Source organism: Mustela putorius, unplaced genomic scaffold (assembly GCF_011764305.1).
Source record: "Mustela putorius furo isolate JIRA1106 unplaced genomic scaffold, ASM1176430v1.1 tig00003845_pilon_pilon_pilon, whole genome shotgun sequence".
Lineage (NCBI taxonomy): Eukaryota > Metazoa > Chordata > Mammalia > Carnivora > Mustelidae > Mustela > Mustela putorius.
The window spans coordinates 81565031-82699900 of record NW_025421998.1 but is presented as its reverse complement, the minus strand read 5'-3'; the positions used below and the strand labels follow the sequence as shown (position 1 = coordinate 82699900).

General features: G+C 38.4%; 2 protein-coding genes and 1 long non-coding RNA gene across 10 annotated transcripts; all 3 read left to right on the top strand.

The window, feature by feature from the left end:
• Positions 1 to 6698: 6698 nt before the first annotated feature.
• LOC123387040 lies at positions 6699 to 11610 on the top strand. The gene is made up of 3 exons (XR_006601394.1): positions 6699 to 6933; positions 10551 to 10649; positions 11154 to 11610. It is a non-coding gene; the product is annotated as an uncharacterized LOC123387040 (long non-coding RNA).
• A 109800-nt stretch (positions 11611 to 121410) lies between these two features.
• ZNF800 (zinc finger protein 800) lies at positions 121411 to 170129 on the top strand. Of its 5 annotated transcripts, none has more exons than XM_045062949.1 (6): positions 121411 to 121549; positions 122032 to 122150; positions 127466 to 127561; positions 136749 to 136892; positions 139231 to 140923; positions 166645 to 170129. In XM_045062949.1, the coding sequence occupies exons 2-6, from the start codon at positions 122090 to 122092 to the stop codon at positions 166829 to 166831; spliced, it is 2181 nt and encodes a 726-aa protein (XP_044918884.1). In that variant the 5' UTR covers positions 121411 to 121549; positions 122032 to 122089; the 3' UTR covers positions 166832 to 170129. The 5 variants fall into 5 exon arrangements, with proteins under 5 accessions (XP_044918884.1, XP_044918887.1, XP_044918888.1 ...); XM_045062952.1 differs by lacking the exon at positions 166645 to 170129 and adding an exon at positions 157336 to 166638; XM_045062953.1 differs by lacking the exon at positions 166645 to 170129 and adding an exon at positions 142181 to 143663.
• Positions 170130 to 227557: 57428 nt separating this feature from the next.
• Positions 227558 to 976841, top strand: GRM8 (glutamate metabotropic receptor 8). 4 transcript variants are annotated; one of them, XM_045062948.1, is made up of 11 exons: positions 227558 to 227945; positions 239247 to 240071; positions 386593 to 386809; positions 583352 to 583487; positions 583959 to 584113; positions 585167 to 585304; positions 709073 to 709273; positions 838745 to 838881; positions 895521 to 896456; positions 968216 to 968462; positions 974660 to 976838. In XM_045062948.1, exons 2-11 carry the CDS (start codon positions 239562 to 239564, stop codon positions 974707 to 974709), a joined length of 2727 nt encoding a protein of 908 aa, XP_044918883.1. In that variant the 5' UTR covers positions 227558 to 227945; positions 239247 to 239561; the 3' UTR covers positions 974710 to 976838. The 4 variants fall into 4 exon arrangements, with proteins under 4 accessions (XP_044918883.1, XP_004741906.1, XP_004741904.1 ...); XM_004741849.3 differs by lacking the exon at positions 227558 to 227945 and adding an exon at positions 228361 to 228820 and having other exon boundaries at positions 968216 to 968517; positions 974660 to 976841; XM_004741847.3 differs by lacking the exon at positions 227558 to 227945 and adding an exon at positions 228361 to 228820.
• The last annotated feature ends 158029 nt before the right edge of the window (positions 976842 to 1134870 follow it).

Sequence of the window (1134870 nt, the reverse complement as noted above, 5' to 3'; positions counted from 1 at the left end):
CTGCATCCTCCCAATATCTGTTGTTTCCTGACTTATTAATTTTAGCTTTCTGACTGGTGTGAGGTAGTATCTCACTGTGGTCTCAATTTGTATTTTCCTGATGCCAAGTGATGTGGAGCACTTTTTCATGTGTCTGTTGGCCATCTGGATGTCTTCTTTGAAGAAATGTCTGTTCATGTCCTCTGCCCATTTCTTGATTGGATTATTTGTTCTTTGGGTGTTGAGTTTGATAAGTTCTTTATAGATTTTGGATACTAGCCCTTTATCTTATGTGTCATTTGCAAATATCTTTTCCCATAATGTCAGTTGTCTTGGTTTTGTTGACCGTTACCTTTGCTGTGCAAAAGCTTTTGATCTTGATGAAGTCCCAGTAGTTCATTTTTGCCCTTGCTTCCCTTGACTTTGGTGATGTTTCTAGGAAGAAGTTGCTATGGCTGAGGTTGAAGAGGTTGCTCCCTGTGTTCTCAAGGATTTGGATGGATTCCTGTCTCACATTGATGTCCTTCATCCATTTTGAGTCTATTTTTGCGTGTGGTATAAGGAAATGGTCCGGTTTCATTCTTCTGCATGTGGCTGTCTAATTTTCCCAACACCATTTATTGAAGAGACTGTCTTTTTTCCATTGGACATTCTTTCCTGCTTTGTCAAAGATGAGTTGACCATAGAGTTGAGGTTCTATTTCTGGACTCTCCATTCTGTTCCATTGATCTGTGTGTCTGTTTTTGTGCCAGTACCATATTGTCTTGATGATGACAGCTTTGTAATAGAGCTTGAAGTCTGGAATTGTGATGCTGCCAACTTTGGCTTTCTTTTTCAATGTTCCTCTGGCTATTTGGTGTCTTTTCTGGTTCTGTATAAATTGTAGGATTATTTGTTCCATTTCTTTGAAAAAAAATTGATGGTATTTTGATAGGGATCGCATTAAATGTGTAGATTGCTTTAGGAAGCATATACATTTTCACAATACTTGTTCTTCCAATCCATGAGCATGGAACACTTTTCCATTTCTTTGTGTCTTCCTCAATTTCTTTCATGAGTACATTATAGTTTTCTGAGTACAAATTCTGCAAGGTTGGTTCAATCAATCAATCAATCAATGCAAAATCAATCAATGTGATACAATACATTAATAAAAGAAAGAATAAGAATCATATGATAGTCTCAATAGATGCTGAAAAAGCATTTGACAAAGTATAGCATCCTTTCTTGATCAAAACTCCTTGAAGTGTAGGGATAGAGGGTGCATACCTCAATATCATCAGACCCATCTATGAAAAACCCACAGTGAATATCATACTCAGTGGATAAAAGTGTGGCTTTATTCTTGATCTGTTTCCTATTCCTCCTCTTGTACCATACAAACCAAATACTATTCCTTCTTCCTCCTTCCCCTCCTCCCTCCCTCCCTTCCTTCCTGTCTCACTCTTTTTTTTTTTTTTTTTTGTAGTTGTCACACAAAAACCAGTTTATTTGTAGCAAAAAAGGAGGTCACAGGGGATAACTTCCAAAGCCCTGACTCTTCAAGTACTGTTTCTGATGTCACTGTAAGAGTTCTTTCACTTGTTCTAATAGGCCTTTGTCAACAGTGCAGATTGGATTAGGCTTCATGCATTACCTTGAGTGACTCATGTCTGCCCCAAGTGACCTTTCTCCCCGTATGCACGGATTCCAGGAGTCCAGATAGTGTGGAGATGCATGGAGATGGAGTCTGAGTTGGAGGAACTGTCATAAAAGGTGGAGTCCCAGCTCTTATAGCCGAAGTGCAAGGAGACATGATGACTAAATGTAACATGGTTTCCAGGATGGAATCCTGGGGAAAAGGACATTAGGTAAAAACTAAGAAAATATGAATAAAGTATGGACTTTGGTTAATAACAGTGTATTGATATTGCTTTATTAATAGAGATGAATGTGCCTATGAATGTAAGACATTCATCAAAGGGAAAACTGGGTTTGAGGTAGGTGGGAACTCTCTATATTATCTTTGAAGATTTTCTGTAAGTCTAAAATTATTCCAAAATTAAGACTTCATTAAATCACCCCCAAATCTAGTGTCCCCATTCCCATCAGAATATTTAACTCTAGATTGGCCAGACCATCTTAAAGGAAGAGTGTCATCCCATATGCCTTCTTTATTTTTTCTTTATTTTTTTAAAAGATTTTAAATTATTTTTAAGTCATCTCTACACCCAGCATGGGACTCAGACTCACAACCCTGAGATCAAGAGACACATACTCTACTGACTTAGCTGGCTAGGTGCCCCCCATATGCCTTCTTTAAAGGGTAGTTATCAATACCACCTGAATCATTAGTGTGGCCCGAAGAAGATCCATTTACCTGTATCAAAGACAGGGTGTTGAAGTCCTGGCTGTGTGCCAGGAAGAAGAGCCCACTGGTGCCCAGGTGCACGTTCTGCTCCCAGGGTGCGTGAAGCCTTGAAGGACAATGAGTGACTGTGGGAATCCTGGGCCGTGTCTGAGTGGCTCTCAGGAAAGGACTGACCCATGAGGACATATTTCAGGGAGTTCAGGCAAGTTTTGAATCCCTGGAAGAGCCAAAGTTCAGGAGCTGACAGTGTAGTCAGGTTTCGTGCCAAACTTGTGAGTTTAGTCTGAGAATGAGCAAAGGTTGCAGGCATGTAAGCCATGTAACTGGGTCATTCGCAGGAGGGTTCAGGGCTCTAGGTTACAAGGTCTCTAGTTGGGTGCCCTGTAGGATATCATACTTCTCATGACAAACTGTTAAATAGATAGCCTGGCCAACAGGATGCCTCTGTCCTCCCCTCTGGGGGACACTGCTGAGGAAGAGGAGATATTGGAGAGCTGGAGGGAGGGGAGAGAAATGCCTCGGCAGTCTGTCCCACTCCTGAAGCAGTGACTGTTTTTCCTAGGGCAGGGCTTACATATTCAGTAGAATGGGTTCAAGAGTCCCCCTCAGACTCACATCTATCTGGAACCTCAGTATGTGTCTTTCGTTGGAAACAGGATCTTTGCAGATAGAATTCTTTAAGATGAGGTCATACTGGATTCAAGTGGGCCCTAATCCAATGACTTTTGTCCTTATAAGAAGAGGAGACACACAGACAAGGAGGAAGGCCACATGGAGTTGGAGGCGGAACACAGAGTGATGCAGCTGGAAGCCAGGGAAGGCCAAGGATTGCCAGGAGCCACCAGAAGGCAGGAAGAGGGACTGTGGCCCTGCTGACCCCTTGATTTGGGATTTGTAGCCTCCAGAACCGAAAGAGAATACATTTCTGTTGTTTCAGGCAACCTAGCTTGTGGTTCTCTCTTATGGCGGCCTGAGAAAACCAAGTCATCTGACAGGGCTGACGCTGGGACGGTGTACAGTACCAGCTGCCCTTGGCAGCCCGAAGCTTGGTGCTTCCTGGTCCCTGGCAGATCGGAAACCTGGGGCTGGAGCCTCATAACTGTGAGCCCCAACATAGTCCAAAATTAAAGAGTAATTAGCACAGGTGATAACACGGGTTATCCCTACCTTCTACTCCCCACAGTGAAGTCTTGCCCATGTGGGATCTCCTTGTGAACACTTTGTCCCATTATCTGAAGGAACTAAAAGGTATACATTCCTCCTGCAAAGTTTCCAGTGGTTCCATGAGATGTGCTCACGTTTTCTTCTCTAGGGGTTACCTGTCCCACACCTTCAAGCAGAAATCCCTCTCTTTTCTGATCCTTGATCTGCCTGCTCACTGTGGCCTCTTGACCACACGATGGTCATGGTGTGGCCATAGTCTCGAACGGTATGAACATCCCTTCCCAAACCTTCCCTCCTAGGGAGCAACACCTCTTTCTTCTTTATCTTCTGACTTCCTCCTTTCTGATCTCTGTGACTTAATTGCCTCCCCCACTTGCTAGAAACTGTTGCTGTTTGCTTGAGTTCTGTATTTGATCTTCTGTCATCACTCTGCAACTCTCTTGGGGAACCATCCAGGGCCCTAGCTCTATCTAATTGCCACCACCATGTGACCTCCTAGAGCTGTGTTCCAGTTCAGGACCCTTCCTTGAGCTCCAGCTTCATATGGCCCATGCAGGGTTTCCACCTGGCCTACTAGCCCCTTGTGACTCAGGGTGTTCAAAGCACTGGATTGATGGGTCTCTCTTCCCTCTGCTAGAACCACAGACCTGCCCTCTTCTGAAAAGAAGAATTCATAAAGAGTTTCCATTGAAGATTTGAAAGATAGATATTGAACAGTTTTGAAGGAAATAAAACACACACACAGAGAGAATCACATTTGGTGTGAGTGTAGGAATCACCCAATCAATAGACTGTCAAAGCTTGTCTGTACTAACTTCTATTATGATGCAAGGGGATCTCAGGACACAATTACACATTAAAGGAAAACATAGGCCAACATCTAATGCGTTTAATAGCTCCTTCCAGCCACCTGAGTGGTTTTCCGGATCTTACCCCTGATGTAGAGGCTACTCTTCTTGGTCACCTTGTGTTGCCCTCAGGCCAGCCTGAGCCCTTCGAAGTCCCTTAAGTGGATGCAAAAGTACTTTTTCCCTGTCTTCATCCTCCTCTGTGCAGGTACATTCTGCCCTTCTCCTCTGCAGTGATGTCTTTCTGGCCTTGCTCTTGGTAAACTCCAGCAGGCTGATGAGACTAGAACCTCCCATGTGAGTCATGGTCCTGAGCTTTGAGGCTGTCTCACTTCTGTCTGTACTTCCTGGCTGCTCTCCCTTGCTGCTCACGTTAGCTGCCTTAGGTCAGCGTCCAGGCCAGCAAACACCTCTGTGAAATCACAGGCAAGATCAAAAGTCTGCAGTGGTCCAATGGCCATTAAAACACACACACACACACACACACACCCCAAAACCTTAAAGTGTCTCTGGATCCAAAGCGGGCTGGAGAGTTGAGAGATGGGATGAGAACGCATGTAATAAAGTTTATTTCCAAATGTGGCATTAAGCTATTGAATTCCATCACTAATGATGTTAAAATCCTGGCTCTGAAGCCCAGGAATGTGCAGGTGAGGATGCTTGGGTGGGTGACACTGGCCATTTCCCTTGGTGTATTCGTGCACAGTTTGTTTTTGAGACATCCAGTAATGATTAGAAGTGTGCCCCCAAGCATCTCTGGGCTCAGCGCTGGCACTCATGTCCTAATTAGGTGGGTTTTGACTCATCACTATTTACTTGCCCATTTTTCCTTAACGCAGTTCTTGCCTTGTTTTATGCAATTAGAAGGAGGAAGCTCACAAAAGTCATCACACTGCAGAAGAGAGATGACAGAAAAGATCATTAATTCTATCTTCTGTACAAATCCCAGTAGTAATTAGGGACCTACGTAAACAGCACCGCTTAAATGATTTAGTTGACAATCGCTAATAACAACTCCAGCTGTGCGGTGGTGCACTTCATAAAAGCAAAAGTGATTAGTTTGCTATATAATCCAATTATCGGAAAAATGTAATTCCCATAGCAACATCTGTTATTATTGCCTTGTAAAAGGGCAGGCAGAATATTGACACATCAAATTGTCCCTCAGCCTGAAGAACAAAGTAAGTGTTTCCTCCACTAGAGGGCTGGTGTCCACACTGTCTCAGGGAGTTCTCCCTTGGGCAGCAGGCAGTGTGGACAGCGTGGGGCAGAACCCACTTCTCAGCAATTTCTAACTTTTTCATTACCTGGGTGAATTCAAGAAAAAATGCTACCGAAGTTAAATCTTGGGGGAGAAGAGTGGTTCCGGAAAGATGAGTGAAGTTCACATGAGGTTGGGCCGGGGAGGGGATTTCTAAACTTAGAACCAACAAGCAGTTCAACTTCAATATGTATCGTGCTCCTTGGATGTGTGAGGACATGGCCAGATGCTAATTACAAAGGCAGTGAGACACAGCTTCTGGTGTCGAGGAGGTTCCTTCTACCCGTGGGCCATTAGGAACTGATGTTTCCAGTTCTCCTGGCACTTGCTCACCTGCTAGAATTTGGGCATGGTCACGTCCCTTACTTTGACCTATCGGAACTCTTGAGTATTCCTCCACTTCCCTATCTCCCTCCCAGGAAGTAGCCAGTGAGTTTTCTTTTCCATCTAGCCCATCCTATCACAGAAAGTCAGACTTCCTGCCACAGCTGCAGGTGGACCATCAGTACGAGGACAGATACAAAGGCACAGTGGTCAGCATGTCATGGGCCTTGGTGAAGGGTAAAAGGTTTCTCCCTTTAAAATCTCATGAAAAAGGAGAAATCTTATTCCTCAAAAGAAAGCTGAATTTATGTGTATTTTTACTGCAGCAATGTCTAGCAATGTTTCCATGGGAGGTCTCTTCCTTTGGGGTTTGGATAATGGCCTGCATGATTTTACAGTTACTATGTGTGATAGAGTCTGATAATTGTCTCCTAATTATTCCCCTCTTCTCCCTTAGTGATAGCATCTCAATATCTAAATGGGAACATTGTACCTCAAGCTCAAAGATATTTGCTAAGGCCCCTGCAGCTATGGAAGACCACGTGACTGCTGTGATTACCACTAGAGGAGCCCCTGAAATAAAGGGTTGTTTGGGATTGCTGTGAAAGTTCTTTTTTTTTTTTTTTTTAAGATTTTATTTATTTATTTGACAGGCAGAGATTACAAGTAGGCTGAGAGGCAGGCAGAGAGAGAGGAGGAAGCAGGCTCTCCGCTGAGCAGAGAGCACGATGCGGGGCTCGATCCCAGAACCCTGGGATCATGACCTGAGCTGAAGGCAGAGGCTTTAACCCACTGAGCCACCCAGGCGCCCCTGTGAAGGTTCTTTTTAAGGGAGGAAGTACCCCTGCCTTTTCTTTTGCTCCATTCTGCTGCCTGGGATGGATATGCAATGGTTGAAGCTGTAGCAGCCCTCTTAGACCATGAGGAGGAGGAGGGCCCCACACGAGGGACGGTGGAGAGTGAGCTGGCACATACCTTGTGTCCTCGATCACTTTGCGGAGTTCTAGGTAAGTAATGGATTGTCTATGTCTAGATTTCTTCTAGATGAAAGAAACATAAATTTCTAATTTGCTTAAACTACTGTTTTAAAGTTTTTAACAAATGTATTCATTCATTTAAAAAATTATGGCAAAAAAGTAAAATAAATTTCCCATCTTTAATCATTTTTTAAAAAATTAATTTATTTTCAGCATAACAGTATTCATTATTTTTTCACCACACCCAGTGATCCATGCAATCCGTGCCCTTTATAATACCCACCACCTGGTACCCCAACCTCCCACCCCCCCGCCACTTCAAACCCCTCAGGTTGTTTTTCAGAGTCCATAGTCTCTCATGATTCACCTCCCCTTCCAATTTACCCCAACTCCCTTCTCCTCTCTAACTCCCCATGTCCTCCATGCTTTTTGTTATACCCAACTTTTGTAGCAACATGGACGGGACTCAAAGAGATTATGCTGAGTGAAATAAGTCAAGCAGAGAGAGTCAATTATCAGATGGTTTCACTTATTTGTGGAGCATAACAAAAAGCATGGAATAACCATTTTTAAGTGTACATTTCAGCAGTGTTAACTATATTCACACAAACTGCTGTTGTTTTGGCTTTTGTTTCAATGAAGCCAAACCTAATCCTAAGTAAAACACAGTAGAAGCTCTTTGAACTTTGACCGCCAATTAATGACCTTGGGAAATTAATGGTCCTGTCCATTTCCTTAGTGAGGTGTGCTAGTTGTTGCTTATTACAATGTTCCTGCCACTAAACTACACACTGTAGGACCGTGGTTCTCAAGCTTACCTGTGCTCAGAATCACCTGGAGAACTTAACATAGTGATCACTGAACTTTCTTCCTGGTTTCTGATTCAGTTGGTCTGGGGTGGGGTCTAGGAATTTTGCATTTCTAGTCAGTTCCCATGGGACACTGATGCTGGGGTCTGGGGACACACTTTGAGACTGATCTAAGGACACCACAGTGTTCTGTCCTTGTAGGCAGAGCTGAATGTTACCAGGCATCAGTTATGTATGTCCTGAAATCTGTGTCTATATATTATATTTAGAAATTTATACTATTACAACTGTAAGTCTTTCCAACTGTTAATCTTTACATTGAAAATTGTAAAAAAAAAAAAATCTAAGATTGGAAATCTCTACAATTATAACAGTGCAAATTTGTTTATACGTAACATGCTTGTAGTTGTAATTTAACTAAAATCTCACATTAACCTATGGAAAAATAGTTGAAAAAAGGGTTGTTACTATGAAACTAGCTGATGTTTTTGCAAGGACTTAATAGAGGTGCTCACTAAAATCGTGTATTTGCTGCCAAAATGAGCCGAGGTCCTCTCTAAAATAGTGTTTGGTTTGGTGGGGCAACTATTAAAGGCCAGAAATGAAAATCTATAAAAATTTGGAGGAATTATTCTTTCAAGTTGCTTTAACAGAGTCTTTAAATGACTGTTTTACTTTAAATAAATCAAGGCTGTAAGTTGGAAGTGACGTGCTTTGGTTGTGATTGAGTCAACAAAGATAAAATAGAACTTCAATCTGTGCATCCCATCTTGAAAAAAACCCAAAAACCCTTGGAGAAGTGGCAAACAAACGCACGCTTCAGCGTTTTAAATCGAGATAACATTTAAATTAAAAGTAAATGTTTAAATTAAAATAAAGTATTTAAAGTATGTTCCCTGGGTCCTTGCTTTTTCAGTCAACTGCTTGTCTTAGCCTGGGTTACCCAGAATGCAGAGCCGGTCGAAGTGGCTTCTGGGCTCTTGCTTTAATCAGGAATGCGACCCAGGCGGAATGAAGAGAAGGGGCATGAGGCAAGGAAGGAGGGGGCACTAGTGTGAAAGTGCCAAACTGAGCTGGCCTGCACTTGCAATTATGTGTGACCAGTTTTTTGATCTTACTGGACCATTTTCTGAGAGACTATATAAATGGGTGCTTTTCAGAACAGTGTGTCTAGGGTAAAGAGGGAGGAGAATTTACTTGCTCCTTCCCCTCCCGTTGGCTAAAAGTTTGCTCCACGGAGTGTTGATTTTCTTACACTCCCATGGAGGCACGTACAGGCACTAGAGCTGGCTGCCTGGCAGGTGCCCAGTGCAGTCATACAGGGCCCCAAGCTCAGGATGGGGCTGACTCCCTGGAATTTAATGTTCTGCAGTTGTTGTCTTGAAATTCTTAATAAGCATGTGCTTGGGGGCTTGGAATTTCCACGCACAACATGTCCTGCCTCTCCTCTTTTCCCTGATGTCGCAGATACACTGTCTATTAGCCTGAATGTTTTGGGGTGATGAGGCACACGGTGAGACAGTGGAGTTCATGGTCATGTGTCCCTTGTTACATTTTCTCTTCTATCATGTGGGTCCCTTGGACCAAGGCAATGTTCTGTGTGATACAATGTCAGTAGAACAGGCATTTATAAACCCTGGCTGGCAGTGCTGTTGGAGGCATTGTGGAGACAAAAGGCAAACCTTAACGCAAGCAGATGTCACATCTGGAAAGACCAAGTGTTCCTCATCTAGGGTAGCAGGTGGTATAAGTGTAATTCCTTGAAGAATAATGCTATGCTAATAAATACTTCAGTGTCAGTCTCTGCTCTTGGCAGATTGGGTGTTCAGCAGTGGTATTAGCTGTGTCCTTTTTGATGGGGAGTAATTCATGCTGTGTAACCCACCCATGCCATGTAGCTTGGATGAGACTATGGATACAACGTGGTCTATTGTACAAGCACTATGGTGGCCAGGAAAGAAAGGCTGGCTCATATCTGTAAGACAAGTCACCCGTCCATCTGGTTGGCGAGAGCCTTCACTTCCTGTGGACATTAACATGAGACACAAAGATCTAAACACCTGATACTTCCTTCCTTCGATCAGTCACGTGCCTCTTCCCCTGAACTCCTTATTCCTGATAGTGCAGTATTGTTCCTTTCAGGCCTTGACCAAAAGGGCCATTCTTTGCCACTGGCCAGGAATCTCTGTGTATCCGTACTTCAGGCCATTCCATATTGGAGTGGGCAACCAAGCAGACTACTCAGAGGTCTGCCTACAGGGAGAATTTCCCTTCATCGCTGTCCCTTAAGTCTGTTCTTCAGTAATGGAGCTGCAGTCTTTTATTTTATTAGAATTTTTTTTTTGCTTTATTTTATCTTATTTTGGTATTGGTTCCAATATATTATTATTAACCCATCTATGAATCAACTTTGAGTTCTTTCTCCACCTATTAGTTGGCATTAAGGAATCCTCTATGAGGCCGCAGGAGTGAGCTGAGGAAGAGTTATTGATGCCATTGAGACAAGTGAATGGGAGTCTGGATGACCTGTGCATGTAATTTACTTAGACCTCATTTTCCATCATTTAGTGGATTGCTGTACTTGCCTGACCTCATGATTCAGTGAATCTAATCATATCCAGCTGGACGGGCAATTCTCAAACTCATTTGCATAGTCAGTTGGTATCCCAAGGTCAATCAGTCTCTACTAGGACCCAGCGGCACACCAGGAGGTGTTTTTCAAATGGAAATTAATTCTTAGCATAGATGATGTGGCTTTGCTCTATAACCCTAGTATTTTGCAATAACTCTCCCACTGTGGCTTTCTGAAAAGCCATACGGTATTCTTACTCACCACAGATGCTTCCAGCACCACCAGACCTGGGGAGTGATAAGGTGGCAGAGCAGCTTGCCCCTCCACTGGGACTCCTGCATCCTCAATCCAATCCCAGGAGAAAGGTGAGGGAAAAGGGGTAGGGAAGCAAGAGAGAAGAGTGAGTACATATGAGCATGCATTAGTCAACTGGCCACCACTAGGAGCTGAGAAGGACTGATTTCTCAGGGCGCCTGGCTGGCTCACTGGAGCACATGACTCTTGATCTCGGGGTTGTGAATTTGAGCCCCACACTGGGTGTAGAGATTACTTAAATATAAAATCTTTTTTTCTTAAAGAGATTTTATTTATTTGAGAGAAAGACTGAGAGAGAGCATGAGCAAGGGGAGGGGCAGAGGGAGAGGGACGATCAGGCTTTCCTGATGAGCAGGGAGCCTGAGATGGGTCTTGACAGGATGTGGGGCTCCATCCCAGGACCCTGGGATCATGACCTGATCCAAAGGAAGTCGCTCAACTGACCGGGCCACCCAGGTGCCCCTAAAAATAAAATAATAATTAAAAAAAGAATGACTGATTTCTCAATCTTGTAATTTCATTTTCTGACAGGCTTTGTTGTGTTTTGGTTTCAGGTCTTTTCATAAAGAATGTCATGGAAGGAAGAACCTGACAGTTGCCATTTTGCCTCAGTCAAAGACCTACCCCACGGGGCATTAATTTCCTCACACTTCCCAGTTGCATGTATGTTGGAGATACACACACACACACACACACACACACACACACAAGCAGGTCCCCCTCAATAGGGAGACCCTCTGGAAAAACCTGGAGGTGGATGTGAGAGATGTAGGGTGTGGGTACAAAAGTAGACACTGTTAGGTTGTGGCAGCTGGGTCCCGAACAAGTGACCAAAATCCTTGGATTCAGTTGAGACCAAAAGCACCATAGTAGCACCAAAGAAGTGTTTGATCGATTTATTTATTTTTTAATATTTATTTATTTGTTTGTTTGTTTGTTTGTTTATCAGGAGAAAGAGCACAAGCATGGGGAGAGGCAGGGGGAGAGGAAGAAGCAGACTCCCCAGTGAGCAAGGAGCCTGATGTGGGGCTTGATCCCAGGACTTGGGATCATGACCTGAGCTGAAGACAGATGCCTAACTGCTGAAGCACCCAGGTGTCTCAAAGTATTTGATTTATTGGGTGCCTGGGCGGCTCAGTTGGTTAAGTGACTGCCTTCAGCTCAGGTCATGATCCTGAAGTCCCAGAATCGAGTCCTGAATCAGGATCCCTGCTCAGCAGGGTATCTGCTTCTCCCCCTGACCCTTTCTCCCTCTCTTTCATTCTGTCAAATAAATAAATAAATCTTAAAAAAAAAAAGTATTTGATTTATTAACCAACTACAAATCCTAAATGAGCTGGGTTGAAGGTCCTCTGTTCCATTTATCTTTTATGTATTATCATTTAATAATCAGAGTTATTGACCATGATTGTCATCGACCCTATCCCAGTGACCTTTCCCTGCAGCTCCTAACTCATGGGTCCGACTGCCCACTCGATCTCACCACATACACATTTAATAGGGTGTTTCAAATTTTATGTTGCCATACCAGAACTCTTCATTCCTCCCACACCACCAGACTTGCTTCTTTCTCAATGAGTTGCTCAATTCTCACATCTAGAAGTTATACCTCTCTCTTTTCCTGGGGGTCCTCTCCCTTGACGCATCCCCATTTGCTCCAGTAACAAGCCTCCCAAGACACGTCTTGCATACACTCAGTTCTCCACGAGTTCCCGCAGAAGCCACTTCTACCTTTGCTTGTTTTCTTGAAATAACCTCCCTTCTACACGTGCTCCACCTAGAGTCCGTTCTTCCCAGAGCAGGAGTACTTTCTAAAAAGGGAACACACAGCCTGTCACCACCATGCTTAAAACTCCCCGATACACTTCCTCCTGCAATTAGCATAAAATCCAATCACTTAAGCAGTCTGGGTTGTGCCTATCTCTCTGACTTCCTCTCACTCCACTTGCTTCCTCCACCAGGGCATTCTAGCCACGCTGGCTTGCTCTCTGTCCCGAGCTCTTCCCTCTGCCCAGAGTGTGCTCCTCCCTGAGCTGTGCATGGCTACTTTTTTCCTGAAGAGTCCACAGATGCTGGGTAGCCCACCTGCTTCCTGTCCCACCACTCTACAGTAATCCTATTTTTGTTTACTATCTCTTCCTGGCCCCTCTCATTAGAGGGTGAGCTCCATGAGAGCAGAGAACTTACTGTTTTTCACTCTTATATTTACCGAACTGAATCTAGAATAGTGCTTGGTGCAACATGAGCGCTCAATAAATATTTCTTGAATGAATGGTTAGATACTGATACGTGTAATAAAATTAGATACATGTAATAAAATTCATGACTAAACCACGAGTTTCCCTTCATAAATATAAAATGTTTATGAGGTATATTTGTCAAATAATTTTTTTTTTAAAATGGCATCCTGTTTTTCATTTGACTGAACAAAACATAGAAACTGTTTCTAGAAGATGAACAGCTTGGGCTCCACAGCCAGATAGGTCAAGTAGGCTTCCTTAAGGAGGATTCAGACTGGGCATCAGTTTTTGCATCCAATGGTAGAACCTTTGTGGCTAATTTCAAATGGACCTGGTTGAAGTTAATTCTTAGGCAGAACCTTGGGAGAACCAGAATCTCTAGCAGGTGAGGAGGAGAGCTTTCAAGTCCACCCTGGGCCAGTGAAGCTGTTCTGTTACATACATGAGAGCCATTCTGTTACAAGCATACATGTTGCATAACATGAGAAACTCATTTTAGACCCATTATATTACTGTCGGCTGTGTTCCCTAGAGGAATGCTCTCATCCTTCTTTGATGTTATTTCTGGGGTGGCTCTTGGAAATCATCTAGTTTAGCCTTGTTTTATGGATGAGGAGAGTAAAATCTGGAGGGAGAAAGCAACTAAGCCAAGGTCATTCTGTTAGTCAGAGGCAGAGTCAGGACCAGAATTTGGATCTCCTAACAGAACCTCGAGGCCTTTACAATATATCACCTCACCTGTTCCTTTAGTGTCCTGCTCTTAAAAAAAAAAAAAAAAAAAAAAAAAAAAAAAAAGCCACAAGGGGTTTGCCTTAAAAAACATTCTTGTGAGTCCTGATGGGACCACGTTGGGTGTCTGAATGTTGGCAGTGGTGATAATTAGTAAGGCACTGATCTTCCTTTCTCATTTTGCTTGAATGTTCTTGACTGGTCATCAAACAGGTATTTCCCATCAAGGGAAGTAATTGTGTTTTCAGTTAGGACTTCAGTGAGACCTATATAAAGGGGTGCCTGGGTGGCTCAGTGGGCTGAAGCCTGTGCCTTTGGCTCAGGACATGATCTCAGGGTCCTGGGATAGAGCCAATGGGTTAAAGCCTGTCTGTGCCTTTGGCTCGGGTCATGGTCCCAGGATCCTGGGATCAAGCCCTGCATCAGGCTCTCTTCTCAGCAGGGAGCCTGCTTCCTCCTCTCTCCCTGCCTACCTCTCTGCCTACTTGTGATCTCTGTCTGTCAAATAAATAAATAAAATCTTAAAAAAAAAAAAAAAGGACTTCAGTGAGACCTATATAAAGTCAAGCAAACAGTCGCATTCCAACTAGTTACCACTCTGCTGAAATTCACTAGAAAGAAACTAGCGTGGGTGTGCTTTCTCACCGCTCCCATTTGCTTCCTAGTGAATCAACAGATGACTCTTGTCTTTCCCCTGCAGGTTCAGGCTTGCAGAATTTCAGAAAGTTTATCCAGGTCTCAAAAAACCAGAGCGGTTTTTCCTTGTACTGTGCTGCTGTGGTTAAAAGTTAGGAGCATCAGGGAAAGAGTCTGAATAATCTGTTTTGGAGATCTGGGGAGAAGATGGAATGCTTCTCTTCACTGGAACAGCTCGATTTTATATTCTCTTTCCCGTGTATGTGCTCACCGTTTACTTCTTTCTCTGTTCGCCTGCCTTTAGGGATGGGAGGTGGAGCAGCACCCAATTTGGGGTTTTCTCTCCGTGTCTGTTTCCTCTGGATAACTCTCAGGAGGACGAGGATTTGGCAGTGGGGGTTGGTGAACACCTGGGAGCCAACGGAATAATTTATTAGCCCCGTGCGTTTCTAGCTAAGCATGCGGCCAGGAGGTTCAGGACTGGCGTTGGCTGGCTGGAGCGTCTGGGTAAGCGTGTCCCTTTCTAAACATTCTACGAGATGTGATTACAGCAGCACGACGTCCTTTTGTCTCCAGGGTGGGTCTGGGGACCAGCAGACCCCTCAGGACTTGGAGTTCGTGGCTCCCGGAGCTTGAACAGAAACACCCGGCTGAGATCCGCCCGGGCTTCCTCCCTCCTGCAAATGACTGATACTTACTGCAGCTGCCCGCGTTTTCCGCACTCTTCCTGGCGCCGCTCTGTCCCCGGCCCACCTAGCCCGCACGTCCCGTAGCCCTACCTCCGTGCAGCCCTTCCCTCCCCAGTAACATGTTCTCGGCACCCAGAAGCCGCCGCTGAAGGTGCGCGGCTGTGGGCGGAGAGGGAGGGAGCCCGGCGGCCGAGCGCCGCGGCACCGGCTCCAGCGGGCGCGCACGCGGCTCGCCCTGCCTAGGACACTAATGGAGCGTCCCTAAGAGACCCCAGCTCCAGCGTTCTCCCCCACCTCCAGGCCCCCAGGTGAGACTAAAACAAAGCGACAGCCCCCTGCGACCGGCCGCCAGCCCCGTCTGCCCGCCTGCAGAAGGGAGCTCGCAAGCAGGCGCCTAAGCCCGGAATTCGACCTGAATCTTGGGCACGTTTTGTTTTGTGGAGAGAAATGTGGTCATCACCGTTTTCCTTTGTTTTCCAGCCGTTTCTCTTCTGGTGGTAACTTAAAAACATTTCCTCTGGGGACGGGGCGAGGAAAGTCGGATATAAATGTTTACAAGCTCAAAGCCCTCGGGCTGAATGCGGTGTGGGCGACTTCGCAAACGCCTCCTCCTACCCAGGTTACCCAGGCGAGGCTTCCAAGGGCCTCCTAAGAATGGTGGCGGAGAGCCAAGGGTACACATGGGATGCCGCGATTTGTGGGGGTCTGTTTCAGCATTTATATTTAAATATCTTTCCCTCTAAGAATTTTTAATTGGAGATTTCGCCTTGAGGTGCTCCAATAAATCAGAGAAGGAGCCAAACCTAGTTATTTCGCTTCGTAACCAAGCTTTATTTCAGGGCTTTCTTTGCCCTGCCGTTCCTTGCCCCGAAGCGATCTGTAAAGCGAACCCACTCTGATACAGTTTGAAAAGTGCATTTTGTACTTGGCTCTTTCTTTGATCGAATTAATCTGGGCTTTTTTGTAGTCCTAAATGAGGCCTATGGGCTGACAATGTAGCTGTTTAAAGGGGATTTTAGGGGATAATAGCCAATGCAAATAGTGCCATGAGAATGGCAACTTGCTTTTGCACTTTCAATCACATAATAACAGCAAAGAAAGCTTTTAAAATGAATTGAAATTTTGTGGCATGCCATCTGGGATTATTTGGGGAAACAGTTCTGAATACTGCAGTTGGGCGAAAGAATGGTGGTACCGCCCGCTCTTAAGCTGACATGTTTCAGATGGCAACCTTATGCTAACTGGCGCAAAGTTGGCTAGCTTTTTTTTTTTTTTTATTTTATTATTTTCTTTCTCTCGGATTATCTGCAAAAATTCTCTTTGATTGCTGGTATTTGGGTCTGAAAAACTTTTCTATTGTTGAAGAATTCAATTCAACCGCTTGCAGCTGCTGATCCCTCATTGTTCCATGCGTTATGTGTATGCGTCTCAGATGAATGTAGCCAAGCCTTTTAGTGCCTTAATAGGTGTCTACATAAAGGTCATTTATTCTGCTGTCCTTGTTTTAACAAAAGTTTATACACAAACAACAACCACAGCTAAAACATTCACATTAATCAATTTCCTCCTGATGCAAAATGCGAAAACTGCCTCGGGCTGTGGCCGGGGCATGAAAAATGTTTGCTGTGTATGATGTTGTAAAGCAGAAAGTTTAAGTGATTTTTTGTTGAGGGCAAAGCATAATGATTTCCCCACCGTTTCTAGCTGAGTGCGCCGGTCCTGGGCTTCTGTGTGTGTGTGTATGTGTGTAGCTACGGTCAGGTTACAGGAAGGGCAGAGAGGTGCTTCAGATGCAGGGGGCTGAGGCTTCAGTTTTTCCCTTGATGTTCTCACTGGTTTGGGGGCTGTTCTCCGGAAACTTCTGCTATTGTCTCTGCAGGGAAGGACGGGTAGGTGATACTAGAATCTGGAGAAACTTGCATAAAGGTATTTAGAATTTGCCAAAAAACAAAACACCAAAACAACAACAACAAGTAAGTGATTTCCTCGCAAGTGGAAGTCCCCATGCCATACAAAAGGAAAGACAACCACAGCCACTTCCTCCCATCTGCAACCCCACAGGGACTGCTTTTAGGTTGAAGGCAGTGGTGACAGGAACAGCTTCCCATAGCAAGTGCCTGTGAGGGTGCCCTAGGCTGAGGAACATCCAGCGGGGCAGGGTGGTGGGTGGGGTGGGGTGGGGGTGGTTTATAAGCGAGTGAGAGCCAGGGTATCTAAGGGATCTTGGCGCTTGGGGGGAATTGCCTAGCAAGTACAGTGGACGTCATGTGGGAATTACAGAACTCTGGGAATTACAGAACTCTGGCCACGTGGGGGAGGGAGTGAGGAGGCCCACCCACCCAGCCTCGCTGAGCAAACCCCAAAGAGCTTGTGCTTCAGCCCTGTGATTCGGAGAAGGGGCCACATTCTTTGATCCTTCTCAGGATGATACTTAGTAACTGATCACAGCCCTAAATTCACCAGATCCTTCCGGAAGTAAATAGAAACACTATTTGGCCTCTACAGGTTTTTCCTCTGGGCCCTGTCAGTTTGCCTGCTTAAGGTTTAAGACTTGGTGGGTTAAGGATTCAAGTCCTTAGATGTTTTGGGGGTTTTGTGAAGGTTAAAAAAGCTCTGACATTTGGCCTCAGGGTGTGGCCACCCCTTCCCCAACACTTCTCCAGGGGGCTTTTCCTTTCTTAAGCTCTGCCAGGTCCCACAGGGACCTCTGAGCCTCTTGGGTTCTATGTAGCTTTTAAACTTTAAGGAGGTGCAAAGGACCTGGGGTCTTCTTAAAATGCACACTGTGATTCTGCTGCTCTGGGATGGGGCCTAAAAATCTGCATTTCTGATGAGCTCCCCCGTGATGCTGCTGAGGGGCTGGATTTCAACTCCCAAAGAGATGAGGTACCGCTCTTGCTGTCTGTCCCACAGCCTAATTACCCATCTGTAAAATGATGGTGATAAAAATGCCCATTGAGGCAATCAGGGATTTCTTGGCTTTCCAACTCCCATAACTTTTTGGGAGATTGGGAAAGGCTTGGGGACAGTCGAGTTTTAGGAAGGCTTATCCTACAGTTTGTCTTGCCCCTCTTTTTATCCTTTTACTTCCCAGCAGGAGAGACAAAGTAAATGATATTTGGTCCCAATCTTTTATCATTTCTTTATTTTTCATTCATTTAAAAATGCATTAAATGTATATCAGATACCTACTATATAGGGCACTGTGCGAGGTGCTGGGGACACAGTGGTGGCAAACAGCTCTCATCCCCTCGCCACTAGCAGTTTGCACTCCTGGAGCTGGCAGTGGAGGGTCTCACCCTGGCTGCACACTGGAATCACTTTGGGAGTTTTGGGGACTAAGAGATACCTGAGCCCCACTCCCATTTGGAGAGAGTCACGTTTAACTGGTCTGGGATGGGGTACGGTCATCAGCAGTTTAGAAGTGCTTTCGGGCGAATCTGGTGTACCCAGGACTGAGCATCCTTAGCCCAAAGAGGTCCTGCCGACCTGCCTTTCTAGAACATCATGCCCATCATCGTGAGAGAGGAAGTGGCAAAGCTACCTTGTGTATCCTTCAATGTGTATGGGTGTGTCCGTGATATCACATCCCGAGTCTAAGCCCTAAGATGGGTGTCTCTCTGGCATTAGCCCCTCCACTGCTCAGTTGAGGCTGCTTTGTTGCAAAAGAGGGGCAGGACTCCATTGGTTCTAGGTTGGGTGAGCAACTGTCCTGGTTTGTCCAAGACTGAGGGGTTTTCCAGGATATGGGGCTTTTCGGAGTTAAAGCCAGTAAAGTCCCATCCTGGACAACCCTCGGTGAGTTGATGGTGAGTTGATTGCACCATTCTGGTGCAATGTCTCCTGCTGTGCGGTTCTCAAGCTGGACACAAAAAGCAGCATTCATAGAAGGAAAAATGGATAAGTTGGAACTCCCTAAATGAAAAGCTTTTGCTCTGTGAAGGACCATGTGAAGAAGATGAAAAGAGAAACTACAGACTGGGAGAAAATATTTGCAAGCCATATGTTTGATAAAAGACAAGCATCTAGAATATACAAAGAATTTTGAAGACTCAATAGGAAAAACCAAATAGTGCAGTTCGAAAATGGGCAAAAGACATGGGCAGACATTTCACTGAAGAGGATACACAGATGGCAAACAAGCACATGAAAAGATGTTCAACATCACTAGTCATTAGAGATATGCAAATTTAACCGCCATGAGCTATTGCTCTATGCCTATCAGAATGACTATAATAAAAAATAATGACCTCACTGAATGCTGGTTGTGATGTGAATCACATGGGTCACTCCCAGGTCATGTGTGGGAACGTAAAATGGCACAGCCACTCCAGAAGACAGTTTTGAAGTTTCTCCTAGAATGAAACATGCACTACCATATACCCAAGCAATTGCACTCTTGAACATTTACCCCAGAGAAATGAACACTTACGTTTACACAAGAAGCTGTACACAAATGTTCATAAAAGCTTATTTGTAATCTCTAAACATTGGAAACCACTTAGATGTCCTTCAGCAAGTAAATGGAGAGCCGCTGATGGCGTTTCTGTAGATAAAATCTGTTAAGACCTTGTGGGGAAAGAAAATAAAAGGAGGTCAGAGTATTCAGAACTGCTATTCCAGGTCTTGCTAGCGCTGGATATTTGGTTTCGGGGTTCTACGTTCAGAGGGCAGTCAGCTTGTGTGGGGAGCTGGGAACAACTCTCTGAGGGGCTGGAGGAAAAACGCAGAAAAAGAGGACGCAATGAACGGGAAAAATAAAAAAAACCCAAATAACAACAACTAGAGCAGCAAAAAAACCCAAAGCTGAGTTATAAGTAAGAACACTCACATCAAGGATATTTGGTTTAAAAAAAGGACTATTTCTAGGATAGAGTTAATGTAAGTTCAACTCGATATTCTTCTATGTTTGTACCTCTATAGTATAGGGATCACAAAGGCTCATCATAATGATCAGATCATGAAGTGTTTTCTGACTTGTCAAAACTGTTTTACAAATGTTATTATGGGTAGACTCTACTGTGTCACAATTTTCTGCAATGTGGTAGAGCACGGGTGGTCTTGTTATGACATCTCTTAATTAATGTTCGCTGATCCCGACCATGCTCTTTCCCATCCCTTGGATGTTCAGGAGTTGAAGGTACCTGGACAAAACAGAACTCGTGAATCCTTCCTTAGATTGTTAATAGAAGGGCTCATCTATTGGTTCAGATCATTAGTCATGTTGCATTTTGGGGCCCAAGCATCCGGAAGTGCCAAGCCAAGGGACTCACTTGCATTTTTCATGCAAAACGATACCCTACTAGAGCCCCCCACCTCTAGTACCATAGACATAATGACAGCTGACTCCTATGTAGTACTTCCCATGTACCAGACACCGTTTGAAGTATTTTCCTCAGGTTAATGCTTTTTTAATTTGCCTTTCAAATCTACAAGATAGGTACTATTTCTATTCCTGTTTTACTGATAAGAAAACTGAGGCACAGAGAGGTTAAACTGCCCAAGGTCATGTAGCTTAGCAGAACCAGAGTTCAGCCTGGATGGCTCAGTAGGTTAAAGCATCTCTGCCTTTGGCTCAAGTCATGATCCCAGATTCTGGGACCAGCCCTGAGGGTTCCTTCCTCAGCAGGGAGCCTGCTTCTCTCGGCCTCCTGCTCTCCCTGCTTGTGCTCACTTGTCTCTCTCTGACAAATAAGTAAAATCTTAAAAAAAAAAAAAAAAGAAAAACCAAAGTTCAGACCCAGTTTATCGGGCTCTGAGGTTCATTCCCTTTCAAAAAAAAGTATGCAAATGCAGAAGCTTTATAATAGGTCATCTATTTGAATGCCAAATATATATTTTTTTAATTAAAAAAATTTTTTTTAAAGATTTATTTATTTATTTGACAGGCAGAGATCTCAAGCAGGCAGAGAGGCAGACAGAGAGAGAGGAGGAAGCAGGCTCCCTGCTGAGCAGAGATCCCGATGAGGGGCTCGATCCCAGGACCCTGGGATCATGACCTGAGCTGAAGGCAGAGGCTTTAGCCCACTGAGCCACCCAGGCGCCCCCCAAATATTTTTATATTAACGCCTCAAATTTTCTAGAATTTGGTTTGGTTCCCTTTTCTGAATCCACTTCTCTATCAAGTGTTCATTTCACTTACATGCAATATTCCCATTTGGTAGCCCATGGTAGGTTGCGTTAATTGTGTAGTCTCACAAATGGCAAGACTAGATTCAGATGCAATAACGTTATCGTAGATGTCATTGTGCGTGTCCGCTGTTTTGATGAGGCCTGCATAATTTAACATTTACTGGTACTATGGAATAATTTGTTGGATGGCATCATTTTCATTTATTTAAAATTAAGGTTCAGGATAATGTGTCATTTGTTTGTGTCCATGGATTGTCATTTTCCCCATGGGCACCTTAGAAGAAGAAAGGCAAGCTTGCTGTAAAAACCTTAATAAGTTTTAGAGGGATTATCCGAAGCACGTGTCTGCTCTCCCCTTCTCCCACGTTCGCAAATCTACTACAGACAGGCTGACCTATGAACACCAGTATGTTTTTTATTCTGTGATATGTTCCCAGGCTTGGAGGGATTTGAATGGCTCTAGATTTAATCACAGGCTGCTGTTTCTTAGTGGAACACATATTCCTTTAAAAATGAAATGAAACCATGTTATCTTGCAGCAATCTGAGGGATTTTTCTTGCAAGGGTTTGTTGTTGTTGGTATTAAGAGATTTTAGTATTGCTTCTATTTCTCTATTTTTCGAGAAAAATCAGAGGGTAACTTACATGATTCCCCCCATCTTCACACTCAACTTAGACTGCTGGGTTAGCTCAGTAGGAGAGCTAATGGGTGGTAATTAACTTTTAGATAAATTACTGTTGGAGGAAAAGGGAAGGTACCTTGAGAGCTGGAAGTCATTCCATCAAAGCAGTCAGGGGAGACATCTGTGTGATTCGTCATTTGGCAAATGATGACGATAATGCTTGCTTGACGATCTAAGAAATAGCATCTAATGCATACAGGCATCCAAATGAGGAGGAAAAAACCCTATGCCCTTGTCAGCCTGTCTTCTCTCTGACTCAGAACATAAGGGGCAGAGAGGACAGTGTCACCATGGCTTAACATAGACTTACACTTACCCATCCATCAGTCCTGGGAGCCGCCAGAGCAGTCTTCAGTAGAAGAAAGTCATGGACCAGAATCTAGCCAGATTATGGAAATGACTTTCTCTGAGCAACCAGGCAACTGGCAGAAGATGGAAAAAAGCTTCCACTCTACGCCGTTGTGATGGCGGTGCTTGTACAGAAGGAGAGAAGGACTTCAGCTTTTTCTTACTATTTAAGCTCTGTGTCGAGTGGACTTAAGTCCTAATTCTGTGTTTGTTACTATTTTCCCTCCTGTTTAGTTTTCATTTGATTTGTTCTTTAGAATGACAGTTTATCACGATGCGTGCTGAAGATGACAAGCTTTTGTATTCTATTGACTGGCTAAACAACTCTGGCTCTATAATCCAACTTTTGGGGCTCCTAGTTCACTGAGTTATGACAACCTTCTCAACTGTTGGAAGTGGTGTTACTCTTTTTATTCCATATGCCACGGAAGCTGTACTTCCATTGGCTATCGGAGACTTTTAGAATAGGAAGGAGCCTTTGAGCCAATAAACGCTGCATTTGCAGAGCGCTCAGTTCCTGTCAAGGATCCCAATAAATGTATAGTGTTTCATTCACTACAATCTGTGGGGTGAGTGTCAATTATCTCCATTTTACAGTGAGGATGAATGAGGCCTGGCCAGGTAAGCTAACATGAGCAGAGTCTCCCATCTGACGGTAGCTCCCCTGATTTGCGTATGTGCTCGGAATGTCCAGGTGCTAACTCCCTGGGGTGATGCCTTAGAAAAGAAAACTGAGGTCAGAGAAGTTAGCGTATCTAAAATGACATCAACAAATGGCTGATTTTCTGAATTAACTAAGCAAAAAAGGGGGAAGGCCTGGTGAAGAGTCTGGTGTCCAGGAATGGAATTCTCTGCCTTCTAAGCCTTTGATACTTCCCCACCCCCATTTTGGGAAACTCCTTCCGTGATGAGATCCCAAAGTGCACGCTAGCAATAAGCACTTAGAAATAACAGCTTGTTGGGGCGCCTGGATGGCTCAGTGGTTGAAGCCTGTGCCTTTCGGCTCGGGTCGTGATCTCAGAGTCCTGGGATCGAGCCCCGCATTGGGCTCCCTGCTCGGCAGAGAGCCTGCTTCTCTCTCCCTCTGCCTGCCTCTCTGCCTACTTGTGATCTCTATCTCTCTGTCAATTAAATAAATAAAATCTTAAAAAAAAAAAAAAAGAAATAACAGCTTGTTGAGATGTAATTTACATACCACAATATTCGCCCTTTTAAAATATATCATTCCTTGGTTTTTAGTATATTCATAGAGTTGCTGGAATCATCACCAACCCCTGGCAACCACTGATCTGCTTTCTGTCTCTGTGGTTTTGCCTATTTTGCACATAAATAAATGGGGTAACTCAATATATGGCCTTTTATGTCTGGCTTCCTTCACTTAGCATAATGTTTCCAAGGAGTGTTGGAAGTATGAATCAGTTGCCTTTTAGGGGATGAAAAATATTCCATTGCATAAATATACTATATTTTGTTTATTTGTTTATCAATCTGTGGACATTTGGGTCCTTCCACTTTTTGGTTAACTTTAATAATGCTGCTATGAATGTTCATGTATAGTTTTTGTATGGGTGTATTTTTTTTTTAAGATTTTATTTACTTGGGGGAGAGGGGCAGAGGGAATCTCACACACAGTCTGCTGTGAGTTCTGAGCCCCATGTGGGGCTCAAACCCAGGACCCTGAGATCATGACCTGAGCCAAAATCAAGATTCAGACTCTCAACTGCCTGAGCCACCCAGGCGTGCTTTTGAATGTGTGTTTTCATTTTTTTGGAGGGGGGTGGCATACACCTAGGAGTAGAATTGCTGGGCCAGATGGTAACTCTGTTTAGATTTTTGAGGACCTGCCAGACTGTTTTCCAGAATGGCTGCACTATTGGACTTCCCCTGCAGCAGTGTCTGAGAGTTCCAGTTTTTCTACATCTTGTCCACACTTGTTATTGTCTATCTTTTTGATTGTAGCCAACCTAGTGGGTGTGAAGAAGTATCTCATAATGGTTTGGGTCTGTATTTCCTTAATGACTAATAATGTTGAATATATTTTCTTGTGCTTATTGACCATTGTATATCATCTTTGGAGAAATAGCTACTCAGATCCTTTGCCCATTTTTAATTGGGTTGAGTGTGAAGAGCTCTTTATATTCTGGATAGTAGACCCTTATCAGATGTGTAATTTGCAAATATTTCTCCTATTCTGTGGTTCGTCTTTTTGCTTTCTTGTTGGTGTTCTCCAAAGCACAAAGTTTTTAATATTGATGAAGTCCAATTTATCTGTTTCTTAGGTCACTTGTGCTTTTCTGGGTCATATTAAGAAAACATTTCCTGGGCACCTGGGTGGCTCAGTGGGTTGGGCCACTGCCTTCGGCTCGGGTCATGATCTCAGGGTCCTGGGATCCAGTCCCGCATCGGGCTCTTTGCTCAGCAGGGAGCCTGCTCCCTTCTCTTTCTCTCTGCCTGCCTCTCTGCCTACTTGGGATCTCTCTCTGTCAAATAAATAAATAGAATCTTAAAAAAAAAAAAAAAGAAAAAAGAAAACATTTCCTAATCCAAGGTCACAAAGACTTACTCCTATTATTTCCTTCTGAGTGAAAGGTGTAGTTTTAGTTCTTATTAATTATAGTAAAAACTAAAATCTTAGGTTTATAATCCCTTTTGATTTTTTGTACATAATATGTGGTAAAAAAAACATTTTTCATGCAAGTTTAGAGGAGTTAATCAAGTTGGCAGATATCACTCTGATCATTAAATTGATGTATATTAGAACAATATAGTCCATTCCTTGAAATTATGTTAATCTACTAATGTGATTGTGAAGAAATATTAGAATTTTGGCTTCACATTTAAAATTGATTCTAGCCCTGTCTTTTCTAACTTTAATTTTTTTAAAAAACTAATAATAGTAATTTGGTCTATGATTCTTTGATTCATAGCTATTGGGCCACTGTACTGGGATGGGAAATCATTTTCTACTAAGGGACTTCTGCTCCCAGAAATAAAAAGGCAATTCATGAGCCACAAGAGTAAAACACAACTTTAATTATTATTATAAGAAAGTCATAAGATTGAGAAAAGAGTCTACAAATCTGGTTCTTGCATTAGGAACAGGCAAATGAAAATGCTGTGTAAGCACTTAAGAGTTGAAGCTCGCCATAGTTCCATATGTTGGCCAGCTGCTGAGGAAGAGAAAAAAGATAGATGGATCGAGAAGGAGGGATCAGGGAAAATGAATTCAGGAGAGACTAGTCAGGAAAGCCGCCCCCAGATGGCTGGTGTGGCCTGGCAGCTCGTGGGAGGGGGACCCTGGCACAGTGAAGACCCACCAGATGAATGGCCCTCAAAGAAACCTATAAAACTTGTTGTGCTTTTAAAAATACAAAGGCAAACAGAGTAGAAGAGGAAAGAAAGAGTCTGTAGTTGGGCACCTGGGTGGCTCAGTCAGTTGTGTCTGCCTTGGGCTCAGGTCATGATCTCAGGGTTGAATCCAGCCCTACATTCCTCCTGGGGGAAAAAAAAAAAAATCCCTGCTCAGCGGGGAGCCTGCTTCTCCCTCTCCCTTTGCCACTCCCCTGCCTGTGCGCTCACGCGCGCGCGCGCTCTCTCTTTCTTTCTCTCTCTCTCTCTTTTTCTTGGTCTCTCTCTGACAAATAAATAAATGAAATCTATTTTTAAAAAAAGAAAGGGACCGCAGTAAGCAGAAATTGATCACAGCACTGAAGAGGAAGCCACGAGTATTTTGGGAGACTGGGGTTAAGTCATTTTAAAGGGGGCAGGATCTCCATATTCAATCAAAAAAGCATAATGACAGATCTCCTACCTTGGTACTCTCACTCCAGGAAGGATGTCTGTCAGTTAGGAGCCCATCCAGCTTCACAACCAGGTCTTTTATCTCCTGTATGACACCTAGACCTAGTGCAGAAGACGGAATTTCTTCTAGTGAGTTCACAGGCATCATTATTGCATATTATTCTGTTTCTTTAATATATTTCATGCAGCCTTAGCATACCAGGCACTTATTAGGATCATATATAAATGCCTTTTTTTTTTTTTTTTTTTTGCTTTCAAGAAACTCATAGCTATAATGCAGGTCAGTAGGCAAAAGATTCTAGGTCTTCAAGACAACATTAAGCATGTAATACTATTATTGCAAACTTTAATTCAGATCGTGAGTGACTAGAATTCGGTTGTACTGGATTGGCATGAGCTCCAGGCTCTATACCTTGATAAAAAGGTTTGAAGTGATCAAGGCAAAATGTTGATAAATAGCCAACAATGTGAGACTCTATCAGCGTGTGACAAGTTTTTAATTTAAGAACATTGCATGCTTTTTTGTATCAAGTCCTTCAACAGTATTAATTTTCAAGAACATGAAATTCTGTCTAGTGTACTGAAGCGGGTAATTATGCATAAAAATATGAGTAACCCTGAATAACCAGGGTCGTGCCAATTACTCTGTCACTCATAAGTAATCGATTATTTTTGTGCAGCATCATATAGTGATAATGCACAGCTCGCAAATGAAAAATAATTTTTCAAATGTGTGGTAAGGCGTGCCTGAAGGCTTTAACACGTTTACTTGGGAGGTGGGTTATGACTCTTTGGGGGGTGCTAGGTTGAATGATTTGAAGAGAGGTGGGTCCTGGCTGGCCTGTGTGTCAGCATCCTAGACATGCAGGGTGCACGGCTCCCATAGGCTTAAGATGACGCATGTCATTTGACCACATGGCAGACATTGACGTACGGACCGTGTGGTGGGTGCAGCGTATGGCACTGGTGGATTCCAGCAATGATAATGGTGTCTGTCTGACTGGCATTGTGGCTCTCAGATGTGCCCCTACTTTCCCAGCTGCCCCTCTGCGAAAATGGGGGAATCTTCCATGAGGCTGACCGCCCCTGGCTCTTCTTCCCGAGCTGTTTTCTGGTGTGCTTCTCAGACCCCGTGTCCTCTGGAAGGCCTCTGCAGTGAGCCTTTTGGAGGTCTCAAGGAAAGCTCCCTTCTGCGGCTCTGGACTCTTTCGAGAGAGAAAGCTTGGGAAGACATTGATAGAATTCAGAAGCAGCAAGAAAACTTCTTTATAGGTTGTTGTTGGAACTAGATGAGATGTTTGGCAGAACATTACTGTGTGTGCCTGGCAGTGGTTTAACAGACACTGAACTATAATTTTTACTTATTAATTGTTATTAATGATAACTGTACATTGGAACTAATTGCTTATTTCACACTCTAACAATCTATTTCCCCTTTGGAAAACTCCATAGTCACCAAGGAGGTAATGGAGGGATGCTTTTCTTTGTAAAGACTATGTTTCATTTTAGATTTATATATCATTTATTAAAATCCCTCAAATTCAAATATATGAAAAGAAAAAAAATGTTTGGATCCAGAGGCATCTGGAAGATGCCAGGTAGAGTATTATTTAAGGCAAATTATTGGCTTCAGTGGGTGGTATTTATTGAGCATTTGCTGAGAAGCTCTGTGAAGAGTGAACCTCAATTCTTCCCTCAGGAGTGGCTCGTATAGCCCAGGACGTGGGACAGAATACAGGCCAGACACAAAGGGTTAATTGCAAATGCAAGGGGAGGTCAAGGCCAAGGCGCATAATACAGCTGAACGTTAGAATAATCAGTCCTAGGAGAAGTCAGAGAAAAATTCACAGAAGCTGAGCTCTAAGCAACTTGAGAGGAAAGGGCTTTGGCAGGAAGGAATGGGAAGGAATGGGGCATAAGGACTGGAAGGTGGGCTCAAGTGTACTCTTGGTGAGAGAGAGAGCGCGTGTGTGTGTATGTGTATGTGCTTGTGCGTGTGTTTGTCAATGTAAGAGAGAGAGGGGCACACGGTAATAGAATCCAAGAGAGGAAGAGCATGAGCTAGGGACAAATTGGGAAGAAAGGATCCTAGTCCTTTTTACCGCAGACCAGGTGCTGGGCTAGCTGATGGGGGTCCTCACACAAGCCTAACAAGCCCAGCCAGCCTCTGTCTCCATGGACTCTCTAGGCCCCAGGGGCCTGCACACCAGGCTGAAGGCACAGCTCAGCTGAGAGTCACCTGCAGTAACCTGGGGGAGCAGGGATGGTGCCCTGACCTAGGGAGTGGCAGAGAGTGCTTCAGGGGCTGTAAGGGACAAGCCCAGAACTCCCCCCACCCCCAGGGGTTTCTTCCATGCTCACAGCCCAGTATGGGTATTCCTGGCAGACAGCGTTCTGAGTCTCATTCGGGGGCCTAGACTCCTTCTACCCCGTGGTCCCATCATCCTTTAAGACCTCTATTCTGTAAGTCCCCTCTATTCTGCAGATGGATGAGGGAAGAGCCTTGGAGATGGCCCTCTGCTTTGTAAATGCTAAGTAGTGCTAGTCACATCAGCTTCTATTCCATGGGCAACGATTAATCATGCGCTCTCTTCCCCACGCCAGATATTGGGGCTGAGAAAAGAGAGTTTCTGTCTGGACAGCTGTTTCCCTGTGGCAACTCCATGCTGTGGAAGAGGAGTCCAGTTCCGAGGTGGTGGGCCAGGGTCTCTGCTGCAGCGGGGTTGGTGAGGCATGAATGAAAGAGTGCCCAGGGCCGGCATCAACAGGTGAATTAAGCTTCTGTGATTGATGGATATGATATCGGAGGGACGATAAAGTTGTGGGTGACTCCCAGGTTTTGGGCTCTGAAGGCAAAGCTAATAATCTCTCTGCTTACAGAGATAAGGAAGATGGGGGGGTAGTTTATGAGAGAGGGAGGAAAGCATAGGAGTTTGATTTTCGGTCTGTGGAGTTTCAGGTACCCAGGGGAGAGCCACGTGAAGATGAGCCGTTGTGGATGATGTGGATTACGTGGGTCTGGAGTTTAGGGGAGAGGCCTCCGCTGGAGAAGGGGAGTCCTCAGTACATAGTTGGTAATCGTGTCATGGACGAGGAAGAGCATTCTGCTGTTCTGCTGTCTCTGTCTAGGTGAGAGCAGAGGGATGGCCTGACGTCAGGCCTCCCAGCGGGGGAGGGATCAGGAATGTTGTGGGAGAGAAAAGAGGGGAGCCAGCCACGACAACGTGACAACCTGTCCAACTGCAGGTAGGAGCCCGGGGGGATGGTGCTGCATTTGGTAGAAATGGGGGAGTTGGACTGCAGTGTTGATTCAGAAGAGGACAGTAGCCAGCTCAGTGTTTATGATAAGGCTGTAGATATTGATACAGATATTGATTAATATTGATAAAAGAGAACATTCAATAGGGGACTTTGGAGGTAATCCCTCTTATTCTAAGTCTTTGAAAACTTAGAGGATAAAGGAGAGGAAAAGTCAGTATGTTCTTATTCTGTAGGATATTAAACTGTGTGCTTAGATGCAGTTCTGTAGACACTGTGAGTTAAAAGGCCCCTGGCAGCCTAGAGAGAGAGTCTTTGTGGGTCCTCATAATTAGGCAGAGGAAGAAAAGGAGGAGTTTCGGATCCTGGAGATGAGAACACAGAGCAGGATGAGGTCGAGAAAGGAGGAGAGAAGAGTTAGCAGGCTGAATAGCAGGAAGCATTTGTATGGAGGACAGGCGGATGGGTCAGTAAGTACGCTGTGTGTGATCTTCCTCCTGATGTACATTTCAAGACCATATCAGTAAATGACCAGTCTCATTCTGCAGCTTGTGTTTGGCTGGAAGCAGATATTGCATACGTGAATGTTTGTTTTAGGAAAGAGTTAAGATGGCATAAAGTCTTGTTTCATGAGAGAGTTGAAAGCTAACATGAGAAACTCTGAACACAAGTTTGCAATCTATTAGGAATGAAGGACATAACCTACATCAAATGGTCAAGGGCTGTTAGGAGATGTAGTTTTGACGGAGCTGGCCTGCAGTTGCAGAGAAAGGAGGATCAGAAGATCCAGTGCGCTTGTAGCCAACAGATGTCAGTGTTGTGATGCGATCCGAGGCTGAGTTTTGGCTTCTCTCGTGCTTTACTTAAGGCTTTGATTTAGTATATGAATATCATCGGCTTCCTCTCCTCCTGAAGACATGCCGGCAAAAGTGCATTATAATGAAAGCTTTCTACATACGGAGCACTGCTTCTATACCATTTATCTGATCACGAGAATGGACAAGAGTTGATGTCATTTCGATGTAACTCTGCAAAAGACTGTAAAACGATAGCATTGGGGTGAAAATCTGATCATGAATGTCTTAGAATGGACAGGGAAAGTAGTCAGTGGTGAGGAATATCTGGGCTAAATGTTAGCGTGTATCTTTTTTTGGACACAGTCACTGGCTCTAAAAAGGGCCATAATAATTCCTTCACCAGTCTCCATTGTAGCCTCTGAAAAATTGTGTCCATTTACAAGATGCAACAGCTGCATAGTATGCACAGTCCTTCTCTTTGCACGTCCAGGTGTCACGGAGGCTGGGGCCCAGCTGTTTTGTGGGTATCAGACTTTAAGACAAATGGGGATGAGCTCGCAGACTGAATTTTGGGGGCCTAGTCTAACTTTTTTTTCCCTCTGTGGATGGAGCTGACAATGTAAGCACCTGTCTGGTGAAAGCACAGGTAAGCAGCAATGCCACAGGGGTCAAGGTCAAGGAGGGAGAAGCTGTACTCCCAACACCTGCAGCTGGCTTGCCACTCTGTATTCTCAAGTCTATTCAAGGTTTTGGCCTTCCTTGTTGCCTGGCTTCCCAGACATGACCACCTGCTCTTTTGAGCAACATTGTATCTGAAAGGAAGGAAACTTTGACTCTGACTACTGGTACTGGAGAAAATTATCTCAATTTCCAGGACTCAGTTTAGCTAGTTACAAGGTAGAGATAATACTGAATTCTCAGCAGTTGGAAGATATGACATTGTGGTTTATAATAATAAATATAATATATTTGGTCTTTGTCCTGTTTTTGGCACAGAGCTCCCAGAACCCTCAGAATTTCCTAGGTGATGAGGGCATTAAAGGTTTCTTTTGTTATGCAAATGAGGTGAGTTTTGGAAAGCTTCTAAGGATGGGGTAGCTGGGGCAGCTAACTGTGTGATCAGAGGGTTGGGTCTTCCCCTCTCTCCTGACCTCTGGGGAAGGGAGAGTTGCTGGAGATTGAGTTCTATCAATCAGACTATGTAATGAAGCCTCTGTAAAAACCCAAAAGGACAGAGTTCAGAGAGCTTGCAGGTGGATAAACTTGGGGAGATGGGAGAGAGTGGCATGGCTGGGAGATAGCACGGAAGCTCTGTGCCTTTTCCGATACCTTGCCCCATGCATTTTTTCCCCCATCTGGCTGTTCCTGAGTTTTATCCTTTTATAGTAAATTGGTAATCTAGTGAGTTAGCAGGTTTCCTGAGTTCTGTGAGCTGCTCTGGAAAATGAATAAATTTAAGGGAAGGGTCTTGGAAACCTCAGACTTATAGCCAGTTGGTGGGAAGTACGGTAACAACCTGGATTTGTGATTTGAGTCTGAAATAAAAGGAGTGGGTTGTGGGAAGCTCCAGTCTGTAGCAGGTTGGTCAGAAATCAGGTAACCATCTGGGCTGCTAGTGGGGTGTGAGGTTGGGGGAGGGGCATGTTATGGGACTGTGCCCCCCAACCTGTGGAATATGGTGCTCTCTATGGGTAGATAGTTTCAGAACTGAGTTGAATTCATGGGCACCCACTTGGTGCCAAGAATTGCTTGGATGTTTGGATGTGGCACATTTCACTGTGACATCCTCACTGTTCATGACTGAAGCCACGTTAGACACCAGAAATATGGCAGCTGGATACTGGGGGCTAGATCTTTAGCTTACAATTGTACATATTTGGCAGCAGGAATTGTGCTGAGATAATACTAGAAAGTCTAGTGACTTGTCCGAAATTGTGGGAGAAGTTCCATGACTCAGAAAGCCAAAACCAGGAGACACAAAGTCAAGAGAACTCCCATCGGACCCCAATGGTCCAAGACCAGCAACGAGTGGCAACGTTATCAATAGTGCCCTATTCCTTCTTAAGCAACTAGTCAGCGACTGAGATGGGGTTGTTGATGAGACAGATGTGGAGGAATCAAGGTCTGCATATCACATATATAGGAGATAGATTGGGAAAAGAACTAATAACTTTTTGCTCTTGTGTGTTTGCCATGGGCAGGGTTGGGTCACAGCTGATGGTTGTCGTGGCTGCCTGAGCACCACAGTCCATGAATTCAACCCATCAACTTTTTGTTGATCTAAACAATGGATCATTGTTTGGGTGAAAAGTGGTGGTGGTTGGGGGTGGAGGAGCGTATGTGTGGCAGAGGTGGCCAGGAATTCCAGTCCAAGAGAATAACAGGAGTAAAGGGGAGCTTTTGAAGGTGGTCTGTGTGGGAGAAGACAGAGGACATGTTGTCTGTCCCGGCAAGATATGTGAAAGGTCATAATAGAAAACAAAACTCACAAGGTACTTTGGGTTCAGATGTCAGAGAGTCTTAAAATTTATGCTAGGTAATCTAGGCTGGGCCACAGGTGGTGGGAAGCCATTTCCAGCTGGGAAATAATAATATGTCTTTGCAAAAAGTAATCTGGGTAGCAGAAGTGTGATTCTAAGGAGAGGCAAGGGCTCTCCTTTAAAAGGAGCAGGTCGTATAAGCTATAACGTAGGGCCAGAACCTGAGCGGTGGCAGTAGGACAGCAAAGAACAGTGAGACATGAATTTAGGGTAAAATTAGGTTGGATTAAGAAATGTCAAGACCCTAAGCACTGACAAGTTAATGGCAACCCCCAGCCCTCATACACTGTTTAAAGTTTTTGGTGTTTTTTTTTTTTTTTTTTTTTGACAGAGAGAGATCACAAGTAGGCAGAGAGGCAGGCAGAGAGAGAGGAGGAAGCAGGCTCCCCATGAGCAGAGAGTCCGATGTGGGGCTCGATCCCAGGACTCTGAGATCAGGACCTGAGCTGAAGGCAGAGGCTTTAACCCACTGAGCCACCCAGGCGCCCCTATATATTGTTTAAAGTAAAAACAGCCCTGAACTGTAAAATAAATATAACAAAATCCAATAAATTTCTGATTTTTGCCTATGACAATACTTTGATATTTTTTATAGAAACATCGAATATCCACTTCTTTTGAATTTTATTTTTTTTCCTTTTTTAAAATAAGATTTATTTATGAGGAGAGAGAGGGCACACACATGAGCAGGGGGAGGGAGGAAGGACAGAGGGAGAGGGAGAAGCAGACTCCCTGTTGAGCATGGAGCAGATGGGATGCGGGGCTCCATCCCAGGACCCTGAGATTGTGACCTGAGCTGAAGGCAGATGTTCAACTGACTGAACCACCCAGGTGCCGTCAAATTTTGTTTTCATGTTATTGGAGACTGCGTCATCTTTGTCCTAAGAAGGTACTTAATATTCCTGTAGGGTTATCTAGTCATGGATGAAATGGATAGTATTTGGAAACCTGTTGGAAATAGGAGATGATGAATGGAGTGGAGTTTCTGGCTTTGTCCATAGGGAGGAGAGGGAAGCCATTGACAAAAAAACATAAGGTTGGTCCTGGCTATAAAGCACTGATAAGGTGCTGGAGGGAGAAACAAAAAAAGCATTAAGACCCTGCCCCAAACCTTGCTGAACGTAAGAGCCATTCAAGCTGCTGACATAGTCAATTATAGTACTTATTGACTCATAATATTACAAAAAATTCACTCCTTTTTATTTCTACCTGAAAAGTTGCATTCTTTTTTTTTCTTTCAAGATTTTATTTATTTGTCAGAGAGGGAGAGAGAGACTGAGCAAACACACATGCAGGGAATAGCAGGCAGAGTGGGAGGGAGAAGCCGTCTCCCCACTGAGCAGAGAACCAATGTGGGACTTGAAAACTTGAAAGCAGATGTTTAACCGACTTAGCCACCCAGGCGTCCCTCATAGTTCCATTCATTTAATATTCAGAATATATAAAGAACTGTTTATATAAAAAATAACTCAGAAAATAGGCAAAGTACTTGAATAGACATTTCTCCAAAGATGACATAAAGATAGATGGCCAACAAGCATGAAAAGATGCTGTACCTCACTAAATCATAAGAGTAATACAAAAACCACAATGAGCTATCACCTCATACTCATTCATATGGCTTACTCTCAAAAAACCAGAAAATGTTTAGTGTTGGTAACCATATGCACTGTTGGCAGGATTATAAAGTGGTGCAACCACTATGGAAAGCAGTATAATAATTTTTCAAAAAATTTAATATAGAACTACTACATGGTCCAGCAATCTCACTTTTGGATCTATATCCAAAAGAACTTAAAGCAGAAAAAAAAAAAGAATTTAAGGCAGTATCTCAAAGAAATAGATATGTGTTTACATGCCGATGTTCATAGCAGCATTGTGCATAATAGCCAAGAAGTAGAAGGAATCCAAATTTTTTTGAACATTTTAAAAAGATTTTATTTATTTATTTGTCAGAAGAGAGAGTGAGCAAAAGCAGGGGGAGAGGCAGGCAGAGGGGAAAAGCAGGCTCCTCGCTAAGTGAGGAGCCCGATGTGGGACTTGATCCCAGGACCCTAGGATCATTACCTGAGCTAAAGACGAATGCTTAACTGACTGAGCCAAGCCACCCAAGTGTCCCTTCAAAGAGATACATGTTTGTATGCCCATGTTCATAGCAGCATTGTGCATAATAGTCAAGAGGTAGAAGCAATCCAAATGTTCATCAGTGGGTGAATGGATGAAGAAAATTTTATTTACACACACACACTGAATTATATATATATATAATTATATAATATATAATAATATTCCATTGTGTGTGTGCATGGATGAAGCTTGAGGACATTATGCTAAGTGAAATAAACTAGCCACAAAAAGACAAATACTTTGTGATTTCACTTATGATATAAGATGAAAAGTTGTGGATATCTGTTGGATAAAGGTGTGAATATGGTTAATACTATTTACCTGTACACCTAAAAGTGATTAAAATGGTACATTTTATGTTACATATTTTTTACCACAATTTTTTAAACTTATGACTTTGTGCCTTTTCTGTTATTACAAACCTAAACCATCTCTTCTAAGTTGCAAGAAAATCAAGCTACAAACAAAACACGGAAGCACAATCCACTACTATTTAGAGGTACCCTGAATTAAATTTAATCAAAGAGATTAGTTTGTGTCATATGACTGTGGGAGCATGGGCATCAAGAGAGAAAGGGAGTGGCTTTTTAGTTACAGAGCCTAAAGATTTCCAGGAATAAGTCATTGAGCCGGCAGCAAGGGGTCCCATTCATATCATCACAAGGATGAATGCTCCCTTGCCTTGGCATGGCCTTTACTCTACAATTTCTCCCCTTAGGTTTGTGGACCGCATCTGAGTGCAGTCATAGAGTATCTCTGCATATGTACACCTGTATACCTCTATACCCTGATAGTGATAAAATAGCAGGAGTAATGATATGTGCCAGAATAATAAGTAGTATTTATCGGGTGTTTTCTCTGTGTAAGATTCTGTGTCTAATCTTTATATGCATCTATGAACTCTATGAACTCACTTAATTGACCCTTTAAGGTAGCTATTAGTCTTCACTCCATTTCTCAGTGGGGGAAGCTAAGTCATAGAGAACTTAAGCACACGTAAGCCATAAATAGTGAAACTTGGGTTTGACCCCCAAATCATATTTTGATTAAAATCAAATCATATTTTGATTAAACACCATTCTACTCGTGGTGGTCGATAGGAATGGTTTAGTAGAGTGGGGCATGCGAGAACGTACACATGGGAAGAATAAAAAGTGGATATTTAGAGTATTGAACCCTATCTGACTTAAGAGCATTTTCTTCTAAGACTAAAAAGTTTATATGCCCATATGTAACCATTTGTAATAGTTACAAAAGTAGCTAATAATATTTGTTTGTATGATGGACATAAAATGTCTGTTAAGGAGGAAGACATTGTTTTAGTATGCAGATAGTAATACATACCTTTTTTAATTGCACATTTATTGAGGGATGCCTGGTTAGCTCAGTTGGTTAAGCGGCTGCCTTTGCCTCAGGTCACGGTCCTGGGGTCCTGGGATCGAGTCCTACATCAGACTTCTTGCTCATCGGGGAGCCTGCTTCTCCCTGTCCACTGCTCCCCCAGCTTATGAGCTTTCTCTCTCTCTTTGACAAATAAATAAATAAAATCTTAAAAAATATTTATTGAGATAATGGTAGATTCACATGCAGTTGCAAGAAATAATGCAGAGACATGACTGGGTGGCTCAGTCTGTTAGGCACCTACCTCTGGCTCCAGTCATGATCCCAGGGTCCTGGGATGGAGCCTGCATTGGGCTTCCTGCTCAACAGGGAGTCTGCTTCTCCCTCTGCCCCCTCCCCCACAGGTGTGTGTGTGTGTGTGGTTCTATACAGTTTTTTTTTTTAATGACTTTTTTTTTTTAATTTATTTGACAGAGAGATCACAAGTAGGCAGAGAGGCAGGCAGAGAGAGAGGGGGAAGCAGGCTCCCTGCTGAGCAGAGAGCCTGATGTGGGGCTCAATCCCAGGACCCTGAGATCATGACCTGAGCTAAAGGCAGCGGCTTAACCCACTGAGCCACCCAGGGGCCCTGGTTCTTTACAGTTTTATCACATGTGTAGGTTTGCACATCTACCACTACAATGAAGACCCTGAACGCTTTCATCATGAGGATCCCCATGTTTCCCTTTAGTAAGCACATCTTTCTATCTCCCTCCTGCCACAACATCTGTCCCTAACTTCAACTCTTCCAAAACTTGGTCATTTTTCCATTTCTATAACTTTGTCATTTCAACAATGACAAATGGAGGGGTGCCTGGGTGGCTCAGTGGGTTAAGCCTCTGCCTTCAGGTCGGGTCATGATCTCAGGGTCCTGGGATCAAGTCCCGCATCCAGCTCTCTGCTTGGCAGGGAGCCTGCTTCCTCCTCTCTCTGCCTGCCTCCCTGCCTGTGATCTCTCTCTCTGTCAAATAAATAAAATCTTAAAAAAAAAAAAAAAAAGAATGACAAATGGAATCCCTTTTGGGATTGGGTTTTTCACCCAGCATATTTCCCTTGAGATTCCTCCAAATTGCTTCATGTATCAGTGATTCATCTCTTTGTATTGCTGAGTCATGTCCTGTGCTATGAACAAGCTACTGCTTTGAACCCACCTGGCGAAGCACATCTGGGCTGCCTCCGTCAGTGACTATTACTGACAGGGCTGCTATGCCTCTTTCTGCACAGGCCTTTGTGTGAATATAAGTTTTCCATTTCTCTGGCATAAACACCCCAGAGACAATTACGATGTCCCATGATAGCGGTATGTTTAACTTTGTCAGAAACTTCCTGTGTTAATTATTTATTGCTGTCACAAACTTAGTGGCCTAAAACAACACACATTGACTCAGAAGTCTGAAAGGAGTCTTACATGATGGGCAGGGCGGATTCCTCCTGGATTTTCTAGAGGAGAAGCTATTCCTTGCCTCCCCCAGCACCCCCATGTTTAAAGCCTCCTTTGGAGCACCTTCTCTTCTCTCTGACACCTGTCTTCATCTTCTAAGAACCCTCCTGTGATACCACGTTACACCCTCTGGATAATCCACGATAATCTCATCTTAAGATTTTGATCTAATCACGTTGGCAAAGGCTCTTTTGTCCTATAAGGTAAGGTTTTCATGGGTTCTGAGGATTCAGCCATGGACACCTTTTGGCGGTCATCAGTTAGCCGGCCACGCTGCCGCAGTGTCTCCCACGGTGACTGCTGTTTTGCCTTCTCACCAGTGATGTGGGAGCAATTCATTTTTTCTGCATCGGTGTCAGCATGTGATGATGCCTGTGTTTCATTTTAGCCATTCTCATAGTGCGTGGTGAAATCTCATTGTAGTCAGTTTTCATGTGTCTTTCCCTGACTGCTAATGATGTTGAACACCTTATTCATGTGCTTATTTGCCACCTGTCTAGCCTTTTCATTCAAATATCTGTTCATATCTTTTGCCCACTTTCTAATGGATTGCTACCTTTTTTTTAACTGTTGAATTCAGAAAATTCTTTATAGTGTTTAGATCTTAATCTTTTGTTTGGTATGTGGTTTGCAAGTACTTTTTTCCCATTTGTAGCTTGCATTTCATCCTCTTCAGATGGTCTTTTTTTTTTTTTAAGATTTTTTATTTATTTATTTGACAGTAGATGGAGAGGCAGGCAGAGAGAGAGAGAGAGAGAGAGAGAGAGGGAAGCAGGCTCCTTGCTGAGCAGAGAGCCCGATGCGGGACTCTATCCCAGGACCCTGAGATCATGACCTGAGCCGAAGGCAGCGGCTTAACCCACTGAGCCACCCAGGCACCCCCAGATGGTCTTTTATAAGACAAAAGTCCTCAATCTGATGAGGTCCAATTTTTTAATTTAGTTTTCTTTTTATAGATCATGCTTTTTGTGTCAAGTCTAAGAATTAAGAACTTTTTGCCTATCTGAGACCCAAAGATTTTCTTATTTTTTGGTTTCTAAAAACTTGGTAGCTTTATGGTTCACATTTAAATCCATGATCCCTTGTGACTTAATTAGTTTAGAAGGAGTCAATACTTTTAATAGAAATAAATTGGGTGATATGAACTAATTTTAAAGTCTTTTGGCTCCTGAAGATTATATTCATGGTGGCACTTGTTTGGTAAGACTGTCATTTGGTACCAAAATAGACATCTCTGCAAATAAACTGTGTGGGCTTTAACAGCAAAGCAAACATAAAATGTTTCTGATTTCCATGGGTCCTGGACTTTTTTTTTTCATGTGAACTGTAAAAAAGAAAAGAAAAGAAAAGAAACTCCTTACTCCAATTAAAAATAAAAAAAGACATTAACTCAGAAGAGAATTAAACTGGGGCTTCAAGAAAAAAAAATTAGAATACCTGACTTTGTAGTTCTTTTCTGGAAAAAAAAAAAAAAAAGATTCCATGACATTTTTCTTACTCCGTTTATTTGTTGTAGGCTCGAGTAATTTTAACGGATATCTTATTAGAAAAGAGCTCCATGAACTGGTTTAATGGTCTCAGTACTGGTTGTTTCATTTCCTCTTCTTCAAGTTTCAGAAGCACAAGGAGCCTTTTTCAGTGTTTAGCGTCTAATTAAGTTCCATATTATATTGTTGGACTATGACTGGAGGGTATGGCTGAGGCAAGTCATAGAGGAAATTTGGGAAGGAATTAGGGAGAGATTTGTAAAAGGTAAAACCCAGCATTTTGAAGGATGGGACAGAAATGTAAGGATTATCGGTGTTATTGCTGAATGTTAATCAGAGACCCACAGAGGGTTTTCCCCATCTACCCTGGGTTATATACTAAAGAAGTAAATGTGAACCTGTACCTCCCCTTGAAATATTCAGAAGTATTCACTCTCATCAGTTCAGATACATTTTTGTTCTGGTGGTTTTATATTATAAATTTCATGATGGATTTCATACTCTGCATACGGAAGGAATAAATTCAATAGAATATAATGTATGTGCTTTTGAGTTTCCAAAAGTCGGTATGGAGGGTGAAGTGGCTTTTGTAATAAATATAGCGATTTAGATCGGTAGAGATAATTATGGAGTGATTCTGTCCCTGCCCCTTGAAGATGGATTCCACTGAAATCAATGGAATTACATGCATGGATCAAAGATAGGATGTTGATTAATGTTCACACGTCAGGTTAAATCAGCTCATGAACTAGTTGCTACATGTGCTAGAAGAGCAATGTTAAAATATATAATCAGATCTTTACATGCTTTTGTAAAAATTATTAGTTTTAAAGACTATATCTTACACGTGTTATTTTGTTGTCAAAAATAGGATAAAATAATATGAATGTTATTGCTGCACACGTATCTTGGAAATGATGAATGCATAAGTTCAAGGACCCTTGGGTGATGTATCTGGTCTCCACAATTGTAGCTTGATTGTAGATCATCAAATGAAGAGAATAAGCCTCCAAAAATAAAGATGGCACTATTATAATTAGTTTTCCTTCTTTCAAAGCAAAGACAGAAGTGCATATTCTTTTTCTGGTGTGTGGGGGGAGGGTCAGAGAGAAGGAGAGAGAGTCTTTGAGCAGGCTCTATGTCCAGCACTGACCCCAACTCAGGGCTCCAGCTCACAACTCTGACATCATGACCTGAACTGAAATCAAGAGTCAGATGCCAAACTGACTGAGCCACCCAGTCACCCCTGGAAGTGAATTTTTTTTTTTAACTTTCTTTCTTTCTTTCTTTATTTATTTATTTATTTATGTAACAGAGAGAAACACCGCTGAGTGAGGGAGCACAAGCAAGGGGGAGTGGGAGAGGGAGAAGCAGGTTTCCTGCTGAGCAGGGAGCCTGATGTGGGGCTCCATCTCAGGATCCCGGGATCATGACCTGAGCTGAAGGCAGACGTTTAACAACTGAGCCACCCAGGCACCTGGAAGTGAATATTCTAATGGAAGGTAGAAAATTCTGGTGTTTTCAGGCTCACAGCACAGCCTTCTCCACCCACTTGGGCTCGACACATGTGCTTGTCCTTCTTTCTCAGCATCTGAGTGGCTCTGGACATGTCACATGACATGCATGATGGCTCCCTAACACTGTGTGACCAGATCACTGCTTCTGAAATATCCTATTTAAGATTTGGACCTAGAATTAAAGGGGCCCAATGTAAAAATACCATGTGTCAGGTTAATTACCCAACTAGAATCCCTGCTTTTTGTCTTCTTGGATCATCTGATCATGTTTTCTGACCTTGCCTTCTTCTCTTTGCCTTATGCACAATTCTTGGATAGGCATGCTCTTATTCAGTCTTGTACAGCTTATGCAAACATTCGTATGAGTGAAGTGGGACTCCATTCCTCTCCAGTGATTGTGGCAAATGCTCACATTAGCCTGAAATGGCCCCTCTTACAGCCCACGCACTTTCATGGCTTTATTTGGCCATATGCTTAGGGGCTGAGTTTGCCTTCCCCTGCCCCTCCATGCAGAAGTAATAGCTCCCTTCTGTGAATTTCCTCAGCACTCTGTCGGATTCTATCTTAGAGAATCTCTAAATCTTTACCTTGGTGTAATACTCCCCTAGGCACCAGTCGTATCTCTCAATAGCCTGGGAGCTTCTGGGAAGGCTCAGGTTGTTTGAAAGATGCGGTTCTCATTGTGGTTTCACATGGCATCCAGTTGGGGCCTGGAGCAGGCTGGGTACAGCCTAACAGTGGGCAGGTTGTGTCAATGATTTCTGTATATTCTGAAGTCTAAATAAGGTCTGTCATGATATTTAGTGGAGCTATATATGTTGTAACATTTAACAACAAGACTTTTGTTGGTCTGGGTTACAGCTTTCAGATCAGTGGGTCTGGTGTCTTTATGACCAAATTTTCTGCCTTTATGTCTTCAAAAGGAGAAAGTGACTGTCTCCTCTCTTTTTGTTCCCTGTTTTTATCTCCTAGGACATGAAACATGCTTATGCATGTACTTCTTGCTAATCACTACTTTGTAACTAATCATCAGGGACCTTAAATTTAGAGGAAAATATGTAAAATTCATGACCTGAATTTGTTTTTAGGGAGCTACTGAAGTATTTTCCTGGGGAAAAAAAAAAAAAGAAAACAGAAAATCACAGTCTTAATCCTTGTGTTATTAACATTAGATTATCCTTAGATTCAACATGTTACATAGTGATTGTGAAGAAACAGCATGATATTTCTATAGAGGTATTATCTTACATAAAAGAATGCTTCTACGTTTCATGCAGAAATACTGTATACTTCTAAAGTACAATTATTATTATTTTATGTTTTTAATTATTATTAAAAGTGGGTCCATAAACCCAGGAAGATATATGTTTTCCAAGAAAACAGGAAAATTTGGTTTTACTAGTCATACCTAGTGGAAAGCCATTAATTTTCTTCTGAGAATAAAACAGAATTGCAAGTGGGTGTTTAAAAAATGCATTAAAATGGCAATGTGCACATAATTTCAATGAGCCAAGAGCTGCTAATTATTCTGGCATGTGTTCAGTTACTTTTGTACTATTTTTCCTCTAATGTAAACAAGAGAAATCCTCTTAATTGTCAAATATAGCTTTTTAGTAGAGGTTGCTTTCTTCTGTTTTTTTTTTTCTGTTCTTTTTGTACAGTTTGCATATGTAAGAACTAGTCACAAAGTGTGATTATTTAGAATATATTTTTAAAAAAGAATGTGCTATTACTTATATTTTTCAGCTCTTAAAATCAAATTAAAGAGCTAATTAAGCTATTCATTTACTAGAGCGGAAAATAATTATGCAATGTGTATCTGTGAGGAATAAACGGCCTCATGTGCATCTAAATGAGGTAAAAGTGGGTTGAGACACAGCCATGTAAGCGGGTACATGGAGCCCATTGGATAATGAAGAAGGCAGGTCCTTTACTGTAGTATACTTGATCATTATTTTCCAGAAATGACATTGATTTGTGGGCGTGTCTACACTATTCTTCACAGCTCAGGGCCTTCCGTGTATGACTAACTACTGCAGCCTTATTTTAAAGTATTTGATTATACATTTACAAAATCCACATTAGTTAATTAAGTTTATTAGAACATGCTCCTGCTTCCTGCAGTTTGGTGAACTAAATACTCAGCTAGTTCCTGGACAGAATATACTTATTGATAAGTAACAGAATGTTGGACTGAAATTCTTCCTCCTGAGAATTTTTTTTTTTTTAAGATTTATTTATTTGAGAGAGAGAGAGAGAGAGCACATGTGTGTAAGTGGGGATGGGGGGCTAGAGGGCCGGGGAGAGAAGCAGACTCCACACTGAGCATGGACCCTGAAGTGGGGCTTGATCCCACAACCCTGAGATCATGACCTGAGCCCATGCCAGGAGTGGGTTGCTCAACTAAGTCACCCAGGCGCAAGATTTGTTTATTCATTTCAGAAAGAGAGAGAGCTCAAGCTCCTGAGTTTTGACTGAAGCACCTACATGATAGATACCAAAGAGAGAGAGAACATTCTGAGACCCACAGTCAATGCAGTAGTAGATCAAGGACACGAAAGGGATCATTGCACGGGAGAGGAAAGGATTAGTGAGGATGCTGTCTTTGGAGAAAACCATGTGATAAATCCCACAGCTTCCCCCTAAACAGAGCGAGCTACTTCCTTCTTCATCTCAGGCCCAGGGAGAACTTCCATGGCACCATCTAGAGAGCTTTGTTGTCTATGGGCTGGAGTCCGATTCTGGTGTCAGAAATCTAGAGGGCAAGAAAAGGGCAGACCAACTACCCTGTGGCTGACTTTGGGAGTTTTTGGTTGGTTGTTTGTTTGAGGGTTGTTGTTGTTGTTGTTTTTATTTTGTGGGGTTTTTTGTTTGTTTTGTTTTGTTTTTGTTTTTGTTTTTTTGGCAAAAACTATCTCATTGTTTCAGAGACTAGACGTGGGTGCTTGGGTGAAAAAGCCAGTGTGGTTTCTCTTAGAGCCTGCTATCTGCAATGGACAAGAAGATATCAGAAGATAGAGGCTGGTTATATACCACTGATGTGCAAAGACTAAGGAGGACTCAGGTTATAAAGGCACCCATTTGGGGCTAGATATTACGAGAGAAAGATATCCACTGCTAGAAAGCACTACAGAGCTCATTAACCCTTAGCACGTGAGGATATCAGTTCATGTATGGACGTTTGTCGCATGTCTCTTTGTCATCCTCCTACTTTGACCCTGACGGCTTCAAAACATCAGCTTGGGAGAAGGAAGAGGAAGAAAGAGAAGAGAAGCACAAGGCAGGGAATTGGGGAAGAAACCAATCAGCCTCTCTCATTGTAGGCTTTCAGCTTGGAGCCAGAAGCGAGCTGGGAAAGGAGGAGATTGACCGCTAAATCAAGCCCCAGAGTTATAATTATTATACAGAATTGGACATCCTAGTTTCTGAATCAACACTGTTTTTCTTTCAAGCACAGGGAAACATTACCCCTGCTATATAAAGCCTAATGGAACAGCGGGAGGCAAAAATAAAGTTGTGTTTTGATTACATTATGATACACATGTGCTCGAGTAACGTCGTGATTTCAGATGCAGTGCTGTTTGTAGGAAATGAGGGAAATATCTAACAGTGTAAAAAAGAATAGTTTGTTGAAATCTGACTAGCAGATACAGTGAGCAGTAAGCAAATGCAATCAGGAGACTAAGCTTTGTGCCCAATGGAAGGTGAGTGAATGGAACATGAGACTTCTATTCTAGGTTCAGACCCTGGAAGGGAGATAAGGAGGCTCCAGGACTAGAGCTCCCTGGCCCCCAGCAGAAGCAAGGGGGAACCTGCTCTGGAGAAAGGCAACCTCCATTGGCCCTCAGGATTTCTAGAGATTAATATCCACCAAATATAAACTCGCACTCAAAGAACAACAAAATGACAGAAGAAAAAGCCTCTGTCTCACCACGAGAAGAGTTAGCAGAAACAATAAACAAAGGATTTAGAGCCTTAATAAATTCGGGTTTCAGAATTATCAGATGTAAAACATCAAATGACCATGTATGAAATGTTTAAAGAAATAACCTGGTATCTCATAGAAATGAGAAAGCAGTAAGGAACTCTCCCAAATAAGCAGGAAGATTTGAAAAGAAACCAATACAAATTTCAAAATGAGAAAATATAATTGTTAAGTTTTGAAAAATTAGTGAGTTGGTTAAATGGTAAATTAAACAATTGAAGTGAGAATCATTGATAGATGGATTGAAAGAAATTACCCAGAATGCAGCATAGAAAGACAAAGAGATGGAAAATATGAGAGTTTATCACCAACAGGCCCTCAGGAAATGAATTCCTAAAGCAAACATTTTGGCCTCAAAATTCCTTTGCATTCTTAAAAATTATTGAGGACCCCATAGAGCTTTTGTGTATGTGGTTATATCTATTAGTATTTTCCCTGTTAGAAGTTAAACCTACAGTTTTAAAAAAATTTATTAATTTATTTAAAAAAACCCATTATGGGGTACCTGGGTGGCTCTGTTGGTTAAAGATCTGACTCATTTTTTTTAATATTCAAGTTTTTAATTTTAATTTCAGTATAGTTAACATACAGTATTATATTGGTTTCAGGTGCACAATATAGTGATTTGACACTTCTATGCATTACTCTGTGCTCAGCAAGATAATTGTACTCTTAACCCCCTTCACCTGTTTCACCCCTGCGAACCCCTTACCCACCTCCCCTCTGGTAACCATCAGTTTGTTCTCTATAGTTAAGAGTCTGGGGGTGCCTGGGTGGCTCAGTGGGTTAAGCCTCTGCCTTCTGCTCAGATCATGATCCCAGGGTCCTGGGATCGAGCCCCGCATCGGGCTCTCTGCTCAGCAGGGAGCCTGCTTCCCCCTCTCTCTGTGCCTGCCTCTCTGCCTACTTGTGATCTCTCTGTCAAATAAATAAATAAAATCTTTATAGTTAAGAGTCTGTTTCTTGGTTTGTCTCTCTCTCACTCCCCACCCTTTGTTTATTTGTTTTGTTTCTTAAATTCCACTTAGGAATGACATCATATTGTGTTTCTTTCTCTGACCAACTTATTTTATTTATTTTTTATTATGTTAGTCACCACACAGGACATCATGAGTTTGTGATGCAGTGTTCCATGATTCGTTGTTTGCGTGTAGCACCCAGTGCACATGACAACATGTGCCCGAAGATCTGACTCTTGATTTGGGGTCAGATCATGTTCTCAGGGTCATGAGATGAAGCCCCAAGTTGGGCTCCCTGCTGGACTTGGAGCCTGCTTAAGTTTCTCTCTCTTTCTCTCTCTCCCTCTGCTCCTCCCCACTCTCTCAAAAAAAAAAAAAAAAAAAAGCAACAATAAACATTTGATATTAGCATAAATGATGTATTTTAAGAAAAAACAACTTATTTTCATACACAAAAACATTCGTGAGAAATTGTTTTGTATTTCTGACAATCTCTTTATTGTCTGAGTAAATAGGAGGCAGCTATATCCTCATACCTGTTTCTACATTCATTCTGTTGCTGTGTGTTGTTTTGGTTAAAACGTATGAAGAAAATTTGTCCTCCCACAGGTGTAGCTGGAAAAGGGAGAAGTATTTTAATTGCCTTTTCAGATAAAGGTGGATGTTATTCTTGGTACTGCAGCAAAACTTAATAAATGATAGTTTCCTAATGGTTAGTTGCAATGTGGAATTTGAAGACAATATCAATTATTACATTAAAGTTTATTTGCCTCTCTTAAACTTTAGATGGATCTTTTACCTGTGTATGATTTTTTTTTTAAAGATAAGGTGTTTTTTTTTTTTTTAAAGATTTTATTTATTTATTTGACAGAGAGAGATCACAAGTAGGCAGAGAGGCAGAGAGAGAGAGAGAGAGTAGGAAGCAGGCTCTCTGCTGAGCAGAGAGCCCGATGCAGGACTCGATCCCAGGACCCTGAGATCATGACCTGAGCTGAAGGCAGAGGCTTAACCCACTAAGCCACTCAGGCGCCCCTGTGTATGATTTTTTAACATCATGGACTGGCAATGCGGAAAACACTGGTAATGTAGGTCTTCTTAACATTGATAGAAAAGTCATACTCGTTAACATCATCTTTGATCTTGTTAGAAAAATCCATATGCTGAAAAGCTGTCAAGGATATGGTGTGAATTTTCCTTGAAAACTTGAATTTTGTCATTGGCAACAAATTCTGTCACTTGTATTCCTTGAAATAACAGGCTCACTTCATTCAATTTTAAGAAAATGTCTGCCAATTATCCAAGTCTGAATAGCCATAGTTCATCTGTCAGTCATTCTTTTAAGTAAAGATGGTGTTCCATGAAAAAACTGGTTACGTCAGCTTGCAACTCAGTCACACAAGTGTTTTCCTTGAGACAGCCATCATACTTCAGTATTCAGAAGTGTTTTTTTTTTAACCTCTCATGTGGTTACAGAGAATATTAAAAAGACATTGTATAAGGGCCAAGATTTAATAAAATTGGTATGTTCTTTTCTGCTTCACCAAGCATACTGTTAAGTGAACTAGCATTTCAGAAAATTTTCTGAGAGTGGATGGCAGAGAAGGCCACATCAATTCCTAGCATTGTTTGGTCCACTGTCTTGATTTGTGCTCAGGTACCAGCACTTTAAAAATAAATTAGGTATTTTATTAACATATAATGTATTATCTGCCCCAGGGGTACAGATCTGTGACTCATCAGGTTTACATATTTCACAGCATTCATCATAGCACATGCCTTCCCCAGTGTCCATAACCCAGCCTCCCTATACCCCCACCTCCCCACTTAAGAGATTAAGAGTCTCTTGTGGTTTGCCTCCCTCCCAATCCAACTTGTGTTTCAGTTTTTTCCTTACTAGCACATTTACCCACCATAGCATCTGTACTGTTAAGGTGTGTGTCAATGCAGTGAAGAGGACAAATAATACCTTAGTATTATTATGAAAGTAGTTTGACCTTCTGGACTCCTCCTAAGAGGGTCTTGGAACCCTTATAAGTCCATAAAGCACACTTTGAGACTGCTATTCTAAAGGAATGAGAAGAATGTCTCTAGAAGTAAGGTTTGAAATGGAAGAAGATCTAGTGAACAAAGAAACTGGTGATCTAATGAATCTTATGTGTATAAAATAATAACATCTTATGTGTGGGGACTAAAACACTAGAGTTAAATTATACAGGACAGTGGCTTGTAAATTGGGAAGGGTATTCAGGAGCAAAGACTATGGGATTGAATAACTTTAGGATTTAACTTAAATATGAAGGAGATGTTTTAAGAATGGAAGATGTCCAATTAAACATTATCAACTGAATGCTTGCATTTATTTTCACTTCCTTCCCCCCCAATCACAAGCATGACCATAAATGGATATTTTTATTAAAAAAATTTTTTAAAGATTTTATTTGAGAGAAAGAGTGTGCGCATGCATGAGCAGGGGGAGGGGCAGAGGGGGAAACAGAGACTCCCTGCTGATCTAGGCTTCTGTCTTTTCAAAATATCCATTTAGGGGCACCTGGGTGGCTGTCAGGTTGAGGGTCTGACTCTTGATTTCTGCTCAGGGCATGATCTCAGGGTCGTGGAGCCCACCTAAGAGTCTGTCTCTCCCTCTCCCTCTGCGCAACACCCCCCCCCACCCCCGCCCAAAAGACAGAATCCTATAGGAGCAAGTGAGGAAACAATAGCGCCCAAATCTAGGAAGCTCATTTAGGAAAGCGGGTGATCATTGTCTCTGAGGGCCTCGGAAAGCTGACTCCCGAGCTGCACGAGGAGTCAGCAGAAACAATGAAAAATGATTTAGATCCCCGAGAACTTCAGATTTGGAATCACCAGATGCAGAATAGAAATTAATTAGGTACAAAATTGCTTAAAGAAATAACACATGTCCTCGCATTAAAAGGAAAGCAACAAGACCGTCTCGGAAATGCCATGTGTACCCAGAAGAAATAAATGGCATTGTGTGGGTCTGGTTGGAGAAAGCTGAGGAGCAACTGGTTGAGGAATCCTCTGATGGTCCTAAGGTCGTTAGGCATCTCCTGGCAGTGGGGGGAAGGTGAGGGCACAGAAGGAGGAGTGGTTGGAAAGTTTTCTGTGAAGTGGCTAGCCCCCCAGCTCCCTGAAGATCTCCTGTGGGTAAGATGATTCATGACTTCTGAGCTGGTGGTGGAGGGGGAGCAGGCACAGTTGGGGGTGCAGTAGAGTTACACTTTAAACACTGAAGCGTAGGTACTGAATGTGTGTGCAAAGCAGCAGCCTCTATCTAAAATTCAAATAACTATGTTGTACAGATTGAGGGACCATGTTTGTGTGTATGTGGCAAGTTATAAGAGGATGGGGGTATATGCGAAAGTATGTTAAGTCTTTATTTTCCTGAATGGGAAGGCAATAGGTAATGCCTGAAACAGAAAAATCAAGAAGTGATAATATAAGCATATTATGGAGAGATATGGGCACAAATAACCCAAGAATTGGTTAAAAATTGAAAGTACTTACTTTTGGGGCGTCAGGATATGAGACTGCACTTGACTCAAGAACTATTTGATTGAGGCATCTGGGGGGCTCATTTGGTTAAGGGTCTGCTTTCAGGTCAGGTCGTGATCTTGGGGTCCTGGGATGGAGCCCTGCACTGGGCTCCCTGCTCAGCGTGGAGTCAGCTTCTCCCTCTCCCTCTGCCTCTCCCTGCTCATGTGCAGGCGTACACATGTGCTCTCTCTCTTCTCAGATAAATGGATAAGATGTTAAAAACAAAAACAAAACCCTATTTGACTCTAAGCTATGTCCACATGTATCTAATTAAAATAAGAACGAAATTTTAAAATTATAAAGGTAACTACTAAAAGAATAGAAATAGATTCCATAATTTCAAACTCATGGTGGGGGGGAGAAAAAGTAATCGAAATAAGTAGCTAAAATCTTCCCACAAAATATATCAGATCCAGGTATTTTTACCAAACTTTAATGAATAAATTATTTCAGTCTAATGCTTCTAGAATATAGCAAAAGAGACAATACTTCCTTACTCATTCTGTGAACCTTGTATAAACCTAACACCCAAATTTGGGAAGAACATTACAAAAATGTAAATTACTGGCCCGTCTCCTTCCTGAACATTGGTGCAAAAATTCTAGACTAAATATCAAGCCAAAATCCAGCAATAGATAAAAAAGATAATGCACTGTGATTATATTGGGCTTCCTCTAGGAATACAAAAATAGATTAACATTCAGATATTTATAAATGTCATTCATTATAATGAGAGATTAAATGAGAAAAAAAAATCCAGTAGATGCAGAAATTATTTTGACAAATTCAAGATCTATTTATGAAGCCAAATATTGGAGGATATTCCCTTAACCAGATAAAGGTTATTAAGCAGACAGTACCCTGCAGTGAACATTATTCTTAATGATGAAATCTTGGAAGCATTCTTTTTAAGATCCAGAAAAGACAAGGGCATCCACTATTATTAGTTTTCATTAACATTTTATTGTATTTATAGCAAGGCAAGAAGTAATTAAGAAGCAAGTAGTTCATTATTTGCGTATTGTTTGATTCTCTACCCAGAAAGTTAAAAGTATCTATAGGCTTATTATAGAATTAAGAAGGTGGTTGGTTATAATGTTATTATATAAACTATTTGCCATCAACAAATAGAAAATGTAACAAGAGAAAGAATATCTGCTTTATAACAGCAACAAAAAAAATGGGACTTATGAATAAACCTCCCAAAAGATGTACATAAACTTTATGAAATAAATTATAAAACTTTATAGAAAGATATTAAAGAAGATTTAAATAAACGGAGAGATAGCTTATGTTGATACAATAGAAGATTCAATATCCTGGACCATTGATTCTTTCCAAATTAATTTATAAATTCAATGCAATGCCCATCAAAATCTCAATAGGGATTTCTTCTTTTTTGGTGGGACTTGGAAAAACTGATTGTAAATTTTATACGGAAGAGTCATAAGCCAAAAATAGCCACAATACAGAACCCAGTGGGTATGATGCTTCATTGTATTTGAGATTCCTGCACTTAGGAAGCGGTTGCCTGGTGAGCAATGGCTGAATTCAGGCTGAGATAATGTTTGACTCAAAATCTGGGATAGCTTTTAATGATAATTGAATTTCTCAAGAGTTAAAGGGAGAAACACAAACCATATGGAAATAAGTGGAAAAATTCAACAGGAAGAGCTGTAAACATGCAAATAAATATTTTGAGTCATTAAAATACTTTATAATTTATAATTTTATATTTCTTTTGCAGTCCTACCATATTTCCCACATCAACCCTCAACCTCTTTCCCACATCACTAATTTACAAGCTCCCCCAAGTACATGACAGCGGTCAGATGAAGCCCTGTTGGTTTGCCACCACCTTTGCTGTCTTGAGAAACTCCTCCGCTCATCGATTTATGCACCAGCTTATATGGATAAGTTGTATTTCTACACCTCTTGCCCTAATATCTTATATCTCTGCCGACCAAGAATTCTGAATCTCTAAAGTGCATTTCTGTGTGTGTAACATTCTGTTAAGTAAAATAAACAGATTACATTGCCTTTTTTTTTTCATCAAAGTAGCTGGTATCAACAGATTCTCGGTGCTTTAGAATCATGCCATTGTGGTACTTGTAACAGGCTGTGTCTTCAACTAGTTCTTCATCTAGAACCGTACTGCCTACCACCGTAGCCCCTAGCTATGTACGGTTATTGAAATTTGTATGAATTAAAGTGAATAGAATTAAAACTTCAGTTTGGTACTCACACTAGCCACGTTTCAAGTATTCAGGACTCACATGAAGCTAGTGCCTACTGAACTGGATAGGGCAGATAGAAAACATTTCTGGCACTGGACAAAATTCTTTGGACAACGCTGACCCGAGACCTTTCTTATATTTGTCTTGAGCTTTTGCTGTTGTCCACCAGCTAACCTAGGCGACACCCCCAGAATGCTAGACTTCAACGACCAAAACTTTACGGTCTTTTCTCTTCAGTTTCTCAATCCTTACAATGCACTTCTAGAATCATCCTGAATCTGAGGGTCACACCAGGGGCTCGTCATTACCCAGAGCACTGCCTCTGATGCTTCAATCTAAGAACCAAGAAATGGTTCTGAGTCACTTTGCTCTCTGATGTCTCCGCACCTGCTGTTCAGTTACCTTGGGACTTCCACGCCCTGGAGCCCCTATGAGTTCTCATCAGAGTCCTTGGTCTTACTTATGCATCCCAGCGTCCATCTCTAAATGCTCTTCTTGCCATTATCCTAGACTCTACCAATTCTTATCCTTCTAATACGTCCTCTTCAACTTCTCTGCCCCCTTATCAGGGAAGTGGAGCAGGAAAACTCACAAAATTAGATGCACCTGAAATGATGTAGGGGGCACTCAACTGTGAGTTACTGGGTTTTTCAAACTGTGAGTAACCACCCATTGATGAGCTCATTCTAGGGGGTTTTTGTTTTGTTTTGTTTTGTTTTAGATTAAATAGGAAAGAGAGCGTTCATCTCAGAAAGGAAGTGTAAGTATTGTTTCATGAATCTTTTGTGTTAGTTATACATACGTGCCGCACGTGCGTGTGTTTGTGGACCATAATATAAAATATCTCTCTGTCTCTCCTTCCTTCCTTTCTTCCTTCCTTCTCTCTCTCTGGGGTGGGGAGGGCCAAAGGGAAAGTGAGGGAACATCTTTTCTTTTCTTTCTTTCTTTCTTTTTTTTAAAGATTTTATTTATTTATTTGAGAGGGAGGAGAGAGTGTAAGCTGGGGGAGTGGCAGGCAGAGGCAGAGGGAGAGGGAGAAGCTGACCCCCACTGAGCAGGTAGCCCTATGCCGGCAGCTCAGTCCCAGGACTCTGGGAACATAGGTGCGCCAAATTCAGATGTTAAACAGACTGAGTCTCAGGTGCCCCTAAAATGTATTTCTTAATGTAGATTAAAAATAACTGATGGCTTCAGCTCTATTTTGCCTAGTGGCTTACACTCTCTCTCTAAAATAAATAAATAAATCTTTAAAAAATAATAAAAAAAAAATTCCCTTCCGTCCTCAGCACTGTTCAATGTCCTCTTCCTCGGGAATCTCTGGGAGCTGTCTTCACCTCATTTTCTAGAGAGGCTGTCAGGCCAAACCCCTTGAACATCTTCCTCTACCAAGAAAGACACAACCATCTGCCCCGTTGCTTCTCTTGCTCTTCTGTCCTAATAGGAGAGATGGTGCCCTGTTGTGGATTGGGAACTCAGCTTTTTCTGTCCTTGGTGGTCTTGCATCACTGTCTCCTTCCACTCTCTTGGGTCTTCCCTCTTTCTCTTCCACAGTCTATGTTAATGTTCAGTTTCCTACCTTTTAAGAAACCTCTTCCCCCATCCTGGATCATGAGTCCTCTTCTGTATTCATCCTACATCTCCTTTTTGTCATAGTCATTTAAAGTTTTTATTTTAAATCACATTATCCTTTAAAATATTATCTTTGCTTCCTTTGCTCATTATGATGGTAATACTTGTTCTATGTAGAACACTGGGGAGTGAAGAGGTTTCCATCTACTATTGCCTTTCTTCAGAGCCCACGCCCCTCAGAAGCCCCTGTGTCCTGGCATCCGTTTTTGCCCTTCAGTGAAGCTGGCCTTGTCCCTCACCGGTGACCTCTACATGTTCTGGCTCTTGCTTTTCTTCCTGGTGATAGAAAGCCTTGCTGATCACTTCTCCCATCTCCGAATTCTGTCCTCACTTCTATGTCACCGTGGCCTTTCCTTGGCTTACCTCCCCACTCTGTGGTCATTCCTTCTCAGTCTTCTTCCTGGTCCCCTCTTGCTCTGGTCACCGCTTTAGGGTCAGTGTTCTCTCAGGCTTTCTGCTTGGGTTGCTGCTTTTCCCAGCTGTGTGCCGCGGCATAGGCAGGTCTCCTCTTACCTGTAGCTCCAGGCACCATGTGTGCACCGGTCACTCCGTCTGTACCTCCACTTGAGTCTGGGGCTTCTCCATGTCTGGGGCTTCTCCACGTGAGTGTTCCAGAGCACCCCCAAATATGCCTAAACTGCATTCATTAGAGTTTCTCCCAACCTGCTCCTCTTCCCAGGTTCTCCCCCTCAGGAAACGACACTCTCCGTCTACTGAGTTGCCCCCAAACTTGGATACGTTTTAATATTCCTCCCGGTTCCTGCCCACACCTGTGCACTCTCTCTTGCATCTATGTCCTCCTCATCCCGGGGACGGCTGCCCAGCCTGGGCCAGTCCTTTCTTGCTCGCTTGGCGATGGTGTCCTCGTCACTGGTCTGGCATTCTCTCATCTTGCTCCTCCTCAGTGATCTTGTTGGGTCCCCCAGTAATGGGTCCATGGTCAAAGGGAAGGCCAAGCAAAGCTTTATTTCTCACCAAGCGTCAAGAATCAAACTGACCATCAAACAGACCGGTCGGGGCTGCCCCTTACAGAGAGGGCAACCTCTCTCTTCTCTACAGACTAGCTATTAAGGGCATGGGCCATGTGGTTGGGCCTGGCCACGCACAGGTGACCAATGAGATTGTAACACAGAGAAAGCTGCACAGTCCTGCTAGGTCCCACACGGGTGGCCAATTGAACTACAGTTCACCCCATAGTAGCTATTTGCACTAGCCTATCACCTTGGTCAGAATTGGCACCCAAAGGCAGGGCCCACACTTCTTGGTAGCTAGGGAGACAGTATGCGTGTTTTACTGATTGGATGTCTCCACCTGACCCGACTTATCCCTGTATTCAAGCTGTTATCTTCACCTGACCTGACCCACCCTTGTATTTGGGCTTTGTTACCTGGACTGGTTTCTAGGACTTGCTTTTAAGTAAGTTCCCCTGGGGGGAGCGGGCAGGGTCAGTTTAAGTTTTACTGCATAAACAACAAAATGGCTGTTAACCGGGGTGGGGCCGCTCTGGCTGAATAGGCCCTTACAATCTTTTCTCCACTCTGCCAACACTATGATTTTTCAGTTTTTGAAATTTTTTTTTTAAAAGATTTTATTTATTTATTTGAGAAAGAGAGATCACAAGTAGACAGAGAGGCAGACAGAGAGAGAGAGGGATGCAGGATCCCTGCTGAGCAGAGAGCCCGATGTGGGACTCGATCCCAGGACCCTGGGATCATGACCTGAGGCGAAGGCAGGGCCTTAACCCACTGAGCCACCCAGGCGCCCCAGTTTTTGAAAATTGTAATAAGATTGTACAAGTAGGCACTCGTATAATTTTTGTTATGAACATCTTTTTTAAAAAAGATGTTATTGGGGCACCTGGGTGGCTCAGTGGGTTAAAGCCTCTGCCTTTGGCTCGGGTCTTGATCTCAGGGTCCTGGGATCAAACCCCGCATCGGGCTCTCTGCTCACCAGGGAGCCTGCTTTCCTTCCTCTCTCTGCCTGCCTCTCTGCCTACTTGTGATCTCTCTCTGTCAAATAAATAAATAAAATCTTAAAAAAAAAAGATTTTATTTATTTATTTGAGAGAGAGAGCATGCACGTGAGTGGGTGAAGGGGCAGGGGAAGAAAAGAATATCTGGGTAGACTTCTCCTGAATGGGGAGCCCCACTTGGCAGGGCTTGATCTCATGACCCATAAGATGAGGACCTGAGCCAAAACCAAGTCGGATGCTGAACTGACTGAGCCACCCAGGCGGCCGTTTGTTATAAATATTTAAGCAGAAAGTTGTGTAAGAAATGAGTCTCATTTCCCCACTCCCACTCTCTTCCCCAGAGATAATCACCATGAACAATGTGCTGTGAGTCTTTCTGGCCCTTGTCCTATGCATTTATGTATACATACAGGTTCATAAACTGTGGGATTTGATTTTTACAACAATGGGATCATGCTGTTCATTCAAGTTGAATTTTTTTTCTTAATGTCTTGGCATTCTTTGTATCTCAGTATATACACATCTACATAATTCTTTAACTTGCTCCATTATTTTACATAGAAGAGGCTTAATTTCCCTTTCTTCTGCTAAAGGGCATTTAGATTGTTTTCAAAGTTTGGCCATTACAGACAATACTGCTATAAAAGGCTTTCTGCAGGGGTGCCTGGGTGGCTTAGCGGGTTAAGCAGCTGCTTTCAGCTTAGGTCATGATCCCAGGGTCCTAGGATCTAGTCCTGCATGGGGGGGGGGGTCTGGCTCAGTGGGGAGCCTGCTTCTCCCTCTGCCTGCTGCTCCCCCTGCTTGTGCTCGCTCTCTCTCTGATAAATAAATACATAAAATCTCAAAAAAAAAAAAAAGCTTTTACATACATTGTGCCATAATTGAGAGCATATTTCTGTTGGACAGATACTTAAATGTGGAATTCCTGGTCAAAGAGCATCTAAAATTTGAACAGATAGTGCCAAATTGTCTCCCAAACAGCTGTGGCCAATTTATACTTTGATAAAGGCCATTTCCTAACACTCTTGCACTAACACTGAATATTTAACATTTGCAAATCTGATTGTAAAAAGTATCCAGTTGTTGCTTTTATTTGCGTTCTTTGGATCAAAAGTAATCCTAATAATTTTTTCATAAGTTCAGTGCGAAACATTTTTGTTTTTGTTTTTTAAAAATATTTATTTATTTGAGAGAGAGATAGTGAGAGAGAGCATGAGTGAGGAGAAGGTCAGAGGGAGAAGCAGACTCCCTGTGTAGCTGGGAGCCCAATGCGGAACTCAATTCCGGGACTCCAGGATCATGACCCAAGCTGAAGGCAGTCGCCCAACCAACTGAGCCACCCAGGCACCCCGAGTGTGAAACATTTTGATATGTTTACCTGTTTTGAAATTGTATTGTCTTTTTCTAACTGATTGGTAGGAACTCTTACAAATACTTTCTCCTGCTCTATTGCTTTTTCTTATTTTTTTTGGAAAGTACTTCGTATTTTTTAAAAGTTTACAATTTTTTTACATAATGAAATGGCCGATATATGACCCCTGGGTCTGCTAAAAACTTTTCACTCCAAGATTATATTAAAAGGATCTTGTACTTTCTTAGGACGCTTCTATAGTTTTGTTTTTACACTTAGCTCTTTAATCCATGTTGATTTTATTTTTGTGCAACACAGGAAGTAGGGATCTAATTTTGTTTCCAAATGGTTAGCTATTTGTGCCAATGCCATTTGATGTAAAATGTTGCGTTTATGATAACAGAAAGTGGCTGCTTCTAGATTCCCTCATGTCCTCTGTTGACTATACCACATGTTTTAATAATGTTTTAATCATTAAAGCATTATGTTTTGAAGCCAGGTATGGTAAATGCTCCCTTGTTCTTTTTCAAATATATTTATGTTTTTCTCTTCCAGGTGAACTTTATAACAAGCTTGTAAATCCCATAAAGAACCATGCTTGGATCTTTTTTTTTTTTTTTCCCTTCCCATGCTTAGATCATGATTGAGATTATATTGAATTTTTGGATTAGTTAGGTAGTTTTGTAATTTTAAATTTTTTCATTCTGAAATATGGTATATTTCTCTTACTCAGGTCTTCTTTAGGCTTTCAGAAAAATTGTGTATTTTATTTACATGAGTTTCATGCATTTCTCATTAGGATTGTTTCTGGATATTTCAGCTCTTGTTCTTTCTGTGAATGTATATTTTAATTGTTTGACTTGTTATTTATTTATTTATTTTGTGAATGGATATTTTTTTCATTGCATTTTCTAACTGGTTATTGGTGGAATGCAAGCAATTTACTGATTTTGTATGTGTGTGTGTGTGTTGATTTGTGGTTAGCCACCTTAGTGAACTTCTGTTTTTTCTTTTAAAGATTGAGTTTATTTATTTTAGTGGGGAGAGAATCAGAGGGAGAAGGAGAGAGAGAATCTCAAATGGACTCCCCACTGATCGCGGAGCCCCCTGCGGGGCTGGATCTCTTGACCCTGAGATCATGACCTGAGCCAAAATCAGGAGTCAGACATTTAGCTGACTGAGCCACCCAGATCCCCCAAACATCTATTATTTATATAATATATTGATATTTTCCCAGAAAATTCTAATGGACTTTCTTTTTTTTTTTTTTTTTTCTTTTTAAAGATTTTATTTATTTATTTCACAGACAGAGATCACAAGTAGGCAGAGAGGCAGGCAGAGAGAGGGGAAAACAGATTCCCCGCCAAGCAGAGAACCTGATGCGGGGCTCGATCCCAGGACTCTGGGATCATGACCTGAGCCAAATGCAGAGACTTTAACCCACTGAGCCACCCAGGCTCCCCTCTAATGAACTTTCTAGCTTGACAGTGACATCATCTCCAAGTAATAAGTGTTTAATTTCTTCCTCAGATCTTCCCCAGTTATTTCGTTTTCTTAAAAACTTTTTTGTCTTTATTACACGGGCTAGGATGTTGTGGTAGCATTTTTAAAAAAAGACTTTTTTTATTTATTTGTCAGAGAGAGAGAGTGAGCACAAGCGGGGGGAGTGGCAGGCAGAGAGAAGCAGGTTCCCTGCTGAGCAGGAAGCCTGATGTGGGGCTTAATCCCAGGACCCTGGGATCATGACCTGAGCGGAAGGCAGATGCTTAACCAACTGAGGTGCCCAGGTTTCCCTGTGGTAGCATTTTTTTTTTTAAAAGATTTTATTTATTTATTTGACAGACAGAGATCACAAGTAGGCAGAGAGGCAGGCAGAGAGAGAGAGGAAGAGAAGCAAGCCCCCTGCTGAGCAGAGAGCCGGATGTGGGGCTCGATCCCAGGACCCTGGGATCATGACCTGAGCCGAAAGCAGAGGCTTTAACCCACTGAGCCACCCAGGGGCCCCCCTGTGGTAGCATTTTTGTTTGTTTTCCAGCATCCCTTTCTCCCAATCACATCTTGATTGACCGATCAATTATTTGTTTTTGTGGAATTGTGGGCAGTCATGGAAGAACGGTAAATCCTGGGACCCTGCTTTCCCATTATGGAAGTAGAAGGGGCCCTTGGATATTTTTTTCATTAGGTCTTTCCCATCAGTGCTCCTGCATTGTCAATGGGCAAGTCTAGGACCCAAGCTTAGCCAATTGGACTTACCATCCTAGATTTGGGTTCTTGAAGAAAATGAAGCATATATAAGTGAGCAAGAAAAACTGCAATTCATTGACTCCAGAGATCAAAGAATTCCTGTCTGTTTCTGAGCTAGGTTCTCCAGCGTTCTGGTTGGTGCTATAAACTTTCTACAAGCTTTCCAATAAATCCTTGCTCCCTTTGGACTAACTTAATCAGAACTGATTTCTGTTGCTTGCAACCCAGACAGTTTTACCTGATACATTTTCTTGGTCTTGTCTTTGATTACAATGCTTTTAATAATTCACCATCAAAAATAATTTGCATGTTTCTGATGGTTAACTTCTGTCTCAAGAAAGGAAGTTTCTTTCTATTCCTACCTCTTAAAGGTTTTCTGAAATCTAAAATGGGATTTTTACTTCAAAAACTGCTGTCTTGGGGTGCCTGGGTGGCTCAGTGGGTTAAGCTGCTGCCTTCGGCTCAGGTCATGATCTCAGGGTCCTGGGATCGAGTCCCACATTGGGCTCTCTGCTCAGCAGGGAGCCTGCTTTCCTCTCTCTCTCTCTGCCTGCCTCTCTGCCTACTTGTGATCTCTCTCTGTCAAATAAATAAATAGAAATCTTAAAAAAAAAAAAAACCTGCTGTCTTTTCTCAAATGCACTTTTTATGTCTGTCAAAATGGAGAAAATCCTGACATCTCCTTCTTTGTCAGTGAGATTTCCTAACATTGACTCATCCTTGCATTCTTTTTTTTTTTTTTTTAAGATTTATTTATTTATTTATTTGACAGAGAGAGATCACAAGTAGGCAGAGAGGCAGGCAGAGAGAGAGAGAGGAGGAAGCAGGCTCACTGCTGAGCAGAGAGCCCGATGCGGGACTTGATCCCAGGACCCTGAGATCATGACCTGAGCTGAAGGCAGCAGCTTAACCCACTGAGCCACCCAGGCGCCCCCTCATCCTTGCATTCTTACAACAAACCTTATTTAGTCTCTCTCTCTCTCTCTCTCTATATATATATATATATATGTATATATATAATATATATGTATATATATAATATATATATAAAATTAAAAATATTAATATACTGCTGTATTTGATTTACTAATATTTGGTTTAGGATTTTTACACCTATATTTTAAATAATATTGTCAATAACTGTCTTATTTAGTGTACAATTTAATATGCGAAGTTATGTTTCAGTTGAAAAGTAAAGTGGGAAGACTTTCTACCTTTCCTATGATAGGGACGCTTGAGAGGCTCAGTGGGTTAAGCCTCTGCCTTCAGCTCTGGTCATGATCTCAGGGTCCTAGGATTGAGTCCATCGGGCTCTCTGCTCAGCAGGGAGCCTGCTTCCTCCTCTCTTTCTCTCTCTCTCTGCCTGCCTCTCTGTTTACTTGTGAACTCTGTCAAATTAATAAATAAAATCTTTTTAAAATATAAAATAGAAATAATTTTTTTCTTAACTTTTTCTAGAACTCACTTGTAAAACCATGTAGATCTTCTCAGGGATAGATTTTTAGAATCACATCTCTGTTTTCTCTGGTTGTTGGTTTCCTTGTGTTTTCTACCTTCCCTTGACTCAATTATTTTATATATTTAAAATAATCCACTTACTCTAGGTTGTCAAATTTGTTGATAATAACCTATATGTAATATTATTTTAAAAATAAGAACTTTCTATAGTTATGTTTCTTTTTTTTTAACCTTAAAATGTGTTTCTCTCTTCCCTTAATGGTCTTTTCAAAAATTAAGTCTATCTTATCTTTCTTTTTTATTTTGTTAATATTTGTATTTGTCTTCCTTAGTTGCTTTTTTTCTACATTCTTTGGGCTTATTTTGCTCTTGAGTTGATAAATTTTATAGGAGACAAAGCCCCCCTTCTCCAATAAAAGCTGAAAGTGTCAGTCTTGGGCACACAATCTGGGCTCCAAATATAGGGATGCTACCCTGGTGTCTGAACTGACAGCGATGCACAGAAGTGACTTCAGGTGACTTCAGGTGACATCTTGCAGCAAGAGCAAGTTCTTGGGACAGCAGTGACAGGACTGCCAGGGGCAGTCTCAGCGTCCAGAGCTGTCAGGGGCAGTGGTGCTGGATGCAGCTGCTGGCCCCTGGTGGTGGCAGGGGCATCTCCCTGGCCAGACTAGTTTGGTGGCACATTCCTGGGCATTGTGTCCACTGTGCAGCTCTCAGCTTAGTCCTCCTGCTAAGCTTTTGCTTCTGTGAGCTAACCAGCGTCCTTTACCAAAGTCATTTTCTGCCTAAGTCAGTCAGCATTGGTTTCTGTTGCTTCCCAATAAGAATCTTGACTGGTGGAACACCTGGGTGGCTCAGATGGTTAAGCATCTACCTTCAGCTCAGGTCAGGATTCCAGGGTCTTGGGATTGAGCCCCATATTGGGCTCCCTGCTCATCAGGGAGCCTGCTTTGCCCTCTCCCTCTGCTGCTTCCCCTGCTTATGCTCTCTCTGCCTGACAAATAAATAAGTAACACCTTAAAAAGGAAAAAAGAATCTTGACTGGATACATGCTTTCATTGTTACTACTTTTTAAATAGTGTTTCTAGGGGCATCTGGGTGGCTCAGTTATTAAGCGTCTACCTTTGGCTCAGGTCATGATCCCAGGGTGTTGGGATCAAACCCTGCGTTGGGCTCCCTGCTCCTTGGGGAGCCTGCTTCTCCCTCTCCCAGTCTCCCTGCTTGTGTTCCCTCTCTTGCTGTGTCTCTCTCTGTCAAATAAATAAAATCTTTTTTTTTTTTAATTTTATTTATTTATTTGTCAGAGACAGAATGAGAGAGAGCAAGTGAGCACAGGCAGACAGAGAGGCAGGCAGAAGCAGAGGGGGAAGCAGGCTCCCCACCAAGCAAGGAACCTGATGTGGGACTCGATCCCAGGACCCCGGGATCATGACCTGAGCCGAAGGCAGCTGCTCAACCAACTGAGCCACCCAGGCGTCCCTCTGTCAAATAAATAAAATCTTTAAAAAATAGTGTTTCTAAATAAAAAGGTATTTCTAAAAAACATTTTTAGAAAAAAAAACATTTAGAAAAAAAAAACATTCTTTATCACAGGAATTATTTAGAAGGATGTTTAAAATATTTCCCCGTTGATAAATACTTTTTTTGTGTGTGTGGTTAAGTTCTCTTTTTGTTGTGATAGGGTCAGTTAATGTGGCTTATAAGTTTTTTTGTTTTTGAAACTTATTGAAATTTTACCTGTGATCTGATATATGTCACATTTCCTTACCATCCAATAGTGTATTTTGCATTTGTGAGGAGAAAGTTTCTTTTCTGAATGTAGCCATTTGAGGATTTGTCAATTTTACCTTTTATTTCCAAGATTTAGTCTTTGTAACCAGTTATATCTTTTTTAGTATAAAATATCCCTTTTTGTTTTATTTACTGTTTTTGTTTTTAAATCTTGAATCTCATTTTGTTTAGTATTAATATTGCTGAGTTTGCTATTTTTGTTACCAATTGTGTGTTTTCCATACTTCTATTTTTAAAATTTCTTCATAATTCTTTTCCTCCTTCCCTTCCTTTCTTCCTCCTTCCTTTACCCGGTGTGTAAATCTCTGTCTTTTAAAGGGGGGAACTTAACATATTTGTGTTTATTATGATTATAGTTATGGTTAATTACAGTCCTACTTGTTTATCTTATATTTATCATTATTTCTTGATTTTTTTTCCTTTTTAGGTTTTTGCTGTGTTTATTACCTTTCTTCATTTAATTTTTTTGTTTCCCTTTCCCTAGTCATTTTCTTTTCAGTTTTTAATCCCATTTATTTATTTAAAAGATTTTTATTTATTTATTTGACAGAAGGAGACACAGCGAGAGAGGGAACATAAGCAGGGGGAGTGGAAGAGGGAGAAGCAGGCTTCTTGCTGAGCAGGGAGCCTGATGAGGGGCTCGATCCAGGGACCCTGGGATCATGACCTGAACTGAAGGCAGATGCTCAATGACTGAGCCACCCAGGCACCCTATCCCATATATTTAAGTTTAAAACTTGCCCTCAAATTTTAGAGCAGCACTATCTAGTAGAAAATAATGTGGTGATGGAAATGCCCTATATTCTACAGATAAGATTGCTTCTTGTATTTCTGCAGGGTAACTGTTAGCTGCATGTGGCTGTTGAGTACTTGAAATGTGGCTTGTCTAACTGAGGAACTGAAGTTTTAATATTAAATTTAATTATTTTTAATTAATGCAAATTCATGCACATTTCAATAACCACATGTAGCCAGTGAGTACCATTGCATTAGTCTGCTACAGCTGCCATAAACAAAATACCACAGACTGGGTGTCTCAAACAACAGAAACTTATTTCTACTAGTTCTGGAGGCTGGAAATACAAGATCAAGGTGTTGGCAGGCTTGGTTTCCCCTGAGGCTCCCCCGGCTTGTGGGTGGCCGTCTTCTTCCTGGGACCTCAACGTCACCTTTCCTCTCTGTGTACATACATCCCTGCTGACTCTTTGTGCATCCACAAGTCCTCTTCTTAGCAAGATACCATCAGACTGGATTAGGCGCCACCCTACCAGTCTCATTAGAGGTGATCTCATTTGATCACCTCCTTAAAGGCCCCATCTCCAAATATAATCACATTCTGAAATGCTGAGTATTAGGGCTTCAACATTCGAATTTTGCAAGGACACAGTTCAGCCCCTAACAATAATATTAGAGGGTGGAGGCCCAGAGTTATTCTGTATTTATTTTTTCTTCTACACACCTACTCACCTTAGGATACTTTCATTTTTCTCCCCCCCCATCCTATACGCCCTGTACCAGCATCTGCCATATGGTAATCATCTGGAATTCTACTTCCATTTTTCCTCGCTTTCTGCATTAGCAATTACTAGAATTAACTAGAAATTTTGCTTATCTATCATTTTTTTCTTGTATACCGTACATTTTTCTTTCTTGAGCTCATTTATCTTTTGCTACAATATTGCTCTCAAGTAATTCTTTCAGAGTACTTTGAGGGCCAGGTATAGGATTCTAAATTCAAAATTAATTTCTCTTAATTTGAAGACATTGTTTGTATTGCTGCTGTCCCACTCAGACCCCCTTTGGCAGGCTAGGACCCCCATCCATCAACTGGTGTGAGCATTGCCTATGAACAGTTCACTCCTGCCCACTTTACTCTGTGACTCCTAACTCCTTCAGCAAATTACTCACCACTACCCCTTGGGGAGCCTCAGGCAATTGCTGCCTGATAAGGGAATATAGGCTTTTACCATTGCCTCAAGGTGGAACAATTCTGGAAGCTTTGCAAGGGATCTAGCTGAAGCTAGACTCATGCTGATGCATCTTAGTTTAGTTCCTTCCACAGCCCTATTCTCTTTCTCTTATTTTCTTGTTCCTTGGAGCACCCCCTTTATACATCCTGTGAACCCAAACCCCTGTTTCAGGCTCTGCTTCTAGAAAAACTTATCCAAGATATATTGTCTCAATATTTTCTGTTCTCCCCTGCCCTCATGCTTAGTCCAGGACCCAAGGTCAATTAGACCTTCAGGAAATGTTCACTGAATGAATAAATGAAATCATCTTCCTTGGGCAGCATGTTGATCACATTACACTTTCTTTCTAAGCATAACTTCTAATCATGAAATTAAAATTCCCGATTTGGGCTTTAAAGGCTTTATTCCAATGGTGTATCCATATCAAGCCCATCTGCCTTTATTTATTAGTCTTCTCTGATTTTTGATCCCAAACTTTTTTTTAATATCTGAATTATATACAGTACCACATTGTGTTACATGTCTTATTTCCTTAACCAGACACAATTTTATGGACTTAATGTTTCTCTGAATTGCTTAGGATTTAGCACCTTGCTGGGTATATAGGACTCAATTAATAATTGTATGATGTTTATGTAACAGCTTAGTTTAAAGGCATTGTATTTGAAAACACATTTTTCTCTTAGAAAGTATTTTTCTTTCTTTATTACTTTTGGATCATTCAATCCCTGTTTGAAAACTCTATTTCCATAGCAATAGATGATCATTAAATGGATGGGATAATTTGCTTTTTACTTTGACCAGGAAGAAAGAAAAGGATTATGGGGAAAAATTTATAGTTGCAAAATTATAAATAAAATGAATGAATCAAGCAGAAGGAAATAGGACAAAGAAAGATAAATCATTTCTAACACTGTTAATGGTATTATTGTACCTCAAGATGATTAAACTAGCCAGCAGAATCCAGAGGCTCAAACATTAGTAATGTGATAAACTTTAGAAGCTGAAGGCAAAAAGCATTAGGCCAGTCCCAGGGGTCCTTGCAGGCTTCAAAGCAGTGCCCTCTATTTGATCAGTGAGGGCAGTGGTACAGAACCTAAGCTCTGTAATGATTTACAGTATCATCAAGTTTCCAATAAGCCTGGATTTGAGAGTTGCCTAAGGTGACTTTCTCTTTAATTTGCAAAAAGTGTTCAATATCCAAATAGTGACAAATTGAATCTGGCCCACAAATAGGGAGAAAAATAATGTGACACAAAGCAAGCTTCTTTTGGAGAACCTAAAGAGCATTTGGGACAACCCTCAGTGACTGGAATTTGGTGGGTATTTCTTTGGGTTTATGTGACAAGGTATTTTAGAGTATACTAAGTAGATGTTGCTATGAAATGGACTCTCTGGCCACTGAGCCTGCTCACCTCTTCTTGAAGGAAAGATTTTTTTGGTTGGGAAAAAGAACTGCCAGAGGGGTGTCAGAAGTTCAGGGACTCCTGACTGGCTCAGTAGGTAGGGCATGTGACTCTTGATCTCAGGGTTGGTAGTTCAAACCTCATGTTGGGTATAGAGATTACTTAAAAGAATAAAATCTTAAAAAACCAAAAATGTCCAGGGGCACCTGGGTGGCTCAGTGGGTTAAAGCCTCTGCCTTTGGCTCAGGTTATGATTCTAGGGTCCTGGGATCAAGCCCCACATTGGGCTCTCTGTTCAGCAGGGAGCTTGCTTCCCCTCCTCTCTCTCTGCTTGTTTCTCTGCCAACTTGTGATCTCTGTCTGTCAAATAAATAAATAAAATATTTAAAAACAAAACAAAACAAAGAAACAAAAAACAATGTCCAGAAATAGCCAAGGTAAAACTAATGGATCACCGAATGTCCAGAAATAGCCACGGTAAAACTAATGGATCACTGAAGTAGTGATTAGCAGAAGTGCACACACCAATAAGACAACTTGCAAACTGAGAACACCCAAATGAAAACATGGAACAAGGCTTAGGAGTATACTATTATAAAGTAGCTTATGTAGTGAGAAAACAATTACTTTATTCTTCACAGAATATAAGAATTCTCTTAAATAATAGGGAACTAGTCAATGATTACCTAATATCAACTTTGGGAAACAATTTAAGTCTTGCTTATGATTTTCAGAGGTATAAGCAAGAAACAACCCAGGTCAAATTAGTCTTGCAAAATAAGCTAAATTAAATTTTGTATGACTAAAACTGGTTTGTCTGCTCAGGGAATTTTCAAGGCTACTCTATGTTTTTCTGTTTGTTTTGTTTTATTTTAATGGGTGAGATCATTCTTTTTTTTTTTCTTTTTTTTAATTATTATTATTTTTTAATATAATTTTTTATTTTTTATAAACATGTATTTTTATCCCCAGTGGTACAGGTCTGTGAATCACCAGGTTTACACTCTTAAAGCTCAAAACTGACTCAATCTTGGGAGTGCAGAGATTCAGACAAATCTCTAAGTATGGATTTTTTTTTTTTAAATGATTAAGCTTGGGATTCATTAGGCTTCTTCAGCTTGGGAAGAGGTACTCTACTGTTGGTGAAAAATTCTTATTCATGAATCCAAATATTCTCTTTTCCTATTCTTTTTTTCTCTTTTCCCTTTAGAGCTCTGGTTTGATCTATCTTTTGATCTCTTTTGTAATTTCTGTCACGATCTCTCTATGTTGCCTTCTGGATGATTGTTTCTATCTTCCCATTTCACACTTTATCTTTGTTAGTCTATTAAGTTAAACAAAATTTTTTTTAGTTCTGGAAGTTGTATTTTAGTATACATGCTGCCAAAATAAGCACTTCATATATTTTTTAATTTAAATATCCGCTTCATCCTTTCTATGGTGTCTTTTTCTTCCTATTCTAAGTCATTCTTAAATTTATTTAGATATAAAGCCTTTTAGACTTTTTTTCAGTCTGTTATGTTGGCTTTGCTTGTGATACTCTTTTTTCTTATGTGTTTTGTATATTTGGGTGGGGGGGTTACATTGTGACCACATGTTTCTGGGAACTTATTTGCATGAATTCTTTGAAACTGTGATAAATCTAATTTTCCAAAAAAGATCTGAATTTGTTTCTGCCAGGAACCTGGGGGAGTTAACAGCCTAGGACAAAGTCTAAACTGGCTTTTTTAAGCTTGTGGTTTATTGGACATGCCAGATAGTGTGAATTTGATCTAAAACTATATGAAGACTGACTGTGGTTAGGAAATTTTAGGGAAAAGTCCCACCCTCTCTGAGACTACATTTCTGGATAGGTAAGTTTTTTTCAGTTTTGTGAGTGCCAGAATTATTTTCCTGTTCACTCTTACATTGGAGGTAAGCTTTATGAAAGGAGATCTCCTATTAAACCTCTCACGTTGGGTGAATCCTGGGCTTTGTGGCTTTTATTCTGTGGCTTTATGGGCTTGGAAAAAAACGAGGAGTGTGTTCATTCAGTTTGGCAAATGCCCTCTAAGCCAAAAGTGGCTCCTCATTTTCTCTGATTACCTTTCTGGGTTTCTAGTCTCACTGAGTTCCCCTTACTCAGTATCCAGAGAATTGATGTATTAAAAATATTTTTATTGTTTAACTTGTATTTTGATTTCTGCAGGAAGATCAAGAAGGGTGCTTTGTTAACCATACTGCTGGAAGGAAATAAAGCCCAGATATCAATTTGATATTATATTGGGGGAAGTTTTCCCAATACTGAATAACTGGATAGCATTTGATGACCACAAAATGAAACATGACAATGCTTTTTTTTTTTTTAAATAGAAAGTTAATTACAGGTAGAGCCAGCAATAATATTATAAATATATACATAAAATAGTAAAGCAGTATTTGATCAGGATTTTAATGCAAACATGTACATTTGATTTTATAATTTTATCCATGATTTGTGTTAATGATTATGTAACAGAAAGAGATATGGTTTTATGGTTCCTGCCTTCCTCTCTTCAAAGACCCTCTCACATCCTGAATGTTGACCTGGCAATTAAGGCTCTTCAGAATAAGAAGAGCTCATTTGCTTCATCTCTCCACTCTTCCCTTTGTAGAGACTGTGTCCTTGACACCCAGATCTCACCACCAGTAGACCCTGACTGTGCTCTTTGCTTTGGTCTCACAAAGCCTTTGCATTTGTCCTTCCTCCTCTTCCCACCGATGCTTTGATTATTTTTTGCAAATAACATGGTTTTTGGCAAATAACGCATCATTTCTTTTCTATTTCTATTTCTGCTTTGAGGGTTATTTAGAAAGCATCCTTCTGAAACCTCATCCTGACAAGACAAGATGTGATCTCTTTCTTTACCACTGAGAGCCTTTTAAACCTCTCTAAAACTCTTCTATTTTGGATCGTATTAGTGTTTTGATTTTTTTCTTACCCTCTCTCTTAGAGTACTGTTCTTGGATGCAGAGACTTTTTCCTAACAGTGTTCCCTTCTAAATGCCAAAAACAGTGTCAAATACATGTGGAGTAGGTACAAGAAAAGCACCAGAATAATATAATCTTTAAAAAAGTCTATTTCATGGAATGAGATAGACTGGCTTGAACAGAGAGCACTCTTTTTTCAGTGTTAGTGCATGTGAAATTATGAATGGAGATGAGATGGTACAGGAAAAATGTGTGGCTTGTATGCAAACAGGATTTGGAACCCTTGTACCGCGTGGGAAGAAAGGGAATCATTATTCAGAAAATAGGTGGAAAGAAAGAAATGATTGATTTATTATCATTGACCTTGTGCCTAAGTCTTTGTAAGTGGATCCAAGTTAAATTTTGCGGAATTATTGTCATGAATGAGAATTAGAGGAATTCTTCTAGGATATAATTAAGCCTGTGCTAAATGCAAATTGCTTAGCTTGGAGTCACCCAAAGGTGGCTTAAATTTAACATGACAGTTTTTCAAAATATTATTTTCTTATGTGAGGATCCCAGAATAAGCGCGATCCTTCTTTTGCGAGCAGCGTATCTTTATTTCTGCTCCCTGTTAGGTCTTTTGTGTTTTCGGATGCCTCTGCTTTCATGTGAGGCATCACCAGCAGCCTCGTGGCTGGCTGTTGGGACTGCTGCCTTTTTATATTCTTCACCAGATATAAAGCCCTTTGTATCCACATGGCATTTTGAACTTTTTTCAAAGCATGTTTACACTTTTCATACTTGCAGCTCTGTGAATTAGGAAGCACGTGTTTTTTTACTACCCACCTTTTACAGGACGATGAGCCACAGAGAGGTTAAATGATGGTTAAAGGCAGTGGTGCTTCCTCCCTTGCCCACTCCACTTTCCTTCCTTGATGAAATGATGTGGGCACACAAGCTCTTCTGGAGCAAACACAAGCCGGGTTGTATAGGCTACTTAACACACCTGTGCGGTTGCTTGCTCTGTTGTGTGGACAGAGGGCTGTAGGAAAATGCATGCATCCTCAGAAAGCTAGTTTATGAGCTCACATGTTTTGTCCATACTGTCTTTTTGAACCTTGCCGGTGAGCCAGTTTTCATAATGACCTCACATCCTCACAATAAGAGTTATCCTTCGGATGATTTGGAAATTGGTTCAGTTAATTTATGCTAGATGCTTTCTTACTGTTTTATCACTATGGGCAAAATAACATTCAGATCTGAAAATTTTCATTTTAAAATTAAGTCTTGGGATCCCAAGCCAAAATCTCAGAAGACTGGTTCACTTGTTTATTGATGATAGCAAAGTAAGCACACCTCTAGCCAAGAAGCAGGGATTTTGTTAAAATCACTTGCCTCAACAGTTATCCTAATGGACATGAAGAAGTTATTTAAGAATTGGCAGAAGAAATAAATAAACCTATTACATCTCCTTATTCTTTTGGTAATTCCTGTACAAATTCCTGTACAAAACCTGGTGAGGTTTTTCTTTTTTCATAATATATTTGCCCAGGGTGCCTGGGTGGCTCAGTCTGTTAAGCGTCTTCCTTTGACTCAGGTCATGATCCCAGGGTCTTGGTCCCAGACCAAGAAGGCAGGTCTCCGGGTGCAAGTGCTGAGCAGGGAGCCTGCTTCTCCCTCTGCCTTCTCCCCCTCCCCCCACTCATTTCCAAACTCTTCATCTCTGATTCTCTCTCTTAAATAAATAAAATCTCAAAAAAATACATTTGTCATGGCCTTATTTACTCCAAGATTTCCATTTAAAATTTTTATTCAGTTTTGTGTCACATTTTCATCATTTTGACATTTAAATTCATTTCATTTTTCAGTTTTGCATTAAAGAATTAATGTAACTCAGTGTTCTCTATGAATAAGAACTTTGATTCCAAAATCTGTTTTCCACTAATGAATTTCTTCTAATCCTTAAATAATTCTTATGGCTTTCCTCCACACCAGATACATTTGTTTCTCTTTTTCTCTGTTATGATGACATATGTCAGCACTGTAGACCAGAATATTTATTTTGCATATACGGTAGATCTCACGTTTTAATGCTTTCACTAGCTGTATTCAAGTCGTTCCTTTAAAATAATTCCTGGCCTTAGTTTTTGCAGAATGAAAGTAACAAGGGGAGACCAAGAGGGAGTCAAAGGACTCTTATCCTCAATAAAGGGAAGCAGGAGGTTGGTGACTAGGTCAGCAAATGGGGTCTGGGAGGACTGGGGCTGTTGAGGGACACTTTACTAGTTAAATGGTGATTGTATAGATGAAGCCTAGTGTTGTGGAGAGGTGCTGAACTTGGGGACAGGCTAACATTCTAAATCCTCTTCTGTTTTCTAGCTCTAAGATCTTGGATAAATTCATTTATCTGAACTTCACATTCCTGACTTATAAGATAGAAATAATGGTAGTATCTCCTAGGGTCCTTCTGTTTATCCATTATCTGTTGTTATGTAACAAACTAGCTCAAAACTTGATGGCTTAAAACATGATCATTTATTTGCTCACGGTTTGGTCTGGGTTCAGCTGGGCAGTTCTTCTGGTGGGTTTCTGGGGTCACTCATGCATGTACAGTGATTTGGGGGTTTGAGTGGAGCCAGATAAGCCAACATAGCCACACCCTCACCTGGAAGTCAGCAGGGACCATCAGCAGAATGCCTCAGTTCTCTGTCTGGCTGCTTCAGCAGCAGAGGCGTGCCTCCTATGTGCCAATGGTATTAATTCCAAGAAGGCAGGTCTCCGGGTGCAAGTGCTTGCCCAGTCGCTGTTCCTGTTATATTTGCTAAATGCCTTTCTGGTCAAAACAAGTCATGTGACCAAGCCCAGGGTCCATGAGAGAGGAACCTATAGCACAGTATGGAGGCTCTTCGTGGGATGATTTGTTTAACAGTCCACACATTCTATCAGTCAAATGTGGCAAACCATAGCAGGTTTTTTATTATTTATTTATTAAAAAAAAGATTTTATTTATTTATTTGACAGACACAGATTACAAGTAGGCAGAGAGGCAGGCAGAGAGTGAGGGAAAAGCAGGCTCCTTGCTGAGCAGAGAGCCCAATGCAAGGCTCGATCACAGGACCCTGAGATCATGACCTGAGCAGAAGGCTTTAACCCACTGAGCCACCCAGGCGCCCCAGCAGACAATTTTTTAAAGTGTTATATCAGTGTACATTCTCTGTGGTGTGTATGTGTATACAAGTGGTGGTTATGGTGGAGAGGAGATATGAAAACTTTAGTGTATATTGAATTCATGGCCCTGAAAATATTTAGTTTTATCTCTGACTTCCATTATTATGTTAAAAATATTCCATCAAGGGGCACCTGGGTGGCTCAGTGGGGTAAGCCTCTGCCTTCAGCTCAGGTCATGATCTCAGGGTCCTGGGATGGAGCCCTGCATCAGGCTCTCTGCTCAGCGGGGAGCCTGCTTCCTCCTCTCTCCCTCTTTGCCTGCCTCTCTGCCTACTTGTAATCTCTCTCTGTCAAATAAATAAATAAAATCTTTAAAAAATATTCAATCAAGATGGGTTCAGAAGTGTAGCATGCTGGAATCTGGGTAATGTGATCAATATGTGAGGCTTGGAGAAATGGATTTAGTTACAGAGAATTAGTAGTCCAAGTCTCAGTGCTTCAAAAATATATCACATTTATGACTTGGTCATTCATCACAACCTTGAGGTCCATTCTAAGTGAGTTTAACTTGAAAGTCAGAAGAGTAGTGGTCAGTGTCACCAGACCTCTCCACACATCCTGACTGTAGATTAGAGACTGTGGAGATGAGTATTCATCTGAGAGAGACTGGTGGGAACTAGGAAGGAACCATTCCTACAAGTAGAGGGAATTAGGGAAAGGACAAGGGATTTTAAAAGGCAGAAATCAAGGCAAATGCTTGTTTCTCTGGGCTAGACAAAAATACATGGGTAGGGAGGGAAATTGCTTATGAATTTGGAAGTACTGTGACTTAGGGCAGGATCAGACAGGAGCTTAGAGTTTCCATGTCATGAGTGCCCTTAATGTTGGGCCTTAATTAATTAATATTGGGATGAAGAGGGAGGATATGGAAATTCAACCACCATCCTGAGCCACTGGGTCCCAGGTGTAAAGGCAGGGCTGAGAGTGGAGTTGAGGCTCTTAAATTTTCTAAGTCAGGACAAGCTTAGGAACTGAAGTGAAAGTGGCAGGCAATAGTGGGCTCAGGGGAGAAGTTTCAGAAGACTGGCCCTATAAGACAGTGGATCTTGAATGTCAGTGAGCACAGAAATTTCCTGGTTAAAAGTGTATATCCCTGGACTTATCCCAGAGATTGTGACCCAGTACATCTGGTGTGGTGCCCAAGAATTTACATTTTCAGGAAACAGCTTAGTGCTGATGACCTGTTCTGTGCTGTCCAATATGGTACACATGTGTCTATTTAAATTTAAATTAGTTAAAATTAAATGAAAGCAAAACTTGATTACTCATCTACTAGCCACGTTTCAAGTGCCTAATGGCCACATGTAGTTAATGACTACTACATTGAAAAATGCAGAATTAGAACATCATCACCATTACAGAAAATTCTATTGGATTGTGCTGGTTAAGGCATCTATGCCATGCATCCTTTTCCTTTGGACCATATTTGTTCTGCTAGACCTTCCTGTATTTGTGCCTTGTGCCACATCTCTTCCCAGAGGAAGAACCCTTGGTTCAGGACCATGGACAACGGCACACAGTGTCCATCCCTCCCCTCAGCTAGGTTTTGTCACTCTGTACTTCAGTCTAAACAGGTGAGAAGCTAAGAATGTGAGGCTAACCAAGGCACAAGAGACTTTAACTCATACTGAAAACTTGAGTCCATAATCCCATAAATCACTGGTAGTAATTTTGACTTCTGGCCACATCAGCTTTTCTCAAGGAGAAATAAGAGAAAGGAGCCTTGAACTGCTATTTAGAATGAATCATTAACAAGCACCATACATATTGATATAGGGCAGTGAAATAAGAGATGAGCATAGAAGATTCAAACAGGATTAATTTTTGGGCTGCAAATTGTGGTGCAACCATGGGAATGTTACTTAACCCCTCCAAGTCTCAGTTTTCCACTTTGTAAAATGGCTATAATAATATCAATGTTATTAAGTGATAAAATACATTTAAGATACCTATTGTTAAGTCCTAGTTACATAGTAGGCATTCAGTAAATATTAGTTCTATTTCCCCTCTTGGTAAGTTGAACTTTATACTCCCTAATGTGGCAAGTTCCAACTTATAGTACAGAGCCTCTACTCTTTAGTAGTGGTGTCAAAATTGAGGGACGGAGATGACTTGTTAGGCAATCTTTTTAAAATCTGACCCCAAGTAGGATCTATTACAATACATAATACATAATTCAAGTACCCAGGAGAGCTCAGAGGGTTGCAAATACTTGCGAATAGAATTTCAAGTAACAATCTGGAGTTAGAATATCATAGCAGCTTCTCCTCCTCCTCACCACTCCTTTTCATTTTTTTTCATCTCTTCCTTGTCTTTGTTTTCCTTCCCCTTCCTCTTTTTTCTCTTCTCCCTCCTTCTTTCTTCTTTTCTCTTCTTCCACTTCCTCCTTCTTCCTTCTTTTCTTTCTTCTGCTGCTAAGAGAATTCAGTATGGACAAAAATCACAATCTTATTATTTATTGGAGCTAGTGTCTTTTATTAATGCAATATTTTTTAAAATGTCAAGCTATAGTGTGCTCATCTATTTGAGAACAGGAATGATTGTGTCGTTTTCCAAAGATATCTCCCTTACATAAGGATCTGGTGGTTGAAATTCATCAGGTAGAGATCAGTTTGAAATTATGCTTTGGATCTTTGTTTTGAGATTTACTGAGGTATAATTGACATAATTGTGAGATATTTAGAGATATTTCAATTTATATTGAAATCATGCTTTGATTCTTAGTGAATATAATAATTAGTGATAATTTCTTATATGTCTAGTTAATTAACACTAGTTAGCTAATACATCCACCTAGTTAATTAACACATCCATTGCCTCACATATTTACACACCCTCCCCTTTTGGGTGAGAACATTTAAGTTCTCTCAGCAAATATCAGTTTTACAATACAGTGTTATCAACTACAGCACCATGTTATACATTAGATCCTCTTAAGGATCTTACTTATCTTAGAGCTGAACATTTGTATCCTTTTACCAACTTCTCCCTATTTTCCCCACCCCCCCCAACCCCTGGCAACCACTTTTCTACTTCTCATTTCTATGAGTTCAACTTCTTTTTTCTCTTCAGATTTCACATATAAGTGATGAACACAAGATTTGTCTTTCTGTTTGATTAATTTCATCAGGATAATACCCTCCAGGCTCATTCATATTGTCACAAATGACAAGATATCCTACTTTTTTTAGGCTGAATAATATTCTAATGTGTGTGTGTGTGTTTGTGGGGGTGTATACAAGGTTTTTTCCATCCATTCATCCATTGATGGAAACTTAGTTTGTTTCAAAACCTTAGCTATTGTGAATAATGTTGCAGTAAATTTGAGAGTAGAGATACCTCTTTGAGATAATGATCTCATTGCATTTGGAAATTACCCAGAGTTGAGATTGCTGAATCATAAGGTAGTTCTATTTTTAATTTCTTGAAGAATCTCCTTGCTGTTTTCCACAGTGGCTGCACTAGTTTGCATTCCTTCCAACAGTGCATGAGGGTTCCCTCTTCTCCACACTCCCTCCAGCATTTGCTATCTCTCTCTTTTTTCTTTTTTTGATAAGAGTCACCCTTACAAGTGTGAGGTGATATCTCATTGTGGTCTTGATTTGCATTTCCCTGATAATGAGTGATGTTGAGCACCTTTCTCAGTTGGTCATTTGCATCTTCTTTGGAAAAATACCTGTTCAGTTTGTCCAGTTTTAATTTAGATGACCTGTTTTGCTTTCTTTTTTGCTATTGAGCTGTATGAGTTCCTTTTATATTTTGGATGTTAACCTCATTGAATATGTAGTTTGCAAATGTTTTCTCCCATTTCATAGGTTGCCTTTTCATTTTGTTGTTGGTTTCCTTTGTTGAACAGAACTTTTGAGTTTGATGTACTCCCGCTTGTTTTTGCTTTCAGTGTGAAATCCAAAAAAATAATTGCTAAGACCAATGTCAAGGAGCACACTCTCTGTGTTTCCTTCTAGGAGTTTTACAGTTTCAGATCTTATGTTTAAGTCTTTAATCAATTTTGACTTCTATTTTTGCATTTGGCATAAGATAGAGGTCTGATTTTACTCATTCGCATGTGGCTATCCAGTTTTCCCACATCATTTATTAAAGAGATTATCCTTCCCCCTTGTGTATTTTTGGCTCCTTTGTCATAAATTAATTGACCATATATGCATGGGTTTATTTCTGTGCTGTATATTCTGTACCATTGATCTGCATGTCTAATTTTAATGCCAATGTCATATGTTTTGATGATTCTAGCTTTGAGATATAACTTGAAATCAGGAAGTTTACTGTTTCTGGTTTTGTTCTTCTTTTTCAAGATTGCTTTATCTTGAAATCATGCTTTGATTATTAGTGAATATAATAATATCTTTATTGAATATTTCTCTTCCAGTTAATTGTATAAAATAATATCTAGAAGTGCCTGCTAGTCCAGGACATGTATCTTTATTAACCTTTGGATAAGGAAAAGTTTAATATTAGAATAAATCTATGTTCTAGTTGAGTTTTAAATAACAGAAAAACATCTTTAGAATAGAGCTTTTTTATTTTATTTTTTAAATCTATTTTTAGAAGATTTTATTTATTTATTAGAGAAAGCACCAGCAAGGGAAAGGGGTAGAGGGCGAGGGAGAAGCAGACTCCCCGCTGAGCAGGGATTTCCACATGGGGCTCCATCCCAGGACCCTGGGATCATGACCTGAGCGGTTGGCAAATGCTTAACCGACTGGGCCACCCAGGTGCCCCTAGAGTAGAATGTTTTTTAAAATGATGGTGTTTTGGGGACATGACAAATTGTGCATTCCATAGCAGGCATTGCTGTGTTAAAGTTACTGTACTCCAAAGGCCATATTTTGACTGACATGAGTGTAAATATGCATAATAACATGGAAACAGTGAGACAGCTAGATTCCAGTCCTCATCTGGCCATATACCAGCAATGCAGTGCTCAACAATTTGCTTGTCTTCTCCAAGCCTCACTGTCCTTCTGTTTGAAATGGAGCTTATAACGACCTGCAGGGATCTTGTAAGGATTAGGATAATATACAATGCTTAGCACAAACATTGTGAAGTTGATTTTATACTATATTTTACTTATATTTACTCTTGTCCAGTAAAGATTTAGGGAATGTAGTTTTGTATTAATAATAATCATGAGTGTTACTAGGGAATCTATTCATATTACTAAAAGCAAATCTGAACCCTCATTATATAATGTTGATTTTATTCTTTGCTTTGAAGATAGTTATTTTAAGCACATGTAATAGAAGATAAACTGATTCTGGAATATATTACTCATAAAATTAAGAAGAAATGGAATATGTCAAACTAGTAATTTTAAAAAATATATTGTTATAAAGTTTCACATCTGGAGAAAACGACTTCCCTCTTAAATTGCCCTGAAAGTGTGTTTTTTCCTACTGGATGAGTAACTTCCTGTTTCATTTTATTTTATTTATTTTTAAAAGATTTTATTTATTTATTATTTGACAGAAATTACAAGTAGGCAGAGAGGCATGCAGAGAGAGAGGGGGAAGCAGGTTCCCTTCGAGCAGAGAGCCCGATGCAGGGCTCGATCCCAGGACCCTGAGATCATGACCTGAGCCAAAGGCAGAGGCTTAACCCACTGAGCCACCCAGGTGCCCCTCCTGTTTCATTTTAATCTGGTAAAAAATGTGCCCTCCTAAGAATGAAATTTAATTAATTAATTTTTTTTTACTTAATATATTACTTGTTAAAATAGTAGTAAACCTTGGCTTTGACATGAGAGGGAAAAAAAGATTATAATTTAGTTATTTGTATATTAACATACTGTTAAAGGAAAGAAAAAAACTTAAGAAGTCTTTCTGCTCTACATTTATGCTGAGTAGAAATAAAATATATTTCACTTGGATTTTTCTGATTATTATATTTATTTCCTTTGTAAAAGTGGAAAAATTTGATAATTTAAGACATTTTTACTCTCTCTTGCCCTAGCATATCTGTATTGCAAAATAGAATGTGTTATTTAAAAGCACTGTTTTCTTCCATAATGATGTCACCTTTCCACGCTGAAGCAGTAAAAATTTTCTTTCATTACATCTATCTTCAGCATCAAACTACAAACACAATTTTACTGTCCTTTGTGCATGACAAATTTAGCTAAATTTGTTCATAATAGAGACTGTGGTTGCCATCTCTACACCCATGTGATGAGTCTTTTGTTTCTAAGAAAATATTTCATAGTGGCATGTGGTGGTGATTTCCTAAAACTACTTCATTGAGATGATTGACACGGAAAAAGCTGTACATGTAAAATGTACATAACTTGATGAGTTCGGAGATATGTATACGCCTATGCAGCCATTACCAGAATCTATGTCATAAACATATTTATCACCTACAAAAGTTTCCTCTGATCCTCTTCCTTTATTATTATTATTTGTTGTTGTAAGAACGCTGAACATAGGCCTACTCGTTTAGCAAACTGTGGTGTATCATTGATCTGTGGTGGTGATTACATGTGATGCCAAGGAAAAGTGGACAATCATGTATCTTCACCTTAGTAAGTTCGAAGCAATAATGTCATTTCGCAGAGATTCCTAAGCAAAGCAATGACCTATCTATTGGTATAACAGATTTTCAAACACTTATTAGAGCCAGTTGCCCAGGTGAACAATGGACTTCAGAGTTATGTGGTCAGTGTGGGGGCAGGGACCTGTCAGCTCGGTTTCCCCTGCCCGGTCCTGCCGGGGTGGACCATGGGCGAGCAATCAGCTGAGACCTGCAGTGTGGCAAACCAGCTGCCGGTGTTGAAACGTGCTAGGGAGGACAACGGGTATGGTTGGCTGTGCAAAGGAAGAATTTTTAGTTAAAAGAAAAAGACCAGGGGTGCCTGGGTGGCTCAGTGGGATAAAGCCTCTGCCTTCAGCTCAGGTCATGATCCCAGGGTCCTGGGATCGAGCCCCGCATCAGGCTCTCTGCTCCGCGGGGAGCCTGCTTCCTCCCCTTTCTCTCTGCCTGCCTTTCTGCCTACTTGTGATCTCTCTCTGTCAAATACATAAATAAAAGCATAACAAATAGCATGGAGGACATGGGGAGTTAGAGAGGAGAAGGGAGTTGGGGGAAATTGGAAGGGGAGGTGAATCATGAGAGACTATGGACTCTTGAAAAACAATCTGAGGGGTTTGAAGTGGCGGGGGTGGGTGGGAGGTTGGGGTACCAGGTGGTGGGTATTATAGAGGGCATGGATTGCATGGAGCACTGGGTGTGGTGAAAAAATAATGAATACCGTTATGCTGAAAATAAATTAATTAAAAAGAAAGAAAGAAAGAAAGAAAGAAAAGGACCAAAATGAACGCTCATCCAGGCCAAGAGGTAGAGCCTCACCATATTCCAAATGCCCCCTCTCTGTTCCCGCCGGATCATACTCCTTTTCCTCCTGGCTCAAATTTTGTACAATACTGTCTTATTTCATTACAGTTTTACCCTGCATATGCATTTTAATGAGCACATTGTTCTGTGTTTTCTTTCTCGAAATGCAGTCATACTGAGGTATTCATTTGTAACTTGCTCCTGACCTCAGTTTTGGATTTTTGAGATTTATCCTTGTTGATACATGTTATTCCAGGTCATTCATTTTTCACTAGGGAATGTCACTTCAATAAACGAGCACACCACCACTTCGCGCTCTGTTCTACTGTTGATTGACATTTGTGTTGTTTCTTGTTGCCGTGTTATGATGAACAAAGGCTATAATTACGGGTGTATGTGTCTCCTCATACATGTGCATGAGTTTCTCTAGGGAATTTAACTAGTAGTAGGAATATTAGGTCACACAGTGTACACGTTCAGATAAATATTTTCCAGATTGTAACAACGAAAAGTAACAATGAGCAATCCCACCAGCTGTGACTTTATGTTGCTTCACCTCTTTGTCAACACTTGTTATATTTCTGCCACACTTGTAGTGTGACTGCAGGCTTTAGAGCTAGAGTGAACCTGGGTTCAAATTCAGATTTTAGCATGTGACCTGGGGCTAACAGTATCGGCTTGCAGAATTCCTGTAATGATTAAATGATGCAAATGTATGACAAGATGCCTATGCGTCTTTATACTGACAAACATTACTATTGCTAATATTGTATATTCCTTGTGATAAGCTTTAAGACACCCTAAGAAAATTAAATTGGAAAGACTCATTCTCTGTCGTATGTTATTTAGAACAATCCGACTTTCTTTTTAATAAACTCACTTGACTAATGCATATACAGTATAATGCATACATATTTTATATCACTGAGAAAAAAAATTTCCATATGTGACTGAGACTATTCTGTCAGTCTGGCTAAGAACAGGAACACTGAGATATGTAGAACTACTAATTTTCTTATTGAATTAGCATTTGCTCCAGGAAAAATTTCTTTCTGGCCTTCCTTAAAGGCAGACAGGGATATTTGTTTTCTCCTGATGGTTTTCTTTTCTCTCTCTCTCTCTTTTTAAGATTTTATTTATTTATTTGAGAGAGGGAGACAGAGAGAGGGAGTGAGTGCTGGAGCAGGGGAAAAGAAGGACAGAGGGAGAGGGGGAAGCAGACTCCCTTCTAAGCAGGGAGCTTGATGTGGGGCTTGATCCCAGGACCCCAGGATCATGACCTGAGCTGAAGGCAGACACTTAACAGACTGAGCCACCCAAGCACCCCATTCCTGATGGTTTTCTGAGGATATTTGTGATAGATTAAAAATTGTCTCAAATTCTTTGATTCCTTCCATTGAGAAATCCATTTCTCTTCACTTGAATCAAGGCTGGTCTGGATTGTCTGGATCCGTAGAGCACAACAGAAGGGCCACAATGCCAGTACTGGGCCTAGATTTTAAGGGGTCTGACAGCTTCCTCCTTTGTCTCTTGGAACATACCTGATCATAAATCATAGATCATAAATCAGCCAACAGATAAGAAGTTTAGCTACCCTATTAGAGAAAACATGTAGAGAAGCGCTGAGCTGATATAATGAGGGAGAAGAGCTCAACTGAACCCTACCATTGGCAACTCTGCCAAGACATTGGACTTGTGAGAGAAGCCATTGGGGCCCTCCAGACGAGCCCAGCCGGCAGCTGAATAGCACGAGTAACCCCAGCAATGCCACATGGAGTAGAAGACTCATCTGGTCTAGTTCCTCCCAAATTTCTAACCCTCCAAATCACAAAATATAATAAAATGGATGCCTTAAGCTCCTGAGTTTTGAGAGAGTTTGTTGCATAACAGTAAATGACTGGAAGAGAAAGGTTTTCAAGGATGGGGTGGTGGAATGCTGCACCATTCTCCTTCTAGCTGAAGTGTTTTCGTATGTCTGACTGTAGAAATGGACAGTTCTTCTATTTGTCAAGGACCAAGAGGTGTTATGACAGTGACTACTGAATTTTAATAAAATCTTAAAAAATGAAGAACTGCGGCTTAGGCAGCACGAATGATCTGGCCAACTCTGTCTGTGAAGTAACCTGCTGGATGAATAGGAAAAGCTTAGATGACTTTCATGGTGCCTCAGATGGTTAGTCTCAGAATGTTTAGGATCTGTCTCTCTGATATTAGACTTTAATTGTATTTTGTTATTTGCTAGTTAAACCCTGCATGAGCATCTTCAAGTTCTTGGCTGAAGCATTCTTATAAAGTATGTTTCCTTTTATTTAAACTTGATCTACATCTTTTAAGCTTTAAGTGGCAACCTCTGGTTCTAGTGTGCTAGGATTGGGTGAAAGGTCCGATTACACTCGTTCTACCTCTGTGAATTTACAACCTTCAAGTCTCCAGTATTATCTTTTGGTCTCTGGTTTTCATAGATTTCCTTTGCATTTCTAATAAAACAAATAATTACCCTTCTCCATTTAAAAAAAATTTCCAATAGTATTTTTGGGCAGTTAATATATAGGATGGAATAATTTTGTCTTCTGTTCTCTGTCTGATCCTAGCGTTCTGTTGGCTTTGTAATTTAACTGGTTTTTGGGATGATGTGGTGAAACTCTGGCTTTCTACTAATTATAGATATCCCCCAAAAGATTTCTTATTGGTAGAAATCCTGGAAGTTCACCCAGCATTTTCCCCCTTCCTCTTCCTAGGGGATTGAACACTGTGTCTTAAACCCTCAGTTCCTAGATACACCACCCCATCAGATCAAGTCTCCTAATGAGGCACTCGGCGTAGGATGGCTGAACACCCTTTTAACCCACTGAACCACCCAGGTGCTGCTGGATGAACCCCCTTGATGATTCTGCCACATGTCCTTGCTTTGACTTGAAAATAATACTTTATTAAGAATGTATTTTCAGCTTCTGATGGATGCCCTTATGGATCATGAGGCATAGTCCAGGACAGGATGAATCCAGACTGAGTTCAGCTATATTAAGGTAGATATTTTTATGTAGGAAACTAAAACCCCCACCTTTTTATTAGGGAAATGTTCAAATATACACAAAATAAAGAGACTAGTAAAAAGTTCCCTGTAGTCATGACTCAGCTTCAACATTTATCAATACATGTCCAATCTTGTTCCTACTATATTCCTAACCACTCTCACCTTTGAACTTTTCCCCACCCTACTGGATTATTTTAAAGCAAACCCCAGATACCACATCATTTCATTGTAAGTACTTTCATATTTACTTCTAAAAGATAAAGAACTCTTTTTTTAAGCCATAGTACCATTATCATGTCTTCAATAGATATCAAGATTTCAAAAAACAAAATATCCCAGCAAAATAACTCAAGCCTGTATAATATTATTAATGTAGGTTTGAATTGCTTTTCTTAAAGTGCATTATCTATCCTTTTTACACAGGGTGAAATCTTCCAGCAATTCATCTTCATTCACTTAGCATGCAGTATTGAAAGAAATTTAAGGGTCATCTGTAAACTTTGCTTCCTATGCAATCACCTTCTTTATATTAACATTGAATAAGATCATATTCAATACTAATCTCTGGGAGAAGCAGCCTTGTTTTTTGATAAATCTCCACCCAGGGAAAGGTGTATTCAATATTTACCCCTCTGTCTACCTTCTTTGTGAGACAAGTATCCCTTCCACATCAAAATATTTCTTACACCCCAACTTCTAAAAGTGAAAAGAAACTATTATTAAATAGTATTTTATTAAAAGGGTTTTGAATCAATTTTAATGAAATATAACTCATATATAATAAAACCTACTGATTTTAAGTGAATAATTCAGTGAGTTTTGAAAAATGTATGCAGTCCTATAACTGACTGAATCATCAAGACATAGAGCAATTACATCATCCCCAAAGTTCCTGTATGTCTCTACCAATACTCTATCATTTGGCCCATGACAATGACCAATGTAATTTCTATCACTATAGTTTTCTCTTTTTTAGAATTCCTATAAATGGAACCTGTTGTATCTGGCTTCTTTCACTGAGAATAATGCTTTGGCAAGTCATTGCCTTTATTGGTAATTTGTTTTTGTTGTGATGGTACATTATTCCATCACACAAAATGTCCAAATATGTTTATCCATTCCTTACTTGGTGGATATTTGGATGGTTTTCAGCTTTAGCTGTCTGTGAAGATCCATGTTTTCATTTCCCTTTGGTAAATACTGAAGAGTGGAAGTGCTGGGGCATGTGGTAAGTGCATTGGAACTTTATAAAAAGCTACCAAACTCTTTTCCATAGTGGCTGAGCCAATTTGCTTTTCTACCAGAAAAGTATGAAAATTTCAGTTTCTCTAACTCCTCTATAACGATCATTATTTAGCTGTAGCCATCATAGGAATTGTGCAGTAGTATCTCATGATTTCCCTGATGACTAAATGACATTGAACATCTTTCTATGTACCTATTTGTTATTCATGTATCTTCTTTTACGGACTTTCTCTTTGCTTCTTTTGCTCATTGTCAAAATCGGTTCTTCATCTTGTTGATTACAAGAGTTTGTTATATCCTACACGCAAGTTTATTGTCAGGTATAAGTAGTAATATTTTCTCCAGGCCTGTGGCTTACCTTTTCATTTTCCTAACACTGATTTCTGAAGTGTAAAAATTTTACATTTTGACGAAGTCAAATTTGTCATTTTTTTCTTTTAGAACTCATGATTTTATAGCCTATAAAAAATTATTTGCCCAACCCAAGGTCATGAAGACTTTCTTTATGTTTTCTTCTAGAAGTCTTAATAGTTTTAGCTTTTATGGTTAGGTCCGTTACCCACTGTGAGTTAATTTTTATGTATGGTGTGAGGTAAAGATTAAGGTTCATTTTTATTTTGCATATGGATATCCAATTTTTACAACACTCTTTTTGAAAAGGTTATCATTTCCTTATTTAATTGTCTTGGTGAAAACTGATTTACCATATATGTGTGCATCTATTTCTGGACTTTTCTGTTTCATTGTCAATCATTATGTTTATCTGTATTGTCCAGATTGCCATTCTATATGTCTGTCTTTATATCTTTAAACACTATCATGTTTACTATAGCTTTACAGTAAAATGTGTGAATATCTACAAAAAGTCTTGCTGGAATTGAATTGAATCTGTTAATCATTGAGAGCAATAAGGCCAGATTGGAGCAACCAAGTTGGCTGTCATTGCCAACTCTCTGGTGCAATTCTAATATCTCTTTTAAAACACAGAAAGAATTACTAAGTAAGTCTGTCCAAATTTTGTATTTGTAATTGGTATGTCTGGACTAAGTGCTGATGAAGCTCCAGCCTTGCTTTTCTTTTTCTTCTTCCTTTCTTTTCTTAAGATCATTTATTTGAGAGAGAGAACATGAATTGGGGGAGAGAGAGGGAAAGGGACAAGCAGATGCTGAACTGAGCAGGGACCCCCAAGACAGCCTGATCCCAGGACCCTGGGATCATGACCTGAGCAGAAGGCAGACGCTTAACTAGTCGACTGAACCACACAGGCGCCCCCCTTCCAGGCTTTCTTAATATAGGGCAGGATGTCTTCTTAGAGGTTTATAAGGACAAGTGCCAAAATTTGGATGTACGCAAAAATTATTCAATCATTCATTCTACAAATATTTATTAAGGGCTTGTGGTATCCCAGGTGTTATTCTAGGGACTGGGATTACAGCATTCAACAAAGCAAATATCACGGCCCTACAAGAGCCTATGATCTAGCCTTGTGAACAACCACTAGTATATAGGATTGATTAAAAGTAGAATTTTAAAAATTATTCTGCCTTTTGATCTAATACTACTTCTTCTAAGAATTTAACAAAAAAAGTAATTAGAGACATCAAATGTGATATAAAAATGTTTATTGCAGCATTTATGGTAGCAATCTGGGGGAAAAACCCTACATATTTAGTGATAGGGAATGATTCAATAACTGGTGATATATACTTTTTTTTAATATGATGTCATTCACTTTAAAAAAAAATTTATTTATTTATTTGATAGAGAAATCACAAATAGGCATAGAGGCAGGCAGAGAGAGAGGGGGAAGCAGGCTCCCTGCTGAGCAGAGAGCCCGATGCGGGGCTCTATCTCAGGACCCTGGGATCATGACCTGAGCTGAAGGCAGAGGTTTTAACCCACTGAGCCACCCAGGTGCCCCTATACATTGGATGAAATATTAAATAGTCATTAAAAACATAAATTTTAGAGTCTATACGACCATAGGTAGATGATTTAAAAATGCTAAAATCACTTCCTAACAAGATTGAACTGAGTTACATCTACCAGCCATGTATGAGAGTATCCGTTTAACTTTATCCTTGCTGCAGTGAGTACTTTGAGAAAACAGAATGTGATATAATCCTAAATACATGTGTGTGTGATACGTAATTATACAATAAAGCCAGTTTGGGTGGCAAAAGTGACATCTCATTTTAATTTATAATTCTTGGATTACTAATGACCTGAACATTTGTTCATCGGTTTAGGCTATTTGTGTATTCCTTTTGTGAACTGTTTTTCTCTTTGAAGGGAATTTGGAGTAAATTTTATCAATTCAATTTGTTGAGAAGGCACCTGGTTAGTGAGGTTTTTATTCTTTTATTAAGAGAGCTATTTATTGTGCTGCAGTATGATTTATGAAGGATACTTTAAAAATGTAAAGTATTCTTGGGCACCTGGATGGCTCAGTGGGTGAAAGCCTCTGCCTTCAGCTCAGGTCATGATCCCAGAGTCCTGAGATCGAGCCCCAAGTCTGGCTCTCTGCTCAGTGGGGAGCCTGCTTCCTCTCCTCTCTCTGCCTGCCTCTCTGCCTGTTTGTGGTCTCTGTCTGTCAAATAAATAAAATCTTAAAAAAATGTATTCTTTAGGTTTATGGGGGGAAAAAAGCTCACACCAAACCTACTTGAACAGTAAGTATTCATCATTCTTTTCTACTATTTCTTTGCTATTAAGAAAGCTTATTATTGGGGCACCTGGGTCACTCAGTCAGTTGGGTGTCTGTCTTTAGCTCAAGTCATGATCCCAGGGTTCCAGAATCTGGCCCCACATTGGGCTCCCTGCTCAGTTGGGAGTCTGCTTCTCCCTCTCCCTCTGCCCTTCCCTTCTGCTCATGCTTGTGCATGTGCATGTGTGCTCTCTCCCTCCCTCAAAAATAAATGAATAAAATCTTTAAAAAATAAAAAATAAAAATCTTGGGGCACCTGGGTGGCTCAGTGGGTTAAGCCTCTGCATTCAGCTCAGGTCATGATCTCAGGGTTCTGGGATCGAGTCCCACATTGGGCTCTCTGCTCAGCAGGGAGCCTGCTTCCTCCTTTGTCTCTCTCTGCCTGCCTCTCTGCCTGCTTGTGATCTCTGTCAAATGAATGAAATCTTAAAAAAATAAATAAATAAAAAATAAAAATCTTTTAGGTAGGCATACCTTGTTAGATTATTAATTTCGATATTTTAAAATATATTTATATATATATATATTTTGCATATGTAACTGCTCTGTTCTTCCTGTGTCTGGAAGCATTTGCTTCTATAACTTTTGATATTAACGTTTTGATTTGAGAAATAGAAGTACAACTAATAAGCTAGGGCCAAAAGAAAATTGTTAAATGTACAGCTAAGAAATGGAAAGCCTTCACCATCTGTCAATAGGTTGTTTTTCTAAAATATAATGGCAAGATGTAGAAACATACAAAATCGTTGTGTTCAAGCAAGTGCAAAATGTTAGTGTGGAGTCAGTATGACACTTTTGCAAGACAGGAGTGGTGGCTCACAGGTATGGAAGAAAGGTGGGGAAAACCTAGAGGACAAGGTGGAACCAGACACTAGGAACCTTAGATTCCATGCCAAAGAATTTGAAATTCTTTCTGTGGATAAGCGGGAACAATAAAGGATACAAGTTTAGAAAAGCGACAAAATGAAAATAATATAAAAAAATACTTTGTCTAGGGGCACCTGGGTGGCTCAGTGGGTCATGATCCCAGGGTCCTGGGATAGAGTCCAGCATCGGGCTCTTTGCTCACTGGGGAGCCTGCTTCCTCCTCTCTCTCTGCCTGCCTCTCTGCCTACTTGTGATCTCTGTCTGTCAAATAAATAAAATAAAATCTTAAAAAAAATACTTTGTCTAATGTATAACGTAACTATAGTTGATGACTCTACACCTAACACTATATTGTATCATATAATTGAAATTTGCTAGAAGAATAGAACTTCAGTGTTGACACTGAAAAAAAAAAGGTGACTATATCAGGTAATGGACGGGCTAATTAACACAATGAGGGAAATCCTTTCATGATGTATACATATATCAAATCATCACATTGTATACTTTAATAAATACCTTATAGTTTTATTTTTGTCAATTATACCTCAATAAAAAGAAGAAAGAAAAAGAAATTGAATGGTAGTGTTGAATCTACTCATAGCCAGACCGTGGAGTGTTCTTCCATTGGGATTTGAGACACTCCTTTTTTCTTCAGACCACTTATATTTGCTCCAGTGAGTTTGACCAAAGTGAAGAGAATTATTCTAATCAGCACCCATTTACACGAAAGGAGACTTCATGGTTTTAGTAAGAAGGGTGTCTGTTACAACCAGCAAAGATGGCTTCTCGTTTGTGGTGGCTTCAGTGGACTTCCAGTGTCGGGGCCTTCATCACTCCATGCTCGCCTTAGCCACATGACCCTTGGACTGTCGTCTGTTCTCATCCAAAGACCCGAAAGTGTCCTTCTGATGGTGTGCTGATGGGCACCTTCCCTCTGGTGTCTCTGAGTTTCTTTGGATCCTTAGAAGTTAGCTCCTTTAGAACTAGACAACTCTCACTTAAAATAAGAAAAGAATGTGTGTATAATTGTCCCTTGAAATGCAATCCAGGAAGGACCATAGAAGACCCTTATCGGTTGTAATTCAGGCAGCAGGGAAAGGTCTAGGGTGGCTTTTCCATTGCTACTCTGATGAGCAGGAACTCCTCCCTGAATGAGAGGGAGTTAGTCAAGATTAAAGATGAGAAGGGATGTAGGTGATCCTGCTGTTTGTGCTTAGCTGAATGACCCCCTAATATTTCACTGGGTTGAGACCCAGGGTCATTTCCATGGTTTCAAAAAGATCACAATTAAACAAGATGGGATATAGTCCCAGAAAGATAAAAATTTATGTGTATATGAATGCTGTTCAGTCATTCATGCAACAACTGTTTATTAAGGGTATGCTATGGACTAGGTACCGTGTTAGGTGCTGGGATTGCAGCGTTTAACAAAACGGATAAAAACCATTGCTTTATGAAAAGCCTATATTCCAGCCTTGTATAGAATCACCAGTATACAGGATTGGTTAAAAGGCGAAAGAGAAAAAAGAAACCAGTGGGTAAAAACTTTTGTGCTTTTAATGAACACTATCAAGAAGTGAAAAGAAAACTTACAGAATGGGAGAAAATATTTGCTAATCCTATGTCTGATATCATATATCTAGAGTAAAGATATAGAAGAAACTCAATAATAATAAGACAGATCCTCCAATTTTTAAATGGACAAAGAATTTTAAAAAAAATTTTTTTTGAAAGTTTTTTTCTTTTTCCCTCTGTCCCTCCCTTCCTCCCTTCTATTTCTTTCTTTTTTTTTTTTTAAAGATTTTATTTATTTATTTATTTGACAGACAAAGATCACAAGTAGGCAGAGAGGCAGGCAGAGAGAGAGGAGGAAACAGGCTCCCCGCGGAGCAAAGAGCCCGATGCGGGGCTCGATCCCAGGACCCTGGGACCATGACCTGAGCCAAAGGCAGAGGCTTTAACCCACTGAGCCACCCAGGTGCCCCTCTCCCTTCTATTTCTTTCTTTCTCTTTTCCCCTTCCCCTCCTCCCTCCTTCCTTCTCTTCCTCCCCCTTTGCTCTCTCTGTCTCTCTTTCTTCTTCTTTCCTTCTTTCCTATCTCTCTCCCCCACCCCTCTCTCTTTTTCTTTTTCACAAACCCTTGTGTCCAGGGCCAACTTTCAGTAGCTCCCAGTGAGGGAGGGAGCTGCTCTGCAACCTAGGAAACCCATACCAAGAAGCAGGTCCTCTAGGAGTGTAGTATCAGGTTCCCCACACACTTTTGTAGCATGGTAGGCAAGGGGGCAGCACCCTTTCCAGCCCTGCCAGGTTTCCAGGAGCCTCCAGGAGAGGCTTTCCATACCTGACCCATCCCCATGTGTGGTGGAGAATGCCATCTGGGGTGCTGAGCAGTGTCTGAGTGGGCAGAGGATTTAAATAAACATTCGAGAAGATACACAAGTGGCCAACTAGCACATGAGAAGATGTTCAGTGGGTAGGGATGCCTGGGTGGCTCAGTTGTTTAAGCGTCTGCCTTCGGCTCAGGTATGATCCCAGGGTCCTAGGATTGAGTGCTGTATGGGGAAATCCTTGTTCCACAGGGAGCCTGCCTCTCCCTTGGCTTGCGCTCTGCCTCTCTTTCTTTCCTCTCTCCTCTCTTTCTCTCTCTGACAAGTAAATAACTATAATCTTTCTTTCTTTTTTTTTTTTTTTAAAGAGGCTCAATGTCACTAGCCAATGGGGAAATGCAAATCAAAAGTAGATAACTACTTTACACCCATTAGGATGACCGCAATCAAAGAGAGGTAACAGGTATTGATGAGGACATAGAGAAATCGGAACCCTCACATATTGTTGGTAGGAATGTAAAATGGTGTGGCTGCTATGGGAAAGAGTCTGGCAGTTTCTCAACAGATTAAACAAAGAGTTACATATGACCCAGCAATTCCACTCCTATGTATGTCCCCAAGAGAAATGAAAACATATGTCCATACAGAAACTTGTACACAAATGTTTATAGCAGCATTACTCCCAATATCCACAAGTAGAAACAACCAAATGCCTATCAACTGGTGAATGGATGAATTAAATGTAATAAATCCACATAATGGAATTTTTTGGCAATAAAAAGCAACGAAGCACTGATACAGAGATGAACTTTGAAACTGTTAGGCTAAGTGAAAGAAGTCGACACAAAAGGCCATATATTGTACAATTATATTTGTGTGAAATTTCTAGAATAGGCAAATCCTAAAGACAAAAAGTGTATTAGTGATTGCCTGGGGCTGGGGGTTGGAGCCTGCCATTGGGGAGAAATGGGAAATGACTGCTAATGGGTGCCGGAGTTCTCTCTGGGGTAATGTAAATGTCCGAAAATTGTGATGGTTCCACAACCCCCATGAATATACTAAAAACTATTGAACTGTACAACCTACATGGCTAAATTGTGTTGTATGTGTTATGCCCGAGTTTTCGCGTCTGAGAGACCACCGAGGAGCCAACACTGATGTAATCACGCGAGGGTTTATTTAACAAGCTTAAGCTTGGGCCCAAGTCTACGCGACACAGCGGAGTAGAAACTTGGACCCCGAGCTTAGTTAAGGCAGGGGTATTTATGGGTTCCTGTTACTAAAGCAGGTTTGGGGTTTCTGGAACCAAAGCAGAGTGGGGCTTACTAAAGCAGGGTGGGGATCTCTGGAACCAAAGCAGGGTGGGGCTTCTCCAACTAAAGTAAAGTAGGGGAAAGTTCAGCCCTTGAGCGCAGGGGTCCGAGATGGCTGTACTTATGCTAACGCTAAACCTGTGGTGGGATGGCCTTAATTTTTCTCCGCCTCCACAGTATATAGATTATATGTCTATAAAGAGGAGGCTTAGGGGTAACTGGCAGCAACAAAGTGAGACAGCTCTGGAAAGAAAGTTCCCATCCTGTTTGATTAGTGAACATGGCCGTTCCATGATCGACCTGCTGGGCTTCACAGCAGCCCAAAGACCTGAGGTCTGTCTTCCACTTCCCTAAGGTCGCTCAGGCTTGGTAGTGGTGATGGGGCCGTTTGTGGGAAACACTGATCTTACTTCTACCTCAAATTAGGTGGTGAAGTTCCCCCTGTGGCCTGGTAAAATCCTTCTCATTGAGGGCCAGGGGCCATGAGAGGGCCAGGGGAAGGAGTGGTTAGGAACAGGCTGGTGGGCTATGGAGGAGAACAGGGAAGAGTGCGTCTGGTTTTCTTCTGATGGACGACACTATTTGAGAGAGAGGAGAGGATCGTGGGCCTCTTGTACAGAGTATATAAGCAAAAATTAAAAGTCTGTTTTCAAAAGCCAAACTCAATATAGTATTTGCTTTTCAAGTGAAATAAACTTGATCTTGCTTTTCCATTCACTTCGAAAATCATATACATAAATCACTTTATATCTTGTGTAAAAATTGCCCCGATTCAGGAGACCCTCCAGATTATATTATGTGTGGAATATTAATAAACCCTATGAGAAGACAAAAACAGTCACGGAAACAATTCAAAATGGTATGATATTCTGATATAAAGCCAACATTGGTTAGGGAAGAGAAATGTTAATGCATTTGGCTTCGAATGGTAATAGAGTGTGTGGACTTTCAAGTGTTACCCATAAAAGGGATGATGAAAAAAGGCACTGAGTGTATTTTTGGTGAGTACTGAGCCGATCCTTACATCACTCGAACCAAGGTTCCTCACCAAGCTGCCCCCCCATGGTACAATTCACCAGCTTTCGTCTGTGATCGCGACTTGCTGGGCGCTGCCCTTTTTGGCCCATAATTGTTTTTGCCTCTTCCTGTGTAGGACTGACGTGATTTCACTGGGCTGCTAGCACTCACGTGTGTGGGGGGCGTTCTTAAAATAGTTCAATCACCATGAATTCTGTCATTGATCAAGCTCCCCGCATTTGCCTTCGCCTACCAGGCCAGTAGTGCCCAGACTTGGCGGCACAAGGAATTCTCTTGGCACTCTCTGAGTACGCTGATGCGTGGCTCCCACTCCTGGGTATTTTGGCTTAATGGGTATAGGGTACCACCTGACCAGTGGGATTTCAACAGTTCCCCAGGTGGTCCTCATGAGTGGCAAAATCTGGGCACCACTGTGCGATCTTATCATGTGAAGACTCAGTGTCAGCCTTTACTGGTCTGAAAGGGAAGAGTATTAACCCCGGCAAGTCACTGTGCATGGAAAGCAAGACCATTAAATTATGCAGCAGCGTGTAAAGGCAAGTAGTAAGAGATGTTCCAGTGACATCGTTTAAATCCTTCGAACTACACTTTTTTCACCCTTAATTTTATTTAATGCCATTATTCTTAGTTCCAGGCTAAATGCTTTCTCTTGCTTCTTGGCACTGATATATTCTACATATTTTTCTGTAACCTTATCTCTTTGCCCTGTCATTTTGTGGCAGGTTCTGCATATTTAGTGTCTTGGTCTTTTTAATGAATGGATGCCTGAAGGCTCCTATTTGTGTGCTTTGCTAGCCCTGCTGTTCACAGGTTTCTCGTGTGCCCAATTTAAATGTGACGTGGGACTAGCCGGTCTCAGCGAGCAGTGCAGAGAGCCTGTCTTCTCCCTCCGGTCCTCAGTCCCAATCCACATGGTCATGGTTTTCACTTACGTCATTGGAAACTAAAACTCTGATTCGTTTCCCTTTATCTTTCCAAGAGCTCTCCCCACTTCTCACTGCTGTTCCTCCTTGCTTTGTCGCTTTCCGGTCTTCTCTATTATTGAATAGAAAAGAACTTCCCCGGAGGTATTAGATTGCATTTTTTCGCAAGATGAAAAAAAATGTCCTGTTTATTAATGAACTGTGCGGGCAGTGGGTGTCTGGGTTGGCCTGATTTTGCGGTCCTCCCTCTTGCTTTGCCAAGATACTATTTGAAATATGACTTAATATGCTTTGAACTTCCTTTTGGAAACTATTAATATATTAAATGACATCAGAACCAAAGCAACAATAGCCCAACATCACCGTTGCCTTAAATGGAGAGGCTTAAGGCTTTTTGTTTTTTCACACAGATTTCTACCTGATGTCTGTATTTCTTTTACTTACTTTTTCTGATGATAAAAATAATATGTCATCATTAAGAAAAAATTTGAAATTACAAAATAATATTTATAAAGTGAGAGAGAAATTGTCTATAGTTTTTTTTTTTAAGATTTTATTTATTTATTAGAGAGCACAAAAAGGGGAAGGGGCTGAGGGAGAAGCAGACTTCCCACTGAGCAGGGAGCCAGACCCAGGGCTCAATCCTGAGACTTCATGGCCTGAGCTGAAGGCAGATGCTTAACTGACTGAGCCACCCAGGAGCCCTGGAAATCGCCTATGGTTATATTGACATAATTACTGCTAATATTTTGGTATATTCTTTCTTAGTCTTTTTCCTATATACATATATTTTTCAAATTTATATAATAAAAAATTTAAAAATATAAAAAATGGAAAAACACATATAAACCTACTACCTAGATTTGACAGTTCTTAGGATTTTTTAATAAATGATTCACATCCCTCCATTGTTTCCCTCTATGTGATTGACAGGTAATTATGGCATGAAATTTTGGCTCTTTTGAGTGTCCTCTTTTCATCTAATGGTTTGGGCATCCGCTGAGATTCTTGCCTGAATAAATTATCTTGTTGGGGATTGCAGAATGGTGATTTTCTAATTCTACTTTTTCTGCATTCATAAGCTGGAATTATTTTGTAAAGAAGAGCTTTTCTTTACAAACTTTGCTTTCTCCTAAAAAGGCAGGGCAAATGCTTAATAATTCCCCTTTATTTACTAATTTTCAGAGTAAAATATTAGTGTAATATTTCATAGTTTTTTAAAAGTGCAGAGTTGAGCTCCTAATGCATCAATGGTTTCTATCCTTTTTTTTGGGTACTATGCTAGTTATTGCAGTCAGCATTTTCCCATACTTACTATGATTTGTCAATATCTACTTTAATGGCTACATATAATTTTTCCCCATAGTTGTATCCAAGATCTTTCCTATTAAATATTTAGATTGTTTCCAGTAATTCATGGTTGCCAATAATATTTTAGAGCATTTTGTGCCTGGATATTTGCTTAAATTTTGGATTATTTCTTTAGGATAGACTCTGTTTTCATAAAATCCAAATTAAACATGTAACTACGAAGAGCACGTTGGTCAGTGACTGGCTCTCAGATGTACAACAAATCTTAGTTAAATGCTGACCCTCCCTTTTCAGATCTAACGCTTATCTAGTGCTGTCCTTTCCCTCATGCTCCCTTGTATTTTGCTTCACTTGTAAGGTTTATGTTCCCTTTCTCAATGATTTGTACACCCTCTGAGGTCAGGTATTGTGTTTTATTTCTTTGCGTATCCCTAGTATCATGCATTATGATTTACCCACCATAGACTCTGAAAAAATGTTTGTAAATGATGGTGATTTTTTCTTTCTTTTTTTTTTTTGTGTCCATGTTATTTTTTTTAATTAAAAAATTTTTATAAACATATACTGTATTATTAGCTCCAGGGGTACAGGTCTGTGAATCGCCATGATGGTGATTTTTTATTTTTTTTGCTGTATCATGGCAAATTTAGTAGCCTTAAAGTGGCTAGAGTTGTCTATGGCTTTGGAGGCTTCTGTCTAATGGAAGGCTCACTTGGGTCTGTTCCTCCTATTGAAAAGCTCCATAATTTTGTGTATGGAGTAGAAGATGGGCCAAGGTGATGCTAATGGGTTTTGTAAATTACTCCTGTGTCCTGAATAATATATTGTAACCTTGGTGCTGAGGACTGTTGATCTTAACACAGCATCTTCTATGGTATGCTGCTGAGAGGTCGTAGGTGTGGAGACATTAGTGAGTAATGTGGCTGGATGTCCCTCTCTGTGACAGTGTCTTCTCCTGGGAAGGTCGCATTGACAGCGGAGTCTGCATGAAAGGGGTGAGCAGTTATCTTCGGACAGCCAGGTTGAAGGAGCTCAAACCTTTATTACCTACCTCATTATTATTTATTTGGTGTTGCTAGACATCAACGATGCCCCCAAACACCTACTATTTAATGACTGATTTATATGAAATGACAGCTTATCTGTGGCAAAACTTGCTCTTTTTGGATTCTTTGGCTTTAGTTCAATTGAAGTTGATATTTAGTTCAACATTATTCCTTGTAACCCAATAAAGAGCCTTTCTTTGCTGCACTTTACGTATATTCTCTTACTTAAAAATTCACAGTTAAATTTTTTTTTTTTTTTTTAGTTTGAAACATTTTCTATCTAGGAATGTTTAGACCTGGAAGTATGACATGTTTTTTAAAGTAACATTGGCAGATGGACAGAATTATTCTTCCCTATGAGCAAACTATCTCTCTGTGGCATAGATCACAAAGTTTTGAAAGGCATGATTGCATTTTCCTTTTTCACTGTTATGAAATGAGACAGAATTTCTTAAATAGACTATATCAATAATAAGGACAGGAATCATGTCTTATTAATAAAATCAAATCTCTGGGACCCAAAGTAGTGCATAGTAGATGCTCAATAATTTTTTTTAGTCAAATAATGAATTTGTCTCTGCTGCTTTAAGTAGGGCATAATCAAAGGATAAAGCAGCTCCTGTAGTCTCTAACAACCTAAAATTCTTTGTGGTTCTTAGAATAGATGATGGGTGATGGGGATTGAGGAGTGCACTTGTTATGATTGGTGTTGAGGCATTGAATTGAATTGAGGCATTGAATCTGAAACTAATATTTGTACCATATATTAACTAACTAGAATTAAATAAAAACTAAAAAACAAAGTTATAAGTAAAAGCAAAAAAAATAGAATAGATGGCAGTAATGCTTTCTTTTAACTTAAAATGAAGAAGTACTTTAATCTCTATCTTTGGGGCCAGCAAAGTAGATATTGCCATCTTTCTTTTTAAGGTGATTTTTTAAAAATTTTTTTATTTTTTATGAACATGTATTTTTATCCCCAGGGGTACAGGTCTGTGAATCACCAGGTTTATACACTTCACAGCACTTTAAGGTGATTTTTTTCACAGTACATAAACACATCATGGAAAAACACACAAAAATTAAACTGCAGTGTTTTCGATGCTTTATAAACATTCATTTCATTCAGTATCATAATATCCTTGTAAAATAAAATATTATTATCTTTTGCAAATAGGTGGGTTAATCTAAGGACTGTGTCTGTAGTGAATATGTTGAGTCATTTAGTGTCATAAGGGTTTTTTTGTTCTTATATTAAGTGTACGGAATCCACCCATAGTTTTGAAGAGATGCTATTTTCCATTATTATTAATTTTACTTAGTACAAAGAATATTTTAATTCTGGGAACCATCAGGCGTTTTTAAAGAAGAGAATAGAAGGTGGATGAGGTATGCTCCACTGGACAGGGAGGATCATGAGCAGAGCGAACAATGCAGTGGAGTAAGTAACACGCTGGGGACGACTAACCCGCAGTCCCCAGTGTCTTTGTATTAACCGCCAACCATCTTGTTGGTGTCACCTGTCCAATCTTCAGGACCTAGAACGACGACTTCTGCTCGTTACTCTGCTAGTTACTCTGAGACTCAGCTCTCCCTACACACGTGTTCCTGTCTGACTTGTCGGCCTCCTAGAGGTGGCTCTGGAACTGTGCCTTTCATCCATTCACAAAGCCCATCTTCCTTCCCTTCTCTTCCAGTACTTTGTTTATCCGCATGAAACTAAGTGACCCTGTGCCTACTGAAATGCACACCTGCATGCCATCCAGCTGTTTTTATCCCTCTTTCCTGTCCCTGTCTATCCCCAGTCTGGCTGAGGGAAGAATGTACCAGTGATTTCTGGAGGGAAACTATATAGGTTGAACAGATGGCTGAAGGGCTAGATTAGATTTTGTTTCCTTCTAGGACATTTTTTTTTTTTTTTTAACTACCAGCCTCCAACCTCACCCTAGAAACTCTTTCAGTATAGAAATGCCTCCTAGGCTTGGTTAAAAACTTCCCCAACCAAACCATCTGGAAAAGACAGTGAGCTGAAAAAAGACAGGAGGGTGCAGGGGAAGGGCGTGTACGTGGCAGAGCGAATGTGACAAGGACAAGTTCTAGGCTCTGTTCTGAAGACAAACTTTAATTCTTTTGAATTGCACTTTTCCCATTCTCTTCTTTAGTTACTTCATGCTACCTGGGGCACTTGTATCAGGAGAGAAAGCAATAAAAGTAATTCCTCTAAAATTTTATGGTCTCACTATGATATTATTTCTTTTCATATAATATTATTTCTTTTTTATAACCACTGTGATGTAGTTAATATTACTTCCATTTTACAGCTCAAAAAAGTGGAGTTCAAAGAAGGTAAGTGATTCATAGAATCAGTAAATGGCGGAAATTGGCCTGAATCCAGGGCTTTTGACGCTAACTAAACCACAGTGCAAAGACAATAAATAGCACAGTATATGGGAAATGACAAAAATGAACATAAGAAAAGAGGCCACGTTTAAGATTTCAAAAAGTCTAACAACATTACAGAGTCATTATTTGGGTAGGAAACTGTAGAGAAATAAAATGCCAAACCTTCTTCTAGCTCACTAGATTGGTACAAGTCAGCCCTGTGGAAGACTGTACTTCATTGATTTCAGAAATGACAACTACAGCAATAATAAAAACGGAGGCCCATAAAATTCCCAGGAAGCACCTAAAGGAAATCTAAATGAAAAACATTTAAAAATGGAAACAATAGGTCTATGTCAAGGAAAACACTTCTTGAAGAATCAAAGTGAAGAAAATAAAAAAACTTCAATCTCAGTTACTGCAATAAAGAGTGAGTAGTTAAAATATGAATCCCTTGTCATTACAGTGTAACTGCCAATCGACCAAACTGCCATCAACAGCCCATGGATCTGAAGACCGTTAAGAGTGACAAAGGGTTACATACAATGACTCTATGTATTATAGAAAGATTTTCTCTATAGATTCCAAAGCAAATTCTTTATTTAGTGTAGAAAAAATTTTGCCGTTAAAAAAACAAGAACAAAAATCAAAAAAACCCTCTGTTACAATTAAAATAAATCTATTTGGACTTCTTCCCTAGAATATTTCCTGCCTAATAGTCAGTCCATCTGTGACATGTTAGAAGGAAAAGAAGAAAAACAATGGGAAAAAAAGGTCTCTGTTCAGTCTTGTTCATTGAAAATGCTTTCTATGTCAATTTATAAATATATAATCTTTTGGGGGGCTCCTGGGTGGCTCAGTCTTTTGAGCATCTGACTCTTGATTTCAGCTCAGGTTCATCTCAATGGGTTGAGAGATGGACCCCACCTTGGGCTCATGCGCTGGGTGTGGATCCTGCTTGAGGGTCTCTCCTCCTGTCCCTCTGCACCCCCAACCTCAAAAAAAATTTTCAGTGTCCCTGTGTGGCTTATTTGGTTAACTGTCTGACTTCTGCTTGGATCATGATCTCAAGGTCCTGGGATTGAGCTGCATGTTGGCCTCCCCACTGAGCAGGGAGTCTGCTTGCCTCCCTCCCTCTCCCTCTGCCCCTAGCCCCAACCCATGTGCTCATGCTCTCTCTCTCTCAAATAAATAAATAAAATATTAAAAAGAAACTTTACTTATGAATGTGGATCTGGCTATAGTCATTATGAATGATGAGTTTCACGTAGTTTAATGGAACATCATATGTTTACCTAATTTTACCTTAATATTTTAAAGAAAAATATTAATACAAAGACAAGAATAAAATACATCCATAATTCTTCTGCCCAGAACTAACTGTTGTTAACATTTTGGCATGTGCTGTATTTTGATTTCAAAATGCTAAGTGCAATAAGTTATGCTTCAAAATAACATTGTCACAGAAATGGCACTTTTTTGGTAACAGAATAGAAAATGGAAACTTTAAAAAAGATGAAAGTGCCAATTATTTGGAATTACCCAGTTGTTTAATTGGGCTCCTTGGATTCTCTCAAGGCTCACAGACTCTTGTTATTGAAAGGTACCCAAAAGACCAAAACACAGGAATCACTTTGATAGGTGGTGTTGAATCTTTGACAGAAGATCATTCAGTAATTGTCTTGGGTGATTCTGACCACTTTCCTCTTTAAATCATTTTACTTATTAGATATTTTAGATTCTGGATTTAAAGACTTACAAAAATTTAAAAATATTTGTTACAGAGCAGAGGTGCTAAAACACAGGCATGTATCAGAATCAGCCAGAGGGTTTACTAAAACACAGATTGCAGAATTTCTTATTCAGCATGTCTGGGTGGGGACTTCTAGTAAGTTCCCAGTCCAGGGGATGCTAGTGCTGTTGGCCTGGGAAGCACAGTTTGAGAACCACTGATTTAGGACATACTTACATAAATGCAGCATAAAAGAGGCAACTTCCCTTAACACTGCAAAAAGTAGTTTCAGGCTTACAATTAACATATTCCATTTCACACCATAGAGATGAGCTGTAGGTTTTATTTAGGAGTTTTAAAAAGAAAATTTTAGTCTGGTTTTAATGAGGATGTCAGGAACACATTTAAGTATAAAATGAAAGAGTTCAATTTAAAGCTGTATAGGTATGAGAGAAGAAAAGCAGCTCCTTCAGAAGAAAAACCTCCCAGGGGCGCCTGGGTAGCTCAGTGGGTTAAGCCTCTGCCTTTGGCTCAGGTCATGATCCCAGTGTCCTAGGATCGAGCCCCTCATGGGGCTCTATCCCAGTGTCCTGGGATCGAGCCCCTCATGGGGCTCTCTGCTCAGCAGGGAGCCTGCTTCCCCCTCTCTCTCTGCCTGCCTCTCTGCCTACTTGTGATCTGTCAAATAAATAAATAAATTCTTAAAAAAAGAAAAGAAAAGAAAAACCTCCCAAACCCCAGAATTTCCTACCTCTGTGTAGATTGTCTGTAAAAGCAGGTAGAGTGTATGCCAGCTTATAAATCTGTCTGTAGAGTGAACACTCCTCTTTCTCATGTTCTAAACCCCTGCTCTTTAGATTTTCCTCTTCAAACCTGAACCTCATCAGCATGAACTCTTTCCCTTCCCTTCTCTGGCATTAGTATCTAGCCATTCTCACAGATGCTTCTGGTCCAGAAGACTCACCATTTTCCTAAAGGGCTCATATCCTTTATAAAATACCTGCAGAGGCCAAGAGGAATGAGTTCCAGCAGGTCTCAGACCTTTGCCAGAAAACCAACCTCTACAACCTTGCATTTCAAGATGTCTTTACAGTCATTGAGGCAGGACACTGGGTCGGGGGATGAAGTGAGCTCCAGTCCACCCCCTCACAGAGCCTGCTACACAGTAGGCACTCAAGACTACTAGTTATTATTACCATACATGGAATGACAGGCTTGGATTGGATAATGGATGCTGGGGCACGTTTCAGCTCTACAATGCTATGACTTTAAATGAAATATGTAGAGGAAGAATAATGACAGCTGTGTTCATCTTGCTGCGGCTGCCATAATGAAGTAGCAGCCTGGGTGCCTTCAATGGCAGTGATTTATTTTCTTACAGCTGTGTAAGCTGCAAGTCCAAGATCAAGGTGTTGGCTTCTTCTGAGACCTCTCTCAGGGTAGGCTTCTTCTGAGGTCTCTCTCTTTGGTGCGTAGAGGGCTACCTTCTTCCTGAGAAGGTCATTATGCGTTTTTTTTTTTTTTTCTCCTCTCTGTGTATTTGTGTCCAGATTTCCTCTTCTTATATGGAAATCAGTCATGTTGAAATAAGGGCCACCCTTATTACTTAGTTTAACTTAATTACCTCTTTGAAGACCCTGTGTCCAAAAACACACACACTCTGAGTTATGGGGGTGAGGGCTTGAGCATATGTATTTTTTTTTTTTAAAGATTTTATTTATTTACTTGGCAGAGAGAGATCACAAGTAGGCAGAGAGCAGACTGAGGCGGGAGGTGGGGAGAGCAGGCTCCCTGCTGAGCTGAGAACCCGATGCAAGACTTGATCCCAGGACCCTGAGATCATGACCTGAGCCAAAGGCAGAAGTATTAACCAACTGAGCCACCCAGGCGCCCCGAGCATATGTATTTTAAGGGGACACAATTCAGCCCATAACAATGACTAAGCATGCAATGTAGGTCTTTGTTTTATTGTTTTGTTGTGTTTTTACTGAGTCTGATGAAGAGTTAGGAGTGTTCTGCTTTTGCTGTGGGGCTCAGTCCTGGGACTCCGGGATCATGACCTGAGCCAAAGTCAGATGCTTAACCAATTGAGCTACCCAGGCACCCCTATTTAGGTCTAATTTAATGTACAGTGAAATTCTCCCTTCTCAGGTGCACGGTTCAGATAGTTTTGGCAAACATACAGGGTTGTGTAACCATCATCGCATCTGAGACCTGGAGCTTTGCTATCCTTCCAAAAACTCCCCATGTGTCCCTTTGTAGTCAGACTCCTTTCCTCCTTCACTGATCTCTGTCCCTGTAAATTTGCCTTTTCCAGAAAGACATGTAGATGGAATCCCATAGGGAATAAGCTTTTGTGTTTAGATTTTTTTTCCTCCTTGGCATAATCCTACCAGGGGTCTTAACCTTTTTGTGTCATGGGTCACTTCAGCATTCAGCATTCAGCATTGAGCCTCTAAACTTCCTTTTTTGGAATAATGTTTACAGATGCATAAAATAAAGTATCTATGATTACATAATGAAAATTATGTTGAAATGTAGTCATTAAAGTTTTAAAGGAGCTAGTTTGTGACATAGTATTATATGTTCTTTTTATTAATGCATTAAATAATAAGATCTAGCCATGGGTCTAGTAACTACTATAACAACAGAGCAGTGATGAGCATACATTGTATTTTGAGATGTCTGCAACGATTGTAATGAAATATGACAACGTTGGTGGTTTTTATTGGTGAAAGAGTCAGAAGATGCTCCCAGTGCTGTGCTTTGTTTCCTATATTAATGATGAAAGGAAATGCAGCCCTTTAAGTAGAGGTTAGTGAAAATAAAGATTTAAAGGTTTTTCTCATTCATACCACAGATTCTTTGAAGTCTATCCATAGCTCTTTTGGGACTCCCATGTACCCCAGGTTAAGACTTCCTGTTTCTGGGGCCTCATCAGCGCTTCTCAGCAGCCTGCGGAATAGGAAAGGTACAGAGGAGTGTTGTGAGAGATGTTTCTGGGCCTGGCCTGGCAGTGGCATATGTCACGTCTGCTCACCTTTTGCTGCAGAGAACTTAGGCATATGGCTCCACCTATCTGTAAGAAGGACAAGGGAACGTAGTCTAGCTGTGTACCCAGAGATGAAGCAAATGGCTCGCTTGTAGTCTCTGTCGTGCTAACCTTACTTAATTTAACCCTTATAGGATGCCAGCTTACATGATAGCATCACAAATGATAAAGCGTGGTTTTATAAAGTTTAATGACAACATTATCTAGTTAGTCAGTTTGAAACTCAGGACACCAATCTGGGTCTTCTCGTTCCAAATCCTAAACTGTTTGTACTATGTCTTGGTGGGCTTATAATGTCATGGCATGGAAGGACCACTCCAAAGATCTATGTGCATGAAAATATTGCCCCCTTTTCTGGGATGCCACCATGCTTGGGGCTTAATGCTCTGTGGCTAGTGTCTTGAAGCTCAAGAATTTTATCTTTGAATTTGTGTTTTGTAAGTGAAGTCTGATGGGACAGTGGAGCATTCACTGGGGACTTGGAGCCTCGGCTGACATGCAGTGCCCCCTGTCACCCTCTCCCCTAGGTCCTTGGCTTCCTGCTCTCTACTTCCCTGGTCCTGGGACCACCTTGCCTTCTCCTCCCCACTCTTCCCCCAAGACTACTGTTACCCTCTCTCTGGCCCAGCAACAAGGTCCTCTTAGCAGAGGGAGCAGTCTGCATTCTCTTGTCCCATCCTGTCCCTGGCAGTGTCCTTGGTGCCGGTGCAGGTGGGGCAGAGTCAGGTACCTGGCCTATGGTATCTCAAGGGGCAGCACCCCAGCACCCTTGGCAGGTGACTCAGAGGGAGCCTCTGGAACATTCTCAATCCAGGTACTGAATGTGTATTGGCGTGGAAGTTACAACACTTTGGGGGTTGTCTGTCCTCTTTGATTTGGGGCACTGGTTCCAGGCCAGTTTTCATTTTCATTTTGCACTGGACCCTGCAAATTATGTAGCTCTCCCTGTGTGGGGATCCCAGTGAAAGCCAGCATGCTGAATTATACACCAGAGACATTGTTGTTTCAGAAGTTTCGTTTTTTCAACACAGGTTTACCTAGAAGGAATGGAAGGATCCTTTATCAGTCTCCCACAACCACATTATCGTGGATCAAGCTCACTAGTTTTGCAAATTATGATCAAAGATCTCATCTTTCCTGAAGAAATCCACAACTGGCAGATTTTGGCAGCTGGGTTCCATAATAAAAAACCTGGAGAGGTAGTGGCAGGATGAACCAAGCAGCAAGGTTGGCAGGCTTGGGCAGAATGTCTACAGGATCCCAGAGGATGCAGGCCAGGAAAGGCCGACAAGATACTGGCAAGTGCGCAAGGAAGCGAGGGAAGGAAGAGAAGAGGCAAAAGGCAATTCTCCTTTACTTCACAGTTTCGCTTGGTCTGGGGTTGGCTTTCACGACTCTTAATCTTGAGGGAAAGGGCAGCAGGAAGCTGAGGTGTATGTCAGCAGTGTTTATATGCTCAAGTCTAAAAGTAGCCATTTCTTGACACTTTGAAGTTTGGCTGGTAATTTTGCACATTCTTCTAAGATGAGTAGTTGTATCTCTATTGCTATTATATTGTCTGTCACGAAAACCACTCAGGATGACTATAGACCCTTACCAGTGTCTGAGACTTCTCTTATTTTTCTTCTTCAATACAAGAAGAAAAATAAGCAGGAGGTCTAGAAATTGAAACTAGAAGTCGTGGTAGTCATACCACTCTTTAAAACCACGATTTTACTTCCTTTCCCACAGCCATCATTTCACAGTCAAAGCATTATTACTTTAAGAAAACGGGTAAACTTATGGGTTGAATTGTGTCTCCTCCACCTCCAAATGTATATGTTATGGCCTTAACCCCTAGTACTTCAGAATGTGGCCTTATGTGGAAATAGGATTGTTGCAGAGTTGATTGGTTAAGATGAAGTCATACTGGAAGAGGGGAGATCCTTACTTCAGTATAACTGGTATCCTTAGAAAAAGCGGGATATTTGGACACAGAGACAGAGACATGCACATGGGGAGAGCATGATGTGAAGATTGTGAGGCTTTGCAAGGCAAAGAAGTAGCAGACATTAGGAATGACGCCTGGAACAGGTCCTTTCCTCATCCCTTCAGAGGGAGCGAGGTCCTGCCTGCACCTTGATCTTGTACTTGTAGCCTCCAGAACAACGAGACAATAAATCTCTGTTGTTTAAGCTGCACCATTAGTGGTCATTTGTATGGCAGCCTTAGAAAACCAATATGGTAAGGAAAGGGCTTGCTGAATCTGTTCGGTAAGAAGTCTTCTTTCATAAAGATTCTCCATTTTATTACGGAATTACTGGTAAAACAGGGAGAAAGTATCAGAAAGCATGTATTACTAAGGTATACAGAGTCAACTAGCAATTTCCATCAAGTAGTCTGCCAGCAAATGACCTGAAAAACCTTAAATTTTTATTTTAATCTTAGTTATAATCCTTAAGGAATAACAGAATCCTTTGTCTGAAAGAGACAAAGAAATCCATCCTCAGCTCTTCTCTTTGCTTATTACCAATAGGAATGATGTATTTTTTCTTATTGAATATTATCCATGAAAAGATTTTTTGATCCTTCTCAGGAATCTCTTTCTTGGCCATCTGAGTTAGGTATTTCATCCCAAGCAGCTTATACCTACCTCCTCCCCAAAATAGTGTGAGGTGGTTGGTGACTTCTTTCCTCCTCTCTGATCTGGAATGTCATAACATAACATATTGGTGGCTGGGTCAACAGTACAATGTTCATTAAACAATTGGCGTGGACAATGCGAGTCCTGTTGCTGTAACATCCTGTGATAATTATAAGCAATGTCATGATATTGGATCTAATTCAACCTCATTAAATCATAGATGAAAACTAAAATAAAATGGGGATGATCCAGATTGAGAAAGCAAGAATGCATTAAGTCTCCATATTTTCCAGCTCACGAAGCAGCAACTGGGCTCCCCTTCTAAGATCTGTTTCTCTTTATTAGCTAGAAACTGTAGAGATCCAGTCCATGGTTGAGAAACCACGCTGCTTAGAGATGGTCAATACAAACAATTAGAATATAAAGGAACTAGATTCTTAAGGTCATTGAGCCATTGCCCAATTGTGTGTCTCTTGTCTTTGTAAATTATACTATTAGACTGTTAATCCCTTAAGGTCCCAGATGACTTTTAGTGAACAAAGGGTGAATATAATGGTACCTCATACTGGGAATACCGGCCATGTCTTCACTCTATTTCAGAGAAAACCAGAAAGTCTGTTACATTTTTCTTCAGTCAATACATGAGCCTCTCACTGTCCATTATCTGTGATAGCAGCTGGAATTTATAGAACCCAAACATGATTATGTTACCCTCTGCCCTGATTAAAACATTTATAGTTAGCAGTCATTAAAATACCACGTTATAATTTGGCCTTTAAATCATGAGTTCATCATCCTCCACATTCGAAGCTGAGCCTTGAGGCTCACTGCCCTGGGCGTGGAAGGAAGTTACCTGACTTCTTTAATCTTGAAACCAGGCTTGGGCTAGGGATGATTATCAAAATTTCGGTAGGCTAGGGGCACCTGGGTGGCTCAGTAGATTAAGTCTCTGCCTTCAGCTCAGGTCATGATCCCAGGGTCCTGGGATCGAGCCCCCCATCAGGCTCTCTGCTCAGCAGGGAGCCTGCTTCCCCCTCTCTCTGCCTGCCTCTCTGCCTACTTATGATCTCTCTCTCTGTCAAATAAGTAAATGAAATCTTTTTAAAAAATGAAAAATTAAAAAAAAATTTCTGTAGCCTGTAAAGAACTAATCCTCGTAATTTGAGATCACAGAGCCTGCCATAGTATAGAGAAGATACCCCATCCTTCTGTGATATGATGGCCAGGCCATGAAGTTTGCTGTTGTCCCATGGTGGATGAGGGAGCAGTGGTTCTCAACCCTCTCAGATCCAATGACCCCTTTCCATAACCAGTGTTTTATAATGCTTTCTTTATTACTCTGAAATGAAAGTCATAGATAATATAAATTATCTCCACATAGAATTCCAAAAAAAATCAATATAATAACCTAAGCCTAATATAAAGGAGAAAGAAAGTAATTTATTACAAAATAATAAGTCTTTCTAGCCTAGACATGTCTAGACTAGAAGGCATAATGAAGGGGTCAGATGCTTGAGTCTTGTTATAATGAGAAAGTTTGCATTTAAGAGAAGTAAAAAAAAAATTCTTCTGTCTAATAAATACAAGGAAATGAAAGGGCAGAAGTACAAGTGGAAATGGAAATAAAAATCAGAATTAGGATATGTAATATCAGATGAGACTTACTTGTATATGATAAGAGAAACAGGGAAATAACCATAATTGAACTGTGGATAGCAGCCAAGATAAATTACAGATAGTTGAAATGGAGAAAATGAGGAAATATGATATTTGTACAAATGAGTTTGGTTTTATTTGTTATACCATATATATATATATATATATATATATATATAAATAAAATAATTCTCTTTATTGTGATAACAGGCAGTGATGAAGTATCACACATGCATACAACACAGGTCTTCTGTCTAAAAAAATCCCACTGCATCCAATCTTGGGTATAATAAGTCCTTGGATACTGTATTCTTAGGCAGAGGAAGAAGGCAGATTGGAAAACAATACCATATCAAACGAGGGTGGTTTGACAGGCTTCTGGGAACAGAATCAAAATAAGATTAAAAAACAATAGACTGTTACAAATTACATAATTTTAATATGTAACTTTCACAGCATAGATCACAGTGTGTTCTACAACATTAAAAACGTTAGAAATGATGCAAAATATATATTTTTAAAATCCTTATCATTAACATTCAGTGAGATCCCTGTATTTCTAAATCTGTTAAAAGGAGCCTCAAACTCTCTTGGATACATATTTGCAGGTCGCAGCAACAAACAGAGACTGATCTTGAAAAGCACGTTGTACCCATAATTTGTACACCGTGAGGGCACTGCCACTGGTGATGCATTCCGAAGTCATAGGCAGATCTTGCTAAACTTCCAAACAAAACAAGGTATAAGCCACACTCAATTTACATGGTATGTGCATTTCTTGAATTCATGGTCTATTAAGAATCATGCAAAAGTACTTCGTGGGTTTGAAGTGTGCAGGTCCACTTATATGCAGACTCTTTTTTATAAATATAGTACAGTACTGTCAATGTATTTTCTCAATAATATTTTTTGTTCTCAAGCTTACTTTATTGTAAAAATACAGTATAGAATACACAGAACACACAAGGTACGTGTTAATGGACTGTTCTATATGTGGATTTTCAACTGCACCGAGTGTCAGTGCCTAGCCTTAACCCTTAAGTAGTTCAAAGGTCAACTGTGTATGTGAACTAGAATTAGATTCTAGGCTCAGATAATTATAAGCATTTTTTTCACCTTTATGAAAGCCTAGTGGGATATTAAATCATCAGGCATAGTTCCCCAGAGAAGGTATACAAAGAGCCAATAAACACATGAAAAGATGTTCAACATCATTAGCTGTTCAGGAAATGCAGATGAAACCAGCATGAGACAGCACTTCATTCGAACTAGAATCATTATAGTAAAAAAGACAGACAATAGCAAGGATTAGCAAGGATGTAGAGAAACTGGAACCTTCATCCACCGCTGGCAAGAATGTGAAAGAGTGCAGTTACCGTGACGGATAGTCTGCATTTCTGTAAAAAGTTAAACATAGAGTTACCGCATGACCCAGCAACTACACTCATAGGCGTGTACCCAAGAGAAATGAAAAACATGTCTACACAAAAGCTTGTACAAGAATGTTCTAGCAGCACTATTTATAATAGTCCAAAGTGGAAACAACCTAAGTGTTCACCAACTGATGAATGGATAAATAAAATAATAGTATATTCATACAAGGAATGTATTCGGCAATCAAAATATTGAAGTACGGATATGTGAATGAACCGTAAAACCATTCACTAAATGAAAAGAAGTCAAATGCAAAGGAGCAAATATTATATACAACCAGTTATACAAAATACTCAGAATAGGCAAATCCATACAGACAGAAAGTAGAATTATGATTGTCTTGGAATAAGAAGTTGAAGTGAAAGGGGGAGTCATTGCTAATGTGTACACGATTTCGGGGGGGGAGGTCATGAACTGTTCTAAGATCGATGGCGGAGAGTTGCACAACTCTGAAAATACACTAAAAAATGAGTAATACTTTAATTAGGTGAATTTCATAGTATGTGAGTTTTATCTCAATGAAGCTGCTATGAAAAAAAATGTCCGGCAAGATGTTGCACAGGGTAGCCCTAAGCACTGTGAGACATCTGTGTCTTCTGTCCTGTCCAACTAAACACTAGTCACAGCTGCCAATCATTGCAACAACCATTAATACCTCCACAGAGTTCCAAACATCCCCTAGAGAGATTCACTGAACTGTGGCAGAAGTAAAAATAAAGTCTACCCAGACTGGTGGACTAGAAGGAGTGAAGCAGAAACGAGGGTGTGAGGATGCCTGGATGAATTCTCATCTCTTTATTCCAAGTTCCTGGAACTCTGGAGTGGAGATGAGACAGGCTGGGTGTCCCCTGGCCTCACTCATTTGGAACAAGTATGCTAGCTGGGAGGAACAACAGGAGTGGAAAGATGATTCCTCCACTCATAGCTGGGGATCCTAGGAGGAAACCAGCACAGGGCAATCCTGCACCCACTTGGGGGAATGCCCACCGAAGTTAAAACAGTGCTGCAGTATGTTCAGTCAGAGGGGTTCTGTCTGCATTCCTGATTCTCCCTCAGTTCCCCTGTGGCCTGGATGCCGAGTTTAGAGCCGGCAGGCCTTTTATGGACAGTCTGCCAGGAGCTGAAGGACACATGTAGCAAACATACTGCCTGATCCCAGGAGAGGCGGGCAGGGACCGAAGGGCACTCCTACACTCCAAAGATGACAGAGAGGGAAGAACACAGGACGTTCATCTGCCATGGATGTTAATAGTAAACACTCACAGAATGTCCATATGACTCGGCAATCCCACTTCAGGGTATATACCCAAGAGATATGAAAATAATATGCCCACATAAGAACTTGCACGCAAATGTTCATGGCAACATTAATCATGATAGCCAAAAATGGAAATAACCCAAACGTCCATCAGCTGATGAATAAATAAAATGTAGCATATCCATACAATGGAATATTATTTAGCAACCAAAAGAAGTGAAGAACTGATATGTACTACATGCCTAGAACTTGAAAACATAATGGCAGGTGAAAGAAGCCAGGCATAAAAGGCCACATAGTCTATGATTCCATTTACATGAATGCCCAGAATAGGCACAGCCATAGAGACTGAAAGTAGATTAGTGGTTGCCCTAGATGGTGGGGAGAGGGAATTAGAGAGTTACTAATGGGCACAGGATTTCTTTTTGGGCAGTGAAATGTTTTGAAATTAGTGGTGATGCTTGCACCTCTCTACAAGTATACTGAAGGCCACAGACTTGCTAATTTTAAAAGGGTGAGTTTTATCATATCAATTATATAATGTCAGTGATATCTCAATTTCAAAACATATGTGTATGGGACATGTACATACAATGCAACATAATGACACCACGTTTTGTGTGTATGTTTTGAGTGTAATGATTAGATCTCTAACCTTGCTACACATGCTGATGCTTTTGCTTTGCTTTTAAGATAAGGACCTCTATGCATGGCCTGTGAAGATCTTTCCAACCTCATCTCATACCACATCCCACTAGCTGTCATTTTTCTGTAGGAAATTTGCACTTGCCAGACCGTCTTTCTCTTTACTTCATCCGGATAATTCCTTGTACTCAGTTCCTTTGGCAAGCCTTCCCTGACCTCCCTGACAAGGTCAAATCTCACTATTCTCTCTCTCATGGCACCATATGTTTTATTATACCGCTTATACTGTGTACATTATGTTTACATCATAATGAGTGCTTTTGTGGTTAATAGCTCTCTTTTCAATTAGACTGTAAACTCCTTGAGGTCTAGTAAATCACGTCTGCTTTATACCCCCTCCCATATACCCTGGAACAATATTGGACACACAGTGCCTGATGTATTTATAGAGGTCGATAAATATTTATTGAATGAGTTAATAACTCCCTTTCTAGTCCCTTTTATTCCACTTCTGAGTTTACTTTCTCTTCAGCTCCTGTGTTCACTTAGTCAAAAATGCCCATTGAGTGCCTACTATGTTCCAGACTGTACATGGTTGCCTATGATTAATGAAATAATGACAAGCTTAATCAACTACAATTACAAAGGTAGAAGTCCATTTACCTACAAAAGATTCTGAATCAGCTTCAAAGATACAGGAATTCATCTTCTCATAACATGGCTATGTATATGGTACCAATGGAAGTCTTCCTGGACCTTTCCTTCAGAGTTCTCAATATATTATTCTTGGTAATGTCAGTCACCTAAATCACACAACTTTGTCTTGAATGTTTTTTCTTTTTCCTTTTTTTTTTTTTTCTTAAAGATTTATTTGAGAGAGAGTGAGCATGAGCAAGGGGAGGAGAAATGGGAGAAGGAGGCCCATGGGCCAATGCCAGTACCCCAGGACCCCAGAACCAGACCCAAAGGCAGAGGCTTAATGGACTGAGCCACCCAGTCACCTCTTGAATGTTTTTTTCTTGCTCCTAACCTAATCTTACTACCAACATCCAGCTCATCTGCAAATTTCAAACTACAAAAAGTCAGCTGATTTTCATTAATGACTTGATTATTCAAGCAATTGAATTCTCTTAATGAATCATATCATACAAATTAATTTGTCTATATAGATCAATCATAGCAAAAGACTTTCTTATATATTATGTATCTTTGTACTAACTCCGTAAGTATAAGCAGTAGTGTATTTTTGGTAGAGGTATGGTTTCTCAAATCATGTCGATTGAGTATTTGTTGATAATCGTGATTTTTCTTTCTTTCTTTCTTTTTTTTTAAAGATTTTATTTATTTATCAGAGAGAGGGGGGGGAGAAAGTGAGCACAGGCAGACAGAATGGCAGGCAGAGGCAGAGGGAGAAGCAGGCTCCCTGCCGAGCAAGGAGCCCAATGCGGGACTCGATCCCAGGACGCTGGGACCATGACCTGAGCCGAAGGCAGCTGCTTAACCAACTGAGCCACCCAGGCGTCCCAATCGTGATTTTTCTTTTGAATGTTCAATAGACAGTAAGTTTTTTCTTTTTAAAGTTCTTTTGCCATAATGAATGAAAGCATATGCACAAAAACAATATATCTCATATAACCTATGAGGAGACAGCAATCGTACAGCTGTAAATTCTGTGAAGGTGCAGATCATGGTTTTTGTTTATGTTTTTGTTTTTGCTCATCATTACATCTCCCAATCCCTGGTACTGTTACAGGAATAATGCAGGTGTTCACTAAATACCTGTTACATGAATGAATCAAAATACTCTAATTCAATAACTGATATTCTTACAGGATAAACTAATGAAATTTCACCTAGTCAGCAAAGACTTCAAGTACATATGGAGGTGTTGGATGGAAGAGGAATTATATATGTTCTATATACTCATACTTGCTGGGTGTGAAAAGCTCAGGAAGGCCAGTTTCCTAAGGCAACGCCAGTTGCCTTAGGAGATGGTAAATTCCCTATGATTTGGAAATGTTCAAACTTGAACTCAGCCCTTGAGATGCAAGCTTTACATGGAAAGTTGAAGTTTAAAAGATGACTTTGGAGATTTTTCCAACCCTGACATAGTGCAAAAAATGGTGATTGAGCCAAATCTTCATGCCTTTAAACTCACATAGTTCAAATTACGGTAAATTTGAACAAACTTTTCTCATGTAAATCATGCAATAAACTGTGAAGTGTGTAAACCTGGTGATTCACAGACCTGTACCCCTGGGGATAAAAATATATGTTTATAAAAAATTAAAAATTAAAAATTAAAAAAGAAAATCAGAATCTCACATCAAAAAAAATCATGCAATAAAAAATCAGACTTATATTCTCTTGCCCCTCCTAATTCAAAGTTAGAATATGTATTTTACTCACTGGTTTCTTTTATAAACTGAGACACAAACCAACACTTGATCTATGAATACCAATTACCCTTTCCTTTCTCCGCACCACCTCTTTGTATTTTTTCTTGGAATTTCTCCCCTTTTTAATACAAGGATGGTGTAAGGATGAACAAATAGACTACAAAATGTCTTCTGTAGACTCTTTACTCCCAGAAGACATGAGGTCTTTGTTTTCTTTAAGTGAAATTCTAGTTAGATGAGATACAAATGTCTCAAATGTTTTCCAATAAAATACAGCACTTAAGTTGAACAGTCTTTGGACATTTATTTTATTAATCTTAGTTGACCTCGCATTATTTTGCCTCTTCATTCATCTGTCCGGGTTCCATGTTTAGAATGACCTTCCTATAAAGAAGATGTGGTATATATACACAATGGAATACTATGCAGCCATCAAAAGAAATGAAATCTTGCCATTTGCGACGATGTGGATGGAACTAGAGGGTATCATGCTTAGCGAAATAAGTCAATTGGAGAAAGACAACTATCATATGATCTCCCTGATATAAGGAAGTGGAGATGCAACATGGGGTGTTAAGGGGGTAGGAGAAGAATAAATGAAACAAGATGGGATTGGGAGGAAGACAAACCATAAGCGACTCTTAATCACACAAAACAAACTGAGGGTTGCTGGGAAGAGGGGGTTTGGGGGGGTTGGGTTTATGGACATTGGGGAGGGTATGTGCTATGGTGAGTGCTGTGAAGTGTGTAAACCTGGCGATTCACAGACCTGTACCCCTGGGGATAAAAATATATTATATGTTTATAAAAAATAAAAAAGATCAAAACAAAAAACAAAAAAACCCCAACCAAAACAAAACAAAACAAAACCCCAAAGCAAAAGAATGACCTTCCTATGACTAGAAAGACCACAATTTAGAAAAGGAGGGATTTCAATGAAACCTTCGCTCACCTTACTGTATGACTATCTCAGTTTCACAAGTGATTAAGAAGAGAGAACTAACATTAATGGGGGAGTTTTTGAATATTGCAAAGCAATTGTTCCTTTTTAAAATAAATTTTCTGAGATATGTAAAGCAAGTTTATTCCCATAAATGAAACTGCTGTTCCTGTGTTGGCACACTGTCTCTTCTAGCAATAACATGTTTAGAAAGACTGAACTTTTTTTTCAAAGTACTTGAGAAAGGAGAGTGAAAGACTTAGATATTCCTCCACAAGTACCAAGAAGAAAGTGTCATTCTATGGCATTGAAAACAGTGATATTAACTCCAGCATGTAGGTGTCACTGGGTGATTTAGGACTGCCTAGCAACACGGGCCTTACCGAGAATCTTGATACCCTGAATCCTGCAGTGTTTCTTCTAAATAAAAGCTACTCTGCCTGAGTGGAGGGAGTAATTTCCTGATACTCCTTTTCAAAATTCTTACCAATCTACTTTCTTATTCCATATATGACAGTTACAATACCAAAATTGCTTTATAAACAGTCTGCTGTCACTATCTGATGACTTGAAAGTAAAAGAAACACCTAGCAAGTTTCCTGACCATTTACTTCCATATGCTGTAATTTTAGAGGTCTCTTACATTCAAGATAGACAACTCTCATGTGAAAACATTAGGAAGTTTGAATGGGAAAATAAATGTTGATTTAAGATAAAAAGTGATCATTCTGTAGAAATTATTTTAGAAATTATTTAAAATCTTGGACAAATACAAGTTCAGAAACCAGTCACTTGCTTAAAATGTTTCATTAAAATAGCACTTTGTTGTAGGTGATGGTTTGATACATAGCAGTCTCTGTGTTTGGTTGGAATTAAGACCTGGGCATATGTATGGATTTTTAACTTTTGACTCAGTTTCCATAAGCCAAAAAGTGTATTTTTTTCTGATACTTTTGTCATTAGAGAAGATTTTGGATTTGGTGGTTCAGATCAATACGCTAAGGAAGTTAGAGTTACATAAATGAGTTAACTTTATTGTGTTCCACAGTCTTGAACTGCAGTGTTATTGAGTCAGTCTTGCAAATAAACCCTTTTGGCCATAAGGAGGAGCAGTTGAGAGAAAGAATGAGAAACTCAATGCATTTTAAAATTTTTTTAGAGAGAGAAAGAGAAAGAGAGAGCAAGGGAGGTGGGGTAGAGGGAGAAGGAGAGAGAGAATCTTAAGCAGGCTCCACTCTCAGCACTGAGCTCAATACTGGGCTCAATCTCATGCCCTGAGATCATGACCTGAGTAGAAATCAAAAGTTGGAGCTTAACTGACTGAGCCATGTAGGCACCCCTAGAATGCTTTTTTAATGATATAAAACCAAATACAGAACTCTTCAATAACTACCTGTCTAAGTATTAATCACAAAACATTTACAATTTAGAATATGTTACCCTGTTAATACGTAACAATAGATAATCTATTAGTCAGATATCCTTAAGAAATAGGTCTTGAAAACATAATGTTGACTTGGAAAAAGACCAACACATTATTATTCATCCTCTATAATCTTCTCTTCTCTAATTCAAGTGAGTTGAAAAACGCTTTGCCAAAAACGTTCCCTTTCCCTGTCGCCCTGCTGCTGTTGTGTATGGGACCTTATAATTCCATGGTTTCAATTCACCTCTACTGGGCCTGTCTTATGTAATTATTATCAAATAATACACTTTTTTTTACATGTCATCATTATTAGATTGGGAACATCTTATTAGACTATAAACTCCAAGAGGGAAAAAAAATACCCAAGAGGATAAGAACTTCCTAAATTATTCATCGATATCTTCCTAGGACCTGGTGTATAAGGCACTAAATAAATTTTTGTTGACTAAAGGAAAGAAAGCTTGTCTTACTGTATGTTCTCCGTTTGGCAGAATGTTTGGAATATAATAGGTACTCAATAAATGTTGCATAGATTTTCCAATAGTAAACTTCAACTTCATAAAATGTAGGACTAAACCAGAAAACAGTTTCCAGTTATGGAACTGATCATTAGTTTCTAATTATCAGATTAGAAATAAAGATGCAATTCAATTAACTTTTATTCTTTTACTTTTGCTTTGATAATTTCTAAAACCTAAACAGAATTATCAAGATCACTAGGTTAAAAGGAGTCTTTATAATAAAATCATTGTTATCTCCTCAAAATTACTTATTCAGAGCAAAAATAGAACTAAACAGTAGAGAAACTGAATAGCCACTTAAGCCAGTGATGAAGATGGATATCAAACAGGCATTACATGCCTCTGGTTTTGATACTTGGAGAAAGACACCACATTCCTTATGCTGTATTCTATTCAAAAAAATGTAAGACCTCCATCTAATCATGAAGAAACATTAGACAAACCCCAGTAGACTCCTTCTCTAAAACAACGGGCCTGTATTTGTCAAAACATCATTGTCATGAAAGACAAAGACTGAAGAATGTTCCAAGTTGAAGGAAAGTAGAGAGTTATAACTAATGCAATTTGTGGTTCTGGATTGGGCTTTATATTGGAGCAAATAAAAACTGTCCATACGAGGCATTATCAGAATAACTGACACAGTTATAATAATATATATTATATATAATAACAATAATAAACTGTAGATGAAATAAAAGTACAGTGGGCCCTTGAGCAATGCAAGATTTAGGGGTGCTGATGCCCCCTCCAGCCCACAGTTAAAAATCCACATACAACTTTTTACTCCCCCAAAACTTTACTAATAGTTGACCAGAAGCCTTGCCAATAACAAACTGTCAATTAACACATATTTTGTGTATCATATGTATCATATACTGTCTTTTTACAATAAAGTAAGCTAAAGAAAAAAAATGTTAAAACCATAAGGGAAAATATATTCACAGTACTGTATTCTATTTATTGAAAAAATTCATGTATAAGTGGACCTGTGTAATTTAAACCTGTGTGGTTTTGAGGGTCAACTGTATTGTATCAAATCACTTTTCTTTGTTTGCTTGTTTTGTTTTTTAAGTAGGCTCTATGCCCAAAGTAGAGCTCTAACTCCGGACTCCAAGATTGAGAGTCCACATGCTCCACCTACTGGGCCAGCCAGGTGCCCAAAATCATGTTTAATCAAATAAAATCAAATCAAATTTATGTCAAATTTCCTGAATTTGATAACTGTACTGTGGTTATATAGGATAATATCCTTGCTTCTAGAAAATACACACTGAAGTAATAAGGGAAGACGGGCCACAGTGTATGCAACCTACTCTAAAATGGTTCAAAAATCACATGTGCATATGGAGAGAAAAAACAAATAGGAAAAAAATTAAAAATTAAATTTGGGGTTATTTCAAAATTAAAAGTAAAAAAAAAAAATCTAAGCAAAAAATACCACCCCTCAAAAAAACAAAGTCATGGTTTTACAGGATGGGTGGTTAGTACTTTCAAGTATCTAATTGTGGTATATATTCTACAGCACTGCTGACTCTATACGCTAATGGTTCCTTTGTCTTTGTATGTATGATTGTTCTCTACATTGGAAATGAGCGTCCCATTAGGCCAGAAGCCTAAGTAAACTAAACTCCTAAAAATGATTTTCCCCACTAAATTTTTCTTAATATATTTACTGCTAATTTAATCACTGAGGCCCATCCAGTAACTTCTAATGGTTGCCTATTATGTGACAGTAGTGTGCTAGATGATGGCAAAACAAAGAGGAGTTAAGTCATGGTCTGTGTTCTTGACGATTTCTGGTTGATGGGAGAGTCAGACATTTGATTAGAATGGTGTACTATGGGAGAAGGAAGTTGGAGAGATTATTTGTCATAGGAGCTGATTTCATAGAAGGAGTGATGTCTAAAGTGGATCTTGAAGGATGAGTATGAGTTTTCTAGATGAAGGGGAAAGGTATTTCTCGCATGAGGAGTAGCATGTGCAAAGGCATAAAACCTTGAAAAGCTCAATAATCATTTTTAACTTCTAAGATGTAGTTCAGAGAGACATGAAAATGTAGGTCAGCTACTTTTAAAAGATATTTTTATGGTGAAATGTTATACACACGAAAATGCATAAAACATATCAGCTTACAACAATTATTATAAAGCAAATATACATGTTAGGATCACTGAGCTCAAAATCTATAAAATGGCCAGTGATTCCCAAATTGTTACTGTTTCATTCAGTTCCACATGCCAAGCTACTCCTTCCAGGAAAGGTAACCACCATTCTATTTTAATAGTTGCTTTAACAAATGGATACACCCTTGTAACCCACACCTCTATCATCTCTAAAATTCCCTTGTGTCCCACACTCCTTCCCCACCCAGTTTTTGCTTTGTTTTTGAAAAGGGTGAGAACTCCTTAGAGAATAAAGTTGTGAAGTTGTGGGAGGGCCAGGTGTAATGAGTATTTATTATATACCTGTACGGTGTTCCAGATCCTGCTGGATGCTTTATTAACCAGTTTCTCATCATGCTGAAAATAGCATACAGCTGAGAAAACTGAGGCTCAGAAGAGGTTCTTACTTGCCTAGAGACACAAAACCCATGATTGATGGAGATAGGACTAACTATCTAGATTTTTCTGACCCCAAAATGTCCATTGGTTTTATGCTTTTTGTTAAGATTTGATTTCTTCATGTAAAAAATTGGGAGTCAACAGAGATTTTCAGAGATTTCTTTGAACATAATTCTATTGATAGTATGGAATAATTGAGGGAGGGAAAGAAGGGTAGTAGGGAGATCATGGAAGTGATTATGGCAATGGTTCAGATATGAGGTTTTAGACTAGAAGTTTGATGGTGCATATGGAAAGAGGAAATTATTTTCTTGAACTTCTTGAGGTATAGCCAATTGTTTATGGTAGTAGGTTAGATGTTGAGGATTAGTGAGATGAGTATATAGGTAACTTCCATTACTTTGCATCTGTGCCAGTGCTCTTGTCTTTGACTCTAAGACTTATGTCTTGAAAGCCTAAATGGATAGGAACACCTTAGGTTAAAATTTGAAAAAGAACAGTTTGGTAAGAATTTGTTTTTGTCCTGCTAATTTTGAGATGCCTGGAGAAAGTCAGATGGTCTGTCTCATGGGTAGTTAAAGAGTTTAGAGGCTCCAGAGACAGGTCTGACCTGGACATACTATTTTAGTAATAATTAGAAAAAATGTAACATGAGGCACAGGACCTGGACTCAGACCTGTATTTAAATCTTGGCTCAGACACTAATTAATACAGACTTATGAACAAACTCCCTTATAACAAGAACATTAAAAAAATGAAATTCATGTTATCTGAAATGCATTTGAGTGGAAGACTTGTCAAGGATGATTTGGTGCCCATATGGCAGTGTGGTGCATGCATTGTGTCACCTGGCAAGACCCAAGTGTGCCTTAACACTTGGAATGAAAGATACAAGTTCACTTCAGGGGTTTCCTTGTAGGCAACTTATCTCCAGGGCAGCACCCAAGTACAACCTACTCCTTACTCTCCTTAAAATAAACACTTTAGGGAATGCATTATCTTCTTTTTTCATATTATGTTGCTTGTATGATACTTAAGTGTTAAATTCTATATAGTTGATAACAGATCGACAGTTTAATATTTGATCCCAGACAAGGTGAGTCTGATAAATATGAGTAAATTTATAAATCACTGATTTATAGAATTTGAGGGTATATAAAAGCACTATTTCTAGTGGTTTCTTATGCAGCAATAATAAATGTGGATGTGTATGTGTGTGTATATTTATGGTAGAATTTTCCTGCCTTGAAGATAACAGAATAATTTTAAACCATAAAATGATCTTAGGTTAATCATTAGGATGTACTTCCGAACTTTAAGGATCAAAAGGTTCCCTAAAGCCGTAATAATGTGTCACCTAGGTTGCTGCAGTGTACAATGAAGGGAAGACGTAATTTTTCCGGGATGATTTGTGCAGTGTTTTTAGAGGTCGTTTGATAATTCTAGATGATGCCCAAAGTCTAAGCTCTAGAGCCCTACGAAATTTCAATTAAATTCTCGTGATTTAACAACTCCATAAACTTTGACATAGCATTTCAATACCTTTCACAAATGACGGGGTCTACTGTCTCATCTTTCACATATAATGTGATCCAAAACGGTTATGGTATAAAGTAGGCGACATAGTATAGGCAATACAGGGTAATGGCTAAGGTCATGAGTCTCAGAGCCATTCTGCTTGGGTTCAAAGGCTGGCTTAGTTACCTATCATCTGTATGTTTCAGGTAACTTTGGGGAGTTATCTAACCTATTTCTGCCTCAGTTTCCTATTCCCTGCAGAATGGATTGAATTGTTAATAGGATTAAATGAGTTATTCTTGAGCTTAAAACGTATTACTCAATACATGTCAGATACTAGTATTGTTATAGAAGGGTCTGATCTAGGTATTAGTCCTAGTTCTGTTACGTTGTGACCTTTAGCATATCAGCTAACCTCTCTGGATTTCAGTTTTCTCATTTATAAAGTAAGGTTTACTCAATAATTTCCATGGTTTCGTCTTTAAAAAAATGGTTCAGTATTCAATATCTGTTTTACCCACACAGATGTTCAGTCTTGTCTATACTTCTAATTTCTCAAAAATTGTTTAAAATTCATTCTATTGGTAAGCAATTTTGGGGACCGACTAGTACCAACCACTCTAGTATAAAGACTTGCATTTACTCAGGAAGCTAACCATTTTGACTCATATGTGGCCAGCAAACATTTATAATTCATATATCTGAAGCAGTGCCTTTTCACATTTATGTAAACTTAAAATTGTATATTCATTTTTTAACCTGCCTTAAATAAATGTGTTTATAAAAGAAGGAAAAGATCCTCTGGAAATGAATATTTCACTCAAATTTTACCAAAGATCTCCAATGTTAAATAAAAATTACCTGTAACTCCACTGTTCAGGTGTCACATTAAATTTTTTTCGATAGGCTAAAACATACTGCATACAATTAAATATTACACAAAATGATTTTTCTTGGCTGCATAACAAATACCATCACGTGGCCATATCACAATTTTTTACCTTACATGTAGGTTGTGGCATTACATTTTAGTTTGATGTTGTAGGACTCCTCTTGACAATGGGACAGAAAAAAATGATCATACCACGTATGTGACTGGTGTGTAGAATGCACAGTATCTGCAATTCCCTTAAAAAGAAGGATTACTTGGACCACTCTTCCTTTTCCTATCACCAAGCTGCTACAAGCCCCCAAGACCTATGTAAATGTTCCGTTCAGTTTTTTTTTTTTTAAGATTTTATTTATTTATTTGACAGAGAGAAATCACAAACAGGCAGAGAGGCAGGCAGAGAGAGAGAGGAGGAAGCAGGCTCCCCGCTGAGCAGAGAGCCTGGGACTCAATCCCAGGACCCTGAGATCATGACCTGAGCCGAAGGCAGCGGCTTAACCCACTAAGCCACCCAGGCGCCCCTCCGTTCAGTATTTTTACAATAACGAGTTTATCAATTAATTACTGGACCTACCACAAACTTTCCTATGAATTTTGTAAACAGATTTCGGCCCCTCGTTTGCTTTTCCAAAATACACACAGAACCTACCTACCACTGAACTGCTCTTTCAGGACCCCGAAAACGGACAATTCAAGCTACACAACTGCGGAGATTTTTCAGTGCATCTTTCGGCGGGAGAAGATAAAGCGTAAGGGCTTTTTCTCCCTTAACATTCCCGACCGACAGTGGACACGTATTTGCTTGTAGAACAAAAATTCCGTCCTGGGAGTTGAGGCGGCGGCTCTCCTGCCCCAAGGGGCGACCGCATGGGTTTGCGGAATTTGACAGACGACCGCGATCTTCGGGGATTTTCCAAGCAGGGCGCGGGCACCGAACTGGAGGGAAAGTGCGTTCTGCCCACGTGACCCACCTTCTCCGCCTTCAGGTTCAGAAGCGGGGGTCGCGGCCATCAATTCCGATCCTCCACCAGCTTCTTCCCAAAGACCTGATGAAACCCCAAAAGTGCTGAGAGGCACACTTCGAAAATTCTCGGGTGAACAAACAAAAACAACAACAAAAAATCGGCCTTTCCCGTAAGCGGGCTGACAACCTTTTCGGAATCCCCACTACCCACGGCTCACCCATTTGTCGAGCCTCTTCCTACAGCTCATGCCCGTGCTTCTCCAACCCTCCTTGTTTTGGTTCCAACGGAAGGAGAAAAGCAACAGTTTGCTTGCCCGTCAGCCCGTCTCCCAGGCACCAACAGCCCGGGGCTTCGGCTCTCCGTCGGCCCGCGGGAAGACGCGCGGACGAGTGGCCGGCCCGAGACCCCCGGGGTCGCGGCTCCAGCGCCACTGGCCAAGGTTCCCTCCCCTCGCCCGGCCGTGGAGCGTCGCCTCCCCACAGGCCCGGGCGCCCGGCGGGGCGCATGCGCGCGACGCTCCCGGGCGTGCCGGCCACACTCCCCCCACCCACTCCGAGAGCTTGTCACTTCCTGCCCTCGCCCCATCTCCGTCCGGGGTCAGTCAGTCGCTCCCTAGTCGCTGCGGGAGAGTCTCTGCTTCCCCCTTCCTACCCGCTCCGCGGCGGTAGCTCAGGCTCTTCGGGGAGGGGGAGACAGAGAAAGAAAGAGACGGACTTAATAAAGTTTCCTGAAACAACAACTACTAGCAAAAGAGGCCCAAGGTGGGGGGGAACCCCCATTCTTCCCCGCCCCTCTCCAAAAGCCTGAGGGACCGTTGCAGGTGGAGCGGTGCTGGGAGGGGGGGGAGCCGGGCTCCGGCGGCAGCCGTTGCCCCGGCGAGGGGCGCCCAGGTCCTGCCCGCTCCGGTTCCGGCTCCTTCGGTGGCGACGGCGGCTTCTGCGGGGCGGTTCCTCCTGTCAACTGCCTGCGCCCGCGCGCCGCCCGCCCGCCCAGCTCCACAGCGCGGAGGGACGCCGTGAGCCGCCGCCGCCGTCGCCGTCGCCTCCGGCCGCGGAGGGACGTGGTGAGCTGTGGCGCTTCCGCGTCAGCGCCGGCGGGGACTCTTTGGGAGCGCGTCGGGCCCGAACCCCGGTTCCCTTCGCGTGGTCCGCCGAGGCTGCGCCAGGTGGGGCCCGAAGCCGCCTCCCACGCCAGGCTGTCCCCGCGGCTGCCCGGCCTGCCTTCCTTCCTTCCGCCTGCCCGCCGGCCCGCCCTAGGAGTTAAGTAAGTTGGGCGCACTTGGTTACGGGGACGGGGGCTCCACCGCGGAGACCCCAACGCACGTGCGTGGCGGGAGGGCGCGGCGTGGGCCGGCCGCCGGCGGGAGCCGCACCTCGACCGGTCCTGTCGCCGCGCCCGCCGCTCGCTCCTCGGGCCCCGGCGCCGGCCGTGCCCGCCGCGCTCCGCGCCTCTGTCTCCGCGCGCGCCCGCCCGGGCCGGCGAGGCCGCTGCCGCCCGCGCAGCCGGCCAGGCCCTCGCCTTGCGCTGCGCGCCCCAGGCTGCGTTTCCGGGTAGGGTGCTGAACCTGTGCGGGAGTTGGGGCTGGAGAAGCCTTCGTGCGTTTTTCTCCTGTAGGTTCTAGAAGAAGGTACGGGTACCGTGGAGGGAGAACGGAGGGCGGGTGGAGGGAACGTATGTGGAAAATAGAGCCAGAGCCCCCCCAAGGAAGTTCAGGGTGAGTGACGGGTTTGTGCTTCTTTCAACAGCCAAGCCGCAATGAAGAGCTTCTTACAGTGAAAGGAAAGTAGGTCTCGCCCACTGAAAATGCCTTTAAGGGACAAATACTGTCAGACTGACCACCATCATCACGGATGCTGTGAACCAGGTATATTCCTTTCCCCTCCAGTTACTTTGCCCTCCGTCACAGCCTTGTGTTTCCTTCCAGTTTTCTTTTCCTCCTGCCCAAGAAGTCATGTCTAAGTAAGCAGGCGTATAAAACTAGTTATGAAGCTAAAAGCTTGTATAAACAAGAGGTCTCCTCTGCCTGATCCCTTAAAAAAGTACTGCAAGTGTCACCTTAAATCTTTTCCACAAGATCAATCACTCAGTTCCTTTTCCTTCTTTTGAGGCAGGCTGCAGTTAGGACTAGTTGCCCCGTGTCCTTTGAATGTTTAAAAAACTGAAGACAGAGGAGAAAATAGGTAGCAGAATAGTAGCATGTCTTTGTGAAAGGGGAGTCATTTAAACTTTTAAAAATGAAGTTTCTTGCGCATATTCCCCAGGGTTTAGCGGTTAAAGCCTAAAAGTGAGTGTGGTTGGGTTAAAAAAGTTTGTTAAACTGAGCTTGTTGGAAGAATCAGGTTTTGCTGACTGCAACCTTTAAAAAATTTTCTTGCGCAGAATATACTGTATTGCAAAATTAAAAAATCTGGTTATTGAGGTAGAGTACATAAGTATTTTTAGGGTAGTTTATTCATTAGGACTGTTTTTAGTTGGATTGATGGAATGAAAAAGTTCCTTTTTCCAGTCTCTTGAAGAATATTAGAAGACTAATTTGATAAATGTGGTATGTAAACTTGAGTTTTCTAGTTACTCGAAGTTTGATATGTTTTGTCAGAAACATTTAGAGGTACAAGTTAAAAGGGAATCATTGAGTACATATGTCACTAAACCAAACAAAGGCTATTCTAGTTTAAAGGCAGGTGTTTATCATTATTTTTGACCTAAAAATTATTAGGACTTTTTATGCTTTTGCTTGTTTTTTTGTTGGAGTATTTTAACTGCTCTAAGTGTACTTGGTTCTGGCACAGTGGAGTTCAGATAGAGGACTTTTTTGACTAATGGGAAAAAATGGCAGTGGTAAAGAGGAAGAACTCCCATTTTCAGAAAACTTTGGTACACATGTACTGTGGCCCTGTCCCAGCCACCCCCACCCCCCTGGCCCGGCTTATTGGAAATCAGTAATAACTTACCTCTGCTAATAATACAGTCCCAGGATGGGATCCAGTTTGTGTTCAGCTGCCCCTGACCTATCAGCACCCCTTCATACTGCACATTTTGTGTGTCATTTATATTTTATCAAATATTGAATGGAATTTGTTAGTTTTGAAGTAGAAGGCTGTGAATGCCTTTTATACTTGTAGTTCACTGATCTTTTATTCCAGTTTTTTTTTTTTTTAGAACATTTCAAGTCATTTAAGTTGAATTGGTTAATGAAACCATTTTAAATAAAACCTTTTACTTAAGAAGAAGTTTGTGTTCATGTATTTATTTCTTTGACAAATTATTATTGAGCACCTGTTAGGTGCTAGGCACTGTCCAAGGCGATGTGCATGTAAGTGGTGAACAAAAGAGATAAGGTCATTTCCTCATAGAACTTTTGAGTGGGAAGAAATAGATACAGACAAGTAATTGAATAATTTGTGACCATACTTTATTTGGTGTATTCTGATAAAGTTTTCTAGAGACTTTAATGTCTTTTTCAGGATGATTTTCAGAGTTGAACTTTTTAATATGTATTGGAACTTCTTTGTTTTTTTTCCCTCCCTCATTAACAAGAAGTCCTCTAAGTTGCATTAATTTTAAAAAATTAAATTTCTTTTGCCAGAAACCTTTTGAATGCAGTTTATTTTTCAGACTACCAGGTCATAAGTAGTTGTGATTCTTTGCTTTCTTAGCTAGATTAAATACTTTCTGAAGAGTAGTTTGGTGGAAAGCTAGACGTTTGTTAACTTACAGGATAGTTAATTGTCATTATTTCAGAGGAAGATAAGTGCTGTGTGGAAGGTTTTTCCAGTACTGAAAGGAATATGTTATGATAGTTTTAAAAAGAGGATGCCTTCAGATGGAGGGAAGAAGATGACATGGTGTTTGAGAAGTTCTTTTAATGGGCAATCATCAGGGATCTAGCCTCTTTTGAATTATGAGTAGTGGGGCTGATCCCTGAGCAGTGTGTTCCTGAGGAGACCTTAATAGGATGGATCAATGTGTAGTGAAGGGTGGTGATATAAGCCTGTCAGTGTATGTAAAGTACTTTCTTATTTATGTTTTAAGAATGTTTCTTACAGAACTTTTCAGAATTCAAAGGTAGAGAGAATGGTGTAAGGAACCTGTTGTAAGCATCACACAACATATCGATACATGGACAATCTCTTTTTTTTCCCTCTATTCTCGCTTCTTCCCAGTTCCGTTTTCCACCCTCCCACTGCTTCCCTGCCCTGTATTATTTGTAAGTAAATCCCAGACATCATAAGCAGAAAGTTATTTTAAGGGGCTTTTTTTTAAGGTAGGAGAGACTGTTACAAAAATAGGTATTTGATTCTGGGAAGTGTGTTCTTGGAAAAATATAAAGACATATGTTAACTTCTGAGGGTTTGGGTGTTGTGATTAGAGGGAGATGATGGCTTTTTTCCTAATGGTTGTGTAAACTGATCTTGGGAGGGATGATAGGATATAGGAGAGGAAACTTTTATAAAATACTAATATATAAAGTTTTTTAGGTTTTTGTTTGTTTTACAGTGGGAACTACATAGATCTGTATGCTAAATGGGTGTTTCCATGGATGACTAAGCTAACTCAGGGGTTATTTTGAATGGTGTTTCAGGATGTTGATGTGTGTAGTGGTAGTAGTGTTCTGAAGGTGATTAGGTAACAAATTCTGCTGTAGTTTTGAAATCAGATGTTCTTTTGTGGAAATGGAAGCTGGTGTATTAAAGTTTTCTGGAGCATTTTTATTTTATTTATTGACTTACTTATTTTTATTAACATATAACATATCATTAGTTCCAGGGGTACAGGTCTGTGAATCGTCAGGCTTACATACTTCACAGCACTCACCATAGCACATACCCTCCCCAATGTCCATAACCCAAACCCCACCCCCCGCAACCCTCAGTTTGTTTTGTGAGATTGAGTCTCTTATGGTTTGTCTCCCTTCTGATCCCATCTTGTTTATTTTTTCCTTCCCTACTCCCCAAACCCCCCACTTTGCTTCTCAGATTCCTCATGTCAGGGAGATCATATGATAATTGTCTTTCGCTGATTGACTTATTTCATGGAGCATTTTTAAATGAGGAAAGGGGACTCTGAGGACAAATTTCTTTTTTTCTCCATATCCCTCCCTTACTCATTACTGTTTTTTAAAAAATTTTCCCTTTCTAAAATTCTTGCTACTTATAGAGCCAAACCTTGATACTTTTAGTTCTTTATAACTGTATAGTTTCTACCCTCTCTTTTGTAGTTATTATTTTTATTTGTCATTTGTTTTGTACAAATCATGAAAAGAGATCCATCTAATCCAAATAATGGTATCATCAGTCTATTTATAAACTTCTGTTATTGCATCTTTAAAGGGTTGAATTCTACTTTTTAGATTTTGGAAACAGTTTTTCAGTTTCTGATGTCAGAAAGCAATTGATTTGTACATGATGATGGCGGCAGTGGTGGTGGTGATAGAACATTTATTGAACACTTACTATATCCCAGGCCCTGTTTTAACTAGTAGTTAACCTACATTAGCTCATTTAATCCTCGTAGAACTCTATAATTTAGGTACTTTTATTAACCCCATTTTAGAGATGGGAAAGAGATCAGAGAGTTTAATTTGCTTTAGTTGTATCTAATAAATGTTAGAAAAATATTTCAGTGTAGTAAGTCCAGGTCTGTAGTCTTTGTATTTTTGATCACTGCGGGTAATGCCAATGTCAGATGTTCTCAAAATGAGTTGTGGGTGTGTGCATGTTTTTAATTCATTTAAAATACTCCTTACATATCTCTTAAAATTGGGAAAGTTGTACTTAATAAAATGACTTGGTCCTGAGATAGTTCCGTCCAACTTGTATACACTGAGACAAGATTTGAAGCCTTAACGTAGAATCTAAGGCTGTGTCTATATACATAGCACAGTAGGCTTTAGCCCTTATCAGAAAGCCAAGACCAGGCCCTGAAGCAGTAGCAGCACACATTATTGAAGTAATCCTCCTTATTTTCCCACAGAGTGGATGATCCTGGGTTAAGATGGTAATAGTTGAGTAGAACATTATAACATATTGAAAAAAGTTAATTAAAATGGCTGTTTTTTTCCTACCATAGCTGTATCTTTAGTATCTGATGGAAAACTGTTTTCCTTTTCAGTTACCTTTTTTCATATTATCATAATTTAATTTATTATATAATTATACTGTGAATTTTGGAAAGAAGACATCTGTATATGAAAATGAAAATTTTTATTTTTAAAGTGGAAATAGTATTTTTACTTATTATATAAATGTGTGTGTGTGTTTTTGTGTGTGTGTGTGTGTGTTTTAAACTGCATACTTCTAAAAACCCAGGCTCTGAAACACTAACAAAGTGTGAGGCCGAAAATGAAAATCACTCCTGTAAAGTCCACCCTGACAGAACCCTTGTTTTGTTGGTATCTTGCTAGACTTTTTATGTTTATATTAGTGGCTATACATAAACACACATGTACATTACATTTCTTTCTGTATCTATTGAAATATATATTAATATAAGTGAGATCATATTCTCTAACCTGTTTTTGTTGCTCAGCAATCTATTTTTGACAACTTTTGTTGTTGGTATATGTAGATTTAGCTCATGCTTTCTAAGAGCTGTGAAGGAAGGACTCTGTTGTAGGGCTGTTTCATAGTTTATTTAGTCTGGCTCCTATTGAGAGATTTTTAATTTGTTTGAAATTTTTTCTCTATTATTTAGAGGCTGCAGTGAACATTCTTGAACATCTGTCATTGTGCACTTCACTAGTCCTTTCCTTAGGCAGTGGTTTTTGAGTTTTGCTCTCATAATTGCCCAGAGAGCTGTAGTAGATTGTCCAGAGGGTTCTGGAACGGTTTATGAGATGTGGCTAGGACATCGCTGCCCTAGAATTTTGATTAAATACAGAGGCTCCTCTTCAAGGGGAACAAAAAGGCAAACATGACAAATATGTAGTAAATACCAAAATAGTAAATCTTTGCATTTGAAGCCTTAAGTAGCTTTAATTTAGCCTTGAATTGAGAATAATCTTAGTTATTTTTTTCCCATTATTTCATTGTGCCTTACAAAGATGGTGGTGAAGTATATACGAACAAGTGTGATTATCATTAACATGATTGTAGCAAACCATTGTTTTTCTTCAATAGTAAATGATTTAAATAACCCTTTTTTTGTGGGGATTGGGGTGGGTGTTTGTCTTCCATGTAGTTTATATCCTGGAACCTGGAGATGCTCCTTTGTTACAGCAACCACTACAGACATCCAAATCTGGTATTCAACAAATAATTGAGTGCTTTCGATCAGGTATGAATGTTTTAGGATGTATTTTTCAATCTTCACATAATAGTTAAAAACTACCTAGAAATCCTTAGAATAAATTTTTAAAAAATATTAAAATGTGTATGTTGGTTTTATAGAATATTTTTAATTGTCAAATTTTTAAAAAGTGGATGAATAAATATTGACTTGATTTAGAATCTTTTTCAGTACTATATATTATATACTAATATAGAAATAAACTTAGTGTGGTTTAAAGAAATATATATGGTATCTTTATTGGTAACATGCCTCTTCTCAACAAGTTATTGTTAAATTTTTTGGCATATCTTTGTAAACCCTCAGTGGGCACTAGTAAATTATACTAGGTCTTTATAATCATTGGCAGAGTAGATTATTTATTCAGAATATCTGAGATGTCACTTGTTCAAGATTAATTACTTTATCATCTCTGTTTATATGACTCACCTAACCCTGGAGTTTCAACATCTTTGATAGAGCACAAGACAGGAAAAATACTTATTCCAGTCCCTGGTCTCTTTGGATACATTTGTTTAGCTTCACTTTCTATTAGATCATTATAATAATTGGATGTATAAGAAGTATATTTGTACAATTGGAGTCCAGTGCTTTAAAACATGTGTTGCTTACTACATATCCATGGCTGAGAACTGTTAGAACTCCTTTCTCGGTGAGATCATAGATTGTGGTTCTTATGATCCACTTATCCACCTTTTGTAGATTTGGCTTCTCTGACATCGCAGACTGTTGAGTCAGATATAAATAAGCAAACACACGTGATTGATGGGACACTTAATTGATGGAAACTTAAGGGTTAGAATATCTTTTGTTACTATTCTAAAGTTTACTATTCTAATAAAAAATTTGAGATTAAAAGGAAAAGATAATTTGTATGTAACCAATTGTTTTGTATTGATAAATGCTGTGAGGTGCTTATTTTTAAGTCATTGTAAAGAGAAATAACATATTTGCCATATTTTAGGATCTAAGAAATAGATTGCTACTTAATCTAAAATAAAAATTATTTTTATTTCTGAGTTCCCGAGATCTGTTTCTTGGATTTTTAATCTAATTTTAAATAGATTTTTAATCCATTTTTAATCTATTAATTTTAATCAGTCTTTAATCTGTAGTACTCACGGCTTTGCTTTTATGTATATTTAAATCAGTTAAGTATTGAGCGTGTATCCATGCCTTGCTCATGTTGAATGGTGGCACAGTCTATTTTAGGGTGTCTTGTTGTTTTTATTTTTGATAGTAAAATAAAGTAACTGATAGGTCAGATTTTCCTATGATAAATACAATTAAAATTTTACTTACTAGAGGTGGTATTTATAATATATTTCCGGCATAACAGAAGAATGGTTAGTTTCTGGTCATAGTAAGAGTTTTTTAGCTACTTTTGGTAGGTAATTCTTTTTGTTCTTTCTCAAGGGAATGAAGGTTATTGCTTTTCACATTTTTTATATTCTTTGCTATAGGGTTTTTTCTTTTCTTTTTCTTTTTCTTAAGAGAGGTGAGAGAGGGGCTGGGGACTGTGGTAGGAGGGGGGTGGAGGAGAGAATCTTAAGCAGACTCCACACCCAGTGTGGAGGCAGATGCAGGTCTGGATCTCAAAACCCTGACATCATGGCCTCAGCTGAAATCAAGAGGAGTCAATGCTTAACTGACTGAACCAACCAGGCACCCCATAGGTTTCTTTTTTAAAATCCAAAATTTGAAATGAATAAGATTATTTTATACTTACTTCAATTTATTATAGTGTTATTTGATTAAGAAGTTAGAATTGGTTCATTCATAAATGCTTTGTCTTATAAAATACACCTTTTCAAGAAGATCCTGTTCTCAAAATCTATGTTTAACTTTGGAAGATGAATATTTAGAAAGGAAATTGTTTTCTTTTTGCATTGTGCTCATGTCTGTTTCCTGTATTTGCTGTTTCTTTAGCCGAAAAGTGTCTGTGAAATGGGTAAAATGTTCTTTTTTAAATGTCCCCTTCTGACCTTTTAAATTCACATTTGCCTTCTGAGTTATTTTTTATTTAGGAAAATTCTGAAAATACTATAAATTTAATTCTGAGTACCCAGTGATTTAAATTAGAAGTGATTTAGAAATATGCTTAGCAATAGAAAGAACTAATTTTGGATTTAAAGAAAGGAATTCTTTTACTTCGTTAATGTGTCTCAGAACTAAGCAATTTTATTTTCCTCAAGATTGTAATCTCTTCATCAGTACAATCTAAAGTTTGCTAAGGTAGCTCTTTGGCACTGAAGTATCCAAGCCCGGGCTAACTGAAACTTTGGGAGGATAGAACGGAAGTTTGGGCCACATGACCTAGGGACGAAGATCCATTCTTACCCTCTAAGTTCTTCCTGGTCCCATTCTACTCTCAGCCACACCTTCAGTGACTCATTGGTTTCTAGACTCTTTCCATTGCAGCTGGGTTACAGACACTGCATTTGAAAGAACTATCCGAAGTCTGTGCTTTTGCTCTCACTAACCTATGGAGGCTCAGTCAGGTGGGGCATTAGTAATGTGTTAGGATATCTAGCTTAATCTTTAAGCTCAGATAGCTGTCTTCAACTATTATACCATTTCTAAGTTACTCACCTTCTGTCCACACTTGGCTGTCTGTGGCCTGGTATTAATTCCTACCCAAGCTGGAAGTTCATTAAAGGCTGAGGAATGAGTTAACTCATTTTTTTTTTGGTCTGCCAGCCCCACATGTGCTGTACTGACTGCATGATCAGTTTTGACTTGTTTTCTTTGCCTCACACTTTAGTCTTTACTTTGGACTGTTTTTCTGGTTTTAAATGATAAATCTTTCTTGACCTCTGATATCTTTTTATTTCTGGCCACTTCACTTGTAAATTAATTTGAACAGATTTTTCTTTTTGGAATTAAGTAATATTCCTATATTGGAATAAGTAATATTATTGGATTAAGTCATAAGTGCCCATGGTTTAAAAATAATAAGGAAGTATAAAAGGATGTATAGAAATACAAAAATAAGTCTCTGCTCAGGCAACCACTGCTATATGATTTATGTGTTTTCTTCTAGAGACCCTGTATACATGTACAAGCATATATCCCTCACTTTTCCCCCCAGTACTAATGGTAGCTGATTCTGCCCACTGTTATGTATTTTTGCTTTATTAAAAGTACATTTTGCTGTTGTTTGACATTTGTCCATAGATAGATACCTCATTTTTTAGAAAGTTGCCTATTTTGCTCCAGCCTACAGATTCTACTCTGAAATCCCTGATGGTTTAATGACTTTGAGACATGCTGTTTGCTCTGTATCCCTGGCTTCTGTACTATCTTGACTGGGTCCTGCCTTTTGCTAGAGCGCTGCCTTAGCTCTGTTAGTCCTTCTCAGATCACATCTGTGACTCGATGTCTTCAAATTTGTCTTCTTTTTATTGACACTTTTATTTTAGCTTCCTTCCTGACCTCTCTCCTCAAACTGAATTTTAAGTAACAACAGCAACAACAAAGAAGGTGTACTTCTATGAGACATTTATTAACATCGATTTAATTGAGCTTAATATTCTTTCTTAGTCTCTCAGTCTTCTGGTAGAGGCAAAGGAGCTATTGAATGCCCTAAGATTAGAAACAGAAAAATGGGGAGAAAAAAGAAGGATAATTAGTTAGTCTAATATTCATGGAGAGAAAAGAGAAGGATAAGTATTTAGTCTGATATTTAAAACTGGTCTTTCTTATGAAGTCGATATTGTTTTTTTGAATCCTTGAAATATATAATGTTATAAAAATATATATAATATCATAGAAAAAAGATTCTATAAAATACACTACTACTGTGTGCAAGGAAGAGCATCTTTTCTGACTCTTAGGGAGGAGTGAATTGTAGTGAAAAATAAGAGTTAGCTTTGTATAGTATTTGCTATTGTCATTATCGTCTTAGGTTTGGTCATTTAACTTCTTAGAAGAGTTTTTTGTTTCGTTTTGGTTTTATACTGTTTAAAACATTACCTGCATTTAGTGTAAGCTGTTTCTGGATGGTGATGCCTTAGTCCTGACTACAAACAAAAACTGAGGATGGAAGTGTGATTTTTCGGAGATACATAAGAGAACATCGTTATCATATAGGTTTTGTTTTTGGTTGTTACATAACAATTTTAGGAAATTTAAAATCAGACTAGATATTTTTTGCATGAATAAGACAGATGTAGATTTATTTGTTTGATTGTTGTTCTTATATTCTTCAAAGAATGTCATCTGAGGCTATGTTCCTAGAGGAGCAGACATTTATATTAGTCTGGGAATTTCTTAAGGGCACAGATCAGATCCTTCACTCTCATGTTTCCAGTAATAACATGGCAAACTCATATTTAGTAGGTGTCCAAAAAATGTTTGTAAGATTAAAATATTAACCAAGTAGGCACTAGAATCATTTTGTTCTGATTGTACATTTATTGTATGTAGCACTGTTCCATAATTAACCTAGTAATTTTTTAAGAAAGATTTTATTCATTTGAGAGAGAGCACGCACAAGCAGGGGAGAGGCAGAGGGAAAGGGAGAAGTAGACTCTGCTGAGCAGGTAGCCTGATGTGGGGCTTGATCCTAGGACCCTGAGATCATGACCTGAGCTGAAGGCAGACTCTTAACCATCTAAGCCACCCAGGCGCCCCTAACCTAGTAATTTTTTAAACCAACTCTTGCAGGTGGTAGTTTTAAGAAATAAATTTAAATTTTCTTAAATGCCCCCTCTTTAAGAACTTTTGTTAAGGGATGATCAGTTAGAAATTTCCTTCATAAACTGGCCTTGAAAATCAGTTTTGACAGGAATTACAGCTTTGCTTGCAGTGCGTTTAAACAGTCATGCTAAAAATGTGTGAATCATAAAGCAAGCAGTATACCATTTAAAAATCATTACTGCTACAACTTAAAATGGTCATTGACCAACATATCCATATATTAAGGAAAAAAATGAAAGCTTATCTTTGGCCCAGAAGAGTTAGAATTAATATCTCATCATGTAAAGTGACTGCCCCTCCACCCTAATGTAAAACTGAATACTGATTCCTTTTGAAAAAAAGTCTTGTAAATATTTTTCTCAGTACATACAATGTATTTGATGTTAAGGAATAGCATATGACTAAACCTTTGTTGGGGTATGAGTAATTTTTACTGAGCATCTATTATGAGAATCTGAAATATTCACTAATTAGTTAATTTCTAATTATCAAAAGCTTTAGGAGGGCTGTTTCTTTTTTTTTTTGAAAGATACTGATTAATGTAATCAGTAAACAGTGACTTCTAAGATAGTTTTATAAGATCTAGGGCAAGAAAACGTTACTCCTACAGGAAAAGGAATAATGAAGAGTAAGAATATGCATGGGTCTCTTTCAGGATCAAGGGCAGTGGAAGAACTTTATATTGCTGTCCAGATGCCCATGTCTGTTATCTCAGGTGACAGAAAGTTTTAGCTGTTGACAGAGGCACAGATGATTGGCTGTGTCTAATTGTTAGTGAGCAGAGCAGTCAAAAATGGTAGTTAATGAGACCATTATGTCCAAAGCCATTATGACCACATGGGAAAAACATCAAAACCTTAAATGACAGCTAAAACTGACTTAGGGGAAAACTTCTATTGTCTGTATTTATGGAATGGGCAATGTCGTATTTTTCTCATTTGTAAAGTGTGTAAGTTGAATTAGAAAAATCTTTGAGGTCTCTTTTTTGGCTTCCCAGGCAACTTTATTATACCCTAAAAAAAAAAAAAAAATCTATAGAGAAGGTTTCCTTAAACATAAAGCTTCTAGTATGTCATTTAACAAACCTCAGTCAAGCGTAGTCCTGAGAGGTGGGGATATAGTCGATGAGCATTAAAGGTATCTTCTCCATCCTTTTATAGCCTCCAGCTTAATGGGACTACAGAAAAATAATTACAAGATATTGGGATAATACAGTACAGATGTATAGGGTGCGGTAGGAATAGGGGTGAAGAATTTTAACAGAAACTAGCAATCAGAAGGCTTCCTGGGGGAAGTGACTTCTAACCTGGAATTTTGTGTGTTTGTTTTAAGATTTTATTTATTAGAGAGAGACAGTGAGCATGAGAGTGGGGAGGGTAGGATACATGACTCGATCCTGGGGCTCGATTCTGAGGCTTGATTCTGGGGCTAGATCCTGGGTCTCGAATCTGGGTCTCAATTCTGGGACTTGAACCTGGGGCTCGATTCTGGGGCTTGATCCTGGGGCTAGATCCTGGGACTCCAGGGTCCATAACCTGAGCGGAAGGCAGTCATTTAACCAACTGAGCCACCTAGGCGCCCCAGGGTTTGAAGGATTACTAGAAGTGAGCCAGACCGGGGCAGTGGGAGAAAAAAAAACATAGGTGAAGTCCTGAGGAGGGAGAGAAATAATTTGGTGAACCCATGACTCTGAAAGAAATTTGATGTACCTGTGTCAACACAACTGTGCTTGTGTGTGTGTGTGTGTGTGTGTGTGTGTGTGTAGGTGGGATGGGGTGGGGGAAGGATTTGTGAATGATAATTAAGACTGATGAGTTAAGAGTAGGGCCAGAGATTTGTGGGGGGGGGGATGCTATTGGAAACAAATATGCACTCTGCTGAATATAACTAGTTCTATAACCAGGACTAAACAAGAATACCTATCTGTTTCTCTTTAAAATTTTTTAGAAGAAAGCAAGCTCCCCGCTGAGCAGAGAGCCCCATGTGGGGCTTGATCCCAGGACCCTGAGATTATGATCCGAGCCAAAGGCAGAGGCTTAACCCACTGAGCCACCCAGGCGCCCCCTTTTTAACTTTTGATTAATTAATTTTTATAGTTGAGCAAACCTGATGGACAAAGTGAGATCTCTGATTTAGGGATGCAGTCTTGTATTTTTAGCAGTATCTGTTTTTTATGTATAACCTCGTATTTCCTATTTAAATCTTCAATTGGGTTTTTAAACCTAGTTCAGCTTGTTTTTGCATTCCTCTTCAATCTTTTTTTGACTGTTTTTAAAGGCAGAATTGAATCTTTAGTATGGTTCTAGCAGGTATTTCAATTTGGAATTAAAGTGTGCAAAATTTTCTATGTTTTTCTCTTACTGGTGCTACACTTAACTATACTTCTATAAATAGGTTAGGTTTATCTAAAATATTTTTATCATCAGTCTACCTCTCATAGTTTGTCAGTCACTTAGGAGGTTAACTATGAACTAAACAAAAGCAGTCTTTTGCAAGTATATTTTGTAATGCGAAGTGGACTAAGAAAGTGCATGCATGTGTGTGTTTGTGTGTATGTGTATGTATGTATGATTTTACCTTTATTTATTTTTTTTAAGATTTTTATTTATTTGACAGAGAGAGAGAGATCACAAGTAGGCAGAGACACGGGGGAAGCAGGCTCCCTGCTGAGCAGAGAGCCCAAAGTGAGGCTCAGTCCCAGGACCCTGAGATCATGACCTGAGCTGAAGGCAGAGGCTTAACCTACTGAGCCACCCGGGTACCCTGATTTTACCTTATATTAAGAATAATACTCAGGCTGTCCTCTGAATCTTTTTAAATTTATGTTTTCTAATTTTGTGGTAATATGGTTTAGTGCAGTAAACCATTGATTCGGATTTGAGAAGTGGTGGAAATGATTTCCTTATATTTATTTTTTCCCCAGTAAAAACCCAGATGTGTAATTTAATTTTTCTGGGATTTAAGTTCATATATTCTTTCATGATTGTTTAAGATAGGTTTGGTTTGGTGTGTTCATTTTAGAAGATGGATAGTATAGGGTGTTTACTCTTTAGTAGTCCCAGAGCTTAACAGAGTGTTAAGTACTTGTGGAATGATAGAAGGACACTTTGCACCTAGATAGTTTTAAAGATTTTTTTCTGGACACGTTTAATATTGAAGTCAATATTATTAGCATTTTTTTTATTTGAGGCAATTAAAGGCTAATTAATTAGTAAAGCATGGCAGATCAATTTTGTCAGTTTACCTATGGCAGAAACCTGTAGGAAATAATGGCAAATTTAAATTTAAAACACAAATCCTATTTGTGTTTTATTCCTGGTGGATGTTCTTATTTTAGAGATTGGATGCTCATTGTCATTTTTTTTTCCTCTGCCTTTTGGTCTTGTGTCATAATACTTAGATTCCTTGTATCAGTGGCATTTCTTCAACTACTTTTAATATTGAGCATTGCCAGAGCTGAATACTTTGTAGTTATAAATAAGACAGGTTTGGTCTTGGCTGCTTTGGAGTTTATAATCTAGTGGGGAAGACAGGCTTTAAATTAGTTTAAACTGTAAACTATCAGTATTTAATTAGTTGGAGTGAGTTTTTGAGGGAGAAAGGCTTTGAATAAATTTATAGTGGTATCAGGAGGCCTAAGCAAAATTCAAATTATGGATAAGGATTCTATACTCTGACACTCAGTGACCATAATCCCATGTTGGCCCAGAACCTGAAGTAATTTGAGCTGAGTTTAAAAAGAAAAATCACGGGACGCCTGGGTGGCTCAGTTGGTTAAGCAGCTGCCTTCGGCTCAGGTCATGATCCCGGCGTCCTGGGATCGAGTCCCATATCGGGCTCCTTGCTCGGCAGGGAGCCTGCTTCTCCCTCTGCCTCTGCCTGCCATTCTGTCTGCCTGTGCTCGCTCTCCCCCCCCCCCCCGATAAATAAATAAAATCTTTAAAAAAAAAAAAAAGAAAAATCACATGCAGTCTTGTGACAGTTTGGACTCTCTTTAAGGAATCGGGAAAACGTATTACAGAACTCTATATTCACGTCTTAATGCAGAAGGGAGCAGCAAGAAACTTTGGCAAGGAGTAGGGAGTTGGTGGAGGAGGGGTATGTTTAATTCTTTTCCCTTCCATATCTATTGCATCAGGATCTCTAGAGGGGGTTCATGTACATCATTATTCCTAGGTTATTGTGATGATTAGCCAGATGTTGAAACCACTGTTGGGATATCCTAAGAATTGATTGGCTGCTGAATTAGAAAAAAAAAATCAGTTTTAGCTGTCACAATATCCAGGTGATGTTAGAATTTTACTTAGAATTTAGTTTATAAGTTAGTTCTGAATACAAATGGTGGAAATTGGCAATGCCTGTATTTTGTTTGCAAAGATTAATTGCACTTTGGATTGTCAACAGTGGTTGCCCAGTTTAAAAATGCACATTAAATTTACCTTTTGTGTTAAGTTTTATTTTCTTTTTCCTTCAGGAACTAAACAACTTAAGCACATTTTATTAAAAGATGTGGACACTATTTTTGAATGTAAATTATGCCGCAGTCTCTTCAGAGGATTACCAAATTTAATTACCCATAAAAAATTCTACTGCCCACCAAGTCTCCAGATGGATGACAGTAAGTATTATCCATATATTCAGTTATGCATTTTACAGCTAAGTATTCTTATACTGCAACTATACATTTGTGTTAAAATGGTATCAGTAATTTAATGATGGGGAATAAAATTAAATACTTAATGTTCATTTTCTTAGACAAGTACTTTAATATGAGTGTTTTTGTGTTTTTCTAAAGAGGTTAGTTTTATGAATATACTTATATCAAGATATTAGATATTGTTTTTGAATGTTTATATGGACCATATAGTTTATATTCAGGATTTTTCTAAGTTAAAATGTGAGTGCTTGAAGGGAGTATTGGTATTTTTCATTTCTGTTTCTTTAACAACTTGTTACATATGACTAATAATTTACTAAGATTATTCTTAAGTAAATAAGAAGGTTAGAGCAAAGAATGAGTAAATTCATTAATTTCTTGGGGACGGTAAGAAGAGCATTAAAAAAAGAATAACCTTTCTATTTTTTTCTGGGTCTTGATTTGAAGATCAGTTTTGTTCTCAGTGAAATTTATTTATAAATCAATGATTTTATCAGAAATGAGATTGTTTTATAGGCCAACTTGAGATCTGAAGTAGCTTTATGTGATGAAGGCAGGTTGTAGGCTAATAAAGTCTTTGTGAAACTGAATATTTGTTGGATTAAGTGTATTGCCCATGTATGATGAAGTTAGCAATATTGTAATGGTATTATTTTCTTGCTTTAAAGAACTGATATAAATTCCTTAAAATATTTTAATAAGTAATAGGTTACTTTCATTATTTCTGGTTCAGCGGTTTAACTCTTTGTGGTCTTACAAATTATAGAATTTATTTTGTCCATTTGATACTGTAGTTGAACTGTGGAAACGTGCACTTTTCAACTTAACTTTCTTGGAATGGGAATGAAATGAAAATTCCAAATATCAGAAGTACTACCGAATTACTAGCATGAAACTGATTTAAAGTATATTATAGAACATAATTGATCTAAAGTATATTATAGGACATAGTTGAAATAAGAATTTCATCTTTGGAAATTTTTCCTAGTACTAGATCTTATTATAGTCCTAGATGTTATTATACTTGTTTTTATCATTGAGATATAAATGAAAAGGCAGTCTGTAGGGATTAGTTTCAGATCTGATATTTTAATAAATAAAGTGATAGTAGAAAATTAGTGATATTTGTGATAGTTTTCCTTGTTTTAGTGTAGAGCTGACTTTTATTTTATTTTATTTTTTTTAAAGATTTTATTTATTTATCAGAGAGGGGGGGGGGAGAGAGCAAGCACAGGCAGACAGAATGACAGGCAGAGGCAGAGGGAGAAGCAGGCTCCCTGCCGAGCAAGGAGCCCGATATGGGACTCGATCCCAGGACGCCGGGATCATGACCTGAGCCGAAGGCAGCTGCTTAACCAACTGAGCCACCCAGGCGTCCCTAGAGCTGACTTTTAGAAATATAAATAAATGGATTTGTTGGATTATTGTGCACTTTCCTTGGCAATACTCATTCTAGAAGTACTTTGGTGAAAGTGTTATCCTTTTAGACACTATCTGTTTTAAATGGGAAGATTTCTAGAAGAGCAATAATGAATTCTTGTTTTCTAAATATCAGATTTGATAGCTATATTTGTAGCTAGATTTTAGAGTTGATTGGAAACATAACCAGTGTTAGATAAATCTGTTATAGGAGGAATATTTGATTGTCTATAGGGGACATAATTATTGTGCAAGTAAATAAAACTAGCTCTGTTTTGGAATAAATCTGTGGTTTTTAATCACTTGTTTGAATGGGGTGGTGTCCTGTAATAGCAAAAACTTTTGTACATGTCATTCATTTTTATATCCTACAAATCTTTCTTTTTCATTTCCATAAGATCTTTAAGGGTTCCTCTCTATAAGTAGACTAGATTATTACAGATTAAGTTAATAGGAATGCTGTTATGTTTTCCCAAAAAAGAATCATTTTTTTTATATAATAGTACATTCTTCATGATGTGTTATCCATCTTGGGTTATGAGAACTTCGATTTGCCTTTGCTAGCCTGAAAATTTAAGACTGAAAATTTGAAATACTATTTTAGTTGTTTAGGACATTCATGTGCTTATGTGGTTGGTGTTAAGGGCACTTAGGAGTGGAAGTAGCTCTTCAGATTGCATTTATTCCTTAACATTTGTGTACGTTGATGAGATTTTAAATTAATTTTAGTTTAATTCTAGTTTTAAAATATGTAAAAGTAGATAATGCTTTTCTAAAAATAAGCTAGTAATAAATTTTAAATATTAGATAGATTTTTAAATATTAGATAGCTAGAGCAGGCAGATGATTTCAGATTAAAATGTTGTTTTTTCCTTAACAGACCTTCCTGATGTAAATGATAAACAAAGCCAAGCCATAAACGATCTCCTAGAAGCCATATATCCAAGTGTGGACAAGCGAGAATATATTATTAAGCTAGAACCCATAGAAACTAATCAAAATGCAGTGTTTCAGTATATTTCAAGGACTGATAATCCTACTGAAGTCACAGAGTCAAGCAGTACTCCTGAACAAACTGAAGTTCAAATACAGGAAACCAGCACTGAACAGTCTAAAACAGTACCAGTTGCAGATACGGAGGTGGAAACTGTAGAGCCCCCACCTGTTGAGATTGTTGCAGATGAAGTTGCACCTACATCTGATGAGCAACCTCAGGAATCACAGGCTGACTTGGAAACTTCTGACAATTCTGATTTTGGTCACCAGTTGATATGCTGTCTTTGTAGAAAAGATTTCAATTCCAGACGAGGTGTTCGTCGTCACATTCGAAAAGTACACAAGAAAAAGATGGAAGAACTAAAAAAGTACATTGAAACACGAAAGAATCCAAATCAGTCCTCTAAAGGACGCAGTAAGAATGTTCTAGTTCCAATAAGTAGGAGCTGTCCAGTATGTTGTAAATCATTTGCTACAAAAGCGAATGTAAGGAGGCATTTTGATGAAGTTCATAGAGGACTAAGGAGGGATTCAATTACTCCTGATATAGCAACAAAGCCTGGGCAACCTTTGTTCCTGGATTCTGTTTCTCCTAAAAAATCTTTTAAGACTCGAAAACAAAAGTCGTCTTCAAAGGCTGAATACAATTTAACTGCATGCAAATGCCTCCTTTGCAAGAGGAAATATAGTTCACAAATAATGCTTAAAAGACATATGCAAATTGTTCACAAGATAACTCTTTCTGGAACAAACTCTAAAAGAGAGAAAGGCCCTAATAATACTGCCAGCAGTTCAGAAATAAAAGTTAAAGTTGAACCAGCAGATTCTGTAGAATCTTCACCCCCTTCCATCGCCCATTCTCCACAGAATGAATTAAAGGGAACAAATCATTCAAATGAAAAAAAGAACACACCGGCAGCACAGAAAAATAAAGTTAAACAAGACTCTGAAAGCCCTAAATCAACTAGTCCGTCTGCTGCAGGTGGCCAGCAAAAAACCAGGAAACCAAAACTTTCCGCTGGCTTTGACTTTAAGCAACTTTACTGTAAACTTTGTAAACGTCAGTTTACTTCCAAACAGAACTTGACTAAACATATTGAGTTGCACACAGATGGGAATAACATTTATGTTAAATTCTACAAGTGTCCTCTTTGCACTTATGAAACTCGTCGGAAGCGTGATGTGATACGACATATAACTGTGGTTCATAAAAAGTCATCCCGCTACCTTGGGAAAATAACCGCCAGTTTAGAGATCAGAGCTATAAAGAAGCCCATTGATTTTGTTCTAAATAAAGTGGCAAAAAGAGGCCCTTCGAGGGATGAGGCAAAACATAGTGATTCAAAACATGATGGCACTTCTAACTCTCCTAGTAAAAAGTATGAAGTAGCTGACGTTGGTATTGAAGTAAAAGTCACAAAAAACTTTTCTCTTCACAGATGCAATAAATGTGGAAAGGCATTTGCCAAAAAGACTTATCTTGAACATCATAAGAAAACTCATAAGGCAAATGCTTCCAATTCACCTGAAGGAAACAAAACCAAAGGCCGAAGTACAAGATCTAAGGCTCTTGTCTGGTGAGGAACAGTTACAGAGTTTTGCTTTTTTCCCCCATCGAACTAAAAAAATCATTTGATCATAATTTATAGCTGGTTCCATTTTAACACATGTTTGCTTCCATATATCTTATGGCAATGGGAACTGCAAGAGTAATGTGCATATTGCATTTACCTCTTCAGTGACCTTTATTCCAGTGGCTTGGGAACAAAAGTTAACTTCAGAACTTATCTTCCACAGGACAATGCAATATAGTGGTAGGTAGATGGCACAGGGTCAGTGCTTTCCTCTCAATGTTGTAAAATATATACATTTATATTGGCTTATGTTTACAATAGAAGTCTTCTGTTTAACTAACTTTGCACAGGTTTAATTTGATTTAGTGACCTAGTCTACTAATTTTAATACATTGTAGGAAAAGTTAAATATATTAAAATGAATTTGTGAAGGCGATAATTATAGGAAAAAAGTCTTTTGAGGCACTGTAATTATTGTAAAAATTAATCTGTGATGGCTAAATAAAGTGCTGCACTCAGAAAAAAAAAATCCCCAGATTGAATTTAGAACAATTAGCATTTATTATTTACATTTAACCTAATGCTTCCAGTCAGAGGGGAAAACCTGATAGACAAAAGTTTGGATTTTTTTTTTCCTTCTTTTTGGAAGTATGCGTTAGTTACTGTTTTTAGTTTTGATCTGTGGAAAAAGTGATTATATAGGTTCCAAATCTTAACTTTTCCTTTTTTGTTTTAAATAGACTTTTTGTGATCATTTCAACAGAGTTAATATTATTAAATGAGGTTTTTTTGTTTTGTTTTGTTTTGTTTTGGTTTGGTTTGTTTTTTTGTGGTTGTGCGTTGTAAGAAAAGGAGAATCCCTATTGGGAAGAAAGAAAAAAATTTTAATTTTTTAGAAGGTTTTGAAATAAATGTAGATTTTTAAAATGCAATATAAAATAAGGAGTAGACTCCCTATACTTGTTTTTGCAAGTCTCTCTATGTTTTTAAAAGTTTACCTTCAGTACCTGTTCCCTGTATTAAGGCATTTAATATATTTAATTAGTATTAAGTTAGTTTTGGATTCAGGTTTTAAAGCAGTATACTTAGTTTGAGTGCTGAGTAGGTTAAATGTTGTGGTTTGAGTATCACACATTTTTTAATTTGTGTGGAAACTTGAGATGAAACCATCCTTTAGAAGTCATTTACTATTGTATAATTTTAAAAAAAAGATTTTATTGGTAAACTCAAAAGTGTTCATTTATTCCCATTTCTCCTCAGATAACTTCAAGTGATGTACGAAAAGGTTTGGAGTTCATTTTTGTGGAAAGACTTTAAATTGGTGTTAGAACCACTAAACGTCTTCAAATGGTACTATGAGAAAAAAAGGAAAAACAAATTCATAAATATTCAACTGTAACTGCTGTTTTCTGACTAAAATAATAACCATCTAACCACTTGTTTCTAAGGCACTGCCTCTCCCAGCACTTCCAAGTAGCTGTGACATTACATATTGTCATCACAGTCCAGCATCTAACCACCCTTGACCTTGTGAATTTGGTCTACAGTTTCTACAAAAACGTTGCAAAGTTTGTTTTCCAAACAATTTGTTGATTAAAGTGATCAAGAACTTGAAGAATATATATCACCACTGGTGATTTTTAATTGACAAAAAGACTATATCTTAGTGATTTTAGTTTTGTTTCACTTTATGTGGCAAAATTTTATCTGGATTGTACAGATATATTTCCTAGTGAGTGTATGTTAGGACCAAAAGAGAAATTAGTATCAACAAATTATAAATATTTAGCCTACTAAATATTTGTAATAATTCTACGTTCATTTATTTCTAACTTGTTCTCTAGCACTTAAATGTTTGAACGTTTCATTCTAAAATATATAATACAGGAAAGTTCCAGTTCATTTTCATCCATGGATCATACATTTTTTATTTGTAAACATCTGAGGTTTTATTGAAAATTAAACATTCCCCCTTTTTCTTTACATTTTATACAAAGCACTTTAATAATAGATGCAACTTAATTTTTCAGTTTCTTCTTTTTTTTTTCTTTAAAGATCACACATTTACTAATGTTAATATGAAGGTAGTAAATAGCTTACTGATATTTTATGGATGCAGACAATCCATGCACAACCACTTCTTACGATATTAGTTTATTTCTTTAAATATTGCTAAAAAAGGATGATGGGAGTATAAACCCTGAATTTTCTCCCAAGTAAAATCTTAAATGACTACTTTAGATGATATTTGATTCCTACTGTAAAATTTAGAAAATAATGAATTCTTGTCCATTTTTGTAATCAAGATTTTAGGAAAAACAAGTACATCTATCTTTATGAAATATTGGGCAGGTTTTTGTGTATCAATATTTTGTAATTTTTAGGAAATATTTTATTTTTTAGTAATTTTTGTCAGATTATAATTTTAAAAGGTACAGCAGAGATTATACCATGTTTTTATATAGGTTCACACCTATACTTAGGAGGGACCCTGTCCATCTATATACTTTTTGTATAAAATTTTAAAATGTTGAAGATCCACAAGGTCATAATAAAATGCTTCTATAGCTAGAAAAAAAACATTTACCCTTCCCAGTGCTTTGCACTAAAATATACTGTGAAAGGAAACTAGAAAGACTGTAACTGTTGCTGGAAATGTTCTATATTGAATGTACATGCTCTTGTTGGAAAAATGTACTATATGTGATGGAAATAAACCAGACTCAAAGTTACTTCAGCTAAATGTGCTTCAACAAAGGTGCATTGGTTGAACCTTTAATGTTTTATCAAATTTAAGTTTATTCAGTTACTATGAGCAGCTACACTTGAATTATACCCTGATAGTTTTATTTTTAAGAATTAGAGTGATAATTTCTCTTTAATTTAAAAACAGATTGACTTTTCCACGTATGGAAAACTTGTACTTATAGATCTAACTTTAATGATTAATAGCATAATATATTTAGGGAACTAAATGTGTAGGTGGTATTTCATTTATAAATCATCTTCATTAGTTGCACATTATTAAATCTGTATGTTTGACTTTTGCAAGGTGTTATCTTTTATGCATTGTTACACACGACATATTCCAAAGATATTTTCCAGACTTAAGTATCTACAGCCAGTGAAAAGATTACAAGTATTCCTAAAAAGCTAGAGTGGCTCTTTGCTGTAGCCTCTCATCTGCATATCAGCCTCTTGCTCTCTATTTTACTTTTTAAATACTGTAGGGAAGAAAGAAAAATAGCTTGATGTGGGTGGAGGGGAGCCCAATTGCTGGAATTCCTTACTGCAGCTCACCTATTTCCATAATACCATTCACATTTTGTCTCCTCTGTCATAACTCTAGGGCCACAGAGTAGGAATTTAGAAGGAGGAATTCAGGATTCCAAGGACTGTCAAAAGGTTTCATCTGGGTCATAGAAGAAAAAATAGCACTATGTCAGGAGGCATCTGTCTAAATTAGAATTGCCTAGAGAGAGTAGGAATATTTTATTACAGTAGACAAATTAGTGGCTTATGGCAGATTGGCATTAGAGGCTAAATCAGGACAAGTTTAAAAAGGTAGAACAGGTAAGAAGTTATTAGAAATTCTTTGTTCTTCCTATTTCTTTCTGGTCTTCATCCTTACTTTTTGGCTTTATTTTTACTCGTGAGCTCTGTCTTCTCAGAGGGCTCAGGACTGAGGCTCTTAAGGAAAACAGTCTTAGCAAATTTGTGCCAGAAGCTTTTCTGCATACAGGCTATATGAGCAAATATTTAATAGCACTTTTTGTTGTGGGGACAAGTAGTTAAGGAGGTAAAGAGCCATCAAAACCTGCTTATTTTATATTAAAACATTCTGGCTACAAATTATAACTGTTCTTTGATCAGTTAAGAGTTTTCCTACAGAATTCATCCCCTCCTGTTTGCCGAGATACCTTCCACATCTAAGTGCAGTGGAAGAGGAGAAACAATAAAAAGTATGGCTTGCCTTTCAACTTTCTAAGTTTGGATAGTACAAGTGAGAGCTGGAGGAGGTTTGGCTGACGCTTGGCAGGTGTTCATTAGAACAAACAGGTAGACCTCGAATGCATAATCATTGTTTTTTGTTGTTGTTTTGCTCATGTCTCTTCCCCACCCCACCCCCCTTCTTCCATACTTCAGGAAGAAAACCTTAAAGAATACATGTATTTTTGCAGAATATATATGTTACACATCGTTAATTTTTGGTTACTTATGTAGATATGAGCTAAGTTCTTGGTTGACAGATTGCTTGTATTATTGAAAAGTACCTTTTTTTATTTTTTAAGGAATAAGGAATATTGCTTTATGATCTATAGGCTGTCCTATTCAGTTTGCTTTAAAGGGCCTATGGATTCAGTAGCAGAGAATTATGTGGTTTTGCTATGGTTTTAGACTGTGGATATGAATGGAGGTTTCTCAGTAGGTGTTTTGGCAAGAAGATATGGAGATAGAGAGGCACGAGTGTATATCATTTCCTGTTGTGAAGTTGCAAAAGATCTTTTCAAATAGCATGACCACTGGGAAAAAAACGTTTATTAAACTTTAGATTTCGAGGAAATATTTCCTGGAAATACTCTAGATCCTTACTTAGGAGTTTTAGAAGCTACATTTTTTATGGAATCAGGTTACCAGGATTATGATTTAGCTGTGGATCTCTTGGTTGATCAGAAGCCGAGCTCTAAGATGTACAGTATGATGTTGGCTCTTCTGTTAGACAAAATCCCTCTGTACCCTGTGCTATTTTTTCTTTCTTTTCTGACTTTAAAGGCTAACAGAAACCTCAGGATTGGAAAGGAATAAGGATCAGCAATCTTAAGAATGGCTATTACTTGTTTGGTTTCTAAGGCAGTAGACATGATAGAATCCTGAATAAAACATGTTTCACTTAAACTCACCTGCAGTTATTTTGGCTTTTCTAACTTTGAAACTCATTCCTTTTCTTTCTTAGAATTTGTTTCTGTACCATTTTACTCTGAGTTCTCTTGAATTTCTGGCTTTCCTTTTTTCTCTTCTGGTTGATTAACAGAGATCCTTAGTACCAAGATAGCCAAAATGTTAATTTTAAGAAGGTAAAAGGGTAGAAAGTCCGCTTATTTCTTCCTGAATCTTCATCATTCTAAATTCTGTTGGTTGGGTTTATTATTTCTTTTTGAATTGCTGCTTCTGCGTGTATTCTCTACCACCACACCACAGGCAGAGGGGAACTTGATGATGACCATAGTTGTGTCTGGTTGGGAAAATGCCCGCAGTTGGAGGTTTTGCTGTTTGTGTCCATTCAGCAGAGTTAATTTGCTTGATTGTATGTTTTTGAAGTCAGGGACTGTGTCTTGGTAATTTTGTTTAGTTAGGTTAGCACATTTTCATGTATACCCAGGCACTTTAAATAAAAAGTTGATAATGATATTAAAGTAAGTGATAGTTTTTTCCATCTTAAAATTGTGCTTTCATTTACTGTGAGACCTTGGGTCTTCATTTCATAAACTTTTATTACCTCCATGTTGACTTTACTTATTTTAGAAAATGCTACTAGTACTAAAATGAGTATTTATAATAATAAACAGAACTGTTAGTAGTAGATAGTGATCATGAACATTCATGGAGTGCTTACTGTATGCCAAGTACTCTACTAATCCTTTCCATCCAGAATGCCCCTCATCTACCAAGAAGATCCACCAGTAAAATCCACCAGTAAGAACTGTTAGTTCATTATTTCCATTTTATGGAATAGGAAGTTGAAGCTTAGAGTTCAGTGATTTACTTAGGTTCACATAGCTAGTAAATTACAGAATTGAGACTTGACACTAGATCTGAGTACAAAGCATGTGCTCTTAATCTGTGCATGTTACATTTATTTGCACATTGTACCATTTGCAAAGCAAGTTTGCCACATTACCTTATTGGCAGTTCAGTGTAATGATCTGGAGCTAGATTAGTTGGTGAAATTTATGGATCCACATGTTATTTCGTGTGTGACTTTGTACAAGTTACTTAAAACATTCTCTGCCCTGGTTATCTCACCAATGAAATGGGGATAATAGTTCTGAGGATAAAATGAAAAGTACATGTAAAATATTTAGAATAGTGTTTGGCATGTTACAATAAATGTTAGATATGGTTACTGTATGTGATTTTCATGGCATTTAAAAATGTGTAATTTTTTAAATTACCACTCTTAAGTTTCGATCAAAAGGGTGCTTTAGAAGAGAGAACTTTATTGCTGCATGTCAGATTTTAACTGCTGCTTTGTATTTAATTGGGGCAATGAAGACACTTAACCGTATTACTATTTGCTGTCAATTTTCTGATCAGATATTACTAGTTTACCATTCTTACTCAGATTTTTCATTTGTCTTGAAAAAGATAGAGGGTGGTTGTAAGCACATTCATTTTAAGTTAGGCTTTATTTTTATGTTACTCCCCAGAATAACCCCTCTGTCTTAAAATTCTCATTAGTATCTGCCCTATCACAAATATTTTATTTTTGATCATGTGCAGAATATTAACATGGAACAAATTTTAACTGAATAACACAGCTGAAATATTTCTAGAAAACAAAGATATATGTGCAGTACTATTTGAAAGAAAGCTTCAATTATGGATTCTTCAGGAAAGCACAATTTGGGCCAGGTCAGGAATTTCGTTGGTAAATGTGTCATGAAGAGATAAGAAGAAATGGTACTTTTTCAAGAGAAAGTCTTGCCACTGGTAGTCATTAGTGACAGTACTTAAAATTTCAACTAAGGCCCAAGTACTGTTAGATTAACTGCTGAGAGGGTTTACCCACACACCTGCCTGTTCTCGATTTTGCTTTTTAACAATAAGATAATAAAAATTTTAGCATTTAGGGACTTGTATAATTAGCAACATCAGAGAACCTTTGTCCACAAGTTTGGATGAACCTTCTGATCAAGTGCTGGGGTTCCAACACCTGTGTTGTGTGGCTTTGTAGTGATTTTGATACTCAAATACTTGTGTCATGTGCCGGGAGCATATTCCTGTCACACAAACACTATAATGTTTAAGGAATAGAATGATATGCTTGAAAAAATAGCCAAACCAAACAAACAAACAAACAAACCCTAACCCTGAATGCTTGAGCAATAATAACTTGCACCCTATCTATGTGTCCTGCTTTATATAATCTATCTAGGTGTCCCTGCTTTATATGATCTCCTAACACTCAGTAGGAGAGTGTGTAATGATGTTCTATTGAGAGGAAAAGTTATTACACCAAAATGAACCACAAGTGCATGGAACTGTTATTACAACTCAGGTTTTGAATATTGGTTTTTAATCTCTTCTATCTGTGGGATTAGCTCTGAGAAATGGAACTGTGGCTTTTAGTCAGCTTTTCTTTCTAAGCTGTGCAAAAGTATTTTTTAAAGAAGCTGAGATTCGTGCATAGATTGGTGCTTTGGTAGATCTGAACCCCCAAATATCTGTTAGTTGTGACTGGTAGCTTTTATTTTGGAGAGAAAGGAAAAGCAAGGAATACTTTTCTAAGAAAAAAATAGTGAAGACTAGGAAAATACTGTGTGTGCAAATGTGACTGAATTATATGGAAAAAAATACACTTTTAGGGAAAGGATTTTTATGTAGTGTTCTTGAATTTTTGGCATATAAGTTGTTAGGGTTGTTTTGTACAAGCTTCTCTAGGAGAGTGGCTTTGTCATTTTCAAGCCTTTTGATCATTAAATATTTTTGGAATTTCTTGGAATTCAATGTGTTGGGCATTTATAGATGGTTGAGACTTTTCTGAGCTTCATTCTCCTCTGTTTGAATGGACAGGCTTCGAGGTGTTAAGATAGGCTAATGAGACTATCATAAAGATAGGCAAGAACACAGTTTATAAGTAATTTTCAGTATGTCCTCAAGCTAAACTTTTTTCAAAACATTTTCTTGTTTTCCCAATTCGTCCTTTCTTTGCTTGGCCATCTTGAGTAGTCAGGTATTGTTTTCTTGTAATCCAAGAGAACAAAATCAGTTATTTGCGACAAAATTCAGACACAAACAGATTATTGCCTGCACAAGAGGAGGAGATGGTTTTGTTTTCTGTAACGTCCCTGAATCTCTTCTTAATCTCTAAGTGCACAGTTGTAATGATAGGAATTATAAAATTTTAGGGTTGAAGATGCTTCTTTGAGGACCCCCCTTTTTTCCCTAAAACAGCTAACTAGAGTTAAGTAACAGTGTCTTCAAATCCCAGATGCTACAAGATGGAAATAAGACCCATAATGCTTGTATTACTACCCACCACCTAGTTTGCCTTGTCATCTAACTGCAGGTGTGTGAGTGCATGTGCACTCATTTATAAAAACATTGTACCACTTTTTTTGTTGTTGTTGTTTGCAAGCAAGAGTTTTACTTGGTCTGTAGCTAGTGATGGGAAGGTTATTAGATAGCTTTATGTGGGAAATAAGGGAGATTGTAGTGGCCAGACGTTACATACAAACTGGCTTCACCATCTAGCTTTCAACTAGGTTTTAATAGAAATTGGAAAAAAAAAAAATCAGTGCAACTCTAGTGACTGGGTGCGGTCCTCTTAGGAGCAGAAGTATTACTTCTCTACTGCTATTAGTCCTTTACACGATTCTGCTTTTACTTTTTATTTTTTAAACTAATTACCTCATTTTGTATCTTGTCAATGTGGTTGTAACTCCCTCATTACTTCTGCTGCCTGCCTTTTCTGTCTTTCAGCTGGCTTTCGCTTTGTATAGCTTGTGTTCAGACTCCTGTAAGAGAAGATCCGATTGGTTGTGTTAGGTACATTTCTTGTTGGGCAAATGTTTGATGCCAGGCCTCTATAGGTTGCTGGCTGTAAGTCGCTCTTCACAGATTGGGTGCTCTTGGGATATGCGCTCTCTGTGGCTCCTGTCATTGGTGATCTTGGTGGCATGTCAGTGACATAAAACATGTCCCTGGATTCAGTAAAAGGCATCTGGGTAGGAATCTTTTAGAGAAAGGATCTGGATAGTCCTAAAATGGTAATCATCTTTCCAGTACACATGATTTTCTTCTATTTTAATGGTGATACAATTAGGATAAAGGGTTAGTGCACTTAACCATGATGAGTCCTGCATAATATATAGAATTGAATCTATTATACACCTGAAACTAATAGAACACTGTATGTTAATTTTACTACAAGTAAGAAAAAAAAGTCGGCGTTTATAGGTATCAGATTCATGGTGTGAATCTGTTTTGCTCTGGGGGAAAAAAAATACCCACCCCAAACCCAGAAAGATGATAAAATTGAAGGTAGCCTGGGGGTTTACTCTTCTGTCATACAGCACCAGTCCTTTCCATACTGGGAAAATATGGGAAAGTTTTCTGGTCAGCATCTGCAGTTGATTTTCTGAACTGACTCGTGGTGTTTCCATCTTTGGCTTTGCAGATTCATAGCCTGAAGTTTTCACTCAGAAAGAACCATTATATCTCCTGTAACGGCATATTAGGCCATTCTGTCAATTGCGGCAGCTTACCAGACACCTCCAATTATGCTGTAGAGTTTGAGCTGGTGATTGAGTGAATCTTTTTTTTTTTTTTTTTAAGATTTTATTTATTTATTTGACAGAGACCACAAGTAGGCAGAGAAGCAGGCCAAGAGAGAGGGGGAAGCAGGCTCCCCGCTGAGCAGAGAGCCCGATGCAGGGCTCGATCCCAGGACCCTGGGATCATGACCTGAGCTGCAGGCAGAGACTTTAACCCACTGAGCCACCCAGGCACCCTGATTGACTGAATCTTTAATGCATTGCTTCTGCTTTTCTACTTGTATTTTCCCTATTTGGGTTTACTTTGCAATAGCCGCTTTATATCTATTCATTCATTCCTTCAGTGATACATACTGTTGAGTGTCCGTCATGTGCCTGACACTACTCCATTCATTTGGGGAAATGGAATCATACAGTGATTAAAGCATGGATTTTTAAGAAGCATGCAAACCTGAGTTCAAGTCTGGCTCCTTAACTTACTAGTTATTTATTCTTTCTAAGCTTTAATTTTCTGGTATGTAAAATGATTTATTAGAGACTACCTTATAAGTAGGTTTTTTGTGGGAATTTATACAAATTTAGTGATATATGCTTGGCTCAAGTAAGAGCTATTACTGTTGTAGTAATCACTAAAATTGTTATCAATTTGCTGCTGAAATACTTTCTCACACTTAGTTTCTGGTTATCTTGCTTTGCCGTTTGCAGTTCGTTGCCTTTTTGTTGGCATCAATCCAACCGTTTAATGAAAAGTCAGATGTAACATCTGTGATAAAGCCAAGATACACAGCAGTTTATTAAGTTAGAACGTATTTTTTATGGGTCTTTAATCTGCTGCCATTTCTGATAGTACCTTTTCCTGATTGTTGAAGAATTTGTTGAACTTTTCATATAATTTTGCTTTGTGGTTAATGTCTTACAGAAGCATGTATAGTTTCAGTAGCAAAACTCAAAGCAGCTTTCGGTTTTATTCTTTTGCTGTAAGCATTCGCTGTGAGTACATGAATATACTCTGAGTTTATAAGCAAGAATTATGTCTTCTTTCTGTATCACAGTGCCTCACGGTGTACCTGGCATAAAGCAGGTGCTAAGAGAACGTTGAAGGAAGGAAAGGGGGGAGGCAGGAACATGACATCAGTTATCTTCTGGTTTATCATTAGTCCACAATATAGCTTTCATTTTAAACTTCTCTTACCTTTACCTCCTCTTCAGATCTATATAGTTTCTCTACCTGTGAGTTCCTCTTTGTTTCTGTTACTGATGGCTTCTGTTTTCCCCCTTTGTGTGAGCCTCTTAGCTTCTGCCATTGCTGCTCAGTAATGGTGACAGATGAAAACTCATGAGAGTGCTGTATCGACTGTATGCACTGTAAGTAATCCATAATCAATTGCACAGCATATGGGTGTACATTTAGTGATTTTTCTAGATAATTCCTTTAAAGGTTCACTTTTGTTTAATTCATGCCTATTGAATTCTTTGAAGTGCAGCTCACATTTTCCCTCTGTCCTACTCCCCGATCCAAACCAAAAGCAGGCAACTAATTTTTGATTGCTCCTTCTGTCCTTTGTGGAATCTTTGGAATTGGAACTGATCAATTATTTCATTTATCTATTTCTCACATTGCCTACTTCAAAACTTTTGCACTATCCTTAAAGCCCCAAGTGTGTTTTTGCTTCCTTAGTAAGAACTACCTTAGCCTGTATCATGGCAAAAGATAGAGGACATTTCTTTATGTTCCCCTTCCGCATCAAAATTATTTTTTTGTCTTCTCTTCCTGCTTTGGTTCTTTGCGGAAAGAAGTGTTCTTTTCCACACCTAACACTTACACCCTCACCAATCTTTTTCCCCAAGACCTTCTTCTAGCAACCCTCCTCTCTTTCCTTCTCCCCATCTTCTTCCTTTCCACAGGCTTCTTCCCTTCAACTCACAAACATGCTCAAGTTCCCTTCATCCAGAAAGTAAAGTTTTCCTCCATACTATTCAGTCTGATTACTGCCATCTGTTCCTCCTCCTTTTCACTGTCAAGCTTCCATGTGCTTTCTTACTGCTCTGTGTTAACACTAATTTCACTGTAACTGGCCAGTTCCTTGTCTTCCTTTTCCTTTAGACTGTAAATCTCTTAGATCTGTGTCTTGATCACCACTGATTTCCTCAGGGCCTAGGATGTTTCCTGCTACATAAGTAGGCATTCAATAAATGCTTGTTGAATGAACGAACAATTTGGTGTCATGCTTCTACCCTTCATTTATGAACCATTGGCAATTTTTTTCCACCCCTACATTTCTGTTAAAAGTTTACTTGAAGGTGGGCGCCTGGTTGGCTCAGTGGGCTAAAGCCTCTGCCTTCGGCTCATGTCGTGATCTCAGGGTCCTGGGATGGAGCCCACATCGGGCTCTCTGATCAGTGAGGAGCCTGCTTCCTCCTCTTTCTCTGCATGCCTCTCTGCCTACTTGTGATCTCTCTCTGTCAAATAAATAAAATCTTTTAAAAAAAAAGTTTACTTGAAGGGCATCGATGGCAACATAAATGCTGAGTCTAATGACTTCTTGCTTTTCATCATGCTTGACCTCTTCATGGCCAGTAATGCTTACAAATTTACTTTTCCCAGATTTTTTGGTCACTTGCAACTGGGTCACCTTGGGCTAATCTCAGCATGGTATTGCATCCAAAAGAACCAGACAGGCCCAAGATTCTTTGGAAAATAATGAATCTGTTTACTATTTTATAGAAATTTTCTAAGGAGATAAAAAGGTACAATAGCATAAAGCCTAGTGAACTTCAAACAAGTTATTTTACCCATCTCTCTTCCCAAATTCTCATACAACCTGGCAGCTTCCTCCAGTGTCTTCCGTAACATTTCCACCAAAACCTTCCATAAAGTTTCTACCAAAAAAACCCTTTTCCACTTTTCCCATCTTATTTTCTTCCAAGAATAACTTTTTTTCCGGTTTAAGTCACCTTAGCCTCTCAGCTTCTTCCAGTTCTTTTCTATATCCATTATCCTGCTTAGCATTCCAAAAGTTTAGAATGTTCTCTTGATATAATCTGGTTTGCCCTTACCCACTTTCTTTGCATGATTTTACTTAATCTTGAAGCTTTAGATCAGACACTATTTCCTTTAGTATTTCCTGACTTCTTGGTTTGGCTAGGTTTCCCCCTTGTATGTTTCTGTAGTGCCCCATGAATAACTAAATTGAAATGATCTATTTGTGGCTTTACTTTAGGCTATAAGCATCTTAAGGGTAGGGCTTCTATCTTTCCTTATGACCCTGGCATCCGTCATAGGACCTAGAACATGGTGGATGTTGATAAATATTTATTGTACTGACGCTCCTGTGAACTCTCATCCTTTTTCTCTTGCCACTGGCCTTTGCTACTAGGCCTTTAAATAGGAATTGAAGTTTCCTTAGTCTTTTTTTCTTTTTTTTTTACACTGCCTCAGTGATTCCTTCACTTCCGTTGCATCAGTTATCACTTCCGTGAAGATGACCCCAGACCTGTTTTCTAGCCTGGCTATTCTGATTATAATCCCATTTGTTTTCAAAGTTGCAAGTCCGACATCTCTCTATGGATGTTTCTCCAGCACCTTAAATGCAACAAAAACTCAGTAAACTAAACTTATTATCTTTACTTTGAACTTGTACCTTCTTTATGTCTTCCCTGGTCTCAGTTATTTATACTCATACCCACCCAGTTGCCTAGACTAATTAAGAATCCTAGGAAATGCCTTGACTTTTTTTTTTTCCTTCTCATATTCTTCACCTAGTCAGTGATCAGTGCCTGTCCATCCTGCCTTTGAATGTTTTTTTTACATTTGGCTCTTTCTTGCCTTCTCCATATTTAGTAGTTTAATTGGGACTCTTATCTTGTACCTACACTATTGCATTAGTCTTGTAACTGACCTCTTCTCTAATCTGTCTTCCAAGCTGTTGTCAGAACTATCTTCCTAAAACACAGATCTGCTGTTACTGTCTGTCACTTGACTGACTTGTTCTCAGGTCTTGGCTTAATTGTCACTTCTGAGTAAAGACAACCTAAAGTATGTCTTCCTTGTAGTTCTGTTTCATATTCCTTTCCTTCTTGTCATCTAATACAGTTTGTAATTATGTTTATGTTTGTGCATTGATTTGTTTAATGTCTATCTTCCTGCTGGAGAGATTTATGTAAGAGACTAGGAGAATTATGTAGACCCTGTGCCTAGCACAGTGCTTGGGACATAGTAATGCTTTGAAAATATGTGTTGAATGAGTAGTTGGATGGTAGCTTATCAGTATAGGCAAATAGGAGATAGCAAAAGCAGAAAAGTTACAGGTCCTAGACTCTCTGTACGTTCACACGACCTTGGTCTGTAGTTCTGGCTTTTCTGTAATAGTAATGGGCTTCTCCCTTCTGTCTTTTGCATTTATTTCCATGAGGATAGGAGTCAACAATTACATTACCCCATACTCACACTAATGCTGATGTGACTGCTGTTGGTTTGGGTGCTACTGGATGGTGGCCGCTAGATTTCTTTTTTTACCTATTATTGATGATAGGTGGTGCCCCAGACATACAGGCAAACTGGTTATTTGCTAGGTCAAGTTAACCCAGATTCCTTTTTAGCTTCTTGAGTGATGCAAGCCTTAACACCACACATTAATTAAAGTGTTTATTACTTATAGGACTAGTTGTATTTGAAATGAGGTATTTATTTGCCTTTTAAAGATTGAAGATTTCAATTTAACAAACTTCTGTTGAATAGAAGCTAAAATAGTTTAAAAATATCTATGGATAGGGGCGTCTGGGTTGCTCAGTGGGTTAAAGCCTCTGTCTTTGGCTCAGGTCATGATCCCAGGGTCCTGGGATCGAGCCCTGCATTGCGCTCTCTGCTAGGCAGGGAGTCTGTTTCCCTTCCATTTTCTTGGCCTGTCTCTCTGCCTACTTGTGATCTCTCTCTCTGCCAAATAAATAAATAAAATCCTTTAAAAAATATCTAGGGATAGATCAGTAATAATAAGAAAATTAAATTTTTTTGCCTCGGTGAAACTTGCTCAGGTATCAAAAATCAAAGAATTTGATGCATATTCTTCAGATTTCACTGTTTTTAGGTTGACTAGCTTCATCTATTCAGTAGACATATCGAGCTCCTGCCTGTGTGAGATACTGAGTTAAGTGCTATGGTTACAGAGATAAGAGATAGTTCCTTCTCTCGCGTATCATAGAAGAAGAATGTATTACAAGGATACACACAAATGGAATATCAAAGCACACTGAAGGGTAGGGGAAAGCTTTTCATAATTCCTAAATTCATTCTTGAATTGAGTTTTGAAAGAATTGGGTAGAAAAAACTTCCAGGTGGGTACAGAAACACGAGACCACATGTAGATCGAGGGAAGGAATGTGAGATAAAGTGATGGCCAAATCAAGAGAGATCTTATGTACCAACTAAGTAGTTTGAATCATATTTTGAAGATTAGGGGTAGCTGTTGAAGAATTTGAAGCAGAGATATATGATAGCATTGAGGAGATTGAATTGAGGTGGAGAGTAAGATTTGTGGTGGGGAAATCAAATAGAAGCCAGTTTCAGAAATCTAAGTAGGAAGTGATAAGGGCCTACATTTAGGTAAGGCAATGTAATTGTGGAGACAGATATGGATACTAACTATAATTACTTTGAAAGTGGAATTTTCCAGCCTGTGGAGATGATAAGGAATTGAATATGATTGCTAGGTTTGGGAATTTTAGTTGAGCAGGTGGGTTAGACCATTCCTCAAGGTAGGGAATGCAAGAGGAGGAATACTTTTCTGGGGGGAAATGTTGAATTAAAGTTTAGATGTGTTGAGGTTGAGGTGCTATTGGAACATCTCATTGGAGATGCTTAGTAGGACTGGGAGATACAGACTAGAGGTCAAGAGAGAGCTTATCCAGGGGCTTGAGATTTATGAGTCATTAGTGTGTATGTTTTTTCAGCCTTAGGTTTTGAAGAGGTTACGAAGAAGAATAAATAGAGTCAGCATGTCATACTACTCACATTCTTCTGGTTTATAGTGTAATTTGGGCCGATGCCTTTCTATTTCGGTTTTGCTTTTGGGAAATGATGTTTGGCTAGCACTGATTGTCCATCTGCCCCACCCAGTACTACTTACTGCTGCCATGTGTACAGTCTGTAATGTAACATATATTTTATACTACCCTAAGAAGTGCTGGATAATTAAATTCTAATACTGTTAGGCAATGTGAACTAACTTGTGTTTTATTTAGAAGGCTTTACAAAAATTTTAAGACCTGTTTTAAAAGATTAACTTTAGAAAGGAAATACCTTATTTTAAAAAATAAAACCACTAGTGTTTTTAGACAGAATAAGATCTGTTTGTTGAGTCCTATACCTTGGACATGTCCAGGATTTGTTTGTGATTTATCCTGCCCGCCTGCCTGCCTTTTTTTTTTTTTTTAAAATAAATGGGGAGAGAGAAAAGGGTCACAGGGAGGGGCAGAAGGAGAGAGAGAATCTTGAGCAGGCTCCACGCCCTGCACAACCTAATGCGGGGCTCAGTCTTACAACCCTGATATTATAATCTAAGCCAAAATCAAGAGTCAGATGCTTAACTGACTGCCACCCAGGTGTCCCTAGTTCCTGTGCTTCTGATCAAGGCAGAAACTATTTCTGAAAACTAGGAGGAAGCCATCTCACCAAACTAATAGAGTCTGACATAATCCTTAGGATAGGCTTAATTTAGTATCCATACCCAGATTCTAAGGGGAAAAATGTGCTATTAAACACTGACCAGATGATTGAAGTATATTAATTTTACTTTGCTAAGCTGCACTTTCTGCATGGGTGAATATTTAAGATAACAGTTAAAAACTAGGTCCTGCATTGTTATATATGTTCCTGTGGCCCTCACTGGTTTCTCCCAATTTCTTTTCATTTTCTTTCTGAAGGGAGAACCTAACGATGAAACTTTAGACCTTGCCATTTAGATTGCCACTAGAGCTCTCCACAGGTGGAGATTTTTGTGCCCTCAGAACTGACATGAAGCAGCCTGTTTACCCTGCCCAGGAGAATGGATACTGAGGAGTACGGTATGCAAAATGAGTTTTAAGATGTCAGCCCTGCTTGGGATTGAAATAGTGACTTAATACTGAGAACATAGGTCTGTATACCATTAGAGCTATCCAGCTTTTGATTAACTTATAAAATCTCCCTTTAAAGGGAAGAATTCCTGGGAGACTATCTTTGTCATGTTTTAATAGAGTAAATTTTATGGATGAGTTATGACCCTTAAAAACTGAAGTCAGTAACAGAAATGCTGACAGACTTGAATGAGAAGAGGACACCTATATTATAGTCTTATAATCTGTAGTTAAATGAGAAAAGAAACCTTTAAAGTTTTCTGTTCTAATGCTTTGAAAACAATTTCTTTTTCTTGTTATTTGAACTTTAATAATAGACATTAGCATAAACCTAATATCCGTGTAAAAATAAGACAAGGCACATTGCTGTAGCATAGAATTATTTTAAATCATAAACTTTTAACTAATACTTATTTCAGATCTTCTCTTCTAAAAAAAATTTGTCTTTAAACATTGATTTTTTTTTCCTGGCAAACTTCTATATACCCATTCTCACCTCAGTAAATCACTAAGTGATTATTGAATAAAGGTAATTTGTGTATTTAGGCATGTGTAGGATTGTAACAGAAATGAAGAGTTGAACAGAATTTTAGAAAATATATTTTCTGCATTGAGGACTTCATTTGTTTAATAACCTTCTTTATATTTGTTGATATTCTTTAATGCCCTGTGCCAACGTTTTAGAAATTTTGTTTAGAAATTTCTTACAAGATTTATCATATTTCAATAACACAGATTTTTTTATCCAAGAGATAATGAGTACCTTGAATTTATAGTATGTATTATGCCAAAATTTAATAAGTAGTTAGATATTCTTTTACCTTTACTAGATCACTGAGTGATAGAGGGTGGTTTTTGTTTTGTTTTGACATTCTTTTTTATGTAGTAAAATCCACAGCACTCTATTACATCAACTAGACCGAGTTTACTGACTTAATCAATGGAAAAGTAAAACTGGCACCTCTTGATTTCCTGGTTTTGTGTATCTTGGGTGGAGCTGACTCCTGGGTGTGAAGGTTGTAATGGGAAATGATGCTAGGTACTTGCAAGAAAATACTGGAAGATGTTTGCCAAACATCCTGTATAAGTATGATTTTCTCATACCTCAGAGCCCTACCCTATTTAAAGTTACATCTAGATGCATATTGTTCTTGTACTGGAACTTGTTCAGTCACTTTTGGTGTAATACTAGCATGGCATCTCTCCCATGTAGTAGTCTGTGAAGGAAATTTGGCAACCCAGTATTTGAAATTAATTTCTAACAGGTTTTGCAAAGTTGCTATTTAAAATCAAACTATGACTAAAACTAAAGGCATCATTCTACCAACACTGACTTCCCTTGCTGACTGTTTTGTCCATGCTACCACCATAATTTTGCTTATCTTACAGATTTCAAAATCCTAGTTCTTTTATGACTGTGTTCTTGATAGCTCCAACCCATGGTGACCTCTTCCTTGATGAACTCACAATATTTACCTTACCACTAATTTTTCACACTCATCCTTTGTGTTGTTATTGCATTATTATTTAACTAGGGTTAACTAGACTCTCAATGCTTTGGGGCCTGACAGTCTTTCTCCTCAGCATCATGAATAAATGAATCATCGGGTGTATTCCTATTCTCTGTTCTCTAGATGTCAGTTTGGATTTCTTTCTTTTCAGGGTCCTCTTCCTGTCTTCCTTTGGCCTAAACCACCTATTGCTCTTGACTTGGCTACTCTGGTTCTGTTAGTATCTTGTGTTAGTGGAGATTATGAATGATTTTAGGAGATCCTGGGGCGAATTTTAGGGGACTGTGGGGTGATTTTTCCACCTTTTTTCCTATCTCAGGATCCATTTTTTAAACTCTGCCACAAAAACCATACTTTTTTACAGTTATTTTTAATAGGTATTCATTTATCAAAATATATTCTGGAATTCTGTATCTTGGAAGCAATAGTATAGATATATAAAAAAAGAGGACTAACCGGAAACAAAGGAGAGAAATACTGTTGAATTGCCAAACACGAATTTTATTTCCAGACTCATTTGCTTGTTGTGGTACTTCTCCACCACCCCCCCTTATAGCCTGATGGGAACAGAACACAAAGAAGTGTAAATAATTATAATATTGCATTATATAAGTAACTGCAAAGTAAGGTCTTAAACTATTTTTTTTTTTTAGCCACCTGGCATTTTGTATATACCATCTTTTGAGCCATGATTCTATTGAATTACAGATGGGGATTCTAGAGATTTAGTAGAACCTCATTTTAAACTGGAGAAAGTTGAGGTAAGTGATTGCACCAGGTCACACAGGTAGTAAATGAAGAAGTCAGGAATGGAGGCCAGCTATCTCTTAAAGATGATTTTAGAAGGTAATAAGACATACATGTAAAAAAATAAAACAGTACAATGAGGTGTTCTGTGAAAGGTAAGTTTTCTTCCTATCCCATCTTTCTCTTCCCTCATTTTCTACCCCAGAGTCAAATTACTAGTTTCTTGGGTTTTCAAGAGCTATTCTATGTGTAGATAAACATAGAAATGTATACATTCCCCTTGATGCAAATGGTAGCATGTTTGTATACACTCTTCTGTACCTTTCTTCTTCCCCACTTTTTTTTTCCACATGGCATATGTCTGAGTTTTGTGGAACCCAGATATGCTTATTCTTTGGTCCATGAACTTCCATTTTACTACATTATCATTTAAACAGCCAGTTTTTTATTCATGTGAATGGACAAAGTGTTAAATTATTTGTTGTCTCTAGTATATATTGCGTTCCTTATGTGACCATAATGTACTATGTCACATTGCTTTCAGAAAGAGATCATGGTCATTGGTTTATTTTATAATAAAGTTGAAGGTTAAAAAAAAAGTAAGTGAAATATATATAATAGTTATTGCTAGTAACCTAAAATATGTGATTAGAATATTTACTTTCCCATTTGAGAAAGAAATGACAGGCAGAGTTTTCAGGAAAATGATTTGCCTTTAGACTTGTATAAAATCTGTTTGGAATGTACAAAAATGTTTAATTTCTCAGTGCCAGGGAAAAGCAATGATGTTATAAATATCAAACCCAAATCTTTATTTTCTAAATTGTTAATACCTATTTTTTTAAGATTTTTATTTTTAAGTCATCTGTATATACAACATGGGGCTTGAACTCACAACCCTGAGATCAGAGTCACACACTCTACTGACTGATATAGCCAGGATCCCCTATTTTCTAAATTTTTAAATCTCCAACCTCATATGCAAATAACAGACACAATTTTTCATTTGTTTCTCAAACCAGATTGTAACTATGTGTTTTAATCTTCTTAATATGCCTCATGATCATCTGCATAAAAATGTATCCTTAATTTTGGTCATTTTATTTTGGCATATATATCTATATCTACATAGATATAGATATATTTCAATGCAATTATGGCTTTATTTTTCAGACATTAATGGGGCCTAAAGACACAGTTTTAGATCTTTTGGACCAAACTATATCACAAAAGGCAAATCCATTAAAAAAAAAAATCCTATGCCAAATGTCCATGATAGGATTTATGGAGGCTAAGTATTTATATTTGGATTTTAGTTTAGATGGACAGTAATCCTGCGTTCTCCCTAAGATGGCAACACTTCTCAATGCACTATTTACTGAGTAATTCTGTTTGAAAGTAGTATTAACTATAAGTCCATTACTGGTTGGAAAAAAGTTAATCATACTAAAAGTATATTTTTATAATACTTTCACAATAGTTAAAATTCAGTAGTAGAACAAATAAGATCATATCTTTGAGGCTTATAGCATTAGTGCTGCATGTGTTACATGTGTTGTCCTCAACCTTGAATACAGGGTTCTCCTGGTTCTTACTGCATTCTAACTTTGGAATTCTTGATGTAAGAGAACTAGTCTTGTCAAAAACTGTGAGAAGTCAGGTTAGAACCTGTATTTATAGGTCTCTCTCCTATGGAGATGTTCTCAGAAAACAAAAGCTGACAAACAGAGCACCCCAAACAAAAACAAACTCTTAAGTAACCATGTATTATGTGAGACACAGAAAATATTTTGGTATTTATTCTATGGTGTAAGTTTATATGTTCCAATTCTACCTCCACTTGAAATGTTTTTTGTTTTTGCTTAAATGACTAATTTAACAAGTGAAACAAACACTTTTTGGTGTCATTAAAAAAGACCAATCTTGAGCCTTCTCTGCTGTAAAAACTAAGCTGTAAATTCACAAGTTGGTACCCTGGAGCCTGGAGAAATGCTGTATTTTCTTCCTCCTTTTCCCATAATTTTCATTCCTAATTGGTTCTGGTGTGTGTGTGTGTGTGTGTGTGTGTGTGTGTGTGTCTGTGTGTGTGTGTCTGTGTGTGTTGATTGCATTTGGATGTGTATATGTGTGTTTGAAATCACATGGCACTTGGCATTGTAGTTTGCAAATGGGGAACAAGACAAGGAGGGCAGGCTAGCTTCCCTACCAGTCTTCACAGGTAACTTTGACGTGGCCATTACTTTCCAAGGCTGGCCTTAATTACGGGTTGATCTAGCAAGGTGACTGGGTGCTAGAGAACTGGGTCACTCTAACCAACCTCCTAGATATGGTGTGCAAATTCCACAATGCTAGTTTTAAAATTTTCAGTGAGGGCTATCAGGCATACTGGCTTCTCATTTTTAGGGCTCAGTGTATGTTCTCCAAATAGGCAAATCTACAGTCTACTAAATTATAATCAGAAGATTGCTTGATGAGCATTGAATCAGCTCTCAGTGACCAAAATTAGTAAGTTCTGGTAGTATAATGCATTCGTTTTTCCCAAGGAATATATTTGCCACTCACACCAGATGTTCTTCAATTCTCAGAGCATCCTTTTTACTAGACCAGGCTGCAGACAGATGGCCAGCTTTTGATTTCTTGATTTTTTTTCTTACATAGTTACTATAGATGATCTCCTTTAGCACATTTTTTCCCATTAGAGTTTAATAAAATGGCATATCTGTAAAATAGCTCAGTGCCTGGCATACAGTAATTAAATGATAACTAATATTGGTAAGTATAAATAGTGTTGAGTTCAGGTCACCTTGATGCTTGTATTGTCAAAGACAGTCTTTTGGGCCATTTCTTTAGATGAGTGATCTATTTCATCTTTTACATTTTGAGTTATTTTCATTCTTTATTCTCTAATTCTTTTAACTCCTTAATTTCATTTATCCTTAATATTGAATCCATGAGCTAATTAATGACAATCATTTTTGGCTCCAGATGATTTTGTTACCATTTTGTTTTTGAGACTTTGATTCTTTTCAAATTTCAGTTTTTTGCTCCAAAATACCTCATTCCCTCAAGTTTCCCATCTGCAATGTGAATCTGTTGAAAGAGATCATCTTCAAGTTACTGCTCAGCTCTAGAATAGATAGAATTTTAGATCTTTTTTGAACAGATGATGTCAGGTATAGCCCTTGCCATCTAATCACGCTTACTTTCATTTCAAGCTCTGCCTAAGTCTTTCTCATAGCATGTAAAGTTATTTTGAAAATAATAGCAGCATCGGGATTCTTAGAATTACAGGGAGGCAATAATTGAAAACCCCAGGAGGTATGATGGTGGTGAATGATCACCACCAGTCAACAATGAAATTGCAGGTATGACAAGTACACAGTTGGCAAAACTTTTTGTATGTAAAAGAATATAGAAAGGAAAAATAGTTGATTACTTCAGCAACAATGAGCATTGTCAGCCTTCTGCTCTTCATCCATCCAGGGATCAGTTATTCTTTTAAGAGTGGCAAAATAGATTTAGGGAAACAGTGGGGACATTGCCACAGCTCTTTCTGGTATTTGTAAAAATACGGATTATGGTGAACTTTTGCAGCTGGTGTTCTCAGAACCACTGTTGTGGGAGTTCAGAAAATGGAGAGATCATTTCAGACAGATATTCAGGGAAAGCTTGTCAGGATTGGCTTTGGTCTGAGTCTTGAGGGATGGGCAGTGCTAGCATAGATGAAAGGAGGGAGGGAGAAAACATTTTTTGATGGGTGAAATACCAAGAATAAAAGCATAGAGGTGAGAAATAGCAGTGTATGTTAGGGGAGTGGAGAGCTAAGTAGTTTGGTGAAAAATTTCTTAAAATAGGGTCCATGAAAGAGAATTGAGGCAGTGCTTCCTGTCAAATACCACTTACTTCAGAATTAGAAAAACGTGGTCGTTCAGCTTGGAACTGGATGAAACTATTGATGCCTCTGAGTGCATCAAGCTTCATGTTTTCATGTGCTTCCTGATGTCATCAAAGAATTCCATTTTAAAACACTTTTTGGAAATTGAAAAGGTTGTCAACATTTTCAAAACAATTCTCTCTGTATCTCTCTAATATTCAAGTGGAAGAAAAAAAAGTGATATCACTTTGAGGGCGGATGTGCACCTGTCATGTCAGATACACTTAATGCCTTTCTGCTTTGATGAGGGAAGGATAGCCATACGTTACTGTGTCTCGCTACTCTCCATCCATATCAGCTGCTTTCACCGCCTTTCCAAGAGGTATTACTAAGAAAGAGGAACAGAATATGTTGTTTTTCTCTACTAGAAAGTCTGCTTTCTGCTGCCTTTCAAGAGGCCTTAATTGAATATGAAAACAGAGGAAATAGTGTCACTTGACTCTAGCTTGAAAGTCTTGGAGGAGTTTAGTGTCCCAGTACAGAGGCTACCTCAATCTGACAAAGCATTCTGTGGAATTCTGCTTTGGTTCTGCATAGCATAGCTTTGTGAGTCAAAGATTTCATTACTTGTTATCATGGAGAAAAAGTTGCAGCTGATCATTGAAGAAGATGTATGTATGTGTTGCTATGTCAAAGGCCGTATTGTAATTTCCTCTCAACAAGCCAAAACTCACTCAGATTTACTACTGAGCAGTTAGAATTTTTTCAAGTAATTTTCTTCAGGAAGCCACCATTTTTCTTTTATGAAAAGTAACAATGTGAGGGAGGCATAGTCATTTATAAATATTGGTTTTTGTATATTGCTTATGTTCAGGAAATCAGTTTCCAGTGCAATGAAATAAAGTATAGGGTGTATGCATTTGGGTGCATGTTTCTGGAAAAGAAGTCTGTATCTTTAGTCGGAATCTCAGACTGGTCTTTGACTCCCCTGAAAGGTTAAGAACTAATAATTTAGCTAGTGTGGAGACAATAGGATGCTATGGATGAGCAAAGGAATGACAGGAAATTAGAAAGCTCATGTAAAGAATGTGAGAAAGAAAGCTTCAGCAGGACTGAGGGGTGATTTAGGGATTCAGATTAGCTCCAGGCTCTGAGTTATTCTAATAATCCGAAGGTAATTTTCTAGATAGAGCTTCTTAAAGGTAGGAACAACCCCCTGTTACCTTCTCCGGTCTTAGTGTGTAAGCACAGTGCCTGAGAAAATAGATTCTCAAAAATGTCAAATTGAATCACTCTACAGTTAATGAAAGTTGGACTACAACACCCAAAATAAATGTTCTTCTGTTTATCTGTATTTAATCCTGTTTATAACTCACTTGGTGGAAAATAAGGTTTTTGAAGAGAGAATGCTTTATAAAAAGTTCAAGCAACCTTTTTGTTCAGGAGTGGTTAGTTAACAGAAACATTTGGCCTCTTTGGATTTGTTCTGTGTAAGTTTTATTTCTGATAAACATTTACTAGAAGTGTGCCTCTAGACATGATAATTTTTGTCCAGTCCCTTCAGAAAGAAGGAAACTTGTAGAAAGGTGTGGATGATTAGGTCATCATATATTTAAGCAATATTCTAATGAACATCTAAATTTGGATTTTTTTCATCATTAAGTAAAATCAACCTGACAACTCTGAGGTCATTTGGCTTAAAATATCTTTGGAACTTATAATGTATTTTCTATCAATTTAACAACAATGCCCTGGAATCCTACCCCTGCATTATATCAGTATAATTTTCTGTGATCTTTAAGCATTTTCCTGAGACAAGGTTTGGCAAAACAGACTTCCAAAGTATTAATAACTGCTAAAAATTTAAATGTGTTCTCTTGGAAGACAAAGATGTTTAGACTCCAGTTCATTGTAACATTTTAGTTTTGCTCCCCCTAAGTTCTTTTAAGTTAAAGAGAAAATTGTTGAATACATTGTTAAAACACTGGTATTATAAAAAACATTTGTTCCAAAAATATAATTTTTTTTTCCTGTGGCAATTATAAATCAAATTAGGTTTGTTAAAAGCCCAGAAATCCTCCCCCCAACTTTTGTCTGAAGCAGAAATGATTACTAGAGTAAAATAAGGTCTGATGCCCACCAGTTTGCTAAATAAGATGATTATTTTCATAAATTTGAATTGGGAGAAAGTTAGAATGGGTACATAAGAATCGAGTAAAATTTTATTGAATTAACGTATTTTATTATAAAAATAAAATGTGCTTATTGTATACAATTTGGGAAATATCTCAAGATTACCTGAGGCCTCATCACCTGGAGATGACCATGTCATATTTTGGAGTGTTTTACACATCTATGGTGGTGTGTGTGTGTACGTACACACATACGTATACACCTCTACACAGTACAAATGGGGATGAAAACGGATGTTTTACATTCCATCTAGTATACATACTTTCTCATATGATTAGGTATTATTTCCCAGCATTATTTTAATAGGCTAATATCCATTATAAGAAAAAGACCGTAATCAAACCGACATCTTACTGTTGGATATATGACATGTCCAGTTTTTCTTGAATTTTTAAAAATTTTCGTTGCTTTTTGTTTTTGCTGTTTTCTTCTGTTATAGATACTGCACTGAACACCCTGTATGGAAATTTTGTATTATTCATAATTATTCCTTACGGGAAAATTCTAAAACTAGAGGTGCGGGTCAAAGTATAAAAAAAAGAAGGGCTCTGATACATTTCCTTACATTGCTAAAACCTGGATGAGCCTTCCGCTGGGTGCAGGCTTCCCCTGATGCACACAGGTTTCTCTCCTGTGGCGGTGGGACAACCTGTTGGGCGGAAGCGGCGCCGCGCGGAGTCTGGGTTCGCGGCTCCGGGAGTAGCTGGGAGGAGCCGGCGCGTGAGTCCCGTTTCTAACCGGCGTGTCTTTGTCTTTCTCCATGGGGACCGCTGCTGCCCGTGCGGGCCGAAGCCTCGGGAAGCCGTCGCCCCGCAGCGCCGCCGCCCTGCGCCCGGCCGCCCCGGGGAGCCGCTGCCCGCCGGCGGGCGCCGTCACCACGCGCCAGGCCGCCGCCAGCTGCCGCGCCAAGCTCCGCGGCGGCGCCGCCCGGGAGCGCCAGCACGCCGCCCGCGGCCTCGGGAAGCCCGCGCCGCCCTGAGCGCCGCCGCGAGCGCCGCCGCCCGGCCACCGGCGGGACTACGCCAGCGCTGCGCACAGCCCGAGTACCTCAGGCGCCCGGCCGCGGCCCGCCTTCCTCCCCGCCCGCCCTCCAGCGCCTCCGGGTCCGGGAAGTCCCCTCCGACAGCCTCGCGAACTCCCCGGGGGCTCCGCTGTCCGCTCGCCTCCCTACCGGCCCCCACCCCGCGCTGTCATCGAGCCTCGTTCACCGCAGGACGCTGGCCCGCGCAGCCCCTCGGGAGGACCGCGTGCCTTAGGGCCGGCGGGTCGGGAGGATGGCCTCCTGCCTAGCCGATGCTGCTCTCGGAGCCTGACTTCCTCGTCCTGCCTGCCAACACCCCGGCTTTGTTGAGACTCTTACCCCTGGGCGGTAGCATCCTCTTTCCCTCCTGGTAATTTATCAACTTCCTGGGCAGTTTCTTTCCCAAGTTCTTCGAACACTAGCTACCGCCTTAGTCGTCTTCACCTCAAATCCTCCTCCTCAGCAAGCCGGTTACCTCCCCAACCGCCCCCCTCCCCGTCTGCCAGACGATTGTTTTAATTAGTGTACAAATCCCCAGTGACTCCGGGGTCATCGACACGATCTGGAGTGTGTAATGCATAACTGTGCTTGAACTTGAGCGCCCACATCCAGTCCCCTCCTTGTAACTTCATCTCCAGTGACCATATTCTTTCCTTGGGATCGGTCCTTGCCCTCGTAGTTCTAGACCCGCCGCCCCAGGGGATCCGCTCAGTTTTGCACTGACGCCATGCTTCTCCTGGGGTGCTCCCAGCCCCTCACTGAGGGCAGTGTGGGTGTCAGTGATGGCCTGTTCGCGGGACATGCCGGGCTCCTCTAACGAGCAACTGTCCTGGGGACTCCTCCGCAGCCTGGCTGACATTCTCTGCGAACTGTGCTGCATGCAGTCTGAGGCTCTTCTCGCTCCAGCGCCCTGCCCTTGCACAGGGTCACACTTGCGTTGTGGCGTGAAGACCTCCCCTCCCTGCCCCTGTTTTCTTACCTTTTTCCTTCACGGATGTTCCTTCAGTAAAACTTGCAAGTCGAACCCTGCCTTGGTGTCTGCTTCTCGATGGACCCGAGCTAACACCTTGGCAGACATTCCACTCCAGTCACCGTCTTCCTATCCTTCTGGGTCCCTTGTTGACTGACTTCTAGTTCACTGACCTCGTTTTCCCCACTGTCAGCCCCTGTTTTAGATTCACTTCCTTCCTTGTCTAGCCTAGATGCCACAGTCCCTCATTCTAATCATCCTCCATGAAACACAGTGCTCTCAGCAGTCTTGAACCTCAGTTTCTTCCACTTGTCTGGTAAAATCCCAACTCTGGATCAACTTTAGCATTTGCCTTCCATGGGCTTGATTGGGACAACTGAACATTTTGATCAAGAAAATCACACAGTACAGTCAATTAGTTTCACTTCCAACTTATTATTTCCAACCTCAAATTGGTGCTATTGTTCCTAGGGAGTCTCAGTTTCCCACTAAAAACTGATAAATCTTTTCATCTCTCCTCATATTTTTCTGATCCCCTCCTGGCTGTTTACTTTAAATTTCCCTTGGAAAATAGAATATATTACATAAAAACTCCTTCAACTTCCCACTGTCAGAGCCCCGTGCCCCACCCCCAACCCAGCTACCTTGGTAAGCATGTCCTTCCTTTGGGTGACTAGGAGGAAGTTTCACGAAGGCTAGCTCCTCCTCTTGTGCTCTGGACACCGTCTCCTGTCGCCTTCCTGAGGGCATTTCTCCTTAGATTTCCCCTTTTCTCTCTTCTGCATCATCAAGCTCTGTCTTGAATGGACCATTCTCATCAGCCTGCAAACATGTTCCAGTGCCCCCCACCCCCGCATCTGTTAGCCATTTCTCAGCTCTCCTTTGTAACTAACTAAACTTCTCTAGGGAGTTATATATTGTCTTTATTTTCTAATCTTCCATTTACTTTTCAGTCCATAATGTGGCTCCCCAGACCACCACCAGCAGGGAAAGTGTCCTTGTTAAGGTCACCAGTCACTTTCATATTACCCTGTCCAAGAGGACACTTTTCTGTCTTCACCTTGACCACTGTCTGCTTCTTTAAATGTTCTCTCCTATCCAAGACACTGTTCTCTCCTGGTGTTTCTCCTCCTTCACTGATCATTGTTACACTCCTTCTGCCTACCTTTGTGAAGTTGAGGTTTCTCACGTCCACTCAGGTCCCCCCCCTCACCTTTTTTCTGTGTTCTTCCCCATAAATAAATCAATTTCCATGGATTTAAGTACCATCTGTATGCTACAGGGCTTCATTTTTCCCCCCTACCTTTACCTTTAAGTTCTGGATTCACATATCTAATTGTTTGCTTAATATCTTCATTAGGAGGAGTTGGATCTTTCAGACTTAACATGTCCCAAATCTAATTTCTCATTCTTATCCCAAACCTGTTTCCCCCCTTCTCTATTAGAGTAAACAGCACCCCCATCCTACCACTTGTTCAAGCTAGAAACCTAAGAGTCATCCTTGATTCTTTTGATGACCTCCTTTTTTTACATCAAACAGACCTGCATAATATGTTAGTTTTATCTCCAAAATATACCTTTAATCTGCTTCATTCCATTGTGAGTGCTATCACTTAATCCTGATGAATGCTTTTTCTCACTTGATTACTGTGATAGCAAGCCCTACCTACTGTCTCTGCTTCTACTCTTGACCCCACTTCAGTACATTCTTGATACAGTGGCAACAATGACTATTAATGGAATTGGATAAATTGTTCCTCGTAAGATAAACATCTAACCCCCCTACATGGCTTACACAGTCCTGTAAGCACTCTCCATCCCCATCCCTGCTCACCTCTTTATTGCTCACTATGATGCAGCCACACTGGTTCCTCCAACATGCCGAGATCTTTTCTGTACCTCAGGGGCTTAGTAAATGTTATTTCTGCTTAAACTGCTCTTCTTGGCTGTCCTTTCTATAATGCTTCAATAGATCTTGAGAAAGGCCTGCCCAGAGCATTGACTGAGGAGAAGTAGTCCTCACCACTCTTCTCCCATTTGCTATCTCAGTTCTTTGTTTTCTTCATTACTCAATCCTTTATCTCAATTTGTAACTTTATTTATTTGTTTATTTACTTTTCATGTGTGTGTCTGTTTCTCATACTGGAATGAATGAGGGAAGAGACTGTGTCTGGATGTCTAGATTCTTTAACATTGTATTTCTAGCCCCTAGCACAATACTTGTCACATATTAGATGCACAATAAATACCTGTTGAAGGAATGAATAAACACATTTGCTAATTTTCTGTTGGGAGTTCACTTTTTATTGCTTTTTAAGAGCTCTTTGTATATTAAAACCATCAACCATTTGTTCTGTATGCTGCAGACATTTTGCCCCTTGTCATATGTACAAATTTAATTCATGATGTATTTGATAGGTAGAAATACTACATTTTCCATTTAGATAAATCTCTTTAGTGATTTCTGTTTTTGGTGATATGTTTTAAAAAAGTCTTTTCCATCTCAATATTATATAAATATTTGTGTTTTCTTTCTTTTGATTTTTTTAAGATTTAAATCTTTACTCCAAATGGAATTTATTTTTGATATAGATGTGATTAAGGCTCTAAATATTTATTTAGTTTTTGCATCATCATTTATTGAAAACTCCCTCTTCCACTGTTTTAAACCATTTTTACCAAATATTAAATTTTTACATATACTTGGAGTGCTTTCTGGATTTATTATTTTTTGATTGGTTGGCATCCTTCTCTATTCCTGAACCATGTTGAACCTTTACTGTCATTTTATAATTTGCCTTATTATGTGATTAGCTTTTTAATGGGGCAAACGTTACTCTGGAGCAAACATTATTCTTCTTTTTCAAAATATTTTCAGCTATATTTGTGCATTTATTCTTTCAGATAAACTTTAGTTATATTTCAGTCAAATTCCAAAAGAAATTCTATTGGCATTTTGTTTAGAATTGCTTCAATGTTACAAGTTAATTGAAGGAGAGTTGCCATCTTTGTAATACTAATTTTCCCATTTAGGAACTTGTCACATGTCAAGGTTGTTGAAGGCTTTCTGTATATTCCTTAGTAATTTTGTGGGTCCTGCATATTTCTTGTTAATTATATTATTAGATATTGACATATCTTTGTTGAGATCATTTTCTCATGATGTTTTATAATTGGTTGCTCCTTATAGGCTCAAGCTATTGATTTTTGGTAACTTTTCTGAACTCCTCCATTAATCCTTCTAGTTGATTCTCTTCTAAGTAGGCAATCATTTGAAGTATAACTAATGGTAGTTTTCTCTCTTCCTTTATAATATTTATACCTCATATATTAAATAAGTGATGGTATTAATTTTGCTCTTATTCCTGACTTTTGAGGAATGTCATTAATATTTCACCAGCTTTTAATGTTAGCTGTTGGACCAAAATAGAGGTCTCCATCTTGTTAAGGAAGTAGTTTCCTGGTTCACATATACTAAGCATTTTTTTGGAAGTTGTTGATTATATTAAACATATCTGGGAAACTAGATATGATTATATGGTTTTACTTCCTTGACCTATTATTATAATAAATCACATTAACAGATTTCTCAATGTTGGATTATTTCTGCATAAGACATTCTATTTTGTTATGGTGAGTCCATAATGTTGAATTCAGCTTCTTACATTTTATGTAGGATAATTGCATTTATATTTGTGAATAAGATTGGATGGTAGTTTTACATTTTTTAAGTCTATTTTTATCAGCATCAAAAAATCATGCTCTACGCTCTATATTAGAATAGAGTATATGAATAGCTTAATTGTTGAGGATTTGGAAGAACTAATTGTTTAGGCTCCAAGTTTTTTTTAAGGGTAGGTAAATGGGGGATTAATTTCAGGAAACATTGAAGTTTTCTTCCATGACTTTGGCCTAGAAGGTTAACTACTATTTGTGGATATCAATTTAAAAGATAATATTTTAAAAGAATATCATGCATTTTCATAGAACTTAAAAATGTATTAGCAAACTTTTGCATATAATTATCTTATAATTAAGAATATTTTTCTCTATATTTATAGTTATAGCTCCTTTCTCATTTCTAATTTTTTGGTTGCATTTTTTTCTTTCTTTTATTAGACTTGTCAGTCTTTTAAAAGAACAACACCTAGCTATTTCATAAATTCTATTTTGTCTATTTTTTTTATGTCACAAATGTAAGTTTTACTCTTTATTCCTTCTGTACTCTTTTCTTAAGTTTGTTTTCTGAATGTTTCTTTGCAATTGATGACTTAGTTCATTTATTTTTATTTCTTTCTTATTTAATAATAGGACACATAAGGCTATAAATTTACCTGTGAGAACAGCTTTGACTGCATCTCAAAAGTTTTGGTATGTAGTCTCTTGATTGTTGCTATTTTAAAAGAATGGATTATAATTGCTGTTTTTATTTTATTTTTGACTGGTGTTATTTAGGATAGTGTTGTGAGGTTTGTTTTTGTGAATGCTGACTTCCTTTTAATAAAGAATAAATTTATTAATATTTATGTTGCTATTTTAATAAAGAGCTAACTTTGGTTAACAGTGAAGGTATCTGTGAAGTGGTCTTATCTGAAGTTATATGCAAGCATTACCTAGAGTTTCTTTTATAAGATCCTCCCAAAAACATCAACCAGTGGTATCTATACTAATTACTGACAATGGGGATTTCACATACTAATACCAATAATTTACTGAAATTGTGATTTCTATGTAATGTTCTAGTTGCTCATTAAAAAGGCAAGAAAGAGCTTTAAAATGTTTATTGAATCCCAAATCCTCAGATAATATGAAATTTAAATGATCATCTAATAATTAGAAAAACTCATTATCAACGTTTATGAACTTAGGAAGGATTTGAGAACTGTGAACATGGACTTTGTCATAACATTTTGGCATTAAGAACAATTTTTCTTTAGACTTGGAGAAAGTAATTTTAAAAACATTTTTATAATTATCAATGTGACTTATGTACATAAATAAAATAAAAATGATCTGTAAATCAGAAAAAAACACTTAACATTTTGTATTTTCTTCTAGGACTATTTCTATACATTGCTCTTTCTTTCTTTTTGATAGAATTAGGATCATTATTTTTTTTAATCTTGGTTTTATGAATCACTTATTATTTGTGAGAATTCCCCTATGAAACAGGAAGTGAAGATGATTGGGAATTAATTTATTTCACTGTTAGCAGTGTAAGGATTGGGGTCTTCCTGCTGTGGTTTCTACGGCTCAGACTGCTTACTTCTCCAGCCTTGTCCGTGAAGACTCTCCTGGTAATCGTCCATGTAATTTCTTTGTTTCTTAAACTAGAATAAGTAGTTTCTATCACTTGTACTCTGATACAGGGTCTTGTTTTATTTGATTGATAGCATTTTCATAATTCATATGTTAAAAGAAAAATGCATGTGTGTGGAGGCATGGCACATGTACACAAACACCCTCACACCCATACACATTTGGGGAATATCGTCTGTGTTATTGGTCTATCTTGAGGTTCATAGACCAAATTCTTATACTGAAGGTTCTGAGAAGTTTTGCATTAAAGAAAAAGGCTTGCTCTAAAAATATTTCAAACACTTCATTATTGGGATACATATTTTTCATACAACTGTTAATATTTTTTTTTATAAAACTTCAGGAATACTGATTTTATTTATTAGCTTAGCAATATATTGATGGCCTTTTCTCTTGGCTTCCACACAGCAGTAATAATTTAATTAGTATGTATAGTATAACTCTCAGTTGAGTTAGCATACAGAACAAGTTTATTTTATTATTGTGTACCAAGGAGGTAGTCCTAGCTGGGCCTGAGGATCTGATCTCAAGATTGCTATCAGATCCAGGTAGGAGAGCTGGGCCCTTCTCTGGCCCCCATTCAGTTACTTTTAACTTTGTCAGGACAAAGAGTCTAGGGAGGCAAGGGTGTATGCCCGCCTGGACCCTGAGCCCTCTTCTGTAGACTACACTCTGGGTTCCTATAACCCCAAAGTCCCAATCCACACAGTCTTACCTTCTGGAACCTCTTCAGGCCATCAGTTGAACACCTGTAGGTCCAAAAAGCAACGGAAGGATAACATTCGCAAGGGTGTGGGCGCAGCTTGGTTCTGCAGGATGGAGAGTCCACACAGGTGCATGTGGGGCCCCTCACACTGTGGGATGCACCTGCAGGTGTGAGATAGGGACGAGTTATGACTAGGCTACCATGCTTCAGCATGAGACTCCGAGGAATCCAAGAATTCTTAAGTTAAATGTGGCCTTCTAGGAAATAACGAAGATGTATGTGCTAGCATAGAACAATAGAACTCATTTAATAGTTTGTTGGCTTGTTTTGTACCTTTGAAAGTATTTGGATGTCTGAGACATAAGTCTCCATTCTACTCCTGCCTGGCCCCTACATATATTAGGGGTCATATTGGAACTGGGAGGGCTAGAAGCAAAAGTTGCAGTCCTGGGGACAGTGGCACATTGGGGAGGTCTTGGGACCTCAGAGGAAAGTGGCCAAAGAGTGCCACTAGGGAGACAGAACCCTGAGCTCCATGACATTCAGCCTGATTCAGCCCTAAATCTTGGGATGAAGTACTGGAGCCTCTGTCTTTGAATGAACCACCAGCTGGGACTGTAAGAATCTCAATAATGAGCATAGGCTGCAATGGGTTAGGGTCTAGATGCCCTCGCTCCAGGTCTAAGCATTCCAGATGCCTCCAACCGGCTTGCCAAAACATAATTCCCCCTTTCCAGTGAGTGGGAAGTTCAGAATCAGGTTAAATTTTGTTTAGAAATTAAAGTAATAGCACCTCTTTTATACCTGAGTGTGGTGTATGAGAGTCCCACTCACAAAATTGTAATAAGTGAAAAATGGTGCAAAAAGAAGCACAGGATGTCTTGGGAGAATGAAACCTCTCTTGGTCTGGAAGTTAAGGTTAAGTTCTTGGAAGAAGTTACATTTAGCTGAGAATTGGACAGTGAGCAGAATGTTCGGGACAGCAAGGACATTGCAAACAGGAAAGAAGGCCATCTGGGGAGGTTGGACGTGGGAGAGAACACGGTGGATGGGAGGTGAATGGAGGTCTGTGTGGTGTGGGAGTTGGGAGTTGTCCATCGTGAAGCAAGATGGACAGTGTACCCAGATAAGGCTGGGGAGGAATGCTGAGTCCTGATCACATGGGGGCCTGTAAACCATGAACTGTTTCAGGAAAACAACCAGACCACTGTTTTACCTTCAATAAGCTCATGGTCTAGCAGAGGGAAAAAAAAATCCAGTAAGAAAATTATTAAACATAACAAGATTTACTATTATCTGGGAGCATGGAAAAGGAGCACTTAAATATTGCTGAGAGAATCAGAGAAGAGTTTGTTTTCAAGGACGTAAGTACTTGAATTGAACCAGAGGAGTTGAATGGGAGTTTCCCAGTGAGCCTCGGGTAGGTGAACAGCAAGGGCACAAAGACTTGGGGGACAGAAATTATGCACTCTGGATGGAATTAGAGTGTGTGCCTGTTACATTGCTTGGATGTTTCCTCTGAGTGATGGCAGATATATAAAGGCTTACCAGTACGGACAAGGCATGCTTGGAAAGATCATTCCAAGGACAATGTGAAGGATAAGTTTGAGGGACATGTAACTGGTGCTGGAGGACATAGTAAAAATTTATGCCCAGATACAGGTGAGAGGGGAAGCTCCTGAAAGAGAAAGTTGATAATAGGTGTGGGAAGAAGAACGGAGGGTATGATTTGGGAATGGGGGGAACCAACCGGTTTCCCTAGACCTTTGTGCCTTTCTCATCTCATCTTGATTTTGGACAACCAGAACATTAAAAATAAGCCTTTCTGTGAAAGAGCAAAATCTTGGGCGCCTGGGTGGCTCAGTGGGTTGGGCTGCTACCTTCGACTCAGGTCATGATCTCGGGGTCCTGGGATCGAGTCCCGCATCGGGCTCTCCGCTCAGCGGGGAGCCTGCTTCCTCCTCTCTCTCTCTCTGCCTGCCTCTCTGCCTACTTGTGATCTCTCTCTGTCAAATAAATAAATAAATAAAATCTTAAAAAAAAAAAAGAAAGCAAAATCTGACGACTCCATTCACAGTCATGTCTCAATGACCAATTACAGTTAGATGTCCTTCCTCAGAGGACTTCGGATTTAAAAGAATATGCCTGGAATGTGCCAAATAAGTGAGTCAAAGGATGGAATTTCGGAGGCTTTGAATCGTGGTAGAAAGGTAATTACTGGATAGGGGAAGGAATAAATCTTACTTCTTGCCTTATATCAGTGGCTCTCAACTGGGGCAGTTTTGCCCCCACAGCAGATGTTTGGCAGTATCTGGAGACATTTTTGGTTGTCACAACTTGGGGTAGGAGTGCTGGGGGTTAAAGGTGAAAGGCCGCTAAACAGCCCATAATGCACAGGACATCCCTCCCACCTCCCCACAAGAAATCTATCCAGCCAACAGGCAATATTGCCAAGGCTGAGAAACCTCACCTAAATCATTACAATAGTGGCTCTGTATTAAGACTTATCCTATCTCTAAGAATTACATAATTATTGGGTTGAATAATTATGACTTAAGGGACAAAATCAGAAAGTGAATTCTCTTATTGTCAGCTCTCCCTTTACAATGGTTCTGTGGGGGCTTGTTCTTGTTCTGGCCTTGGATAAGAGCTTGGGCAGTCATCATGAATTTTCTGTTCACTGTGGTGCTCCTGCCTCTCTCCTAGCTAGCCCAGCCTCCGGGGTTGGAGCATGGGGAGTGAGGAGAGAAAGGGGACCAGGAAAGTTTGTAATGAGTTGAGAGTATTGTGAGTTGGTATGGAACTTCCTGGGCCTGCCAGGTGTTCACAGCTAATTCTAGCTCCTTGGATATTGCTAGAGGCCTCTCACCTGGAGTCATGCACTCTCCCCTCACACAAGCCTTCTTGAAAAGCCATCTGTGGTGAAGAACCAGAATTTCTGAGTGTGTGAAAGAAAAGGAAAGGGAACATTAGTTTCCAGTGACTTCCAATCTGCTGAGGACAGACGGTTTTGAAAATATACAATAAAAATGAATTGCTAGTAAAATAAAATGAAAGAAAAAGACATACAAAATGGAAGATAGATATAGAATATATAAACGCACGTTTTAAATGACCACATTCAACAGACATTAAGTTACTCTGTCAAACTGCCATACGATCTTCCAAAAGCTTACTTTGAATTTCTGTACTTTTACAACAGTGTAGGCCAGCGACGAGCAGTCTGTGGACCAGCACCAGTCCTCAGATTGCGGAGCGCTGATTTAGCTCATGGCTTGCTTTTTTCGCTAGTTGCCTGACAGACGGCTTCATTTGGCTTCTCTCCTCTGAGCCATGGCTCTTCCTGACAACAGCCTGAATCCTTCTGATCCTTTCTCTCACTCACATTTCTCCTATCATCTGGTCAGTGGAAAAGAGGAAGGCATCCTTTGCTCCGACCTGGTCCCGGGGCACAGGTTATCCAATGGAGCTGCCTCTTCCGGCTCCCCCTCCCAGCTGCTAGCCAGTAGGCACTCTTGGGGTGTGGTCAGCAGAATAAGGACACCCCTGTCCCCAGGGCAAGACGTCCATGCCTGGTCCCTGGAACTCATGAATGTGACTTTACATGGCAAAAGGGGTTGAGCAAAAAGGTTGTGATTAAGTTAAGGATTTTATTTTATTCTTTAAAAAAGATTTATTTATTTGAGTGAGAGTGAGTGAGCATGTGCACAAATGTTGGGGTCTGGGAGAGGGAGAGGGAGAGGGAAAGAATCTCAAGCAGACTCGGAGCTCAGCACGGAGCCTGACGTGGGGCTAGATCTCAGGACCCTGAGATCCCTACCTGCGCCGAAACCAAGAGTCTGATGCCTCACTGACTGTGCTACCCAGGTGCGCCTAAGTTAAGGGTTTTTGAAATGGAGAGATTATCTTGGGTTCTCCAGGTGGGCCCAGTGTCATCATAGGGGTCCTTATAAGTGAAAGAGGAGGCAGGAAAGCAAGACGTGATGGCAGAAGCCGAGGTTGGAGTGACACACCCACAGGTGTGGGCAGCCTCCGGCAGGTGGAAAAAGAAGGAAATGGATTCTCCTCTAGAGACTTCAGAAGGAACGCCACCCCGCCAACACCTTGATTTTAGTCTCCTGAGACTTCTTACCTTCAGAAAGGTAAGATGATAAACTTGTGTCAATTTAATCCACAAAATTTGTGATAATTTGTTACAGTGGCAGTGGAAATTAATACAAGCAAGAGTGAAACCCTGGCTCACTGTAGCCCCAAACTTGGATGGTCTGCTCAGAGTATCTCTGCTTTGACTCACCTTAAGTCAGATTTCAGTTTCATTTTTAAACAGCACAGTGCTTGGCTGCTTGGTGGAACTGCTCTTTAAGCAGTTTCATTGCTTGTTTGTGAAGGAAACAAACAAACAAACAAAAAAATTGAAGCCTCAACTTTGATGGCAGGACTTAATGGCCTGCTTATCCCTTTCGAGCTGAATGAAAAATATTCCCCACATTATAAACCTTAAATCTGCAGTTTTACTTCTATGCCACTCTTTAACAGCAGTAATTGTTTCTAAAAGGGATACGAAATTAGCAATTTAATTTATCTGATTGCTTTGATGATTTTTTCTTATACTTTTCTTCCATTCAAATACTGTCAAGTGCTTTGCAGAAATCAGATTTCATGCAAATAATAGAATTAATTCTCCTTTGTAGGCTTTTGCTTGTAGTCTTAGCAGAAACCTGAAAATGATATATGCAAACTCGAGTTTCTTAGGATAAAACATCACTTAAAAGCTCTTGCTGTTGTTTTAGTCACCCAACTCTTCACTACGCAATGATATATGATTATTTATCATGGTGCAGAATAAATCAAACACAAAGGACTAATGCTGATCTTCTGAAAGCCCTTTGACTATTTATTTATGTGGTTCCATTTTTTAAGTCAGTAGAAGTTTTGTGTTTAATAAAGGTGTACTGAGTTTCAGAAAGAAGAGTGAAGCTAAGACTTCAAGTTCACAGCCCTCAGAAAAGTTCTTTTTCATACTTCATAATTTAGATATTTGCTTACTCTTTAGAATGTAAGACAGTGCATTAAATTCAATAGAACGTCAGAAATGATTTCTCTTGATTAATTGTTCGGGAAATATCTCTAGTGATTGGGTGATTATCGTCTTGAATATCACTACTTCCAGGAGCTGCCCACATCAGCACTATATCATAGATGTAAAATCAAGACACCAAAGGAAGAAGTAGATATGTAACTTGAGAAAATCCATTATGAAAGAACTGAACATCTGGCTAAGGCAAATGCTTTGGAATAATCAAACTGTTCAAAAATGTCATGCTTACTTTAAAATTTTTTCTTTTAGTGCTCTGGGTTCTTGTGTAAGTTGAAAAGGTGATAAAGGAACTAAATGAAGGTGTTCTGGGGCCCGCATCAAAGAAACTCAGCTCTTTTTGATCGAACAAGTTAATAGAAATGAATGAAGAGAGTTGAATTGGAAATGGAAAGAGAGTGTAGTTAGGTTAAGCAAAAGACTGGTACACAGGTCTGACATCTAATAGTTTTGGCCACAGACACTCATTTTATCTTTTGATGCTCATTTTTTGATTATGAATAAAACAGAATCCATGGGACTCACTTCGTGTTCTTGGAAAACAAAATTAATAAAGGCAAAATGCTTATGATATAATTGGGCATTGGAAGTCTGGCTACATTACATAGTACGTTTAAAGACGGAGAGAAGGCTACTGGTGACCGTTGGAAAAAAACTGAACCCTTGAATTCATCAGTTAGGGTACTGGGTGTACTTCTATTTTCAAGATGAACCTTTTACTTGTCCTAGGTAAGAGTTTTTCCTTTAATTATTAGAAACTTAGAGTAGCTGATAATGCATTTAAATACCTACTTATAGATGAGAACTTCGCATCCTTTTATTGCGGAAATGCAAGTTGTCAGTACTTCTCTAGGCTGAGACCAGAAACCACATTCCAAGTCATCTCTTAAGTTAAAAAAAAAAATTCTCTTATTAGATGAAACATAATTCTAATTAAGGCCCACTTTTTTAAAAAGATTTCATTTATTCATTAGAAGAGAGAGAGAGAGAACGAGCGCAGGGGGCAGCAGAGGCAGAGGGAGAAGCAGACTCCCCGCTGAGCAGGGAGCCGGACCAGGGCTCTATCCCAGGACCCTTTTCAGAACTCTGAGGAGGCTGAGGATGCAGGGGTCTTTCTATCCCTCCCAGGCTCCCAAAGATCCCTGGTTTACAATTCAGAAGGCAACCATACCCATGCTGAAGTGCATGGCCAATGTGTTACGGCTTGGATGCCTATGAGAAGTAATTATGTCAACACTTAGAGAAAAATGTTAAGCTCAGGCTTGCTGGAAGAGCTGTATGAGAAAGCTCATGCTGTTACATGAGAGAATACAGTCTATAATAAGAAACTGAGAAGGGTTTAAAAGAAAAGATAGAATTGTCTTAAAATAGGCCTTGTCTTGGAAGAAAGACCAGATTGCTCAGAAGGTGGCCAGCTTCCTCAGGGATCAGGAATAGGCCTAAAACTGACCAGAACAATCTCAATTCTTCGTGAGAATTTTTGGGTTAAGACAATAAATTTACTGGTCCAGAAAAAAAAATTCTTCAAAAACATTACTTCGCGATTCAGCGTTGAAAAGGTACATACAAAGAAAGGCAGAGAAACAGAGTAATTGCACATACATTTGGTATCAGGGAATCAGGTGTTTATGGTTAGAGGGATAATTGCAATTTTATACTTTCATACAAAGTAAAACCAAATGCCCTCAGGTACCTAAGAAAGATACTTAAGAAAGCAAGTGGACAAAGCTATGGTATGTTTCTTCTTTTGATATGTGCAAGAGGACTGCCTATTATAAGCCAAGCAAAACCCCTGAATGCAGAAGAACTTACGACCCCTGGACTAGGTGACAGAATTTTAAGGCGATGGGAGAAGCTGCTGGGGTCAGTCAGGCCTGGTGCCTATCTATTGTTAAGGCATCAAACATGAATTTATCAGAAACTTTCTGCTACCTTGGAGTAGGAATTCCTTAAGTTCCAGCAACTTGTGATTTTATTGAGGGAGAAAATTAAATTACAAGTTAAGTCAAAGTGGTTAGTAAATGCTAGTACAACCCAGGTGCTTCTCGACCTGTCTCAAAATTATTCTGTTACTGCAAATTTGCTAGAAAAAAATCAAGATCAGGTGAGCACAGGTTTCTGGACACCTGTCTCTAAGGATAAAAATAATTCTTTCAGTAAGGGTAAAATACAAATTCCAAATGGTAAGAGAGCAGTGTTATTTGTTTTGTAGGAGTACCTAAAAGAGTGGCATTTTAGGTTTCAGGAAACACGTTGGTTCTTCTGGAATCCCGAGTCTAGCACAGCCCCAGGGACCCTGGGAGTGCCCAGTAGGTGGTACCTCACTGACTGGAAGGGTGAATGGCAGTGGGCCCCCAAACCGGTCACATTTCTCACGGGTGCTCAGGTAGGTTAGCCGTGGCTCTGCACATTCCCATTAAGTTTAGAATTTGCCCCAGTTCTTCCACATACTAACCAAAGAGGGCTCACGGTCTTCATGGGAGGAGACTTGGTTATGCAGAAGAAAGGAGAGACAATAGCTCCCAAGGTGAAACCTTTTTCTGTTCTAACCCTAGCCTCAGGGTGCAGCATAGCAGGGCATGTTAAAACCTTGGGCTTTGGATTCGGAGGCCTGGACAGCGACTACCACAGACTTGATGTGTGGCCTTGACGGAGTTACCAAGTCTCAGTGTTTTCATGAAGGAAATGATAATAATAAAGGAAGTCTTATGCAGCGGGGTCATGTGCTTGACCCAGCATCCGCTTCCCTTCTCTAAAGGATGGGAGAGGAAAATGGATGGGAAATTGGGCAAATACTTGCTGTGATGAGCTCCAGGTGTTGTACTAAAGTACTGAACCACTAACTTGTCCACCTGGAGCTCCTATACAGAGGATGTTAACTAACTGGAATTTGAATAAAAACTTAAAACACCCTAATACATAAACAAGAAAACAAAATTATGTGAATACATTTTGGCCACAAGAACAGCTAAAACTAGAAAAACTGGCAATACCAAAGGCTGGTGAGCGTACGCACCAACCTGAACTCCCTCGCGTTCACTGTTGCTGGGCGTGCAAAGTGGGAGAACGACTTTGGGAAAAAGTCTGGCAGTTTCTCATAAAACTAAACATTGCGGGGCACCCGGGTGGCTCAGTGGGTTAAGCCTCTGCCTTCAGCTCAGATCATGGTCTTAGGGTCCTGGGATCGAGCTCCACATCGGGCTCTCTGCTTGGCGGGGAGCCTGCTTCTCCCTCTCTCTGCCTGCTTCTGCTTACTTGGGATCTCTCTCTGTCAAATAAATAAATAAAATCTTTAAAACAAACAAACAAACAAACAAATCTAAACATTGCATCTACCCAATGACCCAGAACGTTTACTGCTAGGTCTTTATCTAAGGGAAATGAATGAATATGCCTACCCAAAGACTTGTACAAGTATCTTCATATAAGCGTTATTCATAATAGCTCAGTGTTGGAAATATCTGAGGTGTTCTCAAGAGGAGAATGGACAAACCGTGGTATCTAACATGTAACACACAAAGGAACACTACTTAGCGGTAAAAAGGACTGGACTTTGAGTATTCATGGACACCCGTGAACCTCAGAAACACTATACTGAGAAAGAGAAGCTTTACATAAAAGAACGCGTCAAATACGATTCCCTTTTGAAAAAGTTTTAGAATAGGCAAAACTGATCTATGGTGAAAAGAAAGAATAGCAGTTGTCTCTCCTGTGGGGGCTGGGTATTGACTGGAGGGAAGCCTGAGGGCAGTTTCTGGGAGGATGATTGTGTTCTAGACCCTGCGAGGGGTTTGGGTTAGATGTGTGTGTGCATCTTAATGCTCAGCCTCAGCCCCTAAATCTGTAAGATGAGGCATTGGATTGGAGACCATGCGGAGACTGCTTCAACACAAAAATTCTGAGTCCAGGTGGTTAGATCAATGCCTAGGGTCAAAGCTTGCCCTACTGCCTCTTAATTATGTGACCTTAAGCAAGTTGCTTCTGTTTGGTGAAGTCTTAGTTTTCTTATCTGCAAAGTAGGAATAATAATAATAATTATCTCTCATAAATTTCCCTAAGGATTGAATTAAATAAAGCATGGAAGGATCTTGCTCAGGTCCGGGCACACAGTAAGTACTCCGGTGCCAGAGTAAGTAGTCCGCTGCTACTGCTCCCCCTCTGGCCCCTCCTCCTCCTAACCCGACTCCTCCTCTTCTTCCTCCTCCTGCTCCTCTTCCTCCTCCCCCTCAGGAGGACTGGAAAGCTACCACCAAAACAGCTGCAAAAGTCTTCCAAAGGCTTCACAGTTTCTTCTTCTCTCAGAGAGAACTTCACTGTGTTTTTTTTTTTTTTCAGTTTGAATAAAGTTAGCTTAAATATGTTCTCTCTGATTTATGGTAGACACATATCTGTAGAAACTTTAGGGGACATGCTATTTTATTGTTCGATCGTATTGATTTTTCAGAAAGGATATCATATTAAAAGTAAGTATCTGTTTTAATTCCACGCTTTCTTTGTAATCTTTCATCTTCTAAGATGAAATCTTAGATATGAATCTTCATATTCTTCCTCTGCGATTCATAGGGACTAAACTAAAAAAAAAAAAAAAAATCAATTCTTCCTAAGAACGAACAAAAAGAAGTGTTACTAAGAAGTAGAGAATGGTCTGAGGATGGCGAGAGATCAATGGAGTCATCAGAGATATTCTTAGTCTCTAACTAAAAACAAACCATCACCTCCAGCTGCTGCTGAGAAATGTCTATCCGCGTCCGAATCGGTTGGCAGACACGCAGGCAAGTACCCATCAGCCTCAGCTCTCGGGATCTCTGCCTTTCACGTTCCACTCTTACAACAGCTGCAACAGCACTGAGACTATCAATCCAGTTAGAGGAATGCAGTTAAAAAAATAATTCCAGGATAATGAGTTACTATACAATAATAGTATTTTATGCTATTCTATACTACAATAATAGTATTCTATGCTATGCTACACTATACAATAATAGTATTCTATGCTGTTCTATGCTATCTAATAGTATCAATCCAGTTAGAGGAATGCAGTTAAAAAACTAATTCCAGTATAATGAGTTACTATACAATAATAGTATTCTATGCATAGTATGCTATGCTATTCTATGTATTCTATGCTACTATACAATAATAGTATTCTATGCTAATAATAGTATTCTATGCTATTGTATGCTAGAAGCATTTAACTAGAGCTTTTAGAAGCTAGGGGATACAACTTTCAACCCAAAAGATGAATTATATTTATAACAAAATAAATATAAATATAAATAAAAAATTTTCCAGAACGGTGACAATGTAGAATCATGAGTGAAAATCAGGTAGCAGTATTTGATCAGAAGCCCCTGATACAGATAAATCTTGTCTTGAGGCCATCTGCCCTCTCTTCAAGGAGCTTGTGGGAAATTCGGGCACCAAGGACAGAAGACTGCAGATGTCCACACCTAACTTTTGTAGCAAACCCTAATGTAAAACCTTCGAGTGCAAGATCCCCTTGGCCGCCACCAGAGGCAGCTGTGTATCTAGCATTCTTTATCTTTAGCTCATTTCCAAGTCTCAGCCTCACCACCCATGGCGAGGGAAGGCCTATTTAGGGCAAGGGAACCACTGGGCAACCCCTGTAGGCCTGTCAGGGAGGCAGAGAAGTTCTCTGGCTAGGAGGTAGGCTGTGTTTCAACTCCGTAGGTACCCAGACCCCAAGTTCCCTTAGCACACTAGATCCACTTGGGAGTAAAGAAAGCCTGGGGTGCAGGTAGGCATAATGATGGTCCCCAGGAGCCCTGCAGCTGTGGCCAGTGTGCTAGATCTCGAATGAGACTTAAGCCCATGCCCCGGCGAGGGGGAGGTGTTGCAGCTAACGTTATTATTAACACAGCTCTGGACGCTTCCAGAGCTTCCACGGGAAGGCTCCTGGTGAGTCCGCTGTGGGAAGGGGAGCAGAGGAAGTGAAGCAGGGGTGACACTATCCCAGGGGTCAATCTGTCTCTTCATTTTCATGACTCCCCCAGGAACCTGAGAGTGATGATGCCTGTATTCCGAAAAGGGACCCCAGGAAGAGCCTCACAGAAGAAAGCGCAGGTCTTCTCTGACATCAGTTGGAGGAGGTGTTCTCTCAGCCAAAGATCTTACTATGATTTAAAAGGCTAAAAAGGGCCACCTAGTTACATTACCACTATCGCTAGGGTGACAGACTGGGAACATCAGCATCCTTTCCGAGGAGCTGACACAGGCATAACATACAGATTTACAAAAGTAACAAATAAGACATTTTTTTCCTTTTATAAAAGATTTATGGGTGCCTGGGTGGCTCAGTCAGTCAGCATCTGCCTTCAGCTCAGGTCATGATCTCAGGGTCCTGGGATCGAGTCCCGCATCGGGTTCTCTGTTCAGCAGGGAGCCTGCTTCCTCCTCTCTCTCTGCCTGCCTCTCTGTCTACCGTGATCTCTCTCTGTCAAATAAATAAATAAAATCTTTTTTAAAAAAATCTTAAAAAAAATTTAAATATAGAATACCTGTAAGAAACAAACTTCCCAAGTGCAGTTGAAATTTGAGTCTGTTTATCATACAGCTTTTTAGGAAGATTTCCAAGGTTAAATATCACATATGGCAGGAGTTATTCCTATGAGTACATGTTTTAAAGCAGACTTTAAGTCTTGTTAAAGAAAACAACAACAACAACAATAACCAATAAATCAAAATGTAGTGTGAATATGTTTCAGAGAGATCAAATCAAAGCTTTGGTTCAAACCACAGGTATAATATCTAGTCCAAAATTTTCCTGGAGACTTAGTCCAGCAGGAATCCTAACCAGGAGATCCATAGTGAGACTCTTTTGTCAAACCTGTCATACAATGAGGGGGGTTGTGTTAACTCTACGAAGAAGAGAGGTGACAGAGAAATTCCAGTCGTATCTGTGAAAGCTGAGTCCGTCAATCTTACTTGTTGCCTACCCTCTGCTCATCATGCTAGGTGGTAGGGATAGAAGACAACCCCTCGTTTCAAAGAGTTTTAAGGCTTATTAAAGACCAAGCTGAAATATGAAAATAGTATGTTTTAGAGACGGGCTCTAAACCCACTAACTAGCTATGCGATCTTATTTAATTTGCCTATGCCTCAGACATCCCATCTATATGAGACTAATAATGGTGCTTAACTCCCACGGTTGCAAGAGTTAAATGTGCTAATTTATGTAGAACCATTAGACTAGTTCCCGATGTAAGTCAGTGCTCGATAAATGTTTGCAGTTAGTATCATGAAACAATTACATGGAGTCTTGTCATGCCAGTGCTGGATCCGGAAGGAAGAAGGGTGATATGAGAGGTTCTGGGTTCTGTTAAAACAACAGCCTGGGTAGAGCAGGGAGTTAAACTACTCATTTTCAGAAAGAATCTACATCTTGCAGTTGTTAAGATTAAATATAAGACTGTAAAAGGAAGCATTTCCTATTTTATTTCTCAAGTTAAAGAGTATACACCAGAGACTGTGTGCTTCACCCAACCACCGTCACTGCGGGGGGGACATTCATGGAGGAAGCACTTGGTCCTTCCACCAGGAGCATCTCAGGGGGAAGCTTCTGAGATCGCAGTGATGGTGATGAAGGAGCTCTTCCCAGCACACCTGCTGCTCCCTCGCGCTCACCTTGGACACCCGCGCCCGGGAGCACGTCCTCTTTTGTCTACAGGAGATCGGTAACACAGCTTGGTTACTACTCCTTTTATTCCAATTTTCTCAACAACAACGTGTGGTTAAGTTTTTCTAAAAACTGTACTGCTCGTTACTCTACAAGAACAGACAGGATAAAAGAAATGGGGGAAAGTCCTCAGGTAAAAAGCAAAAGCCTAAAGATTTCCAAGGTTAAATATTCCTCTGGCTGCTCTGAAATTTGACTTCCTAGCTTGCAGCTGACTGAGGGGTGAAAAATGAGAAGGAGACACCTGAGAAATGCATAATGAGTGTTTTGTTTCTGGCAGTCACGGCACTCATATAGTTAGAAGATTCAAGAGATCAAGAAAATATAGACAGCAGTCTTGAGAAGAAAATGAACAGGGGAGAGGTAATCTTCGCAATGTGAGGTAACTCCGTCACTGTCCGAGTCTCCTTCCTCCGCTCGTCCCCTTCTCCCTGACTGTTTCCCTCAAGGGGCTTATCCACCTTCCTGGCATCTGGGGAAGTCTTCTGGGCCATCTTGTTTCCCTGTGGGCATCTACACTTTTGTGGCTCATCATCTGTTCTCTTAGGCACAAGCCATACATGGCAAGTTCCCCAGAAATTCAGTCTCTCCCCCTCGGGATCTAGTCCCAACCATGGGGCTCTTTTGGGGACTTGCTATTCTGAGTCGGCAACCTCCTCCAGGTCCCAACTGGTTAATCTGCGGCCTCAGCTTGGGGTCCGTTTGCCTGGAACACAGTTTCCCCTTCGGAGCTTTGCTGACTTTCAGTCCTCAGCTGCCTTTAGTGCCTCTCGGGGTTTCTTGGCAGCCCCAGGAACTGAGGTGGGGGAGTGGTGTGTATCTCGGAACTAGCCGGGGTTCAGGGGGTGGCTACCCTTCCAAGGGTATGCGGAGCCTGCCTCTTTCCAAAGATGGTGGCAAGCAGGGCACAGCTCTGACTCCGGTCTCAGTTTCCCAAGCTCCTGATGAATTTCTACTATTCGTCCCCACGGTGTTTACCAAGGGAGCAGCCAGGGACAGTGTGTACCCCCGGGCCTCTGTGAAATGGTTACGCACTGCACAACATCTAAGGGAGCCCTTTTCACATCAGAGACAACATTGATTTGTATGTGGATTATGACAGCTTTCTGGAAATTAAAAGTCCTATGTCCCAAGGGACAAGCACTTTTTTCTAACTCACACAACGACACCACCTGCGCCAAAATGGTGGTCCAAGTGCCCGGGCCAATATGGAAACCCTCCTCCTCTTTCCAAGCTCCTTTTCCTAGCCCATAATCTCCGCTTTGTGTGGTAGCAAATTGGCTCTTAAATCAGCACACACCCTTTCCCATTCTCTTGCTTAATGTTACACCTTGAGTCTCTCAGCCTCGCTCTTGGTATTGAAGCTTGAAATCCACCCCCACCAACCTCTTCCCTCCCAACATTTTTTCTCACAAATGCCTGGCTTTTAAAATGAAAAGTCGAAGCTTTCAAAGCTCTAATTTGGAATTCAAAGCTGGAGATTTGCATCTGTTCATGCTGAATCTCATGATGGATAAAGGAGAAACATTTCTTGGTGATGAACGCTGGAGGACCAGTGGGTTGAGGGGAGAAAAGGAAACCATGCTTCTCAGCACTTGCTGCGCTAACAGAGACAGGAGAGAAGGACTGAGAGAGACACTGTCCCATGATAATGGATAATGACAAGGTACCAGTGGCTGGTTGGGATGGCAGGAGGGAGGTCCTCTGTGCTGTGTCTCACAAGAATTCATTCAGAACGGGGTAGATTTGGACCAAGGATGGAGAGCCACCACAGTGATCCCATCTGGGTTCAAGTCGCGTTTCCACCCGTCAGGCTTGAGACACGATCCCTGGCTTCTGTATGAGAGATATGGCCCTAAGGAGTGGAACTCTTTCGGAGCACAGGTGTGAGCAGTGGGAGACGTGGGGAAGAGCCACAAACAGAAACAGATGGAAGTTGTTAGAGCTTCTGAGGCTCGCTGAGGGGCACGTCAGATGTGCACACAGGGTGGAACAGGCAGCAGGCTACTCGTGACCCACGATTCCTTCTTGCCTATCAGAAACCACATTGCCAGGCATGTCTTTCTGGAGGTGAGGATGGTGTGGGATAATCACCTCCCTGTGGGACCTCTGCACGGGTGCCCAGCTTGAGCACTGCTCAGCTTGCCGCCTTGGTTTGTGAAAAGTGTAATCCTGCTTCTAGATTTCTGTTTGCCCTGCTTTGTTCCTACCTGAACAACCACCAGCTGCACAGCTGAGCCGCATTCCTGCCCTCACACACCAGCCTGGAAGGGAAATGAAGTTTGCGAGCCTCATTATTACCTGTAATTCCAGAGAACTACAAAACCCTGCTGTGCTGCCACTAGGTTGGCTGTATGGTTATACCAGTCTTTTTAAGAATGTAAGATTTAAAAAAAAAAAAAAAAAGGCGTGAAACAGAAGACAACCTATAATACTTTAACTATTGTTTCTGCAATTTTTATTCTATAATTTATGGGAACAAGCTGTTAGTATGTTTTTTTAAAGAGTAGCTAGAAGGTCAAGGTTAACCTTCCTCCTACCCTATTTAGGAATGCCCAGTGTATAATGAATCATTGCCAAGTCCAACTTCCATATATTGTTGTCATCTGAGGTCATGTTGGCCGAGTCCCTTGTTGGTGATGTCCTCTTGTGGACTTGAGGTTTATTATCCTGGTAAATGTGTTGGCTTGCTTGCATGGGGAGGAAAGGAGGGAGGAGGACTGTGTGTGAGTGCCTAACATGCGTGAGATGCTGTGCTGGGTGCTTAACATTCGTTATCACACATATTATCCCCAATAGTATCGTAAAGTGTGTGTAACTGTGCCCAAGTGACAGGTGAGGAAAAGGATGCTCTGGGAATTTACGTGACTGGATCAAAGTCATATGGCTAGTAAGCAGGATTTGAATCCAGGACTGTCTGACTCCAAAGTCTGGGATCATTTGTCAAATGCATGCCCTGGGTGGTTCAAAGGGGCCAACCTTATTCCAGATTCTAGGATGTAGTGATGTTTTATCACCATTTTATTTATTCATTTTTTAAAAAGATTTTATTTTTCTTTAGTTGAGAGAGAATGAGAAAGAGCACAAGCTGGGGGAGGGGGAGGGGCAAAGGGAGAAGCATATTCCTTCCCACACCCCACTCCCCAGGACCCTGAGATCATGACCTGAGATAAAGGCAGAAGCTTAACTGACTCAGCCACCCAGGAGTCCAGTCACTACTATTTCTTCCATGGTAGAAATATATTTTGTTTCTTTAGTGCAACATTTGTAATGATTCTCCCACAATTCACCTCTCAATCCTGTCACTTTGTATCACCAGCAAATGGTCAGCTTTGAAACATTACATCTTAAAGGACACACATACTTATTTGCTCAGGAAACAAATGCTATCCACGTACATGAACTTTGATAATATCTTTTTAAACAGATTAATAGTGATTTATTGTTTGGTAAAAAAAATTACCACAAAACAAATGAACTTTGATAATAACTTCGATAGCATTTATGTGTCATCCGTGTAAATGAACTTTCATCGTATCTTTTATTGTAACGTGGATAATGTCACTTGTAAGTGGCTGTGCCTTCAGAGAGATTTGTTAAAGCAAATGGAGAATTTTAAGTTATTTTTGTGCGTGACCTAGAAATTTTATTTATTTGTTCATTCATTCTTTCATTCATCCAGTTAGTTATTTTATTTTCAAAGGCAACCATGGTCTGGAGTATGGGCCGGGAGTATAGCATAAATTTCAGTTAAATAAGCAAGCAAAGTATTAGAGCTTTTCTTATCAAGTGGCCTACTATCACAGCTTTAAGCACTTTTGTCTCCAAAGCCAGAGACGTCTAAAGGTTAGATCACTGAAATCTAGATCCTGGTTCTTCCACTTCCTCTATGACTTTGAGTGAGTTATGCAACCATTCTGTGCCTTAGTTTCCCAAATAAAAAGGGTGACTTCAATTCATGGTGTGTAAATTAACTGTGTTAATCTAGTTAAAGCCTGGAGAAGAATGCCGGTGCCTAGCTGGTGCTCGGTAAGTGTTAGCTGTTGTTAAGAACTAGAGGAAGAATTCATCGTTCTGGGTCTTTTTTGAAACTTCTTTGACCTTATAGTCTGAGATTTCTCAGCCTAGAATAGACCAGAGTTCGGGTCATATGGTGATACTCATACCTACTGTTATTGGACCACCACTTGGGTGCTTCGGGGGTGTGTTTTTCCTTAGCTCGATTATCAGGGAGAGGGGCAACAAGTGATCCATGGAGAAACACCGACCCCTGGGCTCTTTGACGATGAGAGTCTTACCAAATGCATTATTTAGACAAAGTGAAACAGTGTTGACTATGGACAGAGCAAGGTGCTGCCAGGCGACTCTTAAAACAAGGTGTCAGGTTAACATTCTCCTCACCTTTCACTGTCTTTTTGAGTTGATTTTGTATATAATGTCTAGGTTTCTCAAGCACTTATTGGAGGACTGGAGAAAAGTGTGTGTTCCATATTCCCAGAAGTGGAAATCTTCTAAAAATGATTTTTTTTTAAAAAAAGATTTTATTTATTTAACAGAGAGAGAGAGAGATCACAAGTAGGCAGAGAAGCAGGCAGAGAGAGGGGGAAGCAGGTTCCCACTGAGTAGAGAGCCTGATCCCAGGACCCTGAGATCATGACCTGAGACGAAGGCAGAGGCTTAACCCACTGAGCCACCCAGGCGCCCCAAAAATGATTTTTAACAAAGGAAATTATTGTATGTTGAAGGCACTGAGTGACCAACATGCTTCTTAAGGCACATGATGGGGAGGGAAAGGTCCCATTTTCTGACAAGAAGGACAACAGTGACACAGCTTTCCACAGAGCAGTTGGATACCCACAATAACTGTTTCATTAAAAAATTCTAAATACTTACATTGCCTGTTGCTTAGTTTAAATAAGAACATATGGCTATAGTCCATCTTGAACATACTGCTAGTAACTAATTTTAACATTATTATTCATGTCTTTTTTTTTTTTTTTCTTGTAACAGAAGGAAAAGTTTCTTCTCTTTAGGTTTCATAAATGTGAAGACCTGGAGCAGGTCAGAGTCCCCAGAAAGGCTTCTTGGCATCTCCCACACTCACACTCTGTCCTGAATAGCAAAATCCCAGAATGTACAGGGTTCCCTCTTCAGCTGCCTGCTAATAAAGAGCAAGAATTTAAAAAAAAAAAAAAAAAAGGGTTTCTGGGTTGTTCAGTCAGTTAAGCCTTAACCTTCTGTTTAGGTCATGATCCCTGGGTCCTGGGACTGAGTCCTGCATTGCGCTCCTGCTCAGTGGGGAGTCTGCTTCCCCCTCTCTTCCCCCATTTGTGTTCTCTCTCTCTCTCCCTCTATCAAAGAAATAAATAAAAATCTTTAAAAAAATTTAAAAAACCTCCAAACTCATGGTTCTTGGTCTTCCTGTCCATATGCATGGCAGTGGTTCTACAATGATAGGTCCTAAATTCGTAGTGTTCTGGACAGAAACCTCACCACTCTCCATTCCTTACAAAAATAAAAGGGAATGTTGTGAAAAATTTTTGAAAGCCTCTCAGAATAGAGGATAGAGCTGATAACTGTAGAGATGTGCTAACCTTTTTTTTTTTTTTTTTTTTTTTTTTGGTACTGTTAAATTTGAAATGTGGTATTGATGGATCTCCTGTTCTTTCTTCCATATTAGCAAGTAAATTATTTGCTGTCTTGGTTCATCAGTGATTATACCTCAAATTGTATCTCTGTAGTAGAGAGAGTTCATCCAATAGTGTAGTCTTCAAAGATTGTTAACTAGATAAGTCTTATGGTTCACTTTAATCTAGAAAGCATTTATCCATTATCTATAAGATGTTATGGGGTGGGGGATAAGAGAACAGGGTGTATCCTTTCCTTCCAGAGGTTCATAGTGTGGTAGGCAAGAGAAATGTGAAACTCCTAAAATAATTCTGATACATGGAGAGTTTTGATAAATGCCATAACAGGGGCAAAAAATTGTAATGGAAAAATGATTATATGATACTCTGTAAAAACAAATGTACCAAATTAATTTAAGATGTTATAGTCTCAAAATTATAAAGCTAGAAGGATATTTAGAAGTCATTTAGTTTAAATCCCTCTTGTACCTGGTTAGTCTAGAATATCTTATCATACCAAACAGTAAGATGGCTCTTAAAGACTACTCTGGTAGTGTCAAAAGGACTCAGGAGTCATGACTTCAAGAAGACTCCATTGACCAAAGATGGGACAATTTGAGGTTTATTAAGGATAAGAAACTCAGTGAATTGAAACTCAGATAATATGTTTAAATTAATGAGTTCACAGTGATATAAAATTATTGATAATATTCAGAAGATGATGGGGAACTAATTAATTATCTTAGAACTTTTTTTAAAGGGAAAGACCCATTTCTTATACAAACTGTATCAGTGGTTACACTGGGTAACTAAATAGTAGATGAGTTAAGCATCTGTTTATAAAAATCCTAGCTAACAAATGAAGATAAAATATAGAAGTGAAATATCATCATTTGACTACTTCAAATGAGTGAATGGATTTGGCACGGGAGTGTCAGTGGCCGTTAACATCACAAAAGGTGAGATAACATGACCAAATACAGACTTACCAAAGTGATTGAGCCTGAGTCTAATCAAGTATTTGGACCCAGCTACCATAGGCAGGACACACAGAGGACAGAAGCACATGTTGAACTGCGCCACGGATGTGCAGCCAGCAACACTCAGATTGTGGGAAATCAGGCCAAATGGTATGAATCTTCCATCCGATAAAATGTGAGGGGGAAAAAAATTAGAGGGGAAAAATCTGTAGGTTAAAAGAGATGTAAATGACATTTTAAAATTTTGAAACTGGGCAAGACTAAATTATTGAGTCATAAAAACCCAAAGAGAAATATAAGGTAGTGATAACTAAGGGAAGATAAGTTCCTTTTGGAGGGAAGGAGGTGGCTGTGTTGGGGTTGGGCATGTGGATGAGCTAATGGAGTGGTTGGTAAAGGGTGATTTCTTGATATAGGTAGTTACAAGAGTGTTTATAATATTCATTAAGCAATGCAATTATGTGTGGTTTTTGGTATCTGTTTTTTTTTTTTTACAGTAAAAATGTTAAAGAAAAGTCTAAAAAGCCTAAAGATTAAGCGAGCCCATCAATCTCAGAGTGTTACTTTTCTCCCTAAATTTCATTTTGTCTAATCTTCAGCATCTCAGCTCACATATAAGCAAAGCTAATAAATAGGGTGATCACACACCCAGTTTGCTGGGGACAAGTCCCGCATTTGTCCGTAGTCTTGGAGTAATTATTAATAGTGTTGCTTTTCTTTCTCAGAAGTGTCTGTTTGGACAGTAAAGTATATGGTTGCTCTACTGATAAATAACACTATCTCTTTTCTGTCTGGGTTCAGACTACTGAGAGTAGTCCAGGAATCAGACTGATAGAAAGCAAAATGTCAGCTTCATAACTGGTCAAGCTGTTGGAGAATACAGCTCTAGGTCTTGCTAATGTCTCTGTCTAGGATTAGGCAGGTTTACCATCTAGCCACAGGCAACCAGAGCAAGCTTGCTGCCACTGTTCTTCCCTCCCACCCCCAAGGGGGCCTGCCCACATCTTGCAACAGCAGAGGAACTGAGAAGGGCTGATAGAGTTGCTCTGATGGTGCTTCCTGTAGTTCCTTGGTCTTTTGCTTTTTGCCTGTCATTGACTTGAACACTTTCAAAGAGTATTGACTTGTTATTTTGTAGACTGTAACTCAAATGGCATTTTTCTGATTTTTCCTCGTGATTAAATTGAGATTATGCATTTTTGCCAAGAATACTACATGGATACATGATTTTGTATCCTTTTCAATGCATCATATTGAGAGGCACAGAGTATTAATTTGTCCCATTACTGGTGATATTACCTTTAATCACTTATTGAAGGAGGTCTGGCATGTTTCACCAAAAAGTTACTCTTATTCCCATTGTAAGTGATACAAATCATATGATTTGTGGAAAGATAGCTACTTTAAGACTCTGTAATTATCCTATCTTTTACAAAATTTCACCTACAAATTTTAGCACTTGTCAACGATTCTTGTCGGAGACAATTATTACTGTGGTGTTTGCCAATTAGACTTTCTATTTTCATGATTCCTTCACCCAATATTTGTTAGTTGAAAATATATTGTATGGAAGAGATTTCTCCTCATTTAATTTATGTCACTATGAACTCTGGACTTTTATTTCAGTCCATGGATTATAATCCAATACTCTCCTTTTTTTGTCATTGTTACTCAGATTATCTCAGATCTAATAGGACCCCCTTCGAGTTGGCTACTGTGTCCTTTTAACATGTTTGAAGTTGTTCCTATTTGAGACTAACATCCTAAAAATATTCACTTGAGTCCTTAAAATCTACAATTCCAGAGACTTCTGGGGGCTCATTCTTGCCCCTTTGGATGTTGGTTCTGGGTCTAAGACAACTGCTCAGAAGAGTAGGCTATGCCAGATGTGAAACTCAGGTGAGTCCCTCTTTCTTCCTTAAAAAAAGATATTTATTTATTTATTTATGGAGTATGAGCAGGGGGAGGGCAGTTGGGAGAAGGAGAGAGAGAATCTCCTCAAGCAAATTCTCTGCTGGGCGTAGAGCCCAGTGTGGAAACTGGGGTAGAGCCAAATATGGACCTCCACCTGGGCTCCTCGAGGGTCTTGGTGTCAGCTCAATCTCACAATCCTGAGATCCTGACCTGAGTCGAAGTCAGGAGTCAGTCCCTTAATACACTGAGGCCCAGGTGAGTCAGTCCCTCAATAGACAGTTGCCCCAGGTGAGTCCCTCTTCCTAACCAGTCATCTCATCTACCATAGAGTTCTCATCATTTCATAAGTATGTAGATCTTTCCTGGCCCCTTTCAGTGCCTCTGTAATGATGCAAAGTGGCACAGGCACAGGGTCCTTCCTTTGGTGCACTTTCCATGGCCGGCCTGGCTGTGTGTGACCCAACATAGCTTCTTTGTGTGATAACAAGTGAATGAAGCTTATAGCTTCTGCTACTTCTTTGCCTACAAGTTTTTTCTAAAAACTTTATTTTGCGCTTACTTCATATAGTGTCCATGCCCTCTTCATATCAACTGATCCCCTAAAGCAACCCTATCATTTAGATCTATTCATGTAATAAAAGCTGCCCATGATGAAATTAATTATTATAAGTACCTTACTAGACGTAAGCTGTGGAAGTTTTTACATCACATGTGACATTTTATATGGATTTACAGTGTTTCTACATTTTAATGGCATAAAAATGAACTACTGCTCAAATATATTATCAAAGAGTGAAAAATAGATGAAAGTGACAGTAAGCCAACACTTAATCTAAGCACAATGTACAATAAAAAATTATCCTGTCCAAAACAAGTTTTGGGTAACTCTAAAACTTAGGTTATTTTAAGCATGGGCTATTAAGAAGCAGATATCAGTATAAGATTAACTGTTTTTATGACAAATTGTTTTATTCAATTTAATGGTTTTTAATTTTCACTGTTTATATAATGGGACTTATTAAAATAAGAATTTTTTAAGAATTGAGAAGTAAAGATTACTTATGATGTTCTTATAGTCTTATGAGGATATTCATATTTTGTAAGGACTTGCTTTAAGTTTTTACACAGTGATGAGCTGGGGGACCTTAGACAAGTTTCCAAACTTTCATAAGGCTTATGGAAAATGGCAACGTTTGTAGGACGAAATTGGGTAATATTCACAAATAGTTTCGTACAGTAGGTAGACCGTAATGAACCCTCTGTAAGTGTGAGCTATTACCATTATCTGAAGCCAAACAATTGGGCAGTCATTTAATTATACACTTAATATCAGCCTGAGACTGTTGGAATGAAAGTGATGCCAATGAAAATGATCAATAGTTTAGCGGTTTTACAGAAACATGGGACAGGCTCCATTTCCATACATAAATGAATCTGCGATTTTAAAAGCTCCCTGCCTGGGGCATTCTCAAGGATCCTGCCTCTCATCTATCATAATTAACTCAGTTGTAACCACTGAGCTGAGGCTGTGGATTCATTAGTGTCTGAAAAGCTGATATTGAAGCATGCTATGGGAAGAACATTGTATTGAAGTAGAGTAAAACTGTTGAGAAAAAGGTGTTCTCTTCTCTCACCCAAAGTTTGACCACTTGAAATTCAAATGTATGTAGGTTGATTTAAAATGCCTCGTGGTGTCATTTGGGTGTTTCTTAAAAAGGCTTTTGAAGACTTGACTTTAATCTGTAACTTTAGAGCCTGTGGAGCCAACAGATGTTTTCGAGGACTCAGGGTGAGTAATGTCCTCATGTAGCGTGGGTCATAACTCACCAAACACTGTTCTAGAGGCCTGGAAGACACCATAGATCTCTGAGTATTCCCTGGGGATGTACTTTAATGCCAGAAGATCTGGTTCAGTAACCAAAAACATATTAAGAGCTTAAAATGAAAATCCCAGTGGGAAATCCATGCTTTAAATACATTTCTAGGGGATCCTCCTTAAATCGACTAACCATTAGTTCTCAAGGTGTTGATGCCATTCATGCTCAGGACAAAGCTCTTGTGGGAACAGAATTATTACTAGGTGTTTTTTTTTTTTTTTGGAAGATTTTATTTATTTATTTGACAGACAGAGATCACAAGTAGGAGAGAGTTAGGCAGAGAGAGAGGAGGAAGCAAGCTCCCTGCTGTGCAGAGAGCCCGATGTGGGGCTCCATCCCAGGATCCTGAGACCATGACCCGAGCCAAAGGCAGAGGCCCTAACCCACTGAGCCACCCAGGTGCCCCAGAATTATTACTAGTTTTAATCTTTCAGTAAATCCATTAGCATCTTTGTTCTAACAGTCATGATAGCGGCAGAGTCCTGGTGGTGTGGGTTGTTTTCATGTTGTTGCATATGGCTACAGAGCACCTGTTTTGGTGTGTTTTTTTTTTTTTTCATTTTCCCATGAATTGTCTCTAGTAATTAGTTTGGTGGGATATTGCCTTGGCTAGTTTAACTGGTCTGCGGAGTCTCAGGACTATTTGAAGCATGGAATAGGCATGGCCAGTCTAGCCTCCTTGTTATTCTTCTCCGCACAAAATGATCGGACTAGCAGAACAGTGAAGAGAAATGCTAACTTTTCAGCTTGCCATTTTTCCATCATATATACTTGATCATGGGGTGCAGGGTTATTATCTTAGAGGAGAGAAAAGTGCAGAAGACAAATTCTTGACTTTGAATTTCCAGTAGTGCAATACATTTTTTATATCTACAGCAGAGTGAAGGATTTAAATTGCAGAAGTCCAGGTGTTTGAAAGAGAAAAGGTATTTTGAGATCCAGAAGGCTAAGAGACTGAAGGATTCAGAGCACAAAGCTCATAAAAGAGACAACAGACTTGGAAAGGTAGCACGAGGGTAGCAGCTAGCTCTCCTCCTAAAAGACTGGGTGGGGGTTGCTGATATGTTTCTAGGAGCAGGGATGCCCTATGCCAGCTTCCCTCATGGACTAACAGCAATAACAGTATCCAACACATTGAGAACTTACTATGTGCCAAACATTCTATGTGCATTTCTTTTAAATTCGTTTACTCTTCTCATCAACTGTATGAGATAGATACCATTTTTCTGATGAAAAAACTGAGGCACAGAGTGGTCAACTGATAGACCCAAAGCGACAGTGTTTGTATGCAGTAGTCTGGCTCTAGGATTCTTGTTTAGCAGTGACCCATCCCTGGGTGAAGATAATAGACAGCTCAGTTTGGTTTGGAGGGCTCCCAGTGAAGGGAAGACCTGTGCCTCACTTCCTGGGTGAAGCCTGCATATGCAGCAGACCTCACACAAACACCCTGAAGCAGCAGCAAAGCCCAGATAACAGTTGGGCCAGTCAAGGTGAGAAATGTTCTGATAGTTTGGAGTCTCCAAAGCCCAGGGAAGAGCCCACAATCACTTTCAGTGTCCCTGAGAAGGTTATGGACATGGGTAAGAGAGGTTGGTGATGAGGGTTCAGTGGAAGCAGCTTGGGAAAGCTGGGGGCTATAATGCACGCTGGCACAGGGGAAGGGCATGCTGTAGAAATAGAGGCCAATCACCAGAGACCAGCAGGTGGCAGTGTCCTCAGCAGATGCGGTGGGGCGGGTGGGGCGAAGGGGGGTCAGGGAGGGTTCTCCCTCCCCAACCCCTGCCACACACAGACCCAAAGAACTACACTTCTGTTTCAAGAGAATGAAAGGGAAAGGGTGAAGCCCTGAATCTGTCTGATTTTATCCATGAAATGACTGAAGAATTAATAATTTGAATTAAATTAGGAAGATTAACTTTCCTGCCACAGAAAAGACTGGGAGCTTGAGATAGAAGCTCAGTTCAGTTATAGGAAAAGTAAAGTCTATATTTTCACACCGCTGATTATTGGCTGGTAGAAACTGTATTCAGTACAATTCTACTGAAATCATATAAATTCCGCACACGAAGGCACCGTATGAACTTTCTGTCACGTTTTCAAATAGAAAGTGCTCAGCATTGGGCCTGGTTTGATGAGTTGAGCTCTTGGTCCCTAGCTTCACATTTCTTGTGCAGACACAACTCCTTGAAAAGCAATTTCCACTCAATTGCATTTGCTTTTCTACGGGCCGGAAGCAGTTAAGGGAAATGAAGGACATTTCAGTGCCAATGTTATATTGGTTACTGATACCAAATTATTTCTGTATTAGGAACACTATGGTCCATATTGTGGCAGTAAAAGTACTTTGCACCCAGCTACAGATGAGGCTAATGTGTCAGTTTATAGACCTTGTAGTCCCTGGAGTGCCTTGTAAATCTGTGAGTTGTTCCCAAGTGCTCTATTTTACATTTGGATTCCTAGGAGAGCTGGAACATCAAATGAATAAGCACACACACATGCGAAGAGGTACCTGGTTAATTACGCATCACAGGAACTAGACATGCTCCATTTCTTTTTCCTGTTTCTTTTATAAAGTGTTTTTTTTTTTTTTGGTCGAATTTTTGTCAGAGAAACAAAACGGGTTCTATTTTCTAAATAGAGGTGAACAAAATACTTCAGTAAGAATTTATTGTCCTTGGAAAGAAGTTTAAATGACCAAAGTGGGGCTGGGCTGGGCTTTGAGGCAAAGAACAAGCAGATTCTTACTGTTGCTGCAGTCAATTAATACTTAGTGAGAATCAGCAATGCAAAGAACTCTGTTCTGGATTTAACAGATACTTATGTCTTGGTTTTGTTCCTAGTAGATAGTCGAGTAATTTGTGAGCCATTACCTGAAAAGTACTTTAAGTATCTGAGGAGAAAAGAATCATAACATGTAGACCAGCATTACGTGCACCTTGCCAACCAGGAGAGATTTTACTAGCTCTCAGGTCTCCCCAGGAACGGGACAGGAAGTCATGCTTCTCAGGTCTCTGGACACACCCTGCATTTCTCCCCATCTCACCCTACTCCATGGAGCTGCAGGACCCAGGAGTGCCGGCCATTCCACCTGTGACATGATCTGTTTCAGTTCTCATGTCGGTCAATTTAGAAAATGTAATTCACAGGATTGCCATATGGAGTAAGCAACCAGGACGCCTGCAAAGCCTTTTGCAAATGAAAAGTGCTCTGTGTGAGTGAAAAATAATACTCAAGCACATGTATTTTCAATGCAGAGATATGAGTATTTGTCTGTTCCACCCTTTATTTGCAGGAAATGAGTTTGTTGGTTGAACTAGAGCCGGCACAGCTTTTGAGACGACAGCTGTGAGCTACTTAAAAACATATGCTGCTTCACATTGTGTCTGCTTGACACCGCCAGATTGAAGATTTAAGATCTGTTTCAAAGAATTTCCAAGGTATTACATATTTTGAAGCCTTTTTCATTAAGTGTATACTTTTTTGGGAATGATAATTGACAGACAACATTATATTAGTTTTAGGTGTACAACGTCATGATTTGACATTTGTATACATTGTGGAATGATCACCACAATAAGTCTAGTTACCATCTGTCACTACACAGAGCTACACACTTTTTTTTAAGAGACATATTTATTAATAGTCTATTTTGCCAAGCCATCTCTAAGATGTGCCTGCTGTGGAAAATCCTGCCAAAAGAACAGTGTGTCTCGTGGGTGACCAGAATTTCCCTGGACATGTAAGGAAGGCTTCAGTCTACAGCGGGGACCACTATAATCCCAGACCAGCAACAGGCCCCTGGAAATAGCACAAATCTGAACGTTGTTAGTTTGGTAGGCCATGGCTCATTTGTAATCCCTTTATGGTGCTGAAAACACACAATTATTTTTTCTATTGTTTTTCTTAAGAGTTGGGGGCATACATTGTCAACATTCTGGAGAGTTAGTCAATGCCTGAGTGTTACGATTGCCTTGAAAATCCTGAAGAGCAGACCATCATTGATAAAGAGCAGATACAGACCAGTGTTTCTTTGTGTGCTTTCCAAATTCCCTTCAAGTAAAGCCCAGTGTCACTGAGGAAGATATTTTTATTCCCTAAGTCTGAATTAGGAGTATGGCTGACATATCGTCAGAGCTCCAGATGAGTAATTTTTTGGGTTATATATAGATGGAAGTTTCCTGACAGCAGACTTTGGGGAGCCAAAGTCCTCTCTGGAGGTTCCAGACATGCCTTCCAGTGTTGTCCTTGTTGGAGGGCCACAGCCCCGAGTCTAGAGAGGAGGTACTCACCAGTCAGTCACAGTAATATGAAGTCAGCAGGGAACGAAGGGAATGAAATAGCGAGCGAGGAGGCAGAGGGGCAGGTAAATGGGGGTGCCAAAGCGGACATCAAGGTGTGATGGAATGTGAGGATGGGAGAAGACCCTGGAGACTCGGTGCTGACATTGGGAAGAGGTGCGGGTACAGGGTAGGATTGGTTCAGTGAAAGGAACAGATATCGAACACATTAGAAACATGGCCAGTGGCGGGAGAGAGAAATGGAAAGAGGAATAGGGCATAGGGACAAAATTCCAAAGGAAAATGAAAGTGAGACCTTTCTTGGAGCCAAGGAAAATGATGTGTCATGAACTGTGGAGTACAACTAATTCAATCCTTGGTCCTTGTAGTTGAACAAGGACAGACAAAAGATCCTTGAGAAGGTGGGATTCTGGCCCTTGGGTTCCTTGTATATGCATTATTCCCAACGAACGGGGATTTGACTTCCGGATTCTGCTGCACCAGATCTCTCTGGAACTCTTCCACCATTATCTGGTCTTTTCCCCTCAAAGCATGGAGGGGAGGAGTGAGAGACAGAGGGAGAATAGATTCTTCACCCTTTGCTCCTTCCTCTTTTTAATCTTTCTCCCCTCCAGCTACCCCTGTCACAGTCTCTCCCAAGGAGAAAACAGAAATTTTATGAATAATGCACGTGAGTGCATGAAAGCAGGCATTGGGGTACGAATGCAGATTTGACTGTACTCAAATGGAGTACAGTCCATTTGGAGGCTCCACTAGATAGGAATATGAGTGAAATTAATTGGCACATAGGTGGGCAGTTGCTAGATCCCACCATGCTTCTCTCTGTCACAAATCTTGTGACCTTCTGTGTGAAGATGGGCCTGCCTGTGCCCCGCACTCTGGTCCCCTTAAAATTTTGAGGCTGAGGGAAACCATGCTGGTAGATTGAGTCATCTCCTCATCAGATGCAAGAAAAGAAGTTCTGTGTGTATTCATCATAGGCCCATGCCTTGAGTGACAGGGAGAAATTTCTGAGATTCTCACACCATCCAGGGTAGCCCAACAGGCAGCTCCTGAATTTGGGCTTTTGAGAAAATAGAGTGGATATTCGGCTTCTGGGCCTTTGGCAGCACCTTACCCAGAGGCTGGTGGCTGCCCCTGTGTCCAAGATCCCTTGGTGAGATCTGATAGGCCCAGTGAATGTTTCAGAGAGTACGCTGGAACTACTTTAATAAACTTTTCCAGCATCAAAGAAATGTTCATTCACAGAAAGTCAATAGGCTAATTATTCTTAGCCATTTATAGAAAGGGCAGATAGGTACTTGAAAACATTTTGTCAGTTACTGCATTTAATGGTAAGAAAACAACATTTCTTTTCAAAATACCTTACCCTTTTCATGGTCTTTCCCTGAAAAAGAGAAAAACTGTATGGCTAAGATTAATAGCCACATCTTCTGTAGAAATTTATAGTTGGCAAAGCATTTTCCAATATACCATCTTGTTTAGTCTTTACAATGGCCCTGCTTGATGGTAGGGAACAGGGTTGCTAGGGCCTTTGTCCAGGATCATGCAGCCAGCAGGGAGCAGAGCAGGATCATCAGCTTTCAAATCTTATTTTGTGGTTCTTTGGAGCATCTTAAACTTGGAATGAACTTGAACAAGGTGAATGTCAAGTCCTCCGCTCTTCCTAGGCTTCTTAAGCTGGTACGTGCACAAATTATAGCAGTTTGAGCTCCGTTCATTTCTTTGGGAAGCTCCCAAACATTTTTCTCTCTCATTTTCTCTCCTCCTCTCTCTCTTTTTGTAAGACTTTTGAGAGTTTTTTATAGTTTTGTTTTTGAGTTATCTGGCAGTGATAGAACTTGTTTAAAGGTTGGCTGTGATGTCTTAGCAAGCATAGTGAACATACTCAGGAATCCCTGTGAGAAAAATCTATCCTCCGAGTTGTTTTTGGATGTAATAAAATATTTGAAGTCCACTGGATTCAATCATTAACAGAACCTATTTATGCTACGTATGGTAGCATTTCTATGTTTGCTTATATTTATATAGCAACGTTAAGCTTTTATTTTGCAGTTTCCTTCCACATCTTTGGGGGGATGACATATTTTCATAGGTCTTCAAGAAACACATTTTTAGTTTTCTCCTCTTTATATTGGATATAATAATAGCATCTTACTTATAGAGTTGTGATGAAGATTAAATCAATTTCAGTTAATAAGCTTAAAGCTCTCAGAATACTACCTAGCACATGATAATAATGATTAGCTATTATTATTATTATTCCTAGTAGACAAAAGAGCTTTCATTACATACCTCATCCTAGAACATATTCGTAGGGAGCCATTAATTCAACAATTTGAATCCTTGTATAATCATGACTAGTAGTTTATGCTGAATATCCAAATAATTTTGGAACATAGCTTTTAACATGGTACGGCTTAAGAGAAGAGACTGTATAAGGTAGTTACAGTCAAATACAGAAAGGCTACTAATGAGAGTATTTTATTTTATTTTATTTTTAAAAGATTTTATTTATTTATTTGTCAGAGAGAGAGAGTGAGAGCGAGCAGAGGCAGACAGAGTGGCAGGCAGAGTCAGAGGGAAAAGCAGGTTCCCCGCGGAGCAAGGAGCCCAATGCGGGACTCGATCCCAGGACGCTGGGATCATGACCTGAGCCAAAGGCAGCTGCCTAACCAACTGAGCCACCCAGGTGTCCCTAGTGAGGGTATTTTAATGAGAGGCAAAAATCCGTTCCTTGCAGTTGTATAAGATGATTATGAGTAGGAATGTCCTGTTTCAAATATTGGCTTTGAGTTCACTCTGTCTGTGATCTTCAGTAAGTTATTTGAGCCCCAGAAGCACTCACTGCTTTCACCCACAAAATGACGTGTGTACATTGAGGGTCAAGGAGGAATGAGATGGTGTCATAATGCTTAGCCCAGTGTTCAGCACAGAGTGATGGTCAAAATGTTGGCTGTTAGAATTATGATTGTGAGCTCAGAGTAGGAGCCCAAACAGCCCCAATATTCACTTATTGTATTTATACCTCTCATATGCCAGTGTTTTGCAACCCTTAAAATCCTTGCTCGTGTTTGATTTAAAAAAATTACATTCTTTGTCTTCCTTTTTTTTTTTTGAGATTCTTTTTAAAAATTTTTTAAAGATTTTATTTATTTAGTTGATACACAGAGAGAGAGATCACAAGGAGGCAGAGAGGCAGGCAGAGAGTGGGGAAGCAGGCTCCCTGCTGAGCAGAGAACCCGATGCAGCGATGCAGCAGGACTCGATCCCAGAACCCTGAGATCATGACCTGAGCTGAAGGCAGAGACTTCACCCACTGAGCCACCCAGATGAACTTTTTTGAGATTCTAACACCCACCTCAGGTGAACCTCCATTTGAAAGACAGTGTATATTCTGCATATTTTTTCCAGCCAAGCAAATGTTGTCAAATGTTTGTTTGCTTTCTATAGTTTCTATTATTTAAAAAAATGTATAGGCACACATATATTTATATATATGAAATACATATAGGCAGTTTCTGCACTATAAAAATATAATATTGAATAAATTATAAAAATCCTTGAGTCACATTCTCTGACTTCTCTAACCACCTTGAAATATAGTCTATCTGCACTAGAAGACAAAGGACAAATTTAGTTGGTGATATTGTGATAGATAGTAAGAAATATATATTTGTCTTTCATCCCCATTCGAGCACAGAGCTTCTAAAAGGCTTGGAATTTTCTAAGGCGATGATAGCCATAAAGGTGTCTTTTGTTATGTTAATGAGGCGACTCTGGAACCCTCACCTAAGGATGAGGGCTGGTAGCCTGTGGAACCAATATTATTATTAGAGGATTGGAACTTTTTAGTCCTATCCCTAAACCCCCTGGGTGGGGGAGAAGGGCTGGAGATTTAGTTCCATTGCCAACGGTGAATGATTTAATCACTCGTGCCTATGTACTGAAGCCTCCATAAAACTCCAACAGGCTGGGGTGTGGAGATCTCCTGGCTGGTGAAAACATGGAAAATAGAGGAGAGTGGCACTCTCAGAGAGAACATGGAAGTTTTGTGCTCTTGCCGCACACCATGCCCCATACCTTCTTCCATCTGGCTGTTCCTGAATTATATCCTTTTATAATAAACCACTGATCTAGTAAGTAAAATGTTTCTCTGAGTTTTGTGAGGGAAGGGGTTGAACCCAGGGAAGGAGTTGTGGGTACCTCTGATTCACAGCCAGTCAGTCACAAGCACAGGTAACTACCGAGATTTCCAGCTGGCTTCTGAATGGGATGGGAGGTGCGCAGTCTTGTAGGACTAAGCCCTTAACTTGTGCAATCTGATGCTGTCTCTTGAGTTGCTAGTGTCAGAGTTGAGTTAAACTGTAGGACAGCGTACTAGTGTTTGATATGTGGTTGTAGAAAACTCCCTTCTCTACATTTAAATGGGGTCCTAGAATACTTTTTAGTGTTTAATTCAGTTTTCCACAGGTTAGGAAAAAGCCCAAGTTCTCCAAGGCAATTTACAAGTTGTCTATGAAAAAAAAATCATATTTTAATGCATAACTAATAGTGCCATAAATCTCTTGTTTGAACACTTTTGTCAAAAGTTATCTATTTTCCTTTTAAGAGAAATATACCTACCCTTCATAATTAATTTAATTTCTATTAAGTATTTTTCCTCTTTCATCATGTAATAGTTTTCTATTTCAGCCTTAACTTCTTTTGTTTAAATACGAAATTTGTGAGTCAAATATGGCAAATGATATAAAATTATATAAAAAGCAAAATTATCTTTAATTCATTACTCTTCAGTTTTATTCATTTAGGTTTATTCATAATAGGTTTCATGGTGGGAAAGTATTGACTTTAAGTCAGTTGATTTAGAAACTTTTGTAAGAACCGAAAATCTGAAAATGGGGATAAAAGAAATAGGTAGAGAGAGCTGTACTGGGTAGAAGTTGGTCTACCACACCCAGGAGAAGGACAGGACAAGTAAAAGTGCTCTGGAAAGGAGGAAAGGGTAAGTCAGGGCTTCATGCAGTTGCGAGGGTGGAAATACAGGAATGTTGGTATTAGAGGCTCAAAAAACATAATTAGATCTCAAAAACATAGACATGGAGATTTTTAACCCATGTCACTAATTCCGGAAAATAATCAATCAAAAGTTAAAAGAGGCTAATTGGTTTCAAGAAGCCCTCTCTGCTTAAAAGGCAGTTTTGCACTGATGTTAAATATAAAAATACCCCATAGCTCTACATAGATATGTTTCCAAAACTCTTTTTGATATATCCTAGACCATAGAAAGATTATCTGCTCATGAACTCATCTAAAGATTTTATATTTATTGGCTTTGGCAACAAATAGTTTCCTGAAAAATGAGTTGCAAAATACATTTTTATAAACATTTATTTTTTTAATACTAGAGGAGCTCTCAATTTAAAAGAAGTCAAATTATTATTCTTTGATTTGGTAACTCTGTAAGTTCAACTACACTATGTTTTAAAAATAGGCAAAACACAAAGCAAAGTTACAAGAGCTCTGGGGAGAGAGGGTTAGAACAGAGGTCGTCTAAAATGGTCATAAATGGGCAGGGAAGGCAAGAGCAGACTAATTGGTTGGCAAATGCACAATATCTCTAAAGGATTCACAGGAAACTGGAAACACAAGTTACTTTTGGGAGAACAGGATGGGTGAGGAATAAAGGATAAAGATATTTTCATTGTAAATCCTTTTATTTTATTACAATTTTTAAAAAGATCTTATTTATTTGAGAGAGTATGTGAGAGAGAACAGGAACGGGGCAGGGCAGGGGGCAAAGGAGAGGGGTCGCAGACTACCACCTGGGCAAGGAGCCTGAGTTGGGTCTCAGGACCCTGGGTTCATGACCTGGGCTGAAGGCAGAGGCTTAACCCACTGAGCCACTCAGGCAGCACTTTTTTCTTATTTATTTAGCAATTTATCACAGGTTAGGCACTGCTCTAAGTGCTTTATATGTTAATTCATTTTATCCTCTTAACATTCTTATTGCTAGTCCCATTTCACTGACAATGAAACTGAGTCATAGAGAGTTTAAGCAACTTGCTCTTGATCATACAACTGGAGGGTGGGGGGGGTGCGCAGAGCCCAGATTTGGGTTTCAAACCCAGGCTGGCTGGCTCCAGAGTCCATGGTCTTATTGACTATATTGGCAAAGGAATACATTTAAACTTTTATATTTTCCACCTCAACTGATTTCCATTCAATTTGAATCGTGATGTAAACTGTTAGAAAAATAATTTAATAATAGAGAGTACCGGCCCTGAGATTATAGAATAATTAGAAGGGAGATGAAGAAGGAAGTTTATTAGCTTGTATGTTCAATCAGAAGATTTGACTCGGCTTAGTTCAATTTTCCAGATGAATCAAAAAAAGGGAAATTAACACATTTTATTGCACTCATCTCTTATTAGGGAAACCTGTTAACATAGTACAGTTTGGTTAGGAAGGTTTAATAGTTAAAGGACCCATGAAGTTAATCATACAAGTGTGATACAACAGCAAACAAATGATCCCCATTCAATGGCCTGGCATTTGTCTATTTCATAGGACAATTTTTACCTTATTGCATGATTACATTTTATTCAGGCAATATTAGCAAGTCCAGTGGCCTGTTAAGAAAAATTAACTTTCAATAAAAAATATCAGGAATGAAGTGAAATATGGGAAATTAGTATCTTTGCTGCTAGGATCCCTAAAATGTACCACAAAGTTCTAGTAGTATAATTTCTTTGAAGTCCGTCGTGTTCCATGAGCAGGGTTTTGTGGAAAAATAAGATGGAAAGGATACCCTTTTGCCCTTGCTCACCGTGAGACTTATTATGTGGTTCCTCTTAAATGCCTTCCCATTTCCTCATGCACAGATCTAACATCATATCATTTCTCATTTAACTATGCAAAATTGAGAAAATGCATAATTTATAAAATCTTTCACTAGAATGTCAAGTGGTCCGAGCTGTGTGTTTCTAGAGCTGAATTTTCATTTCTTGCATCAGTATGATGTCCTATGACTAGAGGTCTAGGGCTTCTACCTTTTCTTCAGACCCTGCTCCACATCCAGGAACACAGTTTTTACACCTAAAATGTCGGCAGGGCTGGTGGTAGCATTCGGGTATGAGTTTGAGCGTGTGTGTGCACACACTCATTCACACACACACACACACACACACACACAAACACACACACTGATCTCCAGAGATCATATCTGGAGATGGTTACGCAAATGTAATGGAGACTTTTGGCAGATTTCGTCCTGTCTTAAGGCTCTGTCGAAAAGAATAATCACTGTAAACCCAAGCAGAATCTCCTGCTGAAAAGGATTCATCTATGAACAATTTTTTTGGACCTAAGACCCTTCTTAGAATGTCTAGTTGAAGCACATTGTTTCTACTGCTAGATAAGGAATCATGATGCTCACGTCACTCCTCTGTTCAAAATCTTATGACTGTTCACCATTTTACCCCAAATAGAAGCCAAGTCCTCGAGGTGGCTGACAAGGGATCCCCTCTGTAGTTCCCCATCTTACAGTCTTTGCTCCTCTCCTTGTCTGCCTGGAAGGGTCTCCTGGCTTATTCCCTGCCTTTCACCCAATCAGTTCAAATCCTTCTTTCTCAAAGAAGCCTCCTCGACCCACTTCCCCACCCCTGCTGTCCTGATTCCATTTACCCTGACTTTTCTCTGTTCTATTTGACACGTTTATGCTGTGATATAATTCACTTATTTATTTCATTTAGTTTACCATTTAGCTCCTTTTTCTACAATTGCAAGCTCCACGAGGACAGGGATTTTTTTTGTTTGTTTGTTTCCATTGATTTATCTCAAGGGTCTAGGAGTGCCAGGTGCCCTGCTGTTGTTGAGGAAATATTGTTGAGTGCATGATTGAATTAACTGAACATCCATATCACAGAAACAATCCCAGGTGCTATGATTCCTATTTTCTAGACAGGAAGACGAGAGCTCAGAGTGATTAAGTGACTCCTCCGAAATAAAAGGAGTTACCAAAGAGCCGGTGACGGGATAATGATGGGTCTGCCGAAACCACCAAAGCCAGTGTGCTTTCTTCAGCATCAGCATCACAGCCTTTGTAACAGAATTATAGTTGATCAAAACAGACTTATGGTTTGTCATGACAGGACAGAGGCAATTCCACAAGACTGAGAGAAATTAGTGGGTTTTGTGATTCTAGGTTGGAATGTGACCTTTGATGCAGTTTTGAGGTCTTGAGGGGCTATGACTGAGGGTCAGAGAGAGGGGATGATTCCAGAAAGCTGCATTATAACATTCTTTTTTTTTTTTTAATATTTTATTTATTTATTTGACAGAGAGATAGATCCCAAGTAGGCAAAGAGGCAGGCAGAGAGAGAGAGGGAAGCAGGCTCCCTGCTGAGCAGAGAGCCCAATGCGGGGCTCCATCCCAGGACCCGGGATCAGGACCTGAGCCGAAGGCAGAGGCTTAACCCACTGAGCCACCCAGGTGCCCCTGCATTATAACATTCTTGAGTTTGCATATGAAATAAACTAATTTAGAGAAGAAGGGAGAGAGGTTAAGTAGAAATAGGATCTGAAGATATAGGATCTGATTAAGGATCTAAAGCTAGTAATATAGTGATCAGGTCAGTTTTTATTTTTAGGGTCCTGTTCACCCAACATGTATTAGAAATTTTGTGGGGTGTATATGAAAAATACATATACATATAGGCTCCACTCCTAAAGCACTGGTTTAGAAGATCTCTAGACCCAGAAATTTGCATTCTCATCACTCTCATTTTCTGTGGTTTTGAAGCAGGTGACCCAGAGATCACAGCCAGAAATTTATCCCTAAGGCTTGTAAGCAGAAAAAAAAAAAAGTTAACTTGAGACATGTATCGAGTCCCTAAAATATTCAGTTTTTCAATTTTAATCTTTCTTTAAAAAAATGGAGGAGTCTGTCGTATTAAGACATTCAAACTGGCTTAACTGCTCCCTTAAGGAGCTTTTGCCATTTGGCTGGTTAGTGATTGGAACCTACTGACAGAGGTGGTGATTGAAATGCATTGTTCTGGGGTGCAACATGCCTTCTGAAAATATTTGTTGACTTGAAATGCAAGTGCTCTGTAATCTCTCTTGAAGAGCTCTTTAGAAATAAAATATAACAATTAATTCTCACTACCATAGTTAAGTTGAAATGTTAATGTCTTTTTTTAAAGATTAAAAAAAATTTATTTGACACACACATACACACAGAGGGAGAGAGCAAACAAAAACAGGGGGGCAGCTGGCAGGGGAGAAGCAGGCTCCCTGCTGAGCAAGGAGCCTGAAGTAGGGCTTGATCCCAGGACCTGTGATCAGGACCTGAGCCGAAGGCAGCGGCTTACCTGATTGAGCCACCCAAGTGGCCTGGAATGTTAGTGTCTTAAGCATCTGTATCTCTAGGCTGCTCTCCAAGTTCTACAACTTTTAAATACCCTAGAGCCATAGGATATTAAATCAGTGTCTTTCACTATATAGAACATTTTTCCTTTTTCTTGAAATCTCTTTGTTGTCACCATGTAGTTGGGAGAATTTCTTCAATGAAGACATGATTAAAACTGAGCCTAATCAATGAGTTTGTTAATGGTATTCTATTTACAGTTAAATTCTGGTCAAAGCTCCACACATGCAATCTTATTGCAGACAAGGGTATAGCTGGCTGCCGGTCTCAGGTAGAACTCATGGTTTTCAGTTTTGGAATTGTATTACTCTAGCCCAGAGTGAGATCTTCACTGTAAAGTCATGAAATTGAATTTGTCACTTCAGGAAGTTTAAGTGGTCTTGGGGTTGATTAAATCAAACCCGATTCTTAGGATGTTTTATTAACAAATAGAAATCCCAGCTTACCAAATTGCAGGGGAAGGGCCATCGACCCTAGCTGGTTGAATGAGTAGTCCATTCATGGATAGACTTGGTTATCTTGGTGAGCATAGAGTTAGAGGGAGGAAATAGGGTGCTGCTAAAATGACATTTCACTTAGGTTAATATTCATTGCTATGTTAGCTTTCTGTACAGATTCAGAAATTTGTCTAAGAATTGTCAAAAGTTTTTGTTGTCATTTTCTTGGAATTTTCTTCTTCTTCTTTTTTTTTAAGATTTTATTTATTTATTGAGAGAGAGAGAGAGAGAGAGATCACAAGTAGTCAGAGAGGCAGGCAGAGGAGGAGGGGGAAGCAGGCTCCCTGCTGAGCAGAGAGCCCCATGTGGGGTTCCATCCCAGGACACTGAGATCATGACCTGAACTGAAGGCAGAGGCTTAACCACTGAGCCACCCAGGCACCCTGGAATTTTCAAATATTAGTAATTGGCTTGGGCTTGGAATTTTTCCCTCTTCCGTTTTAGAAAAGTATTGACCATTTTGAAGGCATATTTTTAGTATTGGTATAGGATATCCAAGTGAAGTCTCCTTCAACAGAAAAAGAACTATTGCATTTCTCTTTTTTTTTAAATTGGAGGAAAACTGTATAATGGCTTTTCATATCCCTATAATTTGAAAACAACTGAATTTTTCAAAACAGTATATTTCCTCATATTTCCTGGTACAGAGAACATATAATATAGGTACTTAATAAGTATTGTTGAATGAGTGAATAAATACTTATTTTGGCCTCTGAAAAAGGAGTATATGAATTTTATTACTTCTCACTCCTTTGGTAGAAATGGATGAAAATAATGACTCTCACAGATGAGAAGCCAGACATCAAAGTGGCTAATTGTATTGTAGAGCCTGAGAACCAGGCAGAACCCTAGGTGTTCTAGTTCCTAAATCACTAATGTTTCCCTAATGATGTGTCATGAAGATCTTTGATACTTTTGGTGAAGAGAAAATTATGACTTTCATGCAAATATAAAATGAACATTTACCAAAGATTTTATTTAACTTATTAATGAGGGAACAAGTAAGATGTTAAAATTGGTTGAAAGAACATTTGAGTAGCTAGGCATTTGTAGGCAAAACTAAGATAAGATTAAGGGGTTATATACAGAAGTGGTTCATATCCAACAGAGACATAAACCATAACCTGTCTGGTTACCTATTCTACCAAACAAACATCTACAAGTTAACCTGTTTCTCTGTGGAGTCATAAACTGGCCTAGACAATAAAAAGCCAAGCCCATACCTTTACTGATAGGGTTCCCGGTAATCTCTTTTTGCCTCTTGCCAAGTTTCAGGTAATTTTCTGACACCCGAGTGTCCCAAGAGTTTCTTGCCATCACCGCTGTCTTACTGCCCATGCTGCTTCTTGCACTGATACTTTCTTCTTCTTTTTCTTCTCCCTTTTCTGTATCCAATATGTATATTTCTTTGTAATTGATCCTCTGTTTAAGTTTTCTCTTGGGTGAAAGTAAATTGTGGCATTTGTCTGTGACTCCCCTTCTCGTCCATTGATATTCTTCTTTTTTCTTTCTTTCATCCCTCCAACTATCCATCCACTCATCCTCCTATTCATTTTATTTTTATTAATCAATTCTCCTCACATGTATTCAGCAAGGATCTGTTGAACTCCAGCAATAGATAAGGCAAGCATCAGGAGCTAAGTATAAGTCCTTCAGATAGCATATCTATGTCTTTTCTGAATTCAAGTTCATAAACTAGTTGGTGAGACAAGCCATCCATTAAAATTATTTCACAAGAGTTATTTTGTTTGGCAAGACTAAAACAACAATATTTTAATCAAACATTTTTTCAAATGGCTACCTGGTCATCCATGACTCTAGCACTCCCCAGGATGAACTTTCATCAATAGAAAATTATCACTCTGAAAGCAGTGCTCTAATGAAGACAGAGTTTGATTTGAAAGCATTAAATTTTGTCCACTGAACTATATATCAATTAAATTCAGGAAAAAGAGAGCTTCTTATGTTCTGGAAACTGGATGGGCACTGGGCATATATCTTCACAGAACTCTGCTAAAATGCAAATGAGTGATGTACATTTTTAAGTGCCGGTAGTCATTTCAATTTTAGTGTAATTGTTTTCAATCTTTTCTTGAGAGTGGATTGAAATAGAGAAAGTAAGGGTGTTTGAGCACCCAAGAGATAAAAAGAGGGACTCTTCTTGAAACAATATAATGAACAAAATGGATGATGGAATTTCGGTCATTAAGAAAATTAATTAATTAAAATAAATAAATAAACAAACAAATAAATTTATTCATTTTAATTCCAGTATAGTTAACAGTGTTAGATGAGTTTCAGGTATACAAAGAGTGATTCAGCAATTGAACACGTGACTCCGTGCTCATAATGATAAATGGACTCTTAATTCCCTTGGCCTGTGTTACCCATCCTCCCCCCCACCCTGCCTCTGGTAACCATCAGTTTGTTCTCTATAGTTATGAGTTTGTTCTCTTGGTTTGCCATTTTTCTTTCTCTGCTTTGTTTCTTAAATTCCACGTGTGCATGAAGTCATACGGTATTTGTCTTTTTCTGACTGACTTATTTCACTTAGCATTATATTCTCTAGATCCATCCATGTTCTCTAAGACTGAAACAAATATGCAAAACCAGTGTCTTCTATTGAGTCAGACATCAAGACTTGGAAGAATCTAAAAAGTCTACTCTTTTCACTGAGAAAGAGACATTTGAATAAGAACCAAATAGGTGGGAGAAACTGGAAAGGAAAACTAGATTTAAGAATTGCTATACACTGGGGCTCCTGGTTGGTTCAGTGGGTTAAGCCGCTGCCTTCGGCTCAGGTCATGATCTCAGGGTCCTGGGATCAGAGTCCCACATCGGGCTCTCAGCTCAGCAGGGAGTCTGCTTCCCTCTCCCTCTCTCTCTGCCTGCCTCTCTGCCTACCTGTGATCTCTGTCAAATAAATAAATAAAACCTTTAAAGAAAAAAAGAGTTGCTATACACTGCATATTCCTATGTGTTAAAAATGCAATTAAAACGCAATTTAAAAAAGTAATTCTTTCAAAACAAACAAAAAATAGATTCATCCATGTTCTTGCAAATGGCAATACTTAATTCTTTTTTATGGATGAGTAATATTCTGTTATATATACACATCATCTCTGTCTTTCTCTGTCTCTCTGTCTCTCTCTCTCTCTATATATATATAACCACACCTTCTTTAAGCATTCATCTATTGATGGACACTTGGGTTGTTTCCATATCTTGGCTATTCTAAATATTGCTGCATTAAATGTAGGGGTGCATATATCTTTTCAAACTAGTATTTTTATATTCTGTGGGTAAATACCCAACACTGGAATTACTGGATCATACGGTAATTCTATTTTCAACTTTTTGAGGACTTCCCATACTGTTTTCCACAGTGGCTCCAACAGTTTGCATTCCCATCAACCGTGCAGAGGTTTCCTTTTTCTCTGCATCCTTGCCAAGACTTGCTGTTTCTTGTTTTTGATTTTAGCCATTCTGACAGGTGTGAGATGATATCTTATTGTGGTTTTGATTTGCATTTCCCTGATGATGAGTGATGTTGAGTATCTTTTCATGTGTCTGTTGTCCATCTGTATGTCTTTGGAGAAATGTCTATTCATGTCTTCTGCTCATTTTTTAAATGGAGTATTTTATATTTGTGTGTGTGTGTGTGTGTGTGTGTTGAGTTTTGTAATTTCTTCATATATTTTGAATACTCTTTTTTTTAAAAAAATTATTTATTTATTTGACAGACAGAAATCACAAGGAGGCAGAGAGGCAGACAGAGAGAGGAGGAAGCAGGCTCCCCGCTGAGCAGAGAGCCTGATGTGGGGCTCGATCCCAGGACCCCGGGATCACGACCTGAGCTGAAGGCAGAGGCTTTAACCCACTGAGCCACCCAGGCGCCCCTATTTTGGATACTCTTTATTGAATATGTCATTTACAAATATCTTCTCTCATTCTGTAGGTTTTCTTTTAGTTTTGTTGATTGTTTCCTTTGCTGTGCAGAAACTTTTTATTTTGATACAGTCCCAACAGTTTATTTTTGTTTTTGTTTCCCTTGCCTTGGGGACATATCTAGAAAAATGTTGGTGCAGCCGACATCAGAGACATTATTGCCTGTGTTGTCTTCTAGGATTTTGAAGGTTTCAGGTCTCACATTTATGTCTTTAATCCATTTTGAGTTTATTTTTGTGTATGGTATAAGAAAGTGCTCCAGTTTCATTCTTTTGCATATTGCTGTCCAGTTTTCCCAACACCATTTGTTGAAGAGATTGTCTTTTTCCAGTTGGATATTCTTTCCCATTTTGTTGAAAATTAATTGACCATATAACCATGGTTTTATTTTTGGGAACTCTCTTCTGTTCTATTGATCTCCATTTTTGTGCCAGAACCATACTGTTTTGATTACTGCAGCTTTGTAGTATATCTTGAAATCTGGGATTGTGATACATCCAATTTTGTTTTTGTTCTTCCTTTTCAAGATTACTTTGGCTATTTGGGATCTTCTGGGTTATATGTTCTAGCTCTGTGAAAAATGCTTTTGGTATTTTGGTAGGGATTGCATTAAATCTGTAGATTGCTTTGTGTAGTATGGACATTTTAACCATTTAAAAAATATTTGTTCTCCCAATTCATGACCATGGAATATCTTTCCATTTATTTATGTTGTCTTCAATTTCTTTCATCAGTATTTTACAGTTTTCAGAATATAGGTCTTCCACCTCCATGAGTTTATTCCTAGGTATTTTATTATTTTTGGTGCAACTATAAATGGGGTTGTTTTCTTAACTTCTCTTTCTGCTACTTCATTATTAGTGTATAGCAATGCAATGGATTTCTATATATTAATTTTGTTTTCTGCGACCTCCTGAATTCATTTATCAGTTCTAGTAGTTTTTTGGTGGAGTCTTTAGGGTTTTCTTTTTTTTTTTTAAATTTTATTTATTTATCTGAGAGAGAAAGAGAGAGAAAACACAAGTGGTGAGAGGGACAGAGGGAGAGGGAGAAGCAGACCCCCCACTGAGCATGGAGTTCAACCTGAGGCTCAATCCCAGGACTCTGAGACCATGACTGGAGCTGAAGGCAGTTGCTCAACCAACTGAGCCACCCAGTGCCCGTAGGGTTTCCTGTATGTTGCATTGTGCTATCTGCAAATAGTGAGTTTTACTTTGGATGTCTTTTATTTCTTTATGTTATCTGATTGCTGTGGCTCTCCTACTTGATTGTGGTGAATGATTTTTTAAATGTATTGTTGGGGTGTGCCTGGGTGGCTCAGTGGGTTAAAGCCTGTGCCTTTGGCTCAGGACATGATCCCAGGGTCCTGGGATAGAGCCAGTGGGTTAAAGCCTGTGCCTTTGGCTCAGGTCATGGTTCCAGGGTCCTGGGATCGAGCCCTGCATCGCATCGGGCTCTCTGCTCAGCAAGGAGCCTGCTTCCTCCTTTCTCTGCCTGCTCCCTCCTCTCCCTGCCTGCTTCTCTGCCTGCTTGTGATCTCCCTCTGTCAAATACACTTAAAAAAAATTTTTTTTTAAATGTATTGTTGGATTTGGTTTGCTAATATTTTGTTGAGAAATTTCAGTCCTTCTTAAGAATGTGTGGGAGGGTTGATGGAATAAATGTGGAGAGAAGAGGATTGGTTAGTTATAGGTTGGTTGGTTGGTTGGTTGGTTGAGGAGAGAGAGAAAAGAATAGAAGTGAGAGAAGGACATTGCAGAAAGTCCACCATAGCTTGCCATAGCTCTCTGGGTCCTGGTTGGGAAAGGGAGTACAGCAGATAGAGGAAACAAGTTCTAGAAATGCAGAGGGTCTCATCGTCTTAATATAAATTGGCACTAACACAAACATATCAAAGAGGTTGCAAAATAAATCACTTAGGAGGCATCATTGAGAAGCTAGGTAGCTTAATTGTAGTTAAAGACAAAATCTAGGAAATCATATTTTCTTGTCTAGCTAATTAACACATGGCTGCTTTCAGCCTCGGCTTAGTTGGTTTGATGTAGCATAGTGATTTGAATTGTTCTCATTAATGAAGACGTAGACTGCATGTCTTAAGCATTTAGAGTTTCCATTATTAAAAAAAAAAAAAGAATATAGAGTTTCCATTATTGTCCTTCTGTTAAAATGTTCCTAATTTTGCTCCTGGGGGAGAGTATGTCGGGGACTCGGAGGAGGAAGGCTTTAGTAAGTGAGATTAGTTTAGGAAGATGAGCTTTGGCAATCTTTGCCAGTTTGTTGGGATTGCCAAGAATTAATCCTATTCTCAGGGAGGAGTGTGGGTTGTTATAGGCTCCATGCTTTTTATTCATGTATCTTGAAAATAAGATTGACTATAGGAAGCTGTAGCTAAGATAATGCTGTGCTCAAGAGTAATACTTAGTAAATGCTTTTGGGAAATGCAAATAAACTGCAATATTCACTTTATCTGTCTTCTTCATTTGAATATATTTGTGATTAAGACTTTGGGTCAGGTAGATTTAAATATCCAGTAAACAATAGAGTGTCATTTAGTAGAAAACCTATTACCTTAATTTGAAAAGAACATTGCAAGGAATCATTTATGAATGCAGAGAAAGAAATCATATATATATACATATATATGTATATGTATATATGTGTGTATATATATGTATATACATATACATATATATATATATACCCCCCAAATATATATATCTAAAAATGTAAACTTAAACATTCCTTGTACAAGTTCTGGGGTGATGTGCAAAAAACTGGGCCAGGGTCAGCAGGCCAGTCTTCTACTCCTGTCTCTTCCTCTAACTCACCAGCTGACTTTGGACAAGTCCTTGCCCTGCCCTGGGCAACAGTTTCCTCACTGTGGTTAGAATGGTTTGGCCAAGATAACCTCAGCAGCTTTTTCTATCTTCGTGATTCTAGGTTTGGCTGAAATTTGAGTACTTTAGAAACAATGCTCCTCTGTTTTGAGTGACTTTAATTCTATCCCTTCATACTGAAGCATTCTTCTGGATTCCCTTCTGGTCTTATTTCCCACTTTCTCTCCTCTTTTTATTTTCGAACCCCATTATTTCTTCTCAGAGTGCAGGTGAGAGTGGTTGTCTCAAAGAGACTCAAATTTGGGAGAGACTCAAATTTGGAGAGACTCAGATTTCCTCCCCCGACTCTTATGTACTTTTATCAAAGAAAATCTTAGACCTTATATGCATAATTTTAGCTTCAGAAGTGAATGCGTGAGAGTGTATTTTTTTGAAAACTGTTCCTCATTTTTCCACTGGCAAAATGGCTGGTCAGATGGTAAGATGGCCGCCTATGTATACTGCTGGTTGCACACAACACCAGCCTCAAGACATACTAGTCCGTTTCCTGGGGAGTTTACAAAAATCCTCACCTGATTAATTTGGACATCAGTACAGTGAATTGTCTAAATGTCTTTATGGTGGGACACTGAAGGTGCCTGAAACATTTCCTGACTAGAGGGGATGTTTTGGCTTTGCATGGTCTGGGGAAGGGTGAAGCCCTTCTTCACTTGTGGTGGTCGGAGCACCATTAGTGACATTCAGGTATCTTTGGAAGTTTTCCTAGTCAAGGCACTGCTGTGACATAGTGCTTCTTAAGCTGTGACAGGGACAGGATCACACTTCAGAGTTTAGCTGCTGGAGCCCTACACATGCTGCTAAAACAGTATCAGAATTGAGGTGAAAAGCTTAATTTTAGGCTTTTGAGAGCCTGGCTTTCTTTTTTCTTCAAAGTCTGAGATCAAATTGTTTCTCATTATCTTTTTTTAATTGTTGCTAATAAAACTCTTTACTATCAATTATTAGGATGTAACAATATATTTGCAATATAGAGTACTGAAATCAGTTTAACATAAGTCTCTCTTTGTACTGATTTTGTATTGTAAGATATTTTCAATCCATAGGTTACATGCAAAGATTTTAAATTTAGTTCAGATTTGATGGTCATGACAATGTCCAGTTGGGAACCTTAGACTTAAACAAAATAACCATTCCATCAGGGAAGAATTTACTGACAAGTGTGCTATGTCATAGCCAAGCACAATATATAGAGATTCAACCCAACTATAACGGTTAGACATAGGGACGTGAACATTTTTTTCTATCAAGGGTCAGAGAAGGGGAAAAAAGCCCATTGAAGGTTACGTAAGTTAAAACATGGGTTTTATTTTCTTTTTTTAAAAGATTTTATTTATTTATTTGGCAGACAGAGATCACAAGTAGGCAGAGAGGCAGGCAGAGAGGGAAAGAGGAGGAAGCAGGCTCCCCGCTGAGCAGGGAGCCCGATGCGGGGCTCGATCCCAGGACCCTGAGACCATGACCTGAGCTGCAGGCAGAGGCTTTAACCCATTGAACCACCCAAGGACCCCAAAACAGGGATTTTAAACAAATAACCATCTCTGAAAGTTTTTAACTTAGAGCAGGGAACAGGAAATTCTATTCAGGAAGTAATAATCTATACCAGATATCCTTTTGTTTTGTAATTAGGTCACATAAGGAGTAAGGACTGAAAGAGAGAGAGAAAGAAAGATGGGAAGAAAGAAAAGTGAAGAGAGAAAGGGTAGAATTAGGAGGTGAAGGTAAGGAAGGCTGTAGAAGGAAAAGAGAGAAAAATGAGAGGCCCTCCAGAGCTGAAGATTTTCCACGGGCCCATCTAAACCCCCCTCCCTGTTCTCAACAGCCCTTGACATGTCCTTGGGAAAAAATTACCCTTTCCCCCTTCCCTTTCCCCATCTCCTGTTTAAGTTCTCACTTTCATATCCCTTTAAGGGGACCGGGCCCTGCTCACCAGCTATTATTCTGAGCACAGTTCCCTCTCTTGCTCTTCCCAGCCCCACTCCACTGGTCTCCCTGTTCCCCTTTGCTGTTGGGCAGCCCTTCTGGTCTATACAGCCCCTAGTGTTCCCACCAGCCTGCATTCCTACCTCTGCCACCCCTTGCTTTCCCACTCAAACAACTGCAGCCAGAACTTGCCCCTGGAAATGCTCCTGGACTCCGCTTTTCTCTCTCAGAAGAGTGAACTGGGAATTCCTCCCTCATTTCTAATTTAAGGCAATAAAGCCCCAGATGGCTAGAGTCTTTCCCAGAGCCTCCTTTTCCCTCCTCTCTCTCCTTCTTTCGTTCCTTCTCTGCTTGCTTTCCTGCCTCCCTCTTCTCAACTTGCAATGGGGGAAAAAAAAGATTAAGAAGTGCCATAATTTTGCTAGAAGATGATCATGTTTTTCACTCTTCTTCCCTCCAGTGAAGTTACCACTAAGTATCCAAAAATGGAAGAAATGTGAAGGAAGAGAGAAAAGGAGAAAAAAGAAAATAATTCTGCTTCAGTACAGGCAGGACCTGTATTAGATGCTCTGTGACCACCCAGAAATAAAACAATAAAATTAAAAGAGTTGAAAGGCAATGGAATCCCAGCCAACTGTTTTTTCTCTACCTCACGAACTTATTTTTTCCTCATTAACTGCAACAATATATTAACGCTGTCAGTGGCCAAGTTTAAGAATTTATAAATGGTAGATGCTGTTCCTTGCTTAACAATGGCTCTGAGTGCTTGATGGAGCCACGGGCAGGCACGTTCAGGGCTCCACAAGCCTCACTGTGATGAGATGTTCAAAGCAACAATTCCTGTAGTAGGCAGACTTCTAAGACGGCTCCTGAAGATTCCTGCTTCCTAGAGTTTGTGCCTTTGTGTAATCACCCCCTTTCCTTTGAGTGGGGGTTGAGTCACCTGCTGACTCATTTCTAGTGAATAGAAGAATAACGGTAAATGTGAGGGGATGTCACCTCCAAGATTAGGTTACAGAAGACTGTGACTTCCATCTCGCTAGCATGCTCCTGATTTCATTCTCACTTGCACACTCTGATGAACTAGTTGCCACGTTGTCAGCTGCTTGATTGAGAAGTTCATATGGCAAGGAATTAGGGGCAGATTCTGGCCAATAACCAGCAAGGAACTGAAGCTCCCAGTCCAACATCTCACGAGGAACGAAAGCTTGCCAATAACCATTGAGTAAGCTTGGAAGCAGATCCTGTCCCAGTCAAGTCTTGAGATGGCTAATGTCTCAGCCAACACTTTGATTGCGGTCTTGGGAGGGAGCCTGAGCTGGAGACCTATGTAAGCCAGGCTTGGATTCTTGACCAATAGAAACTGTGAGATAATAAGTGTGTGCTGTTTAAAGCTGCTAAGTTTTGGGGTAATTTGTTATAGAATTGTAGATACCTACTACGCTGTCTTGTAAGTTAACTTCTTTTTTAAAGCTGGGTTCCTTTGGTATCTCAGTACATCTGGGTGAGTTTCATGATTTGCTTACTATAAGCCATATTTTTGTACCTAGAAAATAATATTTTAATAAGATTCCTTTGGACTATGGGAAAGAAAAAGCTGTGTTTTCCCTAAGCTCTGGAACATACTCTTTTGTTCTCTACCCCTCCTTCCTAGACCAGCTTGGTCCTCTCTTCTCAAAATTTTCTCAAACTCACAGAACACCCTAATCTGACCTATATCATTTAGCTGTTGAATGTTGTACATTTTCTCTGTGTTATTAGTAATCTGTTAGGCATATCTGTTATTTTATGATGTAGTGGCTATGACTTCGTTTAGTTCCCTGGGCAAGTGGGTAATCATGTATTACTTGATTATTAGCCTTGGAAAAAATCAAATGGTGTATCTGGACTCATTATTGAGTTCATGCTCATCTGCATACTTTTGTCTGGTTATTACTCCTAGTAAGTTGATGATAAGTAGCAAAACAAGCCAAAATATCCCATCCCTGGAATTCTCATGAAACTAATGCTTATTTCCGACCTCAACTTATCACCAGAGGTCTCTGTTACAAATATGAAGCATATGAAATATAATACAAGCTGTTTCTTGGACAATAGCAATGAGTAGCTAGTATTTGTGTTCTGTTTGCCAAACATTGTTTTAAGTGTTTTTCTTATAAGAACACAGGTTTCTGAGAGTCAGATTAAAAATTTCATGAATAATTAGAGTAAGGTTTAGATAGTTTTTAAACCTACCGAACTGAAATGTAAGACTCAAAGTCACATTAGGGATTGAGTTACATCTAGCAATCTTTACAAAGTGATTTAAAAATATGATCTCCATTAAGCTTTCTCTAGTGTCATCTTTTAGCCTTGGAGGGAGCGAAGGTGGGTGCCTGATGGATGGTGGTCGAGGACTGGGAGGTAGAGGTGGTGCAGGTGGTGAGATGAAGGAGAAAGAGGCAGTGGGGTGTTGCTGGGGGTGGTGGCAGCCACAGTCGTGGTGGTATTTCTCTTAATTCTTTCCAAGGTTAATAGCCCAGGAACTCATGATTACTTACTATCTGTGCTAGGACCCAAGTGAAGTCACTACTATACCATATGGGAAAACAGTCCTGCTTGATAGAGATGCAATAAGAGAAAAAAAATGCATTAATATAAACCACCAACAGCTAAATTGTGCTGGTCTTGTTAGGATGTTCTAGAAGTCTGGGAAAGTTTTTGAGGAAAAATAGGACTGATCTGGTCTGAGAAGGGTGGGTGGAGAAGAAATAATGAAGGTGTTTCAGTGCTGGGAAATACAGATACCTTTCCCCAGCTAGTTCAAAAGAATATTTTTTTTTTGAGACTTGAAGGAGGTCCTCTAAGAGGAAGTGAGATGCAATTCTCTCTTGAGTAGCAGTCCGCTCAGCTTGACAATGTGTCTGGTAAGAGAGAGGGAGGAGGCAGACGCTGCAATGCTGCTATCTTTTCCTTCTCTCAGGCCAGGCTGTGCCAGAGGTAGAGAGGATGGGGCTTGGGAAGGACATACGTGGCCCTATGCCTCTGAGCACACAAGTGGTGCTGAGGAAGGGCAAGTAGCTGCACTGAAGTAGTGCTTAGAGAAACAGGGATATTTCTCTCTTGTGTCTCCTAGATTAGTGAGGTCTGTTTGTTGGCTTGCAATCTTGGCAGTTCCCTGGGTAAAATCTGAAACCAGTCACTGAATACAGAGGGCAAGGAGACCTAAGAAAGAGGCAGATGGCCCCAGATTGGTAGGTGGCAAGTATAACAAGCAAGGGAACTTACTTATGAAGATTGTCTTGGGTGACTACAAGGTAAGTAGATCTCTGTGCCCGTCCACCAGAATCTTAACAGTTTATACAGAAGTCTTAATGGGGTTCAGTCACATATCCAGTCCAGATGGTCTCAACAACACATTACTCTCTCAAGGCTACGTCCTTGCAACAGCTGCTAGCATGGGAACAGCAGGCAAAATGCACATTCCAAGGACCTCTCTATAACCTCCTCCAATGCCACTTTACTGGAAAAACGGCAAAGTTCTGTAACAAATGAATCCTTAAAATTCAGTGACTCAATATGGTAAAAGTTTCTCACTCACCTAACAATTCCGCATGGTTGTTTCTGGTCGTCAGGCAGCATTCCTCAACTTGGCAATCTGAGGACCCAGGTGCCCTTCCATCTTGAACTGCCATTCCTAAGACCATGAAAGTCTCTACCTCCACCTGGAAGAAGGGGAAAGAGAGGAGGGTAGAAGCATCAGCTTCTCGATTTCCTCAGCCTAGAAGTGGCACACATTGCTTCTGTTCATTCTACAGCAACTAGATAATTGACCTCAGCTAGAGGCAGAAGAGGTTGGGGAAATGCAGTGGTGTGTGTGTGTGTGTGTGTGTGTGTGTGTGTGTGTGTGTTGTGCGTGTGTTAGCAGCCCCCTTCCAGTGACAACTCTACATTATTGATAGGGGAGTGGAACAGATGGCTGTCTTTTCCATACCCACATACAGGTAAAAAATTGAGGTGCAGAAATATTAAAAGAGCAAGAGAATAGGATTTATCAATGGCAGAGTTAGGAATGAAACTCAGCCTCTTTTCTTAGAAAACACTGGATGGAACCTCCTCAGTTTAAAAAAAAAGTTGTAAAAGAGAGAACAAGGATCTAGACAGCATGGGCATCCCCTCCCCAGGCTCCTAATTTCTATGGCTTGTCTCCTACGTAACTTTTTACGTATTTAAACATGCTGCCTGCTGCTTGCCTGTGAGGAAGACTGATTTCCTGAAAGCAGTGGATTTCAAAATTTTAGTGAACATCTTCAGAATCACCTGGAATGTTTGCAAAACATAGAGGACCCCAGGCCTTATCTCAGTAAGTCTGATTCAAACAGCTCTGGATCCGGCCCAGGAATCTGTGCTTCTGTGTGGCTCCCTGGTGAGTCTGAGGCAGGTGGCCTCAGGACCACATGTGGAGAGACATTGCCTTGATCCATGTAAGTGTCGTGCAGTTTTCCTAAAGGCAGCTGTTGCAGATGTTGTCACCTGCTATCTTTTCTCAGACTTCTCGATTATACACTGCCTGCCTACTAACTGCCAGCACCTGCATTTCTTTGCCAGAGGGCTTTACCTGGCCTCTGGAGGCTGGCTGCCGCCCAGTTGGCTGAAATTGCCTGAAATTCACACCATCTGTGAGCAGTTCTTACTAACAACTGATAGGAGTGGGTATATAGCTCCCTCACCCCTGGGTTGGGGCAACTCTGGTGTGTGATCTACCCTGGCTTCCAGGGTTCTCCACTGGTATTAAGCTCTATGGGCCCACAGTGGCAAGTGGCTTGATAATGTACCCTTTACTGGCTCACTTCCCCACCTGACTACTGGGACTTCCCTCACTCTTGATAAATTACTTGCCCCTGGATCCTTGTCTCAGCTTGTGCTCCTGGGGGAACCCCAGTGAAGCCAGTTAGGGATTCATATGCATGGTGCCGTACTTATCCCTTCAGGAAATCCCTCCCATGGCTCCTACACACAGGTGTGAGCTGTGAGGCTGAGGGGCGCATCATTTTCACGAACCTCATTGGCCCAGTCAGTCCCACATGTCTGATCTTGCTTCCAGGAGCCAGTGTTTTAATAAACTGAGCAAAACCAACAGGATATACACCACTTGCAGATGGTTTAGCAATAAAATATTGTCTTAGTTTCCAAAAGAAACAAATCCCATTCCCACTTTTCCCTGTCAGTTTTGCTCCATGTGGGAGCTTCACGCTGTCAATATTCCTCCTGGGTGAGTAGCCTGCAAAGGTTCCGAGTCTTAACGATTACCCCAAAGCAGGAATTGTGGCATAAATCTCCATGTGTGGAATACATATCACAGCTTGAGTTAAATGGACCCCAAACATATGGCATTGTTTTTTGCATTTTCTAACACATGGGCAGTTTCTCACATTTTAAATCAACTGAAAATGAGAAGATTATAGGCAAATCTTCCTGGAGGATTAACAACCAGGAAATATATTTGGTTTGCATAAATATTTGGGGTGGGATAGCTGATGGGGTTTGACACCTTCTGAAGATACATTTCAGACGGCAGTGTGATAGTCCAAGGAGAGACCAGGTGGATGACTCTGGAATTACCTGCTGTCTGGACTGCCTGGGCTTTAGACACTCTCCTCCGACACAGGCTGCAGCAGAGGGCAAGCAGAGGCATGGGGTTGCAGCTTGATGAATAGAGGTTGGATAGTCTAGTGCCTCTTTAAGTGAGTATAACTGACAGGGACCAATGACTCGTGGAGATGGTCTCTCTTCCTGTGCCCTGATGTTGCCATCCGTCTGGGTGGATTATAACCTGTGTATGAGTTTATGTCCCTTGTTCTGGGACTCCAGATAAACTCACTGAAAACACTCCAGAATACATATAATGGATCTATTCCCTATAGACTGGATTCCATGTGGGACTGGGATGATGGTCCCATTCTGAGTATCAACAATTAAAGATGATGCAAAACCACAGAAGAGAATTAAACTTTCCCCAGGGAAGATCAGTTCTGCTCATCTCTCAGAGGGCTGCACCAAAAGAGGCAGCAATGTGCCTGTAGGACACCAGTTCTCCGCAGGTGATGATCAATAGCGAAAGGAGAAAAGCAGGCTCATTAGGCACTTCTCCCCTGAACAGCTCACTTAGCCTTGTCAGGCCTCCAGCTATGCTGTCCTCATTTCTGAAACGGGCCCACCAGAATGCCAGGGTGCTGCCTTCCCTGCTTGTCCTGGAGCAACCATCTACTTACTGGGCCCACAGCTTGCCTCTCACAGACCCTGGAGACCATCGTGTGGTCAGCAACCCTGTGGGTTCAGAATATTTTCAGACTTCCTATGCCTGCCCCCTCCTTCACCTCTCCACTCTCCAAATGTATTAATGCATACATAGTAAAGGGTTTAGTAAGAGACTCAGACAGCCCGCTGTGACCTGTGATAACTGCTAAGACCTACACACTGGTCTGCAGTTTGGAGTGGGTGGTGGGCTGTCTGCTACAGAAATCAGGCTGCTGAGTGAGAAATCACACTTCTGAGAAGAAGGGAGCCCTGCCAGTTGCTAAGTCTCCCAAACTTCCTGCAGACCGTCACTGATGAGTCCACCCAACTCCTAATCTGTATTAGGAGTTCTTCTAGCACCTTCTCTGCTCCAGGCTGGGCTGCCTGCTGGTCACTGCCTTCAAGACTGTGCTACACATTCATTGTGGATTGAAGCTCCCGTTAGAGGACAAGGGACGCAGCCCATTTTATTTCTCCAAAGCCTCCTTCTTCCCTCCAGGTGGCTGCGATCACAAAATGATCCCACAGTCAAGCCCCCTCCTGTGAAGATGGGAGAGGTTAAAGGAATGGGAATGGGAAGAGAAGGGAGTGAAAGGGGAAGAGGTCTCCCGAGCTGGAAACCTGTAGATTCTTCTAAGGGACAAAGAGGGTGGTTTTACGAAACAGCTGTCTCCTCCGTGGAAACGTCACACACCGATGCCAGTTTTGGGAAAAGCAACAACCCCCTGGAGAAGTGTGTGCGGGGTTTGGAAGCCAGGCAGCTCTGCTTTCTGGCTCTAGCACTTTGCAGCTGTGTCTCTAAGCCTCGGCTCCCTTCTTCATCCCTGTTAATTTATTACTTCCATCCCCTCGCAGAGCTGGTGTGAGAATTAAGGAAGCCTGGACAGGATGAGGAACACAGGATCATGCAAGAGACCTGTCCGCGTAGGAAGTTGAAATTCCCTGCGGAGATGCCGAATGGAGGAGGAGGAGCTGCCTCGCGCGGGGGTCTGTCCGCCCGGTCTCCGTCCTCGCTATCTCCCACCGCCCGTCGCCCTGTCCCGCGGCGTTCCCACGTCGCCCGCTGGGCGGCGAGGAGTGGCGGCCGCCGGCTCTCGCGCTCCCCGGCACCGCGGGCGGCCGGGGGCGTGGGCTGCAGTGGCGCGCGGCCGCCTCTAGATGGAACTTTCTCACCAACACAAGGCGGCGCCGGCCGCCGCTCCCCCGGCGCGGGGCGGCCCGGGGCTCCCTCTCGCGCGCGCGCCGGCAGGTGCGCGGTGCCCGGGCGATAAGTGCGGGGAGGGCCGCTGGACCGCGCACGCAGAGCCCGCGGGTTTCCCACGGCTGGAGGCGAAGGGAATCCCGAGGTTCCCCCTCAGACGCCGAGGAGCCGCGCGGCGCGGGTCCTCAGGAGTTTCCCGCCCCGCATCGGCGGCTGCTAGAATCGGCTCCCTACCACGACGGTCCCGTGACCGCCCGCGCCCCCTCCTGCGCAGTGCCCGCAGCGGGACCGTCCTATGTCCATGCTCGAGCTCCGGGGGCTCGGTAGAAGGCGCCCCCCAAGACCCTCGGCAGCGAGGGTGGGGGAGACAATCGCCGGAGCCGCGAGCAGGACAAATGGCCGAACAGCGGCGCCGCGTGAGGTAAACTTTGCAGGGGAACCGCGCGGCTGGCGGGCTTTACTTTGCGCACCCCCGAAGAGAAAGCGTGCGGCGACACTTGCCCTCGACCATGTATTCTTCACGGTGACCCTCTCCGGAGCTGTGCTCCTGAAGGAGGAGCCCAGGCTCGCGGTCCCGACTGCCGGCTCCGCGTGGCCGTCGTGCGGCGCCTTCCCGCGCGGGTTCGGGCTCGCGGCGCGGTCGGAGCTGCTCGCTCCCTCACAGCCATATTCTTCCTTCCCTCCGCTCGCACTTCTCCCTACCTCCCCGCCGCTCCCCACCCCCCACCGAGTCTTTGGGTCCTCCCTTTTCTGTTGGGGGCGGGGCGGGTGCGGGGAGGGGGTGCCTTTTTTTTTTTTTTTTTTTTTTTAAATCAGAACTAGTGGCATTTCTGGTCCCGGCGTCGCTGCGGGCTCAAGTGATGTAGCGCGGAGGGGAATCCGTCAGCCGAGCGTCCCTCTCTCCGCCCGCGCCAGGTTGGCTCAGTGGCACCGAAATCCAGGGGCTCCCGCCCCTCGGGGTTCCTCCTCCTGCTTCCCGAGGAGACTGGTTGGCGCGAAGCGATTGGCGATCCCGGACGCGATCCCGGCCTTGGCTCCCCGCGCCGCGCCGGGTGAATGGCCGCGGGCGGAGGATCGGGAGGCGCCGGGCGCAGACCAATCGCGGCCGCCGGTGGGAGTATTTGTTATTCACATGGAAGACACTTGGCGCCGGCCGGGCCAGCTCAGCCCCCTCAGCCCAGAGACCAGCCACAAGTGCGGCCGCGGTGCGTGCCTCGCGCGGCGGCGGCGGCGCCGCTGACATGGAGCTGCGGGCCCCCCGCGGGCTTCCTCACCGCGCCCTCTGCGGGGAGCAGGGTAAGACGCGCCGAGCAGCCGAAAGAGGAAAAGAAGAGCAAATGCCGAACCACGGGGAAAAACGCCCCCCGTTCCCCGAATTTCCCCCCAAAGGTTGTGCTTGCGGAAAAAGGAGAATTCCCCCTATTTTATTCTCCTTTCCGATTTCTTCTTTAAAACCGTTCAGGACAGCCAGGTGCACCGTTTCTTCTCCGATCACTTTTGCGATTTGTTGATTCCTGGGCACAAGTCAGTGGCCTTGCACACCCAGAGTTTGGGAGAGAACTGGCAGGCGGAGGTGACGGGAACGGGGGGCGAGGGAGAGTGGGCACCAGGGGGCGAGGGGCTGGCCGGGCATTGGAGCTTGATTGGGTATCTGTTGATTTTACGTTGCAAAGAACAAGGCAGCCTCCCCTCTTGTCTTCCCATGATTACATTCCAGTGAAGAGGTTCAGGAAAGAGGAAGGCTCAGCGTGGAACTCCCAAGGCTTGGAGATGTGATCCCCCAAAAGTTTAGTCGGCGAATGAGAGACTGAAGGGTGTCGGGAAGGGGGGCAGGAGCGCCTAGGGTGCTCTGATGGGGCGTGCGGCGGCAGGATTTTAAAGCGCTCTCCCTTGGATTGCCTGCCCTGGGTGACCTCCTGGACCTGCCCTCGCGGAATCCGGACTTGCCCCGCCGAGATGACGAGGTACCTCCGTTCTGCAAATCTAACGGGAGGGATTTCCGAAGTTAGAGGCTTCCGGGATGAGTCGGGGTAACCCCCGCCTTCTTCACAGCGGGGCTGGATGAATATCTAACCAGAATCTAGGGAAGACCGGAGTCGCGGGAGAAGCCTGCTGATTTGGGGGTTCTCGAGAACCCCTCCATCCCTGCACCTCTGCCCTGAGTTTGGTATTTTACGAGTTAGCCCGGCGGGGTTGGGATTTCCGTCCCCCTCCTCCCCACCTTTGTGGCTGTTGGGAAAACACTGGAGTTCCTGTCCTGTTGGGGGTAGGGGAGAGGAGGAATGGTCTCAGGGATTTTGAGTTTAAAGAGCAAAGGCAGATGCGCCCGACAGCTCCTCGGAAGCACCTGAGGCCAGAGTGGCCCCAGTTTCAGGCGGAGGGGCGCGGGCGTGGGCGCGGGCGCGCGGGGCAGCCAGGTGGGGCCGGGGTGCTCGGGGTCCCGCCGCGCTCAGAGGCTGGATCCCGGGGCGTGCGGGGGGACTAGGGCGGCGCTGGAATACCCCAGCGGCGCGGGAAAGGCAGGAAAAACCAGGTACTTCTAAGGCCCTGGGCTCTATGCAGAGCCCGGGTTCAACAGCCAAAGGAACCGTGAAGGAAAAGGAAGATGCAGCGGGGAAGAGGGGAGCGGGGGCGGGGTGAGTGGCTGCCGGCTGAGATAGAGGTAGAGATAGAGACAGAGGTAGAGAACCCTGTGAGCCACGCGGATAGCGAGCCCATCTGCTCTGCCAAGCAGCTCAGAGATCCCTTGAGGTTCATACAGTAGGTGAAAATATGACCGAATCACCGAAAACCCCAAAACAAAACCCAAAGCAAACAAAAAACCTGTCTGTCTGACATCCTCCCTTGGTGCAAATGAAATGCAGAGGGGTGTGCAAGTCGCCCAACGGCGCAAGACGGCACCCCCACGCTTCCCTGAAGAATTGTTTTCCTTGTGCTCCAAATTGCAGGGCCTGGGGCCAGAGAGGGTCTGTGCTCCCAGGATGGTGGGGGTGAAAATAGACCCACCCGCCAGCCGCAGTCACCCAAGCCCCTCAGACCCCGAAGCTAGTCCTGCTGGGGAAGGGAATGCCCTATTTGCCATTTGAGGGTGATCCTTTCCTACAGAACTGACGACATGGGAGTCTCTCGAACACCCAGGGATAGGCTACCATCTCAGCTACTACCGCGATTGAGTACAAATCTTGCCAACTGACAGAACTGGAAAACAGGGCTGGTGGTGGAGATATTGACAAGAAATATAAAGAGTAGAAATGCATTCTGATAATAGCTTATATTTGCTTGAAAGAAAAAAAAAAAAACAAGAAGGGAAAGAGCCACCAGCAGGTAGATCTTGGATAAACAGCTTATTGCACTTGACTGTAATTTCCATTTTCCGTTATGAAATTGTTTGTCAATAATTGCAAATGGCTACAGAAACCACTTTAGTTTACCTTGGTCACTTGCTTGTGAATAATGTCTTGAAAAATCTCTGTAGGAGACAGAATCAGCTGTGTGAAATTCATTGCTCAGTTCTTGAAAATATGTGGCTTGATAATTGTGAAGAGAAAAGCCTTATCCATTGGGGAAAATGAGTAAGGTTTTTAAATGCAATTTTCCCATTTTGGAGTCAACTACAGGTTGCATCATACCTGAGATAAAGACAGCCTTCTTGCTTTTAAATCCCGGATATGGAGAGCAATAGCTCAGGAGAGGCTCTTCAGGAGAGGATTTACCCAGAATAAAGAAAAAGATGCTGAGAACACAGCTCTATATGGTTATTTAGGCTCAGTATGTTCTATTTGGTTTGTGCTGGCTAGTTCTGTCCTACCTAATTTGCTCTCTTTGCAAATTATGAATATTTGAATAATTCTAAAAAACATCTAAACACAGGGGCACCTGGGTGGCTCAGTGGGTTAAAGTCTCTGCCTTCGGCTCAGGTCATGATCTCAGGGTCCTGGGATCGATCCCCGCATCAGGCTCTCTGCTCAGTGGGGAGCCTGCTTCCTCCTCTCTCTCTGCCTGCCTCTCTGCCTACTTGTGATCTATCAAATAAATAAATAAAATATTAAAAAAAAACCCCATCTAAACACAAAAGGAATAGATAAAAGGAAGAGTTGAGTTTCTGTAAGTGTGACAAAGTTAGAGGTCTGGAGAGATGTGCTCTTTTCAAACTTAGCTGAGCAGGTTGGAGCTGCTAAGGGGCTGATTTAATTGGTGTTTATGCAGCAGACAACAGGCTGACATTCACGACAGCAACATTGTGTGCCAATCTTTGTGTAAGAGTGTTCCATTGTCTTCAGGCATGAGGCACAGTACACTGCACACACAGACGCCAGCTCATGGTAGCAATGATGTTTTTCGTTCTAAGTCTCTTTCCTACTGTCTTCCTCCTATGGTTAGAATGCCCCCCACAAAGAGGACCTTGCCTTTACTCGGGAGAGTGGAGTTGTTCTGTTTCAGTGTCTTAAAAGGAAGATGCTGCACGGTTTTATGTTTTAATTGGATCCATAGCAAAGACCTGGCCACATCTCCTTACCTGTAGAATAGGCTGGCTTTTGAAGGTTCAGGAAACTATTGCTGTTTTCTTGGTAGAACCTGATTGGACATCACACATGTGGTTTTCTTGCAAAGGACAGTTATTCCATCTTGTTCCAGGAGAGGATGTGAACAGGCTCAGTCAGCTGAATCACATTGTTTTTTATCACAAGAATGGGTTTTCTGTATGCTAGGAGTTTAGATTTGATTTCCATTTTCTTTCCTTTCATCTGTCCCTCAGTCCCTCCTTCCCTCCCTCCTCCCCTCCTTCCTACCTCTCTCTCTTTTTATCTTCCTTCCTTCTATCTCTTTCCCTCCCCACTCCCTCCCTCATTCCCTTCTTGGCTCAGAAAGATGTTTTCTTTGCTTTTCATTTCTACTTGGTGCTTTGACAAGTTGTGATGAACTCATTCACTGACTAAGGACCTTGAGCATGATGTATTATACTAGGACCTGCCTTCTGAGTGGTAGGCATTGCTGTTGGAATGATTAGAAGGACACTGCTGAGAGGCTACTGATTCATGATAACTCCTGGCTTTAACTTGTTACATTACTAGTTTTAACCACTATTAGAGACATTTCTTTGGTAAAGAAATTATGGATCTCTTGGAAATTGTCTTATAAATGCAGATGTTCCAGGTGGGGGATGATGCTAATGCATCTTTAAGTTTTGGTACTTGTCAATGAATTACCTCAGTCCCTAGGGAGGGCCAAGATAATGGGAGAATCAAGTCTTAGGAGTGTGACTTATAGGACACATCAAACACTGAGGGAGGGAAGAGATACAGGTCTGGGGGAGGAAGGTGCAGGTGAGCACAAGTGGGAAGATACAGGAGAGCCCAAGAAGAACATGGGGGAGATTATTGAGCTTGTGTGTTGCCAATTTTATACTTTTCCAGGCAAGATTATGTCTAAAGATAGAAATCTATTGGCTATTTGTTGGCTAACTTTTCCAATGGTAATAACCCTTTGTGGTAGAAGCTCTGTGTTATATATATATTTTTAAAGATTTTATTTAAATAAGTAAATATTTGACAGAGAGAATAAATAAATATTTGACAGAGAGAGATCACAAGTAGGCAGAGAGGCAGGCAGAGAGAGAGGAGGAAGCAGGCTCCCCGCTGAGCAGAGAGCCCGATGCGGGACTCAATCCCAGGACCCCGAGATCATGACCTGAGCCGAAGGCAGCGGCTTAACCCACTGAGCCACCCAGGCGCCCCGAAGCTCTGTATTATATATTGTATACAACTTAGGAAGGTTTCCCACTGTCCTCTTTTCATTACAGAAGAATATCTTGTCACCACTTCCTTCAGAATAGCTGTTTAGATGCTCCAAGTGTCCACGTCAGATGCTGCACTTGCGCTGACTTCCTCTGGGGTCCTTCTTTCCAATTTTCCTCCAGTCTCCTTTGATTCCTTAGACACATGATTTGTGAGGGTCTGGCCGGCTTTGAGTGTGATGGTAAAGTGGTTTTTTCAAGTCTTCTAAGCACAAAACACTAGTAAAATCTTTGAATTCCAGGACTAATTGTTAAACTAAGGGATAATTGTTAAATAAATGTATCCCTGTACATTCTTAAGCACTTGGCAATTTGTAGAATACTTTTACATACATTATTATATCATTTGACTTCACAGTTTTGGGAGGTGACAGAAACCATTCCTCAGTTTAGAAACAGAGAAACTAGTTCCAGGTGAATTGACTTCCCAACGCCACATAGCAAATACTGGGTGGTCGGGGGAGGAGTGAGATTAGAATCAGGGACTTCTTGAACCCCAGGATACCACACTCATGTGCACATTGTCTGTCACGGTCTCCTGAAACTAAGGGGCGTAGAGTGAGGGAAAGAACATAGCAGTAGTCCTGCATTTGAGTTCTGGCCCAAGATTTCGGACACATTCATATGATCTTTCTGTTTTTAGTTTCCTCATCTCCCAAATGGGGGCTGTGATACCAATCTTACAGGTGTGTTTTGTGAAGGAAATGAGATCATGTGTGTGAGGCTCTAGGTATAGTATGGGCATTCAGTAAATGTTGGTTTCACTCACTTTCCCTCTTCTTATATGATATATACATACTGTAAGAGTGGCTTCTCATTACTTTAACTGTGGTCTTTTTATGCAATAGCTATGTTATTGGGAAAAGAAGCTGCACAAATTGAATTCTACTAAATCAGATTGCATTTTAAATGCATGGGGGATTTAGCTATTTAAAGGAAACCTGTGGTGAATTCTTTTGTAATGCAAATAATCACCGTCTAATTTATCTGTTTAGTAAGTTGAGCTTCTCATGTATCAGATTTTCTTAATATGGGGTTTGCTTGTACAGAAGAGTTTTCACAACCCTCTCTCACTGATGGGAAAAAGTCACTCAGCTTGCAAACAGAGTCAGTTATTGTGTTGAGCTGGCAAAGCCTTGCTCTGGTGTTTGAGCATAATCTCATTCCCTTATTATTAAATAATAGAATCTCAGAATGGGAAGCTGGAAGATACCTTAGAGATCATATGGTCCATCTCCCTCATTTCACAGATGAGGAAATGGAAGCACACAGAGGTGAAGTGGCATGTTCAGGTCACCAGCTAGTGACCGTCAAACAAAGATCCAATTCCAGAGTTGTCAGGGGAGGGCTCTGTCTGGAGCCCATCCTCACTCTGGGACACACCCTCCCCCGAAGTTTCAGGGCCATGCACACATCTGATAGCATAGGAGATCATAGACAAATGTGATCCGTTTCCCAAACAACTGAAAAGAGCTGCAAATATGGGCAGTTTCAGGTGAAACTGCTAGATTTGCAATTTTGAGTTGATGACAATATTCAGCTTAACCTTTTTGTTAAAGAGCTGAATGGAAGCCAGCCTAGGGATGCTGTTTGGCCTTTTTATGAAGGGGAAAAAAAAAATCACAGTTCTTGGCTAATTAGATTCCTCAGTGAGGATTTTACCATATCATGTCTTAAAAGCACTTGCCAAGTGTTGGAGGAAGACCTGCTAACAGACCTGAAGGGCCCTATGTGGGATGCTGGGTTTGTTCTCATTGACAGCAGGCTGGCCAGGAAACCTGGTTTGTAGCAGGAGTTTGGATAAACTCTATCTGATATCCTCAGCCCTTCGAGGGATTTGGAAATTACCCTGCTCTAGAAAATGCCCCCAGATTGTCTTCTCCTAACTTCTCCATTATTTTTCTTCAAGAGCTATCCATTGAAGATCTACATATTTCTGAAAGATTTCAGTGGAGGGGAAGGGCCTTCATAGTCATATGTCAGCCAGTCTCTGTAGCACTGAGTGCTTTCTGAAGGACAGGATCCACCTTGGGGGCCTGGAGATTTTGACAGCGGTGCCATTTACTAGCTTAGGGCTTTGGGTCATACTCAACCTTTCTGAGCCTTCTTCTCTCATTTCTGTAAGAGCTAATGATGGGTGTATGAAAATTCATGAGTTACTGTGTTATACACTTGGGTCTTTGGTACAGAGAAAGTATGTAGAAAACAAAGAGAAACAGAATTCCGGGTCCTTGAGGAGCTGTCCTTCCTGCTGGCCTTTCAGGAAAGAAGATCCCTCTTAGGAGGTCCCAGACTCATGTTCCAGCCAGAGGCCTCCTCCCTGGGCCAACAGGGACTTTTGGTGAAGTGCCTAATTACGTATGATGTTACTTGTACCTAACCCTGGCCAGGAGGGAGAGAACCTGTAGGGCTTCTAGGGTTAACGATTAGGCCTCCTCACAGGTTGTGAAGCCCTTGCTGTGGACTGAGAAACAGTGTAAGGCGTCTGCTCTCCTTGGAGGCTGATTTCAAGATTGCAGACCTCACACCTCCTTGAAGAAGTCCATTAGCAGGGCGAGGTTTGCACCCATTCCCAGAGAAAGGTCCATTTGAGAGAAAGACTGTTTTATTCTAAGCCAAGCACAGGACACGAAGGAGAGCTATTTAGTTCGGTTATATGAAAAGGTCATTATTTCTTTAAAACTCATTGACTTTAAGAAGGATGAGTTTAGATTAAAGTTTACAAGAATTGCATAACAGTAAGATTAGGCAATGTAAGATTATACAATGAAACTGAATTTATGTGGTTTTCTACAAACTTTGAAATTTATTTGCCCTTAAGATTTATTTTATTTTTTTTTAGAGATTTTATTTATTTATTTGATATACAGAGATCACAAGTAGGCAGAGAGAGAGACAGAGAGAGAGGCAGAAGGCTCCCTGTTGAGCGGAGAGCCCGATGCAGGGCTCAATCCCAGGATGCTGGGAGGATGACCTGAGCCGAAGACAGAGGCTTTAACCCACTGAGCCACCGTGGCGCCCATTGTCCCTAAGATTTAAAAGGAAAACTAAACCTTTCAGTTGTTGAGAGTCTGATTTTTATGACGTCATATCAAATTTTGAAATAACTGCAATATTTCAGTATTTTATAAATGGTTCTGATTTAATTTAATGTTTGAAAAGATTTTATTTATTTATTTGTCAGAGAGAGAGAGAGTGTGAGTGAGTGCACAAGAGGAGGGCAGGCAGAGGGAGAAGCAGGTTCCCTACCAACCAAGGAGTCCTGTGTGGGACTTGATCCCAGGAACCGGGGATCATGACCTGAGCCAAAGGCAGATGCTTAACCGACTGAGACACTAATGCGTCCCCTGATTTCAATTTTAAAGTGACAAAATTTAGTAAAAACCTCACCAACTGGGCAAATATAGAAAAAGATATTCTGTCTTGATGGAAAATGAGTTACAGACTAGATTAGCAATGACAGCTCTTGTTTAGTGAGTACGTAGCCTGGACCAGGTGCTGTGTTTCTGTGTGTGCTGCATGGCAGGTTCTGGGTTCTGTCGTCCCTTCACCAAAAAGAAACCCAGGCGTTTGAGAAGTTATGCACTTAATTCTATGTTGCAGGGGAGGGAACTTAAGCAAAAATTCAAGTGAGCTGTCCAATCAATAATAACCAAAATGGAACATCTCATTTTCCATTTAAGTGCATTCACCCATCAAAGAAAATGATTCCTGCCTCGCTGTTGCTCATCCCCAACCTTTCCTTAACTTAAAGCTCTAAACAGACTTTTGAGATGCTAAGGAAACTAAAACATTATTTCAAACACAAATACTTTTATAAGAAACTCAATTTTATTCCAGGACTATACAGCGAGTGGAACTAGGTTGATGCCACATAAGCAGGGAAGGATGATTTGTAATTAACAAATGGACTGTTTTTATGTTTGTGTAATTGAAAACCATTTACTCTTTTAAGTATGTAGCAGTGGCTTGGTGTAATGAAGAAAGGCTGGTCTTTGGAGAACAACAGGTGTCCTTCCCCTTACCCCTTAAGCATTTCTCCTTCACATATCCCATTTATTCTGTGCTCTGTCAGAAAGGATATGCTAAGGGTCAGCCTAGCCATGTGGTCTTGGTCTCAAGCTCTAAATTAGTGGTCAGAATTAATGAGGTTTTACTGTCTTATAACTGGTCTTCCTTGTGAAACTGTAAAACATAATCCTACATCTCTTAATGGGTGGTTGATGTAATTTATGGTCCATCACTTAAATGGTTTTAATCCAGAAAGTCAAGTTGACTTTCTGAGTGTTTCCTTTTGTGGAATGGCCGAGGTCAGGCTATTGTCAAATCACAGATTTTCTGAGAGAGAAGCAGCTGCTAGGAGAATTGAACACGAGGGAATATCAGTCAAGTGGTGAGAAAAATCAGAAAAGGATGATTTGGGGGATAGAATGGAGGGAATCTAGGGTTTAGCCTGTGTCAGGAGGCCAGGAATGCTTGTCACAGGCAGAATAGAACCATCTCAGCAGAGTGGGCCACTGGCTGTATTTCTGAGTATACTCCAGTGTATGCACAGAAATCCAGGGCATTGGGCTATGATGAGCCAGCCCTCTTTCCTAACCCAAAAGTGAAAAAAGTGTGGCTTTCTCTGAAGGCTTTTGGACATATGTTCAGTTATCCTCTAGGGAGGCAGTATCCTTCCTTTGGGACAGGGAGGATAGAAGGAAAATTTTATGAACTGGAAATTAAACAAGTGAATGCAAAATACAACCAGATGTTGGCTGGCTAGGTTTGAGGAGAATTGTCCAAATTTCAGGTTTTAAACATATATATATATATATATGTTAGAAACGAGCCTTAGATGAACCATCCTACCAAAACAAGTTGGTGCTGTTTATTCGCTTAAATATAAGTGCGTTTCAAATATCAGATTTTCTTATGTTAAGTTAGTGCTTGGTTTCAGTTAAACCTCCTCAAAGGTCCTTTGAAAGAACCTCATGGAATTCTTTAAGATTGAAGGTCCTAAACTTTTTCTCTAGATTTGCTGGTTAGCTGTTTTCATTTTAGGTTATTTCTAGCCTTGATGAAATAACTGGTTTCCCCCCTGAGTCAGACAAAATTAAGAAGCTCTTCAATTGATCTCCAGCTCTGATTTGCTCCTTGTGATTCAGGGATCAAAGAATGTTTACTTTCAGCACCATGAGAATACCCATTGCTTCCACCCCAACAAATTCATAGGCATATCTTCATATTCATAGACATATAACCCTCCTCATGTGTCTCTTTTCAAGTCTTTGTTTTGTTATCAGAGAACAAGAAGATAAGTTATACAAAATAGCTGACATTTTATTTTAAATCTTTTCATAATCTGTAAGATGTATTTTGGGTCTTTTGATTTCTTTCTTTTTTTTCTTTCTTTCCTTCTTTCTTTCTGTGATTGAATAATCACTTTTTTCCCCACTGGGAAATCCGAGGCACCAAAAAATGTCATTAACAGATGACTGGCTTGTTGAATATATCACAGAAAATAAACTTACATTATGATTTCTTGGACACCATTTAAATGCTAAATTCAGACAACCGTAAAAAGTAAAAACAGACTTGAAAAGAAATAATGCCATCAATCACAGGATTTTTACCTGCATGGAAATTGGATTTATTGAAATAAAATGGTAAATAAAAATACTCTGTGGCTTGGGAGAATCAACCTAGTTTCTGATACTTTTCTGTTTCCCTTGTTCCAAAAGTGTCATCAATCTCTCTGTTTGGGTGCAGTGCAGCCAGGTGTTCAGAATCATAGGGGGACAAAAAAAAATTAGTTTCTTACTGAATAGGGGAAATGAAACAAACAAACAAACAAAAAAGAGGTTGGTATAAACAGGGCTTAAAAATATGAAAAATGTAGACCCGTTGAACTGAACCCTCTTTTTCCCTTCCCCTGCCCCCCAGGAATAATTCTGCTACAGGGCTGACTTCAAGGACGTGAATTGTTGACCTCATCCCACCTTCAGAACCTCAGCTGTTATTCTAATTTTTGCACCATTCCAGGCAAGTTGACTTTGTATGGAAATAAAATTGAACCTTAGGGGTCTGATGGAAATTCACTGTGACCTTCAAATCAAGAAAACTTGCTGAAACCCACAGAGCCTTTTCCCCCATGGGCCCTGATGGTAGCCTCCAGAGGGTGCAGCCTCTGGTGGTCCCCCTTCTTCTGTGGCAAGAATAAACTTTGGGTCTTGGGTTGCAACACCACCTGTGGAGAAAATGGTATGCGAGGGAAAACGATCAGCCTCTTGCCCTTGTTTCTTCCTCCTGACCGCCAAGTTCTACTGGATCCTCACAATGATGCAAAGAACTCACAGCCAGGAGTATGCCCATTCCATACGAGTGGATGGGGACATCATTTTGGGGGGTCTCTTCCCTGTCCATGCAAAGGGAGAGAGAGGGGTACCTTGTGGGGAGCTGAAGAAGGAAAAGGGGATCCACAGACTGGAGGCCATGCTTTATGCAATCGACCAGATTAATAAGGACCCTGACCTCCTCTCCAATATCACTCTGGGTGTCCGGATCCTTGACACATGCTCCAGGGACACCTATGCTTTGGAGCAGTCATTAACGTTCGTGCAGGCATTGATAGAGAAAGACGCTTCCGACGTGAAGTGTGCTAATGGAGATCCACCCATTTTCACCAAGCCTGACAAGATTTCTGGTGTCATAGGTGCTGCAGCAAGCTCCGTGTCCATCATGGTTGCTAACATTTTAAGACTTTTTAAGGTAGGTAAAGGCATTGTCTTTCTGACCATTGTGAAAAGACAATAAATTGTTCTGACTCCGACCACAGGTTTAAGAAGAAAGTGAACATGGTGAAGATGTTCACAGACCTTCTCAAAGTCACCCAGGTTCCTCAGATAGATGGTTCTGTGACTGGGTTTATACATGTGTTGTTTAGTTAGTTAGTTTGGATTAATTGTGACTCCCCCCACCGCCCCAACCACCACTCTGACAAAACAGGTGATAATTTCTATTGAGTCCTTCACCTCTTTCGATATCTTCCTTATTGATGCTCATTGTAAGTCAAAGCAAGTGTTTTTAGAGAATATAATGAAATCTTAGCACATTTTTCGTATAAAGCATTTCTATGGTGTTTGAGATATAAGATAATTTACTTGGTGAAGCTTCTTTAAAGTGGGATGCTCTGTTATGACAAAAGTTCCTATGTGAAGAAACAGTATTTATTACTAACATGTAGATGGGAGTGACACCCTGGGATATATTATGGCCATAAAATTTTCAGGTTTATAATAACTTCAGTAGAGCAGAACCTCATTAATTCAGACTGCTCTGATGCACACTTGGAATAGTTATATTTAATTCTTATTGAGTTAAAAGTTCAAGTTTAGCCAGATAATTCAAGCCTTTCTGATACAGGTTTGATGATCTACTACCTATAAATTGCATTTACATGTTGAATAAAATTGACAAAATAATGTATGGAATAATACTTTGAAAAGTATGAGGTGCCATAAAAACAAAGCTGTTGTGACTCGCCATCTTTCATTAACTTTCTCATTTTGCTTGTTAAAATCTATTATGAAGTGTTCTATAATAATTTTTTTAAATTGAAAATACTTTTCACTGGTTTCTTAGTAGGACTTGACTTTTCCAACTTAATCGGAATTAATGAGGCTTTGTTTTATATTGTGAAAAACTGTCCCTCTACATATTAGATTTAAAAACATTAAAGGAATATGGAGAAGTTGGAGAGGTGACAGCTATGGTGACAAAACTGAACAAATTGATGGAAAAGTTCACAAAAAGAAAATGAAAGGGATTGAATCAAGGACTCTTGGATTGGAAGATATCTTGGGGCACCATGGAGTCTGGCTCACTTTGTATGCAGGAATCTTCTTTGTAACCTCTCCCTAGGTGGCTGTCCAGGTTCTGGATGAATCCCTTTAGTTTAGAGGACAGAATGATAAGAGGCAGCTTAATGACTATTCTCAGATTGATGAAATTTTCTGAAATGAGGATGCTGCTGAGCAGAAGCTCTCTGTGTCTAAGGGGTATTGAAGAGGCACAGAGTGCTGGAGACATTTGGAAGGACATTAGGAAGAGCCTCTTGGCAATGAGAAGGACACGAGATTAAAATAGGCAGCCAAAGGTGCTCTAATTTGTCATTTCTAGAATAATTTCCCTTGGGCTAGCTGACCCCTTGCTTGGAGACAAGACGAAGACCAGGATTTTCCAGATGTCTCTCCCCACATCCTGGGATCTAGAATTTCTCTCACAAGTCTCAATTCTGAGCTGCATGCCATTTTGTGCTCTGTGATGGTGTCTAGATTCAGCCACTTTCCCACCATCTTTTTGCTCTCTGACTTGATTTCTTTTCCCACTTGCTCCAAAGCACCTCTTTTCTGTTTTTAATTCAGTAACTGTTGCTCAACAACACCCACTTTTATTTTATTTATTTATTTTTTTAAAAGCTTTTAATTTTCATTCTGTTGGCATACAGTGTTCTGTTAGTTTCAGGGGTACAATATAGTGATTGAACAGTTCTGTACATTATTCAGTGCTCATCGTGATAGATGTACTCTAATCCCTATTACCTATTTCACCTATCCCCCTTCCCCCTACCTCCCCTTTGGTGACCATTAGTTTGTTCTCTATAGTTATGAGTCTACTTCTTGGTTTGTCTCTGTTTCCTTTACAACATAAGAAGAGAGAAACCTTCATTAGAATCATCTCCCTTCCTTTTGTTACCCTTCCTTTATACACTAATTCTTGTTCCCTTTAGTCCCGTCATAATTCCTATGAATCCCATCTCCTTCCTATATGGTCTGGTGGCCAGCCAAATATAGACAAGGATTTGAGGAGTGGAGTATTGGTGATAATTGCTTCTCTGAGCTTTTTAAAGCATGTTGACATTAATTTTACACTAATAGAATCAGCTTATCTGTAAAATGGGGATAATAATGTTATGTTAGGTTTTTGGATGGATTTAATGAGAAAATGCAGGTGAAGGGTTCCACCAGTACCTGCCCATGCCCTTCACCTTCTTGAGCTGCCAAAGGGGCCTTCAGGCCACCTGAAGGGTGGGTTTGGTTTTTATGTAGGCTGGATCTGTCTTCCCTTTGTTCTGTTCTGTCATCGACTGGCCAATTCTCTTTTCCCTGCCTTGGGTAGTTCTGGAGGGACCTTATTTGCCCAGGCGGGGGAATTACCATTGACTCTTTGAGCAGAGCCCATTGTTGCAGGTCAACACTTAAGACAGTGGTCAGCACATGAGAGGGCTGCTCTTGCCACCCTTGACCAAATCACAGAGAGTGGGTGACTTTTAGTCAGAAGGGGGTGTTGGTTATGGTGAATATCATAACTAAAATCAGTACACTGGCACAGACTGAGAATTTATTATGTGAAAGCAAATGTATTTATTAACCAAATTACTGGGGCTTGAAAAATGTGTGTGTTTTTAAAAGTGAGAGACCAGAGGTGCTTAGCCTATCTTCCAGCTGAACCTAGAGCCACAGGCATGTGGATTTGATGATAGCTTTTATTGTTTTGCTACTTTAATTCACTTTGATGATTTACATGAGACTCTAGTACTCTACACTGATATTAAGCATGAAATGATGATAATCATTCTTGGAATAGAAAATGTTTCACTTTATGTGTGAATGTATTCTGTTTAAACATGTATCCTAGGATTGCTATGGAATATTAGTATAGTTAGCAAAGGAATGTTTAGCAAATTAGTGCATTGGAGATTGGCTTACAATTTCTTTTTGAAAAGTAATAGTGTGATAAAGCCAAATGCTATGATTTAAATAAAGGTGAATATTTAGGACAGTTTTTTGGAGTTTGGACCCCTTCAGGATGGCTTAACCCATAGAATCCAAAAAGATGCACAGATATCAATATATTGCCACTTATTCCTAAATTAATGGAGTTAAGGTAGTTCCTCTTGGTTTGAAGTGGACTCTGAGAAACAAACTGAGAGTTTTGGAGGGGATGGGGGTGGGAGGTTGAGTGAGCCTGGTGGTGGGTATCACGGAAGGCATGTATTACAATGAATGCTGGAACACTGAAAAGAAATTAAAAAAAAAATAAAAATAATAAAAAAAGAAAATACACAAACAATGAAATGTGATGATAAAGGATAAACAAGGTCCTAATTAATGAATTTACTCACTTTCCTGCCCAACAATAAACATTAGTTGAGGTCTTGAGAGTGTAGCTGGCACCTGTTTTAAAATTCTATAAAAAAATACTTGTGCTAAAATTGGAAGTAATATCCAGATGTCTTAGTTCTCTTTTTTTGGACAACCCTGGAATAGCCTTGTCTTCACCTGCTATATCTGCCTGGGCTATGCTGTGTGGGAGAAAAAGGCCTCCAGGCATCTCTCTCTTTCTTCAGCCTTGTTCTTCCTGTGGTAGCTACTCCTGTCTCCTTCTATGTTCTAATCGAAGCCTGGTTTCAGGAAAAGAGCTCTGTATTATCAGTCATCTGCGTATAGTATGTCTATGTGTAAGTCAGGAAGATTCTATTTTCTGCAGGATCACTAATAGTGGGATGAAATAATTTGTGTTTATGAAGGGGATTCAGGCATCCGTTGAAGAGGTTCATTTAGCTCCCACAGCAGAGACTACACCTTGTGGGTGGCCACCTCCTTTGCCCAGGAGTACAGCTGGCTCTACTCCTCTCTAGCGGGAAGAGATGTTTTTCTATTTTTGCTTCTCTTCCTATCAAAACCCGGAGACAAATGAAAAAAAAAAAAAAAAAAAAAAAGAAGCCAGCTTCTAATTTCAGACGAGAATTGGACAGGGGGCTAGAGCTAGAAGCTGTCCTGTGGTCTCTGCCCATAAAACAATGAATGCTCTACTAAACCAGGGATCTTCAGCCCCATGAGGTGGGGCTCATACCCTTCTCTGTCCTCATTGCCCCAGTGGGGTGTGTTGGCTTATCAGAATGACCTCAGAGGCTTTTCAAATGATAGGACCCAATGTGTGAGTATATGCCTCCCCCAGCCCCCTGCGAAACATGTCTATGGACTGAAGTGTTTCGCATTTCTTAGGTGTGTTGGGAGTGAAAACAATTTGGAGAGCCACAGATGAGGACTTTAAGGATCTGAACTTTTTAGAAGCACTGCTGTGCCTTAAAACACACACGTGTCATAAATGGGTTACTATGAGGGCAGAGTGTTCACTTAGGTGGACTGTTTAATCTTTACAGCAAGTTAATGGTTTTAGATAATAGTGGTATCTGTTAGGATAATGTGACATGTAACTGCAGAATAGCAAACCCAGAACCGCTTCACCCTACATATCCAGAGGTGAAAATGCCACCCTGGTGGCTCTTGTATTGCAGAGAGACCAATGAAAAGAGGGGCTGAGCTCTCAGAGATTGTGTAGTTTAGAAAGAACTAAAAAAGAATGAAGTGGCTTTTGGAAGTGTTGACTGGGAAGCCCATAATTCAATTTTTTTTTTTTAAAGCAAGTTTGAGGAATTTGCATATGTTTTTTAAAGAGCTCAGATTTTTTTTTTCCCCTTTCTAGAACATTTTCTACCCTCTCCTTTAAATTAGAGCAATTCTATTCCTCAGAACACTAATCATATACTTACTTTGAGCAGGGATTGAATGTTCTCAGTTAAAAATAGCACATCAATGCTTGGAGGTAACCACTCACATTAATGTCCACATAGATGCATCTGGGTCATAAGAGGGCAGTGTCAGATATAATTTCACTCTCTCTTCTTTTTCTAGTTAACATTACCTAGAGAATGAGCTTTCTACTCTCGAAGGATAGGGGTTAGGAAGTTTTTGGTGTATACTTCCAGAGCAATCAAATGAGACTTAAATAGAAATCCATTTTTGGGTGGGATGTAACTTCTTTACATGTGCAAGTGGTCCAGTTATAAATGGCTAAAATTGACTTTATTGTGAAGTAGCTGAAGTACAGTGAAACATTCCATTACCCTGGAAGTCTTCACCGACATTACTATGTTTACAGAGATAGGTTTCTTTCAAGAGACTCTACTAATTGTAGCAACCGCTTCCATAAAGCCGAGCATTTCAGTGAGTCATTTATCGCATACAGTGGGCTTTATTAACTGTAAACTCAGATGAAGTAAATCTGCCATAGTCAGGCTCATCTTGTTTAGATGGACAGATCTAGGAGCCCAATCAATAAACTCAGGAAGAGGTAACATTTTGTGTTAAATATTACTTGATGGTAAATAGATAACGGCAAACTGAAAGATAAACCCCTTAAATCAATCCTTTGCCGTGGTAGCAAGCTCTAATTTAACTTTGTGAAGAGCCCACTCACCTCAGATGCAAGATGAGGGATGTTCTCTCTGATAGTGGTTCTAAGTGGGAGTATTGGGGAAGTTACCATTGTTTATGGTCATTGGACTTGTAGCGAGGTATAAATATTTATAAAAAAAATATAAAATTTATATAAATAAATAAAATGTGGACTTGGTAATGTCACTTCCTTTCTTAACATTCTTTAATGGCTACCATTAACCCCAGGATGAAGTCTACCTCTACTTTGGGAAGTCTTTTCTCACTTCTCTTGATGAGATTAAGTTTCTTTGTTACATGTACAGAGTTCACTAGGGCAAGATGACATCCTGATATATATGAGGGCATGTATCTCTTGCTTGTTGCTGTATTTTCAGCACCTAGCATGGACCTAAGAATCCAATAAATGTTTGCCCAATGAACGAATGAACGAATGAATGAATGAACTGTATCTCTCTATCTCCTTTATCTCTACTGTCTCCCTCACCCCAATCCAAAACATTGGAAATAGTCTGTGTTGGGTCGATAGGACAGAAATGGAATTGTATTTATTTCACTTTTATACTCTTTGAGAAAAAGGAACAGAAGGAGGAAGAAGGGGGGAAGAAGGAGACATAGTATATTTCGGGAGTTACTATTTTCATGTGCTTCCTCATTTTCCTACAAATTCACATTTTCTCTAAACAGATTTTTAAAATTAAAAAAATAAAAGACATGAGCACATTCTCATTTTGGAAAGTTTAAGAAATGAATAAGTAAATAGTGTAAAATGGAAAGAGACCATATCTAAATTCATTTTAATAAAATTATACACATAATTTTATTAAAAGATCCATGTCTTGTGACTTTTTGCATGTAATGATACATCTGGGAGACATTTTCGTGTTGGTTAATATAGTTCTATCTCAGTAATTTTCAACCCTGCCTGCACGTTAGCATTACCTGGATAGCTTTTAAAAAAGTGGTTGTGGATATGCTCAAACTCTCCAACTTTGGCTGGAGCCCTGGTATTGGTATATTTTACATAATTAGTAGGGGATTCTGATATTTGTATAGGATTGAGAATGAAGAAGCTTGTTTTAAGCAGCTGTTTGCCTTTTGATTATATGAACAGACTGTTTATCTCATAAATCGCTTAGTGATAGGTTACTTCACTTTGATTTCTTAAGATCATTTATCATTTGGAAAAAAGTGTAAGCAATACAAGAGGCTCATGTAAACACATCATCCCCAAAGGGAATTTTGGTATGATAGGGCCCCTTTACAGAGCAGCAAAGGGTATGAATGATCAGAACGCCTTGCTGTAATGCAGACTCAAACATGTCATGAAAAGATTGTGGCTTTTCATGACACGAAGTAACTTGGAGTCAGTGTAGGGGTCATGCGCTCAAAACACTTAAGGAGCATCGTGACTCTTGTCGGGTGAAGCATATTTTAAACTTCGTGAACTTAAATTAACCTTACTTTTCTTTTCCTTAGCTGTGAACAGTCTAAAATCCTACCGTGCATACTGAAGGTATATGAAGAACTTATTTAGTGATTAATGCCTATCTTTGGAGTGTTTTAAATAATGAGATTGTTTTGAAAATCGTGAGGACTCTTTCCACAAGAATGGCTTGTGAATGGATGCTATTTGTTACTTTTTTCCTGTCTGAATATTCGTTAAGCTCCGATACACCCGGTTACGGTTCATTCTCACTGTGGGATTAGAGAAGGAACAAGAAAAGTCTGTGTCCTCAGGGAGTTTACATTCTGGTCGGGGGTAGAAAATAGGAGGTATACAAACAAGTAAAGACAGCCAGTGACAATGTCATAAAGAAAATAAAGCAGGTGGGCAAAGACAAGGCATGAGCTTGAGCTCGGGTGGCAGGGAAGGCCTCTCTTTGAGGTCATGGTGAAATGAGAGGACAAAGCCAGTCAGTAAACAACTAGGAGAAAAGCATCCAGGTAGATTTTCCTTTTCCCACAAGCTCCCCTCAATCCATGCCCTGGTTCAAGAGTATCTCCAAGGAAACCAAGTCCTGGAGAGTAAGCCCCCATCCCCCATTTATTACTGAGGTTTTCAGAGCCAGGATAGACCTGATACAGGAGACTGGGATGGGAAAGGATCTGCATGCCCCCTTCTCTCCCTCCCGGATGTGGTGCTGGAGGCTTCCTCTGGCCAGGGGCACAGGTCTGACTCCCTGCCTTTTGAGTAACCCAGCCTGTCTCCCTCACTCAGGTGTCCTTCAAGTCTCATGCCAAGACAGACCCGAGGGCTGAGCAAGTAGGTGCAACAATGTCCTGTGCTCATACAGGCCTCTTGGTGCCCCAGGGGCCCTGCCTGTATGGGTGGGGCCTCCTGAGGATCCTTTCTGACTTGGAAGTCCAGGTTCTTGGGAAACCCAGGGGTGGGACTGACCCTCAGGATTTCCAAGAACATGACTTCACCAAAGAGGCTGATGCACCCCCCCACCCCCCGCCAGCAGGCCAGACCACACATTAGGAAGATGTGAGCCTGGAACATTGCAGGAGGGAGAGGAAAGCACAGTGGGACTCCTAGGGCAGGTGAGCAGTCAGGGGCTGGAGGCTTCTGGCACGGTTCACCATGTCCCAGCCAGCCATGTTCCGGGTGGCTGTGACAGGTGGATGACACTAATGAGAGACTCGAGCACCGTGATAAGGGCAGTGATTCAGAGGCCCACTCAGAAAGCCCACAGAGCCAACTAAAGGTCCCTCAGAGACATTGAACAGGTGGAGAAAGCAGTAGAAGAACTCATTTCCAGCACAAGAGATAAACAGAGCAGGCTTGATTAAGGGCTCGAGCAGCGTGTCCGTGGAAAGCGTCCAGAAGTCTGCTGAGCAAGTAAGAGGAGGAGGCCCTGAGGGGGCAGCAGGGCATGAAGGAGAAAGAAACCATGGCAAAGGCAATCCGGGCATAACCTGGGATGGACAGGACAGTCAAGGTGGGATCAGAGAGCCTGCCCAAGAGAGCAGCACACTCACGATGGGGTTAGGCACAAACAGGAAGATGTTTTCACTCAGCATTGGGGCAGCCCCCTTGCACCCCCTCTGTTCAAACACCACCCTCCCCCGCCACGGGCCGAAGGTGGCAGGAGCCCAAGCCCTGCCACAAGGCTTCACCCTTCATCCCGGTCCATCAGGCTTTGCCAACAGTGTGCAGGCCTCTGCTGCCCCCTGCACTGGATGCGAGATTTTATATATATATATGTGTGTGTACATATATATATATATTTTAGATTTTATTTTTTTGACAGAGAGAGAGAAGCAGAGGGAGAGGGAGAAGCGGATTCCCACTGAGCAGAGAGCGGGGCTCAATCCCAGGACCCTGAGATCATGACCTGAGGTGAAGGCAGAGGCTTAGAGGACTTAGCCACCAGATACCCCTGGATGCAATTTATTAAGAACTTGTCTGAAAAACTTTGTAGAGCAAGTAAGGATATATGTGTGTGTGGTATATATGCGTGTATCCGTATATAGACATGTATATATACATGGAAATATTAATATATACATGTATGCATAACATGCACATGCATACATACATAGATGCATACATATATACATGTGAATACACACATATGTGCATAAGGAAAGTTCTGTGCTCTTTCTACTCATTCACCCTAAAAATTGCAGTGGTTGGTTTTAAAAAAAAATTTTATAAGTTTTTTTTTTTTTTAAAGGAGTTTTAGGTTTGCAACAAAATGGAAGATCACAGTGGTTTTATTTGGTTTCAGGACAGGTTTCTTCCCAGACTCTTCTGAAGATAACTTTTTGCAACAAAAGGTGTACTTTTCTAGGAAGACAGAATCCAAAGGGTGTCCCCTGGTGCCTGCCCAGTAGTTCTCAAAGTTGAGCATGCATCAGAATTACCCAGAGGACTTGTTAAAACAGATTGCTGAGCCCACCTTCAGAATTTCTGAGTCAGTAGGTCTGGGCTGGGGTCTAAGATTTTGCATTTCTAACAGTTCCCAGGTGATGCTGATGCTGCTGTTTCACAGACCACACTTTGAGAACCACTGCTCCATATAAATCACTTGCTGGCTGACTTAGCAAGTCAAAGTACACAAAACAAAAATGAGACTGAACAACGTTCTGTCTGGTAGCAGACTTTTTTCTTTTGACTCATGCCTGGTTGGATTTCTGTTCATATTGGTCATAATCACAGCAGCTGCTGTATGGATCTATTTTTAATTGTGTGCCCTTTTGGAAGTTGTGTTCCTTATTAAATAATGCATAGCTCAGGAGTAATGATCAACATAATGGTCACTTGAACATGGTTCTTAAAGCAGGGTCACTCAGATTACCACTTTTACTCATTTTTACTACCTGTGACAGTGGAGCAGACTGATTTAAGAAACTTAGACTGTAAGATACACATTAACTGGGAACTGAGAATAGTAAAAGACGAAAGAGGCTATGATTTGTCTCAGCTACCAGCAATTTGTCTTCAGAAACCATGACAGCTACCTCCTGATTCCCATTATGCAATGAGATTGCAAATAACATTCCACAGCAGTCTTAATCAATAGAGGGTCACCAGAGGCCCTTCTTTCCCCATAGTGGGGGAAAAAGGGCCTATTTACCAATTTAAGTGATAGAATACACTCTCTGGCAAGTGACAGAGACATCTCTTTTACCTGTAATTAGGGATTTTCCTTATCTATAAGCATTCTTAATAACATAGAAATATACATGTAATCTTTATGCATTTTAAGTACATAATGAGCACCAGGCTGATGGGGTGGGAAGGAGTCCAGGTAAAGCATCATCAAAAGCCTCCTTTATCTGTTTCCAGAATGAGGCCAGTCTTTCCTGCTTTTCTCCGTTATGCTCAGCAAATTAATGGGCATGTGTTTTCAATATTGGTCACTAGTTTTCTTCCAAGACTCTCCTAAGATTCCCCCTGTGCTTGGGACACTGAGTTCTTTGGTATAACATAGCCCCAGATCTCTCGGTTAGGACCAGCTCCCAAGAGGTCATGGATATGTCTCTGTGTCCTCCACACAGCCACGCTAGGGTTCCCTGGGGATGTGAGAATGGTGATGTATTTGTTTTTTTTTTTTAAGATTTTATTTATTTGTCAAAGTGAGAGAGTAAGAGAGAGAGAGGGAGAGCGCGCACAAGCAGGCAGAGTGGCAGGCAGAGGAGGAGAGAGAAGCAGGCTCCCTGCCAGCAAGGAGCCTGATGCAGGACTTGACTCCAGGACTCTGGGATCATGGCCTGAGCCGAGGGCATGGCTTAACCACTTAACCCACTGAGACACCCAGGCTTCCCAAGAATGGCGATGTGTTCTTGTTCCAGGTTCTCACCTTTGCTTCCTTACTTAGATTGAGATTAAACTGCTTTCGTGAGTGCTTGTACTATTTCTCCCACTTCAAATCTAAGTATTTACATTGTGGCAATTCTATAAGAGTTCTCAAAGTGGTCTATCATGTTAGCTCTGAGAATGATTGAATTTATATTGTTTGTAAAACAAACGGCATTTCATACTCAGGAAGATGTGTTGTGCAAGTATTTGTGGCATATAGATATTTATCATCAGGAGCTGTCTGTTCAAATTAGATTGTTGTAATATACTTATCAAGTGGTGCTAATACTCTTTGAGTAAAACAGATTAATAAAAATTATATGAAGTCAGTCAAGCTTTGAAATCAGTCTGCCTGGGTTCAAATTCTGATGTAATGATTATTAGCTATATTACCTTAGGAAGTTGGTTAATCTAAGTCTTAGCTTTTTTTTTTTTTAATCTATAAAGACTATGTAATAATAGTATTCCCTTCATAAGATTTTAAATGAAGATAAATAGGATAAATTGCATGGAGTCCTAAGCAAGATCCTTGGCTAATAGCATCATAAATGTTTGCTGTAATGATAATGAGGAGGAAGACACTGATATCCACCATTAGTAAGATACTCATTTTGAGTTATACCTTTTTTCCAATTTCTCAGTTGTTCATTCTTATTTTACGAACAATGGCAGGTTAGTATTAGATGTGTAGTCATTGCCCAAGAAACAACACAGTTAATAGGTCCAAATAGGCTCTGGCATGGAGAAAGGCTGTCTAGATTTTCTGAAGACAGGACATGAGATAGGGACCTTACCAACCCCATGCTCCAGCCAACTGAACTAAAATATTGGTAGTTTTATTCTTTGCAAATATGTGTTTGGTGGTAAGAGTCCATTTTTTAAAGAAATAAGACCAAGGGGAGGATTGGATGATCCAAAGATAAGCAGAACTAAATTTTGATGTTGATCCAAGAACCAAACAAAAGTACTACTTTTGAAAAAAGATATAATGAATTTTTGCTCCTTAGGATTCCTTCCCAGTAACCCCAGTTTGATGGTATAGGAGATAGAGTTGTGGTTGAGGGGAAGAAGCTGACTAACCCCAAAGCCGGATGGCAGCTCTTAAATCTGTCTTTTGGGTTGGAATTCCCTTTCTTTTCCATGTTTTATACAGTGTTCCATCGTAGAAACACAGGCCCACTCTGAACAAAGAATACTATCTTTTTATTGAGGGAATGATGTTTCTTTCTTCCAGGGATGAACTGTGTAACATTTATACCTATCACTTTCTGATACAAATGTCAGACATGTAAGCATTGAAAGAACTCAGAGGTACTTTCCTTAGAAGTCACATTTATTTTTGGATAATTGGAAAACTATTGGACCTAAATATATTAAATTTTGACTCACACTATGACTTATCTTTCTTTAGCTGTTTAACATGTGACTAATTCAGTCAAACACATATCAGTTATACTCTTGTACATTTTCTTTCTTATCAAACATGGATAATTTACTCACAGGTAAAAGGGAAAAAGAAATGATATTTTCATAATGCAGAATTCTTAATGAGGTCAATTAGGAAGGACAGAATCCTATCAGAGGTGCCAAATAGTAATTGGTATAGTTTTTAATTTAATTTAATTTTTTCAGTGTTCCAAGATTCATTTTTTATGCACCACACCCAGTGCTCCATGCACTACATGTCCTCCTTAATAGCCACCACTAGGCTTACCCATCCCCCAACTCCCCTCCCCTCGCAAGCCCTCAGTTTGTTTCTCAGGATCCACAGTCTCTGATGGTTCGTCTCCCCCTCCAATTTCCCCCAATTCACTTTTCCTTTAAACTCAGTGCTAAATCTTCTTCTTTTTTATTCTTTTCCCACCAAGAGAAGCAGAATAAAATGAAGAAATGCCAGGTCATATTTTCTTAATTTTATAAATGAGGAGATTGTGGCTCAGGAATAAAATATTATTCACGTATTCTCCTTCTTTAATAGGTGTAACAGGTAGTAATAAATCAGTCCTCCAGCAGGGATTTATTCAGTGTCTCATAAGTGTATGCATCATGTTTGACACTCTAGGGAACACCTATGAAAGTAGATGTTAAGCCTTCATACTACTTAGATCCAGTTGGGGAGAAATATGTAAAATAACCCAAACATCATAAAGTGATATAATAAGGGCTATAGTTTGGTGCCAGGTTTTGAAGAAAGGCCAGCCTCACCTGCGGAAGTTGCAATTATCAGTCAGGGTCTTTATATGGTAATGGGGCGGTTGAGCAGGACCCAGAGGGTGGAGTAGGAGCACATCAACCCAGAAGCCAGGAGAGGAGGAGGGCTCTTCCAGACGTAGGGAATCCCATGAACCTTTGACCTGGTGTCTGGTCCTGTTCAACTATGTGAAGATGGAAGTAAGTGAAAACCGTTTTTGTTCTTCATAACATCTCTTTCCTATGATAAAACCTCAAAGGATCACTTTAAGCATTTTCTAGGAGGATTTAAAATGAGGAAGATTGGAGGGCTCTTTCCCTGCTCCATTAAATACAAAACTTGGGACCTTTGCTAAAATCCGAGCCAGGTGTGTACAGAGCATGGAGAGGGCAGAATGCTAAGCCCTCAGTCAGGTAGGCATAGGTAAAGGAGGTGAATTGCTGTGGGATTCAAGCACAGAGCTAGTGGACTAAGGAAAACCCTTACCGCAACCCTCCCAATTCTTTGCACTTTGGAAATCCACAAAACTTAAGATCAAAACATTTTTGGTTTATGTTATTCTCATTAAGCAGAGGTATATAATTAATTGTTGAGAGAGAAATGAAATACATTATCAGTGAATTGATTTTATTTGCTTTATTTTATTTTATTTTTTTTTAAGATTTTATTTATTAATTTGACAGAGAGAAATCACAAGTAGACGGAGAGGCAGCCAGAGAGAGAGAGAGAGAGGGAAGCAGGCTCTCCGCTGAGCAGAGAGCCCGATGCGGGACTCGATCCCAGGACTCTGAGATCATGACCTGAGCTGAAGGCAGCGGCTTAACCCACTGAGCCACCCAGGCGCCCCTTATTTGCTTTATTCCAATAGGCAAAACCACTGTCATTGAGAGGCCCATAGTTTCTTATTTCTATCTTATTGACCCCTGACTAAACTGGAAGTAATCATATCTGTACTTTCTCTGTTTCACAAAGTGGTCATAGATCTAGACAATGTAAAAATTTGGAGAATTTACAGGATTCTCGGTGTTGTATTTTGAGTGATTTGGAAATTGGTTCTGTACTGAAAATGGCATAAATGATTATTTTTCTTCTTAATGCTGCAGTACCTTAACTTGTAATTTCTACTCTTATAACCTCACTGATTTAAATGGGAGCTAGTTATAGGATGCTCTGTTGTCTTTGAAACCACTGGGATGGAATTTTAAAGCCTTGTATCCCTCCCCAGCCCCACTCCCTGCCTGAGGAAACAAAGATGCTGGAAATTCCATTTTTTGGTTTGGATTATTTTATTTCATTTATATTCATGCAACTAAAGTACCTAGTGAAGTTTTGCATGTGTATAAATTAGTATTTACAGGTAACACCTTGCTGAAAATGAAATAGATTAAGTGGAGAATATTTTTTCCCACAGCTTCCTTCTCTAACGAAAATAAAATAACCCAGCACCACTCCTTAACTGAATGCCCCATCTGTCACCCCCATGCTGCTCTCAGCCAACACTGTCCTAGGAGGCGTATGGGGCCAAGGGTCTCTGTGCGAAGCTGGAGGGGTTCAAATACATGCCGGGAGAATTGGGACTTGAAACTTCAGACTTATATTTACTTTTACGTATTTTTTGAATTATGAGGAATTAAAATGAAAACCTGTATTTTTAGACTATAATTATAGTTAAATTTTAGCCTGTACTGTTCAGTATTAGGCATAGACATGATAAAAAAAATAGATGTTAAATTAGTGATCTAAAATACTGTAGTGGTCATAGGTTGATGAATAAATACTATTTTAGCACCTTATTTTTAAAGTTTCATGATGTTTAAACTAATAGTATTAATATTTCATTCTAGTAAAGTGGTACAAGTTTAGGATTTGAAGTAAAAATAAATATAAAATCTATAAATATGCTGATCACATCTACATGATGAGAATTAGCCTCAAAGAATCTATGCCCTGTTAGAAAGTGGTTCTTGTGAAGGAAAAAGTATATAGTTTTGCATTGTACTTTGTTTTAGGTAATTCAGTTAAATTCCTTAGTGTAGTTCCACCATTTCTAACTATCATACTCACTAATAGACATATTAAAAAATATTTTAGAAGGTTTGGCACAAACTAGTTTATTTTTTTCTAAAGTTGTTTTTCTTAGTTCTCCTAATACTTGCCATTATGGAACCTTAGGGATGGAAGGAATTTCTGAGATCTTCCATTATAGCTTTTCATCCAAAGCAGACTCTAATCTATTAAGATTTAACACTGTCAGTGATGAGATGCTAATAATCTCACAAACTGGCCCACTCCATTTTGTAATGGCATCAGTTTTTTTCTTTATTCTGAATTGAAATTTTTCTCCCCCTTGAAGAGTTTTAAGAATGGTTTTAATTCCAGAAAGGATGGGGAAGCCCATCTAGCCAATTGGAATCCTGGTGCTTAGAAGGGGTGCTTAAGAGGGGAGTAGATGTTATGGTCAGTCACTTCTCCCCATGGGCCCATGGGCCCTGCTCCTGTCTTCTGATGCATTTCTTTTTCATGAGACAGACATTTCTGTGTCTTGAGTTCTTTAGGCTGAAAGTTCCTATTGCTTTACCTGTTCCTAATAGTAACAGCACAAGAGCTAATGTTTGAAAGCTTCTTATAGACTGGGACATGTTCTAAACACTTACATGCCTGATCTTATTTGATCACAACTCCATCAGATAGAGAATGATTTTCAGATGAGGAAATGAGGCTTATGTAACATTGAAAGTAAGTGTCCAGTGGGTGTTATATGTAAGTGATGAATCACTAAATTCTACTCCTGAAACCAATATTACACTATATGTTAACTAGAATTTAAATAAGAATTTGAAAAGAAAAAAAAAGTAAGTGGCTGCGAAGTGTGTAAACCTGGTGATTCACAGACCTGTACCCCTGGGGATAAAAATATATGTTTATAAAAAATAAAAAATTAAAAAAAAAAAGTAAGTGGCTAAGCTGTACTCAAACCTTGGTCTGACAGATGCAAAAGTTCATGCTTTGGACTACTAGTTTTGTATAACCTTTCATACAGTATGATTTTAAATCCTTTCTGTTATGCTTTCCTTCCCCTGAACACAATCCTACTGTTCAACCCTGTTCTAAGTTAAGTTCCATTTTTTCCTTTCTATTCTAAAAGATTGCCTTTGAGCAGAAGACTTAACACACAGGACTTCAGCTCTATAGGCCTTACACTGTAAGCCTTGTGTGGAATGGCTGCAATGGGAGATGGGAGGGCCAGAACAGCTTCAGTGGGGAGTGGCCTCAGTGCAAGGATTGAGTGTGACTGCCCATGAACCCATACGGCTTCTCTGCTCCTGGAGTGGCCACACAGTCCTCGAGGTAGTGTTGGGAAACATGTTCTCCTTTAGCAGTGTTGATGGGAGCTCTCTTTTGTTACAGATATTTTCCAAGGAGTATACTGAATGGGAAGAATTTATATTATTACAGATGGCTAGAGCACTTTATGTATCAGGAGGTTTTCCATGGACGGACTAATGTATCCAAAATTATTCTTTGAAGTTAATGGCAGGATGTGGTAAAAACTACTTGGACTTCAGAAAAACAATGAGAACATCCAAATAAATACATGTGGTTTGCGCCTACTCCTTTCCCAGACTAAAATATGACCCATGATAGCATTTCCTCAACACATGAGATCAAGTTCTAGATCAAATACAGAGGTGATAAAATGAGTGTATTTGTATTAAGGTTCTTTCATTTAATCCTCATTTCCAGTTTAGAGTGGTTGGGTAGGGAAATTGGAACCAATGTTTGATATTATCAACATCAGAAAAACAGACAACACATTTTCATATATGTGGGGAGAGAACAGGGTTCTAACTCTATTTCCTATACCTTGGGAGAGGAAGAGAACTGGGTTCTTATAGCCACCTTTGGGGACATACCTGGGCAGCAACCCCACTTGTCCATCAGTTAACCAGCCCCAGAGCTCTCCAGTGCTCTGTGCATTCCCTGTCACTCTACCCACCTGCCTCTTTTTTCTTCCTCATTATTCCACCCCAAGATTTCTTTAACCCAGCTAAGATGTATTTGGTTATACCTTTACTCTGAAAACACTTCCGATGTTTTTAGAGTTCCTCTTGATTTTCCTATTAGATAAAAACAGCTTTTAATATCTTTTGTTTCCATGGTAATGGATTCCAAGAACTACTTGAGAAAACTACTAGCTCCATGTGCCACTGGAAAGTTGGACCATTGTGGACTAACACAATAAAAACCAGCCCTCCTATAAGAGGAGAGCAAGCTTGAAAGATACTTGGAGCCACGGTCATGAGATGATGTGAACATATTTAAAATGAAATAAAAAGTGAGTCCTGTATTGCAGGCAAATGGTTTGGGAGCATTAGCATGAAATTTAGGGTTCACTGATCAGCTGAAGGCAGAAAGAAGTAAACTAACTTTAGGCATTAATTTCAAATTTAACAGTATATAAGAAGCCATAGAACTTCATTTCTGAATTTTCAGAAACCTCTGAATATTTTGCAAGGGCCAGTTCTGCTCTTGAGAAGTTGGAGGAGGATATAGGCAGAGGAGAGCCTTCCTTGTGCTGTTTGCTTTTTGGTGAAAGGAAGTTTGTTTCTCAAACCTTAAGGGAGTCTACTTGGTGTTGTCAGCAAACATACCCTCTAATAATCTGGGGTCCAGACTAGAACCCAATAGAAAAATATGTTAGAGTTGGCCAAAGAAAGGGCAAACATAAGAAACAGGTATTTTTCTGGGAAAAATAGAACTACTTCTATGAACAGTCTTAGATTTCTGAGTATGTGAAAGGATAAGGAATAGTCAGATTTTTGAGGTCAACCTTGCTTTTTATTATAAGGGGGAAGAATGAAAAGGAAGAAAAAAAAGCAGAGGGAAGAAAAGAGGAAGGAAGGGTAGAAAAGGTGTGTGCCAAGTTGATCATATCTATTGGAAGGTGACAATAAATCAAAGCCCCTTCTTTCCTAATGTGGATTTTAATATTTAAAATTATACTTGCCATTATTGAGGTTATTAAGATACTTTTATGTTGAACTGATTAAAATTACATTTGGAATAATGAATGTTATGTAGTGTACAAATACCCTCCCAAACACCTTAAAAAAATTTTTTTTTAGGATAAAAGTTACAAACAACCATAATGGGACATTTTCAGAAGCAGTCTTCTAGAAAACAGAGTATTGGGAAACCAGGAGCATGGGGCCAGCAGATCCTATGAAATGGTTTACTAATAAGAGTGGGGGCTCCTCACCTGCCTGGAAGGATTCAGGATAACTGCTTCTAATGAAATTACAAGGAGGTTGAATGAGTCTAGAACCCAGTATTTGTTTTCTTTTAATATTCCAGGATTGAAGATGCCTCTTAATATAGGTCTTTTATATATATATCTGGTAGGGAGCATTTACCAAGTCTGACTGATTTTGAATATAGCTCATTTCTTTAAGCACTGGAGCAGGGATTCAAATGTTCTTGTTTCTTCCCCTTGTCTAGATCTTCTGATGAAGACCTTCATCAAAGCCACCTTAGTTCCATTTTTTTTTTTTTTTTTTTTTTAGTCCCCAGCAGCATGGGTTGCACACAAAGTGGTGCTTTTGCCTTTGTAATTGGAATGTAAATGTACCACCTTCTCTAAGGAGCGAGGCCCCACTGTGCTGAAGGTTAGCTGAGACCCACAGCTTAGCAAGGAGCCCCCTTCAGTGTGAAGGCAGGTCAGCCTGTTGGCTTTGAAAAGAGCCTTCCACAATTACCAGTACAACCCTTCACCAACCTGCTGTAATTCCTGAGGAAAACCTCTGTGGAATTTCCTGGATGGTTCCTTTCTTTGTCTCCACCCCAGATGTGTACCCAAATAGCAGACAGACTATTCCCCTGTGGAAAAGGTCTAGTTAGCTCCAGCATGTTCCTGGTGTAAGAGATGGAGGTGCCTCCACTGGCTCCCACTTTCTTCTCTTCAGTCTCTCTTTTGCCCTTTTCTTGTTTTCTTGCGAGTTACTTAAACATTTTATAGAATTTCATTTTGATTAGAGTGGTGTTATTTTGATTTGATTTGTATTTTAGAGTATGTCTCTTTAAAAAGCTTTTTTTTTGTGGTTCTACGTATAACATTTATATATACATAACTTATCACTGTCTACTGGTGTTTACATTTTACCAGTTCTGTTGAAGTATAGGAACTTACATCCCTTTACCCTCCCCCTTTTATGATTGTTTTAAATATGTCCCCTGTGTACCTTGAGAACCATAATAGATGGTGTTATGGGTTTTTGCTAATTATTATTATTATTTTTAAAGATTTTACTTATTTATTTGAGTGAGAGACAGTGAGAGAGAGCATGAGCGAGGAGAGGGTCAGAGAGAGAAGCAGACTCCCGGTGGAGCTGGGAGCCAGATGTGGGACTCGATCCCGGAACTCCAGGATCATGACCTGAGCCGAAGGCAGTCATCCAACCAACTGAGCCACCCAGGTGTCCCGGTTTTTGCTAATTATAAACCATATTTAAAAAACTACACAGAAGTGAAGTCTGTTGTATTACCCATGCTTTTGCTCTGCTGTCCTGTCTTTCCTGATGTTCCAAGATTCCTTTTTAAAAAAATCTTCTCCTTTCTGTTTAGAGACCTGTCCTTAGCCATTCTTTTAGGGTACGTGTGTTAGTTTTCCTTCATCTTAGAATATCATTCCTGAAAAGTATTTTTTCTAGACAGAATCCTGGGTTGATTGTTCTTTTCTTACAATACTTTGAAAGCTATTGCACCACTTCCTTCAGGCCTCCTTGATTTCTTATGAGAAATTCTCTGTCATTCCATTTGTTTCCCCCTTATAGTTAATGTATCATTTCTCACTGGTTACTTTCAAGATTTTTATCTCTGTCTTTAGATTTTAGAAGTGTGATTATGATGGGTCTTGGTGTGGATTTCTGGGTTTATCCTGTTTGGTGTTTACTGAGATTCTTGCGTCTGTCTTTTGCCAAGTTTGTGAAGTTTTCAGCCATTACTTCTTTAAATACTTTTTCAGCATCTCCCATCTTTTCCCTTTTCTTCTGAGAGTCAGATGATCTAAATTTTAGATCTTTTCTTATAATCCCACAGGTCTCTGAGACTCTGTTTGGTTTGTTTGTTTGTTTGTTTTTATCAGTGTACTTTCTCCTTATTTTTTTTTTTTAAGATTTTATTTATTTATTTGACAGACAGATCACAAGTGGGCAGAGAGGCAGGCAGAGAGAGAGAGGAAGGGAAGCAGGTTCCCTGCTGAGCGGAGAGCCCGATGCGGGACTCGATCCCAGGACCCTGGGATCATGACCTGAGCTGAAGGCAGAGGCTTTAACCCACTGAGCCACCCAGGTGCCCCTCTCCTTATGTTTTTGATTGGGTAATTTCTATCCTCACTTCACCAGTTCTTTCTTCTATCTTCTCCATTTGCTGTTAAGCCTATTCATTGAGGTTTTTTTGTTTGTTTTTTAAATTTCAGTTATGGCATATTTTAGTACCAAAATATCCACTTGGTTCTTCCTTGTATCCTTTCTTCACTAAGAATCCTTAATTCTTTTTCAAATCTTTCTAGTTTTTCATTTGTTCCAAGGATGTTTGTAATTGCTTATTGATGCCACTCTGGCTGTCGGGGATGGGGGGTGGCTTGGCACTGCTCCGTGTGACCTCCACTGACACTGCTGGGGCTTGGCACTGCTGAGTGGTAAAGTCCGGAGTCTCCCTGGGCTCCTCTGATACCACCTCAGAGAATGACTGCAGAGATGTAAGTCCAGTCTCCCCATTCAAGCTTCTCTAAAATCATCATGGTCAGAGGGTTGGGATACCTTGTTATTATCTAGGACTTTATTGATGTGGCAGGGTTGGGACTACAGTTTTTTTCTGCAGTGTTTGGCTGGAGTAGAGTGATTATTATCTAAAAGTTTTCTATCTAAAGGGGCTAGGCTAACTCCTTTCCTGGTTCTTTGGAGAGGGTTTTTTTTTTTTGTTTGTTTTGTTTTGTTTTTTCCCCCCCTCCTTTGCCTATTATAATTTCCAGGTTTCTGGGTTCTCTAGTATCTAGTCTAAAATATATGACGAAAAAAGAAAATCTGGGAACTCACCACCTTATTATTCCTTGGGTCTTCAGGTCCTTAACATTCTTGACTTCTCTATCTTTCAGAGAGTCTTCTTATGTTTGTTCTAGATGTAATGTCCATGGTTTTTAGTAGAGCTAAGGGAGGAATAGAGAACAGTATGTTTGCAACCTCTTCCTGTCAAAATTCTTTTTGGTCCTTATCTTTATCCAGTCCAGATACCTTTTGTACTGTTTCACTCTCTCAAGGTCAAAGAATGTAGTATAGTTTTGAGAACATCCAGTAATTCTGTAGGAAATGTGGCTTGGAATAGGAATTTCTGCAGGATAGAACCAGCCTCAGGTACTTCAGCAATGGCAAGGGACATTTTGGGGAATAGGCCCAGTCACATGTTTTGTGGTTAGATGAACCTGGGTTCAAATCCTGTTTCTACCAAGTAATTGTTACATAGCATTAATAAATTTTTTACTCTCCTCCAGCTTCATTATATCTACCTATTGTGAGTAGAAGTGGCATATTTCTGGTGCCTAGTACATACTAGGTGCTATAAAAGAAATGCTATTATTGCTACAAAGCCCGTCATACGTTCTCTGGATATTTTGTCAATAATCTGACCTCTTCTAAGAGAGAAACAAGTCCAAACTCAGGAAGCTGTTTAATGTAAACAAGTCATAGTTAAATGATCTCCAGAAATGATGTCTTCCTGTCCCAAATACTGCATCCAGTAAGAACATCAGTTAGAACATGGAGCAAATGCAGTGATTTCTCTAAGAAAGTGACTAGAATCATTCCAAAAACAATGGGTGGCTTATTGTAAAAGTTAATGCTCTGATGAGATCCCCACTCTCCATTTAAAAGATTTTACAAAGCAAGAAGCAAATTAAGGGGCCTTAGGGAAGGTTTCTCTGCTCCCTAAGGATCAGAGCTGGAAGAATGAGTCATTGGTAGTATTTTTAGGCAATATTCAGTTGCTGATACCTCAGCTTGATTGTTTACTGACTTCAGAATATGTCTTTTACCTCCTAGCTGTAAGTCAGGTGAGATCTGAGAGGGCAGGAAGGAGGGTGTTGGCTTTTCCCAGGGGAAGAGTAGATTTTTTTTTTTTAAAGTTTTTATTTATTTATTCATGAGAGACAGAGAGGTGGAGGCAGAAGGAGAACCCAGGGATCATGACCTGAGCCTAAGGCAGATGCTTAACAGATGGAGCCACCCAGGTGCCCAGAAGGAGTAGATTTCTAAGCAGGAAAGGACAATGGGGCTATTCCTGGCTTTCTGAGTCACTGGACTTAATGTTGTTGTGCTCTAGATAGAGATGGTCTACAGAGACCTTTTGACCATTGTGGAGACTGAGCTTGGAACACTCATGGGGACGTGCAGCATCTGGTCAGTGTCCCCAGACAGGGGATTCTTACACAAGTGATTTATTAAGGAGCATTCTTAGGAGAAAGAATGCTTTCAGGCGAAGCTTAGGGTCCTATGGGATGCTCTATAACATCAATCACATCAGAATCTATTCTGTCTTGAAGTATAGAAGTGGGGACTTGATATCTTTGCACCAATCAGTTCTTAACTAGGGACAACCTAGCCCTGAGTTAGCGGAATTCTCAGGCACCTTTGGGCAAGGTGGCTCTATCACCCAAGGTTAGTTGTCGGGGAAAATTTACAGGTATGAGGGAACAGTAGCATTAGCAGCTGCTGGAAGAGGGATCTCTGGAAACATGGGCATGGTTTCACAGGGCTCATAATGGCACCAAGTAAAAACTGTTGGTTTGGGTTACAGAAGGCCTGGGTCCTAAGCCCTAATTTGCTGTGTTACTTTGAGCAAGTCATTCAGTCTCTCTGCTTTACCTGTAAAAAAGGACTGGCAAAGGTGAACTCTTAAGGCCTTGTTGACTCAGATGAGTTGATTGAGAACATTGGATTTCATAAGAAATGCTGGCCAGTGATCATGGAAACAAAACCTTCAAGAAGTCAAAGGAGGCAACTGTGAGGTTATTGTCACATAGCCTGAAACCCAGGGAAGCATCTTTGGGGGCCTGGAAGGGACAAGGTTCCTTACCCTGAGGACTAAGACCTACACAGGCCTTGGGTCAGGGGAGGAAGAGCTGTATGGTTTGGTGACCAAGGGCATATCAAGGAAGTCCACATTAAAGACTTAATCTGGAAAGTGGATTCTAGGTAGAACAAAGACTCCTTGCTTCTTTTCTAAGTTTTTACAGTGGGAATCTACTCTAGTTAGAAGTGCATAAATAATGAATCTTGGAACATGACAAAAAAATGAAGTTAAGATGTTTAAAAAAAGAAATTATAGAAAAAAATTAAAATAAATAAATAAATACATAAATGAATAAATACATAAATCTAAATAAATGTATTTAGTATCTGGACTTCAGTTTCTTATATTTTATAAACTTTTTTTCCCCATCCCTCTAATAAGAGCCCTTTTCATAATTTGATTACATTATTAGTAACATTTTGCAATAAGTCTTTCACTTACTATTGCAGTTTGTATGCTGGTCAGGGGAAGAGGCTGTTCTTTCTGTATTTTTGTATGTGCCCATAAGCAGAAACTGTTCAGCTCTAGGGAGTAGTAGGAGCAGGGGAAGCTGGGGTTGGGGGGTTGAGTGAACCCTCAGTAATGTCAGGCCTAGGGCTCTCTCAGGATAGTGCAGTTCCTCCCTGTAATGCAGATAGTTTCCTTCTGTAGGACAGAGGTTTCTAATGAGGATATTTTATTACAACATGACACAAGCAGTTGATACTTTGCTGTTACCCTTGTTGAAATACAGCATTGAAATACAGCATAGATTCTACATTGGTTTCTGAAACGTCTTGGTGGTGTCAGGAAATTATATGTCAACATCCAACAAAATAAACTTTGGGGAGGCTCCTTTTCTCATGCAGGTCTTTTTTTTTTTTTTTCCTTCTGTTATTTATTTATTTTTTTTTTTAAATTTTTTATAAACATATATTTTTATCCCCAGGGGTACAGGTCTGTGAATCACCAGGTTTACACACTTCACAGCACTCACCAAAGCACATACCCTCCCCAATGTCCATAATCCCACCCCCTTCTCCCAAACCCCCTCCCCCAGGCAACCCTCAGTTTGTTTTGTGAGATTAAGAGTCACTTATGGTTTGTCTCCCTCCCAATCCCATCTTGTTTCATTTATTCTTCTTCTACCCACTTAAGCCTCCATGTTGCATCACCACTTCCTCATATCAGGGAGATCATATGATAGTTGTCTTTCTCTGCTTGACTTATTTCGCTAAGCATGATACGCTCTAGTTCCATCCATGTTGTTGCAAATGGCAAGATTTCATTTCTTTTGATGGCTGCATAGTATTCCATTGTGTATATATACCACATCTTCTTGATCCATTCATCTGTTGATGGACATCTAGGTTCTTTCCATAGTTTGGCTATTGTGGACATTGCTGCTATAAACATTCGGGTGCATGTGTCCCTTTGGATCACTACATTTGTATCTTTAGGGTAAATACCCAATAGTGCAATTGCTGGGTCATAGGGCAGTTCTATTTTCAACATTTTGAGGAACCTCCATGCTGTTTTCCAGAGTGGCTGCACCAGCTTGCATTCCCACCAACAGTGTAGGAGGGTTCCCCTTTCTCCGCATCCTCGCCAGCATCTGTCATTTCCTGACTTGTTGATTTTAGCCATTCTGACTGGTGTGAGGTGATATCTCATTGTGGTTTTGATTTGTTTTTCCCTGATGCCGAGTGATATGGAGCACTTTTTCATGTGTCTGTTCGCCATCTGGATGTCTTCTTTGCAGAAATGTCTGTTCATGTCTTCTGCCCATTTCTTGATTGGATTATTTGTTCTTTGGGTGTTGAGTTTGCTAAGTTCTTTATAGATTCTGGACACTAGTCCTTTATCTGATATGTCGTTTGCAAATATCTTCTCCCATTCTGTCAGTTGTCTTTTGATTTTGTTAACTGTTTCCTTTGCTGTGCAAAAGCTTTTGATCTTGATGAAATCCCAGTAGTTCATTTTTTCCCTTGCTTCCCTTGCCTTTTGCGTTGTTCCTAGGAAGATATTGCTGCGGCAGAGGTAGAAGAGGTTGCTGCCCGTGTTCTCCTCAAGGATTTTGATGGATTCCTTTCGTACATTGAGGTCCTTCATCCATTTTGAGTCTATTTTTGTGTGTGGTGTAAGGAAATGGTCCAATTTCATTTTTCTGCATGTGGCTGTCCAATTTTCCCAGCACCATTTATTGAAAAGGCTGTCTTTTTTCCATTGGACATTCTTTCCTGCTTTGTCGAAGATTAGTTGACCATAGATTTGAGGGTCTATTTCTGGGCTCTCTATTCTGTTCCATTGATCTATGTGTCTGTTTTTGTGCCAGTACCATGTTCTTCTCTAGTGCACATGGAACATTCTCCAGAATAGATCACATCCTCGGTCCTAAATCAGGACTCAACCGGTATCAAAAGATTGGGATCATTCCCTGCATATTTTCAGACCACAATGCTCTAAAGCTAGAACTCAACCACAATAGGAAGTTTGGAAAGAACCCAAATACATGGAGACTAAACAGTATCCTTCTAAAGAATGAATGGGTCAACCGGGAAATTAAAGAAGAATTGAAAAAAATCATGGAAACAAATGATAATGAAAATACAACGGTTCAAAATCTGTGGGACACAACAAAGGCAGTCCTGAGAGGAAAATATATAGCGGTACAAGCCTTTCTCAAGAAACAAGAAAGGTCTCAGGTACACAACCTAACCCTACACCTAAAGGAGCTGGAGAAAGAACAAGAAAGAAACCCTAAGCCCAGCAGGAGAAGAGAAATCATAAAGATCAGAGCAGAAATCAATGAAATAGAAACCAAAAAAACAATAGAACAAATCAACGAAACTAGGAGCTGGTTCTTTGAAAGAATTAATAAAATTGATAAACCCCTGGCCCGACTTATCAAAAAGAAAAGAGAAAGGACCCAAATAAATAAAATCATGAATGAAAGAGGAGAGATCACAACTAACACCAAAGAAATACAAACTATTATAAGAACATACTATGAGTAACTCTACGCCAATAAATTTGACAATCTGGAAGAAATGGATGCATTCCTAGAAACATATAAACTACCACAACTGAGCCAGGAAGAAATAGAAAGCCTGAACAGACCCATAACCAGTAAGGAGATTGAAACAGTCATTAAAAATCTCCAAACAAACAAAAGCCCAGGGCCAGACGGCTTCCCGGGGGAATTCTACCAAACATTTAAAGAAGAACTAATTCCTATTCTCCTGAAACTGTTCCAAAAAATAGAAATGGAAGGAAAACTTCCAAACTCATTTTATGAGGTCAGCATCACCTTGATCCCAAAACCAGACAAGGATCCCACCAAAAAAGAGAGCTATAGACCGATATCCTTGATGAACACAGATGCGAAAATACTCAACAAAATACTAGCCAATAGGATTCAACAGTACATTAAAAGGATTATTCACCACGACCAAGTGGGATTTATTCCAGGGCTGCAAGGTTGGTTCAACATCCGCAAATCAGTCAATGTGATACAACACATCAATAAAAGAAAGAACAAGAACCATATGATACTCTCAATAGATGCTGAAAAAGCATTTGACAAAGTACAACATCCCTTCCTGATCAAAACTCTTCAAAGTGTAGGGATAGAGGGCACATACCTCAATATCATCAAAGCCATCTATGAAAAACCCACCGCAAATATCATTCTCAATGGAGAAAAACTGAAAGCTTTTCCGCTAAGGTCAGGAACACGGCAGGGATGTCCATTATCACCACTGCTATTCAACATCGTACTAGAGGTCCTAGCCTCAGCAATCAGACAACAAAAGGAAATTAAAGGCATCCAAATCGGCAAAGAAGAAGTCAAATTATCACTCTTCGCAGATGATATGATACTATATGTGGAAAACCCAAAAGACTGCACTCCAAAACTGCTAGAACTTATACAGGAATTCAGTAAAGTGTCAGGATATAAAATCAATGCACAGAAATCAGTTGCATTTCTCTACACCAACAGCAAGACAGAAGAAAGAGATATTAAGGAGTCAATCCCATTTACAATTGCACCCAAAACCATAAGATACCTAGGAATAAACCTAACCAAAGAGACACAGAATCTATACTCAGAAAACTATAAAGTACTCATGAAAGAAATTGAGGAAGACACAAAGAAATGGAAAAATGTTCCATGCTCCTGGATTGGAAGAATAAATATTGTGAAAATGTCTATGCTACCTAAAGCAATCTACACATTTAATGCAATTCCTATCAAAGTACCATCCATCTTTTTCAAAGAAATGGAACAAATAATTCTAAAATTTATATGGAACCAGAAAAGACCTCGAATAGCCAAAGGGATATTGAAAAAGAAAGCCAACGTTGGTGGCATCACAATTCCGGACTTCAAGCTCTATTACAAAGCTGTCATCCTCATGCAGTTCTTTGAATTACAAAGCTTTTGTCACTCTCTGAACTTTAGCTCATCCTGGATACCCTCCAGGCTGGAATGCCTTTGCTGTGGAGTTGAATCTTAAACTGAATTGATTGGCTTCATTGTAGGTTAGGAGGAAACCTTCAGTGGGCATTGTTTTGAAGCATACTCATCCAAACATTTATTGTCTGGAGTTGGATGTTTCTAAGAAGTTTTTAAGCTTGGCTAATTTATTAATAAAAATACTGCATTCTTATGGTCCAATATCCTTTCCCCATTTTTTCAAAGGGTTCAGCAGCTGAGAAAGCTTCAGTCTCTTTCGGAGGGAGGAAGGCCTCAGCCTGGTGCAGCAAAAGGAAATTCTGCTGAGGAGTGAGCTGCCTATTTGCGTGGGTCTTGCTACATTAGGGAGTTGCTTGGTAGATTGGCTTTTCTAAAGGAGAACTTGGTTTACAGCCTGGTCAGCAGATCTTGTCTGTGGTCTGCGGGGGCTTGTACACCTCAGATGTCTCATCTCCTCTGGGTGGAGGTTTTGAGATGGACATGGAAGCTCACAGGCATATTATTGGATTTGCATGAGGATAGTGTGGCAATGCTGCTTTTTCTGCTGACTCTCCTTTCTCTGGGCTCTTGAAATATCTGTGTTCATAAATAGTGGCTTATTTAAAATTCAACGCAAAACTGTAAAAATAGTTTCATTTAGAAAGAAAAATTAATAATTTTAAGTAGCTCCTTAGGAGATTTAGTAAAAATATGACTTACAAAATAATTTTTGCCATGGAAAAAAATAAGTCTTTACTGTATTTCTGTATTTCAGTCTTGCGGTCATTGACATTTTAAGGATGAAACTTCCGTGGCCGAGATGTCACTTGGACAGATATCACCATTCGTTACTAATGATGATTGATGGTAGTCAAAAAAATTCTTCTATGTCAAGAGGGCACTTGGAAGGCAGGTTATAAAGAGCAGTTCTCACCATCTAAAAGCATTTGTTATCACTCATGCTTTGATGCAGCAACACATTGCAGTTCTTGGCATAATGAGAGCCAGGTTCCAGGAGTTACTGCTGCAACCAACTCTTACCTGCCAAACTATAAAGACAAACTATTTTGAGGATTAAAGGATGGAATTCCTTTGTGCTTTGTTGAAGCAGAACTGAAAGGTTTATAATGACGGACAGAATCATTAGGAGGCATGAAAGAAAAAGAGGCAGCAAGGCTGAAAGTGTTCTGTGCTAGAAAGGAAGTTGACACCCTTTGAACATTTAAGTTCAAATAATATGCCGTCCTTTATCTCCAGAGAGCACACTACTGACCCACTGTTGGTGGAGTGTGTGCTGTGGGTTGTTTTCCAGCAGAGGAGATAGATTTTCTTCAGATCTGTCTCCTTATACTGGTCAGAGATCTTCTCTGGGACCAGTGGCAGGCACTGAGGAGCCCCCAAGCTGGAGAAAGGGGAGGCTGGATAGTAATGGTGAATGCATATTGAGTGTGCACAATGTGTCAGGCTTCCTTCTAAACAGTTGACATGAGTCCCCTCAATTATTTTTCACAAGCAACTGTCTTATGGAGTAGGATTGCTTCATAGTCTCACCTTACAAAGGGGGAGGTTGAGGCTAAAGAACTTGTCCAAGGGCACACAGCTAGTAATTGAACTCATCATGGATCATGGCAGGACAGCAGCTCTTTTTTTTTTTTTTTTAAAGATTTTATTTATTTATTTGTCAGAGAGGGCACAAGCAGGCAGAGTGGAAGGCAGAGGCAGAGAGAGAAACAGGCTCCCTGCTGGACAAGAAGCCCGAAGTGGGACTCGATCCCAGGACCCTGGGATCATGGCCTGAGCAGAAGGTAGCAGCCTAACTGACTGAGCCAGCCAGGCGTCCCATGAACTCATCACGGATCATGCCAGGACAGCAGTTCTTAAGCACTGTAACCTGCTGTTGTGTAGTTAGCAGCTGAGAATGTGGATTCTGGAGTCAGAGAAACACAGGCTCAAATCCTGACTCCCTCCCCTGGTTGCTTCTTGAGCTGGGGGAGGTGATGTAACACAGTTGGGACAAGAAAGGCAATCAGTCAGAGAAGCCTGCTACAGGCTTCTGTGGCATGGAAGAAGCACTCAGTAGATGCTAGCCACTATTATTGTTAACATTTTGTTTTTGCCACAGGACAGAATGAAGCTAAGAGGTGGTGGTTCTGCATTGGCCTCAACATGGATGGAACTGGAGGGGATTATGTGGAGTGAAATAAGTCAAACAGACACAGACAATTATCATATGGTTTCACTCATATGTGGAATTTAAGGAATAGCACAGAGGACCATGGGGAAGGGAGGGAAAATGAAATGGGAAGAAATCAGAGGGAGACAAACCACAAGAGACTCTGGACTCCAGGAAACAAACTGAGGGTTACCGAAGGGAGGGGGGTGGGGAATGGGGTAAGTGGGTGATGGGTATTAAGGAGGGCACATGTGATAATGAGCACTGGATGTTATATGCAACTAGTGAATCATTGAACACTACATCGAACACTAATGATATAATATATGTTGGCTAACTGAACATAATTAAAAAAAGAGGTAGTGGTTCTGTACTTGAGAGTGCCTAAGAAAGAATGACCTATGTTATATTTAAGAATAGGTACAAGAATATACCTATAATGAGAATTATTATTCTTATTAATAGATTTCTGGGCTGCACTCATGACAGATTCTAATTCAGTTGGGTCTGGAGGAGTGGTAGGTCATTGGACCCACGAACCTGAATTTGTTTCTCTTTTCTTTCTTTAAATTTTTAATTTTAATTCCATTATTGTTAACATAGTGTTATATTAATTTCGGGCATACAATATAGTGATTCAACAATTCTGTAATTACTCAGTGCTCATGATAAGTGTACTTTTTAATCCCCATCACCTTTGTCACCCATCTCCCTGCCTGTCTCCTTTCTGGTAAACATCAGTTTGTTCTCTATAGTTAAGAGTCTGTTTCTTGATTTGTCTTTCTCTTTTTTCCCTTCACTCATTTGATTTGTTTCTTAAATTCTGCATATGAGTGAAACATATGGCATTTGTCTTTCTCTGACTGACTTATTTTGCTTAACCTTAAACTTTCTAGCTCCGTCCATGTTGTTGCAAATGGCAAGAGTCCATTCTTTTTTATGGCCGAGTAATATTCCATTGTATGTATATACACCGCATCTTTATCTATTTATTGATGGATGGATACTTGGGTGGCTTCCACACTTTGGCTATTGTAAATAATGTTTCAATAATGCTTGAATTATTGTTTTTGTGTCTTTTGGGTAAATATCCAGTAGTGTGATTACTGGATTGTAGGGTAGTTCTTTTTTTTTTTTTTTTTTTAAAGATTTTATTTATTTTACAGACAGAGGTCACAAGTAGGTAGAGAGGCAGAGGTGGGGAGGGAAGCAGGCTCCCTGCTGAGCAGAGAGCCCAATGCCAGACTCAATCCCAGGACCCTGAGATCATGACCTGAGCTGAAGACAGAGGCTTTAACCCATGAGCCACCAAGGCATCTAGGTGGTTCTATTTTTAACTTCCTGAGGAGGTTTTCCACAGTGGCTGAACCAGTTTGTACTCCCACCAACAGTACATGAGGGTTCCTTTTTCTCTTCAGCCTTGCCAACACTTGTTTCTTGTGTTTTTGATTTTAGCCATTCTGACAGGTGTGAGGAGGATATATCATTGTGGTTTTGATTTGCATTCAGGAACCTGAGTTGCTTTTATTTATTTATTTTTATTAACACATAGTGTATTATTTGTTTCAGGGGTGTAGGTCTGTGATTCATCAGTCTTGTATAACACCCAGTGTTCCTTCCAACACATACCCTCCCCATGTCCATCACCCATTTATCCCATCCCGCTACTCCTCCTCCCTTCTAGAAGCCCTCAATTTTTTCCTATAATTAAGAGTCTCTTCTGGTTTGTCTCCCTCCCTGGAACCTGTGTTTTAAAAAAGAAGTTTAGATGATATGGAATGAGAGGTCTGCAGGTGTCATGTGAAGCTCTGTGGTATAGGAATCACAGACCTGGGTCTGCCTTCTGCTCTGTGCTCATCCTGGTGAGGCTGCCCGGCCACAAGCAGCTTGCACAACAAAGCTTTAGAATTGACCAAAATCCAGAGCTGCATTTCATAATTGATTTATGCATTGAGCCATAATCAAGCAGTGGACTGGAACACAGATATTCTGTGGAGTCTCTCTTAATCATTAAAAACCAAATATAAGCCACACACAAAATTTAACCATTTAAAAGGACTTTGTGTTTCACAGTATCAGTATTGGCAACTTTATAACATGTGCTGGAGCAAGCATAGGAGTCAGTGATGGGTTTTGAGAGCTGAGTGTAGCGGGGGCGGGGGGCCCTTGGAGACTTTTGATTCACACCCTGATCACCCAGATACTGCCACCAAGGACGGAGGGAGAAACAGTTTGCTTATAAATTGCACAGTTTCTTGGCAGCCAAGTCCACAGGAGGACACTCTGGCCACCTCATGATGAGGGCCACACCTAAACGCTTTGAGAAGTTCTACAGTCTCTGAACTTAGGGTGACGGCATAAAGGAAAGAGGAGTCTCTCATCTGTTTGCCACTGCACGTGGTCTTTTCCTGTCTGGTTACTCTTTCCCACCATGTCTAGACAGCATCTGCCCACTCATTCTTTTTTTTTTTTTTTTTAAAGATTTTATTTATTTATTTGACAGAAATCACAAGTAGATGGAGAGGCAGGCAGAGAGAGAGAGAGGGAAGCAGGCTCCCTGCTGAGCAGAGAGCCCGATGCGGGACTCGATCCCAGGACCCTGAGATCATGACCTGAGCCGAAGGCAGCGGCTTAACCCACTGAGCCACCCAGGCGCCCCGCCCACTCATTCTTTAGGGTCTTTTGTTGGCTGCCTTTTCTGGGACAGTTTCTCTGATGTTTCCCACACTTGCTCCCAACAGAGTTCATTGCTGTCCCTTTAGCTACTACTGAACCTTATAGCAACTGTTGCACTAACTGGAAGTTTCTGTTGCTTGTCTTATTTCCTGGAATGCAATTAGGTGGCACAAGTGGAAGCAATTCTCCTATTTTTCACACTTTCAGGCATCATTGATTATTTATTCTCATTCTCCTATATGAAGGGAGCCCTCACTGTGTATACCAACTTCATTTAGAGAATCCAGAGAAAAGCAAGGAATAGACTTCGCGAGAAGATTCATAAAAAACTAGCTATTTTAAAACAGCAATATGTTCTATGAAGAAACTAGGAAAAAGAGCAATGTAATAGGTAAATGATACTGGGTGGTCAAGGAAGGACCTTCTCAAAGGGTCTCTCAGTTGAATTGAGACCCAGATGATGGAACTTGGGGACCTTATAAAGATCTGAGAGAAGAGTGAGTATTCTAGGGGAAAGGAAGAGTCCATGAAAATGAGTTAAATTGAGAATGACTCAGGCATCTTTGAAGAACAGAAGGAAGCCAGTGTAGAGAGAATGGAATGAACAAGAAGAATAGTAAAAGATGAAGAGTGAGAGATAAGCAGGGGCACATCCCACAGGGTCTTGCAGGCCATGGAGGAGTTTGGTTTATCGTCTAGAAGCAATGAGAAGCTGTTAGAGGTATAAGAGCTCTAATAGAAGCTGTTAGAGGTATAATTCATATTTTTAACAAGTCACTTTTATCTATTGAACTTTGACTTGTTCTCAGACTCTTAGCGCTATATGCTGAGCAGTCGCTGCTTTTTGATCAGTTTGCATTTAAGGGAGGGGCGAAGCCCTTTAAGGAATTGTTACTAAACTCCTTGAGGGCTACCTTCATGTTCTAATTACTTCTGTGAATATTTGCTGTTTGAATGAATGGTTTCTGAATTATTTTATTCTTTGGAATAAAGAAGTAGTAAGGATCTCTCTGTTGGGTAATTTTTTTTTAAAAGTATGTCTACTAAGTGGTAGGTGGTAGCATATTGTGAAAATTAATTGACATCCCAACTTATCTCAATTCACTTCAAACACTTTTTAGGTATAGTTAAGCCGGGAGGTTACAGAGAGGAGCCTCTCCAAAGCCCTGGAAGTTCCAGCTATATTGTTTCACTCGCTTTTAAGCATCAGGTGGAGAAGGCCTGGCATACGTCTGCCTCTGGTATTATGGCAGACTGAATGTTTTGAGAAATTCCTAATTACGCATACCGAGAAATGCTGGATATCATACAAAAGTGTAGCCAAGCTCATACAAATTCAGGGTAAATTGGGCTAAATAGGGAGAGCTGACATCAGGGTGGTGAGTGAACACCTGAACTATGGCCTGCCTTGGAGCTGTGTGAAGATAACGGAAACCTGGAGCCTCAGTTTCTGTCCCACAACAGAGGCTGTTGCTGGGGGCGGTGTGTAGAATAGGAGACAAGGTCTTGGATGCTACGAGGTAGTGACTCAGGCCTGATTAAGAGCTTGCAAAACCAGAAGGCTTGAAGATCTGTATGCTCTGTGAAAAGATAGATTGGCAAAGAAAGTTGCTGTGATAAGTTGCTTGTTCCAGCCTTGGCTGGAAACGGGGAAATAATAAGAGTCCTGAGAATTCTGACCTCATGAGGATTTTGGGTTTAAATTTACGTTATCCACATATACTGTCCAGGAAACCTCAAGTTAAAGAATTGGGTTAAGTAGATTCTAGTGTGAGACTCAGAATGCCCAGTAAAACAAGGATCCCCTTTGGAGGAATGCACCCACAACAGAGGCTCTTTAGGAACCCCACAGACTGAGATCAGCCATGTATGAATTCATAATAAAATGTTACTAATTACAGAGTGTACAAGTTACAAGCAGAAACAAAAACAATAGAGTTAGACTTCCCAAGGACTTCAATATAAGGATTATTAGAGTCAGAGTATAAACTCAGTATCCTGAAAATATTTATAGAAATAAAAGACAGTATTTAAAACATGAGCAAGGAAGAAGAGGCTGTTTAGTCACAGGATGCCTGGGTGGCTCAGTCGTTAAGCATCTGCCTTCGGCTCAGGTCATGATCCCAGGGTCCTGGGACATGATCCCAGGGTCAGGACCACTGGGTGGGAACCCTGCTTCTCCCTCTCCCACTACCCCTGCTTGTGTTCCTTCTCTCACTGTGTCTCTGTCAAATAAATAAATAAAATCTTTAAAAAAATTATTAGAATTTGAAAAAGAACCAAAATGAAACTCTGGAAATAAATTATATATATAGCTATAACTGTAACTATATATGCTTATATATATATAATTTTTAAGTTTTTATTTAAATTCTACTTAGCATATAGTTTCAAGAGTATAATTTAGTGATTCATTCCTTACATATACCCAGTGCTCATCACAAGTGCCCTCCTTGTTCCCATCACCTATTTAGCCCATCCCTGCCCACCTCCTCTCCAGCAACTCTCAGATTGTTCTCTTTGGTTAAGACTCTTACGATTTTCCTCTCTCTTTCTCTCTCTCCTTCCCCTATGTTCATCTGTTTCATTTGTTAAATTCCGTATGAGTGAAATCATAGGATGTTTGTTTTTCTGTGACTTATTTCGTGTAGCATAATACACTGTAGCTCCATCCACATCATTGCAAAGGGCAAGATTTCAAGGACTATTATATTTTAAATTGAAAACTGAGAGGGGCAAAGAGTTTTAACCACCAAGTTTTTTGAAAATCTGACTGATAAGGAGTTTGGATTTATAATATTTTTAAAAAGTCTTACACATAGAAAAATGTAAACGCCATAATTATATAACCTGATGAATTTTCACAAATTATATGCATCATGGAACTAGTATTCAGCTTAAGAAGCAGAACCTTATCAGAATCTCAGAAGCTTGCTTCATGTACTTTTCCAGATAATCTCCCTACTCCAAGGGCAAAACTAACCTGAATGCTAATACCATAGTCAGTTTGTCTGTTTTTTTTTTTTTTAAAGCATTTTATAAATTTATATAGGACATACTTTTTTGGATATGACCTTCATCTCTCAGCATATGAAAATGATAAAAATATGAAATTCATTCATATTTTTCTATATAGTTGTAGTTTGTTACTTATTTAATATAGTGTTCTATTGTGTAAGTATATCACAATTTATTTACTCATTCTACTGCTTGGAATTTGGGTAATTTTCAGTTATTATTTATCCATTTCTCTTGGTTTATACCTAGGAAGGGAATTGTCAGGTCACAGAGTATGCATACATTCAGCATTCGTAGAAACTGCCTAACAATTTTCACCCTTTTTCTAACCCTGGTGAAATCTTGTGTGGCAATTCAACAAAACCATAAACCATACTCAAAATGTCAAAATAGATATACAGGGGCACCTGGATGGCTCAGTTGGTTGACATCTGCCTTTGGCTCAGTCATGATTTCAGGGACCTGGGATCGAGCCCTTCATTGAGGCTCCCTGCTTAGTGGGGAGTTTGCTTCTCCCTCTGTCACCCCCCAACATGCCCCCTCTCTCTCTTTCTCTGAAATAAATAAATAAAATCTTTAAACAAACAAACAAACGAACATACAAAACCTAATGGAATAGTGGATTAACAATAGATTAAACCCAATGAAGAAAGAATCAGTGACTTGGAAGATAAATATGAGAAATACCCAGTATGCAGCTCAGAAAGACGAAAGGATAAAAAAAGAGATTGAGAGACATAAAAGATAGAAGACTTATGTCTGATTGAAGAAGGCTCAGTGGAGCTGAGTCAGAGAAAGAGAACCTAAAAATATTTAACTTGCCATTATCAAACAGAAAAGTAATAGGCACCACACATGTAGAAATTTTTTATAATTCTAGTATATGTGCTTTATTTAACCCAATATATACAAAATATTCTTATTTCAACAGGTAATCAATATTAAAATTATTGAGAACTTTTACATTCTTTTTTCATGTAAAGTCTTCAAAATCTGTTATGCTACCATTTACTTACAGAAAATCTCAGTCTGGCCACTTTTCAGGTGCGCCATAGCCACATGTGGCTAGTGACTACCTGATTAGACAGAGCAGGTGGAGCCAATGAAGGTATATAGGGAGGAGAAATTGACCACAGTTTACCAGGTATCTGAAGGAATGAGCCAGATGAAGCAGAGTGATGTTTTGTGGAAGTGGGGAAATGTGGGTTAGTGTAACATCACAACTGGCGTTGGGCTTTGAGTGTACACACATTCGTAGCCCTCTGTACACTTACCACAGCCTTCAACATCCAGTGAGCTACAAAATTACAGCTGTTGAATAGTTCAGAACAATAGTAAACAATAGCTTAGTACAAGAAGAGAAATCTATTGTATCTGTTGAATTTACAGGGGGGATTTAGAAACTTGGAATTTAATTATCTTCATGCAGATTTGACCAGAAGCCTAAAGTGAGCATGTCTGACATTTACATCAAAGTTCATTGTGTGTATTAATAGAAGCAAGCAGGTTGGATATGGCTTTCATTTCTTTGGCTGTAATGATATGAAAACTTGACAATGAATACAAGTAGGTTGTTACCATGGTTTTTATGTCTCAGTTAAAAAAGATAACTCAATGTCCTAGTGTGCTCATACAACACAAAAGCTATATGATCAGGCTCTGAATCAAATACCTATGAACTTGACCCAAATAACCTCAGACTTCCTGGGAAATTCTGTTTGGGAAGATATGTGGCTCTAGTCAGTTGGGTCACTCTTGCAACAGCTTCAAAAGCAGTGAAGCGAGATGCCTGGAACCTCTGTCCAGCCTCTGCCATTTGAAAAGTAGTAATAAGATTGAAAATGCAGTTTTGTCTTTAAAAACACCTCTAAAGTGCTGTATTTATTTGTGTAACGACAACACTTTTTATGCTGGCTCTGCCAGTCCAAAAATAGGGGTGTGACTGTTATGCAAGGGATGCCATTATATAAAGTTGTGATCTTTATGATGGGAAAAAGTCTTCTTTTTCCCATAGTCTAAGTATGAGACCGACTCAGCCAAATTAAGTGCTGCCATATGTTTGTGAGGCTAGCAGTAAAATTATTAGTTTAACCCAATTATCTAGAATGTTCTATACTAACTTTGAGATACTTTTGGCATCAGTTTCAGAAGTTATGAAACAGTCTCAGTCGAATAATGTAGAACCTATACTAAGTTGATCATCTTATGAAATATGTGAAGTACTGTCCATCAGAGGTTGAGCCTTTTATTTGTGCCTATTATTTGTGAAACCAAAGGGAACTTTTCATAGCCAGTGTCCTCCTGGGCTATGAGACCGAGTTTACTGGTGATGCTGAAGATCATCTAGTGGAAAGTGTACTAGGAGTTAAGAGTTTCTGATTGTGTGACTGGAGGAAAGTCACTGATCACTTTACTTTTGGATGCTTATGCAATTAAAAACAGATTCCTCATATACATTAGGATTAGAAGAAATCTTAGGACTCATTTATTCTTACCTCTCTTCCAAATTACTAGAACTCTCTAAAGCAACTGTGACGAATGACCATCCAGCTTTGCCTTGAATGCTCGACTGGAGTTTACTCCCTTATGACATTGTTTGCTCTATCACCTGGTATTTCACAGGGTTAGAACATTCTCCTTTGTATTGAGAGCTAAAACCTTTTTAGCCAATGCCCACCTCATAGGATGCTTGGGAGGTAAAACATCATAAATATTGAAAGTTCTTTTTTTTTTTTTTAAACAAAGTTAAAAGACAGTATATAAATCAGCAGCTGTATGTCACTGTGTACAGAGGTGAGCCTACATGAAAGGAGCTAATTTTATTCATAATGCCTAGATCCTTGCTGTTCTTTTAGTAACTCCCCAAACTAAAAGAATCAACATCTTTGTGGTGTGACACTTTGTAATTTAGTCATTGTGCTACCGTTGGTGTCTCTTGGAAGTAGGGAAAAGAATTCTGCCTCTCTAAAGTTGACTGGGGACCCTCACATTTTTTTAAAGCTGATTTCATGCTTATCCTCAGGGTCTAATGTCTAAACTCTTAGCAGGGTTAGGAATTCTCTCACTTCTATTGCTTGCCGGGACTCCAGAACCTTGTAGTTTTTCAAGAGCGGACATAGTGTGTGAATTACATGTGTAGGATTTCTTTGGTTCATTCTACACTTTCCACTCTGGAAACTCTGAATCCAGCTCTAAAGGTTTGGAATTTAGACTTGGGCAGGATGGGATGTGGTGAATAACAGAGCAGCAGAATCAGACAGGATACTGAATTCTCAGGGTTTCTGGAGAGGGTAACCCTCTGTCTCCTCAGTGTTCTCTTTCACGGAAAACTCAACAGCAGACAACTTGGCTGGGCTTCATACTGGACAGTATATTCTTGACTTTGGAAAAGGTGGTGGGGTTTTAATAAGCTTCCTTTCTGATTTGGCACTTAGTGCTGGTTCTAGGGTAATTCCTTCCTAAAAGCTACTATGTATCCCTGCTCCTTCTTAAATGAATTTCCAGGGGGATTTACTTCTACAGAAGTCTCAGAGTGCAAACTGAAGACACAGTGTTTTGTTCTAGGTGCTAAGTCTTATTGGAGTAGAGAGAGGGGAGAAAACTAAACCATATTTAAGTAAACATGGTAGGTCCCTTGGCTCATGGTTGCCTGCCCTTGTTTTCTTGTAGCACCAAGCCAAACATCTATTTTAAGTATTTATATCCCGATGTTGAAAGAAACACACTCTATTAGACCTTCCAAGATTAAAACTTCCGTGGAAAATAGAATTGGGATGTATCCCCAAGGAAAAGTTTGGCGTTTAGGGCCAAAAGTCAAATAACAGGAAAAAGAAAAGAAATTCAGGCAGTTTACATGCTGGAAAACTCAAGGAAATGACTGAAAACCAGGGAGTGAGACAATTATAGGCAAAGGGATTAGGAAGAAGCTGGTGATAACAGATCATGTAAGGTGTACTGACTCCAGTGGTTAGAGGCCTAGAAAATGGCAGATCTGTGAGATTTGAGGTGAACAAGTAAGATGAGCATTACAATAGCTTTATAATCATTTGCTTGTGGGTCTGGCTCCTGAAGGGATCTTGGGCTCTTTGAGGAAGTTGTGGTATAGCAGTCTTAGTGTTGGGTATAAATCCTGGCTCCCTACTTGTTACCCAGGTTCCTATGCATGTCTTTCAGTTTCATCATCCATTTATAAGTACAGCTATTCCAAAGCATCGTCTTTGCAGGGTCATGGTGGAGATTGTAATGGCAGGTCAAGCAGTAGCATGGTAGCTGGTGCTTCTTACATGTCAGGCATTATTAGTATCTGTATTTCTATAGCTCAGAATGATATTTGGCTCATAGCTGGCATTTAATAAATGTTTGTTGAATAAATGAGTGAGCATTTCTGATTAGTGTTTTAATAAAAGTTTGATCTAATTTAATTACTTCATTAAATTATTTCCCTTTTCTGCTGTTTAATATTATTTTGTGTCCTATTAAGACATATAGAAAACTCTAGAATGAAGATTCTGAAAATAATAGAGGGCCAAATGCATAGATAGTAAATATCAATATTTTCTCTTAAATAAGAATATACGCATTTTATAAATAAAAAATGTATGCTCTTCCATGTGCTTCATCATTTTGCAAATATAAATTAGTATGCAATTAACTGTATTTCTCTCCAGCTCTGCTTCTCTTTCTTTTGATGAATAAAAAATGGCAGCTTTCTCTCCAGCATGTAAGCCAGAAATCTGGGAGTCATCACTGCCTCCTCTCCTTCCCTCATTGCCCATTCCCATGCATGCTTGTGGGCATGTAAGCCATTTCATCTCCTAGTTAGCTTCTGAATTTGTCCTTTGTGTTTATCTCTGCTGTTATTACTATTATTAGCCTAGCTATTGTCATCTCTTGTCTAAATTAATATCATAGCGCCCTGATGGATAATTAAGGAAGAGTCTTCTAGGAATGTCCCAGGCAACCAGAGTTTGAACTTCCTGCTGGGGAGCTCTCCAGTGTTCTTGCACATAGGATTCATGAGACTTAAGTAGCTTGGATTTCTGTGGGTTTGCAGAATGTTGGAGGTGCTTGCTTTCTTTCCGACTGAGTTATGTACAAGACAATTGCTGCTGAAGCTAGTTGGACATGCGTTTGCGGTGCACAAGCTTGGAAATTTTTCTGAAGTTTGCTGTTATGGTGCCATATTAATTCCAAGGAAATATAGCTTCTCAGGATTACAGAAGATCTAACTGTGAAAGAATTCACAAAGATAGGGAAATAATTTTTATGTGTATTAGAAAAACACAAGTTACTTAATCCAAATTTATTTAGCAAAGTCTATATGTATCTTCAGGCTACCCTACTTAGGGCAGTTGATAGCCAGGAAAAGTCATATAGGACTATAGAACTCATCTTTTAGAATTTAGAGGCTCAAAGTTTCTATATCGATTAGGAAAACCCATGTTAAATGGATTAATAATCTCAAGTCAGTTGTTTTAGGAGATGACTTCACCACCTTTGAGGAAGATTATTGACAACCTTACCAGAATGGTTAGGGAATCCAGCTTTTCAGGAATCATAAAGCACCTTGGTGGGCTGGCATGACTGCACCTCACTCATGACATCCAAGTACTCTAACTCTGTGGGTGGAGGTAGGAAGATGCTAGGATCCAGCACTTGGATGGAGAAATAAACTTATAGGAAATAAAATTGAGGGGTTTAAGGACTAGTTCTGGGGCTAGTATCCTTGATGCCAGTGGCTCTCGGTTTTCTCATGTATCCATAGCTGGCAGAACTTCCCAACAGAGTCTGTCATGGGTTATAGCTTTTGGAACATCAAGTTTGTCACTTCGGTGGGGATGTAGTTTCCTAAAATGATGGTCATAAAAGCCTCTGTTCCTGAAGGGAAAAGAGGGACCAGTTTTATGCAAAAGTGCCTGGAGAGAGGTGGGGAAAGAGATGAGAATAAAGAGGGCTATATGGAGTATAGCTGGAGATGGGTAAAGGTCAGAAGGGACGGAGTAGTGTTTGTGAAAGACCATGTGAAAGTGAGCAGGAAAGAACTGTTGGGCCCAGTGGACCAGTCATAACGTCAGCAGGTGGGTAAAGCTCCATCATTTTCTCCTCACCTGCTGTAGACCCCAAGGAAGATTTGATACCCTGGATGCTCCTTGTGCCCCCAGTAGAGCACATTGGATTGCTGCAAAGCAGTAGTAGACAGGATAGCTCCATTAAGCCAGTCATGTCTTGGTCCCCTGGAGATACGGCAGTGTACCAGCTCTCTTACCTCCTTATGAGGAGAGGACTAGCAGAAAGGTCAGAGTAGAAAATATAGTGGTTGGTTTTATGCTTATTGAATGTGAAGTGACCCCCAAAATAACTGAGGGAGACTTCGAAGGAAGCCTGAGCCCTTATAATTCAGGCGTTAATGGAAATGCATCTTCATTTGTGTTCATGGTCTGGTGAACTTGGAATATTTGGAATACATACAATGCATTATTGCTAAAATGCTATGATTATGCTATTTAATAACATTCAAACATATGAGATAAAAAATTACTTAACACTAATTTGCGAATGAATCACAGAATTTTTATCCAGATCCTTCTGGATAAAACTTTAGGAATCATCTACTTCAACTTCCACGTTGTACACATTAGAGTCAAAGAACAAAGGATGGGAAGTGAATGAGCTCTGTGATGTTGGGCATGTGAGTGAGAGAGAGTACCATTTCGAGGGTTCCTGGGTCCTAGACCTAATCATTTTAGAATAAAAAGGAAGAGAAGTAAAATTAAAAAAAAAAATCAGTAAAGAATACCAAGTACTACTCAGTTACACATCAAGTTAGAATTCCAAGAAAGGGGTGCCTGGGTGGCTCAGTGGGTTAAAGCCTCTGCTTTGGCTCAGGTCATGATCCCAGCATCCTGGGATTGAGCCCCACGTTGGGCTCTCTGCTCAGCAGGGAGCCTGCTTCCTCCTCTCTCTCTCTCTGCCTGCCTTTCTGCCAACTTGTGATCTCTATCCGTCAAATAAATAAATAAATAAAATCTTAAAAAAAAGCCCAAAAAATTATATTTCAACTATAGTTTTATACCAAATACATTAGTCATTCTCTGAATAGTAGTATATATTTAAGAAAAAAGTCTCTGAAATTTCAGTTCTGTGATTAGGTATCAACATAAATTGTGTTTTTTGGTCACTTTACCTTTGGCATCTCCTTCCTGGTAGGTTTTGTTATGAGAGAAATTTGGTGGTGGTGTCACCCCAGAAGGGGACATAGGCCTCAAACAGGCCAGCTTGCTCCCATCTAGAAACTTGCCGTGGTTACTTCCTCTACCTCAAATATCTTCCTCCAAATCATCCTAAAACTGTCTCTTTCTCATCTTTTATGGTCAGCTCAAGAGTCACCTCTTCTTATCTGCCTTCCTTCCCCAGGCTGGTCGTATCAGTCGCCAGTGGCTTTCTACTGGCGGTGATTTTTGTCCCTGAAGAAACATTTACCAATGTCTGGAGATATTTTTGACTGCCAGGACTGCAACGTGGGATGCTAGTGGGTGGAGGCCACTGGCGGGGCTGAATATCCTGTAATGCTAACAAGATAGCTCCCCACAACAAAGAATTATCTGGTCAAAAATGTCACTAGTGCCAAGTTTGAGAAACCAGTGCCAAGGGTGCTCCAACCCATTCCTTTAGCTCGGTTTTTCCAAGGTTGTAGGCTGATCTTTGTTTGCATGCTTTCCTGTCTCTTCCCACCCCACCCCCCCTTGAATGAAAGCTCTACAAGCCCAGGAACTGGGTTTCATTCACTGCTGTAAATGCTTCCAGGATAGTACTGTGCACATAGTAGGTGCTTCATAAGTAGGGGTTAAATTGATCGAATGAATGACCCTTATTGCTACTGTTGGAGAGATAATGCACAAGGCCATTTGGACTAGGGGTGCAGCAGTCACATGGATGAAAGACACTGAGGCAAAAGCACCAGGTAAAATGGAAGGGCTTTTTTCTTTTTTGGTTTCATACAATCAGGATCAGCACCATTTTGTCTTTCAGAAAACCAATAAATGAAAAAAGGTGAAGGTTATTGAAAACACATGGGTGCACCTGGGTGACAGCTGTTGGTGTACTTCTGTGGCTCCTGCAGTGGTGGTTATCTAGGCTCAGACTGCAAAGGGAATGGAAATGAAGCCATTCGTACATAAGCTACATTGCACAAGGAGTAACAACTTATTGATTCAGGCTGTCCAGGAAGGCCATGTTTCTTCTCCATGCCTTTTCATTCCTAGTCTGGGTTGACTTGAGAACACAAATTCTACTCAGATGTATTAACAGCCTTCTAATGTAAGCTATTGCTCATGAAGAAATGAAAAGAATTATTTGAAGCACTCACAATAGGCCAAAGTTTCAAGATGATTTATTTTACCTGATACATTATAAAAAATGAGAGAGCAACCCCGTGCTAATGCCAAATTAGAGATGCATCAGTACAGTTTTCTCAATAGAACTGAATAATGGTGAGCGCATCTAACTAGCAAATGTGATCAGGAGTATCATAGAAATAAAGACTGAAAAGTGCCTTAACAGCTTTAAAATTCACAGATGGCAAATCAAGTAAAAGATCTGTTTATCACCCTCTGAGCACTCCGTAAAATGCACATCCGAGGGCTAGGAAGTTTCTAATGGCAACTGCTGCACTTTTAGAAACCTCAGTGGAACCCTTGGCTTTCTGATATTAAGCTCTTCTAGTGTCTTGCTGCAGAATGAGGAAGCTGCTTTCCTGACCACACAGCTTCTGTACGATGTAACTGCAAAGACTGTGCTTTGCCGGGACTCTCTGAAGGCAACAGTGAGAGTCAGATATGGGTAATAATGCATTGGAGATGGTTGTGCCATGTCTTGTGTTTCACAAAGTCTTACACAAACAGCTTGATATAGAATATTACAGAATAGGAAAAGCTGCTTTCCCGTGTTCGCTCTTTCTGTCTGCAATTTAGTGAATGTTATGCACATTCTCTGCATAGCTTGGCTATTACATTTTTTTATGCTGTGAAAATATAAATTAATTAATGAACTCCATAATCCATTAGAACTGCACTACATGTTGACAGTGACTCATATTTGGTAGTTGTTGATAAAAGGTTAACTTCCAGGATGTCTGGGTGCCTCAGTCGGTTAAGCATCTGCCTTTGCTTCAGGTCATGTTCCCAGGGTCTTGGGATCGAGTCCCACATCAGACTCCCTGCTCAGTGGGGAGCCTGCTTCTCCCTCTGCTTGCTGCTCCCCCTGCTGTGCTCTCTCTCACTGACAAATAAATAAAATCTTTAAAAAAAAAAAAAAGGTTAACTTCCTTTAGCTCTCCCTCATTGTATCTGTAAAAAGAGAGTGTTTCAGAGTGAATATTTGTATTCGTGACTGTCAAATGAGACAGTATGAAAGAAATTTATAAATATAGAACACAGTATCAGCATAATCAATAGAGATGACAGATTTTATGATCTAGATAAGACAAAGCTGTGCATCTGTTAAGAACCTGATGAAGATTTCATATTAACTTTGACTTCCTCTGAATTCATTAGTGATGGAGAGTTGAGTAGTTTTTTGCATCCTATATATACTGGGTCGAATAGTGTGCCCCCAAATTAAGGTCCACTTGGAATCTCACAATGTGACTTTATTTGGAAATAGGGTCTTTATAGATGTAATTGGTTAAGGAAAGGCGAAGCTCTACTGGATTAGGATGGGGCTCTAATCCAGTGACTTCTATCCTTATGAGAAGACAAAACAGAGACACAGACAGACACCCAGGAGAAGGCTGTGCAAATATGGAAACAGAGATTGGGGTAATCCATCTGAGAGCCAAGGAGTGCCAAGAATTGCCAGTCACCAACAGAGGCTGGAAGAAGCAAGGAAGAATCCTTTCCCAGAGCCTTCAGAGGAAGTACAGTCCTGTTGACACCTTGATTTTGGACTGGCAGCCTCCAGAACTGTGACAGAATCAATTTCTGTTGTTTCAAACTATGCAGTTTATGGTACTTTGTTGCATCCCCCCCTAGAAAACGAATACGCTATGCCTCCTCTCTTTTTATTGGTTAGAATTTTGCATAATTTAAAAATGATGAAGGATTGTTGCTTTAACTTGAACATAAAGATTAATAAGAGGTCTTAGAACTTTACTGAAATTCTGCTGCTGTGGAGATTAAATCTGACATTATCTACATGTTTGAGCTCCCAAAGTATTGATTTATTTTTGGGATAAACTCTGAGTTGGGGCAAATCCGTGAACTTCCAGTTGGTCAGTCCTATCCATTTGCTAAACAGGTAAACTTAACATAGACCAGAAATGGTGGTGGTGGGGTGAGGAGTCTAATCTGCTGTTAGGCAGATTTTCATAATGGAATTCTCCTTTTTAAAATTAAAATTATATTCAGTGTTTTGACCATGGCCACATAACTGATCTGAAAGTTCTATATTACATCCCAAACTATTTTGGGCTATATGGGTTGCAGAAGGTAGGGAAATTAGGCAAATTTAATCTATGACTATGCTGGTACTTCCAGGGAGGGATTCTGTTTTCTTCTTGATATTACTCCTCCCCCCTCCCCCACCCCCAAACCAAGTGCAGGGACTCCCCTGGGCTTCTGGTAATCATTTGTTGAGTCAGTGTGGTTGGATATAGAGAATGGCAATGGAATTGTGTTGATACTTCCTTTGGGAATTGAATTATGCATCCAGAACATCTCAATCACTGCTCAGTTTTAAAGTGCTATGGAAGACCAGATAAAGGCACAGATTTTGGTGAGGTTTACATTTATGTAGTCTTTCCATGCTTCCTCAAGCTCATAGCACCTGCAAAATTAGTTAGTACCAAAGCTGTTTCCTTCTCTTCGTTAGGAAAGATGTACTCATGATAGAACCTCTACATGTAACCGAAAGCATTCCTGGTTATTTGACCTGCATCTACAAAAAAAGCAAAGCTGAAGTTAAATATTGTAAAAAAATCAGTAGTATAATGAACTGAATAATATTTTGTCTGAAGTCTTTTTTTTTTTTTTTTTTTGGTTGGTTTTCTGTTTAGAGGATTTTTCTGCCACTTATAAGTGGGCACTGCCACCATCATCATGTTCCTCTGGCTCATTAAGGTCTCATGCCGAGCTTGGTCTCTGGGAAAACAGGGGAGTGGTTTGCATTTTTCTAAGTGGAGGCACAATTTACGTCTTTAAACAATAGGTAGTGTGGTTTCAGACAAGGCCGCTACAAGGTGGAGGGATGGCTTCAGGATGGAGTAGAGAGAAAATCGTATCCTCATGTGCCTCTGTTCTCTCATAATGTGGCACACTATTTTGGAAACCAAGGCCTGGAACTGCCTCTAGTTGTGATTCTGAAGGGGAGATCAGCATCTGAAGCAACAGAGCCTGACTATACCATGTAAAATCTCTGCAGAGACTTTATGAAGAGGTCTTGTTTCTCATGTTACATAGAATTTCACATCTATTAAAAAAAAGGGGGGGGACTGTTAGGAGTGATTTCAAGGTACTTTGTCACTTTTGTAAACTTGCAGTAGACCCAACTTCTTCATTGATGGCATATGTTCTCATGTTTTTTGAAAGCAGTTTCAATTTGTACTTTTTTTTTTTTTTTTAAAGATTTTATTTATTTATTTGACAGAGAGAGATCACAAGTAGGCAGAGAGGCAGGCAGAGAGGCAGGCAGAGAGAGAGAGAGGAGGAAACAGGCTCCCTGCTGAGCAGAGAGCCTGATGCGGGACTCGATCCTAGGACCCTGAGATCATGACTTGAGCCGAAGGCAGCGGCTTAACCCATTGAGCCACCCAGGCGCCCTCAATTTGTACTTAATAAGCATTGAACTGGTTGTCCATTAGCTATTATCTTTTTTTTTAAAATTTGTATTTTAATTCCTATTAGTTAATTAACACTGTTATATTAAGTTTCAGGTGTACCGTATAGTGGTTCAGTAATTCATACAACACCTGGTGCTCATCACAAGTGCACTTTTTAATCCCCATCACCTATTTCACCCATACCGCCACTCACCTTCCCTCTGTAACCAGGTTTGTTCTCTATAGTTAAGAGTCTCTTTCTTGGTTTGCCTTTCTCTCTCTTTTTCTTCCCTTTGCTCATTTGTTTTGTTTCTTAAATTGACATATGAGTGAGATCATATGATATTTGTCTTTCTCTGACTGACTTATTTTGCTTAGCATTATAAGCATTATTAGCATTATATATATTTGCTTAAAATTTAGCTCTGTCCATCTCCTTGTAAGTATCAAGATTTCACTTTTTTGATGGCTGAGTAATATTCCGTTGCATATATACCATGTCTTTATTTGTTCATCAGTATGGACACTTGGACTGCTTATGTATCTTGGCCATTATAAATAATGGTGTTATAAACATAGGGGTGCGTGTATCCCTTTGAATTAGTGTTCTGTATATTTTGGATAAATACCCAGTAGGGCAATTATTAGATTGTAGGGTAGTTCTGTTTTTCTATTTTTAACTTTTTGAGGGAACTCCATACAGTTTTACACAGTAACTGCACCAGTTTGCATTCTTACTAATAGTGTTCAAAGGTTCCTTTTTTCCACATCCTCAACAACACCTCCTGTTTCTTGTGTTTTTTATTGTAGCCATTCTGACAGGTATGAGGTGATATCTCTTTGCAGTTTCGATTTGCATTTTCCTGATGATAAGTGATGATGAGCTTCTTTTCATGTGTTTGTTGGCCATTTGTATGTCTTCTTTGGAGAAATATCTGTTCCTGTCTTTTGTACATTTTTAAATTGGATTATTTTATTTATTTTTTGTGTGTTGGGTTTTATAAGTTCTTTATATATTTTGGATACTAATCCTTTATTGGATATATCATTGCAAATATTTCCTCCCATTAAGTAGGTTGTCTTTTAGTTTTGTTGATTGTTTCCTTTACTGTGCAGAACTTTTCTATTTTGATGTAGTCCCAATAGTTTATTTTTTCTTTTGTTACCCCTGTATCAGGGTACCCATTTAGAAGAAAGTGTCTACGGCCAATGTCAGAAAGTTACCGCCTTTGCACTCTTCTAAGACTTTTAAGGTTTCAGGTTTCACATTTAGGTCTTCCAGCCATTTTGAATTTGTGTGTGTGTGTGTTGTAAGAAAGTGGTCTAGTTTATTGTTTTGCATGTTGCTGTTCAGGTTTCCCCAATACCATTTTTTGAAGAGACTCTCTTTTTTTCTCCATTGACTATTCTTTTCTGCTTTGTCAAAGATTAATTGACCATAAAATTGTGGGATTATTTCTGATTTTCTATTTTGTTCCTTTGATCTGTGTATCTATTTTTTGTGTCAGTACCATATTGTTTTGTTTACTACAGCTTTGTAACATAGCTTGAAGTCTGGAATTATGTTGCCTCCAGGTCTGCATTTCTTTTTTCAAAATTGCTTTGGCTAAGCAGGGTCTTTTTGGTTCCATATAATTTTTGGGACTGTTTGTTCTAGTTCTGTGAAAAATGCTCTTTTTGGTATGGATTGCATTAAATCTGTAGATTGCCTTGGGTAATATAGACGTTTTAACAATATTTTTTCTTCCAGTACATGAGGATGGAATGTCTTTTTATTTCTTTGTGTCATCTTCAATTCTTACATTAGTGTTTTATAGTTTTCAGAGTATAAGCCTTTGACCTCTTTGGTTAGGTTTATTCCTAGGTATCTTATTATTTTTGGTGAAGTTGTAAATGGGATTGTTTTCTCAATTTCTCTTTCTGCAGCTTCATTATTGGTGTATAGAGATGCAACAGATTCTGTACATTGATCTTGTATCCTGTAGCTTGACTGAATTCGTTTATCAGTTCTAGCAGCTTTTTGATGGAGTCTTTAGGGTTTTCTATATATAGTGTCATGTCATCTGCACATAATGGAAGTTTTACTTCTTGGCTACCTTAAGAGAGCATGAAATGAAAAATAGAATGCCTGTTTAGCACTGGGCAATAAAAGCCAGATCTCGAAACCTAGAATAGGATAATGGGCCAAAACTAAAAAAACAAAACAAAACAAACCCCAACAAACCAATCCTCCCTAAGGTCCTCCCAAACCCCATACCCAAAAAACAACTCCAAATCAAAAAACTTCATACATAATCTGAATGAGAAAAAAACAATAACAATAGCTAATATTTATTAAAGGCATACTCTGCACCTCATCCCTGGGTTCTTTACATGAATCAGCTCAGTGAGGCTTCCCAGAAACTTATGTATAAGGACATACAATTTTGTGTATGTCCTTGCTTTCATTTTTATTTTATGGGAAGCTGATATTCAGATTGGTTCAGAACTTGATTAAGGCCACAGAGCAGACAGTTTTCAAATTCAGCACTGACTGCACATAGTTGTGTTCATTATGACACAAAGATCGATTGAATTTTGTCCAGTTTTCATGAATCATGTTGTGACCTGTGCCTGAAATTACATAAATATTAGTTAAACAAATAAACTTTTTTTTAGTCATGAATCAAGGGAAACCTCATAAGGTCCAGAGAAACAAAAATAGCCCTTTTGATGACTCCACAACTGGAAAGCAAAAGAGGTATATAGTATCCATATAATTAAGAGTTCAGAATTCAGATGCTTTCTGCTAAAGAAATCGTACTGAACCTATGAGTATTAGTGCCCAGAGGAAGTGAATTTATAAATGTTTTCTTTGCCCACTTTCTGTGCCCCCAATTTTTAAATATTAGGTGCAACAATGAGTAATGTTGTCTCCTTTAATTATGCCAAGTTTCTATTCTGTTCTCCCTAAGTGTCCAACACATTTGGTTCCCACAAATAAATGGGCAATATCAAAGAAGTTCCTGGCATATTTTATTGTTTTCCTTCCTATTGTCTGCTCATTTTTCTGAGAGGTTTTTTTTTTTTTTAAGATTTTATTTATATTTGACAGAGAGAGACACAGTGAGAGAAGGAACATAAGCAGAGGGAGTGGGAGAAGGAGAAGCAGGTTTCCCGCAGAACAGGGAGCCCGAAGCTGGGCTCAATTTCAGGACCCTGAGATCATGACCTGAGCTCAAAGCAGCCGCTTAATGACTGAGCCACCCAGGCACCCTGAGAGATGTATTCTTTTTCCTATTTTTCCCCTTTTCTTTTTCTGACAGACATGTTTCCTTTCTGATTGTGGGGGATAAACTGTTTTGTTCAGTGACCGCAAAAAAAGAAAAACTTAGCAAAACAAAACAAAATACATAAGTCCATGAATTTTGAGTTGTGAAGCATGTTAGGAAAAAATTATTGTTTCTTTGGTCCCACCTTCTCCCTCACTAGGATGTGCACAGAGACAGTTAATTAACAACTTTTCTGAGATGCAAAGCTTAAAACCCAGAGTTTAGGGCCCTTCCAATTTCTTTGATGGTTGTCTACCTGCACAGGTTGTTGAAGTTTTGTGAAATTATCTTCTTAAAAAGTAGTTTACAAGTAAACATAAAATTAAGGAATTTTGCACTTGAGCATTTAAAAATTGAATTAAAAGCCCTTTTGGAAATGGGTTGGAAATCCTGGGAATTTGTTCTAAGGAAGTAATCCTACTGAGGCAAAACCAACCAACTAATTAAGTAACTAACCAAAGAACCATCTCAAATCCATATAGATAAGCTATCTAGGAACAACATAAATGATTGACATGAACTCGTGATTACAAATATAATAATAATTATCATATACTACTAAATATTTATTATTATAAAGCAAATACCCTAGAGTGCTTGCCATGTATCAAGCATTCTTCTAATCACTTTATATTAACTCATTTAGCCTTCACAAACACCTTATAAAATGGGCACTACTATTACCATTCCTCTGTCGTGGATGAGAAGGCTGAAGCACAGAGAAGTTAAATGACTTGTCCAATGTCAAACAGCTGCAAATGAGAGGATTCAAACCCAAGCAGTCTTGCTCAAGTCTGTGCTGTGAAGCACTTACTTTATTGCCTTCAAATTATGATAAATGAATACACAGGTTGTTTGTACACTAAAGATGATAATTACAAAAAAAGCATAATAATGTGGACCATATACAAAATACTATGTTAATAGTTAATGGATAATTGGCTGTTATCTACATACATATGCTTTTGGTATCTGAGACTTATATGGACAAGGATTGAAAAATACTATGCAGTAATAACGTAGTGGTTCTAGGAGATGAGAATTGCCCCTCAAATTAAGGTCATATTTCTTCATAAATGAGTAAATTATATTAAAGTGCTAACTATTCATATTTGTATTTGTTTTACTACATATACTGTAGGTGATGTCATTTGCATATGTGCCCCATGAAGTAAGAATTTATGACAATGTAGATAATCAGCAAATGAGCATCTCTTTTAAGGGTTTTTGTTTATGTTCATTTGCTATCCACTCATTATTCAACATTTATTGAATGTTGGGTTTTTGTACCAGATCCTATTTAGGTGCTAGGGAAGCCAAAGGTATATAAAAAACCCACAAATATCGGCTTTCAATGAGAAAAGCAGTCATTTTCTGGAGGGAGGAGTGGACAGGCAACTACACGAATGACCTCAAAAGAGTAACATGAATAATTAGGAAGAAGGAAGTTCAGGGGAGCCTGGGTGGCTTAGTGGGTTAAGCCTCTGCCTTTGGTCAGGCCATGATCTCAGGGTCCTGGGATGAAGCCAGACGTCAGGCTCTCTGCTCAGCAGGGAGCCTGCTTCCCCTTCTCTCTCGTCTGCCTCTCTGCCTACTTGTGATCTCTCTCTGTCAAATAAATAAATAAAATCTTAAAAAAAAAAAAAAGAAGAAGAAGAAGAAGGAAGTTCAGAGTTTGGCTGGAGCCTAGGGAAGTGTTCTTTACCTTTTTTGGTTGGGATTATAGAAGGGATTCCAGAGGAGACAGCTTGAGTTAAGTGTGGATGGAGTAGAGCAGGAAGTAGTCACAGAAAGATGGCGGGGAAGGGCATTCTGAGTAGGCAAGAGAGGAAGGTGAAAGTGCAAATGTCCAAGGGAGAGAGAACTCACTACACTGAGTACTATTTGAGTAATTCAGTAAGTGCAAAGTGAATAATGAGGATTGTTGAATCCAAAATGGTTTGTCTCCACAGGGCAGAATTCTGTAACCTTACAGAATTTTAAAGTTAACTAATTTTGTCCAATCTGAGCATGGGAACCTTGACTAATAATTCGTTAAGATTCTCTCCAGCCCATAGCTAGACTCTAGAATTTCTGAAGATGAAAATACTTGTTTTGCATCACTGGTATAATGCTCCATATAGAAGGCTACATATAAAATAACATCTTTGAAGTTTATTTTGGATTCATTAACAATATTAAATGGGACTGTTAATGAGTTCTGCTGAACATACCATGTTAGGCAGAACAGTGACCTCCCAAAGATGTCCATCCCGTATTCCTTGAAGATTGTGAATATGTTATTTTTCATGCCAAAGAGGGCTTTGCAGATGTAATTAAGATTAAAGTTTTTGAGATGGGGGAGATAATCTGGTAGGCCCAATGTAGTCATGTAGGGTTTTAAAAGCAGAGAACTTTTCTTGGCTGTAGTCAGAGAGAGATTGATGGAATAAGAGATGCAATGATGCTAGCTTTGAAGATGGATAATGTAGGGGAATGAGCCAAGAAATGCGGGCTTCTGGAAGCTGAAAAAAGGCAAGGAAATATATTCTCTCCCCTGAGGAATGACAGCCTTGCTAACACTTTGATTTAATCCTGGTGAGATTCATTTTGGACTTCTGGTCCAGAACTCTAAGGTAGTAAATTAGTGTTTTTTAAGTGACTAAATTTGTGGTAATCTGTTACAGCAACATAAAAAACTAATACATATATTGAAAAAGAATAATATCATAAAGGTATTTTTAGAATCCTGTCTTCTCAAGAGAAATACTCCATTGATTACCTATAGTACATCAGATTACATCATTTATAATTAACTTTATCAGTGAAGCAATCTCCTGGTCTAGTACCTTATATGTTAATTTAATTTATTAAATTAAAAATTAAATATATGATATATAGTTATAAATTAAAACATTAATTTATAAGTTACCACTTCTTAAAAGCATTGATATATATTTTTTATTATGGAAGTATAATTATAATACAATTATATTTTAATTTCAGGTATACAATAGTGACTCAACGATCCATACATTACTCAGTGCTCACCATGATAAATGTAGTTACTGTCTGTCACCAAACATTATTATTATAATATTATTGACTATATTCCCTATTGCTGTACTTTTCATCTACATGACTTATTTATTATAACTTGGAGATTTGTACCTCTTAGCCACCTTCACTTATTTTGCCCACCCTCACCTCTCCTGTGGCAAACATCAGTTTGTTCTCTATATTTAAGAGTCTGGTTTTTTTTTTTTTGCTTCTTCATTTGTTTTTTTAGATTGCTCATATAAGTGAAATTTTATGTTATGTGTCTTTTTCTGACTTATTTCACTCAGCATGATACCTTCTGGGTTTAACCATGTTGTCACAATTGCTGAGATTTTATATTTTAAATGCTCCAGTAGTGTTCCACTATGTGTGTCTGTGTGTACCCCGTCTTCCTTCTTCATTCATCTATTAATGGACACTTGGGTTGCTTCCGTAACTTGGCTATTGCAAATAATGCTGCCATAAAGATAGAACTGAATATATCTCTTCATTTAGTGTTCTTGTTTTCTTTGGGTAAATAGCCAGTATTGGAATTACTAGATCATAGGATATATTTATTTTTAATTTTTCTGGGTGCCTCCATACTGTTTTCTATAGCGGTTGTACAAATTTAAGTTCCTACCAACAGTGCAGAAGGGTTCCCTTTTCTCTACACCCTACCAGCACCTGTTATTTCTTGCCTTTTCCATGCTAGCCATTCTGACTGCTATAAGGTGGCATCTCATTCTGGTTTTGATTTACATTTCCCTGATCCTTAGTGATACTGAGAATTTTTTAATGTGTCTGTTGGTCATCTATCTTCTTTGGAAAAATGTCTATTCAGTTCTGCCTATTTTTAAATCGGATTTTTTTGTTGTTATTTTCTTGTTGGTGTTGAGTTGTATAAGTTCCTTATTTATTTTAGATATTAATCCCTATTGGATATATCCTTTAAAAATATCTTCTCCCATTCACTAAGTTTCCTTTTTGGTTTTCTTTTTGCAGTGTAAAAGCTTTTTATTTTGACATAGTATCAATCGTTTATTTTTGCTTTTGTTTCCCTTGCTTGAGAAGACATGTTCCTGAATATACTGATGAGGCCAATGTCTAAGAGATTACTGTGTTTTCTTCTATGAGTTTTATGGTTTCAGGTCTCATTTAGGTCTTTAATCCATTTTGAGGGTTTTGTTCATTTGTTTGTTTATTTGGTATGATATAAGAAAATGGTCCAGTCTCATTCTTTTGCCTGCAGCTGTCCAGTTTTCCTAACACCATTTATTGAAAAGACTGTATATTCTTTCCTCCTTTTTCATAGATTAATTGATTGTATAAGCACGAGTTTATTTCTAGGCTCTTTATCCTGTTCTATTAATCTATGTGCCAGTTTTTGTGCCAGTACCATACTGTTTTGATTACTGTAGTTTTGTAACTTAAAATCTGAGCTTGTGATACCTCCAGCTTTGTTTTTCTTCCTCAAGATTGGTTTGGCTATTTGATATCTTTTGTGGTTTCATACAAATTTTAGAATTTTTGTTCTAGTTCTGTGAAAAATGTTATTAGTTGTTTTTATTTTGTTTTGTTTTGTTTTTTAAGATTTTATTTATTTATTTAACAGAGAGAGATCACAAGTAGGCAGAGGCAGGCAGAGAGAGGGGGGAAGCAGGCTCCCCGCTGAGCAGAGAGCCCAGTGTGGGGCTCGATCCCAGGGCCCGGAAACCCCCTGACCTGAACCAAAGGCAGAGGCTTAATCCACTGAACCACCCAGGTGCCCCGCTATTAGTTGTTTGATGGGGATTTCACTGAATTTGTAAATTTCTTTTAGCAGTATGGACATTTTAACAATATTTGTTCTTCCAATCCATGAGCATGGTGTATCTTTCCATTTGTTTGGGTCGTCTTCAGTTTCTTTCATCAATATCTTATAATTTTCAAAGTATATATATTTCATCTGCTTGGCTAAATTTATTCCCAGGCAGAGGGAGAGGGAGAAGCAGACTCTTAGCTGAGCAGGAAGGCTCATGTAGGGCTTAATCTCAGGAACCTGAGATCATGACCTGAGGTGAAGGCAGTCATATCAAGTGAGCCATGCAGGTACCCCTTCTCTTGCCAATTTGGTTGCTTTTCATTTCTTTTTCTTGTCTGATTGCTATAGCTAGAACATCTGGCACTATGTTTAATAAAAGTGATGAGAGTGGGCATCCTACTCTTGTTCTTCATCTTAGAGGAAATGCTTTCAGTTTTTCACCATTGAGTAGGTTGTTAGCTCTGAATTCTTTATATATGGCCTTTGTTATTTTGAGGTATGTTTCCTCTAAACCCACCTTGTTGAGAATTTTTATTATGAATGGATATTGTATATTGTCAAATGCTTTTAACTGTATCTAATCATATACCTTTTATACTTCCATTTCTTAATGTGATGTTGTATTTTGATTGATTTGTGAATATTGAATCAACCTTATAACCCTGGGATAAATCCTACTTGATCATGGTGATTTATGCTTTTAATGTATTGTTGAATTTGATTTGCTAATACTTTGCTGAGAGTTTTAAAATCTGTGTTCATCAGGGATATTGGCCATTTGTCTCTTAAATCATCCGTAAAAACAAATTCTAAACAGTACATTATCAAAGGATTATTTCTCAGTATCACTATTTCCCAGTTTAAAGAAATTTTACCTTTTGACAACTTTCACCCTTTTCTTGCACTTCCATCCCCACCTCTGGCAACTACCAGTCTGTTTTCCATATGAGCTTGCTTTGTTGTTATTGTTGTTGTTGTTTTGAGATTCCATATATAAGAGAGATAATGCAGTGATTGTCTTTCTGACATATTCCACTTAGCGTATGCCTTCAATATTAATAGAGAAATTATACACTATCAATTTGGATGAGATGAAATATAATTTTAAGCAATAGTTTGCTTTTACTTTTATCCATTTGCAAATCTAAACAAGCCATTTTTCTCTTTAAAATTTGGTTAGTTTACTCTTTTTCTCTTTAAGAGGTTTTGTTAGCTTAGAAACTGTTTCTATCCCATATTTATCTCAATGCATTGATCATTTCAATTTTTTGGGTGGGTTGCCATAAACTTATAAACATCTACCTCTAAAGGGCACATATCTTTTCTTGGCTGGTTGCTTGAATTCCACATGGTCTTTAGTGATGATTTTAGAGTATACCATATGCCAGAGCCACAGATTCCCCCTTTAATGGTTTTGGCCTCTGGGCAGACAAGATTAATGCAGGCATTGGGATGTGGTATGTGGTAGTTAACAATCAGTGCTGACCTCACTTCTGGTACTATTCATTATTACACAGAGTCAGATCTATTACAACTCAGAATGTATTTTCCCTCAAAAAATAACCATACATGGTAGGATTGCAATTTAACATGGTTCTGCTACAAGGCAGGTGTTAATTCTGAATCCCAGTGTTAGCATCATAAAAGGATTTTGTTGATTTTTCTTTTCCAGAGACCATTATTTTGCCTGAAGCCTGTCTTAATTATTTCAGAATATTTGATTTTTGACACTACAATACGCTGAGAATGATGGTGTTTTTAGGGTTTGACATGCAAAATTAACATAACATGAACTACAAAATAAATCTCTTTGGGGAAAATTTTGTCATTATCATCATCATAATAATTGGCCATTATTGAGAAGAAAAATGTAGCCTCTCATCTATTCTTTGATTAATTAATTAATTAATTAATTGTTTTATTCATGAAGAACTCAAAGGAACATTGAAAGCATTGTGGTGGTTTCAAAGAAGCAGCTTACAGTTTTCATCCTGTGAAGGTATATTTCTGTCGAGGGAGAAAATCACATTGAAATAGAATATAAATGAAATAACATATGAACAAAATCACTGATAGGAAATTTCTCTGTTGTGAAATTAGAATACAAGGGACAGTATTGTAGAAAAATAAGGCTAGGTGAGCAGAATTAGCAAAAAAAGGCTTTTGTGTGTTGTGATGAGCACTGGATCATCACAATGATCCAGGACAGCTGGATCATGCAACTAATGGATCGTTGAGCACTTCATCAGAAACTAATGATGTACTACTATATGCTGGCTAATTGAATGTAATAAAGAATATAAGACTTTTTATAGGCAAAAGGCTTGAATTAGGTCTTAAAGAAAGTAAGGTTATTATAAAACCAAGAGTGCATTTCATTTTCTGATTTCAAAACATATTACAAAGGTACAGTAATTAAAACAATATGGAACTGGCATAAAGACAAATGAAACAAAATATAAAGCCCAGAAATAAACCCATGGATGCACGAGCAACTGAATTTCAACAAGGATGCCAAGGATACACAATGGGGAAAAGATAATCTCTTCAGCAGAGAGTGTTGGGAAAACTGGATATCCATGTACAAAAGGACGAAATTGGACTTTTATCTTATACCATACATAAAAATCAACTCAAAATGGATTTAAGATTTGAAGACCTGAAACTAAAAATCCTAGAAGAAAGTATAAGGGAAAACCTTCATGACACTGGTCTTGGCAATCATTTCATGGATGTGACACCTAAGACAAGCAACAAAACAACAAAGGAAAAAAATAGACAAGTGGATTTATATCAAACTAAAAGCCTTCTTCACAGCCAGGGAAACAATCAACAGAATGAAAAGGCATAACCTATAGATGGGGAGAAATAAACCACAGAGCTAATAAGAGGTTAATCTCCAAAATATATAAGGAACTCCTACAACACAATAGCAAAACCCCAAAACCAACACCAACAAAAGGCTTCCAACCCCCCCTAAATACCTCAATTAAAAAAAATGAATAGACATTTCTCCAAAGAAGACATTCGAATGGCCTACAGGTATATTAAAAGGTGCTCAACATCATTAGTTATCAGAGAAATTGAAATCAAAACCACAATGAGATATCACCTCATACCATCTAGGATGGCTATTACTAAAATAACAAAATATAACAAGTGCTGCAAGGATATGGAGAATAACCCTTGTACCTTGCTGATGGGCATGTAAAATGGTACCACCACTTGAAAAACTGTGTGGAGTTTCTTAAAAAATTAAAAATAAAAAACTAAAAATAAAATTATATATATATAAATAAAATTATATATAAATTAAAAATTAAAAATAAAAAAATGATCCAGCTGTCCAACTTCTGGGTATATATCCTAAGAATTGAAATCAGGATACGGAAGAGTATCTGCACTTCCATGTTTATTGCAGCTTTAGTCACAATAGCCAAGATTTAGAAACAACCCAAATGTTTATCAACAGACAAGTAGATAAAGAATATGGAGTACACACATATGATGGAATATTATTCAGCCTTAAAAAAGAAGGAAATCGTGCCACTTGTGACAACATGGATAGTCCCAGAAAATGTTGTACTAGGTAAAATAAGTTAGCAACAAAAGATCAACTACCACATGATTCCACGTATATAAGCTATCTAAATTAGTCAGAATCCTAGAAGCAAAAAGAGCAGGTGGTGGATGCCAGGGTATGAGGGGACAATGAAATAGGAGTTGTTCAATCAGTATAAAATTATAGTTACACAAGGTGAACAAGATAAAGACATGTACGACATGGTACCTATGTTTAACAGCATGGTGTTGCCACTTAAAAACTTGACAAGTGGGTAGATTTCATGCTAAGTATTCTTAACATGCACACGCGCACGTACACACACACACACAAGCAGGGGGACACAAGAAATCTTTTGGAGATGGTGGATATATTTATTACCTTGTTTGTAGTGATAATATCACAGATACATGCATATGAGTCTAAATTCCTCAAAATGTGTACATTAAATATGTGCAACTTTTTGTATATTAAGTATGCCTCAAAAAGTGAAAAAAAAGGAAGTGATAAACACAAATGAATGGATCAGAGAAGCACGTATTGTGAGAAGGACAGCAAAGACATAAAGGCAAGGAGGACCAAGGTCAGTGTGGGGGCTATGCACCAAAGACATAGTTGGAAACCTAGCTACAAGGAGATCACTATTTGATCCCAATAGCTAGAATGCCTAATAAGATTAAGGACGTCAAAAGTGAAGCTTTACATCAACATTTTTATATACTATTTATCATTTCAGCTGGGGTCTGGGAGGGAAGGAGATTTAGACACCCTGTGTATAAATCACCCTGTTACCTGGAACTCCCTGGAGAACATGGCTTGACTTGTGTTTATTAATCCTTTTTTTTTCTTTTTTAAGATTTATTTATTTATTTATTTGACAGAGATTACAAGTAGTCAGAGAGGCAGGCAGAGAGAGAGAGGAAGGTAAGCAGGCTCCCTGCTGAGCAGAGAGCCCGATATGGGGCTCGATCCGAGGACCCTGGGATCATGACCCGAGCCGAAGGCAGAGGCTTTAAACCACTGAGCCACCCAGGCGCCCCTATTAATCCTTTTGATATAAAGTCCCTAAAAATGATTTTCCTTTTTGTGACAAGGAGTAATTCATGCTTATTTCCCTGGACATCTGCTAAAATCAGTCTCATTGCTTGGTATTCACATTTTCTATATCCTATAATCAGTCTATCAGGAAAGCTAGTTAGATGAGGAAGTCAAGACTACTTCTTATAGATTAACCATCAATGACTTTGTTGAAATGGGACTATTTTCCAAGTGTTACTTACGTTCTTAATTTTAAAAGTAAAATGTGTCTGATGCAGAAGCTGGGGTTCCCCACAGTTGAAGTGCCTTAACTTTTCATTATGGTGCAAAGGAGCATTAAGGAGCAAATTAATCTTAACTGTGATGAAGATTAGAGGCTGAATGAAGGCTTTCTTTGGAGTCTTCTGTTATTTAATAAACCGTTAGGAGTGGAACATAATGTAATCTAACTCCCTTATAATAACAGTGTTGATAATGATGCTGGTAACAGCCAAAGTTTACTGTCATCCATAGATTAGTTTACCTGATTTTCACCATAATCTCATTATGAGAACATTACTCTCATTGTATAGATGAAGAAATCAAAGCTCAGAGAGATTGATTACAAAGTCAAGGTCATACAGCAAAGCAACGTCAGAGATGATGTTTGAAGCTGAGTTTGTTGAACCACTACTCCGAAGCCAACATTCTTCACTGTCAATCGTCCTATTGCTACTTCATACACTGAGGAAATTGAGGCAGAAAAAGCTAATTCCATTAGCAAAAGCATAGGAATAGCTGCTTGCAGAGCTGTGGTAGAAGCTACGCCTTCGGACTAATAGAGTCGTTGGAGGAACTGAGTCTGTGGATTGGCCAGTGGTAAAAGCTGGTCTTGCCTCTCCCTGGGTACTCTCTTACACCAGTGGGGGCTGCTCATCTGTGAGATGGGGGCTCGCATGACTTGATCATGCTTCAAGTATAATTCATGTTATGACAGAGATAGGATGTTAATGCTCTTGGGGTTTTAATTAAGTTGTATTATTTCTCTGTTTTTGTTTTCTTATGCTTGGATTCATGATTAAAATGTTTCCTGAAAACAGATATTGAAAAAGAGCTTTTTGAATAAGCTGGGCTATAACTTTTAGAGATGCAGAAGTTTATAGAGACAGCTGCCTAAACGGGTAGTATTTTTTTTTTCTTCTCCTGTCTTCTCTGCAAGTTGTAAGACTGTAATATTTGAGAAGGTGATTATGAGGATCTATTCCATAACCCACTGTTCTTGACCCTAAGAATTAACAATTGCTCAGGAAAAGCTATAACCTCACTCTTTAAGCCTCTGTAAAACTTGGAGCTTTTTGAAATGTCCTGCGAATATCGCTTCAACTAAGAGTTGACATGGGGACGTATAGTACTTCATCTCATACTCTGGAGTCTGTGGAGTTAACCCACTCAGGGATCCAGCACTGGAATTGGGTCTTCCAGAAAATGACTTGAAAATTTCAAGCTTCACTATAGTCTGAAACACCTGCCCGAGTCAATGATGCAAACTCTTCCTTTTCTATCAATTCACACTTTTGAATGGACATCAGTGAGGGTTATGGGTTTTACATTCTCATTTACATTTGAAGGTTATATATATATGATGATTATATTATTTTTATAAGAAGAAAATATAATAATTAAAATGTAAAAATATATGAAAAACACAAAAGGCAAATTTGTGTTATGCATTCCTTTGGGGAAGGCTCAGTGTTACCCATTTAGGGGCATAACTGAAAATTCTGACAAGGTGTTTTCTCCTTAAAAAATGTATAACCTATTAAGGAAACTGAATATTTACATAATTCATTATGTAGCAATGTGGATGGTGGGGAAAATTAAAATCTGTGATTTTTCATAGAGAAAAAGCATTCACTTTGGTTTAGAGTACTCAGGGAAGTCTAGGAGGTGGGAAATGAGGTGGACCTTAAAATATGGCTAAAATTTAGGTGTGAGAGGCTTGAAGGTGGGAGGCACAAGATACACTGAGGGAATATGTAGGTCTGTCTGGTCAGAGCAGGGTCAGTGTTAAGTATTCTTTGGGAAGGTAGGAGGGAAAGAGGTGTGTTCCGCCTATGTTTGTGTCATACCTCTTCTCCAACCCAGGGCTTTGGGAAACTTCAAGTGTGAATAGACATTTTGTTTTAATAACATGAAGAATGTGAGGATGGCAACCCAGTCCCCATACTTGTTCAGACCATGACCTTCATTTTCAGCACTTTCAGGGGTTCTTTCTATGCTGTAAATAATATAAAATGCTCCCTGGCTTGGTGTCAATATTTTTTATGTCTCTCAGACTTCCTTTCCGTTGTAAGTCCTGATGGGCTCCCAGAGACTGATAAAGCACAGACCTAGTGGATGAAAGCAGATATGTCATAAATTAGTGTACAGGAGCTCAGAGAGCTTTGTTTGGAACAGTCTGGAATCTGAGACCACAGTTTGCAGAAAACAGATTTTAGAGTTCAGCTCCCTCGAGAAGTCATTCCACTCCACCCCACCCGCCTTGGGAATTTGAAATAAACTGCAAATGGACTAAAATTTAAATGAAGCTTTAGTACCTATAACACGCTTTGGTTAGCTATTCAAAATAATGATGCATAATTTGGTAGCATAAAACATATGTTCCTCTTTTATGCATTTGTTCTATTTACTTCCTCTAAGTTTTTATTTGAAAAGGTACTTCACATGTATTCTTTGTCCCTGGTAGCATTTTCTTATCAGAATATTGCGCAGGTCTTTTCATGTCGAGTTGACCTATGATGTGGCAATACGTTAATGATCGCAGCAGTTGTTCAACACTATTTTACAGAAAAGGAGAGGAATGCTTTGCATCAGTTTGCTACCACAAATTGAAACATACATGCAAAACCATGAGTTTTAATAAATGTGACATAAGTTAACAGAGCATGGAAGACAGAAGAATGGAAAATGGTGTCCTTAAATCAATTTAATGTGGTAACAACTCCAAACAAACAACAGATTGGGCTTCTTCAGCAAAACACACTAGAAAAACGAAGGTTGTCAGAAATTGTTCACAGTATATTCTTCATCAAATTGCAGAGGAGATTATCTGACAGAATTAAGTACAGAGTCAGTTATGAGAAATTTGTCCTCTTGGTAGCTAATGTTGAGAATATTATTTATATTAACAGGCAAAATAGGCTGGCAGTACACAAGCAATTATCTAAATTTTATGGAGGTGGTTCTGCCCATAAATCTGGGTAATGATGGCATCTCTCTTATGGGACTGTATTAACTTATGGGTTACCATAATTGTATTGAATCAAGGGAATGTCCACTTGAAGATTAAGGCATCAGAGTGATAACCACTGGCGGATGGACAGGCAAAAAGGCTCTGGTCATCAACAACAAAAGAAACTTTCCAATTAACTATAAACGAATATAATTTGAACACTGACCCCTTTTATATTCATTATATTCTCTAGAACTATTTCATTGCTAGAAGGTTAAAGGATGTGAAACTAAAGTAGTCTCCTTTTTCATATGATAAAAACAATGTAGGTAGTTAAACTGTCAAGTGCACTGAACCCAGAAATAGAGATTCTGATTTTTGCAGAGATGTAATTTCATTTTAAGCTTCTTTCAGTCTGAAGCTTCTGATATCGCAGAGTGATTTAGTCTGGGTCCTGATGTGAGTGAGTTGGTATTTCCAAAATATAAACTTATATAATTGAATCAGATGAGGAATACAAATCTAGGAATCAGATGTGCCTTTGCTTTGTCAAAACTGTGAAATGAAAGTATTTATTAAATTTAAAATACTGAAATAAAATTTTAATTTATTCATAATCTTTGTTATATCAGATAGGTTATTTCATTTCTCCTTTTCTTCAAAAATTAAAAAAAATGGAATATTGCCATAGACTTACAAAAATGTTTAAAGTTTTCTATTAGCTCATAAAAATCTTTTACCAGGTCAGTTGAGTAAAGAATATCCAGAGAAGAAAGAAATTAATTCATTTTTAGCATAAATGTTACCTGAAGTGAATATTTAACTAATTGTAATAACAAGATTGGAGTTGAAAAATAATGATTGAACAAAATATTTATTAGAAAAAATAAGGACCTTCTTTCAAGTTGCTTTCTTAATACTTATGCCTGAGTTCCATCTTTGTAATTAAAAATGCTGTAGTTTTAATTTTTATACAAATATACTTGTAGCAGTCTGTATCACTGGCTACTTCCCCATCTCTCCCTGTATTACTCCTTTTGCCATGTCTCTTATTTCCAGTGAAGACACAACATAATTCCCTGCCCTAGGTTTCAGCCATTTGGCTAGCCTTGGCCAGTAGAATGAGGTAGAGGTGAGGACTAAGCTTTGAGCTTAGGCCTCAAGAGTCCTTGTGTATTTCTCCTCCACCACTGCCATCAGCCCATGACTGGGATAGCCCCTGGAGGAGAGAAGACATGTGGAACAGAGCTGAGTAGTCTCAGTTTTCCTAGCCAAGGCCAGCTAATTATAGCCAAGAGCCAGTGACTATAGACATTATAGACATATGGGCAAGGCTGGCTAAGACTAGCAGAGCCATTTGGCCAATACCAGCTGACTGGGGCAAAAACAATAAATACTTATTGCTGAGTGCTGTTGAGGTTTTTGTGTCTGTTTGTTATGCAGTACTATTATGACAGTAGATAGCTGGTATATTACTTATGCTGATCTATCTACCTTTAGAAGTCAAAATGTGTTGACTTGTATTTTTCCAGCAGTGGGGAGGAGTTGCTTTAAACTGGTTACTCTTTTTCTAAATGTCCTCCTAGTAGTAAAATTCAGGAGGAGGCTGTTTAGCCCTTGAGGTCGCAAAAAGGTCTTCTAGCCTGTTGGGCTCAGTTGCTCATGAACCAGAGAGATGTAGTCTGTGGCCTTGTCTTCTTTTCACCTACTATTACCGACTTCACCTCCCTCCCTTTCTTGCTTCTATTTTTTTTCTTTGCCTTTATTGCTCTGTAGATATTAATTAAACATTTTTTTAATGTCTTCTGTGTGTCAGGCAGCCATTGTGCAGCCTCACAAACTAGATTGAGGGAGGGTATGCAAAGTGCACTTTGTTTGAACCAATTAAGAAGAAATTATTTGGGTAAAGCATCCATGCAGGGATATTTGCTTACTGTTTGGGCATGCGATTCTTGTAGAAGGATAAAGGACAAGGAGATAACTAGACCTGTTACACAGGGCAAATGAGATAGAATTCTGCAGATCCTATAGCAAATGGATTATACTGATGCCCCTCCCACTCTGGCCAGTTCTAAATAAAGCCACTTCTCTGTGCTGGAGATGAATCACTACATTCATGATAAGGCCCTTGAGAATTACTGTTGTTTACTGAAAGCATCACCAGCAGAAAGGCTTACGAATACCCCACAGTTAAAACATAAACACATTTACAATGATGAGTGATGGAAAATAGCTCAGATCTGCTTAGGTCTGCAGGTCTTCCCAGCTCAGCCAATGTACTGGGTTGGGTAGTTGGGGAGGGAATTCCACCAGTAGTAAGAGAACACTGAAGGTAAATGTTTGACCACAATCCAATTCCTATGAAGGCACTTTGAAGCTTCTAACTTTAATGGCAGTTTTGGATTTACAATACCCTATAAAATCCTGGGCAGTGGAACCATGAGAAAATAAAAGTTTCTTTCACTACTTTGGAGGCTCAGTGTTTATATTATCATTTAAGACAAGATACAAGTCAAGGAGATAGAAATGTGGAGTGTTGACTGGAGCCTTGTTGTCAATTTAGCCCTGGTGGATTGATGGGGGAGGCTCTGGTCGGTCAAGGTGAGTGAGTGTCCTCAGACTGATCTGCCATGGTTTCTATTTGACTCCCTGAATGAAGTGAGTTGTTTGATTTATTAACAAACTTTGCTTGCTATTTGATAAGCACCATACCAGGCTTGGCTTGAGGTGCCCTTGATAGATTGGTTGGGGAGATTAAACATGGCAATGAGAACAAGTTAGAAAAAAATGATGTCAGATATAGTATATGTACAAACTAACAATCTCCTCATGTACAAAATAATAAAGCACAAATAGGAGTCAATTCAATGACTCTGATGGCTCTTTGGAGGAGAAATGTTGGGCCTTCGCACCATGCTGGCTGAAAATGGAGATCAGTCAGTGAGACTATGTGGTGCAGGCTCCAGAGGGGACCATGACATTGGCACAAGTGGACAGGGTGGGAAGCATCTTGGAGCTCATGTAACCCCTCATGCTGGAAATCTTAGCAGAACTAAGATATCTTTTTATTCAGCATTTTATTCATATGTTTAAATATACATGTTTCACTATTATTATTTAAGAGGCAGTATCATAGAGGATCTGACTATCTAGGTTTCAGTCTTGGTTCTGCCATTTACTAGTTGTGTGACCTGGGTTATGATAACCAATGGGTCTCAGTTTTTTCATCTATACAACGGGGTTATCAGTTGAGCCTCTCGTAGGGTTGTTGTGAGGATGTAATGGTCCCTGTTTAAATACCATATGTAGAAGGGCTCAGAAAATGGTAACTGCTATTACATGTCAAGGATAGGGACAGTTTTTGTATTCCTAGAACTCAGCACTGTGTTCTTCCTATATCAGGCACTCAGTAAATGCTGGATATGAGAAGGGGATACCAAGAGGCCAAGTGACAGAGAATTATTATGAGCTCAGATGAATTAAGTGGAAGAATCATAAAATCAGAGCTAAGGGAGCCTAATATTGCTTAGCACCATCCTATTATCTTTTTTTTTTTTTAAGATTATTATTTGTTTGTTTATTTATTTGAGAGAGAGAGAGAGAGTAACACAGAGAGAGGAGCAAGCAGACTCGCCACTAAGTGTGGAGCCCAACATGGGGCTCCATCTCAGGACCCTGAGATCATGACCTGAGCCCAAACCAAGAGTCACCTAACTGACACCTACCCAGATGTCCTCTTATGATCATTTTTAAGATGAGCCACAGGTCTGAGTATATTCATGTTAATCTGAACCTTTTGGATATTGCAGAAGGGAGAATGATATGAAGCTATTGCAGTGGGGAAAAATTGGGCTTGAGTATAAAAATGAAAGGAGTCCAGGTAGTGAGAGAAGAAGCTGTGGGCTCCAAGGCTTGTGGCAGGGAGACCTGATACAGAAGGGACTATGAAGGAGGGACATCCGTGAATCACACAGAGGAAGGGTCCAGAGTTCATGATGTAGAGGAGAAGAGATAAGAACACCAACTGTGGATTTATGTCAAGGGAGTTGGTGGCAGTTATGGTCCATAGGCTCATGGCTTTGAAGGTCATCCGGGTGCCCTGCTGTTTGCTGTTTGTATGGAAAACCCTACACTTAATGTTATGACTTTAGGGCCTGGAGATACACTTTGATTTTACAGATAGATGAGCAGTTCCTCTTTGAAATCAGATGAAAAGAATTACTCCTGCTTGCTTTGACGAGAGCATTCTTCTTTAAAAAAATAGATCCTCTTTCAAAATAGTTGGGTCTCAAAAATGGGAAAAAAAAAAAAACCCAAACTTAAATGTTTAACATCTCAAGGTACATGCTGTTGGGGTTATTATAAACTAGATGCTTTGCTATTAAGTGATGTTCTTTCTATTTTTTAAAATATTTTTATTTATTTATTTGATAGAGATCACAAGTAGGTGGAGAAGTAGGCAGAGAGAGAGGAGGAAGCAGGCTCCCTGCTGAGGAGAGATCCCATTGTGAGGCTCCATCCCAGGACCCTGGGATCATGACCTGAGCCAAAGGCAGAGGCTTTAACCCACTGAGCCACCCAGGCGCCCCTAAATGATGTTCCTTTAAATAGTTTATATTTGTTTTTGTCAGGAAATTCAAGTTGGAACTTGGTTCTGAGTTCATTGATTGTGTTCTTGTTGTATGTTCTCAATAAGAGTAGGAGATCAACAAATGTTTATTAAGCAGTGGGCTAGAACTGGGACTAAAAACACCATGAAAAACCCTGCTGTTGATCTCACTCTCTGACTGAAAAGAGAGGCCTCACTGAATTGTGCAACATCTGGTAGTTCTTGGTTGTACACAGGTGTGAAAGCCAACTGCAGGGGCTTGAGTTGACATAACTCCAAGGGTCAGACCTCTTGGAATTTTTGTATCTCTCAGATTCCCTCACTTCATGAAACTCTCCTCAAATGAAGCCCTCTTGTGTAAGCTACTTTTGTGCTCACCACAATCTCATAATTACAAGCTGTACATAAAGAGTAGGGAGAGCAGAGAGGAAGGCATAACCAACTCTTGGGGATGATAACTTCACAGAGGAGATAAATCCTACTTACATTTCTTTTGTGTAAGGTGTATCTTGTTAAAATGAAAAAGTCTTTATTGGCAAATACATGTTTATATATGTATATATTGCATAGTCTCATGTGTACATATTTTATACCCATATCAATAAGGATCTAGGCAGGGAATAGATAGGGAGGAATAAAGGGACTCTTTCAAGGATGTGGGCAGACTTTCTTAAGGGAAACCAACAAGGAATGCTGTGGAAGTATAAACTGATACACCTCCTATTACTAAAGGTGTCTGGGGAGGACTGTAGGAAATGGCTGCCTGCCAGGAATTACGGTCTTTGGTAGAGGCATATGGCCATTGTCTGCTCACAGCATAATAAAGTGCTAAGAAAATAAATACTCTAGTTTCATTCTCCGGCCTTCTGACTTCCTGTGACTTGGCTTTCACAGGAAGCCACAGTGGAGGTATCCTTTAATGTAGACTGTAACGGTCAGACCCCTGGGGCAGAGTGGAGAAGGTGGACAGTGTATCTGGAGAGGCAGTGGGGACTATCTAGCACAGTACCTGGTATGTTTCTTGGCTTGAACCTTAACATATGGCCATAGGGTCATTTCCCCGCAAGATAATAATACGATGTTTCTGATTTATAACTTATTAATTAGTTTTTCTTTCTAAGATATCTGTCCTGGTTATCTCGTTAGCTATGGTTTATACAGGTTTCCATGTCTCTCTTCCTCATATCACTCCCTTCACTTATCTGGCCCAGAGTTCTTTTCATTTTTTGCGGTTACAGCATATTTATCATGATACTATACTCTCCATGGTCCAAATATATACATAAGGCATTTTCTTTAGCTTTTCCCCCAAGGCTCAAATCAGTGCACATTATTAATTAAGCCTCAAAATGCCCCAGTGAGATGGATAGTAATGCATACATAATAAGAAAGATGACAGGAGACAGAAATTTTATTAAGATGATTAAATAGGTAGTAATTTTCATGTGTTCAGGCACGAGAGATTAAAACACCCACACCACATTGTATACATAGATTCTTGTTGAGGTCACCTACTGTTTAGAGACTACATTGCTGGAGATCCTGGTTACTCTCCTTCTGGGTCCTTCCATTATGGCAAGGTCTCTTAAATGATTTCAGTAACGGAGCTGATGAACTTGTCTCAGCCCAATGCATGCATGGCTCTTTGGCTAATAGAATGGGATGGGGAAATGCCTCAGATGTCTGACTGGCAACAGTGTGTAGTTGTCTTATTTCATACCTTTTTTTCTGTTTGTGTATCAGTATGGGTAGTTTTTATTTACATATCTTCAAGCTTACTGATGCTTGGTCATGTCCCATCTACTGGTGAAACCATCAGAGGCATTCTTTTATATTTGTTATGGAGTTTTTGATTTCTGGCATTCCTTTTTGATTCTTTCTCAGAGTTTCCGTAGCTTTGCTTACATTACCCACCTGTTCTTGCTTGTTGTCTAATTTTTTCATTATAACCCCTAATATATTAATCATAATTATTTTAGATTCCCTGTGTGGTAATTCCAAAATCTGTGCCATATCTGAGTCTGATTCTGATGCTTGTTTTATGTCTTCAGACTGTTTTTTTTCTTGCCTCTTAGGATGCCTTGCAATTTTTTGTTGCAAGCCAGACATGATATATCGGGCAATAAGAACTGAGGTAAATAGGCTTTTAGTGTGAGGTTTTATGTCAATCTAGCTAGGAATTGGGCTATTTTTAATGTTTTCTGTAGACATTGGTGCTAGATATATAAAGGAAGGAAAATTCCATCCAGACAGATGGATCATGAAAGGCATTAGGAAGCATTGGAGTGGTTTTGAAGCTGAATAGGATTTTGGTATGTGGAGTTAGGGTTAGATAGTCTGGATTAAACTATTAAAACAAAGATCAAGAATTAAGAAAGGGAGAGATTTGAATACCCCCAAATGTTCCTGTTTGGCTTGGTAGAGGAGTAGTAGGAGTAGTGGGGCAGAGTAGGATTATAGGGGGAGTTATGGCTGGAGTCAAAGCAGACTGAGGGCTCGATTGATAAAGGATCTTGAAATACAAGCTGAGGAATCTCTTTGCTGTACCTACTGTTCCCTCCTTGAACAATTACTAGGAAGGTTAAAATTGGGTGGTTGAAAGGGCTTGGGTTTGGGCTAATGTCAGAGAACACATCCCAGTGTCAGCAAGGAAAACTAGAGGGGACTCCATTGCCCACCAAGTCTGATATTACTGTTGTACTGAAGATTAATATGTACAAGATGACCATTGCCTTATCTTCTTTCTCAGTGAATTTTCTTTAACCTCTTAATTTTTTTGCTATCAGTTACAATTCTGATTTTTTAAGTAGAAATTATGAAAGTTAGATTTTTTTCTCTTTAGAAATATGTAGAAGTTTGCAATATAGTTAACGTCATAGGAATACCCCATCCTTTGGAAAGTTTGAATAGGAATGAGGAAGAGATGGGAAGTATTCTAGTATTTAGGTGCTCATTGTGCTGACAGGGCTGCCATTAGGAGATATCCTTGGGAGGGTTCTCTCCATTTTACCCTTCCTAGTGGGTCTTGGGCTATCAGGGGCTATGATCTTACTTGACAAAGTTCTTCTTCCCTTTCAGAATCTTCATTTCCTGGACTCTTTCTACTCTGCTCTCACAAATCTGTTTGTTTGTTTGTTTGTTTGTTTTTGTTTTGTTTTGTTTTTAAGATTTTATTTTTTATTTGATGGAGAGAGGCAGGGTGGGGGTGGGGGGAGAGGGAACACAAGCAGGAGGAGTGGGAGAGGGAAAAGCAGGCTTCCTGCTGTGCAGGGAGCTAAATGTGGGGTTCAGTCCCAAAGTCCTGGGGATTATGACCTGAGCAATTCATAATTTTAGAGAAGACTCCTGAAGATACTCAGTACAAAATAATTAAACTCAAATGGTCAAATCTTAGCATCAGGGCAGCATCTCTAGACCCTTACCTGAAGAATGCCCTTTCTGAATCCAGGAAACTTGAGGAGGTGTTCACCTTCAAGAGGGCTGTAAGGCAGGAAGTGAGGGAAGAAAGGGATTCTTAGTTCAATCAGGTGACTCTATCTTGGAGGTGAATGTGGGACAGATGTCTTAGCTGGATCACCCCCACGTCCCTCTAGCCTGCCTGGAGGTGGTTTTTTCCCCCTATTTTAAGGCTATTCTTTTAAAGATCATAAGTTGGATCATGTCATTCCTCTGCTTAAAGCCCTGAAATTCCCTGTTTTACCTCGAGCAAAAGACAAAGTCCTTTTAAAGGCTTACAAAGCTCTCTACAGTCTGACCCTCCTTCTTTGGTCATCTCCTGCTCCCTGCCCTCTGACTCTGCTTCAGCGACACCTAGCCTCCTTATTCTTCCTGAAGCAAACCAGGCATGTTCCTTTCCCATGGCCTTTGCGCTAGCTGTTTTTGCTAGCTGTTTTGCACTAGCTGGCCTTTGCCCAGGTCCTTTTCCTAGATGTCCATAAGGCTAATTCTCACGTCCATCATGTCATCTTCCCAATGAAAAGTAAGCAACCCACCCTATTTAAACTGCAAGCTCCTGGTCCCCCATACCATGTGGCATTTATTATTTTCTCTATTAACACTTAATCACCTTCTAACAGATGACATAATTTACTTGTTCATTATATTTTTTTATTTATTTTCTGTGTTTTCCCATTACAGTGTAAGCTATCAGGGGACATGAAACTTATCCCAGCTGTATTCCTAGTACCTAGACCAGTGCTTGGTATAATTCTGGATGCTTATTAGCCACTTGTTGAATGTTTGTGCTGAATGAATGAATGAGTATCTTGGTTGTTATTTTCCCTCTTTTCTATACCCTTCTAGGGATTATTTTCTTCTGGCTTCCTTAGAATCTACCACCTTAGGCCAGTTCACAATTTTGTTGTAAATTGTGTTACAACTGGGACTCAGACAAAAGTTTAGAAAGTCAGAAAGAATGTAATAAAAGTCCCCCAGAAAGCCTGAGGTGTATACAACATGTTTGCACTCAGAACACATAATTTTTTTTTAAAGATTTTATTTATTTATATGACAGAGAGAGATCACAAGCAGGCAGAAAGAGGAGGAAGCAGGCTCCCCGCTGAACAGAGAGTCTGATGTGGGGCTCAATCCCAGGACCCTGAGATCATGACCTGAACCGAGGGCAGCGGCTTAACCCACTGAGCCACCCAGGTGCCCCAGAACACATCATTTTTAACCCTTCCTTCTCTATGTGACAACATTATATTCAAAATTATTTCATAGGAAATGAAATGCATGATAATAATGACATACAGAGAAGACATATAGATGCTGGATATATTTTTGTTGGACTTAATATATATATAATTATGCCAGTAAAGAGTAAAAAATAAAACATAAAATAAGGGTTATGGGGGCACCTGGGTGGCTCAGTGGGTTAAGCCTCTGCCTTCAGCTCAGGTGATGATCTCAGGGTCCTGGGATCGAGTCCCACATCGGGCTCTCTGCTTGGCAGGGAGACTGCTTCCTCCTCTCTCTCTCTCTCTCTGCTTGTCTCTCTGCCTACTTGTGATCTCTCTCTGTCAAATAAATAAAATCTTAAAAAAAAAGGGGGTTATTGTACAAAAAGGAAAAAAATAATGGATTTTTAACTACATTAATATAAATTTTTGAAAGAAGGGAAATTACTTATTCACTGGTCTGTGACAATAATGAATAATATTAGAATTGAATATCAATTTGGTGACAAATAAGATTAGTAAAAAAGAAATTTTTTTAAAAAAATTTATTTATTTATTTGATGCAGAGAGAGAGAGCGCAAGAGAGGAACATAAGCAGGGGGAGTGGGAGGGGAGAAGCAGGCTTCCTGTCAAGCAGGACCCTGGGATCATGACCTCAGCTGAAGGCAGATGCTTAATGACTGAGCTACCCAGGCTCAGGAAATTCCACCCAGGAAATTTTAATTTAAAATGTGATTATTGAAATTCAGTAAAATATTTGTATATGAACTAAAATTTGCTCTTACCAAACAAAAATACTTCATCTCATATTTTACATTCTGTTTCCTCTGTTTATGTTTGTTTTAACCAGAAATTAAAACTCCGGTGATCCCTTGGAGTGATGAATTAATGAAGACGTGTGTGTGTGTGTTTACAATGTGTATCCCATCATTTCATTGTTTATGTCTAGTTTACTGTTTAAATACAAGAATATGAAGTATTTTAAGAATTGGAAGGTTGGAGACACAAACTGCCCAAAGTGATCTAGAATGCTTCCTGAATCTTCATGAATTTACTTATGGAATGAATATGTCTATCTGGACTGCATGTGTCTGGAGTCAGCTGTATAACTGGGAATTAACTGAATTATCTTGCTTGTAGATTATAATGTATATTGAAAGACGAGTAATAATGTTAATTAGTTTGTATACATATGATTAAAACCCAGCCATAACACATGTTAGAACATAGTCAACAGTTTTTTTGAGAAGAGTATTTTATCACCTCCATTATTTAGAATTGCTGGCACAGGATGATAATAAAAATGCAGACCAGCATTTGGTGGGTTTTAATGTTTTTTAAATGTTCACACCCATTTTTGCCTTCATCCCAGATTGCTCCCTTTTTTCCATCTTTATCATGCCACTGGAAACACCAGATCCTTTCTTAAAACATTCTTTTTTAAAAACATTTTTTAAACATACACACATTTAAAAAAAGATATTTAATCAGTGATTTCCTTCTTCTAGTAAACTTTCAATTTTGTTGAATTCACACCTGCAGATCATAATTTTTAATTTAAACACAAAAGGAGAAAAGAAAATTTGATCAGAGTGTTGTCTGGAAGATTGAAATGTGTCATACCAGATGCCACTTGAAGGTGAACCAATATTAATTTTAATATGTCATTTTAGAAGAACTATAAAGGTCCCTTTTATAAAAAGAACTTAAACTAGGGCAACACAGGATATTTTTATGAGGGAAATCTGTGTATGGGGATGTGAGAGAGACAAAGGCTGGAACTCTCAGGTATCTTTTCTTCTCTATAATGTTCTAACTTGTGAGATAGCAAAACTATATATTTTTTATCATTACTGGAAAAAAAACCCAGTATATTCTATCATGTTGCTTTTTTTTTTTTTTTTAATATTTAGAAGATTCAGTGCTGCATATGCTAGAGTACCACTGGGCAGACAGTTATGTTGCCTCCTACCCTGGCATCTGGGAATATTCTGGGCATGAGCCAGACTTTGGATGGCAGCTCAGTTCCAGAGCTCACGTGAAACATGCAACCAGATGAAAAACAGGCCGATTTTGTGTGGACCTCATTTATCACAACTTCGGAAAGCAGTAACATTCACCTGAGTTGCTGAGTTTCTGGCGAAGAAAGGCTCTAAATTTATCTGGTCTTATGTGAATTTCTTAGAAATTCATCTTAAGAATTTAATTTCTAAGCTTTTCATGTTTTCTAATCTTGAGTGACTTTGGACCCTGTTTATGACGAAGAAGGGAAAAAAAAATCATAGCAAAGGAACAGTAGGTAAAGAGTAATGTTTGGATAGCCAAGATATTTGTCTCTGTTTATTGCTTCACGAGGCGAAAAGCCCAGGGACTCAGAGTTAAACTGTCCACTGTTATTTTATATAGCTAGAAATATATATATATATATTAAATTCATTCCATTAACTGACTTACAAAGGACTCATAAGGTGACAGTTTTCATCACCAGGGATTTTCTTTTCCTCCTTGGTGGAAATAAGTGTTGCATGTATCTTCCTGAATCTTCTGACATTTTCTGACACAAATCCTTATTTTATTAATTCTTAGGTTCTGGAATTATCAGGGAATGATGGTAGGGGTCTTGTTACTTCTCACCCACGTCTTCTGTCTCTGAGTCGTACACTCCCTCCAGTGAAGTCACCTGCCTCCTTCCCGGCACATACCTTTTCCCAGGTTAGCAGGTTCTTTTGGAATCTCCTCTCCTCTTGGCTATCTAGGGGAGAGAAGAGAGAATAAAGAAAGCAAAAGTGGAAGAAGTTGGAAGAATTCAGTGACAATGACTGATATACAAGGCAAGCAGGGAAACAGTAGCATGAAAGCAGTTTAAAGGTGTGATTCAGACCGAAGGCAATTTCTTAGGAAACAATTAAAGGTGAAGAAATTAAAAGGCCAAGTCTGTGAAATAGCAGCAAGAGAAGAATCTGTCAACAGCGGGAAGCTGTGATGACAAAGCACTGTGTTTGATAAATTAGGTCAGTATGAAAAAGACAATCAGGGAGGATGAGAACATTTGAAATGGTTGTGAAATACAGCTTTGGAATGGATACTTTGGTTTATAAAGCAAATTTGTCTATTGACCAACTGAGAATCCAGTTTGGGATTCTGGATTATCATTACTAGTTGGAAAACATGTAGTTCCCAAATATTTGCAGTGTTTTGGTATTTAAGAGTTTTTCTTAGGCACTGAAACTGGTTTAAAGACTAATTTCAATATGTGCCTTTTCATCAAAATGTCAGGTTCTTGGGCCAGTCCAGACCACCTTATCTAAAAACAATACCTTTCTTATTTTTACATGTTGTACTTTCCTCAAGCCCTTAGCACTATTTGAAACCCTAATATTTATCTGTTTATGTGTTTATTATCTGTCTCTCCTGCTAAAAAGAAGTTCCCTGAGGGCAAGAGCTTAATTTTATTTACTGTTGTATCCTCAACACTCAGAAAAAGCCATAGTGGTAGGTCAGTATATTTTCTGAATAAATAATAATGGTAGCGAACATGATTGAATGCTTAGTATTAGCCAATCCCAAACAATCTCACTTAATGTTTACTGCTGTTAACCACCTTTACCTATGCGAAGGCACTGAGAAGTTAAGTACTTGCCCAAAGTTACCCAGTAACTGGTGAAGCAGAGATAGTAATCTCTGAGAAGGAGAGTTCATTTTGGGTCAGTATGGTCAAGACAGACTTTAACGCTGAGTTTTGAAGTGGCTGAGTTTTGGAGTGAAGTGGAGAGGGCAGGAATTCTGTTAGTATGAGGAAGAGCGTGTCTAAGACAGCTGTAAAAGAAGTTTTCCATAAAGATTTGCAAAAATGTACCTTGTGAGAGAAGATGAGAGAGTACATGAGGCCAGTCTGAGGTTGAAATTAAATGGTTCAATTTTTTAAAAAAATTAAAAGTTCATTTATTACATAGATCTTTTCTGAGTCAGATTGAATTGTTTTTCTAGTTAATGAAGGTGAACTAGGGAGGTTTTACTGTCTATTCCCAGTTCAAAAAAGACCACAAACACGGGTTATTTGAAACCTTTGTTTTTTAAAGATAGTTCCAGGCAAAATTATATAATGGGAGATGTTCATCTTGTTGATTGTTCTCTACTTCTCCTCTACTCTTGTCTCAAACCAGGTACTGATGGGAAGCAGATAGCATACCCAGAAGGGGTAATTAGAAAGAGGTTTTTTTTCCCATTAAAAATCTTTTTATGAAGGGAACGTCTGTGTGGTTCAGTCGGTTAAGCGTCTGCCTTTAGCTCAGGTCATGATCTGAGGGTCCTGCTCAGCAGGGAGTCTGCTTCTCCCTCTGCCTATTGCTCCTCCTGCTTGTGCTCTCTGTCTCACAAATAAATAATTAAAATATTAAAATAAAAATAAAAAGTCATTTAAAAAATTCTTTTTACAGTGGAAAAACTTAAACAAGAGCAATTGAGAGAGAAAATTATAAAGGAGATCCATTTACCCATTATCAACTCATGGGCAAACGTGCTTCATTTCAATATTATTTTTATCCCTAAATGTTTCAGGAAGTATTGCTAAAACAACAAAGACCACTTTAAAAAACAGCCACAATATTATTATCATACACAAAGAAATGAGTAATTCTGCAGGGGCTTGTGACTACAGGGCCTATTAAAAAAGGGTTAGGGGTTGAAGGAATTCAACAAGGGATGGTGAAGCACCCTAAGGTTAGCAGTGGGAAGCTGCTGAGATGGCTCTGTAGGCTTGTAGAGATTACTGAAATCCATGGAGACCTGTAGCTGTGGGAGAGGTCTGTCAGGAGCTGTGGCCTTTGGTCTCTACCAACCTGGCAGGGACAGATGGATACTATGCATGTCTCAGTTTTACTCTGTCTCCCTTCTCTTTCCTGGTATGTGCTTTCTATTGACTAAATACAATAGGAAGCCAGAGGGCAGGCTGGTACGATTCATAGAAGTCAGCCTCCCAAGCACATAGCACATAGCAGATTGGAGACGGATAGGGAGTGGACCTGGACTGGAGTTCATTCCCACCTAGCATCACGCATCTCCTTCTCTGCTGTACACCTTTTTCTAAGGATGCCTTTTGAGGCTTGCCTTTGTCACACTGTACAATATACCCAGAATCTATCACTGTGGGTCCTACCCTCCACCCATGTAACTAAAGAAAATAATCTACTCTGTCAATATGGGTAAGCTAGCAGGGTTAGATATTTTGGTAAAGAAAGTTTTTTCCCTCCCCATTTCAAAAGCATTCCTATTTTCAGCTGATCTTGATGCCATGAAACGTGAGCTCAATTTCAATATACCACCCTTAGCCATTGATAAAGCATAAGGGAGCTAGCTACTCTGTCTTTTGAACTTGCTTTTCTTTGCCATGTTCCAAGGTTTAAAATATTTAGATGAGAAAAAGTAGTTCTGGTTCATTTAAGAGAAGCCTCTAGTAAGAAGCAGTTTGGAGTTTGCTGTTGGAAGCCGGCAGGGGTTATAAAATGCAGAGTCTAGTTAAATAAATCCTTTTACTATTAACTCCCTAGTAAGACAAGAGGGAGGAACCAAAAGAATGGTTAGTCTAGCGAAAGGAGAGCATAGGAATTACTTTTAGTTAATATTTGGTTACCTAGGCAACCATTCCCTGACTGGCAGAAAGCCATCCAGAGTCTTAGTTGGAAGAAGGAGACCTCAGGTTGTCCTTTCTGAGTCTTTCTCTTCTGGCCTGGGAAAGAGGGAGCAGGAAATAGAATATAGGACAGAGCAAATGGGGACCACCCTGGATGAAGGTGTTGGTGAAGGAGGGGCAGTGGCTGAGGGAAGATGGCTGACTTTTCCCTGCTCCCTCATTGTTAGAGGTGACTTGGGATGCCAGAACGGCTCAGAGCTTAAGGAGGCTTTCCAAGCAGCAAAAACCACTGAAAGCTCCTGCCCTTCACAGCTTGGAAGGTCTCAGGGCCTTCCAAATACTTTAGTTCTGGGAAAAAACCAGAGATCTGGAACCACAGAATTTTTACACCATAGAGGAGTCTTACAAATGATATAAGCAATAAAAGTCCAACACTTTTTTTTTTTTTTCAGTTGAAGAAATAGACCAGGAGGCTTAAGGGATCCTTCAAGAACCACAATTAAAGATGGTGTGTGAGGGATGAGAGGTGTTGCATTTCATTGATTCTAAGATACAAATTTGAACGTTCCCATGACTAGAGCTGTCCTGCAGTTGATGTGATAAGAAGGAACTGAGTTATAGTTTGCTTGATGCATTTTTCCCTTTCTTGATGGCATATAAAATAATGGTGCACTGTTTGCTCAGGGATATCCTAGATGCATGGAAATATGGTAAATAGTGACAGAAGAGTGCAGTGTTTTCCTGCACTCCCCTTAAATCTTGCTCATTGTTATGATTGTCTTGTTTATTCATGTCTTACAGAGATCAGTTATTTAAATTAACAGATTTTTTTTTATTGGTAGAGAAAGTACTTTCAAGAAAGACTATGTTTTCTTTCAGATATCAGCTGAACCTAATTCTGCCTTCAGCCCCCTTCAAGTGCTGTCCTGACTGTAGGTGACTGAAACTGGTTGTCAGGGGTTGAGGATGCTTAGGGTGATGGAAGGGTCAACTTAGAGGAGTGTGCATTGGACGGAAAGACTAGGACCGTCTCTCGCAATGGCTCTAGGATTAGCCTGGCTCTCCATGTTTTACGGATCAGTTTCCTCCTGTGCTTCTTCTTATTTTTTCTAAGTCTTGATCTTTTCTTTCTTTTTTCTTCTGCTCTCAAAGGACAAAGTACCAAATGGGTTGTGCTTATTTGATGGGGATGGGAACATTGTATGGTTTGTTATGCCCCTACCTCAGGTTCGTGGTTCTTAAAATTCTGTGTGGTGAGTTAAGTGCCACAGTCATATTTCTTACTTTCATTATTTTCATACAGAAAGCTCAAGCTCATTATAAAAACTAAGCAAATCAGAAGAGAACACAGAAGAATGTGAAAACAATGACCTTAATCCTATTATCCAGAGAGAACCACCATACTTGATTGTCTTTCCTCCAAGTCTGGGATCTGCTTGTTTCTACTAAGAAAACACAGATCTGGCTTTGCTTTTTTTTCCAGGGGCGGGGGGATGTAGGGGGTGGATTAGGTCTATTTGAGGGGTTCCTGAGAATATGGTGCAGGACAGTCAGGCTCAGCCAAGATGGGTGTAGTTGTAAGTTGTCTGGACCTTACTCTTACCTCATGTCTACCTGATTGGGAAGTGACCTCCATACCCATGAGGGAGTCCCCACATGCCTCAGATACTCCCTTAATTCATCCTGTAGCCAGAGGTTTCCTTTTGCCAGAGAACTGCTTATTTCTCTCTCAGCAGCCTTTCCATAGCTCCCCAAAGGAGGAGAAGCAAAGCTAGCCCACTAAGCTTTCCTGTCTCCAGATCTGTTATTGATATTAGGGCTCAGAATTTTGTAGCTCCCCAGTGTAATGTGTGAGAGCTGTGTGGGAGTGTGTATGGTTGTCTGTGAGTGAGTGAGTGAGTGAGTGAGTGAGTTTGTGTGTGTGTGTGTGTGTGTGTTGGAGGGAGGCGCTTGAACCTCCTTACATGGTGTCATTCTGCTCCACTCCAGAATCTTCTTTCTTTCCTCGCACACTATTTTCTGAGATCATGGCCTTTTGGTTGTAAACTTTTCTTTGTTTGCCATGTTCTGGTCAATTTTTGTATTCCCCCAACCCTTTTTGGCTAGTTTTTGTTCATTAAATTTGAGTAGAGGGAAATAACATGAGCAAGTTTATTCTGTTGTCCAGACCTGGAAGTTCTAGAGGCAGGTTTCCATGCCCAGTTTAGTGTGAGTTTGGAAAGCTCACTAACCACCCTTCTCCTGTAAGGATGAGCTTGGAGAGTATTATGTTAGCTGGGGTTTTGTCTAAGCAGGATGTGTATTTATGCTACTTCCCCTTTGCTATAAGTATTAGATTAATATTTTCTTTAAAATGCCATTTTCTAGTTTTCTCATGCTTAACCAATGCTTTTATAAAATCTGTCTAATAAATATGTTCTTTTATATTCCATTAGAGTATTTGTTCTTTAGCTTTGCTTTCCAACTGTGGAAGTAAAGTCAATTTTCAGAATCATCTTTTATATTTGCAAAAATAACAAATTAGTATGCTCCAGCCTTTCAAGCATGCTACAATGTCAGTGTAATATCAATCCTTCCGGGTAGAATTTAGGTAGAATTTGGATTGTTTTGTTAAAATTTTAGAATGCTCTAATTTAATAAAAAGGCCAGTCTTCTTCATCTTTGATCTGTTTGCCATTTAAATAACATTAACTCTCATGAAAACAAAAACAAAAACAAAAAAACCCCCAACAAACCAGGGTGAAGATCAATGGCTCTATAAACTCAGGTACAGTCAAGGGGAAAAAAGCATGTGGCAAAATGATTACAATCTGATTTGCTAAATGTGGAGTTTGTTAAGGAGATACACATAGATGAATAATTACTAAAAAAATTTTAATGTCAGTTTCAATCCCATCCCTTTCCCCCGACCGCGGTCCAGAAACTCAGATGGTTTTCTACCCTCGTGGTTTCATCCCAGCATGTTTGACAACTGTATTTAAATCATGCCATAAGCCTTTGTAGGACTATTCAAACAGTGTCATACATTTGAAGTTGGTGGTGAGATTGTGTAAAAGCTTGCCTATGTCTCTTTTTCCCCCATATTCTATGTAAGAGTTAATTAGCTCATCTTTAAAAATAGATACTGGTGGCTAAACTCAGCATACACTCAGACAGTGTTTCCTTTCCATTAATTTTCTGTGTTCACAAGTACTTTATCTTGCATCTTATTATCAAACAGTGACTAAATGACTTCACTTAGATAAGTAATTTTAGACAAGAATACCTATATGTAGACTAGATCTGCTATTATTAGTTCACAAGAAATGAAGAGAAGAACAGCCAGGAAAGCCAGAAGCAAAGGCTTCGCCTTCCTTCTCTGTGGCCTGCTCCAGCGAAGTAGTCTGTGCTCACAGTCTGTGGTCTCTTCTTACCAAACCCAAGTCTAAGGAAGCCCATGTCAGCAGCATTGCCATATGACCTTTCTCTTGTCACTTGTGCGTAATGGCACGTTTGGGGACCGAAGAGGACTTGCTGGCAGAGTTTGGTATGCTGTCACTCTAGTTTTGGTTAGGACCCTTCAGGAAGGTTGCCACAAAGATAACAAAGAAACAGAAGGGAGAGTGCCAACAAGCTGTTACTCCTGCCACAGAGCTAGGGGGTGGCGAAAAGACTGAACAGTGCATTCGGCCATCCTTGAGTATGGATAGGATGTCAGGTCTCCATCCAAATGTCTGGACAGTCATTGGCTTCCTGAGTCTGCTCTGGGTCCCACTGACAAGAGAGTGGACGGTGGGGTGCTGTATCTCTGAGCTGGAAAGGATACCTCTGACCAGCCTTTCAGAGGCTGGTTCTGGAGGCAGTCTTATGCCCTCTCTAGTCTGGTAGGCTCTTAGCCCATACGTGGCTTCAATGACATCTTGAAATGAGGTAAGGGCATCTCTGAAAACAACAATTTTAGGGCTACTAGACCTCACAAAGTGTTTATTTGTTCAAACTCTTGAACTGCTCTCACATTTTCCCCCTATTCTGATAAATGCTAGTTACTTTTTAACTTTCAGCTTTCAATACTAGAATGGTGTTTTTTGTTTGTTTTAATTAGATATCAGGTACAGAGAGTTAAGTTAATCATTCTCCTTACTTCATAACACATTGTCATCATTTATTGGTGCAGAGCCTACTTCTTGTCTTATTTTCACTCTCATCTTTCCTGATCATGGTTCCAATTCCTTTCTCTCTCTCAGCATTCACTCTAGTGTCCTTGATGTATATCTTAAATACATAGCGTCTTAACTATGTGTGTACCCTTGTTCAGTCTGCCTTGTTGTTTTGCATGGGAATGTGTTTTTAATTTTCATCACTGGTACTGTACTATATATCATACTCTGTTTTCTTCTTCTGTCAATCATCTCTATCCATGTAGCTGTGTACATCATGGATGTTTGGTTAGGCTGCGGTTACGACTAGTCTCCTAAATTTCAGTGTCAGCAAAACACAGATTTTCTCGTTCACGCTACATGGCCAAAGCCAGATCCTACCCCGTGTCATGACTGTGCCCCAGGATAGAGGGCTCATAGCAACACGGCCTAGACTTGAGTTTCATATTTGCTCTTTCACTGAAACTGCCCCTGAATGAATCTGCCTATGCTTCTGCTCTGAGCCTTCTCTCTTCCTAGATCTTTTCTGTTTTCGCTGTCTAGTCCCAAGCTCGGGCTATGGAGGGGACAGGCAGGTAGAGGGACCACTGGGTCAGGCTAATCAGTTACATTTCAGTTCTGCCCTAAAGTTAACCCATGACTGCTGCAGGGTGGGATGGTGTTGCTATTCATCTGCCCCAGCAGGAAGGGATAAGTAAAGTTCTATGGAGTAAAAAGAACACAACATATATGCACAGTTCAAGTCTATCTCTCCATACATTGCCCCACCTTCCTTTATACCGGCTGCCATTTTTCTTCCACACTCTGGTTACTACTCATCTTTTTCTTCCCAGAGTTTCTTCATAGTTTTTATGTTAGGTTTGCAGATTCATATACTTTTCTTGTGTGTGTGTGTGTGTGTGTGTGTGTGTGTGTGTGTGGCTTCTCTAGGGTTGAACTAGGGGAAGAATTTAATAGCTCTTACATGTTGGAAGAAAAACCTTCAATGTTTACACATAGTAGTCATAATGTAGGAATGGTTATTTCATGGGATTCCTGAATGTGTGTGCAAATACATGATTTTGTCAATGAAAGGTGAAAGATCTTAATAATGATTACTTTTTTTTGAGAAATTCCTCTTATAACATGCATGGCCGCTCCATAAACATAAGTAACCCCTGCTAGAATTAGCTGCATGGCATTAACAATGGGCAGTGGTAGTTATTAAACAGTAGTCAGTGGTCAAGAGTGACACAGCCCCCAGTTTTCTACCACTCTCCTCTCTTGTGCTGAGCATTAAGTGCTTCCTTCTATTGTTCCCCATGTTATCAAGCTGAGAGATCCCTTGATTTTCTTCCAGTTGCCCAGATCCCACATCAAATTAAAGTGAGCATAAGAAGGACAGGACTGGGGTGTCTGGGTGGCTTGGTTTGTTAAGCGTCTGCCTTTGGTTCAGGTCATGATCTCAGGGTGCTGGGATCAAGCCCCATGTAGGGCTCCCTGCTCAGCTGGGAGTCTGCATCTCCTTCTCCCTCTGCTGCTTCCCCTCTCTCATGTTTGCTCGTACTCTCTCTCTCTCTTTTTTTTCTCTCTCTCAAATAAATAAAATCTTTTTAAAAAAAAGGACAGGACTAATTCCATTGTCTTTCTCTACTTCCTGACATATGATATCTGCATGTTTTATAAACTTTATATTTCTTGAGTGGAATTTGGAGAACTCTACACGACAGAATTTGTGAATAAAACTTCTGTAAACTAAACTTGCCATTTGAAGGGGATTCCAGATAATTGCTTTCTGCTTTTTCCTTTTACTTCTTTCTTGGGCCAATATGGCCCAGCGTACCAAATATTTACTTTAGTGTTCTTGGTAAATCAGCATTACCCTCCTCAAGAATAGTTGGTTTAGAAAGACATTCAGCTCATGGCTGGGGTACGCTCTTCTTTAATATCCCGCCTGTATTTGTTCAGTGAGTTAACTGTTTTGGTAGATATTTTATTTTAAATGATTCATGATAGTTGATTTCTGTAGGATGAATCAAAGAAAGAACCATATCCTATTTCAAGAAAGCATATTTTCCCAAACAACAGAGCTATGATTTTAAAGTATAAAAACACCAGAAGTGCCATCCTGGGTTAGAGCAGACCAAACCAGATGTAACTTGTTCAGTGTTGCAGCTATGACAAGGATGCAAGTGGCTCTTTGTGGGTGAGTGAGGGGTGGGTGCATCTTGCTGACAAGGTAAGTAGCTCTAATTTCTACTCAATGACATGCTGGAACCATCATCCTAGATTATAGCTAAGTCCTTCTTGGAACCTAGTTACACTTTCAAGTCTGTACCAATTCTCAGAATAAAGTTTCATGTTTGCCACCTGCTGTGAAAAGTGGTACTCTTTTTTATTTATTCGAAAGCCACTTTCTTCAGGCTTCGAGGGGTGCCTCTAATTCTAATATTTCTGAATTTGGAGAATGATCAGAGTCTTACATCTTTTGTTATCCTTTGAGGTATCTTTAAATGCCTATGTCTTTAAATGTTTAAATACCTATGTCTTTAAATCTTCATGTTTCTGGTAATATTATAGGCATTTTTAAGTCAATACCAACCATCATTTACTAGACTGATTTTTAAAAAGGTGATAGAACAAAGTAAAGAAATCGGTATTCATTTAAAATGTTTCTGTCTTTTGGAAGTTTTATTCAAAACCCAAATAGAGAATATATATATAGAGTGAGGTCCTGAAATCACTTTAAAAGAAAGAAAGATTTAGTTCATAGGTTGGAAAACAGAAATGTCACAATGAATTGATCCCTAAGAAATAAGCCATTTGTCTGCTAGGTGAATGGTACGTTCAGTTCAACAAACACACACAGAGCATTTCATGATGTGCCAGTCACTTTTCAAGTCACTGGGAACAAAGGTTATATCAAACGTGGTTTCTTTCAGGCCTTCCAGTGAGAGGGGACAGCCCATACAAAGCTGGGAATATAAAACGTGGTGTTTCAGACCAGGAAATAATGTAGAGTAGCTGGAACATGATGGACCAGGATGGGAACAGCAAGAAGAAGCTGGATGGGCTGTAGGTGGGGGCAGGAAATGGATCCTGGGAAAGTGAGGCATGCAGTAGTATTTTTGAGTTACAGGGAAGAGTACTCTTTGCAAAACTAGACATCTGGGGTAGCCGAGTGATTGGTTTCCTTCAAAGCTTTTCTCTAAATTCCAGCCGGCAAAGCATAATTTTCCTATAGAACCAGGGCTATGTTGCGGCTCTGTTGATTCCCTCAATCCTCTTTTTGGAACCCTGCTGCCCTCAAGGTGGCATTCAGCAGAGGTTGACTGGGAAGCCATCTAATCTTCACACCCAAGCTCCCCCGGTCCCCTGCATATGGAGCTCTCCTCATCTGACCTCCCCTCTATCACTGACTGACCTTGAATGCAAAGCCAGGTCTTGCGTTTTCCTTCAAGTATACATTGAACTTCACTAACAAATCAATTGTATTTTGCAAGCTTTAAAAAGTGACAGTATTTAAAGTTTGTTTATGCTCAGATAATCCAGATATTTGTCATATCTAGTTGAATTCAAATAACATTTATAAATAACTTTGTGCGCAGGGGCTGTGCTAGGTGCTGGTGACACAAAATCAGTTCAGGCCATTGGGAGTCCCATTGAGTAGAGAAATGGGCGAAAGTAGATTGAGAAGTTTGAGATTCCTCTTAGTTCATGTTCACTAATTTCAGATTTTCTGAGAGTCCTCTGTGTCCTTGTTAATTTGCTCGACAACATCCACAGTGAATATTTCAGTTATCACTCTCTCTGCTTTCCATCATTTAACAAATGACTTCTATTACCTCACAGAGAAAATAGAAGATATCTTCCCAGAACCATCTCAGCATCTTCCAAACCTTTTAATCTGCCTACACTGAAACCTACCTTTGCTCTTTTTCTCTAGTCATGGTGGCAAAGGTGTTCCTCCTAGGAAAGTTCCAGTTATTGTCAGGATCTGACCTTCTCCCACATTCTTATAGTTTCTCTGCTGTAATTTTTTTTAAAAAGATTTTTAAAATTTATTTGACAGACAGAGATCACAAGTAGGCAAAGAGGCAAGCAGAGAGAGAGGAGGAAGCAGGCTCCCCGCTGAGCAGAGAGCCCGATGCAGGGCTCGATCCAAGGACCCTGGGATCATGACCTGAGCTGAAGGCAGAGGCTTTAACCCACTGAGCCATTCAGGTGCCCCTCTGCTATAATTTTTTAAAAATGGATTTCTCTCTCTTTTACTATGTTTCTGACTGCCAGGAACACCAGGATTGGACTTACATGAGCTTTGCACGGCACTTGGGTTAACTGTGACTTCTTGACTATAGAAGTGCTTCTGATGACTGTGAAATATGCCTTTCCCATGGGCTATAAATAAAATGAGCCTCACACTTCATTAATGAATTCTTCCTTTTCAGTGTCCCAAGTGAGCCAAATGCTAAAGATACAGTATTTCACAGCAGGTTGTGCGACCTTTTATGTAATATACCCTTTAAGTAAGTGGGTTATGGTCTTGTGATTAATGCGAATTGATGTTCACATTGAGAAAAATGGAAGGTGTTAAACTCTTTAAGAAACCCAAGAGCTTTAAGGAGATTTTTGTGATTCATGCTAATTAGATTGACTAATTTGTTATTCTACAAATGGCATGCCTATAATTTAATTTTGATTGACAAATGGTTCCAAACTGTTAAGAACATAAGTATCATACAGCATTTGAACTCTAGTTTTGTATAAAGCTTGGCTGAAAAATTATTTTATTCTTGGTTTTCCTCTTTGAAAAATTTCTCAGGGATCTTTTAATTGTTTCCTCCAAGTGTCATCATCTGTGCTTCCAATTTAAAGAAATAATTTCTGCCTCGTAATACACTCACTTATAAAAAGAACTCAAAAGTATCTTGCAGAGAAAAAGGCCACCTAAAAACATGTTAGGCCAACCTTCCCCTGGGATCAACTATGGAATTTAGATGTGGAGATAAACTAAAGTCAGATTAGATTGTATGTGGGTCTCAATGGAATTTTCAGTCTAGCTCAAACATCTTTCAAAACAGAATGTAGTGGCTGTTGATCAGGTTGGTAAAATATTTCCTTTGTTGTAGGTACTCAATCATGACCATTTCTTGATTTAAGGGTAAATTGTATCCAGTGTTCTTTTCTCACTTTGCTACCTTCACCCTCTCTGTCTTGTCTTGCCACTTTTGCCCATTATCGTTACCACCACCACCGATGCCATCATCATCACCACTCCCACTACACCAAAACCACCACCATCATCACCATCACTTTCACCAGGAACATCATCACTTTTGTCATAGTTTGAATTTCTGCACTCTTCTCAGAGTGCATTACCTCCATTGTTTCTTATCTTTAGACTAGCCCTGCAGATGAGCATTGTACTTATTTAATAGGTGAAGAAAGCGAGGTTCATAGAGGTTGATGCACTTGTTCAAGTTACTTGGTAATGGCTAAAACCTGCATGGAAACCTGGGCCCGAAGGAACTTACCTACTTTGTTTCCCATTTGTTTCTTCCATGGGTCCCACCAGTCTTTCCTGTTCCTGTAGTTTGTACACTATATGTATTTACTTTTTTCCCTAAGGTAATGGGAAGTGGAGAAGAGATAGCAGTTTCCTTATTTTTAAGATTAAAAATAAAAGTGAAAATTCAACAATTAGCAAGTGAGAAGTAGTAAAAGTAATTTAAAAATGGCTTAGGAACATGTGATATTAAAACTTTTTTTTAAAATCTGCTTTGGAACACAAATGAGAAATGATAAATCTTCAGAATATAAAATATGATTTACATTTAATACTGCCAACAGAAGAAAAGGGTGACATGTAAATTTTTAAAATGTCCCCCAAGCTGCACACTACCCCTTCTTCAGGTTTGTCTTCTGTAAACGAAGTGGAAGCCGCTTTCTCCCTTATGTGCTTCCCGGCTTCTCACCACAATGAAGAGTCTTTTCTTTAAAGATTTTCTGTAAATACACAAGCTCAACTTTTGATACATCTCCAGTTCGTATTTCTTAAAAGCCCAGTAGAGAGCTGTAAACCCAGACGCTCAAGGAATTTGGGATGACGATGATGATGAAGAGCGGAAGTTGCAATGAGACTGAACACCTTTGAGAAGCTCACTTGATGTGTTTACTATAGAAAATGCTGATGACCGCTTAGTTCATGAGCTTTTCTATAATCACCCATAGTTACATTTTAGATATTTTTTCTTTTATGATATGTGCGGATCCTTGGAAGGGATAACTTACTTCTTACCAGAGTGTTGCTTGTGTGGAATTTCTGGAGGCATTTGGTCTATATGCTCAGAGATAACCAGAACCCTGGAGTAATTGCATTTATTATTAAAGTGGATAAGATACAGTTTTCTCTAGGCAGGCCATGGCTGGAGAAAGGTCTGGGATAGCACAGATTCCAAGGACTAAAATAGATCCCACAGGTCAGGCTGAGAGACCTTCGGAATATAGAGTCTGCAGTGCTGCCTTAATGAGACCTGACCTCCCACAAAGTCCTTCAGCACCGAGGGACCAGGTGGCCACATGCTTAGTCATGCTAGCATATGTTATTCCCCAAGGAAGGAAAAGTGCTTCATTTTTGCTAAAATCTGATGTTCATTGTAATGTATAGCACATACCAACCAGGAAAGAAAAAAAGCATTTCATAATGCCAGGCTCCTTAGACTCACTGTGAAGGCAATCTTGTTTTTAAGGTAGGGTTTACACATTTTGGACATGAGGGTGTAGTAATATCTGGAGGGGTTCTTCAATTCTGGACTTTATGAAGCCAATTGAGGTGTTAACTGGGAGTGACTGAGTCCACACAATGTAATAAAAACCATATCTACTTTACTCACCTTCAATAGAAGGAGGCAGCAGAGCACAAGTAGTTGCGGGACAAGCTGGGGAGCCAGAATGGTTTAGAATCCCATGTTGTCACTTTCAGTGGTGTGTGTTAGATGAGTTACACAGTCTTTCTGGTTTTTCATTTACCCCATCTGTGAAATGGGATGATAACACTTACTGTCTATTAAAGTTGTGGTCAAATGATGTAATATGGGTGGAGTCCTTAGTTTAGCTTCTGGCACACCAGTGCTAGGCAAGAAGAGCCAGTGGGGCTGTGATTTAAATTTCCAATTCTTTCCTATTAAAACCTGGGATACTCTGCACCTTTGTTTTCTCTGCTCTGGCTCTGATCACTCCCAGCCTCTGCTGGGTACTGTTGTATATCCACGAGCTTCTGTTCTACCGTCTGAGAATACGCCTTGGTTTCAGGGACCTGCCTACATTATTGCAATGCCTCCAAGGTTAAATACCAATTCTTTATCAGTTGTTTTCCAGGAGGTGATTTGTCCTTCCTCATCTGAGCCCTTTGTTCTATGTCTTTCTTCTTTTCACTGAGGCAATGAGAAGTGGATTTTAAACTCCTTTGATTGAAGGGTTGCTTTCTAATTGGTAGGTCTGATTGGGCAGAAATAGAGATACCTGAATTGACTTGCCTGGTACAGCCATTCAGGAGATATTCCTTGTAGATTGCTTCTTGCCTGGTATGGGGAGGGTCAGTGTTTCTCAAGCTTTACTGTGCATAGTAATTATTTGGGGATTATTGTTAAAATGCAGATTCTGGTTTAGTGGGTATGGGTGAAGCCCAAGACTCTGCATCTTCAACAGGTTTCCTTCCAGGCGCTGCTGGTTCAGAGACCATACTTTGAATAGCAAGTGGTTGGGGACCTTAATGTATTGAACAATTGAGTTCCAAGATGCTAAAGTGTAGATACATTATGTCTTAGAACAACTGAATTTTCTGTGCTCCTCTATACTAATTTTCATTTACTTAGCCACTTTTTAAAAGCTGTGTTTGGGACACCAATAATACGCAAAGTTCTGACATTTTTCTCTGAGTAGAAAACATGAAATATACGCTAAAGTTTTGACAAATAATTTTGTAGTGGTTCAGCAATACAGATTAAAAAGAAAAACCCAGTAAAATTGAATGTATGAACTAATTCAGAAGGGTGTTTAAAAATAGGTGTTTTGAGCCCAGCTTGAAAGATGCAACAAATGCGGATTGGATGATAAATGGAAATATGCTAAGTCAGTGCTCTTGTAAGGGGCAGAGTGTGGGTTTAATCCCTGGGGACTGAGGGTGGGCTGGACGGGACTTATCCAAAGCAGAGACTGAGAGAGAACTGCAGTGCATTTGTTCTTCAGACAGAAGTAGCCCACCAAGTTTGCACAGAGCATTATGAGAGAGTTCAGCCATATGCATTAAGAAACAAAGTCTCTTTCAAGTAAATCTAACCTCTCTCCCCTCTGTTAGTGGGGCATATCAGATGACCCTCATCCACAGCAGTAGGAAAGAAGCAACCTTACTCCCTGCACTTCTGCCAGGATACCTCACCTTTTAGTTTTTTCTTGTAGGGGAGCTGGATCTTCAGACTTTGGGGAAGCATTGATTAGCTCTTTTGGAGGACTTCCTTGGCCTGCCCAACTTTAACTCATTGGTCCATTCATTTGTACATTTAACATTGTTGAATTGTGTGCCTATATTTGAACTTCATACTAAGGGTGTGCTGATTACATGTTTGCAATTAAATAGCACCAAAACAACAACAACAACAATAAGATGGCATCTAACCTAGAGATAGATGCTTTCCCCTTGCCTGTTGAAGACCTTCATTCATTGCAGGTAGACCCTCGTGTTAGGTGATTAGTTTCTGTTCCCCTTTTATTTTTCCCAAGCAAATTCCCTTCTAATCTGGAGACTCTTTGAGCTGAAGAGCAGCCATGAGCCTTCTTTTTGGTCATGGAAGATTCTTCCAGGAGGTCACGGGACTGCAGAGATGGGGTGGGGGTAGAAAATTACTATACAACGAGTAACCCTCAAATGATCATGGGATTTTTGAGTAATTGGAGGTGAACAGAGGCATGTTTTTGAAAGGAAGAGATTAGTAGCTCTAGCTATGTCCTCCTGGAACTTGTCTTTGGTGAAATATCTGGATGATTGAATTCAGTTCTAATCTTGCCAATTAAAAGATAGGGATTTCAAGGAAACCATATGTGCTGATCATCATATCCCTCCTGAATTCTCAGCTAGAAAAAACACTAGCACTTCCGGAACTTATTCTCCTTCCTTTCCCCCTCTGGGTCTCTCAGTCTGTGGATATCTGTCTCTTTGTTCTGTCTCCCTGAGCCTTGAGACAGGTGCTTACCACCCCCACCCACCCCCCACTTTAATCTTATGCTCACTTTTGCACTGGAAAGCAGCTGTGCGTTTTGTCAAGCTAAATCTCTGGGAACTACACTGTCTTCCAGGGATTTCCCCACAAGAAACTGTAGAGTGCTCCAATGTCTCTGGCATTCTCTTGAGCGACAGACACCCTTGTGCTGCTTACTGTCCTCGGAGATCTATTTATTATTCACAATTAAAAAAACAATAAAAGCACAGCAGATTAAATAATAGATCAATGATTTTAAACTCCACATGTGACTTACTAAATAAACAGTGTTTGTCTCCTGGACATGCTCCCTTGATGCTGGTTAAGGGCCTTTTCCAGGACCCTCCCCAGACCCTGGAGAGGCCCAAGGCCCTGTTTACTACCAGATTTCTTTTTTTCTGTAGCTCACCCTCTATCAGAGAGCATGAAATTGTTTCTTGAGAAGAATTTATCTTTGAGATACTCTACTTTTATTTTATTTTTTAAAGTTTTTATTTAAATTCCAGTTGGTTAACATATAGTGTAATATTAGTTTTAATAGTAGAATTCAACAATTTATCATTTACATACAACACCTAGTGCTCATCACAAGTGTCCTCCTTAATCTCCATTACCTATTTAACCCATCTCCTTGCCCCCCTCTCCTCCAGCAACCTTCAGTTTGTTCTCTAGAGTTAGGAGTCTGTTTTATGGTTTGCCTTTCTCTTCCTTATCCCCCTCCATGTACATCGGTTTCATTTCTTCAATTCCACATATGAGTGACACAACCTTTATAATGGGAAAAGATATTTGCAAGTGACGTCCCTGATAAAAAGCTAGTATCCAGGGGTACCTGGGTGGCTTAGTTGATTGAGCATCTGCCTTCAACTCAGGTCATAATCCCAGGGTTCTGGGATTAAGCCCTGTATCCAGCTCCCTGGACAGTGGGGAGCCTGCTTCCCCTCTCCTTCTGTTGCTCCCGCTCTTTGTATTCTCTCACTCTCTGTCAAATAAACAAACAAACAAACAAATAAATAAATAAAATCAATCTTGTTGAAAAAATGTTTAGTATCCAAAATCTCTAAGTTATCAAACCCAATACCCCAAAACCAAATAATCCGGTAAATAATGGGCAGAAGGCATGAATAGACATTTTTCCAAAGAAGACATGAAGAGATGCTCAACATCACTCATCATCAGGGAAATGCAAATCAAAGCTACAATGAGATATTACCTCACACCTGTCAGAGTAGCTAAAATTAAAAATATAGGAAACAACAGCATTGGTGAGGATGCGGAGAAAGGGGAAGCCCTCTTGCACTGTTGGTGGGAACAAGCTGGTGCAGCCACTCTGGAAAATAGATACTCTTTTTTTAAAAGCAAAGTTGCTAGATAAAATACAGGATACCCTGTTAAATTTGAATTTCAGGTAAATAATGAATAATCTTTTGGTCTAAGTATGTTGCATGCGATATGAGACAAAAGCCAAAATTTATTTACCTATTTAGTTATGCTAAATCTGGCAAAACTGAGAGCAGATCTTATTCTGTTTTCTTGACTAGTCAATGTCTGTTGATATTTTATGTATCATTTTGTTTTCTTTTTTTTTTTTAAAGATTTTATTTATTTGAGAGAGAGAGTGAAAGAGAGAGAGAGAGAAGAAGCGTAAGTAGGGGAGGAGCAAAGGGAAAGGGAAAAGCAGACCCCCAGTTGATCAAGGAGCCCAAAGCAGTGCTTGATCCAGGACTCCAGGATCATGACCTGAGCTGAGAGCAGACGCTTAACCAACTGAGCCACCCAAGCGTCCCCATACCATTTTCTAAATAATTACTCTACACTGCTTCAAAGAGTTGAATGGCTCATATTTACTTTCAAAAATAAAATAAATTAAGTCTAATTTTGCTTTGAGAAATTAATAATGCCACTTGACACAATTAGCTACTCCTACTGTGTTGCAAAACCAGGACAGGTGTCATTGACTTATGGCAACATGAACACTGGATATTACAGAACTGGGTTGCAAGACTTGGAAAAATGGCTTGTCTGGATCTAAGAAACAAGCATAAATCTTTAACTGTTGAATCCAGCCTTCAATTCCTTTATATTATGTTTTTGCACAAGATATAAACTAGTGTCTTTACCATGTAATTGTGACATGACTACACTGTTGCTTGCATACCACATGAAGAGACTGTGGGTCATAACATGAGAAACCTTACTTGGAAGCTTATTTAGAATATGACATGACTAAGTACACAAAAGGGAAATATTTCTGATTATGGGTAGTTTGAGGTCACTATTTTTTCAAGGAGAAATAATTACATCAGATTTAACAATAATTCCCATCAAGCTATTTAGAGTTGAGAAAATTAAATAAAATGTCATCTGCTTAATTATTATTTGTTACCCTTAATTAAAATGTTAATTGAGTACATTTGTATATGCAACACATTTAATGTGTTGACTTTTTGACAAAGCCAATGACAATGTTTTCTACCTTCTACATTCAAATGTTTAATCGTTCACTTAACAAGTATTTTGAAAAAAAAAAAAAGGCAAATATATTTAAGCAACAGAGCAGCCTAGATTGAAAGGTCATTTTTCTGCTAGAGCTATAGATAGTAGATCCGTAGGAAATCAGCACTTCAATCACTAGAAAGGAAGTCTACCAGAAGTATGCATTTTTGGTCTTTTATTTGCATATGAGAAAAAGGGACAAAAATTAATCAGACATAAAATGTCTATCCAGAATGACATTTTTAAGCAAAGAAATTGATTATGAGGAGATGCATTTTAAACACATTCTTGCCTCACTAACAGAAGAAGCAGAAGGATGATAAGGCCCTTTATATTCTTTCATATTGATGTACACTTGACCTTTTCATTTGACAACTTTTGAAACATTTGTTTAAACAACATACAGACTTATGCTGCAAAATTAGTTTGAATTTCCTTTTAACAATGGTTGTGATATCTCTTTCCTATGCAAACCTGTGGTACTGACCTCTGTTCAGTAAATAAACATGCTTTGTGTTTTGCAAAGCAAAGGTTTCTTGCATATCAGCATAAAAACAAAATGGTTCCTTTTCAAATAATTTATGAAGTGTAATGCTTTCCAAAAACAGCATCAGTTAGGCAATAACATCCACTGTGCACCTATCAGCAACCCAAGCAATTGGGGAATAAAGAAACAGATGATGGAATAGACCTAATTTGCTGTCCTTATAGAGCTTTGAGCTTAAGGATCTCTTCCTTCTGGCACCTCACCCCCCAAAAACTTACTTTTTTTTTTTCTTGATAAATTCTAAGACTCTAATGCCTTTAATGAGACAAGCTAATACTTTTAAGGAAGTAATAACCATAAAAATGAAAAACACATAGTGATTATTACCTGCATTTCTAAATACATTACTTATATCTCATTTAATCTTCAAAACAATCCTTTTTGTAAGTACTATCATTATTCCCATTTTATATGAAGAACCTGATGCTCAGCTTTCCCAAGGCTATACAACTAATAAGCAGTTGGGGTTAGGAGTTGAGACCAGACATTCTGGACCCAGAGTCTGTTCTCTTATTTTCCCAATATCCTTATGGATATTAAAAGGGTTTAGTGCAAGAAATAATCAAAAGGGTTTAGTGCAAGAAATAATCAAAATGTTTTGAGCAGTCTGATATTTAAACTTATTGCAGCAAAAGTAGAAGAAAGTACTTGTGTTGTCACTTCAGTTCTAAACTCAGTGATTTTATAGTCTTTGTCAATGATCATTAAAACATTAAAGTATGATTAAGAGCACACAAGGAGAAACATAGGCTTGTAAGTTTTTGAAGAGTTCATCATTTTTTTCATAGACAATGAACTTTCTGCTGTGAGTGAGGGTACAGTCGATAATTTTGTGGAGCTACCTGGCATTTGGTAAAATTTCACCTCTGCCACTGACTGGGCAAATGATGATGGACAAATGATTTAACCTCTGTAAGTTTTAATATCTTCTTTTGCAAAATGCAGATACTAAGTCCTTTCTCACAGGTCATTGTGAAAATGAAAGACAAGGCTCACAGCACAGGTTGGGCTCATAGAGACTCACTAAAGGTGAGCTAGAGCTGTTATAAATTAAATAAGCAAGTCATTATGTTGAGAGGTATCAAATTGGACATTACTTAGTACCTATTAGGATAGCTCTGAAGAGATTTAGGAAGAATATAGGTAGATACACTGTTTAACGGGGCTAAGAGAATAGGCTATCACAATTTCAATGGTTTGCCTGTTACAAGCAGTGAATATTTATTAAAAATTAAAATGAAACTTTTCCATCTGTTTAGGGAATATCCCTGAAGAGCTGGTTCGTTTTGCTGTTTTTCTTTCCCTTGCAACCACTTCAACTATTAGAACTGTGGGAAAGAAACACAGTTAAAGTGGGAGGTACAAAAGGGAGTAAAGAGAGGATGGCTTCAAGAAGCCATGCTTGACTTCAAAGGCCAGAGGGGGGATGATTTGGACTCTTCTTTCCACTTCACCCTGTCCAGGGCTTCCCAGTGTGGCAGGGTGATTACTGGGTGATCTGCCCTTGGGGAGTGGCGTAGAGAATGCTTAAGCATTGCTGTACTATAAATGGTGGCTTTCAAACTTAAAAAAAAAAAAAAATCTGTGATATGCAAAGCAACACATTTTACCTTCCTATCTAGTCTACTAGTATGTAAGCACCACAAGTGCAGGAGTTCTTTATCCTTTGTAGTCAGTAATATCTAAGTGTCTAGAAAAGTACTTGGTGCATGGTAGGTGTTCAATGAATAGCGGTTCAGTATTATCAATCATCTATTCATTATCTACCCAGGAGAAAAAAAAGTTTTATGGAACATTCTTATGTTTACTGTTTGCTTGTAACATATTCTGAAATTTTCTATTCTGTTCCATAAGAAGAAAAAAAATGCAGTCAAGACCTACTAAATTAATTTCAGTACATTCACTGGGGAGAGAATCTTAATATGTCATTCTTCCCAGTTCTCTGGGTTATGATCTGTGATTGGAAAAGCACTCTGCATCCCTGGGAGCAATTAGTCTTGCGTGTAAATTGACTTGTGTCATTGAGACTTACCTTTCTTGGGATCACAGTGCTTTATTTAGCTTGGGTATTTTATCTGTCCATGCACTAGTGTGGATACTCACTTTACTTATGCTGCAGGATGGTAGAATAAGTCAAGTAGTATTGAGGGTTTTTGCCCAACTTCTGGGAGATTCTGAAAATATTTGCTTTACTCTAATGGGTTTATTTTTGTGAGTCCCCATGTAATTATTAATTGTTGGGTAAGTGCTGTAGCCTAGCCAGGGCCAGTGACTGACTAGAATGGTTTGGCCATAAAAGCAGAGGATTGGAAAGAGTGACCCATTAAGATTCTCTCCACAGTGAGCATACTTTTAGTCCATGCAGTTGCTGAAATTAAAATTGTTGGGAGGATTTTGAGATTTTTTTTTTAAAGATTTTATTTATTTATTTGATAGAGAGCACAAGTAGGCTGGGAGGCAGGCAGAGAGAGAGGAGGAAGCAGGCTCCCTGCTGAGCAGAGAGCCCTATGCTGTGCTAGATCCCAGGACCCTGAGACCATGACCTGAGCTGAAGGCAGAGGCTTTAACCCACTGAGCCTCCCAGGCGCCCCGAGACTTTTAAAGTCTTTATTTTTGTTTCTGATTTCTGAGTTATCTGTACTTAAAATTTACCCTCACTGTAGTTATGAAGAAGGAAAGAGATGAAATAGAAAAATTGATTCAATTAAGTGAGTGTAACTTGCAAAAATCTTTCATTTCCTGAGAAAATATGTGGGAGTAAAAAAGATACTATATTCAAATATTATATTCATTGTGAAGGGGCACTGGAGATCTTAGTTTTGCTGGTTTTCTTCACCCTTAGAAAAGCAATGTAGCTAGATTAATCTAACTAAACAAGCAATATTCTGGCTTAAGGTTTAAGTAAAATGTGAATGAATGACCTTGAAGAGCTAATTGGATATTAATTCTAGTGTCTTCTCTAGGTTCAAGTGCCATAGCCTACCTAAGGTAACTACAGTCTTCTAAACAATAACCTGGATCTGGAAATCCCCCAGTTGCGTGGATAGGGTAGATACTGGGGAAGGGGCAGAGTTGCAGAATGAGACTGACTGGCTGAGGATGGCATTTAGAGGGGTCGGTGAAATCGTTAGCATCTTGGAGGTATAATGAGGTCTAATGAACATTGTTGACTGGTCGTGGAAGCTCAGTGATAGCCAACCCCAAAGTAGTTGATATTCGTAATTCCAAGGAATAGACAGAATAGTATTGGACTAACAATTCCATCAGCATGCAGGCAGTCACAGATTTTAAGTCAGAACTCATAAGAATAATTCAGGACTCTGATCATAGAAGATCATGGTTTCTGAGACAAATTATAAAAATATAGGAACAAGGCAGAACTTAAATTATCAACACTGAGTGGAGAGTGGGAACTTTTTTCTGCCCAATTCAAGGCACATGCCTGGTTTTCACAAGGATGTGGTTTAATAATAAATAGCAGGAGTGACAAGACACTGACTTTGAGAATAGTAGGTTAGTGTCTCTCCTTGCCAAACCAAGATCAGTCTTTGAGAGAGGAGATTGGAGGTGAGTCTAAAACTGGGTAGAGTTCAAGGGTCTGGTCCTAGATGTTCATGAAAGGAAGAGGGAAAGATGGAAACCAGGCAAGGCCTGACATTTCATTCAAGGACACTTAATATAGCATCACCAGAATAAGGGGATAAATCATAAACAGAGACTTATAGTAACATGGAATATGAAATATCATTTAAATCATTGCATTACATTTGCCTTTTAAAGACCTTTGATGTGGGACAAATGGAGCAAATAGAACAGTGACTCTCCACTAAGGTGGTTTCATCACCAGGAACATTAGGCAGTGTATGGGGATGTTTTTTGATAGTCACAACTTGGGGAAGGAATTTGCTGTTGGCTAACCATTTCACAATGCACAGGACAGCCCTTCACAATAAAGAATTACCCCGTCCAGAATGTCAGTAGTGCTGAGATAGAGAAAGCCTGAAATAGAGTAAGCTTACTACCATGGAGTCTTAGTTGAAAACTGAATCTTTATGACCAATACATTTATGGGCGCACATAAATTGGTTCTAACTTGGATGTTGGCCAAACATGGCTTTACTACCAGAGAGTAAGTCGGACTAGGAGCCTTGAGGTGCAGAGCCACCTGAGCCGCAAACGGAGTGGGACTAGCCTAGCATTTGAACATTTAACAATGGATCTGTGAGGGAACTTGTGCTTCTGGTGTGAGTGGTGAGCTGTCCCCAGTTGTGGTCTGATGTCTACAGGATTTTGTGTAGTCTTTACGGTTACTCGACCTTTCTACCCACTTTGACTTTTGCCCTCTTTGTAACTTTTGACGAAGTGAAGGACTTGTGTCTCCCTTTTTTCCTGCAAATCTCTGCCCAGTACCCCAATCTTCACCTACTCTGAAATGGGCTTTCCATGAGCTGCAGACAAGGGAAAATACTAGTGGATGGCGCTGACAAGGGGTTGATAGTTATCTCCAGGATGGTAAGTTTGAGACAAGTAACTGATTCCAAAGCTGAAACTTATATTCATTGTCTGGAGTGACTGTTTCTTGAAGAATGTATGCCAGGAAGATTTCTCCACCAATAAGTCTATTTAGACTTGATTTTTAGGCAGTTTGCTCACTACTAGTGCCTTGCTGATACTGCTGCTCTCGTGGCTTCATTGTTTTAGATGGTACTGCATTGATGTGACTAGTAATTTACAGTGACCAGTAAAGTTTTCCTCGTGCCCTGATGTCCTCACATTACATTTTGTAATTTTTCTCCTGTGAAAGATAAAATGAGACTCTTAATAGGTTTATGAGACATTCAGGGTACTGACAAGCTTAGCATTCAAACTGTAGTGTCCTGTTTCATGGGAAATGTTTCTGGATAACTCACAATCAAGAAATTATGAGAACACATTACTATCTCATTGTCTACCAAATCGTGGCTGTTGGGCTGGAAATCAGCATGGCAAAGTACTTTGATTTTCTGGTCTTAGGGTCAGACACATCCAACATGGAATCTCAGCTTTGCCATTAAGGAGCTGTAAGACCTTGGGCATGTGCTTAATATCTCTGGGCCTCAGTTTTCTTATCTGTGAAATGGGGGGGAGTTGTTGTGAAGATTAAATAATATATGTGGCTATTTGACACAATACCAATTGTCAGTAAGGACCAAATAAATGCTAATTGTTTTTGTCACCCTCACTGTTACTATTAATTGTATTGAGCCCCCCATTCTGATTTTCTTATTGTTAAACACAGTGTGAGCTGATTTGCATTTCAAGTAGGTGGGACTGATACTCTTCTGTGCTTTCCCCACTGAAGATGTTTTACCTTTTTTCTTTGGGTTTTCCCTTCACATCACCTTGGCGTGTGTGCGTGTGTGTGATACAAATAAAAATTTAAAATGTATGGTAGTTCAGGTTCATGATTCAGATTCAGATTCATTCAGATGTAGTTCAGATTCCAGGAGATAATTGCTTTATTGACCTAAATATTAATTATCATGAAATGGAAGTGTTGTGACTCCATTCATAGTTGTGCTGAAACATGAAGTCATTCAAATACTGGCTCGGGGCGGGGTGGGGGGCAGTCTGCAGATGATTGGGAATCTAAAGCATATTTATTAAAGTGAAAAGCCATGAGGAAAATGTGTCTGTCTGGGCTCCACAGCATAGGGCTGGAGTGGAGGTTCTCAACTCTGGGAAGGTTTGTGAAAACTCAGGTTTCTGGGTCCCCTGACAGGAATATAAAGGTTCTGGAGGGTGCTAACAGATAGGACTCTAACAGGTGCTCTGAGCAGGAAATATTCAAGCCTCTGAGTGTAGGGTCCTCTATATGTATATAAAAGAGAAAAATCTTTCAGAAGGAGAATGGGTGGGAGTTGGGGTGAGGATTAGGTTGCAGGCCTCACTTGTTTGGAAAAGGCTGATTGGTGAAGGGCTTTGTAGCTTGGCATGGAAGGTATCATAGAGGTTCAAATTAAGGGTGTGAAACCTTGGCTGTACTACCTGTTTTGGGCATACATTGTGGAGAGGAGATTGGAGGTGCTGGGATTGGGCCACTAGTTTGGAGATGGAAGAGAGCAGGAAGGAAGAGATACAGAGATGCTCTGATTTGTGCCAAATAGGCTGCTATAATCTTGGCAAGTATTTAAAAATTAGGATCTATTTTTTAAAAAGGGAATGGATTTGAACAATTAGTGTGAACTCTAATCTATAACTTTCCTATGGGTTTACAATCTGGCAAAAATATTTTCATTTCTTTACTCTTTAATAAAGAATTACAAATGGGGAATCTTGCCCCTAGGCAGAAGTCAGTTATTTAAATTTTTACTCAGAAAATGTATTACATTTTGAGTCAAAAAAGAAGCTCACCTGGTATTCAGGACCCACAATTCTGTTACTATTATTTTTTTAAATAGCAAATATTATTCATTTTTTATTTTTTTATTTTTTAAGATTTTATTTATTTATTTGTCAGAGAGAGAGTGAGAGCGAGCACAGGCAGAGTGGCAGGCAGAGTCAGAGGGAGAAGCAGGTTCCCCACGGAGCAAGGAGCCCGATGTGGGACTCGATCCCAGGACGCTGGGATTATGACCTGAGCCGAAGGCAGCTGCTCAACCAACTGAGCCACCCAGGCGTCCCGATTATTAATTTTTTAGAAAGGTACCCAGATGAACCCAAGATGGTAAAACAATGGGGGACTTTTAAATTTCAAATTTTAAGTAGAATAATAACATCGTCTCAGGTATGAAAGTTACCACCTGTATAAGTTCAACAAAAACAGAGGGAGAAAATTGAATAGGTTAAGAACGAACATTCTTCATTTTGCTTGACTTACTTAATAAAGTATGTTAACATCTAGGAGAAGCCAGCTGCTATCACTAAGCTGCTATCACTAAGTATAAGTAGCAGTTGGGTTCTACTAGGTGCCAAGTATGTGTTGGATCCTGAGGTTATAGAATTGAATATGACACAGCCTCTGCCTCTAATGGCCTGTAATGTAAGGAAGAGGAGAGAACATGAGTAGATAATGCTTATATAATGTGGGAATGGGGCTGTAGAGATGTCCACACATTATTATGCATGTATAGCTGTAATTCAGAGAGTGCCTGATCTGTGGATTGTAATAGAACCCAAGCTCTTCTGCCTGGTGTATAGCAAAGCCAGTCATGGAGACAAGGGAAATGTGCAAACATGAGAAGCAGCCACATGAGGAGATGAGAAGGCAAGCCTTAAATCTAGCTTCCCAAAAAAGGGCGGGGGGATGACAAGTTTTTAATAATCATAGAGGTTGAGATTATCTACATATTGGTGAAAATGGTGGGCAAATTATGACTATTCATGAAGAAAGATAGAGTGTGTGCCTTGAGCAAACATATATAACATACGTCCCATGTTTACTTTCGGGTGGAGGCTTAACATTAAAATGAGGCAAAATCTGGCTCCTGACATTAGTCAGGAGGTCATCTGAGGACAAGGAGAGGGGCTATGCATATGCTCCAAGAGCTGGTATGAGCTGGATGGGGTCTTGTGCTCATTATCTCTGATGTGGAATGCAGGGCCTTGCTTGTTTGTAGGCTGAAATCATGTCAGTGACCTTCAGTCCAGGTTTCTGCAGAGACAACTAGTGGGATTTGTTAGTGGGGTCTGAAAGTAAACAATAGCTGATTAGGGAAAAATAGGTCTCTGAAAAACAAGCTTTAAATTTCCTGTAGTTTTGGGGCACCTGGGTGGCTCAGTTGGTTAAGCAGCTGCCTTTGACTCAGGTCGTGATCCCAGGGTACTGGGATCGAGCCCTGTATTGGGCACCCTGCTCAGCGGGGAGCCTGCTTCTCCCTCTGCCCCTCCCCCAGCCCGTGCTGTCTTGCACTCTCAAATAAATAAATAAAATCTTCAAAAAAAAAAATTTCCTGTAGTTTCAACTTCATTAACCCTATAGAGTAGGGTTTCAAGATTGCACTGAGGATGATATATATGGTATGCACATATGGTGTGTATGTGTAGTGTGTAAACTCCAATTCCCCCAAAGGTCTTACTTTATCCCCATTTTACACATGAGGGAATCAAGGCTGAGATAGATTAAGTTGTCCAAAACAGTCAGTCTCATCAGAACTGAGATTGGAACGTGTTCACAATGACCATGAAAACTTTTTGCACTGTAATGATGTGATTTTTACTATTTGATCTAATTCGACATACCTTCTGTCAAACTAATACACAATTGTTCATTTTTCCAAGTAGATATGGAAACCTCCTTACATTACAAATATTTTAGAAATTGCTTACATGTGATAGGGGATTTTCTTGGGAGTGAAATATTAAAAAGGAGAGGTAGAACATAGTGTTTTCAACTTGAACTTTGCTGCACAGTGCACAATTTTCTAGAAGAGGAGGTGGGAACATCTATTATATTCTCAAATGCAGATGCATCCTCCATGTTAAATGAACGATAAATTTGCTCTTTTAGAAACATTCTTTGCCTGTGTGCACATGCATGTTTATAGAAATAGTGAGTTTAGAGAATCAGAAGTCCACAGCAGAGGTTGACGTATTTTTCCAGAGTCCTGGGTAAGTTTTGTGGCTGACCTCAGGTACTAGGATTTGAATAAAAAATATATCCCTTTATTTTGTTGAGTATTTTCGCATCTGTGTTCATCAAGGATATCGGTCTATAGCTCTCTTTTTTGGTGGGATCCTTGTCTGGTTTTGGGATCAAGGTGATGCTGGCCTCATAAAATGAGTTTGGAAGTTTTCCTTCCATTTCTATTTTTTGGAACAGTTTCAGGAGAATAGGAATTAGTTCTTCTTTAAATGTTTGGTAGAATTCCCCCGGGAAGCCGTCTGGCCCTGGGCTTTTGTTTGTTTGGAGATTTTTAATGACTGTTTCAATCTCCTTACTGGTTATGGGTCTGTTCAGGCTTTCTATTTCTTCCTGGTTCAGTTGTGGTAGTTTATATGTTTCTAGGAATGCATCCATTTCTTCCAGATTGTCAAATTTATTGCCGTAGAGTTGCTCATAGTATGTTCTTATAATAGTTTGTATTTCTTTGGTGTTAGTTGTGATCTCTCCTCTTTCATTCATGATTTTATTTATTTGGGTCCTTTCTCTTTTCTTTTTGATAAGTCGGGCCAGGGGTTTATCAATTTTATTAATTCTTTCAAAGAACCAGCTCCTAGTTTCGTTGATTTGTTCTATTGTTTTTTTGGTTTCTATTTCATTGATTTCTGCTCTGATCTTTATGATTTCTCTTCTCCTGCTGGGCTTAGGGTTTCTTTCTTGTTCTTTCTCCAGCTCCTTTAGGTGTAGGGTTAGGTTGTGTACCTGAGACCTTTCTTGTTTCTTGAGAAAGGCTTGTACCGCTATATATTTTCCTCTCAGGACTGCCTTTGTTGTGTCCCACAGATTTTGAACCGTTGTGTTTTCATTATCATTTGTTTCCATGATTTTTTTTCAATTCTTCTTTAATTTCCCGGTTGACCCATTCATTCTTTAGATAGGATTCAACAGTACATTAAAAAGATTATTCACCACGACCAAGTGGGATTTATTCCAGGGCTGCAAGGTTGGTTCAACATCCGCAAATCAGTCAATGTGATACAACACATCAATAAAAGTAAGAACAAGAACCATATGATACTCTCAATAGATGCTGAAAAAGCATTTGACAAAGTACAACATCCCTTCCTGATCAAAACTCTTCAAAGTGTAGGGATAGAGGGCACATACCTCAATATCATCAAAGCCATCTATGAAAAACCCACCGCAAATATCATTCTCAATGGAGAAAAACTGAAAGCTTTTCCGCTAAGGTCAGGAACACGGCAGGGATGTCCATTATCACCACTGCTATTCAACATCGTACTAGAGGTCCTAGCCTCAGCAATCAGACAACAAAAGGAAATTAAAGGCATCCAAATCGGCAAAGAAGAAGTCAAATTATCACTCTTCGCAGATGATATGATACTATATGTGGAAAACCCAAAAGACTGCACTCCAAAACTGCTAGAACTTATACAGGAATTCAGTAAAGTGTCAGGATATAAAATCAATGCACAGAAATCAGTTGCATTTCTCTACACCAACAGCAAGACAGAAGAAAGAGATATTAAGGAGTCAATCCCATTTACAATTGCATCCAAAACCATAAGATACCTAGGAATAAACCTAACCAAAGAGACACAGAATCTATACTCAGAAAACTATAAAGTACTCATGAAAGAAATTGAGGAAGACACAAAGAAATGGAAAAATGTTCCATGCTCCTGGATTGGAAGAATAAATATTGTGAAAATGTCTATGCTACCTAAAGCAATCTACACATTTAATGCAATTCCTATCAAAGTACCATCCATCTTTTTCAAAGAAATGGAACAAATAATTCTAAAATTTATATGGAACCAGAAAAGACCTCGAATAGCCAAAGGGATATTGAAAAAGAAAGCCAACGTTGGTGGCATCACAATTCCGGACTTCAGGCTCTATTACAAAGCTGTCATCATCAAGACAGCATGGTACTGGCACAAAAACAGACACATAGATCAATGGAACAGAATAGAGAGCCCAGAAATAGACCCTCAAATCTATGGTCAACTAATCTTCGACAAAGCAGGAAAGAATGTCCAATGGAAAAAAAGACAGCCTTTTCAATAAATGGTGCTGGGAAAAAATTGGACAGCCACATGCAGAAAAATGAAATTGGACCATTTCCTTACACCACACACAAAAATAGACTCAAAATGGATGAAGGACCTCAATGTACGAAAGGAATCCATCAAAATCCTTGAGGAGAACACGGGCAGCAACCTCTTTGACCTCTGCCGCAGCAACATCTTCCTAGGAACAACGCAAAAGGCAAGGGAAGCAAGGGCAAAAATGAACTATTGGGATTTCATCAAGATCAAAAGCTTTTGCACAGCAAAGGAAACAGTTAACAAAATCAAAAGACAACTGACAGAATGGGAGAAGATATTTGCAAACGACATATCAGATAAAGGACTAGTGTCCAGAATCTATAAAGAACTTAGCAAACTCAACACCCAAAGAACAAATAATCCAATCAAGAAATGGGCAGAAGACATGAACAGACATTTCTGCAAAGAAGACATCCAGATGGCCAACAGACACATGAAAAAGTGCTCCATATCACTCGGCATCAGGGAAAAACAAATCAAAACCACAATGAGATATCACCTCACACCAGTCAGAATGGCTAAAATCAACAAGTCAGGAAATGACAGATGCTGGCGAGGATGCGGAGAAAGGGGAACCCTCCTACACTGTTGGTGGGAATGCAAGCTGGTGCAGCCACTCTGGAAAACAGCATGGAGGTTCCTCAAAATGTTGAAAATAGAACTGCCCTATGACCCAGCAATTGCACTATTGGGTATTTACCCTAAAGATACAAATGTAGTGATCCAAAGGGACACATGCACCCGAATGTTTATAGCAGCAATGTCCACAATAGCCAAACTATGGAAAGAACCTAGATGTCCATCAACAGATGAATGGATCAAGAAGATGTGGTATATATACACAATGGAATACTATGCAGCCATCAAAAGAAATGAAATCTTGCCATTTGCAACAACATGGATGGAACTAGAGCGTATCATGCTTAGCGAAATAAGTCAAGCAGAGAAAGACAACTATCATATGATCTCCCTGATATGAGGAAGTGGTGATGCAACATGGAGGCTTAAGTGGGTAGAAGAATAAATGAAACAAGATGGGATTGGGAGGGAGACAAACCATAAGTGACTCTTAATCTCACAACAAACTGAGGGTTGCCGGGGGGAGGGGGTTTGGGAGAAGGGGGTGGGATTATGGACATTGGGGAGGGTATGTGATTTGGTGAGTGCTGTGAAGTGTGTAAACCTGGTGATTCACAGACCTGTACCCCTGGGGATAAAAATATATGTTTATAAAAAATAAAAAATTAAAAAAAAATATATCCCTTTAGTGGAAAGAGAGAAGTCTCTGATCTGCCACAACCTACTAAATTTATGTTTTAAATATCTTCACATTTTATGTTATAAAGGTTCTGCTGGGCTGTACTTTATAACACATAGTTGAATGCTACTATTATGGATGCTAGCTTCCTTCCTGGAGGTAGAATGAATACAACATAATCCATTCTGCCATAACATGAGCTATTAGAAGTGATGCTTCTGGCTATTAGGGGTAAATCATATCTGTGGAATGAATTAAGAGTTGAGCTGTTTGCAGAATATTGGATTTGCCCATTTCACAACTGCATTCATTAAATCCAAATTTGATGAAAGCTGTTCATATTAAATTTGATAACCCCAATTCTAGCAAGTTACACAAATTATAAAGCTCCTTTGAAAATTCTGTGACATTTGTGTTATTTTTGTCCTTTAATAACTAAGTCATTTTAAAATTAGGTACCCATGCTCAACCATGTATTGGTGGAAACTCTTCATAATTTATGACTCTTATTGAATTAGTTCAGAATTCAGTGTTCTTATCTGGTTCTGTATGCTGTGACATCGAAGAATCTACGATTAGTGAATAATTTGTTTTTCAGTGGAATTCTCTGAACTTTTGAGGGATTCCTATGGTGTGCATAGCACTGTGCATGGAATAGTTAGTTTGAGGAGGAAAAAGAAATAAACCTCAGTTTCTAAGCTTTTTGCATGTCAAAACACATGTCGCTTGTCACATGTTTAAATTTTGTCATATTTAAATTCTCCTTGGGAGTAAGAAACACAATCCTAGATGAAAAGAGTTCTCTGTGCCCAACTACTTCTAACATTCTTGTCCCTGCTTCTTGTTTTAAAAAATAAATTACCTATTAAATTTTTTATTTCTCAACTCTGACTCTCGAGGTGAAATCTTCTCATCTATTTTCCTGAACCAGTCCTATCCTTAACTGCGGAACACAATTGCTTCTGGAGGGAAGGCTAGGGGAAAACTTTGTTGAAATTAGTAGAAAAGTTTTTATTGTGGATAGTTCAAAATTTAGTCTTGTTATTTTCAAACATATGTGATAGCTTAAACAATACCTAAAAAGAATTGCTTGGAGTATTTTCAGTTGGAGATTTCTATGGGTCTGCTTTCATGAATAGCAGAAAAAAAAATAAAATTATTCGCTTAGTGTTTACATTTATTTGTATGAAAATGTACATATTGGATTCCTCAAAATAATTTTTCTTTTTTGGTATGGGTTAAATGCTATTTTCTAAAAAATGTTTCCATCATATTAATTTACTGAGTAAACTTCCCTTCACCTATTTTAGAAATAAGTCATGAAAGCGTAACCCCAACTCAACCAACCCAACATCTCTTATCTGATTCAGGGATTTTCTTTAATATAATGTAGACCATTGGTAAGTTAAATATAAAAACCCTTTTGCCTATTAAATTTTCATCATGCTAACTTTCTCTGTTGGTCATCCATTTAATGTTTACTAAAAAATTATTTCTGAAGTTTGAAGAAATATTAGCCTGTTGCAATATCTTTGTGAAAGTTCAGACCCACATTCAATGGACCCAGAGGAAAGCTAGCTGAAATTTGGACAGACTCTTCACTTAGCTGAACATTTTATGCTCTTAGAAGATACATGTTTTTCCTACATTTTATAGTTAAGAGCTTTACATTTTTTCCATATGTAGGAAAATGCTTTATCAGTTAACAGTCCAGGAAATGTCATGAGCATTTCTTTGATAGTTATAATGTTTTGAAATGTTATGGTAGCAAGTGAATAATATTCATTTAATTTTTTTCTCTTTAAAATTGTTTTGGCTTTCTTTAATTTGGATTCTATTTTGGCTGCATTTGCTTTTGAAGCAAAATGTTTTAGTTCATTCTTGAAATACGCTTGATTCTCACACCTTCTTCATTGAATCACATCAGGCTTAATGTCTAAATCACGTTCATTGGAATTTATGTTGAGGTTGTATTTCATGGAGGTGAGATTCATAGCAAGGTATGACTATGTTTTAAATTGATCTTCGAAGTGTTGAATAACTACTGCAACATTGTAGATATTTTTTCATCCTTTTTTCCCTCAGTACTGTCATTTTTTTCTTAAGGAATGAAACTTTCTGAGTACAAATCTACTTAGCAATAAGTTTTTGATTTACTTAGCAGCTAATACTCAATCAGTATTTTTTAAAAAGATTTTATTTATTTATTTGACAGAGATCACAATAGGCAGAGGCAGGCAGAGAGAGAAGAAGCAGGCTCCCAGCCGAGCAGAGAGACCAATGTGGGACTCGATCCCAGGACCCTGAGATCATGACCTGAGCCGAAGGCAGAGGCTATAACCCACTGAGCCACCCAGGCGCCCCCGCAATCAATATTTTTATGTAACTGGCTCTATGTTAAATATTTCACGTACATTATTTCATTTACTCTTCATAGTTAAACCTGCTTTTTGGATGGGGAGGTTAAGGGTTAATCCTGTGAAGAAGAATGGAGATAATATCCAAGTCACATAGATAATACAAGGAGGAAGTAGGATACAAACCCAGAATTTGCCTGATGCCAAAGTCCTGATCATATCTGTCTCAATAAAACTGTTTTCCCTGGAAATCCTTCCTTTTAAGGAGTGCTATGCCCTAATAAATCACTGCAAAATGATTTCAATATAGACTGCAAAGTGGCTTCACTTTTTGCAGCCTTAGAAAGTAATGATTACTTTTTGACCGTTATTCACTTGCATACACATCAAAGATAATAAAACAAAAAGAATAAAAGCAAAGTGTCACTTTATTTGATTTTGTTAACTTTGCAGAGATTTATGGAGTTAATTTTATTTTTTAAATATGCCAGTGTTACTCATAACAAGATTCTTCCTGAGGGGATGTGGGTCTGGGGACAAGTCATGCTGTGTGTCTTGCTTTCTTCAATAAACATTTAGGACTCATCTTGTCAATCCATTTACTGCAGTCACAGAGGAGTTTCCCAGAGGATCCACACTATCCTTCCTTCCTTAGGGCCTCTATACTGGCTCTTTCCTGCACTTAGAAACCTTTTCCACTGGTACTTGCAATGCCAGGCTTTTTCTTGTCCTTGAAATCTTGGCTTAAATGCAATCCCCTCAGAAAGTCCCTTTCTGACTCTCAACTAAAGTGTGATTCCTCAGTTACCTATCCCGCATTCTCTTTATTTCATGTGTTATTCTTTCTTTAGCTGTTGCCAGTTTGTTGTCTGCATATTGCCCATTGGAGTCTAAACTTCTTGAACTATGTCTGTCTTATCATCGTGTCTCTAGCATTGAGCAGAATGGAATGTAATAGGTACTCAGTAAATATCTGAGGGATGAATGAGTGAAGGAAAGAACAAATGAATAGAGGTTTGAGAAGAAAAAGAAATAGTTAAAAGGAACAAAACTGCAGTGAAAGTAGCTTTTTAATTTATAGAGTGAGCAGAGTGGAAAGCACCAAAAGGTGGGATGGATGGGAGCCTTTTTTCCTTAGCATGGGAAGGGCAGACTTGCCTTTCCCCTTTGAAACCAAACAAGGCATTACAACTTCATTCTCTGAGGAATAGCTGTGTCCCTGGTCACTTCCTTTAACAAGGCAAGACACTGATCCAAATTCCAGGCTTCAAATTTGCTGTATCCCAGAGAAGGCTGTTTGTATCTTGCCATAGATAATGAAAACTTGTCTGCAGTGCACAGTAGATTCTAGTTTGCCCCTATTTTTTTTTTCACAACTGCAGATTCAAAATAAATGACATGATTTAAAGTGCCATTCTTCATTTCGAAAAATGTCATTATTACAGTTAAAAATTAAATTCACATTGTTCACTCTTTTGCATTTGAGAGTTCAGAGTTGCATAGGTTTAGGGAGGAAAACATAATTAAACATAAGTAACAGGTACCAGGAAACAAAGGATAAAAGGAAGAAGTGTTAAATTATGACAGCTACCTGGCAAGAAATAGGCAACACATCTCCTTTTAACATGAAGTCACAGTGGAAGGGACCAATCCAGTCCATCTTTAAATTCTGGATTGAAAATACACAGAAATTGGGAGGGAGACAAACCATAAGTGACTCTTAATCTCACAAAACAAACTGAGGGTTGCTGGGGGGAGGGGGTTTGGGAGAAGGGGGTGGGATTATGGACATTGGGGAGGGTATGTGCTTTGGTGAGTGCTGTGAAGTGTGTAAACCTGGTGATTCACAGACCTGTACCCCTGGGGATAAAAATATATGTTTATAAAAAATAAAAAATAAAAAAATAATAAAAAAATAAAATACTGTACTCACAAATGAAGATTACAATTTGTTCACAAGCACACACACACACACACACATACACACAAAAGAAAATACACAGAAATAAGAATAAAGGTAAAGAAAACAAAAGCGAAAATGAACTTTTGGAACCTCATCAAGATCAAAAGTTTCTGCATAGCAAAGGAAACAATCAGCAAAATAAAGAGGAAACCCACGGAATGGGAGAAGATATTTGCAAATGACACTACCAACAAAGGGCTGATATCCAAGATTGATAAAAAACTCCTCAAACTCAACACACATAAAAATATAATCACATCAAAAAATGGACAGAAGACATGAACAGAAACTTCTCCAAAGAAGACATATAAATGGCTAACAGAGACATGAGCCATCAGGGAGCCATCAGGGAGATTCAAATCAAACACACATTGAGATACCACCTTACACCAGTTAGAATGGCCAGAATCAATAAGACATAAACAACAAATGTTGGAGAGGATGTGGAGAAAGGGGAGCCCTCTTACACTGTTGGTGGGAATGCAAGTTGGTGCAGCCACTTTGGAAAACAATGTGGAAATCCCTCAAGAAATAAAAAATAGAGCTTCCTTATGACCCTGCAATTGCACTACTGGGTGTTTACCCCTAAGATACAGATGTAGTGAAAAGATGGGCCATCTGTACCCCAATGTTCATAGCAGCAATGGCCACAATTGCCAAACTGTGGAAAGAACCAAGATGCCCTTCATAGATGATGGTTAAAGAAGATATGGTCCATATACAATAGAGTATTGTGCCTCCATCAGAAAGGATGAATACTCAACTTTTGTATCAACATGGACAGGACTGGAGGAGATTATGCTGAGTGAAATAAGTTGAGCAGAGAGAGTCAGTTATATGGTTTCACTTACCTGTAGAGCATAAGGAATAACACGGAGGACATTGGGAGATGGAGAGGAGAAGTGAGTTGGGGGAAATTGAGGGTGGGGGACAAATCATGAGGAAGTGTGGACTCTGAGAAACAAACTAAGGGTTTTAGGGGTGGTTTGGGTAAGGCTGGTGGTGGGTATTAAAAAGGGCATGTATTGCATGGAGCGCTGAGTGAGGTGCATAAACAATGAACTTTGGAAAACACACACACAAATAATAAAATTAAATTAAAAAAAGAATTATGGTAAATTGGCTAAAAACACATGTCATGTTATTATTTTAAGTAAATAGTGTAAGAATAAATATAGGAATTTGAGGTGATGAGCTATGTTAAACTAGAGTCCTCATAGGCTGGTAAGAACTGAGAAAGTAACATAAAGTAGAAAGCCCCATTAACTGGAGGTCCCTGGCCCTTACATGTGGATGTACTTAAAATGGAAGTCATCTTTTCAAGGTAGAAAAAAGTGGATTGGGGCTTTATCTTAAATATAAAAACAAAAATTATGAAACTATTTCCTCTGAAACCTAGATGTTGTCTGTGGTTTTCTGCACGTAGTAAAACTGTCCTGAAGGTCAAAGGCCAATGGATTAATGAATATTTTCATGTTTAGGACAACCTTGCTTCTCCATGCACCACCACTATGTTGGAGAACACATGCTCGGTCAATTAAGAACTCTTATAATTCTTCTCCTAAACCCAAACCTCCTGTCCTGCCAGCAAATCTTGTTATTAAGAAGTGACTTGGAGACCAGGGATCTTCAAAATTATCCTGATTGGAAACCAGAGCTTTTCAAATTCAGAAAATTGTTTGAGCCATGTATTATTCTGCTGGGACTGCCATTACCATGTACTTGGGTTGCTTAAATAACAGAAATGTGCTGTCTCACAGTTCTGGAGGCTGGAAGTCTAAAATCAAGGTCTTGGCGAGAGTTGTTGGTTCCTTCTGAGGGCTGTGAGGGAGGATTGGTTTGTGCTTCTTTCCTTGGCTTATAGATGGTCCTCTTATCCATGTGTGTATGTCTCTCTATATTGTCTTCCTTCTATGGGTGTCTGTCTCTGTGTCCAAATTTCCCCTTTTTATAAGGACATTAGTCATATTGGATTAGGACTCCCCTTAAAGACCTCATTTTAACTTGGGAACCTCTATAAAGACCCTATCACCAAATATGGTCCCATTTTGAGGGACTGGGGGGTACAACCTGGGAGTTAGGCCTCCAGTATAGCTTCTTTGGGAGTACACATTTCAACTCATAATAATACACTGTGCTTTTTTTTTTTTTAATTGCATAAAGGCTGTGTCTATGGAACTCAAAATCAATTTGAAAGGAGTTAAGTACAGTTAACTATTACTATAACGATTCGTGACTAAAATAAATCCTTATTGTTGTAAGCCACTGAGCTTCGAGGTGATTTGTTATATAGCAATGGATAACTGATACCATGATCATGCTAGAGGCCATGCCAGAAATTTCTCAGAGTTTAGAGAAAAGGGGTCAATATTTCTGTACTATTATATGTTACAGAGAAGGATTTTTGAAAAAAAATTAGCATTTTTGAGGTGTAATTGATATACGAAGAACTACATGTATTTAATGTATGCAATTTGATGAATTTGGACATATGCAACCACCAATGATGGCATCACAATTAAAGTAATAGACCTATCCAGTGCTTGCCACAAAAACACCAGAATATCTTCTTGGGACCACAGCTAACACAGGGGAGCCTTGTCTTGGTCCTGGAAACTGGAGACAGTGATTTGGTGGTGCTGGGAGAAGAGAAATATTGGTTTTTTTCAAGGTGGGCACCACTTCGGAGGCATGTATGGTGAACCACCTTACAATGCTTCATGGGTGGTAAAGGATGTTTATAGGTGGAAGCCAGCACAGTGCCGTTGCCTTGGACTATTTCCAAGACAGACTGATTTGTGAATATATATGAGATATTTTTAGGGGGACTTCTTCAAGTCTGGTCCCAGGATACACAGCAACTTGTTAAAAATATAAACTCTTAGCACTTTTCACAAAGCCATGGGAAAGTGGTCTAGTATAGAATCTGGAGTGTGGGACAGTCAGGACCTTGCCAGGAACTTTCAACTGATGGAGTAGGGAGTTGGCAAATAAATGTCCTGACTTATATTATTTAAAAGAACGATTCTGATGCACATTTTATATAGTTCCTGTGGGTCCCTTGCAGAGTTGAGTCCCAGATTCCCACTGTTCTAACCAGGTAATGATATATCTTCTAACTTCTCCATCTCATCTTCCAAACTAATTTACTCTTGCTTTCTGGGCTTACCTTTTGGAAAAACCACCTGTGTCCAAGTCCTTGTCTCAGATTGTACTTGTGAGATAATAATAATCTGACAAAAGTAATAAGATTCTCAAGTATGTAAAAAGATTCACAAATAAAATTTGTGCTAAGTGTATGAATTCCAAAACAATGTTTAGGTTCCATGCCAAACTGAGCAGCTCTGTGTGAGGAACATGGGCTCTCTATCACCCTAGCGGATGTCCATAGTGTTGCTTAGGAAGAGAAAAATCTCTTTACCAAGATTCTGGCATAGAAGAGAATGACTACATCCACGGTTGCCAAGACTAGTCTTCAGATTGAGTCTCTCATTGGTTTTGCTTCTTGTGGCTTGGGAATTAATTCCCCCACTATGTGCAATTTTCACTTATTAAGGCCAGACTCTCAGCAAACTGTTCCTTGGTGTGTCTGGATATAAGGGTGAGAAATGAAATCTTTAGCCATTTAGCACAAGTGTGTTTAGGAGTTTGATTTTTGGTTAGCTTGACTATTTAATTTGCTTGAGTGTTGCAGGAGGTCATTGAGAGGACATGATGGCTAGTTGATCTAGAAGTTGGATTGGAGCTCCTCACCTTTTCCCCTGTCCTTGAAATGTACATTCTGCCCACCATTCCCACACTGGGAGGTATTTCAAGGACATAGTCTTGAGAGAGCATTATTGAGACCATCTTGACTGAATATGTGACTGAGCCCCCTTAAGGCTTCTGTATCAACTTCTAAGATTTTGGCGACAGGTGTGGAGATCTACTGATTGTGTGGCTGCCAAAGACAAGGCCTCTTATGTAAGTTCCCTTGGTTATTTAACTTGCCAATCTGGAATGGATAACTTCTTTCTTTGTTCTCTTCTTAACCTCCATGTACTGGAGCCAGTTTCAGATTTCACCAGGGAACTCCCAGGGTTGTGAACCAACAATAGGTGTATATATTTTTCAGTGTATAATAAGTTAGTGGTTAAAATTATTCTAAGGAACAGGGAGTTTGATTTTTTTTTTGCCCAGTAATTTACTTTCTCAACTAAAAGCAGTTCAAAGAAAATGAGTATCTTTTTTCATAAAGTAAGGCTATTAGCTAATAGCTATAGTAGGGGATGGTAAATACCAGTGTTAAGAATTGTTTATGCTTCAACTGAAAAAATTTTTTTTTTCCAAAGCTTTTATTTATTTATTTGACAGAGAGAGATCACAAGTAGGCAGGGAGGCAGGCACAGAGAGAGGAGGAAGCAGGCTCCCTGCTGAGCAGAGAGCTCAGATACGGGACTCAATCCCAGGAACCTGAGATCATGACCTGAGCCAAAGGCAGCGGCTTAACCCACTGAGCCACCCAGGCACCCCGAAAGAATATTTTTTTTTATTTGTACCTGTGATTCTATAGATTTAGTAAAGATGTCAGGACTTGGAAATGTTGATTTTGTCTATGTTCCTGATATGAAATACACCATGCATGAAATTATGACATACTTATGGACATTTATATACATCCTTTCTTTCTAGGAAGAAATAATTCCAATTTATCAGGTTGGATTTGGTGAAGGAGTCATTTTGAAGTCATATGATTAATGTTGGTAATATAGTTATTATAGGACCTTAATTCATGTGGGTTTTTCTTTTTGCCAGTTTTTTTTTCCTTGACTCAGATTTTAATTATTGTTCAGGTCTTTGCTGGGTCTTCTGCTATGGCAGCTGCCATTTACAAGGAGAGATGTATTGGGGGAGAACGAATTCTGGATATAGATAGAAAGGATGCAATACATATGGTAGGAAATATTTTTTCCTGCCTGTTACTAAGGAAGTTATATAGTATAATGGAGAGAATGTAGTCTTTGGAATCCAACAGATTCTAGCTCAAACATTAGCCCTTCATCATTAGATTGTTGGAACAGGACTGCAACAGGATTGTTGCAAGAGATATAATATACATAGTGCCTAGAAGACATGTAACAAGTAGCAAATATTATTACTGTTACTCTACTACACTGAAAGGAGGTTTCAGATAAAGACAGCTCGCTTAGTTAAAAGTGTGCTTGCTGTAGGTTTCTAGGCTATATAGAAACAGTGCTATTAAAAAAAATGACTCAGCTTGAAGGTCTTTATGTAGGATTTGCCTTGTAGTGTGGTAGTCTGGATCGTTTTTAGTTTAGCTGGAGAAACTGTTTAGTGTCATCCCAGAACAGGAATTTTGAAATTTTAAAAGTTGTCCCTGTGATTCTGATAATCAGAAAGCTTTGCATGTCTTAAGATTTAGACCCAGCTTTTCCAGACCAACTTTGACCATCATTGGGTGAGAAGCTACAAGTTATTCCTAAGACTTTTAATCTTTTAAAAAATTTTTTGAAGTAGGTTTCACACCCAGCATGGAGCTCAATGCAGGATTTGAACTCACAACCTTCAGATCAAGACCTGAGCTGAGATCAAGAGTTGGACATTTAACCCACTGAGTCACCCAGGAACCCCTTATCTCTTCTTTTCTTAACTATTTTTTTTGCATTCTGTACAAAATTAATGCAATTCCCTTAATATTATCTAAAGCCCAGTTCATATTCAAATTACCTTAATTGTCTTAAAAATGTCTTTTACAGTTGGGTTATTTGGATCAATATCCAAAAAAATCCACATATTGCATTTGGTTGATGTGTCCCTTAAGTCTTTCTTCTTTTTTAGTTTTAATTTTTTATTTTTAAGTAGGCTCCATGCCCAGTGTAGAACCCAGTATGGGGCTTGAAATCACAACCCTGAGATCCCAGACCTGAGCCAAGACTGAGAGTTGGATGTTTAACTGACTGAGTCACCCAGGAGCCCCCCTCTTCTTTTTTAATATCATTGATTTTTTCGAGAACCTGTGTCACCATAGAACACTACATAATGTTCCACTTACTGGATTTCTGATTCTTTCTCATGTGTTCCAAAATGTGGAACTTTTGTTCTGTCTTCATATTTAATATAAACTGGTAGTGTGATATAGAGGCTTGATTAGATTTAAGTTCAATTTATTTTTGGATTATTATATATTTTTTTTTTTTTTTTTTCCATTTATAGCATATTCACAGAATATGCTATTTTTTTTTTTTTTTTTTTTTTTTTTTATATTTTTTATTTTTATAAACATATATTTTTATCCCCAGGGGTACAGGTCTGTGAATCACCAGGTTATTATATTTTTAATGTATTCTAATTTATTGCAGTTATTCTTTTTGATGAAAATTGTCCCACTTTAGGTCAGTAGGAACTCCTTCATATTGACTCCAGTGTCCTTTCTATATCTATAAATTCTTGATAATATCCTTGCTTTGTGGCACAATAATTGTTTCAGGTTCATCTTGCTGTATACCTAGAATCAATGATTCCTAGAAGGACCCTTCTTCACTTCCGTGAGGAATGGTAGTTAGAGATCACAATCTGAGTGCCAGAAGAGTTCATTGCTATTGCACAGTCATTGCATTTAGCATTTTCAGTAGACAAAATTAAGAAATGCATTTTTTAAAATAAAAGGAATCATCAGTGTAGACTGGCATTTCCAATTCAAATGTAAGATTACAGAATATTTAATTTGTTTGATTTTATACTTGAATGTCTGTTCTTAGGCTGATAATTTGAAGGCTTTCACCAAATTATATAGTTGTGAGGGCTTTCAGTCTATCTGCTTTTATATCCGTGCTTCACCCACCCTCTTGTTTGCCCTATATTATAAGAGGTTGATCCCTGTAGTTTGTATTTCTGTGGTTCCTCTATCAGCAAGCTTCCAGCTGATCTTTGTTAATGCAGGGCACTGGTAGGAAATTGGCAGATAGAAAGGAAAATGATTTCTAATTATTTCTCCTCTTTTATCTCTGCCTTGAAGTCATATGGTTAATGTTGATATTGTCTCTTAGGAAGTCTCAGGCTTGCCAAGGGTTCAGCTTTTATTGGTTGACCCCAGCCTCTGGCTCTAGTCATTCTACTTTTTCCCTCTCAGTCTGGCTTAGGCATGGTAGTTGCCAACCAAGCAGTCTCACTGTCCTCTGGGATTTTTCCTCTCCTTGTCACCTATGTAATGAATTTCCTTCCTTTTTTTCTGTTCTAAATACTCAAGTGGGTTCTAGTACTTGGTTAGGCTCTGATCCTAAATGTTTTAGTATTTTACCAACCCTGTGTTACCAACTGTGAATTTTTGACTGCTTGAAGCTTGCAAACCAAATCCTGAAAGTCATTATTATTATTATTATCACAAGTCATTCATTAATCATAACACTGTGAGTGTCATTTTATACACTTACGATTTTCCTTTTTAATCACAACTGTTAGACTTTGTCTAATTATACTTCCCCTCTGGCTCCTGAATCTGCCATTCCCACTGCTATCACCCCATTTCAGGCCATTATGACAGCCTCCTTAAATTTTGAAGTAACTTCTCAACTCTCTCCCCACCTTTAGTCCCTCTTTTCTCCAGTCTATTTTAAAATATGCTGCCAGATTTATTTTTATGAAGCACAGATCTAATAATGTCATGCCATTATTAAGAAAGAAAATCTCTTGTGGTTCCCCATCACCTACCAAATTAAGCACAAAGTCTTTGTGCTGGCCTTCAACATTCCCCACAGAATATTCCAAAACTTTTATGTTGAGTCTTTCATCATGTGTATCATCATCATCATACAAACCATGTATCAGCTTACTGATCCATTGGTCTAGAAGGTCCTTGGAAGTAAGAAAGATATCCCTGATTTTGCCATACAGGATGGGCTGTTTGAAATGTCTTATGGAGAGGCCAAGTCAAAGTAGACTTAATGGTAGTAAGCAAATTTGAGAGTCATCATAACAGAAATAATTCTCTCTGCATTTATTAGTTGCAATTCTTTTTTTTTTTTTTAAGATTTTATTTATTTATTTGTCAGAGAGAGAGGGAGAGAGAGAGGACAAGCAGGGGCAGAGGCAGAGGGAGAGGGAGAGGCACACCTCTCACAGAGCAGGGAGCCTGACACAAAACTTGATCCTAGGACTCCGAGATAATGACCTGAGCCAAAGACAGAAGCTTACCTGACTGAGCCAGCCAGGCACTCCTAGTTGGAATTCTTCTATAAAGAACTTTCCCTCATTCACTACATAATTACTATGAACTACTGAAAAGGCAAGTTAAGTATTTGATTTTCTCCCCATTTATTGTCAATTTTAAGTGTAATAATTTGGTACCCATGCAACTTCCAATGGTGACCAATGAATTTCTGAGTATTATTGTGAATACATGCATCATTACATATATTATATATTATTTATGTTATATATTTACATTCATTTAATTATTATTGTTCTTGATGTACATTGTCACATCCCAGGTAATGAGTCTATCTCTTTTAGATTTTAAAACATAGAGACTACAATGATAAGTCCTTAAAGATAAAATGACATTCACCTTTTATAGGTTTGTTTATTCTACTCGGATTTCTGGGTCCCTCTGGACTCATTTTAGAGACAAAATGTCAGTGATCATTTTAGAACCAAAATGTCAGTGATTAAAGAAGCTACTTACTCTCAGAGAAGGTCATCATTGACACTTTCTTTTATCATTACTGTGGGCCTACTTATTCTTATTTTGTTTTTAGTTGTAGGCTACATTCATTCACTTATTTGTGTTTGTTGAACTTTTTATTATTACTAGGTACTGGAGATATGGTGATAAGTATGATAAACAGGGCCACTGTTCTTGCAAACTTTAAATTCTACAGTGGCTATAGAAATTAAACAGTAAGTTATACAAATAATATAATTCCAATAGAAGTAGGTACTATGGAGGAAAAACTCTTGAGTGTTATGAGGGACCATTGAAAGGTTTCTTGAGGAAGTGATGTTGAACAGAGATCTGAAGGATGAGGGAGGATTTAGGTGATGGGGGTATATGAGCATAGAACACAGGAGAAGGCCTTAAAGAGGGAAGAAATATAGTCCCTTTGGGGACTGAAGGGAAAGTCACTGTGGCTAGAGTGTGGAGACCTATAGGATGACTGAAATATTGGAGAGATATGCAGGGACTAGGCTGCACAGGGTCTTTTAGATCAGGTAAGGACTGCACAATTTTTTAAAGAGCTGTCATCATCAGATCTGTATCGACTAGAGCATTGGAAATACACTAGAAGGACACAGGAGTGACTGCTGAGATGCCTTATAGATCTTGGTGAGAGTTAATGTAGTATAGTAGAAGCACCAGTGGAGATAAGATATATTAAGACTCAGATATTTTGAAAGCAAAGATAACATGATGATTATATGTTGAGGGAGATGGAAGTGGGATAGCATGATACCAAGGTTTCAAATAACTTAGAAAGGACTTGGTTTTGAAGGGTATGGGCTAGGGTGGAGGGAGAAGCTGTGCACAGATTTTTTAAAAACCATCCTTAAGTAATAATTTGCATATAATAATATGTACTTATTTTAAGTAATTTTTATGTAAAATCACATGAACCTATTGACATGGCTAATTTAGTGGGTTTTGACACAAATATATATACCTGTTTAATCACTACCAGTCAAGATAGAGAATTTTTTTTTAAAGATTTTATTTATTTATTGGACAGAGAGACACAGCGAGAGAGGGAACACAAGCAGGTGAGTGGGAGAGGGAGAAACAGACTTCCCACCAAACAGGGAGCTCAATGCGGGGACTCCATCCCAGGACCCTGGGATCATGACCTGAGCTAAAGGCAGACGCTTAACGACTGAGCCACTCAGGTACCCCACGACAGAGAAATTTCCATCATCTAAAAAGCTTCTTCTGCCCTTCACAGTAGTCACACTCTGCCCAGGTCCCAGCCAATCACTGATCTGCTTTCTTAGTAGTGATTAGATATGTCTTTCTAAAATTTCAAAAATAGGAACCATAGTATATGCAGTCTTTTGGGTCTGGCTTCATTTGTTCCATATAAGGGTTTTGAGATTCATCCATGTTATTATGTGTATAAGTAGTTTGTTTCTTTGTATCACTAACTTGTATTCCATTCTATTGCTATACCATCATTTGTTCATCCATTCATCTGTTGATGGGCATTTAGGTTTTTTTAAATTTTTGGCTATTATGAATAAAGCTACAATGAACCTTTGTGTCCAAGCCTTTGTGTGAATGTATGTTTTTTGTTTATTTATAGTTTTGATTCTACTATAATTAAAATACAGTGTTACATTAGTTTCAGTATACAATATAGTGATTCAACAATTCTATACATTACTCAGTGCTCATCAAGATAAATGTGCTCTTAATTCCCTTCACATGTTTCACCCATTCCCTTCCCCTTACCCATCCCTCCCTTCTAGTAACCATCAATTTGTTCTCTATAGTTAAGAGTCTTTTTTCTCATTTGTCTCTTTTTTCTTTGTTTTGTTTCTTAAATTCTACATATGAGTGAAATGATATGGTATTTGTCTTTCTCTGACTGACTTACTGCACTTAGCATTATACTCTCTAAATCTCTCCATGTTGTTGCAAATGGCAAGTTTTCATTCTTTTTTATGGCCGAGTAATATTTCATTGTGTTTGTGGACTGTGTGTGTGTATATATCATCATACCTTCTTTGTCCATTCATCCATTAATGGACACTTGGGTTGCTTCCATAATGAACATACACTTTTATATCTCTTGAATAAATATACTTCATAGCAGAATTGCTGAGTAGTATGGTATGTGCATGTACATATATACATATATAGTCTATGTATTAAAGAAACTGCCAAGTTATTGTCAAGAATGCTTCTATCATTTTGCACTCTGATTTGCAACGTATGGGAATTCTAATTGTTCCACATCATTGTTTACACTTGGTATTGTCAATTTCTAGCTTTAGCCATTCTAGTGGCTAAGTGATGATATCTCAGTGCTTATAATTTCTATTTTTATCTCTCTAAAGAGTTTCCATTTGAATATCTTCTTTTCTGAATTTCTCTTCAACTCTTTCTCATTTCAAAATTAGGGTGTTTGTGTTCTTACTCATTTAAGAGCTTTTAAAATTTCTGAGTAAAGTTTTTTTGTCAGATATCTATTGCAAATATTTTCCCCCAATCTATGACTTGTCTTTTAATTTTATTAATGATATCTTGTGAAGAGAGAGTGGAAATTTTGAATTTTGATGATCTGTTTTAGTGTATTTGAACTGCTATAAAAAATATCATGAACTGAGTTTATAAACAACAAACATTTATTTCATAGAGTTATGAAGGTTGGGAAGTCCAAGGTCATTCTGCTAACAGATTCATTATTTGGTGAAGACTGCTTCCTGGATGGTAATATCTCCTAATAAAAGGATGAAGTAGCTCTCTGCAGTTTTATAATCCCAGTTATAAGGGCTCTGCCCTATGACCAAATAACCTTCCAGTTGCCCCATCTCCTAAATACTGTCCTGTTGTGATTGAGATTTCAACATATGAAATTTGGGAGGACACAAATATTCCGACCATAATGAAGTTTAACATAATTTTTTAAATGGACTGTGCTTTTTGTCTTTTTATCTAAAATTGCTTAACCTAATTCTGTGAAGATTTTCTGTTGTTTTATTCCAGTGGTTTTATACTTCTATCACTTGTGTTAAATGTATTAACAACTTTGAGTTAATTTTTATGGATGGTGTAAGACTGAGGTTTACTTTTTTCCTGTAGGGATATTCAGTTCTATCACCATTTATTGAGAAGATTATCCTTTCTCCTTTTGGTCTTGGCACCTTTTAAGAAACTCAACCTATCATTTCTGGATTCTGTATTTTTTTTTTAAAGATTTATTTATTTGACAGAGAGAGATAGATCACAAGTAGGCAGAGAGGGAGGAAGGGAAGCAGGCTCCCCGCTGAGCAGAGAGCCCAATGCGGGACTTGATCCCAGGACCCTGAGATCATGACCCGAGCCGAAGGCAGCGGCTCAACCCACTGAGCCACCCAGGCGCCCCCTGGATTCTGTATTTTATTCCTTCCTCTCAACATTTATCATTATGCCAGTATTTTACTTTGTTGATCATTGCTGTTTTATAGTAAATCTTGAAATTCTCCAAGTATGTTCTTACTTTTCAAGATTATTTTAATTATTGTAGATCCTTTTCACTCCATATAAATTTTAGAATCAGCTTGTCAACTTCGGTAAAAAAGCCTCCTAAGATTGCATTGAATCTCTACATCAATTTAGGGTTAATTGATATCACAACAATATTGAATTTTCTGGTCAATGAACACATCATGTTCCTTCATTTACTTATACCTTTTTTAAGTTTCTTCAGCAATGTTTATAGTTTTCAGTATTCATTTTTTGTGTATATTTTGTTAAATTTATCCCTAAGTATTTGTTTTCCAGTGCCATCATAATTGATATATATTTTTAAAGATTTTATTTATTTATTTGACAGATAGAGATCACAGTAGGCAGAGAGGCAGGCTGAGAGAGAGAGAGAGGGGAAGAAGCAGGCTCCCTGCTGAGCAGAGAGCCTGATGCTGTGCTCCATCCCAGGACCCTGGAATCATGACCTGAGCCAAAGGCAGAGGCTTTAACCCACTGAACCACCCAGGCACCCCTGTAATTGATATTTTTAAAAAATTTTATTTTTCAGCTTGTTGATGTTATATAGAAATGCAACTTAATTTTCTATAATGACTATATCCTGTGATATTGCTCAGTTTACCTATTGATTTTATTAGCTTTGTTGTAGATTCCTTAGGATTTCTGTGTAGATGATTATGTTGTCTGCAAGTAAACACATGTGTTACTTCTTCCTTTCTAATTTGTGTATCTATCTGTCTATCTATCCTTTGCTTATTCTATTATATTGGTTAGGCTTTAATATAATGTGGAATAGAAATAGTGAAATAGACATTTTTGCTTTGTACACACTCTTAGGGGAAAAGCATTGAGCTCTCAGCACTAGGTATAATGTTAGATATATTTTTTGAATAGACATCCCTTATTATGTTGAGAAGGTTTCTGTCTAGTCACAATTTTCTTAGAGTTTATTATATATTTATTTAATCACATATTTATTTTTCTTTATATCCTGAATAGGTGTTGAATTTTTAAAAATGCTTTTTCTGTATCAATTGAAATGATTGTATGGTTTAGATTTATGGTTTTCTGTTTATCCTGTTAATATTGTAAATTGATTGTATTCCTGGGATAAACCTTGGCCATTATTTATTGTTATTTTTATATTGTATATTTGTTAATATTTTGTTAAGGAAATTTGCATCAAATTGAAACCAGTTCTAAGAGAAAATTAGAGAAACAAATTGTCATATATCCATTCAGACAAAAAAAAAACTAATAAATACTGTGTGATTCTTTTATGTGAATCTCAAAGACAGGTAAAACTAATCAAATGATTTGAATTAGAACAGTGGTTATCTGTGGGTAATAGGGATTATCTGGAAGGAGGCTGAGGAGAGTTTCTGGGTGATGGAAATGTATATTATTTTGATTGCAGTATTTGTTAACCAGAGGTATACATTTGCATATTGTATGAGAGGTAAGTCAAATGTATTAATTTTGCACATAAAATCTATGCATTTCACTGTATGTGAATTTTGATTCAATAACAACAAAAATATTTATAAAGAATATTAGACAATTGTAGTTTTCTTGATGTTTTTGGTTTTGGTATCAAGATAATGCTGTCTTCATTAAATCAGTGCCATCTCTCTCCATTCTTCGAAAGAGTTTGTGTTTAATTGTTTTATTTCTTACTTAAATGTTAAAAGAATTTACTGTTGAAGCCATCTGGGTCTCAAGTTTTCTTTATGGCAAAGCTTTTAATTACACATCCGATTTCTCTAATATATATGGTGCTATTCAAGTTTTCTATTAAAATTTAAAAAATAATTTGTGTCCTCAATTTATGAATTTGTATTTCATCTAAATTGTTGAATTTAAGGGTGCCTGGGTGACTCAGTTAAGCATCTACCTTTGGCTCAGATTATGATCTCAGGGTCCTGGGATGGAGCCTTGCAGCAGCCTTCCTGTTTAGCCTGGTATCTGCTTCTCTCTCTCTTTCTCTTGTTCTCGCTCTCTCTCCCTTAGCATTCCCCACTGTTCATTCTCTCTCTCAAATAAATAAAATCTTAAAAAAAAATAAATTGTTGAATTTATTTGTATAAGGTTGTTCATACTATTTCCTTATTATCCTTACCATATCTATAGAATCTGTAATGATGTTCTCTTAGTTATTCCTGATACTGGTAATTGGTAAGTTTTTTCTTAATTAGTATAGCTAGAATTTATCAATTTGGGGAGATTTTTTAAAAAAGATTTTATTTATTTATTTGACAGACAGAGATCACAAGTAGGCAGAGAGGCAGGCAGAGAGAGGGGAAGGGAAGCAGTCTCCCTGCTCAGCAGAGAGCCTAATGTGGGGCTCCATGCCAGGACCCTGGGACATGACCTGAGCCAAAGGTAGAGGCTTTAACCCACTGAGCCACCCAGGTGCCCCAATTTGGGGGAGTTTTAAAAAGAAATAGGTTTTGTTTTATTGATTATCTTTATTTGCTTTCTATTTTTATACCCAAAGATATGATTTATGTTTATATCTTTGTTATTTCTTTCCTTCTTCTTACTTTGGTTTTAATTTTCTTTTCTATGGCAACTTAAGGCCAGAACTCAGTTAATTGATTTAGTACTTTTATTTTTCCTAATTTTTAAGTCATTTAAAACTATACCTTGGGGCACCTGGGTGGCTCAGTGGGTTAAGCCGCTGCCTTCGGCTCAGGTCATGATCTCGGGGTCCTGGGATCAAGTCCCGCATCGGGCTCTCTGCTCAGCAGGGAGCCTGCTTCCTCCTCTCTCTCTTCCTCTGCCTGCCTTTCTGCCTACTTGTGATTTCTCTCTGTCAAATAAATAAATAAAATCTTTAAAAAATATATTAAAAAAAACAAACAAACTATGCCTTACTTTAAGGACTGCTATATCTGTGCCCCCCCAAATTATGATAAGCTGTGTTATTATTTATATTCAATTGAAAATGTTTTCAGATTTTTGTTTAGATTTCTTCTTTGACCTATGAGTTCTTTATAAGTATGTACTTAAGTATCTAATTTATTTGAGAGATTTACCAGGTATCTGCTCATTATTGATTTATAATTTAATATCATCATGGTCACACAACAGACCTGATATAATTTCAGCCTTTTAAAAAATTTTGAAACATGTTTTATGGCCCAGCATGTGGTCTATCTTAGTACTTCAGGCACACTTCAAAAAAATATGTATTGTGCTGTTTTTTGGGCAGCGTGTTTTATAAATGTGTATTAAGTCAGCTTGGTTGATCATATTATGCAAATATTCTGTATTCTAACTCATTTTCTGTCTTCTTGTTCTATCAGTTCCTGAAAGAGAAGTGATAAAATCTCCAATTATAATTTTAGATTTATATGCTTCTCCTTTGAGGTCTGTCAGACCTCATACATTTTATAATCTATACTTAATTTCATATAAATAGAGGATTTTTTTTTATTATGTTTCTATCACTATGAAATGTCCTTCTTTATCAGAAAATATTCCTTGTTCTGGTCTTCTTTGTCTAATTATTGCCATTTTAGCTTTCTTATGATTAGTGTTTCAATGGTATATATTTTTAATTTTTTTTAACCTTTAACCTCTCTGTGTTTATGTATTGAAGTGAGTTTCTGTTTTTTTTTTTCTCCAGCTTTATTGAAGTATCATTGACAAAAAAAGTTGTATTTAAAGTGTACAGTGTACTTGTATTTAGCAAAAGAGTCAAGAGGAAGCATTTGCAGATTTCTGGGGCTCTTTGTCTGCCTGGCTTCCACTTCTCTGGTTCTTGGACCTACAAATTTCTGTCACTTTACCTTCTTTCAACTCTGTTTTCTCAATTCAGTGGGCTTACCTTGTCCTGCCTGACATGTCCCTTTGTACTCCATAGTCCAAAAGGTGACTCCTGACAGAAAGCCAGGACTATCATTTGTTTCTCTGTCTGAGTAGAGTCTTGAATTGCTGCTTGTCTCAAAGTAGCTATTTCATATAGTTTGTCCATTTTTCTAATTGTTTACAGTGGTGGTGGGTACAACTGGTCCCAGTTATTCCCTCATGGCAAGACACGAGTCTGTACATTTAGTTTCGATTGTATTGAGTTTAAGGTAAGTTTAAAGTTTCTAAGTGGAGGTCCATTATCCAGTTGGTGTTAGATTTGCATTTTAGAAAAGAAATCTGGGCTGATGAAATAATGGGAATTGTAATAATATGGATGGTAATCAAAGTCATTAGCGTGAATGGATGTTATCACTTTGTAAGAATGCAAGTATGTGAAGAAAATTGGGTTTTGGGTCAGGATTCAAGGAACTTCACTTAAATTCCAGGCAGAGAAAGATAAATCAGAGAAGGAAACAAAGAAGGACCATCTAGAGAGCTAGGAGAAAACTGGGGGAGCATGTGCAGAAGCCAGGGAGGGTACTGTCAAAATTTTAATGATGCTGGTTCAGGGACACCTGGGTGGCTCAGTTGGTTGAGCCTTCGGCTTAGGTCATGATTCCGGAGTCCCGGGATGGAGTCCCACATCAGGCTCCCAGCTCCCTGGGGAGTCTGCTTCTCCCTCTGACCTTCTCCCCTCCCATGCTATCTTTCACTCTTTCTCTCCAAACAAATAAATAAATAAAATCTTCAAAAAAATGATGCTGGTTTTAGTGAAATGAGGACTGAAAATTGGCCATTGGATTTTGTGCCACAAAAAGTTTTAGTGATCTTATCCACAGCAATTTCAGTAGAGCACTGGGATAGAAACGAGATTTAAGACTAAGAAGAGAGTGGGAGGTAGGACAATGAAGAGGGTAAGTTTAGATAATTTTAAAAAGTTTACTTGCAAATGGAGACAAAGTTAGCTTGAGAACTACAGCTGGGTGAGAGTTTCAGAAATGGTTGCTTTTTTTTTTTTCTTTTTAAAAAATGTGTGTTTTTTTTTTTTAAAGATTTTATTTATTTATTTGTCAGAGAGAGAGTGAGAGCGAGCACAGGCAGAGTGGAAGGCAGAGTCAGAGGGAGAAGCAGGCTCCCCGTGGAGCAAGGAGCCCGATGTGGGACGCTGGGATCATGACCTGAGCCGAAGGCAGCTGCTTAACCAGCTGAGCCACCCAGGCGTCCCAGTTTTTTTGTTTTTGTTTTTGTTTTTGTTTTTTTAAATAGGAAGGTCTTGAGTAAATATGAATGGAGGTGGGAAGAACCTGGTTAAGAGTATGAAGTTAATGATTTAGAGAGAGGGGATATTCTATCGTGTTAAGAGCAGAGAGCTTATTGCATGTGCAATTCAGCGCACGAGATGAAGCTTGATATTAGATAGGAAAAGTGGTATATTTAATCTTGTAACAGAAGGAAGGGAGAGGAACTGGGTGCCCAGGAAGTCAGGTTTGACAGTTTGGTAGTGGGAAATTGACAACTTACCTTGCACTGATGGCTTGTATTTCTTAGGAGAAAGAAAAATACGCATTTAAAAAAATTTTTGTGGAATACTCGACCCATATTGACATAGAACAGAGGAACTTTTGAAGAAAATTTGGTAATGTTTAATCAGAAACTGTGGGCAGAATAATGCAGTAAAGTTTGCGTAAGTCCAGATGTGTTGATTATAATATCTGCCTGATGGTTAGACATGAGAGGACTCACTAACCCAGGAGAATGGTTAGATAGCATGAGACTACCCTGAACCAAGTCTACACTAGTCCAGAAAGAGGACAAACAGATGATTAAGTCAATGGTAGCCTCTTAGCAAGGATGGAAGTTTGGAGAGAAAACTGCCTATTCCTTCCCTTGCTAAAGGCTCCCACTTCTCTCTTTCCTCTTTTCAGGTTTCTTTCCCTGTTTCTGATGTTCAGTCCTCAAGCCTTACTGCTATCTCCACTAATCCTCTTCTTCTCAAACTCTAGCCTTATTACTTTAATTATGATTTCTCATGCAGTATTTAATTAACTTTCTTTCTTTCAAGATTTTTTTTTCTTTAAGATTTTATTTATTTGAGACAGAGAAAGCACAAACAGAGAGGAGGTTCAGAGGGAGAGGGAGAAGCAGACTGAACAGAGCGCAGAGAGCCTGATGTAGGGCATGATCCCGGGACCCTGAGATCATGACCCGAGCTGAAGGCAGCCAATTGCCCAACCAACTGAGCCATCCAGGAGCCCTTAACCTTTTTTTTTTTTTTTTTTTTTTTTTTTTTTAGATTTACTTATTTATTTTAGAGAGAGAGAGATGAGAGAGTGTGAGCATGCATGTAGGCAGAGAGGCAGAGGGAGACAGAAAGGGAGAGAGAATCTCCAGCAGACTCCCCCCAGAACAGGAAGCCAGAAGCACCCCTGGATCCCACAACCATGAGATCATGACCTGAGCCAAAACTAGGTCTGATGTTCAACCGACTGAGCCATCCAGGTATCCTAGTATTTAACCTTTCCACTCTTCTTGACCCCTCTCCTGAAAATAGTCTCCTCATTACTAATTGAAAAATCTTTTCCCCCATCTTTGTATCTTTCCATTCTTCCTCTCCCTCTGTGTGAATCTAACTTGTCTTACTCTATTTAAGAAGGAAAAAAAAAGTCTACATTTTCATTATCTGCAGTCCTAATTTAAGGTAGATTATGTTTCTTTCTTTTCTTTTTTTTTTTTTAAGGTTTTAATTATTTATTTGAGAGAGAACAAAAGAGTGAGTGAGAGAGAGAATGCCAGGAGGGAGAGCAGCAGAGGCAGAGGGAGAAGCAGGCTCCCTGCTGAGCAGGAAGCCCGATGTGGGGCTGGATCCTGAGTTCATGACCTGACCAGAAGGTAGAGGCTTAACCGACTGAGCCACTTAGGCATCCTAAGGTAGATTATATTCTTAAATGACATTAGAAACTGTTTAAGTTAAACTTTCTCAAATTTTATTTCTTAAAATTAAAAAATAAAGGATATCTAAAAAGTAATATATAAGTCTCATCAAGTTCAAGGTTGAAGTAGTAGTATTTTTCAAGACAGAAGTGTCTGAAAGGTTTTATTTTCTATCCTTTTCTGCTTCTAAGAGTCCAATGATATTTACATACAGTCTCTGGCAAAACATCATGAAAACATTTACATATTTAGATTATTTAGAAAATTAGAGAGAATTGGAAAGACAATAAATGTCTTCATATATCTAAGTTATGGTCTATGAAAAAGGAGTTAGCTCTTCATTAAAAAAAAAAAAGTCTATTTTCATTTAAGCACCAAAAATGTGGAAAGCGTTTGAGAAGCAGTTTACCAGGTAGATTGTAGATATTAAAGTCAGGATTCCCAAGTTGTTTTACAGTCACTACTAGGTAGTTAATCTATAACATATATGGATCATCTACTGTGTACAGTGTACTTTCCTAGAATCTGCTAAAGAGCTAGTGGATTCCAGGGTCTTAGCTCACAAGCCTACCCTGTAATAGGGCAGTAGTTGTAAGGAATATATTTGTTCTTTAAAACTCAAGTGCAGGGGCACCTGGGTAGCTCAGTGGGTTTAAGCCTCTTGTCTTCAGCTCAGGTCAATGTCTCAGGGTCCTGGGATAGAGTCCCGCATCAGGCGCTCTGCTCAGCAGGGAGCCTGCTTCACCCCTTCTCTCTGCCTGCCTCTCTGCCTACTGGTGATCTCTCTCTCTGTCAAATAAATAAATAAAATCTTTAAAAAAAGAAAAAAACCTCAAGTGCAAGCAACTTTTTTCTTCTATATCAAGTAACTCTGGCAATGAGCCACATTTACTAACATATCAAGAAATTCAATCATTGTATATTTGGGGTCTATACTTCAGTTTCAGTTGCTACAGAGACGTTTGCTATGGAAATGCTCACTGTAGCCCCCACGAGCTATTAAAAGGCACTGACCCTTTCCTTTCATGGCAAACACAGGTAAAGGCTTCTTTGTTGAGGTTCCTGGCTTCTCAGACATTAGAAGGGAGCAAAATGAAGTTCTTCATCAGTCCCTGATGAAGAACGATACTACTCTCTCCCATTTCAATTCTTTCTCTTCAAACCTTGGGTGATCCTCCTTCTCTAGAGAATTTAGATATACAGCTTCTGTAAGCTAAGGCTTCTGAAAACAAAGCCTGTTTATTATCTAGGGAATACAGGATTGACTGCTCTTGTGGCAGACACAAAAGGAAGAAAAAAAGGAAAAAGAAATCTTTCATGGTTCTCCTAGAGCAATAAGAATCAGATAATAATTAGTATGTCACTAAATTATCCTGCTACATATGAATGCTTTGGGAAGTTTATTGATGGCAAGGTACATTGCATCTTAAATTTCACTTTCAATCATGCAGCATTTGTCAAACTTTTGTTTTTCAAAAACTCATCTGTTATTTTCAAATAATTGAGCAATATGTTTTAAAAACCTCTTACTAACTCTCAACACTTGACATGATGTATTATTCACTGGTCTGTAGATTAACCATGACATGAAAATAAACTTCATGTCAACATTTGATACAAGAATTGAAACAAAATACTCTTAAAATATGATTACAGTTTGTGAATAGTGGGATATTTTTGAAAAGAAATATCTGGATTTTTAGGAGGTGTTTTTCACCTTAGGGGAAGTGAACATCATGTTCAAGGCACCAATGTCTTAATATTAAAAGTGAGCTTAGAGGGAACTTTTCTATCTCCTCCTGATGATAACATCAAGATCTACCAAAATAATCCTTGCAATGAATGCATTTAAATCCCTTTGAGTATAATATGGAAAATTTTCAAAAGAAAATATGGGGCTCCTGAGTACACATTCAATGTTTTAGATTAGAGCATTGCTTCTCCAACTTTATTGTGCATAGAAACCACCTGGAGATCTTGTTAAAATACAGATTCTCATTCAGTAGGTCAGGGTGGAGCCTGAGGTTCTGCATTGCTAAGCAGCTTCTAGGTGATGCTCTGCTGCGGGTTTGCTGACAACACTGAGCAGCAATATTATGGAAAAAACTTCATGGACTAGAGATTTTGTAGTCAATGCTGGTGAATCAGTCTTTCGGAATATAAATATATCTTTCATGCCAAGCACATACCAAAGCATATTTCTTTCCTCTCAAGGAAATTAGAACCTAAATTTATTTTTTAAAACGTCTTTATTTATGGTGACTAATCTGACCACTGAAACTTCAGACATAGGAAAGATGAGGGCCAGACAAGGTAGACCAAAGTCCTGCATTGTATGCTGTAGTAGGAAAACACTCAGTACCTTATAGTTAGAAATTGTTACGAACAATAAACTATGTAACTCTTATATAGATTTGGAATCAGGCTGAATAGCTTGATGTGGTTTGAGAATTTTGGTATAGCAGTTGGCTTCTAGTTTACGCTGGTAAAGATGTAATAAGTTTGGGACATGCTCTGACATACAAGTTGGATACACTGGATATTTCAGGGACATGGGTGTGGAGCTCAGACAAGTGATTTATACTGGATGGATAGATCTGGAGTGGTTGTCAAGTGAAAAGAAAAGGCAATGTAGATTGTATCTTAAAGACGACTAACAGTTAAAGGAAGAAACACAAGAATAATAGCCAACAAAGGATGTAGAGATTTATGAGGAAAATTGGGAGAGTGATTTTTCATAGAAGTCAAGTAAGATTATTGGCATATAGTAGGTGATTAACAAATGCTTATTGAAATGAAAACCAAAACCAAACAAACAAAACAAGACTGAACTAGGCTCATGAATACTTTGTACAGATACCACTGAATTGTTTTATTTTTCTAAACATATTCTTTTATATGTTGGTTTCTATCAAGTATTGTCCCCTGTGCTTGGAATACCCTTTAGTCTCCTTCTACCTTTCCTGGTTTCCGCCTCTGCTAATCACCCGTTGTTTTTGCACATGCTTTTTCTTGTCTTTGGGCCTCAGCTCCTGACCGCCCTTGTGTACCTAGGTGTTTGCTGCCCAAACTACTCAAACTCTACCTATGCCCACACTGTCTTTGACCAATTTGCTAGTACCCGGCTGGGCTAGGAAGCCTTCCTCCACATAAGGGACTATAGCAATTAGTAAAAACCAGAGGAAGGAGATTATATTTACTTATAGGAAATGTTCATTTTTCCTTTTCACTGTGATGACCTACGTGGTGATGGTAGTGTCTGAGCTCTACCTGAATCATGGCCTGAGACCTTGAGAGGTGGTGTATGTGATTAGAAAAGGTGAGAACAGGAAACTGTGGTTGCATTTTTAGGAATGTGGGCATTCATGGGAGGCAAAGTTACTGAACAACAAACATTTTAAAATAGGCCTGAGGTAGTAGAGGGTAGAGGTGTTTAAGAGATGAGTCAAGATCCACACTGACTATGTTTGAATCCCATTCTACCATTTACAAATTATTCAGCCTCAGGCAAGTTATTTAACTTTTTCCAGGTCTCAGTTTTCTCACCCATAAAATTGGGAGGGAGCACTTAGCAAGTTCTTGGCCAATCAACCTGCTAAATGAATGTTGGCAAAACCAACCAAACACAGATGCGTATATATATAGATATACACACATAACTTACACATGCATACATAGTTTCATTAGTTAGGTGTGCAGATGGGATATGACACGTAAAGGAGGTTTATTAAGAGCAGTAAGCTAGCCCTCCCTATGGATGCAGCAGAGATGGTAATAAAAGGGCTAATTAGTACAGTTTGGAGAAACTTAATGTGTTGCCCTTTGGATACTAAGATGATAATGATGTTGCTTGGCAGAGGAACATGTGCTTGGCACATTCTTCAACATATAGTGGAATAATAGAATATGACTCATATGCCTTCTTTCATCTACTTTTGCTATTATCCAATGATGGCCATTTATGAAATCAACTATTTGGTCTTTGGAATGTGGTGAGTTTAGTCCCTATGAAAATGGAGCTATAGTTAAGACCTTTAACCTCATATGCACCCTCTTCTAACATACTGAATTCACTAGCTTAGATAACATAAAGGAAATGAAAATTTCCAGTAGTATTTGGTATTTGATGTTCAGAATCTGTACTTGAATGCCAGCTGGGGGATAAATAATCAGTTGAAAACCAGGGTATCAGTGAATGTGGGTAATTACTGAAAATCCAAGAAATTGTCAAGTGGGAAACTATTTACAAAGACAAATGTCCTTATCAACATTCTACCTTATTTTTAAGATTCAAATCATATATTATTGAGTGATAAAATGCCAATCTAAATGGACTGTTTGCCAGCTTAAGGTTTATTGACTTCAATTCATTGGTTATAATTACTAACTTTTTATTTTTTTAATGGTTTATTGCTGACACGCTTGGGGGAAAAATTGAACCACAGTGGTGATTGCTACAGCAAGAAAATCAGCAGAAGAGGAAAATTAAATGCTAGGTGATAGTTTTAAGACAGCAGTGATGGGGATGAGTAGGTGGGAGAGTTAGATTTTTAAGTGATTTAGCGAATGATGCTAAGAACATGCCACAACATCATTTTGGTTTTTCTAATGTAACAAATCATAATTGATCAATTTTTTGTACTCATGTAAAAAAAACCTCTTACAGAAAATTTTGACTGTCCTAGGGAACTCATTGAGAAGTTTTCCCCACCTTTTGTTTACAAGAATACTTAGAGATAGATTTCATTTCAAAATTCCAAACTGCATGAAAACTTTTTTTCAAGAAGATATCTTTTACTCTGGAATACAGTGGAATCATGGTAGTAGTAGTTAGAAGTAATGAAACCAGGGAATGACCTTCTCCTGTCTCTCCAGGATGCTGGGTCACTGAGCAGAGTTTTCAGAGGTGGACAGATTCATTTATTTCTCATTCCTCCTCCTGAGAGGTGCTGAAAATGTATATTATCTTGTAAGGAGGAAAAAGCCCCAATTATTCTCCTCCTGGGTTATTTCTAACCTGTTTCTTATGCCTTTTGAAATCCTATCCCAAAGCCTTCACTGCTTGAGTGAAAGTGAAGTGTTTCTTTTACTTTTAGATCACTTTTTTACTTTCCTAGAAGAAACAAATATTAGAGTTTATAAGTAATATAAAGTATGCTTCCCTCGTCCCTGTGCCCTTGCCTTAAGGTTGGTTTTTTCCCCTATGAGTTTAGTTTTTGCTGGATTTATTCATTCTTTCATTTCCCATCTATCCGTTCATTTGTTCATTCATTCCTGACCCTTATGTACCTCAGGATCTATGAGAACCTAACACACTTTCTTGCTGATAATTAAATTTCAAGAAATTAAATTTCTTGCTGATAGTTATTTTCTTAAATAGTTCTGATATGAGAACCCAAATTATGCATATACTAGTTGAAAATAGTATGTGTGAAAAGCATGGGGAGTGGTGGCCTTTGTTATAATATTATGCAACCTATGACAAGTTTCTAAAATTAAGTACCTGTCAGTCGACTGCCCCTCCTCCTCACTTGTACAAATTGGGTCGTTTACACATCTGAAGGAAGGCTGAAGTGAGAGACAACCTGTGGCTGGTGTTGGGTGTTCCTTTCCTTTTTCCCCTCACTTTTCATATGTCAGCTTAATGTCATTTCCTCAGGGAAGCCTTCCCAGTCCCCCCAGAGCAGATGAGTTACCTTGTTACTTTTTGCAGCCTGTACTTCTCTTTCTCAGTGCTTATTACAGTTGCTGTTAAATGTTTATTTGGTGATTGTTTCCTTAATGCCTGTCTTTTTCATCTCACCATATGCTTTGTGGGGGTGGAAGGACCATGTGTTGTTTGCTGCCCTATATCCAGAGCCCATCATGGTATCTGGAATATAGTGGGAGCTAATCTGTTGAATGGACTAATCAAAAAGTAACCATTAAAAATACATTATATTTAATTTAACCACTAATCAGAAAAAGTGTGTGTATTGAATTAACCTTTTTAGTTTGCAATTTTGCATATATGCTGGTTATCATTTTCTAGAAATTACAGTCTACTGAAATGTATGGAAATTAGAAAAAAATCGTGTTCACTTATTTTTTGAATAAGGAAAAATTGAAGGTCAGGAGAAGCCATAAATTAGAAGAACTATAGAACTAGTTGGAATATAAAAGTCTCTTGCTTAAAAAGTGAAGGTTTTAAATCCAACTTGCTGTTAGAACTTTTGGTTGAATATATGCAATGTGGTTAGGCTTAAAAATTCACACACTACTAGTGACTTGATAGATTATAACAACTCTTTCCCTTAGGAGCTACTGTGCTTTCTCATTGTAAAATGTAATTAGCAGCCATAAAAAAAAAGATGTATTAATCTTATAGGTTATAATTATGGTTGTTTATATGTAAATTTTTTCATGTTCATAGATTGCTTGTCTTTCATTTTAAATAAACAGGTTAGAATGTCATTACCAATTGGATTAACATCATTACTGTTCTTTTTCAAATGGGACATTACTTATTCTTCAAAAGAAATTTTAACTGATGGTTAGTTTTAGGGTTGGAGTTTCTAATAGCCTAACCAAAATGTCTTAGTGTAGATGTTATGCCAAAAGTACTTGAAATCAAGTTATGAAAAAATAATATAAGAAAGTGGAAATCTGCACAGTTGTACATAAATTTATTTAATGTGTCTAATGATCAGTGATGAATGATGCCTGAGACTGACTATATTTGTTTGCCCTCATATCCACCTTCTCTCTCTCTTTTGCCTTCTCTTCCCTGTGTTGGAAGATGATTCTGTCCCCAAAACAGCAATAGTTTCTCTTACTCCTTGGTTTTCAGTGAGTTTGGTCAAGGAGAGAGCCAGCAGGAGATCATGGTATAATTCTTTTGAATCCCTTTTTGTGGAGTGACCAGGGACTGGCTGTATCTCCCCAGGGAAGCCATTGCTTCTCTCAAGATGGTTTTCTTTTGCTTTCTGTAACTGCTCCCTTCTCTAGCCCTTAGTGCCCAGAGGTGGCAACTGCCCCCCTCTGACTGTTACTGGATTTTGGCTTTACACTACCATTACCTAAATACTGCCCCTGCCTTGAAAATAGTCCCTTTATGAACCTTCCTGTAGTTACCCTCATTTGAGTGTGCTGCTTCCCTAACTCAATACGTTACCTTTGCAAAGTGGCGAGAAAATGTACCCTATTACAATTCAGGAGAATATCCAAATGGATTACCTGAAACCAAGAAATGACTTTGTAAATGTAATATATATTTATATTTTCAGGTATCTATATGTACAAAAATGTACTCTTTGACTGGATCTTCATATTTGCCTCTGAAATTTCAGATTCACATCAGTAGCAAGCCATCTTTGAATTATTTATCTAGGAGTGAGAATGAATTGACCTTGTCTCTCCTCTCTCCGGTTGGCTTTGTTATCTGTGCTGTGTATTTGTGAGGAGGAAGGTTCTGGTGGGGGGTACAGTCTGCATCCTGGCCCATAATGAAATTAAACTTATGACCTTAAAAGTACCAATGTCATGCTACACTCAGTTATGTTAATTAACCACAGGCCCTTTCAGTGTGGGTGCGTAGATAGAGTTCGCTTATTCTGAATGAGCTGATGTTGGGGAGAAGGATAAAAATAGAGTACACTGAAATCTCTCTCCTTGTCTCTTTCTTTTTCTCTCTTCCTGGCCTCCACAATTTCTTGTTTCAACAGACTTCCTCTCCTTTTCTTTTGCTAAGCTCCACGGTGTAGCAACACACAAAAGTTTGTGTCCCTTCAAATTGACTGTGGGAATGGAACTGAGAAGAAAGCCAGGAACTGAATTTCACAGTTGGCACTAACTTATACAAATAAGAATATTACTATCTATTCATTGCAGGCAGGATTGCTTTGAGTAGGTCTTGGTTTGGGAGAAGATTAGGACTTCTACCATGCTTTTGGAAGCAAACTGAGGATAGTCATTACTCTCCATTATTACTCCACTCTTTGACTCTACTTTTCCTTTCTTCTTTCCCTCTCCTTACTCATTTTTGTGAAACTGAGAGGGGCATGACAGCTCAGGACAGTGTGAGGAGGGGAGGGTCAATGCTGGAGACTGAATTCTAGCTCCAAATCTCCTTATTTTTATTCAATTTCTGATTATATACTCATGTTTTGCCAAGAGCAGCAAGCGGTTTTAATACCAGAAAAGTAGTCACATCTGAAATGACAAAAGTTAAATGACTGTAATCGTTCTGGTTTCCTGGACCATTTTCTGTAACAACAATAAATCCATCCTAAGACCAAGTGGCAGGAAGTTATCATAGCAGTGGCTGCTGTTGCTAAGGCTGGTATTACTGAGGAAGTTCACAGGTAAACACTACCCCCCGAGGAAAGAGCATAGCTTCAAGCTGATCCCTAACTGGAGAAAACCAATGATGCTATTGAACAACATGAAGAACCCACCCCACTAACCTCCTCCACTACTAAGTTCGACAATCAATGGACAAGGTTGTTTGTAGAGGTAAACAAGAACAAAAACCTTTTTGTCAAGAATTGATGGTGAAGATGTGTGTGACTCATGTCCGCAAACCTGCTCTGCTCTGTCTGCAAATCTGTCCTTGGAGGTATATGAGTGTCTTACAGGAAGGCTTAAATTTACCAGGATTCTGAGGGGCTTCCTCTGAGCTGTGTTCAGGTCGCTCATTGCTAGTCTTGTTGGGGGTGTCTTGGCTCCTTAGGGATCTTTGTCAAACCAGAAACTTTGTCAAACCAGAAAGAAATGGATGCAGGATTCATAGTGTTTTGAGTAGACAAGGCAAGTTTTATGCTACTCCACAATATTTTAATATATAAACAGTGGGAAGCCCCTCCAAAAAAGGAGTGGAATTATAAGCTTCTTAGACCATGAATGAGTATTTATTGTGTCTGAAAGTCCCTCAGACCCCTTTGTATCTCAGTAATACTGAGTAATACATCATGGAGTCAGACTCCATGATGGCAGCAGGGAGAAACACAGGACATTTAAGGGAGACAGAAGCACTCTTAGCTCTGTCTAGAATATCCATTTTACAGATGAAGATAAGCAAGAAGGGGAAATAATTCTAAAATCTCTGACTTTGGTCCTTGATTAGAAATGTAATTTTTATTCTTCTTTAACAACAGACTAAAGTGTTTGTCAAGATAGTTATGAAATTTTCATGGCTATTTTCAGCATTTCAAAAAGGTTGGTGACTGTTGTAGGCTTCCCTACAATATGCCTGCACAGCTACAGCTGAAATGGCCCTTAGTTAATTTGAACTGGAATTTTATCATTTCAGTTTGGTAACAACAGATTATCTCATGCTGATCAGAAGCTTTAGCAAATGAATAGATCTTTGAGTAATAAAGAAAAAGGGGAATGGGTAAATTTTTACTTAAATAGTTTGATAGCAAAATCTTTCAAAATCACAATGCATGGAGAAAAATAATAAAAGGGGTCCTTGACTGATTGGTAGGTGTATTAATTTTTCTTTCAGTGAGAATTTCTTGAGCCTCTACTATGTGTTAGAAGCTCATGTTACAGATGTTTTTTTCTTTTATCTTTTTTATTTTTAAATTTTTATTATGTTATGTTAGTCACCATACAGCCCATCATTAATTTTTGAGGTAGTGTTCCAGTTGTAAACAGCACAAAGAAGAACCTGTAGAATCTACATTTTAGTAGGGGAGATGGTATACACAAATTAACACAGGCTGTGATGAAGTGTAATGAAGGAAATAAATAGGATGATGAGGTACTAATGAGGCTGGGGAGACCACTGTAGGAACGAAATCAAGGAAGGTCTATTTGAGAAGGAGACATTTGAACTAAGGCTGAATCATGAGAAAAAACTTGGGCAAAACATATGGAGTGAAAGGCGTGAAGCCTGGAGGATAAAAAGGGCTTGGCTGGGTCAGGTGAGTGAAGGGTGATGTCAGATGCCAAAGCACAAGGATCCTGCCTCAAGAAGTTTGGGCTTTATTATGGGACCAATGGGAAAAAATTGAAGGGCTTTGGGCAAGATTTTTATCTTATCTGATTTTTTTAAAAAAGATCCGTTTGTTTACTGGTGTAGAATAGATTTGAGAGAAGCAAGAACGGAAGCAGGAAGAACTGTCAAGTGGTTTTAGGAATTCAGATGATGCAATGGCTTGGACTAGGATGTGACTTTTTTTTTGCTCTACCATCACTGGGGCATGACCTGAAATGGCTAATTGAGCTTAAGATGTCATGTCCAAATTCTGGCCAACAGGAAAGAGGGAGATACATGAGATATATATGCTCATTTCCTTTAAGACCATTTTTCAAAAGTTATCCTCACCGCTGCTAATAATCATAACAAAGAAGGCTGGGAAGATGTAGTCTTCTTTGGATTGGCCAAGTCCTAGGTAAAAATCTGGGGTTCTGTCTAGAAGAAGTAAAGAACAGTCATGAGAGGACAAAAACCTCTCCTGACTCTTATTTAAAATATATTCTTATGATATATATTTGTTTATTTTTACTAAAATATCCAAAAAGTTATAACTGAATTTCTTTTTTCTAAAATAGAGCTTTTGCTTCCTTGAGTTCTAAGTCAGACTTTGGCCTCTCTTAGAGTTTGTAAGTCCAAGATTCACAGAACGATTAGCTAAATGTGGATCAAGTAATTAGTTTTATTAACAGCTGGGCAAACATCAAATAACTTCCTCAGACATGCAGCCGTCTGTTAAGATAAACTGGATTGGAAAGCATTTAGTGCAGACTTGAAGCCAAAATGGTGCCTCCTACTCCCATGCCACACATCTCAATATTAAGACTGTATAGAAGACTTGTGACATGTCACTGGTTTGTCAAACCAGTGACATAGGTTTCAGGCCACCCTCCAACACCTGGTTGTCAGTGGAATATGGAAAGGAAGGATGGGTTTCTTCTCCAAGAAGAGAGGCCTAGCCTGGTCTTCTAGCCATACAGAGAAAAGAAGCCTGGTATGTGTGTGGGCAGGTCAGACAATGAAGGCAGAGCCAGTTAGTGACTCTTGCCCCATAAACATAGAATCTGATCTCTCATTCTGTCCTCTCTCTCCGCCCCCCAGGAGAGTAAGGTAAAAGGTAGAGATCTAGGTAGAAAATACATATTATACAGCTGCTGCAGAGAGCTAAGTTTAGGGGTAAGAATCCCTTATGTGGACTCAAGTGAAAATGTAATGGAAGAATAAGAGTTTTTTCCCCTAACCAAGCCAATTATCAGAAAAGTGGAAGCAAAAGCAATTTTTAAAGAGAATATGATGATGAGTATCTTGAGTTATGCCTCAAATATGCTTTATTTGGGTAATGGAAATATGACCTTAATTTAAGTACACATCATATTCTTATGGAAACTCAGCACAGGGAAAATGATAAAAAATCAAAATGATAGGTGTTTTCAAGTGATGTAATTTGATTTTATAAGGCACTGAAAGAGAAAAGAAACAGTTATGTAAGGGATGTGGTAGAAAAGGCTGGAAGGGAAAATGGGTGGAGGAGAGCTAAGAGCTAGTTAGGGCAGAGCCGAGGATGGGAAGCTTGGCAGTGTATGCCTCTTCTACAGAGACCTGGAAGAGTGGGTATATTAGGGCTTCTGGCACACTCACAGGGTGATGGGAGAGGGGTTAACAAAAATACTATTTATAAAGTGTACTACTTAGAAGTACTATTTATAAAATAAAAGTACTACTTATAACTACTATTATAAGATAAAGGACCCATCACTGGATGGGAAGTACTCAGGAATTGGCAACACTAAGAAGATCTGAAGGGATAACTGTAGAGAGTAGTCACTAGAACCTTGTAAGAACTCTAGCTATGGATGAGGGCTTAGGCAGAGGAACACCAGATTGGTGGAAGAAATTGGGAGCATCAATCCTCACTTCTATCTCCTGCCCTCCCTCTCTCTTAGTGTCTCCCAATGGCCAAACTCAGACGGAAGCCTGAGGTGAGAGAGCTCAAGTGAGATAGTCAGAGAGCAGCCTCCTAGGACATAGAGTAGGAAGGAGAAGGAGTAAAAAGGGCAAATGGAGAATAGTTTGTCCAATATTTTGGTGGAATGCAGGGTGGAAGGCTGTGGGGAAGAGTCTGCATCAAAATTCCTGCCACAGCTTAATTAATTAATTGTCTCCAAATATTTGTTGAGCATTTGTTCTGTCAGATGCTAGGGATACCAAATAAATCAATAGAGAGTTTTTCAGTGGGAGGCTCATAAGCCAGCACTCAGTCATGGTCCTCGTGTCAGATGAAGGAGGTTGTGGGAGCAAGGAGCAGAAAAAACTGCTCTGCCTGAAAGAGTTAGCAGAAGCTTCCTAGGGAGGAGGTGACTTTTGAGTTGGATATTGAATTTGGGCAGAAGATTGCCAGGTGGATTGGGGTGCCTGGGTGGCTCAGTGGGTTAAGCCTCTGCCTTTGGCTCAGGTCATGGTCTCAGGGTCCTGGGATCGAGCCCTGCATCTGGCTTTCTGCTCGGCAGTGAGCCTGCTTCCCCCTCTCTCTGCCTGCCTCTCTGCCTTCTTATGATCTCTCTCTTTCTGTCAAATAAATAAATAAAATCTTTAAAAAAAAATTGCCAGGTGGACAGAATGGGCTACATAGGGAACAGCATGTGCATGCAGACTCCACCAGGGCATGGCAGGGAAGACAGTAGGTTAGGTAGGAGGATTGGATGGAGTCTGACTTCAGGGTTTGGTGACCCAGACTGAAGAGTCAGGATATCTTTTGAATGGGCAAGCGAGATTTAACAGAGGTTTGTGGAGGATGTTACTTATTATAAGGAATGAGCTGATGCAGAATGCTTTCCCTAACACCCTATTTTCTTGGTACATTCTCCTTTCCTTTTTCATTTCCCTCTCTACTTTTGTCCCTCACTTACCATTTCTTTTTCATTTTTCTTTTTTTATTCTTGTTGTTTCTAGTAAATGAAACTCTAGTAAATGAAGAGGGATTAGGATGGATTTAGTGGAGAGAAAAGAAAAAGAAATATTTCAGATTTTAAGAAAAAAAAACCCACTGCATTTGCCAGTAGGGGGTTAATTTGAGGATAGTGGAAATATTGGGAATGCTGGCACAGAAATTAAAATGCTTAATGAGCCAATGCTTAGTGGTCAACCACAATAAAATTAAAATGAGATGCAACTTCATAATGACTTGAAAAGTTGTCTTAAAATATGATCAGTATACTCCGATGTCTATTATTGTAGACTGCAGCATAGCAAAAATTGAGCAAATGAAAACACAAACATGTACTCTCACTTTTCCACACATAGATCTGCAAAGAGAAAACTCCTTAAGACTTTGGGGAGTAAGTCCTTTACCTAATTATTCAAATAACCATTTTCTATTTGTACTTTTATTTTATATACCCTTTACACCTGTTTAATTAATCCTAAACATGATGCTGACTGCTAATTAAACAGCCCTGAAAGTGACTGACTGAAGGTAGTAATTTGAGATAATTAGTTTTGGTTTCAAACACTCAATTTTCACACTTTGTGCTCATTTTTAGAAAGGGGTGGCTCATTATTATAGGCAGGGTGGGAGTTGTGTAAGGCATTTTATTGCTGGACTCTGAGTAGCTGAGGAAGTGGGAGGGTTATCATATAATGACAATGACATTAATAGGACAAGGAAATGGTATAGTGCTATAGAATTAGCCATAGAATGCTCCCCTATCTCTTCCTACCTGCACGCACGCACACACGCACGTGCACACACACACACACACACTCTCTCTCACACTTACACACACACACACACACCATTCACACATGCACAGAATTCCTTTCAAAGTGAAATTCAGGCAGCTGAATCTTTTTCATTAGAATGTAGGAATGTACATGCTCTTGGTCTTTGGGAGTTTTATTTAGTAAAAGGTAGATCTCTCTGAGTCATTCATTGTCTCTTTCTGAGGTTATTTAGAAGCAAGCAATAGAAGGTGAAATAGACCCAGATTTGGCGTGTGGTTTGAGATTTGAAGAGGTGTCCTTGCTGAGGAGTCATAAGCACAGTCTATTCAAGGGAACGATCATATCTAGCAAAGAAAGCAAAGGGGCAGGAAGGAGGCAGGACGGACTGTTTTTTATGGTCCCACAATGTTAACAAGCAAGTTAACATGGTCCACTAGGAGAATAGGACCAGGAAGAATTGGGGGTTAGATAGGATAAAATCATTGTTATAGTCAATATATAGAGATACAGAAGCTGAATAGATCCTGCAGCACCATGGAGAGCTCCAAGCACATTGTAGCTGCTGCCTGGGTAACTAAGACTTGTGCCTTGGGAAGTTTAGTTTCACTTTATTGGCTATAGATATGGAGTAGGACTCTCTAGACCCATGAAATGTTATTCAGATGTTGAGGGCTTTTCAAGGATGTCAAGGGGAGAGTCCACTCCATGTGGACTGGGAATTATCTGGCCAGGGTATGGCAGGGGATGGATTGCAAGCTATGCAGTCAGCCGTACATGGGAAGGTGGAAGTGCAGCCTTTTGGACATCTTAGCACTGACATTACCTGCAGGATCAGATGCAGAACAAAGTTAATTGTTTTATGTACTGGTCAATCCTGCATCTTTAACCAAGCGACCTGAATTGGGGCATCTTGGATTCATTATGACCCCTGAACTTGCACACTGTGGCAGGGCAGCAGAGGAGCAGCGAGATGCACTGTTGCATAGCACATACTCCCAAGCTGCCCTCTTTCACTCTTCATACATTCCTTGGCTTTGACTGTCTTCTTCATTATGCCCCCACCATTCTTTATCTCCAGTCCCAGAGACTCTTAAACTCCACATCCCCAATATTATTACCTACTTTTTAGTTGCTTTCATTCATTTCATAGTAAGCTCAAAAGAAGCCAAAAAAACTAAACTCATAATTTTTGTCTTCTAAATCTCCTCTTTCTCTGTATATCTTGGTAAATAGCAAACATCATCCACCCAGTTACTAAAGCCACAGAACTAAGAGTCAGTCCACATTTCCCTTCATTACCTTCACCTTACCTTGGTTTTAGATACTTACAGAGTCCATGCCCTTCCCTAACCCCAACCTTCCCCATCATTGCCTTAATTGAGTTTCCATACTTTCTATTTATTTATTTACTTACTTACTTATTTGACAGGGAGAGACACAGTAAGAGAGGGAACACAAGCAGAGGGAGTGAGAGACGGAGAAGTAAGCTTCCTGTGGAGCAGGAAGGGGCTCTATCTCAGGACCCTGGGACCATAACCAAGCTGAAGGCAGACACTTAATGACTGAGCCACCCACACACCCCCAGTTTTCATACTTTCTTACTTAGATTTCTATAATAATTTTCTAACTTGTTGTCCTGCATCTAACATAGCTTTCTTTTAATTTATCTCTAAGCGTAGGATGGACCCCCCTGCATTAGATTCTTCTGGAGAGCATATTAAAATGCAGATTTCTAAGCCTCTAGACATACCAAGTCAGAATTTTCAGGAATGGGGTTAGCTAGGTGTACATTGAAATTTGAGGGCTGCAACTTTCTTCACAGCTGCCAATATTATTTTTCTGAAACAAAAATCTGATTATGCCTCTATCTTAGTTACAGTCATTCTGTGCTTCCCCATGCCTTTGTGATAAAATCCACACTTTTTGTCATACCCGACTAGCCCTTTATCTGCCCAGCTTTGCAGTTTTATTTCCTGATGTTCCTCCCTTGCTATCTCGCATTCCCTCTGTGTGAAATGCTACAAATCCTGGAATCTGCCATGCCCTTTCTTGACTGTATGCCTTTGGACATGCAGTTCTTTGTGACTGAAATGTCCTTCCTTACCTTGTTTGCTGATTTCTTGCATTGTCTGTGCCCCATCTCAGCTGAAAGTCCTTTCACTCTACTGCTTTAGCATCATGTGTTCTTCTATCCTAGCACTTTTCACTGATAAAGTAAAAGTCCTCATTTGGATATATGTGTAAATGTTACATTTTAAAAGATTTTTAGGGGGAGATTTGTGGTATGTAGCTAATTTGTTACTTTGAGTTTATTTGGATAAGTGATATAGGATTCCTAATTTTCAAAGTCTGGTAATTCACTCTATGTATGCCAGAAAATTGTCTCTTTTCCCAAAGAAATGATGGTATAGATTCCCATTTTGTAGTATTTTGAGGTGGGCAGCTGGAACCATCTTTTCATTAGAAGATACATAGTTGACTGTTCCCATATCATTTTGTGGTACTCAACGATCATATCAATAAACAGTCAATAGACTCACAAAACTGTATATTTATAGTAATTTTCCAAAAGTGTGATCTTAGTACTGAATTGTATCAATTGTAAAAAAATCTCATCTTAAATTCTCTGTTTATGATTGTGTGTAGTCTTTATGTCCTAAAGCTAAATACAGTTTCAGAGGTGGCCTTTTCTGATGTGTGTATGCACTATACTTTCATTTTGGCTTCATTTTTGTGCCAGAACTTTATGGTATAAAAAAAGAGCAACAAAAGGCACAAATGTTTTGCTTTGGCTTCAGAACCTGAAGTAACACTAAGTTCTTTCTTGCTGTTTAGAAATGTGTTTTGAAAGAAAGTGAGCCTACAGACTTTTATAAAATGCTAAATGAAAATAAAATAAAATTGGCAGTCACAAAGCCATATTTTGGCTTCAGGCTGATGTGTCTGAGTTACTGGTCTGGGTTTGCTGCTTGGTCTCTTGTGTGACAACTCTCCATTCGACAGATTCCTCTTGGGTTGAAATGATCTGTCATTTGTTTTGCAGATACCTCAAATCAGCTATGCATCCACAGCCCCAGAGCTAAGTGATAACACCAGGTATGACTTCTTCTCTCGGGTAGTTCCACCTGACTCCTACCAAGCTCAAGCCATGGTGGACATTGTCACGGCACTGGGGTGGAATTATGTGTCAACACTGGCTTCCGAAGGCAACTATGGAGAGAGTGGTGTGGAGGCCTTCACTCAGATCTCGAGGGAGATTGGTAAGCATATATTTATCAGATGATTGCTTTTGGAGGCGACAGGTTGTGGAAGTCTGAGCATCTCCATGTGCTCTCTGATCTATGTGGAATAATGAGAGCTCCTACAGATGCATGACCCAGGCTGTCCACTCTAGGGGGAAGTTGGTTTTATTATAAATGATGTTGTTGTTCATGGTCTATCAAGGTGACACTTTGGTGCTAATTTAGGAAATAGAGCTCCTGACTCAGGCGAACAGTTTTCAAAGTTGTCTGTTTTGACGAGGGAGTTTGCTGGCACATTAGAGCCACTGTAAATTTGAATAAATGACATACTATTTGATTGTTCTGGATGGAAGTTTACATTAGCAAGTCATTAAATTAAAAAAAAAAGGCAGTGGAATTTAACATCCAACACTAGAGGGATTTAGACTGGTAATCATCTTAAAATAATACTGAAGTGGCCCCCAAGGCTATACTTTTAGTTATATTCTTATTGTCATATTTGACTTTTTGCATTTTTATTCTTACCTTATGCTCTATAGCTTACAGTGGAATGAAGGGCAGTATGTAAAATCTGAGTTAGAACAAGGTGCTGATGAGCTCTGCTGGGCTTTTTTCAAGGTGCTTATCCAAATCTCTGTAGGCATTTTTCCACATGTATATTTAGCCTTGAGTTTGTAAATCCATCCCCTGTGTGAAAAAAATAGAATAAAACAAAAAACTACTTAAAGTACAAACCTTATTGCTGATTGGTCAGCCACATAATTTGGTGGGTAAAAGGAGGCATATTGTTACTTAACAAATACTATTTTTCTTATTAAGAATTACTGAATAAAATGTACATATTTTTTCTTTAAGAGTAATAATAATATTTTGTGGAAAAGTTAAAGTGCCCCTTGGCTATTTTTGAGTAATTTTGAACTTGAAGGAAGAAATTATTTTGATAATTTGTTGTCTTTCTTGGAGGGTTCAGCTCAGAAAGACAATGGGAGTGATTTACGCTTGTCTAGAATTAGCAAGGATGAGTCTAAAGTTATATTATTGGAGTAAGGTTTCTCTTGAAAGACTTGAAGATACTTGGGATCTGTTCCTCTGCATATGCTAGGATGTGAAAAATTATTATACGCAATAGTTAGTATATTTAACATTTGTTCCAGTGCTGTGCTGTTGCAGAAAATGTAGAGAAGGCCTGGTGTTGTTGGATGGATTGGGTTAATTGATTTAATCGGGGAACTGTCCACACCTGTGTTAGTGTCCATGCTACCATACTCTTTGCTCTTTGAAATTTTAAATTCCATCATTATTGCTATAAAAATGATTCAGACATTCAACTGCGCTTTAAATGATGACAAATTATATTATCTTTTTCGGTAAGAATCCAAAGTTTATCTTAGAGGAAATGCCCACTCAAATGAAAACAAAAGCTTCTGGAAGCAGAGCTAATGCATTATTTAAGCAGCTGATGTCGGTTCTCACCAGAGTGATAATTCAACAAGAGGAGGAAACTGATAGAGTATGTATTGAGATGATATGTTTTTTTGCAGTGATCGTGTACATTCTTCAACTACAGGTCACATTGTGTGCCTGAAACCGATTGCTATGAAAAATTCAATACAGGACATAATTTGCCAGTTGTTGCAGAATCTGATAAAATGCATTGTTCTAAAAGTTAAGTGAGATCGCAGTTTTATTCATTTGACTAAAAAAAGAAATACTTAGTTTTCACTTTTGAGGAGCATTGCTATACTCTGGTAATACTGTCACATAAAAGGATTCAGATGGTTCCGTTCATTATTCCTGTTTCTATGTTAGTCATTAGTATGGGAGAAAATAATTTTAGTGCCTTGTGTATGTGCCTGATTAGGGCAACACATTTCTTCAGTGTTGATCCTTTCAGTATTCTGTGACTTGATTGGCTGTCCATTCTATTTCAGCTCTCACTTATCTGGGGAATGGAGAAAGGCTGGATTGTCAATTAATATGCAGAATACTGAAAAGGCCAAATTGGTACCACACTAGAGTATGCCATGGAATATATTAAATATCAAAATCATCCCTCATTTTAATGACAAAGATTTTTATCTAGAACAAAAATAGCTGAAAATTAAACCTTTTACATGACAATGATATTAATGGGAATAGCAAATGGTAGCAACTTAACCCATTCTGAAATGATCTGATGACTCTGATGAAAATTCATTAGTTCTGTAACATTCGCTTCTCTTACTACAACATCGATGACATTTCTGTCACCATGTTAGTAGTGTGTTTTTAAAAATCTTAGTATCTTGACTGAGAAGACGATGTATAAATTCATTTTGTGGAATGTCTGCCTATTAAAAAATTATATATTTTCCCAACTCATAAATTTTGCCATACTCTATTCTGAATTTCTCTCTTTAGAAACATTGATTGCTAAGAAATTTCAGTGTAAATTGAGGCTTCTAATGTTTCCTCTCTGATTCATTCAGACAGATCATAATAGAATGATAAGGAAGTGAAAATCTGTTTAGTGATAAATTGCTTGTATGGTTTGATTAGAACATTTTTTATTTTAACAAATCTGAGACTTGGGGAAGTGTCTGTGAATCTTGGAGAATGAAGCAAATGAGTGAATGATGGTCATGAACACAGACAGATGTCTGTGATGGCTCTTACCTAGCCAAGATGGTTCTAGGGAGAGCAGGACAGGAGTAACTCAATAAAATAAAGATAAATAGTCCCTTGATATCTTAGCTATTATAGTATCAGCCCAAGGCATTCTTGACTGTAGGATTTTTTTTTTTTGAAAAGGCAAAAATATATTTGAGATCAGCAAATAGCACAATTTGATCAGAGCATAGTTTGTGTCATGAAGTACAGGAGACAAAAATGGAAGACTTGACATGGACACAAAGTTGAATATTTCACCTCCTGGAGAGGTGATTTTATTCATCTTTCAGACAATGAAGGAAACTGTTGAAGATAAAGGGATCTATCAGAACATATTTAAGATTATATTAATGAGAAGTGGAAGATGGGGAGACCATTTGAGAGGCCTTTGCAGTAGCAGTCTTAGCTTGATATAGGACAGTGACAATAGAAATGGAAAAGGGAACAGACTTAGGAGACAATTATGAGGTGGAGTCCATGGAACTTAGCAATTGAGTGGAAGTAGAGCTTGAAGGTAAGAAAAAAATTAATGTTGAAGTTGAAGTTCTTTCTAAAAAATTTCATCTATTTATTTATTTATTTATTTAGAACTTGAAATTCTTAACCTGGGTGATTAGGAGATTGAAAGTGCCACAAATAGAAAAGAGTCAATTAAATGGAGAGGTTGTTTTGGGATTGGATTGTAAGTGTGGTTTGGTTAAAAATACTATATATTGTAGGTACCAATACATATGTTTTTGGAGAAAAACAGCAAAGAATATTCGTCTAGAGCTGAGAAGGGGACTGGGATATAGACCTGAAGCTTATTCTCACAAAATTGATAATTGAGGTGGGAAAGGTAATTGCTGAGGTAGAAGATGTAGAGCGAAGATTGAACAGGGCTGAGGATAGACTTTTGGGGAGAAGTTTTATATAGAGGTGTGTGATAACAAGACTCGGTAAGGTTGCATAGAAAAGGGAACACTAGGACGCTGTTGGTAGGAGTGTAGATTAGTGCAGTCATTATGGAAAATGATATGGAGGTACTAAAAAATTAAATATAGAACTACTTTATGATCCAGCAACCCTACTTCTGAGTATATATCTGGAAAAAAAATTAAATCAGTATCTTGAAGAGATATATATATAATATATATGAGTGGAATATTATTTGGCCTTAAGAAGAAAAAAATCCTGCCATTCGTGACAACATAGATGAACCTAGAGGACGTTATGCTAAGTGAAATAAACCAGACACAAAAAGACAAAGTGCCCAAGGCAGTTGAACTCATAAAAGCAGAGGGTGGAATTGTGGTTGGGGAGTAGGAGAAATGCGTAAATGTTGGCCAAAGAATGCAAGCTTTCATTTATGCCAGCCGAATAAGATGAATGTAAGATGAATGTATAGAATGGTAACTATACTTAAAATACTGTATTGTATACTTGAAATTTGCTAAGAGAGTTGATCTTAAGTATTCTCACCACACACACACACACACACACATAGTAACTATGTGAAGTCATAGATATATATGTTAATTAGCTTGATTGTGGTAATCATTTCATAGTATACACATACTTCAAAACATCATGTTGTACACCTTAAATACATACCATACATACCATTTTCATTTGTCAATTATATCTCTATAAAGCTGAGGAAAATAGTTATAAATGGGAAAAAAAGTGTGGGAATAATGGCCAAGGCTTAGGAAAATTAAGAGTAAGTATGGAAGAGTGTCACCTTCTCTTGATAGGTTTGTGGCGATGAGAGGACTCTCAGTCTCCTTTGAAGAAGATTTCCATGATGGGAGATGGTAGGAGTTCTTGACGAAAAATTTAAGGGCATTGAGCTGATTTTCATAGGCGAATAGGAACTTTTGCCAGAGAGCATAGCTGAACATGTGTGGTACAAAGGTAGGAATCAAAGAGTGTCCTCGAGGGGGTGCATTAGTTCCCTAGAGCTGCCATAACAAATGCCATGTACTAGATGGCTTAAAACGATAGGAGCATATTATCTCACAGTTCTAGAGACCAGAAATCTGAAATCAAAATGTTAGCAGGGCCATGCTCCTGAAGACTGCAGGGGGGAATCCTTCCTTTTCCTTTTATAACTTCTGGTTTGTGTTAGTCATCCTTGGTGTTCATTGGCTTGTAGAGGCATCACTCTGCCTCTGTTATCAAATCACAGTCTTCTCCTTTCATGTGTCTGTCTTTGTGTCTTCTCTTCTTCTTTTTTTTTTTTTTTTAAAGATTTTATTTATTTATTTGACAGAGAGAAATCACAAGTGGGCAGAGAGGCAGGCAGAGAGAGAGGAAGGGAAGCAGGCTCTCCGCTGAGCAGAGAGCCCGATGCGGGACTCGATCCCAGGACCCTGAGATCATGACCTGAGCCAAAGGCAGCGGCTTAACCCACTGAGCCACCCAGGCACCCATTTGTGTCTTCTCTTCTTATAAGAATGCCCATCATATTGTGTTAAAGGCGCACCCAACTCCAGGATGACCTCATCTTAATTGCATTTGTGATCACTCTATTTCCATATAAGGGCACATTCTGAGGTACTCAGTTTTAGGATTTCAACATATCTTGTTAGGAGACACAATTTAATACCCATAGCAGGGAATAGTAGTGAAGATGGATGTACTTAGGGAGCTGACTTGCAGTGACAAGAATGGGAGGTAGACCAGGAGGACAATAGAGTAGAAATAAAGATGAGAGAGGCAGTAAGTAGACAGAATTTGGTTAATGGAGAAGCCTATAACAAAACCAGATCAGAAATTTCTTTTTGAATGTTACAGGATTTTACCCTCCCTATCCTGGCTACTTGAGTAGATGGAGTAACCTAATGGATGATTCAGGGTTCCATACTAGGGTAGGTGGTGGTATCTGAGTCTGGCTTTCCTAAACTTCTAGGTAGTTAAGAGCTTCCTAGTAGGATCATAGTGGGCACTCCCTGTGCAGTGGAGAACAGGCTGTTCAACCCCCCCTGCTTTTTGTTCCAAGGTGCTGCTCTTTTCAATGACACCTTGGAAAATTATGGACATCTGAAGAGTCTTATGGAGCCCAGTTTATTTTTATTTTCCCGTTTGGGCTCTCTTGGCCTGAGGGAAGGGAATAGCTCAGTTGCTGCTGGTTGTTAAGACTTACCCATGTTGCACACCCTCTGTTGTTAGGATGAGAGTCCTCTATTTCTGTCTTGTTTTAATTATTTGATGCGATGTTTTCACTGATACTGTAATAAAGAGGTTCATAGTATATGCCTACGTTTTTCCATCATAAGCTCTGGGGCTTGCAGCTTCTGACTCAAAAAAATGACTTCCTTGAGTCTTTAGACAGGCTTTCACTTGTCTTCCCTTATTATATTATTTTTAAAAAGAAGACAGGATAATAAATGTTAATGCTACCACTATCATTATAAGGGGCAAGAAAGCTAAAGCTTTATCTTTGAAGATAAAAGGAATTTGTGAAAGCATTATATCTTTTCACTATGGATTTGTACAGTATGGTGACACACCTCCTTTAATCAGTCATCATGTTTATGAATGGCTTATTGAAGATGACAGGCCTGCGAGTCATCATCGCACACATTACAGGGGGCAAAATAGACCTGATTCTGTCAAATCTTCTAGCATACATGACTATTTTTTTTTCTAATTTTTTTTTTCTAATTTGCAAGGGCTGGAAGCTTCCAACTATTGTCTGACATGTGTTTGGAATCTTAAAATCTCAGAATTGGAAGGGATTGCAGAGGTCATTGGACTGGCACAATCTGTTTGAAATGTTAATGCAATAAACCAATTTAATTAATTCTTTTTTGTGTATAAAATGACTGACACTTGCCAATAGTGATTTATTTTTTGGCGGGGGTCAAGCAATAAAGTCAGGGAGATTTCATTCCTAGTATATAATTGAAAAGTGCCCACTGATCATATTTCTAAACTATGTCAGTACCATTTTAAAAGAAAACATTTTTTTTCTCTTAGATTATAAACAAGAACCAAGTTTTATTAACTGAAATGGATTCACTTCAAGATTAAAACAAAGTATTTTCAATGACAGAAAGAAAGGAATACATAAAGAGCAGCTTTTCCCCTCAGATGTTCATTGCTTGGAAAAATGACTTCCAGCAGGCAAAAATCAATTTGACAAAAGTATTAATGTTGTAAAATACTATGAATGAAAGGAAACATTTAAATTCAATTGAAAATTTTACTTTATATTCCTACAGCTGAGTTCCATTGATAGCACCACATTTCAAGTTGCAAATCATATTTAATTAATATTAACACCAGGTAATTGGCAAGAATAACTTCAAAGGAGGGCTGAGGAAATTGCAAATTGGAACTGCAGGTGCAGTGATCCTGCAGAAGCTTTATAGGGATCCAAAGAAAGTGTATATGATTTCAACAATGACTGCAGAACCTGATCAAATAGAGCATCATTTCAAAGCTGTTCTTCACCTTGGCCTTTCTTAATATTTAGGGCATAGGAACTGCTAAGTAGCAGCAGCTAATGTTAATGTGAAATAGCAAACAGCATTCAATAAGTGCTTTCAGACCTACAATTATTAATGCTGTAGTTAAGTGTTTCTTAAACAATGGCAGTTTGATGCAGTGGAACCCACATTGGAGTCAAGTACTTGCTTAAAGAAGTTACCATGGCTGATGTCGAAGAGTTTACTGCCTATGTTTCCTTTAGGATTTTGATAGATTCCTGCCTCAAGTTGAGATACCACCTTACACCAGTTAGAATGGCCAAAATTAACAAGACAGTAAACAACAAGTGTTGGAGAGGATGTGGAGAAAGGGGAACCCTCTTCCACTGTTGCTGGGAATGCAAGTTGGTGCAGCCACTTTGGAAAACAGTATGCAGATTTAAGAAATTAAAAATAGAGCTACTCTATGATTCTGCCATTGCACTACTGGGTATTTTCCCAAAGATACAGATGTAGTGAAAAGAAGGGCCATCTGTACCCCAGTGTTCATAGCCGCAATGGCTACAATTCCCAAACCATGGAAAGAACCAAGATGCCCTTCAACAGATGAATGGATGAAGAAGATATGGTCCATATATACAATGGAGTATTACACCTTTGTCAGAAATGGTGAATACCCAACTTTTGTAGTAACATGGGTGGAACTGGAGGAGATAATGCTGAGTCAAATAAGTCAAGCAGAGGAAGTCAATTATTATATGGTTTCACTTACTTGGGGGAGCATAAGGAATAACATGGAGGACATTAGGAGAAGGAAAGGAAAAGTGACCTGGGAGAAATTGGAGGTGGAGACAAACCATGAAAGACTGTGGACTCTGAGAAACAAACTGAGGGGGCCCCTGGGTGGCTCAGTCAATTAAGCTGCTGCCTTTGGTTCAGGTCATGATCCCAGGGTCCTGGGATCGAGCCGCGCAATGGGCTCCCTTCTCGGTGGAGAGCCTGCTTCTCCTCTCCCTCTGCCTGCTGCTCTGCCAGCTTGTACTGTCTATCTCTGTGTCAAATAAATTAAGAAAAAAAAACCTTAAAAAAAATAAACAAACTGAACATTTTGGAGGGGAGAGGAGTGGGAGGATGGGTGAGCCTGGTGGTGGGTGTTATGGAGAGCTCCTATTGCATGGAGCACTGGGTGTGGTGCATAAGCAATGAATCTTGGAACACTAAAAATAAAATTAAAAAATGGTTTAAGTCTCTCTTCTTCAATTACGAGATTTTGAGGATTAATATTCTTGTCTGAAAAATGGGAGCCCTCTTCTCAGTAGTCATCAAATGATATAACACTGATGTTAATTCATAAATTCTAACATGCTATTTGATATCAGGTGTTACTAGCAAAAGGAATGGGGGATAAGATGGATTTTTTCCAGTGTGTGGCAGAGCTACATATTATGAGAGTGGTAGAGGTCCTGCCTGCTGTGTAGGATAAATAGCCAGAGAGGGCTTGACTTGATTTGTTAATTACCTTCAAACTTCTTTATATTCTTCCTGAGAGACCATGGAGATCAGATAGGAGGATTTTGTGAAGCTCCTGACACCTTCCCCTCTCTATTCTCCTTACTAGTATCCCTAACCGCTATGGTGAATCTTCTACCCTAAATCTTATTCTTGTCTTTGCTTGGGTCTGGTTGTTTAGTTGCCATTTGGAAGAGTTGAGATATCAGGACAAGTCTGGAATATCTGCCCTGTCTTCAGAGATGTGCTCCTGTAGATCCCTGTGGCACCAGTCGGCACTCTGACTGTAATCCTGACCTCTCTGTATCCATCTTCTCCCAGATTGTGTTTTTCTTAGGGGATGGACCCCCCCCCCCATCATGTTACCCGCCCCCCTCACCATGCCAGTATCTAGAAGAGTGCCTGACACATCAGATACTTTATGAATTTCTGTTAAGCAGACACTGTCACCAGACTCGTGGTTGTGTTGGTATCGTGAGCCTAGACAGGCTCTGGGAACTGAAAGGCAGAGATGATTCCAACAATGGGTTATACATTTTTTTGCTAATGTGTAATCTATATGGGAAACTTCAGGGGCTTCCTTAGTGTTGAGCTGCTTAGAATTCAAGTTTTTCTTACTGGCAGATACCAAAGCCTATAATTTGTAGATGGAGACCACTTCTAAGCTCTCCAGTCAGACAGGGCAAGGGAGTAATTATTCTCTTGAGCTGGGTTTGAGTTCCAGAATTATTATATCCTAGCTGTGAGACCTTGGGTAACTTAATCTTGTTGTGCCCCAATTTCTTCATCCGTGTAGTGGGTTTAACAACTGTTCAAGATGTGAATGAAGTCATGTATAACAATGTGTGGCACATGGTAAATGCTCAATAATTGTTAGCTTGTATTGTGTTAGGAGTTTATTCTGACCAGTGGGTGACTTAGGAGGGGGTGTTATTGCTCTGAGCCTGTATCCGGTTTGCTCAAGGAGCAAATGAGAAGGAAGAATGAGGTCCAAATAAATGCTCAATTAAAGGTAACCAGTGCTCCTTATTCCTGAATCTTATTTTGTACCTTCCAGCAGTCACCAATCCTATTATGATTACTCTTTTTTAGCCTGATTGTTATGTTACCTAGAACAGTGTTGGCACATAGTTGAATGCATGAGTTAATTAAATATCAGTCAACATCGGAATACTACTTGTTCTTCTTTCTCTTCTTTTTTCAACCTAAATATTAATCTATAGCTAACATTCATTGTGCACACATTAGCACAGGACACACTTGGGGTAGGCTTTCAGGATACAGAGATGAATTATGGCTTCTGCTTCCTAGCTAGACACTCTGTATCAGAGGACTCAGAGATTCAAGCAAACCATTACAAATGGGTGTGATCATTGCCTTAATGGAGACATCATTTACAGGCATTGCCCAAGAACACATTGCCCCGACGAGGGCATCCTGCAGTTCATGTAACAAAAAAACATGGCATAACACAGTGGAGAGTGGCAGTCTGTGAAAGTAAGCTCAAAGACAGTACACCCTGTGATGGGAAGTGAAATTTAGATAACTTCAACAGAAACATAGTTTCCCGAGAAAGAGGCAGCACGAAGAATTGAATATAGAATATGGTACCAACTTTGTAATGAATGTTGTGCATATTTGTGAAATGTTTAATAGCTGTAAAATGTATATAGCTTTTGGCCATTTTTATTTCTTGATCTACTGATGATTGCTCAGGTGTATCCACTGAGAGACAACTATATAACTTGCCCTTTCACATTAGCTCTTCTCCCTGATTGCCCCTATCCAGCATCATCTATGCCTTTGGCAATGTTTTCATTTTTGTTTAGTTCCTGAGTCTGAGCCAGGGCCAACAGTTCATCCTCAGCATCAGCCCACACATTTACAGGCTTTGAAATGTTTTGACCATGATGGACCCTGTGCCTGGTGGTCCCAAGGTAAGCCCTGATTCCCTCTCTAGGCTGCTTCAGACTTAACCATGTTATCCAATCCTTGACTCACACTCTGGATCCCTGGAAATGGGGATTTGCCCCCGACTCTGAACTCTGAGGTTTGGGCTGTGATAACTCTTTCACCTGGTTGGGTGGGGGTGTCCAGCCCTGCCTATATTCTTGCACAACGGCTGTGATCTGACTCTGCATAAAGTCATGAGCAAAGCCTTGCCTGTGGAGTGGTCCCCGATATGTACTGGGGTCCTGACCTTCTCTGGCTTGTTGCCTTTACATTTCCCACATCCTACTAGTGTCCTATCCCTAGAATAAGAGAGCTTGGCCCAAGATAGTAGGGTGAGGTCCTTTTTCAGAGATTCCTAGGTAAATTCTCGGGAAGGGCCAAGATCTGTCATATCAATGGTGCAGTCCCTGTTTTGAGTTATTTTTTCCTGCTACCTAACCTTATCACCAATATATTATTTTTCTAGCATAAAGAAGTACAACAAACTGGGTGGCTTAAACATCATCAGTCTGGGCTCAAGTCTTAGATCAAAGTGATCTGCTGGATTGGTTCCTTTTGAGCATTGTAAAGGAGTATTTGTTCCATTCCTCTCCCCTGGCTTCTGAGGGTTTTGCTAGCAATCTTTGGTGTTCCTTGGCATGGAGATATATCATTCTGATCTTTGTTTTTATCTTCACATGGTATTCACTTTGTGCGTGTGTGTGTGTGTGTGTGTGTGTCCAAATTTCCCCTTTAAATAAGGATACCAGGGACACCTGGGTGGCTCAGTTGGTTAAGCAGCTGCCTTCAGCTCAGGTCATGATCCCAGCGTCCTGGGATCGAGTCTCATATCGGGCTCCTTGCTTGGCAGGGAGCCTGCTTCTCCCTCTGCCTCTGCCTGCCACTCTGTCTGCCTGTGCTCACTCTCGCTCCTCTCTCTCTGACAAATAAATAAATAAAATCTTTAAATAAGGATACCAGCCATACAGGATTAGGGGCCCACCCTAATCTAATATGACTTCATATTGGATGACTTCATATGATATGATTTCATCTTAATCACGTTTGTAACAATCCTTAATTAATTACAGCTGCAATGAAAATAAAGTAATATTCTGAAATACTAGGAGGACTCATAGAGTTCTTCTGGGCATATAGTTCAGTCCATAACACCAGCAACGGATACTAGATTTATGGAGTTCTTTCTGAATTGAACCCACATTCATCCTGGTTCTTTGGGTGGATTCTGGGCATTAGGCTAAGTTCCCCCTGAAGCATCAGCTTCTGTAACCAGCTTAGCCAGCCTTGTTTCCCCTTGTCCTTGCCAGCTGGTCTCTGCATGCCTCAAAACGAAATGCCCACATCATGACGAGAGTGTGCGTCTCCTCCTTTGCCTATCCCCAAAGAAGTCACATTCTTTTATTTCCTTTTCCAAAGTAATGTCCTCATTAAAGCTAATCTGTTGGGAAACTCTAGCACTAGATGGGAGCTTTAAGGTGTGATTTGTACTTCACTGTGTCAATAAGAGAACATAATATAAAAACACCCTCCTGCTGAAATGAAGACACATCAGAATCCATTTTTGTCATTTTTGTAAGCCTAGAAGAGTTAGTCTGAGAATCAGGAGTGTGTTTTCTCAGTTTACTCTATTACTAATCAACTAAGCACTAATTATGGTTTCCTTGAAAAATAAATGGCTCAAGAAGAGTACAACCAGAAGGCTATGAAATGAATAGTTTGTTGAAATAGGTGCCAATTATTTCCAGGGTCGTGTCCCTTGGCAAAACCATGCTGCACAGTCTTTGTTCTCTAACATCTGCATGTTTGACAGATACTGGCCTCCTTTTTTGGCTTCTTTCAGTGTTACCTGACCAGAGCTGTTCCGTGACTCGCGGGGGGCCCCACAGGGGGAAGGCAGGGGAAAGGAGAGAAAGTGAAACTCAAGTCAGCACATTTTGTTTCTTGTTAACAGCTTTAGGAAGAGATTTGGTTGGGAAAGGTATTTTATGTAATGATTTAAACATATCTTCTGGCATTGTAGCGATGTGAGAGAGGTAAAAAAAAAAGCCTCTTGTAGCAGCTGAGATACACTTTCAAGGCTGTGGTACTCAAGGCCATGTGACTCTGGGGCCACATTTGCATCGTGTATCATGGCTGGCATGCACATAATGGACTATTAAGGGAAAGGGATGCACTGAGTACATTGCCAGCCTTTTGTGTTTGATATTGTGAAGGGCAACCAGTATGTTCCCCTTCAAATAGCTGCACGATGCTATTGCCAGAAGGAATCCTGCATTAGATGGAAGTGTTCATGCGAGCGGATGTGACAATTTATTCAACAAATACTTGAGCACCTACTATGTGTGTGGGTCCTGTTCCTAGGAAGTTGAGGATATGGTGTTGGACCAGTCAGACCTGGTTCCTGCCCTTGCGGGATCTCTAGTTAAGCTTCTGTCTTTATATTTCTTATGTCCTTTTGATCTCCTGTCTCTAGGCTATGGGGACTCAGCCCAAGCCAAAAACGGTGTGAGGTGCCTGGGATTGAGAGTCCATGAAAATGCAGAGAGGGGACCTGGATCTGTCACATCAGTAACTAGATCCCTTCAGGGTTCTGGAGGCTTCCATGACATACTGGCTTGGAAGGGACATATGTGTGAAGGGAAAGTACACATGTGTGTGTTTGTGTGGGTACACAGAGGGATAAACTTGGACCAGGAAGGAGACAGGCCTGCTCCCCAGGGACAGGTGTTCAAGGGCAACACCACATGCACATGGGATGAGTGCCATTCAGGCTTACAGAGCATAGGTCAAGAAATTCTATTTCCATGGGGCACCCGGGTGGCTCAGTTGTTTAACAGCTGCCTTTGGTTCAGGTCATGATCCCAGGGTCCTGGGATCAAGTCATACATTGGGCTCCCCGCTCAACAAAGAACCCGCTTCTCTTTCTCCCTCTGTCTGCCACTCTGCCTACCTGTGCTCTCTCTCTGTCAAATAAATAAAATCTTAAAAAAACAAAAACAAAAACAAATTATGATTACAGGTGAGTAATGTAAACTTCCCACCATGTGGCATGCCTGGAATTCCTACCTTCCCCTACCTTGATCTGGTTAATGTTTTCTTATTCTTCTGTTCTCAGATTTTTCCCCAGAAGTCTTCTCTGATCTCCTTCTCTTCCTCCCATCTAAGTTAGGGTTCTCTTCTCTGTATGCTGTCGAATAAAAACAAATCCAGACATGGATAAGGTGAGACTTTATTCAGAAGAAAGACTATTGTAATAGAGAATGCTCCTGTCTTAGAAATCTGCAAATATGAAAAAAATCAAAGGGGGAAAAAATCCTTTCTTTTATGGGGTAGAGAGGAATAAGCAAAAACTTAATGGAGATTTTTTAAAAATTTTTTATTTTTTATAAACATATATTTTTATCCCCAGGGGTACAGGTCTGTGAATCACCAGGTTTACACACTTCACAGCACTCACCAAAGCACATACCCTCCCCAATGTCCATAATCCCACCCCCTTCTCCCAACCCCCCTCCCCCCAGCAACCCTCAGTTTGTTTTGTGAGATTAAGAGTCACTTATGGTTTGTCTCCTGATTTTTAAAGGGAACTTTGGACAAGCAAAAGGGAAATGACCAATGAGGTCTGAAAGGAAGGTGTCCTTTGGTCAGCCAATTCCCAAGGGAAGCTAATAAGGGGACATGTTCCATTTTTCAGTGCTTGCTCAGATTTGGGGGCAGAGAAAATTCAGAGGCATGTAGGAAGGAGAGAAACCTGACCTAAGTTTGGTCAAGACAAAGTGGAAGAGGCCACTATGAACACTTTGTCAATTTCTGGGTACCTTACAAATAGATATCCTGCCACTTCATATCTTAATTACTTCTTTGTCTTCCTTCAGAGGTAAAGAGCATACCTTATTTATCCTTGTATAGTACTGTGGTTGCAGGGTCTAGAAGAGGTTCTAAAATGCTTGTTGAATGAGTAGATAAATGAGCACAGAGCAGGTGAATGCATCCTGGTGACAGGATACCAAGAAGGAGGTAGTTTGGACGATATAGGTAGATGGACAGGCTAGCAGTCCACATGGAAGAGGGTGGGTCCTGCCTAGGATCAGGATTCAGCATCACATCCTACCTGCTGGCATTTGGGAGACTTGGGGTATGGGTGGCTAGATGCGTCTACAACAGGAAGTTTCATTCATGGGAAAGAAGGAGAAGTAGGAAACCAGAGTTTGTGGCCAGGTTTTTAAGTTGAGAAGCAGAAGCAGTAGCTTTAAGTAGATGACAGCAAGTTTGATGCCCAGATTGGTAAACTTGATTCTGAGATACTGGACCTATAGTTCTGGCTGGGCAAAGTTGAGTTACGGTTTAGAGATCTGTGAGGTCTAAAAAATAGTGGATGCAACAGCATAAAACAGGTGCCTTTGACTATTCCAGGTATATAAATGCGTGGTATGATTCATGACTGTAAGATATCTTGATGGCATATGGCTTCTGTTGTTTAGAGGCATGACTTTGGGCCCTGGGGAGTTTGTTTATTCATGATTCATTGGTTCAAATGATTGGAGCCAATATGAGGTTCCAAGGATTGTGGTAGGTGCTGAGAATTCACAGAAGTGGTCCCTGGCCTCAAGGGGCTTAGATTCTAGTGAGGAGAATGATTTTAAAAGAAAACCAGTAAACAAACTAATAATTATGAATTCAAGCTAATAATTGTAAATTGTGTCTTATTAAGAAAGAAACAAATGCATGTTTACAGTTTAATTTGTGAGATATCTGGGAAGATGGTGTGGCTAGAATCGAGCAAGGAAAGGGTAGCAGCTCATGAGACCAACATCCGTCAAAGACGTGATTGACAGGTTTTGTAGACTATGGCAGAGTGTGTGGATTTTATTTTCAAGCAATGGGAAAACTTTGAAGGCATTTGGTTTGGAGGGTGGCATGGTATGATTGAGATTTTAAGGGAATCATGCGTAGAAACTGGATTGCAGGCAAAGATGAAAGCTGAAGAGGAGTTAGAAATTCATTGCAGGCCAAGCATGAGGTGGGCTTGGACTAGAGTGGGGGTAAAGTCAGGGAAGATGTGTGGTTTGGCTTAGGCACAAGTAGAATTGAAGTTCCTGGCTTGGCGGAATGAGGTGACTTGCTGCTATGGGGATCTAGGCCACTGAACCAGAAGTCCTTTAAGACATGTTGGCCGGCAGCAGGGTGTGTCTGGGAGCACTTTGATTGGGATGGGTGTGTCCCAAACAACTATGTTGCTCCCCTAAAAGGATACTTGTGGGGTAGAAGGCCAAGTGAATTATTTCTTGGCAAAATTTCACTTCAAGTAATACTTAAGTGAAAAAGAACAAAAAGGTAAATGTCCCCCAGGTTGCTATTATCTTTTTTTTTTTAAACAAAAATCCATTTAGAGGTCTTTATTGCTGTTTTTCCTGAGTGCTAAGAGGACCTAAAGTTTAGAGTGTTCTTCTTAATAGTCTCAAACATTTTCCTCTTAACTCATACTTCTTGTTGCTTTTTTACTCATATTACTGATTCACTTTAAGACTCATTAATCATTATGTAGTTTTCTGAACATTTTTATGCTTTTGTGAAAAAGTGGTGATTCCAGACACACTCCTGGGTCCACATAGTCAAAAGTCCTAGAAATGGATGATTTGACATTTTGGTCTCTAAAAATTGGATTTAGTGTATCTTTCATTTAAAGTATGCCAAATTATGATTTGACCTGATGATGTTTGGTTTGCAAATCCCAGCATGCATTGTATCTATTAAATGTGAATATTTGCTTACCAAAGTCTCAATAAAGTTTCAACGGGCTCTTCCTCAGCACCCCTACCCTGTCTTATTTTCCCCAGATCCAAGACTCTCCTTAGATAACTCATTGGAAACCAAGCGAAAATCATGTTCTTTCTACTACCACTTACTATTTCTTTTCTGAGGTCGCAGAGTTTGGTTTCTGCAGTCATGTTTCTCATCTTTGCCTTGCCAAGCTGCAGGGAGAATAAAGAGACAATGTTCTTCAAAAAGCCTAATTGCTTACTTTTCCTTTCCTCTTCCCTCACTCATTGTGTTCCGTGCCGCACCTTCTGACCTGAAGGTTTTCAAATGTGCCTGTGTGGATTTTCTTTCCGTTTTTCTGGAAATGCTGCTTCCTCGGTGTCTGCCTAGTGATATTTTTGTTCTTTAAGACCCAGCATTAATGATACTTTGTGAAGCCTTCCTGGATTCCCTTAAGTAGTGTCAGTTGAGATCGCAACCCTTTATACACACCTATAGTAAAGAGAGCATTTATTTTACTGTCTCCATCTGTGCTCAAACCAATGAGAGATTTTGGGGTTCAGAAACTTAGAAAGTCTAGGAGTAAATCTGACTTCGGCTCTGCACTTTAAAAGGAAACCAACAGAAATGAGTTCCAGCTCTGAGCTCTGCTTTCTTGTGTTGGCTTGATTCTCAGGTTTCTTCCACGTGGTGGGAAGATGGCCACCAGCAGCTGTGGGCTTCTATACTGCCAGCTTAGCAACTGTATTAGTTTCCTAGAACTGCCTTAACAAATTGCCACACACTGTATGGCTTAAAACTACAGGAATTTATTCTCCCACAATTGTGGAGCCAGAAGTTGGAAATCAAGGTGTTGGCAGAGTTGGCTCCTTTTGGAAGCTCTGAGGGATAATCCATTCCATGCCTCTCTCCAAGCTTTTGGTGGCTGCCAGCAGTTCTTGGCATTCCTTGGCTTGTGGCTGCATAACTGTTATCTCTTTCGCCATTGTCACATCACCTTTCTCTCTTTGTGTTTGTGTTTTTTTTTTTTCCTGTTTCTTATAGTAACACTCATTGTTGGATATAGGACTCACTTTAATCCAGAGTTTCCTCCCTTAATTATGCAAGGATCCTTATTCCAAATAAGATCACATCCTGAGTTCCAGATGGATATGTCTTCTGGGAGGATACCATTCATCCCTCCCTGGCAATGTTAGTAGAAAGTGTGTAACTTCCCTCCCATTAGTTCCATCAGAGGTCCAGTCTTGGCCCCACTATGTTGGGTTATAGTCCATTACTCAAATAATGGGCTAGGGAAGGCTCTGTTCACCTTGGACTTCACATGAGTCGCATGCCCATCTGGAGCTGGGGAGAGGAAGGTGGGGTAAGCCCTACTTGAAATATAAGGTCAAAGCCAGAGGGAAGGGTCATTCCTCAAAGCTAAATTGAGGTGCTCTCCTAGAGCAAGGAGAAAAGGCTGCCAGGCAAGTGAATCACACAGATGTTCACTGAACACACTGTATGGTGCCAGTCTGTTGATATCTCTGCCTCCCACCTAGACTGTGACCTTCTCAGGGGAATTGGCAATCTAGTCTTATTCATCAGTGCCTGGGGCATGATAGAGCTCTATCAATGTATGTTAAATTAAGTCGAAGTAGCTAAAATTTTCCTGAAAAGTAGGACGTAAATGTAACCATGAATCATAATATTTGTCAAAAATAGGTTTGGCCACCATCTAAATAAGAATAAATAAAATAGTTTCAAGGACAAGAAAAGGCTTCTGTTAAGGTGTTCTCCTCTACTTTGAAAAAGGATCTGCATTTTGTCCTGCCTTTCTTGGCCCTAGTATATTGGGAACCAAAGGATTAACCCAGGGGCTTCATGCTCACTAATGGAAGTCATATCTACCTACTCAGCAGTTGTTTGTGGCAAGACATGGACTGCTCACCACCAACACTAATGGAGTCCAGTCTGTGAAAATAGCACACTGCATATAGCAGCCAGATTGCTGGGTCTCTCAGCTATGGGCCAATTCTGAACACCAACTAATTGGACAGAAATCAGAGGAGCTCAGGTCAGAAAGAAAGAACTAGAGCATTTTATTTGGCTGTTAAACATGGCTCAAACCTCTGTTTTCAAAGAAAATATTTTAGTTCTTTCCATGGCTTCTAAATCAATGACTTTTCAGTTTATTCATTAAAAAATGGAATTTTCAAAAAATAATGGAATTTTCTGTGGGACTGTCAAGAAGTAAGGAAGCCTTTTGTGCTCTGTGAGTCTTGAGAAGAGAAAAGTACTCTGGGAAAGCCCTATTATTGAGATCTGACTTAGAATGTGTAAATATATCTGGCATATTGAATATAATCTGTTGTGTCACTTCTTTATTTTAAAATTGCAACTGCTTTATTTTAAGTAACTATTTTTTAAGCAGCTTTATTTTTCTTCTTCCTACTAATTCTTTAGAAGTGATGGTCTAGCTCCCTCAGCACTCTCCTCTAGAGAGTACCTTGGCCTCATACTCTCAGTTCTCTAGTTACTTCTAAATATATGAAAAGTCTCATTTCAATTATTAAAATGTCCAGTCCAATGGTATACAACTTTGAAATTCAGCAAACTGAAAATTTCTCCCCTCCCACAGCTTGGGCTGCTTTAGGCTAGGACCCTGCAATGGAGAAGGGGATTGAGCTATGGTTGGCTTCTTCTCTTCTGCCCTTTTATGCCTTTTCTTCCTGTGCCCCAACTTCCTAGTCCTACTTTAACATCCTGGAGTGGTTAATGAAGCACCACCAGAGGTATTCCTGGCTATAGTACCTGTCCTTAATTGATTGTGTTTTCTCCTCTTTTCCCCATTTAATTTTTCCTTGGAGAAACCTTGGTTTTCTCCCTGGCGTTTGGTATTGGGCCCTCCATGTGGATCGCCATATGCTTTGGGTCTTGATCTCAGCAGCATGAACTTGTGAGTTCAGCTTTTTTCTCCCTTGCTTGTAAACAAAAAGCTGGGGGTAGGACTTGATTAATGAAGGTGGAGCAGGAAAGTCTGGTTTCTTTTATGTATGCTACAACAGGAGAGGTCCCCTGGTCACATTGGATGAGATGTACCACACACTGGCTATGGGCAAGCCACTGTGACAGGCACCAAGGAGGGACACAGAGATGGATGTGATATGAGGTAAGATTTCAAGAACTTAGAGACAAGATGAGAAAAAAATGATTTCTGGAGGGAGGTACAGGTCACGAGCCTTATAAGTGCAGAAGATGAGGTGATTGGTTCCAGTCAGGAGTGTTATGGAAGGGCTTTCTGGAGGGGATGCATTGGGTGTGTACTGAAGGAAGAGGGCATGTATGTAGATGGAGACTGGGGGGCAGACATTAGCATTTCAAGCAATATGTGCTCTGTTGAGTTCAAGATTTCCATTGATAAATATACAAGATTGCATCGGAATTCTCAATTATGAAAATAAATTTTAATTTTCTTCCTCTGGCATACATGCCTTTGTATTTTCCTCACTTCAATTTTATGATCAAGAAGGACCTGGCCCATCATTGGGATTTATGTTTTTGAATTCCCAACATTCTGGGTATGCATCATTTTATCTCATACCTTTTCCATATTGATGGTAATAAAGACTTGCTATTCTGTTCTTACTTTGAAGTCTGAATGTCATTGTTATTGAAACTGTGGTGTTTCCTTCAGTAGCCTCCAACAGCAGTGATTTCTAAATGGGAACCTGAATAGGAAGGTGTTAGTGATGGGACAAAAACACTTCTCATCAGCCTCAGAATGGGCCATGGCGATTAGGGCGGGCAATCACTGTCTCCCTCAATAATTTCCCTTCTTGTCCTTTCTGGAGATGTGGCACAACTATGTCATTGCTTTGTTTTAATGACTTAGAAAATCTAAGTCATTACAACTTCATGTCCTCATATTATTGATAGTTTTGTGTTTGTAGAGAACAACAAAGCTATCTCCTCTATAATGAAGGTGGCTTGTGGTCTCACGTGTTGTTTACCATAACTAACACGGCCTAGAGTACACCTTACGTTCCCCAGTCTACTCCAACAGTTCAGTTACTCAAGGACATAGTTGTTGGAGACAGCAAGAAGACTATAGTTTAGCCTATTTCTTCAAAAGAATCTACCCCCTAACCTGTTTTGTATCTGAATATCTTTGTGTTTGCAAGTATAGCCCAGTCTAGCTCTGCACATTTTCATTGTTCTGACAATCATTACTTTCTTGGATACCAACTATCCTTGGAGGTTGGGAAACATTTTTTTTTTTTTTAATTCTTGAAAAACAAAAAATGTCTTATAATCCTTTCCAAGGAAAAAATGGAGCTACTTGCTGCATCTAGATACCCTCAGTGATTTTTACACTCTTTACTACAATATGAGATTACAGGCACCTTTTTTTTTTTTCTTCTAAGGGTGAAGGGACCACAGATGTGATCTGTAGAAGATCATATTTCTGCTGAGGTCTCCTAATACTTTTATAAAGTACCTGAACTCATATATCCAGGTACGATGTTGTTAGGTATTGAGGTTACCAACATGAACAGAACACCACACTATCTTCTAGGGATTTACATTCTAAACCAGGAGTTACTTTCCATGGTTGGCAGATTGTATATTGAGGCTCTGGGAGCACATGTACGAAAGTACTTTGTTTTGCCCAGAGATCTCAGGAAACACTCTCATGAAATGATGTTTGAACTGATTTGGGGATAAAGGCGGCTGGCATTTGAAGCAAATGGGGATAGCATTTGCAAAAGTGTAGAATCAAGAAAAAGTATGACAAGTTTAAGGAAGTGTAAATGTGTTTGCAAAGCAAGGTGCAAGGAGTCTGGGGTCTTATGGGTGGATAACAGGGGGTGAGACTGGAAGATAAATGAGAACAGGCTTGTAAGGGACCTGTTTACCAAACTAGGGAGATAGACCTATTGAAGGATTTAAAACAGGGCAGCAACATGGCCAGATTTTTGTTTTAGGGAGGCCCCTCTGACAGCAGGTTGAGAGATGGACAGAGAGATGGAATCCATCTGTAGGCAGCAAGATGAGTTAGTAGGTTATTGCAATAGTCCAGGCAACAAGTGACAAGGCCTTAAATAAAGCTGTGGTAGCGGGGATGGAAGTGAGGTGACAAATAGGAGAAGTGTTAGGAAGTAGAATCTGTAGGTTTTTGCAAGCATTTAGATGTGCAGAGTGAGAGAGAAGACTCAGAGTAAGTCTCAAGCTTATGACAATTATGTAGATGATTGTTATTAACTTACAGGGATGTTTTTGGATGAGATTAATGTTTGCATCCGTGGATTTTGAGTAAAGCAGATTGCTTTCCCTAATGTGGGTGGACCTCATGGAATCAGGTGAAGGCCTGAATGGAATAGAAGATTGGCTTCCCCCAAGATTGGGAGCTCTGCAGCAGTCTTCAGACTTACACTGCACCAGTGGCAGCTTTTCTTTGGGTTTCCAGACTGCTGGCCTGCTCTGCACAATTTGGACTTGCCAGTTTTCCTAACTGCATCTATCTGTCTACCTCTCCCCTCTCTCTGTGTCTATCTATATATCCTATTGATTCTGCTTTTCTGGAGAACCCTGACTAATACAACAGGCTTTGAGGCCTTTGGTCTGACAATTGCCCAGTGGTACCACTATATGATGACATTAGGTAGGTGACTTCTCTAAGATTTACTTTCCTCATCTCTAAACTGAGGATAACAGTGGTCTTCACCGCTATGGTTTTGTGATGGTTAAAAAAGAAAATCCATATACAGTTTTAAACTTAAGGTCTAGCATGCAGTAAGCTCCTGAGAAATGTTTGCCATTGTTATCATAACCAAGGAGACATTTCCACATTAGTGTTAATGATAATAACAGCTCAGATTGTTACCTTTCCCAGGAGGGATTTATGTGATAATAGGGATCAGAGTTTTCCATTAGAAGAATTAGCCTCTTAGCTTAATGCTTTGCACATTGAACTAATAGGCAAATATTCATTGAATGGTTGAATTGTTTCCCAGTATCAATGATTAGGATCGAGAACCATAGCAGATTCAAAAGGGAGAAACCATGTTCCAGAGAAATTAATTACTTAGTAAGAGCCATAGAGGGAGTTCGTAGAAAATTTGGTGTTGGGACTCAGGTGTCCTGGCTCCTATCTCATGCCTTTTCTCCTGGAACAGGGGCCTACCCCTGAAACCAGACCATCTAGCTAATCTCCAGGATACCCAACCAGCCCAATTTAGAGAGGAGTATATTTTATACTCCCCTTTGTGCAGGATAGGCACCTGATGACTTATTTGGTAAAGTACTTACAGGGCTTATACCTGAATGGACCAAAATGTATAAAGTCATTAAATTTTTTATTTTAAGTAAATAAAAATGTTTTCAGGATTATCAGCCTCCATGAGTATGGAACAAAAGAAGACAGAGTCGTATTATTTTTTTCCTTCCTTTTCTGGTCAAACACTTGCACACGCGGTGTGTGCTCACCATGGGCACGCCAACTCAGTGTTTACTCTCACTTGAACTCCCTGCCATCTGTCCTCTTCCCTGTTCATTCTAGTGAAATTACTTTGTTGGAGATTATCTCTCAGAGACTAAGTCCAGGGCCTTTACTCAGCTTCCTTCATTCTTGACCCTCTATATCATCCACCACTGCCCATCCCTTCTTCTGGAGGCTGCCTCCTGTAAGAGGAGGCAGAGCTCCCTCTTGACACCTTCACCTCCTCCCACCCCAGTGGTAAATGTTTCTAAAGGAACTTTTCTTGGCAATCTCATCCAGGCTTCCACTTTCAACATCATCTGTGTGCTGATGACTCCCCAAATGGTATTTTCACTTCTGATGTCTCATCCAAGCTGTAGACTCACACTCTTTCATTCATATTTATCTTCCCTCCCTCCTTCCTTTCCCCTCTTCCCTCCCATTCTGGGCTGGGTGCAGTACTAGGAGCAGGAGTTACATATTAAGGCCACAGGTTTTAGCTTCAGAGCTCAGGTTAGTGAGCGGGGAGTCAGATATTGTTGGTTCATGCAATCATAGCGGTTCTAACAATTTGAAAAGTGCAGAGGAAGTTGTGCCTAAGATTCTGTGGGAACATAGGTAAAGTAAGATCTTGAATGATTAATTCTTTCTGGGCACAGGTAACGAACGACGGGGTTGGTTTCATGAAGCCAGTAGGAAGGAGTTGAACTGTGAAGAATGGGAAGGTATTGGCCAGGTAAAAAGGAGCTGTGAGATCGTTCAGTTGCACAGGGATTGAGAGGCATGTATTTGCAATGGCAAGTTGTTCAGTGTGACTGGGCTATGGGCATTCAGGATGGGGACTGGGGAGATGGGTAAGTGAGAGAGAATACGCTGGGAATATGGGCAAAGGCCAGCTCAAAGAGGACCTTCTGTGCTGTTCAAGGGATTTTTAACTGTCTCCCAACATCTCTAATTAGCATTTCATTCTTATACTCTCTCAGACTGAAGTGATCTTTTACTTTCAAATATTTCTGTTAACCATATTAATTTTCAGCTAATGAGGAGATACCTTGCGGTAGGTGTTTTATTTACAGACTGAGTGCATTTCTGATAAAGGGAAGAAAGGCTGCTTTTGATAGCAAACCTTGGACCCAATTCAAAGCTGGCGTAGATAATAAGTGCATTTATCTTCCTACCTAACAAGGAGGCAGGAGGTGTGTCAGTTCCTGGGTTGGTTATGTCAATGCCCAATGAAAGCAGCAAGGATTTAGCTTCTTTCCATTTTTCTGCTCAGCTTTCTTTAGTGTGTGGGCTTCCTCTTCATCCTCATGCCCTCGTTGTTTCATTGTAACAGGTCTAAGTATTTCATGTGAATGGCAACATCTATAGAGAAACAAAAAGAAATTTCTCTCTATGGATATCTCCATTTTTTCCCCCAAAAGCAAAAGAAAAAAATCCTTTCTTAGAAAACTCCAGAAGACTTCCTGTCATGTCTTCTTGGCCAGAATTCTTTCACATGCCTCTTTCTAATTCAGTACTTAAGTAGGGAATAGAAATACAATGCTGCAATTAGATCATGCATTCTCACAGGTGGCAGAATTGCCATCATAGGGACAAAAATTGGTTTGGGTTATGGAAAGATTTAGTTTTCTATGCTACTATTACAAATCACCAAAATTTTAGTGGCTTAGAAACTACACAGACTATTTTACAGTGCTGGAGGTCAGAAGCTTAAGATATGTCTTACTGAGCTATATAATTAAGGTACAGGCAGGGCTGTGTTCCTTCTGGAGGTTGTAGGAGATAATTAATTTCCTTGTCTTTTCCTTCTTCTAGAGGCTACCTGTATTCCTTGGTTTATGGCTCCCTTCCTCCCTCTTCAAAGCCAGCAATGATCAGCTGAGTCTTTTTCATGATCCCCTCTTTCTTCTTAATGATCTTCTGCCTTTCTTTTCCCCATTTAAGGACTCTGTGATTACACTGGACCCACCAGGATAATCCAAGATAGTGTCTCCATCTAAAATTCAGCAGAACAGTAATCTCAATTCTATCTGCAACCCTAATTCCCCTTTGCCATATAACCTAACATATTTACAGGTCCTAGAGATTAGGATGTGGAAATATTTGGGAGACCATTATTCTGCCTACCACAGGGACATAAAAATCTTAGATGTTACAATGATTTGTTTTCCTCCCCCATAGTACCTAAACAGATGTACCGTAGACCTGTGGTATTAAAATTTCATGTGGAGGGAGTTGGGGAGTATTTGAGGGGAAAAAAATGTCTGCAAAGGCTCTCTAGGTGGGCAATGAGAGAAAAAAGGATGAGAGATATTAAGTTAGACTAAATGAAGATTCCCCAGCAAGGCTCAGGAGGGAAACAGCTCTGAGGCAAACAGCCAGGACTACCTGAACAATCTGTCAGTGAGGAGGGAGAGGAAGTGGTTGTTCGGTCTACAAGTAAGCAGGATCTGCTCCAGGGGTGCGATCTAAAGCTGAGGCAAGAGAAAGAGTAACCAGTGATGGAATAATAGGCAGAAAGCCATTAACTTTGGCAGGGATGTAGTCATGCAAAATCCAGATGGTTTCTGCCATTGTTTGTTCTTCTCTCTACTATTTTTGACTTATTTTTATTTTTAAATAAGCAAAATGATGAAGTATCTATCCTTAGAAAGCATTGAAGTTTGATTGTCACTGACTTTTTAAAAAGATATAGAAACGATATTACACAATACTTCCATTGTGCTTATATATGTCATGGTTGAATGGCTTGATGTAACAATATTTGGAAGATGAGATCAAAATGGCTGATTAGAAATGTTATAGTAAATTTTTTTTTTTTTTAAAGAAATGCTCTTCTCTCTATATGGGCACCTTTTTTTTTTTTTTTTTTTTTTTTTTTTTCCTATTTCACTAACTGATTGTTTATCTAGAAGTTGCCATTTGAAATTCCATTACTTCATGAACTACTCACAAAGCTTTGGAAAATTACTGCTAATTCTAAAATAATTGTACCACTTATCATTACTCAGTCAAGAAAAATGGGCATTTATGTATGCTTTAGCAATACTTAGATGGGCTGTTACACCTCTTCCTTTAAAATAGTCCTGATTGCAATGCAAATTGCAAGCTGTGATACCGTCACTGAAAATTGGAAAGGCAACAGTCTCATCTGGTTGATATCCTCTGTTGACAATGTGTACCTCTGATAGCTGTGCTTAGTCATCTTTGGATCTCTTTACTAAGAGAATCATCAATGAGTGGTCTTTTAACTAAGGCCGTATATTGCATTGCCATATAGTCATTCCCATGGCATGTGTGCCTTCTCTGTCTAACAGGAATTATGATTGCCATCTTCAGCCAACGCAGTCTCCACCATTCTGTCAGTCTTGGTACCGAGATTGGGGGAGCTGCTCTATGAACATTGAACTCAATTCCATAAACATTATTAAATGTCTATTCTATGCCAGGGTCTGCGTTAGGGGGACTAACAGGGAGACACCGATGCTGCTGTGGTCTGACAAAATGGGTGACTAGAATGGTGATGTGCAGAAGTGCCATGAAAGCACAGATGGAGGAGTGGAAAGAGGGATCCAGGAAAGCTGCAAGAGGAAGTGATATTGAATCTGAGTCTCGTTAGGAAAACTGAAATAAAGACATGCTATTTTAAACTATAGCCACTTTCTAAGGAGGTAGGATGAAATTTGGATAAGCATAGAACTGCGTTTGTGAATAGAACTGGCTACAGCTAAGTTCTCTAGTTAAGGATTTCTCAGCCCCAGGATTCTCAATCCCATGACATTTGGGGCTGGATAACTCACTGTTGTGGGAACCTGTTCTGTGCACTGTGAGATGTTTAGCACATCGCTGGCTTCTAGTACGGCACCCTCACTGGGACAACCAAGAATGATTCTAGCCATTTTCAGATATCCCTTGGGGGTCAAAATCACCCCACCCCACCAGTTGAGAATCATTGTTTTAGATAGTAGAATGAGAAGAATACAGAATCCCAAGCAATCCTAGATGGAGGAGTCAGGGAGAGCAAGAGAATGGGAAAGAAGAGTAAAAGAGCCACCAGGGGAATGGTGAAGAGCTACATTGCCAAGGAGGGTCACATGCCCAGTAAAAAATTCCTAGGGGAGGAAACTTAAAAAAAAATAATAATAAATAAAACAAAACAACCAACCAGGTATGTCTACTGGCCAGCTTGAAGTGGTTTGCATTATTTTGATATAAATAGCCTCACTGAAAACTTCTCAAACCCAAGGCAATCTTGGGTGGGTTGTTTTGTCTTTAGTGGGAATATTCAGAAGGGGTTTGATTTCCACATATGGAAACATAGAATGTAAAACAGGGAATATCACATTCCCCCCAGTAGCTAGTCCATAACTGGAACTATTTGCTAGAAGAGAAACTAGAAAAGTAGGTAACCTCAGGGCTGAACTCTGTCCTAAAAATCACAGCAGTCTGAGGGAAGCCCATGAATGTACACAGAGAATCAAATGAAAGTTTAGGCTAAAACAGTTTAGGTATCAAGGAGGGGAGGAGCACTTTCGTTTGAGGTCTTGGTTATATGGGAAAACACACCAGTTAGAGGAATATTACTTATGAAAAATGCTGGCATTTGCCTGGCAGAACACCAGAGGGCCAGAGTGAGCACACAGACACTCCCCAGACCTCTGTATGCTCCTCTTCGAGCACAGGTGTCTGCTGAGCACAAACGCACACAGACACAGGTACATAGATTCCATTAAAGGTTTGGCATGGGCAGAGTTCAATTCAGAATAACAAAGGCTATGTAAAGGGAGAATAGCACAACCATATGATTTGTTGGGTGGTGGTTAGAGCACCTGGCAGGGAGTCAGGAGATGATTTCTGTCCTGGTCCACTCTCTAAATCTCTGTATGACCTTAGGAATCATGTCACCTCTTTGCACTTTAGTTTCTTCCTTTTTAAAGACCTTAGTTGGATTACATTATCTAATCCTAGATCTTTCCTGCTTTAACATCCTATGAATCCATGAGAAACCTTAAGCGTAACTGATGTAACTCCTGTTTTCCACTTGGGCAGGACGGTTGTGCCTGAGCCGGACCAGTTACTGCCAAACCCAGGTTGGGGATGGACACAATGGCCAAGCATGGAGTCAAGAGTCCTGATGGTTCAGTCAGCCAACAGATACCTGGAAGATCCCGGTCATATTGCTCCTCAGGGACTCTTGAAAGGGCATTAAAATCTGGGTGTTGTCCTGGGAGGAAGTGGGAGAAACAGAAGAGAAGAATAGAAGCTGCTTGGACAGCAGGCACCAAACTGGTCCAGCTGAGTGTCTTAGAAGCTTCTTAAAGCTGTTCCTGCCTCCTCTCAATCTTGTGGACTCTCTCCTTTCTGTTTTCCTGGGCTTGATGTCTCACTCCTTTCAGTATTTAATCATTGATGAGAATGATGACTCAAAAAGTCTTCTCCACATGATTCCCTGACTGTTAATTCTGCTTTCAAGATGGGTCTGAATGTGGAACAGAGGTAGAGAGTCTCTGTTCCTGTTGCCTATTAATGCATTAAGAGTCCATGCTCAGAGCACAAAGTATTTTTAAGGCAGGGTAACTATTCTGTATGACATTTTAGTTGTGGATACATGTCATTATAAATTTGTCCAAACCCACAGAATGTACAGCACCTAGAGTGAACCCTAAGGTGAGCTATGGACTTTGCGTGATAATGTCATGTCAGTGTAGGTGCATCGAGTGTAACAAGTGTACTGGTGGGCGGTGTTGATATTGTGGGGCATGGGCAGGGGATATATGGCACATCTCTGTACTCTCTGCTCAATTTTGTTGTGAGCCTAAAATGGCTCTAAACAAAAAATTTATTTGCCTCCTCTTTTGTTTTTTCTCGGTTTTTCCATTCCGCTTTGGGACTCAGAGCTGCTGTAATGAAGCTTTTTACCATACTATAGGAAGTTGTTTACCAATTTCTGCTTTTAATGCAGCTGTCAGACACTCAAACTATCTGTTAGCCAAACTGGCTTTCTACCAACCACCTTTTCCAAGCTTCTGTCTCTTAAATACAATGTTTTTGACTAGACTAAGCATATCAAACAGTCTTTTAACACTTTTAAAGCATGGTATTTGCCACCATATATTTCAATTCAATAAATGTCTTAGCACTTTCTCTACACGAGGCCTTCTGCTGGTTGCTGCTGGGTTGTACAAAGATGAATAAGGTGCTAGGCTGCCCTTTTTAATTTGCTCTCCAGTGGGATTGGGAGGTGGGAATGGGTGAGTGAGTCCTTTTGCTCTCCTTTCAGGATCACAGTGAGCACTGCCCAGGCCAGTTAGTCAGTGCTGGCTGTTCAAATGTCCTGGTTCCCCTGTTCCCTCTGTGAATAATGGGAGGAATCCCCTTGGCTACTGCCTGAAAAACAGGAGAGGACTATATTCATTCAGTAGATTCAGCAATTCTTGAAAGGCTCTGTAGGTCACTGATACCCTCTTTGGCTTATCCATCCCAGAAATCAAGAGGGCGGATTTACCTCATGGATGATGAGGCAGTCAACCTCATTGGTTTCTAATTTCTTTGTTGTTATCCTATCTACTCCCTACTCCATTGCTTTCCAACTAAAACAACACACTAATGTATTCATCAAGAAACTGTATTACTGTTTTTCCACCAATTTTATTTTAAATAACTAATTTCATTTTACTAAACTACTGATAGAACTACATTTTCTTCAGTGTGAGCCATTGGCTACATACCTGAGGGGAATAGCTAATGCTAATGGACTTAAGACTTAACTTGAAGTAATGCTACATTTTATTATGGGAAAAAAATAGTCATTGCCCATGATTTATCATATTAGGGATCTTGCAAACTATTGATTGAAATTATAGCCTCACCTGTAATATGCTGGCGGTCACCATTCCCTCCCCACCTCTACCACTTAGGGCTTTACTAGGACCTTGATTGTGGGCAGCATTTCCTACCCTAGAAATCTTTGGGAGAATAAAGTAAGCTTTCATACAAAATGGGCAGGGGCCCCTACATTAGGTGGTGGCTATCTGGGGGTAGGAAATATACCCATAATGCTGAGAATGAAATGAATTTTAAGAATACACAAAGGGCAAGTTTGAGTTTCTGTTAAAACACCCTACCCAAGAGGGTGTTTGTACATGGATACTGATAAGCACTTGAAGAGTATCCAAAACTTCAGAGTTTCCAATCAAGAGGTCAAGGAGTAGCTTTAGACAGAGCTTGAACTCTTATCAGTGGATTCAGAACTGTGGGAGGGTTGAAGATGCTAACATCCAAGAGAAGAATATAGAATTAGTATAATATTTAAAAGGAGGGAGGAGAGCATGTGGAAGGGAGTAGTGTATATCCAGCATTGTTAGGAGAGGACCAACTGACTGGATGGAATCTTATGGCCCCATGAACAAGGCAGCTGGTATCATGAGGACAGATGCTTTATTTACAGCAAGAGCCATGTCTCAATATCATCTAATTTCAAATGATAGTGAAATGTGTATTTGTTATTGTGAACCACTCCCCAGGTGTCTAACAAAGTTGTTTGATGTACAAAGCAGAGGATCATCCTCCAGAGAAGGGCAAGTGGGGACATCGCAGAAGTGTTGTCCCCAGAGGAGGAGCAGCACCCTGACTCATTTCCTTCCAATACACACATCTGTGACCCTCTGCTGTCCTTGTCCTTTGCCAGTATTGTACAATTTCATGCTCAGATGTGATGCATGGGTGAAAATTGGAAATATTAAAAAAAAAGGACTACATAGAATTAAATTTTCATAAATGGCAAAAAGATTGAGTTTTACATTGAAGTCCCCAAAACCTCCCTCCTAGCCCACCAATGATGCCTATACTCTGGATTATAATTAATCAGAATACTATTTTCTTGCTACATCTATTATTTTAAAAGTCTGATATTGTTTAGAATATCAGATTAATTCAGCATACCATTGTATTGCCATCTGGGCTTATCAGTAGCAACTACTTACATTTCCAAGTCTTATTAAACCAAACGCATTACAGCAATTTGTATGTGAAACATTCCAGCATTACTAAAGCTTTCATAATACTGAAAATGCAAGTTAAATCAAAGCATATTTCTTTGGTTACCTAAGGTTTTATTAAAGTTACAGTTCTATCTGCAGAAGACTTTTCTTTTCAAGGACAAAAAATTGTTACAAAAACTTCAAATTATTTAAGAGCTAGTGACTCCTACTCAGCAGGATTTTCTACCTTCTTAGAGGAGCACAGTCATCATATTCATTAAAAATATGTGAGAGAGGGGCGCCTGGGTGGCTCAGTGGGTTAAAGCCTGTCTTTGGCTCAGGTCATGATCTCAGGGTCCTGGGATCAAGCCCCGCATCGGGCTCTCTGCTTGGTGGGGAGCCTGCTCCCCACCCCCCCACCCCCCGCCTGCATTTCTGGCCACTTGTGATCTCTGTCTGTCAAATAAATAAAAATAAAATCTTTAAAAAAGAAATGTGTGACAGAAGACTTTGTGCTCAGAATTGGCTGGTCTTTCCTCTGGTCCCTGATCTGGTGGGTTTCCTCCTCCCTGTAACTACTGAGAGCTCATAAAATTTGAACTCAGAATGTTCTCCTGCTGTTTCTACTAAAACCAATTTTTGCTGGCTTGGCTTTAGTTTCATAGACTTTAGAGAAACCAAGCCACCCAGCCTACAGAATCAGACAAAGTAAGATTCTGTGATCCATAATTCCACCTCTTCTGAAAGAGTAAGTTGAAACTTCTAAGCTAACAGCAACCTCCGAATCCCTTTGAAAATGTTCATCTTCTCAAAGTCCATATCCATCTTGGGTATCTTGAACAGCCATCTTTGGGGTTTTACTGATGGAATGAAGAGTATCTTTTTTCTGTACTTATTCATCTCTCCCCTTTGCAGTGATGGTCCATTTCTCCATTCTTCCTGTTCAGGTAGTCAGACTGACCCAGAGGCATTTGGGTTTCTACCTTGAAAACCTTTTGTGTGACTGACCCTCATGAGCTGTTAAGTGATCTCTCTCTTCCTTGGTTCTCCAGTCTCTAGAAGTTTTATTCCCTGCAAAGATTTGCTCAGTGGCTTGGAATAAGTGATATTTGCTCCTACCTTCTGGGCAGAGGAAGGCTGCCTTCCTCCAGCTGTGGCAGTGATGAATCACTGACTTCTCTCTCCTTCTTATTCCTCTTTCACCTTGCCTTCTCTCATCGACAAGTTGTCTCTACAGACTACTTTTTGAGAGAAAAGAAAGGAGATTGCTTATCTGCAAGCAGTTGGTGGGCTAACTTCAACCTCCCTTGATCCCCTGCCAAAATAAAAGAAGGGAACTAGAATAGTATCTAACCTTATCCCACCTCCGTCTTTAAGAACTGGCTAAAAGTAATGTTTAAGATTTATCATGTGGCCTGGGAAAACTCCTAGGGCTTTCTACCCTAAACTATGCATTTTAGTTCTCTATGAACATTCTCTGTGTGTGTGTGTTTTGAGATAGCACTATATTTTTATTCTTCCTTCCATTCATTCAGTCTTGCTGAATTAATAATCAGTTCCTGGGTGCCTATGATATGTGTGGTGGTGAGTGTGGAGGTGCTACAGAAGAAATATGAAGTTTCAGCATTTAGTTGCTGATAGGACAGGGCAGAAACACACACTAACCCCTTTTGAAATAGTACAGGAAAGCATAGAATTCAGCTCAAGGATAAAAGATTTAGATATAAATGCTAAAAAGTTTCAGAAAAGAGGAGAGCAATATAATCTGGAGTGATTGGAGCCAAGAAAAATGTCCACCAACACTTTGAGACCTTGGAAAGCCTTCAAAGTCAGGCTCAAGGGATTGCACTTTGTTCTATAGATAATGGGAAACTTTTTGGAAAGATGTTAACACTCTCAAAGCATATTATTGGGAGAGATGAGCATGAAAGAACTGTGGCTAAGAAGGAAGTGGCTCAGTAAAATGTGAATGAAGAAATGAAGAGCCCATCTGGACCAGGAGAGGCTTTTGAGATGCTCAAGTACAAGGGTGATGAAAATGAAGGAAGGGAAAATGTTTGCTAAGATTAGAGAGTTGATCAGGTAGACACAGTTTGTACAGGGTGATGTTTGAATGAACCAGGTATTAAGCAGGTGAGCATGAGCACAAGGCATGCATACATTAGACAAAATGGGGGAAACTAGGTGAAAGCCTTGGAAACAGAGCACAATATGTCTCATTGGGCAGACTGGCAGCTTGAGTAAGAACTGGGTGATCAAAGGGAATGGATAGAAACCGATGAATTCAGGAGATTTTTATCAGCAGTATTAAGGGCCCCCCACTCAAGGCAAAGCTGGGCATGTGGAAACAGAGGGGATATCCTGAATGAACAGACAAGTATTTCTATGTTTACTGTATGTAGTTTCAATTGGGGGGGTCTGGTATTCAATTTGATATATTTTTAACAGAGAGGGGGCTGATGTGATTTATTTCTGCCAAAAGAAAAAAGTACAGAAGAAGTCAACCATGAATCTCACCTGTGTCACCATACTTTCAATCTATTAATGTGATTTACATTCAGAGACAACATTCTCTTTTGAGCTACAATGTTTGCCATTGTCTCTGTAACAACCTCCACAAATAAGAAGAGGAATAGGAAAGACATCGGAGTTCCGGGCAGGGTTATTTCCCATCTAACTTTTGATCTGTTCCAACTAATGAGGGCCCTGTCAGGGGCTAATAAAGGAGGCTTATTGTGGGGGATGCAGAGAATGTAGCTCTAAATGGTCTTAAATTAATATCTGTTCACCTTCATGCTTGACTTTGACTAAGCCTAATGACATCAATGCATAAAGAAGGCAGGGTGAGGTGGTCTTCAATCATTATCTGAAAACTAAGTCAGTAAGAAAAAAGTTCAGTTTTAAGCTCATTAAGGGATACTGCTGAATACTGTAGGATATCAAATTAACCATTAAAAACCTTTGAAAGTTGAGTTGAAAATGAGAACATTTTTTTCCCCAAATCTTTTGAGATTCAGTTTTTGAAGTGAATAAAACCCAGAGCTTTTTAGTTTTTTTCCCCTAGTCATGCTGAAGAGAACATTAAAGGACATTTGCTTCAACTACTGACATCAAATCTAAGAAGTTAGTTGGGAGAAAGAACTTCTTTTGCAGTGTCATTTTCTGTAGGATAGTAGCTGTGATCCAGAGCCTGAAACTCGTAGGAAACAATTCACAGATCTTGGTATATGAACAGTTTGGAGGGTAAACCAAAGTACTTATTATGATACATCATTTAATGCTTTTAGAGCCTTAAGATGAAATGAACTTGTTCAGTATATGTCTTGGTTGGAATTGTACTATTACTGAAAAGGAGAAAATTCCCTTTTCTTCTCTTACATAGTCTAATGGCTAAAGTGTGTAAGATTTGAAGTCGGATAGACACAGGTTTAAGTCTTATCTCTGCTCTTACCAGCTCTGGGATCCTGGGCTATTTTCCAAGTCTTAGTTTCTTCTTCTGTAACATGGGGATAATCACAGTCCCTACAAGGGCAGAATGATTGTGAATGCTAACCCAATTTATCTAATATATGTTATATATGTATTAATGTATAGTATATATTATATAATACATATATATAATGCTTGGGTCAGTCCCTGGCATACAGTAATAGCTCTGAATTTTCAGTATAATAAACATCAAAATTAAGAAAAATAATTCTTCTGCTAGCTGCCTTTTTTTCAGCAAGTTCCTTTGATGCATCCTGGTTTACAGTGACTTGGAAAGTTGTTACATAATCAAGATATTGGAAGAAATATTGACTATATTGACTTTGATATATTATTACAGAAAGAATTCTTGATTTCTTTTTTTTTTTTTTTTTTGCGGGGGGGGGGTCATTTTTATTGTTCAAAAATGGTGGTGAACCCTGTCACCTTCTGCTTGATGCTTGTTTTGGTGATATAAGTAAAAATCAACTTCAGAAGTTTTTAAGTGTAGTATTCACCCTTCTACTGACAAATCATGATTTTATTTAGAGGACAGTCAAATCCAGTGAAGTGCTCAGAATTCGCTTGTTGTCTATGATTCTTGTGTAGAAACAAGCTTAGATGTAGATAGACACACACATAAGTGAATAGAGCCATTGATTGTTCAATCAAATTTTCATGTACAGATTATCAGGTTTTCTGTACCAGCTATCCACTTACTGTGATAAATGGCGTTTTAAAAAATTTAGATATTGAAGGCTAAGAAAAATGTAAAAGACAAAGAAAATAAACAGAATTTGTTCCCATGATGCTGCTCTAAGATTAGTAATCAATGGTGATAATGAACATTTTTTTCCAAATTTGAGTGACCTAGTTCTTCATTTGCAGACAAGATATTGGCAGGGAAAAAAAGAAAGGGAAATAACTAACATTTGTTGAACATCTACTAGTATCAAACATAGCACTCTACATTTGTTATCTTAGGTAATCATTTGAAAAGCCCTACAAATTCTGAGCTGTGCTGCCCATTTTTGAGATGAGGAAAAGTCTGTCTCAGAAAGGCTGCCAAACAAGTCCAAGATCTTCTATTTAACAAGGGGAATAAATGGGTGCTTCTAATCATGATATCAGACTGATGCTCATTTGTGAAGGAATATCATCTCCTTTGGTGACATAAATCAGGGTTTTGAGTACTGCTAATGTTTAATGCTGAAAGAAGAACCTTCTGGTGGAAAGAGGTGAATACTGACAGTTCTACTTTTCCCTGAGATCTTCTCATCTGCTTACCCCGACTGTACAAGCACTACCTGGGCAGAGCATACTTTCAGGGTTCCTGTCCTCACAGAGCAAAAGGATTTCCTAAGCACAAGGGGGATTCTCCTTAATATTGATCCCACTAGATGCAGCAGTGTGCACTGGCTGCCTGTGGAGAGAGAGGAAAGAACTTGTGTTGCCTTCCAATGAAAAGTGCTTCAGTATAACACAAACTCAAACTGAGTATTAAGTTTGTATGTTTTTAATAACATATGGAGACTTTTCCCTCTCAAAAGCTGAGAAGCCCTAGAACTCTGGTGTGATCTTTATCTCCTTATGCCAGGGTTGCTGTGGGAGCTCAACTGTACCCGCACACATTCCGGTATAAAGCAGTGCATTCCAGCCTAAATGAGAGCTAGGGAACAGCTGATCACTCAGGCTAGCAGAAGAGCACAAAGAGAAGATAGGTGAGGAGGAATGGCCTTCTGGGTGTCTTCTTTCCATACTGGTCCATTTTGTGGCTCTGTTTTGTGCCCATCTGTGCCCCAGCTGCAGACTCAGCCTATCTCCTGCTCAGGGGCCAATCTTGTCCTCAGTAGGGGTTCAGCAAAAGCTTTAATTGAGTACCCCCTGGATTGTACATCACAGCCTCTTGGCAGGCTTCGACCTTGTGTTCTGGTTCTAGCACTACTTTTGCCCTGTTCCTGGGAGCAAGGCCTGCTCCATATGTGCCCCAGTTCCAGTGGGAGGTTTTTCCTCAACCTGAGTCTAGGGAAACCAACTTGGTTTGTCCAGGACTGTCCTGGTTTTAGCAGTGGAAGTCCCATGTTCTGGGAAATCTTTCAGTTCCGGGTATCTAAACGGTCAGTCACCTTGCAAGATCCCATCCGGATAATGGGCCTAGAATCCCCTTGGCACTAGACCTGCCACTCTTACTGTTTCTTGTTAAGTTTGAAACCTCAGACTAAATTGCTAAAATGCTCTTTAGTTATTGGTGAGTACATTAATAAATTGAATTTGGGATTCTGGCTGCAAGTTCCTATAAAGAATGTGATTTTGAATAGCAAACCACCCATGTCTTTTGAACATGAATTCTAAATGATTAAAATTTCAGTTTATAAAAGAGTACTATTAATACCAGGTATTTGGGGAAGTTGTCCTTGACTAATATGAGGGGGTGGTTGGGGTATGGAAAACTCAAGTTTGACCATATGAGGGCACAGGTTTTATTTAGTGGGAAAGCATTCTGCTCTGTTTGCTTTCCCTGACCTAAAGGATCATGAATGTACAGTTATCTAAATATATACAATTATAAATCATATCTCCTCTTATTATCCCTAAATCACAAGCCACTTTTGCTGGAGCTTTGTCTAAGAGCATGTTTTATGTGGTCCTTAGAGTGTTGTTATTTGTAAGAAAAAAAAATTAAATAATAACGACTGAGATGAAAATAAAGATTATTGTAACAAGATAATTTATTATGTAACTAGTAAAGAAGGAACCTGACATACATTCTAAATTGAGTGGAATTTGCTTTTGCTCTAAAAGAAATGTCAGTTTTATCTAATGATACTTTTAATTGCTTGCATCTAATGCTGGATAATGTCCTTTAAAACAAAGGAGAAACATTTAAGCATAATGAAGAATTCTGAAGAGCAGTTTATGGAACTCACGCATTGCTTTTATCCATCATAGGCTGTCTTGGTTAGAGGAGGGAGGGAAGGGCGGGGGGGGAAGAGAAGGAAAGAAAAAGAGAGAGAGAGAGAGAGAGAGAGAGAGAGAGGAACCTAATAAAGAATATTCCAGATAGTTTCTCAAATCAAGCTAAATATTGAGTAGGCAAAATGAACTCTCACAAAATTAGCCTACAGTGAGACAAGTCTCTTTTAAGAATTTGAAATAAAGAGCGATTCTTGATTGGGTAGAATTCTGTTTGCTGTTTACATGGACTGTCACATGGCAAGAATCATTTTAAACAGAATAAGTACAGCACCTGTTACTACCAGATGTGTGGCTTCCTTGGCTACAGTGATGATGGGTATACATTGCAGAAACGCTTGCATGTGATTTGGTACATAAGAAAATAAGCATTTTTGCTCTAGAAATGGTAGCTTATGGTCCTCCTCCAGCAAGAGCTCATGTGGGAAGCCTTGGCCACTGGTGTGGGGAGGTGGCCAAGAAAAATGGGAGAGGGAAGCAGAGCAATAGCATGTTGGAGCTATGTGCAAATGGAGAGCCTGCTTGAAAAAGCCCAAGTTGGTATCAGTATTTATGATGCCACAAGAGAATTGTGGGTGTGGGAAACCACAGATTTTTGGGGGGAGAGTCTCAGCTCCATTTAATAGCTAGGCAGCTTTAGGCAAATCACTTCCCCTCTCTGTGCCTTGTTGTCTTCACCTATCAAATAGGTGGGGTTGTTTGGAGCATCAGATGAGATAATGTCTGTGAAAGTACTTTGTAAACTCTTAAATGCTACACAAAGGTTAACTATTTTCCCATAATGTGGTTTATAATTGCATGTGTTTAGATATTCTGTGAGTCACAATGTTACCTCCAAAAGCTAAGGCCTCATATAAGTTATTCTGTGACACAGATATTAGTCTTCTCCCTGGGTAGAAGCATTATAAAAGGTTAGCACTATATTAAGTAATAGATCTATTGCTCCACTAAATTATTCATGATTATGTGTTCAGTGAATGATCAGTTTGAAATAATCGTCAGGTGTTCTCAGGGCTCTGGAGAGAAAGCTGATAAATGACATAAGGTTTCTTCATTGTGATGACTTTGCTTCTATTAAACATTAAGACAAACCAATTAGTGGAATCTGTGAAGAAAATATCAAGTTACAGTCTGGAATGTTAAAGGAATTATCCTTTTTTAAAGTATTTTTTTTTCCTTTTTCAACAAATCAGATCTTTTCAGCAGAAGTTTCAGAGTGGTGAATGATTTCAGCCATTTTCTGAAGATTAGGTTTTAAGTGAGAAAGAGAAAACCCATTCCTTTTTCAGAAGGAAAGACATGCTAATTTTGTTGTTGCTAAATGAATGAGTGAATGGGTTTGGCTCATTTTGGCTAGGAATTTAGTTGTTGAAAAGGCTCCTGTGGACTCCAAAACCAGGACAGCGACAACCAACATGACAATCCTATGTGCGTACCCTACTGTCATCTCAAACTGTTCACATCTAAAATGAAAATAATTTTCTCCTCCACTGTCCCCATCAGCACAACCACCTGACATCCTCTTTTCTGTCGATAGCCTGACATTCTCCCCATATCTCATGCAAGAGGTCTTTGGAGTTCTCTTGGTCTTACAATACCTTCTACTCTGTTGCCAAGTCCTGTCTTATCCTGCTGAAAATATTTCTAGTGGGACCCTCCCTCTCCCCACAGCCTTTGCTACCAGCCTAACTCCAGCCTTTCATGCTTACAGCGTCAAGACAGCTTGGACTGCGGTGATTGGCTTCCTCCAATTCCTCCTGAATCTTCATAATATGGCTTTCATCATATCATTACTTTTTGTATAAATAGCTATGGCCTTATATTATGGGCCAGTCTGAGCTCAGCTCCCCTCTTGGGGTAGCTTTCTTTGTCCCCAACTTCAATTTGTGGTTCTTTCTTCAGTTTGTCACAATCTGGGGCCCTTCCTCCCTTCTGTGAAAAAGCAAGTGCATTGTGCATGGAAGTGCAGTAGACCATTTCCATTCTGGTGATGAAAGCATTCTTTCTAGGAGTGGCATCTGCAGTTCTGGATCTGTGCAGCCCAGGTGGGGGCCAGGAGAGCACTGATCAAGTCCATGTCATCAGTAAGGGTAGCAGAGAACTGGCAGTAAAAACCTCAGAAGGTTGAGTAAGGTCTGGGGCCACAGCAGAATTTGTCCACAAGCATTAGCACAAGGAAGGAGGGTGTTTGGAAGGGAAGATAGATTTGGGGCTGAGTATTCCACTAGAGGGGTGCCAAAACCATAGATTATCAATGAGGTTGGTAACTTAATCTTTGCCCACCTACCTAGAAACTGCAGCAAATTGAGAGTAAGTTGGGTTAATTTGAAAAGAACAGTGTCCAGCTTATAGAGACACTTGAAATTGGTAATACTTCTATTGTTTAAAAATGATGCATTACTGGCTTAATTCAAACAGCTGAATTTTGTGATTTGTATTGTTTAGCAATCATGTTCCCCTTCAAGATCATTCAAGATGTGACTGAATTGAATGACATATGTAAAGCACCTAGCTTTTCTAGTAGCTAGCAGGTCCGTAATAAATGAAAGTGCTCTTACCCTTCCCTCTCTCTGAAATTTAATAACTTAAAGAAAATTATTCACATAGGTAATTAAGATTGAAAAAAGTCTCCCTGTGGACTGTTTTGTTTCAATTCATGGTCATCTGAAAAGTCCTCATTAAGTAGAAGAAAAGGTAGAGGTAGAAAGATATAGGAGGATAGAAAACATATAGGGGCAGGAAAAATGAGTCTATGTTTTAACTGTTTCAGGTATAGTTTAACTATAGCTATGTTTTATCTGCTTCAGGTATAGTTGAAAAATATATACCTTCATGTAGTTATAAAATATGGAGGTAGGCAGGCTCTATTGTGAACACTTCCAGTTCCCACTCCCAGGCTCACTTCGTCACTACATAAGTGAAACATATTTTCAAAAATGAGCCTCAGTTTAAGAAGCCTAGTATGTGGAACTCTGAACTTGTAAAACAGACAAGTTATGGATGACTGCACATTATAAAAGATTCTTTGCTCTGAAAGAGATAAACTGAGTGTAAAGTCTTTGCCACATGTGTTTGTTCCATAACATGAATTTTATCTGGATAAAAAGTACATTAATATCCATCTGAATAATTCTGCAAAAAACAGGGGTGTTTTTGATGTTGCTGTTGTTGCTGTTCTTATTTTTTCTTCTGGATTTGGAATTTTTGAAAAGACATACTTAATATTCTTAAAGAAGTAAGTCTTAAGTTTGTTAACTCTGTAGCCTACTGTTGGGTACCATTGGGTTCTCATCTTCTGCAGATCTTGTCCCCCATATTCATTATATTTTATATTCTAAACTGTATCACTTATCTAAGTGAATGTCTCATTAAATCCTGTTTCTTTACTATCTTATTATAATAAAATTTTGTATGTTCTATACATGAGAAGAATTGGTATTTGGAAAGTTTCTTCTCTCTCACCACTTATTCCTTATTGCATGTCCTTGGGAGTCCAGGTGCTAATTCTCTGCTTTTTATCATTTTATAAAAGATATGTTAATGAATATATATTATATATGTATATTTGACATGGTTTAAGAACTGTATATTAAAGCTTTTATCAAATTTTAATTAAATAATTGCTAATTTCCAAAAAGATATGTGTATATCTAGCTAAGAAATGACATTTTAGAAACTCATTCGATAACTTGCCTCTCAAAATCATGTAGACAAGTCTTTGGGGGCCGAAATCCCCTAGAGTTTTTATTCTCTTGTCATGTCTAGTTTTTAAAAACCTTTTGAGGATTGTGGTAGCAGCAGAAAATACCTACCAGCGGCTTTCATATGGGACCAAATGTCAGAATATATAACCGCTTACTATTGAGTGGTCTGAGGTGTTTCTTCCATAGTGTATTAAAAAACAAATATTCTTCAATGTTTATTTTAAAAAGGTGAATCATCAGCAGGGATTTTTCCAATCCATCTTTATGTACATACCAGAAAAGAAGTTACCAAGATCTTTGTGGCTAGTCAAATGCTTTCAAGAAAACACAAGTGACTTTGATTTCCAATTTTTATTTGGTTATGAAAAGAGAATTACATATTTAGCCTCATGGATAGAAAACTCTCCTAAAAGATAATTCTACTGCATTGATGTAGTATGTTTAACAGACATCTAGAAGCTGTTTGTAATTATGATGAAGGATTATGGTAATGTTAGTATGTGAGTCAGTATCCCTCAAAATATCGTTTATATGAATGGATCATTTTGAGAAAATATCTACAAAAGGATGAATCAGTCTAATACTTTAGGGTCTCTGATATGCCCAGTTTTTTGCATCTGAATCTGGAACTTTTTTCTCTGCTTCCTACTCATTTTTCAAGATTCAAAAATGTTACCTCTCTTGTAGGATTCTTTGGGCAACTCGATATTCCATTCCCTTTCTGAATCTCCAGAACACTCTGTTTCATCATTAGGGCCCTTAGCAGATTGTCTTGAAATCTGTTGCTTACCTGTCTCCCTTATTGCTCTGTGGACTCTTCAAGGTGACACTGTTTATTCTGCTTGACCTGAGGTCTTGTACCTAAAATAGCATCTGGCACTTAAGGACTGAGTTAATGGAAGAGAGGTCATGCATCCACACAAACTGCATGGTAACATTTAATGAACTGGTAACTACGTCTTTTTGAAAGAGTTTATAAGTAAATTCAGATAATGTCCGGATACAGTTTGGATCACATTTGGATATGCCTCCTTCAACTACCCCATGTTTATAATGGATGCTAACATGGAGACAGTGATTTTCATCAGACTGTGTTGGCAAAAGTTCTCCTATCACAGCTTTCAACACTCCTTCCAACCTTACATAGATGCTCCTTATCAAAACTACTGGCTACATTAGCCTCCTGCCCTCTCAGGACTTGCTGTTTCAGAATGTTAGAGAAGAATGTGGGGAAGGAGGAAAGAAAATTGGAAGAACGTGGATGAGGAGGGCAAGAAATGAGGAGCCAAAGAATTAGTTTTCTTTTTTCATCAGACCATATACTATTCTATCTTATGACCTGGAAAAAACAAAAAACGGAGACTAACATACGCAAATATTTATCTCCAAAATGGGATTTAAGGGTTACTATTTATGGGACAAAACAAGAGACAACCCATGAAAACCCCCAAACTCTCCCTTTTAACTTTCTAATGCCTCTACTGTGGGACCCAGTAAGTTTCAGGAGACCGGGAAATGAATTTTGAAGTCTGCTGTTCTCTCCTACAGACCAAGAGTGTGGACAAGAGCAAAGAAAATCTTTTAATCCCTCTTGCCCTTCCTGGGGCCAGGCTAAGGGAGTGCTGTTGAATTTAATTTGATGATATTATGCCATGACATTGTGTCAATATGCGATGATGTGTGTGATGGCACAGCGTCATCACGTGGTGACGCAACATCATGACATAAGACATCACAACGCCAATTAAACACGTGACTCCTGGAGGGTTTTTAAATTGAGCAACAAATCTACAACTATTTGACTAAGGACTTGAGGTAGTTTAAGGTACTGAGGAAGCTGAGCTGCGAATTACAGGCTAGGAAATGTTTCTTTGCATGAACCATGGCTTTTTTTCCCTTTTTTTTTTTTTTTTTTTTGGTATATGGCTCCTTCCAGAAATTATAACCTCTGTTCTTGCAAGGCAGTTTCAGAAATCAAAATATAATTTCATTTAAGACTGCTCCTATCATAGGCTGTCCCTATATTAGTTTTCTTTTGTCTGTAGAATATGAGCTGGTGGTAAATTTAAATATAATTTCAGAACTATATTAAAAAATAAAATCTCTTAATTTGCATATTTGTTAAAAATTTTTAGAGCTCCAGGTAAAATGATTTATAATTGAAATTATATTGTAACTAATATCTTTCGTAGGCATACATTTCATAATAATCTTTCACTAAGATTCTAATCATATGAAAATATTAAAAAGGAAAAATAATTTGTAAAATATGGTTTACTTTCTGGTGTGTGTGTGTGTGTGTGTGTGTGTGTGCATGCACACTCGCCTATGTATGTGTGACATCTTGGGCAAGCTTTTACCTATTTTATGCCTCAGTTCTACCATTTTTAAAATGAGGATAATTCATTTTTTCCAGGTTTTTATAGGGTTATCGTACAGACAAATCATTTGCAGTACGTGAATGTTCTTTGTGCTCTTTGGAACAAATGTTATACAAATCTAGGTTGTTGTTAAATACCTCTCTAGAGCTACACAGACTCTACATAGGAACTTGAAATTAAATGGGGGAAACACTTGTTAAGTTAAAACTAAGATGAGTTTTATATTTGATGCTTCATCTTGATTTTTCCCTGATTGTTTCGTTTCTAGATTTATGTGTTTAGAAATGAATTAAATTCTGAAGTAGAGATGATATTTAAAATAAATATCAATAAAAAAATTTTATTTGTGATATCTAAAGTTTTGGGCCACTCTTTCTGTCAGGGACCTGTGGATTTAAAGGTATCTGTGTGTCACTGGTGAAAGGAACATTACGTCGCACAACAGGGAGAATGAATTTGAGCAAAGGTTCACAATTCCCTCATTCACATTGTGGCTTTGGCAGTTCACAATCCAGACAATACTGAAAAAGCAGAAGGGACTACAATGGTTCTTGGCTACTTCTCATTTTACACGGTAAAGTGAAGAGATTGTTTGTTGTCTTTAAATCCACACTGGCTTCATCACTCCTTCTGTACCTCCAGTAAAAATGTACCAAAATTCCATGCCTTCTGAAAATGATACATGACTTTTTGATGGGGTCTGAAGCAGTGGCTGATTACTTTTGAATACTCAAGCCCACTGGTTGGCAGCTCACATCCACAGCAGAGGAAAACAATTAGCAAATTTGTGAATTAGCTTTAGTTTACACATTAAATAAGCCAAGTAATTCTTTATAACTTTAACCGATAGGTTGTGCCTTGATTACGGGATATTGTTGCTCGTTAATAAACGGAACTATATTTAGATTTTGCCAGTGTGTATGCATTTCCTTTGCTTGCCTTTTGTATCTCAGTCACCCTTTTGTACCCATCTCCAGGACTACCTATGTTATCTGTAGAGACCAGTGTTGAAAACTTATCAGCTCTTAAGACAGGAGCAGTAGAACATTATACCCAGTTTGTGCACCCAGTTTGGCTTCAGGGCCCTGAGTGAACTGCGCAGGTCACATGCCCGTGTGGTCAGTCATGCCTGTGACAACACTGGGTTCTATGGGCTGAACCAGTTTCTAGAATTCACGGCCAGTTTGTGTGATTCTCTAGCTTTGGCTGGATTTTTTCAAGATAAGTTTTAGACTTAAATAATACATTTATTTCTCTCTAGTTTGTAATTATTTTGTTTTGGTTAGTAAAACTCTATTATAATTTCTTGCTTACCTGTGATCAAGAATTCAAAGCAACGTAGCACCAAAGAAGTTCCTTAATAACTTGAATTAGTGGAGCCTAATTTAAACTTAGGAAATGCCCAGGTCACATGAAAGCTGGATTTCTTAACATTAAAAAAAAAAAAGAAACACCAAAAAACTATTATTTTCAGTAGTTTGTACAATATAGCTAAGCATTGAACAATGCAGAGGCTTAGGGTGCCAATGCCCTGCACAGTCAAAAATCCGTGTGTAACTTTTGACTCCCCCCAAACTTAATTACTAATAGCCTACTATTGATTGGATGCCTTACCAATAGCATAATCAATATATATTTTTGTATATTATATGTATTATATACTGTATTCTTAAAGTAAGCTAGAGAAAAGAAAGTATTATTAAGAAAATCATAAGGAAAAGAAAATTTACATTACTGAACTCTATTTATTAAAAATAAAAAAACATCTGTATATAAGTGGACCTGTGCAGTTCAAATCCATGTTGTTCAAGGATCAACTTGTTCAGAATAAGTGCTGCTCACAAGTACTTATAACTGTTGAATCTGACCTGACTTGAGATAAAGAAGGGGTCATTTAGAAATTAGAAAGATTTATTTGTACAGAAATTCCAAGATTATTTTTAATAGTGTTTTCTTGACTTTAGATATAAGGACAAGCTTTCCCCCCAGAATATTTTTATATTAATAATTTACTTCACGAACTTTTTTTTCCTTGTAGATGGCATACTGGTCTTATTCCCCTCTGAGTTACTACAATTTCAGGGAGTAAAACTTGAACTAATGAGACTTGGTGTTTATTCCTCTTTGAAAAGAATCATGTTTGTTTTTTATGTATGAGGAGTGGGTGAAAAGTATATTTAACTTCAAACCATCTCTTGCTGGGATCATTGGTAACATGAGTAAGTCTTTAACAGTCACCCTCTTTTTAAGCAACTTGTAGATTGTGAATTTATTTTCCTTCAACTTTATAAGGGACCTCAAAATTCATCAAGACGAAACTCCCACTGCTGTGTTAATCTCCTGTGCAGTGTCCCACCTACAGATGGTTCTGTTAGCCCTTTATCTAAGGGGAGGGAAACTCACAATCTCATAATCCTATCCTATAAATCCTTGTTACACCAAGTTGCAGTCTGTCTTTTTTGAACCTATTGCCTCTCATTTAACCTCTTGGGGTACTTCAGAGTAAGACTATTTTCATTCATACTGCTTTAAAAATATTTTTTAAATAGCTGTCATGTCCTTCTTTAGTCTTCTTTCCTCCAGATTAATACCTTTTTCTAAAAAAAATTATTTGATATTGAAAATGTCTCTTCATCTGACATGGGACCCTTCTGGTGTGAGAAACCGAATGTCTTTTGTTTACATCTTTAAGGTTCAATGCCACTTTGTCTGTATCCTTAAGGTTCAACACCAAAACCTATATACGATATGGAAATAAATTACCACTGTCAGGAAGAGCAGGCCAATGGCCTCACTTTTTAAAAATACTTTATTTCTGTTATTGCAGAAATTTCTTATTTCTAATATCACTAAAGTTGGCACCAGCTTTCAGGTAATCATACTGTATCGTTGATTCATATTGAATTACTGTCAGCTGAAGTCCCTATGTCTCTTTTAAGGTAGGTGTAAACCATTTTTTTTTTTTTCTAAAACATTCTGTACTTAGGAAGTTTCTTTTTGGATCTCAAACTTACCTCTGTTAAATTTCAATTTGTTTGACTTGACTCATCTCTTTACCCCGTCAAGTTTATTTTGATTAATATAATCCATCATTATCCCACCCAATTTGTTATCATCCTCACATTTTAGAACCTTTCTGTCCATTTAAGTAATTGGTAATATTTGGGAACAGAAGAACAGAAGGGGGCAACCCTGTGGCATGATTCTTTGTCCAGATTGAAAATCTTTTCTTCATCACTAGCCTTTTGAGTATAGCTGTTCCATTAGTTACTAATTGTCCTACCATCCACTCTAAATTTCTCTGTCTCTTCCATTTGAATGTGAAAGGCTGTTTCAGATGTTGTGCTGTAACCCAATGCACATTATTGATGGCAGTTTTCTGACAAGTTTTATAAACCCTTAAAAAAATTATGGAATTGATATGCATAACTGAATACATATAACAAACTTCTTAAGTCTGTTGAAGATAAAATAGGTAATTCTAGGTACCACAAGGTGGTAAAATTCAACTGTGTTCATCTGAGTGAGAATAAGATCTGGATAGTTCCCACTGACGAACTTCATTTCAGGGCCCATTATTTTAGCTTTGTTTTTAATCACGAGAGGCACATCAAAACAATGAATAGTAGAAAATGTCTCGGGAAGTAAGAACTATAAAGTTAAAGGTAAATGTTAAACAAAAGCCAGAAATTGTTCCAGTGATACAGAAGAGGGAAACTCTTAAAAAGTTTATTTATAAAGCATGTTTCTATCTTTTGGGTATTAATAATGTCACTGAGGTGCACCAAGCCAGACTTAGAATCTTGATAGTGTTTATAGAGCTCTGATTCATACCAGGTAGAAAGTACCCACCTCTCAGAGCTGCTGTAAGAATTAAATAAGAAATTGTTATAAATACCTAGCATAGTCTCTGAGACAGTATGACCTTAATAATTAAGCCTGTTAATTAATTCAGCAAGCATGAACTGTCTGCTATTATGTATACTAATAGAATGCTGGACATTTATTTTTTTGTATGATAAATGTGCAGTGTTTATTTTTCTTTCTGTTAAAATATGTATCTTCTATATAAATAAGTAAGTATGTGCATACACATTACATTGAATCTAGCTGGAATCTACATGATTCATTAATGAATTTTTCATTTTTCAACCAGAAAAGTTGAAAACTTAGACTGAGACTACATGTATAAGGCTAGAACCATTGGTTTATTTGGCCATTCCAAGGGACCAAAGGATTTCAGAGATGGGAGGGACCTTATTAACAAAGTCCAACTTATACATATCATAGATTAGGAAAGCAAGGCTGAGAGATTGCTTTGTACATAGTAGAGCTGAAAACAGATTGGCTTGTTTTTGACTTGTATTACTTATCAGTCGATATTAGATATGTTCCCTAACATATTGCACTAATCAAATGCTTCAAAAGAGGCCTGGAGTCACACTTGTGATATGATGTCACAAACCACAAAGCAGAAAATGCCATCCTCATATGATCTGCTGATTTGAATATGTAAATTAGCAAAACTGTAAAAAAAAAAAAGACATCTTGGTAGTGGGTATAATTATGTATTTGAAATATTTTGTAGTAAATAATAAGTTAGTCGAAATTGGCCACTCTTTGTAGGCATAATTCATCAATATTATGATGTTGATGTTATTGAAATGATTGATCACATCCCACGGATCAACAAAAAAAACCTATTTGGAAAGGTAATTGCCTTTGTAAGGCATAACTTTTTCCTTCATAGAAAAAGTCAGCTAATCAGTTGTTTTGAATTGTATCTGATGTTGAGGTAGGGAAAAAAGTGGAGGGGATGCCCAAAGAATAGGGAGTAGTGTACATTGCTATAATGTCAATTCAAAATTCTCCTCCACTTGGTGAAATCCACTGCTTAGGGAATCTTAGGGAAGATTCTCCTTCAAGGAGAGGTTGCTTACAAATTCAAGGTCATTTTCTAAATTCCACACAGTTTTTCTTGTGCCAAACTTTTCTGGTTTTATTTTTATTCTTTTTGCCTTAAAATATATCTTAGAACACAGGTTTCATGACTCCTGCTTTGTGATATGTTATTAGTCCCTGTCCCAGTTGCTGAGGCCATTGTAAATGAGGGGGCTATTAGTGGGGACAGCTGGACAAGGAACAAGGGCTGAGAAGCCTCTATGAGGAGAGGAAAACGGCGAGGGGCTTGAGCTTTTTCTATCTGAACACCAAAGTAGATCAGAGAGGGTGAAAGAGGCAGATGGATTTCAGAGGTCACTGAATTGAGCTTCCTCGATCTTGCAGATGAGGAACCTGAGGACCCAAGAGAGAAAATAATCTGCCTGATACCAAAGATCTACTGTCATAGTTGGTCTTAAAACTCAAGAAGTTTAATAACAAATTCCAACTGATGTTTTTTTTTTAAAGATTTTATTTTATTTTATTTGACAGACAGAGATTACAAGTAGGCAGAGAGGCAGGCAGAGAGAGAGAGAGGAGGAAGCAGGCTCCCCGCTGAGCAGAGAGCCTGATGCGGGACTCGATCCCAGGACCCTGAGATCATGACCTGAGCCAAAGGCAGCGGCTTAACCCACTGAGCCACCCAGGCGCCCCCTCCAACTGATGTTTTTAATCAAGAATTCTTTTTATTTTTTGAGAGAGAGCACAGGCGCACACAGGGGAGGGGTAAAGGTAGAGGGAAGGGGAGAATCTTAAGCAGGTTCCATGCCCAGTGCCAGCTAGAAGCGGGGGCTCAATCTCACAACCCTGAGACCAATACCTGAGTTGAAATCAAGAGTTCGATGTGTAACCAACTGAGCCACCCCAGGGCCCCTTTAATCAAAAATTTTGATGAAATATTTCATGTATACAGAAGAATATAAAAATAAAGAAATGCCTATGCACTCATCTCTCTTCATTTCCGATCTTGACTTATTGCTGTATTTTCTTTAGTTGGTTTAAGAAATAACACTGGTGAAGCCCTGCTAGTACACGTCTCTGATCACCTTTCCTCTTGCCCCACTGCTCCACAGCTAACCACTGCCCCAAATAGACTGCTTATCATGTTATGATTTTTACTGCCAGCAGACATGCTACAAATAACACATTGTACAGTATGTTATAAACATTATATAAACATTAAACTGTATGTATTCTCTACAGCCTGATTTTTTTGCTCAACATAATGTTTTTGAGATTTCTTTGTGTTGAAACATGTCGCTCCAGTGAATTCATTTTAACTGTGAATGGTATTCTAATGTGCCAACATACTACAATTTATCCATTCTTCTCTGCTGATGGGTATTCAGGTGAGTCCTGATTTTTCATAATTACAGACAAAACCACAGTGAACATTTTGCACTGGTGTAGCTCCAGGTCAATTTTCCTCTGGTGAGCTATGAAAGGATTATAGTAGGGGTTTAGGTTAACACCACTGTCCCTAGGGCAGCCAGGAGCCCTGGGCTGCTGGCTTTGAGCCCCTAGCAGCTTTTCCTTTTAATATGGGCCATTGTACAAATACCATCACCTTTACATGTGAAAAGGTTGGAAGAACTGTTCTAAGATAGTAGTTCTCAAACATTAATATGCACCAGAATCACCTGGAAGACTTGTTAAGAAAATGGCTGGGCTCCACATCCAGAATTTCTGATTCCGTAGGTCTGCAGTGGGTCCCATGCATTTGCATTCTAACAAAATCCCAAGTGATTTTAATGCTTTGAATATGAGACAACGCATTTGAGACCCACTAGGGTATATATTTAGGAGTTGAATAGGAAGTGTGGATTGATTATTCAAATGCCTTTGCATTATTGCAAAATATTTTATCATAATTAGCATATAATGCGATCTAGAATATAATTTAAAAATAGAAAGGATATGATTCTGTAATCGAATAGCTTGGTATTTGCAAGCTTTTGTGTGAAAGAGAGATAAAAAGCGCTAAATCATGCTCAGAAGCAACTTTCCCCATAACTGTAAATTCGGCATTTCCCTTTTGAGTGTTTAGAACCAGGAAGAGGGCTCTAAAACGACAATAGAATGAAAAAAGCAGTCTTCCTTTCCTTCCCCTGTTATCTTTATGGTGTAATCAATAGGAACATCATCATTCACCAAGGAAGGAAAGGGAAATGTTTAAATGATTAGAATGTTGTCAGTCCTCAGCAGAGTTACAAAGTAATCACAATGTTCTTTGATGTGTTACCTCCTTTGGGTCAGTCATGTCTCTCTGGAGGTCCACTCCAATTCCTGTGTCTTGGTGTTCTGAGCACCCAGTTTCAGTGTGAGGGTTGGGGGAGGGTGGTTTCCCACACAGCACCAAGCAATTCTAGGGACACCAGTTGGCTGTCCTTCAATTCAGATCACTTCAGACTCTACACTGAGATAGCCAGTCCTTTAAGACTGCTTCCCCACCCGTGCTTCATGCACCAGTGGCATACCCAGTTTATTACCTGTATTTCTGACTGGCTATAGATTAAAGGTCCTATGACCCCCTCTTTAGGGTTGATTAATTTGCTAAAGCGGCTCACACAACTCAGGAAATTTGTTTACTCACTGAATCACTGGTTTCTTATAAAATGATAGGAATCAAGAACAGCCAGATGGAAGACACGCAAAGGGCACGGTATGGGGGAAGGGCACAGAGCTCCCATGCCTTTTCCAAGAGCTTCACTCTTTCCAAATATCCGAGTATTCACCAATTCAGAAGCTCTCTGAATCCCATCCTTTTTGGGGTTTTATGGAGGTTTCATTACATAAGCGAGGTTGAGGAAATCGTTAGCCACTGGTGATTGAACTGGGTCTCCAGCCTCTTCCCTTCTTTGGAAGGTGGGGTTGGGACTGGAAGTTTCAGCCCTCTGCTGACAGGGTTGAAGGTCCTGGCAAATCAGCCCAGATCTGTAAGCACTTTGCATAAGGCATCTCATTAACATAACAAAGGACACTTGAAGCTCTCACTCCTTAGGCAATTCCAAGGATTTTAGGACCTCTGAGCCAGGAATGGGGATGAAGAGCAATATGTATTTCGTAAATAAAATTGCCATATCACACTGTTCCCCCATTGTACCTCATCCCAGTGCTCAGGCTTCTCGGGAAAGCTCCTTTAACTCAGCTCCCTCTTCCCTCTGCCTTTCCTAAAAGACACCTGCTTCTTTCCTTCTGTAAGGATGACACTCTACTTAAACCTTCAGTAAAAAGAGTCCAAGGAAATAACTTTTTTTTGCAACCAATAATTTAGGTTGCTAGGCAGAAGTGGTGTGGAAGGAACCTCCACCCCTGTCTCCAACCCTAAAACATACTTGGAATAGAGTCACAATGTACGTTTCCATGTTCCCCATCTCAGTGAATGACCCTTCTATCTAGCCAGTCAGAAAATGAGGGTTCCTCGTTGGCTTGTGCTTCTCACTCATCCCCCACACTGTCCCTATTCACTTCAATCTGCTTACCTTTGTCCCTCCTCCTGTACCTCTGCCTCCACCCCTGTCCCTGTCCTCTGCATGATCAATGGCCTCCTAAGTGTGCTTCATTCTTGTTCCCTTCTGATCCAGTCTGCACATAGCATCTCACTGACCTTTATAGAGTGAAAACTAGATGTCACTCCGCTACTAAAAATCCCCCCTAGTGGTTTCTCTTTGCTCTTAGAGTTAAATGCAAACTTCTAGCCAGACCTGACCCAGCCCCTGCCTGTCTCCAGCTTCAGCTCACAAGGTACCCACTTTATCCTGTTTTCCATCAGGCACACTGGACTTTTCCTTTTCCCCAAAGCACTGGATTCACTCCCTTAGCAGTTTCTTCTCTTGAAATGATCTTTCTTTCTCCAACTATTTGCTCTTTTTGCTTAACTAACTTGTCTATGTCCTTCAGGTCGAGCTGAAACATCACTTCTGTAGGGCAGGCTTCTTTGACTGTCCTCTCCCTCCCACACTGGACTGGGTTCAGTCCTTGTTAGGAGCAGTCCTGCACCCTCCATCCTTCTTCATGGCTCCCCCCACACTTCTAATTATGTATTTATTGTCTGGTTTTTCTACTAGGCTATGAGCTTAATGAAGGCAATCACCTTTTTATTTTCAGCACTGATTCCCCAGGGCCTAAGGTAATGCCTAAGGGCCACTCAGTAAATTCAGTAAGTGTCTGTGGCTGATTGATTTAAATTCTTGACTGTATTTTCATATATTGATTACATACTGTTAAAGAGAAAAAAATTCAACTGAGTAAATTTGAAGATCTAATTGACTTTATTAAGTGATTCATAAATCGGGTAGCATCCTATCTAGCAGGTAGAGTGTAGCTCCAAGGAGTTATGCAAAATGGAAGACTTTATAGGAAGTAAGGTAGGGCAAGGAAGTCACTAGCAAAAGAAGAGAAAGGATTGTTCCAGGCAAGGTCACTTTCCTTGAGGGGTGGGGTGTGGGAAGGGCAGTGGGTCTTATCATGCAGATCCCCTCATCCTCTTTTGGGCAATGGAGAGGACTTATGTGACAGAGTAGTGCATTGATACTTATCAGAAAATCCCCACTGGCCAATGAGTAAGACATATATTTCTGGGGGAGGTTGAAACAGTAGTTATGTGGGGTATTAAGTCCTGGTTTCATGACTTGGTCTAAGGCATCATTTTGAGCCTGTGGTTTTCTTTTTAACAATAAACTCACATATATAGTTGAATTTCTCAATCACGTACCATAAACCTGGGTCAAAATGGCTGGCTTAATAACTTAACATCCATAGATTAGAAATCAAATTTGTATAACCTATTTTTATGTTGTTTATGTTTTTTTTTTAAATTTTCTTTATTTATTTGGCAGAGAGAGATCACAAGTAGGCAGAGAGGCAGGCAGAGAGAGAGGAGGAAGCAGGCTCCCTGCTGAGCAGAGAGCCTGATGCCGGGACTCGATCCCAGGACCCTGAGATCATGACCTGAGCCTAAGGCAGAGGCTTAACCCACTGAGCCACCCAGGCGCCCCTGTTGTTTATGTTTTATGTTGAGTAGCTGGAGCTGCTCAATTTGTGACTGAAAAGTCAGTCCTGGCAATTCCTTCTCTTACTAGTGATATTATGGAAGATAGCATTACAGTGTGCAAGATGGGATTGGAGCTTGGCAATGTATCTATTAGTCAAGAGATTTTTAAAAAGAAAACACTCAGGCCACCTGGGTGGCTCAGTCATTAAATGTCTGCCTTTAGCTCAGGTCATTATCTCAGGGTCCTGGGATCCAGCCCCACATCGGGCTCTCTGCTCAGCAGGGAGTCTTCTTCCCCCGCCTCTGCCTGCCTCTCTGCCTACTTGTGATCTCTGTCTGTCAAATAAATAAATAAAATCTTAAAAAAAAAACCACTCAAGTGGGGAAGTGACTTTAGAGAGTACAATCTGAGACTCTACAGGAGAGCGGGAACATAATGTTGGCTCCTTACTCCTAAGGCTAAAGTAAATAAATCTCTAGATCCTTAGGTTTATTTGAAGCAAAACTAATATTTGAAAATCTAGGTTTAATTTTTTTAAAAATTTATTTATTAGAGATTATATATAGTATATAATATATAATATTTATATTATAAATAAATAAATTTATTTATAAATAAATAATTTATTTATTAGAGAGGGGCTGAGGGAGAAGGAGAAGCAGACTCCCAGTGGTACAGACCATCTGAGGTGAGGCTGGGGTCAATCCCTGAGATCATAACCTGAGCTGAAATCAAGAGTCTGATGCTTAACTGACTGAACGACCCAGGTGCCCCTAGGTTCAAATTTGTTGTTGTTTTTAATAAGTAATTCCAAAACAAAGTCCAGGAGTCTGGATATATAGCATCCAAGTAGATTCTGTTACAAAGAAATACTATTTATCTAAAAATATATGCAATTTTAATAATATATTGTAGGGACCACTTTTAGACAATAGGCTTGAGCAATGGAAACTTGATCAAGGCAGAAGGGCCCAAAGTGATTCTGACCGGCTGGATAAATACAGACAGGCCCATCCGGAGACCCACCTATCCAGGGCGTCTAACTAACCAAGGGGCTACTTACAGGGAGGCACAGTTACCAAAAAAGGAAAAATTCCATATATTGCCCTCCCTCCTCCTCTTCCCCCTTTAAAAACAGCCCCCACCTGCTGCCTGGAGCAGACCACAGACCCTTCCCTCCCCTGCCCTGTTCTCAATAAACTTCACTCCCCTTGTTCTGCAGCATATGAATCCTTTCACTGCCTATGTCAGGACCCTTGCTTAGCCCCATCATCAGATCATCACCCCACATTTGGGGGACTGGCATTCAATCAGGAGAGACATCACATTTAATACCTCATATATGATTAATTAAAAGTCATGAAACTCTTGGGGCTCCTGAGTGGCTCAGTGGGTTAAGCCTCTGCCTTCGGCTCAGGTCGTGATCTTGGGGACCTGAGATCGAGCCCCACATCAGGCTCTCTGCTCAGCAGGGAGCCTGCTCCCCCCTCCGCCCCGCCCCGTCTGCTTCTCTGCCTACTGGTGATCTCTGTCTGTCAAATAAATGAATAAAATCTTTAAAAAAAGTTAAAGTCATGACACTTGAAATAATTGTAATATCATACATTAAATAATGATTACTTATCAAGCACATGCATGTAGGGAAGCTCATGTCCATCTTGTAACCAGACTCAAGGGGTTTGCGGCTCAGGGTGCTTAAAATTGAACACAACCCAAGGAAATGTTGAAAGTGGAGGACTTTTTGTTGTCACAAGTAAGGAGACCGAGAGCCCTCAAAGCACTGTCTTCTGTGGGGTTAGTACATGAAGCTTTTATTCAGTGCATTAAGGAAGGGGGCAGGGAACTCACATAGGCAGTTCTGTTCAATGGTGCATGCCTAGCTGTCAACATGCTGGTGACCCTGTGTGTTCCAAAAGGTGGTGGGACTCTCCACCCATAGGAGATTTTAGTATTATAATGAGCTAAAGGCAACTTCAGGACAACTCAGAGGAGCTTCTGCACAGGTCCACAGCTCTAGTCCCGCTCAGACTGGCTCACTAAGGGGTGGTCCCGGTAGGCACAGCTAGCAAGGTGAAACACATAGTTGGGCATCTCCTTGTTTGGAACACTTGGTTCTGTAAAGCAAAATACATTCTTTCCCCGATTTTGTCTCTTGCCCCTCTCCTTTCTGCTGATAGCCTTCAGCCCTCTTATTTGAGTAACTTCCCCTTGCAGCCTAGCTAAAAGTCTGGTTCCAGATACCACCCTTGGATCTCGGCAGACTCTGGGTTTGAACCAGCTCTGCTTTACAGGCTGTGTGCCCTGGCATGTTATCTGTTGCCAGCCCGAGTTTCCTCACGCACAAGAAGGACATAATAAGATCACATCCATCTCACCCAGATGTTGGGGGATTAAGTGATATGAACTCTCCCTCAGTCTTGCAGTGTCCCCCATGGGCCGTGTAGCTTCTATAACTGGTCCTCACCACCATAGCCAGAATGATCCTTTTAAAAATTGGCTTGATCACTTAACTCCTCTGTTCAAAACCCTTCAGTGGCTCCTCATTTCCATCAGAATAAAGCCTACAAGGACCTTCTCTGTGATCCAGGCCTTCTAGTTTTTCTGATCTCTTCTCCTATGCTCTGTGGTTCATCTGTTCCAGCCACACTGGCTTCCTCGCGTGAACACACCAGGGACTCCTGCCATGGGCCATTTGCATTCCCTCCCTCACCTGCGTCAAGTCTTTTCTCACGTGTCACCTTGTCAATGAGACCTGCTGACTGCCATATCCCATATTGTACTCTTGTCCCCAACCCTAACCCCCTTTCTTACACCTCCTCAATCTGCTCTTTCTCCATCACGTATCATTTGCTTATCTTTAACTGTTTGTTTCCCTCTATTAAATTGTAAGCTTCATGACCCGAGGAATCTTTGGTTCACTACTCTATGTGAAGCCCCTAGAACAGTACCTTGCATGTAATGTTTGGTATATATTTTTGAGTGAATGAATTTTGAATGAAGTAATTTCATTCTAAACAGTGAAGAAATGTTGGTCTGTTTTCTTTTTTATTTAGTCAGAGGAAGAGATTTTGTATTGCTTTTTTAAAAATATAGGGGTGCCTGGGTGGCTCAGTGGGTTAAGCCGCTGCCTTCGGCTCAGGCCATGATCTCAGGGTCCTGGGATCGAGTCCCGCATCGGGCTCTCTGCTCATCAGGGAGCCTACTTCCTCCTCTCTCTGCCTGCCTCTCTGCCTACTTGTGATATCTCTCTGTCAAATAAATAAATAAAATCTTAAAAAAAAATAAAAATATAGAAGAGTAATGGGAAAAAAGAGTAAGAGAAGGAAAAGAGGAAAAAGGAAAGGGGGGGAAGGAGAGAGAAAAGAGAACCTTTGACAGGAGAAGAGGTGGAACAGAGACTAGGGGGCGGGAAAAGACATTTTCTTCAAAAGACCTCTCTGTCTTGCCACCTGGCTTTTCCTCAGTCCTCCAATATAGAGTGTAAATTGTAAGACGAGGAATTTAATATGGTGTATATCAGGGTGGGCAGACTTTTTCTCTAAAGGGCCAGATGGCAAATATTTCAGGCCTGTGGGCTATCTGGTCTCTGTCCGCTATTCATCCCTGTCTTTGTTGTTTGAAAGCAATTGTGGATAATATGTAAATAAATAGGTATGGCTGTGTTCCAATATGCTCTTTAAAAATTGTATTTAAATTTTTCTTTCTTTCTTTCTTTCTTTTTTTTTTTTTACAAAACAGGTTGTGTAGGCTGTAGTTCATTGATACTTGGCCCGAAGTATATTGTTGCTAAATGTTTGGTATAAACTACAATGTAGAGATTAAATTTAGGAAGATCGAAATACCTACATAAAGACCCATTTATGATAAAAATGCCTATCAATTCCTGTATAAGTTCTAGCAGTTTTGGAGTGCAGTCTTTTGGGTTTTCCACATATAGTATCATATCATCTGCGAAGAGTGATAATTTGACTTCTTCTTTGCCGATTTGGATGCCTTTAATTTCCTTTTGTTGCTAGAACTTATACAGGAATTCAGTAAAGTGTCAGGATATAAAATCAATGCACAGAAATCAGTTGCATTTCTCTACACCAACAGCAAGACAGAAGAAAGAGATATTAAGGAGTCAATCCCATTTACAATTGCATCCAAAACCATAAGATACCTAGGAATAAACCTAACCAAAGAGACACAGAATCTATACTCAGAAAACTATAAAGTACTCATGAAAGAAATTGAGGATGACACAAAGAAATGGAAAAATGCTCCATGCTCCTGGATTGGAAGAATAAATATTGTGAAAATGTCTATGCTACCTAAAGCAATCTACACATTTAATGCAATTCCTATCAAAGTACCATCCATCTTTTTCAAAGAAATGGAACAAATAATTCTAAAATTTATATGGAACCAGAAAAGACCTCGAATAGCCAAAGGGATATTGAAAAAGAAAGCCAACGTTGGTGGCATCACAATTCCGGACTTCAGGCTCTATTACAAAGCTGTCATCATCAAGACAGCATGGTACTGGCACAAAAACAGACACATAGATCAATGGAACAGAATAGAGAGCCCAGAAATAGACCCTCAAATCTATGGTCAACTAATCTTCGACAAAGCAGGAAAGAATGTCCAATGGAAAAAAGACAGCCTTTTCAATAAATGGTGCTGGGAAAATTGGACAGCCACATGCAGAAAAATGAAATTGGACCATTTCCTTACACCACACACAAAAAATAGACTCAAAATGGATGAAGGACCTCAATGTACGAAAGGAATCCATCAAAATCCTTGAGGAGAACACGGGCAGCAACCTCTTCGACCTCTGCCGCAGCAACATCTTCCTAGGAACAACGCAAAAGGCAAGGGAAAGCAAGGGCAAAAATGAACTATTGGGATTTCATCAAGATCAAAAGCTTTTGCACAGCAAAGGAAACAGTTAACAAAATCAAAAGACAACTGACAGAATGGGAGAAGATATTTGCAAACGACATATCAGATAAAGGACTAGTGTCCAGAATCTATAAAGAACTTAGCAAACTCAACACCCAAAGAACAAATAATCCAATCAAGAAATGGGCAGAAGACATGAACAGACATTTCTGCAAAGAAGACATCCAGATGGCCAACAGACACATGAAAAAGTGCTCCATATCACTCGGCATCAGGGAAATACAAATCAAAACCACAATGAGATATCACCTCACACCAGTCAGAATGGCTAAAATCAACAAGTCAGGAAATGACAGATGCTGGCGAGGATGCGGAGAAAGGGGAACCCTCCTACACTGTTGGTGGGAATGCAAGCTGGTGCAGCCACTCTGGAAAACAGCATGGAGGTTCCTCAAAATGTTGAAAATAGAACTGCCCTATGACCCAGCAATTGCACTATTGGGTATTTACCCTAAAGATACAAATGTAGTGATCCAAAGGGACACATGCACCCGAATGTTTATAGCAGCAATGTCCACAATAGCCAAACTATGGAAAGAACCTAGATGTCCATCAACAGATGAATGGATCAAGAAGATGTGGTATATATACACAATGGAATACTATGCAGCCATCAAAAGAAATGAAATCTTGCCATTTGCAACAACATGGATGGAACTAGAGCGTATCGTGCTTAGCGAAATAAGTCAAGCAGAGAAAGACAACTATCATATGATCTCCCTGATATGAGGAAGTGGTGATGCAACATGGAGGCTTAAGTGGGTAGAAGAATAAATGAAACAAGATGGGATTGGGAGGGAGACAAACCATAAGTGACTCTTAATCTCACAACAAACTGAGGGTTGCCGGGGGGAGGGGGTTTGGGAGAAGGGGGTGGGATTATGGACATTGGGGAGGGTATGTGATTTGGTGAGTGCTGTGAAGTGTGTAAACCTGATGATTCACAGACCTGTACCCCTGGGGATAAAAATATATGTTTATAAAAAATAAAAAATTAAAAAAAAAAAAAATAAAAAAAAAAAAAAAAAAAAAAAAAAAAAAAAATCTTTAAAAAAAAAAAAATTAAAAAAAAAAATAAAAATAAAAAAAAAAAAAAAAAAAAAAAAAAAAAAAAAAAAAAAAATGCCTATCAAACTAGGAATGCTGTGGGCCTTCCTTAATCTTATAAAGAGTATCTAATAAAAAATTATGACAACATCAATCTTAAAGGTGAAACTTTAGCATATGTCTTTTAAAGGGAGTTAGACAAGAATTTTCTTATTTCCTGCTCCACTCATCATGATACTGTAAGTCTTGGGTAATGTAGTAAGACAAGGAAGAGAAATGTTAGGTATAAGGGATTAAAAGGAAGAAACTAAGTTTGTTCCTACTTGTAGATTATATCATTATTAAGAAGAAAATCTAGGGGCGCCTGGATGGCTCAGTGGGTTAAAGCCTCTACCTTCTGCTCAGGTCATGATCCCAGGCTCCTGTGATGGAGCCCAGCATTGGCTCTCTGCTCAGCAGGGAGCCTGCCTCCCTTCCTCTCTCTCTGCCTGCCTTTCTGCCTACTTGTGATCTTCATCTGTCAAATAAATAAATAAAATCTTAAAAAAAAAAAAGAAAATCTAAAATGATCTACAAACTATTTGAACTAACGAGAGAGTTTGCAAGGCTGCTAGACATAAAATCAATTTATACAAATTGATGATATTCTTATAATAATGAAAACTACCATTACATTTGGTTACTATGTGCCAGGCACTTTGCGTATGGTTAAGTTATTTACCTCTCACAACCACCTTATTACATAGCATTGATATTATTCCCATTTGAAATTTGAGAAAACTCAGTCACAGAGAAATGAAAGAATTCACCCGTGCTCACAGTATGTGATGAGATTGGGGTGAACTGGCTTCAGATTTGGTGGTATAGCTTTTTTTCCTCTTACACACCAGAAATGGCCCATTAAAAATGTAATAGAAAAAATACTCTGCATGCTGTCAATTAAAGCTATCTTTTCCTTAGGAATAAATGTAAGAAAAAGCTATACAACTATTTTGGAGAAATACAAATATTATTGAGAGACAGAGAAGCAGAACAATTAATGAGATAATCCTGTTGATTTACATTCATATATGGATATTTCAGTATTGTGAAGTCGTGTTATGGGGTGTGTGTGTGTGTGTGTGTGTGTGTGTGAGCATATTCTCATATATACAAGTGTAGCACTGTAAGAACAGCCAATTTTGAAATAAACAAATAAGAAAAGCCAAAAATGAGGTTTGCCCATGTATTGATTTATAAAAATTTCAGTACATGGCACAATTTAGAATTTGCAGTTAGCACAGGGATAGACAAATAGATCAGATAGAACAGAATAGGTAGCTTGGCAAGGTGCTCACATACATATGGGACCTTGGTATAGGATGGAGGCGGGATTGACAATCCATACAGACAGGACTCTTCACTGAATTTTTTTTGGTTAAGAAAATGAAATTAGGTCACTACCTTATACCACTTATAAAGATAAACTTAAGATGGATTAGAGGCCAAATGTGAGAAGGAAAACTTTATCACTATGTATGAAATACAATTATAAGATACAAAGATATATAGATATAGGAAGATATCTTTATGGCAGACAGATAGAGAGATGGGAAGATATCTTTATGACATCAGAGTCAGGAATAACTTACTCTGATTGGATTGGACTATATGAAATTAGAAATCTTCTGAATGACTAAGACAAAAAAAAAAAAACAAAGGAAAATCTTGACCACATCCTGGTAGAACAAACTGGCATATATGTCAGCCTAAAGTTATTTTTTTTTTAAGATTTTATTTATTTATTTGAGAGAGAGACAGTGAGAGAAAGCATGAGTGAGGAGAAGGTCAGAGGGAGAACCAGACTCTCCATGGAGCTGGGAGCCCGATGCAGGACTCGATCCTGGGACTCCAGGATCATGACCTGAGCTGAAGGCAGTCGTCCAACCAACTGAGCCACCCAGGCATCCCCTAAAGTTATTTTTTTAAAGGCAAGAAATAAGTCAAATAGAAAAATGGGTAATGAATAGGAATAGCTTCCAGGCAGAAGAGGAAATCCAGAAGGCCAGATCATGTATGAAGACATGAGTGTGATCTTCATATATCACACTCATGATCTTCATATATCACACTCATGTCTTCATACACACTCATGTCTTCATACCTGACACTCAGTCACACTAGTGGGTAATCAGGACAATGTAAATTAATACAAAACTGAGATGCCATTTTACTTTTATCTGATTGGAAAAAAAAAAATCTGATCATGCCAAGTGTTAATGAGCAGATAGGAGAGTAGTAGGAGTGAAAAGTGGGAAACCTCTTTGGAGAGTAATTTGATAACATCTAGTGAAGTGTAAAGCACATATATCCTGAGACCTAGAAATTCTGTGCTAGGTAAATGCCAGAGAGGGACTTCTGCATGTATGCAATATTATTTACAATATCAAAAAATTAGGAATAATTCAAATAAACCTTAGTAAAGAAATAGATAAATTCTGAGGCATTTATCTATTGAATAGAAAAAGAATATTGCATGAAATTTCTATTTCATGAAAAAGAATATTCTAGAAATTAAATAAATTAACTGAATTCTATTTCTCATTCAACAAATATTTGTTAGGCATCAACTACATGGCTGGCACTGTTTACGTGCTCAGGATACATTATTGAATAAAACAGAAAAATCCCTCTGTTTCTTTCATAGTTTAATGGTGAGAAAGCGCCATATTATAAACAAAGCAAATGAGTAAATTTAATGGCATGTGCAAAGTTGATAAGCACAGTGGAACAGACTAATCAACATTAATAGATTTTGAAGCCACATATTTGAGTGAATAAGAGAAGATTTTAGGAAATAAAATAAAAACCTAAAGCCATACTCTGTAATGTTTACAGGTACATATAAATGAAGCAAAATATAAAAATGTTACTGAATATGCACGAGATTCATGGCATAGAGGCTGACTCTGAGGAGAGAGAGGAGGAAATGGGATTTAGGAAATACAAATTACTTCATCTGTAACTTTAAAAAAAAAAAATCCCAAGCAAATATGACAAAATGTCATCTGTTAACTGTGGATGGTGGCTACACAGGTGTTCTATAATTTCCTTTGTACTTTTTCATACATTAAAAGAAATGATTGAGTAAGAAAATCCACAAAAGCCATCAGTAGAAATGTAGACACTGGGGCTGTCATTGCTGTAGTGTCCTGTTTACTTGTCGGCCTGCTTCAGCCTTAAGTAACCTCCAGCCGGCCTGATTCCATTCTTATGCCAGCTTTCCTGCTGCCCTACCTGACCCTGAGGGATTTGGAGTTTGGAGCCAAATTTTGTTACTTAAATTCCATGACAATTGCTTTATTTTTAGCTATCCTCTAGTTCTAAAGAATATCTATTGAGAGACACCTTATGCATAATTTAGGTAAATTGCTAGTAAAGAATTTGTTTTAATTACTTTTAATATATAAGTTGTAGTAGGACTTTGAAGTGGACTCCATTTGAAATCCCGCTTGGGAGCTATATGTGTCTCTCCAAGCTTGCTTACTGCAGGGCAAGGTGTGTCCAGCCATCCAGGTTGGGCGGATGGAGTTGAAAAGAGTGTAGGCTGCCTTCTGGACACCGGGGAATGGGAAATCTTCAGCTCTGGAGATTGCTTCTGCTTCAGAGAGGGATGTGTGCATGTCTTTATCTTTGTGTGTGTGCTTGTGTGTGTCTGTTATCTTTGTGTGCGTGCCTGCGCATGTGTGTGGGGATGGGGGGCCATGACACTCCGGGAGGTAATTTCAGAGGGCCTGTCAATGACTCTGGGCACAGATGGCATCCCATGGGGGCGCTGTTGGTGAGTTCTGAATTTCCTCTCCCCCCAGTGCCTTTGCATCTTCACAGAGCCACTGATTACCTCTCCACTCCTGAGCAAGGGGTTGGGCATAGCATGAGAAAGTTAAGTCCTAAGAGGAGTTAAAAAAAATAAATTTAACGTGACTTATGAAAATGATAAGGAAGAGAAATCAAGTTTGTCTTTGGTATCCCTCCAACGCCTTGCAGGCCCTGTGCCCCTTCTCTTGCCGCTGCTCTTCTGGAATCCCAGTACCTCATTGTGCCCCATGTTACCCGGAGTCTCCTTCAGCTGACTCCAGAGACACCTATTTGTAATAGATTTTATCTTTAAAATTATTTTTTTCTTTCCTTTCCACAACCTTATTGGCCCTTGGACCCTTCCACTTTATCTCGATCAAAACTGTGGCCCCTCTGTGTCTTTGCACCTGCTATTTCTTTGCTCTTCTGTCTGGATAGAATATGTTTTCTTGCTTTCTGGTCCTCTACTTGACGAGGCCCAAATGTCAACCTGTAGTGATCCTATTACTTACCCTGCAGCCCCTTATTCGTCTGTCTCTGTTCTGGAAGCTCTTTATACATAACCTCTATTGCCACATCTCATACATTGTGCTGTAATTGCCTGTTGATCTGTTTAACTTCCTCTTCAGTAGTAGAGAAAACATTTTATGAATTTGTGTTGCCCAGCAGATGGCATAGTGTCTGATTATGAACACTGAATGAATGAATGACTGAAGAGGAGAATGGAAACATCCATTTTATCAGTATCAGAAAGACATTGATAAATTCTGAACTGAGATGATGTTGGTTTGAGGGAGACCGAATGCCATATATTTCAGCCCTCTCTCCCTAAATACCACACTGCACCAGCATTATAAAGGGAATTGAAATGCTTCAGCCTCCTCCTTCCCACAGATGCAATCTTGCCCTAAAACCTGCCGATCCCAGCCTTCTGTCTGTACCCCATATTTCCCTCGGCTTTTGAGGTTGACTCTGGATTCTGAGGACTTCAGAAGAGCCTCATTGTGGCTTTCTCCTCTGGGTAATTTACCCCCTCCTTCCCTGACCACAGACATGCTAATCACAGTCATTTACAGGAACTACTTCCATTTATTATTAAGCACCATGAAACTCTATAATTCAATACATGTGCAATTATTTATTCCTCTAACATGAATAGAACATCTTCTCCCAATCACTGTGCTTGGTATTGAAGATGTAAGTTGAATTTGTATGGCAGATTGATTTTGTTGCATTTTGGTTTTGATTTGAAAACAGTAAGTTCTCTATTCATGGACACTTTTTTTTTAATGTTCTGTTGTTCCTCACAGAACATGAGCATGTTAGACAGCTTATAGTTTTAAACAAACAAACAAACCAACAAGCATTTTTATTCTCCATGGAGAGGAAGGCAGGCAGGCTCAAAATGTGTGGGCTGAGTGACCTTGGGTCCAAACCCCAAACACCACCTTTGATCTTTCCACTCCAAGGTCCCCAAACTAGGTGTTACCACCTGTAGCTCCTTGCTTTGGAAGCACTTCAGCAGGATCATCACAATCTTTATTTATGTTTTCAGTTGGGGTAGTTGACATGTCTTTTCACAAAAACTTCAGAGGTAATTTGCAGGACAGTTATCTTCCCTGTGATGAGAATTCTTCGGTCAGTGTGGTCTGACTTAATTGATTTTTACTGTTCAGACTGTGGAGCAATATTTGAGGGGGAATGAGAATGTGCTGTCGCTTCACATAGGAACCAGACTGAAAACCTTGTTCATTCAGTGGAAATTTCTGCAGGCATTTGTGTTGTCTGAGTGTAAAGCCCTTCCTGGATTGTCCGGAGCTGTGGACAGGTCTTCCAGTGTGAACAGCCATGAAAGGCACTTCTCAGATTTCTGGAGGAAAGGAGTGTAATAAATTGACAAATCCAACTGCTGTGCGGTGAAATCCATCACTGACTCTGTTAATGAGCAGCTCTTGCAGTGACTGAGGATGGCAGGGGTCCTGCAGCATCCATTTTGGGGAGCTATGCTACTCTTCTATGGTCTTGCCAAACTTGCCTTAGACCTGTACTGCTATCTCAGACTTTCCGACCTCCCTCCCTCCCTCCCCCTTTTCCCTCCCTCTCTCTCCCTCCCTCTCTTTGGTCCATCCCCTCTTTCCTTTCCTCCTTCTCTCTCTCCTTCACTCAGGGTCAGACCAGTTTTGTGGAGTCTTGGTTCTCCCAGCTCCCTCGTCATTTCCTCTCAGGAGCTTCCTATAACGTATGAGTTTGCAGGGGCTGCCATAACCACTACAGACTGAGTGACTTAAACAACAGCAATTTATTTTCTCACAGTTTTGGTGGCGGGCAGTCTGAGGCCAGGGTCTGGGAAGGGTTAGGCCTCTCTCTTGAGGCCTCTCTCCTTGGCTGGGAGATGGCCATCTTCTCCCTGGGTCTTCATATGGTCTCATCTGTGTCTGTCTGTGTTGTGGTTTCCTCTTTTTTATGAGGATATCATTCATATGGGATTAGGGTCCACCCTGATGCCCTATTTTTTTTTTTTTTTTAAGATTTTATTTGTCAGAGAGAGTGAGAACAAGCAGGGGGACAGGCAGGCAGAGGGAGAAGCAGGCTCCCTGCTGAGTAAGGAGCCTGATGTGGGACTCGATTCGAGGACCCTGGGTTCATGACCTGAGCCAAAGGCAGATGCTTAACCAACTGAGCCCCCCAGATATCCACTGATGACCTCATTTTAACTGAGAGAAACTTTAACCTCTTTAAAACTTTTTTTTTAAGATTTTTTATTTTATTTTATTTTGTCAGAGAGAGAGAAAGAGAGAGAGAGAGAGAGAGAGAGAGCACAGGCAGAGTGGCAGGCAGAGGCAGAGGGAGAAGCATGCTTCCTGCCAAGCAAGAAGCCTGATATGGGTGGGACTCTATCCCAGGATGCTGAGATCATGACCTGAGCCGAAGGCAGCCGCTCACCTAACTGAACCACCCCAGCGTCCCAACCTCTTTAAAACGTTTTAAGGCCTTTAAAGACCCTATCTCCAAATACAGTCACATTGTGAGACACTAGGGGTTAGGACTTTAATAGATGAAATTGGTGTGGGGTGGGTAGGTATAGCTTTAACTCGGACTTTCAAACACTTCACGTGCTTTCACCATATACAATATGACAAATTTGCAATTGTTATTGTGATTATATGTATTTATTAATAACTGTCGTTATTTGAGTTGTCTTCTGATCAAGGATAGTCATTATTTTGGTAGGCTCACACCAAGAAGGTGAAGAAATACCTCTCCTTAATTTAAGTACTCTATTTGAGTGAGGAATATAAAATTTGGTTGTATCATCCACTGTTGGTGATTTCATTATTCTATTTTTACAATAAATTATTTTTATTATTTAAGCTTTATAGGCAGCTTTATGGCTTCTGAATTTTTCATTTGCATTCTTAAAAACTAACAGTCAAGATATGAATATATATTTCTATAGTTAAATAAGTAATGTTTTAAAGTTCTTCTTTATAAGAGTTCATTCAAAACTCGTCTTATTTCATTATAATGTAATGGGTATATTAATATGAAATAAAGAGTTCTTTAAAAACTTGAATATTTTCTATATCACAGAAAACAATTTTTCTGCCTGGACTGGAATGTCCTTCGACCAAATTTATATCCTAGATTTTCTTTAAGGCTAAGTTCAAAACACACTTTCGTCATGTAGCCTTCTTATTTTGGCCCATGTAGCCTTCTTATTTTGGCAAATACCCTCATTTTTCTATAAATCACGTGTACTATAATCTTCTTACATATTGTCTTAGATTTTTCTCTAGTGGTTTCAGATATGTGTGCAAATTCTGGTCACAGTGAGATGATCAATTTCCAGACATTTCTTTTTTTTTTTTTTTTTTTAAGATTTTATTTATTTATTTGACAGAGAGAGATCACAAGTAGGCAGAGAGGCAGGCAGAGAGAGAGGAGGAAGCAGGCTCCCTGTCGAGCAGAGAGCCTGATGTGGGACTCGATCCCAGGACCTGAGATCATGACCTGAGCTGAAGGCAGCGGCTTAACCCACTGAGCCACCCAGGTGCCCTCCAGACATTTCTTGCTGTGTTATTTAGATGATAAGGAAAAAAACAAAAGGAGTATAAGATATGATTCCTGTCAATGTGTCCCTTAATGTTAGAAATTGTGAACAGCAAATCTTGAGGCCCAGCTGACATAAAGCAATTTTTAGTGTGCAAATCAAATTCAATTTATAGTAAAATTAGTGATATATATGTATACTACCATGCTAGTTATTTTGCATCTGGTAATTAGTCATAAATGATAAATATATTTTGTATATAACTGTAATTGCCATTTCTTTTACACAGTCAAACCATGTTTTCAGTTTTCCTTCTCTTCATTAATCCTCAAGTCTATATTAAAAGCATCAGAGTTGGCAGTTTTTTGCTGCTATTATATATAGTGTAATTTTAGATATACACACATGCACACACACTCACACACACACACACACACACACTTGAAATTCAGTGTCTCTCTATCCATGGTTCCTTGGGATTTTGTGCTCTGCAGGGATGAGGTACTACTGTTTCAGACCCTGCTTCTGGAAGCTCCTCAGGCTGCCTTTCTTTTCTCTCATTTACAAGGTCCTGAGAGCCCCTGCTCCTTGTTCACATTTGCTCACCATTGAAGTTGTGAGGTATACAATTTTGAAGCTGAGACTTGGGCTGGTGGACACAGCAGAAAGTCACACTTTGAGAGAAAGGAGGTGGGAGTGGGGGTTTGTTAGCCAGTTAAGGTTGTGGCATGAAGTGTGGCACAGACATAGCAAGAGGGACTGAAAGAACTATCATTTCACAGTCTTTGGGCAGAGAGGGAAGAAGTGGGGGTGTGGGTAGGGGGACTCAGATGGGTAGGAGGCCTGGGCCTCTGCCTTGGTGGTAGGGGCTTGGAAAACTCAGTGACCTTCCATTCTGCTGAGCCTGCAGCAAGTCCTGAAAGGCAACTCTAGGGGCCTTGTGGATTTACTCAAGCAAGGGTTTGCTCAGTGCAATCCATGGAACATGGTCCACCTTCAGATATTCAAGAGCTAATGGGATATATGCTCAAACATTTTGGATGAGGGTAGATATTTTTTCTAGAGAGAAAACCTATCTGTGCATTTAACAAAGGGGTATATGACTCAAGAAATAGTTAAAAACCATCATTTCATCATCATGAAAAATGATTTTTTAAAATCCATTTTTGAGCAGATGATGCTGGGGAGAGGTGAGGAAAGACACGAAAGCACGAATAGTTGGGACTGGAAGGTTGAGAGGAGGAAAGGGATAAGCAGTATTTTCTTTGATTTATCTATTTTAAATTCAAAGCAGGAGGGAAATAATAGGAAAAGTAACTGTGGGGCATTAAATAGGATTTGGAACAAGACAAAGATGACTATAAAACCTGTCCGCTTACTTGGGATAGATCACAAATTCACCTTTAAGAGGAATCTGGGTAGTTAAAAATGCTGTAGGGTCCATAAGCAAAGATAGAGCAATTGCTTTGGAAAAGTTCTATCCTTGGTACTAAGACCAGACAGGACTCTCCCCCAAGACTCTTCAGTGAAAGGGACTCTGCAGTGTAACAGTGTCTTCATGTCCTGTTAACTGTGGACCCATAGTTGAATCCCACAGAATTGGCTACTTGCAAGTTGCCATTTGGCTTGATCAATAAAAGAAACCAACTCCGTGGCTCTAGAATGAGCCAGTGCTGTGGGGGTCTAGTTCTCTGCTGCTCTTGCTTATACAATGGGTAGTGGGTTTTCTAGCATATAGAGAGTATATGTGCTTTAAGCAGTCTTGTTTAGATAAAGGATTCCTTCCACCTGGTTGATGAGACATATTGGGTAGTTATAAGTTTGCATTAAGATTGTAGATTTTATGTTAAGACTCAAATGTCTTAAGAATAATGCTGGGGAAAAGGTGAACATTTCTTAGAAAAACTGAGGAGGCTTTGATAGAATATGTGCCTAAACAGAAAGATATCCTACTTCCACTAAGAGGGATCCAAGAGAGACTATTTGTATCGCCATAAGCAAGTTCCTTAACTTATATTTGTATCATCATAAGCAAGTTCCTGAACTTCTCTGGGCCCAAGGTTTCTAGTATGTTAGCTGTAGGTATTAGAACTGCCCTTACACCAAGTGAAATAAAGCATAGAACACGGGACAACTGTTAGATATCATTTATTATTTAATCGATCACAAAAATATAAAGATAGCTGGATACAGCTTAACAGATGTATTGGACCAAATCTCAAAGAGCTTTGTAGTAGGTGGTATCAAATATATACTAATGAATACAGAGCAAGCCAGCAGTTTGTGATTAAATGCTCAAATATCTGACATAGAGTAGAAGAAGTCAGAAGGGGAATCACTGTCAAGTTGTCAGGGAATGCTTTGTAGAAGGTGTGGCATATGACTTGGAAGAGGGAAAGGCTCGAATGTAGAGAGCAGAGTGGAGAATCCACCTGATAGGTAGGCAGGCAAAGCATTGTAGATGTGGATATTGTGTGGCCCCTTTGGGGGAGGCACTTAACTAACCTTTTTTATAGGGCTAGATGGATGAAACAAATAACATTTAGAGACTGAGAAATGTGACAGATTCCCATCACCCCATAAAAGCAACTTGCTAAGAGCCATGCCATTAACTGATTGCCCACACTATACATTCCCTGACACTGGACAAGGTAGAGTTGGATGGAAAGCTGCCCCTGTGTTTTGAGGAGCTGGGTGTTTAGTGAGGAAGATTGACTTGTAAATAGGTAATTACCCCTCAGAGCATAGAAATAGGAAGTGAGTGCTGTGGGTGACTGTTCCAAGTGGCCGAAGAAGAAGTGGGAGTGCAGACAGTGTCCAATAAAGTGGTTGGTCAATCAAACAGATCAGCCAATCACTTGGTTAATGTAGGCAAACAACATGGGCTTGAGTAAATGTTTCAACCTAATTGTTTGCTGGCATCATATAGACACAACCTTAACAATGCAAATATTATAAGAACTTAGCAAACTCAACACCCAAAGAACAAATAATCCAATCAAGAAATGGGCAGAAGACATGAACAGACATTTCTGCAAAGAAGACATCCAGATGGCCAACAGACACATGAAAAAGTGCTCCATATCACTCGGCATCAGGGAAATACAAATCAAAACCACAATGAGATATCACCTCACACCAGTCAGAATGGCTAAAATCAACAAGTCAGGAAATGACAGATGCTGGCGAGGATGCGGAGAAAGGGGAACCCTCCTACACTGTTGGTGGGAATGCAAGCTGGTGCAGCCACTCTGGAAAACAGCATGGAGGTTCCTCAAAATGTTGAAAATAGAACTGCCCTATGACCCAGCAATTGCACTATTGGGTATTTACCCTAAAGATACAAATGTAGTGATCCAAAGGGACACATGCACCCGAATGTTTATAGCAGCAATGTCCACAATAGCCAAACTATGGAAAGAACCTAGATGTCCATCAACAGATGAATGGATCAAGAAGATGTGGTATATATACACAATGGAATACTATGCAGCCATCAAAAGAAATGAAATCTTGCCATTTGCAACAACATGGATGGAACTAGAGCGTATCATGCTTAGCGAAATAAGTCAAGCAGAGAAAGACAACTATCATATGATCTCCCTGATATGAGGAAGTGGTGATGCAACATGGAGGCTTAAGTGGGTAGAAGAATAAATGAAACAAGATGGGATTGGGAGGGAGACAAACCATAAGTGACTCTTAATCTCACAAAACAAACTGAGGGTTGCCGGGGGGAGGGGGTTTGGGAGAAGGGGGTGGGATTATGGACATTGGGGAGGGTATGTGATTTGGTGAGTGCTGTGAAGTGTGTAAACCTGGTGATTCACAGACCTGTACCCCTGGGGATAAAAATATATGTTTATAAAAATAAAAAATTAAAAAAAAAAAAATCCCTTGCCTTTGAAATGAGTTGATTGGACTTTCCAAAGAATCTGGTCTTCTAGTGTTGTCTAGCCTTGTTTTGACTTTCTTCCCTGTGGTGAGAGAGAATTATTATTTTTTAATTAATTTTTAAATTTTTTATAAACATATAATGTATTTTTATCCCCAGGGGTACAGGTCTGTGAATCGCCAGGTTTACACATTTCACAGCACTCACCATAGCACATACCCTCCCAATGTCCATAACCCAACCACCCTCTCCCGACCCCCTTCCCCCCAGCAACCCTCAGTTTGTTTTGTGAGGTTAAGAGTCTCTTATGTTTTGTCTCCCTCCCAATCCCATCTTCTTTCATTTATTCTTTTGAGAGAGAATTTTTTTTTTTTTATGGAATATCATTCACTGTCTAAAATGCAGCTCTGCAAATATTTCCAACATAACATTGACATTATTTCTATGATTTAAAAAGATATAGTTGAAATCTTTTTTTTTTTGAAGGCAAAAATTCTTTGCCTAGCTGTTCACCTGAGAACTGATCAAAACTGAGCTTCTTTAGTTTATGACCATAACCACTTTCCTAGGTTCTGCTTTTAAAGCTCTGCGGATATATATATATTTTTTTCCATGTCCACCCTAACCAAGGACTTTTAAAATAACTTGAGTGAAAGCTTAGAGTTTTATGGGCTTTCCTACAGTATTGCTATTTTTAGGATGGAAAGCAGGGTATTCAGTTCTTTACCAAAAAACCAATTTCATCTCCGTGATCCACTATACAGCAGGGCTCAGGGTTAGTCAAGGGTTAGAGTGAGTACTGTTTTGCTTTTATCCCTTGGCGCTTGTATCATACACCACACAGTGAAAACACCAGGTTTGTGGAAGGTCACAAATGCACCTCTGTGACGTGGGTGGTGTAACCAATTTTGTGATCTGACTGTTCAGCCTCCTAGTCACTCCTGAGTGAACAAGCATAACTAGAAAGCTTATCATTTAGGGCTTGGTATGGGAAGGGAAAGAGGGAACAGGAAGAATAAAGGTTAGGATAGCAGAGTGACTGTTACTGTTAGTTGATTGTACAGTGGGATAGTGGCTTTATCTCAGGTTTATTTAGGGAGGTAATGTGTAGCAAGCTCAGATTATAGGGGCTCTAATATGGACTTCTGTTTCACTGTTTTCTTGATCACACTAGATCCATTAAGGGATGCCTGTAGAGGTGGGGCCAGCTTACGTAAATGTATCACATGAGGCCAGGTGTGATACGATAGGGACTAGTATTGCCTGTGGCAAACTGGAGAACATATATTCATTTGTGTGGAACAATTAAGACTTTTCTGCAGGCTGGTTTTGGCCACTGAGCATTCCAGTTTGCAATTCCTGAATTGAAATGCATGAGAAGAAAATATATTTATCTGTAACTGATGAAGAGATGTGCAAATTAATTATGCAGCCGTAGAAGACATGAACAGACATTTCTGCAAAGAAGACATCCAGATGGCCAACAGACACATGAAAAAGTGCTCCATATCACTCGGCATCAGGGAAATACAAATCAAAACCACAATGAGATATCACCTCACACCAGTCAGAATGGCTAAAATCAACAAGTCAGGAAATGACAGATGCTGGCGAGGATGCGGAGAAAGGGGAACCCTCCTACACTGTTGGTGGGAATGCAAGCTGGTGCAGCCACTCTGGAAAACAGCATGGAGGTTCCTCAAAATGTTGAAAATAGAACTGCCCTATGACCCAGCAATTGCACTATTGGGTATTTACCCTAAAGATACAAATGTAGTGATCCAAAGGGACACATGCACCCGAATGTTTATAGCAGCAATGTCCACAATAGCCCAACTATGGAAAGAACCTAGATGTCCATCAACAGATGAATGGATCAAGAAGATGTGGTATATATACACAATGGAATACTATGCAGCCATCAAAAGAAATGAAATCTTGCCATTTGCAACAACATGGATGGAACTAGAGCGTATCATGCTTAGCGAAATAAGTCAAGCAGAGAAAGACAACTATCATATGATCTCCCTGATATGAGGAAGTGGTGATGCAACATGGAGGCTTAAGTGGGTAGAAGAATAAATGAAACAAGATGGGATTGGGAGGGAGACAAACCATAAGTGACTCTTAATCTCACAAAACAAACTGAGGGTTGCTGGGGGGAGGGGGTTTGGGAGAAGGGGGTGGGATTATGGACATTGGGGAGGGTATGTGATTTGGTGAGTGCTGTGAAGTGTGTAAACCTGGTGATTCACAGACCTGTACCCCTGGGGATAAAAATATATGTTTATAAAAAATAAAAAATTTAAAAAAAAAAAAATTATGCAGCCGTGTTCCCGTGTAGTTTGCCTTCTTTGTCCATCTTCAATTTGATTAACGAAATGAGGAAACAGTGGATAGGGATATTCCATCTTGGAGATTCAGAATTTTCATTCTCTCAGAAAACTATTCCATTAGACCATGGCAATGAATCTTCCAAGCTGTAAGTTTTGGTGTATGTCTTTTAGACAGTATAATTTGTGATGCACAGTTAGTGCTTATGGGGAAATAATTGAATAGATTAAAAGCAATGTGTTTACACATGTGATTTTAGTTTTCATTATTAATGAGACTATTCTTTTTAATGTATGTGTCCAGAATTTATATGAGAGAGGATTGTTTTGTGGGTCATCAGTACTATACTTTTTTAAACATAGAGATTGTGATTTAATGTTTAGGAAGTCCCTTCTAGCTAGAGATCTGTGAGAGAAACGTGCGTAGTTTTTTTATAGTCAATAAAATGCCATGATTATGCATATAGGTTTTGCAGCAGAAAACCCAACTTCCTAACTTTGAATTCTGCCTCTGGCATTTATGATTTGTAAAAACTTGAGCAAACTACTTGACCACCTTAATCTTAAATTTCCTTATCTATAAAATGGTGTTTTTGTAAATCTTAAATGAGATGGTACAGATAAATAACTAGATCATTCCATGGTCCATAATAAGTGTTCAATAAATGCTTAGATATTGCTATTATAATTATTATCAGCAATATAGTTGTTGAAATTTAATACTAGGTCATGGAGATGATCTGGAGTAGGTCTCAAGGATATATAAGGCTCAAAATAGAGAACCTTGGGAAAAACTGGGGGAAAAAAAAAGGTAAAAAGGTTTAAGATTTTTAGATCAGAGAAGATAAGTGTGGAGAAAGAGAATATTGCTTTTCAGTTGATCAATGCATATGGTACTTTATAGGTTAAAAGAATTAGACAGTAACAGAAAAGAACATCTTTATATAATTTTTGGGTAGAGAAGACATCATTAAAAAAGTCAAAAGACAATCAATAGTCTAGGAGACAAAAAGCACGACACATATACTAAACAGTGGATTACTATATGTAAATCAACTATTTTTACACTCAATTAAAAAACAATATTCAGTTGATAAAAGCACAAAAACATACTGAGACAATTCACATGTGAAAAAATGTTTAACTTCCTTATGGTCAAAAAAATATAATTACAACAAGATACCATACTGTCAAAAATCAAGAAGAAGAAGGCCTTAAGGTGATTTCTAGAAATCCACTGATTAAGAATATTCAGAATGGCCTTTGAGAGAAATTCTGAATAAAAGCTTTCCAGATTGTACAGCAAAAGATCTTTCCCAATTCAGTCCTCAGTAGAAATAAAACGACAAAAAAGAAAAATTAAAATTTAAAAATAGAAAACTCTTATCCTCCTTATCTTATAGAAAAAAACCACAAGCTCTTTCTCTCATTCCCTCTCATCCCCAAATCTGGATGCCATCCAGATTGGGAAAAGTGGAGTTCTAAGAAGGGAACAGATGATTTGAAGTCTAAATAGTCTTTTTATATTTTCTTAAATTTCCTATGTTCATGCATAGTTAAAGATTTGGGCTATTTATCTGCTGTGGGAATTAAGATTGCTATTGATTTTTTTAAGTACCCCAAATTGAGGCAGTAGATGAACCTTTACAAAGTATAGGGCTTCAATTTTCTTTAAGGAGCATTGCTAGAAATATGGTAAGGATGGTCTTCTTTGGTTACAGGCTGCAGAACTCAGGTGTCCCAGAGAGTTTACAGTGGATGGGTGACAGGCAGAGGTGAAGCATTGCCCTTTCTGAAGAGCTGCTAGCAGCTGGTCAACCATCAGTGAAAATGAGTTGAATATGACAGGGTTGCAGGGCAGAAATCCTGAGGGAAATGTGATGCGTGATTAGGGGAAATGCCAAAGCAGGAAGTGTGAGACCTGTTGGAGAAGAAATGATAGCTCTGAAAAATGCTGTCTCATAAAATATCTTTTTAAGGATTTAAATTTGGAATAAGAAAAAAATGACAGAATAGGTTCTCTACTTGGAGATGATGCTATAATAGAATAGATTATGGAGAAAAGATAGAAAACTCAAATCTTCATTTTTTCCTATTTCATCCCTTCCAGCAGAGCAAATAATGCTCAAATTGAGAAAGGGTAGGGCAAGCCAAACAAATAATATGAATAACTAATTAATTCCCACTGTGGACTGAATTGTGTCCCTCCAAGATCCATAGTTGAAACCCTAACTCTAGGTGATAATTTTTGGAGATGGGGCCTTTAGGGGATCATTGGTTTTAGCTGAAGTCATGAGGTGGAAGCCCTCATGATGGGATGAGTGCCATCTCACGAAGTGACACCAGAGAGTTTGCTCAATCAAGTTTTATCCTTTCTGCTATGTGAGGACATGGGGAGAAGGTGGTCATCTGCAAGTTAGGAAGCTGTGCTCACCAAAATCCAACCATGCTGGCACCCTGATCTGAGACTGCCAGGCTCCTGAACGATGAGAAAATGCATTTCTGTTGTTTAAGCAACCCAATCTGTGGTATTTTCTCATGGTAGCCCAAGATGACGAATGTAATTCCAAAGGAGATAATAGAAGAAGGTCTGGCCACTATCAGTGCTCAGACTTAGAACTTCCTAAATACTAGGGAGTGGGATGATATGGCTCTGGAAATGGTGGGGTTCTGTGGGAATTTATGGAGTATATGAGGAGTCTGAAGATGGACTTGTATCCAGATTTTCAAAAAAGGTACAAAGACTTTTGGAAGATCAGAACAACAATATTGGTATTAATCAGGATAGGTTATGAGAATTTAGAAAGTAATTAAATGTTTTTTTTATGAGAAAGAAAGATAACTATACATATATCATATTAACTTAAATATCTTTTTTTCATTTTATTTTATTTCTTTTCAGTGTTCCAGCATTTATTGTTTATGCATCACACCCAGGGCTCCATGCAATACATGCCCTCCATAATACCCAGGCTAACCCAACCCCCCACCCCCCCTCCCCTCCAGAGCCCTCAGTTTGTTTCTCAGAGTCCACACTCTCTCATGGTTTGTCTCCCCCTCCGATTTCCCCCAACTCACCTTTCCTCTCCATCTCCCAATGTCCTCCATGTTATTCCTTATACTCTACAAGTAAGTGCAACCATATGATAATTGACTCCCTCTCCTTGACTTATTTCACTCAGCATAATCTCTTCCAGTCCTATCCATGTTTATACAAAAGTTGGGTATTCATCCTTTCTGATGTAGGCATAATATCCATTGTATATATGGACCATATCTTCTTTATCCATTCATCTGTTGAAGGGCATCTTGGTTCTTTCCACAGTAATGATCTTATTTATTACTTTGAGGAGAAGATGATCTTATTTATTAATCGTGGAACTATTGTATCATTTTTAAATTTCTCTAGAGCATTTCTTAAAAGCTCCAGTTTTGTAACAACAGAGAGAATTAGAATGCGGGCTGCATGAGGGTAACATTAGGCAGATTTAGGTAGATTTGCAGTTGGGTGAGCAGCCATATTAAAAAGAGCCAGTTCAGAAAGGGAAGAACGCCCCAGGCCTCTCTGACTTGGTCCATTCTCTGCAGATCCTTGGGGGGAAAATGTGTCTTAAGTGAAGATAGAAAATGTGTTTGTCAAATTTGCAAATAATGACAAATTGAATATCTTAATATGCTAATAAGGTTTCAAAGACTTCTAGAAATTAGAACAGACAAAAACAAAAGAAAGAGGGGCACCTGGGTGGCTCAGTGGGTTAAAGCCTCTGCCTTCAGCTCAGGTCATGATCCCAGGGTCCTGGAATCAAGCCCCACATCGGGCTCTCTGCTCAGCGGGGAGCCTGCTTCCCCCTCTTTCTCTGCTTGCCTTTCTGCCTACTTGTGATCTCTGCCTGTCAAATAAATAAATAAAATCTTCAAAAAAAAAAAAGAGAAAGAAATGTAATAGAGATAAATATAAGATTGAACATTTATGTTTGGAAAAGTCACTTAACTTAGTGTAGGAGGTGAAGGTCTGACTTGACAATAGTCCATATAAAGAAAATCTGAGGTTTGTAGACCAAGCTTTTAATGTGAGCCAGATATGTGGTTCCTTCACTGAAAAAATTAACCTCATACAACACATGCCCAAATCCTCATGCACATGTAAGCTCCTTTAACAGAAAAGGAGTATTTAGCTCTCAGAAAGTGATAGTCCAACTGCTTGTCACTGGTAGACCACAACCTAAAAGTAACATCAGTGCTTTGAAGAAGAGCAGCCAAGATGGTTAGGGAGTCTGGAAACCCACGTGTCATGGGAAGCTTGTAGAAGAAAAGCAGTCAGAATCATCTTCCCTATCTGGAAACATTTAAAAGCAATGCTATGTAGGAAGAAAATAGTTTTCTGTTATATTGGGAAGCCATACAGTAAAATGGATATACATTTTAACTAAGTTAAAATGAGATTCTTTTGATTTTGAACCATTAAGGCTGTTCAACCATTATGGGCTTCATTATGATATAGTTAAATTCTCATTTTAGCAGTTTCAAAACAGCATTCATTTAACAAATCCTTTTTTTTGTTTTTGTTTTTGTTTTTTGTTTTTGTTTTAGTTTTTTTTTTAAGAGATTTTATTTATTTGAGAGAGAGAGAAAGAGTGTGCCAGAGAGCACAGGTGGTGGAGAGGGAGATGCAGCCTGCCCATAGACAGGGAGCCCGATGCGGGGCTTGATGTGAAGCTTGAGGCAAGCCTGGGTGTGGGGCTTGATCCCAGGGTCCTGGGACCATGACCTGAGCTGAAATCAGTTACTTAACGGACTGAGCCACCCAGGCACCTCCATTTTAACAAATCTTTAATGCGTACCTATTATGTGTCAAACAGTTTTCTAGGTGGTGAAGGTAGACTGAGATGGTGGAGATTAAGAAAGGAATGAGTTGATCTTGACAGAGAGTAAATGAATACATGGCAATGGTGTTTTTTCCCTTAGTCTTAGAATTGGGGCTTCAGCTCAGAGCTGAGGACCTGAGGAACTAAGTCCTCCAAGTTCAAGGTGCTGAGGACCACGGCAATAGCCCTTCTACAGTAAGTACTGAGAGGTATCAAGAAAGAATGAGATTGGCCACTAAACCCAGTCAATAGAAGAAGATGACTGACGGTGTGGGAGTCCACATTTTGGAGAGTGCATATTCAGAGCCTGCTTTCCCTTCCTTCATGAGAGAAGAAAGGTCCTTTGCCATTGCTTGGAGCCAAGTGAGTAGAACTTTGAATGAACCAATGTTGGGGCTATAGCCAGAATTGTGGACTAGCATCTCGTTCCCTGGCAGAATCTGTAAGCCTTTTTTATTACCACTGGAGTCGAGTGGGAGAGGAAAAGAGTTTTGGAAGAATATTCTTAGAGCCTAGCAAGCCCAGGCTTGCTGTTCTTTTCCATCCCTGATCCCTCTCTAAAGAGAAAAGTGGGTGTTTGATATGTACTTCTGAAGATTAGCAGAGGTATGTCTAAAGATAGACTTCCACTGGCAGAACTCTGGATAGGAGAGAGTGGTGCCTGGAAAGATGGGGGCAGTGTTTACAGCATTCTGGTTCCTGGCAGCAGGTGGTGGTGGTGTGTGTGCAAGAGGACTTCAGTTGTTAGGGTGGCTCTACCTGCAGTCATTTGGGGAATAGCAAAATGCAGGAGCTGGACCATGTCTTGGGGCTCTTAACTTGGGGAAAGGCAAAGGTGTCAGGGCTGCTCTCTTGAAAAGGTTAAGGAGAGGGTACTTCCCCTTAAAAAACATCACTCCCCTTCTCAGTAGGTTCATAGTTAGATTCATCTTGAATCAGAAAAAGACACAGAAAACCTTTTACCACCAATGTGTGTCCGTGCACATAAAAAATTCTCTGCAACAATGGGGGAAGGTTGTACATGTGTGGGGGCAGGGACATGTGGGAACTCTCTGTTCTCTCTGCTTGATTTTGCTGTGAACCCAAAACTGCTCTAAGAAGTAAAGTCTATTAAAAAATGATAGCTTATCTGACAAGGAGGCTGCCTCTCAGAGTTGTCTAGAATTGGTATGATTTTAATTGTTAAACTAAAGCAGCTCTAGCTGTTTCTACTGAGAGCAAGACTAGCTCCTCTATTTTTCAGAATTATAAAGATTTAGCTAAACAGAGATAATGGAGTTTGCTTCTGGCCAACTATCTTGTGGACTGTCTTTGAACAGGATATTGACTGCCAGTGAGTAGTACATGACTTGCAAGAGAAAAGAAGTAAATGTTGAAGATATAAGGGACTTCAAGAAATTTTTGCACATGTGCCTTTGCCGTGCCTGGCACGTACAGAGCACCTAATGCATTACTGCTCATGTGAATGAATGTGCAAATGAACTAGTGAACTAAAAGAGACAGCTCTTGATCCCTAAACCAGCGCGTAATGGAATTCAAACACCACCCTTGGTGGTGGGGGGGGGCAATATGGTCATATTCCAATAGTCAACAAGAATAGAAAAAAAGAGAGAGAGAGAGAGAGATAGTCTCTTCATTTGTGCAGCTCTTCTTCTGGATATGGAAGGTGAGACTGAGGTTCCCTGACAGTCTGGTTGTCTGAGGGGAGAAGGTGGGGAGAAGTTGAAAGAGAGAAAGAGAAGGAGAAATGTGTGAAAAGAGTGGATTTCACTCTGTTCTCCACTGGAAGATACTATGGTCTGCCCTCTCATGGGGAAGAGGAAGAGAGTAGCTTTGAATTAACTCTGTGATGGATATTTTTGAAATGAAGAGGTCCAAGTCTTAAAATGAGACACAAAATGGGACTATTCTCAGTCACAGGTGGCTGAAAAGCTATGGAGTTTGGCTAAGATGCCATAAGGGACCTGTTTCCTTTCAAGAAGCAGAGGTTGACATGGTACTGTTAGGGGCAATGTTTCATGTTTATGAGCCAAGAAGTGAAGATTTCTCCATCAATTGGTTACATAAAAATAAAGTCATGGGGCGAAGTGTAGGAAATGAAGTAGAATGGGTGATAGAATATGAAGGGGGGAACAATGGGATGGAGGGATTTCTAGGGAAGGGTATGGGAGGGATTGCCCTGAGAAAGTAGTCTCTGTGGCTGCATTGTGGAAAGAAGGACCCAGCCATATGAAGACACAAGTAGGGAACTCTATAGGCAAAGACAACAGCAGGTGCTAAGGCCCTGAGGTGGGAGCAGGCTTGGCCAAGGGCAAGGAACATAAACAAGACCAGTGTGACTAGGAGGAGGGAAGACATGCCATCGAATGGTGTGAGGGATTGGTTCCTGGGAGGCCTCAAAGGGCACAGGACTAAGTTGGACTTCAGTTATGTCTTTGGAGAGTCCCCTCAGGAGAGGGACACGGTCTGATGTACGTGGTAGATGATTTGAGGGCTGTGTGGAGAGTGGAGAGAATGAGGGCAAGAGTGAGCAGAGAGGCTAATTCAACAGCAACTAGCTCTGTTTTCTCAATTCAAATAGAAAAAAAAAAGTATTAAATCTCAATTGTTAGTGTCATCATGAATGATGAATAGAGAAAAGCCCCAGAAAACAATGGAAACTCCTTGGTGGCCAATGCTGGACAGATCATTTCCTCTCTCCCTCTGTTTAACTATAAAATAATCGCTAGTAAATATTATCAGCTGCCACATACTGAGTGCTTATTGTGTGCCATGCCTTGTGCTAGGCATGTTCATTCATCTTACCTTATTTAATCCTCCCAAGAATAGGTAACAGAAATGCTGGAGAAGAGGTGGCAGCTGTTAATAATCAAATATAAGACTTGACAAGCTATTGATTTAGTCAAGCAAATGATTAGCCATGCAGTGATTTGAAACCAATTCCATATTTGACTAAATTCCATCTTTTCTAAAAATGACTTTATTTACAGGCTTAGCCTTGGAGAAAAGACTTTCATATCAAAAGGAACACTTGAAATATTCTTCTCTAGATGCAGAGATATTTTGAAGTTGCAGGCATTGTCAGGAATACATCTCAGGAAAATTACCAAATCATTTTCTAAAATGCCCTTCAGATGTTATGGTTCTTTAATATTCTGAAATTTTATGGTCTATAGAAAACCCACATTGAAACCCACTATTTACGGAGGGCCTCACTTTAATGAGCAAACAAGATCCCGTGGAGCTGTGCAAACATTGAATGAAGGATGGCTGTGGATTTAAAATTGGAAATTTTTGTCAGCCAAGGAGATTTTTTTTTTTTTAGTCTGTCTCCACGAATTCAATTTTACAGTTTTTACTTGATGAAATGATCAAAGCCTTTTGCTTCCGAGCTAACATCCCTTTGAAATGTAAAATTAATAGTTTAAAACTTAAAGGAGGAAAAAAACCATGGTTTTAGGTTTCAGAACATAACCAGTTGTGAATATTCGGGAAGAGAAATTCCTCCTTAAAAACAAGTTTCCAGGTTTAGAAATTAAGGTCTTTTCCATACAGGTGAAAGTATTCTCAGTGTTTGTTCCTTCTGCGTAGGTCTGTGTGGTTCAGCTGACAGTGGGAGGGCGGTTGGCATCACTAACTGGTAAGGAAGACTTTAAAATATATATATATATATATATATGTGTATATATATATATATCTAGCTGTAATAAGAAACTATAAATAATGGATGAATAAACAAGATCCATAAACATTTTAATTTCATCCTTGATAAAGAGAAAACATCCATGAGAAGCAGAGAGAGCCTGTTATGAAGGGAAATGCCTTCGAAAGACAAAGCCCTATGGAAAACATAAAGGAAGAAGTATTCCTTCTGAGTCTTAGAGAGAAAAAGTGCCCTTGAAGTGAGGTGCACAGCTGTGTACAAACGGTGGCACATACCAGAGCAAGGGACACAGATGGGTTTCTAGAAAGCCATTTACTAGTTCTGCATCTCATATATGTGTTTTTACCATAAATTGAGTGTCTCCCTTGTGGCAGGCACTTCCCAAGGCACTGAAAACTACGTTATCAAAATATAGATACTATTATTCCCAGTTTATAGATGAGACTTTAAGTGGAAGACTTAGGTTTTGAACTCAGGTCACCATACTACACTGCTTTTTAGGTGTTATAAAAAGCCATACAATTTAGGTGGTTGGTGAAATAAAATGAAAGTTATAATATTTTGCCATTAAAATCAAGGGGATTTTATGTATAAGAAGATTAGTAAAAAATTTCTTAGTCACTGATACCTTCTTTCCTGGTTTGCATGCTTCCTCCCAGAACAAATGATCTTGAAAACCGAACTTGACCTACTCTTAGTTGCCTTTTTGCCAGTGATTAAATAAATCCTTTGCTCTCCCTTCACCTCCCCAACCCCAAAAACCCTCTTCATCTTTCTTCCCCTGCCAAGGGTGGGTGAAGGGAGCACTCTGTGGAGCTGTGGGTTGGATAGTCATTATGAACATTAGCTTTTAAAAATGTTGCTCTTAAAAATTGACATTTGCAGTAGAAACTTATTATATACCTGAATATTTCTTCATATTTTAATGAGTTAAAGTTTGATCTAGTCTTCCAAACATCTAGATGATCATTGTAGGCTATAGTGGAACAGTACTTGAAGAACAACTACCTGAAAGGTGACTTAGAGTTTCGAAATTTACTGTGCAGTGATCTATATAACCACAGTAACACTTTTGTGTAATACAGAGAAAGGTAAGTAATAGTATTCTAAGAAGATCCAAACATAGTTTAACTATGAATTACTATCATGTTTGGGCTGTGAGCCAGCTAGTTCCTAGACCAAAAAAAAAGTTAGAACTGATAAGAGCAATTTTAATATTGTTGCCAGTTATTAAATGCCTAAGGCATAGGATTTAGGTTTGGATGACATATTGTTTTATCAGAATTCAACTCAATTATAAAGCTGGTGTAGAAGGAAACAAAAGTTTTTTGTTTTTAGCCAGAGAGATAAAAATTACTCCTATTTTTTTCATTGTATCTTGTAGTGTTCTTTTTAATCTGAATCTGATCTTGGATTTACCACCTTAAAAATTTGTTGAATTTGGTTAAATAAACTTAATAACTAGGAATTATTAACAATGTGGCTAAATTCATCATTTTTCTTTCTTTCTTTTTTTTTTTTTTAAGATTTTATTTACTTGAGGGACATATGGGTGGCTCAGTGGGTTGAAACCTCTGCCTTTGGCTCATTTCATGATTTCAGGGTTCTAGGATTGAGCCCTACTTTGGGCTCTCTGCTCAGCAGGGAGCCTGCTTCTTCCTCTCTCTCTCTCTCTCTCTGCCTGCCTCTCTGCGTACTTGTGATCTCTGTTCGTCAAATAAATTAAAAAAAAAAAAGGTTTATTTACTTGAGAGAGGGAGAGTGCACATGAGCAGGGCGCAGGAGCAAATGGAGAGGGAGAAGCTGACTTTCCGCTAAGTAGAAGGCCCAATGCAGGCTCAGACTCCATCCTAGGACAATGAGATCATGACGTCGGTTGAAGGCAGACACTTAAACAACTAAGCCACTCAGGCACCGTTAAACTCATCAATTTTCTAAAAATGTTTTTGCATGACTGAGATCCCTCTATTAAAACACCATGAAAAACAGTAGGTTTTCTAGTGATGTTATAGATGGATATTGCTTTTTTCTAAGTAAAGTCTACTTAGAGATCTTTAATTTAGCTATAATTTCACAGAGTTAGAAGGTCAACCACTTGGCCTTGTGGACTGAACTGGATTGATAACAACTGGATTGGTTCACTTTTTTCTCTTATACTACCACAGTCTAGCTGTAGTGACTAAACTAACCCGTTGTATTTAGTTGACTTGCTGGAAGTTCGTCTCACTTAATTTCTACCTTTATTAGTAGAAAAATCACTGAGGAGAGAAAATAGTTTAATGGTTAAGGTTTGAGCTTATTATGTTTCTTAGAAGTTAAAAAAAAAAAAAAAAAAACTCTGCTTGCAGTAACTCCCTGGTTTCAGATCCTTAAAGGAAGTAGTTGGTGAGGTGTGGGGCTTCTGAGCCTGGTGGTGAGGACAGGGTTTTGTTGGAAAACATTCCTGGTCTTGGCCCTTTGCACTGTGGAAGCCAAGACTTCAGTCTCTCTGCTTCCCCTGGTCTCTGGCTTTGGCTCTGTCTCTGATTCTCTTCTTTAAATAATAACTGCTGTATTTGCAATACTTGTGAATGTAAGTGAGCATAAGTGGCTTTCTCCTATAGCAGCCTTTTGAAAAATGTGAAGATATTATTCCTCGTAAGCATTTAGAACTGAAGTTGAAAGACTAGAAAGTGTTGGCAATTGTACATCACACAATTGCTTATCTCTTTTTCAATAATGTGCTGTTCAGCACAGCACACATTCCCTTAGGAAGCTTAGTGGAGTTGCCCTTTCTTCCACTTAGAAAGGGAGCTTTAATTTCCTTCCTGTATCTACTCGGAATGGTAATTGGACATTGAGATTCTTGTTTCCTGATTTATGATGATGATTAGGGCAACAGAGGAATAATACAAATTTGGCCACTCTAATATAAAATAAAACGAAACATCCTCTGAATAATTACAAGGCAATAATGCTGGTTCCCCTCTCCCTCTCCCGCCATCCGCCCCCCACCCCTTCCTAGGAGAGAACCAAGGAAGCAGCAGCACGTTTGTATTAACAAACAAATAGATTGACATTTTTGAGGCTGGCCAAGGAAATGCTACCATTCACAGTTACTTCAAGAAAAAAAAAAATCTCAGTAGCCATAAATAGTACTACTGTTTCAGCACTACGGTCCTCCTTAGAATCATTTTACTCTCACTGTCCCTTGCCTGCCAGACTGCCCTGAGAGGAATGAAATAATCAGAGAGACAAGTCATCAGACTTATCAGGGAGGTGATGCTTGGTAAGGGACTCCCCTCTGTTCTCCTGGGGAGATATTTGCGGTGCTGGTTCAAGCAGAGGGAGACTGCTGAGGGGCAGGCAGACAGCCGTGAATGTAAGGGTCACAGGAAGATGGGAGCAGAGGGATTCATCAGGAAGCATCCCCCATCCTTAACCCTCTGTGCTCAGTGCTGTGCCCAGAAATATCCCCTACCCTGTGTCTCTAGGACCAAGAAAGTGAGTCCTCCAAATTCTTTTCTGTGAACTGTACTTTATGCTTTGTGTTTACATAATACTAACTTAGCCTTTTGAACACGGAGACAGTCCTTAACATATTCTTTGGATGGTCTACATGATGTTCCAATAATGGCTGCAATTGATTTTTACCATTCGCTGTATGTTTATCATCCTTGCTTCAGAATTAAAGTAGAAACCCTCTCTTCATGTTGCACTTAATTAGGTTGGGATCTGTTCTGAAGGAACAGATTTTACTAGCTCTTCCCCCCACCCCACACACTTTCTTATTTATTTATTTATTTAAAAATTTTTTTTTAGATTTTTTTATTAACATAGAATGTATTATTAGCCCCAGAGGTACAGGTGAATCGCCAAGATTTTACTAGCTTTTGCTTCTGTTTCCTTTAGTGACAATTCCTCAAACGCAGTTCAGTATAGGAAATGGGCAAAAGAGAAGGGAGATAATGTTTGTAGAGAGCATACAGCTGTGAAGGACTTTTTGTATACTGTGTTTGTTTAGAAAGGATCTCATTTAATACTACTACAGCATAGGTATTCAGAAAACCGAAGCTCAGATTGGGTAACTTGCGTCAGGTAATACTATGAGCATGTGCTAGAACAGGAGTCACATCCTAGACTGGACATACTTTCCAGTGAGATCTGTGCTGTAGTGGACAACATTGTAGAATGTGCCAGTGTAGCGATTCTTGGTCAAGATGGCCAGAGCTGACTCCACATATGCTTCAAGTGGGGGGTGTCATGACAAATCAATGTGTATAATTAGGAAAGGAAAATGTTGAAAACCCATTTATGCTTTAATAACTAAAAAAGCACTGGTCTTCTGCCAAATTGACATACATTTTTGGAATCAGAGACTCTAAGATACTCCTTTATATGCTACTTATGATAAATAATGCCATTTAAATGTCCACCACCTGCTACAGCACATGGCTGTGTTCTCAGAACAACACTTCCATTACTTCCTCAGATGGTCTTGATTAAAGTACAGCGATGGAGAAAAAAAAATTTTTTTAAGAAAATGTTCTAATGTGACAACTGGATGTCTTTAAATATACCAGTTTTCTGTGGTTTAAAGCTAAACAACTTCCAGGGGATAATTTTTATAGTTCCAAAGCATTATCCTAAATGATACAGCACTTATGTGTTTGTACAGCTTGATTATCCCATGTATTTGTGGCAATAACAGTGTCTATGTTGTCAAAAGGGACTAAAAATTGTTTTATATCCCTATTTCTGTCTATGCCATCTCTGCCTCAGTCATCCTTGACAATGATTTCTCCCCTTACCCCCACTACACCCCTGTACCAATTAGGGATTACATTTGACCACAAGACCCAGAAACTGGTCTACACTGGCTTGAGCAAATGGGAAGTAGCTTTCTTTCCTAACACAAAGCCCATAGGTAGAGGGTCTGGAACTATTACAGCGGTCCAAGGAGTCAATAAGGTTCCAGGCTCCCTCAGCTTTCAGTTCTGTCATCCTTAGTATGTGGCTTTCATTCTTTTTCTTTTTTTTTTTTTTTTTAAGATTTTAAAAAAATTCATTCGGTAGAGAGAGAGAGAGAAGAGCGCATGCATGTGAATGAACAGGGGTGGGGGTGGGAGGAGGGGCAGAAGGACAACTGGGAGCTGAGCAGGGCTCCGAATGCAAGGCTCCATCCCAGGACCCTGAGATCATGACCAGGGCCACACAGGCATCCCTGTGGCTTTCATTCTTATGTTTGCCTTACCTTACAAGATGGCTTGACTGCTTCACTTTAGGCCTCACTGTGTCAATCAAGATAGGAAAAAAAAAAAAAATGCGGCTGCTCACAGGAAGGATCTGTGCTGCTAAATGGGAAAGCAGGACTTTCCTGAAATCCCCAGCGGCATTCTGCTTTTGTCTTACAGGTCAGAATTGTTCTCAGTTACCCCTACCTGCAAGGCAGACTGGCAAAGTTAATACTTTGGCTGGGCCCATTGCTATGCTAAAAAATGTAGGATTTTGTTTAGTAAGGCAGAACTGGTGAATAGATATTGGGTAAATCATTAGCAGAGTCCACTCCAACCCAACTCTACCCTGAACTGCCTCCTTGTACTTGGTTTTGGAATTAGAGAAGCCACTGACTTAGGTGATCACTTTTTTTTTTCTTTCCTTTTTTATTTCTCATTTGCCAGGTAATGTCATTTTCTTAGGGTAACCTTCACTAACACTTCAGGCAAGATTAGGCAGCTCCCTTTTTTATATGTTCCCGAACCTGGACCTTGTTTTTTTCTTCTTTTTGAAGCTTTATCACAATTATTTGTACTTGTGGAAGGTGGGGAGGAAAGGAAGGGGTCATGCTATCTGTCCAATGTCTTGCTCTCTTCTCTGCTAGACTGTAAACTCCAAGAGGACACAGGCAGAATTTATTTTGTACCTGGATACCCACATCCCCTACCTCAATGTCTAGTATCAGAGTGGATGCTCAATAAATAATTGTTAAATAAATTAATAATAAATGAATAGATTTTAAGGCCCTTCTCTTACCTGTTCTTCCTTTTTTTTAATTTTTATTTTTTTTATTTTTGAGAGAGGAAGGGAGAGAGAGAGCGAGAAAACTCCAGTGAGCAGAAGGGTTGGGAGGGGCAGAGAGAGAAAGAGAGAATCTTAAGCAGGTTCCATGCCAGCACAGAGCCAGATGCAGGGGTCAATCTCACAATACTGAGATCATGACCTGAGCCAAAATCAAGAGTAGGACTCTTAACAAACAGCCACCCAGGCACCCCCTTCCTTTTTTCTTTTTTTTAAATGCATTTTGTTTTGTCCTCATCCACTAGTTATAATTTTATACATTCTTTAAATACTCTTAGTCACATTTACCCATTCATTGATACTTCTTTTTCTTTGCCCCTGTTCTGCTCTGGATTCTTCTTCCTCTCTCTCATGGGGGTACTCTCTCTTTACTCACAACTCGGCATGTGTGCCCAGTCCTTTAACTCAGGTTTCAGAATCCCATGTCCAGTTGCCTACTATTTTTTAACTGGAATGCTTCTCCATCACCCCACACTCAATGAGTTCCAGATGATTCTCACCAGGCCACCCTCCCTCCCATCTCTATTTCCTAGTCTCTAAGAGTGATGACCCCTTCATCTAGTTACTAAAGCTTGGAATCTTGGTGTCACTTATGGCATCATTTATTTGTATCATTAAGTTGTTGTTCTCTTAACCTTGGCAAATAGCTCTAGCTGTTCTCTATTCTCGCTGCTGTCCCAGTATACACTGTGTGGGTTTGTGGGTGCTAGTACCCGTGGGAGGGCAGGATCAAGGTGACAGGAGTCCAATGACCAAATGCTCCCCATCAAGCATATGGCAGAGGAGATTTTTGCGTGTTCACACCACAGTATATACATTTAAACATGATGTTCTAGTGCTCATGGCACAATCAATTTGATAACCTGAGATTACTCTGAAGTAAAATTTGAGTGGATTTAGCTACTTAAAATAGGTGGTACATTTTAGGGTGGTGAGTATGGACGGTATTGATGAAAAGATCACAAAATGGTATTAAAAAGCTGCAGAAGTATAGTTGCAGTAATAAAGGATTTTGTAAAGACAGATTAGATGTTCCCACTCAATCAATTTCATAATGCAGAAATTAGTGGGAATTTATTGAAATTAATAGGTATGAAATTTAGAAAAGTTAGCACAATTGCTTCACAGATTATCTCATTAATCAAGATGTGCATTTTTCTTTTACAGAAAAGTAGTGAATCATGTGGATAGATTGGATGAATAAATGAAGATGGCAGTATTTTTATGACGCCAAAATGATTGGTTCAAATGGAAAAATTTCGGCTAACTTTTTAGTTAGCTTCTGCAGTCTAAAACTGTTGTTGGGGGACAAAAGTAGTATTTTGGGAAAAACAAAGAAAACTATGAGCAAACAAAGCCACAGTTTAACATGAAATGTGGGGAAACATTTTACGAAAGGATAATTTCTGCATGGCTTTAGATTGATTGATTACTCACACAGTATTTCAGAGATTAGACGAATACCCTCCACATTACCCTAGTTATTTCCTGGAGAATGTAAGTTTCTTTAGGATTTTTTTTTTTTCCTGTTTGGATTGAGAAAGAGCAATGGTTTATGATATAGTTCATTTTTTAGTTCACTGCATTGTCATATTGAAATTCATCTCTGTCACTGTGTTGTTCTTTAGGATATGTTCTTTTGATAGATAGAGGTTTAGATATATAGGGCATGGAGGCAAAGAAACACAGCTGGTATCAAGAACAGGCTCACATCACTCTTAATTTCCCTGATTTTATGCTTTTTCCCTTGCTTTGCCATTCAAGGATCCATTTGATGGATTATAGGAATTTCATGTAGAGAAATGTACTATACATGGGATCCTCAAAAGCATTTAGTTTCCTTTAAAGCTTAGTTCAGCTAATTCTGGTCCTTTTAAAGTATCTGCATTGGAAGGTAGGAATTAAAGCCATGTTTAGATTTCTGGCATAGTTTTATAATCCCATCAGAGGAGTAATACTTGAAAAGGAGACCAGGGACCAAGATTCTATTCCCCTTTATTGGTGGATGTATTTCATTTATTACTTTTAGAGATTTTTCTCCTCTGGACGTTTTCATGTTTTTTTTTTTTTTTTCAATAGGACAGAGTAAATATTATTTGGGGTTTCATCCATCATAATAATAGAAAGCTACTGTCATAAGGCAAAGCTTGTGGTTTGAGAACTGGGGCAGTTTTAAGTCAAAAATCTAAGCTTGTTTGTATGACAAGAACAGTGAATAAAAGCCATGCCAGAAGTACCTAATCTTTTTCTTGGATCTCATCTTCATGAATGTCTCAAAACAAGTAGTTATAATTCAGTCAGTCCAACTAAAGTCATGCAAATTGGTTGTCATTGTTCAGCAATAAAATTGTTTGAGTATGTTCTCTTTTTAGCTTGTTGGGCTTTTTTTTTTTTTTAAATATATACACAACTAACCTTCTGGACCTTGGTATATGTCACTGTAATGAAATAAGAAAATTGGCTCTATCAAAAAATACAGTAGCCACTGATACTGGAGTCAGTAGGATATTCTATTTATAATAATATTTCTCTACCATTTTTATGGAGGTGGAAAATCTAAGGGCAAGAGTAAATGGCAGCCAACATCTTCTTTTTAATGTATTGTGGGACTTAGCAGAATTATAGGCAGTCAAAATTTACATCATGTCCATTGCTAAAAAGCCTGTTTCTTATAGTTTGAAGTCAATAGATGAGTAGAAGAAATGGTCTTGAAAGTATAGGGTCCATTTGTAGGTTACCCACCTAATAGCCACCTCCTCTCTTCCCACTCAGACCTCTAATTCCCTAGCCATCCCAGCTCCATCCAGTCAGCATATCCTAACCCTCTTGCCACAGGAATTGGTCTGAGGATATTCATGTGACTTGATAGGAGACATATGTTGGAGGATCAGATAGACTCTTCCTCTGGTGTCTCTCTCTCCCTCTCTCCACCCCTCCCTTCCATGTTGGATGTATATGAAGTATTTATCATCTTTCTTAAACTAGTCAATGGATTTTCAATCATAAGAGTGTTAGTTGTAAGACAAAGTTGACACTTAAGTGGTAAAAAAAAAAAAGAAAAAAAAAACCATCCTGGCTGATTTAAAGATTATCTCATTTAAAAACAAGTGGTAAAACTAATTTAATTGCCTCTGATTTCTTTATTATATGTTTCAGAAGACTTTTAATCCAAATTATGAATGGAATACTTTTCAAATCAATGATAATGGCTGTTGGCTATTGAGCTATAACTATGTGTCAGGCATTATACTAAATAATTTATATGTTTTGGCTCATTTAAAGTGAAAAACCATATTATAAGTTAAATATTTGTAGATGAGGAAACTGAGGCATGAAAGAGTTTAAATTGCCTGTATGAGGCATAGAGCCAGCAGGTGGCAGAGTTAGAATTCAGTCCCCAAGACCAGGCTTTTAACTTACTAAGCCATACTCAGGCCTTAAATTTGGGGAAACCTATTTTCATGATCATGTAGGTCTTTATCCTGAATATCCTAAAACAGCCCTTAGAGGACAGTTTTGCAGATGCAGATTTTGAGATATTAGAGGAATTAAAAGTTTTAGTAATGCTTGTATAATAAATGGGATGAAAAAGGCATGGTGGTATGGTTAGGATATAATTTGGCTGTGTGAACACAAGTCACTCCACTGTCTTTGAGGTCAGTGAGTTCTGTTTGCTGCTCTGCCTTCCTGGTATCCCTAGGCATCCTGCCTTTCCATCTTTGACCTTGTCATCATCAATTACCATGTTCTGGAAACCCAGATGTTGCCTTGTCTGATTAGCCTCACTCTGCTCTATGAGGAACGATCCTCTACATTTCTGTAGAGGCCTGTAAGTCACCAAAAGTCTTCTCTTCTGTGATCTCATTTAGGCCTTTCAACCATTCTGTGAGATGGGCTATCATACTCATTTTCCTTATGATTTAGGTACTTAGGTGTCAATTTACTTGAAGTTAACTTGCACTTGTAAGTGTGGTGCCTTAGGAGTGATTTTTGGTTCTATCTTGCAAAGGTTGCTGAACTTACCACTGGACTACAAGCTTCATCAAGAGAAGAATTGATTATGAATTTTATGTGCTTGACTTTCCTATAACAATGCCTCCTGTTGGTACACAGTGATTTCTCAGGGGAAAAAAACAAAAACAAAAACTTTAGTAAATTAATATCTGAAACAATGAAATGTATAGTTACTTTTAGTGATATGGAACTGGCACTGGCTTTCCAGAGTTGACTGTTAAATATTCAGGAATTTTGTTAGCCTGTTGTTAAATTATTGATAGTTTGAAATACATGGTAAGATTATTTATACCCTGAAAATTGGCAAAGCTTGCTTATCAGGGTTTTCCTCCACCCACTTCCACCTGCAGGAGAGCTAATTTATCTTGTGACTTCTGTCTAAAACCTTTCCTTTGGTCTATAGGCAAATGTCCTGATTTCTTCTTTGTGGATTAGCTAGCTAATGGTCATGGCCCCAGGGTGGGGGGAAGGTGGAGTTGAAATCACATGGAGATCAGTCTCCAAGTCTTTATTGTCCTGAGACTGAGCAAAATATGACAGTTTATGTTCACAGTAGAAAACCAAGTTTCAGAGGAAACTTGGTCAGGAAGCCAGAATAGGCATCACTGGAGAGCTGCCTCCTTCCCTACTCCAGCCTGTGACTCTTCTCTCCATTCATCTTTGATTAAATCAGCAAGCTGATCTAGCTGTGCTAACAGGGGTCTCAGAGACTATGACAGAATACTTTGTGTTGCAGGTAAAAGGATTCCTGATTAAAAGTTGTCTAAGGGGCACCTGGGTGGCTCAGTGGGTTAAGCCTCTGCCTTCGGCTCAGGTCATGATCTCCGGGTCCTGGGATCAAGCCCTGCATCAGGCTCCCTGCTCACTGACGAGCCTGCTTCTCTCCCTCTCTCTCTCTCTGCCTGCCTCTCTGCCTACTTGTGATCTCTCTGTGTCCCCCTCCATCCCCCCCGCAAAGAAGTTGTCTAAACCACACGGATCTTTATTGTTTATCAGTGGCTTCAGTGATCCTGTTTTGTTTTATTTTTCTCACACCCTCAGTGTGTGAGTAATGTTTCCCCTTCTGTCTGCAAGAAGGTTTTGATAGATCCAAAGAATGGGAAACTAATTTACCACATAAACCTTCAGAAATATCCTGGATTTGTGCTAGAAAGCCCCCCTTTTTTCTAATTTCCTGAAGTAATAGTCTCATGGAATATTAAAGATAGCCTAATGATAAAAATAATTTTAAGGTATTCATTTCCACTTAGTAAGAAACTCTAGTGATTCTTCGTGATGAGAAGTTACTTAAGGAAGCCAGCAACCCAAGACCATCATAGAAGCTATAGTAAGAACTCAAAAGAAATACACTGCAAGAAGAAGCAAAAGTTTTTATTATAAGTTTCAAGGCACTAAAATGCTATTTAAGTGGAACTGAAGACTCAAATGGCCGCAGTTATGTAATGTTGCAAGTTTTTCACATTAAAAAATATTTTTACTTTTATGGCAACAAAATTAGATGAAGCTGCCCTATGAGACAGGATATCTATAATGGTAGGAATTAGTGAGCACCCCTGTCGTAAGGGATTTGTTCTTCCTGATTTCCCATTGCTAGCACGGTACCTGACATAATGTTGAGTGTTGACTGAGAAGAAAAGTCAGGGAAGGATGTAGATAGTAACTACGGCACTAGGTGGGAATTGGCCTTAGTGGAAAGAGCCCAGGCTCTGGGTATCAGAACTGAGGTAAATATGCAGGAGGAGCAGAATGGCCCCAGAATGTGGTGAAATAACCATGAAGACCAGAGGACGTCAGGGATGGATCATTATCCCCACTTTCCTTTGTGGGGTCAGCTTTTTGGCTTAATGTCTTGGACAACAAATATTACTTTTCCTCCCATGTTACTGGTTGAAATGAAGCAGTGTAAAAACTGAAGTTATTCCCAGGTGGCTAATATTTGTATATATTGGCTTGATTGGCTGTTTCTTAATCCTTTTGAGAAGAGAGGGCAGTCCATACAAATAGAAGTCTTGGTGAGAGGTCTGCCATCGTGTTTATGCCAGCTATCCCATCAGCTTCAGATACATTGGGAAGGCCTTCCATGCCAAGGTGGTACAGAAAATAGCACCACACAGGATTTAGGATACAAAGAAAGTCTTGTAATCTTTCTGTAATATTTCTGTTTTTTTAAATAAAATGATATTTGATGTGTGAGTACATATGATACAATTTTTTTTTCCGGAAATCTGTCTTCAGTACATCAGAAATGAAAATGTCCTTTGAATGTTAAACATCAAAATTCATTTTCATATCAAAAACTACCATCCTTTCTTAGAACACAATAGATTTCATCTTTTTTTGTAGAAGTCCTCATAGACTTCAGTCACAGAGTAAAGAGAAAGAAAAGAAGAATATAAATGCAAGTAATTTAATAACTGTACTATAGTTTCACAATTCCATTCATCCTAAGTGAGATATACACATATAGTAAAGATTGAAGGCACCATCCTTACCAACAAATTTAATTTATATAATTAAACTTCAAGTTATGCTTTGTGGGCTTTTATATTAAATGCATATGTTCAAGTTAGTAGTGCGTTAGTACTGTGACTTAATTTTACAGACCTTGAATTCTTTCCTTTATGGGGAAGCATCACCTCTTTCACAAGGAAAATGTGAAAGGCCAACTCTGCAGAATTTTATAAACATTGCTGTGGGTTTAAGTTGTGCTGTTTTGTATTCCATGAATTTGTTATTGAGTTTCATAGACTCTGACACTCAAAGGAAATGTCTCTTAAATATTACCTCTTACTGAATAATACATTGCCTTTTTAAAAAAAGGCAATACATGAGAACATGAAATAGTATCTTGGACTATAAGTAAAACTCAAGGACAATAATAAGTAATAATAACTAGATGGTAATCTCTTGGAGTTCAGAATCCTTGTTTAATAATTATTTCCCTCTCCTTCTTTCTCCTCCTCCTCTTCCTATACATCTTCCTTTTCCCCCTTCTTTTCCTTTAATTAAATCCTATACAGCAAGTGGATTTGCATATTATAACCACTCAAAAATAGTTTTTGAATAATGAGTGGACACATAGATCTTCTTATCCTTCCCCAAATCTGGCTCAGATGTGCTGAGTGATTGGTAAGCATTTGTTGAATGAAGTTTTGAATTAAACACCTTCCCCCCTCTCCCAGCAGGTTCGGTCTTATAACTCTGAGGCTTGTACTGTACTGAACAAGAAGCTGTCAAAATATTGTTGAGTAAGGGTTTTGATGGGATCATCTGAGTAAATAAAGAAGAGTCATTTAGAATTAATACAATGGTATGTAAATAAATACTAGGAAAGGGATCAAAATTAATTTGTTCACCCAAGTAGATGATTTTCCTCTTACTGTTTTATACATATTTTTTTATGTATGGGTTTTATATATATTTACTTCCCAACATCTAGCCATTTTTACCACTGTCATGATTTTTAGATATACTTGCTTACCACCTGTACAATTATTACTCAGTATTTTCTTTAAATTGATTCACTTTGTATTCTAAATTTATTTTAAGAGAAAACTTTATATTAGTACTATAAATAGAAAACCAGTATTCTCTGTTGAAAACAGAAGGCAACTATAAAAATAAATATAATGTGATGAAAATGACATTATTAAATTATGGTCAGCTTCTGTTGCCTGGAGAAAGACTGAGCTTGGGATAAATTTTCTTAAAGAGAGATTTGGTAACTGTTAGAGAAGAGTTAGAGACTTACAGGCACTGAACTGAGTCCTTTGTCTTTGCCATGTTATTTATAAGGATTGAAAATCATCCAAAGAAGAATAACTTATCTTTACATTGGGTCAAATATAAGCTTCAAAAAAGGGGGAAAAAAGTCAAATTTTTCACAATTCCAAATTAGTGGGGCTTAATTTGTGAAATTTTAGTACTCTGTAATTTCTGTGATAAAGTTAAAACATTCTCTTCTTTTTAAATTTCATTTAAAACATTTGACTTAACACAAACAAAATTAAGAATATAATTTTAGGAGCAACTACGTGGCTTGGTCGGTTCCATGTCTGACTCTAGAATTTGGCTCCGGTCATGATTGCAGGGTCTTGAGATTGAAACCTGCTTTGGACTCTGCACTCAGTTCAGCAGGGGATCTACTTGGGAGTTTCCCTTTGCCACCTACCTTGATGTGCTCCCATGCTCTATCTAAAATAAATAAATCTTAAAAAAAAAAAAAAAAAGAATGTTAACTTTATAGTGAAACTTCCATTTTCCTTCCATGACTTTTTTTTTTCCCCTGCCCAATGGGTCATATAAATCATGTTTAGGATTTCTATGAAGGTACCATGTGCTGGCGTTATGCTTTATAGGCAATGTCACTATAGGTAGTGTCCATGAAACTATGACGTTTGGGAGAGTAAAATATTATGAATACTTTCATGTCATATAGAACTCACCCAGCAGAGAATAGGTCTAAATGATCAAAATTCCAAATTGATGTAGTCATGGATAATGAGTGTTAGTATATAAGTTTTGAAATATTTCATTTTTAAGTGATTGCTTTGGACTGGTTTTCTCAACATTGATAAAGATCATTTTAGGTCATATCTGAAATACAATCAGATTGTCCTCTTGATTGAATGACTTGATTTCTTAACAGGTAAAGTAATAGTCTATCAATTCTATCAACCCCCTGGTGGTCAGTCACTTTAATCAAAGTCAAAATGATTTTGTGCAGAGATAGAAAAGAAAACTTGTAAGTTCTGCATCATTGATCTCCTCTGTTACTTCAGGAAAAGCTATGTGGCTCAAAACTCAGCCTAGAAAATTTAAATAAGGAAGAAGGCAAGTGAAAGATAAGATTTAGAAGTCTGAGATGGTGGTGGCATGCGTGTTATAATGCTTTCAAAGGAGAGTTTGATAAATGATTTATCTCACTGATGCATATAGAAATATATTTGAAATTCTGAAAAAATCAAAGCAGTTGACTTTTCAATTGCCTTTTTTTTTTTTGGATGAACAACAAAATACTCTACCTATGCTACATGGAAGGCAACCTACAAATATATGGAAAATGCTCTCATGACTAATGATTGATGCTTTATAGTAATTGAGAACAGAAGCTATTTCTAAAGTAATCTTAGAATTTTTAAATATTATTTTGTTCTTCTAATTGTTTTAAAACGAACAAATTTAACTCAAATCAAGCATATATATTATTACAAGACAAAAACAAGGGCTAGGTAAGTGTTTTAATAGTCGATCTGAACAAACACTAAGAGATTAAATTTCAACATAAAAACAAAAATAGTTTTAAATAATTTAGAGAACAGCACATAGTTTTCGAAAATACATCAGAAACAATTAGTACCCAGATCCTGATGCATGAAGGAGAATTTTAATAGTGCTGTAGTTATTAACATGAATTTGTTTTAATGTGTGGATGTTTGAAATTTTGGCCTGTTTACCTTCTTCCTTCATATCCTCATGTCCAGTGTTTCTAAGATTTTCTAGAAGGAAGCTTATTATTTGAATCACTCAGATATAAAGTGGAGAAAGATGAGGGTTATAGTTAAAATTCTTCTTATCTATCAACTTAATGTTAAAAGGTTATGTTTAACCCTAGCTAGATATTTGGATCCACATGAGTAGTTCCAGAAAGAAACCATTTACTCTTTGTACCATAAAATCAAATGCATCTTTGAAGCCTCTGCCTGAAAGATTAAAATGAAAAACACTAGTAGGGTCTATACCTCTTAGTTGGCTTTCTTTTCTTGCTTGTCTTTCTTTGCTTCTTTTTCTTTATATGTCATACCAAATCCAAAGAAACAATTAACTTGGACAAGCAGTGTGGGTGATCTTCAAAAATTGGGTGCCTACTCCAAATTTAAAAGGATTTGGTGCGGTGGCTCCTTTAGTTATAAAACGATGTCTTATGGCAATGTAGAAGAAGCCTGGCAGTGTTCTAAAAATTCATTGTTAAATCTGCAGAAGTTATTGAAAGTTAGAGACTTTAACAAGAGCTCTGTTATAATGAATTCTACATTGGGGCATCTTTGACTTGACTCCTATAATCTTATTGGAGTTGCTTGAGCAATAGCTATGTGTATGGATTTCTGTTAAGGAGATACTTGATAACATATTCTAAGAAACAGTTTCATTTGGCATCTTTATAAAAGCCATGAAAAGCTTTCCATAACTATACTATAAGAAAATTATCTTGGCCTAGAACATTCTAAGAATCTGAAAAGAGTTATTCTCCTTTATTAAGATGTTAATCCTTACCCTATTACCCTGTGGTTGTCTGAGAGAATTCACTAGTGATAAAACATTGCTAGAAGTCAAAAGTTAATAGTAAAATTAATGAAAAAAGTTATTAATATAAAGAAAAGCAGAATGATGGGAAGAATCAAGGATTCTTCCCTCTGGGATAAAATGTTTTCTTGTGGGAGGATTAACATTTTTTTAAGAAATAAAGCATCAAATGGCACTAGAAACCTTTATACTTTTACCATCCATATTGAGATAAAAATCTCTCTTATGGTCATGAATGATCACTGCATTCTGTATTTTTTAAAAGGTGTGAGTGATTTTCAAACAAAAATGACAGTCCATTCTGTTAAGTGAAAACAACTGCTATATCTACCATACAAACCCATAATTTGTATTATTTTAAAATACAAATAGTTCTGAAATAATCTGGGGAAAGTGATGGTCCTTAAAAGAAGATGGAGGGAAAATAAAAGAGGCTGAATAATTTGCAACTCTCCATCTTTGCTAGAAAGAGGAGTTGGAATTTTTTCTCTCTGAGATAGACTCTTAGGGATCTATCTGCTGCCAAATATGCCAACGTCTACCCTAACCTACTTGACTTAAGCTGGGCAAATACAATGAAACAATAGATGATAGATGGATAGATAGATAGATAGATAGATAGATTAATTATAAGGGATTGGCTCACAAAATGATTATGGAAGCTGAGATTCACAGTCTGAAGACCTGCATGAGAATAGTTGCAATCTGAGAAGTGTGAGAATCTCATGGGTGAGTTCCAGCTTGCACTGTCAGGCAGAGAGAGCAGATTCTCTCTTGCTCAGACTTTTGATGTTTTCAGACTTTCAATGCATTAGATGAGGCTTGACTCCATTGGAAAGGGCAATCTGCTTTACTCAGTCTATCAATTCACATATCAGTTTCATTTAGAAATACCTTCAGAGTCATACCCAGAATAGTGTTTAAGTCTGCAGTCAAGTTGACACATACATTTAATTGTCATAATTATGCTTTAATATTTATTTAAAACCATGTCGAAGATTTTTAACACCCATAAGTTGATGGAACTTTCTGTTGAAGCGGAAAAGTGAGGAGGGGTTGGGAAGTCTCAATTGATAGAAACAGCTACATTTTGGGTACTGCTGCATCATGTTATCATGTGATTGCAATATGCTTGTTCTTCTGGAAGAGGTGCTTTAGAGGTGACAGAGTCCCCAGGGAGGGTCATGTATGCATGTAGACAGCTACAGGCTGGCATGAATATGCTAAATGATAGTAGATGAGAAAGAAGGGACACTAGAAAATGGGAAAGTGGTTAAAAAAATGACAAGGTTTGAGGAGGAGGAGTCAAGATGGCGGAGAAGTAGCAGGCTGAGACTACTTCAGCTAGCCGGAGATCAGCTAGATAGCTTATCTAAAGATTGCAAACACCTGAAAATCCATCGGCAGATCGAAGAGAAGAAGAACAGCAATTCTGGAAACAGAAAAACAACCACTTTCTGAAAGGTAGGACCGGCGGAGAAGTGAATCCAAAGCGACGGGAAGATAGACCCCGGGAGGAGGGGCCGGCTCCCGGCAAGCGGCGGAGCAACGGCGCACAAAATCAGGACTTTTAAAAGTCTGTTCCGCTGAGGGACATTGCTCCAGAGGCTAAACCGGGGTGAAGCCCACGCGGGGTCAGCGTGGCCTCAGGTTCCGCAGGGTCACAGAAGGATCGGGGGTGTCTGAGTGTCGCAGAGCTTGCGGGTATTGGAACGGGAAAGCCGGCCACAGAGACAGAGCCGACAGTAAGCTCACAGCTCCGTGTAACCTTGAACCGGTCGCAGGCTCGGTGAGCTCGGAGCGGGGCCAGAGGTCAGGCAGATGGGAGTAACTGGAGCTGTTCTCTGAGGGCGCACTGAGGAGTGCGGCCCTGGGCTCTCGGCTCCTCCGGGCCGGAGACCAGGAGGCCGCCATTTGTATTCCCGTCCTCCGGAGCTCTACGGAAAGCGCTCAGGGAACAAAAGCTCCTGAAAGCAAACCGGAGCGGATTACTCACCCCGGCCCCTGCTAAGGGCCGTGCAATTCTGCCTGGGGCAAAGACACTTGAGAATCACTATAACAGGCCCCTCCCCCAGAAGATCAACAAGAAATCCAGCCGAGACCAAGTTCACCTACCAAGGAGTGCGGTTTCAATACTAAGGAGAGCAGCAGAATTCCAGAGGAGGAGAAAGCAAACCACAGAACTCATGACTTTTTCCCTGTGATTTTTTTTTAGTCTTGCAGTTAATTTAATTTTTTTCTTTTTCATTTTTTGTTTTTTTTTTCTCGCCTTCTGGTAAAATTTTTTTTTAACTTTTATCTTTTTCTTTTTTAACGTTTTTTAACCAGTTTATCTAATATATATATTTTTTCTTTTTTATATTTTTCTTATTTGTTTTCTTTTTTTAAAATTCTTTTCTTTTTTCTTTTTTCTTTCTTCCTTTTTGAACCTCTTTTTATCCCCTTTCTCCCCCCTCACGATTTGGGATCTCTTCTATTTTGGTTAAAGCATATTTTCCTGGGGTTGTTGCCACCCTTTTAGTATTTTACTTGCTCCTTCATATACTCTTATCTGGACAAAATGACAAGAAGGAAAAATTCAACACAAAAAAAAGAACAAGAGGCAGTACCGAAGGCTAGGGACCTAATCAATACAGACATTGGTAATATGTCAGATCTAGAGTTCAGAATGACAATTCTCAAGGTTCTAGCCGGGCTCGAAAAAGGCATGGAAGATATTAGAGAAACCCTCTCGAGAGATATAAAAGCCCTTTCTGGAGAAATAAAAGAACTAAAATCTAACCAAGTTGAAATCAAAAAAGCTATTAATGAGGTGCAATCAAAAATGGAGGCTCTCACTGCTAGGATAAATGAGGCAGAAGAAAGAATTAGTGATATAGAAGACCAAATGACAGAGAATAAAGAAGCTGAGCAAAAGAGGGGCAAACAGCTACTGGACCACGAGGGGAGAATTCGAGAGATAAGTGACACCATAAGACAAAACAACATTAGAATAATTGGGATTCCAGAAGAAGAAGAAAGAGAGAGGGGAGCAGAAGGTGTACTGGAGAGAATTATTGGGGAGAATTTCCCCAATATGGCAAAGGAAACGAGCATCAAAATTCAGGAGGTTCAGAGAATGCCCCTCAAAATCAATAAGAATAGGCCCACACCCCATCACCTAATAGTAAAATTTACAAGTCTCAGTGACAAAGAGAAAATCCTGAAAGCAGCCCAGGAAAAGAAGTCTGTAACATACAATGGTAAAAATATTAGATTGGCAGCTGACTTATCCACAGAGACCTGGCAGGCCAGAAAGAGCTGGCATGATATTTTCAGAGCACTAAACGAGAAAATCATGCAGCCAAGAGTACTATATCCAGCCAGGCTATCATTGAAAATAGAAGGAGAGATTAAAAGCTTCCAGGACAAACAAAAACTGAAAGAATTTGCAAACACCAAACCAGCTCTACAGGAAATCTTGAAAGGAGTCCTCTAAGCAAAGAGAGAGCCTACAAGTGGTAGATCAGAAAGGAAGAGAGACCATATACAGTAGCAGTCACCTTACAGGCAATACAATGGCACTAAATTCATATCTCACAATAGTTACCCTGAATGTTAATGGGCTAAATGCCCCTGTCAAAAGACACAGGGTATCAGAAAAACAAAACCCATCTATATGTTGCCTCCAAGAAACTCATTTTAAGCCCAAAGACACCTCCAGATTTAAAGTGAGGGGGTGGAAAAGAATTTACCATGCTAATGGACATCAGAACAAAGCAGGAGTGGCAATCCTTATATCAGATCAATTAGATTTTAAGCCAAAGACTATAATAAGAGATGAGGGAGAACACTATATCATACTCAAAGGGTCTGTCCAACAAGAAGATCTAACAATTTTAAATATCTATGCCCCTAACGTGGGAGAAGCCAACTATATAAACCAATTAATAACAAAATCAAAGAAACACATAAACAATAATACAATAATAGTAGGGGACTTTAACACTCCCCTCACTGAAATGGACAGGTCATCCAAGCAAAAGATCAGCAAGGAAATAAAGGCCTTAAATGACACACTGGACCAGATGGACATCACAGATATATTCAGAACATTTCATCCCAAAGCAACAGAATACACATTCTTCTCTAGTGCACATGGAACATTCTCCAGAATGGATCACATCCTCGGTCCTAAATCAGGACTCAACCGGTATCAAAAGTTTGGGATCATTTCCTGCATATTTTCAGACCACAATGCTCTAAAGCTAGAACTCAACCACAAGAGGAAGTTTGAAAAGAACCCAAATACATGGAGACTAAACAGCATCCTTCTAAAGAATGAATGGGTCAACCTGGAAATTAAAGAAGAATTGAAAAAAATCATGGAAACAAATGATAATGAAAATACAACGGTTCAAAATCTGTGGGACACAACAAAGGCAGTCCTGAGAGGAAAATATATAGCGGTACAAGCCTTTCTCAAGAAACAAGAAAGGTCTCAGGTACACAACCTAACCCTACACCTAAAGGAGCTGGAGAAAGAACAAGAAAGAAACCCTAAGCCCAGCAGGAGAAGAGAAATCATAAAGATCAGAGCAGAAATCAATGAAATAGAAACCAAAAACCAATAGAACAAATCAACGAAACTAGGAGCTGGTTCTTTGAAAGAATTAATAAAATTGATAAACCCCTGGCCCGACTTAACAAAAAGAAAAGAGAAAGGACCCAAGTAAATAAAATCATGAACGAAAGAGGAGAGATTACAACTAACGTTAAAGAAATACAAACTATTATAAGAACATACTATGAGCAACTCTACGCCAATAAATTTGACCATCTAGAAGAAATGGATGCATTCCTAGAAACATATAAACTACCACAACTGAACCAGGAAGAAATACAAAGCCTGAACAGACCCATAACCGGTAAGGAGATTGAAAAAGTCATTAAAAGTCTCCAAACAAACAAAAGCCCAGGGCCAGTCGGCTTCCCGGGGGAATTCTACCAAACATTTAAAGAAGAACTAATTCCTATTCTCCTGAAACTGTTCCAAAAAATAGAAATGAAAGGAAAACTTCCAAACTCATTTTATGAGGCCAGCATCACCTTGATCCCAAAACCAGACTAGGATCCCATAAAAAAAGAGAGCTATAGACCAATATCCTTGATGAACACAGATGCGAAAATCCTACTAGCCAATAGGATTCAACAGTACATTAAAAGGATTATTCACCACGACCATGTGGGATTTATTCCAGGGCTGCAAGGTTGGTTCAACATCCGCAAATCACAATGTGATACAACACATCAATAAAAGAAAGAACAAGAACCATATGATACTCTCAATAGATGCTGAAAAAGCATTTGACAAAGTACAGCATCCCTTCCTGATCAAAACTCTTCAAAGTGTAGGGATAGAGGGCACATACCTCAATATCATCAAAGCCATCTATGAAAAACCCACCGCAAATATCATTCTCAATGGAGAAAAACTGAAAGCTTTTCCGCTAAGGTCAGGAACACGGCAGGGATGTCCATTATCACCACTGCTATTCAACATTGTTCTAGAGGTCCTAGCCTCAGCAATCAGACAACAAAAGGAAATTAAAGGCATCCAAATCGGCAAAGAAGAAGTCAAATTATCACTCTTCGCAGATGATATGATACTATATGTGGAAAACCCAAAAGACTCCACTCCAAAACTGCTAGAACTTATACAGGAATTCAGTAAAGTGTCAGGATATAAAATCAATGCACAGAAATCAGTTGCATTTCTCTACACCAACAGCAAGACAGAAGAAAGAGATATTAAGGAGTCAATCCCATTTACAATTGCACCCAAAACCATAAAGTACCTAGGAATAAACCTAACCAAAGAGGCACAGAATCTATACTCAGAAAACTATAAAGTACTCATGAAAGAAATTGAGGAAGACACAAAGAGATAGAAAAATGTTCCATGCTCCTGGATTGGAAGAATAAATATTGTGAAAATGTCTATGCTACCTAAAGCAATCTACACATTTAATGCAATTCCTATCAAAGTACCACCCATCTTTTTCAAAGAAATGGAACAAATAATTCTAAAATTTATATGGAACCAGAAAAGACCTCGAATAGCCAAAGGGATATTGAAAAAGAAAGCCAACGTTGGTGGCATCACAATTCCAGACTTCAAGCTCTATTACAAAGCTGTCATCATCAAGACAGCATGGTACTGGCACAAAAACAGACACATAGATCAATGGAACAGAATAGAGAGCTCAGAAATAGACCCTCAACTCTACAGTCAACTAATCTTTGACAAAGCCGGAAAGACTGTCCAATGGAAAAAAGACAGCCTCTTCAATAAATGGTGCTGGGAAAATTGGACAGCCACATGCAGAAAAATGAAATTGGACCATTTCCTTACACCACACACGAAAATAGACTCAAAATGGATGAAGGACCTCAATGTGCGAAAGGAATCCATCAAAATCCTTGAGGAGAACACAGGCAGCAACCTCTTCGACCTCAGCCGCAGCAACATCTTCCTAGGAACATCCCCAAAGACAAGGGAAGCAAGGGCAAAAATGAACTATTGGGATTTCATCAAGATTAAAAGCTTTTGCACAGCAAAGGAAACAGTTAACAAAATCAAAAGACAACTGACAGAATGGGAGAAGATATTTGCAAACGACATATCAGATAAAGGACTAGTGTCCAGAATATATAAAGAACTTAGCAAACTCAACACCCAAAGAACAAATAATCCAATCAAGAAATGGGCAGAGGACATGAACAGACATTTCTGCAAAGAAGACATCCAGATGGCCAACAGACACATGAAAAAGTGTTCCATATCACTCGGCATCAGGGAAATACAAATCAAAACCACAATGAGATATCACCTCACACCAGTCAGAACGGCTAAAATCAACAAGTCAGGAAATGACAGATGCTGGCGAGGATGCGGAGAAAGGGGAACCCTCCTACACTGTTGGTGGGAATGCAAGCTGGTGCAGCCACTCTGGAAAACAGCATGGAGGTTCCTCAAAATGTTGAAAATAGAACTGCCCTATGACCCAGCAATTGCACTATTGGGTATTTACCCTAAAGATACAAACGTAGTGATCCAAAGGGGCACGTGCACCCGAATGTTTATAGCAGCAATGTCCACAATAGCCAAACTATGGAAAGAACCTAGATGTCCATCAACAGATGAATGGATCAAGAAGATGTGGTATATATACACAATGGAATACTATGCAGCCATCAAAAGAAATGAAATCTTGCCATTTGCGACAACATGGATGGAACTAGAGCGTATCATGCTTAGCGAAATAAGTCAAGCAGAGAAAGACAACTATCATATGATCTCCCTGATATGAGGAAGTGGTGATGCAACATGGGAGCTTAAGTGGGTAGGAAAAGAATCAATGAAACAAGATGGGATTGGGAGGGAGACAAACCATAAGTGACTCTTAATCTCACAAAACAAACTGAGGGTTGCTGGGGGGAGAGGGGTTGGGAGATTGGGGTGGGATTATGGACATTGGGGAGGGTATGTGCTTTGGTGAGTGCTGTGAAGTGTGTAAACCTGGTGATTCACTGACCTGTACCCCTGGGGATAAAAATATATGTTTATAAAAAATAAAAAATTAAAAAAAATGACAAGGTTGGACATTGCCTATGTTAAAATTTCACTCAATTTATACTGTCCTCACATAGAAGACAGAGTAGTTGTCATTTAACCCCTTCAGAAACTTGCCCTCCCCAGGCTGACAGTGAGCTGAACCAACCATGTTGTTTCAGCAGACAAAGAACATTCTTTGATTTATTCAGGAAATAATCTCTTGAGTACTTCCTATGGGGCGAGTATTAGTTTCAGCAGGCATGGGGCTCTAGCAGTAAATATAGCAGAGTTCCTATGTCATGGGGTTACATTTTAGTGGAGAAGACTGCCACCTGACAGATAAAGAAAAGAATAACTACATATATTGTAAAGAAAAGAAAGATGAATCAATAAACAGTGTGATAAGAAGATGGGGTGGGTGACATTTTTACCTAGGCCAGACAGACAAGGCATCTTTGAAACAGTGATGTTGGAGAAGGAATTTGGATGATGTAATGGATCCATTTATGTGAAGGTATTAGGGAAGAGAATTCTAAGGAACAGCATGTGTAAGTGACCTGGGAAAAATGGAAATTCTGTGTGTTTGTGGAGGCAAGAAGGTGGATATGGCTGGAATGGAGTGAGCAGGAGATGAAGTCAAAGTCGTGGGCAAAGGCCAGATCATGTGGAAACTATGGGCCATGTAAGCAGTTAAAATCTTTCATGAATCATGGATTCCTATTATAATTTTCAGCAGAGAAATGATACAATCTAATCTACATTTTTGAGAGTTCAATTTGATTCTTTAATGGAGAATAGATTACAGGGAACAAGAATGGAAGCAGGAAGTCTAATTATTAGGCCATTGTGGTTGTCTGGGTGAGAGATGATGTAGTTTGGATTAAGGTGATTGCATTGGAAATGATGATAAATGTTGGATTTGCAATATTTTGAAGGTAAAACCCACAGGATTTGCTAATAATTTGGATCAGGGTTGAGGAAAAGGGTAATTAAAACTACTTGATAATCAAAATGATGAATAATCAAACATTACACTTAGATTTTTGCCTTGAAAAACAGTAAATGGTTGTATTGGTAATTGAGATGAGGGTGATTGGGAGAGGTTCAAATTCAATAAAGATAGAAATAAAGAGTTGTTCTTTGGCCATTGGTTTAAGAGGTCTATTAGATAAACTACTAGAAATGTTAAATAGGCAGTATAGTAAGATATCAAGAGTTGTAGCTTAGGGCACAGGGGAGAGCCTGGAAATGGAATACAAAGACTAGAATATGGATGTAAAGATTATATAGTATCTATATGGTTTTGGAATAATCAGTATACTGGTAGTTACATAATACCATGGAAGTAGATAAGGTTATCTAGGACGAAATAGGTATAAAGAAGAGATGGCAGCCAAGGACTGAACTCTAGGGAGGGCTAACACCGAGAGCAGGAGAAGTCAGCAATGGAAACAGAAAAAATGCCAAAGAATTAAGAGGAAAACCAGGAAAGTGCTCTTCAGTCTGAAGTGAAGTAAATACTTAAAAGTGAAGTATTTCAAGAATGAGGCTATTACCCATTAGGCTAACACTTTTGAGAAGTTGAGTTAATTTGGAGACAGATGGGGCAACATAGAGGTTGTTGATGACCTTGACTTGAGCAGTTCCACGGGAGTGGTGGACACAGATGCTGATTGGAGTTAAGAATAAACAGGAATGAGTAGAGACAGTTTTTAATCCCAAATGAGAAGCAGAGAAGTGAGTGGAAGCTGGAGGGGCAAATAGGATCAAAGAAGTTTGTTGTATTTGTTTGTTTTTTCAAATTGAGAGACTTTTTTTTTTTTTAATAGCATGTTTCCATGCTAATGGAAACAATACATTTGAGAGGGTGAAATTGAGGAGGGTGTGGAAAAGGAGGGGAAGAATACCAGTAGCAAAATGCTGAGAAGGTTAAGAAGGGATGGAATCTGGAACACCGTGGAGGGTGGGTTAAAATGGACCAAGGAGAGTCAGCTATGATATCTGGGGCAAAGACAGAATGGATGGGTCAGATGCAAGTAGGTTAGAAGATTCAGTGATGAGAAAATGAGGACCTTTTTCAGATTGCTTTGACTTTTTAGTGAAACAGAAGTCAAGGTCATCAGTCAAGAATGAGAAGGAGAGGAAGAAGGCAGTTTTGAAGGTTGGAGGTGAGAGGAAAATATGTAAAGCAAATTTTTGGTAGAATGGGAAAAACAATTTACTGTGAAAACACAGAAGAATGCTGGGTGATAATGAGGTCTTTCTTGAGATTTGTGGCCATAAATATATTTTAAGAAAATGAAGAATTTTCTTAAAATTCTTTCTTAAGAAGTTTGTATGAGATTAAGTAGTTCGAGTTAATGTTATTTTCCCACCATTTTGAGCTGTCAGGGTCAAGTGTGAAGTAGATAGAAAGTTGGGTTTTAAACAGATTTTGGGTTGTGCTAGGTGAACACAGTGGAGAAAAAGAGAATGATGAGTATTCGAGTTACTAAAAATAGTGTCTAGAGTAGTGGTTGAGGGGTTTTGAGTCAGTTGTTAAAACCCTAAATGAAATGCAAGGGAGTGATTGAGAAGAGAATAGATAATTTTAAGAGACTCATTGCAAATACAGTTGTACTTGGCAAAGTCACTTAGATCTGCAACTTAGTGGAAATTATGTCTGGTCAAGGGAGTTCATAGCCTGACCTTAGGGTGTTTAAAACAATATCATTATAACCATAAATGAGCTTATAATTTTATTTTTTATTTTTAGTACTTCCACTGTGCAAAGCCATACATTATTTGGAACAAAGAGAAAGCACAGCCTGTGTCTTTGGGGAATTGACATTCTGCTAACAGTGATCTGGCAGAAGAGATAATTATATGTAGAAAATGATTCACAATTGTTCTGTTAAGTAGATATGTTTGAGTGGGAAAGCGACAGGCACACTAAGTTGTTTCCCTGCTCTTGTGGAGCAGGATGTAAATATTTATGGAATACAGGCCTCTTTTAATCAGTAGCACAGTTGGGCCTCTGTAAATATGGAGTTCTCTTTCAAATACTTCAAATTGGAGACAAATATCAGGCAAAATCACTGACAGTAAAATTCTCATATATCAGGTATAAGCAGATATTCTCAAGAATTCATGTATCTGATTTGTGATCAGTGCAAATGAATGATGATTTTTCTCTCTCCTCCTCTTCTTTCTTCTTTTGTAATGATTAAGTAACTAGGAAAATGATAAAATCGTATCTTAGCAAATCCATGGTCCCTTCCTCCTTCCCTTTCTTTTTTTTCTTTATATTAATGATGATGGTATTGCTTTTATAAAAGTAAAATGTGATGAAATTTGTTTATCTTTTTTTTTATTTCATGTGCCCTTTCAATCTACTGGTTAATTATTTTCTTAATACAAGAAAAGTTTGTGCTATATCAGTAAATACTGTTCTGTTGTATTTGCTCTGTTCTCTACCTTTTCTGCCTCCTATACATATTACTTTTTTTTTAATCATTGGTTTAGTGTCTGTATTTTTTCCTCTGCATTCACTGTGATTTTCTCAAATGTTTCTTCTAGTGAGTAATTCAGTTTGCAACTTTGTCTATTCAGCTCTTGGATCTTAATAATTTTTATTTTATTAAGTGTTCCTTTGAACCTCACTTTGTTTCCTTACTTCTGCAATCTTTCTTTTTGTTTCATTTTGTTGTTTCATCATATGGTCCTTGAGCTTGTTTAATTGAATTCATATCAAAATAACTTATAGTATACTTAGTGAATTTTCTTAAAACTCTTTCTTAAAAATTAAGAACAACTAAGAAAAAGAGGTGCTCTTATTGTAATTGTGATTGTTAATTGGATTCACCTAGTTTGAGTACTTTTTATTCCTTAAGAGGATTATTTACTGAGAATGGGGGGGCACTATCTTCAAAAAAAATTGTTTAAAATGAACTAAATATTTAATTAACTTAGGCTTATATGGAGAAAAATCTACAAATAGTTATATCTATACAGATATAACTACATGGTGTTTTGGGATTAACTGTCAGTTTCACTCATTAAAGCATTGGTGGAACCCTTAACCAAGGGAGGTAAAGAGGTTATTTTTGGCTGGTTGTAGCTGATCCTCTTCTGTTATCCTTCGAGTTCCCTTGCATTGACTGATCCTCTCCATGTCCCATGCTAATCTATACAAGCTTATGTTAGATTGGTTACTTTCAAGACAAAACCAGATATAGCTGTGAAAAAATGTCTGTCTACCAGTGTTTAAAGTTCAGACTTTGATGTATAACTTCTCCATCAACTCAATTTCTATAGTTCAGTTATCCATTCTATTTGACATGATACAGTTCCACATAATAGGGATTGTTCCCAAGAGTTGGAGTACTCTTCCAGTGTACAGGTTGCAAGATTTCTTGTCACAAAATATCTTTCTTTACTGTTGCAGAAGAGGTTTAAAAACTTTCTTTGCGTGGGTGGAAAGGGACTAATTTTCCATCTGGGTGCCACCTGTAAGAGCTCACACCTTTTCTCAGAAGAAATTTAATCTATAACAGCAAGCTATTTCTTGTCATTTTTAAAAAAGATTTTATTTATTTATTTGACACAGAGAGAGTGAGAGAGAGATCACAAGTAGGCAGAGAGGCAGGCAGGGAGAGAGGGGGAAGCAGGCTCCCTGCTGAGCAGAGAGCCTGATGCAGGGCTTGATCCCAGGACCATGACATGAGCCAAAGGCAGACGCTTAACCCACTGAACCACCCAGGCCCCCCTATTTCATGTTCTTTTAAGCAATCCAAATCTCCCTTCTCTGGGAGTTCAGTGTAAAGATTCTTTAATGGGTTCTTTTCCTGATTTTACTGCTTATAGAATCTATGCCACTTGGATTTAAAATTTGTTTAACAGAAGCAAGATCAACAACAGGCAGTTATAAATTGCCCCATACTCATGAGGGACAGTTTGAAGAAAGTATATAGTGAGTAAATTGAATTTGATTCTGTATTTGATTATTACCTAGCCTGTCAACTCACTCCAAGCAACTAGAGGACTAAAAAGTTAAAGTATCTCTGGCAGAGCAATGAAACAGTGAATCCATTAAAACAGTATTTCTCAAACCACGTTTGAAGGTTATCTGTGTTAGAATCTCCAGGGAGGTGTTAAAAGGCCTATCCTTGGACCCTAATTCCATACCCATCATAGACCTCTGAGGATTTGGGTTAAGATCATGAAGTGTTTGAGAGCCATAGTATGAGTAGTAAAAGCATTAGAAATTATATATAGAATCATCAGAGAAAATGGACTTTATTAAGAAATTTAGAAACATTTCAGATGAATTTTTTTTTTAAGATTTTATTTATTTATTTGAGAGAGAATGAGTGACAGAGAGCATGAGAGAGGAGAAGGTCAGAGGGAGAAGCAGACTCCCCAAGGAGCTGGGAGCCCAATGGGGGACTCAATCCTGGAAGTCCGGGCTCATGACCTGAGCCAAAGGCAGTTGCTCAACCAACTGAGCCACCCAGGCGCCCCAGATGAATTTTTTTTTTTAAAGATTTTATTTATTTATTTGACAGAGAGAGATCACAAGTAGGCAGAGAGGCAGGCAGAGAGAGAGGAGGAAGCAGGCTCCCTGCTGAGCAGAGAGCCTGATGTGGGGCTCCATCCCAGGACCCTGGGATCATGACCCGAGCCAAAGGCAGAGGCTTTAACCCACTGAGCCACCCAGGCACCCCCCCACACCCAGATGAATTTTTATATGCACAAAGAACAATGCATGAAACCACCACTTTAGTTATGCTTTCAATATTTTAAAATCACTTTTGGTTAAAACTCAAGGTTTTTTGTTTTTGTTTCTGTTTTGTTTTTTAAAAGATTTTATTTATTTGACAGAGAGAGAGAGCACAAGTAGGCAGAGCAGCAGGCAGTGGGAGAGGGAGAAGTAGACTCCCCAACAAGCAGGGAGCCTGATGTCGGACTCAGTCCCAGGACCCTGGAATCATGACCTGAGCCAAAGGCAGATGCTTAACTGACTGAGTTACCCAGGGACCTGAAACCCAAGGTTTTTGAACAAATTCCTAAGGGACTATCTTGGAGTGGGAATTGAGAATTTTTTAGTGGGCTGTCCAGTATAGGGAAACAATGGAAGTGACAAAACACACAAACATCTTAATATCACCTACAGATCAAATAGTTCACTAAAGGTTATAGCTTCTGGAGAGCTGTCCATGGTAGAGGTTTCCTGAGCCCTGTCTAAAGTATCCACTGCCAAGAATAGCTATCTTCTTTCAGGAAGAAGATAACTACATAGACATTCTCCTGGCTCTTGAGTTGTTTACCTGGGTTAAGTAGACTGATGGTGGAAAACAAAATGTGGACATTTCTCAGCTGGGCATGAGGAAGAGATTGCCAGTGACTCAGAGCTCTGTTTATCCTCAAGCTGTATTTACACCCACACTTTAGCTTACCTGTGGGTGTACTTGGCTATGTTGCTTTGACAATCCATTTTGTCACAGCCTTGGCAAGTACATGATATGGATTTAGTAATGGTTGTAGGTATTTATTTCTACTTTTCAGACTTTTATTAAGGTGTGATTTACAACTGATAAAATGCACCCATTCTAAGTATAGAACTGGATGAGTTTTGACAAATGAATACATTTGTGTAACTGCCACTACAATCAAGACAGAGTATTTCTGTCACCCAAAAAAGGTCCCTCATGCCACTTTGCAGTCAGCTCTCTCTTCTACCAGCCACAGCCCTGGGCAACCACTGATCAGTTTTCTGTCATTATAGATTTGTTTTGCTTGTTTTAGAATTCCATATAAATGGAATGATATAATATGCATATCTTCTTTTTCTCAGTAAAATGATTTTGAAATTTATCCATGTCATTGCATGTATCAATAGTAAAATAGTCTCTATCTATCTATCTATCTATCTATCTATCTTTCTTTCTTTTGGCCTTTTTCTTTTTATTGATAAGTAGTAGTCCATTGAATGGATATATCACAATTTGGTTATCTGTTCCTTTATTAATGGGTAGTTAGGTTGCTTTCCAGGGTTTTGGCTATTATGACTAAATCAGCTGTAGGTATTTTTGAGGGTAGGATTTAATCTTTCTTGGGATTGTTGGGTCATATGACAGATGTACATTTAACTTATAAGATTCTGTCAAACCGCTTTACAAAGTCATTGTACCATTTTGCTTTGACACCAGTATGGTGTGAGATTTCCACTTGCTCTAGTATTTTTGTTTTTAGTCATTCTAGTGGGTTTGTAATGCTATCTTATTGTGGTTTGAATTTGCATTTTCCTGTTGACTAGTATAGTTGTACATTCTTCGGTGGCCATTTGTGCACCTTATTTTACAAAATATGTTCAAATCACTTGACAATTTTTAAAATGAGTTTTTGTCTTCTTGTTAAGTTATAGGTTATTAAATATTGGATACAGGTTCCACTCCCACTATATATGTGTGCAAATGCATATTTATGTATATAAATGATATAATAGAATAAATATAAAATTTAAACATAAATAAATATAGAAATATAAATAAATTATAGATATATGTAATATTTCATCCAAGTTCTTCCTGGTTTGTGGCTTATTTTTTCATTTTCTTTCTTTTTTTTTTTTTTTTAAAGATTTTATTTATTTATTTGTCAGAGAGAGAGCGAGCGAGAGTGAGCACAGGCAGACAGAGTGGAAGGCAGAGTCAGAGGGAGAAGCAGGTTCCCTGCGGAGCAAGGAGCCCGATGTGGGACTCGATCCCAGGATGCTGGGATCATGACCTGAGCCGAAGGCAGCTGCCCAACCAACTGAGCCATCCAGGCGTCCCTTATTTTTTCATTTTCTTGAGGGAGATTGTGAAGATCAGATTTAATTTTAGTGTAGTTCAACTAATCAATTTTGGAGTTTTCAAACTGTTCTGTTTAGGAGACTTATAGTTTTAGCTTTTACATTTAGGTCTATGATCCATTTTGAGTTAATTTTGTGTATGATGTGAAAAGAGATCAAAGTTCATTTATTCAAGTACATATCTAGATGTTCTACACCATTCACTGAAAACATTTCTCTCCTTGTTGAATTACCTTGGCACTTTGTTGAAAATTAATGGATCAAATTTGGCTCTATTTCTGGACATTTTGTTCTCTTTCACTGCTTGTATATCCACCCTTACAGTAATACTACACTGTCTTAATTATTGGAGCGTTATAGTGAGTCTTCAGATCAGGTCATGTAAGTTCTCCAACTTAGTTCTTCTTTTCAAAATAGTTCTAGTTATTCTAGGTTTTTTACATTTTATGTATATTTTACAATCAGCTTACAGATTTCTATGGAAAGCTTCCCTTTTTTTAGAAGTAGTTTTCTTTATTGTAGTAAAATATGTATAACAAATTTTGCCTTTTTTCCCTTTTTAAGTATCCGGTTCAGTGGTATTACATTTACACTGTTGTGCAGCCATCACCAATATTTCCAAAGATTTTCATCACCCCAAACAAAAACCCTGTACCCATTAAGCAGTAATACCCAATACTCCCCTGCCCCTGGTTATCTCTTCCCTACTTTCTATCTCTATGAATTTGCCTAGTCTAAATATTTCATATAAATGTAATCATATCATATTTTTCCTTCTGTGTCTGGCTTATTTCATGTAGAAATAACGTTTTCAAGATTCGTTCATATTGTAGCATGTGTCAGAATGTCATTCCTTTTTATGGCTGCATAATATTCCATTGTATGTAGACACCATATTTTGTTGATCCATTCATCTGTTGAGGGACACTTGAGTTGCTCCTACGTTTTGGCTATTGTTAATAATACTACAGTAAACATTGGTATATGTGTATCTGTCTGAGTCCCTGTTTTCAATTATTTCAAGTATATATCTAGGAGTAGAATTTCTGGGCCATATGGGCCTGCTCAGATTTTAATAGATATTATGCTAAATTTGTAGAATAATTTGGAGTGCATTGATGTCTTAATCTTAACAACATTAAGTCTTCTGATCCAAGAACATGGTATATCTCTGTCTTAGCTTGCACTGTCATTACAAAATATCTTAGACTAGAGGTCTTTGAAAAAGAATTTAATTTTCTTACAATTCTGAAGACTGGGAAGTTCAAGGTCAAGGTGCAAGCAGAATAGATTTCATGGTGAGGCTGCTTCTGTCTTGACTTGGAGGCAGCTACCATCTTGCTGTGTGCTCACATGGCCTCTTCTTTGCTTAGCAATCTCCACATCTAAATCTTGTTTAATTTTTCTCAGTAATATTTTATAGTTTTAAGTGTTTACTACCTATGCACACATTTAAAATTTATTCCTTAGTATGTCATGGATTTGGTGTTATTATAAATGTTTTTTTGTTTCATTTTCAAATGTTTGTTGCTTGTATATAAAAATACAAATGATTTTTGTCTATTGATCTTGTATCCTATAACCACACTCAATTAATTTATTTGTTCTAGTAGATTTTTTTTTTAAGATTCTTAAAATATTCTATATACCAAATCAGGTTGTTTGTGAATAAGGATAGCTTTGCTTCCCCCTTTCCTATCTGTTTGCCTTATTTTCCTTTTCCCCCTGTGCTTTTTTGCACTGGCCAAGACCTCTTTGTATGATGTTCAGTGGAACTGATGTGAGTAGATATCCTTGCCTTGGCTCCAGTCTTATGGAAAAAGCATGCAATCTTATACTCTTAAGTGTGATATTAGCTGTAGGACATTTGATTTGCATTTTTATATTTGTAGCTAATATGATCAGCTTATTGGCTCATAGGCCTTTTCCTTACCCGGATTCTGTAATCGGTGATTATGGTAGCTTCAGGCCCCTTAATTCTGTTTCAATTAGAGAAGTTCTTATTTATGTATTTTATATATTGAGCTGCTGTATAATATTTTATTTTCTAGGTTCCATGGCTAAAAATAATTTTAAAATTACTGGCATAATGTCATGCTATTGACTTTTATTGAAGTTCAAAGCAGCCACTGAACCTCATTGATGAAAATACCTTGTATTATGAAACTCAATTTTCCTCGAAGAAAGTCCCAAAAGATAAATTCCTGCTGGAATTTAGTACCAAGACCACATTTAGAAATAGTATATAAATGTATTATAGATTTGCTTTATAAAGTAATGAGAATTGCTTAATCAATTGTATTTTCATTTTTGCCTTAGTCTCATGGAAGCTCAGAGCTAAATTTTGCGTATAATCAAATGATTTTTATATTTGCATAATCTTTTCCAGTGCTTTGATAATGTTTTGATTTATTTTAACAATCTTGATCTATTTATATCTTTTGTTGTAGGTCAACTCAAGTCCTATTAGAAAGGATTTCAAAGTATAAATAATTACCCCTTTTTGAATTAACAAAAAACCATTTCATAAAAGGACCTACCTTTTAAATATTTAATTGGAATAAATACCTACCTGTAAGAGGCTTAATGGAAAGCTATAAATGGAAAGTCTCCAGGCTTGGGAACACAGTCTTTTATTGGCTTTGTAACATAAGCTTCCAAAGAAACAGTTGGAATGATGATCATGTTGAATTGAAGCTAAGATGGTTATGACTAAAACAAAACAAAGCAAAAACCAGAGACCTGCTGTTTTCTTCAGTGATTCAAGAAGCATGGTTCAATGTCCTGAAAATAACCAAATAATGAAACACTAAATATTCACAATGTCTTGGGTTTCTGGGTGATGTGATGAGAGAGAGTTGTGTGGGATCTGCAGTCTATCCTTGTGCTGAAGAAAATACTTCACTTTTCTGTGACAATAATTAGAATAATATAAAAATTTAAATTATAACAATTACTGATATTTGTACCACCTACTTTAATCATACATGAGTATATTTTTGCATTTTAATCTAATTGTAGATGTCTTGACCTAATAGATATAGAGAGTGGGAATTATTTTATGAAAAATTGAATTCTCTGCTATCCCTAAATGCTTAATTTTTAATATGTAATTATTTGGGAGAAAAGAAGCAGCTTTCACATTAAAAACATTCCTAAGTGTGTATATTTTAGTATTAAAGTATGCCTTTAATGTTTGAGAGAAATTAAATGTACCAGCTTCAATTCATTTACTTTATATAAAAATTCTGGGGGAGCAATTGCACTTATGCCCATTTTATAGATGAGAAACAGCTTAGAGATGTTTAGTAAATTGCTAAAGGTCATGGTCATGAGATAGATGTGATATATATCTTTGTCCATTTATCAGTGAGTGGACACTTGGGCTGCTTCCATACCTTGGCTATTGTAAATAATGCTGCTATAAACATAGGGGTATGCATCCCTTTGAATTAGTGTTTTTTATTCTTTGAATAAATCCCCACTAGTGTGATTGATAGATCCTGTTTAGTTTTTTGAAGCTCAGTGGCTGCAACAGTTTGCATTCCCACCAATAGTGCAAGAGGGTTCCTTTCTTTCCACATTCTTGCCAACACTTTTTGTTTCTTGTGTTTTTGAGTTTAGCAGTTTTGATGTGTGTGAGGTGATACTGCACTGTAATTTTGATTTGTGTCTTCCTGATGATAAGAGATGATGAGCATCTTTTCATGTGTTTGTTGAACCTCTGTATGTCCTCTTTGGAGAAATATCTGTTCATGTCTTCTGCCCATTTTTAAATTGAATTATTTGCTTTTTGGGTATTGAGTTGTATCAGTTCTTTATATATTTTGGATACTAACCCCTTATCAGATATGTTATTTGTAAATATTTTCTCCCATTCTGTAGCTTGCCTTTTTATTTTGTTGATTGTTTCCTTTGCTGTGCAGAACCTTTTTATTTTGATGTAGTCCCAATACTTTATTTTTGCTTTTGTTTCCCTTGCCTCAGGAGACATCTCTAGAAAAAAGTTTCTATAGCTGATGTCAGGAAATTACTGCCTGTGCTGTCTTCTGGGATTTTTATGGTTTCAGGTCTCATGTTTAGGTCTGTAATACTGGTTTACAATTTAGTGGGGAGGTAAGGCAAACTTGTATTATAGTACAAAGTGTACTGTACAGCATGATTGGAGGTGCTGATTTTATATTATACTATCAAAGACATTAAAGGGGGGTAAGCTTGGAAAGGCATGCATTGTTAATAGAATTTAAGATGGTAACAAAGAAGCAGAGTTATAGTTTATCATTTTGTTAATCTCTATCTTAATAATCAGAAGAGCCTAAAAGATAACAAAGAAGTAAATACCGAAACAAAACAGAACCAGGGTAGACAAATACCATATGATTTCATTCAGATGTGGAATTTAAGAAACAGAACCAATGAGCAAAGGAAGAGAGAGAGAGACCAAGTAACAGACTCTTAACTATAGAGGACGAATTAATGGTTACCAGAGGGGAGGTGGGCAGGCAGGGATGGGTGAAACAGGTGATGGGGATTAGGGAGTGTACTTGTTATGATGAGCACTGACTGATGTATGAAATTGTGGAATCACTATCTTGTGCACCTGAAACGAATATAACACTGCATATTAACTATACTGGGATTAAAAGAAAAAATTTAATAAATTAAAAATTGTAAAAAAAAATCAGTGAGGAAAGGTTAAGACAGTTAAGGAAATCTCACTGAAATTAGTAGCTGTTAGTAAAGTTATAGTCTGTCTTGGTTAATTAATCTAGTTAGCTTCAAATTATTTTTGCCTTAAGAGCCTTAATATGATCTCTTCATTTAGGAAGGGTTAATATTATTAGAGTAGTGGCCAAATGCCCATCTTCATATCTAGTACCTCTGGAAATTTTTATAAATGGGATATAGTTTTATATGTTACAGAGAGGTTACATGGGATCATTCATTAATTCTAACAATCATATACTGATGCACAGTTAGTGCTAGGAAAGATTTCCAGCCCCAGAGCTACAGAACTCCTTCTTTTCTTCAGGACCTTGTGATTTAGGAGGAAGTTGGTCTTCCAATGCCCATTTCAGCTCCCTCATTTTATCAACCTATGGCCAGGCCTATGCCAAACTCAATTTGACCATTTCAATGAGTAGCCTTCTCAAATTAGGCAAACATGCAAAATGAGCAGTTAATCAGAACACTCAAACTGCATGGTTACACTGACATATGACTATATGTGCCTGCCATCCAAGATAAAACTTAGAATTATTTATGTCAACTATGATTCTGTTCTTCCCATGTATACTAAGAACTAGCTGCCTAATGCTATTAAACTGGACCAAAAAATCTGGATATTACTAACTCAATTAAAAAATACAGTCTTATTGTCAGAAGAAGGGCTCCTGTAAGTATACCCAATAGATTACCTAGCATATACTTGGTACGTAATTAACAATTCATTGAGTGAATGTTGCTGAATGAAAGCAAATGTATCGTCGTTTTTCTGCAGAACTGTATTTTACAAGAATTAATAGGACTTTGCTTACAAATCCATCCACTTAAAAAGAGGTAGCCATTTTAGAAAAGTTACAGTTTGTGTTGGTTAATAAATCTAGTTAGGTTCAAATTATTGTGCCTTAAGAGCTTCTGTAGCAGTTTTCCTGGAAACGCTTAAAGTGGTACTTGAAAGGCTTCTTGTGGTGTATCGAAATCCTCTGTTAAACTGACAAGTTGTTTTGATATCCTTTGCCCAAAATGACAACGTCATTTCTTGTGGAGAGCAATGTGCTAGTTGGCAATTGTTTCCTGGCTGCAAGGTTTTGATGGAAGTGTTTTGTTGTAGTAGCTTGGTATATATTCTTTGACTTTTAGCTGAAAAGGCTCAGTTCTTCAAATGAGGGACTTTAGTGTCTATAAGTTTGAAACACCCCAAATTTTGAAACCTCTGTGACAAAACAGGGGTGACCCATCGATTAACTTATTTTTCTACAGTATCATTTCCTTTAAATCACAAACCTATTTTCACACACTTGGTAATTTTAAAATTGAAATGTGTGTCTACTCCCGTGGGTAAAGAGAAGAAATTTATTTATTATAGGTGTCATAACTTGATAAGAAATCAATTTAACTCTTTGGCTGCTGGATGATTTATAACAATGCTTTCTCAGCTCAAAGTACACATTGGAGCTGCAACTGTGAACAAGACCTACTCCTTGCCCTTAAAGAACTTAATATTTAATACGCAGAAATCATGGTAGGTGCTGCCATAGGACAAGGCACAGAGCTGGGTGGTTACATAGCAGGAAAACACCCAAGTCAGGGGGTGAGGGATCAAGGAGACCTTTAGTGTCTGCTTGGAAGCAGCTACCAAATGATTTCATATATCAAAGGGAAAGCTTCTTCCCCCACATAATTAAAAGCTATAACACCCTTCTACTGAAGCTAGATTTCAAATGTAGAAATAATTTGGAATACTGAAGGGCAGAGCCCTTCAGAGCTCAGACTCTGGAGCCTAATTTCTAGGCTTAAATTCTTATTTTGCCATTTACTAGCTCTAGGGACTTGAGCAAGACACTTTCCTTAGGCTGCAGTTTCCCCATTTGTAAAATGGGGATAAAGATACTAACTAACTCACCATGTTAAATTGTTATTTAGCATTTATAAAGAGCTTAGAAGAGTGCCTGGCATAGCAAATGTTGTATGTGTTTGTTAAATAAATACTGTCATAGAGATACGGAAGCATTTAAGCACAATTAAGGTTTTGCCTGTGACCAGTGATATAACATATCTTCTGTGTTCTTCCAAGTCAGCGCAATTAACTCTAGTGACCTGTAGTTCCTGTAAAATGGTATTGGGAAATGGATTAAATATTTGCTATGATCTAGTCTTGTTCAGGGATATTGCTTATGTATAATAATTTATATTATATTGTGTATACATGTATGTATATTAATAATTTTAACATTTTTCAAGGGATCTGATTAACACATATAAAAGTCTACATAGCTTCTCACTGTCTAGTCCATTTATGACAGCAGAAACAGTAATTATTATACAGAAAAAAGTAAAAAATGGGTTTTAGTAACTTTAAATATCAATTAACTGTGTAATTGTTTTAATAACTACAAGAATTAATTCAACTGCTATAATATAAGACAGAAAGGTAAGAAAAACTTCTTTTTCTTTGATTGCTAGAGCAGGTAATGATCATAATAGGTGAGACTTGACTTTTGTACATTTAATCCTCACAAAAAGGAAATAGATATTTTTAGAAGGTAACTAGAACATTCTAAGACAGAGTCTTTCACTACTTTTAATTACTAATAAACTCAAATCACAGTTTTGCTCTTTAGACATGTAAAATATGTAGGATATAAATATTTCATTTGAGAACACAATAAAGTAGTGAATTAAAGTCTTGAATGTAAAATCTGAAACCATAAAACTCTTGGAAGAAAACATAGGTGATAAACTCCTTGATATTGGTCTTGGCAATGAGTTTTTTGGATCTAACTCCAAAAGCAAAAGGAGCAATAAACAAATGGGACTACATGAAACTAAGAAACCTCTGCACAGCAAAGAGAATCATCAACAAAATGAAAAGTTAACCTATTGAATTGGAGAAAATATTTGCAAATATTTTCTGATAAGGGGTTAACATTTCAAGATATATAAAGAACTCTTACAACTCTATAACAGAAAAGCAAACAATCCAATTAAAAAATGGCAAAGGACCTGAAGAGACATTTTTCCAAAGTAGACAAACAGATGTCCAACAGGCATATGAAAAGATGTACAAAATCACAATCATCAGGGAAATATAAATCAAAATTACAATGAGATACCACCTCATGCTTGTCTATTACCAAAAAGACAAGATATAACAGGTGTTGGCAAGGAGGTGATGAAAAGGTGATTCTTCTGCACTACAGGTAGAAATGCAAATTGGGGCAACTACTATGGAAAACAGTATGGAAGTTTCTTAAAAAAAAAAAAAAGAAAGAAAAAAGGAGCTACCATATGATCCCATAATTCTACTACTAGGTACTTACCTGAAGAAGATGAAAACACTAATTTGAAAAGATATATGAACCCCTATGCTCCTTGTAGCATTATTTACAATAGCCAAGATATGGAAATAACTTGTGTCCATTGATAGATGAATGGATAAAGAAGATGTCATACTTTTATACTCTGGAATACTACTCAGCCATAAAAAGAAGGAAATGCTGCTGTTTGCAACAACATGGATGGACCTTGTGGGAATTATGCTAAGTGAAATAAATCAGTAAGACAAATACTATATGATTTCACTTACATGTGGAATCTAAAAAACTACTATGGAAAACAGTATGGAAGTCCACAAGTGGACAAACAAAACAGAACTAAACTCACAGATAGAACAGAACAGTGGTTGCTAGAGAGAAATGAGGTTGCAGAATGGTCAAAATGGGTAAAGGCAGACTATAGGTACAAACTTCAAATTATAAAATAAGCAAGTTGTGGGAGTATAATATTCAACTAGTGACTATAGTCAATAATATTGTAATGCATATTTGAAAGTTGCCAAAATAATAAACCCTGGGGGCGCCTGGGTGGCTCAGTGGGTTAAAGCCTCTGCCTTTGGCTCAGGTCATGATCCCAGGGTCCTGGGATCGAGCCCTGCATCGGGCTCTCTGCTCCTCAGGGAGCCTGCTTCCTCCTCTCTCTCTCTGCCTGTCTCTCTGCCTACTTGTGATCTCTGTATGTCAAATAAATAAATAAAATCTTCAAAAAAAAAAAAAGAAGAAGAAACCCTGAATGTTCTTATTCCAAGAAAAAATTTTTTGTAACTCTGTGTGGTAATAGATGGTAACTAGACTTATTGTGGTAATCATTTCTCAGTGTACACAAATATCCAATCATTATTTTGTACACCTGAAACTAACACAATGCTAAATGTCAATTGTACCTCTGTTTTTTAAAGCGTTTGATTTTTTAATTTTTTATCATCCTGGCCAGTGGTAAAATTATTAATTACCAGTAGGTCCTTAGGTTAAAGGCTGAGATGATTTTATTTTGTGGATATTGATCTAAAATTTGCCTGCAGGAAACCATGTAGTGACTTGCTCAATCTATTGAGCTTGGGACCCTGTGGTAAAAGACAATATAGATTGCATGTGGGTAGCAAGAAAATGGGAAAGGTATATAAAGTTGTTTAAATAGTTTAAATTTTGTTTAATAATTTAATTTAATTAATTTAATAATTTGATTTAATAATTCAATAATTAATTTAATAATTTAAATAATGTTTAAATAGTTTGCTTGTGCTTCTTAAAACTTCCATTTATATCAGTAAACTCAGTAAATTATCTTTAAAAGCTTTCTTCCCTTCGTGTGTGTGTGTGTTTGTGTGTGTTTATGTTGCAGAAGAGTTTGTGGAACCTGTGGGAGGAAGATGATTAGGAAAGTTTTAACTAGATAAAAGGAGGACACATAGGCAGGGACATAATATGTCATGGGAGCTGAGTGGTATACCAGCCTGAAAAATCTAAAATTATTTCTAGAGATTGAACAGGTTATAATTCTTACTCCTAAATAAAATGTTCATTTTAATAACAGAATTGTTCAGTTTTAGCCTTATCTTTTCAAAGCAGTAAGTTCATTAGAAAGAAACTCGATTCTATAGTTAATAGGAAGCCAGGGTAGATTTTTGGCTAGGGTAATAATAAGTCATTTGTTTTGTTATTCATTCAGTATTTATTTACTTTTCTTCTATTGACTCCTGAACCAACCACTTTTCCCAGGCTTCCTGAAGAGGTATAGCAAAAGGAATATACATGGCATGAGAGATGTAGAAGAAAGAAATATGAGAGGTGGAGATGGCTCTTTCACATGACAAAGAGCATGAGAAAGACTGCCATCAGACAAAAGACTCCCATGGCCTCCAAAATGTCATAGGAGATAAACCGTTGCTTCAGAGAAGGGTTCTGGGTGTAACAAATGATGAAGCTCCCAAACATAGTTCCAATCCCAACCCCAGAGCCAGCCACTTTGACCATGACAACCCAAACCCCAATGAACCTGGCTGCTGGGTCAGTGTCCCAGGAAATGGTGCCATTTTGGAAGCTGCTACTGGCAATAAGTGAGGTTGGGCTGCCAGGCTACTGAGGCACTCATCTATCAGTGTTGGTCTTCTCAGCACCACTGCTGAGAGGGGTAGTCTCATAGCTGCTGGCAGGTGATCCCAACCAGGGAGGGGATGGAGACAAATGTAGTGTGAGCATGCATTTTAGTAGCTCAGTGTTGAGTAATGACAGTTTAGATTGTATGGCTCACTGTGAATAGAAGAGAGGTATGAGTTCAAGAGGCATTCTGAAGATCTATGATAAGGTTTAAGAGACTGGGATGGCGCCTTCCAAGAGGGGAAATACTAGGGGCACCTAGTAGTTTGTTGTACTATTTGGGAATGTAAGTAATTAAGAGTAGTCACACCTAAAAAGGTGATAATTAAAACTATAAAGCCTGGAGAACCCTTTGTCAGGGAATCAAGAACGCAGGCAAGAATTAAGCTGTGGGCAGAAATTCCAAAGAAAAAAAAGACTGGAAAAACACACTAGACTCAAGTAAATCCTAAAACCATCAGTATTTGCCATCTGAAGAAAGTCAAGAGTAAGGCTGACCACTGTAGGGATGGGCTTATTTGAATGAAACAAAAACACCTTGTTACTTTGAGGTTAAAAGGGAGATATACTAGCATTGAAATTCATAATAAATAATCTTTTCTATTAGCTGTTCCCTTGTTTATTGTTAGTCTTCCACTAGAACATAAGCTCCATGAAAGCAGATACCATGTCAGTTTTTTCATGGTTATATATCCCGCAGCTAGGAAAAGACCTGATAAATATTTGTTGAATGAACAAATGAGTAAACAGTTGCACACTCAGATCTTTAGTGGAAGATAAGGTCTACCTAACTACAAAACCATAGCTTTCCCAAGCCGGGAACAAAATGGGATCCTAGAGCAGCACTGTCCAATAGAGTGTGATAAAATGCTCCATATACTAGCCACTGGTCACATGTGGCTGTTTAGTACTTGAAACTTAACTAGTACAACTAAGGAACTGAATTTTAAACTTCATTTAATTTTAATTAATTTAATGTGTTAAGTGAACGGTTTTGGACAGCACAGGTATATAGAAAGACTTTACCAGTTAGGAAAACCTGCCTCTTCTGGGTAGCTGTAATCTATGTCAGAACAAAGGCTGTGTCAGGGGCTAGAATCAGACTAAACTTGGGAAAGGAATCAAGGATTATCTGTTGGGGCTGTTTTTATTAATCTTTAGCCCAAGGGACAAGAGGAGTCTGCCAAGCTCATATGAGATCCAGGCCAGTTCACCAGGGAAGGAGACCAGAGGGTATTTGAGGCCAAAGCCCTACCTAGTTAATAATAAGATTGTGTTTACTCTGAAAGTCTTCATGAGCATATCTTCTAGGGAACTTACTGTGCATGGGAGAGGTCTCTGCAGATGATTAGAAAGAACTTAGGATTTAGGGATTTAGGTTACATTTCTTTGTGCCATGATAAACATTGATTGCATTCGATTATTAGAAGATGGGGTAGGTGTATATAATAGACTTAAACACTCAGGCACCCAAAAACTTAGAGGGTGGAAAAGCAACATTTTTGAACATGAAAGTACAACAGATTGTAGAGACAGAATACTTATATTTTTTAAAGTATTTGTTAAATTAGAAAAATATTTATCATACTTACATTTATGTAATTTATATTAGGTTTTGGAATGTTCTACTATGGTTTTTGTTTTATTACTGTGGTTTTGTTTTATCAGACTTACCTGGTTAGGTATAGCTTGTATAAACAAATATTAGAATTATACTGATTTCCTTGAGCTTCCTGTGACTGGGCTATGGGAAGAGAGGGAATTTGTTCAGGAGTGTGTTAAATTTGCCTTGTATTCAGACCCCACCCAATAATGATACATATCAATATCATGTATTGAACTGTGTGTAGGAACAAATGTTTGGCATGTTTTCAGACTACTTTTGGGAATAGTTTCTTTTGAAAAAAGGAAAGTACATTTCGGATCCATTCACATAATTTATGAAAGTGAATAGGGATTTTTCATAAAGGAAGAATGCTGGGAAGGCTATTATATTTAGCAAGATAAAGTGTGCTCTGTGCAAATTCCCAAAGTCAGCCAGTATGGCAGAGGACACACAGATATTAATACATTCCAGGGGAAGGAGATTAGTTCCCTAAAGAGCCAACACACAACAAAAGAGAAGATTCTCTTAGGGTTTCCTAAAAACTTGGATCACCTCTCCAAGGCTAACCGTTTGTTTTCATTGTTTTTATAAGAAAATCTTTTGCAAGAACCTGTTTTGCATCACAGAAAAATATTTGAATATTGGAAACTTGAGGTTGGGAGGGACTTTCAAAGATTATCTTGTCCTCACCTATTTCATGCTTGAATTAATGCAGGAAAAGCTATGCCAAGGATCTTCTGGTCAGGGCTTTAACATCTCCTGGAGAAAGTGGTTAGTAGCTCCATCCTTTTGAGAACTGAGCATTCCATCTTTGGAGAACTTTGAAATTGAATTACTTTTATAGAATCCAGTTCTGCAGCTCTGTGCCTTCCATTTATTTGTCCTACCTGTAACACATTTTATGATGACCTCTCTATATTCTCACCCAGGACATTGAGTGAAGTGTTAAAACCAATGGAATTTAGGACAGAATCCTTCTATGATGCTCGACACCTAGGACCAGATGGCTATGGTTCCATTGATTAGTACCCTCTGGGTATAGCTGTTGAAACTGTAACTAATCTGCCTTCTTATTCATGTACTCAGCTTATTTACCTTCTAATGTTTTCCCATTAAACTTCTTAGGATATTTGAACATGATTATCAGATCTCCAAGGCTAAATGTGCCTGATGCCTTCAAGAATTTCTTGGATGTTGTTGATTTGTTGATTTGACTGTACATCTCAGGTTGCCCCTGAATGTGGGTTTGTCCATTCTTTTTTTTTTTAAATTTTTTTTATTAAGTCTTTCTTTTTTTTTATTAATTTTTTATTTTTTATAAACATATATTTTTATCCCCAGGGGTACAGGTCTGTGAATCACCAGGTTTACACACTTCTCAGCACTCACCAAAGCACATACCCTCCCCAATGTCCATAATCCCACCCCCTTCTCCCAAACCCCCTCCCCCCAGCAACCCTCAGTTTGTTTTGTGAGATTAAGAGTCACAAGATGGGATTGGGAGGGGTTTGTCCATTCTTATACTGCAGGACTTCAGGGCTGGTCTGGGCTGCACAGAAACAAACGGAGATTTTGCTCCTTTTCATATAGATTCTTCTTTCCCCTTTCCCTGCTCCTCCTCTTTTTTCTCCTCTCCACTCCCTCTTCTCCCTACTTTTCTTTTTCCCTCTCTTGCCCATCCCTACTTTCTCCTCCTCCCACACTGATTCTACCCTATTTTATTCATTCATTCATTCAGTAAACATTCTGTCTACTGTTAATTCATATTAACCTTTCTATAGACTAAAATCTCTAAACATGGATTGTTACTAAACCATTGCTCTTGTTCATTCTATACAAAAAATTTTTCCTTTTGGACTTGATCACCTCATTTAAAATTTATTTCAGTCACTTTTCATTTTATTATATTTAGCCCTTGCGTCAGAAAAGAAACTGCCAGCTTCTTTTTCAATCCTAACCGAGTCATCTAATATGATCACTTTCCCTTCTACAAATTTTATGGTGTCCCCTCTATATTCGTACCCAGGACGTTGAGTAAGATGTTGAAACATGTGGAACCAAGGAAAGAATCCCATGATGTTCCAAACCTGGCATCAGATTGATGTTGTTCTATTAATTAACACTCTCTGATACAGCTGTTGAAACTGACTATTCTGCCTTACTATTCATGCACTCAATCTACTTACTCCATTCTGTCCACAAGGATAAGTTGAAAGATCTTCCAAAAGTCTCTCTGAAGGTCATATGGACTAAGTGTCTACATTTTTCTGGAATCCTAGAAATTATACTAAAGAAGGAAAGGACATTTAGCTGTTACTCTTTCCTCCTGAAATATTGTGTTGGTCTCTTTGTAGCATATTTTTCTTAGGCAAGCAATAACTTAACAGACACGTAAGACTAAGAAAAGGATATTGGGAAAAGTTGAACATTCAGATAATTATTAGAGATGGTAATGGCATTTTTGGGGAGTACAAAACATAATTTCAAAATGCTTTGACATAACAAGTGAGATCCACTACTTTCTGATCAGCAGAGAATTTGAAATAATTGCTGTTTTTGTTAAAACAAATCAGAATCTCCAAGCCATTGCTAATGCTTATTTTTAAAGTTTTTCTTACATCTTCCAAGGAACTGAAAATACTTAAAAATCACCAAAGGACATGACATGAATGACATGAAACTTTAGGAAGTTCATTCACGTTTTGGGAAAAATAGATAAGGTGTACAAAGATTCCCTCAATAATGATAAATCCTTGTGGAAAGGGTCACATGAGTCAGTTGGATATTACAGTTGGTGGATGGAATTGAAGAACTATGAGCTCAGTCTTTGTTTCCTGATGTGGAAAATAGCGGTTGCGTTCATTGCATAACTAAACCTTTAAAAGAGATCAGTTAAAAAATACCATCTTCTATACTTATAGTAAAACAGAAACTAATTTCCTATAAAGATATTGCTGCTTCCTCCTCTTTTAAGTTGACAGATATTCTCAATGACCAGTGTGACTTGTGTCTAGTATGTCATTACTCAGGTGACTGAGTTTCATATTAGATTATATCCTACATGTACAATCATATAAATTATGTAGACGTTTTTGTTGTTTCATGATATCTTGTATTTTCTACTCTATAACTAGAAACATGAAACTTTAAGAACTCACAGTTTTAAAAACATTCTTGTGCTAAATCTTTAATATATAACTATAGAAAGAAATTTAATATGAGCCAGGACCAACAGAGGTTTCCAAGGTACAGAAAAATATTTTTGGAAGTATAGATTTCATTGATTGTGTGTGTGTGGTTCCAATACAGTGAAAAAAACTTGAAAATCATCCAAACTCATGTTATTTTTCAATTGCAATTATGACTTTTATAGTTTGTCGTTATTTGGACCTTTAACAAATGTCCTTTGTACTCCCTGACTTACACATCTTATGTTAGCAAACTCATGGTTATTAGTGATCCCATTCATTTAAGGAGGGGCTGGGTAGTCACAAGATAGACAAGGGTTAAAATGAAATTTTCATAGTTGGAAGTCTGCAAATACAGCTATGGTTTTATTTCGACATTTCATTCGTGATTTACATTCTAGAATTTTCAGGAGCTAAAATTAATATTGTTTTATTCTCTTGTTATAATTCACTTGTGCATGGAGACTACCAGAGACCATTTACTGAAGTTATTAGAAATTATAAGCTTCTAAATAAAAAATTTCAGAAGATATTGCCCAGTTCTATGTTATGTACAGAATGAATGCATTTCCTATGGGTGAAAGCATTAGTATAAAGTTGAAGGAGTTCATATGCTACTAATGTCTTCATCCAATAATGTTCTTAGATTGAAGGGAAATTGCGACTACCATAAATTTGATAAAACAATCAGAGTATGCAAAATCAACTTCTTTTCCCCAGTACTTCACAAAGTACAATTTAAAAATCAAGATGGAAGATGAAAATCTTACTACGGCTCCCTTCTCTCCCAAATGGAAATCATGTATTGTCTTCCTTAAAAGTCTCCCCCAAATACTTCTCAAATCTCAGGACTGTAATTCATGTTTATGAAGAAAAGTCTGTCTTGGCCTGACACTTTCCTGCAGACTGTACTACATTCACCTCTGATCTGATTGGCCCTACCAATGGATTGATTTGTTCTCATCATGTGAGTAACTGTTATTCAGTGGGAGAAGGTCTCTTCCAAGTTTGTAGTGAATTGAAAAACCAAACCAAGTGGAAATATTTTTGTTTCATTAGCAGCCAATGGAATTTATATGATGGATCATGAGACTGGCCTATGTTATAATTTCAGGCCTTCCAACCTATGTGATCTCTTAGCTTTGAGTTTTCTGAACTTTGAGTTCCCTCTGCAGCTATCACATTGACTAGGTCAGTGTTTTTTAACCAGATTTAAACCAGAATTGCACATCATAGTAGTCTGGGAAGCAAGCCCAAATTTACATCTATACCTACTGTATTTTATTAATTCCAGGATGTACATTTTTTCACATTTTCTCATTTCTGAAATATGGATGTACTTTCTATTAGTTTAATCCTGGTATAACTGCAAAACTTCTTTCTTAACAATACATAAAATAATGGTCCATCTTATAATCAGTGACATTAAATCAGAATCTCTGAGGGGGAGGGTAGCTCATTGTATGAATTTTATAAAAATTTTACCTGTGTATCAGGTGAGTCTGATACACTCTGCTGGCTATGAATACTTTGAACTAGCTATTGATATATTTATTTAATTAAGAACAACAATAATAAACTGATCACTTCCTTGCATTGCTTTTTCTCCCTCCCAGGCACTGGGCTAAGCACTTTCTGTATCTTTATCTCATTTAATTCTCATAGTAAGCCTATTGGATAGGTATTATTATGTCCACTAAGTGGATTAAGAAACTGAGTCTTAGAGAGATGAAGTAGGTTGCCCAAGGACATATGAATGTTAGAAGAGCTAGGACATGAACCCAGGTTGGTTTGACTCCAAAGCTCTAACCACTGGGTTATATAGCAGTGGTTCTTAAAGTGTGACCCATGTCATCAGCATGCCCTAAGGACATAATTAGAAATGCAGATTTTAGAGCCCTACCCCAAATTTAAGGAATGAAAAACTCTGGAAGCCTGGCTCAGTACTGTTTTAACAAACCTTCTGATGTATCCTAATGTTTGAGAACTACTCTAATATAGTATAGAAGTCTCCTACAAAAGGAATAGGAGGCATTGCTAATAAAGATAGGACCTAATAAAGTTTACTGGATAGCTGGCTGGCTCATATTTTAATCCCAAGATAATGCCATATTTGCAAGGTTGACTAAGCTTTTAGTGCTTAATAACAAATAAAATTGCATTTGCTCAAATGTGCTTTAATTATAGTTCCCAGTAGGCAGAACTATGGTAACAAAATATACTATGCTCTACTGTTTTTTTGCATAATGAGAATATTCAAAGCATTTAGCACAAATGGATTACAATTCCCCATATAAGATAGAAAAACTCTAGAAGGACCACATGCCTTTCTTTGGCCTGACATCCTCTTGTCCTCAGTCTTAGTCTAATTCTATTATTTCTTTTCTTCAAAAGTACAGAATATAGGATCTTGTTCCTGAGAGGAAAGGGCGAGCTGATAGGATTCCTTCTTGTATTATCTTGGGTTGATAGATTGGTTAAATCTAGCATTTGTAATGCAGATAGAAATAAACAATTTCTGAACAAAAGCTGATTAAAGAATTTACTTGAAAAAAACAAAAGAACTTGCTTGCTTAGTGGGGAAAAAAAAAGATAGACATTAAGGAATTAAGCATCCCAGAAGGTTACTTTTGATTCAAGAAGAAAAGGCAGTTTCAAAAAATAATATACTGAAGCGACAAAGTGTGGAGATGCATAGTGACTATTTCTACCCAACATCAGAACAACATTGAAAAGCACAACATTCAAATAGTATTATTTTTTCCTAATCTGCATGATGCAAAATAAGCAATTTGATTTTCCTTTTTCCACTGAATTGACTGGTTCTTGAATGCATTATTTGACCCATAGGACTGTATTTTCCATGGTACCTCCTAGATGATTAAACCAAGTAGATGTCTTATTGTTATTGTATCTCATATGAGGATGAGGACAATGATAACTGGAAAAGAGGAAAGCACCACATTTGGAATTCAGTGGAGATTTTATAGAAGCATGAGTGGTCCTCAGCCTGGAAGACTTGGTGTCTGGCTGCGGTGACCTAGAGACTGCACCCCTGCCTCTGTGGACTTATACACATGTAATTTGCATAAATTGGTGCCTTATAAATCAAGCCAAAGGATTCAGGGACTTTTTACCAAATTCTGAAATGTTCTCTTTTTGGTATGTTTCTAACTTTGCTCTGGTGTGCAACTTGAATCTTAACATGGGCCCTGATGTATACCTAGGAGCTGTTTCCTCATATGTCTTTCTGCCTTAAATGAATCTCTAGACTCCCGCCTCGTATGCTGATTCTGTGGCTGCCCGTGTCCCTGCCTGGCTTGGATCTCAGCACTGGAAGCCCAGATCCCCTGTCCAGCCTTGGACTTTGCCTACAAGCTCCACTTTGACCAGTCTTTTGGGAATTAGCCCTCTTCATAGACTTAGGGGAGAGAGGGAGCAGTGTAGTGTAATGGTTAAGTGCATCTTCTAAGGCTGGTCTGTAATTGAAGCCCCTATTGGCAATTCACTAATTGTGAGATCTGGTGTAACTTCACTCTGGACCTCAGTTTCCTCATCTACTTAATATCCAATGGTATGTGTATGTATGTGTAGGTATATATTCATATGTATGTATACCTATGAATGCATTTGAGTGAATGAATGAAATGTAGATGAAAATAAAATAGAATAATATGTTTAATATACTTAGAAAAGTTTAATGCATAGATTAAGTGTCCAACATATATTTCTCATTTTTATTATGGCTTATTTCCCTATTCCTTCGTTGTTGTTAGCATTGTTTACCATCCAGTCTCTGTCCGTATAAACGGGTTGCTGGCCATGATCTCCATCCTGTTGATCACATCCCACAACCGTCCACAACCTGCCATTGATAGGTCAACACAAATTTAGCATGGATCAAATAATTTATTTAGAAAAGTTTATGTTGTCAACTAAAGCTTATCAGCATTGAGCCATTGAATCAAATAATTTTCTCAATCTGTGCAATATGAAAATGATTTTAGGATTTTTTTTCTCCTAAAATTCTTTGAGAAATTTTGTGAGAGGAACTACAACACAGTCCAAATGTTTAATTTCATTGTTCCGGCTTCCTGGCTTGAGTAAATAGTAGAACTCAGGAAGTATTAAAGCTTAACCATTTAAAGTGGAGCCTTGCCTGTTTCTTAATTTGGGCAACTGTATCGATTTCATCAATGGTTTGGGTTTTCAAAGCCTGGCTTTGGCTTGATCTTGCAATAGTCGTCAGCCAATCTATACAATTTGTCTTCCTTATAACAAGGATGCAGAAGAAGACCCAAAAGTGGTAAATGGGTTTGGAAGTCATTGCAGCTAAAACTTGATGGAGTTGGAGGGTTAGATTATGATGGATACAGAAATGTTTTATTGACTATGATTTAATGGCTTCTCAATTTTCTTTTTATTTCTAGAGCATTTACATACCTCTGAGTTATCTAATAGATAAATCTTAGACAATGGCATTATACCATGATGATGACACAATGGTAAACTCATATATTACATTTAATGGATATCAAAGTGGTAGTTTCTCCAAGACCAATATATGTCTATGAGGCATTTTCATAAGATGAAGTCATAAAACACATTTACGGCTGCATATGTATCCTGTGCATTTATAGGTGCATTTTTAACAATGCATGAATATTTATATATTCACACACATGAATTGGGATTTATTATGAGTGCTGAAGATGGAATTGTAAAGTCATGGAGGCTTAAGGCAGTTTCTTCAAGACCTACTTTTGCTTGATTATGATTTATTAGTTTAACCTTAACCAGTTATATATTAACAGTACTGTTCTCTTTGAAGAGAGGACTATTATATCAATACTTATTAGGACTATATATGAATTTGGACCTATTTAAGACTCTGAATTGGATTAAAGAAATAGTATGTGAAGTATTGTAAGTCTCTGAACATAAAGGCTGCTTTCTGCTTCGTGATTAAACATGTTAAGATGCTTTCAGGCATTTTTAGTGTTGAATTGTATTTGGAAGCAACAGGAAGAGATGAGTTTCTAAGTAAAGAGAAAATGAAGAAGCAAGGCCCATGTAATGTATCTGAGTTTGCTGTATTATTATTTTTTCCCAAGGAGGATAGACTTAAGAGGTTTGCAGATAACCTTAGCTTGTAGAGTTCTTAATATGGCATACATTACTGTTATTTGTTGAAATTGTAGAATTATCTGGGTTATATATATGTATGCTGTGTGTGTATGTGTGTGTGTGTGTGTGTGTGTGTAAAGTCTCACATATCCTGAGCATTGTGAATACATGATGCAATGCCAAGAACTACCAAATGTCCACCTCACCTGTGGACCACATGTAGGGTATGCTTATGGTCCAAGAATTCTGTTTCAGGATGAATGAGTCACACAGCAGATGTAGTATGAAGGAGTCTCATGGAGCATGGCTCCACTCTGTAAGCCCCTATTTTTTTATGCCCTGGGGGAGATTGGGATGGCCCTATGAGTGATATTGAAACCCTACAATGGACACCTAATAGCCCCAGTCTGAGAACAATTAGTCCATCACCCCTTCTCCCAACCCTTGTCCCTGCCCCATCCCTCTTGTCCCTCAGAGCAGGTCAGAGCCAGACTGGTACTTTTTTCCAAAGGTGATTCTATTTCTATCGACTTATTTTTTTTGGAAGATCTAAGGAGAGCCTTGGGCAGCACATTATCATTTCTATTGGCTAAGTTGGCTTTGTTTTACTTAGGAAGATAAGTTTAGCAAATCAGGTTTCCTGGCCTGGTCATGCTGACCAGTATATTAGTACCCACAATTATTTTGCTATTTGAACAAACCACACTCACTCCCTAAATACTCAGTGTAGAAATCATAATATACATGTTTCTCTCTTTCAAGGAGAAGAAATCATAATATTACTTTGTAGGAAATTTTCCAGTAGATAAGCAGATATTTGCTGTCTCCCTTTCCTTTTAAGGTGAAATACTCAGTTTTAAGAAATCTCTGTGCAACCTTGCTTAGTGCATAAATCTTTTCTTTTTTCTTTCTTTCTTTTTTTTTTAGTGTGTAAATCTTTTCTTTTATTCTTGTGAAAATATATTTTGGCTCTTAGTTTGTTTCTATGAAGTGCCATTTCTTGTTTCAATTTAACGTGAAGAATATTTTGGAGTACTTAATGTGTGCCACTCATTGTGCTGGGGCTGGAGATAGGAAACCAAAAAAGACATTAAGCAGCCTATCAGTAGCTCATAGTATTGCAAGAAAAAGATATCAGTTTTGTGGTTAATTGTCTATAAGAGTAAGTGTAACGAGAATCTTGTCCACCATGTCCTAGGTGACACAGACAGGGGCTCTGGGGGATAGTCAGGGAGGACTTCATGAAGGAGGAACATTCTGAGCTCATTTGGAGTAAATAACGGGAACAACAGCTTTAGTTAGAAAAAGAACTTCAGGTAGGGAGGGTGTAGGAGGCACATTTTTATTTTACAACTATAGTAGATAAATGGGAGAAAACTTCCTCGAAAGCTTATCATACTAAAAATGCATATTTAAGGGTAGAAAACCAGATTCAAGAACATTTGTGCTTGTATCACAAAAAGACTGATAAACTTTAAAAGTCTGAATTATTATGCTTTCTCTACAAATATAATTGAATAACTCCAGTAACATTTTAATATATACAGTGCATTAAGCTAACAGATTAAGAGCTTCACTTATGGATACATCACTTAATTTTGTTTATTTAGATAATGTATTAAGAATTTTAAATTTTTTGTTAAATCTTCTTTGCTTTAGTAGAGCCTCCCCCAATATATATATATATATATATATATGTAGGGCAAAAGTAAATTGTGGCTCAACATCTATCAGAAATTATAAAGTCTGAATTTGGTTCTGATTAGTGAGGTTTTATGGTAGTGACTAAAATGCATTTTGCTCAGGTCACTGAAAGCCACTTAATTGCCCCCATTCAAAAAATACTCTCCAGTCCTGGTCTGACGATATTTAACAATCTCTACCAGCCAGCACATGGACACTAGCCCTTTATTGGGCTACTGATTGGTGTTCTTTCCCTCTCTGTTAGGTGTTGTATTTTGTTTGAGGTTTTTTTTTTTTTTTTTAAATTTAAGATTTTATTTATTTATTTGACAGAAAGAGATCACAAGTAGGCAGAGAGGCAGGCAGAGATATGAGGGAGAAGCAGGCTCCCTGTTGAGCAGAGAGCCCGATGTGGGGCTCCATCCCAGTACCCTGAGAACATGACCTCAGCTGAAGGCAGAGGCTTAACCCACTGAGCCACCCAGGTGCCCTGTTTGAGTATTTTTATTTGAGCAGTTATCACAGCATTGTGAATGCTTGTTGTAATGTCTCTCTTGCTCTCATACAAGTTATGAACTCTGTGACGTTATTCATTGTTGCCTCCCCTGACATTTAAATAGACAAATGGTGACATTCCTGTGCTTGTTAACATTCTCCGTTCTGTTTTTGATAAGTGGTTGTCAACTTTGGCTGCTCATTGAGATCACCTGGGAACTTTAATGCTGATATTTGGGTCTTATTCCCCAAGATTCTCAGTCATGGATCTGAGGGTGGCCTGAGCACCTAGACTTTTAAAAGCTACCAGGTGACTCCAGTGTGCAGTGAGGTTGAGAACCATGGATCTAGACCTATGCTTCCCAATATGGTAGCAGCCAGCCACAGGTGACATTGAAACAAATGTGGCTCATCTGAATTGAGTGTAAATACATATATGAGATTTTGAAGATTTAATACAAAAAAGTATATAGCATCTCAATAATTTTTATATGATGACATATTGGAATTGATAATTGATAATACTTAAGATATGTTGTATTAAATAAAATTTAATTTATATTAACACTTTAATTAATAATAATGATAACACTAATTTAATCTTACCTGTTTCTCTTAGCTTGTGACTTATATGTCTGTTGAACAGCACTGAACTGGGTGATAAGTTTCTAAGTAGAAGAAACAGAGTTGTTGAACAAAATACATGCTTAATAACTGCTTTCTGGAAAGTTAATTGATATTGTATATGGTGTGTATAGTATTTGGTCCCAAAACATCCACTGTCTAGCTAGATATACTTAAAATAATTTAATACTATTGATTACATGAGTTGTAGAAATTATTGTGCTGAGAAGAAGAAGAATGCTTGTGATTGAAATAGAAATAAAACAGGAACTCTATGGTATCATTGTGTGAAAATGAGAGAGTCATTTGAAACTGACCAAAATAAGGGAAATTGAGAATATAGAGTTCTATTTTGTTATTACACCTGTGTTACAGGGAAAGTAAAACCATTCTTCCTAAACTAGAGTCTTATCTGGTATTTAAAACAATGCCACCATCACCAAAACCCTGAGTGAGTTATTTGGTTATATATATAAATAATTTATTCATTAATTTATTAATTATTAGGGCCAAGGAAATTAATAAATTATTTACATAAATAATTTACATAAACATATGTAATACAAATAATGTTGTATTATTTGTATATAAATAAATTATTTATATAATTTATTTACAACAATGAATAACGTCACAGAGTTCATAACTTGTATGAGAGCAAGAGAGACATTACAACAAGCATAAACATATGTAAATAAATTATTTACATAAATTATTTACATAAACATATGTAAACATTTACGTATGTTTACAAAGGTGGGAAAGTGATACAGAAAGAGAAATGAGGATCAAAGGTGTCCATGGTTTTCATGAATGGAGAGATGGCTATAGAAAGATGGCTGTAGAATTGAGACTTTAGGCAACATAACCATCTTGAATACTGAGCATGAAACTGAAACTCAGTTTTAGGGGAGAGTACACACGAATTACTTGATCTATAGGGCAAACCACTGGACAGAGCAAACATGTGGGTGGTAGGAGTAATACATTTACAGCAGGCTTAGCTGATCGGGTTATCATGGTGGGCAACATTTGCTCTAGCCCTAGGTATTCAAAGTAAACTATGTTAAGTGTTTTGAGCGGGTTCTTATCGAAGGAGATTGGTTAAAATTGGAAATGCTAACTGTGAGTTATTAAGAGACACAGTATCCATAAATCAATTATGGTGCATTATATTCTATTCCATGGCCAGCATTCATTTCAACATAAACTGCTGTATGTTCTACTCACAGTAGTACAAAGCAAAAGTTTAGGCTACTTGAACTTACTCTACAGTGTTTGGCTTCTGTTGAAAGAAATTAAATACTTCTTTGGGCTTGGTTTTTGAGGAGCTTTTGAAGGGTATTCATATTCAGCAAATTCCTAGGGCTATAATCTTATTTTTGCTTTGCTTCTCACAGCCTGACCTTATGAAGCAGAGCAGGGCGTTTTGAAAAACTGGCCTTTGGCATCTGAATGGACCTGGTTTGAACTTTGTCTTTATCACTCACTGTTTGACCTTGGTCAAGTCAAGGATTGACCTACCCCACCCTTAATTTCCTTGGCCCTAAGACCTACTTTGCAGGGCCATTGAGGGGAGGAAATGTAAAATGCATTGCCTAGCACACTCTTTATAAATACCATTGTTGTTGTTGTTGTTATAAGGTTGAAAAGCATTCTGAGCAGGATGGTTTTTGTGTAATCAAAAGTTATAATTAAAATTAGTTTTTTAAAAAATAAGATTAGTATTTTATATGTGAACAACATTATTTGTACTTGTAGTCCCCCCGAGTTTGGAAGGAGGAGAGGTGGGGCTATACAGAGAAGGGTTGGGAAGGGAGAAAGGGGGCACCTGGCATCAGCAAGAAAGCTTCCTTATTTATACTTTGAGCTGGGAGTTTAATTTAATCCCCTCTGCAGTGGATACAGAGGGATATTCAGGACCAGAACAGTTGAGTGAAGAGGTAGAACTGAGTTGGGTGATCCCCCTCTGACGGGTGGCAGAGCCCAGCAGTGCTTGACTAACAGATGTCCAAGCAAAAAAGGCTTGTGGAGGGAAGCACTTCTCCTTCCCCTCCTGCCAGCCTGGGACAAGTGCTTTTCTTCAGGTTCCTGGGACTCTATTAATGTGCTCCCTGTGAGTAATGACCTGCTTTGTGGAGTTCAGACGCAGGGGTAAAGCCAACACCAGCCTGCTTTCCCAGAGCCTGGCACACAGTAGGGATGCCATAGTGTTGATCTGACCCAAAAGAAATATACACATCCTATACTTTACAGCCCCCAGGAGTATCGCGAACTTGAACAATTCAAGCTAAATTCTAGACAAATGAGAATCTTGTTATATTCCCTTATATATGGTGATAGTATAAGAAGAAAGGAGAATGGAAATCAATGATAAATTAAGCAGAGGGTATTAACTTCCAAAAGACAAGCCCTTAAATGCTTCTCAAAATTCTGCATTTGCTTGTTTTACAAAATGCTTTGATCAATGAAATTCAGGAGGTGAGAAGTTTCACACTTAGCAGTTCTTTCTCCAAAGCCTATTTAGGATGAACCAGAAAATCTTCCCCTTTTTATTTTTTACCTGAGCTTAACCTTTCTGCATAGAGAAAGGATTTCTGTTATCTTCATTTAAAGTAAGACTTAGATAACTAAGATCAATTGAGTTTTGAGAGCTATATGCTTTGTCCTTTAGCTATGATAATATGGTCAGAACTGTCTTTATGAAAATGAGGAAAGAATTGTTTGATGTGTGAATATTTACAAGAGAAGAACTGGCTCCAGTTCTAGGCATCACATTTGTTTATGTGTCAGTCATCCATAATAACGAAGGAGAGGTATCTCCCGGAGGTGGGAATGTTCTATGCTGAATTTTAAGTATTGCTAAACCATTTAGGAGGGGGATTTACAGTAGCACTCAATTCATAGAAGAAGTGGAAGTAGTAGCAAAAAAAGAACAAAGTTAAATGCACTGTTTTCAAAATAGGAATAATTTGGATTTTAAAATTTATCTGCTTAAAAGTGACATAGTCCAATTCCATTCATATATTTCAAATCAATTTTTTAAAAAAATATGTATCTGGGAAATAGCATACCCAAATAATTTTTCTGGGTCTAGAACAAAGCCAAATTTAGGTCCCAGTTTATTTTTATTTTTTCTAAGATTTATTTATTTATTTTAGAAGGGGGAAAGGGCAGAGGGAGAGGGAAAAAATCTCAAGCAGACTTCATGCTCTGTGGGGACCCTAATGTGAGACTCAGTCCCATGACCCTGAGATCATGACCTGAGCTGAAGTCAAGAGTAGGATGCTTAAGTGACTGAGTCACCCAAGTGCCCCGAAGTCCCAGTTTAAAGCATTAATATTTTCTTGGGTCTGTCCAGAATATATTAAGATGATTGCCTTTAGTTCTGTCGTGACAGATATCTTCTCAGAAAATGTAACTTCATTCACTAGAAAATAATTTCATTTTTAAATTCTAAACCAGCATTCTAAGAACAGTGTTATCTTTGGATGGGAATATTTTTATTAGTTTATTAATTTTTTCATTCCTGTTTTTATAAAATATTGTCTACTTTTTTGAAAACTAAAGCTTTGTGTTCAGTTTATGCATTTCTTCAAAAGATAAGGCATCTCAGTTTTTTTGTTTTGTTTTTTAGGAGGGGTATTTCATTTATTTATTTTTTGCTTAAGTCTTTGAAGAAGGCTGGATGAAATAGCACTGTATTAGTAGAATTGTCTTCATTTGTAAAGACCCCTGCTAACTATGACATCATCTCACTCTGTTCTGATAACAAAGATGATGCATTTCTGCAGCAGATTTTTTTTTTTTTTTCCTCACTACCAGTTGCCAGGATCTTGTCAAGGTAGAAAAATTGGAAGATTGATTGGTGTCCTTTTCTTATTCATTGATTTACTTGGGTTTCTGGCTGACTGATGTATGTGTAGCATCAGATACCATGGATTAAGTGTGTGAGAAGAAAAAATAAAGAGCTCAATAATAAAAATAATAAGAAGTACCTTTTATTAAATGCTGGCAATTTTCTAGGCACTATGGCAAATACTTTACATATATTCTCTCTTCTAGTCTTCTCAACAATTCCATCTTACAGATGAGGAAGCTGAGTTTAGAAAGAATAATTAATTTATTCAAAGTCACACAGCTAATGAGTGATGGAGCTGATTTCAGCCTAGGTTTATCTGACTTTAGAACTCAGACCAGATGGCTTCTGATCAAATTATGATTTATGATCAAATTAAGCTCAAGGTATTTGAGTCAGGTATTTTCTGAGGCACCATAAAGAATGCAAAGATCATAGATTTAGAGCGCCTTAGAATAAAAAGACTACACAAATAATAATTGTAAGCAGGTTTTACAGGCAAACTTTAGGGTTTTTCCTTTTGCCAGAAATCTCTGGATCTTTCAGCCTTTTCTCTCCAAAATTTGGGTTCCGTGCCCTTTAGTTAAAATGGAATATAATGAAAGTAAAATTTCTATGAGTTTTTCCCAAGTTCAGGATAATGTTGTCATCTTTCAAATAAAGAATCAAAAACAGTCTTGAAATGACTTTGTTCTCCAACTTCACTTTTGTAAAATTTTGCCTGTAAACACTCCATCTTTCCTTCTCTTCCAGTCCTCTGACATAGCTTTAGCTTGGGGACTTTCCATCTTTGGTCTGATCAATTGTAGTTTTCCTTCCAGCAGCTGGCACCACTCTCTGTAGTCTGTCCTTACTACTTCTTATCATTGTGGCATTTTGTTCTCAGCTAAATATCCCACCAAGCCAGTCTTTACAGCTCAATGGATTCACAGCCTCCACTCTTCTTCCAAGTCTCTTTCCTAGGGTTACTCCTATAAGATCCTATCTTCCCTTCTCTTTTGTCATCCAGTTTTCTCCTTCTGTCTGCCCAGATTTTACTGTTTTGGATGCTTGTTGAGAAATCAGTAAAAGAAATTTTGAGTTTAAGTGTATTCTCCTTGCAGGTCACTCCTTAACAGTTTTGATGACATTGGACAACTTTACTGAATGCACTTTGTGAAATACTTTGGGTTATGAGCTGACTATTTGGTATTTCAGCTCATAAGGTTAAGATTGGGGGCTGGTAGAGAAACCCTTTAATACAGTAGAGAATGGCTCTTTCTCATGTAGATTTTTGTTTAAGGGAAGAGATCCCTCTTCCCATGAGGGATGTAGAGGGAACTCTTATATTACAGGCTTTCTGCCTTTTTTCCCCCCCTAGCTAATATGTTTCAGTGATAACTAATTTTTTTCAGCTCCCTGATTTTGAGCTTTGTTACCTTCTAGGCACAAGTTTGTTCTACATCAGTGCAGTGACCTCATCTTTGCCAGGCACCAGCATCATCTGTGGAACCTTTAAAAAGTTACCACACAATATTCCCTCCCCCATGCCTCTGCTTCTGTGATGGGTTACTCAGGTTGAGAAAGATGCATGTCTTCATTGGAAGGTATTCTGATTAAGTTCTAGAACCTAGGTGAGGTTCGGTGGCTGAGGTCCGGAGCCGATGACCAAGAAAGAATTCTTGAGACATCTTTGGTGCAAAATGGTGGTTTATTAAAGCACGGGGACAGGACCCGTGGGCAGGAAGAGCTGCTGCCCTGGGTTGTGAGGGATGGCAGGTTATATACCTTGAGGTTGGGGGAAGGTGAGGGGAAGGGAGGTTTCAGAGGAGTTTTCATATGTTAAAGAGGGCCTACAAGGTGGTGGTGGGGGAAGTGGGGGAGGTGGGGGAGGCCTTGCCCTTGTGGCTTGACCAATGTGGTCTTTAGGTCAGCCATTAACATCAAGATAGTTGGGAGATTCTTGGTGGGGTGTGATGATCCTGCTGTCATCTACATTCCCTTCTACCTCAGCCTCCTCCAGTTTCCTTTATGGTGGGGAGGGAGACATTAGGGCTTCGGAAACTGAGAGTTATTTGCCTCTGGAAATTTGTGCTATTGATAAGGTAACCTCCCTGTTTGTAGATCTCTAGGACATCTGTAGAGCACGGGAGATTCCTGTCCTGCAGGATTGTGATCTCTGCAAGTGAACTATTTATCGTTTTATGGCAGTCAGGGGTGCCTGAGGAATGCTACACATATTACAGAGGGGAGCAGGTGGAGAGGGGGGTACAAGGCGCCACCTTTTGCTTTGTCTTCAGCCAGCCTCCTGCTCCCTTATGACTTCCATTGCACAGATTATTTTTCTTTCTCCAGATTTATCTTCATGATTCATTTTCACACAAATAGTAAGCTCTACCTTGGGTGAAGAATTCCGCAATGAGAGAGGGAAAGATAAACTTTGCAAGTTTAATTAAGCCTAAGAATAACCTTTGCTCCTACGATTCTATGGAGAATTCGGACATGATTCATCTCTCCTCATCAGTATTGATCCCTTCCTACCACATGCTTGTTGTTTTCCCTGTTCCTGTTCCTGCAGGGTTAATAAAGAAAATGTTCGCAAGTAATAAAGGAATCAAGTTGTGGCCTCTTCAGTTATATTTGCATTTGAAAAAGGAATGCTGAAGAAGAGGGTCACAATGGAAATTAGCCTTCATTGAACTTCTACTAACTGTCAGACCCGATTTTTGGTGATGTTATATATACTATTATGTTTAATCAAATAAGAAACTCTGAGGGAGGCATTGTCTTTTGCCTTTTATAAATGAAACTGAGGCTCAGAGAGAGAAAATAATAGAAACAGAGTGGAGTCCACAATATATTGTCTCTTCTCTCATCATATTTCTTCACTGGAGTCTTTCAAAGGTGGCTCTCTATGCATCTGTCTCCCCTTTCTTCTCTAAATAAAACAATAACACCCTGATTTTATAGTGATAAGCTTAAATTCTATAAAGTATGTTCACATGCACGTTTTCGTTCCTATAGCTTTAAAGTGGCTTTTATTCTTAGATAGTTGGTAACATAATAAAGTTTTCTGAATTTGCTTCTCTCTGCTGAGCAGGTCACACATACATGTGCAAAGGCTGCCATTTAATCTATACTACTCTCAACTTGACTGCCCGAGGTTCCTTTTAAAGATTGCTATTAAAATGGGAATGTGATTTATAAGAACAGGTTCCTATAATCACTGCAAACATTGATGTATACTTGTGAAATTGATGAAGGCTGATCTCTTATTAAGGAAGTTGTGGGGGGGGGATTGAAGGCCTCATAGAAAGTCACATATTCTTTAGAGACAGCACAATTGAGCAACAATGTAATGTAGGAAAAAAATTACCTTAAAATGTTGGAATCTGGAATTTATCTGATAGACTAGGGAAAAGGACCCACCGGGATTCGTTAACAAGAAGACTTGCATTGACAGAAGTAATTAATCTCTTGAGACCAGATAGAGAAAAATAACTCATTTGAGTCCATGGGGTACCCTCACATACCTATGAATACTAGCTATAAAGACAGTGAATCATTTATGTTGATCCTGGCTCCAGGGAAAAAAGGAATGGTCTTTGGAAACTGCTAGTGCAACTGGAGACTTAAAACCCTTTTATTTATCAATTTTTTACCCATCTAGTCAACAGAAAGAATGAGTTGATAGTGACTCAAAAAATTTTCATTGAGAAGCTTTCTGCTACTCTGGTTTTTGCATCCAGCCAAGAGGAAAATGTTATTTTACAGCCTTTGTATTGGTGTTGATGGGTTCTTAGGAGACTTCTTGAGAACATGAAGGTGGAAGGAGCAGATAGGATACTTCGAAGAGAAGAGCTCAAATATTGGCTGCTATCCAGGCATGGTAATCCTGGAAGGGATTGTAAACTAGCCTCTAGACAGAAATATTTCAGTAGAGGTCCCTGTCAATTTCTTTTTTTTAAAGGGCCAGTGATAAGTGTGTTCTTAATTTACATATTTTCCTTTTCCTCATTTTTGTGTAGGCTTATCTCACTTGTTTCACTCCAATTCTTTTGCCTTTTATTCTGAATCGAAATGAAAAATGAAATGTATAAAACATTGGAAGAAAATTCTGTAAGCATTCCTCATTCTGAAGCCTGACAGTAATTATTATTAAGGGATTACAGGAAAATCTTACAGTGCAATTTAGGGAGTCTCAATTTATTCACAGACTCTTCTTCTCCCTCTACCTTGTTCAGCAAAGACATTTTCTGTCTTTCTGATAAAACCAAATCTTGCTTATTGACTTGTTTGCTCTTTTAACAAATGCTTTATTCAGAGCAAACATAATAATAAAGTAATTCCAATAATAAGAGTAAGCATTTATTGGATGCATGATATTCTGCTAAGCACCATATAGACTGATTTCTTCCCAGAACAATCCTATGAGCAAGTTACAATAATTATTATCCCATTTTATAGATGAGGAAACAGAATTAGAAAAATTAAATAAATGGCTTGAGTACCTCAGTAAGGAAGTGGTGGATTTATAGAAGAATCCAGGCCTGGAAGTTAAGTCATAGCATTACTTACTCATTTCTCAGAAGGGGGAAATGCAAGTTGGCAGATTAAAATATAGGACACTCAGTTAAATAGGAATTCCAGATAAGCAATGAGTAATTTTTAGGGTTAAGTATATCCCAAATATTGCACGGGACATGGACATTTGTATTTTCCTCTGTTAGATCTAGCAACACGAGGAACGTTTGACTGCAGGATCATTTTTGACCTGGGAAGTTCATTCAAGGCCGTCTAGCTCCAGTGTCTTAGTCACAGGTGAGGAAAAGCTCCAGGAGTCGTAAGATGTTCATGTTCCCGTGTCCAGCAACAAAGAGAGGTTTAGGACTTTGCCATGCTGCCTTTCTTCATTCCTCATAAAGCAGTTTTTCTTTGGACTAGGAGATTTCCTTTGTTCTTTCTAAGAGTGTTTATCTCCTGCCTTTTATTCTGAATTGTTTTCTGGAAGGCAAATCTCTGTAAGCACTTTACCAATAATAACATGAGCAAAAGTAGAGGGAGGGAAGGTGGAAGGAACAAGTAGGAGTTACTGGGGCCCCTGTGTGCCAGCACCACACAAGATTCTTTCCATATGGCATCTGCTTTGGTAGAAACAAGAGGCGTGAGTATACTGGCATATATTAAATATCTACTTGTCCTAGTCAAGTTTCTTTTAAGACCTTGGCCGGGGGGTCCAATTTGAATGACTACTAGTGTTATAAGAGAATGAATAAATAGGAATGCATTTTATAAAGTGGTCTTCCTTTTAGCAGATAGTAAATTAAAATGTTGTATAATCCACTGGAGTTCAATATTGGGTCATTTTCTTGAAAGAAGAGAGAGGTATTAATTAGTCTGTTGCTTGGAGGCTTCATTATATATGCTTCATTCCCTTTGCTGTTGTAACAAACAGTTCCTGGGCGCTCAGGCCCTGACTGATTAACTTGCATAGCCGCCTCTTGATAGCTCTTCTTCTGACAGACACTGTTAAATAGGGGAGAGAATGGGATAGAGGAGTAGGGAAAAAGAAAAAAAACAACAACAGCCCCAAAACCCAACCTGGCTTTTTCATAATGTTAGCCATCAAATAAATGCAACATTTCAGCAGATGAAAGTGAAACAAACTGCCTGAGTTGTCCATATCAGCCATAGGGTTCCTTTGGGCCCCAAATCAAATGTCTTGGAGGTTTTTCACATCTGAAATTATAAACAGCTAAGAGATGACAAAGAGTTTCTTAAGGCCCCATCTTCAGGGAGGGGAAAGATGCCTCTGCTGAAACTGGAATATTAAGATTGATTATAGGTGAGGAGTAAAAGCTCTTAAGGGTGTTGAATACAAGGGACGGAATTGTTGATGCAGATTCTTAAGTTATCATGGCCAAAAAATAGGAAATTTGGACCAAACGTAGTTTTCTTGCTATCATTTTCATATTAGAGTATTTTCCTCCCAAATTTGGTCTTTCTCCTCAAAAAGAGATTTACTTCTGGGGCACTTGGGTGCCTCAGTGGGTTAAAGCCTCTGCTTTCGGCTCAGGTCATGATCCCAGAGTCCCGGGATCGAGCTCCGCATCGGGCTGTCTGCTCCGCGGAGAGCCTGCTTCCTCCTCTCTCTCTCTCTCTCTCTCTCTGCCTGCCTCTCTGCCTACTTGTGATCTCTGTCTGTCAAATAAATAAATAAAATCTTTTTTAAAAAAAGAGATTTACTTCTAAAAAAGTATTTTCAATTCTGTCATAGTAAAGACAGCATCTTTTCTTTTACCTTTTGATATTGAACTGTCTTTAAACTTACAGAAAAGCTGCAAAATTAGTGCAGAGTTTCTGTATATCCCTGCCCTAGGTTGGGATAAGTGAAAGCCGCAAGGTTGAAATCTTACTTAACCATAGTGCAATTGACAGAATCAAGAAATTAAGACTGGCATAACACCAATAACTAAAATAAAGACCTTATTCAAATTATACCAGTCTTTTCACTAATGTCTTGTTGTGGTTATTTTTCTGGGATTCCATTCAGTATCCCACATTGCATTTTGTTGCTTTCTTTCTCCATGGTCTCCTGTAGCTGAATAGTATTTCACCTTTCCTTAATCTTTATGATGAGTACAGATCAGTTATTTTGCCAAAGGTTTCTTGATTTGGGTTTGTCTGCTGTTTTCCTATGATTGGATTGAGGGTATGTATTTTTGGCAAGAACACCAGACAAGATGTCCTGTGCATTGTATCATGGGGTTTGTGATGGCTGTATATCTTATTACTGGTAGTTTTGATGCTGATTCCTTGGTTAAAATTATTTCTGCTGGGTTTCTTCCCTTGACAGTTACAACCTTTTCCCTTGTTGTTAACAAATACCTTGGGGCACTTGCTTTGAGACTAGGGAAATCCTGTTTCTCTTCAAATTTTCACCCATGATTTTAGCAGGCATTGGGGGATCTCAGTTCTGTAGCAATAGTTACTATGCTATTTGCTTCATGGTGATTTTCTATTCCTCTCTTCCCTTCAACATTTATTTATTGGAATTCTATGGTAAGTCAGCTATCTTTCTCTCCCAGCTATCTAGATAATTGATTATTTATATCCATGAGTACGGACTCATGGATATTTATTTGATTCTATGGGTCATAATTCAATATTAACATGCATTTATACTGTTACGTCAGGCTTCACTTTTGTCTTCCGCCTTTATTTGTAACTACTCTCTCCAATAGTGAAAAATCTGGTTCCTGTTTTCTACAATGCAATTATATACTTAATTCTAGTACGTGCATAAAATTTGTTTCAAAATTATTAAATTCTACCCATGTAAGAAACACAATAACAAAATTATATAATTTATGTAGTTATTTTTGTCTTCAGCCTTACAGCATTCAGTCAGGATACTATTTTCCAGTTATTTAGGGTAGTTTTATTATTCCCCACCCCTTTACTGTGGTTTTATGATTCATTTGTAATGGAGTTAGGTTCATTTTTAATTTTTGTATTGCATTTTTGCATTGCATTTTGTTCCTTGTCCAAGCTTTAATTGTTTATTGCTTGGGGAGATGGGAAAAGTATGAACCATAACTGTGATTCTAAGAGCCAGAGCTTTACAAAGTGATATATCCTTGTTCCTGCCACCCCGCAACCATTCTCCCCTCTTTCCAGCCCTTTCATACCCTCTGTGTATAACCAATCTCTGTACTTTCAGGCTAATCCTCTTCATATTTCCTTTGTACAAATGGGCAGTTACACATATATTTTCCTATAATCTCTCCTTTCTTTTATAAAAGGTACTGTACTAGAGATACTCTTCTGCACTTTGATTTTTTTCACTTAAGAGTGTATCCTAGAGGCACGCCTGGGTGGCTCAGTGGATTGGACCTCTGCCTTCAGCTCAGATCATGATCTCAGGGTCCAGAGATTGAGCCCCGCATCGCTCTCTCTGCTCAACAAGCCTGCTTCCTCCTCTCTCTGCCTGCCTCTCTGCCTACTTGTGATCTCTGTCTGTCAAATAAATAAATAAAATCTTAAAAAAAAAAAAAAGAGTGTATCCTAGAAATCATTCCATATCAATTCATAGAGATCTTCCTTAATATTTTTAACAGCTGTTTTGTAGTCTATTGTATAGCTGTATGATGATATCTTCTTCCTGCTCTACTTTCTGTAGGAGAAAGGCATGCCAGTTAACAGGCTAAGGAAGATTAATATTAACAACAAGATGTGAGAGGGAAAAGCTTAAAAAAATACTTCAAAATGGAGTGGACTGGGCAAAGCTGGTAGATGTAGCTACTGTATTTGTACTAGTCCAAGTGGAACGAAGCAGAGGTAATAATAATTCACTAGCTTAACATTACTAGAGATGACTTTGCAGATGTCTGTGACTTCTTGTTCATAATTTACTAGTGTGAATTTGGGCCAGTTATTTAATATCCTTATGCCTCAGTTTCTCTTAAAGACAACCACCTCCCAGAGTTAAATTTAAACTGTGGGAAAGAGTATACTGTATAGAACATGGTAAGCCAAAAACTGAGAATGATAATCATTACTGTGTTGCTAAGTGCTTTTATATGTTATACTGATTTATATTCCAAGCAGAAGTTTTTGATGTTTTGGTTTATGTACACAGCTGAAAAAACTTTTTAGTAATTTAGTAATTTAGTATTTTTTAGTAATTAATAGCTGTTTTTATGGCAAGGGAGGGCAAGAAGGAGTGGGGAGGGAGAGAGGGAAAGAGAGAGAGGAAATACAAAAAAAATGAAATTATCCCTAATGCTACTACCAGAGAAAATCACTGTTACTATCTTAGTATAAATGTCTCCAGATAATTTTCTATGCTTATGCACACAGTCTCTTTTGAAAAAAATATCTATATTTCAACCAAACTGTATCCTATTCCATACACATGCGTTGTTCATCATTTAAAATTTTATTGTGAATATTTTTCTGCAGTATTATTCTTCCTCCCAGAAGATTTAACCAGATAATTTGGTCATTTTAGTCTACAGCCTGATCAATCAAATATGAAACAAAATTGAATTAGCAGAGGGACAAACTAACTGAAAAAAACCTCAGTAAATTTGGATGTCTGATTCCCTGGGTCCTCAATTCAACCAAGTATATATATATATTTCTTTGGTAAATGTGACTTTGTAAAATACCTACCTATAAAAGTCATGTTTGAATTCAAGGAATCAATCCCTTGCTTTTAAAACTTTTGTTTATGATGTTCAGTTTAGGGGTATTACAAAGTAAAATTAACTTTAACTTCAAGCCCATATCTTCTTTTTATTTTTTTAATTTTTTATTATATTCAGTTAGCCACTGTATAGTACATCATTAGTTTTTGAGGTAGTGTTCAATGATTCAGTAGTTACATATAACACCCAGTGCACATCACAACACATGCCCTCCTTAATATCCATTACCCTGTTTTTGATCTAAAATGCTTGACAAGAACCTTGAAGCTTCCAACAAGGCTATAGGTATGAAAGAACCACTTCCATCATGACTATAGTTTTTAAAAGTTGTAAGTAAAGTTTCAGAGTGTTGAGGAAGAATTATTGAGGTAAAAATTCCCCCCACCCCAAAGTTTCCTCTGTTCTGTTCCTCTTTCCCACCCATCCTCATTCTTTTGGCTCCATTACACAGGAAATATTGCTTGTCTCTTAATGATTCCTACATTGTAGAGGGTGCTAAGACATGAAAATTTCCAGCGATGTATAAGATTTAGCTTTACTTTCATTTTTATTTTCATGAAGGAAAGAAATAGATGGATAAAAATTCAGCCAAGTTCCCATCTAAAGGGATATTCTTAACCCCAACTCTTAGCTCTCAAAATCACCATGAAGTAGGAGGAATGGTGACAGGCATACTGTTTTTTTTTTTTTTTTCCATATTGAATATAAGCCTGTAATATGTATTTTTATTCTGGTACTCTTTGCACATTTTAAAAGAGGGTCTACTCAGTGGTACAAGGAAGAAAATAATTAAAGAAAATTTTATTAGCTACTCTGTAAGAGTAGATCTAACACTTTATTGGGATTGGACTGAATCTGCTTCATAAGAATGTAAGAAATGCTGCAATGGAGCAGAGGAGAGGCCCATTTAATGTAGTATTTTGTCACTTGAAGTCTCTAGAGTGGAAGAAAGGGGGTAAGATATCAAGAAGAATGCTTCTAAGACCATCTGTCACGTTCCAGACTTGAATAGGCAGGGTGTTCAACTGCATGACACTAAATGATAATAATTGTAATTATGGATTACTAAGTGCTTTCTGTCTGCCAGATCTGTGCCGAGTGCCTCACATGTACCATTTCTTTTACTACGTATCCATGACAGAAGGCAGGTGTTAATGCAGCTCCATTCTCTCTTCTTGGAGAAGTGAAATAACCTTGCCAAAGTCACATGGCTATTAAGTTAGTATACCACTTGCTAAGATTTCACCCGGGTTTGTTGGACTCTTTGCGACTTTAGTGCTAAATCTGATGGAATCTTGTGCGTCTCAGTGATTCCCTAGACCTTGCTTCTCTTAGGATCAGCACAGCCTTCGCTCACTGGTCCAGCTGTGAGCCGCAGTGGGCTCTGGCCTGAGGCTTGGCCCTGCTGAGAACCCTGAGCATATCCAATGCCTTCCCCATTGGGTCAGGTTTTGGATGGTGAATGGCACTTTGGGGCTGGAGGGACTGACACCCAGCAGAGATAAGTGGGAAAAGCAGTAGTAGACATGTGTTAGCCTCCCACTGCTCTCATTCCTTTCCGAATCAATTGTTCCTCTAAGTCATTAGCTGGGTCTTCTTGTCTCCTCTTCGTTAGGAGCATGCTCTTTGTTGAAAGCAAGGATAACTATGTCCTTTACCTGTTTTGGTCTTTTATTGGCTCATTCCTCACCTCCCTAAGCAAGAACCAGCTTCTTTCCTTGGCATTATCTCTTCTTGCCTATTTCTTCTTTCATGTTTCCTGACATTCCCAAACTTCATCCTAGGTTCAAGGTTATTAGCTGCTTACAGTTCCCAAATGTGTGTGTGTGTTTGCATATAGGGTGTGTGCATGTGTGTATGTTCTAAATGCCTGTGCATATGCCATTTTCTCTGTTCTATCCTCCTCTGCTCTGTATGACTAAACTCCTTATTTTTCAAAATGCAGCTCAGTTGTCTCCTTTTCCATGAAGCTTTACATGTCTCTTCAACCAGAGTGAGATATCCTTCCCTCTGGGTTCTCCAAGCCTCCCACAAACACCTTTGCTTTATGTTGTGTGACTGATTCCTGCATCCTCATTTGCACCAGACTGTGAACTCCATGAAGGCGATGAGTTTGTCTTAGGACTCCTCGGGTCCCTAGCAGCTAGCATAGCATCTAACAAGTGTTCAGCAAGTCTTCTTTGAATGGATTAATGGATGGGCCAGGAATTAGAAAACATAAAGTTGGAGCTCATACTGCCTGCAAAGATTTTGTGTGGCACTTGGTAAATTATTAAGACCTTTCAGGGTCTTAGCTTCCTTATCTATGAGGTGAAGATGCTGCCCATAATTACCAACATCTCTTCCTTGGAGAACATTTGCAATGTAGCCAATTTCACAATGAAGAATAAAGGAGCTTCTGATAGCAACTACTTTTCAGCCTACTTTTAGTTAAAATCTTCATCTCAGTCCAAGTTTTTAAAGTGAGTGATTTGGATTGAGAGAAAGGACACCAAAATCTCTAGAGACTAAAGTGGAATGAAAAGGTTACTTTTATGATCAGAAGGCCTCAGGGCTTGCTTCAGGGTCATAGGATCATGGAATATTCAAATTGGGAGAAACCTAGGAGACAAGTCATCCAACCTCCTTATGTAAAAAGAAAGAAAAGAAAAGAAGAGAAAAGAAAAAGAAAAGAGGGGAAGGGAAAGAAAAAACGAAAGGGAAAAGGGAAGGGGAAGCGATAGAGAAAGGGAAAGGAAAGGAACCCTAGATTCAAATAACTTGCCCCAAGTCATAGCAAGAGTTGGTAGCAGAATGCATACGCCGAATTCTCAGGTTTATACCCGTCTGCCACACCAGTCTGTTGATCTATGTAACTAAATCAAGTTGCAGAATAATATTGTCTGCTAAGATGTGCTCTGTGTTGCAGCTGACTCAGTTTGCAGCAGACTTAATGACACGATTTCTCTTTATATTCATTTTGGCTAGACTCTACCACCAAAGGCAGCACATGTTTATGAGCAATCTGTTGTTGTGTCTTTTCTTCAGCATCGGTTAGGGAAACTTGATGAAGGGTAAATGAAGGCACATGACACACCATGCTGGATGATATGCTGCAAGGTTCCACTTGGGACGAGGTTGGTGGGGCTCCAGCTTCATGGAAGATGAAGCAGATGTCTTCTAAATAAGAAATTGGATAATTTGTGGGGAAAATAGAACAAGTTTGGATGTCAGACTCAAATGATGACATTAATAATGGAGGCTTGGAGGTGTTGCATGTTGCGTCTAGGTATGAATCAGCAGGTCACTTTTACTAGAATGGATGGACCTTTTTTCCATTCTTAAAAATCTCAGATATGGTGAATGTATGTATTAGCTATTAAGGCAAGTCAAAATCACTCCAAAACTCAGGGGCTTAAAACAATAAACTTTTATTATTGTTCATGAGTTCATGGTCAGCTAGCTATTTGTCTGGTCCCGGGCTTCTGTAGTCACTGTGAACCTGGTGAGTAGATTTCTGATTTTGACTTGGTGCTCTTACATGTTTGGGGATTAACTATTTCCTGACAGGTGTAGAATAGTTTCAGCTGGGTAACTAGACTCTCCTCCACCTTGGCACATCATCATTTCCTTTGCATTCTATTGGCCAAAGTAAGTTACATGGCCAGTCAGAATCAAGTGGAGACCTCAAAGTTATAGGAAAAAGCTTGTGGATGGGGAAATGTCATTAATTGGGGACGTCAATGCAATCAATAGAACAGAACATGTGAATACATGTTCATACTTATGTGAACAGCACAAAATCAAGTGGAGTAAAATGGAAAAATTCCCTCCTGACCCTCTTTTTCCATTCTACTTTCTTCCCAGGGTTATACTATTAAAAGTTCTTTTTATTCTTCTAGGCTTATATGTATATAGTATGCATATAAACACATAGTTCATATATACACATATATATCGTATACAAGATAATTAATAGTATAAACATTTTTAATGTAATTTACTTGTTTGTCATAAGCTTGATTATGTTTTAGGGATATATATCCTCCCTTAACAATGTGTATTGCTCTGAATAGACTTTATAATACATTTTTATTTAAAAGTTAAATATAAGATACTTAAAAAATACAGAAAACACAGAAAGAGAAAAAGAAAAACCTATAAGCCCATCTCCCTGACTGAGCAGTATAATTGTTTGCAGGATAATTGCACGAGATCTTTTCTCATAAAGGTAAAGAAATAAAATACTACAAATAGAATATATCAACATTTACTTATTGATTTCTCCTTTTGGTTTTCTATTTTTTTACTCTTGCAAACATTTCTACAGGGAGCCTCCTAGTCACATCTCCATGTACATGTATCAGAGTCTCTTTAGGGTGAAGACCTGGGTGTGTACTTGCTGGTTTTCCAGGCATGTGATCTTCCTCTGTAAGGAAGGGAGATGCACTAGATATTGTACTAGATATTGTCAGTTTGTTCCCTGAAGGGTTGGTGTCAAACTCCTTTCCCACCAGCAATGCTATTAAAAATTTCCCCTGTCTTAACCCACAATGGGCAATAAGGCTTTTTAATATTTGTCATCATGATAGATGTGAAGTATCATTTTATTACTTATTTACCTTTTTTATTATTATTGAAGTTGAGCCAATTCCAAAATACTTATTAGAATTTGGAGTCTTATTTTGGTGAAATACCAGCATGTATCTCTTATTAATTTTTCCATAGGATTTTTTGGCTCTTTCTTATTGATTTTTGTAAGTCTTTTATATATTCTGAATACTCTCTATATTTTATGTACATACACTTATCCTCTTTCAGTCTGTGGTTTGTCTTTTTTTGTTTGTGTTATCCTTTGGGTATCAAGGTCATAAAAAGCTTGGTTAATTTTTTTTTTCCTATTTATTGGGACAATTTGAATTTAAGGTGGTAATGGCAATGATCACTTCTGAATTTCTTTTTCTATTATTGTAACACCTTTAATACTTTAAATCTATTTAGAGTAGAAGTTAAACTTTACTTCAGCATCCTTGGGCAGAGGTAGAATTTTTCCTGTCTTTTCCTCAAAGCTTGGGAAGACCTGGTGGGCCAGGTCCCCACTGGGTCAACATCCAAGACCAGGACTCCATGCCTGACATTTAGTACCCATATACACAAATAATATACCTTTGGATGTCCTAGCTTCAGCTATAGCTGACTTTGTCTTCCCTATTTGTTTATGACTCCTGAGAATCTTCTGTCTTTCCTTCGAGTTCAGATGATGCTATCATATTTATTTTGGTTATGTTTGATACAACTCTCTATGTGTTTGTCGTCAGAGGAAGGTCCATGTCATCTAACTCTATCATGTTGCTGGGCATTCTTTGGAGGGGCTTCATGATTCTGACGGGGACTATCAGTGTCTTGTGCATACAATACTAACTCAAGGACTTCAGTTTTATTTGCATGCTAGTAGTATTTAGCCCAGGAAGGTTGAGGAAGCAGAGCTATATGGAAAGATACAGAAAGCAGTAACGTACTTTTTCAGCTTAGACCTTAAATATTTAAACTTTTGTCACACTCACCAGTGAAATGAGTCCCTTAGAGAGAAAAGTGTCTTCCTTAGACAAGGGAAAAGCTTTTTTGGCAAATATTTGACAAATGTCTAAATCAATCCATATATGGATGTAAGTTTGTCGATCTATTTACTCTATATTGAGTTTGTAGCTGACTCACCCTCACTTGTAGCTCTTTTGCGAACATGACTCTGTAAGCCTTGTTTCAGCTGCCCCACCACCTGCTATATAGAGACCTCATCTAGAAAGGGGAAAAGTGAGTAAGACTTCACCTTGGGTTACCCCAAGAGCTATTCCACCCTGTTAAAGTCAAGTGGAGCCTGAGGCAATGATTTAATGTATTCGAAATGGGGAAGACTGCAAAGCCCCAAACATCCAGCAACTTTTGGGTAAAATGATCTGTAAAACTTGTGCCAGACTTTGACCAATAGCTGTATAATTCTGATCTTAGCCTTTACAGCAGGGATCTAAGGTTTTAGTACCTTTTACTTCCTTGCCTCCCACCAGCACCACTACACCTGTCTAAGATCAGCTGCAGTGACTTCTTTGTGCCAGTGTCCCATGGCCCCTGGCTGTCTGCTCTAGAAGAAGACAAGAGGAGGACCTGACTCAGCACTTGCTATGACTTACTTTTGACCATTCTTTCTGAGTGATTGTGAGTCATCTGTTCTCTGGATCCTGAGAACTTGATGGCCTTGACCACTAGTATTTGTCAGTTTCTTCAAAAGTTTTCTGACCATGTAGATGCTTGAGCTCTAGAATTCCTATGCACCTGCCACTCTGAGGTCTCTCAAATCCTGTTACTTAAAGTGAGATCTAAGGACCCAGCAGCCCTGATGTCACTTGTGAGTTTACTACCACTCCAGAATCTCAGGTCCCTCTCCAGACCTACTGATTCATAAGCTGTATTTTAATGAGATAAAAAATGTGTCATATATATCATTTTAGTTGATTGAATTTCAGTTCAGTACTAGGTTATCATTATCTACAAGGATCCCTTTTCTTCCCCCCAAAATATGTATGGGGATAGCCCCCTTCACCTGATCATTGAGCATATTCTCTGTTTGATGATCAGTGCTTATGAGTCTGTGTTCTGGATGGAAGCATGGCTCCTACTTGGGTGTGTTAGAGAAACAGAATTGAGAACTAATGAGTCTTATCTTCACTGAGCATGCTTTTGACCTTCACCATAACCTGATTCTTCTGAGTTTAACAATGTTTCATTGTACCTCTTCAACCCTGATTGTAATAGGAACCTAAACTAGAATATTCACATACTCTTCATGGGCCACACCACCCTTCCTCCCACCACAATGGGTGAGCAACAGCACAAACCAAAGCATTTGGCTTCTTGTCATGGAGCAGAGCAAACGTCCACCTGTGTCAGGTCCAGGACCTTGACCTTATTAGCACTGACCTACAGACTAAGCTTGTTATTGCAATGTTCCTCGTCAGGTAATGAGTGCTTAAGCACCTACTGCTTCCAATTAAAGTGAACTATTGGCAATATGGTCTCAGCCCTCGAGCGACTTTTACAGTCTGAATTGGGAAAATGATATAAGGAAGGAAGGACAAAAGACATGCAGAATGAAAAATAAATAAATAAAAACATATAGGTCTGGATGGGTATCTTGAGCACCTGGTAACTACTTCATTATCAAGAAATTTTGACTTTAAAAAATAGGCACATTCTCAAAATAGTAGTGATAAGACCTCCTTGCTATTGTCTTTAGCCGGAGATGTGGGTGTTTGGAGATTTGTTTGCTCATGTAATCAAACCATCCAGAAAGTAGTTTTCTAAATGAAAAAATTTTAAATTTAAATTTAAAATTCTAACCCTCTCAATTTCATTACCTAGAAAACAATTCATTTGGTTAACAGGCTTTATTAATTCTCTCAAAGTTCTGCTCCAACCCAGATGAGGAAAAGTATTGCAGAAAGATATGACAAAGTGTATTGTGACTGTAAATCAATTTTCAGTTTTTAAAGAAAGGGAAGATTTTTCTTAAGCAGGGATGGACTTAACAGATTTTTTTTTAAAAGAAATGTTTCTAGGTAGATATAATTTTCATTTTTAATATTGATTATTTATAACTCCAGCCAACTTTGGAGTTTATGACTTCTGTCACCACAGTCACATTTGAATGTGACCTTGTTTGCTATACTTTTCTGGAAGTGAAAATTAACTATTTAAAAAGGTATGTGAACTTGCTCTGCAAATAGTACAGATTCAAATAAACATAAATTAAGGCCCTTTCTAGGAAAGGGCCAGGCTTATAGCTTGGTTATAGCAAGCTTATAGCTTGTTTTGGTTATAACTGAAGAATTAGAATGGCTCCTGCTCAGGTTGAAGAGACCCAATGGATCTCTATTGTGTCCAGTGTTTCCTAAGCATGTGGTGAAGACAGTGTAGGTCCCTGGGAAGGCTCCTGGGTGAATCAGGCAAGGGAGACTGTTCTCAAAGGGCTTTGAGTGAGTAGGAGAGACAAAACATGATGTGAACCATTTTAGCACATGGTTGGAAATAACAGTCATTAGAAATATAAAGGAAAGTGTTGTGACTTTTCAGAGAAGGAAACAGGAATGAGGGAGTGAGGGAAGGCTCAGTGGAGTAGGGACAAGTGGACTTGGTTTGGATGGTTAGGTAGAATTTGAAGATGGGTCACAATCCTATACTAAGACCCACTGTGGAGATGGTGAACTAAAATGTGTAACACTCTATGCCTTATTATCATTGCCTTTGTTTCAAGGTAGATGCAAACAAATAGCCTGAAAACTGCCCAGGCAAGCAAATAATGATATACAAAGCCCCCTTTCAATCACATAATCTGCAGTGATTACATAGTGGGCATTGGCTCTAGCTTGGCCTCTTAGCTGGGTCAACCAGCCAAGCACAAGCAGTCCAACTGGACAGAGTCGAAAACATCCTCAAAGGAAGAGAGAGGAAGAGGAGGAGGGGAAGAAGAGGAAGAAGAAGAAGAAGAAGAGGAAGAAGAAGAAGAAGAAGAAGAAGAAGAAGAAGAAGAAGAAGAAGAAGAAGAAGAAGAAGACGACGATGACGAAGACCCCAAATGACAATCCTAGAAGACAGCCAAGACTTAATAAGGGGATATTACAGCATAGCCAGAAGTCCTAGAGTAAGACTGTGCCTACATGAGGTCACCCAGTAGTACACTTTAACTGAAGTTCTTTAATTTCTCTTCTGATTTTCAGAGGATCAAGGGCTCTTGTCTGCATGGTGATAACAAAGGTGATGGATTCTGGTTTTAGTTCTTCCACCACTAAGCAGTGTCACCTGGGTCCACATATGCCCCGGGGCCTGAATGAAGAAGGACAACAGTGTGGACCATCTCATGAAGTGCCCACCATATGTGGCCAAGATGGTTTAGGGACTAGGGCGATAGGGAATTGAAGCAGATGAACTGTGAAACCACTCAGCAAGCAGCTCAACAGCTGAGAAAAATCAGTTTAGAAAATTGGGTCAGGCTGGGTGGTGACTATAATCAGAAACCTGCAAGAGGAAACACTATAAACATGTTTCCCTGGGCAAGATTGATTGTTTTAAAAATAAAGATGAAACAATGGATGAAAAGAAGCAATGCCAAATATCTTCTATCCTGATGGGAATGGGATGAGGAATTGGAATTATAGGTGGGTGAGGAAAGGTTCTATTTTAACCCAGAAAAGAAAAGTCTCATTTTCTCTTCAAACGTGTTTTTTAATTTCAGGTTCATTGCCATGAATGGATGAAGGAGCAGGGGCCCCACTCTACCCTGGATGCTGGGTTAGCCCATGACTCTAATTGTCCCTGTTAGCACTCTGAAAGCTAAGAGGGCATTTTCTTTGCAAACTTTAGTTTTGCGAAATCATTGTGTCTTGGAGGATGCTGGGTGACACAAACTTGCTGTAATTATTACTTAGCCAAGCTTGGAGTGGTCATCTTAGTTGGATAGACTATGGCCCTAATAAGAAATAGCAACACTGGTACAATTTCATGTGAGGCTTTTAGTTTTGCAGAGGGGAGACTCTGTGTTTCACAAATACATCCCATCCAAGCACAAGAGGCTTTTAAGAATAATGTTTTGGCATTGACGGAGATTGGGGGAGAACATGCTTGGGTGGTCAGTGTGACCCATTAACATGAGAATAGCACAAAGTATGTGCCCTATAATCAGTGGGTCTCAAACTCATGTGAGAGTGTCATTATTTTATCATATGGAAAGTATTTTACTATTTTGTGTAACAATAAGTATATCAATAATGAAGTTTGCCTTGTCCATTATCTGGGCAAGGCTTCCTATGCAGTAGGCATTGTAGTGAACATCTTATGCGTAATCTAATTTAATACTCATAGCAATCCATGAGGCTTTATTGTCTCCATGTTACAGGTGAAGAAACCTAGTCTCAAAGATGTCTGAGGATTTGCCCAATATCACACAAATAGGATGCAAGGGTTCAAAGACCTGATGTTCCTTCTTTAGGTGGGTGCCAGCATGGAGAAATGAGAGTTTTGCTCCTCAAACCTAGAAGCTATGTTTAAGAAAACTCATGAACCTGACTTTTTATCAGTATATTTATTTTAAATACATTTTCTGATTGAATTCCTGCTTTTTCTTGAAGCCTAAGGCATTAAACATTTTGTGGCTTGTCAGCTTGAAAAGAAGTCAGTCTTTTTCTGGCTTCTAATTGTGATCTTTTCACAATCTGGTGGTAATTAATGTAGGCAATATTTATTGCAGTCTTACTATGAATGGGACAATGCCACAAGTGCTTTGTGCATTGTTTCATTTAATCCACAGGAAACTGAGACACAGGCAGCTAAGGCTAGGTTAGAGTTCAAGGTCAGAGAGCTGGCAACTGGGGAGTTAGGATGTATAACTGGAAGGTCTGACTTCAGGAACAGATCTCTTAGCCACAAAGTTTACTGCCTTTTTACTATGTGATTTTCCTTTCTGATACTTGGTGCCAAATATTGGGGCATGTGGCCATTTGCTTTTCATATAAGTTAACCTCTTTTTAATAGGATTTCTTCCTGAATAGATCAGGTGGCTTTCTATTATTACCTTTAACCCATTGAAATAAAAGGTGACTGACTTAATTTATGTATATGAATAAAATAATATTTTATATTTATATATAATTATATTTATAATAAAATAATTCCTTTTATTTCTGTAGGAGAGCATTGTCAAACTGAATACAGCTTCACTTACTCACACGGATTTTGTTAGTTGTGCTCTGATGAAGGCTACTGGATTTCAGTACACTCCCTACTTCATCTTACGACCTCCTCTTCTTTTTAAAATGACAGTCTCTATTTCCTCACTTTAAGCTCATGCATATGGATGCACAGTCTATACTTTGTACGCAAATCACTTAGTCCTAATATTCCCCTAATTAATTAGGAGACAGGCTTCTCTGCTAGAAAAAGAAGACTATTATTTTAATAGTGCCTCCACAATATAGACATTGTTTAGGAAGGTGGTTCAGAAAGAGTAGGAGGCTTGGCTCCAGAAAGTCACCCAGAAACCCAGATTCTTTCTGTCTTCTTGGTCTGCACATCCAGGGCCCTGTTCCCATCTGTGTGCTCAACAGTGGCACATCCCATCCATCTGCATTCTAGCTCATGGGAAAGGGAAAGAGAGAGAGAGAGGAAGTTGGGAACAAGCAATTCCTTTGATAAACATGTACTTCAGTCGTCAAAATTCATGTCCCACTAGCCAAAATCTAGTCACATGGCCCTGCCTAGTCAGCTACAAGAAAGGCTGGGCAGTATAGGCTCAGGCTGAGGGAATTCACCACTCTCTGGGAGTTCCCAGCCTCAAAGGACAAAAGGAGAAAGGACACTGGAGGTAAGGACTCTGCCATAGCTTGCCCCTCTAGCATCCAAGTGTTCCTTCTCACTCTTCATCCCATGGGAGGACACTTTTAACTTCCTTCCCAAAGGAGACAAATCAAAGTTCATCCAATTACCGTACGCAGCTGAGAAGCCAGGATCTCTGGGCAAGGTTCAGACTCTGTCAGCTCAGATGTGGATCTGGTGACACCTGCACTAGAAGATGAGTTAGGCGCTACACAGTCCTCAGCTGGAAAGGGCAGAATAGGAAGCACTAGCTGAATCTAATGAGTCACAGCCATCCCATTTTGTTGGGCAGGAACTGCTTGACAATTCCTGTTAGGCCTTTGTGGCCACCCTACCTTGTTCTTTGGGAGCAACTCATCTGTCCTTTGTTCTTGGTGGCCCCCATCTTTTGTGGCCACATCTGTGGTGAATATTGGAGTATGTCTCCTTGTTGGGAGTTGTTCTTCCTTTAGAGCCTGCTTTCCGTGGGTGCACGTATGCGGACCTGAGATTTGGTATAGTGAACAATGACTGGCTTTGTCAGGTAGGCTTTTGTTTTCTTTGGCAGTGCAATTTCCTCAAAAATTCCAGTTCTTTGCTTCCAGTCTGTTCTGTATGAAAGCAACTTTGGCTATAACTTTGAAGCTTGCAGATTCTACCTCTTTTATTTATTGGCTTCAGTTGCCCAGCCCATTTTAACTCTCCCCACTCCAGTTTAAGGATTTCTACTGTGAGGTCATCTGAAGCAATGGTCTTGAAGGGGAAGGCTGTACCTACACCATCTGAGTCTTTGTGACTGGGCTGGCTCCCGTTGTGTGGCCTGGGAGAATGTTCCATGGGAGTTTCTTGAAGTAGACTTTGAGTGACAGTCTTAACTTCTACTAGAGAAGCCCTTGGCTTATATTGCCAGCAGTCACCAGCTTTGCAGCCTGCAGTATCTGTGTCCTTATCACCCCCTCCTTGGTCACTAAACCACTGCCAGATATTTTCAGTTTTGTTTTGGTGATACTCCATGTCTAGATAGCAACTTCATATTACAATGCAGGCTGAACCACTACAACAAAGAAACCTCAAATATAGACAAAATACGAATTTATTTTGTTTTTACTTAATGGTCTCAAGGTAGGCAGGTAGTCCAGGATTGGTCAGCACATCTGCTCTACAATATCTATTAGAGACCTGGATAGTTCTATTTGTTACTCTGCCCAGTCCTAAGGGGTTGCCTTCAGCTACGGCACTGAAGCCAGTATACACCATTAGTCCACATTCCCGACTGCAGGAGGTGGAGAGCTGGACACAAAGTGGAGGTAAACCATGTCTTATGGAAGCATGAGCAGGAGTTATAGGATCCTTCCTGGTTGTACCTCACTGGCCAAAAACTTAGTCCTACAGCCACACGTAGATGGGAAGGAGGCTGGAGGCAGGAAGGATTCAGTGATAGTTTCTAACGGGGGAGCTGCTATTTTTTTCCTGAATTTTTAAACAGGATTCTGCTTTTTGAATACAAATATGTAATATGTGTAAAACAAAATGTACTTTTTAAAAATTTTGACTTTAGGGATGCCTGGGGGGCTCAGTTGGTAAAGCGTCTGACTCTTGGTTTCAGCTGAGGTCATGGTCTCAGGGTCATGAGAGTTGAGCTCCAAGTCCAGCTCCATGCTCAGTGTGGAGTTTGCTTGAGATTCTCTCATTCTCCCTCTGTACCTCCCCTGCTCTCTCTCTCTCTCAAAATAAAGTAAATAAATAAATCTTTAATTTTTTTCAACTTTGTTGAGGTATAGTCACCATATAAAATTATAAGGTATTTAAAGTGTACATCGTGATAATTTTATATATATATGTTTGTGTGTGTGTGTGTGTGTGTATATATATATATATATATATATATATATATATATATATAAAATCACATACACATATTATAAATGGATTCCTCCCATCTGGTTAATTAGTATATCTATCACCTCTCATATTTATCTTTTTAAAAATTTTTCAGTGAGAGCATTTAAGTTCTACTCTCCTAACAAATTTCAATTATACAGTGCAGTGTTATCAACTGTATAAAATGAAATACACTTTAAGACTCCATTTGGGGGCCGCTGGCCAGAATTAAAATTCTCCTCCTTTAAAATATGAGATGAATTGAGATTTCCTTAATGTTTTAAATGCCTGCCTCCAGGATACATAAAAATAGGAGCGAATTTGGAAACCTGGGGCTAAGGAGGATAGGAACAATATTTCCCTAAATAACATTCAGGGGTTTCTACAATGAGCAGGACAAGGAAAGAGTGGATCCTGGAGAGTCAGAGAGTTTCTACCAAAATCCTGCTGAATAATTATGAAATGAGATTAAAATGTGGCCAGCTTTGCATGCTCCTAGATACTTTCTCCTTCATGAGGAACTTATCCATCATGAAAAATGATAGGAAAGATTAACGTCCTCCTGGTCTTGTTACTCACTCAGCTTTCTCTCTGAGTTTTTACAAGTATAATGTAAATTGAGTGTTAAGAAAAAAGCCATAGGACAAGTGATCAACTTTTTTTTTTTTTTAACTTAAATTTAAGATAGCATTTCGTGTATTATGCATTTCAGGACAGAATTTAGTGATTCATCAGTTTCATATCACTCCTAGTGCTCATTAAGTGATCATTTAAATTTAGATATCCATCATTTGTTGAGTTCCTTTCAGCCAACCATATTGTAATTCCATTATTGAAACTTATTCATGTGTCTGGAAAGGTGTGGTCATAACGGTAGCAGACATGGGGCTTGATGTGGGACTTGTTCCCAGGACCCCGAGACCGTGACCTGAACCAAAGCTGGATGTTGAACTGACTGAGCCACCCAGGTGCCTTGATTTTTCATCTTAATGCTGACTTTGTTGCAAGAGTAATTTATACTTGGTAGTAGTCATATATGCTCTAAAGCAACCATGCTTATATTCTGTTGCATGACGATGTAAAAATAACGAGCTGGGTGGCCAGCTTACTCAGTCTGAATCTCTGTTGCCCCTGAAAACACTGACCTTGTAGACAAAACTGCTTTCTAAGTTTATATTGGGCAACAAGATTTATTTCAGCTGAGAGGAAAAGGAGAACACAGAAGAGTCAGGTGCACTGGAAAGATGTAGAGAAGAAGCAGGTACATTGGAAGACATCGTTTGGAAGTGACACACATATGTTGTTTGCTAATATGGTAAGTCCATATGGACAACTATAAGCAATTTCCTTTTTATCCTAATTGAATTCTGTTTTCCTTCCCTACAACACAATTGTCAAAATTCACTTCTGAATCTGTATGAGTGTGCATGTGTGTAGCTTGGTTTTGCCCTCCAGTCACTGAGTCAACAAGTGGCTGTAGTTCTGATGGTCTGACCCTTGTCCCATCTAAACCTTGCATTGTTTTCTTCTCCATTCCCACACATCTTCTTGGCTCTGATGATATCCATTGCCAGCGTCTTGTCAGTTTTAGCTGCTGCCTTCTTGCTTGGGTAATGAGGATTCCTATTTCCAGTGTGTCTGGGTTTCCCAGATTCCCTTGCTCCTGAGCAGCGCTGGGTCTCAGCTAAATTGTGAACTCTGCCTTTAAGACCTCTCTTCTTTTCCCTCTTCTTTCTCTATCTTTCCCAGGGAAGTATCCCTCTTCAGCACAAACTCCTGTGTAGCTTATGATGATCCTCCACAAGCTTAATGCTTCTTTGTGGTTTCATGTTTTGTTTTTAACAGGTGTGCAAATCTTGCATTCTAAAGCACAATTTATCCATTTGTTTAAATAAACAAATAATCTGAATTACTACCAGTTAAAACATTTGTCTCCCTCTGCCTCAAATCTTCAAGGAAAACTTAATTTGCAAGTAGTTAAGCCATTTTTATCCCATGGCTTTGCACAGTCTTTTGGTACATGGCTCCAAACCTCCATGGAGTAAAAAAGTATTCCAGTTTAAAGAACACAGAATTTCTTCATCAGAGAAATTGAGCTCTAATTGTGGGATTTGAGTTGAGGGATATATTTTTTCATTATACCTTCTTTTATTTTTTTATTTTTTCAGCTTAATGTAGCATAATTGACAAATAAAAATTATGTGTAGAATTAAAAAATGAAAACTATATATTTAAGGCATACAACTTGATGTTTCAATATACATACATATACATTGTGAAATAGTTACCACAACTAAGCTAATTAACATATATATCCCCTCTCATAGTTATCATTTTCTTTTCCTTTTCTTCTCTCCTTCTGCTTCTTCTTCTGCTTCGTCTGCCTCTGCTTCTTCTGTAGTGAGAACACTTGAGGTCCACCCTCTTTGCAAAGTTCAAGTATAGATTACAGTAGTAGCTATAGTCATGTTGCTGTACATTAGATCTTCAGAACTTATTTTGTATAACTGAAACTTTGACCAACATCTCCCCGTTTCCTCCTATCCCCAGCCCATAGCAACCACCCTTCTACCCTCTGTTGCTATGAGTTTGACTACTTGGTTCCACACATTAGTGAGATCATATAGTATTTGTCTTTCTGTGACTGACTTATGTTACTTAATGTGATGTTCTCCAGGTTCATCCATGTATTCATAAATGGCAGGATTTCTTCCTTTTGTAAGGTTGAATAATATTCCTCTCTGTGTGTGTGTGTGTGTGTATCTATATTCATCCACTGATGGATATTTAGGTTGCTTCCATATCTTGGCTATTGTGAAGGCCAAGGCTCTCTCAGAAGCCTATGAATCATACAGTGAAGTTGACTCATAGACCCAGTCCAATAAGTTCTTGTCTCTTCCCATGTTTTGTTTGACCAATGTAAGTGTAGTTGCCTCCTTCCTGGCTCTAACTATACACAAGGGACCTGAGATTTCTATATCTGACCCATAAGAATAACCTCATATTATTTAGTGGTCTGTTGACTTTAATATCTCCAGTCAATTAAGGATATATTTTATTTATTTACCTTTCAAATTTTTTGGTATTGCTACTTTCTCTGGCCTAGAAATTACTGACATGTTCATTTTTAACTCAGTGGTTTAACCTCTGTGTATACCATTATCAAAATCAATTTTAAAAGTCACAAGCATGCTGTGGAGACCCATCACTAAACATTTTTTATGAATGATTTAAAGCAGGGCTAAATAATTACATTTTGTGGCCCAAAGACCCTCAGTTTATTAGTTAGAGGGATTGAACATTTTTTTTGCCTTTCTTAAACATAAACTAGTTATTAATTTTTTAATACATTTATAATGTAAAAGCATCTTGATAGCATAGTTGAGAACTCTGGGGGATTTTGCCTCCACCCACACTTCCCTAAATTTGGCTTCTCAAGTATTGGGAAAGTGCTTGGTTAAGTGTAAGTATGATCCTCACACAAAGGGAATAATGTGTTTCCCCTAGTACTTCAGGACAAGGGGCCAAAATGAACATGTACTGATATCAGTGACTTAATGAGTAACAAAGGCTAGAATGACTTTTTTATTATTATTATTTATTTGACAGACAGAGATCACAAGTAGGCAGAGAAGCAGGCAGAGAGAGAGGGGGAAGCAGGCTCTCTGCTCAGCAGAGAGCCTGATGTGGAGCTTGATCCAGGACCCTGAGATCATTACCCGAGCTGAAGGCAGTGTCTTCACCCACTGAGCCACCCAGGTGCCCCTAGAATGATTTTTTAATTCATTTATTCCACATATATTCAGTAATCAGCTCCTACATCCCAAACGCTGTGCAGTGCCCCAGAGAGGTAGTAGTGGGTAAAACAGATAAGGTTCCTGCTCTCATGAATCCAGTGGGGGTGACTTCATTTTTATCAAAGAGTTAATACATGCCACACATTGCTCTACCACCTTCCCATATACTAGCTCCTAATCTTTACAATAACCATTATAAGGAATGGAATATATTTATTTACATCTACCAAGTGTTGGAACCAAAGTTTGAACCATAGCAACTATCTCCATGGAACAGTGTCTTGGATTCCACACTCTCCTCTTACATAATCAGCCTGCATGTACCGGTTTGTCAACCTGTAGCCCATGATAAGTATTGAGAAAGAAGGGTACAGAATGCTAATTGGGAGTAGTAAGGGATGTGGATTTAGAGAAGAAATCAAGAACGGTTAAAAGTCACTGCTTAGGTGTGAGCAAAAGAGAAACTCTCCAGGTGAAGGACCTTGGCATGTTTAACTGTGATTTTCAAATCACCTCAATCCAATCATGAATCTCTATGCTCTTACCTATATTTCAGGATGCACTACAGACCATCCCTGACTTATGATTTTTGACTTTACAATGGTGCAAAAACAATATACATTCAGTAGTAACCATGCTTTGAATCTTGAATTTTGAGATTTTCCTGGTCTAGTGGTATGCCATACTCTACTCTCTCATGATGCTGGGCAGCAGCAGTGGGTCACAGCTCCCAGTCAGCCATGTGGTTGCAGGGATGAACAACCGGTACCCTTACAACCATTCTGTACCCATACTGTTCTGTTTTTTATTTGCAGTACAGTATTCAATAAATTACATGAGATATTCAACACTTTATTATAAAACAGGCTTTGTGTTAGGTGATTTTGCCCAACCGTAGACTAATATAATTGTTCTCAGCTGATTTAAGGTAGGCTAGGTTAAGCTATATTGTTCAGTAGGTTACATCTATTAACTGCATTTTTTTAAATAAACATATAATGTATTTTTATCCCCAGGGGTACAGGTCTGTGAATCGCCAGGTTTACTCACTTCACAGCACTCACCATAGCACATACCCTCCCCTCTCTTCCCCCCTCCCCCCAGCAACCCTCAGTTTGTTTTGTGAGATTAAGAGTCACTTATGGTTTGTCTCCCTCCCAGTCCCATCTTGTTTCATTCATTCTTCTCCTACCCCCTTACCCTGCCATGTTGCATCTCCACTTCCTCATATCAGGGAGATCATATGATAGTTGTCTTTCTCCGATTGACTTATTTTGCTAAGCATGATACCCTGTAGTTCCATCCATGTTTTTGCACATGGCAAGATTTCATTTCTTTTGATGGCTGCATAGTATTCCATTGTGTATATATACCACATCTTCTTTATCCATTCATCTGCTGATGGACATCTAGGTTCTTTCCATAGTTTGGTATTAACTGCATTTTTGACTAAGGATATTTTCAATATATGATGTGTTTATTGAGATGTAACTGTCTTGTAAGTGAGGGGGATCTATATTTTCCTGCATTGCCCTTAGCAACTATGATTGTATACAACTTAACTGAACCCTCTACTTTCTTTCATTTAAAAGCCTTTGAAGTCTGTCCCTGTTACAATGTTTTCTTGAGAAAAGGTAGAGAAATATGTTCCCATTGATTGCATCATGCTGGGAGCTAATCTATGCTGCAGCTATACTTGGTGTCCAACTTGGTGTCTAGGTATGATTCTGAGGGCCTCATTCTTGCAACCATAAGAGAATGGGTCTTTCTCTGAGATCACAGGACCTAGTTCCTTAGGGAAAGAATCTTGGGCTTTTCGTGATCAGAGTTATTCTCATCTTAGCTCTAACCCTTTTCTGGATGGTAAAAAGGATTCCTAGAATTATGACAGACCTCTTCATTTATTGTTTTTTGATTTATATGACTCCAGAACCTGGACTCACTCTTTACTATATTTCATAGCAAGTCTAGTTTCAGTCAAACATTTGCAAGTATCATCTCTCCCTCTCCTTCTTGCCTTCCTCACCTGAATTGTTCAGATTCATTTTCTTTTTTTTTTTTTTTAAATTTTTTATTTTTTATAAACAATAGTCCTTTTGAATTTTTGATTATGTGACCTGATAATAGCAATTCTTTTCTGGACACAGGGCATGCTCATTCTTCTTAAAAATATGTTATAATTTTTAAGACCTATACCTCTTCAAGAAAAGCTTATTTGATTAACTCAATTCATTAAACTTCATTATAAGTCTCTAGGCACTCTTGTATGCTATTTACATAATATACTTTGAACTTAATAATCCACCTTTATATACATGCCTGTTACGTTCCCCAGCTAGATCATGTTCTCTTCAAGGGTGAGAGCTATGCCTTTTCTTTCTAATTCTTCTGGTAGGTTAACCAACTGTGAATACTGAAAAGGATTTCCTAATAACAGATACTATATTAATTCTTTATTAGGTGTCTGTGATTTGCTCTGTGTGAGGCCAACCTTGACTTTAGTTTGTCAGCTAAAAATGCACCCTGGATTTGGTATTGATTAAGGATAAGCAGCCTGTTCATTGATTGACATTCTTACCTTCCAGTCTGTGGTGTTAGCACTGAGGAGTGTTAACCTTTACATACTTCAGATTTCCACTGCTTTTGGAAGTCCAAATGCTGCAGTGAACATAACAGATTCTTTTTTTTTTTTTTTTTTTTTTTTTTTTTTTTTTTTTTTAGCTTGTGAAAGTCCTGCTTTATTGTGCAAGGCTATAGGCTCTCAACCTTTTAAGATTCCGTTATCCAGTATTGAGGGTACTACCACATTATGTAATTCAACCAACACCTATCAGATGGACCATATGTACAAAGTCTGGGGGATACAAAGCCAAATAAGATAACATAACAGATTCTTAAGGAAAGAGTCACAATAAAGCCAAACCAGACGAAGTAGCTGACCTACTGATGGACAAACAGAATAGTGCATGAGAGATGTTGAGGAAATTAGAAAAATTGTTCATAGCAATCTGTTGGAGATGCCAGAGAGATCCCTATATTGGGAGGATTGATCCTAAATAACCCTGCAGGTTCTTTCCAACTGAGACACTATTTTAAAATTTAGAGGAGAAATTAAAGAAGAGGGTTAAAAGGAATGTTAGCCAAGTGGGTATAGAAATGAGGTCTTTGGAATTTGTTGTGAGGAGGTCAATAGTTATTTTCTGTTGAGTTAGATGCTAAGTGCTGTGTGATGCTTTCAAGGCAACCATGATAAATTATTAAGTATCTGTAATTTATTACACACATCAGGGAATAATGTATTGCAGTGTGAGCTGATGTCACTAAGCAGTGCTGGCTGAAGCCTTTGTCTCATAGTGTGCAAGATTGTTGGAAAAGCAATGGATTCATTAGTAACTCAGATTGTTGCAGGAGACTGTGTTTTCTTTTCTTATGAGTTCGATTCCAAACTGGAAAATGAAGAATTGTAAAGACATTTTATTCTAGTGTTCTGGAGAGACTTGTGCCCTCTGAAATTATTGGGATAATCACCAGTGTTTTCCAAGTGCAAAAAGGGAAGGGCAGAATGTAGTTTCTTCTATTTAAAACAAATATTATATGAATTCTTGATAAATATATATTTGGGCTTTTGACTTTTCAGTTATCTATGGCTGACATGAAATGCTATTAATCTATTGTTTGTTAAGCTAGTTACAAACTGCATTTTCTATTCTGCTCAGTATAATTTTACAAAGAATAATTCACAGTGAGCATGCAAAAGCATGCCTCAGGTAAGGATTAATTCATAAAGCCCCCGGAGATGACCGCTTTTCATAGCATCTTCACAACCTGAGTGGTTTCTTCTGCTGATTCAAAGCACATCATTGAATTTGTTATTTGGAGGAAACTAGAAAAATATTCTTGCATTTTCCTTCCTAGCAATTATACAGGAACCCTTGTCATATGCTGTGGCTTGTTAGCTCTGTAATACCTTGAAAAATCTTTAATTTATTTCACATCATTCCTGAAAATTGTTATTTATTTATTTATTTATTCATTCATTCATTTCTATTATTCTCCAGTTTAATGCTTTTCTTTCTTAGGTATTCTAAATTTCACCTCCATTCTGATGTGTTCAACATCAGCTCTACTTACAGATACATTATTCCACTCCTCTGGAGAGCTTTCCAGAAAGCTTTAAAGCTTCTAACCACCCCCACCAAGCAATGAGCTGGCTGGAAAGAGGAGGAAGGAGAGGTATAGGGAATATGACTGACAGAAAGAAGGGACAGGGGAGGCTTGGAAAAATAGAGAAAGTTCAGAAACAGGCTAGGGTGTAACCAAGAGAAAGATTAGGAGTACAAGGCACATCCTAGGTGCAAGTTGAAAAGTAGGGGTCCTTAAAGAATTCTGACTATGAATGTCATTTACAATGCTCTATTCCCATGAAAACATTTAACTATTGACAGAAATGATCAGAGCATAATTGTTTTTAAGATTTCATTTATTTATTTGACAGAACACAAGCAGGCAGAGTGGCAGGCAGAGGGTGAGGGAGAAGCAGGCTCTCAGCTGAGCAAGGAGCCCGATGTGGGATTTGATTCCATGATCCTGGGATCATGACCTGAGCTGAAGGAAGCTGCTTAACTGACTGAGCCACCTAGGAGCCCCCCAGCGCATAATTTTAAATATAGTTTATAACCTCTTAGAATCTGGAAGGAAAAGTGGCCATGCAAACTAGATAGAAAAAGAATTAGGCTAACAGGGTGATGGAATTGGGTTGTCAGGAGGAGGGAAGACTTGGTTGAAGACCATCTATTATCCTTTGGTTAATACTGCGCCTTCCCTTGTCTGAGACCTCATCTGATACTCATGAGACAAAGTGATAAGAAGGACCTGTCAAGACCAGAGCAATACATCCTTCCAAAAAAGGTTTCTCCATGCCCTTGGGGGACTGCGATCCCTGGGGAATTGTTAATCCATTATGAGCAATTTATTTGCTATGTATGCCAGGCACTGTTCTAAATGTTTTGCATGTGTTAATTTGTATCAGTCCTACGAGGTTGATACTACTAGGGTTCCCATTAAGTAGGGGAGGAAAAGTAGGCACAGAAAAGTTAAGTAATTTGACTAAAGTCATCCAGCCAGTAAAACAGAACTGGGATTTGAGCATGGGCAGTCTGGCTGCAGAGTCTGTATTTCTAATCATTGTTGTCTTCTGCCTGTCCCCATGGCTTAAGGAGGGTCTTTGCTCTACAGGAGCCACAGTCTAAGTAGGTGAGGACACAGGGCTCTAATTCCTTTCTCAGTGCTTCTGTTGAGAATCCACATGGATCATCGTCTTCTATACTCTTGTTAAACAAAATATATGAAAGTGCATTACAAATTATGAAGACCAATGAAAGAATTATTTATCTCCCAAACAGATTAACTTGCCCCTTAAGTCCTCTTCTTTCTTAAATTTAAAAGATTTATTATTTTTTGGTGGGGTGGGTGTACCTGGGTGGCTCTGTTGGTTGAGTGTCTGACTCTTGGTTTCAGCTCATGTCATGATCTTTATGATCTTGGAGTTGTGGGTTCGAGCCCCCCATCAGGCTCTGCACCCAGTGCAGAATCTACTTGTCCCTCTCCCTCTACTCCTCCCCCTGCTTTCTCTCTTTCCCAAATAAATGAATAAATAAAATCTTAAAAAAAAAAAAGATTTCTTATTTTTTTCAAGCTGTGGGGTTCTAGAATCTGTTCAGTTCAAAAAGGTACTAGCCATGTGTGGCTATTTAATTTAAATTAAAATCATGTACAATGAAAAATGGGGTTGCTCAGTCACACTAGCCACATTTCAGGAGCTCAGCTACCACATGTTGCTTGTGGCTCCTGTACCAGGCAGTGCAGCATGCCCATCAGTGCAGAAAGTTCTATTGGGCAGCTTTAGATAGATTGTAAAAGGTAGTATTTCCTTTCTACTTAGGCAACATACTAATTACATCTCCTTAATATCGGACCATCTTATTTTTTAATTGCCTAACTTTTTAGTTGCCGACACGCTTATAGAATAAACAGGATATGGTATCTCTTCACTCCTCTTAGTTACTTCCTCCTTTATACAAATACACTTGGTCACATTCTTCTTTTTCTGTTTCTCTTGCTTCAACTCCTTCTTCCATTGTGAATATGTGTGAAAAAAACTGCCAGAGCCCATTAAGTGTGTCAACACCTTTGCCTCTGTGTGGCCTCCTTCCAGACTTACTTTCTTCAGACAGCCTTTCCTGATCTGCTGGTGGACCTTCTGAGACAGTCAGATTGCACCTGAGGCTCTGCCATCTTCTATAAATTCAGGTTTTCCTTGAAGGCATTCACACTTTATTCATTCTTTCTTTCTTTCTTTCTTTCTCTCTTTGATCCTTCTTTCTTTTTTTTCTTTTTTCTTTTCTTTCTTTCCTTTTCTCTACTGTGTATTTGTCTATTATTAGGGTGGACTTCACATTTAATGCACATGACAAAGGTAATATCCAGTATTCTATTTAGTAAATCACTCAAAATAATGAATTTCATGTATGGTTCATGCCACCAAATACTTTAGCAGCATCTTGTACACTTAATAGACCATTTGCCCAGTCATATGCAGCAGAAATTTAATAGTAGCTCTCTAGTTTTTAGAGGTCACAACCAACACAGTGGGCTGTGGACTGTTCAGTAGGTACTGTCACTGGAATACATTGAACAGAGCTTGGACCATTCATTCCTTTATTAATTCATTCACAGACATGTGTTCACTTTTTTCAGGGCACTGGGGTTTCACTTAAAGGTACATCTTACTCTTAAGGATTCAATAGCCTAGTTGGGAAAATCAGCAGCTAAACAGGCAACCAGAATACAGAAGAATACATGCTTTGATGAGAGGTTTCCAATCTGTTGATGAAATTCTGAATGACCAGTCAATACTGTCAGGATGTGGATTAGGGAAGTCTTCTAGAGGAGTGGATCCCTGAGATGAGTCTTGCAAGATGGTAGTGGTCTAGGTAAAGGCCTATAACTGCATAGCATTTGGGTATTCAGTGGGTTTGGGATTAATGGTGAGACAGAAGACTAAAGGCTGAGCTAGGCTGTGAAGAGCCTTATGCGCTTTGTCACAAATTTCAGATTTTTTCTTGGGGAGAAAAAAAAAAAAAGGCATGTTATCGGCGTCTGTATGCAGAGGAGTAAGACCTGGGATTGGTATTTTAGACTGTACGCGATGCCAACCATTGAGCTGGAGGCAGAGATAATGGAAAAGAGGTTATTGTAATCCATGTGAGGGCTAAGAAGGGCTTGAACTAAGGCCATATAGGGAAAAGAAAGAAGAGTGGGCAGACTTAAGAAGGATTCAGGGCTTGAAACAGCAGGACATGGCAGTACACTGAATGAGGGCAATTAAGCACAATGAGGAGTCAAGGATAATCAATGATTTAATTATCAAAAATTTCTCTATGGGTTAAAGACTAGGTGAAATTATATCTGTAGTCCTGTATTGGACAATGGGTCATAGTTTAAAGATTTTTTAACTTTCTAGACTCCTGACAACTTCTAATTATCATAAAATATAATAAACATGATATAACATCAGTAATATGGTGGGAGATTCATTTTCAGATATGTTACTAGCAAAACATTAAATATACTATCCAATATTGGTAAGGCTACTATGCAATCATATATTGCTAGTAACAGTTATGTTGGTATGAATCTTTTGGAAAACAATTTGGTCATAAGAACCAAAAGGTATAAAAAGCATATGTAAATATGATCACCTTGCCATGAAGTTTTATCAACAATACTCTTCAAAAGATGAAAAAAGCTGTATCCAGAAAGTGTGTATTGCTGTGGTGTTTAGACCTACAAAACATTGGTGAGATGAATGTCCTAGAACACGAAGAGTAAGTAGAAGTGATTATGTCAAGTTCCTGGGGAAATGGGTAGCTAAGAAAATGATGACTGTCCTGGCTGTCCAGGGAAGTAATGTGTGCTAATACTGAAGCCATATTTTCTTGCTCAAAAATTAGTGTTCTTTCTGCTGCTTCTCTTGAAATAGCTCAGAGGAATACTAACAGCACAATACTCCATGGAAAACCACACACAAGAATTATATGCACATTTATAAAGACTAATAATTATGGATTTATGTAGATAAAGACTGAAATAAATCATCAGTTTTATAATGCAAGTATGATAAGGTGATGGGTGGTGTTCTCCATTTTTTTTCTCCTGTAAATGTTGTTCTGTTTTCATTCTGCGATGGCACAATGATGTTATAAAAGTTAAAAAAATAACAAAACAGTTTTATTTTGGTTTTAGAATTGTACTGTTTAGGTCTTCAGCTCTTCCACAAGATTGCTTGTTATTATCCTTCCCAATTTAGAAGAGTTAGATGTTTAATAATAGAACACATGTGCAGCAATTCTAGTACAGCACTCTGCTTTCTAAAAATTCATTCAGCACAAATTTCACAGAAGCCCACCTACACTTTTTGAGCTATTTGATTTTTCACAGCTTTATGCCCATGTTGTGTGCCAGCACCCATGCAAAAATAAACGGAATGCTAACCATTCTGCAGAAAAATAGACAAAATGTATGCAATGAGCTCTAAAAATGACAAACCAACTATTATTTTCGGATATTTTTCATGCTTGATAATAATAAATGTGAAACAGAAAGACCGACAGAAAGACCTCTATTTGAGATCTTACTGTTCTCCTATGTCACATACCACCTGAAGTTATTAAAAACTGTCTCCTTTTCATTCAGATGCTTCAATGCCTCTCTTCTTTCTTTCTCTCCTCTTTGCCCACTTTTTTCTTTTCTCCCATAAGTTGTGATCTTGCCAATCTGAGTCCACAGACATTTGCTGGACACTTACTTTCAGAACACTGCACGAAGTAGTATTTATTTGTATGGATTTGATTCTTATGAAAGGCATTGCCCTCTTTTTCCTCATGAAACTTCCACATATATTATAAACTCTGAGAGGCTCCTGTGTTCATTAATTTCCTTTGCACAATGCTGTGTCCAATTAGAGCCTGATAAGAACTTGGTTTTCACACTGACACCATTAGTGTCTAAGAAGATTAGTGACTTTTTTTTTCTTGAAAAAGAAAAAAAAAAGAAGATATATAGATGTCAATTCAACAGGAGGAAGGAAGAAAGGAAGGGAGGGAGGAAGGATTGTGCCCATTGGTTGGTAGAGAGTGAGAAAAGCCTGTTACTAGAAAATAGTGTAACAACCTGATTTCAGTAAATCACTGTATCTGGGATACCTAAGAGACTCCGAAGGATTACACAGTATAAACCCTGTTGTGCAGTGACTAAATACAGGGAAAGAATTGAACACTTTTGGGTTATATTTTTGAATTACATGATTATTCCTGATTTTATGCCCAAGTCATGTTGGTTCAAAATCCATGAGATTTAAAATGAATATGTACGGGTGCCTGGGTGGCTCAGTTGGTTGAGCTTCTACCTTTAGCCCAAGTAGTGATCCCAGAGTCCTGGGATCGAGTCCCCCATTGGGCTCCCTGCTTGGTGGGGAGCCCACTTCTCCCTCTCTCTCTGTCTGCTACTTCCCCTGCTTGTTCTCTCTCTCTCTCTCTCTCTCTCTCTCTTTCACTGTCAAATAAATAAATAATATGTTTTAAAAAATAAAATAAAATGAATATTTATTATTTGATATTAAAATGAAGGAATGACTTATAAATCCATACTTTTTATTTATTTAACCCCTTAGACCTTTAACTCTCTGAAAATTGATGTCTGGTTTCTCATGGCCCATGCCTGGTGCGGTCTTCACTTCAGACATTTCTCCCCATTGCTGATTTTTGCTCTGCCTTTATTCTGTGGGAGTGCTAGGGCGAAGGGCCTCCTCATTCCCTGGGTAGTCTGAAGGTAGGTAGCCCGTTGTCTTTGGAAAAGACACCACTGCACATCTTTTCTGAAGAACTGTGAAGTGCAAATTAATTTCCCAGTGCTTCAGTGTATAGCATATATTTTAAAAACACATGTATGTGTATTTGAGCCACGGATTATTGAACTCTGTCATTTATCTCCCACATAACATTCATCAAGTTTCAATTCTAGCTAGCTTGGCTAAAATTTTGCCAGGAAGCTCCTTTGTACTGTCCTTCTTTCTTTCTCTTTTCTTTTTAAAAAGATTTTTATTTATTTATTTGAGAGAGAGAGAGAGAGTAAGAGAGAACATAAGCAGGGGGAGAAGCAGACTCCGCACTGAACAGGGAACTGGACAGAGGGTGCAGGGCTCGATCCCAGGCCCCTGAGATCATGACTGGAACAGATGCTTTATCAGCTAAGCCACCCAGGAGCCTTTCTTTTCTTTTCTTTTCTTTTCTTTTCTTTTCTTTTCTTTTCTTTTCTTTTCTTTTCTTTTCTTTTCTTTTCTTTTCTTTTCTTTTCTCTCTTCTCTTCTCTTCTCTTCTCTTTTCTTCTTTCTTTCTTTCTTCTTCTTCTTCTTTTTTTTTTTTTTTTTTGTCGTTTCTATGCCCAGTGTGGAGCCCAATGAGGGGCTTGAACTTGAACTCATGACCCTGAGATCAAGACCTGAGCGAATATCAAGAGTTGAATGCTTAACCAACTAAGCCACCCAGGCACCCCTCCTTTATACTGTCTCATGCCTTCCTGAAAGCATCCAGGGCTTCAAACCCGATCAAGGGGGGTTTGGAGGATAACCACTGGCATAATTTTCATTCCTACCCCTTTCTCTTACAAAATACTATTGAACACATACCAACATTACTGTAAACTCTTGTAGCTGATATGGTAGCTGGGGCACTAGTGTAACCTCCACCAACGCCCGTAGCTACAAAGAGCCACCTCTGGGTCTTCTCTGTTCCCCTCTACATTCTGGCCACTTGGGCCATAGAGTTTCATTCTTCTGTGGTCCTCGAAATAGTTAAATAAGATTACTAGGGTGATAATTATGTCCTTATGTGAGAGAACTCATTTTCTTTATCATAACAACAAACATAAGTTGCAAATAGTACCCAGATAAAGTGTTATTTGTGGTTTTGTTTAAATGATAGGTCCTTTATGTCATTGGAAACAGTAACTGCTGTATCGTCTAAGAATTTTTGGAATTTGAGTATGAAACAACCGAGCGACAGGTTAGCTCTGACTGAGGTGGAAGCTGGTGTTTTAAACCCTGACACGTGGCTTGTCATGTAGTTCTCATTAGTGATTATTTTTGTCAATGTACATTATTGTCTGGGTTTGGGTCCTAAGAAGCTGAAATAAGCATCTGTTATGTCACCAAAACAAACAAAACAGATGAAGAAAAACCCAACTAAGTAAGACATAGGTATAAAGATGCAGAAATGTTTCTAAGAGAAACCTGGTTATAGAAAATGCTTCCCTGAACAGGTAAGATTAAAATCCTCTATCTTCAAACTTTGTTCTTCCAACTTTTTGACCTTAAAAAACAGAGCCCTAAGCATGTCTTCTATGTAAGTGATATCATGGGTAGTGCAACCCCACCCTCCCAGTTTTGAATCTTGATCTTCAAGAAGATTTGTTTTCAACTCCTTTTGTGTTTTTTCTTATATTCATCTTCAAATTTCCATAGAACATGTTTTAGGGGTGCCTGGGTGGCTCAATGGGTTAAAGCCTCTGCCTTCAGTTCAGGTTGTGATCCCAGGGTCCTGGGATCGAGCCCCACATTGGGCTCTCTGCTCAGCAGGGAACCTGCTTCCTCCTCCTTTCTCTCTCTGCCTGCCTCTCTGCCTACTTGTGATCTCTGTCTGTCAAATAAATAAATAAATAAAATATTAAAAAAGAAAAAAAGAACATGTTTTAAATTTATTTATTTTAGAGAGAGAACCGGTGAAGGGATGGGAAGAGACAGAGAGACAGGATCTTCAAACAGATTCCCCACTGAGCATTGGGTCTGATGTGGGGATTGATCCCAGAACCCTGCAATCATCATTTGAGCTGAAATCAAGAGCTGGATGTTTAACTGATTAGGCCACTCAGGTGCCCCTCCATAGAACATGTTTATGATGCTATCCTAATTTTTTTAGTGTTCATTTTGATTGTCCTTCTCATATGGGAACTGCTGACTTCATGTCCCACACCCCCCCAATACACAAATTGCACATGCGTGTGCATGTAGAAACACATACACTTCTCTAATTCTTCCGGTAGGATTGTGTCACAATTTTGGTCCAATTAATATTCATTGTTTATGTCATAATGACTGTGCATATGATGTCACAATTGATCTAAAGTCACATGGTCTCTATTTACACACATACTGTTTTTCCTGGAATTCATAATTCCTTGCTTTGTCATATGCTTGGTTTTCTATATATCTATTAGGAATTCATCCTCAAACTCTAGCAGAACTGTACATATTCTTTCTGTACATCCAAACAGATCAGTTCTGTTTCTTTTTTCTTGGAGATGCTTCTGGAGTCTTCCATCTTTCTGCTCTAATCTGGACTGGATGATCTATAGACTAGTTGTGTGGAGATTAACTCTGACCCTTCTTCATCAAAACTTGTGTTAGAGTACCTGTTATCTGGACTCGGAATCCTCCTCTTTCTTGTTTTGCCCTTGTTTAGGGTATATCTTCCAGAAGCTTCCTAGGAAGGGTACATGGGAAATAAGGTTTTTGGGTTTTGTTTTGTTTTGTTTTGTTTTGAGATTTCTGTATGTCCAAAAGAGACTGTTTTACCCACACACTTGATTAGGTGGTTTTATGTTTGTTTAGAATAAAATTCAAGTTTCCTCAGCATTTTGAAGGGATTGCTCTTTCCTTCTGGTGAGTGGTACTGCCACTGGGAATCCTGAAGCCATTCTGAGCCCTAATCCTTTTTCTGCAATCTGTTTTTACTCTCATATATTTTAAAATTCATGCTAATATTCCTTCATGCAGGTCTTCTTCATTTCTCTTCCTTCTTTTTTTCTTTTGGCTAGGTCCTACTCTGTTCAACTCAAAAACTTGTGTTCTTTAGTTCTCAGAGATACTCTTTTATTTCTTTGGTAATGGCTTCCCTCTTTCTCAGACTTCAAAATTTGAATGTTGAACCTCCTGAATGAATCCTCTTATGTCATGGTGACTTTTTTCTTTTTCTTTTTCTTTTTCTTTTCTTTCTTTCTTTCTTTCTTTCTTTTTTTTTTTACTTTCTAAATACTTCCTCAACTTTCTTTTAGAACATATTTATTGAGATATTTCTATCTCACTTATCCTTTAGAATTGCTAGGAGCTCTTTCTTTTTTTTTATTTTTAAAGATTTTATTTATTTATTTGAAAGACAGAGATCACAAGTAGGCAGAGAGACAGGCAGATAGAGAAGAGAAAGCAGGCTCCCTGCTAAGCAGAGAGCCCAATGTGGGGCTCGATCTCAAGACCCTGAGATCATGATGTGAGCTGAAGGCAGAGGCTTAACCCACGGAGCCACCCAGGTGCTCCTAGGAGCTCTTTCTGAGCACATTAATATTCTTGAAGTTATCTTCTACTTGTGTCTTATTGCTGTGTCCTCTGAGTTCTTCTCTTTCAATTGCTGAGACATTAAGAAAGTGGTGCTGGGGGGCGCCTGGGTGACTCAGGGGGTTAAGCCTCTGCCTTTGGCTCGGGTCATGATCTCAGGGTCCTGGGATCAAGCCCCACATCGGGCTCTCTGCTCAGCAGGGAGACTGCATCTCTCCCTTTCTCTCTCTGCCTGACTCTCTGCCTACTTGTGATCACTCACTCTCTGTCAAATGAATAAATAAAATCTTAAAAAAGAAAAGAAAAGAAAAGAAAATGGTGCTGGGACATGTGGGTGGCTCAGTTAGTCAAGCTTCTGCTTTTGGATCAGGTCATGATCTCAGGGTCCTGGGATCTCCTGGTTGAGCTTCTTGCTCATCAGGGAGTCTCTTTCTTCCTCTTCCTCTACCCATTCCCCCTGCTTGTGTGCTCCTCTCTCTCTCTCTCTTTTTCTCTCTCTCAAATAAATAAATAAATAACATCTTTTAAAAATAAAAGAATGTGGTGCTGCTGTGCTGTTTGGAAGCTTAGGAAGTGTGGCAGAGTTCACTGACTGGTGGCTTTACTCTAAAGTGAGCTGGTAGACATGGTTATTTGGTGCGCAGACATCCATATGATATCAGTGTGTTGTTACCCTTTGGACAGTTTCTCCAGAGAAGATTCCTCTAATTTCCAGCCTGTTAGATGAATGTTAGGCTGCTGAAGTCTGAGTGGCCAGCAGGGAAGGCGACCAGGGGCTTCCCATTCAGCATGCAGGCTTTCACCTTATAGAAACTTGCTCAGTCCTCAGCTGTGTTCCTGGCTTCACCCTCTATAGAAAACGACGCTCTGACCTTTGCAGAGGGATGGGAGTTCATGAAAGGGTCTTGCAAATATATCACCTAACTCAGTTTTCAATCCCACTTTCTGGACTCTCTGGAGCCCCCATTTCCAGGGCCCTCTGAAATTGCGTGCAGTGATGACTTTGTTTCTGTTGTCATCAGCTCCATCCCCACATCTTGTGGGCTTTTGTTTCAGTATGTTTTTTCTGCTTTGGTACGTCAATTATGTCTTGGTCATCTCTTCTTTTTAGCTTTCATAACAGTGATGACATTTCTTTCCTGTTACCCTCATTTTATACTCTGCCACTTCGTTAGGTACTTGGGAGAAGTGGAACTCCAATGGACATACTTTGTTTTCATGCTTAACCAGACTCCTGGCCACACAAAGGTTCTGTGTTGCTGTGGCTGCCCTGTTAGGGAGTCCGGATTAGTGACAGGACAGAACTCATTGCAAGGACATGTATCAAGTGATCTGGCACCATTTTCTGGTGTTTGAAAAGGGAGAGGGAAGAGTGAGAGAAGAAAAAGGGGTTGGGAAAAAGGACAACGGAGTATAATAAAGAAATATGTGAGGGGCCATTAAAAGATGGGTGAGAAGGGGGCTGTTATGGAACAGACAGATGAAAGCTATTGATGGACAAATTGGCACAAAGATGTCTCCATCTTCTTTACAACTATGCCTATCTCCCACTCTCATTTCATTTTTATTGCATGGACAAGGAATTATAGTGCTTCGATGAATGGTCCCTAGACCCCAAGCACCTGACTGAAGCTCTACTTCTCTTGTGAAAATCAGTCTTTAAGTTACCCAGTCATGCCCTCACTCATGAAGCTAGGCTTCATAATTTTTGTCTGGATAAGTTTTCTTGTGTATCCTCTAGTCTTTCTCTTATAGACTTTTTAAAAAAAGTGATTTATTGTATTTTACATGATGTTCTATTCCCATATTAGAACTTACATAATTCACAGTACTCAGGGGAGTCAGTATATGTGGTATATTTATAGAAATATGAAATGTCAACATTCCACAGGAATCTTGAGATCATCCTGTCAAGCACCTTTCTTTTTACAAATGAGGAAACTGATAGCCGGAGGGGCTGAGTGTCTGCCCAGGTTCATGGAGAGGGAATGTGGACATGACAAAATGTGGGGGTGAGAAAATTATGTCATGTCATGAGTGAACTTGTTGTTCTAATGATAGAACCATGGCTCCTGCCATACTATTCATATTTCAGGATTTTTTTCAGAAGCCAAACTGCTTTTCATTTTATAGATCTTTACTTGCTATATATGGCTGAGGTAGAATGCATTTGTAGAGAGCACGAGTTCTAGCTGGGAGTCCCTGCATGAACGGAAATTGTAGGAATTATATCACGGGAATTTATGAGGTAACAAATTGTTATCCTTTTGTCATTTGTAGTTCTGATCGGTTTTCATTTTTGTGCTTGGATGATGTTGGGACTATTGAAAGCTTAATGTTCTTTTCTAAGAACCCCCTTAGATAAACGATATAATTTAATGCAAAATGTTATAACACATCTGGCAAATTTTCTGTAACACTGAGGATGTAGAAGTTTTTTAGTTTTGATGAAAGAGTATTTGATGGTGAATCCCTAAAGGATGTAATTTTGCCCTGGCTTGCACCTTTTCAGTTTGCAATAATAGGAATAAAATGTTTAGAAAAGTATTCTCACAAGTTCTGACATGTTTTAACATTGAAATAAGTAATATCATACATATAGCAGTTTGATTAGTTATGATTAAAATTTATTGAACCCAACTGAAATCCTTTGTTCTTAGGATTGATGCTTTGCTATTCTCTACTTCGAGTGGCCATTTCAATGGTTATTTATTTTCTTCTCTGTGTTCCTTCCACCCAAAGGTGGGTTGTCTGTTTCTTATTGTGGAAAGGTGAAATTAAATCCCTTTTTATACATAAGGGGGTGTTTATTACATCATATCTAAATTATTAATGACAATTACATTTCCATGGGAAATACCAAACTTCTCTGCTGGTTTGTAGTATCCATTAAAGTAGATTTTATTGTTTTCTGGTTAGCTAAAAATAAATCCCAAGTTCACTTCTGAAATGCTTTCGGATTTGTTGATCCTGGTGCATATTGATGTACTATAGAGCTCTTTTTTATGCTTCTCTGACCACATATTCCCATGGTCATTGGCAGGAGGCAGTGAATCTTATTCACAGTTCCTGATTCCATTTTCTTGGCCCTGTGTCCCTAGGCTACCCTGAATTATATAACATTTCTCACATCAAATTGTAATATTTACTTATATATTGTGCTATGTAGTATAAGTATGTTAAGATCAGGGACCATGTCTTCCTCATTTTTGTAACTATAGATTCCAACAGAGCATCCATCATGTAGTAAGGCCTCAGTTAATGCTCTGTGAGTGAAGGCAGACACGGCTGGGCTTATGGGGAATAGATGCCTGAAGGACACTTTTTTTGAGAGGATGTTAATGAATGAAATTTCTGCCTAACCTCAACCAGATTAAAAACCATTTTTCCAAATAATTTATTCCTGTTAGTATAAAACTTTGGAGTTTTTATTTTAATTATCTGACCTTGCCTGTTGGTGCTATGTTTAATTACATATATTGAGATTTAATAATGTAGAAGATAATTATTGAGAGACAGTAGCAAAGTACAGTAGTATACTTAGCTATTAGGATAAGGTTCATGAGACTGTCACTTGACTGCTTACTAGCTCTGTGATCTTGGAGACAGTTTCTTCAATATAAAAATAATTTTATAATGTTTACCTTATTTGATGGCACTGGGATATTATGAAGGTGAAATGAGATATTAAAACATGGTGAGCTGAATCATTATTATTATTTTCTATTCTAAAATAGATTTTTCATTAAGGAAAAGATAATAATTGATTCCATTTCTGTGTGGGGGAGTCTTGCATCTCAAGTTATTAATGGCCCTCTATTTTAGTAAAATCTAGTCCAAAATTTATTATAACAGGAGTCCTTTAAACTTTTACAACGCAATAGGGAAAAAAGCAAATCACCCAATTTAAAAAGTCAAAGAACTTGAAAAGGTATTCCTCCAAAGGAAACATACAAATGGCTACCATGTATATTAAAAGAAGCTCAACATCACTGATCATCAGAAAAATGCAAATCACAACTACAATGAAATAACACATCACACCTGTTAGTATGGCAATTATCACAAAACAAAACAATCAAACATCAAATCATAGCAAGTGCTGGAGAGAATGTAGAGAAATTGGGACCCTTGTATATTATTAGTGGGAATGTAAAGTGGTACAGCTGTTATTGTAAACAGTGTGTAATTTCTTTAAAAAAAAATTAAAGCTGGAACTACCACATAAGCAATCCAAAAATGTTGAGATATCTATACTCCCATGTTCATTGCGGCATTATTCACAATAATCAAGCTATGGAAAAACCCAAATATCTATGGACAGATATGTGTGGAATATACATACAAGGGAATATTATGCAATCGTAACGAAGAAGGAAATCCTACTATGTGTGACAATGTGGACTAACTGGGAGAACATCCTTTTAAGTGAAATAAATCAGTCTTAGAAGGGAAAATCCTGATGATTTTGCTCAAAAGAGGTGTCAGACTTACAGAATGGTGATTACCAGGGGCTGGGAGGAAGGAGAAATAAGGAGTTGTTCAATGGGTTTAAAGTTTCAGTTATAAAAGATAAATACATTCTAGAGATCTCCTACACCATGCAGGGCTTGTAGTTAAAAGTATGGTATTATGCACTTAAAAACTTCTTGAGGGGGTAGATCTCATGTTAAGTGTTCACACTAAAAAAAAAAAAAAAAAAAAAAAAAAAAAAAAAAAAAAGGGCAGTGGCAGGGACACAAAGAAACTTTTGGAGATGATGGGTAAGTTTATTTCCCTGATTTTGGTGATAGCATCACAGTTACATGCCTATGTCCAGACTCTTTAAATTGTGTACATTCAACATATACAGTTCCTTTGTATCTCAGCCACACTTCAATGATGCTGTTAAACTTTTTTTTTTTTTAAAGAAAGGGTTTTTTAAATAATTAAAATGTAAAATAGCTTGCTATCAAAAACGTGTATTCAGTTTCCTCTCTTTTTAGTCCTATCTGAATCCAGGAAGTTAAGTATATAGCTACATTTTTAACCTTTTAATCTCTCAAACACATAAATCAAATCCTGCTGTGGAAAATGATCTTGCATTACCAGAGAAACACAAGTTTTTGCATTTCTTTAAAGAGGGAGTTTTTAAAAGCATTTGCTGCTTATGTTTATTCTCAGAAGTCCGTTTCTTACTTCAGTCACGACTGTACATTGGTTGTGGGGAAACTCTAGCTCTAAGGAGTTATTTAGCTAAAATAAAAATGACATTTTAGCTATTGGTTCCTTCTTCCTTAAGTAGAGAAAATGTCATCCCCTTTGAATATTTGTTGAAAATGCTGCTTAGAGTCAAGGCCACTGATTGAAAGCCAATACATAATGGAATTCAAGTTATGCTGACAAGTAGAATAGGATATTTCTTGGGTGCTTGATAGAAGAATGCTCTTGTTTTGCCAGCTGTGAAAGCTGCTGTTGCGAGCCTGCTGAGAGTGTACTGTTGGCAGAAGCTCTTTGGAAATGATTTTATGTTATATATGCATATAACATAGATCCAGAAGTGCTATGCCTTTTTCTGAATGATGGCATTTTCAATATGTAGCCATGCTTATTATCTCTTTATTAGATCATTTTACTATATCGTAAATAGGAGCTCCTTGTTCACTCACTTATTCACCGCACATCCAGTGAATGCCCATCGGTAGCAGGCTTTACCAGACCCTAGAGACCTCCTGAAAAGTAAGCTCTATGAAGTCAGGGGCTTTCTCTGTCTTGTTCACTGCTGTATACTCTATGTCTAAAAAGCATCTGACAAGTAACAAGTATTCAATCAATACTCGTTGAGTAATCAAAGAACAGTAGATCCCCTGGATATCCTCCCTCCGTCTTGGTAATTAAACTTAATGGCTGTAATTCTGTAATGAATTCCTAATCTGTAACTGAATGACGAGTTTCTAATCTAACTGGGATGGGCTTAATTCACAGCCCAATACTAATATTTTTTTCCTTAGTCCAGAATGGGTAAGAAATTTAATCAGTGCTCACTTTGATTCCACTAGTTTTGGCATAAATGTTTTTCCGGGCAATGGGCTGGAAAATATGAAACTCTCTTCTCTCAGTGAGTCTGTTAATATTGGGCCTTTGAGCATTTACAGGGAGTTAGTTTTATCTTCTGAAACCTTCTTGTCGTATTGTTGGCTCCAGTATCTGGTAACCTACTTTAAAAGGCAAAAACAAACAAACGGACGAAGCAAAATAAAAATCGCCAAACACTCCAAAAATGGTACTTGGAGAATAATCCAAAGAAATACAAATGCGTACAGCACATTAGTAAAACTTATTTAAAACTGGTCAAGTCCTCCTTCTTCTCCTAACCCTGCATTTGCTGTCCTGACCCTACAGAGAATCCTTTTTTTTGCCCAGCTCCAGATAGTCCTCATTCGGATTGGTATGCTGTCTGGGCTCCCTGAGTTCTACTCCTGCTCTTTCTTCCCTTCCCTCCCCCCCGCACCCCCCAATGTCATTTTCCTTCTCACTGCTCTCCTGGTTTCCTCTTTTTTCCCCCCTTTTTCTTTCTTTACCTGATCTTTCCCACATAGTGTACCTACCCGTATTTCCTTAGATATTTACAATTTTCAGGAGTGGGAAGAGGCAACACATCATAAATTTTGGTCTAGCTTGTGGTGGGCATGAGTTTCCCTTCTGACTGTAGGACTTTCTATGGTTAATGCCTCATTGACTGGGATCTCTATTAAGAGTTATTATTTTGTGTATCTTTGGAGAATGAAGTTTGAGGTGTTTTGAAATAGTGTTATAAGTGAATATTGCTTGATGAAAATGAATTGCCATTTCTATTTGGGGTTTCTCAAGTTTGATTTTTAAAAATGTACAACTAATATATTTTCTGTGACAAAAATTAATCTTTTGAGTGCTTATTTAATCCCTTATTTATTCATAGTAATGCATTTGGAAGATATTTGCATCCCCTTGGTGTTCAGATGAAGAACAGAGGCACAGAAAAGTCACATAACTTACCCAGCATCGCTAGTCAGTAGGAGAAGGTCCAGGATTTAGACAGGAAGTCAAGCCCCAGAGAAGAGATTCATAACCACCATAGCATGCTGTTCCTCTGAGCAAATATTTAGAACTGTGCTAAGTTGTGTTGAATTAGAAAGCTTCCTATGCTATGGACACTGACCCTGTCAGACTCTTCCAACCCACTCTTCCTCCAGAGCATAAGCATCTCTCTGAGATCCCAGAGACTTGCAGGTGGGGAGCAGGAGATGACTCTCTGTGCCAGTCCTTTTCATAGTGGCTTGTCCCCATTGCTGCTCTTCACGGGACACATAAAGGAGTAGCATTTGGCTCATGTCTTTTCTGTACCAAGAGTATCATTCCTTTATTTGCTTTTCAGAGTCCCTTTAAAAGTCTGCATGGCATTTGATATAGAAAAAAGGATAAAATACTTTACAGAGAGAGAAAAAGAGAGAGAGAATGAGCACAGATTTAAGTGCAATTTTGCTGTTTTAATCCATGTTGTTAAAGATAACACTTTTCTTCCCTGTGATGTGCGAGATAAATCTTCTCTTTCGCAAAGTGCACTACAAGCTGACAAACGTACACACTTTGATCATGTTGTGCACTTTTCTGCTAAGTCCCAGTTGTACACCACATATGGAGATGAAAATATTGTTACAAAAGGCGTGATTACACTTATTTGAACCTTAGAACAAATTTTATTTAACTATCACTAAAGGACCAATTACATTAGACCAAGTTGCTGTTTTGCTTCTATCTCTAGAAAGGTAGAAAGAAATGATGTCAGGGATATTTAGGGTGGAGAGTTGTGATATTATGATTTATAATAAGTATGTATTTGTCTTTTCTCCTCTTTTGGGGACAGAATTCCTAAAAATTGTTGGAATCTTCTAAGTGATAGAAATAATGAAGGTATCTTTTGTTATATTAATAAGGTGACTGGGGAGGCCCTTAGGTATTCTGAGGATTAGGGCTGGTTACTGGGAGAACCAACACTGGGATTGATTATACAGCTGGAGCTTCCTGCCCCCCCCCCCAACCTCTAGGAAGGGTGAGGGTCTGGAGATTGAGTTCAGTCACCAATGGCTGATGATTTAATCCAGCAGGCCTATGTAATGAAGCCTCCATAAAACCCCAAAAGGTGAGGATTAGGAGAGCTTCTGGATTGGTGGACACCTGGAGATTGGGGGAGAGTGAAGCACTCAAAGAGGACATGGAAGCTCTGTGCTCTTTTTCTACATCTTGCCCTCTGCATCTCTTCCATCTGGCTATTCCTGAGTTATATAGTCTTATAATGAACTGGTGATCTAGTAAGTGAAATGTTTCTCTGAGTTCTCTGAGTTGCTCAAGCCAATTAATTGAACCCAAGGAGGAATTTGGGAACCACTGATTTATAGCCAGTTGGTCTGAAGTAGAGTTAAAATTGGGATTGTGACTCATGCCTAAGTAGGGTGGTGGGCAGTCTTGTAGGACCGGACCCCCAAACCTCTGGGACCTGATGCCATTTCTAGGGAGATAGTGTCAGAATTGAATTGAATTGTAGGTTATCTTGTTGGTGTCAGGAGAATGGGTTGGTGGTGGTGGAGAAACTCCTCTCCTCCAGAACTGGGATCTGGACACTTTGGAGTGCTTATGTGTTTTTACTGTCATTAAGAAAAAAACAAAAACTGGCTGTTTGGTTTTTGTTCATTGCTATTTTCTGAAGGCACATTCATAAGAAATGAATAATGGTTGATTAAGTTTCATCTTTATTTGGCCAAAAGTGGTTAATTGTAGGCAATTTTTTGTGGTCAATCAAAAATTGTGACCAGTTTTCACCAGTAGTCTAGTTATTCTCTCTGACAATTGATAAATGGTAATTTTGTTGATTTGTTTATGCACCAAACTGAAGCTTGTCATGCAGATCTAACAGGTTATACAGGTTATACAACCAGAGACTTGACCTGATTAACTTAGAACTTAACTTGACAGAAATTGTGAACCAACCAACACTGGTAATAATCATGTTGCTTAAGAAAATCGTATTTAATATTCTATACACAGCTTTGTAAGTAATTTCATTCCTAATAATTTAATCCTTCTCGATTTTCAGCACAGTTGGAACTTAGTGCTGTGACATTGTTTCTTGTTTTATTTTCCTCCTTCCACATTATTAATAGAGATTTTGTTCTTAAAAATAAGCAACAACTGAAAATGTGATACTTTATCCTTTCAGATTGCTTTAACAAAACTTATCTTTTGAAATACTGGGGAGTTTTGTAATCCTAGTTCTGTTGTCTGAGCTGGCCTGATTCCAGTTTTGTGCTGTTTATGGAGGTTGCCTTTCTTTGTGCAATAAATTCTCTCTGAAGAGGAGCTTTGAAATTAAGCAATAAAATTTCACTAATTATTTGACGTATTCTGTCATTTTAGAGATTCGTTTCTCTATGAGTTTTAATTTGTATAAATGGTAAGTGCCCCTTCAGATCCCCATTCAGCGAAGGACCCATTGGCTTTGCCATTAGGGCTGCTCTACTGGCCCTTGAAGGGTTGTTTGGCTGCAGAGAGCTGCCAAGCCCAATCTCTAACCCCACCCCTTCCCTCCTACCTCAGGATGGGGCCCACATTCAATTGTTGGGGAATCTATAGTGATCTAGTTCAAAACAAGTCTGGGAGCCATTCTAGTTTCAGTGCTCCCTGTGGTGTTGGGAGGTTGTCATTGGGCCACAGCCAACTGGACTTCTCTGCTCGGAACCGCTTCCTTTCTTGACCCTCCAGAAGATGGAGGCCAAGGAAAAATATGCGTTTCAAATTCCTCCTAAGGGTGCTTCCTGGGGAGCCCAACCTGTGATAACCTTCTCTCGGATACTCAAGACTCCAGCTTTTCATGGATCTATAGGAAAATGTTAAGTGAAACAGAATGTATGGTTGTTTTCACAGCAACTATTGCTTCTTAATAGATGGCACCATTAATAGTTTCGTAGTTTTTACTATTGTGTTATTCTTTTAAAGGGTTAAATTCTAATTTTCAAGCCAGATCTTCAAAATATTTATGGACTCCCCTTAAAAAGAGACTTGGATTTTTAGGGTAGGAATTGGGGGGTTGAAGAAAAGAATGTAAGTAACTTTTCCCCTTTTCTTACATTGAAGTTGCCCTAATCAGATTGTGTTGACCAATGATAGGTTTAAAGTGACACCTAGTCATCTTATTTATGGTGTAGACAAATGGACAAGTATCACTTCTCAGAATTTTGGATATTTGGTAATATTATACAAAGAGTGGCGAAGGATTCAAGAATATGATCGGTTGACAATCCCATGTTTTAAGTCTGAATGCAACTATTTCCCCTGTCAGTTTTAGCGATAGTGCTTATCTGGTCATGGTGGTGATGATGATGATTAACAACAATAATAATGTAGCACATTTGTATATACCTTTATCATAATACCCTTTTCAATTTGATTCTCTTGACATCGCTGGGAGATGGTTATTCTGGTCCTTGTTACAGAAAGGAGGAAACTGAGAGGTGAGAGATTAGTCTCAGGTCACACAGAATCAACTCTCAGGTCTTCTGATGATGTCAGATCTGTTTTCTTCTTCACTCCAGTACCGTTTTGCACTGGCAAATCAACACGTGTGAACATACATTTCACCTCTCAGACCTGAGACATCAGGCTACTCACCCATGAAATAAGAGATAAACCTTGCAAAATGGGATTATTTATAAAATTTGCTCTTGAATCAAGGAGAGCAAATTATTGTGTCACCCTACAGATGGATGAACTAAGGCTAAGGTGGTATTCTAATTCCTGGAACGCTGATAAAAACTGTTTTGGGAGGCAGACCCATTTCAGTGACAACTTCCTCTGAAATATCAGGTCCACATTTGTTTATTTCTTTTACATCACTTATTTTTTTTAAAGATTTTATTTATTTATTTGACAGACAGAGATCACAAGTAGGCAGAGAGGTAAACAGAGAGAGACGAGGAAGCAGGCCCCCTGCTGAGCAGAGAGCCCAACGTGGGGCTCGATCCCAGGACCCTGGGATCATGACCTGAGCTGAAGGCAGTTGCTTAACCCACTGAGCCACCCAGGCACCCTACATCACTTATTTTTTAACATGTAATTACGTGTATCCTTTTGTTTCTCTACTTGACTGAGAGGTGTTTCAAGGTGGAACTGTCTCATATCTATTTCTCTGTGCCAGCAGTGCCTTAATAAGTCTTCCATCTTTTCACCCAACAAAGGTTTGTTGAAGTCTTTTTGTGCCAAACACAGTGATAGGCAATATGGGGTATGGTGGTAAATGTGAAAGACAAGGTCCCAGTAGTCATACAGTCTATACTCTAAGGTGAGAAAAAAAAAATAGAAGAATATAAGTATCGTGGTTGCTGTAATGCAAAGGACACATAGAATATCAAGGACTTGAGGAAAGTCTGAAGACATGCATTTGCAGGGATAATGGGAGTGTTTTAAGGGTAGACCTTAAAGTTTAAACTGAAGAAGTTTAAGTCAGTTCTAAGAAATCCGCACAGATTCAAAGTATGTAGTATTATATTTTTACAGCCGTCAATTGATTTATAAGGGGAAACCTGCTAGGTTTTTTTTAATGAATCTGTAAGTTTGCTTTATTTTATTCCTCAATCATTTGTACCTACTTAACCATTAAGCAACAGGTATGGTCGATTGTGGATAAGCAAGATGACAGAAAAAGTTTAGACTTGGAGTCAAACAGACATGGCTCTGAACCTTGGCTCCAGACTCTTGGTAGCTGTGATACCCCTGTTTCCCAGTGTCCTCATCAGATATATGTGATAATACCAGTCTTAGATTGCTCCCATTAGGACCAGTGAGGTATCAGTGAATGAGACTGAAAATGAGTGGTCTTCTGTGTTGTGGAATGTACATAAAGTGTTCAGTTCTGTGAATGATCTTCCAATTATTATTAAATAATCAAAAGAAAAAAAAACTTATACAAGCAAGGAGATCAGACAGCAAATTCCAGAAAGCAGCCAGTTATAAATTCCTCCATGTAACATTCTTTTCCTACACTTTAGGAAAGTGCTAAGCTTTAGAAATTATTTCTTACAGAACTGGGAAGCTGACAGAACAGGAAAGTCGGTGTCCCTTGAATTGCATACAGTCAACACTCAGGTTGAGATGTGGACAATAGAACAATAGACATATTCTGTGATGGAGGGCAACTCCTCTTCCTCCTGCTCATGCCAGGAGTCTAAATCAAGTCAGAGATATTTAAAATTGAAAACATTATATAATGTAGGAAAGGTACTATAGGCATTGTAAGTATAAGTATCTTTGATGAAAAATGAATGTTTGACTAAATTTCACTGATGTTTTTACCAAACCCTAACAGTATATAATGACTTCTTTTGAAATCATAAGACCATTTCGGGGGTGGGGTGATGACATTTATTACTGCATTTTGATATTTCCTATGCAATCATCTTTCATCATTAGATAATTTTGCATTATCATCTGGCTATTCTTATGTGTACATCTTGGCATTCAATTATATTACAAGATGCTGAAGATAGGCAATCTTTGAATGTCTATAGCTCCTGAAACATAGTAGACCATGAGTGCTTGGGAATGGATTAACTGTTGGACTTTTTGACGGATGTGAAGATACAAAGTGTGAATGAGTTTCAGGGCTAAATCTTCTAGTTCTAATCATTTGAGAAGTAATACAGTCCACAGTTTAACAAACTATCCATAAGGCATCAAACAACAAGATGCCATAAGGAACAGGATCTCCATATTTGTTCAGCTGAAATAAATTAATTGTGTAGTCCCTTTTTCCAGGAAAACACAAATTGACCAAGCTGACAAGTATGAGGCATAGGCATAAAAGATATGAAATGGATTTAGAGCCTGTGATAATCCAACCTAACTAACTCAGCTTAAAGTTTGATAGATCTGTAGTGAATGAATAAATCAGTGAATTCAGACTACACTATGTCTGGATTGCCTGTTTATCTCATCTGAAATAATCATAATAAAATTTTTTCAGCCTTCATTTCTTTCAGCTATGGAGTCAGTAGTAATCTCTGAATGATACTTAGGATATTACATATCTTTAATTGGATGCTTAAGTAATCACAGCAATTTAATTAAAAGGGCAGTCATATTTTAAAATAGCTATTGTTCCCGAGAGTGTTACGGTTTTGTTCTCACATTTCTACAGTTACCTAATGCTTCTACTCATCAGTTTTTTGATTTTTAAAAACATTATGTAGTTCTCAACTTACCACTAGTCTTTGTCTCAAATGTTTTCTTTTCAAAATATGTGTTGTTTCTTTCTGTTCGCATTTGTAAGCCCCCTCTCCAAAGCTTGTAGTTTTTCAGAGCTCCGTCATTCACCTTTTCTTCTCTTTGGTGGGGGCACCTGGGTGGCTCAGTCAGTTAAGCATCTGACTTCAGCTTACGTCATGATTCCAGGGTCCTGGGACGGAGGCCCATGTTGGGCTCTCTGCTCAGTGGGGAGTCTGCTTCTCCCTCTCCTCTCTCAAAGAAATAAAATTTAAATATATATATATATAATTATATGTTAATTTAATTTTATATTTATATATGTGTATATGTGTGTGTGTGTGTGTGTGTGTGTGTGTGTGATTTTCCCTCTGAGTGATTTGTTCACTCCCAACCCTTCAACTACCGACTACATCAGCACCTGACAGAACTGTTATTACATTTTCTGTCTCTTTCTTTAGCTCCAGATCAGCTTCTTCAGTTTGATGTTGCATGGGTTCTTCAAGGACAACTTGTCCTGAATCAAAAATCCTTCTTTTCTCCTCTACATGCCTGTGCACCCACCTGTGGTGCTTACTTGTGTAACGGTGACGTCACACAACCTGGTCACAAAAGCCAAAATCTTAGTGACATGCTTAGTGGTTTCCCGTTACCTTACTACTTGGATGAAATCAGTGCAGCCTAAATATACAGAATTTTTATTTGTAACTCCTACCTCAATAAAGCCAGAAGAAAATAGTACGAAGCTTCTCTGATTCTAACTCAAATTCTAACAGCTCCAGTGGTTCCTTCACTGGAACCAGCCCTAGTCACATTGTCTCAGGCATCCTCAGTGCCTCTTCCAATAACCTCCTCATGGACCTCAGTGCCTTCCGTCCTTTCACTCCAGGTTGTCCTGTGCAACAGGCACCCGCCTCCATTTTTCTTTCACAGACGTTCACAGATGAAACGTCTTTCTGTGGGCTCCTTGAAAGAGTGAGGAGATAGAAACATTGAGTGAGGCAGTTAAGCACTTTAATTATTCATAATCTTCCACAGGACCTGCACACGCCGTGCTTGATCTGGCCCCCATCTGCCTCTCATCTTTGTCTCACACTTCTCTCCCTCTCACTCATTAGCTCTGCTGACTTGTTCCTGCCCTGCTCTTTCCTGCCCTTTCTCATGCTGCCTTCACCCATTCTCTCTTCTTTCTGACCCCAACACCACTTTAGGGAGACTTTTCTTGAACACTCCTCCATGTAAATTGAATGCCCTTGCTCTTCCTCATGGGACTTGCCATAATTTAAAATTATATACTTATATTTGGTGTTTTGTTCTGTGTTAAGCCTATTTCACCTACAACATTTCTGAACTCTGAAGGTGGAGTCAGTGTCTGTTTTATTCACCATTGCATCCACAGCCCCTGTGCAGTATCTGGCAGATAGTGGGCATGCAATACATATTTAATGAAAGAATGAATCAATCATCACAACTACTAGTGGCATATTTGTAGGCTCTGTCTGTGGATTATGGGCAATTCCCACCCCCTAAAATGGTTAGTAAGAATATTGCTTATTGTAGGAATAACTTTGACGATGCTCTAACTTATGAAAGATATGACCTTCAGTATGCTAGCACTGTTATTGTACATTATTGCCACACGTGGCAAGTCTGATCACAACACATTGGACACCCATTGTTTGGCTACCAGACATTTCTTCTTTATTTGGCTACCTGAGGTTTCTTCCTATTTCATAAAACTCATGTAATTCTCCTACGTACAAACTTTTAATGTATTCCCATTGTTTTCAAGATAAGGTACAAATTGTTTGGCATGTCTAACAAAGTCCTTCTCAAGCTGGGCCTGGCCATTCTTTTCAACTTCAGCCCCAACCAGTCTTAACCATAGGCCATAATCAAACATGATTCATACCTTGGCCTCTACCAGAAATGTCCCATTTTTGTCCCTAGATGGATGCATATTTGCTCTTTAAAATTTGGCTCTCTTAAGCACCTGAGTTACTCCTTCCTTTGTGTTCCCATTGTGTAGGTATATCCTCTTTATTCTAAAATTTACCACATATTCTATGATAATTTATTGGGATGCCTGTCTCCCAGACTAGATGGTAACTCCTGAATTAGACTGTGTATTCCCAGTGTCCAGCCCAATATATAACATATAATGGAACCTAGTAATATTTGGGTGACTGAATGTATTTGGCAATTGGTTGGAAGTAAAAAGCCTTTGCTCACTGCGGCAATTTATAAATGGTGATGTAATTTTCATCTGACTCAAAAAAAAAAAACCCATTTAAGCCGTAATGGAACTGAAACATATTGCTAATATTCCTTTTTATTCTAATATTAGAATATGTTCTCTTTCTATTCCACTGAGATTGAGGAACCTTGATAGGTGGCAGAGATCTTTTCTAAACTTTCTCTTTGTTTTCTCATGGCCTTAGAAGGAGAAGCCAAAGAAAGAGTTCATTTCTTTCTTTCTAGCTCTCTCTTCCTTCCTTCCTACCTACCTACCTACCTACCTTCCTTCCTGCCTTTCTTCTTTCTCTCTCCCTTTGTTTCTTTTCTTTCTTTCTTTTTTTTTTTTTTTTGGTATGATAATGGGATGGGGTTTCTGCCATTTTGGTTTACTCAATGGAGACATAATATCAGCGGAGGGTTCAAATCTTTGGGACTTGCCTGTGTCTTAGATAGTCTCAAATACCACTTGTCTCATAACACACCATTTTGCTGATACATAAAAATCTTTCTGTAATAAATACTATGAGCTATAAAATGAAATTAACTTTAAAGGAGGTCTACTAATAAAAGTAGGAAAAGGATCTTTTTACTTAATAAGTGGTCTCATCTCTAAGACATACTCATTTTATTAATCCAGGCACTTGTTTTTCCATGTACATCAAATGAATCAAAATTGCCATTCTTTTTTGTACTCCCTTGACTCTCATTACACATTTTGTATCCTTTGGTTTTTATTATAGTTATCCACAAAACTAGTATTGAAACTTGGAAAATAAAACAACAACTCTGATGTATGATTAAATGATTGATGTCATTTATTTGATATATATTTAATGTGAACAAACAGGATTACTTTCAATAGATGAGAATGACATGTTTTGAAATTCAATATACTTTGAATCATATGTTTTTATAAAGCAGCTAACCTCATTAAGTTGGTTAATTAAATAAGTGCCTTTTCTGAGTCACACTCTCTCTCTTTCTTTTTTACATAGGTGGTGTTTGCATTGCTCAATCACAGAAAATCCCACGTGAACCAAGACCTGGAGAATTTGAAAAAATTATCAAACGCCTGCTAGAAACACCTAATGCACGGGCAGTGATTATGTTTGCCAATGAAGATGACATCAGGTGCTGATTAACTTTCTTCCTGGTGTAGGATCACATTTGCAACACACATTTTTTTTAAAAAAACATATGTCATATTCAGTGTACAATCTTATGAAATTTCACAGGAACTGCAACATTCATGCAATTACAGACTACCTTCCTTCTGCTGCAGAGACACAACAGCCTTCTAGTTTCTAAGTCTGAAATGGCTAGAGAGTAAAACCTGAGGAGTGAAAGAAATGAGACAAATAAGGATGATAGCCAGAATGATGTGAATGAGGTTAAGGATGAGGCTGATTAACAGGTGCTGGAGTTAAAGTCTCCAGGATGTTTCCTTTAGAAATGATGAAATTCAAGCAGTTAGTGATTGACTAGTTAGTTTAACAGTGACTTACTGAGTGCATATAATTTGATATAACAGGTCTTGTATCATTCCTAAGTGTAGTGTTTCTTGATAAATATGGTATGTTTTATTTCTTTTTATTCCTGCAGGAGGATACTGGAAGCAGCAAAGAAATTAAACCAAAGTGGTCATTTTCTCTGGATTGGCTCAGATAGTTGGGGATCCAAAATAGCACCTGTTTATCAACAAGAGGAGATTGCAGAAGGGGCTGTGACGATTTTGCCCAAAAGAGCATCAATTGATGGTAAGTACAAGCCATAGAAACTTTGTTTCATTCCAACTGAATCAAAGCTCAAAGGCAAAACCAGTGTATCACCATAGGATGAAATGCACCCATTGTTGATGACTCTGGATAGAATTTTTAATTCTGATGGTAGAATTACCAAGACAGTAACTCTTTAACCAAGCATTACTTTTCATTAAAAAAGAGTACCCATTAGAATTTTTTTCTTAAAAAAAGGGAGTTAGTGTTGTTTTTAGCCATTTCCACGATGTTGCCTCCTAACCTTGAATATTTCTACGGCACAGATGATGGGTACAGTGCTGTCATTGTGAGAGAGCTGCTTTATAAAAAATGGAGACCTGCTGGGCTGATCTTATGGGTATATTAATGCAAGAGCAAAGATACAGAGCCTCCCTGAAAGGAAGACTGTCTCGCAGATAGCCTTTCCAATGGTCTTAGCAGTGACTGAAATGCCTACCTTCCCCATTGTCTTCTGGAGAAGGCATTAGTTCTAGCTGGTCTCCCTTCCATGAGGTGGTCCCCTGAGCAGGCTGATACTTTGGCCCATTACCCCTGACCCCATAATATTACATTAACACTGATTAGTTTATTGGATTAGCTGAAAATGGAAAAGATAGGACAGATACATTTTGAGTGAAGTAGAAGCATAGAAACCTGGAGAATTGATTCCACCAGGAGACAGAGAGAAGAATGAGAAAAGTGTGAGTTGGTTCTGAATATATAGCAGAAGGTTGCTGGCGGCTGTGATGTAGAGGAGTGGGGGAGTTTCGAGGATAACAACAGGCTCTCCTCTTCCGTTCATCTGTTGAGCCAGGTGCCAAAATGGTGAACAGCAAGGGTGATAATATTGTCCACTGATTACCCTTGGCCTTTACCATATGGGAAGACTGATTTCTGGGCTACTGGTTCCTCCCATTTGTTAATACTTTTTTTTCTTTTCTTTTCCCTCATGCAATGATCACAACATAACTTAATTTCCATTCAAAAGCTTTGACAGTATTTGGTTTTACTTTTGAAAGAATACTAAAATCATAACTTTCTTCCCTAAAATAGGGTTTGATCGCTATTTTAGAAGCCGAACTCTTGCCAATAATCGAAGAAATGTGTGGTTTGCAGAATTTTGGGAGGAGAATTTTGGATGCAAGTTAGGATCACATGGAAAGAGGAACAGTCATATAAAGAAATGCACAGGTAACCACTGAAATGTTTTCCTTGGTGCATTTGTTTTATTATTACCTGAGAAATGAAGTTTTTTGGGATGGATAATGATCTATTTCTTTACCTCTCTTACTAGTTTCTCATCAGGGTTGAGCATACGCTGATCATTCAGCAAACCTGTGTGTACTCATTGGTTCTTAGAGTTGACATGTATTTCTTGACCCCATGCAATGTGCCCAACACTGGGCTATTTGAATTCTATTTAAAAACATTTTTTGAGTTTCTGCTATGTATAGAAAACCTTAATAGGTTTGGTTAGATATAGACAAACCAGCAAAAAATGATACTGGTCTCCAGGTACCTAACATGTAGTGAGGTTGATGATCGTAATACATGATAAGTGAGAGTCTCTTTTTTTCACTCTATCAACCCATGGCCCCTATAGTACAGTTATCCCCCATGTCCTGCATAGCTCTTGCAGCTATGATTTTTTGATGCTTTATCTTCTATATCATGTGCTTAAAAATAATAGTGATATTAAATGTACATATTTTGAATGTAAGAATGAAACATTTTTAAATTTTCAGATAACATGATGATGTACATAAAACCATGTATGGAATTTTAAAAATTAGAGTTAAGTACTCACTTTAGCAAAAGCATAGACAAAGGTCAATATAAAAAACATTTTTAACTATATATATCTCTATGTATCTCTCTCTCTATGGTTTCTTTTATAGAAACTAACATGTGGAAAATGAAATTTAAAGAATCCTGTTAATAGCAAGATCAACAAACATAAAACACCAGGGATAATTTTAACAAAGAGACATAAATCTTCTATACTGAATACTACAAAACTTGAATGAGCCTTTTATAACCATATACCCCTCTCTTGTCTACCCCTCAGACCCATATTTTGATAGATTCTCCTTTCCCTGTAATCCCTCTAATCACTCCCTTTGGAAATAGCTGCTCAATAGAAGGTATAATATGATCAATTCTAGAGCAGACATATACACAGAGTAAGGAGGGGGTGTGAAAAATGGGTAACATACTGTGGAGGGGTCTAACTTCAGGCTTCCTGTGTGCCAGGCACCCTTCCAGGAACTGGAACGGAGAGGAAGTCTGTGCTCACGGGCCTTACACTCCAGTGTGAGGAGACAGGCACTAAATAAGGAAGTAGATAAATGAACAGAGACTTCCAGATGCTAAGGTGTGCTTCCGGGAAATACAAGGGGATGAATGTGAAAAGCTGAGCAGGTGGTATTGGCCCGGAGGGTGACCAGTAGGTTGTGTAGTCACAGAATGCTTCTCCAAGCAGGTGACGTTTGAGATGAGACCTGAATGGTAAGATGTTATCAGCCACATGAAGATATGATGGCAAACTATCCCAGGATCTAGGGCAAGTCTCCATTGTTGAAGCCACTGGTGATGGGGGGTGGGGAGGAACAAGGTGGCTGGAGTGAGGGAGGGAGGGTAGTAAGTGAGAGGAAGAGTGATGGCCAACGAGGCTAAAGAGATAGGATGGGGTCACATCATGCAAGGTCTTCAAGTTATGTCTAGAAACTTGAGTGCTAGGGCAGGGCTGGGGGTTAGGCTTTATCCTACCTCAAGGCTTTGGATCTAGGACATTGCTCAGGTACCTGTTTTCAAGCAGATTCCCCTGGCAGAGGTGTGAGAAGGGCTGGAGGTCAGGAGAGAAAAAAGGAGAAAGGTCAGTCAGCCCTTCTGCTAGTCCTGGTGATGGACAGTCGTAGCCTGTAGAAGGATGCGCAGGTCCGGACAGAACACAGAGGAAAGAAGTCCTGGGAAGTTGCATTGATAGTGCATGGTGACGAACACTGGTGTGGGGTTAAGAGATGGAGGCTCCGAACGTGAACTCTCTACCAGCTAGGCCTAGGAAAAGGGTGATGTCATTAGTTAGCAGAGAAGACAGAATGAAGGGTAGATACGGAAGGGAGAGACTTGAATTTGGTTTTGAGGTGGCCCCATGAAACTGCCCAGCAGGTGGCAGCATAAGGTCTGGGACCCCACAGAGAATCCAGCACTAAAAATACCAGCTCTTGCTTGTCAGATGGAGTCCTGGAAATTAAGGACCAGGGCAGAGATGCAATTGCCAAAGGAGTTGGAGCAGAGCTGAGGGAAGATTCTAGGGGAGGATCCAGGAAAAGCCAGTGAGCATGGTGAGGAGTGCCATCTCAGTGAGTCGAAGAAAAAATGGCATGCATGTTAGTGCTGCTGAGAGGCCTGGCTGACCGATGTGAAGTGTGACACACTCAGATTGTGAGGGGCTGAGATACAGCCAGAAGAGAGGAAATGGGGGAAAGAATGCTTTTTAAAAAGTCTGGCAAAGAAAAAAAAAAAAAGGTCTGGTGAGAAACTTGAGAAAGAAGCCAGGTTACAGAAATTTTCTTCAGAATAGGGCACACTTGAGCATGTTTTCAGAGAAATATAATATGCAGAAGGAGTAGATAGAGAAAGAGAAATTAGCTGTGGGTTAGGATCTTGACAGATACTTTAGGGAGAGGCATTAAAAGGGAGATGTTACCTTGAAATAATATGATTCAGTTGGGGGAAAAAGATACACACAGAACTGTACAGAAGTAGAGGGGGAAAATCCTATAATTAAAAGCTTCATTTGGGCATAGATATTTCTTCAGAAATATATAACTGTAAGTTCAAGTTATGAAATTCAAAACTTCATGGAAGAGATAAGTGTTTGATAAGAAAGATTTGAGAAAGAGCATCCAAGATGAAGGAAAAGGTAGGCCAGCAGGGCAAAGGCACAGAGTAGGACATGGCATGGAGACATGGGAAGCACAGGAAAGGGGTGAACATATTGGAAAAAGGGTGCATGTTAAGGAATAATGGAAAATAAAGAGGGTCCGGTTTATAGAAGGATGTGAAAGGGGAGTTTATGGAATAACTTCCATGCTTTCACTCAGATATATTTTACATTGGACTTAGTTCTGACTTCTGAGAGTTACTATTTGATTGTGTACTCATGTTCACGGCCCACTGTTGTTTAGACCGTAAGAATGAGAGTCTGCCATTCTCTCTATGTCTATATAAAGTTGGTAGGAAATTAGTTATTAAATAATCATAATTTTTAATAGACTGTTTTTGGAATCTAAACTCTTATTTTCTCTAAACTCCTGTTTTTTTTTTAAAAAAATGTTGATATATGTCTATGTCCTTTCAGCGTCTGTGGATGGTGTATGCTGATACTTATTTCGAGCGTAGTTCTGACCTGGGTTATGGTACAGTCCAGAGTTGGTGGCATGTCTGCTGCAGGGTCCTTCAATTGATTTGGGTGTTGCTAACAAATAGAAAAGTCTCTCCAGTTAGAACTATTTCTAGTGTGATGAAAATGGTGTTTACTCTAAGTGCTAGGGCAAGTGCACCCTTAGGGAATGGGATTAGTAAACAGATTTTTAGGCAAATTCCATTGTGAGTGATACTGAAATAACTTGTGTCTGGGTGGAAAAGAAATAAATGAGGCAATGTTCTAGCTTAATTTGTTTTTAGATATATTTATTTCTTTGAGAAGGGGGGGGAGTGTGCATGCATGCAAGCAGGGGGAGGAGTAGAGGGAGGAGGGAAAGGGAGAAAGAAGCAGATTCCCCAATGAGTGCAGAGCCTGCTTTGGGGGTTCCATCTCACAACCCTGAGATCATGACCTGAGCCAAAACAAGAGTCGGACATTCAACTGACTGAGCCACCTGGACACCCCAAAACTTATTTTTTTTTTTCAACAGTAACACATGAATATTTCCAGATGTTGAGAGAAGATGTGTGTTACCATCAACGCTCAGTCTTCATCTCTGTTTTTGGGGAGGAAACGTGATCTATCACATGAGTGGTCAATGTACTTAAGAAGGAAAACCTATGGATATTCATGAGTAGGGGTGTCCAGGGTTTGAAAATTATCTTTTTTAAGATTTTATTTATTTATTTGACAGAGAGAGATATATATCACAAGTAGGCGGTGGGGGGGGGGAGCAGGCTCCCCGCTGAGCAGAGAGCCCGATGCGGGGCTCGATTCCAGGACCCTGAGATCATGACCTGAGCATGAGGCAGAGGCTCAACCCACTGAACCATCTGGGCGCCTCTGAAAATTATTTATATTTCCAATTTGTCTAATTCCATCCAATGCAGAAATGAATGCATACAGATATGCATGTTTCAAAATTGGGCCCTTACAGAGTTCATGTTTAACCATCCACAGTGCGTCAAAAAGTTAGGGAACTGTGTGAGAAAGGATATCAACAGGGGCCTTTTTGCTGCATTTAGGGTATCATTTGTGGGTTATGTTCTGAGTAAAATCTTACACTGGGCAATGATAATCTGTGAACATAATTATTTGCTTCCATTGGGAGCGATACTGGCAATGTATTTACATGGATAATAGAGTGTTTCCCAGCAGGGGAGGGCTTCTGTCTTACCCATTTTCCGGAGGTAGAAATGTCTTCAAGCAGTGAGGAGCACCCTCTTCCTAAAATTAACTTGGTGCTAACAGTTTTCTGAGATGATTTTCCCCCCTAGAATCTCAGGAAAGCTTTCAAAAAGATGTGATATTACTGTTAACTTTGATATGCTGGCCAAATTCCAAAGTGAAACAATTCCTACCATCCACTTAGCTATTTATGTAGTTATTATTGCTTCTGAGAGCTGCTGAGTTCTGAAAGCTACTACTACTTAATCCTACTTAAAATTCCCTTTGTCTCTCTCCAGAAGAAAAAAGGATTCTTTTGTGCTTGTTATCAGTGGTGATGGGTGTTATTTTTTAGACATTTATCTGACCCCTCTCTCTTTTCACCGTCCCTCCCTTGTTCCACTCCCAGTCTTCATGCCTCTCCACTCCTCACAACCCAGACACCCACAGCACCCCCACCCCCGAGAATGGTGGATTTTTATCACCTCTCCCTCTCCTTGCACATTTTTCACAGACCCCTTTCCCCACTCGGGCTTCTGCCTGAGCTCCTCTTCACTGCCTTGTTGTGTCTTTTTCCTATACTTTGTCCCATCAGTCCCTAATCTGCCGTTGTTTTGTCCAGCAAGAATATCATCGGTGGTGGAGAGCTTTTCTTTTGAGGTCTTGCTTGACTTTTTTATGGCTGTCATTCTGATTTCTCACCTTCCGTGGTGAGACCTGATAGTGAGTATTACAGGCCTGGAGTATGTGGGAAGTCATCCTAGGTCTATGCTCCCCAGAGGCAGACTCCCTCTCGGCTCATGCTGTGTCCTGGACTTCATTTCTTCATTGTGAATTGTGAAGAGCTCTCTGTGCCCTTATCAAAACAACATCCCTGACCAACCCAATGGATTCAGTCGGCCCCATAGAGCATCTTAAAACCTCCCCTTGTCTCAGTCATCCATGCATTCATCATGATTTACTTGTTTATTCGTTTTGGATGACCTCCCTTATGCCAAACACTGTGCTACAGATACAGAGACAAAGAACCGACCACTCTTGCCCTTTGCTCACACGCATGTGCCCTGTCTTACCTACAGCATTTGAAGTGCCTTCCTTGTCTGTTGGGTTTTAATCCTTAGCCAGGAGGTTAGAGCACTGCTGCTTAGCCTGCGTATGGCTGACACTCTGATGCTAAATTGTGGTGAGCATATGCTACTTGAAATGGCCTATTGATTCTTATTTATGATGATAGAAATAGTGGTAATGGAAAAAGCAATGCACAGATATGTTTCTTCCCACAAACAAGCAATTTTGTCAGTGAACCAAATAGCAGGCTCAATAATTAGCTCCCTGAAAGGCCTGCCAATTTATTATCTAGGGCCAGAATAACCAACTAGGTGACTTTTCAGGTGTAACTACCTCTCCACAGTCCTCTCTTGGTTTGGGAGGCTGTGGAAGGTGGAAGCTTTTACCCATTCACCCAGGACTCATGGAGACCACGTGAGTGAGTTGGGTAGTTAGCAATAGGGATAGATTTAGACAATTTGATTTGGTGACTCAGGATGAAGGGAAACTAAGATAACTTTCCCTGTGCTAAAATACGGGAAAATGCTAAAATATGTTCTGCCATTCTTAAATGCTCCTTGCCCCTTGCCTAGAGTAAACCTCTGGGGGACGGTGTCCTTATATTAGCACCGTGGGTGGTTGTTAGCCCAGATGCTGCTGTTCTTAGTGAGTAAAATAGCAGCAACCCCAGAATGACTTATTTATGCCACTTCTGAGATTCCATATTGAATTTCAATAGATGGCAAAATAGACATTGATTTCAGACATACTAGATTTCAGAATTTCAGAGCTTGGATGTAAAATCAAGATCATTCTCTCATTTTCTAGATGAAGAAACAGGAACCCAGGAAGATTAAGTGAATTGTTGAAAATTCACATAGTCTCAGAGAAGCAACTAGGATCTCTCGGTCTGTTTTATTTAAATTTATCCTTGACTTTTATATCCTCATTTTATTTTATTATTTACTTATTTCAGAGTGTTACCATATAGTTGGAAAATACTTTTTTCTCTTCATAATGCTTACCGTATAAGAGCGAAGCATTATGGCATTTTAAAATCAGCTATGAAATAAAACAAGTAACATGTTGGGTTGTTACCTAATCCTATAGAAAATAGGCATTTTAATATTCTTCATATTGATTTTCAACTATACATGTCGCATTTGTGAGTGGGTCTTAGACAGAATATACTTTTTACCTATTTCCCACCCTCCTGCTCTTTATAAAAGTAGACCTAAAACTGTATTTTTAAAAAATAGGAGAGCTTATCAACTGTAAGTTTTTATAAATCTAAGTTCAGTAGCATACTGAGTTATAGCAATTCACTTTGCTAAATTAATTTTCTCATTTATTCATTCCCTTATAGAAAAAACTCACTTATTTTAAATCAGTTCAAGAAGCACTATAAAGTATAATAACACTTCTAGAACTTTTGTATGCAGATGAATTACCTGAGCATCTGGTTAAAATTCATAGGTCTGGGGTGAGGCATTCTGCATTTCTAACAAGTCTCGGGTGATGTGGATACCAGTGGGCTCTGGGCCACACTTTGAGTAACAGGTGATATTACATTTAGTTTATAGAGGTAGCAAAAGCACCTGATGTTCAATTAGCAGAATAAATATTCAAATATGCTGAAGATTACTGATAAACCCAAGGTATTCTACAAAAGATCATTTAAATAAGGTTTTAAATTGTCAAGTGTAAAAATTTATAATCAAAAGTCTATGTTGTATATACAATCTTCAATAAGTTTTTAGATCAGTTATAAAGTATAAAGTTACAGGGGTGTGTGTGTGCCCTCATTAGGAAATTTGGAAGTGGGGAGCTTAATTACTAAATTTAAAGAAATGTACACAGATGCACCTGTATCTTCAAAATCTGAAAAATAGATTACAAAGTTTGCCATGTCAGTAACCAAGAGTACTCTGAAAACTTAGAAATTATACCATCAGCCATAAGTGTACATAGAGTAAAGGAGTTGCAAAGGTTCCTAGAGATCATTTGGCTTCATTCTTTCATTTTACAGAAAAGGAAACTGAGGTGGCTTAAGTGGTTTAAGTGTGTCGTTCAAAGCCTTATAGCCGCCTGAAGGTGATGGTAGGACTGAAATCATTTGGTACTTGGTCTTTTCCTGCTCAGAAGGCCTTTGCCAGCAAGGATCTGAGTTGTACAGATCCATTCCACTATATTTTCCTGGTAGAGTATCTTAAATGTTTCCCCAATGGCCACCGAATTTTAAGTATCCCCTCTTTCTGACCCTCCTTGACTACTAAGGAGGTCATATGGATGCTTGTGGTCTGGGAAGCACTAATACTGCTACAACTGTAGAAGCAGAAGAAATACCCTCTGATTAGAATGAACTTCAAAGATCCATAAACTCTCCATTTTTCAAGGAATAACTTAAAAACAGAGAAACACCTATGCTACAGAGACAAAATGAATTTAGAAGTCTAGGAAACCCTTTCTGCAAAGCATACAGTGGACTCTGACATGAGCTTGATTATTTGGGAGTCACACAAATATGGGTGAACACAGTCTCTGGAATATTACACTGAAGGGCTAAGAATAGAAAAGGAAATATAGACATTCGAGTGACAGTTAAGCACTTTCGAGAACCCATGATTTGAAATGTTACAGTAAGACTTGGGTCAGTGAAGATGGTGAGGGGGAGAAAAAGCTCAGAAAATATTAGAAGAAGCTGTCTTTCTCTCAATGATTATTAACCTCAACTGAAGGGACCAATTCATCAAAACAAAAAAAGAAAGAAAGAATATACAAATGGCTCAACATTAGGAGAATTTGGTTTCTCTCCCCCAACTCCCCAAAAAGAGTACAAAACAGTTACATACAAGGCATACAAGGGACTGATTATTTGTATTACAAAAGGATTATTTTCTAAGAAACTTTATCTTGGGAGAGCGCCTGGGTGCTCAGTAGTTAAGCATCTGCCTTAGGCTCAGGTCATGATCCCAGGGTGCTGGGTTAGGGCAGGAAGCCTATTACTCCCTCTCCCACTCCCCCTGCTTCTGTTCCCTCTCTTACTGTCTCTCTCTCTCTCTGTCAAAAATAAATAAATAAAATCTTAAAAAAAAAAAAGCTTTATCTTGGGATTCCTTTAAACCCATGGGATTTGAGGGAATCTTGTGGCTACTGTGACTTGTTGAAATAAAAGAGATTTACCATAAACTCTTAAGAACACATCCAAACAAGAAGAACTATGTAGTTGAATAATGAATTGGATACATTAAGACAAAAGAGGCATAAAATGAGGTGTGATCAGAGTTTACTAAGGCTCATTGAGAAAACTACCTGGAGAGTCTTATTTTTGGTTACTTGTGTCGTTTGTTGAAACTGTGTCATACCAAACTTCTCCCTCCCTCTCCTCAAGGAGCTTATATGTTATAAAAAAAGACAATACAAACATTAAGTGATTGGTTTGTGACTCTTTAGTACGCAGGGCCTGTATCCTCAGCACTTAGAATATGCTTAGCATCAAACATTTGTTAAATTAGTTAATTTGTCAAAAGCGATGGTCTTGCTCTCCATTCTGATCATTCAGACATGATGCATGGGGCTAGTTTGGCACACATTTAGCTGACGAATATTTTAATTGTTAGAATTAATTTTTATGTATTTTTGATGAAACGAAAAGCTCAATACAAATGGCTATATTTAAAAAAGGTCTTTGTCATAATATAAGAATAAAATTAACTCTTCTGGTAGGTTATCTCTCTAAATTCCAGACTATGCTGCTAATAGAGAGATGAGAATAAGGTTCTAGAAACACATATAGGCTTGTATCCATCATTCAAATTCTAATTAGAATATTTGGTTTTCTGATTATAAATGCCATAACTCTATAGTGTATTTACAAAAGCTACATTTATATTATCTGGGTGTAGGGAAGTATTGTATATCCATATTACTACCAATAAGGTAAAAGAATATTGAAAAGATAATTTGGAAAACATGATGGAAAATACCAGTTGAGAATATCTTCATTTATTCAATTTAATCATGCTTATTAATTTGTTAGTATATTGTTGGTTTTCTTTCCCCACAAGAACACAGGCTCCATGAAGGCAAGGACTTTGTTTTTTTCTCTTTTGCATCCCGGTGCAGAAGATGGTATCTGCCACAAATAGGGCATCCTTGAGGTATTTGTGGAATGAAGAATGAATTAAGTTTAGCTTATTTATTATCTTCTTTTTGTCAGGCACTGTCTATTAGATGTCAAGGACATGTTAGTGAATAACAGAAATGGTCTTTGCCCTCATGGGGCTTATAGTTTAATTGAGAAGAGAAATAATTGAGTCATGACTCTGCAATGACCCGTGTTGTTGTTCGTGAATGGGAGTGTCTATCAGGGAGACCTAATGTAGGGTAAAGGAGAAGAGTGGTGTCATTAATTTGAGATTAGAACATAAGTGGAATTTAGACAAGATGAGGAGGTGATCAGTAGGAAGGTTATTTCAAATATAGGAAGCACAAAGGCCAGCAGACAAAAGAAAGGATGGTGGCTTGAAGAACTGACAAGTTCAATATGGCTGTGGTAGAATGGAGAGTGAGAAAACTGTAAGAGAGAAGGATAGGCAAGGGACCAACCAAGCAAGATTTTATATGGTTCATGAGGGAGTTGAAGTTTGTTTTGAAAGGCAGTGAACAGCCACTAAAAGGTTTTAAGCAGATCAGTGACATAATTGGATTTCCATTTCAGAAATATTATTCTTGTTATAGCATAATGCTGGTGTGGCATAGGGAAAGGAAAGGAGACCAGTTAGATATTACAGTAGGAAGTTAGATATTACAGTTAGATATTACAGTAATTCCTCCAGAAATGAGAATGGCCCAGGTTATGATGGCCACACTGCACTGGGGATAGAGAGAAGTAGACAACATAAAAGATATTGAAATAGTTGATTATGTGAGTCCAAAGCTGAGAAAAGAGACGTTGCTATAGTGAGACAGTTGGGACTCAGTAGCCTATAAATAAAAATGGGTGGAATACACACAGAAAGTTAAGTGGAAAGCAAATTGGAGAAGCCCAAGACAGAGGTCAAAGGACTTGGCTTTTAGGGAATGCTAAAAGAGATGACCCTGAAATGCCAGTTTTTCTGGGAATTGTCCTCTGTCTCTATGGGTGGACCCGCTAAGGAACTACCTCTGATCTACAACCCTAATTCTTCTTTCCCCAGTGTCTCTGGAGCTACAACTGATTGGTTTAAGTCTTGGTGCTTGACCCAAGCTGGACCATCAGAGTCCTTCCAATGGTTATTTGGAGCTGGAACTGAAGGAGGAAGATGAGTTCCTCTTGGGGGTGAGAGGAGGCAGTGCTGTGAGATGTGAAGCTGGGGAGATGGTCAAATTTTTCCCCCTGAGGAATTGGTGTTGTTCTGATATTGACATGCAGACAGAACAGAGATGACAAATGGAAAGAGTTCTGTGATCCCGACTTTACCCATGCCCTTCCTGCAGTTGTGTGAGTGAGTTCAAGGTGCTTCTAATTAAGTCAGTTTCTCCATCCTTAGCTAGCAACCCAGCATGCAGACAGGCATCTGATAATAATACTGGGGAAGATGAGAGGAGATAGTATGCATAAATTTTATTGCTTGCTGCATAGGGAGTACAGCAGGTACTGTTGCTTGCTTATACAAGAGCACTTTCCCCTTCTTGTAGGCCAGCACTATCCAGTAGATCTTTCTGTGATGGGAACAGTTTTCTCTATCTGTGTTGTCTAGTGGGGCAACTACTGGCCACATATGGCTATTGGTCACTTGAAATGTGGCTCATCCAACTAAAATACTGAATTTTACATTTCATTTAATTTTATTTGGTTTACATTTAAATGTAAATAGCCTCCTGTAGCTAGTCTCTGTAACATCAGAGAGTAGAGGTGTAGGCTGACAGACCTATAGAGCAACAATTTTGTTTTAATATATACTCCATGTAGCCCAGTTAATTTTGATTGGTCTGCTCCTGTTATGGTGATCCTATGCTGCTTGTCAGTGTTTGGTTGAAAGGGTAACTTGTAATACAGTTCTGATAAGGAGATAGTGGGGAAAGTCTTCCAGGACCTTTAAGGAAGTGTAGGGAGGGAAGTCTTTTTGTTGTGGTTATTGTTATATCTACAATTGGTGCCTGGACCTGCAGCAGGAAAATCACGTTGACGATAGCAATATAGAAAAATAGAAAGAAACTCAGTCACTGCTGACATCTGTGAACTTCTAAATTAACCAGCCCTGGAATGCCCTTCCACTCTTGTGGATATGAGATATATGAGATAATAATAAATCCTCACAATTTTAAAGCCGTTTTGTATTGCATCTTCTATTATTTGCAGCTGAAAGCATCCTAACAAATATAATGCATTATCAATAAGTGAAAATGATTTATTTAACATGACATGAACATGCCTCATTTTAAGAAGATATGAAAAAAATTAAAATTCTAAAATAAGGAGGTTAATATTTGTAATACAGACAAATTGTTTATATTAAATGGATTCACCACAGGTTTTTTAAATACTGACTTCCCAGTCAGTGACTATAAAATATGATTTGATTTATTAAAATTAAAATGATATGCAGCTTTTCAGCCCTATTTCACTAATATTTCTATGAGAATGCTCCTTAATTTATCAAAATAATTCACCTCTGAGTTCCTTTAAGCAACATGCCATCTTGTCTACAAAAATATTATTTTACAGATGGTGGTGGTGTGCTGCTTACCACCCAGACAGACAGTAATTTAGCTAAGCATTTTTCTTTGCAGTGTAAGTGAAAACCTGTTCAAAGTGCTTGCAAGTTTATCAACCAAATCATAAGACCTAAGAGGAAGTAGATGTTTCTGTTACATTGTCTGTGTCTAGTAGAATTCTCAGCTTCATTGGTAGACACTCAAATACTGCATCTTAGCTATGTGATCTTGGACAAGTAATTTAACCTCTTCAAATTATTGCTAATGGTAATTTTTCCTGTCTCTAGATAGGAATTTTTCTTGTCTCTAGGTAGGACTATCCTTGTCTCTAGTGGTGGCTGTTATTAGTGGACCTGCCTTTTACGAAGGCCATTCCTATTGTTCTAGTTCTTTCTTATGTTAGCAAATGCTCGATAGCAAAAACATTGAGCTTACCTGTGTAACTGGTACTGTTTTTAGAAAACTCTTGTCTTTATGCACCTTTCCACTGTCCCAATGGTTGTCCCAAATAGTTGACTATTTGCTGGGAAGGGAGATAGTATTCTAACCAACAGTGATATCATTTCACCCCTGTGTTACTTTCCATTAAACCATTGACCCGTACAGAACCTTTTGGCCAAAGTTTCATTTGCTTACATCACTGTAATCAATGATTAGAACTGTAGATTTTCATTGGGGAAAATGATTAATATCTTTCACTAAGGACATTAAAATGCTGGTTTGAATTTCCCTTTTGTTCAGACTCATGAAATGCCAAAGCTTTTCCTAGCCTTGTGATGGGAGATGAGAATATGCTCTACATCTGTCTCCTACCCAGATCTTTTTCAGAAAGGATATAGGCAATGTTAGCTAAGCAGTTAGATGGGAGCAATATTCAGTTCTTTGCCAAGAGAGTTCTAGGATTCCAAATACGCCAACTCAGCAGACCACACTGAGATGATCTAAAACTGAAGAAAGGTTTGGGAATCCATCGGAATACATGTTAATTTTAAATAAAATTCAAATCCCACTGGCCAACAAATTATCAGGGGACATTAGAGAAGGAAGGAAACTTAGAGGTCATTTATCCAATGTTTTGCTGAGCTTCACCTCTCTGACTGATGTAAAATGAGGACAGGGAGTGCACAGAAACACTTCAGTTTTACTGATTCAGTAGAACTTGTGAAGGCTTTTATTGGTGGAAAATGAGGCTTTCTCATTGACTCTAAATAGGCTTATTAGCAGCACATAGAAGGATTTCCATCGTGATCTTCTCTTTGTCCCTAGTCAGAGCGAGGGTGTAGGTCTGAAGCAGGCTGATAGCTGTGAAAGTGAAAGGTACCAGCGGACTGGAGTGCAGAGAATGGGCTGGTCGCCAGCTTTGGGTTCAGCACCCTGAGGAGTGTCATTTGTCTGAGCTACTTTTGTGAAACAAAAGCCCTCCTTTGTGGATTTGTACCTAATGAAAGGGAGCAGTGGTGTAGCTGATTTGCAGTAGCAGAAAAACAAATAATTCGTATTAGTTTAGGATGACCACCTACGCCCTCTTTTTAGGAGCATTAGTTTACATGTCAGTACATGGCCAACATTCTGGGAATTCTGGCTGGATTCTTCCCTGAGGATTTTTATTAATTGGTACGAAGGTTTAATTCTGTATATTCCAGAAAACTCCTTTGCTTTTTCTCCCCTGCCTACTGGCAGAAAATGTCCCTGCTACTGATTTTTTTGTGGGATCCATCTACATCCTCCCTAAGACACACACAAAATGGACTACAGACTGCTGTGCTGGCCGTATGACTCACATTCTTCCCCAAAGGGCCTTGGGTTTGATTAAATGTTTAAATGACCTTTTAGGACAGATGATTATGGGCATGGGCAAACAATTTGTTCTTCCAGCTCTTAATAACTTTGGTGTGTGTTTGGGGTAAGTATAGACAGAGTTGGGAAGACCCAGATATCATTAGAGGTGAGGATCATGAGGAGGATAATCCTTTGATATAAATAACCAGTGACTACAACTTGTGAAAAGAGGGGAAAAATTCAACACTCTTCCTCATGACCAGCCCCTCCTCTCCCTCTCAAAGGCAGACACACATGGTGTGTTCTGTCACTGGTGAACTTGATTATGACACAGGAACTCCAGTGTTCCTCAAGGACCACAGCCCTTTACTCAGGCAACTTTGCCCGTTGATTCTCTGGGCAGCTCAGTACTATCTTTCACACGGCAAGTATAATTCAAGAGTAGGTTTACATCAAGGAAATCTCTAGGCAAACACATAATCTCATTATTCAGTCTGTCCTTATAAAATGTTATAAATTGGTTACAGGTTTTACTTCTTAAGTCTTAGGTATCTATCTTCAGTTGACTTTTTTTCCTTGAGAAAGCCGCCTTTCTTGGTTTGATTTTCAGTTATATCCCATCCTCCTTTCGGGGTCTGGAGTGAAAGCTTCCTTTTCAAGAGACCCAGATGGACCACATCTTTTTTTGTTTGTTTATTTTTTTTTTTTAAGATTTTATTTATTTATTTGACAGACAGAGATCACAAGTAGGCAGAGAGGCAGGCAGAGAGAGAGGATGAAGCGGGCTCCCCGCTGAGCAGAGAGCCCCATGTGGGGCTCGATCCCAGGACCCTGAGATCATGATCTGAGCTGAAGGCAGAGGCTTTAACCCACTGAGCCACCCAGGCACCCCCAGATGGACCACATCTTAATCCATCAGGTTCTTAGCATCACATCTCTTGAGTGAGTCCACCTTAATGAGACACAATTCTAGAATGATGCTTCTCTATCCTTTGAAAATATCGCCTACCCTTCTTTTGGCCCTTTTCTCTGCTGCTCTAGGACACTCATTCATTGCCACTCAGAAGAAACACGAGGAAAACATCCACGTTTAACTTCATGTTTTATATATTTTATTACCTGGAAAGCTGGCTACATAGGAACTATAGTAACTTAAGGACGGGGGTATTATTCAAGATAATTCAAGAACTCTCCATACATACATATTTTGGGCAACAAAATTTTGACGCTATAAGATAAATGAACTATGAAGATTTTTTTGAAAAGTTTGAATTCAGTGGCTTTTCATTTATGTTACTGTGCTTTTACTCTGTAGGCATTAATGGATTCATGTGGCCTGCTCAGAAATTAATGAAATCTATTTGTACTGTAGAGGTAGTATAAAAAGAGGTATAAAATGGTAGAAGGGGTCTAAAATTATCTGGAATTTTGCTTCCCTGTTTTCTTCATTTGCTGGTTTAAGCACTTAACTGGTTGATCTCAAGATGAGTCAATGGGTATGACAAGGGTATATGTAATTCTTGTCAATAATGTGCAAAAGCTTAGATTTAACTTTTCAGTTTATATGAATAAGCAGAATGACCCTATCATCAATGTCTCTGTGTTACAACACCTGCTGTGCCTTCAAGATAGAGACCTTGCTTTGGAATTAACCAGCTTAACTAAAGCAGAACATCATTGTACCTGCACAGGGTTACCTGAGTTAATTGTGGTTATAAAGGGTAGGATGAAAATTGTACCATTATCATCACCCCACCCTATTTATAAGGCACCTTGAAAGAAATGATATTGTGCCAAGTGCCACAAAGGATAAGAAAATGCAGTCCCCTGCCCTTTAGAAGCTTATATTTCCAAGGAAAAAACCAAACCTGCCTTCACATGCAGATAAGAGCCTTTGTTATTACACAAATTGGGCTTCCTCATTTTATTTCAGAAAAGTTTTATTTGAAGGTAGAGATGGTTGGGCTAGAAATGCCCAAACATCCCCATGTCACTCCTGCTTCCTGAGGGTTTAAAATCATTCTTGAATTAGTGAATGTATTCAAAAATCAAAAATTAAATCAGGGTACGCCTGGGTGGCTCAGTTGGTTGGACGACTGCCTTCAGCTCAGGTCATGATCCTGGAGTCCCGGGATCGAGTCCCGCATTGGGCTCCCAGCTCCATGGGGAGTCTGCTTCTCCCTCTGACCTTCTCCTCGTTCATGCTCTTTCTCACTGTCTCTCTCTCAAGTAAATAAATAAAATCTTAAAAAAAAAAACAGATTTTACAAAAAAAAAAGAAAAATTAAATCAGATGTATTTATGAAATGATCTCAACTGAATCTCTCTATTAAAGCTAGGTTCATTCTGTTTCCTATCCTTAAATGTCCTATGATCGTCTGCTACAGAAAATAGCAAGACTCCCCTGGGCTTTTCTTTCTGCTCCCTATCTCCTAGGTCTATCAAAGACATTTAGGTGCTGATTAAGATAGTTATGGCTAGGCTATTCCCCTGGCCATTCTAAGGGTACAGAGAACAGGAAGGAGCAGGGTCAGATTGGGGGGCTAATCTTGGATTGATTTTGTACTCCTTTACATGTTGATGGTTGCCTCTTGAGGAACATCTATTTTTAGAAGTTAGGACTGAGTTTGTGGTTGGATGTTGTGTGTGCATCTCAACTCGAGGAAATTCTGAGTTTATCCAGTTCTTCACTAGGCTTTTAAACTACCTAGCGTGTCACTGTAGGAACATGCTGGGGAGGAGTGATGAATCCCACTGGGGTCCCTGCAAAGCCAATTGTGCTGCAATAATCATCACTAATAGATAAGGACTCAAACTGGGATGCTGTATTTGTTTTTTTGTTTGTTTGTTTGTTTTGTTTTTAAAAATTTTATTTATTTATTTGACAGAGAGAGATCACAAGTAGATGGAGAGGCAGGCAGAGAGAGAGAGAGGGAAGCAGGCTCCCTGTTGAGCAGAGAGCCCGATGCGGGACTCGATCCCAGGATCCTGAGATCATGACCTGAGCCAAAGGCAGCAGCTTAACCCACTGAGCCACCCAGGCGCCCTGGGATGCTGCATTTGAAGGAGGAGTTGGATAATGTGGGGTTTGTGCAGAGGTGTTGGTTCATCGCTTATGACATCTTGAGCTCACTCTCAGGAAGGACAGTTGAAAAGCAAGAGTGAGCTTTGGATACAGAGGTATATAGTCAGTAGCTGCCCATAGTACAGGACTTTGGGTATTCAGAAGGACATTCTGTTCTTAGAAATACTTTTCTCACCTGTTTGCTGATGAGTGAGACTCCAGGATCAGGACACAAAGACCCCTAACTTGTCTTACCTGTCTGATTAGGTCAGAACTCCTTACTAGATGCTGATAGAGAACGGTACTCACTTTTGCATAATTACTTTATTATTCTTTATTTAGATTATTTGTTTGATTCATTCCCTGTTAAGCTGTAAGCTCCATGAGGATAAGGAACAGTGTTTGGTTGTGCACAGTGACCCCATGTCTCTATCTTTTAAGGAAATGTTACCAAATGACACAATTTTTTTTAAAGATTATATTTCTTTGGAATAAATGAACCTGAGTGGGGGTGGGGGGGTGGGTAGGGGCAGGGGGAGATGGAGAACCAGGCTCCCCACTGAGGAGGGAGTCTGACTTGGGGCTCAATCCCAGGACCCTGGAATCATGACCTGAGCTGAAGGTTGTTGTTTAACCCACTAAGCCACCCAGATGTCCTGACTTAGTCAGTTTGAACACAATTTTGTATTTTTGTTTTATTCCTAATATGTAAATGATTTCTATCATATTGGTAACTAGTGCTCATGAGGATGATGATTTTTAACTAAATTCTAGGGAGCTAAAAGTAAAAATCACCACTTACTTTCTTGTTGTGTAGGATCTTATGGCAGATATATTTGAGTACTCTTTTTCACCCTTGATTCTTTCTTACTAAACTATCTGTATTGTCTCTAATCTGATTTTATGTTTTCATTATATTTATATATATAAATTAACATTATATATTTATATATATAATATTAAATATATACATGCAATATATGTATTGTGTATATATATAATTTTATATATATGTATATGTATATTGTACTACTGGGGTTATTTTTAGAAAATATGGTTGGAAAATGTCTTTTCTTTCTATCTCTCTATTGATTATCTCTCTATAGATCAATCTTTCTATCTCTAAAACAAGTTTTTGGATCTATATCCAACAAATAGGTGTGGAATACATCAACATAATTTCAGACATGAGCTATTTTTGGTTAAAGGATTTCTTTTGTCTCTGTGACTTGGCTTCTTCAACTTGGTATGATTCTGGCTGAGTCCTCCTTCTCACTGGTGTTAGAGTTTTTTCTACTCATTTGGCTACTGCAAATCCACCTGAAATGCAACCTCATCAGAATACAGGTCTGCAATTATCCTTCTCGGTATAAAAGCAACAACTGTTTTGGTAGAGATGGAAGAAATAGTAGAGATTATTTATCTGGTATCCTTTTTTTTTTTTTTTCAGATTAGGAAACTCGAATCAATGGAAATAAGTAATTTGTCTCAGAGAAGGGACTCAGGACCCGAAATCCCACTTACCTCCTTATCTTACAGTGAATTGCTGCGAATGCGATCTAGTAGTTTGAATGATTTAGGCACACTATTCTATTTGTCTTTCTGACATCAAAATAAGAGGAGGCCCAGATGGTTTTATTTTCTTCTACCCATTGCACGTTGAAGTGAGGCTCAGTATTCTATTGTAAGTTCAGAATGTTGATCTAGCTTAGAATAATCAAGTCTAAGAATATGAAGGGGACTATGAATCATCTATCTAATCCAAACACCTAAATTAGCTGTGTAATTATTTGTCTGTGAAGCCTCTTTAGTTTTGTTGTGGTGTTCTGGATTCAGGCCAATCTGGAATGACCCTTGAGTCCGTGATTCTATCTAGTCAGTTCCTACCTGACCAAGGAGAACATTTGGACATTAACTGTAGTTTTTCTGTCCTGTGACTGATTTCCCATTAGACATAGCTACCTGAGGCCAGCCTTCAGGTCTCTTTTGATCTAATTATCCTACAGGCATGGCTTTCGTGTTCTCCTTGACTTTTGAAGACTCCCCAGGACACAGGGAAGCTACAGATGCCACTGAGGTTGAATAGTGTTGCAGTCACGAGGATTCTATTTTGCATTCTTGGGGATAGATGCTTTTTCTCGGTGGGATGCCAGAGTAGGAAATTTTTATGGTCCCAAATGTACCCACAACATTCAAACATCAGGAAAGTCTCCTATTACAGAAATTCTCCTGAAAATTGCACTCAGGAGGATCAAACGTTCCCACTACAGACACTTGACCTTGGGGCGCCTGGGTGGCTCAGTGCGTCAAGCCTCTGCCTTTAGCTCTGGTCATGATCTGGGTCATGATCTCAGGGTTCTGGGCTCCAGCCTCTGCTAGGCAGGGAGCCTGCTTCCTCCTTTTCCCCTACCACCCTCTACCCCTCTACCTACTTGTGATCTCTGTCAAATAAATAAATAAAATCTTAAAAAAAAAAAAAGAAAAGACTTCCTTTTTTTCTTCTTTCTTTCCTTTCCTCCTTCCTTCCTCCTTTCTCTCTTTGTCTCCCTCCCTTCCTTCTTCCCTTCCTTCCTCTCTCTCCCCCCTTTTTCTTTAGTTTTTCTTTAGTTCTCTACGTATTTATTTTTTTTAAATTTTAAAGTTTTTTTTTTAATTTATTTATTTGACAGACAGAAACCACAAGTAGGCAGAGAGGCAGGCAGAGAGAGGAGGAAGCAGGCTCCCCGCTGAGCAGAGAGCCCGATGCGGGGCTCAATCCCAGGACCCTGAGATCATGACCTGAGCCGAAGGCAGAGGCTTTAACCCACTGAGCCACCCAGGTGCCCCTATTTTTTTAAATTTATACCCATCTCATAACAGAAATCAGTACAGAATCTCATTCCTTTCCAGTGAACATGACATATAATCTTTATAATTGTTCTCCTCTCAGCTTTTAAGTTCCTTTTTCTAGTGGAGTCAAACTGACCACAGATTTTGATAGGCTCTCCCTAGTATTCTTGTTTCTTATTATTTAAGATATTCAAATGTTAAGAATCTGTAATGAGAAGAAGCTCAAAAAGCAGAATGACCCCTTCTAACATGTTTAACAATATAGAAATGACAGCCAGAATACTTTTTCACCTTTTCCTTTGCCTTTTTTTTCAAATCAAGGAGGTTTAATTTAGAGACATAAAGCAAAGCAAGCAAACACTTGGAGCTATAAATTTCTGGGTTAATCCAAATACATAAAGCATTAAAAATGTGAGACACAAACCTAAATGCAAACTGACAGGGAAGAAAAAAAATCTGTTTGTGTACTTCAAGCCCCAAACCAAAAGCAAAATTAAAATTTGTGCTGACCCTTCTCCCTTGGGGCTGCAGATGTCACTGCTGTCCAGGGCACCGTCTGTTACTGAGTGGAGGAAGAGAAATGGCATCCAAGTCACTAGTGTAAAATAAAATAGTCTGTCTGCCAAGTTCTAAAGATGTTCTGCCATATTTTTTAAGGAAAAGGGATATGGGGGGAGGTGAGCTACAAAGGTGACCACTTGGATGCGTTGATTCTTATCTTTGATGGCCCATTCTTTTATGATAAGAGGTTTTATGAGTCAGTTTTATGATACCGAGTAATTTTCATTTAGTCAGTTACCATTTATTTATTGCTTATTGTGCCAGATATTTTATATACATTTTTATTTTAATATTCAGAATTATTCTATAAATGGAGCATTATTCCTATATTAAAGATAAGGAAGCTTAGCCTCTAAGTAAATGAAGTTGCTCAAAGCAACACAGCTGCAATTTCAGTGAGGTTTGTAGCTGTTCTCTCACTCTGAAATTACTACCCTCTGGAAGGCTACAGCTTAACTGGGGACCATGCAGGTTCTCCACTTGCCATGCTTCCACCTTTCTGTGTCTTCCCTGAGTCCTAGAAAGCTCACCTTTGAAGACTGCACAACCAGGAATCTCTTCCCTTTCTCTTCATCTTGGGCTTTGCCAATGGAAGGCACTAGAAGGATATCGGATGGTGAGAGGAGATAGAGGTGGCATGTTTCCTCTCTCCGTCCTGCTTTGACCCTGTGCCCTGGCTGTGGTGGTGTCATTTTAGGCTGTCATTCCCTCCAGCCTGCCCTCTTCCATGCCTCCTGCTTTAACTGGGGTCCTGGGGAAATGCTGCTGCCTTTCTTTGCTTCTCATCCCTACAGTAGTATTGTCTTCTCACTGTTGCTAGTCTTGGGATGGTTCACCATCTTGTTTGTTCCTTAATTCTGTCTACAATTTGGTAAATAACTCCTTCATTAGAATATCTTTATTTGAACCATCTGGGATGAGTTCTGTTTCCTTCTGGGACCTGATTAATATAGAGACTAATAGTATACCCAGATGAAAATATGTCAAAGATAATTTGCAGAGCAGGTTTAGAAGCTCTATATTAGGATTGCCAGCATGCCAAAAGGCACAGATAAGAAAGTTGATTTTTTTTTTTTTTTTTAACTAATGTAGAATCTGCTTCAAGGAGACATAAGAGACTAAGATGCTGAGAGGGGAAAGACTTTAAGAGACTGTTATATGCAAGCACTAGAGAATTGTGATAGGTTTTGAACTTGTGATAAAAGCTGTCTTTGGGGAAGATTTTTCGAGCAGCCATTTGCAGGAAGAGTGGAAGTGGGAAGAAAAGTTGATGGCAGGAGCAGAGCTACAAAGCTTTTTAAAATAAGCCAGTGGTAAAGTGATGGAGATGGGCTTGCCGGTATGGGAAATAAAGAATGAAATGTAGCAAAAAATATATATATGTCACTACTACTTGAGTTTGCATTCTTGCCCCTGTGATGCATTTGCTTTAGGTTGGTATAAGCTCTTCACATGTGGAGGGCCCATATGCCTTGATGTAACATCAGATCAAATTGCAGAAGTTAAATTTGGAATTAGGCAGTATTTGGTTGTAGTGAACATCATTCCCCTTTCTAGCTCTTGGACTTTATGTGGAAGCACTTAAAGTCCTAAGAGGCTAATTTCAGTTCAATCTATTTATTTAACAATATTTTAGATAACTTAATTTTCTGTTTCCAGATGATCAGGCTCCTCAACTTGAAATCCAAGGGCATTATAGGCTTCAAGGAAATTGCTTATGCATTAAGACTATTGAACCTAGGAAGAGTAATCCTATAAAAGCCCCATCATTGCTGAAAGGTTTTCCTAATTCTGTATTCCTTCTGAGTGTTTATTTGATAATGTTCTCTTTTGGTAGGGAGGTTAGTGAGCTTTAACCACTATTTATTTGTTTGTTCATTCATTCATTCATCTAATAAAGATTTTAGTAAATAGGTATCAGGCATATTTATGTTTTACCCAAGTCGCCTTTAAATTAATATTCATCCATTCAATCGTTGGTCACTTATACTGAAAAGTTTATAGATTTTGGAATTAGGCAGGGTTGGGTTCAAACTGACCTTTACCAATTTCTGGTAGGGCTGTCTGGGCAAATCCTTTTTTAAACTCCTTTTTGGGTTGTGTAAGATAATTTTTGTAAAGAATCTGCATCATGACAGAGAAGGGTACTCAAAATAGGAGTTTAATCCTTCTAACTTTATATTCTCAACTAACTTTATATATATACATAAATACAGAAGGCTCCAAGATGAATAAGTTAATAAATAAATGGAAGTTAATAAATAGAGTGATATCCACTCTTAAGTGTAACTGTAGGTATAAGACAAAATACAAAACTGTTTAAGTATATGAGAAAATTAATATAATAAAGAAGATAATACAGTATAACTTTTTCTTCTGTTATTTAACTGGTATAAAATTAATTTCTTGAATCTTGTATTTTGTCAATAAATATGATAATTTATGTTGTGATATACTGCTTTGCCTTGAGAAGGAAAAAATAATTATAGCCATAAAACATTTAAGAAAATTTTGGAAAATAAGAGTAATAGAATTAATTTTTTCAGATATTTCACAAATGTGTTTTAAATTGCTTTCCTGAAGGAGAGAGAGTGGGAAAAAAAAAAAAAAGAACTTGCAGATATAATTACAGATAAGACCCATGCATATTATTAGAAGACTTAAAAATAATCATGCATATTCATAGCTAAATTGTTAATTAACACTCCGAGAATTTTTGTTTAATACAAGCAAATTATTTTAATGGGGTTAGGGCAAAAGCAAAATGATAAAGATCTAAATATGTGGCTATTTAACCAACACTGAAAACTTGACTACACTGCCTCTCTCCCTCCCGTAGACATAAACAATTAAGCTTCATTATCATGTTTTTTAAAGAATAAGGAAGGGCAAATAGAACAGAGTATATTGAGATATGTCACTTTAAGTCTTTGGTGTATTGATGAGTTTTGAACCCTCAGGGTATTTGAAAGAAAGACTGATAGAACTTAGAGGCAGAAGACCTGGGCTGAAGTCCTATCCCTGTCACTAAATAGTGGTGTGAACTCTGAACTCTTCTGAACTCGCTCAACTTCTGTGAAATGGAGATAATGTTTCCTGCACAGCAGCCTCAGAGTTATTGGGGGAAATCATGTGGAAATGAAATATAGCTGTCAACAAGTTTTATGAGTTGTAAATTACCTTATATATTTGAGGCATTTATTCATTTATTCACTCATTTGCCAGTGGAGCTGTGCATAGTATTAGGCATATGGAGTGGGCATTGATAAGGTAAATGAGATAGAGGAAGCAGTGTGTCCCCATGATTAGAGGGTATGGACTTTGAAGTTAGACTGAAGTTAGAGTAATTCAGGGCTCACCACTCTGTGACCCTGGACAATCACCTCCCATCTCAAACTTTCATTTGGCCCATTACTTCATCATCTTACAACCATTTCCTTAACATTAAGATAGTAAAACACCATATATTTCACAGGGGAGGATCTGAGAAATATTAAGCATTTAGCTTAGCACATGGAAAGTACTCTGTGACAACTGGCAAATATCAACTCTTCAGAGGTTTTCATCATAATCAGGGAGAGCAGACGTTCACACCAATAATAATAGAGCAAAGGAACATGGGAAAGGGTAGCACAAAGAACTTTGGGACTTCATAGTAGAACTGTAAACACTTTTAGCTGGAGTGATTGGTAAAGATTTTGGAGACAGGTAAATATTTAGGGTGAATCTTAAAGAAGGGGGTCATTTCATAGGAAGAGATATGGTTGGTGGATAGCATTCCCCAAAAAGGGAGAGGACTGGGCTAGAACTTAGAGAGATAGACCAGTAGTCCAGCCATCTACATTAGCACTGCCCAACAAAATTTTTTGTTATGATGGAAATGTTCTAAAAATGTGCTGTGCACTGTGGTAGCCACTAGCTACATGTGGCTTTTGGGCACTTGACATGTGCATCATGTGACAAAGGAACAGAATTTTTAATTTCTTTAAATTTTTATTAATGTAAAAGCCACATGTGACTGTTGCTGGCCTAGACCATAGGATACATGGAGAGAAGTGTTGTGTTGTAACACCCAAACAGCTTGCCAAATTTGGAAGAATTACCAGATGAACAAGTTTAGATTCCAAAATGGAATCAAACATATCTAGAAGCAAGAGAAGAAGAAAAAATTAGCAAAGGAAACCCAAAAGTAGCAGAGTGGGAAAACCAGGAAGCCAGTATGGAATGAGGGTTGAAGAAAGGCTTGCCTTGTACTGTTCGTCCAGAAGCCCACCGGTGCTGCTAAATTTTGTTACATTTGACAACTCAGAGATTGTTAGAGATCTTCAAAAGAGAAAGTTTCCATTGAGTGGTGGAGGTGAAAAGATTATAGCCAGGATTAAGGAATGAGGTATATTGAGTAGGTGGCAATATGGACCAAAGTCTTCTCTTTGAACAAGTCTGTGAGTTAAAGAATAAAACATTACATACTAAGGTAGTTTCACAAGTACTGTGTAATCATCAAGTAAGTGGAATTCATGCAAGCAAACTAGGTAGCTTCAATGCCAGGTGTAAAATTACAGTGGTTTAGATAAAATTTTAAAGCAATTCTACAAATAACTACTCCGAGTCATGACATTTTTAGGCCACATCCAAAACACTGGCTGAGAGAATACAAACAATGTTGAAATCATAACCAAGCCCCTTGCTGAGTTTATATTCTGAACTAAGGATAGATTATTCTCATGCCCTTATTTTTACATGATGAAAACTTTTTTTTTTTTTAATTTTTACAACATAGTTAGGTACCAGGTAAATGAGGAAGCATGTCCTCATGGATATTTCAAAGAGATGGCAACCCAAGGACAGAGCTATTTTGTGAAAGACACAGATGTTCGTAATTCTTATGATTAAATGACTGTAATGATTCTCCCATTTGCTTCTTCATCTTCATGAAAATCAGTTAGAATACTTGATAAACATTCAAAATCTTTTGCCCCATTCCACATTGGTCAATATGAATCTCTAAAGGATTAGTTTGGGGAAGTGCATTTTTTAAAAAAAAGGTTTTATTTATTTATTCAACAGACAGAGATTGCAAGTAGGCAGAGGGGCAGGTAGAGAGAGAGAGAGAGAGGGAGGAGGAAGCAGGCTCCCCACTAAGCGGAGAGCCCATTGTGGGACTTAATCCCAGGACCTTGGGATCATGACCTGAGCCAAAGGCAGAGGCTTTAACCCACTGAGCCACCCAGGCACCCTGGGAAGTACATTTTTAATTAGGACCAAAGTGATTCTTAAGATCAGGCACCATGGGGAAATACTAATCTATTTCATTTATTTACCATTTCAACAAATATCCGTTAAGTATTTTCCATGTGCTAGGCCTTCATCTAGATATTGGGACATAAAGATGAGTAAGACAGTTTCTGCCATCAAGAAATTGCCCTGTTGGGGAGACAGTAAATGCTGTTGAAGATGAAGTGGTTTGATGGATGATGTGAAGGGGCCACAGAAGAAAATCAGCCCGGCCTGGGGAAGGTCATGGAAAGCTTTACTTGGGAGAGATAAAGAATGAGTAGGGTATAAAAGGAGAAGTCATCCAAATGTAGAAGGAAAGAGAAAAATTCTATTCAGGGGACATGTCATGAGGGAGGTCTAGGAATAGCACTCAAGTCACATGGCTGGAAAAAAGGCTTCCCATGAGAGAGTGACCGGTTGTGGCTGGAGATAAAGGCAATGGCCAAGCACAAAAAGGAGTATCTAGTTCTTTTCAGGTGATGAAAAGTCATTAAAGTGTAGCGTGGGATTGATGAGATTGGATATAGGGAGATCCATTAAACACTTAATGCAATAATCGAGGTGAGAGGTGACATTGTCTGACCTAGGTCAGTATCCACAGAGAAAGAATGGAGAGGACAATTTTGAGAACTAGTCGGTGATTTATTATGCAGATATAACCAGATATTAGTTTACCTAATTCTTTATTAATGTTGTCTTCTTGAGACGAGTTGAATTGCTGAACAATTGATCGTGCCCATGATGCATTTTTGGCCATGATGAGGAACATGTTACAGTCACTGTTTAAATTGGACGGTTCTTGGGCAAGATTTCCAGTATTGGAACCATACCAATCTAGAGGAGTTATAGAGGTTTACACAGCTGCCTCTGTGGATATCTCAAATTCTTTGATTTTATATAGTTGAAGAAGCTCATATTGCTTACTACTTATTTAAATTCTTCCTAGCATTCTTACTCTTTACTACTTTCTCCTGTTTGTTTTTCCCTCTGTGGCTACTTATAGTTAAAACACTATTTTTTTTTTAAGATTATTTATTTATTTGACAGAGAGAGAGAACATAAGCAGGGGGAGCAACAGGCAGAGGCAGGCTCCATGCTGAGCATAGAGCTGGACATGGGGCTTGATCCCAGGACGCTGGGATCATGACCTGAGCTGAAGGCAGACATTTAACTAACTGAGCCACCAAGGTGCCTCAATATTATTCCATTTTACGACTTACTTTAGATCTCTTTTTAATTCATTCTGAATTTAAATTAATATAATAGAACATGTAGATTTCCAAAATATAAGTGAAATAAATGAAATATTTTTGAAATTTTTTTTGACACCCACTAAAATATTTTAATGTATCTTGAGTTATCATTGAAACAAAATTTGAAAGGTGCTGATTTAGAGTGATAATATCTGTGGTGACTCAGGAAATGAGGCACTAGACTTCTTAATACACAGTTTAATAGAATCCAAACACATGGCATCCAATTGCTGACTAATAGAATATGAAGCATTATAAAATGCATGGTTACCTTATGATTTGTAGTCATATCCTACAAGTTGGAATTAAGGATTCAAAGCATTTATGCAAAATATGTGGTTGTTAACACATTTTAATACGTTAATTCTATTGTGAAAAACACTATAACATGAAGTGTTAATGGTTAACGGTTAAATGGTCAAATGTATCTCTATTTATACAATTTGCATTCATTGGAGGAAAGTGAGTGACACAGAAGGAGCATTGGTCTAGAGAAACTGACTAAAACTAGGGAATTAAGAGCAAAAAAGGCATATCTTGGGATTCTGATGCTGTCAGTCCATAAAGCTAGATGAATGGTTTTAGCACCCTGGGCTTCACTTGCCTCATTTGCAGGATAATGCTGCCCTTATATGATTGTTTTGATGATTAAATGAGATAATACAAGTAAAACAGTCCCTTTGGTATGCTCAGTATAAAAATAACAGCAATTACACAAAAAAATCAGGATTCAAGATTCTAGTTGTAGCTTTAGCTACAGCTCAGGATGATCTTGGACAAGTCACATTTTCTCTCAGGGTCTGAGCCTCCTCAACTATAAAATGATGCAGGTGGATTGGGTGATTTCTAAATTTCTAGGATTTGATGACTATAATATGAGTGACGTCTGAATTTTTGTCAGAAAATGTACCACTTAAAAGATTTATTTTACCCCGAGTCATGCACTCCTATATGAGCAGTGCAATATATTTAATCTAAACAGATTTAGAAGCGTCAAGAATGGTGACCCGTTGATTTGCAAAGCCTGATAGGTCTTCAGATGAAGAATTCCATGTGGCAATCAGAGATGAAACTCAGAGAAGAGGTCAGAGCTTAAAAAACATGAGAATTTAACAACGCAAATGATGCTCAAGGAACAATGATTAACACCTCCTTAGAAACCAATCAACAAAGTTTGCAGGCAAATTTCTGTTTATTTATTTTCTAATGATCCTAAAAGGGATAACCCATTAAATAATCAATGCTCAAGTAGGGCTGTTTATTAATTGCAATTTTTTATCCCAAAATATTGACTTAGAGGAAATCTATAGTCTTGAAAACTATTTGAATTTCCACATATTTGTCACAATAGTTAGCAGATGTTTGACATATTTGGAATAGGTGAAACCAATTATTTTTTGAGAGCATGGAAGAAATTTTTTATGTCTCAAAGAGGTGGCTCTGTTGAGAGCCTGGACATATGGACAACTGCTTAAGACAAAGCAAAGCTCTGGGAAAGGTGAGGTCAGGAAATGACATATTCACATATTTGGCTTAGTTACAACTAGTTAGTGTGAATTAATGATAGTTCTCTGCTTATACTCCTCTGTGTGTGTCTTAGCGGCTAGGGTGTACATTACAGTGGCTGGGCTTTCGACTCTGGCTCTAGACTTCCTACGTTCAGATCTTAGCTCTGTAACTTTGAAAACATTATTTCCCTCTTTGAAAGTTTGAATGTTTCCCACATGGGAAATGGAGGTAATAACAGTACTAATTTCTAAAGGCTTTGACATGTAAACAATACATACAAAACACTTTGGCTAATACCTAAAAACCAGTTTATAAGCATCAGCTGGTTTTCCCCCTCATTTATTCCAGTAAGTTTTGCTCTTATTAAGCTAAAATTTAAAAGAAGTTTCTCTGTCTTAAAGGAAACTAATATGCTCAATAAATTTGCTCGTGTATGGGATAAAAAGTACAGTAAATGGGGTTGTTTTTGACTTGTCATTTTCATTGAAAAGCCAAACTGAGTACACTATGAGGGGGAGAAGTGCTCCTCAGTGAAACTGATCAAAGGTGAAACAATAGTAAAAATGTCATAAGAGGAAAAATAATACCTAAAACTGTGTGTATGTGTGTGTGTGCATGCATGCTCCTGTGTGTGTTTTAAACTATAATAGAGAGTCTAAATATAGAGCATAATAGTAGGGACTTGGTAATTACTTGGTAGATTCTTTCTATTAATGTAAAAGTTTTTTTTTTTAAATAATCTGAGTACTTTGTAATTGTGTTAAAAAAGGAAATTTGCAGAAGTTATCTCACTTTTTTCTCTCTGAAAACTCTGACATATGCCTGATGGATATAGATTTTCATTTTAAAAATTAAAGAAGGGCTCGAATGAGTTTAGTTATTTTCTTCGATGATGAAATGCTCCCCGGAGGTGGACCAAGAGGAGTTATAAATGTTTGATGCACCTGTGTAATATATGCAGGACACTGCTGAGAATATCTAGTTTTGAGGTTTCAGTGGCAGAAAACCAACTGCAGGGAATCTGGATATTCTAGTATAGTTCTGACCTTAAGTGTTTTATCCACTGAGAAGAATAATGCACAATTTCAAAAATGTTAACATTCCAAGAGAAGGTGAAGTTCTTTATTTTTCTTACCATGCAACTTTAATAACACTGTATAGAACAGGTTAAAATACTACTACCACCTTGATTTCAAAACAGAGGGGCCATTTGAGTACTGTTGATTAGGGTGACCTAAACAGAATTTGAGCAGTGAAAAGAGTTTAGGCTCCTAATATTTCCTGTGGTGCTGGGAAATGGCCTCCTTGGAAGGTAAGGCAGATCTTGGCTAAAGAAGCAATGGAATGGGAAGGATTGTGTCCTTTAGTATCCTAACCATGTGATATCTTCCTTCCCAAACCTCTTTGGCATTTCAGAATGGAGAGGAATAAAGGGGAAAAAAAGAAAAGTAGAAAAATAGAAATAGGGCAGGACAACCCTAAGAAGAGTTTGCTCATCTTCAAGCCTAAGGACAGAGAGTTGCAATTTCCCCAAACAGCAGCACTGCTTTCCTTCCCTCCATCCTATGCAAACACAAAGACTATGAGCAGAAGCAGGTTTTCGTGGCAAGTCACAGACCAAGCACCCAGGTCATTTAGGACATATGCACATTTACTCTGAGTGTTCTTTGGTGTGAGCTGAGAATGTTGGTAAAGGCTTCATGTGAAGAATAAAGCACAAAGGATGATTTGGATCCACAAACATATCTTATGAAGCATATGTATGAGTATTTTAGTTTATCAAGATCAACTGCAAAATTGTCTCTTCTATTTAAAACTTACCCTTTTATTTAAGACTTCTAATGTTCACTTCATGGACAAATATAAGTATCTATAATATTAAAAAATGAATTTTGCAAGTCATTTTTAGAGCTATATTTCTGTAAATTGTAACACAAAGTGTGCAAAATAATTTATTAATTTAAAATATTTATTTATTTTTGAGAGAGAGATATAGGGAGGTAGGGGGAGGGAGAGAATACAAGCAAGGCAGAGGGGCAGAGAGAGAAGCAGATTCCCCGCTGAGCAGCTGGACTCAAACCCCAGGATCCTGAGATCATGACCTGAGCAGAAGGCAAACACTTAACCAGTTGAGCCACCCAGGAGCCCTGTGCAAAATAATTTAGTGACTCTTCTTTTACCATACACTGGCGACATGTGTAACTCTAGAAAGACTAAATGTTGCAATATTGGGCATTGTTTGTCCATTGTACACTCAGCAATGTAAAACAAAATGGACAGGACATGCAGAACACTAGTTACTCTTGTCTTACTATAAGATCATTGGCCTGGAGCCCTTTTCACTCCCTCTCCCTGTCCCCTGAGTGAGTGTACACAAGCAATCATACTGCTCAAAGAGGTGGTTTGATCATTCAATTTCCAAAAGACAAATTTCATATGAATTTTAACAGAAGGAAATTCATAAAATGTGTTATTTTACTATCTCTACTTTAAACATAAGTCAGGTACTTCAGAACATCTAGAGAGGTTAGCTATTTCAAATAAGTACTTAGTGTTGTTAACTATAGAGTTGTGAGGAATTAGAGGCACACAGTATGATGGGAAAAGCATGAAAATGTCTCCTAATATGGCACATAGAGCCCTAGGGAACCGTATTGTTCCTCTTCATTGTCTTTGGCTTCAGCACCTCTAACATCCTAAGCATATGTGGACCTGCGTGGCTCCTGGTATCTCTTCTAGAGGTGGTCTAAAAGTTCCATTTCCCAAAGTCACTTTCAGAAGACATTTCTTGTCTATGATTTTTTTCTTCCTTATTCTTTCAAAAGGCCATTTTCAAGATGTGGGATCTACCATACATCAGACCTTCTTTACACCTAAAGGCCCAGGTGTAGCAAAATAAGGATCTATTAAAAAAAAAAAAAGGAAGGAAGGAAGGAAGAAAGAAAGAGAAAGAAAGCAACCTAGCTTTGTAGAGGTATAATAGACAAAATTGCAAGATATTTAAAGTGTACATAATGATGATCTGGTGTATCTGTACATTGTGAAAGGGATCCCCCCGTTGAGTTAATGCATCCGTCACTATACACACATGCATGTATACATACACATACTTATGGGTGGGAACACTTAAGTTCTAATCTCTTAGTTATACACGACATATATATATATATATGTGGGGCCTCTCAGCCAGGTGGGGCCTTGGGTGCCTAAGGTAGCCTCAGACTCATAAGGGGGAAAGGGTGAGGAGGTCACAGGCATTTCCCAGGGAGTGGGTGGGGTGCTGCTGCCTCAGGGATTGGGCCTGCCCTCCAGTTGCATCCCACTGATTGCCACACTCTGGTAGAACACTTTTATTCCCGTATTTCATTATTTTCCGATGAACATTTTCAAATGGATAAATACCTTAAATCCTTCTCGAATGATTTTGTGCTGCACACTGTTAGTAAGATTGAGTCATTTTAGAAATACTTCCAGATGTATTGCTGATTGATTACTATTCTTGAATTCCATTTAGGATCTTGTGCCTGATTCTTAAACTGCATCCTTTTTAAATACAGGTGGACAATAATAGTTTTTGTCACGGGTGGTTCCCCTCCTTCCCGTTTCTTGTCTTTGCTTCTCCTTTCACCTTAGTTTCCAGGTTCTCTCATCTCTGCTCTTCTCTGGCTTTCTGCTCTACCTTTTGCTCCTCTCCTTTCTCTGGGAACATTCTTACTAGTCTTTTGTTTGTTCATTTTGTTTTTCTCCCACTGACCAAAGCTTTAGATAGGATCTTTTTTCTCACCCTTTACATCTCTCTCGCTCTCTTTTTTCCCCTGATACGATAATAAAGAGAGAAATGCAGAGAAGAATTACTTACGAGGCTTTACCATATTATAAAGAATTCCTATTCTTTCTCCTTTGCTGGTGATTCATTACTTGAAAATATTGACATCAATTTCCAGAAATTCATAACTGTCTCCAGTCAATACCTCTAAATTTCAAAATAAACCTCCAGTGGTTTTGGTAAGAAAATGTCCAATTTATTACTTTCCTTCATTTCTTATAAATCACAGCAGTGAGAGTTTGGAACAAGGCTGCATCAGGACAATGTAAGAAATCAGCCTATGTAAATGAGTTTTTTATTTCCTTAGAACCCATCCTACTAGTGATTCACGTTGTTACAGTTCACTGAACTTTGTAGATCCTAGTGCTTCAGTACTCCCTCTTTATCAAAATTGGAGTAATGATGGCTCTTTTTAGTTCTGTGGACCATAGAGAAACATACATACCCCGAAATTTGTAAAAAAATCACTATCTCTGTACTAAGATTTTATAATTCCATGTTTTTTAGAGAGATCAAAATTTCTAATAACACCTAATATCTAATAAAACCATCTAATATTGCTATGATAACAATTATGTGTAATAATCCCAAATCTGTCTTTTTTCTTTCTTTTTTTTTTTTTTTTTGGTCAGATCATTAATGATTAGAGAACTTTCTAAGTGGTAGCACCTTAAGAAAATACTGCTGTGCGGGCACCTGGGTGGCTCAGTGGGTTAAAGCCTTTGCCTTCAGCTCGGATCATGATCCCAGAGTCCTGGGATTGAGCCCCGCAACGGGCTCTCTGCTCAGCGGGGAGCCAGCTTCCCCCTCTCTCTCTGCCTGCCTCTCTGCCTACTTGTGATCGCTGTCTGTCAAATAAATAAACAAAATCTTAAAAAAAAAAAGAAAATACTACTGTGCTTATATCATTTGAAAAAGTAATCAAAATGATCAAGGACTTAGATTTGAATAACTCAATTAGCAAAACAGATCTCATAGATGTATATCCAGTTGTGCATTCAGCAAATGTGAACATCTGTTCTCTTTGAGCATGCTACATCGAGCCAGTCTGTTTCGGAGGGTATAAGCACAGACTCTGGAATTTGACCAAGTCTGAGTCTTAGCACCACAGTATGCTAGGTGTGCAAGGTGGTTAAGTCTTGCTCTGCCTTGCTATGGATCAGATTTCTCACTGATAAATTATAGTAGTAATAATACCTGGGACTTTTGTGAGTTTTAACAAGTTAAAACATGGTGAACTGTTTAGAATAGTGCCTAACACGTGGTCAATATTTGACTTATGTGTGTTGGTATTATCATTATGCAGGTCTCCAAAAAATGTTAGCACTAAATTCCATGAAATAAATTCAACAAAATTAGGCATGAATTATAAAAAAATAGCTCAAACTCTCTCATCTAGCTGGAAACTGAAAAATAGACTTCTGAATAATTCAAGAGCTAATGAAGAAAGTAAAGTAGATATCATACAATATTTATAATTGAGTGACAGTAAACATAGAACGTATAATAACTCATCAGATGTGGTAATCTCTTAAAGGAAGGTTTCTAGTTATAGATGTATATATTAGAAAATAAGTCACTTGGAAATAAACAAATGAGGATTTAACATAAGCAGTTAGAAAAGGAACAGCAGAAAAGCCACAAAGAAATGGGAAGAGGGAAATCATATGAAAAGGAGCACAAAGTAATAAAATAGCAAACAAAAACAGCACGGAAATTACTAACAAAACACGAAGGATGGTTTTTTGAAAAAGAGGTTAAAAAAATAGGTGAGCCCGTGGCAAAATTTATCAATAAAAAAGGGGACACATAAACACATACAGAGCAATGAGCAATAAAAATGATCTAATTTCTGATCCAGTGAAGATTTTTTTAAATCTTGAGACAATATTCTGAACATGTTATGCCAGATAAACAGCGTGCTATCTTAGATTAACTGATTGCTTTTCTAAGACAATGTAAATTTCCAATATCAACAGAGGAGGAAAGAGAAAATCTGAATATACTCATAACAGTTTAAAACATTGACAGTAAATATGCTTCCCTCTTCTTTAAGTGTGCATGCCATCAGTTATTATAGCTGCGTCCTAGCCTATACAGTAAGACAAGAGAAGCATATAGAGATTAGAATAAAAAAGATCATATAAAGATTAAAAAATAATAAGGTTATTGTTTGCAGAATATAAGTGTATGTGTAAGACTATCCAAGAGCATTTACTGACAGATTTTAGAAGTAGTAATTTTGTTGGGTATAAGAATTATTTAAGAACTTTTTCATACTACAGAAACAATGCCATTACACTAAAAAATTCAAAATGGCAATAATAGCTATAAGATGCCTATAAGATACCTAATTATTAACTTATTTTTTACCTTTATTGCAAAACAGAATAGAGATCTCATGAATAGGTCATATGGGAGATCAAATGAACAGAATGGTATTAAATATCAGTGAGGAGAAAATAGATTATTGATTATTTTAAAGTAATTTGCTATATAAATGGACAAATAAAATTAATTAGATTCATACCTCACATTTTAAGATTTTTTTTTTTTTTTTTTTGGACAGGGAGGGAGATCACAAGTAGGCAGAGAAGCAGGAAGAGAGAGAGGAGGAAGCAGGCTCCCTGCTGAGCAGGGAGCCAATGCAGGGCTCATCCCAGGACCCTGGGATCATGACCTGAGCTGATGGCAGAGGCTTTAACCCACTGAGCCACCCAGGTACCCTCATACCTCACATTTTAAAGCAAAATAAAATCCAGACAGATTTAAACATACATTTGGAAACAACACTTAAATTTTTTAGGAAACATTTTATGTATACATTCCTGCCTTGGAGTAGCAAGTGATTTATTTGAACCCTTTTTAAAAAAATGTATTTAGGGGAGCCTGGGTGGCTCAGTGGGTTAAAGCCTCTGCCTTCAGCTTGGTTCATGATCCTAGGGTCCTGGGATTGAGCCCTGCATCAGGCTCTCTGCTTGATGGGGAGCCTGCTTCCCCCTCTCTCTCTTCCTGCTTGTGATACCCGTTTGTCAAATAAATAAAATCTTTAAAAAATTTTTATTTAATAAATTTATTTGAACTCCCCACTCCCACCAAAAAAAGAGATCAATTTGACAACACCAAAACTACTTAAAAACAATGAAAAGGTCAGCTATATACCAAGAAATGATAGTTGCATTTTATGTCTTTTTATACAATAAAGTACAAGATAAAATAACTCCAGAAATCAGTGAGAAATGAACAACAACTCACTGAATAAAATTAAAAAAAAAAACCAAGAACAGGAACAAGAAGGTTATTAGTGTGGATGAGTAAGTGGCCAATAAACATGAAAGTTCTTAAGCTCACCAGTAATGAAGATAACAGATTTTTTTAAAAAATCAGGACATCTACTTCTATACCCATCAAATAAGGTTTTAGTTGTTGTTGTTGTTATTGTTTTTAATATTGGTGGTACCAAATACAGGAGAGGTTGTAGGAAATTTGAAACTCTCACACACTATTCGTGGGAGAATACATTGGTAAAACCACATTAAGAAGGCAGTTTAACAATACCCAGTAATGTTGAAAATTCACATTCTATACTAGTGCCAGTAATTCTTCTAGGTATACACTATAGGGAAATTCTCATATAAGGGCCCATGGGTTTTCATTGCTGCATTGATTTTAATAGTGAAAAATTAGAAACAACATAAATGACTACTTATAGGGGAAAGGATAAATAATTTGTGGTATATTACATAAGACTTCAATAAATGAAGTAGATCTTAATATATCAACATTAGCCAAATCTTGAAAGCATATGGTGATAGAAAAAGTAAATGTATGATATTTGTATTCTTTATGAATAGATACATATGAGGGAAAATACAAATACAGATGGGGAAAGATATACAGCAACTTCAATATTGTGGTTATCTCTGGGGAGGAAAGATGGGGATTATAAGTGCTTGGTGGTGGGTATGTGACTTTTCATATAACCTTCTCTGTGTATTTTTGCATGTTAAAAATATTTCACATTTACAAAGTCCCAGCCAGCATGGTGTCTTTCTGAGCTGCTAAGATCAAACAGCAGGAAAAGAACTGGCTGGTATAGAATGAGAAAGACATGTCTGAGCATGGCTGAAGGCCATAGACGAAAATTCACCAATAAAAGATTTATAATAATTGCCGCAGTCACAAGCCATAGAGCAATCTTAACATGTCTACCATATCAAAAGGCTTCTTCATTATTTATAAGTCTTTTCAGTTATGTACTAATATTCACAGGTCATGAAGTCTAAAAGTGATTTTGTTTGCAAAAAAGCAAAAGGATCTCAATATATAAAAAATACACTTGAAAAAAGCAAAAGGGCACAAATATATTTTAAAAAGTGCAGCATTTCCCTACTATTCCCAATTTGACATACATGTTTCGGCAGGTAAGGGTGTCATGTAGAGTGGAGTAGAATGTTTGTACTCCACACACTTGCTATTTCCATAAATAAATCTTTTACAGTTTGAAAGAATTGGAATTAATATTTACAAACTGGAAAAATATTAGCACATTTTTAATGAGGTTATATTTATGCTTCTATTGTAACATTATTTGTTCTATAGTCATTTTAATTTGTAATTATTTCTCCATAATTGAAAATATACTTTAATTTCACAAATATAACTGTATTGCCAAGTATCTTAGTTGAGGTCATCATCACCTAAATAAAACTTTAACCAAAATACATTTCTTAAGAAGCCCTAGATTCCCAATTATACATATAAATTATATTTCACAGTAGTACTACCAAGTCTATTAATTGCTTTCATAGCTGCTTTTTGTTTAAGGAAGTCAGTTTAAAGAGTAGCAAGAATTCTCGTGGGCCTTGCAAGAAGTGAGCCCAGGTAAGAGTAACAGAAGATGAGGACAGAGAGTTAAGGGGGAGTGTGCAGGTCATTAGTTAAATGTAATAATGAATGAGTCATTAAAAAATATATGAATACATGGCATGATAGAGACCGGAGTTTATCATTTGGATATGAATCTAGGCTCCATCATGGACTTCTTACATGGAAGTAACTTACCCTCACTTTTCCTCAGTTTCCAGACTGCAGCAATGGGACTCATTGACCTCACAGGTTGTTTTGAGAATTAAAGGCAGTAATCCATGGAAAATATATTTCAGAGTGCTAATGCTAGATGCCTGTCCATACCCAGTGTTGAGGCTGGACCAGCCCTTGTGGTTCTTATTATGAATCTAAGATGCCTTTTAGTAATCACCCTCAGGAAAAATGGAAAAAACAAAAGGTTTATTACTTACAAGCCCTGGAAATACACATCTGCGACCACACAGTGTGGTGAGAGGTCAGAGAGGGAGGGGCCTGCGTCTGTGCTTTTGTTGTGGTCAAAGGTGGGGCCTAGGGTTTGTTGTGTTCACTTCTCATTAGTGAATTTACAGCGTGAGAGTAGGAATTTAATGCTCCAGAAGAGGGGAAAAAAACAAAACAATACAAAAACCAACCCCAAGGCCCAAACAGGTCAGTTATTGAAACCAACCAAGATCCCTAAAACAAAGGAGCCTGGGAAGGAGGGAAATGGTGTGCTGGTTCTTTCTCTGCTGTGTGGCTGGCGATGTGTTTATTTGAGAGGGAACTGTTTTTGAAGTGGATGCCTGGCAATTGAAGCCTAAGTCAGGTACTTCCATTACAAATAAGACAGAAAACCCATCTGTCAGGGCTTTACACCACAGCTGGACACGCATTAGTGTCCAGTAAATCTATTAACTTCCTTTCACTCCTCCCAATTTACTTACTCTTTCTCCTTAGTTTGTAAGGCAATGGGGAAGTTTAGATTGCTTAGGGAGGAATTATAAACAAAACCAACAATGATTCAAGATTTACATGGGAGACAATGGAACCTTGTTTTTCGTGTAGTAAATAGAAGATGTACTTATTTAGGACTCTGAGTCTTCAGGGTGCATAATGGATAGATTTCACTCGAACTGTCCGTAAATATTTTCTGTATATGAATTTTTTCCAGATGTTTCCATCCAAACTTGCTTCAGACTGTCAAAGAACCCATGATCTCCTAAAATATTAATATGCACTGGCTCTTAAACATGAGTGGCATATCCTTTAAAAAATTTTTTTTAAATGTGCTCTTGGGGATCATCTGTAATACCTTTCACATCAGGATAAACTAAGTTTCCAACTCCAAAATGTTAATTGCACATACATAAAAAAATCTTCCCTGTCCTTCCCCACCATTAAAGTGCAAGAATGACTTATGTTGGTCAATTAGTCTTAAAAATGAGTTAATTCACTGGGAACGTGTGGTAGTCTAATACAGGGCGTATGAGGTGGAGCTGGCTTCATTTTTTCATATTTTGTCAGGACAAGCCCAGCTTTTATTCATTTTTGTAGTAAATTTTAATTAAAGTCGCACTATATACCAGAACCTGTACTGGGCACTGGAGCTGCTGTGTACCAGAGAGAGATGTAAGCCAACAAAGCAACGAGAAGATTCACAAAGATTTTAAATCATAGGTGTGGGTGGTTGTGGGAGATGGAACAGCATTGAGAGTACTGTGTGTGCCCTGATGAAAACCAGCTGAGCTGCTGTAGAAGAGGCCACTTATGATGTGGTATCAGAGAGAGCGGGACAGTAGACTGTCTGCCATGTGAAGAATAGGGAAGGGCACCCGAGGCGGAGGACATGACAGAGGCCTTCACTAAGGAGAAAGTTTATGGCACGGGCATTCAAAGAACAGAAAGGAGCCATTGTGTCTTAAGCATCCTGAGTAAGAGGGAGACAGGTAAGAGGAAAGTCTGAGAGGCAAGCGAGAGTCAGAGCATGTAAATACATGTAGGCTGTGATTAGGAATTTGGTTTTGCTGTAAGACTAATAGGAACGAATTAAAGAATTCTGAGGGCCGCCTGGGTGGCTCAGTGGGTTAAAGCCTCTGCCTTCGGCTCAGGTCATGATCCCAGGATTCTGGGATCGAGCCCTGCATTGGGCTCTCTGCTCAGCAGGGAGCCTGCTTCCTCCCCTCTCTCTCTCTCTGCCTGCCTCTCTGCCTACTTGTGATCTCTGCCTGTCAAATAAATAAATAAATAAATAAATCTTTAAAAAAAAATAATTTTAAAGAATTCTGAATAGAGGAGTGGCCTGATTTAAGTGTTGAAACTATGATGCCTTATGCTCTGTAGGAAATAAACTAGTCGAGTTGTAGATTCAGGGAGACCCCCATATCTAAACCACCAAGTTACCATGCAAGTTCTGTTACTGCCAAATATGAGAAAGAGCCAGCTTCTTCTTTGGTAGTGAGGGCTGGGGAATGGGTTAATTACCAAGTGCTTGACTTTAATAACTGGGAGATTGGGAGTACAATTTTTCTTTAGTGGAAAAGACCAGGAAACTCAGACTTAAGTGTACACAGGGTGGGAAATTCTATTTTGAGCCAGTTAAGTTGTAGATACCTACCCAGCATTCATGTAGTGATAATGTTGCCTCTGGAGAACTAAGGTGCGGAGGAAATGTGTGGCCTGGAGATGAAAACTGAGAGTCAGTAATACACGATTTTATCTAAACCTGGGACAAATAAGGCAGAAAAACTAAGAGGACCTAGGTCGTACCACTCACCTGATGAGTTTTAATCTGAAGGAAAGAATAGAAATGGTGTGGGTAGAAGTAGCTGTAGGGTCAAGCCTGGAATTTTTTTGTTTTTTAAACCTCTAATACAGTATTAGAACATTTTTGTATGAGGAAGAAAACAACCAGTTTCTCAGGAGTAAATAATGGTGCTAAGGGAAGATGGCTCATTGCTCTTGTCAGAATTGAGGCATTTCCTTTATCAGTGAGAACATTGCACCTTCTGCCCCCCATTGATTATTTTATAAACTCAACATCTGGACTCTCTTTACCTGGGTAACTAAGTAGAAATGGTTGCTTATAAATGCAGCTGGCACCTCTTCCTGTAGAATCATAGGCAATAGCACCATTCAGTTCAGAGGCTTTCTTAACTTTTGAAGACTTCTCTAGGCACCCATAGGAGCAGATAGCATCCCTGGAACTGGGTTGTGGTAGTGCACAGAATTTTTCCTATTATTTGTATTTCTCCCTCGTGTCTTCTTCTAGAAAAGACATTATTTCTCTTTGATGAATGGTTAGGTAAAAAAATCCAGGTCCTTTGAGTAAAGATCTCCTTGTTCAAGAAAGAAAGTTTACTTTGCTTCCACCACAGAGTATATGGGCCATGCAATTACAAAGGACTTGCTTATCATTAAGACCTGTGCATCAGGAATGTAGTCAGAACTTTCCCAAAGGAGAGGAAGAAAAGCATGCTTATTCCCCCAAACACCATAAGACAAGAGCTAACTGACCCAACCAAGAAGACTGCCTCCTATAGGACGGGATAAAAGAATGTAAGAATCTTATGGTAGATAATATGTCATGGTCAGTGGGTGTTCCCCATAACAAGAATTACACAGCAGTGTGGAACTTTACAACTTCTCCCTGATCTGAGGGCTTTATACTTTATTTTTATGGTTTGGTTTTTTGGTTTTTTTTTTTTTAAGATTTTTAAAATTTATTTATTTGACAGGCAGAGAAGGCATGTAGGCAGAGAGGTAGGCAGAGAGAGAGCTGTGGTAGGGGAGGAAGGAGGCTCCCTGCTGAGCAGAGACCCTGATGCAGGTCTGGATCTCAGGACCCTGAGATCATGACCTGAGTAGAAGGCAGAGGCTTAACCCACTGAGCCACCCAAGTGCCCCAGTCTGAGGGCTTTAAAATTGCATCATTGCCTAGTTTTGGTGGTGAGTGTTTATATTTGCTCCCATTTCTGAATTTTCACATAAAGAAACCACCCCCAAATGAGGTAGCTAAAACGTTTCTTGGTTCATCTATATCACTGGGCTAGGTATTTATTTACTTACTTGTTATTTATTACTTACTTGTTTATTTACTGGTCTGATTGATTTCTAAACTTTGTTGTATAAAGGAAGATCTCACCACGTAACAAAACTCATCCCTGAAGTTACCTCAGACAAGATTAGGAGAATAACAAATAAATGCAAAAGAAAACAAGTAGAAATAACAGTGTTTTCCCTCCAAGTTCTAATCACTTGTGCTCCAACTCCATATTTCAACTGCATCTACTCAGATCCTTCAGAACAGATTGCTAGAAAAAAAAAATTGTGGCAATGTTATTTTCGTTATTTGATTTTTTAATTTACAGGCATTCCCTGAAGATATGACAGTGACAGCAAATTTATAGAGTGCTAATAAAAAGGATGCACTGGCTGGAAATATTTTAAGATATGATATTTCTTGAAGTAATTACTCAAACAAGTAAGGCCCATAGCTGTTACATTCTGTATATTAGCCTGATCTCTCAGTAATTATTTGAGTTCAGGGGGAAAAAAAAAAAAAAAACAGAGGGAATTTACTTTTGGAATAAAGTAGATTTTAGCAATATTTGGGAGCAAATGAAAAAAAATATAGGAGAAAGTCCATGTTCCTTCATCATTCAGACCATTTTTCTAATTTGAAGGAAGGTTCTCCATTCTCTTGTTCTGAAATGTTTTAAATTTCTTGAGGTCATGGTCTGCATCTTTAATTCAATTAAGATATTTACTAAATATCTTTGACATGCACTATGGGAGATGCAACCATAAGTGACTCACGATCATTACTCTTAAGGAATATTCATTTACAGATTAGCTCTAATGCAAAAGGAGGTGTTGGTCTCAGAGAGCTCCGGCTAGCTACAGAAGTCCAGAGGAGAGAGAAATTAGTTTTGGTTTAAGGGAAGACTTCATGAAAGACACAGCACTTAAGAATGAAGTGTGGCAGGACGCCTGGGTAGCTCAGTCAGTTAAGCCGCTGCCTTTGGCTTCAGTCATGATCCCAGGCTCCTGCTCCTTGCTAGGCAGGGAGCCTGCTTCTCTCTCTGCCTCTGCCTGCCACTTGGCCTGCTTGTGCTCGCTCTCTCTCTCTGACAAATAAATAAATAAATAAATAGATAGATAGATAAATAAATAAATAAAAGCTTTAAAAAAAAAAAGAAAGAATGAAGTGTGGCATTTGCATCAGTATAAATGAATGAGTAGCAGAACATTCTTGAGAGATTAAACTAGTGATTCTCCAAGTGGGAGCCCAGGACCAGCAGCGTCAGCAGCACCGGGGAATTTGTTATCCATGTAAAATTTTGGGCTGTACCCTAGACCTCCTAAATTAGAAATTCTGGGAGTGGTTCCCGTGATCTGTGTTTTAATAAGTCTTTCAGATGATTCTGGTGCGTGCTAAAATTGAGAACCATTGGATCAAACTACTCAAGTGACAATAGTGGGAAGTGGGGAAGATAAAGGGTAGCAGTGCTGACAATAGAGACTCCATCTTTGACCCTCCATCTTGTTTCCTGTCTGCACAATGGCCTCCATGGGTGTTATCTGTCCCAGGCCCCTTGGAGGTTAATTTATGCCCTGACCACAATGCAGTATGGTTTGTTCTGACTTTCCTAGTACCTGCTTTTATCGTTTCTTTCCTTACTGGTATATAACTTCCCTAAGGGCAGCATTTTTTGTTTTGTTTTGATTGCTACTGTATAGAGAATGCTCAACATTTGTTGCATAACTGCTGTATTGATGTGCCTGGGACATGGGCACTGGGAGCACTGGGAGTAACTGGGAGTCAGAGGGGGATGGCACACTGGAAGATTAGGCTGAGCCACCCCTCCGTGGGCTGGAGGTATTGATGTTAAACACTCAGGTGTGATGCTGCGGCTGTTTCGTCCTTGCTTGTGGATGGAGTTGCCTACCTCTCCTGTATGCTCAGGCCAAGGGAGCCTTACCCTTCTGAGCCACCCCTCCCTGCCCCCGAGAGTGCCCTGCTCTGGCCATTCTATGTGCTTGTTTGTGACCATCACAGACCCTTAGGCAGCATTACTTTGTGTGACCCACAACTGTTTTTCTTTGAGCTGGACATCAGCAACTTGGCGTTTTGTTTTTCCTTTCCAGATATCATCAGACAGAGGTTTAGCTCTGTAAATGACAGAGTGTACCTGAGAGTATGGGTGGTGTGGGGTGCATCTAAGAGGGTAGTAATTCCTCTGTCAGTAGCTTAAAGGGCCACCGGGGCAGGACAGTGGTGAGTAAGCACCACTGATGTCTTTTTCCCCACATTATTTATTATTCCCCACATAAATTATCCTAGTTTCTCATGAACAAAAGGAAAAACAAATGGGAAGAGCTTAAAGTAAACGGATGGAAAAATCAAACTAGAAAGATGAGGCCTTGCTTTCATATAAGATTGTGACATCTAATAAGCCTTTTTAGAGATCTCAAAATGTACTGAGTCTATTTTCTGTGAAAGAATGTTCAGTTGTCTTGTTTGCAAAATCTAGGGCCATGTGATTTTTCCCTCACACAGTCCAACTTGCTTAACTAATCTGGGAATCAGGCTATATGTATGTTGTATGATTATACTTCCATGTATCTCTAGATTTATTTTATATGTTTATATTTATGAATTTGTATATTTAAATATTTACATTTACAAAATTTAGTCAAAATTCTACCTTGTTGAGTATTTTTAAGTTTTGGATTGACCCCGATAATGATGGATCAACATTTTAAATTTAGTTCAAATGCCCAAAGGTTCCTCTGAACAGCTTAGAAGTAACCAGATTGACTTTGCTAGTGTCTGCATTTTTTTCCCCCAAGGCAAAATATTACAAGAAAACAATTCCAATAGATGGAACGTTTTATAAATACAGGCCTCCAGTTGAGGTTTTTGTAAAGGATGAATCTCCTGGCGTAATACCAATGCTACCTTTCACCTCGGCTTCCTTCAGCTTCTTTAGGTGAACAGTGATGTTTCTCGACTGGTCTTAGAGGATGAAAGAATCAGATCACTGTAGACAGTGCGAACTGGATTTGGCATCAGCTTTCCTCTTCCTCAACAGTTATCAGTGCCTTGTTTGATCTGTGATATGTAATAACAGATGGATTTCTTAAAAACTCTGACCCCTTCACTTTCTGTGGTCAGTGTTTACCTGTCTGGTTTGTCCTTTAAGAGGCCCCAGGGCACATGTGAGCCTCTGATGGGCCAGGTTTGTTGGAGGGAGTCCCACATTCTAAAGAAAGAAAGCCTATTACTGACTTGATCTGTGTATAAATCAGACCTCCTTCTGGATCTAGAGAAACTTAGAAGGTGACCAGCCCCTTTCAGGCATGGTCCGTCTCCCCAACTCATCTTTGACACAAGATTGTATATATTTGAAATTGCTGTGTCTTGCCAAGTGTCTAGTAGCTTAAACAAAAAAGAAAATGTAGTGTAAGAACACAGTGGTGGTATACTGAGCTTCAGGAGGGCCTGGGGCTCAGGAGTGGGCAAGAGCCGGAGGCAGTGTGCCCTCTTACTCCCTTCTCTTCATCTGCTCTCTCTTATTTGCCTTTGCTCCTCTGTCAGGTGCCTTTCCTCCTTGCCTTCCTCTTCTTTGCTTTCTCCCAATTATGAGATGCTTCTCCCCACTGTAGAATGAAGGAGTGGACTTTTACTGGCTCTGACTGAGCAGGCACCCATGCTCGACCATTATCTGGGGCTGTGGCTTCACTGGGCCCACAAACGGTGCTGTCAGGGGCTCAGAGCTGTCAAGAGGGAGCTGACGGAGCAGTGGACACTGGTGAGAGAATTGGAGAAAGGGGTGTGAATGCTTCTCAAGAAAGGAACTGTGAAGCATTATGTCTGCTTTAATTCCTTTTCGTGAGCAGGAAATGAGCAGTTCTCCAGTTTGACAACCTCTCACGGTGCCTTTGTCCTAGTTTCCTAGGAGTTGCTGAAGGGTTATATGTGCAGGTTATAGTTTCCAAAGATGGGGCCACCGATACACCTAGCCCACATGTTCTTCCTACAATGTAAATTCCATGCTTCTCCATATAGAGGTGAGGTCCATATTCTCTCCCTTGAAACTGGGAAGGCTTATAAACACAACAGAAGCAGAGCATCGATGTGACCTACTAAGTAATAAAAAGTGATATGGCTTCCACCTGCTCGCTCTATGGGACACATGCCTTGAGAGTGCTGCGCCAACATTTAAGAAGTCCAGCTATGCCGAAGCAACAATCCAGGAGAGACCGTGGGGAGAAACTACACAGAGTAGAGATGCTCAAGGATTCCAACTGTTCTAGTCCTTCCTGTTTGAGGCTTCAAATAACCCCAACCCCTGCACCTGATAGTGTCCTAGTAGGTGCCAAGTGAAATGGAGGTGAGCTGTCCCCTTCAAGTTCTGCACAATTGCAGACTCAAGCAGAATAAATCTTGCTGTTGGCTTTTAACTACTAAGTTTGGAATTACATATCTGGAACACTTCTCCTGTCACTTCTCACTTTCAACCTTTCTGTATTACCAAACCTGCCTTAACAGTTGTCTGTCACACCATTTTATTCCTTTATTTATGTTGCATAGAAAATGAGGGTTGGGATGTATTACACAGAGCAAGATTCTCCTGTGAATGCCAAGTGTGAAAGATACTATCAGTTTTATTATTGACTTTAACCAACCTTCTATCCTAAATAAAATCATTTTTAAAAATGAATGCTAATTATATAAGGATCATTTTGGGAATAGATACAAGCCATGCATTTGTTTCTTATGTTTATATTTAATAAATAGAGGTGGTGCTCTGGGGGAAAAAACACACCAGAATAGGAATTTGGTTGTCGATTTGTGTCTGGTCCTGGCTTTATGGCTATGCTGGGCCCTTGAGAAAATGGACTCAGCAATATATACAGTTCTGCCTCCCTTTATGAACTAAAACTACTATGGCCCTTTTCTTATTCTACTCTTTTTTATTTTTCCTTCCTCCTTTCTTTTTTTTATCCCCTCTCCCCTCTTTCTTCCTCGGAATAGCACAGTTATGCTTTCGATATTTCTGATTAATAAATAATTGGGAAGTCAAATGTCGTGGTGTTGATGTTGAGAAAGTATGAGCTCTTGTTGAATGTATGAATGTCAGATATGTAAAAATGAGACTATTCAACCTCAGGACTATAAAGGTCTATGCTTATCAGAAAATTTATTATAGAAAATTTTTGTCATTTTCTTTGAAGAAGATAATTTTCTCCCATTAGACTATTTATTTCAGTAACCAAAATTTTCCTTCTTAATGTTGCTTAGACATACTTTTTAGAGGATAAGGTGTCATACTTAAATTCATACTATGTGCTTATTTTGGGGGAGGAAATAATTTTTGTCACTCACAGAATTTTCAGTGAAATACAAGGAGAATACCTTTTCTGCATTTGATTTATTGGTAAATGCCTTGCCTCTGAGTTACCTCTTACATAGTTAAGTTTTTGAGTGAAGGGACTCCATGTGAAGTTTGAGTTTTAAATTTCCAAAATTCCCTTGATAAATTCCTAAATGTGGAATATCATGCCTTACTTCTATATAGTTTGCTGTAATTCCTGTTACCACATTTAATATCTTATGACTTGGACAATTTAACTGATCTTCCTGAGCCCTAATTATCTACACAATATTCAAGATGTTTATGAAGGATATCATTCATACACACACACACACACAAAACACATGGGTGGCTCAGTTGTTTGAGTCTCTGACTTTTGGTTTCTGCTCAGGTCATGATACCTGGGTCCTGAGATTGAACCCTGTGCCTGGCTCTCTCTTCAGTGGGGTGTCTGCTCCATCTCCATGCCCATGCTTTCTCTCTCTCTTAAATGAATGAATGAATAAATAAATATTATAGAGTGCCGGCCATATATTAGGAGATAAAATTAATAATTATTATTTTATTTTATTTTCTATAGGCGGAATAGTAGAGTCAGTGGTAATAATCTCCCTCCCCTGTATCCCTCAGCACTTTTTCTTCTCATCTCCCTTCCTATATGGGCCTCAACTCTCAGCATAAATCTTTCTCCAATGCATGCCTACACTTTCATGATATTTTGAAGTCTAAGTGATCTCCATGAGAACACATACTTCACTAGGGATAAATTAGCAGGAATAAAGCAGTCATAACCAACAGACACAATGTAGTCTTCAAAGCTTAATGAAATAATGTATATGAAAGTCAACTCTCGGGTAATTGAGGTCTGACTGCTCATCCTGGTCAGCCCCGATGCCCCATCACTGAGAGGTCAGTCATGATTTCTTACCAGTGGCCCAGAATGGAGGGGAAGAGTGGTAAGATAAGGGAGAAATGGTGTGGGTTCTGAAATCAGGCCAATTTGCATGAAAACTCTGCATCCTACTTACTAGTTGTAATAGGCAAGTGCTCTGGACTAAAATCTTTCTCACCTTCTCACCCCAAAATTTGAAAATTCATATGGTGAAGACCTATATGACTTCTTTGGGGATAGGACTTTTAGGAGATAATTAAGGTTAAATGAGATTATAAGGACGGGGTCCTTATCTGATAAGATGGGTGACCTTATTAGAAGAGGGAGAGAGATCTTTCTCTCTTTCTGAACCCACTTGAGAGAAGGCCATAGGGAAGGAGCACATAGTAATAGTAAGAAAGCAAGTCAAGGAGAGAGCTCTCCCCAGATCCTGACCGCGTTGGCACCCTGATCACAGGCTTCTAGCCTCCAAAACTCTGAAAAAATAAATTTCTGTTGATTAAGCCACCCAGTTTATGGTATTTTGATATGGCAGTCCAAATAGACTAATATAGCAAGTGACTTAATCATTTGCCTCTTCATCAGAGTGGGGATAATAATCATACCTAAATCACAAGATTGTTGTGAGGACTAAAAGAGATAACTACATAAGGGAAAAGAAGAAAAGAAAAAGGGAATTTGAGCAATAATACTGTAAATTATAAAATTTAAATATAAATTAATTGTAAAGTACAAAAATCATTGTACAGACTTTTCTATGATTGCAAAATGGATCTGGTTCCACAGAGCAGATCCTGTGGATTACAGTCTCCCATAATGCGTGTTAAAAATATAGGTTCCTGGACCCCACACTAGACCTAAATAATAAGAGTCTTTCTGCTGGAGCCCAGGCATCCAGAGTTCTGGGTGATCTTCTGTATGCTGAAATTTAGGGGTACTACCTCAAAGACAGGATATGTTCATCAACGTCTCAGGGTGTTGTTCTACAAATGCTTAATGTCAGGAACTCAGATTAAAAGAATTGATGTCAGTAGATGCCAGGTGACAAGGAGAAGATGAACTGCTCTCAGAGTCTGCTATTATGTCTCTGCACGTGAATATTTCCGATATACCACAAAGGACAGTGGTTGAGTGTTAGTTATAAAATTAATTAAGATAATACAGCAAGATTACGCTGTAATTTTACAAATTGTAACCCTGTTTAAATATCATTTGTTTGATCAATAATATATGAGAACACAGTGTGTTCAAGAAAATGAACTGAAAGAAGTTACTGCTCATGATTCGTTATCTGTACTGTCTTGAATAAATAACTAGCAGGTGAAGTTGACTTTTGGCAGGTACACGTAACAGCTGAACGGAAGAAAAACATCAGTATGGTTCACTCCCTGGCTCACAGAAATATTGACTTCTTTTTTAGTGATGCTGAGTCTCATCTAAATGATTAAATCTTTAAAAAGAATACTCAGCAAGTGGTAATTACAATGCCTAATCCACCTCCTCACATCTTCATGCAAGACAATATTTACTCTGGGTTATGTGTTTGCCAGAACAATCATAGCCCTGCTTTTGCTGGTGGGTGTTCAGTTGTCTTTTTGCCATGCATTTTTGCAAGATGTTGTGAAGACCCAACTGAAACTTAGAAGCTTTGTCAATGGTTAAAAATGTCTCACTAGGAATGCATTAGCATTTCACTTGGATTTCAATTTGACTTCTATTTTTATTCCAATTAATTTTAGCTCCCTTCTCTCTTCCTTCCTTTGCTAATGTGCCCCATCTCACAAGCCATATGTGATAGTGAGCTTTGTTATTTTCTAGTCCCCTTTAGTTTATATAATGGCTGTATTCTTTGTTGAGCTTCTACTCTGTATCAGGCGCTGTGCTAGTTACTGAAGTCCACATCTGCCCAAATCAACAGTAACAAAACAGGAGGAGGGCTGATATTCTGAACAATACATGGAGCATGTTTGTTATGAACTTGAAAGGGTTATCAAGCATTATGTGTTATGGACAGTTAGCATCTTTTAGAACACATCTGTAAGTCTCAGTATTGGTTTTGTCATCCTTGAACAACTGTTTGCAAATTAAATGCTTTTATTTTTCTCTCTTTTTTTTTTTTTTTTTTCTCTTTCAAGACTCCCTTCCATTTTTCATAATTGTATTAGTTTCCTATTGCTGCTGTAACAAATAACCATCACTTAGTGCCTTAGCACAACACAAAAGCATTGTCTTACAGTTCTGTAGGTCAGAAGTCTGAAATCAGTCTCACTGGGCTGAAACTAAGGAGTCAGCAGGGCTGCCTTTCCTTTTGGAGGCTTCAAGGGAGAATCTAGTTTTTTTCTTTTTTCTTTTGTCTTTTCCTACTTTTTATAGGCTGCTTGCATTCCTGCATTCATGCCCCCTTGCATCTTCAAAGCTGGCAAGACCAATCAAGTCTTTCCCATGGTCTCATCTGTTGTGGATGAATGTTTATTCACCCCCAAATTCATACATTGAAGACCAAGCCTCCAATGTGGCTGTATTTAGGGATAGAGCCTTTAAGGAAGTAATTAAGGTTAAATGGGGTTGTAATGGTAGGTCCTTGATCTGGTAGGATTAGTGTACCCACTCCATGCCCCCCCCAAAAAAGAAAAAAATCACAAAGCTTGCTTCCTCTTTCCTCTCTCAACCTCTCTCTACTCACATGCAAGGAGAAAGGCCATGTGAGTAGACAGCAAGAAGCCAGCTATCTGCATCCCAGAGAGAGAGTTCTCACCAGACACCAGTCCTGCTGGCATCTTGATCTTGAGCTTTGGCCTCCAGAACTGTTATTTAAGTCACCCAGATCATGGTATTCTGTTATGGTAGCCTGGGTAGACTAATTTACCATCTCTCTTGTTTGGGTTCTTCTGCCTCCCTCTTCCCCACTTAAGGACCCTTGTGATTATATGAGTCAACCCAGATAATACAGAGGAATGTCCTATTTAAAATTCAGACGACTAGCAATTTTATTTCCATCTATGACCTAATTTTCCTATGTTGTAACATATTTACAGGTTCTGAGGAGTAGGGGCATGGACATCTTTGGGGGGCCATTATTCTTACCACAATATGTATTTTACTTTCAGCCTCAATCTCTCTCTCTCTCTTTGCTTTCAGAGGTTAAGTATTATTTACTGTCTCTTTCCTTTTATTGTATTGTTTTGGGTGGGCGTGCCTCTTTTTAGCCCTTCGTGACTTAGACACCATCTGCTTCTGGGGTCAGATAGACAGGTCATATTAAGGCCCACCCAGGTTTTGAGTAACCTATAACCTCTTCAGCATCTTTTTGTTGACTCTCATCTTCATTTCTCCTTCTGGTGTCCTTCTGCATGAGGTTGTCCTGGTTTTCTCCCTGAGTCTGCCGCTGTGCCTTTGTGTCCTCTCCTTGCCTTTTAGAACCCTTTGTCCTCTTCAGAGAGTGTTCTTTTCTCTATTTCATTTCAATACAGGCAGATAAATCTATATTTAGACATTTTTCCTTCAAATTATCGTGTTCTTTCATTTTAGCAATATGTTACAAAAATGTTTAATGGTTAAACAATTTGCTGGCCATACCTAAATTTTTCTGTCAATGTAGGTGTGTGAACTTCCTTTATAGAGTAATTGTCTTCTTTATTTCCTCCAACATTTCTTTTTAAACTAAAGGCACACTTCATTCATTTTTCTTTGATTTTACATGGTATCCATTTTCTGTACTGGGCTCTACATTAAATTTAGTTAATTATGTCCTCCCCTAGATGGTAACAGTTTCTCAGACTTCACTTATTTTTGATGACCTTGATCATTTGATGAATACTGGTAAGCCATTTTGGAGAGCGTCCTTCAATTTGGGTTTGCCTGATGTTTTCTTATGATTAGGCTGGGATTATGGGTTTTTGATAGTGAGACCATGGAGGTTAAGTGCCATTCCCATCATCACTAGAATCAGTCATTTTTCTGAAGGGCTCTGGTTCTTTTCACTGTAGAATGAAATTTGTAGCTACATTCTGGGTATTAGGGGGGTACCCATTGCTACCAGGGTGGTGTTCTCACCTTTTCAGCCAGTGGACAGAGTTTGGAAATATACAGATAGATGCTCACCTCTGTACACACATGTATCTATAATTATTTCTATATCCATCTGCATCTATATTAAACTGAACACAAGTTCATATTGATGTCTCAGACTCTATCTCCACATGGATCATTCTAGCCTCCTTGCTTATCTATAACTTTCTACTTCTACAATGAGCTCCCACCATCTGTTATCCATGTATAACAATTTCAGAATTACTAACCTGTACCCCATGAAAAACAACTTTATCAACTAGAATACAGTGCTTAGATACTATTCTTTTTTTCCTTGGTAATTTCCAAAGTTACTTTGATTACCACCATTTAACCCCACCCCCTGAATTCAGGTTATATATTTGTAACACAATTAGATTCTCTTGTCATGATCTGTATTCCATACCGGGATCCCCTGACCTCCTAATTTTTTTTTTTTAAACTCATACACTAAGTTTTACTTTTTGTGCTATAAAGTTCTGTGGGTTTTGAGAAACCCATTATGTTTATCATTATGTTTATCACCTCAATATTATACACAATAGTTTCACAGCACCCAAAATATCTCCTGCGTTTTGTTTATTCAACCATTGGCAACCACAGATTTTCTTTTCCAAGTGTCATGTAAATTGAGTCATTATAGTATGTAGACTTTTCAGAATAGTTTTTTTCACTTAGCAATGTACATTTAAGATCCATCCATTTGTTGTGTGGACTGATAATTCATTTTTGTTTAATCTCTGAAGAGTATTTCATTGTGTGGATGCACTACTATTTGTTTATCCATTACCTTTTGAAAGATATAGACATCTTGGGTCCTTCCAGTTTTTGGTGATTACAAATAAAACAGCTATAAACGTACATTCATATATATTTTTTTATACACATAGTTTTCAAATCATCATGCTAATTCCAGCAATTGACAAAGCATATGGTTAGATTAATTTTAGCATTATAATAATGCACCAAACTGTCTTCCAAAGTGATTTTCCCATTTTACATTTCCATCACTAATGAATGAAAGTTTCTGTTGCTTCATATCCTTGCCAGCAATTGATATTGTAAGTTTTCTTGGATTTTAGCCATTCTAATAAATTGGTTGTAGTATCTTCTCATTGTCTTCCTTAGCGGCATCTAACAGATATGCTAAGCAGCTATAGAAGGCCAAAAGAAGAGAAAATTTTAAAAAAATGGACGGCGGTGGTGGAGATGATGTATGTGCTTTTAACACAGATGATTAGTTTGGGGATAAGTTTTCTATATTTTATTATTTAATTCAACTTATTTTCCAGGCCTGGACTCAATGAGGGAGTTATGTTTGGGAAAGTGGGTGGTACTTTAAATCATACTAATTTGGAGATTTACTTTGTTACACATGTGTATCTCTCTCTCTCTCTCTCTCTCTCTCTATATATATATATATATAGTACCTTCAGTCACTTATTAGGTTGGGCAAAGAATGACATAGGGATCTAAGTGGTTACCTGTGGTAGATTAAATATGTCTTCATATAGTTTTGCCACTTGTGTTATTGAGAAGTGGTGTTTAAATTCATTCCACTTGAATCTGGTGTGGCTTTATTGACCTGTTTAACCAATAAGTCCAATGGAAGTAACCTCCTGGGAATCATAAGGCTAAGTCAGAAGAAGCTTTATACTTCCTGTCCAGGGCTCGGGGACATTTCTTCATGGAGAACGTTAGCCTGCCAAGTAAGATGCCTGACTATTCTGAGACTGCCACCACACTGGAGAGCCACATGTGGATGCTTCAGCCAACTGTCCAATTCAGCCCACTCTTCTGATCATTACCACCAAGATTCCAGAAATGTAAATGAAGCTGGCTTGACATGTCTGGAGCAGCCCAGCCAGCAGCTGAATACCACGCAGTGACTTCTGTCTATGTCTCATGGCACAGAAGAATTTCTTGGACAGGTCCTTCCTGAACTCTCAACCCATAAAAGTATAATAGATGATAAAATGATTGTGGTAAGCCATGAAATTTGGGGGGTAGTTTGTTATGTCGCAAGAAATGACCAGAATCGTACCCAGTAGCTTTCTGGGTCTGGAAGTGAACCATGTAGTACACATTAAGGTTCGTTCTATGAGACTTTACAGCAGTCACAATACCAATGCTACATTGTTCTATTACAGAAGATAAAGGACTTCATTTGCAGGCACTGCCAATGCCTTTAATCTTCACATACACAGCTACTTATCCAAAATGAAATATATCTTCTTTATTAAATTTTCAGATCTTCCTGATAGGGGCTGGAGTAATCTAACAAATATTGATTATAAAACAGAAGCTCTAATCTCATCTGCTCTTATCTCATCTGTGACATAAAATTAGTGTATACTTTCCACTATGAGAATGAAAGTTTGGTGAAAAATTATAATCTTCCTTTCAAAAATGAGTTGCCCTATATTCCCTCTCATTTATAATAAAAATACACAGAAAACTCTTTTTTTCTTCTGGAAATATATTCATTAACAAGTCATTTTAAGATACGTGGTATTTGGGAAAATTTCCTAGTGAAACCGTGTGTGGCCAAAATTTCATTTTTAAATAAAGAAGCTCAAAGTCTTAGATATTAATACAACACAAGTGTCTCTTTGAGACACATGATTATAATAACACAATAATGAACAAGAAAAATACACTTAAAAATAGTACCAAATTCTCCTCCAGAAAAAATGAAAATGTTGTCTAATTTAGGAGTTAAAGAAATTAGGTACTATGAAAGTCACTTACTAAAATACTCTAGTTCAAGAGGAAGGAAAATTAATAGGGTCCAGTTAGTTTTTTTTTTTAATTAATTTTTTATTTTTTATAAACATATATTTTTATCCCCAGGGGTACAGGTCTGTGAATCACCAGGTTTACACACTTCACAGCACTCACCAAAGCACATACCCTCCCCAATGTCCATAATCCCACCCCCTTCTCCCAACCCCCCTCCCCGCAGCAACCCTCAGTTTGTTTTGTGAGATTAAGAGTCACTTATGGTTTGTCTCCCTCCCAATCCGGTCCAGTTAGTTTTTAATGAAAAGGCCATAGAAGTAATCTAATTATGATAACTTGAATTGTGGATGCCTGCCGTTTACCTTTCTATTCTGGGAAATAAAAAGATTTTCTTAGAAAATGTGATAGTATAAATAAGAGTATAGCAGAAATGTGTAACCAACTTAAGGTTAAGGGAAATTTTTTAAGAGTAGATGCTAATTCACATAAAAATAACAAATTTTGCTTACTTCTTAGGCTTGAATTTCATCACAGCAGATCCCAGATGGATGCTTGATTGGTTAATATAGTTTGATTTATTATACATAGTGGAAAAACTAAAATTGCATTTTAAAGATTTTTTAAAATTTGTATTTGAGAGAGAGAGCATGAATATAAGCAGGGAAGGGAAAGGGATAAGCAGACTCCGTGCTAAGCGTGGAGCCCTACGCAGAGCTGGATCTCACAATCTCTGACATCATGACCCAAACCAAAATTAGGAGTCAGATCCTGAACCAACTGAGCTACCCAGGTGCCCCTAAACTACATTTAAAAGAATTTGCTACTCATACAGATATTTCCATTGATGAGACTTCTTGAAATAGTTGGTATCTCTAGAAAGCTCAATGTTGGGCTGATTGTCTGACGTGCAATCTGAACAGCAAATATGTACATTAAGCAGAGGAATGTCTGTCTCTGGATTTTTACGCGTAGGCTATGGAAGGCCTTGGTCCATGAGAAAATGATCCTGTGCATAATTCAGTTAAGACTGCTTCAGCTTCTTGTTAGGGTTATTTGATGTCAGAGAGCACTTTATGTAAGCTGGAACAGCTTTACCCTTAGTCCTTAGCCAAACTGTGAAATGGACAAAGTATGCTTTTAGCCCAATTAGCTTTCCCAGTGGCTCTCTTGTATTCCCCTACCAGGAGTATCTACTGTCTCTATGATTTCCAGGTTACCCTTTTCTCCTCCAGAATTTATAATTCTCAGTATCAAGTTTTGTCAGCGAATGAAAAGATTATGCGTTAAGTGTAAATGTACTCAATGCTTTTCACCCTTTAGCTGTATTTGTACCATCAAAAAGAGGAGACTATTTTAATATCTGGATTTTTGAGTCGGGTTAAGGTTCCATTTAACTTGAGCAGTTCTTCTCAATACTCCTATGCATATAGATTACCTGGAGATTTTATTACAATGCTGTTTCTCATTCAGTCTCTGGGGTTGGGTCCGAGATTCTGCTTTTCCAACAAGTTCATGGGTGGTGTTCTACCTGCTATGCCATGGACCCTGGTTGAAGTAGCAAAAACCTGGAGGGTGTTACTTGCCTATTTCCTCACCTATCAATTGAAAATAATGCCAACTGTATACAGTTATTGCAGGTGTTATATGAATTTCTTTATGCAATGTGCCTGATACAGTTCCCTGACCAAGAATCATGCAGCATACCACAGTGGCGGGAGTGATGGTAGTACTGTGATGATAATAAGAGTTTTAATAATATATTGGAGAATTTCAGGCTGAAAGCCTTGGAAATAATTTTCAGATGTAGATACTTACTTGGATACCGAACAAATCTTTGGAGGCCACCCGCCCAAACCACTTGCACCTAGGACTTTCCTAAGGGACAGAGCAACATCTGGGTAGCCCCTCAGTTCTCCAATAACTCAAGACAACAGAGTTTTCTGAGAGTCCATGTCTTAGGCTCTGTGGTCCAGTCAATACAAAATACCAGCTGAATTAACATTTTCTCTCACAGCCCAACTTAGATGTTTTGAGTGGAGATTTCAGAAGGGGGAGACATGGAAGAGGGCTTTTGTTTTATTTGGTTTGTTAGTATCTACAGGTCGGGAGGACTTTTCTTTGAATATCTAAGGAAAGAGAGATGTAAGTGCAATGTTATAATGCCTCTCGGCATTAATAAAATTGTATGTGGGAAGCAGAAAGACATCACGGTGCTCATCTCACCTTTATCTCTAGGGATCTCTAAGAACTTGAAATGGAGCTGTTTTTTTCCCCTTGGTAAGTGATAGTGGCTGGGAAGGTTACAAACCACTTCTTTAATGTCTTTGGTTGCTTCCATTACTCTGTAATTCCAGGAAAATCTTGTAAGTGCAGAAAAACTGGAGTTTTTAGTACCTCAGTGCTGAATAAGCAGAGGAGAGAAACAAAAGAAGAGAGGTGATATTACCAATACTTGGCTGTGTCACTGGAGTCTTACTGTCCACATTTTATTGGCTGATTTTTCAGGAAAACTTTTTTTTTTTTTCCTCTTGGGCCTTTTCTTTTTTCAAGATGTTATTTCTAAAAGGTCAGTTATTTGGCATATCACTACTACTGCATATTAAAATGCAGAATGCATCAAATTAGAATAAGCTAAAAATTACTCCCGCAGTTCACTTAGTACATATTTTTAATGATATTATTTTTAAGATTGTCTGTTTAAGGGCACAGGTAGTATTTATGGTTGGGCATCTATCAAAGTTTTCCCTTCTGCAGCAATGGTTATCTTTCATAATCCATTTGAAATAGCCTTCACGGTCCCTTTAACTTTAAGAGGATATGGTTGCCTTCTTGGATTTTTTTTTTTAAGGAAGCGCTACAAGTCTTTGATTTTCTGCAGTACTGCTTGAAAGATGAAGATGTCAAGACGGATGACAGCTAATGAACTGAATGCTCAATAGTTCATCACCTTGGTTTTTCCTGAAACCATTTCTTGTCCTTGCTTGGTAAATTGAAATCACTTGACTTTGTTGCAATACCTGACAGGAGTCAAATCCCCAAAATACCCAGACAGGAGTAAATTCTTTTAGCATCACAAATCTTTTGCTGTCTGGGGCTATTAGGCCAGTGGGTTAAGGTATAGAAAAGAGGAGACCATGGTCGTGTTCCATCTGGCACTTGTTGGCTCCCTTCCCTCTGATAGAAGTGCTCAAGGACCATAGATCCTCTCACCTTGCCATCTGAAGAGGGGGAGAGGTGAGAGTTTTGCATAGATCAGCGTCGATGAGTCTCCACTCTTAGAAGACTAGCTCAGACACGAAGTCTGCTTATAATTGGCCAGTCATATCATTTTGGTGTATAAAGAGTATGTCTAGGTTTCATGTTGATTTACACAGTTGTTTGTAAACAACTATGTAAGGTGTGTTTGAATTATAAAGTGGCATGTGCCCTATATTGTTTTCTAAGCTGGGGAAATAATCCACATAAATAGAACAATTAAGTAATACCAGTTTTTTTTTTTTATTGTGACATCTTAGCATAAACTGTATTAAAGGAAACAACATTAGGGATGCCTGGGTGGCTCAGTTGGTTAAGCAGCTGCTTTCGGCTCAGGTCATGATCCCGGCATCCTGGGATAGAGTCCCACATCAGGCTCCTTGCCCCGCAGGGAGCCTGCCTCTCCCTCTGACTCTGCCTGCCACTCTGCCTGTGCTTGCTCTCTCTCTCTCTGACAAATAAATAAATAAAATCTTAAAAAAAAAAAAAGGAAACAACATTAATCAAGGTTTTGAGATACCTCATGGGATATCAGCCTTAGGTATAAATGAAAAAGAATCATTGTTTTTCATAGTCTATAATATTCCTTAAATACCAAGCTTATTAGTACCAAGTATGAGGCCTTTCTGGATATGTCTATACAGTGTTATAGCAAATAAATGAAGATTATAATGGTAATTAAGCAGTGCTTTGAGTTATAACCTTAATGTCCTAACAGTAATAATGCCTTAAATTTGATTGGCCCTTTCCAATTTTGCAAAATGTTTTTGTAAATATAACCCAGATAAAATATGGGGAGGCTATGGTGTCATTACCCTCATTTGTGGATAAGAAAAGTGAAGCTCAGAGAAGTTAGCTGACTTGTCTGAAATAACATGACATTAGTTAAGTGTCAGACCTGGGATGTCATTAATTTAACATCATTTATTGAGTGTTTATATTACTCACTGTACACAAGCCCTCAGGAAGAGAAAAATAATTACACAAATGTAGAGTCACACATGCTGATAAATGTTTCAAAGGAAAAGTAAAGCATGCTTTGAAAGAAAATGGGTGCCCAATTCTGGGACTGAGGGAAGACCAACTTTAAGGAGCGACATGTGTGTGGGCTGTGTCCTGTGACTGAGGAGGAGGCAATGGTGTCCAGCTTGGGGAGGGGGCTGGCCCCAGTTTGAGGTTGGAGAAGAAGGCAGCAGGCAGCAACAGGCAGCATGACATGTGGGCCAAGTCATGGACTTTTAATTTCACTGTAAGTTACACAGTACGTAGCGGAAATGCCACGATCAAACGAATCAGGTGTTCTGCTTCAAAGTTAAATGGTTGTTTACACTGTACAACATCTCTCTTTCAGTAGTGCCCCCTTGGAATTCTTGTTTTCTTGTCTTCATTAATTTGCCTATTGCTTACACTATTTTTCTCATATACAATCAATATATTGGAATTTGATCTTCTGATTGTCATAACTGGTTTCTCCTGTATTTTTTGAAAAAAAAAAAAAAACTTTTGCAGGGATGTAATTCTGGCAAAGAAATTAATACATGGTTCTAGGAAGACTGTGTTACATTCTCTTTGAGCTTCAGTAATGTGGAATTCAGCTGAGATTTTGATATAATTTCTTTGTTATATTAAACAAGTCTTTGTACAGTGCTTTGGCTCCAAATGGAATAAGCTGACCCAAGAAGGAGTATTTTGAAAGCTCTGGGATGATGCCCTTGCGTGGCTGTCAGCTTTTTCTTTTGCCTCTAGTCTCATGTGAGCCTTAGTAGCCTCTGTCTAGATGTTGAACAAGTATTCCTGCCTTGAACACGGCCCAGTCCTTTTAGAAATGAGTTTATGTGTGTGTTTTAAAGCAGAGATAGGCATTGTGTTCACTTTGAAGTTGTTTGCTTTAAAGCAATCAAATCTCTCCCTTTTGAATTAATTTCCTAAAGTTTTTTTTTTTAAGATTTTATTTATTTATTTGAGAGAGAGAGACAGTGAGAGAGAGCATGAGCGAGGAGAAGGTCAGAGGGAGAAGCAAACTCCCCATGCAGCTGGGAGCCCGATGTGGGACTCGATCCCGGGACTCTGGGATCATGACCTGAGCCGAAGGCAGTCGTCCAACCAACTGAGCCACCCAGGCGTCCCAATTTCCTAAAGTTTTTGAGAGGCATTTAGGATACAGGGATGGGATCATCCACCTCATTTTTGTTTTTCCTGAGAGAATCTGTTTCTGGGCAAACGGCATTTTGAGACTAGTACTTAAAAATAACCTGGGACCAAAATCCATAATAAATTTAAATGTTTGGAAAACTTCATGTTTTCAAAGAAATTATATGTATTTTTTAAAGATATAAATATTCAGTTTAATTTCAACAATAATTTAACATTACAAACTTTTTTTTAATGTTTATGAAACTGCTCCGCCATGTATCAGTGATAACACATTCCTAGGCACCTACAACTTGGCTAATAAATTTTTACTGTATTATCTGAATCTTACCTTTATCGTGGAATATATTACCAGAACATGCAAGAGGAGCAGTTTAAATTGATATCTGGGAGTTCTTATGTTTTCCAGTGTTATTGAAAAATCATGGACACATATCACTGCATAAGTTTAAAGCGTACAGCATAATGGCATGATTTACATCTACTATGAAATGACAAACACAAGGCGTTCAGCTAACATTGGTCTTCTCATATAGATACAATAAAAAAGAAGAAGAAAAAAGGAAAACAAAATACCTTCTTGTGATGAGGACACACAGGATTTATTCTCTTCACTTTCCTGTCTGTGTATAGTATAGCACTGTTAGCTACAGTCATCATGTTGCATATTATATTCCTTATTTATCCTCAAACTGGAAGTTTGTATCTTTTGATAACCTTCCTCTGTTTCCTCTTACCCCCACCCTTTGCTCTGGTAACCACAAGTCTGATCTCTTTTTTCATGAATTTGATTTTTTTTTAATAATTCCATATATACGTGAGATTAGATCATACAGTATTTGTCTTTCTCTGTCTGGCTTATTTTACTTAGTGTGATTCCTTCAAGGTCTATCCATGTTTCTGAAAGTGGTAAATTTCCCTAATTTTTTTAATGGCTGAGTAATGTCCCATCGTATTTATATACCACAACTTCATTATCCATTCATCCATTGATGGACACTTATGTTGTTTCCATGTTTTAGCTCTTGTAAGTAATGTTTCTGTGAACATGGGGTGCAGATAGCTATTCAAATTAGTGTTTTTGTTTCCTTTGGATATCTTATTATGAGTGGAATTGCTGGATTATATGGTGGTTCTATTTTTAATTTTTTGAGGATCCTGGATACTGTATTTTCCACGGTGGCTGTACCAATTTATAATCTTAACCAAAAGTGCACAAGGGTCTCCTTTTTTCCACATCCATACCAGCATTTGTTATCTCTTGTCTTTTTGATGAGTACCATTGTATTAGGTATGAAGTCATACATCGTTGTGGTTTTAATTTGTATTTCCCTTTTGATTAGTGATGTTGAGCGTCTTTTCATGTACCTGTTGGTCTTTCATACATCTTTTTTAAAGCAATGTCTAATTGTGTTCTTTCCCTCTTTTTAAAGTTGGGTTATTTGGTTTTTTGGTATTGAATTATATGAATTTTTTGTATATTTTGGGTATTAACACCCTACCAGATATATGGTTTGCAAATATTTGTTTTCATTCCATATGTTGTCTTTTCACTTTTTTGTTGGTTTCTTTTGCTATGCAGAAGCTTTTTAGTTTGATGTAGTCCCACCTGTTATTTTTTATTTTATTGCTTTAGGTTTAGGTGTTGTATCTAAAAAATCATTACAAATACTCAGGGCAAGGAGCTTTATCCCTGTGTTTTCTTCTAGGAGGTTTATCATTTCAGATTCTTATATTTAAGTCTTCAACTGTAAGACTCAATTTTGATTGAATTTTTGTGAGTTGTATAAGATATGGGTCCAATTTTTGTTCTTTTACTTGTGAATATCCAACTACCCCACCACCATTTATTGAAGAGATTGTTTTTTCTCCATTGATTATTCTTGGCTCATTGTGACTTATTAGTTGGCAGCATATAGATGGATTTATTTTTGGGCTCCTGATTCTGTTCCATTGGTCTATTTGTCTGTTTTATGCCCATATCATACTGTTTTGATAACTATACCATCAAAATAGCATCTCTTGACATCAGGAAATGTGATGCCTCCTGCTTTGTTGTTTTTTCTCAGGATCTTTTATAGTTCCATATAATTTTACAAGTGTTTTTCCTAGTTTTATAAAAAATGCCATTGGAATCTTGATAGGGAATGCACTGAACTTATATTTGGCTTTTGGTAGTATTAACATTTTAACAATATTAATTCTTCTAGTCCATAAACATGAGATACCTTTCTACTTGTATGTCTTCTTCAATTTCCTTCATTAATTTAGTGTAGTTTTTAGTATAGATATCTTTCACCTCCCCTATTAAATTTATTTCTGTGTATTTCTTTTTTTTAAATTTTTTTTTAATTTAAAGATTTCACTTATTTATTTGAGAGAGAGAGAGAGCATGAGAGAGAGTATGAGAGGAGAGAAGTCAGCAGGAGAAGCAGACTCTCTGCTGAGCAGGGAGTCCAATGCGGGACTCGATCCTGGGACTGCAGGATCATGACCTGAGCAGAAGGCAGTCGCCTAACCAACTGAGCCACTCAGGCACCCCTATTTGTGTGTATTTCTATATATTTTTTTATTTTTGATGCCCTTGTAAATGGGATTGATTTCTTTTTTTTTTTTCCAGAGATTTTGTTGTTTATAGAAGTGCTACTGAATTTTGTATGTTAATTTTGTATCTTGCAACTTTGCTGAATTCATTGATTAGATCTAACAGTTTTTTGGTTCAGTCTATAGGATTTTCTACATATAAAATACGTATCTACAAATAAGTGCAATTTTACTTCATCCTTTCTGATTCTTATTTTCTTTTTCTCTTGCCTGATCACTTTAGCAAAGACTTTCAGCACTATACTAAATAGAAGTGGTAAGAATGGGAACCTTCGTCTTGTTCCTGATCTTAAAGGAAAGTTATTAATCCCTCACCATTAGGTATAATGTTACTTATGAACTTGTCAATAATCACTTGTATTATGATGAGATATGTTTCTTCTATGTCTAATTTGTTTGGAGTTTTTTTCCCACAAATGAATGTTAAAAGGGGTCTTTATTTCTGAAGAGAAGTGGTCTGTAGGAATTAACCAACTGAGCCACCCAGGCGTCCCTGGTCTGTAGGAACTATACTTCATTTTTTTTTACTGGCTTGTTATTTTACTAGACATACTTTGAGTAGATCTAATATATAAATAATTTAGCAATAAGCAGCACTACAGAGGCATTCATTTTCCTTTTACATGAAACACCAATAGTTTCATATATTTGAAGGACAACTTAAAAGTTTTTAGGGAAATATGAAACAAACCAAAAGTAATTTTAATTTTTTCAATATTGTAATTCTGTTTCTTTTGGTGCTTCTATCTTATACTTGTGAACAATATTCATTTTAAAAATCATCATAATATGTGTGTTGCAAAATACTTTGAGGCTGTTAAGGTTATGATTTCAATGTTTTAAAAATTAAACTGCAGCAATTAATTCTGTTAAGCATTGTCCATTCAGGGTTTTTATCTGATCATACTACATTATCTTTGTTGAATGAGCAATTCTCCTTGTGACTTTTTCTGAATGTCATCTTTTGTTTGTTTGTTTGAACCACTTATGACCATAGATTTCCCTTCATGTTTCATCTTTAACAGAGAAGGCAAACCAGTAAATAAAAAATATCATGAGTACTTAAATATAATCTTCACAATTGTTTCTCTTTCAGGAGAATTTTTCTCAGCCTCACATTGTAAGGGAGATGCTTTCTTGCTCAGGGTGAGCTCTTTTTGACTAGACTGATCCCGTGAGCCCACACACAGCTATATTTACCCAATTGACAGTCAGTTCCCATCTACTGCTCCTCTTGAAATCCAGCTTAAAAACTCATATTTAGATTAGACATGAGGATATGATCTAAGTTTATTCTTTTTTTATTTCCCTTTGCTCAAAAATAGTTTTCGAGGGGGCACCTGGGTGGCTCTGATGGTTGAGTGCCTGTCTTTGGCTCAAGTCACCATCTCTAGGTTCTGGGATCAAGCTTTGCATCAGGTGTCCTTCTCAGTGGGGAGTCTGCTTCTCCCTCTCACTCTGCCCCCTCCCCTACACTCCCCTCACCCCAGTCATGCTCTCTCTCTTTCTAATGAACAAATAAAGTCTTAAAAAAAAAGTTTTCCTAGGTCATGGAGATATAGGTGGGGGTGGGAATTAGATAATGAGTATATACACATCACTCAAATCAAGCACCATTTTATTAGCATATGTAGATGTGCCTATGTTGGCAATTTCTGGTTCTGGCTCTTGCCATCCATAAGACAGTCTGATCTCAGAACATTTCCTCTCATTCCTTTAGGCACAACACAGGGACTTGTCAGCAGTCCCTTCTGCCTATAGGTAACCAAAGGCAAGATGTCTCACAATGTGACCAATGAACCCTTGCATCAGAATTCCCTGGCCACCTCCCAGATGGAATGAATCAGAATCCCAAGTGTTGTAGGACAAGTGATCTGGATTTTTCCTATATATCCCAGAGTGGTTCTTAGGCACACCAAGATTTGATGACTAGTATTATGGACTGAATATTTATGTTACACCCAAATTCTTATATTGTAGACATAAACCCCAGTGTGATGGTGTAGAGGTGAGGTTACTTGGAAGGTTATTAGTTTAAATGAGTTCTTGAGGGTAGAGTCCCCATAACAGGGTCAGTACCTTTGCAAGATGCCTGGGCACCAGAGCTTCCTCTCACTGTCATTGAGGATCCAACAAAAAGATAGCCATCTGCAAGCCAGGAAGAGGGTCCTCAGCAGAACAAGACTCTGCTGACACCCTGTCTCTAGCTTCCCTGTCTCCAGAACTGTGAAAAATGTCTAATGTTTAAGCCATTCAGTCTATGGTATTTTGTAATAGCAGCCCAAGCAAACTAAGACAACCATTGTCCTAGAGGAAATTCCCTACGTCTGGACATAGAGGTAGCTTTATCCTTTAGGATGAGAATAAAGATAATAATTGCTCAGAGATGACTTTTTGCATATAGTAGTCGTCTCCATTTTTCTACTGTGGTAGCTGCTGTCTGTTATCAGGTGTGTTCATACTCCTCCTTCATTGCCTCTCAGACTGTTCCTTTTACCAGCTGCACTTGGTGTAGAAGCATTTTCAAAGCACATCTCAGGTATTGGATTTAAGTTCCTAAATGCTTCCTGATTCCTAATCTGCCTTTGGCCAGCCAAGAGACAGATCGTGTAAGACTCCTTAAGTTTCTGCAGAGTTAACTGAATTTACTTTACCATTAAATTTGAGGATATCATGTGACTTCCCAGTATACATTAAAATTAACAACATTCCTTTTGTCTTCAGCATAAAATCATGGCATGTGTTTTTTGAGATCCTGCAAAATTCATGAACGGTCATTGAATTTTCTGAAATTAAAGCAGCATGTTAACAAATGGCAGTAAATATGATTTATGAGGTGATACAGCCATTCAACATATGTTGTAACTTTTAATTTTTAGTTATTACCATTAGCCTGGGAGTTGCTACAAAATGCTTGAGAATAGGAATTGAAAGAAGAAGGTTTTCTATAAATTGAAAGTACCAAAATCCATATTTTTCCCAAGTATTTTGGGAAGGATAGTTGTGTGGTTTCAAAAATTCAAAGTATACAGCCACTTTCACATCTCTTATTATAAAAAGGTTTCCTATTGAATAACTTGTTAGTTAATATTGTTATATCTAATTATATAACATGTAAATCTAGGTTAAAAATTTTAAAATGTAGGCAAAACTTATTTACATGTGAGTAAAGAAAAAAATAGCTATTTCAACTGAGATTTATAATGTTTAGCTGTATATACAGTTTTTGTTTTTTAGTTTTTGGTTTTTTTTTTTTTTTTTGATTTAACTGAATAGAGATTGAGTTTAGATACTGAATATACAAACAGGCTGAGTGAAATAAGTCAGGCAGAAAGAGTCAATTATCATATGGTTTCACTTATTTGTGGAGCATAACAAATAGCATGGAGGACATGGGGAGTTAGAGAAGAGAAGGGAGTTGGGGGAAATTGGAAGGGGAGGTGAACCATGAGAGACTATGGACTCTGAAAAACATTCTGAGGGTTTTGAAGGGGCGGGGGTGGGAGGTTGGGGTACCAGGTGGTGGGTATTATAGAGGGCACGGATTGCATGGAGCACTGAGTGTAGTGCAAAAATAATGAATACTGTTATGCTGAAAATAAAAAATAAAAAATAAAAAGAATGACCTACAGAAATCCAAAGAAAATGCATTCATTACAAATTATTAAGATAAGTGGAAAATGTTTGGATGCCTCTTCCTAGTGTTATGAGGTTTATAGGCTCTCTTCCATGTGTACCATCTTCATCGCAGAACATGGGTCTGCATGGACCAGGGATCTGATCCACTCACTATGGTAATTTTTGGGAAGACGGTATGTGTACCAGCCTCTGGAGAAGTGAGGCAATGATCTGGGTTCTAGTCATGACTGTGCCCCAAAATTCATGTTCACTAGACTTTTGGCACACAGGAGGTATGCAACAAATGCTTGAACATAAATTTGTGCAGTTATGCAAATCTGCTCTTACTGAGATGGCTTTCTCATCTGCAAAGGAAAAGAGAACATCTATTCTACTAAACTTCCAGAAATGTAGACTCTCAAAATGAAATAGAAAATAAGTTCAATCATCCCAATATATAGTACTCAAGGGGTTATTTTATCTAGGAACATCCCATTTGAGGGTAACAGTGTCAGAGTTTTGAATTTTTAAACCAGCATTTATACGCTGCCATTTAAAGGTACAAATTCATAGGTTTTTTTTCTTTCCTCTTTTTTTAAAATTTATTTTCAGCATAACAGTATTCATTATTTTTGCACCACACCCAGTGCTTCATGCAATCTGTGCCCTCTATAATACCCACCACCTGGTACCCCGACCTCCCACCCCCCACCCCTTCAAAACCCTCAGATTGCTTTTCAGAGTCCATAGTCTCTCATGGTTCATCTCCCCTTCCAATTTCCCCCAACTCCCTTCTCTTCTCTAACTCCCCATGTCCTCCATGCTATTTGTTATGCTCCACAAATAAGTGAAACCATATGATCATTAACTCTCTCTGCTTGACTTATTTCACTCAGCATAATCTCTTCCAGTCCTATCCATGTTGCTACAAAAGTTGGGTATTCGTCCTTTCTGATGGAGGCATAATACTCCATAGTGTATATGGAACATCTTCCTTATCCATTCATCCGTTGAAGGGCATCTTGGTTCTTTCCACAGTTGGGCGACCGTGGCCATTGCTGCTATAAACATTGGAGTACAGATGGCCCTTCTTTTCACTACATCTGTATCTTTGGGGTAAATACCCAGTAGTGCAATTGCAGGGTCATAAGGAAGTTCTATTTTTAATTTCTTGAGGAATCTCCACACTGTTCTCCAAAGAGGCTGCACCAACTTGCATTCCCACCAACAGTGTAAGAGGGTTCCCCTTTCTCCACATCCGCTCCAACACATGTTGTTTCCTGTCTTGCTAATTTTGGCCATTCCAACTAGTATAAGGTGATATCTCAATGTGTTTTTAATTTGAATCTCCCTGAGGGCTAGTGATGATGAACATTTTTTCAAAGACCCTACCAAAAAGGAGAATTTCAGACCAATATCACTGATGAATATGGATGCTAGGATTCTCAACAAGATCCTAGCAAACAGGATCCAACAGCACATTAAAAAGATTATCCACCATGACCAGGTGGGATTCATTCCTGGGCTACAAGGATGGTTCAACATTTGCAAATCAATCAATGTGATAGAACAAATTAATAAGAGAAGAGAGAAGAACCACATGGTCCTCTCAATTGATGCAGAAAAAGCATTTGACAAAATCCAGCATCTGTTCCTGATTAAGACACTTCAAAGTATAGGGATAGAGGGAACATTCCTGAACTTCATAAAATCACGTGGCAGGTTACAAAGTCAATATACAGAAATCAGTGGCTTTCTTATACACTAACAATGAAAATACAGAAAGGGAAATTAGAGAATCGATTCCATTTACTATAGCACCAAGAACCATAAGATACCTGGGAATAAACCTAATCAAAGAGGTAAAGGATCTGCATTCGAGAAACTACAGAACACTCATGAAAGAAGTTGAAGAAGACACAAAAAGATGGAAGACCATTCCATGCTCTTGGATCGGAAGAATAAACATTGTTAAAATGTCTATACTGCCTAGAGAAATCTATACTTTTAATGCCATTCTGATCAAAATTCCACCAGTATTCTTCAAAGAGCAAATAATCCAAAAATTTGTATGGAATCAGAAGAGACCCCAAATTGCTAAGGAAATATTGAAAAACAAAAATAAAACTGGGGGCATCATGCTACTTGATTTCAAGCTTTACTACAATGCTGTGATCACCAAACAGCATGGTCCTGGCATAAAAACAGACACATAGACCAGTGGAACAGAGTAGAGAGCCCAGATATGGACCCTCAACTCTATGGGCAAATAATCTTTGAGAAAACAGGAAAAAATATACAGTGGAAAAAAGTCTCTTCTGGGAAAGAAGAGACTGTCTTTCCCAGTGCTGGGAAAACTGGACAGCTCTATGTAGAAGAATGAAACTCGACCATTCTATTACACCATACACAAAGATAAAGTCAAAATGGATAAAAGACCTTAATGTGAGACAGGAATCCATCAGAATCCTAGAGGAGAACATAGGCAGTAATCTCTTCGATATCAGCCACAGCAACTTCTTTCAAGATAAGTCTCCAAAGGCAAAGGAAACAAAAACAAAAATAAACTTTTGGGACTTCATCAAAATCAAAAGCTTCTGCACAGCAAAGGAAACAGTCAAGAAAACAAAGAGACAACCCACGGAATGGGAGAAGATATTTGCAAATGACAGTACAGACAAAAGGTTGTTATCCAGGATCTATAAAGAACTCTTCAAACTCAACACACACAAAACAAAACAGACAATCATATCAAAAAATGGGCAGAAGATATGAACAGACACTTCTCCAATGAGGACATACAAATGGCTATCAGACACATAGTTTGTTTTTGGCATCATTCTTTTTTCTTACCAGGTCCTGTGTATTTAAGTATGCTTCTAAGAGCATAGCCTTTTCACAATCTCTCAAGGTCTTTTACGTCAAGGACTCTGGATGTGAATTGAGAAATCTGGTAGCCTGCACTTATTTATTAGCTGGTTGACTCTGAACACCTTGTTTAATGTCTCTAAACCTTAGGTTTCCTATTTCTTAGTCAGGCATAATAATAGTAATAAAGAAAATACATTGAACTATCATACATTTTACAGAAGGTCATGTTTGGGCAATCACTTTGTAAACTCTGATGTAACAACAGACACATGGTCATCCTAAATTATGCCATCTTTAAACCACTGTCCCAAGGAAGAAGGGATTCTTGGAGAGGGTTCTGTAGTAGAGAAGTTTCTATGAATCTTTATTCCTAATGCACATTTAGCTGACTTTGCTGTTTTCTTTAATTTAGCTACATGTGGTTTAGGGAGGAAGGATCCAATATAATGGAATGGCTAAGAGTTGATGAAGGCTGAAGTATTTCAAAATATTCCTTGGTCACTAACCAAGAAAATAAGGAGAATAATAAGACATCTTGTTCTGGCTGTGGAGGCCATAGAAATGTCTCCTAATTCCTCAGTCATTATGATGGGACACACTGTACTGTAGGGTGGATGCAAAAACAATTAAGATGAGTCATTAGTTGAATGGCTGTACTGGAGGGCTGCTGGCTAATAGATCTTTATAGTTCATACATGTAAGTTTCTAAATGTGTGTGTCCAAGCTCTGTCCTGTTTCTTCCTACTTTTTCATTTTATTTGTATCCCTTGTCTTAGATGAAGATTAAGAAGGCATTTTCGGGGCACCTGGGTGGCTCAGTTGGTTGAGTGACTGCTTTCGGCTCAGGTCATGATCCTGGGGTCTTGGGATCGAGTCCCGTATTGGGCTCCCTGCTCAGCCAGAAGTCTGCTTCTCCCACTAACCTTTTTCCACTCATGCTCTCTCTCCCTCTCTCACCACCCCCCCTCAAATAAATAAATAAAAACTAAAAAAAAAAAAAAAAAAGGAAGACATTTTCACTGAATTTTCACTCAGGACCACGATGTGGTTGTTTATTCAAATCTCATATTTTTTAGGTCCAGTTTCAGGCTGCTGTACTCTGAAATACAGGTAGTTTTATTTTCAGCAAATGAAGAGTAAATTGCAAGTGAAGCTTGTGGTCACACTCCATTTATAAGAACATGGTTACACCGCTCTACCTCTAAACTATCCAGTATGGTAGCAGGGCCATATAAGGCTAGTGAACTCTTGAAATGAAATGTGGCTGGTCTGAATGGAGGTGTCTTCTGGGAGTCATATACGCATAGACTTCAAGAACCTAGAATGAAAAAAGGCTGCCTGAAATCTCATTAACACTTTTAAAATCAATTGCATGTTAAAATAATACTTTAGATATTTGGGCTACATAAAATATGCCATAAAAATGAATTTCACCTCCTTTTACTTCACTTAATATGGCTACTAAAAATCTAAATCACATATATGGTCCTCATTGTATTACTGTTGGGCACTGTTGTATCTAGCTGATGGCCAGGAGCCCAGATTAAACTGTAATACCATGGAAGAGGAGAAGAATAGATTGAGGTTACAACTAAAAGTCTGTCTCACTGCTGTGCTTCTAGTGTCTCACAAAATGTTGAGCATTTAATGCTTGCTCAGTGTATCTTGATTTAACGAATAATTGAATTACTGTGTTTGGATCCCAGAATATATCAGACTTGAGTGATGGGCCAGATTCAACAGAGTGACATAGTGTGTCCTAAATTTTATCTGTACAAGTACAGAAGTGGGAAGACAGCTATAGCAATATATTTATAAAAAAAAAAAAAACAGAGATTTTTCTTTTGTAGTCAGCGCAATAAGTGTCAATTATGCCATGTGGCCGCCACAAAATCTAATGCAACCTTCGACTGCATTAATAAAATTTATTTCAAAGGACAGATAGCATTCTCAACCTACTCTCTACTTTGTTGAGTTTATATCTATAGTGGCTTAATAGGTTTGGGGGAGGGCTTCTGAAATGTAAAATAAATCATATATCACAGACTAAACTTGAGGATTGATTGGGGGATATGTTCGGTTTATGATTCCTATAGCATATTCTATGGAGATGTTAAGAATATGCTTGTATATATGGGTATGAAAATTAGGAGGGAGAAATGTGTTGAAGGTATAGATAGATGTGGGAATCGCCTGTATATGGATGGCAAGTAACACCAGAGACGTAGACACCTTCTTCCAGGGTGAGTGCCTAGTTATAGATACGTACTCTGACATTGAGAAGATGGGAACAGAAGAGGAGCCAGGAAAGGGGACTGAGAAAAGCATTCAGAAAGTTCAGTGATAAATCAGGCAAGTGTGGCATTGGTGCAGTTGAGTACATGTGTTGAGTGAGAACACTGCAATCTTGAGGCTACTGTGTGGCCCAAGAGTGGAGGATCAAGAAGTTGTATGGGTGGTTGTTGGGTTTTTTTTTTAATCAAACAGCTAGAGAGTTCTTAGTATCCTTGATAAGAGCAGTTTCAACAGACTGATGGGGACTGAGGTCAGCCAACAGTGGATTGAGAAGCAAGAGGGAAGAAATGAAGTGGGATGAGCGAGAGGAGATAATTCTTATGAAAAATTTTCCTCTGATGTACTGATATCATGAATCTCCTGATATGTCCTCAGAAGGACACAATATCATTTATGTGGAATTTTGCTAAAAATGCAAGACTTCTTCAAATTGTAACATGAGAAAATATCAGACAAACCCAAACCAAAGAACATCCTACAAAATAACTTATTAATTCTCTTCAAAAGTGTTAAGGTCATAGGAGAGTAAGGAGAAATAATAACAACTAGTTGTGGGGTTGGGTCCCAGATTGGATCCTAAAACTGAAAAATACCATTAGTGGAAAAATTGGTGAAACTTGCATCAAGACTATAGTTTAATAGTGTTGCACTAATAATAATTTACTGGTTGTGATCCCTGGGCTATGGTTATGCAATGTAGTTAACATTAGGGGAGACTAGGTGGTGAATATGTGGGACTCTGTACTCTTCCTGCAACTTTTCTGTAAATCTAAAAGAAGTTCAGAAAAAAAAGTTTTAAAAGTTTTGCTCTGAACAGGAGAAAAGAGATGGGGATAGACTCTGAGGCCAAGGAGAATTAAAAATTAGCAGTAGTAGTGAAAATGATTGATATTTTCTAAGAGTTTGCCATACTCTGAGCACAGTGCTAAGTTCTTTGTGGAAAATCTTCATTCAGGGTTCACGACTATACTACGGATAGCTCTTACTACGGATAGCTTTTACAGATGAGAAAGAAACATGAATGAGATTGAATATGATAATACAGCAGCAAGTGGCAGAGCTGGGATTGGGAGCTGATTTCGTAAGCCTTTGCATTATATATTCTCTACAAAATCAGAGTGAATTAGGAGTATTTGAATGCATCAGGGACAGATGCTGTTAGATGAGGAGAAAGAGAAAAGGCCAGAAAAAGAAGAAATATAAAATAGAGACTGAAATCCAGAATGTGGGTGGAATATAGACTTGGACATTGAGGAGTCCATGGTAATAATAGAGGAAGCATAAAGAATAATTAGAGAGGGAGTAAATGTGTAGGTTATACTGGTTGGAGATTGAGAAAGTTGTTGTTGGATGGTCTTTAATTTCTTGGTATAGTAAGAGCTGAGACTAGCAGCCAATAGCCAGGTCAGAGATGGTGGGGTTGGAAATTGGAAATAGTGGAAATGTTATAAAAGAGCCAGTGGAGAAAAAAGGGGAGACTGCTGGCCAGGGTGTACGAGAATGAGCCTGTGAGACCACACATCCAGGGGTCCACCTCCACGGCAGAGAGGTCTGACTTTGTATGGCATGTTCTGTAGTCCATGCTGTGGACTATTGCATTTATCCAAGACTGAGTTTTTGCCAGGTGGGTGTCACAAAAATAATTGAGTGATCAAGGAAGAGAGAGATGTTAAGAAAGAGTAGAATGGATAGGCTCAAATCTGACTAATGGGAATGAGGTGAAGACAAGAGAGGGCTGAGCTTTCAGTATATTGTTTCAGTTTGCATTTTTCTGATAACTAGTTGGTGGTGAATGGCTTTCATATATTTTTTGGTTATTTTATTTATTTATTTTTTTGCATATTGTCTGTAACTCTACTTTTCTCCAACAGGAATTTTGTTTTTACTATTATGTAAGAACAATTTATGTTTTAAGAATGTAATGCAGGGGCACCTGGGTGGCTCAGTGGGTTAAGCCTCTGCCTTCAACTCAGGTCGTGATCTCAGGATCCTGGGATCAAGCCCCACATCGGGCTCTTTGCTCGGTAGGGAGTCTGCTTCCCTCTCTCTCTCTGCCTGCCTCTCTGCCTACTTGTGATCTTTCTCTGTCAAATAAATAAATAAAATCTTTAAAAAAAAAAAAAAGAATGTAATGCAGTTACTCAATCAACGAATGTATTTAAGTTTTGTGGCTTATATTTTTATTTTCTTTCTATAGTATCTTTTTTGAACCTATAGACCCATGCTGCCCAAAATAGCAGCCATTAGCTACAAGTGACTATTAAATTTAAATGGAATTTGAATTTAAATTAATTAAAATAAAAGAATTCAGTCCTGAAGTCTCACTAGTTAAACTTTTAGTGTCCTGCAACTATGTGTGGCTACTGTACTGGACAGTGTAACTATGGAATATTTCCATCAATCCTGAAAGTTATATTGGAAAGAACTGCCATAGATTTTTTAATTGGAAAAGCCATCACTGCTTTCCTGATTGATGTCTGCCTTTAGAGTCATATTTGAAAAAATCTCTTCCATCCTCCAATGTAATATAAATGTTGATTTTTATTTTTGTCTAGTATTTCTTTTTTTTTCTTTTTTTTAAAATTTTTTATTTTTTATAAACCTATATTTTTATCCCCAGGGGTACAGGTCTGTGAATCGCCAGGTTTACACACTTCACAGCACTCACCAAAGCACATACCCTCCCCAATGTCTAGTATTTCTATAGTTAAAAAATTCACATTGTTCACGTATCTGGAATACATATTATTGTATTGTATGGCCTAACCCATATTTTCCTCAAGTTTTTGGCTATAAATCCCAATAAAGTTAAATGAAGTTGAAATGACATCTTAATCATTGAATGAATACTTCAATATTTGTAGTTTATTTATTGGATCTCTTTTACCTTACATTGATTTGTCTGTCAGAATCAATTTCATATCGGTGAATATTTATCAAGGAGATTAATATGATTAAAACAAAGACATGATTCATAGTTTAACAGGGAGTCTGTCAACAGAATAATTATTTATAACACTATGTGAGTTTATTCATAGGAATAGGAAAGAAAACCCAGTATAGTTTCAAAGGCTGTTAAAGTAGGGCTACATGTTGGGGAAGATGGGTGGAGATTAGGGTGAATATGATGGGATGCGATGTGAGTAGGAAGGAGGAGGATGGGAGAGAGGAAAAGAAGCAGGGGGAGAGAAGGCGGTGAAGTTTGGGGAAACTAAATGGTGAAGTATTTTGTGTGTGACACTAGCTTGTTAGCCATCCTAAACTTTGTTCTCTAGATGGATAGGTCTCCTGGTTGTTCAGTTAAGGATCAATTATTGGGCGGGTGGCCATAGAAGCCAGGGAGCTCCCTCACACAGCTGCCATAGTTAAAATTCTGCTGAGAGCTGGGGAGGGCCTGAACTAAGGCATTAGCAATGGGGCAGATTAGAGAGACTTTTAGAAGGTTGAGGTGACAGGAGCTGGTCATAATTGGATGTGGAGGGAATCAGTGATTGAGCAGTATTCCAAGATACACCTGGAGACTAGAGTAAAGCATGCCTCAGGTTCTGCCAAAAATGAACGAGTTTCCTGACAGGACGAAGCTGAGTAGTAGGCAATCTGCCATTCACCTTACTACTGTCATTTCCTTGTCAGACTTCTCAGTAACTGGGTCTGATTTCCTCCAATTTGAATAAAATTGGAATTTAGCTTATAAGAGTATCTTAATGCTGGAGAAAATTTTACTTACTTTTTGGCTTATTGTAGTGCCAGAATTAATTCGGGTAGGAGTTATGAAAATGAACAACTTTTAAAATTTTGAATGAGAGAAACTTCCACAGAATTTATTTGAGGCAGACTGAATAAACTGAGAGGAATCGAATTGTTATAGTTGAAAGATCTGACATTTGATATTTTCCTTTGTTACTAGGGCCTAAAACTTAGTTTAATGACAATAAACAAGAAAAGATTATCTTTTCAGCCTTCAATTATATCTTCTGGTTTTGCTTCCTGGAAAATATTTAACAGAACAGTTGATGTTATTCACTTAAAGAGATAACCAAACCCCAAGTCAGCAACACAGAAATTTTAATTTAGATTTAACTAGTTTTAGGACATACTTACAATAAGGGTCCTAAGTTATGTCTCCTAAGATTTGTGAAAGGAAAATAGCTGGAAGCCAATTTTATTGTTTTTCAGCTGAGAATAAGACATTTCTGTTAATAACTACATTTGACATTTGACTAATGTATTTGCTGTCAAGAAATTTAAAATGTCAGAGTTTTCGAGAACTGATGATTACCAGAGGGGAGGGGGTATGGGGAAGGGGTGAAAGAGGTGATCAGGATTAGGAAGTGTTGTCTTGATGAACACTGGGTGATGGAACTAAAATAAAAACTTAGAAAAGTCACAGTTTTCTTAGAACACTCTTCTCTTTCTGCCATCCTTTTTTTTTTTTTTTTCTGATTGGAAAAATAAAAATTTTTTCTTCAGGATATTTTGTTTCATTTCATCATTGTTACTATTTCCCGGACAGAATTAAAAGCTGTGATTCACTTGTTGAATCACTTCCGATTCTAAGTGGTTTTTTTCCGTAAGGCTTGTGAAGTTTTTGGGATGCTGTGGCATTTACTATAGTTTGGGTGAAAAAAAAGTGTGCGAAGAGGAACAGAGAGAAAAGGAACAACTAAAAAAATAAGTATATAGAATGAATCTAAGATATTTTCTCTTTATCCTTTTAAAAGGACACTTTACTTACCTTGGTAAAATTAAATCTTTTTCATTGAGGTGAGTTATTGACTCATAGAAACAGGAACGCTCAAGCGACCTCCCTTCATCCCCTCCCCTCAAATGTTTGCTTCTGAAAATCAATTGCTCAAAACTGATGATGGCAAAAGTGGTCAGGATGTGTTTAGGGGATGATAAATGATAGGGAAGGACTTTTCGTAAATATGCAACCTACAGGATATTTTCTCAATTTACGGGTAACTGTACATCAATAATCTTCAGTAAATAAACCGAACCTTACAAATGAACCAGACCAACAAAAATTCATCATCCCTCAGGTAAATTATTTCTGAGAGAACTGGTAAATATTTTGAAGATATTTAAACATATATTTATGGCACTGATTAAGTGAACTCTCATACATATTCCCTGTGGTATCATTTTGCTATAATTCTTTTTACTGTATGAAAATGAACTAAATAGTAAATATTGTACAGCCTACTCTGGGTTGCTTGGATATTAAAATACTAAAAAATTATAAAGAAAACTTTCCTAAGATAGTGAAGATTGGTATTAATGGAGACAAAATTCAGTCCTACTTCAAATCCTGCCTCTTGACAAAAATGTAGAATCCAATTACTGACCGTTCATTTTTATGAACATCATTTTAAACAAAAGTAAAAATGAAAAGAGGAGCCATAAATGTGTGGATATAATTGAAGTGTCTATAAATCAATGTTAAACTTCTCACCATATTAGATTGAAAGTATAAGCAACTGGTATTATATAATATTAAGGAATTTTTAGTGGTGATAATGATATTATGGTTCTATTTTATCAAAGAGTCTTTATTCTTTAATTATGTATAATGGAATATTAAAAATGAAATGATAGATGTTTGGGATTTGCTTCAAGTAAAATAATATGGGAGGGAGAATTGGGGGATGATGGATGAAAAAGATGGGCATGAGTTGATAATTGGTGAAACTTGGTGACAAATGCATGGAGGCTCATCCTGTTCTGTATACTTCTGCATATGCTTGAAATTGTGTGTGTGTGTGTGTGTGTGTGTGTGTACACACTGATGTTAAGAAGCTGCATGTGCAGTGGAACGTGTATATGTATATATGATTAAGTGAACTCTCATACATATTCCCTGTGGTATCATTTTGCTATTTTATATATATATATATATATATATATATATATATTCTGTTGTGTGAATATATATACATAAGTATATATATGTTCAGGCATATATATGTATACATGCCTGAACATATATATACACTTATGTGTGTGTGTGTGTATATATATATATATATATATATATATATATGCCTAAGATGATGATGACAATCCAGACTGCAGAGCACAGCAGGTATAAGAACCATCATCTTCATCATCATCGCATCAGTGCTCATGGGACATCCACGTGCCAGACAATAGGATAACCATGTTCTGTTTTATCAGATTTAACCATTATACCACATCTACTTAGCCAATAGTGTGATGCTCATTTTCCAGATGAGAAAACTGAGGCTTAGAGATGTTTGACTTTTCCAAGAATACACATGTCCTAAAGGGCAGAACAAATAGTTCCCAAGCTATACTGCATTTTCTACACTACAAGTACACTTGCTAACGTTTGGTGGGCCAGGGCATCTGGACAGGGTATGGATGTGTGAAAATAAATGAAGATCACCCAAAGGAGAACAAACAGGCTGTTTGGTCAGAGACTGTTGGTGCTCCAGCCACCACCACTGGCATTTGTCAGAGATTCAGGAAAGTCAGGAAGCAGTTAAACTTGATAGTAAAAAAAAAAAAAAAAAAAAGAAAAGAAAAGAAAGAAAGAAAAGAAAAGTGAAGGCTCTAGACGTTTTCTGAGTGGACATTGTTGGTATGGAGAAACTGGGGCCAAGATAACTAGAAGTGGAGTATCTTATGTGATTGGTTTCAGGAACAGATTTGGCTTTTTCTGGTTGGTCCTGAGCTGGAAGTGAGAACAAAAATAGGGAAGCTGCCTGACACTTGCTGCAGAGACTGTGGTCATGGTTCTGTTATGTATGGTCTGATCATTGTCCATTTGTATATTCAGGCTTCCAGTCTCCATGCAACATCTTGACCAACTCATGGAAAGCTAGAGGTCCAGATCTTCATCATTCGGGGATTGTTTGACTGTCATCATATCCCCCAATCCTTAACTTCTCGTTTTTGTACTATCATAGCTATCATTTCAATGCTTAGCTGCAGAGAAACATTTAAGACCCTAGATAGATTGCAACAGACTAATGATCATGATCACTCACAAAAACAAGAACAATTAACAGTTCCTGTAAGACGTTTTGGAACTGGGAACCTTATTTGCCCAAGTCAGGCCATAAGAACAGATTCTGTAGGGCATTGGGATCGCATTACAGATCCAGGTATATTTTCCTAAGGCAAAGTATAGGCTCTTCTACCTTGCTTGCTTCAGTGATCTATGTGCAGCAAGAAGGATGAGCAGTGGCATAGAAGACCACGGTGAGTAGCAACAAGAAATCTAAAGCGATGAAATTTCAACTTACTATTTTTTCCAGTGAGTTGAGACTGATGTGTATTCTATCCAGGGCAAAAGTGATATTGTTAAAAACTTCTTCTAGAGTTAATGTTAAGTTTCTTAAGTCTTTTCTATTTACAGAATTCCTACTTTGGGGAGCAATGTCCTGATTGTTCATATAAATAGTGATTCTCCTAGGTAGAGTGCCTGAAGAATCAGGCACTGATTCTTCAAAATGTTCTTCAAAATGTTCCTCATTTTGGAGCTAGTGTTTAAGTTGAAATTTTAAGCTTTGGTGGTTATTAGAAATAGGGTCTCCATGCGCAGAGAAGACTTCAGCATATTATTCTTGAAATATATGTGGTATTAGTCTGAGGCAAACAGAACCAGGCATCTTGGTCACAGAGGAAGTAGTAATGGTAGGGGCATATGAAGAGCCATGAAGAAAAGAATTTTTCATCACATGAGTATGGAGCCAAGGCCTTACATTAGCTGGGTTACAGATCGGAATCCCTATTACTCTCCGCAGGTGGCAAGTAATTGGCTCATGATCCAGTGAAAATTACAGAAATTACAAATTTAGAGTTATTTATGGTCTGATCAGTTGATGATAATAACTGACTCTTCTGGTTGGAAGGACGATAGCAAAGCCATAGGTTGATTTGTTTAAAGTCATTTGTCCATGTAGGTACAAAGGCAAATGCTATTGGCTATAATTCCTTATAGTCTTATCTGATAAGACCAAAATTGCTTAGGGATTTTTATCAGGGGATCCTGTATTAGATGACTCATCTGGTAGTCTGTAAGATTTAGGGCAGTGGCTACTGTTTGGAAGAAACTCAGAATGTCATTAGAATGAGTAGGTTTGATGGAACAAATTTCATTATAACAATTTTAGTAAGGAGAGAAAAAAGAGATGGGAGCCATTATGAGTGGTTGACAAACAGGGGTCTAAAGAAAATGAGAAGAAAAATGGTTATAGGCAAGAAGGTAAAACAAAACAAACAGGAATTAGGGTTCTTGGTCTGATATCTTAGGCAGAACCTGCCTACTATCTGAGGTCATGTCCTTTTTTCTGAATGTTTTAGGTCAGCTGTCTATATCTAAAGACTGGCTGCTTCCACAAAGTCCCTGGGAATCTTCAGTTTCAGATCCCCTACTGGAGTAGCCTTCCAACTGTGTGGCTTAGAAGCACTAAGAATTGCTTGGTTATAAAACGTGATCCCAAGGATTTACTGCCTAGAATTTCCCCAGTATATTTTTTGTTAAGAATATCTGAAAAGATTTCTAATGAACATGAAGAGCATTTTCTTCTGATGTCTATTCCAGTAGTCATTATCTCGTGGTGGAAAATCATGAAGAGGCTATTTAGGAAAAAGTACTAGGAAGGCAGACTTAACTTGGTGGTGGATTTGTTTCATGAGTCCCTTACAGTAATTTATCATAACTTTTTGCAACAGGTCTGAGTATAATATCACAGGTCTCTGGGTGAATGGGTCTTTAAGTTGCCAGTTCACAGGTGGAAAAGTGATATGTACCTGAGCGGGTAGACCATATAAATGCTAGTGGAAGTGACTTTGGCCTCCCAAAGGAGGCTCACGGGTTTCTGTAAATTTTGTTAATGTTAATTGAAAGATGCCATTGGTCTTTTTCAACCTTTCCAGAAGATTGAGATGGTAAGGGCAATGTAATTTTTTAGTAAGGGGGTAATGTGTTACATATTTCTAATGGTCCCCATGAATCATGTGCCTTGGTCACTTATGTAAAAGTTGGTATGCCCCAGGTTAGAAACACATAATCAAGGAAATTTTCAGTGAGTGTGAAGATTATAGCTTTTTAGCAAGGACATGTTTCAACCCTTGCTAAAAATAGACACACATTAACTAAAATACATTCAAATCCCATGGGGGATGGATGCTGCTTACAACCCACATGGAGGTGTTTAAAATGTCCTTGAGGCTTTGATTCCTAGTTATGTCAAGCATTTACAGTTTTTCCAGGATTGTGTTGTTCATGGGTGACATATGACCTGAAAATAGCCTCAACGGTCTTTATAAATCTTCTCCGATATTATTGATGTAAGACAGGAACCAGTTGGTTCCTAAATTTAGCAAACATCCATTTGAAACTATCTCATGTCCCCGGCATCTTTATGAGGAGTGCCAGAGATGATCTGAGTGAAAGGTGCAACCAAATTTTTTTCTTTCTTCCTTTTCAAGAACTTAACATTGGTATTTGACAGTGGCCTTTTTGAATCCCTCAAGGGATTTATTTATCTTTTGAGGGTTTAATTAGGATCAGAGCCTTAGTGAAGGCTGCCTTTTTGGCAAAATGATCTATTATAGTATTCCCTTTAGCTTCCATATTATCTCTTTTTGCATCAGCCTTAACCTTTATAATAGCCAGCTTTCTAGGAAGCATCTAAAAGTTCCCTAACTTGTCCATTTTTGATGAAGTTCCGGCAGAACTGAGAAACCCCTTTGGTTCCATTAAAAGAGTTGTGTATTATTCCAAAAGCATACCTGTTTTCTGTATATGTGTTTATTCCCTCTTGGACTGGATGACAAGCTCCAGTAAGCATAATGAGTTCTACCACCACAGCTTAGTTTATGTCAGTTAGAAGAATACATTCTAAAGGAAAATTTAAATTAGTGGCAACATCCCCTACTTGATAACCTCCAGTTTTCATTCGAGATATAATCTTATCATCAACAAATAATAATAGGCCAGGGTTCTCAATGGGAGTCTCTACTAAATTTGAGTGAGGTATAGAAAGTTCCTTGCTTTGGATAAGATCATCATAGAGTTTTCCGTCTTCTGGGAGGGGGCAAGTAAGTGGCAGGATTAGGGTATTGCCGTGGTGAATAGTAATGTGAGCAAGAGTAACAATGTCATCAGAAATTAACTGACTGCCAAAAAAATGGAGTTTGCTCTCAGTCAGTAGTAAAGTCTGTGCTGTGTGAGGAACCATGAGGTCAGGCTGGAAGCCTAGAACTAATTCAGCAAAGCATTGGCAAGTTTCACTGTGGCAGTTAATGTTCTGAAACAAGGTGGTTAAGCCTTTGCAACCAGGTCAAGGGTAAGGATATAGAAAGCAATAGAAATTGATGGTTCTCATGAAGTTGAGTTAAAGTCTCACCTTGTCCAGCTCTCTCATGAACAAATAGATAAAGGGGCTTTTTGTAGTAAGGAATGCCTGAAGGAGAGGTTAAAAGAACATTCTTTATACCTCTTTGAGAGGCTTATTCGATTCATAGAGAGGAGTTCCAATCCCAGAAAAATTTGAAAATTACTATCTGCAACATCAGTTAAACCTAGAATCCTCTAAATTGTAATTTTGTGTGGGGACTAAAGTAAGTGTGCATAGTCTTTAGTCCATCAGGAGAGTTTTTCCCTTCACAGGTACCTTTTCCCTAAGTAATGGACTCTGTTTTGGTCAAACTATAATTGAACTTTTGAAATGTTAGGTCCTTTTCTCCTAAGAGCAAGTAAAAGGTATCCTTTTTTTTTTTTTTTTTTTTTTTTTTAAATAGGCTTCACTGTCCTCTGGGAAAAATAAGAGATCATCTACATACTATGTCAGAAATGAACTACAAGAAAAATTTGGATCTTTTAATCTTATTTAAGAATCTGAAAAATGTGAGGGAATTTGGTGAATAATTGTCGAGATATTTTGTTGTCCTCCCCAGGTGAAGGCATAAAGGTGTTGACTTTATTGGTCTAGAGGCACACTGGAAAATGTGAAACAGAGCCACCATAGTGTAGCAAGTGTTTTCTTTTGGAATTGATGATAGGGTGGTATATGGATTATGTACTAATGGAAAGCAAGGGATAATAATTTTGTTGATGGCCCTGAGGTCTTGAACAGATCAATATCATGTATTGTTTGGTTTCTTTACTGGAAGGACAAGTGTTACAAAAGCTAGCACAGGATGTGAGAAGGCCTTTGTATATAAAACTTTTATCTATAGACTTGAGGCTTTTCTTTGCTTCTGATTCCAAGGGATATTGGGGGAAATTTGGATAACTGCATAGTTGGATCTATCTGAACTTCAGTAGGCTCTCCTTCAATAATTTTTCCTGTGTTCAGTGGAAATTTTAGCCCATAGAGTGTCAGGCAGCAGATTGTGGTAGGTAGAATAATAGGTTCCTGTAGGTGGTCACATCCTAATCTCTGGCACCTGTGAATATGTTGGGCTATACGGCAGTGGCGAATTAAGTTTGCAGGTGGAAGTAGGGTTGTGAACTACCTACCCCGGAGATGGAGAGGTTAGCCAAGATTATTCAGGTAATACCAATGTAATCAATCACCAAAATCCTTATGAATTGAAGAAGAAAGAGTTAGATATTTGAAGACTCCCTGTTGCTCATTTTGAAGATGGAGGAAGTGGTTATGAGCCAAGAAATTCAGGTGACCTCTAAATTCTGGGAAATACAAGGCAGTGGATTCTCCCCTAGAACCTCCAAAGAGAATGCCCCTTTACTGGCCCTTTGATTTTAGCGCAGGAACACCCATTTTGGAGGGAAAAAAACAGAACTGTAAAGTAATAAATGTATGTTGTTTTAATCCACTAAGTTTGTGGTAATATGTTACAGCAGCAATTGGAAATTGAAATAATGCATGTGTCAAGACCTTTATCTGGGGTACGCATGAAATAAAACGGAAGAAGCAAAGATATATCTAGAGGAGACAGGACTTGGTTATAAACAGAGGAGTCCTCTGGAACCTCATGAAGTAGTCACTCTGGCTTCAATTTGATACTACAATTTCATTTTCAAAGTAAGTCTCTTCTTTTAAATTTGGAGGAGCAGTATTGCAGAGCAGGAAGAAATGTCTTTCAAGTATCCAAAGCTTATCACCAAAGACTGAAAGATAAGGAAAGCATGTGCATGAGTTGGTGCATTTACTGTGAGGAAGAGATTCAGCAAAGATTAAGGGGGTGTTAGTAAAGAGTAGCTCTTGTACCTGCTGGGAGGTTGACTAACCATATTTACAGTTAATTCACCTTGAGTGTTTATTTGTTTTTTAAGATTTTATTTATTTGAAAGAGAGAGAGAAAGCACGAGCAAGCGCATCGGCAGGGGGAGGGAAAGGGTCAGAGAGAAAGAGAGAGGGAGAAGCAGACTCCAGGATCTACGGCATGGGGCGGGGCTTGATCCCAGGACCCTGAGATCATGGCCTGAGTGGGAGGCAGACGCTGGACCGACTGAGCCACCCAGGCACTCCTCAGCTTGAGTATTTAAAGGGTGGGGTAGGATGTTGGCTACTTTTTCCTTCCTCAGAGCATCCTCTTTTTTTCTGAATCAGGGGATTTTTTTTCTTTGACTTGGTGTTTCTTTTGTAAGATGGGACAGTCTTCTTCCCAGTGTCCCTGTCAGTGGGTGATCTATCAGAAAGTGGGCTACTTAGCTCTTTTATCTATTGGACCATAAGTTTATTTGGACCCTGACTTGTCTTTGCTCTAAACCCTTTCTGTAGGTTATTGTAATTCATGTAGAGGGGTATTTCTCCCTTATAAACTGGGTCTCCAATTTCAGGTGTAACTTCATTGACAAAATTATGTATGTTATACTGCACCTTTTTTAAAACTCTCTAATGTTGCCAGAAATGTTTTCTAGTTTATCCTGAAAATATCCAAAGTTTCATCTTTTCTTTGTTCACATGATTAAATTATGGTACATCATTTCTTATCTGAAATGTTCAGGTATGACTTTTATGAGACTTTGCCCTGCTTTTTCATCTTCCTTGACTTTTAGGTTTTTTGTGAAAGGAGAGAGCCCACTGATTCCTTTTTGGATCACTTTTGCAACTTAGGATTTAGCATGTGAGGTTATGATCAACATGTTTTAAAAATAATATAGGTCAAGTATCCATGGGTCATATATACTCAGAAGAATCTAAATTCTTCCATGAATTGCTGGTCTTAATTCCTTAACTAAATTGCTTTTAATTCAGTTCCTATCTGATGTGCAAGTTCTGGAGTTGCCTGCATATCTGGCTCTGCCAGGGATAGATCTTTAGAAGCCACTGGCATTTTAAGATCTTAGGAGAAGCATTGGAAAAGTGTAGAGGATCTGGACTTGGGGAAAAGGAGGAAGAGAGGACAGACAATGGAAAGAGAGAAAAGAATAAGGAGGAAGATGAAAACCTGGATATAGGGAGGCAGTGAAGGCTAGGGAAGGGATGGGCTTACCAGGGAAATGAGTCTAGCTTGTTGCTTAAGTCTGTCAAATTACTTATTCATCTGGGCCAAAGAATCTTTCTCTTTTTAATTTAATTTAATTTAATTTAATTTTTTAAAGATTTTATTTTTCAAAGATTTACTTATTTATGAGTTGCCTGGGTGACTTAGTCATTTAATGGTCTGCCTTGGGCTCAGGTTGTGATCCAGGGACCCTGGGATGGAGGTCAGGCATCAGGCTATATCAGGCTCTCTGCTCAGTGTTAAGTATGCTTCTCCTACCTCCCTTTATTTGAGAAAGAGAACACTCGCAAGCAGGGCAGAGGGTGAGGGAGAGAATCTCAAGCAGGCACTGCTCTGAGCATGGAGCCTGACAGCAGGCTATATCTCATGACCTTGAGATTGTGACCCGAGCTGAAATCAAGAGTCAGATGCTTAACCAACTGAGCCACCCAGGCACCCAAAGAATCATTTAAAGAAGCAGTTTTTGAATCAGAATTTTATCTGGAGGCCTCTGCACACCATCCAAGAAATCCTGCCCATTGGGCCTGAAAAATCATATTCCTTTTTCCCTAAGTCGCTTCTCAAATTACCAATTCTGTTCAACTCAAATGTTCCCTAGAGTGGCTTCTGAAAGCCAAAATAATCTTTGGTGAAGTTATGCCACTTAGAAAGAGAGGTCCAAGAATTAGGATCACTAAGGGAGTACATAGAAGAAGTAGCAGTTTTTTTTAGAGAGAAGGATTTAGACTTGTTCAAAAACCAGGCTTATGAACTTCATGTCTCAGGCCCCGATCTATTGGCTGCCTTTAAAAGCAGACCTGACAGTCTTTGCCCCCTGGCAGTCAGAAAAGCAGAGAAAACACTCTCTGAGGATGAAAGCTAAGCTCTCAGGACAATAAAAAAAAGAAAAGAAATGGAAGCAAGACCTCATCCATTTTTTCCGGTGACCCACAGCAAAGTTTGTCCAGATGGAAGACGGTCTAATGAAAATCTAAAACTTTCTGGCCTGTGATGCCTGCTCAAACAATAGACTTCTAAGACTTATGCTTGTGTTCCACCCTGTGATTCTCCTTCACAGGGCTGTAATGTTGTGAAGTGTTTATGATACACAACACTTTGAGACAAGCAACATTTTAAGACAGCACAGCACACAAAGATGCACAGAAGGAAGTAGAAAGGCATGAACAGGAATGGCCAGCCAAAGATGTCACGCAAGTGGGAACCAGTATCAAACTTGGGGACCAAACACAGCCAGTAGCTGAGGAGCTCAATGCAAAGAGAGCCGAGCTGAGAGTTTGCACTGACTTACCACGTCCACATGTACTCAATCAACCACAAGCAGCGAGGCATAAGGCACATCCCGGGGTACCATGCCTGGTGCAAACCTAGAGTCAGCAGCAACGAGCTGCACTGTATATCTCAGTGGAACTTCCAGGAAATCCGTGGAAATGATGGGGATTATGCAAATGAGGAAAATGGAAGTATTTATTCAAAGAGGTCCCCAGCCAGGGAGTGTGCCCTCATCACTTGCCTTTGTCAGAGACTCAGAGATAGGGAGGGGAATGAGAAAGCTTTGGACTTAAAAAAAAAAAAAAAAAAAAAAAAAAAGATGGTTCCAGGTATGTTCTAATTGGGCATTATTGGTGGTGGAGAAGCTGAAGATAGGCTAAGGAGAGGCAAGGCTTCGTATTTCATTGGTTTATGTGATTATTTGGCTTTCACTGATTGGTGCTGAGTTGGAAGCCAAGCAGGGACCCCCCCCCCCAAAAAAAAGAAAGAAAGAATGAAAAACAGGAAAGTGGAAGTCATTGACTTGGTCAAGTTCTGACCTTTCTGGACCAATTCCTGCATAAGGTGTGGTTTGGCTTCCCAGGCTGATTACCATAGGCCTTGAGGGTCAGGGTTCTGTTGTCATTTACCATCTGGCCATTGTCTGTCTGTGTACTCAGGCTCTCAGAAATGGAAGGAGAGTCTCAGAATAGGTTTACTCTAGAATAAAATAATGAGACCACAGTTTGGGCAAAGAATTCCTTCTCTCTCTCCCCCAGCTCCCTCTATCTGTTTGGGGGTGGGTCCTTGTAGAATAATTTCTAGCTGAGGAGGTTGGATCTGGTTAAAATTCTAAAAGACCTACAAACTGGTAATAGACCTTTAGAATAGGTAGAGTAGATCTTGATGGAAACTTGATTCAGCCAATTCCCTCTTCTCTCCCTTGTAAATGCAGGGACCCAATTCATCTACCATGGCCAAGTTGCTATAATGCAACCCTAGGGAGAGAGGGTCACTGCTTCTGGTTCAGGCTGGGATGCTGTTGGCTTCTAAGAACAGCACATTCATAATGAAGATAGGAGGCCAGCGTTTTTATTGAATGGCTTGTGAAGTGGAATTACAGCTAAATTTCCTTTCTGCTGGGACCGTTAGGTAAAGAGGCAGTAAGGTTTTGAGATCAGTAAGTTAATGACATAACTTTTATGTCAACTGGCTAATGAACCTGGCTAACTGAGGTAGGACAAGAGCTGAGGAAGGAGACAGTGAAATGGAATAGAGCTGGACGGGATTTGGAGAAAATAAAATGCATGTGTACAGTCACTTCGGTATGTTTTGGTCCTATTTCGAAAGATAACCAAAAGAAAAAGTGACCCTGTGACGTAAGAATTCCCTTAAAGTATTAGAAGTGGAACAGGGGGGGAAATACTAACCCTCAGGCAGCCGCAGGAAAAGCCAAGGGGCTGGAAAGCCAGGGCAATGGGACCCGACATCAATACAAGTCATAGTGGCAAAGAGAACCGAAGGAGAGGACAGAGGGGAGATGAAAATCAGTTGTAAAAGGGAGAGGGAGCCCTGGTAATGGGACAACCTTGTCCTGTATCCTCTGTGATTAGGGTGGGAAGCTAAGGCGGGTCTGCTGCTGCCATTTTCCCATCTGTATGTTCAAACAGAGGAAAAGGTGCCCAACCAGGAACTTACTATGAATAATGACAGTAGATAGCATTAATGAGGTCTTACTATATGCCAAGCACAGTACTTTAAATTTAGCACTTCAAACACATATTCTCTCATTGAATCTTATGAGTCAGCTATATGGTTAACACCATTTTACAGATGTAGACACTGCAGTTTAACAAGATTAAATAATCTGCCCAAGGAAATGGTGAACAATTTAAATCTAAGGCTTTTCAACTCCAAGGCCATCGCTCTTGGCCATAGTGGTGAGCATCTTCACTTAGGGAAAATTAAGGACATCAGTTTACCTGGTTGTGGCAGTCATAGAATGATGCTTAAATATGAATAACTAGAACATGTCATGATGGAAGGAAGGCAGCTATAGAAGGCTGCGTTTTAGGATATAGAGGAATATAAATATGGAATTTACAAAAATATTCATTGATAATAAGATATCAGGTAATTGGGTGATTCTCAATAACTATGGATTTTTTTTCAACTTTTATTTGTGTTCAAAAATGCAACCTCACTTTTTTTTTTCTTACTGAAGAATAGTTGACACACGATGTTATGTGAGTTTCAGGTGTACAACGTAGTGATTCAACAAGTCTTTACATGATGCTTTCTCACAAGTGTACCTGCTATCTGTCACCGCACAGTGTTCTTACAGCACCATTGACTGTATTCCCTAGGCTGTACCTCTTATCTCCATGACTTATTCATTCCATAAATTCCATAACTGGAAGCCTGTATCTCCCACTCCCCTTCCCCCATTTTACCCATCCTTCCTACCCCCTTCTCTCTGACAACTACCAGTTGGAACCTCACTTCTAATGAACTTCCCATGGTACTTATACACTTTTATTGTTAGAGGTCCCTTCTTTCCTCTAAGTGCTGGAATCTTCTTGGATAGTTTTGTGTTTAGAAGGAATTAAACTTGATGTCTTAGGGTCTGCCTAGAGAGGTACCTGCTATATTACTCACTAAACCCGTGTTGCCATCTGCTGGTAACTTCCCTGAACTGCAGACACAAGGTTCCAGGGACCTTGCTAATTAGTGGGTGTCCCAAGGATGGCATCTCAAAGGGAAACAAATCATCACACCCCAAAAAATTCACAATGAAAAGCCCAAATAACTTTGGGCCTCATGGGCACCAAGAAAACCACCAACTTATTCAAAGAAAATTTTCATTTAGTAACAGGGAGTTGGCCATTTGGAGACCTGTCTCTTTGACCTACTTCTATAAATATTTGTCTCGATCTCCTGTGCAAGGTCAGTTAATTCTGCCAAGAACTACCTGAAAATTTATTCCTGTTCACCAAGTTCATGGTCCACAGTCTATGAGTTTAATTCACACGATGCTTCGATTATGTGAATGAATGCCATTCTTCCTTGAAGGGAGTAATTACTGTCACCGTTATATTCTCTGCACATTTCGACCTTTGTGATTTCAAATGACAAAGGTTTTTCTTTTCTAATTTAAAATTTTAATTTTACGATTCTCTCCTGGTTTGCAGCATACCTCCAAGTGCTACTGTCATTTCTGCTTCAGCTTTGGAGGAAAACAGCTATGTTTAGGGGAGGCTGTTATTGAAGGGGTTAAGGTAGGAGTTCTGAAAAGGTGCTCTGGTCAGCCAAGTGAAGGGGTTAACCAGATAAATCACAGGGGTGAGGCTCACCCAAAAGTTCTTCTAACATAACAAAGGAAACTCAGAGATATCACAGATCTTGGAAATCTTACATAAATCTTATATTGACACATATTGCTTAGGTTAGCTAGATAAACCATTAAGAAACTCTTAGTTGCTAGAAGTCAGTTACAACCCATGTTGACAGTTGTCTATATTTCCTTGAATAGTTGAGAAAGTGGACCAAGCCGTGGAATTAGAGTCAGAGCAAAGGAGATCTCACCACTGTCTTTCTTCCTCTTTGGCATGGGCCCTGTCTACCTCACAAAAAAAAGGGAGCCTCTTCTGAATATTTTGTATGCTGGCTCCCATCCCTCCCACCCAGTGTAAATATTTATTTATTTTAAAATTTGATTAACATGTATTTATAACTAACACATTCATGTGTATTATATAAAATTATATACTACAGACAAGAAAAATTTAATTAATAGCCCATTGAATATGACCCAGATATAATGTTGAATATTTTTAGTGTCCTATGCAAACATATTCATATTGTTATTTTCATGTTATAAAGAACAAATTATGAGAAAAAATACTATTCATTACCCTGTTTTTTTTCCTCATATGGCATATATCATGCACTACCTTTAAGTGAATAATTACAGATTTAACTCATACATTTTCATGGCCACAAAGTGTCCCATTATACTTATATCCCCTATTGTTGGTTGCTTTAATAAGAAACAACTTTATATCTGATTAAGATAAATTTTTACAGGTGACATAGTTAGGTGAAGTATAAATGCCACCATTAGCATTGAATGGGATATTAATAGGTGAATAATATAGTTTTAAGTATGGCTTTGAATTGTGTTAGACACATGTGAGATTGAACGCATTTTGTATGCATATTAGCTGAATATATTTCCTTTTGACTATCCTTTTTATAACCTTTACCATTAAATTTCTAAAAATTTACTTCAGACCATTCTAATTTTTTCCCTTTATTTCAGCTTTTCCATATGTGATATTTTATCTTTTGTGTATCTTATGTCACAAATATTTACCCCAGATATTTATTTGCCTTTTAATGCTACCTTTAAAATACAGCTTTTTCACATTTCACAAGTTTTGTATTCAGGTAATCACTCCTTTTAAGTTTTCTGACTTTGGTATAATACTTTAAGAAGTTCTCCCTCAAATCAAGGTTATAATAGCATGATGTTTTCCTTAAATTTATTTTTTACATTAAAATCATGAATTCATCCAGAATTTATTTTGGTATTCATTTGAGAGAAGGATTTAACACTTTTCCTCCTCAAATCGTTGGCTTGAACACCACTTAAGTGATCCCACAAAGCTGGATATTCTGTAAAGTGTCATCCACTCCAAGTATAAACTATACTCTGGTGGCAGATTTGGAATAATATAAATAAACAGCAAGCTCAGAGGCCAGTTAAAGAAACAAATGGGCATGGAGTGAGAGAGACAGAAACATTAACTCAGTAATGTTCTACATTTCTCTGTCTTTAAATATGAGAAGAGTTACTATTGATGAACTGTAGCATAGCTACATTACATTTATAAATATTTAAATAAGAAAAACGGGCAAAATCTACCAAAGACAGTGATTTCATAGCAGAGGAGTGAGAAAGAAGCCTGCCTGGTGAACAGATGAGGGACTTCTAAGGGGAACCTCGAGTGCATTAAGGATGGACACTTTGATGAATGACAGAGGCTGGTCTCCTTCCTGGGTCTGTACAAAGCAATGCATCAGGATATGATGAGATTTGTAGAGCTTATGGTTTTTAAGGTACCACAAAGTAATTTGGTAAGATAGAATATTTTCAGCAGCATTAGTCATCATTATCGTCATTGCCCTCATCCACTATATATATATATATATATATATATATATATATATATGAAATAATTTGAAAGTGAGAGCTTGTATTTGAGGATGACCATGTCACTGAACTTGAAAAAGGAATAAGTCTTCATTTTCTGATTTTGTACTGCATATGATGATTTTTCCAGTCCTGGGTGTGTCTTTGGAAAAGACATCAGGGCTGCATCTGTTCCTTACCTTGGCTTTCATTTCCTTGGGTTGGGAAGGAGATGACTGGCTTCTGCAGCTTTGGGCCCGTTTGCCTCAAATTCAGGTGTTTCTCACTCAGATTCTGCTGAGCTAAGGAAACCCAGCCTACAGGGAGCAGGTAGGATAGGTGAGGAGGTATGACTAAGGTATTAGTAATAATTGTTTGTATTATAACAACAACAACCACAGTGATGGAATGCCTACCAAATGATGATGTCCCCTGTAACTTAGCTACTGGTAACTATAAGTTTACCAGTAATAGCCCTGCTGATGCACAGGAGTAAGGTTACTCCTACCTGGGGAATATGCCTCCTGCAGTCCAGGAAGGAGGAAGAAGGGATGGAGGTGCTACCTTTGGAATAAATTTCTGAAGTACAAGGAGAGTTCCTTGATACTTTATCCATCCTCTGTTCTTATGTGCCAAACTGGGAATCAAAGAGGTAGTTTTAATTTTGTTTGACTGACCCTACTGCATAGGTCTAATCACGTCTACATTACTGTTACTGCTACTGCTGCTTGGTTCTTAACCCTTATATCCATCCTACTCATCTTCATCTGATGAATTTCCCTAAATTTTCCTACTGCTTTGGTATTGGCCATCCTCTTACTTGTTTCACCTAGGATGTTGGTTGAAAATGGGGATTCCTGTGCTCACCTTCAGTTTTAGCATCCCCCAGGTGATTCAATTAAACCCTAGAGCAGTACTTCTCCAACATCAATCATACAAGAATCATAGGCAGAGCTTATCAGAATGCAGATTCTGACTCCAGAGGTCCGAGGGGGTCTGGAAGCTGCATTTTTGTGAGCTTTCATATGGTGTTGCTTCCTTCTAGAGAATGATCCCATTTGGGGAGATGGCAAAGGCTAAGTTTTCTAAACTAGTTATTCTAGCATCTTAGTCCTTCTGTATAGTTGACCCCTTTCAGCTCTCCTGATGACTTCTTCTAGCTCCCTGAGGCAGTCAAACCAATCTCTTAAATGTTCTCTAGTAGGACAACACAGAATGAATTTTTCTCCAAGCTACCATCATTGCTGATCTTTCTCATCTCCATCTGTCAAAAATAAATCCTTCTTGGAGGACCTTCCCAGTCTCCCGTTAGGGGGAAGGTCCTTTTTAATAGTCCCAGGCTCCTGAAGTTCCCTGGCCTTCTCTATGAATGCTAGCTAGCTGTCTGCCCTTGGTTCTGCATCAGGACCAACAAACCCTACAACTTCACACGTGGATATATGAGGAGTTCGGTTAGGTAAAACTACGGTCCTGTTGAAGCGAACTGCTCATTTTCCCTTGTTCTCTACCCAGTTGTGCTACTAGGCAGGAGCTAAGAGTGGACATGGAACCAGCACAACCATAGTTCAAAAGCCAAAGCTCTCTTTATCATTCCTGCTCATATATAGGATGCTCATCTCTGTAGTTACCTCTAACTTGAACTTGTGCAAATTAATCCTAGGTGTGGGCATGGGGGACATACGGGACTGACTTATCTCTATGAGGAAGCAGTAACTACATCTGCCCCTCATATTTCTACCCAGTTTTCCTTTGTCTTATATTTCCAGACTAATGTAACTGGGCCTGTATTTTCTCCATCAGAACTTTTCTTGATGTCTTTGCTCTATCTTGGTAAGATACAAACACCAAAGCCCTTTCCCTTAATCCCTAGCTACACACTTTGAATTTGCCCTTGACCATTCCCTTTGCGTCTATGAAGGTGATGAACACTATACAATGGGAGGAAATGCTCTAAAATGTTAATCTCAATATAATGCATAACAAGTTAAACGGTGGACTTGGTACTGTGTAAATCTGGAAAAAATTCTGAGACATTCTTTAATGCAGAAATTAGAGTATCGTGATGTCATTTGTTCTCATAAAGGCATTTTCTTCTTAGACTTTTTTTGGAGAGGTAAATTTATCCCCAAGGAAGGCAATCCTAAATCTCTTTCAAATGCTATTAATGTTTGGATATACTTTTATGTATCAAAAATACTTGTCCAATACTTGTTATCTCTTTATCCCCATTTTTTAATTTTTTATTTTTTATAAACATATATTTTTATCCCCAGGGGTACAGGTCTGTGAATTGCCAGGTTTACACACTTCACAGAACTCACCAAAGCACATACCCTCCCCAGTGTCCATAACCCCACCCCCATTATCCCAACCCCCCTCCCCCCAGCAACCCTCAGTTTGTTTTGTGAGATTAAGAGTCACTTATGGTTTGTCTCCCTCCCAATCCCATCTTGTTTCATTGATTCTTCTCCTACCCACTTAAGCCCCCATGTTGCATCACCACTTCCTCATATCAGGGAGATCATATGATAGTTGTCTTTCTCCACTTGACTTATTTCACTAAGCATGATATGCTCTAGTTCCATCCATGTTGTCGCAAATGGCAAGATTTCATTTCTTTTGATGGCTGTATAGTATTCCATGAGGAAGGGAAGCAGGCTCCCTGCCGAGCAGAGAGCCTGATGTGGGGCTCGATCCCAAGACCCTGGGATCATGACCTGAGCCAAAGGTCAGAGGGTTAAGGCAGAGGCCTTAACCCACTGAGCCACCCAGGCGCCCCATCCTTATCCCCATTTTTAACGTGGACATAAAAATGTATCTTGAGGTCGTATCGGGCTTAGGCAGACAAAAGTTCATGTCAGTGTTAAGGGAGAAGAGAAGGAGCAGTAAATTTTGAGTTGCTTTGTTGTTTTACACTATCTTAGAGCTAGTTATGTATTTTGGAGTAATATTTCATGTTCTAGGAGTAGTTTTTACCCAATGATTAGACCTTCAATTTTTCAGCACTTTCCCCTGAATCTCTTAAGGTCAAAAATTATGAATAAATCCATGCTTGATAGACTGAAAGGTTTTAGCTTCAGAGAGTTGTCAGTAGACTTCAAATTGGAGCAGTCTTTCAGTTCTGTTACTTGCAAGTTATTGATAAATTTGCACACCACTGGCTGCAGACCTATGAATATATTCATGGACAATGGAGCATGGCTTGGTATTTAGAAGAATCCAAAATGTGATTTTTTTTAATTAAATTGAGCTGGGAATGTTATTTATGATTGAGTATTTAAAATAAATAATTGAAAATTAAGAATATGTGCCATTGTACTTTTAACTCCAGATTAAATGTGAAAAATGTAAGTAAATAAATTACAAATCACAAATGATGTTCTTAGGCCATTCAGTTTAAGCCATTTTTACTAATGCTAATCACAAAACAGATGAAGTATTTATAAAAACTAAGAGGTTTAGCATAGTAACTCTGATTAAATTCTAACCTTTACATTGATAGAAAAGTTAGAGAATTATGAACCATGAATATTACAAGAATTAATGAACTGCAATTCTGATAATAACTAATAGGATGGGGGTAGGAAACCTTCAGATTTAATGACTCTCTCTGTAGTCTACAGTTCCATTTGAACTTTTCTTCTCAGTAGACAGTTGTGATTTTAAAATGTCCTATTCATCTCTCCCACTAAGAGGAGAGAACAGAGCACTTCCTTTCATGAAGGTATGTCTTGAAGAGCTACAAGAGCATGAGCTCAGGGCAGGACTGAGGGTAAAAAAGACCCATATCCCAAATGATATTCCAAAAGTGTTTTTTGGGATGTGAATTGAATGTTTATTTGCTGTTAATAAATACAATAGGGGAGCTACTATTTTTGAAGAGCACTTTAAAAGAAATATCTTAGCCAGCTGATTTTATGCCATGCTGTCCTAGACCCATGTTAATGCTGTCCTAGACCCAAAATGGATACCTAGGCACACTGTGAACCTCAAAGAACTGGTATCTTATATATAATCTTTTTTTTTTAAACTCTGTTGTTTGATGTATAAAGTAAGTCAGCAAGTTTCTATTAACCACTGTGTTATAATTATTAGTGGAACATAATTTACAGGAGCTTTGATATGTGATCATTTTAAATACCACCATTGTAAATACCATCAAATCCTGGGAGACATGTAGGTCAATGGATGACTGGCTTGTCCAGTAGATTATAATTGTCACAGCCCCAACTCAGTGATGAGCATTTCAGTCATCTGCTGGTCATTTATGTTTCCTCCTTTGTAAACACCACACTTGGAAGACATGGATAAATTATTACCAAATCTGGAGCTGTGCTAAAGTTATCAAGAGAGCTTTAAAATTCTGTTTTTGTTGTGGGAAGTAAGATGATTGCTGATAAGTATTTGCTAAACCTATACTTTTTAAGAACGTGTCCATGGAATTTGATATGTGGGACAAAGTCTTGTAAGTTATAAGAAAAAAAATCTTAAAATGATCATATGCCTTTCCAGTAATCTATCTGGCAATTTCTTCCTTCATTTACAAAGATGTAGTCTGCTAAAATTTACTTAGCCCCTGAAAGCAGTTATTCGATTAGAACTCAACTTTGTGTAAATTTCCATCCTTAAAATCGTAACTCATTTGTGTTGTTGAGAAAACTTGCAAATTGAAATACTTTTTAAGATAATGTTATCAGGTTAACAATGGTATATTCATCATTTTATTTTATTTTGAATTGTTATTTGTAGATTATGTTGGTGTTTTAAATTTAGAGTGACTGTGAATGAAGGGATTCTGCCTTTCCAGAGATTTGGGGGTTGTTATTTATCAGCCTTATTGTTCCAATTTCTCTATTCACCTTAATCTTCTTCCTCACTGTGTAAACCGTGGATGATTTTGTATCTTTGTTTATACCATCTGTATCCCCATTGATTTGAACAACTGAGCAATGTCTAAAGGCTCCCAGCTTTTTTTTGAGGAGCAAATGGCATTAATTTTCTGCTGCTTTAGAAATGCTCCAAGGCGAAGAGTGGTATCACAGAGAACGTGGCTGTTATTCATGACTTCCTTCCTGCCGGGAATCTGGGGATCCAGAGAGGAGTTTGTGACTGCAGAAGCCAATTTACGAATTATGAAAGAGTTGAAGCTGACCATGGAAACCAGGTTTTAGGGGCCCTCATTTTATTTAACATTTTCTAAGTGTTTTCTCAGAGGATATTTCATTTTAAAAAGATAGATTGTTTCATATATAAGACCTAAGTCTTATGTTGATGCCTTTCATTTATTATGTGCCTAATTTAAATTCGTCAATTCCTGTGAAGTGTTTGGGAAAATGAGGGAAAGTCAAGGTACGACAGATCCAACCTCAGTTTACCTGCTTTTGAGGTAGATTATCTCAACTCTGTCCTGTTCTCTGTTTCTGTGGTTCTATATTACAAAATCTTTAGAACCTTGGTTTGGAATCCGTTGTTTTCAACCTCAGCTGCTTAGTTGACTCAGAGGGAAACTTTTAAAAATTCTTGTGCCTGGGTCCCATTACTTGGGCTGCCAGATTTAATAAACAAAAAATACAAGATACCCAGTTAAATTTAAATTTCAGATAAACAACAAGTAGTTCTTTAGTGTAACTTCGTTAAATATGCACGTCCTTTATTTCTTCTAGCAACCTTACTGGAAGTCCATCCATGCTGAGTTAATGGGTCCGGTGCGAGGTCTGGCCATGGGTGTTTTTATACATTCTCCAGGTCAGCGTAATGTACAGTAGACCTGGGAACTATTGGCTGAGATAAATAGCGTTTTGTAGACAGTGGTGTGACTAGGAGTCAGCAGCAGTACTTGTGAAAATGCATCTTCTCAATTCCCCTCCAGTCTGGTTCACGAGGATGACATTGAGGTACTTTAGTAAGATCCTAGTTAGTTCTGTTACAGGTGACTTCTGGGCCATACATTGAGAAGTACTGTTTAAGAACATATTAGCATTCTTTTTCTTAATATAAGAGCATAAAGTTATTTTTTTTTAATTTTTAGAAAAATCTCAGAATAACCGTTTCAGGGTACAGCATAGTACACTGGCTACAAATGAACTCTCCTTATATATTAGAATAAGTGATACGGATTAGAAAGATGTTTCTCAGAAGAAAAATCAAAATCAATGTGAATTGTCTTCTGTTGTTTGCTATCATTTCTTATGTAACAAATAAAAAACATTTATCTTCTGAACTGGAGAACAAATAGGTCTTCGTGAGGACAATACATTAACCTTAAGGACTGTGCTTTGCTAAAGCACTCTAATCTTGGGTAACTGAAAAAAATGACCTTGGGAGACACTGAACCTAAGGAATTGACACGAACAATTTGGGATTGGTTGTAAGCTCATGCTGAGCAAAATGTCTATGAAAATGCATTCTACAAGGTTAATAGGCTGATATTTTCAAGATTATATACAAGGAAAAATAATGTAGATGATTAACACTGCTAGTGTCAAGGGCTATTTTTCCCCCACTGAGGTAGTTTCAGAAATAAAAGAGCAAAGACATTCTGTCTTGTTTCCGGTTCTTTGTTTTGGTGATTTCTGAGCGCCAAGTTGATATTTTTTCCTAAGACTTACAGAAAACCCAGGGCAGTACATATTTTGCTCTGTTTTCAAGGGGTGTTTAAATTGATGCAAATTTGTACTGCTATTAATGATCCAAAATAATCCTTATGGGAATGATTTCTCCCCCATGATCTATTAATGCACTATCGATTAACCTCAAAACCTATTTTATATGAGTAAACATTTTCATGTAGGATAGACCCCTGCATCCCTTTGCGTGGTTCTCTTAGGTACTATGCTTTTAACAGGTTGACTCCTTTTGTTTTGGCGTTCCTCCAAATATGGAAATATCTTAGGTTTTATCTTCCAAGTTTCTCTATTTTGAACTATTTCAGCAAACTGAACATTTACTAATTGCTTTTTATTACAAACATTTACCAGCTAGTCAATTGGCTCAACCTGTCTAAATTGTGGCATTCTGACTCTAGAGACTAAAAGGCCATTGTTGGGGCATCTGGGTGGCTCAGTCGGTTAAGCATCTGCCTTCAGCTCAGGTCATGATCCCAGGGTCCTGGGATCGAGCCTCACATTGGGTTCCCTGCTCAGCGGGAAGCATGCTTCTCCCTCTCCCTCTGCTCTTCTACCTGCTAGTGCTCACTCTCATTCTCTCTCTCTCTCAAATAAATAAATAATATATATTTTTTAAAGGCCATTGTTATTCCAAAGGGACTTGGGATAGCTTTTAGGTTCTAGTCTTGTTGGCTTTCACTTGGAGTCTGATAGTTCTCTCACTGATGCTAGTAACAGCTCCTCATAATGTTTACAATGAATTTACATGCATTTCTTTTTTAATTTGGTCTCCTCAAGAGTTATATGGAGTATACAGGGCAGAGGTCATTATTAATCCTCTTTTCCAGATCAGACTACGGCTCAGAGTTTTAAGTGGCAAGCGCTGATAAGTCTAAGTGCTAGAATTGTCCCTTGAATGCAGTCCTTCTCACCTGCAGTGACCTTTCCACTCTATCAGCTTATTAGGACAGACCAAATGAGGCAAAAGAATATAAAAGGGCAGTGGGTAGCTGTTACCAAGGAAACTATTATTTTAATTTTTAAAGTATTGATCAGAAAAGAAGTAGAAAAAGAGGACACTTCTTATCACAAGTAGAAAGAGGAAACAAATGATCAAGTAGAGGTTTAAAAGCTGGATGATAGGAAAACTGCAGGAACAAAGCTCCACATAACACGGTCACGTACCGCGCACTCTTTCCAGCTTCCTTGTGTTTCTGGGAGGCAAAAAAGGGGACAGGCCGATGAGCAGGGACATGAGACAGTGGTCTGTAGTTTCCCGTGGTATTGCAGGGAAGAACGTGATGTAAATTCTCTGGAGTGGACCTCCCCAGGGAAGAAGATGGGAGAATGAGCAACAAGGAAAGAGCTTGCAACTTCCGTGGCCGAGGCGCAGTGCAGGAAGAGCCAGAGAAGAAGTGGCCCAGGCTGTGACTGGACAACAGACTGACAGTTGCTGGATGTTGTTCCGTTTCCATCAGTCACTGAAATGGCTTAGACAGAATGAATATCCTGTTTGTGGCCAGCATGGAAACATCACCTGATAACTTACATGCAGGGCTTAAAAAAAGAGAGAGAGATCAGAAAATGGTTTTATTTCCTAGAACTGTGGATTGTTTCAGGTTGAAATTGCTTGAAATGTAAGGGTCGTGGGCGACAATCAGGTTCAGATTAACTTTCAAAGCAGAGAGTAACGTAGAATAATTGCATTTAAATGCTTAGAGTTTAAACCAGTGGCTCTGACATTTCAGTGAATCAGAATCAACTTTGCTAAAACACATTGCTGGGCAGAGCCCAGAGTTTCTGGTTCCATATAACTGGGCTGAAACTGGAGAATCTACTTTTCTATTATCTTCCGTGACAAGGTACGCTGCTTCTGTGGTCCAAGGACCATACATTATAAACCAATGTTTTAAGCATTGTTTGATTACTTGGGGCTTCCAGGGGCAATGGATATTGGTTAAAAGAGAACACAACTACTCACTGTGAAGTTTTCTTAAATTTCCATCAAGAAAACAGATACTGATGTGGAGAGGCCTCGGGACTGGAACAGCCTGAGATCCCCATTCTGGCCTTCCCCAGTTCCTTGCCACAGAGAAGCACACTGTGGGCCATGAACCCGGCCCTCCAGAGCACCATCCTGCCAGATACTGGGAAAAATAGAATTTTCCACATAGGTCGTTTAAACCACCACTCTGGAAATGTTTCATTTATAATCTACAGCCTTCCTTTGAAAGGATATTTACAAGTGAGGCACCCCTGATTCCTGAAGTAAACCCAGCATCAACAAGCCTGTACCCACACTGAGAAAGAAACAGAGTCCTCAGGTGTGTCTATCCATTGTCTCAGTCTCCATTTCTCCGTCTTTCCAAAGAAGCTGTTTCCCTGCAGTTACATGTTCAATTTTAGCATAGTGATTAATAGCCTGATTAAAATTGATGTTTATGTATCTTAAAGTCTTTTTTTTTTCCTTCATGGAATTCAGTCAACCACACTTATGATTCTTTTACCCATGAGCTGTACTCGAGGGGCTTTTTTACATCTGATGGTAACAAATGATAATTATGAGCAAAACAGTTTGAAAGGTCATTTCATTCTATGCTTTTAAATGCAATGTTGTGAACCGACAGTAGACATTACAAGTTGGTTTCTCCCCGAGAGCTCCTCAGCAAGAAGAAGAGAGAATACCTTTTCCTCAAGTCCATGCTTGAAGTGCATGTATGCAGAACTCAACTTTGAGTTTCTACCCTGAGTTGGCAGCCGACCTCGTTACAGCAGTACTTAAAAAGGGACTGGCCTGGGAAAGCTGCCTCTCGTGAAACAATACAGTTAATACTTTGCATTAAAAACAGAGGGTAGACCTGTACCCCTGGGGATAAAAATATATGTTTATAAAAAATAAAAAATTTAATTAAAAAAATTAAAAAAAAAACAGAGGGTAGAAAGATAATAATAACTCTAAAGAAGAAGGTCTCTGTTGTGAATGCAAGTCAAAGAAAATGGAGACAAAGCTGGTAGCAAGTAAAGATACTCGATTATCTAAAAGTAAGATCTCAAATTAAGTATTTTTTTTAAGAATGTAGTGGAATAGTTTTCTTAAAAACTGTTTGCTGTGCCTAAATAGATCTCTCTCTCTCCCTCTCTCTCTCTGCTTTCTCTCTTTAATGTAATAACTGCCTGTGTGAGATGAAGGTGTCATTGTTACTCAGACGCATACTTCAGGTAGGGGTAACGCTCGGCATTAAAAAGCTGGGCATTTGAGGATGCACATTTATTCCAACAGATGCCTGAGTTCCTGTTAGAACACCAGCACTGTCATTTATCAAATGGCACCCTAGTGATCTCAAAGAGTTAATGAGAATCTCAAATTTCATACTTACTTCCCCACGGGGAAGGCATCTGACTCACATTTTGCAGTCTAGCAAAGTACTTGGTGCTCCTGACATTCCCTCAGAGCCCCAGATCGTCACCTACCAAGCCACCAGTCATTCCTGCCTTCCCGTCTGCCTCTATACCTGTGGGGCATCCCTGCTGCTCCTCCCCATCCACCTTCACCTGCTTGGACTCTGGACCATTCTTACCATATGTTCCTGCCACCATTAGTGCAGCCCTGGCTCTGGAGGTGGTCTCTGACTTGGCAAATTTCTCTTCACCCTCTGATTGCCTTGGCACAACCATCTGAACATAGAGCTGATTCACTTCTAGAACTTACAGTCAGAATTTTTAATGAAAAAAAATCTTAAATAAAATGCTGATGCAGTGGTTTAATACAATGACCAATACAACCATATGAATAAATACAAATGCAAAGCCAAAAATCCACCATTTAATTTAAAATGCTGGTGTGACTGAATGTATTACATACTGCATCCTGACGAAACTACATAAAGCTAGATTTCTCTTTAGGAAGGACAGGGTTTCCATATTTATTAAGTAAAAATAAATTTCAGTATATACTTTGCTTTTGCCAGTGATCTACTTTTTTTTTTTTTTTAAAGGTGGAACATCATTAATAATGTCTTTAAGGATGTGCTCTTAAGCATAGTGAATTCCATACTCCAAGCTGTAAGTTAGAAAATAGGTTATTCAACTTCTTGAATAAATTAAAAGGGAGTCTTCATCTTTCTCCTTTTCCCGATAAATTGATCTCTTGAGTCTGAGTGACATAATCTATATACCAGATCTTTTCCAGAAAGTTATTATATAGAAAGTGTAAATGGCTAGAGTAGCAAAAAGCGACTCATACTTCCTATTCCACTAAATGAAATCACTTAAACAAGACATGATATGACATAATATCCACATGGTTTAGAGCATTTTTTACAAGCTTATATTTCTTTAGGCTTCTTATTCATTATAAATAAGAAGCTTGTTTCTCCTGATGCTTAGTTTAAGTTGTTTATATTTTAAGGCCATGTTATGTATCACGCTCCATGGGATTTTAACATTTAAAAAAAAAAAAAAAAGAATTCACTTCTGTGGAACATTTGCCTATACACCTGGTCCGGAAGCAGGCGGACCTGGAAGGTCCCCCTGGTCTGTCAGGGCAGTGCAGATGAAAAGCTTGCAGATCCTTTCCACTTCTAGCGTGGAAGCTGACTGGGAGTTTCTTGCTGTTTCTTTATGTGTTGACGTGTTTGCAGGGCCACAATTATAAACTGATTACAGCTAGCAAAAAAACTGCTTCCATTGTTTTCCCTGCTGAATGGTAATTAGACTGTTATTGTGTTCATTGCCATTTTTTATTGTTGCTAGTCTTTTGAGCATTATTAGGCTATCTTAGATTTCAGTATGTCCTCTGGAAAGAAGGAAATGCCAACCAAGTGCAATGTATGTAAGATGTTTATAGTGATTATCTTATTGTATGCTCTAAATCGCATCGTAGAAAAACTAAATATATCCTAGAAACAAGACATTTTGTTTTTCTGTCTGTAGTCATTTGAACCACGTTTGATGCTCAAACTTCTCCCTCTTCCTTGATCGTACAGCTAGTTCAGAAAAGGCTGTTTCAAAGTTAGAATGCCATATGTTAGAAGATTTCAAGTATAATCTGGACAATGTGAATTTTGTTTCTATGTGAAGAACAGCTTATCTCGAAGGCTGCATTTACATTAGCTGAAAAGGAAAACTATTGGCAGTTTTTGGTTAGTTTTTTTTTTCTGTCTCTGAGTCTGAGTTGATTTTGTTTTGTTTTGTTTTGTTTTAAATTGACCGAATCGACCTGATTGCTGTCTCACAGACATAATCTGTGAACTCATCTTGTAGACTCTAGGCCCAATTAGTCTAAATGCTTTCCTGGTTTGCTACTAATTGTATGCTTAACTGTTAAGTTATGATAAAGCTCATTTGAAAGGTAAAATAGAATTCATTCTTCATGTCCTTTAATGTAATTGTATCTTATTTTATCATTGCAATAGATGGGGATAAGAATTTTTCCCCATTCTGGGGCATAGAAAATATTTGAATGTCTCTGAAATACGAAGAATATGCAGGAAGATGCAGTCTTAGTGTATTAGAAAATGTTAAAAAGCATTTACAGTCTGGGAATAATGGATGAAATATGTGTAAAGGGTATCTAAAAGAGTTTTTCGAATGATAGAATAAGCATACACTTTTCAGATGACTTTGCTGTTTTTGATAGATTTGACCAATGTTTCACTGAAGAAAGTAAATAGAGCAAGTGCATTTTCGTTTTCTCTCTCTCTTTTTTTTTTAAGATTTTATTTATTTATTTGACAGAGAAAGAAATCACAAGTAGGCAGAGAGGCAGACAGAGCGAATGGGGGAAGGGAAGCAGGCTGTCCCCTGAGTGGAGAGCCCGATGTGGGTCTCCATCCCAGAACCCTGAGATCATGACCTGAGCATAAGGCAGAGGCTTTAACCCATGAGCCACCCAAGCGCCCTGCAAGTGCATTTTCTAATCTGACAGTTTAAAATAGAATTAATTTGAGATTTCTCCCTCATCCTTTGTCATTTGCATTTGATTTTCAGCTGACATCTCTTGTCTAAGACAATGAGATTGATCACAAAATAGAAGCTTTAGAAATTTCTCTGAAAATTAGTGAAGCTACTAAAAATTACATTTTAGTAGGATTTACCTTAATTGAAGAAGTGCATAATTGGGATATGATGATCTACAAATAAGTAAAGGAGACAAAATATCCAAAAATAGAACTAAAAGATCTACCAAATTATTAAGGCATGCAAGTATTTGGCACAGCAAATAAAAGCCAGGGATGATTATGAAGAAGTAAAAAAAGAGCAAAAACGATAAGCAGCAAATTAGTTAATAAAGAAGATGAGATACCACTTGGAAAATTGATAAAAGAGAATAGAAAATTCTCTTTATCATTTTGTAAATATAACAGAAATAAAAGATTCTTTTTTCCTTTCAAATTTTTATTTTAATTCTAGTTAGCTAACATATAGTGTAATATTAGTTTCAGGAGTAGAATTTAGTGATTCATCACGTACACAGCACATCCAGTGCTCATCATTAACCAGTGCCCTCCTTAGTGCCCATCACCCATTTAACCCAACCACACCCACCTGGCCTTCAGCAACCCTCAGTTTATTCTTTGTCATTAAGATTCTCTTAGTTTATTTCCCTCTTTCCTCTTTCCATATGTTCATATGTTTTGTTTCTCAAATTCCATATATGAATGAAATCATATCATACTTGTCTTTCTCTGAGTTATTTTGCTTACAGTAATACTCCCTGGCTTTATCCATGTGCCGGCAAGATTTCATTCTTGTCAAATGGCAAGATTTCATTCTTTTTGATGGCTGATGTCTCCTTTATCCATTTATTAGTTGATGGACATTTGGGCTCTTTCCATAGTTTGGCTAATATTGATAATGCTACTGTAAACATCAGGGTGTATGCATCCCTTTGAATCTGTATTTTTTTTATCCTTTGGGTAAATATCTAGTAGTTCAGTTGCTGAGTCACAGGGTAGTTCTATTTTTACCCTTTTGAGGAACCCCCATACTGTTCTCCAGAGTAGCTGCACCAGTTTGCATTCCCACCAACAGCATAAAAGTGTTACCCTCTCTCAGCATCCTACTATCTGCTGTTTCCTATGCTAATTTTAGCCATTCTGACAGGTGTGAGGTGGTATCTCATCATGGTTTTGATTTGTATTTTTCTGATGATGTGTGACGTTGAGCATCTTTTTATGTGTCTGTTCGCCATCTGTATGTCCTCTTTGAAGGAATAAAATATCTTGAAAGGCATTTCTTTCAATTAGAAGGAAAAGACAGTAATTGACTTGATGGTATTTTTTTCTGTACTGTACTGTACTGTATTTTTTCTGTATATAAGATTATATTTATTTATTTGAGAGCAAGAGAGCACGTGCATAAGTGGGGGTAAAGGCAGAGGGAGAGGAAGAAGCAGACTCCCCACTGAGCACAGAGCCTGAAGCTACTGGGTCTTGAACCCTGAGATCATGACCTGAGTCAAAGTCAGATGCTTAAACAACTGAGCCACCCAAGTACTCCTAACTGTACTTATTTTTTAGTAGTGAATCTTTGTTTTTGAAGAAAGGTAGAGTTCTCATAAAAGCAACAATATGTAGGGAATTTTTAAAAATTAAATGTGCTTACACATTTCATTTCAAATGACTAGTATCAAATAGAAAAGAAGTACTGTAGAATTTGACTAGAGTTATTATTGCTCCCTCCATTCTTTTTGTAACTGCCCAGAACTCTTGAGAAGAGGATCATCATTGAGATACTTGAAATAAATGGCCACCTAAATTAGGTGATTGTTTCCTGCCTACAAACTGTCAGTGATTTACATTAAAGAAAGCATGTTCACAACCTGAACATTATCAACCATTAAATATCTCTTTGTAAATCAGTTTCTCTCGTTGATAATTGGGCACTTGTTGGACAGGGATTAGGAGAAAGGATGGCTATGTATTTATTTATTTATTTTAAGAGAGAGAGCATGCAACCGGTGGGGCGGGGGTTGCAGAGGGAGAGAGAGTCTTAAGCAGACTCTGCACTGAGCACAGAGCCCAGTGGGGTGCTTGATCTCAGGACCCTGAGATCTGATCTGAGCCAAAACCAAAAGCTGGAAGCTTAATTGACTGTGGGACCCAGGTAACCCCAAAAGGATGGCTATTTAAAGGGGAAAATGATCTAGAATTGCAGAGGCATGAGGCACTAGATACTAACTTAATGTCCCTCTTAATTTGGTTAGACATAGTCCTAACTATGAGAGCCGAAACAGCCGACATTGTGAGCAAAATAGCATTTGCAAAATGAAAGGGATGGAGCCCTGAAGATCACTCAGTCTGTGAACTTAACTGAGAAGAAGAATGAAAAGCAGACATGCAGATCAAAAACACTTTGTCAGATTCATCTGACCTTCTAAATTAGACTGACACATCCAGCTGATTGACAAAAAGTCTATACATGTTAATTATAATAACTTTAGAGAGCTTTTGAGTCTGTGTATTTATTATACTACTTATTATGAGGCTATAAGAGTGTGGAATGGGATAATTAGTTTTTATCAAGGGACATAATTGGCTAGAGGTTTATACTTGAAGAGTAAAGGACAAGAGGTGGCCGGAAGAAGTGACCTATAGAGGTAGGGCCTAAAGCTACTCATAACTTTCCAAGGCCAAGGAAAAGACCCTTTGCTACAGGAATGACTGTCACAGAAGGATGGGATAGGGGACACTAACATTTATTGAGATGTTACCATGTTCAGAGAAATAAAATGACAAACGAAAATGAACATGGTCCCTGCTCTTGCGGACCATTAATGACACTGTTTTAAAATCAGATAGGATACAGAGATGATTTTAAAAACCACAAAGAGGAGAAGGCCTTCAAGGGTTGTTTTCCTTATAGATTTTCTTTTTTCTTTTTTTTAAATTCAACTAGCCAACATATTGTACCTCATTAGTTTTTGATACAATGTCCAATGATTCATTAGTTGCATATAACAGGCAGTGCTCATCACATCACATGTCCTCCTTGTTGTCTACAAACAACCATTGATTTATTTGAAGAAAGAATATTCATTAATTCAGTGAGTAGTTGAAACTAGAAAAGAGGTGCTTGGGTTGAAAGGTATTTTAAAGTCATAGTTGTAAACTGTAATCTTAAACTAGTTTTGTCTGTAGTTTAAGGGACACAAATTATAGTTTTCCTTTGACTGACTGCTTAGAACAACACTCAAGGTAGGAGGTCATTCTCCCCTTTTACACTGGTAAAGGGGGGATACCAAGAGAGGTTAACTCATTGGCCATAGATAACAGAGCTAGTAAATAAGGGATTTGTGTCATAAATTTCATATTTTTCCTCATAAAGACTGGTACAATAAAAATTCAACGTGTGGTAAGTAGGTTGCTGTCCTTGAGGTTAGACACAACGAGATCATGGTTGTATATCACTTAGGATTATGCCCAGCTATAAGTAACAGGGAGGGAAAATAACACTTGTTTCAACAAGACATGACTTTATTTTTCTGTCTGGTAAAATCCAGAGGAGGCCTCCAGGAATAGTGCTGTGTGGCTTCTCATACTGCTCGGCTGTCTGGACGGTGTGGCTCTAATTTCTCCCGGTTCCAGATGAAAGGCAGAACTCCAGTTACCCGCTTTGCCTTGTAAGGGGCAGGATGGAAGAAAAGATGTAAACAATAGAGACGAAGTGCACACGTCCATGTCCTTTAAGAAAGGCTCCTGCAAGTTGCCACCTTCCCATTTGTTTACAGTCCTATTGGTGGCTATATTTAGATACAGAGGAGGGTGGGAAATGAGGTCTGTTCTGGTCAGCCACGTGTCTGCTAACAATCCTGAGGTCTAATACCACCGGAAAGCTGGTGAATTAATACTGAGGTACCATCAACGGTCTCTGCCCAGAGAGCCTCGATGAGTGGTTGGGCTCGAAGACAGATAGAAGTCAAGATGTGAATGGCAATGACAGAGTGGAAGCATGAGGGCTCTTCCAAGAAAGTTGGCTCTAAAAGGGAGGGTGCTATATCAAATGACTCCCATACCTGACTCCGTCTCATTCCAAAATGCATTTGATTGAAAGATGATCAGAAAACTCACATATTAAAAGCTGCCACTTCATACAGCAGATGAACACACAGGACTGTCGTAGAAAGTCAAAGGCCAGATGTTTACCAGGTGCTTAGAGCAGTCCTGTTAAATGAGACAGGTCTAGGGCACCTGGGTGGCTCTGTTGGTTAAATGACTGCCTTCGACTCCGGTCCTGATCCCGGAGTCCTTGGATTAAGTCCCACATCAGGCTCCCTGCTCAGCAGGGAGTCTGCTTCTCCCTCTGACCCTCCCCCTTCTCATGCTCTCCCTCTCATTCTCGCTCTCTCAAATAAATACATAAATTTTTTTTAAATGAGACAGCTCTAGCCAAAGATATAGCAGCAGGTTTATATTTTAATCTAAATTCATTTTTTTGTATCTGGGCACCTTCCTTATTGTTTAGACTTGATTTATAATGGAAAAAGCAAGACAGTTTGAATAAGACTAGGAAGCAAGACACAGTGTGGAGGCTTGGCTTTACAGCTTACTATGTTTGTGACAATGGTCAGGCTATTTAACCAGACTCAATTTTCTTATGTTAAAAAAATAATAAAAAGGAAGAAAGAAAAAAAAAGAAAAAAGAAAAAAAGAAAAGAATTAAAAAAAAAGAAAACAAATAAGAAAAATATAAAAAGAAAAAATATATATATTAGATAAACTAGTTAAAAAATGTTAAAAAAGAAAAAGGTAAAAGTTAAAAAAAAATTTAACCAGAAGGCGAGAAAAAAAACAAAAAATGAAAAAGAAAAAAATTTAAATTAACTGCAAGACTAAAAAAAATCACAGGGAAAAAGCCATGAGTTCCGTGCTTTGCTTTCTCCTCCTCTGGAATTCTGCTGCTCTCCTTGGTATTGAAACCGCACTCCTTGGTAGGTGAACTTGGTCTCGGCTGGATTTCTTGTTGATCTTCTGGAGGAGGGGCCTGGTGTAGTGATTCTCAAGTGTCTTGCCATTTGCGACAACTTGGATGGAACTAGAGCGTATCATGCTTAGCGAAATAAGTCAAGCAGAGAAAGACAACTATCATATGATCTCCCTGATATGAGGAAGTGGTGATGCAACATGGGGGCTTAAGTGGGTAGGAGAAGAATTAATGAAACAAGATGGGATTGGGAGGGAGACAAACCATAAGTGACTCTTAATCTCACCAAACAAACTGAGGGTTGCTGGGGGGAGGGGGTTTGGGAGAAGGGGGTGGGATTATGGACATTGGGGAGGGTATGTGCTTTGGTGAGTGCTGTAAAGTGTGTAAACCTGGTGATTCACAGGCCTGTACCCCTGGAGATAAAAATATATGTTTATAAAAAATTAAAAATTAAAAAAATAATAAAAATAATAAAAAATAAAAATATGGGAATACTGTAACTTGCCTCATAGAGTGATTGTAAGAACTATGTAAAAACATATCCAGCTTGTCTAGCATGGTGGTTGGCTCATAATAGATCTGATAAATGTTAGGTATCTTCCTCTCAGCTTCTAAAAAGAAGGCTGTTTGTGAACATTTGTACACTTGAGCCATTATGTCTAAATGTTTCCTTTATCATAGCTCCCTGTTTCTATCCAAGTCCTTGATGGTTGTAACATAATTTGGGGAGTAAAAATAAACCACTGAGAACAGAATCCAAAAAGCAGATTTTTTAGAACTAAATTTAAAGTGCATCTCAGGCTATGATTTTCACTTTGGTTCTAAATATATCAAATTTCTATTTATAATTTTTCCTCACAAAATGTGTTTTGATATTCAGAGTATGCGAGAAAAGTTTAAATATGAAAATATTTTCAATTTCTTTTTTGCATTTGCATGCACTGAAAGTTTAAAGATGAAAATATTTTCAAAAAAAAATTTTTTTTTGGAATTTGCACATAGGGGTAATAATGAGTGATTCCAATAGGCCGTGCTCCATCTCTCAAGGTGAAATTAGGGCTTGTTGCCAAAAAGACCTGTGGCAGTTAATTTGCTCCTCACAGGGCCAGAATTCCAATTCTGTCCTGGAAAGTTTTCTGGGTCTAGAGAGAATTCACACTAAATCATGCGTTATAATTTAGTTTATATGTAATGTTGAAGGACACCATAGTTTATATTAGTAAGATTAAAGAAAAAAAAAAAAAGACTTGTCAAACAGATCTACTCTTTTTCCACGGTAAGGTAAGTTCCTAGTCAAAAGCTGTAATTTTTGATCTGAGGCAACAGTGTGTAGGAGTTCTGCTTAATGAATACTGATGTTCTATTGTTTCAGGAGTGATGAAATACAGCCACAGGTTCCTGATTTATGAGGGGTTTAAAATGAGCACTTACCTCATCTTGGATCTGTTGTTTTAACACTGTCTAATATGGTTAGTCTCAGATGGTCTGTTTCCTCTATTATGGAAATTATCCTACCAGTCCATGTGGAGAGAAGCAAGAAGCAAAACACCCTTACCGACCCTACCTTTTATGTACATTTATTTGAACATAAAAATAGAAGGCATAGCTTTGGTTTATTTGAAAAAAGTTTCCCCAGTAGTACTTCAGTATATCCCATATAGTTTCCTGGAGTGGCCCTTCATAAAATATTAAAGAAAAGGGATGGTGGCTTTATGCACGGCTAATTGGAACTGTCTTATTGATGTGTGCTTCTTTGGAATGAAACTCTGTTCAGATTGGTTTAACAAATATTGCTATTAACCTAAGACAGATTTGGGCACCATGCTAGGCCCTGTGGGTCCTCAGAGGAAGATCTAAACCCCTGTCCTTCATGAAGTTTCAGATTATTGAGAGAAAAAATAATATTGAGAAAGAAGTAAATCAAAACATGATGACTGGAAGACGAATCATGCTGATTCATTAAACGCCGTCCACAGACTCTGTGTTTACTGATTCCTGGTGAGGACTTGGAATGAGTGGATGGTCTGCATCCGTGAAGTTGTCTGACAGAAGCAGAGGCTGATTGAATTAATTGGAAGGCAACAAGAGAGGTCATCTTGTCTGGTCCCTGTCCCTATGAAGGATGGCACAGAAACTCTCCCAGACAGATTGTGACCTGCTTTAATCAGCCACTGGCATTATACCCACGCCTGTGCGGTGACCCTTAAAATTGGGAAGAAAAGTGAAAGACCCAGTCAGTCACCCAGCGGATAGACCACAAAGGCAATGATTGTTTTCCTCTTTCATCTGGGTGCTCCAGGATCACACACAGATCCCCTCAAATGTTCATTTAAAGAATATGCATCTTATATGTCTGGTACATCTCATTTTCTGTTTTAAATTTCTTTTATAACTTATGCTTAAGTTGTAAAGCCCTATTTTTGACCATTTCAACCAAAAACCATGGTTCTTTGAATGGCAATGGTTTTCTAGGGATACTCCTTTCATGTCGGTATGAGGGAACCTTACATAATGCGCAACTTCTTGCTCTTCACTTTTCCTCAGAGTTGATTTCATTAACTCCTTTCGAGGCTTTCTTTAAATTCCTCATGGGGAAACCCACTTAGGGATCCCCTCAAGTTTTACTCATCCTCAGAGGAACTTAATTACACAGGGAGAGAAGGTACAGCTGGAGAAAGGCAACATGACAGAAAGGGAGGAATCATGGAGCGAGGTAGTAGGATTCTGTTCCCAGCTCTGCCCCTACCTGTTATATTGGACCCGGAGAAATCCCTCAGTGTTCCTCGACCTCAGTCTTGCCATTTGTAAAACAAGAAGATTGGATGAGGTCAGTGAGTTTCAGACTCTTCTTGATTGTACTCCAGATTAGTCATTTCTTGTTTATGGCAACCCAGTGCTCTCATGCCTTCCAACTAAAGTAGAAGGTTCAAGAAATAGTACTTCCTGTTACTATGTGCAATACACTCCTTTCCATTTTATTTTTGAAAAATGCAGGTTTTAATGATTTAAACGATTTTACATCATTTTTACAGTGATTTTAAAAACACTAATAGGACGTGTCATCAAGCTTAAAAATAGCAGATACGATCATTGTTAAGGTTGTTTCAGTATGAGAGCTCCTATTTTATTAATTGCAAGTTTTAGGGTCTCATTATATGTGCTCTTGTAGTGACATCATTTCATTGTTGACCAAATCTTAAGAGTGAGAGAGTAGGGGAGAAGGATGGTGGGACTAGAGAGAGTAGAAGTGGGGAAAGGTTTGTTTTCCTGTGTGTGTGTTTAATGCCGACTATCTTATTTACCGTTCAGTTTTTTGTTCCAAAGAGAATATCTGAGACAATACAACTGATGACTTGCGAGAAGAAAGACTGAAGTTCGTTGCTGAGTAGTAACGTAGTCTTGGAAACAATTCCATGCCATCTCTTTCCCCAGTTCCTAGAAAGTTTGTAATTTAAAAAAAAAAAAAAAAATGAACTCCAGGGGTGGAACCCTATCCTGGACTTAGAAAAGCCACAAATCAGACAGGGTACATTCCTGTAATGCAAGAGAGTAGAGAGAATTTTTAGGTGCAGGCTAGTGGGGTTCCCCTGGCCTGTCCTAACAGGAACTAGTAGACCATGTTCATCGCCCATTGGGCAAATGTGTGGCCATCTGGTGGGACAATATATTCCTGGCCTAGACAGCATCCATTGGTCCACTGGTCTCACTGAGCAGCAGGGTCTATCTACCCAGACACAGAAGGCAGGAACCTGGAAGTCACTCCTGGCGACACCCTTTGCTTCAGTTCCAGCCAAATCCTGTTATGTCTTCTAATGTCTCCAATGCATTTACATTTCTCTGTCTTCATCGTCACCTTAGCCCATGCCATACTTTGTCCTTCTTCATTTTATGAAAGAACCTCCCAAGCAGTTATTCTTTTTATGTAATGCCCTGATAACCTCCCAAGCAGTGGGAGGTCTCTCTCCCGCCGCATCCTCTCTTTCCTCCTTCTTGTCTGTTCTTCTGACCCAGTGCTCTTTTTGAACGGGAAACCCAATTATTTGACCTTTCAAAGGCCTCCTACTGCACATAGGAAGAAGACAAATTGACTCTAGGTAACCTGCCAAATCCCTAAATCTGCCCTCCCTGCCTCTCAGGCCTCATCTGTGCCACACTCCTGCCCAGCTCCAGTGTCCTGCGAAGGATTTCAGGCCCTCATACTTCTCCGCCCCTTCGATCAGTAGAAGAAGGGTCACTGTCACTCAGCCTCTTGTGTTCCCCCTACTGCCCTTTCTCCTCTCATTCACTCCTGTTTATCCTTTCGATATGAGCCCGTCACTCCCCGAGTTTTAGTTTACGGTTGTATCCGGCTCAGTGCTTAAGACATCACCCAGGCTGACTGAATGGTGATGATAAAGGTGATAATAAAACATCCCTTGTATAGTACTCCTTACTGTTTCCAACACACTCTCCAGACTGCCTTAAACACATTAACTCAATTATGACAATGATTCTGTGGGAGAGTTATTTTTATTCTCACTTTTCAGATAAGGAAACTGAGGCATAAGAGATTAAGGGATCCTGCAACTAGTAAATGGTGGTGTGAATTTAAACCCCAGCAGATTAGCTGCAGGGTGGTTCCTAATCTTTGAACTAAATTACCTTTTTCATGTTTATTAGATGAGTATATGAATATATATCCTGGGTTTATATTGGGATTTCTTTTGTTTGTGTAATTGGAAAAGTGTTGCACATTGTAGAAACTTAAGTATTTTATAGCCCTGTATAACAAATAATGGTATCCATTTATTCATTGTATAATGTGCTGGATGCCCTGCATTACCTCAATTCTCACAATGGCCATGCAACATAGGTATAAATTCCCATTTTATGAGTACAGAATAAGAGACTCAGGAACAATCTCAAGTCTTGATCTGTCTGATGTCAGAACCGATGTTTTTCTGCATTTTTCTGTTTGTTTGTTTTTAACAAGAGATGGAACTTAACCTGGGCCTTCTATGTTGTATACAGTTTAAATAAGGGGAGAAGAAAATGTTGAGCATTAAGAATGAATTGAGGGGCACCTGGGTGACTCAGTCAGTTAAGTGTCTAACTCTTGGTTTCTGCTCACGTCATGATCTCAGGGTGGGGAGATCCAGCCCTACTTTGGGCTCAGGCTTCTGGAGCACACAGGTTTGGGATCCCACCCACCCACCCCCGGTTACATACACGCACACACATGGTCTCTCTCTCTCTCTCAAATAATTAAAAATCTTTTTTAAAAAAAGAATGAGTTGAGAATTTATTATTTGTACCATGATCAATCATCTAAAAATACAATGAAAAAAATTATTTCATAAGGCTAGAAAATGAAATATCAGGGCATTACATGAAAAGGAATACGTGAGTGACATATCTTTGCTGAGGATTCCAAAAGAAGGTTCGAATAAATGGAGATACTCTGTTTCTAAATGGGACACTTAATATCGCAGCTATTTCAAGTCTTCTGCAACTAATTTTAAAAATCAATACAATTCGAATAAAAGCTGCAATTTTTAGAACTAGCTTAAATAGTTCTAAAGTTTATTTGTGAGAACTATCAAGAATTTTAAAAAACAAGAGTATTGATAGAACTTGCATGAACAGATGGTAGAACTTATCATAAAATTACAATAACTGTCCAACAGGTAGGAGACTAGTGGCCTAGAGCATAAACTCCAGGTGTATATCCAAGAACATACAGAGTTTGATATGTGTTAAAAGTGACTTTATATAAATCAATGGGGACAAGAACATTCAAGAAATAGTGTGGAAGAACTGGCTCATAATTTGAAAAACAAGGTAAGATCTCTACCTTGCAATCAAATATTATTCTGAGTACTGGGAAACAGTTAAATGCAAAAACCTGAATCCACTGAATGAACTACAATGCAAGTATAAAAACTATGCTTTCCTACAATATAGGGAAATCCTCACTAGGTGAAGTGAATATAGCAGATTAAAAAATATATATATACAGTATCTTCTTAATTTAGGGGAAAATAGAGAAATCCTATAAGGCAATAGGTCAATATATAAATGGTTAATGTGATAGGCTAATAGATATTCTTTATTTTCTTCATTATACTTTTTTCTCACATTTCTACTAATACTGATTAGCTTTTGTGATTAGAAAAAAAATTAAAAAATATTTTTAAAGGCACATTTGAAGCCACATTATAAGGTCTGCAATAACTACTAACATATCTTGGGGCGGGAGATGCATGAGAAGTCCTATCTGCTAGAGGGAGTTTAGTGGGGGATATTGGATTCTTCTATGGAGTAGTTAAAGAGAAAAACTCTACTATTCACTATTGAACTCTGATGTACATGATCAAGATAATTATGTAAAGAAATGCAACTGTCTGAAATTAATCAAATGCCTTTTCTTTGTTTGGGGACTTAGGGATATATCTGTGAAATAATTTCCTCTTCTGAGCATCTTTTTTTTTAAACTGGTTGTTTTGCCTGAAGATACACTCTTAATCTTACTTGCCTCTTACCTTAGGTTTTTTAGTGTTTTAAAAACCCTAGGGCATTGCATGGAAAATTTAGCACCTGAAGGGGACACCTGGCACCTGCCTGAAGCACTTTCCATTTCCTGCCAGGCACACAAAGCAGAGAAGTCATTGTGGGCTGATGTAGCACTCTTCAGGGGTTGATTTACAAGTGTCTCCTGATGTGTCCTCAGGCAGCTAAGAGCCTTCAGTTCTTGGGACCACATTTAAATTACAGAAGAAATAGAGAGCAGGTGATTTTCAACAGAGGACCCTTATCTTCTCATTTTCTCTGCCCTTTGTAAATAGATAAGGCAGAGGCTCAAATTAGTTCATTAGTCCAATACATCTGTTTATTCAGGCCCTTGACAAAGCCTAGTGCGGAATTGACAAAGCAGAACCTTAGGTGTGGAATTCTCTTTTGAGCTTGATGTTACTTTCTTAGAGAAATCTTACAGACATTTACGCTCTTACCTTCCAGAGCTAAAATACTCTATTGATTTTTATAAATATTAATTTATAAGTTTTATTGGCTTTGGCTTTTGCCACAAATATCTAATCATCTTGCTTATGAATTTCAGCCACATTATGCCAACTTGATCTCAGGTGCATTACTGACATTCACAAGCAAGATGAGTTTTCTTTTTTTAATGATTTTATTTATTTTTGGACAGAGAGAGAATGATCACAAGTAGGCAGAGAGGCAGGCAGAGGTGGGGGGAGAAGCAGGCCCCCTGCTGAGCAGAGAACCCAACATGGGGCTCCATCCCAGGATCCTGAGATCATAACCTGAACTGAAGGCAGAGGCTTATCCCACTGGGCCACCCAGGTGCCCCAAGATGAGTGTGTTAATATGTCAGAAAAATGCTTACAATGTTACAGGAGTATATTTCCCCTTTTTTGTATATTTTAATATGTGGTCATTTGTTAATATTTATTAGTATTTCTGTAAAAGTATGTTATTTTATTTTATTTTAAAGATTTTATTTATTTATTTGTGAGAGAGAGAGAGTGAGAGCGAGCACAGGCAGACAGAGTGGAAGGCAGAGTCAGAGGGAGAAGCAGGCTCCCTGCGGAGCAAGGAGCCCGATGTGGGACTCGATCCCAGGACGCTGGGATCATGACCTGAGCCGAAGGCAGCTGCCTAACCAACTAAGCCACCCAGGCGTCCCAATTTTATATTATTCTTTAGTTCCTGCTCACTGTTCTTTAAAGGTACACACACACACACACACACACAATCTCTACCTACTACTTACCATATAAGACAAGTCAGTTGTGGGTCTAATGGCTAAAAGTTAGAGGAGTTCAGAGAAGTGGAAGGTAAGCCTGGTTTGGAAAAACAAACAAACACAATTTCACAGAGAAGGAGGCAGTGTGATAATTAATGGCCAAGGTTTTGAGTCAGACTTGACTACCATTTACTGCCATAACTATGTGATCTTGGGTAGTTTTTCAAATGTTGAGTCTTAGTTCCTTTATCTATTTAAAAAAGGGGGGAATAATAGTAATTTAGGACTAAAGAGATGCTTCTCATGAAGGGTCCTGCCCATCTTAATTATTTGTGTCCTTTTACTTCTCTGATCTTATTTTCCATAATTGATTCCTTTAACCATCAGATCATAATAAAAAGAGACATGAAACTTTTCTCCTTCAAAAGGTACTACATTCGAAGTAGTTAAAGTCTAAGAGTCATGAAAATGCAGTAACTCAGTTAACCAGACTAATAATACAGGAAGAAAAATCCAGGATGGTATTTTTTGTTCCTGTGGAATTTCCAGGTCTCGATGGTAGTCCAGTTACTGGTTATTCCAAACTATTTTGGAGAATTTTTAGAGGTATTTGTTCACTCCTACCCTTATACAATCTTCCAGCAATCTTAGCAAGTATAAGGAGGAAACAGAATATGCCCTAGCATCTAGAACTTTAGAACTGTAGGGACCTTGACTGATCATGTTATTCAATTGTCTAATTTCTACTGAGAAGTAAACAAATCCTAGAAAGCTCATGACTTGACCAAGGACACAAAGTCATTTGGCCACTCTGTTAGAACTAGAATGTGAGTCTTCGACTTCTCTGGCCATTGGTCTTTTTTCTTTTTCTAACTTGTAAGGTTTTATTTATTTATTAGAGAGAGAGAGCACAAGCTGGGGGAGAGGTGGAGGGAAGAGGAGAAGCAGACTCCCCACTGAGCAGGGAATGCAATGGAGGGCTTGATCCCAGGACCCTGAGATCCGGACCCGAGCCAAAGGCAGATGCTTAATCAACTGAGCCACCCAGGAGCCCCTCAAGCCATTGGTCTTACAACAGTACTACAAATGGTACTTCACTCCTAAGTAAAGCTTAAATTATTGCAATGCTGTAAATAAATGATCAGTGGTATTACTATTATGTGATTACTCTAAACATTTGGGCCTTTTGTTCTTCAAGCAATTCAACAAATTTATGTAAAATCTGCATACTTTGTTAGAGGATATATTAAATACTAGAGAATATTAAAAATCAGTTCTTTTAACTGAGGTCTTTCTTGATGCAGTTGGAGAGCCAGAGCCGTCAAAAACAAAACCTTCTTGTTAGCCTGATTTTCCAAATTCTGTTAATGCTGTCAGGGTTCTGCTACCTTGCCTCAAAACACCTGAGTTGTTGATTGCCTTCAAACCTTACTCCCATATTTAATCAGGGCGCCAAATACTGTCAGTTTGACATCTGAAACATATTTTCCCTCATTCTTTTTTTCCTGCTTTTTCAACCTATATCTGCCCTGCCTCCCAGTTTGTATCTCTACCTTCAAACTACATTTGCTTCAATTTACTTTACCCATATTCCCAGAAATATTTTATTTATTTATTTTTTTAAGATTTTTATTTATTTGTCAGAGACGGAGAGAGAGTGAGCGAGGACAGGCAGACATAGAGGCAGACAGAGGCAGAGGGAGAAACAGGCTCCTGCCGAGCAAGGAGCCCGATGTGGGACTCGATCCCAGGACCCCGGGATCATGACCTGAGCCGAAGGCAGCTGCTTAACCAACTGAGCCACCCAGGCGTCCCCCCAGAAATATTTTAAATATTGGTCATGATTCTGTGTTTCCAACTGAACAATATTCAATATTCAACGTAGCATTTAAGATACTCTATAATCTGATCTGGGCTGCTATCTTAAAAAATTAAATATCAGTGCTCTCGCCTATCTTGATATGACATCTTACCTGAAGCTTGGAGGCTGAGCAGGAGGTATCCAGGAAGTCATGAAGAGTTACAGAGTGGATATCTGCGTGAAGCCCTATGGTGGAAGATCTCAGATTATATTCAAGGACCTACAAGCGGAGCAGCAAGAAGCGGGGTGGTGCCAGCAGATGAGGCTGGAGAGATGGGATAGCACATTGCGGAGGTCCCTGGGGGCAGCTGTCCCAGTCAAAAGCCCAGGAATGTGCCCAAGTCCACTTGCCTTGGGTTGTGTTAGTTGGGACCCCGATCTAGGTCTGCCCCACTGGCCCATACTCTTTCTCCTGTAGCCACTGCCTCCCTCAGTCAGTCTGTCTTTCTGCCTTACCGTAGGGCCCTTGTTCTCCTCTCCCTAGAGTTTGCATGGGAGCTGCTCGCGCTTCATTGGCCTATCCCAGTGCTTAGGAGAAATTCTTGTATAATTGAATATGCTTCTGTTTCTTTCCCATCTTTCCTCTATTGTATCCTTGAAGCCAAATCAGTTTAAATTCAGTAGAAGGTGACTTAGGTTGGCTGAGTTGATAGCGATTCCTTTTGCGTGTGCAGTGTGATCCTTTCTGGTTCTCACGGATTGTTACTGGTGTGCGTGGTTCACTGATTTCAGTCATCCACTGTGCAGTTAGTGCGTACATGTAGGGCACTGGGAGAGCGGCTTGTAGGATATGACAGTCTTTTCTCTGGTGCATCGAGTAGTGAGATACAGAGTTGTTGTGGAATTCAGAATGACCCTTCATTCTGGTCCTATGTGCCTAAATGTGTCCCTAACAGGTCACGGATTCTCTTCTTTCCTCCTACCCTCCTCTCCACACAAACTGCAAGAAAACAGTGTAACCATTTAAAATAGTTGTTGCATTCTTAAGGGAAAGTCAGAGAGAAACTAAATAAATACTTTTTAACCTATAAATTTAGAATGTGGGATTTTTTTCTATAGCGTGCTAGGATTATAGTAAAAAAAAAATCAAACATATTGGATATGTGGTTTCTTGAGAATAAAACGACTGGTAGGACTTCCATCTCTTCCTCCTCCTTTTTCTCTGCTTCTTTTTCTTCTTCTTCACTGAACTGATCAGTTTATTGGATCATCATTATATTAACATACTTTCAGGAAAAGGAAAATAACCTTGAATCTCAATCCATAAAACTAAACTACACCCTGAGAAATCAGAAATTCTTGGAAAGCAAAGCTCAACGACTATCTGTCAAAAAATTTAAAATTCATGTCAGGCATATCTTAGGAATTCGCACTGTAATGTGTATGGCACTCTGCAAACTTGAGCAGATTTGCCTTTTGAAAACCAAGAGGATACATCGTGATGCTTGAAAGACCTTAACCGAGGCACATGAGGTATTACTTGGACCAGTAAGAATTTATTCTGTTGTCCAGGAACATGAGATACAGTCAGAAGTTTTACATTTCATTAATGAAAATGTAAAATAATCTTGCTATAAAATTTATGAGGCTGACTTCAACTCCCCCCTGCAAACACTTTGCTGTTAATTTTAAGCTATACACTAAAGCACCTCACAACTTTACAGTCAGTGTTTTAAATGGATGGCTGACATATAGCCTTTGACAATATTTAGCCCTTTATAGCAATACATTAACACTAACTTTAGAAACTATAGCATAATGAAATTTTACAGCCAATTAAGTTGATGAGTCACTGTTAGCTTCTTAAATTCCTTTTTAGATGAATAAGACAAGCAACTACAGGAATTGAGGAGCAAACCCCCGCTCTTGTAAAATCTTAAGTGTCTTCATGAAGTTGAAATGTTAGGGAATAGAAAAATATGGTGTCTAAACAGCCTGGAAAGAAATAAAATGATTTCTTGTTAAACTTAGAAATGATAATAATGTTCAGTCTTTTAGTTTGTCACCGTGTGCTTCCATCACTTCATGGAAAGAGTCATAGTGTGTCCACTGACTTATGTGACAGTCATCATTAAGCAGCCTTCTGAATTTTTACTTAAAAAAGAGCGTAAAGTTGGATATATTTAATCTCTGCTCATACTACTAGGAGTTTACAACTAGTTAAGGAAATATAATTTAACAAGTGCAAATTTAAATATGTCCCTTTAATGATAGGTATGGTATTTGAGAGTTAATTATAAATCTATTATGTATAAAGTTAAAATTGCTTTAGGAAAAATCAAAAAAGAATATGTCTACTAAGGGCACCTGGGTGGCTCAGTCAGTTAAGCAACCAGGTCTTGATTTTCACTCAGATCATAATCTCAGGGTCATGAGATCAAGCCGTACCTTGAGCGCATCCTTTGCATAGAGTCTGCTTGAGATTTTCTCTCTCCCTCTCCCTTTGCCCCACCCTCTCAAATAAATAAATAAATCTTAAAAAAAAATAAAAGAATGTCTATTCAATTAGGACATCTCCATTAAAATTTATCAGGAAAGTATTGTGTATAATTTATCCCAATTATTGAATATTGAGAAATATCTTTATAGATGGAGTGAGGTTGCATTGGATAAACTGTAGCATTAAAATAAAATCACATTTTTATTTTAATCATATTAAAAACATTTTAGGATAGAGTAAATTTAAAAATATAAAATATTCACACATATCTAGCTCTTACCTATATTCCATGGACTGAAAAATTTCCAAATTTCTTTATGTTCTTGTGGTTATTATTTTCTTTGTACTTGGGCTTGGGCATTTTCTGCCATTTCTGTGCCTGCTGTTCATACTCCACCCAGTGGCAATGGAGAAAAAGAAATTCTCTCTTTAAAAAGAGGGGTGCCTGGATGGCTCAGTCTGTTAAGTAACTAACTCTTGTTTTCAGCTCAGGTCATGATTTCAGGGCTGTGAAATTAAGCCCTGCTTCAGGCTCTGCACTCAATGAGGAATCTGAGATTTTCTCTCTCCTTATGCCCCTCTCCCTTCTCTCTCTTAAACAAATAAATAAATCTTTTAAAAATTGTGCATCCTCTTGATTATTAGAGAAGACCCACACATGCACACAAATAAAGTACACAAGAGAAGCAAAGTCAGAAAAACAAGTGATAATGTTCACAGAAGTTGTGTGTGTGTGTGTGTGTGTGTGTGTGTAGCCTAGGGATTTACAGAGCAGCAGCAATACAAACAGCAAATTTGGAATGTAGTGTTACAGGCAATGTTTGTGTCCCTGTCATAGATTTGAAATGTGTTAAAACTCTACCCCCTGATATGAAGGTATGAGGATGTGGGGCCTTTGGGAGGTAATTAGGTTAGATGAAGTTTTGAAGCTAGAGCACTATCCCTCATGAATGGGATTAGTGTCCTTAAAAGAAGTCACCCGAAGTCTGCTCTCTTCCAGAAGATATCTTTCACCAGGACCCAACCATGCTGTTACCCTTAGTCTGGACTTGTAGCCTCAAGAGCAATGAGAAGCAAATTCTGTTGTTTACAAGCCAGCGAGTCTTTGGTATTTTGTTATAGCAGCTCAGACTAAGACAGTGAGGTATCTGTGTTTGGAAATTACAGATTTGTCATGTTCCCAAATTGGGAGATGCTGATTCAGTAAATCTGGGGTGGCCCTCAGGAGTCTGGACTTAAGAAGATAATCAGGAATGGAACAACTGCTCGAGGATTTATAGGATTCATTTCCAGTTATCAAATTTAGTGATACAAAATGAATGAAACTGGGAATCTTCTTATGGACCTACGGGCCTACCCTCAAAGTAGTTATTTCAGTCTTGTATCAAGTTTACTTGTCATTTGCCTCTTGTTTTCTTAAGCAACCATGCTGGTTGGCTCAGGACTATCTGGGTTTTGGTCCTGTATTCTGAGAAATCCCTCGATCCTGGACTAGCCAGAGTGGTTGGTCACCGGATAAGATCTTTAAAGAAACAACTCATCTTTTTGGTTGCTGTGACCATTCTTCAATATTTGTTTATGAATTGTCTACTTTGTGGTGAAAACTATGGGGAAGAAGTTTTTTGGCAGAAGCTGAAAGGGCTGTTTTCACAAGGTCACTTGATGACATTCTGGACATAGCAAAGCCATTCTAAGACCCCAAGGAGACAAAGTGCCAATGGAGATAGGGAGAAGACAGCGCTCCTGGATCTGCATGGCTGTTAGCTTAGATCACACAGCTAATGCAATTGAAGGGATCGGTATGTCTTTTGTCATCTTGAAGGTGCTCTTTGTAAGAACAGATCTCCCTTCTCTGCTCTCACACCTGAAAGACCTTCAATTCCAACTGAGGTTTTAGGGAAATGATGTAATTCTCTATAATAATAGCCTGGTTTTAGCACTATTGAGTTTGACATGGAAGCAGACTATGCAGGAATATGATAGGCAATTGGAAAGGTGGGCTGGCAGTTAGGTGACAGGAAAGTCCTAGAAAACTAACTTATCAGACTACTGGATTTAATAAATTAAATTGATTAATACAGAAATAGAAAATTGTTGGGTATCTAAGCCCAACATGGTGATTATGGTTAATAATACTGTATCGTATACTTGAAAGTTGCTAAGGGTAAATCTTAAATGTTACCACCACAAGGAAAATTTAAAAAAACTTACTATGGAAGGTAATGAATGTGTTAACTAACCTTTATTATGGAAATCATTTCATAATCTATACATATATAAAATCATCATGTAGTATACCTTAAACTTAAAGCATGTTATATGCCAATTTTATCTCCATAGAAAGATTTAAAAATAAAATAAAACAGAAAATTGAGTTCAAGGGGCATCTGGGTGGTTCAGTTGGTTGAGCGTCCAACTCTTGATTTCGGCTCAGGTCATGATTTCAGGGTCCTGAGATAGAGCCTCACCTCAGTCTCTGAGCTCAATGCAGAGTCGGCTTGTTTCCCTCTGTTCCTCCTTCTGCTCTCTCTCTCTCAAATAAATCAATAAATAAAATCATTAAAAAAAAAAAGAAAAAGAAAATTGAGTTCAAGAAGAAAATAAGTTGAATGATTCTTCTGAAGATAGCTGGTTTGCTTAAGGAAAAACTGTCTTTTAATATTTACAAAAAGGGCTCCCAAGTAAAATACGTTCAAAATGAGCATAGATATGATGGGGCAGGGGGAGGGAAGACCTTACTTTGAGACACGAATTAAATGATACTCCCGGAACTGAAGTAGATGTAAAGAAGAAAGATCAAGTCACTACCAAAATGTTATGTAATTACTAGAATGTAAAACGTAATCGGACTCAGTAAGGTGGAAATAAAGATAATGAAATTCTATGTTTTTGTTTAGTTTATATCTTTTTGTTGCTAATAGAATAGTTTCTGTTCTTTCCAAATAAAAAATGCAATACCCAGTTTAAAAGCCTGACTCAGTATGTATAGGAATAAAATAATTGGGAGTTAAAGTAAATAGTTTTGTCTCATTAAGTGTGCCTCAGAGGGCACCTGGGTGGCTCAGTCACTAAGCCTCTGCCTTCAGCTCAGGTCATGATCCCAGAATTCTGGGATCGAGTCCCACATCAGGCTCCCTGCATCGTGGGAAACCCCCCTCCCCCCCCCCGCTTGTGTTCCCTCTCTCGCGGTGTCTCTCTCTGTCAAATAAATAAATAAAATCTTTAAAAAAATCAAAAGTGTACCCCAAATGTGGAAATCTTAGCCCTAATGCCATCTTTGAGTAAAATCTAACACCAGTTGATGGTTTACTTTTTTATTTTACAGGGCTGGAGAGAATTGCCAGGGATTCGTCTTATGAACAGGAAGGAAAGGTCCAATTTGTAATTGATGCCGTGTATTCCATGGCTTATGCCCTGCACAATATGCACAAAGATCTGTGCCCTGGATACATCGGCCTCTGCCCACGAATGAGTGCTGTTGATGGGAAAGAGCTACTTGGTTATATTCGGGCTGTAAATTTTAATGGTAAGTCACAAGGTTTGTTTTTTTTTTTTGGTCATTAACTACTTTAGAAGTGACAGTGTTTGTTCTTCCCCACCCCATACATAGAATACATTCAAACAGAGTGGAAAGCCCAGGATTAGAAGCAGTCCCCCCCTTTTAATCAGAAGTGTGAGTTTTTCCACCTGCTTTTAAATCTCAAACATATTTTTTTTGGTGCTCCTGAAAGAAGCGGAAGTTAAAAATAAACCTCAATCAATCAAAATATTCTACTTAAATATCACTATTTCAGAAATAACTTAGGAGGCTCATTTGGAACCGCTCACAACAGATTAGATTTCTTTGAAAATGTTTTGTTTTCGTGCCATTGTTAGAGAAGGACGTGTAGAGATTTTGTTTTAAAACTGATCTTAAGCTTCTTGAACAGTAAGTTCAACTAGAGGAAGGTAGATGATCTGGATTTGCTACATATTTACCTTCTGAGCGCTGGTTTAAGTTTCTGTATCTTCTCTTTCCTTGTATCACTTTCAATGATCTGGTTACTGTAAAGCAATGGGCTGCGTCCTATAAGCTAGAACTGCAGGGATGCCTTGGAGATGGGATTTACTTCCTGCAGAAGCAGAACTTCTGCTCTCTGTGAGTGTCACAGAAACTGATACAAAATAAGATGGACCCACGGCATTCCGCTGAGAATAGCCAACTGCCTGTCTGAAGTGAAGGAATTATTGAATGCTGCTGCTCTTTCATGAAAGCTGTAATGGTTGCGGCTCATGATTTTGACCATTATTTTCAAATGAAATGATAGAATGCTCTGAGCTGTCTAATTCTTTCTGTTTGGCTGTAATCCACACAATGGACATGCCTCCGAGTCACGCACAGCACTGCACTGTCCATCATAATACACTCCAGTGACCTCAGCTGCCAGCCTTTCTCAAAAAAGCACAAGGTCATCTTCAATTTAGAATTCAAGTGGAAACTTCTTGTGCTTTGTGCAGGCAACACGAGGCAAGATTTGGTTTACATTCAACACAGAGTATCCTTATTTTCAGCAGAATTTTTTGTGAGACATTATGTAACAATCCTTTTGTTATGAATATAAATATTAAGGGGAATTTAAAAATAATTTTCTTGCAATTATAAAAATTGAGCAAAAGAAGAGTATTACAATGCAAGGTTATTTATCCTAACATGAGGTTGGGGAACACTCCATTTATCGAAGTAGTTAGGAGCTGTGAAGAGGAATGCAAATGATTATATTTTCTCAATAACTGAAGCTCATCTCCAGAAGATGGGAAAATCTTTAAAGAAACACGAGATTAAAGTATTTTAAAGGTGAATTACCAATTTCTCCCTTATCTTAATCATAGATAAAAGCCAACCCCTTCCTTGATGACTTCCATTATTATACCATACTGTAATATAATGATGCTATTAAAGACTATTAAAAACATCTTAATGCCTAATGATTATTAAGACAATTTGCCTCTAGACTCCAATGATTCCTGAGTTCTTTTGTCTACTTTTTATAGTCTTTTTTCCCCTACCACCTTATCAGGCTGCTGTTTTTGTGCCTTGTTTTTTTTTTTGTTGTTGTTGTTGTTTTTTAAGGACTGATCTCTTCCATAATTTGCTTCTTTCAACCCACTATGGACAGAGAAGCACATATAACATTTCATTCATTTAGTCAAGATATATTTATTGAGCATATAGAACATGTTAAACATTGTGATAGGTGCTGGAGATACACTACTGATAAAAACAGTCAAAACAGATAGGAGATTTAGATTTTATTGGGGAATTAAATATTAACCAAAAAAGCACACAAAGGTGTAATAATATAGGCTGTAATGAGCGCTGAGCGTAGAAATGTGCCAGACTGAGAGTTTGTAAGAGGGAAACATCCCTACTCTAGGGAGTTAGTGACAGGTGAATCTGAAGGAAATGGGTGTCAGAGATAAGGATAAGATAGAATACAAAGAGGGCTTACAGGCCATTCTTAAGATTTGTTTACCTTAAAAGCAACAGGAACCCATTAAAGCATAATAAAACTGTGTCTGGTATGAGTAAGTGTAGTCTTGGTATGAGGGTCATATAAAATACATGAATTTTAGTATATACACTTAAAAAAGAATCTCTTTGAGCTCCCTGGAGAGCTGTTTTGCTAATGGCTTGAGACTTGTCTGTATTCCAATAGCTGATGCTCCAAGGTAAGAGACCTATGCATAAGCCGATTGTCATGGATTATATACTCCTCCTGATTTTTAGTAATTTTCAGGGAGTTCATAAATTTTTAAATTTCACTGTTAGCTTATTTGTTAGTGTTCATTAATTATTAGTGCCTTGCCTGTGATATATGCCTATGATAAAAAGATATATAGGGCAGTTCAAATAGAAGTAGATTATCAAAATCATTTAAAGAGGAAGAAACAATATGGTAAGTAGGATATGGGACTACATCAAGTTCTGACCTTCCAGAGCAGCCATGATGTAAAGGGACATCCAGTGGGATATATAACTTTCATTGTGATGGAAGCAAGCCTACCTATTTTTTAAGAGAGGACTAATTTTCTGGGAAACTCTGTCTACAAGAACTGTATCATATGGGACTTTGACAACCTAATAATATGAGCAAAGTTATTTAACAAAATTTTATATAAAAGAAGCAGCTTTCTCTTTGGCTGTTCTGCACCTGTACCCACAGTCAAAGCCAAGAATGTAATGCTTGTAACACTGAAGGGTATTTTATTAAAAGAGTTTTCAGGAGGGAGATAATCTTCTTTATCTTGGTTTACAACTTTCTCAAACTCTGATGATATGGGGATTGCCATATCCTGTTAAGAATAAATGAAGAGCATTTCCCTTATACTCTGCTTTTCAGACTTGATCTTCAAAAGAATGCTACTCAGAAATTTAACGTTTCAGTCAGTTACTGGGTTGAAGGGGTGGCCATACTCTTGGACACTCCACTTCTCCTAGTGCTACTTGCTGGTCCTAGAAGAATCTTGAAATGTCCTAATAGCTACATGGAGCACACATCAAATCTCCCAACTTAAATATCCTTGCCTTTCACAGGGCTTTCATAGGAACTGGAGGTAGACACCTAGAATATGTGCTAGGAACCTAGCTAACAGCGATTACATGTTGTTAATTTCGTGTCAATTGAGTGGGTTGTGTTGGTGATGGTCCGTGTTCTCACCTAGTGAGATGGCTACCTCACTTCCCAAGGCCTGGAAGTGTGAGGGAACCATTGACCAAACCCCAGTTTCCTTGAGATCATTTTGTTATATCTGAAGTGCTGAGAATGTACTTGACTAGACCCAGAGCTGCTTACTTACATGACAACAAAAAATTATTGTGCACTTAGTGTTCTTAGCATAGCTATTACCAGCTGTTGAAGAATGAGCTTTGGAAGGCAACTGTCCATTTTGTATAGTATAGCCTTCCATATTTTCTGTCAGGATCACTGAGCTACAAAAGGTAATCTTAAGTAATTAAAAAAAATTGACCAATTGGATGGAATTACCTAGTAATGTCCATTTAAATATTGGACAATGTCTGCTCTAAAGTGTAATTTGGATGTCAAAAAAAACTGTTTAACTGGTTCTTTCTGACATTAATGAGATATCAAGGCAAATTGCTTTTCATGATCCCTTTTAATTTGAGGTGGTAAATAAAACCTTGTCATTGGTAAGAAGGGAGACTCTTCCAGTTTGTAACAGCAGGAAGTGAAGGGGCCCTGACAGCTGGGTGCTGCACAGACCATTGGTATAGAATTAAAGTAACTGTTTAAAACTTGGTCTTGCTGAGATTGTAACCCTTTGTACAGTATGCCTAATTAGATAATGGTTTAAAGATACTTGGTTTAAAAGGTCATGCTTCTTCCAGTCTCTTGTTTAACGGAGAACATAACAATCATCTTAGAATTTCAAATGATAAATGATTAGTATTTCAGGCCAGGATTATTCCATAACACAACAACTAGTTAAAGGTGAAACCCTTAGTCAAACTACTAAACTACAAAGCAGTATTTCTGTCAAAGACTTAAGCAACAATGGTGGTTTGATTGCATTTAATCATTCAAGCTGATATTTTCTCATCAACGGAAGAATTTACCTGAGCCATATTCTACGTGTGTATTTTAAGCACTCTGATTTATAGCATATGTGGAATTACTCATGTGTTCCTTACAACTTTTCTCAACCTTTTCTCTGTACTTGGGGTGTCAGAGGGAAACAAAGGCCTGACTTTTGGATTACTTTCATTGCTACCATTTGAACAAAACACTGTTTCTATAAATTTTTTAAATCTAAAGATTTATCAAAAGAAAAGAATAAAATAAAGCAGAGGAGTTCAGATTTTTCAGGAACTTAAGCAACAATGTCAATCCCTTCGTTCTGGTCTAGAGGCAATAAAATATTAATACATCTTGTATAGAATCAGAGATATTTTGGCTGCCATGGGAACCTTATTTATCATAAAGAGAAAGTGTTGGATAGAATTCCAATGCCGTCTCCTCACTCCTTTTCTTAGTACTTGAGCTCACATCAGGGTCAGGGCAAACACAGTGGCTTACTAATCAGGAGTGTTTGATTGTAGGTAACAGAAACCACCTTCAGCTTGCTTAAGCTAAAAGGAAGAATTTATGAGGGTATGTCAAGAAACCCCATGGCAGAATACAACAGGGTCTAAGAAAAGGACCAGTTATAAGAACAAAAACTGTTCAGAAATCCCAACATCTCTCTGTCTGCTCTGTTTGGTTCTGTTCATATTGGTTTTCCCTAATTCTAGGTCCATAGGGTAGATAGCAGAAGGCCATCTACATTTCTAGAAATTAGCTATTTCTTCAGGATACCTACTAAAATTAACATGTATGTATTTCTAAGTCTCAATTCTAACATTTTGGAAACTTGAATCTCATTAGCCAAAATTCAGTTGAATGTCAGATCTGTTCCAAATTATCAGTGGCAAAGGGCAAGTAGTACCAACTTGGCTGTCCTGGGGGCCACTTGCTGTGGTTGAAAGGGACATTTGGGAAGTTTCTCTAAGTGGCTTATGGGGAAAATTTGAGCAAAGTGAGCAGAGAAATGAAAACCTGAGAGGGTGTGATGCCCCTGTGAAGTCAGAATTTCACTGCTTCCTTAAATGGGTGAGTTTTCATTAGGCCAGAGGGGACACAGTTAAAAATCACATAGAATCTGTGAGAACCTGAGAGAGGAATCAACTTTTGGAGTTTTTTAATGCTAGTCTTCATTTTGTGGTTGAATTTCCTGACATGAAGAGGAATGAGCAGCTTCCCTGGACTCCCCAGTGAGACGGTGTCTAACCATTTCAGTGCTCAATATTCTGAGGAAACTATGGGAACACTTGTCTAATCACAGAGGCTGGTATAGAGAGAGAATTTATGAGCACCTTATTTTCTTTAGAAACCTTATTGATTGGGGTGCTTGGGTGGCTCGGTGGGTTAAAGCCTCTGCCTTAGGCAGAGGTCGTGATCTCAGCAACCTGGGATCTAGCCCCGGATCAGGCTGTCTCCTCAGCAGGGAACCTGCTTCCCCCTCTCTCTCTGCCTACCTCTCTGCCTACTTGTGATCTTTCTCTGTCAAATAAATAAATAAAATCTTAAAAAAAAAGAAACCTTATTGATTTCATGTACTTAATGCTATTTCCAAATATATAATTTTGAGTGTCTCTGAACACTATAGTCTGATTTTAAAGCAAATTTATTTGAATGAAATAACTTTAAGCTAGCTAAAAGAAATAGGTATGGCTTAATATTAGGAAATGTACTATAAACATATTAATAGGTCAAATAAGACAGTGATAAATATAAGATTCTGTAAAGCCATTTGATTAAAACATATCCCTCATTTCTGTTATAAGTACAAAAGCATAAACTAGAAATGGAATAGATGTTTAACATGATAAAATACATCTCTCTCAGCCTATAACCAATTATATATTTATAGCTGTTGTTCCTATTAAAGAGATGGATTAGTCCTATTAGCACTATTATTAATATTCTATAAATTTTAACCAATGTGGTGAAACATGAAACAAAAATAACAGAGATTACTACTAAAAATGAAAAAGTAGTAGTATGAGTATTTTCAAATTATTTCATCTGAAGGCAATAAGTTGAAAAATATGTTAGAAGGACTTACTTTAGGAAGATGATCAAATATAAAATTAATATTAAAACACGAAGAACATAAACCGATTAATATGTTGGAAATTAAACTCTATGTTTTTTGCAAAAAATATTTAAAATATCTTGGAATAAATTAAACCAGGAAATATGAAAGGCCTCTATGAAGACAACTTTATTGAGAGACATAACTTGTTTGTAAACTAATTACAAGAAAAAATGTTAATCTCTTCTGAGTAAATCTGTAGTCAGGCTTAGTAGAATTCCAGCCAAATTGACAAAGGAGTATTTTCTGGAATTTGAAATAATATTTGAATTTTATTTGTGAGAATAAATGAATAAAAACTGAATGATTTTGAGGAAAAATTAATCTTTACCAAACATTTAATATTCAAACCTAATGATAAGCTATAATAATCAATCCAATATGGAACTAGTACTGAATAGGTAGATGGAGCCAGATAGAAATATATAATGATAATAAACAAATCAGTTTGTACATGTACATACTGCCATATGAATTTATGATGTGATAATGGTGGACTTCGAACTTGGTAGGAAAGGACACTCTATTAATTGATTATCAGTTTACAGTAAGATCTGTAATGAGATGATTCCTCCATATGAAAGTCTTATCCACTTGAAATTTATTTTAGAGTTAAGTGAAAAAGAAGCAAGAGAAAAAAATTCAATTCATTAGAATTTGAATGGGGAAGTTTTTGAATAAGATAATGAGGGAAATTATAACAGGAAAATAGACATGTTTGATTTAGTAAAATTTTAGCACTGTCAGATATTAAAAATTATCATAAACACAGTTTTAAAACAGAATATAAAGTAGGAGGTATATTTGGGCTGTTGTGTCAAAGGATAATAGCACAAATATAAAAAGAACCACCGTAACTGGTATCAATGGTGACATCTTGAAGAAATCAGTTGGCAAAACTTGTAAATGTTAAACATTTGAAAAAAATATTAACCTTCACTAGCAATTAAAGATCATCTACTTATTTTTAAAGATTTTATTTATTTGAGAGAGAAAGTGAGAGTGAGCGTGCACACACACATGCACAAACAGGGGGAGCAGCAAGTAGGGGGCGAAGGAGAAGCAGACTCCCTGCTAAGCAGGGAGCCAGGTAGGGGCTCCATCCCAGGACCCTGAGATCACAACCTGAGCCGAAGGCAGATGCTTAACTGACTGAACCACCCAGGTGCCCCAATAAAGATCATTTAATTGGTGATAAAAGATTGTTTTCCACCTGTCAAATTTACAAAGACTTGAAAATTATAATAGTAATTATCAAAAGGTAATTACATTGGTTCTTCTAAATCTGCTTGGTGAGAGTAGATATTAGTGTAATTTTTCCAGAAGAGTATTTGCTCAGCCCATATCGTTATTTCTGGAAATATATTTTAAGGAAAATAGTTGAAATAATTTGATTTACAAAAATGTATTGAAAAAACAGAAAAGCAAAATCACAATTTTGTTGTTTCTAATTAAATCCACCAACAATATGTCATATAGTGCTTAGCACCTTGACTGTGTCTTGGAACCCAGGCTTTTATCTGAACTCGCCCACTACTTTCCCTCTGTGTTGTGAGCCCATCTTGACCTCTTGCCTTCACCTTTTAAATGGATGGATTATACTAAAATATTCTAATCTCTGAAAGCTCTTCCAGCTCCAAATTCTGTACATACTCAAGTAAAGGTAAAGGTATATTTTTAAAACACAGATGCCTATAAATATTCTTATTGTTGTCTTTTATTGTTATTGTTTATATCTATTTCATCTTTCATGAATCATTTATTTATCCCACATACATTTTATTGATAATCATATAAAGGTATATAATAGGGTTCTATGATAGGCATCAGGAATACAAAGACCGATGAAACATGGTTCTGTGTGTTCTCAGATATCGTAATGTAACAGAGGAGGGACATAAACATGTGACCAACAAGAATTGTATTTGTCAAGTGATATGATAGCGGCATGAGTATTATAAGAATATAATATAAAGCTGAGATTGGAAAATACATAAGGAGGGCCTCAAAGAATACAACACATCCGGTTTAAATTACAAATGGAAAGTGACATTTCTTAGGTGGACAAGATGGGGAAAAGGCATTAATGGAAGTCCATTGACTGATGAACAGATAAAGAAGATGTGTATATATACAATGGAATATTAGCCATAAAAAAGAATAAAATCTTGCCATTTGCAATAATGCAGACAGAGCTAGAGTGTATTACGCTAAGTGAAAAAGGTCAGTCAGAGAAAGAAAAATACCATACAATTTCACTCATATGTGGAATTTAAGAAATGAAACAGCTAAAACAGCGTAATACTAGCTAGAAGATAGGGAAGAACATGCATTCTAAAAAAGCCAAGCATCTACATTGCAAGAATTCAAGAATGCGGCAAGAGAGCAGTCTGGAAATGAGACTGGGCGGATGAGCTTGGGCTGGGTCAGAAATCTGTCAAATTCTGGTGTTTGAAGGTGACACAGTAGACAACAGGGAACTGAAGCTTTTTGAACAGGACGATGAAGGGCTGCAGTTTGTGTTTTAAAAAAATAATCACAGCGGTATTTTGCAGACTGGAGGAAGTGAGATTGAAGACGGGGGTGGTAAGGTTAGGAGACGGGTCCAGCAGTCCCTCGGAGAGAACTTCAAAAGTACTTCAAAAGGGAAAATGAAAACACAAGTGAAATGGGAAGAAAGGGAGGAGGGAGCCAGGGAGGCTGGCTCTGTTCTAGACACTGGGCTTTGACTAAAAACCAAATGGTTCTGACAGAAATCTTACCTTCTCCAAATGATCTTTATTTGTAACTGTAACAATTCCTTTACTGGAGCTAATTCAGTATCTTAGTATGTACGTGATGGAAGTTACTGGCTTTGGCACTACTTTTTATCTACTTCTATAAGTGGAAAATGAGATATAAAATGTCAATATCTGGAAAAACTGACAAAAATGTCATCTCTACAAGTTATGCTGCACGACTTCCTTGTGATTAAATATTACCTATTTAGTAAATAGAGAAAGTGAAGTCAAACGTGATGTAAGTCAAGTGTGTTAATCTTAAATATAAGTATTTTTTTTGATAATTACCTCATTTGAAATAAAACTGAGAAAATAATTATTAATAATTTGGAAGTACATTATATAATTTATTTTTGAAGCTGAAGGTTTGTAGGTAGTAAAGTATTCCTGGAAATACTGTATATTTTTTTTAAAAAGTGAATGATAAATGTAGTAATATCAAATATATAAAGATAAATAGGCTGATTTGAAATTAGGTAAATTTTCAGTTTCTGATTAAGGAAACTTCATGCTGGTTATAAAATATTAATCTTACAAGTTAAGTCATTATGAAATTTAGCCGTGTAAATGTACTTGCCCCTGTTTCCTAACTGAATAAAGTGATAAGTGATGGGGGTTTTTTTAAGTCTAATTTCTTTTATAGTCATAAAGGACAAGGTTTATTAATCTCTCATTTCTTCCCTTAATACATAAACACTTAAATGTGGGCCAAGCTGGAGCCAACATCGAATAAAAGCTTGAGGCAAATCAATGGCATTGCCTTAGTTCTTCGTATGGTCCTACTCAGCTTCTTTCACCTCAGTGGGCTGCTTTTACTCATTCTTTATTCTTGTAATTCCTGAACTTCATCATGTGCTAAAAAATTACAAGTAAGTGTTTAAATCCCAGGAACAGATGAGGTGCTGTGGGCTTAGTAATTGAGGGTTAAGGTCTGGCCTCGGGTCCATACTGGGATGCAGCAATAAGTCTGTATGAAGGATGAGGGAGCAGCGAGGATTTGGGGCAGTGGGAAGTTTCTGGAGTTTACACTGGACACTTGGTATTTTACATATGACCAGAAGCCCAGGCTTTCTCCTCAGTTTGAATGCAGTTAGCTGCTCACCACTTGGTGATCTTGGTCAAGTCACAAAACCTCTTTAAATCATTGTGTCCTCATCTACAAAATGGGGATGATAATATTTTCTAGGGTTCTTGTGAAATCTAAACGTAAGGTGAAATACATAGAAAGTGCTTAATAAAGAGAGATAAACTGTATTAAATATGGAGGATATCTGATCAGTAGTGACTAGTATTTGGATCATCTTATGAAGATGATGGACTGAGAACTTAGGACTCTTCAGAAAAACACAGAATTAATAAGCACTACATACAAGGATCACTAATAGGAATGAGCAAGGCAGATGTCAGAAACGATGCTTCTGTCATGGCGGCAATCAACGAGGTTTCCCCAGCAGCATCAGCTTCTTGATATAGGAACAGAAGTATGATTGTTTTTACAACATTCTCAAAAGTGGATGGGAAAGTGCATTACTGCTGATATGGGCATCTGATGAGTGTAGAGTAGATCAAATGGGGTTTGTTTTCTCATTATTTTTTCTGTTTCCTTCAAAATTATGTACTTTTTTTAATGAAGGAAAAGAATTTAATGGAATAGCTCCCATGTTATTAAGGGTAATTATTTTCAAGTGATACTTTGCTTCAGAAAGAATCTACCCGAAAATTATAATGGAGACTTGATTATTTTTCTCTTTAAGGTTATTAACTCTTATAATTACATTAAAGTTTAATCAAGAAGTTAGTTTGAAAGTGAGGGATATGAATGAGAAAATTCTTTTTAATTCAGGTGCCTAATTGTTAACACTTTGGGGATTTGGGTTTTCTCATATTCGAAAACCATGACTATAAAATAACTTTTCTTTTGAACCATATACACACTTTCGTCTATAGCTAAGGGAACACTGACCAAATTTTAATTTAAAAAATATTTATGGAATGTCTATTTATGATATTTACTTAGAAATGCCATGCACATTCACTTAGCAAATATTTATTAACTTTTATATATTGGCACTGAGCTATTTGTATTTTGTCCCTCTTCTGTTTTTTACTTCTTTTCCTTTCTTTATTTTCCTTTTTGACTCCCACTTCTTTTCCATTCCTCTTACCCTCTTTTCTTCCCAATAATTTTCTATTTGCCCTTGTGATCATTCACTGATCAAGATGGTGACAAGCGGCTAAGAGCATTCGCTTTTGAGTTGCTACAGAGATGAGCTAAAATTCCAGTTCTCCTACTTAGGTGGGAAGTCCTTGGATAAGTCACTTACATTTTATAAACTTTGATCTTCTCATCTTTGAATGAGAATAATAATCTTGCCTACCTTGGCATCTTTTTGTGAGCATTTAATGGGATAATTCACCCTAAAGGGCTTAGCACGATTGCCTGGCACATTGAATAATCAACAAATGGCAACCTATTTTTTTTCATTCTGCCACCTGACAAGAATAAAGCTTCTGTGTATGTTTTCTGAATTTACCCCCAAACCACACCCACTCATACATATTCCCTTACAAATCTTAGATTTCAAAGCATCTGATAAATCTCCTATAATCAGTGATACTGTGTTGTCTGTAATGAATTTCTTATTTCTTCAAGGCATAATTAATCTATTTTTAAGGATTACTTAGTATTTTAGTTCACTCTTCACTCTTCTTTTGTAGTCACCTTCTGAACCCATCATTTCTTATTAGCACCATAGGGTGAGGTATTGGAATAAGAGGGTATAAAGCCCATACTAGTCCATTTCATCCAGAGTAAGATGACATGAGAGAGAAAGGGGTGGAAGCTGTTTCTTGAAATAGTGTTCAGGGAATGTGTTCTAGAATAAACTATATCTCCTATCTTAAGAAACTATTCAGAAACTCAATTTGACATAGGCTGTGGAGGAGACACCTATGACCTATGCAAAGGATTTAGGTGTAGGTCATTGGTTACATGCAACTCAATTAGAGAGAACAATTGTACAGTGTAAAACCATACAGTTGTCCATGCCCACAGAACAAAGTAGAATAGACTTTACGTGATAGAATTAGTTCAGCTCCCTATCCATTTTTTTTAATTTTTAATTTTTATTAACATATAATGTATTATTAGCCCCAGGGGTACAGGTCTGTGAATCGCCAGGTTTACACACTTCACAGCGCTCACCATAGCACATACCCTCCCCAATGTCCATAACCCAAAGCCCTATCCATTTTTAAAAAGTAATTCAAACAGAAATGAAAATACACATTTTGGCAGGTGAAGGGCTGTCATTCAAGTCTCCCAGAAAGATATATACTAATTGCTACCTCACTCTTAATTCTGCTTAGGATAGCTCTAACTTTCCCCAGATCTTACAGTTTTCTTTGCTGAATATAGCTTTAAACAGGTGTCCCTAGGATTTATACTAGCTCATGAGTAACACTAAGAAATTCCAGCCTATTGAGTGATATATCCAAAAGGCCATTCCTCTCAGGTCCTTGAAGCTCTCTTGTTAACTTCTTTTTTGTTTTCTATCCTTATATGAACTGCAAACTTATGTAAAAATGTATATACCCTTATTTCTATCTCTCTTCACTTCAATCAAAACTTAAGGAACCATGTTTACTGCCTTTTTTTTTCTTTATTACTTCAAAAAAAAGCATAGCATTAAGTCTATAGCTCCATGAATTTTCACAAACTGAGAAGACCCAAACCAATACCCGAAACACTCAACCAAACCCCAGGATCCTCAGGTGACCCCTCAGAAGCCTCTTGTGCTCCCTCTCTGTCACTTTCCTGACTTGTAACATCATACACTAAGATGGCCTGCTTTTGTACTCACATAAATGAAATTAGGTAATCTGTACTCTTTTATGTTTGGCTTCATTTCACTGCAATTTTTGAGAAAGAGGCAGTGAAGCACATTCCCACCATTATCTCTCTCTATTAACATTAGATTCAATTATTTAAATTTACTTTGTAAGATATCCAGTATTTAATTTTTAAAGCCCAATGAATTATTTTATAAAATAATAACATTTAATACCTACTAATGAGGTTTAAAATATATGAAAAATTAAATTTTTATACAATACCTATAATCTCTTAGAAAGTGGTAAAGAATATATTACCTTCAAGAATCTTCTCACATTTGTCATGTTCTCATAATTTTTTTTAAAAGTAGACTTACAGAAGTTTTAGGTTTACAGTAAGGCAGAGTAGAAAGTACAGAGATTTTCCATTTACCTTTAGCCCTCACCCATACACAGCCTCCCCCACTATCGATATCCAGAAAAAAGTAGTAAATTTGTTACAATCAATGAACTTACATTGGCCCATCATTATCATCTGAATTCTGTAAAGTTCATTCTTGCTGTACATTGTATGGGTTTTGATGAATGTATCATAACATGTATATACCAATATAATGTCATATAGAATGGTCTCACTCCCCTAAAAATCTTCTGTGCTTTGCCTGTTCATTCTTTTCTACCCCCTACCATGGCAACCACTGATCTTTTTACTGTCTCCATAGTTTTACCTTTTCCAGAATGTCATATAGTTGAAATTCTACAGTATGTAGCCTTCTCAGATTGGCTTCTTTCTCTTAGTACTGTACATTCAAGCTTACTTCTCTCTCTCTCTCTTTTTTTTAATTCCTCATTTGATTGCTCTTTTCTTTTTAGCACTGAGTAAGATCTGGATGTACTACAGTATATTTATCTGCAGTGTATTTATTTATCTATTCATCTATTAAAAGACATCTTGGTTGCTTCCAAGTTTTGGCAATTATGATCAAAGCTGGTAAAAAACATCCCTGTGCAGATTTTTGTGTGGACATAGGTGTTTTAAAATTATTTGTGTGGTTACCAAAGAAAATGCTTTCTAGATCATAAAGTAAGAATATATTTGGTTTTGTAAGAAACTGCAACTGTCTTCCAAAGTGGTTGTACTAACTTTGATGGTTACCAGCAATGAATGGGAGCTCCAACTGCTTCACATTCTTTCTGGCATCCGCTGTTGTCAGTGTTCTGGATTCTAGCTATTCTAATAGGTATGCAGTGGTATTAATTTGTAATGGCATATAATGCTGAACATATTTTTATGATTATTTTCCATCGATATATCTTGTTGAGGTGTCTGTTCAGATCTTTTGTGTATGTTTTAACTCTGTTGTTCATTTTCCTATTGTTTAGTTTTAAGAACTCTATGTGTATTTTGGATAATAGTCCTTTATCACATGTGTCTTTTGTAAATATTTTCTCCCAGTCTATGGCTTGTCTTCTCATTCTCTTGACATTGTCTTTTGCAGACCAGAACTTTTCATTTTAATAAAGTCCAGCTTATCAATTATTTCTTTCATGGATTTTGTCTTTGGTGTTGTATCTAAAAAGTCATCATTATATACAAGGTCATCTGGGGTTTCTTCTGTGTTATCTTCCAGGAATTTTATAGTTTTGCATTTTACATTTGGGTCTATGATCCATTTTGAGTTCATTTTTCTGATGGGTATAAAGTCTGTGTCTAGATTCATTTTTTTGCACACGGATGTCTAGTTGTTTCAGTACTGATTGTTGAATTTACCTTTTTTTGTTGTTGTTAGAGATCTTATCTCTGTATTGGCATCAACCAAAATCGAGGTTCTAAAGTATTATTTTTTTTAATGAATCTTGGAAAATGATTATAGAAAACAGTTTCAGGTAACCTCTTAAGGTCTTTTGAGCAGACTCAATTATTTAAGTATCATTAGAAATAAAGTCAAACATTCATTGTAACCCGGATATAATTGTGTTGTCCTTATTGTGGTTGTTTTTGTGATTGTTGGGGTTGAAGGGGTGTACATGTAGTATTTGAAAAATTTTGAAATAAATAAAATTGATAAGGTTGAATTGAGAAACTACCCAGTGGAAATATTGATACATAGAACTTCTATACTATTCAGATGTTGGGCTCTTAATTAATTCATATGGATAGTAAATATGACTCCTGAAGTGTATTTCACCTTCCAGGAAACAGTATTCTCATGATTGTTTAAATTTTAACCAGTATCATGAAAAAATACTCCTTAATTGTGTAATTACATTAGTCTCTGTCCTGGGAAGTGAAGAGAAGGCAATCATCCTCTTGCAGCCAGTACTCTCTAACCGTAATTCCAAAATACCTAAAACATTAGTACAGGGCTTAGGGTTTTTTTTTTTTTTTTTTTTTTGTATTTAATGCTTTTATTTTACTAGGGAAGAAAACACATTTGCTTTTCCTGATTTAGCTGTTAAAAAAAAAATCTCAGTCTGGTGATGGGTATTAAGGAAGTCACATATTGCATGGAGCACTGGGTATTTTATGCAAACAATGAATCGTGGAGTGCTACATCAGAAACTAATGATGTATTGTATGGTGACTAACATAACATAGTAAAAAAAATAAAAAATAAAAACATCTCTGAATTGTCACAAATTCTAGAGTCAATAGGTTCTAGAATGCTAAGAGGTATTTAAAAAAACTTGCAGTGCTGCACCTTGTATATTTTTCCAGAAGTAAGTGTTCTCTGATCTTTCTACCCCCATGTTTATCTTTTGAAATGATACTGGCCCTCTGAAAAAAGCTTCAGACTACATTTCAGGACATTTGTTTCCAGGTAGTATTTAAGTAAGAATTAGTTAGGTATATCTTTTTGATCCTGCTCCAAATATTTCAACCAAAACCAAAAAGAGAACTTTCTATACACAGAAAGTAGTTGGGGTGAGGCAGAAGAATGGCATTTTCCTACTATTAAAGCCTGTAATTAACCAGATTTGAATGAGAAAAATGTTCCTTTTTTTTTTTTTTTTGATAGAGAGAGATCACAAGTAGATGGAGAGGCAGGCAGAGAGAGAGAGAGAGATGGAAGCAGGCTCCCTGCTGAGCAGAGAGCCCGATGCGGGACTCCATCCCAGGACCCTGAGATCATGACCTGAGCCGAAGGCAGCGGCTTAACCCACTGAGCCACCCAGGCGCCCCCCCCCCCTTTTTTTAAACATGCTCTACATAAGCACAAACTATCGGATATTGTTTTAAAATGAGATTTTTATTGCAATGTTTGCATAATATTTGCTTTTTATGCCTTTACATGTTGTGTGTTTCATCAGTTTGAACCATATGAGCTTTTAAAGTGAGCTGCAAATGTAAAATTTAAATGGTACTACTTTGGACAATTATATGCTAATGTATGAATAAACAAATACCATTTCATGTTGGATTTTTTTTTTAATTTTTTTATTTTTTATAAACATATATTTTTATCCCCAGGGGTACAGGTCTGTGAATCACCAGGTTTACACACTTCACAGCACTCACCAAAGCACATACCCTCCCCAATGTCCATAATCCCACCCCCTTCTCCCAACCCCCCTCCCCCCAGCAACCCTCAGTTTGTTTTGTGAGATTAAGAGTCACTTATGGTTTGTCTCCCTCCCAATTCCATCTTGTTTCATTGATTCTTGCATTACTTGAAGTGATCTTTTGGCTTTTGAGCATGATGGCAAAATGCTTCACTGGTATTGAAGCATTAAATAGCCAGTCCATACATTTTCTAGTAACCTCCACACACAAAATGTTTATGAAAATTAACTAACACTGTTAGAAAACTCAAGGACAGTTTTGGCTGAGTAACTTTACGTTCTTCAACAGAGCTAACTAGAAAGTAAATTTTCAAAGCCATGAGGTTTTTTTTTTTTTTTTTTTTTAAGATTTTATTTATTTGACAGAGAGAGATCACAAGTAGACAGAGAAGCAGGCAGAGAGAGAGGGTGAAGCAGGCTCCCTGCCGAGCAGAGAGCCCGATGCGGACTTCGATCCCAGGACCCTGAGATCATGACCTGAGCCGAAGGCAGCAGCTTAACCCACTGAGCCACCCAGACGCCCCAGTGCCAAGAGTTTTTAAGTTTACTGTGGAGCATATGTACACATACACAGCAACATACAGAGACACATTTATATACACACATACACTCCTCTTTTTATAGAAAGAGAGGAAGGAAACAATAATAAAGTGACATGTGGAAAGAAAGGATAAATACAAAATCCTTGGCATTGTCAAAATAAGCTTTCTAACTTCATAGAGATTAGGTAAGAGTGGAATTTTTGAATTGCTTCATATCTTTGAACAGGGACTCGGATAAACCAAATGACATTTGAGCTTGTGTTAACTTTGGCTGGCATTTAACAGAAAATGTTTCCAGAACCACCTTACTACCTATTTTATGATTTTTTTTAACCTAAGAATTGACAGCCCTAAGAATCAGAAATGTTCAGAGTATTGTGATCAACACTCATCTTCTTTACTACATTTTTAGGGTGTCGTAACAGGCATGATGTGTTCGCAGATGAGTCAATACACTATTTTAAAATTTTAGCAATTTACTACAGGTTTTAGATACTTCATTCTGAATGGCCTCTATATTGAGCTTAGGTGGTCTGTGGTCTCATTTGATAGCACAAGGCACTATACTTAGAAATTCAATCTAACATAAAAAATTAACCCTATGTATTCAAGAGTTCTTTGAAATCATAATACCTGACTAGTTCTTCCAACTCTGTTATTTGGTTTGAATTAGGAATAGGATGTCAAATGCCATGGTGTTATCCAGTAATAGTTCTCTAAGATTTCAAGTACTTCCCTTTGTGAATCAAGGAATATGATTTCTTAATCACTGTAGTTAGAATTTTTATAGTTTCCTGGCAAAGACAATAATGTCACAAAGACATAAAATTGATTAATTCTAGCATAGGTTCAGGTCACTTGAAATGCAGAGTAGGAGGGCTTAAATAAAATGAGCCACATACTAGTTGAGAAAAGCAATTGAATTGCTTAAAACGTTTGTGTATTGTTTTCTGTCCTCATCACAGACTTGAAATCACCAAAATTCTACTAGTATTTGAGGTGAAAAATAATTTTTGAGATTTATATTCAAACAATGTGTATATGTAATAAGCCCCTAACAATAATTTCTCAGGTTTTTTATTTTGTGTCTCAGTGAAAGATTTCTTTTGATGGTAAATTTTAAATTTATCCATATTGAGTCTTTTTAGTGCTAATTACCTTGAATTGCAGTATATTACAATAATAATCCTAGGTATCTTAATACTTTTCATTTTTAAGTACTTTCATATATATATAGCCTCTCATTAGCCCTAACAGTCTTACGTGGGAGGGAAAGTAAGTGAGTGTTGTTAAGCCATTTGATAACAGACATGTATAAATGTTAAATATTCAAAACTCACAGAAAGTAAGTCAAGGAATTGGGACTAGACCCAGAATTTTCAATTCTATGTTTAATCCTGTATCAAAAGAACCAAAATAGGTCCTTGTTCTAAAGGTAGCCTATTAAAATTGCTCAATCTTCATTCATTCATTAAGCTATTTGTTCAACAGATTACTAATAAATGCCTTTTCTGTACTGGTTCTTACTAGGATTATCTCCAGCCGTGGTGAGCAAAGAATAGTCCCAGCTCTCAGGAGGTTGCAGGTCTGGGGGGCAAGCAGTTCTTTATAAACTAGTACAAATTGTGAAGTATTACAAAGCTGAACCAGAGATATCTTGGAAGGAGCGTGGAACTGATTAGATACAGAAGTTGGTGACATCATCATTAAAGTGATACTTAAAATGAAACCCGAATTACGAGAAAGCTAAGACTCTAGGAAAAGACTGATAGAAAAGTCTTAAGGGAAGAGATATTTTGTCACTACTATGCTAAATTCTTCTCTTCTATCACTGAAATCAGATCCTTTTTACTAAAAAGTGTGTTATTTCCCCCAAATGCTCAAAATGCCACATTGTGTAGTGTAAGCACTTTGTAGAAACCACCCGAAGCCAAATGTAGCTATTCTTCTAGGGTTTATGCCTGCCTTCCGCATGAGCTTGTATGCCATTCCACTGTCATTCGAAGTACTGATTTTAAAAGTGTTTTCTTTGAAGTTCACGTTGTGAACATGATACTATTAAACACTGAAGAAATATTTTGTCTAGTAAATATTTCCCAGATTATAATATCGGTAGTTGGCAAGGATACTATAGCAAACTATATCAGATTATAACTAGTCACAGTTAAATTCTCACAGCAATTTTAATAACTGGTGTGAGTTTATATGGAAAATAAACTCTTAGCACTTTCTATTATCATTGAGTCTCCCCCCTACACACACACAACCGAAGGAGAAAGAAGTTGGTTTGGACAGATCAGATTTGAGCTTTGACTGCTAGGTTCCTGGGTGGAATCGCCCTTTGGCTAAAAGCAAGTGAACAAGACTCTTGGTAAAGGACTCCCTGAAGGAGCAGTAATAATGAGGGGCTGGGATGACCTCACTAACAGGCTATGGCCATTAGTTTTTAATCTGTAGATGTGCTTTCTTACATGGGGCTATTGACAAAAGATCACTATTCTGGTCTGAGAAGGATTGGGGCAGGTTGGCCTACTTCAAGGCAAAACTGGGCCTTATTTGTGTAACTGGCTCATTTTCTTAGCTAACATAGGGATAAGGATCCCTCCATATAATATTGTCTCCCCTAGTTTGTAGAGTTCTACCATGGATCTTGAGCCAACATCACAGCTAATTGTGCAATCTAATCTAACCCAACTCAATCTAATAATAATAAGGGATGTCCTTTGCTTACTTTACACATAGATTTGTTTCTTTGGAGGCCTTTATAGTAGGAGGATAGGTTAAGCCAAGGCAGGCCTTGTGTATTCCTAGTTTTCCTATCCAAATAATCTCTCCAATGCCAGTCTTTTAAAGAATACCAAATTAAAAATTAGGTTAAGATAAATTAAAGTACATACACACATGCATAATGCAAACATACTTATATGTAATAGACATAAGAAATATCCTGTTAACATAATGTTTAATTCATTTCTTTCCATTGTAACATGAACCAGGAAATTAAGAATACAATAATAACAGCAAAACATAAGCCCTAAAACACTGAGAAGTAGAGGATGACTTTTCTGTTGACTTTTGAAGTTATAGTTGGGTATAATTCCTGGATTTAAAATCTGAATTTGGTACTTTATTGCATAGCATTGTTATTATTAATTCCAGAATTTCCAATGGAAAAATGGGAGGGTAATAGAAATGTTAACATTTCTTGAGTCCTTATGATGTGCCAGGTATATTTTTAAGTACCGTTTGTATACTATCTCATTTAATTCTCAGAATAATCTGATGAAATGGGAACAATTTTTACCCCTGTTTCTGCAGATGAGGAAACTGAAGCACAGATTCACTTTCCCTAGTCAAGTGGTGGGACCAGAACTCAAGTCTTGGAAACTTAGCCTGGAGGTACAGCCATAATGACTGTGGTGATTATAGTAATTACTATGGTAACCACCTCTAGTGAGAACTGCTGTTGTACAAGCAGAGCAAAACTGGTTAGTGAAAAAACAACAACAACATGTGTTTAACAGAGGAAACAAAGAACCTTTATAATTTCAATAGAACACTCGGAATCATGGAGTCAGATTAGTTTTCTGTGGTTAGGCAGGTGATGTGAGATAAAATGAAAACCAAAAAAGGTTGCTTCTGGAGCATCTGGCTTAGCTCAGTTGGTAAAGCATGCGACTCTTGATCTTAGGGATGTGAGTTCAAGCCCACTGGGGGTAGACATTACATGAAAAAGTGAAAAAATAGAATTAAAAAAAATTTGTTTCCAAGAGTTGGAAGCTAATGAATAAAATAAATGTGAAGTCAAGGAAAATCTTTTGAAAACTCATTATGATCATATATGAGTCTTGGATATTAATATCCATGACTTCCTTGAGGTTGAGAAATGGGCATTAAGGTTCCTTCTAGCCCAGTAATTTTTACCTAGTAAGCTTCATTGAAGTAAAATACACATACAATGAAGACAATTAGTTTTAAGTGTATAATTTGATGTTTTTTTTTTTTTACAAATATATATAGTTGTATAACCACCCCCACAATCATGGTATAGAACATTTTCATTACTCCAAATGTTCCTTCCCGCCTCCTTCAGTCAGTCCCCTCCTCACAATCCCTTTCCCTAATCTGCTTTCTGTTGGTATATTTTTGCTTTTTCAAAAATTAATAGGAAGGGCATTATGCATTTTGCAAGTTTGTATCTGGCTTCTTCTACTTAGCATAAAGCTTTGAAATTTATCCATGTTGTTGTGCCTATAGTTCATTGCCTTTTTTTTTTCTTTCATGAATATACCACAATTTTTTTTTCCATTTATCAGTTGAAGGAATTTGGATTATTTTTCAGAATTTGGATTATTTTCAGCTGAATATAGCTTCTACATGAATAAAGCTTCTACAAACATGCAAGTACAACTCTTTGTGAGAACATATGTTTTTGATTCTCCTGGGCACATACTTGGGAGTGGAATATCTGGACTGTAGGGGAAGAATATGTTTGACTTCATAACCGTCAAACTTTTCTAAAGTGAGTGCACCATTCTGTATTCCTAACAGCAGTATTTGTAGTATTTTATATAGTATATATATATAATATATATAGTAGATATAATGTATATAGTATTCCTAACAGCCGGATATGGCAGTTGCAGTCGCTTCACTCCTCTCCAATACTTGATAATGTCTGTCATTTTAATTTTAGCCCTACTAGTGGCTGTATAATGATTTCTCATTGTGAATCTACTCTGCATGTCTGCGTTCCTCTACTTAATCATCTTGTGTATTTTTCCGTATGCTGATTTACCATTTCCATTTCTTCTTTGATTGTTTCTTCAAATCTTTTACTCATTTTAAAAACCGAGCTGATTTCTTATTACTGAGTTGTAAAAGTTCATTATTCTAGAAAAAAGTCTTACATTTTTATATATTATATATATATAATATAAATATTTTCTCTTTTCATTTTTATAGTGTCTTTTGACATTTTTAGCTTTAGTGAAGGCCAACTTATCAACTTTTTATTTTATAAATCATACTATTTTTAGTCCTAGCTAAGAAATTTATGTCTAACTCAAGATTACCAGAGTTCTCCTGGAGGTTGTAGAGTTTTACCTCTTTCATTTAAGTCTATGGTCAATAGGAAGGTCATTTTGAATATGGTATAAAGTAAGGTTTGAGGCTCATTTTTAAAAATATGTTCATCCTATTGTTTCTCCATCATTTTTTGAACAGACTACCCATTTCCCATTGAATATTCTTTTAGTGAGAATCATTTGAACACATATGTATGAGTCTATTTTTAGACTTGCTATCTTGTTCTGTGGATTCCTATGTTTATGTTTATGCTAATATCACAGTGTCTTGATTATTATAGCTTTATATTAGGTTTTGAAATCACATAGTAAATTTTCTATGAAGCAACCATTATTAACTCATATTTTAACTATTTTTTGTAGGTTTCTTAGGCTTTTCTACATAAAAAATCATATTGTCTACAAATAAAGATAGTATTACTTCTTCCCTTTGTGTGTATATATATATGCTGTTCAATTTTTCCTTCTGCTTTGTAATACTGGCTAGGACCTCCAGTACAATGTTGAATAAAGGTAGCAAAAGCTAGCATCCTTGTTTTTTATTTATCTTAGTTTGAAAGAATTCCATCTTTTACCAGTTAGTATGAAATACCTACCTGAATACATCTAGAAAATTTCAGTTTATAAATAGCTGCTGTATAGTGTAACATATTACAACAAAATATTATAAGCTTTAATAATATTATATAAACATTAATGCATAGGATATATTTTTATAGATACATATATATATGTATCTATATACATATATATATATATATATATATACATAGAAATGATAAATACCTAGGATAGCAGTTATCTCTGGGAAACAAGGAGGAGAGGGAGAGAAATTAGGAAAAGTTCACAATTCTTCAGTTGTATTTGTATTTCTTTTTTCCCTTTTTTTCTTTCTTTCTTTCTTTCTTTCTTTCTCTTTTTCACTTGAAACAAAACTTAAATACAAGTAGTATTTCCACAATTGGAGAAACTAGGAAAACTTTGTAAGTCTTTAATTAGCATCATAAGGAATATAAGCATTAAAAACTGGACATTAATACTGTAAATAGTTTTGTTGGTTAAGTAATGAGAAATAAGGTTTACTAATATGCTGGATGAGAATATGGATATGAGTGAAAATCAGGTAGGCTAATTTAGACCTGCTATTGTAGACAAAAGAGACCCATTGTAGTTTCTTGCTGTGTTATTAGGTTATAATTCTAGTAATTTATCATCGAATGGATTATTTGGTCTTAATTATAAAATCTTTGTACAAGCCAAAGGATTTGATCTTTTTAGAGTGTATGAGCCATACAGGTGATATAAATATATAAAACTAGAGGGAGATACGACCACCAAAGAAGAGGGGGCTAGTGGCTAGGAATGTATGCCTTTCAACGCTTTAAAATTCAAATGTACATGTTTTGTTTGCCCAACAAAATATTCCTGCAGATGGAGTTATAAAGAGTGAAAACAGTAACAGCATGTTATAGACAAGTCATCTGTCTTGGAAAAAGTAAATTAATACATATGACTATCCCTTTGTAACTAAATATTTTAAGGTAAATTGAAGGGTGATTTGACATGTTATCATGCTTAATGTATGCTGTGTGAAGAACAGTGAATAAGATGTTAGGGGTGCCAAAGATATAATTTGACTAACATAGTGCCCCATGAAAACTTATATTTCATTTAGGAGATAAAATATGGGTGTTAAAACTTAATAAGAAAAAATAGTATGAATAAATATGTGTTCTGTATTTCTTTTATATTCTGTCATTACAAAGTGTATAGAAGTGTAAAACTGAAAAATAGAAACATAATTTAGATTACCTCTACCTTATGTGAAAAATAACTGCTTATCAATATATTTCATGTTTTATTGAGTAATTTTAGATGCCAAAAATGTTAATATATCTTTCTATTACTAATTATAAAATTTTTAACTTTTAGGGCAGTGGGTATGATGTCCCAGTAAAACAGTAATAATATCTAAATCGGAAAATTTCATTCTCTATTCCATGCAATACTGAACAAATTTCCTTGCTTTTAATAAATCTATAGTCTTCCATTCTGAAAAATTTATGATCTTAGATAACATTTAATAGCTCTTATGATTTATTAATATAATTTTTGTAATAGGAATGCTTTGTTAAAACATGGAACTATTTCTGTGGGTATGGTCATACCTTGAAGTTTAGTTTTTATTTTTTTTGATTCAACAGAAGTGTGATATTTTAAAAACATGACTCAAATCTTCTAGATTTTCCTTTGAGGTTTTTCCATGGTGAGTTAAAAAATATATGCACCTCATCTATTTTAAATAACCACATTAGAACTCTGATTGTAGCATTTTATGGTAAGGGCTTCTTTGACATTTTAAGAAACAATGCTCTCTTAGCTTTCTTTAGGAAATGAGTGTGTGCAAATCACTACGAGAATTTTCAGAAGATGTAAGTGATAGCAGTGGAAACTGAGTGTTCTGATGACAAGATCCTTGACTTACGTTTTTGGTTTTTCCTATTGCACCTGGCCCATAGCAGGAACTGAGAAATAGTTGTTGAATAGATGACGTATCGATCTTTGAATCTGTAGAACAAGACTCCAAACTCAAATGAATAAAAAGCATCACTAGAGAGTTTGTCTTCTTTCTATAAAATTATGTAGATTCCTAACATGTATTTTCTAAATCAGATGTTTTCAAACATTTTGGTCCCAGAACCTTTTACACTTAGAATTATTAAAAACTCCGAAAAAACCTTTGTTTGTATTATATGTGTTGATTATCCACATCAGAAATTAAAGTGAGAAAATTTAATGTATTTATTTATTAGTTCACTGAAAAGTAACAATAATAAGCCAATTACATCTTGACATAGGTAATAAACCAATTACATCTCAATATAGTTAACATTTTAATGAAAATAATTATTTTAACAGAAGAAAAAAATTTATGAGAAGAGTAGTATTGTTGACACTTTTACAAATCTCTTTCATGTGTGGATTAATAGAACATAGCTTGCCTTCTTATTTCTTTTGCATTCAATCTGTTGCAATTTGAAGTTCTAAGTGAAAAATATTGGGGAAAAAAATCTGGTCTCACATAGATATGTAGTGAAAGGGAAGAGTATGTTAATATCTTTTTCAATTATCATTGATACTCCATCACAATTTGACAAATAATGTTTCATAAAGGTTGATTCCAGTCTAGAATCCGAGGTTGTATCAGTAAACTTAAAATCTAGTTGGTCTATTTTGTGCTTTGAATGAATATTTTAACTATGGAAGATTTTGAAATTTTTGGATCAAGTTGGTTCATTGAGTCATATATCTGTTTTAAATGTTAGAACATTTTATTATATAATAATAAAACATTATATTTATTAATATCACCACCAATATAATCAGGAAAGTCTGATCAGAAAAAAACGATTAAATTTATAGAGGATGCAGATTTTTCCAAAGTGCTAATTTTTACTTGAAAGCTGAAGATTTATCATCCGTTAAAATTTCCCCCCATTTTTCTTGAGCTAACAGGTTTATTTTGTTCATTTTTGAGAAGAAACTTCCAGATGTCCAAGTCCCCTACCTGTAGTTTATCTGTCAGTTTTTCCAAGTAAAAAATCATGTATGATTTAAAAGGTGGCTAGTTCAGCTCACAAGAGAAAGGATTGCATACCTGCCTGCATACATACAGCCCCTCATCACTCCCTGAGTCAAACATCATCCTTCAGTCTGTAATGTAAGTGCTTCATGTGTACTTTACATTTCATTACACAGGATACTACAAAGATTTTTACTCCAGTCAAGATTTTAAAAATCAATAAGTTTTACTGCTTCATCAAGGTTATTCTTTCAGTGAAACAAGTTATATCTATATGTTTATATAAAAAGTTATATATATAACTGCATATATTTATATATATCACATTCAATATCATGTATCATATATTATATTATATTTTATATCATATATATTATATTTTAATATATTTTATATATTATATTATACTAATTAATTTATTTTTTACTACAAGTATGTAGCAGTGAGTACTGTACTGACAACTAGTATAACCTAGTATAACCTGGCTGTACTTCCTTCTTCATGGTAAGATGTGAGTAACTCAAGCATTATTTCATTAAAAAATTTCAGTATGTCTTGTTGGTATAATTTCTTTAAGGAACACGAAGATAGAGAAAATGTTATGTTTAGCCATGGTTGTATTTCCTCTTCATTTTCATTCCAGGTCCCTTTCCTCCCCTCTCCTTCCTTTTTCTATAAGATTATGATTGAAATATAAGTTGGTATAGTTTTAAAAACTTGTCAGAAGGGTCAGTGTAAGGTATAACATGAAAAGTGGATAATTTTCATAGCACATGCACTGAAAATCAGTCTGTGTTCCTGGGACTACCCTCCATGTCTTCACATCTTTAAAAATGAGAATGGTAGACATTTTATTGGAGCTGCATTATAATATATTAAATTATAAAATCTTTATGTGGGAGAATGACCTTTTTTTTTTTAAGATTTTATTTACATATTTGACAGACAGAGATCACAAGTAGGCAGAGAGGCAGGCAGAGAGAGAGGAGGAAGTAGGCTCTGCTGAACAGAGAGCCCGATGTGGGGCTCGATCCGAGGACCCTGGGATCATGACCTGAGCCGAAGGCAGAGGCTTCACCCACTGAGTTACCCAGGTCCCCCAAGAGAATGACTTTTTAAACTGCTAATTAATTGCATCCATTCACTGAAATTTTACTACACATGACCTAGACTCAGTTTTGTACTAGTCTATTTTTCAGATATTAAAATTTTATGCTTTATTTTTCAGAGCATATTTTCAGTTAGTGTCTGCCATACACTGAGTTAAGGACATCATGGCAGGTACCACTTGACTGAGATGGGTTTTGTTTGGGGCTCTACCCATGGCCATGGGAGTCTTCAGTGCACGTGTATTATTTCAAAAGATTTGTGCCGAACATCCATTGTATACAAGACAACAGTTCAGCCTCTGTGGGAAAAAATGAAGATACGTAAGATAAATTCCCCTCCAACAGGAAACTTGAAATCTAGTGGAAAGCCAACTACTATAAATTGCCAATTATCTAGATCTATCAGAATAAGTTTGTGACTAGGATTAGTAATGGAAGTATATGCAGATAATTGTTTTAATGGAGCCCAGTGGAGGGAATGATGCATTCTAACTGGGAAACTTGGGGAAAGGACAAATAGCTTTTGGTCAATCAAGTCTTGTAGGAGTAAGGTGGATTCTGCTGAGTGAAGATGCGGTTTGTGGGTTATGTTCTAGGCAGAAGAAAGATTAAGAAGAGTGTAGAAACTGAGGATCAAAATATGTTTGGCATGTTTGATAATGACAAGTTGGCAGTGGGACACAGTGGGAGGTAGTTGGGAGGGTGATCTTTTCAGTAGTGGCATGTGTGGTTCTGGTAAGGGCCTATGATAGTGAGCAGAGATTAATCCTCATCTTGGATTTTTTTGTTTGTTTGTTTGTTTTCTCTACATTTATTGTGATGTAATTGTGCAAGTGTAAGGTGTACAACATGAAGATTTGATATATGTATATATTTCAAAGTGATGACCACAGTAAGATTAGGTAACACATCGCTCATATAGTTTTGTGTGTTTGTTGCCTGGAATGGCCAGCAATCCCTGTACCAATGGAAGAAAGATTACACCAAACTTCGCTGTGAAAGAGAGGAGAAGGCAAGGGGGTCAATGCTCAGAGGCAAAGACCCTTTGCTTTTTGCTCTCACCTTATTTTTGCTTCAGGATAATCATAAATCTTTATCACTCTGTTTCTCAAGCACTGATGTGTGATAAGATGTCTTAATAGAACTAGGAGGATCTGTTTACAGGAAAGATAGGATATGCTGATCTGTGTGTTCTATGAGTTCTGCAAAACGTAGCCTAGGGGACAATCCATACATGTATCTTAGATCACAGGGCAGCTGTTTGGGCTAAGAAAGCTTCGGGGAAGGCCACTCCCCACAGCATTCCTACGGCAGAGTGGTCACACAGGCCTCGCATTCCAAAGGTCTCTGCCCTTCTCTGAAACCCTCCATCACCCCCAGTGGCCTTCGTGTTAGCAAACCAGGTGTTATGGATGATTTCATGCTCTACGTTAGCCCCAACAATGCATGTTGAGAACTTTTAAGATCTAGTCCCTTACAAACTTTCAAATAGTATACAATATTGTTAACTTAGTCACCTTTCTGTACATTTCATCCTCAGAACTTACCCATCTTATAACTGGGTGTTGTACCTTTGACCGCCTCCACCCGTTCCTTCCTCTGCCTCTAGCAACCAACAATCCACTCTGTTTCTATGAGTATTGTTTTTTCTCAAATGCCATATACAAGCAAGATCATACAGTATTTGTCTGTCTTTCTGTGACTTATTTCACTTAATATCAGGTTTCGTCCATGTTGTTGTTAAACAGCAGGATCCCCTTCTTTCTAAAGGTTGAATAGTATTCTATTATATAGGATATATTCACCACCTTTCTCTATGTATTTATCCATCAATGGATGCTTAGGTTGTTTCCATGTCTTGGCTAATATAAATACTCCTGCAGTGAACATGGGGGCATAAATATCTCTCCAAGATAATGATTTCATATCCTTCAGATATATACCCAGAAATGAAATTGCTGGATCACATAATCATTTTATTTTAAATTTTTTTTTAAAAAAACCTCATAATGTTTTCCACCTAGGCATTTTAAAAATACCAAATCAAGGGAAATTTGACACTATTTTTAGGACCATTTTACAGTTCTGAAATATGCCTTCAAACTACTCTTCTTTCTTGCTTTTTTAATCTCTGATGGCACGTGGGTTTCTGACATATCCAGGGTAGATGCTTTCTCCTGATGTTTTACCTAGAGGTGAGATTTAAAAATGAGAAAGTAATATTTAAAAATCCTTTACTGGATTAGTTTTATTACAAAGATTTGATTTAATCATTGCAGCAATCCCAATATTATGGTAATAATACACGCATTATCTCATTTACTCTTCACGGCTCTATGGTTGACAGTCTTGGAACCCGCATTTCACAGGTGAAGAGCTTCGTGTCAGAGAAGTAGGTGGCAGAGTTGAAATTTAAATCCACTCTTCACTCTTATACCATCCTGCCTCCTACAGTCTTGTGGAAGGGAAGTGGTTCCAATACTTGTGCTCTCTATTTATAAATAAGCAAGCTAAGGTACAGGGAGATTGAAATAATTCGCCTGAATTCATATGCTTTCAAAAATGGCAAAGATAGGATTTTAGCGTCTGTTGGCTGTGCCTGCAAAGCCTTAGTTCTTTTCATGGCATTATGCTGTCAGCTCATGTTGGACTAGTCTTACTTCCTGAGGACATTTCAGTTTTCCCACATTTGGAACTAGAGTCACAAGAAAAAAATCCTGGCTTTTTCTTAGGGTAAACAGAAAGGAAAGCAAATGATGCTTACACAATTATCGGCCCTTGCAGCCATGTGAAGTACATCTCTGAGTTAAGCAAAGCTATTGCGTGATGGGCCTCTCTCATCAGACCAAATGCTCAGACACTGATTTCTTCCATTTGCAAATGGAGTTGTTTTTTTTTTCTCTCTCTCTCTTTTTTGTGGGTAGTCTAGGTTACTGATTTCCATGCATGAAAACAGACCCATTAGAGCAACTTGGGAACATTGAACACACATGCAAACACACACAGACACGTTCCTTGGAATTGTGATTCAGTATGTACCAGGGGGTGCCCAGTAATCTGTTTTCTAAAAGCTTCTTGCTTGAGGCAGGAGAGTGCAGTGGTAAAGAGCTGATCTCAGAGCCAGATCTCAAATGCTTTATTCTCAGCTCTATAACTTTGGCTAGTTAGGTAGCCTCTCTACGTCAGTGCATCCTCTATATTTCAGTTCCCTATTTATTGTGGTTATTATGTCCAGCCTGGATTGAAAAACATTGGTCCAGAAGGTACAATAATTTAGATGGATATCAAGAGATGGGTAAGGAAATTGCATGAATCTGAAGCCCCATTCCTTAGCTATGTGAAGAGAATGAGAATGATAATGGGATATACCCAGTTCTGCTGTGGAGCCCACTTATATTCAGGATGCATTGTTCAAATATTACAGTGTAACAGCTTAAGTATAGACCTATCCAATTAAAATCAGGATGATGTAGGTATAGAATAAACTGAAGTTCATTCTCAAGATGTTTACAACACAAGTGCTTAGTAAGCACATTAATATTGCAATCCAACTGCATGAGGGGCATTTGACCAAATTAAATGAAAAACAACACAACAACAATTTTTAATTACATTGCAGCATATAGTTGTACGCAATTACACACGCGGCTTTTCCTGGCAGCGAATCTATTTAGCAATGCTTTTATAGACTACAGGACCTTGGAGCTCATTAAAATCTGATAAGTTGTTCATTTCTATAGCGAAGAAATTGAATACCAGAAAGGTTAAGATGACTCTATAAAATCTGACATCTGGTTAGTTGCCAAATCGAGCCAGGAGTCAGACTTCAAATTTTTTGTTCTAATCGTGATTGTAGTAAAATTAGTTTTTTATTAAAATAGTTCCAACAACTCAGACCATTCAGTATGTCAGACTGGCTGGGAGATGCCGTGTTGTAGAAGAAAAAAACAGGCTTGGACATCTTCAGACCCCAGTGGAAAGGCTCTCTCATTAACTAGATGTGTGACAGGGTAGTAACTTAGCTTTAGTGAGCTTCAGCTTTCTCCTCTGTAAATGTAGGTTATAAGAAAATTCACTCCTGTTATTTCACAGGTCCAGCACTCCCATGTCTCTATATTTGAGAGCAACTTCCAAGACCCATGGTGTGAAGCAAACCACATGCTTCAGAAAAGTGAATTCCTTAGCTAATGACTGAGCATAATCAAATCTGCTGATTTTATCTTGAAGCTATAAAAATCTCTATTTCTTTAGAAATCCCTATTTCTTTATATAAAAATAAGCTTGAAAAGAAAATCAATTGTTGGTGATGATGATGGAAAAAAAGAAATGAGAGGATATCCAATAAAGTCATGTTTCTTAGCAGATAGAGGAGGTTAGCATATATTTAAGAGTAGAATGTCAAATTCTATACTGGTTCAGATCCAAGGTATGACTGATTCTGCCATAAGTTCCATCTGCAGAAACTAGAGAAAGTGATTCCTGAAACTGGTTTAGTAAATGCTGTAATCTTTGCAAAACCACTCAAAGAAAATCAAACTTGAGGGCAAATTGAAATGCAGTATGTAAAGATATGCACTGGAAACAATTGAATTAAACATGAATGTGGTTTTAAAAACCAGAAGCCTGCATACAAATTTCCATATTTGAAAATTTAGCAATTTCGGAAAGTATTGGGATATCTTGCTTACAAATATAACTCTACTACAACTACTTAATAAAGTAATTATGAGGACCTTGGGATAAAACATATTATGTATTTAGCACATTGTTTAGTATATCCTTTGTTCTCAATAATAAGTATTTCTTCTCTATTTAATCTATACAAATAAAGTTTTACCATACAGGCAAATACATGTTTTATACTTGCTATCATTTTCTACGTAAAGGAGTAATCAGTTGCCCTTCTTGGTGTTTTTTATCACTAACTCCTAATTTCTACCACTTTCAGCTTCTCATTTTCATAGTAAAAGTTAAAATCTTATGACCTTTAATGTAGGAAGATGTTAATCAGAGTGGTAAATGTTTAGCCTTGCCTTAGTATTTTCCTTAGCATTTTCTTGAAAAAAAATTTTAATTTTATTTAACTGATGCTTTATTGGTGGCCAGTTGGAAATTTCGATAGTTTTACTAGAACAGCAACCCTGCTTGAAAATTTAAGTTACCAAGTATTATGACTGGTTTGTATCCCTGCCTGAAAGAAATGTGAGGCATTAGGATAAAACCGGCCTGCAGAAATCATCTGTGGCTAGAGAACTCTTTGAACATACTTTCCTGATCTTTCAAATCCAGAAATGCTGAGTTGGAGTCAGAGGTAACAGAGTTTTCCTTGTAAGCCTATGAAACTCAGCTAGGTGGTCTACGTAATTTGTTCAGGGTCATGGAAGTAGTGCTTATTTGAGTCTGGATCTGTGGCCTGGGAGCCACTTTCGTGTTCGGTATTAGCATGGAGTTCCCGGTTTAGCAGTAAGTCTTAGTTTAAGACTTTTTTTTTTTTTTAACTATGCATAAGATACCTGCGTTTTATTCAAATATTTTTAAACAGCCATTGATCTTTTCGGCAAAACTAATTCAATTGGACTTGATAGGAGTTATATCCTAGCAAATAAAAAATGGCCCATGTTAATAGAGATGGTATCGGCCTGTGGCTTTGTGTTCAGTGAAGTGTCTCTATGATTGATAATCAGTTCGGGTCTTGTGAAGCATCTTTACTGTTCAGGAGCTAGGTAAACAGCATGATAATTGTGTGACTGGTTGTTTTCATCATCCTTAACGTTGCCTGGCATTTATTTATATGAGCAGCGTATGGTTTTGGAAGGGTGCTTTGGGATCTCTCGGGATGAACAACGCTGTAGAAATGTAAGTCAGCATAATTATTAAAACATTTATAGCTTGTATTAAACTAGAGTTAAAGGCTAGCATCAGTAGAAACTATTAGTAATTATATAAAGCGGTTGTGGGAGAATTAACAGTCTGCAAAGGGGAGGTTTTTGAGGAGACTTCACCAGGAACATGCAGAGCAAAGGTTTAAACCTCTTGGGAAGAATTACTCTAAAACCTCAGTGTTAGATATTAGGTGACTCAGCAAGACACCATGATCTTTAAAGAAAGGTGAGATACAGTGAAGTGAATACTATACACATTTACGCTCTAGTAGGATTGCTCATGATTTGCACGAACGGCCAGTATGTGTGCGACACGATTTCGAGTAACCTTGGTGGGGAACTTCAAGAAGATTCACTCCAATTCCCAATCGTGGCTCCTCCTCCTGCTGCTATTTCATTACAACGTTGACTTCAGAAAAGAAAGTGGGAGGAGTTTATCTTCTGTTCCCATAAAACTGTTTCCAAAAGACTTCATTTCTATTGGAAAAGGATCTTGCCAAAATTACACATGGTGAAAAAAATTGGTTATGAAAATCGTTATTTTAACATTAGTGGTCGATACGGAACCTGTCTGATTCCTTCTCTCCTTCCTTCGACAACTACCTGGAAAACGGATAAACATTGTGTCCGCGTTGCCGGTTTCCCTCCTTAGCTTCTGGAATCTGGTTACTTCTTTCCTTTCACATCCTACCACTGTTTCTTTCAGTTCGGATTTCCCCATTGCTAACGGCTCTGAACAGTTGTCTTGTTCGTCCTCTATGACCTGTTTGAAGTATTTGAAACACTTAACTTTCTTTGGAATTTTCTTCCTCACCCTCTTTGGATCTCCTCCTCTCCTCGTCTTCCTCCTTTTCCTCGTCTACGTCTCTAATAATTATTTGTGGTCTGCCTACGCCTCTCCTCTCAGTTTAGGGTTTTACAAGGTTCTATTCCCGTACCTCTGTACTTTCTGCATAACATCTCCTGCCACCCAACACTATACCCTTGACCACTCCTGTGGCTTCAGTGACCTCTTCTATATCATGATGTGCCATAGCTCTGACCTAGACCTTTCATTTATCCAGCTGTATTCTGCACCAATGCACTTGGATCTTGAACTCATCAAGTTCAAAATTAAGTTTATCATTTCTCACTCTAACCTATTCCTTTGCTTGAATTTCTCCTCTCAGTGAGTGAAAGAGAGTCCACCTAGTCCCTCAAATCAGGAAACCTAGACCCATTGAGACTCCTTTCTTTCCCTGTCTAGTGTTTCACCAGTACTGAAATCTATTCTAAATCCGTTCTCTCCCCTAGATCTCTCCTATCTTAATTGAAGCCATTACAATATCTTGCCTGGATTATTGCAATAGCATCCCATTTCCCTCTTTCAGCTTGGCTCTCTTTTCAGTGTATCCTCCACAGAGCAGCCAGAGGGCTTGTTTTCAAAACATTTATCTCATCACATTTTTCTCTTGCTTAAAGTTACTAAATGGCTCCCAGCAGTTTTTAGCATCCTAACCGAAATCCTTGGCTTAGCACACTGCATCTTCCCTGTAAAGGTTCTTTTTTTTTTTTTTTCTTTCTTTTTTTCTTTTTTTTTCCACAAGTGCCCTTCACTGGTGCTATGCTGGGCTGTGATTCTGTAAATTAATCATGCTCTATCACAGCTTTGTGATCACTCATGTTGTCCCCCCACCCTTCTTCTTCTTTTTTTTTAAGATTTATTTTGTTTGACAGATAGAGATCACAAGCAGGCAGAGAGGCAGGTGGAGAGAGAGAGGAGGAAGCAGGCTCCCTGCTGAGCGGAGAGCCCAATGCATGGCTCGATCCCAGGACCCTGGGATCATGACCTGAGCTGAAGGCAGTGGCTTTAACCCACTGAGCCACCCAGGCGCACCCCCCACCGCAACCTTCTTTTAAGAGAATTCTCACTTGTGTCTTTGACAGGTCCCCTTTTCCTCTTCATTTCCAAACTCAGCCCTAGGGCCACCTCTAGAAAACCTTTCTAGACTTGAGTCCATCGTCATTTACTAACTTAGTCTGATTTCAATGTTCCTCCTCCATGTCCCTTAGTAAGTAACACTCACTGTGCTGCAGGTGAATTGCACATATACTTGTCTGCCTCTACCTAGACTACAGTTTTCTTGAGGGTAGAAGTCATGACTTATTTGGCTTGATTTTCTCATGCCTTGGTTTAGTGCTCAGCTAAGTACTGTTCAACAAATATTTGCTAAATGAATGAAAAAAAATTAATGAGCATTGGAAATGGCTATTTTGTAAGTATGGCCATTGGTAAAGAAGAGACTAGAAAAATGACATGCTAGTGTTAAACTTAATATCATGTGAGCAGTTATCTTTAGAGGGAAAACGAGAAAGACCAGGTTTTATTAAAGTGGACATTGGGGAGGATATGTGCTTTGGTGAGTGAAGTGTGTAAACTGGACGATTCACAGACCTGTACCCCTGGGGATAAAAATATATTATATGTTTATAAAAAATAAAAAATTAAAAAAATTAAATTAAAAATTAAAAAAAATGGTATGTAGCTGAGATGTAATGCTGAATCTCTAAGAAACTTGGCAGGTTTGCTATAACGACATTTCCCAGTCAGACAAATCTTTGGATATTTAGAACTATGAGCATATTTGGTTTCCTATAGAAAAGCTATTTAAAGTAGTGATGGACTGCACTTTTTCATTTCTATTAGGATATTTTGACATCATGTAGCCTCAGAGGATAAAGAGTAGCAAAGGTTAGAAATATTTAGGATGCTTTATCCCCTAAATATAATGGGAGGGACATAAAAATACCCAGATTGCAATTATAGACTCATAACTTTGACACACATAATTAATGAAGGACCTTTTCCGAATTACAGGACGGACTGAATATATCAAACATGGCAAAAGGAAATGCTTTTGCTTGGTTCACTGGGTTATGTTTATAAAGTCTAGGACATTTTTGTATCCTGTGTATCCTGTTCTGGGGGTTCTGTTTACACATAATTTAAGCAGTTGAAGATAAGCTAGAATTCCCATAGGTGCAGAGTTGTAAAGGTGTTGCACATTTCCAATTAATGAGAAAAGCCCATACATGCACACATGTTATACATTAGATTGTTTCTGATTTACCGTAGCACATTTTGGCGGAGGTCTTCCTGGCCTCTGGTTCCCAAATAGATCCCAGAATTGCTGTTGGTATTGCCCATACTAAGCAAAATTTTCAGTTTGTGCTGAGCCACAAGTCTTTTGTACCCAGAGCTGACATCAGCCTTCTGGAAGAACTTAACATTAACAATCTGTGTGCACTTCCATTTAAGGTACTATGCACAAATATTGGGCTCTTCTGGTTCTTGAATCAAATTGAGCATTAGCAAGGCTTCATTCCCATCCAGGGAAAGAAAGACAGTTAGTGCCCAGGTGTCCCTCTTTCTGCCTCCAACTTTCTAGTGTTCCAGAGAACCCATTTCCCCGCAGGTGCACAAACGGGACTCACAGTGTCTCCATCTGTGTCTTTTTGTCTATGCCTTTCTTTGTTCTTGTGATTAGAGCTTTTGAATTGTGGGTGCCATCTAAAAAAGAATCTTTGCCTTTTCTTGATTTGAGTATCCTGTGGGGACAGGGCTTTACAATACTGAACAGGTTTCATTTTGAAAAAGAAATAATTCAATGGAATCTTGATAATAACATGGTGTCATTTGTATATGAAGAAGATGACAACCGTCTGTTTACTTGTTCACTTATTTTCTTAGGAAAAATTCTCAAACATGTTACCACTGCCTTTAAGATTCTTGGTAGATCCTATCAAATTGCCCTATGTTACACACACACATTAGTAGTGGGTAAGTTGACCTATCTTTTTGTACATTATAAAAACTGGGTATTATTATTATTTTCATCTTTACTAATACTAGAGGTAAAATTTATTTTATTGTTTTAGTTTGCATTTCTTTTATTCCTAATGAGCTTAAAAGTTTTTATATACTAATTAGCCAATTATATTTATTATTTTGAAAATTGATTGTTTGTTACTTTGCCTATTTCAGGTGTTCCCCTGTTTCTTATTGATCCAGAAGAACCTCTTTTAGATTAAGTACATTAACCCTTGATCTGACATCTATCTTATAAATTTATTTCTGTAGTTTATTCTTTCACGTACAGTGTTCCTTGTGCGTCAGCAATTTAAACAGATTATAAAGTAGCATCTATCAAGATTTTTTTCTCTACCTTCTGTCTTTGTGTCATGCCTAGAAATGTGTGTTGATAGTCCTATGGAAAAATCCTGGGAGAGGACTGGGTTATCCAAAAATATTACCGTTCCAGGAGGTTTTTCTTTTTGTGCTCCAAACTCTCAACTAAATTATTTGGAATCTGAGTGCCTCAAGCTGTAAGTCAAATGATGCAAATTTCGTATAGTACAATAGTTTGAATTAAGGTCAATGTTATATTTGAATTACACAAATGTAATTAGATTTTAGTGAAGCAATTTCAAAGGATTGTGTGTCACTTGTATAGGTAGGGGCCAGCCTGTGAATGTTTGATCACTTGTAGGAGGCATGACTACTCTGAGTTAGTTCCAGGAGGCAGGGAAATAGCCTTCTGCTCTTCTCTCTGGGACAAACAGAAGCATGCATGCACAGATGCACATATTCTGATCTCTGCCATTATAATTATGGGATGCTATTTCTCATCTGGTCTAGTGAGATGAACCCAGCCTTTCTCTTAGACGTACAACTGCCTTGTGGTGCCTACTTCCATACCATTCCTGTTTTTCCTACGTCCTCCAGCTGGTATGTAGCAGACTGACTACCAAATGTCTTTCTCTTTGCTATTGCTGGAGACTCTTTCTCACCACTGCCTCTAGGGATGCAGATCTCAGTAAGCCTTCTTGTTTTACTCGCATCTACTGGGTTGATATTTTCCAAGATGTCTCGTTCACATCAAGTGTTTCAACTAGGAAATTAGTTTTAAACTACACAAAAACAGATACACTATATTTTCAGAATTATTAAAAAATATTTTTTCTTGTAGCTCTTTCATGATTCCTTCCTTTATAATGAAATATTGATTTTATATTGTAAGACATGAGGTAGATATCTAACTTTTTAACTTATGGATAGCCAGCAACCAACAGTATTTATAGAAAAAGCCATCAATTTTTTCAATGATTGAAATGGCCATTTTGATTATCTGCTATACTATTACATTTTCTGGTTTTGTTTATAAATTTCTATTCCACTGATCTCACTTTTTTGTGTGCTAGTAAAACTTCTGTGTTAAATATTATAGTTGAATTAATATATATTAATATCTGGTAGAATAAGTGGCCATTAGTATGGGTTTCAAAATTGGCTTTATTCTTCTATAGGTAAGTACATTGCATAACGTTCCTTCAAAAAACTAAATTGAGATTTCCTATAGAAATGGGGTAAATTTACAAATCAGCTTGGAGAGAATACCGTATCTATACTAGGTAGTAATGCAAAATTTTTATCCAACTTATGTGTGGCTCTCAGTAATATATTACCAGTTTTTAATATAGTTCTGGAAAATTCTAAATTTATTTATGAGCATTTTATATTTGCTGATGTTATTATTATTATTATTATTATTATTATTTTGCTGATGTTATTATTAAAGGGATCTTTCCCCCATAGTATTTTAAGGTGATTATTGGAGGTATATTAGTAAGTTACTAGGATTTTTTTTTACATAAGGATTTTATAAGTGGCACTTTAATTTGCTACCTAATTACTTCTAGTGGAGTTTCAGATGATTCAGGTATTTTTTTCAAGTACACATCCATGTTAGAAAATGAGCATAATTTTGTCTCTTCCTTCTCTTTCTTTACCTTATTTTTTTTAGTTGTCTTATTACATTGGTTAAGACATCCAGAATGACATGCAACACTGATTATAATACTGGACATCTTTGTTTTGACCCTAACATTAAAGATACAAAGTTAATTGTTGATCTCTGGTAGTTACTGTTGACTGTGCTAAAAACTATTTTTAATTTAACTTTTTTCTGAAAACATAATCACTATGAATTTTGTTCTTTAATTTGTTAATGAATTTATTAAAGTAATTTATTCCCAAAACACATTTGATCAGGCTCACAACTGAGCAGAAATAGTAACTCAAATGAAATGCATAATATAGGATAGGTAAATTTTAAAATTGAATTTTATAAAGCTCTCTACATGCTATATTAATATTTTTGATAAAACAAAAGAAAAATGTAATTTTTCCTTCATGATTTAGGTCATTGTAGTTAGCAGGAGTGAAAGATTTCATTAATATATCTTCCTTTAAATTAGAATTTGGAGAGATTTCACTACTAACTCTCAAAGTGAAGCTCATACTAGATGTAATATTCAAGAGACTAAAAAGAATTTGTTCATTAGAGGCTTCAAATTTTTCTTAGATAATTTAGAGATAGTTGCTTTTGCTTCTGAATAGACTTAATTACATAATTTCTTGGATTTCTTAATGGGGCTCTTAATTTGTACAATAATTTTTCATACAATTGATCTTTTATCATCCTTAATAACCTATCTACAGTTTTTCAGTTTAAGTTAAATACTTTAAATTAGTTTATTTCAAATTATATTAAATACATTATATGGTGAAAAAACATGATGGCACATGTTCTGGCTACCTACTAAGTTTGGTTAATGACCATATAAAAGGAATAACTTCTGACACATTTAATTAGGCTTTTGGTGGTACTTCCTAGACTTTATACGTTATGGCAATTTGTCTAATGTCAAATGAAATTAGGTCCCAAATAGGAAATGTGTATTACCTCCTATGGAGAGGAAGCTTTTACAGTATTGCACTAAGAAAACCTCATTTAAAAAGAAAACACTCGGGGTGCCTGGGTGTCTCAGTGGGTGAAAGCCTCTGCCTTCAGCTCAAGTTATGGTCCCAGGGTCCTGGGTTGGAGCCCTGTGTCTGGCTGTCTGCTTAGCAGGGAGCCTGCTTCCCCCCCCCTCTCTCTCTGCTTGCCTCTCTGCCTACTTGTGATCTCTGTCAAATAAATAAATAAAATCTTTAAAAAATAATAAAATTAAATTAAAAAAAGAAAACACTCTGTTTTTAATAATACAAATGACATACCTAATTGATTACTTAGAATTATTTTCTATTTGCAAGCATTTATTGGATAGAATGAGAAAAAAAGTATTCTCATTGTCTGAGAAAATATTTGTATTCAGAATTTATATGAATATATATGCATTTATCATAATCCATGATTAAATAATGATTGTGCATATACTTAGTGAAATAAACTAAACTAAATTTGAGTGCTTCTAATGTCTTATTACTGGTATGAGTGAGATTGTGGAATATGAGAATACTGTGTATTAAATAAAGAAATCTTAAGTAGAAGACTGGGATACCTAGAAATAGTCCATATTAATAATAAAATGTCAGAGAATGCCTAAATTCAAATGAGAAATTTCTGGGATAGAATTTGTTTCTCCTGTGTCTACTATGATTCGGAATATCCAGGCAATATTCCTTCAATTTGTTCTAATTGAAAGTTTAGAAATTAGGAATTAAAGAAAAATTATAAGTTAGCAGGTGGAAATAGAAACAAGATGGGATTGGGAGGGAGACAAACCATAAGTGACTCTTAATCTCACAAAACAAACTGAGGGTTGCTGGGGGAGGGGGTTTGGGAGAAGGGGGTGGGATTATGGACATTGGGGAGGGTTTGTGCTTTGGTGAGTGCTGTGAAGTGTGTAAACCTGGTGATTCACAGACATGTACCCCTGGGGATAAAAATATATGTTTATAAAAAATAAAAAATTAAAAAAAAAAAAAAGAAACCAGTAAACCCATAAAGTGATTCTTCAAATTTCTGAGATGATTCAAGCCCAAGGGTAAATATTTAGGTAAATTTGGGTTTACACTTAACTTAGTTCTACAATAATTTCTCAGGATGTCCATTGTTGTTTTCATATCCTATTGATAATGGCTAAGGTGTCAGACCTAATCAAATGTGATCTCAATGTAGTTAATCAGTATTAAGCCTTCCCAGAAGAATGTTAGGAGAGCACATAGCTAAAGAATGATAAAAATCATTTTTACTTTTATAAGCATCTTTGCAGTTGCCAAATTTTGTTTAATATAAAAACATAATGGAACACCTCCCTTCTTTGAGGTTCCGTTAGGCAGATAAATGTATTCTAAAAAGAATCCTTTGGGATATCTGGGTGGCTCAGTCAATGAAATGTCTGCCTTTGTGTTAGGTCATGACCCCTGAATCCTGGGGTCAGGCTCCCAGCTCAGTAGGAGTCTGCTTCTCTCTCTGCTTCTGCCCCTCCCTTGTGCTCCCTCTTTCTCTCTCATATAAATAAACACAATCTTTAAAAAACTTTTTCTTTAAAATATAAGCATAGATGCATAATTAAAATTATAACCTTTAACCATGTTCATTAATAAAATATTGTGGTGTTTATTAAATGATTACATTCAAGACAAGAGACATTATATGTAATGATCAAAAGATGGATTTGATAACTAAATTAACCGCATAGCTATTACCTTCAGATGTACATAGCTAATAGATAACATCAGTTCTTCTGTGTTCTGTCCTAAAATACACCTGTTTCCTTAATTTTATAATTGTATTAGTAACCTCAGCATTACCCTGCTTTTGAGTGGGATACCTACTACTTCCGCATCTCTCTCTGTATTGATCCTCCCCTTTAAACGGTTACCATGTATTGTATTTTCCATCACATTATCTCTTCCACTTTCTCTTCCCTCCTTCTAAAACTGTTGTTATAGCTTTCTGTGCTGTCTCTCTCTTGTATATACAAAACAGGTTAACACTCCTTAGCCAGTCTATTTTTTATACTAAGAAGTTTTCATTCAGCTCTGCATTATTTACGAAAAGATTTATAAATTTCCTGGTCTCACATCCAGGGTTCTCCATGATCTACCCCTGATCCACTTTTCTAAATTCACGTTCTAATTTCCCTAGAGTGACTCTTACCATTGCATTCCCAGTAGTATATTTATTGTGGCACAAACGGACCTTCATCCCATATCTTGGATCTTTGCTCATGTATCCAACTTCCAAAGTCTTCTTATTTTGTGTTTTCTATCCATTTAGGTCTTCCTCTTTTATTTTCAAATCTCTGTTCAAGCTACACAGCCTTCATTTTGATCATGACTTCTCCTGCTTCTAAATCTCTTCATTGCCAAAGCCATTTCTTTGACATATATACTGTTTATGTATAGGTCTGTTGCTGATTTTCTTAACCAGTGCCATGAGCCTTAAATCATGATCTGATCTAATAAAGAGAGTCAAACATTGCTCTTACATGACTACTTCACTATTCATAAGTCTCTGCTTTTGTTTCAGCTCTTGTTTTGGTCTATGTTTAGTTTTGTTTTTCCTATTGAGCTTTCTCAGTAGAAAGATGGTCTTTCTAAACTCTTAGATATCTAAGATTGTATTTCTGTTCCCTGAACTTAGCTGGGTGAAACCCATGGGTCTTGGACTTTTGCTCCAGAATTCTTTAGATTTGTTATGTTGTCTTCTGACATTTAATGCAGTAGAAATATCCCAGAACAGTCTGATTTTCTTAACCTTAACTCTTTATTTAAGGTCTTTTGTTTTGCCTCAAACTTAAGAGACATTTACTTTCTTATCCTTGTAATTCTAAAAATAATTGCCAGAGTTTGTTTAAGCATAAGATGTCTGGGATTTCAGGCCTTGAATTCTTATCTCTGAGATCTTGGATGGGGAAGAATCATAGATAAAATAAGATAATCACATGGCACCCAGGTGGCTCAGTGGGTTGAGGCCTCTGCCTTCAGCTCAGCTTAGGTCATGATCTCAGGGTCTTGGGATAGAGCCCCCACTTCCTCCCCCTCTCTCTCTGCCTGCCTCTCTGCCTGCTTGTGATCTCAGTCAAATAAATAAATAAAATCTTAAAAAAATAATAAGTGATGCATCACTTTATTTTGGACTACTCTAGTACTCAGTATCTCCCAAATGTGGGATTTCCAAACTGGAAAATATAGCTTATACTGTGGGCCTTAGTGAAGTTATCTGCTTACTTGGAGTAAACATGCGCAGCCAGTCACACAGATGTTAGCAGCTTCCCCAAAGGGCCAAGCTCCAGCAGGCTCCGTATATGTGGAAGTGGGAAATAAGCATTCGGGTAAGCTTCCTCTCTTTTAAAGAGCAGGAAACAACCCCCTTTTTCCATTAGTAAAATGGGCCAAAGAACATCCTGGGCTCCCTCGAAACATGTGAGTGCTTACTTTTCTGTGGAGAGCTCTGAAGTAGATGAGGAAATTAGAAATGACTCTTTGCATACTTAGGGCCCCATCCCCCTCCCCATTTTTTTAGAAAAATATTAAGCTTATTCTCCCATTGAGAATTCTCCTGAAATTCTTAGCTTTGATTTTTGTTCTTTGCGCTCCCCATTCATCATTTTCATTTTGGTCACTTTCACCTTGGTGTCTCTTTTCTTTCTATTCAGGAATAGCCTCTAATTCTGCTTCTGTATTCTTAACATGGTTTTTCCTTGCTCTATTTCATGCCCTCACTACCCTCCAATATGAATGATAATAGAGCGGACACCTATTTTTTTTTTCCTTACAGTTCTTTATTTCTCTCATCTCCCCCTTCCCTCGTACTATTGACCTTTTATCCTCTTTTTATTCATTCCACAAAGTGTTCCTTAAGCAGGTACCTTTTACCAGGCATTGTTCTAGGCACTGAAATATAACAATGAATTAATAAAATACTTGCTGAACACTTGATCTGTTCCAAGTACTGTTTTAAGTACTTGTTTATATCAACTCATTGAATCTACTGGATTACCCTATAATATAGCTCTAGAGGTCATCAGAGACAAACCCTATGGTAGCATTTGCATGCAAAAAGCTTAATTGGGAAGGGATCTCAAGGAGCACTGGGAAAGGAGTGGAGTTCTGAGATGGGGAAAGAAAAGAAGAAAAGGAAGCCATTGTAGGGTTTGGAGGCTATGGACCACTGGGGCTCAGTCCAGTTGCAAATAAGGGCAGCTACACTCAGTAATAAATGAGAAAAATAAAGCAAAGAGAGGGTAAGTAACTTGCTTAAGCTCATGCAGCCAGGAAGTGGTGATCAGGGTTGGAATGCAGCCCTTTAATCAGTAGGGGAGTCTGCCCTTGTACAATAGCGCTGCCTAGGAATCTGCCTACTTCAAAGCGATGGGGGGTGTTATGCCCCAATAATGGGTCCGTGATTAAAGGAGTGAGACTGATACAAAGCGAAGGTCAAGCAAATCTTTATTTCGAGCCAAGCATCAAGAATCTAACCGAACGTTCGGGCCGCACTTCTTGCAAGAGAGGGCGACCTTTCTCTGTTTCACAGGCTAGCTTTTAAGCGCAAAGGCCATGCGGTGGGGCCTAGCCACGCACAGCTGGCCAATGAGATTGTAACACACACAGGAAGCTCCACAGTGATGCTAGGTGACCAATCGAGTTACAATTTACCCTAGTAGACATTTGAACCAGCCTATTACACCTTGACTGGGATTGGCGCCAAAAGGGCTCCCAAAGGGTGGGGCCCATACTCCTTGGTAACCAGGAAGACAGTACGCATACCCCCCATTGATCCGATGTCTCCACCTGGCCTGACCCACCTTTGTATCTGGGCTTTGTTACCTGTAAATCCCCTGGGGGAAGGGGAGCAGGGACAATTTCTAAATAGGTGGGGGGGTGCACTAAAGAGTGAGGGAAGCAGCTGTTGAACTGGAAGAGCCTTCCTGAAGAGGGCACCTGTGTACAGAGTCACGAGTGAAGCAGGTCACGAGATGAGCCTCAGGACCAGCTCAGAGAAGAACCTTTCAGTTTGCATGGTTAAAATGTAGCAAGGAGACTGGGTGGCTGGGGAGGGTAAGTTGGTGGGGGAGGGTCGGGGGGAGAGTAACAGGTAGCCAGGACCCTTATCTTACGGCTAGAAGCCTGTGTAAGACTTCCTATGTTTTAGGCTCTTACATCATTAATGATGTTCTTTCTCGTCTTGTCTTCTGAGATGTTCATCCAGGGCTGCAGCTGAAATGCTGTCATTTCTTCTTTTCCTCTGACCTTTCAGCATGAAGGTCTTTTTCCTTGTTTTGGAGCATTTTCCAGAGGCACTCTGTGTTTTTATTTTCTTGTCTGGGCATTTGTGTAGCAGGGACAACCTCTCCAGTGTGGGTGTGTTCCTTCTCTGTGATTTTCTCTCCACTCCTATGTTTGGTCTTTCACGACTGAGCAGACCTCGGGGGAATGCACAGAGCTCAGAGCCCCATTCCTCCCGTCTAGAAGGTTCATGTTTTTCTACAACATGACTGCTCTGCAATGAGGTCTTTTCTTCTGCTCCCACCATGAGCCAGCCAGGTGGGGTCCATAGTTCTTCAGGAAGTAAAGGGGATTCAGTGGCCATGTAGAGACAGCATTTCAGGCCGTGCTGCCGGCAAGGGTGTGGACAGGAGTTGGGTGGCTGGGCCCTGGATTTGTGAAGAGGAGCTCCCGGGGTGTGCAAGGTAGTAGTTGCCCCAAGAGATGATTCTTGCTGCCTCAAAAGGCAGCACTGTGTAGTAGACACCTTCTCAACAATTCTTTTCTTCCTGGCATTTCTTAAAATGAAATGACGTTCCTGTGCACCACCCACTTCCCTGTGTCTGTCGGGGGTTGTAAGTTTCCTAATGTACTAGAGGTAACTCTACCCCTTTCTTGCTGAATTCATAAATCACTTCAGAATGCAAGCACTAATGTCATCTTAGATGCAATTATACATCAAGATTACATGAAAGAATATGAGCAAGACAAGACTTGCTGCACATGTCACAGCTTACCTCAGTGCCCAACTACTCCGTTTTTAGGTTGTCAAAGATCTGTCCTGTCTTCAAGGTAGTGGGTGGCAATTATGGGATCTAGGAAGCCAAACAGCAGACAGCAGACCTATGGTTTTATTGACGGCATTTCAGTTGAGTAGCAGGTTTGGGATGTTTTTGTTTGTTTTTTGTTTGGTTTTGGTTTTGGTTTTTTGGTTTTGTTTTGTTTTTGTGGGAACTCCATCAGGTATAGTTTTAAATCCACCATAAGCCACTTAAAAATTCTCTCCAGATCCTAGAGATTACTGTTAGTACTTTCTTTAGCTGATATTATTTTTTTTTTCTTTTTTTGGTGCCCATAGTTATTTTAGTGGAAGATTAGAAAAGCCTGTTCAGAAACATCTACCTGGATGGCAGTTTATCTCATTGAGTTTTTTTTAACTCACTGTACCAGTTCAATAAAGGTAGATTTTTCATTTAAATTGCTTTAGATTCAAAAACTGTACTTAACAACCTCTATTATTCTGAGGCATTACAATTCTGAATCAGTTACTGTTTCTGTATTTACATAGCTCACATATATTAATTATGAATATCAATGGCTAGAGTTGTTTTGTTTTTTAAGTAGGCTCCATTCCCAGTGTGGGGTTTGAACTCGTGATCCTGAGATTAGGAGTTGTGTACTCTACTGAGCCAGCCAGGTGCCCCAAGATTTTTTTAAAGTGTGTTCTCAATGTAATCACATACCTCATACTCAAACCCACAGTTTATAGAATATTTTAAAGACTGTCTTATTGAACTTACATATTGATATTCATTAATATGTAAATATGCATATGTATTACAAAATACTTAATATTAAAATATTTTACTTAATACATTTACTAGCTAAAATTATTTGACTTTTGTGATTCAATAATTATGTAAAAGTATGTATGTACTTGTATAGTTATATTATTAAATAAAATATTAAATATATTAAAATACATATGTATGTTTACTAATAGTATATGTATTTAATAATGTTTTAAAGATATTATATTACCCAGTAATTGGAACATAGCTAATTAAATACTGTGATATACTTTGAGGAAATCTTATTTTGTTAAAGAGGAAAATGATACATAGAAAATATATATATTTTTAAATGCTTAACAATATTTTTTGAGTGATGACCCGTTATTCATGCAAACAAAAAAACATATATTTCTAACCCTTTTGGAGCAAATCTTGGGTGGCCAGTCTTGATTTCATCAGAATTTTCTTTAGAAAATTCTGGCCTTTGGAAAAAACTGGCCTTACGGTTTTGTTTTGCTTTAAACTTACTTCATTTTTGTATCGCTCTTCTGTGGGATATACCAATTTTCATAAAAGCCTGAAGATTTTTTTAAAGACTTTATTTACTTGAGAGAGAAAAAGAGAGAGAGAGATTGAGAGAACAGAGTGGGAAGAGGGGCAGAGGGAGAGGCAAAGTCCCTGCAGACCTGGGAGCCCGATGTGGATCTCAATCCTGGGACCCTGTGATCACGACCAAAGCCGAAGACAGACTCTTAACTGACTGAGCCACCCAGTCACCCTAAAACCTGAGGATTTTTTTTCTGGGAAGTTGGAGCAGATACTTTCCAACTTCTCCAGTGTATTCTGAAATAGAATGGACACAGGCCCAGAGGCAGGGAAGGACAGTGAATTCCTGAAAGGAAGTCCCAGGAAGATTATAGCAATGGAACAATAGGACAGAACCCATGGTTCTGGGCCAGAAGGGAGTGTAAGTGAGGTTAAGAGCTGGTGCAGGGGTCACTCTGCTTGGGGAAATCCCTACAGCTGGGAGTACTGGCAGAAGAGGGGAGTGTTTGGGTACATAGGCAAAGAAATACAACACGCCCTTGGGAATCTGGATCCACATGGCTGTGAAAGGCTGTGGGGTGTCAAAGATCTGTTGACTCCGAGCATCCTGTCCAGCAAGTGTGCCACTGAAGGGAGAGTCCACCTGCTCCCAAAGAACCACAGAGCAAGGGTTCTATATTTGCCACTAAAATCAGGGACTGGCTTATCCCCTACTTTTTTTTTTCCTGACCTGATCTACCAATGGTGATGATGATGATGATGATAACAGCAGGTGGCACAGAGTTTACTTCATGTCAGATGGTCTTTCAAAAGTGCTTAATACGCATTGATTATCTATCTTACTTCTCTTAAGCGCACTATGAGAAAGCATTTCTAATTGAGGCACAGAGAGGCACATTTAAATGCCCAGCATGGTATTGGATGAGTCTGCCTCCTCACTTCATACTCTGGACTCCTGGGTCATCCCCTGTCTGTATTCAGAAACCTGTGGAATTTCTGCAGCAGCCAGTGCATTAAACTAGGACTGAACCATACTGAACCATACTGAATTTTTCTGTATTCTCCCTACTCCTAAGCAACACAGGGATGGTGAACCTTGACCAGCGGTGGGGAAACCTTAGAAGGGATTGACACGGCCTCCTGCTGCTCTTTTGTGGTCCTGAGCATTACAATCAGGGTCCAGACTGTTGTGTGTGCTTCGTAAAGGAAGTTGCCCAAATTGAAATATGCATGTACCATGCATCTTTATTCACATGAAAATTTACAATCTAAGTTAAAGGTGGCACAGGGAGCAGCTAACTTTCTTTCATTATTGCGTATAATGAGATTACTCTTGAAGAGACCAACTTTGTTCAAGATGCAGATCTAGAGGCTTGTGACTATCTACAATCCCCCTGGCTGGTGATAACTTGTAGACTGTGTGCTTTGATGCTTTCAGAAAATCTCCAGTTGTCTTGAGCAAACATCTGCTCTTGTCATTTCCTTTGCAATTCTTTCTCACAGCATGTTACCTCATCTGAGAGAACCCACAGACTATAAAGACTGACATGAGGTTCTATCCATTTCTAGCTACATGTAAGAATGTACATCAATTTAAGTAACTTTGGATATCTTTTTATTTCATTTCCTCCTCTTCCCCAAGTCCCATTATAAGCTGCCAATGATTTTTCATTTCTTTTTAAAGTGCTGCCTAAAATCGGTTTTGAAGACTACTACAGGAGACTTGTATTAAAACAATCAGAATCCCAAATCTTTTTTTTTTTTCTAAAATAGAAGCTTATTATGTATATGTGGGTATTTCCAGCTTCTCCTTTTCAGGCACATATTTTAAGATGCGCTTTGAGCAAGTATGTCTTTAAATTAGACACATTCACACCCATAAAGGAGGTAACATAAACGGATCATCATGAGGTATCACTAACATACCCGTATTTGACAGGATAGACAATTGTCGTAATAGGCATCACCAGAGCAGCTCAGTGGATTAACATGACAAAGGTTGATTTCTTCAGGAATATCTCAGTCTTCTGCAGGTTAGTGAGTTTAAAGCAGGGCCCTTTGCTCCATGGAGTCAGCCGTTCTGGGACTCAGATGCCTTTCACACAGTGACTTTGCCATGCCCTAGAGCCTCACTGTGCTCTGCTGGATCTTTGCACTTGGCTGGTCAGTAAGGGAAGAGAGCACACATGGGAGAGCCAGCAGGATGCCTTTCAGAGGTGGGCCTGGAAGGGTCATGCAGTACTTGGGCTCGTATTTTATTGACCAGAACTCAGTGATGGCCATGCATAGCTAGGAGGGGTGCTGGGCAATGTGGCTACCAGCCCAGGAGGAAGAGAGATACAGTCTGGTGAATAATAAGCTAGTCTGATAAGTCTTCTGAATAAGAACTCATTCTGCTGGCTGAGTTGGTTCCCATTCTCTAACCCCTGAGAGTAGGTCTCTAGCGAATGAAGGATACAGAATATATTTACTAAATCACCTCACATAGACATCTGTTTAAGCATGTATTCCCTTCATGTAAATGTGAATTCCTGGGGGCACCTGGGTGGCTCAGTCAGTTAAGTATCTGTTTTCGGCTCAGGTCATGATCCCAGGATCCTGGAATCAAGCCCCACATCTGGCTCCCTGCTCAGTGGAGAGACTGCTTTTCCCTCTCCCTCTGCCTGTCCCCCCTTCTGTGTACACAATTTCCTCTCTCAAGTAAATAAATAAATAAATAACCTTTGAAAAAATGTGAATCCTTGGACGCCAGGGGTAGCATCTTATCCATAGGTCCTTCTTTTAGTAAAATTAACAGTTCTTATTTTTTTTTTCCTTCTCATCACCATTTCTGAGCACTTGTGTTTTTTATCGTGACTCTGATTTCTTCAGTGTTCTCACCCTTTCCCTACTGCCCAGGGTGGCTGAACTTAGGTAGATGCTAGGAGAAAAGCAATTTGATGAGATGATTTGCACCAAGATACAGCTAATTGTAAAATTCTCTTCAACTCCCACATGTAAAAGCCGGTGGAATTTGTGTTCTCATTCCTCCTTTAGACATATTTCAATGTCTGCTGTGACTCTGCAGGTCACAGTTTTCAGGGTAACAGGCATTTTTACTTGCCCACCCCTGTAAACCCAAGGCTGCCCAAAGTGTGGCTATTGATAGGGACACTGATTCCCTTGATCCGTCATTAACCACTTGTCTAAAGTGAAGCTCTTTCAGTTTCCTCTGAGCATTAAGAACTATAAACTCCTGGGCCTGTGTTCTGATTCCACGGCATTCTGATTTCTAATATGTATGGGGCTCTTTGATGCTGGTCTTACTCATTCTTTAATCCAGATAAATTTGGGGGACCCCCATTTCCCACCCCTAGCCTATGCTGCTGGCCTCTAGCCAGACCTAGAGTAACTTTTCAATTGAAGCAAACAGGTCCCAGCCCAAGGGAACTGTCAGTTGATGGAATTTGAAGAATAAGTGAAGTGGAGAAATGTGGGGGCTTCATGAAGGGGACATCATTGTGGAGAAGACAATTCTGCTACCTCTTCGCACCATACTCCCGACTGCCACCAACTGGGTTATGTTAGATCTATTTCCACAGAACACATCTGCAGCTTAGAAGCAGGAGCAGGGAAAGGAGAACTCTTACAGTCTTTCTGGTTCTACCTCTTTCAGAGGAAACAAGGGAGTCAGGGTTTCCTTTTAATAGAAGGGCAAGAACTCTTATTAAAAAGGGCCTATAAGATGGGTAGTCTGACCCAATGTTACTTATCCATACATCATCATCCCAGTTTCAGTTACTATAACCAGGGGAAGTATTCTTGTGAAAAGGAGACCTGACTCTTCACATATGTGGATTATTAGAGCCCTTTGCTGGAAACGGGAGGAAGTCTAGCCCCTAAATCCTCTGGGGATCTTCAGAGAGATGCCCCAGATGGTTAGTCACACCTCACTCTTTCTGGAACTATTTTCAGAAATTACTCACATTTCAGTTTCTTTAGACCTTCATCTCCCCCACCAGTCCCAGTCCTTAATCTGTTCTTTTGTGCAATAAAGTTGTGTCAGGGGCTGCTAGATGTCCACTAACGTTTTCTTCCTTCGTCATGGGCACAGGCCAGACTATTTCCCGGCCTCTCTTGTATGTAAGTGTGTCCATGCTCCAGGTTCCCTTTAGTGGGAGTGGATACATGCCACTTGAAGCCCAGCATACAAACTTCCCATGCACTTATGGTTTTTCTCTTTATGGCTCATTCATCTACTGAACACCAAGATGGCCTTGGAGCCTCCTATAGAAGAAAGAATCTTCATTCTGGATCCTTGGAAGACTGTGAGAGCTGCCCCATTGCCCTAAACACTGGCCCTAAACTATTACATGAGGAAAAATGATTGTTCTTTAAGACAAAAAAATTTTGAGGTTAATTTTTTTCTTCAGTCTAGCCTATATTAATTAATTCAGATAGATTGGATTGGGCTTTGTAAGATGGTTTTGGTATCAGGAAATAGCCTAGACTAACTGTTACTGTTTCTTCTAGAACTAACCAGCAGAGGTAATTTTGGTTCAGTCTGGTCTTGGATAGGCTTCCAGTCTGTAATGGATTTACTTTTTAGGAATTGAAATGATGAAGTACTCATAGAACTTGTGATCCATTTTCATGCCACCATTTATTCTTTCTTTGTGTTTCTCTGTCTTCTTTATTTCTTATCCATACAGTATGGCTAATCACTTAGAACTTTTAAAAAATCACTGAGAAATGTATTTTAAGCATTGCTGCTTTTGAATCTTATATCTATATATCTTATCTCTGATGTGTTAAGCCTTATGGGAACCTCAAGTTTATAAAATGAACAAACATAAGTGAAGGCAATGCTATTTATATAAGAATGTTTAGTAGTGGCATACACTTTTAGAGTATATTATTATTTATTCACTAGGAGTTAGTATTAGAATATATAGTATTTTCTGAACCAGTGGGGTAGTTGGATGAGTAATATATATGTTATTTATGGATGCTGTAACAAATTACCGTAAATTTAGGATTAAAACAACAAAAATTTATTATCTTACAGTTCCTAAGGTCTGAAGTCTCAGTCTGAAGGTCTCACCGGGCTAAAATCAAGGTTTTGATAGAGCCACAGTATTTTCTGGAGGCTCTAAGAAAAATTCTGTAATCTTGTCTCATGGCTCTTGGAGGCCAGTCATATTCCTTGGCTAAGACCCTCTTCCTCCATCTTCAAAGCCGGCAATGATGGAGTCCCTTTCACATGGAATCACTCTGACCTCCACTTCTGCACCCCCCTTCTTATTTTAAGTTCCCTGTGATTACACTGGGCCCACCTGGATAATCCAAGATAATCTCTCTATTTTAAGGTCACATGATTAGTATGATTAGTAGTTTTCTTTGCTCTTTGACAGGTGATAAAACATATTCATAGTTTCTGGGAATTAAGACATGGACATTTTTGAGAGGGGACCATTATTCAGCCTACCACAGTGCTATGAGTCACTTGAATGATAGCCCAGTCCTTAAAGATTATGAAGTCTCCCCAAGGGAACAATTTATGGAATAATAATACTGTGATAGAAATGAAGTCACAGTTTATTGTAATACAGTGAACACCATTGGAAACGGACTAAGGACAAGAAGAGAGAGGATATTGTCATGGATTCATTCTTGGTTGAGCTTAGTTGATTTAGTGAGAAAAACGTTGGATAAGTGAAATATAAGCAATGGCAAGAATGTGAAAATTATCTTGAAGGCCATGCAAAGCAAAGACGTTTAGACTATTGAGTGGCATGAGTAGTTTGTCTTTTAGAAAGATCATCCTTCTAGCCCCATGGAGGGTTGACTGGAGAGAGAAGACTGGGAGTAGGGAGATCTAAAATGCTAGGGCAAACATCCAGTGAGTGATAAGGAGAATGTAGTGGAGACAGAGCCTGGGCATGTTCAAGAACTAGGTAGGAGACAGATGCTCTGGCAGTTGGTAATGGTTGGTTAGATGAAGGAGAAACAAAGCAGTGTCTAGAATAACCTGTTTTCTTTTTCTTTTAAATAATGAAAGTGTTAAAATCAATAGAGGAGGAACAACGGCACTATAGCAATAAAGTCTGTTTTGTTTTAGGTATGTTGAGTTGAATTCCCCATGGGCCTTTTGGAGAGAGGTCCACTTGGAAATAAAATAAATAGATGGGGCACTCAGGAGCAGAGTTCAAGAAGTATAGTCGGAATCCAGATTTGATGATCCAGTGCCTTCTGGTGATTGATGATTCCCAGTCAGGGGCGTAATGTAATCAGATGCACGTGTATCAGTCAGCCGTCTCCTAACACACTCCTCCTCAGGTGTGTCCATTGGTACACTCAGTTCCCCAAATCCAGTATTAGAAAGGTTTGGGCCTAGCCCATTTCTCGGAGAAGCAAATAGGAAAAGAAAAAAAAAATCAAAACAACAGTAAGATACACAAAGTGAGGTGACGATTGACCTAAAAAGGAAAAAGAAGCTCCACTGCCAGTATTTTCCTTCCAGAAATTGGACAACGGGTTGGAGGTAGAAAGCAAAACACTTGACAGTGCAATTTAACACAGGTGTAGGAAAACCCGGCTCACAGAGCTTATCTTTAAATGAATGTTCATTAAATGAAAGTGAATCAACAGGCAGAGGAGTGCACCAGAGGACAAGTCTAAGTAGAGAGACAGAAAAAGGGAATGAGAGGAAGAAAATACATTAGGCCAGTTGCATGTCCTGTGAAAAATAAATTGATCATGTTGATTTTCTGACAGATCCAAGAAACTATGTTTGAAATCACTGCCAAGGAGGAATTCCAAAACAGTGTTCCGGGCGATGACAACAGCGCCACGAAAGTGTTTAAACTCCCAAGGGGTCACCAAAGGGACACGTTTCATTAAATGCATGTATTTCTGGTATGCTTGGTACAAGAAATCTGTTTCATTTCTTTATATCTCATTATGTCCATTTTTTAAAAGCTTAAAGGACAAAGCAGAGCTTTAGTGACGGCTCCACTTCTCTATTGTGAGGCAAAGTGCAGGGTTTAAGTCTGAATTGAAAAGATTTTTGATTGTGTAGATTCAGGATCAGACCCAAAACTGTGTGCCTTTGAGTTTGATCACCATTCAAGCCAAGCTCTGAGGCAATTGACATGGTGAAGAAATAGTGACAGATCAAAGGATAAAGAGAAAAATCACTGCAGATAAAATTCGGTTCACACATTTTAAAGGCAGGTGTATCCTATATACCATGGGGGTGCAAGGTCAGGCTGTTAGTGCTGATGAGCTGGCAGCTCAAGAGAGCAGAAAATATTTTATGTTTTGATGACAGTAGAATGACCAACACACTGATCTTTAATCCCTATGTTTGCTAGAGGGGAAAGCGAAAGAAGGCTGCAAAACAGACACTCACAAAGCAGTTTACCAAAAAGCCATCAGTATGTAAGCTTTGTCTCCTCAGACTCTTCTTAGAGATGCCATGAGAAGTCCATCGAGACCTGTACTCCTGAAACAAATAATGCATTGTATGTTAATTAAAAAATAAAAATAAATAAAAAAATACCAAATGCAAAATCCTAAAAAAAAAAGTCCATCCCCTTCCTGTGAAAACGTTCTTTCTCCTCATTTGTAAAAAGGAGGCAAAAATGATAAAGATGTATGTTTGGTAGGGGTAGTTTTACTCTATTACGTTAAATTCAGTTTTTTAATAAAATATTCATAATATGTTTTTTTCTAATTATTGTTACCACCACTGAAGGTTTTATATTTTATCAGTCTATTCCTTATGATTAGAATAATGAAATCTTGGAGTTTTGTAGATGGTGGGGGATCTTAGAAGCCATTTAGTTAGCCATTCTGTCCATGTCATCTCTTCAATAATCACACAGCAACAGTTTTTGATTAAAACTCAAACTTTGCTTTCTTTATATTCATATACAGCACCCCTGTCAGGGAAAGAATCTGTCATGAGCGTGGTGACCGCTCAAACATCCACTTGCTTATTTCAGAGGTAACATTGAGGATCAGATGAGTTAAACGAGAAAGGAAGATAGGAAGGTAGAAAGGCAGGAAGGCAGGAGAAAGAAAGAAGGAAAGCAGGGAGGGAGACAGAAAGAGGGAAGAAGGACAGTAAGAAAGGGTATATTCATCATTATCAACAAAGGTGCTCCTCTTTTAGGGGCATTATAAATTAGGAAGAATAAAAATTATGAATGTTGCTTTAAAAAAATATAACATTGGAATTTAGAGAGAAGAAGTAAAGGAAGAGGAAAAAAATAGACTTGCTATAGAAATCAGTAAACACCTTGTATTTCTTGATTTCTTTTTTAAAGATTCAAGATTGCCTTTTATCCTAACAGCTGCTGCTTTGAAGGAAAAAAAAAATCCACCCACTCCTCAAATCTCTGTCTATTTGTAATTTCCCAGCTCCCTGGAGGCCTTGGTGAATTGTGTGGCATTTTTTCCAGAGAAAGATTGCCCAGCTAAGAACTCAAGTGGATCGCAGCCTGGGTAAACTTAAGCTATCACAAAGCTTTCCAATGATACACCTCTGTAAGGGAGCTCAGTGGTTCCAGGACCCTGTCTTGTCATCTTTCATACATGTTGACTGTCACAGATGACAATAGTGTACTTTTGTGAGAATGCACTGAAGGCGTAATGAAATCATTTGCAACCTACTTCATGACTCCTTCTAGAAGAATACCTGAACCATGCCTCCCGGGTTATTGACATTTGATTGCTGTAGAATTCCTACAGGTTTAAGACTATTCACACTGATGAATACTTTATCGGGTACACATTTCAACTTTGACCACTTCATAAAGTTTAGAAACTGAAATCTATGTTTACTTTACAACAAGAATTACTTTTAAAATATGCCTCTATATTGCAAGGACTCAGTAAGTTAAAAGGGAGTAATGCATACTGCAACAGTTTATGGACTGTGCACCAAGAATTATGCAAAATGCTTAAATATATTATTTATTGATTTATTCTTTACAATAGCTTTGTAATGTCCATATTACCCACTTTATGGATAAAAATTCTGAGTTTCACAGAGGTTAAATAACTTTCCTAAAACCTTCTACGACGTAAGTGGCTAATCTAAGAATTGAACTCATGTCTGTTTTGACACCAAAGGCCAGGTATTTCCATTGTCTTACAATGTATAATATATATTATATATTAACTTTCTTTTGAGGTGGGGTAACTGCAGGAAAGATTATATTAAAGGCTAAACGTTTTCCTTGGAGAAGTAGGGAGTTAAGATTATTTGCTTGGGAAGTGCATCAGGTTATGAAAGAGGCTTAAGGCCACCTGCATGAGAAATGTCTTTAGGCATTTCATTGATAGAAACTTAACTGTGGTGAGGGCCTGAATGGCAGTGGATGATGGCACAAATGCATAATGATGTAGTCACTGGAAACACTGGAGCTGTCAGGTAATTCTGGACAGGGAACAGGTAGAAGGCATAGACAATGGAGCTGATCCCAGAGGAAGATGATTCTAGAGACTGGACATGTCAAGCAAATGGAAGGCCTAATGTTGGCATCTGGTTACATCTACCTCTGACTCTCACTTGGCTATGATGCTCTTGCAAAGTAGCCAGAGGAGACACTACCCAGACAAGTCCTGGCTTCCACCCTCAAACCAGCAAAGGAACTCACTAGCAGAGAGAAAGATCTCATTCTGCAAGTTCTTATACCTGATTGATCCCAGGCTGTGATATTTCTAAATTAAAAGTCAAAAACTCTGTGAATCAAATCTTTCCCCCATTGGTGTCCATCTCCCTACTGTTATTTAACTTAGTACTGGAAGTCCGAACCATAGAAGTCAGACAACAAAAAGAAATAAAAGGCATCCCAATGGGCAGGGAAGAAATAAAACTTTCACTATTTGCAGATGAGATGATACTTTATATAGAGAACCCAAAATTTATTACACCAAAAAATTGCTATAACTGACACATGAATTTAGTAAAGTTGCAGGATACAAAATCGATGTACCGAAGTTTCTTGCATTTCTATACACCAATAATGAAGCAGCAGAAAGAGAAACTAAGAAATCAATCCCATTTACAATTACACCAACAATAACAAGATCCCTAGGAATAAACCTAACCAAAGAGGTGAAAAACCTGCACTCTGGAAACTGATGAAAGAAATTGAAACTGCACTGATGAAAGAAATTGAAAATGACACAAAGAAATGGAAAGACAGTCCATGCTCTTGGGTTGGAAGTACAAATACTGTCAAAATTTCCATACTACCCAAAGCAATCTACACATTTAATGCAATCCCTATAAAAATAACACCAGCGTTTTTCACAGAGCTAGAACAAACAATCCTAAAATTTGTATGGAACCATGAAAAACCCAAATAGCCAAAGCAACCCTGAAAAAGAAAAGCAAAGCTGGAGGCATCACAATCCTAGACTTTAAGTTATATTACAAAGCTCTAGTGATCAAAACAGTATGGCACTGGCACAAAAACAGACATATAGATCAATAGAACAGAATAGAAAACCCAGAAATGAATTCACAACTCTAGGGTCAATTAATCTTTGACAAAGCAGGAAAGAATATCCAATGGGAAAAAGATAGTCTCTTCAACCAGGGGTGTTGGGAAAACTGGACAATAACATGCAAAAGAATGAAACAGAACCCCTTTCTGACACCATACACAAAAACAAATTAAAAATGGATGAATGACCTAAGTGTGAGACATGACACCATCAAAATCCTAGAGGAGAACACAAGCAGTAACCTCTTTGACATCAGCTGTAGCAACTTCTTTTACGCTATGTCTCCTGAGACAAGGGAAACAAAAGTAAAAATAATTAGGACTTCATCAACATAATAAACTTCTGCACAGCCAAGGAAACAATCAACAAAGCTAAAAGGCAACTACTGAATGGGATAAGATATTTTAAAATGACATATCTGATAAAGGGTTCATATCCAAAATATATCAAGAACTTATAAAACTCAAAACCCAAAACATGAAAAATCCTGTTAAAAGTGGGCAGAGACCAGGAATAGACATTTTGCCAAAGAAGACATACAGATGGCCAACAGACACATGAAAAGATGCTTAACGTCACCTATCATCAGGGAAATACAAATCAAACTACAATGAGATATCACATCATACCACTCAGAACAAGTTAAAATTAACAACACAGGAAACAACAGTGTTGTTTGAGAATGGGGAACACTCTTGCCCTGGTGGTGAGAATGCGAACGGGTATAGCCACTGTGCCACTGTGGAAAACAGTGTGGAGTTTCCTCAAAAAGTTAAAAATAGAACCACGATACAATCCAGGCATTGTACTACTAGGTATTTACCAAAGAATACAAAAATACTAATCCAAAGGGATACACGCACCCCAATATTTGTAGCAGCATTATCTACAGTAGTCAAATTATAGAAACAGCCCAAGTGTCCATCAGCAGATAGAGGGATAAAGATATGGTATGTGTACACACACACACACACACACACACACACACAGGAGTATTATTCAGCCATAACAAAGAATGAAATCTTGCCATTTGCAATGATGTGGAAGGAGCTAGGGAGTATAATGCAAAACAAGTCAGTCAGAGAAAGACAATTACCATATGATTTCAGTCATATGTGGAATTCAAGAAACAAAACAAAATGAGCAAAGGGAAAATAAATGGGAGAGAGAGGCAAGCCAAAAAACACTCTTGCCTCTGAGAACAAACAGATGGTTACCAGAAGAGGCGGGGTGAAATAGGTATGGGATTATGGAGTGCACTTGTCCTGATGAACACTGGGTGTTGTATGGATGTATTTAGTCACTATATTGTACACCTGAAATGAATAGTACACTGCACGTTAACTAACTGGAATTTAAATAAAAACTTAACCCAAAAAACCCAAGTCTTTCCCCCTTGTTTCAGAAACTGAGCCTGAAATATCCAAGGATAAACACACCTGGTGTCTGAAAAATGCATTTTTTTTTTCACACTTCCCCATATGAAGCAAGCTTAGCCTTCCTTGCAGAAAAATGAGAAAATAGAAATAACCCACTGAAATTCTGAAAGGCATCACTATTCAAATTAAGGGATCCAGTCTATTGTGTTCTTATGGAAGAGTTACTTCTAGAAATAAGAAAGTAGTTTAGGTATCTTAAATGTATATTCTTAGTGTAGTTTCCAAATAAATAAACATTTCTATAAAATTATCCAGATATTAGCCAAAAGAACTGGTAACTTAAGGTCTATTATTATTTTGATGAAATAATTGCTTTGTAAATTTTTATAAATGTAAGTTGGTAATAGGTAGTGTAAGGTAATGTGTATTTTTCAAATATTAGATGACATAATTGTTTGAAGTGGAAATAAAGCCTGCATTGAAAACTCTAACTCCTCAAAATTGTATGTAGGAAAGCATGGCTATTGACCTACTTGATTTTTCCTAATTGTCTCTTTTTGAGCAAACTTGTTCACAGCATAAAGGAGGGCAAGGGGTGGCCGTGTCTGCTGAGCTCTGTCACTTCTAGCACTGATGTCCCTGGATGGCTCACCTGCAATTACGGGGAGGCCCAGCGGTCCCTTGTTTCTCTCTCCATCCCACCATCCCTAGACCTCTCTCAGTTAATCACATTAATGCTTTCCACATCCAGTCTCTAGAATCATCTGCCTCTGGGATCAGCTCCATTGTCCATATTTTCTACCTGTTCCCCGCCCAGAATTACCTGACAGCTACCGTGTTTCCAGTGACTACGCCATTATATATTTGTGCCATCATCCACGGTCACTCAGGCTCTCACCACAGTTACTAAGCTTCTATCGATGCCCAAAGACGTTTCTCATGGAGGTGGCCTTAAGCCTTTTTCATAACCTCTTGCACTTCCCAAGCAAATGAACTTACTCCCTACTTCTCTAAGGAAAATGTAGCCTCTCTAATGTCATCTTTCCTGCAGTTACTTTTCTCCACCTTAAAAAAAAGTTAAAGTCTTATCCTCTTCCTGCTCCCCTCGGTATGTGTCTCTCTCTTCTTCAACAATGAAGGAAGAGCTGCCTGCCATGCTTGCAGAATAACCCCTCCACTCATGTTTACGACCCTGCCTCTTCTCTCCCTTGCTTTCCTCCCTCAATTGCTCCCATCTCTTTGGTCCCTCCGTCTTCACTGACACTTTATCCTCTGCCTGTAAGTATTCTCAAATACCCTGTCTATGCATGAGAGTAGAATGATCCTTAAAAACACCCTCAGGGAAAATGAAGTTTCTTATCTCTTAACGTTTCTGGGGACAGGCACAAATGGAATAGCAGGTGTAATTGAAGTTTTGAACAACTAAGTGTGTGACAGAGGGTAGAGGTGAGAACCAGCCTCCCCCCGGGGTACCTAGGAAAGGATTACTGGAATGTTGGGCCCGATGCATCATGAAGTCATACTTTCTAGCAGCACACACGTTTGGAGCGCTAGGAGAATAACATAAGTTGATGCCACAGGGGAGCAAAAGGTATTATAGAAAAATAGCAGATATTACAAGCCTAACTGATCTCTTTCTAAATTTCAGTGCATTTCTGTAGAGAAATAACTTAGCTGTCAAATACACTTCTCTGGCTAACCGCTTCATAACTCCAGATAGTTACGGAAAATATTGCTGCCAACTTGATTTTTAAATTAGGCCAATTAGACTGAAAAGTCAGGAGTCTAAGACTGACTATGTATAAGAAAAGAAGGGAAAAAAAAACACACCCCGTTTTGAAAAAGAAATCAGGCTGGCCTTTTAGAAAGGAAGAACCAATGTGCTTATTAAATTCGCATATCTAAATGTAAATGTTTCCTAATCCAATTCAGTGGTGTCAAACAGATTATCTTTAAACACCTACTATGTGTCGGCTATTTAGAGAATGCAAATATAATAACAAAGTGATATAAAATCTGTTTCAGGTGATAGGATTTAGGCAAGTGAAAATATTAGAGAATAGAGTTGAAGTATGACCAACTGTGAAAATATATGCTCAGTTATTAACCTGACAGGGTGGTCAGAAGAGAGAAAATCAGTGTTGGCTGCAATTATCCATAAGGGAAATGGAAAAGAAGAGCTAATGGAGGGCTAGCAAGAGTACAAGAAAAGTGAGGAGCTGGTGCATGTGGGCCTGGGAGATCCAGCTTTTAGCTGTGGGAAATGGATAAGAACCTGTTTTCAAGTTTAGAGTACTGATATTGGGGAAAGAAGAATGGAAACAAAACAAATACTTAAAAAAGAGGGTTCTCTTATCCTCCAAGTCACTTTCTGGAACACTCTTTATTCAGGCTCCCAAACCTTTCTTTAGTACATTTTACAGCAGAACTTCACAGTCAAAAGCAACAGCCCTGGGGCCAGAGCATTTGGGTTCAAAGCCTGGTTATACCATTTAATGAGTGACTTCGAGGAAATTTTTCAATGTTTCTGTCCCTTAGTTTTTTTGTTTGTTTGTTTTGTTTTGCTTTGTATTTTTTTTTTAATGTATAATATAGAGATCATGAGGGAGCCTCCCCGATAAGGCTACTTTGATAATTAGATGACTTGATGTATGTAAACAGCTGGGCACAACGTCTGGCACGGAATCAGCTCTCTAAGCGGATGCCGCCATTGTCCACCTACCCTTGGGGCTTTGAATGCACACGCAGTGTACCATTTAAATAACTCCTACTGCTTCCAGTTTGCTTATAATTCTGACTCCTCTTTGAAATTCTGATACTGAGTAGAGGGACTTAGTAGACTGAGTAAAGCAGATTACTGCTACTAACGTAGGTGGGCCTTGTCCAATCAGTTGAAACCTGAATTGAACAGAAAGGCTAATCTTCCCCTGAGTAAGACAGGATTTCTCCTGCCTAACTACCTTCAGACTGAGACATTGGCTTTTTCCTGCCTTCAGACTTGAACCGAAATATTGGCTTCCTATATTTTGAACATGCCAGCCTTTGAAATGAAACTATACCATCACTTCTGCTTCTCAGGCATTCAGACTTGGACTGGAACTGTCCATTAGCTTTCCTGGGTCTCCAGCTTGTTGACCCACCTTGCATCTCTTTGGACTTGTCAGCCTCTATAACTGCATGAGCCAATTCATTATGATAAATCCATTTAAATATGTGTATCAAAACACATGTATGTGCATACACACACACACACACACACACACACACACACACCCTATTGGTTCTATTTCTATGGAGAAACATTATAGACCTCCTTTATAAATTTTCCTAATGCAATAGGCAATTTCTGTCAGATTCACATGAATCTTTTTGAAACAAAAAGAAAAACCACCCAGATGTTACTTGCATACCTCTTCTTTGTACTAAATATTAGCAACATTAAAATTAATATCAACTCTTGCAATCATTTGTTTTCTCCTGTCTTAATGGAACTTTTATCTAAATTCATTTCTTAGATATATATTTAATGATTACTTGGGTCTTCTTTATTTGTATTAGATTTTAACAAACCAGACAACCTATACAATAATAAATAGTTTGAAGTTGATATAGTGAAAGTTCCTAAAGGAAATAGTTCTTCAGTTGCTGCCATTCTTGAGTAAATATGCTAAGATATTTATTTCTTTATTTTTCTTTTTTAAAATAAATGATTTCATCTTAAAGTTTGAATGTTTAAATATTTTGAGGCTCTCCAGTATTTTCAGTTGATGAAATCTTTACAGTTTATCATGTTTCAGTGGTTATGAATTCAAATAATACATTCATGACAAAATGTTAGTATAACATATATATGTGTATGTATGTATATATATATTTTAAGGCATGTGTGCAAATATCTGTATATGTACATATAAATATAGAGATAGGTGTAACAATACCACCTAGATTACCAATCTAATGATTTCAGGCACACAAATATATTTAGATGGAGATAAAGTATATGTTCAAAGAGTGACTGATATAGCCAGTTTTCAATGTATAGCACTCATAAAAACAAGCACTACCACAGCAATGTTAATGGTTATAGTGACAAAACTCGCAAATGGGATGGGCTAGGCAGGTCTCTACAGCAGTAAGGAGGTTGGCATCATGGGACATGGTGTCTAGTGAGGTTGTAAATGTGTTTAAAGTAAAGAAGTGCCAAGTTGGCTTCTCTAGGTAGTTAGGATAGCGAGCTGACGGTCTCAAGGTTACTGCTCTGGATTGCGAGTATGAAGTAAACAGAGCAGGAGGTTTTTAGATGACCGGGACAGTCTGATTTCTTTATTTGTTAGTTATAGGTAGACAGGAGAGGTCCAGACCTTACTGGGTCAGAGGGAAGTGTTCGTGAATTCTAGGAAAAGCACAGGGGCTGCAGTTGTGGGGTTCATAGACTAGAACTGCTGATGGTCTTTGATAATAGCCAACATAAGAAATAAGTACTTGGATGTACTGTGTGTGCTCAGAGGGTTTCCCCCCACCTCTGACTCTTGTGCTAAAACAATTTGACCTGGTTTAGATGACGGTCTTTAGATGGAAAACTGTGCTTTTATAGACTCTTATTTATAACTTTTCCTTAACATAGCCCCTTGGATGTCCAGTTAGCATTTCAAATTCAACTTGTGCAAAACAAAAACAAAACAAAACAAAAAAACAAGCAAAAAATTTGATGCCTTGAACACAAGCTTATTCTATCCCAGGAATCCCCATTTGGGTGAATTGTACCATACCTATCCTTTGATTGAGCTAAAAGCTGAGCACTCACCTTTAACTTCTCCTTCTCTTGACTCCTCCTCCTCCCCCACATCCTCCTCCAAGAGCTCTAAAAGTAGTCACCTTGCTTTCTTTTTCTACAAGGCATTCAGAGTAACACTTAGTATTCAGTCATGTCTGATTGAAACTCTTTGCTGGCTTTCTATGAAAAAAATCTGAACTTGAGCTCACTGTTAGGGTCCTGATCTCTCTCCAGCTCTATGTCATCCTTCCCATTCCCACCTGTTCACTCTGTCCCCCCAATGGTGACTCAGTGACTCTTTTGTTCCTTGAACACACTGAGTCCTTTCCTAGCCTCACGACCCTGCATTGGTGGTTCAGTGGTAGAATTCTCGCCTGCCTAGCCTCACGACCCTCTGCACCTCCTGGTTTTTCTGCCTAGAATTCTCTTTTCCAGATTTGTCAGATGGCTCCTTTTCATTCTTCAGGTCTTCATCACTCAACACTTTTTGACAGATGACAGAAAACACACTATTTTTAGCAGAAGGGAATCTAACATGATAAATTGGTGGTTATAGGTTTTTTTTGGAGGAACTTGAAAAGGGAAGCGCCAGGTTGGGCCTTCAGAAGTGACTCCAAGAACACCATCCCAGAACCGGCCGACCAGATCTGTATCATTAGGGAGCTGGGAGATCAGGAAGCCACTGGCCCAACTGGTGGCTTCAGGATTACATGACCATACCATTAGCAGGAGATGAGGATGAGACTGTCCATGTTTCATCTTCTCAGCTTACCTCAGAGGGGTCCAGATATCTCTACCCTGGTATACTCTGTTTACTTCTGTCATCTTCCAGTCTCCTGGGCAGGGGTTTTGGCTAGGGGGACTAGGATAGCAATTCTCTACTTCTAGCGGTATTCCTATGACTAAATACTTGCTCATAAAACCTGGCTATTGGGGGGTGCTTGGGTGGCTCAGTGGGTTAAGGCCTCTGCCTTCAGCTCAGGTCATGATCTCAGGGTCTTGGGATCGAGTCCCACATCGGGCTCTCTCCTCTGCAGAAGCCTGCTTCCTCCTCTCTCTCTCTCTGCCTGCCTCTCTGCCTACTTGTGATCTCTGTCTGTCAAATAAATAAATAAAATCTTTAAAAAAAAAAACAAACACCTGGCTATTGGGACTTGATTTTAGACCTTGAAATAATAAAAATCAAAGCGGATTATGGTCTAAAGATTTCCAATGTCATTTTAAACAGGCTACTTAGCAATCACTGAGGGAGTTTATCAAAAGAACAGATTTTTTTTTTTAAACTTCTTTCCTGTACATAGTGATTTCCTTGGTAGAGCTCAAGAGTCCATCCATTATTAGAACTACCCATGCCTGTGGCGCCTGGTTAGATTTAAGAACCATGAGACTAGAAATCTCTGAGGTCCCTTCCATATTTGGTACAAGGATTAATACGTACCCTTTACACATATATATTCACTGTCATTAACTAAGGTAAAAGCTCTAAAGGGGCCGACAGTGGGAACTGACCAGCCACTGTGCTCTCCTCTATCTGCCCTGCGTGTGGTTGGAATACAAGGCGGCCCAGCCCAACACTCCAGGCCTGCAGCTGCATCAGCTGTGACTAAACGGATCCCCAGAATAGCTGACTCATTCCATTGCTTCCTGTTTCTCTTACTATAGTTTAAAATGTTTACAAGGGAGAGCCTAGCACACTGCCCAGTGCCCTGTAAGTGCTTGCTAATTACTAGTTACACATACATGTTTACTAAAAAAAGGGAAGGAAAGGAAGGAGAAGGGGAGGGAGGAGGGAAGGAAGGAAGGAAGGAGAAATCCAGTAATGAAATAATGTGGGAAATGTAGCATAGGAACAAAAGGTACTATTCTTAGGTTAGGATGCAGCTTTTCCTTAGGAACATAAATACTTAAAGTCTCTGAGGATGAAGATCGTATTATGTCCTCCATTGTTTTATGACTGGCCAAAAAATTAAATTTTATGGGACTGGTTTTCAGGCATCTGAGAGCTTAGGTAGTTTCTTTTTTTGACTGTACATGGCTTAAAAATAAATGTAATAGAAATTTTTATTTTATCAGATATTGTTAGAGCTTGATGTGAGAATGGCCTTGGGCCAGGTGAACTAAATCAGAACTGGGGTTCTTGAGGCCCTTTTCCCACACTCATCACATTAGTAATTTCTTTCTCTCAACTTTTTAAACTCTAAAATACAGGTTATAGTAACTTTTTATCATAAGGTTGTTTAGAGATTCAAGCGAGCTAATGAATGAGAAAGTGCTAAGAAATATTTCAAAGTGATATATAAAAATGATTACTTAACATTCTTGTAGAAAGAAGCTTTCTTAAAACTACCATCATTGATTGCTAAAATGTAGAGCCATGCTATATTCCATTTTACAGTCTTCAGCCTTATTTTCATTGATTGAATGAATGAATGAATTGAATTGAATTGAATTAATTGAATTGAATTAATTTCATTAATTGAATTCTTGATTTCTTTTATATCTGTTTATATCAGATACTGATATTTATGAAATAGCTTTTTGTTATTAGTGGTCTAGAAATTGTGAATTTCCATTTGTTTTGGCTTCTCTACACCAACTTCCCACATATTATAATCACTGTGTGAAGTTAAGTGGATAATTAATATCACCCTACTATCGTAACAATGCGTTTCCTGGTTCTGATGTTCTTCTGTCTCACTGTGGACCCAGCATCAGTTCAGCTAACATTTTCCATCCACTTGTAAGTGATGCTTTCTAAACTTGAACAGATGTTATAGTGCCTGGGGGGGAAAAATCCATTTTTCAATACATCTAGATCTTGGGTCTTTTAGATATACTTTCCATCACTCTCCTTTGAGCCAATATTTATCATTGCCCTGAAAAACACGCGTTGCAGTTAGAAGGATGCAGCTACCTCAGGCCGGCAAGCCCCCAGAGGGCTTACAGCATTTCTGGGGAACGCTGGCTCTTTATCTGGAGCCTGCAAGTGATTGTTTGACGGACACCGAAGGGAGAACCTCATCGGACACTGAAAATGGCACCCAGGAGCCTGCACAAACCTTCCAATTGCTTTAGGGATAGAAAGTCACAAGGATACAGAAACATAAAAGTAAAATTCAAAATATAATAGAAAAATAAAGGGGAAATAGATGAGGAAGAAGGTAAGAAAAAATATAGGAATTGCTCTTATTTTTCAGCCTTTTTCAAAATAATGGGTGCAGGGGGGGGGTTGTCTATCAGGATCCAGATTCCTTGGGCATCTAATGAAATCATCATGAATTTTCCAAGTGCTTCACATTTTACATTTTTGAAAGGAAGAAGATTTACATTTAGCATCAACCCAGCAGATACAAAGCAGCACTACCAGAGCTCTTATAAGCTTATTTTTATTGCATTCAGTCGTCATAAAAGCAGTACGGTTACAATTGAGGGAAAGTATGGAAAATGGCTTCATCATGAATTTTGATAGCATTGTTGAATCTTTAAATCTCCTGTCATTCCGGTCATTCCATCATTAGTCTTTCCCTCTCAAGTCCTTTGATGGCAATCGTGTTTTACAGATGAACCCATTAATTCACTGGAAGTTAAGTGATTAGCTCTGCTTGGCAGTCAGGTGCAGGGTTAAGATTAGATAAAAGGCCCTCAGGTTCTAGTGATTGCTAAACCCTGAGGACAGTGACCTGCCTTATTATAAAACCAGACATTCAGAAATCATCTACTAGTTTCTTCCACCACATTCGAAAGAAAACTTACTACCTTTACCAGAAAAAAAAAAAAAAGTCTATGAAGGTTTTAAAGACCACGTTGTTAGAAATATGTGTTTTTCTCCTCAGAAGCTGAAATTATAATTTAAGGACAACTTCTTGAAGTAAATATAAATGTATTTCAACTTGCACAATACACATATATTTAATAATTCAGTATTTAGTTGACCTGCTAATGTTCCAGGCACCACAGTAGGCTCTGTTGGGGTTACAAAGATATGTAGCTCATAGAATCTGTCTACAGTTACTGATTAATTCATTGCTTCATTGTTTTAGTCATTGATTTATGGTAGTCAATAACTGTTAAATTAGTGAAAAACATAGCTTGGTCTGGAAAGGTTTAACGTTGTAGTAGCAGAAGAGAGCGTTAGTAAGCAGACAAGTCTGTGTTATTCAAGTAGAAGAAAAAATATGATTCTTTCCCAAATAAATCTCACAGGTAGAAAGGCTTGGTATATGTTTAGTTATTAGTATATCCACAGATATACCTGGGGTGTTTTGTGACACAAATGCAACTGGAAAATAATTGTAATATAAGTTAAATGTTGATAAAACACTCTATTATAAAAGATAAGCAGTTATTTGTTAATTTTCCTACAAATTTTTGTTCACTTGTTTAGTTTTTCTTATGCTTGTTTAGCTTTTTAAAACTTTTTCTGGAACAATTTTGTTATATTTCAATCACTCTAGCATACTCTTCTAAATAACACTGTAACAAAGACCAAGACACTGCATATACTTGAAAAATTCCCTTTCCATTTACTGTAGGAGAAAAACAACTCTTTAGATTAATTGTGAGGGTTTCACCAGAGTATTGCCTAATTAAAAATGACCAGAAAAGCACCAGCCTCGGAGATTCCTTTAATTTGACAGCCTGGATCCTCAGCATGTTGGGGAAGCAGTTCTCTGGGGATAGTTCTGCATTCTGCTCCATTAGGAAAAACCTCTGGAATTTAGCTCAAACAATAGCAGTGCATGAAGGAATAACTTCCTTCCCTGAATAACAAATATTTACTGCATTTTCCTGCATTGTTTTTCACCTTTTTAGTAGGTATTTTATTACTAAAATAAAAGAAGTGTTTTATGGAAAAACTGCTAAGGTGCAGACTGTGGGGAACTCAGGGATGCAGCCATTGTAGCCAGGAGTGTAATTCCTGTCTGAAGGTTGGGCAAGAGCATTCTAGAAGAGATGTGAGCCGCCCTTAAGCACCATTTCTAGCGTTTTCCTCAAACAGTGTTTGTCACGCTTCTTTGTTCTTCCTTTGTTGAATATTCACGTTAGTAACTACTGATTGATGCTCAAAAAAGACAGAGATTACAGGCTGGTAAGTATTGCATACTAATTCCTCTAATTGGGGGATGGGGAGAAATGCAGAAAGGTGTGTGTAAATGTTATAAACATTTCAGAAGAAAAAGAGAATGACCTGGGGGGGGGCAGGAGGGGGGGGGGTGTGCGATGAGTTACTCAGAGGGTAAAAGCACTTTTCTTCACTTTCAGTTCTTAAAGGGAAACTCCCTTTGTTCTGCAGCCCTTTCCTCTTAAATTGTCCACAATGAGTCCCTCTCCATCCTCAGCTCCCTCCCTCTGCCCAGTCCCCTTCAGCCCGGATCCTACTATGACTTCTCGCTCTCTGTGCCCTTCCCCCATCACCAGCTTTTTCTAATCTCAGAAAATAAACATGTTCAAGTTCCTTCTCCCATAAAGGAAAAGGAAAATAAATAAGTAAAAATTCCTCCCTTGGGTTAATTCACTAGATGAGAAAGATTCTTTCACAATGTACATGATGCATACTTACATATCGCACATTTATTTCTCAGTGATAAAAAAGACAAACCCACCAACAAACAAAAAAGAAGCCCACCAAAAATCCACCTTCTCTAAGCTTTCTGCCTACCTGGGGACTATCTGCTCTTTCCTTCAAGGAGTGGGGGCTCCCCACTGTTCTCAGCTATCACCACTGCCCCCTGGTGCTGGAATCCAGGTCACTGGTTTTCCTCTTGTTCCTCATGGTGGCATGATACTGTTACTAATCTTGCCTTTATTTAAGATTTTGATATTTTGTTCATGGCTTTTTGCTTTAATTTATATTTTTAAAACATGTTCATTAAGGTAGTATTTATTCTGGTCATTGATTTTTTTTTTCCCCTCTTTACATCCAATTGAATGCCCCACTCACCTCATCCTCCTCACCCTCGTCCCAGCCCTGCACGTCCACTGGAACATTTGGCAGGTCATTCGAGCTAATTCTATCCATCTTCAATCAAATCTCCCTCACACTGTGAATGCCATCCCATTTTACCCGGCTGTCAAAGCTTGGAAATCTGGGAAATCCTAGACATGCCTTCACGCTTTTCCTTATCTCTGTCTCCTTAACCGTATAATCCACAATCATATTTGCCTCCTTTCATTCTTCTGTGTCTTTCTTCACAGTCAGAGAATTTCTGAGTTTCTAGAATAGTCCTTCATCTTTTTTATGCCAGTGTGTCTCCCATCCTTCCTCAATGACATGGTTACAGCCAGAGAAATCTTTCCAAAATGCAAATCATAGCATACCCCCTGACTACTTAAATTCCTCAATACCTCCCATTGGCCTAGAATAGAATCCAAAATCCTTAGCAAGACACATAAGAACCTTAATCATTTAACCCCGTTAAACCTTTCATTTTTGTCCCTTGCCACTGACCATTAAGACCTTCGCTAGAATATTTGCAGGGCCCTTAATAGGCTATTTTCTCACAGCTTTGAGCCTTCTAATGTGCTATTTCATCTGTTTGAAATTCTCTTCTTTTAATATCCAGTTCATAGCTCACAGTCTCCAGGAAGCCTTCCAGATGTTTAAAGTCTGAGCTAGGCATCCATCCCATCTGCTCCCTATCCTTCCCTGCCTCCCTCTCACAGCTCTTAAGCTGCTTCCTAGTCAGTCTGCTTGCCGCTATGAGCTCCTTGGGAACAAGACTATATCTTTTCATCTTGTGTCTCTAGTACATAATATAGTTCTTGGCACAAAGGAGGTGTTTCCCGTCAGTTATCATATGGTTTCACTTACTTGTGGGACATAAGGAATAAATGGTGGACATTAGGAGAAGGAATGGAAAAGTGAAGGGAAGGAAATTGGAGGGGGAGATGAACCATGAGAGACTGTGGACTTTGGGAAATAAATGGAGGGTTTTGCGGGGAGGGGATGGGTAAGCCTGGTGGTGAGTATTAAAGAGGGCACGTATTGCATGGAGCACTGGGTGTTGCTTGGAACACTGCATCAAAAATTAATGATGTGTTTTATGATGACTAACATAACATGATAATAAATAAATAAAGAGGGGGGAAAGTAGGTGTTTCCCAAATTATAGAAAATACTAGCCTGGGTATTTTTCTTTTCTTTTCTTATTTCATTTAAATGATAATATATATCTTAAATAACCAGTACTATTTTCATGTGTTACTAACAGTATTTATTGTGATGCACCATGATGTATCTCTCTTCCTAGAAGTTGTTATTCTTGAATATAGTCATCTTAATCCCTCTCTACCCTACCTGCTCCTGAAGAGTTACCCCATCCAGGCAATCCTAGTAGAAACATGAAGAGATCCTTAAAAATCATGACTTTTTCATAGGAGATCCATGAGGCAAGTCCAGGAAAGCAGACAAAGGCTGGGGGTCAGCATTAGATAGAGCCACAAAGATTCTCTCAATTTTTAGCTTAGGCCTCTAGATCCATGACACTGGCAAGGCAAAAGACCATTGTTGGCCGGTTTAAATGCCTCTGGCTGGACTTTGGAGCTAAACAGGAATTACATAGACATCTAGTTCAGGCAAGGAGCCTAGAGGGACAGACATATCTTAAGGGTCTGACTGACCCAGACTAATATAATTTGCTAGAGAATGCATGATAGCATCATTAAATCTAACTAGGTTTGCCTAAGCAGAACCTGGATGAGAAACAGAGATCTAAAATAAGACTTAGTACATTTCAACACTCAAGAATTTTCTTGATCACTCTAAGGCATGCTAAGAATTTTCCATAGATATGACAGTTATGAGACCATTAATGGAATACTTTGCAAATCAACTGCAAAAAAAGGGAGGAAAAAATTGAGTAAGAAACAGCTGAAGTAAAAAAATGAAACTGCTATAAATATAGATAATAGCTCCCATTAAAAGTGTCTTCCAACATTGGAAAGTTTAATCACAGTTACACTCAAATCATTGGTTACACTCTATTTCACAGTTATCCAGCTTGGGAAAATCTATGCACCATTAAACATGATAGGTTCAATGTTTTTTTTTTTTTTTAATAATATCTGGTCAGCAGTGGAAAATTTTGTTAGCTAATTTTATTAACAAGTTTCAGTTTCATTTAATTTTAACAATAATAATTAAAAAGCAAGTATTTTTTAAAAAATCTGTAGACAACATTAAGAGTAAAATTAGATTGGCTTATACAGGAGTAGATTCTGGGATATACTAGAATTGAATTTCTGAAAAAAAGTAGGGTCACAAAGTAGTAGAGAAAATAATGTATTTTCCTATTTGATAAAGGCTCAAACTTCACTCTCACCTCAAGCCATAAACCAAGATAATTCCAGTGGGATCTGATCATGATCTTATGTGCAATAACAAACCACTAATCAGTTATTTTTTTAAAAAATACAGGTAGTGCATAGCTAATCTGTAAAAGGGAAGGAAATGTTATAAACTTAGAGGAACTGAGAAAAAAAAAGTACAGTTTTAACTAGATAAGAAGCTTAAACACTATAAACAAGTTTAAAAATAGCTGAGAGAAATACTTGCTTCAAATATGAGAAAAAATTAATATGTTAAATTTTTACAATAGCTATGCAGATTTCTAGCAACCTCTTTCAGAATTCCCAAATATCAATCAGCAAAAAACATATTCAAAGAATTCATGAAAGAAACTACACTTGACTATGAAAATTCTTAAGCTTTAGAAACAATTGATTAAACCTATTTTAACTTGAGACACTGTTTTTCACCTATAGAGTTAGAAAGTATATCCAGAAGAAATATTTTTGAATTGATGAGCAGGCACAGAGATGAGAGTCCTCTTTTAGATGGCTGGCAAAAGATGAAATAGGTTCTAAAGTAAAGAAAAGTTTTTGGAAAGTAATTCGTCAGCTATTCCCTTTTTACTTTTTGATTCAGAAGTACTGTTTCCAGGAATTTTACTCTAACAAGTAATCTGAAATTAAAAAGTATTTGTGCATAAAGATTTTTATTAAAGCTTTTTATGTTAGGGGAAAATGACACACCAGTGGCAATAAAATGGAATGTACTAGCATTTAGGTTACAATAATTTAATGAACAGAGAGCATCCTTGTAAGTATAAAATGCAAGGCATATATAGGGGTAGCATGTAGTACTTACATATGCCAAAACACTGAGAAAAGAATGTTGCCATATTCCAATGACAATGTATGGCTGGCAGCTTTATTTTTAACTCTCCTTGTTTTCTTGTATCTTTCTCTATCTCCTTGGTTTTTCAAAAAAAGGATGTTTATTACTTTTAAAATTAGGAAAAGAAGCATTGCTAATGAAAAGATATGGTTGAAAATGGATCACAAAGAAATAATGCTAACATAACACTTCCTATTATCCACCAGCCTCCAATAAATTAGCTGGTTTTTTGTACCTGTGTTGACCATTTATTTTTGTTTTGTCATTTATTATTCCAGTAGAATGACTGTTGTGTTCTTTAAGGGAGGTGGCAGGTCTAATTAATGTTAATGAAGTTTGAGGTGATTATTAAGTTATTTACTTTTCCTTCCAGCTCTTCTTCCCTGTTGAGGGTTTGGACGCCAAAGCAGGGGGAGGGGAACACCATTCTCTGTGCTAAAATAAATTAATGAGAATAGTTAAATACACAAAGCATTAGGCTGTGAAAAGAATGTGCCCATAAAAGTGTGACCTATACTCATTTTCTGATCTTGCATCTGTTTTACAAGATTGATATTTGGAAGATGATTATTTCAGTTTTTCAGGATTTGACATTTGGTAGAAATCAACTCCTGAAGGAATAACTCAGTTAAAGTAATCTCAACTAAATTCAAATTTAGTTAGGAACTCTACAGTGGTAGGGGATAGAGAAAAATTGCAGTTTTGTTTTGTTTCCAGTTAGAGCAGTGTGAAATTCTATCTTCTGCTTTTAAGAGAAGCAATATTGAGTGTAGTCTTTGGGATTCTGAAATATTCTCAGTTTATTGCTCAGTGCCATAGTATGTTTCCATTATGTACTGCTAGAAGAGTTCAATCTTCCCAAGATGGCATATTGAACACACCTTCCAAGTGGAAAAGTAATACTTTGTCCTGAAGACAGGCACTTCCCTCCTCAACACCTTTGACACACGTCACCGTGTGTTGACAGCAAGGCCATAGAGAGGGGCCTTTGCAATCACTCTCCTTGGTGGGTAACATCTAGAGGCCTTTGGGACTCAACAAGGAGACGTTTCCTCACTGTTGTTTCTACATCTCATTCTACAGCCAGTCTGTATATTTGCCATTATTCCAGTGTTTGATCCAATTATAACAACTTCAAAGACAAGGAGTGCAAATTAAATTCTGATACTCCAAATGTTGTTCTGACTTTAGTGATATACAGTAGGGCTGACTACTGTTCAAGAAGTGTTAGCCCTCCCACTCCTACATCTAGGTCTTCCTCATCAGAAAAGTAGTGAGTAGGCAACATTGTCTTCCACTTCTGCCTTCACTTCAGGCTCCCTTTCCTCCTAGCCTGTTCCTGCTCCCTCAAATTCCAGAGCTCTGTTCTCTCCACCCCACCCTACAACTGCCATTGAGAAAAAGCTTTGTCCACTCCTTTACATTTGAAGCTAAGTATCCACTGATTTATAAGATTTTGATTTTTCTGGTTGAATTTACACTTTAAAAAGCCCCAAAGATTTGAGTAGTGTAAGGGATTAAATTCTTATTGAGTGGCATTCCTTAAATTGTCTGTAGGGAGCACTGTGAGGGCCGGTCTCCTCTTCCTCTTTCCCGGCTAGTTCTGTTCTTGAACATGGCAGCATGATGAAGAAGCTGATGGGTTCCACATACTCTCCTGCTCACATGCTCCCTTTCTTCCTTGCTGGACCCGGGTCTCATCCCCACAGGGACACAGACAGCACCTCAGCGGGCCCATGTGCTGTGTCATTCCTCTAATGTTGTCTTACCCATGACTGAAGTTTTGTTCCTTTGAGACAGCCCTAGCAGCAGTAGCAATAAGTTCAGAAGCAGATCCAACACAAGAATTGGCCTTTGTTTTGACTATACAATTAGAGCTTATCTTTTGTATTTTCCTCTGGACACCTTCCTTATAATAATCAGAGACTTTCCCAGCTCACAGTTCTCTGTCCATGTCGCCTTAAACAGAAGACAAATCCTCACCCCCCACCAAATATTTAATCAATCCAGCAACTGTTACACACAGATACATTTTGTCAGACTTCAGACATAGAGTAAAAGATTTGCCCATGATCATTCAGAGACATCTACTTATATATTTGGTATATTCATGAATTGCACACACACACACACACACACAGAGAGAGAGAGAGAGAGAGAGAAAGTAGCTATTGGGTCATTTTTACAAGTAGAAATGCCATGTACAATTATTAGTGGGATAAATTTGCAGAGGTAGGTCTACTTTTGGCCAGGTCCTCCCTTTTTACTAATGTCCTTTCCAGTTACCATACTCCTAATTGAAGCCCCTACCCCCAAGTCTAATGGACACTTTCTATTCAGTTATATAAAGAGTGATTTCTGTTAAGGCCAGAACCACGGCATTTTATCATTTAATTGGGGAATTGAGTCTACTTGGTTTTAATTATTTTAGCCATAACTACATCTTCTTCTATTAGCTATATAAAATAGGCCCTGTGCTAAGCATCTTAAATGCATTATCTTGCTTAGTCTTCACAATAATTCATTATTGTAGTTGGCATTATTTCTGTTTTACAGATTAGGGTTTCAAAGCTAAAGATGGTTGTTACCTGTCTCAGGTCACTGTTGTACAACAGAGCTCAAGAAGGATCTGTAGAATCACATGAGCAAGGTCTAGGGTTTACTGCGTTATCTTACAAATTAACGTGAGTAAGAGAGGAACACATTCCCAGAGCCCTTCAACCTCTCACCCGAGAGGTAGATAAAGGCAGCCTCCTGCTAGATACACAGCGGGTTTATATTCCAGTGGAGGAACACTGCCCCTAATTTCTCTCTCTTTTTATGGGGCCAGAGAATGAGCAACCTGTCAAGACAGTGCCAGTAGATTTTTTTTTTGGATGACAGGCATTCTGCGTTTAGTTGTCAACTATTTACTGTAGTTATGTGAGAAAGCAAGCTGCTGAGAATCTGGGGACAAATGCAGTCCTTCTTCTGGTGTGAGGAGAACACTGTAACCCTATCCCTTGGGAAACATTGATCTATTTATTGTTCAGATGATTGTAAGAGTATTTAGGCTCATTTGTGGAAAACTCTGCTTCACACCACAGAGCTGTAAGTGTGGGTGTGTTATGGGGGATGGGAGTAGGAGTGCAGAATGTAAACTCAGATCTCTGTGACTCTGAAGCTGATAGATAGGTTAGAGGACCTGTTGATCTTCTACTTTCTTCCTTTCTGTCCACAACTTCCCAAACTCACTTTTATTGATACTCAGCTCAGCTCTACTCCATTGCACAATAGCATTTCTGTTCTTAAACCAGTGAGAATATACTTCTAAGTCTTAGAAGACTCATTTTACCTTTTCTTAATTTATCCAGGATTCTACTGATCACTCAATAGGTGATGAACAGACCTTTCTTGAAAACTTTCTTCGATCGAGAGTACTGCTCTCTCAGTTGTATTAGTGAGACAAGAAGGAGGAGTCTGTGTTGGTTTCCATTGAGACCCTGTTCTGCCATCAATACTCACTCCTCAACAATCACTCTTCTTTGAAGGTCCATGCTGTCCTTATATACTATTCTCCCCAGTTCTTCTTCTTCTTCTTTTTTTTTTTTTTTTTAAGATTTTATTTATTTATTTGACAGACAGAGATCACAAGTAAGCAGTGAGGGAGGCAGAGAAAGAGAGAGAAAAAGAAGCAGGCTCCCTGCTGAAGAAAGCCCGATGCGAGGCTCCATCCCAGGACTGGGATCATGACCTGAGCTGAAGGCAGAGGCTTTAACCCACTGAGCCACCCAGGGGCCCCTGTTCTCTCCAGTTCTTGTTGGCATCATTTATTCCCATTTAGAATACTTATTTTTCTCAGTAACTTCAGTGATAAACACATGATTTCTCTCATTATCCTCAGTGGTTCTGAAATTAATCCAAGCATCATATTGACTCAATTTTCTTGATTCCAATAAACTTTGTTTCTATCTCTGTTCATATGCTGCCTGGCTATATTTGGAACCTTGGGTCATCTGGTGCATTGGTCAATGTTCTTCAGAGAAACAAAACGGGTAATGTGTAAATCTGTAGAGAGAGATTTATCTTAAAGAATTGGCTCATACAGTTGTAGGGGCTGGTGAGTCCAAAATCTGCAGGATAAGCCAGTGAACAACAAATCTGGCAGGCTGGAAAGAGCTGATACTGTGTTCTGGCATCCCAAGCAGGTCTGGAGGCAGAATTCCTTTATTCTCTGGGATCTCAGTGTTTCCTTTAAAGCCTTCAACAGTTTTGATGAGACCTACTTTCCTCATGAAGCATAATCTTTATTCAATGTCTACTCTTTTAAATGTTAATTACAATGAAAAAATACCTCACAGCAACATTTAGACCAGGGTTTGACAAAACAACTGGACCCCGTAGGCTTAGCCAAGTTGATACATGAGATTAAACATCACACCTGTTAAGTTCTGCCATTGAGATCATTAATGATACTCTCTTGACCTGAATTTTTTCCTGCTTGGGGGGACCAATCTTCAACTGTCTTATCTCACTGTTGTTTTGTTGTTGTTGTTGTTTTTGACAGCTACTCTAAATATGGCTATCAAAGTTTGAGCCTTTGCTTTTCTATTACCCATTTTTTCTTCACAATCTCTCTTATTCCCAAAGTATGATCTGTCAAGTTTTTGTTGTATTCTCTTTAGCCTTGTTATTTTGTTCTATCCATTGGAAGCCTCCTTAATTTCCTGGGGGGAAAAATGAATGTATATTCAAGATTTACCTTTAAATGACTTTTTCTGAGTTCCCACTTCTCCTATGTTTAACTGACAATTCCTAACATAAGTCTTCTCCTATTGGATTTAGGGAGAGTGAAAAGGCAAGCCAGAGTATGGGACAGGCTATTTGCAATATATGTAATAAGTGGAGTGCTTATAGATATTCTAGAATACCTGTTAAAGAAAGAATAAGACAGATGATTGAGAGAAAGGCAGACAACCCAACAGGGAAAAAATAAAAAAAAATAAACATATCATTTGGATATATACTTCACAAAGTTAGAATGATTTTAAATTCCATGAATAATCTAGGAAATGCAAATTAAAACCCCAGTGAGATAGCAATATCTATCTATAAAAATCTATCTATATCTATCTATAAATAATACTGAGAATATCACATATTTGCAAGGATCTGAAGCTTTAAAGATTCTCATATAGTACTGGTAAGAGAGTACTTGGCTCAACCATGCAAACCAGATGGGCACTACCTATTATGTTGGAAGACAGGCAAACCAACTGATCTACCAATTCCATTCTTAGTTACATGCTTATTGGAATACACATCTCTTTGTATCAGGACATATTTAAAAGAATATTTATAATAGTGATGTGCATAAAGCCAAACTAGAAATAAACCATAGGTTCATCGATGCTTGAATAGATACACAAATTATAGCATGTCTGTGTAATGGAGCACTATTTGGCAATGAAAAGAAATGAACCACATACAACCATAACAGTGAAGGTGATTATCAAAATCAAAAGTAGCCAAACAGATAAACGTATTCCATTAGATTAACTTCAAATAGGGCAAGAAAAAATTTGATTTTACTTATATAAAGTTTAAAAAAACAGGGAAAATTAAGCTAAAAGGTTTAAGGATACCCAAGATGCACATTTAGGTTGAAACGATAGGACAGAAATCAAGGACATGTTGTCTTAAAAGTAAGAGGGCTTCTCCTTTGATGAGAGGAGAGATTTGTGACTCGGAAAAGTACAGGAGGGTCCATGAGGGTACAGGGGGTGCAGAGCGGTCATCTGAAAATGCCAGCTGTGCTCTATCTCCTGACCCATGTGGTGATAACACAGGGGTCTCTTTTGTTAATAATTCATTGGGTTGTATGATTAGGTTTTGTTCCATTTTCTGTATGTATAGTATATTTCATAGTAAAAAATATATATGTATATGAATATAGATAGATAAAAACAGATGGAGGTGAGCTGCTAGAATTGTAGGCGTTTAGGCACCCTAATAGGGACAAGCGAAGCCAATGATTTCTGGCTAGTCTGTCACATACCTTGGGGCAGAAGGAATTGGTAACAGATTCATTGAGATGTTGGCACATTGTTTTCCACTGAGATCACAGTGTAGAACGGCAATAGAGGGTGACATGGAAGTTCTAAGCTTCTGGGCTTCAACAACCTGTGACTAAGGCAGTCAGCCTCACACGATACGCACAGAACACAAGGTGCGTGGGCTCCCTATTCTCAACTGATAGAACATCCAGGCTTCTCCCAGATTTTCCCTGCCCAGATAATCCTGAGAATCTGCAGCACTGAATACATGTTACTCTGAATCTGTCCCTCTTGTCACAGAGCTACTTTCATGCAATGGAAAGCAGCAAAACCTCTCCAGGCCAGACTCTTCAGGGATTGCTGCTGGAGAGGCCCTTTGCTGGTTTTCGCTTCTCCTGGTGATGTCCCAGTACAGTTAGTCTCACAGCCCTGCAGATATGGAGGACATCCAAGCCATCTTCTGATATCTTCAGTGTGTTGCTTGAGGACACCTCTGCCCCATGCAGAGTTCTGCCATGTTCCTTCAAACTTCATCTATCATGATGTGAAATAGGGTATTCTCTTTCCTAGAGTCGTATCAGAAAGAAACACATCATAGCAAACGTTACTGGAAGCCAAGTGTGATAATATATAAAATGCACCATTTCCTCCCACCTGCTTACCTTCCTCACATCCACAAATATTTACATACCAGGCATTGCACTAGGTAATGTAGAATACAGTAGTGAACAAATTTAACACCTTTCTTATTTCATGGAGGTCATAATTTACTGCCTTTTAACCTTATTTGGGGTTATCTAAAAATCTTAGAAATGTTTTAATAATGATCTTACAGAAAAGAGAATGCAGCCCAAATTTATTTTCTCCCAGGGAATTTTTATTCTACTCCCAAATCATCATTCATAAAAAGAGCAGTGGGAGAGAAGAACCTGCCCATCTTCCAAAGACCCTGAGTCTTTCCAACAAAAGCAGCTAATCTCTAGGCCCTTGCCTGAGCAAAAATACCTCGTCTGTGTAACTTATGTCAGATGTTAACATATTTAAATGCCTGGTTTAATGTTAAGAAAGGAGCATTGACTTTTATTTAATTAACGTAACAAATACTTGACATTCAATAAGATGCATAGATGAGGAGTTAAGTGGAGGGATGAGGGGAGGAAGACGTAGGGGAGGAAGAGACACCCAAGAGAAGAGAAAGGCTTACTAAGTTCTGAAATGTCTTCACACTTTACATTGAGAGCTCAAGAATGTGATTACCTTATCTCTGCCCTTTGAAAGTCTAATTAATTGTTTAACAAGAGTTGCGGCTCTCTATAGTTCTCATCTTGAAATATCAGAGGCTGCTTTGGGAATGAGGGAACCATCACACCAAGCAGGGATGGATAGGAGATAAGGCTTCTGCAGCCACAGGACAAGACCAACGTTAACTAACCTAAGGCAGTTTGAATTTAAATTAGAGCCTTGTGCGGGAGTTGTACAATCCCATAATAATCCAGTTGTGTTAGAGTGAAGAGTGGGAGAAATTTGTGGATTCAACAAATATAGAAACCACTTCTCTCACTGGGGCAAGAGTCTCTGCTTACCACCCCCCCCCCCAAATCCCCATCCCTCTGGGTCCTGTGGTCTGAGCCTTCAGTATATCTGAGGGCGGAGAGCATACATCTCTGCTGTAAAAGGCTGGATAACAAACCACTTAGCCTTCCAGGCTAGAGGATTTCCACTGCAACCACTCAACCTTTGCACAATGCAGCCAGGGGCAAAACATAAAGGAAAGGGTGAGGCTGTATGACAACAGAACATCATATGGTAAACACGACCGGCAGAGGATTGAGACCACACAGGGCTGAGCCCGTCCTGGTGAATAAGAGGACACACTTTAAGATAGACAGCCTTGAGTTCAAATGAGAGCTCTCCTTTATGAGATTTGTAAACTTTGTCAAGTTGTTGACCCTTTCTAAGTGGCAGTTTTCTCATCAGCAAATTGGGGACAATAAAGTCTGATTCCAGTATTATGAGAATTAAATCAGATCATTTATAAAAATTGTCTAACATGGTGCCTGAATGGTATTATGTCTCGGTAAGTCAGTCATTCAGTGAGTCCTTCCACAGACATTTCATAAGTGCCTGTTAAAGTCAGGCACGTGGTCCGAGTGGGATAAAACAAAAGGTAATATTTATCCCTGATCTAGGAATCACATAGTAGAGAAAGGGAAATGCACATAAGCACAGGTATTTATGGGGATAAGAAGATCTGTGCTGAGAAAGATGGCAAAATTCAAAAGTGCTTGAGGAGGGAGACAAACCATAAGTGACTCTTAATCTCACAAAACAAACTGAGGGTTGCCGGGGGGAGGGGGTTTGGGAGAAGGGGGTGGGATTATGGACATTGGGGAGGGTATGTGATTTGGTGAGTGCTGTGAAGTGTGTAAACCTGGTGATTCACAGACCTGTACCCCTGGGGATAAAAATATATGTTTATAAAAAATAAAAAATTAAAAAAAAAAAAAAAAGTGCTTGAGGAATTAGTAAGCATATATCCAGTTCAAGTCTTGAAGGTTCCTGGCTTTGGATGATGCTCTTTAAACTTAGAGCAGCTGCTAATTTATTTCTAGGTATTGGGTTTGGGATAGCTCATAAAATCAAAGTAAAACACTTTCATAAAGAGGCGAGAGGATTATCCATGATAACTGCCAAAAAATAATGAATACAGTGAATAATGGAAAAGGAAAAAACATCTCCATAATAAAAAGGAAAATAATAATAATTGTGTCTTTGTGGACTATTTGCCTGGGTACATAATCATTTGTGATTAGAAATAGGGATTTGGGGGGGGGCGCCTGGGTGGCTCAGTGGGTTAAGCCACTGCCTTCAGCTCAGGTCATGATCCCAGGGTCCTGGGATGGAGCCCTCATCAGGCTCTCTGCTCAGCAGGGAGCCTGCTTCCCTGCCCCCCTCCTCGTCCCCGCCTCTCTGCATACTTGTGATCTCTCTATCTCTCTGTGTCAAATAAATAAATAAAATCTTTAAAAAAAAAAAAAAGAAATAGGGATTTGGGGAAGGGGTGATCATTCATGCTAACTTACCATTTGAGAGGGGCCTTCCTCTGCGTGCCTCTAAATATATGTATCTACCAATTAAAAGAAAATACAAGTTGGCATGTTACCCAAAAGTCTATATATTTGGGAATGAGACAAGGTCTCTGGTCTATCCTAGGTGATTGGTTGGTTCAGTCTGGACGATCTCCAAATCTTTGAATTTCAGCCTAGTTTTTCTTTTCCTTGATAAGGAATCTGTGTTGGGATAAGATGTATGCGCGGTACTTTCCGGCTACTTTGTAATCTAACGTTAACGGGTCATGGTCCGAGAGTCGCACCTGTAGCTTTGGGCAGGATGAGTGGAAGCAATGGGCTGCTCTCAGGGGGCTGTGGACACAGAGGACAGACTACTCTCTGAAGGGGGCCAGAGCTGGTGAAGGTGACAAAGCTGCTGCCACAGAGCAGGAGAGAGCAACTTTTGCTAAATAATGAGATACCTCTTGAGGAATCCTAAAATAATAGGGGGCTGGCTGTTCTGGCTGTTCTGCAGAAGAATCTGATGCAGGCGAAGCATCAAAAATATAGGCACTAAGGGGTCAAGGAATTGGCTGCCTAGCCATTTATTTTCTCTACCTGCTCACTGTTCTTTCAAATATTTCTAAGATATTTATTCATAAGTTCTAGAATCACTTATTCTATTCTAAAAATGCATGTTTTTCTTTTTTCTTATCTTAAGCAACCATACACAGAAAAGAGGGAAAAGATGGTAATGTGATCAGACACATGCACACATGTGTGTGTGTGTGTGTGTGTGTATTTGTAGGAATCAATACAAGTGAGTTGATAACAGAAGGAAGAATAAACATTCCAAGTGTCAGATGATGGGGCTTCTTTGACAAGCACTGAGGCCATTGCCATTACCACAAATGGTACCTGAATTTCACCAAAAAGTTGGAGGTAACAAATACTTCTGGGTGAACAGCACAAGGTTAATTATCTTTGTATCCCCCTAAGCAAAGAACACTACTAATAGTATTAGTCAGAGGTATGTCAGAGTACGTAGACAATAATAAAATTGATATATTGGTGATAAATAGGTTATTTACAGGAGTTATAAATCTAAAATACTCCTTCCTCACTTTGCATTGTTAAAGAGATTGTATTGCATGGCACAGAGGGGCAAGACCTCACCATCGGAAAGAAATTATTGGAAAAATACACATCCAGATATTTAATATATGTTATATAGTGCCCTTTCTCAATTCTGTGATCATTTCCTACAAAAAAAAAAGTTTGTGATTTAATAATCATTTTTCTGGACCTAAAAGGCATTCAAGATTTAAAAAAAAAAAAAATAACTAGAAAATAAGTTCCGCTTCTTGGGAAAATTCAACACGTGGCAATAAGTGCTTCTTGATCAAAGAAATGGGATTTATGTATGTTGGCAACACTGTTGTTGAAAGATGAGCAGACGATCAGGCAGGAGGGGATAAGCTTATAAACAAAAGATGATCTTCTACGGACAATTTCATCACCCATGCAGGATAGATAACCACTAGTAAGAAACATGCCAATTTACAGCAGAGGATATGCTACTCGGGCCCTCTCCCAGTTCCAGTTGTGTATCTCACTAGCTCTGCAACCTGAGTGAGCCTCCTGCTCGTTAAGTCCCATCTTTAATGGGACCTTCTGAGAGAAGCAGCCCCCGAATGTACAGATTGGGTTTCATCACCCCATTTTGTACTTTTTCATCATCTCCTACTTCTCCTTTATAGCAATTAAGTTATAATTAAGTTATGTGTGTAATTACGTATTAACGACACAGTCAAGTAGTGTGGATCTCATTCATTACTGTATTTCCAGCCTCTACCTCAGTGCCTGGCATATGGTTGATGCTCCAATTATATTTATTGAGTAAATAAAATTATTTCACTCTCCAGGCACTGGTGTTTTGTCAGGAAGATGAGAACATTACACTAAAAGATCTCTACAGACCCCTTCCTGCCCTAGAATTCTCTGATTAACTTTATTTTAATGTATCCTCACTAAAAATTTTGTACCACAGGAAATTCTAGGTTTAAATTATAAATGGTCTGTCCATGCATCCAAGAATAATAGTAGGTAGAATATCAGTTTGGGAAAGATTTTCTGTAGTATACACATTTTTTAATGATACTTCTAGAGGTATAAAAATTAAGTATTGAACTAATTTAAAAAAGGGACTGGTAGAGTTCTCCATTGGACTACAAGCCCCTTGAGGGAAGGGGCCACACTTTACCCATCTTTTTAAGTCTAATTCCTAGCGTAGACCCTGGCACACAATTTTTGTTGAATTAATAGGAAGACTGAATGAATAAAATGGTAGTAGGAAAATAGGAAGAATCAATGTAATGGAGAGCTTTATAAACAGAAGCCTCAGGAATTTGAAGGAAAGGATTTGAGAAAGGTGCTCAAGTGGGAAGCTTTAATAAGAATGATTTACAGAGGGGTGCCTGGGTGGCTCAGTGGGTTAAAGCCTCTGCCTCTGGCTTAGGTCATGATCCCAGGGTCCTGGGATCGAGACCCCGCATCAGGCTCTCTGCTTGGCCGGGAGCCTGATTCCTCCTCTCTCTCTCCCTGCCTCTCTGTCTTCTTGTGATCTCTCTCAAATAAATAAAATCTTAAAAAAAAAAAAAAAAAGAAAGAATGATTTACAGAGTTTCAAAGACATCTGTGAAGTTAAAAACAGTTTTCAAATTGTTAGTTAAAATCATATTTTTATCATCTAAATTTAAAACAGTGGAGGAGACCTATGGTTTGGTTGGAGGACTCTCTGCCCTCACCAGGAGTCAATTTAGAAGAACGCCCTCTCCTCCTGAAATTGAGACACTGAGCAGCCAGAGCCATGACCTGGGGTATCTGTCAAAAAGAAGGCAGTAGCAAGCACACGGAAAGCTCATATAACATTTTCCAGGTAGAGGAGTACTTACTTCTCAGTGGAAGATTGTTTACAAAATAGAAGTTGTTTGGTTCGAGTTTTGTCTTTGTTTTTTGTTTATAGGACTACTTCTAAGGAGTTGGCTTAGTTTATCGGAAAGAAGGCAACTACTGCTTTAAAAGCGTTTTAAGCAGCTCAGATAAAGAGATTTCCCTTTTGCTACATTTTTATTTTTCTTTGCCTTGCCGGGAGAATCTTTCAGAAGATTCCCAACTTCACACAAATGTAACACTCGGTGGCTCCTTATGGATGAAAAGCTTGAGTTGCTCAACAGTGGCAAAAATACTTAAAAATCAGATTCCTCCATGGTATTATTGGATTCTTTTCCTTGCATTCAGGACTCTAATCTATATCTACTTATCAACTATTCACATATAACAGATATATCTTGAATATAAAAAAATAAAGAGTAGAATTCACTTTTTTTCATATCTTTTTAAAAAGATCTATAGAAATCCTATCCACAGAAACAATTTTCAAAAAGAAGTGAGTAAATCACAAATTTAAGTACCTAATCTTCATGCTGCTTGTGTTTTGTCAATGTTGCTGCTTGAAAACGATGACAGCCCCTAATATCTTTATCAGGGAAAGAATAAATCTGTGAATCAGTTAATCAGTTTAATTTTAGTCTAAATGTCTGTGGTATATCCTTCCAGTGCTTCCCACTTCCCACATTTCTGTCATGGCACTCATGGAAAAGGATGGCATTTATATAGCTCACTGAGGTTTTAAAGGAAGGGGGAAAGGAAAAGGGAAAGGGAAAAGAAAGAAAAAAAGAGGCTGTATGAGCCTAAAGTGATTGGCCTGGAAGTTCCTTTCCTGTCCTCATACCTAACCCTGAAGATGGAGGGTTGACCCACTTTAATCTTTGCATTTAGGGCATATCGGTGTACTTTCAATCTCTGCCTGGAAATGTGACCAGAACTCTGATCATTTAGTTTTTTATTTTTCAATTATTTTCCTGACCCAGGTTTTGTGCCCAGGTATATACAGACCTAATAACAATGGGTAGATAACTTTCACCAATGTAATTTGGCTAAATGGTCAGCTGGCGTCCTTGCTGCCTTGGTAACTTGCTCAGAACAAATGATGTTTCCTCCTGTCTGGGAATCACTTGACCCTCTGGGGCTGGCCAGTTGCACCTCTCTCCTTTATTACATTTATTACATTAAATTAAAGTTATTTTTTTTATTTTATACTGGGAGTTCTTGGGGGCCAGGAACTATAATTATTTTCCCAGTGTCTAACACGGAGCATAGCACCTGGTAGGTTTCTTAGAAATCTAAATCTGACCCACTCCATAGTCTGACTGAACGTAGCTAATATGAAGTTTGGCAACATTGATATGTTTCGATGCATTTCTGTAGATACAGTTCTGGGGGTAGGAGCACCCACTGCAGGAAGACAATGTGCTCTCTTATTTAAGGGAGAAAGAATCCCAAATAGATCACAGAAGATGTTATCACCTGCATTTAAGGATTATGACTAGGGAAAAACACACTGCCTTTTATATCCCCCAGCTGTTATGACACAGACAACTATAAATCTACCTAGTTGCTATTTGGGGATTATCAAGTCTCTGCTAAGCAGTACAGCAGAGCTAGAATATGGATTTTGTTGAGTCTGAAGCATGAGAAGAGGAAGGAAATAAATGGGAAGAGGCTGTCGGGTTGAAAGATGGAATAAGAATCAGAAGAGATTGAATTATAGCATTTGAGTTAGGTAGAAATGATGTTCAACCTGAGTGCAGTTTATATTGCACTGAATCAGTGAATAGAATTGAGGACAAAGGTCTATATTGATACATTTAAGTTCTCTACTCTCTGTGCAGTATCAGAGAAGAACGCTAATAGAATGCCAACTAAAATTAGAGGAAATATTAATAATATGGAATGCTTCTCCAGAGCTTCTAGTAAAACCAAAGACACTCTGAGTTGGAAAGTTAAACTTAGAGGTCATATAGTCTACCTTCTCCACTAATGTCTCTTTAAACTTTTATGTTCCAGACATACTTCTGAATGTCAGAATTCAGAACAGCACATTTGGAGGGATCAAAGCACTCAAAATAATAACTAATAAGTTAGCAGTTATTAGGACTCAGCATCTACCAGCATAAGCTTGCCCTTTGAAAGGAAAAGAAAAGCCACCCACCCACACCATATCTAGTAGCTCCCTCAAGCCCCACAGTTTCTATTAAAACAATAGGAGGATGGGTACCCCATGACCCCTTCTGAGCCTTTCTTTTTAAGTTTCCCTTTCCCCAGTAAAGCCTGATCAAAGGATCCACCTTACAAAACACCCCTGTATGTCCTCTAAGTTCATTATCTCCCATTCAAGGTCTTCTCCCTAAATTGTCCAAGGATGTTGGGGGTGCACCCAGTGTATAGATGACAGGTGAAGAGGGAGGCAAAAGTCTGACTGTCTACTCTTGTTGCTTCTCATGGTCATGGATTGCTCTTGGGTCCTAACCTCTGCCACAGTGATGCCTTTGCTGGTCTGGATACTGCCTCACCACCATGGCAAATAGTGCTATTCCCACATTAGCTATTTTTACTGATGATGCAATTGTTATTATGTTAATTATTTTATGTTCTGTAATACATACTGTTATATATTGTATTGATATAATAACATTGTTATTAGTTCTCAGTCCTTTAACCCAAGCCTTTGAAACCAGTTAAATTTTCAAACTTTTATTATTGGAATTTTATTTAAAAAGCAATATGGAGATACATGGAGAGATAAAGTAATATTCCCAGTGGGACATAGGGCAGAATACCATAATCAAGTACATTAATATTTCTGCAAATAAACATATAAATATGCATGCCGAGTTGGAATAGATAAAAACTGTATGTAACCTTCTCTCCTCATTTCAAGTCAGGATTTGGCAACAATTGAATTAAACATTTCTTGGTTTTCACACTTTTTGAATTTCAGAATGTAGACCAAGGATTACAAATCTGTGTTGTTATTGAAATTAAGTTTATTATTCTTTTTTTTTAAATGACTGTTACCACTTACTATCCTGATTATTCTCTACATGGTTCCCAGTTTGTCACTATGTTGCTTAAGCTTGAGGTTCCCGGAGTGAAACATGTTACTTCAGGTGTGACACCCTGGGCTCAAAGTACGATGGATATATCACCCTCTTGATTTTGACGTTAATGCTTTTGTGGCCAACTCACCACAATATGACTTTAGTAAAACAAAAAAAACCCTTATTTCTTTTTCATATGTGCTCTGACATAATCCCATATCCTCTCTTCTTTTTGTGCAACTTGTTTTTGGAAAATAAATTTCTTCCTGTGAAATTGTTTCTCCCCATGAAATTTAATATTAAGTCTTGGCTCATTTTCCCAGTCTGATGAGATAATTTTGGATTCTGACTCTGTCATCTCAGTATCTGCTATTGCCATGCATCACATGTAACTTTGATCAGCATGTCTTAATCCAATTTGGTGAGAAAAATATTGAAAAGGACAGTGCCAAGGGCAGCGCTAATGTTGCTCATTAGTGAACACTAGTCAACACTATTTGGAATAGCCATCCAACCAATTAAAATTCAACAAACTGTATGACAATTCATATTTCTATCCTCGTCTCTAAGAATATGAAGAAGAACTTTGTCTGAGGTCTTGTTAAAATCCAATTTGATCTCTCTATAGAAATCCCATGACATGCACTACGGTTGCCTGAATAAAGAAGGAATTAAGATGGAGCTCATCTAATTTAATCTCTGTCAATCCACGTTCCCTCTTGGTGGCTGCTTTCTTTCTCTCAAAGTCATCACAAAAATCTGTACAATAATCTGTCCCTCAGATTACCAAGTCTGCATTCTTTAGTCCAGATATATAAACACCTCCTTCTTCTCACTTTTGAAAATGAGAACATCTGTTCATCTCAACTTCACAGCACCACTTCTGTTCTCCATAGATCCTCAAAGGTTACTGAAAACAATTAAATGTGAAATACCCTTGGCATTGTGATATAGGTGTGAGATGACCATATAACTTAGCATCCCTATAAAGATATGTTTAAAAGAGAAAGGAGGTCTGTTAATAAGTATGCCAGAAAGGCAGCCACAAATGGGACTGTATCGGGCAAACCAGGATGTATGGTCACTCGTAAGTGAGCATGGCTGACAACCTTTGGTGCATTCAGAATTAGAAAGTACCTTTTGAGATCTCTTCCACCAGTAAGGTTCATGCCAACAGTGGTCTTAATCATCTTTAATTGACAGTTGCCCTCCACTACAGCAGAGAATGGGAGGTAGAAATGCACTCCACCTGCAAACAGTCATTAATCATCCCCTTCATGAGGAACAGAAGACATTTGCTTTTCTGGCCCTTCTGGAACTCGATGGCACTTTAAGAGAAAGAGGAAGGTGGAGGAGGAAGGGGAGATAGACAGGAAAGAGAATTTCCTACCATATGTATTTTTTTCCAAGCCTTGGCTTACTACGTGCTTTTGCTTTCCTGACTCTGTATTTTACAAATATTCTCCTTTTTATTGTTTGCCCTTCTACTGTGTGTGCCAATTCTCATGAAATTTGAGGTCATTGCAGATTCCTGTTGATCTCTTTAAATATGTCTTCTTCCTGCCTCTTTGTTTTCTGAATTCTTTGCAGAAGAAAAACTGAAATTTCTTTCTGAATAGTCTAATGAACCCCTTGAGCTTTCCTCCCTTTCAGATTCTCAGCTGTAATTTCATCATTCCTTTTATCAGGACTTTTTGAAGTCTCCCCTCCTGACTTCTATACATGTGATTAAATGTACCATTCCTCTTGCTAGCTCTCCTGAGACTTAAGACACAGACACGTTTGCCTATCGTTTTTGTCACATTCACACTCCCGATCTACCTGACGGCCAGAATTAATTTGAAAAATAGCAGTTTTCCTCATTGCTTATTCTATCTTCAGCATAATTTACACAGTTCTATTAAGCGATCTCTTTTCCATTTTATCTTCCTTTAAGCTTCCCAGTCCCTGGAGAAGGTTGAAGAACCCAAAGAACCTCTTATAAAATACAAATTTAGAGTAATTTGGAAAGCCTTAAGGTATTTATTATGAAATAAAAACCCAGTAGAGTAGGAACGTGAATATGGTGCTTTAGTAGTTAATGACTCGGCCTTTCCAGTGATCTATCAAAGCACATCTTTGCACACAGGACCCCAGAATCATTACGTAGGAGAAATCAGGCCACTGTGAAGATGACATCTCTTGATTTGAAACAAGTTGGTGAAGGGATCCTTTTTTTCTACTATTTCTATGAGGGGATTTTAAATCTACTCTCTTAGAAAGAGTAGCACTTCCAGCATCTCTGTCTTACCACTTGCATAGCTTCCTACTCAACAGGACTGACGACCTAGTGAGGGAGGGAGGGAAACAGGTAAGAACCCCCTGGGCACCAAGCCATTCCCAGCAGGGCAGAGGGCCTGGGAGGGAGAGTGGTTGGCACTTGACTGCCATTCTCAGTCTCTGTAGGGGTTTGGTCTCTTCCTCCTCATGGTAATTAATGGATGAAGCAAGGTCTGCTTGGGTTCGCTGACTGCTATCCTGTGATGAATCAAGGTTTCTAGGAATGATTTGAGGAGGCTAATGTATTCATTAATTTGGTCTTCTCAAAGAAGGCTTAAAAAACTGATTTTCTGGGGTGCCTGGGTGGCTCAGTCAGTTAAGTGTCTGCCTTCCACTCAAGTTATGATCCCAGGGTCCTGGGATTGAGTCTTGCATTGGGTTCCCTGCTCAGCGGGGAGCCTGCTTCTCCTTCTCCCACTCCCCTTGCTTGTGAGCTCTCTCTCTGTCAAATAAATAAATAAAATCTTAAAAAAAAAAACACACACACACACCTGATAGTCTGTCTTTCTTTCTTTCTTTCTTTCTTTCTTTCTTTCTTTGCTAACCTTTGTACACTCATACTCTACTGGACAGAACCTAGACAGTGATTAGGGTTAAGGTTGGATTTAGACAAAAAAAGCTCGCCTTGAACTTTCTGTACAAATATTTAAAGAAGCCATTTGGAATGCTCTTTAGAAGAATGACATTTGCATATACTTTTGTTTAATTCCCTCTTGGAACTTTAACCAGGAGTTTTGGTAACCTGTTTAGTCAAGGGCGTTTTCTGAAAAAAAGAATAATTACGGTGGGATAGTTGCAATGAAAGTAATTAAAACATCATTGAGCCATATTGACTGTGATATGGTAGCAATATTGCATTACAAACCAGATAGATCAAAGAACATCAATAAAAAGTCTAGAAATGTATCCAAACACCTGGAGTTATTTCGTGTAGAGTGGCAGCATTTCAAATTAATGGGATATGATATGTATTATTCAAAATACAGTGTTGGAGCAAATTTGGAAAAATTAAATTTAAGTTTGTTTTATTGTGTTCTGCAAACTCATGTTCATTTGTAGTATCCCTACTACAAATGTTATCTAATCTCTAGGTTTTATTTAGTATTTATTATATGCCAGGCACTATGGTATACACTTTACATGGATTATCCCCTTTATTATTTTTAACTGTTCTATGAGGTAGATACTAATATTAATCATATTTTATGATGAAATTAAAACACAGATCAGATTACCCCTCAGATCAGTGGCGGCAGAATACAGTGCAGTGTTAACATGAGGATTAGGAATGTCTTCCAACCTGTAAGCCCCAATCTCATCACACCTTGGAAGAACTAGACGAAACTACCAGTGAGTATGTATGTGTGGCTGTAGCACAAAGGAGAGATTTCAAAACTTGACACCAAAACCAAAAACCATGAGGGAAAACACTGAACTCCACAAAAATGTAAAGCTTCCCATTTCCAAGAAAATACCATAAATGAAATAAGACAAATCAATGGTATTTTAAATAGCTATGGCAGAGGGTGGATTAATATACTTAATCCAGCTGTTTAAAAAAGACAGCTGTTTAAAAAAGCTTACGACCACAGGAGAAAAATGGACAGGAGACTTGAAAGCAATATACAAAAGAAATGCAAACAGCCCAAGACATGCAAAATAATGAATCTTTCCAGTAACCAAGTAAACGCAAGTAAAACCAAGGACGTTGATCCACAACTTTATTTGAAATAGTGGTAATTTGAAGACTTAACTTTTTAGCTTTAGGGAATCTAATAAGAGTGATAGAATTTCACATAGCCTGCAAAATAATGTTTTAAGATGATAAGTACATAGTGTACTGACAAGTAAAGAAAGAAAGCATTAGGATCCCTATTTTATTTATAAACAAGGTACAGATGTACATATCGGTAAAGCTTGGTATGTAAGGTACCAAACTATTAAATTTAAGATTCTCTTCTCTTTTTATTTTTCCATCCATTTTTTAAATACTCAATAATGGTCATCTGCCACATTTAAATTCAGGGAAATAATACACACACACACACACACCACACACACACACACACTTTGTGAAATAAGGACTCAAATCCAGGGCCACCTCAGTATCACTTCCCTTTCTTAGTTCTTTCTACTTTACAAAGTTCAATCACATAATTTTCTGTTGTAACAGAAATGCTACCCCAAGTCGCTTCCCACTGCCGCTTGTGTGTAAAAGCTTAATTTTCTATTCCACAGATTTGGGGAATAAGGATTCTTTTTCAGAGTCCATTATTGGAGTTTCTGGTCTCCTTTATTCAAAATGTATTCCTCCCTTCCAATTCATTAGTACACGTCCTCCACAGCTTCCCTTTGTAAAGCACCAAAGGATTTCACTACACTTGATCTAGAAAGCCACCTTCACGCAGAGCAGCTTGGTAACTCAGTGCCTCGCTATTCACTTGGGCCCAGGTCCGAGGCATTGAAGAGACTGTGGACAGAGCCAATAGGCGACAGGTGTGCCTCAACCATGTCCTCCCCAAACTTAGAGGATTAGAGGATGCTCTCAGGTCCCTTCCAGGTCTTTCAAGTGTGGGATCCTGTTCCCCCATCATCCAGTCTTGCTCATTGGTTCCACTCACTAGTTCCTGTCCTTTGTGATTTACTTTCCCTCCTCCTCCTCCCTCATGTCCAAGGCCAGGCCATTCTCTTCAGATTCCCTTTGGCCCTGGAGACGCATGACCTTATCTTTTCTGGAGTCTGGATTCACCCCATTTAGCTTCTGTTGAGAAGTGCTTCTGTGAGTCCGTGAACCATAACTCAGCCTCTGGCTCTTGCCCTCAGAAATTCTGTGGTCTCAGCACACATTATACCATCAACTCCAATGGGCTGAATCTCACCTGGCCTTTCTGCCTACTTTTCTTCATTTTTCCCTCCTTTGTTCTGTAGTTCCATTAAATCCTTTCCAGCAGATTGAGACGGCTCTAGCCTCTAGGTCATCAGCTTCAGGCTATTTCTTCTTCTTAAAAAAATTAATATAACCATTAACATCTCCTTATTAATTATAGTTGGTTGTTTGCTGCTGGAGAGAGGACAGAACTGTAACCCGGATGAGGAAGGAGCCTTTCCATGAGCCACATCCTTCTTTCCTGCCCCTTTTCAATCACCTTGTGTGGCTGCCTCTGCTGATGGTTCTCCCCATCTCACCCCACAACTGTCCCCACAACCCCCAGCCAGACTAGAGAGTTGACGAGGTGACTGAACTGAAAGCTTCTAACACATTCCCACCTTACACACTGTGGTGTGTTTACACGATTGTAACAGTTTTATTGAACTTACAATTTTCCATGCTAGGTTAAGCAAACATTGCCCCCCAGTACCCAGTGGTCCTGTGATCTGTGGAGTTCAGGAACTCTGAAATTCACAGCTGCTGAGGGTGATAGAAGCCTGAAACTATTATTCATGCCCTCTGATTTTTAATTTTATATTCATAAAGACATCATTTGCCCTAATAATGAATAAATGCTGGACATCTATACTTCAAATTGTTATAAAAATAATGTAGTTGCTATCTGGTTTATAATCTGGAATCGAAACATTATTGGGGGGGAGTGAAATTTTACTACTAGGAAAATATTTCAGTGTCACTAGTCTGTTTATTTTAAACTCATTTTTATCTTCCAAAAGGTTGTTTTTGTGTCTGCAGACATAGCTTGACTAAATCTCTATGATTTCATAGTAACTACTCAATGCCTTATCTTTCTCACCTAAACAAAACAAAACAAAAACAAAAAACAATGGAGATAATACCTCAAAGGTCTGTCCTGAAGAAAAAGTAACAGAAACCATTGTAGCGCTCAGTAAATATGAATTGCACTCAGTAAATACTGAATTGCTGAAGATATTATATTTTTAAGGGTGAGGGGGCAGAGGGAAAGAGAGTCCCAAAGTAGCTCCATGCCCAGCACAGAGCCCGATGCTGGGCTCGATCCCACAACCCTGAGATCGTGACCTGAGTTGAAATAAGAGTCAGTTGCTTGACCAACTGAGCCACTCAGGCTGCCCAAAGAGCTGGGGATATTCTGATTGTCTTTATGATAATATGAAAGTTAGGAAAAGTATGGTTACGCAGAATCAATATTCTGCTTAAAAAATAAGATCTCTGTGGCATTCTCCATTCTTCACGCTTCCCCTACTTTTTTCCTTAGTTTGGTTTTTTTGGGTCACTTCCTGCATTTGCCAGCGCTAGTTCCTCCAATCGAGGATGATTAGCATCAGTTCCCTGTGGCTCTTCCTGGATTTTTTTCAACTGAATAGTAACTTTTTTTCTCTACCACTTCCTACTGCTTTAATTTTCACTCCCATTTTAAATTCTTCATTAACTTTAATTAAGCTTTCCCAAGGCTTAAATACCTGTAAAACTTTTAAAAACTTAATCATTTGATTTGCCTGCTCAGCTTTCCTAGTCTTGGCTAGTTTTAAGACTGTTAAACCTAAAATTGTACCTGGGAGATGGTGTGATCACAGAGGGGAAAGGAAATTATGGCATTGTTAGTGAAAGTTTAATGATGAGTTTCACTGGAAAAATCTCACACTTCAGTGTTCTTTGTGTTTCATGCTGATAAGCAGCTAATAATTTTAAATGCCTTCATTTTAGAATTAATTTATTTAAAAACACTTATAATTTTCAAGTCCACATAAATACTGAGTACAAGTTTACCTAGTCTAGAAGGAAATGAACCTTACATTGTCCTTTGCAAATTTTGTTGCTTACCTCAGCAAGTCTCTGATTTTAATTCTGTAGACCATTAATTATTTTCTTACACCTGCCATAGTTTTTCTGATTAAGAATTTGGAACTGGGGGTTGATCTTAAGGACAAAGTATTCCATTTTTCTGAAAGCCAAAAGAGGTTAGAATTTGCAGAACTGGGTAGTAGCCGAGCCAGATCAGAACCCAGGCATTTGGCTGTTGTGGGGTCTGTTTGCACTGTGGTCACGAAGGATGCTCACTCTAACCATAAACCATGTAGTCATGCCAATTGGTCTGAAAATTACCCTTGTCACCTCACATCAACTCACATCCAGACATAGAGGAAACATCAGGATGCACGTGCATCTGCATAGGGCTCTGGTTATTTCTAGAAATGGTTATGAAGAGAGTTCACTTGGATTCTAACAATGGCATGTTCTCTTGATTCCAGGGGAAGTTGTAACCTTCTGACAATCCTGCTACATGAACTCTAGGACTATGCCCTTGTGACTTTTAAATCTAGTGGTTGTTTATAGTCTGTGTTATAGGATTTATTGAGAATCATCAAAGGACATGTTTTGCGTCATCTGAGAAAGCCCTGGGTCCAATTATTTCCCCTTCCTACCCACGATAGATATTACCAAGATAGGCTCTGTTACTCCTTCTGAGAAAGATAAATGGAAATACAGATTGGTCTTTGATTCGAAAGCAAACAACCTTATTGAACTATATTAAAATAAATACCAAGAGTATTCATAGGTATCCTTGCCACAGATTATTTGCCCAGAACTATTATTTTTATTTGGCTTTGTGGTTTTTGAGGTTTCCATATATCACATGCACCATTTTTTATTGTGAGCCAAAGAGGCAGCTGAAAAGTGAACCACTTTGATATGAGTAAGTGCATTCTATGGTAAGATTTCATGCTGATCCCTGAGAGAGATGCATGGGTCAGTGAGGAAAACTGTTCTTCAAAGCTGAAGTGATTCCTGATACTGGGAAGAGGGAGTTACATTAAGACTTTAAACCTTAAACCTGTAAAATAAGAATGTAAGGACGAAAATAATAATTAATAAAAAAATAAATAATTATAATAAAAATAAAAAATAAAAATAATTATAATAATAAAAGATTGATTTATTTGGAAGAGAAAGCATGTGTATGGGGGGGTAGGGGGCAGAGATGGTGGGAGGAGAGAGAGAATCTCAAGCAGACTCCCTGCTGAGCTTTATCTCGGGACGCTGAGGTCATGACCTGAGCCAAAACCAAGAGTCAGATGCATTGAACCGACTGAGGTACCCAGGTGCCCCAAATGTAAGCGCTCTTAAGTAATGTTCCCCCTTTGTCTCTGTCCTTACATCTACATACTCACACTTAGGATCCACATTTTTATACATAGATGACGATAGTTATGTTTTACTCATGTAAGAAAGGCACCTTTTGTAAATTAACATAAGAAATTACATATATTAACATGGCTTCAAAAAGCCTGAGTCTATTACCCTGAGGCTGTCTTCCCACGTTTTGTGGGTAGACATGTTTTGTAAGGAATTTGCTGATGAAGTCCCAGATTTGTATTGTCACTGTACATATAACATAGGAATAAAATACTCTAGTGAGTATGGTGGGAATACAGAGTTTCCCTGGTTTCCCTTCTAAGAATTACATCATCCTAATAACCAGTTTTTGAACATCACAGTTATTGTTCAACATCTATTAATATAAAAGTGCTGTTTAAGTCACAGTAATTCTTTCCTGAGACATTATTTGTATGTTTCAGATCATGGAGTTTTGAAATGCCGAACTAGTTGGTATCTACCAAACAAATTCATCCCTGATCCGGAAGCATAATTGCATCTAGTCATCTGAGAAAATAGCCAGACTGGGCTTTCAGATTTACAAGTTTGGCTGTTGAATCTATCCTGTCACACAGTCCCATCATGCCTACCTTTCTATTTCAGACTGCACGCAGAGCCATTTAAAGGAAGCATCACAGCCTGCAGGGCAATTAGGGATGTTACCAACAGAAATAGCTAATTTAAACATTGGATGGGTATTTTTGAATAGCAAACAACTCTGTGTGTCAGGCACTACACAAAGCTTGAAATGTTAGAGATAAACAAAACAGACTAGTTATTATCTTCATAAAGATCAGACAAACAGGGAAGATAAATAATAATCACATCAAGAAATAGATAACTTTGGCAGCAGCTCTTTCTGCCCACAGGTCCTGTCCCTGTGCTTTCATAAATCACCATCAGGTGCCTGAGTAGCTGAAGGCGGCTGTCTTCAGCTCAGGTCATGATCTCAGGGTCCTCAGATGGAGCCCTGTGTCAGGGTCCCTGCTCAGTGAGGAGTCAGCTTCTCCCTCTGCCCCTCTCCTGCTCATGTTCTCTTTCTCTCTCTCTCAAAGAAATAAAATCTTTAAAAAAAAAAAATAGGTAACTTCCAAGTATGATAACAGCTATGAAGGAAGAGTAAAGCATGACTCAAAAGAGCGTAGTAAGAACATTTCACTGACATTGGCATAATAAGGTCTCTCTGAAGTTGGGCGTGAGGTCATGCTGGGGAGCAGAGCATTCCTCGCAGAGGAAACAGCATGTGTACATGTCTTAAAACAGGAAAGTCCACCTGCTTTAAAGAGGTGTAAGGAGGTCAGGACGTACAGGTGCTGGTAAAATAAGTGGCAGGGTTGGTATAGGATTCAGTGAAAGGGGGAACCAGAAGCCCTAAAATTGTTCAGGGCTTTGGAAATGATTGTTAAGTCTTGTGAATTTTTTCTTTCCCCATGTGTAAGCAATGAGACACCATTAAGACATTTTCAGTAAGGGAATAACATTACTTCTATTTTGAGAAATTTACTTTGTTATGAGGAGAATGCACTAGAAGAAAGCAAATTGGGAAAGGGCGAGAGATTTTATTATTTTTTTTTAAGATTTTATTTATTTATTTTTCAGAGAGAGAGAGAGAGAGAACATAAGCAGGGCGAGCGACAGGCAGAGGGAGAAGCAGGCTCCCTGCTGAGCAAGGAGCCCAAAGCAGGACTTGATCAGAACACTGGGATTATGACCCGAGCCAAAGGCAGACACTTAACTGATTGAGCCACCCAGGCATCCCATGGGTGAGAAATTTGAAAGTCAGGCATTTCGGTTCATTTGTGAGATATTAGTGATTGATTTAAGTTTGTACCAAATAGAGATAGAAATGGACTAGACCAACTCAAGATGTATTTTGTAGGCAAAAATGGCCACTTAGAAAATGCGGAGGATAACAAAGAGAATATTCAGTTATAGTTTCCGAGCTCTTGATGTGTTGCCATATGCTAGGAAGCAAGCCGTTTGGGGTGGGAGAGAGGGAGATCAGTAGTTCAGTTCTGCACATGTTAAATTTGAGATGGCTCCGAAATATCTGAGTGGGAATGACAAGGGCACAGTTGAATATATGAATCTGAAATTTGGAGAGAAGAATAAGATGAGCTAGAAATTTGACTGTTTTATCAGGATTTTTAGTTGCGGCAATGAAAGCCAAATATAGATAGGCTAATTCCCTCAAAAAGAGATACATTAAAGGATATGGGGAATTTCACCGACTTTCTAGGAGTACCCTTTGGGAACAGGCCCCAGATCACCCTATAAAAGTTGTTTAGGAAAGACAGCAACACTTCCACTAATGGGCAAAGCTTGTGACATGGGGGCTTGTGACACAGGTAGCACCAATCCTATAGACTGCATTCAGGGAACTGAGCAACTGTCTCACTTCCTCTGGTGAGTGTTGTTTCATGGAGTGCAAGGTAAGAGAATGAGGAAGAATGAACACCAGTAATATTACCAATGATAAAAACTAGCAACATTTTGCTATGTGCCAGGTATAAGGTCAAGCACTTCACATAGATTATATCATGTAATCATCACACACACACACACACACCCCACCATAGTGTGTCGAGTAGAGTTGTCTTTAATGGAACAAACACTTGATCTATTTTAGCTAGAGAGGCAGAGAGTTTTGAAAGGGGCTGGGTAAAAGACCTTGACCATTTAGTTGTGGAATGAAGGTGGGGCCTATGCTTTATGGGTTTTGTTTTTGTTGCTGTTTCCAGTGAAGTATAGGGTAAGATCATCAGCAGAGAACAGAGGAAGAGGGGGATAGTTGGATAGTTGGAGAATTAGTTGAGGGGACAACACAGGCAACATTTGTTAAGCACAAGGAGAGAGAACCAGCTGACAGAGAAATGTAGGGAGATTTCCAGGCAGCGTTGAAATCTTTTGAATGTTTTGATCATGAAATTGAAGTGATACTAATCAGAAAAGTTGTTCTATCCCTCCTACCCCCAGAAAGACCTTAAAAAAAAAAAACTATAATTCTGGTTGGAGTGTGGTGAATGGACTGGGGACTGAGTACGACTCAGAGCAGAGAGACATCACCGTCCTCAAAGAGAGCAACTCTGCCCTTCGGGAAAATGGCTCTTCCGTATGACATTGTCTGGGCATGATCCAATGGACCCGGGTCATGGCTGTCATTGTACAGAACACATGGTTCAAACAGTGAGATAGATGCTCTCTGTTAAATGGCATAAACAGGAAACACAGGTAATTGTAGTGCAGTAAATAAAATGTATCTCCCTAGACACAGCTTGATGAGTTTTCTTTCTGAAGTTCTTCCCTCCTTTACTTCATCATCCATCTACTGACATACACCCATTAGCCAATCATCCAGGATCATTCTCTCATCGCTTCGAAGAATTCATTTACTTCGAATGTGTAGAGGTATATTTTAAAGGTACATTAAGTACTTGCTATTCACTGGAATGACAACATTTGGTTACATAAATGGTGTCAGCAAATATCCTTAGTGGAGAAGGAATCAGAAAAATAAGCAAACATTTCCATTGTGTTATTTTTCCTTTCCCAAGTATAATTAAACAAGACATTTTGCTTTAAGTGTTTAGCATCAGAAAAAAATACCGATAAAATACCTGTGAACCTGGAAATATTTGTGAAATCTGTTCACACTTTCATTTATGAAGAATCATCATCAGTGCATAATGCTTGACTTTAACAACCAGCAGTTTGTCTTGAGAACAGAACGTTAAACTGAAATAATTCACTGTGTTACCAATTTGTCTCTCACAACTATAGGAGATAGAAGGCATTTGGATATTGGCTGTAACATATAATTCTTGTATATACAGTGTTGCAGAATAAGGAAGACTTAGGCAGCAGTCAACTAAAGTTAGCTCTACAGGGAAATCCAATAATTGTTTCCATGAGATTTTGAGTGAATAGACTAATTTTCCAAAGGAGAAAAATCAGGCTCTTTTGCAGCATGGCTGAGGTGCTTGGGGATATATCATTTCTGTCCATGGGAAACACTGCCATATGGCCATGAGATCAGACAGTTTTAATGTTTGAAAATTAGATCTTACAGTAGAAAAGCCAAGGGATGATGTGAATTCTCACACTTTGTCTACATTTCTTTCAAAAACACTACCAGATTATGATTAAAAAGAAGAAGAAAAAGAAGACCAATTAGTGAAGAATGAGGCCTTATTGATACACAGTAATCAGAGTGATTGGTGATTAAAAATGTTGAATTCACAACATAGATATGTTTTCAGTTTTTCACAGTAAGCCCTTAAGGACAAATTTTGGAAGTGTAACATTGATCCAAGATACTACCTAATGGAAGATTCACAGTTGACTTAATAATCATATTCCTGGGAAAGAAGAAACACTACAAAATGTATATATTATGTTTTTTAACTAATCTCACCTTTCTGTACATGTGTGCACATGATTTTATTCTTTTGTGACACAATTAACATTTGAGTCTAAACTTCATCTTATTCACACTCTACATATTCTGCATGACCTTTGACCTTGAGCATCATGGTGATGACCTCCTTTCCAAAACCCATGCTTATGATCATGACCTCTTTACTTGCCTTAGGACTGACAATAATTTTGAAGCATATCTTCAAAACACCAGATTTGGTTTGCATATCCTATTTAATTAAATACACAGTTTTTATTTCTCTGTAATAGAAGTATGTATTCCTGGATATTGAGCAGTTTTTTTTTTTTAATATATGCCCCAAATTTTTGGCAGTTATTGAATTTTAGTCTCTAATGAAATTCTATGGGTATCTAGAACTTTCATTAGTCTTTTAGGTCTTATGGTATATTCCAAGGTATTTGATGATTTCTGTTGTCTTTAATTATTCACTCTTGTGTGTATTAAGTGATTTTTTTTTCCTGGAATCACTGTGCATATACCTATGTACATGGTTTTATTTACATGTGTATATCCTTTTTTGTTAGAAATTACTAAGCACTTGATTTTGGTCTTAAAAGATAATGTCAGGGTACATTTCCTCCCCTACTGTGATTCATTGCTTCAAACAATGTTAATAATAATGACAGCTCACATTTACTGAGCTCTTGTTAGTGCTGCATATCTTAATACCCTGTTAACATTAACTTACTTAATCCTCACACAGACCTTATCATCACCCCCACTTTAATAATTTTTTTAAAGATTTGTTTTATTTCTTTTTTTGACAGAAAGAGATCATAAGTAGGCAGAGAGGCAGGCAAAGAGGAGGAAGCAGGCTCCCCACTGAGCAGAGAGCCCCATGCGGGACTTGATCCCAGGACCCTGAGATCATGACCTGAGCCGAAGGCAGAGGCTTAACCCACTGAGCCACCCAGGTGCCCACCATCCCCACTTTACAGAAGAGCTACAAGGGAGAAAATAAGTTCCCCAAGGTCACACAGCTCCTCCGTGGTCAACCAGGACAACCTTCTGAATCCAGGGCCTATATTCTCGATCACTAGCAATACTGCCCCTTAAAGAAAATGTACTTCCTTCAACTCTCTCTCTAACTTGTTTGGTGTCACAGTCATTTGCTCGAATGGCTATCATGATGTCATCTTCTTGTTGACATTTTAAATCACAATTAGAAATTAAAATGTAAATTGAAGTTCAATCATGTGTGGTGTCACCAAAGAAGGCAACTTCACCGTGGGGACACATGGGTGAGCATCAGATACCTTTAACATGAAGTCAAGTTAACACCAACTGTAGAACATATACTGATTAAGAAATGTTAGCATGTGGGAAATGTATGCCTTCAATGCAATGGAACACAGTAATGATAACGAAGAGCTACCATTTATGCAGTGCTTTCTATGCATGGCAGATAATACTGGTGCCTACTCAGGATCCACTCATCTTGGCCATTTTAACAGAATCCCGTTTACCTTAGAGGTGACGGTGTGCTCACCCAGCCTCCAGGCAGAGCCATTCATGGGACAGTTCTGGCCAGTGAGGTACAGCTGGGAGTCAGGAGGTTAAGGTCAAGGGAAGATTTTTGTCTCCATATAAAGAGGAACAGTTTGGCCACAGTAGACATGTATTCCAGGTCCTAGAACACATCTTGGATTCTCTTCCTTTTGTGCCTCCGATCAGACTGTAGATGATTTATCTCACCTTCTCAAATCTCACCTACCATCCAGCCTCAGCTGCTGAATCTCAGGGGCTAGTGGAAAGTGGCCTGGTGAACCACTGCCCAGGGGTGTTTTCCCAAATCAATTAATCTTGCTAAGCCTCATTTTTTTCCTCACCAGCAAAACAGAAATTAAAACGACTTATTTGTCAGGGATGTGAGGATTAAATGGAATAAAGTATGAAAACCACCTCATCTGGAACCTGGCACAAGACAGCAGCATCTCCGAGAAGCTTTCCCATGTATTCAGCAGAGGTCATCTTGCTCTTTCTCCGTGGTCAACCAGGACTCCTCTGTACCATACTTATTCCTTGCCTCTTACTATTTTTTCCTTTATTTTGATTAAGGGTACTTGTGTTTTGTTTGCCAAATGAAGGATGCTTCTTGAAGGCACAGTCCCTCACTCATAGTATTTATGTTCTTATTGGACTAAGAATGTATGTTGTGAGGCTTCTACTTTCCAGTTCCACATATAAGGAGACTGGAAGTTGAAAACTCTGCCTTCATGAGAGTAAGAAATGGGACAGAAAAACCAACAGTGTTTCTATAATCCATAAGAGAGGGGGGCATTGGGCAAACTGGGGCCCCCAAGATGGGAGAGACAGGAAGGCAAATCCAGGGAGATACATCTTATAAGAGAAGAGACGCGAGAACGGACACAACTTCAGGAACCAGTCTCCAGACAGGAACACCTAAACTGTAATTAATGGGTGGCTGGAAACCCGGTGTGGAAGACTCTGAGAGTTAAAAATTCCAGGGGGAGCCAAAGAGACAGGAGGCCCCCCAGTTCTGTGAGATGTAGTTCCAGAAGCTCAACCAGACTCCATAGTAAATAATCAGAGAAAAGTCCCTTTGTGTTTTTGGCTCAGGGAGGAAAAAGAAACCAATCTGAAATAAATCAGAACCCCTTATTCCAAATAAGGCCTGCCCTGCAGCGAAACTAGTTAACCAGAGCCTAACCTGCTGGGGTATTTTCAAAGCCTAACTGACCTGGGGAAGGAAAATACCAAATCCCAGCACACACAAGCCATCCTGTCCCACCTAAGAGAGGAAGAAAAAACTAAAAAATCCTTATGAAGTTCCCAATCCAGGCAGATAAGAAAACTGAGACCTAATCATAGGACTACAAAATGCTTTCCTGGGGTGCCTGGGTGGCTTAGTTGGTTAAGTGTCTGCTTTCTGCTCAGGTGATCTTGGGGTCCTGGGATAGAGCTCCAGTCTGGCTCCCTGCTCAGCAGGGAGCCTGCTTATCCCTCTGCCCCTCCCCCACTCATATTTTTTTTCTCTCTCTCTCTCTCTCCTCCTCCCTCCCTCTCTCTCCCTCTCCTCTCTAATAGGTAAAATCTTAAAAAATAAATAAATAAATAAAATAAATGCTTTCCTGACCTTCACACTTCATTACCAAACATTTTAATAGTAGTTTGTTTTACTCCATGTATTGTGTCTAGCTATCAAGAAAAAATTACAGGGGCACCTGGGTGGCTCAGTGGGTTGAGCTGCTGCCTTTGGCTCACTCAGGTCATGATCTCGGGGTCCTGGGATCAAGCCCCATGTCAGGCTCTCTGCTCAGCAGGGAGCCTGCTTCCCACCCCCACCCCCACTCTCTGCCTGCCTCTCTGCCTACTTGTGATCTCTCTCTCTCTCTCTGTGAAATAAATAAATAAAATCTTTAAAAAAAAAATTACAAGACATACCAAAAGGCAAAAACGTAATTTGAAGAGACAGAACAAATGTTAGAATCAGATATGGTAAGGATGTTGGAATTATCAGACAGAGAATTTTAAACAACTTTGATTAATTTGCTAAGAGTTCTAATGGATAAAGTAAACAGCATGAAAGAACAGAAGGGAAATGTGTGGGAGAGATGGCAATCCTAAGAAATAACCAAAAAGAAATATGAGGGAAAAAACCCCACAATAACAGAAATAAATAATGTCTTTGATGGGCTCCTTAGACTGGAGACAGTGAAAGAAAGAATCTCTGAACAGAAATATGTCAATAGAGGGCCACCTGGGTGGCTTAGTCGGTTAAGCATCTGCCTCCAGCTCAGGTAATGATCCTGGAGTCCTAGAATTGAGCCCCCTGTGAGGCTCCCTACTCAGCGGGGAGTCTACTTCTCTCTCTGACATTCCCCCCTCTTGTGCTCTCCCTCACAAACTCTCTTTCTCAATTAAATAAATAAAATCTTTTTAAAAATATACAGAAATGGGGACGCCTGGGTGGCTCAGTTGGTTAAGCAGCTGCCTTCGGCTCAGGTCATGATCCCAGCGTCCTGGGATCGAGTCCCACATCGGGCTCCTTGCTCGGCAGGGGGCCTGCTTCTCCCTCTGCCTCTGCCTGCCATTCTGTCTGCCTGTGCTCGCTCTCTCTCCCCTCTCTCTCTCTCTGATAAATAAATAAAATCTTAAAAATATATATATATATATTTCTATATATATATATAGAAATGTATCAGCAGAAGCATTCCAAACTGAAAAGCAAAGGTAACAAACACTGACAAAAATAGGTCAGAATATCCAAGGACTGTGGGACAACTACAAAAAGTATAACATATATATAATGGGAGGCAAAGAGGGAGAGGAAAGAGTGAAAGGGACAGAACAAATATTTGAAACAATGATAGAGAATTTCCTTCAAATTAATGTCAGACTCCAAACCAAAGATCAAGGAAGCTCAGAGAATACTGAGCAGGAAAAATGCCAAAATAAAACAAAACAAAAAAACAAAAACTATTCCTAAGCATATTACTTTCAAGCTGCAGAAAATTAAATGAAAAATCCTGAAAGAAGTCAGAAGAAAAAAACATCTTACCTATAGAGGAACAAAGTTAAGAATTCCATCCAACCTCCCAGAAATAATGTAAGGAAGGAGAGAGTGGGGGTGATATATTTAAAGTATTAAGAGAGGGAAAAAAAGCAAACCATCAATCTAGAATTCTGTACTCTGAGAAATTACCCTTCAAAGGTGAAGGAGAAATAAAAGCTTTCTCTGACAAAAATTGAGGGACTGTGTTGTCAGTAGACCAGTCTTGTAAGAAATGTTAAAAGCAGTTCTTCAGAGAGAAGAAACATAATACAGGTCAGAAACTCGATCTATGTAATGGAAGAGCACTGAAGAGAATGATAAAGTGAAAAAATAACTTTTATTTTTCTTATTTTAATTGATGTAAGTGACAAAGTTTGTTCAAAATAATAGTGACAACATGTATATGTAGAGAGAAAATAGATTCATATATATATAGAGAGAGAGAGCACGCAAAAGGGAGTGCATAAGCAAAACTGAATTTATTTCACAGTTTTGCAGACCTATTTTCATTTGTTTGTTTGGGGTTCAGAATAGTAGATGGTCAGTTTAAAAGGTTTTATTGAATAGTCACAGATCATTGCTCTGTGGGGACAAAGTGCAAAAGAACAGATCTAGGCAAGAGAAACTCTTGATAAAGTATTTCCATTGCTAACAGAGCACTGTAAAAGTTATGACTCAAAATTAACTATAAATCGATGTTGATGACAGTCTTTTTGCAGTGACAAAAATAATAAAGAATAAAGCAGTGGATATGACATTTTATGGTGCATTTACAACAATCTTTTAGGATTGCTAATAATAATAATGATACCATATACTGATCCACAGTAGAGAATGAAACACCCTCTTGGTTAGAAGTAATTAAACTTCACGACAACGCATTCATCAGCAGTATATTCCGGTTATTATGAAGTAGGCATGAGAAGGAGGGAACGGAACTCTAACTCGGGGCCTGTCCTTTCCTCATGGGCTTTCCCCAACTGGATATACCTGCAATCAGGATGCTGGGAGCAGGAGAGGGGAAGGACAGAAAAGGAAGGAGGGGAGGTATGTAGGAAGGTTGTTCCAGAATAGCTCCCTGGTTTCGAAAGATGACAGGGTTGGTAAAGAAAGCGAAAAGAGGGGAGTAGGCGCATTGGAGAGAATTCAATTCAGAGAGATTTACTTCTGATTTCCTTTAAGCTCAAAAATGACAGAAAATACATGTGTGCTTGTCTCAGTAACTATTCTTATATGCCCACACTGAGAGAAAAGACACAAAGAAACAGATACATGTTATAAATATACTTTATACTTAATATGCATAGATATTAAAAGAGTTTCATTTCTTCTCAGATATCAGGTCACTCCATTGCTGTGATTCTAGAAAATAGACTAACTTGGTTTAATCTCAGTTTGAAATAATATTTTCTCCTTGGTTATCCTTGCTCTCACAAAATTCTCACAAAAGGCTTTTTCCCCCATGGCAGATGGAATCCAATTCCAACACTAAGTATCTTGACCTCTCCTCCTCGCTGTCCTGCACAATAGAATCTCAGCCATTAATTGCACAGAAGACCATCTTAGGTTCTGATCAATTTTATTGATATGTTGTGAAATTCTTTAAAAATTGTTTTTTATGTCTAAGGTGTACTTTCCTGATGAGTACTTAGGCTCTAAGTGAGGCAATTGGAAAGATTTCATATCCCACATTCCTTCAACTGCTCTGTTACAGGCTGTGTGCTCTGGTTATGTGATAATAGTTTTCTGACATCTGAAATCACAGCCCCATTTGAGCCACATGGAGTGCTTTTATCTCAAAGGGATTCAGCCTTAAATACAGATGGGCTTGTCGGCATGGTCTAGATGACATTTTTATAACCTATAATGTTCTTCAGCAAGATGTGGTTAATGATCCTTTGCATCATCCAACCAGAGAGCTCTGGGTTCCTGGCGGAAGGTCGCACTCACATCACAGCTTCTGAGCCCGTTCAATGCAAAGTTATTACTGGAGACTAATGAAAATCTAGGTATTGCTACATTATTAATTTTACCGTGATTGGTGTTAATATTGTTGTCTCCTGTTTGTGCCCTTCTCTTGCTACTCTAGTTTAACCCGGTTTTACCTTCCGCTTTTGAACACCATCCTCGCTAGGCTTGGTGGGGGTGGGGGCGGTAGAGTGCCCTCCTGCCGGTGCCTCCTCTTGCTTGGCTATAACTCCAAAATGAGCTGGTCTTTCTGGAGAATGACTTGCAGAAGGTTTATGGACCCCCTACTGAGGTAATGAGGCTATTCAGAAAACTATTGTGGGAGGTAAGCTGAAGCCAAGAGATAAGCCTGTGGAATACCTGTGACACGTTGTCTCTAAGTCCCTTCTATTGCCCCCTTTACTCCTCTCAGATTACTCTTCTCTGGGTCTTTGGGCCGTCCGCTGCTAAAAATAAATTGAATAAATGGCTGTTACCCATCTGCTCTGTGTAGGACACTATGCCGTGGGATGAGAGGAATATATCTTTACCTCCTACAGTTCATAGCGTGTGATACAGTGGATGTACAATGTGGTCAGTAGATGTACTTCCATGCAAAATAAGGTACACGCAATAGAGAAGCAAGCCAAGTGCTAACATGGCAATTGGACAAGAACTTGAAAGGGGATTAAGAGTTTGGTCCTGCTGGCGTATTATGGCTTGCCGTGTCATTTTGTGATTCCTTCTTGCTGTCTGTCCGTACTAGCCCATCCAGGCTGCCCTTTGAACACTCTGAACCATCTTTCTAAAGAAACCTACTGTTCCTACACATCATACCCCCAGAATCCTGCCTTGAGCTGATTAAGAGTAAAATTACCTGCGTGGGTATATGAACGAATTAGTGTGATAGCGTCTCAGAGCAACTTGAGTGCATTTTACACAGAACCTTCTGCTTAATCCAAATAATTCTGCTAATCGTGGAAATTTTCTGCCTTGTGCTGGAGCAGTAGGGAGAAATCTGGAAGCGTCTGATCCATGTAGGGTGTGTCTCTTTTGCTTACAAATGGAGTATGCTCTTTAAAGAGACGTCACTGAGGGAAAGGAAAGAATTATTGAAATCAAACAATGATATTTAGGCAATCCAGGATTACAAAGCAAAAAATATATTTTAGCACCCGATAAACATTTATTTTCAATATGGTAAATTGAGCATGTCTTTAAAAATACTTTATTACAGAAAAAAGTGTGATAGAAAATGCTTGGCTTTTTTGAAAGTGTACTTTCATCCTGCAAAAGTGTTGATTAAACCAAACTTGAGGAGATACAAGGAAGAGGGAGCTGACATTGGAACTGCTAACAATGACCTCTCTTTCTGAAGATTGTCCATTTCTTTCACAGGTGCTTCCAGGTAAATTTGCATCCTCCTACTTCAGGGGAATAATTGCTCATGTTGGGAACTTTTGTAATAGGGGAGTCATGTCCCCTCCTGCTAAAATACAGCCACCTGAGGGACAGATGGTCATGGCCACTAGAAAGAGCATAGACTACTGTAAACAGATTAAGCAGAGAAGTGACATGGATTATGAGAGACTTTAGGGGAATTTGAGACAGCGAGAACATAATCACCCAAATTAAACTTGGCCTAAACGACAGGCTAATGCTTTCTTTCTAGCCACACACTTCAGGGAGACATTAACGTTCTATGTCATTTTTTTTTCTATACAAGGAAAAACAGGCATTTTTGAGCAAAGCAACAATATCGAAGCCATTGTTGTATTTGCTTTTTGGTTGTTTGGTATCTGGAAATGTCCAAAGTCCTTGTTTATTTGTATGTTTGTTTAATTTTTTTCTGTTTAAAATTGTGATAAAATATACATTACAAAATGTACCATTTTCGTCATTTCTAAGTGAACAGTGACAGTAAGTACATTTGCATAGTTGTGCGAACATCGCCACCATCCATTGCCAAGAAAAGAGTCCTTTCTTTGGTTCCGTAGTCGTTTATGTTTATGTGATAATGTATGCTTAAGGAACTGTGGTTTTCTTTTTTTTTTTTTTTTTTTTTTTTTTTTTTTTTTGTTGGTTATCACCACCTTTTCCTCACCCTAGATTTTGTGACTCTTTCAAAAATAGGTTTTCAATTCAGAATGTGTTTCTCTCAGGAGACACATCTTCCTGAGAGAAACATAAATCATACATCCCACTATTCTCAACAGAACTGACACCCTGATTTGAAAAACACAGGAGTGTGTGGCTTCTTTAAGACTGAGTTGCTAATGCCTTCATGATGAGCCAGTGATAATTCTGGCAGTTCCTGTTCAGCGGTATTGGGTTGACAGCCTATGCTTCCCAGCAGCTTCAGAAGAGGCTACTTGAAGAAGCAATTTTAATTCTTCCAAATGTTTTTCAAAATTAATTTATTTCTCCAGCCACTGAATGCATATCGTTAGATAATTTGCTTTGTGCCCCATCAGTGCACTGAAAGAGAAAGTTGCAGTGAATGTGGACTAGGGCAGGAAATCAACTCCCCTGTTGACTCTTTGGGAAAGACTTTGGAGGAAAGATCTAGCAGGCAGGTGGGAACACAGAACACAACATGATCAGTCTGTCTGTTCATTCCATAAAGCACAATAAAATTCCATCAACAAACTTTTTAGTGTCATGACTCCTATGAGTTTTGAATTAAAATACTTATTTGCTCCAGAATAATGCATTTTCACGTGCATTCTGTTCAGTAAACATTAAAGGTGATATGAAAATTCTGTAAAGCTCATTTATAGACCCCTCAAGAAGCTATGGGATTAAGGTAAGTATTAGTGATGTGCAGATGTGAAGGTGAAAACTTTCCTTGATGCTTTTTAACAGCAGATTGTTAGACCTGTAGGCTCGTGCTGGGCAAAGCATGGTCTGCAGATCAGCAAAATTGTCATCAGCTGGAAGCTTGTTAGAACCGCAGACACTTAGACTACACTCCAGACCCACAGAGCTAGAATCTATCTGCCTTTTAAAAATATCCCAGGTCATTTGTGTGCACATTAAACACTGCATACCTAGGCCAGAGAACAAAGAGTCTGTGTACGTGCACGTGTGCACGCGTGTGCGTGTGCGTGTGTGTGTTAGGATCATACAATAAGTCTTGAGACTTTTTCATCTTATATAAATATTAGTGGTTGTTCATACACACTGCTTATGATAAATGTAAAATTCCTAAAAAGAAGTTATTTCCATGAAAATTTGAGAGATGTGTGCCCTTTGACACAGCAAATCCAGATGAGGAAAATTTTAAAACAGACTATTATAGGGACACATGGGTGGCTCAGTGGGTTAAAGCCTCTGCCTTCGGCTCGGGTCATGATCCCAGAGTCCTGGGATCAAGCCCCACATCGGGCTCTCTGCTCAGTGGGGAGCCCGCTTCCCATCTTCTCTCTGTCTGCCTCTCTGTCTACTTGTAATCTCTGTCTGTCAAATAAATAAATAAAATTTAAAAAAAAAAGACCAGACTATTATACAAAGAAATAAGCATGAGAATTTTGGGAAGTATTGTTATAGGACCAGGTAATTGGCAATGCCATGTGTATCTATCAGTATGGGATTAGTAAGTAAATTGGTACATCTATAAACCCAATAAATGTATAACCAAAAAAGTTGTATTAGTGGTCTTATGTATTGACATATAGAATTTTCCATATTCATGTTCTTATATGATATATTATTGATATGTATTTATAATTAAAGTACTTATATATTGATATATTCATATAATTATTTAATATATTGATATAATATATATATTCTTAAGTAATTATTCAAGAAAAGAAATATTTAAAACTGCATAGCTAATATGACCTCATTGTTTTTTAAATAACTGTAGATACAATGAGAAAGAATAGAGATCAAACAATAACCATGGTTGTCACTATATAGTGATAGGTCACTAAATGGACAAATATTTTCTTTTTTATTCTCCTCTTTGTCTTTCTTTTGTTTATCCCTACTTACAAAATTTCTTTACAGTACTTATGAATATCTCTGTAATGAATATTTTAAATTAAAAAGTAAAAACAGCGTTGTTTCTAAGACTAATACTCTTCATCTGCTATTTGATGATACGTTGCTTCCTCCTAGTTTTGATGACAAAGATGGACAGTTCGTAAGTTTGGTTTTTAAAGTGTAATAAACAGAGACACCTGGGAGGCTCAGTCGGTTGAGTGTCTGCCTTTGGCTTAGATTATGATCCCGGGGTCCTGGGATCAAGTCCCACATGGGGCTCCTTCCTCAGCAGGAGCAGCGGGGAGCCTGCTTCGCACTCTGCCTGCCATTCCCCCTGCTTGTGCTGGCTCACTCTCTCTCTGCACAAATAAATAAAATATTTTTAAAAATAAAGGGCAGTAAATAGGTGGAGCATATCTTATTGGATATTGGTCTTTGGACATAGTTTCCTTGTGTTGAGACACAACAGAATGGACTACAGACCAAGAAAATGTAAGCATTAATTTTTTTCCCCATTCCTGAAGAGAATCTGATTAATGGTTGTTGCAAGGTTGCACTGCAACCGATTTTTTAGGTTTGGTATAACCGTTTCAGTCATGTCATTACCGCTGAGATCGTGAGGAACTTTAGAAACTAGTATGACAGCAGTTAAATGGATTGGAAAATGAATGCAAAGAAATTTGGTTACAAGAGATACATATTGTCGAAAGAAAAAAAAGTCCCAAGGCACCCAATTTTTAAAAGCTACTTTCAGTTATTGAGCTTTTGTGTTTTTTAATCTCCCATTTTGTATTTGAATTTAATTAGGGTATAAGAACAAATTAATTAATTATGAGGTAGCCAACAGATACAGGTAGAATTTCCACAAGCTTTCAGATGATGGAATAAAAAGAGAAGCATGCCTTCTGATTTTTTCTTTAGCTAAAAGGGACTTGCAGGATCTTACTCTCTAGTCTATATTATACACACTATCCTCCTAAGCTATTCTCAGGATTTAAAAATGCAAAATATATATTGTATATATCTAAGTTTCTGAGGGTTTTTTAGTCATAAAGTTAAGTGCTTCTATCAACTTCCCAGAGCTCAATTTCAGAAGACATTTAAATCAGAAAGCATAAAGCACTTAGCAATTTCAAGGGAAAGAAAACAGAGTATCATAAAATTCCCAAAGACTATTTTTGTTATTATTCTTTTCAAACGTTTGTTTTGGAACATATAGAACTTTTCCTTATGAATTAAAAAAAAAAAAAAAAAAGGGAAGTGCCATCACCATTAGCCTTGGATATCAGCTTTCTCAAAGAGGAAATGCTTATTGTTTAGTTGGTGAATTTTTTAAAATCACTTTGTAGGTATGATTAACGTACGAAAAGCCATGCATGTTCAACATATATAACTTGATGAGTTTGCAGATAAGTATACACTAGTTAAACCATCACCACAGTCAAGGTCATAAACTTATCCATCACTTCTGAAAGTTCCATCCTGCTGCTTTCATTCATTCTTTCTTTCTTTCCTTTCTTTTTTTTTTTTTTACTACCTTTTTTTTTCTATTATGGTAAGCAATTATAAGAGCTACCCTCTTAGCAGATTTTTAAGTCTATGATGCAATATTGTTACCTTAGGCCATATGTTGTACAATAGATCTCAAGAACCTATGTATCTAACGTAACTGAAACTTTGTACCATTTGGTCAATACCTCCCCATTTCTCCCTCCCTCCAATCCCTAAAAACCACTACTCAACTCTCTGGTTTTCTGAGTTTATAATACGTAAATGCTTGTACGTGTTTAGGAAATCCAATGTTATTTCAATAAAACAGGACATTGATTATTTCCTCATCTTATTATTACAGTGAGTGAACAACTCGTGGTTATGCTGAATGACATTAGTCTGGTGCCCTATGTGAAGGGATGAGCATGTACATCACAGGCATTAAACATTTACAAATGCTACTTTACCTTTCCTGTTAATTTTAGTAATATGCCAGAGTTCTTAGGTAGAGGGATTTTTTTAGATGTGAGAATCCTAACAGGAAATATTTTTTAAAAAACAGATTCCTCAGAGTTTATCTGATATAAATTTTTCTTCTGTTTTTGAAGGAATATATTCTGTAATATACTAACATTTTAGTTTTATTCATAGGAAAAAGCTTGTGCCTCAACAGAAGACAATAAACCCCAAAGTAAAGTGACGGGTGGATTTAATGCTTTTGATTATTACATTTTCTGAAATTTGGTGGGATTCAACATATCAGCTCTTCAATTAGTTAAATATAGAGTGAAATGCAGAAATTTGATGTTAATTGACAATATGAACATAAATAGCTATAAGTCATTAGCTCTTTTCATATGGGAATTGATATTGAAGAAAATGAAATGTCAACATGGTTAATTTTTTTATACCCTTGATTAAATCAATGGGGGACAAAGATAATTTTTTTTAGTTAATTAATAATTTGGTTGAACAACATTACTGATCTGTTCTACATTCATAGACATGGCACTGAAGGATGAAAACTATAATGATTATTGACAACATAGTATGTTTTTCAAATGTTATATTTTCTAATCTTCCTGCTACCTTATGATGTAGGTGATACCTCATTCAGAAGAAGGAAAATGCACAGTGATAGTTTCTTAGAGATCTCATAGCTATGGCAAGTTTCATTCCAAAGCCTTTGTGCTTTCTACCACTCTACCCTTCTCCCTTGGGATGGCTGTTTGATAATGACTGTCATAGTCATCATTTAACATGCTATCATGAAAAGTCAACATTAACATCACTGCTTTAAAGATAAAATCACTAGGGGCGCCTGGGTGGCTCAGTGAGTTAAAGCCTCTGCCGCTCAGGTCATGATCTCAGGGTCTGGAATCAAGCCCCCTCTGGCTCTCTGCTCAATGGGGAGCCTGCTTCCCTCTCACTGTCTGCCTGCCTCTCTGCCTACTTATGATCTCTGTCTGTCAAATAAATAAATAAACTCTTTAAAAAAAAAAAAAAGAGGGGCGCCTGGGTGGCTCAGCGGGTTAAGCCGCTGCCTTCGGCTCAGGTCATGATCTCAGGGTCCTGGGATCGAGTCCCACATCGGGCTCTCTGCTCAGCAGGGGGCCTGCTTCCCTTCCTCTCTCTGTGATCTCTTCCCTTCCTCTCTCCTACTGTGATCTCTCTCTGTCAAATAAATAAATAAAATCTTAAAAAAAATAAAAAAAAAAAGATAAAATCACTAACATCTTAGGGATCATCTTAAGTAAAGGATAGCCTTTCGTTTGTGCACAACCATTATGTCTGGCCATTAATCATGATGTCAGTGGGGTTGATGGTAATATACAATCCCCCTGGAAGGGCAGGTAGGCCAAGGAGAGAAGGTTGACAGGGGCCTGGTTCAAGGTGTCTAGGAGGAACAGGCTAGGTTATAAAGCACTGTCCTATACTACTTCTGAGCTTGTTCACAGGAGCAAATATGAAAGGCAGATCTCTATAGGGTTTTAAGTCAACATGAAGGTTAATAGTCTGGAGCTGAGTTTTGAGATACAAAGAGAACAAGGAAAATGAGATTCCAAGATTCAGAGTCTGTAGGAATAGGAAACCCATTCAAGTTGACGAATGAGAAAGAAAGAGAAAATAGACAAAGCCTAGAGAAATTCCCAAGGTGGGGTCTGATGCCACTCATGAGTAATTTTTTGTAGTACTGTGAACTTGGATACAGAAATGCTGGGTGCTGTTGAGAAGAGAGACAGGTGATGATGTCCTGGGCACAGAACTGACTTTATTTTCACAGACCTATTTAGTACCACTTTAAACACTTTACTTGCTCTTAATCCCTTAATTAGTTTTTTAATCCAATGTCTTTTCATAAAATAAAATGGAAACAGGTTGTTTCGAATGGCCACAAATAATAAACGGTCACGAATAATAAACCCTCTTCTCTTTTTTAATACAACCAAGGAATTTTATTCCTACTTAAAAATAATTTTTAATAGCATTCCAGTGTAAAACTATTATAAATAATATGCTGGCAGGAAAAACAAAAAACAACATCTATAAACATAGATTTAAATCCTACATTTCTGTTTTAAGGTAAAAAAGTTACCCCTTCCTGTACTCATAATAAACATACTAGAAAATATGTAAAATTTATTGTTCTTTTGTCATTGACATAAAGGCTAAACTGAACTATTAATAAAATGAAGACACAAATCCTTGATTAATATAGGTACCTATCCTGGGTCTAACATTAATTATTAGTATAAAAGATGTTTTCATATTAACCAAAAAGATTTTGATTCAAGTGTTCAATATTTGCAGACCCAGACTCAGACCATATAATATCAAGATCCTAAGGAACATCAGTGCTAATTATCAGTATTTATTGAACATAAGTCTCTTTTTTTTTCCCCCAGGTGCTAAAGTCTTAGACAAAAATAGCAAAAAATACTAGGGGTCTTCTCAGAGAAGCTATATGAATGACCTGATGGTGAATTGCTCTTTTATTTTTTTTAAGTTTTTATTACTATTATTATTACTATTTTCTTACAGAGCGAGAGTAAATGAACTAGACTCTCTATTATTTCTTTTGAATTCTATAAGGGAGAACACTGGTGTCAGCAGGTTCTGAGTACGACTTCTTCCTTCTGCCAATATCTGTGTATATTAGCCATTGATATGAAGTATAGGATTTACTAAAAGACACCTTTATTTATTTTCTCTAGGTCTTCTGTCTTTCCTATGTTTTAAAAAATTTTTTGATTGAAGTTTATATTATTTCCATTTTCCCTGTGATAGAGAACACTGGACTAAAGATTCATAAGTCTGTGTCCATTTAGATTGTTAATTTCTTTCCATTATCTGACTACAGAAACAATAGTACAGTTAACATGTTTATACGTATGTCTTTGTATAGTCACCTATCCATTTTCATAGCATAAATTTCTATTATTAAATCAAAGAATGAATGTGCTTTAAATCTTGAAAATTTACATCCAACATGGTTGTATCAATTTAAATTTTATCAGCAGAACATGAAAGTGTCAATTTCATCCTGCTTTTATCTATAATATGTGTTCTTGGACTAAATGGGAACGTCTTTATCACATTAATGTCTTTTATTTCCAGTTAGATGGAACATTGAATATATTCTTACTGTAATTTTTTATATTTTATTTTCAGAATTTTCTGTTAATCTTTTGCCAGTTGTACTATAGTGCTAAATTTTTCTTATTATATGCAAGAGCTCCCTGCATAGTAAGAGTAAGAATCCCTTGTTATGCTTCTATAGGTTGATTCTTTTGAAAATTGTCTGAAATACAGAAATTTTTAATTTTTGTTATTAAAATTATCAATCATTTCTTAATATTTTTAAGTTGATGTCATGCTTAAAACCTATTTATCATTTCAAGATTATAAATTTTGTATATAAATACATCTAAGACTTGAGTAACAGTAAAAGCTTTTGATTCTCTAAATTTTCCTCTGAGGACGGCTTTGGCTATATCCGTCCTTCAGGATTTGAAATATGTTACTATCTATTAAGTAGTACTCTATAATTTTAGTTGTAGTTTTCTCTTTAATTCAAGAGTTAGCATGAGTACATAATTGTTTTTTTAAAATCTCTAGGAGGTTTTTCTTTATTATTTAAGTTATTTTTTTTCAATGTTCCAAAATTCATTGTTTATGCACCACACCTAGTGCTCCATGGAAGGTATTATGCCTTCCATAATACCCATCACCAGGCTCAGCCAGCCCCCCATACCCCTCCCATCCAAAACCCTCAGTTTGTTTCTGAGAGTCCATAGTCTCTCATGGTTTGTCTCTCCGTCCAATTTCCCCCAACTCACTTCTCCTCTCCATCTCCCAATGTCCTCCGTGTTATTCCTTATGCTCCACAAGTAAGTGAAACCACATGATACTTGACTCTCTCTGCTTGACTTATTTCACTCAGCATAATCTCTTCCATTTCTGTCCATGTTGATACAAAAGTTGGCTGTTCATCCTTTCTGATGGAGACATAATACTCCATTGTATATATGGACCATATCTTCTTTATCCATTCATCTGTTGAAGGGCATCTTGGTTCTTTCCTCAGTTTGGCAACTGTGGCCATTGCTGCTATGAATATTGGGGTACAGATGGCCCCTCTTTCCACTACATCTGTATCTTTGGGGTAAATTCCCAGTAGTGTAATTTCAGAGTCATAGGGTAGCTCTATTTTTAATTTCTTAAGGAATCTCCACGCTACTTTCCAAAGTGGCTGCACCAATTTGCATTCCCACCAACAGTGTAAGAGGGTTACCCTTTCTCCACATCCTCTCCAACACTTGTTGTTTACTGTCTTGTTGATTTTGACCATTCTAACTGGTATAAAGTTGTATCTCAATGTGGTTTTGATTTGAATCTCCCTGATGGCTAATGATGAGGAACATTTTTTCATGTGTCTGTTATCCATTTGTATGTCTTCTTTGGAGAAGTGTCTGTTCATGTCTTCCTCCCATTTTTTGACGTGATTATCTGTTTTGTGTGTGCTGAGGTTGAAGAGTTCTTTATAGATCTTGGATATCAGCCCTTTGTCTGTACTGTCATTTGTGAATATCTTCTCCCATTCCATGGGTTGCCTCTTTGTTTCGTTGACTGTTTTCTTTGCTGTGCAGAAGCTTCTGATCTTGATGAAGTCCCAAAAGTTCATTTTTGCTTTTGTTTCCTTGGCCTTTGGAGACATATTACAGCTATGTATAGAGGAATGAAACTTGATCATTCTCTTACACCATACACAAAGATAAACTTGAAATGGATAAAAGACCTCAATGTGAGGCAGGAATCTAACAAAATCCTAGAGGAGAACATAGGCAGTGACCTCTTCTACATTGGCCACCACAACTTCTTTCAAGATTTGTCTCTCTAGGAGTTTTTAAAAATTTTTCTCTTTCTTGGTGCTGTTTTAACTTTTTAATCTTTTTAAGGCTGTTGTTCAGGGTTTCAAGTTTTATTGACTAGTGGTAACAGAATATGACTTCAGATTTAAAATAATTATCCATATTTCATTTGGGGCAGAAAATAATATTTTTTTGTAAATGTTTCACATATATTTGAAAATACAGTATCTTATTCAATAGTTAACTATTTTTATCTGTATGATAGGTTAGCTTCAGAAAGGGATATGTAAAAGTCAGACCATACTTTTTAAATTTAGAAGCTTTTTTACTTTTATGTTTTACTCTTTCTTTTAATTATGCTCCAAATTGTTATACAGGCAGCATCAAAAGGAAACACCTCAAATCACCATGGTAACATAGACAATTCACATCTATCACAGTGACCTAATGTACATTGACAGTTTGTGTAATTAGGGAAAATCAGGCCCATTATAAATAAATGATTTAATTCAATATACAAATTATTGTCAAAAATAAGTAGACCTTTCCTAATTTGATATTTTTATCCATTTTTAAAACATTTAGGCATCTGTTCCTATGGATATCTGTATTTGATTCATTCATCATAATTATTCCCATATTAACAAAGTATTAATTATGAAACATAGACTGTCCATTAATGATATTTCAAACTAAAACCTGAGATAAGAGAACAATTTGAAGAATTATTCAGCAAGAAATGAAGTTATGACTCAACTGGTAAGAGGTGAATTTTAGACTTATTTTATTCTCCGGAAAAATATTTATAATGAAAAAGTGAATTAAGCTTTTTGGCTTAAAAATATGTGATTCTAATCCCAGACAGTTATATCTTATAAACTGAGAATTCTGACAGAAGTTTCACTAATATAAAATCTAAAAATATACAGAAAAGCTGCTTTAGAGAATTGGGTAGAGGCAGTTCTGTACATGACCCATTTTGTTTGGGTGCATAAACCTGCGGGGTGGATTCATATTCTCCAAGGGCATGATAACAAGTCTAAGTATAGCAGTCAGCTAATTCACAGAATTACACAACAGTTAGAGCACTGTCTTTCCATACACCCTTCCGTAAAGATATTTTTGGATGTGAATCTTTCCTTTTTTTCTTCTTTCATTCTTTTATTCATTATTTCCACCTGTCCTTCCTTCTGCTCCCTTACCTCCTGTCTTCCTCTTTCTCTCCTTTCTTTCTTTGTCTCGCTCCATTTCTTCCTCTTGGCTCCTTAATTCATGATATGGGCTCATTATTGATCTATGAAAGGTCCACTTTCTTATTTAGTCCATTAGTTATTTGGTTATTTCAAAGAATGTAATAAACATTTCATTATAAAAATTAAAATAATTCCCTTCTCCCAAAAGCTGGGACTTTGGCAAAAAGCTATACTCAGGCATATATTCCCATCACCAAACTATCACCCTCCCCTTTCTGAACAACGAGTATTTCTACATTTTAAAACAGATTTGCCTTGCATATGTAGTCCCCAAAACCACAAAATTTTTAAAAGTTTCATCATTTATACCTTTGTGAAATATATTTTTGGTGCTTACTTTTTCCACTTAATATTATTTTGCTAAAATCCATCCATATTTATGACTGTTTCTGTAGTTCATTCATTTGACTGCAGTATAATATTCCACCATAAGAAGATTCAATTATACCACAGTCCATTCACTCTCATAAGGGTGTCTGGCATGATTCCAGGTGAGTTCTTCAAAACATTCAGGGAAGAAATGATAAATACTTGCAGATAACATAATTCTTTACATAGAAAATTTTAAAAATTTTAGATATAAATCCGTAGGTATCAAAACAGAGTTTTTCAAGAGGTTTTTCAACCTTAAAACTACTTTGAACATTTGGAACTGGATGATTCTTGATCATAGGTGGCTGTCCTGTGCATTGAAGGATACTTAGTAGCACCCCTGACTTCTTCCACCTGCCACCAGTGCAGCCTCTCCTCCAACTGCAACAAACAAAATTGTCTCCAGACCTTCCCAAATATCCCATGGGAGACAGAATTACCCCTGGGGAAGATATGAGACTAATACAGAAAAAAATCAACTGCATTCTATGTACTGGCAGCAAAGTTGTAGATAATATAATTTAAGACACCATTCATGTAGTATCAGAGAATATTAATTACCCAGGGGTAAATCTACAAAAACTGGTTAAGTGCCATGAAAAGGAAATTCTAAGACTGTATTAAAACTTACAGAGGAAGACCTAAGTGACTGAGGCACAACTCATGCTCACAGATAAGAAGATATTATAAAGGTATTAAATGTTCCCCATTGATTTCTAGATTCCATATATTTGCCAATAATCTAAACAGGATTGTTTGTGGAACTTAAAGATGGTTCTGAATTGTATACAGAAGAGAGAAGTCAGAGACCTTCTGAGAGGTAAGAATAGGGAGTGCAGACTTGCCATACCAGTATCAGTCTTATTATGAAACTTTAGGGGGCACCTGGTGGCTCAGTTGTTTAAGTGCATGACTCCTGGTTTTGACTCAGGTCATGACCTCAAGGCTGTGAGGTCGAGCTGAGCAGCAGGCTCCACATTCAGCAGGGAGTCAGCTTGAAGATCCTCTCTCCCTCTCCCTCTGCCCTTTCCCTCACGTCTTTCCCCTCTTGCTCTCAAACAAATAAATCTTTTAAAAATGCAAATGACAAAAACAAAATTTTTAAATAGTAAGCTTTTTTTTTTTTTGAGAGAAAGAGAAAACAAACATGCGAACTGAAGGAGGGACAGAGGGAAGGGGACAGAGTGACTCTTAAATAGGCTCCATACCCAGCACTGAGCCCAACACGGGGCTTGGTCTCAGGACCCTGAGATCATGATCTGAGCCAAAATCAAGAGTCAGACATTTAATTGATTGAGCCACCCAAGCCCCCCTTTTAGCAAGCCTTCTTATAAAAATTGATAAATTTGGCAGTTTTAAGTCCAGGTGACAAAAGTGTCTTTCTTTTCCAGCAACACATTGGACTAAAGAGTCAGATACCTCCTTTTAGCATAGCAAATTTGAAAAAGCAAGGATATATGTACTCACATACTTCTCTTTCACAAATATATTCATCACTGTTAGAGATATAATGATTAATAACATAATGGAAGTTATGTATACAAAAAAATATATATATATATATAATTGATTAAATACTCCACAAAAGAAAAAATAAAAGACTTAGGTTGCTCAAGATAAAGAGGTTTTCTTCTAGGGAATGAAAATGCATGGAATTCAGAGTATTGCAACACACTTTGGTTTGTTCCCAAATTCGTCTTAAGATATATTAATTTTGCATAATTGTTACATGATCTTTTCCTTCTTTTTTTTTCTTTAATCAAGAACTTCATATTTTAGTAGTTTCTCTGGTCACTTTTCATGTAAGAGATTTTATTTAAACTTCCTAATTCACCTGCTTCCCTGAGATGAGTATCACTAAATAATAGATCTTTTCTTATTTTGAAATTTCAATCAGCTTATTTAAATACTATCAAAGCAATTATAGGTCATATTTCTATTTCTGAAATAGTGTTCATTAATGATAATTACACTTTGCATTCTTAAAGCATCTTTAATGCAAGGATCGCAAAGACATTTCTACAATAGAAAGTACTATTGCCAGTTTAATTTCTTAATGGAAAAATCAAGAAGGTGGGTTTGGCTGAGAGAATTCGAAATGCCATTCAACCACATTTCTTGTGCTATTTATTTCATATGCCAAAACAATGAGCTAAAGAAGACCATTTTCAACACACAAAAAAATGTGAAAGTGGGCACATATTTTTAATACTTTTACATTTAGTTTTTATGAAAACATCCAATTGAGTGAGTACTTTAGTTAAGACAAATGAGTGAAATTCTGGAGTATGATTACAATGAAATTCTGGAGTATGGTAACACATTCTGGATACCACCTTTATAGTACACATGTGGATTGCAAAAATCACTATAAATTCTAAAGGAGAATCTGAAAGCAGTTACTGATCCATGCCAGTAGCTTTGATGTTCAGTTGTAAAACTCTGTATTATTCTTAAAGCTTTATACAGTGATATGAAATGAAGCATTTCTTTCCACATTTAATATAATTTTAGTTATTCATTTAACAACTACTGATAACCCACTTTTCTAGAAATGGTGTTATCATGATTGTCTGCTATAAAAAGTAGACTCACAAGCTATGATGATTCAAAAAGGATAGAAATTTTTTTTCACTCAGGTAATAGTACCATATGAATGGAATGATGAACTAGTTACTAGCACAGACCTTCTCCAAACACCCACACAGGAACAGGCTGATGCAAGCTCCCCCATCTTTAACACGTAGCTCCTCTGGTTCCCTGGCATGGTATTTCCATGCTCGCCAGTCAGAGGGCAAAACGATCATGGACAATGAATCAAGAGGCTTTTAATGAGTGGCCAGAAGTATCACTTGTGTTCACGTTCCATTGATGGGCGTTAATCATGTGGTCACCTCTAACTCTAGGAAAGACTGGAAAGGTAGCCAAGCTATCTGCCCAAGAAAAAGAGAACGGATTTGGATGATTCCCCCAACAGTCTGACTTTGGTGGATCCATACCTTTCTAGGGCAGAAACTAGTGAAAGGGGTTCAGTTTAGTTGAAGTGGAGGCCAGAAGAGTTAAGTCCAGCTGGAATTGATATGGAGATCAGAAAGATTCAGCAGTGGACTTCTTCAATGCATGAAAGGTTAGAGCAATGACTGCTGAAATGATTTGTCTTTTTGACTGTGCTGTATTATATAGATCACATTGAGCACTTGAAATACTAGTCTGCATTGAAATGATTTGTACGTATAAGGTATAAACAGAATTTTAATGATTTGGAATGCAAAAAAATGTAAAGTACCTCATTAATATTATTTATATTGGTTACATTTTGATGTCATACTGTTTTGCATATATTGGGTTACACAAAATGTATTTCTAAAAGTAATTTCATCATTTATCTTTGACTTTTAAAAAATTTTTTAAAGAAGAGCTTTAAGGGCACCTCGGTAGTGCAGTCAGTTAAGCATCTGACTCTTGGTTTTGGCTCAGGTCCTGATCTCAGGGTTGTGAGATCAAGCCTGGCATTGGACTCCATGCTCAGCTTGAGGTTCTCTCTCCCTCTCCCTCTGCCCATCCCCCACTCATGCTCTCTCTCTCTCTTCTTAAATAAATAAATAAATATTTAAACTTTAAAGAACAGCTTTAGAGTTCCAGAAACAGGAACAGGGCAGATAGGCCAGATTGTTTTCATATTATTCCCCCACCCACCTCAAACACACAGTTTCTCCAATTATTAACATTTTGTATTAGTTTAGCACATTTGTTATAATTAATAAACTAATAATGAGACATAGTTATTTAAGTCTGTAGCTAACATTCATTCTTTATATTTTACAGTTAGATATGGTGTTTTAACTTGATTGAATGGACAGTTGATAGCTGACTACTAAGAGGAGAAAGACTGCGAGGAACATATTTGGAAATGAAGAAGTCTCAAATGTTGTGTCTAGATGCAACAAGTTTAGGATGATTATCAAACAACCAAATGGAGATACAAATAGCTGGACAAATTTGCACTCAGGGCTAGATGTAAAAATTTGAGACTCATCAGTGGAGGTATGAGGTTAAATTTTAATTTAAAATGGTATGAAGAGGTAGCAGGAAATAAGACAAGAGAGAGAGGACAGCTCACTTAAAAAGCTCTGTTTTACTCTTAAGGAAGTAGATAAATGAGGCAATTGGGTCAGTATTGGGATTTGTTTGCTTGTCTTTTTTTTTTTTTAAGATGAGATTTTTGTAAAGATAAGATTAGAATTCTTTTGTCAACTGAAGGGAATAATATGGACAGTCTCAATTTGCTGATGTCCAAGGAGGAAAAGAGAACTGTGAACCTGAAGGTGCATGGACAGTGAGTGAGTCTGTGGGGGCTGTGAACCAGGAGAGGAGTATGACTGTGACGTGGGATGTGTGCATGTGCGTCTCTGCAGGAGGGAGGAGATTAATATAGTGTACATGCAGGGAGTTTGTAGGGCTTGTGGTGGAGTGATGAGGGAGTTTTTGTCTGCCTACTGCTTTTTCTCAGTGAGATACAATGAGATAAGCTCAAGTGTTGGGGGAGGAAGGTATTGGGTATGTGAGGCTTGACACAGTCAGTCATCCAGAGTGGGAGGTGGACCCACTGGGAAAGTATGGAAGGATTCCAAAGCAATGTTGACCGCACACTCTTGATATCTGAGGTCATGATGATATACAATTGAGTTCATCATGATTATGTTTTGGCAGAGGAATAAAATTGGTTGGAGGGAGATCACAGAACCCAAGCAAGAACAGGAAGGAAGAGAAACTAACATGAGGGTGAAGTATAATGACCAGTTGGGGGTAACAAATGAATCAATAAATTTAGAGGGTCATAGAACTTTTGCAGTGGAGGTAGAAGGTGGTGTAAAATTGCTTGAGAGGGATGTTAATGGGCAGTGAGGAGGTCAGCCAATGTAGAGGCCAGGATGTTGAATCATCCAGTTGTTTGAAGAAGCCACCAAGCATAAGGATGGAGAAGAATATAGAGGAACACAGAGTCAGATGTTCAAGTCCTCCATGAACAAATGCTGAGTGATATATCTAAGAGTCATCTGACTGATTCCTAAATAATTAAACTATAATACAATTCTAATTCAAAGATACAGTTCTGTTTATTGATTGTAATAAATACTTGATAAAATAAATTGGATAAGGAAAAGATGAGCATGAATAATTGAGATTCTGTTGAAAATTGATATTTCCGATGGCATTTTGGTCAATGACTGAAGTCCGATATAGTCATTCTTTTAAGGGTGCCAGAGATTCCTATACCAACTGATTTCATTTTTAGCTTTCTTATTTTTTTCCTTCTTACCCAGTAGTGCAGGTCATTATGAGAAAGAAAATGGATCAAGTTTTGTATCAAGAGGAAAGAAGGAAAGTAATAAACATGACGATAAACTGAGTGGCTTACACTTATAAATATATTTATAATATTTGCTCATAAAAGCATATGAATTATTCTTGCATTGCTTTTTGCATTGTGGAAATAAGGTAATGTAGATCACGGGAGCATTAAGTGTAGTCAAAGGAATGGATAATGACGATGATGGCTTTCCTTTTATTGCACCCCTATCATGTGCCAGCCATGCATTAAGTGCTTTACATACATCATTTCATGTGACCCTTAGAATAGCCCAGGGAAGTTGTGGCTCTTATGCGCGCCTGACAGCTGAGAAAATAGATTTAGTGAGGGTGACTTGCTTAGATCATGCAGGTAATTGGTGGTGCCAGAAATCAAACTCAGTCCTGGAATCCCAAGCCCATACTCTTCCCCAGAACAATGTTCAACAAAGCCAAACATTTGTGAATAAAATCTTCATGGGCTGAATCATTTTTCCTACAAAAACGTGTTGAAGTCCTTGATATGCTTAGGAATAAAAATATAATATAGTTTTCCCAATGGATTTCTCATTGAACAGAAAATATTCAGGAAGACAGGGTGCCTGGGTGGCTCAGTGGGTTAAAGCCTCTGCCTTCGACTCACGTCATGATCTCAGGGTCCTGGGATCAAGCCCCATATCGGGCTCTCTGCTCTGTGAGAGCCTGCTTCCTCCTCTCTCTCTCTGTCTGCCTCTCTGCCTACTTGTGATTCTGTCTGTCAAATAAATAAATAATAAAATATGAAATTAATGTGCTTCAAAATTTCTGAAATAACTAAGTCCAGGAGATAATGTCTAGGAGATATCTAAATCTTTATCTATTTATTGCTATGTATATTTATTTCTTACCTGTGTTGTGATTGAATCATAATAAAGTGATGGACATACTGAGACATTTGTCATTTAAAATTTTTTTCTGGACAAAATGCCACTTAATTACATTTTTTCAGGGGTGGCCAGACTCATACAAAGGATATTTTAAATTTAAATTTCTTACTTGTAGAAATTAGTAAACATTAGTAAGCATGGCCTCTCCTGGCCATTCAAGGCTGTTCTTAGTTACATAGACCACAGAACCAGGGCAATCATTTGAGATGAGCCAGTATGTAATGGAGTCAGTTCTCCCTGTGAAAGGGTTAAAGTAATTCAACTGCAAGCCTAGCCCAAGCGCAGAAATCAGATTAATAAAGTAAGTTGCAGGAGTGGTTTCTAACATCACCCTGATAACAACATGAAAGGGAGTCTGAAGGTCCCCTCATTTGTGAATAAAAAAGATGAGAGGTGACATAAATGCAGTTCATAATGTTATGAAGAGAGTGAGTATGGATTTACTTGAGATCATTAGTGAGTGCCTGATTTATGCTTTACTGCAGTTTATTCCCTCAGTGTGGAACACTGTCTTTGGTTCAGTGCCTACAAAGATTAGAGATACACTCTGCCTTTACTGAGGAGACCTCCTTTGTGAGGAAGGCAAAGCATCCACCCAGGGGTGAGCACATAGTAGGCTCTCAGTAAATATCTGTTGAATCAATGTTCTGACCAGATATGGGGATGAAGAGTAAAAGTGTGTGGAGTGTAGCGAGTGCTGTGATAGAGGAGGGTAGGATGCAAAGAGGTGCTTGGCCTCCTGCTCCAGGTTTAGAAGATCAAGCTCCTTTAGGTATGGCCTTTGAGTCACATCTGAAAAGGAATTACGTAGAGAAGAAGGGTTAGGAGGAAGGCAGAAGGGAATTTATGGATAATAACAGGTACAAAGACAGGGTGGTAAGAAAGAGCATGACAAATTTAGGGAACTGGATTGTAGGTATAGGTGACATTGTGTTGAAAGAGGAGAAGGAAGATCAGTGAGGGTGACTTGAGGAAAGCCATAGATGCTCACAGAGAAGTTCTATTTTCATACAGACACTGGATTTCAAACACAGCATTGCCATAAAACAATAAAGGAAATAATAGTTAATACTTACATAATGCTTACTATGTATGAAATATTTTACATATTTTAATTCATTTAATCTTCCCATATCCATCCTAGGTGAGAACCACTCTTAGCCCATTTTAAAAATGAGACATGGGAAATATACGGAAGTTAAGTAACTGACCCAAGATCATACATCCAATAAGTGACAGTGTGGGGGATTGAACTCAGTGATCTGGCTCCAGAACCCACTGGATTATACTGCCTCTTAATACAATATCAAGTTTAGTGTAAGTTGCTGTTGATAATGATCTTTGAAGTATTTCAACTGAAGAATTATTATTTTTGTAAAAATACAGCTCTCCTGCCCTTGCTTTCCAGTAGACTTTCTCAAGCTAGAGAAAAGATATGCAGAAATACCTGGCATACTAGGAATTCTATGTAACTCAGAGCACATTCACGAAAATGTGTTACATGAGTGGCGTTCTTCTGTCTTGGGTATTATCGTGTTAAAAAAGATTGAGACTGCTGTTAGAGGAGATAAGAGGTCATTCAGTAAGTGATGTAACATTGGGGATTTTAGTTAGAGAAATTAAATATTCCTTTATTCATGAAGAAGATGACATCATAAGTTTTCAAGTGGTATATAAATGTCGGGAATTGTTGAGGATGTTAGTATGAGATTTGTAATAGATACATATTTTTTTTCTATCCAGGAATCATTCCCATTTGAACTTCCATAGCCCCCTGTCTAGATATCACTTAAAGAATTTCCAGCATCCTCTCTATTACTTTGCATTGGTGTGTACTGGAAATACATATGGAGTAAATAATAATCATCACAATAGTATCTAATTATCCCATGCATTGTTCGGTGCGCTAGATAGCTATTTGTTCATTTAATTCTTATAACAACCCTATGAGAAAAGTGTCATTATTATCTCCATTTTTCAGATGAGGAAACTAGCATTTAAAGATTAAGCTGCTCAAGGTCATTAGGAGTTAAGTTTTGGTCAGCTATGGCAAATGGGTTTCCACTTGAGTGTCTATGGAGTAGCTAGCATAGTACCGGTTGATTAGAGCCCTCTTATTTTATTCCCTAATTCCTCATTTCTTTCTTGATTTATGTATAAAGTCACTTCCAAAATGGCTTAATAATAATGATTTAAATGCATATGACTCTTCTAGGACTTCAAAACATGTTCATATTCATCGTTAAGTCCCTACATGACACGTGAATAAAAAGAGACACACACAAGTCATGGAAATAAATGGGAAGTGGAGTTAGCATGGTCATGCGGGTCTTGACTCTCAGACCAGTGCTCTTTCCTTCAGGCTGTGCAGTCTCTTATGACTTTAGGAGTCTTTGCAGATACCAAGGATCTATGGTCTCATCAGAGACTTCACACTGTGTCCAAATTTTAAAAAGATTCCAGAGAACAGAGGAAATCAGACATCTCTGTATTAAATACTTGGAAAGCATCCTTATTGCTCCTGTGTGATTGTGATCGTATTTACTTGCAAGTTATTGTCTTAATTCATCCATTTTGTTTGATAAACTTAAATGCTTTAGAATTTGTGATTATCGGTATTCGTTAAAAACTCTGCAAGTAGAATAAAGAACTCCTTATAAAGTAAAATTGTAAAATGGACATATACAACTGTCTGTAGTATATATTTTGGGAGAATACAATAGGAAAAGAAATAGCAAGGAGGAGACACTTTCTAGCATGGTATGGAAATTAAATCTAATACGCTGTGACAAGAAATTCAGGGGAGAGGGCCTGCAGAGAGAAGATAGATACAAAGAAAAGGGATTGATGTCAGGTGAATTTATCCAAGATAGCAGAGTCATCCAACAAGATGAAGTGGGGAGAGGGAGAAGCTAAGGGCTGATAGAGAACAGGAAGGTCTCTTCAGAGAGTGAGGCTGCATGCAGCGAAGAAACATGGGGGTAGCAATCTCTTTCTACTCTTAAAACCTGTGATTCTGGAACAGTTAATAAGAGGGCAAGTAAAAATGAGCAGAAGCTATGAAGAGAAAAGAGAAAAGCTGAAAGCTTCTTAGAGAAATGGGAGTTTAGAAAATACTGCATTGCTTGCAATTTCATGAGTCTTGCTGCTGTGCCCCGGTGAACTGGGGGAACCTTTATGATCTGAGCAGAGTCGGGACTTCCCAGTGATTGCTGTCTTGCCCATTGGGAGGTTCCCAGCAGTGGCCCACATTAATATACTCATGGGCAGAGGTAGCAGAAGCAGGGGCTGAGAAGAGAAATTGCATAGGGAACTGCTTTTGAGTGGAGTTCAAGTCTGAATAAAGTCAAACCCGAGAGAATGTGGCTCAGATGTTCTCCTGCCAGGTTTTGAGTTGCTGTTTGTAGTTCACATTCTGCAGGAGGTGTTGTGTTTCAAGACATTTATGCTCGTCTCTATTGACTGTCACTCTGGGTAGCTAGGATGGAATATTCAGCCTATCAACTTCTATTTATTTAGCTGTTATGTACATTGCCTAACTTGGATACTCACCATTTACTTTCTAATGTGCATAATAAAGCATGTCTTCTTCCTATATGTACATCTGGGCTTCTTTTTGTGTAGGAGATATCATGCTATCAAGAATGACCTTGTATGGATTGCTATCTTCATATCTCTTACTATACACAATATATTTTTATCTACCATTCTTAGGTAGAGAAAAATAAGCTCAGTAGACTATCTCACTAAAACTTTATTAACATTGTTTCCTAAACATTTATAGGTAGTGCTGGGACACCTGTCACTTTTAATGAAAACGGAGATGCCCCTGGACGTTATGATATCTTTCAGTATCAAATAACCAACAAAAGTGCAGAATACAAAATCATTGGGCACTGGACCAACCAGCTTCACCTAAAAGTAAGTATCAATATAGATATACAGTAGTGTATATAGTTCTCGAGGAGAAATGCTTCGTTTTTAAGTTCATAATACAAGTTTTGTTAGAATTGTCTTGTAATTATGTTTTTAAAAAATGTATGTTTTTATCCTTTCCTTCAGCTTTAAAATGTTATGGAAAATCTCAAATGTCTATAGAGAAATCTGGTGTCTGGGGGGATTTAATGAAAGACCTCATTTCCTTTTAAGTGACTTCATTGTATTTAAGGAAATTTTTCCCTTTTCTGAAAGACTCACTTGTTTTAAGTGTTGGTATACTGTACATGTGTGTGGGGTGTGTGTGTGTTGTGTGTTGTGTGGGAGGAATGACAGTGTGAGTGTATTTCACCTTTGCCATCTCATACATTGAGATCTCATGCCTACATCTGATTGATGGAAGTGAATCATGATCTGTATTTACATTACCTCTTTGAATCGCGACATTAGAGCAAGTTAGTGTACCCAAAAGGGTTGTTTAGATCATTTGACAGCCTTTAGGACTGACTGCTCTCCCTGTCTACCTGGGGTGTGGGATCAAGGCCCAAGACCCACAGATCTTGCAGTTCCTAGAAATGAGTGGCCATGCGAGGAAAACTTGGAAAGCCTAGCCCAAGTCGGGTCCCAGGGCCTGTGGATGGTGCCAAAGGTAGCTGGGCATTTCCTGCCTTGGTGTCACCAAGGACACAGAGGGCTCTGTGTTTTCCTACTGGGCCTGATTTCACCTTTCAACAGCCCATGGTGTGGCATTAGCGCACACTGACTTCTTCCAGTATAGAGAAATAAGGAGTGTGCCCTATAGTCTCAGCTAAGGATTGGAGTTCTTTCATGGCACACATCTTTGACAGTTATAAAATGGGACTATTTACAGGAACTGGGGGGCTGAGGAATTCTCGTTGCAACAGCGTGTTTCCTCTGTAGGCAGAAAGGTGCTTTTAAATGCTTCAAAGAAACTAGAGACATATCGGTCTATGTCCTATGGTTCTAATATTCATCTCGTTCTTTCCTATAATGAAAACATCTCCTCTTCTTGATTCTCAAAGCCATCACAATGCTGTGAGAGTTGAGTTTACTTCCTAAATGAATAGTTAACTTTATTTCTTCGCCATGCCTTATCCTAGCTAGAAGGTAAAGGCTTACGACATACAGGAGAGTGGAGATCATTCTTGTCTGTGTGTGTGTAACACTTGTACATGTGCTTTCTTGTGTTTGAACCCACTCAAAAGACATCAGTTTGGTATTTTTAATATATTTCCTACTTTCTGTGTCTCCAAATATAGTGGTATGCTTATGTAGCATCAACCACCAAAGGTTTCAACAAGGAAGCAGATGATGAAAAATAATGAAACTGGGATATTTATGGTCTACTGTCTTTGAAATGACTTCCTGATAATTATCACACTTCTGCCTTCAATAATGCACAAAGACAGCTAATATTTCCAACTATTGTTGTGCTTTGTAAGACCACAAATCTACAGCTTACTATATGTAGCAGCCTGAGGAAATCTTATCTATTATTCTGCAACCCAAACTGACATTTATCAAAGCATTGTTTTGATAACTCTACAGGTTATTAGTGCCAATCTGAAAATCAATCACTTTGTGGCAAAAGCCCTTTTGAAAGTGGACCTATGTGGAATAAAATAATTACACATGACAAAGACAATTTGTAAGAGTTAAAATAGGGAAGCTACTTTTTATCGGATGTTTATTAATGCCAAACTGCCTATTACATTCTTGTGATTAAGGACGTACATAATGAAGTTCAATGGTTGAAAAACATAGGCACTAATACATGACACTAAGATACCTAAAATATTTATATGTACACACAGTATATACATATACACAGACACATCTCTCTATGTGTATGACATATTTATTATAAAATTTCATATTGAATCTTAAGCTTCTCTTTTATGTACATTTAACGGTGCATGAAAGTTTTATGTTTATTATTGTGTTATTGTTCATCAAACATATCCAAACAGTTTGTAAGAATTATTTCTCATGCATGATTATGATTTAGTTATAACTATGATCCAGTTTATAACTAGATAACAGTGCTGTTTTTACCAAAACAGAGAGAATGTATCTCTCAGGAGAAAAGTAAGTGAATTAGACTGGGCAGAGAGACTATACATCAAGAGTTGACTTCTGGAGCCCAGCAGGACAAATTGTTTCTCCTTGGATCAGTGACCTGTTTGAAGGTCACCTTTTTGAAGGCATACAGGGTGTTTGGAACGTGACCAATTTACTAAAGTTCTGCTCAGATAGTAGTCAAGGCATGGAACAAATACTTTGCTTCAGTTTTATCATCTGTAAAATGGAAACATTAGTAACACCGATCTTATATTAGGTGTTACTAATACTTATATTAGTAACACTTATCTTATGTGGTTGTAATATGAATGAAATGAAACAATACAATAAAGCATTTAGTCCAGGACATGGCACACGTGAAATGCATAGATATTACCTATTATTAATCCAGTATCTCGTGATTCTATACGGCCAGTGGGAGAGCCCATAATCAATGTGGTGAGCTGAGCACTGCTTATTAGGGAGGCACTTGGATTTGCTTTAGAAAGTTCTGAGAGTATCTCTTCATTAAAATGCGGCCCATTTGTCTCCATCGTCCACTCTTTCTTCCTATCTTTAATATTGGCTTTAATCCTCTAGAAAATCCATCTATGCTTAAAAAGTAACCTGTCTGTAAGACAAATACAAACCTTCTTTTTGTATGGTAGCGTATGGCTAGGTATTATCAGTGAGGCAGCTATTTTTTGAATGGATTGGATAAATTCATTCTGTGCACATACCCGGTGCTAAGGTTTGAGACAAGGCTGAGTCAGTGATTCTCAGGGCGCTCACAGACTGGAAGGATAGAACGGCGCTCAGACCATCGACGTTAGCGCAGCGAGGCAGGTGCACAGAGCATGGGGCGTGCGCGGTGTCGCAGCGGCAGCCCAGAGAGAGGTTCCTAACCTGGCCTGACTGCTGAGGAGAGCAGTGTTAACAGACAGGGGATGATAACCTCGCCCATGTGCTCCGCCTCTCCTTAATCTATTAAACCAGTTTTACAATAGGTTTTACACTCTCGGGGGTAAGCATTTAACAGCCAGCCATCGGACTGAATTCTGTGTATTTTCAAAAAAGCCAGTTTTTCTGGCTGAACTCAACCATAGGACAATTCTGTACACAGAGCGTACAGTTAAGCGTATATGAGTGTGACGAATTTGCCCTGAATGTACCTTTAGTGTAGTGAAAGAATTTTTAAAATGAGTAGTTGGTTTTTTTTCTTTTTTTTTTCCTGGAAAATTATGAGGTGTTTTATTTCCTCGAAAGCATTGTCTTTATTCTTTCAAATATTATTGTTCCTTTTTCTTTATTATGGGACTAACATATGTTCTTAATTCAGCAATTAGAATCTCTTAGTGTAATTGTTTAGTTTGATTTAGGTTTTCTATTCAGTCATCTCAGTCCATGCATGAAGGGCACGTTATCTACTTGAGAGTGAATTTGAACAATTAGGTCTCTACATTTTGTTTGGCTGAGTCTCTCAAGAGGCAGGTGATCCTGATTAGTGATTATGAAACATTTTGTAACCTAGAGGTTGAGAATAAACAGCCGAGCCTGAATTGTGAGAAGAAGAGCCATATGCTGCTTAAAGTCCACAGGGAGAAGGTGTATGGAGGTTACTGGATGTGCCTAAAATAATGTAAAGTTCACTATTTTATACTTCCAACCAGAGCTACGTGGGTTGTTGTTGTTTTGTTTTATGGTGGGAATGAGACATATGTTTTTGCTTGTCTTATTGTTTTGTTTTCTTCTCTTTTTATTCAAGTTAATAATTTGGAGATAAATAAATGTAGTAAAGTTAGAATGTCTCAACCACAGTTATTAGTGTCACAGTATCAGTTGGGAAGGGTGATTTGAAGCAAAAGGGCTTCACTGACCCTGATTTAATTTTTGTGTGGGTTAGTCCATAAAAGAGAGTTACTCTTGACCAGGTACTAAATTCAGAGCCTCAGTTTTCTCATCTGTTAAGTGGGGATAATAAATAGGCTTACTATGAAGACTGAACACATTAGGATATAGTGGTCAAGTATGAGACCTCAGAGGTGCCTGAGTGGCTTAGTTGGTTGAGTGGTTGCCTTCCTTTGGCTCAGTTCATGATTCCAGTGGCCTGGGATAGAATCCCGTGTCAGGCTCCCTGCTCAGTGGGGAGTCTGCTTCTCTCTCTTACTCTCCCTCTGTGTTCTCTCTCTCAAATAAATAAATAAAATCTTTAAAAAATATATGACCTTGGGGCACCTGGGTGGCTCAGTCAGTAAAGCAGCTGCCTTCGGCTCAGGTCATGATCTGAGGGTCCTGAGATCGAGCCCCATGTCGGGCTCCCAGCTCAGCAGAGAGGCTGCTTCTCCCTTCTCCCTTTCCCACTGCCAGCTGCTCTGCCTACTTGTGCTCTCTCTCTCTCTGTCAAAATAAATAAATAAAATCTTTAAAATATATATATATATATATATATATATATATATGACCTCAAAGTCAGAAAGAAAGGTGTTTAAATTCTATCCTTCCATTTATGAGTCATATGGCCATGGGCATGCCATTTTACCTCTTTTAGTCTCAGATCTTTCATCTGCGTGGAAACAGTTAAGACTACTTCACAGAATTCATGAGATAATTAAAGGAAACCACATACACAGAGATCCTAGAACATTGCTTGCCACATATGCAGGGTTAAATGGATATGACAATAATAATTTGTTTCACTTTATTCTGCCACTGTAACCAACCTATTATCGAGGACCTATAATTTCAATGTAAATTCCATATATGCAAAGTCTTTTCTGCCTTTATTTGATATTTTGGGTAGGAATTAACCTTAAAAAGAGGTGCCTGTGCCATAATAATTTATCTGTGCCTACGAAGTACACCCCAAATGTTTATTTTGATATTTGAAAAGGGCTACAGGCTTTGGGGAGCACCAGAAATTTGAGCAAAAAAAAATTTTTTTTAAAGATTTTATTTATTTATTTATTTTTTATTTTTATTTTTTTTAAAGATTTTTATTTATTTATTTGACAGAGAGAAATCACAAGCAGACGGAGAGGCAGGTAGAGAGAGAGGAAGGGAGGAAGCAGGCTCCCCGCTGAGCAGAGAGCCCAATGCGGAACTCGATCCCAGGACCCTGAGATCATGACCTGAGCTGAAGGCAGCGGCTTAACCCACTGAGCCACCCAGGCGCCCTTATTTATTTATTTGACAGAGAGAAATCACAAGTAGATAGAGAGGCAGGCAGAGAGAGAGAGAGAGAGGGAAGCAGGCTCCCTGCTGAGCAGAGAGCCCGATGCGGGACTCGATCCCAGGACCCTGAGATCATGACCTGAGCCGAAGGCAGTGGCTTAACCCACTGAGCCACCCAGGCGCCCCGAGCAAAAATTTTTTTAATTGAATCTGTCTTTCCTATGTCCATGTGGTATAGTACTTATGATATGATATTTTAATTAAATATATATGTAAGTTTTATTTATATATAATTTAATATTTTATGTATAATTTAATATTAAAATTATATGTATTTAACTGTAGATGGTCGGCCATGTATATGCTGTACTAGGGGTTCCTCAGCTTGCTTGAAATACAGAAAGGGAGAATTCCTCAGTGCCCTGTGAAGGATATTGCTCAGTGAAGGATATTGAAATAGTCTTGAAGTAAGGATGGGTGAATGGAGTTGGAACAGTGTTTGTGGGGAGACTTGACCTTTTTCCCTCTGCCTCGATTTCCTCATTTGTGAAATTGCCTGTGTTTGGAAACACTCTTTCATATCATGATCATTTCTTATGAAAGATAGTTCACCCTATGAGGCCAGCATACATGAGCTCTCCCTCTCGCACTAACCATGAATGTAAAGTTGGTTCTCTGAAACCTTCTACAGTCGGACAGAACTTTAAATGTCACTGTAGTTCCTGCCCTTCTGCACCATTCTGAAAAGACTATTCTGCTTCCTTTTCTTATAACAAGATGACTACTTGTCAGAACTATATTTTGGTTTATTAGGTGTAAATTTATTCCTTTTTAAAAAGCCATTTTTGGGTCAGTAGTTGTATGTCTGTTTATGAGAAAATAAGCATTTGGTAAATTCATGTTTTTGACATGTTGAGCAAATATCAAGGTGATTAAATTTTAACTATGTTCTTGCTAGCCCAGAGTAGCTACTCAGTAAGTATTTGTTGAATGCCATCAATAATATGCTGATATTTTCTAAATACTAATTAAATGTAGAACAATGATCCAAGGTTATTGATTGGGAAATGGACTTGTGCACACGTTATTTATTCAGTGACCTCTTGCTGCCAAGCAGAAGGCTAAACTGTTGGAGAGTACAAGGTTGAATAAGATAAACTTCCAAATACCGACAGATTTGCAATTTGGGGCATCTGGGTGGCTCAGTCGGTTAAGCGTCTACCTTTGGTTCAGATCATGATCCTGGGGTCCTGGGATCAAGCCCCCTATCCTGCTCCCTGCTCAGCTCCCCCGCATTGTTTGCTCTCTCTCTCAAATAAATAAATAAAATCTTAAAAAAAAAAAGATTTGCAATTCATTAAAGGCAACTATATACTTGAATAACTATAATAAAAGCATAATTAGGTACAGATTAAAGAACAGACTATGAATTCAGATGGTGTAATGATTACTTCCAGCTAGGGGGACTGGATAAAGTTTCTTGATTAATGAGATTCAGATTGACTCTTCAGTTACTTTAGTGGCCAGAAATGTTTGCAAGAGTATATAGGCTATGCTAAAAGCATCCACCCATCCATCCATGCTGGAATAAAGTGCCTCCAATGTGCCACTGCCATGTTGGATGCTGTAATGATATAGAAGTATTTCAGATTCAGTCTCTAGGGTCTCACCCAAATAGTAACACTAAGCAGGAGCAGAATCCAAGGATGTGTCTCTTTCATGAGTTCACAGTGCATCCATCCATTTTCCTTTATTCTTGTCTCTTTTAACACATATTCTTATTAGCAAAGTAGGACTAGTGTTAACAAAGAAGCATATTCTATCTTGGTCTGCAGACGGAATTGGGAAGTGTTTTGGTGCAACTAGTTTGTGATATCCCCATGGAAATAAGTTGGGAAGACTCTAATATTGGATGGCCTGATAGGAGAACCCTAACATCTAGAAGACCCCTACCATTTGTTCTCAGCACTGATAATTTGGGGCAAAGAACCTATTCTACTTGTTTTTAAATCTTTAACAGCATAATGTGGGTCTCACTAAATATTCATTGAAATAATTAATGAACTAAAAAATGAAAGTAATGTTATCTTCGCAAGGCCATAAAGGAGAGCTGACCCTAAAATACTAATCTGGAGATAAAGTATAACCTAGGAGCATATGGGATCAGGGCAGAGATCCGAGTCATAGCAGTAATCAAGGATGAACTCAGATATAAAAGCCAGAATAGAGAATCTAGTTTAGGATCCATCTAATCAAGCCCTACAAAAGCCAAGGGAAAATCCAAAGTCCCATACAGGAGAGTACGTGTAAGGGACCCACATAAGATTCTTCAGGACTTAACTGTTACTGTTACCACTGGCTTTTATTCCTGGCATGTGATTTGCAGAGCTTCCTAGACCCTGTGGGACCTCAGAGTTGCTTAGTGGCTTTTGATGCAAACCTTGAAGGAGCAATATTCATTGCTGCCTGTCTGGTAGGTTTTCTCTGACTTGTCTGTCCATCTACTTGGTTTGAGCCTTGTTCCCTAAGACATTTAAAAGGATTTAATAAGATCCATTTATCATAGCAGGATAAACAAGCAAACCAGTGAATTAGAAAGACAGAATAGAGAGAGTTAATACATTTTAGTTAGTAGTCAAGTTTGGTTTCTTCGTCAGCAATTACAACTGATCGATTCATCTAGGCTGTTCAGTTGAGTAAGAGTCATGCTGATATTTTAAGAACATACCAAATCATGCCATATAAAAATATTTTTTCCAGAATAAAGTGCCCCCAATGTGCTATTGCTGTGATATTTCAAGAAATATAAATTCATGCCATAGAAAGTATGGTTTAATATGATTAAGAATTGAGATGCTGGATTCGGTTACCTCCATCTCGTTGAAGGCAGATTCCTAGAGTAATCTAATAGTATCCGGGGAATCCAGTAGCTAGTCAGGGGAAATGTAAGTAGAGCATTAAAAAGTCTATTATTATTGCTGAAAAATAGGTGAAGACACAGATGCTTAATTAGTTATTTTAATAAGTAATTGTGACAGTGACAAAGAAAGGGAAATGAAGGCTGAAAATATGATAGAGATCAAATTAGATTTTTTTTTTTTTTTGAGAGAGAGAGTGAGAGAGCATGAGCGGGGAAAGGACAGAGGGAGAAGCAGACCCCCCTGCTAAGTAGGGAGCCTGATTCAGGACTCCGTCCCAGCACTCCAGAATCATGACCTGAGCTGAAGGCATTTGCTCAACCAACTGAGCCACCCTGGCGCCCCTAGAGGTCAAATTAGAAAAAGCAAATCAAAGAATATATTGCAGCTCAAAGAAGGACGTAGCATAAAATACAAAGTGCCTCTTTATACCAACACCAAAGAAGGGCAAAGGAAGATGGTGATTCTAGACTTTTATGGGAATAATAAAGTAATAAAAATTACTATATGTGGTACTTTAATCCTTATTCTAACCTTGGGAGGAGTAAAGTAAGAACAATTTTAATGTGATGAGTACAATAGGAAAGGTTAAAATAAGGTTATAAACATAAAATGATAATGTAGAATAGAGGAATAACTGGTAAAAAAAAAAGTCATTGTCTTATGGTAGATTTACTAAAATATACGTGAACCCTGTATGCCAGGGTACTTTTAAAAAGCTCAATGGACACATCAATGTTATTTAAAATCTACAACATACAAGAGAATTACAAGTAACAACTGCAAAGTATTATATATGAATAAAATATATCGCCCCCCAGCTATAGATAGAGGTCAGTTGCTGGTAGGGGCATGAAACTAAAAAGAATAAAGTTACCGTGTCTGTTGACTGAATCAGAAGTTTAACATGACATCTCTGCTCAAAATTTCACTATTTAAGGAAAGAAAATAGAACCAGAAGCTGGATCCTCCCCCAAGCCCCTATGCCATTTTATTGAGGTTATGGATCCTTATTTCCAAATGAAGTTCTAGAAATCTGCAGTTGTGTATATCTTGGGGGGGGATTGAGACATAAATCCCCAAATACGTAGAGGGATATAACAAGGACACATGAAAGTACTAAATTTTATTATTGCTTATTTGTCTTATTTGTTCTGAAGTCATTTTTAATTAAACCTACTTTGAGATAATTACAGATTCACATGCAGTTGTAACAAATAGTAAAGATCTCATGTCCTGTTTGCCCGTTATCTTGAAAACTATAGTATGGGGGCACCTGGGTGGCTCAGCAGATTAAGACCTCTGCCTTTGGCTCAGGTCATGATCCTAGATCCTGGGATGGAGCCCTGCATCTGGCTCTCTGCTTGAGCGGGGAGCCTGCTTCCTCCTCTCTCTCTGCCTGCCTCTCTGCCTACTTGTGATCTCTGTCAAATAAATAAATAAAATCTTTAAAAAAAAAAAAAAAGAAAAGAAAACTATAGTATGATATCACAACCAGGAAGTTAACATTCATACCATTCACCAATTTTGGTTAAATCTCCCCAGTTTTACTTATGCTAGTGTGTGTGTGTTGGGGGGGTAGTTCTGTGCAATTTTATTACCTGCATTGGTCCATCCTTCTACCAGAAGCATTCTAGTCAGAATACAGAACATTTTCATCACCAAAAGAATCCCTGTGTTGCCCTTTTATTGCCAGATCCACGTCTTTCCCATCGGCCTCCCCCAGTACCCGGCAATAGCTGATATGTTCTGTATTTCTACAAATGTGTCATTTCAAGAGCTGTGTAAGTGGAATTATACTGTATATAATCCTTTGAGTTTAGCTTTTTTCACTCAATGTAATTCTCTCAAAATTTATCGAAGTAGTGTGTCCCTTTTTTTTTGCTCAGTCTTATTCCATGGTATGGATGTATCAAGTTTGTTTAACCATTCACCCTTTGAAGGACACCAGCAAAATAATTAGGAATAAACTTGCTCTAAATATTTGTTGAGTTTCATGTAGAGAGAAACTGGGAAGACTGATGTCTTATCTTAGAACTGAACTAATTCATTTTTATATGACAGTGTTGGAGTTATAGTTAACCCTTTAATATGGAATGTCTTTAGAAAATAAGAAAGGGACTATTATTGCTGCAGCATGTGCCCTAGACTTATAGCTGGCATAGCCACACCTTGAATGACACCTACTACAATTGTAGCAAATGTACCTAAGGAGAAAATGTTCTCATTTAAAAGTAACACCACCTAGGTCTAGCTCTTTTGAACATCATAGTCTATGAAAACAGACTTGCATTCCTGCCTCTTGTGCTTCCCCTTCCCATCCCTTCTATCGATACGGCACTGAAGTTGCTGTCTGTGGCACCAAAAAGAAACCGTGACTGAGTTTCCAAGGCTTCCTCAAAGTTGCACCTGCTCTGTGTTTCTTAACTTTTTCTAACACACTGGTAGGCTTTGCCATATTCGTTCTTGTTTGACTGCTTTGTAGCTGTTAGATCCATTGGTACATGCATTTTTTTTTTCCTGCATTCAGGCCATGATTTTAGATTCCAGAAATCAGACATGACTTTTAGATTAAGCCACTGTATGATCTTTGAGGCTACTGATTGAAACTCTTTGTAAAAATGTTTAAAGGGAACCCAAAGGGACAGATGACCATGGAACTCTCCTAGTAAGAACATACTTTGAGCTTGGGATCTGTGAATTAAATTTTTTAGACTTGTACAACTCATAACTCTATCCCTAAAGTTAGCTTATCCAAGAACCAGTCGATTTTTATACATGATATCCATAAAATGTGTGATAGAGACATGATTTCATGTCATTCAGGGCACAAATGGACTTAAAGGACAGACCCTAGGAAGCTCTGTGATGATGTAGAACACGTCGCTGGAAGTCAGGAGACAGGTTCTCTGCCTGAGCTCTCACGAATCTTGAGATAGAGCTGTGCTTTATGACTTAATATGTGGGGCCTCAGTTTCCATGTTTATAAAATTAGGGACCAAAGAGAGCTTTTCACTAAAATTTCTTCCAGATCTATTATTTTCTAATTCGATACTTAGATAGCAGAATAATGTAATGAGTGTTTTATTATTTACTTAAGTACTGTTTTTTAGCTGAAAAATGTACCCTAAAAAGTCAAGACCACATTCATTCATCTATATAAAAGTAATGCTCCAGTGAAAACCTCACTGGTCAGAGGTCTTATGTGATTATTTTCGATTCAGGGTATTTATTTAAAGGAGCATGGCTGCATACAGCCAATGAAAATTAAAACAGAAAATTAGAGAAGTTACCTTTGTTTTATTTTATTTATTTATTTTTAAAGATTTTATTTATTTATTTGACAGAGAGCGTGATCACAAGTAGGCAAAGAAGCAGGCAGAGAGAGAGAGGAAGGGAAGCAGGCTTCCTGCTGAGCAGAGAGCCCAATGCGGGGGAGGGGGGGGAGGGATATGATCCCAGGACCCTGGGATCATGACCTGAGCTGGAGGCAGAGGCTCTAACCCACTGAGCCACCCAGGCACCCCTCTTTTGTTTTAATAAGGATGTATAAATTATTAACAATGGCTATGCTATTAGTTCTCTTTTGATTTTGCAGACGGGCATTTTTATAATCTGCTTTTAAAATAGGACTATGCTATAGTCAGTTTATTCTATTAGATGGACTGAAATCAAGCAGGGCTAAGTAGAAATAACTAATATGATTTGAGAAATGCTAGTTTATTTGGAAAACACTTTTGCAGAAAAGATAAAAGAGAGCTAAGTTCCGTGTGAAGAATTAGGGTATGTCACGGTGGAGAAGAACAGCCCACATCTGAGCAATAAATGGGAGCTAGGCTTATTTTTGCTCCCATAAAAAAGGAAAAATAAAATGATTTCAGAATTCCCCCTGTGCCATCTCAGATTTGCTTGCATTCAGCTTGTGACATTGAGACTATCAGTGCACAAGCATTTATTTTTGCCCTTTTACCTCCTTCACAGTAAGCAGCTTTACATTTAGAGGTAGACAAGTGGGGACTCGGGCACAGCGGTCACATCTTGATTCTGCCTTCATGCCCGCTTATCTGGTTCCTGAATCTCTCCAGAGTTCTTCCCACTCTTTCTCAGCTTTTCACATATTTGTGTATTAAACTTCTCTCCTGAGATGAAGTTTCGCATCTGTTACGAGCCGGATAAGCAATTACTGGGCATTGCATAGAAAACAGAATTTTTTCATATCCTTTAAGAGAGTCTGAAGAAATAATTGGCCTGAGAAAGTTAATACCATTCTACTATCCATATGACATGGCCTCCCACAGGGCAATTGGCTCTCCCCCCCCCCACCCCGAGTTTGTGGTGGCTCTGAAAATTAGATTTCCTCTCTTACCAAAAAAAGAAGAAAAGAAAGAAAGAAAGAAAAAAAAATATGTTTCTAAAACTGTTGGAAACTTGAGACTGAAACACCTTCCAGAATGATAACGGTGGGTCTTGTCCAAGTCAGCATTTTCTCCAATGCCTTCCTCAGAACACTGGGTCTGCAGGATTTTAAATAACTGCAGTTTGAGCACACAAAGGATCCCTGCTCAAATAAGTTTAGAGGGTATCTGGACAAGTGTTTTTGTTTTGTTTTGTTTTCCTGCAATACTTGTGAAGCCTTTAACATGCTAATGCACATTATGACTGACTGAGAAGTAGGCATCGGGTGTCCTGTTTAAGAAATTGATTTGACCATGAATCCCTTTTTTATTTGAAGAACGTTTTGTGGAACTAATATTCCTTGAAGCTCATTTTGAGAAATGTTGGCTTAGGATGAATTTTCCACCTAAGCTGAATTTTACATTTATTAACTCATTTAATCTTTATCATAACCCTGTGACTTAGATACTGGTAGAATGACCCTTATTAGACGAGGAAAGTGAGGTTAACAATAAGTTGCTTTATTCAAATTCACTCAGCTAGAGGAAACATAAGTGAAATGCATGGGCACACACAGCCCACTCCAGTGTGCAGGCATCAAGGCGTTCTGAAGTAGAATCGGGAAGAAGTGTTGAAATATCAGATACAGGAAACCAGGAAAAGGAGGAGCTTGTGATGACCCTGAGGTAGATGAGAATGCAGGAGAAAGATTTCAGGAAAAGGATGCCCTAGGACAGAGCTCTAAGGAGGAAGTCACACTGAAGCTAGAGAGAGCTTGAGTGTTTTGGACAAGGGACATAAGGGGAAGGCCTGCCAAGGCTAGTTGGGAGCAGACTGCACTGGGGCAGAGGGAGGCAGACCAGGAATTTTCATGAAGACCAGAGGGAATGGGAAGGGGAGTCGTAAAGATCTATTTAAAAAGTGAATTTTCAATTTGGATCTCAGCTTTGTGTGTGGATATCACCCTGTAACTGGCATCAGTCATTGTAAAGAAATGACCAGATCACCACTGGGCGTTAGGAAGAGTAAATGCCTTCTGCCTACAAAAAGGTGGCTTTCAGAGATAGCTAAAATTTAACAGTGCCACCTGACCATTTACATTATTAGAAAATAGGTCTGCTTTTGACTTAGGGCTTATTTGCTACAAAAAGAAAATTATCCTTTATTCTAACTGCAAACTTTTTTTCTTAGTTTTTCAAGTGGAATAAGCAGGTTCTCTTTTTACAAAACACCTCAGTTCTCTTCTCTAATATTTTCTTGAACTTTGTATTGACTTGATCTCATTGTAAGGAATTTAGGGAATTTTAAGGTAGGGAGAACAATTCAAAATTTATTTAACAATTATTTCTATAATATTGATTAATAACAGGGTACTAAGCAGAGGCCTTGGGGTTTAAATTCATTTTTACTAATCCCCCCTGATTTTTGCATATGTAAGTGAACAATTGAGTGAACAAATTCGAGAAACATTGCAGTGGAGTTTTTAGCTCAGCTGACAAATTATAGACCCTCTTGGTGTACCCCAGGAGACAGACCAAAGTAAAACTTCTTTTGCTAGAATACCAACTGCCCTCGCCCTTTCCATAAAATCTCCAGAAAACTGGTTGGCTGATGATACATTCTATCAGCATAAGAGTAAAGCCTTGTTGAGATGTGCATTGCCCACCATAAGCTTATTGAATGGTCCCTGCTCCAGAATAGAGGCCGACCTGGTCACCACACTAGGGCTCTGACATCTTTCCTCTTTCCTAGGAAGTGGAGGTTCCTATTATATACTAACTAGTTCCTCTTTGATTAAAATCTCTTTAAAGGTCAAAAAGGTTTCTTTTGCGAAAATACTCTGTAAACCTCAAAATTCTGTCAAATTGTTGCTTCTTACTTTTGAAGGCCATAGTCATTTTGTATAGAGGAAAACAGTCGCACAAAGTAACATTTTAAAAAAATCAACTTTTCATTTCCTCCTTTGGGAGGATTTTTGACATATGTTGAGGTATGCATAAATTTAGTCAGAATTGGGTTTGCATATATTCCAAAAAACCTGAACTTCTAATATTTAGGTTTTTTTTTTTTTTACTTTTGTGTCCTTTTTGGTGTGGGGTGTGTGTGTGTGTGTGTGTGTGTGTGTGTGTGAAGTTCTGTCTTTTACCCCTACTTAGAAAAAGAACTTTTCATCCCTACTTCATATAAAATAATGCCCATGGAAAATTCTGGTACGTAACTGACACACAGAGTAGGTTCTCAGTAAATGTGGGTTGATTCTAAAAAATTTCATTGTAAGTTTGTCACTTGACTTTTTCTCCCTTAATTCATATGGGGAGGTCCAGCTGGGAAGAGAAAATCTGTTTGTTTGTTTGTTTTAATTTTCTTTTCCTTTTCATTTACTGATTGTTCTTTAGCTTATATAGAAAATAAAGTACTTGTAAAATTAGAGAACTGAAGACCAAAATGAAAAAAATGGAAATGTTTCATGCATGTGCCCTTTTGCAGCCTTTCAGGAGATCATATTTATTGGCATAAAAAAGATAGCTGCTTTTCATAACAGGAGCACTCACCGTTCAGGAGAACGCCTCTGGAGCCCGGCAGCCATCTGCTGCTGCTCCCTAGTGGCTGCCCCCAAACTGCCCAGATTGTCTAAATGTTGAGTGGAAGAAGAGAAAGGAGCAGCTGTTCTGGAGCTCTGTGGCTGCCTCTGCCCTCCTCATCACCTAGCAAATACTCAGTGCAACCCGTGGAGCAGGAGACTCACTAAGGCAAGCTGTAGTTCTCTCCACACCAGCTCGTTGCTCATTCCTCACACAACTGCAAGTCTCTCAAATTTCCCCTCAGCATTATTGAGACAAATTGACGTGTAACGTTGTGTAAGTTTAAGTTATATAATGTGATGATTTTTTTTTTATTATTATGTTCCGTTAGCCACTGTATAGTACATTAGTTTTTGGTGTAATGTTCAACAGTTCATTAGTTAAGTTTAACACCCACTGCTTATCACAGCACGTGCCTCCTCAATACCCATCACCCTGTTACCCCCCCTACTTCCCCCACCTCTAAAACCCCCAGATTGTTTCTGGTGGTCCATAGTCTCTCATGGTTCATCTCCCTCTTTTATTTTTCCCCCTTTGGATTTCCCTCCCTTCCCCTAAGTCCCCCCTCCCCGTGCTACTGCTTATGTTCCACGTATGCGTGGAACCATATGATAATTGTCTTTCTCTGCTTGACTTACTTCACTTAACGTAATCCCCTCAGTTCCATCCTTGTCGATGCAAATGGTGGGTATTCATTTCTGATGGCTGAGGAATATTACATTGTGTATATGTATCCATTCATCTGTTGAAAGACATCTTGTCTCCTTCTGCAGTTTAGCTATTATGGACATTGCTGCTATGAACATTGGGGTGCACATATCCCTTCTTTTCACTACATCTGTATCTTGGGCCATCTCCTCTTTCTTATTCCCATTCCTTCTTCAGGATGCTAAATGGGAATGTGGTCAGGAGAACTGAGAGACTGTACCTAGAGGGTATGGGATTCCGGCCAAACTGTATTCTGCTCTCCATCTTGCTGTTTTATTTCCTTAACCAAAAATTCCTCCCAGGTCAGACATGTATATAAATACATCATTTTATTTGGCTTCAAATCGATCCTTTATGATGATATCACTGTTTATATGTAATAGGAACAATATGAATATAGGATATTAAGAGTTTTTCACTCTAATCTCTTTAAGGAGAATCACTTTTGCTGTCCATAATCAAGTCTGTGTATGAGGGGAGTATCAGGAATCACTGAAATATGCTTATTTGATTTATATCAAGAAGATCAGAGAAAGAAATGAATGTATCAAGCAGATGAGAGGTAGAGGAATAAAGAAAAGAACATGGGTTGATTTGGTGGGAGATTTAAAAGTTAAAAAAGAAGAGTTTTTCAAGTAGCCACTAAGTGGAAAGGTACATATACAGAGAGATAGAGAAGGGAGGGAAGAAGAGAGAGACAGAGAGAGAGAGAAATGAATGCTTGAGATCAAGAAAACTTCTGTAGAAGAAAGCATGCTCAAAGGGGGTACCAAAGGATTTTAAGAAGTTGTGCTTGGTTAGACGAGTTACATAGAGATTCATCTTTTGGAATTGCTGAGAAACTTTAAAAAATATTTAACTTGCTTCCAAATTATTGCTTTGTTATTTGGTCACTACATTATGAGGCAACGGAGTTTTCTGTGGTGATAGCATTTGAAGGTAAAGTGTCTTGCCTGGTGTTTTTGGGGTAAATCATCATCTAGAATGTAGACTGGAATGGAATTTCAGTGTTTTACATCTTGGAAATTTCACAGAAATTTCCAAATGATTTGATGTCATCTGTGGTTGTCTCTGGAATACTATACCAGAAGTGGCGGGAAACTTTAGCTCATTCTCTGATATTAGAGTTTTTGTTTTGTTTTGTTTTTTAAGATTTAATTTTTTATTTGACAGATCACAAGGAGGAAAAGAGGCAGGCGGAGAAAGGGAGAGGAGGAAGCAGGCTCCCCGCTGAGCAGAGAGCCTGATGCGGGGCTCATCCCAGGACAACTGGGATCATGACCTGAACCAAAGGCAGAGGTTTAACCCACTGAGCCACCCAGGCGCCCCATGCTCTGATATTAGAATAATGGTTTGGGATGATAATCTACTCTTTGGCTTTGGATTACTGTATGGATTACATGTTTTTGTTTTGGGTTTTTTGTTTTTTGTTTTGTTTTTTGACTCAGTATTAAGTAAATTCACTAAATTAAGACAGCCTAAGAAGTTCCTTTAGGTAATTCCAGATTGGAAATTAGCCTTTTAACCTTACTTCTTAAGATATTAAATATCTTAAGAAATGAGAGACTATTCAGAATGGACATAGGAGGTGTGGCACACAAGCGTGGATTGGTTTATGGCCTAAGTACTGTGCCACTAACTGAGGCTTTACTCTGAGGGATTAGACTTGGATACCAACAGTGATACTAGGAATGTAAAGAATTGATGGCCAATGACAGAAAAATAGGGCTCTGAGTTGTGGAAAGAGGTTCCTACTGAAATAGGATGGTTCTGATAAGCAATGGAGGCCATAGAGTCAGCAACTTCAAGATTTGGCTCTAAGATAGTTTCCTGGATTCAAAGACCATAAAACCTGTGCTTCTAAAGAAGACTGCCTCACTGACCTAGAAAGGGAGCCACAGAGTCAGTGGGGACTGAGGGTGTAAATTTAGATTATAATTAGGCTTTGATATAAGGCAAGAAGTGCCTACTATAAATTCAGACTGGAGGGAATTTGTGCCCTAGGCCTGTGCCGTCAGAATCTTCACTGAGTTTTTAAGGAATAAAAAATTTAAAAATATATCAAAAAAGGTGGGAGGAGAGAAAAAGAGGCAAAAAAAAAAGTGTGAGCTGATTTTTGAGGAATTTCTATCAAGTTTTAAAAGAAGGAAGAGACTTAGAGACAGTTGGGAAAACTAGGGAAAGATGACCTCATAGATTATGCTCTATATTTTGAATTCCGTCCTCTTTTAGTACTTGTGGTGACATCAATACACATTGGAGTCAGTTTTCATTATTTTGGTATGAATTTGGTTTTTAAGTATTACCTAATACTGGACCTAATTCACAGGATGCATTGGCTTTGCAAGAGTTAAGGATATTTACAACCGAGGAAACCAAGGCTCAGGAAAGAGAAATGGCTTATTCATGAGTCTTCACCAAAAGCATTTGACCAAGAAAGATTCCAGCTGCTTCTACTGTATAATGGCTACCTCCATTGGCCTCCGTCCTGTTTCTTGTTACTAACCACTCTAGGTAAAGGGTGGGTAGAGGCCTGGGGATGGAGAGCTAATGGCTGGGTGATGAGAGAAATATATTTGGTGCAAGACCTAAAATTCCACTCAGAAATTAAGGTGCCAGGATAAGAGAGACACAAATACAAGAAAAGAAAGTAAAATATACATTAATGCCTTAGGACATAGAATGGTCTTTGAAGGGGTTAGTGCTTCATAAATGTAGAGTATCATAGTAAAAAAATATAAGAGTATCAGTAAAAAAGAAAATTTCTGGTGCATATTTAAACAAATGTAATGTTCTGGAGTCCCACATTGATATTTGGTTATACAATTATAGTGGTTTGGTTAATATTTTTCTTTCTTTCCTCAGCTTTGAAAACAAGACCCATGGGTTAAGTAGCCAATTTGGTTTCACTCTCTAAAGGTTGTCTACCCTCACAGTCCATGGTAATCAAAGCCAACTAGGAGAGAAAGAATCCCTGGAGAATTTAAGAGGAGAGCAAGTAAGCTGGTTCTGAGACAGCTTGTAATTCAATAGAGGACAGTGAGTCATGTTATGCTATCCTGGCCTAATCGAGTCAGAATTCATCAGGGAACCTCTGCATGGGAAGTATCAATTCTACGCCTTAACAACCAGGACAATCAATAGCATCAGACAATAGATGTAGTCTCTGGACCAGCCAGCAAAACAGTTCACAAAAAGGAGTCTGTTAAAAACAAAAAATAATAATAATGCACTGCATTTTGTGAGAATCTAATTAAAAAAAAAAAAAAAGGAAAGAAGAAAAGGAAGAAAGAAAATGAAAAAAAAAAAATGGAGTTCTAGTCATCCTGAGGGATTTCAGGTCATGACACGCTTATAGACTTACTTTGTAGAAAAGAAAGGTGAAAACAGAGTTGGAAAACACATCTGAAGACTCAGGTAGTTAAGCTTTCAAACAAAAGCCAGTCCTGACCATACAGCTTCATCACTGACCATGTGAGAGGTGGTAAAATCCTTAGTGCCTGAGAAAAGGCACATTCACATCTGACATCAGAATGTATTCATGATGAGTCTGTGGCTTTCTGAATTCATCACTTCCTTTTCTTATAACCCCTCTGTCTGTGATTGCACTCCCTTGACTACTTGCAAAGCCTCACTTAATCATGGCTATGTGTTTCTTCTCATGCATACATCCCATTGTTTTTGGAGCCAGACTGTCACTTTGACATCATTAAGTTGTTAACATTGACATTCCGTCCTGTGCTTCTCTTTCTTTGTCCCTAGATTGACTACAAAAGTAGAAAATGAATAAACATTTACATTATTATGACAGTATAAACATTATTTAAGGTCTAGGCTAAGACTCCATTTCCTCCTCCAAAACATCTGATGCCATAAACTTGGGCCACCCAAAGCAGAATGTCACTGGCATAAAGGTCAGATGGGGCTTCTTTTCTTATACTTGGTGTTTTGCTTATTTGACATTTTTCTTGGCTTGATATTTAGACATAAAAAATATTTGTCCTGATTTTCCAACCACCATTCCCCTTTTTTTCTCTTGCACATTTATCATTGTTCATTCTCTCTCTCCCTCTTCTTCCCTCCTTCTTTCTCTCTTTCTCCATTATCCTCATGGGTCTTCCTTCAACCACCTTGCAAATTTTCTTTGTGGACCTCTCTGTCTCCCTGTTTCCAGCTTTACTGGGGGTAACAATTTCTAGGTGTGCTGTATAACTGCTCTCCCCTGAATTCATCTTCTGGGATGGAATATCATCTCCTGAGTTTCATGTTTTTCCTCTTTCATAGTTTACTTCCTACATTTTTGGGATACATCTTCAAATAAATTCCCATGCCAGGCTACAAGAGAAGAAAACTAGCTCAGTAAATGTCCAAAAAAGAGCTTTATTCTGGCTTATACTTAGTTGATGGTTTGGTTGGATCTGGAAGCATTGAGAGAAAATTATTTTCCAATAGAATTTTGAAGGAATTACTTGGTTGTTTCTAATATCAAATATTGCTAATAAGAAATACCTTTGTATGAAACTGGGGGTGATTTGGTGCCTTCTGTTATTCCTTGTACAGGAGACTTGAGGGGGGGCGTCTTTCAGTGTGAAGACTCATGTCCTCAGCACTGGAACATTTCTTTGTATTATTTATTAGATTTTATAGCATCCCTCAATCTTCTCTGATTTTTCTTTTTGGAATTCTATTAACCACACTTCATACCCTGTGGGATGATCCTTTATATCTCTTACATTTTTCTCTCATATTTGTCTTTTTGCATTATATGCTGTACATGTTCTCAATTTTATCTTCCCCTCTTTCCAAATTTTAATTTCAACAGTTATACTATTATCTTTATTTTTAAGATTTTATTAATTTATCTTTCAGAGAGAGAGAAAGCACAAGCAGGGGGAGTGGCAGGCAGAGGGAGAAGCAGGCTCCCTTCTGAGCAAGAAGCTCGATGCAGGACTCAATCCCAGAACCCTGAGATCATGATCTGTGCTGAAGGCAGATGCTCAATCGACTGAGCCATCCAGGGGTCCCGTGCTATTATCTTTAGTAGTAGCAGTTTTGAACCCTTGTGTTCTCTTTTAATGGCATCTTATTTTGTATTTGAATATCTATAAATAATTATTTACAGGTTTTTAGAGGGGTTTGTTTTGTTTTGTTTAAGATTCTATCTATTTATTTTAGAGAGAGAGAGAGTGCATTAGAGGGGAAAGGAGCAAGGGAGAGGGACATGCAGACTCGAAGCTGAGCATGGAACCCAAGGCGGGGCTCAGTCTCACAACTTTGACATTACCACCTGAGTCAAAACCAAGAGTCCGATGCTTTAAAAAAATGGCCACCCAGACACTCCTACAATTCTTTTTCATTCTGTCGAATACCTTCATTTCCTCCAAGATCAGAGACTTTTCAGTTTGTTTATGTTCTGTTCTCTTTTTCCCTTCTTGCTGTTTGGTGATAGTTGGTTTAAGAAATTCCTGGATAATTGGAATGGGTTTCCTCTGCTTCTGTGAAAAATGATTAACTTTTCCCCTCTCAAATCTGTGATCTGAAGAAGTCAAGCCAGGAATTCTGTGCAGGTGAGAGGAGGGTGGGGCATATCTATTAGCAGGTGAAGAGGGTTTTTTCTCCTGAGGAGGGCTAGCATATCTACACACTAGAGGTCTTGGTATTTCCATTTATATGTTCAGTTTCTTTAAGGAGAGCCCTCTGCTAGAGAGAGATGCCCCCTCCCAGTTTAAAAAACAAAAATAAATAAATAAGTTAATAAATAATGTCCTCTGTCAGTGACCACTCCCTTTACATTTTGTGGGATTACATAGTCTCTAACAACTTTATTCTTTCTTGCATATCTAGGATTTTACTGAAGAGGGGTCCTGGCATGACCGACAACAAATTTAGAAGCCATCCCCTTATCCTAGTCCAGCAGTGTTAATGTGGTTTTGAAAGTAACCTCATGAAATGTTGTCTTACTTAGGAATAGGGTAATTGTCTATTAGTTGTACAGCTATTAGATTTGGAAAAGAAATGACAGACATCATAGGAATGATATTTAAAGCTGGTCATAACTTCAGCTGCCAACATTCTAAATTTATGTTCTTAAGGCAAGATTTTGTTGGGATACTCAGGAATGAAAGTATGAATTAACTGGATGACCACTTTCCAGAAGGAGTTCTGGAATCTGTTTTTGCTCTTCCACTTGTCTGGTTTTCCAAGGATGGGGTAGCTAGAAGAAGTGATAATTTATGGGTTGGGGGTATTAGGGTGAGTATCAAAGAATGCTCCTGAACTTTTTAAATAGCTTTATAATTTGGCAACAGTGGCATTCAGGGAAGAGAAGGTGTTTTTCAAGGACTCTTCAGACTTCTAATAAATGAGTAATAGGAGTAGTTCCAAACTAAATTATTTATCACCACTTAAAGAAACTTCTTTAGAGACTTCTAGGACTTGTCATTGGGCAAGTTGCTTCCTGGAGTATAGAAGATATTTTGAATTTCTAATTTCTGGTTTATTTTATATTCATACAATGAAGTTGGCTATTGCAGCTGGAGTGGATTAATGCTTTGAGCCCTAAAGTTATAATTCAAGAAATATCCTACCTGACAGATGTTTAGGATCCATATCCCACTCCATGCTCACTGATGCAAGGATTTTTCATCCAACATTATTCTATACTGTCTCCCACTGGGGGAGCGCAGGTGAACTGAAATCAAATATAAAATGTCTAAAGGCCAGAAAATATGAATATGTGATGCAGAGAGTAGGCATGAGGCAAAGTGCTGATTGAAAAGAAATGAGATGGGAAAGATGTAGTGGGGGATGGAGGGTGGGGGAGTGGGGGTGCAGGTGAGTGGGTAGCCGATAGGGACCAAAAGAAAATATCAAGTTAACTTCAGGAATCAAGGAGATTGGAGAAGGATGATGCAGTCTAGAGTCAGAGAAGTGTTAAAAAGAAAATCGGAATGTTCTGGTCTTGAAATCCTAGTGAATAAGCAATAAACTCATATTTCAGGTAACTAGAGAGAGAACATATTATCATGTGGGGTAGGTTGTTCCTGGGGCCCTGATTAAAAACTCTTGAGCATTTTTAAGGTCTGGAACTTAAAAAAAAAGAAGAAGAAGAAAAGGATAATTTCTGGGGTTGATGTTGGTTAGATCTGAAAACCTGGCAGACCTGGGACTGCCTTGGGTGTCTATAATTTGCCTTTCTGTATTCAGCTGATAGTCCTAACACTGCACAGCCAATAGTAGATATTCCTTTCTCCTCCTCCTCCTTCTTCTTCTTTTTCTTTTTTAATATTTTAGATACTTATTTATTTGAGACATGGAGAGTGAGAGAGAGCATGAGAGGGGAGAAGGTCAGAGGGAGAAGCAGACTCCCTATGGAGCTGGGACCCCAGTGCGGGACTCAATTCCGGGACTCTGGGTTCATGACCTGAGCCAAAAGCAGTCGCCCAACCAACTGAGACATCTAGGCACCCTAGACATTACTTTCTAAATGGATAGGATGTATTGTGGGCTAACTTAGGTTGTCAGAGGAGTGTAGAAGAAGACATGCTTTATTACCACATATTAGTGGGAGAAACCACTTGGCCTTTACCATCATCACAGCAGAACAGACTGACCCCAGCTTAAGGAAACTTCCTCCCTGAAAGTTCTCCACCTGATTTCATACCAGTTTTGTTGACAGCATGTTAACACTACCTAGGAAGTACTATTCTGTCCGTATTTGACTGGCAGCTCTGAGCTGAGTATGAAGTATCCCTTTCTTCTTGCAATAGAATAAAATTAAAAATAAAATTCAGTTTCAGCATTTTTGTTTCTTTTTGAACAACTTCAGTGTATCTTGGGAGAACAAAAGTTTCATTATAGGGAGCCTGTCAGGATTGTTAAATACTTCAATTGGAGAGCACCTCTTTGCAAACAATAGTTACTTAGTATTTTTGCCAGCTTCATTGTAGGGAGCAAATTAGGGAAACATTGGCTTGTGGCTACATTATGTAAAACAAAAAATAAAACTAGATTAAGAAACTACTCAGGCTTTAGATAGCCCACTGTTTTGAGAGAGGAAACAACATTTTCCTTATTAGGTACTTGTAAAGCTTTTGTGTGTTCATTTGGAGCTACTAACATTTGAGGCATAGATTTAAAAAAAAAAAAAGAATTTTGAGAAGTATCATAGAGTGGTGTGTTGTGGAATCATGAGGGCGGGCTGAATCATTGCTGTTTAGCAATTAATTTGCAAAAGCATTAGCCTGTGGTTTATTTTCAGGGATTACATGTCTTGAGTTGCTCTTCTTCCTGATTTCCCTTTGAATCCCGTCAACCTTGACAGAGATTTTACATTTACTTAGCATGTTTCACCCGAGCTCCATCCAAATCCCTTTCATGATTTCCCACTGATCAAAGAGCTACAAACAATATTCATGATACTGAAGCCAGCAGGTAGGCTCTAGTATCACCTTTTCTTTTTTTTTTTTAAGTTTTAATTTTGGAATCGTTCTATTTAGTTTTTAAACTGATCAGCACTTTTGACTTCAAGGTAGACATTATTAACTGAAATGAGGGAAAGCATTGTACCCTTTTATAATATTTTTGTAGGCAACAGATTAATTATCTGCATATGAATTTAGGGGAGTAATTATTTAGCCCAAAGTCAAACTTTTTTAAAAAATCTTCAAAAATTTGGGGTGTCTGGCTGGTGTAGTCAATTGAGTGACTGACTCTTGGTTTTGGCTCAAGTCATGGTATCAGGGTCCTGGGATAGAGCCCTGCCTTGGGCTCTGCACTCAATGAAGAGTCTGCCTGAGTTTCCCTTTCCCTCTCCCTCTAACGCTCCTGCCCCACTCTCTCCCTCTCTCTCTCAAATAAATAAATGAAACTTTAAAAAAAAAGCTTCAATAATTTGTAATTATATGAAGTTAAAATAGCAATCCACAGAGGGAAGAGAGAGAAAAGCCATGCAGTTTTCATGGAGAAATGTAAAGCAGAGAACTGTATGTTCTGTATGCTGATCAGATAACCCTAAACGGTTTAGTTTTTAAAACTGACATCAACATTGAATCACCTATGTTAACAGAATTTTTTTTTAATTTAAAAAATGAAATTATTTAGAAATATTTTATTTCTTGGAATGTATCTTATTTGTCATCGGTATATCAGTGTAAGTGTGAATAATGTGTTTGACATCGTGCAAATTCACAAAATCTTAAACCAAGTAGTAATTTCATGTTGGAAATGTCTGAGTCAAAAGGAGGTAATAGTGTTTGGAAGTTCCCCTCCTTTTTTGCTTTCTCAGCCATCTCTATTCTGTTCTTGGTTCTAATTTTGAGATCCTCACACTGATATAAAAGAGTAGCCAAATGTCTTCCTTTCTTGTTATTAAAAATGGTTTACTAAATAATTTTGATTTATAGTGGTACAAATAAAATCTTGTTTATTTATTTTTTCCTAACCCTTTAGAAAAGTTGAGTACCAATTTCATAGCTTTCTGATCACTTTGGCTACCAAAACAAACGCAGCATCATTTGGAATGCAATCTCATATCCTACTCAAAGCTCTACCCCTCACTTTTCCAGTGTAGAATAGCACAGTTACTTTGGCCAACTGAAGTGTGAGTGACGGCTTGTGGGCAGGGATTGGAACAGCAGTGTATGTGTCCAGGGTTGGTGTTCTCTCTTTGGACATCTTACTTCCTTCTCTCTACAGCTGAGTGGGGGCAGGGAGGAGCAATAGGGGAGACTAAGTTCCTGTTATCTAACTGGAGGCTTGTCAGTGGTGTGGAGAAATACCTTTTTTCTCACTCTGATTCAGTCTGATTCCATCTGCTAGTGATCTTGGCTGACAGGGAGTTTCCAAATCAGTAGTATGTGTGATTTCCTTGAGTTCAGCTTCAACCTCATATCTGCTTTGATGAGAACCCTTTAGAAAACAGCAGCCATGAGACCCCTCCTTCCTTGCTATTGATCAAAATGTCCAATCAAAACTCTTTGACCAGGAGAAATGTGACATGGACTTATTCTGTGACTCAGAGGCTGCTGGAAAAGCCTGTGGTTCTGACCTATTACCTAACTTCTCTCTCTCTATATATATATATATTTTCACATAAAAGTGAAGCCATTTGAACTACTAAGTCTTTTTACCCATCTCCAAGGTCCTAGAAACCACCCACTAGCCTTAATCATAACCATAATCATCACCCTAACTTTTTGCTCTGAACTAGGTGAGATACTCTGTTATTATCATTTTTATCCCATTTGTTCAGGCTCCTCCAGCAAACCTCCAGAGATCTCTAACAATAAGTAGTCTCTCAGTTGACATATACCTCACACATGCTGGGACATAGATCAAGAGATTCTAAAACACTATCTTACCACCCGTCTGTCTAGTGGTAGCCCCAGGTGTACCTGCAGAATCTGTTGCTCAGCAAACCTCCACCCAGTACACCAGCAGTCTCTACAGGTGGTTTGGTTGGCAAACCTTCATTCTGAAGAGGGGAGCCAGTACCCTCTACTGTGAATATTGCTTTTCTCTGGAGGCTGGTGAGCCTCAGATGGATGGCCTCCCTACCAGTCTGTTCCCTATGTAGATGAGAAGTTATGGTTAGAGTGAGGTAGAGGCATCCATAAAAAAAAGTGGGGTGTTTCTGGAGCATCTTGGTTGGCCTTCACTGACTTTTCTGAATGTAAATCCAAGGCAACTTGGGGGCAACTCTTTTTGGACCTTTGAGCTTTGGGTCTTACTTAGATTTCTGGGGTAAAGAAAAATCTCATTCAATATTCTGGTATGCTGTGATTTCTTAGGTTTTCACTGGTGGCATGAGAGGCAATGAATGTTGCTGGGCTAAATAGGGAAAGCAGAAATTCTGATATTATAAATGGGGGACTTATGAGAATAGTTCAAAATACCAAGAATTTTAAAATACCATTGGTGTCATCATTAACTGAGGGTAGAGGGCAATGCCTATGTACTCTACAGAGCCAAATGCCTTATTAACTGCATTATACCAGGAAAAGTATATATAAGTACCCAAAGGGCTTTAGGATTACCACATTCATTATAAAGGGCTTTAAGTCCAAAAACATCATGCCCACCTATTATACCCTGGGAAGTGCTGCGACATTTTGAATATTGCTAGCCGCTTACCTAACCATGTATTTCTTTAGAAATTCTTTGTTATAGTCATCTTTTTGACATTTAAAGCTCATTTAGTTAAAGCCTTTCCTTATTCTTAAAATCAGTTATACATAAACTTCATTTTCTAATTTAGATTCTTAAGTTTTATGCCACACTGAAACTTCTTATTCAGTTTACTTTGAGCGTTTCTTCAACAATAAACAATGGTATTGCATTACTTTGAATAAAACTCAATGCAGTCAACATCCCTCATGCCAAGACTCTCTGGTCCATTAAGACTAAAATATTGATTAGAAAGCTAACCAGCCATTACCAGCAACCCATGGTAAGTAGTTTGGGATGAACTGAAAGTGCACATGTTTCTTTTATCACAAGAAAATGACAAAGTCTTAGTGATGCCTTTGACACAAATAGAATCTTTTCTCATTACTCTTTATCAAGAATTTCACCCCAAACACTTCTTTATAAAGCTTTGGACAGCAAGACTCTTTACCTCTTAACCTTGGTTTAGTCCTTTTAGTGGTCCACCCAGCTTGGCATTTCATGATTTTGTTATCCCTAACTCTTTTATAAGCATTTTTGAATCATATTGCCAAGTTTCAGGGATTTGGGAAATATTTTTGTAAATCTAAATCAATTTTCTATATTATTTGAAAGTGTAAAAGAGAATGACTTATACATCATACACCCATTTTAAATAACAATGAGAGAAAATCCATGAATGTTTGAGAATTTTATCAACTGTTGTTATAGACCAGAGTATTTATATTATCATTTTGCTAGTAATATGGCATAATATCCTGAGTTGGATTTTATTTTACTACCTTTATTGCTTGTTTGTTTGTTTGTTTTCTTAAGGAGGTACAAGATAGAAGATGCCAATCATAGTAATTATGGTGGGCTAGGTGAAATAATGGAATATATAGTCCAGTATGGGCACTTGGTGGATCAGTAGATGGTGTAATGTATCCGTCAGAGGGAGGGAAGTTGACTAATAAAGATTTAGATGGAGCTGATCGCTAGTATTGAAACTCACAATAAGGAGAGGAATTGAGGGGCACCTGGATGGCTCAGTCAATTAAGCATCTGCCTTCAGCTCAGGTCCTGATCCCAGGGTCCTGGGATCAAGTCCCACATCAGGCTCCTTGCTCAGCGGGGAGCCTGCTTCTCCCTCTGTCTGCTGCTTTCCTTGCTTGTGCTCTCTACAAATAAATAAATTAAAACCTTAAAAAAAGAGGGGGGAAAAGTTGGGGAAGCTCTCATAACTTCATGGGCCACCATAATAATTAAATTAAACACAGGATTATCATTTATTGATGTATTTTGATAACATTGTTATTTAACAAATTTGGTAGATAGACATTTTATCCATCCTCATTGAATATCACACTATCTTCACCCAATTCCTAAATACCACCAATCTCAGAATTGTTTAGTATTATCTTCAAAGCTGGAATGTTCATAGTTCAGAATGGTACTTAGAGAATTATTTCAGTGCTTATTTATAGTGCTTTTGATTTTCCTGAAGAAACCTGTGAGATAGTAATCTATTCTCTATATAAGACCTAACTACTCACGATGCTGTGTTTTTATCCAAAAAGGACATATTTGGACCAATAAATTTTGTCTGTGGTATTTGGGTTTTTTTTTTTTTTTTTTTTTTACATTGTACTCTTGATATTTTGCTGGTTCATTTCATCTCTATGCAGAGATTCTCATTTATTTATTGACTCATTTATAAGTAACAATAGAAGCTGACTGTATGTACTGCTCCTGTTATTTGAGATCTTGAGATATAAGCAAACATCTTTCTAAAATTTATGAATCAAGAATGCAATAGTTTCATATAATTTTTTTTCTCTATTAGTTTCTACCTTTCCATTAAATAGATCAATGTTATTTTGGGGCTTTTAAACCAGATGGAATATTAGCAATTCATTATAATTAGAAGCTTTGCTACTAACTTGACTCCTAGTTAAAAATCAATGACTTACATAATCACTAATATAGACTGAAAATTATATGGGCTTGAAAACTTCACTGCCCAACATTTTTATGTTCTTTCATTTGAAATAGAAGTTCAGTCATGCCTTTAAAAAAAAACAAAAAAAAAACAAAACAAAGGCAGAGCAGATGTAAGTGTTACTGCTGATACTTACGTGCAGATTAGGCTTTCCCTTCAACAATGCTGCTTTCTATCTTTGGGTTAGATTTCAAGCAGCAATACATTTGTTGCTCTAGCTTTCTTGGATCATAAAATGATCATGTCTGTTGACGTGATTACAGATGTTGCTATTCAAGACTATCTGGAATTTCAAAGAAAAAAACACAGTGTATCCAATTGCAAAGGGAGGCACATTGGACTCATTACTCTTACACTGAGGCTATGCAACAGGAAAAGTGAGACTGGAATTCTCAGTTCCCATATAGAATCATGGTTTATGCTCATAACCATGTGGAGTCCAGAAACATATCCTCAAATATTCCTGTACAATGGGGAGTATTCACAGAGCAGTTGAGAATTTTTTAGTTCTGATTCTCAACACATTTCCCCCCGACTCTTGTCTCGTTATAGGTTGTTAAGCCATTTAATGCCATTTTAGAAGGAACCGAGGCCCAAGACAATTTGATCCATTCAAGAATTATCCAGCATGTCAATAATTGAGGTGGGAGTTGAGTCTCATTGAAGTTGAAACTCTTCAACCGGTGTTGAAATAACTAGTAGCCGACACTTGCTTCAAGATCAGTGCTAGACTTACTTTGCCTTTCTAACTGTCTGCAGCCTATTCCCTGGGCACATTACTCATTCCACTATTTATACAAAATGATATGCTCTCGCAAAAGGCATAGTAACTGCCTTGCATCAGTACTGATCCCTCTTTACTAAGGTGGCAACAGGGCATCTGAGCCTGGCTTTGTCACATATGTTACATTTTTTTAATATTTGCTGTCCTTGGGCACTTGACCTGGACTATTTATTACCCAGTCTCACCCTGATACAGCTGCCTTGGCTCTGCCTTCAGATTTCAAAGTTTTCGTCTTCCAAACATCCTAACGAGGAAATCACCAGTGAGGCATTGCTGTCTCGTCTGTCACACTTGCCAGTCTGTCTAGAGATAGTGGATGTCACGGGAAAAGATCTGTGATTCCTTCTTCAGGTAGCAGCCTCCCTGCAGGCAGCTCATTCATCAGGGCAAGAACCGGGCTCTATTTTGTTTTTCTCTCGGTATTTCTTCTTTATGCTGTCCCCTAACCCATCTCTTCGAAACAAAACCTATTATTATACTCATTTTTTGGTCATGTATTTTTTATGGATTCTAAATAAAACTAAAGACCCTAATGAAGAAACCTTGGCATTTATGCCAAATTAGAGAAAGAAACCAAGGGCAATGCAAGGGAACTGAAGCTGTCTTCAGAGGCAAAGTACTTTTTTGCCACAAAAAACATGTTACCTTTAGAGTGCTTGTATCTTTCTTTTCTTCTTCTTCTCCCCTTCCCCCATCCTCCTTCCCCTCCTCCGCCCTCCCCCTCTCCTCCTCCTCCTGCTCCTCCTCCTCCTGCTCCTCCTCCTCCTCCTCCTCCTCCTCCTCCTCCTCCTCTTCTTGTTTTTGTTCTTCTTCTTCTTTAATAGTCTCAAGCATGATTGATGTTTGCAGGACTGAAAGGTCCCTCTGAAAATGAGGAAAAGTTTCTAGCTAAAATTTATAAAAACATGTACACATTTTCTTTTTTAAGAAGACTGCTTCCCGGGCGCCTGGGTGGCTCAGTGGGTTAAGCCGCTGCCTTCGGCTCAGGTCATGATCTCAGGGTCCTGGGATGGAGCCCACATCGGGCTCTCTGCTCAGCAGGGAGCCTGCTTCTTCCTCTCTCTCTCTGCCTGCCTCTCTGCCTACTTGTGATCTCTCTCTGTTGAATAAATAAAATCTTAAAAAAAAAAAAAGAAGAAGAAGAAGACTGCTTCCCTACTGTAACTCTAGCTGGATTGTCCTCCCTGTGACCTGTTCTGAAGCTTTACAATCCAGGTGTCAATCGGTATACCACAAAACAATAACTTTGTTTTTAACGGCTTGCCTCACTTTGAGAACTGAAATTATTCAAACATGCATCTGCTCTCATGAATAATTTTGTTTCATGGATACAAAGTGTTTTATTTCTCATTCAAGTGACTTTAGACAAAGGGGGTTATTTCTCCAACTCTATGTATCCAACTCAAAAGTAATTTATTACTTGGAGAAGGAAGGATAAGAAAGCACTCAAGCTGTTTTTTTGGCATTTCCAAGATGAGACTATGTTCACTTTTCAAGTAGATGTGTTTGGTTCCTTATAGACAGAGCCATTGTATTTTATTTTAGTATTCTGAGATATGACTTTTCCTTGGCATGTCCTTTTACAGCAAATCAAATTGCTTTTCATGGGCATTACCAAATTTTAAGCAGAGAGGATTCAAATGTAGAATTCAGAGTGGAATGCATTTCTTGAGCGCATTTGTATTCCAACCTTATTTTACTCAAAGAGGACTAAAGCATCGGGCATTTACAGCTATACAAATAAGTAAACAAACTCCCAACATAAAAACAAAGCAAACTACAGAAGCTGAACAATGGTAGCAAATTGCTGGTAGGGAGTCATTTAATGATCTAAAGTATCAAATACCAGAACAACCCTCAGAATAAATTATTTGCTTTCAAGTTAATGTAATAATCAATTATAATAATTAGGAAAATTATAAACAATAAATTGCTAATTTGAACAACTGACAAGAACATGGAACATAGCAAGTACAGTAAATGCTGGTTTTGTGATAATTATTCATTTCTAATAGTGGTCTTAGTTCTACACAGTGGTTTATGTGCGACAAGGCAGGGATTCTGGTCTGTAGGTGTTCCCAGCATTATATAAGCCAATGGTAGTCAAGTAAGGTAAGTCTAGCCAGCCCCTGTTGGATTCAGCCTAGCTCTTAACCCAGGTTATGAAGACCATCTCTTGGCCTGTACTGTTCATCTGAAGCTCCCTTCATTATTTGCATACTTGGTTTCTTCACATTTAACTATGGATACCCTATTTGCCACTTGGCTCACTGTTGTGGGATTAGGCTATAAATTTCACCTCACTCTGCTTTATTCACATGAACCAGATTAAGCTTCCTATGAATCTATCAAGAAGATAAATTGCATCTGTTTTGTTCTATTGGTGTTTCTGCTCTAAATAATTTTATTTATGTTTGTGGTAGTTGTTTGGGCTTTAGGTGTTTCCTTGAACTTTGAGATCATAATTTATTCTAACTGCTCTTACCCCTTCATTTTGAGTTATAGGCCACACATTCTTAATTTCCCTGATGCTCCCCTAAAAATAAGAGTGGTCTATGTCAACAAATTGGAATCTCAAATTCCAATTTAATCTTTTCATCTTGTATTTATTCTATTATTCTCAAAACCAGAAATAGAGAGTTGTTTAAGAAAGTAAAATATTAACCATGGGATGCTCTTACAGTTTTCTAAACAAAATCGTATAATTCAGTGCCTTGTAAAATAACACATATAGTGATAAAGAGGAAAGCTGAAAAAAAATCAGAAAAGAAACGAGCGAAAAACTACCTCTGAAGATTTATGAAAATAGCTTTAATTAACTCTACTTTCTATTCTGATTTCCTCTTAAAAGCAGGGAACTATTTCTAGGTTTTTGTTTTACAAATGTGCTTTGTCTTTTTGTTGTTCCTATTTTCTCCTATGTCACTCTTTTGATTTATTCTTCAGTCATTTCTCCAAAACTTCATTTTACATGTTTTGATTTTTATCTACAGTTTTTTTTAATACTCTTAACATCTGCACACATACATTACCGATTATGTTAAACATTTTTTAGAAAGCTCTATTTAATTTAGTCATTTTAAATCTTATTTGAGAAAAGATATATGCATGCTTATATAAATATAAACACTGACAACTTATTATATGTATATGCCCAAGATAAGCTTTGAAATTGAAAATAAAAACAAAAACAAAAACAAACCAACAACCAAAGAGTACCATGAGATCTGGGAGCAGGGAAGAAATGCCTTTTTCACATCATCTGTGGTCTGGTGAGTAATGAAACTGACTTCTCTGCCATTGGCAATCCAGAATACATTCAGACTCTATCTTGAGTTTATGTGTATTCTTATATTTTTATTGATAAGCTGTCATTGATTTGCTTTCCAGCTAGAGCCCTACTTACATGTGTGCAATTTTCAGGAACATTATCACCTAACAAACCTCTGGAGATAGTGAAACAAGCTTGTGTGTTGGAATGCAATGGAGCCATATTTCATATTGTAATCAATACAGTTGGGTTAAGCTCTATGAGCTTAATATGGGAGTCTGAGTTGAGATTGCTAAACTGGTCCAGATGTATCAGAAAGTTCATGTCGTGTTCTGGGAGACAGACACACAGTCTAATGGACAGAAAGCAAAGTATTGCATCAAAGTTGAGATTCATTGGTTTATATGATAAATTCACCTTTCAGGGTTGCTTTTGATCAAACCAAATATTGTTTCAGGGAACACAAAGTAACAAAGCTGACATTTTAATATTCTATATCCATTTTTGAAATGACAAAAAGGATATATTTTTAGAGTTGCATCATCAACATAACAAGTGTTCAGAGCTCTCTGGATAACAGAAGCTGTTGCCTTTTAGTATGCCATTAAGCAGTATTGTTGTGCTTATTTAATTAATATCACCACGAAGAAAATAGCCGTAAGATATGTCAGTCACACAGTAAGGAGACTATAGCAATGATATACCAGAACTATACACTTTTTGGGAAACTATTTTATGCAGAGAATGGAACATTTGAGGTTTTTCCTCCAATAATTGATCTGTTGTTTATTATAATTATTTCAGAGTAGAAAATATAAAATAAGAACACCTCATTCAAGCAGGAAGTAGGGGAGATGTCAGATGTATTTTGGGAGGAGGACTAGCAGCAGCCACAGGGACAGGCTGAGCCTGGGATCGATGATGATGGTTGGAGATGATGCTCACTCCCCCGAGGAGACTTACCCTATTCTAGGACTTCAGTGTGTATTCGTTCGTTAAGTCCTAAAAAAGAAGAAGAAGAAGAAGAAGAAAAAGAAGAAGAAGAAGAAGAAACACTTGAAGGAAGGTATTATTGTTATTTTTTTCCACCACAAAAAAATTTTTATCTCACCAACTGCAGAGTCTGGTCCTGACATTAAGCACCTTCTTCCTTTGCAATTCAGTCTTTCTTAAGTGGGCCCACGAATGCTTTCCTCTCCTCCGCAGTCTGGAATCAGTGATGGCCAAACTGGGAGGTGGTGTTGATGAACTTAGGGTCACCTGAAGTCGTGTTATTGACCTATTTTCACAAATGGGGAAACTGAGGCTCAGAGAAATATGTTTAGTAAGTTGTAAAACAGAGATTTAAATCCTGATCTGATTCCAAATCCTGATATTCAATCTGATTATTTCAGTATCTCTGCCATGTCTGGTTCTTGTACTCATTCTGTCTCTTCAAGTTTTGTTGCCTTTTAGTATGCCTAGTAATATTTTCTTGATAGCTAGACAAAGTGTGTTGGGTAAAAGTTGCTGCTGTAAGTAGGTTTTAACAATGTGAAGGTAAGGTGTGGGGAGGAGAAGTGATGTATGGTTGCAGGGTTAGTACTTGGTCTTCTAATGAGCCTGTGCCTCTGGACTGTGACCTTCACCCCTTCGGGGTGACAAAATGGCTAGAGTGGGCCAGAGTTGGGTATTCCCCTTCCTTGAGGTCGGTTGGGCTCTGCTAATACCACAGCAGGTTAGACTAGTTAGGTAACTAGTTTAGTGTGGGTGGCTCAGTTAGGTAAAGTATCTGATTCTTGATCTCAGCTCAGGTCTTGATCTCAGGGTGGTAAGTTTAGGTCCCACGTTGGGCTCCACGCTGGGCATGAAGCCTACTTAAAATGAACCAAAAGAAAACAAAAAAACCCCAGAGTACTCTGGTGTGAGAAGCATGAGATTTTTTTCTGATATTTACTGTGAGAACTTAATTGAGATCCTGGAAATAAATCTCACAAAATTGTAGGGTTCCCTAAGACTGGGAGTTGCTGAGTTTGAACTCAGAGTTGTCTACCCTAAGCCTATGGCAATTACAGATCAGAGTTCCCTACCCCAACATTGCTTCCCAAGGTGGTTTCTGTGAAGTAGTCTCTGGTCCTATGCGCTGTAATTTTCTCTCTTTGCCTTTTTTGTTGCTCTAGGCTTAGGAACAGGGATACCCTCTGTGTCCTCATCTGTCTTAGAAGCATTTTTGATTTCTCAGTCTGCTCAGTTTTTCACATGTTGTCAGGATGGCGTAGTGACTTCCAAGCTCCCTCCATGTAGAATTGAAGAGTAGTATTCTGACAACCAAAAATGGAAAGATGGTATTCTAGGCAGAGACAAAACAGGAGTAAATAGAGAAAGGAAGCCAAAATATATATTCGAGAGAATGAATACAAAAATTAAATGAGACATACAATTCCTGAATGGGCTTTTTATGTAACACTCAAAAGGCTGGAGAGGGTTTGAGGGCTTAAAGTTAGATTACCAACTTTTGTTTTTGCTTTGTGTCACTGAGAAGTCATTGTAAGTTTCCATCAAGGAAGGAAACAAGTAAAAGAGGATGTGTAGGATATTTTTATTTGGCCATGATGTATATGTGGAAGATTGATCAGAAGAGAAAGGATGCAAGCCTTTTATGGTGGTCAGGAAATGGCATTATGATTAATGACTATGTAGGTCTAGATAAGATAATGGATGAATAAATGAAAAAATTACACAGTGACTGATATTGTGTATGAACTTCAAAATTGGACAAAATTAAGGAAATCAAGAAGAAAATTCCTTAAGCCAGATAAGGAATACAATTTTAGACATGATATGCTTTATTTCCCATGCTTTGTCTCTGTCTCACAGCACTTGGTCAGCAGACCATTGGAAATGCACTAGTTGGCAAGGAAAAAATTCAGGATTGAGGTAGAGCAAGGAGATGTTTGAAGCCAAGGGAAGGATTGGTTGGGGGCAGTGCATCTAACAGAGAGCATGAAGTCAGGAAACATGAAAGATAGAACAGAGTAAAGGGAAGCAACAAAGAAAGAGAACCAACATTTATGCCAGTAAGAGAAGCAATGATGATTGTGTTGAAGATGTCAAGAAAAGAAGGTTTCAAAAAAGAGATGGGCTGAGGAGAGGTCATTGGAGTTGAACGCTGGTGTTCTCTCACACAGTGTTTAAGATGCGTACATTGTGAAGGCTGGTTTGCATGGGGATGATGGTCCAGAGGGAATAAAATAATGTTTGTGCAAGATTAGTCAAGAAAGAAAGGAGAAAAGGGCCACAGCAGCTAAAGAATCCACCTATGTCACAGACTATTTTCAAGGTCTGGGAGATCAGAGTATGTTTATAAAGCAATATATTATTATATGACATTTCATTATATTATATATTAAATTTAGTATTTTCTTATCCCCCCTCTTTTGGTATCTATGCTTACCTCTGTAATATCAGAAAAGCTGTGTAGTTGAGGTTTTTTCCCTTTTGTTTTCCCCCACAATTTAGGCTTGCCAGCTATCTGTAAATTTTATTGACTATTCCACAAAAAAACTGTTCTTGCATGTTGGTTTTAATTAATTCACTGTTATTCTGTCTTTTAGGTCTTTAAAGTGTACTTTTATTGTTATTAATTTCCCCTTGACTTTTCTTAGTTTTATGTTATTATTTTTGCCTAGCTTTTAGAGTTGAATACTGAGTTTGTTTAATTTTATTATTTTTTATTTTATAATGAAAGCATTAAACAATACAAATTTTTGTTTTAAATACCGAACACTGTATGCAACATTCTCATTATCTTTTATTTCTAAATGACCCTAATTGCAGTTTTCACTTTTTGAAGAAAGTTATTGTTTAATTTCTAAGTAGTTGCCTTTATGGTTATGACTTTATTTCTAGTTACACTAGAAACTGCCACCAAAAATGTGACCTAAACAAGGTCATCTTGTTTTATCATAATCTATGAGGAACTTTTTTATGATTCCTTTTTTAAAAGTTTTTATTTAAATTCTAGTTAACATATTAGTTTCAGGTGTGTAATATAATGCTGAAGCACTTCCTTACAACACTCAGTGCTCATCACAAGTACACTCCTTAATCCCCGTCATCTATTTCACCCATCCCCCTGCCCACCACCCCCTGGTAACCATCCGTTTGTATGGAAGGGGCCCAAAGATGAATAGAGGAACGCCCAAAGAAGATGTGGTAAATATACAAAATGGAATATTACTCAACAATCAAAAAGAATGAAATTTGGCCATTTGCAACAACATGGATGGAGCTAGAGAACATTATGTTAAGTGAAATAAGTCAGTCAGAGAAAGACACATACCATATGATTTCCTCATATGTGGAATTAGGAGACAAAGCAATAAATAAAACAAGGGAACACATGGAAAAGAAGGGAGACAAACCAAGAAAGAGACACTGCACTATAGAGAACAATTGATGATTCATTTCTAAATCCATGTTCTCTGAGCTCTAGAATTTATCAATTTATCATTTTTCTAACATGTCTTTTTCTTGTCGTTGCTTGATTTTTTGCCTATAATAGCATGAGCAAGTTGTATTTTCATTGAAACATGGGGGCTTGGGATCTAGATTATTATAATTGTATTTTTTTGGCTTACACTGCATGTCCTTTTAAGATTAATAGTTGTATCCAGTGTTATAACCTGATATACTCACATTTTTGTAGATTTCTCAGACGCTTCAATAGGGCAACATCCTTTATGTTTCCCTCTTTGAACTTCTCAAGTTTGCTTTAATTTTCAGCAGACTGGATTACATACTCAAAAAAAGTTTTCCAATAAAGTGTATTTTAAAATGTTATGTTTCCTCAGGGATAGATGATATATCTAACAAAATTTTCCTCTAGTCCTCAAATGTGAAAGAAAATTTTGCAGGTTTTTAATTATGTGATCATAAGAGTTTCTCCTAAAAAATACACTTCCCTTTATTCTGTATTTGTGTTGTGGTGGAAATGTTTGAGACCATTCTCATTTTTATTTTTTACTGGGTAAGCTTTTTTTCAGTCTTGTTTGATTTGTAAATAGGACTTTTCTTTCATCCTGTACCTCCCTCCCAAAAGATTTTATGTTTTATCAACGTCCCTTGCATTAATTTCCCTTCCAGTCTCTACATTCAATCTCTTGAGCAGAGACATGTTTTCCTTCCTCATTCCTTTGATTGTATTTTAGCATCACAATTTTTGGTTTCTCCTGTAGATATGTTAGTTATCTATAATTTTTCTCATACTCTTTGCCTTCTATTGTCGTCTACATTTTCTAGCATAGTTTTCCTCTCTGTATTTTTTTTTCCTTGATGGTTTGAGAAATCTTACAAGTTGGTCTCTATGTCAATAATTTGATTTTGTGTAAACTGTCCCCTTTACTTCAGTGTTTCCTATATGGAGTTTCAGTTGGCGTTTCATTCTTAGCTCTCTATTTCTCTGTTTCCTATCCACTTTTTTTTTTTTCCCTTTCTTGGTATGCAGGATCTTTAAAAGTTCAATGGTCCTACGAGGTTATTTGGAAAACAACATCCCCCCAATAGACCACCCCTATTTTCGGATGATCAAAGGTGACTACATTCAATGATTTCACTGTTCCTTGATATGTTTTGCTTTATATTTCTAAATAACTTGCTTACATTTAACTTTTACTTCCTATTTTTCTGTTATGTCAGTTTATTGACTTCCTGCTATGGGGTGTGAGGAATAATTATCTCCTTCATACTTGTCTTCTGCCATTTACACTCCCTGTCCTACCGTCTGTCCAGTATAGCTGCAACATAACATTTATGTGAGTTAGGTGCTATCCATAAGCCTTGAGTCCTCTTGCCTTCCTGGAAAAATTTTTTGTTCTCATTGTAGCTAATAATCATTTTAAAATTGTTTGGCTGCTTAGTGTTTTGGGCTTGTTTTGTTTTGGTGTGTGTTGCTTTTTATATACTAGAGACAAAAAAGACAAATCACTCCCAAACTTTTCCCAGAGGACATCTGGTTAGCTATATTTGAGTTCTTAGAGATATCCCTCCAGCTTCTGTAATTTAGATTAGCGTCTAAGTGTACAGCATAGCTTGCATCCTAGAATATGCCTTTACCATAATTCTGGGCTTTTTCTTCACATCTTTTTCGCGTTACATCTCCTGTTTTCTGTAACCCAACTGTCCCTCCATCATTTATTATCTTGTTTGGGTATAGCACGTCAACCTATAGCTTCTTTTTTTTTTTTTTTTTAAGATTTTATTTATTTCTCTGAGATAGAGAGGGCAAGAAAGAGCACATGCACAAGCAAGGGGAGGGGCAGAAAGAGACAGAAGAGGAGAAGCAGATTCCCTGCTGAGCAGGGAGCCAGGCATGGGCTCTGTCCCAGGACCCTGAGATTATGACCTGAGTCAAAAGCAGACACGCAATCCACTGAGCCACCCAGGCATCCCCAACCCATAGCTTCTTAAGGCTGAAAATGAAGTTAGATATTTTAGAGAATTTGTGTATATAAAAATATCTTCATTTTGACATTATGCCTAAACATGTTGCCAAAATCTAGGTTGGAAATCATTTTACTTTAGAATTTGAAGGCGCTACTTCACTTTTCCTTGGCTCTCAGGCCATTCTAATCCCTTGATTCTTTGTAACTTTTTCCTTTTCCTATTTATTTATTTACTTATTTATTTTTCCATCTCTAGAATCTTTTGAGATTTCCTATTTGTCCTCTTTATTCTGGAACTCAACAGGAATATACCCTAATATGTATATGTTTTATTTATTGTGCTGGGAACTCAGTAGGACCTTTTAATCTAGGATTTCATATCATTTCCTTCTGGGAAAATGTTTTGTTTGATAATCCCAAGTCCCCGTTTTCTCTTCCTGGAATTCTTATTTAGATCTTGGGCGTCCTGGACTGATCCTTTAATTCTCTCTGGATTTCTTTTTCTATGTCTTTTTTATCACTTTCTTGGAGATTATGTCAACCTTCTAATTCTTCTATTGGCTTCCATTTCTGAAATAATAACTCAGAACTATAATTAATTCTATTATCCCTAATTGTATTTATTTATAAATACTTATTATGTATTATTTTTATTAATAATAAATTATTTTTATTTATAATTAATTTACAATTGATGATTTTATTAATAAATAATATAAATAATTTATTAATAAAATTATCAATTGTAATTAATATTTTATGATAATTACTATAATTACTGTATAAGAGTTCTTTTGTGCTCTCTGAATATTCCTTTATCTACAGAAATAACTTCCTGTTTAAGGCATGCATTTAAAAAAATTGCCAAAGCTATTCATTTTTCAATAGCTTTCTTTTCAGGCATCGCCTATGTTTATTCAAATTAGGTTTTTTTCCTATTTCTTTGATTTAATGTCTATTTTGCATGGTAGAAAAATTTTCATACCCAGTTATCTTTGGATTCCATTCATCATTAAGGGAACATCAGAAAGCTGATTGAAAACTCTCTGAATGTGGATGTGTTTGTTGATGGTGGACATCACTAGGAAAATCACCTATGGTCAGAATGTTTAGATCTTTTCTTTTAGGCTGATCGATCTAAAAGTCTCCCAAAGATGAATCTTTTAATCCTCTGCTTGGTGGATGTAAGCTAGGCTGGTAGCACTCTGTAAGCCAGGTACGGGAAGAGGACTAGAGAACTCACAATTCAATGTGCCTGCTTTCACTTGCCATGAGTACTTTTAATGTGGTCACCGATCCACTGTGCCAGGTGTCTTGCATTTAAGAGATTATGTTTCACCTTCTCCAGGGAGCAAATCTCTAGTCTACTACCAGTTTGGGGGAAAGAAAGTAGCCCAGATTCAGAAACATCAAATATTTGATCATATGATTTTAGTGTTGAATTCTAATCCCTTCTAAATCAGCTCTTTGTGTGCATAAATGTTGCTTCATTCATTTTTATATTCCTATCACCTACCCTGTTGACTATACTGTTACTGCAGCTCATATTTTTGAATAAATAAATAAACGATTACTTTATAAATTGAGGAAACTCTTAGCTAGATATGGCCGGTTAGAAATGTTTCTTTTCTGATGTCATTGAGCTCCTTTTCTTATATTGTTGCCTTAATTCAGATATATTGTTTGTCACTTCTGTATCAGAATAAGCATATCTTTATATCCTGTAGGCTATTCCTGCAAGTTTCAGACAATTCAGTTTTTATGTCTGCTGTTGCTTAGAGTTCACATTCTTCAACAAGTCTTTACATTGTATCTCACTAGCCTGAGTTACTGCTTTGTCCTACTTACTGCCGCGCAGATACAAACAATTCTGGAAAACATTAAAGTGTGTCTTTCTGAGTCATAGTCCCCCCAAATGCCATCTAGAGTCTCTTATTCTACCAATCAATTTCTTTTTTGTTTCTGTTCTTTTCTGCTTGGTCACTTTGCTCATTCTGAGTCCAAGTGAGCTCTGACTTAATCTCGCTCAGTCTTCCTCTTCTATACTGCACTCTGTGGAAAGAGCCTTTCACATCTAGGTTTGGAGCTGAACGGCAACATCAGGTTCTCTCCATTTTTCAGAAGTCATTTATTTTTATAGTGTGTCTTGGTTGTGATAGCTCTATTCCTCTCCCGCTGCAGGAGCCTTTTTTGTTGGTGTTTAGCAGTTTCACATCTATCTCTGGGAGGGTAGACTATAGAAAGAGTCATGCAATCCTTATGAATTCAATATGGAATTGGGATTTTTTTTTCTTTTTTTCCTGAACTGGTGTCTTCTGTTTTTCATTTAAATGCAGTCTTGTATTTTGCATATATTCATTTGGGATTATGTTATATACACCTTGCAGGCAGGAAGATTACCTTCTTGGTAATGTGAATGAAGTATGCTAAATTGATAAAATAAACTTTATGATGCTCTTCTTTGGAATAAAGTAGCTAGAAAAATCTTAGCTGAAGATGACACTTTTCCTGGAATGATTTGGAGGGGACAGGAATCAGTAGGATGAAGCAGATAGCCCAACCAGGAAACAAATGTTTATCTTATCCCAAGGTCTTTGCCTTGGTCTTGGAGTGAACAAATCCTTTAAATTATCACCAAATCATTTTGACTTCTCTTTCTCAATCTGGTTTAGACTCACCTTTTCTTTTCCATTTCCAGTAGATGGACTACCCTGGTCTCCTTCACTTATCTCCTATTCTTGACTAGGTCCTCTCCTGTCTAGGGGCCATGGTCCTTCTACCCTGACTTTTACTTCAAATGCCCTATGCCTACACCGCATCTCCTATATCCTCTGCTTCCTATTCTAGATGTTCATTCCATTTATGTTTGTTTGTTTGTTTGTTTGTTTTTTCAATTGTCTGTCATGCATTGTGCAGTGCCCTGGAAAGTAAAATTGTGGAAGTAATAAAATACTGTGATTGTGTGAGGCTTCAGGCCTCCATCATTTAATACTGTAACATGGGGTCAGCTACCTATCTCTCCATGACTCCTTAAACAAAATGGAATGGCTAACTCAGCATCATTTAAACATTTAATGTTAATTGCTTAGGATGGTTCCGACCTATAGTGTGCCTTCAACAAATGTTAACTATCATTGTCACTATCATTATCATCATCATACTTTTTTTTTATTTTTTAAATTAAATTTATTTTCAGCATAACAGTATTCATTAATTTTTCACCACACCCAGTGCTCCATGCATCTGTGCTCTCTATAATACCCACCACCTGGTACCCCAACCTCCCCCACCCCCGCCACTTCAAACCCCTCAGATTGTTTTTCAGAGTCCATAGTCTCTCATGGTTCACCTCCCCTTCCAATTTCCCCAAACTCCCTTATCCTCTCTAACTCCCCATGTCCTCCATGCTATTTGTTATGCTCCACAAATAAGTGATACCATAGGATAATTGACAGGCAATCATATAAAAAATGGGCAGAAGATATGAACAGACACTTCTCCAATGAAGACATACAAATGGCTATCAGACACATGAAAAAATGTTCATCATCACTAGCCCTCAGGGAGATTCAAATTAAAACCACATTGAGATATCACCTTTCACCAGTTAGGATGGCCAAAATTAACAAGACAGGAAACAACATGTGTTGGAGGGGATGTGGAGAAAGGGGAACCCTCTTACACTGTTGGTGGGAATGCAGGTTGGTGCAGCCTCTTTGGAGAACAGTGTGGAGATTCCTCAAGAAATAAAAAATAGAACTTCCCTATGACCCTGCCATTGCACTCCTAGGTATTTACCCCAAAGATACAGATGTAGTGAAAAGAAGGGCCATCTGTACCCCAATGTTTATAGCAGCAATGGCCACAGTCGCCAAACTATGGAAAGAACCAAGATGCCCTTCAACGGACGAATGGATAAGGAAAATGTGGTCCATATACACTATGGAGTATGATGCCTCCATCAGAAAGGATGAATACCCAACTTTTGTAGCAACATGGATGGGACTGGAAGAGATTATGCTGAGTGAAATAAGTCAAGCAGAGAGAGTCAATTATCATATGGTATCACTTATTTGTGGAGCATACTTTTTTTTTTTAAAGGTTTAGTTATTTTAGAAAGAGTGAGCGTGAGCACGAGGAGCAGAGGGAGAGGAAGAGAGAGAATCTTAAGCAGGCTCCATGCCTGGTGAGGAGCCCAGTGTAGGACTCAGTCTCATGACCCTGAGATCATGACCTGAGTCAAAATCAAGAGTCAGATGCTTAACCACCTGAGCCACCCAGGCGCCCTGCCATCGGCTTCACTTTTATGTTTCATTTGCTGAATAATATAAAGTGGCTCACCACTGAAAATATTCATTTCACACCCTTTTGTCTGTCTTTTCACATACTGAAGGCATTTCCTTCCTAACTTTTCATGGATGGAGTTAAATGTACAGTGACTGATATGGGCCAAGATTGAAATAGAGAAGTGTTTTGCACTGAATATCTATTATGTTGTTCAAAATATCACAAAATGATTTATAATGAATTATCTTAGTTTCTGCATGCATTAATAATCAGCCTAGTGTAGGAAAAAGAAGAAATGTAAATAATTAAAAAGAATTTCTACAAGTTTACAAAATTGCCCATAGAGAGTTTTAATCCTGAGCCGACTTTCATATTATTTACTTCTACTTATTATTAGCAATGAAAGATCTGCTTAATTGAATTTAGTCATCATAAAGTACTAGCATAATGTATTTAATGTAGCTATTTACATATGACATGTAATTCATATTTTAAGATTTTGCTAACTTCTAAGTTAACATTATGAATGCTTGTAAATAATATTCAGAAAAGAGCTAACATACCAAATCATCTTGAGCAGTTAAAATAGTCATTTATAGTAAACATTCAAATGAATTAACCCTACATGAGAAGAAACCTAAGGAAATTATTTGAAACTAATTTTGGTTATCTGGAATATAATACATTTAGTTACACATTTGTAGCTCAATGGTTTATAATTAAAAGTAACCATTCTTCATAGGATTCCTATTAAAACTTTTATCACAAATTCAAAATTAAGAAAAATATTGTTCAACACTGTTGCCAGAAATACACACATATGCACTGTGTTGGGGTGAAATTCACAGCGTTAGTGTTCATCCAAAGGATTGGGGGTCTGACTTCCTATTCTCTTCCCTGAAACCACCAATCCCACAACACACACAGCATCATGCACTCTTTTTTTTTTTTTAGATTATTTATTTATTTATTTGACAGAGATCACAAGTAGGCAGAGAGGCAGGCAGAGAGAGAGAGGAGGGGAAGCAGGTTCCCTGCTGAGCAGAGAGCCCGATGCAGGGCTCAATCCCAGGACCCTGAGATCATGACCCGAGCCAAAGGCAGAGGCTTTAGCCCACTGAGCCACCCAGGCGCCCGAGCATCATGCACTCTTTAAGATGCTTCCATCTCAAGCTTAGAGCCAAGGGCAGAAGGCACTCTCCCGGATGGTTTTCTTTGCATAGAGCGGGTGAAAAATGATCATCTCATATGGCAGTTACCAGGTGCTGACATGAAGAACTGAGGTTGTGGGAACTTAAAAGCAAGAAGTAGCAGATCTGGGTGAAATCCAGAGGTGATGGCTTTTTGCTTGTTGCTTCTGACGTAATTTTTGGACAGCAGCTATATTTAATTATAAGTATTTAATTATAAGGAGAGAGTGGGGGGCCTTCACCCAGTGCTGCCTCTTGGTCCTAAATCAAATTGTATGTGGAGTTTCCACTTGTCTTTTACATTTTCTGTTCACGAAACACTTTCACAGATATTAACTTGTTAGATCTTTCCAATATCCCTGTGAGGTATGGTGTCAGAGCACATAATTCCCACAAATTAGCTTCTCTAGGGATATAGATGAAAGAATATAGATACCACACAGACTGAGGAAAGAATAAGTTACTACTCACATCTGCCTACTGCCTACAGGCATGACTACTCAAAACACTAAACAGTGACTAATGATAATCATAGATGTGTTCATCATATATTCTTTTATTAATCAGTTTATTTGTTTGTCAAACATTGACTTTTTCTGAATCTTAGGTCTTAAAACAGGTAATGGGAGGTAAAAAAAATAATATGTCCCTGAGATTACTGTGCCCTCAGTCTACTTGGGAAATGAACACATGAATAGGTAATCACAATATAATGCCAAAGAATTATGATAAAATACATAGTGAAATACAATGAAATACAGGGGAGACACATAACTACCTGCCTGGCATAGGGTAGATCAGAGGAGACTTCACAGAAAAGCTGAATTTTCTCTCATGAGAGTAACCAGGGACTCTCACTTTTCAGATCCTATCGTCATAAAATTTATATCTTTGGACATCACTGACCATTTCCTCATTCCTTAAATTATCTATTTGGTTTCAGGGACTATATTCCCTACTTTACACCTGACCATGTTTTTTCATCCTTCTTTACTGATCTTGCTGAATCTGCTCCTTAAAATGTGCTCTTTCTGGGGCCTCATTTGTGCCATCTTTCCTTCACACTCTCCCCGTTTCTGTGGATGAGAATTTGCTAATAAATATTCATGGTCTCACCCGCCTTGAATATGACTGTGCTTTTGAAATCTTCACTTCCTGCAAACCTGACTCATGAATACAGCTCAAGTGTTCATCTGAGTTGTGAGTTTCTTGGTTTGGAAGCCTCACTGGGACTTTGAGCTCATAGACAATCAAGTCACCATTCACCTTTTAAAACCAGTCATTCCCTTGGGTCCCTCTATTCAATGAAAGACACTATAACCTGTTCACGTGTTGTTTTGTTCCTTCTTCCTTCATTCAACAAATATTTATTAATACCTACTGGGGGTTAGTTGCCACAGTTGGCTCTGGGATAAAACAGTAGAAAAACAGACCTGGCTTCTACTCTTACAAGGGAAATAAATTTTAAATTGTTGCCTAGCAAAGTATGGTTTACTAATTACATCTATCAGAATCACAGGAAGAAGTGCTTTTAAAAATCTCAACCTGAGGTTCCTTCCGAGACTTATTGAATTATAATCTTTAAGAACTGGGTTCCACGGGGCACCTGGGTAGCTCAGTGAGTTAAAGCCTTTGCCTTCAACTCAGGTCATAATCCCAGGGTGCTGGGATAGAGCCTCACATTGGACTCTCTGCTCGGTGTGAAGCTTGCTTCTCCCTCTCTCTCTCTTTACTTGTGATCTCTGTCAAATAAATAAATAAAAATTTTTTAAAAAGAAAAAAGTAAAAAAAGAGCTGAGTTCCAGGGATCTATATTTTAAGTAAACCCCTGAAGTACTTCTGAGGAGCATTACCTAAACTTTATAAAACCACTTATTAAAAAAAAAGAAAAACAAACAAATGAATACATAATTACGTACTATAAAACACCACTGAAGGAGGCTACAAGGTGTGTGACTGTCTAATGGTCAGCCATTCCCTAGGAGTCAGAGAATGCAAGGGCACGGCCATGCAGCTGGTGATGAGTTAGATGTGAGCAGTGGAAGTCTGTGAATGCTGAGAATGGCTCTCAAGTCAGAAGTCTGGACGTCATTCAATTTTCTTTAATATATATCTCAAATCTATCCCATCTTCTTCATCATCGCTGCTCCTAACAGAATTCACAGGCTCTTGTCTTGCCTGGATCTGCAACATTTTCTCCCTAAATCTGATCCCTGCTTCTATATCACCCTTTTCCCTCATCTGTCCCCACAATGGTCTTCTAAATAAATCAATATGTACATACATACATACACACATTATATAATATTATAACATTTGTAAATAATTTTTATAACAGAATATATAGAATATATATAGATATAGATATCAATATATTCTATACATACATACACACATATATAATATTATAAAATTTGTAAATAATTTTTATAATAGAATATATACAGATATAGATATCAATATAGAATATAGATCAATATAGAATATAGAATATAGAATCAATATAGAATATAGATCTAGATATATATCTAGATCTAGATAGAATATAGAATATTCTATATAGAATATAGATCTAGATCTAGTCTATCTAGATCTAGATATCTATATTCTATATTGATATCTATATCTATATATATATTCTATATAGATACTATATAGATATATAGAATATATCGATATATTCTATTACAAAAATATAGATTTTCTATATTTATATAGAAATATATATATATTTCTATATTCTATATAGATATATAGAATATGTCGATATATTCTATATAGATATACATCTATATATATATAGTAAAATATCTATCTATCTATCTATGGCCTGGAGAGTAAAGTCTGAAAACCTGGTGCTGTTTACAGAGTCCTTCCTGGCCACTACATGCTCAGATTTCCATTGCCTTCACCTTTCATCTGGAATTCTCCAGCAGCATTGGTGTGACGGGCCTGTCTGGAGTCCTGAACTATGTCAGTATTCTCTCTACTCTGCAGCCCATGGATTCTTCTAAATAATGAAACTCACCACCCCTGTCCTTGTCATAATCCTTCAGAGGATCTCCTTGGCTACCTGTAAGATAGCATCCAACCTCCTCTCAGTGGCTCATAATGTCCTTCATGATCTCATATATCATCTATTCCATAGCCCTTACCTCTTTATCTTTATCTATGGGATGGACCACTCCATCCCATGCTTTGATCTACATTCCTGGTATTCTTTATACTTTTAGTTTCTCCAGTTTATCATGGCTTCTTGCCCCTTGGTCTTAAAGTCACGTCCCTTCCTCCCTTTCTCCCTCCCCCCCTTTCCTTCCTTCCTTCTTCACCTGGTACCCTCTTACAATCCTCTCTCCTGGGTTATCTCCCACATCCATCAAGCTGCTGTCCACATATCTGTGAAGACCAGGCTGGAACGTGCTGCGAGATATTCCTCTAGCAGCACCATTTCCTTATTCTTTTGTAGAGAGTCTAATACTGAGCTGTGACAGGCTCTTTGCATATCTCTGTCCCCACCTCCACTGTCTCTGGGGGTCAAGAACCATGTCTTGGTCACTGGTGAATCCCTACATTGAACCTTGTCTTGAATAGAGTCAGTATGCAACATGTTTTTTATATGCCAAATAATACTGAGTGTTAATACTTCTTGAATGTATCAAGTTAAATCATTTGCATATTTTAAAAAGGATAGCTTTATTGAGATAATTCACATTTGCCCATAAAATTTTCCCTTTTAAAGAGGTAATTCAGTATTTTTCAGTATATTCACAGAGTTGTGTATCCATCTCCACCATCTAATTTTAAGCCATTGCCTAAGAAATCCTGTTCCCTTGAGCATTCACTATGTTCCCTTCTCCCCATAGCCCCTGGCAGTCACCAATCTATTGTCTGTTTATGGGTTTTGGACATTTCATATAAAATAAAATTTTATAAAATGTTCTGGACATTTGATATAAAATAAAATCTCACAATACGTGGTCTTTGGGACTAACTTTTCTTACTTTGCATATTTTCAAGGTTTGTCCATTTTAGGGCATATACTAGTACTTAATTCTTTTTTATTTGTTTTTAATACTTTAGTCCTTTTTGTTTATTTTTAATTGGTTGTATAGATATAGCACATTCTCTTTACCCATTCGTCAGTAAATGGACATTTGGGTTCTTTCTGCTTTTTGGCTATTATGAATAATCCTACTGTGAACATTGATATAAAGATTTTTGTGTGAACATATGTCTTCGGTTTTCTTGGATTGGAATTATTTAGAAGTAGAAACTGCTAGGTCATATGGCAACTCTATGTTTAACTTTTTGAGGAACTGCCAAAGTATTTTCCAAAATAACTGTACCATTTTATATTCCCACCAGCAATGTAAAAAGTTTTAATTTTTTCACATCTTTAATAACACTTGATATTGTCTATATTTTTTATTATAACATCCTAGTGGATACTGTGTTTTTATTTGTATTTCCCTGATAACTAATGATGTTGGGCACTTTTCATATTGGTCATTCATACATCTTCTTTGGACAAATGTCTCTTCAATTCTTTAACTCATTTTTGTTTGGATTATTTGCCTTTTAACTGTTTAGTTCTAAGAGTTTTTTTAAAAATTATATATATATAGTTTATAAAAATATATGGGTTATGAGTACTAAGGATGTGGTGATAAGCACTGGGTGTTATATGTAAGTAATGAATCACTAAATCCTACTCCACCAATATTACACTTATGCTAACTAACTAGAATTTAAATAAAATTTAAGTAAAAACTTGAAAAAACCCAAAATATTCAATAAATACTCAAATGCCTTCAAAAAATAAAAAATTTAAATGTCACCTCATCTCTAATATATATGTATATTTTATGTATGTTATATGTATATTATACACACACACACACACATATATACTTATTTATTCTGGGTACAAATTCCTTATCAGATACATTATGTGGAAATAATTTTTTCCCACTCTGTGGGTTGTCTTTTTACTCTCCTAATGCCAACTGTTGAATCACAAAAAGACTTAATATTAATGAAGTCCAATTCATCTATTTTTATTTTGTTTCTTATGTTTTTGGTGTCATGTCTTGTCCCAGTACCACTTGTTGAAAAGATTATTTTTTCTTCTTTGAGTTTGCTTGGAATCCTTGTCAAAAATCAATTGACCATACATGTAAGAGGTTATTTCTGGGCTCTTAATTTTATTTCATGGATTTGTCTATCTTTATGCCATTATCATGCTGTCTTGACTGCTATAGTTTTATAGTATGTCTTAAAATTAGAAGTGGGGAAAAAGAAAACAAGACAAAATCAGAGAGGGGGACAAACCATAAGAAACTCTTAATCATAGGAAACACACTGAGGCAGAGGGTGATGGGATGGGGTAATTGGGTGATGGACATTAAGGAAGACATGTGACGTAATGAGCACTGAGTATCATATAAGACTGATGAATCACTAACCTCTACTCTGAAACTAATAATATGCCAAAAGTTAATGAATTAAATTAAAAAAAAGAATATAAACAACAACAAAAAAAGTAAAAAATAAAACCAAAAGTGTAAATTCTTCGACTTCACTTTTCACTGTCAAGATTGTTTTGTCTATTCTGGGTCCCTGCCATTTCCACCTTGGATTTTAGGATCAGCTTGTTGATTTCTGCAAAGAAGCCAGGTGGGATTTTGATAGGGATTATGTTGAATCTGTCAATTAATTTAAGGAGTGTTTCCATCTTAGCAATACACATCTTATCCATGAATATGGGGTTTCTTTTCACTTATTTAGATCTTTCATTTTTTTAAATGGTATTTTGTAGATTTTAGTGAAAGAAAATATTGCACTCCCACTTGTTTATCCCTAAGTATTTTACTTTTTTGATGCTAAAATTTTCTTAACTTTATTTTAAACTGTCCTTCTAAGTAGGAGAAGTCTGCATTTTTAAAGTTATATAGATATGTAATATTAGGTCAAGTTAGGGCATCAATATGGGGATCATCTCACACACATATATTAGAATTTCAAAAACACTAGAAGTACTTTGAATAGGAGTAGAAAGCTGTGTATGACCCAAAGGAAAGTGTGAATATTAAGGAAAGAATATTTACTCATATATGAATATATATACTAATGTACTGAGAAACTATTTTGAGCTTCATTATCAAATTAACTGTGCTACATGTATGCACTTGTATGTAAATCATGAGTCACAAAATATACCAAATTTTATCATTTTATTTATTTATTATTTTTTTTAACTAGGCTCCTTACCCAGTGTGGAGCCCAACATGGGGGTTGAACTCATGACCCTGAGATCCAGACCTGAGCTGAGATTAAGAGTTGGATACTTAACTGACTAAGCCACTCAGGCTCCCCTAAATTTTGATATTTTAAATACTTAATGCCAATTAGTGCACTTGTTAAATCTGTTGATCATGTCAACATTGATGGGTAAGGCTTTTGAAAATACCCAATTTCACTGGAAATGTTTGCATATACAATATGCCATTATATAAGTCAGATGAAGGATTGGGTTTTTAAATACTGGGGTGGCAAACTAGTCACCAAAATGATTATCAATGCTGTGATTTATACAGCAAAATGAAAAGAGGTCATTATGATTAGCTATCAGTTATGTTGGTATTTAAAATGTTTCCACATGTAAGATAATCTCATCAGTGAAGATATCACTTAATATGCAGGGAAAATACTGTAATTGAGGTATTACATTAAGTAAGAATTTTTTAATGAACTGAAAATGATTAATTCTAATGGGGCCTTGAATTGGGAAATATTCTTGTAGTCTTTTCTTCAAGAGGTACTAAAGCTGTACAGAAGAAAATTGTTCTATAAAAATAATGTCTACTTAAAGAATTTATGAAGAATTACTCTAGGTTGATTGGTCTGAAAAGATTAAAGATTAAAAAAGAGAAGCACACTCACACAGAAACTTTTGGTTTTGTGGCTGTTGGTTATTTGTCTGCAGTAACAATGGGATTTGACAGCAGAAACTAGTTGATGGCTCACATTCTATGAGATCTTCTGGATTGGAGCCTACAGAATGTATCACTGTTGGTGAACATTATCAAGACAGGATTAGGCTATGGTTTTGTCTCTGGAAGGTCTGTCTATCTAACTATCATCCATTTGTTAGACTATATATTCTAGAAAGAAATCCTAATATCATAATAATGTGAAAGACAAGGAAGATAAGATTTAAAAATGCATGGATACTCATATGAAAGATGGTTTAATTTGTTAATATAGTTGTGCAAAAGGGCTGAATGAGTCTTGTTTATGAACTTCTAGCGCAGTGGTGAAAATTAGGTCATTTAATTTACTCTCAAGTAATATTGCTTTTAATCACTATTTAACAACATATGCAAAATACATTATTTGACTCAAATATTAATGTATTTACAACATCCTCATTTAAGTATTTGCTATTTGTTCTTCCCTGAGGTATATACTGGTTGGTTCCCAGACTTCAACTACGGCATCAAAACACCATCCACTTATAAATAAATAGGTTCCTTGATGAAAATGGAGTCATATGTATTTATCATATTTACAAAAATATACTAAGTGTTTTCTCCATTATATTAAAAATGTCACAAGTATGTCTTGAGTATTTCATTTTTTTCTTAAAGAAAATACCTGACTATTTAAAGTATTATGATATTTCCCTTCATCATGTAACTTCATTTTCTATTTATGGAGAATATTTTTCCATAATTTCAGTACATAGAAAACTGACCAAGGAAAATTTAATATTCAACTTATAATGATAAATATTTATCCTGTGTAATGAGGCTTATCTGGTATAGGTATATTTCTTTGTTAACAAGTCTTATTTCCTTCTGGAAAATGAAATGTATTGAGAATTAAAGAATTACACATGTGGTTAGCTGACCTTTAAAGCCTCTACCAATGTTTCTGAGATATTTGGCTGCCTTTCCTTTCTTTCTTTCTTTTTTTTTTTTTTATTTTTACAGTAACATCATAAATCTATAGAAACCCCAAACAAAATGCAATTTTGGTTTTACATTAATTAGCTTTGAAACATAACCTTCACAGAAGTATTTTATTATCTTTTAAGAGTCCATTAGGGTATAAAAATCAATACTTTAGCAGCTCAGTAGAGCATTTCATTTTTCTCAATATTTTCAAAAGAAGCCACTATATGCTTCCAATCTAACTTTTTTTCTTTCTTAATGGAATTCTATACATACATAAAAATAACTTTCCTAAATCATTAAAACCTAATAGAAAATTAGCAAGGTCATGATAGATTGCTGTACCTTTGTGATGAAAAGACAGGGTAAGAGCTAATAGTTTTGAGTGTCCTTATGACACATGAAATATCACTTATTTTCTCAAGGGAGGATATTTGAAATTAAACAGGAACGAATTTTCTACTCTACCTTGGGGAGATTTGATAGCCCACTGCAGGTTGAGCCTGGGAACTCTACTTCTCTATCCTCAATCATTCAGCCCACATTCAAGAAAGGAAAACACCCTTAAGAAATAGATCTAGTCGTGAGAACAGTGTCAATGCATATTTCCCCAAAGGAAGACAACTTTCAGGTTATGAAAGCATATTGCCTACAGGAGCCACGATGGGGCAAATTTTTGGTAAATGACAGCTGTCACTGCCTCCTGAGTAGATTCTCGGTAGACTACTATGTTGGTGGTGGTCACAGAATGGGTGGAGAAACTTATTTTGAGTTGTATTACAGTTTTGTATTGTAGCAAATAAGTGCAACATTGAACAGCCTAAAACAAGAGAACATTTATTATCTCACACAGTTTCTGTAGATCGGAAATTCGGAAGTGGCTTATTAGCTGGGGGGCTCTGGCTTAGGATTTCTCATGATGTTCTTGTTAGTGTGTCACGGGGGCTTGCAGTCACCTGAAGATTGGAATGAGGCCGAACAATTCACTGTTTAAGGGGTTCACTCACATGTGTGACAAGTTGGTGCTGGTTGTTAGCAGGTGGCCTGGGTTCCTTTTCGTTGGGCTACTTGAGCATTCTCGTGAAACTCTCTTTCTTCTCCTGGAGTGGCTGATCCAAGAGAGATCAAGGCAGAAGCCAAAATATTTTTTATGACCGAGTCTCGGATACCACAAGTAATCATTTCTAGTATATACTATTGTTTACATCATCGACCCTATTCACAGCTGGAGAGGAATACATGGATTCACAAATTCTGGAAGGTGAGATTATTGTGAGCCATTTTGGAGCCAGACTACCATAGAATATGGTAATTCTTCTTTTGGGTTGTTAATGGAACTGGTCTTCAGGAAAATACATTGTGTATTGTTTTGTTCTGTTTTCTAACCAAATTCTTTGGGCTCCCATTTCTGTGTTTCTTTGAGCAACCTTCTATTACCAGTTCCTAGTACTTTCAAGTTGATCCCTTCTTCCTCAGTGCTCTGCATGGTACCCTTCCCGTTGTTAAAAAACAAAATTCAGATGAGCAAATTTGAAGATCTAATTAGCTTTATTACATGATTCATGAATTGGGTAGCATCTCACCTAGCAAGTAGAAGTGTACTCCAACAAGCTGTGCAAAAGGGAAGGTTTTTATAAGAAGGAGGCTGGGGCGAGAACCTAAGTGATGCCATTTTGGACCTTTGGTTTTCCTTTTAACACTGTCCTTCCTTTCTTACAAATTCAGCAAAGATTTGAGGGCAAATTGTGTGTCAGTCACTGTACACATCAGCAAACAAAATCATTCTCTCTCTCTCTTTTTAAAGATTTTATTTATTTACTTGTGAGAGAGTAGGAGCAAAGCAGGGGAGTGGGGAAAAGGAGAAACAGGCTCCCCACTGAGCAGGGAGCATGATGATGTGGGGCTCCATCCCAGGATCCTGGGATCATGACCTGAGCCAAAGGCAGACACTTAACTGAGCCACCCAGGCATCCCAAAATCACACTCTTTTATAGTAGCTGCTTTTCATAATAAGTTGTGTCTTATGATCTGTAATTTCCAGTTTGTCCTGTTAGCATTCTGCTAAAATTAAAGTATTTCTAATAAGCTAAATGCAATATTGTGATTCATAATGAAAAATATATGGTCTTTGACCTTATTCTTGGCACAAAGCTCCTAAAACCTCTGGGATTTTCTGTGATAAGAACAAAAAAGGTGATTTTAATTATGTTAATAAGATTACTTTTGGAACCCTAAGGGTGGGGGCTGGTTCCCCAAGGTACCAACCAGGTGATTGGAGGATTGGAACTTTTAGTCCCGCCCCTCTCCCTTCCCAGAAGTCTGGGAAGGTTCAGTTAATGCCAGTGGCCACTGATTTAATTAATCATGCCTATGTGATGAAGCCTCCATAAAATCCCAAGAGATGGGAGTTCAGAGAGCTTAAGAGCTAGTGAACAGGTAGAGATTTGGAGGGAGTGGCATAATTGGAACTCTGCATGGAAGCCCTGTGCTCTTCCCACTACCTCATCGTATACATCTTTTTTTCTTTTTTAATCATAAACTGGTAAACTAGTAAGTGTTTCTCTGAGTTCTGTGAGCTGCTCTAGCAAACTAGTTGAACCCAAGGCAAGTATTCTTGAACCTTCAGTCTATAGGTGGGTCAGAAGCACATGTGAGGCATGGACTTGCAATTGACATCGGAGGTCGGAGGGGACAGTCTTGCAACCTGACCTTTAACTCCTGGGAGCTGGTGCTAGTTCAAGGTAGATAGTGGCAGAATTGAGGTAACTTAATGGGACAACTGGCTGCTGTCCGAGATTGCTTGGTGTTACGGGAAACCTCTTCCCTACCTCATATATGTCGGAACTGGGTCCAGAACCTTTAGTAAACAATCAAGGTAAGAGGTCAGTGATTGGAAGAATCTCCTTAAAATAATATTTTTATTTTAGTAGAGGTACTCTGTGCTGTAGGTGGAACTTTAAGGCTCTGAAGTAGATACTAAGCACACTAGAGGGGTCTCTCTCATTTGTACCAATTTCGCTGCTGTAAGCCACTTGTAAGACTACTTTTGTTCAATGGAGAACATTACCACCAAGCTGTCTCATTTCACATGGTCTTTTGCATAGTGTGGAAATGCAGGAATGGGGGAGGGGAGTTATATCCATTCTTAAAGAGAGGCAAAAACATTAATACAGTTACCACTTCGGAAACGTGATAATTATCAGCGAATAAAGTAGGTTTGCCATTTCCTTCGAAAACTGACACAGTGTGATTTGAATTTCCCCAAATATGGTGAAGAGTTTTGCATCACTGTTTTATGTATATATTTATATCCTAAGCCAGTGTTTCAGGGATTCTGACATTTATATCTGTGATTAACTCTAAGCATATTTCTGTGGGTTTTTTTTTTTATTTTGTTTTGTTTTGGTTTTTTTTGAGTTTCAAAACTGTTCGGGCCAATAAATCTTTCCACAAATGACAGATTGGTCAACATTGAGGAGGTAAATGGAAACCAATGACACTCATCAAGCTGATGATATGAATGATTTATTGGACCAGATCATTTAACACTTTCATCAAGAAGTCAATACTGGGGAAGGAAAACGGGGGCTCTTATTATGGTAAACTGTACTTGCTCCGTCAGCATTCAGTGATTTATTACAAACCTGTGGCTAGGATTAGGATATTATAAATGGGGGGAAATGGAAGGCTCATTAATTCTTTATCCCCACAGGTGGATGACATGCAGTGGGCTAATCGAGAACACACTCACCCGGCCTCTGTCTGCAGCCTTCCCTGTAAGCCCGGGGAGAGGAAGAAAACAGTGAAAGGAGTCCCCTGCTGCTGGCACTGCGAGCGTTGTGAGGGTTACAACTACCAAGTAGATGAGCTCTCCTGCGAACTTTGCCCTCTGGATCAGAGACCAAACATCAACCGCACAGGCTGCCAGCTCATCCCCATAATCAAACTAGAATGGCACTCGCCCTGGGCTGTGGTGCCTGTGTTCATTGCAATATTGGGAATCATCGCCACCACCTTCGTGATCGTGACCTTTGTCCGCTATAATGACACACCTATCGTAAGGGCTTCGGGACGAGAACTTAGTTACGTGCTCCTCACGGGGATTTTCCTGTGTTACTCAATCACCTTTTTAATGATTGCCGCGCCGGACACAATCATATGTTCCTTCCGCCGAATCTTTCTAGGACTTGGCATGTGTTTCAGCTATGCGGCCCTTCTTACCAAAACAAACAGAATCCACCGAATATTTGAGCAGGGGAAGAAATCGGTCACAGCACCCAAGTTTATTAGTCCGGCGTCCCAACTGGTGATCACTTTCAGCCTCATCTCCGTCCAGCTCCTGGGGGTGTGTGTCTGGTTTGTTGTGGACCCCCCCCACATCATCATTGACTATGGAGAGCAGCGGACTCTAGACCCAGAGAACGCCAGGGGAGTGCTCAAGTGTGACATTTCTGATCTCTCGCTCATTTGTTCGCTGGGGTACAGTATCCTCTTGATGGTTACTTGTACTGTTTATGCCATTAAAACGAGAGGTGTCCCAGAGACTTTCAATGAAGCCAAACCTATTGGATTTACCATGTACACCACCTGCATCATTTGGTTAGCTTTCATTCCCATCTTTTTTGGTACAGCGCAGTCAGCAGAAAAGGTAAGTGCAAGACATGCATATACGCCAACCCTTCCCTGGATTTAGCTTCTTTCTTTAAGAGGCTTCCCCGCCTTTCTATTCGGTTCACTTAGGGTCTCTCAAGTTGATTCAGTCTGTATTATTCTTATTTGGAAATAAATATATATAGACTCCCTCAAGGTCATTTAACTTTGAATCTGTGTTGACTAAGGTTTATTGTCTGTGAAGAGTGTTTTAATGTGTCTTCTTTAGCAAGGTTGAAAATCGACAGATCTCACATTACCTTCTGGGTTTCTCTTCCCAGGTTCGTTATCGGTGAGGAAAGCTGTTCTTTTCCTAATGTTAATTAAAAGAGGGTGGGTGAAAAGACAGACGTGAGTCCTAGGGATGGTTGATCCCAGAGAGATCCCCTTGCACGGCAAATGCCCCCTTTCCTGGTTCTAATGTGACTCTGGGAAAAAACTTCGTTCACAATTATGATGGCTTTAGTCATGGAAGCAGGGTTTATTGTACAGCGACAATAACAAAAAAACTGAAATGGCTTAGTCCGATCTGAACCATCTTACTATTTCTCTTCAGCCCCCACTGTTACCACTTTTCCGTATGAGCAAGGTGATGTTGAGGGATTAAAGAAGACAGCCACAGGCAGTTCTATAAAGCAGTTTATAACTTTTCAGAAGGTGAAGATCAATTAAATCTCTTAAAATAATTTCCTTTTGTCACTAATTTCCAGTTAAGCTTTTCCACATAAATCACTGCAAGTAAAGGACATCAGTATGAGAAAGGGAGTATATGCTGAATGGGATACATGTAGTTTTCTGTCCAGAAAAGCAGAAAACTAATATTTCCATGAATTCCAGGTTTGGGTAGGTTAATGGAGACAAGCCAGCTTGTAAAACAAAGGCAAATGCTATTGTTCTGAATGAATAGTCCTTCTTACAGCGTCTATGAGAATGCTTTCCTCTCAGAGTGAGGGTTTAAAGATGACTCCACCGTCTATCATCAGAAGTTGTGAGGAAATCAAGCATCCTGGAGACACATTACATTCCCTAGTCTCTAACATTTCAAGCGAGGTCCTGCATGACTCTTAAAATCCCAACTAATTCAGAGGAAAAAGTACTCAACAAGGGCACAGAGAGCTCATTTATATGAGGATTCATCTCTTACTAGATCAATGTGGCTTTCAACCATGTTTGGACACAAAAATATATACTTCAGCAAACTTGCTGCCGAATAGAAAAAAACTAACCATGGGTTCCATATCTGTGACCTTTCATGACTTAGATGGCCTGATAGAAGTCCATGAATATTTTATGTGGGACCGAGCACATGACAGGAAAGCAAAGTAAGGCAGTCTGATGCTCTAAACCTAATAAACATTATATTTTTGACATATGTAGATGGGAATTTATGGGGATCAAGCTTGTAAATATGACTTAGGAGAGAATGCATGAGCTGGAAAATAAGTCTCTCACAGTCTGTTGGGTCTGTTTTGATATGGTTAGTTGAACTAGTCAGGGCAAAACAATGTTCTTCAGATTCTGGAAATGTCTGCATTATGTGAATTTTTAATAACATTAAGTGACAGTTGCATTGTATTTGAACCAAAGACTGCCTTTTTTGATATACCATTTTATCTGAAAAGGGCCATCAGTAATTTATTTTGTTTTCTTGTGGGCAATAAATATTTACCCAGGCAAAATCTCCTGAGTTCTAACATCAAACTTCCCTTTCTTTTTTCTTTCTCTTGCTTTACATTTTATAAAGTACTTTCTATTCTTACTTCTCATACTGCGACTTTCAAGGGCAGTGGGGGAGGGCAAATACAAATGAAGTGTTATTTCTATCTAGATAAGTCTTTCAGTGCCTTGGTTTTTGGCACGAGCGACATCACGATATGACATTTAGCTGTTGGAGAGTATTATCATAGCAGTTTTAAACATGCATCATACTAATGAGCTTTTTAAACATAGTCAAAAAAGGTGGCCAGAGTCTCTCAGAACTGAAGCCCTGCTAAGTTGCAGCTGTCCCCTTGCAGCGGTGATGGAAAGAGGAAGAGTTTTGGGATAAAATGGACAGGTGAATATGCTGGGGCGGGGGAGATGCAGCTTGGTGAGATGCCACTGAACCCATGGGCACTGCCGTGTATCCTCTGAAAACCTGGAGTTTAGGTATATATGTATATATTTTCGGGTTTAGATATATCCACGCCTATAGAGATATGCCTGAATGCTAGACAAATTTTTTTTTCTCTCTTTGTGGAATCAAAGGAAATCAAAGAAACATGTTGTAAGACAAATTACAAAATACGTTGATTGGATTTATTTTGTTTTTATGATATAATTGTGGAAAAGCTGAAGAATTCAGGGAGAACACTAATTGTAGGAATTTTCAGAACATCGTAAAGCCCTCAAACTAGTTAGAGTTGCTGAATCTGGACCAGCTCTCCTTCGAGAGTTATTCTAAGGAGCTGAGATTTGGCTACTGGAATACTTTATATAATACAATTACGTGTCCTCCTAAGGCTTCCCATAAAATTTGCGACCTGTTATTCTCTTTCAAGGTATCTTTATTATTCAAAACAATACACAAAACACATGAGAATATTTTTCTTCACATTGCTAAAATTGTTGACACAGGTGAATAAAACTCTGTATCTCTAAAGGAAGGCTTTACATAAGTTTTATTGACTTTGGAGGACCAAAGAGCTGGTCAGTCTTCCATTCTCATTTATAATGCTCAGCCAATTAGCCCATGTTATCAGCTTGAAGTGTTTATTGCATTTAAGCGGTACACAAATCCATTAATTCAGAAGATCCTTATTGAGCATTGTGTCCTGTATGGTGCTAATTATTGAGCCCATGTCAGTCTGCTTCCCCGAGGCTTCCTTGTAAGGCTTAGTCTGGCTCCCGGCCGATGCCTGCCTGACGCCTGCCGGAACCAGCGAGGTGCCAGGCTCAAAGGCAGGAGCAGATCAGGCTCAAGGGCAGGGGAAGATGGTTGAGGAGGCAGATCCGAGATGAGAAAGCAAAACAGCTATGCCTCCTGTAACTACACGTCAGTGACATAGAATTTGTAACACACAAGACAGCAGAACGACAAAATTTCTTTCACTATGTATTTAATGATGCTTCTTAGAGTAATGTACAAAAGAAAACTCATCTAGCCATCCAGGTTTCTCTGAAATTATAACAGGAGTAGGAATAAAAGGTAAAATCAGTTGAATAATTTGGACAGATGTTTTGGAAAACCCTTGGGTAAAATCAAATGATAAAATTCCATTTTAGCCCTCATGATGACAGACAGCTCTGTAAAGTAAGTCTTCGTTCAATGATAAACTACCATTTAATTTCCCATTTTTTTCAGATTTTGGAAATCAAGTTCAATCATGTTTTTCCAATAGATTTTAATGACATTTATTAGCTTTGTGCCGGCTGCATTCTACTAACTCCTTGTATAAATGCACTTTTCCTTTTCTTGTAGAAAAGTGGACTGAAGGGAGGGTGGGCACACTGAGGTGTGGGCAGGGACTCACACAAACTCTCCTAATGGTTCTGAAAAGACTTAAAAAACTTAAAATGTAATTAATGTAACCGTCAGGGAAAGAATCCTCGGGGATGGTGAGGGGCTGTTAGGATGGCAGAAATCTCCTGAATACATATTTTACCACCTCTAATTGCACTCATAAAGCTGAGATAATCAGACAAGGGTTATGACATTGCCAAGCTCCAAGGAGCACAGTGCTTTAACCAGTGCATTGGGTGGAAACAAAACAAAACACCCTCAGAGCAAGGGGAAAAAAAAAAACCCAAGACAAAAAATAACCAAAACTCAAAAATGTCAAAACCCTCCTATGTCCCAAAGCAGCCATTCTTCCTTCAGTAGCACATCATCCAGGAGCTCAAGTCAGAGACCAGGGCCTTCCTTGTCCTAGACTTGCTCCCTCTCACACTCCCACCTCTTTCCTTCTTCCTTTCGCCTGCAAATGTCAGCCTTGAAACATTCCTGGAGGGGAAGCAGTAGCCATTAGATGTATATCTGAGTGATTACGTCTCTTAACACAGAGCCTTTCCTGTACTTCTCACTGAATGCCGACCCAACGTGGGAACGGACTGCCTTGCACAAGAATGATCTAATATAAAATCATAATCCTTCTTTATGGGGTGCCTGGGTGGCTCAGTGGGTTAAAGCCTCTGTCTTCTGCTCAGGTCATGATCCCAGGGTCCTGGGATTGAGCCCTGCATCAGGCTTCCCTTCCTCTCTCTCTGCCTCTTGTGATCTGTCAAATAAATAAATTAAATCTTTAAAAAAAAAATCCTCCTTTATGATTTAAGTTGGATTGTGATGTCATGAGAATCTTATATTTTCATCTTATTGTGATCTCCATTATAACAGCTTTTTGGTTTTTTTCCCTGAAAAATAAGTTTTCTCATTTCAGTGATGGGCCATATGTATTTCTTTATAAAAAAAATTTTTTTTTGTCATTATCAATTCTTCCGAAATGGGGTGCTAAATATGTAGAGAGAAAGTCAAAAAGGAATTATGATTATTGTCTTAGTTCTGTCTAGCATGCCCAGAACAAAGGAAAACTCATGGAATTACTCAGGTAGTTCTGCCTCGTCATCCTGCCCTTGTTCTTTTGCTGTATCTGCCTGTCAAAGGGCAGAGGAGTGTGGGGCTGCCGAGATGGATAAGGGGCTAAGGAAGAGCATAGGCTCTGGAGAAGGCAGATTTGGGTTCCAATCCTGACTCTGCTAAACTGGCTGGGGAATTGGAGGCAAGGGCGACACATCTGAAGCTGATAATAAATTCTCCCAGAGAATGCAAATTCACACAAAGCAACATAAAGCAGTCCCTTGCCATCTGCGCCCAGCCCTGCTCTCAAACTAGAACAGACTTGAGTTCATATCCTCTAGGAAAAGGCAGGAAGATGGGTGACTTAAAACAACAACAACAACAACAAACCCCAGATACTTCTGTTGTCTCCCTATGGTGTGTTTTCTTGTACTAATAGATCCCTCATGGTAGTTTTGCTGAGAATTTCATGAGCTAAGTCATGACAGGTGTTTAGCATGAACTAAGTGATCATTAAAATGTTGGCCGTTATTACTGTTTTGCTGTAATCTATGCGGACTTACTAGCTTTTGCTCACTGTCCTAACCTCAGCACCGAGTAAAGGCCTGGGCCAGCACAGAGTCTCCAAAAAAAAAAAAAAAAAAGCAAATAGAAGGGGAAAAACAAAGTGTTTAATGACTGAATACATTCTTATTTACCCAGATAATTGTCTTAATGTCTCTGGCCCTGGAGACCATGCCCATGCAGCATCCCAACTGGACGTGTTTCCTCGAACATAGAGACTTACCCAGGGTGCCCATCATGCAGATTAAGTACCCAAAGTACCCAAAAGAGGGCAACCAGCATCTGTAGGACTCGGAAAGACAGAAGAGAGAATTGTTCCTGAGGCAACATGTCGCTGCCTTCACACATTGAGCAGAAAATACTGGAAGAAAGCGAGGTGTCATCAGAAAGCAACTGCTAAAATATGTTAAAGTTTGGGAAGTGCATAAGTCTAACCAGAGTTATGAGAGGTAGTTCTGAAGAGAATGAGAAAATTCCTGCTTTAAGGAATAGTTGCGGTGGGAAAAGGACAGCCCGAGCAACCTGTCAGTACACTCTAGACAACAGCGAACATGATTTTCAGAATAGACCAGCCCAGAGCCACACCTGTCTCTCCGGTAGTCCTTCATGTCCTTAGACAGGAGGGAAGTGGAAAACAGGAGAGTGTTTTCTTTCCCTGTCAACCTGCTGTCATTTGAAGCAGATCCCTTTGAAGGCCTCGTGGTGTCCCCCGAGGGTGGTGGCATCTATGGGGACACTTATTTCAGGTGTCTGGGCAATACAGTCATACCAAAGCGGTGTCAACTTTAGAAGGGGCAAGCCAATAGAAGAGGAAAAAGGAAAAGCAACCCGAAAAGAAAGCATTTATGTAATCTCATTTGTGCACTCAGTTAAAATGATCTGCTTGGGAAGATGCAGAAGGAGTCCACGAAATCCGGAGATTCTAGGGCACAGCAGGGGCCAGCTTGTTAAGTGGCCCTCCTAGGGAATGCTGCCCTAGCCAGGCTTATTACTTTTTTTTTTTTTCCTGGTTGTGCTCCATATTACCGCCACAGAAAATTGCCAACTTACACATTTAGGGCAATTCTTTTGGGGATGCCTATCTTATTTGACAGCATAAAGAAATATTTGCCCAATGAACCTTGCTTAGATTCCATGATCCTCTTTTTTTGGTGGTGGGGGGGGTCTCTTAGAAAGCTGTGAGGCCTACAGCTGTTTAATTTAAACATTTGGCTGTTAGTGAGATTATGGTATTTACTCATTCATCTTTTTTTTTTTTTAATTGAAATTGAGTTTACAAAGGGTTTGAATTTTCTATGCCCAAATTATAATAATTTAATCAAGTATACAATTAGATAGTCAACCTGGGAGCTAAGTCCTCCTCTCACTCATCTCATTAAAATGGTTTCGCTTTCTTAATATGTTTAAAATGCTAGACTACTGGATTTGATTAAGACTAAAATGTGACTTTTTTCAATCATACTGACCATGACCTTATTCCAAAAATGTTCAGGGGAATGCCTAAACAAATAGACTTACTTTTTCTTCTATGTAGACAGAACTTTAATGACACCCCAGACTGTTGATAGTACAGAATGCAGTGACTAATTTACTTGTGTAACTTCAAATTGCATTTTCCATGATTCAGTAGACACTTATATCTTATGGAGCACACAGGGTGCCAGGAAGAGCAGATTGCAAGCAAATAGTTCCTTTTGGCTGTAACCATATCACATTTTTATGTTACAAAAATTTTTTTTAAATCTCTAAATGCTGGATCATATGGGTTAGTACCACCCACCCCAAAGTGTAGAAAAATATTTAACCAAATATTAGTATAAATTCCAGGTTATTGAAAATAAATGCAAAGCTGATTTACTGATATCATTAAAAGAAACATTAAAAAAAAAAGAAAAGAAATTTAGCCTGGCTTCTAGTTCAGGAAATGGGCTGCCACAAACATATATATATATATATATATATATATATACCTTTCCTCTAAGGCAATAATGAAATTTAAAAATATAAGAAAGAAAAAAAGGAAAGGAAAGAAAAAGAAAAGGAAGAAAAGGAGGACAGGGGAGAGAAAATGAGATGAGGCCATTATATTTTTAGAGCCAACATAAGGTAGAACAATTTGAGAAACTCCAGAAAAATAAAAGTCAAATGGGTATGATTTATAGAGAGATTAAAAGAAGGAAAGCACAGCCCAAGCAACAGAAATGGTTCTTACCATGGTAGTTTCAAATAATTTCTAAACCTCAGGTCAGTATAAAGACCTGATAGGAGCATGGGAGTAACCATCAGGAAAATTACGTAACCAGCTGCATTTCAAAATAGCTGGGCCAGGTGGACCCCTCACTTTTCATTTTCGTTCTAAGTTGACAAGGATTGAGTACAGGTGTTAGAGAATTCTACTCTAAAATAAATGGGGGGGCACCTGGGTGGCTCAGTGGGTTAAAGCCTCTGCCTTTGGCTTGGGTCATGATCTCAGGGTCCTGGGATCGAGCCCTGCATCGGTCTCTCTGCTCAGCGGGGAGCCTGCCTCCCCATTTCTCTCTCTGCCTCTCTGCCTACTTGCAATCTCTGTTAAATAAAGAAATAAAATCTTAAAAAAAAAAAAAAGGGGGAGTTGTCTGAGGGTAGAACTATCTTGTGTTTCTTGTGTAGGTCGAAGGCACTGAGAGAGAAACCAAGCAGAATTGGAAGTAACTTTATTTCAGACAGACATTGGACAGGTGAAAAGTATGAACTACATCTTCTACACAAGATAGAGACATAACAAATTTCTCAACTCTTAGAAAACGTTTCTCCTGTGGTGGGTCCCCAATCTGTTTGTGTGCTTGTATCCTTGCATCTTTGAGAGAAGCCAGTCAGGTTAAACAGTAAGTAACCTACCCAGGTCTGTAGTCTGCCCTCCCGTTCAAGGAAAATTGACCCCACTAGTAATCCTTATCCACCACCCTGGCCCTAGGTCATAATCCTACAACAACCAAGGATGTCATGATAACTGAAGAACCAATATCACGATTTAAAAAGACACACACACACTTACATAAAACAAAACCAGAGGTAGTTCAGAAAATATAAGAGAATTGTTTTAAAGATTTTATTCATTTATTTGACAGAGAGAGAGAGAATGAGCAGGGGGAGGAAAAAGGGAGAGGGAGAAGCAGGTTCCCCACTGAGCACAGAGGCCAGTGCCAGACTAGATCCCAGGACCCTGGGATCATGACCTAAGGCAAAGGCAGATGCTTAACTAACTGAGCCACTCAGGTGCCCCCAGAGAATTTTTTAAAAACAGAATTTTAATGAGCATTCCAAGAGAAAAATCAAGAAAGTATCAAATAGATACACATGCATAGATTGTTGTGAAAAAGATCAATCAGAAAAGAAAATTATCCTGGAAATTAAAATATGAATGTGAAAATAAAAAGTTGAACAGAGGAACATAAATGTGGGATAACTAGGGCTGACACTGGAGGGATGATGTGCAGCAGAGGAAGTACCGAGAAGAAAGGGAGAAAAATGAGAAAAGGAAATCTGAGGAAAGTTAAAATACTTTGAGCACGGATACAGCATCCTAAGATATATCTAATAAACACTGAGAAGAAATAAAGAAGGGGAAGAAACGGCCAAAAAGTAAAAAGAAAAGAAAGAAAGGAACAGAAGTTTCACAATTTGAAGAAAGACAATTTTTGAAATTGAAAAGCCCACACATCTCAGTAAAATTGCACTTATTGAGAGAAAATTCTAAGAATTTTAGAAAGGAGAAAAGATACACATAACATATGAAAATGAGACCTCATACGCCTCCCTGGCTTCTAGACATCAATGACCAAAGACTTTCTGAGGGAGAGTATTTTAAACTTACGACTGTATAGCCAGCCAAACAATCATTGTGAGACTAAAAATGTATGGGACTCAGAGAATGCCTGCATATCTCACATATGAATTATTCTAGATGTAATCCAACGAAATAAAAAAAGCACATCTGATATGAGACAAATAACAGCGGCACTTACCTATAACCTAGAAGAAATGAAGAAATTTAAAAGGAAATTATTAAAGGACCTATTAGACCCTACTTGTCTAATTATCTCTTACAGGTAGGGTTTTAATAATTATGGTTATTCTTTCTCTGCAAGCCCAGTCATGCTACTTGGGATGAATCTGAAGGGAATAATACTCAGTAGCTGTATGCAAAAATCACTCTTTGTATCAGTCTTACGTTGTTAGAAGGAATCTAGAAACAAAACAGAAGTGTCAATTTGTCTACAGAAGTGAATATAAATATTGTAAAACCTGTTCATTTAAAAATAGTAACATAATTTTAAAAAACTTGGGCGGTGACTAAGGAGCAGCATTAGAGAGCAGAATCAAGCAAGCATGTTAAGTCACTTAGGTTTCACCTTTCACGTGACAGCCACGATCCAAAGTTGATAACCCCAGATAAGTACGTTAGCTACATAACAACAACAACCAACCAAAACAAAACGAAAACTCTTCAAAAACGTGTTAATTCTCTAGATTGGCATCAGGATATGGGAAGATGGGTGGTGGAGGGTTTTATTTCACAAATACTTAGATTTTATTTCACTTAATGAATAAGTAAATTCATATTATAAAAATAGAAATGACTGCATATAGAAGGGTTTAAGTGAAAGTCTCAGGAAAAACTTTTCTAAAACAACATGCACATACATTTTCTTATGGGGGCTTTGGTGCATAATATGTATTTTGTGACAATCTTTAGTTGCAGAAATAGGTGAATTATTTTGAATGTGTAAAATGAGTCCAGACTCTTTGATTGTCACAGTTTGTGAGTTTCCTCTTATTTAGGATTAATGCCCTTACTAAATAAATCTTTTTTTTAGGGACCACAATTTAAGTATTGGTTCACAGCCAGTGATGGCATTTATGAGAAATATTTGTGCAATGTTTGCTCTATAAAGGGACCTTTGCTGGGTGTTTAGGAAAATGCAAAGATGAGTAAGAAGTTTGCTCTCCAGTTATTTGGGGTGAAGTAGGGAGCCAAACCAAGCCTGTGGACGACGGGATGACTAGTAGGAGGCAGAGAAACATACATGGAGACTAAGTGTCCCCTCTGAGGTCAGGCCTATTGACGGAGAAAGGAGGGAAGTAGCCTGTCCTGTCGAAGGATCAAGAAAGTCTGCTTGAAGGAGGTAGGAATTAAACATTTCGTGAAGACAGGAGAGAAATAGGTGGAAGCACCTTCTCGGCAATAAAAGAGGGGGGGTTAAACTTTCAGAGAAGAACAAGTCAGGGTATTTATGTGTAAAACGTGTTCTGAGTTTAGCATCCTCACAAGGAGAGGTGGCTCACCTATAGATCCCCATGCGCCCTGTTGTGAATACCGCTCCTTTTACTCTGAAAATGTATTTTGGGCAACGCGTCATAGGGTTACGCACAAAATTGGGCTAGTCACATAGCCGTGGGACGCAACGCCGAGTTTGTACTGCATTTGCTGGGGACTTGAGGACATTTGACTCTACCTGAGCATGGTGTGTCCCCAGTACAATTCCTTTTTGGGGGATTTGCCTGCCAGCGGTGAGTCAGATGAATTGTAGTGTGCAGGGAATGAGAGAAAAGACAACAGCAAGATTATTGAAGAAATCTAGGCAAGGAGTACTGGGGACTTGACTTGTGGCAATGGAGAGTACAAAGAGGAGACTCATTTCCAAATGGGAATGGAGGACAGCGGAGTGAGCCGGGTGGCGCTGGCCACAGGGATACCTTTAAGTGAGAGTCTGTTGTTTTCCCTCTGGTCTGGGCTAAAGGGGAGAAAGCAATTCTTTTCAATTGCTGATGACTGCATCTACCTAAGTATGCAGAAGGATATTTGGGCCCCCAAGTAGTGACCTTGGGTAAAAATCAGTTTGTGTAGATAAAAGCAAAGGGAAGGAAATGAGGAAAAGAATGTCTGGTGGGCTATGATTTTCGGTAAACAAATGTGCTGTTCAAATGAATTTTGACATTGAAACAAAAAGGCAAACTTTTTAGAAATAAAAGTCAAGTCATTTTGAATGATTATGAGTCAATTTAAATATATAATCACCTTTGTCATGATGTAAATTTGGGTGTTAAATGGATTTTATATTCTAGTAATCCTGGGCAAATTTTAGGCTAATTTTTTTCTTTTCTGCTTGTCATGGTTGTGACTAAATTCATGCAATGGTTTTTCTTTACTATATATCTCCTTTTTTGTGTAACTTTGGGCACTTTGCATATAACATCTGAATAATTCAAGACAGATTTCAGTTTTATTGCTGTTTCTCTTTAAAATCATTTCTTAAATGTAGTGTAGTGTATCCATGCAGTAATCTGTAAGGTTCCACGTTTTTGGCAATGTTCTCAATCTTGTTCACAGGGAGTGATTTTTGAGCCAATCAAAATCTACTCCACTGATTGTAAGTTTGTGTGTTTGTTTGTTAAGGATGACTTGAGGTCATTCTCCTTTTGAAAAAAAAAAAAAACTTTTTAGTTCAAAAATTGCAATCAGTTGAATGTTTTCATCAGAATTTTAGACGTGCTGAGTTATTTGTTAAGTCAAGTGTATCTCCGGAAAATTACCAAGGGATGTAATGTTTTCTGCTGTCTGTTGCCCCAAACCCTGTAGACTATGACTCCCAATATAACCTTTGTGAGTGTATACAAACCCACACATTTCACATACACATATACACAGAGCTTTGTAGATTTCATGTTCTCAGGCAAAATTAAATGTCATATGTTTCTCCTGTCAGCTATTTTCTCTAAAATCCTCATCCACACAAATTGAATTGAAAATAGTATTGGTAGATTGTGAACCTGTCATAAAACCATAAACTGTTTATGTCAGCAGGCAGCTTATCGCTGGAGCACTGTCCTTTCTTCAACAAAACACTTTCTCCATGCTAAAATGTCCAATCAAATGGCAATTTATTGAACATTTGGTTATAGCGCCTACTTATTGTTAAGAACTGACAATAACAAGCATGAAACGAAGAATCACGCTTGGAATGAAAAAGAAAAATATGTGTAGAAGGTGGTAAGAAAAGCAGCAATGAGTAGAGGCAGTCCATACTGTAGGATTATAAGGAACCTGTCTCCAAAGAAAACCCTCAAATTATTTCTACCTCACTTAATACTTTCTAGTGTATCTGATATAGAGAAGATGCATACATTTGTGTTCGCTGATGATACCCCCATCTTGGAATGTTTTCCCCTCCCGACACTATGGGAAACCACATCGTTTTCAATCTCTTTTTGTTTCTTTGTCTTTTTCATCTCATCTTGCTTCTGCTCAGTGTGGCCCCTGATGCTGGCCTTTCTCCCGGGCACCATTCCCTTGGAGCACTCATCATTCACATCATTCACGAGGCTTCTGCGATAAAAGACACACTCTTATTTTTGAATTGCTTTCTTCATGCTCCCCTTCCACATGAACAAAAATGTACACAATCCAGAACCAGAATCTGAAAGTGTAAGGGCCTATTCAGCCAGAGCGGGCCCCACCCCGGTTGAACTGCCATTTTGTTGTAAAACTTAAATTGACCTTGCCCCCCCAACCCAGGGGAACTTATTTAAAACAAGTCCGGGAAACCAGTCCCGCCATAACAAAGTCCAATTACAAGGGTGGGTCAGGCCACGTGGAGGTATTCAATCAGTGGGGGTGCATACTGTCCCCTAGCTACTGAGGAGTATGGGCCCCACCCTTTGGGCATCTTTTGGGCGCCAATTCTGAACTAGGTGATAGGCTGGTTCAAATGTCTACTAGGGTAAATTGTAATTCAATTGGTCGCCTAGCATCACTGTGGAGTTTCCTGTGTGTGTTACGATCTCATTAGCCACCTGTGTGTGGCCAGGCCCAACCACATGGCCTTTGCTTTATAAAAGTTAGTCTGGAAAGCAGGGAGGGGTCGTCCTCTCTATAACGGATGCCCCCGACCAGTCTCTTTGACGGTCAGTCTGATTCCTGATGCTTGGCGCGAAATAAAGCTTTGCTTGACCTTTGCTTTGTATCAGTCTCGCTCCTTTAATCACGGACCCATTATTGGGGTACCCAATTTGGGAGGTCCCAACAAAAGCACTCCCAAACCCAGATTGTGAAATTAAGATATCTGAAACCAAAATTCGTCACATTTTACATAGTCACTCTTTGTTGAATACCTCCTATGTGCCAAAACCCGACTAAGTGCTTTATGTATAAATAATCTCCTATCATCTCTTACAGATGCAGAGAAATTAGGAATTTTTGCATTCACACTGCTCCCATGAGGTGTGCCTGGGGCTGAACTGCTCTGTTTGACTACAGGTCTCATGATTTTGGGTACAGCTTATATCTCTCCATTACGTTTAATCTTCAGGTTAATACCACTTCTCTGTCAACATTATCTGTTTTTTCAGAGCCCAACCTGAGAGTTAACCCAAGATTTCTCCTCCCTTCCCCCCCATTTGTACTCTGTCAAAAAATTATATTACTCATTTGAAACTGCTCCTAGATCCATTCTTTCCTTTCCACTTCCAAGGTCAAATCCTTCATCTAAATCTGGGCATCTTTGGTGATATAAACTGCCATCGAGGACTTGCACCTTGAGAGTGACTTCCAGATTTCTGCCATGTGAAGTTAATCCATAAGCATCTTCTGCTTTGTCCCTTTTAAAAAGAAATATTTACTCAATCTACCAAGTTTTACGAAACACCTTTATTTTGCTTAATACTAACAGTAACAGTGGATCTAGATGTGGCCTGCCTTCATACACCTCAAATTCTAGTCAAGGAGCCCGGCTTTAAACTGATAATTATAGAATAGTTACTTAATAGAAATTGCTATAGTTGTTACTAATGATACAATGAAGCATTCTTAAACTAAAATTATTTCCTGTTGACCATTAGCTCAAACCTAAACTGTTCAAATCTAGTCTTTCTACTACAGTCTTTCGCTTCAATGAAACCAGTGTTCTTATCAAAACAACCAACCCATGAGATCTTTAATTTAGAAAATGTTGAAGATTCTGGGGATATATGGCCTCTCTCTCTGGGCATCCGTTATTTTACATTTCCAAGGTTGTGTTTGTTGTTTTGGGGGAGGAGCACTTATGCATCTATGGCTTATCTATGGTTGCATCCCCATCCACAAACCCTTTAGGTGGAGACAATAATCATGGTTCTTTAGTGTTCTTCCTGGCTCTGACTTCTTGCTAGTCCCCCAGTGGCTCTCAAAGTATGAGGCAAATAGTCATCAACTAAAATGTTGTGGAAACAGATGAAAAAGAAAGTAGTAAGCCTTTTCCAGCCAATTCTGAGTCAATATGTACCAATTCTGAGTCAATATGTACCACTTTTTGCATTAGACAAAAGTGGGAAAGTGTTTAGGCTGAATGGCTCTTGTCTCCTTCACATCCCTTGATGAAACAAACAAGTTATCTTCCCTGAAACTTAGTGTCCTCATGCATAAAACAAGGGCTTGAGAAGGTGACCTCTCTTCTAGCCTCATCTGGACTATTCGAACCTGGGGAATAACTGGCCCAGGATTTCCTCACACTTCTCTAAGGTCCTAATTCTAAGATGCTCTTATTGTAAAAGAAAATTGCCAGTTCTGTAAGAAATGACCAACCATCTGAAGAGTGACTTAATGTTTAAGCAAATGAGCATGAGGATTTTTATGCACATATAATGAAGGATGCAGATTAATGCATGAAGCATTTCAGAAGACAAATGTGCTTGGGGCAGCCATCCATCTCACAAACCTTAATCAAGTGCCCTCACATCAACATAGCATGATACAAACGTATGATCCAGAATCTGAATTACTTTTCCAAAAAGCCCTATGGGGCATGTACTCACACCATATGTTTCGGTTTTACAGAAGTATCTGAGGCAGGAAAATGAAAAAGGCGACTCAATACTCAATACTCCACATTAATTTGTAAATTTCTTTGCTCTCTAGTTGGAAAAACAAACATGAAGGGTGAGCTCTCAGGTATTACTGACAGTAGACATTGTCTAGTTCATCAGATTTTGCTCGTTTAGCACAGACCTAAGCTCTTCTTTGGCACTTTCTACTCATCATTACTCCTTGTTTATCATTGAGATCATTTCCCCTGCTGGAAGCACAGGAACCACTGGCTGGAAGACTTTGATGTGACCCCAGAGAAGTTAATGTGTAAAGTAATCTCTTGTTAGAGATTGATTTTGATTTCACCTCGCATTAGCGAGTTCCTTATCCCCTTCTACTGCATTTTCCTTGCACTTCTAGTCAATGCAGTATCATAAATCTCTCTGCCACAGTGCCTTAGGAAGAGAGAAGGAGATAATGTCTCCTAAGCAGCCCTCTTGTGACAAATTATAGTGTTGGTAGCAAGAACCAGTTAAGTTTCCTTGTATACCTGTGAATTTTTCTCCCATTTGATTTTTTTCCCCCTAATTTCACTCATCCTGTGGACAGTGAGAGAATGCTGATGCTTTCAAGTGCTTTGGTAACTGAAAAAAAGAAAAGCTATTATCGTCTTAAAAAGTAATTCATGATATTTTAAGAGTTAATTCGAGTATGGAAGCCATGTAGATGATAAGAGTTTTCTTATCATCATGGTGGAGAACCTTGTGGTGGAGAACCTTGTAAGACCAACAGAAAAAAAAAATACATATATTTTGAAACATAAAGGACATATTTCTAACACAGAAAATATTTTAGGATCAATTCCAACTGACTATAATGTGTAATAATTATAAACTGTACACTAATTTAAATATTAAGAATTTAATTGAGGAATTAAATTGCCTTCAGTCTAGTTGCATGGAGAGAACATGGTGTAGTGATTAAATACTAGTCTTGCTTTGACATTCTCCATCTTCATCCATCTTTATCTTTTCCCAAATGCTGATGTATTTGGGTGCTTGAGACATTTAAATTTATATTCTTGTTATGTAAATCTTCCTGAACTATAGAACACCTTATCCTTTTAGTGTAGACCTATCCCCAAGAAGAGAAATGTTTCAGACTTTCATCAGGCTTAATAGAATAGAGCCTAATTATTTAATATAAACTATTACATGATTTTGTGTTTAAAGTAAAATTATTATTATGAATATATGACTGCAACATGACTGAAGAGTACAGAAGATGTTGTAAGTTTGTTTATAAGGTTTTTTGGGGGGGTTTCCTATTCCTCATTCTTTAATAATATATTCTATCAGGAAGTAATCTTTAACTGTGTAATTAAAAAATATATGTATATTTGTAGTACATGATTTAAAAAACATGAATAATATATTTTCTGGAGGAAAACAGCCTCAATTTAATGTCAATCAATGGGAAAATACACTTCTATGTAGTGAAACTCACTTTTATATAATTCCTGGAACATATCTTTGATAAAGAAAAGGATATATAAGTCATACTGCTCTTCAATTTAAAGCCCTTTAAATTCCTAAAGCATGACTTCATCTTCAAATTGCTTCACGTTCTCTCTTCCAGAATATTACAATAATTTAAGGCTGTTCTCTATGATAGGATATTACACCAAAGGGTCCTTTTCCTTGCTACTTCACTACTAGCTCCCTACTGTGTTGAGAAGTCATCGAGGCTTGGTTACGGTAGTCCCACGGACTAGGACTACAGCGTAGTCCCATGGAACAGCAGAGCAGCATGCTTCCTTCAGATTCCTATTAACCAAATATTTATTTTCAGTCATTTAAAATCTGAGCAAATTCCAGCTTTTATTTGAATCCATTCCAATATTGTCAGTTACATTCATATTTGGGTGTTAGTTTCCCATAAGAGGTCTTACCAGATGATTCCAGAAATTCTCTTTCCATTCTTCAGAGGAACAATGTCCAGAGTTTCTTTTCGTAGTGCTCTTTTTGGTGAACAGTAGCTTACAAAGGGACTCTCTTGCACATTTTTCTCGACAGCTTAAATTCCCCCTTTCATATTTATTCCACAATTTCAGTACTTTACCCTTATTTTGGGATGGTTGGTCCATTTCAAATCATCTCTCCCATTATTGAAATGAACTTGCACATACAATAACATCAAAAGAAGAGCTATATAACTGTATTTTCAAATATAATTTTATCATCCTGAAATCTCAATGCCCTCAAATAGTAAAGCAAACATGGAATCATTTTTATGTATAAAAGGAAAATTATAAATATTTATAATATTAAAATATTGTTTCTGTATGGAGTGCTGATAAGCAAAAAATCTATTCCATTTTATATCTCAACTCAGTATATATTAAGTCATCATTTCCTAAACTTACTTTTTATTTATTTATTTAAGACTTATTTGAGAGAGAGGGAGTCTACAAGGAGAGACAGAATATTTAAGCAGACTCTTTGCTTAGCATGGAGACTAATGCAAGACTAGATCCCAGGTCATGACCTGAGCCAAAATCAAGAGTCAGTTGCTCAACTGACTGAGCCACCTGGGCACCCCTAAACTTACTTTAAAAATATTACGTTAAGTTTACCAGATTCATTAAATAAAAATTCAGATATTCAGTTAAATTTAATTTCAGATAAACAGTGAATAATTATCTTATATAAATATGTCCTATATAATATTTGTGACAGCCCAAAATATTTGTTGTTTATCTAAAATTAAAATTCAGTTAGCTGTCCTATAATTTGTCAGACAACTCTTTGCTAGGTTGTTTAGACTAGATTTATGAAACAAATGTAAATAAACATAAAGTGAAAATCTTCAAATTATTTGCTGTAAGAATTTAGTAAAGTTTTATGTATATATTTAGGACACAAAAACATTAACAGTGTAAATATAAGTTTAAATGACAAGAAAAGGCATATCAAAATAAACCAATGTGTATTTAAACTTAGGCACTCTTAATTGGATATATGACATTAAGTTCCATGGTTCATAGTTGTAGTGAGTAGAACAGAAGCCTCCCACGAACTTTCTAAGTCACTGGAACCTGTGAGTGTGTTATGTTACATGGCAAAGGGGAATTAGGGTAGCAAATGGAATTAAGGTTGCTAGTCAACTGACTTTAAAATAGGTAGATTGTGTGCCTGGGTGGCTCAGTGGGTTAAAGCCTCTGCCTTCGGCTCAGGTTATGATCCCAGGGTCCTGGGATCAAGCCCCACATCAGGCTCTCTGCTCAGCAGGGAGCCTGCTTCCTCCTCTCTCTCTGCCTGCTCTCTGCCTTCTTGTGATCTGTCTGTCAAATAAATAAAATCTTTAAAAAATAAAATAAAATAGGTAGATTATTCTAGATTTTCTAAGTGGTCCAAGTAACCATAAAGGACCTCAAATGTGGGGGAGCGAGACAGAGTAAAGTGAGTAACGTGATAGGACAAAAATTTGGCTATTGCAGGCTTTCAAGATGGGAGGGATCCCTGAGCCAAGGAATGCAGGCAGCCTCTAGAAGCTGGAAAAGGTAGAAAAAGGCCTCCAGAAAGACAACAATCCTACTGACATCTTGATTTTAGTTCATGAGACCCCTTTATATCTATCTTTGCAAGATAAATTTATGTTGTTCTAAACTACCGGGTTTGTGGTCATTTGTCACAACAGTAATAAGAAACTAATACAGTAGGTAAATATTATGTACATTAGGTGACTCTTTGGGTGATTTCTGCTATTTTCAGACATGGTATACCATTCCTTAAGATCAGTTTTCTTATAATAATAATGATAATATAATATAGTAATAAAATATAATAAAATATATTAATTATATTAATATATAATATAATGATAATGATTATATAAATATGTTTAATATTAAAATATTTTTAACGTGTAGGAATGCACACTTTGAAAAAATATATTAAGCTGATAGGTGATTCATTAAACAGTAGGAATGTACACTTTGAAACATAGTATATTATTTATTAATAAACATTTTAATTTACATTTAATCACATGTGCATATGAATGAAGCTGCTTCATCTTTGCATTCTTTCTATCTTTTTCATATTTAAATATTTTGTTATGTAATACATACAAGATTAGCTTATATTCTTTACTGGCACACTTTCTTGAGTAGTAAAGAAATACTAAATTAAAAAATGTGTTTACTCAACAAATTTATATAACAATAAAAAGAAAATGCAATGAAATATGAATTGCCTTCCATATTTTCTCAGTTCATTAGTGTGATAATCCCACTTTTTAAAAACAAAGTATATATTTTAATTATAAATATAAAACACCCATCTTATAGTAAAATTGGAAAACAAACAAAAAAAAGGACAACAAAGGCACTTACAATCTTACCCATATAAACAATCGCTTTTGTTTGGGAAAATATTTTCTCCCAAAGTGGGTTTTAGCCACTTTTGGAAAAAGATTGTATATCATCTACGGAAGCCAGAGATATACCAGGTTTGTTTAAAAATATTCCTGATAGTAGACATTACTTCCTTTGAATTATAAACTCTTTATGCTACTATAAATACACTTGAAATAAATTCCTTATCCAAATATGATTTTCCACAATTTTCATTGTTACTTCATGATAAGTTCCTTAAATCATTATAGAATCAAAATAGGACATTTTTATGGATCATAATATTTTTTCTCAAGCTGATTTCTAAATTAGTGATATTAATTCAAATTGGCATCAACACTAAATAATGTTCCAGATTTTTATACATCCTTATAAGTCTTTGTCTACATAGAACTTACTCTGGGAATCCAGATCTGGTTTTGAAACCTAACGTTTCCAAAGTCTGAATTGTTTAAACTATACTGTACTCTCATTTGAGTGTTCTCTACACCTTTATTGAACTGGGCTCCTATAAAACCACACAGAAACTGAAGTATACCGTACCCCACGTGGAGTGAAATGCTATTGCTTGTTGGTATTCTAACTGTAAGTCAACGAGAGAAACAAAATCAGAGAGACAACAACTCCAGAATCTGCAAAACTGGCTGTTGAAATTACTAGATACTGAGCTCCTTGAGGGCTAGGATCCTCTTCTCTTCATCACTGTGTTTGACATATGGTAGGTATGCAGGTAATTTTGTGGACAGACTGAACCAGTGCATGAGTGTACGAACTAAGGAGGCCAACTCTATTTTCTCTACATTGTTTCTTTTTAGAAACCTGACATGGCAATTGTGTTTTTGAAACCCCCTAAGAGAATGTGGAAAAAAGCTCTGTGTGGGCACTTTTCATTTACGAAGAGAGTTGTACATTTCATAATCCACACTTCTGACTGATGGGTTTGGGTTAAGTATTTAGTCTATTTAGGTCGATTGAGAATTAATTGTAGACTAACAGGTCTCTAAGCCTCCTTCTTCTCACTACCACTTTCTCAGTGTTTCTGTGCTTTATTTTATCACCTCAAAAATGGGTTTCACCTGAGTTCAGATCCATTTGTCTAAGGGTCAAGGGAAGGGGAGGGGAAGAGAGCTGCTGATGAAGGAGAATGCAGGCTGTGACGTGAGAGTATTGCTAGAGGAACTTGAAGTGAACATTATGCTGACCACTGTGGTGCAGACTGAAAAGGGGTCCTGGGAGTCAGCTGTTCTTAGCTGCATGGTTCCATTCTGTTGGTGCCCCCACTGAATGTCCTGAACAAGTCCTGGTTCAAGAAATATTAAAACTGAAATGAATCAGGTAGAGTCAGTGATGGGAAGTTAAAGTTTTGAGTTTGGGTATTCTGAGTTTCACTGGTCTTTGACAAAACACCCCTGCAGTGTTTCTTGTTTCTACCACTCACACAGACTGGTGCCAGGGTTCCTCATGTAGAAAATGACCCAAAGCTTCAGGATGGGGACTGCACTGATTCATTCTGAACAAGATTTTCCCCAGCTCAAAACAAATTCGATCTCCACCATTTACTAGCAATGAGACTTTTAGTAAGCAACATAAATCAATTAAGCATCGTTTGAAACAACTTGTGTGTTGGAGGCAGCAATTACCTATTTCAAAGGGACATTGGAACATTGAATTAGATATTTTTCAAGTGCCTGGGAAATATTAAGCACTCAATGAATGGTAATAATACTTACTTTTATTATTACTTGGTTATATTGTGGTTTCTACACTGCATTTAACTTCATAATGTGCTCAATGTGTAATTGATTTCACAGCATAATGTGGGATTTTAGTCATCTCCACCCTCCATGTTCAGTTTAAATTATTTATGATCACATCAGGCATTCTCTGGACAAAAACACAGTTTTTGAATCTCACAAAAATGAAACACTCTGTCTCCTCAAGGGTCTTTCTGGCTTATGTAACATCCCAGAAATCAAAATCCTTTCATATCCTATTACCTACGCAGCTAACCTTTCTCCAACCAGTCATATATATTTTCCAATATTTTAACCATAAATTGTAAGAAAAGACCATTAAAAATAATTTCTGTTCTCAAATATTTACTTTCCTGCCCCTGTTTTCAGAATTCCAATATGCTTCCCAAATTTATTCTCAAATCATCATTTGTCTTCCTATCTCACCCTCCCCAGGGTTATTAGGAGTCAGTAGCAATTCATTAATTTGTTGAGTCCCCACTTGTAGGTCTGTGTTATGGAGCAACAACCATATAGAGAGCACCTTGGTCAGGTCTACGCAGAGCCACTTCCGTTGGTGTACTTCTTTCCTATGATGTCACTGCTTGCAAACACAATTATCATCTGATTTTATTTACTACTGGTCCTGATTTATCCAAGGAAACAGAATTCCATACAGTCCATGTCATTTTAGGGTCACATGATTTCTTTAAATTTTCCCTTATATATATCATCCATTCTTCAAAACATGTGCTAGATCGTTTATTTGAGAAGCAACCCATTTGCTTTAACCAACTTAATTTCGCAACTCTTAGTTGATGGCAGCAAAACAAATATCATTCATTTATAATCCCCAAAAGATGTATAATATACAAAGATAGAATGAAACATGACATTCAGGCCAAGAGCTGAAGTTAGAAAGGTTTACTTCTTCAATTGTAACTAATAACTACTCTGAAATAATGGTTTGCTAACCGTGCTTACATGTTGCTGTCCTATACCTATACTGCCAGAACAGACACTTTTCAACAAAGAGTGAAACGGTAGAAATGAGTGAAATTTCCTACTGAAGGGTGAGGAGGGGTAAAGGGAGAAACCAGAGGCCAGAAAGGATGTCTGGACTGATAGAAGTAGCGTTATTGTGGAACAAATTGTAAACTTGGAGAGCCTGGGGGTGGATCACAGGAAAGCAGAGTCAAAGCAAAGGAAGTGGGAGCTTACGCGTGGTAATGTTCCTTGCAAAGGTGGGACATGGTGCCATGGGGGGAGGAACTGTTAACAGGAGCAGATGCTTCCTTCAGGCCCTGGCCACCATTCGGAACCTGGTCAAAGGAAAGTTGGTACTTTAATACTGCCGGGAAAGGAGGGAAAATACAAATAAAGGAGATTTCACGAAAGAGAAGAATCCACAAGTGTAGGCAGAGAAAGTCCCGATCAAGAAGCAGCTATTGACTCCCTACCATTTGCATTTTGACAATACAGAGAGGTTCCCCAAAGGAAATAATAATTTATTAAAGATTATAGTTACCCTAACAATAATCTCTAATTGCAGAGGAAAACACGATATATTTATAGCCAATATTTGTTATTTACTGAATTCCAGTCAATGATCTAACAAAATGTTGTACATGTATTAACCCAATGCATTCTCACACTGCTGCCGTAAGATACGTGCTATTATTCCATTTTATAGATGAGATGGGTGGAAACATTGACACATAGAGAGGTAGTGGGGGCTTGCCTGAAATTATGAAGCTAGGTAATTGGCAGAGCTGGGGGTCTGAAGCCATGGTGGCTGGCTTCAGAGTCAGCTTCTTAATCACAAGGCATGCTGCCACAAGGAAAATTATGTGGGGAAAGTAAAGGAAGAAGAAGCACTTATTTGATGGTGAGTGATTTGGAAGACTTCATTGAGAACCTCTTCAGGTTGGATTAGCTCCCTCCTCTTGTGCTTCTGTAATATCTTTTGTATGTCCTGCCCTTGGAGTATCCTGCATTATATCTCATATATTGGTTTGTATCTATCTTCACCAGTCGATTGTTATTTCCTTGAAGAGAGGAATTGCCTTTCATTTATTCATCCTTATTAGCAGAGGCCACACAGAAAGACCTTCAGAAGCTGGTTCTTCCAATAAATAAATGAGTGAGACTTTAAAAGATGCATATGATTTTCAGAGCTGGTAAAGGGCTTCTTGGGAAAGAAGCATCCCTTCTGAGAGCTTCCAGTCAGAATAGGCAGAAGATCTAAAGTCTGCATTGCCATGGCAAGGGTTTTGCAAGGCACACATCTGAAAGAAGCTTCATAAAGTGGGGCACAGAAAAAACAGACTGAAGCTCTGTGTCCTTAATTTTTCCTGATTTGACTCTACTTACCTTCAACTACAGAACAATATAATTTGCAGAGCTTGAAAAAGTGCCCCTTTCTTGCCCCATTTATTTTGGGGAACACTGGTCTTGTCCAAGGTTCAGAAGGGTTCCCAGGCCATTACTCTACTGGACTGCTTTTACTGAATAGGAACCAGCTTTAGATTGGGGGTGTGTGGGAAAAACCTGTCAACATACACATTCTATAGAGAGTTTCATGCGAGGATCTGCAGTCTGAAAGTCTACTCAAGAAGGTACTGAAGGTGCTGAGTTGGGGCCACTCTAGTCAATGTTTATGCTAATAAGCAGTTAGGTTAACTAGTAAGCCTACACAAGACACTAGAATAAATTTAGGTGGTGAGGGAAGGAAAGCAGAATGGTTGTTTTTTATATGTCTGTGAGTCCGGTCATACAACAAATCCATTTCCTCTTAGTAAAGGTTTGCTTACATCCGTCAATCTGAAAACCTAACTAGGGACTAGAGTTGCTTCTCCAATTCATTATTCCACTTTAGAAATTTGAAACTGAAAAATTACCCCAGCTACACAGTTGAAGACCTTTATTTTTCCCTTCCTCACATTAAGACTTCCATAATTTGGCTTTACTACCAGGTATTACTTGCCAGCTTGTGAATCTGATATTTCTGTACTATAGTTAGTAACAAAAGCTTAGTTTTGGATACTGGTGAGCAAGAAGCTCTTTCCAGCACACCTTTGTAAAATTTCAGGCACAAATTCATATCTCCTTTGTAAACACTGGTAAATATTTTGTTGGGAAAAATTAGGCAGGAATAATCAATTGATACCATAGTTAATTTATTTTTATTACATACATATATAATTTTAGCAGAATAATTGGAAAATAACTGATAAAGTGATTGATGAAAAACATCATGCTTTATGTGTCTACTGAGACATAAAAAATTGCAAGTTATTAGCTGCCAAATCATCAGTACACTGATGCTGTTGTACACCCATATCATCATTATAAATGTAGAAAATAGGAAAAAAATAAATCAGTAGGAAAAAAGTTTATGTTCCCAAGGAAGGAAAAACTGACTTATACTACCAAAAGAAAAGCTGGGTTAAGATGAAAACAGATAACTTACAGTGAATGTTAAAAATGTTTTCATTTTACTTTTAAGAAGATGTGTTTTGTTAAATATAATATGCATGGAGTGCCTGGGTGGCTCAGTGGGCTAAGCCTCTGCCTTCAGCTCAGGTCATGATCTCAGAGTCCTCGGATCAAGCGCTGCCTCGGCTCTCTGCTCAGCAGTGAGCCTACTTCTCCCTCTCTCTCTGCCTGCCTCTCTGCCTACTTGTGATCTCTCTCTCTGTCAAATAAATAAAGAAAAAATTTTTTTAAATATAATATGCAGAGATTGATCAGTAATTATGAAACATTTGATAACCATAAGCATATATGTGATTCCTCAAAAATGGGATTTTCATAAATCACATCTGTATTTCCAGAATGGCCCTTCTGTAAAAAGTCTTTGGGCCTTTGGGCCTTTTCTTTTTGGAAATGCCTTCCTCAGATATTGTTGAATGAAACCCCATGAGCAAAATGAAATGGGAAATAAAAAGGGAAATTTTCGTGAGGAGAGACTACATGATGTTGTAGTAACAGAACAACTCCCACACTGTAGGGGCTTATCAGAGCTGGGATTTATTTCTCAGTCATGCCAAGCCTTCTGGGACCTTTGAGAGTTACTCTCCTCCTTGTGGTCACTCAGCAATGAAAAATGTCTCCACCAGGTGGATCCCCTGTCTCAGTGAGTAACCTCAGTCAGTGTGGCAGAAGTAGAAGGAGCTAGAGGAAGGATCAGTCACTATTTCTCAAAGGCTTCAGCCCAGGAGTGATCCATGGACATGGAATGATCCACTCCCATCAGCGGTCTGACCTTCTCATACTGTCCCCTCTCTGAAGGGAGCCTGAGGAGGGTGAGAGACCACAGTGCTATTTGTTGAGTAATAATGGTCTTCCATGGTGGTTAATTTTACAATTCCTTAATGTATAGTATTTCTTTGTTTTTTACCTTAATATATAGTACCTATCAGAAGTATATATCCAGCTAAAGGATTTTAAACTCTAGTTTGTAAATATACCACGCTTGAAACACTTACTAATAAAGTACCACCATATTTGGTTGCTAAAAATAAGTCTTCTGTGGTAATAAAAATCATGATTTGGTCACTATTTTTTTTTAAATTTTTTATTTTTATCCCCAGGGGTACAGGTCTGTGAATCACCAGGTTTACACACTTCACAGCACTCACCAAAGCACATACCCTCCCCAATGTCCATAATCCCACCCCCTTCTCCCAACTCCCCTCCCCCAGCAACCCTCAGTTTGTTTTGTGAGATTAAGAGTCACTTATGGTTTGTCTCCCTCCCAATCCCATCTTGTTTCATTGATTCTTCTCCTACCCACTTAAGCCCCCATGTTGCATCACCACTTCCTCATATCAGGGAGATCATATGATAGTTGTTTTTCTCTGCTTGACTTATTTCGCTAAGCATGATACACTCTAGTTCCATCCATGTTGTTGCAAATGGCAAGATTTCATTTCTTTTGATGGCTGCATAGTATTCCATTGTGTATATATACCACATCTTCTTGATCCATTCATCTGTTGATGGACATCTAGGTTCTTTCCATAGTTTGGCTATTGTGGACATTGCTGCTATAAACATTCGGGTGCACGTGCCCCTTTGGATCACTACGTTTGTATCTTTAGGGTAAATACCCAGTAGTGCAATTGCTGGGTCATAGGGCAGTTCTATTTTCAACATTTTGAGGAACCTCCATGCTGTTTTCCAGAGTGGCTGCACCAGCTTGCATTCCCACCAACAGTGTAGGAGGGTTCCCCTTTCTCCACATCCTCGCCAGCATCTGTCATTTCCTGACTTGTTGATTTTAGCCATTCTGACTGGTGGTCACTATTTTTTTTTTTTTTTTTTTTTTTGCCAGCTATTCCTGGCTTTCTAATACTATGCCTGTATCAATATTTGATTTTCCCAAAACATAAATAATTTGGTCAACATCTTTTGCTTTCTCAGACTTTTATTAAGAAACCTTAGGCATGTTAGTTGTATGAACAGCCTCATTTCCAGGCTATGGGTCAGAGCCACGCTCACGTCCAGCTTACATTCCTGTGCCTTGGCCCCTCCTCCATCTTGTCCCTCTCTTTGCCGTTTTCTTGCTTTCTTTTTCATGGGAGCTTCATTCTCTCGGCTGCAAATATGCTTTCTCTTTATGAAGGAGAAGATGAAGACCAAAAATCCCAGATCATATCTTCTCAGCTTAGCCACTCCTGCAGAAGGAGAAATTCTTTCTCCGACAATAGTAAACCAGTTCACCCTGACTGGTCCTGCTGGAGTCTCATTCCCAAACTTTTAACCTGTCTTACTTGCCAGAAGAATGCAGTCCCAATGAAAGATTTGGAACCCCTGGTTATCCCTGGGGTGGATGGCCCGGCAGGGCCTTTGCTTGTTGTGCTACTGGAACCACCTGGAATGTGGATGAGGGAACTATCCCCAGAGAAACAGATAGGATTCTTCAATCTATGTCTTCTGCATCACGTTTCATAATTACGTCTATTCTTCTAACTCTGCATTTATATTAGACACTCCAAATGACCTGTTATAAAGTATACAATCAATAGCATTTTTATGTCTTTAATTTTGAAAACATATTAAATAAACTTTAAATTGGAGGTAAGAGCATTCTCAAATTATTTACGAAGAATAACCCATAAGGAATAAGAACTCAGAGCTCTAATTTGGACTATTACATACCTGTATATGTATTATAATTATACTTAATATATGTCTCATATATTATTTTAGAATACTAAGAATCTGCAAAGGGTTTTACTAAAATGGTCTCAGTACATGAACCAATATTTTCTTCTTCTGTCAACATTTTACCCAAACTTTCTTTCTTAAAATCAAGGACTAATACTCATTTTTTTCCCTTTAAAATTAGAGTTTTCTGGTGTAGGCTATAGTAGTTTTGTGTATTAGGATAGAGAATATCTGTAATGGGTTCTATCTCTGACACTCTAAGTGGATAATTTTGGAAACTTCTTTCTCCCCTCTCCTGCAGGAAGGCTTCCCTGTGAGGGCCCAGCCCTTGCATACCTGACAAACAGGCTTTTGTACTGTGTTGTCACTTCCCTTGTCACCACAGAGAGAGATGGGGCCTTCAGCACTCTGGCATCAAAGGGCAGTTAGCTCTGTCCCTTTTTTCTTCCATTCCCCACTGATCACCAAATTATAAATCTGGTTTTTACCCCTCCTTGATTCTTGGCATGAACATCCCCAGCCCCAACTACTGAAAGACAAGATCACTTACTCTTAGAATGCCAGATTCTTCACCGTTAAGAACAAAGAGTTTATTACTTATCCCAGCAGGTGGTAAGGTAATATTCAATCCAGCCTTGCTACTGGACTTGCTCTCAGAAGTAAACCAGCTCTAGTCATCAAATCCTGAAAACCCTTTAGGAGCCACTGTTATCATCCACAATTTGATCAGTCCTGTCCCAGATACCCTGCCACTGCACCCAGGTCCTCCTGGCTGATCCAAGTCCAGACGGCTGACGGTTATTCCCCAGACTGATGCTCAGCCCTTCCTGGACCGCACTGACGTTGCACACTCCCTTCTTCATTGATGGTCACACTCTGATGCTCACTCCCAGCCTGCCTTACCTGCTTTCTCGCTTGGTATTTGGATCTCCTGATCCAAATGGATCTCCCTAGAAATTTTCCAACCTGATCTAATCTGGTCCAGAGTCATCAAGACCCCAAGATAACAAGTGCTTGCTTTTTAATTTAACCTGCCTTTTACTCACTGTTTTCTAACAGAAACTATCTCTTTCTCTGCTGCTGACCTATCAGCCTGTTTTTCCTTTTATTGGCTCTTTCCCTTTGCTTGTTGGTTTGTCCCATGCACTGTCACAGCTGTGATCGTATGGGTAGTCTGCTATGTGATGAATACTTTCATTTCCCTTAAAAACTATTTCCTTGAAAAGTCTATGGCTCTGGAAGGTTGATTTCTGGATAGCCAACTTTTCAGTCCCTCTCCATATAGTGACGCCCTAGACTGTTCCATGAGTTTTAAAGCATCTTTTCCAGCTCTGTACTTGTTTTTAAAAAAAATCTGTAAAATGGAAATACTAAGCATTTGCTTTCTTAACAATCTTGCAGTTAAAATAAATAATTCATGGAGAACTTTTGGAAATACTTTCATAAAGGATGTGATGTGAGTACAAACCCTTACCATTATTCAGATTAGTATATTATTACCAGTTGGATGTAAACAGAATAGAAGTCATCCAGAAAGGAATTATAAGAATAAGATATAGTACTAAAAATGATTTATTTTTTAAAGGTTAAAAAAATTCAATATGGTTTGATAAACAAAAACTAAGGAGGCATAGCAGATGACAAATAACTTAATGGTCTACAAAATAAGCAAACATTCACACAATGGTACTTTGATATAATGCAATTAAATTAAGTCTAATCCCCTTTGGGTTGATATAGTATCTCATAATTTATATTATAATGCATGAAAAGCTATAGAAGGAAGACCTTCTGAGATGAATAGCAAAAACTGAGCTTCTGGTATGTAACAATTGCTAATGCTTATTTGCACTTGTTAATATGTGACAAACACTGTTCTGAGTGTTTTTCATGTATTAATGTATTGCATCCTCAGAAAGTAGTCCCATTCCCCTAGGAAGTAGTTAACATTATACCATAAGGTATAAGATACCTTATACCATAAGGAATCTGAGTACAACCCGTCCAGGGTCGCACAAGGTTAGGCGGCAACATAGGGAGTCAAACTCAAGTTGTCTGTCTTCAGGATCCACACTTTGAATCATCCAGCCAGACTGTTCAGTATTAACACACAATTTTAATGGTTCTCCTCTAAGCTCGATGAATATTCCCTCTCCGTGTCTTTAATTGGTTCTCATCTCTTTTCCTTAGTCTTTTTTTTTTTTTTTAAGATTTTATTTATTTATTTGTAAGAGAGAGAGGAGCGAGAGTGAGCACAGGCAGACAGAGTGACAGGCAGAGGCAGAGGGAGAAGCAGGCTCCCCACCAAGCAAGGAGCCCGATGCGGGACTCGATCCCAGGACGCTGGGATCATGACCTGAGCCGAAGGCAGCTGCTCAACCAACTGAGCCACCCAGGCGTCCCATCTTTTCCTTAGTCTTAAATTGTGGCGTTCTTCCTCCCAGTTCTCTATGTTTCTGACTCAGTGTTCTTCCCTTGGGAAGATAAAAGGAGAACTCCTTTATCCTCCTACCTGATGCGGTTTCCTCAACAGATCATTTTGATTTCTGACCTTCCATCTAAGCACCTGAACTGCACGTCCTGTTGCCACTGAACAGATCAGCTAGTGTGTTTAGAAGGTATTTCAGAGAGAACAAATAAAAAATAGGAATCATTGCCTTCCGTCAATTTCTAATCTCTGCTATTAGCCCTCCCCAGGGACACTTAGCTCCTCCATTTCCTTGATTCTATCACCCAAATCTCTGAGTTCCAAAATTCTCCAGAAACCTCTTAAATCTGGCCTTATTTCTTCACTATTGCTACTCCCAGTAGGTTTAAGGCTTATCTCTCACCTAAACTAACAAAAATTTATCAATCTCCTAACTGCTAAGTCCTTTGCCCCCTAAAGTCTGTCATCTACTCTGCATCCACTGTTACCATCCTAAAAAATAAAATAAGGAAGGGAAAAAAAAAAAAAAAAAGAAAGCCTTCTGGGTTAAAAATCTTCATGGATTTCCTGAGGTCCAAACCTCCTAGTGTTCTCTCTTCTAAGCCTACATCCCCCCTGATGGACTAGCCATTCTAAATTTTTTATTACTCTTGAACATGCTTTTTCTAAAAGGCATTGTATATTCTTCTTGCCAGGAAAGCACCCAACTTAGGGACCCATAGATCCTTCTTTCTTTCCTTCTTCTTATTCCTGTCCAACTGAATCTGTACTAGTCTTTAGGTGAATATGTACACCACGTGACTGAAGTATACTCAATACAAAAACTAGGTTGGATTCATCTGGATAACCTTAATATTTAACCAGATGCTTGGCACAAAGGAGATGTTTTAAGTTTTTTTTTCCCCGAGTAAACAAATGGATGATATTTCATGATTTCCATTGATAACACAATATAGTGTACCTAAACTCTATGACCATAAGATATCAACAAAGTTGTTCAATTTGTAGTGGGGGAGGGAAGAGCAATCATATCAGTAATAATTTTTTGTATTATTTTTTTGAGAGAGAGAGAGAAAACAAGAGAGCAAGAGTGGTGGGGAGGAGGAAAGAGAGAAGCAGACTCCCTGCTGAGCAGGGAGCTTGACGCAGGCCTGGGTCCCAGGACCCAGAGATCATGACCTAAGCCAAAGGCAGATGCTTAACGGACTAAGCCACCCAGGTGCCCCATCTGTTATAATGTTTATTTAAAATGGTTAAACTGGGACGCCTGGGTGGCTCAGTGGGTTAAGCCCCTGCCTTCAACTCATGATCTCAGGGTCCCAGATCGAGCCCCACATTGGGCTCTCTGCTCAGCAGGGAGCCTGCTTCCCCCTCTCTCTCTCTCTGCCTGCTTCTCTGTCTACTTGTGATCTCTGTTTGTCAGATAAATAAATAAAATCTAAAAAAAAGGGGGGGCCTGGGTGGCTCAGTGGGGGGATAAAATGGTTAAACTGTTAGCCTTGTATTAATACCAGTAAATATTGTATGCTCTATCTTGAGCTTAACACGAGTGTGTTCTCCTTTGTTCTTGCCTTACAAAGAACGATCTGCTATTGAGAGTTCTTAAGAGATTAAAGGCTCGGGTGCTAGAAGTGAGCTGCTTCAGTATCTGGAGATTATATATATATAGATTTATAGACATAATTAATCCAGCTATAAATCTAAGATTAATGTTTTCTATGCATATTTCATATATATATCTGCCTTATGTGTCAATACAAAAATAATAAAAATGAAGTTAAAGATCTAAATGAGTTCCCAGTTGTAAACAAGTCAATGATCAAAAATGGCAGCCCTAGTTCTGCGCTCTGTTCCACTTAAACTAACAATAAAAACACGAACAACAAAGCTGTTAAATATTAGATAGATCAAAGCTGTTAATTTGGGACATTTTTAATCTAATTATGTTAGAGGGAGCTTTTTGATATACCCATACTATGCTCACTCAGGGTCCTCAGAAAGAAAACAGAAACAATTCTAGATATTACAGCAGAGAAAACATTTAAAAGAGAGTTGGTTAGGGGTCCCTGGGTGGTCAGTCAGTGAGCAGCCCAGTGTTGGCTCCGGCTCAGGTCATGACTTCAGGTTTGTGAGATGGAGACCGGGTAGAACTCAGCGCAGGGTGTGAAATCACTCATCCCCTCAGACCCTCGCCAACCTACGTGCTTTCTCTCTCTCTCATAAATAAATAAAATAAATCTTAAAAAAAAAAAAAAGAGAGAGAGAGAGACAGAGAGAGAGAGTTGGTTACAAAGTTTTGGGGCAATAAAAAGTGAGAGGGAGCACTGAAGTAATACAGTAATACATTCAAGAAGCAGCTACTACTCCCTAGGGTTGGAGAAATAAAGGGGAAAAATCAGGGTTATCAGAACCTAGAAGCTGGGGGAGGGGCCCTGTGGATTTATGCTTCACACTTTGGGTGTGGGGGCATAGGAAGGGTCTGCTGTGTGGCAAAGCCAGCACCTCAGATTTCACAGGAGTTTGGTCGTTCAGAATTGGAACTCAGACCTCTGAGAAGGGAGCCCTGTCCAGTTGCTGCTGGTACCTCAGGAGCTTAGAGAAGAATGTCCTGGACCTAGAACTCATTCCTTTGAGGAAGAGTGCTGCCCAGCTGGCTAATTCTTATTGAAAGTACATGAGGCTACTCTAGAAGCGAAACAAGAGATAGAGTCCAAGCCAAATGTTGTTGTTGGTTGAGGTAATTGCTGGGCACTCTTAGGAAAGAGGAAAGCCCCTCTTTTTTCAACTGGTCTTCGAGTCTCTCTCCTGCTCTTGGCACAACAAATCAGAAATTCAGCTAGCAAGAAGAAATGTTGTTTACAAAGATGCCCCAGCATCATAGACCATTAGAGTATCTAGAAGAGTGGGTTGGTAGCTAGAAGGCGACGTAACTTCATAACCTGAGAGATGATAAATCTGAATTGTGAATTAGTCTTCCATAAATTCTCCCAAAGAGGAGAGGTCTACATTTGTTTTCCCATAAACTTTTTAAAAAAAGCTTGTCTTATAAGAAAATTATGCATCTCTACTCACGTCATGATATCCTATTTTATGCCAACAGAAAATGTAGAAGAGATTTCACTATAGGTCAATAACTTTGATTTCTTCTAATTAGCGAGTTACTTTCATCGCTTAATGCAAGATAAATACATAATTTATGACCCATAGTCAAATTTCATGTAATAAAAGGCCTAATTTGACACCATAGCTACATTATGTCCATTAAAGCTCATCTTTTATAGGTACTGCCAAAGTGAAGTGTGTATGCGTTAGTATAAAAAAGGGCAGAAGGTGGAAAAAATGAAGTAAATTATGCTATAAATTATTTAATATTAATTGCCAACTGATTAATCAGTCAAAAACAATAGAGTCAGCCAGCAGTGCCATTTCCCGCCCCCTTTTCTGGAGACACTGTGTCTCCTATGTGGATGAGTGTTTTCTGAAGATCGTTCTGTTGTGCCAAAAAGGGGTGCCTCAAGATGAGGTCTAATTCAGTGGGGCCCCGGAAACCAGGCACTCCTACTGGAAGCTGATCTCCTGAGGTCCCCACCAATGCTCAGAGGTCAAGATGCTAATGACTGTGTCTTGACCCCAAGATCAGGCTTCTCTTTGGCCCAGGATTCCATCTTCCTTTTACTTTAACCAACACAGTTCAGCATGCATGCACAGTCAAGGCTTTATTCTGTTTTCTTACAAGAGAAAATATCCCAGGCAAGAATATAGCATTAGAAAAATATAGCATTAGAAAAAAATGGAGTTTCTTAAAGTAGCTTTTAGTATGCAAAGCTGCCCCTCCCTCTACTCAGCTCTCTGGTGTCCTGTGGTAAAGCCTGAGAATGTTGTTGGCCTCAGAGCCCACCTCTTATTATGAAATCCTCTAACCCTGAGGGCTCTGTGCCTAACTTCTTTCAATTTCCAGAATGTGTCTCTTGTCTTCTCTAGGACACATTTCAAGTTCAAGGGACTTCTTTGTCTTAGCCTTGATTTCCTGGTCCTCAACTAGAAATGTTTTGCTTTGCGTTCTGATCATTCCCTTGAACTGTGTGTTCCACTCAACAAGCATGAGGTCCCTACCTAAACCCTACCGGCCATTGACCCCTGGGTGCTTCTGTCTCGTGGCTAATCTCACTGCAGGACCACCTTCCCTTTTTGATGGGCTCTCACTCTCAGCGTTGAAGGTTACAAAGGTTATCATTTAAGACTCTTATTTCTACTTTAGTACATATAGCTTCAACCCCATATTCCGGTAGAAACTTTCAAGTTTCACACATACCAATTACGGAGGTATTGTGATTTCTTCAGAAGGGATAGAAAATATTCCATCCAGAAGAATGTTAAGACGTCAGATCAATTTCTGAGTTGTTACAAAGGTTGAAGTGGGACAAGGGCATCAAAGCCAAGGGGACTGTCCAGATGAGGCAGTTCCAGCTGCGTCTGTGTGATGACAAGACCTGCTTAATCCCTCTTTACAAATGAGTAAGTTCAGGCTGATGTAGCTTGAAAATGCCAAGTTAGGTGGCAACATGCTGATGAGAAGGACCTGGATTTGGGGCGCCTGGGTGGCCAGTTGGTTAAGCGTCTGACTCTTGGTTTCAGCTCAGGCTGTGACCTCAGGGTCCTTTGATCAAACACTGCATCAGCCAGTGGGGAGTCTGCTTGAGACTCTCTCTCTCTCCCTCTCCCTCTGCTCCTCTACCCTCTGCTCTCTGTCCAATAAATAAATAAATATTTAAAAAGAAAAAAGAGGGACTTGGATTTGGGAGACAGACATACCCAGGTTTGAAGGATGGCCCCTCTATCCACGATTTTAACTTAAGAAGCTCATTTATACTTGCTGCATGCAAGTTTCCTTATCTTTAAAGAGTTTTATAAGATTCTTATGAAAACGAAGAGATACCAAATGAGAAATGCAAAACACCGATAGCCTAGTACACAGCTGTATAATCAGGAGCATTTCCTTTCCCACCTGTGCCTCCATCTTCTTTCCACATGCTGCTCTTTTTTTTTTTTTTAACTTGGGGGAAATATTGACATCGTGCCACTCTTCATTCCTTCCTTAGGCTGAAATTGGCCATAATCACTATTCCCTTGACTTATTAAATTCCTTCTCTGTACCTGGTATTTAATATTATCCTATTTCATGCCTTCTCAATGGAGCAGAAAGATGTAAGTGCATTTGCTGATATTCATTACCAGGATATTTGTGGATAATCATCACATGAAGAGGCTGGACTAATCTTCACACATTAGTTCTCGCTATCATGATTTAGCTGATGGGTGTTCTCTCTGCTAACACAACTTCTGATATTCTAAGTACCCCTAATCACAAAGACCGAGTGATAAAATGATTTAAAATTCTTATTACTCAGCAAGCCCTGTCTATTCATACACGCCCTCCTTCCACTTGGGGATCCCAGGTATTATTCTACTTTCAAGGTCCTGGATATCTGGTTCCTACTCCAAATATAGCCAATTATCAAACTTAGAATGAAAAAGTATCAAGACCTGTGGTCCTCTTCGATGTGTCCAATCTGTTCTGATTGCTGTACTGTCATCACTGCACTTTGCATGGCATCTTCTGATTAATGGATTTTCATCTACCTACTTTACTTAGTTCTAAAATATTTGGATCCTCTTCATTCCTTGCATTATATTTCCACTCTCTGATTTTGCCGTTTAGTCACGTTTAGCAGACTTTGGCTGGCTAAGCTGGCTCTTGCCCAGCTCTCTGTTCTAAAGCCCTCCACCGACTGACCTCTGCTTTGGAGGCCGCATGTTTTCAGATAGCTCTGTGAGTCCTGCTGCGCGACTGTCATATTCTTACTTCCTTCCTGACCTTTTGGCAGAGCCACAGTCTCTGCCCCAGTGCTGTAGCACAATTTGCAAATGTTTTTATTATTAATGGGCCATAACCACTTGAAAGAATAAACAGTTATATGTAAAGATTGCATTTTTCTATTTGTTTGATTTTTAACTTCGTGTTTTTGTTATTCGAAAAGGTCCATTGTCGATGCTCACCAGAAATTATTTATGCTGTGAACTTAATTGAGCATCGTGGACTTAATTCAACAGTCATCCGTTTTCACCAAGCATATATAGTATTTTCCAGTGTTCGATTTGCTTGGAGGGAACTGGATTTTGTATATTCTTAAACATTTCATTTTGTGATTTTAATAACTTAGGCCAACAAAGTAGCAACATGTTTTCAAGAGAAGAGCGGTTTGAAATTCTATACTTTTAATCAGTGGCAGGGGCATTCAAATGTATAACAGTTCTATTTTTGAAGATTTTAGTCCTTTCTTTTTTTCTTTCTTTCTACTTTCTTTCTTTCTTTAGTGGGTGATCCATTAAGAAATGTACTATGGGTTCTTTGAAAGTAAAGGAAAACCATGTGTAGTATGTATTGCCCTGTCTTCCCCAAGAGTTTTTTTAAGGAGGTCTAATCTATGTGCTTGCAAACAATTACTGTGCAACTGTACTATTTTGTTTTTTTTTAAGAGATACAAGTATAAATTATGAACAGAGACTGGAATATTTATGATGTGGTCGATGGATTGGGCTCTTAAAGGTACTCTAAAAATCACTAGAATCAAGTCTATGACATTGAAAATTCACATGTAACTAATTAGCAGACATTCTCGAAGAGTGTTTGAAATGATATTTAGTTTACATAATACTAAGTATTAAGTACTGTGCCTGTCTATCTGAGCTGGTGACTCGATCGCTTCTTTAAAAAATGATGACAACTTGTAAAATTTATATCAAAAGACTTGTTATTATAAGAGAATCACAAATAGGCTCCTCTCTTCCTATAGATACCAAACTACTTGCTTAATATGGACTTATAAATAAATAAGAAAATGATCATCTTCATTACAGTATATATGTATTATAGAATATGGCTTGGATCTGAGAGCTGAGTGCTGGCTTCCTAACACTCTTCCCACCCCCAGGGGCCACGTCTGGTTCTTGAGACTGTGCAAGAGAGAGAGCAGGTCTGCAGAGCTGAGATTTCCCCTGCCAGTCATGCTGTTGGAGGTCATTCCTCATGACAGCAGTCACAGAGAGAAGAATGTGCTTCCCACAGCCAACCGATTCCAAAAAGAGAGGCTGGAAGTAGCTGAGTTGTGCATTCTTAGTGCCTTTGCCTAACCTTATAGATCAGATAAATTACTCCATCTTCTCGGGGGAAACATGGGAAGATATCCAGATTAGAGATAGATTAGGGAGATCTCCATGTAGAGTTGGCCGTTAAAAACTCTGAGATGTCCTCTATTAGTCCAACTTAGAAAATGCAAAAGCAGCCTAATAGAGGTTGGAGATGTGATCAAAGTCACAGATGGAGCAAAACTTCAGATGTTCTACTCAGTAAAGCTGCCTCAGTCAGAAGCAGCCCATCAACACTACTCCTTGTCAGGGAAATGCAAATCAGAACCCCAATGAGATAGCCTCGTCTACCTGTCAGAATGGCTAATATCAAAAAGACAAGAAGTAACAAGTGGTGGCGAGGATATGGAGAAAAAGGAACCCTCATGCGCTGTTGGTAGAAATGGAAAGTGACACAGGCACTGTGGAAAACAGTGTGGAGGTTCCTCAAAAAAATAAGACTAGAATTACCATATGACCCAGTAATTTCACTACTAGGTACTTACACAATGAAAATGAAAATACAAGTTTGAAAAGATGTATGTACCCACATGCTTATTCAGCATTATTTACAGTAGCCAAGATATGGAAGTAACCAAAATGCCCATTGATAGATGAAGGGATAAAGATGTGGGGGTGGGGTGTGCACACACAACACACGTGTTGTGTACTGGAATATTACTCAGCCATCAAAAAGAATGAGCTCTTGCCATTGGCCCCTGACCTAGAAGGTATAATGCTAAGTCAGACAAATAAGTCAAACAAAGACAAATACCATATGATTTCACTCATATGTGGGATTTAAGAAACAAACAAACAAAGAAGAAAGAGATGAAAAAAACCTCACCTCACTTAAATACAGAGAACAAATGTGGTTGGCAGACCGGAGGTGTATGGGGGGAAGGTGAAACAGATAAAGGGAATTAAGAGTACACTTACGTTGATGAGCACTGAGTATAGAATTGTGAAATCATATTGTATACCTGAAACTGATATAACACCGTATGTTGATTATATTTTAATTACAAAAGAAAACTAATGAACAACAAAACAAATTAAAATTTAAAAAGCAGCACAACTATAAACCTGTGCTAATGCAGGCATCTGTTCATTTTCTTCTCACACGGAGCCTGCCACAGGAGTTTTTTCTCCAGCTCAGCCCCTCCTTCTGCTAAAATCCGTTCTTCAGGGAAGGATGATCCTTACTCTCTTCACATCCCTGTTAATCTTGTCGGTACATGCTCCTCTTTTCCCTGTCTGGGAGAAACTTCAATCAGTGTCTCTGAGCCAGTGTCTCCTTGGTCCTGTGATCACTGTCCCCGCTCTGCCCCTGCCCTGCGGCTCTGTCCTCTCCCCACTCCATGTGGCAGACGTTCTGTGTTCTGTACCTGGAACTTGGCCCTTTCTCTCCTGCTGTGAGTCCTACAGTTACATATTGTAACAGAGCCCCCCGTTTCTTAAAGCCATATGCTTTTTGATCCCCTTTTTTGGGGGGAGGAGAGGGAATTTCATCATGAAACAATTTTATTAGATGAAAAAATTGTATCCACTTTCTATTAAAAAGAAAACAAACAAAAAACCCTCAATAACTTTCTCCAGCAAAATCAGTAAATGAGCAGTACTTCCCAATACTTCCTTCTCCTACAGACAGGTGCCTTTTCAGGCACAATTTATATTTATCCTAGCAAACATATCTTTATGGACTTTAAGAAGCATTTCAGGCATTTCAAGTATTCAAATGGGTTTATCATTAAAATCAATCATCTGTGATTTCTGTTTGTCACTCTTTTGACTAACAGATCTTCAGAATTCTCGTTTGTATGTCAGCTTTGCCTAGGAAAAGAGGTCCTCCTGACAGAATTACTCAATTTGGATATTTATGTATAAGAAATACCTATCTGTGAGTCTGTCTACATCTTAATCTATAAAACCGGTGATTGCCCTATAGTAAAACTATCTACGTTCAATATTAGTTCAATCTAATCTTTATGAAAACGATTTTATTTGGTAATATTGCCGAAGAGTTGCTAAGACTCAACAATATTAACGAAGAACCATCATGAGATGATGGGGCAAAAGCAAAGCTTCAAGAGAGAGAAGCCGAGGACGGAGGTGGCCTGTGAGAGTCGCTGCATGACAGCGGCCTTGTGGGTCAGTGATCCCCTTTGTAGCTCAGATTTCACCACGTATCAAATGTGAATAAGATCTGACTTGTGGGTTATATTAGGATTAAACTAAAGGAAGATAATGGATATAAAGTTCTTAGCACAGTTCCTGACACATAAAAAGAACTTTATAAAAGCTAATTTGATATTATTGTATTTTTTTTAAAAGATTAGTTTATTAGAGGGAAAGAGAGAGAGAGAGAGTGGAGTGGGGGGCAGAGGGCGAGGGAAAAGGAGAGAGAATCCCAGGCAGACTCCGCGCTCAGCACAGAGCCTGATGCGGGGCTTGATTTCATGACCCTGATATTATGACCTCAGTGGAAACTCAGAGCTGGTCACTTAACAGACTGCGCTACCCAGATGCCACCCAGTTATTGTATTTTTAAAGCTTATGGAGATCTGGCATAATTAATACTATACAATGAAAGAAAGGATGGTTTTATTATTCCTCTCTTGTCAACTTTCCTAATATTTAGACATCAATTCAAAAAGACAAGCAAACAGGGAAGTGGGCCTTGTGGAAACATATATAATCTGTACACATGATTAAAATATTCTGAAATTCATTGAAAGTTAGACTGGAAAGAGAATCTTTTCACATCCACTGATTTATTATCTTCTATTTCTGAAGTTATTTCCAACCATTATTTTATTCTTTCAATGGTCCTTCTGATTATTAACCTTATTTTACAAATAAGACACTTAGGGCTAAGAATAAAAAAAAAAAAATTGACCAAATGTTCATGGACTCTGTAGGAAAGGAATAATAAGAGGAATTCACATGCTCTTCATTTCCAGTTGATTGTCGTTTGTATGATGCCCCATTACTTCTAACAGTATGAAATTTTGTAAAAGTTGTTAAGTTCTGTACATTTACATTTACATACTTGTAAAAGGCAAGCTCTAAATTTGTGAGTAATCCCTTTCCTAAACTGAAGCTTCTTAAAAGAAGCACATCAAGTATTTATGAAAATTTAAATGACAAACAACAATATTCATTCCATTGTACTTGCCTGCAAAATGAAAATAATAGAAACACACTATTTTAAGACTTAGTCTTTTTTTAGAACATTTATAATCGCGCAGAATTAAGTTTTGGTAAAATAAAACAAGAAGATGGGCTACATTGAGAAAATTATCTAGGGTCTATGAAAAAGGAAATTATGTTTCTGTGAAATAGTATATAGTTTTATGAAACCCATAAAATGGTACCAATACTTATAGAGCAATGCTTACTTTTGAACTCTCAAGATAAACTAATCTGGTTAGAAACTCTCAACCTCAGACTTCACAGTGGATAGAGTAAACAGATTAAACAAACTTTCCTAATCACTTGAACTGTTCCTCCCAAGGGCACTGCATAGAGAAGTTATTCGTATCTGTGACTCTTGACAACATTGGTATAGCATAGTATATAGTATACAGTGTACATTACATAACTTTGGAGTTGGATGGTCCAAAGGTACTCACACCCTGATTCTGTTATACATTAGCTATGTGGCTCTGAGCATATGAATCTTTCTCAATCACCATTTCCTTATCTTTAAAATGGGGATTCTACCAGCATTTTTCCAGCATTGGATGTCATCTACATACAGATCCTAGAATATAGTGCATGTTTCATAGAAGATGGTGATTATCTGAGTGTGGGTTTCCCTGAAAGCAGAAGAGTAGACAAAGACTTGAGTGTAGACAGTTTATTTGAGAAGAAATATCAGGGACTGTAGGGGTGAGGGAACACGGTGTCTGAGCCAGGTGAGGAAGCAGAGGTAAGAGGCTATGTGTAGCATCTATGAGGACCCATTCCCACGAAGACCTCTGAAAATGCCAGCTATCTCCCCTACTTATCCAGTTACACAAAAGGAAGCCGAGAGCATTTGCCCACTGCATAGTTCATATTCTGTGAGACTCTTTTTTTTCCCATCTTAATTTTAAGAAATGTCACAGGCTCATACTTGGGTCCAGATGTGCGGCTATGACTGCAAAAACTCTTTAAGGCCTTACTTTCCACTGTTTCGTCTCCAGGATTTTATGTATAAGATGGAAGACTTTACGCAACAGATTACTGCTATCATCATCAAGAGGACAGCAATCAGAATGGGGGAAAGAGCTCTTAGCAGGGGCAGGGTGAAGTGACAACTTGAGTAGGACAGGAGGAATTGGCTAGGACAAGGCATGCTTTTAAAGAGAGAGGCAAGGGTTGCAGAGGATGGGGGTAAAACTTTAAAGGAGAAAAGAGAGACCCAATAGTTTTTATGAAATCATTCTGTGATGCTCTGTATAAATCTGTGTCACCTGTTCAGAGCCTTGTCATTCCTGAAGGCTTTCAGAGTGAAGCTGCTAACACTGGACCGTGAAGGCTTGCCGCCTCATACAGGTGCCCTGTGAGATGTGTACACACATAGTTCTTAATCTGTATTCAAGTCGTCCTCTGAATGGAGTATAGTGTATCTCAGCTATTTTTGGATTGTATTTTGGATTGTACTTTTTAGATGTATAACAGAACTCAAAAATATCTCATTGACGTGTCCAGTCCTCCTAATTATCGTGCGGTGCATGACTCCATCTGGTCATCTTATGCCCGATGCTAATTTGCAATTACTCTGCAAGTCTCAAGGTAACAGTGAACATCAAAAGATTGCATTTGAATACTACTTTGCTTATAAGAAAAATTCTCATGAAATTTCTCATTTACATATCATGTTTGTAAAGGGGAACATTTTGCTGTTACAGGTGCTGGGACCCAAGTTTTGTGGCTGCTCTATATCCTTAAGGTTTTCTAGGTCTATTTTGTGTGTATACTTAAATGTAGATGTTCTATCTCCCAGTCCAGTTTCCTTTCCACCATATGTAGCTACATTATCATCATATTTGTATGTTGCTTTATAAACTGATAGTCTGTATTAGCTAAGTACATCTTTGATATTTATTGATTACCCCAAGAAGATATTTTAAAAATAACATATTAAAATAACTCATATAAGGATATTTACATACATAGAGGCACATGCATATCTGTGAACTACCTTAAAAATATTGACATAAAATTCAAAATATTATGAATATCATTATTTATTATATGCTCAACTCTGGGCTGAGTACTATACATAGTAAAGGAGGAAGAACTATAAGACAGTCCTCCCCTCTGGAGATCTTACAGTTTAGTTTATGAGAGTTCTAATTCCCAAAGAAAAATCACAAATAGCATGTGTATAGTTCAGGATTATCCAGAGAAACAGAACCAGTAAGATATCGAGATATAGATCTAGACATATGGATATATGAAGGGATTTATTATCGAAATTGGCTAACCCGATTAAGGAGGCCTAGAAGTCCCCTGATAGGCCATCTACAAGCTGGACAACCAGGAAGGTCAGTGGTGTAATTCAGTTCTGGTTCAAAGCACCAGAGGGGGGCGCCAGTGGTATAAACCTGAGTGCAGTGGAACCAGACAATTTTTGGATGTCAGGCATAGGGATGTATGCTTGCGGCTTTGGCATGGCCTTTTCCCCAAGTGTGGCCTGAGGACACAAAATATTTTAGGTATCTGTGAAGTAAAGATTATTTTCATAGCAATACTAAGATATCACTTGTCTTCTTCATTGGCTTGACATTTGTGTTATTGATGCAAGAGCATTTGCAGGTAAGTGCTGGTGGTGCCTTAACATGAATCAAGACGCCTTAACATGAATCAAGACATTGACACCAAAATTGTGCTATTAGTCACCATATTCTTCACCACCATGCACTTCAATTTAGGGGGGAAAAATCATTTGCAGTTGAGTGCTATTGATGAAACAGAATTACTAATTTCATTAAATCTTGACTTACTGGGTTTCTCCATGATGAAAAAAGAAGTGCTTCTAAACTTCCAAAGTGGGGTGGGTGTGTCAAGGAAAGACTCTTATGAGATTGAGTTGCAAGCTGAACTAGCTGCTTTTTTCATGGAATGCTGTCTTTGCTTGAGGAAATGACTGACAGATAAATTATGGTTATTCAAACTTGGGTATATGGCAGATATTTCCTTGAAAATGGAGTGAGTTGGTCACTTAAAGGAAAACAACTGACAGTATTTGTTGCCATTGATAAAATTTGAGCTTTCTAGCAAAAAGTGGAATTTTGGAAAACATATACTGTCACCATGAGCTTGGTCGCTTTTCAATTCCTAAAGAATTTTCTGATGGGCTCAATGGTGATATTAACAAAATTAACAAATGCAGTTTTTTGATAATATGTAATGAAATGTGTCAACATGAGAGACTAGTATACCTTGGTGACCAAATATTTATCCAGTAATAAATACATGATGTTACAAAATCGTGCAAGGATGAAAGAGATCCATTCAAACTGTGAAATAGACCAGTGGATCTTAATGTAATGGTATATTGACATTGTTTTGGATTCCACACTACAACTAACCTTTAAGAAACTACTATAGCTGAATAATAGGGTAATATCAAAGAAGAATATCTATAATTACTTGTAAAGGTTATTAAAACTCTCCCCCATTTTCCAAATACATTATCTGTGTGAGAATAAGTTTTCTTTATATACTTTAACCGAAATGACATATAACCACAGATGGCATTATAGAAGAATGTAGGGTCCAGTTGACTTCTGTTAAGCCAGGAATTAAAGCTATTTGCAAAAATGCAAAACATAACAGAACGAAAAGCCACAAGTATACTTGTTTGTATATTTATTTATTATATTTTGAAAAAATACTTTTCAAAAAATGTGTTTACTTCCTATATAATGGGCTAAACATTATTATTTTTAAAAAACTTCATAGATAATTTTTAAATTTCTGTTTTAATTTAACATACTGTAAATATTGACAGACAGAGCCCACATAACCAAAAGCACTTAGGTGTCCTCAATAATTTGTAAGATTTTGAAGTCTTGAGACCAAAAAGGCTGAGAATTGCTACTACAGGAGAAAGGTAACCATGAAAGATTTTTTAATCTGTTTTGTCTCACCTACACCCAGCCTCTATATACTACAGTAGCTGTGGTTCTAATTCCTTTTTAAATCTCCTTAAAAACCAAGCTCTTTAACATTCAATGTATCATATAAAAGCTTCTATGAAAATCTGTTAGCTTCCTTCCCCAGACATCACTAACCATTTCATGGGTTACAATTATTTATGGAGACCAAGGGCAAACCTTCCTATGCTTATTTCACACCCTTGTGCTTTTGTTCCTGCTGTTCCCTCTGCCCAGAAAACTGTTCGTTTTCATCCCCTTCCTATATTGAACGTGTTGATCAAGTTCTATTTGGGGCACATCTGCTTGAGGAAACTATAACTGAACTCCCAGTCAGGGTTATATACTACTTCAACAATTCTGTCTCTCAATTTCAGCTTTTAGCATATTATTGTGACATTTTTACTTCTGTATCTGTTTTCTCTTAAGGACATAGACCTTGTGCCTAATCCATAGTTGTCATTAACAAATGCTTGCTTGATTTAAATTTGCTTGTTTAATTATGCTTAATAAATGATAATAAATTCTTGCTTTAAAAATTTTGTAATACTGGTGATTCACAGACCTGTACCCCTGGGGATAAAAATACATTATATGTTTATTGAAAAAAAAATTTAAAAATTAAAAAAAAATTTTGTAATAGGGAACCTGGGTGGTTCAGTGGGTTAAGCCTCTGCCTTCAGCTCAGGCCATGATCTCAAGGTCCTAGAATCCAGCCCTGCATTGGGTTCTCTGCTCAGCAGGGAGCCTGCTTCTCCTTCCCCCTCTGGTTGCCTCTCTGCCTACTTGTGATCTCTTGCTCTCTGTCAAATAAATAAATAAAATCTTTAAAAAGCAAAAATTTAAAAAAATTTAAAAATAAAAATGCTCATAAAATACTAATTAGGTGAGCTAATCTGGTAACAGCCCTCAAAATGATTTTAAGTCAAGAAGATCAACAATATGACTTAAGAACAATTCTGATAAATGCACAAAAAAGTACATACATCAAATTTTCTTTTTTCCCTTGTTGACATGTAGATCAAGCAACAGTATGTTTTGTAAAAAAAAAACAAAAAAAAACAAACTCCAAGAGATTCATGCAAACACAACTTGACTCAGCTTTCCAAAAAGGGACGCAATTATTTAATATTTTTAATAGCACATTTATTTTACAAAGGCCAACTCTGACATTTTAAGGTCATGGCTGCAAATTCGATTTCATTAAAATCTGTGCAAGAGTTTTTAAGGAAATAACAATCATATTGATTTGTTATAGGGACTCTGACGTTTTTTTAAATCACTGTGGTACTATTAAATGAATGAATAGGCTAAACTTAATCTCTTATTTGAATTAAATGCGGTCTTTAAACAGTAGTTACATTTTTAAATGAGCACTTGCTGAGAAATGTGCTCATTGACCTACCATGACCAACTTTAAATTATCTGGACATAGAAAAGCAATTTGATTATGAGACTGATAGATAAGTGCTTATCATTAATTTCTATACATTAATGCCCTTGAAATGCATGCTAGGAGCTACGAGGACTTGTTTGATCCATCTTCCAGGTGTCTTCCTGTCTCAGCTCTTACCGTCATCATCCTGCAGGCCTGTTATCATACTGTGTGGACTGAGTTTGCAGACCTTTCTTGCCAAGGGCTGCCCTGCTTTTGCTCCCTCGCAGGGATAACCAGATGTTACTTATTTAAAGCCTCCATCATTTTGTATGACAGAGTAACTTAATTATACCCTGTTTTGGAGATGTTAAATGAAATTATCTTCAAAACAAGTGCACTTCATTTAATATTTTTCTCCGTCAAGTACTTGAACTGTGACATGTACATCATAAGCACTAAGCAAGCAAACACTTTATAAATTGAGGCCTTCAGACAGGGTAATTACCGTTGAGGCAGAGCAGTACTCGAAAGTACCTGAGATAAAAACTTTGGTAACTGATGCTCAAGTCTGAATAAAAAGGTTCTGGAAAAATGAAAATTTGATAAACATAATAAGTGGAGGTCATCTACACTGGGGATCAAATTTTGTTTTTCAGATTTTAAATAGGGTCACAGTCGAGGTGGTCGTAATCCCTGCAGTGGATCATAAAATCCCCTGTTGAGGATGAAGATGGATGGTCAGCCGAGGATTAAAAACATATTCAATTTGGGGGGCACCTGGATGGCTCAGTCAGTTAAGCATCCAACTCTTGGTTTCAGCCCAGGCCACAGTCTTGGGGTCATGGGATGAGCCCTGTGTAGGGCCGAATCCGCTTGTCCGTCTCCCTTTGTTCCTCTCTCTCTCTTTCTTTCTCTCTCATAAATAAAATCTTTTGAAAATATATACAATTTTGGCTGCTTCTTTTGAAAATGCTTTTTAATTGGAGGACTACATTTTACTTTGGAATGTGGAGAATAGAATATTCCAGATTGTTTTAGGACAGCCCCTGAAATTGACCGGCGGATTAAATGTGTCCAGTGTTGCTGAGAGAGGACTGAGAAATAGTCATTAGTATTTGGCAACCTGGAGGTGACGGCAAAGGGCGGTTTTCATAGAGCCTGAACCCACTGAGTGGCTTCAGAAGAGACTGGGAGAAAGACAAGTGGAATCAGCAAAGAGAGATAACATTTTCACTGAATTTTACCGTAACATGTCGAAAATGAATATTTTAATGGTTGAGAATTAAAGGGGGGGAAAATCATCAGATGTGCTGTCCTTTCGCAGCTCAAAGAGATGGACTCTTGCATCCAGATGGTGACTTGGCCTTCGATGATAACAAGAGAAAAGATCCAAATAATGATTAGGTTACTGATGTGGTTTAGAAGTATGTGAAAGTTTGGGACGCCTGGGTGGCTCAGTTGGTTGGACGACTGCCTTCGGCTCAGGTCATGATCCTGGAATCTCGGGATCGAGTCCCGCATCAGGTGCCCAGCTCCATGGGGAGTCTGCTTCTCCCTCTGACTTTCTCCTCACTCATGCTCTTTCTCACTGTCTCTCTCTCAAATAAATAAATTAAAAAAAAAAGATTAAAAAAAAAAAGAAGTATGTGAAAGTTCTTTTTTTTTTTTTTTCCCTCAGTGGAATAAGAACGAGTTATCAGATAAATGTGAGAAGAAGAGTAGATATTACAGTTTTGAGAAGGGGATGCAAATTGGTTACATTCTTGAAGAGTTGGGATAGTGAATTGAGGACAAGCCAAAAGAACCGAAGGAGGCCCAGTTGAGGCTTATCACCAACAATTTAAAATGAGGCTAATTTACAACAAGCTCACTTTTAGTTTTCCAGTGGGTGCAGGCATGAAAGCAGCAGTGAGTTAAATTTAAACAGACTTGGAATTCAGTTTTCTGGAGCAAGCAATGACAGACAGGAGAGAGGAGTAAGGGGGTAGAGGATATTTGCAAAGCAATGTTTTTAGTGGCAGGCAATGAAATCTAAGACATAAGGAAGGAATAATGGAGTATGAGGGGCTTGAATATTGGTATAGTGGAGGAAAGTGCCAGGTTGAAGAGTTACTGGCATTGGTACAGAAGGAAGAGGCTTGAAATAGTAGGATGGTGGTCAGAGCTTACGATGCTGAAAGGTGAGACATCGGCAAAGGCAAATGTGAAGTTATTATTAAGATAAATGAGATGAAGTATACGACTATTGCAAGTAAGGAATGCAAGAACCTGAGAGGCCATGGAACAGGATCAATGTGGGTTTAGGTACTGATATCCCCAATATTGGGAGAGAGATATCATTAGTCTGATTAATCTTTAATATTATGTAAATGTACTTTTTCCTTTTTCCACTACTCAGCCTTTCATTCTATTTGCAACAGTTTCTCTCCCTGATTTTAGGCATGTGACATGGGAAGATACTGAAATTTTATGGTCAATAACTCAGACCCACCATGTCCTACAGCACTTTGTGGTCTTTATGGTTTATGAGACAATTTCATATGCATTATCTCATTTTATTTTCATAGTTATCTAGTGAGGCAATTAGAGACGGCATTGTTCTAACTGTTTTATAGTTGACGAAATTGAAGTTTGATGATATTAAATCATTTGCCAAAGTTGATATGGCTGGGAAATGACAGGTTTTCCATGGGAACATATTCCACATGTGTATGTTTTGTGCATGTTAAATGGAAGAAATTTATTAAGTCTCAAACCCAAATATATTTATCTCCTCCTTTGATGTTTTTATAAAAGCCTTGCCTTTGCATGAACATTTTTATGCAATGGGAATTTATGATAAGAAGATGTTATTATTTTTAAATTCTGAAACACATTTTAGTTCGGTGATAAAATAGAGTTTCTTTTTTCTTTTTTTTTTTTTCCTGTCTTGTCCTTGAACATTGTTTTTATTTTTCAAGAAATCATAGTATTCTTATAATGTCCTGGTTATTATAAGGCAATATGTTATTAAGAACACACATGTTGGGGCCCCTGGGTGGTATTCGGTTAAGCATCAGACTCTTAGTTTAGGCTCAGGTCATGATCTCAGATCAAACCTTGAGATCAAACCTTGCATCAGGCTCAGTGAAGAATCTGCTTCAGATTCTCTCTGCCCTTCCTGCTTGTGCTCTCTCTTTAAAATAAATGAGTCATTTAAAAAAAGAAGAATGTACATGTTACTTAAAATGTGCTAGACTAAGTGTTCTTATGAATATAGATAGGAAAGTAAGTAAAATACTGGGAGCAATAATCCAGCAGGAAAATAAAACATTTTAAAAATGAGAAGATAATAAATATTTCAGGGTATCTAATTAACTGGTCAAATCATAAGCCTTAAGAACTTCCCAGTGGATTATGAAGGAAACCATGAAATTTTCAAAATCTGTTCTTTTTTAAAAGAAAGAAAAATCTGTGAGAAAAATAATAGACTATCCCATTTTATAATGAAGTGTATATATCTTAAAGAATTGGCATGATTCATAATGATGGGATTCTATAAAGATTCTTTTTTTTTTTAAGATTTTATTTATTTATTTGACAGACAGAGATCACAAGTAGGTAGAGAGAGAGGGGGGAAGCAGGCTCCCCACGGAGCAGAGAGCCCAATATGGGGCTTGATCCCAGGACTCCGGAACCATGACCCAAGTCAAAGGCAGAGGCTTTAACCCACTGAGCCACCCAGGCGCCCCTCTATAAAGATTCTTTACAAAATCACCAACAAAATAAGGATGTTTATTTGTTTGATTTTATTTAGAATTTGTCCAGAAATTTAGGCCAATGCAATTAGACATTAAACAGAATTAAGAATTCTACTTCTTATCCATTTGTCTGTTGGAGGACAAGGGGTGTTAGAGAGGGGAAGGGAGTTGGGGTAAATTGGAAGGGGAGGTGAATCATGAGAGACTATGGACTCTGAAAAACTATCTGAGGGGTTTGAAGTGGCGGGGGGGTGGGAGGTTGGGGTACCAGGTGGTGGGTATTATAGAGGGCACGGATTGCATGGAGCACTGGGTGTGGTGAAAAAATAATGAATATTGTTATGCTGAAAATAAATTAATTAAAAAAAAAAGAATTCTACTTCTTGACAAGGAAGAGGGAAAAGCATCTCCCCCCCCAACTATCATATCCCTCAAATATCAAAAGACATCAAATAAATGCTTCTTATATTAATAAGAAATTTTAGGCCACGATACGTGACTGAACACATTATACACGGGGGGAAAAAAAAGAAGAGGAAAAAGAAATTAACGTCTTTCTTATATCCTACCAGTAACTAGTTAGAAAATGTAATGGCAGGGTACCAGGGTGGCTCAGTCTTTTAAACGTGTGCCTTGGGCTCAGATCATGATCCCAGGGTCCTGGGACAGAGCACCACATCAGGCTCCTTGCTCTGCAGAGAGCCTGTGTCTTCCTCTCTCTTTGCTCCTCCCCCTACTTGTCCTTTCTCTGTTGAATAAATATATAAAATCTTTGTAAAAAAAAAAAAAAAAAGAAAAGAAAAGAAAAAAAGAAAATGTGATGGCTAAAGAAATACCCTATTTATAATGGAATCATTAAGTCCCAAGAATAATTCTAAAAAGAAAATGTAATACCTATTTAAGAAAATTGCAGGATTCCATTGAAAGACTGAAAACAAGATTTGAATCAAGTATGCAAGATGACCAGAAAGACAAAAAAAAGACACTAAATTTAAAAAGAAGTAACTCTCATTGTTTACAGAAGACATGAATTGTGAAAAGCTACATCTAAGCTATTAGAACTAATAAGTAAATTTAAAAAGATCACTGGATGTAAGCATATATATATATATATATGTACATATATATATGTATGGGTGTGTGTGTATATAATTAACTGTATTTCTATGTAAAAATAATGAATACATAAAAAATGAAATTTTGTAAAGAAATCACTTCTAATAAGTACCAAATGCCTAGAAATAAATCTGACAAAATAAGCACATGATCTCTGTACTGAAACTACTAAATAATATGGAAATATATTAATAAGAGGACCTAAATGAACAGAAATATGTAAAACATTCCTAGATGGGAAGACTTCATTTTGCAAAGATATCAAACCTGCAAATTGATCTATATATTAAAGCAATCCCAATCAAAGTTTCAGTAGTTGTGAAGGCGCTTGGGTGGCTCAGTTGGTTAGGCCGGGGACTCCTGAGTTCAGCTCAGGTCACAATCTCAGTTGTGAGATCGAGCTCCACGTAGGTTTCCACACTCCATGTGGAGTCTGCTTGGGATTCTGTCTCTCCTACTGCCTCTGTCCCTCCCCTTTCTCATGCCCTTTGTTTCTCTTTCCAAAAAAAATAAAATTTTCTTTTAAGATTTTATTTATTTATTTATGTGTGAGAGAGAGAGAGAGTGAGTGTGAGAGAAAGACCAAGAGGCAGATGGAGAAGTGGACTCCCTGCTGCGCAGGGAGCCCAATATGGTACTCAATCCCAGGACCTGGGATCGGACCCGAGCCGAAGGCAGACACTTAACTGACTGAGCCACCCAGGCAGCCCTCAAAATAAATTAAATTAAAAAAAAAAAAAAGTCCAGTAGGAGTGTGTGTGTGTGTGTGTGTGTGTGTGTTTATGAAAACTGATATGGAACTATAAAGGACAAAGGATATTCAAGCTATTTATCATCTGTCTGATTATCTATCATCATTATCTGTCTTTTTACCTATTATCCATCATCTATCATCTATCTTAGAAGTTGGTTCTGCTTCTCTGGTTGAATCCTAACAGAGGCAATCTATAAATATTTTTGTGTAAATAAATCACTTTCTAGTAGTAATTCTAAAGAAATGTTATATTTGACGTAAAAATACCTAAGAACAAGAGAGCCATAAAGATGTGGAGAAAGGAAGCACCTGGGTGGCTCAGTGGGTTAAGCCTCTGCCTTCCACTCAGGTCATGATCTCAGGGTTCTGGGATCGAGTCCCTCATCAGGCTCTCTGCTTAGCAGGGAGCCTGCTTCCTCCCCTCTCTCTCTCTCTGTCTGCCTCTCTGCCTACTTGTGATCTCTCTCTGTCAAATAAATAAAATCTTTAAAAAAATGTGGAGACAGAAAGTATGTGGTAAGCAGGACATAATGATGGTCTAAAAGTTCAAGCTTTGAAATAAGAATAAGGAGTGATGAAGAGTATGATTTTAGATAATATGGTCCCAAATTAGAAACAAAAATCTAAATATATAACATCAGGGTATTAATTTAACTTGTTGTCAATAGGAGCAAGATTATACAGATACTAAAATTGGATTATAAATGTGGAAACAATCTAAGAAGTGCTTTTGAATGTCTGTGGCCAAATACTTCATCTTCACAGTATTGTAATTATGTAAAATGTATGTTCATTTAAATATAATATAAAGGGGCACCTGGGTGGCTCTCTGGGCTAATGCCTCTGCCTTTAGCTCAGGTCATGATCTCTGGGTCCTGGGATCAAGCCCTGCATCGGGCTTTCTGCTCAGCAGGGAGCCTGCTTCCCCTGCTTCTCTCTCTGCTTGCCTCTCTGCCTGCTTGTGATTTCTGTCTATCAAATATATAAATAAAATCTTTAAAATATATATATATTGGGCACCTGGGTGGTTCAGTGGATTAAGCCGCTGCCTTCAGCTCAGGTCATGATCTCAGGGTCCTGGGATTGAGTCCCGCATTGGGCTCTCTGCTCAGCAGGGGGCCTGCTTCCCTCTCTCTCTCTCTCTGCCTGCCTCTCTCTCCATCTACTTGTGATCTCTCTCTGTCAAATAAATAAATAAAATCTTAAAAAAAATAAAAAATATATATATGTAATATAAAAACATAATTTGTCTTATAAAATGTAATGACTAGAAGTTTTTACTAAAAATGACTTACCTTTCTGAAATGGAAATTAGTCTCATGGAAAGATTATAATTCCCTAAAATGAAAAGAAAATATGGTAACATATTGTATGTCTTTTGGCATACCAAAGTTCACCAAAAGCGGGCATTGTAGAACTCTGAGTTATCAATGGACTGAATGCATATAATGTATAGTTCTTTTGAAGTAAGATTAAGTTGATAAAGAATTTCTTATTGACCTTGTGGAAATACACAGATAATGCAAACTCGTGTTCAAAAGGATTCTAAAATCAACAGTAAATAAATAGTCCATAGCAAATATTTGCAGAGTCATTCAACTATTATATTCTTAAATTAAAAAAAAAATATCAGTTTTAAAATTTTATGATTCATTAAGATAACGTCTACTTCAAAGACAGGAGTAATTCTCTATGAGGGCAATTAGCTTTACTCACTGTCATGTTCGAAGTCATGCAAACCCCAATACAATCATAATTCTATAAATTTGGTTAATAAGGGATATTGAATGAATATGCTTAGTTCACTTCATCCCACTTTCTCAGTGGCCAGAGGGAGCTACTAAAAGGTGATCTCATTTGTATACTTTCATTAGTTTTTCTCTTTGTTGTTTTTAATAAACCACACACAAATACATTCATTCATCTGCAAAATGAAGGGCATAGACCCTTTGTTTAGTTTCTCCTTAGTTTAGTTTGTAAAAGTAATTTTTTTGAGTTTAAAATTTTACACCAAAAAACCAGAAAGAGATCAACATTACCCATGATCCTACCGCTCATAATAGTCAAGGTTAATGCTTTGGTTTCTTTCTTTCTAACTTCGGTCTTAGAGAAAAATATCTTGGGATGGTAGCTAGATGCAGTTCTGTCTCGACATATATTTCCTTCACAGTTTCCCACGGCTGTGCCACTGTTTATATATTCATTCTATTTTTGGTCATTGGGTTACACTGCTTTAATTTTTTTAATAATAATTACTAATCAACTTTGTAAATAAATCTTTGTTCACATATCTGATTTTGTTTATTTTTTTTCTTACTAATACAGTATTTATTTGTTTTCCTTCTGTCAAATCCTGAGCCAACCACTTTCCCCAAGCTGCCTGGGGAGGTATGGGAAAAGGAACATACAGGGAAGAAAGAACATACAGGGAGGTAGAGAGGGCTTTGTCACATGGTGAAGAGGATGAGAAAGGCCACCATCAGGCGAAAGAGCCCCATGGGAGGGCAAAGCCCAGAATTAGGAGAAGAGCTGTTGCTTCTGAGAGGGGCTGCTGACATCACCAGTGATGAGGCTCCCAGACACAGACCCAATTCCAGCCCCAGAGCAAGCCACCTGCACTGTGACAGCGCCAACCCCAATGAACTTGGCTGCTCTGTCAGTGTCCCTTGAAATGGTTCAGAAGCTATAGCTAGCATAAGTGAGGTCAGGGGGCATGGGGCTGCACAGCTGCTGAGACTCTGATCTTTCAGTGTCCCGGGTGGTTTTACCACCTCCGTAGGCAGTGATGGGTTCAGTAGCTGAGAGGTGCAGCTGGGAGGTATTCCTGACCAATATGGGGTGAAGACAAACTTTACACAAGTGTACACTTTCAGGTTATGAGGGTCTATGGCAAGAGAGCTGTTCCCAGTGCAGAAAGACAGAGAGAGGTGGGGGTAAAGGAGGGGCAGGAAAATTGAAGGTGATTTTGTTTATTATAAATGGAACATATTCCTGATGGGAAATTACTGGCTTGAAAACAATAAGTAATCAGGTTAACATTTTTCACTTTTTCCTAATATTCTTAGTATTGAAGGTAGTGAGATTTCTTAGCAAGGAATGGATAGGTTTACCTTAATTGATTATTAATTTTCTTTTATATTTTTCCCTTGAATCCGGTGTTCAGAATTTATGAAACTTTCCTCCCTTTCCTTTTTAGAGACATACAATCACTGACCTGGTTAAAGGATCCCAGCTGTGGCATTCTCTAGCTCTGTGACCTTGGGCAAGGGGCAACTAACAATTCTACGCTTCACTTCTTCATCTGCAAAGTGCAGATAAACATTGTACCTCCTTCAAAGAGCTGTGTGAATAAATACAAAGTGAGAGTGCTTGAGAAGTACTCTTCAAGAGCATGGCTCATAATAAACACTATGTAAATGTAGTGGATTATTATTGCAGGTTTGGGGAGACTCTCCCCTCCAGTATTCTCTTTAGTTTTGCTCCAGATTGTAAGGCTTGCTTAGGGTTTGCTGAGTGCCCAGCTGGATCATGGTTTTGGCTGGGTCACCTGATCTTTACCTCTAATTACCTCTTTGGCTTGGTTGTATAGTTTCAGTCTTACTGGCCCTGATCAACCCTCTGTGAAAGCCACATGTTCCTAAATCCCTTATACTTGACTGAAAAGCTACAGGCAGAAATACTTGAGGGAATGTATCAACACTGGATAATTGTAACACCCAACCGTTTTCTATTGTGTCACTACTTACAGAACACTTTTTTATACAATATTCATCATCAAGCCTATTAACCTATCAGGTCCAGAATAATTTTTTCTTGTTTTACATATAAGAAAAAGAGATTCAGAAGTTAATCTATTGGCTTGGAGTTATCATATCCAGGGGTGGCAAAGTCAAGCATTTAACTTTGGTTTTCTGACTCTCAATAGAATGGCCTTTCCATTGCACCCAATTGCATTTCCAGGTTATGTTAGTTAGGCTTTGGTAGTGTGTGCTGCTGTAATAAACAACTCAAAAATCAATGCCTTGCAAAAAACAACAGTGGTTTATTTCTCACCTGTGTAGTTTGTCAGGGATTTACAGTTGCACTGCTAAAGGATGGCCTCTGTCTAGAATATACCATTCTCCTGGCAGAGAAAAGAGCAAGAACCAACCACTCAATGACTCTTAAAGCTTCTTCAGCTCAAGCATACAGATACATCGTATCTGTTCACAACTCATTGTTTAAAACGTATCAATGATGAACCTTAATAAGGATGAAATGGAGAAGAAAATCCTTCCCCCAGGAGTAATATGTGTAATCATAGTATAGGGAAAAGTGGAGTAAATAATTAAGGGCAACAGTATATAATAGGAATTCATGAGTTGAGAAGGACACCAAGGGAAGTCTTTGCAATCAAAACAAAGTATAAATATTTTAAAAAAATAAGAAGTTCTAGAACTTGGAAAAGTTTACTGTGCAAGAGAAGAGTTCTCAATCATAATTGTGTAGCTTATTTATTTATTTTTTAGGTATTCAGAGATTGGCAATAGGTGTTTCCAGTGACAAGGAAGTTGGTTAGAGGCAGTATTAGATGTAGACTAGCTAAAGGAAAGAGGTCAAAAGAGAAAGCTGTACATCAAGCACAGGTGCAAAGTTGCTGACTTTGGAATTTTAGACTGTTAATTTGACAGTCCAACTTCCTTTTGGAAGTGCTGAGTTATATAGGCTTACTTTCCTATAAACTCCCTCAGGTCCTGAAACCTATATAAAGTGCCTGAAATGATTCTTCCTTGAAAATTTAATAGAAAACCTAGCTTGGTTCTTTCTTTTCCTAACCAAAGACCGAGGTCACTGAACCTAGGAATAAATTTAATGGCTTGGGATTTTATTTGATAGACTAGACACTTTGTTAGAACATGGTAATGATGTTCTCAAGGTCGATCGTTACAATCCATCTGAGGATACTGTAAATTCGTTTCTCTGACATAGCCATAGACATTATCCTTCACCCTGCTCAGCCATCACACATTTGCCAGAGGGACTGACTAACTACTTGGTCGGTTCAAATCTATCACCTGTAGAAATAGAACTCAAAGCGGATGCTTTGAGTACACAACTTTCTTTCCCAATAACAGTCTGAGGCTGTTTCTCGTTGACTGGCTGCTCTCCTCCATGTGGTGATTCAGGGACCCCTGTTTATCCCATCCTGTAGTGTGACTACCCTCTAGTGTCTCATTAGCTTAAACACCCAGTCAGCAAAAAGGGAAAGAGCTATGGAGAGAGTACACACGCTTCTTATTTTCTTTTAATAAATTCTGTAAAACCCTTTTATGACATTGTCCCTTTACTTTCACATGATATTGGTTGAAAACTAGTTACAAGGCTGCACTGTTCCTGGTCAAGTGTCCCTGACTGATCAGGAACTTCCCAGAAACAATTTCAAATAAAGGAAGAAGGAACACTCATTTTGATACCTCTGCCACACCCATTGTCCCGATTAAAAATGTCTTTTTTTTTTCTTCTCAAAATGTTTTCCTTGGTAAGCTACTATATTTATAACTTTGTACCTAAAGTTGTTTAGTAAAAGTAATAAAAGAAAAAAGAATACAGGTATATTTTTTTCCATAACATTAAAAGAGAAAGTACTGAGTGCTGTTTCCTCCATGACAATAAGGTTTCATTTGGGTACAGTTATTCTGAAGTCTGAAGCATCAATAGTTTGAACATATTTGGAACTCAATCTATCAGATTTACCAATGGGATAATTTGTCCGCATAATTCTCTACTCCTACTCTTAGGAGCACAGTTTTAATAATAGCATCCAGATGGTCCTCCAACTTAAAAATAGTTTATGTTCCAAAATCGTGTTTATAATTGATATGTATACATACCATAGTACATATGGCGATTGTCTTTATGCCATCCATAAAAGTTTATTTAATACATCATCTAATAGAACTTCTGCAATGAAAACTGTAGTAAGTATTGTTGTTGTGATGTTCATAATTAACACAAAAAACTACACATGTAAAGTCATTTTCTGAATATAAAACATTTAAAATGTTGACACTATAATGTATAAAAAAGCTATTATAACTGCACATACTTTATTTGATAATAGCTGGTTTTACTTTTTTGTTATTTAGGAAAATACAAGTTGTAGTACTTTCTTATTTAGGAAAATAGGAGTATTTTCCCATTTGGAAAAGTCCACCTTCTATCACAGTGAAGTATAATCAAGCTAACAGCCTAATTTTAGAACACTTGGAACAAGTCATAACCAGTTTTATTATGAAAGATCCCTGTACACATTTGCATTAATTCTGGTACCTTAATAAGCTGTCTGGCAAGCCATTTCCTTGCAGAAACGTGCATTGTGAGAAATGAGAAATGCCCATCCCTCTAGGATATTAGCTTCTTGTCACACCTGGCCAACAGTGCTCACATCCCTGAAGCCTGGGAATATAACTCTCTACTTATTCTATGTGAAAAATGGAATGACTTAAAGAAAAATATAAGATAATGTGAATAATCTCTTATCAAAAACCCATATATTAAACCAAAAGTATTTTACAGCTTTTATGACAAGAAACTAAAAAGACTATCTAAAGATCCGGGCTGTGATCATGAGTGGGAGGGGCCGAGATGGATGGAGTAATGGAAAACATCATGAGAAATGAGGAGGATAAGGGAAATAATCTGGACTATAGATCAGGGGGATGGAACCATCATGTACATGGGTGTAAAGTTTATCCAAAATAACCACACTGCCCGACCCAGAGAGCAAGGCTGTGAGCCACCGCTAGACCCTCCAGTGAAAAGATAGATGATGGCCCGCGCAGGAAGGAGATGGCAGAGGATATAGAGATGAATGTTGTGATCGTTCGCAAGGCAAGATATCTGAGGGGAGGGATGAGTCCGTAATGATCCAGAAGCAGCAACGGGGAGGAAGAACTGCCCTAACCTTATTGTCTTCCTAAGGGATATGGATAAAGGGAATAAAAATAGCCATCACGTGAGACACTGGAGGGAAAACAATCTTCTTAGAAGAGAGGAGTTTCCGTCAAGGCCACCGCGTGGAGGCAGGGAGGAGAGCTGGGGCTATCCAGGAGATGGTGGCGGAACACGTATTACAGAGCACTCCACAGCTGGTTTATAGATGAGGGGGGCGAAAAGCTGGGTGAGTTTCAAGAAGATTCCAGTCGTCTGCTTTTGATGGATCACTCGAATGTTTAATATCAGAGCTGCATTCTTTGGAAAGCTGATTGACGGTGACAAGGGTAATCCGGTGGTGTTAGTCTGAGAGAACAACGGAGGGCCCCCGGAGGAGGAGGCTCAGAAGCAGGTGAGTCAGGCCATTCAGAGGCCAAGCTGCTGATCTGAGTGCAGCCAAAATGAATCAGCCGCCTCCTGATTCATATCCTCCCGCATATCAATGAAGCCAATGTTGGTACTATGCTTTTCGGAAGGGGGAGAAACCTGGGTTACCTTCTGGGTTCACCATTCCAGGAGGTTTAGGTGTTTGGGATTTCTGAGTGATTGTCGGCCCTGGAATATGCTTTATGAGATTCTTGGTTCCAGCTCGTACTTCACAAGTCTCTTGCATTAACTTACATCATTTGCAGCACTACCAACAGGAGAAGATGAATGTCAAGAAATAGTCCTGGTGGCTGGCTAGCACTCCTGGGGGAAGGACCTTGAGTTAGTTTCCAGAAGCATCATTCAGAGTACAGGCCTCTGTTACAGCTAGACAAGGTTTCTCAGTTTTTAGGTGGGATTGTAGAACTCTCAAGCTCTTTTTCCCACCACAGAGTTTATGGAATGATCTGTAGGAAGAGGAACTTTTTGTGGTGACCAAAGAGCATAAGCCCGTTAAAGACATTCGCCACCCTTCACTGATTGTCATTAGATACCTACAACTTCTTTAGGCTGTGATTGCTGGGTATTTCAATCATGCTGTATCTACCTCACGCAACTGGAGAGAGACATTAAATCCAATGACGATACAAGGAAGAAAGTATAAAGATGAAAGATCAAAATCAATGCAAGAAGAAATAAATGCAAAACAGAGAACAATCAACAAATCAAAAATTGTATGAAAAGACTATAATGGTAACAAACTGCTCATAAGGCTAACCAGGAGAAAAAGGAGCAAAACATAGTATAAACTCAACAAAATAAATCACTTAACTAGTTTTAGGTGTTGTTAGCCACGCCCCCCCCAAAAAAAGTATGTTTAAAATCTAAGGGTGACCTAGAAAAAATTTTAAAAGAATCTGCGCCCCTGCACCAGCAGGATCTTTTCTAATATGTATTATCTGCTTTAGCTCTATCTCACAACTTTTGATATGTTATATCTTATTATTCAGTTCAAAATATTTTCTAATTTTCACTGTTGGTTCTTCTTTGATTTATAAGTGATTTTGAAATGTGTTTTTAATTTTCAATAATTTGGAGCTTTTCTCTGTCTTTTGTTATTTATCCCCAGCCTAATTCTATCTTGCATGCTAATTCCACATTAGTCAGATAACGTTCTCCATATCTCCATCCTTTGAAATTTGTGAAGACTACCAGGAATGTGGTCCTGCGGTAAATCTTCTCTGTGCAATTTAACAGATGATCTTGTTAGGTTTCGAAAATTCTTGGCCAGTATCTCTTCAAGTGTTTTTCTTTTTACCAGTTATATCTCTCTTTTTTTCTGGGACTCCAAATTCATGTACATTCAAATTTTGTATGATGTTTGATACATCTCTAATCACATTTTCTGTATTTTTAAATTCTTAATTATAATCTCCATGCTTCGATATGGACATTTGCCACTGAGCTGTCTTTCAGTTCACTAGTCATGTCTTTCTTGAACTGTACCTAATCCATTGTCAAACTCGTCTATTGAATTCAATTATGATATTTTTCAGTCCTGTAACTTTTTTACTTATGAAATATGTATACTCCAGTCCTAAAATATACATATTCCAGTTATCTATTTTCTTCAATATATTTCTGTTCAAGTTTTTGGAAACTTCTGCCTGAGAAGCCCGGTATCTACATCACTTTTGGTATTCCTTCCACCTTCTGCTTTTTCCCCCTTGGCTTTGGTCATTTTTTCCTGTGTCCTGGCTTGCCTGGTCAGTAATCTTTCAGTGAACCCCCAACACTGTACATTTTTTAAAAATGTAGATGTTATAGATTCATTTTTCCCCCGAGAAGCTTCAATTTTCTACTAGTCAGCAATTTAAGTAGAGGCATTTCACTTTGATATAATCTGGGATTGGGACCATTTGAAGCTAGGTTTTGGGCTTTCTTTGGGTTTGTCTATTTTTGATATTTCTTTTATCCCGGGGGATATCTCTTCAGATATAATATGTAAAAGTCCAACATGTTTATGATTACCCATCCTAATTAGTGGACCTGAATTCCAACTTTTTTCTCTGGCGTCATGATGCAGTTGCATACATACAGCTTTTTAGCCTCTGAATCTAACCTATGATTGATTTTTTTTTTTGCCTGTTACTTCTCACATTTAGGATTCAGCAAAGTCTCAAGAAAAAAAAAAAAAACTGATGTAAAAAACCAGGTTTGGCTTCTCTGTAGTACCCTAAAATCCTGGGGGCTCAAATCCTGGCTGCATTGGTAACTCTGAATTCCAGTTTTTGTCTCCCCAGCCCCATGAGACTGCTGAAAAGTTTTTCTAAAGATTTCTGCCCTCCAACACTCATACACGGAATCAACACATTCCTTATGGATAAAAGCAATGGAGAACACCTGGCTCACACCAAGGTTGGTGTTTTCTTTTTTTCCCTTCCTAGGATCTTGGTCTCTTGGGTCCTAACTGCCTTGGTTCTTCTCTGATGCCTCCAAACATTCTTTCTTTCTTTTTTAACCTTATGATTCTTTAATAGTTATTCTCAGTGGGTGGCTTGGTTTGATTATAGCTATTCCTTCATAGCCAGAATCAGAAGTCCTTCATCTTTTGAGGTTTTCATTTTAATGATAAAAATGTTAAAATGTTAACTTCTATGATATTGATTTGATACTTTTTCTGGACACATTATTCTTTTAAAACTTTCCAAAGATAATTAATTTTACCTCTAAAGTCTTCTTGCATTAACTCTATTGGATCTCTTTCCTTGGGTTTTTATTATTCTCTTTGAAGAGTTTGATGGTTCTCTTTCATAGTATGGGTTCTCCATAAGTATTTGCTAATTCTTGGTTGTCTATTTATCTGTATTTGTGATTCCCAGTGTTCTGCCTACTGTGTTGTCCAGAGCCTGTGTCTGGTGGCTGAGAAATGGAGTGGTGTCCATGTGGGAACAGTGTACTGGCAGTTTGTCCCCTCTGGTGGCCAGTGGTCCCATCAGGTACCTCTCTCCTCTGGCCAGAGCAAATGCTAAATATCTTTACTTAGAAAAATTAATTTATCCAGCTCTTTGGGTTCATATTTCCAGCTTGATGATTCTGTTAAGTTCAACAAGATATAATCCTAAGAAGAAGCTTCTCTAGGCTCGATGGTGAAGTTTATGAAGAAAGTAGCTGGCCAACAATAGCAGTCTTTAAAAACAAAGCAAAACAAATAAAAAATCCTCTGAATCTCAGTTAAGTATTAATTCAGGGGCTTTGACTGAATTTCTTAATTTTTAAGAAATGTGGCCCAATTCTGTAAGAAGAGGGATGATTTTCCAAATTGGTGAAGATTCAAACAATACTAATCTTTCTCTTTCACATCACTGGGGATCTGGCAGAGCCATTGTGTGTATCAGCAGATGGGCTTTCCAGTAAGACAGACCTCAGGTTAAGCCTCAGCTTTATCTTTATGAGTTGCGGAACTTTGAAAACAGTATTTAAAAAAATTCTCTAAAACAGACCCACTCCCACTCCTGAATTAAAAAAAAAAAAAAAGATTGAGGGGTTAATGTGCATAAAAAACTTGGCATAATGCTGATATCTTACCCTCAATCACTAATAGATATTGTGGTTGTAATTATTGTGTAGTTCCCAAACTCACCTCCTCAATCAAATCAGAAATGTGAGATAGTGTTCAAGAGCAAACAATTTAGAGTGATAGAAATTTTAGAACTCTTTGAGTGGTGCTAGTTCTCCATTTGTGTTTAATGTGCTAGGGCTGCCATAACAAAGTACCATGGGCAGGATGGCTTAATATAAGTTTATTTTCTTATGGTTCTGGAGACTAGAAGTCACAGATCACAGTGTGGACAGTTTTGGTTTCTTCTGATGCCTCTCTCCCACTGACTTTCGGATGGCTGCCTTCTTTTTGTATCCTTGGCAGTTCTTCCCTCTGCACACATACACATCCCTGAATTGGTCTTCATGTCCTCTTATAAGGACACCCATCAGATTAGATCAAGGAACACCCTAAAGACCTCATTTTCATTAGATTACCTCTTTAAAGACTCTATCTCCAAATATTGTCACTTAGGGTTAGGAATTTGACACGTGAATTTTGTGGAGGATGCATTTCAGCCATAACACCATTCCTCTTGGTTCTTACTTACTAGATAATGTAATACCACCAGGAAAAAAATAATAACATTTCTATAACATCTTATGCCTTCACAAAAGTTCCTGCACTAAGGTACTGATGTAATTGTTTTGGCATTAGAAAGGTTTATCTGGGAAGTATCTAGATAAGCAAAGATTTGTTACCTTTTACAAAATTATTATCGAACCCATTTCTGTAATGTTACTAAATTTCCTTCAGTAATGCAGTCTAAATAATAAATTTCTCCTCTAATTTAAATTCCAAAAAAACTTCTATCTCCAAACAATGATAACTATAGGATTCAAAGTATTTTCGTTATCCCTGACTGCCAAGAAAAAATATCTATGGTTATATAGCTCATGGATAAATTTCATTCTCATAGTAATTGTTTCCCTTCCCTTGCTTCTTTCTTTGAGCTTATTGGTTAATATTATATTTATTATATTTTGTATCTGTTCAAATAGATACTGTTCAAATCATTATAATTAAAGGTGTCTCCATTACTGTTGTCCTTAGTTCTGATCATGCTGTTGCAAAGTGAGAAAGCATTAAAAGGCAGCATGGAAGCAGGAGTCCATCCATGAAGGAATATGTGGAGAAAAGTTCCTATAAAAGAGAAGCCAATAAACACCCAGCAAGCAGATGCCTCATATTCATTTCCTGTCACAGTAGAAAATGTGACACCATTGTTTGGGAAATCATTTTTTATTATGTTTCTGTAAATAATACTTATGTAGAATAATTGAAAATTAATGACATGTTATTTAATCATGCTCTACCTTAAAACATCCACCTTACAAAATGTCTATTAGACTTCAATAAAAAACAAATTACTCTATTTACTAACCCAATATTAAATATCATGTATATTTAATTATAAACACTCATTTTAAATCCATTATCTGCTACCCCTCTTTCGAAGATCATGAGTTGGCTTCCACTTGTCCTTTTCTACCCTTGGCAGAGCTGATATTCTACTTGTTGGTTGATGCTTTATTATTCTGTGCATCTGGTTCCCACCATTCCCAATAAGCCCAAGGTTAAGGATTTAGACCGCCCGTGTGAACCAGCCCAGTTCTGCAACCATAGGTTTTGTCCTTTGATTTGACTCTTCATTTTTAACATGAGTCCTGAACAAAAGGGGATGTGATGGGAGTCTGCAAATGGGTCAGAGCAAACCAGCTCCATTTCTTCTAATGAAAACAACAGTGTAATGTCTCTGACCTGTGGGTGGATCAGCAACACTGATTTCTATCTGACAGGAGAAGCACAACCCTCAGAATGGTGCTTTTTCCCAGAATGAAACTAGACAATGAGTCTTTGGATGTGCTGACTCTAGCATAAGGCATATTTCCATTTAAGCAGATATTTTGTGCCTGTCTCTTGTGTGTGTACATTTGTGTGTTCTTTATTTAAAGGGCTCAAAATCAGGGCCCAACCAGCTAAGTGTCTGCCTTCAGCTCAGGTCATGATCCCAGGGTCCTAGGATGGAACCCCATGGAGTCAGGCTCCTTGCTGAGTGGGGAGTCTGCTTCTCCCTCTCCCTCTGCCCCTCCCCTACTCATGCTTGCTCACTCTCTTGCTCCCTCAAATAAATAAATAACTTTAAAAAAAAATAAAAGGCTAAAAATCTTGAGGCTGATTTTGAGAGAGCAGTCCTGTTAAATCTTACTGTGTGAGGAATAAAGGGCGATGAATAGAACATAGGGTCAAGGTTGTTAGGACAATAGTAAATATCGCTTACTGATTACTATACTCCAGGTGCGTGCGGTGCCAATATTTTACACTGATTGTCTTCTAAAGTCCTTTGAATTATGTCTGTGGAAGCTTATAAATACTGTGAGTGGATTATCCTTGGTTATAATGTTCTTATGTTGGGAAGGGATCCAGGGCTGAGCCAGAGCTCTCCTATTTCCAAGTGGAGACCATTGACTTTTAATTTATATTGTCTGTTGCTAAGTTGCAAACAATATTACCATATGTACAGTTTCAAAGAGCATCATGCTTATCCATCTAAGAGTTTCTGTCTCAGCCTAGATGTTGATTTGAGACATGTTCTATCTCCCAGCTTTAGATTCTGATTTATTGTTTCCCTCTTGAAAGTATGTGAGTCATTTCCTTTAAATGGCAAATTCAAGAGTAAAGTCCTATACCATCCCAAAGAATGTAGCAAATGTATGCCAACATCCAGCCAATGTTCCTAGGTTGAGTTTGTAGCAGCAAGCAAAACAGGTAAAAATCCCTGTACTCATGGAGTCATGGAATTTTTATTCTAATTAAGGGAAATAAACAATACACAAATTAGTAAAGTATATAGATTTTTATGCTAGAAAATGTTAGATGCTGAGGATTAAAATAAAACCAAAGATTGCTGGCGGAGGATGGGAATTATAGTATTTGATCGTGTTTCGGAGAGATTTTTCTAGAAAGAACGGGTCAGGAAAAAAACTAAAGGAAATGAAAGAGCGAGTTTTCAAATATAAAAGCCCCAAATCACAATCACGGTTGGTATGCTGCAGGATCACCCAGGAGGCCACTATGGCGGGAAGAGAATGCATGAGGGAAAAAGGAAAGCCCTATCAGTTCAGAGGACCTTGTGGGCCATGTCCGCACACCATCAATGGGAAGTCATTGTAACATTTGGAGAGTAGGGATGACCTGACTTATGAATAATAGGATTATTCTGTCTGCTGTATAAAGATCAATCTGATGAGCAGACAGGAGGAGCACGGGGAAAAGAGAAGTCAATAGGAGAGCTTTTGTGATAACCCAAATGAGAGATGATGTTGGCTAAGACCAAAGTAGTTCCAGCAGAGGTAGTAGAAAATGATCCATCTGGACAAAAGTTGAAGGTGGAATCAATAGGATTCTTCATAGATAAAGAGGGTAAGAGAGGAGTCAAGGACAATTTCAAAGCCTTTGTCCCTTGGAAGATTAATGATGGAATTCAGATAATGAAGATGACTAGCAGAGTAGGTTTAGGAATGAAGATGGTGTCATATGCTTGTTAGTTTTACAAATCAGACACCCAAGGGGAATACCCAGAAAGTGATTAGATTTCCTCAGGAAGTCTGGAATTAGTCAGCATGTAAATAGTTTTCCAAGGCAGAGCTACCTATATTATCTGTAGGGCCCCCTGAAATGAAAATGCAGGTCTACTTATTCAAAAATTATTAAGAATTTCAGAACAGTGACAGTAGAGTATTAAATCAAGTGTGAAGGGACTTCTGAGTAAAAGAACTTGTGTATTCAGGTAGCTCACTCAGGGACCCCGTCCTGGTTTAAGGCTGTAATGCCAAGTGTGATTGTCAGGAGAGCAATGAGGACAGAGCGATAGATGGATAAATGGATGGATGGATGGATGGATGGATGGATGGATGGATAGATGGACAGATAAATAGATAAATACCTAAGGACTGAGGTCTGGGGTATGTCAATATAAAAATGATACAGAAATGAGGAAGATCCCTCAGAATTGGCTAAGTAGAAGAAACCAACAAGTTGAAATATACAAAACAGAAACAATGGTAAAATGTTTGGTAGCGACTCGGTGATAGCTCACTGGTATCTAGGCTCAGCCAGAAGAGCTGGATTGTTGTCTTGATGTTTGTTGTACCCAGTTGCCATGGGAGTTTTAGTGGAGTTTGGATGTTGCATGATTGGTTGATTTGAGGCTTTTACCACCACAAGGAAACAGCACAATTGCTTTAAAAACTTGTCTGTTAAAAAAAACCATTTTTTTAAATAACATCTAGTAATGAGATTTTGAGGTCCACTGACTGGAGCCCAGCTGAAAAGGAAAAGAAAATCTATTTCTGGATTCAGGTGCCACTTTGAGGGACACACAGATGAAGGGATAGGTAATAGAAGCAGAGAAAGGCAAGCTGTAAGTGTTAACATGGCTTTCTCACGGGTCAGACTACATGTAAAGCAGCCAAACAGAATCTGGCAGACTGTAGCAAAAAGTGAGATTCAACCATCCAAGACAAGGCAGAAATATTCAGGAGTAAATAATGAATTTGTTTCTTTTCAGATGGCACAAACCTGCTTTGGGTTTTAGGTCTCATAATAGGTCACTTTGAAAAGTTACCAGGTTGGGTATCCAAGTCTCTGGGGTTCACTGTGCAGGTAGAAGACTGAGCTTTTCCCTGAAGTAATACAATCTTCTCCCTCCTCAATTCTTCCCAGAGTCATTAATGATTCCAGGACATGACCAGGAGACCCTGGGTGTGCACAAATGACCGCTATGGAGAAAGAAGACTTACTAGAGTAGGTCCCAGCACAGGTGTCGTGGTATTGTGCCCCACGGTGCCAGCCCTTCCTGGCTTCTCCAGGGATCATTAAAATCTGTTTCAATGCATCTGACTCTTTCAGGTTCAAAATATCCCCGGGGGGTGTGGAGGTAGAGGAAGTGAGAGGCTACCAGTGGGTAATAACAGAAAAGATACTCCCCTTCCTCCAGTTATTAATATTTTAGAGGGACAGGGGGCAGAAGGTGGGGCATTAAAAAAAAAAATTGGGAAAAAAGGTTACATTAGCAGATCCAGTACTATTGTCAGCCTCTTTCCATGGATTTATGTTGCTTCTAGGGAGTTAACATTGTTCTCTTCTGCTTTCCGGTGAGCTGTAACTCACTGGAACTTTGTAACTCACTGGAACTTTGATGCAGAGAGCCAGTGTGTTATTCTAGAACTGTAGCACAGACAGTGAATATAGCCTTGACATCGGCAAATAGCGTTGACTTTTGGGCAAAATTTTATTCTGCCTACTTTGAAGATTATAAAAGCCTTTTCCTTGACATTGTAGAGTTAGAGCATAGCAGTCAGGTAGTCACTAAACAATACTGCTTTGGGTAACTGACTCGCAGGCCCCCTCTCTTTATCCTGGGTACCTGGAAGGATGCTTTGTTAATGTCCTTTTAGATTCGAAGCCATAGGGCAAATGATCTTTGTTGAGCTACTGCTGTTTGGTACCTTTGAGGTGTTTTATAAAGATTATGTCATTCCACCCTGTAACCCTTCTATGAGAAAAGTATTATTTTCCCCAAACTCCATAGGTAAGAAATTAAAGGTCAGAAAGGAAAATAAGATCACACAGCTGTCCAATTGCCAGGGACGTTTTATTAGAGTTTACAGTGTCACCTGGTGGGTTGACTTGAGGCTTTTACCACCCACAAGGCAACTCCAGAATTTTCTATAAACTTCTTTATCTTAAAAACAAAAACTTAAACAACAAAAACAACAACAAAATCTTAAAAACAAAAACAAAAGCAGTGGTGTTCCTTCCTTTCTTACATGGCTCAGATAATTAGAATTTTCTATAGCTATACAAAATCCATGAGTTTTTTGGAATCGGATGCTCATTTTCAATCTTCTGATATAATTTCTACATTTATTTTTAAATATGGAAGATGTTTGGAATGCATGATGCTGAAGATTTAGTTTCTCTAGAGTGAGAACAGGTGGCATTTTTATTTCTTTGTGTGTTTTGCTGTTGTTTTCACTGGGTTTATGTATATATGACTTTTTCATTTCATTAAATATTCAGAGATGAAGCTCAAAAACTTAGTTTACTCACAGTGCAATGCCTTGTAACAAATGCTGGGCCACTTTAAGGTTTGGGATTTTAGGGTACAGTTCTGTATATATGCTTTTTCTGTATTAACTTCACATGAAAAGTTTTCAAATGCTGTTTTAATTTTATATAAGTAAAATTGGCCTTTGGTATACTTTGAAAGCATAGTATCTGAAGGAAAGCCTGGACACTAAGCATAGTACTGTCTAATCCTCATGTCTTTGTTTATTACATCTTCCATTGACTTGGTTTGCCTAAAGGATAGACTGCAGTAAAATATTTAATATGGAAACTAGCAGAATCTTCTTCATGCCTAATATTTAGCAAGATTAAATTATTATATATTACAGAAATGATTCTGAATCAGGGAAAAAATTACCATTTATATTCATGGTAGCAGAGAAAAATTGCAAGATTTTCAAAATAGAAAGGTAATTACATATTATTTGGACTAGTAGTATACATTTTAGCAAGACCAACAGATTAAGATTTATGAAAAGAATCAAGTTAATCAGTGTGGGTGTTCCCATCATTTTATGTCTGTTTGACCTCTAGAGGTTTTTTGGTTGGTTTGTTTGTTTTTTAAGCTAAATTGAGTCGGCAGGGGCTGACTGGGACAAAACTGATGGTTGTCTATTTGAGTGGCTTTGGGATATTTATGTCTGTAGTTTGCATTTGGGGCATCATTTCCCTACTTTAATGTCCTTTCTTTAGAGCCTATTTTCTGCATAGGCTTCCTGAAGAAATGCTAACTGGAGAGTAAGTAGAAACTTAGGATTAACTAACACTTTGAAGTATATAAGTATTCATAATAAGTTGCTTAAAAGTAGATGGCAAAGTTTCCGGGGGATTTGAAGGCACATATCCATATTTTATCAGGACTTTCTTAATTGTAGTAGATCCTTGGTTCTCTCAAATTTAACACAGGATTTCACTTATTGGCAGGAGAGGTCATGATGTGTAGTAATTTATCACTTTGTTGAGGAATGTATTTGAATCACGTCTCTATTGTAGCTAATATGTATGAGCCGAACCCAGAATCTGGATTCATACCTCATCACTTTGTGTTTCTTACTTAAAATATCTTCCACCCTATGTTATAGCCATAGCGATGTCAATTTGACAGAGTGGAAAAATTTGGAAGGCATACTCTGTATGATTTGTGTAAATCAGATCTTGTGGAAATCTAATCTTTGTGAAGATCTTTATATACCTAAGAATACTGAGTTTTCCAGTAGTTTTTGTGTGTAGAATCTTGTATAGTTTCTTAGAGGTTTATAAGTAAAAGAATGTAGATTATAGGCTCTAAGGAAGTTTATAACCTAGTTGGGCATTTCACAAGTTACTAAAAAGTTCATATAAATTAGTTATAACTACATATAAATCACAGTTATAATTACATAATTATGCATCGGTAAGTGATCCACTTTATGGATTGTTCAATGCATCAGTGCTTAGAAGTATAATAAGACACCATTATAACATTATCATTAAGTTAAGGTTTATCACGGAGGACTTCCTGGAGGAAGTGAACTTTGAAACAAAGCCATCTATATCACCTTATTGGAAGGTATTCCCATACTGACAATGAGGTCTTATGCAAAGGACAGCCTTAGTGGTAGATGAACAGTAAACTCAGTCACCCTTATGGTGTGATTTCATGACAAGGATAGTCTCTCAGTATTAGTAACAAGTTCTTATTGTTTGGACAAATCTTTACCTTACAGCCTTGCCCTCTGTTAAGAGAAGCACTGATTCAAGTACTTATTTTTGAAGGTGGGTGGCTTTTGATCCTTTATTTAAAAAGATACAATTAGTTTGGGTTCTTTGGATTGCCTGATACAATGTGACAACTTTACATTTTCAGAGACATGGTTAGAGTGAAGAGATATTAACAAGGATCCAAGATAGGAGGAAGGGGACCTCTAAGAACTTCTTTGTGGCCTCAGTATTCCAAGTTATTTGGAGGACACTATATTTTGAGCTCAGGACATGAAAACTGGAAGTAGGTCAAAGGTTTTTATTTTTAAAGATATGATATATACCTACAATGGAATATTATTCATTCTTTTAAAAGAAGGAAATCCCGCCGTTTGCATCCACATGGATGAACCTGGAGGACACGATGCCAAGTAAAATTAGCCAGACACAGAAAGATAAATACTGCATGATTCACTTAATATGTAGAATCTTAAACAGATTCATCGAAGCAGAGGGTAGAACAGTGTTTTGCCAGTGGGAGAGGAAGGAGGAAATGGAGAGATGTTGGTCAAAACACATTCAGTTTCAGTTATGCTTGGGTAAGTTGTGGGAATCTAATATGCATCATAGCAACTAAGTTTACAATACTGTGCTATGGACTGGGAATTCACTAAGAGGGTTGGTCTTAGGCATTCTCCGCACAAAAAATTAAAAAGAAACAATGAAAGAAAGTGGTAACTAGGCGAGGTGATGGATATGTTAATTACTTGAGAGCAAAGATCATTTCACAGTATATTTGTTTATCAAAACATCAAGTTGCATACCCTAAATGCACAATTTCTGTTTCAGTTATAAATAACAGTGAGAAATTAAAAAAAAAAAAAGGATTAAAATGCTATCAAGTCTATTTTCATACCATAATGAAAAAGCCAAAGTGATTTTAGGTTTGGTTTTTTTCAGCTTGTTGACCTCTACATTCTAGGAAGAATAATCTTGCAGAAAGACTGTTCTTTCTAAGTACCAGAGCAGCCAATTTCAGTGCAGTAAGTGTAAGGATCTGAGCATAGGAGGAGAGTTTTTAAAATGCAGATGTCGGAACACTATGCCCAGAGGGCATATTTAAATTTTGGAGGAGAGTCATGTATTTTGTTAAAGCACCCATGTTTACTTTGATATGATGCCACCATTGAGAAACCCTCTGGAATTGTCCTTGGGGTGGGTTGTGTTAAAAAATCAAGACTGGGGGTGCCTGGGTGGCTCAGTCATTAAGCATCTGCCTTTGGCTTGCTCAGGTCACGATCCCAGGGGTCCTGGGATGGAGCCCTGCATAGGGTTCCCTGCTCAGTTGGAAGCCTGCTTCTCCCTCTCCCACTCCCTCTGCTTCTGTTCCCTCTCTTGATGTCTGTCTCTGTCAAATAAATAAATAAAACCTTCAAAATAAATAAATAAATAAATAAAAATATCAAGCCTGTATGGCATGCTTATGAGGTTTATCAGGTTTGATAGCTGAAATTAAGTCATGATATGAAGATGCAAATGCTAGCATTAGTCAAGCAATGTTGGGCAGTAGTGATATTCTGGAATATTTCACTCCCACTCAGTTTCCACTATAACCTGCTAGGTTAAGTTTATTGTTAAAAACAATAACACCTCTCTGAAGAAGGAATGTAGGTCATAAAATGTTAGACTTTGTCCAGAATGGCTTTGTTCCCTTTCTTATATATGTTTAATTATAATCTAAAAAAGGAAACAAAACTTCATCAGCTTAATTGTTTGTGTTTGTTTTAAGGAGTTAGGGTCCATAAACAAAACAACTTTACCCATATTTGCAGGTAGGGATAAAGAATTGCTTGACTATTATTAAGGGCAATTTCTCTACGTCCCTTCTCATGCACCCTGAGCAGAGAAGCTGCAATCATTATAGACAATGGTTGTGCTGTTTCATGTTAGATCAGGCTCACCAACATTGATTCTTTCTTTTTTCCTCCCCTCAGATGTACATCCAGACAACGACACTTACTGTCTCCATGAGTTTAAGTGCTTCGGTGTCTCTGGGCATGCTGTACATGCCCAAGGTTTATATTATAATTTTTCATCCAGAGCAGAACGTTCAAAAACGCAAGAGGAGCTTCAAGGCCGTGGTGACAGCTGCCACCATGCAAAGCAAACTGATCCAAAAAGGAAATGACAGACCAAATGGAGAGGTGAAAAGCGAACTCTGTGAGAGTCTTGAAACCAACAGTAAGTCATCTGTAGACTTTCCGATGGCCAAGAGCGGGAGCACTTCCTAATAGATGTACGTTGAACATTCTTCTTCTAGTCTCGGGGACTCTGCGACATGGTTCCAGGGGCATGGCACTACTCACTGGCACACCGTGAGACTGTCACGGCACCTAGAACCATTTGGTTAGAACCCAATGATTTCAAGGCGAATGGCTCCTATCCAGAGCGTGACCATGCACACAAAATCTCTTTTTCAAAGTATGACTCTTGTGGCTCCCCTTTGAGGCATTACCAAGCATCTGAAGCTTGGAACCATCTTCTATGTATTTTTTCTTTTAGCACTTAGGAACTACTCTTCGATCTTTGTTAGTTCAATATTGGTGGTTCTTTATTGGTTTATTGGTTGCTCAAAGACCTGACAAAAATAAATGATATGGTATTTAGGGAAATGAGAAAACGAATGAGCCAACATGTTGGGTTAAATCATAGTTAATACTTATTTCCCCCTAGTGGACCCTTCTTGGATATATTAAAATAGAGCTCTTCTCTGAAAGCCTCATGACCCTGAAAATAGGGTCCTTCCTGTCAGCCACCACTCCTGACCTTCCTTCTTCTTCTCTGTAGTCACCCCTGAAGGAGCACATGATAACAACACACCAGCACCAAACTAATCCAGTAGAGTTTAACTGGTCTATTTTGGTATCTAAGGAAGAGTAGCAAATAAGCTGAAGATTTGTATTATAAAATATCAGGTAGCTGAGTATGGTAAAAACAAAACACTACAATTTTTACATTAGTAGTTTCCGTAGATGGATCAAAAAGATATGAAAGCTAACATTCCTGCATTAGACCTCAGGCTTCCTGTTTTTTGGAAATACAACATACCTATTTAATAATTAAGGATAAAACCAGATGCAGAAATACATTCTTCCTCTCAGATTCCTCCAACAGGCTGTGTTCCCTATTCTCTGTACTTCTGACATGAAATACAGGGAAGATTAAGTGTAGATTTTATCTAATATAATTATTATAACATAAACCTTTCCTTACATCAAGATTTCCAGATGAACATTGCCTATTCTAATGTCCCATATGCAGAAATGGCTTAGAAGATAAGTATTGATCAGTTAAGTTTATTGGCTACAATTACTATCAGACTTCTTGGAATTATTGGTCAGATTTTTCTGGCAAGATGGCCTTCAGCTCACTAATAACCAAATTGAGTCATTTGTACATATAGAAGACTTTTAAGAATTCCACAAACACTCCCCACGTATTCACCTTTCTGCAAACATGAAACCTTGAAAAACTGCAAGAGAAGTCATGATAAAGACAGGTTTTGATAACAAATCATTATAATCATCTCTGATTATAGGTAAGCAATTTAGTAATAATGGGCCTATTTGGTCTTGTCGTAAAAGATGCACTATAACTACTATCAAAGGTGTCAGAGTCCAATGCGTGTGATGTGAAGGCAGAATTTTATCTGTGTTTTTCTACCTTGAAAACATCAGTGCAGACAGTTAAAACCTGTCCTAAGATGCCGGGAAACTGCTGTTGGCCAGCTGTCGGCGTTTCTTGCTACAACTCACCAGAGCCTAGAGCTGGACTTGGTTTTAACAACAGTCTAAAAACCTTCAGGTAATATGGTTGCAAATGGGAACAACTAAACAGACATTGAAATAAATACCAGTCATCCCAGACTCACTTCTGGAAAGTGGTGGTGGGGGGAAATTAATAAATTTTCCCACGCTTTTAAAAAATACATACGTTCCCTGAAGAGGAATATTCCCAGCACTGATAAAGACTAATCCCATATTCAACAGAAGTAAGTCTCTTGTGTTTTGTTTTCCTTCTATTATTTTCTGTTGACACTGAAGTGGAAATTATATAGCAAGCATGCATTTCCCTATCTTCTCTGAAATAAGAATGAGAGAGCATAAATGTGGGGCCTGTGTAGAAGGTTAGTCTGTAATATGCTGTAGGAGTCAGGTGCTCCTTCTGTAAGGTAAAAGAAAGTTCAAAAGGTGAATCAAGATAAAGTCAGTTACTACCTGAAAGGTGGTTAAATTGTACTTTGGCAAATTTGGTATATTCATCTTTTACATAGTTTGGATTTTAATAAATTGGGTCCAGATGAAGTGACACATTCAGGAGAGACAGCACATGGAATCTTCACACATCCTCCCACAATCCCACTGCAGGAACCACTGTTGATCTTTGTTCCCTTGCATCACCAGGTGTCATGGCCTACCTGTGTCCCTGTTACCTCAATGACATATAATAGTGAGGCAAGAGTCTTCTAAAATCACACTCCCTACAAGTGTGTCAATAACCCTAATAACTTAAATGCAGTCTTTTTCGTCTAAAAGTGTGTCTTATGTCTTCAGAAGTAGGTCTGAATACTGGGAAAGCCTTTGTCCTCCAGCTGTACCTAGAACTGTGCCTCCTCAGATTTTTTCCTCAAGCAAGGGTAGAGGCAGAGGGAGAGGGAGAGAGAATCCTCAAGTAGACTCTGTGCTGAGCATGGAGCCTGATGTGGGGCTTGGTCCCAGGACCCCAAGATCATGACCCCAGCATAAATCAAGAGACTACTGCTCAACAGAGTGAGCCACCCAGGCACCCCATGCCTCCTCAGATTTAAAATGCCTCCTCTGTGAGGCTCCTGGGTGGCTCAGTCATTAAGCATCTGCCTTCAGCTCAGGTCATGATCCCAGGGTCCTGGGATCGAGCCCTGCATTAGGATCCCTGCTCAGCGGGAAGCCTGATTCTCCCTCTCCCACTCCCCCTGCTTGTGTTGCCTCTCTCGCTGTGTCTCTGTCAAATAAGTGAATAAAATCTTAAAAAAAAAAAGCTTCCTCTGGACATGGGTAGAGTCTCTTCTCAGTAAATCGAGGGCTGGTTAACCCATTGGAATAGTGTCCATGTTGCTGCATTCTCATACCTCCTGCTGTGAGACTTGTGACAAGTCACCATTACAGTGACATGGGTGAAAGTGTTTTGTAAACTACAAGTCACCATATAAATAAGGCAGAAGTGTCATTGCTGCCTTGAAAATGTAGATTGCTCTATCATTAATAGAAAAGACTTAAAATTCAAAAACTGTTTTAGCATCCCTCTTTCTTCTTCTTGTTTAATATGTGAAGAATTTGAGTAATTATGGCTGCTACTCCATTGTTGGGATTTTTTTTTTTTAATCAATTAGCCATGTATTTATGATGTACATGCGATGCTTTTCCTTCTCGGCCATGGAGCTTTCTAGGTCCATTACACTTAGAAACTTTCATCTTAAAGATTACTTGCTAATGCCAGAAATTCTGGCCACATATTTAAGGTTTTAAAGCTTCAAAATCTCCGCAGAATAAATACAAGTAACATGAAGCCGGAAGGGAGACCAGTGAGTCCATGTTAATTACTGAATTTGCAGAGTACTACATTTCACATAAAAAAAGGTCAAGCGTTGTTTCATAAAAGTGTGTGGAAAGGGAGTTAGGAACAAAGTTGATGTGCATGAATTTATCAACTGCACCCAATTAACAAATGCTGTAACATGGTATTCCTTAAGCTGTGTTCATGAATAATTCATGAAAACAGCTGCTGCTGGGGGTGGAAATGCTTTCTCTCGCTTATGAACACAGTGTGGTGTCCACAAGGCAATGCACTATTGCTGTATTCCAAAACGGATTGTCACCTAAGTATATTCATCGCTGCTGTAAAAACTCCCTAGTAGCTCACACGTACATCTCTGATCTATTTCGTTCTGTAATAACATCCAGGATAAAGTTTCTCACAAGACTTCTGCCTTTCACGGTTTGTCCCGCATCACCATTTTCCCAATGACTAAATCATCTCTGTCCATAGCCTTGCATCTCTTTTTCTAACCATTAGAAAAATTAAGATGACTTTCCTTTTGTAAATTATAGTCAGAGTTCTCAGTAGAATTCTACCATCTTTTTCCCTGGGGATAACTTTGAAGAGTTCAAAAAATGAAGTATGAGTCTTTAATTGGCTATAGAGTCTCAAAGTTGGAACGATCCTTGAATGGTCTGATCCAAATCACCTTCTGTTAAATGAACGTCTTCTGAATATCATTTTCTTCAAGGTCTTTTGGCTCTAGTTCCTCTATTTGTTCCATAATTTTTCTTTCAAGCTATCTACAAACTTGATAAATATTTCCTACATGTTGAGCCACTATTGAAGATACTGAATAGAGCAGGACAGTGAACCATCATTTTAAGGGTCGTTCTTCTAACTTGTAGGACCATTTTTCTTCATCTTTTTTTAAAGACTATATGAAAGTCCTTTAAAAAGTAGTTGAAGTACAGATTTTGTTTCTTACAGGGAATTTAGAAGTATACGAGAGCATTATATTTTTAGAAATTGTTAAAAACTTAAAAAAAAAAAAGTACACAAGCATAAAAATCATTGTGCTTCACTTCACACCAAACTGAACATCACAGACGTTTAGCTTTATGGAAGGGGTGAATAGGAAAATAGGATTCCATATTTGTTATGCCAGACACAGCTGCTCCCCCACAAACCTACGCCACCTCCATTCTCACAAAACCCCAATGTTGTGGATTTGGGACCAGCGATGAAACTAAGGCCCAGTGACTTGGTTCACAGATCTTTTTATAAACTCATTTTGTAGGGAAAAGAATGTAGTTCGAAACCAGGTCTAAAACCTACTTCCTTTCCGTGTGCCACAGTAATAACCCTTCTAGAAGTGTGAACAATGCAGATAAGAGAAGCAGATATGTCAGCTATTTTTGGCACGAGGCTCATAATATTCAATGAAATCAAAAATAGTAAAAACATGCTTGATTAGCACTTCCTTAGCCTCGCTGCATTTATTTTTGTGATTGTGAACTTTATGTGATCTCAGCCTCAGGTAAGAACTTGTTCTGTCAATTATGATGTTGACGTGAACTAAAATGGAATGAGTCTGATTGCCAGTCCTGTGCCTCCAGAAAAGCTTTATAATTTGCTTAACAGTCAAAAACTAAACAATTACCTAAAAATCTGTTTCATTCTGAATTGGATTTATGTGGTGAAATACATACATGTGTAGCATTTTTTCATATTTTCCTTCTTATGATTATGCACTCCAGAATTCCCCTGAAAAATAGGACATCACATTTGAATTTTAGAACAGAGATTTATTCTATCACATCTTTCCAAAAAAAACCAAAGGTATTACTTGGATTTAAGTTTACATTCTCGGAAAATGAAAGTATGAGTATGAATTTGACTTAGAATATTTTGTTATTCATATCTTTCTAATAATCTTACAGTAATAAGTTTTACTTTATAGTGAGTTGGTACCAGAACAATTAAATGCATATTTCCTTCTTTGAGTCTTTTAAAGTTTTTAAAGTTTTAAAGTCTTTGAGTTTTTAAACATCTTCATTGGTACCCTTTGGCTGAAGTCGGAGCATAAATATGTATCAGCAATACACATATTTACAAATATTCTATGTTCCTCATATTTTACTATGTTCACTTCTAGAGTCTAAAAGTATTTTTGTTTTTAAGGGGCACACAGGTGTCTCAGTCAGTTAAGGGTCCGACTCTCAATTTCAGCACAGATCATGATCTCAGGGTCTTGAGATCGAGCCCCACATCATGCTCTGCACCTGGTGTGGAGTCTGCTTACGTTTCTTTCTCTCTGCTCCTCTCTCTCTTCCTCTCCCCCTCTCTAAATAAATACTAAAAAATTAAAACTATTATTTGTTTTTAAATGGAAAATATTCATTTTCAAAGCACAACTAGTTACAATTTCTTGTCTGGTTTTGCTTATCAAATCAGACTCAAAGAATTTAGGTCTTTAACTAAAGTTGTAAAAAAACATTTTTTTTTTGTCTTTTGCGGGATAGATAATTTATGTGCTCTTTCATTTGTCATACTGTGTATCTTTGTTAGTCAAAACACACATTTAAGTTGAATTTCACCTGAATTTAATATGATTAGAACTTTTCCATTTTTGGTTATCTGCTAAATACTCTAAGTAAGACTAGTGGTTTTATGGATTAAAACTGTTGCTGCATTATTATTCCTGTGATCACTGAATTCCTACCACATGGTTTAAAAAATACCTAACATTGTAAAAACGGAGTACCATAAAAATACTGATTATAGGATTTAATTTTTAAAATCATTTTAGCAAAATAATTTATTTTGATATACTATTAATTTGTCTTCATTTGTCTTAACAGCTTCCTCTACTAAGACAACATATATCAGCTACAGCAATCATTCAATCTGAAACAGGGAAATGGTACAATATGAAGAAATCTGGTACGTGATCTTAAACAATAAACATGACACCGCCAAAACTCACTCCTGGAGATCTCTGTAGACTACAATCAATCAAATCAATAGTCAATCTTGTAAGGAACACAAAGTAGCCATGAGCCAAAAGTATCAATAACAGAGTGAAAAAAAAAAAACCCATTTTATACAGTACAACCAATGAGTGTCAAGCTAAAGTATTGCTTACTCATAAGCAGTTAAAAAAAAAATCACAAAAGGAAAACTAATGTTAGCTTGTGAAAAAAAAAATGCTGTTGAAATAAACCATGTCTGATGTTATTCTTGTAAGTATTTTTCTGTGATTGTGAGAACTCCCATTCCTGTCCCGCCTTGTTCAACTTGTATAAGACAATGACTCTGTTTCTTGTAATGGCTGACCGGACTGAAGCCCTGGGTTGTGCTAAAAATAAATGCAATGGTTGACGCATGCAATTTTTTATACAAATAATTTATTTCTAATAATAAAGGAATGTTTTGCAAATGTTGAGAGTTGTTTCGTTCCAGTTTTAAAGCCAAGGAATACTCATTCCAGTTGGCACTTTTGCTGTAAACTCCTGATGATTTCCCTAAGGACTGTGTCTTTGTACATTCATGTGTGTATGAAGAAGCTGTCTTTTATTCCTCTATGATAAAGCATTATTTGTGTAAGATTCTGTGAGTATTTCAAAATTTATGTGGTAACTTTTCATCGTAATTGCTTTTTTTATGAAGAATCAAGCAAGAGCTTGAGGTAAATTGCTTCAAGTATTCTAATTAACTAATGATGAGTTAAACGTTACTATGGAGAATGTAATATGAAAATCACCGTCAAAAGTATATGGAAGGGTCACTGAAATTCTCCATGTTCTAAGTCAAAACTTTCACACAGTGAAATATTTCAAAATATGTGCTATTAACCTTTTCTTACCTGGGCCTGGTATCCATTGAAATCAGTGAAGTAATGGGCCTTACCCAGTACATTTCTCAAAGCACAGAATTAGCATATCTATTCCCTTGGCATCTCTAAAGAAACCACAGTTCAGATAACATGTCAATGATTTCTTATTTTCCAAATGAAAACATTCGTTGGTTCATAGCACAGTATCATTAAAGAGAGAAAAACAGGAAGCCTATGTCATGCTAATAAACCATGCTAGGATGGATATAGGAGCCTGTTAAAGGCTTTCAAATCTGTTACCATTTTTGTCATGGGCTCCTCAATGCTACATGATCCCAGACATCCATCAAGTCAATGGGTATCTGCAATCATTTTGTTAGTAAATGTTCTCTCTGCTGAGTGAGCTTGGACGGCTCATTGCACTCCTTATAGATAGAAACAACTCTCCATGCTCCGTAACTTCAACCCAGATTTTGACAGTCACCTTATTTAATAGAGAGTTGAAGGAGCACAGCCCGGGCCCCTGCACCCTGGAGTAACATTTCCTAGATACTTCCAGAGACAGAAAGCTGCATACAGAAGGAAATGTGTACTTACTGGTCTTTTCTGGAGTTTCTCCTATTAGTACTGGATGATATTTAAATCAAGGAGTGAGGGCATGATTTTCAAAATTTCAGATAATCTGTGTTACTGATACATACAATCCTGTAATCAGGATTCTCAACCCACCTCTAGGTGTGCCTTTCTAGATAAAACATAGCTTAGAATAAACTCATAGCTGCACATATAGTATATTTTCTTGTGCCATGTATCTGAGAATTGATAGCCATACCAAGAAAAGTAATTATAATTGTATATTACTAATTTTTAAGTTGACAGTTTTCTTTGTATTGGAGATTATTAATGGCTCTTATATTTTTTAAATTTAATTTTAATTAGTAAGTATCCGTATGTTTGGTTGAGAAAAATGCTTGAATTTTAAACAGCCTGGGTTTCATTCGAAGAGCAAAATTCAAGTATGTTTTCACTTACTAATTGACTCTAATCAGGGGAAGTGGATGCAACAGGGTGATTACGAGAGCAGAGCCAGCTCTTAGGCCAAGGTGGGCTATTATTATTTTTTAAAGGCTTTGGGAAGAAAAATAAATTAAACATAACTCATGACATTTCAAAATTGTTCTTCCTATTACAAACTTACCAATGGGTTATTTTTTTTTTCTAAGTACTTTTTATAAATAATTGATACTTGTTTGGTGTTCTACAACATCTTCCTTAACTCATAATAGAACTGAATAATAGTTCTTGTAGATTTGCATATCCCAATCTCCCTTTCTAAAGCTCTCTGGGGTGGGGGCTGGGGGGGGTCTTTCTTCTTGATGAAAATGATCACCCGCCCCAGACAGTGGGAAGATTAATTCCCACAACCTATTACAGTTGGAGCTGGAGAATCCTGACCTCCGCTGTGCTTTTTTTTTCCTCAGGGATTTTGCTGAGGGCTCAGGAGGTAGTCATAGAGGCTGGGACAGTGTAGGGAGGCATCCGGTAAAGAGAAGGATTTACCATGTGCTAGTAGTGGTTCACAAGTCCTATGCTTTAAAATGAACTGTCTGTGTACTATAGATAAGCAAATGCAAAGTTGCATGGGAAAAAAAAATATAGTATTCTATTCTTTAGAATCGACCTTGTGTTTTATTCTGGCCAAGAAACATCACATCTAATCTCACCATGCCAGAAGGAATGCTAAAAATGTAGCCCAAGGTAATATTTAGCAAATGTCACTAGTATATAGTGAACAATATATTAGTATGACCTTGGGCCAAATCTGACCTCAATTTAAAAAAAAAAAATTAGCTTATACTAGTTAATATTTAAAAGTATCTAAATCAATGATGGCTGATCTAATTTTCTTCATAAGAACAACTAGTCATAAATTTAAACCTGAAGGAGACCATTATGAACTAGAATTGGAACTAAATCGCTAACTTAATTTTTGGAGTTTTTAAGAAATTTTTTTACCAAAAGCAATTGGCTTTTCACATGAACAGGATTTTACTTTTTCGATTTAAATTAAACACCATATTATAGGAAATCTCACTGGGAAGAGAAGTTTGTATCATTTATATTTTCTTCCCTTTTTGACTCTAGATCTTCTATTATTTACTGATGACAATGTAAAAAGAATACCAGCAGTTTTCAAAATTATATTAACTAACACTGATATTTATTTAGTCAGCAAGTGGGAGAAACAGCATTCTCAAACTCTATCATGCAGACTTACCAATTTTTCTTATTTCATTTATTTAATTTCCTTTAATGTCAGTATTTTCACCCATCTTCTGGAATAAAGTTGCTAAAAATAACAATGAAGTTGCATGAAAGGGTAGCAAGAAATAATACCAAATTGTAGAATATGCTAATCACATATAATCATCTTTACAAATGTTTCTTTTGTTTTTATGGTTTCCCTTAATGAAGATATGAATAATGAAGAAAAACTTGACCATAGCTAGAAGAAAAAATTTCCTTAAGAAAAAATTGTGTCTGAGAATGTTCAGAAACTGGCTGTCATTGTTGGGAAGTGTCATATTAAAGACACAGTAGCAAATGGACAGCAATAATTGTTTAAAAATGTATTTTCTGTGACTATTCTATTTAAGTTTTTTTCCTCTTTAAAACTTTTTGCAGCATAACCTTTAATGATGGCGTTACTTTTTGTTGCCATTATTTCTCATTTAATTTAATGCTCCAATAGGACATTCAGAATAGTTTTCTCTCTTTTGAGGTTAGTGTAAAGTCTTGTATCAGATTTTGATTTACACATCTGCTTCCAGAGTGATAAGGACAGAGAAAAAAACTGATCTATAGAATATTTTTTCTACTTGCCTACTGTTTAAGTAGCTTAGGCAGAGCTAACTTTGAAAAATAACTTGTTACAGAGTTATCATGGCCAAGTATGGACTGGGAACTAAAAAAAAAAACCAGGATCTGACTATGCTATGACGTGGATGGGAGACAGGGTGATGTGGTTATAAAAACACAACAGGGAAGACAAATGACAGATGTAATATTTCTTTGAAGTACGCGTAAAATTATTTACCCATAACTTAGGTCCCGTTAGGTAAGTTCACTAGAACACAGAATGGTGTTTGAGAGCTATGAAGTTTTGCAGTATTAAAGTATAATTTCAAAAGCTAAAAATATAACTGTCATACAGAGGTAGAACAAAAAAGTCAAGGATTTATTTGACTCATTAGTTAATGAGGGAACCAGTAAGATGTTAAAATTAATCCAAAGAGCATTTGAGAAGCCAGTTATACACACACACACACACACACACACACACATGGATACGTTAGAAGTCTAGATATAAAACCAGTTTAGTGTCTTATAGTACAATAAACATTTAGGTTTTCTGTTTCACTGGATAGATGCTATTTGAATCTACACAATAAAAAACAACAAATGGACACCTGCAGCTCACACTGAGAGAAATTCAGTGCCGCACTGAAAGTATTAGCATCCTTTGCCTATTTCTAAGTTTTAGATTATTTCTCTGATGAGTGATATTTCACTGTTTTACTTCCCCTAGTTCCAAGCATTACATTACCAGTATTTGAATTATAAAGATCACACACACATACCTAAAATCGTATTAAGATAATACAAATTAATAGTAATGAAAGGGCTCTAGAATGAGGCTCTGTTTTAATTATTCTTTCCTATCATTACTCTTAACTCTGGAGACAGAGTAATTCAGAAGCTAGACTGAATAAAGGGAGATGGAGGATAAATGTGAATAAATGTGTGGCGCCTTCAGCTAACAGTTCCCTATCTGATGGTTCCACAAATAATTTGTGACTGTGACTTCTTTTGCCCCCTAGGCACTGTCATCTCTAGCCTGTATTTTTTCTCCCTTTCTGTAGTATATTACCCTAAAAGAAGAAATGTGCTTTGCAAGAGTACTTCTGAAGATGACAAATCAAGGATAACTGACCATATCTCCATGCCTACCTCCTGTTACTAGCTAATAAACCTGGCCTATCCCAGCAAAGCCTCTTTGAGGATCCGTGGGCATCTCCCAGGCAGGAGAAACAAGACTGAAGTTTTCTCCATCAAAGAGTGAGAGGGCAGAGGGGGCAGGTGTGATTAACGGAGCTCTGCTTTTCCACAAATAGCCTAGAATTTCAGAGCCCCAATCTACAGCTCACTTCTCTCTGGCGCTCTAGGTTCTGCAGAGGGCATTAATGGTGGGTGTAAGGCCATAGGACTCTCTCCATATGGAACCCACTTTCGGAAGGTAGTACTAAAAGCGTCAGATCTTAGTGGTCCCTGTTATGGATCATTACTCATTTCCCAGAAAAAGGAAGAAGAGGCACGCTGTAGGAGGCAAAATTATAAAATAGATGAAATGTGGTTTATGGGTTTTTCTGTTTTTCAGGGTTTTTTCCTCATAATGTTCTTGAACTTCTTTATACCTCTTGAAAGTGTCACCCAGCGGAACAATATCCTCATACACATTCTAGGTACTCAGAGATCCACTTTTCTCACTTTACATTTTTGGACTCAATATTTTCCTGTGTTCCAAGGCCTCAATCCCAGATTACTTTTCTACATCGATGTTTTTCCACCCCCTAAACACACAGATATCAAAGGGGCATACTGATGGCCCCTAGGGAAGCTACTGCAGCTGTATTTTAAGGAATAACCATATAATTAAGATCATTTAGTCATTCATTTTATTTAGAAACTATTTGTGGAGGACCTGCTATGCAGTGGATGTTGTCTGAGAACAGAACAGTGAACTGAACCGAACCCAACACGACGAAACCTAAACCCCAAAGAGCAATAAAAACTGCAACCCAACTCTGATGCTTATGGCATTTATATTTCTGTGGGAGAGATAAGTAGTAAACAATATAAAATATAAGGTTAAATGTATACACAGAGGATACCTTAGGTAGTAATAAATGTTGAAAAACCAATGAAATCCAAGAAGGTGGATGGGAAATAGCAAGTAGCTTCAGTAGAGTGTGGAGTTGAAATTTAGGGCAAGTGGCTATGGACAGGGACATGGATGAAAGGCTTGAAGAAAGGGAGAGATGAATATAAGCAGTGTCCTCAGGAAGAACATTCTGGGCAGAGGGAACAAGGAGGCGATCGTAAGGCAAAAGCATATCTAGACCAGGGCCAGGAGAAGGATGTAGGGTGGGATACAGGGCAAGATCTTGTGGAGCCTTGCAGGTCGCTGAAAAAACGGTTAACTTTTATACTGAGTGAAAAGAGAGCATCACGGACTTTTGAGCGAAGGAGTGACATAATGGGTCCTCATTTTAATCCAGTCAATGGCAGAAGCATAGACACTAGTTATAAGACTTTTGGATGATCCAGGGTAGAGATGCTCGTGAATTGGATGGAGCAGAGTCGTAGAGGTGGGGAACAGTGCTTAAACTCTATGTAGATTTTGACAGAGAGCTTGTGAATTTCCTGATGGATTCGATGTGCACCAAGAGAGAAAGATCATTCCAGGACTTCTGACCTGAGTCACTGGAAGGGTGGTGCTGTTATATAGTGAGACGGGGGAGACCGAGAAGAACGAGTTGAGGGAAATATCACTCATATAAAGTATGAAAGTCCGATAGCTCTTCCCACTCAGACTCCTCAATTTGCCTTTTTAAATATACATGGGTCATTCATTAGAACAACTCTAGAAATCCTGGGATCAATTTGAAGACAAGAACTACTATGAGAATGAGCATTTGTTCCTGCTGAGATATTTTCAGCAGGATCTCTGATCTTCTCCTGATGTCACCAAACTCTCTTCTCTCAATTTGCCTTCCCAGGCTAAATCTGGAGCCGAGTTTTTTCTTCTTCCTAGCTTCTCTCTATAGCACTTGTATATCCCAGGTTTTTTGTGGTAATTTTCGAATGTGTTTGATTAGTGTTGTAGCTGGCTTTCACATTGTGTTGCTTTCTCCAAGGAATGGACTGTAAGCCTTTGGGTCAGCTTCAAAACTTCTAACTTTCTCTTTTCTTGGCTTCTGGGTATTTAAAAGTGAATGGTGCTCCTCAGAATCCACCACAGGAAAATTATCCTTTACACCCAATCTTTGATCCCAATCAAGACTCTTTTATTGTCCGGTAAGGTCTACTGCCTTTTCAAGAAGCATAATTACCTGTTTGGAGCATAGAGGAAGGAAATAAGGGGAGAGTGGCTGAAACCCTAAACAGGAAGGACTGCAGAAGCAGACTACCTTAGTCATGTTATCTTATAGTATGCAAGCTTCCTCTCTTTCAAGGGCTTGCCTTCTATTTTCATTCATTGTTTCTTTCTTTTCCTTCCTTCTTCCTTCCTTCCAATAAGAACAATGTGCAAAGTCATAATTCTTGGGTAGAGATGCAAAACCTTACTAGCTAGGAGGGACGATAATCTACCTCATAATGAGAATTACAATAATTATAATAATTGTTATTATAATAGGTAAGATTATGAGGCTCCCATTTTATGTCCGACAGCTTGCTAAGTGCTACACTGGAGTAAATCCTGCAACAGCCTTGTGGCATGGCCATTATTATTACCCCTGTTTTAAAGATGATGGAATGGAGACAAAGGTTGATTAGCTCACTTGGTGGAGGTCAAAGAGCACAGAGGTGCGGAGCTTTGCACAGGGCTGAGGTATCAGAATGTGTTGGCTGAGAGTCAAGACAAAATTCTGTGGAGGTCAGCTGGGAAAATCAGGCCCAAGTCTGTGAAAGAAGTTTCTGGAACCTTCTGATTTGATTTCTGATATCAATGTGCTGTGCATGACCACCTATTCCAGGAGAGCTACTCAACCTTCTTAGCTCTGGGAAATATATTTAGAGGGAGGGATAGTCTTTGGATAAATTCAAGTTAATGCCAACATTTTAAAATTTTGATTATGACTTCTCATTTTCATCGAGTTGCTTCTAATGTGCAGTTTCTAAAGTTACCCATGCACCTCACAAAACCAGCTATGCAATGTCGGGCTCTTTCTTCATGGCTCGTGACTGATCTCATTTAAAAATTTCGAACACTATGTAAGAAATCAGAAAAAAGAAATGACAAGACTTCTTGAGGGACTTATTTACGACTTAGGTTTAAGTTCAGATATCAACCTAGTTTTACAGTTGGCTCTATATAAAGTAATCTTATTCAGGAGTTCATTCAAATCATTTGCAAATGTGTTCTTATTATACCCTCAGGACGGCAAGCCGTGATTGTTTCTTTCACGCAGACGTAGTTTCTTAGGTAACTGCTGTGTGAACTCCTTCCTAGGATACGGACACTATCATAATGTCTTCCAGCTAGAAAGATCAGGGCTGACGATTGTTAAAGCTCAGTGTCAAATCATCCACCAGTAAGTGAACCAAGGATAGAACCTTACGATCCACAATGGGATTTAATGCCACCTCTCTTAGACCCCACCCAGCCGGCTCTCATCATTGGTCTTCAGCACCGTTGTTAGCTAATAGCTATGTCGTGGGCCCACAACCTTAGTATTACTAGCAGAAGGTGTCTAGATTCTTGAAGTCTATTTGAGTGGAAACTCCTGACAAAACAAAAAGGCAAAGATCTGGCTGCTTCCTTCCAGGTCAGAGGGAAGAGGGAAGGGGTTTGCATTCTCAGCTGGCAGTTACCTGTGCCAGTGCTGTACTGGATTCAGTCATCCGTTTGGGGAAAAGGGTTTGTAGGTGTTCTCAGGTTGTAACAGTATGAGTCCATCCAGTCCTCCCCTTCCTATCCCCTCGCATGACTTTCTCTCTCTTCAACATGTGTGAGGATTTTTCAGAAGCAAAAACTAGACCTGATCTGAGTTATGTAAAATGGAAGTTTCAAACTCGAAAATCATTATACCTATTTATGCATTGTAGCTGGGTTTTGAGAACATGTGTCTTCTATCAGCAGGGATCTGAGATGTGAAATAAATCTTTCCTGGATCTGTTGGGGCTGCTGGTTGGGCACAATAGCCCATAGCAGCTCTATGGTGTAGGTCAGTGAACCAGAACACAGAAGGGTTTATGTGACAAGCCTTAACCATGATGAAGAAGCTGTAATAGCCTATTCTTGCAAAAACCTCACTTTTCAGAGTATACCTAAATACCTATTTACACAGTAGGGATTTTTAACTAACAGCAACAGCTGTCCTGCACTGAGGAGGGTTTTTTCTTTCTTTCTTTCTTTTTTTTTTTTTTACTAGTAACCAATAAGAAAAGAATTTGGCTGCTTCAACATTTAATTTCTAAGTATATTGACTGCACAGTATTCAAATATAATTACCATATTTATGGGTCTCATTCTGCCTACAGAATATAATAGTGGCATATTTAATATGAATAATAAAGAGAAAATGTCTTTAGTATATTCCTTATTGCTGTCAGCTTTAGAAATTCACAAGTGTGTTACAATATATTTTAACTTAATTCTCACCATTAATACATAATAATGATGTCGTCTTTCAATCATTATATGTTCTGAGGTTAACATTAAAATCCAGGAGGAAATGACTCATGCTGAATTAAGTTAAATAAATATTTAAATTCACTCGCAACACGCAAGGATGACAAAATTCACCCATAGTGTGGAACTGAAATATTTAGTGGATGTATTTTGTTTAGAGGTTGTGCACAGGTCACTAGCATTCCTACATGCTGAAAAAAAATTTTTTTTTGAACTTTTAATGGATGGGTAAAATCCATTTATTATGGAGAGACGAAACATACTTTTTTTTTTTTTAAAGATTTTATTTATTTACTTGAGAGAGAGACAGTGAGAGAGAGCATGAATGAGGAGAAGGTCAGAGAGAGAAGCAGACTCCCCATGGAGCTGGGAGTCCGATGCGGGACTCGATCCCGGGACTCCAGGATCATGACCTGAGCCGAAGGCAGTCGTCCAACGAACTGAGCCACCCAGGCGTCCCAGAAACATACTTCTTTTTAATGAAAAATTTAGCAGTAAATATTCAGAGTATATGTTCTAAAATTGTATGATGTTTAAGGCTGAATTTAAGTATGGGATAGTTGGAATAAGGTATGGTTCCTCGACCGACAAAGCTGGCTGGCATCATATACCAAAGCATAAAAATACGAGTCAAGGAAGAGTGTACACCATATATCAGTAAATGGTGAGGATTTTCTAAATGAAAATGTATAAAGCCCATATAATTATTTGTGGGTGTGTCATTTAACAGCCTAGGCAAGAAACAGCAAGGAGCTCTGTTCTCATATTTCTACCACATACATACCTTATAATTTCACCATGCTGAGCACCATCAAAGGACCATTTCAGAACTAAGCCTTTTTAAAATAATGAATCTCTAAGTCTAAAATTAGCTCAAAATAAAAGTTTTTAAAAATCCATAAATCTGCCTCACCTCTCTTCTTTGTTTAGTACCCACTAGCTCCAGAAGTTTCCTTTGAGGGGAAAGTAGGGCACCGATATTTCAGAAACCCCTTTAAATGACAACATTTTATAGATGGCTTTAATTGGATGTTTCTCCAAGAGTGGAGAGAACACCATGGCACCAGGGTCAACAGGGAGGTGGTTTAAAATGTAGATTGTGAATTTCAGGGTATGGGGTTTGAGAATCCGTGTTTTTAATGCATATCTCTGAGTGTCCTGTGCTCAGTAAGTTTGAGAACCACTGGACTGGATGAGTTGGAGGAACTCTATCCCATAAATGGCCCATGGTACGCAATGCATTCATAAGTGTCAAATTTTATTTTTATTTTTTTGGCCCAACTTCTATAAGTTCTTTGTACTACACTATGATCACTTAAAAGTGTCCAAAGTTTAACTGACTGAAATTATAGTAGACTTTTTTAATGGCCATGACCATTTATGGTTCCTATATGACATGAGGACTCTATCTTGGCTTTTTCCTTGATTTAAATGAGAAGTCTTTGCCATACAGTAGTGATTTACTTTTCTCTATTTAATAAATTCTAGGAACAGCTTCTTGGTCTGGTAAGTTAGAGAAGACTTCCGGCTAACCTTACTGTACACCCCCTCCCTTTCCCAATCAGTAGAATCACACTGAAACACTCACATGAATAATAGGCGTCATCTTCCCACCAATAGTTTGGTCTTGTATCCCAAACAATGAGCAAAAATTAAATATTGTTTATCATGTTTTGTGTTCCTAGGGAGTAAATATGGCATGCCAAATCTGTTCGATTCTAACTATTGGCTATAACCGTGATATACAGTGAGTCCACTTTATGGGAATTACAAATTATTCTTTAAAATTCTAAAAATGTTGACCTGTGTGCAAATTGAGGTTTAATATATCCTCTCTCTTCTTTGTCCACATTATTGCCTCATGCTACTAAACTTTTTTCAATGGTATATGGAATGCATTTTTGCACAAATAAAAAAAAAGCCGTGTGTACTCATGCTGTGTTTTTTCCACCACTTTGCCTCTCTGTGACACAGGATAAAAGTTATTTAGACAACAGAAACCCTCTGTATTGAGAATTCAGACCTCAGTTCAACCTCAGCTGAACAAGTTGGGTAATGGTGTGTGTTTCGGCATACCATTCTCTTTCTTTTCTCAAAAACCCCAACAGTTACTTTTTCATTTGGGTGATTATAATGCATAACTCACTCTTTGGAGACAATGGAACCTCCCTCAGCATTAAAATAAGCATGATGTTCAGAACATGAGAGGAAGAGTTTCTAATGCATACAACTACACAAATCTATAGGTTTATATTTGGGGCCATATAGAGAGTGACACACAAGTATAATCAGATGAACATGATTTGAAATCATTACACTGTAAGGAATTTGGGGGGGAAAAATAACCAAGTCTGTTAAGTTAGAAGAGTATACTTGTAAGTAAAAAGCAAGAAGACTGACCTCAGATACCCAGACTGGCCTTAGAAAAAGGAGTGAATCTGGTTAAGTTACCGAGGGAGATTTAAACTTCCTTGCTGCATGTTACAAAATTTTGGATGGAAGCTATTGATCATCCCTAAGAAATTATGCACAGAATTTTCTTGCTTTATATCATAAAGTGTGACTAGATGACCCCTTAGATTATTTCAGCAATTACAAACTGACTATCTATAAGGTGCCAATCACCCTGCCAAAAGCTACAAAGAGCACAGAGGAAGAAAGACATCTGTATTCTCAATGGTGATGGGTGTTAGAAGAGAAATATTTCAACTCTAAGAATCTCTCATTTGGGTGTCCCTTTTGAGATTCATCAAGCAGTTATCGATATGACATTAAGTAAGATAAAACAAGGATTAAAATTTGTCAACTCTAACTAATCTGGAACCAAATCATCTGAGACATCAGAAAAGTCCCCTCTTTTCTAACAAGTGATTCTGACCAAAGTGATCAGCATGTTGAGTATGGAAGATTGGAAGGTGTTTCTGAAGAACAATTAAACAGCTAATCATATATCAGCCTGAAGGGGGTCGTCTTCAGGTATATATGTGTATCATTCACCAATAAATAAAAATAGACACTGTAAAAATTCAAATAGGAGCACATTAGAATTATCAGAAGTTCTCGGGGCGCCTGGGTGTCTCAGTGGGTTGAAGCCTCTGTCTTCGGCTCAGGTCATGATCCCGGAGTCCTGGGATCGGGTTTCCGCAAAGAGTCTCTTCTGCTCAGCGGTGAGCCTGCTTTTGTTTTTCTCTCTTCTATTACTTGTGATCTCTTTCAAAGATAAATTTAATTATTTCTTAAAAAGAAAAAAAAAAAAAAGAATTATCAGAAGTTCTCATTGGTTTGTGCTTTAACAGCAAACCATATCAATTACCTTAAATAGTTTTCTGACACTTAGCCTAGTGTAAGTTTCAGGTTTCTGGAAAGAGTCACCTTCATATGACTAGCTATTTTTGTTTTTTTTCTTCTATTTTCATTTTTTTTTAAAGATTTTATTTATTTATTTGACAGAGAGAAATCACAAGTAGATGGAGAGGCAGGCAGAGAGAGAGAGAGAGGGAAGCAGGCTCCCTGCTGAGCAGAGAGCCCGATGTGGGACTTGATCCCAGGACCCCGAGATCATGACCTGAGCTGAAGGCAGCGGCTTAACCCACTGAGCCACCCAGGCGCCCTATTTTCATTTTTTTAAGTCCATCTGCCATTTCTGAACAAAGCATCATGAAATGGTTTTGAACATGTCATGTGACTTTCAGTAGATATAGATAGCACTAATCCATGGTGACCCAGGAAACAGAGAGCTAAAGGAAGCTCTACCCTAGTCCCATCCTCCCGCCCTACATCTCCTGTGGATGCTGTAGGAGGAACCCAAAGGAGCTTCTCGATAGTTTCCATGTGGGTTAGTTTACAAGCCACAGAACAGAGTGTATACAGATTTCTACAGAGGCAAATGGAATAAATCAGGCACACATGCTCAGTAAGTATAAGGCTCTCTTCTGTGTATTTGGGGTACAATGATAAAGGGAACTATTTCTGCCTTCAGCAACTCAGACAAGGGAATGGTTAACTCCAGAGTGCTGGGAGGGGCATTATGTTAGAAGCAAGCAAGAGGAACTCCGCATACAAATAGGAGGTACCTAACCTACAGTTTCTTCTTCCTCCTACAGACTATTAGTATTTGCATACAGCCATACCTGTCATAAAGAGAGTACAGCATAAAGATGAAATGCACAGCATATCAGAATTTTTAAGTACCATCAATGCCTTTACAAAGTTCCAAATCTGGGAGGAGCTTTCTGAATATAACTTATTGTAAAAAAAGAAAAATGTCAGTTAAACTTCTTATAAGTTGATATTTAATATGTCATGCCTACATTTACTTTGAAAAAAAAAAACATAAAATGAGGGAGAATGAAAAATGTTTTGCTATTCCACGAGTCAAGTATAAGTTATGATGAATTTGCCAGAAAGAAAGTTCCATTCTCTTTTAGGATGGGAGATGACGAGACATCTATTTCATATAGCAGAATTTTGTGTTTGTTTTTATTTCTAGATCTTAGATCCCTGACCCCAGATACACAAAGCCTCCAGATTCTGTGAGACCACCAAACAATCATTTAGCCTTTAGGCCTTGACTGTTTCATCTGTAAAATGGAAGTAATAAGACTTTCTATTTCCTTCAGAAGACCTCAGTTTTGATAACTAATAAGAAACTAATAAAACGTTTTGAGCTCCTTGGAGATCAGCCACTAGCTGGGATAAAGGGGGTTATTATAACAGCACTCTTTGAGCTCTTGGCACTATGACAGCCCAAACCAAAATATATCACATCCTGTTGAAACTGCCCTTGGAGAGGAAGAGTGCAATTATCCAAGGTTAAAGTTGATCACAGAGTGTCTGTGAACAGCTGGACTTTTATAAAGTGTGTGTTTCAAGCCCTGAGATATGTGGACTATTTACAAAAGTGCTCTCACAGAAAAGGGAAGCACAATACACTCTTCCTGTCCCTACAGCTTTTGAATGTGTGGTAGGGTCGGGGAGTGAACATTCTTTTTCCCTTGCAGCATCAGCCACCAGCAATGCTGTCACATTGAAGTGAGAGGATGAACCTAGAATTTTCTCATGGGGGGGGGGGTATCATGAATGTCACCTTGTTTAAATAGAAGCAGCCAATGTAGAAACAAAACAGGTTGTGTCAGGCAACTGCACTGCAAACTCAACTATGCCAGTGTGTGTGATATTAAATAAATCTCAGTCCCTCATATATGAAATGAGACCTACTAAATCAGACCATCTAGAAGCAAGGCCCAGGCTGCTGTATTTTAAGAAAGCCCCACAGGGGACTGATGAGCAGCCCATTTTCAAAGGAGCTCTACCGGAGTAGGTGACCACCAAGCTCTCAAAGTTAATTCTTTCCTTGTTTAGAAAACCGTCTTAGGCAACCTTATATCTTTCTCCACAACCTCTTAAGACCCCCAATTCAACCTCATCAACTCCACACCATGGAAACAATTTTGGTTTGTGTAGGCCTACAACTGGCCCAGCAACCACCATTTACAGCTCTCTCTCTCCCTGAAGTGTGAAAAAAAATGGTGATGTCATGAGGACAGTTCTGTTTTCCTATCTCTTCTGGGCACAGTGAAACAGGTGTGGTTGACTTGCTTCTGTCATAGCCAATACTCCTGAGTCTAAAATATTGCTCAGGAAATGAAAAGTTATAGGCTCACCAGGGGAGAGCAGAGTTTATAAAAAATGACAACATAGAAAGAAGAGAATTAAAGAATAGAAGCAATATTTGGTCCTGTTCTTGGGGTTTTGGATTATTTTTAAAGGTTATTCAAAGATCACGTTTAAGGCTGCATTCGGTTAGGAGACTAAGAAATGCTGGCTGTTGCCCTCAGCCACAACTGTTCTTCTAAGAGTTCCCTGAGAAAACACACACACACACACACACACACACACACACACACACCAGAGCTGGCAAAGAAGCTAAGACAACTTATCTTTATCAGCTGGTCTTTGAACCCTAAATCCCAAAGCAACATCTAAAGCAATTGTTTTCAAAGTAGGATCCTCAGGCTAACATAGTAAGAATCATCAGAAAACCTACTAGAAATGCAAATTTTCAGACCCCACCCAAACCTACCAAGTCCCAGAAGCTGGAATGGGGGCCATACCTTCTGCAGTTTAACAAGCCCTCCGGGTGATTCTGCTCTGCTGTTCAAGTTTAAGAACCACTGACTTAAAGGAGCTACAAAAACGAACGGCCACTGGGTCTTCTCTCCCTGTTTTCTCCGCCGTCTATCTCACGTCTTTAGTTTTTCATTCCAAATGGAGGAAGAAGCAGATCCAAAGTTAGAAGATCAGGAATAGGAGAGTAAAAGAAAGCACTCGCTGGCTTCAGAGGGCTATTGGTTTGGGATACTTGCCCAAAGACCAGGCTGACTGTCCAAAACCCCGGGGCGATAGCCGTTGGATTGACAAAAAAAGTGCTCGGGGTGGAGACAAAGAAGTCCCTGATAACCTAAAAGGCAGACTCACCATCGCTCTGAGTGCAATGGCCTTTTTGAAATTCTCTTTACATTTATTTTACTCTCTAATGTTGTTTGCACTTATAACAAAACATGAGTGAAACTCCATAATCTTTTTTTTGGAAACACCATAATCTTTAAGAGTGTAGGACTTCTAAATATCGAGCTCTTGTCCTAGAATAGAAGTGAGAGGGAGGAAAGCAGAGAGACTGCCCTCAGGGGATTGTGAGGTCTCACCAGCAGGTGCATCAGGCATCTCTTGCCCCCTTACCATTCAAGTTCTGCGGATATTCACAACCACTATCCTTGCGCTCCACATTCACTGGCCAGTCCTTTAATCTGTACTCTCAGCCCAGAGGAACACTCCATTTCACTGGGCGGGAAGGGTCAGACCGGGAACAGGTTTCTCCTGCTGCTGGACGGGAGCGGTATTCAGAGAAGGTCTCGGGCTCCCCCTAGAGGTGGGCACCTCTTCCGTCCTCGGAACGGCAATTTTCGCAGTCCGCAAGCCCCTCTCACCAGCCCTGCCCTGGAGACTAGAGCGAAGTCCAGCGCGCCCTTGTGAATTGCTCCAAGTAATATAATTTGTGACATTTCCAGGCCAACGCTACTTCCGAGCCATAGAGCGGGTGGTTATTCACTTTTAAATGAATTAAAATAAAAAACTCAGTTCCTCAGTTGTGCTGGCACCTTGCAAGGGCTCAGGAGCCACGTGCACCAGGCGGGCGCGGCACCGCACCTCTAGGCTGGAACCGCGTCATGCAGCAAGAGGGTCTGCGGCGGGGTGCAGCGGCGAGCTAATGCGGGCCACGGTAAGCCCCACAACAGGGAAGCGACTGGGCAACGCACAGATGCCAGCTACTGTATTTGGGCACAGAACGAAGGCTCCTGGCTTGAAGGTCCATTAGAGGGTATAGGTAGCCTGCATCCTGGGCCAAAGGTGTTTGGCCTTTGGCCATATGATCACTTGAAGGCTCGTGCTGAACTGCCTCTCCGTGCTGCGCGGTTCTGCCTCCTCATCTTCGGCAGAGCCTCTGACCCTTCCCCATCCACCCCACTTCCTGCGGGACGCTTCATAGCCGTCTTCACCTTGCACTCGGAGACCCTGCTCACAGGCAAACTGGAATGAACACAAGTGGGTCATCACAGCCTCGGATTCCTAGCTGCCTCGAGCTTACTGTACGTGTAACACTGTCTCCGTTCTCCTGCCCATTGTGTGGATTCACTTTGGAAAAAAGCAGGAGCCGTTTGCCCCATAGGAACGGAAGGTCAGCGGATCGTCCATGTTTCTGTCCAGCCCTTCCCTCGGATGAGCACGGGGCAGGGCAGTAGACCAAGTAAGGGAGTTCATTTTATAAGTAGAATAGTAAGTGAAAATCGTTTAACAAATACCAGCGGCTTCCACAGCAGCCGCCCCCCCCGCCCCCCCCGCCACTTTGCTTGTCTGGCTTGAAGGCCTTTATGAGCTCTGACGTCCAGTCCAATTTAAGTGATCTGCTCCTGAAATAAGATGATTGCAGACCGTCATGCAGGCCTGTATTTCTGAATTTATTTATCAGCAGCTTTGTTGCTGAGAAGATTGAGGAGCAGCATTCCCTGTAAATAGTAACTGTTTTGTGGAAAAAAATGAATCTGTAACCGTATAAGGAGTGGCTATAAAATTATAAAACTGAATTCCCAACTCACACATCCAATCAATCTCATTAACTTCGAGCTACATTTCGTAAATCCACACGTATTCACCATGTCAGATTTATGTCCCTCTCCATTCATACAGAGCACAATATAACTTTACAGGAATATGTCAGAGAAAAATTAAAATGTTTTGATCATTTACGTCACAGTAATTGGCTACAGTTGTTAGACACAATGGGTCTAATTTTGTCCATAAACCTTGAGTAAAGGCAGGCACAAACACAGTAAGTCTCCTTCAAATTGTACTAATTGGGAGACAAGGTAATGAAATCTGGGAGAAAATCAGAATTATAGAGAAGGCAGTCTTGCTACACTCAGAGAAACAGTGAGAAGGAGGACAACAAAACTAAGGACTCGCAAGAGAGTTCTGGGTCCTGGCTGGCCTCGCCCCCTGCGCAGATTTTACTTCAGAGTGAGTAGAGGAGCGTTTGATGGGCTAGGAGGCAGAGGGCTAACCCAGCTGACTATTCAGGATCTTTCCAGATCCCGACCTATGATTCCGGGGTCTGCGTGTAGCCGTGTTTATATAAAAATGAACTCATGTGATAAAGCAGTTAAATATTGTTTTTCCAAACAGGTTAGCTGTATTTTCTATAATGTCCTTTAAGTTTTGCTTTTTGAAAGAGAGCAAATATAGAGATACGCAAAGACCAGGTCAGATCACAACATTTCACACTCGTGGAATCTGAATGAATTCCATTCTGCTCTGCCAGTGTCTCCAGGGTGCATGCTTGAGAGAGAAGGCGTGATTGAGACCCGGCTGTGCCTCGAGGGACTGTTTTACAACCTCTTTCACCTCGAGTGAGGAGCTGCAAACCTCTCCTCTCTGAGGGTCTTTCCTTCCCCAACCTGTGTTGCTACATGCACAGGTGCAGTTTCCTTGCGATCTGTGCACAGGTGGCATTAATCCAAAGGAATGTAGGGATTACAGTCCATTTCTTACTGAATTGAATTGCTATTTCTTCAAACCTAAGAGACACCAAAATTCTTTGTTTTGCTTTCTATCACTGAAGTGACTGAAAATTTTTCTGGTAATTTATTTTTTATTTTTATTTTTATTTTTGAGGGAGAGAGAGGGAGCAGAGAGCATGAGCTGGGAGTAGGGGTGGGGGTGGGAAGGAGGCAGAAGGAGAGAGAGAAAATCTCAGGCAGGCTCTAGGCCCAGTGAGGAGCCCGATGCAGGGCTTGACCCCACAACCCTGAGCTCATGATCTAAACTGAAGTCAAGAGTTGGATGACTCACCAGCTGAGCCATTCAGGCGCCCTGGTAATGAGGACTTTTATACCTAACCTGAAATCTTTTAATTACACACCTCAAGAAAACAACACTAAAAAATTCTGTAATATTCTCAATTCCAATTGCCCTGCTATTGACGTGCTGAGGGATTTTGTGGCAAGAACTAGATCGGAAGCCAAAGACCATTCGGCAGGCACGCTGGTGGAAGGGAATGCTCGTATATATGCCTTTCCTGCAAAAATCTGAATGACGGGTGATCTGATGGAACTTGTCATACTTGTATAATGTTAAGTTCCTCCAAGATTAGTGGGGGGTGCAGATCTTATGTTGCCCAGTATCATGGGAGTACTTGTAAACAAATGCCAGAAAGGAGAAAAGCAGCATCTAGACTAATTTCTAGATTCAACTGACTTCCCTGGAGCTTACAGACCTTATTATTATTTTCTCTTGTTCCATGTAATAAAACAGGGAAGGGAGTAGAAATGATGCTGTAACATTAAGACTGGTAAAGATATATACTCAGTGGATATCCTGGAAGTGACCAGGTGACCATTTTCATTTTGAGGAAAAAGAGCAGAAAATAAATTCATTTTAGACAACAATGGAAAGCATACCCACAGTCTAGTAAGCATTCTGCTTTCATGTGTCACTCAGTTGCCAGATTTTGAAGAAGACTGGATCCAATCCACAAAGGGGCTGTCTCCTCTATTTCAACTGCTGGTCTGAAGATAAACTAGTTATCTTCAGTCATCAGTCAAAAAATGCAGTTAGTGTACATGTATTTAGATTCAGAACACAATGCTCAAAATGGAGAGCAGTATTTCTTGTGATATTTTGGTATTTTATCTGGCATTCATCAATCCAGGATACTTCAGTGTGTCTTGTTTACATGGCTGCAAAACTTTGGAACCCTCACTTAAAAACAATGTCAGGTGACCAACAGTACAACTTTTTTAAATCAGAAGGTTCCAGAAAGGTTTAACTCAATATGCCTGGTCTCTTCATGATAGATACTTTGTTTTACTAGTTTCTCTTCTCCATTGTGCTTGTCAACTTTGTAGCAGCTCTGACCCACACTTGGTCAAGGTTTTGTTCATCTGCCTCACTAAAGAAAGTAGGCCAGACTGAAACATGGGGAAGAAAAAAAAGGAACAGCAACATGACTTTGGGGATGAACAAATACCCTATTGATATTCAGCTACAGCTTCTGAAAATGCTCACAGGATGTTTGGAAATTGCATTTCTAAATGTTATGGGCTTCGGGTCTTTCAACCATGTAATGAATATATATTTTTTCTCCATTTATTTATTATTGGTAGAAATTGAGTGATGGACTTTTCCACTGATGTCCCGTCCATGTTTATTTTTCCATTGCTCCAGTCAGCATTGTTATCTGACAATGCAAAACAAGTTACGTTTGAGTTGATACACAGAGGCAATCCTTCTTTCAAAGAATTTTCATCTGTCACCATCATCTCCACTAAAATGCAGAACAGGGAATGACAGAATGATTGGTTTTATCTACCTTTTGGTATATTTTTCTTTGAGTGGCAGCCCCAGAGAACACAATTCTCAAGATAAAATAACAAAGCTGTGATTATTTCAAACGGCATGGTCTAATGGAGGATTATAAATTAACGCCTAAAGTGCCAAATACTTGGGACCAGTAGCTTGAAATTGTGTTCTGGAGATTGTGGAATGACTGCTTTTCAGAATCTCTTTCTTCATTTAAGAAAATATACTGTTTCTTGAAAATGGTAAATGACCAAAAAAGGAAACAAACAAACAGAAAAACACTGCACAAAATAGCAAGATGAAAACAAATTCAAGGAAAATGGACTATATATTTCTCTTCACATAAGTAGCACTTAACAACAGTACTTGTCAAAGGCATGCACCTTTGTTTTCTAAAAGGGAAAGAGAATTGTCAAAGCCTATTTTTGTTTTACTTTTCAAATGACACAAATTCAAACATGATTGCCTAAATTTGATAAATTTAAAATATCATGAGGTCTGTTGTAACGGAAGGCTCATTATAACACAGAGTAGTTATAGATCATGAAGGAGAGCTGTACAACAAAGACACTAACAAATTTGAGGTTCAGCTCTTCAGATATGATGAACTCACTGAGCAAGACACATGTTCCTTGGATTTGGGTTGAACTGAGCAAAGGCAGCAGGAGACCAGACCAAAGATGATCAAAATGACTCCAGTATTTTGGTTAAAATTTCTCTTTGGCCATCACTTAAATCAGAACAATAATAATATTTGCAAACCTAAGAGAGAATATTGCCATGCAAAATCATCTTAATGTTTAAATGGAGCATTGGGTTACCTGACCTTTTTCCTTATAAGTGGGTTTCTTATTAAAGAAGCAGCTAAAATGTTGAAGACGTCTCTGTCTCTATAACTTATAAAATCTGACCTAATGATGTCAACCACAGGTATCAACTTATTTCCTGTTGATCTACGGCAGGAAAATATGTAGGGAGATTGGTGTGATTATTTTAAGACTACATTATCTGCTTTCAGTGAAAATATTTTGGCAATCTGAATGAGTCTTAAATCACAGACTCTACTGATGTCCCAACTTTCTGCTCTCTGCCAAAATAAAACATCTTAAAACCACTAGTGATGCCAACACTGTCAATATTGACTGTGTCAAAACAGAGGGCTGTCCAATTTCTTAGCCATCTTTGAGCTGTGGATGCAGGCAATCTAGATGGGGTAGGCATAAAAAAAAAAAATCTTGGATCAAAAGTACCTGAATTCATGAATTGGATTATTGTGGATTCAACAGATTCTGTTTCCCTTAGGTAGTGAAAGGCAAAACATTCTATTGCTTTTGGGAATAGTAATAGGATTCTTTGAGTTATTAGTGGAAAAATGGCTGTAAAAACTATGAATGAATGATTAGGAGGTAGTTTATGTGTTGGCTGGCATATCACTAAGATCAAAAAAGCTAAAGAGGAAGGAAGAGTCAAAATGGCGGAGAAGTAGCAGGCTGAGACTATATCAGGTAGCAGAAGATCAGCTAGATAGCTTATCAAACCATTGCAAACACCTACAAATCCAACAGGAGATTGAAGACAAGAAGAACGGCATTGTAGAAACAGAAAATCGACCACTTTCTGAAAGGCAGGACCGGTGAGAAGTGAATCCAAAGTGACGGGAAGACAGACCATGGGGGGAGGGGCCAGCTCCTGGCAAGCAGCAGAGCAATGGAGCACAAAATCAGGACTTTTAAAAGTCTGCTCTGCTGCTCCAGAGGCTAAACTGGGGTGAAGCCCACACAGGGCCAGCATGACCCTAGGTCCTGCAGAGTCACAGAAGGATTGGGGGTGTCTGAGTGTCACAGAGCTCGCAGGTATTAGAGCAGAGAAGACGTCTCTGCCAAGGAGTGAGCTCTCAGCTCGGGGTTACCTTGAACCGGTTGCAGGCTGGGTGAGCTTGGAGCACAGCCAGAGGCCAGGGAGACAGGAGTAATTGGGCACTTTTCTCTGAGGGTGCACTGAGGAGTGGGGCCCCCAGCTCTCGGCTCCTCTGGGCTGGAGACTGTGAGGCCTCCATTTTCATTCCCGTCCTCTGGAACTCTACAGAAAGCACTCAGGGAACAAAAGCTCCTGAAAGCAAACCTAAGCAGATTACTCAGCCCGGCCCCTGGTAAGGGCAGTGCAATTCTGCCTGGCGCAAAGACACTTGAGAATCACTACAACAGGCCAGTCTCCCAGAAGATCAACAAGGAATCCAGCCAGGACCAAGTTCACCTACCAAGGAGTGCAGTTTCAATACCAAGGAGAGCAGCAGAATTCCAGTGGAGGAGAAAGCAAAGCATGGAACTCATGGCTTTCTCGCTATGATTCTTTAGTCTTGTGGTTAATTTAATTTTTTAAAATTTAATTTTATTTTATTTTCTTCTGCTAATTTTTTTTAACTTTTACCCTTTTCTATTTTAAGTTTTTAAAACTAGTTTATCTAATATCTATCTATCTATATAGATAGATTTCTTTTTTATATTTTTTCTTTATTTGTTTTCTTTTTTTATTTTTTTTTTATCCCCTTTCTCCCCCACATGATTTGGGGTCTCTTCTGATTTGGTTAAAGTGCATTTTCCTGGGGTCTTTGCCACCCTTTTAGTATTTTATTTGCTCCTTCATATACTCTTATCTGGACAAAATGACAAGTTAGAAAAACTCACCACAAAAAAAAAAAAAAAAAAAGAACAAGAGGCAGTACTGAGGCTAGGGACCTAATCAATACAGACATTGGTAATATGTCAGATCTAGAGTTCAGAACGACGATTCTCAAGGTTCTAGGTGGGCTTGAAAAAGGCATGGAAAATATTAGAGAAGCCCTCTCTAGAGAGATAAAAGCCCTTTCTGGAGAAATAAAAGAACTAAAATCTAACCAAGTTGAAATCAAGAAAGCTATTAATGAGGTGCAATAAAATATGGAGGCTCTTACTGCTAGGATAAATGAGGCAGAAGAAAGAATTAGTGATATAGAAGACCAAATGACAGAGAATAAAGAAGCTGAGCAAAAGAGGGACAAACAACTACTAGACCATGAGGGGAGAATTTGAGAGATAAGTGACACCATAAGATGAAACAACATTAGAATAATTAGGATTCCGGAAGAAGAAGAAAGAGAGAGGGCAGCAGAAGGTATATTGGAGAGAATTATTGGAGCATTATTTCCCTAATATGGCAAAGGGAACAAGCATCAAAATCCAGGAGATGCAGAGAACCCCCCTCAATATCAATAAGAATATGTCCACACCCTGTCACCTAATAGTAAAATTTATAAGTCTTAGTGACAAAGAGAAAATCCTGAAAGCAGCCCAGGAAAAGAAGTCTGTAACACACAATGGTAAAAATATTAGATTGGCAGCAGACTTATCCACAGAGACCTGGCAGGCCAGAAGGAACTGGCATGATATATTCAGCTCTAAATGAGAAAAATATGCAGCCAAGAATACTATATCCAGCTAGGCTATCATTGCAAATAGAAGGAGAGATAAAAAGATTCAAGGACAAACAAAAACTGAAAGAATTTGCAAACACCAGACCAGCTCTACAGGAAATATTGAAAGGGGTCCTCTAAGCAAAGAGAGAGCCTAAAAGTAGTAGATCAGAAAGGGACAGAGACAATATACACTAACAGTCACCTTACAGGCAATACAATGGCACTAAATTCATATCTCTCAATAGTTACCCTGAATGTTAATGGGCTAAATGCCTCAATCAAAAGACACAGGGTATCAGAATGGATAAAAAGCAAAACCCATCAATATGTTGCCTATAAGAAACTCATTTTAGACCTGAAGACACCTCCAGATTTAAAGTGAGGGGGTGGAAAACAATTTACCATGCTAATGGACATCAGAGGAAAGCTGGGGTGGCAATCCTTATATTAGATAACTTAGATTTTAAGCCAAAGACTATAATAAGAGATGAGGGAGAATACTATATCATACTCAAAGGGTCTGTCCAACAAGAAGATCTAACAATTTTAAATATCTATGCCCCTAACATGGGAGCAGCCAACTATATAAACCAATTAATAACAAAATCAAAGAAACACATCAACAATACTATAATAGTAGGGGACTTTAACACTCCCCTCACTGAAATGGAGAGATCATCCAAGCAAAAGATCAATAAGGAAATAAAGGCCTTAAATGACACACTGGACCAGATGGACATCACAGATATATTCAGAACATTTCATCCCAAAGCAACAGAAAACACATTATTCTCTAGTGCACATGGAACATTCTCCAGAATAGATCACATCCTGGGTCATAAATAAGGTCTCAACCGGTATCAAAAGACTGGGATCATTCCCTGCATTTTCAGACCACAATGCTCTGAAGCTAGAACTCAATCATAAGAGGAAATTTGGAAAGAACCCAAATACATGGAGACTAAACAGCATCCTTCTAAAGAATGAATGGGTCAACCAGGAAATTGAAGAAGAATTGAAAAAATTCAGGGAAACAAATGATAATGAAAACACAATGGTTCAAAATCTGTGGCACCCAGCAAAGGAAGTCCTGATAGGAAAATATATAGTGGTACAAGCCTTTCTCAAAAAACAAGAAAGGTCTCAAATACATAACCAAACCCTACACCTAAAGGAGCTGGAGAAAGAACAACAAACAAAGCCTAAACCCAGCAAGAGAAGAGAAATAATAAAGATCAGAGCAGAAATCAATGAAATAGAAACCAAAAAAAAAAAAACCCAAAACCAAAACAAAACAAAAAAACACAAAAAAACCACAATAGAACAAATCAATGAAACTAGGAGCTGGTGCTTTTAAAGAATTAATAAGATTGATAAAACTCTGGCCAGACTTATCAAAAAAAAAGAAAGAAAGAAAGAAAGAAAGAACCCAAATAAATAATATCAGAATGAAAGAGGAGGGTCACAACTAACACCAAAGAAATACAAACAATTATAAGAACATACTATCAGCAACTCTACGCCAATAAATTTGACAATCTGGAAGAAATGGATGCATTCCTAGAGACATATAAACTACCACCACTGAACCAGGAAGAAATAGAAAACCTGAAGAGACCCATACAGTAAGGAGATTGAAATAGTCATCAAAAATCTCCAAACAAACAAAAGCCCAGGGCCAGATGGCTTCCCAGGGGAATTCTACCAAACATTTAAAGAAGAACTAATTCCTATTCTCCTGAAACTGTTCCAAAAAATAGAAATGGAAGGAAAACTTCCAAACTAATTTTATGAGGCCAGCATCACCTTGATCCCAAAACCAGACAAGGATCCCATCAAAAAAGAGAATTACAGACCAATATCCTTGATGAACACAGATGCAAAAATTCTCACCAAAATACTAGCCAATAGGATTCAACAGTACATTAAAAGGATTATTCACCACAACCAAGTGGGATGTATTCCAGGGCTGCAAGGTTGGTTCAACATCCACAAATCAATCAATGTGATACAATACATCAATAAAAGAAAGAACAAGAACCATATGACACTCTCAATAGATGCTGAAAAAGCATTTGACAAAGTACAGCATCCCTTTCTGATCAAAACTCTTCAAAGTGTATGGATAGAGGGCACATACCTCAATATTATCAAAGCCATCTATGAAAAACCCACCGCAAATATCATTCTCAATGGAGAAAAACTGAAAGCTTTTCCGCTAAGGTCAGAAACATGGCAGGGATGTCCATTATCACCACTGCTATTCAACATAGTACTAGAAGTCCTAGCCTCAGCAATCAAACAAAAGAAATTAAAGGCATCCAAATTGGCAAAGAAGAAGTCAAACTCTCACTCACGCAGATGATATGATACTATATGTGGAAAACCCAAAAGATTCCACTCCAAAACTGCTAGAATTTGTACAGGAATTTAGTAAAGTGTCAGGATATAAAATCAATGCACAGAAATCAGTTGCATTTCTCCACACCAACAGAAGACAGAGAAAGAGAAATTAAGGAGTCAATCCCATTTACATCTGCACCCCAAACCATAAGATACCTAGGAATAAACCTAACCAAAGAGGCAGAGAATCTATACTCAGAAAACTATAAAGTACTCATGAAAGAAATTGAGGAAGACACAAAGAAATGGAAAAATGTTCCATGCTCCTGGATTGGAAGAACAAATATTGTGAAAATGTCTATGCTACCTAAAGCAATCTTCACATTTAATGCAATCCCTATCAAAATCCCACCCGTTTTTTTTTTTTCCAAAGAAATTGAACAAATAATCCTAAAATTTATATGGACTCAGAAAAGACCTTGAATAGCCAAAGGAATATTGAAAAAGAATGTTAAAGTTGGTGGCATCACAATTCTGGACTTCAAGCTCTATTACAAAGCTGTCATCATCAAGATAGCATGGTACTGGCACAAAAACAGACTCATAGATCAATGGAACAGAATAGAGAGTCCAGAAACAGACCCTCAACTCTATGGTCAACTAATCTTCAGCAAAGCAGAAAAGAATGTCCAATGGAAAAAAGACAGCCTCTTCAACAAATGGTGTTGGGAAAATTGGACAGCCACATGCAGAAAAATGAAATTGGACCATTTCCTTAACCACACACAAAAATAGACTCAAAATGGATGAAGGACCTCAATGTGAGAAAGGAATCCATCAAAATCCTTGAGGAAAACACAGGCAGCAACCTCTTAGACGTCAGTCACAGCAACATCTTCCTAGGAACATCGCCAAAGACAAGGGAAGCAAGGGCAAAAATGAACTATTGGAATCTCATCAAGATCAAAAGCTTTTGCACAGCAAAGGAAACAATTAACAAAACCAAAAGACAACTGACAATGGGAGAAGATATTTGCAAATGACATATCAGATAAAGGGCTAGTGTCCAAAATCTATAAAGAACTTAGCAAACTCAACACCCAAAGAACAAATGATCCAATCAAGAAATGGGCAGAAGACATGAACAGACATTTCTGCAAGGAAGACATCCAGATGGCCAACAGACATATGAAAAAGTGCTCCATATCACTCGGCATCAGGGAAATACAAATCCAAACCACAATGAGATACCATCTCACACCAGTCAGAATGGTTAAAATTAACAAGTCAGGAAATGACAGATGCTGGTGAGGATGCGAAGAAAGGGGAGCCTTCTTACACTGTCGGTGGAGATGCAAGCTGGTGCAACCACTCTGGAAAACAGCATTTAGGTTCCTCAAAAAGTTGAAAATAGAACTACCCTATGACCCAGCAATTGAACTACTGGGTATTTACCCTAAAGATAGAAACGTAGTGATCCGAAGGGGCACATGCACCTGAATGTTTATAGCAGCAATGTCTACAATAGCCAAACTATGGAAAGAACCTAGATGTCCATCCACAGATGAATGGATAAAGAAGATGTGGTATATATACACAATGGAATACTATGCAGCCATCAAAAGAAATGAAATATTGCCATTTGCAATGACGTGGATGGAATTAGAGGGTATCATGCTTAGTGAAATAAGTCAATTGGAGAAAGACAACTATCATATGAGCTCCCTGATATGAGGAAGTGGAGATGCAAAATGGGGGGTTTGGGGGGTAGGAGAAGAATAAATGAAACAAGATGGGATCAGGAGGGAGACAAACCATAAGTAACTCTTAATGTCACAAAACAAACTGAGGGTTGCTGGGGAAGGGGGGTCGGGAGAGGGTGGTGGGGTTATGGACATTGGGGAGGGTATGTGCTATGGTGAGTGCTGTTAAATGGGTAAACCTGGCGATTCACAGACCTGTACCCCTGGGGATAAAAATACATTATATGTTTATAAAAAAATAATAATAATAAATAAAAAAATTAAAGAAAAAACCTAAATAGTTTAGTAATTTAGAAAGCAATTTAAAATTGATTGATGACCACATATATGACTGTTTTCTGGGCCTGAGATACAAGGAAAACAAAGTTTTCTATTCTGATTACTGTCCTTACTAAATTAAGTGTGACCAGCTCTCTCTTCATTTCCTACTGTATTCAGGGATGCAAGGAAAAGAGAACGAAAAGAAAAGGTAGTGAGAATAGATGTGGCAAGATAAGAGCAGAAGTGAGCAGCATCTTTGAATGATTTTATTTTAGCTTGAGAAGTTCAGACATTATAATAAGACCTTAGGAATGATTTCTATATTTTCACTCGATTTCCAAATATGTGTGCAATTCAAGAACAATAGAGAGAGAGAGAGAGAGAGGAATTTCCTCACAATGATTATGACCCTGTTAATGGGTCATTGAAAATCTTCATGGAGGGGCGCCTGGGTGGCTCAGTTGGTTAAGCCACCGCCTTTGGCTCAGGTCATGATCCCAGAGTCCTGAGATGGAGCCCCGAATCAGGCTCTTTGCTCAGTGGGAAGCCTGCTTCCCCCCACCCTCTCTCTCTGCCTGCCTCTCTGCCTACTTGTGATCTCTATCTCTGTGTCAAATAAACTAAAAAAAAAAAAAAAAAAAAAAAAAAAACCTTAAAAAAAAGAAAATCTTCATGGAAAGAACTATGATTAAAGGTGTGCTGAATCTTAAAACTATTGTTATAAAGTAACTTTTTTATTTTTTATAAAACAAGTGGATATATATATGTATATGTACATATATATGTATATATATATTCATGTTAAAAAGGAAACTAAGATGGTACAATAGAAATCAAAGTCCTAGAGCTGCCAACTTTTGCTAGTACAATTAAACAGCTCTAGAAAAGACTTGTCTCTACCAAAAATAAAATATGGCTTTTTAAAAAAATAGGTCTCGAATAAAAACTGTTCTGTGTAGTTAGCATTATACATTTGAGGGCTTTTAATCTTAGTCTTCCTTGAATAACTTTTGTTCTTATGTTCTTTAAGAAAAGTTGCAGGTTTACTTACTCTCACCCAGCATGAGGTAAGGGACAGCAAAAAACGTGGCCCATGAGACGTTGTCTCCTTCTCTTTAAAAACATGCTGAATGGAGAAAACAGACACTGCAGAGCCACAGCCTAAGGAAGAAAAGTTGGTGTTACTATCTGTGTCTGTCCATAGACAAGCACCCTTCCGCGGGCCATCTTTCATACCTGGGGTATTCTATTAAATCAAGTCGGTACTGGAATGGAAATGAACTTCTCTGGATAATCTCTGAAGAGACAACACCATGATCAGAACTAAAGATGATGTGTGTGTTGAAATTTGAAAGTTTCAGATATAGAAAAAATGAGCCACGTTAAAATAAATCAGTGAAATCAATGAAGCAAAATTTTGGATGCTCAGTATAATTCCAAGCATTAAAAAAAGGGTAGGGGGGCTTCCCAAGGGCAAAGATTTTCTTCTGCTTTGTTCACTAATAGATTTTAAACTAGAACAGTACATAAATGGCAGGTACTTATATTAGGTACTTCAGTATTTGTTGAATGAGTAAATAAATAAATAAATTCTTATGAAATATTGAAGTTTATGTTAAGAATAAAATATTTTACGATTGTTCCAACAATTAGCATGGATTATTTCCTCTATTATAACTAGTGTTATTTAGTATTTAGTAATATCACTCTCATTTACTTGTGAAAAAAATGAGGCACAGATGATTAAATAATTTTCTCAAGGTTGCCACCATATAAAAGGTGGTGCCAAGATGTCTGACTTCAGAGCATTCACTCTTAACCAATTTGCACCCACAAGTGTAATGCTTATGTAGCTTCCTTTTACCTAATACTCATCTTTCCAGTACAGCGCAATGTAAGTGAAAGTTGATTGTTGAACACATTCTCTGGATATATGTCAAAGCTCCATGATAAATGTGTCGAATACATCTGCCATTAATGATACAATTTAACACCTGATGCCGGTAGTTATGTGAATTTTTTTTGACATATTCATATAAACCAGCATTAAAACTGATAGAGTTATTATTGGTTGATCTCACTTCTCAGTTTTCTGCAATTTAAAAAGGATTTGGGGCCATAAATATTCATATTTGCAATACTAAAAAAAGAACTGCCTCCATCTTTCCAGGGCACCTTTGAGAATGTTAAGTTATCGATCTACCTGCTTATCACTCATGTGAAAGCCTAGTGCACGTTTACAAAATTTAACACCTTTCAAAGGATAAAAAAAAAAACATAATAAAGTGACAGGAATGTCAATTTTTCACACAATGGGTCCCAGGCAATCAGGTTCATCACTGACAATGTTCATTCCTCATTCTAGCCAAGCTCCCACTCCAGCTGCACCTTTGGGCCAAATCTACTGATGCTGACCAGCCTAGTCCTCTCTTGGAACCAAAAAGGACTTAGCATATGATTAAACATGGCGGATTTTCTTTTTTCTTTTTTTTTTTTTTTTTTAAAGATTTTATTTATTTATTTGACAGAGAGAAATCACAAGTAGATGGAGAGGCAGGCAGAGAGAGAGAGAGAGAGGGAAGCAGGCTCCCTGCTGAGCAGAGAGCCCGATGTGGGACTCGATCCCAGGACCCTGAGATCATGACCTGAGCCGAAGGCAGCGGAACAGGGCGGATTTTCTAATAATGTTTAGTTGTTCCTTACCGGAGTGAGAAACATCAGGGCTCACTTGGGCACCCTTTTGAACATCAAGTACACAAGCGCTACCAGTGAAGATGAGAAAGGGCATGTCCTGCTCTCTCAGCCTCTACAGCGCAGGCCTGACGTCTCATGGTATAAAGGTACACTTGCCCCCAGATGAAAAACGCCTGCTCTTGCCAGCTGTGTCATTCGTTTCTCCCTTGTAACTTCCAGTGTTCGGAGACAGGAACTGTGGCTCTTCTGTCCTCTTTTATCTCAATCAGAAATCCTCAAAATCCAAAAAACACTGAACTTTGGGGACAAGTCATGAGGTATCTGAAGTTGACCAGAATTGAGTCAGAAACCGAAAGATCACGAACCACAAATAAAAGAGTCACTGAAAAGAAATCAAGAGTGGTTTGCCAGGCTTGAGTCTTGAATACTGCAGCCAGGGTATAATTAAGAAGAAAGGAAGGCCAAGGATTGGGGTGAAATACTAACGCTTTCTTAGCGAGGCAGGCAGTAAGCCTCTGTGGACTTTCAGACCCAAAGACGTCAGCCATGTGGCTTCTCTGCCAGACCCTGATGGGAAGAAAAACCTGCCAAACAGCTGAATCATGTTTCGTTTTTGTTTTTAATAGATTACTGGTCTGGTGGACTTCTAAATGTCCCTGGCTATGCATTTTCCTCTTCTTCTATAGTAATAGACCCTCCAGTTTTCAGCTGGACACACACCAACCTGAAATAAAGACCCTATTTCCTATCTCCATGTAGCTGATATGAGCCTGATAGGAGCCTTCTCTTCTCTCTTTCACTTTTCCCCTGTTAAAAAAACAGAGATTAAAAAAAAAAATATGGGGCTCCTGGGTGGCTCAGTGGGTTAAAGCCTCTGCCTTTGGCTCAGGTCATGATCCCAGAGTCCTGGGATCGAGCCCCGCATCGGGTTCTCTTCTTGGCAGGGAGCCTGCTTCCTCCTCTCTCTCTGCCTGCCTCTCTGCCTACTTGTGATCTCTGTCAAATAAATAAATAAAATCTTTAAAAAAAAAAAAAATATATATATATATATGCCCAGCTGATTTCTGACAAAGGAGAAAAAAGCAATTCAATGAAAGAAAGGAGCCTTCTTAACAACTGGCATCAATTTCAAAAGATATTAACCTTGACCTAAAGCCCACACTTTACACAAAAATTTCATTCAAAATGGATCATACATAATAAATGTAAAATGTAAAACTATAAAATTAAAAAAAAAGAATATGAGAAAAAATCTTCATGACCTAAGGTTAGGCGACAAATTCTTAGACACGATACCAATGGCACGATCCATAAAAGAAAAACTCAATTATTGGACTCCTTCCAAATTAAATAGTTTCGCTTTGTGGAAAGTCATGTTAAGAAAATGAAAAGATGAGCCACTGATTTAGAGAAAACACTTGAAAATCACATATAGACATATGATTCATATACAGAATTTATAAGATTCTCTAAACTCAAGAGTAAGAAACCAAACAGTCCAATTAGAAAACAAGCAAAAGATTTCAACAGACATGTCATCAGAGAGTACATACACATGGCAAATAAATATAAGAAAATGTGTCCAACAACATTAGTAATTAGGAAATGCAAATTAAAACCACCCTAAGACACAATTACATATCTATTAAAATGACTAAAATAAAAGAAAACCCATAGTGATAATATCAAATGCTGGTGAGGTTGTGAAAAAACTAGATCTTTCATACATTGTTGATGGAAATGTAAATGACACAGCCACTTAGAAAATTTTTCTGGTGGTTTCTTCAAAGTTAAACATATATTTGCCATATAACCCAACACTTGCACTTCTGGGCATCTATCCTAGAAAATAAAAACTTATATTTATACAAAAATCTTTGTATGAATATTCATAACAGCTTTATTTAAAATAGCCAGAAACTGGACATGACCCCAACATCCTTCGCTGTCAATGATTAAACCAATTGTGTGCATCCAGATAATGGCCTAATACTATTTGGACATAAAAAGAGATGATATATATTGATGCCTGAGACAAACTGGTTCAATCTTAAGGGCATTATGCTGCCAGAAAAAGTCAGCCTCAAAATTAAATATACAGTATGATTCCATTTATACAGTGTTCTTGAAATGGCAAAATAAAGAGATGGAAGACAGATCCGTGCTGCCAGGGTTAGGGAAGAGGAGGTAGGGACAGCGCAAGGAAGTGCTGGCTAGTGCTGCAACCTTTCTGTACGTCATTATGAGATGCAGGTTATTCGAATCTATACATGTTATAAATTGACATAGAATGAATCATAAAGACATACAAAAAGTGAGTACAGGGGTGCCTGGGTGGCTCAGTGGGTTAAGCCTCTGCCTTCAGCTCAGGTCATGATCCCAGGGTCCTGGGATCGAGCCCCACATCGGGCTCTCTGCTCAGCAGGGAGCCTGCTTCCTCCTCTCTCTCTCCCTGCCTGCCTCTCTGCCTACTTGTGATCTCTACCTGTCAAACAAATAAATAAAATCTTAAAAAAAAAAAAAGTGAGTATAAAAAATGGTGAAACCTGAGTAAGGTCCACATCTAGTTAATTATATTTTTCTAATTAATTTCCAGGAGTTGATAATGTCTTATAGTTATATAAGGTGTCACTGTTGGAGGAGGGGGCTGATGGATACACAAGACCTCTCTGCACTATTTTTGCATCTTCTTGGGGGTCTGAGTCTATTTCAATATTTTAAAAATTTAAATAAAACATCCCGGCCATGGAGTTACTGAAACAAATCATAAAAAATTAAATACACAATTAAATTCCACAATCACACTAATATTTGTGCTACTAACACACATACTGTGTTTTTTTCTCCTTTAACATGAGAGTGTAATGTGGGATAGAAGATTGAATTTCAAGAGCTCCCGGATTCTCAGCCATGCTAAGCAACCCGACTCCCCCTGAGACTGAGTAACTAGCTGACTCTGGGCTAACACAGTGTTTTGTTTTTTAAAGATTTTATTTGTTTGTTTGTTTATGAGAGAGAGATAGAGACAGAGACAGAGAGCAGGGGAGGAGCAGAGGAAGAAGGACAAGCAGACTTTAGGCTGAGCGCCCAACCTGATGTGGGGCTTGATCCCAGGCCCATGAGATCATGAGCTGAGCTGAAATCAAGAGTCAGATGCTTAGCTGATGAGCCCTCCAGGCCCCAGACTAACACAGTGTTTTTGATAGCTCAGTGACCAGTCGATATACCAGCCAGATCCCAGAGCACCCTGTTTCATACATGTAACTTTACACACTTACTGTTTTATCACCTTATAATTAGTACCCCATTCCTTTTTTCTTTACTGGAGTGCAGTTTAAATAACTGAGCTCATTCAAAAGACTATCCTATCAAAATGATGGTGTTTCCGGTCAAATCATTGTGGTCCGCCCGCCCGTCAGTACAAGTGGCTGATCTCAATGAGTGATAAGAGCTTGTGACTGACCATTTTGTACTGAGCGGATTTCATCCCTTAATCTATTTTACATTTCATCCTTTTAACTGGAAGTAGGTATGACTCCCAAATTAAGGTTTTTACATTATTATCTGAAATATCTCTTAAGTGTATGTCACATAGTCCAAAGTACAGGATGTAGCATTTCATTCCTATACACAGCTTAATTCTGTGTATTTTTGATCCAGAAGAAATTTTCATTAGAAAACTTAAAGATCACAGAGGATGTAAACCTTCCAATTAATAGGTTAATAGTTTTCGCAGCACAGGACAGGTCGATTATCCCAGCTGAGTCCTGAGGTCTTCATCTGCCGTAAAAGAATAGAGCTACCCAGTAGTCATGTCTGCCTACCTGTTTTAATCCATTTTTGTTATGATAAAATATCAGAGAATCATGATAATTTTTAGAAAAAAAGAGAAATTATTTAATGTGTCCTATTAACTAGTTATATTATTAGCATCTTTAATTATAGAATGCCAAAAATAAATTGAAATCTTTTAAAAAATAATAGAATGCCAATATTTTCTGTACAATTAACACATAAAAATTTCAATATTTAGACCAGGAAGAATCCCTTGGTAAATGATGACACTCCTCAAGCAGATATGGTCTTGTTCTTTTATTTTCTGCACTCAGAAAATAAATCCAATGGTACATCATTCTCATTCATTAAACTTTTGTTGAGTGAATAAATAAATATATGCATGAGGAAAATAAGTGGTGGTGGCAAAAGCTTGCCCCCTGTCACCAGGTTAGCTTTCATCTCAGCACGTCTTATATAGAATAACAAACTATTAAAGATGTATGAGGTTTGGGCAAGGTTGGAGAATTATTTTCCAGGGAAATTTGGGTCTGAGTCGATGAAAGGACTAGCTTGGGAGAGAAAAATGATAAATCCATCATGAGTCTACAACAGATTGCTGGAGAAGAAAAGCTTGAGCAGAGCTCTGTGTGAACATAAACTAATTCGAGGAAATCGATTAAAACAAATAAATGGCTCTTTGGGAGATATTTGTGTGTATTTAGTAAATAAACATTTTTAACTCTTCATAGTTAAAATAAATTTTCCTTTTTGTTATCAATATCTCTGTTCTCTTCATTTTCCCGGTTTGACTCTAAATGAATTTCTAATGGTCACATTACAGAAAGCAAGTGCTCTGTAAATACTGTCCTACTAAGCTTTGCACCTGATTTATTCAGGGCTTTCATGAGCCACGGATCTTTTCTTCAATTTTGATGGCTTGGCCATCGTATTCTATGCTAATTGTAGAAGAATTTCCAAACGGAACCTATTTCCAAATTTTGCATTAGAACCCAATTAGATTCTGCCTTTTTCCCACTGACTAATCCATACTTTGTTTCAGGTAAGTTAGAACATTTAATACAGGTGGGATGGGTGCTATTTCTAGGGAACAAGACAACATATTTGGCTCTTTTTCAAAAGTATCTAAGGTTTTTAAAGAATTGCACTTTGCTTATATGGAAACTTGTGGATGATTTCTTTTCCTCTTTGGGGGGAAAGGAGATTAAATGAACAATGTCGTAAGTGTTTAGAGCTTTCTTCTACTCTTTAAGAGATTTAAGGTGCTCTGAACAATTCCTACATGGTGCTTTAAAGGTGAAATCCAGTTAGATAATAAATGAGCTAATAGCTCCGTATCAGCCATATTCAACCAAAGTCATTTTATGCCTTTTGTGTTTAAGTTTCCCACATATGGGGATAAGAAAGGATACTGTCAAATCATCCATAAACTCAGACACATTACTAAACTCCATATACAAATTGGTTTAGAAATTTTCTCCTGATTTCATTCATAAACCATTGATTTTAGGAATAACTGGACACTAACTAGCTGGTAAATAATTTCCAACGTAGCAAGAGTACTCTGCCTGGGGCAGGATCCAAGTATTTTTTGAAGCCTAAATGGTTAGTTGTAGAAGAAAAACAGCAGCTTTAAGCAGTAAATTTCCCCCTCCCCCATATTCTTTAGAATTTGACATGCACTTTGGACTCAATTTTGAGGGCAAACTGCATCGTAACTTTAAAGGAGAAGGGAATAGCTTTTGTAGGTCCTTAAACTTTGTAACGTAAAAGTCAATATTATAGTCTGGAAGGGAATATTTGGAGATACGGAAAAGCCAAGTATTAACGAAAGTATGCATAATAATCAAAAGTTTGTTTTCTTTTAGAATAAGTTGCAGCTTTGCAATGATTTACATTCAGGGAAATTGAAACAATGAAAAAAATCACAAAACAATGGAAGAAAGCTCTTGTTTCCTCATCAAGAATTTCAGAAGAGTGAGGGTCTAGACACCAGGCAGGATGGCCTTAGAGAGGGGGCCACTCCTCTGTGGTTGGAGAAGTGGCTTCTTGAAATTATAGTAGGCTGAGGGTTGAGAACCACATCCATCCAGGAAAAGAACCTGTAGAGGTACATGACGAGGAACATCCATTCCCCGCCCCCCTTACTCTATTTTTGCATTTCTTTATCTTTCCGTGATCTCTAAGGTTTTGGTGAGATTTTGCTGAAAGTGATAGGTAGGTGTTATAATTTCTTTGGAGAACTTAGAGAAGGTTTATGTTGTCCTTTAGGGTGATACAGTAATGGGGGGATAGTATCTAAAGTTGGCTTGATAGCAGAGGAGAGGACTACAAAAGCAGGGAGGGAATAAGGCTGCATAAAGCACAAATGCACTTATTGGAATTTCTCAAAAACAGGAAGAGGCAAAGACTTGGCTTCCTCTGACCAAATATGATAGAGGCAATATGGGTATCAAAGAAAGATGATCTTGGAAGGCTGCAGAAGATGAAGGTTATGCAGGAATATCTGATTAAAATGGTCATTACTTCAGTTAATAAAGAGCTTGTGTATAGTTCATTGACATTTAATAGATGTTATTATTTATTGAGCTACACTTTTTTGAAAAATAATCTTTTTGAGCTTTGGTATACTGCTTTATGTGAAAAATACATTTGAAATATAAATGATATTATTTTTAAGACACAACTACATGAAGCATAATAAGTAAGCATTCTGTGATTAATCTATTCAAAGATTCAGTTTGAAGAGAATGAAACTAAATATACCCCAAGGGCTTTGGGCTTTAGGACACCAAGGCTGTGCCAATAAGAACAAAGCTAAGTGATTAATCAATCCAACGAATTAGATTAATGCAACCAGTCAACCATAATACGAGGAAAATCTTTTTCTTTTTCTCAACAGCAAGTATTTTTGTCTGTAATTGTTCTTAATCATTCATATAATTGAATTAGCTATTTTACTCTGATTGTATGAAGGGCTTTTCTTGACTTACTTAATTCTTTCTCTTTGAGTTTCTAATTTCTGAAAGTTTTCTACCATATGTCCTGTCTTTGTGGGTCATCCAAAAATTGTTCTTGTGCGGCGATTTTTCCCATAAAATATGTATCATTTCAATTATCTGATGTCCCCCCCTTTATCTTATTAGAATAAATAAGTTTGATGATAACCAACCATAGATGGTGACCTTGATTTTCTTTTCTTAAATCTCCTTTATCTTCTCCATAAAATTTTCATTTACTTGGTCTACACATTTATCTTAATTAGCCTTCAATTCCTTCCATTAAGTATATCTCTATCAATGTTTGCTGTGACTAGGACAAGTGGTGGATAACAGTGCTATTTTAAGTAAGTATGAGTCAGATAATGTAGCCCCAGGAATGTTACATCTTTTTTTTTTCCTCCTTGACAGCCCAAGGACCAAGAGAAGGACAAACGAAGTAATTAGAATGAGAGTTATACCTTCATAGTAGAGGCAAGGTCAGAATTTTCTTGAAATTCATTTGAGTGGCCATCAAGAAAGTCATCTGTGGCTGTGATGATAATAAGATAAGTCAAGTGTTTAAATAACATTAAGTGAAAATGAGATATTTATGTAGGAACCCTTTAGGTTTTGGTGAAATATATCACTTATTTTGAGTAGGTTATGAGGTAGACTTTTGACAATCCAACCATGCAGAAATTTAAGAAAAAAAGAGAATTGCTTCTCTGGCTAAGATAACGTATTAGACTGGGAAGAAGTAACCTAATATTTTACAGTATTCAATTTTCCTATTTCTATTGTTTGCATGAAAATGGAGAGAGCAATATTAAGGAATGGTAGGAACCCAACTTCTCCTTACTATGGTCATAAAGCTTCTTTAAGAGAAATTTCCCCACAAATGGATAGATTATGTAGTAGTTTATAGAGGAAAACCATTTCTGATGGTAATTCATAGATATCTTTAGACATTCACATTTATAACTTTTGTTAATCTATATAATTTTTGCTCAGATCTTCGTTTATTTTCTCTGCAATCTGTGTGATTTGTTGACCCATCTCTACTTTTGTACTTCAGAAGATTCCTGAAGAAATGTTGTTTGCTTTATTACTATAAATTGTGATTCTATAACTTTCATAAATCTTTTCTTTCTTACAAAATGAAACTACAGTTCAATATATCCTGCTAACTCCTGCTGTTTGTTAACAGATAAGTACAATAGGGGGATACAAGAGAAAAAGAAAATATGTAGGCTAAGCAGAAATATTTGCTATTTTCAAATAGCAAACATGGCCACAGATTTATTTTTTTAAGTAAAGTGTCATCAGATTTTAAATCTGCAGGAGATATTAAAAAGGATTTTGCCCAATCTCTTTATTTTACCAATCTAGAAGCTGAAGCTTCTAGATTTTTAAATTTAAAAGCTGGAGCTTTTAAAATACTTGCCTCGAGCTGTTGGATCAGAGTACAATCAGGTATTAGGGTATGTGCCTGACCCGAGGCTTAGCTGTAGACAGTGTTTGAAAGACAGAGAATTTACTGCATGCTAAACTTCCAACTTGAACCTTTGGTTGATGAGGACAGACTCCTCTCAAAATTCCAAGAGGGGTGGGGTCAAGACTCCTGCTTTCCCCTGTTGTGTACTTGTTACTTCTCCCTGACCAAACCAAAGCCAGGTGTGTGTGCTAAGCCCATACCTCACACTGCCTCTTCAACTTCTCTCTATACTGTGCGTTAGGGCCAGGGACAAATAGTCTGTTTTATCTTTTTCTTCTCTTTTCACCTCTGCCTCAGCCCCCCTCTTCCCTTTGAGCAGCAGGCCTGGTGACCTCACACTCCCAACCCACCACTTCATTACTGGGTGACTTTGTGAACTGAATCCTCCAAATTTAACTCTTACTGTGTTGAATATAACAGAAGAAACTGGAAACTCTTCTCTCAAGAAAATGGCTTTGTTTGCAGGGCCATTATCGCACTAGAAAATCCTATTTTGAATGCTGGAAGTGAAATATTATTTCCTCTCTTACTCTAGGTATTCCTAGAAAAACCTAGTGAAGCCCCCAGAAAGACAGATACCTTAGGTTAAGCTCAAAGAGGAATCCAGTAAAGAACACACATTAATGATTTTAAAAATAGAATTCTGATAATATTTATTTTGTAAGGAAACATATAATCCAGGAAGGAATGACTAAGGAGAGGTCTATTCCTAAGGCAATATTGTTTGTAGTTACTAAATTGTGACAAAAACCAAGCAGTATCTCTAAACCCCTTCAATCAGAAGGTACAGCATCGTCATGGAGGGCACATCTGAACAAAGCTTATGCAGCTGCTGTGTCTGAGAGACATCAGAAAAACTGGGATTCTAATAGATTTGAGACTCAGCTAAGTATCTGGGATATAAAGGGAAAAGTTAATCTTTGCTAGCGCATATTGCCTTTTTTAAAAAAAAATTTACTTTTACTAGCCTGGGAATTGTGGCTATAATCCTAACACCACCTGAATTAGAAAACTCATTCTATATCTCAGTTTTACATACGAAATGATACTGGAAATTGTTAACGAAAAATAATGACTTGACAGTGAATTTTTCCCATCATAAAATCAAAAATAAACAAGACATTTTAAATTTTTTTAAATTAAGTAATTATATACCATTGAATGTTGGCTTAATGTTGTTTTCTGACTCTATGATGTGTCTATTTGCCAGGATTGCAGCTGTATTTTGCTTAACTTTGAATCAGGGACATACTATACCATGATTCATTTGGTGTACCTAACTTTTACAAAAGCAATGACTTAGCCTTTTTTCACCTGTACATTCATGAAAACATCTTATGGCTCTCTTATTATGATGAAGGCCAGCTTCTCCTAAACCTTGCAAAGAATAGTTTTTCCTCGCTGGCATTAAAAGAGCATCCTTTTTTAGGTTTAAAAATATTATGAGGTGTTAAAAACTTGGAACCTAGTTGATAATATTCAACAAATATATATTGAGCACCTACTGTGTTCTAGTCTCTGTTTAGATCTTTAGAGATACAGCAGGAAACTAAAGCAGGTAATCAATTTGGAAATGAGAACTCAGTTTTCGGCACATGCCTAGGGGCCAGGTCACCTGGGACTGAAAAGGTCAAGGAAATAAGAATGACAATTCACTGTTTTATTTCCAGATCTGACTGTATAGATTTACTTTCCCTGTTTTTTTTTTTTTAACTCCGAAAATGTAAATAAGGTACAGGAAGGTACAGAAACATATATAAATACAGAAACAGTACAGAAACATATATAAATGTACAGTTTAATGAGTTATCATAAGATCAACACCCTAGTTCTACTGCTCATGTTGAGAAACAAAACTATACCCAGAACCACAGAGGCCCCACATATGCTCCATCTGTCACTGTCACTTCGCTCCCCACAAAAGTAGCCACTTCCTTTACTTCTATAATAATTACATTTTTGCATTTCTTTACAGTTTTATCATCTAAATATTCAAGGGACTAGAACAGAGCCTTGTAAGTTGCACAAATTCAGGAAGTTCCAAAGCAAGTTAAGTCACTGATGGTGCATTCTTAAGTGTGCATCCCTAAAAACTATTTGATCTCATCCATTTTCATATTTTTCAGGTATTTTTTTTCTTTTTTTTAGTGATTTGTGAATGTGTCTCTTAATTCACCATTCCTTCGCAGCTTTTCCTTCCATCCCTTACTTTTCATTACAATTTATTTTTTGAAGAACTAGGTCTATTTGACCTAGAGTTTTGAATATTCCTCTGTCTTCTGTGTTACCTACAACTTGGCAGCTGATGTAGAGGTCTGATCAGACTTAGGCTCAGTCCCTACACAAGTTGTATTGTGTTCTTTTATTAGGAGGCACATGTAGTTTGGTTGCCCTTCTTTTTTTAAATATTAACAGCTGTGAATGCCATGACCTAGATGCATTAATTTGATGGGAGTGGTAAGACAGTCATATTCTATTTCTATCCTTTATTTTTCACTTATTGACTGAAATAATTCTGTACAATCAGGCTCTCCCTCAACTATTATTTTGGGATCCAATAATATTGGCAAGGTAGGATACGTGTTTTATTTTTTAAAATTAATTTATTAAATAATCTCTACACCTAACATGGGGTTCCAACTCATGACTCTGAGATCAAGAGTCATGCACTCTTTCGACTGAGCCAGCCAGGCTCAGTATTAAGTATTTTATTCTTTCCTTTTATTTCCCATGTATCACAATAAGAATACCGGACTTATCTACACTTCCCCTCAGGAACCTGCCTGATGTGTTTTCCAGTGCAGACATGTTGGCTGTGAGTCCTGTTCCAAGATCGCTCACCTATCCCAGCTTCTTCCCACAAGGATGCCGACACAATGCCCATCTTGAGTCTGTGGTGAGGTTTTCCCTTCCCCTTGTCTTCGAAATCATGCAGGATACTGGGTGACATAGTTAACTGTAAATGTTGAGCCTTGATACAGGGATTTTGCTCATTGATTACTCTGTTTTTATAAAGAGTTTCAGGGAGATTCACACACTACGTGGCACGGCTGTCTTGCTCTTCGCAGATTCCTCACCTCCTTCAGCTTTGTGTTTTCCCAACTCCTGCACTCTCACCTCTACACTAGGACCAAAGTTATCCCACACTGCCATTCTGCCTCTTGCAAATTAATCCTTCACCCAGTATCACAAACTATCCTTCTGAGGTCATAGTCTATTGTCTTGACTTCTAAACAAAACAAAACAAAAACCAGGAATGTATTGATTACAAATATATTACTTAGAGATGCTTTCTTCTCACTAGCCTAAAGCACTGTCTACTAGATGCCCAATAAGAATGACTTTAGATGATTATTGACACTGTGCATGTCCCTTTGGCATTTGGGAGTGTTATAAAAGAGGATAAAAATTGGTCTGGATACCAGCATCTCAGAAAATTGCTGATACTATATTTCCCAGATGGACAAAAGAGGAATTGGGGCATGACTTTCTCTAACCTAGCTCCAAAGTATTTGTTCTGATTAAAGAACACATAAGGAAGGAAAAAAACCTCCTTTCCCAGAGCAACATTTCACAATGTTCTTTTGGTTTAATTCCCATTCTAATACAGCATGAAGACCAAACATGTAAAACGTAATAGGGCAATAGCAGAACTTTATCTGGGTTAAGGACATAAATTGGTTTTCCATAATAAACTTTGCTCTTTTTTCTTTTTCAAAGGGTTGGGTTTGTGCTAAAGAATATAAAGTTTTAGACTATTCCCCCTTGGGATAGGTCATAATTATTTGTAAAAACAAGCCAAGCTTAGGCATGTTGTCTGAAACCATGGCCCAAAGGGAGACTAACTGGCCCGGACTCTCATGGACACCATGCTCTAAGCAAGAGAACGTACTGAAATACAAGCAATTTTTAAAAGAATTATCAGCATGTTATCTTTAATGCAAGAACTAAGTTCCTAAAGTCATGTTTATTCATTTAAAAGTAGACGACACATTTCTATATGCATCAGGAGAAAGTGGTCCATGCTGAATTCAAATGAAGTATTGCAAGCCTCATGTTTATAGATATTTTCTTAATTACAAAAATTGCCAGGAACCACTCTTTGATCTAAAACTTGTCAGCCTGCATTGAATTACAATGTAATTTGCTTCCTCCATCCCAAAATGACCAGTTTATGCTGTAACATGATCTTCTAATAATGTAATCTGAAATACCTGATCTAACAAAATTTGATTTTTTTGATGAACAGACACAAAAATAGTGCAGTAATATTTTTGTCTTGGAAAAGACTTAAAGTGTCTTTCAGCTGACCAATTTGCTTTAGCTGTACCTACCTTTCCAGTGTCCCTGCATCCAAGCAGCTGGCGGTATTGAGAATCAAAGGCCCAAAGAAGTACTTAATCACAAGGATTTTATTATAAGGAGCAAAACCAAGGCCAAGTTTATCATCTGGCTTTGGACCCCACCTAACACATGCATTTGATAAAGCTGTTTTAAAAGTCAGTATACCCAGATCCTCATGTAGAATCATATCCTTCCTTTCCTCTTCAATCTTCTTGAATATCATTGTGTGAGAAATTCAACTTTTTAGGATAAGTGTCAAGGTATTCAGTTATTTGGTCTCATCCTGATTTTGAAGGTAAATAATTTTCTGGAAGTTTGGACAGCTGGGGAGTGGAGAAAGGAAACAAGGGATGCCAGGCATTGAAATTGCTTTTTCCCTAAAATAGAATATGATCTTGTCAATGTTAAGTAGAGCATAGGGTAAGAAAGCCCAGCTGTCTGTAATTTTTTTCTATTGAAAGCATAAAATGATTGAATACATTTTTCCTGAAAACTGATGAGAATCCAAATTATAAATGTACTGGGATACAGCAAAAATGTAAGATTCTCAGATCTAACAAATTCCTAGTTTTCTCGTAGTCATTGGCAGCTGTCATTCCCTACTGCACCCCAGGGACAAGGGTGGCGTGCTACAAGGGAAATGAAACCACTGTAAAAGCATTTTGTATTCTTTACCTAAAATAACAACAACAAGAGTAAGAAGGAAGTTAATCTGAATTTACGAGTTGGGTTTGTTATGTTCCCACAAATTGCTAGTCTCTTCTGTGAAGCCACACCTACCTTGCTTCAACTCCCGACCCATGTGGTCTTTGGGTCCTGTCCTCAGTCTCACCATTTCCCCTGTATTTGTTCACGCTGTGGCCTCCACTTGTAATGTCCTCCTTTCCTTACTTCCTAATTACATTTCACTTAAATTTCAAGGTGCCTTCAGAATGCTGCTTCCACAAAATAGCCTTCTTTGGGGGGCACTCTGACTTGGCCTGCGTTCCTGCATTTACATTATGTTTTCCATGTGCAGAGGGGAACTGAGTGTGTGTCCGGGAGCCACCCGCACTGTCATCCCTCCAACCTCACAGCTGCTGCCCTTCAGCTGCTTTTCTCTGGGCAGCTGATGAATGATCTTTGCAAAGCTGGGACCTGATGGGCCAGCATATGTGGAGGCATCTCTCATGGCAACAAGATCCTTCTGGACAGGGAGACCTCCCCAAGCTGTGACTGTGAACATGCATTGTAGAGGATGTAGGATGGTGATTAGGAGAGGAGGCTGTTTGTTTGTCCGCCATTTTAAAGTATCCAATCCAATGGTTTGAAGTAAATACACAAGGTTGTTAAGCCACCACCACTATCTAATTTCAGACACTATCCAACACCCCGAGAAGAAACACTACACCTCCCAGTTCACCCTTTACTGCATTCCCTGGCAACTACTAATCTACTTTCTGTGCGTATAGATTTGTCTATTTTGGATATTTCATATAAATGGAACCATGCAATGTGAGGTTCTTTGTGTCTGGCTTCTTTCATTTAACATCATTCTCAAGGCTCACCCATGCTGTGGTATCAGTATCATTACTTTCTTCATTCTTTTTTATGTACTTGTTCATGGTATGGATGTACCACATTAAAAAAAAAAGACAATTAAAAAAAAATGTATGTATTTATTTATTTAGAGTGTGCACATGGTGGGGGAGGGATAGAAGATAGAGAAAGAGAGAGAATATCAAGCAGACTCCATGCTGAGTGCAGAGACCAACATGGGGCTTGAACTCATGACTTTGAGATCACGATGTCATGACCTTAGCCAAAAATCAAGGGTTGGATGCTTAACTGACTGAGCAACCCAGGGGCCACCTACATTCCGTGAAGATTCTTTAGCTGATGGACATTTATATTGTTTTCACTTTAGGCCTAGTATGAATAATGCTGCTATTAACATTATGTAAAGATTTCTGTGTGGCACATGTTTTCAATTTTCTTTGGTGTATACCTAAGAGTAGTAGTGCTGGGCCATGTGACAATTCTGTGTTTAACTTATGGAGGCATTCCCAAGTTGTTTTCCACATTGTTGCCTATTTTGCATGAGAATTTTACCTTCTCTACATACTCACCAACACCACCAAAACTTGTTATTTTCTAGGCTTTTTTTTTTTCCCATGATATCAATTCCTGTGCTTATTAGCCATTACATAACTTTTTCGAGGAAATATCTATTAAAACTTTTTTTCTGCTTTTAAATCAGATATGAGTTCTCTGTATATTTGGGATACTTGGCCCTTCTCAGATATGATTTGAAAATATCTTCTCCCACTCATGGGTTGTCTTTTAATATTCTTGTGGTTTGGTATCATGTTTAAGATGCAATTGCCTAATCCAAAGTCACAAAAACCTATGCTTTTGTGTCCTCCTAAGAGTTTTATAATTTTAGGTCTTATATTTAATCTTTGATTCATTTGAGTTCATTTTTGCATCTTATATGAAGGAAGGGTACAGATTCATCATTTCAAGTATGATATCTAATTGTCTCAGTACCATATGTTTAAAAACTTGTTTTCCCATTATATAGGAAAAATTTGTCTAAATCTTCTAAATTAGAAAATTTAGAAATATAAATTTTCCAAAATCAGTTAGGCCATGAAGGTAAAGCTCTCATGAATGAGGTTGGTTGCCCTTATAAACAATATCTCAGAGAACCCTATACCTCTTTCCACCATATGAGGACATAGCCAGAAGATGGCAATCTATGAACCAGGAAGCAGGCTCTCACCAGATACCAAAACTGTCATTACCTTGATCTGGGACTTTCCAACCTTCAGAACTGTGAGAATGCCAACCAGGCTATGGTATTCTGTTACAGCCGCCTTAACAGACTAAAACAACTACTTTTAGGCCACTATAATCTAAAATAAGAAATCAGCTGTTAATCTTAATGAGGATTCCTATATTGATGAGATCCTTCTCTCTTGTTCCTTTAAGACTTTCTTCTTTGTCACTGGCTTATATAAATTTGATTATGATGCACGTAGGTCTCTCTGAGTTTATTTTATTTGGAATTTGTTGAGCTTCTTAGATGTGTATGTTAATGTTTTTCATTAACTTTGGGAAGCTTTTGACCATTATTCCTTCAAATACTTCTACCCCGTTCTTTTCATTAATATTTAATGCAGATTGACCTCAATTATCCTCACTCTCTACTCTCGACAGTAACTTAAATTGGATAAAGCCAAACCCTCAGGCTCCAATCACAGAGAATGGCTCATATATAAACTACCCAGTTTGGGTAAAATAGACTAAAGATGTTTTCTGGATAACTGACTTATATGAGCTTTATATCTTTCTCTCTTTTTTTAAGATTTTATTTATCTATTTGACAGAGAGAGATCACAAGTAGGCAGAGAGGCAGGCAGAGAAAGAGGAGGAAGCAGGCTCCCTGCTGAGCAGAGAGCCTGATGTGGGGCTCGATCCCAGAACCCTGGGACCATGAACTGAGCTGAAGGCAGAGGCTTCAACCTACTAAACCACCCAGGTGCCCTGAGCTTTATATCTTTCTACAGGTACTACTGGAAGAGATATTTTTCTTCTGGATAGTATGCTGCAATGCTACCATGAGTAAGGATAGCTTGATTAGAGTGCCCTGGAGGAAGGAGTTGCTAAAAGGATGATAGAGAAATAGAACTGGAGCCCTGAACGTATTTGTTTTTTTAAGCCTAGTTATATTGAAATTCAGAAGGGTTGTATGTGGGTATGTGTCTGCCTGTGTGGTGGTTTGGGAGAAAACAAGGCTAAAAGGTAAGGTTTTAGCTTAAAAAAATAAATAATTTTGAAAATCTACTAAAATTTTCTTCTAAGTATTATGGAGATACCTATAATTTTTGTGTGAGGAACAATTTCTTTTTAATGACAAATGTCAGGTTATATACTTCTGCTGTTAGAGATAAAGGGGACCTAAATTTTGGATACCTAATATCCTAAAGGTTTTAATATGCAATGTAGTCTCTGTCTACCCACAATGAAATGAGTAATCAATTGAACACTGTCAAAGTTAATTGCATCCTGAATGGTCCAGGATGCCATATTTCATGTCAAACTTATTTTGAGTCTTTTTAAAAGGTAAGTTTTGTTTTTAGTTGGTTTGAAATCTCCCCCAAAGCATGCTTTTCCAGTTGAAATCTTTTCATTGTGAGCAGGAATAAAGTGATGTACTTGACAGAGCCAGATGAAACACATCAACACTGTACCTGACAGCCAAGAAATATAAACTGACAAGAGCCTCTTAAAAGAGTCATAGAAAAAGTGGACTTTGAACTAGGAGTGCAACCAATAGACACTGGTGTGGCCTTGGGCACAATGGGGGAAATTTTGCTTTTTTAAACATCATCTTTCTCATATGTCTACTTAAGGAACTAGGTTTTCTTCCTTTCTTTTTTTCCCCTCTTATTTATAGCTTCTTAGAGAGCTTTGGGTATCCAAACTCTAAAAGCAGAGGCAATGAACTAAAAACATGTATGGAGTTATATAACCCATTATTCCGGCTTTACTTTCTATAATTAAAGATGAACCTAATTCCTCCTCTTGCCTCAATGAGAATAAAGAATAAAAAAAAATAGATACAAGGTTATATACCACATTATTTTAACTTTACTTTCTTTAATTAAAGATGAAGTTAGTTTTTTCCCCTCCTAGATGAGAACAAAACCTGTTTCTCACCCTTCTTCCACATAACCCTGATGCTGTTACCTACCCAGGTGGGATGCTAGAAGAGTCACTTATTACCTAATCACTAAGCAAATTGTGTTGCTTGTGTATGCAAATATAGGAAAATGAATTTATTTATGTCCATCTCTGCCACTTCCTCTGTTCATATAATCATCATTTCTTAACTCAAATGATAATTAATAGTTATGTTCGCTAAGTATTTTGAACTGTCTGGTTCCCAGGGCATGTCAAGGATGTATTTCCCACCCTGTTTGAAGTTAGACATGTGACTTTCTTTGGCCAGTAAAATGTGAGCAGAAATAATGTGTGTTATTTCCAAGTGAAAACTTTAGAAGTCAATCTATAATTTTCCCTCTTCCCTTTTTATGCCTTTACCATTAAAGAAGCTCGGAGATGGAGCTTTCCCTCTGCCTGGTCCAGAAAGAATAGCATGGCACAGAGCTCCCTTATTGATCATTAATGGCCACGTGACTCATTCTGGCCAATGAAGTATAAACAGAAATGGCACATCCCTTCTGGGTTGAGACCTCCTCAGTGAGCCTCCTCATTTCCTCTCTACTCCTTCTTCAAGAAATGACAATGAAGCCATATATGAAGAAGTTGTTGCTACCATATTATGTGATCTCTCTCTCCAAATCACCCTGTACCCAAGCAGGAAATTTAATCTGCAATGAACTTTGTATGAGTAAGAGATAAACTGTATAATGTTAAACCTTTCAACTTCTCAGAATGATATAAAAATTCTAAGTTTGAATAAATTTTATAAAATCAAAATAATGTAAAGCTAATATTGGTGAACCTGCAAAAAGAAGTTACTAAACTCGTTATGATGGTCATGCCAAGAATCACCTTGGAAACATACACATTAGCAAAGAAATTAAGTTTGACTAGAACAATCAGTAAATTTAATGGACCTACATGGAGGTCTGCATGTAGGAATTAGAGAACCCATATTCTTTTTCAGTGTGCAAGAAACACACATAAAAACTGAGCATGCCCTTGGCTATAAAGCAAGCCTCAAGAAATGCCAGAGATTAGTGTCAAATAGACTCTTACTGAGGACTGAAAATAGAGAAAACATTACTCAGTTAGGAGCTGGCTTAACCTAGAACCCTAAAACGAGGCAAGGATGAATCATGAAAAGTAAGCAGTATACACCATAACTTATTTCTAACCTCTTTATCAAAATATGAAGACAACAAATTTAGGAACTTACAGAAAACAAAATCAAGTATCATCGCTGAGACAGGTATGTTACAGGACTACAAAGGTGGTTATTAAAATATACTATAAATGACACCCATCATAGTAATAGACAAAAGGAAAATAATCTTACCTCAAAAGGTATAGAAAAAATATTTGATATATTTTGATACCCATTCTTGATTAAAAAAAATTACTGATTTAGGAAGAAAAGGAAACCCTTTAACCTGTTAAATTATTTCCCAATATTCTACAGTAAAAATATGCTTACTACTGAAAGTTTTATCATTCAATCAGGGACAAGCAAAGATACCAACTCTCAGTGTATCTACTTCATATTTTACTGGACACATCAACAAAGGTAGTAAATAAGTTAAACAAACAAAAAAAGCTATATGGGCAGTCAAGAAAAAAAAATGAGACTGTCAAAACTGTCCATTACCACATATGATAAAATCCTTTCATAGGAACAACATGTCAGTTACAGAACATTATTAAGATTAACAAGTTTGACAAGGTGGTTGGATAGAAAATCAAAATACAAGAATTAATTATATTGATACCTATTAGCAGCAATGACCAGCCCTGTACTCTCAGCCAAACCCTGGCCTTGCTACTTAGTATTTTGTTGAGGAAGCCTATCCATTTTGCAACGCTATCTTGGATTATCTATTGTCTCCCCAATTCTGACATCATGGCATATATAGAAATAATAAAGCTTGTTTAGCAAACTAGGATAAATGTACAAGGCTATTCCAGATACAAGGGAAACAGCCCAGAATCATTGGCGGTATGTGCTTTTTCATACTGATAAACCTACTTAAAGCATACAGAGTGCTTTCATAGGCATTTAATAGATGTTTTATTGAGCAGGTAGAAATGTGCAGTCATTTCCAATGAAGTAGTTGTTTAATAGATCTGCTCACACAGGTCTGCACATATATATAACTGCCATCTGATACACACTCCTTGCAACACAGCTGACTTAGAACTGATTGAAGAAATCTGTAGTTAATTCCTATTGTAATGCCTAATTCACTCAAAACCATTATTCGCTTTTTTTAAAAAAAAATTGCCATATATAGGAATTTTTATTTTTGCCATATGTAGGAAAGACAATGCTTGGACAAGGTGCAGGAGTCCTCTCTATATGAATCTGGCTTGGGATGCTCTTTAATCTCAAGACCTATAAGAGTTCTAACTTCAGTATTTGTCAACATTAGGCAGTTTCAGATAAACTGGATAACATTAAGGCTTGCCAATTGTTTTGGAACCTTTGCAATGAAACTCATTTTTAAAATGTGACTGAACAATTTCCCTTTCAAACTAGTTTTTGTCTATGAGTTTATAAATCTGAAAATGTCTTTTTTTTTTTTTTTTAAAGATTTTATTTATTTGACAGAGAGAGATACACAGAGAGGGAACAGAAGCAGGGGGAGCAGGAGAGGGAGAAGCAGGCTTCCTGCAAAGCAGGGAGCCGGATGTGGGCCTTGATCCCAGGACCCTTGGATCATGACCTGAGCTGAAGGCAGCCACTTAACAACTGAGCCACCCAGGCACCCAAATCTGAACATGTCTTAACCTAAAGAAGCATGTGATCCGTATTTTAAAACCACTTCAGCTGCAACTTGAAGCTGACTAGATGGATAAAATATTAATGTGGAGACAATATACACACTTGGGATTGAAACTCCAGAGATTTGTAAATCAGTTTCCTCCATCCTCTGCGTTTCCTACCATTCAAAGGATTTCAACCCATGTCAGAGCTTTTTGTCGTCTATTAGGAACTCAGCAGCTCTGGTTTGCTTGCCTCATTTATCTGCTTATTTTTGGTCTCCATTTATCATTATTTTTAACAGTTGTCAGCATTAAACATGATTTGCCACATCAGCCAACTTACACAGCAAATGCAAATCCTTTTGAATTTCACTTGCAATTTCTGGACTTCCCCAGTCATTTCAGTTTTGCCTTATCAGCATCATTGGATTTTTTTTTTTTTTTTTTTTTTTTTTTTTTTTTTTGCCATTAGGGACAGCTCTCAGTGATGTTTATTGTTTTAAAGGAAATAGAAACTAAAACAGGCATGTTCAATTAGACATGGTTCTTCAGTGTTACACAACTAGGGCCCTTTAATTTCAACAGCACTATTCCAGATCACTAATAAGACTTCCCTATCTGGGGACGGACAATACAAAATAATTGGATTTTTTGATCCAATTATTTTTTGACCTAAATTGTGATCCAATTTTGGGAGAACAACACAGGAATAGTCTATGTATGCACACCTTTTAGGTTATCTTCATACTGATCCATTATAGCATTTAATTTTATGTTTAGCTTTTAGCTTACTATTGTTTGCTTTCATGACAATTCAGAAGACATTTCTGTGATGTGATGAGCACTGGGTATTACATGCAACTGATAAATTACTGAACACTATATCTGAAGCTAATGATGTACTATATGTTGGCTAATTGAACTTAAATTTTAAAAGTTGATATTTTAAAAACCCTCTGAGCATCAAAGTCATCTTGCTTTATGTCCTTTATTATAGGTCACAGTAATACGTGTTCATTTAGCATAATTTCAATGCTGGTTGAAGTACAAAACCACGTAGATATAGATATATAGACATTCTATATATCTGTACGTATATATCTATATATTTTTTGCCTTTAATATAAGCAGTAGCAAGCACATCCATTGAAGAACCATAGCAGGATATTCTAGCTAACTGTGGAGGAGTAAAACTAAGATAATAAAATCTCTAATTCAAACATCTAATAAGACTAACATCAATTAGAAACACAAGCAGAAGAAATTAACTGGCAGTAACTTGATTGTACACCCCTACACCATGCCCTTCAAAAGTGTTAACCTGTGAAAAGCAGCAATGTGGGTCAAAATGGTTTGCCTTCAGATCCTTCTCTCTTTGGTGCCTCTTGTCTCCCCTGACGTGTACATTTTGAGCTTGACGTTATTAGAAAAGCACAGTCCTTTCTGGGGGAGACTGTCCCAGACTGCCTTTACATCACTGGCCAGATGTGGCTGCAGGAAGTCTCGGGAAGTGTGGGAGACAGCAGCCCTAAGCCTGGCTTCACCATATCCTGAACCTGTCTGGAACCAGGTGCATCATCTTCAGAATCAAACTGAGGTTCTTTTACCAAAGGGGGGGGGGGCGTGTATCAGGTAGGCGACTCTATCTATCACACTTACTTTCTCCTACTTAAAGAAGAAGACTGAGGTGACACATTTATCCCTTCCCTCTTCCTACTAGAGAAAGTCAAAAGGGTTGTTGTGAGGAGACGGGGAATGTTGGAGAAAGAAATAATGAAGATTCAATTATAGAAACATAGAGCTTATGGTTCCACATGGAATTGGAGGAATGCTCTAAGCAATATATATCTCTGTGGTGAGCTGAAAATTGAACCAGCACTTCCCAAAGATATCCACATCCTAATCCTCTGACACAGATTTGTCAAAAAAGAAAAGACCTCAGTAGATGTGATTAAGTTCAGAATGACGAGATGGGGAGATGGTGTTGTATTATTCAGGTGGGCTAAATGCCCTAAGTCCTAAATATTCCTAAGAGTGATGCAGAGGGAGAACACACATACACACACACACACGCAGAAGCAAGGAAGGCCTTGTGACAACTGAGGCGGAGATGTGGGCATAAGCCAAGGAATGCTGAGAGCCACCTGAAGCTGAGAGAGACACGTGCACTTTGCCTCTGCATTCATGGAAGCACTCTGGGATGAATCAACAGGATTTGCCCAGACACATGTAAGATATAATGTGTTTTATCAATAAAGAATATTAAAATCATTGTTATCTTTTTATAAATTGTATCCCATTTTCTATCATAGGAACTTTCTTTCACTGTACCAAGAACATGCTTCTACGTTATGGCACTATGCTGATAATAAGGGAAAAAGTAAAAAAAAACAAAGAAAACTTTTGAAAAGTCAAATGCTTTCTTACTTAAGCAGACAAACATTAGGTAGGCTAATAGGACACAAGCTGAACACAGGTGAATAAGGCCTTGTTGCCATTCATGCAACATGGCACTTTAAAGTCATAGACCCTTAACATATACTTTATGTCTGTAGGCTTACCCTCACTTCATGAATGAAAAAATTGACTTTGCTGATACATTTTTCAGTGAATGTGAAATGCACTAGAAGGATCTACAGAAAGTCCCTCATGTTGCAGTGGATTTATTGTTATTAATGGTCCAAAGAGGAATAGAGTTCATTTGAACTCCCATTTGCTGCTGAGTGAGACAGCCAATCTATTTTAAACTATATTATGATTGAGTGGTCACAGCTGAGAGAATGGATTAGGCACTATTTCAACGTGGAAAATAAAAACCTCATTACCTTAATTTCCGTTAACAGGCCTTTTGAGCCCTTTTAACCAGCACTAAGTTGTGACGGTGGCGACAAAAGGTAATGGTGGACTGGGTGAGAATTCTGACCTTTCTGAAGTGGCTAACAAGGTTATTCTGCAGTAGCACGGGATCCACAGCTTCTTGGAACTTGCAAAGATAGAGAACATTTTTAACATCAGAGACTTGAAACAGAAGCATTTCCTTGGCCTTCCCAAAGACTCTGACTTTTCTTCCAGTGATCTCTGCTGCTTGAGTCTTTTGACTGTTTGAGTCATTTACCTTGTTTTCTTTTGTGAAGCTCGTGTTGCAGCTCATTCAGCCTTTGAACCAAGTCATTTATTTTGATGCCTCATCATGTCATAACAAAAACTACGGCAAATACTTTTTTTTTTACTTTTTAAACCCCAAATTTATTCTGCATTTTACATGTAAATGATGTAAACATATTCGAGACTGAAAAGCCAAATTCTGTCTTTTTTTTTTCTTCTCTCTCTTCTGCCTCATAGGAAATGGAGAAATATTTCATGGAGCAAGACTGAAGCTTAAAATATGTGCTTCTTTTGATTAAACATTCTTTCTGGTTTGACTGGAACCTATGCAACTAATCTTCAAAATAATTGAGTAAACTGAGAGATTAAGATGTTTTCTTCGTGTCATCTACACATTCTGTATCTGCTCCCACACTGTAAATGTGGTTTATATGACTCCCTGGGAGTGGTTCAAAGAGAGTGATTTTTCTTAAAAGAAAGCCACCTGGGTGGCTCAGTGGGTTAAGCTGCTGCCTTCGGCTCGGGTCATGATCTCAGGGTCATGGGATCGAGTCCCGCATCGGGCTCTCTGCTCAGCAGGGAGCCTGCTTCCCTTCCTCTCTCTCTGCCTGCCTCTCCATCTACTTGTGATTTCTCTCTGTCAAATAAATAAATAAAATCTTAAAAAAAAAATCACTCAGGTAAAGGAGCTCAAGAAAGCTTAAGTAAAATCTTAAAGGCTTTTCTTTAGAAGGTGGACATTAGTGTTTACCTAAGGGAAATCAGAAAGATATATCCCAATATAAGCAGCTTCACTGTCCTGCTGTTTGGGTGAAGCTGAAGGTCAACTGCATAAGCTTTGTGTATACAAAAATCTGTATTTCTTTTATGCAAGGCCAAATCACATTTATGATCCTTGACCTAGATCATCAGCACAAGAGAAAGGCTTTACAGTAAATTTTTAAAAAAATAGCATTTGTTTAACCCCTGGCTTGTCAGTTGTGAAACTGTTGAGTGGGTGGAGTTGGGTAGAGCATGAGCAGGTCCCCGGATGTTGATACATCAAAATGTAGACTCCAAGGTATAAAAATGGCTCTTAGGTATTATTAAGTTCAATGACCCTAGGTAGGAGTGGTAACTTCAGTGTTTGAAGACTGTCAGAGAGATGGGCAGTACTCTAACCCTGATCTGGGGCCTTCACAGGTTTTTAGAGTGGTCTTGTCAGACTCATCACATTCGGGTTCTTCAGTGCTGGTCCTCAAGGATCTCTAGTAACTGTTGCCACTTGTTACTTGCACACACTTTCTCTCTCTCTCTAGACTTTCAGGCAAGCCCCGTTAATGTCATTCCTTGGTACTCTGCTCATTTCTGCCTCTATAATCTTTAATAATATCCTCCATGCCTTGAATGAATTTTCCCTTTTCTGTTCCACTAAAGAAGTCATAATGATATTTTACTCACCTAAAAATTGGAGTTAGCACAGCCAGCAAAACTAACAAAATGGGCCATAAATAAAGCAGAGTCCTGGCAGAACTTATATTCATTTAAGGTTGAGCTTATGACACCATGGAATTCTTCTGAACCAAAAACTGATTTTTTTTTCTGTTATTTTGATTTAAAAAAATATAACCTACAGTATTGTGTTAGAAATGTTTCCTTAGTATTTCATTGACATATATGCAAAGGTTATTTAACAAAATGTGTCTTAAAACTTATTCAACTATAAAAAATGGCATCATTACCAGTGATAGTATCTATTAGAATTTTGTCTCTATGACTGAAAGATCATTAAACTTCCCCAATGATCTACGATTTTGAAACTTACCTGCATTTTTTTTCAAACTGTACTCTTAAGGTCCCTCAGCAAAGAAAATAAGAGCGATACTTAGTTGTTCACATTATTATTATCTTTGCGGCCTTAACGTCTTTATATTATAAGATGTATGTAATTTTAGGGGGTGCCTGGGTGGCTTAGTGTGTTTGTTAAAGCCTCTTGCCTTCAGCTCAGGTCATGATCCCAGGATCCTGGGATGGAGCCCCACAAGGTGCTCTCTGATCAGCAGGGAGCCTGCTTCTCCCTACCCCTCACCTGCCTCTGCCTACTTGTGATCTCTGTCTGTCAAATAAATAAATAAAATCTTAAAAAAAAAAGATGTATGCAATTTAAGAGTCTAAGAAACCATAGAAAATAAAAATCACCTATATTGTTAAAGCACATAAGAAAAAATTATTAAAATTGTGTTGTATACCTCTCAGAAAAATAGAAATTAAGTTAAATATGTGTTTCAATGGAATCCTTTATATTTTATGAAGTTTTATAATATGATGTCAATATGTACAGACTGTTTCTCCAACTTAATAATTGATGACTGCCCTTACATAATGATACACATACATTTATAATTTAAATGACTTCCTAGTATTTCACTGTATAACAATATCACAATTAATTTAATGTATCCCCCATTTGGGCCTATTTAGTTTGCTTCTATTTTAAATAAGTTGCAAGGGGTATGTTTATAGCTTTATTCTTGTGATACTTATTTCTATATGATATATTTCTACATGTGGAGTTGCTTGATTAATAAGTATATGTTTTAGCTTTTGGTTATATTTTCTCAAAAATATTTCCCAGAAAAGACTTTAATATACACTCCCATTAGAAGTTTATCAGCATTCATTTCTCACACATTAATACTCCTCTGCCTATTAAGATGGTTTATGATCAGATTATATATATTATCATTGCATCATATAATTGACACAAAAACTGAGATATTTTAAAGTCCTTTCCAGTACTCCAGTCCGTGTGTATTTCATACATCTACCACATCTCAATTCAAGCACTGAATTTTAATCATGTTTAGAGTCAATTAAATTTACAATTAAAGTATATTCACATACCAAAGTTGTTTGAAACATATTGAGAAGTTTCCCAATAACTGAATTGAGAATCAATTTAAAATTTTTAATTTAAATGAAATCAAATTAAAATGCAGCTACAGTAGCCACATTTCAGCGACAGTCATCAACTATAGTGCTCTACGGTACAGGCCTAAGGTCTTTAGCAAGAGCCGGGACCCCACATGGTCCAGCCTCCCATAAATCCCATGACATCATGTCGACTGTTCTGACCCTCCAGCTTTCCCAATCTTTCTGGAACACAGCAGGCATCTCAGGACCTTCGTACTAGCTATTCTTTCTGTTAAAATGATCTCTCCTCAAATATCCTAATGGGTAGCTATTACTGACTTGACATCTTTGCTGGTACATCCCTTTTCAGTGGGAGCTTCCATGACCATCGCTACTCCCTTCTCATTTCTCTTTGATCCTTATCGGGTGATTTTTCTCCTAATACTAATTTCCTCTGGTTATTGCCAGTCTAAAACCCACAGTGCAGTATTAGCACCGCGAGTGCAGGGCATATCCTCACTGCATCCTCACTACCTGGCACATAGCAGATGTTCAAACAGGTCCTAACAACGGGCCTCGCGCACAGGGCTCTCTGCGTGGGCGTGAGCATGAGCGCGCAGGCGCAGACACGCCGCTGCTGCTACTACTACTACTGCTACTTTTTCCCCCCTCTCTTCCTTTTCTTTTTCTTTTTAGTTTTCATTATAATCATCCATCTTAAGAAGCCCTTTCTCCTCCTATATCTCTTACCATGTACCCTATTCGTTCTCCTACAAAACCTTAAGTTTTATTGTTAGGTCAGTGGGTGAGAAATACTTTGACCTCTGGTGCGGGTTAAGTCAGCCTCAGACATTCACATAAATATGATTAGGAAGTAAAAGCTCTTGGCAAGAGTTGTTCGGAACAAGGATTACAAAACAGGATGGCCCACAGGTAAGTTCCATCATATAAATGAGGATATGTGATTCAAGACAATTAATTATCCCTCATTTCTTCTGTTAGACACAAATCAGTTATTCCCAAAATAGAGCTTATCTGTGATTCTGGAATAGATAGTAATTACAACCTCATGCATATATGTATTTTAGCACTGTTTGCATAATGAATACTGGGCTCTCAAGAGATCATACAAACTTAGAAAATTCTATCAACAATATTAAAAAAAGGATCAAATCATCAATAGCTCTATCAGTCATTTGTCAATCAAAAAACTTAGATATTTATAAATATTTAGTATAAACACTGGTAATTTAATATAATCAAATATTTAATTGTAATAAAGTCATAATTACAAAAGAGCTATTGTCATTTTCCAAGAGCTGTTTTCTGTTTTACTGTATCTTCTACAGTCCTCTTTCTGATGTGTTTCCATGGATAATGCAGGAATTAATAGTCTTATTTTTAAATTTTTATTGTTTTTAAGATTTTATTTATTTGACAGAGAGAGAGAGAGGGAGCATAAGCAGGTGGGAGTGACAGGCAGAGGGCGAAGGAGAAGCAGGCTCCCCGCTGAACAGAGAACCCCATGTGGGATTATGGCCTGAGCTGAAGGCAGATGCTTAACTGACTGAGCCACTCAGGCGCCCCAATGAACTAGTTTTAATGAAGAAACATTTAAAAAATATTTGTCATTCTAAGATAAGTGTATGTATATCAATATCTTTTACGATATTGTATAATTTCTGTCCTAGGAGATAATCTTCTGACTTGCCCGTTTTCTTAATAGAATCTGCAGTGAGTGCACCAAGTTCTCACTAGGGTAATGTCTTCCTATGGCTACCACTGCCTTTGTTATTTCAGGATGAGTTTCTCTAATGCTTTCTAATTAAATCTTTATTTGAAGACTCTCAAGGGAGTCAGGTCGTAAAGCCGCTCATTTGTAGTGAAATGGAGCATATGGAATGTGTAATGTTGGTCTTGGTGTCCCTGGAAGCTCAATATTTGCTACAGGTTTGAATTCAAGATCCAGCTAAATTCCATTTTAACATAGCTCACCAATAACTAGATTAAACAGAAAATTAAAATTGCATGGGAATTGGTACTTTGCATTACGTTTCTTGGCATTGCCCAGATGGTTTCTAATGTGTCCTTCCCACACTTCTCTGCCTGCTAAGCTTCTATAGTAACCCTTCAAGACCCAGGGCAATTTCCATTATTTTTTTTTTTTCTGGGAAACTTTGTCCAATTTTCACAGGAGTTAAGCTTCTTATTTTGAGATATCACTGCCCTTTGCTCATAGCTCTGTGTACAACATTTTAGACACTTGTCACAACCTACTTATCTGTTTCCACCAGCTATGATCCTATGAATTTTCTGCCTCCACCTCCACTTCCTCCTAGAAATCTTTGACTTTGGATTTGCTTCCTTCTTTCTCACCCAATCACTCACCATGTCCTGGCATGTATCATGGATACATGTGGCAAATAGAGTAATTCTCCTTAGGCTGCCATGTCTTAACCTTACTATTTGACTGTATACACATTGTGTAACCCCTTGTGCATCTTGTTCTTCATGTGTAGACTGGGGGTTATAGAAGCAATAACGACTTAAAAAGGACTGTTGGGAGGACAGAATGAATGACCTATGTACATCAGTGCCTGGTAGGAAGTAAGCTCTCAAAAATGCAATGACTATGAGTAATTCATCACCTGATTTTTCTCATTTGAGACTTACAAAACTCTATGAGGTAAGTATTAACATGATTCCCAATTGCAAATAAGGCCACGGAGGTTGAGAGAAGAGAAGTTAACTGTGAAGTGAGGGTCAGAGCTTGGAACTATAGCAATCCAGCCCCGGGTTGCGGGTTGTGTTGTGTTCATTATTTATTTGAATGACATGTTATTCTTAATTAATTCAGATCGATTTTTGAAAAATTTGAGGTTAATTTTCCATAGCAAACTGCTAAAACTTTATATGTCTAACAAACTGAGATCTCTTGAAGAACTGATGGTATTTGGAGGAAGGGGACGGAGAGATGTAAAGTTCCCAGCAAAATAATGACAGAGCTGTTCGCACTTAAGGAGAGTTAGATTGAGAGCAAAAAACACTCTCTGATATGGACTCAAAGTGACATATGATAAGGGTGAGTCTGATATTTACCCTTGAGCCTTTCTTGGATTTAGAGCATAAAAGAATCACCTACATTAAAAACAAAGTGATTTAGATGATAAGTAAATTTAGTGGTTTATATGATAAATAATTACTTATTAATAATTAATAATTAATTGACAGAGAGAAAGAAGAGAGCACAAGCAGGAGCAGCAGGTAGAGGAAGAGGGAGAATGACACAGGGCTTGATTCCAGGACTCTGGAATCATTACCTGAGCTGAAATCAAGAGTCAGACACTTAACGGACTGAGCCACCCAGGCACCACAATGTATTTCTTTTTAAAAAGGAATAGCTGAGGGGCACCTGTGTGGCTCAGTGGGTTGGGCCGCTGCCTTCGGCTCAGGTCATGATCTCAGAGTCCTGGGATGGAGCCCCGCATGGGGCTCTCTGCTCAGCGGGGGTCCTGCTTCCTCCTCTCTCTCTGCCTGCCTCTCTGCCTGCTTGTGATCTCTGTCAAATAAATAAATAAAATCTTAAAAAAAAAAAAAAAAAAAGGAATAGTTGAGGGGTGCCTGGATGGCTCAGTTGGTTAATTATCCGACTCTTGGTTTTGGCTCAGGTTGTGATCTTGTGGTCCTGGGATTGAGCCCCACATCGAGGTCTCTGTTCAGTGCAGAGTGGTCTTCAGAATCTCTTTCCCTCTCATGCCTGCTCTCTCTCTTAAATAAATAAAATCTTAAAATAAAAAAAAAAAAGAGTAGTTGAACTTTTAAGTAAGAAACTGAAATCAAATAAAATTATTCCAAGAAAAAAAAAAAAAAAAGATGAGTTGCCTAAGTATCTTGGATCTATTATTTCCCAGAATTTGAATTTGTCCCTAATGAGCACAGTTTACTGTATTTATGAACTTTCATTTGGACGCATTTACCCCAAATGTTCCATCTTTACAATTTATGAAAGTGAATGTGAGACTCAGGAGGTCCCTGCTTCTTACCGATCTCTTTCTTCTCTTCCATCTCCCAAGGGAATAACTATTCTGACTTACAGTATTCATACTTTTACTACAAAGGTTGAAAATATCTTTTTTAAGATTCTGAAATTTACTATATAGGGTCCTGCTGTAGTCTGAATTGTGTCCCCCTTGCCCCCCACACTCCCAATTCATATGTTGAAATTCTAATCCCCAGTGTGATGGTATTTAGAAGTGGGGCATTTAGGAGGTAAGTAAGCTCAGATAGTAAGTTCAAGAGGGTGGGGCCCTCGCCATGGGATTAGTGCCTTTATAAAAAGAGATCCAAGAGAGCTCACTTCTGCTCTTTCTTTCTCCACCATGTGAGGGCACAGTGAGAAGACACAGTCTGCAAGTCAGTAAGAGGGTTCTCACCAAGAACAAAATCTGCAGCATCTACATCTTGGGGGGAGGGGGGGTAGCCTCCAGAACTGTACAAATAAGTGTTGCTTAGGCCACTCAGTCTGTGGTGTTTTGTCATGGCAGCCGTAGCAGACTGAGACAGGCACCAGACTGCACTTTTCTGCAAGCTGTTGGAAAGATTGCTTGTCTGAGAGATTAACCCATGATGATATTCTCTACTCTTTTTCATTCATTTTTCTCTCTGATAGAATACTCCATTAGAGACTATATTATAATTCATTTATCTATTTTCTCTTTGATGGTCACTTACCTAGTTTCTGTTATTTTCATATAAAGCTCAATGCTGTTTTAAACAATCTTGTGCATCTTTTTGTGAACAAAAGACAATTTCATGAGTGCATATTTGGTGGAATTTCTACAGTTGTAGTGTGTGTGTTCAACTCTACTAGGTTTTTGCAAAAATGTACTACGAGGGTAAAAGTTCTTCATACCTATGTCAACACTTAGCACTGTCAAGTTTTAAAAACTGTAAGTCTATTAATGTGAGCTAATATTTTTTTACTTTGATTTGCATCTAATTTTCACTAACATAGCTGCTAAATGTTTCATGTGTTTTTTAGCTAAATCATTTAGGTTTTCACATTTTTAAATTTCCTGTTGGCTTCTTTGTCTAACTTTCTATTCAATTATTTGTCATTGTCTTAATGATTGATACCTTGGGAGGAGACTGCATTCTTTACTTTAAAAATATCTCCAACCAATTTTAACTCATTAACTCTCCAGAGAAGAGTTTTTGCTACTCTATCAGTGGTATTTAGCCTCCTACATAAAAATCTGTGTCTCCAAGACAGTTTTTTTCCCCTTTTTGAAAAGTTTAAAATGTTTTTCATATATTAGTGGAAAACTTATATACCAGGAAAAGAAAAAATGTTATTTTATGATACAAGTAAAAGACACAAAAGAGAATTTGGCACCATCACTGATAAACTCCAGAGTTTCAGTACTCAAAGATTTCAGAAAATATGCTGACTCCAGTCACTCCTGAAGTGACATATAACAGCACTAAGACTACTCTTTTAATTTGTCCTGTGTTCACACACAGACACTACTATAGCTCATCAAACATGAACCTGCCTTTCATAAATAGAGAGATTAGTATGATGTATGAAACTATTTTTTTGAAACAAGGTTACTAGTACCAACTAAGAGTAGAACACAAATGTTACTAATGAAAGAACCAACAATTCCTTCTTTACTGAGGATGGCTTTAAATGTTTGACAATATTTTAAAGACTCTTATGCATAGGCTAACACACAGCCTATTTTTCTTTTGTGAAAGCAATGTATGAACAGTACCCCATTCATGTACTTGAAACATGAGTGAGGGACTAACTTTTGTAATTTTGCTTCTGTCCCTTGTCCTTCATAATCAGAGCATCCATTAGCTCAGTGTCTGGAAGGAATAATGCTCATAAAATTAGGGGAACCTCCCTCCCCACTTTATATTTCTCCCCCCATGGCTGGTTATAATGAAGGTTTCCCTTCAGGCACTGTGGAATTGCTGACATAAAAAATACAGGGAGGCCCTAGCAGCAGGATCAAGTCAATGAGGCAACCCCCACTCTCCCTGCCTTGTATCGGTGGCCACAGTCTAGTGCTGTGCCCTTAGCTTATTCTCCACTGGCTTCTCTTCCACAAATGCCCTGGAGTGTTTCTAAGCCACATTTATTATTCATCAAATACTAGGGTTCACAGTCCCTGACTGGAATGAAATCAATCTACAAGTATCTTTCCTTTACATTTTGCAAAGAGGTTTGATTTTATCCTTTAAAAAACATGCAGGTTTTGTAATGATAATAATTTACATGATTCAAAATTCAAAAGGTACAAAAGAGAGCACAAGAAAAATTCTCCCTCTCACTTCCATGTCATCCCTCTTCTTCAGGCAACCAATATGAATGATTTTACATATAATCCTAGCAGTGTTTTTATTTTGGGGTCATATATATATATATATATATATATATATATATATATATAATCTTTCCATTTTTAAAGAGATATTAACATTAGAGTTATATGGATATGTATTGTGGTAGGCAGGATAATGACCCGCAAAGATGTCCATCCCTAATCCTTGGAACCTGTGCCTTCGTGAATTTACACGGAGAAAGGGATGTTACACGTGAGATTACAGGTTTGTACCTTGAAATGGGGAGACTGTTTGGATTATCCATATGGGTCCAGTCTGATCACCTGAACACCTAAAAGCAGAGAACCTTTCCAGTTGTGGTCAGAGAGAAGAATTCCCACAGAGGAAGGTTCAGAGTGGTGTGATGTTGCTGCCTTTCAAGATGAAAGAAGGGACCCATGAGTCAAGAGATGTAGGGGACCTATAGAAGTCGGCAAAAGCAAGGAAACATATTCTCTCTTGGGCCTCCAGGAAGGAGAGACCAACCCTCTCCTTTACAGCTCTGACAATACCCCGAGTTACCCAGGCAAGACCCATGCCCACCGTCTGCCCTGCAGAACTGTAAGATAATAAATTTGCCTTGCTGTAAGCCTCTAAGTTTGTATTCATTTGTTACAGTGGCAGCAATAGGAAGCTAACATAACACATTAACCTTTTAAAAACTAAAGTCATTCCGTATCAGTACATAAAGCATTTACTCAGCTTTAAAAATTTTTTTCACAGCTGCATAATATCCCATCATCACACAAATTGAAGGCTAACGCAGTCTTTTAATCCTGCTATTCTAAATAGGACTGTAGTGGAATATCCTTGTGTAAGTGCCTGTTCTTACACATACCAGTTAATATAGAGACCAAATCTTGAGAAATAGAATTAACCAATGGTAATGTTCATTTTCCACTTTGATTATTATTTCCAAATTAGACTCCCTAGAGGTTGTTTTAATTAATTTATTTATTTAAAGATTTTACTTATTTATTTGAGATAGAGAGTACACGTGTATGGTGTGGGGAGGTTAGAGGAATGGGCAGACTCCTCTCTCTGCAGGGAACCTGGCTGGGGGCTTAATCCCAGGACCCCGGGATCATGACCTGAGCTGAAGGCAGATGCCCAACTGACTGAGTCGCCCAGGTGCCCAAGGTGTTTCAATTCATAGTCAGTATCTGAAAGTCCTGTTTCTACATACCTACATACCTTTGCTAATTCAGTATGTTGTTGAATATTTATCTTGATCCACTTGATAGCAGGTAAGTAGAAATGTAGTTTCACATATCTCAGGGCACCTGGGTGGCTTAGTTGGTTGAGTGACTTTTCTTTTTAGCTCAGGTCATGATCTCAGGGTAGTGAGATGGAGTTCCACGCTCCGGGGGAGTCTGCCTGGAATTCTCTCTCTTTCTCCCTCTGCCCCTTACCCCACTTGGGTGCACTTGTATGATCTCTCTCTTTCTCAAATAAATATATAAATCTTTAAAAAGTTCACATGTCTCTTAGAGTAAGTTAAGTTGAGAATCTTTTTGTATGTTTACAAGTTCTTTGTATTTCCCATTCTGTGAACTTCTTCCTTTTTACCTATGTTTTTTTTCTGCTGGGTTGATGGACATTTCCTTATTGACATACCAATGCTTTATATCTCCTAAAGAAAGAAATTCTTTTTCTTTTAGCTTTGCTTTCGGAAGGTTGATCAATGCACATGCTTTTTTAAAAATGTATGTAATTAAATACATTAATGTTATTTTGGGGGGACTTGGAGTTTATTTCATATTTATAAAGAATCTTCACCAATCGGGGTGCCTGGGTGGCTCAGTGGGTTAAAGCCTCTGCCTTCAGCTCAGGTCATGATCCCAGGGTCCTGGGATCGAGTCCTGCATCAGGCTCTCTTCTCAGCAGGGAGCCTGCTTCCTCCTCTCTCTCTCTGCCTGCCTCTCTGTCTACTTGTGATCTCTCTCTGTCAAATAAATAAATAAAATCTTAAAAAAAAAGAATCTTCACCAACATAATTTTTTTATACTTCCATGGATTATTTAGTGTTTTTATAAATTCAATATTGGTATCATTCATCTATTTTCTTGTGCTGAAAATCGTGAAAAAACTTAGCTTTTACTCTCTTCCAGAAGGCTACGTAGTTGTTCTAACACCATTTATTGAATGCCACACATCTGCTTTTAATATGCTTCTTAAAAAATGATTTCTTTTCAATCAAAGTTTTCAGGTTAAAAAATAGACATATTGCATACACCTAAAAGACTTTAGCCTCAATTTATATTACTTGCATTAATACTTAGTCAGCTCTTATAAAGGACTAACATATTTTCTGTATTTTTATGAATGTATAGATCATTTAACATGTTTTGTTAAGAGATACAGTAGACCCCAAGTGGCGTGACTGTTCAGCTTGCAGCAGTTTACCCAGGGCCTATACCGGTCTTACAGATCTTCCTTTGGGAAGCAATTCCTATTCTCCCTCTTCTAGTCCTAGTCTGATTGTACTGACAACCATGATATTTTATCACTCAGAGTTGAAAATATAACTTATCTTGGCTTAGTCATTGGAAGTAATTCATCGTCTTGGTAAGCTATGCCCGAGCTCATTCCCAGATGATCTGAGCTATCACATCGGTGAGAGCCATGTATATAAACTCCAGGACCCAAGTTTCTTTTCCCTATCACTCTTTTCCTGTATATTAGTAGAGCAAGGAGGGAGGAAGGAGCAATTTTCTCGCACAATTCTGTTCCTTCCCTTCCCTTTCCTTAATTGGACTTGATGATTCATCCAAAAAAGCCGTGGTCAACCATCATAAGGATACTTTAGCTCTTAGAGTACAAAACCTTAATTATCCAGTTTTAGGAGGTATAAAGAGTTTCCTCCCATCCTGGATGGGAGTAGGTATTATTGTATTACTTCCTGATACTTTTCTCACATCCAGGAATGGGCAAAATAGCTTCTTTCTAAAGTGATAAAAAATAGAATAGGAGATGAATTATCAGCAATTCGAAATCTGATCACACCCATTTGTTGAAGGATTTTTTTTTCCCCCTGAAAACTAGGCCAGTTTATCAACTCTGCATCCTAGAGACCTAGGACAAGTACAGAAAAGATACTTAGTAAATGTTTGCTTAATAAATGAATAAACAGCCCCCTAATTGGAACTGTTTCCTCTGGGAGAAGCTAGCAGAGATGACTCACTGTTTTTTGCTTAAGTTATTTTTCATACCACTCTTTGCTATTAGCTGTATCCCTGGGAGATTTCAGCTCCATGGCTCTCCCCATTGATGGTTGATGATTCATTGTCTTCTTTATGTTTTGTCCTCCCACCACAGCTCAGGGCATGAGTGACCATCCTGGACCATGCTGTCCAAGCCATCCTGGGCTACTTTAATTAGAAGCCATGAATGCAAGAATAAACATGAGCTTGGAATTTTCTGATAACTTCATTCGAGAAAATGACTTTTCTAATCTCTTTTGGGACTCTCCTTTTGCCCAGACCTATTGGTCCTCCTGGACAGAATATATAAACCTGGTCCCAATCCTTTGGCCCTGTCCACTTCTCACGCTGTCCACTCCTCAGGGGTAGAGGTAATAGTTCCTGAATTTACACCCATTAGGCACAGAACAGTGATAAGTAGAACTCTAACCGGAGGTCCTGTCACATGTCCTACATATATGTGCATGGCCCGGAGTAGAGTCTTCAGCATTTTTTGTGAACAGGGACACTGGAGGGATGAGACTTGGATTCTTCCCCTAGAGTGGAGGACTTTTGCTGCCCAGGCAGCTTGTTCAAAGACCTGGTGTTGACTCTGGCTGGCATCTGAACTATGCATTTTGGAAAGCCTCTCATACGATTCTGAGGCTTGCTTAAGTCTTATTCTTGAGTGCTGTTCACCACAGATTAAACAGTTGACTTCAAGGGTTAGCTTTGCCACCAAGTTTTCCATCCACAGACAAGTTCCTTAACCATTATGACCCTCATTAATAAGCCAGAGAAAATACTGATCCTTTCCCAAAGATTAAGTGATAGAATGCATCAACAGTGCATAGTACATGGGAATTCAATAAATAAAAATACTATTATTATGCAACTAAGTAATGTGACTCTTTTCCCCGGGAGAAGATGAAAAATGCATCTATTCGTTATGGTAGTGAACTGGAATAAACACCTTTTAGAGAAAGGTAGATCTGACGCTACTTTGAAAATATTTTATTCTGGAAAACCTCATTTGGTCAAAGATGGTCTTAGAATGAAATCCAATAAAATAGAGGCTAAGTCCATGGAAAGAGCTATCACAGAACCCAATGAAATTCAATTTAATTCTTTACCTAAGCTTATAAATAAGTGCTGAAGTTGCCTTTCTCCATTTAAAGAGCTTTCAGCTAAGACAAACACCTCAAATCCTCCTATTTTCCTTTAGTCGCCCTTAAATGAACACCTTCGTTATTTCTGACATCTCTAATCCAACCTGGAGTCTTCCATACCTTCTGTAGCTGCTATTTATCTTCTCCAGAGTCTAATAGTTCCTGTCTTTCTAAAAGATGAATTCAGAAGCCTCTCCCAGATTTCTTTCCCTTCTTGCTTCAGGTCAGAGAATTTGCTTCGAAACCCATGATGTTTCCAAGCAGTAGACCCAAGCCCCTTCATTCATAAAAGGGATATAAGGTTGGAAGAAAAGCCTGCCTCACAATTTTCTAAGTGATAAAGCATCAATTATGGAATCCATACTTGGTGATTAATTGGAAAATCTTGGGCTCCAACACGAAGGGCTGCAACTCACACTGTGATAGAGGAAGCATTATAGGAGCAAGAACTTCAGGGGGATTCAGGCTTAGAAATCTTAATGTCATAAGCCCAGGAAGCCTATCTTCTCCATCTCGATGCTGCAACTCAGAGCCGCAAGTTGGTCAGGAATGGCATTCCCACACCAGAGCTGCAGCTTGGAAAGAGAGATCCTTCTTCCTTTAACAGATGCCTACCCCACATCTTTGTTTTCTTTTTGAAGAATCATGACTTTAAAAAACAAGCATAGAACTACATTAATTAATTGGTAATAAATGAGAAACAGTGTCAAATATACAGCTGGTGAAGATTATAATTTAAATATGCTCTTTGAGCAATGGTAGATAGGAGGCTGATACTTCTATGAATAAATAGAAAGTTCTAACCAATGTGGTCACCTTGTTATAGATTACATGGTGTATATAACAGTATAGTGCACAGTTGAGAGAGAAAAATAATGAGGATATACCTTTCCCTGAGTCACTCTTGCTTAAAGATTTTAATAACTATAATAATGAGAAATTCAACATACGCTATAATAGTTCTAATTTTATTTGGGGTATTTGGTATATAGTAATTATCACATTCCATTGTATAGCTATTCCAATTTAATTTTATTGTTGCTTTAAAAAGTTTCACCCCAAAATAACTTCCTTGAGTATTAGTTTATATTTTAAAAATTGCATTACTATATATTTTAATTTAAAATAACTTGGGGTGCCTGGATAGGTCAGTGGGTTAAAGCCTCTGCCTTCGGCTCAGGTCATGATCCCAGGGCCCTGGGATCCAGCCCCACATCAGGCTGTCTGCTCCGCAGGGAGCCTGCTTCCTCTTCTCTCTCTCTCTCTGCCTGCCTCTCTGCCTACTTGTGATCTCTGTCTGTCAAATAAATAAATAAAATCTTAAAATAAAATAAAATAAAATAACTCAAATTGTTACCTTAAACACACAAATGTTTGTTTCTATGTTATCTGCAACAGTACCATTTTTAACCTTTTAATTTTTGTTTCTCTTTTAAAAAAAATCAAAGTAATACATCACTTAAGTATTGCTTAAAATGTTACATTTATTTGGTCTTTTAATAATTATTTGAGTTCCTACTGTGAATCAGCAATTTTTCTAGGCACTGAGAAATTCAATAAACAAACCAAACCATAAAAAAAAAAAAAAAAAAAAAAAACAACAAAAAAAAAAAACGCTATTCTGATGAAGCCTATATTCTAGTTGGGGTTCAGATGCTGGAGTTACAAGATTTATGGGAAAAATAAAATGAAAGAGGAAGATGAGGGCTTTAGGGAGGAGGGGAGAATATAGTAACAGGTACTATCCACTAATTTAATTACATCTTTATTTAAAAGATCAAGCTACAAGTATACTTGGTCTTGAGCTCAGTTTGCTTTCAGATTTCCCTCTTAATAAACCAATTCTGTGTATTGTGTTGTCATTTGATTTGCTGCATCATTTCTTAAAAAAAGTGTCTGTAGTATATTATGATGACGTAGTCACTGGCTTTTAATGAAATTAACTTTTGCTTGCTTCTGGATCATATCTATCTTCTCATCTTTTCATTAAGACACCTAAACCAAAGAAGAAAATGCTTTTTAAGGTTAATGGATTTCTTCAATCTCTTTAATTCACAGTATAACTGTCTAGTATGTACCAGATATTAGACTAAGCTATGATGAGTAAGGCCATAAAAAAACCTCCTGCATAGCTGAAAATAGATACTGGGTTACAATGATGAGAACCATAATAGAAGCTAAAAGTCCCACTAAAGTAGGGAAGGCAGGAGTGACTTATTAACAGAGGTAACCAGGGAAACAGATAATGCTTTTGAGGAAAGGGAATTCTAAACTTTCTGGAATGATGAATAGTCATCCAGGTATCAGAGGAGGACATTCTAATCCATGTGTGTACAAAGGCACGGAGCAGTTAAGTTGGCATCAGGAAAATTCCAATAGCTCTACCAGCATTTGAAACAAAGAGTTCCCGAAAGTCATGAGATTGTTGGGAGGGGAGCTAAGTGATAAAAAGCAAATGTCTTGAAAACTTCAAAATTTCCAGGCCTTGCTTCTAGTAGCATCGGACCTACCTATATCCACTGATACCTGGGATGAGAACACTGGATGTGTGTGGTTGAGAAAAGGCTGCAGTCTCATGTTTAAATACCAAGGAACATTTTATGTTCCCTGGCAGAAGCATTTCTATCTCCAGAACACTAGTCTGGTAAAAATTAAAGATGTGGAAAAGGAAAGCACAAACTTCCCCAAAGGGATCAGTAGGAGGAATAACGAGATCTCCTCCGATGCCTACCCTTTGTTTCCAAACCCATGTCTTCTAGGTTAAGGAACATAGCACCTCCTAATCACAGCTGATTCACAGAACATGTGCTGCATCTTGACTGATCACATCCAACCCCAAAGGTTACCCCTTGACTGCACTTTTAAGGGCCTATTCCAGCATTCCAGCAGCTGGCAGCTTCTGGGACGTAGGGTAGAATCAGTGGATTCTCTGGTCATGTGCCCACTGTTGCACCCGGCCTCTTACATGAAGTGGGTTCATTAATCCAAGGCAACGTTATGTGAGATCCGATGTCACTGATGAGACACTCTGTGAGCCCTGGGACTGTGGTGACAGCCGAAGCACACATGGCAGAGAAGATTAACCCCTTGCACCCCTTCAGAGCCAATTTTGACCCATGTTAAATTCAGTCCGTCCTGTCAGTGATGCTTTCAATTGATGGTCACTCATGATTTCTGAAAGAAAAAAAAAAAGGGGGGGAAAAAAAGAAAAAAAGAGGAAGAAAAAGAAAAGACTTACAAAGGGAGCTGTAGCTGGACAAGATACACCTGCGGCTGCAGTTTCTCCTGAGAAACTGATGTTTATGGTCTTCCTTCTCTACTCATCACCATTGCCCACCAGTCCTCAGATCTTTATCCCAGAGGAGTCTGAGGCTTTGATTAGCACTCTCTTGGTGAGTTGTTGCTGCAGTTGGCCAGTCATGTTATCACCAGTTATAGAAGCACCCAGAGCCTCTGAGGGACTCAATTCATGAGTTCTGTTCTCCACACAGCCTCCATTATACAGCAGCAAGTCCACCTCCTCATTGAAATCAGGGTCAACTACTACTGGCGGTAATTCTATTCTGTCTCTTCTGGTCTGCTGGCAGATCTGCTCATAATAAGAAGAAATCATGAATTTGCATGTCTTTGCTCTTTTCCATTGTGGTATGATTTTATGGTCAGGACTCCAAAGAAATGAGCAATCAGGGGTGCCTGGGAGGCTCAGTGGGTTAAAGCCTCTGCCTTCGCTCAGGTCATGACCCCAGGACCCTGGAATGGAGCCCTGCATCAGGCTTTCTGCTCAGCGGGGAGCCTGCTTCCCCCCCCCTCTCTCTGCCTACTTGTGATCTCTGTCTGTTAAATAAATAAATAAAATCTTAAAAAAAAAAAAAAAAGAAAGAAATGAGCAATTGGCTTTATGAAACGGAACATGGAAAAGTGTTAAAGACCAATATTTGTTGAGGTACCAAGATACAAGAGAGAGAAGCATGCAAAAAAGGTGCCAGAGTGGCACATTCTCTAATGTTTCAGATAAAAAAAAAAAAAAGTTTCATGGCTTTTGAATATGTTTCCCACATCTTAGGTATAGAAGCTCCAGAGATTGTTGTGAAAGAACACTTCTAAGAATGATTTTTGAAATGTGTTGGAGGCCCCATCGCTAACTGCCATCATCACCACAAAGGAGGAAGTATGCTGTGTGTGGAGAGTTCCAGCTCCTCACCTCAAGACTGTTAAGAGGTACTACACTGGGCAAACAGTGAATTTGATAGGCACCTAGCGAAGGGGGAGGTAGAACACTGATAGTCTGTTTTTGTATTTCCATTCTATGCAGAGATGAGAGAGAAACTAGTTGACTGTAAACAACAGGACAAAGGAGAAATTGTCTGAGCAAAGGGTGTGAGGGTTTCCTGTGGGCACAAAAGAGAGATCCAGTGTGAGGCTGCCTTGAGACAGACTGTTCCATTTGAGGGGCTTGTGGGACTTCTGTGTTTCAATGAAAGAATGTGTGAATTAAGTATATAAATTCATCAGTGTTGGGGTCCGTTATCAAAGGAGCAAGACTGATCCAAATTGAAAGTGAGGCAAAACTTTATTTTTATGCCAGGCATCAGAAACCAGACTGACCGGTCAGGGCCGCCTCCGAAGAGGGTGACCCCGTCCCCATCTCACAGGCTGGTTTTATAGGGCATAACCGCAGACCCAAGGTACGTGGCTTCTATTGTTAAGGCGTTTACTCCTGGAATCCATACCCGGAATCAATACCAGGAACTACTGGGGCGTTTATCCTGGAATGAAGTCCATGGATGTCAACATCAATATGGCTACCTAGCCAATATGGAGTCGTTCTGGCTAAGCAGGCCCTAATAGTTAAACAGGTTTTAACATTAAATCGGCCCTAACAAAACAATCAAAATGAGCCGCACTATTCATTAAGACTCTGCAAATAAATATTGGGTTGTGCTGACTGTGATGAGAGTGAAGAGAGAATGCACAGATGAGGTTAGAGGGACCACAAAGAACTCCCCGCAAGGGGGGTTATATTCACAACCACACAACTTCTTCTGGTTACCCCTCTCCTCTATTTTCTCTTCGCGAACACATCTTGAAAGAGCTGCCTGTGGTAGCTACTTCTACTTATTTATCTAGTAATCTCTCTTCAACCCACTCTGGTCAGACTTTTCTTTGCACCACTCCACTGAGGGTGACTAATGAAGGCCGTTAATATACGAGCTAACGAAGATCACTGATCTCACGGGTATTACCAAATCCAGTGGTTACTTTGCTGTCCTCCCTTATTTCAAGTTAAACTGGCCTTCAACACAGAGGACTACTTCTCCCTTCTCTTAGCTTTGGTGATCTACACTCTTCTTCCTTCTACCTCCCTGCCTGCCCTTTCTCAGTCTTCTTTATGGGACCTCCTTCCTCTCCTTGAAGTATGAATGTAGGAATGTACCCAGGATTTGATCTCATCTACTTTGCCATTTATATTTACTCTTTATCCTTAGATCCTATTGTCTCGTCGCTTGGGCTTGCAGTGCCATTTGTATGCTGATGATTCTAAACTGTATCTATGATATTCACCGAATTACTAACTTGACAGAGCCAGCTGGATGGCTAATGCGCATCTCAAATGTGGCACATCCAAAACAGAATTTTGATTTGTTTGTACTCTGTGTGCCACCCACAATTTTTTTTCTCCCTGAGTCTTCCCTGCCTTAGTTAACATCCAGCCAACAGCCACTCAATTCCTCAAGCCAAGTCCAGGAGTAATTCTGATCGATTCTTTCCTGTTTTATGTCATCCAGTAGATCTCAAATTAAGTCCTGAGGCTTTTACATCTGAAATATACCCTAAATTCCTTTACTATTTGCCATCCCAAGTATTATCCTCCTTGTGCAAAAAACCTACAATATTTGCAGAGATGACTTCTACTGCCTTATACGTATTTTGACAGCTTCCCCAGACCTCCACTAGGTACCCCCCCTCCCCACACACCCACAGCTTATGGATCCTCACATCACATTGACCTTTTCTGAGCATTCAGACAGGAGGGGTCACACAGTTTTATTTCTCTGTGTAGCCACTGCATTTTCTTGGTTATTACTGGTATTTTTTCTTTTGTGTATTTATTCTCTCCATCCAGGGTAACCTATAAAAAAGCTGTAATGTTGTGTCCCCAGTGTCTAAAACGATGTCTGAAGCACAGTAAATACCCAATAAATATATGTCCAGTAAATGAAAGAATGGATGGATAGTAGAAATAAAAGGCAATTTGTATAGGATTAATGGTTATGTCAGAAATTTTTGAAATATTAATGTTTCAAGCCTTTCTACTTGAAATGGAGAAAAATAATAATAAAGTGGAAATTTAAGAAAGAGACAAGCTAAGGAAAGCTTTGTTTGTTTTTAAGAATGGGAAAAAAGCCCATGAATGCATGTGAAGTTTATAGGGAAGGGACCAATGAAGCAAGACATTAAAGATAAAAGCATAAAGGATGAGACACGATCCTACATAATCAGGAACTACTAGATCAGAGCTGCTGGTTTTTATTGAAGGATTAACATCAGAAAAGAGAAAATGCTGAAGATCCTGTCATCTTTCCTACTTCCTTCCTTCCGTTTCCTTCTCTTAACCTTTCTTTCCTTCCTCCCTTTTTCTTTCTTTCATTCCTCCTTCCACAGTCACTGTTTTAGTACTTCTGTAGTGCCAGGTGCTGTGAAATAGATAGGAGATTTAATTTGAATGGAGCAAAAAAGCAAGATCTGACAATAGACAAGAGGCAAGAGAAATTGCCTTTGTGCCAAGGAAATTAGCAGTAGCATCCCTAATGGGTTTATTATAGCTACTCTATTAGTCACAAATAAACAATATGGCCTCTGGTTGATTTAAATAGAAAATGAGTGTGTTGGAATTGCACAATTCTCAAAATTGCACAATTCCCACAAAACCTACTAGGAGGCCAGATACAGGTTATGGCAAGGGCCAAGCGTGACAGAGCCGAGACAACCCAGACATCACCAATGACCACCAGTTGCCACTTCTGCAACGAGTGTCATTTTCGGTTATCCTTTTGTTGCTGGACTGAAGTACTCTGGGCTCCTGCCACCACGCCACTGGGCTCTGAACTCTACTCAGGGGCCAAAGAAAAAATCCTTCCCTGACCCTTCGTTTTGCTTCAGTACCTCAGGAATCACACAGGGTCATCTGATTGGTCATGCTCAGGTCACATAGGACCCGAGGGGGAAAGGAATACCTAAATTTTCCTCACTTCCAATTGGAGCAGTGGCTCTGCTCTTATCTTTCTTTTGATTTCCACACACATCGCTATGGATCCGGATCATCCTGAAAGTCAAGTACTCCCAAGAAGCAGTTGTCAAAGAGAGAACTCATATGGTGTGAAGAGAGAAATGACTCTGGTTCTGCAGACTCTTGTTCATAGCTTTACCTGAATCACTGTGTGACTTTGTATGAATCATCCATACCCCCGTTCAGCTCTCTGTAAAATGTGGTCCCTCTTGCCACATGTTTGCTAGCCTTTTCCAGTCCTGAGATTTCTAGATAGCTTCTTAAAGCTAAAGACATACATCAGTAAAACAAGTCATACTCAAGTTTGTAGCATTTTATCACTTATGACCCTTCTTGGCAAGCCCATAGGGAGTAAGTAACATAGACTGGAATATCTTTATTGGGTATTGTAAAAGTAGAAGAATACAAATGAGAAATGGTAAAGGTCGGGCACATATACACTGGTCAGATGAACTGAAGTGGGACTTGGAGAGACAAGGTGCCAACACTGGTTATGTTTATGTTTCTGAAAACAGGAGGAAAAGAAGTGCCAGGAGAACCAGATTTCCCTCTTAAATAGTTCAATAGAAACAGGGAAAATAACACAATATAAAAGGCAGGATATGTCAAGGCAACACAAAACTCAGCTGGAGGTAACAGGCTAAACACAATTCAGGTTCCCATTCCACAGAGATGTCTGAGCCTGGAAGTTCAGTTCAGATGGGCATAGACTACAGATGATTCAAGACTCATCTTTGTGACATGATCCTCAAAGGCCATAGAGGAGAACATCAGGAAAACGGAAAGTTCAGATTACCCAGTATGTTTTTAATAAGTGTTAGGGAAGTAGAAGACAATGCACTAGAATTATTTCTAGCATATCTTTAGTGGTTTAGTTAATACACTGGAGAAGTAAATTAAGTTAAGCCTGAAAGGCCAAAAAAAAAAAAAAAGACTATATAACACTGTATTTGTTCATGGTACCCGAGATGTGATCACTCATTCTAGCTAACAGAAAAGGTGGTAAACTCAAACTTCAACTTTGAATTTATCCGAGATCCTACTGATATTTTCCAACATAACAGATGCTGGTGTCTTGGGGGAGAATTTCTTTCTCCTTATGCCAATTATTTGGAATAAGGTATTCAGTTTAGGAATTGATGAATAGTAAAAGAGAAAGCTGGTTAATGATGTACCAGGAGATGATTTTTTAGAAAATAACCTACCAGCTCAATTTTCTTACAAAATACTTACTTGATTTATAACTTGACAAGAGCTTTCCTTTATATGTGAAGAGTAAGAAATAATATGAAATAATTCAGAGAGATAGGTATTTTAGGCAGTGTGCATTTTCTTGACCTCTATTTATTCTTTCCTTTCATACATAGCATATTTTTACTCATGAATACTCTCTGCAAAACCAAATTCTAACAACAAGAAAGAAAGAGATATTTATTTCTGGTAAATTTAGTATTCTATGATTGGACCAAGGCAACCAACACTTTAGGAAATATCCTGTTATTCAAGAGAACAGAGAGTAAAATAAAATGCTGAACACTTTCATGGCCCTTGGACCTTCCTGCTAGGGATCCAAACTTGAACACAACCATATGCATCCTTCAATCATGACAATCCAGTGGCAGAGCTCAAGGAGTTTCCAAAAATCATGGAGAAGCACTGAAGGAGTTTCCCTAGCCAGGTGTGTGGATACCACCATGGGAGTGCGACCCACCATAGAGGAAGCAGTCAACATGATCTTCCTAGAAGAGGGGAGAAGAGGGGAAGTTCCTTCTCTGGGGGAACTTGACTTTCACTTAGCAATACAAAATGAGACCAAAGTTTCCCATCTCATTATCTGTATTCAGGTACCAGCAGCTCTTACAGTTCTGGTCTCTGCTATCTTTCCCATCAAATGTCTTGTCACTGCTTGCTCATAGCCTATACCCCAGGCTCTCCTAAGCCACCACACACTCTCACATCTCTTCATCTTGTATATGCCAGCCTCCTAATCTTGAATTCACCCACTCCCCCACTGACCTGTGTCCCTCCTAAGGCTACGAGCCCCTGGATCAGGTACGTCATTAGCACCCATGGCAGTTTCACGTTCACCACAAGTTCCATGGTAAGGATTTGTAGAATACCTGAAAAGCTGAAAAAGGCAGTGTGGATAGTGGGTAAAATCAGGAGCTCTGGAGGCACACTGGTGAGGCTTGAGTCCTGTATTTTCTGCTTACTCTCTGATACTGAGCAAGTTATATAACCTCTCTGTAACCCAGTCTCTGGATTTATGAGAGGATTTCCAAGAGGATTGAATGAGATAATACAGAAGTCTCTCAGAACAGTATCTGACAGATGCGAATCCTAACTGTTAGGTAATCATAACTAAAAATTCTGGGATGCATATTTGTGGCAAAGACAGTAGTTATTCTCAAATATTGCATCTGCTCCTTAAATTTCCCACTACTTTTACAGTTAGGCAGGGATATATTATGAATTCTAAGCAACAGACTACAATGAGAGAGCTAGCAGTGGATTCTCCAAGCTCTTTGTTGTCCTGCTTCGGAGACCATAAGGCATAGGTTAAGATGCAAGAACCCTGGAACTCAAGTAGCCTGAATGAATGTTGTATTTTCTAACAACTGAGACTTTAGGGTTCTTGTTACTGCAGCATAAAGACATCTATGTTGACTAATTCAGGATCACCCTAAAGTTATACCAAAGAGATGGTGGTCCACTTTGTGCCGGTATGCTTACTTTGATGGAAGCAAGTGAGTAGGTGCAAACAGCACAAGTAGCATATCCTACCAAGGCTGGAGGGATGAAATAGAAGGTTGTGAAAGAGGCTATCACAGGGACGGAGAACGAGGAAACAGAGAGAAGAAGGTTGACGATTCAATCCTGGTTCAGGCATGTTTGGGATCAGTAACACATTTCTCAAAATGTAAAGAAACCTAAATAATGATCAAAGTGATGTCACATTCTTTTATTTGGGATGTGCTTTTTTTTTTTTTTCTATCAATAAGACTAAAAGCAATCGAGAATTTAGAAAAAAGAAATCTTACTTTCATTATTGGATTATGCTAGTAAAAAGAAATGAAACAAAAAATTGCATTTCTTAAACTTTTTTTCTGGAAATAGGTAGATTTTTGAGTCTAGGTGGGAGTCACAAACTCCTTTGAAAATACTTTTCAAAACTATAAATTTTTCTCTAGGAAAAAATGAAGGTGCCCAAATAAACACACAGTTTCCAGGGCTCCTGGACCCAGAGTTATAAAACCTTATATTGTGGGTTTCTCATTTAAATCCTGATTTGAACTATCCAGAAATATCCTGAAAGAAATTCCCTAACAATTTTATCAGTTGGACTACAGTTAATAACAGTATGAGCTTTGTGGGGAATATAGATGTACCATGAACACTTAAATTAGTATAAATGCTGGTCAATATTCATCAGATTGAAAAATGGTAGTCTTTGAGCCAGCAAATCTTTGGTTAGGAATTATCTCCAGATACACTTGCAAAATTATGCCATGATGTATGTTCAAGGATCTTCATTATAGTTTTGTTTCTTGTAGCAAAAATACTGGAAAATAATGACCATTGACCAGAAACTGGTTAAATTAGTTATAGTACATTGGTACAATAATACTATGCAGCCATTAAATAAAATGAAATTGGTATTTATGTAAGTGACATGGAAGATGATATATTTATTTAAATCAATAAACATAACTGGTTTATGATGTTTTTAAATAATTTTTTTCCAGGAATGTGTGTGTGTTATGTATGTATGCATGTGTGTGTGTGTGTTCTGAAAGAATCTGTAGGAAACCATTAAAAGTAGTCATTTTTGATGAGACATATGCCTATACATGTCACATAGGAATATTTAATAAATATGTTTGTGTTTATATATTACTTGCTGAATTCAAAATTCCTCTGTGCTCAAAACTTTTTTCAATGCTTTGGAAAGACAAAAGAATGTGGAAGACAGTCATTACTATTGACTTTTTAATCTCATTGCTAATAGAAAAACAGATATTTGAAATAACTAGAGAAAACATAAAAGACAATATATGAACAACTACGAGTTGAAATGATAAAATCTGCATAATAAGCACTAAACAATGTGTTCTTATCCTGGGGAGAAACTGTTTTATCAAACAAAATATTCTTACCTGAGACAAATGTTTGTGTCTTTGTGTGTGTGTGTCTACTTTGGAAAAAAAATGTGAATCATACAATTTACACAGAAAGAACTCAGGAAAGCACAACTTTAATTCCAAAGGACTGAACACATACACACACACACGCACACACATGCACACACGCACACACATACTCACACTCACCCCTTACAGGGATATCACAGACTTCTTTCTCATAATTTTGGTTACTAAAGGTAGAGCAAGCACTGAAGATCCTTACAGCTTATTTATCAAGCATCAACTCAAATAAGAAACATCAAATAAGAAAATAGCAAATCTGGGGCACCTGGATGGCTCAATCAGTTAAGCGTACAACTAGTGATTTCGGCTCAGGTCATGATCTAATGGGTTGTGAGACTGAGTCCAGAGTTAGGCTCAATGCTCAGCAGGGAATCTGCTTGAGATTCTTTCCCTCTGCCTCTCCCCACACTTGTGTGCACACAGTCACTACAATAAATAAATAAATCTTAAAAAGAGAGAGAGAGAGAGAAAATAGCAAATCCAACTCATATACCATGTTGTGTTTCTCTAGTTGCTTCTAGATGTGTAATGTAAGTTCTTACATGACATCAACTTTCAGACACCAGCAAGCTGTATTTGGCAACGTTGGCAGCTTTATTAAGATAGCTGTTAGTGATGCTAACACAAGTATGCTCATTTTCAACGGAGCCTGACAACATTTGATACACTGGCCATGTTGACAATTGCACCAGCTGGATCATTCTGAATCCTTACAGTAGACAAATCTGTCAAAAAAAGTCAACTAGTCTGTGTATGTACCTACACAATCACAGGCATGACTGACATTTTTTCAGTGATGCTACGATCATATCTTTCGGGGAGAGAATACTGGTATTTATAGTAGACTTTAAAAAGAAATATTGGCCAAAACTTTCTAAAATTCAGTAATATTTCTATGAAAAAATGTGCAGTCAGTTAAATTATTACAAGATCTACAATGCATAGCTATTTCAGTTAAGATCATTTTGTTTCAAAAACCATTCACTTTTACACCTTGACTAATAGTGATAAATGTGGTATTTGTTATTTCGTGTTCTAAAATGATTCCAAAATTTTCTTAATGACTAAAGTATTCTAAGTGGCATTGAGGAGGTCTGCTGGCTAGAGCTTACAGGCACAAAATTGAGAAAACACAGTGATGGTAGTTTGGGCCCAGCATTAGCCCCTAATATTCCCAGCTACTGACAGAAGTTGGGATGCTGGACTCTTGGCAAGATCCAAACACAGGCTCATGTTTGCATATTAGGAATAGGGAGGCCTTTCCTCTTGAGGATGAGGACACAAGATCACTTCTGTGAAATTCCTCTCCCTGGGTTCATTTGCTGCACTAATTCCAGTGTAAATCTGGCTGGGAAGTGAGGCCAGATAAAGGGCACTTTACCTCACATGTTGGACTGCTGGCCTGTGATTGAGTTGACAGCCTTCTGTGGTCCATCACTTGCCCACAAAGTCTGAGGGAGAACTTGCGACAGTCGAGCCAACTGCTTTAGGACTGCCTTAATTACTCTACACACCAAGCCAATTTTACTCTCCTTTCTAAGTTCTGAGGCCCCTTATTTAATAGCATTCTCTTTTTCCGTTTGTCTTAGAAAGTGAAGAACTATGATGTAGGTCATTAAGTTAGATGATGCAGGGTATCTGAGAGTTTCTGATAATTTACTGCTTATTTAGGAAAATGACTACTTACCAGGAACTGCTATGACCACAAGTGATGGAATTTTTTAGAAAACAAAATACTATGCTATCTAAAATGCTGTGGATTCTAAAGGATGGTGCTCTCCTAGGATAAAGGGGAAGCTCTTCAGGAAGCACACAGATAAGCAAATCAGTGAACCGCAGATTGCTCCTGGTGAGAGCAAAAATATGCATTGTCGCTTCACAGAAAGACCACTCTTTGTTCCTGCACCTGGAGACGTCTATTAATAGGAGTCACCTAGATGTTGGTTATACATAATTTAAAAATAGGAATACAAATTACTGGGCTAGGTGGGTCTCCTGCAGAAATCAGCAGGTGATACAAGAGAAGAGGAATCTTCTTAAATACAAATTCTTAGTGCCTATCTAGCCGAGAGTAAAATTGACATGATTCAAAGATTAATTAAGCCATTCCTAATGTTCTTCTTTAGTTGCTAAGTACGGGTGGGGGGGAATCAACTTAATCATAGACAAATACTCTGAGAAACAGAATTGTCTCATGCTAACTCATCTCTCTCACTTAACATCCAGCTACCACCTAGCAGCTGGCAAATGTGTACTTTGAATAACAGATTCTGCTCTCCGTAAAGAACTGTGTTTTCCTGATGTAACTCATAATAGGTTAGCTATACTTTAAAAAAAATAATAAAGGATTTCTCAAATTCCGTATATGGATGAATGCAATGAGAATGTCAAGACGATTCTGGAACTTGTTCTACGTTTCACTGGGGTCTGAATGCAGATATTGTGAAGAGGTACTGGCAGACACTGGTGTACAAGCCAGCCTGATGAGGGAATGAAACCTCACCTTCAGCTGAGTTAAGGAGAAGGGACCTCAGAATGCTAAAAAGTATCAAGAGGCAGATAAGATATTGATTCCATGTGAGAATATGAAATCGGACGGTAATAATGATATCAATAAAAATAATAACAATAAAATGTATATATCTCAAGGGCTACCTATTTAGAACTTTATATGCGTTATCTCATTGATCCTGATAACATTCTTAGGAATTATATGGTATCACAACTATTATTACCACCATTATTATTTCATCTACTTTACAAGTGAGGAAACGGAGAGTTTATACAAATTGAGAAAATTGCCTAAAGCCACTTTGCATTTAAATGGCAGTGCCCAGGCTCTCAAGGACAAAGCCGCCCTGAGCCATTCATCTGCTCAGGGGAACTTTGCAAAGGGGCAAGAGACATCAAGAACCTGACTGAAATCCCATAGTGCGGTCTGCTGCGGAGAGACTAAGCCAGAACCATCAATAGTAAAAATTCCCCGATGGCAGTGAAGAAGTTCTTGAACCTAGGTGAGGTTCGGTGGGGTGAGGTTCGGGCACGTTTTTCTTGGTCCACCATGTCTGGCTGGCGGGACGCTTTTCTCCTACAGTGTAATAAAGAAAGAATTCCTAAGACGTCTCTGGTGCAAAAAGGTGGTTTATTAGAGCACGGGGACAGGACCCGTGGGCAGGCAGAGATGCGGCTGCCCTGGGCCTGTGAGGAGTGGCTGCTTGTATACATAGGAGTTGGGCAGGTGAGGACAAAGGGGTGTTCAGAAGGGCTATTTGGGTAAGGAAGACTATTAGGATATGGAAGGCCTGGTTACTATCAAGCCAAGGTCACTTTCCCTCTAATGAGGCACTAACATAAAGACAATTGGGAGTCTTCTGGTGGAATGTTACATACCTGCTATCAAGCGTCCTTGTCAGTGGGATTTAGGTTTAGAAGAAATTTAACTTTATTTACTTTTCTTTTTACCTCCGCCTCCTTTGGTTTTTAGGGAAGGGAGGGTGACATTAGGGCTTGAGGAATTGAGTTATGTGCCTTTGGAAATTGGGCTATTGATAAGGTAACTTCTTTGTTATAAATCTCAAGGACATTTGTAAACCAAGGGAGACTCCTGCCTTGCAGGATTGTGATCTCTGCAAGTTAACTATTTGTTTTCCTTCTAGGGTAGTCAGGGGTGCCTGAGGAATGTGACACGTATTACTGAGGGGAGCGGGTGGAGGGGGGTGCAAGGTGCCAGCTTTTGCTTTGTCCTCAGCCAGCCTCCTGCTCCCTCATCAGCAGCAATTGCTACTATGAAACCTGCAAAAGCATCACTTGGAGGTGATGCTAGTTCCAATGCTCCTAAACATTTGCCACTCAAAGTGTGGTCTCTAGACTAGCAACACTAATGCTTGTTATAAATGCAGAATCTTAGGGTTCAGCCCCATCTTGCTGAATCTGCATTATAACAGATCGTATGAATCTGCATAAGATCTCTAGGTAATTCATATACAAATTAAAGTTTGAGAAGCACTGCCAATATATCACCCAGAAGTACTGTAGGGTGCCGCCTGAGATAGAATGCTACAGCTTTACTTTCAATTTAACAAGAGGAACTGAGGGGTAGGGATTGCATATAGGGGGATTTATTATTTATAGAAAGGTAATTACATTAGTATTAAGATAGGACATTCAATTTAGGGACACGTCAGACTGTGCTACTCTCTATGACAGGAATTCAGAAGACTGCTTGTGTACTGCGGGTATGGAATTAGCTGCCATTCCCTGAGGTCCAATTCCGTCTCCTGAAAATCTTCTGTGAGGCAGAAGATACCGTGGTGCTGTTTTAAGACAAGTTAGAGGTAAGATAAGGAGGCACCTCTGTTTGTCATCACGGAGCAGCATTCTAAAATGTAATCCAGGAAAACCCATCTACCTACTTGGAAATTGTAGGTGGAAATGCGGAATAGATAATGCTATTGTAACAAACGCAGACTGAAAGTTGACAGTCGCCATGGAGATTAGGAAAGTGAAAGTTAGTAAGAACCCGTCATTGTTCTTTTAACATCATCCAGAGGAGAAGATGTCATCACCAGTCACCAGAAATATCCCCTCCACTGGACAGCTCTATCTATTTAGAACAAATAATGCCTTACCAAATCTCTAGGGCTTCATGAATGGCTGCTTAAGGCCACTTTACTACCTATGTTCTGATCCCAAATTCACCAAGCAAATTTTTCTTATTTTAATTCACCTTCTCAGGTCAGTTCCCAACTGGTAAGATGCATTTACCAGATGGTACGTAAATCCAGTCCTTGTTACAAATTATTGAAATGGCTTTCTGCTGCAAATCTCTTAGGGCAAATTTGGGTGGTGTTAATCTCTTTCACACTAAAGATTTGGGAATTGCTAAAGGAAGACACTAGACTTTGAATGAGGAGTAGCTGTGATCAAGTTCAACATTATAAAAGGGCTTCCCTAAAATAGTCAACATTAATTGTTTAACCAACTCAACTATTTTTTGGCCAGTAATTGTATAGAACTGAACTGCCAACTACTGAATTTGATCTGTGCCATCCTTAGGAGGGAAAATATGCCGTACATGCTCTAGGTAAAGCTGTGCTACCTCTGCTGTCAGCCTGCCCTTGGCAGCAACGGGGAAGGAGCTGGGTGCTCCAGATGTTGTGGGGGAAGCCATTTCTCATACTGTTTCAATGGTGCAATAAGGACTCCTTGTGCTCTGGGATTAAAATGAGAGTCAACACAACTCCTGGTTCTCCTGGGAAGACCATCTATACCACTGGCCTCCGTACTGCCATTAGGACGTTGGAAAGGGGTGGCTATTCTTTCTTCACAATAGGCCCCAGTAAGCTGTGTAGGTGGGAGAGATGTCCTCTTTGCATCTATCCTGGTTTGCTGTTTTCTTCTCTATAATTGCTTCTGTCAATGATTCTTGGTGAATTTTAATGTTCATGTGGTGATTCTCCCAGTAACCTGGATTGTTCTTGACTTTTCTAGGTCTATGGACATATTCTAAAATTTGTCATTACCAATTTCTCTAATGATGCTATTCTCTAAGTACCAGGAAATCCATGCAAACCAGGACGAGTTGATTATCCTACCTCAAAGCCACATTTACCTCATCCACAATTAGGTAAGAACAGAATCTAAGAGTAGCCATCTACATTTTTTTTTTAGCAAACTGATAGGTTTGTTTTTCATAGTCACTAAATCTAATAATAATAAAAAACTGAATTTATGTTTTATGTACTTTTCCAGGTCACTCACTCCCTCTCCTACCTTTACAAAAATCTAACGAGATCTGCAATCCATTAATTCTATCACTTTTGAAATTTTCATTAAATTTTATTTTTATTATGAAACACGAGAATCAACTTCTCAATTCTGCAAATAAAACTTGACTTGTTAAACTTGAAATGAAGCTATTATCAGCTTTGAGATAATTCTATCATAAAATTGAAACTGTCTGTGACATGTCTTTCTCCCCTAGAGTGTGACATCTATGAAGGCAAGTATTTTTGTGTTTTGTTCACTGTTGTATATTTAGCATCTAAAATTCAGTGACATAAAATAGGCCTTTAATAATACTTAATCTTTACATTCATTCGTCTGTTTGCCTAAACAAATTCCTACGTACAGAATTCTAAGATAACTAAGAAACAATCTGTTTTTAAAGATTTCATATATATGGCTGGCAATTGTTTAAACAATTACAGTGAAAAGTGTAATATGAAAAGGGGATATCCATAGTGATGTATGGGGGCACTGAGGAAATGTATACAAGTCAGTGTGAGGCTAGAGCAACGCTGAGCAAGACCTGCTGCTTACTCCAGAGGGGGTGGTCCGATCTATTCAGGCGAAGGGAGAGGTGATTGAGGGTGTATTCTAGGAAGTCCAAAGTACACAGGCAGAAGCCTTAGGGAGCCTGTGAGGGTGTTTATGGGCTATGAAATGTGAATTAGAGAGAAGCAGGGATGAGGGCTGAGAGTCACTTGTGCAAGTTTAAGAAACTTAGATCTCCCCCCTTCTATGTATATTATAGGAAACCACTGAAGAGTTTTAAATATGGAAATGAAATATATAGATTCTTATTTAGTTAAAGGATGAGATCGAGCATGTCGTAGTCCAGGGCATTCACGATAACAAGTTTGAAGTTGGACATGATTTAAAGCAACAGAGAAGACAGAACAGATTTGAATGGTATTGGGATTGAGGAGACATTAATGAGAGAACTGACTGATAAGGGAAAAGAGTGAAGTTAGTGATGACCATTAGCTAAAAACAATCAGTACTGTGACCAGGTCAAGTTAAAAATTAGTGAAAAAGCAGCTTTCCTATAATAAAAAAGATGCCTTTTCAAAGGACGATCAAGCACAAAACACCTAGGAAGAAACCTAACAAGAAAGTTGTCAGATATATGTAAACACAATTTAAATTTTTATTAAGACATGAGAGAAAACTTGAAATACCAGTGACTCTTTACGCTTGCATAAAAATAGTGACATCAGTGCATTGGGAATGCAAATATAAACTAAACATGTCTACATCAATTACTATTACAATTCTCATCTCTTCCCCCCACCCATTCTACTTCTTGATTTCAATTTTAAAGAAAAAACTTGCTAAAATTTATGTGTATAAATAAATGGGTAAGAATAAGAAGAAAAAGTCAAAGAAGATTTGTTAATGGTAGAGAACTACTATGTTAAATATATACTAAGCTCTACTAATTAAACCATGCCATAATGGCTTAGGGGTTGACACATCAATGGAACAGAAAAGAGGACAAAAATAGAACCATCTATATGGGATATTTAGTACATGATAAATAGGGGTTTTTAAAACGCAGTGATGGGAAAACACATTACTCAATAGGCTGGATTAGCATAACGAGCTATGTTTTGAGGAAGAAGAGCCGGACTCTTACCTTTCCTAACAAAATAAATTCCAAATGATTCACTGACAGCAAAATTTAAAAACCAAACAATAAATCTTTTTTTTTAAGATTTTATTTATTTATTTGACAGATAGAGATTACAAGTAGGCAGAGAGGAGATAGAGAGAGAGGAGGAAGCAGACTCCCCGCTAAGCAGAGAGCCTGATGCGGGGCTCGATCCAAAGACCCTGGGATCATGACCTGAGCTGAAAGCAGAGGCTTTCACCCACCAAGCCACCCAGGTGCCCCAAAACCAAACAATAAATTCTTAAAAGTGTTTGTATTACATGTGGCATAATTTCCTTCATCTATAAATAAATAGTCATGGCTATTTAAAACAAATAAGTAACTGCATGAAATGCGCAAAAGATCTGAACAGCCAGTTCTCTCTCTCTGTCTCACACATGCACATTTCATATAAATGACTAATAATATACATAAAAGCTCCCCTCGCTTAATTAAAATATACCAATTAAAACAAAAATTAGCTGTTTTTCTCCAGCTAGACTAGCAAATATTGTAAACATTTATGAAACTCCATATTACTGAAAGCATGAGGAAATGTGTACTATCATCACCCTTTGCCAGAAGTTTACTGATGCTTCATACCAATTTTTGTAGGGAAACTGTAAATTTTCAAAGTATAAAATATATATGTCATTTGGAATTTTTAGTCTGTGATAAGATTCACTTGAACAAGCTCCTTAAATGTACACTGCAATAGAAAGGATATTGAATTGGGTGTGTAAGTGGATTCCACACTTACAGAGCAATGTTATGGAGCTGTTGGTGAAAAGTGAGTTACAGCTATGAGTTTTGCTATAGGAAGATTATGCATAATTATATTTTTAAGTGAAAGAAGCAAGTTAGAGATCAGTATATATCATTTGATTACATTAAAAATAGCATATGCACAGGCTTTCTTATTTGCATATGCATGCAAATATGTGCTGGAAAAATACACCCCAAACCACTAACAATAGTATAGCTGAGGAAAGGAACTAAGGCAGCAATAAGAAGAGGAAGGAGATTTTTCATTTTTTGTTTTGAACACTTCAATATTTTCTGAAATGCTCTAGAATGACTTTATATTACTTTTAAATAAAGACTACCTAGTGGTGAATTAAATGCTGCAATATTCTACAGTTCTACCTGGATTTACTGGCAATATCAAATTGAGAATAAAATTAGACCATTTCCTCCCCAGTAAAGAATATGTTTCAGTAGACAGCTAAGCAGATGCATTGCGGAGGCATAGAGAAACAGGACAAATATTAGTAAGACAAATATTAACACGGCCCAATCATCCACCCATATGATTACACAAGCACCCCTCATCGCCTTCCCTCTGCCCCCTGCCATATGATTGATCTGCAGGTTCAAGGACTGAGTTAATTTTGTCAGGAAATTTTTTGGAGATGGCAGTAAGTGATTAACATAACCCAGTACTGAGTATTTACCAAAAAATCCTTTTACATTCTTGCTCTGGCTCCTTGTTCACTAGGCAAATTTCTTATAAGTTGGCTTCCCAAATACTTCTGCTTGTGTTGTAAATTAACAAATTGATATGCTCGTTTATACTTCAGGCTCTGTGAGCTTGGTTAATGGGAGTCTCATCCTCGACAACTGACCTACTCTTGGAACGCTGACAAAATCAAATTTCCGAGCGTGCAGAACCATCCTAGGCTCTAGGCTCCAGTATCTTCTCCAAGGCAAATTCTAACTTTAGAAATGTTCCATTCAAATAAAAGAGACTTCTGCTGAAAATAGTTCTTTTAATTAAAATGTTCCATTTCTATCAAATCATAATGATTATTAAAAGCTTGGTGTAAACCCTACCTCCTACATAAAAACTTCCATCATTATAACAGGTGATTTGCTTCTTCTAAATGTTTGTAGCAACGGTTTCCCTTGTACTTGTTGGGCATTTATCACACATTGATTACATTTTTATTCATTGGCTTTGATTATATCCTCTACAAAATTGAGCTACTGGTATATTTTCTTTGATCAATGTTATCTGGCATAATCCCTTACACTCAGTGTGGTTCAAATTCAGTATATATTCATTAATTTAAGGTTTCTTGATTGTCCTCTTCTGCTTCAATGTTTCCTCTGAATTTATTTCTTATATTACCATTTAAACAAATGCCTTATTATATTTCTTAAATTTTATTTTATATTATTAACTTGTATAAGTGACCAACTTTCCTTTAGTTCACATACTTGTTGGTGGTGGAAGATATTTATTAATACATATAAAAGAAATGGTTGCTGAATGAATCTAAACATGTATACTCCTTTATATAACCTTAATGCATTGTGCTTTTTTGTGATGAAATATCAAAATAATTTATTTTTTATTGTGTTATGTTAGTCACTATACAGTGCATCATTAGTTTTTGATGTAGTGTCCCATGATTCACTATTTGCATATAACACCCAGTGTTCCATAAAATCCGTGCCCTCCTTAATACCCATCACTGAGCTCACCCATCCCCCCCAAAAACCCTCTGTTTCCCAGAGTCCACATGCTTTTAAATAAAATACAGTCCATCCATATGAGTGTTAAATGAACAGATACCCATGTAGAATTACAGGAGCTCCTAATAGAACTAAAGTGATTTAGGAATTATTTTAGACAATTATTCTTACGTTTGCTTTGAAGAAAATCAGAAAAATGCAAGCCTTATTTGGAGTTAGGTTCACTTTAAAAGAGTGGTAGTAAGTAGATGATAAATCAGCAAAGAGGCATTTGCCCAACAGCTCTGCAATAATTGTTTTATTTTTGTGCTCTCTTTCTGTTTCTAGAGTGAAGAAAAATGTTCTGTGAGTTGATATATTCTTTTCATATATTTTAAAGGCTGCATTAGCTTTTGTTAATTAACTTAATTACTATGACTCAAGCAACGCTGACTTGCCTGAAATGTTAGTCAGGTCTGGAATAGAGCAGGGGCTGCCTGATGGAAATTATACCTCCTGTAGACTCTGTCTGGTGTTCTTACTTTATTAATCTTTGGTCACCTTACTTTATGGAGTTTGGCTACCTATGACCATATATTAAACAGATTATAGAAGTATAAAAGTGATCCACTGACCTTGAATAAAGAAAGCATTTTTATGGCAAGTGTAGATCAGGTACTTCTAAAATTCCGTTTAGGAAATTAGTTCCTATATTCAACTTACCTTGAGGGTACTAATTATCAGGGCTAGAATGAATCTATAAAAGTTACATTTCCTGTTTACACTTGCATATATGATCTCTGTGTCTAGCTATTCCTCATCTAAGTTATAAAGTCAATTCATTTCTCCAGAAAGATTCTTCTATTTCTCAAGTTCAAAAACTGTCTGCTGTCTTATCTTGTTCTTAGGCATTTCTGTCATTTTTAAAAATTAACATGTAATGTATTACTTGTCCCAGGGGTACAGGTCTGTGAATCATCAGACTTACATATTTCACAGCACTCACCATAGCATATACCCTCCCCAGTGTCCAAAACCCAGCCACCCTATTCTTCCTCCCACACCCCCCAGCAACCCTCAGTTTGTTTCGTGAGATTAAGGGTCTCTTATGATTTGTCTCCCTCCCAATCCCATCTTGTTTCCTCCTCCCTACTCGCCATGACCCCCCCACCCTGCCTCTCAAATTCCTCATATCAGAGAGATCATATGATAATTGCCTTTCTCTGACTTACTTCACTTAGCATAATACCCTCTAGTTCCATCCGCATCATTGTAAATGGCAAGAGTTAGGTTTTTTGATGGCTGCATACTGTTCCATTGTATATATAGACCACATCTGTCATTTTTTTAAAAGGGACTTTCCAAACCACTCAGAAATGGTGGCCAACTTTGAACATGCGATCCTGATATTGCCATTAGTAACCTGTCCTCCCAAATTTCAACATGACACAGAACTGAGAGGCAGATGGCTATCTGATTTTCCTCAGAGAGGAAGGTTAACCAGACGAATTCTATAATTTGTGGGGTACCAATGTTGTGGGATTCCCTCTGGCCTCCCTAATGGTAGTCTGTTACATAGGCTTTGGGGAAGACAGAAGTGGATGAAGGAAAACGGGAAGTAAATTAAGAAGAGAAAACTATAATAGATAGACAACAGATTCTAGAGCAGTGAACACCATTCAAAGTGGAATTGCTAACTGTAAGCAGAACTCAAATACCTTTCACTCCTCCTCTCTCTCTTCTGTCTCTACACAGATATGAGAATGGTGAACTGGGTGAGTTTCACCTAAGGTAGTGGGGGGGAGAAGAGAGAAGGGAATAGGAAGAGAGAGGAAATAGAAGTGAATAGAAAGAGAAAGAGAAAATAGTGTATCTCTGTTTTGTTTTTTTTTCCCCCCTTGGAGAAAGTGGCTTATTTGAACACCAGAGAGTTATTAAAAGGATGAAGGATTTGTCCAAAATTTGAATTTGTTAAAGATTTTGGTTTTGGCTCAGTAGGGGAGATTTCTTAAGAAAAAAATTTACAATCCAAGTTATAAAGGGAATTAGAAAGTCAGAAGGTGTGCCTGGTTCTAGGGCTATGAGCTAAGAATGGTGTGTGTGCTGCACAAAGGCACCACATTCAAGAGTTTGCTGGTAGTATCTTAAATATTTACTAGCATGTGGGATGTTCTGAAGATTCCTGGCTTCCAGGATGTGTCCATTGAAAAATAAATCTCTTCCATATAAACCCACTCCTGTAAGCATGGCTCTTGCACTAAGTTTATTCCCTTTCTTCACCTACCTGATGTTTAAATGTTCTGGAATTCATACTCAGCCCCCCACCACCTCTTCCCCCACCAATAGGTTGTATCTTGACGCAATAGTCTAGTTATTTCACCTTGGGTAAGGGTTGGCAGTGGTCTCAGACTTGCATGCTGTGTGCTGGGTCCATTGTATCTTAGGTGAGTATGAGCTAGTGAGACTTGGTACAAGAAATTCAAACACATCCATTTCCTCTCTACATGTACCTGTGCAAGCATTGGTAGAGAGCATAAGCTAATTATTCTAATCCTGCAAAATTAGTGAAAAACGACCTGTAAATACATACCTGAAACTCCAAATGGGTGTCTTAAGTTGTACCAAACTACTGACTTAGCCTATCCAGTAAAGGAATACAGTAGGCCAGTGGCTTTGTTTCATCAAAATGTCAGAACTGATACCTTACAGTTCTTTTAAACCTTTTTCTCTTCTGCTTCTTACTTTCAATCTGTCTTCATGTCCCATAAACTCTACTTTCTAAATATTTCTCCTATCTATTTATGCTTTTAGGATTCTACCACTAGAGATTTCTTTCACACCCTCATCATTTTTTTACATGATTTACAAATCATCTACTGGATTATTTTGTTGATTAACCAATCTTTGTTTACCATCAGTCTTTGACACTTCTCAATAAGCTTTTGAGAGAGAGGGAAAGGGGGACACCACAGGGAGGGGAAGAGAATGAATGCTTGTTTTGTTCTTCACCGAACTCCCACCATGCTCAACATTGTTCAACATGCAGTAAGTGAGCACAACATGTTTGAATAATAAGCGTATGAATGAAGGAATGTACGAATGAACAGTGAATGAATGAATGAAGGGTTGCATGCATCACTGGAAAGATGTATTCAGCTTACATCCTGTAGACATAATAATTTTTCAAAATGTAACTCTAAACATGTCTTTCTCATCTCTGATTCTGTTATTTTACTCCTTGGCCTTAAATATGAAGCCTACCTGATGTGGGATTTAAGAACATCTTCTATGCCAGCTTCCACCATTCTTTCACAAAGCTGGTGTCTAGCTTACCTTCAATCGTTTGACTCTTTGTCCTTCTCTGAAAACACAATTTTGTTTCTCATCTCTTTATCTTCATGCACAATATTCTTTTTGTTCAAATTTGTCCATGATTTTTGGTTCAATACTGCCCTTCAACATTGGAGAGTGAGTGCCCCCCTGCCCAAGGCAGAGATAGAGTCTTTGGATGCCCACGGCTTTATACATGTCTGTGCTCTTAACAGATATCTAATATATGTTTAGTGAATGGGGAAAAAAATAAATGAACCACGACACACACAACAAAAGGTGCACTGGTGCATTCAAGCACTGGTCCAGGGTTTAATTTGAGGTAGACATCCATCACTAGATTAAAGGTATTCTCTTTTCTCTCTGGTATCCAGTTATTTATAAGCAAGGAAGCTGAACACTAAGACTTAAGGAAGTTGAGATTTAATATTTCAACCTTGATTTAGATTGGTAAATAAAAATTATAAGTTTTCTAATCAAGGTTTTGGATGATATGGCCATATTTTTTTTCTCAGAAAACAGTACTTATTGCCCTCACTTGCATGTATTTGAATCTGCACATCTTACTCAAAGAAGTTATAAAAAAATAAAGTTACACTGACAGTTTTAGATGCATCTTCAAATTACAAACTAATAATCTGGCTCTACAAAGATGTAGAAGATTTTGGCAATTCTAGTGTTTTCTCCTAACATCTGTATGAAATTTGACCAGTTAATTAATTTCTCAGAGCCTCAGTTTCCTTGCATGTAAACTAGTGATAAATAACCACTAAGTCACAAAGTCAGAGATGATGTTGATAATGGTGATGTTAGTGATGGTAGGGATGATGGTGGTGATGATGATGCTAATGTCATTTATTTAACATTTACTATGTGCCAGTGTGGAAGCTTCTATGATAAGCACTTCTGTCACCTATTTAATTCCTAAAACACCTGAATGAAATATTGTCTTCCTTATGTGAATATAAAAAGATAATTGCCTAAGATTTTATAGCAAGTGATAGGATTAGAACACAGGTTAATCAGATCCCAAAGTTATGTCCTTAACTACTACATTATGGCAAAACTTCCTATGACAAATTCTTCCATGCACAACAGACCTAATTTCTAGGTAATTGTGCATATTTGGAAGAAAGTATTGATTTTTAAACAGAAGTCCCTGCTGAGAAGCTAATAAATATGATTCATGAATGATTGTATAACTGCTCTTATCTCTTCTCCTTGAAGAGGGTTATTATACTGATCTCTTTCTTAATTTACTACAGGGAACTAATATTCTATTATTTATTCAGTTCAGATACCACAATAATGTAATACCATAAAAATAAATTGAAGTATTCTGAGTAGAAAGCAAGTAATTAACATTGCTTCAGCTGTGTTCCACAGAGTAAGGGAATGTTTCATGTCTTAAAATCTCGTTTGGTTTTTAAATATATTCATCTCCTGAAATGCAGCTGTATTATTAACACATTTTCTCTGCCTTTGTTATTTCTTCAAACACTTTTAAAATGGTTATTTTTCTACCCATGAAAAGGGAAACAGTTATGTAATGTTATTCAAGAAGAGGCCTAATATCTCCTCTTAAGGTTTCCCTGAGCTACACTAAAAATGTTATCATTTATAATTTCTTTTAGTTAGGTACTGTTTTGAATCATCATCGTCATCATCATCATTACCATCATCGCCCACCATCTACCTTATAATGGGTTTTCACTTTTTGAAATTGTGTGGATTTCAATTTAGTAGTTAAGCCACATATTCCAAACAAGGAGCTGTGGAAAGAACATGCTGCCTCAAAATGTGAATAATGTTTACTCTGGGTTTTCTTGAGTCTAGGAGATGGTGTGGGGAGAGAAGTGAAGGGACTAGAGAGAGAAAAAGACAAATGAGATGAAGGAAAAGTAGGATAAACTTCCATAGTATGTCAGAAATACTGATTCCAAACACATGGGAATTCTTCACTACACTACACAAACTACCTCCTATCAACTTTTTTTTTTTAAAGGCTAAGTCTACTGTATGTTTCATTTTGCTATTTTGGTGTAAATGTTTCCATCAAACCAAATAAAATTGAGAAAAAAATAATGAAACCTGTACTCATAATTCCACTTAAGGATAAAACTGTACTACTGTACATTCACACCTTGCTAAGAAATCACAGAAGCCTAGAAACGTACAGATGAAAGGGGAACCTTTCATTCTAGAAGCCTCATTGTTTCTATTTTTTTCCTATTCTTTTCCCTAGCTTTATTGATGAGTAATAGACAAATAAAAATTGCATATATTTAAGGTATACACTATGATATATTTTAAAAAGATTTATTCATTTATTTGAAAGGCAGAGAGAAAGAGATTAAACACCAGTGCGGGGAGGGCAGAGGGAGAAGGAGAGAGAGAATCTCAAGCAGTCTCTTCACTGAGTGTGGAACCCAATGCTGGGCTCGATTCCAGGACTCTGAGATAATGACCTGAGCTGAAATCAAGAGTCAGACCCTTAACCGACTGAGGCACCCGCGTGCCCCAAAATACAGTGTGATACATATACATGTGAAATGATTACTACAACAGTCAAACTAATTAACACATCTGTCACCTCACAGAGTTACCATTTGTGTTTGTGTGGTGAGAACTCTTGAGATCTACTCTCTTAAAAAGTTATCAACTATACAATATTATATTATTAGCTACAGTCACCAGGCTGTACATTAGACCTCTAGAACTTATTTATCCTGCACAACTAAAACTTTATCCCCTTTGACCAACACCCCCCTCACTCCTTCCACTCTCACAAATAGGTTTTTTAAAACTGTTTATTTCTAGTTTACGCTTTTATTGAGATTGTTACCATTTGAGAATCTAGGCTTTATGTGTGCAACTCATCTCCCTTCCCAATTTAAATTAGCTCCAAACTTGTCTCCTATTTTTTAATTCATGCTAAAACCAAATCTCCTTTTTACTAAGTTTTACTGAAATATCATTCCCAATTTACCATGCTTACTCCCTGCTTCTTATTCATTTTTTTCCCCATTTATCTTGATATATCTATTACTTCCTTCTGAGCTCTGACATACCTTTAGAACGTGAATGGTATATATTACCTCCATAATTTTTGCAGGCTTCACAATGGGGTTTACAAATGGTGTTAATGTAGTCAATTATTTTGTAAAATAGTCTTGACATGACCTGGATGAGATCAATCATAGTAACAGCTAATTGGATTTGAGGATTGATAAGAGAGATATAGAAGGAAAGTAAGGGAAAGAAAGAAATGAATCACTTCCTGGGCTTTCCCCTTCTTGGCATTCATTTATTTACTCATTCACTCATTTGTTCATTCAGTAAACACTGAAGCTTGACCATCAAGCAATAGTTTTTAATAAGGATACATAGTTGGAGTTAAATCTGATGTGATAAAGAAGTGGGGAGTTAATTAGCAAACTTAATAGAGGAGAACGGGGGCCAAAACGAAAATTGTAGGGAAAGAGAAAGCATCTTAGAAGTTTGGAGATTTCAAGGTTAATATCTCCATAATTACTTGATTTGCTATAAACATATCTTAAAAGTTTTTAATTTATTGTCTTACTTCATTTCAAGAAATTCAATAATCACTTATTTTGTTTACCTTATGATACCACTTTATAAGACATTGAAATACATGGCCTTTGACCTAAGATTTATTGTCTCAGAGATTTAGTAGCACTGTTCTTTTTTTTTCTTTTAAGATTTATTTATTTATTTATTTGAGAGAGAGAGGGAGAAAGAAAGAGAGAGAGAGAGAATGAGAGAGGAGAGGTCAGCAAGAGAAGCAGACTCCCTCCTGAGCAGGGAGCCTGGTGTGGAGCTTGATCCCAGGACTCCAGGATCATGACTTGAGCCGAAGGTAGTTTTTTAACCAACTGAGTCACCCAGGTGCCCTGTTCTTTCTTTTTTTTAAAGTATCCTTATTTTTTGATCCCAACTACAATTAACAGGCAACTTTTTTCTGTCAGCTTACTTCTAAAAGAGTATCAATATAGATCTTAGTATATCAAATACCTGCTTTTCAATCCTCTGAATTTATACTTTATCTCTATTTGTATGTTTTCTAATATATTTAGATGGATATGTTTTCCTCAGTCTAAACCTCTAATTAGCCATCTTCACATCAGCTGCACAGATCATGCAGGCTTCCATTATGCTAATTTTATCAAGGACTATATTTGCTCTTCATTTGGCAATAATGTGTCCACCCAAACCAGGGATTTGTTGCAACTCTTAATGCGGTGCAAATTGGCCAAAGCAAATTGGCCCTCTCAGTAAAGGCTTCAAGATTTTGTATTGAATTTATGTCTCAGGGGTTGTACTCTACTTTTGGGCTCCATCTATATAGTAAGGCCTGAAATAATTATTCAAAGAATGTTCCAAGTTTATTTGGCTTAATAATTATACCAACAGTGTGCCGGAGTTTGGAAAGCAATTTAAGAATGACAGAAAATGTATTTTCATATTAAAATATTAAAGCCTAAATATTTGTATAAAGCAAACCACAGGAATTACCTTAACAGAGAATGAAGGAAACTTTTAAAATTATAATGAAGGACATAGGAGATGGTCTGAATAAATGCAGAGACACGTTATGTTCTTGGATGGTATAATTTGATTTTATAGAGATGTCTATTTTCATAAAATTAATTTGTAAATTTTTACTGAGATTGTTTTGTGAAATTTGATAAACTTATAATAAAATATACATGGAAGAATAAAGGTACATGAACAGCTACCTAAAAATTTAGCAGGAACATGTACTAGATGCTGAAGGGGAGCTGATCCATGAAATCTCCCTGGCTTCCCACCTAACACTAACACAAGTAGACACTGGATTAATACACTTTAAGATGAACTATAGGTACACTTAAGGTAAAGCTATGATGTTAACAGAAGAAATTGTAAAAGAGCTTATGTGGGACTTTCACCTCTTCTTTCTACTTTTACCCCCTTTTCATTTTGATTCAAATCCTCTGCCTCTTTCCTCCTCCTTCAGCAACTGATGTAAAAAGAGAACTAAAACACTTCCTAAACCCATCTGCAATATCAATTTTGGCTGCATTTTCAGTGAGTCAAATGCATGTGTTATGGTGATCCTCGAGTCAGTTCTGGAAGCATTATATTTATAAATGCCTACATATTTGTTTACTCTTAAAAAGTAAAATTTGGGGGCACTTGAGTGGTTCAGTTGGTTGAGCACTGGACTTTTGATCTTGGCTCAGGTCACGATCTTGGGGTCCTGGGATTGTGAGCCCTGTGTCAGGCTCCGTGCCCAGGACGGAGTCTATTTGTCTCTCTCCCTCTCCCTCTGCCCCTCCTTGTGCTCACACACACACACACTCTCTCTCTCTCTCAAGTAAATAAATAAATAAATAAATAAATAAAATCTTTTTAAAAAGGAAAAACCTATGTTGTTTTAGGGCACCTGGGTGGCTCAGTCAGTTAAGTGTCTGACTCTTGGATTCAGCTCAGGTCATGCTCTCAGGGTCAGCATGCATTCTGCTTGAGATTCTTCCACTAACTCCTTCTCCTTCCCCCACCATCTCTCCCCCCACTCATGAGCACTCTTTCTCAAATAAATAAATAAAATCTTTGAAAAAACCCTAAAACTAAAATGTGGGCTTTCTGTAATTATTGCACGCAGTGTGTATTATACAACCAGATTCATCGTTTAAAATGAAGTGAAACTAAATCATCCCATTCACATAAGTCTGAGTACAAATTAAGTGAATTATTCAGAAAAAGAACAAACCCGATGCCAATATATAAATAACCTTGTGTTTTTTTGTTTTTGTTTTTTTTTCTGATGGAGGAACACAGTCTCAAGTTCTTTTTCTAGTACAAGAAAGCTCCTCTAGCTTCCTAAGAGCCATAGCAGGTTGCAGTCAGAGGGCATGAACAGAATGAAATTAAACTTATCCTCAAAGGAATATGTGACTTTGGCTTCATTAGCTGCATGGTCTCCTCTGAGTTAACAAGTTACAGCCTAAACAATTCATAATTGTATTCACATACTACAAATACCCTGAGTATCTTTGCACATGAGGAAAAATAAATAGTCCTGGTTTCCAGTGGCTCACTGTTATGCCCAGGAAGGTGCTTACTGCCATTCTTTGTGTAGAGAGAAGTCATAGGCTATTGGTCTAAATACCAAACCTGCCTTCAGTGTCTTCCTCACTTTTTGGGAACTTAGCTTTGGTTTACTTATCTACTATACTTGTTGGTTACAGAGAAATCTCAGGCTATTCACTGTCAAAAATTCAAACTCTGATTGCAATGTCTTCCTCACTGTGTAGCCTAAAGCAATGCTGAGTGATGGCAGCTTTCCACTGCAATGACGATCCAAACCAAGCCCCCGCTGAAGCTGTGGTTCACAGGTAACCACTCAGCAACCACCAACTGAGGGATTACAGCATTCAGTGCTCCACTGGCATTTATGTAAGCATTGCTTAAAGCTCTGTTACCGAAACCATGTGCATTACATCCTTTGTACATTTCACAAGGCATGGTAGCGAGACTAAGAGTTTAAGAAGGCAATTCTGTCAGGAAGTTTTGGGGGTCTCCCTAAGTCATATAACCGATCTGAGACTTGAATTCTATAACTGTAAGATTAGAGTGTTGGGCTAGGTGACCTTGAAATTGCCTGAAAGCTCTGAGATTTATGATTTCAAATTCAGGGGATAATCCTACTAATGTTCTTATGAAAGCAAATTTTGCTCAAGATCCCTATCAGAGTTGACTGGGGGGAAAAACGTTGAAGGAAGAACTTACTGCAGTGGTTGCTAAGGAAACCAGCTGCATAGTGTTTCAGGTTATTAATCAGTAACATCTTCCCCAGTAGTTAGCCATGGTGGCAAAAATACCACCATTAGAGCAAAATCCTTTTAATGGGATTGCATGTATAGTGGTTTCTGATTAAAATGTAAATCTCCATAGAGGTATTAATCTATTGTTAGCTATTCACAATTTATTACATCAATTTTCAAGGGACAAACCAGGTATATTCTGAAGTAATCAAATGGAGGAGGGAAGGTCTAGAACATGGCCAATCTGATGGGGGAGACAAAGATCAGAAGTAGCTTCACAGGAAGGACTGTCAGATGGGGGCAGGCTACACAGGTTTTGGGAATCCAGGGGAAAGAAGCACCATGATGAGGAAAGAGAGATGGTAAAATTGGAAGCAGGAGGATGCAGAGGATAGTGTGTTTGACAGTGGTGCCCTGTAAGTGGGGTGAGTAAATAGAGTAACAAAGTTCATTGTCTAAAAACCCATAATATTTTTTATTCTATTTCAAAATCTTACAGAGCATGTTTTAGATACATTCTGATTCTTAATCTCAAATTATTAAGATAAAACCAAAGCAAATTTCTTAGTGTAAGAATAAGGCTACATTTCAATGCTTATTTCATAAAGAAACCATCAGAGTTTAGTATCAGCATGCCTAAAGGAGATTTACTTCCAATTTTTGAATCAGAGAGTATAAATGGAAAGTTTTAAGTAGTCAGGCCCACCAGACATTAAGGACAAGTGGTGTGTTTTATTTGGTTTAATTTTTCCCAAATCTTATATTAAATTGTTCTTATGAAACTATTACACAAACCCACATAGCTCAGGCTCAGTTTTAGGTTCATGCTTCCTGGAACTAATATGCTCTGGAGATTTGAAGGTTTTATTCTCTGTGACATATTTGGACAAAAGTTTTTAGAGTATTTCAGTAAGTTCTTTAACTTCTCTTGACTGCAGAAATAAACTAAATGGAATTTCTTCAAATAAAGTGTTATAACAAAGAATAAAGTGACCCAATACAAGTAATGCTTATTTTATATCTGTATCACCTTAAGCAACCATAGAGTGTTCCATGGTCAAATCAATTTAGAGAGCACAAATCCAGGTTCAACATTAACAGCTTAGCTGGAAATCATTAAGTGCTCTCTAGAATATGTAAACTGGGAAGTGATAGTTTTCAAGTTACATGAAGACCCCCTGGCATCTAATGTTGGAAAAAAAAAATCAAGTTTGTGCATTTGGAAAGGACTCTAAACATGACGGAAAATTATAAGGTTGCTCCAGAACTTTTGTTTACTTCCTGCTTTCAATGACTCCAAATTTTGGTTCCCTTCCAAGACTTTCCCTGAATTTCAGATTTGTTTATATCAACATCTACATTAGACTGCCTAAAAGACATCTTAAATAAAGCAGAATTTGCTTTACATGATCTCAGTATCCACAAGTTTGAGTTCTCACAATTTAAAGTACATCAGTCTCCCAAAAATGCAGTTCAAATTCTAGTTACCACAGCATATTAACTCCAAGTATTTGCATAGAACATAGCCTTTATTGCTACTCTTTAGTTTGCAAATTGCAGACTAAATAACAGATACATTTTATGGCCAATGACCAATCGTGGCCCTTCTTTCAAAGTTTATTGGTGACCGGGTGCTGTGTATTTGCTCTTCAGTCTATTCAGTGTATTTGCACAGACAGCAAAGCATGTGGTTGGGTTACCTCCTTGTCTCCCAATAATAAACCCACGTTATAGTTTACAAAAAGGGATAAATGACAGAGGATATTGGCTAACAAAGAAGAAAGTGCAGCACACAAACAAAAAGTGACGGGCACCTGGGTGGCTCAGTTTGTTAAGCCTCAGACTCTTGATTTCAGTTCAGGTCATGATTCCAGGGTTATGAGATCAAGTCCTGCATCAGGCTTTGTGCTCAGCAGGGAATCTGCTTGAGATTCTCTCTATCTCTATCTGCCCTTCACCCCTGCATGCTCGCTTCTGTGCACACACACACACACTCTCTCTCTCTCTCTCAAATAAATAAATATTTTCAAAAAAGGGAACAAAAAGTGATGGCTGATAATATTAGAAGTGAAATTAGAGCAGAACAAACATGAAGTTACAGAAAAAAGAGCTGCTTCTGTGAATATAAACATTATATGCCTTTGAGACACTCTAGATATCCAGCCAGAGAAGCTTAGTGAAAGCAAACATACTGATATAAATGGAGAAAGTGGTTATAATGGAAAAGATGAAGATGTCCCAGAGGAAGTGATGCCAGTGAGAAAATTCATATTTAAAAAGTTTCCAGAAATTTCACAACATTGGAAGCTCAAAGGATCCTTACTTGAAAAGGAATATGACAATTTGTCAAGTCTTAAAAAAGATGCTTGCTCCATATTGTAAGCTATATGCTAAGAAAGTAAGCACTGTTCAACTTACTTTTAATAAGCCTCTTTCTTGTAGAAAATAAAAACTTTAATTTTCAGTGTTTCTAATGTTTTCAATTTTAGTGTACTGAACATTACTTTTGTACTTTTTCATTTCCCTCTATGAGTACTCTTTTTAAGAGTACGAGAGTTTTTAAATATTTTGATAAAAGCTTTTAAAGGTAATGGCACAACTGCAATTTTCCCATTGGTTTTTTAAAATTGTTTTGCCTACTATCAGCTTACATGATCAGTTTATGGTCCCACATTACCACATGAAGAGAAGACTATATATATAACAGTTCCAATACTAAGTTCCTGAGCTTTTCCTGAAATTGGCTCTACCAGCAGTGATTCCCCTCTTAGGTCATGGCAACTGCATCCTTCCTGCTGCTTAGATCCGGAGCCATGGAGCCATCCTTGACCTCTCTTCTCTTCAGATCTCAAATCCAACAGGTTAGGAATTCCTGTTGTCTCTACCCGCAAAATGCATGCAGAATTAGAACTCTCTTCATTTCCTCTACTGCTATCACCCTGATCCTATCACCATCATATCCATCTCTTACATTAATTATTGCAAGAGAAGCAACTGGGCTCCCAATTTGCCTTCTTGCTACTTGCTTCCAGAGTCTTTTCAAATCAGCATCCAGAGGGACATAGTTGAAACATAAATCAGATCCTTTGAATCTTTCTAAGAACCAGTGGCTGTCCAGTTCACTCAGAGGAAAAGCCAAAGTCTGTCTAAGGAACTACAAGGCCTGAAATAATGTGCATTCCCCACCGTAGACCTCACCACTGCCATGTTTCTTTTCTGATCACATTCCTTACCCTCCTCTCCTTGCTGCTCTGCACCAGTCACATTAGCCTCTTTATTGTCTCTGGAATGTGATCCTGCCTTAGGACTTCACACCTGTTTGTCACTTCTATCTATAATACAATTCCCCCAGGTATCTACCTCACCACCTTCAAATGGTTGTTAAAATGACACGTTTTCAGTAAAGCCTGCCCTAACTACCCTAATTAAAATGGAAAATTTCCATCCTTGACTAATTCTACTTTACATTTCCCAGTCCAAAGCACCTATCACCTATTACATACTGTAAATTTCCCTTTTATTTTATTACCAGTCTTCCTCCTCATTTTCCCCAATAGAATAGAAGGTTCACAGAGGTAGAGATTTTGTTATTTTTCACTCATGTATTTCCAAAGCCTTAAGCCATGCTAGGCGCATATTTGGCACTTAATAAATATTTGTTGAGTAAATAAATGTAATGAATGATGCATAAAGATATATGGTGTCCCTATACTCCTAAGAAGAAAGAAAAAGAAAGGAAGGAAGGAAGGAAGGAAGGAAGGAAGAAAGAAAGAAAGAAAGAAAGAAAGAGGCTAGCTATGTATTCCATGGGCTTTCTCTTCATAACCTACCTCAAGAGGTGTCAAAGGAAACATGTTAGGGCTATGAAAGTAGAGTCTCCAAGATAGGTGAGCTGGGACAAGGGATTTGATAGCAGAAGATGGATTATAATGAGATGAACATTCTCCCCGATTATCCTGAGAGGAGATGAGTCTTCCCAAGGAGCTAAGCATAAGGACTGTGTGATTACTGAGGGTGCAGAGGGAGAGCACATCAGAAGAGTCTGTATCTGAGACAGCAGAGCTGAAAGAAGGGATGTCAATAGTACTTTCAAGCAGGTACGATTAGCAGGAAGCTTCTTGGTGGAGAGACATTTAAGCAGGAATTTTCAGTTTTTTTGTCAAGCACATGCTGCCACGTTGAGAAAATCTACATTAAAAATGTGCATTATTGGCTATCAGACACGTGAAAAAAATGTTCATCATCACTAGCCATCAGGGAGATTCAAGTTAAAATCACATTGAGATACCACCTTACACCAGTTAGAATGGCCAAAATTAGCAAGACAGGAAACAACGTGTGTTGGAGAGGATGTGGAGAAAAGGGGAACCTCTTACACTGTTGGTGGGAATGCAAGTTGGTGCAGCCAATTTGGAGAACAGTGTGGAGATTCCTTAAGAAATTAAAAGTAGAGCTACCGTGTGACCCTGCAATTACACTACTTGGGTATTTACCCCAGAGATACAGATGTAGTGAAAAGAAGGGCGATCTGTACCCCAATGTTCATAGCAGCAATGGCCACAGCCGGCAAACTGTGGAAAGAATCAAGATGCCCTTCAACGGACGAATGGATAAGGAAGATGTTCCATATACACCATGGAGTATTATGCCTCCATCAGAAAGGATGAATACCCAACTTTTGTAGCAACATGGACAGGACTGAAAGAGATTATGCTGAGTGAAATAAGTCAAGCAGAGAGAGTCAATTACCATATGGTTTCACTTATTTGTGGAGCATAAGAAATAACGGAGGACATGGGGAGATGGAGAGGAGAAGGGAGTTGAGGGAAATTGGAGAGGGAGATGAACCATGAGAGACTATGAACTCTGAAAAACAATCTGAGGGTTTTGAAGGGGTGGGAGGTGGGAGGTTGGGGGAGCCTGGTGGTGGGTATTATGGAGGGCACGTATTGCATGGAGCACTGGGTGTGGTGCATAAACAATGAATTCTGTTACACTGAAAAGAAATTAAATTTTTAAAATATGTATTATTCTTTACAAATGCTCTAGAATTCTGGAGGAGTCAATAACTCTCAATAACTCTTGTTTCACTAACACAAAACTGTAAAGTCCTGGGCCAGGAAGAGAGTTGCATAGCGCCTTATTTTGTTTATAATCACAGAATCACAAACTATACCTGTATTCAGAGCTTTCCTCTCTCCTTCTTGATCAGTATTTTCCCAATAGTATCCTCAAAGAAATGGGCAAACCAGACATCAATCAATCCTAAGAGAAAGGAGAAGGGAGTTAATGACTTAAGAAAGTTGTTAGATTAAAAATGGTACCTTATATGAATTTATTTTATTTAAAAATTTACATCTATTTTATTTAAAATTTAATTTTATTATCCGCTTACCTGGAATCCTTGGTTTTTCTTGAGAGGCATGAAATGATATAACCATCATTATATAAGTCTCTGTTGCCCCAACCTTTGGAGCCCAAGATGTAGAACTGTCCATGTGGGAAGCAGCTCAATTACAAATCACCAACCAAATTTAGAGGATCAGCCATCAAGTCTTCCAATTTGGAGTTTGTAGTTAAAACCACTGTTAGTTTTCTGTTCATGATATCATGATTTATATGGATGTAACTCTAGGTCAAATTTTTCTTCTTATTTTTTTAATACAGTTGACACACAGTGTTACTGAACAGTGTTAATTTCAGGTGTACAACATAGCGTTTCAACAACTCTATATGTTATACTGTGCTCTCTGTAGCCAAATGTAGCTACCATCTGTCACCATACAGCGCTATTACAATACCGTCGACTATATTCCCTACACTGTACCTTTCATCCTCATGGCTTATTCATTCTCTGACCGAAAGCCTGTACCTCATACTCCCCTTCATCCATTTTGCCCATGCTCTCACCCTCCTCCCCTCTGACAACCACCAGTTTTTTGTTGTCTGTATTTAGGAGTATGCCTTACTTGGTATTTCTCTGAGGTGTCCACTACAATAACGTGAAATAGAATCCTGAGCACCCTACGCGTCCTATTCTAGAAATATGTCATGTAAATTTGGTAATTATCCATCTCAATGTTTCAAGTTGATTCAACCACTGGTGGGAAAAAAACAAACAGACATTTAATTTTTAGTTTTGTTTTCACATTTGGGATATATTTCATTATACCTGACACCCAAAAAAAAGTACAAAAAATGTTTCAGAATACCATTCCAGTTTGTAATGTTTAGAAAAAGAATTCCAAATGACATACTGATATAATCTTTACAAATACACACATATACCTAAGCCTTATTTTATGTTCCCAGTGAAGGTCTATGTGTGTGTGCCCATTCACAAAATGCATCAATTATTTCACTCATTATTTATTTATTCAACTAATTTGTATGAAGTGTTCAGTCCTGGCAGATGGATATGAGGACAGCAAGAACCATCTGTCCATGCAGGAATCCAGATTACAGAGAAGATGGCCAGGAGTTTCCCAAGGACATGGCAGATCAAACAGAGGATCTTTACTAAGCAGAGGACAAAAGCCAGTTGACTCAAATGCTTTACCAAGCTTCCACAGGAGGGAGCAGTTTTATAAACTATTTTCATTATGAAGTTCCCTAAGGAGGATTCCAGAATTCAACCCTCTTCCCACCAGTCTGGCCTCGTCCTGTGTCCAGCCACCCCTAGTGAAGGCTGTCTTTCTCAAACACCAGCAGACAGTGAGCTGCAGATTCTTTATCCTATCTCTCCCCGCTCCACATTTTTGTCCTTAATGTTTTTTTCTGAGGCAAAAAAAAGGGGAAGTAGGGGAAGAAATAATAATGACTCATTAAAAAAAGCCACAAAATTGCTACTTTGGATCTCTGTTCTATCTTAACTGACCCTCGGGGTAAAACTCTCTGCCATGGAATGGACATAAAGAACTATAGTTATGACCTTAAAATTCCTATCCAAGAAAATATGGCACTTACATATTCTGTCTATGGTAATTTTCATTTCCATAGATAATTTAAAAGTCATCATCTTTTAAACATAATTTAGAAGGCAGTGGGAGATGGTGAAAAGGTACGACTTTGCAGTATGAAAGACCTGCGTTTAAATCCCCACTGTTCTACCTCCTCTCTGTCCTACTCTGGCAGATTTCTGAGCATCTGTAGTTATTAGTTTCTTTATCTGTGTCAAGAAACTAATGAATCTTGAATATAGAAGAGAGAGGGATGGAGTTTAAGTACAGAATAACTTTTCAATGGTTATTTGTTTCTTCCTATTAACAGATATGAACATGATCTTTAATTTTCACATCTTTAAACTGAGGGATGAAAAATAATAACATTTATTGAAACTTACTATGTTTTAGGCACTGGGTTAAGTGCTTTCATAATCCATTAATTTTACTAATTACATTACATTAATCCATTTAATTCTTATAATAACTTTATAAATTAGGAACTATTATTATCTTTTTTTTATAGTCAAGGAGAAAGAGGCCTGTAGAGGGGCAGTAATGTACCTGAAGTTGAAAAAGCAGACAACTGGAGTCAGATTGTGCCATCTCATCTATGTTCTTACCCACTAGACTACAGACCTCTTAATTAAATCATCATATGCAAACTTGCCTTTCAAATCAGTGTTATATGAAATCTGAGGGAAAGATTTCCATCAAAATAGTAAGGCATTTCATTGAAATATTCTTATCCTGTACATTGTTTAAATGAATTATTCTTTTTTTTATTAATTTTTTATTTTTTATAAACATATATTTTTATCCCCAGGTGTACAGGTCTGTGAATCACCAGGTTTACACACTTCACAGCACTCACCAAATCACATACCCTCCCCAATGTCCATAATCCCACCCCCTTCTCCCAAACCCCCTCCCCCAAGCAACCCTCAGTTTTTTTTGTGAGATTAAGAGTCACTTATGGTTTGTCTCCCTCCCAATCCCATCTTGTTTCATTTATTCTTCTCCTATCCACTTAAGCCCCCATGTTGCATCACCACTTCCTCATATCAGGGAGATCATATGATAGTTGTCTTTCTCCGCTTGACTTATTTCGCTAAGCATGATATGCTCTAGTTCCATCCATATTGTCGCAAATGGCAAGATTTCATTTCTTTTGATGGCTGCATAGTATTCCATTGTGTATATATACCACATCTTCTTGATCCATTCATCTGTTGATGGACATCTAGGTTCTTTCCATAGTTTGGCTATTGTGGACATTGCTGCTATAAACATTCGGGTGCACGTGTCCCTTTGGATCACTACGTTTGTATCTTTAGGGTAAATACCCAGTAGTGCAATTGCTGGGTCATAGGGCAGTTCTATTTTCAACATTTTGAGGAACCTCCATGCTGTTTTCCAGAGTGGCTGCACCAGCTTGCATTCCCACCAACAGTGTAGGAGGGTTCCCCTTTCTCCACATCCTCGCCAGCATCTATCATTTCCTGACTTGTTCATTTTAGCCATTCTGACTGGAGTGAGGTGATATCGCATTGTGGTTTTGATTTGTATTTCCCTGATGCCGAGTGATATGGAGCACTTTTTCATGTGTCTGTTCGCCATCTGGATGTCTTCTTTGCAGAAATGTCTGTTCATGTCCTCTGCCCATTTCTTGATTGGATTATTTGTTCTTTGGGTGTTGAGTTTGCTAAGTTCTTTATAGATTCTGGACACTAGTCCTTTATCTGATATGTCGTTTGCAAATATCTTCTCCCATTCTGTCAGTTGTCTTTTGATTTTGTGAACTGTTTCCTTTGCTGTGCAAAAGCTTTTGATCTTGATGAAATTCCAATAGTTCATTTTTGCCCTTGCTTCCCTTGCCTTTGGCGTTGTTCCTAGGAAGATGTTGCTGCGGCTGAGGTTGAAGAGGTTGCTGCCTGTGTTCTCCTCAAGGATTTTGATGGATTCCTTTCTCACATTGAGGTCCTTCATCCATTTTGAGTCTATTTTTGTGTGTGGTGTAAGGAAATGGTCCAATTTCATTTTTATGCATGTGGCTGTCCAATTTTCCCAGCACCATTTATTGAAGAGGCTGTCTTTTTTCCATTGGACATTCTTTCCTGCTTTGTCGAAGATTAGTTGACCATAGAGTTGAGGGTCTATTTCTGGGCTCTCTATTCTGTTCCATTGATCTATGTGTCTGTTTTTGTGCCAGTACCATGCTGTCTTGATGATGACAGCTTTGTAATAGAGCTTGAAGTCCGGAATTTTTATGCCACCAACGTTGGCTTTCTTTTTCAATATCCCTTTGGCTATTCGAGGTCTTTTCTGGTTCCATATAAATTTTAGAATTATTTGTTCCATTTCTTTGAAAAAGATGGATGGTACTTTGATAGGAATTGCATTAAATGTGTAGATTGCTTTAGGTAGCATAGACATTTTCACAATATTTATTCTTCCAATCCAGGAGCATGGAACATTTTTCCATTTCTTTGTGTCTTCCTCAATTTCTTTCATAAGTACTTTATAGTTTTCTGAGTATAGATTCTGTGTCACTTTGGTTAGGTTTATTCCTAGTTGCATTTCTCTACACCAACAGCAAGACAGAAGAAAGAGAAATTAAGGAGTCAATCCCATTTACAATTTCATCCAAAACCATAAATGAATTATTCTTGATGGGTTACAGCAAAAGGTTAATTCAAGTGATAAATGAAAAATCCCAAGTTCGGATGGCAACACTAAAACTGAGCTTACCAAATGTCACTAAACTCCTTACCCATGATTTACTTTTTTCTAATTCCCTGCATCTCTGGGTTGGAAATGCTTAATAATTTAAATTAATCTCAATATTTCCAAAGTATTTGATATAAATAGCAAGAGATTTTTATTTAGGAAGATGCTATGTGCGTATCTATTTCATGAAGACTTAAACATAATTACATCTTCTTTTAGGTGGAAGGTCACACTTCTCAAAATAAGAAATTTAGGTATAATAAAAAAAACCCAAGAATATGAAGCTGATGCTGATACATCAGGTCTCTGGCAATGGAGGATTAGATAATTATTTACTCGGAGTAGTAACCTACTTCCTATAGTTGGACCACGTGCTATGTGCATGTGTACCTAGATGCTTGTTGGAGGTGAAGTGCGTGGGTTGTGAAGGCCAAGTCAGATCTGGTGATTCTCACAAGACTTCTACCGCTATTGGCCTGAATAAATTTCTGACAGTTCTGATGGATGATTGTATTTCTGTCCAGTAAGCTGCTGGAGGTGAGGAATAGGACTCTCTCTGAATCCCTTTAGAATGTCATCTTACACTCTGAGGCTTTCCTTTATGTCTGGCATTTTGGCCCTTCAATCATCACCTCTGCATTCACATTCAAAGCTCTAACTGAAGGGTTCCAAAATGTCATGAAGAAAAGATGTATGAATGTGTGGAGGAGATGGAGAACCTTCAGTTCTATTTGTGCTCACCTTAATCTTGCCAGTTAGAAGAGAGTGACATATATTACATTCTGGCTGGCAAACTACAAGAAAAGGGCAATTTGCCACAGGAACACTATATAATTTTTCCCCCAAAGAATAACTGATTTAACCTCTTGAGAAGCACCCTTGTCATGTGTGTGTGTGTGTGTGTGTGTGTGTGTGTGTGTGTAAATCTTGATCTAAATAGAAGGTCAGTGCTGATTAATTATCTGATTTACCAAAGGATTCCTAATATATATACTAATGACAAACAAATATTATTTTTGAGACAGAGGTTAGTTTAGTTTTACTATAACACATGTATTTGAGGGTAAATTTAGTTTTATTGTCCTATAGATTCTCAGTAACAATTGTTTGTGATGTAGATACAATACCTCCATTTGAGAGGAGGTTGGACTAAATTATCTCTGAATGTCTTTCCAGGATTCATGGTATCTTCATGTACTTGAGCAACCAAAAGAAGAAAAGGCAGAGACTGGTTGGGTTTTTCCATCATCTGCTACCGGCAGTCTGGCATCTGTCCTTCCCTTGGGGTGGCCATCACTCTCTTTGAGCTTCTGGGGGCCAATCTCACAGCATGTTTGCAATATCTTCCAGGATCTATGTCAGATCTATTCCAGATCTTGCAGGACTGGCTACTTCTTGATAAACTCTCCCCATCTAACTTTACTTTCTTCCTGAGCCTCTTGTTCCAGCCCCTTCAGACTCCAATCCTATACATACTCTTATGATTCCTGTCCATTCCTCCCTTGTCAGATACGGCTTGTCTCTGACCATCTCATATTGCTTTTCAACCACCTGATACGTTTTACTGACAAGTGCAGATTCTTTCAGCAGAATACCATCCAAGTGTAGCATTAATGATAATTTTAAGAATTACACCACTCTCTTGTTCCAGAGTATATTGATAATTCCATCTACCGCCGGGGTTGGGGTCCTCATTGCTAGACAGGTGCTGTGTGATCTAGCTCCAAAATTTTATCTTAGATTCTGCTTTCCTTAAGCACTTTTAGAACCAACCGCAGCAATTGGGTTTCCAGGAAAACAGACACCAGGTCACACATTAGCACACAAGAAGTTAACTGATGAGTGCTCTTGAAAATGACCTGTATAGAAACAAAAGAGAGTAGAAATGGAAAGAGTAGAAATTGGCCTGCAGTACAATCACATCAAGGCCTCAGCTGACCCACGGGAAACTTAAACTTGTACTGGGTCCTTAGGGTTGTCTCATGACAGGGCAAGGAGGCTAGACCTTTATACTCCCACATCAACCAGTCATGGCCCCAGGAAGAGTGTGTTTCTTTGGGGAAAGTGACTTCCCTCAGCAGAAGGCAATTAGCTGAGAGGACAGAGAGCTGAGATCTATTATCCAACACCTGGGAGAGAAGTCTTTCAATCTTGAAGGAAGTTCTGGGTGGCAGTACACAGCATCCACTAGTCCATCTGGTCAATACTGTTTTTGTGGGGCATTTAAAATCAACTTCTCTCATGCGGATTAATACTTCTATAGAGACTCCCCTCTTTGTAAACCCATATCACAAACTGCATTATTTTCATATACTGCCATATATTCTTCACATTGAAGACAACCAAAAAATTTTTACCCTGTTTTAGTCATCCCATGAATCCATGCATAACTTGAGAGAAGACCCACATTGGTAGAAGCATATGAACTGAGAACTGATGGTATACTTGGGGCATGGAGCAGTTTGTCTGTCACGCAGTTTTCTCTATGGAATGGATGGACATGTTTTGGCTGCTTGGGACTGGATTCAATCAGAATTGAAAGGGTCTTTTGTCATCCCCACTTAACAGGCAGAAATCTGGAGTCAGATTTTCTTTTGTTTGCATTTCTTCTATGGCCTTCTATATTCGGTCATGTTATTTAGCAAATAAATAATGTGTTGATCAAAATTTGTGATTTTTTTTTCTTACACAATTTAGGCTTCTCTCTTTTTCTACTTTGATTTTAATTTATATATGTTGAATTTTGATAGTCATCTCTTGTGGATGCCAGAAGTGGGAAAAGATCCCAATGATATCCCCCTGATGCTGAGATATTATTGAAAGCTCAAAGAACAAAACCTTATATATAAAGAGAAGACAGAAACAAAAGCTAGTTTAGTCACAAAGTCTCTCCTATTCTATTCAAAACACACACACACACACACACACACACACACTCTCACACACATCCATATATGCTTGTCAGTCAAAGATTAGTCTCTTAGTTAGAATCTTGATATATCTGAATATAATTACCAATAGCAGCTTTTTATTTGTGGATTTGCTTATTTAAAATTTTTAATTTGTAATTACTATTTTTAGAGTTTATCATTTTTTAGTTAATATTTATTTATCTGTAGTTATTACTTATTAACTCATTTGTTAGGGGCTAGAATACAATAGTAACAATGTTATAATGTGTATTTTTGGCTAAGGTAATAAATGAAAGGGATTGAGCCCCACGCCTCCAATAAAATAATAATAAAATATGTTTTTGGCATTCATTTGGGATTGTTTCCCAAACTTTTTATTTTGAGATATTAGACCTATAGGAAGTTGTGAGATTACTAAGAATTTTCACGGATGTTCGGATTTCCCAAATGTTAATATTTTGCAGTTTTTACAGTATCCATCTATCTCTTGCTTTCTCATTCTCTTATTGTCTATTATGTATATTAATTTTTTTTCTGAACTGTTTGAAAGTCAGTTGCAAACATGATGTCCCCTAACCCTTAAATACTGCTATGTCTTCCTATAAATTGATGTTTCACAAAACTGCAGTGTACAGTCTATATACTTGTGTGGATTTTACCAATTATCTCAATAATATTCTGTCACTTCATAATTAAGTATACTTATGACAGCCATTTCTTTCCTTAGAGGATTTACATTTAATTATGGTTCTTAATAATACATAAAACCTCTGACAAGGTACACTGTATTTTGTATTTGTGTGCATGTATTCTTTTCTCTGGTAAAGAGCCTATATATTTCATCAGCTTCTTAAAGAGACCATTAACCCCAAAACAGTTGATGGCCTGTTGAGTTGGGAGGTAAGTGGTGGCAGTGTGGGACCCAGAGGCAGAAATACATGGCTTCTATTTGCTCAAACACGATGGGGATCTAGGAAAGGGATGCATATGGTTATCAAAGTTCATCCCTGGTTTTGTTCCACTCAATAGGGCCCGAGAACAGAGAGCATTCAGGGTATGAAATCTCAAGGTAGGAGTCAGTAATGTGTTTTCAAGGCTCTAGAAAACAGATGCCAAGGTGGAATTACACATCTAATACATTTCTTAAGAGAAGTGCCAGTAAAAGAAGAAAGAGAGAGAGACAGAGAACGTGGAAAGAACTGACCTCAGTGATGAGGTCTGACACCTGTGAAGGAAGGGGTAGGATGAAGGATTGTGTACTCAGAGTGTCAGACTGCAGCAGAGTTCTAAAAAAATGCAGCGACTAAAAGTCCATGAACCAAAATCCTCCACAAGAAAAGTTCCAGATCAGGCAATGGTGGACCTGCTATATTTTTGCATTGACTGGAAGCAGTCAATGGCACGTATAGCCTTGGATCCAATAGAGTGATGGATCCAGAGGACAGTAGCCAGGTCAGGTCTGTTGGTCAACTCTGCTCCCAATAGCAGGGAAGTGGTACGTTTCACACAGGTAAGTTCACCTGGCTCCCGTGCATCACTCCCTTTGGTACCCCAGGATGCTTGCTGTCAACATGATGGGGGTACAGACAAGGGAATAGGAGATGTGAGCTCTCACTGAGCAGACTTGACAAATTACAAGTGCTTCATAAATTAGAGTTGAATAAATGTCACTATTGGCATCTTGGTTCCATATGGGTTTCTAAGTGGTACAGAAAATATCTAAATCCCAATACTAACACTCCTATTTATGTTAAAATATTTGAAGTGACAGGCAATTGCAATTATATAAATTGGAATATAAAAAATCAGAGACATTACAGAGTTGACCTCAGTAGTTGTATTGATGTACATATATTTTTAAAACTCTTTAAAAATATTGATGGGTTTTTCTATTTGTTTTTGTTAGTTTCCTTATAGCAACAAAACTTTATTTTTGCTTTTGTCACAGCTTATATTAAAATGAAAATACACATTTGAGCCTATGATCTGCATGCAAATGCAGACTTCTTACAGAATTTGTGAATATTTTCCAGCTGTTTTGTGATAGGAAGCCAATTATGTACAATATATCATAGAGAGGAAGCAATTACATTCATTTTCTTGGGCACTGAGAAATTTGATAAGGTTGACACTTGGCACATTGAGCTGTGATAACAGTTAATTTTTTAAAAGGCATAAAATATAGGCCAGTTGAATTGAAGCCATTTGTTTTTAAATTGTTGGAAATTGCGTTACCTTAGATGCTTTCAGATGACAAGGAGTGAAAAAATTAATTTAGAAATCTATTCTAAATGCAAAATGAGTAGTAGGTCCATTTAATTAAAACAAAATACTTCAATTCTAAGAATAAACCAATTCCTGGAACCTCACAATTAGATTCAGACGGGGCTGGACCTTTGTGAGAGTGTGAAGAAGGGAGTTTTCTCATTACTCTTAATATTTTACTGAATGCTTTTCCATGTTAAAGTGATGTTCTTTTTCCCTTTTTCTGCAAGCACCCAGTACCCACATTTCTTCTCTTTCTCTTCATTAAAATATTCTCTCACAAAGACCGGATAAATTTAATATTTTGAGATAGATGACTCACAATTCTAAATGCATGGAGTGTATTTCCATTCATTTATTTATTGGGCATCTCTGTACAAAGCCCACACCACGTGTGCATCGAATGGTCACATGCTGGGCACAGCGGTGCACAGAAATGGCTTCACTTGAACTAGGATTGGAAGCAAATTTATCATATGGGTGCACTGAACTGCAGGGGGAGGGCTGAGATTTAATCAAAGGGAGTAGCATGATCAGTGATGAGGGGAGGACATCATGATGCATTTGGGAGATCATAAGAGATGCATGAAGTCTGGAGCAGGAGAGAAAAGTACAGCATATTCTGAATTTTCTGGGATCATCCTCATTCACAGCTATAATGCTGGTATAATTAATAAGAACACTAACTTGTGGTCTCAAATATCTGGGTTTGGACGTCATATTTTATGACTATGAACATATAAAAAAAAAGTGCAAGAGATGGACGATGAGGTTGAAGAGATGGACAGGGACTGTATTATGGATACATCATATGCCAAAGCAAGGCTTTCAACTTTATTTGAAAGCAGAAGAAAGCTTTTTCATCTAAACCTAAGCAAACAAACAAAAAGAAAGCTAAAACAAAAAAGCCCACAGAGGTCTAATAGTGAAATGTCAGGCATTAGTAAATTGGGGAAAGCATTTCTGTGAGATCATTTTCTGATAACATCAGTTCATAACACGTAAACAATCTCGTATCTGAAACACTGGTTTTCTACAGCTATATCTATCTCCACATGTAAACATTAAAGCCTGACAGCTTGGCAACTGTATTTATCATTTTAAACATCAATGTAAACTAAATTTTTCTTGGAATATCTACTAAATAAAAAGGTTTCTTGTGTATTGCTTTCAGAGATATTATGGGAAGGAGTAGGTCTCTGTGAATTGTTAAAGAGCATTAGAAACTGATTTAAGAAAATTCAAATGTTTAAAAAAAAAGGTAAATATTTACACTCATTCACAAGATTTTTTTTTTCCTTCCTCTAAGATGAAATGCTGTAGGTATCTGTCACGTAAATTTACAGGTCCCCCAAGATTAGGTATCATTGGTTGCCTGGGCAGAAAACCATCCTTCCCTGCTGTGAAAAATGTCCTTCCAGTGACTCCACCAAGTTCAGCGCAAGCTGTGGAAAATGAATAGGATAAATACCGAGGAGCACTGACCATTTTTATAACAATCCCAGTGATGTCTCACCCACTGCACATTTGAGCTAAGTAAACACAGTCTGAACAGCAAATAACACCTTTGTGGACAGACAACCAAACACAAATGGGAAGAATAGAAAGCCACAAACATATTTACATGTAGAGAAATTTAGAGCCCATAATTAGGTGGAAGAGTAAGATCTGTATTTTATTTCTTTGGGTATCATAACAGTATTTCACTTGTTCTCTCAGGACCAAGCTTTAATTTTCTTCCATAAAATATATATTATTATGGGCCTTTTTTTTTTTAAGACTTTATTTATTTATTTGACAGAGAAAGATCACAAGTAGACAGAGAGGCAGGCAGAGAGTGAGAGAGAGAGAAGCAGGCTCCCCGCTGAGCAGAGAGCCTGATGCGGGACTCGATTCTAGGACCCTGAGATCATGACCTGAGCCGAAGGCAGCGGCTTAACCCACTGAGCCACCCAGGTGCCCCTATTATGGGCCTTTTAAATGTAAATTCTTTGCATTGAGATAAAGACACATGTTATTTTGAGATAACTTCTGACTGTTCCTTGAGTAGAAGGATTGCCTGTAGAGAAGGCAGGATAATGGCGGTAGAGTGTAACTTAGCAGTCTGAGTCCCAGAAGAAAGTTGAACTGCTCTCAGTTTAGCTAGTCCATTGTCAAGGTTCATCAGTCCACATCCACCCACAAGCATCTTTTTCATTCTATACACACTTCTGTTTGAGAATACTTTCTTTGCTTTTATTGACTTATTACCATGAGAGTAGCTTGTGTGACATGGATTCTATAGAACAGAGATAGGCGTCTAAAAATATAGAAGAGCTGAATGAAGTAAATGTAATGACGATTGAAAGTAACACAGATCCATGCTCTATGAAGAGTTAACCACTCTCACAAGTTACAGACATCACTCACTCTACAATATTCAGATGAAATGGAGATGACCTTCTTCCTTGGGGGCAGCCATGCTTAAAATATAATCAAGTAAAGTTACTTAGAAAAATCATTAGAAATGTTAAACAAACTAAAAGTAATATTTAGACACACATTAAATGGGGCACCTAGGTGGCTCAGTTAGTTAAGCAGCTGCCTTCAGCCCAAGTCATGATCCCAGGGTCCTGGTATAGAGACCTATGTTGTCAAGTTCCCTGTTCAGAATGGAGTCTGCTTCTCCCTCTCCCTTTGACTCTCCCCATCCCCTTGCTCATGCTCTTTCTCTTTTTCAGATGAATTAAAAAAAAAATCTTAAAAAAATAAATGCACATACATGTGTGTTACTTTCAGAATATAAATAATTAATAAAAATAAACAGAACACTAACACCTCAAAAGAAAAAAAAAATTCCAGGCTGAAATAACATGAGGAACAAATTACTAATAAACATCTAAAATATAAATAATAAAAGGAAATCTACTAAAAAACAATAGAAAACCAGTTTTCACCTATGAAGTCAGAGAAGAGAGAAATAAAAACAATAATTCTGTGATGGTTAATTTTATGTATCAAATTGACTGGATCACGGGGTAATTCTTTCTGGGCATGTCTGTGAGGGTGTTCTCAGATGACGCTAGCATTTTAATCAGTAGATGGAATAAAGCACATGGTCCTCTCTAATGTGGATGGGTATCATCCAAACTGTTGAGGGCCTAAATAGAACAAAATGACAGAGGAAGGGAGAATTCACTCTCTGTCTCTCTGCCTGACTGAGCTAGAACACTGGTATTTTCTGGCCCTCAGAGTGAGACTGGGTCTTTCACCAACAGCTTTCAGACTCCGAGTAGAAACAGACCACTGGCTTTTCTGGGTCTCTAACTTACAAATGGCAGATCCTGGAACTTCTCAGCCCCCATAATCACATAAACCAAGTCCTTACAATAAATTTCTCTCTCATTCCCTTTCTCTCTGTCTCTGTCTTTATATATCTGTAGGTATAGATAGATAGATATTCAATGCTAGCGAAGGTGTAATGAATTGGGCACTTTCATATACCACAGAAAGGGTAAAATAAAATAGTTCACATATAATAATAAAGACCAGGAGGTGCATATACTTTATCCCAATAGTTTTATCTCTAAGAACCTATTCTAAAATAATAATCTGAGATATGTGCAATGACAGATGTAAAAAGCAATCACCATGTTATTAGTTAAATATACAAAAATTGTACGTAACCAAAAATATCCAACAGTAAGAAAACACTCAAAGAATGATCTTTCTATTCAATGAGCACCCTCTGCTTCTATGATATAGATTGTATCATAGTGTAGTGTAGAAAATTACTCAGAAAGTATCTTAAAATGAAAAATATCAAAGTATAAAATAATACATGAAGTATAAACCAAGCATTAACTTAATATAAAAGAGAAGAAATATATCAAAACTGAGTTTGTTTGATATTGGTTAAAGAGATATCAGTGCTTTAAATTTTCCAAAATACCTCACTTTAGATACATGTTGGATACATGTTGTTTTCTAAACATGAAAAAATGTTGATTCAGATAGAAAGTGCCATTTTGACAATGATAGTAAAATATGTTAAAGTTAATGACTAGAAGCCATGAGAGGACTGATGTAGGGAATAGATAAAATTATTCACAGATGTTCCTGGAAGTCCACTGGCTACTGAAAAGTGTATCTAAATTTGGAAGAGAAGAAGTTTAATGATAATCTCATTGATACTAATTAACTTTTCCCTTCTCTTGTTGTTTTTCCTATTCCTTTTACAAAACGACATGCTCTCTGTGTCGTAAGTGATACAGAATTTGGTATGAGATTTTAAACTGTAATAAGCTCTTTACATCATTTGATTTACTCTACGAAATAGAATCTTCTACATTTCTGATTCTTTTAATAATTTCCCATTTCCATAATTTCTGTTATTAGTTTTTGAAATAAGTTTGGAGACTCTAAGTCATTAACTGATGTTTAGTTTGGTATTTCAGGAAAATTTTCATTCTAGTCTCCAGGTTCAATATTTTCTGAATTTCATCCACAATCTATACAACTGCACTGACTTTCTAAGGTATGAAGAAGCATAACTTGAGTTTTTTTACAATAAAAAATAGAATCAAGATATTGAACTTAAAAATATTAATAAAAATGAATTTGTATTCTGCTAACGGGAATGGAAAGTTTTAAATGATAAAAGAAAAGAAAACCTTAAAATTAAAAAAAAAAAAGACAAACACATTACTGCACCGTCTAGGGAGAAAATATGATGCTGTCTAGAAAAAAGAACATGTTCCAGAAATAATCAGAGGCTAATAGCACTTTTCTTTTCAAGATGCTCTAAGGCCGAATGACATATTCATGCTGTTATGGAAACTTGATAGAAATATCCTTTAATGATATTTAGCCTCTCATTCTGATTTTATATTCGCCAAAAAAAAAAATTAGGATCCCACCCAATTTGGGAGCCATGTGTAGATGAAATTATCCGTTTGCTGGCAAGTTATCAAATAATGAATTAGCACCTGGATAATAAGTCAGTCCTTTAAGAGTTTGCCTATAAGAAGTTAGCTTCTCGTGGCCGTTTCAAATGTGCATATAGCGATACAATTAAGTAGAGGGTAGCAGTTAAGAAGGCTGTCTCCTGAGTTTAACTCTGCATTCGTAGCATGCCTCTTGACTAGCTCTATGACCTTGGGCAAATTCGGAGAGAGTTTCTTCACCTGGAAAAGAAGGGTAAAAATTTATACTTCAAGGGTTTGTTGTGATAATAATATAACAGAAGAAATAAATTGTTATGTGTGGAATTCTTAGGAAAGTGACAACATGGTAAATGCTCAATAAAAATTAACTGCTACTGTTACTAATACTACATTATCATCTAAACTTGCTGATCTGTTTACTCTAACCAGGAAAAAAATAGCTTTGATGATTCTCAGCTCACATATCCTGTTAGTTTTACCAGTACATGAGTAAATGGAATCTGGAGGTAGAATTAGATTTATGCTTTGATAAAATCAGTATATGTGAGATTTTGCTGTTTGGATAGTTATTAAATATCTTGTTCTAAACAAGTTTGAATAATTATATATAGAAACTACACTCATATCTCATCCTAGTGCTTAATTATGTAGTGGCATATGCTTTTGGCTCTATAACCTAACCATGAACTAAGTGTACTTTGGCATCACCCATATACACTACATTTCTTTCTCACGATTAGAATAGCAATTAAAATGACACAAGCAAAAGTAAACTCATTGTATTACAATCCGAGGTCACTTTCCAAGATTGGCACTTGCTGAGTATTTTATCACAATAAAAATGCAGACAACTTGCTTTAATTTATGACAGTTAAGAGGGTATTCTATATTTCAAGCTTTAATTAAGAGTGTTTATCTCAATAAATGTCAAAAAAATGCATTCAGTTTTTTTTGCAAAATTAACACATTTCTGCTCCTAAGTGAGAGGTTTAAGTAAAAAATGTTTCTGTTTCAGTATGTTGGTGTCCTAATTATTCACATATTTCTGTTCTAAAAATACGGGAGAAGGCGGCACGATTAAGTCTTATGCAATGTGAGAAAAGCAGCATCCCGCAGAAGGATGGTCACAGTCACAATCCCAAGAGACCCCTTCCATTCCACACTGCTGCCCAATCAGACAGATATCTTTCTCTCACATTTCCTGATAATTGCATTGAAATATCACTCACTTATGGTGTAAGGCTGTGAAGAAGAAAGGTAATTGCATTGTGCTATCATGGACTAGAACTAGGGTTTGCCATGTTAACCTTAAAAGAAAAGAAATTCTAAGTTGGTTCATGGATGATAAAAGAGTTCATGGATGATGAAAGCAGAACTCAAAAGATAGGCATTTAAAAAAATCCAAAAAACAACCAATTCTATTTTTTAAACAGACAACTGAACTCTTAGTGGCCAATTCATTCATTCACTCACTCAACAAATACTTGTTTTAATTCCAGCCAGAGAGATCACCAGTTTCAAGGGCTGAATGTGAGCTTGGGAAATGGACAGAAGCCAGAGGGGTGAGCAGAGGGCCCATCACAGGATGAACTTTGGGGCCAAGACAAGGGGTAAAGGCACTAGTATGATAACTCAACCAAACAAACTGGTTTCATAGTATATAAAGGGAGATTGAAAAAATTATTTTATTTATAGGTTTAATGTTAAATTTCACTCTACTATATTTCCAAACCTGGGTTAATTAGAAAGTTAGCCTTTTAGGTAAAGGAATCAATGACACATAACCCATTTTGAGACCTCAGATTTGGAATGCATGCATCAATATCAGGATTTATTCCTTTTTTTATTTGTTTATATTAATCTTGGCCTAGCTCTTGTTAGGTTCCTTTGCAAGATACTAGGTGCACCATCCTGGCCTTCTGGATTTTCCTGGCTCACCACAGACCCCATGGTGCTGCCTGACAGCCAGGAGTCTGGACTATTCCTGTGGTGATTACTGCCACACTTTTCCCCACGTGGGATTTCCTTGCAGAGTCTAACCCAATAGAACAAATATAAGTCAGTATTTTCTTTATGGACAGCAAATGATTTTCTCAAGTTGAGTTATTCTGGTTACTAAAATTTGTTATTTTATTGTACATACCATTCTTTATTGTACATACAACATTTCTTTCCTACCGACTAGATGCTGGGCTAGCTTCTGGAGATGAAAAGATTAAAAATAAACTATATTTGCTTTCATGGAGCTCATTTAATGCACAAACTCATACCTAAAATGTATGCATGCATGACTGAAACACATTTTGATTAGGTAATGAGAAGACAATGAAAGAGGAAAATTTAATTTACTGCTGATTACTTTGTTTTAGCCCAAACGCTGTGGATCAACTCTGGGTTGGACTCTGTTCCTGGGTATACTCGAGATTCTGGAAAAATTGTCAATGTATTTCTGATCTCTAGCAGTGAAGAAAAATTGCAAAAATAGCTGCCTATCCAAAATTTATGAGACTGTCAACTCTCTCATAATGATAATCATCAATATCATCATCAACACATAAGAAAAACCAGCACTTATAGAGCAATTACTAAATTCTAGGCGTTTTTCAAGTTTTTTTTTTTTTTAATTTCAGTTACTTAGCATACAGTGTAATATTATTATCAGGAGAAGAATTCAGTGATTCAACATTTACAAAGAACACCTTGTGCTCATCACAAAAAGTGTCCTCCTTAATGCCCATCACCCATTTAATCCATCCACAACCACCCCCCCCGCCCAATTTCCCATCCAGCAATCCTCACTTTGGTCTTTGTAGTTAAGAGTTTGTTTTCTGGTTGCCTCTCTCTCTCTCTCTCTCTTCCCCCATGTTCATCTATTTTGTTTCTTAAATTCCACATGGGAAAAATGGACAGCAACCTGCAGAAGAATGAAACTGGACCATTCCTTTACACCATACACAAAATAAATTCAAAATGGATGAAAGACCTAAATGTGAGACAGGAAGCCATCAAAATCATAGAGAACACAAGCAGTAACCTTTTTGACACTGGCCACAGCAACTCCTTACTAGATATGCCTCCTGAAACAAGGGAAACAAAAGCAAAAATAAACTATTATGACTTCATTAACATAAAAAGCTTCTGCACAGTAGGAAACATTCCACAGAATTAAAAGGCAATCTTCAGAATGGGAGAAGACATTTGCAAATGACCTTTCTGATAAGAAAAATTCCCACTGATATTTAGCTTTAACTCTATATTTAAAAAAAACTCAAAGCTTACTTCGAGTCCTTTGGCATAGCTTTCTTACTCATCTCGTACTTGGCTGGGTCATTTCAAGGAGGATTCATGGCATCAGAAATGAGTAAAGATATGGTCTGTTCCCCTTTTCTTTATTATATAGATAAAAAATTCTAAAGAGTTCATACTCTCTTTCTTTGAGGACTTTGAAATAATTAATGTACCCTTTTCCTTACAAAAATCTGATTATTGGGGGCGCCTGGGTGGCTCAGTGGGTTAAGCCGCTGCCTTCGGCTCAGGTCATGATCTCACGGTCCTGGGATCGCGTCCCGCATCGGGCTCTCTGCTTGGCAGGGAGCCTGCTTCCTCCTCTCTCTCTCTCTCTCTGTCTGCCTCTCCATCTACTTGTGATTTCTCTCTGTCAAATAAATAAATAAAAAATCTTAAAAAAAATCTGATTATTTTCCCCTTGGGTAATTTAATATTTTTTGTCGAGATGTCCAACAATTTTTTAAAATTAATTTATACCTTGGTTTGATCTGACTGTGTATTTCTTTTGACATGTTATATACTTTCAATATTTTGCATCTGATAAATTTTATCTAATTGTGCCTTTGAATATTTTTTCTTTCATTTGTTTACTCTTCTTTTATAGAGACACCTGCTATGTCTAAGTTGGCTATCTGTCATCTGTCTCTGTCTCTATTATTATCAACCTAATCTTTTTTAACCTCTGTGTTCTTTTCCCTTTCATTTTCAATTTCATTTTCTCTGAAACTTGTTCTCCACGGCTTAACTGTTATCAGTTAGCTCAATCAAACATAAGAAAAATCAAAGTTTTAATTTTGTCTTTTTCTTTAACTTATTCCTCCCTTAATCTTCTTCCCTTATAGAAAGCTGATTTTCTGACCAATATTATTTTTCTTGTCTCTAAATCTCTTAACATTTCTTGCAAAATAAGTCTACTGGCAACAAATAACCTCAATTCTTGCTTGTCTGGAAAGTCTTCACTTTTGGAAGGTAATTTCCTTATAGGGTAGAGGATTCCAGGCTGATGTTTTTTCTCAACACTTAAATATTTCACTCCACTCTCTTGTCTGCATGGTTTCCAAGAAGTTGGATGTAATTTTTTTTTTTAAGTTGGATGTAATTCTTATTTTCTTTGCTCCTCTATAGGTGAAGTGTTTTTCCCCCTCTGGTTTCTTTCAGGATTTTTCTCTTTACCTTTGATTTTCTGTAGTTTAAAAATGATATACCTACCTTTAGTGGGATTTTTAGTTTTTGTTTTGTTTATCTGTTTTTGGTATTCATCTTGATTGATTTTTTTTTTTTTTTTCTGGGCATACTGGACCTGTGACTGGGTGTTTGACATTAATTTGGGGAACTACTTGGTCATTATTTTTTCAAATATTTCTTCTGTTCCTTTCTTTCTTCTCTATCTGGTCCTCTTACCACCTGCATGTTTCACATTTTTCAGCTATCCCACAGTTCTTATTCTGTTCTGTTTTTGTTGCGGTGGTTGTTTTGCTTTCAGTTTTGGAGGTATCTACTGAAATATTCTCACATTCTGTTGTCAGCCATTCCCAGTCTAATAGGCCCATTTAAGTCAGCTCATTTCTTTTATAGCAGTTTTGGTCTCTAGCATTTCTTTCTTTCTTTTTTTCCTCAGAATTTCCATCTCTGTGCTTATATCTCACATCTGTTCTTACATGCTGTCCACTTTTTATCCCTAGAGTCCTCATAGTTGTTTTAATTCCTCGTCCATAATGCCAACATTCTTGCCCTGAGTCCAGTTCTGATGTTTTCTCTCTCTTCAAACTTATTTTTTGCCTCTAAGTATGTCTTGTCCCTTTTTCTTGATAGCTGGATATGATGTACAGGGTAAAAGGAACTACTACAAACTGGCTTTAGTAAGGTGTGGGGTGAGAGGTGTGGGGAGTGGATTATTCCCTAGTCCTATGAGTAGGTCTCTTGTCTTTTAGTGCCTGTGCTTCCGGTCCCAGAACCTCAGAGGTGCTCAGCAGTTCCTCTGCCCCTTAGGTGGAACAGGAAAGCTAGATCTGGCTGGATTTGAGTGTTTACCTTCTTCCATGTTAGTTAGGCTCTGGTTAAATAGTTTCTCCTTGAGGGTAGACCTTGTTAAAAAGAATAGAATGTTCTGGCATATTTAAAGATGCTCCTTTTCGAGTGCTGTGAAGTGTGTAAACCTGGCGATTCACAGACCTGTACCCCTGGGGATAAAAATATATGTTTATAAAAAATAAAAAATTAAAAAAAAAAAAAGATGCTCCTTTTCCTCTTCTTCTAGCAGAAGTACAAGGTGATTGTTCTCTATTCCCTGTAAAGGCCTAGGGGAGATCTTGGAGATAAGGCTAACAAAATTGTGGGGGCATCCTATGACTGCCTCTGGAGTTTTTAAATCTCAGAGATGCCCACAATGAGCCTCCAGCAATTCATATTTAGTTTCATATTCATATTCACATTCAACTGTATTCGGCGATATAGTTCAGGTTTCTCTGTCCTGGCACTGGTTCCTGATCATAGGTTTCTGCCCTGGTAAGTTTTGATTTCTTGTATTTGTCTCTGGGTTTCTCCAGTTTGGGGAGCAATTGTTTGTCCTGTGATTCCACTTCTTACACCTTGAAGAAGAAATGTCAATTTTTTAGTTTGCTCAGCTTTTTACTTGTTGTTAGGATGGAGTGGTGACATTCAAGCTTCTTATGTGCTGGAATCAAAAGTTTTCATTCTTTTTTTTTTTTTTTTCATTCAAACTAATGTTTTGAGAATCTATTCTATTTGGGTCCTTACTGGAAAAACAAGTTGCAATGTTTTTATCCCTAAGTAACACAATATTTATTCCGTCTCAGGCAGAGTCTCTGTTAGACATATTTTTGAGTATATTATCAAATAAACAAGTAACAGTCATATTCAGTAGGAATCTTAGAATGCGCTATCCTAATATTTCAACTTTTCACTCATCTTTGATCCATCATGGGCTGGTACCAAAGAGGCAGCAAAGCATGGTAGTTTAGATTAATAATCCTTGGTTTTATGCCTAGATTTGTGCTTATAAATTGAGTGGCTTTGAGAGTATTAGTTATTCACTCAGTGTTCATCTGCCTCCCAATAAGGTGAGCTTAACAACCATATTTTATCAAATAAAATTATTCTGACAATCAATCTAGTAATAAATGTAAGCTCTTTAGGGCAAAACATTACATGGTAAATACAAAATAAAAATTTTAACAATAGAATCTGGCACACCTGCATTAAGCAGGCAGAAGAGTACCATAGAAAGGAAGAACCATAAACAGATAAGCAGACAAGAGACATTTATCTATGGTGAACTCTCGCAATGGGACTGATAACTTCACATCAAGATGGAGTAACAGAGTCCGTGGGTCTCAGGTTTTGAGTACAAACAGCAGTGTCTATGAAGGCTACAGCATCTTGAGAGTTACAACACTCAATAAGGGTTCCCAGAGGGTATTTCCTAAATAAATATTCACTGGCAAAAAGCCTGGCAGCTTTATTGGCATGAAGTTTTGCTTGTATGGCTGGCTGACAGCTTTTTTGTTGTCTCTGTTGTTCTATGAATAACATTTGCTTTGTTGATTTAAGGCCCCATCTCGAAAGAAAACTCCCAGCCTTTGAAAGAGCCACATACCCAGGCTGAGCAGAGTACATTTTCGTCTTTTTAAGTTTGTAAACAACAGGAGCTTGCATGGGTATCTTAGAAGGCATCTACAGATTAACAAATTTCCTTCTGTTATCCACATCTCTTCCAATGATTTAGAGCATCCTGGTCTCCACTACAGACTTGTAGATAAGAGTCTGCCTTCAGGAACAGAAGGTGGAAACCATTCTTCTTTTACACTCTGACCGTGTGATGCAATTTAAGTAGTAAATAGCTTCATAATTTATATGAAATTATAAGAATGATCAACATCACTGAATCATACCAAGTACTACTTCCTCCTTCCACCCCAAAATTCATGGCTTTATGGATTTCCTACGATGCCAGGAGAAGATAACTGCTCTTTACCTCAATACAACTGTACTTTGAATGTGACATAGTGACTTTAATTGCTTTGATTTTTACCATGCATAGAATGGACGTGGCCAGCAATGAGTGTTGAGCAGTCAGCTTATGCATGTTAATGCTGTTAATGAAATTATTTTGCCCCAGGCAGTCCTGGCAACAGTTGATATGGTTTGAGTCTTTTCTTAGTCACACTGTGAGAATGTAGATGAGACAGACATGGCAGCATTTCCTTGCCTCTCCTTTTCCCCAAAGGCCACATTTCTAACTTTCTGTAGAGCATGGAGAGGAAAAATTATTTGGCTGGAAAAAAAAAAATAAATGCTACTAAAAACAAACTTGGGGACTCATTTGTTTCATTCTTCTTCATCCAGATAGTGATATATGCCTGTCACCATAGAGGCTAAGTTCCATACAGTCTTGTATGTCTGTTATCAAGCATGTAGGAATACCTGTGTAATATAGACAGAGGAATCAAAAGGCTCTTCTATATAACAGAGTCTGGGGAGCCAGCTCGCTGTACAAATAGCAAACTGGATCTCTCCTGTGATCTGGCAATTTCATAGATTTAAATGTTGGATAAAGGCTACATCAAATATGGTGTAAGCAGGCATGTGCTACATCAAACTGTTCAACTATTGACCTGCATAAATATAGCCTGAAGAAATGAAGCCATAAACATCTCCAAAAAGATTCTGCAACATCTGTGCAATGGCAAAATATGTTCCAGCACTGAAGCATGTGGAATTTACTTTTAAGTCCCTATTTCCATCCTTCATGGCCTATTTTCTGCTCTCTACTTTTTCTGCCAGATATGTCCTTCTGCAGTTACCAACAAAAGCTCAGCCTTCATGGCTGCAATACCAAGAAGTTTGTTATACTATACACTCTGGACCTCTTCTACACCTACTGAAATTTACTACGCTTAAGACCAAGTCTCTGAGTTTTATGCCAACAGTTTATTTAATAAATGTAATAATAACTAGATGGTTGAAAACTGACTTAAAATGATACCCTCTCAAGCAGCATTTATATCTTACACAAAGAGCTTCCACTTAAACTGAAAATGTGAATAGTATCTGGATTGCAAAGCTGCTGGTAGTCAGCGGGGGAGAGGTTTGTATGTGCTGATTTCTCTGAGCATTTCAAACCACACAAGATGGGAAGCTATTGATTTTGCTCATGTGTGCTCAGGGCCTTGTCCCTTGGTGACCATTTAGAGTTGATTAAGCCTATCCAAAAAGCATTTCTGTTATCAAATCTTAATCAATCTTGCAAAAGAAATGTATGCAAGTAAAAACTGAATTTAATTACTTCTATAAAAGAGACCTTTATATCTTCTTAATGAAGTTGGACAGTTGTAGAGTATGCCCATCCTTATAAACTGATTCTCTGCAAATATTTACAAGAAATTGTAGTGAGGCTTGAATTTTAATAAGTATAAGAACAACTATGTCATTTTGTAAGCTGTTATTGTGCTTCAGTATCATGTGCATTAAAGGATGTTAAAATCTAGTGCATCCTGTATCTTACTGAAAATCCAATAGTTTTCAGAGCCGTAATAATGTATTATGTCCCTAATGGTGAATTTATGAATATAAGTCACTCATAATTCTCCTGTGACAAAGAGCTATGAAACTGACCCAATTATGAAGGCGTAGTGGTTTATAAGTATATAGGAACTTCTACTTAAGTACAAAAATTCAGGAAACTAGAAGGGAAATGATATTTATGTACTATTTTGTTTTAGACAGAATTAATCAAACATTTGTTATAATTCCTTCTTACTAGATATCAAGAACATTTATGTAGTCTAAGATATAATTTATTCACAATTGATTCCAGTAATTATTAGAGAGGGCAATGACCTTCATATATTTGTCCTAATTCCTGGTTAATGTTAAAGAAATTAAATATATATTCTGTTTGCTCTCACAAACTTATTTTCTGATTATGCCAAATATGTCCCAAGAAATAGAAGACTGAGTGGACTAGTTGATCACACCAGTTCATTGTCCAGAAAATACATTTAGGGATTTGATTAGAATTGCATTTAATTTATAAATCCATTTTAGAAAAAAAAATGGTATTTTCCAATATTGACTTTTTTAAAATCCATGGACAAGGTATTTTTTTTCTATTTATGTCTTTAATCTATCTTAAAGTTTGTGGACTTTAAAATAAAGTCTTACCTTGTATTCTATGAAAGTTAGTCATTAGATTAAATAGTTCTTAGGTATTTGACTTTTTCATTCTATTGCTAATGAGATTTAAAAATTATATATATTTTCCTGGAAAATAGAAATATTAGCTCCCCCTTACAATTAAAAACCCCCTTGAAACACAACTGGTAGGTGTAGCAAGTCTCTTAAAGGTGAAAGGAGGAAAGTGTGTTTCCTAGGGACCTTGGCGCTTCTGAAATGCAAGGCAGTGAGATCCTTGGTTTTCCCATCCATCTCTAAGAGTACCTTCCAGAGCTTCTAATACAGAACTGTTGACAGGAATAGATAAATCTCCAAGAAGAGTTTGTTTCCTTCAGCCAAAGGATGGAAAAAAGACCGTGGCCTAACAAAACCTTTTTTGGCAATACTCATCCCCCTATATCCAAGCACTTACAAAATATTTGTACCCCTACCCCTTACCCAACTTGGGTCTAAAGTTGGTGCTCCACTCCATTTCCTCCTTGTCTCTAGGGAAGAAGGTAGCATACTCACAGATTCCCCTGTGGGGTGATATCTCCAAGGCTAAACAAGGAGCTGATCTTCCATTCACCTCCTGGCAGAAGCAGGCACTATTCCAATATCTCCCCAGGATGATGTTAGTGGGTTCCAATAGGAAGCTGAGGATCCACACCCACCCAGCATCAATAAGGAGCAGGGTGGTGTCATGCTGATTATTCAGTCAGCAGACCTATTCTCTAAAGACACTTTTCAGCAAATGAAAAAAACAGACCCCATATGCATTTACACAATGAATATAACTTATTTGTATACAGAATATATAAATAACATATAAATAATCTTTATGACTAAATAATAAGACAAACAACCTAGTAAAAAATTTCAACAGATTCTTCACATAAGGGATATAAATAACCAATAAGCACTTGAAAGTATGCTTATATTGTCATTAAGGAAATGAGAGTTAAAACTAGAAGAAATACCATGGCAAAGAAGTCTCACATACTACCATTGAAAATGAAAATGATACGGGGTGCCTGGGTGGCTCAGTGGGTTAAGCCGCTGCCTTTGGCTCAGGTCATGATCTCGGGGTCCTGAGATCGAGTCCCGCATCGGGCTCTCTGCTCAGCAGGGAGCCTGCTTCCCTCTCTCTCTCTCTCTGCCTGCCTCTCCATCTACTTGTGATTTCTCTGTCAAATAAATAAATAAAATCTTTAAAATAAAAAAAAAAGAAAATGAAAATGATACAAGTGATTTTTAAAATAGTTTGGAATAATCTTTAAAATTAAATTCATCATATAATCCTGATATCCTGTTCTCAATTATTCATCCAAAAGTTATGAAAACATCTGTACACATAAAAAACTTGTGTGCAAACGATCCTAACAGCTTTATTCATAAGAGCCCCAAAGTGGAAACAACTTTTTGTCAGTCATCTAATAATTAAACAAATTATGGTATATAATGGTATACATGCAATACATACAGTATCAATGGCACTATTTATTAATATACAAAACAACATGAAGTATTCTTTAAAACATTATGCTAATGAAAGAAACCAGACACAAAAGATACATACTGTATCAACAGACGAATGGATGAGGAAGATGTGGTCCATATATACTATGGAGTATTATGCCTCCATCAGAAAGGATGAATACCCAACTTTTGTAGAAACATGGACGGGACTGGAAGAGATTATGTTGAATGAAATAAGTCAAGCAGAGAGAGTCAAGTATTATGGTTTCACGTATTTGTAGAGCATAAGAAATAACATAGAGGACATGGGGAGATGGAGAGGTGAAGGGAGTTGGGGGAAATTGGAGGGGGAGACAAACCATGAGAGACTATGGACTCTGAAAAACAATCTGAGGGTTTTGAAGGGGGGTAGGAAGTTGGGTGAGCCTGGTGGTGGGTATTATGGAGGGCACATATTGCATGGAGCACTGGGCGTGGTGCATAAACAATGAATTCTGGTACACTGAAAAAAAATTTTAAAATAAAATATTTTTTTAAATACCAAAACTAGTCTTAATCCTGAGCTTACTGTTAATTAAACCAATAATTTCACTTAAAAAAAAAAGATACATACTGTATAATTCCATTTACATGAAATTTCAGAAAAGACATATTTAATCTATGGTGATGATGCAAAAATAGATCAGTAGTCTCTGAGTCCTGGTGCTGGAGTAGGGAATGACTGCAAAGGGACTCACTAGAACTTTTGGGATGATGGAAGTCTTTAATAACCTGACTATGGTATGGCTATATAACCACATTATTTGCCAAAATTCATCAGTCAGTGCACCTAAAAGGGATGAGTATGTAAAGCATAAAATTTGATTAAAATAAAAACCACACTACGGTGGGGAATCAGGATGGAGGAGGAGTGGCAGACTAAGATGACATCAGGTCATAGGAGTTCAGCTGAATAGCTGTCAAACCATTCTAAACACCTACAGACCCGATGGGAGATCCAGAAGAAGAAGAACAGCAATTCTAGAAAGAGAAAATTGGCCACTTTCTGGAAGATAGGACATGTGGAGAAGTGAATCTGAAGCGATGGGAGGCTAGACCATGGGGGGAGGGGCTGAAGGAACAACGAAGCACAAAACCTGAACTTTTGGAGGTCTGTTCCGCTGAGGGACATTGCTCCAGAGGTGGAATGGGGGTGGAGCCCTCATGGAGACAGTGTGGTTTTGGATCTGATGGGGTCACAGAAGGATTGGGGGTGTATGAGTGTTGTGGAGCTTGCAGGTATCAGAGAGGGGAAGCTGACTACAGAGACAGAACCTAAGAGTGAGCTCTCAGTTTGGGGTTACCTTAAACTGTGAATCGCAGCACAGCTGGGCCATTGCTCTTTGAACAGGGACCCCATAAGTGGCAGATCCGGGGAGACTCACCTTCCTGCTCTGGGAAGAGCAGCACAGCAGGAATCTTCTGGGTTTTGGAGAATCCAAATAGGGCTATGTGCCAGAGACAGGAACTCTCAGTCACAGGCCAGGTGAGCTTGGAGCATGGCCTGAGACCAGGAAGATGGAAGGAATTGACTGCTTGTCTCTGAGGGTGCACTGAGGAGTAGGGCCCCGAGCTCTTAGTGCCTCTGGGCTGGAGGTTGGGAGGCCGCCATTTTCATTTCCGTCCTCCAAAGCTTTCCTATGGAAAGCATTCAGGGAGCAAAAGCTCCCAAGAGCAAACCTGAGCAGATTACTTAGCCTGGCCCCTGGCCAGGGCGTGCAATTCCAACTCTGGGCAAAGACATTTGAGAATCACTACAACAGGCCCCAGCCCCAGAAGATCAGCAAGAACATACAGCCAAAACCAAGCTTATTGATCAAGGAGAACAGTGGAATTCCAGAGGAAGAGAAAGCAAAGCATGGAATTCATGGCTTTCTCACCATGAATCTTTAGTTTTGCAAAATTAATTAAATTTTTTAAATTTTATTTTTCTCTTACTCTAATTTTTTTAAATTTTCCTTTTTTCTCTTTCAACGGTTTTTAACCAGTTTATTTTAACAATATGTTTCTTAAAAAAATTGTTTTAAACCTTCGTAATTATAGGCATATTTTATCCTTCATTGTATCTAACTTTATTTCCTGTATACATATAGTATTTTCTCTTCTAAAAAATTCTGGGATGGGATTTCTTCAAATAGATAAAAATATATCCTAAATCTAGCACAGGGCTTTGTTCTAGTCTCCAGTCTAAGCAAATTCTCTCCAATTTCTTTTTTTCTTTTCCCAACCAATTTATCTTATCAATTACTTTTTTAGATTTTTTTGATCATCTTTACAGTCATATTCCATTCCTTCATTGTGTTTACTCTTATTTTTGCATATGTATAAGTTTTCATTTTTTTAAAATTTTGGGAGGTAGTTTCTTCTAAGAGACCAAAATACACCCAAAATCAAGTGGATGGCTCTGTTCTATTCACTAGTGAATAGAATGATATTTTATACACACACACACACACACAGACACACACACATACATATATATATGTGTGTATATATATATATACACATATACACACATATGTATATGTATATGATATATACATACATATATATACATACATACACACACACACACACACACACACATATATAATTTTTTTTAAATTTCTTTTTATCCCCTTTGCTCTCCCCTTGATTTGGATGTACTAATTTCGTTAGTGGACATTTTTCTGGGGTCTTGCCATCCTTTTAGCATTTTGTTCTCTCGTTCATATATTCTTATCTGGATAAAATAACAAGGTGGAAAAACTCACCACAAAAAAAAAAGAAGAAGAAGAACCAGAGGTATATCAAAGGCTAGGAACCTAATCAATATGGACATTGGTAGTATGTCAGATCTAGAGTTCAGAATGGCGATTCTCAAGGTGCTAGCTGGGCTTGAAAAAGGCATGAAATATATTAGAGAAACCCATCTGGAGAAATAAAAGCCTCTTCTGGAGAAACAAAAGAACTAAACTCTAACCAAGCTGAAATCAAAAAAGCTATTAATGAGGTGCAATAAAAAATGGAGGCTCTTACTGCTAGGGTAAATGAGGCAGAAGAGAGAATTAGTGATATAGAAGACCAAATGACAGAGAAAAAAGAAGCTGAGCAAAAGAGAGACAAACACTACTGGACCAGGAGGGGAAAATTCGAGAGATAAGTGATACCATAGGACGAAACAATATTAGAATAATTGTGATCCCAGAAGAAGAAAGAGAGAGGGTCAGGGGTATATTGGAGCAAATTATAGTAGAAAATTTCCTTAAAATGGCAAAGGGAACAAGCATCAAAATCCAGGACGCATGGAGAATCCCCCTCAAAATCAATAAGAATAGGTCTACTCCCTGTCATCTAATAGTAAAACTTACAAGTCTTAGTGACAAACAGAAAATCCTGAAAGCATCTCAGAACAAGAAGGCTGTAACATACAATGGTAAAAATATTAGATTGGCAGCAGACTTATCCACAGAGACCTGGCAGGTCAGAAAGAGCTGGCATGATATATTCAGAGCACTAAATGAGAAAAATATGCAGCCATTGAAAATAGAAGGAGAGATAAAAAGCTTCCAGGAAAAATAAAAACTGAAAGAATTTGTAAACATCAAATCAGACCTACAGAAATTATTGAAAGGGGTCCTCTAAGCAAAGAGAGACCCTAAAAGAAATAGACCAGAAAAGAAAAGAGACAATATACAGTAACAATCACCTTAAAGGCAATACAATGGCACTAAATTCATATCTTTCAATAGTTACCCTGAATGTAAATGGGCTAAATAGCCCAATCAAAAGACACAGGGTATCAGAATGGATAAAAAAACAAAACCCATCTATACACTGTCTACAAGAAACTCATTTTAGACCCAAAGACACGTCCAGATTTAAAGTGAGGGGGTAGAAAACAATTTACCATGCTAATGGACATCAAAAGAAAACTGGGGTGGCAATCCTTATATCAGATCAATTAGACATTAAGCCAAAGACTATAACAAGAGATGAGGGAGAACACTATATCATACTCAAAGGGTCTGTCCAACAAGAAGATCTAACAATTTTAAATATCTAGGCCCCTAACATGGGAGCAGCCAACTACATAAACCAATTAATAACAAAATCAAAGAAACACATTGACAATAATACAATAACAGTAAGGGACATTAACACCCCCTCACTGAAATGGACAGATCATTCAAGCAAAAGATCAACAAGGAAATGAAATAAAGGCCTTAAATGACACACTGGACCAGATGGACATCTCAGATATATTCAGAACATTCAATCCCAAAGCAACAGAACACGCACTCTTCTCTAGTGCACATGGAACATTCTCCAGAATAGATCACATCCTGGGTCATAAATTAACTCTCAACCGGTACCAAAAGATTGGGATCATTCCCTGCATATTTTCAGACCACAATGCTCTGAGGCTAGAACTCAATCACAAGAGGAAATTTGGAAAGAACACAAATACATGGAGACTAAATAGCATCCTTCTAAAGAATGAATGGGTCAACCAGGAAATTAAAGAAAAATTGAAAAAATCATGGAAACAAATGATAATGAAAATACAATGGTTCAAAATCTGTGGGACACAGCAAAGGCAGCCCTGGGAGGAAAATATATAGTGATACAAGCCTTTCTCAAGAAACAAGAAAAGTCTCAAATACATAACCTAACCCTACACCTAAAGGAGCTGGAGAAAGAACAGCAAAGAAAGCCTAAACCCAGCAGGAGAATAGAAATAATAAAGATCAGAGCAGAAATCAATGAAATAGAAATGAAACAAACAAACAAACAAACAAACAGTAAAACAAATCAACGAAACTAGGATCTGTTTCTTTGAAAGAATTAATAAGATTGGCCGGACTTATCAAAAAGAAAAGAGAAAGGACCCAAATAAATAAAATCATGAATGAAAGAGGAGAGATCACAACTAACACCAAAGAAATACAAACAATTATATATGCCAGCAAATTTGACAATCTGGAAGAAATGGATGCATTCCTAGAGACTTATAAACTACCAAAACTTAACCAGGAAAAAATAGAAAACCTGAACAGACCCAAAACCAGTAAGGAGATTGAAACATTCATCAAAAAACCTCCCAACAAACAAGAGTCCAGGGCCAGACAGCTTCCCAGGGGAATTCTACCAAACATTTAAAGAAGAACTAATACTTATTCTCCTGAAACTGTTCCAAAAAATAGAAATGGAAGGAAAACTTCCAAACTCATTTTATGTGGCCAACATTACCTTGATCCCAAAATCAGACAAAGACCCCATCAAAAAAGAGAATTACAGACCAATATTCTTTATGAACACAGATGCGAAAATTCTCACCAAAATACTAGGCGATAGGATCCAATAGTACATTAAAAGGATTATTCACCACAACCAAGTGGGATGTATTCCAGGGCTGTAAGGTTGGTACAACACCTGCAAATCAATTAATGTGATACAATACATTAATAAAAGAAAGAACAAGAACCATATGATACTCTCAATAGATGCTGAAAAAGCATTTGACAAAGTACAGCATCCCTTCCTGATCAAAACTCTTCAAAGTGTAGGGATAGAGGGCACATACCTCAATATCATCAAAGCCATCTATGAAAAACCCACCGCAAATATCATTCTCAATGGAGAAAAACTGAAAGCTTTCCCGCTAAGGTCAGGAACGCGGCAGGGATGTCCATTATCACCATTGCTATTCAACATAGTACTAGAGGTCCTAGCCTCAGCAATCAGACAACAAAAGGAAATTAAAGGCATCCAAATCGGCAAAGAAGAAGTCAAATTATCACGCTTCACAGATGATATGATCCTATATGTGGAAAACCCAAAAGACTCCACTCCAAAACTGCTAGAACTTATACAGGAATTCAGTAAAGTGTCAGGATATAAAATCAATGCACAGAAATCAGTTGCATTTCTCTACACCAACAGCAAGACAGAAGAAAGGGAAATTAAGGAGTCAATCCCATTTACAATTGCACCCAAAACCATAAGATACCTAGGAATAAACCTAACCAAAGAGACACAGAATCTATACTCAGAAAACTATAAAGTACTCATGAAAGAAATTGAGGAAGACACAAAGAAATGGAAAAATGTTCCGTGCTCCTGGATTGGAAGAATAAATATTGTGAAAATGTCTATGCTACCTAAAGCAATCTACACATTTAATGCAATTCCTATCAAAGTACCATCCATCTTTTTCAAAGAAATGGAACAAATAATTCTAAAATTTATATGGAACCAGAAAAGACCTCGAATAGCTAAAGGGATATTGAAAAAGAAAGCCAACGTTGGTGGCATCACAATCCCGGACTTCAAGCTCTATTACAAAGCTGTCATCATCAAGACAGCATGGTACTGGCACAAAAACAGACCCATAGATCAATGGAACAGAATTGAGAGCCCAGAAATAGACTCTCAACTCTATGGTCAACTAATCTTCGACAAAGCAGGAAAGAATGTCCAATGGAAAAAAGACAGCCTTTTCAATAAATGGTGCTGGGAAAATTGGACAGCCACATGCAGAAAAATGAAATTGGACCATTTCCTTAACCACACACAAAAATAGACTCAAAATGGATGAAGGACCACAATGTGCGAAAGGAATCCATCAAAATCCTTGAGGAGAACACAGGCAGCAACCTCTTTGACCTCAGCCGCAGCAACATCTTCCTAAGAGTCTCTTAATCTCAGAAAATAAACTGAGGGTTGCCGGGGGGAGGGAGGGAGGTAGAGGGTGGTTGGGTTATGGACTCTGGGGAGGGTATGTGCTATGATGTGAGCTGTGAAGTGTGTAAACCTGACGATTCACAGACCTGTACCCCTGGGGCAAATAATACATTGTATGTTAATAAAAAAAATAAAAAAACACTACATACATAAACACATATATACATGTACATCTATATCGCAATATAATAAGCACAATATATCTGTTTTAAAACCTTAAAGTCAATTTTAAAATTACTATTCATATAACAATCTATTTTAATTGCCTATTTCTCAATATTAGATGAGTGGCTTGACATAAATTATTTTTCCATAATGAGTTGGTTGAAACACTAGAGACCTGACCTTTTATTATTTGTAAAAGTGTAAATTGCTCAATTTTGGAAGCTTATTAACCTGTAGGCCACCAGAGTAGAGTCACAAAATCTCATCTTTCCATATATCAAATGATATTCATATGATTTTACAGATGCTAACATCCATTAAAACAGCCATTAAAATAGTTTATTTCTTTCTATTTGGGATGAGTAATATAATCCTTATGTTAATCATACAGTACTTATATTACATGTGTCTGTTAAATAAAAATTTAAAATTGGCTTTCCAGTGGTTTGATATACCTAATGCAAATTCTGCTAAGACTGGACATGTTCTGTATCCGCATTGTTCAATGCATATAAAGCAACTATAAAGCTCCTGCAATGAGGTTAGTATGAGTCAAGAACTGAAAATTTAGTTTTATTTACTTTAATTTTTTTTCTTTTAAAAAAGAGTTTATTTATTCATTTGTCAGCACAAGCAGGGGGAGCAGCAGGCAGAGCAGGAGAGGGAGAAGCAGGCTCCCCACTGAGCAGGGAGCCCGAAGCAGGACTTGATCCCAAGAGCCTGCGATCATGATCCGAGCCGAAGGCAGATGCCTAACGGGCTAAGTCACTCAGGCATCCCTACTTTTAATTAATTTAAATAGCCCCATTTGATTATTGGTTACCATGGTAGGCAGCCATATTTAATGCCTGGAATGGGTGAAGTTGGTCATTAGGTGCACTTATATCAATCTGCCATTTTGAATTACGAGGGGTGATTCTCCTTACATCTTCTCAATCCTATTTGATAGGATGAAATACTCACCTGATTTAGTCATATTCAGAACACTTGTTAGATCAACTTCATGTTGGCAGGATTACTCCATATTGAATGTTGCCATAGATGAATATGATGACCTCAGAGCTTTTTCCACACTCTCGTAACTGAAATAGTAGGTACTGTCTACTAATGAACAGTTCCTGTTTCCTATTACCTTTATGGGAATACAGAAACTTTTCCGCTTCATAGTAGTTTAAGTCCTGAAAGATTATTGACAAGCTCTAAATTACTTAGAAGAACTTAAATATTTTGTTCTTGGTTCTTTTTCTTTTTTTCTTTTTTTTTTTTTTTTTAATTTTATTCATTCATTTTAGATAGAGAAAGAGAGAGCATGAGCAGCAGGATAGGACAGAGAGAGAAGCAGGTTCCTGGCTGAGCAGGGAGCCCAATGCATGGCTCGATCCCCATGACTTGAACCAAAGGCAGATATGTCCCTGGTTATTTTTAAATGAGGCCCAGTCAGGCACCGGGGTTGCTCAGTCCGTTAAGCATCTGCCTTTGGCTCAAGTCATGATCCCAGGGTCCTGGGATGGAGTCCTGCATTGGGCTCCCTGCTCAGTGGGGAGTCTGCTACTACCCTTCCCCCTGCTCATCATCTCTCTCTCCCTTCCTCTCTCTCTCTTTCAGGATAAATAAAATCTTAAAAAAATAAATGAGACACAGTCATTTCTTGAAAGATCTGTACTTTGCCTTTCATGATGGTTCCTATTATGGAGTGCTGTGTCCTGTTTATCTCATGTAACATTCCTCACTGTCTGAGAACACTTGCATGTCTCCTGTTGTCACTCAGAGCCTCACCATCTTTGCATGTACTGGAAGGGATGAAGTTAATGGAGTCCATACAGCAATACATTTTCAGCCTTTCCACAGGAACTAGGGCACAGAATAGTCAGCCTAGTAGACTGGTCTTTAAACTGGGATATTAATCTCATACTGTGCAAAATAATGGGGTATCTCTCAAGGAATTAAAAAAAGAATCTTGCAGGCATTAAAGTAAGTGTTGGTTTTGAAAAAGTGAATGAATCTAATGATGGGTAACAATCATGTTCCAAATCAGGTATTTTTACTTCATTCTTTCCTACAAAACTAAAAGGGGAACTAATCAAACTATCTACTAACAGAACATAAATAAAATTTGATGAAAGATATTTAGGTGATATTGCCATAAAACTCTGTAGTTCAGAGAATTTAGCTATGAAACTCTTTCCAGATCCATTCACTTTTTTATGCAAAAAAGATTTTTCAGAGCTCACATTTGAAGGTGAGAATTGGGGAGAGAGAGAGAGTAGCTACTGAACTCTTTCATATTCTAGCAATTAATGCTATTAATTGATGGCACATTAATTAATTAAAAAGAAGAGTTGATTATCATAAAATTAATTTTCAGTATCATTTTATTGTTTTTATTTTACAATTATCATAATAGGTAATAGAATTATTTTTACTGTGTACTCATCATTGCTGTAATTATAACTCGACCTCCAAAGAAATTTTTTTAAAGTCTCAGGATCTTATGGTTATGGGAAATTGGGAAATATAAAGAAAATAAATTTAAATTAACATACTTTATTTTCAAGGAATTAAGAAATAATATGTATTATATCAACAATGCCCACTAGGGTTAGGCAGTACAATGGCCTGATGGGGTAATCAACAAAGATATCTAAGAATAAAAATGTACTGCATTAATATTACATTAAGTCTGTGAATGAAGTGGAATAGAAATATGAGTTAAAGAAGAAAAAGAAATGATATAAAATTTCTGACCAGTAAGAGAAGCCTTACATGTGTATTTTTAAAATGTCTGCTTGTGGGTGTCAATTCTCTGTGGTGGATAGGGGCCATCGGACACATTATTCACAGCACTAAAGGAATTCTATATTTGCAACTCTTTCTTTAATCTGCGTGAGGGAGCTGGTCCCTTCACCCAAGCCCCTGCATCAGGAAATGATCATTTCTTTTTATCATGACTGCGGGTGCTACGGGCCAGGTAGCCTGGTCTGGGTGAGTCCAGTGTGGGGTTTCCCAGGAAGGCCAAAGGTGTTGGAGCTTGCAGAGTGAGTTATGTAGCTTCTGGTGTGTGGGGCAGTAAGCGTCGTAGGTATTGGTTTTGGAAAATATTTTTGCCTTGAGAATTTCCTAGCAGCTTATATTCTAATAATAGGGAAATTCGGCTTCTTTGAATAAAATTATTGTTTTAATAAAACTAGTCTGCTTTGGAGATCACATTGCCTTTACAAATTCAGCTTGAAAAGATATTTAAACACTGAGGATTAGTAAACTCTATTATTTTGTTTACATCTGGAATGAATACTTAATTTTACTTGCTTATTACTTAATTTTGTTACACTATTCCCTAATCCTTAGTAACGAAAGTTTTCACTAGATATTGTTTTAAAATACTATGGGAATTAATTGATTAGCATTATACCCAATATTTGTGTAAGACAGAGCCTTCACTACATAACAATTTATTTTTCTGTATTCTAAGCATTCCCACATGGCTAACACCATCTGTCCTAACTACCAAGATGCCATGGGTGGCTTCTTCCTCAGTCTTTATTTACAATCCAAAACGATCGTTTGTAAATGTGTAAAATTTATAAACAGAAACGGGAAGCTCTGTGCAGGAGCACAGAATGGGGGGATTTCTTTCTCTTTTTCTGTGATGCACAATCTGCCCGTTATGTGGTATTCTGGAGCTCAGGGAGTGCCGTGGAGAGGCCCTTTTGCAATTCAGCAATAAGAGGATAATGAAACTCATCATAATAACCCTGAACTATTAGGGTTGTTGATTCAACAAAGAAAAATTATATTTTGCTTGGTATAGACTTAATGTCAAAGATATTTACTTGAACCCTAATGTTTGGGAATCTAATTACCTGCAAGATATGTATAGCTACCATTAATCAGAATACCTGATTAAACAGAGCACTGATTAGCCACCCTCTGATTCTATCTGTGGAAGAAAATGAGGCACAAATGGGTAAGATAAAAGAGTGAACAGATGGATTCTTTTCACATATCTGTGAGTCTGAAGATCCGTATCTTCTCATCAATGAGAGCACTCAGTGGTCAGTAACCTTCGCATACACGCGTGCCTATGTTTATGACCGCATCTATCACTCTTATTTACACAGCAAATGTACATTCGTTTTAGCTGTAATCAGTTCCATATTTCTCAGGCCATCCTCTGGGATTCACGTTCTGTCTCTGAATACCATTCATTATTGTCCTTTCACTGCTCCTGCTCCTCTGCCTGCCTCAAGTAGAGGTAGGGCGGTAGCGAGCTGGGGAGTCTGAGAAATATAGGTCCTTGAGCCAGCTTTGCCAATAACTCACTCTAGTGCCTTCAGCACATGAATTGACTTACACTTTTGTTCAATATCCTCTTATGTAAGTGTGTTGAACTAGACCACCATGCGCTTTAAAACTCTGCCCTTGGCTCAGGTCATGGTCTCAGGGTCCTGGAATCCAGCCCCGCATTGGGCTCTCTGCTCAGTGGAGACCCTGCTTCCTCCTCTCTCTCTGCCTGCCTCTCTGCCTATTTGTAATCTCTGTCAAATAAATAAGTAAAATCTTAAAAAAAATTTTTTTTAAATGATCTCCACACTCAGTGTGGAATTTGAACCCATAACCCCAAGATCAAGAGTTGCATGTTCTACCTACTGAGCCAGCCAGGTATCCCCCAAAAGTTTTAGTTTTAGTTTTTTTTTATATATAATTTTTTGTATTTTTTATAAACATATAATATATTTTTATCCCCAGGGGTACAGGTCTGTGAATTGCCAGGTTTACACACTTCACAGCACTTAGTTTTAATTTTTATGATGAGATCTGTAATTTATCTAAAATAATTAGCTGCAGTTGAGACTCATTTCTTCCATGTGTCTATCCAGTTATTCTAGCACCATTTGTTAAAAAGACTTGTCTTTTCTCATTGAAAAAAAAAAATATTGCTTTATAACAACAGGATTAGGTTTTCTCCAAGGTTTCTTTATTCTCAAATATGACGATTTAGGACAACATGAAGATCAGTTATTAAAGATTTGGAAAGTGGTTGAAGGTTGCTGATGAAAATTGAATTTTACATTATCTGTGGATTTCTTTTACTTGTACCCTGACAATACTTCTCAGAACACATAACTGAATTACTTGGTCTCTGTTATCACTAGTTCTGGACTCAGGTGTGTTATGACAAGTGTGCTTTATTTATGGGTTAAATAACATAATTTCTATGTATTATTGAATGATACATTTTATTTTCTCATGTGTTAAAGAGGGGATTGGATTAGATGGATTTTGAAGGCTTTGTCAATCAAAACTAATATTCAATGTTTCTCTGCATCCATGATAAAGTTGGCCAAATTTACATATAGATTAATTGACCCAATTAAGATGAATTTAATTAACTCCATATATAAGTACCACTCAACTACCATTAATTTCAGTAAGAACTTTATTCTTTCTATAACTAATAATTCATCCAATCTTGGTCATTCTTTCTTCTTTCACCTCTACTGTCTCTTGACTACATCTATTTTACCACATTGTATCAAGTAAACTTGCACTAATTCATTAACCTCCACACTCTAGACTGCCTTTCCATTGGAATGATTGCCTGCTCCTGCAAGATTATTCTTTTTAAAGCAGTCCCATTCTAAAATCTCAGAAGCCTTCCATACCACCATTGTGGCTAGTTGCAAAAGTAACCACAATTCTGTATTCATGTTTCTTGAAATACGACTTTGCAACAATTCTCAGAAAGAGGTTAGAGTCTTCATCTTGACCCCTTGATTCTGTGCTGGTCTTGTGACATAGGAATAATGTGCCAGTTTCAAGTTTAGGCTTCCAAATGTCTTGGTTGTTTCTCTTGGAACTCTGCCACCTCCATATTATCACACCTCAATGAACCTGAGGGATAAGTAGACACATTGCCCTCATCTCCTCAGTCGACAGATGCCGGATATATATGAGTGAGGCCATCCTAGACTAGGGAGACCCCAGCCTACGTGCTGGCAAATCACAGTTGCCTGAGCGAGGCAACCCACAGGCAGGTGATACGGCTCACTTTACCGGATTCATAGGCAACTACAAATGGCTGTTATTTGAAGAAAATATGCGTGGAGTAACTTGTTAAGCAGCAGCACCTAAAACCCACTTCTGCTGCCCTATTTTGTGCACTAAGCAACTTGTGCATGGACTAAAATAAAAATATTCTATTGTTAACTCTATCTCCAGGCTTCATATTCTCCACTGCATTGTCCTTCAGCAGTCTTCAGAATGTTGTATCCATATGCATGTCTATAGGAGTGAGAAAGGTTTACCAAGAAATACATGGGACCAGATAACCTTAGGAAATCATGTTCCACATTCTTCATTTCCATGTATGTTTTGTCCTGAAACTGACCTGCCTGAGAATGCTCCTGTAATCAAGGTGTCAGGCTGGTTCTTCATTCCCATGTTTTCTTCACAAGACACTAATTCAAAGTGTTGGTTTGGTGAAAACATCTTTATAATGAGTTGCTATGTTTTTCTTTTGAAATATTTTGAAGTAAGGGGGAGCAAAAATGACAACTACTGCCTCATTGCACTTCTTAGCATGCGGATTTGGTCACTTTTCTTTGTAGTTTAAAATACTCTGATTGTTTTTCATTGTTCATAGGATAAAATCCCGAATCCTTCGCTTGGTTCTCAAGATCTTTCAAGATCTAGGTCAATCTAATCTTCTGGTTTTGTTCCCCCTAAAGAAACCTTGTGTTTATTACACTGCCCCACTTATAAGTCTCAAGGGAGGCTTACAGCTCTGTCTGTCCTCTTGCCTTTGCTTTGAAAGCCTCCTCCTCAAAGTATTCTCTGTGGAGCCAAAGCCCACTATTTCTTGCCATTGTTAGAGGCCCAGCTTGAACACTTGTTCCTCCATGAAACCTGCTGTGAATAGTCCATCTTCTTCACCAACGAGTTACAAATGATTTCACTTCTTTAAATACTTCAGAGTACTTTGTTTCTACCTTTAAAATTTTTATTCTGGTATTATTCTTGTTTATATATTTTTATCTCTTGATTAACTGTGATCTCTTTCAGAAAACACTTATACTCATCTTGTATCCTTTTAGTGCCTTCATCTTTGAAATATTTGTTGAAAGAATAAATCAGCAAATTTGTGAAAAAAAAAAAAACCTTTGTGTTTTTAATTTTTTTTTCCCCCTTTTGAGAAAAAGAAACAAAGGGCTGGAGAGTTGTTAAGAACTGGGATGGAGGGCGCCTGGGTGGCTCAGTGGGTTGAGCCGCTGCCTTTGGCTCGGGTCATAATCTCGGGGTCCTGGGATCGAGTCCCGTATCGGGCTCTCTGCTCAGCGGGGAGCCTGCTTCCCTCTCTCTCTCTTTCTCTCTGCCTGCCTCTCCATCTGCTTGTGATATCTCTCTGTCAAATAAATAAATAAAATCTTTAAAAAAAAAAAAAAGAACTGGGATGGAGGAAATCTTAAGCCATCTGTACTTGCGAATTAGCCTTATCCAAAGGAAAAGTAAATCTTCTTTTATCTTCATGATAGCAAGTAGTTTTATACCTTGGACCAAGGTGCCTCCTATAGCTAGTCTACTACTGAAGTGAGGCTCCTGTCCTCCCACAGAGACAGGGCACTATTTTCCTTGATGACAGTATTTCAAAGGGATAGTTCCTAGGTCCTTGAGACAGTCAGTCCTGGATTGTAAAACTGACAGGAGCTTTTAAAGAATTTATACCTCAAAGGGGCAGATGTGACAAGTACTAGTTTTCTGACATAAATGCTCTAAGGAAACGGAGGTCAGGGACCTAGAAACAGGAAGAAGACCTCTGTAAAGTTTGGTGAACCTGAGGGAAAACTTAAGATCACCTTGGCTGGTATGATACTGTAGTATCTTGAAGTGTGATGTCATCCGAAGTTATCTAACAAGGTTTTGAGCTAGTTTTTATATTAATCTTCTTTAGAAAAGTCTAAGGATTTTACATGTCATCTAATTCACTCATTCTCCCAATGCAGAAATTCCTTCTTGGCTGAATCTGAGTCAGTCATTCACAAAATTCTTTTATCAGCTTTACTGACAATTAAAGTCGTTATCTCACAAAGCAGTTATAGTCTATCTTTGTACAGTTCTAATTTAGAAAAAAACTTCAATATTTATTTTTATAACACAAATGCTTCTGAAATAGACCCTTCTAGGTTGATAATTCCATGTCAAGTTATAAAAAAATAAAGTAATCCAGACTTCTATTTTCAGAATAAAATTAATATATTACCAGTTACTAGCTTTCTTAATTTGGGAGTGTATGTAAAGCTTATTTTTGCTAGATAATAATGATGACATGCATTTTAGGGGTACATGAAGAAACTGTGGATACAGATTTTTGTAATGCTTTAGATATTTCATTAATTCTTTTTTTCTTGGGTATTGTATAAACATATGAAAGCAACAATTAGCACAGAAATGTCAGAATATTTAATAGAGATATTGAATCATCCTAGTCATCATTAAGTACTTTGCTGGTGTTTCTTACACTTTCCAATAAATTTCCTTATTTTTACATTTTAGGCAAAAAGCAAAGGCATCTAGATAAATGGCAAGGTTATCAAAATATGTTGTTGTTATAATGTGCCTGGAAGCTCTATTTTAAATGCAGTTAAATTCGCCTGTCTATAAAGCATCCTTCTCCTTACCTCTTCTCCCTTCTTGCAAAGACTTAGTAATGCCTATAAATATTAAGGTGTCAGCTGCCCTTTCATCTCTAATTAGCTGGAGTTCCTAAGGCCAGATTCCATCAAACTCATGCCTGCTCCTTCCTGGGCTTCCTTTCACTACAGGAGGAAGCAGCACACTAAAACCCAAAGCCATATACTTTGGAAGAATGAATGATGACTAATGCTGAATGAGGTTCTATGGTCAACCTGCAAGGTGAAAGTCACAATAGGAAACTCTATTTGAAAATTTCCTAAATCTTCCAGGTTTGAGGGGTATTTCCATTTCTTCATTTGAGCACTAGATGCATTAATTTACTTAAGTTTGTTAAGTCATAATTTATGAAAAAATACTTTAATTTTTTTAAAGATTTTATTTATTAGCGAGAGAGAGCATGAGAGAGAGCATGAGTTGGGGGGAAGGGCAGAGGGAGAGGGAGAAGCAGACTCCCTGCTGAGCAGGGAGCCAGATACAGGGCTTTGATCCCAGGACTCTGGGATCATGATCTGAGTCAAAGGCAGATGCTTAATGGACTGAGCCACCCAGGGGCCCCTGAAAAAATGCTTTAGATATATGAATCATAGTCTTAGCATATAGGACTGAGAAAACTAAAGGAATATCAGAATTATGTTTTCCATCTCAGTGACTCTCAGGAACAATTAGGAGGATGGTAGATATCCACGTTCATTAAATTACAGGTTTTTTTCTAAGTCTCTCTTTGAGCTTCTCCCCAAGGTTTGGAGACCTCTCTCTTTCAATCTCTATCTCTCTCTCTCACACACACTGTCACACACAGTGCCACTGGAATTCAGTTCTTCTAGGCTATAGAACTGAACCCAAGATAATTCCCTGTCCTTGTATTAAACTACACTGGAACCAAGCAAAATTAATTCAGTTGCTTGCTCCAGGAAATACCTGTTTCTAGAAGATAAGAGTATGAACCAACTAAACAGATTACTTAACAAGGCTAACTGCTTTCTGATCAAGACTTGCTTCAAGACCTTGCTTCTATGTACCACTGAAAGCTATGATGTCTTAAATGTTACCAAATTCTGACTAATTTCTAGTTGAGAAAGATCCCCTCAAAGCCATCCAGTTCAGTCCTCTAAAACTCTACAAACATTTTGCCTTAATTTCTCATTTTGAGGCTATTAAGACTTTATCAACGTTGTGTTCTCCCTCATTGTGGTAAATCTAATAAACTTAATTTTGATCAACACGTTTTCTGGCCTTTCTGAAGAGTTAACAATTGAGAACCAAATATCTATGTTATGTGCCTCTACCACATCAGTATAACTAAAATTCTATCCTCTCTCATTTCCCAACTATTTGGACCTAAGCATGTAGATTACCTTCTCTTAACTGTCCACTGTCAGCTTCTATACAAACTGGCTACTGGTTTTTTTTTCAATAGCAATTTTGGCTGCAACCTAGCCTAAGCCCCCAAACATCTGATGAATCTTTCCCACTTCACACTTTGCTCTGAAGAGTCGAGTCTTGCCATGATGCTGCTATCCACTATATTTCAACAATAATACACACTTAGAAATTCCAGTCACAGGCTCTAGCTGCCAGACCAGATCCAGGAACTTATGTCCATTTGTCATGCTTTTCCAGCATGATGAACAGACAGTTCTTTTAACCCCCAACCCACTGTTATTTTCCCTCTGCCAATACCTTAACTTTAAAGACCCACGTTTTACCACTATCATTAAATGGGTGGTATAAATAGAATTCATTTATATTAAATAGAGTTAGTATAATTACAGATTAAAAAGCAGGTTAGAATCAATTACCTGATACTTACTAGCTTTGTAAAGTTTAGACTATGGAACTTTCCTAAGTCTCAGTTTCTTCAATACTAAAAGAAAAAAAATATTGCAAAACATTAAATAACGTTCTGTATGTAGATGTGTTTTACAAATATAAAGTATCAGAGATGCACTATTTAGTTAGTGCTCTCTCAGTAGGCTGGGATGTTTTGTTTGCTACAAAAGCAAAACAAGATTAATAACCTTGTGAATGTGGATTAATAAACTGCCTTCTTAACTTGAGCTACATTCTTTGCTGCAGACAGAACATGGCACATACAACAACTTAAAGCAACAGTTTCAGAGGTCAGGAACCATTTATTCAAATTCTTCCATCATTTTGGACCTTAGTGCCATATTTGACTGGCTCTTGCCACTGAACCTTTGGCCACTGCAGTTCTCATTATTATCAGACTGTGAGTGTGAGGGAGGGAGGTGAGCTCAGATGAAACTCCATTCTGTGTGTGACTCCTTGTTAGTAACCCTGTAAAATATTTGTTGGGGAGCGGCTTTACTTTTGCAATTATCCTTTCCTCATGCAAGGAAGGGCTAAGAAAAGCAGAGGTTATAAATATTTAACTTTATAGTCTGTGTACTATGACATCAAATAGCTTTGGTGGGATAGCTATGCCAAAATGTATTATAACTAACATCATTAATTTCTGCCAGTTGGGACTATGATTTTGACTGTTAAGTCTTACCTATTTATATGTACATAAGATAGCATGTATTTATTTATTATACATAAGCATACGTTTGTATATATGTCATATACATATACTTCAAAGAGATGGGTATTTAAGATTAATTGTTCTAAAAGCACAAGTTTGTTTTGTCTTAAGAGTATCATAAATACTTATCAGTCACTGTGATTTAGAGAGCGAAAAAGAGACAGAGACATGTTGGGTAACATTTTCTTTTCAGGCTGACCTGACCCTGACTTACACATGAAATGGATAAAAATGGAAAATGGAAAAGACCTAGATATGGTAGAGGCTTTTCAAAAAAGTTTTTAAATTCTCCATCTTTAAGTGACTGAAAGAGGATTTCCAGTAAATAAGAGTTTGATTCAGCTATTAATATCAAATGAAGCACCTCGGGAGGTTTACATAGCTGGAGGCATTATTCAGAGGCAGAGTGCCTCACTGTTCCCTCAGGGCACACATTGTTAGCAATCAGAGGCAGTTAACAAGCTCTACCCTGTGTTCTCCCCAGGTTGCAACTCAGGAAACTTATGAGAAGCTCTTCAAGAAACCCTTGATTAGAATTCCTCACAGTAGTCCAGCTTGGAGGACACAAAGGGCAAATTTAGCTGTGGCCAGGACTATATATAAAAAAAGTTTAGTGATTTAAGAAAAAAAATCACTCCTATGGCTAAAGCTAATCTCACAAAAATCCAATGACTTACTCGTACACATCTAACATTCCTTTATTCTTTTTGGTTATTTCTAAGAAAGGAATAAGTTTACTGAAAATCAAACTTCTATTTTATTTTATTTTGATAATGTATGGTGTGTGGTTATAACAAGCAATTAATGTTAAATATTGCAATTTCATAAATTGTGCTTTGAGACTAGTACGCTTTAGTAATTCAACAGTGAAAAAAGGTAAGAAAAGTGAAATCTTGGTCATGCTGAGGGTCTTGGGCAGTTCTAGGAGGCCAGAGCTTATTTCAAGGCCATGGCAGCTTGAATGGAAGTGATTCTACACCTCCAGGATCAATCAGGAGGGAAATCTATGCACAGGCCGCCCTCACGTGCCCTTCTTGTTTCCAAGAAAACTGTCAAGATCTTTGCACTGTGTTTCACTCCATTGGAAAAATCTAAACCAAGCTTTCAGAGGTAAAGCAAGCAATTTAATTAAAGTACACTATTAAGAAAATAGACAAAGCACAGACTGGAAAAGATTCACCCGCCACATTTATCTCTTTATAGTGGACTCTTACGGCTCAGCATTAAAATGGAAAACTACCCTCGCTTAAAAGCCACTAGAATTGTGTAGATGAAAAAAAAAGGGGGTTGTATAGATGGTTTTCTTTGTCTGTGTGTGTGTGTCCTTTTTCTTTTCTTTTTAGATTTATGTAGATTTTTTAAAAAGAGGATATACCAAAAGGCACATGAAAAAAAAAGGTGTTAATAATTATTAATTAGGAGACACAAATTAAAATACACAAAAGTGGCTAAAATCAAAGGTTGTCAATAGCAAATGATGACAAAAAATGGAGTTGCTAGAACTCTATACACAGCTAGAAGGAGCATAAAATGGGGACAACATTTTTGAAAACTGGAAATTTCTTGCAAAATGAAAAACATTTCTATAATACAATTGCATAACCACTTCTATGTATTTACCCGAGAAAGAATAGCATACTTTCAAAGTTTCATGTAAGAATGATTACACTAGTCTTATTTATAGTAGTCAGAAATGAAACAACACAAATATGCATCAATCAGAAATTGTGTTACATTCATACAATGAAATGATACTGAGGAATGAAAAGGAATGCATTAGATGCACATAGCAACATGCATGAATTTCAGTAACATTATATTGAATAAAAAGAAATAGAATATGTATACAAACACACTAACACATCTGTGCCTCAAAAACATTATGTTAAGTGAAGTCTCAAAGTGATTGCCTCTGGAGGAGGTTAAATTTCCCAGAAAGGGGCAGGAATGTAATCTCTAGAATGATAAAAATATTCTATACTCTGTGTTGGATAATGGCATACAATCTTTTAAAAACTTTTTGAACTAATATTTAAAATGTTTGCATTTCACCATATATACAATTAAAAAAAGATGGAAAAATTATAGTAGGAAATCTGAAAAAAATTATGGTAGAAGACAATGGCAGGGGGAAAATAACCTTTGGCACATCTACTATGGACTATGTTGGGTCCATGGTCAAAGGAACGAGACTGATACAAAGCGAAGGTCAAACAAAGCTTTAATTCGTGCCAAGCATCGAGAATCAAACCGACAGTTCTGGGCCTTCTCTTGCAAAGAGGTGACCCCTCCCAGCCTCACAGACTAACTTTTATAGAGCAAAGGCCATGTGGTTGAGCCTGGCCACACACAGGTGGCCAATTGAATTATAATTCACCCTGTAGTAGCTATTTGAACTAGCCTATCCTCTGGTCAGAATTGGCACCCAAAAGGCGCCCAAAAGGCAGGGCCCACATTCCTTGGTGGTTAGGGAGGTGCTTTCCTGATTGGGTGTCTCCACCTGGCTTGACTCATCCTTGCATTCTGGGCTCTGTTACCTCCCCCTGACCTGACATGTCCTGGTACATGGGCTCTGTTATCAGGGGCTGGTCAGCCATATTTTACTGGTTTCCCAGACTTGTTTCTAAGTAAGTTCCTCTTGGAGGGGGTGGGTAGACAACAAAATGTCTCCCTCTGGCTAAGTAGGCCCTTACAGACTAAAACCTTATCCTCCCAAGATTCATATCTTATTCCTAATCCCTAGCATGACTGTATTTGGAGATAAGGCCTATAAAGAGGTAATTATGGTTAAATGAGGTCATAAAGGTAGGGTCCTGGTATGATGGGATTAGTGTCATTCTAAGGGGAGACCACAGAGAATTTGATATCTCACTCCCATCATGCATGCAGGAAGAAATAATGTGAGCACAGAGTGAGAGGATGGCTGACTTCAAGCCAAGGAAAGGTCTCAGAATGAAATTTACCTTGCCCAGCACCTTGACCTTAGCCTAGACAGCCTCCAGGACTGGGAGAAATAAATTACCTTTTTTTTTTAAAGTTCTTATTTATTTATTTGACAGAGATCACAACTAGGCAGAGAGGCAGGCAGAGAGAGAGGGGAGGGGGGAAGAAGGTTCCCTACTGAGCAGAGAGCCCGACACAGGGCTCGATCCCAGGACCCTGGAATCATGACCTGAGCCAAAGGCAGAGGCTTTGACCCACTGAGCCACCCAGGTGCCCCAGAAATAAATGACTTTTGTTTAAGCTGCCCAGTTGTGGCATTTTGTTATAACAGCCTGAGGAGACTAAGATACCGCCAATCTTACTTCTAGGAATTTACCGTATTTTATGCCGTCTCATCATACAAAACACATCCACGCAGTTACACAAAGGGATCCATTATTTCATTATTTGCAGTTACAGAATACTGGAAATAACCTAAATGATTAGACATAAAAAAAATGATGTACTGCACTATTTTATTTCTATGCAATACAGTACAATGCAGCTATTAATAAGCTGATGAGTGATTTCCAGTGTGTGGGTATGCATACACATCCTTGGGCTTGAAAAAGAACAGAAGATGAATAGACAAGAAAGTTCATTACCTACAGACTGAAACATAAGAACTGTGTGGAAGGATAGTGAGGAAGTGACAGTACATTGATTTTCTATCCGTACTCTAAATGGTTTTGTCTTCTTATGACATCTTAACGTTTTACTTATTTTATTTATTTTTTTTAAAGATTTAAAAGAGAGAGAGAGAGAACGAGCAGGAGGAAGGGGCAGAGGAAGAGGGAGAAGCAGACTCCCAGCCCCATGCAGAATCCCTATACTCTTGGGATCATGACCCGAGCTGAAGGCAGCCAGGTGCCCCTCAAGTTTTACTTGGTTTTAAAATAAACACAATCAACTGGGATGGTTGCAAATATACATTTAAAGCAAATTGGGGGGGGGGAATAACTGTATGGAGACAGAAAGAGTTAGATAAATATCTTGAACTTTACTATCTTTGTTTTTTATCCAGCTTTCCAAAACTGTGTGTGTGTGTGTGTGTGTGTGTGTGTGTGTGTGTGTAGAACTGGATTTAGCAAATGAGTAAATATATTGTTGCTTGTCAGAGTCAGGGTTTTCATTGTGGGGAGTGGGAGATATAAATGAGGAATAGGGGATGGATAGGAAGTAACCTATTGTCTTTTTTTTTTTTAAGATTTTATTTATTTGAGAGAGAGCACGAGAGGGGTGAGGGGCAGAGGGAGAAGCCAACTCCCTGCTGAGCAGAGGGCCCGATGTGGGACTTGGTCCTAGGACTCCAGGATCATGACCTGAGCTGAAGGCAGTTGCTTAAGCAACTGAGCCACAGGTGCCTGAAAGTATCCTATTGTCTTAGGCTAAAACTTGAGGTATCCAGTTGAACTAGTGATTTGATTATGTGTATGTTTTAAGCTCTGTTTGCCAGAACTTATGACATCCCCGAAACCAATGAACATTCCTAGTACCCAAATCTTGGTTGCTAAATACTATTACTATCAAAGTTATTCCCTTATAAGATGATTCTAGAATTAAAGAAGAGGAAGTGGAAGGATCTGAAAGATCTTGTTCTAGAAAGTTGTAGTAAGGCTTATAAAACAATGGGGACATTTTGATAGAGGAGGGAGTTAGCTAGGTATAAGCAGGGAGCAAATGCTTTCCAATGGATAATAAAAAGGTGGAAAACAAGTTCCAAACAGCCCGGGAAGACTTCTGGGATACACATGCATTTTTTCCCTCTAACAGCTGTCCACAGTAGCCTATATCGTCATTATAACATTGAGGTTCTGACCCCCTCCCTGCCAAGAATGGCTGCCATGACTGTTTCTAAAAGAAGCACATAGGGCCATAAAGTCATGTTTCTGACCATTTGAAGGAGTCCCAGAAGTGACTGAAAGTAACCTCAGTCAGAGACCAACCTATGACCCATAACCCTATTAAGGATTAAAAAAACAAAGTAACCCTGATTCCTTATGCTGTTGCAACCTCTAGACCGGTCCTCTCCTATCTTGATAGGGTACTTTCTTTTTAACTGTTACCACGCTATTGCTTACTTGAGAGTTTGGCTCTGAATTCTTTCTTAACTGAACTCAAGAAGTGAGGTCAGCAGGAAGGCAGGGAAAGGACACGATGACAATCTCAAAAGAATATAGGAACCAGACTGTAGGAAGTTCACACTGGTAAAGTTTTAAAAAAATTATATCAAATAATAATATATAAAAATTTGTTATATAATAAATGTTTGTATATATAAATATTTATATCTATATATTAGATCTACCTTGTGTATAAATACGTATTTATGATGATGTATTATACATAACTATAATAAGTATATTCTGCACATTATCTATATTTTATATACAGAGACTAAAGCATCAAAATGAGAAATATGAGGTTACAATTCATTTTTAATTAAAATATAATCCATTTGGGTTGCGTGGGTGGCTAAGTGGGTTAAAGCCTCTGCCTTTGGCTCAGGTCATGGCCAAGGGTCCTGGGATCGAGCCCCACATTGCATGGGCTCCCTGCTCAGTAGGGAGCCTGCTTCCCCCCCTCTCTTTTTGCCTACCTCTCTGCCTACTTGTGATCTCTGTCTGTCAAATAAATAGATAAAATCTTTAAAAAAATATAATCCGGGGCACCTGGGTGGCTCAATGGTTTAAAGCCTCTGCCTTTGGCTTGGGTCATGATCCCGGAGTCCTGGGATAGAGCCCTACATGGGGTTCTCTGTTTGACGGGGAGCCTGCTTCCTCCTCTTTCTCTGCCTGCCTCTCCCCAACTTGAGATTTCTGTCCGTCAAATAAATAAATTAAAAAATCTCAATATATATATATATATAAAATCCATTAGTCTACAGTGTTACTAAGAACATAAGTGGAGAAGATGAAAAATTGTTCTTTACAGTAAAATGCAAAATAAGAAATATATAAGGACTAACACTGAGAAAAACACCATTTTGCTACTTAAAATACAAATCACACCTGGCTGCTAAAGATTCTGACACCAATTCCAATGTGTGGGGTATATTTTTTCCCCACATCGCCACGAAAGTCTCTGGATGTCCTATAATTCAACTCACTTCTGACACTACCCTGAGAAAGCACCAGATCCCTGGATTAAGGCTCCAGCTCACAAGATCACCCTCCACTTCAGATGCCAGTAGCGAGCCCAAGGTGTTACAGTACTTCTGACCAACTGGCTATAAATCAGAGGTTCCCACGACCTCCCCCTTGGGTTCCACTAGTTGGCTAGAGTGGCTCACAAGAGTCAAGAAACCAGTTTACTCACTAGATTACCAGTTTATTGTAATTGAAGGGTATGAATACTGAAGGGTATGAATCAAAAGCATGATTGAAGAGCTACATACAGAAAGGAATGAGAGAAGGAGCAGGAAGCTTCCCTGTCCTCTCCGAGCGTGCGACCCTCCAAGAGTTCATCAACTCAGAAGCTCTTTGAGCCCTTTCCCTTTGGGATTTTATGGAAATTTATTTAACAATCATTGGCCACTGGCGATTGGTTCTACTAGCTCTTCTCTCCTTGGAGGTTGGGGAGGTGAACTGAGTTTCAAACCTCTAATTACAGATTTGGTTACCCTGGCAACCAGCCCCTCTCCTTCGGTGCCTCTAAAAGCTACTCATTAACATTACAAAAGGCACCTTGGTAGCCCTTATCACTTAGGAAATGCCAAGGGTTTTAGGGAGCCATGTGCCTGAAACAGGGACAAAGACCAAATATATATTTATTATAAATCACAATATCTCAGTTTCATTTCCTTCTATCTTTGTGTGATTTATGCCTCTCACTGTAATTTTATTGGTCTTTACCATTCCTAAGTAGTTTATATTCATTGATGATGTTATTATTCCTGAGTAGTTTCTGAGACACTGCATTTTCAAATAAGGGAGAGTTTTAAAAAGGTGTACCTTCCTGGATATCAACCTTTTGTCTGTACTGTCATTTGCAAATATCTTCTCCCATTCCATGAGTTGCCTCTGTTTTGTTAACTGTTTCCTTTGCTGTGCAGAAGCTTTTGATCTTGATGAAGTCCCAAAAGTTCATTTTTGCTTTTGTTTCCTTTGCCTTTGGAGACATATCTTGAAAGAAGTTGCTGTGGCTGATATCGAAGAGGTTACTGCCTATGTTATCCTCTAGGATTCTGACATATTCCTGTCTCACGTTGAGGTCTTTTATCCATTTTGAGTTTATCTTTGTGCATGGTGTAAGAGAATGGTCGAGTTTCATTCTTCTACATATAGCTGTAGATTTTCCCAGCACCAGTCTCTTCAATAGAAGAGACCACATTCAATAGAAGAGACTGTCTTTTTTCCCACTGTATGTTTTTTCCTGTTTTGTCGAAGATTATTTGACCATAGAGTTGAGGGTCCATATCTGGGCTCTCTAGTCTGTTGCACTGGTCTATGTGTCTGTTTTTATGCCAGGACCATGCTGTCTTGGTGATCACAGCTTTGTAGTAAAGCTTGAAATCAGGTAACATGACACCGCCAGTTTTATTTTTGTTTTTCAACATTTCCTTAGCGATTTGGGGTCTCTTCTGATTCCATACAAATTTTTGGATTACTTGCTCCAGCTCTTTGAAGAATACTGGTGGAATTTTTATCAGAATGGCATTAAAAGTATAGATTGCTCTAGGCAGTATAGACATTTTAACAATGTTTATTCTTCCCATCCAAGAGCATGGAATGGTCTTCCATCTTTTTGTGTCTTCTTCAATTTCTTTCATGAGTGTTCTGTAGTTCCTCAAGTATAATTCCTTTACCTTTTTGGTTAGGTTGATTCCCAGGTATTTTATGGTTCTTGGTGCTATAGTAAATGGAATTGATTCTCTAATTTCCCTTTCTGTATTTTCATTGTTAGTGTATAAGAAAGCCACTGATTTCTGTACATTGACTTTGTATCCTGCCACGTTGCTGAATTGCTGTATGAGTTTTAGTAGTTTGGGGGTGGAGTCTTTTGGGTTTTCCATATAAAGAATCATGTCATCTGTGAAGAGAGAGTTTGACTTCTTCATTGCCAATTTGGATACCTTTTATTTCTCTTTGTTGTCTGATTGCTGTTGCTAGGACTTCCAATACTATGTTGAATAAGAGTGGTGAAAGTGGGCATCCTGTCGTGTTCCCAATCTCAACGGGAAGGCTGCAAGCTTTTTCCCACTGAGAATGATATTTGCTGTGGAATCTATAAAGAATTCCTCAAACTCAACACACACAAAACAGACAATCATATAAAAAAATGGGCAGAAGATATGAACAGACACTTCTCCAATGAAGACATACAAATGGCTATCAGACACATGAAAAAATGTTCATCATCACTAGCCATCAGGGAGATTCAAATTAAAACCACATTGAGATACCACCTTACACCAGTTAGAATGGCCAAAATTAGCAAGACGGGAAACAAGATGTGTTGGAGAGAATGTGGAAAAAGGGGAACCCTCTTACACTGTTGGTGGGAATGCATGTTGGTGCAGCCACTTTGGAAAACAGTGTGGAGATTCCTCGAGAAATTAAAAATAGAGCTTTCCTATGACCCTGCAATTGCACTACTTGGGTATTTACCCCAAAGATACAGATGTAGTGAAAAGAAGGGCCATCTGTACCCCAATGTTATAGCAGCAATGGCCACAGCCGCCAAACTGTGAAAAGAACCAAGATGCCCTTCAATGGATGAATGGATAAGGAAGATGTGGTCCATATACACTATGGAGTATGATGCTTCCATCAGAAAGGATGAATACCCAATTTTTGTAGTAACATGGACAGGACTGGAAGAGATTATGCTGGGTGAAATAAGTCAAGCAGAGAGAGTCAATTATCATATGGTTTCACTTATTTGTGGAGCATAACAAATAGCATGGAGGACAAGGGGAGATGGAGAGAAGGGAGTTGAGGGAAATTGGAAGGGGAGGTGAACCATGAGAGACTATGGACTCTGAAAAACAATCTGAGGGTTTTGAAGGGATGGGGGGCGGGAGGTTGGGGAGCCAGGTGGGTGGTATTAGAGAGGGCACGGATTGCATGGAGCACTGGGTGTGGTGCAAAAACAATGAATACTGTTCCACTGAAAAGAAATAAAAAATTAAAAAAAAAATAAAAAGGTGTACCTTCCCCATTGAAATCTTGTCACGCCCCCCTCAAAAAACAAAACAGAACAAAACAAAAAGCCAAAAACCAAAAACCAAACCAAAACAAAGAAAAACCCTCCAAAGTGGATATAACTTTTAGATTAAAAAAATACTTTTCCATAACTTTCATACCTGTTTCCTTTATATTTTTATCCCCATTTTGTGATTTTATAAAGTATTAAATATATTTACAATAAAATCCATTTAAATGTGGTAACTGTAGAATACTATAGTAACCACCACAACCAAGATATAGATCACATCCTTTACTTTGAAAAGTTTCCTCTAGTCCTGCTTTCCCTCTCATGCCTGGCCCCAGACCACTACTGATAGGCTTCAAAACCCCCTTCAAACGTCCCTTCAAAACCCTCAGATTGTTTTTCAGAGTCCATAGTCTCTCATGGTTCACCTCCCCTTCCAATTTCCCTCAACTCCCTTCTCTCCATCTCCCCTCGTCCTCCATGCTATTTGTTATGCTTCACAAATAAGTGTTTTTCTGTTGCTATTGTTTTGCTTTTTCTAGACTTTCACATAAAAAGAATCATGCAAATATACTCTTTTGTAGTTGACTTCTTTGATGTAGCAGTATTACTATCTTTACCCTCCTCTTCCATAAACATGATGTAGCTTACCATTTATTTAGGTCTTCTTTAATTTTTTTTATTTGCAATGCTTTGTAGTTTTCAGTGAACAGGTCATTCATATCTATTATTAAATATATTCGTAAGTATTTTTGATGCTATTATAAATGGGGATGTTGGGACACCTGGGTGGCTCAGTTGGCTAAGTGGCTGCTTTTGGCTCAGGTCATGATCCCAGTGTTCTGGGATCGAGTTCCACATCCGGCTCCTAGCTCGGCAGGGAGCCTGCTTCTCCCTCTGCCTCTGCCTGCTACTCTGTCTGTGCTCACACACTGTCTCTCTCTAACAAATTAAAAAAAAAAGGGGGGGGATGTTTTAACATTTCATATTCTATTTACTCATTGCTAATATAGAAATAAATTACATTTTATATTGACTTCATAGCCTATAATTTTGTTAAATTCACTTATTAATTCCAGGAATTTTTTTTGTAGATCCTTTGGGTTTTCTGTGCAAGATCATGTCATCTGAAAATAAGGACCATTTAAATTCTTCCTTTCCAATAATTTTGCATCTTATTTCATTTTCTTGCTTTGTTGCACTGGCTGTGATGTTAAATAGAGTAAGTGAGAACAGATATTGTTGCCTTGTTCCTGATCTTAGAAAGTATTTAGTCTTTCACAGGTGAATGATGCTAGTCTAACTCTTAAATAGCAAGTCCTAAATGAAGATGATGTAGATTCTGTCTCTTATTTGTTAAAGCTAAATTATAGAGATTCTAGATTCTGTTACTTTTCTCTGAATAGTGTCCTACTGTTTTTGAGACAATAAGTTTAATATTTCTTTAAACCATTTGTAAAGGAGTTTTCTTTATTTAGAGCTGATGTGATATATTTAATATATACAAATGTGCATTAATAATGTGGATGCTAGTAGAAAGAAACACGTGGATCATTAAAGAAAATACACCTACATATTAACCAAGTGTCGATCCTTACAGAAAACATATTTTGGCTTGTTCTTGCTTTGTGTGCACTTGCACACACACACACACACACACACACACACACACAGAATGGGTTTGTGCGAGAAAGGAAAAGACAATACTATCTTGAGTCATGCAAATTCAATACTGGCAATGGAGGGATGCCCAGGTGGCTCTGTAGGTTAAGCATCTGCCTTCCGATCAGGTCATGATCCCAGGATCCTGGGAGGAGCCCTGTGTCTGGCTGCCTGCTCAGCAGGGAGCCTGCTTTCCTCTCTTTCCCTCTCTTCTGCTCTGCTCTTTTTCACTCTCTTTCTCAAATAAATAAATAAAATCTTTAAAAAATATATTGGCAACGGAATTTTGAGATTTTTTTTTTATTTATTCATTTGACAGAGGGAGAGAGAGAGAGGGACCAGAAGTAGGCAGAGGAGCAGAGGCAGGGAGAAGCTCCCTGCTGAGCAAGGAGCCCCGCCCAATGTGGGGCTTGATCTCAGGACCCCAGGCTCATGACCTGAGCTGAAGGCAGACGTTAAACCAACTGTGCCACCCAGGCACCCCAGCAATGGAATTTTAAAAAGCATTTTAATGTATACATCTATGTTAATATATACTTATATCTACTAATTATATATAATTTGCTATATGCATTCATATGTATATAACGTATAAATTAGAGTGTATTTGTGATATACATTTTAGTGTATATAATTATAGTGTTTATAATGTACATAATTCATTTATTAGTATATACAAACTTTCAGAGTGTGTATGTCCTACTTAGATTAATACAATAAAAACATGAAAAGGTAGAAGGGAATACATTCTTGATTTTAGCTATGTATTTCCTCCTTCTATAAATATTGGAGGGATTGGCACGATTGAAGGTTCAGAAACCTGATGATGATTGAAAGGCGTTCCAACGGTAGAGGTGCTATTTCGGGAAGCACAAGATGAAGCCTTTCTGTTTGTGTTGCCTGGCTCTTGTAGTAATCCCAACCGCATGCTCTCTCATATGTAAATAACTAGATAAGCTCTTAAATAGATTTGAAGCAACTGTCACTCCATTAATAAATGTGATAGATGTAGAACAGGATAAAAGAGGATAAAGTGCCCAGCTTTATTAAAAAAGGAGACAGGAATGATGAAAGAGCATGGTCTTTGCAGTCTGACCTGGCAATTTAGGACAAAAAAATTTCTCTAATTTTATCTCTTCTTCATGTTATATAATAACATTTAAAATACTTATCTCCTAAAGGTATGAAATGAAGTAAGATCATAGTATTAGTAAGTTTATATTTAATAAATGATATTTTATTATTGGACAAATTAACATAACAAGAAAACAATGAAAT

What these genes read in the sequence shown, in the direction of transcription:
- ZNF800 (XM_045062949.1), top strand. Translation starts at nt 122,090, where the DNA reads ATGCCTTTAAGGGACAAATACTGTCAGACTGACCACCATCATCACGGA. An exon ending in TCACGGATGCTGTGAACCAG is followed by an intron (nt 122,151 to 127,465) that starts GTATATTCCTTT and finishes TCTTCCATGTAG; the next exon opens with TTTATATCCTGGAACCTGGA. An exon ending in AGATCTAAGGCTCTTGTCTG is followed by an intron (nt 140,924 to 166,644) that starts GTGAGGAACAGT and finishes TGCGGGCCGAAG; the next exon opens with CCTCGGGAAGCCGTCGCCCC.
- GRM8 (XM_004741849.3), top strand. Translation starts at nt 239,562, where the DNA reads ATGGTATGCGAGGGAAAACGATCAGCCTCTTGCCCTTGTTTCTTCCTC. An exon ending in TCAGATCTCGAGGGAGATTG is followed by an intron (nt 386,810 to 583,351) that starts GTAAGCATATAT and finishes TTTTTTACATAG; the next exon opens with GTGGTGTTTGCATTGCTCAA. An exon ending in CAAAAGAGCATCAATTGATG is followed by an intron (nt 584,114 to 585,166) that starts GTAAGTACAAGC and finishes TCCCTAAAATAG; the next exon opens with GGTTTGATCGCTATTTTAGA.